The sequence below is a fragment of the Eublepharis macularius genome, chromosome 2 (genome assembly GCF_028583425.1).
Source record: "Eublepharis macularius isolate TG4126 chromosome 2, MPM_Emac_v1.0, whole genome shotgun sequence".
NCBI lineage: Eukaryota > Metazoa > Chordata > Lepidosauria > Squamata > Eublepharidae > Eublepharis > Eublepharis macularius.
This window is the reverse complement of record NC_072791.1, coordinates 121,371,851-122,353,974: the sequence shown is the minus strand read 5'-3', so window position 1 is coordinate 122,353,974 and position 982,124 is coordinate 121,371,851. Positions and strand designations below refer to the sequence as shown.

Sequence of the window (982,124 nt, the reverse complement as noted above, 5' to 3'; positions counted from 1 at the left end):
GCTGGGGAGTGGGGGAGGTGTTACTGAAGGAACTGGTCTTATCTCCTGTTCTGGATGGGGTTGTGCTCCCCGTAAAGAAGCAGATTCATAGCTTGGGGGTGCTCCTGGAACCAGACCTTTTTGATAAACAGGTGGCAACTGTGGAGGGGTGCCTTTCATCAGCTTTGGCTGGTGAGCTACCTGTGGCCCTTCTTGAGATCTAGCCACTGATGCATGGCCTGGTAACATCTAGAATAGATTATTACAATGTGCTATAAGTGGGGCTGCCCCTGGAGACTTTCGTCGTTGCAGAATGCTGTGGCCAGAATATTGACTGGAGTGGGTTATAGGGACTCTCACTCCAGTCTCGTTCCATCTACACTAGCTCCCAGTTTGCTTCTGCACTCAATGCAAGGTGCTGGTATTGACTTTTAAAGCCCTATATAGCTTGGGTCCAACATTTAAGGACCACCTTTCCCCATATGAATCTACCCATCCATTTGGGTCATCTTCAAAGGCCCTGTCTTGGGTGCCCCTGCCATCTGAGACTAAACAGGTGGTCAGCTAAGAAAGAGCTTTCTTGGTTGTAGTGCCAAATCTTTGGAATGCCATCCCCAGGAAGATGAATCTGCCCTCTTGCTGCCTTCTGCCAGTGGGTGTACGTATTTTTGGGTTGTTTGGCATATCCATATTGGCCTCATCGTTTTGGTGTTTTGTGTATATATGTTTTAATTAAATTTTTATATATTTAAATATTTTAATTGTCAAATGTGTGTCCCCTTGGAGACCTTATTTGAGTGGAAAGGTGGCATAAAAATGTTTAAAATAAATTCACTCAACAACTTAGCATATGGAGTATCTGTATGCTGTGCCATCAAAAGAAGGCCCTGTGCCCCTGCCTAGTGCAGCTACAGTTGATGGAAGAATGTTGAATCCATAGGTTGCCTGGAGGGAGAGGTCTGGGCACAAATATGGGCACTTAGGCTTGTAACACCTGGTTTGATGTCTGCATGTACTACAGTTGGGGGTATAGGGTGGTACAATTCCTCTATGTCCAGTCATTGTGACCAGGATGGAGGCCTTATATTTTAATTGCACTCTTTTCAATGTATTTTATTTATTTATTTGACTTGATTTGATTTATACTCCACCCTCCCCACAGATGGGCTCAGGGCGGATAACAACATTCATGTATGTTTTGAAAGTTTTTAAAACTAAATGGTGTTAGATAAATGTTAGAAATAAACTCATTGGTTTCATTCCCCAAGAATTATTAAAGTGCTTAAGTCACCAAGTGAGAGTTTGTGACTGAGCTGAATTTATATGTACTTACTATGTTTAACACAAGAATGGCTTTTATAAGCAATCTGTCACTTCTCTATGAAAGCAACATATTCATGAATGAGTTAAAAACTTCTAGTTTCATTGAAAGTGCAGCAGCAACCTCTGCTGGTGAAAACAGAAAAATAGCTTTTTCATAAGAGGCATAATGAAAACATTAGTGGATCATGCAAGACGGATATGTGAGCCGCACTTTCTCAATGAGGAAATTAATCATCTAAACCACGCACTTCAGGCAAATGGCTACTCCAGAAATGAAATCCGAAGAGCAATCAAACCCAGGATGAATCAAACAACCAAGGAAAAACAGTCTCCTACAGGAAAAGTGTTTTTGCCATATATCAAAGGAATTACTGATCAGATGGGAAAGCTTATGAAAAAGCATAACCTTCAAGCAGTATTCAGACCCACCCGAAAAATACAACAGATGCTACGATCAGCAAAAGACAGTAGAGACCCCCTCACCTCTGCAGGAGTATACCGTATACCCTGCAGCTGTGGACAAGTTTACATCAGGACCACAAAGCGTAGCATCCAGACAAGAATAAATGAACATGAAAGACACTGCAGACTTGGACAACCTGAAAAATCAGCAGTGGCTGAACATAGCCTAACTCAAACAGGGCACAGTATCTTATTCCAGGACACCAAAATACTGGACAACACTTCCAACTACTTTGTCAGACTGCACAGGGAAGCCATTGAAATATTGTCTACATGCTGCTAAAACTGTACTGTTTGCATTGCAGTGAACTCAACAACAGTAACAATTCATGATGAGTAAGATAATTATTTTCTCCCCTTTTTCCACATGATTAAAACACCTTTCATATGGTTGCCTCTGTGTTTGTTAAGGACTGTCCTCGTGCATAATCCAGCTGCTAGTCAGGATTCTGTACATCAAGGGGAACCCCCAAGTTTACAAAAAATTCTGCCGAGGGGAGGGGATGGGAAGAATCACCCTCCAAACTAAATACAGTATTTGCTCATGTGCATATGTCACAAACTATCGAATTTTGACACCATTTTAGGTTGCTGTAGCAATGCAAAATGCTTTGGAGAAGTTGGAGGCAGAGAGAAAAAAGTGGGGAGGAAAGGCAGAATAGGGGGTAGGGGTATGTCATGACTTATAGTTGTGTGGCTAGATATGGTGTGTCTTTAACATTCTTGTTATTTCTCTCACTGGGTTCCAGTCTGATTAATTGACCTTTCCCATAGTGTTGTGCCCAAAAGGCTCCTTCATTAGACTATGTAGTCCCAAGGATGAGACTGTTGTATGGGAATAGCATATGACTAGGTTTAACCATGAACAAAATTAAACTATTTGTACAAGCGTATTGGTTTCAGGATGTTTAGCAACTTTTCTTCTGTAAATAAAACTGTATGTTAATAACTTCGGACTGAGGTGCCACAATCTTTCATTTCACATCCCCTCTCAAATCTTTTCAGAATGTACTTTGTTCAATCTTTATTTCATTTTGCTCAATTAATCTTTCTTTTTAACTGAAGTTTCTGTCAACCTCTTCCCCTCACTGTTACAATATTCTGACAATATTAGGATTTTACTGTCTCTACTCCCTAACATGTCCTCTATAAGTATTCCACTTTCCTCCTAGAATCTTAATGCTTTTCAAAGCACTCCATGGGATTCTAATCAGAAGACTGCTTTTCCAGACTCTGCAGACTTCTTCAACTGTTAACTTGTGGATTCTCTTTCCATACACACCTCTTAGCTCTGCCCATACACACAGTCACCAACCAATTGCCTCACTCATCCCCATCTCCCCCCTCCTTGTTCTTCTGCAACTTACCAAGCATTTAAAGAAACACACACTTCATTACAGGGTAGAAGAAGGAAAACCAGAGCCAGACACAGTGAGATACATACAGATTTCCTATTTGTTATAACAGTCAAGTAAAGAGTTTATAATGGTGATTTAGGGAAGGAGAAAATGGGATTTCCCCTTTTCCAAGATTACTCTCACATTCTCTTCTTGTAATTATCAATTTAAAGTGGTTTATCCCATGCTCTCAACTTTTACAGGCTCACAAGGCAGCTCACAATAATTAAAACCTATAAATACAACACAATAAAAACTGGAAAACTGATAATTTAATTTTAAAATTGAGAAGCCATACAACAATTAAAATTTCCAGTTAAAAATCTCATCTTACAAACACACATCAAGGTTTTCAACTGGAGAAAAATTCTCTGCCCCTTTAACAGGCTTAATAGGCTGTTATTTACTAAGTGATGTCATTTACCTACCATAAAAAGCATCATCTGCCCATTTTCATACATTTAGCTTCTATTAAAGGGACAGGAGGACATTTTTCTTCAGACCTGTTGACAACCCTGCCACACATCTTCACAAACATGAGCAAAAAGGAATGTCTTAGCTTAGTACCTAAAACTAGCAAATCTTCACCAGGAGAGTTCTGTAAATGGGATAGCATAATGGAAAAGGCTCTCTGCTTACCAGAACATCTTATTGTTAAGCACAAACGGGAAAAGGTGGTCTTTTAAGTATTCCTGGTCACTGGCTGAGACTCTCAAAGCAATAACATATCAAACTTGGCCTGGAAACAAATGGATAACTGGCACAATATGACCTCTCTGGGCAACCCCGGGTTATCTGGCTGCAGCATTCCTAACAACTGAAGCTTTAAAATTGTTTTCAAATAGTAACTAAAGCAGTATTTTATTTGCAGAGGAAAGAATAAGGATGAGGGGGGGGTGGGGGATACTGGAGCCAGTAGGTGTAGTGACTAGAGTAATGCAGCTCTACCACTTTCTTAAAAGCTTAAAATATTACCAATATTCTTATCACAATATTTTTACTGGTGCAGTTGATGAGAAAAAAATGTTACATAAAGACAATAGAGGCAATTTAGAGATGTTGCCTCTATCATGGAAAAAACCAGGATGCTGTTTATGCTCTTTATAGCCAAACTAGCAACTACTGGCATTTTTAAGAGTATATCTGTTCATAGAACAGGGAAAACCATTCATATAAGATCTGTTGTTTTAAATATCCTTACTAGTGGGAACTGTCAGTGAAATTGAAAATGGTAGTTTTACACACTACATTCCATGTTACATAAACTAATTGTCCTGCCAATCAGATGAGCCTACAGACATCATTTTAGGTGTGTTCTAAGGCTGCTGTTGTTGTTGCACAAGGACTGGATAACCCACATTTATTTGTAAAGTCCAAGATGACTGTAAGAACCTAAGAGCTCTTCTGGATCAGACCTGTAGCCCACCTAGACCAGCATCCCATTCCACTCAGTGGCCAACCAGTTGATCTGGAGGGCTAAAAAACAAGGCAGAAAAGCTCAGCTTTCCCCCTGTGTTTTCTGCTAGCAATGATATCCAGAGCTTTACTGCCTCTATATGAAGGTTCCCATTAGTCACTATGACTAGTAGCCATTGGTGGACCTATCCTCCATGAAATCTGACTAACCCCCTACAAAAGCTATCTATGTTAGTGGCCATCATTATTTTCACTGGAAGTGAATTGGACAATTTAATTTCTCTTAACTAAGGAAGTGCTTCCTTTTGTCCCTCCTGAGTCTATTCCCATCAACTTCATTGGGTGAACTGGTATTATAGAAGAGGGATAAAGTTCTCTCTGCTTTCTCCACTCCATGATAATTGATAAATCTCTCTAATGACTACCCCCAAATTGTTTTATTTCTCATCTGAAAAGCCAAACCTTTTATGTATATTTATTTAAAGCATCTATATGCTGCCTTTCCACTTAAATTGGGTACCCAAGGGAGTGAAAAACATACATTTAAAACATTAAAATAACACTTTAAATGTATCCATAAATACAATGAAGACATATAGATATATAAACACACACACACATGGAGGAGAGCCTATAAAAGTTTACTAGGGGAGGGGGAACTGGAATGATGACCCTTAAAACCATACCTTAGTCTTTCTTCATAGGAAAGGCACTCAGAGGTGCTCCAAGCCCTTAATTACTGTGTTTGCCCCGTTGTATAATTTTTCTAGCTATAAAATATCAGAGATACAGTGATCAGGAGTGTACACAGTACTCCAAATAAGGCTACACCACAGATCTATATAGGGACACAATATAAAGTTGGCTGTTTTATTTTTAATCCCTTTCCTAATAATACCTAGCATGCAGTTTGCCTTTTCCATGGCTGCAGCACAGAGTTGGCATTTTCATGGAGTTATCCACTACAACCCCAAAACTGCTTTCTCTGCCAGTCTCAGCCAGTTCAGACCCCATCAACATATATTTAAAACTAGCAACAGAGCCCGCTGTGGAAGCGGTGGGAAGACTGCATGGTGGGGATGTGGGGCCCCCATGCTACGCCTCCCCGCCAGTTCCCCAGGCCCGCGGCTGCTGCAGAGGTGGTGGGAAGACCGCCCAGGGGGGTTCCCTTGCACTGTGCCTTCCCACCAGCTCCACAGGCAGGCCTCTGAGGGGCTGTGGAGCTGGCAGGGAGGCGCAGCACAGCTCCACAGTTGCCGCCTTGGTGGCAGGAAAGCCACATGATGGGAGCTCCCCCGTGCTGCGCCTCCCCACTGGCTCTGCAGCCTCTCAGAAGCCTGCCCCTGCCAATTCACTCTTTATCCTGGCACAGGTGCACAGCAGGGCCCGCAGTTTAACTGCGCCAGGATAAAAAGTGAGTCGTTGGCAAGACGGCTCGGCTTTTATGTTTAAGGATTAGATTTTTTGTTACAATGTCCATCCCTTTACCTTTTCCTTTAGTGAAGTTTCATTTACCCAGTCACACTCTTGTTCACTAACCCCATTTAAAAAGATCCTTCTGTATCTCTTAACAATTCACCTTAGTTCATCTTCGTTCTTCTGTGCCTCCACACATGGGGACTGCGCAGGCGCAGGCCAGCCGCCGGAGAATTTTCTAGAGCTTCCATGGCTCCGAAGGGGCCGTTTGTCGCGCGCCTCAGCGACCGTTTTCCCGCCCAAACGGTCACGTGATCCTCCAGCGACCAACGGCCCCTTCCCTCAGTTCTCTTCTTGCCGCCGCTTGGAGAGAACGTGAGCTTCGTTGCTCTGTGCTTTTGTGCTTCGTGCTTTATTCTGACTGATTGCTTGGCTTTTGACTTCGGACTTCGTGACCTCGACTATTCTTCGGATCTCGTTTGGACCTTGTTGTGGACTCGGTAATTTGACTCGGACTGTTTGTTGACCTTCCTTTTGCGTGCCCCTGAAGATGGCCTCGAAGGCTCTCTTCAAGCATTGCCTCCAATGCCACACGAAAATGGCCAAAACCGATGGCCATGAACTGTGCCTGTTCTGTTTGGGAGAGACCCATAATGTGACGGCCTGTAAAATTTGCCAGGGCTTCACCAGCAAGGCCCGGCAGGAGCGCAAGGCCCGATTGAATTCCTCCCTGTGGCAGAAGGTCATGTCCGGAGGCGCTCCGTTGCCCTCCTCCAAGGCCGGCCCAAGCCCCTCTGCCGAACGGCATTCCAGAGCGGGCTCAGTGGCCTCCGCGAGGTCGGGGTCGAAACCGCGTCCCCCGAGTACCTCGGCGTCGAGAGCGGCCTCTCCAGCGCAGGGACCGGTGCGGCCGCCCCGTAGCGCTTCATCTACCAGGTCGGATCCGAGACCAGCTTCGGAACCGAGGATCCTGGTACCGAGTCCCCGGTCGGAACCGACGGCCGGATCGGTTCCGACGAAGCCTAAGAGGTCGAAGCCGAGGTCCCCTTCGAAGGCGAGGAGCGCGTCGGTTCCGAGTTCTTCTTCGGAACCACCGAAGAAGAAGAAAAAGACCAGGCACCATCGGTCGCCGCGTCCCGCTCCTCAGGAGGAGGTCATCGTGCTTCCTCACACGCCTTCCCCTCATCTGGGCTCCCCGGAGCCAGAGGACATCTCCGTGCAGGTGCCGGACCCGATGGCCTTCGAGACGGTGCCCGCGGAATTCTCGTCGGGGCCGGAGCCGAGCCCGCGCCGTCGGATCCGAGCATCGCCTGCTCTTCGGTCGCCGAGGCTGGAACCGAGCCCGTCTCCTCGTCGGAGCCGTCCGTCGCCTGCCCGTCCGTCTCCACCAGCTGCCGGTCGTGAGCGACGTCGGTCTGGGGACAGTGTCCGATCGGTCCGGTCCACTGCGTCCCGACATCGACAGGCCTCCTACCTCCCCTCGCCATACCATTGCCAGTGGGAAGGGGCACCTGCAGGTTTCTCCGTGTCGGAACCGAGGCCTTCGACATCGAGGTCGACGTGGGCTCCCCCTCCGCACCAGGTTCCGGAATCCCAGCTCGGTTCCGATGAGGAGGATGTGGAGAGCTTTGGCGGCTACCAGTCGGAGTCCTGGTCCGAACCATCGCCAGCTGAAGAGCTTGTACCGTCTGCGGACTCGCCATTTGAGGACCTCCGCATCTACGCCGACCAGATGGCAAGGATGGCCAAGGCTCTCGAGATGGACATCTCCTCGGCGGTTCCCCAGACCAAGGACAAGCTCCTCAAGCGCATTTATGGAGACAACCCGGCATATGTTGGCTTCCCCATGCTCGAGGGTCTTGAGGAAATCGTGGAGAAGGTGTGGCAGGTGCCCTGCGATCAACCTCCAACATCCAAGAGGATTGAGCAGCTCTACAAGATCAAGCAGGGTACCTGGCCGGCGCTGGTGAAACACCCTCCACCTTCCTCCTTGGTCACAGAGGAGTTCAACCCCAGGCGATCGGGTCACTCCTCGGTACCTGCTGGTAAGGAGGGCAAGAAACTGGATGCCATGGGCAGGCGCCAATACATTGTTTCTTCCCTAGGTCTGAGGATTGCCAACTATCAGACCATCATGGCAGGGTACCAGCTGTACCTCTGGGAGAAGTTGGCATCCTATACGCGAGACCTCCCTCCTGAGCAGAAGGCTGTGGTGTCCCTGCTGCAGACAGAGGCTGTGAGGCTGTCTAAGCAGCAGATGAACGCTGGAAGCCACGCTGCTGACACTGCTGCTAGAGGAATGGCTTCGGCGGTGGTCCTCAGGCGCCACTCCTGGTTGCGGTCTACGGCCCTGTCCCAAGAGGTGCGTTCCAGAGTGGAGAGCATGCCATTTGAGGGGGACTCGCTCTTTTCCAAAGCGACCGACGAGACCCTGAAGAAAAAGAAAGAGGACCGGCAGACGGCGCGGTCCTTGGGTCTGGCTCCAGCGGACAAGCCCTCCTCCAGGTCACGGTACGCTCCCCGATCTGGTCCTTACCATTACCAGGGCAGATACCATCAACAGCGACCGGGCTACCAGCAGTATTCTGCCTACCAGCAGAGGCCTTACCCTCCCGCACAACAGCAAAGGAGGCGTCGGCCCTTCAAGCCTCGTCCGGCACAACAACCGGCCCAGCAGAAGGATCAGCAGGGCACCGGGAGGCAGTACTGACGGGTCACGCCAGCCGTATCCCCGAACTTTTCGGACAGACTTAGTCCACTCCTCTCTGAGTGGGAGTCAATAACATCTGACTCATGGGTCTTAACTATTGTTGAACTGGGATACGGGCTGGAGTTCGTTGAGCTGCCTAGATGCAGTTCACCCCTGACAGCTGTCAATAACACTATGGCCGAGCTGGATGCGGAGATCGTGTCGCTCTTGGCCAAAGGTGCTGTGGAAGAATTGCCCTATGAGGACTCTGTAAAGGGATTCTTCTCTAGGTTCTTCCTGGTCCCTAAGAAGGATGGGGGCTTACGTCCCATCTTGGATCTGAGGGGCCTTAATGCCTTCCTCAAGGTGACCAAATTCAAAATGGTAACGTTGGCGGCTGTGATCGCCTTGCTGAAACGGGGGGATTGGTTTGCGGTTCTTGACTTAAAAGACGCATACTTTCACGTGGGCATACGGAAGGAGCACAGGAAGTACCTGAGCTTTGTTTACCGGCAAAGGGTTTTCCGGTATAAGGTGCTCCCCTTTGGCCTGTCCACTGCCCCACGAGTGTTCACTAAATGTGTAGCCCCTGTGGTTTCCTTCCTACGGGAAGAAGGCTGTACCATCTTTCCGTACCTCGATGACTGGCTCATCGTGGCTGAATCAGAGTCTAGGCTGGTGCAGGACATTGGCTTGGTACTTAGCACTTGCCAACGCCTGGGGCTCCTGGTGAACTTGGAGAAATCCAAACTGGTGCCCAACTGCAAGGTGTCCTACATTGGTGCACTGTTAGACTCTGTGGGGGGTAAGGCCCTGCTCCCCTTGGAGAGGGCTCGGTCCCTAAGGGGTCTAGTGTCCATGTTTAAAAGGAACCGGTTCCAGTCTGTGCGCACTATCCAGTGCTTACTAGGGCATATGGCAGCGGCCACCTCTGTGGTGCCTTTCGCTAGGCTGCGTATGCGCCCTCTACAGAACTGGTTTGTGCGGAGGTATGATGCTCTACTGCACCCTCCGTCCCTCAAATTCTCTATCCCGAGGGTCATCCTCTCCTCCTTGGACTGGTGGCTGTCTGACGACAACTTGTTTAGAGGGACCCCTTTCGGGTATCAACACCATGACATCACGGTTACCACGGATGCCTCTCTGTTGGGATGGGGGGCTTACTGTGGTGATGTGTCGGTGCAAGATGTCTGGTCTGACAGGGAAAAGACCCTCCATATCAATGTGCTTGAACTAAGGGCCATTCGTTTCGCACTTGTGTCTCTTACAGCACTGCTGAGAAATCGTCATGTCTTGGTGCAGACGGACAACACGACTGCCATGTACTACGTGAATCAGCAGGGGGGCACAGTGTCCATGGCCCTGTGCCGGGAAGCCACACTCACTTGGCAGTGGGCTATCAAGAACGGCGTGTCGCTCCGTGCTATACACGTGGCTGGGTCGGACAATGCCCGGGCAGATGCCCTCAGCAGGGTCCCTTTACTGGAACACGAGTGGGAACTGAACGTAGAGTGCATTGGGCCGATCTTCCAGATGTGGGGTCATCCAGTGGTAGATGTGTTCGCCACTGCGGCGACCACCAAGGCCCACACGTTCTGTTCCAGGGCAGGGAGCGACCCCCTCTCTATTGGGGATGCCTTCCAGTTTACGTGGACGCAGGGCTTGCACTACATGTTTCCTCCGTTCCCCTTGATTCCCAGGGTCCTGTGCAAGATAGAGGAGGACGGGACGGACTGCATCCTAGTGGCCCCCTTCTGGCCACGGCAGGTTTGGTTCCCGAAGCTCCTGCGGATGTCCCAACGGACGTATGTGAGTCTGCCCCCTCGGCAAGACCTTCTTCTGAACGGGAGCCTAGTCCACCACGATCCCAGGAAGCTGCATCTAACGGCTTGGCGGATCGTTCCTCCCCGATAGGCTTTACTGACGAGGTGCAGAGGGTCCTCCTGAATGCTCGTCGGCCATCCACTAGGCGCGCTTATGCGGCCAAGTGGCGCAGGTTTGAGCTCTGGGCACTTGCCAGAGGGGTGGTGCCTGACAACAGTCCCTTGGGGGTTGTGTTCGAGTATTTGTGCCACTTGCGTGGCCTGGGCTTGAAGGCTTCCTCCCTCAAGGTCCACCTGGCAGCGATATCAGCTGCTCACGCCCGAGTTGAGGGTGCTACGGTGTTTTCTCACCCACAATCCCGCCAGTTCCTTAAGGGCATGTACAATCTTTACCCACCTGTGTCAGCGCCAGTGCCTCAGTGGTCGCTGTCCTTGGTGCTCTCACGTCTCATGTTGCCTCCATTTGAACCGATGGCTACATGCCCCTTGGATATGCTATCCTACAAGGTAGCATTCTTGGTGGCCGTCACATCGGCCAGAAGGGTCAGTGAACTGTCTGCACTGCGGTCTGACCCTCCCTTTCTTGTGTTTCATCCCAACAAGGTGGTCCTGCGTCCCTGCCTTGAGTTCCTGCCCAAGGTGGTGTCCGCCTTCCACCTCTCGCAGGATATCTCACTGCCTGCTTTTTTTCCTCAACCCTCCTCTAAGGGGGAAAAGGCCCTCCATACCCTAGACTTGAAGAGGGCCCTAGCCTATTACCTGGATAGGACGAAGGGATTCCGCTCCAGTCCTCACCTGTTTGTATGTTTTGGGGCCAAGGACAAGGGTAGCAGGGCTTCCTCGCAGACCCTGTCTAGGTGGATTGTGTCGGCCATTAGCAAGGCCTATTCCCTGGCAGGGGTGGCTTGCCCGCTTCATGTCAGAGCCCACTCCACGCGGTCCCAAGCATCCTCTTCGGCACTCCTCAGGGGGGTGCCCCTGGTTAACATTTGTAAAGCAGCCACATGGTCCTCTGCAGACACCTTTGTCAGGCATTACGCCGTTGATGTCAATGCGGAGCAGGATGTATCTGTGGCCAAGGCTGTCTTACACTCCCTTTTTTCCTGAGGGAGTTTTGGAATGACTTTCTTGGCGTACCTGTTGGGTACCCTTGAGTGGAAGTGTGTATATATGTACCTGGGGGTGTGTATATATGTAAATATTGAATATTTATGTGTCCTTACACAGTATTTTTACATAGATGTATATATGCATATCTATTTATTGTTGATCTTGTTTGCTTAATAAAATTGTGTTGGACTTCACCCCCGCCTTCCTTATTGTGTGAAGCTTGGTACACTCCCATGTGTGGAGGCACAGAAGAACGAAGATGAAAACAGGGTTAACATACCTGTAACTTATGTTCATCGAGTTCTTCTGTGCTGACACACAACCCTCCCTCCTACCCCGCTGTGAACTCCAATGCACAATACTGTGATAGCTGTAACGGATATTGGTGTTTTTAAGGTGTTACGGCTGAAGTGTGTTGGTCAAGCGGCGGCAAGGGAGAACTGAGGGAAGGGGCCGTTGGTCGCTGGAGGATCACGTGACCGTTTGGGCGGGAAAACGGTCGCTGAGGCGCGCGACAAACGGCCCCTTCGGAGCCATGGAAGCTCTAGAAAATTCTCCGGCGGCTGGCCTGCGCCTGCGCAGTCCCCATGTGTGTCAGCACAGAAGAACTCGATGAACATAAGTTACAGGTATGTTAACCCTGTTTTTTCATCATCCTAAATAATCTGATAACATTTGTAAGCTTGGCCACTATACTACCTGTCCCAGTTATAGATTATTTAGGAACAAATTAAATAGTACCAGTTTCAGTACTTATCCTTGTGGGAACCCACTGCTCTCTTCACTGTGTTGTGAGAATTGTCTAATTTTTACTCTGCTGTCTATCACAATTTTTTAAAGTGTTGATAACGAAAAAACATTGATAAAGAAAAAACATTATCTACCAGACTGTTTCTAAAAATATCTTTACTCATTGCAATCTGCATTTTCAATTCTGTAGTATATGTCTTCATTTAAAAAAATATTATGTGGCTAAACCAGGAGTCATTAAGCTTTTAGGGGAAATGTGATTGTGATCTCCTATAGCTCACTCAGCAGGGTTGAGTTAATACTTCCTCCTGAAGGTATGAGTCACCTTTGGAGACTGTGAGACAATTTCCCTGTAATTGTGTTTATTGTAAGCACTATAAGCATATTTGGTTATAATGTTTTAGCATGGATGGCTATGCTCATGCAACACAAAATCCTCTGAGACACTGAAATACTCCACCTTGTCTAAGAAAGTAACTGCTCCTCACCAAAAGTATACTTGATTAGGTCCAAAATCACTTGTGGAAACAGTTACTGTAACTCAATTACATAAGCTCTTCTTTTGATGTCACATAAGCTTTTCTTATTTCTAGTTTTGTAATTACTGATAAAGCATTTTTGTGATGTGTATGTATAAAAAGGTTTTATCCTGCTCTTCTTTTTGAACAAAAACTCAAACAGATTATATAAAATCCAATTAAATTAAATACACAATAAAGCTTTTATCATGGCAGAATCATTTGGTAAACAAACATCAGCAGCAAATAAAACAAATATCTACCTGATCAGTTGAAACAAAAACACATGTCATGTGAAAACCTTTAAGTGAAAGATGCTGTGAATTGAAATTAAAATTTATATATGAAACTATGTACCCATTATTAAGAACATGGTGGACTGATGCCAAAAACAACAGCCCTGTGCTGGGATCTCCCATCCATTGTATCACCTTTCTCAATGTCAGATTATTCCTTTCCCCACATCCTTGGCTCAGATAAAATTGGTTCCTGGCCCTCAGTTCCTTATTCAACACAGTGCATCCTGGATAAGGAACAGAAGCTTGCATGCATCTCAGTTAAAATAAGTTTCAATCCTAAATCTCTTGCCCCGAGCTGGAAAACCCAGACATGCCTGATCTCGTCAGATCTCAGAAGCTAAGCAGGATTTGCCTTGGTTAGTAATTGAATGGAGACCTCCAATGAAGACCAGGGTTGCAGAGGCTGACAATGGCAAACCACCTCTGTTAGTCTTGCTTTGAAAACCCCACCAGAGGTTGCCATAAGTCAGCTATGACTCAACAGCACTCTCCATCACCACCTAAATCTCTGCTAAGAGAATGCTGGCAGTCTCCTACAAGATGCCTCAGCATTGTCTTCAGCCCACAGCTTTGTTTAATTGCAACAAAGTTTAGTGTGCAATGTGCATGTGGATATTGAATTCAGGAATCCCCCCCCATCTTTGCAGATACATTAGGAATAAAGAAACTAAGGACTTTACTCCAAAATAAGGTTTGTGCTATATTTGTCACTGCCTTAGCACTGGGGCCAGCCCAAAGCTTTGTTGCTCTCTATCAGCATAGGAGTTCAATAATTGAAAACTGAAGGAAAACTGTGGCAGTTTGAGAACTACTGAAGTATAATAAAAGTATAAAAGAGAGGGGTGACTTTACCGGGGGAGGAAGAGAAATGTGAATTTATAAGCAGTTAGATTAATTAATTGATTGAGATATATATAGATATGTAAAGGTTAATTGATAGAATATTGATAGAGAATAATTAACGGTTTAAACATGAGGATTGAGTAATTAACAATATTTTTTTTACTTGATAAGACTTATATGCACCAAACTGAAGGTATAGAAGAGTTAAAACGACTGACTATGTGATGAGTTATATAGAAATACTATAAAAAGAAGAAATGATTAATATATAGAGAACAAATCAAATTGTTTGATTTAAATGTGGGAAATTTTTATGGTTTATGATATATAGAAATATTCAAAACTGGAAAATGGGACAAATTGTTTATCTAAAGAAGTATAGTTTGGATGTATAATAAGTAAAAGAGTTAAAGATGTACTGCTTAATATAATGGAGAATATATATTTGTTTTAGACAGAGGAAGTTAATAGAAGTAAGGGAAAAGGGACAGAGAGAAAGCTGTTGGAAGTCAACAAAAGGGGGGGAAAGGGAGGGGGTTAGAAACGAAAAATTAGGGGAAAATTGAATGTAATGTAATGTAAAACATTAAAAATATTAATGTTCTAACCCAATAAAATTTTTTTAAAAAAAAAAATAATTGAAATACATGATTTCTGATCAAACATGGCATCTAACTAGGAACTCATTCAGTGAGCTCCTGTGCCGGCTCTGTTTCCTGGGCTTCTAGCCTGGGAAGGTTGGAAAAAAACAACCTGGAACCTGCCCCTTATTGATAAGGAACACCCAAGCTACGTGTACTGGTTTTATCTGGGGGGGCGTTATTTGGCTCTTTCCAATGAGAGGGTTGAATTTCTCTCCCAAGCTCCAGACACGAACAACAGCTTTTGCAGGGGCTGAGCTGAGCTGCAGTGAAAGTAACTCTGCCTAGATCACTTCTATGCTTTTCTATTAGACACTTTTAGATTGTACTATGATTCTTTTCTCCTCTTGGAGCTCTTCATTTTTTATTCAAGTGTCTTAAATAAGGAACAAACAGAAAGTTACAAGCATGGCTTTATCTGGCCATTTGAAGACGCAACTTACAAAATCTCTCCATGGATGTAAGTTACTTATCTATACAGTTTTGAATTTTTTCCTGGGTGATGGTGGCAGAATTATAATTTGCTTTAATTGGATTGAAGATACAACGGCCTAATTGGAAAAACTTTATCGGGACCAAAAGAACCCCACTTAGTGAACTATCTGAAGAATGCCTGGTAATATAGCCAACAAGTGGCGTCTCACATCTTGCTAACTGATTTTTTGTCAAGAGAAGTTTTCCTCCCCCCCCCCCCACCTCCTGGATCTCCTTTTGGCACTGTCTGTGAATTACAAACAGATTTATTTTTACCCTCTGATGGATTATAAATAATTTTTTATCTATCCCCTGTCAGAAATATAAACATTAGTGGATTACAAACATTGTTTAATTATCTGGGATATTGGATTACAAAAACTGACATCAACTGTCACTAAGAATGGATTTAAGATAATTAATAAAAGCTGCCCCCCGTCAATCTAGAATTGCTTTCCCTCAAATTTTAAATGTACATTTCTATGAGGCATAGAAGCAAAGCAGAGAACATGGCTGATGTCTGAGTTAAACAATGAGACACTTTAGTAAACAACTCCGTATTGCTATTTGCTGGTTAGGTGCTGTCATTTGCTGGCTATATCAAGAACTCTTACGTTGATTTCTGAATTAAGCCTTTTGCTTTCAGAAAGAACTTCCACTGCCATCTAACAACTGTTCAGTTGTGTTTACTTAATATTTGGTTTGTTTGTATAGGATTTCCTGCTCTCATTACTGTTTATTCTGGTCTTTTATATGTATTTGGTATCTATAGTGTATAAGAAGAATTCAATCAATGATTTATTCAAAGACTGGGAGGCTTAGCAGCTCTTTACTTAATTGATGGATTGGTGGTTTGTGGGATTGTAGAGATACATTGTTATTACTGTATGGAAAGATTGTTAGCAGCTGTAAGAAGGGCTGTAAGAAGACGAAGGAGGTGGGCAAAACTTAAGAGAATGGTAAAAGGTATGAGGAAAGGCAAAGTTGAACTTTGTTCTGAAGATGAAATAGAACTAATAATGGGAAAGGTTTTATCCTTTGTTTCACAGCAACTTCAGATCCTAATTACAGAGTTGGTACAGAAGACCAAAGACATAGTGGGAGAAGTCCAGCAAGAGATCCAAAGTATGTCAACACAGCTACAGAAAACAGACAAGAAAACACAAGAAACATTTTCAGAAATCAGGAAGGACATACAAAATTTAAGAACTGAGATCTCAACTGGATTGCAAGAAAACTAAAGAAACTGAGGAAAACAAAGTATTCAAGAAATTAAAAACAACAGAAAGAATGGAAGGAGACACAAGAGTGAATTGAAGCATCACATCTGCAGCAGTCAACTTCCCTGACAGATGCTGATCAAAGAATAGAGGCCTTAGAAATCAAATTTAGGAGCAAAAATCTGAGATTTCATGGAATTTCAGAAACAATTGGGGACTAGGATTTAGAGAATGAATTCCAAAAACTGGTCCAGAACTATTTGAAAGATCAAGGTGACTTTCCAGAAATTGAACGAATCTTCAGGATTAATTCCAAATAAGCAACTTGTTTTAAGATCCCAAGAGACATATTGGATACCTTTTCAAATAAGAAAACAAAGGACATTATTCTCCAAAAACATGGGGAAGAACCACTGAAAGTAGAAGGAAAAGAAATACAAATATTCCAAGACTTACCACCAAGTACAATAAGGAATGAAAAGTATTTGGGAGCCTGATGAGAGTTTTGCGACTGAAACAAATAAGATAATGCTGGAAAGTCCTGTGTGGATTAGAAATATTCTTGAGTCAAGGTAAGAAAACAGTAACGTCAGCTACAAAAGCAGAGGCTCTTCTACAAGACTTAGAATTGGACAGCAATGACCAAACATCAAACTCAGAAGACGTCAATCCTCTAACTAGAGAGCAAGAAGGAGTGATAGGCAAATGAAAGCAGAAAAGGAAGAAAAATGAATGGATTTAGGATAATCTCAGTAAATGTGAATGGACTAAATTTCCCCTCTAAATGATGAAGAAGCTTTAATCAATCGAGGAAACTAAAAGCAGGGACATTATATGTACACAGGAAACACATATTAAAAAAGACCAAGAACATTTACTAAACTAAAAAAATGGGCAAGGTGTATGCATTGCCACTGTAATTCAAAAAAAATCGTCACAATATATGTCAACAATCAAAGCCTTGAAATCCTCCAAGAACTAAAAGATGAGGAGAGAAGATCTTAAAAATAAGACTTTCTGATGGACAAGTGTGGACATTGGCATCATTATATGCACCAAACAATGGCCAAAAGAAGTTTTATGAGAGATATTTCCAGAAGTGATTATATTTTCAAGAAAGAGAGACCCTAATTTTTGGAGATATGAATGGTATCCTAGATCTGAAAATAGACAGATCTACAAGGTTGGGAGGGAATCTTCCTAAGTGTGTATTCAACTATATGTCAACTCTGGAACTGGAGGATGTTTGGAGATGGTTACACAAAAAAGAAAGAGATTATATATTTTTCTCAGACAGACATCAAACGTACTCCAGAATAGATATGTGTTGGATATCCAAAAGTCTTCTGACAAAGGCAGACAAAGCAGAGATTCAGCCAAGGACTTTAGCAGATTATAACCTGATAGAGGTAATCTGTCAAAGTGAAGGCAAGAAAGAAAGAGGGGGGGACTGCGCATGCGTCGATCCGGCTAAGACGCTCCCAAAACTGCCTCCCGGAGAAATTTGTTATTAAGCTGCCAAGAAGAGAGATAAACTTTGGAAAACAGTCTGAAACATCTGTGGAAAAGTGCCAGAGAACCAGAGAGGTTGTATTCTCTGTGAGCCTTTGGAGGTGAGAGATATCTTTTGCTTCTATACTCCCTAGACGTGGGCTGGGGGAGAAGGAAAGAAGTGTAAAATGGCGACTAAAAAAGAGCTGAAAGATTTAACGCAGCTTATCACCACCTCAGAACAGAATGTTAGGGGTGATATTAAGGCACTCAAGAAAGACTTGAAACAGATGGCCTTAGAAATTAAGAGCATAAAAAATACTGCTGACAAGGCAGCCAAGAAAGCTGAAGCTAATGAGGCCAAAATTAAGGAATTGACCAGCAGATTAGCTTCTGTAAATGACCGTCAAAGGAGGAGAAACATTCGTTTGTCTGGCATTCCTGAAGATATCTTAAAGACTGATTTGGAAGCAAAGCTAACTGAATGGTTTGAACAACATGGAATAAAAATTGGCCCGGAGGAAATAGAAAGAGCACACAGATCTCTCCGTCCCAAACCTGGTCTGGGAGCAAAGCCAAGAGACATTGTTATGGCATTTGCAAGAGAGAAAACAAGAGACATTGTTTATAAAATGCTAAAAAGCCAGAAGGACCTACAGTTTAATGGCTCTAAAGTGATAATAAGACAGGACCTTTCTCCAGAGACACTGCAGCAAAGAGCATTGCTAAAACCTTATACTCAAAGACTCTTTGATAGTGGAATATTGTTTACATGGGGATACCCAGCGGTAATTTTGGTATTTAGAGAAGGTAAACTCTTACGTGCAAAAAACCCAGAAGAGGCAAGGAGAATGATGGAGAGACTGGGAATTAGTACGGCGTCATTAGAACCAGAAAACACAGAGGATCAAGAAGCTGAGCAACAGGAAGCTTTTGATATTACTACAACTAGCACCGAAGAAGAAGAAGGGGGGTCAAGCCAGTCATTACAAAGCAAGCCAAAGCGCTTGAGAAAAGACACTGCAGCTTACCACTCTGCACCACAGGGCTCTTAAATCCGAGTAGCAGATGCATTAAACTGAAATCTATTCAAAAACAGGACAGGACCCATATACTAAGAGATGGACTACTCCATCAGAGAAATCCTGAGCCCACTGATCTCCCATTGATATTGCCAATAAACATCCATTATGATGCTGCCATTAGAAACAAAATTGATCAGCTCAGCTATAAATCAATGACTGATAAGAAAGGAAATGTAAAAACTTGGCAAGAAATTCAAGCTCAAGGCAAAAATATTCCATGGCTGATGTATCACCAAACAGTATCAAGGTTCAAAGAACAAACTCTTAAAAGAAGTTTGTAGGCTAAGAGAAAAAGCAGAATTTGAATGATTAATATCTGGAAATTTGAAGCATCTATTAGGGAAAATTAACAAAATTTTATTGCAACACTACACAGAAACAGAACAAGTTAAAACCTGTATGATAAACTGGTTGAAACGCTTTGGAGAAACTATTCCGATGAACCTATGGGAAGATCTATGGACTAAGGATATTAAATTCACAAACTGTCAGTTACTAAGAGAGAACTGGTACAAAATATTTTCAGATGGTATACTACTCCCAAAGACATTGCGAGAATCAGTAAGGATTATAGTAGACAGTGTTGGAAATGTTAATGAACAGTTGCAACATTTTATCATATGTGGTGGACATGCAAGAAAGCGCGAAAATATTGGCTAAAGATACATGAAGAGATGCAGGAGATTTTAAAGCGCAGGTGAATCTAAAAATCCAACTATTAAACATTTTACCAAATAATGTTACAAAAGAACAGGGAAACTTCTTTTGTTACATGGTGACAGCAGCAAGAGTGCTATATGCAGCGAAATGGAAAATAGATATGTGCCCTGATGTGTTAGAGTGGATAGATAAGATCTATGAATATGCATCAATGGCCAAATTAACTACTTATGTACATAATAGCAAAACGAACTATGTAACCGCACCCTACTAACTATGCTATACCAATAAAGAACTATTCAAACTTTAATCAAGAGATTTCATAAAGCAATTTATGCCCAATTGAATAAAAGTGTATACAAGATACATTTTCACAGCGTCTGAGTATAGTCATCCATCACAAAAAATCTTCATAACATGTATAGGTATAAACAAATGTTCATCTTCGTTCTTCTGTGCCTCCACACATGGGGACTGCACAGGCGCAGGCCAGCCGCCGGAGAATTTTCTAGAGCTTCCATGGCTCCGAAGGGGCCGTTTGTCGCGCGCCTCAGCGACCGTTTTCCCGCCCAAACGGTCACATGATCCTCCAGCGACCAACGGCCCCTTCCCTCAGTTCTCTTCTTGCCGCCGCTTGGAGAGAACGTGAGCTTCGTTGCTCTGTGCTTTTTTGTGCTTCGTGCTTTATTCTGACTGATTGCTTGGCTTTTGACTTCGGTCTTCGTGACCTCGACTATTCTTCGGATCTCGTTTTGGACTTTGTTGTGGACTCGGTAATTTGACTCGGACTGTTTTTGACCTTCCTTTCGCGTGCCCCTGAAGATGGCCTCAAAGGCTCTCTTTAAGCATTGCCTCCAATGCCACACGAAAGTGGCCAAGACCGATGGCCATGAACTGTGCCTGTTTTGTTTGGGGGAGACCCATAACGTGTCGGCCTGTAAGATTTGCCAGGGCTTCACCAGCAAGGCCCGGCAGGAGCGCAAGGCCCGACTGAACTCCTCCCTGTGGCAGAAGGTCATGTCCGGAGGCGCCCCGTTGCCCTCCCCCAAGGCCGGCCCTAGCCCCTCTGCCGAACGGCATTCAAGAGCTGGCTCAGTGGCCTCCGCGAGGTCGGGGTCGAAACCGCGTCCCCCGAGTACCTCGGCGTCGAGAGCGGCCTCTCCAGCGCAGGGACCGGTGCGGCCGCCCCGTAGCGCGTCATCTACCAGGTCGGATCCGAGACCTACGTCGGAACCGAGGATCCTGGTACCGAGTCCCCGGTCGGAACCGACATCCGGATCGGTTCCGATGAAGCCTAAGAGGTCGAAACCGAGGTCCCCTTCGAAGGCGAGGAGCGCGTCGGTTCCGAGGTCTTCTTCGGAACCGGCGAAGAAGAAGAAGAAGACCAAGCATCATCGGTCGCCGCGTCCCGCTCCTCAGGAGGAGGTCATCGTGCTTCCTCACACGCCTTCCCCTCATCTGGGTTCCCCTGAGCCAGAAGGCATCTCCGTGCCGGTGCCGGATCCGATGGCCTTCGAGACGGTGCCCGCAGAATTCTCGTCGGGGCCGGAGCCGAGCCCGCACCGTCGGAGCCGACCATCGCCTGCCCTTCGGTCGCCGAGGCTGGAACCGAGCCCGTCTCCTCGTCGGAGCCGTCCGTCGCCTGTCCGTCCGTCTCCACCTCCGGTCGGTCGTGAGCGGCTTGGTTCCGGGGACAGTGTCCGATCAGTCCGGTCCACTGCGTCCCGGCATCGACAGGCTTCCTACCTCCCCTCGCCATACCGTTGCCAATGGGAGGGGGCACCTGCGGGCTTCTCCGTGTCGGAACCGAGGCCTTCGACATCGAGGTCGGCGTGGGCTCCCCCTCCACTCCGGGCTCAGGAATCCGAGCTCGGTTCCGATGAGGAGGAAGTGGAGAGTTTTGGCTACCAGTCAGAGTCCTGGTCCGAACCATCGCCAGCTGAGGAGCTAGTGCCATCTGAGGACTCGCCGTTCGAGGACCTCCGCATCTACGCCGACCAGATGGCAAGGATGGCCAAGGCTCTCGAGATGGATATCTCTTCAGCAGCCCCCCAGACCAAGGACAAGCTCCTCAAGCGTATCTATGGGGATAATCCGGCGTCCGTTGGCTTCCCCATGCTCGAGGGTATTGAGGAGATTGTGGAGAAGGTGTGGCAGGTGCCCTGTGATCAACCTCCAACATCCAAGCGCATCGAGCAGCTTTACAAGATCAAGCAGGGCACCTGGCCGGCGTTGGTGAAGCACCCTCCACCTTCCTCCTTGGTCACAGAGGAGTTCAACCCCCGACGATCGGGTCACTCCTCGGTGCCTGCCGATAAAGAGGGCAAGAAGCTTGATGCCATGGGCAGGCGCCAGTACATTGTGGCTTCGCTGGGTCTGAGGATTGCCAACTACCAGACCATCATGGCAGGGTACCAACTGTACCTCTGGGAGAAGTTGGCATCCTACACTCGAGACCTCCCACCTGAGCAGAGGGCTGTCGTCTCCCTGTTGCAGACAGAGGCTGTCCGGCTGTCTAAACAGCAAATGAATGCTGGGAGCCACGCTGCCGACACTGCTGCTCGGGGAATGGCTTCGGCGGTGGTCCTCAGGCGCCACTCCTGGTTGCGGTCTACGGCCCTGTCCCAGGAGGTGCGTTCCAGGGTGGAGAGCATGCCCTTTGAAGGGGACTCGCTGTTTTCCAAGTCCACCGACGAGACCCTGAAAAAGAAAAAAGAGGACAGGCAGACGGCGCGGTCCTTGGGTCTGGCTCCGGCGGACAAGCCCTCCTCCAGGTCACGGTACGCTCCCCGGTCCGGCCCTTACCACTACCAGGGCAGATACCAACAGCAGCGGCCGGGCTACCAGCAGTATCCTGCCTACCAGCAGCGGCCATACCCTCCCGCACAACAGCAGAGGAGGCGTCGGCCCTTCAAGCCTCGTCCGGCACAACAACCGGTCCAGCAGAAAGATCAGCAGGGCGCCGGGAGGCAGTACTGACGGGTCACGCCAGCCGTATCCCCGAACTTTTCGGACAGACTGAGTCCACTCCTCTCTGAGTGGGAGTCAATAACATCTGACTCATGGGTCTTAACGATTGTTGAACTGGGATACGGGCTGGAGTTTGTTGAGCTGCCTAGATGCAGTTCACCCCTGACAGCTGTCAATAACACTATGGCCGAGCTGGATGCGGAGATCGTGTCGCTCTTGGACAAGGGTGCTGTGGAAGAATTGCCCTATGAGGACTCTGTACAGGGTTTCTTCTCTAGGTTCTTCCTGGTCCCCAAGAAGGATGGGGGCTTACGTCCCATTTTAGATCTGAGGGGCCTTAATGCCTTCCTCAAGGTGACCAAATTCAAAATGGTTACGTTGGCGGCTGTGATCGCCTTGCTGAAACAGGGAGATTGGTTTGCGGTTCTTGACTTAAAAGACGCATACTTTCACGTGGGCATACGGAAGGAGCACAGGAAATACCTGAGCTTTGTTTACCGGCAAAGGGTTTTCCGGTATAAGGTGCTCCCCTTTGGCCTGTCCACTGCCCCACGAGTGTTCACGAAATGGGTGGCCCCTGTGGTTTCCTTCCTGCGGGAAGAGGGCTGTACCATCTTTCCGTACCTCGATGACTGGCTCATCGTGGCTGAATCAGAGTCTAGGCTAGTGCAGGACATTGGCTTGGTACTTAGCACTTGCCAACGCCTGGGGCTCCTGGTGAACTTGGAGAAATCCAAGCTGGTGCCCAACTGCAAAGTGTCCTACATTGGTGCACTGTTAGACTCTGTGGAGGGTAAGGCTCTGCTTCCCTTGGAGAGGGCTCAGTCCCTAAAGGGTCTGGTGTCCATGTTTAAAAGGAACCGATTCCAGTCTGTGCGCACTATCCAGTGCTTACTAGGGCATATGGCAGCGGCCACCTCTGTGGTGCCTTTCGCTAGGCTGCGTATGCGCCCTCTCCAGAACTGGTTTGTGCGGAGGTACGATGCTCTGCTGCACCCTCCGTCCCTCAAATTCTCTATCCCGAGGGTCATCCTCTCCTCCTTGGACTGGTGGCTGTCTGATGACAACTTGTTTAGAGGGACCCCTTTTGGGTATCAGCACCATGACATCACGGTTACCACTGATGCCTCTCTGTTGGGATGGGGGGCTTACTGTGGTGATGTGTCTGTGCAGGATGTCTGGTCTGAGAGGGAAAAGACCCTCCATATCAATGTGCTTGAACTAAGGGCCATTCGTTTCGCACTTGTGTCTCTTACAGCACTGCTGAGAAATCGTCAGGTGTTGGTGCAGACGGACAACACGACTGCCATGTACTACGTGAATCAGCAGGGGGGCACAGTGCCCATGGCCCTGTGCTGGGAAGCCACACTCACTTGGCAGTGGGCTATCAAGAACGGCGTGTCGCTCCGTGCTATACACGTGGCTGGGTCAGACAATGCCCGGGCAGATGCCCTCAGCAGGGTCCCTTTACTGGACCACGAGTGGGAACTGAACGTAGAGTGCGTTGGGCCGATCTTCCAGATGTGGGGTCATCCAGTGATAGACGTGTTCGCCACTGCGGCGACCACCAAGGCCCTCACGTTCTGTTCCAGGGCAGGGAGCGACCCCCTCTCTATTGGGGATGCCTTCCAGTTTACGTGGACGCAGGGCTTGCACTACATGTTTCCTCCGTTCCCCTTGATTCCCAGGGTCCTGTGCAAGATAGAGGGGGACGGGACGGACTGCATCCTGGTGGCCCCCTTCTGGCCACGGCAGGTTTGGTTCCCGAAGCTCCTGCGGATGTCCCAACGGACGTATGTGAGTCTGCCCCCTCGGCAAGACCTTCTCCTAAACGGGAGCCTAGTCCACCACGATCCCAGGAAGCTGCACCTAACGGCTTGGCGGATCGTTCCTCCCCGATAGGCTTTACTGACGAGGTACAGAGGGTCCTCCTGAATGCTCGTCAGCCATCCACTAGGCGCGCTTATGCGGCCAAGTGGCGCAGGTTTGAGCTCTGGGCACTTGCCAGAGGAGTGGTGCCTGACAGCAGTCCCTTGGGGGTTGTGTTCGAGTATTTGTGCCACTTGCGTGGCCTGGGCTTGAAGGTTTCCTCCCTCAAGGTCCACCTGGCAGCGATATCAGCTGCTCACACCCGAGTTGAGGGTGCTACGGTGCTTTCTCACCCACAATCCCGCCAGTTCCTTAAGGGCATGTACAATCTTTGCCCACCTGTGTCGGCGCCAGTACCTCAGTGGTCACTGTCCTTGGTGCTCTCACGTCTCATGTTGCCTCCATTTGAACCAATGGCTACCTGCCCCTTGGATATGCTATCCTATAAGGTGGTGTTCTTGGTGGCCGTCACATCGGCCAGAAGGGTCAGTGAGCTGTCTGCGCTGCGGTCTGACCCTCCCTTTCTTGTGTTTCATCCCAACAAGGTGGTCCTGCGTCCCTGCCTCGGGTTCCTGCCCAAGGTGGTGTCCGCCTTCCACCTCTCGCAGGATATCTCACTGCCTGCATTCTTTCCTCAACCTTCCTCTAAGGGGGAAGAGGCCCTTCATTCCCTAGACTTGAAGAGGGCCCTAGCCTATTACCTGGATAGGACAAAGGAATTCCGCACCTGTCCTCACCTGTTTGTATGTTTTGGGGCCAAGGACAAGGGTAACAGGGCTTCCTCACAGACCCTGTCTAGGTGGATTGTGGCGGCCATTGCAAGGCCTATTCCCTGGCAGGGGTGGCTTGCCCGCTTCATGTCAGAGCCCATTCCACGCGGTCCCAAGCATCCTCTTCGGCACTCCTCAGGGGGGTGCCCCTGGTTAACATTTGTAAAGCCGCCACATGGTCCTCTGCAGACACCTTTGTCAGGCATTACGCCATTGATGTCAATGCGGAGCAGGATGTATCTGTGGCCAAGGCTGTCTTACACTCCCTTTTTTCCTGAAGGAGTTTTGGGATGACTTTCTTGGTGTACCTGCTGGGTACCCTTGAGTGAAAAAGTGTATATATGTACCTTGGGGTGTATATATGTAAATATTGAGTATTTAGGTGTCCTTACACAGTTTTTTACATAGATGTATATATGCATATCTATTTATTGTTGTTCTTGTTTGTTCAATAAAATTGTGTTGGACTTCACCCCCGCCTTCCTTATTGTGTGAAGCTTGGTACACTCCCATGTGTGGAGGCACAGAAGAACGAAGATGAAAACAGGGTTAACATACCTGTAACTTATGTTCATCGAGTTCTTCTGTGCTGACACACAACCCTCCCTCCTACCCCGCTGTGAACTCCAATGCACAATACTGTGATGGCTGTAACGGAAATTGGTGTTTTTAAGGTGTTATGGCTGAAGTGTGTTGGTCAAGCGGCGGCAAGGGAGAACTGAGGGAAGGGGCCGTTGGTCGCTGGAGGATCACGTGACCGTTTGGGCGGGAAAACGGTCGCTGAGGCGCGCGACAAACGGCCCCTTCGGAGCCATGGAAGCTCTAGAAAATTCTCCGGCGGCTGGCCTGCGCCTGCGCAGTCCCCATGTGTGTCAGCACAGAAGAACTCGATGAACATAAGTTACAGGTATGTTAACCCTGTTTTACCACACTACAGAAAATTTTAAATACAATGAAAGCAACTGTTGACGGGTCGCCAGCAGGAAGTTCCCGTTCCGGAATCCCCTTTCTCAAAGCAGTTACTTCTGTAAAATATATACAAAATTGTTTTATAAAAACTCATACAAAATGCACAGTATATTCCACACAACTACATTACTATATACTCACAAACAGTTTTGATGGATGGAATTTCAATAAATACTGTAAGAAAAAAGCCACATAAATATGCTATAAAAGCTTTTAAATTCCTATCAACATACATAATTGCGAATAATCTTATAAATACTTACAAACAGCAGCTTAACACATTTCTCAGTTTTCAAAGTGCATAGTGGCGATACGCTCCGTGGCATCAGCAATCTACTCGCTCACACTCAGCCGTTATGTATTACATTCAATTAACAAGTAACTCTAGATCAGATACTACATTTAAAGTGCTAGTGTTCCTAGGGCATGTCCTCATAAGAAAGCAGCCAGATCAAATGCGTTGTTTAGTCCTCTAGGTTCCATTGATTGCAATTTAAAAGTCCACCAAGCTTCTTGGCGCAGAAGATCCCGTTGGGAAATCATGAGTTCCTTGCTATGACTTACATACAATACAGTGTATACAAAATCATTATCACCATGTCCCATATTCCTAAAATGTGCCACTAAAGGTGCTTCCTCAACGTTCCTCCGTATCCTCGACCGATGTTCTTGAATTCTTGTTTTAATAGATCGTCCAGTACATCCTACATACATTTTGCCGCATACACACACTATCAGATACACCACATTCTGGCTATTGCAATTAGAGAACTCTGTCCAAAACAAACCTAAACCTCTAAATTGCTGTGGTGACATCACCAGGTCACATGTATTGCACCTTCCATGCTTAAAATGTCCCTTTGGTAATTCCCTAATTGGAGCCTTTTTTACAATATCTGTATGTATCAATTGATCCCTAAAGTTCTTGGTACGATGAAGGGCAATTAACGGCTTTCCCTGGCAGCCTGGTAAACTCTCCACTAGAGGCCAGTATTTGTAAATGATATTCCTGATACTTTTCGTTAAGGGAGTGAAGTCTAATGCGAAGCAAAGCCTACTCTCCCGTCTCTTTTCCTTGTTCCTTAGAAATGCCTGCCTGTCTCTCTTAATTGCTCTGTCCTTACACTGGGCAATCACCTGAGGCGGATACCTTTTTTCAATCAACTGTTTCTCCAATTGTAACGCATGTACCTGGAAATCCTGTATTGTTGTTGAATTTTGACGTAACCTTAAAAACTGACTATATGGTAAATTATTGCGAAGATGATGAGGATGGAAAGAATGAAAGTGCAAAAGTGCATTTTTATCAGTAGGTTTCCTATATGGGCATACCTGTACTATATTACCTCTTGAACGGACCACTGACACGTCCAGGTAATTAATTGCATTCTCATTGGTTGTCCAGGTAAAGTTAATGTTATTATGCAGAGAGTTCATCCAGAGACATAGATCCTCCACCAAATTATATTCATCCAAAATCAAAAAAAGGTTGTCAATGACCGACTTCCGGTTTGGGATTCATGGAGGTCTAACGCAGCTCCATTTGTGGAGCTGACCGGATTGCCGTTTTAACCGGCCGGAGGGGTGAAAATAACCCGCGGCCGACTGCTCTCAGGTGGGGAGCAGGCAAAGAACGCTCAAGACCCTAGGGTGAGTTAGATCTCGGACGAGGGGGGGCTCTACACAAGGAGTCTCCCCCCCGATCCTTGAGGTCCCACCTTGCGACGGGTCGGCTATAATCTCTGCGGCAATTTTGGGGCCAATTCGGCTGGCATAAGACCTACATACCCAAGCTTCGATCGGGGAGGGAAGTCGAGAGGAGAATTTAAGATCAAAACAGCGATTACAACCCGAGAAAGCTGGAGAGAAGGTAAAGATCGCTATCTCTTGAAACGGGACAGATTGACAAAAACAGAGAGGAAAGAAAGTAGACTTTTAAACTGCAACAGACTAGCGAAAAGGAGGTGAAGACTCGGCAGGAGTTGTATCTTAAAGGAGACTAAGTTTAAAGAAGTTATTACAAAAATCGGACTATTGTTTTGAATACCTGTGGTTTTGGAGCTGTGGGAAAAAGACACCATCGCGAGACCTGCTGTGGGAAGACGGGAGACAGGAAGTGCGTAACAACAATAGAGTGGCTGGAGGGAAGCGGCCCTTGCCAAAGGACAGGAAGTGGGGAATCGCCATCTTTGAAAGTGGAAGGGTCGTGGCTTCAGCGGAAGAGGAAGTAGGCCATCTTGGATTATAATAACATAGAGAAACCATAGAGAAAAGACGCCCGACATTTTGGATATAAAAAATTAATTTTGGCAAAGATTGGGACATTTAAAAAAAAGGAAAACGTTTAATTATACGCCACGGAGCTGAGGAAGAGAGCAGATTCGTGGGAGCGAGCTAAAGCAAGCCCCACGATGTCGAAAAAAGAGTGGCAATCGGCAATAGAAAACTTGGACAAAAAACTTATAGACATGATGAAAGAACTTAAGGACACGAAATTGGAGCTTATTAAAGAGGTCAAGGAAGTTACACAGACAGTAAAGTCGGAGCTGTCAGAAGTGAAAAAAGGTGTGGAAACGATTAGCAGTGAATTACAAGGAACGCAGCAGAGAGTTAAAACAGTAGAAGACGCGATGGAGAATTTAATAGACACGCAACAAACAGAGATGAGGCTGGTGAAGGGGAGGATGTCAGTTGCAGAAACTAAACACATGGAGAAGCAGCTTCGTTTTCGTGGTCTGCCAGAAGTGGAAGGGAAGTCAGCGCAAGAACAGATGACTGAGGTGTTGGCTGATTACCTGGGGAAGGAGGAGGAGGAAATTGTGGCTATCCTAGATGTGGCGTATCGTGTGAACTCGAGAATTGCAACCCAGAGGAAACTACCAAGGGATGTGATTGTGCAGTTTACAACTAGAAATATGAAAGAGAGGATTGTGACCAAACAATTTCAAGATCCATTGGAGATTGATGGCAAGACGATTATTATAATGAAGGAACTGCCCAGATCAGTGTTATTGGACAGGAAAAAATATAGAGTGCTAATTCAGACTTTGAAGGACATGAATATCAGATACAGATGGGAGTTACCGGAAGGAGTGTCCTTTGAGTTTGGAGGGGCAAAAAAACGCATCAGATCTGAGCGGGAGATGGAGAGATTTATCAAGGACAATGAAAAAGACTTACTAACAAAACCATGAATATGGAGTGTAAAGTATTATCTTGGAATGTAAATGGACTAAACTCACCGAATAAGAGAAAAAATATTTTTCATTGGCTACTAAAACAAAAATGTGATATTGTTTGTTTGCAGGAGACCCACATTAGAAAACAGGATGTAAAATATTTAAAATCTGGAAAATTGGGCAAAGAATTTGTAGCGGCTTCCAACAAGAAAAAAAGAGGAGTGGTGTTGTATATAAAAGAGGAGCTGCAGCCAAAATTTGTTATGAGAGATGTGGAAGCTAGATTTGTAGCAGTGGAATGTAATTGGAACTTAAAGAGAGTGTTGGTAGTCGGACTTTATGCACCTAACGGTGCAAAGGAAAGCTTCTTTGAGGACTTAAGGAAGCACCTAGACGATCTTGTATATGACCAGATAATTCTTGCTGGAGATTTCAATGGAGTGACAGATTTGGAATTAGACAAAAAGACTACAAAAGCACAAAAGAAAAGAGGACTATTGCCAAAGCTTTTTTTTGAGTTGATTCAACAAGAGACTCTCGAAGACGTATGGAGGAGAGAATATCCTAAAACCAAACAGTTTACTTTTTATTCTGCAAGGCATCTTACATTATCAAGAATTGATATGATCTGGGCCTCAAAGGACTTAGCGCTATGGACTAAGGAGGTAGAAATAATGCCGATGGTAGGCTCAGATCACAACCCAATTATGTGGAAATTTGGAAAAAGGAGAAAAAGGAAAGCCTGGAGAATAAATGAGGACCTGTTACAGGAAAGTGAGAATATGGAAACACTGAGAAGAGAGACTAAGTTTTTTATACAATACAACGTGAATAAAGAAGTACCAACCAGTAAAGTTTGGGACACGTACAAGGCGGTCGTAAGGGGCATACTAATGGACTTAAATGGTAGAGCAAGGAAAAAGAAAGAGGAGAAAAGACAAGAGATTGAGGAGAAAATAAAGGCCAAAGAAGTACAGTTAAAAAAGAGACCAGGGAAAAAGAAAATACATCAGGAAATCAAAATTCTTCAAGAACAGTTAACAGCAATGAGTAACAAAGAATTGGAGTGGAACCTTAAAAGACTGAATCAAAAAGCTTTTGAGGGTGCTAATAAACCTGGGAAATATTTGGCATGGCAATTAAAGAAGAAAAGGGAAAAGAAAATAATAAATAAAATTTGTGAAGAAAACAAAACGTATTTGGAGCAGACTACCATTAGCAGAGCCTTTTATAAATTTTACGCTAAGCTGTATAATAAAAAAGAAGTAAACAAAGAATCAATAGCATCATATTTGGAGAAAACCAAACTTCCAGAGATCTCGGAAGCTTGGAGAAATAAGCTGAACAGTGAAGTAACTGATGAGGAAATAAATATGGCAATACAATCCGCAAATCTAGGAAAGGCGCCAGGGCCAGATGGACTTACGGCTAAATTTTATAAGACAATGGCTAATGAACTGGCACCATTCCTAAAAGAGGTGATGAACGGAGTTTTTAGGGATCAAAGAATTCCAGACACTTGGAGCGAAGCGAATATATCATTGATCCCAAAAGAGGGCCAAGATCTGACTAGCGTGAAAAATTATAGGCCTATATCACTACTCAATAATGACTATAAAATTTTTGCGAAGATATTGGCGGAGAGATTGAAGGGGTGGCTCTCGGAAGTCATAGAGGAGGAACAAGCAGGCTTTTTGCCAGACAGACAAATAAGAGACAACTTAAGGACAGTGATCAATGCTATTGAATACTACGACAAGCGTTGTGACAAAGAGGTTGGTTTCTTCTTTGTAGACGCTGAAAAAGCGTTTGACAATTTAAACTGGGACTTTATGTTTGCCACTATGGAAAAGCTACAACTGGGAGAAAGATTCGTCAGAGCAATCAAGGAAATCTATAGAGACCAGACTGCAGCAATTGTAGTGAATGATGAATTGACCAAAAAATTGACGATTAGTAAAGGAACAAGACAAGGTTGCCCGTTATCTCCATTGTTGTTCATTTTAGTATTGGAGATTCTGATGATACAAATTCGACAAGATGAGGAAATATGAGGAATAAAAATAAAGGACTATTCATATAAGGTCAGAGCATTTGCAGACGACATAATGTTAATTGTAGAAGACCCACTGGAGAACATGCCAAAAGTGATAGACAAGATCAAGGAGTTTGGAGATTTGGCAGGTTTCTTCATTAACAAAAAGAAGTCAAAGATATTATGCAAAAACATGACTAAGCAGAAACAACAATTGTTAATGGAAACAATGGATTGTGAAGTAACTAGTAAGGTGAAATACTTGGGAGTTGAGCTGACTGCAAAAAATATAGATTTGTTCAAGAATAATTATGAAAAATTACGGACTCAGATAGAGAGAGACTTGATCAAATGGAACAGATTGAACCTGTCATGGTTGGGCAGGATTGCAGCAGTTAAGATGAATGTGTTACCAAGAGTAATGTTTTTGTTACAGACAATACCAATCATCAGAGACTCTAAACAATTTGAAAAATGGCAGAGGAAAATATCAGATTTTGTTTGGGCAGGCAAGAAGCCTCGAGTGAAAGTAAAAGTATTACAAGATGCAAAGGAGAGAGGCGGAATGCAACTGCCCAATCTGAGACTTTACCATGATGCAATCTGCCTAGTTTGGCTAAAAGAGTGGATGACATTAAAGAATAAGAAACTATTAGCCCTAGAGGGATATAAAAAAATTTTTGGATGGCACGCATACCTATGGCATGACAAAGTAAAGGTCAACTCGATGTTCCTGCATCATTTTGTAAGGAGAAGTCTATTTACAATCTGGAAGAAGTATAGAACTTACCTACAAGAAGGAACCCCCTTGTGGGTGGTTCCATATGAGGTGATAGATCCGAGAGCTGTGGACAATGAACAACAATGTTTAACGTACAAAGAAATAACTAAGATTGAAGTATCTAAACTTAGAATAAAGACGCAAGAGGAACTATCACCTAACTATGATTGGTTTCAGTATAGACAGATTAGAGACTTATACAACTCAGACTTTGCAAAAGGGGGCATACGAACAGAGAACTCGGAACTAGAGCAGACCCTTCTTAAAGAAGACAAGAAAAGAATATCCAAGGTATACCAAGTATTGCTGAAATGGTATACTGAGGATGAGATAGTTAAAACACAGATGGTGAAATGGGCTATAAATTTCAATAAAGAAATAACAATGGAGGCATGGGAATACTTGTGGAAAACTACAATGAAGACAACGACATGTATCAATATTAAAGAGAACATTTTTAAAATGATCTATCGTTGGTACATGACACCAAAGAAGATTGCGCTAGGGAATTTGAATACTTCTAATAAATGCTGGAAATGTAAGAAACATGAGGGCTCCCTCTATCATATGTGGTGGTCGTGTGAGGTAGCTAGGCAGTTCTGGGGGGAAATAATAAGAGAAATGAGTGAAATTTTACAGTTTCAAATAAATAAGAACCCAGAACTCCTGCTGCTAAACTTGGGAATGGAGGGAATTCCAGCCCATCATAGGACGTTGATTTTTTATATGACTGCAGCAGCTAGACTTTTGTATGCGCAGAAATGGAAAGTACAAGAAGTACCAACTATTGAAGATTGGACCTACAAATTGCTGTATATGGCTGAAATGGACAAGATGACAAGAAAACTGAGAGATCTGGACTCAGGGCAGTTCAACACAGACTGGGAGAAGCTGAAACAATACCTGGAGAAGAAATGGGAGGTGGGAGGAAAACTGTGGCAGTTTGAGAACTACTGAAATATAATAAAAGTATAAAAGAGAGGGGTGACTTTACCGGGGGAGGAAGAGAAATGTGAATTTATAAGCAGTTAGATTAATTGATTGAGATATATATAGATATGTATAGGTCAACTGATAGAGAATAATTAATGATAAGGTTTAAACATGAGGATTGACTAACTAACAATATTTTCTTTCTTTGACAAGATTTATATGCACCAAACTGAATGTATAGAAGAGTTAAATTGATTGAGTATCTGAGGAGTTATATAGAATTACCATAAAAAGTTGAAATGAGTAATATATAGAGAACAAATCAAATTGTTTGATTTAAATGTGGGAAATTTTTATGGTTTATGATATATAGGTTTATATAGAATTATTCAAAACTGGAAAATGGGATAAATTGTTTATCTAAAGACGTATAGTTTGGGTGTATAATAATTAAAGGAGTTAATGATGCACTGCTTAATATAACGGAGAATGTATATCTGTTTTAGACAGAGGAATTTAATAGAAGTAAGGGAAAAGGGACAGAGGGTGGGAAAGCTGTTGGAAGTCAACAAAAGGGGGGGAAAGGGAGGGGGTTAGAAACGAAAAATTAGGGGAAAATTGATTGTAATGTAAAAATAAAAATGTTCTAACCCAATAAAAAATTTTTCAAAAAAAAAAAAAAAAAGGTTGTCAATAAAACGGCAGTAAAAGATGATATTTTCAAAAAAAGGGTTCTGTGCTGGATTTTGTAAGAAAGTAGCCTCCAAACGTCCCATAAATAAATTAGCCACACTTGGTGCTGCGGAGCAGCCCATTGCCACTCCGCGGACCTGCAGAAAATATCTTTCTTGGAAACGAAAATAATTCTGTGTCAATACTAATAGACCAATGGCTGAATTTTGGGGAAAATGGAAGGATTTCTTTGACTATTTAGGCTACAATTAAGATGAAGGTAACTCGATACAAGATAAGAAGATAAAATACTGGGAAATAATTAACTAAAATAGTTGATATTAAAGTTTGGGTATAAGTAACCAAAGAGAGGGAAGGAAAGCTATTACATGATCAAGTTGTGTTGTAATATATTCTGACTGTATCTTTTTATTAGTTTAATTTAATTTCAAATGTTGTGTTTGTATAAGTTTTTATGCACTTTCTACTGTTATAACTTTCTTTTAAAATAAAATTTTAATATATAAAAAATAATTAGAATACATATGGGAATAAGGAACTGGGGGCTCTGAAGCTGAAATAAAGCTTGGCCAACTCCAAATAATATATGCTGCCACTAGAGAGAATGTCCATAATGCTGTCTCACAATGGACGGTCTCCCAGTACATTATTTGTAATAGCCCAAAGACCCCAGTTCCATATTGCCATAGCATTCTGGACAGCAAAGGCTTTTGCAATGCAGGCAACCCCTATGATTTCTCTATAGCACATACTTATTTCCTTCATTTTTTACCCTGCCTTTCTACCCAATGGGACTCCAAAGCAGCTTACACTGTTCTCAACCACCCTATGAAGTAGGTTAGGCTGAGAGTGTGTGACTGGCCTAAGATTACCAGCAACCTTCCATGGAGAGAAATGACGGCCTCTGCACGTGACAAAAGGGCTCTGAAACTGGAATGACAGGCCCCTCAGTGGAATGACAGCCCCTGGGTGTGACAAAAGGGCTCTGGGACTGGGATGACAGGCCCCTCAGTGGAATGACAGACACTAGGTGTGACAGAAGGGCTATGTAACTGGAATGACAGGCCCTGGAGTGGAATGACGCCCCCTGGGTATATCAGAAGGGGTCTGGGACTGGAATGACAGGACCTGGAGAGGAACGACGGCCCTGGGCGTATCAGAAGGGGTCTGGGACTGGAATGACAGGCCCCTGAGGGCAATGACGGCCCCTGGATGTGACAGAAGGGCTCTGCGACTTGGATGACAGGCCGCTAACTGGAATGACAGACCCTGGGTGTGACAGAAGGCCTCTGGGAGTAGAATGAAAGCCCCCTAACTGGAATGACGGCCCCTGGGTGTATGACATGCTCCTCAGTGGAATGACAGGCCCTGGGTGTGATAGAAGGCCTCTGGGACTGGAATGATAGGCCCCTGAGGGCAATGATGGCCCCTGGATGTGACAGAAGGGCTCTGGGACTGGAATGACACGCCCCTGAGTAGAATGATAGCAGCTGGGTGTATCAGAAGGGTTCTAAGACTGGAATGACAGCCCCCTAAGTGGAATGATAGCCCCTGGGTGTATCAGAAGCGTGCCGGGACTGGAATGACAGGCCCCTCAGTGGAATGACGGCCCCTGGGTGTGATAGAAGGGCTCTGGAACTGGAATGACAGGCCGCTAACTGGATTGACAGACTCTGGCTGTATCAGAAGGACTCTGGGACTGGAATGCCAGGCCCCTAACTGGAATGACGGCCCCTGGATGTGACAGAAGGGCTCTGGGACTGGAATGAAAGCCTCCTAACTGGAATGACAGCCCTTGGGTGTGACAGAAGGGCTCTGGGACTGGAATGACAGGCCTTGAGTGGAATGACAGCCCCTGGGTGTGACAGAAGGGCTCTAGACTGGACTGACAGGCTCCTGAATGGAATGACAGCCCCTGGGTATATAAGAAGGGCTCTGGGACTGGAATGACAGGCCCGAGTAGCTTTACTTTACTTTTATGATACTGCTCATGCAGCCTATTCAGCTCTGAGCAGTGCCACACTAGAATTAGAATTAAAAGGCAAAGTTTTCAATATGTAATCTGTTTAGTATTAAAATTTAAAAATTTAGTAAGTTTTTTCCTTAACCGATTGGGAGAGATACTTAGCTACTGCTAAAGTAGTACTAAAATCCACACCTGCTAAAAGCCTTAAATTATCCTCTATACTTCCTGGGTCCTGGATATAGGGCTTGATCTAGCTGTCTCTTGCCACGTTTAGAATATTGCATTCAAATAGACAATGTTGAAGACCCCTGAGTAGCATGATAGCCACTGGGTGTATCAGAACAGTTTTAGGACTGGATTGACAGGCCTCTGAGTGGAATGACTTCCCCTGGGTTTATCAGACAGGCTCTTGGACTGGAATGACAGGCCTCTAACTGGAATGACAGCTCCTGTGCATATCAGAAGTGCTCTGGGACTGGAATGACAAGCTTCGGAGTGGAATAACACCCATGGGTCTAGTAGAAGCATTCTGTGACTAAAATGGCAGTCCCTGGAGTGGAATGACAGCCTCTGGGTGTAACAGAAGCCTTCTGGGATGGGAGTGAAACCCCCTGGGTGTAGAAGAAGGGCTCTGTTACCTGAATGACAGCCCCCTGAGTGGAACAACAACCTCAGGTGTACAAATATTCTCATAATGCTTGTAGGATACCAAGATTTATTAATCAATAGCTATGCCTATGGTAGTTATTTTCTTTTCAGCATAGGCTAGCTAATTAGACATGTTGGACTCTGAGAGCATATGTTGTATAAAAGCTCCCTGCCTCTGTGGTATAATGCAAGAGTAGCAAGTATTTTACTGTCCTAAGCCACGCTCTTGTTTCCACAAGATTTAGACCAGTTTCTAGACACAGGGCTGCATAAGGTGTACAGCGTGGCATGCCCATAATTTTCCGCAGGAAACTGGCCTGCACCCGTTCCATAGCACCATCAAATGCACTTATCCATGCTGGGATGCCATATAATAGTTGGGGAATCACTTTGGTCTTAAAAACTTTCAGCGCAGCTGGTACAAATTGGTTTCCTTGGTTATAAAAAAACCAGGATATAGCAGATGCGCTGATGTTGGCCATATTTATTGCTGATTTGTGATGGTTAAACCATGATGCATTATATTGGAAATGCAGCCCCAAATACCGGAAGTGGTTAACCTGTTCTATTTCTTTCCCTCCAATTACCCATTTGAACAATTTCCAAGGATTTAGAGAAAATGATTATTTTTGATTTCTCATGATTCAAAATCAGTTTGTTAGTTGAAAAAAATGTAAGGCATCTATTCAGTGATCATTTTAAGTCTACTCTGGAGCAGGAAAGTAATACAGTATCATCAACGTAAAGTAACAAGGGCATATGTAAGGCATCCAATTTAGGATAATGGCAATCAACTTTTGCTAGATAGGGGGCGAGATCATTGAGAAACAAGTTAAAGAGAAAATGAGCTAATATACAGCCCTGTTTGATGACTTTATTGGATGGAATTTTGGGCGTTAGTTCCCCTGCCAATGGGCATTTAATTTGGCAAGTGGTGGCTGTATACAGCTTTTTGGTAAGGTTAAGTAACTGCCTATCTATGTTTAAATGGTGTAATTCAGCCCATAAGAGTTCCCTATCAATTGAATTGAATGCTCCCTTGAGATCTAGGAAAGCAGCATATAGTTTTGAGTTACTCCTTTTAACGTATTTGTTAATCAGATGAGCTAGCGTAGTACAGTGATCCAGCATTGACTTCTCTTTACAAAAACCCAGCTGTTCCGGACCTAAAATTCTCTGCTGCGACATTCAGGAGATGAGCTTAGATAATAAGTGCTTAGAATATAACTTGCCCATTATGAAGAGAAGACTAATTGGCCTATAGTTAGAGGGTGTTGTTTGGTCACCTTTTTTATAGATTGGAACCACAATTACATCCAGCCAAGCATCAGGAATGATGCTAGTCCTATCTATCATTGTAAACAGAGATGCAATTGCTCACCAATCTGCATCTAACTTTAAGATTTCGGGGAGAATTATATCAGGACTGGATGCCTTCCCTGATTTCAGATGACAATTCCTTTATTTCATCAGTGGTCACAGGGGGCCATTCTGGAATGTTTTCTGAGGGAAAATTAAGGGGGTCAGCTGGGGAAACCTAATCCTGATGGAACAGGGATAGAAAATATTGAAACCATTCAAGAGAAGAGATGACAGGCGTGGAGGGATCCTTGGCTCGAAATGCACCCAAAGCTATGGCCCAAAACCTTTTCAAGTGATTCAGGGTCGTAGCTTGATATAGTCGCTCCCATTAATTAATAATATAAACATTCCTCTTTCTTCTAATACAGTCCCGTATCTGGGCCTTAAGTTTGAAATATTCTAGGGGAAGAGGTAAGTCTTTAGAATCATGATGTGAGCTATATACCTTGTGTAGCTGAGCTTACACTATTGGGTTTTACGCACAGTGACTTGGACAAATAAGATATTAAGTTATTATAGGCTACCATCATTGATGCAGGATCAGTTGCACCAATTATAGAATATCTAAGCTCAAGAATGAAACTTGCCTTGAGTAGTTGTTGAGTTTTTTGTATAGAATTGTCATTCCATAAGATTCTAGGCAACAATTCAGACTGAAGGGGCTGGCAAGGGGAGCAGGAGATAATGCTGACAGATGGTACTGCTCTAAGAGTTAAAATGAGCGGAAAATGGTCACTAATCTCCCACAGTAAAATTTGAGACATATGATTTCAGCAAAGGGGAGACTAAAAGATAGTCAATTACGCAGCAGCCTTGTACTGAGGTAAATATAAATTCTCCTGAGCTAGGGAAATTAGTAAGCCCATTCATCCAAATTCTATTGAATTGGATACAGAATTTAGCCAGGTAAAGGCCTGCCAAATTCATATGCCTGTCTTTGGACTGCTTTGGAAAGGAAAGAAAAGGAGGAAGCATATCATCCTGGTTGACTTCCAGGGCCTTAAAAAAATGCTAAGGTTTAATGCTACTCTTGCATTAAAATCACCTGCCAAAATTATTTCAGCACAAGGAAATTTCTTTTCCAAATCTTCCATAAGGGTAGTTAGAGGTTCCCAGTGTTGGGAAAGAGTCGCTATAACTAGGGAGGAGAGAATGTAAATGTTCACAATAATTAAAGAGAAATTGTCAAGATCAATTTTGACAGCTTGCTCTAGCTGTAATATAATAAGTTCTGAGTTCAGATGTAGAGAGACAGAAAGGGACAGACCAGCTTGCAAACAACCCCTTGATTGTTCTAAAAGCTGGAAGGGAAAAGGATTTATAGCCTTCAAGCTGGATTTGGGCCTGGGACCAGGTCTCCTGAAGAAGTATGTCCGGAGCGGGACCTTCCCGCCCCAGACTGGGCCCACCCAGACCCCCCCTGGACTGAGGCCAGGCCCCGCCAACGCCCCCCCCCCCGCTCGCCAGACCCCCAGTGCTCACCTCAAGACCCAGGGGAAGCCGGCTCAAAGGAGCACCGACGGGCGCGGCGGTGGAGCAGCACCTGGGCGTGGCGCAGGCTGGAGGAAGCGGCCGGGCCGGGGAATGCCGGGCCGCTGCCGCCACCGCCGCCACCCCTGCAGATAGGCACCAGACCGGCGCCCCCGACAACGTGGGCGGCGGCGGGCGGGGAAAACCTGGAGAGGCCTCCGCCGAGGAGGTGGCTGGGTGGAGACATGGCGGCCGGGCGGGCCTGGCCCGGGCCAGGAAGGGGGAGGGCGCGGGTGCGAGCAGCGGAAGGGAGGCGGGCACCCGGGGCAGTGCGGAGCCAGATTGGGGAGCAGAAGGTTGGGAGGGCTCCCCAGTATGAAGAGACTGGCACGAGAAGGGGGAAGGAGAGGGGGTCGGCGGAGCGCAGGGAAGGGAGGAAGATGGAGGAGGCAGGCGAGCTGAGAGGAAAGGGGTGGGAACAGACAAGGGAAGGCACCAGTGACAGGACAGACAGCAGAGCATGGGGCGGGGAAAGGAGGGAGCACGGTGGCGGATTGGGGGAGAGGGGAGAAGCGGGTTGAGGCGGTGGCACAAAAGGGAAGAGCCCGAGGACGCGGAGAGAGGAGAAGTTGGCGGGGAGAGCGCATATGGCCAGAGCGAGGAAGCGAGAGAGAGAGAGAGAGAGAGAGAGAGAGAGAGAGAGAGAGAGAGAGAGAGGGGAAACGGCCATAGGCTCTCCAGGCAGCTGGTAGGAGGCAGAAGCCAGTGGCTCAACTGCTGCCCCTGCCCAGTCTGAGGCCGAGGGAACTCCTTTGCCACCACCCCAACCAGGGTCCAAGGGTACGGCAGAGCAGGGGGGGCCGGTGGCGGGTAGGGCGGGGCCTCACAAAGTACAATATCAAAATCTCTGATATAGCCCATAAAGTCCTCGTCCCTAGCCTTACTCCTCCAGCCAGCAACATTCCAGGAAATAATTTTTATGTCAGTGGGTGTAGGAGAATTTGTATGTCAATCTGTCATAGATAAATGTTCCAGTGAATTGTTGGCATCATTATATATGTGGCCATTGTCCAAGGCACCATGGGGATCTTCATCATGTCTGCTCGGTGGAGGGTTCTCAGTTGATAGAGGAGAAGGCATACAGATTTCATCTTGTGTTGACCTCTCCAGGGTTCTCCTAGGGTTAGAATCAGGATTCACGGACGTGGTTGGCCCAGTCAGTACTAAGGGTGTTTCAGATTCAGTCGTTGCTGGAATATGGTCTCATAGGCTTGCTCTTAATGCATCTGGTATATCCACAATTGCTGCTTGTTCAGGGACAGGTAGAGTGTTGAAGGAGTCTAAGATCTCTTTGTCCAGTGCATCCAGATCCATAGGGTCAGTGAGAAGTGGTGTAGGCTTCTGTGATGAGGTCTCATTCAGTCTTAGAGTTTCCTTCTCCATGCCTCTGCGCATGAGTGGTTCAAGTGTTGAGTTGATAAATACATGGGCAGGGAAAATCCCTTTTGTTCTCAGAAAGGTTTTCTTTTGTAATAACAGTTTTGAGATTTGGGGGCTATTGAATGTCAACAGAACTTTTTGGGTTTGTGAGGGATTGTTCAGAAGTTCCACGGCTTTTATATCCACAAGACCAATTTGAAAGCCAGATAGTTTTTGGAGATGTCTTTTAACAAGAGAGATGTCCTTCCAGGAGAGGGTGCCCCCATTAAATTTGCAAATGGTCAGACAGACCTGGTGTGCTTGTCAAATTAACTGCCAAGGTACAGTTGCCTTGCTGCTGGGAGACTTTTTTGGTAGTTTATTTGAACCTGGTGTTGCTATGGTTTGTTGAGTATCTAAAGCATAACACCTTGAATTAATTGGTTGTGCCGCTGGGGACTTGTCAATTAAAGCTGACTTGGATGGTTTTACTTCTCTGGAGTTGACTTTACCACTGCCTGGGTTTAACAGCACCTCTATGACACCCTCTACTTTTGAGTGTATAGATTCAAGTCTTCTGCAAATAAATTTCATTGAGTCAGCCACTAAAAGAAATAACTCCACAGAAGACACAGAAACCGCATTCTGCTGGATTATTTAGATTACTAGTTGCTGCTTCACAGGAGGAATCCAAAGATAAGCCTCCCAGGGAATTATCAGTAACTTCTGACAGTGATGAGAACCGATTTGGAAAGCCTGTGAGGTCTCAGGGACAATTGTCTGAAAGAAGTCTCCAATTTTTCCATCTCTCTCCTTCATTTGTGGGGTCTCATTTTGCCCCTGCTCCTGATAGACCAAGTTGCAAAAGGGCCAAAGGGTGATAAAGTTCCTTAGAGTATTCCTTAATGGAAAAGCTCTCACTTCACAGCAGTCTGAACTAGAGATCTTTCTCTCAACAAGCTTCAGATGCCGACTAATTACTCAATTAGGAAGGCAGATTTATGTTTCTCTGCACACACGCAACACACGCAATAAAAGAAGACCGTCCTTGAAAAGCAGATCCAGCGGAGGCAACAAAGGTAAGAAGTCTTTAAAAATGTCAGGCAAAGATAAAAGCTAAGAAGGTTAAAAAATATTTTGTTTCTTGGAGAGGAAGCTGCAGCTGCACACAAAGCTAATTTGCCAATAAAATATTCACAGTCCACACACAGCTGTCCAGCCAGCTTTCCAGGTTACCCTCAATAGTAAAATCAACCAAAGAAGGAAGGGTTTCAAACACAATAATTGCAACTGAAAGGGAACCACCCTGAGAAACCCAAATACACTACCAGGTGTATGCTAACAACCTTTGTAATTAAAGTGCCAGTGCTCCAACATACATAACACAATATACACTATTAATTAACAAATACATATATCGTCCAAGACAAATATGCAACCAATTGATCAAACAAGTCAATCTCCAAGCAGTAATTTTAAGTGTCCAATAAAGTCCACAGTAATAAGAACCTCAAATATAATCTTCCTATAGATGAAATATCTGAGAGAACAGCAGATGTCTTCTTGTTCGAAGCTCCACAAAGCCGAAGAAGCCAGTCCCAGCTAGAGTTCCAAGGAGCCCGAAGACTTTGGTCAGTTGGCAATGAGTCTGCCAGCTAATAAATCCGCTCGTTTCATGGTATCTTGATCTCGGCCAATATTCATGCTTCAAAAATTACATTTATCCACAAATTACATTAAATAACACCAAGTTCCAATTTACAAGCAATTAAGGTTATGTAAAACGGACTTACTGGTTTTCCTCGTAAATATCTCTCGCCATACATTATGATCCCATTGTATTTCAAGGCGTGTGGCGCCCCACTACAGTGAATGATATATATACTTATAGGTTCTAATTACCCAGTATTATTTAAAGGTGAACCCACTGATAAATTCATTCCGAGGAAGTTGGGGAATGTAAGTAATACAGAATCACCAACGCGAGTTATTACAAGAACACCGAGAAGTCAATTTCATTGTTAAGTCCCTTAGGGACAAGACTTTCCATTCTAAAAATCCACTGTGCTTCTGCCTGCAATAAAGTATTAATATTTTCACTTGGCTTAATGACTTCCAGTACAGAGTATTTCAATTCTTGTTCACTTCTATGATGCGTCTGAAAATGTTCCACTAAAAGTGCTTCCAGATTCCTTGTACGTATTTTTGAAAGATGCTCCTGAATTCGGGTACGTATGGGGCGTTTAGTGCTCCCAATATATAATAAAGTGCAGGTGCATTGAGTAATGTACGCCACATGTGAGGTAGTACATGTTGAATAACTTTTGGAATATAAGGACTTGCCAGTACGTGGATGTTTGATCAAACCCAAAGGTATACTTAATGGGCAAATATTACAATGGCCACAGGCGAAATGTCCATGTGGCAAACTCTCTTGTGGTTTAAATTGCTTAAAGTCTGAATGTACCAGAAAATCCCTAAGACTTTTAGTTCTTCTGTACCCATTTTTTGGAGGGACGCTGCATCCTGCTATATTGTGCACTATATGCCAATTTGCCCTGACAATATGGGCAATGTCTCCAGATAGATGGGAGAAATCAAGTGCCCACATAATCCCAGAATTAGTCTCATTATTGCTCACTCTAGGTTGTAGTAGTGACTGTCTTGAGGCTGATTCTGCCCTATCTAAAGCTCACTGGATGACACATGTGGGATATCCCCAGGCTGCAAACGCTCCACTCAGCTTGTGGGCTTCTCTCGTGTAATCCAACCTCAGAGAGGAGTTGCGCTTTAAACGAAGAAATTGACCATAAGGAATATTCCTTTTAAGGTCATTCCTATGAAAAGAGGAGTAATTAAGATAGGCACAGCGATTTGTTGTTTTACGGAAAGGTCTCACTCCCAATTTAGTCCATGTTCTCTTGAACACTACTACATCCAAAAAAGGTATGCATTGTTGGTTACCCTGAGAAGTGAACTTGATATTCGGATCAATCTCATTTAGCCAATTTACAAACTCAGTTGCACAGTCCGTCCCTTTAAGGACCAAAAACACGTCATCAATAAATCTTTTTACGCAAACCATTTGATCAAAGAAAGGATTAACAGCACCACCGAGAAGGTACCTGCTTTCCAAATCAGCCATAAACAAAATAGCAATACTGGGGGCTGCCGGGCAACCCACAGCAACCCCCTTCACTTGATAGTAGAACTGCTGTTCAAATCTAAAATAATTGTGTTCCAATATGATGTCTAAAAGGTTTAGTAGGAATGGGGTTGGTGGATAATCAGAGCGCCTAGAATGCAAGACAGTTTCAATGACCCTTCTGGCTTCCAAATGTGGGATTGAAGTGTACAAAGATTGTACATCTAGGATCATGAGGTAAGCATTTTCTGGAATCATGTTCCTCTACAAAATTAATAAAGGCTGTGGTATCTTTAATATATGTGTCCGTCTTCCTCACAAAAGGTTGTATCACCTGATCAATGAACACTGCTAGGGGTTCCAAAATTGAATTCGTCCCCAAGACTATAGGTCTACCTGGTGGGGGTATGATGCCTTTATGGATTTGGGGGAGGCAGTAGAATACGGGTGTCCATGGGCTGGTGTTCAGTAAACTATGATGAAGCTGTTGGGAAATGTCATTACACCCCAAGGCTTCATCAAGAACTATTTTGATCACCCTAGTAATATCTTTTAAAGGGTCATGATCAATAGGTTTGTAATAAGCCCTATCTGCTAACTGCCGTGTCACCTCCTGTACATGGTCACAAGTATTAAGTATCACGATACTGCCCCTTGTCTGCGGGTTTCACCACTATGGTCTTATCGTCACACAGCTGTCTTAAAGCTGATGTACTGTTTTGAAGCGTATTACCCTCTTGTTTTGGTGACTGTCTGTTAAACCTGTGTCAAATTGTACCACATCCTATGTTGCTGCCTTTCAAGCTTATTCACATCCTTCATAACCAGTTTTTCAAATGTATCAATGAGACCATCTGTAATCTTTGGCGTGAAGGTGGAACGATGTTTAATCCCCCAACAGTCTGATTGATTGGTGGTGTTGCCAAAATGTTTTCTAAGTTTTAACAGACGAATTAATTTAAACAGGTCCACTCTCGTCCAAAATGCATTATATTTTGGAGATGGAACAAATCCCAGGCCTTTATTCAAAACAGAAGTCTCTACCGGGGTTATAGATCATGCCGACAAATTAAAGATTAAGTTTTGTATCTCCCCTGTTTGACATGATGACGACTGCCCAAAAAATTCCTGGGGGGGTATCTAGGGATGGTCCGATTTCTCAATATACGTCCCCCCTGTTCATCTTCGGATTGTTCAGTATCGGAGGGATGTTGCCTCAAATTCAGACCCAGAGGCCGATGTTTTTGCCCATGAAACTCTCTTTCTGGGTTAGTTGTCCCTCCAATAATATACATTTCCCGTGCTGTGATCTTTTTTGTCTTGATTAATTTTCTTTAATTTGAGATCTTTTAATTTTTTCTCACATTCCTTGATCAAATGGTCCACATCATTGTTTCTACTCATAAACTCCTCATCAGTGTATGAGCTCTTTAATTGCTCCTTCAACTGTACAATCTCCAACTCTACCTCATCCTTCTCTTTAGCAATACGTTCTATTAGTAGTAACATAAGATCGAATGAACACTTTAGTATGGATGCCCACCGCTTTTTAAATGCTTCATCATCCTTATACATCCCTGGTGGCTTATTCATTCTGAGCCCTCTGGGAATATGTTCCTTGCAATATTCAGTCAATGAAGCAGCGTGTAGGCATAATTTAGTTTCCTTTGTCATTTGTACCACTAATGAATCCCAATCCTAAGTGGGAGCCGAAATAGTGGGCACTATGGCTAGAATTTTTTCCCTTTCCTCAGAGGAAAAGGCAAATGTATCAGTATAAATCAGCATCTCTCTCAACCATGCAAAAACCAACTAAAGAAGGAGGGGTTTCAAACACAACAATTGCAACCGAAAGGGAACCACCCTGAGAAACCCAAAATACACTACCAGGTGTATGCTAACAACCTTTGTAATTAAAGTGCCAGTGCTCCAACATACATAACACAATATACACTATTAATTAACAAATACATATATCGTCTGAGACTAATATGCAACCAATTGATCAAACAAGTCAATGTCCAAGCTGTAATTTTAAGTGTCCAATAAAGTCCACAGTAATAAGAACCTCAAATATAATCTTCCTATAGATGAAATATCTGAGAGAACAGCAGATGTCTTCTTGTTCGAAGCTCCACAAAGCCGAAGAAGCCAGTCCCAGCTAGAGTTCCAAGGAGCCCGAAGACTTTGGTCAGTTGGCAATGAGCCTGCCAGCTAATAAATCTGCTCGTTTCGTGGTATCTTCATCCCGGCCAATATTCATGCTGTAAAAATTACATTTATCCACAAATTACATTAAATAACACCAAGTTCCAATTTACAAGCAATTAAGGTTATGTAAAATGGACTTACTGGTTTTCCTCGTAAATATCTCTCGTCATACATTATGATCCCGTTGTATTTCAAGGCGTGTGGCGCCCCACTACAGTGAATGATATATATACTTATAGGTTCTAATTACCCAGTATTATTTAAAGGTGAACCCACTGATAAATTCATTCCGAGGAAGTTGGGGAATGTAAGTAATACAGAATCACCAACGCAAGTTATTACAAGAACACTGAGAAGTAAATTTCATTGTTAAGTCCCTTAGGGACAAGACTTTCCATTCTAAAAATCCACTGTGCTTCTGCCTGCAATAAAGTATTAATATTTTCACTTGGCTTAATGACTTCCAATACAGAGTATTTCAATTCTCGTTCACTTCTATGATGTACCCCCAATAGTATGCAACCAGAGTTATGTGCCAGGGAAACTCAGTTAAAACAAGGGAGTCATAAAATAGAGATAAAGATAAGATCACAGAGCATCTGCTCTGGCCGCCATCTTCCCTCAGTACCCCCTGTCATTCAAGTCCTAGATCCCATCTGATACACCCAGGAGCAGTCATTCCAGTTAGTGGCCTGTCATTTCAGTCCTAGAGACCTTCTGATACACCTAGGGGGCATCATTCCACTCCGGGGCCTGTCATTCCAGTCCAAGAGTTCTTTTGATATAGCCAGAGTCTGTCATTCCAGTTAGCGGCCTGTCATTCCAGTTGCAGAACCCTTCTGTCATACCCAGGGGCCGTCATTCCAGTTAGGAGCCTTTCATTCCAGTCCCAGAGCCCTTCTGTCACACCCAGGGGCCATCATTCCACTGAGTGACCCTCAATCTAGTCCCAGAGCGTTTCTGATACACCCAGCGGCTATCATTCAACTGAGGGTCCTGTTATTCCAGTCCCAGGCCCCTTCCGATACACCAAAGGGCTATCATTCCATTCTGGGGCCTGTCATTCAAGTCCTAGAGACCTTCTGTAATACTCAGGGACTGTCATTCCACTCAGGGGTCTGTCATATCAGTCCTAGAGATCTTCTGTCATACCCAGGGGCCATCACTTCACTGAGGGGCTTGTCATTCAAATACTAGATCCCATCTGATACACCCCGGGGCAGTCATTCCAGTTAGTGGCCTGTCATTCCAGTCCCAGGCCCCTTCCAATACACCAAAGGGACGTCACTCCACTCCGGGGCCTTTCATTCCAATCCCAGACCCCTTCTAATACACTCAGGGACCGTCATTCCAGTGAGGGGCCTGTCATTCCAGTCCCTGAATAGTGTATCTGGGCGCAGAGACCTTTTTTCAAAATCCATTCTACATTTTCTTTGCAACTTTTTTTTGTTTTTTGCTATAATATGTTTCAATGGAGCCCATGCAAGTAAATGGGCATTCCTGGTTCCCATGATTTCCAATAGGCTTTCAAGCCTCTCCCATAATTTTAAATGGGCAATCTTGTCATTCCGTTTAGTACATCCCAGCTAGCGGCGAGCAGCAGAGCCTGGAGCACACGGCGCTCGCTTCCTCTGGGAGGCCGGCCCAGAAGAGCCGTGGTTGGCTGCTGGGCGTGGCCGGGAGGGAAGGCTGAGGCCTCGGTCACAGCTGCAGTCACCGCCGCCGCCACCACCTCAGGGGAGGCAGAACTTGAGGCGCCAGGCTGGAGGGCAGCGCAGCTGCAGCCGCAGGGTCATGGGGAGCCTGAAGGAAGAGTTGCTCAAGCCCATCTGGCACGCCTTCACCGCCCTCGACTTGGACAAGAGCGGCAAAGTGTCCAAGTCCCAGCTCAAGGCAAGTGCGGCAGGGAAGGCCGGGCGCTGCCTCAGGAAGGAGCCCTGTCCCGGCGGCTTCTCCCGCCTTCCCTTCTCCCTCAGTCGGCTGCCATTTGTCTTCCCCGGCAGCGCCTCCCAGTCCGGATACTTCCCCTTTCTCAAGCTGAGACGCGCTCTCGGAAACTCTTTCCAGCCAGGGCGGGCAGCCGGGCAGGCGAGCGAGCGAGCAGTGGAAGGATTGGGAGGCTGGCGGGGTGCAGAGCTTCTCGAGCAAGTGCTTGATTCGGATTGGGGGCGTGCAGGGGGCTCTTGAGCCTTCGAGAAAATACCCCCTTAGCTGGCCACCCCCAGTTCACGAAGTCGTTCTTAACATGAAAGGGGCAGGGGAAGGGTCGCAGTTCTCTTTCCACCAGGTGAGGCGATTCTAGCCTTGTGCTTGCCAAACGCTCCCCTGGTGACATTCTGTGCATCCCTTACCTGTACGGGATCTATACTGTTTCCTGCTTCTCAGACCCAGAAGCAGAGAACCAGCTTTTTATTATTTCATGGAGCCTTCTTGGGAATGGACCGTAGCAATCCCTTGGTTAGAGGAATTTCCCCCCTGACAGTGCAATCCTAAACATACCCTCATAAGACTACTGACTTCAGTAGACTCAGAAGTAACTCTGCTTAGAATTGCACTCAGAACTATTACGAGTTTAAGAAGGTACCATCGAACAAAATTCTCAGATCAGTCAAGTGCCACCTCTTTCAGGATCAACCAGTGCTCACAGTAACAGTGTGTGAGCGGTTGAGTTATACAAAGAAGTTACTCAGGTTACAGGGAAACAATTCTGGGAGGGAAAATTGTGTCTCTTACTATTTTTTTGTAGTTGGTGCTGATAAAGTTGTCCTGTCTCAGTATCCTTCTCTTTGGATGGGCTGTTATGGGCTGTTATCCCTTAGAGAATTGTAAGGAATTGTAAAGAATGTATGTATCTTTTGATACTTTTTTGGGGTGAGGCATGACCCTAGGTGCTATTTCACACAACTCAGCTGGTTTGTGGACTGTAGGGTGGTGAATTCTATGGAACTGTTCAATTATGTGATTGTTTCGCCATGTGCTCACTTCTTTCAGTTCAGGGCATATTTTCCATGTCAGCTTCAAGAGTAGTGTCAAAACTAGTCTAGAGTTGGACATAGGACTCTACTGTCATGTCTCTTCAAACCTTCATGAACCATAGTTGTCTGTTTTGAGGGTCGAACTTTTTCTGCTCTGTAGATGTAGAGCATGCACTCTAGGCTATCCCAGGCCCTGATTGTAATGGAGCTAATGCTGCAACGATTCTTTCATTTTTGTATTTTATATCTAAGAAACCAGATTTCAACTTTTGCACTGTAAAATAAATGCATCAGTCCTGCAACTTCAATATTTGGGCATCACCTTGATAAATATAAATTGTATGTTATTTTAAAATAATTATGTCAAGACTTGGAACGAAATTTTAAAAATTTGTTAAGATGAGATAAAGGTCAGTGGCCGCTTTTAGGGAGAATAGCTGTGGTTAAGATGAATGACTTGCCTAGAATGTTATTTTTATTCCAGACAATTCCTATTTTGACAATGGAGGTGCCATTTAAACAATGGCAGAAAGCTATATCTAGATTTGTATGGCAAGGGAAAAAACACAAATTAAATATAAGATATTACAGGATGCAAAGGAAAGAGGAGGATTGAGTTTACCTGATTTTAAATTATATTTTGCCGCTTGTTGTTTAATATGGATGATGGAATGGATTTTGTTAAAAAAATAGAAGATTATTGGAATTAGAAGGACAATTGAAATCAGGGTCCTTTATTTGGGATTAATGGCCATTCAGCTGTAAAGAAGCCTTGAAACTTTGTTTTTATATGACAATGGCAGCAAGATTATTATATGTGCAAAAGCGAAAGAGTCCAATATTGCTTACAATAGAGGAATGCTTGGTGAAGGTGTTGGAGCTCGCAGTGATGGCTAAACTTACTTCACTGATTAGAGAAAAGACAATAGGCTCATTTATTGTTGATTGGAAACCCCTTTTAGACTTTTTGCATAAAACAGATAATAACGATTTAATGATTTGTGACTTTTATGAATAAGGAATTTGGACAATAGAAAAAAGAGAGCTTTTCTTTGTAAACATAGAGCAAGAGAAAATTGTGTAATTGTACTTATATTTGTTGCAGAGAAAATCAGAAGTCTTCTCCTAGTTTATATAGTTATCTCATTTCTTTGTTTTGTTAACTTTCTGTTATTTGTTATTCTTTTCCAAAAATGTTAATAATACAAAAAGTCTTGCCACCTTCCACTCATTTGTCATGGCCCACACTTTCATTCCCCTCTAGTGGTCTACAGAAGGGGTGGGCAATTGTTTTGGCTTGGGGGCCACTTTGTGGGAGCAGAGGTTAGCGGAGGGCCGCACCTTTTAAAATGATTGCATTCATTAGTTAACTTTGCATTTCAGAAAAGGTATAAATTGTATCATAAAAATCAATAAATATAAATTAAATAAAATAGTGGTAGTTTTATTCAATTTATTGTGCTAATTTCATATCATCTATAGCTGCAAGCACATTTAATTTTAGAAGGAAATCTCGGTTCAAGGCGGATTTTTCTGACTGTCTTGGCAGGCCACAAAAAACTCTGTAGCGGGCCGCATGTGGCCCGCGGGCTGCAATTTGCCCACCCCTGGTCTACAGAATTCAAGCAGTCATATAAAAGATCTGGCTCTATTCCAGCTCAGTGTAAATCTTGCCAAAGGGAGACAAGGGTTCTGTACTGCTTTTGTATCGGAGTATAAACAGAAGTAGTTGAGAGACTCTTTTCTTTTTCTTGCATATACTCTTGCATATACTCTTCATATAACTCTCACACGGTTTGTAGCACTTCAATCTGTGAATCTGGGCACAGTTCATCAGACTCTTTTGACCTTAAATGTTCTGGTTAGGCCAATTAAAAAAAACGCTTTTGAATAAGACTGTACTACACCTGTGGTATTCTTCAGACAGTAGGTCATTGTGTTGCTCACTTGGTTAACTGTAGTCTGAGCTGTTGCTGGAAGAACTGTGAGCTCCATTAATAGTTCAAAGCAATATTTATGAATTATCCCTTTTCATGAGGGCAAGGGAACTGGGTCTGCTGGGGAGAGGCAAGAAGGAACGTGATTGTTTAGGAACTTTTCACTGAGGAAACCTTATGTTGCTCCATCTTTGTTGCTCCATCTTGCCCAGGTGTTTCTGTGATATACTTTGATTTACTTGATGGCATTTTTTGCTAGAAAATGTTACATAATTTGTGGTAGTAATCTTTAATCCTAACTCAAAAACTCAGCCCTGGATTACAGATGCTGAGGTTGTTACAATAGAGTCAAAGAGTGATTATCGAGCAGAGTAAGTAGGTAGAAAGTACAACTATTTTGATCTTCCTGTCCCCTGTACTTCTCTGAAATGTCCAAAATAGATTTCTGCTATCTCTCTTTTTCCTCCTGTCCCTTCAGTGTAGTGTACAATTTGGCCTTTCACCAGAAGTATGCACCTCTTTTTGTAGAGAGAGATAAATAGGTGTTATGGTGAAGTTTCCTCTTTTCTCTGCATGCTGTAATATTCAAGGCTACTTTGAATAGCATCATGAGCAGCAGGCAGTTCGCACAGTGTCGATCTTCTCCATGCTTTTCATATTGATAGTCCTCAATGGAAAAAAAACCCTTACAATTACAATTTATTTACTCCATGCTACTTACAGAGGATTAAGGGGTTTCTTGGTCAAGGCTGTGCTGTGCCAGCTCTGGGCTTTACTTTTGCTCTTTATTTACATTTTTAAAATAAATATTCTGTTAGGTATAGGGTTTTTTCTAGCACTTGTTTTTTTTAAAAAAAATTCAGCAGAATCACGGTGTGGCTTTTTCTGGATGTGGTTATAGATTGCTTCATACCTACCCTATACAAAAACATTTTTTTTCATTCAAACATTTCTGTTGCATGTAATGGTTTCAAACTTAGACTTCTTCATGTATGGGGCATAATAAGTATTGGTAGGAATAGGCATGTTGAGATATTAGAGGCTGTTATATATACTCTAACAGCACATTATATTTCATTATCTCTCTAATGAAGTGGGGAAAAAATCTCACATTGGAGTAAAGCAGTGACAGATCAGGGAATATGGTATAGAGTGTGCCCCCTTCTGGTGACTTGTCACTAGAAGATAGCATGAAAAACCTTCAGATGTGCTATAATCTTTAGCTTCTTTCCCACCTTTTCATGTTGACTGGTGATAGTTTAAAAAATAGTCTTGCTTCTCCCCTTACATTCCAGTGTCCTGCCTTAGCAAAGGATGTAACATGATGAACATTTTAACATACTGAAAAAGCTAGGGGGAGAATTCACAGAAACATCATACCTTAAAATTGTGCAGATGGTGAGGTCAAAATCTGAGCAGCAGAGATTAATCACATAGTTCATACAAAAAAGAAAAATAATTAGAGCCAATGAGGTGAGACATTTCAGACAAAGAGGAGGAAGTTGGACAGTGATGAACTATTGGGAAGTTGATTAATCTGACATGAGAGTAGAGTTATTTTAAGACAATACATCTTTTAGTGTTTTAGGTTCATAGGGAATTTGTTATTATGACAGTAATTCATGTGGCACTGGAATGAATGAAATGCTTAGAAATGAAACTGTATTGTTAGAATCTTTGACCAATGATTATAGACTATATTTTCTAAAACATCCTTCATATCCATGAACTTCTTCCAGGAGTTTGGCTGTCCATTTAACCTGCTAAGCAAAGTATTGGTTTCAATGCTGGATAATTCATGTATTTAATGTTTCATTTGCTCTACACAGTAGGAATTCTGTGGTTATGCCTTGCCCATGTGCCCCTGTTGCAATACCTGGTGCCCCTGTTGAAAAGTTCCTGGACAGTAAGCACAAATGCAAGGCTGTCTACATCAAAACCAGACATCTGGCAACCCTAATGCCATGGGATGTAATCGGTGAGCAAAGAGACATTAAGCTCATGTCCCTTGCCATCCAGGCTATAAATATCTGCAGCAGGAGAGAGAAAAAACAGTCTAGTTGTTTAAAGCTGGCAACCACCTTCTGCACCTACAAAGTACCCACTTTCATCTAGTGACCCCCCCACCCCATGCTTGTCTTCCCTCCACTGCTGATGTTTGTAGCAGGAGAAAAGGGAATGGCAGCATCTTACCCAGAAGTGATGCAGCTTTGGGGTTACACTCTGGGAATCCCTCCCCCCAACTCTCTGTGGGTTTTGCTGTAGAGATTTGGGGGAATTGCTGGAACATTGTCTGGAAGTGAAATCACTTCTGGGTCAGACACTAGTACCTTCCCCAAGCCTCAAGAGTTGCAGGCAGAGGCCTCGCAACTTTATCTTCCCACAATTCCCTATCCTGCTGAAAGAACCCGTTGATCACACCCAATCCATAAATAGCTGCAACAGGAGAGAGAAAAAACATAGCCTAGTCTTTTCAAGTTGCCAACCATCTTCCCACAATTTCCCCTTCTGCTCAACAGTACACTGAATATTGTTGAGTAGCAGTTTGGATCATTGCATTCTATTTAATTTGTTTATAGATTGTCTGACTTTTGACGAGCTTTTCCCTATAACAAGGCTTTCAGAGTTTTAGGTTGTTTATTATAGTAGTTGAGGTTTAGCAGAACTTACCTTAATTTGCAAACTAGTTAAAGTCTGCAAGCTTATACTAATTGGATATTAATTCTGGATATGACTAGTATAATTTTGATGACAACTGACTTGCTGTTCTGCCTAAGGCAATGGTTTGTTAAGAGATCTGGAAAATCAAGGAAGCTCACAGAGGCAAGACACTTTTTGTAACTCAAAGCAGTTTTAATTAACCTTTTAGCACAAAACAGTTTAAACAAAATGGTAAAACAACTCACAATAAATGAAACAAGACAATGTATAATAATCAGGTAACAGTTGCTTGCGTCCCTTTCTTGAGAGCTTGACCTCATACTCCAGACCCCTAATAAAGCCCTGCCTTCTAGCTTCTTCCTTTTTTATACTTCCTCCAGCCTTTTAGGTGTGGCCTCCTAGGATGGGAAACACCTGGCCCCCTGCTGAATCATGCTGGCTGAGGGATAATGCATTCATCTAGAGCTCTTAACCCTTTACTAGGAAGACTGAATCACTGGGAAGAAGTAATCCTGTACTTACTTGTAATTATATAACCTAAGTGCCAATATACCTGAAGCCATAATAAGATATCTGACCATTTCTTATGCCTCCTCGGGTTCTTCCGCGATGTGTCTACTGTTACCTGTCTGTGTTTTCCTAAAGCCCTCATAGTTCAAAGCAATCTTGAAATAATTTGTATTTTTCTTACATCCTGAGGTTTATGAAAGAGCAGTCAATTTTCTTATGTAATCAAATGTTTTCTTATGGTCATTTAACAACTGAATGGAAGTTCTGCCATTAAATGCACAAAACAAAAAGGCAGGAATTGATGTTTCATATGACATAATATTGGATGTGTTTCTGCACCTTTAATCGTAGTGAGCAACATTCACTGAACATCAAATCCCCCAATGTTAGATTGTATATCCAGTAATATCTGTCTGGTAATCTAGGGATAAACCTGTGGGTTTATACAATTTATATTTGGTTCTCTACTTCAGATGTTTCTTTAAGTGCAAGTTGCTCACCAAATAACTTTTGGTGAGAGAAAGAAAATGGATCTGGTATATTACCTCATAGGTGCTGTACTAATAAATTGAGGAAAGTCCCATGTGTTGGAAATGATGACTTCACAGTGGCAGAATTGGCTCCTTTCAGGATATACCATCCTGAGTGTTATATGGGAAGTGACCCTAAGCAGCGCCAGATTTAGGGTTGCCCGTGCCCGGGGCAACCCTCGGCTGGCCACCTGTGCGCGCATGCGCGCTCCCCGCGCTGCGTGATGACGTCACTTCAGTGACATCATCATGCAGGGCAGAACGGAGGCAGTGTGCAGGGCTGGGAAGCCACCCGCGCCATTCGCCTTCCCTGCAGGCGAATGGCGTGGGCGGCCTCGCAGCCCCCTGCGCTGCCTTTCGCCTGCCCCGCAGGACAGGAGGCGGCTGGCTTGCCACGCACCCCTTGCCCTGTAGGGCAGGCAAAAGCAGTGCGGGGGCCTGCGAGGCCGCCCGCGCCATTCACCTGCCCCGCAGGACAGGAGGCGGCCAGCTTGCCAAGCACCCCCTGCCCTGCAGGGCAGGCAAAAGGCAGCATGGCCACCTGCGCCATTCGCCTGCCCCGCAGGACAGGGGGTGGCCGGCCGCCCCCTGTCCTGCAGGGTAGGTGAATGGCGTGGGTGGCCCCACATCCCCCCACTTCGGTGACGTCATCATGCAGGGCAGAACGGAGGCAGCGTGCAGGGCTGGGAAGCCACCCGCGCCATTCGCCTCCCCGCAGGCGAATGGCGTGGGCGGCCTCACAGCCCCCTGCGCTGCCTTTCGCCTGCCCCGCAGGACAGGGGGTGGCCGGCTTGCCGCGCACCCCCTGCCCTGCAGGGCAGGCAAAAGGCAGCGTGGCCACCCGCGCCATTCCCCTGCCCCGCAGGACAGGGGGTGGCCGGCCGCCCCCTGTCCTGCAGGGTAGGTGAATGGCGTGGGCGGCCCCACATCCCCCCACGCTGCCTTTTGCCTGCTGTGCAGGACAGGGGGTGCGCGGAAAGCCAGCCGCCCCCTGTCCTGTGGGGCAAGTGAAAGGCAGCGCAGGGGGCTGCGAGGCTGCCCGTGCTGCTGCCCGCGTCCTCTGGCAGCTGGCAGCTGCTCCCGGCGCCCCCTCCCTGAAGGCACCAGGGGCAGACTACCCCCCTGACCCCCCCTTGATCCGGCCCCGACCCTAAGGCCTTTGTTCAATGATTAGTAGTAAAGTAGTTGTTTTGCTGATGTAGCATAGACTTGGTTTTATCCCTGTACTGCTTTTGATTATTTTATAATGTTTGGCTGTGGGTAGTTTTTTTGATGAATATTAGTCTAATGATAGATTATTTTATAGTTTCAGTTTGTTTTGATATTGTTGCAAGCGGCCTCAAGCAGATTGTTCTGGACTGACAGTGAAAAAAATTCACTGAGAGTGCATTTATCCATTGATTTCAATGGGCTTGGACTGTAGAAACTTCATAGGATTGCTCTGTAAATAAACTTGATTTTTCTAGCACCTTTATTGCTGTTTTGCTGTTACAAATTTTCAGTTTTTAAAAAACCATGCAAACATGGTGCTGATCAGAGATAATTTCTCTAGCATGGAATGGCTTTGCTCTAGGAAAAAAATCACTACTTTAAATGCAATTTAACGTATGTAATTTTGTCTTGGAAAGCCGCCCTCAGCTGAGTCTGAGTGAATTGATACAGTTGAGGCAAAGGTTTTACCACTTTAGGTGCTGTTTGTGAGAACCACGCTAATGAGAGAGAATCGAATATAGAATCATCCATAAAACACATTTCTTGATCTGTGATAAATATTTTGGCCTCTTCAGGTTTATAGGAGGAAATGTGTTCACAACTAATATGAGCAAAAGTATGTTGACAGTTTGTCATCTGGAATGAAGGTTATATAATGCCATCTGAGAAGACACCTATATGAACTTGAATGCCGCAGATTTATTCAGGCTTCCCCTTAAATAAACATCATCTGCATTTTCTTTCATTGGCCCTTATGGAGATTAATAAATACTTAAATTTGTATGTGACCTTGTAAAGAAAAGACAAACGGAGAAACAAATTTAAGATGTAAGCCTCCCTTTTTGAAAAAATAGAGAAGACTAAGAAGCAGAGGGTAAGGAGAGAGTAATTCACCTGGGATGAAGTAAACAAGGGTACAAATGAGGATCTGTTTGTGCAGCAGTGCTTCTGTCTTCATCTCTTTCAAACATATTGAGTAAACTTGTTTGCATTCAGACCAGTACTGCGTGCAGAGCTGCATCTGTGCGTGCATAGATACTAATATTTTTATAGTGCAGGTTAGATACTTCAAGTATCATTAGATTCAGAGCGTAAGGACAAATATTCTTATCCTTCCAGTATCTGTCACAACTTATGACTGTTGCTGATCTTCCAGAGAGAGAAGATGGGGAAGCAAACCTCCCCTTCTTATATAATATTTTCTATAGAAAATTGACACCTGCTTAGTTTTAATTTTATCTGTGCTACTTTTGAAAACACGTTTTCTTTCTTTGCTTACATATAGTAAACAATGATTTTACTAAATGTTGCTGCATTCTTGTTGACTCGTCTCTCTGGTTTTTTAGGTCCTTTCTCATAACTTGTGTACCTTGCTGAATGTTCCTCATGACCCAGTAGCCCTGGAAGAGCATTTTAGGGATGATGATGAAGGGCCTGTTTCCAATCAGGGTTATATGCCTTATTTAAACAGATTCATCTTGGAAAAGGTATATCTTTTCGTTTTCATATATATGCTGTGATTAAAATTATATGTCAATTGTAAGCCAAGAAGAAATTATATGTGTCTGGGAAGAGGGAGCAGAATGGAGTATGTGGCCAGAGTTTGTTTGAACTCTCTTGAACTGAACTCTAGAACATAAATATGTACTTCTTGATGATTAATAAAGAGCACTGCTGGTATACAAAAATGCTCACTGATTTGTTCAGTCTGTGAAGCAGCCCTTAAAATGGAGTCCAGCTACTGCACACATGAATGGAAGGATTTCCACTTGCAGAAGGGTGCCTTCTTTGCTTCCTCCTCCCACTGCATCCTCAGGCATCCCTAGAAATACAGCAATGTGGAGAGGGGAACCCCCAGAAATAGCTTGGGCGGCAGTGGAGGTCTGCTGTAGGAGAGGGGAGTTTCTGAAAATTGCCCTCTCCCTTATGTATGTGGAAAATTTAGGTGGACTCCAACCCATAAATTTGTTATAGACCTAGAGAGAAGAATCATAAATAAACTGCAAGTGCCTTGTAGTATGGGGTTGAAACTTGCAATTACTAATTTGATACTTAAAATGAAAACAAATACCTTTCTACATAGCCTGCACCTCCCCCCAGTATGCACAGCACAGTTTTTGGAGTAAAGTATAAATGGATTAGTTATTACCATTTAATGACATTGAAAGTTATTTTTCTCAGAAAAGCTAAAGGGGAAAAGCTCAGCAGAAGCAAGCTTCCTTATTTTGTAATATGAATTACAGTTGATTGCAGCAAAAGTTTTAGAAGATCAGGTTTGTGTGGTTCATTTAATCTTCTCTGTGTTGCTTGGCTGATTGCTGGCTGTGAAGCAGAGTGGTGTCTTTTTTATTAAATTATTTTTATTGTTAAACGATATATGTTATGACCTTTACTTTCTTTGAGTAGATATTTCTTTTAATCTTTCCCTTAACACCCTCTGGGTAGTTTGCTGCCACCAGGAATATTATATTCCAATATATTTTATTTAAGTTTTCCCTTTGGTAACGTTCCTAAGCGTCAGGCTCCTTCGTGGTTCTATGTGGCCCTGAGGATAGGAATGGGATATAGCAATGACAGCTACTCTGGGATATAACAAAACAAAATAAACTTTTATTTAGTCAAGAAGCATATTGGTTTCATAAATGTAGTTCTTGGTTCTTAAAGTTACTTCCTATAAACTCATTCACACAGATCTCTTCTAAGGCTTCACACACAGTTAGCCTCTTTCTCTAACTCAATATTTCTCTCACAGAAATGCTTAAACTCCTCAGGCAGCACAACAGCTAGCCTCTTTTTCTCTGACTCTCATTCACAGAAATATTAAACCTGCACAGGCAGCACACAGCTGGCCTCTCTTTCCCTGACTGAGAGTCCTTTCACAAACATGCTCAGTTCAGGTTCCACACAGGTTATATTTCTCTCATAAACACTTCAACATATTCAGGCAGCACACAGCTAACCTGCTTTCTTCTGACTCAAACCTTTCTCCCTGCACTGTCAGTCTAAAACAGCATTCACTCGGCCCACACTCTCAGTCATCAACCAATCATATCACTCACTCTTCCCTCTCTCACCCCCACTCTTCACCTAGCTCAAACCAAGCATTTAAAGACACATGCACACATTTCTTGAAATCATTACAAAATAAAATATAACAAAAAGGAAACATAAATTGCAAAATACATAAAAAGAATATAAATAGATAGGAAAAAAAGAAATAAACAACTAAAAAAAGGAGAGAGAGAAAAATAATAAAAACTAAGATATCGCTAATTCTGTAGTTCTCATAATTCAAACAATACTTCAGATCTTCTAAACAAAAATTTCAATTAATTTTTGATTCATTTACATTAAATTATACAACTTCTGCGGTATTCCTCTGGACTTCTTCCATCGTGTATCTTAATTAATATAATATGCATAATACTTTTAAGCACAGTGGTATTTTGATGAGTACAGCCATCGTGGAGCCCTTAATTACCATTGATTTCTTATGTTAGATGTCAAGAGAAGTAAAGAAGTACTGTCACTTCACGCCTCCTCTCCTCCTCCCACACGCACAGTGTCAGCTCATAATGCTGATGTTTCCGTCTGACCATCTCTCAGGCTGTGAACATCATGGAAAATAAATAGGTTCCCCTCCCCCTCCCCCGCTGAAAGGTGACTGAACATATAAAGTTGTCATCTTATTAGCCGAGTCACTGGTCCATTTAGCTCAGTATTTTCTATCCTGTTGCCTGAGATACTGTAGTTAAAAATAGCTTTTACTGCCAGGAACGAATCCTGGGACGTTCTATATACAAGGAATATACTCAATTGTCAAGCTATGATCTCTTCCCGTCAGTTTTTCTTCTCAAGTTTGAGGTGGAAGTCTTTCTCAACCTTGCTAACAATGTTCTCTTTTTAACCAGAGATGAGACCTTCTACATGCAAGGCACGTGCTCTTCCACTGAGCTATGCCCCCTCCTCATGATTTGTATGCACAAACCTCCTTTTGCACACGTTACTTAGAGCATTGGGCACTTGTATGAAAACCATTTTGTTAGTGGCACTGCTTGCATGCCAATATTTTAGGATTCCTCTCTTTGTGGCTTATATCTTAATTATTATTCATTGTATTGAATGGACAGGAGCCAGCATTTCTCAGATATTGAAAGGTTGCAATTTGTATAACAAATTCAGGTAACATTTTACCAGATCTTACAAATATCTTTCTCACTGCTTGTTTGGGTTGAAAACTAGAATTTTTTTCCTGGCTGTGATCAGGGCATTGTTTCATTTTCAAACCAGGGGTAATTTGTGAAAAGAGCACCAATCATTTTCCTTTGAGTAATAGTGACAATCTGTGCAAGAAAAACAATAAACTCTTGGCTCAACAGGAAATCTTTTATCCTGCTTCATTTCTCCTATGTAAATCTTATTAACCAAACTGGTCAGGCTTTCGAAATAGTTTCTCTTGTGCTGCTGATTGCAAATGAATTATTTATCTAGCATAGAAGGAGAGTGCCCTACAACAAAGTCTACATTGTTGAACCAAGAAGGCATGGAAACATGCCCAGGCTGGCAATTTGGCTGAGGAAGTGAATTGCTGCAAATTTCTCCTTTATTGAAGTATGGATTTTGTGTTGCTGATATCCTTAATTAAAAGTAAGTAGTCATAAATCAAAAACATTCTAACAGTTTAATTACCGATTGAAGGAACATGCACAAGACTGAGTTAGAGACTTTTCCAGAAATGAGTGCAGTCTGGTGCTGGAAACACAGGGGATGCAGCAGTGGAAACTGCCATGCCACTACCCTGTCAGCAACATTGCGCAGCTTGATTTTTATACTTCCTTAAAGGATCAGTTTTCTGCAGGCGTAAGGCAGATAGGGAGGGCTATGCATGACACCTGAAACAGAGTCAGCCATTGCAGGTACACTGTCTCCTCAGCTGTTTGTCCAGCTCCGTATTAAAGACAGAGCAGTGCTGAACTGGCCACACATGTGGTTTGTTTTCTCTTTCTTATAGTCTTATAGTAGTATTTTAAGTGTAGAAAAGAGAAATTGCTGTGAGGTTTGTCACACAGGTTCTCACAGAGTGGCAGTTGTTACTCATGATGATGACAGGGCTGGAAGATGAGTGGCAAAGATGTAGGGCCTTTTTTATGCTGGCACTACAACTCGGAACATGCTCTCTAGGGAGGCCTATTAAGTAAACTTACTGTTTAGCTTTAGGTTTCTTGTGAAAACTGTTTTATTTCTGCAGGTGTATTCTTGCTGTGTTACCAGTATATTATATTGTATACTTTTAGCCACTCAAATTGTTTTTCTTTATTTAGGTTCAAGCAAACTTTGACAAAATTGAATTTAATAAAATGTGTTGGACTCTGTGTGCCAAAAAGAACCTTCCCAAGAACACTTTGCTTCTTACTGATGAGGATGCTTTTAAAGTATGGGTCATCTTCAATTTCCTGTCTGAGGACAAATATCCACTAACTATTGCACCTGAAGAGGTAAGCAGTTTGGGTTTTGAGCATCCAAAGGTACTTCTTCCAGCTCTGTCTATAATGGCTGTATTTTTCCTACTTTTTACTTATTTTTTAAAACTCGGAAGCAATCCTCACTAAGCCATACTGTTGTTGCACTTGTGCTTGCAGCTTTTTGACATGAATGATCCAGTGAATTATGTAGGCCCAGTAGGGGTTTTGGCTCTCCCCTCCTTTGAATATCTGACCTTGTTTCCCATTACAAATTGAAATGAGTTTCAAAATCAGCTTGTCAGGCCATGTGGAGCTGCTTTCCTAGCAAGATCAACTTCCTTAGGTGCATGATTTGTGGCTCTTTAGCTCCTGGTCCTTGTATACATCTGAATGAGGTGAAAGTGTTAGTTTGCTGCAGTGAGACCAAAGGAGTTTTGTGGTACATTAAAGACTAACATTGGTAAGCTTAAGCTTTTGAAGGGTAGAGCCTATAATGGAAGAAAAAGTAATATGCCTTGCGGTAACACACTATGTTGTTAATGAGATGAGATCTTTTAAGAGACCTTGTCACCTTTTAAGTGACAGAGTGAAAAGATTTTAATTTCTACTTCAATTATCATAAAAATTCCTTATAAAAACTGGGGAATCATTGTTGGTCAGTGTAAGGTCTTGGTAGGAAGAGTTTTGCCACATCCACAGGGTTCTAGTTGAGTCCATAAAGACATTCCTAGGCTAAGAGTTAAAACTGTCTGCCTGCTTTGACTTTATGTGCTAGGGAGGCAGAACCAAGAGGACAAAGCCTGAAGCCTTTGTTAACTCTCTACTTTCCTTATGTCCATTTCCAGGAGGGAAATACTAAGGTAGAACACTGGTCAGTTTAGGATTAACAACTTATTCTTTTTTGGGTTTCTTTCTAGTCATCTGCAACATCTCTATATGTGTTCTCATTAATTCCCATTGATCTGTGACTTTTACTTTATGCAGGATTTATGCTTAGTTATTAAACATCTTTATTTTAAAAGATTCTTGGTGTGTTTTAATTGCTCCTAACTCTTACCTATTTGCCTGATCTCTTAGCCCTGTAAGAATACTAAAACATAGCCAGGGTAAAGGGATAGCTCTGTCTAAGTGAGTTATAGATGGTTCATTCTCATCTCCCCCCAACTTCTAGTTAATCAGGGCAGGGAGGGGCAGCTGTGCAGAGGGGAAAGGAGAGGGATCCTGATAGTGGCACCTACTAAAGAAGAGTTCACTAAGCCTCAGGAAGGAGGTAGAAAAAGAAAGGATTTCATTAATGTGGTTTGGATGTCCACATAAAAGCACAGATAAGTCTCTTACAGCGCAGTCTTGAGGCCTGCCAGGCTGCCAGCACCCGCACACCAGCTTAACAGCAGCACCGCCAGTCCGATCCCTAAGGACTTTGGTAGAACCCGGCAGAACCCGGCGAGTTGCAGCCAGGAGAGAATACCCCCTAGTTGTCTTGGCAACAATGGCAGACTTCACCAATCGCAGGGCAGCTGCAGTTGACAACGCTGAGAGTGGCAGGGAAAGGCATAGCCAGTCTGTAGGCTGGGCCGTGTTTACTGTCAGCAGCTGCCAATGCTACTCCCTCACACTGCAGATAGCGGGTGCACAGGGCAGAAAGACCCCTGTGATCAGGCTTGCCACATCCCAACAGAGGCAATTGCCTCAAGAGGAGCCCTGGCCTGTGTGAGGGAGTTACACTGAAGGTGCAGATAGAATGCCCACCCACCCACTTGTCCAACCCTCATTCTTGACATGGGACAACCCTGCAGCTGAAGCACTGCTCACTTGCACAGAGACACCCTGCTGCCACCACGTCAATAAACCCCTTCCTTGGGAAGTAAGACCAGAAAAGCAGTGGGGAGCCCCAGAGATCCCAGGACATTGCTCCACATCCCCCCCGCCCTTGACATCGACCCTGCCTCCCTCATACTGGGGTCTTCTGCCTGGCTTATCAGATGCCAGCAGCGCTGTTGGAGAGTGGGAGTCCTACATGGCATTCCCTTCCCCCTGGCTGCACTCCCAAGTCCCACCCCACTAAACTGCAGTGAATTAAAGGGATTGGAGGGAAGCTGAGTGGGGCTGGAGCCTCTAAGGTGCTATTGGACAGCTGCTCCTTTGGCAGCAGATCACACAAAGGTGCAGAAGCACCTGCAGCCTTCTTGGGGTCACCCCATCTGTGCCAGCCCAGAGCCAGAGACCTTTCACTGGAATGTGTTAAAGGGCAGCCCTACAGGGAAGTGGAGGGGGGGCTGCTGTCATGCACAAACAAGAAAACAGATGGGGAGGGAGTTGTTGCCCTGACTCCTTTTTTATTCTTGGTCATTGTATGATGACGTATTGTACAGTGTCTGGCAATTTTATCAATATTTAAAATAAAAAGATGCTGATATGTTCTAAGACTTACACAAGGTTAATTCTATTTCATTTCTCCTCAGTTTGTGAACAACTACTTGAGAAAGAGAGAGCACATGCACACATGTATAGCCTTGATATTTGGAAATGCCTGGATATAGCTTAAGCTGTTGGCAGTTCTCATAGCTGCTAATACTACTGTGGTATATATTTGCGCCCACAATGCAGGTTCACATTCATACAGAGAGCATTATTACACAAGACAGAAAAGTGGCAAAGGTCATTTTGTAAGGCTAAGTTCTCAATGGTAAAAAATACAGCATGATCTGTGTTTTCTTGATCACTGGACCACATCCATTTTCTTTACTTCCTTGTAAAGAATGACTCCATAAAAATGACTCCATAAAGTTTGTGGGTTCCCCCCCGCATTGAAGTTTGTAGAGATTTTCTGATAATTATCCTTGAAATAAACTATAAATGTGCATATATTCATGTACAGTGCTACAGAAGCCTAATTCAGAAGCTGTCTGAAATAGAATAGTACTTTAACCAATCTCTAGCTAAACTTTGTGTGGTTTACAGTGCAATCCTATGCAGAGTTACACCGGTCTAAGCCCATTGAAGTCAATGGCCTTAGACTGGAGTAACTCTCCATAGGATTGCACTGTTAATGTTTTAGCAGTAGGGTGTCTTCCCTAATAGGTATTTATTTACATTATATTTTTATATTCTGTCTTTCTACCAATAAATTCAAGGTGGCTTGAAGTTTAAAACAATCATTTAATACCCATGATACAAAAGGAAAAGGTTCATTTGAAGGAGTTTTTCAGATAAAGAGAACAATTCTAAGCAGGAATACTTACAGTGCTATCCTAAGAAGAGTGGATAAACAGATTAGGATTTTACTCTGGTTTGTTCAGTAAGGTTTACTCCCAGTTAAGTGCTTTTAGGATTGCACAATAAATGTCATAAATACTACAAATTTCTCCTTCCTTTTGTTCTTCTGATGGTGTACTTCTCATATATGCCAACATAAATAATTCTGAAAGAGAAAGTAGGCAGACTTATTCCCAAATATGGGAATAAGAGATGAAATTTTTTTTTGGAAATGCTGAAACCATAGAAAGCAAAAAAAACCTTTTTCCAGAAAAAATATTCAAAAATTTGGGGAAATTTCGTAATTTATGCAACACTTTCTTATCAAGCCTGAAATTATATTACTACTTTAACAATATAAAATGCATCATTTATAACTTGCTTAGCATATATAATATTGTTCTGTTTGTCAGATTTATGGAATTTAAAAGTATGCCCTAGTTTTTCATAAGCAAATTGTAAATACAACCAATATGAGAGGCAAACTGCTGCATTGTATGATTTCTTAGCAAATGTTTTTATTGTCTGAGAAGTAAGTAAAATACAATTTGAGAATAGAAAATACAAATTTTGTAGTAAATTAAAAAGGTTTCTTGTTTTCTTACAATCACAGTAGAGTAGCTGCATATTTGGATATAAACTTCATCTTTCATTATTGAAAAAATGAAGTATTCAGTATGCTCATGATAGAATATTAATTGTGGACAAAACTAGCCACATTTAACCAATAAACATATCTTTCAGATATGTTGTATGTGTCGGCAGTATTATTATTTAAAGCTGTATATTGTGTCTTACATAAAGATACGGACACTGCCAGTAATATAGGTGAGGCAGAAGAAATGCTTAATACACTGGTCCATTTATGGAACATATTCACCCAGCTACAGTGAAGGATATTAATAGGATCCTGGCTTCTGTGAAGGCCACTACTTGTGCCCTGGATCCATGCACATCTTGACTGCTAAAATCATATAAAGACCACATAAATGAGCCCTTGATGTTTATCATAAAATAGTTGCTAACTCAAGGAGCCTTCTTTTGGCCACTAAAGAGGCTGTTATCCATCCACTACTTAAAAAAACTGTCACTAGACAAAAATGATGTGGTCCAGTCTCATATCTGCCCTTTCTAGGCTAAGTGATTGAGAGAGAAGTAACAGACTAATTCTTCTTGAGTAACTGTGGTGCTCTGGACACTTTTAAGTCTGGTTTCAGGCCAGGTTATTGGCTCTGATGACTTTAGTAGATGACCTCCATCTGAATGTAGACAAAGGCCATGCTTCTTCGTTGCTCCTCCAGGATCTATTTACAGCCTTTGATACAGTAAATCATGCCATCCTGTTGAGGTGTTTTGAGGCAGAAGCAGATACCTGGGGATGGGCCTTGGACTGGTTTAAATCATTCCTCATGGAATAGAACTCAAAGGATTGTTGTGGGAGACCAACTGTCTTCAGTGTGGGCACTATCTTGTGGGATTCCACAGGGTGCAATCTTATCCCCTATATTATTCATTCTCTAGGAGAAGTCATTTGTAGCTTTGGAATTGGATGTCATCAGTATGCAAGTGACACCCAGCTCTATGTCTCATTATCTAAATCCCCTGATGATGCATTAGAGGCCTTAAACCACTGCCTGACAGTGGTGGTTAAATGGCTGTAAATAAACAGATTGAAACTGAACACAGACAGACAAGACAGAAGTGATGCTTGTTTGGAAGGCAGATGGATTGAAGGATATTGTGCTCCCCACTTTCAGTTGGGTTCAGTTGACCCTTACAGACTCTGGTAAGAGCCTAGGAGTTAAGCTGGATACAGTACTGCTGCTAGAGTTGCAGCAGCTACAAAAATGCCTTCTCCAAACTTTGTTTAGTCTGGAAAATGGCCCCCTACCTTGACATGGATAATCTGGCTAACTGGATCCACGTTAGGGTTGCCAGCTCCAGGCTGGGAGATTCTTGGACATTTTCCCTGTTGAAGGCAGGGTTTGGAGAGGAGAGGGACCTCATTAGGGTATAATGCCATAGAGTCCACACTCCAAAATAGCCTTTTTTTCCAAGGAATTGATCTCTATGGCCTGGAGATCAGTTGTAATTCTGGGAGATCTCCAGCCACCCCTTGGAGGTTGGCAACCCTAGTCCATACCATAATACCATTGAGACTAGACTACTGTAATACACTCTACATAGGTCTTCCCTCAGAGTCAACTTGGAGACTCCAATTGGTGCAGAACACCACAGCTTGATTATTAACAGGAGCTAGGCAGAACATGCATATTACTCCCATTTATGTATATTACTCTCATGCATATACTCCCAGTCCCTCCTTTGTCTTCCTGTAAATTACCAGGCTCAGTTCAGTGTTTTGGCTGTCACATACTAAGCTCTTCATCGCTTGGTCCTTCATATCTACAGGGCTGCCTCTCTCTCCTTATGCCCTGCATGGCAGCTTCACTCATATGAATAGGGTCTTCTGCAGGTGCCACCTTGCACAGGGCAAAATCAACAGGTGCTAGTACACACACATTCTCTGTAGTGATCTGCCTGAAGAGGTCAGGAAAGTGACTACTGTCTTGGTTTTTCATAAATTGTGTAAAACAATTATTCTAGGGGGCTTTTTTTACATAGGTAATAGGTATATACTGTAAGGATATGATTCAGAGAGATGCCTTGGAAAGGAATAGGGATTATAGACTATTTTACTGTGTACTATCTGTGGCTGTAAGTACTCTCATACTGGATAGTTTTGTGTCATGTAATATGTCATATCAGTTTGCTTATGTTTTGTTTGACATTGTTTTCAGCTCTGTATCAGATTTCTGCTTGTTTCAAATTTCTGGAATCCTTACCCTATTGAATTGTTTATTGAATGTCCCAGCTTGACATACACAGTGTAATTCACCTTGAGTCTCATCAAGAAAGATAGATTATAAATAATGTAAATAAATAAATATGATACTACACAAGATACTACTATATGTTCTGAGTGAGTAAAACCTTGTCCTTGAAAGTATTTCATTCTTTCCAAAAGAGAAAATATCTAATACTATTGTTCAGTGCTTTCCAAAACTTCCAAATTTTAAAAATATAAACTTATTAATGTATATTCATTTTACAATAAACATGATAGATCAAGATAGGTAGCTGTGTTAGTCTGTCTGTAGCACTATAAAAGAGCAAGAGTCCAGTAGTACCTATAAGACTAACAAAATTTGTGGTAGGATATGAGCTTTCGTGAGTCACAGCTCACTTCTTCAGTATCTGTATTCTTCTCTTGCTCTTTTCTACAGTAAATATGATATCAATCTCTTTACAAACTTAAGGAGGCAGCACTGAAAAAATCCATCCTCTGCCCCACAGATTTTTTTCTGGGCCTTGACATATTGAGCCCTTTTTTTAAAGAAACTAAAGCAAGAGCCCACTGTTAGGATTTGGAAGTCAGTTATGCAAAACAACTTGCAGATTGTGGCTAGTGCCTAATACCTAATTATAAATAATGTGGTTATGACATATACCATCTAGCACGTATCTTACTTGTTTCCCTCACAGTAATGTGTGGGTAATTCTTACTGATGTTCTTCAGTATCTCTTTTTTTAAAGAAAGAGGAAGGAAAATGTTTTGCTTATGTGCAAGATGGTGATGTAGTAAAGGATTGTCTTGTTTAGCGTAGTTTCTTTAAGTCAGCAAAATAGTGCTTTATTCATTTAAAATACTTAAATCCTGCCTCTTTGTCCATCAAGGCTAAGTGATTACAATGTAAATAAAATAATGAAAAACACGTAAAGCTATAATAACGAGTAAAGAATAAAGTGATAAATAAGGGGAAACCATCAGTAGTCAATAAAATCAAAAGCAGGTTTAGTTGTTGCTAAGTCCAAACACCCTGTGCCAAATCTGTGAGTTGGATCCTATGCTTCCATTCCACTAAGTGGAATCCTATGACACTCTTCTTGTAATTCTTCCTTCAACAGAGAAAGATTTCCTCCAATGGAAAACCATTTCTTACTGAAAGAAGAAAAACTTCCCCTGATGGAGATAAGTTTTTTCTTTGTTAAAGGAAGCCTTTCTCAGTTGACGGATGGGAAACAGAAGGTAGCAATGTGGGCTCCTTTTGGCGGCAGCAGGGGAACCGTTTGGCACCCCCATGAAGAAGTGGCTCAGTGGTACAGCTGGCATATCATCAAAAACTGAAAGAAAGCACCACTGTTACTATCTGGGTATCAAGAAGCAGTGAAGGATCTGGGACCAACCCCAAATTAAAACCTGATTTTAAGGGGAAGAGTAATCTGAGCCATAACAGGTTCTTCACTTAGCCCTAGATCAATTGATGTGCTGACCAACACTATCTCACGTAGATTAATCTTCAGTTTGTTTGCCTACATCCAGCCCTTTCACTGATTTTAGGCAATGGTTCAGGATCAATGGCACCATACCTTGGATCTGTAGATAAGCTTCCTTGTTGTTATTAAGTCATGGCCTCTTTCTTTGGCAGAGGAAAACAGTTTCTTCAATGCATGTTTTAAAGAATACAATGGCTTGTTAGTTTGGATAAATAGCTTTACCTTAAGAACAAATCTAGGTATAGTGAATTTTAATGTTTAGTAACAGTCTACCCCACCCCTCTTTGGGTTATTACTGTGAAATGGACATGTAATTTTGGTCCAGTTGGCAAACCCCACAGCAACATTGGCCAAGGCATTAGTTGCCCCAGGTCCAGAGGTACACAAGCAACAAGTCCGGAAATATGCAATTAATGCTGACTTTTATATAAATGTTTCAATAGTGCAAACGTGCAAAGTGCAAATAAATAACATGCAATGAATACAATACATATAGTTAATACAATTCAGTTGTCCAAGTCATAATATAAATGTCCGAAACAGACCCACAATGGGGATATACTAAAGAGGAAGTCACAAGGCAGTCTTATGGTGGTGGCTCAAGTCCAATGAGATGTAAAATCCACAGGTGCCGACGGGATTATGCAGGCATCTTATACAATTCCCGTTTCGTATGAAACATACTTCTTCTTGGGCACAAGTACAACTGGCCTGAAAAAATTAATATATAAGTCAAACCTTAATTAATCCATTGAAGTGCCAACGAACATGCGTAGGCATCGTGTACTCACAGGTTGCCAATCCATTCCAACGTGACTGCTCAAGACCTATTACATTTCCAAATGAATGACGGACATGGGTGAATGGACAAGACTCATACAGCAGATAAGGGACTCTAAATACATCATTACAACTAGGTTAATGGGCCTAATTTGGCATAGTCCACGTAATTACATCCAGCTGATCTTAAAGGGCTCAGACCCTATATATACAGTGCAAACATTGCAAATTACAATAAACATTTATTCTATTACAGTGTCACATCCAGCTATTCACCTCATACATAGCAGCGTACCTATACAGAAATTAGGGGGGGGGGAAATCCCACATGGTTTAACACAATAAACATTATAACATTAGGCTGATCTTAAAGGGCTACAGACCATATGCACATTACAAACAGATTATGCATCACCTTCAACTGGTCGCATCCTGCAGAGCACAATAACCTTGTGAAGAAAAATGACAACTAGGCCCATTAACCTAGTTGTAATGATGTATTTAGAGTCCCTTATCTGCTGTATGAGTCTTGTCCATTCACCCATGTCCGTCATTCATTTGGAAATGTAATAGGTCTTGAGCAGTCACGTTGGAGTGGATTGGCAACCTGTGAGTACACGATGCCTACGCATGTTCGTTGGCACTTCAATGGATTAATTAAGGTTTGACTTATATATTAATTTTTTCAGTCCAGTTGTACTTGTGCCCAAGAAGAAGTATGTTTCATACGAAACGGGAATTGTATAAGATGCCTGCATAATCCCGTCGGCACCTGTGGATTTTACATCTCATTGGACTTGAGCCACCACCATAAGACTGCCTTGTGACTTCCTCTTTAGTATATCCCCATTGTGGGTCTGTTTCGGACATTTATATTATGACTTGGACAACTGAATTGTATTAACTATATGTATTGTATTCATTGCATGTTATTTATTTGCACTTTGCACTTTGCACGTTTGCACTATTGAAACATTTATATAAAAGTCAGCATTAATTGCATATTTCCGGACTTGTTGCTTGTACTCCTCACTATCCGGTTTTCTCCCCTTGTTTGGCTTAGTTTTACCAGGTCCAGAGGTGACAGCCGCTGTATTAGAAGTCTTCCTTTTCCACTTTTTTCATTTTTTAGGTTGTGTTGTTTTCTGAGTGTATAAACAAATCAGAATTTACCTCATAATGTAGACAAAAAATTTATAATCTGAGTTGTATTCTTATCTCTCATAAGTTCTGTCACATTGATCAGTAGAGTGGTCTTAAAACTGGATTGTGTTTTAAAAATTATTTTAATTTTCAGTTTTAGAATATCCTAGTTTGAACTGAAATCCTAATATAATGCTAATACATTAAAGCTCTGATTCAGCTAAACATTTCCATGGGTGGAAATCCCACTGGCAGAGTGTGACTTCCTTGCTTCCCCCATTCCAGATGTGCACAAAATGCCCCCTGGGAGGAAAGTAGGGAGAAAGTTACGATTCATGGGTTGAAATCCTTCAACCCACAGAAACGTTTGTCTTGATCCAAACCTAAATTTATAACATTTTAAAACTAAATGCTGATCTCTCTGTCAAATACCTTGTTGGAAACTACTTTTCTCTGTTAAGGAAAACAAAAATCCAGGGAGTAATGTCTTGTTTCTGAGACTGGATGTTATAAATTAGTTTGTGGACAGTATTTGTTATAGATCTGATGCTGGTGTAGGGTTTCCAGTCCCCTGCCAGGGGCATGGATAACCCTGTCTCCCCTCCACCCCCCACCCCTGCTTTCCTAGTCGGTGGGGGGACACACTTCCCTGGACGTACTTCTGTGCGGTGCAGTGTGCTCCCGTGCTTTGCAGTGACCCGATTTGGGTCTGTTTCAGCCCAAATCAGTCCACTGTGGAGCACGGGAGTGCTCTCGTGCTCCGCAGCAGCTGGATTCAAGTCAATTTGAACCCAAATCAGGCTAGATTTGGGTCAAATTGGCCTAATTCAGCCCCCTGTGGAGTGTAGGAGCACTCCCAGGGTGGCACATGACCTGCGTGATGACATCACTTCCTGGAAGTTACATCATTGTGCAGGCCAGGAGCGCGTGCATGCTGTGCACTCGCGCACACAAAGAGGATCTCACCAGATAAGTGCCAGGCCTCCAACCTCGCGCTGGGAGGTTGAGGGGACCTGGAAACCCTATGCTGGTGGCCAGGTGTTTCCAGTGTCTGGTGGCAAGTGATACCACCCTGTATTTCTCTAGGGCATGTTTTCAATCTATCTCAATGATCAAGAATATTTCACATCTTTCACTATGTAAATGCGACAACGTGCTCAAATTATGAGTATTTATATCATGATAAATTATAACAACCTGATGAATGTTGACACTTACCAATATTTCTTATGATTTTTGGAGGATCATTGGAAAATATCAGAAGTTGATGTATCCTAAGACTTGTTTTTGACATTTACATTTATATAATGGAAAATGCCATATAATGGCAAAAGTAGCAGTAAGGGCAGTAAGTTGGCCCTAGCACTACCTTTCTGATAGTTACCTGGCCAGCTGAACATTAAGCATGTTTGGGTCATTTGTGTGTGGTTTGCTGTCATGCACAATTCTTTATTGCTTATTTACAACTTGGTACTCAAGTAGGCTGTGGAGCTGGAAGCCCTGGTGCCCTAAGGATGAAACTAGACTTCTAATGCTTTTGTAAACAGGCCATTGATGTTGTATAACCATCGCTGATGGAGGATTTTTGCATATTTGATTAGAATCCTAACACAGGAAAGAACCTGATGCTTGTTTGCTTATTTGCTTATTTATGTGTATCTGTCTCCCTACAGATTGAGTACTTGCTTAAGAAGCTTGCAGAAGCTATGGGATCAGGCTGGCATCAAGAACAGTTTGAACATTACAAGATTGGCCTGGATGCCAGTCGGGAAGGCCTTTCTGCTTGGGAATTGATTGAGCTCATTGGAAGTGGTCGGTTTAGTAAAGGGATGGATAGACAAACAGTATCTATGGCGATTAATGAAGTCTTCAAAGAACTTATATTAGATGTATTGAAACAGGTATGAGCATCCTACATGGCTGCTAAAAATACTAACATAAATACAATTATTTATACCTAAGACTGAATATTATCTATTATGCTTAAAAATACACTCAGAATTCTGAACAAAGGCAAGTAAACTTTGTACCAAAATAAGATGAATTCTAGAACCTATAGTTATGTAGATTTTCTGGAAAAATTTGAATATCATAATAGATTTGTATTGTATCCTAATAGATTTGTTTTATATTTAGTAAACAAAACAGAAACATGTCATGTTAATTTTACATGCTGTATAAATGTCTCAAAAGTGTATATCAATAGCCAAAAGTAGTTGACTTGAAGTACTTGATTAGGAAAAACGTCAGTAAAGGGCAGTTACTATGGTTTAAAGTGAAAAGTGTGCCTATTATGCTTATATAACATCACAGCACACACATTTAATAAGCATGCTTTGGGATTGTTTCCCCCTGCACTACTTCAATTCAACTTTGAAATTGCTTTGTTGGACTGGTATAGTAGATACCAGAAGCCAAAATCTTCCCATCTAATCTCCTAGTCCAAATCACAGTGAAACTGCTTTTTAGTTGCACATCAGTTCCTTCTAATATCTGCATCACAGTTTGCTGTGAGGTTGAAATTCAGAATCTGGTTAGTACTAACGTAGGATGGGAAGTTTGAGGGCTGACTTCAAATGATGTATCTTCCAGCTAACATGGATTTTACATCTGATTTGCAGGCGTGTGTGTGTGTGTACACACACTCATACTGACGGAGGAGGTCATTTGTGGAAATGGCCTCTCTTTCACTGCTTGATATTTAGTGTCTTACTGCTGAATATGCAAATGTTTATGATGAAAAAGGGTTTAGTTTGCTTGAAATGATGTTGAATGGTACAAAAATTCTTTTTTTTTTTGAAAATTTTTTTTATTGGGTTAGAATCCGTTATTTTTACATTACATTCAATTTTCCCCAAATTTTTCATTTCTAACCCCCTCCCTTTCCCCCCCCTTTTGCTGACTTCCAACAGCTTTCCCACCCTTTGTCCCTTTTCCCTTACTTCTATTAAATTCCTCTATCTAAAACAAATATACATTCTCCATTATACTAAGCAGTACATCCTTAACTACTTTTCTTGTTATATACCCAAACTGTAAGTCCTTGTTTCCATCTTGGATAAACAATTTATCCCATTTTCCAGTTTTAAATATTTCTATATATCATAAACCTATATATCATAAACCATAAAAAACTTACATTTAAATCAAACAATTTGACTTATTCTCTATAAATTACTCATTGTATCTTTTTATGGTAATTCTATATAGCTCATCAAATAATCAATCAATTTGACTCTTCTGTACATTCAGTTTGGTGCATTATACAAATCTTATCAAAGAAAGAAAATATTGTTGGTTACTCAATCCTTATATTTAAACCTTATCATTAATTATTTTCTATCAATATTCTATCTATTAACCTATATATATCTATATATATATCAATCTGTTAATCTAACTGCTTATAAATTCACATTTATCTCTTCCCCCCCCGGTAAAGTCACCCCCCTCTACATTTTATTATACTTCAGTAGTTCTCAAACTGCCACAGTTTTCCTCCCACCTCCCATTTCTTCTCCAGATATGCGTTTCAGCTTCTCCCAATCTGTGTTAAACTGCCCTGAGTCCAGATTTCTCAGTTTTCTTGTCATCTTGTCCATTTCTGCCATGTACAGCAATTTGTAGATCCAATCTTCAATAGTTGGCACTTCTTGTACTTTCCATTTTTGCGCATACAAAAGTCTGGCTGCTGCTGTCATATAAAATATCAACGTCCTATGATGGGCTGGAATTCCCTCCATTCCCAAGTTTAGTAGCAGGAGTTCTGGGTTCTTATTTATTTGAAATTGTAAAATTTCACTCATTTCTCTTATTATTTCCCCCCAGTACTGCCTAGCTACATCACACGACCACCACATGTGATAGAGGGAGCCCTCATGCTTCCTACATTTCCAGCATTTATTAGAAGTGTTCAAGTTCCCTAGCGCAATCTTCTTTGGTGTCATGTACCAACGATAGATCATTTTGTAAATATTCTCTTTAATATTTGTACATGTCGTTGTCTTCATTGTAGTCTTCCACAAGTATTCCCATGCCTCCATTGTTATCTCTTTATTAAAATTTATAGCCCATTTCACCATTTGTGTTTTAACTGTCTCATCCTCAGTATACCATTTCAACAGTACTTGGTATACCTTGGATATTCTTTTCTTGTCCTCTTTAAAAAGGGTCTGCTCTAGTTCCGAATTCTCTGTTCGTATACCTCCCTTTACAGAGTCCGAGTTATACAAATCTCTGATCTGTCTATACTGGAACCAATCGTAGTTCGGTGATAGTTCCTCTTGCGTCTTTATTCTAAGTTTAGATGCTTCTATTTTAGTTATTTCTTTGTATGTCAAACATTGTCGTTCGTTGTCAACAGCTCTCAGGTCTATCACCTCATATGGAACCACCCACCAAGGAGTTCCTTCTTGTAGGTAAATTCTGTACTTCTTCCAGATTGTGTATAGACTTCTCCGTACAAAATGGTGCAGGAACATCGAGTTGACCTTTACTTTGTCATGCCATAGGTATGCATGCCATCCAAATATTTTTTTATATCCCTCTAGGGCTAATAATTTCTTGTTCTTTAATGTCATCCACTCTTTCAGCCAAACTAGGCAGATTGCATCATGATAAAGTCTCAGGTTGGGCAGTTGCATTCCGCCTCTTTCCTTTGCATCTTGTAAAACTTTCATTTTCACTCGAGGCTTCTTGCCTGCCCATACAAAATCTGATATTTTCCTCTGCCATTTTTCAAATTGTTTAGAGTCTCTGATGATTGGTATTGTCTGTAGCAAAAACATCACTCTTGGTAACACATTCATCTTAACCGCTGCAATCCTACCCAACCATGACAGATTGAGCCTATTCCATTTGATCAAGTCTCTCTCAATCTGAATCCACAATTTTTCATAATTATTCTTGAACAAATCTATATTCTTTGCAGTCAGTTCAATTCCCAAATATTTCACCTTACTTGTTACTTCACAATCCGTTGTTTCCATTAACAATTGTTGTTTCTGCTTAGTCATGTTTTTGCATAGTATCTTTGACTTCTTTTTGTTAATGAAGAAACCTGCCAAGTCTCCAAACTCCTTGATCTTATCTATCACTTTTGGCATGTTCTCCAGTGGGTCCTCTACAATTAACATTATGTCATCCGCAAATGCTCTGACCTTGTATGAATAGTCCTTTATTTTTATTCCTCGAATTTCCTCGTCTTGTCGTATTTGTATCATCAGAATCTCCAATACTAAAATGAACAACAGTGGAGACAACGGGCAACCTTGTCTTGTTCCTTTGCTTATAGTCAATTTCTTGGTCAATTCATCATTTACCACAATTGCTGCAGTCTGGTCTCTATAAATTTCCTTAATTGCTCTGATGAATCTTTCTCCTAATTGTAGCTTTTCCATAGTGGCAAACATAAAGTCCCAGTTTAAGTTGTCAAATGCCTTTTCAGCGTCAACAAAGAAGAAACCAACCTCTTTATCACAACGCTTATCATAGTATTCAATAGCATCAATCACTATCCTTAAATTGTCTCTTATTTGTCTGTCTGGCAGAAAGCCTGCTTGCTCCTCCTCTATAACTTCCGAAAGCCACCCCTTCAGTCTCTCCGCCAGTATCTTCGCAAAGATTTTATAGTCATTGTTAAGTAACGATATAGGTCTGTAATTTTTCACACTAGTCAAGTCTTGGCCCTCTTTTGGGATCAATGATATGTTCGCTTCAGACCAAGTGTCTGGAATCCTTTGGTCCCTTAAAACTCCATTGATCACCTCCTTTAGGAATGGTGCCAGCTCATTGGCCATAGTCTTATAAAATTTAGCTGTAAGTCCGTCTGGCCCTGGCGCCTTTCCTAGATTTGCAGATTGTATTGCCTTACTTATTTCCTCATCCGTTACTTCACTGTTCAATTTATTTCTCCAAGCGTCCGAGATTTCTGGAAGTATCATTTTCTCCAAATATGACGCTATTGAGTCTTTATTTACTTCTTTCTTATTATACAATTTAGCGTAGAATTTATAAAAGGCTCTACTAATGGTATTCTGTTCCAAATACGTTTTGTCATCTTCACAAATTTTATTTATTGTTTTCTTTTCCCTTCTTTTCTTCAGTTGCCATGCCAGGTACTTCCCAGGTTTATTTGCACCCTCAAACACTTTCTGATTCAGCCTTTTGAGATTCCACTCCAATTCTTTATTACTCATTGCTGTTAGCTGTTCTTGCAATATTTTAATTTCCTGGTATAATTTCTTTTTCCCTGGTCTCTTTTTTAACTGTATTTCCTTAGTTTTTATTTTCTCCTCAATCTCTTGTCTCTTCTCCTCTTTCTTCTTTCTTGCTCTACCATTTAAGTCCATTAGTATGCCCCTTATAACCGCCTTGTAAGCATCCCAAACTTTATCAGTTGGTACTTCTTTATTCACGTTATATTGAATGAAAAACTTTGTCTCTCTTCTCAATATTTCCATATTCTCTTTTTCCTGTAACAAATCCTCATTTATTCTCCATGCTTTCCTTTTCCTCCTTTTCCCCAGCTTCCACATAATTGGGTTATGATCTGAGCCTACCATCGGCATTATTTCTACAACTTTAGTCCATAACGCCAAATCTTTTGAGGCCCAGATCATGTCAATTCTTGATAACGTGGAATGCCTTGCAGAATAAAAAGTAAACTGCCTACTTTTAGGATATTCTCTCCTCCATACATCTTCAAGAGTCTCTTGTTGAATCAACTCAAAAAAGAGCTTTGGTAATAGTCCTCTTTTCTTTTGTGTCATTGTAGTCTTTTTATCCAGTTCCCAGTCTGTCACTCCATTGAAGTCTCCAGCAAGTATTATTTGGTCATATGAAAGATCATCTAAATGCTTCCTCAAATCCTCAAAGAAGCTCTCTTTTGCGCCGTTGGGTGCATAGATTCCGACTACCAACACTCTCTTTAAATTCCAAGTACATTCCACTGCTACAAATCTGGCTTCCACATCTTTCATTATAAATTTTGGTTGTAGCTCCTCTTTTACATACAACACCACTCCTCTTTTTTTTTTTACTTGAGGCCGCTACAAAGTCTTTGCCCAATTTTCCCAGTTTTAGATATTTTACATCCTGTTTTCGAATATGAGTCTCTTGCAAACAAACAATGTCACATTTTTGTTTTAATAGCCAGTGAAAAATATTTTTTCTCTTATTCGGTGAATTTAGTCCATTTACATTCCAAGATAATACTTTACACTCCATATTCATAATCTTGTTGGTAAGTCTTTTTCATTGTCCCTTATAAATCGCTCCATCTCCCGCTCAGACCTGATATGCTTTTTAGCTCCTCCAAATTCGAAGGACAAACCCTCTGGGAGCTCCCATCTGTACCTGATTTTCATGTCCTTCAGCATCTGGATTAGCCCTTTATATTTTTTCCGATCTAGTAACACTGATCTGGGTAGTTCCTTCATTATGATAATTGTCTTGCCATTGATCTCCAATGGATCTTGAAACTGTTTAGTCACAATCTTCTCTTTCATGTTTCTTGTTGTAAATTGTACAATCACGTCTCTTGGTAGTTTCCTCTGGGTTGCAATTCTCGAATTCGCACAATATGCCACATCTAGGATAGCCACAACATCCTCCTCCTCCTTCCCCAGGTATTCAGCAAACACCTCCGTCATCTGTTCTTGCGCTGTCTTTCCTTCCACTTCTGGCATGCCGCGAAATCTGAGCTGCTTCTCCATATGTCTGCTTTCCGCAACCGTCATCCTTCCCCTCATCTGCCTCATCTCTGTTTGTTGCGTATCTGCTAGGTTCTCCATCGCTCCTTCTACTGTTTTGACTCTCTGCTGCGTCCCTTGTAATTCACTTTGTATTGTTTCCATACCTTTCTTCACTTCTGACAGCTCCGATTTTACTTCTGACAGCTCCGATTTTACTGTCTGTTTAACCTCTTTAATCAGCTCCAATTTCATGTCTTTAAATTCTTTAATCACCTCCAAAAGTTTTTTATCCAGGTTTTCTATTGCCGATTGCCACTCTTTCTTCGACATCGTGGGGCTTGCTTTAGCTCGCTCCCACGAGTCCGCTCTCTTCCTTAACTCCGTGGCATTAAATTTAGTACCTTTTTTATTTCAAATGTCCCGGTCTTCTTGCATTAATTAATTTTAAAGGGTCCAAAATGTCGGGCGTCTTTTCTCTATGGTCTCTCTATGATTTTATAATCCAATATGGCCTACTTCCTTTTCCGCTGAGGCCGCGGCCCTTCCCCTCTCAAAGATGGCGATTCCCTTCTTCCTGCCCTCCAGCCAGGGCCGCTTCTCTCCAGCCGCTCTATTGCCGTTACGCACTTCCTGTCTCCCGTCTTCCCACAGCAGATCTCGTGATGGTGTCTTTTTCTCACAGCTCCAAAGCCACAGGTATTCAAAACAATAGTCCGATTTCTTTAATAACTTCTTTAAACTTAGTCTCTTTTCTAATACAACTCCTGCCGAAGCTTCCCCTCCTTTTCGCTAGTCTGTTGCAGTTTAAAAGTCTACTTTTTTTCCTCTCTGTTTTTATCAATCTGTCCCGTATCGGAAGATAGTGATCTTTACCTTCCCTTCACTTTTCTCGGGTTGTAATCGCTGTTTCGATTTCAAATTCTCCTTTCCACTTCTTCCCCCAATCAAAGCTTGGGTATGTAGGTCTTATGCCAGCCGAGTTGGCCCCAAAACTGCCGCAGAGATTGTAGCCGACCCGTCTCAGGGTGGGACCTCAAGGATCGGGAGGGGACCCGTTGTGTAGAGCCCCCCCTCGTCCGAGATCAACGCGCCCTAGGGTCTCGAGCGTTCTTTGCCTGCTCTCCGCCTGAGAGCAGTCGGCCGCGGGCTATTTTCACCCCGCCGGCCGCTTAAAACGGCAGTCCGGTCAGCTCCACAAATGGAGCTGCGTTAGACCTCCATAAATCCCAAACCGGAAGTCGGTACAAAAATTCTCTCTATGAACAATATTTGGTTTCTCTGGCTTTCACACAAGTAGCATCACTTGGTATTGCAGACCTGTGTGAACTCTCCCTATGCTTACAAGAAAAAAAAAGTTCTTGTTTGGGCAAGACATGGAAATTTTGTTCTCTCTCCCTTGCTGAATAATAAAATAATATATGAATTGAAAGACGTCATGTTCTTTTCTGCCATTACACATCTGTCTCTGCTCTGTGGGCATCTCTAGATCATATATGTACAGGAACAAAAAGCTTAATTTTGCAGATGTTTATTTTATAAAACACTTTTACATGGTGTATAATACAGTGAGAGTCTTTAATATTTAGAATGATGAAAAATTGAGAAACTGGCAAGTTTTGCAGAATTTCCTGTAAATTTCATTGGATGACACATTCTGCAAAAAATGTACAGTGCTTGTTAAAGTCCACAGCTGCTCAGTAACTGAAGGGTGCCTCAGGTTTTAATATAACTAGGAACATATACCCCTGTGGCAGATAAAGAGGAAGCAAAAGTCTTCTTACTGGCCCAGGTGCACAAGTGAGAGAGCTTGTTTAAGAAGTGGTTAACTTTAGCATGATCAAGAATGTTAAGCCTTGCTGCACAGTTAAACATGAATGATCAGATGACACATGGGCATTTCTAGAGGGAACTTCAGTTTGTGTATCATCAAGATGAAATGCTCTTTAGTTAGCTCACACGAGACAGGCTTATCTAGCCATAAGATAGAATTGTAGCATTGGATAGAATGCAGTGAATTACCAAATTCTGCTCTTACGTAAAGATATACATCAGCCTTTTCCTAAAGCATAATTCCTAAATTACTCTCCTACCTTTCATTAGCAGTTTCCTTTAGTGGAAGTTTTCAGTCTACCCAGCAAACTTATTTTGTATTAAATCTGCCTTTTTAGTTGGAAGATTCCTGCAAGAGAAAGCCACTGCTTTATAAAGGCACTGTTAGTGTTTGATTTTAAGGGTAATAGATTCCTGCTTCCCTCTCACAATGAAGTGATAGATGGTAGACCATAACGTCTTAGGTCTATGTGCCTTTAAACACATCTGAAAAGACAGAATGGAATAGATTGGATGAGTGTGGTTTTGCCTCCAGTGACCCATTGGGCACCAAAATAAGTGAATTGGTCCAGACTTACGATTTGTCTGCTCAACAGCAGCATTGAAATTCAGACTTACAAAAGCAATGGCGTTTTCTGCATGGTCACTTTACAGCATTTCAGAATCTATTTTGCTCCCCATGTTCTCCAGAGTTCCGCATGTGCAAGGGAGTCATGGGAAGCAGAAATGGTTTTTGTCTCTTTCCCCCATTTTTTTCTCCTGCGCACATTCCACATTTTTTTTAAGCCACTGCCTAGTTGCTGCTGGCATGTGTTATGTCCATGCAGAATCAAAAACTCCTCTTCTGCTTCTCGTGCTGCCCCCCTTTTCCTTTCCCCCAGGGGCTGATTGGTCTGTCTGCAGGTAACCACTCCCACCTCAGCTTTCTGAATTCCACCATTTTTATCAGCAAAGCGAGGTAAGGGTCATAAGGCTGCTTTTCCGTTCGCTTCCTTCCTCCTGGGTATGCAAACATTCTCTTATATTTTTTTTTCCAAAGCCAGGAACAAGTCCTAACATTGCTGCTTATTCCCTGCTGAGCCAGGAAAGGATTAAATGGCTGCTTTCCCTTCCTCCCTCGGGAGTATGTGTGCACTTTATTTTTTTTCAAAGTCAGGAATGAGTAGTGAAGTTACTGCTCATTCCTCTTGGCTTTAAAAGCCAGGCAAGGGTTAAATGGTTGCTTTTCCCTTCCTCTCTCTGGGTGTGTTTGAGGCTTTTCCTAATGCCAAAGAGGGAAAAAACCCCAAGCATTTTGCATAGCCCTTTTGTGAAACAAAGCTGCAGGGAAGCTGCCTGGAGGGAATGAAACAGCAGCATTTTAACCCTTTCCTGGCTTGGCTTAAAAAAATGAGAGCAGAACAAGCATGAAAAGTACATGTTTCCCCTGAATGCTGCCACCGATTGCCTCTCCAGTGGGCATGGGACAGCCCAGTCAACATATACAGGGGAAGGGGAATGAATTCCTACACTGCAATGTTACTTACTATGCATACAATTTTTTTTAAAAAAAATGACATCAGTTCCAGACCCTACAAAATGTGGCTCGAAACAGACACATCTCAGTTCATCAGCAGACACCAAATTTCCTTGAGGTTGTGCAGTGCAGAATGATGGGACTCCAAGCCATTTCAGCACCAATCAGCATGAATGCTCAGCATCACTGGCTTAAAGTGTGCCTTGCGAAATGGGCCATAGAAAAGGATGTATTGTCCGAGATGCGTATCCGTGTTCTTTCACAGTCCCTGCGTTCCAGATGTATAAAATTTCCTATGTACATAGTTATGTTTGAAAGCTCAATCTATGTTTTCATAAAAGTATATTCAAGTTTGCCATTAGTTGCCCAAGACGAGTAATATGAGCTTTAGCAGAGCAGGTGAATAGTAGAGCAAAGGTGATCATGGTTGGCTCTGTCTATAGTAAAGCTTTTGGATTTCAGGAGCAAAGTGTTGTGATGCTGTTGTGCTATCCCTGTACCTCTGCTGCTTCACAACCAAAAAAAAATAAGAACACAAAGAATTAACTCTTAGGCAGAAAAGTTGATGTCCTTCCACTTTATTTATTTCTTCTTTTATACTCCACCTTTTTCAGAAAAGTAGTTTCAGGTGGATAGTCATATTGGTCTGTAGTAGAAGAGCAAGATTGGAGTCCAGTAGCATCTTAACCAACAACATTTCCAGGGTATAATCTTTCAAGAGTCAAAGCTCCCAGATGGACTCTAATCTTGCTGTTTCTCACAAAGACTCAAGTATGACATTCTGCCACATCTGAGAAAGGGCAGCCTTCTTATCTGTATGTATAGAGAGGCAGGCACTAAATTTTATGGCTGGTAGTAATTTTTTTAAAACCGGAATTAGTTTAAGAAAACAGTTTTAGTCCAGCATTTCAAATTTCTAAAATTAAGAAAAGCAAATGTATGCCTGATTTCTTCTGTTGGTTCTTCATCTGGATATTAACTGTAAAGGTTTAGCTTCTTAAGGGCAAAACATTCCCCTCTCTCACCAACTTGATTAGCCAGTCTTTGAGCATCTGGTGGACCTACTGCAAAAGCAGTCTTCTCTGATTCTGCTTGCAAACAACAATTTGAGGGCAGCATCTTAAGAAACAAAAATAATCTTGTGGCATAGTGAAGGAGCAGGAGGTTAAGGGCAAGCAAGTATAGTATTACTGAAACTTTGAATATCGATGCTGAATAAGGTGTCTTCTTAATATCATTTTTAGAGCCATCATTCATGAGTTTGTATAAATAATAGAGTGGTCTGAATTTAAACTTTCATTTTTCTTTTTCTGTGCAATATTATTTTGAATAGCTTTACTCAAATTGGATATACCAAGTAGGTAGGTACCCTTGTCTTTTAAAAATGTACAGCAGAATAATTTTGACATTTGAATTTGCATTCATTAGTTACATCCAAATGAGATATAGGCAAGGTAATTCATGCCTCTAGAGGGTTAAATTCTTACATGTTTAAACAGTAAAACTATTAAATGAATATTCTGTAGAGAAAATGAGAAGAAAATACACTCTCCTGGGCCTATTTCCCTTCCTATGCATGTGGTTAAGTCTATGCAATTGTACATATATCTAGGTATTGCCTTGGAGTCTGGGTAACATCTACACAGATTTTTATTTGCTTGTTGAGTGCCTTTGGGCCCTGGGGACCAGACAGTCTGAACTGAACCCATTCTAGTTCTGTGTCCACTTTTATGGCAATCGGGGGACCATAACATAGTATGAATGGGCTGTGGTGTCTGTGACACAATGAAAGAGATTGGTGCAGTTTTTGCACGTGTTTTTGGATCTCCCCCCCCCCCCCCGCTCCACCTTTCAGTCTTCTACTGAACTTTCAGTTTGATTCCAGAATGTAAAACCAGAAGTATGCATGTTGGATGTTCCTGTGCAGATGTGCCCAAGTGTTGGTCTTTTGTCTCTTCAATATGTTGGTTGGCTCTGTAAAATTGAGTGATTATAATAGCTTAAGGAAAGCTTAACTGCATGGGTCTGTATTTTTATTTTGAAGTTGAAGTCAGCTGGAGAAATAATGCCATAAAGTGGAAAGCTGAGTGAAAAGCCATATAGTTCTCAACTTTTGTTACATATTTGGTTTCTGCAAGTGTAGCACAAAACCACTTATCTTCATTTGCGCAAGGTTATTGTTTTGCCATTTTATCATTTCTAAACTATATGGATTAAAGGTGTCCTCTCAGACCCAGATAATTCTAAAGCATCTCTCCCACATAAGTAGGGAAAATGGAATGACCTGATGATTTATCATCTTCTGTGACTTTTCATCTGCTTCTTTCTGAACACTTATAAAGAAGTTAAAGAACCTGATCCCTGTTCATTGAAATGAATGGAAGTACTTCCATTAATTGTGTTTGGATTTGTGCTTAAACTCATTCCATTTTCCCTGCTTATGTGGGAAAGATGCTTTAGAATTACCTGGGTCTGAGAGAAATCCATATATGTGGATTAGTCAGAAAAGCTAACGTTAATATCAATGTAAGTAGAAAGGCCTTTTGTGGGGACGGTGGGATATAAATCTAATAAAATAAAATAAATATTTTATATTTCACAGGGTTATATGTGGAAAAAAGGCCATAGAAGGAAAAACTGGACAGAACGTTGGTTTGTGTTAAAACCCAATATTATTTCATACTATGTGAGTGAAGATTTAAAAGACAAAAGAGGAGACATTGTACTGGATGACAACTGTAGCGTGGAGGTAAAAACAACAGTGGTACTTGGATGTTTTCTGAGAAGACAGCTAACAGGAGAACTCATTAAAATTGTTTCAACCTATAAGACTACTCTTGGGCTTTTAATCTTCATCAAGAATATAATATAAAATACATATGCCTTAATATAGAGAAACATAAGTATGCCTTAATATACGTTTCCAGGAATCACATGAGGAAGACCATTCCTGGAAACATACGTATGCCTTAATATAGAGAAACATATGCATTCAAGTAGGATATAGACCTCTTGCTTGCACAGGCTGCTGCAGTAATTCCAGTGGAAAGTGAGTAAATTCTTAAGCACAAAGCGATGAGAAAGCTTTCTGCATGAGATCTGTGTGCACACTCTTATTCTAATGCTTGGAAAAAATGTCTTTTGTGAGTTTTATGTGAAAAGCTGGGATTTTTTTGCATTTTATCAGATTTCTATTAAAAGCAATTTCACATAAGATATAAGTTCAAAGTAATATGAACATAAAACACTAGACTGGTACCTTGCTCACTGCTGAGGTCCCATTTCCAGAGATACTCAGATTATCTCATGTTCAAATTAATTCATTCCTTCTAAGTCACAATGAAGAGACTCAGAAGGAAGGAATTAATCTGAACATGAGATAATCCATTTTCATGACTACTCTGAGGATCTCTGGAAACGGGACTACAGCTGGATTCCCATCGTAGTCACAGATGGACTTGGTCTTCCTCGTGTGATTCCTGTAGTCTTTGAATTATTTCTTATATAGCAGGATTTTGCTAGTGTTTTTTGAAACGTATTTATGCTTTCACAGTGTCCTGTTAACTATAGTTCTTGTTCTGTGATACTCTCCGTTGTTATATAGGTTATAGCTGGTGCCCTTGTTACTCAATTCTAGTTTTGCTGTTGTTCTTAGTAGATGTGCAATCCCTTTCATTTTTATGACTCAAAGCTGAATGAACAAGTAGTACTGGTAAGGTTGCTAACCTTCAGCTGGGACCTGCCATTCTCCCGGAACTATAACTGCCTCCAGACTATAGGGTTTGGTTCCTCTGGAGAAAATGACAGCTTTGGAGGGTTAACTTTATGACATTGCATCCCTACTGAGCTCCCTCTCCAGGCTCCACCCCCATATCTCCAGGAATTTCTCAACCCAGAGTTGGCAACCTTAAGTATGTGTTCCTGCAAATATTCTTTGTGTAATTGATGTGTTATACTCTGTCCTCACAGTCCCATACCCTTGCTCTTCAGCCTGCATTTGTTCCCTGATCTTAATATTGCTCATGACAGTGATAGTAGGTATAGTGTAGCTTCTACAGAAGGTCAAGGTCTTGGCACAGAAAAATCCAATGTGGAAAAAGTGCTTCCTTAAAAAAAACCCTGTTACTAAAGGACCAGACAGAGAGCATGCTAGCAGCTGAGGTGTGGATATGGCCAACAGCCTATTATTCGCAAATAGAATCTGTCAATATATAATACTGAGATTCTATGGTCTGTACAAGGAAATGGAAATAAATTTTGAATTTTTTAAAACTAACTTAATTTGGAGATTACTTTATCAGTTAGTGGCTTTAGAGGAGGATGGTGTCTTTGTGTGTTTGTGGTTTTCTTCATGCCCTATTCACATTCGTTGGTTTTGAAATAGCAGAAATAAATATCTTTACAATGTCAGTGTCCATCAGTGCTGTGAATTAGTGTTTTAACAGGAAACATTTTCTGCTTTTAGGCCTTGCCTGACAAAGATGGAAAGAAATGTCTCTTCCTTATAAAGAGTTTAGAGAAATGTTTTGAGATTAGTGCTTCTGATAAGAAGAAGAAGCAGGAATGGATTCAAGGTAAGGTTTTAAGTTTCACTTGGTGAGGCTTCTTCCACAGAGGGATTTTCCCCCCGCATGGACAGAAGGACGCCTCCACATTTAAAGGGAACATCCACATGAAGTTGCTCTCTTCTGTATCATGACTTGTGGGCTTCCCAAACTTGTTTCTTTTAAACCAGATGTTTGGCCAGATTCAAAGCGGGGAACTGAAGGATGGATGTGGGTGGAGCATCCTTCTGGAGAAGGATGCTTGGAGCTAAGCTCTGATTTCGAAATGTTGTGGGGCAGCTTTAGCTGCACTGTGCCATTATAGCATGGCTGTGTTCAGAGGGGGAAACGGGAGGGGGAGCTTCTGTGTGTGTGTGTGTGGGGGGGGGTTATCGTGATTACTGTTACATGCACTTTTGCACATGATGCAGTGGAACAAAGACAAAAGGAACAGGGGCAGTAGTGAGCAGAGCAAGGATGGTTATATAGGGACCCTGTTCTCACCCATTCCCACCCTGCCAACTACTGGTGCTGGTGGGGACACATTTTTATTTTTATTTTTTAATTTGTCATTTATAGTCCGCCTTTGTCACTGAGACTCAAGGCGGATTACACAGTATGAGATTAGTACAATCAGTATTACGTACATTTCAATACAGTATCAAGGACATTTCATAAACAATACCATAGGGTAAATAGATACAAGTTTAAAAGACATAGTATTAGCAAAAATCCAATACAGAGTAGAACAAATACTGAAACAGAACATAATCAGTTCTAGGACTGCCATTAGACAGCATGGAGCACAGGTGGTACGTAGGAGTACATATTTAAAGCAGCAGATAATATGTAAGGCAATATAGTGATCAAGTCTATGGTTCCTAACACATTAGCAAAGCATCTGAGACCCCATCCCTACAATACAGCCCTCCCATTTGAGTAAAAATCCTTTTTGAATAGTTTGGTTTTGTATCGTTTACGAAAATCCAGGAGAGGGGGGGCTCTCCTGACTTCTTCAGGCAGGTCATTCCACAGGATAGGGGCCACCACAGAGACAAGCTGTGTATGGGCTGCTGCTGACTTCACCTGTGTGCAGCCTGGCACGTGCAGGAGACCCTGTTCAGATGAGCGAAGCTGCCATGGAGGAACATAGGGAGGGAGGCAGTCTCATAGGTATGCTGGACCAAAGCCATGAAGAACTTTGCATGTAATAACTAATACCTTAAACTGAGCATGGTAACTGATGGGTAGCCAATGGATCAACTGTATGATGGGAGTGACGTTCATGCTCCTGCTTGCTCCTGCTAACAGTCGAGCTGCAGCATTTTGCACTAATTGGAACCTCATGGTTAACTTAAGATGGAAGACCTATGTATAGAGCATTACAATAGTCAAACCTTGATGTTATCATAGCATGCATTTTCTACTCCTGTATAGGTACAACCTTCCTGGCAATGGGTGGTAAGAGAATTTGTGATATGCCTGAAAATGTGTAATACTTTGGGATTATAGCATGTATTCAAATCACATGCACAGCTGGATAGTGAAAAAGCAATAACATTTAGTGGTTCTGTGACTGCTTCACTAATCTGAACAGTGTCTTCTGCAGGTACCACGCTGCAAATGGGCAAAATTGACTACTGCCCATAAATGCACATTCTCTTTGGTTGCCCCCACCTTGTGGAATGGCCTGCTTGAAGAGGTCAGGAGATCCCATCATAATGAGTTTTTTGTTTGCCATATTTGTTGGCATATTTTTGTTAAAAAGATTATGGACTTGTTTTTGTAGCTTGAAATGTCTCTATTGATATTCCATCTACTCCTGATGATTTGCTTTGCTTTGAGTGCAGCTTTCACTTTACTTTCTAAATTTTATTTATTTACTGTCCATCTTTCTCTCTGAGACCCAAGGAAGATTGCACAGGGCAAGTTAGTATGAACAACAGCTAGGACATTCAGTGAACCAATACAATAGGGTATGGCTTTCTAATTTTTTTTCCTAAAATTGCATGTTCTTTTAAACTAAAAGCCAGTTCACTAAACAAAAGTCTTGTTTTAAAAAGTTTATCAGATACCCTTCCTTAGAAGAGATATATCTGTGCCTCCCAAGGAAGGGTATCAGTGTTGCCATAGATTCACTTGCTGCTTTCATTTCACATGCTATCTGATCCCTTTAGCTGAAAAGGTGGATATTGAACTTAGGACCTTCTGCATGCAAAGCAGATGCTGTATCACTGAGCCACAGCCTTTTTCTCCCATGCACAAAAACTGAATAAAACGGCCATTTTTCTAATACAGTCTGCAAGGCATTTTTAATAGGATTTTTAGTCTGGTCTTTGTACAACATACTGTCATAGAGAGTTCAGTGAGCTTCACAGTTGTAAAATGGTGTTATGAATTGTACTGGCCATATACATTAATGGCATACTAACAAAAGTCCAGTGGTGTCCTGACACATATGAGACATTGATAAGGAATATTGCCACTACTTTTACAATTAATTGGTAACTTATGTCATTTAGCAAGAGGTGAAGTTTTGAATCTAACAGAAACTCAAAAGTACCAAACATTAATAATTACAATGACTGATATGCTCTAAAAAATATTTTGGTATTATTCGGATCCAAAAATACCAGCATAGTATTTAGATTCGGGTTTTTATTTGGAATTCTGAATGTCTTTCGCTCCATTGTTACATACGGGGAAACTTTCTGGGGCGGTGGGGCTGGAGGGTCCGGTTTTCAAGGAAACAACACCAAAATTGTCAGGAACCTAGTCCGTCCTGCCCACTAAAGACATCCCAAGTTTTAAGTGAATCGAACCGAAGGATCTATTTCTACAGGCTCCTGAGCAAACTGTCCCCAGCTACTTCCATTATTTCCTGTGGGAGAATAATCCAAGGCTTTCTCCAGGACACAGGAAGCTTTAGCCAAATACACAACAATGTCTAAAAGCCTCCCAATGCAAACGAAACCAACAAAGCTCACCAAAACCAATGTCAAACCATAGAATCCCACCAGAACTAAACTGAAGTCGTTACAAACCCAACTGTTACAAACCCAACAGAACCAGTATCACTGAAAGATGCCAGTTAGAATCTAGGGCCAATGCAAGCCCAAGAGAACCAACATCAAACCAGAGAATCCTAACAAACCAGTAATACCAAGGCAGCAGCTAGACCTGGTTAATGGCATATAACTACAACCAGAGGGAAAACCCCATTGAGGAACCTATCTGGAGAAATGTCAATAAATTACAAAAACATATATGACTGTATTGTTAAACATAAAGTGCTCATGTGCTCCAAAATCTTCAACATTTCTTCACCACCATCTAAATCTGAACCATGCTAGTGTGTATACAGTCTGACAGTAAATACAATATGCTAAATATACAATAAATGCACAAGGAATATAGTGCAGTAATAAATACAATAATAAATATAGAATAAATACAGAATAAATACATCCACTAGTAAACCAGGAAGTAGACTGAAACTTCTCTGTCTTACAGATACAGAAAGTATATTCAGACATACAGTCCCAGCACCCATTCAAGGTAAGTCATAATCTCAGTCCAATCTCCTGTAAACAGAGTTCTCTTTTTTCTGTTTCAGGGTGCTAGGAATCCTGTTCCATCTTGTGAGGTCTTGTGCAAACTGGCTAAGGTGCCAAACTGCCAAAGGAGGGGTGTGAAATCCCCTCCCCCAAGCTTGCTAACTATTGTCTTAGCCCGTTTTGAGCTCCTTCCTCAGGGGTAAATGGAATGCACTAATCTTTAACTGCAAGAAAACATATGAAATGACAAAGCAGTCTCATCATGCTGTGTCAGTCTTAAATAAACCTTTCTCAGTAATATGTTACTCACAGTTTCATTCTTAACTTCCTACTACAAACTGAACCAGTCTCCTGGTGACAGCCACTTACTGTGTGCAAAACTCAACAGAACTCACCATTTAAAAGCGCTGGCCTCCTCCCCAACTCTTAAAGGGAAACATGCCAAGATGCCAATGCTTTTATAAACAACATGTTAGATCTAACTCATGGTTAAGGCCCTTTGGTGCCAGACTATCTAAACTGAATATTCACCTGGCCTCCTGCTGTAATAACACTCTTTGTAAACTGCATTTAGTACTCAGGCTTGTAACAAACAATACAGAAAACCTCAGCTCTCTTTCGTTGGCGTGGTGATCAAGAAAATGTTATACAAGAGGAGCCTCTATACTCTTTTTCCTAATTCATGACAGGTGCTCCTGTGTCCTCACACGAAGTGGCTGAGTTGTGCTGCCCACATAAACCAGTGGGTAGAAACATTCTATAATGTATACTACCCCTGAAGTATTTCAAATTGAAAAGGTGGCTGTTCTAATAGATTCCTCTATGTCTGATCTGATAAATGTGTTGCCAGCTGCTGTGAGGGCAATTACATTACAGAGACTACAGTGGGGCACTGTTGTGCAATCTGTTGGTTCCTGAAATCTGATTGTATCAGAAAATCACGTAAACTTGTACACCTATACCCAGTCATGGGTAAGCATTGGTATCCCTCTATACTTTCTATAACATGCCAGTTTTTATGAATGATTTTAGCTATATTAGGTGCCAAATTGGTGTACTCTACCGCCCATCTGATCCCTGGGTCCTCTACACGCATTTTGGGAGCTAGAAGTGTTTGCCGGGACACCTTCTTAGCCCTGGACCTAACCTCTGCCCCCACTTGCTTAGGATATCCTCTCCTCTGGAACTCCCTGGTCAATGTATTGCACTCATGTTCATAATCTCCCTTTGCTGAGTCTGAGGAACTGCCCATATGGAATGTTACACTAAAGATGAATTAAATATTTTTTTAAAAAAATTTGTGCAAAGTGCTAATGTACACCATCCAATAAATACTGTATATAAATATCCGATAATCACATACAAATATATATATATATATATACACGCACACGCACACACACAAAAATTCAATCAAAAGTGCAACTGGTGTAGCTTCACCACAGGATGATTACTTGAGACTTCCAGAGATGTGGTTCACAATGAATTAATGCTTTTTTCCTGTTCCCTTGTAAATTGCGTTGGTTCCTGTGTAGAGTCTGATTCCTGTAGACCACCAGATCCAAAAAGCTGATACAACTACAATGCCCTAGCCAAGTATACTTAATATGTGGATTAACCCCATTCATCCAGGTTACCAAGTTCTCCATTGTGTCTAGGCCTTTAAGTACAAGAAATACATTGCCAATATAGTGTTTTAGGAACAATATCTATTAAAAAAAAGGGTTGCACTTCTGATTTAGAACAAATTATTGTATTAATTGAGCTATGAACAATTTGCTACACTGGGGACAGCAGAACATCCCATACCTACCCCCTTGACTTGTTAATAGTACTGCTGTTTAAAGCAGAAGTAATTTTTTTTAGTATAATACCTAAAAAACTTAGTAGAAATGGTGTGGAGGGTGTTTGGGCTGGCTATCAGATCAGACACAGGGGCATCTATTAGAACAGCCACCTTTTCAACTTGCAATCTTTCGAGGTAGTATACATTATAGAAAGTTCCTGCCCATTGATTTATGTGGGCAGTACGACTTGGCCACTTTGTGTGAGGATTAGACATGGGCACGAATTGAAATATGAATCAAATTTCATGACGAATTGGGACAATTTGTGTTCCACGAAACAGGGCTGCGGTTTTCATGAAATTCACAACTTTTTGGGCCAATTCATTCAATTCATGAATGATTTGTGATGCCAGACAGGTTGGCGCCGATCAATTGATTCTCTAGGCAACATAGGCCCGGAATGTCTGCAGATGTTTTGTTGCCATTGGAAACCCCAATCTTAGCCCACATAACCTTGATAGGCAGTTCTCCCTGCCAACTGGAGAGCTTCCATTCTGCCCTATACAGGAAGGAGCAGGGGGGGTTAATCCCCTAGGCAACTGAGGAGATGGGTCTTCTGTAGCCATGGGAACACCAATTTCATCCCTCCAAGCCCTGTTCGGCAGGTTTGTCTGCCAACCAGAGACCTCCTGTTCTGCTCTGTGTGAGCATTTCTTATATAAGGCACAGCTCTCTGCCTTGTGCTTTTCAGTTCCAGTAGACAGAGGGAGAGGGAGGACCTGTTGCTGGGATTTGGAGTGAGAGAGTGGAATTGGGAGCTTTTGGCTGGATTTGCTGCTGCTATAAAAGAGACTGAAAAGCCTCTTTCTTATTTTCAGCCCTTGGCCTTGCTGGGAAGGTCATTGGGTGAGGGTGCCTTCTTTCCTCCACCCCACCCAATCCCAGTTTCAGGGCATTGCCTGGCTCTGGGGCATAGCTTTACTGAGGCCTACCTTTTCCCCTTTAAGTTTCTTTGCTTATATTTTATTTAGAGCATTTGTTCTTGCTGGCTTGTTGGGTGAGGGTGGGTGGAGGAGAGCCTGCTGAAGTCTCCCTGTGAGTTTGGCATCTCTGGGTATGAAGGGGGCCATTAAAGTGCCCTGGGTTCTGATGAATCATGAAACTAATGAATTGTTTTACGAAATGGGACAATTTCATGAAAGTTCATGATTCGTGGAATGTGACGAAACACGAAATGCTTGTTTCATTTTTTCCCCATTTCGTGCCCATCTCTAATGAGGATACAGAAACATCAGTCATGAATTAGGAAGAAGAGTATAGAAGATCCTCTTGTACAACATTTTCTTGATCACTATGCCCATGAAAGAGGTGAGGTTTTCTGTATTTTTGTTGCAAGCCTGAGTGTGTGTTATGTGCCATCAGGTCATCTCCGACCTATGGCGACTCTATGAATGAAAGACCTCCAAAACGTCCTATCTTTAACAGACTTGCTCAGATCCTGCAAACTGGAGGACGGGGCTTCTTTTATTGAGTCAGGCCATCTCGTTTTAGATCTTCCTCTTTTTCTACTGTCTTCCACTTTTCCTAGCATTATTGACTTTTCCAGAGAATCTTGTCTTCTCATGATGTGACCAAAGTTCAATAGCCTTAGTCTTGTCATTTTAGCTTCTAATGAGAATGCAGGCTTGATCTGATCTAGTGCCCACTTATTTGTCTTTTTGGCTGTCCATGGTATCCACAAAACTCTCCTCCAGCACCACATTTCAAATGAATCAATTTTCTTTCTGTCAGCTTTCTTTACTGTCCAGCTTTCACATCCATACATGGCAGTGGGGAATACCATAGTTTGGATTATCTTGATCTTGGTACCCAGAGAGACATCTTTATTTTTAAGTATCTTACCTAGCTCCTTCACAGCTGCTCTTCCAAGTCTCAGTCATCTTCTGATTTCTTCATTGCAGTCTCCCTGTTGGTTGATGATTGGGCCAAAGAACAGAAAATCTTGAACAACTTCAATTTCCTCATTGTCAACTTAAAAATGATGTCATTACTTTTGACTTCTTGATGTTCAGTTGTAATCCTGCTTTGGTGCCTTCTCCTTTAATCTTCATCAGTAGTTGTTTCAAGTCTTGGCTATTTTCTGCTAGTAATGTGGTGTCATCTGCATATCTCACATTGTTAATGTTCCTCCCACCAATTTTCACTCCACCTTCTTCTAGATCTAATCCAGCTTTCCTTATGATCTACTCTGCATAGAGGTTGAACAGGTAGGGAGATAATATACTTCCTTGGCTGACACCCTTGCCAATTGGAAACCATTCTGTTTCCCCATATTCTGTCCTGACAGTAGCTTCTTGTCCAGAGTACAGGTTGTACATCAAAACAATCAGATGTTGTGGCACCCCTGTTTCTTTTAAGATTCTCCATAGCTTTTATTGATCCACACAGTCAAAAGCTTTGCTGTAAATCTATAAACCACAGGCTGATTTTCTTCTGGAATTCCCTGGTATGTTCCATTAGCCATCATAAATTTGCAATGTGATCTCTGGTGCCTCTTCTTTTTCTGAATCCAGCTTGAACATCTGGCATTTCTCGTTCCATATATGGTAAGAGTCTTTGCTGTATGATTTTGAGCATCACTTTGCTTGCATGGGAAATAATGCAATTGTCTGATAGTTGCTGTACTCCTTGGCATCTCCTTTTTTGGGGATTGGAATGTAGATTGAGCGTTTCCAGTCTGTGGGCCGTTGTTTTGTTTTCCATATTTGTTGACATATTCTTGTTAATATTCTGATGGACTCAATTTCTGTGGCTTGAAATAGCTCTATTGGTATTCCATCTACTCCAGGTGCTTTGTTTCTCCCAATTGCTTTGAGTGCAGCTTTTACTTCACTTTCTAGGATTTCTGGTTTTTCATCAAAAGATTCTTCAATCAAAGTATCTGTCATTGTTCCATCTCTTTTGTATAGTTCTTCAGTGTATTGTTTCCATTTTTCCTTTATTTTGTCCTGATCAGATACTGTATTTCCATGTTGATCTTTCAGCATCCCAAGACGTGGCTTGAATTTCCCTTTGATTTCTTGGATCTTTTGGAACAAGTCTCTTGTTCTTCCTTTTTTGTTGTTCTCTTCTATTTCTTTGCACTGGTTATTATAATAGATTTCTTTGTCTCTGTGCAAACCGCTGAAAAGCTGTATTTAGAATTTTGACCCTATTTCTGTTGCCTTTTGCTTTTGCTTCTCGTCTGTCTTTAGCAATTTTAAGAGTTTCCTCAGTCATCCATTTAGGCTTCTCCTTTCTTTTGGCTACAGGAATAGTCTTTGCACATTCTTCCTTGATAATATCTCTGGTTTCAGCCCATAGCTCTTCTGGTTCATGATCAATTAAACTTAGTATTGCAAATCTGTTCCTTACCTGATCTTTAAATTCTTCAGGGATATTATTTAGATTGTATTTTGGCGCTATGATTCTTTTATTCTAATTTTTGATATTAGCAACTCATGATCTGTATCGCAGTCAGCTCCTAGTCTTGTTTTAGCTGACAGAATAGAGCTTCTCCATCTTCTGCTTCCCATTATGTAATCTGTTTGCGTCCTGTATTGGTCACCCGGTGATTTCCACATATACAGTCGTTGTCTGAAGCATGTATTAGCAATGAACAGGTTGTTAGCATTACAAAATTCTATGAGCCACTTTCCTGCTTCATTTCATGATCCTAGTCCAAATTTTCCAACTATGTTTGATTCTGATTTATTGCCTACTTTTGCATTCCAGTCGCCTATGATTATCAGCATATCTTGTTTAGGCGTACGATCAATTTCTTCTTAGACACTTGCATAAAATTTTTCTGTTTCTTTCTCCTCAACAGCTGTAGTTGGAACATAAACTTGAATGATGGTTATGTTAACAGGCTTTCCCTGAAGTCTGATAGATATTACTCGGTCAGACTTTGCATTGGAGCTCTTAACTGCTTGTGCTATGTCTCGCCTCACTATTAGAGCAACACCGTTTCTTTTGAGTTCATTTCTGCATTAAAACACTGTGTGATTTTCTGACAGAAAATGTCCTGAGTTGGTCCACATTAGTTCATTCACACTGTCCGGTGCCGCCGGACTTGGCGTCGGGGCCGAGGGTGCCACCCTCCAGCCGGGAGGCCCGGCCCCCCAGTGGCCCCCCGACCAGTGCCCCCTCACCTGGTTGGCGGCGTGGGGGGAGACAGCTCCAGGCCCCTTGGAGGGCCTCCCTGCGCAGCCGAGGACTGGTGGGAAGGCCCCGAAGATGGCTGCGGTGGCGAAGACGGCCGCAGCAGCGCGGCCGGCGTCAGAGGCCTGGGCCGCCACAGCGCGGCTGAGCTGCGAGCCGGGAGGGCTGGGACCGCCGTGGGGGAAGCGGCCCGCTGCGCCTGAGCCACCAGCAGCGCTGCCAGCGGCCCCCCCGGCCGGAACGGCCCTTTCCCTGACCACCTGGGCGGAGGCCAGGCCCACGCCGGCAGAGGCGCTGCTGCGCCCCGGAGAGGAAGATCCAGGGGCGTGGTAGCCAGCAGCTGGGGGAGGGTCTGGGCGGGGGAAGGAACCCGGAAGCGGGGAAACACAGCAGGATTGGCCACGGGGGGGGGAGGACCGGGTGGAGGGCGAATCAGGGCTGACAACTTGGGCACAGAAGGGTGGGGGAGGGCAGGACTGGTGGAGGTGGTGGGGAGGGAGCTATAAGAGGGCATCTCCCAAGGACGCCGGGGAGGAAGTGGCTGGAGCAATGGAGGAAAAGCAAGAGAGAGGGAAGGACAGAGGGAAGCCAGAGCCCAGCAGGGAGGGAAGGTGGACGCTGGGTGCCTTAAACCCCCACCTCCCACCCACATCTGAGGCAGAGGGAGCTACCCTCCACTGGACCCATCACGGTGGAGGGTGGGAATGGCGCAGGGGTGGAGCCGACGCTCACACACACCCAGGACGGCAATGTTTAAACGTTCCATTTCTTGTTTTATGATTTCTAGCTTACCTGTTTTCATACTTCTCACGTTTCGTGTTCCTATTATGTGTGTTGCAAAGCTTTGAACGTTCCTTTTGCATCTATTCACGTCTGCAACTGGACGTCCTTTTGGTTTCAATCCAGTCCCACCATTAAGAATAATGCTATTCGTACTTGTCCTTGGCTCTTCCCCAGTTGAGTGCTATCCGACCTGGGGGTCCTGTCTTCCAGCACTATATCTTTTTTCATTTGGGATTGTCTCATCATAGGGTTTTCAAGGTAAGAGATTAGCAGAAGTGGTTTACCATTGCCTTCTTCTGCTTTGCAGTACTAACCAGGGTTAGTTGAACTGACACTGCTGTTGTCTGTGAAAGATCGTCCGCCAGTGTCACTTCCACTACTGCTGCTGCCCAGCAGCTAACCTTCAAGAATTCCTCTGCTCCCACCGCCATTGAAACATTCAGTTTACTTCTGATGATGTGACCGTTGATTCCTGAAGGGGGTGGATGCATCTTAGTCTGGTGTCTCAACTTTGACCATTCCACCTTGAGTGACTCTTCCAGAAGTTTAGACACTTGACCAAGGCTGTGCTCCTGAAGGTGCTGCTCTCAGGTTCACTGAGACACTTGAACCCCCTCACTGCATTAAGGTGTGTATCCAAGCTTGAGTACTAAATGCAGTTTACAAAAGAGTGTTATTACAGCAGGAGGCTAGGTAAATATTCAGTTTAGATTGTCTGGCACCAAAGGGCCTTAACCATGAGTTGGCTCTAAAGCCAGCATGATTATACAGCATGATGAGACTGCTTTGTCATTTCATATGTTTTCTTGCAGTTAAAGATTAGTGCATTCTGTTTACCCCTGAGGAAGGAGCTCGAAACAGGCTAAGACAATAGTTAGCAAGCTCGTGGGGTGGGGATGGGGACATTTCACACCCCTCCTTTGGCAGTTTGGCACCTTAGCCAGTTTGCACAAGACCTTACAAGATGGAACAGGATTCCTAGCACTCTGAAAGAGAAAAAAGAAAAAGAAAAAAGAGAACTCTGTTTACAGGAGATTGGACTGAGATTATGACTTACCTTGAATGGGTGCTGGGACTGTATGTCTGAATATACTTTCTGTATCTGTAAGAAAAAGGAGAAGTTTCAGTCTACTTCCTGGTTTACTAGTGGATGTTGTATTTATTCTGTACTTATTCTATATTTATTATTGTATTTATTACTGCACTATATTCCTTGTGCATTTATTGGATACTTAGCATATTGTATTTACTGTCAGACTGTATACAAACTAGCATGGTTCAGGTTTAGATAGTGGTGAAGAAATGTTGAAGATTTTGGAGCACATGAGCACTTTACGTTTAACAATAATTTATTGACATTTCTCCAGATAGGTTCCTCAATGGGCTTTTCCCTCTGGTTGTAGTTGGGTTCTGTACTGAGGTTGCCTCTTTTTTGTTTAGCGCTGGTAATGGCATATGGCAGGCAAGCAACACTGATAGACAGTGTCAGGTTCTGGCAGATATCCATAGTACTCCACTGCACACACTCCAGGGTATGAGTTAAAGTCTTGAGGTTGTCCAACTCTGCATCTCACTTTGCCTGGTCTGTAGGCCCTCAACTACATTGGGGTTCTCTGTGTTGCTCCCGCTTGACTCATCCTCATCCTCTGTTGTATCATCTGACTTCTTAGGAGGAATGACGGGTTCAGTGGGTTCGAGATTATCATTTCACTTGTTCAGGTCCTCCTCTTCATCAGAGCCGACGGGAGTTCCCAGGGGTTTATTCAGCTCCAGATGGTCATCCGGTTCGGCCTTATCATCCCTCTTGTTGTTGGGAACTGTCTTGACGTGGTCTGGGATTACTGGGGTTTCTTTGGGTTCCCCTGAACCCCCCTTCAGAAGTTCCTCTAGGTCAGTCATGCTCTGGCTAAACAGCTTGCCTTGTCACCTCAGCTTCGCCTCTTGGCCTTGCCGATTCCCAGATCTACAGGGTGCCCACTCACGTGGAGTGGTTAGCAGTCAATCCTTGTGATTCACCCCAGTCTTGGGAATCGCTCCGTCCTCTCCCCACAGAGGCCAGCATCTGTAGGATGTTGGTGGTAGACTCCTTTGGCATCTTGTCAGTTCTCTGGTCTGCTGCATCCACCATGGTGCAGGTAGCGAGCTCAGTAGATGAGGTCCAAGGATCTAAAAGACTTCCGCCAAAATGTCAGGTGACTAGATCCACTCCCTTGAAATAGCTAATCAACACAGCTTTCCTCACCAAACACTTGAAAAAAGAGTTTGGAACAGATTGACTTTGAAAAGAGAAAGGATTGAAAGTTCATTTTGCAAGTATATGGAAAAGTTGTGGCTTTGGAAGGAGCATAACTCTTGCGAAACAGGAAAATTGCAAGCCAGCAAGCCCGTTGCCATCTCCAGCCGGGAGGTTTGGTGTTAATTTTTGACTCAATAATTATATATATCAAGCTTCAGTGCATTGTATATTTCAGTTCTACAATTTGGAACATAAAGGCTGGATTGGTTTCTCGTGGTCCCTGTGTTTTCTTTGTTTCTGCATTGGCTTTGGGACATCCCCCCATTTTTTCTTTTCTTTTCAAAATGTCAGGTTCTGGCAGTTATATCCCCATAGAACTCCACTGCACACGCTCTAGGGTATGAGTTAAAGTTACTTTATTAGAGATCCATCAACATATACAGACAAGTGTATTGGCAGAAGTGACGTGTAGAAGTTTGGAGAGGTTAGTTATAGGGAAAGTTCCTGCCTTTAGGATATGGATGGTTAGAATTCTGGTGCGAAGGAGCCAAGAAGGTGAGGGAGGAAGGTTGAGACAGGAGGAGAGAAGCAAAAAATGAAGTCATTTTTAGTTCCCAGGTTCAAGCTGGTACTCAAGGACACATTCTCGAGCGGCTGCGAAAACGAAAGTAGACACCACGGTAGGCACCTGTAAGATAAGCAACTCCCAGCCAAATAGGCCACCGATATGCAACTTCACATACTCTCAGAGGATTGGTACAGAGCACAGAATACAGAAAATACCCATAGCAGATTGTAGACAGACATATATGACACACAGAGTAATGGTGCCTCCCTCTGCCCTGATGCCTGAGAAGCCTGCAGTAGGGAGTGGACAAGCTGTTGCAACTTTAAAAAAAGGATTTCTGTATATTTCCATATGTATATGGATTATTCAAGTATGTAAATACTGGTTTATCTGAATATGCCTGAATAAGCTGGATATATCCAGATATACTGAATAGGTATTATTCGAGTATATATTCGGCTTGAGAATGCTGAATTGAACTCTCCATATTACATCCTGACCAGTGCCCATTTTTTAAATTTTGGAATTCTCTGTTTCATTCACTCACAGCAGAAACTATAAAGTACAGAAATAAACTGGCATCTGGCTTCTGTGGTACTAAAGTTACTTCAGCTATAATTGTATCAGTTTACAGCTGAACCTTTTGCTTATCAGAAGAGTGATTTTCAGTAGTAACAAGGGTAGACATTTACAATGCAAATTTGAACAATTATGGACTTTGGACCTAAAATGTGTAAATTTGTCAAATACCAATGGAAGACTACCAAAAGTGCTTGGGCTTACTATTTTCAATTTTCAATTGTATAATGTAGTTAAAAAATAAGCCTGAGAGAAACAGGCTGTAATTACGCAGGCATACTTTTTCAAATGTGTCAGTATGACAAGGAGAGAGCTGGAATGGGTCAGTGGTTAGGACATTTAGACCTGAGAGACCTGTGGACAAAACCTGAGCTCAGTCACAGACAGACTTGTGTTCAACAGCCCATTGCAAGCTGATTTGGTGCACAGAGTTTGCTGGCATTAATCGTTGACCTGGCATAAGGTTTCTGAATTAATCCTTTTTGTGATACAAATAACTCCATATGGTAGATGCCAAGCCCTCTTATTGTACCTATCTCTTTTACTGCAATTTACTTGCCCTTGTGTCCTGTTCTCATGAATAATGTAATATAGAAACTGTGAGCTAATCTGCATATAAAGCTGATCTATTGCTCCCTTCGGCCCACATGATTGTGACAAGCAGGGATTTTTTGTACGTCTTTCCCACTTCTGCTGTCTGAGATTCTTCAACTGGAAATGCCAGTGATTCAATTTGCTTACAAAGCATGAACATCATCATTTAGCTACCTCTCCCCTCCTCTCCAATCCTAAAAATATTAACTTGAAAGTAAGTCCCATTGCATTCAGTGGAACTCACTTGGAATTAAGGGCACTTTGAATGCCATCCTCTGCAAAGGTATACCCCTCTAAGTCTGTTAACTAATGAACTTCAATGGTTTTAAAAGGGTATAACACTATATAGGGTGGTACTTTAAAGCTCCTGTGATCTGCATTTCTAGTCCTTAGCTTCCCTACCAGATTTTAATCCACATATGAGTTTTGCTCACAGTTTTGTTTTCAAAGAGAAAATGTCTTCACATGGAGAGTATGAGAGAGAGTTTGGGGTAGTGGCAGGCAGACAGGCATCTTTTCTGTATGTTATGTCTAGCCATGCCAAAGTCTATGAGTTCTGTAATCATAAATCCTTCATTGCTAGGTCTTTTTGGCTTTAGTGTAGTATGACCATGAGTAAAGGGTCTGGGTTTTAAAATAACATAATGTAATTCTGATACCACTGGCCAGAGAATAGACATGGAATAACTACAAAAACTATTCCTTACCAGCGGACCATGGCTTGTTGTAAGGAGTTAGTGTTATGTTCCAGGCATGTTATTCAGTTGAATAGATGCAGTAAAGGAATTTTGAACTGGAATGATTATTGTGGACTTGTTCTTTATATAACACATTTGTTCTTACTACTGGTGTTTTCTTATTTCTAACAAACAGCCATCCAGACAAGTGTAAATTTGCTGAAGCTAGGTAACCCTCCACCTCACAAGGAGGCTCGCCGGAAACGGAAAGAATTGCGCCAGAAACTGCAGGCTGAGCAAGAGGAACTAGAAAGGCAAATGATAGAACTTCAAGTGGCAAATGAAAACAAGCAGAAAGAACTGGAGACTGTCAGAAAGGTGGGTGCCAGAAGGGGTCCAGATTCTTTCTCTGCTATATCATTCCTGAAAGAACCATTAAACATTTGGCATAAATTCTACTTGGAGGTATAATAATTTTTTCACAGCTCTTATAAAATGCATCCTTGTCCTGATGTAACTATCAGAACTTTGGAACTTCCTCCCAAGAGAGATTCGTCTGTCTCCCTCTATCACTGTCTTCTACTTGAGTGGGGAGGTTGGTTTTCCCTCACTATTATTAGCCCTCCTCCCTGTTTTTGTGTTTTTATTATCTTTTATGTAGTTGTGTTTTATCCTAGTTTGAAATGTCTAAGTGTGTAACATGTTTTAATGTTTGCCACCTTGGGGTCCCCAAGTTGCTTTAAATAAAATTTAAGATGTTATGGTCATTAGCATTATGCTATAACTAGTCTGTCTAATTTACTAATAATGTGAACTGTTTTGCCCCTCTCCAATCATATTTGATGATGATGATGACGATGATGACGACAACAACAACAACAACATTCAATTTATATACTGCCCTTCAGGACAACTTAATGCCCACTCAGAGTGGTTTACAAAGTGTGGGTAGTGGAGATGTAGTGTGGGTAGATAATGAAGATCTATGTTGAAGTTTTCTGTTGTTGTATTGCCACAGAACATCAGTGGTGTTGCACAATTCTCCTTTCACAAGAGAAATTTCTGATAGATAGTGCTTTTATCACAAAATTGGAGAGAGGGAATAATCATAGTCTCTGCAGTAAATATATATTTTTAAAATAAGAGCTGTAGGTCAGAACTGTTCTGTATTGGGGAGGTCTACCAGGCAAAAGTGTTGAGCAGCTGTTTCAGTAATCGCTTACCTTGATTATTTTACAATAAAAGGGAGGAAGTTAGGATGTTTCCACGATAGTGTCATGTACACGGTTCAGTTTGAGTGGAATTTGCAGACCTGGGAGAAAATCTCAGGTTCTTAGCATCTTGTGACCATTCCAGCCATATGCATTTACTAATTTATTTATTTTACCAAATTTATTTACTATGTATGGATGTGAAAGTTGGACAGTGAAGAAAGCTGACTGGAAGAAAATTGATTGATTCGAAATGTAGTGCTGGAGGAGAGTTTTGTGATTACTGTGGACAGACAAAAAGACAAATAAGTGGGTTCTAGATCACATCAAGCCTGAATTCTACCTAGAAGTTAAAATGACAAAACTGAGGCTATCATATTTTGGTCACAACATGAGAAACCAAGACTCTCTGGAAAAGCATATAATGCTAAGAAAAGTTGAAGGCAGTAGGAACAGAAAAAACACAAAGAGAGATGGCTGGACTCAATAAAAGAAGACACGTCCTCCAGTTTGCAAGATCTGAGCAAGTCTGTTAATGATAGGATGTTTTGGAGGTCTTTCATTCATAGGGTCACCATAGGCAACTTGATGGCACGTAACATACACACATGTATGTGCATTCACTAAATGTATACCCTGCCTTTCTGCCCTCATAAGGGCCACCAGGGCAGCTAACACATTAAAATATATGTAATAAAATAACATCTTAAAAACCATTTACATGAACAAAAACACATCATTTAAATAATAAAAACCAGAGCTAAAATACATACAAAACTATAAAAACAATTAATACATTGGGCAACACAGATGGATCACTGAGGGAGCACCAAATGAAACAAAAAAATCTTCACCTGCTGGTGGAAGATGGCAACAGAAGTGACAGACGAATGTTCCTGGAGACAGAGTTCCAGAGTTTTGGTACTGCAACCAAGAAGGCCCTCTCCCAGATTACCATCCTCCTAATCTCAGAAAGCAGGGGCACTCAAAGGAGGGCCTTGGAAGATGACTTGTGTTCATACAGTAGACAAAATCCAATAGAATATTTTTAAACAGATGCATGGGTCTTATTAATTGACTTGATCCACAGAGTTGTTTGCATTGTTAAACTACCACCATTGATAAAAATTGATATGAATGCATGAACAAAGACACTTTTATTATCAGAATGGCTTTGTAACTGCATATGGACAGAATGAAGAGGTGTGAAAAGTCCCTTTTCTCTCCACCCACCATCCCATATCTGAACTGGATTCTGATTAAAGGAGAGCCACTGGGGTGTAGTCATTAGGGTGATAGACAGAGAGCAGGGGAGACCCAGATTTAAGTCCCTCTTTAGGTGTGAACATCACCAACCAGTCATTGTTTATCAACTTGACCTACCTCACAAGATTGTTGTGAGGATAAAATTAAGTATAGGATAACAATATATACTACCTTGAGCTCTTTGGAGACAAGGTAGAAAAAAATTAAATAAATAAGACAGAAGATTTCTAATGGCAGGCAGGAGAGTATGAAGCTTCCTGGAAGGAACATTTAACAGTTTGCAAAATACAGGTTGTAAACTGTTAGTAGATAATATGCATTGTGCTAACATTTCAGAAGTACCAAAAACATTCCACCTGTAGTAGCATAGTTAGGAATGTACTGAGACAAGGTACATACTTCTTGTTCCTCATCCCCACAAGTCTTCAGCTTTAGGAAACCTGAATAAATGAGTTATTAAAAGGATTTATTTACATATTTTTGTGCAAGACCTAAGAGGTGCTGATTCAGCACATCCAGTACATGCAAGTCCTACAGTTATTCTGAGTCCTGCTGTTTCATGTTTTTGTGAGCTGAACATGGTGCTAGAGCTTTTATTTGCACTATATAGCCTACTTTACAGCTATGAATAGTGGTCTGGGCACTGTAATCTGGTTGCTATAGATAAAATGTAATGTTTGAATATAGAGGAATTTGCAGAATGTTAGTCTCCATGACCTTCCAATATTTCGAAACCTTTACAACGTCCTGGTTCTAGAACATAAGAATTATTGCAGTCCATCTGGAAAATAGTTTTTTATCTGTGTATATAAATGAATTCATGGGAGATACTGATTTCACTCTTCCTTTGTGCAGCAACTTGAAGAAGCGGCAGCTCGAGCTTCAGAAGAGGAGAAGAAGCGCCTGAAGACTCAAATGGAATTGCAGGATCGATTCTGTCTTGAGCTGGAGAGAGAAAAAATGGTATATGTTTCTGAGAGATGAACAGCAGCTAAACTGACTCTCACACTGCAGATTCTGAACTGGTAGTAAATTGTGTTAGGTTTCTGAGGGACATAAAATGTCATTCCAGTGATAAGGAGCAGCAAGGCAGATGGGGTAAAGAAAGAGGAGACAGGAACGAACAGTAGCAAATTAACTTGTGTGGAATGGAGAGACCAAGAACGGCAGTAAGAAGAGATGAACAAAGGCATACTGTTGGAATATAGAAGTGGAAAGCTTTGAAAATAAAGACTCAGCGCTTGAAGAGGGCAGGCAAGTGGAGAAAATACATGAGGAGAGAGGCGATGACCCATTAGTAGAAGAGAGGAGTTTAACAGAAGGAGCTTTGAATCTACTGAAGAGAGGCATTGTAATGGAGACATAAGATGTTACTTAAGTACAGCGTACCAATTTTTTTTATAAATGATTTTATTTAAATAGTAATAGAGAGTGGACAGTATTATAATAATAATAAAAATAGTAAACCTTGCACAATTTAACATTGTTATGAATAGTAAAAAACAAAAGAGTGATAAGCAGTGCATAGAGTAATGCAAACAAAGTAAAGATCAGTTATATGAAAATAAAGAGCAAAAGATTTACCACATGACTACAGACTATTTCTTCATTCCATTACTTGCATATGCTCAGCATTTTCTAGTCAACATTCTAAAATTTTAACTTTACAACTGATCCACTTTGACAGTAGCCATTCTTCGTTTTCTTACATTTCTGCTACATATTCAAAAAAGCAAGTCTTTCTATTTTTTCTAAAATTCTAAGACTGGTCTGTTATACAAAAAAGAAGTTAGTTATGCCATAAACACATATTCATACTGTAATAGTATTAGGTAAAATATTTAATAACATATTTTTAAGATTCAACACTAGGCGAAACTTTAAACATTTTATGTTCCACCTTGTGTTCAGCCTCATACTATTTGGTATATTAACCTATTAGTTTAACTATTTAATTCAACAATTAATCTGTTTTAATATTTATTATACATTCTAAATTTAATAAATGGACCTGTTGTGTATATAAAAAATTCATGTAAGTATGAAAAAATATAACAATAGAAAAGATTTTAAAGAGGAGAGAAAAAAGAAAGATTCTATAACATAGTTATAGTTATATATATATATATATATATATATATATATATATATATATATATATATATATATAATATAGTTATAGTTATAGTTATAGTTATAGTTATAGTTATAGTTATAGTTATAGTTATAGTTATAGTTATAGTTATAGTTATAGTTATATATAGTTATATATAGTTATATATAGTATACACCATATACCATATATATTATATATAGTATATAATACACACACACACACACAGTTATATAGTTATAAATCAACAATAATTATAGACAGAATGTTTAAGCTTCAAAATAGATCTCCTCTCTATCTCCATTTATATTTTTTTCCTTCATGCCGTCTTCCAATTTGCAAGGCTTGAATTGATTCTACTAATTTGCTTAGTGTCCAAAAAGCCGTAGAATACTTAGATAGTCTCGTGGGGGGCCCTCTGGGTCAAAGTCACCTTACGCCCTCAGACAATCTCGTACTGGCTCTCGGAATACACTCTTTAAAACCAAATCGACCAAAGCTTCTTGGATTCTGTAAAAGCTCAGATTATTACATCTGAATTCCATTTCCCAGATTTTCATTCTCTGGCCTACTCTTATCGGTGAGCTTGGTTGTAATGTTTCATCACTGCAGACAGCCTGGCACCATCAACCAATTTCCTAGGCAACCAGAGATGGGCTTTCTGCAGTAGAGGTGTTGACCTGGTCACTTTTCAGCTGATAGGAGGCGTTTGAAAGCAGCAACACTTTTCTTGCCTGCTGCTTCATCCCCTCCCAGCTTCCCTGCTACTTTGTTTCCAAAGGGCTGTGAAAAACACTTGTTTTTTTCTCTCTTTTTCAAAGCCTGAAACATGCCTGGGAGGGAGGGAAGAGGAGCCATTTAATCCTTTCCTGGCTTTTAAAGCCAGGGGGAATGTGCAGTAACATTACAATGTTTCAATGCTACAACCCTTTCTTGCTTTTGAAAAAAAATGAGAGTGTGCATACCCCAAATGAGGAAGGGGAAAACTAGCCACTTAACCCTTTCCTGGCTATTAAAGCCGGCAGGGAATAAGCAAACTCCTGCAAACATGGGAAGCAGAATTGACATTGAAACACTTTAAAGTCTCTGTGTGAAAAGGACCTCAGTTGATAGGAGGATGCTCCTCCCCTCAGCTGAAAAAAGCAGCAGGAGTTTGAAAGCAGCAACGCTTTTCTTGCCACGCAAGAAAAGTGTTGCTGCTTTCAAGCCGGCACCCTTTTTCAGCTGATGGGGGAATCCCCCTCCCATCAGCTGAAAAGCAGCAGTCATTTAAAAGGGGGAAATCAGAAGTGCAAACCCCTATTTTGCAGACATTCTGCTGCCCTGAACCAAACAAACCAGTTCGCGAACCAGGGCAAGTTTGTGAAAGTTCGTGGTTCATGGTTCATGAAATGTGACGAACCACGAACCACATGGTTTCGATTTTTCCCAGTTTGTGCCCATCTCTAGTCTGGTCCATTTGTTGTAGTTGGGTTTTATTTAGTATTTTGATTTATTTCAATTGATAATTGATAATTCTTTGTTTTCCAGCACTGATTCTTGAACTCAGTTTGCTGCTTCTGAGTTAAAGCATTCTTATACTCTTGATTTGATTTTGTGAATAAAGATTTAAATTGTCTTGAAAGAGCGGAGATTATTTTTTGAGATATTGAATCTATGAAACCTTCTGAACTTAGTTTGACTTGGGCCTTTCTCATAGCTGCAGCCGTTTTCTTCAAATTGACTTATTTCCTTCTTCACCTGAATACCTCAGAAGGTCTGTCCTTAAAATCCTTAAAATTAGTAAGATTAATGAGAAAAAGGAAAGTTAATTTGTTCTTCAAGCCAATTTGTGGCAATTATGGTTATGTAGCTGCAGTAATTCAATAGTTCAATTTACTTGTGGCCAATGAGTGGCAGTATAGTTCAGTCTGTCTTACTCCTGAGAAACCTTAAATTTGAGCTTTCAGCCATTTTCTTTTTTTAATGAACAAAAGTGGAGACAATAAAAAAACATTTTCCCAACAGTGATCTGGCCCTTATATATTCCCCATTTATTATAGTTCAAGTAATAGAAAAGGATTTAATATAATGTAATAAAAAACCCAACAAGTTAGTTCAGAAAGTAAGGTCTGTTATGTGTTTATAGTCTCTCCTTAGACAATCTAGTCCAAATTATGTTTTGGAATTCAGAGTCCAAATAAGCTGTAAATAATTGTTTGACTTTTTCTTTGAAGAGCTATAGATTTTACTGGCTGTCTTCATTCAGAAAAATAGAATAAAACGTAGCTGATTTTTAGTTTCTTGTAGGAGAAAAGAAGAGGTAAAAGCAGTTCTTGGTTGAATCCACAAAAGAAAAAATATTATAGATAGATATTTACACGGCAAACTTACTCAGTTTTTCAGCCAGGTTCGATCTGTTCCTGCTTTGATATAGCTGTGTCAGAGGACACAGAAGATCGTTAAGCCCCTAATTAAAAGAGCTCAAAAATCCTCTGATACTCCACTTGGAACACATACCTATCATTAGGAGATGGGCTTCGAGTTTATTTTCACAACCCTGCCTGGCAATTAAGCCTAGAAACAAAACCAGCATGGGAGCACACAAAGCTCTGTGTTCTATTCAGCTGTCATCTTGGAGTCCCCAGTACACCTCACCAACTGAAGATATTTAGTTGATTGATCCTCTGACTTTTACTTAAATTTGCCTAGTGCAAGTTTAACAAACACTGTCAGAACATGACAGCTGCTAGCAGAAAGTAGTCTTTTAACATTGTCTTTTTTCCTTCCTATAATAATATGCTAGAGCCAAAACAGCTTAAAATAGGCATGTGCTTTTCAGTTAGCTAAAGCTTTATTAATCGCTAGAACTGAAAATAATGTATGTATTTAACTCCTTCCTGCACAGAGTACAGTTGAAGATTCCATGATTTCTGAAGTCTTCAGTCTATCTGGATGTTGTTGTGATGTCTGAATGCAGATATCTGGACAAGATTGGAATTAATTTCATTCCCTATGAACCAGAATGCTAAGCCACACATGCAAGCATGTCACCAAGTCAGGCTCTGACATTTATTGATAGTCTGGATAGAGCATGTAGACTTGATGCCTGATGGACAGAAGGAGAGCTAGTTTGGTATAGTGGTTAAAAACGTGGGACTCTAATCTGGAGAGCCATGTTTGATTCCCCTCTCCTCCGCTTGAAGCCAGCCGGGTGACCTTGGGTCAGTCACAGCTTCTAGGAGCTCTCTCAGCCCCACTCACCTCACAGGGTGTTTTGTTGTGGAGATAATAATAACATACTTTGTAAACTGCTCTAAGTAGGTGTTAAGTCATTCTGAAGGGTGGTATATAAATTGAATGTTGTTATTATTATTACTATTATTTTTCATGGAAAGATGAATGCCATCATTGGTACTGAAGGTTGATAAAGCATGCTTTCACTTCATATTGCTAGGTAAGGCAGAAAATGGAGGAGCAAGTTGCTCAGAAGTCATCTGAGCTGGAACAGCATCTACAGAGAGTCCAGGAACTTGAAGAAATGTATAAGCAACTACAAGAGGCTTTGGAGGAAGAGAAACAGGCGCGTCAAGATGAGGAGACTGTCAGGAGACTTCAGGCCAGGTCAGTATGAAGCTCTGTAGCCATAGGACTAAATCTCAGGTTAAGAAGTACTGAGAGGTTTTCTTTATCTAGTGGAATGGAAAGCTTGATGAAGTATGGAACTGCAAGACCACAAACAACCTGAATATCATCCCTACATATCCTTGTACATTTGTAATAGTATATTCCCCATTGTTTGCTTCTGATAGTCTACAGTTGTAAGTAACTAGGCAGCAAAAGCCATCAGGCCAGAGTTGTTAGTTAAAAAATAGGTTTTGTGAAAGAGATGGGTTAGGCAAGCAAATCCTAGGGGAAAGTGAGAAAGCACCCAAAGTAACTGCTAATCAGGCCTGTGTGAGTCAAACCAGATGACATTCTGGAAGTTCTGTGATCAGAGCTCTCGGGCATTTTGTACAATGCAATTATTATATGCAAGGGGGGCTGATTCTGATTGAGATTGCAAAGTGGGGTTTTTTTTAGCCTCCTCTCTGTTGTTTTCCTGACTTGAAATAACTATAGGGAGCCATTGTTTGCCCCTTTTGGAAAACGTAAAGGCACACCTATCTGTACCTGTACATTTCCCTAATGGGGCAAATAGTGGCTTTCTGTCAGGAAAACTACATAGGGGTGGGTTTAAAACATGCCATTCTGTGTACTGTGGTCCCCAAACCAAGTCCCTGTGTGTGTGATAACTACATTTTAAAAAACCCTAGGAGTTCCAGTCATGGAACTCCCAAAATCATGTTTGGTTTGTCCCCAGTACAAGTTTAACACTGTGGTAACCATGTATTCTTTGAGAATGGAAGCAGAAAACCCTCCGTTTGAACTTGCTCATGACTACTTTGCCTAAGTGGACATGTAATGTAAATTACATGAATCCTTCATATGAATAGTGCAATTTGTAAAGTGTACACTTCAAAAATGATAACTTCTTTCTAGGCTATTGGAGGAGGAATCAGCGAAGAGGTCCGAGTTAGAGAAATTGCACTTAGAACAGCAGCAGACTATTCAGATGACAGAAGCAGAGAAGCAGGAACTGGAAAACCAGAGAAAGATCAAGGAACATGCTCTTCACGTTGCTATGCAACAGTTAGAACAACTGGAACTCGAAAGGAAACAAGCTCTTGAACAATATGAGGTGAGCCAGTGTATGCTTACTGTATGTCTGCTCACCTTCAGCATTTACCACACAGTATTGGTTTAAATTAAATGTATGTAAGAATTGATAATGGGGCAGTTTGAACTCTGTAGTTATCAATATTTTGCAGAGGCCTTTGCAATGCATACACATGTGTCTGTTCTTACTGACAGTTCATGTTTGCAGTTTGTCAAAGTTATCCTGGATGCAGAGAATAGTTATGATTAAAGCCAGTATTGTCCAGTGCTAGTTAGTTTGAACCTAAATTTGGGTTGAAGTTCCTCTGCAAACATAGATCTGTAGCTTGTTTGAATAATTCTGATGTACCCAGTTTTTATCACAGTTGGCCAGCCTGCAGTTGAACTATTGCATAGATCTGGAAGCATACAGAGGATTTGTCTCATCAAATGTAAATAGCGTTTTCAAAAGCATGCCAAATGCTGGTCTGGATGCTACACATGAAACTACATTATCACAAGCTGAAGTTTCCAGAATTCAACACAGTCAAGCTTTTGCCTCTTCTATGGCTCCATGTAAAGAATCCTTGAAATCTGATTTGAAAAGTAGAATTTTTGTCTCTAGAATTCTTTGTTATTTATTGCCATCTTCTAAAGTTTTTTAATCTTGTTTTAGGGAGTGAGAAAGAAGTTGGAGTTGGCCGCAAACAATACCAAGAGCTGGAAAGATAAAGTAGCTCACCATGAGGGATTAATTCGATTAATTGAACCAGGTAGGAAGCAACATCAGCTTATGAATTGGCACAGCTGCTACGGACTATTTTTATCTGCAGTGTTGGTTTGAGGTTTCCAAGAAGTCTGAACTCTTACTGAGTCAGCCTGGGTTACATTTCCTGTTAATGAATTGGGAAATACTACAATTTGGAAAACATGATTAAAATAAGCTCTGAATAGATAGGGGATTGTGCTGCAAACAGCATCAGTTGAGATTTTAGTTGCTGTATGGCAGATTCCTCATAAGTTATCATGATATAGTAGTATGAAAGCTGAAAATAACTCTGAGAACATAGTTTATCACAGTGTCACGCTATCACTATTGTTCTGCATATTGAACACACAAATAAATGTATGAGGGGAGACGGCACCAGTATGTAATATGTGCACATGCGTTTGGTTCTATTTACATTTTCCTTTATTTGAACCAGACATGGATGGCCATTGGCAAAATCATGGATCCTTAAAGATCCAGTTCTCTTCTGATTTCTTTTGGAGAAATGGATAATAACAACAATAACATTGCTTTTCAAGTACCTACAAGTCCTAAGTCAAAATAAAACACAGTCTTTGGATCGTAACACAGTCCCATGGGTTTATTGTTGATCAACTCTCTTTAGAACAAATTGAGGGACTGCAGAGAGCTATAAAGTCTTTAGGGTTGCTATTCATAAATTAAAGGGTCTAATGGGGAAAAACTGATAAACAAAATCTTGAGATACATGGTTGTGGGGGAGGAGGAACTATTGCCCTTATCCAGAGGAGATAATGGTGTTAAGATAATAATGGTGTTAATTTGGGGGCAGATTCTCTCTCTTTTCTCCCCTTGAGCAATCATTGGAGTGAGGGAAGTGGTGGTGGGGTTGACCCCCTAACCTGAGCAGCACATGGATGTGTGTGTGTGTGAGAGAGAGAGAGAGAGAAAGAGAAACCAGTATGTAGTAGCAAATGGTAAGCAGAACTTTGCTTAACAACCAGTCCTCAATTTGAGCAAAAGAGTACAGGGAAGGAGGTTTACAGTACAATCCTATGGATAGTTACTCCAATCTTGCCATAGGATTGCACTGGTAATTATTTTTGGAGAATAGCTTCATTTCTTGTGGGATCACTGCCTGTGGCAGAAGAAATTAACACTCTTTTCAGATAAATATTGTCCCTGTTCATAGTATGTCAGGGCATTTCTTAAACAAAACAGATCATAGGGGAGGCTGCCTATCCCCAACTTTACTAGCAACCCAGAGAGCAATTACGGGTAAAGAATAGCTATCAAAAGATAAACCCCATAATGTCACTTCACTTATGTTGTATTAGTCAATATTATATCAATTGCAAATGCAACCATCCATTCATATATATATATATATATATATATATATATATATATATATATATATATATATATATATAATCAGAAAGTGCCCCTAATAATGGGCAGAAAAGTAGAATACAATTTGTACAATGCTCATCGGAGCTACAAGATATAGAACAATTTAAACATAATGCAACATAGCATGTAAGAGGTTATACATAAGCCACAAATTTCTTGTTACAATTCAATTTCTTTAGAGTATACAGTTTCCTCCTTTGTGGTAAAACCACTGCAAACAAGTCCAGCTAGGCTTATCTTCAGCCCGATGTAGGATTCCAAAGGAATAACTTGCAGCGTGGGGAACCCCGTAGGCACTAATTTGGGTGAATCCCCTTCCAAACTTCCCAGCAGGATTCCGGATGCTCTCCTGTTTTGGCACCTCTTTTTCATGGGAAGATAATGTTCTTCTGTGAAGTAAACATGAACATATACAATACCACAACAATAATTCAAGTGCTAATAACAACCTCCCCAAAATTATATTTTTACTCACTGATACACAGCACGTTAATTTCACGACCACGTCTTTCACTTGGTCTTTGGCTGGTGTGGAACATGCCCGGGGCGTGTATTTAAAGGAACAATCGTTTCCCTCCTTAGTCAACAACTGATTCAAATCAAAGGTACAGGCTCCCTTTTTGCCTCTACAGTACTAATATCCTCATCACTTACATTCACAAAAAACATGAATAGTTTGTAGAAGTATTTAGCCCACAGTGACCAATACTGTTTAGTTCAAAGATCCAGAATGCTTCCTGAATAGGGATTTTATATAAAACTCAGTATGACAACTGAGTTTTTAACTGTTCATGGGAAGGGGTGGTATAGTGGGCATGACCTTTCTAGGGGCCATTCTGATGCAAACCTCTCACATGAACCTGCCAAAGTGCCCACTACACCACCCCTCCCTCAGTCCAACTCTGCCTCATACCTCTCGCAGCCATCACCTCTTACTGTCCCCAAGAAGCTTCCTAGCGGACATCAGTGCAATTACACTGATGCTAAAAGGAGGAAGCAACTTAGAGATGTGGCAAAGAAATATGCACATCATACTCCTGCGGTGCACCGAGCAGCAGTGGCTAAGTACCAGCAAGATCACCCCGAGGTGCACAGAGCAGCAGAGTCTCTCTATGAGCAAAGCAGTTCTGGAAGACAAGTAGAGAGGCACTCACTTCCATGCAAGGTCAAGGCTCACTCATGCATTGCATGTGATCCTGATGTGGCTTATGAGGCAGACAGCACTGTATTTCTGGGTACCATGACCCACAAATGCAACTACTACAATGCCCTCAAGTGGAAGGAGGAGGCCCTTGATATGTGTTGCAGCAATGGCAAGGTGCAGCTCCTACCCTTCAAACCTCTGCTCCAGCCTCTCTACAGCCTGGTAACGGGCAGCCACCCTGACCACAGCCATTTCATGGACTGTGTATGGAAGTACAATGGCTGCTTCGGCGTGACAAAAAATGTTACATACCCATAAGTATTACAACTGGATTTAAAGTAGTTAAATACCATAGCGAAGCATGGGGATCAAGCTAGTTTAAATATAAATTAAAGAGTAGAGGTGCTAGGAGGCAACTTTGCTTCACTCCTCTATCTAGCTGAAAACTCTCTGTGAGTTCTTCCATTTCTCCACAGCGAACTTGAGCCACACAGGAAGAGTAGAGATTTTTTTTTTTATTAGCCAGAGCAGTCTGAGGTAATATTGAGGTACATTCCAGTTTTCCCCACAGTCTACTCTTGGATATAGTGTCAGAAGCTCTCTTAGATCTATAAATGCGACATACAGTTTACCTGGTATGGGAGGTATATTTTTCAGTGGTGTATGGGCTAAGATCAAACAATGATCTTGAGGTGCAAAGCCCTTCCTGAAGCCAATTTGTTCCTACCCAAGGATATTATTTGCGGTTATCCATTCCTCTAATTTGAGGTATAAATATGAGGTATACAGCTTTGCTACTGCTGAAAGAAGACTAATAGGGCAGTAGTTTGCTGGATTTGACTTGGAGCCTTTCTTAAAGATTGAGATGATCATAGAGTGTGTCTATATTGGGGGAATCTTCTCTGAAAGGTTAATTTCTGAGAAAGTTGGAGCTAGAATCAAATTGTTAGGCACTGAGTCCAGACCTAGAGCTTTCCCTGAGTGTAAGCGTAAGTATCATGGAGATAACTTACAGTTTGGTGAATGGTGATAAATAAATCGTATGTTGGCCCTGGAAACCTAATGTAAGGATTCCATGTTTGGGCCTTTAGCAGGGTCTATCGTTCAGCATAGGAAGTGTGATTATAGGTGGTTTTGAGCTGGTTCTGCTGGCTGCTGTTTCCCTGAAAAATAACACCCATTCAGGGGCAGAGATATAGAATGGAGGAGATGGTCTTCCAGCCAAACTTCTAGAGGTCAATGACCAAAAAAGGTTGGAATGTTTGTTATTTATTGCAGCGATCAAGAGGCCCCATGTCCTATATATATTTCCTCTCTTTTTTCCTGTTTAGTTTTTTTCCTATATTGGCCTTTAAGGTACAGCAGTTCCCTTAGAACTCCCAGCGTATTGTCCCTTTTAAATTCCCTTTTAAAGTATTTGCAATGAATCTCCTTTAAGAATTTGCATTCACCATCAAACCAGCTTATTGAGCCTTTTGACTTCTTGAATCTCCAAGTGTGGTTTAATGTATAGAGGTTCAAAGATGTTGAAAAAAGAGTATAAAGGAGTAATAAAATCGTTCTTTACTTGAGAGGAGTTTTCCCTCCCTTTCTTGAAATTCTTGAGAGTCAAGTAGCTTGATTGCTGCCTCCTCAATACTAGAAGAACTTCAAATGTGGCATGTAAATGCCTGTTTATCAGCTGGGCGGAACAAATGTTTATAATGCAGATGACTATCCTCAAGGGTACAGAGGCTGAGCAAGAGTGGGAGATGAACCACCCCCCCCATATATTCTTCTATGTTGACTTTTTCAAGTAGATTGAAATGCTCTGCTGCGATAAGTAACCTATCAAACTAGTCCCCTTGTGACCAAAAGAAGTAAAATAACCTTTTCCATCAATTTCTCTTCGCCCACTTAAGGTGACCACCCTCTTTGCATGGAAAAATTGAACAGTTTGAGACCTGCATCATTGACTGTCGTATCTTTAGAAAATCTGTTATACAAATAGGGGGAGATAATTTCTTCTGGCTCACACTAACTATGCTTGTCTAACTTTGGGACAAAGTTATTTAAAGTCTGGTGTCTTTTAGGTTCCAAGAATCCTCACTTGATCACAAACTGGGGCCCAGCAGCCTTCACTGAAGCAGAACTTGAGCAGAGAGAGAAGAGCTGGAAGGGGAAAAGAAGCTCTCCTGACCAATGAACAAGGCTGAAATACTTTGTGAAAAAGATAAATAAAATACTCTCAACCAGTTTATTTCTTAAAATGCAAATTGGTTCAAGGGTCCAGTCAACAAGATGGGATCCAACTACAAAATATAAGTTGAATGTAATACGTTCAGCCTAAATTATGGCTGGGGGTGGGGAGGGCAAGCTAGTAACAGCCTACAGAAACTCTCTCTTGTATCTATAATGAAAATCAAGGAATGTTTGAGTTCTGATTTCTGTTTTTATTTGTAGAATTTGGAACTGGGTTTTTGTGGGAAGGATTGGAACTCATGAACCTTTACAGAAAATGAATTAACCTAGATTAACAAACTATAAATTCAACAGTATGGAGGGGTGATAAAAGAAGGGGGAAAGAAGCTGTAGTAATGTTCTCTCTGATCAGGAATTCATTGTCTCACAGAGAATGGTGTGGTTGAAATATCCTGTAATTCCTTGCTCATGTAGATGGAGGACATGCCACGAGGAGAAGAACCCCAAGATAACAGTTTCTGAGTCTAGACAGTGTAAGAGACCTTGAAGAGTGTAAGAGAAAAAGTGAGAGTTTGTTTCTTGACTAAATTAAATGGTACCCAGCCTTTGACGCTTTCTGATCATTTAGTGATAGGTGTGTGCAGTGCTGGGGAATACAAACTTTTCTCTTTGAGAGAAGTAAATTTCTGATACTGTTAGAAATCTGGCAAAGGTATTGTGTTCTAGTGTTTTGGAAGATTTAGTTTATAATCTATACACTCAAATAATTGAAATGGCAAATAATTGAAGCATTGGCAGTGGCAGCTATGGGCAGAGTGGGGCACCATTTGGATTTTCTGCCTTGGGTGCTAAATGTCTAATATGAACACATGGATCTGCCTTACAGTGAATCTGACCACTGACCCATCAAGATCAGTATTGTCTACTCGGATTGGTACTGGCTCTCCAGGTTCTCTGGTCAAAGTTTCTCAAGTCACGTATCACCTAATCCTTGTAACTGGACATGCAAGGATGTACTACGGTAATCAAACAATGTGCTTTAAAGCTCTCTCTGTTAAGAAACTGGAAGTATCTTTAACAAGTATACATTGATACTTGGAGCAAGGGTTTTTTTCCCCCTGGAATAAAATTACACATTTTATCCATCAGCTTCCAAAACAATGGGAAATCACTCTGATCCTGTTCAGGTGTCGTGAACAAACCTGATGCAAATTCAAGTTGTGCTCAGTCAAGAAGCTCCCATAAGCCAGTCAAATATTCTCTCTAAGCTGCATACAGGTTTGTTGCAAGGACAAAATGAGTGAGGAGACAGGAGTGTATGCTGCCCTGAGTTCCTAAGAGGGTTATATTGTCTGCTTTCGGGGCAATGGTGATGATGCTTCTGGAATTCCCTCTTCTCCACCTGTCAGTCATAGTACTATTGGCATCAATGAATCTTAGAAAGTCCTTACCCTTGGGATAATGCTACTGCCCATATACTGGTGTAGAGAGGAGATGAAATCAATGTTGCTTGAAGCCTCCCTGTTCTGAGGAACAGAGAATTAGATGGCTCTAACATTGTAGTTCAGTATTCTAAGACATTCTTCATCCCTTTGCATGGGATAATTTTTGGGAATGGTTCTTCCTGACTGGTGACCTTTATTAAACAAAATGCTTAAGCCAACCAGCTTCCTTATAAAATATAGGTACTTGCTGATGTTGCTTGCTGATCAACTGCTCCTTACTTACCAAGCATACAGTTCTCTCTGATAGTATAAATAGTAATACAGCTAATACTTACCGTATTTTGCAGATAAATGCCAAATACTTTTTGATGACATTTTGATACAGAGTAGCGTTTCTGAATTCTAAGCCTTAATATCACTGGACTAAACTGTTACAACCTTGAAGAATGTCATTAAGTTCTGGAAATCAAAGGTGGAATCAAGCCAGTGCTGCCAATCACTTCTTACTTGCATTTCACTAGGGTTTGTACAAGGGACCCATGCAAGCTGCCTTGAAATTAATAGGGAGCTGTGCTGGCTGAATTATAAGCCATGATTTTAGGTTTTTCAAATAAACAAATACAGAAGAGCACCAACTACAGTCATCTTCTACATTCCATTTTTATACTAATTAAAAAGTTTTTGTTAAAATATTTTGATTAATGGTTAGATAAATGAGCATCTCATATTCACAGTTAGTGTACAGTAAACAGTTCTTTTAAAATTATGGATATACTCATATCTCTAACTTGACTTGAGCTACCAATAATACACTGTTTTACTTGATTGGAAAATAACAAGGGAAAAGGTTAGCTAATATTTATAATGTCCAAACGCACCAGTTCAATGTGTAGTGTTAAGATGTAGGGTAGGCTAGTTTAATTTTTTTGCTAACTACCATAGTATGTTGGACCAATGTAAACAAATACCAGTGATGCATGTTTTCGTATGTTCTATTTTTGTTTTACTGAAATGTTCATTAAACAATAAAACATTGCATATGATCTTGTCTCATCTCATACTGGAGGTAGGATGTGGGTAACGAGCATTATTAAATACAAATGTGACCTTTTGATAAAGAACATCCACTGTAGTCATGTTTCAAAGGGATAGCCATGCTGGTCTGTAGTAGAGATGGGCATGAACCTAAATATGAACCAAAAAAACACATGAACCAGGCTGGTTCGTGTTTCGTGAACCAGTCTACTGGTGAACCAGTCTACTGGTGAACTAGTCTACTAGTTTCTTTGGTTCGTATTAAAGGGGCAGTTTAAATGGCCATCTCCCTGGACTTTGACCGTCCAGACCACTGTCTACTGCACTGGAGAAAGGTGCTTACAAAGCTGATCTTCCAGGTGACTCGTGTGAGTGAGCCAAGATGCATGCTGCAAGCGGTAGGGCCCTGTAAACTGTCAGCTGGTAGGCGGCAGGGGGGGAATCCCCCGGGAATCCTCCCTCGCTGCCTGACAGCTGATAGTTTAAAGGGACCTGCTGCTTGCAAGTGGCAGGGCCCTTTAAACGGCCCAAACTGCAGCCCCCCAGCCCAGCCCACACACATCCAGCCCCAGCTCCACACTTACCTTGCTGCTGGGGTGATGGAGCTGCCCTGCAGGCCTGCGGCCTCTTCCTGCGAGGGGCGGGAAGGCCAATTTTGGCCTCTTCCGCTGTTGCACGGGTCTGCAGAACGGTGGAGGAGGCCAAAAATGGCCTCCCCACCCCTCAAATGGCTGCCATGGTCCCGCAGAGTGGTGAAGGAGGCCGAAAATGGCCTTCACGCCCCTTAAATGGCCACGGCAGCAGCCATTTGAGGGGTGGGAAGGCTGTTTTTGGCCTCCTTCACCGCCCTGCGGGCCCATGTGGCAGCAGAGGAGACCAAAATGACCTCTGTACCCCTCAAATGGCAGCTATGGCCTGACAGGGCGGTGAAGGAAGCTGAAAACAGCATTTGCACCCCTCAAATGGCTGCCACAGCCACTTAAGGGGTGGGAAGGTCGTTTTTGGCCTCCTCCGCTACCCTGTAGGCCCGCGTGGCAGCGGAGGAGGCTGTTTTCGGTCTTCTCCACTGTCCTGCGGGCCCGCAGGGCAACAGAGAAGGCCAAAAATGGCCTTTCCGTCCCCTGCAGGTGGAGGCCGTGGGCCCACAGGGTGGCTGGTCTGTGGCCTCCACCACCCCAGCAGCAAGGTAAGTGTGGGGCTGGGGCTGGGGGCTGGGGTTTGGGCCGTTTAAAGGGACCTGCCCCTTGCAAGTGGCAGGAAAGGGCCCTTTAATCGTTTAAAGAGGCCCTTTCCCTGCTGCTAAGAGGCCCTTTCCCTGTTGGAAGAGCAAAATTTGGGGCCAGTAGCACCTTAAACACTAACTTGTTATTGATCTGTGTGTTATGGGAAAATATCTCATATTGTGTTAATAATAAAGCCAGTTTGTACAAATAACTATATGCAATACATACTGCAATTGAAGTCTATTAATGAAGATTTTCTCATAGCTCCTAGTTCAGCAACATCAGGACATATTTCATTGGGCACATCCCTTTGGAATGCGTAACACTTGAAAGCTGCAGTTCAGCAGACTGCTTTCCATTTCCAGAGAAAGTGTGTCTTGCATTGCTTATCCATTCTTCCCCTTAATTCCGGATGAGTAGCCATGTTATCCTATAGCAGCAAAATATCCAGTGTCACCTTAAATACCAACAACATTTATTCCAGCATAAGCTTTTGTGAGTCAGAATTTGCTTTGGCAGATGCAACCTTTGTGTGTGTGTATCAATGCCTTCGAGAGGTGCAATGCTTATCCCTTTGTTTTTCTAGTCAGAACAATGGCAGCTGTGCATGATCATCATAGGTCAGAGGTAGAACACATCACTTTGCATTGAAAAGATTCCAAATTCAGTCTCTGGTATATACAGTTAAAACATTCTATGAAGCCATGCAGGGAAAGACCTTGAGGAAACTCTGGATGGATCAAAGGTTTGATTTAACAAGTATGGTTCTGAGTCCTCTCATACCAATGATGAACATCTTTGTTGTGGGGATACACTCTTGCCCAGATCTAGCTGTATGCTCCTGTTTGATCTACATGAGATATGTGTGTGTGTGTGTGTGTGTGTGTGTGTGTGTGCACATGCACAAGTGCCTTGTTAGAGTAGCTCAATACCTACTGAGATCTTTGTTGTGTCCTACTAAAAATGCACCATAAGCCATTTAGTGAGGGATGGGATCAGCTTTTCGGCACATCATTTTTTGCTAACACTGCCTGCTCTGCTATTAAGCAAAATCATGCTACAGAAAGGAGTTGCAGACTAAATGTCTCTCAGCAATTATATTGGTGTGGAGGCCTCAAGAAAAATCTCTGAGATAGGCTAGGTTTGAGTTAGTGCAACTTGCCCACTTGCAAAGAGGATTTTGGACCATCTTTTCTAGAACTCTAGGCTGGAGAGAAGTCTGGTTCTGGTCTTAAACTGTCCCCTAGCAGTAGTCGACTAAATGGGTAAATTAATAGCAAAATTCATCATACAATTGGAAATGTATATAGGAGTAATATATTAGTCTAAATTCAATTAGTTTGAAAATTACTTCCTTAGCAAGAACGATGATGAACACAAACTGGGTAGAATGGGTAGAATGTCACTCCACCGCTACAGGACTTAGCTTGCAAAAACTATCAATGAAAGTTAATGAAGCAAAGCGAAACAAAATTTAAAATGAAACAGAAGAACAAAAGGTGCCATCTCAGTGACAAACATGGTCTTCACATGATTTGTGCTTGGAAAGGAAGATTAAACATACCTCTCTTGTCCCATTTTGAAATTCTATTGGGAGACAAGTCTGTTAGGATTTATAGCCTTAGCTTAACTAGCCACTTTCCAGATGTTCTGTTCAATTCACAAACAATAAAAGTAAATAGACACATTCTCTTTTTCTCACACCATATTTAAATGTTAGTACCGGCTGTTCTGGGTATTGGAAAATGTGAGAAAACAGGATTTAAAACACTCTTAAAAAGAAAGCCTTTTCAATTTTTATTCTTGAGAAGGATTTTTGTGTCTTTTTAGAAGAAATGTTCAGTTGAACATAAATGAAAATGCCATCAAAAGTGGATCATTTCTGGCAGTGAGACTCATCTACATGTTATATTTTCTCCAGGTCAGGTGAAGAGGCATACTCTGAAGGAAGGTTTCCATGTTACCTAAGTGTGTGCGGACCTGATTAAAATCAGAACTATGGTGTGTGAAGAGGGGGAGCTTAGATCTCCCCCCCCCCCACAGCATTTTCCTGATATGCAGCATCCTAGGAGGGACACTGTTTGCCCCATCATTGAAACTAAAACTCTGCAGTTACCAACAGGGCAAATTGCCCTCTGAAGCTACCATTTTCTGCAGGGGAACTGATCTTTGTAGTCCTGAGATCAAAATTTCTGTGGATGTTATGAAAAGACTCCCAGTTTCATTAGGCTCCTGCTCTTTCTCAGTGCTGTGATGGGGGAAAGTAGAAAAGATATAGTGATAGCATAACTGCCAGCAACAATATGCTTAGAATTATAGTCTCCAGGTAATGGCAGGAGAGGGTAGGGGATCTACAGTAGGAGTCTGGTAAGCAGGTCTAATTGGCAACTTCCTCCCAGAGCAGCCTCTTCAGTATGAGCAGCATGTGTAATAAAGGAGTTTCCTACAAAACATGAAGAACTTTTACGCTCTCTCCTTGTTGTTCTAGTCATTTACATCTGAATGTGTAGTATGGTTTCTCTGGAATACTCATGACAACTGTCAGTAATTGGGCTAAACCCCAAAGGATTTCATTATAAAAGCTAAACAAACTTCCTCTACTGGTAAACAGAGGTCTCAATAATGGGACAGCTCCTTAGGCTTCATTAAAAGTTTTGCCCTAAATTCCCAACTCCCTGTTTTTGCTATTGGCTGACAGCCTAGATGGACAGTTGTGACCACCCATCCTGCAGTTGAAAGGGTCTTCCTGATGAGGTGCACCTCAGTCTGAACTCACTGGAAGAGGCAGCCATTACAGAAGGGGAGAAAATTAGGTTTGCCAGGTCTCTTCATCCTCTGAGTGGGAGGCGGGAGACAGGAGACAGGGCACTCACCTTATCAGTGTGTTTGTGTGCATGCAAAGCATGTGCGCGCGCCTGGGCTGTGCATGATGTCACTTCCAGGAAGTGATGTCAAAGCACTCCCGCAGGAGTGCTGCTAGGTTGGTGCGACAGGCCCTGGAGTGCTCCCAGGCTTCACAGTGGGCTGATTTCGACCCCAAATGGACCTAATTCGGCCTGCTGCAGAGCGCAGGAGTGCTGTGGGGAGGGCCCTGGAGAGCCCAAAATCAGCCTGCTGCAGAGCGCAGGAGCACACCTCACCATCCGAGAACACACCTCAAGTGGTGCATCCCCCTGCCTTTTCCCTTGCCAGCCAGGTAAAGTGGGGGCAGGGGGTGGAGGGTGAGACTGGGGGATCTCGTGCCCCCCAGTGGAGGACTAGCAACCTTAGAGAAAAGGGTTTCAGACCTGCAGGACTCTTTATATCCATGTTCAGGTAATATGTTAGAATATTTCTTTCTTCTTCCTTAATTGAGAATTTCCCTAATCATCAGTGTATTTTAAGTATGATGCAATTTAAAATTAACATTTTAACAGGAAAGCTACCAATGGGGTGTGTGTGAGAAAGTGTATAAATATAGAATTTTATATAAAAAACGTTAATTCATATTTAAGTGATTGTTTTCAAAGTTATATTCTGATAATGGGATCAGTTTGTTTCTGATATGTTTCTGATAATGAAATCAGTTACTTCTGATAATGAGATAACCATTCATAGCCTCTATTCAATCCAAGCCTGACTGAGTCAAATTTACATATGAATTCCAGTTCAGCAGATTCCCGTTGGATTCTGTTTTTTAAAGGTTTCTGTTAAACTACAGCGACCTTTATGTCCTTTATGGAATGTCTTGATAGATTGAAGTGTTCTCCCACTGGTTTCTGGATGTTGCCATTTTTAATGTCAGGTTTGTGTCCATTTATTCTTTTGCGCAGAGGTTGACTGGTTTGTCCAATGTCCTTTCTATAATTCTTAGAAAGGAAATGCCTCACTTGGGTTCAATGGTGCCTCGGGGGGCAAGGGCATCTATCATATAGGGTTCCCCCCTTTGCCCACCCATATTATCAGTTGCTGCTTTTTATTTATTACCTTTTCCACACAACTAAGGGGTGCTGCTGTCCCTTCAATTTGAGCCTGCAATCCCTTCCTGAGGTTTGGAGCCTGCTTGCTGTCCCTGCCTCACCTAGGGAGCAGCTCTGCCTGGAGTTGCTCTCTGCTGCCTGTCCTCTCCATCTCCATTCCCAGAGCCTTTCCCTTCCTTGACAACTGTCTCTGCTCTTCCCTTTTATTGCAATCTGTCCTCCTTCTTCCTAACTGGGCCTGCCTTTTTATTAAATTCGAGCCTGGGTGATTGAAATGACTCAAGTCTTGTCAAGTTACTCTCAACCATGCTTTTCTTGGTTTCATTATCAAAAATTCCTTCTACTTGCTCTTTTTCAGCTCTGACCAAAGACCCTCCTTATTAGCCATGATGGCTAAATGAAGCCTCCATGTTCAGAGGCAGGGCGGTCTTCTCCTCTGTTTCCCTGCCCAAGTTGAATCTATCATGGTTGGGAAGAATTGTGGCAATAAAAATGAATGTTTTACCTCGTCTGATGTTTTTGCTACAAACGATTCCAATCATGCGAGACTCTAAACAATTTGAAAAATGGCAAAGAAAAATTTCGAACTTTGTGTGGGCAGGCAAGAAACCACATGTCAAAATGAAAGTTTTACAGGATGCGAAAGAGGTGGTTTGCAACTGCCCAATATAAGACTATACTATGAAGCAATATGTCTGACATGGATAAGGGATTGGATAACGTTGAAAAATCGCAAACTTCTGGCATTGGAAGGTTATAAGAAAATATTTGGATGGCATGCGTACCTTTGGTATGATAAAATAAAAGCGGACTCTTTATTTCTGCATCATTATATTAGAAGAAGCCTCTTCACAATCTGGAAGAAATATAAGGTTTATCTGGAAGATGGAATCCCTTCTTGGGTGGTCCCGTATGAAGTGATAGATCCGAGAACTGTCGATAATGAACAGCAATGTCTAACTTACAAGGAGATAACACAAATACAACATTCAATATTGAAAATAAAATCAGAAGAAGAATTGTCTCCTTGTTATAGTTGGTTTCAGTATAGACAGATTAGAGATCTTTATAAATCGGACTGCTCAAAGGGAGGAATAAGAACTGAAAATTCAGAATTGGAAGAAGTAATGCTACAGGAAGGCAAGAAACAAATTTCAAAGATTTATAAAATACTTCTAAAATGGTATACGGAAGATGAAACAGTGAAAGTACAGATGGTGAAGTGGGCAATAAATTTTCATAAAGAAATAGCAATGGAGTCTTGGGAGCACTTGTGGAAGAATACAATTAAGATTACAACGTGCATGAACATTAAAGAAAATATATACAAGATGATATACAGATGGTACCTAACACCGAAGAAAATTGCACTGGGAAATGCTAATATGTCAGATAAGTGCTGGAAATGTAAAAAACATGAAGGATCATTATATCATATGTGGTGGACATGTGAAGTAGCTAAGCAATACTGGGGAGAAATAATAGAAGCAATTAATGAGGTCTTACAAACCCAAATAAATAAGAACCCAGAATTGCTGCTACTGAACTTGGGAATGGAGAAGATTCCAGCACAGAATAGAACACTGTTATTTTACATGACAGTCGCAGCAAGATTATTGTATGCGCAAAAATGGAAAGTGCAAGAAGTACCAACTGTAGAGGATTGGATTTACAAATTGCTGTACATGGCAGAAATGGATAAAATGACAAGAAAACTTAAAGACCTGGATCCAGAACAATATATGGCAGACTGGGCGAAACTGAAACAATTTTTGGGAAAAAAAGGGATGTGAAAGGAGAACTGTGGCAGTTTGAGAATTTTTAAATTAAGACATTACAAACAGAAGAGAGAAGTGATTTTACCACTAAGAAATGTGTATCTATTTTAATCTAAGCAAGGACTATAGTACAGTATAAGAGGAGTTGAATTTATAACTGACTTTTGAAAAGTAAGATAGTGATATTAAAAGTAATACAGCATATATATAGTTTATATAAGGGAATATAGAATTGTTTGGAGTAAACTGTGATTAAGTTAGGTTTATAGTTGAGCTTGAAGAATATGTTGCCAATAATTGAAAATATCATTAGTATTACCAATATAGTACGTATAGAGTAAATATAAGGCTTAGAGTAACTAACTTTACATAGGGATGATTAAGAAATGTTTAACATAAAATTGATTAAGAAATAAAGGGGGGTAAAGGGTTGGAAAGCTGTTGGAATTCAAGAAGGAGGGGGGGAAAGGGTGGGGACTAGATTAGGTTAAATAAGATAGGATTAAAATGTTATTATGTATATGATGACTCACCAATAAATTTCTTTAAAAAAAAAGAGATGCAAAAGATATTAAAGTTTTGCTTTGAGCTGAATCCCCAAAATATGTTATTAAACATTTAACCTAGTAATATTATAAAAACACATAATGAACGTTTTAAATATATGGTGACAGCAGCAAGACTAGTAAAATGGAGTACAGAATCATGCCCAGATATGTCTGAGTGGATGGTCAAAGTATATGAATATGCATCAATGGCTAAATTAACTTCTTATGTGCACAACCAACCAATATCAGAATTCCAGAAAAAATTGAAAGATTTCTTTGATTTCATAGCTCGAAGTTCAGAAAAATTAACAGCAATTAATATGGAAATAGATTAATTATAATATCGAGACCTTAAAATGTTAAGTATAAAATATGAAATAGATGACTGATTAAAGATTATTGATATGAAATTTTAGATACAATTAATTAAGAATTTAAGAAACATTCCATAAGAATTTAAGAATTTAAGAAACATTCCATAAATTAGTTGTGTTGCCACCTATTCTGAATATACTTTTCTGTTGTAGTTCAAATTTAGTATTTTGTATGTTTCTAAGCACTTTCTATTGCTATTTGTATTTTAAAAAAATAAAATTCTAGTTAAAAAAATGCATGTTGATTTTTATTGTGGTTGTTTCCTTCCAATGGTGTTTAATTGTGCTGTGCAAACAGAATGACAGGTTGTGATGTGAAGAGTTGTAGTGAGTGGCTTACTGCATACAACCAATTAAAATCACACCTCCTAACATTGTTTCCTCTTTGCACATCCTCCTGAAGCATTACCTGGTGCGCATGTATTGCTGCATTCAAATTGTCCTCATTTTTTCAGCTGCCTTCTAAACAAATTTCCTTGGAATTGCCACCTTGGTATGCTCAGGATCACTGCCATTATGAGAGGCTGCAGTTTTTGACACTAGATGGCAGACACAGTCTATAGAATAAGAACCACCCAGCTTCAAAAGTTTTAAAGAAGGGATAATGTAATATGGATTCTTTCCCTTTTATGAACTAGCTATTATCTTTCTCAGTAGTTCATATTTTATTTTGAACTGTAATAAGTTATGCTTAGTCATTAAGAATAATAAGTAGAAGTTTTTGACTGTGCAGGATAATAGAAAAAGAATAGAAAATCCAAGTGGGGGTGATTGCAAGGAGCTTCAGCAGGCTCCCCCCGCCCCCAGCCAGAGGCTTTTTCGCCCTGCTCCACCCACCTGTCCATTCAGGCCTGTAGCTATGCTGTGGTGGCGGCTGCTCTCCGTACCCCCCCCTCTCTGTGCAGTAGCTCCCATTCTGCCTGGTTCCCAGGAAGCAATGGGGCCAGCTCCAGGCAAGCGCCTTGGTCTGGCTGAGGATGCCACAATGACCCAGAGGGCTTCAAAGCAAGGTGTCCTCCAGGCCCAGTGACCTCAGGAAGTTCCCTAGGAGGAAGGCCAGGGGAACCAGGGTCACTCCCCACCACTCATGGCCTTTGGGCTGGCTGAGAGTTATGCTGGAGTTGCTTCCCTTTCCCCATTCCATCCCTGGCACTGCACTCAGCTGCCTCCCCCCTTAATTTTATCTGGTGGTAAGGCAGGGAATGATAGCAGGAAGTCCTCTCCTGGGCAATCTGTGGCCCAGCAACTTCCCCAACCCTGGCTGCAGCTTTGTCACTACCTGTTGGCTCACCTGGCCTGCTGGGCACCTCACAGCTCCACTTCCTCAATGGTATGTTTGAAGGAAGAGAAGGGGGGTAAGTACGTTGTGTTGTGTGCATAAGCACAGACAGTGCTCTTGTTTTGGAAGTTTTTTAACCCAATGTATTTTTTCAGGTTGTCAGCTTTTTCTGCAAACCTGGGAATCCCCCCAGTTTCAGAACCATCTAGTTTGTAATGAAGTGGTTCTTCTGATTCTCAGATATAAGTATCTGCATGTTGTGGCCAGTTGGCTTTTAGATATAAGGTAGGGGGAAAGAACAGAGTATCACATAACTGCTGGTCGTCAAAGTAATTTATGCTGGCTAGTGACTTCTTAAAATCTGGACTTTTTCCAAAATACGACTAAAGTTACTATCAGTTATTAGGGAGAGGGAAGCATTGAATGAGGTAACTGGCACCCACATTAGTTAGAGTGGCTTTGCACACCAAGTTTTGGAATATTTATTTTTCTTTCCTTTTCTGTTAAAATTGCTTTTTTAAACAAGAAAGGTGTGTAGCAAAAATTGTAACTGGAGGAACAAAATAACCCCTCAACAGATAACTGAAATGAAATACCAGCAGTTACACTGTCCAGGACAATCCTTCATGTATCCATGGCTTGAGTCCATGGCTTCATTGTTAGAAGCATTCACAACACTGTATTTTCATATGTTATGGTAGTCAAAAGATAGAACTGAGATTCAATTTGAGAAATTTTGCATCCCTCAATTTAAGTTACCAAATATGGCAAGCTTTTTAACAAGAATGGTTTCATGTGTATAATTCATTCAGTACTAGTAATGTCACTTTTTATCCGTTGTTCCTCCATCAAAAGTGTTGCTGAGAGTTTAGCCAGCTATTCTAGCACTATTTGAAAACACTTCCTCATATTACAGCTGTAGAATGCATTATAAGAGAGTAATTTGCTTTTACTACAGTTTTCAGTTCTTCTACTGGCAGAAATGGCTTGTTGGCAGCCTCCAAAATATGGAAAATCCATTTCCCCTTGATTTCTCCCTTGATTTTTCAAACTGAGACAAAGCATGCATTACTTTGCCCTTGGAGGCATCTGTTCATTGGCTGGGAGATCCTTATTGGCCCTCACACTCATGGGAATTCAGCAATATGTGTAAATTAAATTCCATTCTACATCATTACAACCTTGTTTAACAAAAATTTTCCTAACAGACCTTTGAATCATTTAGACATCAAGTTAATCTTCCTTCCTACCAGCATGTTCTGTCCTTACAAATGAGCCATTACTAGAAAATCCCAATTATTACCTCAGTCTTATTCTCAGTGAAACTCAAGAGTTTGCTTTAATTTGATCTGAACATTTACAAAAATATTTTTTGTTACACTGCTTCCAGAGGTTTCTTGTTCACCTCATTTCTGAAACATTATTCCACATGTCCTTTGGGTTCAAGATACTATCAAAGAAAATCCAATAAACTGTTCTTCCAGCAGCAATGACCTGACAACATACAGTAGGCACTACTGGCAGATTATAAGGTATTATACAAAGCATTTATTTGTGATTTCCTGCATATTTCTTGTTTTTAAATTTGTAAGGTTTTATGTGCCATGAAGGGTGAAAAGAGAAATAAAAAAGAAGCTTGCAAATGCAATACTGATTATTCTCTTTTTAATATGTAAGTGGCTCTAGCATATCTACAAATCAAAATGCTGATCTTTTACAGCCACATTTCCCACTGACTGGCTACACTATCAGTGCCCACCACCTCTTACTGTTCGGGTCCAAAGCTCCTCACAGTCACTCATCTGAAAGGAGAGAGATTGTACAATGGGATCCTTGTGCCGTTGCTCCCCCACAATGGAGGGGAAGAGAAAGTGGTAGCAATAGTGGAGGGGTCGGTGAGCAAGCAAGATAAGTGCCTTACAAGGGAAACAGACAATAGGCTCTCTTTCTTAGCAGGCTTGCCTGCCTCCTCAGCACAGCCTCCTCCAGTCTTAGGCAAGAAGCTGTCTGTATACTCCACTGCAGTTCTGCCAAAATAAAAAAGTATAATCTGCTTTGCACTGGGCCCTTTCATAACGGCTTCTTATCTTTAGGTACGTATAAGATCATTACCTGACATTAGTAAACTCACCTTTTGTTTAATAAAGTGAGAATGCATTTCCTTTCTGTTTTATAAGCAGGCACAAAAATGAAAGCATTGAATGAGACAGATCCAGTAAATTAATAAATTACATGATGGAGGAGAAGGTTGCCCACTTGCCACTCTATGGCAGAGACCACTGAGAAGTAGGGTTGAGGGGAAGAGAAATAAGGCCAAGAGAGAAAGCTTGTGGGGAGAGGGTATTTTCTCAAGGTCACCCCCATGGTGATGGGAAATTTTAGATAGCTATTACAAGTAAAAATGTTGGCTGCATATGTCTGTTAGATTTTTTAAACAAATGTATGGAAATGAGAGAACCCCTATCATTACCCTAGTGACTGCTGGTTTAAAATGCTGAACATAATTTATCACAGAATGTTGTGATGATTGTCTAAATGTTTGCTTATGAGAATTCATATCACATAGCGTAGATGTTTGTACACCTGGGACAAAACGTAGACTTTTTAACACAAATTTACTTGCAGTCCCATTGAGAAAAGAAAAGGGCAGATTCTGCTTGACCTGGGACCACTATTTTCTTCTTCTTTTATTGTGCTTTGCTCAGACCTGCTCAGAATTAGTTCTGATAACGCACTCATGGATGAGTCCAAACCAAAAGTTCTGGCTGCAAACTATCTGCAAGGAGAGGGATGATTTTGGTTATTGCTTCCTCCTTTTGAATCAGATTTCTTATTCCCCCACTAGCGACACACTGGCTGTAAGAGAATGCTTATTCATGCTCTAGAAATGTAATATTCACTCAAAACAATTTTTATTTGCCTTGGCTTCCTCTTGGTGCCATGAAACAATAGTCAATACAAAGGGCTTACATAGCTAACATGTGCATCTGAGTCATATTTATTATTCTTGTATAAAGGGGAGGAAAGCACATGTTTTTGTTGTTTGGTGCGATCAAGTGGAACTCAAGATTGGAACACGTCTTAAGCACAGCCTGTCTCTGGAATCTGTTGAGATTTGCCATGCTCCATATTTAGACTTTGTGGGTGGAAGGTTAGGTGGGAGCCAACTTTTTATGCCATTGCATCATTACATATCAAGTGCTTTAGAATGAAGGGTCCAAGACAATTAACGAAGAGCAGCTGCTTAAATCTAAATCATGACAATGAAGTAATTATTAATAAGAGGCTTTATTTACAGCAGGATACTCTCATGTTTTAAATTAAACATATCCCTCTTTCAAAGATATTTGAAAAAGGATTAATGCTTCTGAAGGGAAGGCCCCACAAAGCTCTAGTTAACTGATTGTACTCAACTGACATTAAAAAAACAAAAACAAAAACATGCCCATCTGTGTATATCACCAAATGGCAGATGCAGAGCCCCTGTGTTGCCAGAGAGGGGGGAGGGAGGGAGAAGAGCAACCATCTGCCTGCCTCTACAAGAGAAGCCAGCCTCTCAGCCCCATCCTTCTCTGTGCCTGAGGTACTTTAAGAACATTGCCTCCAGGAGCCTGTGTTGCCAGAGAGGGAGGGAGGAAGAAAAGCAACCACCTGCCTTGCCTGTGAGAGCGAAGCCAGACTCTCAGTCCCGTCCTTCTCTGTGCCTGAGGTACTTTAAGAACATCTTGAAGTGCCTCAATTGCTTGAATTAATGTTGTATTCACCTGTTGTTGTTGTGGGGAATGGAGAGTAAGTTGGATGATGGTGGACATAGCGAGGAGGGCCAGCATGGGGTCAGGGATCCCAGTCCTCTGGGGACATGGGAGGTATGACGGTGGGAGCGGGTCTCAGTTGAGAAGGGCACGGAAATATGGAATGGCTCGGTGCCCTTCTAACCTGCGTCCCATCCTGAGAAATGCTGGTGATATAGCTAGGAAAAAGAACCTTCCTTTGACACTGATGTTGTGCAATGCCAGGTCCATAAACAATAAGACCGCAACGCTGCAAGATCTCTTTGCGGTGAGTGATGTGGACCTGGTATGCATGACTGAAACCTGGGTGAGGGAGGGTGAAACAGTTGTTCTGGGAGAACTGACCCCCCCCCGGATATTTGGTCCTCCACCAGTCCCGAATAGGAGGTTGGGGGGGGGGGAGGTGGCAATCCTTGCCCGAGAGTCTTTCTCCTTCAGGCCGCTTCCCGCCCCTGAGAACTCTGGCATTGAATGTGTAGGCCTGGTATGGGGTGCCGAGGAGAGTTTGGCTATCTGTCTGGTGTGCCGACTGCCTAGCGCGCCAGCAGATACCCTGTCGCGCCTGCTAGAGGTGATAGTAGGGTGGGCCTTGGAATACTCCAGACTGATGGTGCTGGGGGACTTCAACATCCATGGCAGCACTGGGACTCTCCCAATTTGTATCGACCCCTACACATCAAGCAGGCCACATGCTAGATTTGATCTTTGGGATGGGGTTAATTGTGGATCTGGAAGTGGTAGAACCGGTGCCATGGTCAGACCACGCGGTCCTGAAGGCTTGGCTGGAGATACCACCACCCCCTTGCAAGGGCGGTGAGCTGATTTATGCTCACCCTTTGGAGACTTATGGACCCGATTGGGTTCCAGAATGCTTTGCTTTGTGGGATCCAATGCTCCATGGTGGTTCGTTAGATGAGCTGGTGGAGTGCCGGCTCTCCGAAGCCATTGATGAACTCACCCCCCGTCATCCCCTTTGCCCCATGCAAGACAGGCTCCCTGGTATACAGAGGAGCTCCGACAGAATAAGTGGGAGCTAAGACAGCTTGAGCAAGTGTGGTGACAATCTCGGGATGTTTATGAAAACCTATGAGGTGTCAGTGAAGGCTGTGAAGAAAGAGTTTTATGCAGCCTCCATCGCATCAGCTAGCTCATGCCCGGCAAAATTGTTTAATGTGGTTCGGTCATTGGTCTCCTTGCCAGAGGGAGGCCATCAAATTTTGAATTTGGTTATTAGCTGTGAGGCTTTGGGGAGCTTTTTTGCTAATAAAATCTTGTCTCTCTGCCGCAACTTGCCAGCCACAGTTGATTCAGTGAATGAGCTAGAGATCCATTTGCTGCCTTTGGGGCCAATATTTGATCATTTCAGCCCACAGTTTGGGGAGGAGATTGACAGGACTCTGCAATCAGTTAGGCCCACCACATGTCCCTTGGACCCATGCCCATCGTGGCTGGTAAAGGCCAGTGCCGAGGGGCTGCGGTCCTCATTGGAGGCCATTGTTAACCTATCCTTAGGCTTCGCGGGTTTTCCTGGGCCATTAAAGGAAGCTGTGGTGAGGCTCTTTTCAAGAAACCATCACTGGACCCCACTGACCTGGTCAATTACCGGCCGGTTTCGAACCTCCCATTTCTGGGAAAGGTGATTGAGCAGGCAGTGGTGGAACAGATGTAGGGCTTCCTGCAGGATGTCTCAGCCCTAGACCCCTTCCAGTCCGGGTTCCGTCCGGGACATGGGATGGATCACCCTCACAGACGATCTTCGTAGACATCTGGATTGAGGTGGCTCGGCGCTGCTGATATTATTGGATCTGTCAGCAGCGTTTGATACAGTCGATTACAATCTTCTGACTTACTGCCTTGCTGATGTGGGGATACGAGGGACTGCCTTACAATAGCTTGTCTCTTTTCTCCATGGTCAGGGACAGATGGTGGGTCTTGGGGAAAAATTATCATCCCGCCATCCTTTGGTGTGCAGGGTTCCACAGGGAGCAATACTCTCCCCATTGTTGTTTAATATCTATATGCGCCCCCTTGCCCAGTTGGTGCAAAGTTTAAGACTTGGGTGTCATCAATATGCAGATGACACCCAGTTGTATCTGATGATGGACGGCTGGCCTGATTCAGCCCCGGATGTCCTGGAACATGCTTTTGCAGCCGTGACTGGTTGGTTGAAGCAGAGTTTGCTGAAACTGAACCTGACAGGGCGGAGGTCCTGTACTTGAGCCGCAGGGGATTAGGTTTGGGACTCTGGCTCCCGGCCCTTGATGGGGCATCGTTAGTGCCAGTTCCGAGGGTTAAGAGCATGGGGGTGATCTTGGATGCCTCCCTGAAAATGGAGGCACAGGTCACAGTGGTTGTCAGGTCCTCTTTTTTCCATCTGCGGCAGACCAGGCAACTTGTCCCTTACCTGTCAACTCGTGACTTAACTACAGTGATCCAAGCAACGGTCATCTCTAGGCTAGATTACTGTAACTCACTCTATGCGGGGTTGCCCTTGAGCCTGACCCAGAGATTACAGCTGGTACAAAATGCAGTGGTGCATGTTATTATGAGAGTGCCAAATAAGGCACATATAACACTGTTCTTACATGAGCTGCATTGGTTGCCAGTGGAGTACCAGATCAGATTCAAGGTTCTGGTATTGACCTGTAAGGCCCTGTGCGGACTGGGACCAGCGTATCTACGGGACCGTCTCTCCCCATATATTCCCCGGAGGACACTCCGATCAGGGGACAAACAGCTGTTGGTGGTCCCTGGCCCCAAGGAGGCCCACCTAGCCTCGACTAGAGCCAGGGCATTTTCAGTCCTGGCTCCCACCTGGTGGAATGCTCTGTCTGCTGAAATCAGAGCCCAGCAGGACCTACTATCTTTTAGCTGGGCCTGCAAGACAGAGTTGTTCCGCCAGGCATATGGCTGAGGCTGTGCCTCCACTGGCCTGAAAAAAGGAGTGTATAAAATCTTAACCCTCCCTGTGAAGGCTGTCCACCATCCTGTTTTAAATGTGTATTAATACACCGTTGTTTTAATGTTTTAATGTAGATGAATTTTTTATTGTATTTTAATATTTTGTTATCCACCCTGAGCCTGCTCGTGGGGAGGGCAGAACAGAAATTTGAAAATAAATAAATAAATAAAATTTGAAAATAAAAAAATGGCAACATTGCTGGGTTTTTGGCATGATTTAAAGCTGACTTGTAGATATGAGACCGAACAGGTTTAGACTTTGATCCAGGCTGAACCTGATGGTCTACAATAGAAATTATATTTAACTACCTACATGGCTATGGAATCCAATCTAATTTGAATGTTACACCTTATCAGACTGAGAAACATCTATTCATATTAGTCATATTTTAGAAAAAAGACTGCATAGTATGTTCTAGTTTTCTCTCCTAATTTATACATTCTGAAGGTCTTCACAATATGTGCAAAACAGGTGAAATATTTTTTTAAAAAAAATTAAACATAGGTATTGAGTGCACCTCTTCCTGGCACATTATACTGAAAATTCCTATATCCAGAGTGTACAAGGAGAATTGGAGAGAGGATAGGAGGAGTATGGGGCTATACTCCTAATTCTTGGGATACCTTAATAAACGTCTTCTCATATTATGCTCCATGTTTGTAAGTCTATCTTTGAATCTTCCTGGTTGTCTTCTGTTGCTGAACTGCTTGCCCTGTCTGAGCAGATGTTGTTCTGTTGTGAGGCTGAAAGGGAGTGGAATATAACAACTTGTGTTTATGGAATCTGAAAATTTTCACTTGGGATGAAGCACTACTGGGAACTTCAGTGGGAGTGGCCGTTGACAGAGAATCCGATCATGAGCATGTGAAAAGATTGATTGTTTGATTAAGTTGGAACTATTAGACGCCTTTGACAAAGGGTTACAAAACAAGACTTTCAGCTAGCATCTCATTGGGCATTGTGAGTGGGCGGTTTGAGCCAGACAACCAGAGAGTGCATGTATCTGCAAAAGAAAGGGGAAAGTGATTACTTTCAACAAAGATATTCAAAATGTTACACGTACCATTTGAAGTGGAATAATTGTGACTAGGGGTGTGCAATTAGGGTTTCTGATTTGGGATAAATACCCGAATTGGACCTGATTTGTAAAGATTCGGGATTTCCAAATCAGTCCCAGCATGCTGGCCCTGATTTGGAAATGCTGAATCAAAGCTTCCTGAAGCAATTCGAGTTGCTTTGGGAAGCTTCAGGGTGCTTTCAAACCCTCCCGGCCAGCTGAAGTTTAAAGGGCTCTTTCTGTGCTGCTTGCAAGTGGCAGGGAAAGCGCCCTTTCCATGCTTCAGCTGGCCCACGGGGGGATCCCCCCGATGGACCAGCTGAAGTTTAAAGGGCCCTTCCCGCACTTTCTGTGCTTCAAACTTCAACTGGCCCATGGGGGGATCTCCCCTGCCAGCTAGCCAGCTGAAGCACAGGAAGTCCCGCCGCTGCTTATTTCACCTGATAGGAGGGGAAGGAGTGAACCTGAAATTCTGAAGTGGAAATTCTGAAGTGGGAAAACCAAATCTTTCTGTCCCTGCACACCCCTAATCATGACAGCCCAGCTGGCACAGTTCTGTCTTCCTGGGAAAGAAGACAAAATACATTACTTATGCATTTTATGGCCACCAATCCCATTTGTATGAATGTATTTATTGTAATTTGATCTATAGGAATGTATTTATGTACCTATTGTGAGTTACTAGAGAGGAAAATGTTACTGGAATATCTGCTTTAAATCACATGATTATTTATTGCAAATGAGCATTTTGATTCTGTGGATATATTCCTTGTCACTAAAGAATCAATTGTATCTATGAAAATGAGTTTTGATTACTGACCACGTGAAGGTTGATTACCTTTTGAGTTTAACCCACAGCGTGGCAGGTTGAGGTACTCTTGTTTTTCCCCTGCACCTTATCAAGTGTGGAAATGGTTGTAGCCCTCACTGCTTTTTCAGCACTTGGAAAACTCAGATGGGGACAAGAGTGCTGTCCTACGGTCGCAATCGAGTCCTTCCCACATTTTTAATTCACTTTCGAATGGTGATGGCCACAAGGACACTGTCATGAAGAGTCTGGCCCTGAGAATGCAGACTTAATACTAATTGACTGTGCAAATTAGTGCCTTTGACATCAGCAGCTGGTTCATCAACCTGCTTTTTATAACCACACCTGTTTGTATGATCATTCCTACAGAGGTGGGCATTTAATATATAACTGTAGGCATGAGCTGAGTAGAACTCAAAAGAAGTAGTGAGAAGGGTTTTTTTCCCATGCGTTGTCATTTTTTAAAACTTGTAATCTTATTTTCTAAAATATCATGAAAACTACTTTCCTTCTGCTTTCCCACCCTGATCCTAGATAATCTATTTTATAAGTTCTTCATTCTTTGTCTTATTTATTTCCTTAGTCTGGCTGAGCAAGCAGCAATATTTTCCTTCCTTCCTCCCACTCATCTTTCCCTTTTGTCTTGTATTTCGTTTAGGCAGTGCACTGTTGACTGTTTTAACTCCTAGCACATTTTAGATGCTTTAAAAGTATTTATTGTTACACGGGACAGAAATATTTTAAAATTTCATTAAGATGCCCATCTACGTCATCAGTTTCCTTTGGGAGGGGGCCATCCCCAAGCCACTCTCTTTAGCTGTCTAACTACTATTGTAAGTCTCCTGTCTGATTACTGTGACTAGGTCTATCACTATGGTGTGCCTAAAGGAAACTGAGCCAGACATTTGAGAAAATATTGTTAACATTCTTTAGAGTCTGTGGATGTCTCCTCAATGGGAGCTAATTGTTAAATAGATCTTGAATGAGATAACTATCAGGACTTAGAGAAGGTATTGCTTCTGAGGGGAAGGCATGTGTGAAGAAACTGCACTTGTAATTCTGCAACTTGCCTGACAATGAAGCAGGAAGTAGGATCTGTTTCTCCCACTCTCATGGAATCGGATGTCATGTATCAGATCTGCTCCCCTGTCTCTTTGCTTCCACTTGTTCCCTACTTATGTATTTGTAAATAAAGCAAAAACACCAAAGGTTTCCAGAAGTCTCTTATCCAAAGGAAACCTGTCTTGGGTAATGCTACCCCAAGGACTTCTCACTGCTCAGAGAAGTGGGGAGTGTCTAACATTGAGATTTGTAGGGTTTGTAGTTGGACTTCCAAATCAGTTTGACTCCTCACTGTTGCTGAACTACTAACACGTCAGTATTATTGGAGTACTCCAGATTATGCTTCAGCAATATGTGCAAGGTTTCTCAAGCGCGCGGCATTTTTTTCCATCTTTTGCTAAGGTGCCTCAATTTTCCACAGGAGCTGATAGTGGGATATTTCTAGGCCTTTCCCCCTCTAACTCCCTGCTCTGCTGGGACAGTCTAGTTTTTCCTACGAGTAGTGCTGTTTCTTTTGTTCTAGTTTAACTACTCTAGCTTGCAGCTTTTCTCTTAAGATGTTAAATTCCACTTCTCCCATTCTTACTTTGTGCTTATTCCCCATATGATGGGAAGCTCGAGGTAGCTTTTCTAAGGTCAATTTACTCTTGAGGAAAAAGCACCAGACTTACAGTGACTTTGCAATAAACAAATTACTTCCACGTATATTGTTGGATATTACAGGGGTTAAAAACAAGGACTTGTGCCAGGAACAGGGTTATAGCTCATAACTATAATGCCTGCCCAGTATCTAGGAAGGGTTTGTCTCAGTGGAGCACCGTAAGGTCTGGAGAGGAGGGAAAGTGTTTGTGTGTGTGTGTTTTTGTTTAATAATAAATTTATTCCACATTAACTTAAAACATAACCACTTAAAACATAAGTGTTTGTGTTTGAGTATATAAAGTGTAATATCTGTGAAGCAGTGTCAGCCTCTGAAAGAAGCCAGCAACCTAGTGTTATACCAAGTGTTTTGTGCCTCACACCAGTGAAGTTCCTGTATAAAAACCTTTCTGTTACTTCAGTTCAAACATCTGCCTACCTGCCTTCTGACTTTATCTTTTGTAAATAAACCTTCAGTTGCATTTTGAATCTCAAAAAACACACAAAAAAACAAAATCCAAGGTCTTGCAGTGTTAGATTAACCATAATATTGGTCCTAATACAACAGCAATAGCATCCAAACCCATAAACTGCTTCTGCCAATTGGAAGCCTGTTGGCCACTCGGCAAGCCAGCTCCCAAATAAAAAAAACTGTTTCCTTGTTAGGTTTCCTGGAACACAATCTTTCCCCTTAAACCAAAATAACGAGAATGTAAGAAGAGCTTTGAACCAAAGGTCAGGCTAGTCCAGCATTCCATTTCCAATAATGCAGAAGCTTATGGATAAGGCATGACAAGCAGGCATGATACGCATTCTACATACCTGAAAAATTTCTCAGAGTTTAGTGTGAATATGAGTACTAAGCCACAGCAAATCTTTGCATAAAAAGAAAGTCTTTAAAAACATAATCATATATATCATGTCATTTGTACATCAAAGCATGGTAAAAATGAGCATTGTGATTTCTTGTGAATCCTTGCTGTTTTTACTATATTTAATTTGGTTTATGTGGCTTCCTGGAATTTGAAATCCATAGATTTCCTCATTGCCTTATTCTTCTAGCAAATGGAACTGCAGTGTAAAAAAAATCCTTCAAAATGTGATGCTCTATAAATTAATTGTAGGTTTTCCAGGGCAAGAAGGTAGGCTCAGTTTCTTGAATACCTGAGGATAGAAATGCTGGCAGATGTTACTGGCTTATACCCAACCATGCCGTTCTGAAGACTGTGTACGGTGGATTCCAGTTTCATCAATCTGGTATCCCAGAAAGGTGACCCTGGAAACTCCAAGCTGGCATTTCTCTTTCTTAACTCTGATGTTTGAAAGATCAAAACTTCTGCAGAACTTTTTGGAGTCAATCCATGAGTTGCTCCTTAGAGGCCACTTTTCCCCTGTTGTCTTTGTTTCCTGGAATTAGCCTTTGACTGACAAACTCTGTATGACCCTTTTTCTTGCAGGCGTGACACTCAGCAATCCTAAATCTGCATTCATTTAGTTTATGGTGTCCTCCACAGCTTAAAGAGGTAGATGCATTACTTGACTTGTGTAATCCAGTTAATGCAGATGTGAGCCTCTGTGTTTGCTCATTATCTGATTCTTGGTTTTGTTGGAGTAAGTGGATGTCAGTGGGGTGCCCACTGTGAATTTCTCGGACATTACATGAAGTAGTTTCAGCTGCTAATTCTTGTTGCTGTGCTGCAGCAAGTCAGATGAGGCGCTGCTGGATTGCCTCATCCTTAACTCCACAGAAGAATCGCTCTCATAGCAAGTTTCCTGGAGATCTCCAAATTCACAATATTCAGCAAGGTGACAAAGCTCTGCAATTTATTCTGCTATAGTTTCACTGGCTCATTGATCATGCTGAAAAAAAATCTCTAGAGTAACAGATGGTTTTGGGCAAAAATGTGTCTTCAAGAGAGCTATCAGTTCATCCTAAGTTTTAGTCGATGCCGCAGGTACCATTAGAGAATGGAAAATAGTGAAAGCTTTGCTTCACAGACAGTCTGTAGAATTTCACACTTTTGTTCTGCCCCTTCAATCTTATTCACTTGTAGATAGTAAGATAGTCTTTCTGGATAAGAGTCCAAATAGGCTAGTTGACTTACATCAAGTCCTTCTATATTGCCCAGGGCAGCCATTTCGGTAGTGAGTTAGAAATATTATGGAAAGGAGAGGAACAAGCTAGCCTGATAAATTATTTTCACAGTTTCTGGGTGTTTTAGTAGTAGGGGGATCCCATCCTTGTTGCCATGTATTGTGTAGTGCAGCAAACAACAAAACACCCAGTTTCCTTAAACTTGAAGTTTTCTTTATTAACAGTAACTGTAGAGCAGGTAACTTGGCTTGGGAAAAAAAGTTAGAGACTGGGTAAAAACCAGAATAGGCCGGAACAGCTGGGACGGGCAGTAAACAAATAGTGGTACCACAACAAACAGTGAGATGTGTTAAAGACACTGGAGAACAATATTTTAGAAATGAAAACATGGCAATATCATGCTTTTATTAACCCTTTCCCTGCCAAAATGCTCCTGGAACACCACGGAGCAGGCTGGAACAGGCACTAAAGAAATGCTAGTACTACCAAAAACAGTGGGAAGCACTAAAGACACTGGGAAACATTATTTTAGAAATGAAAACACTGAACTGGCATGTTTTTATTAACCCTTTTCCTGACAAAATGCCCCCTGAACACTAAGGAACAGGCCGGAATGGGCACTAAATAAATGCTAGTAACAAAAAACAGTGGGAAGCATTAAAGGCCCTGCAGGACAAGATTTTAGACAAGAAAACATGGAAATAGCATGCTGGTTCAGGCTCAGAAGCCTACCTGAGAAAGTTACAGAGCTTACAGAAGCTCTTGGTACACACTGACCTTGTAGATAAGATAACGTGCTAGCTCATTAAGCTCATTAGCGCCTTAGACTTCCATGATACAGTTTGGAGCCAAATAACATTCTTGAATCATCAGTGCATTTTGCACCTGTGAGAAAGAGGTGGAACCAAGCTGCAGATTGATCTTATGCCTGCCCTCTCACGTACGCACCTTAGCAACGGTGACATCAGCTTTTGGGGTTCTGATTGGCTAATGGGCCTGAGACACTTAGGTTCCCAAACCCCATAAAAATAGCTTACTAACATGGAGCTGTAGGCTTTAGTCAAGTTCTGGCAATTTACACTTCAACTTTGCTGTGATGTCTAGGGCTGCTGCTGCCCCTATGCACGTGCACAGAGTGCGAGTGTCCCTGACTGCATGATGATGTCACTGCGTGTGACATCATCACGCAACAAGCCGGCCCCATTGGTGTGGCGGGCGGATGGGACAGCACACGGAGGCTGCCCGTGCTCCCAGTCGGGTGCGGTGGGTGGCTGGGGAGATGCACGTGCGTCCTCCCAGCCCTCCCGCTCCGTTGTTCTGCATGCCGCCCCGGACTCCTGCCGCGCCTGGCCCATGGCTGCTGCGCCCAGCCGGGGGCATGTGTTGGTGGCAGCGGCAGCGGCAGCATGGGTTGGGAGGGCTGGCAGGCTGCAGCAGCTGCGGGCCAGGCTCGGCAGGTGGCCGGGGTGGCACACGGGCAACTTCCCATCCCTCCCACTTAGCTGCCAGTGCTGCCACTGCCAGCTCTGCAGCGCATGCCCCGTCTGGCACCCCCTTCGGCGCCTCAGCGCTCGAGGAGGGGCCGGACCTGCCTCAATGGGCGCGCCAGCCCTGCAGATGGTCATAACACTGATTCCAAGTTCCAATTCTGAAAAGCCTCCTCTTCAAGGTTTCCAGTGAGAGTAGCAATTCAGAGCACCAAAAGATGGTTTCTCTTTATATGGGTACTGAAGTTCAGAAAAATGTGAAGATTCTGAAAAGCACAGACTCTGAAAAAACTGTTCTGATATTTCTCTAGAGGTAAATTTACCTGGGCAATCAGCATAGCAGCTCTGAATGCTATGGCTCATTGGAGGAAGTCTTCTGTTTTTTACATTCTAGGCAGCTTTGCAGTAGAGTGTGCTTAGAAAGAACACAATAGATAAGATAAAATCTTTAGAATCTATAAAATGTTTTGGTGAAAAAGAAGCACATACTTGGCATAGTTCTCTCTCCTTCTGATTTTCTACAGTTTTAAAGTGCCCTAGCAGTTTTATCCCTTTTATGCTTATTTAAATGTTGTGCAATTGTATAAAAATCCCAAAGGACTCTTAGTGAAATACAGCATTTTAGAAGTTGTACGGTTAAACAAGAGAGAAGAATTGTTTTTAAAAAATGCCTTCTAATTTGTGTCCACTGGTTGATTTTGTATGGCAGACATTCTTTTCCAAAGAGGATTATAAATCCAGCTATCTCCAGCTTTGTGAATGTGCTTGGTATGTCATGGCATGCCTGTCTCAGCTCGGTGCCTCTCTTCATTCTGTTGCTCCAATGCCATCTTATGCTTTGTTTCCTTTATCGATATCCCCTTCCCTCAGGGATTCTCTCACATGTTGCCACAGTTTTCGGGACTCAAATGGTCATTGTTTTTCAAGGGGCTGTACTCATTTTCTTGTCACAGACAGCTTTGTTAAATCCATACATTTTGTCTCACCATTGGTAAATTCAAGCACACTGTTCTGCTCTCCTTGGACTCTACTGACCACAGTGCTGTATCAGCAGCTTCAGAAGAAAAAAACAAGATCCCAGGAATGAGAAACAAGTCACTTCAAAGCACCAGTACTAGGTATAGAACCAAAACAAGATATAGTTTTATCTAGTCAGTAGTCTTCATATTTACATTCAAAATGACAATGCAACGAATGTGACAACATGAAATGCAATCAGTATTTCTAACAATCAATATCACAAATGGTCTATTAACTTTGAAAGGAAAAATGAATCCTCCAATGAAAGTAAAGAAACTGTCCTTTCTTGTACAAAGATGCTTTCTTTTTTTCTTTTTCTCTTACAGGTGGAATGAAAAATTGAAGCTCCCAAGGGGCTCCCCCGAGTTGCCCTCCTTTCACGAGTATCAGGAGAGAGAAGCAGATAAGTTCAAGGTTAATTATTCCAAATAAATTGCTTTACTATAAAGTTGCTTTCTCTTTTCTTCTCTTTCAGATGGGTTGTGAAGAATATGGGAAGCTCCCGAGGGGCTCAGCAGCTTCAACTGTACAAGCCTGTCCCCATGTGGAAGGCCCAAAAGTTTAACTCAGTACCCAAATACATATTATTAGTTCTATTGTTACTATTCTGTCCAAATTATACACTTCCTTCTCTTTAGAACAAAATTTGTTTTTATTTTCTGTATTTCCCCTACCTCTTGGCACAGACATCTAAGTTTTGCTAAGGTAACATGATATGGTAGTTTGTAGTTCTCTCTTGTATTTGTTATAGTTGCAATTTAAACATTTACACTATTAAATTTCATGAACATGCCAAATTGTAGAATTTTATATGACTAGGTATAAATGATGTTGTTAAGAAATGCCCATTGCCCTAGAATTCAGCCTAATAATTTCTCCACTGTCATTGCATCCTGACAGTGTAGCTCTGCAAAACTCTTCTGGATGGTCAGGGGCATACTGGGTTCTGGCCTACAGGAGGAGGTGGAATTCTCTGCAGCCTGCTGCAATTATTTTGCCAAACACTTCATGGATAAAATCTCTCACATCTTTTGCAACTTGGACTCTACATTGACAGGATCAGATGGTCCCAGACTACCAATTTGTCCAGTTGTCTAGGTTATCTTTCAGCTTGTCCAATCTGAGGATATGGGCAGGATTCTCAGAAGTTTGAGATCTACCATCTGCTTGTACGGCACTTGCTCCTCCTGGCTGTTTAAATCTGCTGGAAGGTGGGTGGCAGATTGAGTCCAGGAGACAATAAATGCCTCCCTGAGAGAGGGGTGGTTGTTCCTGCCGTGAAGCAGGCAATGGTGCTATTTCAGTAGGGTTCTGAAATAAGATGCTTTCATGCTGCCAGATTAGCACCAGCCCTCTGGTGTGTACTTCAGCTGAAGCTTGTTGCTGTCTTCATGTGGAGCCAGGTTTAAGTTTTAGAAAAGAAATATGAGACTTTTTTATTTAAGGATCTCCATTGTAGATAGGAAAGGGCAGAGAAAATATTCTAGCTATCTATCTAGGATAGGATGCTGAGGGATGCAAGATTGCATCCCGCTCCAGTGCTGGCAAAGAGAAGCAACAAAGAGAGGTAGGAGTGGTGCAAGAAGGAAGAAAGTCTCTGAGAATACAATACACATTTCAAAGGAATAGCTCCAGGATAGTAGAAAGGAAAGATGAACAAACCCTTAACCTATCAACCTTGCTGACTCTATCGTCCCCTTCTGAAACCTGAGACTAGAGACAGTGTGACAGCATACTAGAGTTGCCAGGCCCCTGTGCCCTCCAGGTGAGAAGTGGGGGACCTGGTGCCTACCTAGTCTGTTGTCTTTCATGCACACACACAACACCCATGCGCTCCTGGGCCTGTGCAATGATGTCACTTCCAGGAAGTTATGTCATTGTACGGGCTGCAGATGCCCTGAGAGCACTCTCATGCTCCGGGGAGGGGGCTGAATTGGTCTGAATCAGGTCCAATTCGGGCCCGAATCAGCCCAGATTGGGCCTGAATCAGGCTAGATCAGGCCGCTGCAGAGCGGGGCAGCACTCCCATGTTCTGCAGCAGCCCGATCTGGGCCAATTCAGGCCCAAATCGGGCCCGTGGGAGTGTGCTATGCTGCCCAGGAGCACGCCTCCCCAACCAGCCAGGTAAGTGGAGGTGGAAGTGGAGGGTATGAGTGGGGGATCCCCTGCCACAAGTGGGGAACTGGCAACCCTACAGCATACACTCCTTCACATCTTGCATACTCATAGTCCAGAGATGACCATTGGTCCTTATATGTGATGGGTCTGGGATGGCAGTGTCCTCCTCTAAGGAGCCCACTGTCTCACCCCATTTTTCGCATGGGATAATTGTGACAGAAATCCTAACAGAAATCAGCACTCCGCTTCAGGATCTACACTATGTGAGAAGATTGCAGGCCTGCATGAAGTACTGGTAAATGCATTGTCATAGTTATCTCTAGATAATTCCTTCTGCTTAGTACAGTGTTAGAGTTGCCACAACATAAGGTATCCATAGTTTTAAACATACTTAGAAGACTTTCTAGCTGTGAGGTGGTGCATGTGAGGTGGTGCATGTGAGGTGGTACATGTGAGGAATTAGCCGTGTTAGTCTGTAGTAGCAAAATCAAAAAGAGTCCAGGAGCACCTTTAAGACTAACCAATTTTATTGTAGCATAAGCTTTCGAGAACCACAGTTCTCTTCGTCAGATGCATGGAGGGCAGAAACTGGTCAAATATAGAGGAGGAGAGGGGAGGGGAGGGGGGAGGAGGAGAGGAGGGATGTAAACAACTCCTTTGATATGGAGATGCAAACAGCTCCTTTTGATGTGGGGATCAGTTTGCTTGTGTAAAGGTTCAAAGGAGTTTGCCGTGTTAGTCTGTAGTAGCAAAATCAAAAAGAGTCCAGCAGCACCACCAAGACACTACAGACTAACACGGCAAACTCCTTTGAACCTTTACACAAGGAAACTGATTTTGAGGATCGCAGTTCTCTTTGTCAGATGCATCTGGCGGGGGGAGCTGTGATTCTCGAAGGCTCGTGCTGCAGTGGAATTGGATGGTCTTGGTGGTGCTGCTGGACTCTTTTTGATTTTGCTACTACAGACTAACACGGCAAACTCCTTTGAACCTTTACACAAGCAAACTGATCCCCACATCAAAAGGAGCTGTTTGCATCTCCATATCAAAGGAGTTGTTTACATCCCTCCTCTCCTCCTCCCCTCCCCTCTCCTCCCCTATATTTGACCAGTTTCTGCCCTCCATTCATCCGACGAAGAGAACTGTGGTAACAACATGAACTTCAACCCATGAAACCTGGCAAGGGTCCTAAAGCGGTACAGGTCAAGCCCTGGGGTCACTACCCTGGACCCCGCCTTGACCTGTCTGGGCGAGACCCGCTGCCCCGGGTGCGAGCCATCCAACTGCATGGCTTGGATCCGGCCGGCCTGGCAGATGGTTTCCCCCTTAAAGCTCCACGCACCCCCGCCGCAGAGCATGAAGGCAGGACTTTTCCAGGGGCTCCCACCAGGCAACCTGCCCTCTCAACTGGCCGCCGCAAAGCATGCCAGCCGATCCTGACAGGCCCCCAATATCCCCACCAATGGGGATATGCCAAGGGTGCTCACCATCCCGCTAGCATCCCCCCAGCTAAATCCTGCCAGTGAAACCTATACAGCACCACCGTAGCCAATAGCCACAGCCCCAGTGAGCAGTGCAAGGTAGGCGAAAAACTAAGCTCCCAAAGCCAATCAGGGAACAAAGAAAAAATTCCTACCTGGCCCCCCAAAAGGCAACCGGTTAGCAACCTGCACTAATACTGGGCGGGCGGGTGGGCCGAGCACGAGGAGGCGAGTGCTAAGCAGAGGGCGAGGCTGCGCGAAGCTATGCGCCAAGCCCCGCCCCCTCCCAAGAGGCCCTACGAGGCCGGGGAAACTGCCGCTTATTCTGCCGCGGCGGCAAATGCGGCCCCCGGCCTCAAGCCTTTGGCTGCCGGCCGGGAGGGGCCGAATTGCCCCCCCAGTTGAAATAAAGAGGCAGACACAAGGCTTGGGTAAAAAGGGCCACTTTTATTAATGGCAACAACATGAACTTCAACCCATGAAACCTGGCAAGGGTCCTAAAGCGGTACAGGTCAAGCCCTGGGGTCACTACCCTGGACCCCGCCTTGACCTGTCTGGGCGAGACCCGCTGCCCCGGGTGCGAGCCATCCAACTGCATGGCTTGGATCCGGCCGGCCTGGCAGATGGTTTCCCCCTTAAAGCTCCACGCACCCCCGCCGCAGAGCATGAAGGCAGGACTTTTCCAGGGGCTCCCACCAGGCAACCTGCCCTCTCAACTGGCCGCCGCAAAGCATGCCAGCCGATCCTGACAGGCCCCCAATATCCCCACCAATGGGGATATGCCAAGGGTGCTCACCATCCCGCTAGCATCCCCCCAGCTAAATCCTGCCAACGCTAAGGCCGAGCCTCTGCTCAGGCCTTCGCGCCCCACAGGTGACTGACAGAGAGTCGCAGCCCTTGCCTCAGGTCGTCTAAAAAGATGTTGTTGCCAGCCACCGATAGGTGGACCCCATCACCTCTGTAGAGGTCGGCCAAACGGGCCTTAATCCTGGGGTGGGGAAGATAAATACCCAGTCCCTTCCCCAGCCCTACCTGAAGGGCCCTATTAGCCCTACGCCGAGCCCCCTCTATCCCTTTGGGGTTCATAGCTTCCCGCCACACCCGGCGCTGCAGTATCTCAGACCAAATAATCAAGACACCAGGCCATTGCTTGCTAATCCATTGCAAGTCGGCCTGTGCCTGCAAAATAAGGGCTTGTCCCTTGACAAGCCCAAGGTCATTACCACCCAGGTGAATGACCAATATATCAGGCGGAGGACCGCTCCTCCCCTCGAACAGCAAAGGTAGCAGCCCTGGCCACCGCAGGCCACGTCGGCCCTGCCACTCAATGGTGGCCCACTCACTTAACCCAAGCTGGGACCCGATGGCTGTCCTCTTGGCTTGGTGGGCTGCCCAAAAAACCATGCTGTGTCCACACACAAGGATCTGCAGCCTTCCGCGGTGAAACACAGCACCTAAAGAGAGAACAATTCAGTTGAGTTTCCCAGTGGGCAGAGGACGAATGTAAGACCGGTAAGCCTTGGACTTCCACCTGCCCACCTGCTGTATAATCTGACTGGGATAACCCATGGCTGCAGCTGTCGAAGCCGCCCCAATGCGAAAGGAATGGGTGCCAAATTTAACATCCTGCAGCCCCAACTGTGTTAGAGCCCGTCCAGTAACAGTCCAGAACTGATACTTAGTCAAGGGGGCTCCATCCTCATGACGGAATAATAACCCCCCGTCATCTCCCCGAAGCACAATGTATTGCTTCAGAGCAGAGACCGGGCACAAACCAGTGTCTGCACAAGGCCCTAGCTGAATCACAGACCCCCGCTGTAACTGATCAGTCTTGGAGTGCCTAATTCTTAAGGTGACCTTGTCTCCAACAAACTTTACATCAGAAGCCACTAAGGCCTTCCCAGAGCCATCCCTAATGGAGGTGGCTACCAATTCGCTTATCCTCAGGGCCCCAAAAAAGGCTGTGAGTGCAGCTGCATGAAAGAGAGCCGCCTCATACCCTGAGCAGCACACTGAACTCCATACTACACTAAGACCACTTAAGATGTCTGGGGACATGGGCTCCCTAACGTCCCGTGATCTGACTGCCTCCCTAGACCAACCCTCTAACATTTTCTTGAGGCGGAAATCCCCCGTGGCCTCTGAAAATCCGTGGGCTTTGCTAGCAAATGCTAACGCAGCTAGCTGTCCCCTGATGGACTTTACAGCCAAGCCCCTCACCTTACGATGCACACAAAACTGCATAAGGTGCGTCACAGGGATCGGCCATACCTGTCGCAGTCCCTGCTCGGTCCTAAACCCCACAAACTGCCTCACCGCACGATCATAGGACCTCTGTGTGCTGGGGGCAATGGCTAGCTGGATGGCCCTGGAGGCTTCAACCTTCCAAGCTGCCAGAGCTCCTGTGGCATCGGGGCAGGCATCAGGTCGGCCTCCGGGGCAAGCCGATGAAATCGCTCCATCTGCAGGCGAGACAGAGCATCGGCCACCCCATTATCCAACCCAGGGACATGTTTGGCCAGGAACAGAATATTCAACTTCAAGCATTGAAGGGTAAAAGCTCGGACGAGCCTCATAACCCTCCGAGACTTGGAAGTGAGTGAGTTCACCACATGAACCACTGCCAAATTGTCACACCAAAAGTGCACGGTGTGATTGGCAAGGGCCCGTCCCCATAGGACTACCGCAACTAATATAGGGAAAAATTCGAGGAAGGTAAGGTCCCGACTGAGACCCTGTTCCACCCAATCAGCAGGCCACTGCTCAGCACACCAGTGCCCACGGAAAAACACCCCAAATCCCAGGGACCCCGAGGCATCAGAGTGTACCTGCAACTCCGCCTCCAGGATGAGGTTATCTCTCCAGAAAGAGACTCCATTAAATGCATGTAAAAATTCCTCCCAAACGAGAAGGTCCTCCCTAATCCCGGCATCCATCCTGAGCCTATGATGGGGAAGCCTTAACTTGCCCATGGCGTCACAAAGCCGCCGCAAAAAAGCCCGGCCAGGTGCCACCACTCTACAAGCAAAGTTTAAGTGGCCTACAAGCTGCTGTAACTCATGCAGCGATACCCTATGCTGCACCTTAAATGAGGCTAGCCGCAACCTGAGGTCGGCTAGCTTTTCCAGCGGCAGTCTGGAGGTTTGATGGACGGTGTCCATTTCAATGCCCAGAAAGGTGAGGGCCGTGGCAGGGCCCTCAGTTTTCTCATGAGCCAAGGGGACCCCCAGACGTGCCGCCAGATTGATAAAGCCCTCCAAGAGCCTGGCACATTGGCCGGTTCCGGGGGGCCCACAAAAAAGATAATCATCTAAATAGTGGACGGTGTCCCAACAGCGAAGCCGTTGACACAGCGCCCACTCCAGGAAAGAGCTGAAACGTTCAAAGACCGCACAAGAAATCGAGCACCCCATGGGTAATGCTCTGTCCATGTAGAATCGGCCTTCAAAGGAAAAACCTAACAGCTCAAAATCCTTAGGATGGACCGGGAGAAGGCGAAAGGCGGACTTAATGTCGCACTTGGCCAACTCAGCTCCCGGCCCACAACGCCTGACCAACTTGACTGCCTGATCAAAGGACGTGTACCTCACAGAACAAAGGTGGTCAGGAATAGCATCGTTGACGGATCCTCCCCTAGGGTACGAAAGGTGGTGAATCAGGCGGAACTCGCCTGCCGCTTTTTTAGGCACCACACCCAAGGGGGAGACCCGCAAACATGGGACTGGGGGGGCCACAAATGGGCCCAGTACACGGCCCTCAGCGCATTCTTTGGCAATTTTGTCCCTTACGATCCCTTCCATGCCAGCCACTGACCTAAGATTGGCTGCCATGAAAGAGGTCCTGGGACCCCGAAACGGAATCCTGAAACCAAACTTAAACCCCTCTAACAAGAACGCTGCATCCTCCCGCTTGGGATAAATATCCAAGAGGAACTTAATTTCATTCAGTCTTATTGGGCTGGGGCCCTTTTCCAGCCTGATGCTGGGCATTACCTCCGGCCCCGCCGCCACGCTTATTCCAACCTCCCTTATATCGCCTAGGGCAGTAATTAAAGGAGTGGGACCCACCACAGGTTGGGCATTCATGCCGGTATTTGCACGGTTTCCGCGTGCATGTTCCCTGATTCGCAAACTCCCAGCACAACAGCCGTGCTTGAACCGGCTGACCCGCGGGCCCGCGGGAACTGGGAGCATTGGATAACCGCTGCACTAAATGGCCGCTATCCGAGCGATCAGTGACATTGGCTTTAGCCGGGGCCATCACCTGAAGCCACAGCTGCTGCAGGATCTTGTCCCAAGGCAAGTCAGGGCTCATGGCTGCACGCATCCTAAACTCTTCGTCGTACTGCATCCAAGCAGCACCGACGAAGCCAGTGTACCCCTTGTATATAATATCAAGGTACTGGAAAAGAGCGGCCGCCCTCCATGGCTGAGCCCGCACAATGACACCTGCGTAGATAAGGAACCCGGGTAGCCAATTGGTCCAGGTCCGATCTACCCTGCGCCTTTTCATCCGCTCTTTATCCCTATCATCCAAATCCTCCTTGTCTTTCTTTTCTAACTCCCTGTAGAGAAGGGAGAAGACATCCACAAACTCCCCCCGCAAAATCTTGTCCCTAGTACCCTGAGTAAGATGGTCACCCAAGGGGAGGGCAGTGTCTCCAAACGGAAGCGCCCGATAGGGCACCAGGCCATAGGGGGTCATGGTGAAAGTAGAGCCCACTGGGGGGGCATAGTTGGGCCAAGCAGTGGATGTACCAGGCAGGGACTGGCCCTCAAGACCCTGCCACCCTGGCATGAACTGCCTTTCAAAACCCTGCCTGCCCGCAGGCTGCCCATATTGACTTCCAAAAACCTGATTACCCCACGTCGGTACAGACCCAAACTCAACCTGACCAAGTGCTGGGCCGTGCCGCATGCCCTGATATGCCATTGGACTTGAGGACATGTGGGCAGGGTCCAGAATCCGGGGACCCCAGGGCCACCCCTCACCATGTTGTGTAGGTGCAAACTTACCATCCCACACTGGGTCAACCGCAACAGCTACGGGTTCAGAGTCAGCCATCCAGCCGGGCTCCACACTCGAGGGTTCAATGCCTAATGCTCCCTCCTTGTGTTGGGTCTCAACAGCCTCTGCAGAAACAGAAGGCCCCTCAAGGGCAGAAAGTCGTCTGAGTACCTCAGATTGAAAGGCAGCCGCTGACAACCGCCTGACTGGCCTAGTAGGCTTTGCTGAGCCTCCTGCCCCCGGACCCCCAGATTGCTCCAGTGCTGCATTCATTGCATGAGCCCCTGCAGCCCGTGATTGCTCTAGGGCAGCAATCCGGCTAAGAATGGCCTGGCGATTAGCACTCTCCTCCTCGTCAGAAGACGACACAGCAGGGGGAGGCCTTTTGGGTGGGGGCTTTTTAGCTGGCTGCTTCCCTTTTGAAGGTCCAGACCCCTTTTTTGGCGGCATAGTTATATATGTAATCTGCAAAATTAAAAATATCAAGTGTTAAAGTCAGTATACAGCTGGGGCTAAGAGGCCACCCACTGAGCTTATGGCAGCAGTGAGATTTGAACCAGAGAAGTGCTGATTTGCAGCCCAACCACTTAACCACTAGGCTACAGCAGCTACAAGAGCTTGAGCTGCAGTACTGTCAAGCGTTGCCGAGAGCTTGGGCTGCAGTACTGTCAATGTTGCCAATCTCTGCCCAGCAACCGAGCCACTGAAAGTAAAATGGCTGACAATCTCTGCTTGGCAACAGAGCCACAGAAATTAAAATGACTGGCAATCTCTGCCCAGTGACAGAGCCAATGAACTGAACCACCCGCCCCCTATGGGCAAACCAAAACCAGTGCAAGAAGCCACTGACAAACCTGATTGGCTCCTATAGGGCAAAACTTCCCCTACAACAGGGGGGAAATGGCACCACAGCCAAATAGATGAAAGAAAAAAGGGGGGGGCGGTGAAGGGTGTGTGTGTGTGTGGTAATAAAACCCCACTAGGCAAAGAGAGGCACCCACCAACCTGACACCAGGTTAGACAAGCACCCACCAGTGCTATGAAAGCCCCACCGCCCTTGAGATGGCCGTTCAACCGCCTAAACGGCGCACCACCCCCACTCCGAAATTGTGGCCGTTAACACACAGCAAGGAGCCTGGCGCTCCCTGCTCCGTTTCCCCGCTGCTACCGCCACCCGCAACCCAACCGCAGGCAGCCCGTTGGGCCGAAGGTTGCCTGACTCGGCGCTGCTTGATGCAGCCCAGTGCGGCCGTGCGCTGCTCAGCGCGACTTGGCCGCCCTTCGCAGCCTGGTGCGGCCGTGCGCTGCTCAGCGCAACTCCGTCCTCTGAGCCGCGGCTGCACGGAGGCAGGAGCAGCACCGCTCGACTACCGGCCCTTTTGGAGAGCCGCGGCTGGCCTCAGCGCCGCTATGCTCCGCTCCGCTCCGCTCGTCCCTTCTGCTCCGCTCGTCCACGGCCCGTCGGAGGAGGGAAAAAACCCTCCACTGCAGCCGAGCACGAGGAGGCGAGTGCTAAGCAGAGGGCGAGGCTGCGCGAAGCTATGCGCCAAGCCCCGCCCCCTCCCAAGAGGCCCTACGAGGCCGGGGAAACTGCCGCTTATTCTGCCGCGGCGGCAAATGCGGCCCCCGGCCTCAAGCCTTTGGCTGCCGGCCGGGAGGGGCCGAATTGTTCTAAAGGTTCTATCCTTTGTTATGACAGGTTCACTTTATACATGACAACATTCCAGTGTAAACTAAGCTTATCTTGCTTTTTATCCACTGAGACTTGTGGGTTTGGTTTTCATGAGAAGTTTGCCTGAACACTGTCCAGTAAGACTTCAGCTTAATTGATTAGGGTTTGGAACAGACTTTCTTGTACAAATTATATTCTGATGAATAGTGCAATTTCCCTCACAGCTGTACTGCCAGAAAGCCAAGATAGTTTTTCTGTCTAGCAATCATCCCAAAGTGGCCCTTAGATGAAGTTCAGAATCCAGTTTTATTTTTAATTCATTTAATTTCATTCCATACATTTCAACACCGAGCGTTTGAAACATGACTGCCCAAAAGTTTTACCTTGAAAAGATTTCCTATGACATCTTCATTCTTCACCTACAAAATGTCTGTCTCAGAAACTATTCACCATAATTACAAATTATAACATAATAGCTGAGGAATGTTTCTTTACATTATGTAGAGAGCAATGCAATCTGTTACCCAAATTGCCATACATGTGGAGGCCCTGTAACAAGCAGAGGCGTCCCCTTGTCGGTCCAGATCAAACATGTATATTGCAGGGTATTTAAAATAAGATTTTGGGATCTTTAACCTGTGTACACCAAGATCCAGATCCACCCCAGAATTTAGAATTACAAGGGGGAATAAGCACTCTTAAAATGAAAAGTGTTTTTATTGAGATCACAGAAATCAAATTAAACAACTATTACAAGAAATATATGAGAGAGAGAGAGAAGAAGAAGCAGAAGAAGAAGACTCTGTGATAAGCCTGCTCTACATTACATTACAGAAAACCTAATTCTGGAGACTCACCCAAGTTTAAAGTGGGGGAGAAATCTGATATTGAAAAATGAAATTTTCTTGGATTGCATAGAAGTTAAAAATGCTTTGTTGTGTTCGGTGGCTCGGACACCCATTCTGGGCTGGGTTATGGGTGCCTGGGAGGCAAGCTAGCTCACCAGCTGGTCAGACTGTCCAGAGTAAGTCCAACAATCCAGGTCAATTCACAGGCAAATTAGACCAGAAGCAAGAAAGGTAGGTGCCAGTCCAGGAGTCGAGCTGAGGTCGGCTCCGGGATTGACTTTTCCATTATTCGGTAGGAACCAATGAAGTGATGGTACAGTTTCTGGAAGGGTTGTTGGGACTGGATGTTCCTTGTGGAGAGCCAGAATGAGTCTCCCACCTACCCACTGTCGTCAGTTCACAGCCACCTTATATGCCTGTTTTGCCTGCTCAAGCTGCTTCCATAAACTTGGTGCAGTTATCGTACGAAGGAGTTGGCTGACAGTACTGGCGAGCTTGGAGTGATCTGGAGGAAATAGTATGGGTGGTGTCCATAGGTTGCTAGGAATGGTGTTTGTCAGGTTGAGGTATGGACTGAGTTGTTGTAAGCAAATTCTGCCATAGGCAGTAGGTCTACCCAGTCATCCTGTTGGTAATTGATGTAGCAGCTCAGGTACTGCTTTAAAGTGGCATTGGTTTGCTCCATCTGACCATTTGATTGTGGATGGTGGGCTGAGGATAAGTCGACCTGTGTCCTAAGAATGGTTTGGAGTGCTCACCAGAAGTGGGATGTGAATTGCACCTCTGATCCGAAACCAGGTACTTAGGAATCCCATGGAGCCAGAAGTCGTGGTGTAGGTACAGGTGCGCCATTTCCTTAGCTGTGGGCAGCGCTGGGCAGGAAACAAAGTGGGTCAGCTTCGTGAAGAGGTCTACCATCACTGCGATACAGGTGTGGCCCTTGGATGGTGGTAGGTCCATAATGAAGTCCAAGGATGCCATTTCCAATGGGCCCTCTGTTGGTGCAGCGTGGTTAGAACTGTGGCTGAGCTAAGAATGAGGCTTCCACACACAAGTAGCACTCAGGTGTATGTACAGTTTATTTTACAGTGACTTATTTACAGGTTCTTGTTCCCAGCGTCAAAGTGCTTCGCCAAGCACCTGATGGAACAAGGTCCACCCCAGCACCCCAGCTGGCTTATATCCCCCAGTAGCACCCCCCAGTGTCCAATCACAGCACATCAGGTGAGGTGACGTAGGTAGTATCTCTGCTCCTTAGTCAGGTGATGTTCTTGCATCATCCAGGACCTGTCAAATAGATCTTTTACGTCTACAGTAACATGACATGACAGATGCAAACAGCAAGACACAAGACATGCTTCTTGACTCACTAGCTCAACACCCTCTGGTGTGGAGAGCAGTTGCAGAAGGCCTGCCGGTTTGCCTGGGAGGTCTTTGGCCCATCGGCCGGTATCTCAGGACTGCACATAGTGGAATACATCTCCTTGCATTCGTGGCCACCAGAAGTCTCAAGACAATAGATGCAGGGTCTTGTATCTCCTAACATGGCAAGCAGGCAAGGTGTCGTAGGCCAGGCATACTGCCTCCCCCCACAGGGCTCCTGGAGGAATGTACACCTGCCCTTCATAGGTTAGCAGCCCCTGCTGGAGGAGGTAGCCTGGGGGATCATGCTGGTTAGGGTCTTGCAGGACTAGGGCAATGTGTTGGGCTCAGGGATCACCTTGCTGGGCCTGCTGGATCTGGGCCTTCACCCATTGCTGCAAATGTTTCAGGAGCCAGGATAGTCATGGCCATGAGTACGTCTCCCTCCTGCCAGATGAACTCTGGTTTCCTAGACAGAGAGTGTGCCTGCTTGTTCTGCAAGCCTGGGATGTACCAAATAGTGAACTAGAACTGGGAGTAGAATAAGGCCCACTGGATTTGGTGTTGGTTCAGGTTCCTAGTGGTCTGCAGATGTTCCAGATTTTGGTGATCCATGTGTACTACCACAGGATGCTGGGCTCCCTCTAAATGGTGCTGCTGGGTCTCAAAGGCGACCTTGATGGCTAACAGTTCTCTCTCCCAGATTGTGTAGTTTTGGTCTGCAGGCATAAGCTGCTGGAAGTAAAAGGCGCAGGGATGTAACCACCTCCACAAGTGTTAGCTTCCACAATAAAAGGGAGATCCAATTACACCAGGACCAGGCTGGTTGCAAAGCAGGATTTTAGAGCTTGGAATGCTTAGTGACCCCCCAGGGTCCATGTGAATGGCAGGCAGGGTCATAGTAGCCGGGTCAGTGGAATGGCTAGCACTGCGAAATCAGGGACGAACTGCCAGTAGTAGTTTGCAAACCCAAGGAACTGCTGGTTCTGTGGTGCTTGCCAGGATAGCACAGCTTCAACCTTGGCTAGATGCATTTGGAGGCCCTGGGCGGAAACGTGGTGCCCCTAAAACTGCCTGAGCCACTGCAGCACCATCCAAACATGCTCTGTGTGTCTGGTGGGGTTCCAGGAATAAACCAGGATGTCATCCAAGTAGACTATGACATAGGAATCCAGTAGGTCCTGGAACATGTCATTAATGAACCTCTGAAAGACCACCGGTTCATTACAAAGACAAAATGGCATAATGAGGTACTTGAACTGGCTGTATCAGGTTCTGAACGCCGTCTTCCACTCATCCCTCAACTGGATTCAATTTGGACCAGATTGTCAGCCCCCCATAGGTCCAGCCTAGTAAACCAGGTTGCTCCCCATAGTTGCTCCAAGAGTTCAGGGATCAAGGGCAACAGGTACCGGTCTCTGATGGGAATTTGGTTGAACGCCTGGTAGTCACTGCAGAGGCATAATTCTCCCCTTCTTTTTAAATAGTAATTTATTTGAGTTTTTTAATTTTACAGAAAACAACAATAGTTTCAACTTCAGTGAACAACAACAATGAACTAACAACTAGAAAATATTCAACTCAAAATATATATATATATAAAGGTGAGAGTTATCATCACATCTCATATTCACATTAGCTAGATAACGTAAAATTGCCATGTAAGATTAATTTCCCCCCTTCTTCCCCCCTTGTGCTTAAACAAGGTGGTAATAACTCGTTAACTGTAAAATTCTAATTACAGGATATAGTTATGTATAATTATTAGGGAGATTAAGGAAAAGGAACTTAGAAGACATGAAGAAATTTAAGAAAAGAGAATTAACTAGAAGGTGGGAGGGATAGAGGAAAAAGAAAGAAAAAGAAAACAGAAAAGAAAGTATAAAGAAACTACAACCTCTTTAAGTAACTCTAAAGGGGAAACCACCAGAATTCTTTCCTCACAGAAGTGGAATATAAATTCATTTGTTACAGTGGTACTGGGTTTTAATCTAAAAGAAATAAAGCCCAGTGTCTGGGGTGTAAGTCAAACTAGAGAGCTAGCTAAACCCCACATCCATTCCCCCCCCCCCACCGCACCCGGCACTGATTTGAACAGAACTACGTCCTATACAGGAAAAAAGAAAATAGTTGACTTCAGTTATCTTATAAGCTAAATGGTTCAATAGACTGTAGAACAATATCTTGCAACAATTGTCTTTGCTCATAAATGCTGTCAGTGAAAGAAAGAAGAGAAACCTTTCTTTCTCTTTATATAGATAAAGCTTGTTCGTGATGTTTCTTGTTAAAGACTCCTGGCATCTTTTTTCACCGGTATCTTGCTCCAGTTATTTAATGATGATCTGGCGTTGTATGAGGGTATGTTGCTTGAAGTGATGGATTTCCAGTCTAGCTGAAGTTCTTTGAGAAATGCAATACTAGTCTCCATATCTTGAGCTTGAAATGTTTTTCCTTGCCAGTACACCAGGAGCTTTGTTGATGAGACCCAGCGATATCTTATGTCAGCTTCATTCTGCCTGTTGATGATCGGTTTTAGTTCTCTTTGTTTTGTCAGAGTGTCGTTTGAGAGGTCTTGGAATATGTAGATTTGTTTAATTTTGATAAGAAAAATGGCTTCTGACTCTGGCTTCCTTCAAGATTTTTTCTTTAGATCTATGATCAGGAAGGCTTATTATTATACCCCTCTGTTGCTGTTTGAATCTTGAATTATTGAGAGGTCCCACTCTATAGGCATGGGTGATTATGGGAGTAATGCCTTCAAATCTCATTTCTTGCCTAAGCCATTCTGCAATAAATGCAGCAAGATCAGTGTTTCGTTCTTCATGTTAATCAAATCCTCTAATTTTAATATTGTTAGATCTTATTTTGTTATCAAGATCCAGTATTTTCTCTTGAAGCTGCTCATTTTTTATTTGCAAGTCTTGAATCTCTTTCCGGTTGTCTGAGGCTAGTTGCTTAGCGTTTTCATCTGTCTGTGCAACTTGGTGAATAGACTCTTTAAGTTCACAGGTCTGATTTTTAATAATATCTTCAAGCCTTGTGACTATTTTATCCTCTAGCTTTTCTAAGGCTTTTTGTGTTTCATTTTCTATTGTCTGCGCTTCGTCAGGCTTTGTGGGCTTAACGGGTGCCATTTTGGCAGCTGGTTGATGACTTTCAGACGGGGTTTGTTTAGCTTCTGCTTGCTCTAAAAAGGCTTTTAAGGTAGAATTATTTGGTTCCACGGGTTTAGCTTTCCCTCCTCCGGTCTTACCCATCATTTTTTGAGGCTTACTGCTGCTGGGGCACTTGCAAAAGGCCGCGGCAGGTAGTTGGGGTGTGGAGCGAGGCTTCTAGGCTTCCGCCATCTTAGTGCAATGCTGTGCTCCCCTCCCCCTTCTTTTTGATGAACAGGACAGAGGCTGAGGTCAGAGAGGTGGAGGGTTGGATAAACCCCTGTGCCAAGTTCTTTGACAGGAATTCCTGGAGGGCCAATAGTTCGGGCTCAGATAAGGAGTATAGCCAGCCAGTGGGTAATGTTTTGTCAGGCATCAGGTTTGTTGCGTGGTCGTACGGTTGGCGTGGAGGAAGCTGCTCAGCCCCCTTCTCCTCAAATACATCTTGGTACTCTGCATATTGTGGCGCCAGGATGGTCGCTCCAAAGCTGGGTCCGGTCCCAGACAATAGCTTCTTGGGTGGGTCTGATGCATCTGGCAGGAACTGCACCTTCTGATGGCCCCAGTTACTTACAGGATTGTTCCATCATAGCCATGTCACACCCAGGACATCCAGAAATCGGGGCATGCACACTAGGTGGCCCTGATAGTATCCTGTACTCAGTACTAGCAGTCCTACCTCATGAGTGACTGGCCCTGACTTTAGGAGGCGGCTGTTGATGGCCTCCACCAAGGTAGTGCTTTCTTTGGCCTGGGTAGAGATTTGGTTCTGGCACATGAAATCCAGGTCCATGAAGCACTGGGAAGCACCAAAGTCAATCATGATGTGCATTTCCAAGCATGGCCTGTCAGGTAGCAAGAGGTCTATGAGCAGGAGCAGGTGTCCTTCACTGGTATCAAGGGCCCCATTAGTGCAGTTAGCTCACCCAGGTCTGTGTGGACTGCCATGAGCCAGGTACTGTCTATTGCCAGTGCCTCAGGGTGGTGTTTCTCGGAGCATGAACTAGCATAGTGCCTGGAGCCCCCACAATACAAACAGAGTCCTTGGATACACCTCTGGGTTTTTTTGCAGCCCTTCTCAGCTGCACTGGTTCGCCCTCACCTATGGCTCCTGGAGCGGGTGGCTTGGGGCTGGCCAGGATGAGGAGCTGGTGGGGTGGGTCTGCTCTCCTAGCTGACTCACCATGGGACTGCTTATGGGTCTTGAGGCACTGGTAAATCCACTGGCATAGTACCACTAAGGCTTGGAGCACGTGGAGGGGGAGGCGTCTGGTTCAGGCTAGTTCATCCAGGACCTCATCAGTAAGCCCTTCCATGAATTGGTCCATTAATGCGGCCTTGTTTCAGGACAGGTCCTTGGCCAGGAGCTGAAATTCAGCAGCATAGGTTGCCACTGTGCCCCACCCTTGGTGGAGGTGATGGATTCACCTGTTGGTATTTTCTGTGCAGATCAGGTTGGCAAAGGCCATCCGGAGCTGCTCAACAAACCCATCATAGTCCTGCAGGAGCGGAGATGGTTCAAGGAGGAGTGGGGTGGACCATTTGGCCACCTGCCCTTTGAGCAAGCTCAAGATATGCCCCACTTTGGTCCGGTCATCTGGGAAGTCCTGGGGGCATAGGCTGATGTAAAGCTGACATTGCGCCAAGAATACATTGCGCCAAGAATACATTGCGCCACGTTCTCAGAAAATTTATCCAGTGGACACACAGGACACTTAGGTGGGGCTGGAGCAGGAGCCGGAGGAGGAGGTGGCAGGACAGCTGAGCTTGCTGCTGCAGCTGTTGCTGGAGTAAGGCCACCATGTTGATTAATTGGTTAAGCCTCTGCTGCAGCGCTTGGTTTTGTGCCACGAGGGCAGCAGCCGCCCCAGCCTCCATCCTGTTTGAAGTTGCTTTGAGGCTGGAAGCTTGGGGGCTAGGGAATCCATTCTGGGCCTGTCAGGTAGCCTGGGAGGCAAGGTAGCTCACCAGCTGATCAGACAGTCCAAGAGTAAGTCTAACAGTCCAGGTCAATTCACAGGCAAATTAGTCCAAAAGCAAGGTAGGCAGGTGCAAGCCCAGTAGTCGAGCTGAGGTTGTAGCCGAGGCCAAGAGTTCCGTCTGTGGGGAGCAGGATGCGAGAGAGTGTCAAGAGCTTCCAGGCACAGGAATGCAAGTCACAGGGAGTGGCGAGGAAGATTGCCCCTTTTAGCCCCTTGATCAGTTAACAAACTGGGGCACAGGTGTTGCCTCTTCCCCTGATTCCAGTGTCTTGGCCTCGGAGTCCAGTACCGCCAGGCACTGTGTGTGTAGGCAGGTGCTCCTTCAGCACTCCCAGTCTGTTGTCCGCTCCCAGTGTCTCCTTCTCGTGGTTGGTTTGGCTCAGGCCTCTCTGATGCCAGTTTCTCTTCCACACTGCACAAGCCCTCACCCCTGGTGGCTTCCCCAGAGGTCCCGGGCTGTGTTTTTTGCTGCTCCACTGAGGGCTGTGTTTTTTGCTGCTCCACTGAGGGCTCTTCTGGTACTGCGGCTGGCTCCATTGCAGGCTCCTTTGGCTTAGAGGCCGGCTTCACCTGCTCCTCCAGTTCCTCCTACATGTCCTCCTAAAGAGGACATGACAGTCGGTGGTAAGTTGACGGGTTGAGGTTGGCCTCTGACATGCTTCCTGAAGGAGGTCTAGAGAAACACGTAAGGCTAGGTGAATAACAAGATTAGGGAGAGGGCAGAAATCTTCATGTATAGGCGAGGGACTAGTTTGGGTGAGAAGATTGCTCATTGTCTTGGAGATCTGGGTAAGATTATTCAGGGAGGAGGCTCCAAAGTCCTTGGGGAGAATGGCCCTCCAGTTTAATCAACCTGAGGTGGGCTTTAGGGAGGAGTAAGTCTGCATTCCATTGCTATTTAACAACTTACCACCTTGTCTTTGCCATGGCTTGCTGCTGCTTGACAAATCACTGCTCTTAGCTTAACTTTAGCAGGACACAGACTCCATTTTTTAGCCCTAAGCCCATGTTGGAAACAAAGAGGGGAATCAAAATAGAGTACTCATGAGGCAAGGGTTCTGGGGGCTTCAACTCTTCATGGCAAAATTATGGAACATATAATGGTTCAAGTGAATTTTACAAGAATATATCGAGATCTGAAGATAGGCACTCCCTAATGCCTCACCAAGCTAGTCATAAAATGCTGCTCTTCCATATTCTCTTCTCCTCTGTATATCTATGTTTCCCAGAACATACCGCAGCATTCCTTTCTTAATCTAAAGTGAGGAGTGCAATTCAGATACACTCTATCTAACTTTAGTTAGAAAAGTTAGTCTTGACTGAGGTGGTAACCTTCTTCTGAGATAGTATAATTTACTGTCTGGCATGCCATTTTTCTGTGACAAGATTATTTTTGTGTGGAAGATTCAGGTGAGCCCCTACCTGCTGTCTGTGCAACAACAAAGTCACAGGTGTACCATTTCTGTGAGAAACAGGCTTAAGGTGTAAGTTTAATGGTGCTGCCCTGGCAAGGCCAGTTTTACTTGCCTAAGATTGATTGCCAGGAGAAGCTTTTAAAATTGGAAGCTGTTCTAGCCTTCTTTCCCCTCCCCAATTTTGTCCTTCATTTTTTCCTCCTTATGTCACCATCACATTCCGCTGAGTCCTTTAAAAATAGTTACAAGAGGGCTGAAATAAATGGTCACGTCCAGCTTCAACTTTTTATGAGGCCTGGGGAGAATGAGGCCAAAAAAGTAAGGAGCTTGATTGTGTTTGTTCCTTTACGCAGTTCCATTACTCCTAGTCCCCCCCCACTTCTTTCTCTCCCCCCCCCCACTGCCCATGGAATGGTTGGCAGCCTGCCCTGCCACCAAACCTCCTTCCTACTGTGCCAAAAAAGGGCCAAGGCCTGCTACTAGAATGCAGGAGGCAGTTTTCTACATGAAGCAGCCAGTAGTGAGTCAGAGGGTCATGGGAAGGTTGAGAGACTGTGTATGTGCATATTTTGAGTTTTCACGTGCCTTGTGGTTTGGCCCATTTTCTTGAATGAACTGCTGTTCTGTGTGGGTTTTGAGTTCTCTGTTGTGGATTAACTTTCTGAACTAGGTAGCCTCAAGGCCAAAGAACATTTTGCAAAGACATGTTTTGAAGTTCCATGGCAGTCAGGCATGTATGGCCCCAGTTTGGATTGGGATAACAACGTGCAGGAAGAAGGGCGCTTAAGACCCCCCCCACACACACACTGTTTTTCCTGCCTGAAGCAGTCCTTTGGAGGTGCTGTTGGCTCCATCAGGAAACTTACATAATCTGATTATTTCATATAAATTTCTCTAATACCAGTGGATCCTGCAATTTTGACCCAGTCCAAACTGGGCTTACATGTGCTTAGGAGGCACATAAATTGGCCTTCAGTATTTCCCTTTGGTAAAATGGATGAATACTTTTCAAGAATATTCTCAATGTTATTCCTTAATACTATACTATATACTATGTGTGTGACTAAATGTATAATCTAAGGGATTTCCTGCTTGAATTTTGTGCCTTTTTAGTTTCTTGCTTTGTGGTTATTTCACAGTAGGAATTTGGACTGTGATAGGTTTATCTGTGCTTGCTTGTTATGAATGGGTATATTGCTTGAAGCACTTGTATGAAATAGTTCTACACCACACATGCATTTTCTGTCAGCTCTTTCCTTTTATGTGCCAGTCTTACTCCTTCCCCTCACCCTTTGATCCTTTGTGTCTGCTTGTCAGTAGGTGGTACGTGGGCTGCTCCCTCCCGATCCTTTGCCAGATTTATGCTTTCTTTCTTTCTTTCTTTCTTTCTTTCTTTCTTTCTTTCTTTCTTTCTTTCTTTCTTTCTTTCTTTCTTTCTTTCTTTCTTTCTTTCTTTTTTAAAGATTTTTTATTTTTTTTATTAGCTACATTGACTAACAATACAGAGGGAAAGAAAGGGGGCAGGGGAAGGAAAGAAAAAAAAAACAGCAACATATAACAACACTACACTACACATAATACTTTCCCTTTAATTAAAGAATTAAAACTTTGTATGATATTGATGGAGTGGTTGACCTTGCAAAATACAAATTACAATTCAAATTAAGTCTTTCTCCCCCCCCCCCGGGCCTCGGACGCAATTCTCTCTGAGCAACTGCAGCCGCAGTGCTCGTTCCCTCCCCCCCTTCAGACTTCACCTTTTCTTCTTGCTTGGTGCCTTGCTGAAATTCTTGATTTTTATCCTCAAAATCCCTTAGTTGATCTTCTGATGTTATCTTGTAAGCTTGATCTTTGTAACTGAACCAGATACCTTCCGGAAATAGCCATTTGTACTTTATTCCACGTTCCCTCAGAAGAGCTGCGAGCTTTTTATACTTAATTCTTCTTTTCCAAACTAAAAATGGGACGTCCTTCAGTATCTTGACTTTATTACCCAGAAAGTCCAGATCCGCATTGTATGAGTTGTATAGGATAGTGTCTCGGATCCTTTTAGATGAAAAATCGATGATGATCTCGCGAGGCAGCTGACGCTTCGTTGCATATTTTGAAGAAGCCCGACGGACTTCCAAAATGGTGCTTTTTACCTCTTCTTTAGTTGCCTTCATGGGTGTCGCCAATAGTTCCGAGGCCAGACCCCATAAATCCTCATTTTCCTCCTCTTTCACGTTCTGGAGGCGCAAAATTGTCTGTGTTCGTTCCACTTGTAGCCCGATCAGCTGGTTCTCCACCAGCTTTAACTCTTTATTCGTTGCCCTCACGAGTGACGCATTTCCCCGGGCAGACTTCTCTGCCCCCCCCGCTGCTTCCTTAATGGTTTTCACTTCGCTCTCAATTAAGCCCACCCTTTGATCTGTTTCATTCAGCTTGTCAACAAAGGGCTTTATGGCTTCGATAACCGACCTCTTCACCAAGTCCTCTCCTTTCCCCTGCAGGGCAGCCGAAATTGACTTGCCCAAAGCGGGACTCTGCTTTTTCGCTGCCATTTTAGGGGGGGGGACCGCCAACCAAATTCTGAAACTCAGCGAGGGGGAAGAACGAGCCTTCTTAGCTTCAGATCCCACCACTCCTTCGCGTGTGCTTGTAATAACAGAAGGGATTCGCTTACTTACAGGCTTCTGCCTAGTTCTGCTCTTTGCCATTTTCCATGGCCCGGCAGCACTCAAGGTGCCGCACACGTCTGCCGGCCTCCATAGGGACAAACGGGCAATTTACCCCCCGCATCGATTTCAGGGGGCTCTTCCCGCTGCGTCCCGGACCCTGCCTCCCTCACTGGGAGTCCTGGGGGCTAATCTTCACAGATCAGCTGCCCGGTCAGGCTGCTCGGGCGCTTCCTCCCGGACCTGCGGAGAGGAGCGTCCGACATGGCTGAGAAAACGAAACCAAATCGCCAGATTTATGCTTTCAAAGAGCTGGGAACAGTACTCAAATTTGAGACATTTCACACAATTTAGTGGTTACTTTCAGCGTGTTTCCCCTTTACCCAGGGAGGCTTCAAAAAGCTGCGAATGAGGCCCAAGCAAGACTTGACGGCTTCCTTGGGTTTATATCAATGTCTACGGATGCCATTTATGATTGATTTGTAATTTTTAAACACAGAGCCACGGTTCTGTCTAGAACAGGCACACAGCAAGGCAGCCCTAAGTGTTCAGGCTTGCTGGCAGCCAGCTCACCTGGGGGCATGGCCTCACCACTTCACCCTGATGTGTTGGGAGGGAGGACATGGACTGCACCTCAGCCCTCCATGTGCCATTACTGCTTTTCTCTTGTTCTTGGCCCCTTTCACAGGAGGAAGACGATGTTGGTGACCCACCCTTGCCACTGTTGCCTTCCTGCTCTTCTCTGGTTTCACCGAGCAGGTCACCCTCTTCTTCTTGCAAAAGGAGACGAGAGCAGGAGGAAAGTGCTGGTGGTAGCACGCAACTGCCTGCATCCCTAGACATGTGGCTGCCACTACACTACTGATGGAAGCATGGGGGCGGGGAGTGGGGAGCCAGATGAACAGCCAGCAATGAAAGCAGCAGCCAGGTGGAGGGCTGAGGGGCAATCCTTCTCCTCTTTCCCTGGTATGTTGCGGTGAGGAGGCAAGGCCATGCCTCTAGGTGAGCTGGCTGACTGGCCACCCAGCCTACTGGCTTAGGGCTTCCTTGCTGCATGCCAGTTCTGGATGGATCCTTGCTACTCTATATTAAAAAATTATATTGTTAAACCTCCCTGCTTTATGGAGGCTGAGGTTTATGGAGTTGTTCTCCCAGGATAACAGAGCACTTAGGTGCCCTCTGGATGGTCTCCCAGCCACATTGGAGTTGCTTATTAGTGATTGTCTTTTCTATGAAATTGGCGTTTCCCACTTTACCCAGTGCATTGTTGATTTTTGTGAGGGAAAACCTCATGAGGTAGGCAATTGGTTACATCTTTTAAATGTTCCCTCAGCCATGCTGGAGCTGCTTATGTGTCCATGGCTTTTCCACAGCTTTGTAATTTGCAAACCACATTCCTTCCATTTTTGCCTTGGAACTTTGAAAAGATACACTCAGAAATATGAAAAAAAAATATGATGGATGCTGTTTTTCACTTAATTTTATGATAAGTTAAAAAGGCACACACTGAGATATTAGGAACGAGAAGGAAAACAAATATAGCCTTTTCTGTGAGAGAAGTTTAATTGTTGTTAACAAGACTACAAGGTGATTCATGTAAGGATCTGCCAAGTAACCTTCAAAAGACTCCAGTATTTGTTAGTAAGTTTTATTGAAAAGTTGCTAGTTCATGATCTTACTGGGTTCATTGTCAGGAATGGGGCATGCCTACATATCAAGCACTTATATCATTTACAGACTAACATTGTACCCCCCCCCCTTTCTAGAGGCTGACTAAATCTCCTGGGAACTAACTGTACAAGAGAGGACATAAGGTTCAAGGTTAAGTGGGCTTCTTTCCTAGTGGCTAGGAGCAAGCATAGTCTAAGAGAGATAAGTCAAGCATTCACATCCTGGGAAACACAGCTGCAACAGACAGTCATAACATCATAACTAGAGATGGGCATGAACAGCAATACGAACAAAAAAAAGCCATGAACAGCCCAATCTGCTGTTCGCGAACAAGCTGTTTGAGAGGCCCCATTCTAAACAAACAGGTGGTTGTTGAAAGCCTCCTTCCTTGCTGTTCATTGCTGTTTGTCAAGCCAGACAGTCTGGCACCTGCAATCAATTCCCATGGCAACTCAGGAAGGGATTGTCTGAACTCTGAACTCCTGCTGTTGCCCTGGAAACCCCAATCTAAGCCCAATTTAGCTTGATAGGCAGGTCTTCCTTCCAAGTGTGGACTGGAGTTCCAAATTTGTTACAAGAAGAAAAGACCAGGGGGGAGGGGGGCTCCCAGCTCTGGCTTTCAGGGAGAGACAGCTGCTGTTAGAGAGACAGGGTGAGTGCATTGGAACGTGAATTTTCTTTGTGTGTGGTGGGATAGGGATCTACCCCTTCAGGTTCCAGGGCTGCTGCCAGGCTCTGGGGCCAAGCTATTATTTATTATTGGTACTTTTCCTGCTGCCTGCTCAGGTAGGGTTTCTGGGAGTGATGCAGTAGGGATCTTGATGGCTGGAGGAGAGCCTGCTGGCCCCCATGAACAACGAACAACGAACATGTTCGTGACAGGATCATGTTCATCAGTGTTCGTTGTTCATTGTTCATGGATGGCAATGAACAACAAACACCATGTTCATTTTTTTTCTGTTCGTCCCTATGTCTAATCATAACCTCCAGCCCCAATCCCGCCCTCCCGGGTATGAGTATGGCAGATACTGCCAGCATCTTGACATTCTGCCCTCCAAAACTTAAGTCTCCTCCCAGTTTTTCCAGATATTTCTTCTGAAAGTTCTGGGAGCTTGGATGTCTGTTGATCTAACCCATTCGGCTTGGCTTTGGGGAAAGTACTTCCATTGGATGAGGTAGTACAAGACTCCTCGCTTCAGTTTAGAGTCCAAAATCAGTTCAGACTCGTGGGGGGGCTGTCTTTCCACCATGATAGGAGATGGAGCCACTGGTTCAGGGTGCCATTTATCCGGACCTAGATCTTTTTTTAGAAGGCTGAAATGGAATACCGGGTATACCTGTCTCAGGTTCTTAGGTAGTTCCAACTCCACAGTTACCTTGTTAATTAGAAGGACCCTGGATATTTCCACCCCAACTTTTTACTTGGTTGGGCCCACTTGAGATTCTTTGTAGACACATACACACTATCTTCTCACCTTCCCACCTTCAGCTCCCAAGGGGGAGATCTCTTTTTTGTCTGCCTGTTGTTTATAATCAGGTTCCAACAGTGGCATAAGTTTCCCTTCAAATACCTGTGTTACTTTAAATGGGGTGGCTCCAATAGAACTGTGTACACTATTGTTATAGGAGTATTCTGCATAGGGAAGAAAGTCCATCCAATTATCTTTTTGATAGTTGATGTAGCATCTCAGAAATTGTTCCAATATCTGATTTTTGCATTTGCTTTGTCCACCTGACATGGGATGATGGGAGGAGCTTAGTCCTTGTTCTATCCCAGTTACCTTTAGGAGCTCCCGCCAGAAGTTGGCAATGAACTGGCTCCCCCTGTCTGATATTATCTTGGTTGGGAAGGAATGTAAACATACAATATGCTGCATGAACAGGCTGGCTAGTTTCTTTGCTGTGTGTATTTTACAGCAGGGAATGAAATGAACCTGGTTGTTGTGGGTTTTCCGGGCTGTATTGCCATGGTCTTGGCATTGTAGTTCCTGACGTTTCGCCAGCAGCTGTGGCTGGCATCTTCAGAGGTGTAGCACCAAAAGATAGAGATCTCTCAGTGTCACAGTGTGGAAAAGATGTTGGCAAGTCATTTATATCTACTCAGGAGGGGTGGGGTTGAGCTGAGTCATCCTGTAAGAGTTTCCCAGGGTGTGGAATGCTAATGGCGGGAGGCTTCACTGTATCCTGAGGAGGTTCTTTTGCATATGGATTGGTGCTTGATGTGCTAATCTTCTCTGCAGGGCTATTGATGGGTATAGAGTGTTTTGTTAGCCTGGTGTTTTTCAGAACTGGAAACCATGCTCTGTTCATCCTTAAGGTTTCTTCTTTCCTGTTGAAGTTTTGCTTATGCTTGTGAATTTCAATGGCTTCCCTGTGCAGTCTGACAAAGTAGTTGGAGGTGTTGTCCAGTATTTTGGTGTCCTGGAATAAGATACTGTGCCCTGTTTGAGTTAGGCTATGTTCAGCCACTGCTGATTTTTCAGGTTGTCCAAGTCTGCAGTGTCTTTCATGTTCTTTTATTCTTGTCTGGATGCTACGCTTTGTGGTCCCAATGTAAACTTGTCCACAGCTGCAGGGTATACAGTATACTCCTGCAGAGGTGAGGTGGTCTCTACTGTCTTTTGCTGATCGTAGTATCTGTTGTATTTTTCGGGTGGGTCTGAATACTGCTTGAAGGTTATGCTTTTTCTACAGGTCTACAAGGTCTACAGGAAACCAACTCACACTGATCGGTACTTACACAAAAACTCCAATCACCACCCCCGACAGAAAAGAGGCATAATGTAAACATTAGTGGATCGTGCAAGACGGATATGTGAGCCGCACTTTCTCAATGAGGAAATTAATCATCTAAACCATGCACTTCAGGCAAATGGCTACTCCAGAAATGAAATCTGAAGAGCAATCAAACCCAGAATGAATCAAACAACCAAGGAAAAATAGTCTCCTACAGGAAAAGTTTTTTTGCCATATATCAAAGGAATTACTGATCAGATGGGAAAGCTTATGAAAAAGCATAACCTTTGCTCGGAGGAAGATCTGTGATGAAATCCATGGAAATGTTAGCCTAGGGTCTGGAGGCAGTCTCTAAAGGATGCAGCAATCCTAGAGGTTCCCCTGCTCCTGTTTTTTCCCCATCACACACACTTGACAGGTGGAGACATACTGAGAAATATCTTAATGGCACCAAAATAGCCATTAAGCTAGGTGTAAGGGTTTTTTTTTTTAATTGTTCAGATTTTATTGGATGGGTCAATATATATTCAATTTCAAATACAAATACATTCCATTTCAATTCCCCTGTGTATATTTCCCCTCCCCTCCCCTCCCCGCTTTCAATAATGACTTCCAACAGCACTCCAACCCCCCATTATTAATAATACCTTATTTCTATACTAAAGTTGGTCTTTTCTTATTATTAGTAAAGATCTTAATTATATCTTAGCTTACTTAATTTCTTTAAAACCCCTCGAAAGACCATATTGTCCCTTAACATCCCATTTCTTTTCCATAGATTTTTTCAACTTTTTCCAGTCTTCCAAAAATGCTTCTGGATCTTGCTCCTTCAAATTTCTTGTTAGTTTGTCTATTTCAGCCATGTACAACAATTTCCTTGTCCATTCTTCAATTTCAGGTATTTCTTCTCTCTTCCAGTACTGAGCATATATTATTCTAGCTGCTGATATCATATAATATAACAATATCTTATCATTTCTATTAACATCTTCCAAATGCAATGATAATAACAACATTTCTGGATTTTTGCAACATTATAACGAAGTATCAAAGACATATCAGTACATATTTTGGTCCAAAAGTCTCTAGCCTTATGACAAGTCCACCACATATGAAATAGAGAACGTTCATGCTCCTTACATTTCCAACACTTATTAGATAGCTGTTTGTTGGCTATGGCTAATTTTTTCGGTGTTAAGTACCATCTATATAACATTTTATAGCCATTCTCTCTAATACTGGTACATGTTGATATTTTTAAAGTATTTTTCCATAATTGTTCCCATGCTTCCATCGTTATTTCATTATTACAATTTATAACCCACTTTACCATTTGCACCTTGACTGTTTCATCTTCTGTAAACCACTTCAATAACAATTTGTACATTTTAGAAATTATTTTACTATTATCTCCCAACAGTAATTCTTCTAGCTCTGAATTCTTGATTCTAAGGCCTGTTATTCTTTGGTCTGAATCAAATAAGTCTTAAATTTGTCTATATTGCAACCAACCATATTTGAATGGCAACTCCTCATTTGGTTTAAGGTTCAACTCATTATCTGTTACTTCTATTAAGTCTTTAAGAGTTAGCCATTCTTTTCCTTTATATTCTAAGTTTGGGTTGATCACCTCAGCTGGTATAATCCAAAGTGGTTTCTTCTGGTCTATAAATTTTTTGTACTTTAGCCAAGTCAACAATAAATTCCTTCTCAAATAGTGGTGCTGAAACATTGCGTCTATTTTATACTTATCGTACCACATATATGCATGCCATCCAAATAGTTTATTATAACCTTCCAAAGTTAGTAGTTTATGGTTGTTGTGGGTTTTCCGGGCTGTATTGCCGTGGACCACGGCAATACAGCCGGAAAACCCACAACAACCATCGTTCTCCGGCCGTGAAAGCCTTCGATAATACATTAGTAGTTTATGATTGGTTAAAGACACCCATTCTTTTAGCCAGACTAAACATATCGCTTCATGGTAAAGTCGAAGATCAGGTAACTGCATTCCAGCTAGGTGTAAGGTTTTGATGAACCCACAGTGCCCAGCTAATTTGTTATCATGCCATTTTTTAAACACTTCTCCCTGAAGCATTTTTGGAATATACAAACGTCCTTGACGATGCCAGCACCTGTTCTCTCCTTTCACTAAGAGTTCTTGCAAAGTCTGCACCCCCTCCTTTTCAGTTTCTGCTTTTACTCTGTCCAACCATGAGTTAGGAGGGGTTGGGGTAAGTTTGCGAGTCTGAGATAGTTTTACAACCACTCCTCCTAGTTGGCTGGGTGTAAACATTATGTCAACAATCTCCTCCCTCTGGCTATCATGTTGAGGGAGGCAGGACAGTGCGTCTGCTAGAAGGTTGGATTTCCCTGGAAGATGCTTAAGGGTGAAATGAAACTTGGAGAAAAACTCTGCCCACCTGAGCTATTTTGCACCTAGTTTTCTGGGTGTACGAAGGGTTTCCAAGTTCTTATGATCTGTCCATACTTCAAATGGTACTCTTGCACCTTCCAACCAATGTCTCCAAGTAGAGAGTGCTAGTTTTACGGCAGCTGCCTCTTTATCCCACACTGACCAATTTTTTTCAGTATCAGAGAATTTCCTTGAAACATAAGCACAGGGGTGCAGCTCACCGTCTGAGCCCTCTTGCAGAATTACCCCACTCATGGCCAAGTCACTAGCATCAACTTGAACGATGAATTTTTTTATTTTCATCAGGATGACACAGTACGGGTTCAGAGGTAAATAGTTCCTTTAGTTTCTCAAATGTTTGATGGCACTCCATAGTCCAGCAAACCAAAGGTGGGAACAGTCACAATTGAAAACCAAGCTGAAGTGAAAAAGGACCGTGAAAGGACGCAAATTCGTTTCTAAAGTTCTTTTACTGGTTCATCTCAGGCAACGTGTTGTACATCCAATTTAGTAATAATCATACAGGGAGCAAACCCCCGCGAGCAGTTGGGGGCTTCTCCCAGCGGGAGAGTGGCAAACGGGTGTGCCTGGCTAAGTATCCCGTTTCGCTATATACACGCTTCTTCAAAAGCCTCCATACATTTGCCAATGAAACCTATTTTTTTATATGACGCAGGAGTCGTATAACATGTGAATTTCCTTATTTTAATCCTGGGCAAAACCTCTATCCTTTCTCGATCTCCTCTCCATAGTCCAGGCCAGTTTAGCTCCTGGCTTTGTTTCTCCTTGCCCCTTTCCTTTAGAGTTCAACAACTCAGTCAAGGATAGGGCAGTCTCAGCAAAATTTCTAATAAATGGTCTATAGAAGGTTGCAAAGCCCAGGAATGATTATAATTGCTGCCTGGTTCTTGGATCCTCTCACTCCTTAACCACCTGCACTTTGGCTGGATCCATCCCCAGCCCCTTGCCTGATACTTGATACCCCAGGAAATCCAATTCCTGCTTGTGAAATCCACGCTTGAAGAGTTTTGTATACAACTGGTTTGCATAGAGAGTAGACAGCACCTTGCTGACTAATTTGACATGGGAGTCATAATCACTGCTATAAATTAACACATCATCCAAAAACACGACCACCCCTTTGTATAAGTGCTTGTGCAAAACTTCATTAATCAAATTCATGAAGACTCCAGGTGCTCCTTGAAGTCCAAAAGCATGACCAGGTATCCGAACTAGCCCAGAGGGGTATTGAACACTGTTTTCCACTCATCCCCCAATCTTATTCTTACTCAAAAGTAAGCATTCCTTAAATCAAATTTGGTAAAGATTTTCCCTTTGGCAACTACTCCAAGCAGGTCTTTAATGAGGGGTAGGGAATATACATTTGACATGGACACTGCATTTATTCCGCGGTAGTCCATGCAGAGTCTTAACCTCCCATTCTTCTTTTTGCAGAACAGCACTAGGGCTGCATGGAGAGAAGCTCACCGGGCGGATAAATCCTCTTTGCAAGTTTTTGTCAATAAACTTCCTGAGCCCACCACATTCTGCGGGGCTCATAGAATACAACTTTCCCTTGGGAAGACTCTGCCCCAGGATTAACTCAATAACAGTTTATTTATTTATTTTATTTATTATTTCGATTTATAAACCACCCATTCTCAGGGGCTCTGGGCAGTGAACAACAGTTAAAATCAATAAAAACAAGAAAACAATAATTCTAAAATCAACATACAATAAGCAATAATAAAATAAATTATTGGGTCCATCCTCATGGGGTGCCCACCATCCAGGCTCTGTAATCCATCCTCCATGGGAGGAAGCTGGTGCAGGGTCTTGCTCCAGTCCCCACTGTAGTTCCAACCAATGCAACCACATTGGGCCCATGCTTGTCTGCGGGGTCTTGACTCTTGAGGTCCAAGTTCATCCTCTGGCAGCCCCCCCATCCCTGGTATCCTCTCCTCTTCCAACCATAGCTCAAGTAGCAGGAATCTACAGGTACTGGAGTTCAGGTACTCAGATGTTGAAAAAGATTCCTGACAAACTGTAAGGATCTGCTGAGTAACCTTCAAAAGACTCCACTATTTGTTAGTAAGTTTTATTGAAAAGTTGCTAGTTCATGATCTTACTGGGTTCATTGTCAGCAATGGGGCATGCCTACATATCAAGCACCTATACCATTTACAGACTAACGTTGCCCTCCCCCCCCCCCTTTCTAGAGGCTGACTAAATCTGCTGGGAACTAACTGTACAAGAGAGGACATAAAGTTCAAGGTTAAGTGGGCTTCTTCCCCAGCAGCTAGGAGCAAGCATAGTCTAAGAGAGATAAGTCAAGAATTCTTATCCTGGAAAACACAGCTGCAACAGTAATAACATCATAACCTCCAGCCCGCCCCCGCCCCCTCCAAGGTATGGGTATGATAGATGCTGCCTGCATCTTGACAGATGACAAAGATTTTATTTTGTTGTTGTTTTTGTTTTAACAGATTCTATCAATGCAATCCTAGGTAGAGTAGCACCCTTCTAAGTCAATGGCCTTAGATGGCCTTAGATGAGCATAACTCTGCTCAAGATTCCACTGTAAGAAATGAAATACACAGCCATTTGGGTCATGGCAAGAGTGTTCTATAATCATAATTGGAATCAGCTATCTTTCAGCATAATTATATGCTTTGTGAAATGCTGAGATCATTGTGAAGTGCTTAAGTGGAATTAAGGACCTAGGGAAAAATGATTAACTTCCAGAAAATATCCACCCTGCTGAACTTTTATATTTTATATAACTAAATGTAATTTTAAATTAAGTGGCAAATAACGTCTCACCAATACAACAGAAATGAGTGCAGAGAGGAAATGCCAAGTTGATGGAAAGAAGGTCTTTGCACTCCTCCTGGCTTACATGCAAAAGAAAGGAAAAGAGAAAAGTCATTTCAGGATAAATGTCCGGAATGAACAATAATCCTGACTCTTGGAATTCTCTGGTAGTCACAAACAAGCTCTTTATTTACACTGTACATCATGCAGAATAATGCAAAACAAGTGGCTTGAGATGATTCCAAGAAACAGAAAATGGGGGAAATGGCATTCTCGCTGAAATGACTTCAAACAATGGTATAGCCGTTCTTTCAGCGTGTGAATTGTGTGTTGACAACCATGAGTTCTCTAGATGTCTAGGCCTCTGGAACCAAAGCCCAGCAGTTAGAGTAATCATAGAATAACCTCACAAGGTTATATTTAATGAAGAAATTCTACTCAACCTATTCAGCATCTGGTGATTTGTTTCTACATTTCCCAGCTTCTGACCACAACCATTTTAGAAACAATCTAAACCATAAAATTATGAGCCATTATAGTAGTGTGCACTGACAATGCTGAGTACAAAAAAGATGAAAGATCAAGTACTTGTAGACAACTGTCGAAGAGAAATCAAGCTGATGTAACAACAGCATTCAATGTCCTTTCTGCAATAATTCAATGAGAAAATAAATCTCAGAAATCAAGGGATGGATTGGCTCTAGCAGTCTGTATGAGGTCTTCCTGCTGATTCCATCTTCCATGTTCCTCTACCTACACTCTCTCCCTCAAATGCCATCTGTGATGTTTGCCAGTCTCCATCCTCCCCCCCCCCATACCATATGATTCTTTCACATGGCTAAAACAACTTGGGGGATTTTTTTTCCTGCAGAAGTACAAAGTGATGTCCATATTATATAGTGGTTGTGGTTTGTGAAGCCTCCTGTGGTTCCTGAATGGTACCTGAAGGGCCACCTTCTCCTATAACAGCTTGCCTGTCAAATAAGATCACATGTTAGACTCTGCTCTGTGAGCTCCCACCTTCTGAAGTAAGCTGGTGGCTATCACAGGAGGGTTTTCTCAGTGGTGGTGGGTCAATTGTAGAACACCCTCCCCGTGTATGTTCACATACCATATAATCCAGTATCTTCTAGGTACCACATGAAAATTATTTATTTGCCCAAGCTATTGTTAGTGTTCATGTCAATCTGCTAGGATTGCCCTTGCCGATAATTATTTTTTAGGTCAGATATTGTGTGTGTGTGTCTTTGTTTTGCGATATAATCTTTAATCTTTAATAATGCACAAAGAACAGTTTGTGTACATTATAGTGTAATAGAAAAAATGTTTTTTCTATTGTTTTCTATCATTGTACATAGCATTTTGTAGAATGTACTGCTGAACTTTATGACATTATATGCTATTTTATAGCCTATACCATTTCTTTATATTATGCTGCTTTGCCTCATCATTACCTGCTGTTTTTATAGCTGAAACCTTTTAATTTTTATTATGTTTATTGATTGTATTATTCAACTGTGTATGGAGAAACAGACATCAAATAAATAATGAGCTTTGCCACAAACAGAAAATGCACAACAGCAGCTGATGGTCAAGCGAGATGTGACAGCTGGCATGGGTTTATCCCAATGTCCACTGACACCATTCTTCATTGAACTTTAGTTTTTTTAACACAGAGCCACAAGGCTGCATCCAGAACAGGTCACAGCAAGGCAGCCCTAGGCACACAACAACAGCAACAGCAGCAGCAGCAACAACAACAACATTCGATTTATATACCGCCCTTCGGGACAATTTAATACCCACTCAGAGCGGTTTACAATGTGTGTTTTTATTACTGGCCAGTCAGTTCACCCAGAGGTGTGGTGAAGCCAGGTGAGAACAGGTAGAAGATAGCAGCAGTGGGGCCATATGAACTCACTGGCTGGGCCTTTCTCTTGCAAAAGGTAGTGAGAGCAAGAGGATGCCAGGTGAGAGCAAGAAGAAGATAGCGGCAGTGGAGCCATGCAAACTCACTGGCTGGGTCACCATCTTCCTCCTGCAAAAGCTGGTGAGAGCAGGAAGAATACAGCAGTGATGAGGCTATGCAACCAGCTCTTCCAAGCATACTGGGATGGGGAAAGGAGAGGGTTTGGCTTCAGCCCTTTGCCTGGCAGCTGCTGCCTTTGTTGGCTGTTCTCCTGGCCCCTCCTCCCCCACGCTCCAGATGACTGTGCAGCAGCATCTGTGCATCTGGGGGTGTCACCACCATCTTCCTTCTGCTTTTACCTTTTGCTGGAGGAAGATGGTAACCTAGCTGGTGAGTCTGTGCACCCCACCGCTGTCCTCTTCTTGCTTTCTCCTGGCTTCACCACGCCTCTGGATGAGCTGGCTGGCCAGCAAGCCTTCACATCTAGGACTGCTTTGCTGCACACCTGTTCTGGATGGGGCTTTGTGATTCTGTGTAAAAATACTACAAATCAATTAAGAATGGAGTCAGTGGACACCAAGATAAACCCATGCCAGCCATTATGTCTAGCTTCACCCTGAAGTACAACTGTTTAGGACATGTTGGTGCTGTGTATGAGCAGAGTACTATGGAAATTCCTGTTACATGCTTGAAACATGGCAAGTGACACCACATATATGCAACCCTTCCTCAGCTTTGGTGTTGACATGATTATGCATCTTCTTGTGGGGCCTTGTACTGGTAAGGGACACACCTCTGAATTCACTCGGATTAGTGCAGCCCCGGGATTGAAAATGACAACCATGAAACTTCAGTGGATTTAGCATGTACAGGTGACATTTACTGGTGACCTCTCAAAAGGTTATGGGATGCATATATACAATTCAATATATGAGTCGGCTCCAGTTGAGAGGTATGCTGGATGCTGCTGGGTGGATGGCACAAACAGCAAGGACAAGGCAAGGAAACAGCCACTGCCTCATTGTCCTCTCCCTCTGGGCTCAATGCCCCACCATGGAAGGGCAGTGGGTGGTTGAAACTGATGCTTCTCATTGCTTCTCAACTCAGCTAATCCTTAATGTGGGATGGTAGCAGGGTGTAGTAATGGGTGAGGAGCAGATACTGCTTACAGATTCCAGGAAAGGCTGGATTCCCTAAGTGGGTGTGTTATAGGAGAAAGGGATATGGGCATTGGTTTGGTTTTCTTACCAGCCCTCACGTTTTAATGACATCTATTGAGGGACCCTTGCATGAGTGCCCTCCTAAGTCACCTTTACTCTCAAGAGAAGATGTCTTCAGACAGATTCAAATGTTATTGCCCTCATGTGAAGAATGCCAAAATGCATTTCCCCGTGGTAGAGCTCCATGTATGTGGCATGATGTATTTTATTTAATAAAGCCTATTTCTCACCTTCCTACTGTAATTCTCAAGACAGCCTCCCGAGTGAGAGAGGAAGATAAGAAAAAGGATATGCCTACCTTGATCAGTTCCTAGGTAGGGGGAAGTAACTAGTTTATTAAAGATGGAAAAATAAATTGCTAAATATTGATTAGGGAAGTAATCACCATTCATGACATGCAGACTTACAGGGTCTTCTGGTAATAATTAATAAGGTTGCTTAAAAGTGGTCCAGATATGCATTCAGATGAGTGTCAAAAACACATACGGAATGAACTGGATGAGCTCATGAGTAATAAAACTGGAATGAAGTTTTGTATTGCAAACAAATGCTGTAAACATTAATTTATTAACCAGATTAGGGGAAGTAAAAGATGGATATGCTTTTGGCATATCCATACGTCTGCATAGTGTTGATTATGGATTTCTTCCAGCACTCTTGCTCTTCCTAAAACTTACTGTATGGTTAACTGAAATATAAATATTCTTGCAGCTATGCAGGAGCTTGGCGCCAACTGCTTCTTAATACTGAAGCAAAACTGCCAAAGCCTCTCTCCAAAACTGGGCCTGTTGACATGCCCCTGAACACAGTATGAGCTGGAATATATAGATGTGTTCAATTTGGCTTTGTAAAACAGTTGTCATGGGATTATTTATGATAAACGGAGTAAGACTCATTAAAAATCCCAGGGCCCTGGACATATCACCTGGCAGTTGGGTTGTATATTGGAATGTGCTGTTGGACGAGCGGTTCCTATGGTGACGCAATAGGCTGCCACGCAGAGGCTTTCCATTTCAACCTGAGAACAACTTTGCTGACCCTGAGAGCACTCTGGACATTTTGCACGCTTTGTCTGACAGGAGGGAATGCTTCACAATTGCTCTCTTGAGCATCCACTTCTGAAGAAATCAGGAACAAATTCCAGCCCTTTTTGGCTTTCAAAATGGGCTGTTCCAATACAGACATTTTAAAGAGGAAAAAGTAAAACCAATGTAACCAATAAGAATTGTTTTATTGCATCTAAAACTGTTGAGCAAGTAAGTAAATCCCTTTTTCCTAAGCTGGTTAGATGCTTTCATGTGATGAGAATTGGATGAGGCCATCTATACTGGGCTCCTTGTGCTTTGGGCTCCTGGGCTCCGCTGTACTTGTCTCCTGATAGCTTCAGGTCTGGCAGCGATATGCTGCTGCTTGTGGTATCAATCCTTCCAATTGTGCTATATCTGTTTGCAGCAACTGTGACGATCCCAGATAGTAAGCAGAAATGATTTCAAAAGTTTAGCTGTGTTCGTTTGTCCTAACAAAATAAAAAGTCCAGCGGCAACTTAAAGATTAACAACATTTATGTCGCTATGAACTTGTGAGTCACCACTTACCCTCTCAGATGTGTGAACGGAAAATCATACTGGAAATTGTTCTTAAGGGAAGATTGCATGGTGAGGGCAGGAGTTGAGGTAGAGAGGTTTGGTGTGAATTCTGCCATTAATCTTTCAAGTGTAAATTGTCTATGTAAAGGAAAAGGGGAGGAGTGAGGTAAAAAAGTGAGGTACAGGTACCAAGCCTGTCATAAATCAACAGAATTAGCAATTATACATAACAGATGATGAAAGAAGTCAGAGTTTCTAACAGATAACAATAATAAAAATATAATAACAGTTCATTTGTATACTGCTCTTCTGAACAGATTAGCACCCACTCATAGAGGTGAACAAAATCAGTTATTATCTCCACAATACAGCTGGGGAGCTGGGAGTGAGAAAAGTAGCTTACCCAAAGCCAAATGGAGAATTCATGGCAGTAGTGAGATTTGAACCAGCAAAGTGCTACATTGCAGCCAAAATCCTTAACCACTACACTACACGACACCAAGAATTGAGAGAGTAGGATAGTGTAAGTGAAAATAAACTTATATCAATACAAAGTTATAGTGTGATAAAACATATTAGGAACAGCCAATTAAAATTTCTAAACAGTGGATCCTGTAGTACTATTAAGAGATTGTAGGGAGAAAGGACATCCAAGCCTATATTTAAGCCAGGATGAAATATAGTGTATAATTTCTTGATGAGTTTTAATTAATGTTTGTTGCTGTTTGATTATTTTCTCTGGCTGACGGAGAGCAGAACTGGGCAAATCGGGTCTAGGGAGCAGAATTTTGTCCATGAATCTTGGTTAGCAAATGTAAAGAGCAAGGACTTCTTTAGCATCTATCCAGTCACCAGGTATAATTTCAGTTCGGTTTCTAAAGGAAATGAATTCTAATCTTGACTGGCTTATGTTCTAGTTCAGGGGTCTCCAACTCCTGGGCCGCAGACCGGTCCCAGTCCGTGGCCTGTTTAGCAACCAGGCCACACAGAAGGTGAGTGGAGGGCGAGCGTAGAGCCGGCTCTAGGGAGCAGGCAAGGTAGGCGGTCGCCAATCCAGGAGACTCCAGGCGGCCCCTCTCTCTCCCTCCACGTACAGCAGGCTTGCCCACCACCCTCTGCAGATGCCCCCTTGCAGTGCGCTGACTCCACCACTGCACTTTAGGGGGGCCAAAGTTTCCTGCCTCTTTGCACTGGGAGAAGGCAGTGGTGAGGCACCTCCGGGAAGTGATGCCAGCCCGGATCCAGTGCCCTGGCTCTGTCCAAGGCCAGGTGAGCTGCAATTCGGGTGCTGCTTGCACTGCAAAGCTGCAGCCTGCAAGCTCGGGGGTGGTGGGGCAGGACAAGACAGGACAGGTGCTTGCCCGCGTAGCACTTCCCTTTCCAGGCGATGCTGAGCCCAGCCCTAGCAGGGACAGAGGAGGTGCCGCACGTGGCGGGTGTGCATGCCAGGCGAGCTGGGAGGTGGAGGCGGAGGCCGAGCAGGAAGTGCAGAAGCTTGCCAGGCAACTTTCTTGCCTGGGTCCCGGCAGGCTGCCACACATGCATGCCACTCTCCTCCCAGCCAAGGTCGGACGCACCAGGCTCCCAGCGCACCTCCACTGCATTATCCAGGTGAATAAACTTTTATTGCAGGAACATAAAATATACTGCCCTTCAGTTGTCCTGAAGGGCAGTATATAAATCAAATGTTATTATTATTATTATTATTAAAATCCAGCACTGTAGTTTATATGCTGGCTTGTCCCATTCTTATTGCTAGGGTCATGAACTTTAGAGTCCTACCATATTTAGAAGGGGATCATTTCCCTATATCTCTCCAGGTGGCGATGCCTCATTTCAAGGGACACCACCTGACAAGCCCTCTAGTTAAATTTTCATCTCTTGTTCATCTCTTGATGAACAACACGGCCATCCTCTCAAATGGTCTATCCAACTTAACCCTAGGTTGAAAGATCAGCTAACGTCTGATGTTCTTTAACAATCCTGAGCTATCTTTTCAAATATCTCTCCCTCCCAAGGTCCTTTACTAAGCTATGACAATTTCATTCAGAAGCTAGGCTCTATTCAGGGAAGGGGGATTCCAATTGTATCATCCTGAAACCATCCCCCCCCCCGGCGGGAAAAAATTGTCTTCCATGAAACTGGTCCCTGGTGCCCAAAAGGCTGGGGACAGCTGTCCTAGAAAGCAAACTTATTTAAACCATCTAAGCCTTGGTTTAATAAAGCCTGTGTCGATGCAAAATCTGCCCTTTCTTTGGCTGTTGTCGTTACATCCAATCGGGGGTTGATGAAGGGAAGGATATCTACTTATTGCTCCATACACAAAAGAAGCTGTATAAACTGTGACACAGAGAGATCTCTGTCTTTTGGTGCTACACCTCTGAAGATGCCAGCCACAGCTGCTGGCGAAACGTCAGGAACTACAATGCCAAGACCACGGCTATACAGCCCAGAAAATCCACAACAACCAAGCTGTATAAAATTCAGATTTCTTGAGCTAAAAAAGAATACTCAAGAAACCAATGGAAGATTCTTTTCCAAACAGCCAAAGATAAAAACTCATCAGCCTTTTGGCGAATTATTTCTAGTAAGCTATCAAATGATACATCATCTTTGCACTTCTCCATTTCTCCTGATTCATGGGTCGCTCACTTTCAGAGTCTTTGTGATGATTACCATCAGACCTCCACCATACTGGATCTAGATACTCTTCCGAGTTGGCTCCCAATTTCTGTACAAAAAGTTAAATCTCATATCAATCACCTTAAAAGTAATAAAATCCACAGCTTAGATGGTATTTCTCTGGAGCTTCTGAAAGAGAATGTGGATTGGTGGACCCCTTTTCTTGCATCACTTTTTACATATATTGATGTGTCTGGTCGCATCCCCAAAAGCTGGGAAGTAGCAATGGTGGTTCCATTTTTTAAGGAAAGCAGGAAAGACGATCCTTCAATTTACAGGCCCATCTGTAAAGTGTAACTACTAAGTGTTATTAGCAAGTCTTACACTAGGCATCTTCTTGACAAATTCTTCTCTTGGCTTGATCAAGAGGACAATATTGCAGTACAGCAAGCAGGCTTTAGGGAGGGTAGGTCCACCTCAGGTCATTGGTTCTTCAGCATCTTGTTGAAAAGTATTGCTCTAAAACGACATCTACCTTGTATACAGCCTTTGTGGATCTAAAAGCTACGTTCGACTCCATTTCTAGAGCCAAACTGTGGGATAAAAGGGGGGCTCTCTTTTTAAATTTGTTCTCTCCATATCCATTATTTCCCTCAGAGTTAAATGTAGTAAAATAAGCCATCTCACAGAACGCATTAATACTTTGAAGGGAGTCAGACAGGGTTGCCTTCTTGCACCTTTGCTGTTTATATTTTATATAAATGATATGGTAAGCCTTTTAACATCATTGACCATCATCCTACAAAACTAGCACACCGACATATCTCAGTCCTACTTTATGCAGATGAAGCCATTGTTCTCTCCAGGTCCCCAGTTGGGCTAAGAAGAACTCTTCTTAGGGCCAAGCTACACATGACGAATGACACTTGAACGGCAAGTGTATTTCTCCCTGTTCACTTGCCCTCCACTCAATCCACTTGCTGTTCAAGTGTCATTCGTCATGTGTAGCTTGGCCCTGAGTCTTGCTCTCTTCTGCAATTCTCAACAGCTTGCTTAAACTAAGGTTATGTTCTTTGGTAAGTGCCCCAAACATAGAATTTGGTTGATAAATGGCCAAAGGATAGAACAAGTTAATTCCTTTAGATATAGGATGGTGGTGCAAGACTCTGGTGCTAGAACATCACACTGTAACTATGTTGCGGATAAGGGAGAAAGGTCAGCTCTTAACATCACTAAGTCTCTCCGCACTGTGGGTGGCCACTTTGCACCAGTTGTCCTTAAGCTCTTTCAAGCAGTCACTCTCTCAATTACTATATGAGGACCTACCTAGGTCCACCTGCTTCCTGTTTTACCCCTCTCAAACGAGTTCAATCAAAGTTTTTAAGAGCAGTCTTGCAAGTTCCTAGATGCATCTCTAATTCAATGATCTGCCTGGAGACCGGGGCGTTAAAGGTTGCTGCCAGAATATCGCTCTCCTGAATATCACTCTGGCTCAAAAAATAAATTTAAACCCTTGCAGCCTTCTTCCACTTACCCTACTAGATTATTTTCAATCTAGTTGGCTTAAGGCTGTCCAAGTGAGTATTGTGCAGCTCGGATTCTCCTCTTCAGCTCTCCTCCAGATGGGAGGAGTCCTAGCTAGGCAAGCTCTGAGGCAGAGAGTTGGAGACATTGAATGTCAATCTGATATTTCTAGATCTCCCTACTTTATTGTAACACCTTACAGACAGTATCTTGCTACTCTGGATACCTTTTTTATATACTCTGGAAAATAATAATCAAAGAAGAACTTTTACTCTTGCTAGATTTTCCACCCTGCCATCTACAATCATTGAGGACAGATATCGGAAGATCCCATGGGCAAAGAGACTCTGCCCATGTAATAGTGGTGAGATAGAAATGATGGTGCATGTGTTTATTCATTGTCCCTTTTATATTGAGATTCATGTTGTATATATCCTTCCACTACTTGAAAAATCTATAAACATCTCTCATTCAGCCAGTATAAATATGCTTCTGTCTGACGAAAGTTCTTAGATTACTCAGCAAGTTGCCAAGTTTTGCTCCCAAGTGATTAAACTCCATTCTCATCAGATCTCACTAGGCAATGCTGATGAAGAATTGATTGCAATATCGGACTTCCGGTTGGGGGTAATGGCGAGACCGTCGTGATCCGGAGCTCCGGACCATCCAAAGTGCTGTTTTTGGATGGAAGATGTTCCAGTGTAATATAGAACATTATTATTTTACATGATTACAGCAGCAAGACTCTTATATGCGCAGAAATGGCAAGTGCAAGAAATACCAACTACAGAAGATTGGATTTACAAATTGCTGTACATGGCAGAAATGGACAAAATGACAAGAAAACTGAAAGATCTTGATCCAGGAGAATACATTGCAGATTGGGGGAAATTGAAACAATATTTAGAAAAAAATGGGATGTGAAGGGAGGATTGTGGCAGTTTGAGAACTATTAATTTGTGATTTTATAAATAGAAGAGAGAAGTAACTTTACCATTAATGGGAAAATTTAGCTATTAATTAACCTAAGCTAGTATTAGTATTAAGGAGACTTTATTAAAAATATACAGTTTAAATAGTGACGTAGAGAATGGATATATACGTGGATTTGATATAGTATATATAAAAGAATTTGAATACGCTTAGAGTAAGAGTTATAATATATATATGATTTAGAAGAATATAGTTGAAAATAAGTTAAGTAATAAGATAGGTTAAGGGTTGGAAAGCTGTTGGAAGTCTACAAGGAGGGGGAGGGAAAGGGTGGGGGTTGATATAAATTAGGTAAGAGGGGGAATGTTTGTATTAATTATGTACTCACCAATACATTTTTTTAAAAAAAACAACGAAGTGCTGTTTTTGGCTGGTGGGGTGCATCGATCGCCCACAGCCCCCTGATTTCAGTCAGAAATCAGTCTGGAACACTTGAAGCCCCGAGAGTGAAGGGTCTCAGTGGGTGGGAGGCTCTGAATTAAGGGCTTTCCTCCCAAGCCTTGAGATCCTCCTCGGAGAAGGGCGGCTAAAATCTCTGCAGCAGCTTCTGGAGTCATTAAATTGGCATAGGCTCGTCGTACCCCAAGCGTCAGGAACAGAATTTGACAGAATTGGACATTTGAAGCAGTGAGTACAACCCAAGCAGTTTGTGTTAAGTAAAGATTACTATCTCTCCCAATGGACTGTTTTACTGAACAAAGACCGATTTTATAAAAAAATGAAGAACTGAGATACTAAGCGGAAAAAGCATATTAAAGAACTGAGTTGTTTAATTTGAAGTTTGAGAGCGAGAAAGAGCTAAAAAGAGCAAAGAAAGAATATTGTTTTGCATACTTGCGGTTGGGGAGATAGCGACACGGAGGGAGGATCGTGGGAATCGGAAGAAGCGACGCGAGGCAGGAAGTGGTTACAGCAGAGTATAATAGACGGAGAGGAGACAGAGCGGCGAGGGAGAGGTCAGGAAGAGCCGGAAGAGACGGAAGGAAAACAACGTTGGAAGAGGGAGTGAAGCGCCCACCATTGAAAGTAAGGGAAGATCATTGTGTTGTCATCATTACCATAGAGAAAGATCGCCCGACATTTTATACCATAGAAAAACATCGCCCGACATCTTAAGGGTAAGGGAAGCCTTAATCGCCATTTCAACTGAGGGCAGACGCCTGAAATTTTGACATAAAAGAATTGAGACTTGATTTAAAAGGAAGACAGAGTTAAGAAAGAGAGCAGATTCATGGGGGCCCAAAGCAAGCCCGATGGCTTCAAAAAAAGAGAAGGACTGGCAAGCTGCTATGGAGAATTTGGACAAAAAAATAATGGAGGGAAATAAAGAGATTCGGGAGATGGTACAGCAACTGCAGCAAAATTTAATGATGGAAATTAAAGAAGTGATTAAGACAGAAATAACGGAGGTTAAAAAAGAGAGGGAGGCAATAAAAACAGATTTACAGAATACCCAACAAAAAGTGCAAGAAACACAACAGATGGTGCAGGATGGAGAAAAAAAAACAGAGGCTATAAAGACAGAGACTATGGGCATGGGTGAAAGAATTGTGATGATGGAATGTAAAGCAATGGATAGGCAAATTCGTATGAGGGGTGTTCTGGAGAAAATGGGCGGATCTGCTCTGAAACAAGTAGCTGAAATATTGGCAAAATTTTTAGAACAAACAGAGGAGGAAATGATGATGTACTTGGATATTGTGTAGAGAGTCAACTCAAAGTATGCAGAACAAAAGAATTTACCAAGAGATATTATTGTCCAATTGACCACAAGGAAAATGAAGGAGGAAATTATTAGAAGGCATTTTGAGACTCCACTGGAAATAGCTGGGACAAGGGTTCGAATTATGAAAGAAGTACCAAGAAAAGTGCTCCAAGATCGGAAAAAATATAGAGATTTGATACAAAAGCTGAAGGCAGCTGAAATTAGATATAGATGGGAGTTGCCAGAAGGAGTGACTTTTGAATTCCAATCAGGGAGACAAGTGATTAAGTCAAAATATGCAATGGACATCTTTCTGATGGAGAATGGAAAAGACTTTCCTAGTTCAAGTAGATTATAATTATGGAGTACAAATTGATTTCATGGAATGTTAATGGACTCAATTCACCCTCTAAATGAAAAGCTGTGTTACATTGGCTATCTAAACAAAGAAGTAATATGATTTGCTTACAAGAGACTCATATTAGAGATCAAGATGTTAAATATCTATTTAATAAGAAGTTAGGAAAACAATTTGTTTCGGCAACAAAACAAAAGAAGAGGGGAATTGTTATATATATTAAGGAAGAATTGCAGCCCAAATTAATAGTTTCTGATAAAAATGGAAGATACCTGGCTGTGGAATTTTTATGTAATGCCAAAAAAACGTTGATACTTGGAGTATATGCACCGAATGGTTCTAAGGATTTATTTTTTAAAGACTTAAGAGAGCAAATGGAACAATGGACTTATGATCATATAATTGTAGCTGGAGATATGAATTGAGTTGTGGATTTACAGTTGGATAAAAGCTCATCATCAAGTAAAGTAAGGACAGGGAAATTACCAAAGTCATTTTTTGAAATTCAGGAACAAGAAAATTTAGAGGATATTTGGAGAAAATACAACCCTAAATCGAAGCAATATACTTTCTTCTCAACTAGCCATCAATCCTTTTCTAGAATAGATATGATCTGGGCGTCTAAAGAATTGGCAGTATTTACTAAAGAGACTGATATTTTACTGAAAATTAGCTCAGATCATAATCCTGTGATGTGGAGATTTGGAACGAGAAATAAGAAACGGAGATGGAGAATTAATGAGGATCTTTTGGGAGACCCAGAATGAGTGGAGGTGCTTAAAAAAGAAACAAAGTTTTTTATTCAATGTAATGTTGATAAAGGAGTGTCAACACATAAGGTCTGGGATACATATAAAGCAGTAATTAGAGGTGTGTTGATGGATTTAAATGGTAGAGACAAAAAGAAAAAAGAAATGAAGTTAAAAGAGATTCAGGAAAAAATTATTCAAGTAGAACAGCAATTAAAAAAGAGGCCAGGTAAAAAGAAATTGTTGTATGAAATAAAGTTATTGCAAGAACAAATTAGGGTTATGGAAAATAAGGAAGTGGAGTGGGAATTGAAGAAAATGAAGCAAAAATCATTTGAAGGAGCCAATAAACCAGGGAGATATTTGGCGTGGCAATTGAAGAAAAAGAGAGAGAAAAGAACAATAAGTAAAATTATGGAAGAGGGGAAGGAATTATATGATCAAGGACTGATTGAGAGAGCATTCTATAAATATTATGCAAGACTATATCAGAAGAAAATAGTGGACTATGAAAAGATAAGAGACTATTTTGACATGATTGATTTACCTAAGGTGCTGGAGAAGCTGAAAGGGAAGCTTGGTGCTGAAATAACAACAATGGAAGTGGTGCAAGCAATACAAGCTACTACAGTTGGTAAAGCTCCGGGACCGGATGAAATTACAGCAAAATTTTATAAAGTGATGGTAGAGGATTTAAAACAATTGATGCAAAAAGTGATGAATGAGATATTGGAGGGGGCAGAGATGCCAGATACATGGAATGAGGCTAATATTACATTGATACCGAAGGAGACATTAGATTTAAGTAATGTTAAGAATTATAGACCAATATCTCTAACTAATAATGACTACAAAATATTTGCTAAGATATTAGCGGAAAGACTTAAGGAATTTATAGAAGAAGATCAAGCTGGTTCTTACTGGAAAGACAAATAAAAAATAACCTACGAGTATTGCTGAATGCCATTGAGTATTATGATAAAAACCCAGGGAAGCAGGTTGGGTTTTTTTTGTGGATGCGGAGAAAGCTTTTGACAATTTGAACTGGGAGTTTATGTTTGCAACAATGGAGAAGATGCAGTTGGGAGAGAAATTTATACAAGCAATAAAAGCAATATATAAAAATCAATCTGCAAATATAATTGTTAATTCGGATGTAACAAAAAAGTTGGAAATAAGAAAAGGAACAAGACAAGGGTGTCTGCTTTCCCCACTTCTGTTTGTAATGGTATTGGAGATTTTACTTAGGCAAATAAGAGAAGACAATTCAATAAGAGGACTGAGGACAAAAGGATTTGCATATAAAGTCAGAGCTTTTGCCGACGATATAATGGTGATAGTGGAGGATCCAGTAGAGTGCATGCCTAAATTGATGAAGAAAATGAAAGACTTTGGAGATATAGCGGGATTTGTTATAAATAAGGTGAAGTCCAAAATATTGTGTAAAAATATGACTAAACAACAGCAAAAGGAGTTGATGGACAAGGTAGAATGTGAAGTAGTGAACAAAGTTAAATATTTAGGAGTGGAAGTGACAGCGAAAAATATCGATTTATATAAGAATAATTATGACAAGTTATGGCAACAAATAGATAAAGACATGATTAAATGGAACAAAATGAATTTGTCATGGTTAGGCCGTATTGCAGTAATTAAGATGAATGTTCTTCCAAGAATGATGTTTCTACTACAGACAATACCTATTGTTAAAGATAGTAAACAATTTGAAAAGTGGCAAAGAACGATATTAAACTTTGTTTGGGCTGGAAAGAAACCCAGAGTTAAAATGAAGGTACTGTATGATGCAAAAGAAAGAGGAGGTTTACAATTACCAAACTTTAAATTATATCATGAAGCGGTATGTTTGGACTGGATAAAGGAATGGTTGACATTGAAGCATTTGAAGCTGTTAGCACTGGAAGGATATAATAAACTATTTGGATGGCATGCATATCTATGGTATGACAAAGTTAAAGCAGACTCTATGTTTTTACATCATTATGTAAGAAGAAGCTTGTTTGCTGTATGGACCAAATACAAGAAATATATGGAAGAGACTATACCAATGTGGATTATTCCTGCTGAAGTAGTAAATCCAAGTGGCTGACATACAAAGAAATTCTTGAGATAAAACAGAACAATTATTTGCTTAAAGACAATGACGAATTGCCATTCCAATATGGATGGTTTCAATATATGCAGATAAAAGATTTGTATGAGAAGGACAAAAGGAAAAATGGTTTTAGGCTACAAAACTCTGAGATTGAGAACTGCTTGCTTCAGGGGGGGAAGAAAATGATTTCTAAAATATGCAAGATATTATTGAAATGGTTCACAGAGGAGGAGGTTGTTAAAGTTCAGATGGTTAAATGGGCAATAAACTGTAATAGGGAAATTTCAATGGAAGCTTGGGAAAAGGTATGGAAAAATACAGTTAAAATTTCAGCATGTACCACGGTGCAAGAAAATGTTTATAAAATGATGTACAGTTGGTATTTAACACCGAAGAAGTTGGCCAATGGTAATAGTCAGATGTCTGATAAATGTTGGAAATGTAAACAACATGAAGGTTCATTTTATCATATGTGGTGGTCTTGTGACAAGGCAAAACAGTTCTGGGGGGATATAGCAAAGGTTATGTCGGATATTTTACAAAGGAATGTAATTAAAACCCCGGAATTGTTGTTATTATGTATGAACCTAGAAGACTTCGATAAAATGGACAGAGTTATGGTATTTTATATGATTATGGCGGCCAGAATGTGTTATGCACAGTTGTGGAAGACTCAGGAGATACCATCAATGGAAGACTGGATCTTGAAAGTTCTGAACATGGCAGAAATGGACAAACTAACGAGGAAATTGAAAGAGCAAGAAGTATTGGAATATACATTAAGTTGGGGAAAATTCAAGAAATATGTGGAGAAAAAGTGGGACATGAAGGGGAAATTGTGGTCTTTGGATAGTTGTTAAGGGGGAGATAGAAACTTACTTAAGGTTAAAAGGGGGTATATTTTATTATATTTTATTGGATTAGTATAGAGTTATAGTATTATAGTAAGAGTAAGACAGTGTATTCATATGAGAAGTAATAAGGTTGAACAATAAGGTTGTATAGGTAATAGGGAGTATATATAATATTTTAGTGATGTAATAGAAACAATAGATTTATAATATAGATAATAGGTATTTAAGGATTAGTATGTGTGTGTATATATATGTATATATATATAAGTTAGTATATGTACCTATTATATACTTATATATTTTTAATACTCTTAATTTGGATAAGTATTACATTAATATAGTTAATACAACTAAATAGACTAGATTAGTATGTATTATATATATATATATTATATATACTATTATAGATTTTAAGAATTTATAGTATATATTCTTTAGGTTAAGTTGGGTATGGAAAACTGTTGGGAGTCATTAGATAAAGGAGGGGGGAAAGGATGGGGAAAATGCAGTGGGGTGGAAAATGATAATGATTATCATGTTTATGTTTGTTAACCCATCCAATAAATATTTAAAAAAAAGAAAAAAAGAATTGATTGCAATATCTAACACTATAACTTAGTTATACTTAGTCATACTTTGTCTGGGTCTGTGCAAATTTTTATCTACACCTGCTGTTAGCTCTGATTTAAATGCTAGACCGCATTCACTGGCCTTCTGGTTAAGCATCGCACTATTATATCTTTAGTTGACTGGTCCTGGTGGATTTTTCCTAATATGGTAATTAGTGTTTGTTTTTGATGTTATGAATTAGTGTCCAGATCGGTTTATCTCATAAATTGTATTTTGCCTGCTTTTTGTGCTTTCTATTTCCTTTTTCTCTGGTCATCATGGACTATAATAAAATTTGATTTGATTTGATTTGACTGCCCTATAAGAACCAGGCCTTTGTCTCATTCAAATTGTACACACTCACACAAGTATAGTGCCCTCAGAGTCTTTCTGTCTCTGAGCCCTCCTCCCTGGCCAAAGACCCAGGATGTTTGAAACCTTCTTCCTCCGTGGACTACTCTACTCTACACCACTTCATGGATAGGTAATATACCCCGAATTCCTCACTCTATTCCAACCTCTGGCTAATTTCCTAGGATTCTTGTGTGTTTGTGCAAATCGTTTTTATTGCTTCTTGTGTGTATGCATTTTCCCTCTTTAAATAAAAATACTCTTTAATTCAAGATCACAGGTCTCGTCTGGTGCCTTGGGGGGCATAAAAACTGGTGGAGTATCCAATTGTTACCCTTCTTGCATAGCCTCCCTCCTTGCCGCTAATTCTCCCCTACTTGCAAGGAATCCCATCCAGGTAACAGGGAGGACTTTCCCTGGTGAAGAACCCCATAGTGGCCAGCCCCCTTTGAGCGTCCCCCGGGGATGGGGGGCTTCCCTCCAACATGTGTGTGTGTGTGCACAGCACAAGGAACAGCCAACCACCTCTGTGGATCATCCTCCCCACTTGGATGCAACAGCCATCTGCCTGGTGTCTCAGACCTCATCACTACAGAGAATTGACAGCCCTTCCCCTCACTCACACGGGCAAGATTCCCATCCCACCCTGTTTGCCAGGCCACCATTTGAGGGGGGCCAGGCGGGGTGGAGGTGGCATGTGACAGCAGCCTCCATGGGACTGGTGGATCCCCTCTCTGCTTGGGAATTGAAGTACTCTAGGGGCAGAGGCGCTTGGTGGATTTTGGGGGCTGCTGTGTCCATGGCAGCCCAGTGCTGGGGACCATCCCTGAGATTGTGTTGCAGGGCTACCCCACAGAGGAGTGAGGGGGGAGCTACTGTAAGCGAGCAAGTAGTTATGGAGGGAGTTTTTTCTGCACAGACTTTATTGAGATGCCAAGAGTGGGATGGCTATCTTGTGAGCTTCCTTGGGAAGGGGATTGTGGCTCCTTGTGCAGTAGAAGAGCTGGGAGAGCCTTGCCTTGTACACATGTTTGGGCTCTGCAATGTAGTGCAAGGCTGGCTGGGGGTCTGCTCCTGGAACCAGGATGAAGGGGTGGTTGTGATGGGATGCTGGGAGTTACATGCAGCTGGGTGCCCCAGCCAGGTAACAACCTACATGGAAGGGAAGAAGGGACATGTGTGCAGAGGGCTGTAGCCTCAGCCCTGCTCGAACTATGGTGAGTGCTTTTGCATGAACAGGGGGTGTCCATGTCCTGGGGACAGGTGGAGGCGGTTCTATTCCTGCAGGTGCTGCCGGCAGGGGGATACTGGATGGTCCTTCCATAGGTAACTGCTCCTCATCCTTATGTGGATGTTCTGGTGCTGCCATTGATGCTTGGGGTGTTGATCCTGTGAAGGAGGGAGTCGAGGGGTGGTGTGGCTGCCCTTGTGGGAGGAGTTCAGGAGTAAAGTCAGAGCCACCCTGACTTGCGGCTGTGTTATCGCTTCTGCCGGAGCCTGTTCCTTGGCTGCAGGTGGGCCACGTGGGTCCTTAAGTTAGGCTGTAGGGCACCCCCCAATTGTGACATTTGGTGCAGCTCCATGGGCACTGCCTTTTTGGTGGACATGGCCATGCCAGCTCCCATCTGTTTGGAGGCCTTCCCAGGCCTTGACCATGAGCCATGGTGCGAGCATTTTGGGGGGTGTCACAAGTGAGGGATAGGCAGACCAGGGCATCTGGCTCCTTGGCCCCTTCTTACCTGTCAGGATGTCCTCAACCCTCCCCAGGTTACAGCTCAGGGCAGCAAACCTTATGGAAACATCAGAGGGGGTTTGTAGTCTGCAGGACTTAGCTCTCCTCCTGTGTGGGTGCAAGGGACAGCCCAGTTTTCACAAAGATCTCCTCTTGCATGGCCTCCACATGAGCCTTGGACATAGAGGCTGCTGTTTTGGTGGTGTCACCGGTGATGAGGGAGGAGTTGGTGCCAGAGATCAAGCCAGGGCAGCCAGCTCCTCGGCTTCCTCTTACCTATCATGGCACCCTCAGCCATCTCCAGGCCGTGACTCTGGAGGGGTCACCTGAAAAATAACTTGGTTTTGGGGGGGTTGTTAGTCTGCCAAACAGAAGTCAGCTCTCCTCCCTTGAGTGAATGTGAGGGACACTTAGAATTTTGCAAAGTTCCCTCTGTGCATTCTTCTCCTGCCACTATGAGCACCCTCTCCAATCTCATGCTCTAAGTCCCCATGGCAGGGGGCTCTTGGACAGAGCATCCGGCCACATCCTTACTTACCTGGGGTCATGGGTGCCCAAGCCAGAGGTTATGTAGGGTACCTGAGGGGCTGATTGGGCGCAGGGAAGGGGGCTCAGCTGCCACGGGTGTTCATCATGAGTGGATTGATCTCCATGGTAGTTGACATCCTATGCTCTGCCAGGTATCTTGGTTGGGGCCGGGCGTGGGGGGGGTTTTGACTTTTCCCTCACAATGGGAGCCTGTTGCCTACACCACCTTTTCTTGAGGCATATGTTTGCACCGCTCATGGTGGCATTTTCATGCCCAAAATGGCTTAGGGAGCAGACTAATCTGCGCCCCCCCAGCTCATCCCCAGGCCCACCAATGCAGGGACTTATTCCCCAGTTATGCCCATGCCCAGCTGCCATGGCTGAGCACCAGTGGGAGACCTGGGCAGAGTGGTGCTGGGCCACTGTGCTGTTGTAGGAGAGGTTACGACGGCTTAAGTCTGGGACACACTGTCATAACTCCTAGTCAGCTTCCAAGGCACTCCCCTCCAGAATTGCACTGTAAATCTGTCATTATGGGGTAAAGTAAATACACTGAAAATGAATATTGTGCCTCAAATTATATGTGTTTTGCATGCAATCTGTTTCCATATACCTTGTAGATATATTCATAAATAAATACTATGTTTCGGAAATTTATTTGGAGTTCATCACGGCCTTGGATTTCTTTAAAGAAGATGCAACTTTCAATTAATGAAGAGGATTTGGTTTTCCAGAACTTAGCACCTATCATCAGGCATATTTGTTAACTTGTACAAATTATTGGGATTGCCCCTTTCAGTTTGATTATCCCTCTTGGGCTCTGTTGGAGGCTTCATGTTTGGAGTCACTCTTTAAATGGAAAGCATTATGATCTACTTATGTTAAAATGGATTCTGTTCCTCCTGCAGTTAGAGAAGTATGTCTAATAGTATCAAGACAGTATCAATTTGACCCATTCTCACATGCTTAACTAACATTATTGTTAAATTCAGATTTAAAAATTGGGAGGAAATCTTTTTTATGGAAGGCTAGGATAGATGGGGATTTTTTTTACTTTAGATCAATTGATAGGCTATGATGATGAATTCTTGTCATTTTTTCAGCTGAGGTCTAGATATGATTTGCCTACTTTTGCTGAATGGCAATATTTACAATTACAACATCTGTCGGTGTTCAGATATGACCTGAAGCTTTGAGTACTTCTGAATCGCCTCCACTTTTTGAAACTGTTATTGAATCAACATAGAAAATGAAACCTACAATATTTGTTTATAAATATTTGATGCTGGTTAATAAATATGATATGCAGAGTCTTAGAGATGAATGGAATCATCCAGTTCTGCCAAAACAATGGGACGTAGCTTTAAACCTTCTACCTGTTGCTTCTATGTATTTTAGGCTGCAACTTATTAAGCAAAGTTATCTTCAGGGTGTATTTAGTAAAAGATTAAGTACAGTGTTCAATTGTTGGCGTTGTAACTGCAAGATATGTCTCTCAGGCATATGCATTGGACATGTCGAATTATTTGGTCCTTTGGGGAGGAAGTCATAGCATATTAATTTTGTATTAGAATACTCATTTATTTTTGATGATTTCTATATACTTTTAAATTATTTGCCTATCTCACGGAACTTTACTGATGGACAGAGGAAATGGAACCTCCATGCCCTTACACTTGCTAAAAGATTTATATTACAGCATTGGAAAAACAAAGTCTACTCCCCATAACTCATTGGACTGAGGACCTGATAAATACATCAGCATTTGAATGTATCACAAATAGACATGGGTATGAACTTATTTAGAGACCTTTTATAAAAGCTTATGTGCAGATTCACCAACATTGTTTCATTTTTTGTTGTTTTTCCCTTCTTTTTTGCATTGCACAAATAATTAAAAATTAAAAAGCAAACAATATTATGTCTGCAGAATGCTAGCCAATGGGGCTTTTTTGGATAATGAAAATGTTTACTTATCCTCCAACACTTGGCTTGTGTGAATTGTTTGTGAAGTTTTTTGCAGATAAAATTGCTAATATTCATTCTCACTTGGAAATTGGATTGATGATTAATTCTGTACCAAAAATGGCCTTGGACTCTGCAAGTTACAGTTACTTGGATGAGTTTCAGCTGATTTCATCTAAAAATACTGATCAAGGTCTGGATTACCACTTCATTTTTTTATTTTTAACCATCTTGGCTGGTGATTGCTGGCCATAATGTTTTAGGTAATTTGATCAACTAGATGATAAATATGTCATTGACAGAAGAGCGTGTTCTTCCAGTTCTAGAAGAGGTGTTTGTTAGGCCTCTATTTAAAAAGCTATTGTTAGATGAAATTGAGTTGGGCAGCTTATAGGCCAGTGTCAGATCACTTTTTTTTTAGCAAGTTTCTAGAGTGGCTCGTAGTGGACCAATTCCAGCTGATTTGGGGTGATGCTGATTATTTTAACTCATATCAATCAGGTAGCAGCCCTGTTTTTAAAATTGCTTTGGTTATTCTGTTTTATTACTTTCACTGGAAGAGGGACAGAAGAGGGTATTGATTCTCCTGAACCTCTCAGTTGCTTTTGATACCATCTGAAATTGTACTATTTTGAGGCATTCTGCATGTTTAAGTGGGTATACTCTAGTGATCCTAGTCTTTTCTACAAGACAGATCCCAGAGTGTCATGATGGGAATAGGGCTGTGCACTGCAAAAAAATTAGGCTGATTCGGTTCGGTAATACCGAACTGGAAAAAAATTTCAGTATTCCTTGAATACCAAATTGATTCTCCCATTCAGTTTGGCAATAGAAATTTTTTTTGGTAAAATTCAGCCATTGTTTCCAATGGGAAAAATGATTTGTGGCTATCCAGGGGCCTGGAGGGGAATTTTTGCACCAAATTTTACCAAATTTACTAGGGACCTACCCCAACTGTCCTCTAATTACTCCCCAAGTTTCATGAAGATTGGATCCCAGGAGGGTATTTTATGGTCCCCCCAAAGTAGATGCCCCCAGCCATCTCCAATCTCCATTATTCCCTATGTGGAAAACTAGGGGATCTATCCAGGAGGCTGGGGGTGGCATTTTGCAAGAAAAATGCACCGAATTTGGAAGGGATCTACTCCTCACTGTCCTCTCAAGACTCCCCAAGTTTCTGGGAGATTGCACCCAGGGGAGATACCTTATGCCCCCCAGAGGTGTCCCAGCTACTCGCTTTGTTTCTGTTGTGAAACTCCAAAGTGAGTCGAGTCTCACTGCAGAAACACATGGACCAAGGCTGACATAGCCAGACACACACTCCCAAATACAGCCGCCACACAAGACATCCAGACAGAACCTGAAGCCCCCACTAAAATCAAGCACCCCCTTAGCAGGCTGACCAGTCAGTCTCCATTGTTCCCAATCCCAATGATGACAGAAGAACTTTAAAAGGTGCTTCCTCAGAGACACGTGTGCACAGGGTAAGGATGCCACAACCAAGGCATACTCCCAAATGCAAGCTCATCCCTGGGGAAGTCCAACAGAACCTAACTGAAGCACACCCCCTCCCGACAAGGCTGAGCAACCCCTCCTCATTGTTGTTTATGAGTGTAAGCAGTTGGCCCAGCCTCCACCATCTTTAATAGCCATTTCAACATTGCTGCGTGAGATATTAAATGGCAGCAGGCCTCTGGATTTAAAATGACAGCTTGTACTGCAGCCAGAGGACTGCCAACTAACAGTTGCTGAGTCCCACCTGGGAGACCCAGGCATGAATAGAATGCCACATAGGAATGCGGAGTGATCAGTGGTGATTGGATTTGCAGTCTCTCCAGCTCCAGGAGGAGTCCAGTGCAACAAAGGTCTTGCAGAGTCATCCCCACTTAACACATTACTTTCCTACCTTGATGAGATCTCCTGTCCTTGACTGAGGAGCTAATCAAATGGCATTCATAAGTATTTACAGCCCATTCCTGGGAAGGTGCATTCCCCAGCTAAATTCATCAACTCAGCTCCTGTGGATTTCATTAGCAAACTGCCCTTTTGTGCAGAGCCCAGGCAAGATTTGCATTCTCTTTCACATGACCTGGCAGCTACCAATCAAGGTAATTAAACTTTTTGTTACTCCCAGGAACTGACTGTTGGAGTCTTTGTTCTAGCAGCTAGGTGGGCTGCTGGCTTCAGGCTGAAACTGTGAGATGCTCTTGGGAAGGTATTTCTTTAAAAAAAAGTATTTCTTTAAAAGTATTTCTTTAAAAAATATTTTTAAAGAAAAGATATAACAATAGAAAGTGCATAATAACTTATAAAGGCACTACATTTAAAGTTAGATTATATTAATAGAAAAATACTTTCAAAATATGTAACAGCAGACCTAAATTATATAATTAATTCCCTCTCCTTAGTTGCTTATACCCAGACTTTAGTACCAACAAGTGTTAATTAATCATTTATCCTGTGTTTTGTCTTTTTATCTTTGTATCAAGTTACCTTAATTTATTTTAGTTTTAACCTAAATAATCAAAGAAATCTTTCCATTTTTTCCAAAATTCAGCTATTGGTCTATTATGCACATAAGAAGTTAATTTGGCCATAGATGCATATTCATAGATCTTGTCTATCCACTCTGACATGTCAGGGCACAGATCTGTTTTCCATTTCGCTGCATATAGAACTCTTGCTGCTGTCACCATGTCCCAGAAAAGGTCTCCCTGTTCTTTTGTAACATTATTAGGTAAAATATTTAATAGCACATTTTTTTGGATTTAGGTCAAACCTGAGCTTGAAAATTTTCTGCATCTCTTCATGTATCTTTATCCAATATTTCTGTGCTTTCTTACATGTCCACCACATACGATAAAATGTTGCATCCGTGCACTGACATTTCCAACACTGTGCATTATAGTCCTTACTGATTCTTGCAATGTCTTTGGGAGTAGTGTACACCTAAATAACATTTTATACTAGTTCTCTCTTAACAATTGACAGTTTGTACATTTAATGTCTTTAGTCCATAGATCTTTCCAGTGTTTCATTGGAATGGTTTCTTCAAGGTTTTTCATCCATTTTGGCATATAGATTTTAACTTGTTCCATTTCTGTGGTGTTGCAGTAAAATTTTATAAATTTCCCCTAATAGAGGCTTTAAATCTCCACTTATTAGTGATTGAAATCCCCCCCCCCCTTAGCCTGGTGCCTTCTTTAAGAATTTGTTCTTTGAACCTTGATACTATTTGGTAATACAATTATGGAATATTTTTTCCTTGAGCTTGAATTTCTTGCGAAGTTTTCACATTTCCTTATTTATCAATCATAGATTCATAGCTGAGCTCATCAGATCTATTTCTGATGGCAGCATCACAATGGGCATTTATTGGCGACATCAGTGGCACCATTGGTGGGCTCAGCCTATTTCTGCATTGAAACCATGTTTTAAGTAGTCCATCTCTTAGTGTATGAATCTTGTCCTGCTTTTGAATGGATTTCAGTGATTTCTTAAGCCATAAATAATTATGAATGCCTTCTTTAGCATCCACTGTCTCTAATTTAATGTGTCTTTTACTCGGATTTATAGTTCAATCTGTTATCCAAACTAGTGCTGCCGCTTGGCGATAAAATTTGATAATTGTCCTTATAAAGAGCCTCATTTCATGCTGATACATTTATTCCTAGGTATTTTGCAGGCTTTGTAGTGATGGCACAGTCTGTTATTTTTTCAATCTTTTCTCATTCCTCTGTCATTGTTGAAAGTAACATCATCTTTGTTTTCTTTTTGTTTAACTTATATCTAGAGTACTGTCCAAAGTATGATATTTGTTTTATTACATAAGTTAGAGAGTTGTTTGAGTTTGTCACTGATATAACCACATCATCCACTTAGTTTTTCATTTTATATATCCCTTTCCCCTCCTTTATTCCATCAATTCTGCTGTCTTGCCTGATTCTCACTGCCAAGATTTCCAAGGCAATAATGAAGAATAATGGTGATATAGGGCACCCCTGTTGTGTTTCGTTTGTTATTTCAATGTTCTCCATAAACGAACCATTTACTAGGATTGCAGCTTGCTGATTGGTGTAAATACATTGCATCCAGTTCAAGAACTCAGTCCCACAATTCATTCTTTGCAGTGCTTTCATAAGAATTTTCCAAGACACATTATCAAACGCTTTTTTGGCATCTAAAAACATAAATACCGTTTTTTCACCCTTTCTTTCTTGAATATTCAGTTGCATTGAGGAGATAGCTGATGTTCTCTTTCATGTATCTCTTTGGGACAAAGCCTGTTTGATCTTCATGAATTACTTCTGTGATGCATCTTCTTAGTCTTTCCACCATTATTGTTGTAAATAAAGGTGGGCACGATCCCCCCCCAAAATACCGATCAAGCTGATTGTGGATCCGCGCCGGCGATGACCCCAGATCACCGATCCACACCAATCAAGTCCCGTTTCTGATCCGGGATCGGGGAGGCCAAAGCAGAGGGGCGCCCCCCCACACACTTAGAGCAGATGGGGGGGAAAGTTTTTAACCCGGTGACGATCCGCCTCAGGGAGGGGACATTTTCACACAGACACACACACACACACACACAGACACGCACTTAGAGCAGAGGGGAAAACAAGTTTTTAACCTGTCCCTGCCTCTTCAAATAGAGAGAGAGAGACACCCCGTCAACATGTTTCAGCCAGCTTTTTTAAAAAAAGCAGGGATAGAATCCTCCATTCCTCCTCACCCGATTTTAAAAGCAAGCAGCCAGTCTTCCAAAAGCATATTTTAAACAGGAAGAAAGTAAAACCAGGATCCACACGGATCCTCGCGGATCCTATGGTTTTTTAAATAGGAAAAACACAAATGAAACATCAAATCACATATCACAGCCAGGTCCACAGACTGAAATATAAAAAACACAGATCCAAAAATATTTGGCACTACCACGGTGAAAAAACATGGATCTGAGACACGGATCCTCATTTATTCATATGATTTTTACATTGAAACAAAACAAAAAGGCTGTCATATTTTAGATCTTTTGGTCCTGTTTGTGGCATTGGACATGATCTGGGACAGTATACTGGATTTTGGCTGGCCCCATGTAAAAATCAAGAGGATCCATGAGGATCCGTGCTTTTGAACCGTATTTTTGCACCGTGGTGGTTCCATGAAGTAGTGGATGGCTGAATTTTTTGGTCCCTTTCGTGGCAACAGACATGGTCTGTGATTGTGTGGTGGATTTTGGGTGGCCCCACTTAAAAATCAAGAGGATCCATGTGGATCAGTGCTTTTTTAGCATGTTTTTGTGTTGTGGCAGCACCACGGATTAGTGGATGCATGATTGTTTTGTTGCTGTCTGTAGACTAGGACATGAACTATAATATGACAGCCTTTTTGTTTTGTTTCAATATAAAAATCATATGAATTCATGAGGATCCATTTAAAATCATCTGGACCCAGCTTTTACCCACTCCCTTTTAAACACACACACAGAGCCGTGAATGAGGTTTTCCCACAAAATACAGTGTTTTAAAAGCAGTTTAAAAACAGAGATTGACAGACAGAAAAACAGCCATTCCTCCTACAAAGTCCCGTTTTTTTAAAAAGCAAAAAACGTTTGGAGTGCTCATGGCTACAGAACACCCCCTCCCCCCGTCCCTCCCCTGGGTCTCTTGAGTGCATTGCTGCTCCATGGTTGGAAGGAAGCCCTGCTAATCAAGGAAAGCTGGGCTTCCATTCGGGTTTCCAGGGCGACAGAAGGAGGGCAAACACAGCTCAGGCATTCCCCTGGCTCTGTTGCCCTGGGAATAGATTACTGGCGCCTGATTGTCTGCATCCCCGATCAGATCCCGATGGCCCATATCAAGCCCCGATGAAGCCCCCCCCGAACGCTGGATCGGTCGCCGTGGACAGCACCGATCCACTGGGTCCCGATCGCGCGAACGCCATTATCGTGGGTATTTTTCTATCATAATGCTGATTGTGCCCATCTCTAGTTGTAAATATCTTATAATCCACATTCAATAAGGAGATGGGTCTATATGATTGTGGTATTAATGGGTCATTTCCCTCTCTATGTATTAAGGTTATGTTTGCTTCTTGCCACATCCATGGTAAGGTCTTTTTGACTTGTATCTCCATCACTTTTTTCAGGGGTATAACTAATATGTCCTGAAAGCACTTATAATAGGCAGCCTGAGCCCATCCAGACCTGGAGCCTTTGCAGCCTTTCTGATTGCAAAGTTAATCTCTTGTATTGTTATTGCTTAATTTAAGATATTTCTATGCTCTGTCATAGATTGGTATCTCTTGCAAATATTTCTCCATCTCTTCTTCTTTTGTGGCTTCTTCTTTGTAAAGGTTGGAAAAGAAAGTTCTGATTTGATCTTCCATTCTTGCTCTTTATAGATTATTTGATTGCCATCCCTGATTCCCAGTATCCTTCTTTTCTTTCTCTCTTTTCTCAGACAGTACGCCAAATATCTTCCAGGTTTGTTTGTAGTTTCAAAATGTCTATGTTTTAAATATTTCAATTTTTTCTGAGTTTCTTCTACCTCCAATAGATATAATTGGTTCTTTAGCTGCTTGATTTCTTTCCATTTATTTTTGTCTCTTGTTTTTTTGTGTTCTTGTTCTAATTTTGCCAGTTTTTGAGTTAGATTATTCATTGCTTCCAGCTTGGTTTTTTTCTTTTTGGATGCTCTTGCTAACAAGGGTCCTCTTACATAGGCTTTACTAGCTTCCCAGATTGTTATTGGATTAACATCCATTGTAGTATTTATCCTGAAATAATCAGTTAATTCTTTCCTACATTTATGCAATACATCCTCTTGTAGCAATAGAGTGTCATTCAATCGCCATTTTCTTTCTTTCTTGCCTGTGCCCCAACTCCCGGTAGGGATGTCTTTTCACATATCCTCACAAATGTTTCCTGGGTCAGGGCTGGGATGGATGGGGTGGGTTCTGTTGCCTGAAGAAGCAGGTGTCAGGTGGCACCCATCCAGCTTCCCTGCCCCCTTCCTTCCCTCAATGTAACTTCAGGCAGTGGTGTGGGGATTGAAGTGTGGTCCATGAATGTCTGACAGGGCGGGGGGCACCACTGAGGACTTTCATTCTCTGGCGGACAGAGCTACTGGCATCTGATAAGCCAGGCAGATGACCACTGCATGTGGGCGAAGGAGAAGGTTGCTGCTGGGAGGTGGGGGAGGTGGAGTGACATCTTGGCATCTCTGGGGCTGCTCTCGGGAGGATGAACCACTCTCCTTTTCAATGTTTGCAGAGGCAGGGATGGACTTGGGAAGTTTGGCATGAGGAGGGGGCTGGACGACAGCCCCAGAGCAGTTTCTCTGCTCCTGCAAGCCATCAGTCCACTCTGGGAGGTGTCACCCTAGTACTCGAGCATGGCTGTCAAGGTCCAACCCACATTCTCACATCTATGTGATGCAGTGATGTGTTCAAATGGTGCTGCCGCAAGTCTGTGGGCACTTTTCACTCCCATCACCTCCAATGGTCCTTCTGGCCTCTCACATGGTTTTCAATGGGCATTCCTTTCACTCATTGAAGACTCTGCCCCCCTGCCTGCCTCTCCAGAACCTGGGGGCTGATCCCAAGTGCTGCAGGCTGCGAGTGAGACCCTTGTCAGGTACTTCTGCCTTTCTGGTCCCACTTTTCAGAAAGGGGGAACCTGTTTCTTGCAGTGGCGGTGGTGGTGGGTGGGTGGAGCTGCAGGCTTGTGGAGCTGCAGCCACAGGCCTGGCCCTCAACAAAAATGTTGGTTGGATGGGCAAGGTGGTAGGTGCCCTATTCGCACTTTTGGTGTTACCTCTGCCTCCCCAGTAGGGATGCCTGCTCTCTGATGGGGGGGGGGTGTTGGTGGGTAGTGGGGATCACGGCCTCCCCATTGGTTATGCTGCTGCTCAGCTCTCACCTGCCAATCAGGGGAGCAGTGTGGCCATTGGCTAGTATGGGCAAGGTTGTCAGGGGAATGGCAGTGGGTGCTCTTGGCAGCAGCTGCTCCTTGCCTTGCCAAGCTCTGGTGCTGGCGTGGCTCTCCTGCAAAAGTCCATAGGGAGTGGTGGAGCAGCAACGGTTTTACATTGATGCATGGGTGGGGGTGCTGGGTCTGACCTTAGGAATGGGCTACCAATCTTGTAGAAGAGCCTCTGCTTCTGTGACTGATGTTACTGTTTTATTACCTTGATTGAAAAATATTTAAGAACATAAGAACATAAGCAAAGCCATGTTGGATCAGGCCAGTGGCCCATCCAGTCCAACATTCTGTCACACACAGTGGCTAGAAATCCAGTGCCATCTAAAGGACTGTCAGTGAGGCCAGGACACCAGAAGCCCTCCCACTGCCTTCCTTCCAGCACCAAGACAACAGAGCACCACCTCCCCACAAAGAGAATACCATCTATCTCCTGTGGCTAATAGCCACTGATGGACCTCTGCTCCATATATTTGTCCAGTCCCCTCTTGAAGCTGGCAATGCTTGTAGCTGCCACCACCTCCTGTGGCAACGAATTCCATGTGTTTATCACCCTTTGTGTAAAGTAGTATTTTCTTCTATCTGTTCTAACCCGACTGCTCAATAATTTCATAGAGTGCCCACGAGTTCTTGTATTGTGAGAAAGGGAGAAAAACACATCTTTCTCGACCTTCTCTAACCCGTGCATTATCTTGTAAACCTCTATCATGTCTCCCCTCAGTCGTCTTTTCTCCAGGCTAAAGAGCCCCAAGCGCCTCAATCTTTCCTCATAGGGAAAGTGTTCCAACCCTTTAATCATTTTAGTTGCCCTTCTCTGTACTTTTTCCAGTGCTATGATATCTTTTTTAAGGTGTGGCGACCAGAACTGTACACAGTACTCCAAATGAGGCCTCACCATCGATTTATACAGAGGCATTATGATACCGGCTGATTTGTTTTCAATCCCTTTCCTAATAACCCCTAGCATAGCATTAGCTTTTTTTATGGCAGTCGCACACTGTGCTGACGTTTTTAGTGAGTTATCTATCATGACTCCAAGATCTCTCTCTTGGTCAGTCTCCGCCAGTTCAGACCCCATCAACTTGTATTTATATTTTGGATTTTTGGTTCCAATGTGCATTACTTTGCACTTGGCTACATTGAACCTCATTTGCCACATGGATGCCCACTCTTCTAGCCTCGACAGATCCCTTTGGAGTGCCTCACAATCCTCTCTGGCTTTCACCACCCTGAACAATTTCGTGTCATCTGCAAATTTAGCCACTTCACTGCTTAATCCCAATTCCAAATCATTAATAAACAAGTTAAAAAGCATTGGACCCAATACCGACCCCTGTGGCACCCCACTGCTCACCACCCTCCACTGTGAGAAGTGCCCGTTTATGCTCACTCTCTGTTTCCTATTAATTAGCCAGTTTTCGATCCACAAGAGGACTTGGCCCTTTATCCCATAGCTACTGAGCTTACTTAGGAGCCTTTGATGAGGAACTTTGTCAAAAGCTTTCTGGAAGTAAAGATAAACAATATCTATCGGGTCTCCCTTGTTCACTCCCTCAAAGAACTCTAACAGATTGGTGAGACAAGATCTTCCCTTACAGAACCCATGCTGAGTTTTCCTCATCAGCTTTTGGTCATCAATGTGCCCACTAATTTTATTTTTGATAATAGTTTCCACCAACTTACCCGGTATTGACGTCAGGCTGACTGGCCTGTAATTTCCCGGATCTCCCCTGGAACCTTTTTTAAAGATGGGGACAACATTAGCTACCTTCCAGTCCTCAGGAACAGATGCAGAGTTTAATGACAGATTACATATTTTTGTGAGGAGATCTACAAGTTCACACTTGAGTTCTTTCAGAACTCTTGGATGTATGCCATCTGGGCCCGGTGATTTATCAGTTTTTAAATTATCTAGCAGTCGCATAACCTCCTCTCTCGTCACCTCAATGTGACTCAGGTCTTTCCAAACCCCTCCCAAAGTCAGTGCTTCCGGAGTGGGCATGCACTTCTTATCTTCCACAGTGAAGACAGAAGCAAAGAACGCATTCAGCTTCTCGGCCATTTCCCTATCACCCTTTAGTAATCCTTTTACGCCTTGGTCATCCAAGGGCCCCACGGCCTCCCTAGCTGGTTTCCTACTTCTAATATATTTAAAGAATTGTTTATTGTTTTTCTTTATGTTCTTTGCAATATGCTCCTCATATTCCCTTTTTGCCTGTCTGATCACAGACTTGCACTTTTTTTGCCACAGCTTATGCTCCTTTTTATCAACCTCACTCCGACTAGTTTTCCACTGCCTAAAAGAATCCTTTTTACCTTTTACAGCTTCTATTACATTGCTTGTTAACCATGCTGGCCTTTTCCTAAACCTATTTGTGCCTTTCCTAACCAGCGGTATATATTTAATTTGAGCTTCCAGGATTGTAGTTTTAAATAGTCTCCAAGATTCCCCAAGTGTTTTGACCTTTTTTACTTTCCCTTTCAGTTTCTTCTTCACGTACCCCCTCATCTCAGAAAAGTTACCCCTTTTGAAGTTAAACATGGCTGTGTTGGTCTTATTTGGCAATTTCCTATTTATACATATGTTGTACTCAATAACATTATGGTCACTGTTCCCAAGTGGTGCAATCACATTTACATCTCTCACCAGGTCTTCAGCATTACTGAGGACCAAATCCAGGATCACCTCTCCCCTAGTAGGTTCTGTAACCATCTGTTCCATAGCACAGTCATTGAGACAGTCTAGAAACTCACTTTCTCTCCCCCGATTCGAACACCCATTGGCCCAGTCAATGTGTGGGTAGTTAAAATCACCCATTACAACACAGTTTTTTTGTTTAGCAGCCATCTTTAATCCTGTCATCATTTTATAATCCTCCTCTATTTTCTGATCTGGAGGGCGATAACAAACTCCCACAGTTAAGTTTCCATTTGGGCCCGTAATTTCAACCCATAGCATTTCCAGAAGCGAATCTAATTCAGTTACCTTCTCAATCTTACTGGAATGTATACCTTCTCTGACATGTAGAGCCACCCCACCACCAACCCTTCCCTCCCTATCCTTCCGATATAATTTATATCCAGGAATCACCGTGTCCCACTGATTTTCCTCATCCCACCAAGTTTCTGATATGCCCACAATGTCTATGGATTCGCCCAACACTAAACATTCCAGCTCCCCAATTTTACCTCGGACACTTCTAGCATTTGTATATAAACACCTGTAACTTCCCCGGCACACTTTGCCTCGAGACGTAGTTAGGTCATCTGCACTGTTTGTCTCCATCTCAGTTGACAACTCTAATCTATCTCCCTGTAGAAGTGTTATACCTAGCCCTTCATCTCTCTGAGATGAACCATCCTGAACCAGAGACACTTTATCTCTTGTCGGCTTTCCCCTAGCATTTAGTTTAAAAACTGCTCTGCCACCTTTTTGATTTTAAGTGCCAGCAGCCGGGTTCCTTCTCGGGACAAGTGGAGACCGTCTCTCTTGTACAGCTCCCGCTTGTCCCAGAAAGAATCCCAGTGCCTAACAAACTTGAACCCTTCCTCCCTACACCATCGTCTCATCCACGCATTGAGACTCCTGATCTGCGTTTGTCTCTCTGGCCCTGCGCGTGGAACAGGTAGCACTTCTGAGAAGGCTACCTTGGAGGTCCTGGCCTTGAGTCTCCTGCCTAACAGCCTAAATTTTTGTTCCAAGACCTCACGACTGCATTTCCCAACATCGTTGGTTCCAACATGGACCACGACCGCTGACTCTTCCCCAGCACTATCTACCAGCCTATCTATAACACGCGTAATGTCCGCTACCTTCGCACCAGGCAGGCAAGTCACCATACGGTCAGAACGCGGTTGTGCCACCCAGCTATCTACTTGTCTAAGGATCGAATCACCAACTACCAAGAGCCTCCCTCCCGCCCCACCCAGGGATGGTTCCTTGATGCGAAAGGAAACCTGCTCACCAACTGAAGAAGAGGTCCCTTCTGAGGGCATGTTCCCCTTATCCTCAATACGGTGCCCTGATTCCACAAGATCCTCATTCTCCTTGACAACAAGAACGCTGCCATTTTTAGAGTGGGACACATCTGTCCTGTCCCTGAGAATCTTGTCCTCGTGCCTATCTAACTGTCTCCGCTTCTCCAGGTCAGCCACCTTGGCCTCAAGGGTACGTACTCGTTCCCTGAGAACCAGGAGCTCCTTGCAGCGAGCACACATCCAGGACTTCTGACCAGAAGGCAGATAGTCATACATGTGACACTCAGTGCAATACACTGGAAAGCCCCCAACCCCCTGCTGGCATTCTGACTTCATTATTCTGTTTTAGGATAACACACTAAGAGGAAAGAAAACGGCTATGATCCCCCGGCCAAGAGCCCTTTAGCTCTCGCCCTTCGGCTCGCGCCAAAGGCTCGCGCCCCTGCCCAGCAGTTGCCTTTTCAATGCAAAAGGTCACTTCCTGCTAAGCACAGGAGGTGAGCACAAAGGGGGGGTGTGGCTTGTACTCCAGCAACCCCCAGCAGCCTTACAAACACACTCACCCTCAAACACAATCAAGCCCAAACACACTCAGCCTCAAAACTACACTCAAATCAACACAAAACTACACACAAAAAGCCCCAAAGCTAGAGAGGACCACCCTTAGCTTCTCAGCTTAACCCACCACAGCCAAGAAAGGCAAAAAGCCCTTACCTCCTCTAGCAGCTGCAGACCATGTGCTCCTGAGCCCAGGTGACTCTGCTCTAAATCTCACGGCATTTTCCTGAAATATTTTATTTCTTTCTGTTGCAAAATTAGATATTAGATGGCAATGAAAATTTTCTCTCTGGAAGCAAGAGGGTTAATTCAAAAGTCAACTTAACAATTCTTCATATAACCAGCAGATGGCAGGGAAGGACTATTTAGTAAAATATTCTATTGTTTAAATGGGACTTCGGCCATTTTATTCCACTTCGTCTTCTGCTACACACACATAAATAAATGTTTAAAAGAAAAGGCAATTGTGAATTGGCAAAATGGGCAGCTTTTTATTTATTACCTTAAGTCCATTCTTGAGTCAGTTGGTGTCAGTTTTTGTAATTCAAATATTCTAGATAATCAATCGACATTTGTAATCCACAAATGTTTATATTTCTGATAGGAGGTAAATTTTGTTTTTTAAAAAAGTTATTTGTAATCTGTAGAAGGTGTGAGAAAGGAGATCAAGGGGAAAGAAAAAAGGAAATCCTTCTTTTAGCAGAGGAAATAAGTTAGCAAGATGTGAAACACCACTTGTTGACTAGATTCTCAGACATTTTTCAGATTGTTCATTAGGTGGCTTTTTGCTCCTGATAAACTTCTTCCAATTTAAAGCTGTTGTATCTCTACTCCAAATTAAAGCAAGTTAAACAAGGTAATTCTAACACCAACACACAGGTGAAAACTCAAAGCTGTAAATCCAAACATAAGTATTGTTTCCATGGAGAGAGCTGATTATTATAATTTCTGTCTTCAAACAACCGAATAAAGCAGTGCTTTTAACTTCTAGCTATTCTTTATTTAGATTTCTTATATAAAGCAAAGAGTTCCAAGAGAAAAGAAAGAAAGATACTAAAAATCCAATAAGAATATAGAAAGGATCTAGGCAGTCTTACTGGTTTTTCACTGCCACTTGGCTCTGTTCCTGCCAAAGCTGTTTGTCGTGTCTTCAGAGCTCCGGGGAGAAGTTTAGCTTTCTCATTAGAAAGAGCAAAATAACTCCCAAGATAAAACCGGCACATGTAGCTTGAACATCCCTTATCAGTAAGGGGCAGGTTCCAACTTGTTTTTTCGCAACCTTACCTGGTTGGATAGCCCAGGACACAGAGCCAGCTCAGGAGCCCTCTGGATGAGTGCCTAGTCAGAAGCCATGTTGGATCATAAAAAAAGTAATTCTTCATGTGCAGCAATAGCCTTCATCATCAGCCAGTGTTCCTTCCATCCCACTCCATGCACTGCGGAAAGTTAAGTTAGCAAACAGTAGAACAAGTTTTGAATTCCATACATGCCGAAGAATAGAGTTTTCCATGCTAACTTATAAATTGCATCAGTTTAGTTGGGGGTGTATGTGTGAATCCCTTGCTTGAGTTTGTTTCCAGTTGCAAGACTTTACAGTTTCCTGTACCGAGGAAAGTTAACAGCAGAACAACCAAATAATTAACACAACTACCCACCCCTGCACTGAGGAAAGTTAAGTACACATTACAACAACATAACAACAGAGTACATGGTTTTCAATCCCTCCCACTCTTGCAGTGAATAAAGTTCAGTTTCATTAACAACATTAACTTTGTTTTGGTGTTTCTCTGGGTTTCCTTTGTGACAGATGGTGTGTCTCCTTCTCTGCTTTCCCTAACATCTCTCTTTGACTCTTCCCACCCTAATGGCAATACAACAACATTTCTGGGGCCTCTGTTCTCAAATATTTGCAGAAATTTGTGCAAACATGGGCTGCTGGTCTTGCAATGTATGTGTGTTGGAGGGGGCAAATTGCAGTGTGTATTTGTTGTGAATCAGCTGTCCTTTTCTTGCTGATTTTCTACCAAAGTTTTAAGTTTTGGGAAGAGCATTTTTCCTCAGCTCATAGACTCCCAGGTGATGCAGGTCACCTAGGCTCACCTCATTCACTCGGGAAGTTCAGAGTTGAGAAATCAAAGAACTGCATGTTGGCCTTTGGGAAGACCAATTGCTCAACTCTCCAAGGGAGCAGGCAAGTGTGATACGACCTTACAATGTCACCCACATAGGAAAAGATACTCTCACTCTCCATGTTTGTCAGAGGACATGAGAGGAGCTTCTGCGCCTTGAGAGAAAGGTCTGGCCAGACTGCCTCCTTTTTGGCCCAGTAGCTCAGTTGATTGGTGGAAAGCAACATGCAGGGCTCTGCAAGATAGTCTCTGACCACTGCCTCTGCTGAATCCTGGCTCATGTGCCTCACATTCCCAGAGGGGCCAAAGGCATACCACAACATCTTCATCTCCATGGATGTCCTGGTGCTGACTGTAGGGAGGTTTGCTGAGAAGGGATGAGAGGGGGCCATCCAGAGCTGGGCCCCTCCCCATCCCCTCTGCTTGCCTACACTGCAGCTACACACAGAGGGCATCTCTAGTACTGGTGAGGTTCCCAGCCCACTTGGCGAAGGTGCCCTTGATGTGCAGGTAACACATGGCCGTCAATATGTATGACTCCTTCCCAGCAAGGGGCTGAAGCTGGGACACGATGACCTTCTGCAGCCTTCTCACGAGTGTGCACACTCCCGGAACTATGTCTACACATATTGTGTCTGGGTCCAGGAACAAGGCCATAGTACTCTGGAGCATATGCACCAGAGGAATGACCAGACCCAGGGTTGCTGTGTCAGATGAGACTGTCACAGTGAAGTCCTTGAAGGGCCTCAGGACCTCCACTGTCTGGGAGATGGTGAGCCGATCCTCTTGGCACAGATATTGGATGTGAAGTGCACAGTTCTCCTGGCAGTGCCTTCATGTGGTCCTTAGCAGCCCTGTAAAATGAGGGCATCATTATCCTGCTCAGTGTGTTGTGAGCAGGGGGCCTATACCAAGGAGCAAGATTTTTTTTTTATTTTAGATCATGGAGAAGCCCTTGGAAGCTGGAGTAATCAGCTATGGACAATGGCAGTCCGTGTACAGTGATCATTTCCAAGGTCCACCTAGTCATTTCCAAGATGCCCTCTGGATCCCCCCTCTTGGCACACTAGTAGCCTGGATGATTTTGGAGGCTCAATGAGAATTTGTGTTTAAAAGTGTTTTGGAAATGTGTTATGTGTTCAAGCTGCTTGAACGTGGAAGCTCAATGAAAATGATATTTTTGATGGTGTGCTGTTTATATGCAATCACATGAGATTTGTTTGGGAATATGGCTACACACCTGATGAAGATCTTGGCAGAAATGGGATTTACTTTTAGCCAGCTACCCACCCATTGTGTAACAGCCATCTGGAATTGACAAACAACTGCCCTTGGACTGTTTATGTGGGAGTTATTTTGTTCAGAAGACAGCCGTTCATTGAAATGCATTATATGTTGTGCAAGCCTTTGTTTGGATTTATACAATTTTTGTGAATCTCAGTTGGTTATGTTAATGTTAGCAGTTTTTGAGTAGGTATATGATGAGAAGGCAATTTTGTATATTTACACAAAGAAGTATAATAACATTTTAACATTTGATTTATATACCACCTTTCAGGGCAATTTAACACCCACTCAGAGCAGTTTACAAAGTATGTTATTTTTATCCCCACAACAAACACCCTGTGAGATGGGTAGGGCTGAGAGAGCTCCAGAGAGCTGTGACTGACCCAAGGTCACCCAGCTGGCTTCAAGTGGAGGAGTGGGGAATCAAACCTGGCTCTCCAGATTAGAGTCCTGCTGCTCTTAACCATTACACTAAACACAGTTGAATTTCACAAGAGAACTTTGATCAAATTGTAGTAGTAGTTAGATTATCACTGTGGTTATCCCTTATTCTTGTCACCAGAAGCTTCTTTTGCTGTTTAATAATTGCTGGTTAGTAGTTTGTTGTTTAATAGTTTGGGGGGTGGGAGGCAGAGCTTGGGGTTGCTCATGGACACAGTTTTGCTGTTTGAAAAACAGGTTGATATGAGAGTCAAGAGAGCCTACCTTAAGCTGCCTTTGGTTCACAGGAAGCGCTATCCTAAGAGGTGCTGTGGCAGAGGTGTACAGATGCCCGCATAACTTCTGTGGCACTAGTCTGCTCTCTAAGGACTTTCCTCAGGGAGAAACACCAAGCAGTGAGCCCAGCCAGCAAGTTGTACAGTCTCCATAGAAACACCAGCAGCATCCACCAATCACACAACACTGCCGTTGACAGCTTCCTGAGTGGCAGCTGCAGGTGGATCCAATCTCTGGCTGCAAATGCAGTTGCTGCCTCTTAATGCTGCCACTCCCTCCCTCTGAGAACCAGATAGCAGGATGGAAAGACCTTGCAACTGTGGCTCTTCAACAGAGGTCCTTGGCTTGAGAAGCCCTCTCTTCAGCCTGGAGGGGACACCCATTCCATTGCTTGTGAAAGCCAGACTGTCAGCAAAAGTGCCACCCTCTTGCAAACATCCCCGCTCTGAGCCACACACCCACTTCTGCCAGAAAACTAAAAACAGAAAGGCAAAGGGACCAAAAAGACTTAGATCAGGCTGGAATCCTCACATTCTGACACTTAGGACCAGCCATCAAATCCAGAGGTTCCCAAGAGATGTGCCAGCAGGCACTAGACACCCTGCTGCTACTCTGATGCCAGCACCTGCAATATGAGGACAGCCGCAGAATATCACATAGATTGGCATGGCTTAGTGAGATAGCATGGCTGGGGCTCCTGGTTCAAACCCCATATGGGCAGAGGGGAAAGGCAAACTAAAGCCCCAAATGGTAAAAGGTGAAGTAGCATGGCTTAGCCAATGGAGCACCCCAGAAATCCATCATTTTGGGTGGAATGTGACTCCACAACTCATCCTCCACTGCAACCATGGCAATAGTGCCTTGTATCTACCTTGTTCCCCCCATGCGCTAACAATCTGTGTGGTTTATCAGATGCCAGCAGTGCTGTTGGAGTGTGGGACCCCCTCAGAGACTCCCCCGCCGCCAAGCAGCCACACTGTCATGACCCCCTCTGACCAGGCCAGTGATTCAGACCTAGAGGGTTCAGAGGAAGAGCCTAAGCCCTAGCAGGGCCAGGACAGGCCTGGTGCTATAGAGGCAATGGCTGGCCATGCACCAGAGACCACACTTCCAGAGCCTGCAAGTGACCATGCCCTAGCAGCATCCAAGACCTCCCCATAAGAGTCTATTCCAGAGACCACCACTGGAGCCCTGCCAGGCAGGACACAAGCCAGGGCCGTCAGTCCCTCTAGATCCCCTCCCACACCAAGGGAGCAATGGCAGCACAGGAGCCAGCACAGAGAAGGTAAAATAAAAGGCTGGCAGCACACCATCTCCATGCAGATTTAGGCCGGGGCTCTGATGGTGATGCTTCCTTGCAGGACCAGGGGCAGAGCTGAGCAGAGCCTCCTGAGCCCCAACACCTGCTGGCAGGTGCAGCTAAGCCATATCACCCCTGAGCTCATTTTGGCTGAGGCTTGGCAGAGCTTCAGGGCTGGATCAACCAGTTCACTTTGCCCAAGCCTTGTGGTCCATCTTCAAGCTCCCTCACAGGTCAGCTGGTGAAGTAACCAACTGCTGAGGGGACTATAAGATCTGGTGCAGGATACTACACATTGTCTTGGACAACCCTTCAAGTTGTACCCAGGTTCCTGCAGTATATGTAGGGGGGTGGAGGGAGGAGAGGATGTGGATCTAAGTGTGGACTTAGCCTCAAGGGCGTTGGTGGACCCCTGCTGTGTTGTGCAGCAGAACAAAACAGAGATACACTGACACTTGAAAAACCTACAAGAGCCACCTCAGCATTACCACCCCTGAGCCAGAACCCACCCTGTGGGCTGAGTGAAGGGGCAGCCCTATGGGGGAGTGACAGGTGGTGGCAGAATGGGGGCAGGGAGGGGCATGGAGTTAGTGTCATCTGCACACAAGCAAACCAACAGGGAGAGAGGGGTGGAACAACCCAGACTTTATTAAACTGCAAATCATGAAGGAGGTCCCAGGACCCAGGTTGCCACGAGAGAGGCAGCCTCCCAGTCTGGCTGCAGGAGCCAGGCTAGAAATGTGCTCTGAGCAGTAAGGCAAACTGCAATGACCATGCACCTAGGTCTCCCAGTTGGATTGTCACCCACATGAAGTGTTGGGGGTCATTCCTGGCTCACACGTTAAATGGGATCTATGAAATATAAAAATCATAAGCTCTCCCCCCACCCCATGCGCCTGTATGCTCAGAGAGATTGTTCCACAAGGCAGAAGAGGCTGCTAGACTTCCCCGAAAGCCTCTTCCTCTTCTCAGGGCCAAGCTACACATGACGAATGACACTTGAACGGCAAGTGGATTGAGTGGAGGGCAAGTGACAGGGAGAAATACACTTGCCGTTCAAGTGTCATTCGTCATGTGTAGCTTGGCCCTCAGTTAATCAGGGTGCTGATCAACTCTCCCATTCAACCCCCACAAGCCATCAGTTATCTCTGATAACTCCCAAGTCGATCCCAGGAAGAGTCAGTCATGACCTTCCCACTGAATTGTTCCAAACTGGAACATTAAAGCCATTAAAGCATTAAAGCATTATCTGCTGGGCAGAAAATGCAATCATGCCCCGGGGCACATTTTAGAGTATAATTGGGTTGCCCCTCCACATGTCCTTTTCGGGATCCATAGGGCACACCTCTGAGATCTTGCTCAGGTCTCCTTTCCCTGCAAGTGCTGGCTGCTTTCCATAGACATCTACCTATTCTTCTTCTGGACTGGTAAATATGGCCCCAAACCCCTAATATCTAGTTCATGGTCCTCACTGCTTTTCTTAGGAACCTGGTATGTGTGTATGCTGTGTGTGCTTATTGTATCATACGTATTGTATGCTTATTTTAAGGATCTCCCTTAATAAATACCTTTTGACTTTATACCTGTTTGGTCATTGAGAGTGCTCTGAGGGAAGGGACCTTGTAAACGTTGGTTAAAAGATCCCCTGTTACTGCCTCTCACAAAGCCTTGCAACCTAAATTCCCCATCCAAATTGACAAGGAAGACCAATTCCGGTGACAGACAGAAAAAAGAGACGTGCTGCATTGTCAAAGGTCTCAGCCTCAATGTCAGTCACAGCCTAGTATACAGTTGATAATGCACCTTCAATGCTCTTTAGTGATCATTTGGAACTGGTTTTTGTGTGTGAAACAAAAAAAAATCCACTTCCAAAGGATTTCTAAAGTGTATTGAAAGTGCATTATTCAATGTGTGTGAAAATAGCCCATTTCTTAAGCTTGGTGGTTTCAAAATTAATTAAATTTCCTTAAAGGTACATCCACAGATTCAGTAACACAGACTAACTTTCCACACGGATGTTCACTAACAGAATAAACTCTCATCTCATTCACACAGGCATAGATTCACACAGCTTGCCTGACCTGGATAGAATAATCTCTCTCCCCTATATACACAAACTGTCCCAGTTTGCCTCATTCCCTGTGCCTCCCCCCCGCCCCGCCCTGCCACTGGCCAGGTAAGAGGTGAAGGCTGGCAACCTGGCAACCCTCTTGTGAGGTAAAAAAAGTCTCTCAGGCTTCCACACAGCCTGATTTTGCCAGAAACCTTTCTCTAGACAACCAAATACTGACTGTAAACCTCTTCCCTTAACACTCTGACTAAAAACTGCAATTTACTCCATTCCCTAGGGTACAACTACCATCCAATTAGAGCAGACTCCATGTACCCATCCAGCCCTCGCCTTCTTTCCTCCGATGCCTGCATTTAAACTCACAGTAAAAATTATTTTTAAAACTCCCACACTAGCAAGCAGAAATAAAGTCCACATTAAATATATTACATGTAAAACATTACACTGCTGTTAGATTACTGTAATTCACTGTACATTGGACTGCTCTTTAAGATAACCGAGAAACTGCAGCTGGTTTACAATGTGGCAGACTGATTATTGTCAGCAGACTGGAATATATCATACTTATTTTAAAAGTTATGTTGGTTGGCAGGCAGTTTGTTTCTAAGTTCAATTTAAAGTGCTGGTTATGACCTTTAAAGCCCTGCACAGCACAGGACGCACTTATCTAAAGGACAGTCTCTTCTCATATGTATGCCAACTACAGTCCTTAGGTGGTCATCTACTGACTGTTTCCTGCTTAAGGTAGACCACCTGGTATTGTCCAGAGCCTGTTCCCTTTTGATCATACTGTTCACCTTATGGAAGGGGCTCCTTGAAGATGTGGAGGCATCCTCTGTAAAGCTTTTAGGAAGCACTGCAAGGCCATTTTATTTGTTAATGAGGTGTTGGCATTTTTTAAGGGAAAGGGGTTATTTAGAATGTTACTGATCTCTTTTATGTTTTAAATTTGGATTTGTATGCTGCTTTGAGACATAGGAAAGGCATGATATAAATATTTTAATAAGCAAATATTTTTTAAAATCTGCACTATAAAGGAATATAGGGCAGAAAGGACTGCAGTATGTGCTATTTATGTATGTTTGAATTATCCCTAAGTTATTTATTCAATTTGAAATGTTTGGTTGGCTTGCTTCTTTTTAATGTTTGTTGAGCATGTCAAATCCTAAAGCTGGTTATTGACACACTGTGTTCTGCCTTTATTGTAGTATCAAAATGTGTAGTGGCGGATATAGTAAATACTGTCTTGTTCTCTTAGCAACTTCATGGAATACAAGGAGTTAAATAGAATACAAGAAGTTGAAAGTGGTGAGGAAGAAGGAATTGGAAAAATGTCATCTTCCTCTAATTTTAGTCTTTTGAATAATTTAAACATGCAATAAATGCATGGTTGTAGTGCAGGATCCAGATGTTTTTATGAAGTTTAAGCTTCTATGATGTGGCTGTTACATTTTCCCAACATTCAAAAAATAGTATTTTGTCACTCAGAAAATCTGTCAGTGGGGAAGTCACGCAGAAGGATGAGACTATACTATAATCCTAGAACACAATCTATATACTACCTTTTATTAGAACCACCCTAAACCTCTCTTTTGAAAAAGAAGCATAGTGGCAGAGAGAAAGATGGGGTTCAACAAGGGCACCCAGCAAATCAGTGACTGAGGGCCAAGCTAGAAGTGACGAATTACACTTGAATGGCAAGTATTCACATGTATTCCTCCCTCAATCACATAGTGATCGATCACACAGTGATCGAGTGGAGTGCAAGTGAACAGGGAGGAATACATGTGAATCTGTTCACTTGCCATTCAAGTGTAATTCATCACATCTAGTGTGGTTCTGTGTGAGAGGACTAGATTCTATGGGGAACACTAGTGGAAACACGCTTATGTTTAAGACATCAGGTTGAAGGAACTTATTCTTTATTTATGTCATTTAAAAAAAAATTAAAAAAATTATTTACTTAGCAGTGGCAGGGAAAGGAGCATTTAAACCCCCAGATCAGCTGCTTGTCCAGGAGATCCCCGACAAGCAGCTGATCATTTAAACAGGGGCTGTTTAAATGGCCACTCCCAGCAGCAGGGAAATGGCCATTTAAACTGTGGGTGGGGCTTGGCCGGCTGGCCGGGAACTCCTGCTGTTTAAATGATCAGCTACTTGTCAGGGATCTCCCCGACAAGCAGCTGATCTGCGGGTTTAAATGCCCCTTTCCCTGCCGCTTTGCAGCAGCAGGGAAAGGGGCATTGCTGTTTTAAAAAGAACCAAACAAACCAGTAGACCAGCTTCCACAAACGAGCTTCCATGAACCACTGGTTCACAAACCACAAACCGGGCTGGTTCGTGGTTTTTTTGGTTCGTATTCAGGTTCATGCCCATCTCTAGTCTTGAAAAGGGGAGGGATGGCAAACCCCGTAACAATCTGGTATGAAAGAAAGGGCAAGCCCACGGGGAATACAATGAAACAATGCTTCACAAAGTGTTCAATTTTTAAAGTGCCAGTGCTATATAATTGAAACATTCATACATATTTGTGCAGTTCTTTCAGGAACAAGAATGAATCCAACATACAAAAAGTGCATTCAAGAATATTGCAACATGCCCGGGTGTAATAAAGTTTGTATAAATTTAAATCCTTGCATTAGTCTCTTTCCTTCTTTCTGGTGACCTTTCCATGCACAGAGCAAACGCAGAGGTGGGATAGATGTAGAAATCCTCCTCAGGGCCTACATCTATCCCACCTCTGCATTTGCTCTGTGCATGGAAAGGTCACCAGAAAGAAGGAAAGAGACTAATGCAAGGATTTAAATTTATACAAACTTTATTACACCCGGACATGTTGCAATATTCTTGAATGCACTTTTTGTATGTTGGATTCATTCTTGTTCCTGAAAGAACAGCACAAATATGTATGAATGTTTCAATTATATAGCACTGGCACTTTAAAAATTGAACACTTTGTGAAGCATTGTTTCATTGTATTCCCCGTGGGCTTGCCCTTTCTTTCATACCACATCTCTAGTCCTGAGCAGCATCAGATGAGTGGCACTTGCCTTCCCATTATTGTTTGATAGTTCTGGAAGATGGATCGATGGTCCTCTTGTTTGAAGGACACGTCGAATAATGGGTTGTCCTTGTAGAGAAGCTAATGAAGAAAGGGCAGGGTCCTGTATGTTGTTATAGCAGACAATGTCAAAAGGTTAGAAAGATTAAACAAAGTTTGCATACACTCACACATACATGCTGGACCTTGCTAATTCATATGGGTATTTTAAAAATAGGGTTGTTTTCCTCCCTTATAATGATCTGAGAGACAGCAATAGAAATAATCCAGGCTGAAAACCAGCCCTTGCCAAAATTAACACCAGCATGTACATTACCCCAGACAATAAACAGCTTGATAAATGAACTGCTGAGAGGTGACTATAAACTCCAGCTACTAAAACATTGGCCAGATCATAAATATCATCACTGTAATTACCTTCCATAACAGCTGTTTTATCATAGGGTATTTTTTTCTCTTTAACAAATTATAATTAATTTATTTTTATTTACTACTGTCATTTCCTAGCATCCTTTGGTAGCAACAAAACTCCTATCTCAACACATGGAAGAGGCAAGAAGTCAGGCTGCTAAGCTTCACTAGTACAGCTAAGAATTTATTTAATCAGAAGTGGGACTTTGATGAAAGTGTATTCACTTTAGGGCCAATCCATACAACTACCTAGTGCTATTTTCAAAAAAATCTGTGCAGAACCCAAAGAATATTAAGGATATTATTTTGTTGAATTTTAATAAACTCTAATCTTGATATATCCTTGGATTTGGATAGATGAGCAACCTAAACCTGTCATGATGAGGTAAAGTAAATACACTCAAAATAAATATAATTTTATATGTGCAATCCCTTTTTATATACCTGTAGATATATTCATAAAATTAATACTTTGTTTTGGAAATGTATATGGGGTTCAACACAACCCACGTTTTCTTTAAAGAAGATGCAACTTTCAATTAATGAATGAGGATTTGGTCTGCCCAACCTTAGTAATCATCACGCTTATTTGTTAGTGTGTACAAATTATTGAGATCCTTCCTCGCAATTGGCGTATCCATTTTGGGCTCTTTTGAAGGCCTCATGATTGGAACCACTTTTTATGTGGAATGCATTAGGATCTGCAGCTAGAGAAGTATGGCATATAATATTATGACAATATCAATTTGACCCATTCTCACATGCTAAATTAACACAATGGTCAAAGTGAGACTTAAAAACTGGGAAGAAATATTTCTTATAGAAGGCTTGGACAGATAAGGGAATTTTCAGTTTAGATCAATTAATAAGTAACGATGAATACTTGTCATTTTTTCAGCTGTCTAAATATGATTTGCCAACTTCTGCTGAATAGGGTAAAAATAGGAAAGTATCACGGTAAATAAACAAAACAAACAAACAAACCATTGCTGTGATATGCTTACTATATAGAATATTTTATGCCACAATAAAAGTAATTTTATACAATTTACAAAACATCTCTTTATATGTAATGTTTAAAAGCATATATATGGTTACATGTGTGAAAGGCAACACATCAAAAACACTTTTGCAACAGGCAAACAAAGTGCCAAGTGCTAAGTATATAACAATTTTCTTATATAAATATAAAGTGCTTGTGCCTATAGATGACAAAAAAATGACTAAACAAGTGACCAATTTTATAATTTGAATACTATCTTTCTAAATGGTGCAATATATACCAAAGTTCAAAATTCTTCATAGGATGATCCAACAAGTAAAATTCTATGTAAAGAGTAATAACTGCGACAGGAAGCCAGCAAATTCACCCATTTCAAATCTTCATCATAGCAGTTATTAATGTAGTAATAATCAAGTACAAAGATAATCAAGAGCTTCAAAAAAATTTTCAGTATGTTCCAACACCATCAGCAACCATTCCATTTAAGGCATGTCACACATGTAACAATAACGGAATATATGCTTTTAAACATTACATATAAAGAGACTTTTTGTAAATTGTATAAAATTACTTTTATTGTGGCATAAAATATTCTATATAGTAAACTTCTGCTGAATGGCAATATTTACAATTGCAACATTTGTTTGTGTCCAAATATGCTCTGACAGCTTTGAGTGCTTCAGTATCTCCCTCACTTTTGGAGATTCTTATTGAATCAATACAGAATATATAAGTATATAAATATGAGAGGTCAGTTAATAAATAAGATTCACAGAGCCTTAGAGATGAATGGAATAATGATCTGGAACGTCCAATTTTGCTAAAGCAATTCAATAAGGCTTTAAGCCATATATCTGTTGCTATGGATCTTAAGCTGCATCTTATTCAACAAAAATTATGTTTATGGTATATTGAACACCGCAGCATCTTTCTACTAAATGTTTAAACATAGTGTCTAACTGTTGGTGTTATAATTTACAAAATGCATCTCTTAAGCATATGCTCTAGACATGTTTAGTCATTCAGCCCTTTGGGAGGACATTATTAGTCATATAAATTTTGTGCTAAGAAACTCATTTATTTTTTAGGATGTTAATGCACAGTTAAACAACTTGCCTGTCTCTTGGAGTCTAACTGATGGTCAACAGAAATGAATCCTCTGTGCCCTTACAGTTGCTAAAAGACTTAAATTTCAACATTGGAAAGACAAAAAGCTCACTTCCTGTAAATCACTGGATTGAAGACCTTATAAACTTATCAACATCTGAACATACCGCACATAGAAGGTAACTGTTTATTTTTAGATATTTGGAAATATTTTATAGATATCTATGTATGGATTCACCAATAGTGTTTTTGTAGCCAGCACTGTTGCTTTTTTCTTTTCTTCTGCTTGCTTTTTAATATTTTTTCTGTTTCACACTAATAAAACAATTAGAAAAATTAAAAATCTGTGGAGAATATTTTCCCCCTTCTTTTGGCAAAATTCTTGTGTGTATTGGCTCACCATGGGTATCAATGTCCTTCAAGAGATTTGGCATGGCATTGTGCTTTTCAGCTTTAGAAGACACTTTGCTCAAAGTCTGTTTCTCTGCCTATTCCCTATGTATAAGAACAAGTGTTAACAACCAGCTGTATCTTTGCTGCTGCTTCTCAGCAGCTTCCCCAAACCCTCTCTCCTCTCTCTCTAATTCCTTTAACCAGCTGTCACCAGCCCTAGCATTCCATTATTTAGCTCTGATTGGCGGGTCCCCAGGAGATGCAGAGCTGGAACTAGCCCTGTCTGTCACACTGACAGCTGATCACTAGAACAGTGAAGAGCTGTGAATATTAATGGTGTTGCTCTTTTTTAAATTAATGTCCATTATAACAACATGCGAATCAATTAAATGAATCTTCCTTGCTAAATTGATTTTAATACATTTAATACTTAAATTCACATCGCTAAACCTCTAGCTAATGCATTTGCACTGGTCTGCTGCCTGGTTTCCTGCTTCGGAGTGTTAGGCTAGGACTGGGGAAGTCCAACTTCAAATTCCCCATGCCATGAAAAAAAACTGGGTGATCTTGGATCAGTCATTTTCTCACATTGTAACCTACTTCAAGGGCCGTTTTCACACTGTCTATAAATCGCGCGAGACTCACAGAAGGCTGCCAGCTTTCTTGTCCGATTTTTGACGCCATCTGTTTACAAAACGCCACAAACAGTGATTTATGGCGGTTTGTAATCGGATGGTGTTAAAAATCACGTGAGGAAGCCGGCAGCCTTCCGTGAGTCTCATGCGATTTATAGACAGTGTGAAAACGGCCAAGGGTTGTTGTGAGGTTAAAATGGAGAGGAAAACTATGCACACTTCCCTGAACTCTCTGAAGGAAGGGTGGGATTTTTTTAAAAAAAGTATGAAATAAATAATGAATTTTATTTAGCCCACGACGAAACTTGGCTCAGAGGTAACAGTGTATCAGCATGAAGTGTCATGTAAAAAGGCAACTGTGCATATATTCTTAACTGTCTCAGGAGAATTGATTATCTTTCAAGCCGCTATTACTGCCGAGTTTAGGAATTAGGACTCTCTGTTACAGATTTTCTTTTTTACTTCATAGGCCTCAAGCTATGTCATATATATTTCAGAAATAATGTTTTTGTTACCTAGTGGAGGATTCTTGAAGAGGGTGTGAGATCTCAAAGGGCAGCTGAAGAGAGTGTATAAAAGAGAGATAAGTTGAAAGCAGAAGAATTCTGAGTTAGGAGAAATTGTATACTCTCTGTTACCTGGACAAGAGGACTCCTTGTGAGTAAGAGGGGGGGAGTAGGCTATGTGGGAGAGGTAACGAGCGGGTCCTCCACCAATTTTTACTGGGTCCCCTCCCCAAGGAAACTGACAAGACTGGTGTTCTTCAAAGTAAAAGAGTAACTATTTAAAGGAGAAAATATACACACACAAGATTTAGCAAATGGTGAATACAAGCACATAGAGTCCTAGGAAATTAGCCAGAGTTTGGAACAGTGAAAGATTTGGGGTATATTTACCTATCCATGAAGAGGAGTACAGCAGTCCACAGAGGAAAGAGGGTGTCACGGGCTGGGCCAGCCCAAGCAGGGTGGTTCAAGTCCAAGCACCAACACAAAGCCCAAGGGGAGTTTAAGGGTTGAAAGCCAAGTCCAAACTGTCGTCTGAGCATGAACTAAACACCAGGAGTGAGTCCAGAGTCCAAGAGCCAGGTCAGGTACAGTCCAAGGTCAGTTGCCAATAGTGTCAGCTCCAAAGGCAGGCATGAGCAAGGTGCACAGCATGGTTGCAGGTAGTTTGACACTTTGCTGCCACTCCTGGCAGTTCCCTCAGCTCAGCTTTTATAGCCAGGCATGGGTTACAGCCAGCTGCTGGGGCTCCATCCTACTGCTACTCATCATTGCTCTCCAGCAGCTGGTGCCGGTTCAGGAGACGAGCACTGTGCCGTCTCTCCTGCAGCTCCAGCGTCAACCTTTGTCTGCAGCATTCTTTAGCTGTAGGCGAACCTAGGGGGGGGGGGTGGAAGACCCTGGCTGGGCTTCCCCTGTGATATTGGCAGTCACTGACTGAGCTTCCCCTGTGGAAGTCCCTGGCTGAGCTTCCCCTGTGGTGCTGGGGCTGGAGAGTACTGGTGGCTCTGCCTCAGCTGCTGGCTGTAAGCTCCGATTAGTCAGCAGCTGCGGCTCCTGACTACCAGCTTCCAGTGAGTCAGGGCTGGCTACATGGAGCTCCTTGTCTCCTGAGGAGTCCTGGCTGGCTACACAAAGCCCCTCTCCTCCTGAGGAGTCCTCACACTCATTGAGCCCAGACTGGGCCATGACAGAGGGTTTCAAATGGCCCATGTTCTCAACCAGGAGAGTCTTAGGGAAAGTGACCATAAGGGCACAGCGCTTGGAACCAGGAAAGTGTGCACAATTTGAATGGGGCAAGACCCTAGGTTTTTATAGGGCAAAATGTGTCCTGGGGCTGGGGAACCCCCTCAGCTGTTGGAACAAAGACTGTAAAGGTCAATGGTTGTTGTGGGTTTTCCGGGCTGTATTGCCGTGGTCTTGGCATTGTAGTTCCTGACGTTTCGCCAGCAGCTGTGGCTGGCATCTTCAGAGGTGTAGCACCTTTGGTGCTACACCTCTGAAGATGCCAGCCACAGCTGCTGGCGAAACATCAGGAACTACAATGCCAAGACCATGGCAATACAGCCCGGAAAACCCACAACAACCATCGTTCTCCGGCCGTGAAAGCCTTCGACAATACACTGTAAAGGTCAGTTCTTGGGAATGACAAAGGTTTGATTCCCTTTAATTGGTGCTACTGGGGTGTGACAAAAGAGTATGCTTGAGTTCTCCTAGTGTATGACAAAGAAACAATAGCTCATTAATGACCCTGGAGCTAGGCTAAATTAATTTGGATATCCCCAGGAAGAAATTACAAACTTATCAATGCTGATTGATGGCCCATTGACCAGAGGATGCGATACAAATCATGGAAACAAGGGGTGATTGGAATGTGTGGGTGGTGACTCAGCAAGAATCTTTCTTGTCAACAACTGCACATCTGCAGCTTGGAGGGGTAGGAACTAATCACGCCCGATCCTCAGTATTTGCACTTGCATACCATTCATGCTTCATTTCCTGGGCAGGACTCGGTAATGCTTTGCTGAGTCAGCTGGAATTTCCCTAATGCAGATCAAGCTGCATTAATTTAAGAGCCCTGTGATTTCTATATCACAGGCTGTATGAAACATGGTGGAGGCCAGGGTCGACTGCTCACATAACATTTAACAGTGTGGGAAAACCCTGTCTCTTACTGGATTTTGGATGCCCAACTTTTAAATGCCTTTATAGGAAAAAGTATCTCTTTCTAGGAAGAAGTATTTCTCAGATCTGTCTCACACAATATTTTTTAAAAACTCATACTTCTAAAATTCTTTTTAGTATCTTGAATAAGTTTTGTGAATGCTCCAAACCATATTTAAATTGTAATATATGTGCATTCTTCTTAATCTAATTTTGCAAAGGTTTTTCAGGTGGTGGTGAGTTGCAAGAACCAGTCAATAAAAGTTATTTACCTACCTACCAACCAACCAACCAGCCAACTAACCAACCAACCAACCAACCAATCAAAAGTTAATCAATTTGTGTTTCTTCATTGCAAAAAGTATTCTTTCATCCAAACCCTCCTTCAATAAGCTGCAGACTAAAAATCTATTAAGCAAAAAGTGTATAAAATGCAGATTGTTTTTGTAGAGTTATTGGCACACAGGAGCAGAAAGAGAATAACATAAGTACAACATAGATTGTATCTGTTTATTAGGATACTTCTCCATTATCACTATCAAATTTAAATAATTCCCTGATGAAATAACTGTACAATACAGATCACATCAGGAGAAATTCATCTTATATAAAAAAAAGTTTCTGTCTATTAACTATATAATAGATGCCCCACTATTGCGCTTGAATCTAGATATAAACCAAAAGGCAACACTGCCACCTTATGGTAATTTGTGGAAGGTTTGGAGACTGACTTATAGTTTCTGAAGTAATACATAGTTGCCTTTTCTTTATGATTTCGTACAGACTTTTAATAAATCTACCTATTTATAGAGTATATATTTACTGTGTAAATTATCAGCATGATACCCAACAGTTGCAACACTTTCAGAAGTTTTTTTTAGTGTGCCTGTCAGTGCTGATGGATTTACAAAAAGTATGAAGTTTTAACTGTCAATACATAAATTCCATTATCATGTTATGTGAAAAAAATATCAAAATGGAAAACAGGAGAATGGATGTACTAGTTTTGGTCCACGGAAAGCTTCATAGAATAAGTAAGGCAAAATTGGCTTTGGTACCCAAGCCAAGAATGACCAAGAACAAAAGGCTGACCGTTTCTTGATTTTGAGCTTATTATTTAATTTATGTAATATACTTACACATTTAATATGAATGTGTTCTGATTACTCTAGCTTGTGCTGGGAGAAAAGAAACAGAACACAATCTTTGCTTGTATCCTTTTATTTTTCTGTTGTTACCATATACTTTTACACACTTCAGTTTAATTTGTGCTCTTTTTCCAAAGCTGCTAAGTTCCATAAGACTTGGGGCCAAACTAGATGTCACAGCATCCATGGGTCTGACTGCCATTTTAGAGGTGAACTTGGACCACTTAAAAAATTCTGCAAAGTCAGGTCCACAGTGTAGCAGGACAAGGTGATCTTGCCCCCCACCTGTGCCTTTTCAAACACTGAAGCAGTCCTCTATAGCTGTTTCAGCACTTGAAAAGCTGTGGCAGGGTGGGGAGAACAAGACTGCATGGTCTCACTGTGCTGTGGGCCCAATCAGCGCTGGGCCCTTGCAGCATTTTTAAATGGCCAACAGCAGCAACATCCACAGGTTAGACCCATTGATACCATAATGTCTAATTTGGCCTTTAGATGAGAGCTCTGTCCCAGTATACCAAAAGTGAAACTCTCCATATTAGCTTTGCTTGTATTGCTTTAAATGGCTTGATCTTTTTAAAATTAAGAGCCAGTGCTTAGGAGCCATTAACTATGCTTCTATTAAACAAATTCTTAGATGAATTTGCATTTTTAGAAGAAAAACAATTAATTTAATTAACATGATTAAAAACATGATGGAGAGCTGATGTAGTGTAGTGGTTAAGTAGTTGTGCCATGATGCTGTGGTTCGAATCTCTCTATTGTCATGAACTCACCCGGTGGTCTTGGGTAAGCCACTCCTCTCAACCCAAAGTCTGCAACTGTAGTGTGGTGATAAGGTGAGCCCCCCCGACTTACCGGGGGCCCGTTTTGCCACCGACGGGGCCGGGTGGGAGACTCGCGACTGGGCTTCTGGGTCGCGGGCTGCTCCAGGCTCCGGAGAGGCCGCAACCAATCGTTTCAAACCCAGGCGCCCAATCACGGGCGCCCGGGTTCGGTGCAAGGGGGCGGGGTGAGCGTGGACTGCTGGCTTCCCTCTGGTCCGGCGGGCTGGTATTTATCCAGCCGCCTCCCTGCCCGGCCCTCAGTCAGCGCCGGCCCCGCAGACGATCGGAGCTTCCCCCTCCCGCCTCTCCCTATATATTTTGTCTTTTACCTTCTGTCACATCTTTGGCGGTGGGGCATTGGATCAGATCCCATTTGTTGGGGAGACTGGGGCCTGCACGCACAGGCTCCCCATTAAGGGGACTCCCTTATGGAGTCTTGAGGGTGAGCGGTGAGGGACACGCCCAGCTCGGGGGCTGCCAGGGCACGCCACCCCCAGGTGGCATGGGAGTCACCAAAGGGTGTACACCGGGTCATCTCCCCCTTCATGCCACTCCTGGTTCCCTCCCTCAGCCTGGGGCCTGAGGGGGATGTGGTTCATCGGCTGACAGACGGGTCACCCGATGCTGCGGATCTGATCCTCATGCTACGCCAATACTCCTCATTTGCTGTTCAATAAAGTTGTGGCCTTGTTTTACTCCAGTCCCGTGTAAGTCTGCTTTGTTTCTCACCGCGCACTCCCCCCACGGCCTTCAACCATAGGTGGCAATAATACTGACTCTGTTCACCACTCTGTCCAGAAGAGCGATATACAAATGAACTGTTGTTGTTATTCTCTAACCATATGGAAATTTTTTATAATGCATCTCAAAAACGTTTTAGTTCTTATCTGTGGAAACTATAACATTAGGGCTATTAAGTATAAGCTTTGGGAACAAGCCATGATTACTAATTCTCACATGCTCACATGGCATATCCACTGGAGACTCTCTCTCTTACATTAGTAATATTCTAAATAAGTAACACAAAACATAGGGGTCTATTATTATTTATCTGGTATGTCTTCGAGTGATTCTGCACATGTTGGATAATGCACTTCCAATCCTCTTTATAGATCATTTGGAACAGATTTTTTTGTGTGTGGAACAAAAAATCCACCTCAAACGATTGATAAAGTGCATTGAAAGTGCATTATCCAACGTGTGCAGAATCAGCCTTCATGTTGAATTAAAGGTTCTTTGCTTATCAGATACACCAGGCTTCAAACAATAGTATCTGAGTGTGATTCCTCATATGCTGTTTGGTTTCTCCTCTCTGCCCACCCCCACGGGCTCTGCTGATGTCGCATTCCTGCATAGGCCTCTAAGTGAGTTGCTCTGGATGGTTTTAAGGTTGGTCCAAACTACGAGTGATTCCACACAAGTTGGATAATGCACTTCCAATCCTCTTTATAGATCATTTGGAACGGATTTTTTCATGTGTGGAACAAAAAATCCACCTCAAACGATTGATAATGTCAGACTGTGGCTAAATAAGGCACTCACTACAGGGTTCCCTTTAGAAGCAAACACAAGTCCATTGTTTGGAAAAGGAAACTTTACTGCAGAAAAGGTCCATTATAGTCCACTGTCCTGAATAGGAGAATCAGGATGGTACATGATCATTGTTACCAATGAAGAGCAAGCATAAGATACAGAGTAACCATACCCATCTGGATCAGCCTCCCCCCACAGTTCTCAAAACAACATCTCTCAGTCCTGGGAAGCTGCTCTCCTTCAAGGCCAATGCTTGGTGGAACGGTGTTAGACAAAACAGTCTCCTCCGGTGGGAATGCTGCCTGGGAACTGGTGCACCTGGGAAGAAAACACTCAAACACTAGAAGCATTAGAAAATGGAGTCAGTACAGTTTAGATATACACTGGACCTGACATTCTGCCCCCCTTAAAACAGATCCCCCCCTGGCTTATATGGGTAGCGAGTATGAAAAGCTTTGGTTAATCTAGGAGCATGAACATGTGCAGAGTTCACCCATTCATCGTAACCAGAATCAAAGTCCTTCCATCTAATGAGGTAAAAAAGCTGATTTCGTTTGAGTTTAGAGTCCAAGATTTGTTGTACCTCATAGTGTATTTGGTCGTCAATCAAAGTTGGAATGGGTGGAGCTTTGACGTGCCATTTGTTGTCGGTGGGAGCTCTCTTTAGAAGACTGACATGGAACGTATCATGCACATGGCGCAGGTTCTTGGGCAAAGTTACAGCAACAGTCACTTTATTTATTATCTTGCGCACAGGAAACGGTCCTAGGAATTTCAGAGCGAGTTTGCGGCTGGTTTGAGCAAGTTTTAGATTTTTTGTGGAAATATACACATGATCTCCGGGTTGTAATTCCCATTCGGCCGCACGATGGCGGTCTGCGTATTTTTTGTAATCCAGTTTGGCTTTGTCAAGGTGCTTCTTAATAAGAGTCCATTGCTGCGCCGCCTCCCCCCACCACGAAGATACATCTGGCAATTTAGAGGAATGGAGGGGGGGGGCATCCAACGGGAAGGGATTGAAGTGAGTCCCGTAGACAATTTTGAAGGGGGCCTCCCCCGTTGAAGCGTGTACACTGTTGTTATATGAGAACTCGGCCAGAGGGAGAAGGTCCACCCAATTATCTTGTTGAAAATTAATGTAGCAACGAAGAAACTGTTCTAATATTTGGTTTGTTTTTTCGGATTGCCCGTCGGTTTGTGGGTGGTGGCTTGAACTGATGCCTTGTTCAATATTCAACATTTTCAAAAGCTCCCGCCAGAAGTTGGCAACGAACTGTCCGCCGCGATCCGAAATCACCTTGGACGGAAAAGAATGTAATTTTACGATGTGTTTTAGAAACAAATCTGCTAGTTTTCGAGCGGAGGGTATGGCAGTACAGGGGATGAAATGAGCTTGTTTGGAGAACAGATCTACCACCACTAAAATGCAATTATGTCCTTTTGAGATAGGTAGATCAGTGATAAAGTCCATAGATATTATTTCCCAGGGTCTGTTTGGCGTTTCCAATGGTTGCAGGAGACCCGGAGGTTTCCCTTTTCTGGTTTTGGCGCTGAGGCAAATAGGACAGGAACTAACATATTGGGAAATGTCTTTGCGCATGCCCGGCCACCAGAATTGTCTTTGGATTAGGTGCAAAGTTTTCAGATACCCATAATGTCCAGCAGTGGGAGCATCATGACAGCGCTGCAAAACTTCCAGTCTGAGGCTGTCTGGCACATAAAACTTGCTCCCGGCTAACCAATCCCCTTGTGGGGTTTGGGTCAGTTTGCTTCGCGGAGCCCTATCCCCCTCCTTCTCCACCTCGGTTTGGAGTTTCGATTTCCACTCATGGTTGGCCGGGAGGGGCTGCTTGGCATGGCTGCGAGTAGTCACCACGCCCCCAAGTTGCGTAGGCGAGAAGACAGTGTCGACAGTCTCCTCCCGTTTGCTCTTATGTTGGGGCATGCGCGATAGGGCGTCTGCCAAAAAGTTAGTTTTGCCCGGGAGATAATTTAGAGTGAAGTTGAATTTGGAAAAGAATTCCGCCCATCGCAATTGCTTGGCATTCAGTCTGCGTGGGCTTCGGAGGGCCTCCAGATTTTTATGATCCGTCCAGACCTCGAAAGGGTATCGCGCCCCCTCCAGCCAATGTCTCCAGTTAGTAAGGGCCGCTTTTACTGCAAAGGCCTCCTTCTCCCACACATTCCAATTCCTTTCCGCCTCCGAAAATTTTCTAGACAAGAAAGCACATGGCCGCAGCCTACCATCCTCCCCCTTCTGCAGTAAAACCCCCCCTATCGCCGTATCGCTGGCGTCGACCTGTACTATGAAAGGGGATTGTTCGTTGGGGTGGGAGAGGATGGGTTCTGTCACAAATTGCTGTTTTAGACAATCGAAGGCCGTTTGACAATCGGGGGTCCATTGCAGTTTGGCAGAGGGTTTTTTAGCTTGGTCCCCTTTATCTTTGGTTTTCAGCAAGTCCGTTAAAGGGAGCGTGATGTGGGCGAAATTTGCTATGAAGTCTCTATAGAAGTTGGCAAAACCCAGGAAGGATTGTAGTTCTTTACGGGTGGTGGGTTTCTGCCAGTCCTGGATCGCCTGTTTTTTGGCTGGATCCATTTTCAGACCTTCTTGGGAGATACAATACCCGAGGTAAGTGAGTTCGGTTTTATGGAATTCACATTTGGACAGTTTGATGGGCAGCTTATTCTTCATCAGGGTGGCTAAAACTTTTCGTACCGTTTGAATATGTTCTTCCTCGGTGTCCGAGTAAATTAACACATCATCAAGGTACACTACCACCCCTTTGTACAGAAATTCGTGTAGAACTTCGTTTATCATGGACATGAATACGGACGGGGCTCCCGTCAAACCAAAGGGCATAACTAAGTATTCATATTGTCCGAGGGGCGTATTGAAAGCGGTTTTCCATTCATCCCCTGCCTTGATACGAACGTGGAAGTAAGCATCTTTTAGATCTAATTTCGTAAAGATCTTACCTTGGGCCACGACGTTGAGAAGGTCTCGGATGAGCGGTATAGGATAGGCGTTGTTGGTGGACACTGCATTCAAGCCTCGGAAATCTGTGCACAGTCGAAGTCCCCCATCCTTCTTTTTCACGAAGAGGACTGGAGCGGCGTGGGGGCTAGCGGCTGGGCGGATGAACCCTCGTTGGAGGTTGGTGTCGATGAATTTCCGGAGCTCTTCGCGTTCATGGAGACTCATGGGATAAAGTCGTCCTTTGGGCAGTGAGGCTCCGGGTAAAATTTCTACCGCACAGTCCGTTCGTCGGTGCGGGGGTAGAGTATCTGCTTCCTCTTCAGAGAAAGCATTTAGAAAAGGCCAGTACGGTTCGGGTATTTGGTTGACTTCTTCTTGGGTGAGAAGGGCCTTTTCTTTATGAGTTGGATCTTCGCCCCAGTTTTGATTCCAACGGTGATTTTTGCAGTTGGTATGACTGAAGGTAATACATCCTTGTGCCCAGTCTATGTAGGGATTGTGATCACATAGCCATTTGCTGCCTAGAATTAACGGGTACTTGGCAGTAGAGCTGATGACAAAGGACCTCTTTTCCCAATGTTGTCCCATGCCTGTGATCACTGGGATGGTTTCAGTTGTTACAGGATTCATGTTGGTACCATCCATTTGCTCAAAGATCACTGGATTTTGTAGATCCCGAGTTGGTAGGACTAGTCCATTGACTAGAGCAGGGGCAATGATGTCTCTTGAGCAGCCCGAGTCAATAAGAGCTTGCACCCGAATATGCATCTTTCTCTCTGGGTTGATTAAAGTCACTGGCATGAATAAGATGGACCCAGGCGGCCGGTTCCGTGCAGGGACGGGCTTAGGGCGGATCTGTCGTTTGGGTCCTTTCACGACAGATCCATTTCGTTTCCCGACTGGGGACTTTCTGGATTAGCTTCTGCGGATGGGGAAGCGGGATCGTATTCCATGACTTCTTCCGCTTCCAGCCCTCTCTCCGAGGCTGGCCTTTGGGAAGCGCCGCGGCCTCTGTTTGTTCGTGGTGCTGGAGTCGGGCGTTGGAGCGTAGGAAACGGAGCAAGGGGTGGACGCCGTAATTGGAGCGGAGGTCTTTGCACAGGCCGGTAAGGGCATTGTGCTGCAAAGTGACCAGCCTGTCCGCATTGCAAACACAGCCCTTGTTGCCATCTAGCATCTCTCGCTCCACGGGTGGCGTAGCTAGCTCCCCGTGTTCCCCTCTGTAAGGTCAATGATCTTCTTTGTCCCGTTTGTTGTTGTTGTTCAACCAAACGGACTTCCAGAATGCGATTTTCTACTTCGCAAACAAGTTGGATCCACCCTAACAACGTGGGGGGATTGTCTTGCATGAGAGCTCTGTCCAAAAGTCTCGGGTTAAGGCCTTGTTTGAACAGAATAATCTTGGTGGACTCCTCACACCTAGGGCACTTGGCTGCTAATTGCCGGAATTTTGTGACATAGTCTCTTGCTGACATGCTGCCTTGTTTGATGGCTTGCAATTCTGTTCGGGCCCGAGTTTCTTCTAAGGGGTCTTCATATTGCGCTCGGATAGCATCCACTAACCCCTGAAGAGTATCGAGTTCTGGGGCCCCGACATTGTATAGTCCTACATACCAGTCTGCTGCTTTGCCCTGTAAACGAGATCCAAGATGTTCGATTTGACTGGCCTCACTGCCGAAGAGGTGCCCCCACCGGTTGAAAAACTGTACCACTTGGACTAAGAAAAATCCCAATTTGGATGGATCCCCATCGAAGGTGGCTTCCAGCTTCACCCAGCCCATCGGGAGTTCCTGTCTCGGAGCAGGCGCTGGGTAAAAGTCCATCGGCAGTCTTAGTTGCGCCTGAGGCACAGGAGGAGGTAACTGGAGTCTCGGTCGGGGCAACGGTGCCGGCTGTACGGGTGGCGGTTGAACCGGCAGTGCCGGCTGGGGTTGGGCTGGTTGTGCGGGCGGAGGTTGCCGTGGCAGGCGAGCAGGAGGCGGCAGTCTCGGTCTGGCCGGTAACACGGGAGGCGTTAGTGGCAGCTGTCGAGGTGGAGGAGGTTGGTGTGGTTGAGTGGAAATCGGCCGCTGAGGAGGGGGTTGAAGGTGTCGTAATGGTGCAGGCCGTCCCGGTTGGTTCGGGGGTGGTAAAACGGGCTGGTCCTGGGGCTGCTGCAACAGTATGAGCTGCGGTCGAGGTGAGAGGGGCCGCAGCGGCGAGGGTTGAACAGGTGGAAGGCCGCGCGGGCTTGCCCCTCCGGGCGTTGTTAATCTGGGAAGCAGCGGCTGGCCTCTTGGCGCTGTTAGACCGTCCCCCGTAGGTTGCCCGACGGGGACAATGTCTCGCGGTTGACGAGGGGCTCCCTCCTCGGATGGAGCCGCGTATGCTCCCGCTTGGTCCGGCCGGACCGTTATAGGAGAAGTAAGAGGGGGTCTCCCCGGTGTATCACTGGGCTTTCCCTCCCCTTCCGTAGGCCTCTCAACGGGAGTCTCGTCTGGCGGCGCATCCCCTGCCTGGTTAGGAAGTTCAGTGGGGGTCTCTCCGGGTGGCTCAACCGGGTCTTCCTTGCTCGGTGGAATTTCCTGCTGTGCTGGAAGTTCCTTGGGTTGCTCTCCCGCTTCGCCCGGATGGGTGTCCCCTTCGCCGGTCGGTGACGGCCGCTGCTGGACATCCTCCATCGGATAGGAGATAACACTTTGAAGGGTAGCTATCTGTATCGCCATCTCTTCAGGGGACAGTCTTTCCCCTGCTCCCATTGCCGAAATTAAATGGATGGCATGAGCCAAACTTTCTTCCATATCCATCAGTTTAGCTTCTAACTGTTGCATTCGACTTGCCCCCGGTTGGCTTCGGTCTCGTTCCGAGTACTGAGTTCGATGAGAGGCGGGGTGGAAGTGGAGGCTCCGGTTCCGTTCCCGGCTGCTCCCAGCTCCTGGGAGTCTTGGGCTTGCACGGGTTGCACAGGTTGATTGTCGGGAGACGCATACGGATCAAACAAAGGATCCCTGTCCGGGACAACCTTGGATTCCGCTGGGCCCGACTCAGACATGATTGGTAACAAAATGTCAGACTGTGGCTAAATAAGGCACTCACTACAGGGTTCCCTTTAGAAGCAAACACAAGTCCATTGTTTGGAAAAGGAAACTTTACTGCAGAAAAGGTCCATTATAGTCCACTGTCCTGAATAGGAGAATCAGGATGGTACATGATCATTGTTACCAATGAAGAGCAAGCATAAGATACAGAGTAACCATACCCATCTGGATCAGCCTCCCCCCACAGTTCTCAAAACAACATCTCTCAGTCCTGGGAAGCTGCTCTCCTTCAAGGCCAATGCTTGGTGGAACGGTGTTAGACAAAACAGTCTCCTCCGGTGGGAATGCTGCCTGGGAACTGGTGCACCTGGGAAGAAAACACTCAAACACTAGAAGCATTAGAAAATGGAGTCAGTACAGTTTAGATATACACTGGACCTGACAGATAAAGTGCATTGAAAGTGAATTATCCAATGTGTGCAGAATCAGCCTACATTTACATGCCATCGTAAGCAAAGTTACATCCTTCTAAGTCCATTGAAGTCAGTGGCCTTAATGATTAAGATAAGGGTGATTTTGGCTAATGGATTGAAAGTGGCTGGTCCTTGGCAGCTGAAATATAGCTTGTAAGTTAATACACAATGCGTTGTCTTTAGGAGACTTGGGTCTGTCTTGTAAACTACTGAGAGATGTTGGGGAGGGAGTAATTTGTAGAGGAAAGGTGGTTAGCCTTTTCCTTGCCCCTGCATCTCCCCTGCACAGTTCGCTCCCTACCATGTTTCCCCAGCTTGGGTTCCCAGACATGTGTTTGGCCCAGCTAAGAGAAAAGGGGTGAGGAAAAGCAGCAAAGAGAAGAGTTCAGCCCCTCTTTTCTCATCACTTGTCCCCACCAGATCACACCCTGGTTTTAACATATTTAATGGAGAAGTAAGTTCCCAGACTAGGTTGCTGAAAGTCCACCTGGACCTTTAATATTTCATGGTTATAGTCAACAGAACAATTTGATGGTCAGATTGAAGCTAGTTGAGCTATTAGATGCATTTCCACCAAAGAGTCAGGAGAGGACTCCCAGTCCCAGAAATCTGTCTGGATTATTATGATTCATCTTTCATTGTTTTGTCATGCTCTAATCTTTATTAGAGTTTTTGATCTTTCATCTGTTGTGAAATGCCTCGAAAGCTACCACAAGACAGACAGAAATGCAGGCAAACAATAAGAGCAGCTGCAAAAAGGGCAAAAAATAAGAATCCTAAACATCCTGTGGCTAAACAAATAGTGCAAGAAAAAAATTATGATGATTAACTGCTTAAAATAAAGCACAGGCTGGAGAATATCAAACTGCTCTGTGTGACGTGAATGCAGATGGCGTCTCCTAGTTTTGAAGCTGAAATGGAACAATGGACTGGATTCTTGTGGCCTGAGGGTGAGCATGTATCATTTGACTGCTTAATACTTACTTAGCAACCTAATCACCTCTGGTACAGTACAGAAAAGAAGTGGCTCATTTCATTCCCCAGCTTTATAATTTACTGCCCCAAATTTCTACATAAACATATTAAGGATTGTGCTTTATGTGAGGACCGGTTCATTCAGAAGGGTGATCTTCTGAGGCCAGTTGTTGTAACTGTTTTTTGCTTAATACACTGTCCAGAAACCAGTGGGAGAACACTTCAATCTACCAGGACATTCCATAAAAGACTTAAAGGTCACTGTAGTTCAACAGAAACCTTTCAAAAACAAAATCCAACGGGAGGCTGCTGAACTGGAATTCATATGCAAATTTGACTCTGTCAAGCTGGGACTGAATAGGGACTATGAATGGTTATCACATTACCACAGGTAACAGATTTCCTTTACAGAGGTGGGGTCTGGGGGAGCTCAGTGGCGCCTGGCGTGGGCTTTCGGGAACCACAGATCTCTTTGTCAGATGCATCTGGCAGGGAGAGCTGTGGTTATCGAAGGCCCATACTGCATTGGAATTGGATGGTCTAGCTGTTTGGCTTCTACAAACTAACAGGGCAAACTCCTTTGAAGCCAACTGATACACACACCAAAAGGAGATGTTTACATATACTAGCAAAGGAATGTTTTGATTGCTCCCTCACCCTCCTCCCCTAATTGCCTCTTCTCTCTCCTCCTTTTCTGTGTTTGACCAGTCTCTGTATCAGGCATCTGACGAAGAGAACTTGATTCTCGAAAGCTTATGCTACAATAAAATTGGTTAGTCTTAAAGGTGCTACTGGACTCTTTTTGATTTTGCTACCACAGACTAACACGGCTAACTCCTCAGAAACTCTGCTTGTGAGCTATTAATCATAACACAGTAAGATGCATTCATTGGTGAAAATTTCTCCTCCTCCTCCAAAGAACAGTTAAAATGCTTATTTACTACATATGTATAGGCATGACATAAACTGGAAACATCGTCTCCTTATGCATGTTCAGGTTTCTAACTCCCGCATGACAGCAGAGATCAGAAATCTCTCCACAGAGTGTTGGCCATGCTATGCACAGTGGTCCACACTTAAAACTGTTGGAGGGAGTGCTGATGACCCATGGTTATGTTTTCAAAGGAGGGGTTGGGGTCTATCAGTGCAATGAGTGCAGACGTCCGTAACATTTCTGACTCTCCAGCAGTCCCTTGTAATTCTAGGAAAATTGATTCTTGGGATTGCAGAACATGCATGGAGTGATGATAGCCTTGCGGATCAGGAAGCTGCATTGAAAGGGCAGGATGGGACAGAATTTTGCCCCTTTCCCCCCTTCTTAGTGTATTTTTTGCCCTTTCCCCCCTTCTTAGTGTAGCCCCTTGATGTACATGTCTATTAGTCTGCACAGGTTCCATAACCACAACAATCAATATTCTTGACTGCTGATGGGAGGAGCAGAATGTTGCAAAGATGTATGCAAATGTTATTATGTTGACTGATTCCATGAATTCTATGAGAAATGCATTGGTAACCAAATCTTTAGAGCTAAAACCAATTTATTGATAAAGAAAGGAAGAAATCTTTGCAAGGTCTGGAATTTGGTGGACAAATATTCCAATAAAATATCTTGGAATCTGCCTACTGATTAATTTATTAGGTCTGTATAAAAACAGTTACTCAGAATTGTGACTGGAAATCACTAAAGATGTACAGAATGGGCCCTGATTTGGGAAGAAGGTGAACCTAAAAATATTGGTCTTACCTAAATTCTGCTTTTTAAAATGGTCCATTATTAATATGTAAACAAATACGGTATAAGTGGCAGAAAATATTTACTGAATTTACATTGAGACTAGACTACTGTAATGCACTCTTCATTGGTCTTCCTCACAGATAACTTAGAGTCTTCAGTTGGTGTAGAACACTGCAGCTCGTTTACTCTCAGGAATTAGATGGAGCATGCGTATCACTCCCATTCTGCAGTCACTCCATTGGCTTCCCATCAGTTAAGGGACACAATTCAAGGTCATTCAGGAGGACCATTGAGGACATTTGTTTCTTAAGGCTGCTTCTCTTATTTGGGGTTTTTTAACCCCCCAAGTTTTTTTTTTTTAAATTTCACATTTTCCTGAAAATCTGGGGTTTTCCCTCAGGTTTATAAAAAGATCTGACATGTCTGTTATGGCTCCAGTCTCTGGATTTAAGTATTCACATATTTGGCCACACTGAGAATTAGATATATTATGATGATATAGATTATTCTTCCCTTACAATGTTTTGGTGTTAGTATGTTTTGTATTAATATTTCAACACAGGTATAGTGTAATTTGTAGATCCCTTTATACTTACGTATTTTTGTATTATTTGTATACAAGCAAGATTTTATTTTATGGTCAAAGGCCAACAAAATAAAACATACATAAACAGAATAATTATAAAAATATATATACAATCATCACATAACGAATATAAGAAGTAGGACAATATATCACAAAATCAACGCTGTACCTTGGTGGAGTCTGGTAGCTGCAGAGAACATAACTGCTGGACCTGAGGTTCCAGGCTCAAGATTAGCTAACAGGAAAGAGGTATACTATTCCTCTGATCTTCCTAGGATTTTTTGGAGGAGAGACGAGATAAATTTATGTGTGAGATCATCATAAGTATACAAGAATTTTAATGTCCTGCTTCAATGAAAAGATAGTGATGATGTTGCAGTTATTATGATTCCACACAATTCCTTTAATTCCAGTAGGAGAGTTATTATGGACTCAGATCTCAGAACTGTCCCCCGCGCCCCCCCCCAAATAACTGGCAGAAGGGATGGCCTTTCAAAAGGTATTAGTAGTGAGTAGACTCTCTAGAGATGGAGTCTTGATGCCAACAAATATTCTTATGCTTACTTTCAGTTAGCTTATGTTGCCAGACTCCCTTCCATCTGGCTATTAATGCTGTTCCAATTAGCCTCATATACTCATCCCACTGCACTGTTTTAAATGTCAGTGACTTGGACACTTAAATGCACTGTCATGTATCTGTGACCTGTGCCAGGTTTGCGGGGGGGGGGGCAGCCAATGGGTGTGCAAAATTGTCACACTGTAGAGTATATTCTGCATCCTGTGCTAGGTATTATACTAAAAAGAAAAAGTAGTGAGTGAAGGCAGAAGAGTACTTTCTTTTCTGTGAAATATGGCCAGCCTATATCCTCCAAAGCTGTGGCTTTCTTTACAGCAATGGTGTTATCCTCTGACATGAGAGAAGTAGAATAATGCAAGCTGCAAACCATTACTTCATGCCCCCAAAGGAATCCCTTCATTATCAGATGACATTCCCACTTGAAAATGTGATTTGTCCAAGAGTGTATCTAGTAACACTAAACCAATTTCAAGCATCTTTAGTGCAGTGGAGGCTACTGGAAACCTGAAACAATACAAAACAATGGACATGGAAAGCAACAGAACAAACTAAAGATGGACTTCAGAAGCTTCACTTTATAGGGAAGTGTCTGTCAGTTGTGAGGTTTGGGAGGATGAAGAAATGGATACTGAACAGACTCCTGCCACTTCCAGTGAGAAGCTGCTGAGTTAGGATTCATATATGAATTTAATAGTATCTGTAAGGATGTTAAATTTACTACTGAAATTAATTGTCCCACCCTACAGGTTTATGTACACTGTTTGTAGTCTCCTTCCTTTGCCAGTTTGTCAGCACATGAGAGTGGTCCACTCCCACTCTCAGATGATTGTTTACTCTTTGGCTGGATCTCATCTGAATTCTATAGTGGACTGTCCTGCACCTTGTACTGGATACAGCCTTCTGGCCGCTTTTTGTAAGAACTCATCCCTCCTGCCCCCATCTACCATTCTTATGTTTATAGAACAGTGTAAACCTATTGTTAAATTAATGAAACACTTCGGACAAACTGTGTTCTGGCACCTGAAAGCTTGTGCTACAATAAGTTTGTTAGCTTTTATTGTTTTGGCTGCAGTAGACAAGATAATCCTACCCCTCTGGAATTTGCTTTGAGGTGAAGTTGTTGCTTCTTACCGTCCTCAAGATAAGTCATTAGGAAACTGTCTTATTTGTTGCATAGGGTATAAATCCCACAATTATTCTGTCTTGCATAAAGACATGAGCAATTGCATTTATTTATTTATTTACATTAATTTACAGTCTGCCTTTCTCAGTGAGTCTCAAGGTGGATTATGTAGTCCTGTATTTGGAGAAATGGAAGTTTGACTTTGGAATGGCTCAGGGTTCCCATCATTTCACTTGCTACACTTCTTTAGAAGGTGGGCCATCAAGGTGGCTTCCTCCAGTCTAATTTTGTTCTGTTTATATTATTTCAAGACAACATGATAACAAGATCTTGTTGGAAATTTTGTTAGAGCATTTGCCTTGGCCATTTTTTTGTTCTGGACAATTTCACTAGGCATTGGGAGTAATTAATATGTTGTAGACAGGATTTTATTTCCAGGAATGATCTCTAAATGATAGTCAAAACCTGTTTTCCATTCTTCTTGTTGTCCCTGCTTGGCATTTGACCTTTCCAAAGTTTTTCCTGACTTTTCTCCTTGTTTTCAGAGAAAACTGAACCATCTCCAAGAAGTTCGTTGCTTACTCATCCTTCTTGTGGATTTCTACACGTTGCCTACCTTGCAGGATGTTAGGGATGACAGGCACAGTAAGTATCAAAGGCTGGAAGTTCTCCTGAGCATAGGGGTGTTAATGCTTATGATGAAATCATTTTACCCTTGATATCAGCAATGATTAATGTTCCTAAGCCTTGGTGGAATCCAGCTTGTGATGCAGGAGGGAAGAAGTGGTGTACTTGATGTGGGTTCTGTTGATATTCCATGTAGGTTAACTTGATGGCTTTTAAGAATGAGTGATAACCTGTCTGATTTATTGGCCAAAGCCTCCTGGATCTGTTTGTATTTGGAAGTGCTACTGACACAAAAGCTTTTTGGAATAAAATCTGTAATATTTCTGTGTACAGTGTATCTCATCCAACACCTGTCTTGTATCATAAGTAAACTACATACTTGACAATCATGGTAAATGTCATCAGGAGTTCTTCTCATGTGTTTTGAGTTCTGATAACTTTCCAGCTGACTTTTGCCCCAATCAGCTTAAGGCAAAGTCTTTCCATTGTGCTTTAATAGTTACTAACAGGGTGGATGCAATCTATCTTTCCATTGTTAGAGTTGTGTGGTGCAACATTCATTTGACAGTGGGGCAATAAAATATGATAATGCCCAGCTTTAAATGCTGCAGCAGCTACCTGACAATGTGTTTGATTTGCTGCTGACCATCTATAATTGAATCTACCAGAAGAATGTTTTTCCAGATTTGTGATGGACTGCCATTGCTACTCTGAAATTTGGACCAGATCTCAGGAATCCAGTGAGGCAGACCTAGTGTTTACAAGTTTTTGAAATGCCCATAATGCCTGCTTGATCTGATTTCTTCAATGTGAACCTACTGGCAAATACTGCAAACAATATACATTGGAGCTTCAGCTGGAACCTCTGATTTGCAAAGGCTTCTTGAAACAAGAACATCTGGTATCATGAGCTCTTAACTATGAAAAGGCATATCCCACCTCCTGAAAGTATTGAATATTTAGAGACCTTTGTAATTTTGGGGAAGGTGGAAACCTGACCTAATACTTCCTTGCAGGTGAATAGATTGTGAAATGATAAATCTTAATTTTTCTTATACTGCAAATATGCCCAATAACAAGAAGAGAGTTGGAAATTGCTGCACCCTACGTTACTGTAGCTCAATTATCTTGAGAGGAAGGAAAAAATAAAATTTGAAGGTAGAAAAATTCTGTAGGAAACAAAAGAAAGTGTATTTTCGACAGCAGCAGTATGAAATCTAGTACCATACATCTATGGACTTTAGGAATATATTCTAATAAAAATCCCAACAAAAACATCTTGGATCTTTTTTGGGATTTTACATCTTGTTAGTTGAGCAATTTCATCAAGTATCTTTTCTGAAAACTGTTTAACTAGTGGGCATTGCCAAAACATATATTTAAAGTCACTTTTCTTGACCCATGTTTCCAACATATACGCCTATTGGTATGGTAATACCTATTTTATCTGTGAGGTTTCAAATATCACTGGTATGTTATCTCATAAAAATTCTCTTTCACTCTAATGTGTATGGCTTAAGCAGCAGCTGATGAAAAGACCATCAACTATTCCTTCTCAGAGATAGTATTATCAACTATATTTTACCATTTCGTAAAAGTGTTACAATTTGCTGTTAAGGACAGACTGATAACAAACATGAATAGTGGTTATCAAATCTTAGCCACCTGAGGACCTCCATTTGCACCCCCCCAGTTGGAATGAAGAGGCAGACACAGGATTTGGAACTAAAGGGCCACTTTATTAAAATAATATCAACCATTAAATACGGCAAGGGCAAACTAGTGGTACAGGTCAAGCCATGGGGTCACCCCTGGACCACCACCTTGACCTGTCTGGGTGAGCCCCACAGCCCTGGGTAGGAGCCATCCATGTAATAGCTTTTCCCTGGCCAGCCAGGCAAAATGGTTCCCCCCTTCAAGCATGAGGGAAGGACTTGCACATGGGGTTCACTGCAGGAAGTCTCCAGGTGATGGTAGCCGTCACAAGCATACCATCCGCTCCTGGTAGACCCCATTTCACAACCAATGGGGAATTCCCAAGGGGTGCTCACCGGCCTGCTCCCTATCCCCACTCTCCTGCCACTGCTGGGGCCATGCCTCTGCTTAGGCCCAAGCACCCCACAGGTGGCCTAGTGCCCACTGGAACCTTTGCTGCTGGTTTATGATTATATCGTTGCCGGTTATTGACAGGTGAACCCGGTCACCTCTGTAGAGGTTGGCAAATTTGGCCTTATGTGGAGGCGTGGCAAATAAATGCACAGACCCTCCCCCCGCTGCCTCCTCCCAGGCTCGGTTGGCCATGTACCTCACAGAAGCTAATGAGTCCCAAACTTCCTGCTGTGCCGACATGGGAGCATTGTGGACCAAGCATCAACCCACCAGGCCCCCACTTGCCCACGCAAGCCTGTGCAAGCCTGTAACAAAAAGGGAGCATACCCTGCCCAGTCAGATCATTACCATGCGATAAATGACCAAAATGAGGCAGAGGCCGACCTCCCCTCAAACCATCAGGCCACTACTTGCCTGTGTGCTGCAAGTCTGTGTGAGCCTGAAAGGAAAGGGCCGTGCCCTGTGAGCCGAGGTCATTACCCAGAATGAATAACCAGTACGTGAGGTGGAGGTCGACCTTCCCTCAAGCCATCAGGCCACTACTTGCCTGTGCGCTGCAAGCCTATGTGCGTCTGTATGGAAAGGGCTGTGTCCGGTGAGCCAAGGTCAACATTCTCCAGATGAATGACCACGATGTGAGGCAGAGGACCGTACCTCCCCTCGAGCCATCAGGCCACTCCTTGCCTGGGCGCTGCAAGTCTGTGAGCCTGTAAGGAAAACAGTATGCCCTGTGAGCCACAGTCATCACTCATGAGCAGTGCCGGCGCCAGGGTCTCTGGCTCCTGCGGCAACCCCCCCCATGCGTGCACAGCGCGTACGCGCCATGGACTGCACGATGATGTCATCGCGCAATGACATCATTGTGCAGCGCAAGCTGGGGCATTCGCCGGAGGATGGCTGGGGTGGCAGCCGGAGGCTGCTCTGTACTACGCACGCCGCCCCAGCAGCGGCTCGCGGCTGCTGTGCCCGGCTGGGGGCGTGTGGTGGTGGAGCGGCACAGGGCTGGCTGGCTGGCTGCAGCAGCTGCGGGCCAGCCACGCCAGCTCCGTGGCATGTGCCTCCGCCCTCGACACCCCCTCCAGCACCTCTCCAGGGCCCTCGCGCCTGAGGCCACCGCCTACCTGGCCTCTATGGGCGTGCCGGCCCTGCTCATGAGGTGACTGACCCAAACGTGAGGTAGAGGACCGCACCTCCCCTTGAGCCATCAGGACACTCCTTGCCTGGGCGCTGCAAGTCTATGAGCCTGTAAGGAAAACAGTATGCCCTGTGAGCCATGGTCATCACTCATGAGGTGACTGACCCAAACATGAGGCAGAGGACTGCACCTCCTCTCGAGCCATCAGGCCACTCCTTGTCTGGGCACTGCAAGGCTGTGAGCCTGTAAGGAAAATGGTATGCCCTGTGAGCCAAGATCATCACCCACCAGGTGAATGAACAGGACATGAGGCAGAGGACTGCACCTCCCCTCGAGCCAATGGGCCACTCCTTGACTGGGCATTGCAAGTCTGTAGGATCCTGTAAAGAAAGAGGGGCCAGGCCACAATCTGCCACAGCCATCACCTCCTAAGGTGCATGACCAGATATGCAGAGGAGAGCAGCTACCTTACCACAGTGGTAGCAGCCTGGCCAATGCAGTTCTAGTTAGCCCTGAGGCTTGATAACTGCCATTAACAAAGCCAAGCTAATTCCCAACTGGCACCCTTTAGGCTCGAATGACTGCTGAAACAACCCCATGCTGGGACAGAGAATGAGGGATTTCAGCCTCCTGTGGCAATATTCTGCATCCACCAAAAAAGACATGATGAGTAAGACATTTTACAACGCATGCCTCAGCCTAAATCTGAAAAATCACTGTTGGCTGACACCAGACACATGGCCTGAGGTCTGTGCTGTTGCTGTAAGTACTCTCTCCAAATAAAGTGAAACAATGGGGTGAGGGAGGCCTAGATAGGCTGGAGGCCTGCAGGGGCTGGGCCTAACCCTGCTTCAGCCCTCCTTACTGATAGACACTGATGGCCCATTATTTCCTTCATCCCTTTGGTCTCCTTATCATCCTCAAAGGATGAGTCTGCAGGTAGATGCACATGCCCCACCAAAATGACTGCTACTACTAGTAAGCAGGAGGCAAATCAGGCCACAAAAATGCCACACTCAAAATGGCCGCTTTTGGAGCTGTGCATATTGTAGATGCCTTCACAACATGGCTGCACTGCCAGGAGGCAAAGGTCACTGAGTGCCACTCTCAAAATGGCTGCACCCAACTGAATAAACTGCCAAGCCCTCACATGAAATGGCCCCTGCTGCCTGAAGGCCTTAGGCTGAGCTATTGCTGATGGAAATACTCCCTCTCAAGTAAGTGTAAACGGTGAGGGAGGGAAAAGCCTAGATGGGGGGGAGGGGGGCTACCAGCATCCACCCTGATAGGCCAGTAGCAATAAAATATGAATTAATCCACCCCTCAGATGGCTGCAACTCACCCTTGTGGCCTACAGCAAAGCTTATTGCTGCTGCTGCTACTGCTGCTGGAAGTACTCTCCCAACAAAGTAAAATGGGGAGGGGGAGGGGAGAGGAGCCTAGGTAGGCCAGAGGCCTGCAAGGGCTGGGTATAACCCTGCTTTAGCCCTCTTGACTGATAAACAACAGGTCCCAAATGTAAATATGAAAAAGTCTCTGCCAAACCAGTGAGCCTGGGCCCTGGCTCTCCTCTTGAAGTTTGAAGGTTGCAAGCAGGGGTATATCACAGCTTCTCCAAGGCAGCTACTGCTGCCTCAACCTGAGGCCCTTCAGTAAAACCAGCCTCAGAGGAGCTTGGCTGAGAGAGCTTGAGATATGTTCTGCTCAGGCCAAGCACGCAGAGCAACTGACAGCCGGGAGGGCAGAGCTGCTTTCTGAATGTTCTGTCTCCGCCCCACAGCCAAATCCCTGTATGCCTGGGAGATGCCTCTGCTTCCTCCTCCTTCCGAGGGGGCAAAGTACAGTCCCTGGCTCAAGCCACTGTGCGGCAGCCAGAAGTACCACATTGTAGTAGAGTTATGCCTTGCCACTTTCTCCCAATGAAAGGGGCAATAAACTTTCTTTAAAGAAATGAAAGCTGGGAATTGAAAACCTGATAGACAGATTATAATAATGTTATAATAACTAATTCTATGATAATAAAAGAGTCCAGTAGCACCTTTAAGGCTAACCAACTTTATTGTAGCATAAGCTTTCGAAAGCTTATTTGTCTTCAGATGTCTTCAGATGCATCTGACGAAGAGAGCTGTGGCTCTCGAAAGCTTATGCTACAATAAATTTGGCTTGTCTTAAAGGTGCTACTTGACACTACTATTTTGCTACTACAGATTAACATGGGTAACTCCTCTGGATCTAATGCTATGATGATACTTTTCAGTAATTTTTTAAAAAGCTCTCTGGTGGCGGGGGTAAATTACTACCAAGGGGGACCTAGGCTGGGAAAATGGTGCTGCGGGTGCGACCTAGAAGATTCAGGCTTTCCTGTCCGCATGGATGCCATCCCAGTGTTGAGGGGGAAGACTATACAGTCCCTTTCCACCTTTGAGGGGGAAACCTATACAGTCTCTTTCTCCGGTTCCTATTTCTAGACAACAAGAGGGCTTTGTTTGTAAGTTAGCCAGATAAGTGCAAATAGGCTCACCTTCTGCCTTACAAAAGGTAAATGGAGTCTCAGGTACCCTGGAGCCCAGCTGAGAAATACTACCATAGGACACTCAATGACTTTGTTAATAGCAAGCATGCCTACATTCCAGTTCTTTCTTCCTCCCCTTCCTCCCTCTCTAGGCATAAGTCAAATACTTAGCTGGGGAACACAGAAACATGTTCTTTCACCCAGTCTAACATGATATACCATCGATTTAGAGTAGTTTACCATAGGCTTGCAAAGCTTCCTTTTTTGCTGCTTTCCTAGGGTTGCAAAAATAGGGAGGTTGTCAAACACTTGGCAGGCAACAATTTATGGCTGGTGGGGGCTATGTTTAGCTTGGTGAGTCACCAGATATACAGGTTCCAAGTAAACATAACAAGTATCCTCTCTTGGAGGATATTGAATTACGTTGAGAGAATTCCAAATTGTTCTTTCCTTTGGTCATCTACTCCTCCATCTTGTAAGCCCTCTGGGGAAGTTAATGTCTTTATTTTTTTTGCAGTGTTTGTACAATTCCATCTGTATACTAACATTCTTTTAAAAATAACTGACTAGAAATGACTTGCTGAGCAAATGATACAATGACCAGACCCCTGTAGGGGCACATCTATTTCTGAGCCTCAGCTTTAGAGAAGTGTCCTTGTTAGACTTTACATTTGTCTTCAGAAGCATTCCTCTCTAGTCTCTGACCTCATGCTCAGTGGTCATCTGTGTACTCCAAATGTCTGAGTAGGCTATCTACAGACAGAGGACAACTTATTTGGGTCTGTTGCAGACAAGCTGAGGAACACAGCATCCCCCAGGGAGCCAGGCGGGATCAATTAAAATAGTTTGCATTTTTGGTTTGCTCCTTTGTTGCTTTTACAGAGAGAAACCTAGCCAAAATTATTCCCATTCCTTTTGAGATTAGGGCAGCTTGTCCTCTTAAGACAAACCCTTGCCTAATGTACAGGTAATTTATTATGCAATTATTGTACTGTTTCCTGGTCTGTTAGATTTTTTTCACTTGCCATGCAGTTGTTACGGCTTTAAAGGTCAGAACATAAATTTACAACCTGTCTTTAAATACTGATCTGTATCAAGAAAAAGAACACTCAATTATTTACTCCAGCTCCTGTTTCTCTGCTGCATTTGTTCTTCAAATAAAATGAGGGGAGAAACTTTTAAATTGGTTGCTTCCTTGGAAAACTGGATCCATTATGGGATTCCAGCTGTTGGATTTCTCATATTAAAGCTGTACAAACTGCCCCCTCTTCTGTATTCTCATTTTTCCTGTCCCATTAGATCTGGAATGTTGCTTATGATCCCATGATCTTAAGAGATTAGTTCATTCTTAGAGTGCATATTTTTACAGGGCAAACTAGTCTTCAAAACTAGGGGAAGCCTATAATGGCTTTTAGCTGAGTGAGGAAGCAGATGCTCTTTTAATAAACTATTTGATTCTAAATAGTGAGAAGTTGCAGGGATTAGTGCTTATCCATGTTGGTTCTCTTCTGGAGGAGAAAGCACTGGAGACTTACAGTGTTTTGGTATTATTTGATTCATTCGCAAATGTACAAACACTGGACATGTGGAGGTGAAAAAGCTCTCTTACAGAGCAGCTGATCTGATACCTATGTGTGTGAGAGTCTCTCTCCATGAAACCTCTTACACAAGGATGCTCAAGTGAAGGGAGACACACTGTTAGCTGGGAAGCCTAGCTTTAAAAGACAGAGGCAAAGCTCTGTCAATTTTCTCTCTCTCTACAGAGCCAGCAAAAATCGCTAATCAGAAGGTTTGTTAATTTCCTCTTTGCTTCCCCAAAGGTTCTGTCAATTTCACCTCCCCTTACAGGCGGAGAAGAGGAAATTAACAAACCCTCTGAGGAGCAATCTTTGCCACCTCTGTAGAGCTGTCTTTTTAAACTTTGCCTCTGTCTGTTTAAACTAGGCTTCCCAGCTAAGAGGTCTCATGTAGAGAGACTTTGAGAGAGAGAGATCCTGCAAAGCTGCTTCAGGCAACACCAGCACGGTCTGTCTGCCTCTCTATGAGCAGAACCACAAGTGACAAAAGGCACAGATTGGACACTTGTCAGCTTCCCTCAAGTTTTGATGGGAAATATAGGCAGCTACAAGTGACAGTTGAAAAGTCCATTGGAAAGCAGTCAGAGAGCCAAGCTGCAAGTCTAGGATGCCTACATTTCCCATCAAAACTTGAGGGAAGCTGACAAGTGTCCAACCTGTGCCTTTTGTCACTTGTAGTTCTGCTCCTTATCACTCTTTCTTCCCCAGCATCTAAAACTGTGCTTCCTTTTCGCGCAGACATCCTTCTGCTTTTTCTCTCTGCTGTCAACTTTGATAGTCACAAACAAGACCATTCCCTCAGTGCCCATCGCCAATAATGAAGACACATTACTCTTCCATTTGTCATTTAGATAATGCTGGCTGGGAAGGCGGAAATCTTGAAGGACATTGTGCTTCTCATCTTTGGTTGGGTTCAGCTAGAACTCGCAAATTTGGTTAAGGGTTAAGGGATTATACAGGTTCTAGTATTACTGCTGGAGAAGCCAGTTAAAACATCCATAACAAATGTTTCACTTCTCTGAGCAGGGCTTTTTGCAGGTGCCACCATACAAATGGGCAAAATCAACAATGGCCCATATATGTGCAATCTCTGTGGTGGCCTCCACGTTATGGAATGGCCTGCCAAAAAAGGGCAGGAATGCTCCCACTCACCCGGCATTCTTCAAACTATGCAAAGCTGAATTATTCAGGAGAGCATTCTTAGTAAGAATACCTTCCTAAATGATTTAGTTTTGCACAATTCTTTGTAAGAATTCTTTACATAAGTGTAATAAGGCTATACTATATTATAATGGAATGGCTCAGAAAGATGCTTTAATGAAGAGAAAGGGACTGTGGACTGTAATAACTGTGTATAGCACATACTATCTGTTGCTGTATTATCCTGCTATGTAATTTTAGCATCATTTAACATGCCATGTTACTACTTATACTTTGTTTCAGCTTTGTTTCAGATTTCTGCACTCCTAATTGTATTACATTTGCTTATTGAACGTCTAATGTTATTGATTATATTGACTTACAGTGTGTAATCTGCCTTCAGTCTTAGTGAGAAATGTGGACTAGAACTTAAATAAGTAATAAATAAAAATAAATAAAATAGACTAGAATGATCCTCAGTGATCAGAGGCCAGGCATAGAGGACAGAACCATTTCCAACTCACAAAATTACTACAGTATTTTCCCAGGGAGATTAGCCTTTGTTTCTCTTTCCCATTGGTTTATACTGCAATTTGTAATTCCTTTTGCCTTTAGAATTACCTAATCCAATTAAGCCTATATAATTCCTCCTACATGACATTTGGGATAGTGAATACACAATGTCAATCACACATACTGATTAAGGATCAGAGTACTCCGTTTATGGACTAAGATACTGGATAGAGAGAGAGAGAGAGAGAGAGAGAGAGAAAGGGCGCTAGAGGGAGGGTAGTCTCAAGAAGACAGTTCCAGGACGCCACCTTATAATGGAATAGGACTGTAGTCCAATGCAATGATTCTTGTGGGTAGCTTTCTTTTACTCCATTGTCTTTACCTTGTAATCCACTTTCTGTATTGTTTATAGCAGACCTTGCCTTAGATAATTTGTTGTTTCCATTCCTCTCTCATTTTGTATTTCTAGTCCTATTGCATTATTCAGTGATTGTCTTATGCTGTCTAATTGCATTATTTATATTGTGTAATCTGCCTTGAATCTCAGTGCAAAAAGTAGACTGTAAATAAAGAAATGAAGAAGATTGAAATAGCCTAAGAATTTCATTCCAGGGAACAGTTGAGAAAATGACACTTTACAGAGGTAAGAAGGTAGAGACCCACATTCCTGTCTGAATAGCTTATGTATGCTGCTCTCTACAGAAGTTTCTTCTCTTCTTGTACACCAGACTCTACATATTCTACCAATAAAATCCAACATGAAGAAGAGTTTGAGAGAACCTGAAAACCCGCTTGTGGCTTTTGACATTTTACTGAGTTCTAAATACTCTGTTTGGAGTTTGATTATTGTGCTTGCAAATGGAAATTAGCTCAAGTGCTGAAAAGCCTGAAATGTACTCTGTTTCCAAACCATTACATATCATACAACATATAGACACAGTACCTGGTGTATTCTGTACCGAAGGCCAGCCATCTGCCATTCGCATACAGACTGGGGTTCTTGGGAGGCATGAGCTGTACTGAGCATGGAATCTGGAGGAACTAAACCTCAGTGGGAAAGAATTTGGGCTTCTCTCCTTCATTCTACCAAAACCCTTCCACAAGGGATTTTGAAACTCCACAAAACAGATGGGTTCATATACAGATGTATGATAGGCCCATTTACATTTATCATTCCTTCCTTCTAAAATTAATTACAGTAGAAATAACATAGTTAACCAACTGGAGTAGTTGAAATGTACATTTAATCTAGCAGTCTAAATTCATATATGTACCTTTAAGGGGATGGCTCTATATCTACCTTTATGCAACCCAGCATTGCTGAGTCATTGTGCTGCCGGACCCTTCCCATTGTGGCTGTGATTTGACATGTTGGTTTGGTACTGGAGTGTGACTAGTTTTTCTTTTGTGCGTGGAACCTGGTAAGACCATGTCTGTGAAGGTTTAATTTTTGTTATTTTGAGCGTAGTTATCTGCAATGCATGTTAATTTCCTGCAGATTAACGCCCTGAGGAAGCAATGAATTGTGAAACGGGGGAAATGGAATAATATGCAGGCATAATCCCGTTGGCGTTTGCATCAGAACCTTCAGCCTTCCAGTGTACCACCCACATATGGACATTTATTTTGATCATCATGGTTCTTCTGTATACATTGTGTTCTAAACCAACTTACTTTTGAGTTCATTGGTTATTGGTCCTGGTACCTTGCACATTACTAATTGACATTCATTGTATTTATTGTATCCTTATTATTAATTGACATTTATTGTATTTATTGCATTCTTTTGGTTTCTGACCTTGTATTTATCTTGCAACACATGTTCATTTGACTAATAATTGGAGGAATTAATTTTTGTACAAGCAATTTATTTTGTATTTACATTACATTATTACCAGCATATATAAAAAGTTTTCCATAATTGTTTAGTATGGTTTTCACTGCCTTCCCTCCCCCTTTTCTTACCTTGGTCTAGTGGGAAGAGCATACCCCCGTCTTTTTTCGTTTACCCAATGTGAATGGGACAAAGGGAGCAACAGGAGTTTGCTCAACTAGCAAAATATGGTTTCATAGATTCATCTTTGATGGCAGCAATTTGCTTATGGAAAATCCTTTTTTCATAAGACATTAAAGACAAAGATAGTATTAAAACAATTTTGTGACTCTCCTACCTGGCCAAACTCTTTCAGGCAGAAGGATTTAGTATCAGAAAATGTGAGTAAATGTAGGATTGCCTAATTGAAGATACGACTCAGGTTATAGGATAGAAGGATAGGAGGCTGTAATGTACTCTGCATTAGTAACTGTTTATCTGACACATGTAGAGCTCTTTCCTCAATAACGGTTGTGGCAATACCATGAGCAAGATACATGGTCATTATCTCTGACTGGTTTCTGTGTGTGGATCGGCTTCAATGATTTAGAAGAATGCATCCATGAAGTGTTAGATTTGGCAGACATAACTCCAAAGAAGGATTTCAAGAATTGGCTGGCTTGAACTGATGCTTTATAATCCCTAAGCTGTGCCTGTGGAGACGAGAGATCAGGATCTGAAGAACATCTGTGAGGAAATTCCAGTGATTCTCCCAAATCTAAGTTTCTCAAACCTGTTGCCTTATTAGGGCCTGGCTAATTTTAAAGCTCACTAAAGCCCCATTTATGTCATACCAAGTCAGTGACCCTCTTCACTTTTTGCCCTCTTCGGCTGAATTCAGACCATGTACTGTAGAGTGCAGAAAGGCAGGAACATGGTGTTTAATACGAAGCTGAAGTTGGTTCAAAGTTCCTTATTTGCAGTTCCTAGTTCCTTACTTGCAAATCCAAACACAAATATAGGAGAGAATTGAAAATCTCTGCACCCAAAGTTTGTAGGAACATATATCATACACTGCCAGGTTCAGGGGATGCTGCCCTCCAAGTGGGCCTATGCTAGGTCCTCCCCTAAAGCCTAGTCCTTGTGTTAACTGCTTCAAAGTAGGGTTTCCCCAGGACAAATGGACAAGCAGAAAGGGAGAAAGCTGCACCCCAAAGCAATCTTTGGATTATCCCAGATCACACAGCCCTGCACTCCAGAGATTGTCCCCTACAAGAAGACATATGTTGGTGCTGATCCAAAGACTGATTCTAGAGCTAAGAGCCCCTATTTGGACTGCCTCCCAGAAGCCTGTATTGGGAAGAGAGATGAATAAGGAATAGAAACAGCTACATGCCCTTTGCCCCCCCAAATGAGGCTTACTCCACCACATATCATACATCCCCACAGTCAGGGGACTCTGTCCTCCACGTGGACCGATGCTCCTTCCTGCTCCAATGCCCAGTTCTTGTGTTAATTGCTCTAAAGTGGCTGCCCCCAGGAGAAATGCACAGGCAGGAAAGGGGGAAGCAGCGCCCCAAAACAATCTTTGGATTACACAAATCACGCAGCACGGCACTCCAGAGACTTTCCCCTACAAGAAGATATGTGCTGGTGCCGATCCAAAGAACTCCTAATTGGGCTGCCTCCCAGAAGCTTGTATTAGGAAGAGATGTGAAAAAGGAATTGGAACAGTTACATGTCCCCAGTGCCCCCAAATTAGGTTTATACCACCAGAAGTCCCTGGGTAAATTTCAAGGAAGACCTATGTATAGTGTATTAGAGTAGTCACGTTTCAGTGTTATGATGGCATGGATCCAGATTCGCTGTGTCAGGGTATACCTTGCTTTTCTCCTCAGTGGGGACCCGAAACAGGTTACATAGTTTACCTGTTCTCCATTTAATCCTCACAACAACCCCGTGAAGCAGATTAGTCTGAGTGTGTGTGGCTTGCCTGAGGTCACCCAGCAAGAACTGGGCTTTGGAGTGGGAAGCAGCATAGGTCCAAACACTAGTTCTGGAAACCCAAAATAACCTATGCAGCACCCAGATTCTCAGATTTGATTGTCCTACCTATAAACTTTGGACCAGCACCTTCCTCAGCTTAATATTAACCTTATTAATTGCTTTTTGCAAAACTCTATGTTATCAAAGCTATAGGTCCTTTTCATTAAAAAAATTAACATTTTAATCACTAATATGATGTTTTTTCTGGTTCTGATTAATTCCCAGAGAGATATCAGGAGCTGTAAAACTTTGCACAAATGCTACAGAGCCCCTTACCAACAGGGCCGGATCGACGGGGGGGCAGGGGGGTAGTCTGCCCCCAGCGCCACCAAAGAGGGGGCGCCGGGTGCAGTTGCCAGCCCCAGGAACGCGCTGCCAGCCCCGGGAGTGCGCCTGGGGAAAGGCGAACGGCGTAGGTGGCCTCCCAGCCACCCATGCTGCCTTTTGCTTTTCCCGCAGGATAAGGGGCGGCCGGCTTGCGGGAAAGGCAAAAGGCAGCACGGGTGGTTGGGAGGCCTCCCGCGCCATTCGCCTTTCCCCAGGACAAGGGGCGCGCGGCAAGCCGGCTGCCCCTTGTCCTGCGGGGCAGGTGAACAGCGCGGGCAGCCTCCGAGCCACTCGTGCTGCCGCCAGCTCCGCGGCATGCTGGGACAGCTAGCTTGCTGCGGGGGCGGGGGGCACCCCAGCATGATGACATCACAGGAGTGATGTCATCACACAGCGCCAGGAGCGCACGCGCGCTATGCGCATGCATAGAGCCTGACTCCTTACATTTCCATGGTAAATGTACTGGCTAAGTGCTGCAATAAAGAATCTACTATAGAGCCTGACTACGGTTGCCCTGGGCGCTGGCAACCGTAGATCCGGCCCTGCTTACCAATACCTACTTGGATCCATAGTGTAGTAATTTGCACGTCAGTGGCAATATGGATGTTTGGGCTTTTAATTACCTGTACAGCACTCCTAACATCAAGAGGCTTGACAGCAGATGTGGATGAGTTGCATTCTTAATTTTCTTCTATGAAGAAGAAAAAAAGAACATCAGGATTTCTTTTACGTACACAGCAGATTAAAATGCCATAGAATCCACCCTCCAAAACAGCAGAGGAACTGCCCTCTGTTTCCTGGAGATCAGTTGTAATTCCAGGAGATCCCCAGGCACCACTTGGAGGTTGGCTAGCCCATAAGAGAGTATGACTGGCCCAAGGCCACCCAGCCAGGTTCTACAGCAAAGTGGGGATTTGAACCTGGGTCTCCCAGATCCTGTTCCCACACTCTGACCACTACACCGCCCTGGCTCTTAATAATAGAGTAAAAATAGATGTTGTGTTAGCAACATGTTTAATGCTATGCATTGTGATCTCAGCTGGGAAGTTCCGTGGTTCAAATTGGTCAGTGTTTGGCTGCAGCTGTTATAATCAGCATACATGGCATTCCATTGATAAATAAACAAGAACCCAGTTGGCATGTGCCTCTGCATTTTTAAAGTGATTCTGAAACAGATATTGCAAGTGTTTTATATACATCAGAAGAGGTACATGCAACTGTACATATGACTTTAGATTCATGGAGGATGGGTCTATCAGTAGCTACTAGCTACTGTGGTGACTAAAGAGAACTTCCACACTGAGAGGCAGTCAGCCTCTGAATACCAGGGCCAGGAGGCAACATCAGGGGAAAGCCCTGGCCTCTATGTTCTGTTGTTGGCCAGAATAACTGGGTGGCCACTGTATGAGACAGGATGCTGGACTACATAGACCACTGGTCTGATCCAGCAGGGCTCATCTTGCCTTCTTATGTGTCATAACTGGTACCTGCCTAGATTCTTCCAAGGTGAGCTGTGTGCCTGCCTTTCTCCCCAATGGGGACCCAAAGCAGCTTACATAGTTTACCTGTTCTCCATTTTATTCTCACGGTAACCCTGTGATGCGGGTAAGGCTGAGAATGTGCAATTTGCCTGAGGTCATCCAGCAAGAACTAGGCTTTGGAGCAGGAAGGAGCATAGGCCCACATGGAGGGCAGAGACACATGGGGGCGGGGGGACTCTGCCCTCTATGTGTGTGTGGGGGGGGGTGTATGATATGTGCTGGAGTAAGCCTCATTTTGGGAGGCAAAGGGTATGTACTTTCCCTGTTCCATATTCACATATCTTCCCAATACAAGCTTCTGAGAGGCAGCCCAAATAGAATCTCATTGCGTCGGAACCACTCTTTGAATTGGGTCTAGTCCATGTCTTCTTGTAGGGGACAATCTTGGAAGTGCAGAGCTATGAGAGTTGGGGTAATATAAAGATCGTTTTGAGGTGCAGCTTCACCCCCTTCCTGCCTATGCATTTCTCCTGGGGGCAACCACTTTGGAGAAGCTAGCTCAGGAACTGATATTTGGTGCGGGAAGTATCATAGGTCCATTGGAGGACTGAGTCTCCTGACTGTGGAGGTGTATGGTATGTGATGGAGTATGCCTTATTTTGGGGTGCAGAGGATATGTATCTGTTCCAGTTCCTTATTCATATCTCTTGCCAAAACAAGCTTCTGGGTGGCAGCCCACACAGGAACTCTTAGCTTCAGAATCAGTCTTTAGAGCAGCACCAACACATATCTTCTTGTAGGGGCCAGTCTCTGGAGTGCAGGGCTGTGTGATTTGGGGTAATCCAAAAATTGTTTTGGAGTGCTGCTTCCCCACTTCCTGCCTGTACATTTCTCCTGGGGGCAGCCACTTTGGAGCTATTAACTCAAGAACTGGGTTTTGTAGTAGGACCTGGCATAGGTCCAATTAGAGGTCAGAGTCCCCTGATCATGGAGGTGTATGATATATGCTCTTACAAACTTTATTTCTGGGTGCAGAGCTTTTCAATTTTTCCCAATATTTGTGTTTGGATTTGCAAGTAAGGAACTAGGAACTGCAAATAAGGAACTGGGAACCAACTTCAGCTTTATGTTTTTAATCATTCTTCCTGCGTGGCCAGCAGTCACTTTGGAAACCTGAAAAGTGCTTTAAGTGGAATATATTAATTTGGTCTTAGTTTGGGCCTGTGAACTATCCAGTGGTTGAGGTACTTTCATTAGGTGGGACAAGGACAGCACAGAACACAGGAGTTATTAAGCGTGATTAGCAAGTATATTCCTACCTTCCTAACTTGTTTTCTCCTGCATGTGCTGTCTTTGGGGGTGGGGGGTGGATTGCATTAGATGATGAGTGTCAGGGTCATGGCCCCCGCCATAAGCCAAGCTTCATCATCAGCCCCTGCCATGCTTTAGACTTAATGTTAACTGTTATGTTGGGGTTTGATATTCATTGACATGCTGTGTAAAATCCTGTGTGTAAAAGATTCTGTTAGCTGACACTGTTTCTTATCTGCAAGCAGGCAGAGAGACTATGTTGAACTTTCACCAAGAAAAGAACTGTTGCCATAGATACATAACCTTGCATTCCTTAGATATCTATTGTAGCTAGATTCCTTCCCATATTCGCTGTAGATAGAAGAGGGGTTGGGAGGGAGGAACGGGGCTGTGCTTAAATGTCTATATATGTTGGGTATTGGGAAACAGATTTTATTCCTAACAAAGAACGTTTTGGGATGCTGAACTGAGAATCATCAATAAATCTTTAACTCATGCAGTCTTGGACTCTTGCAGAAAAGTTATTGAGATTCAACTGGCAGATCCTTACAATGACATACAGACTGGCAGTAGTTTCTCTGCTTTTCTTCCTGTATTTCTCTCTTTCAATACCTAGTGAATAATCACTTCCATCTCTTTACATTTATTTATTTATGTAATTTATAGTCAGCCTTTTTCACTGAGACTCAAGGTGGATTACACAATGTGAGTCAATGTAAGTCAGTTTCAAAGATATTTCAACAAACTATGTAACAAGGTATATGAATGAAAATTTGCAAAGATTTAAAACCAGCAGAAATCCAATACAGAGTTAAAGAAATGCTGAAACAGAGCATAAGAAATTCTAAGCCTGACATATTAAACAACATAGAAACTACCTTGTAAGATCATACTTACAGCAACAGTTAGTACATTGTAGTAAAGTTTATAGTCCCTATTCCTTTCCTCTGATACTGCTTCCTTACCATACAGCCCTCCTATCTGAATAAAAATCCCTCTTGAATAATTCAGTATTGCCTAGTTTGCAGAAAGCCAGGAGAGGGGAACATTCCTGACCTCTTCAGGAATGTTCCTGAAATGTTCCATAAAGTGGAGGCCTCCACAGTGAATGCACATGTACAGGTAGCTGTTGAATTTGCTTAAGTGTAGGTGGCACCTACAGAAGGTCCTGTTCAGATGAACAAAGCTGCTGTGGTGGAACATAGGGAGAGAGGTGGTACTGTAGATATGATGGACTGAGGCAATGAAGAGCTTTGTATGTGCTGCTAGCCAATACCTTGAATTGAGCTCAGTAACTGATAGGTAGCCAATGGACTTACTGCAGAATAGGAGTAATATTCGTGCTCCTGCTAGCTTCCAATAATAACCAAGTTGCATCATTCTGCATCAAATCTCTGTTAATTTTGAGGGAAGACCTATGTAGAGTGCATTACAGTAGTTGTCTTAATGTTACCATTGCAGGGATCCAGGTGGCCAGATTGGCCATGTTGTAGTAGGGTGCCATCTTCCAGGCTAGACTGAATTTGTAGAAAGCATTTCTTGCAGCTGCCTTAACTTGCTTTTCAAGCAGTAGCACTGTATCCAGTATACCCTCAGGCTCTTATGGATCCATAAGCCTTTGTGGATGAACCATTTTTGCGAGGTTTTGGGGCCATAGTCACTTTTGCCTTCAGTGGATAATGGTCAGATTACAGTTCAAGCCGAATCTCCAGACCTGAAACAAGACCTTCCTTCAAAATTTCAGTGCAAAATATTAAGTCCAAGGTGTGGCCTCTTTAATGTGTGGGGCCTGTCACTATTTGAGAGATGCCCAGGACTGCCAAGGAAGCTATGAAATCCTGGGCCAGCCCTGATGAAGAACATTCTGCATTGATGATGAAGTCACCTAGAACTATCAGTCAAGGTGTCTCCAACACCATATCTGGGAGCATCTCTGCCAACTCAGAAAGAGTGCTTACTGGGGCACTGCGTGGTTGGTAAACAAGCAGAATACCTCATCTATCTTTAGCCCACAGTGAGAGGAGCATACAATCAATGCCAGCTATGGTTTGTACCGGAAGTCTGCAGATGTTGAAGGACTCATGAAGGATAATAGGAACACCTCCTTGTTGGGACAGACAAACCACATAATTTTCCTCTGATTATGTCTCACTTATGCAAGCTGTGTCTATTTCTTCTTCCTACAACATCCCAGTAAGGCATGCAGCTTTGTTCCTTACAGATCTAGTATTGCATAATATTAGTGCTGCACTGGGAGAGGTAGTGGCCCTTGCATTTTCGACTCTTAGGATGCACCTTCAAAAGACCACATATTCACATATTCAACATGCTAGTGGCCACAAAGAACTCAAACAATATTCCAGAGCTATAGTCATGGTGTATTGATAAAAGAGTGGTTCAACAGGTGATGTTTCCCGTCCAGCTACTTCTGGTCATCAGGTATGTAATTGCTAGAGCTCTTCCTCTCTTCTAGTTTCCTCCACTTGGTGCAGTCGATGTCTGCACTCCAACTCCATGCCTCAGGCTAAGAACCACAGGCCAATAGCCCTCGTGCTCTCACCCTTCAGCTCATGCCAAGAGGCTCATGACTCCAGAGCATATCTTTTTGTTAAATGCACTCAGCCCCCCAAACATAACCACGAAAAGGCAGACAAGAGCAGACCAGTGTGGGGAGGGGACTTGCTATCCAGATGCAACTTAATTCTCTTGATCCATTTGATATATTTAATGTGGAATTACATATCAGCTACATTCTGTAGAGAAAACGAGGAAAGGGTCAGAGAGGCTCTTTCTAGGAGTTACTCTGTTGATTTGAAATCCCATTAGTTGTAGTCTATCTGAATTCTATCAAAGTGCAAACATGTTAAAGAAACTTTCTTTACTTCTTATGAGTTGTGAAGGAATGGACTCAAAAGCCCCTGTTCCTTCAGGTTCCTGGGAGACTGAAAAACTCTGCAACTACCCTTAGTCTCCACTTGATGATGACGCTCCTATCCTTCACTCCTGGTGGGAGTTCCAAAAAAGAAACTGGATAGTAACCACCTTCATTAGCAAATCAAAGAATATCTCCCACTGGATGGATTTACATGTCCAGCATTCTACATCTGTGTTGCCATTTAGAGGCTGCTGCAACTCCCATTCCACTCTTACAAGATAGTTCAGAGATAACTGATTATGCTTTTGCAATTTAGTGCAATTACACTTAAGCCACAGAGAGTACATGCTGCCCCTTCCCCATTACCACACTTCAGATAGCAAGACCAAATAGGCATGGTGTGTTTACAGAGATCAGGCTCCAAGCATTCAAAATTTAAGTAATGAACAAAAATAAGAGTGCAAATTGTCTGCTCAAGCATCAGGCTGAGCAAGGATACAAAAAAAAAGATGAAACATGAAGCACTTTCATTCTAAATTTGGTAATTATCATAAACAATGTTTAATTGGGACAGCACAGCACTGAAGTTTCAGTAGTTCAGCATTACCTTATTAATGTTGGGATGGCTCCCCATTGTCCCTCACCATGCAGGCAAGATGGAGTCCCTAGATAAAGACTTAAGTTTTTCATGGCTTGTGCCCATCCATGGACAAGAGCGAGAGAGAGGAGAACTTCTTTCCCATGTCCAGAGAATTTATCATCTCCCCTTGGAGACTCCTCTCCCCCCACCCCCATGTTGTTCTGATCTTCCTGCCTCTAGAAGAGAAAACATTATACCTTTTTGGTTGAAACAGTCCAGCAAGGTGTGAGCTTATAAGGCTTATTGCTGTTTCATCTAGCACCATTATCATATGTTAACCTAAAAAACCCGCTCTCTTCTTGGAGCTTGAAGGCTAATCCCTCACCCCCTTCCTTTCTTCCACTTAAGAGTTTGCAGCTGGATTCCAAATCATAAACAATTATCTCAATGGTTGAAATATCAGGGTGAATTGTAGGGTGGGCATTTCTTCATGAATGTTACACAGTATTCAGCTGAGTATTACCTAAAGAGGAGCGGATCCACAGAAATGTGGTTACCATCTTAAATTGCCCCTTCTGCTGCACGTCTGGAAGTGGCCTGACTCACAGAATTTAAGCAAAACTTCCACTGTGATGTGCATCCATGCAAAGAAAATGTTCAGTTTCTCTGTGCTAGGCTACTTTAAAGTATAGGAGCAGGTCTAGTAGGAAAAAAGTAAATGGCAACATACAATCCAGGGAATAAATATGCATGTAAAAGACATTGAATACTACCTCAAAAAAAGATAAAGTGCAAAACAAGAAACAATGGAAATAGTGAGCACAGGAAAATCAACCTAATAAAAAAAGAAATATAACATATAATGTTTAAATCCCCTGACCTGGAAAGCCTAACCTGATCTTGTCAGATCTTGGAAGCTAGCCAGATTTGGCCTTGGTTAGTAATTGAATGGAAGGCTACCAAGGAAGACTAGGGTTGCTGTGCAAAAGCAGGTAATGGCAAACCACCTCTGTTAGTCTCTTGCCTTGAAAACCCCAGTGGGGGGGGGGGTCACCATAAGTCAGCTATGACTTGACTGCACTTTCCACCACCACCAGTGTTTAAATATATTATTGAAACTAAATCCATAGCACGCTTTTGAATAGGCAGCAAATACAGACTTCATGGCTATGACCAGCTGCTAGTGGGCAAAGCATGGGCAGGGACTGTTGCCCTTACATGTTTCTTATGGGCCTCCTAGGAAGTGGCATCTGGTTAGCCACCAGTAGAAACAGGATGCTGGACTAATTGGAGCCTTGGTCCAATCTAGCCGAGTTTGTATGCTCTTTCTTGCTGACTTGTGCCTCTGCAACCAAACAAAATGTTTTATATTTACTAAATATAAATATATTTATAATTAGATCAATAGTTTAATATTTGCTAGGGCTTTCTTGGGACACAGTTTTTACCATCTGCACAAGATGAGAAAGGAGCCCAGCTTAAGACTAAATTGCTCTGTTTGATTCTTCCCTATGAAAGACTAAGGCGATGAATTACCTTTTCTGTTTCAAGTTATACCCCAACAACCTTGCCTGTTTAGAGTGCAGCCAAAGTTTGGACACTTTAAATCTTGAACAGCCCAAATTGCTACCCACCCTTCTATTTTAGCAACTCTGTGCTAAGATACTAGTTTCTGCTCATTACATCTTGCTGAATTACGATATCAGAGTCCAGGAATTTCCAGTTCTCTTTTGAGATTCACAGGGGAAGTAGGGAGAAGAACAACAGGCACAACAAATGCTGTAAACAAGGAATGTTCCTCGCAAACACATCCAGCCCCACGTTACAACACAGCATTTTTCACATTGTTGTACTCTTACCTCATATAGCAAATGTCAATTGAAAAGCATGTGGAGGGGGAAAGATGTGCAATAGGCTAGCTGTGTGTCTGGTGGAACATAGCTTTAGACGTGACTTCCCGGGAGAAGAAAAGGCTTTAATAATAAGCAAGTCTATCAGGTTTCTCAAAACACACTGCTGGGGTCATCAGAGCAGCTGGCAGTGATGCGAGTTCTGTGACCTGCTTCTGAACCCTTCAAACTCATTTCCTGTCAGGCATCAGACCCAAGAGGACAAGCAAAGAGCTGTTAAGTTCTCCTCTAGACTCATCTCCAATTAGAATTCCAGTAATGGCTTGAATTCCTCCACTTGTCCTCAACTGGCCACTGGCAATTCCTGTGGATTTTGAATTGTGTCACAGAGCTATCATGGGGTGTGTGTGTGTGTTGGGGGATGGGTAGAAATAGACAAGAGGGAGGCCAATAGATTCTATCTTTTCATCTGTAAAAACAAGCATCAGGCACAAGATAAACTGAAGATGATTACAGAGACTCTGTGGACAGAGAAAGATGACTCAGATTGTCTGGAAGTGAGTGGGGAAGTTTAAACAAATGAAATAGTTTAACTCTTAATTAGACTGTCTATGCCAAATACAAAGATCTCATATCTGAAATCATCCTCCCTACATATTCTAGTTTGGTAGTAGGTGATCATCATGAAGTCATGGGGGAAGATACACCTTATTTCCTCCTGCAAGGGGGGAAAGTAGATGTTTCATTTATAGTCCCATTCACAGTTCTGGTCCCCACTCTTTACTATCTACACTCATCCAGAAACTGTAAGTCCTGCCAGCCAGCTGGGTGTGCAGCTTGGATGTCTCTAAGATGTGTGTCTTGTGTGCGTCTGGAGACATGCATGCATGCAGGAGTAGGCCTATGAAATCACATTGAGAAGTCCTCAAGAAAGCTTCCTCTTGGCAGGAAAAAGGATGACCATGTGCTTAGTTAACAGCTATCAGTACCCAGAATATTTTGGAATAGGCAGTCCAGTGCAAAGACCTGCCAGACAGCTGGAGAGATTTGTGGAATTATGTCCCTGGTCAAATGGAAACTAGATATGGCTTTAGGGAAGTATTATAGGTGGGGCAAAGAATGAATATGGAGGGTCAAATTATAGGGCACTTAACTAACTTCATGTGGGTAAGTAACAGCTGTAATAATCCACCACCACTCCTCCCTGTTCTCTGGGTCCTTGAATATCTGAGAGGTAATGGGAGAATCCTTTTGCCTTTTGTGCTTTCTTGACTGTTTGTTTGGTTGCTGGCATTCTCTAAGATTTAGTGGTACTTATCCTGGTCTGAAATATACATTTTTCCTGAGTTCCAGTTGTTGTGAAATTAAATAATTTACTAGGAATTGAAGGCTGGAAAGTCAGTCCTGTTGTACCTCAGTGAGCTTCTGCTAAGCCATGGTGCATGGACACATCCCACATGGAAAATGTCATTGGCCCATGGCATTATACCATGCCTGTGCCTAAACATTATGCAGCTTAGTAAGTTACTATAGCTGCAGATGTCTCCACAGAGAAAGAAAAACATTTTCTGCTCTTATTGGGTATGGCTTGCATTGCTGGAGGCATGAATAGATAGATGTGTTTGTGGTTACTGCATCAAGATTAGACTTTGCCTCTCTGTCCTGTTTGTTGGCCACCCAGAGCAACTGGTTGGCTGCTGTGTGAAACAGGAGGCTGGACTAGATGGGCTGTTGGTTTAATCCAGCAGGGCTCTTCTTGTGTTCTTATCATTGTTCATAAAAAGAAAGATTTCAAAAAAGAGTTTGTTCTTCTAATCAGGTCTCCTCCACATGGGAATCTTTTTGTATTTAGCAGACTGGGTTTTGACTCACAAAAGCTTATACTTTGAAAAATGTTGTTGATATTTAAGGTGATAATGGACTTGAATTTTTTTTACTGATACAACTTTAACACTAGCTACCTGACACTAATATCACATTGATCAAAGGACTGTTACTTGTAGAAGGACAGTTTAAAAGGAAATAATATCCATGTTTAATGAACAAATGCTTACATTTCTGAATAGTTTCTAGAATGAGATTTTGATGCAATGAACTTTTGAATACTTAATACTTAATTAATACTTTTGTTAAAGTATTCTCTCCTGATTGCTAATATTAACTTCTTGAGCTTATTTGTTTTCAATGCTTCTTTTTGTGGAAATTGTTACAGAATTATTGTGGCATAAACTTCCATGGACTAGAGTCAAATCTGTAGTTGCATAGTGCTATTTTTAGTAGAGATGTGCATTATGAGATTTCTGAGCCAAAGAGATACATAGAAATTGCTGTTTTGGATCAATACCTTGATTTTACAAAATGACAACACAAATCCAAAATGTTTGGGAATTATTAAGCCCTTGGACCTGAAGAAAATCTGTCCCTCACCCTTGCATTTGGGTGCTTACCAGTCATGCAGCATCTTATATACTAATAGCCAAGTGGCCCTGATCTATGGATACTTAAATCTGGAGATTGGAGCCTTGAACGGACAAGACAGATCTTCCTACACATGTGAAGAATGCCCCAAGTTTGCAGAAAAATCTGAAATCTAAACAAACAAACAAACATTAGGATTTTTAAAAAACCAAAAATGATAAGAGTGCCTGTAGCTTTAACCAGATGCCCTGGATGGATGTTGCTAGGCAGCCATAACAGTTTCACCAGTATTCTAGGCGTGGTTTCTGTCAGTAAAAGGCAGAGAGATGGGGAAAGGTGCATTCCAGGGCTGTTTTGGCCTTTGAGTGATGACTCATTGCCCACTATATATTGTGTTTGTTAGACTCCACCTAGAGCCAGTTTCATGTAATGGTCAAGAGCGGCAGGACTCTAATCTGGAGAACCGGGTTTGATTCCCCACTCCTCCACTTGAAGCCAGCTGGGTGACCTTGGGTCAGTCACAGCTCTCTTGGAGCTCTTTCATCCTCCATCTACCTCACAGGGTGTCTGTTGTGGGAATAATAACAACACTGACTTGTTAACCACTCTAAGTGTGGCATTAAGTTGTCCTGAAGAGTGGTATATAAGTACAAGGTTGTTGTTCTTGTTGTGTGCAAGGAGCGGCCGGATGAATACTTGGTGATGCTTTAGACTGTTCCTGCATTAGGCAGGGGTTTGGTCTAGACGGCCTGTAAAGCTCCTTCCAGCACTATGATTTTATGATTCTATGAAACAGTGTGAGGAAGGGGATATAGGTATTTAGATTAGTTTTATATTTTTCTGAATTCTGCCCTCCCCTTTTAATGTGACTACGTTCTGATTCCTTTGTAAATCTTTTGAGTCAGTTGTTAGATTCCAAAACTGAAGAATTAGTTTTCTCTGAGTTGGATTTGTCAGAGTTAGTATTGCTGATCTATATGGTAGATTTTCCAGTGTTCCATATGGTCAAAGGATCTGGCTATATGTGCTTGAGGTGCCTGAAACCTTGACACATTTGTTCTTTTTGTGTAAATTCTACGATAGTTTAAGAGCCTATTTGACAACCCCTTTTCTTGTAGCATTCCCTAACCATTCCAATGACTATAATTTACTTAATCATTTGTCTGGAAATGGAAAGTATACATCTTTAACTGTTGCCAAAGATATTCTTTGAAATAAATGGATTTGGAACCTTCAATTTGCTTGAAACTTGGTGATTCTTTACTGGACAGGCAGCACTTACTCTGCTGCAATTTTAGTGTTACTTTGTTGAAAAATAGCCTCAACAGCACCCCCCCCCCAAATGTCCCCCATAAGGAATAATGACAGATGGGATGGAAAGCAATGGAAGCCGTCCTCATTTTCTGACAGGAAATGGACAACGGAGTACAACAAGAAAGGATGGCAAATGCAGTTTCAGTGCAAAGATAAAAAAAAATGTTGTCAGTCAGTCACTGTAAGAGTAGGGAAATGAAAGTAGTTAAGAGTTTCTTTTTTAATGATGGTGGATTGCTGGAACTCTCCTGTTAGGCTGCTGCTTGACTGCCATTTTAGGAATCAATGAAAAGAAGTGTGGCTACGCAGGGGCTGCTACTTGGGGGGGGGATGTAAAATTGAACCCCTTTGTCCATTCTGTTTGAAACTTAGGGATTTTTTAGATTTGAGGTAAAACTGTGTTCTATGCAAATTTGGTGCTGTTATCTTTATAAACAGCTGCCCCAGACCCTTGAATAGATTCCTCATTGAAAATAATGGTCTCAGAATTCTGGAACATGAAAAACCACACCGTTTTGACTCCTGAGCCAGCAATGTCCTACTCAGCTCACCACTAATATTTAGTTGAGAAGCACTAACACATACACAAACACCCTACAGAAAAAGGCCATAAAATGCATGAAACGGTGAAATTTCTAGGCAAGATTTAAATCTGACACATTTGAACTTTCTATAGAAATGTTACTGACTGTGCTTCTTGCATTTCATGGCCTTTTGGCCCCACTGTTTACAGTTCTTTTTTCATGTCAGTCTGCTTTGGTATCTATCTGTCAATTGAGGATAACACTGCATGCATGTGATGAGTTAGGTTCCAGTCCACCAAAATGTATGCCACAGTAAAACAAGGTTGCACTTACCTGTAACTATTGGTCCTTGAGTAGTCTTCTGTGTAGGTACACATGGGATCTGCACATGCACTGGCCAGCTGCAGACATTCCAAAGCTCTTAAAGGGCATAAGATCTTCACTTGACTTTTTCACACACACACCCCAGTGTGCTTTTAAAAGCCCGGGCAAGCGGCTGCCTCCCTCAGTTCAGATGACCCCCCCCCTGGAGCAGAAAAGAAGAGCTCACGATGGGATCCACTATGTTTGGTGGGGATCAGTTCCAGTAAGAGTGTATAGGATTATATCTTTAACGTGCCACAAAATTCTTGGTTCCTTTTTCTGAAACAGACTAATACAATATTTATTTTGTGCGTATGAATTTATATCCTGTCTTTTAAAAACAGATTTTACCCCTAAACCAGGATTTGCTTAATTTTCTTAGAAAGTAGTTATTTCGCCATTTCTATGCTGTTTTCCCCCAAGGAATCAAAAATATTTTACAGAAATTTCAAGATCAAATTAAATAATAATCAGACCGAGATAAATGCAGCCAGGGTGGGTCTTACTTTACTAGTCTGGCTATTGTAGGCCTCCACACAGCAAGCCACAGGCTAAGAGCCCTTTGCACATGATCAGTCCTTATACCTGCAGGCAGAACTCAGAGGCAAAAATATAATGTGTTGAGCAGCTGGTATGATGTTTCCCCTTCCCTTGTTCCAGAAGCCTCTGGCTGTGCCTAGCCTTCAAACATTAACAGTTTTACCCATCATATAAACTTCTTGCATCTTGGTTAGACATTATTCTTAATCCTTTTCATTTGATTCAGGGGGTGGTTTGCATGGTAGAGATGCAAAGCCATTAATGAGTAAACAAAGTAAGTATACAAAGACCTTTGACTATTCTTCATGGAAATTCTATTTGTGTCATAAATAAGGGGATTTATTGATTTTCCTCTTCTTATTTTACCCCACTAGATCATTGCAGTGTACACTGAGGTGACAGTCTGAACGCAGGTTTGCTTACTCAGCTTTCAGCAGCTCTGCAAGCAGTAAAAGTAGGAGTTATCCACATCAATCCCTGGTTCCTTGACAACCACATTCCCATAAATAAACAATTTAAGATGTTTTTCACTTCAGTAAAGCAGTGAGAGTAGTTTTGATGTGCAGGGAGGCTGAGGCACAAAAATGAGATTATTATTTTTCTATTATTCCTTATGCAGCTAGGGTTCCCAGGAGCTGCTAAAAAGGATATGGATAATTGAGTTGACTTGATCCTTACAATAAGTATAGTAATCTTTCTCAGAGTGGGTGGTTACTAAAATTGCCCTTCATTTCAGTAGAAGGTAACACATTGCATCTAGGTAACATGAAAGAGCACTTATATTCTGGAACTTTTAAATAAAATAAATATTTTGCCAGTTCAAACATTTTCTGATAAGATAAATGAAAATAAATAAGGGAGCATTTCTGGTCAACTTTGAATTTTAGTCTAGTCCAATCTTTTAAAAATAATTAAATAGTTAACAAAGATTTTTTTCAGTTAATTGCTAGGATTTAATATAGCAAGCTTTGAATCAATTGGGCTAAGCCAAGTTTCCAACCAGGAGATTATAAAGAGGGTCCAGTGGTCCATTGACCCAGTAATTTTCATTTCATTTCATTTATTAGATTTATGTCCTCCCTACCTGCAAGCAGGCTCAGGCAGGTCAAAACAATATTTTTAAGAAACCAAATATAATTTACATTAAAATAATAAAACCACATAAATACCTACAAATTACGCATACAAAGAGGCATCTACTGTCAATTCCAGTTAAAAGTATGGGGTACCAAATCAAAAGCTGCTTGAATATCAACAAGGCAGCAAATATAGATTTTCCATTAGTTTTAATATATTTATTAACAACGAAAAGAAAAGGAAGGGGTTTCACTTCCAGAAATTGGTACACCACGAGAAAAAGAAGTGAAAATCGACTTCCTGTTTGGGATCCATGGAGGTCTAACGCAGCTCCACTTGCGGAGCTGACCGGACTGCCGTTTTAACCGGCCGGCGGGGTGAAAATAGCCCGCGGCCGACTGCTCTCAGGCGGGGAGCAGGCAAAGAACGCTCAAGACCCTAGGGTGAGCTAGATCTCGGACGAGGGGGGGCTCTATACAACGAGTCTCCCCCCGATCCTTGAGGTCCCACCTTGCGACGGGTCGGCTATAATCTCTGCGGCAGTTTTGGGGCCAATTCGGCTGGCATAAGACCTACATACCCAAGCATCGATTGGGGGAAGAAGCTGAGAGGAGAACTTAAAATCGAAACAGCGATTACAACCCGAGAAAAGTGAAGAGAAGGTAAAGATCATTATCTTCTGAGACGGGACAGATTGATAAAAACAGAGAGGAAAAAAAGTAGATTTTTAAACTGCAACAGACTAGTGAAAAGGAGGGGAAGACTCGGCAGGAATCGAATTTAAAAAGAGACTAAGTTTAAAGAAGTTATTAAAGAAATGGGACTATTGTTTTGAATACCTGTGGCTTTGGAGCTGTGAGAAAAAGACACCATCGCGAGATCTGCTGTGGGAAGACGGGAGACAGGAAGTGCGTAATAACAATAGAGTGGCTGGAGAGAAGCGGCCCTTGCTGGAGGGCAGGAAGTAGGGAATCGCCATTTTTGAAAGGGGAAGGGTCGCGGCTTCAGCGGAAGAGGAAGTAGGCCATCTTGGATTACAAAATCATAGAGAAACCATAGAGAAAAGACGCCCGACATTTTGGACTCTTTAAAATTTAATTTCTATAAGAAGACCGGGACATTTAAAATAGAAAAACGTTAAATTTTACGCCACGGAGTTAAGGAAGAGAGCGGATTCGTGGGAGCGAGCTAAAGCAAGCCCCACGATGTCAAAAAAAGAGTGGCAATCGGCAATAGAAAACCTGGATAAAAACCTGGACAAAAAACTTTTAGATATGATTAAAGAACTTAAGGACACGAAATTGGAGCTGATAAAAGAGGTTAAAGAGGTTACACAGACAGTAAAATCGGAGCTGTCAGAAGTGAAAAAAGGTATGGAAACAATACGAAGTGAATTACAAGGAACGCAGCAGAGAGTTAAAACAGTAGAAGACGCGATGGAGAATTTAGCAGACACGCAACAAACAGAGATGAGATTGGTGAAGGGGAGAATGTCAGTTGCAGAAACTAAACATATGGAGAAGCAGCTACGTTTTCGTGGCTTGCCAGAAGTGGAAGGAAAGTCAGCGCAAGAACAGATGACTGAGGTGTTGGCTGAGTACCTGGGGAAGGAGGAGGAGGAAGTTGTGGCTATCCTAGATGTGGCATACCGTGTGAATTCGAGAATAGCAACCCAGAGGAAACTACCAAGAGATGTGATTGTGCAGTTTACAACACGAAATATGAAAGAGAGGATTGTGACAAAACAGTTTCAAGATCCATTGGAGATTGATGGCAAGACGATTATTATAATGAAGGAACTGCCCAGATCAGTGTTACTGGACCGGAAAAAATATAAAGTGCTAATTCAGATTTTGAAGGACATGAAAATCAGGTACAGATGGGAGTTACCGGAAGGAGTGTCCTTTGAGTTTGGAGGGGCCAAAAAACGCATCAGATCTGAGCGAGAGATGGAGCGATTTATTAAGGACAATGAAAAAGACTTACCAACAAGATCATGAGTATGGAGTGTAAAGTATTATCTTGGAATGTAAATGGACTAAACTCACCGAATAAGAGGAAAAATACTTTTCACTGGCTACTAAAACAAAAATGTGACATTGTTTGTTTGCAAGAGACCCATATCAGAAAGCAGGATGTAAAATATTTAAAATCTGGAAAATTGGGCAAAGAATATGTAGCGGCCTCCAACAAGAAAAAAAGAGGAGTGGTGTTGTACATAAAAGAGGAGCTACAGCCAAAATTTGTTATGAGAGATGTGGAAGCTAGATTTGTAGCAGTGGAATGTATTTGGAATTTAAAGAGAGTGTTGGTAGTCGGACTTTATGCACCTAACGGTGCAAAAGAAAGCTTCTTTGAGGATTTAAGGAAGCATTTAGACGATCTTGCATACGACCAGATAATTCTTGCTGGAGACTTCAATGGAGTGACAGACTTGGAACTAGACAAAAAGACTACAACGGCACAAAAGAAAAGAGGACTATTACCAAAGCTTTTTTTTGAGTTGATTCAACAAGAGACTCTTGAAGATGTATGGAGGAGAGAATATCCTAAAAGCAGACAGTTTACTTTTTATTCTGCAAGGCATTCTACATTATCAAGAATTGATATGATCTGGGCCTCAAAAGACTTAGCATTATGGACTAAGGAGGTAGAAATAATGCCTATGGTAGGCTCAGATCACAACCCAATTATGTGGAAATTTGGAAAAAAGAGAAAAAGGAAAGCATGGAGAATAAATGAGGACTTGTTACAGGAAAGAGAGAATATGGAAATACTGAGAAGAGAGACAAAGTTTTTTATACAATACAACGTGAATAAAGAAGTACCAACCAATAAAGTTTGGGATGCTTACAAGGCGGTTGTAAGGGGCATACTAATGGACTTAAATGGTAGAGCAAGAAAGAAGAAAGAGGAGAAAAGACAAGAGATTGAGGAGAAAATAAAAGCCAAAGAAATACAGCTAAAAAAGAGACCAGGGAAAAAGAAGGTATACCAGGAAATTAAAATACTTCAAGAACAGCTAACAGCAATGAGCAATAAAGAATTGGAGTGGAATCTCAAAAGACTGAATCAAAAAGCGTTTGAGGGTGCTAATAAACCTGGGAAGTACCTGGCATGGCAATTGAAGAAGAAAAGGGAAAAGAAGATAATAAATAAAATTTGCGAAGATAACAAAACGTATTTGGAGCAGGCTACCATTAGTAGAGCCTTTTATAAATTTTACGCTAAGCTGTATAATAAAAAAGAAGTAAACAAAGAATCAATAGCGTCATATTTGGAGAAAACTAAACTTCCAGAAATCTCGGAAGCTTGGAGAAATAAGTTGAATAGTGAAGTAACTGACGAGGAAATAAGTAAGGCAATACAATCTGCAAATCTAGGAAAGGCGCCAGGGCCAGATGGACTTACGGCTAAATTCTATAAGACAATGGCTAATGAACTGGCACCATTCCTAAAAGAGGTGATGAATGGGGTTTTAAGGGATCAAAGGATTCCAGAAACTTGGAGTGAAGCGAATATATCATTGATCCCAAAAGAGGGCCAAGACCTGACTAATGTGAAAAATTATAGACCTATATCGCTACTCAACAATGACTATAAAATTTTTGCGAAGATATTGGCGGAGAGATTGAAGGGGTGGCTCTCGGAAGTCATAGAGGAGGAACAAGCAGGCTTTTTGCCAGACAGACAAATAAGAGACAACTTAAGGACAGTGATCAATGCTATTGAATATTATGACAAGCGTTGTGACAAAGAGGTTGGTTTCTTCTTTGTTGACGCTGAAAAAGCGTTTGACAATTTAAACTGGGACTTTATGTTTGCCACTATGGAAAAGCTACAATTGGGAGAAAGATTCATCAGAGCAATTAAGGAAATTTATAGAGACCAGACTGCAGCAATTGTGGTGAATGATGAATTGACCAAGAAATTGACGATAAGTAAAGGAACAAGACAAGGTTGCCCGTTATCTCCATTGTTGTTCATTTTAGTATTGGAGATTCTGATGATACAAATACGTCAAGATGATGAAATTCGTGGAATAAAAATAAAGGACTATTCATACAAGGTCAGAGCATTTGCGGATGACATAATGTTAATTGTAGAGGACCCATTGGAGAACATGCCAAGAGTGATAGATAAGATCAAGGAGTTTGGAGACTTGGCAGGTTTCTTCATTAACAAAAAGAAGTCAAAGATATTATGCAAAAATATGACTAAGCAGAAACAACAATTGTTAATGGAAACAACGGATTGTGAAGTAACAAGTAAAGTGAAATATTTGGGAGTCGAATTAACTGCAAAGAACATAGATCTATTCAAAAACAATTATGAAAAACTATGGACTCAGATAGAGAGAGACTTGATTAAATGGAATAGATTGAATTTGTCATGGTTGGGCAGGATTGCAGCAGTTAAGATGAATGTGTTACCAAGAGTAATGTTTTTGCTACAGACAATACCAATCATCAGAGACTCCAAACAATTTGAAAAATGGCAGAGGAAAATATCAGATTTTGTTTGGGCAGGCAAGAAGCCTCGAGTGAAAGTGAAAGTTTTACAAGATGCAAAGGAAAGAGGCGGAATGCAACTGCCCAATCTGAGACTTTATCATGATGCAATCTGCCTAGTTTGGTTGAAAGAATGGATGACATTAAAGAACAAGAAACTATTAGCCCTAGAGGGATATAAAAAAATATTTGGATGGCACGCATATTTATGGCATGACAAAGTAAAGGTCAACTCGATGTTCCTGCATCACTTTGTTCGGAGAAGTCTATACATAATCTGGAAGAAGTACAGAATCTATCTACAAGAAGGAACCCCTTTGTGGGTGGTTCCATATGAGGTGATAGACCCGAGAGCTGTTGATAATGAACAACAATGTTTAACGTATAAAGAAATAACTAAAACTGAAGCATCCAAACTTAGAATAAAGACACAAGAGGAACTATCACCTAACTACGATTGGTTCCAGTATAGACAGATCAGAGACTTATATAATTCGGACTCTGTAAAGGGAGGTATACGAATAGAGAATTCGGAACTAGAGCAGACCCTTCTTAAAGAAGATAAGAAAAGAATATCCAAGGTATACCAAGTACTGTTGAAGTGGTATACCGAGGATGAGATAGTTAAAACACAAATGGTGAAATGGGCTATAAACTTTAATAAAGAAATAACAATGGAGGCATGGGAATACTTGTGGAAAACTACAATGAAGACAACGACATGTATTAATATCAAAGAGAACATTTATAAAATGATCTATCGTTGGTACATGACACCAAAGAAGATTGCGCTAGGGAATTTGAATACTTCTAATAAATGCTGGAAATGTAAGAAGCATGAGGGCTCCCTCTATCATATGTGGTGGTCGTGTGAGGTAGCCAGGCAGTACTGGGGGGAAATAATAAGAGAAATGAGTGAAATTTTACAATTTCAAATTAATAGGAACCCAGAACTCCTGCTACTGAACTTGGGAATGGAGGGAATTCCAGCCCAACACAGGACGTTGATATTTTATATGACAGCAGCAGCTAGACTTTTGTATGCGCAAAAATGGAAAGTACAAGAAGTGCCAACTATTGAAGATTGGACTTACAAATTGCTGTATATGGCTGAAATGGACAAGATGACAAGAAAATTGAGAGATCTGGACTCAGGGCAGTTCAACACAGACTGGGAGAAGCTGAAACAATACCTGGAGAAGAAAGGGGAGGTGGGAGGAAAACTGTGGCAGTTTGAGAACTACTGAAGTATTGAAGTAGAGGGGGGAGACTTTACCGGGGGGAGAAGAGATAAATGTGAATTAATAAGCAGTCAGATTAATAGATTGACATATATATAGATATATATAGGTTAACAAACAGAACATAGAGAAAATAATTAATTATAAGGACTAAATATAAGGAGCGATTAACTAACAATATTTTCTTTTTTTTCTGACAAGTTTTGTACCAAACTGAATGTCTGAAGATATAGATGGGTCAAATTGATTGACTACGTGAGGAGAGATATACAGAACTATTATAAAAAGATAGAATGAGTAATATATATAGAGAATAAGTCAAATTGTTTGATATAAACGAATGTATGATCTATATGGTTTATGATATATAGAAATACCTGAAATTGAAAAATTGGGATAAATTGTTTATCTAAGATGGAAACAAAGGCTTACAGTTTGGGCATATAATGTTAAAAATAGTTAAGGATGTACTGCTTAGAATAATGGAGAATATATATTTGTTTTAGATAGAGGAAGCTAATAAAAGTAAGGGAAAGGGGACAAAGGGTTGGAAAGCTGCTGGAAGTCAACAAAAAGGGGGGGGGGGAAAGGGAGGGGGTTAGAGATGAAAAAATTGGGGAAAATTGAATGTAAATGTGGAAATAATGGATTCTAACCCAATAAAAATTTTTCAAAAAAAAAAAAAAGAAGTGAAAATCACGTTCATAGAAATATTTACACTTATTGCAAGTTACAATTACAAAATCCACAATTCATACAAAATTAGACATTCAAAGTCCCAAGAGGAAACAATCTTTCGCCACAATGGGCGCGCATACAATTCCCAAAAGTTCAAACAGTGACGTGACGCGTTGTCCGAGAGACAGCGCTCCAATTAAGCAAGTAGCAAGGTAAGTAGATGGCAACGAGTACGAGCCGGCAATATCTCTTCGCTCGTTTCAGACCGAACCGTCTTTCCTCAGGCCACAATGTCTGAAATTAACAATATACAGTAATGCTACAAACATCACATCAGTAACATAACAAAATTACATAGTCATACACCACTCTTTTACTTACATCAAAGGGAAATTATGTGCAGTTGAATCACCGTTTCGCGTCAATAGCTCCATGAATTTTCTGTGTACAGCCCCAGTCCCTCCCCAACCATTTAACTAATCTGAGGGAACACGCCCTAGTTACTTTAAAGTCCCATAGCACTTTTGCCCCTACAAAATTTATCAATTATTACATACATTTATCTTAAACTTAACAGGAGAGAATAGCACTGGGGACACAGGGTAAGATGGAAAGGGGAGGGAAAGAAGAAGGGAAAGAACGCAATGAGGGAACAGGGAAGTGTAAGTCACAATTCATAGAAAAGACGAGAAATCAATATCATGATTCAGACCATGGGGAATCATAGTATTTAGCCTGAAGATCCATCTAATTTCTGCTTAGAGGAGAAACCTGAGGTGATATCCTGGTTTTAATATGGTCTCTAGAACCGAAAATTTAAAGGTTCTGTCAGATGAATGTGCCGAATAAAAATGTTGGTAGAGGGGTGTGTCCAGATTGTGGTTTTTAATTCTTGAAATATGCTCCTGTATACGGAGGTGTACTGGGCGAGTGGTACATCCTACATACAGGAGCCCACAACTACATTGAAGGAGATACATGACGTTGATGGTGCTACATGTGGAGAACGACCTGGAGTAAAGGGGCTTGCCTGTGAGCGGATGGTAAATATGTTTCAAATCTATGCTGAGATTGCATACGCTGCAGTGACCACAAGGGAAATGTCCCGTAGGGAGGTCACTCTTCTCCGCAATTTCTCTGAAATCAGAGTGCACCAACAGGTCCCGCAGGCTCTTAGTTCTCCGATAGCCGATTTGGGGTGGGTTGTCGCATCCAGGTAAGTTGTTAAGTATATTCCAGTTTCTTCTAATGACCTTGGTGATGGCTCCTGATATGGGAGTAAAGTCAATCGCCCAGGTGATCCTGTTGTGACTCTGATTGCGGGGTCTATAAGCGAGTAAATGGGATCGTGGCGCGAGTTCAGCTTTTTTAATAGCCCAATTTACAACCCAGCTCGGGTATTTTCATGCCCTAAATGCTACTGTCCCGATACAGACTCACACTGGCAGCATGCGAGGGAAAACTCCCAAGTTGTCCGAGCAGGGCAGCACCCAGTTCCAAGGTTCAGGCACCAACTGGGCACACTCACGGCTTCAAGTCCAAAGGGGATTCCAAAAACACATCCACAGGAACAGGCCAAGGTCAGGGACAAGAGAATCAATTCCAAACACGGCAGCAAGGTCAGTAGTGAGCGGACTTGTTGCTTCCACGCAGCCACTCCCTCTTCGGCTGCTTTTAAGCCTCACAGTGCTCAGCACCTGCCAGCTATCTCAGTCCTGCTCCTGCGAGCACTCATCATCACTAATGATGCTGGGCCGGTGCTGTGCTGCTAGCCTGGCACTGCGCCTTCTGGCTTGGAGGGCTCTTCTAGCCCTCCTCTGGCAGCGCTCCCGAGGCTCTGGTGATGAAGGGGGAGAGCTGGCCTGCACCTGGCTTTCTGTTGCCAGCCCAGGGCTGGGAAGCTGAGGAACCGATGTGCTGGGACCTGGCTGTGGATCAGTATCTGAGCCTTCAGAGCCTGCCTCCTCCTGCAGTGCCTCTGCCACTGGCTGTGGATCTGGGTCAGGTTCACCAGCTGCCTCTTCCTCAGAGGAGTCCTCTGAGTCTCTCTGCTCCACTGGGCCAGGTTGGTCCATGACAGCTGCGCCCATGCACGCTGTTTCCTGCCAAAAATCTTGTTTGGCTGTCGCGTTCCTTTTAATGCGGAGGAATTGCCCTACCGGTACGTTTTTCTTTAAGACTGATCTGTGGTGGGACGTATACTCCAAGTATGCCGCTCTGTCTGTGGGTTTTCTATAGGGTTTAACTCCAAGTGAGCGGGCTGAGTATTTAAATACAACCACATCTAGAAAGGAAAGATGGTCCGAGCTGCTGTGATGTGTAAATCTGATATTAGGGTCAATCCCATTAATCCAATTCATAAACCCTTCTACCTGATCACTATGACAAAGAATGCAAAAAATGTCATCAATATATCTCCTAAAGCAGACAATCTCCTGATAAAAAGGGTTAGATGTATAGTTATAAATGAACTGCTCCTCTAGGTACGCCATATATAGAACCGCAATGCTAGGAGCTGCTGGACACCCCATAGCGACTCCCTTTATCTGATAGAAAAATTGGGAGTCGAACCTGAAATAGTTCCTCTCCATGATCAAATCTAATAAATCCAAAAGGAAACTGGTGGGGGGGAATTTTTCAGGACATTGGTCAAGCACTTTTTCGATTACCATACGAGCATCTTGATGGGGGATAGACGTATATAGTGACTGTACGTCCATAGTAAGTAGCTGAGCCCCCTTTGGGACGTCCATGTTTTCGACTAGTTGGATGAAGTTGGTGGTGTCTTGAATATAGGATTGTACACCTTTAACGGCTGGTTGTAGTAGGCGGTCGATGTAAATGGCCAATGGTTCCAGTACTGAGTTGCAGGCTGATATTATCGGTCTCCCGGGGGGGGGGAGTGTAAGGATTTATGGATTTTAGGTAAACAGTAGAAGACTGGAACCCGTGGATCCAAGTTTAGCAATGCCCGGTGCAGGGATTGATCAATAAAGTTGTTACTCAGGGCATTGTCAAGTACGATTTTAATCACCCTTGCAATTTCCTGTGTTGGATCGTGGTCTATAGGGCAATAGAACTCCCGGTCCTCTAATTGTCTTAGAATCTCCTTCCTATAATCCGATTTGTTCAAGACCACAATCCCCCCCCTTTGTCGGCCGGTTTAATAATTATGTTAGTATCACTCTGCAAATCTCGTATCGCCGTCATTTTCTGGTGAGTCATGTTACGCCAGGTGTGTAAGTCCTTCTTCTCCAGCATTTCAACCTCCCTTAAGTCTCTATTTGTATGTCAGACACTCTAGGTGCAGCAGCACCACCACCTGGTTTCCCTGCTAGGAACCCGGGGTGTGGGGGGGCGCCCAGGGGGGGCGGCTGCATGGCCCGTTCTCCAGGCCTGCAAGCAGTGAGGGCTCTCCAAAGGAAGGTGAGCTGCTTTGAATTCATTCTGCTGCTTTATTTTCATTTGTGACTAGTGAGTGAGTGAGTGAGTGAGTGAGTGAGTGAGTGAGTGAGTGAGTGAGTGAGTGAGTGAGTGTGAGTGAGTGAGTGAGTGAGTGAGTGAGTGAGTGAGTGAGTGAGTGAGTGCAGGCCGGGCTACTGGGGCTGGCTCTCCAAAGGAGGGTAAGCTGCTTTGAATTCATTCTTTTTTTAAAAAAATTTTTTAATAAACTTTTTATTAACTTTAAAAAACAACATACAATGCGTAAACAGGAAAACAAATTACACAATATTAAAGTCAACTATAATACAAGAAAAAACAGATAGCTTATAATATACTACCAGTTTTCAAATATAATATTAACAAAGGAAAAAGAATTTTTGCTTAGAGAATTGCAATATACCTAAGCAGAGAAGGAGGTTCTTTACAGTTTGTATGAAACCTAACATATTGCTCAGAAACACCATGAGACAAACAATAAATGCTTTGGAGGGTGTATATCATTGGTTAATAAGTAGTCAAAGAAAGGGAGCCATTTTGTCATAAAATCAGTTTCTTTTGGAAAATGCTGAGATATATAAATAGAATCATAAACTTTCTCCTGGATATAATAATCCCAGACTCTGGAAAACCAACTGTCGATAGATGGGATCTTGGGGGACTTCCAGTTAGCTGCCAAAAGGGATTTTCCGGCCATTAGGAGGTCATTAATTAATTCTTTCCTAATGCTTGGGATATCCATGTTGTCCCATTGATTTAGAAAAATTAGCTTAATATCAAAGGGTATTTCATAACCTGTTATTTCTTTTATATTCTTTAAAATCTCTATCCAATAGTTTTTAACTAGGGGACAATTCCACCAACAATGATCGAAAGAACCTATCAAATTACATCTTTTCCAACAATAAGGTGACTGAGTTTGTGAAAATAATGAGAGTCTCTTTGGTGTTAAATAACATCTGTGGATAATTTTATAAGCTTGAATTCTGTTGTTTAGTATGCGAGAATCTCTTATATTAGAAGACCAAATTTTTTCCCATTGGTCTGGGGGAATTACAGATCCACAATCGGTTTGCCAGTCTAGCTGATATTTCTGAGGTTTTAATTCAAAGGTATTAAGAAGCAAATTATAAAGTTTGGATATCAAACCTTTTTGCGTCCAATCCGTTTGATTTAAGAGCTGTTCAAATTCTGTCATAGGGTTACTAAGGATTTCTTTAATTCCAATTTGATACATCATGTGAGAAAGTTGAAGATAAGTAAACCATTGCATTTTTTGTTGTAATTTATGTTCTAAGTCTTGTTTACTTAAAAAAACCTGTACTTGTGGATATATCAATTAAACGAGTTAAATTCTGTTGTTGCCAGAAAGACATAAAAGAATTAGATTGGCCTGGGGGAAACCATGTTTGTCCTAAAAAGGATGAAAACCGGGATAATTTTGGCAAAATCTTTTTTTTGTATTGAGACCATATGCTCAGTATATCCACTAAAAAAGGATTATTTATCAATTTGCATAAATGATCATTTTTAACATTCCATATTGCTTTGAATTCATTCTGCTGCTTTATTTTCATTCGTGACTCGTGAGTGAGTGAGTGAGTGCAAGCCGGGCTACTGGGGCTGGCACTCCAAAAGAGGGTAAGCTGCTTTGAATTCATTCTGCTGCTTTATTTTCGTGTGTGCATGTGTGCGTGCAAGCAGGGCTGCTGGAGCTGGCTCTCCAGAGGATAGTAAGCTGCTTTGAGTTCATTCTGCTTTATTTTAAGGAAATACCTGGAGATTTTGGGGGAAAGGGGCCTGAGGGGTGGGTGTTGCCTTCTGACACACTTCCGGCAATGTCAGGGGGTGTGGCATATGCTAATGAGATATGCTAATTAGTTGTGCTAATGAGTTCCTGCAGTTCTTTTTCTACGAAATGACCCCTGTCTTCTACCATCATCTTATGGTTCTAAGCCATGGTTCTAAGCAAGTATAGAGATAACAGCCGTGAAAACTAACTAAATAAAAAAATGAAAATACACTTAAACCATAGTGATGAAGCTAATTATTTAGCCTACAAATCTTGTTAGAGCAATAGTATAGTCTGTACGTCTTTTTTGAGCAACAAGGAATTATCTTTCATAGCCTGAGGCAAAACTGGCCACTAATAATAGCAAGGAAATAAACAGTATATCTGATATACAATGAAAGAATCTCCAGTTCTTAAAGTGCAAGTGCTTGTTAATTCAAGCATATCAGAATAAATATGTCTCATGTCTCATATATGTCTCATATAATTAGTAAACATATTATAGAAAGTGCCAGTGTCTCTTACAATTTCTATAAAGTCTGCAGTAAGTAATTTCACATAATTTATAACCAATACGCTACATTCAAAACACATTCAGGTTTCAATGTTCTGCCAAAATTTGTGGATATTTATAAAGTCAACAGAGAAGGTCCAAAGCTGTTATATAAGTTCCTTTGGTCTCTCTTGTAACTACGTGACAGGCAAGCCAAAGTTATTCTTCCTGTTTCAGAATCACTTTCTTCAAGGTAATCACAACCAGTACAAATCACATATTAACAGTCACTCACAAGGACCCTTCATAAGAAAAAATTATTCTGAACTCTAATTGCATACTCACCAACAAATTTGAATTGAAATTACTGCAGCTTCTTAATCCCGCGCCAGGTAGGGGCATACCTGCCCGTAAGTCTTTTCACTGTGGATAAAAAGTCAGGATGCTCTTGCCCCCTCGTAGACTTTCATTCCCTGAACCCATTTATGATTTTCAAAAAGTTTTGAATGTCATTGTTAAAGGAAGTTTTACCCCTGTTACAAAGTCACGTTTGGTTCTTTAGTGATGATTTTTAAAAAATGCATTTTTTCATATTCTAGGCCAATTAACTTACTTCCTGTAGTGAATAAAATATATGCTGCCTTTTAAATGAATAAACTAAAAGAATGGATGGAAAAAATACAACATAATTGGCAAGGGCAGTTTGGTTTTTGAAAAGGCTGTAAACAACAACAACAACAACAACAACAACAACAACAACAACAACAACAACAACAACATTCGATTTATATACCGCCTTTCAGGACAACTTAATGCCCACTCAGAGCGGTTTACAAAGTATGTTATCATTATCCCCACAACAAAACACCTTGTGAGGTAGGTGGGGCTGAGAGAGCTCCAGGGAACCATGACTAGCCCAAGGTCACCCAGCTGGCTTCAAGCGGAGGAGTGGGGAATCAAACCCGGGCCGTCGTCACACGGGCCCTTATTTCGTCAGTTTTGCACTAGAAATCGTTTCCTCTGTTATCGTTATTAGAACGGATTCTCCCATCTTTTGACAACTGCTTGCGCTTCCAGTCAGTCACAATAGAAGGGGAAAGCGCAATTCGACGGTCAGTCAAAGTGCCTCCGGAAACGGGGCCCTAAAAATCCCGCCCCTTTAAAAAAATTTTTTTTTGCATATTTGCACTATATCACTCTTCTATTATACCAATGTTGTGCTCGGCCAACTCAAAAGCCAACGGTGAGAGGTAGCAGAGGTTTCCCGCCCATGGCAGAATAGTGCTATAGCGCTATAGCGCCATAAGGCTGACTTAAAAAAAAAAATTACTTTGAGGCTTAATTGCGGGTCGCGCTGGGGCTTGTGGGAGTGTAGGGCAGGAGAATCAGTGTTAGGTGAGACAGATGGTCGGGGAGAGTGAGCGTTTTGGTGTTGCAAAGCGTTCATAGTCGATCCAGGGCATTCACATGGAAGTGGATAAAGACGACATAAAGAGTCACAAAGTGTGAATTGGGGAAAATGGTGAAATCGCAAGAGAGCTGGAATAAGGTGAGCGTTCAGCAGGAGATGGTTCTAGTTCGGCACTAAATTTATGGCCGTGTGACAACGGCCCCGGTTCTCCAGATGAGAGTCTCGTGCTCTTAACCACTACACCAAACTGGCATAGAACTGCATAGAACACTGTTTGATTCTATCAACCTTTGTCAATAAATATATTAAAACCAATGGAGAATCGATATTTGCTGCCTTTGTTGATCTTCAAGCAGCTTTTGATTTGGTACCCCACACTTGTTTATGGGAAAAGTTGAATTCCACTTCTATTCCTAAACGGCTACTGGCCCTTAGGAATACCCAAGGTCATTAGGTATTACACCTCTCCACCCAAATCTTAAGAGCTTTCTGAGTTCCAATTCATGCTTTACCAGGAAATTATGTTTTTTGCTTGTGCTGTAGGTGGAGATGAATGTTTGTAACTCATTGGGTCAGGGAACATAGTCAACAGGAGTTCTATCTAGCTCCTTGATGTGTATTGACTGCATATTTACAAACACTTAGCTCTTTGAGAAACATTACAGCCTCTACCGCCATCAGTACAATAATTTACAGCAAACATACTTAACATATAAAGTATGCACCAACCCCAAGTTTCTTATCCTTTGTTTAACAACTATATTTTTATAACATAAGAGAATAGTTAGCTATTATGCACTAGAAGACTTATGTAGTGAATTCTTTCCAGTGCATAATAGCACTGCTCCATAGGGAGCCCTCTTTTAATATAATCAAAGCTTCCAACTAATCAAGAAGATGGAACAGGCAAGAAAGGGTTAGTCACACTACATGAATTATGAGAGCTTTGAAGAGAGAGGAAAAGCCAACCCAAGTTGAAAATCAATGCCAAAATCAAGAAGTAAGCATTTTTGCAGTGTCCATCCTTATGGCTTGATGAACAGTATGTTCAAGGGTGACATTTTTACAGCTATAAGATGACCAATGTAAACAGAATAACCTGATAGAGGAACCATTGCAGGAAATCAGAATGGATGAACCAGAATGAACCCAAAAGAACAAACAGAAAATTAGATACGCTGGCTAATGTGACTTGGGAAGAATGACTTGCTATGTTAGTTATTTCAACACTTTATGTGCCAGCTTGGTCTCTGTTTGACATTAGACAATATGCCAAAAGCCTAATGTTAAGGATACATCATCTTCATTTTATTTCCATTTAGCTCTTTTTGTTCCAATACTAGTCTTTCTTGTTTTTCACACATACAATCCTTCCAGGACTTCCAAAACAATGTAGAATGTGCAGAATTGGTCCAAGGGCATGCTTCATCTGGTAACTTTAATACAGCATGCAAATAAAAGGGGAGTGGTATGCTTGAGCAGTCAGATTGGGCAAAAGCGCTCTCTCACACACTCACTCCTTCCAAAATCAATCCTACTATATAAAAGGCTAAGCATGTTCCAGACAACTCACTTCCTACCCTGGTGTGCCATGAGAGGGCGCTGCCATGGAAGGAAGACTTGGTAAGGCAGCCCATCCCTCCAGACAGTGTGCCGTGATGGGAAGACCAGGCTGAGATCAGGCACAGAGCAGGTGCCAATGACTGCCCCCACATTAATGTAGCTGGGATCAGGAGCGGAGCAGGTGGCAATGCCCACCCCATGCCTTCACACAACTGGGATTAGGAGTGTAACAGGTGGCAATGCCCGCCCCCCCACCTTCGCACAGCTGGGATCAGGAGTGGAACAGGTGGTAATGTCCACCCCCCATTTTCAGCCTGCTGGAATCAGGCATGGAGCAGGATGCAACACTCGCCCCCCTTCACCTGCTGGGATTAGGAGCAGAGCATGAGATAATGCCCAGCCCCCCTTCACCCAGCTGGGATCAGTCACGGAGGGGGAGGCAATGCCCGCTTGCCTGCTCTTCACCTTCCTAGAGCCCACTGCATTTTTTCCCACAACAGGCTTTGTTACTGGTCAATAAATAGCTGGAGAAGTTAATGAAATGAGTAGGTAAATTTATATAAAGTTAATTTTTTTTTAAAAAAAGTATCTTCTTCCTCTTCTTCTCTATCTTTATTGACAGAGGAGGGGTTGAACAGTTACCAGGAGGACAGACCTCATAAAATATGGGTTCAATTAGTGGTGAAAAGGTCTGAATGTTAACATTACAACAAAACTAAAGAAAGCAGGGAAACTACTTTGGAAGTATGCTAGGTGGTTGCCAGACACAGGGCATTTTTTTGTTGTAGTGTGTCTGCTCCGGCACTCTCTGCCTGTAGCTGTTCCTCTGGTACCCATCTTGAGCTTTAGGTATCAGATGAAAACATTTCTATTTTATCAGGTATTTGTGGATTGTTAATGGTTGACATTCAGTTGCATCAGATTTTTCTTTGTTGATCTTTTATCTGTTACTGTTGACCTTTTTATGTAGCTGTATTTTTATTGTTCTTTGTATGGTTTTATTGCTTTGATTTGTAAGGGACCTGAGGGACCATCTCTCCCTGTATATTCCCCAAGGACCCTCCGATTGGGAGAAAAGCAATTGCTATCAGTCCCTGGCTCCAAGGAGGCCCACCTAGCCTCGAGTAGAGCCAGAGCTTTCTCAGTCCTGGCTCCTACCTGGTGGAATGCTCTGTCAACCAAGACCAGGGCCCGGCAGGATCTACTATCTTTCCGCCGGGCCTGTAAGACAGAGTTGTTCCGCCAGGCTTATGGTTGAGGCTGGGCCTCCGCTGGCTGGAGGATACAACATCTATCCCCCTCCCTATGAGAGCTGCCCACCACTGTTCTTAAGCTGCTGCTATATTCAATTGTACTGTTGTATTATTTGTTATTGATTGTATTGCCACGATCAGGAAAAAGAGTGCTGCTATTTTTTATGATATTTTTGTATGATGCTTTTAAATATTTTAATATGGAATGTTTTAAATGTTCTTAATGTTGTTATCCACCCTGAGCCTGCTCACAGGGAGGGCGGAATACAAATACTAAATAAATAAATAAATAAATAAATAAATAACGCATGATTTTATACAATAGCTGCTTGATAGCTGCTCAATTTCTATATGTTCAATAACTTAATACTTGTATCAGGATTATGCATGCTGAACATTTTGACTCAAGCATAAACATCAGGCGAATGTATCTTGGACAGACACTCTTAATTACATGGAAAGTGAGCTTTGGAGCAGATTACTTTGATGTTCCCTGGTGAGATTCATCTGAAGTGCATAAGTGAGCCAAGTAGCTTTGCATCTACACAGTAGCATTTGCTGTACATGGCCAAGTCATTGAAGCTTGTGGCTGCTTTTGCTCAGTTTGGAAACTAAATTTGTAGGCTAATGATGAGGAAGGGTGAGAGGCACAGTAACAAAACACACCCGACACAAATGCTGGAGTTAAAGGAGGCCACACCTTTATTGATTTTACAGCTCATGGAGCATTGGCACTACATGGGGTATGGATCCCAGTATCAGCTGTCCTGCCTGATAGCTAATGATCCCCTTGCCCTCTTGGACCCTTGTCGAGTGGGATGACAGTTAGAGGGAAACCATGGGGGCGGATGCCTTTGTGTGGATCCCCTGCCATCTAGGAGTGAGGCGGACCCGACAGCCCCTGAGCTGGGCATGAACCTGCCGAACCTCACTCTCCAAATCCCTTAAGGGGATTCCATAACAGGGAAACAGAGCACCAAGGTCCTGTTTCCCCCTAAAAGTGATTGGTGGCTCATGCCCAACCGCCCCCACATGAAAGTTGTGGCGAGGAAAAAAAATTACATAACATCCCCACATGCACTGTGACAATTCACAACGAGCCCCAGCACTAGAACTGAAGGGAAAGCAGGGTGGGGAGCTGGCTCCTAGCAGAATGCCGAGGGCCGAAGTCTGCCTCCCTTAAGGCCCTGGCTGCAGACCTGAGGGGAGACACTTCCTTTCAGGTCCGCACGGCTCTCCCCACCCCAGACTGCCCAAGTCAGCCAGTGCTAATTGGCTAGCTGGCAGTTTGAACTGCGGCCATGCGGGCTCCTTTTCAACGGTTGCTGGGAGACCCATGGCCCAAACAAACCTGGCGGCCACTATGCGTCTCGCTCTCCACCCCCCCCTGCAACTGGCTTTCCCAGGTAAGTCTGGTTTTCCAGTTTACTGAAGAAGAATGCGGTGCCCCTTGGGTTCTTGGTTGATTTAGTAAATCAGCTTGTATTGTAAAGCCTTAAATTGCTTGCAGTTCGTTTCTTGGTGTCTATACAGTTGGATACATTCTTTAAATGGCTATCTTTGCATTGCTTGCTTTGTGTCCCGGTGTAATCAGCGGTATCTATTATAGAGATGATAGTAAGATTAATTGGATTCATGGCACACCAAAGGCACACAGAAACACTTAAGTAAAAGTCTCTCAAACTGTATTTTTTCCTTCCTAGAATATACACTGACACTACTTCATTCTTAAGAACATACGGCTGTCTTCAGCTGTATTTCCATTTCAGTTGCTTCTGTAATGGCCTCTTATGCACCATATCTGTAATGTCTATTCCAGTTTGTCCTCTCTCTACCTCTTTCTTTGGTGCAGAACAGGTTTTGGTTTTGATTTATTTCCATCTAGTTTGTCAAGTGTTTCTGTGAAGGCTTGTGTGCATTTTCATGTCGCTAAGACATCAAATGCCCTTTGGTAATATTTCAGTTTCATTCCTTCTGGGAAGCAGAAAAGAACTGCTATTGTCATGCAAGAATCTCATGAAGTAGGTTGTTTAGTTGTACTACTTCCTACTCATATCCTTTACTACCGCCTCTCCCGAGTTACATAATAAATTCTGTTCTTTGCTTGTTGTGAAGAATTTTGTGTCCCCAGAGATATACATGGAGGACCAGAATGTGCAACAGAGTGGTAAACAACAGCTGCAAGAGCTCTGAGGGTTCACTTTGCTGTCTATAGCATTCGTTTAACTTACATTGTTGTTTTGCTAGATGACTACCACTAGGAGGGGGAAAGGAGGAGGAAAAAGTACCCATCACCAGGCCCTGGACAAGGAGTCTTTTATGATTATATCTCTTGATCCTTATGGTGCAGCTATTTAGCCTTTCATTTTAAGAGATGCTGCCTACACAAAGGTACATTGCAGCTGTCTAGATACAGTGGGCAGAATCCAACATACGGTGGGCTTTCCCACCTTTCCATTCCTGTTGTAGCATCCTTGACTCCCAAATAGCTGCTTCTGAGGATAAGGAACAGCTTGAGACATGGGATGTGGAGGGGTGCAGCTGGAGGTAAAATCAAAGGAAACTGTGGGGACCTCCTTCTCTGTGGTCAGCAAGCAAGGGTTTAGATCCAATCCTTTAAAAAAAAACTCAGAAAATATATTAAAACTTTTTGAATCTGTCTTAAACTATTGAGTATGCCTATTTCGTAAACAGACCAGAATCCATGAATTATTTATCCAAAAACGTTAAATTGTACAACAAACGCATTCTAAGAACTTGTATGCCATTCTGACAAGAAAGTTCTTTGTTGATTAATTTCTTGGTAGAGATGAAATACTATTGGCAATATGAAGCAATTGTTACAACTCAGGCACGTCAGCAGCAAACAGGATAGAATCTAAAATATATGTGGGTGCATGTGTTGGAAGAGAGTCCAATTTTATCATCTCTCTCTCTATCTCTCTATCGGCCTGGCCTGGCCTGGACCCCCTGCAAGATGATGAGCCCTGAATCTTAGTATAATCCAGACAACCACCACTGGGTAGGAATTCTTACCACTCTCTGAGTCAATAATAGTTGCCAAATTTTGCAAAAACACCTACAGTCAAAAAATAGTTCTTTTGGAGCAAGAGAGTGCAATGCACTTTCCTTCCTTTATCACCATCTTTTGGTAATGGTTTTTATTATAGATATGAACTCTTACCCTAACTTGACAAGATGCTGTGGATAGAGTATTATTATAAAAGATTGCCAAGGCAAAAACTTGAGAATAAAAAAGCCAAAAGCTTCTGACTGCCCAGAGGGTAGAAAGGTGTAATCACTGCTATACACTGCATCCCTTTTATATGGTACCTTGGGATGTACAGCATGGCCTTTGAATCAAATCTACCATGAACTACCATGATGTCATATGGTAGCTCATTCTTAATGGTTGATTCCCAAGGAGTACCAAAGTCAAATAGTGAAACATGAAACATGTCATAAAAGAGGACTGCCCCCCTCTCTCTACCATCCCACTGAGGTGATTGAAAAAACAGGCATTTGTTTTGAGTGGTCAATGTGTTTTCATATTGCTAATACACTTGGCAAAATCTAACATCATTGCATGTGAGCCCCTGACTATGAGTGTTTTTATTCAAGTCCTGTTGGAAGGCTGTGACCACACAACCTGGCACAGAGCTGAGCGCATATTTCTGTTGGTTTCAGAGTGACTTAAGTGTACCTAACATGAATAAAGCAACAACTTGCTTTATAAAAAATTATATAAACAAGAACTTCTGAGTTTTTCACACTAAATTTTCCCATGAAGCCAACTGTACGAAGTGCATGAACTATGTTTTTAAAAAGAAAATTGTAAGTAGCCATGTAAGTCTAAAGGAAAATCTCAGAACAGATCCTTTTCATAGGACTACCCAAAATAGCTGAAACCTGCACTACGTGCAAATTTTTGAGTTTTCTGTAATTTTTAATCAGATTGGATGTTAAAAAGCAGAAAAGGGGGGTAAGAGGGAAAACGATGTTTCAGGTCATAACATCAGGCCTCTTGCCTGAGGCTTGTTCAGGATATGCAGCAGAAACAATTAGATTAGGTGGCATTAAATAGACCTGGTTATCAAGGTGCCAGTTGGCCTTCTAGAATAAATCAGGGGAAAGAGCCACTGTAATGATTCCAAGTAAATGTGCGCATGTGTCTTTAAATGCTTGGTTTGAGCTAGGTGAAGAGTGGGGGTGAGAGAGGGAAGAGTGAGTGATGTGATTGGTTGATGACTGAGAGTGTGGGCGGAGTGAATGCAGTTTAGACTGACAGTGCAGGGAGAAAGGTTTGAGTCAGAAGAAAGCAGGCTAGCTGTGTGCTGCCTGAATATGTTGAAGTGTTTTATGAGAGAAATATAACTTGTGTGGAACCTGAACTGAGCATGTTTGTGAAAGGACACTCAGTCAGGGAAAGAGAGGCCAGCTGTGTGCTGCCTGAGCAGGTTTCATATTTCTGTAAATAAGAGAAAGAGAGGCTAGCTGTATGCTGCCTGAGGAGTTTTCTGTGAGAGAAATATAGAGCCTAGAGAAAGAGGCTAACTGTGTGTGAAGCCTTACAAGAGATCTGTGTGAATGAGTTTACAGGAAGTAACTTTAAGAACTAAGAACTACTTTTATGAAACCAATACGCTTCTTGAAAAATAAACATTTATTTTGTTTTGTTATATCCCAGTGTAGCTGTCATTGCTATATCCCATTCATATCCTCAGGGCCACATAGAACCACGAAGGAGCCTGATGCTTAAACACGTTACCAAAGGGGAAATTTGAATAAAATATTTTGGAATAATATATTCCTGGTGGCAGCAAACTACCCAGAGGGTGTAAGGGGAAGATTAAAAGAAAAATCTACCCCAAAGAAAGTACAGGTCATAACAGCCACCCTTATTTAAAAATATAGAAGCCAGCAGCTATGTTCAAGTTCAGATGGCTGGAATTGCAAGGCAGGTTAACATACAATTGTAAAGTAACCATTTAAGCTAAGGATTGTTGCTGTTTGGAGATCTTTTTGTGACCCTTGGGCCATGTTGATATTGTTAATATACTACATGCAGTGGTCAAGGATGTGCCTTTTATATATTATCACAGAACTAACTGCAATTTGTCATATGATATATTAATGGAACAATAGGAAAATATGTGGTTAAAAGGTTAACTTTTACATTAAGCTCCAGTCTTAAGGAAAATTTTTATAGTCATATTGGTATATGACTCCTGAGAAACTGGCTAGAATGTACAAGGGTTTTTTGAACTTGTGCTGGAAATGTGCTCAACATGAAGGATCATTTTATCATATGTGGCGGACCTGCAAGAAAGCAAAGACTCTTTAGACACAAATACAATTACTAATGCAGAAGATTTTAAAGGCTAATTGAAACCTGAGACGTTGTTGGGAATGCAGTTGAAAAGAAGCTATAGAACATTGTTTTTGTATATGGCCACGGCAGCAAGAATAATATATGCACAAAACTGAAAGTATCCAACACTGCCTGTGATGGACAAACGGTTGATAAAGGTGTTTGAACTAGACATGGGCACGAACGGAAACTCCCCCCGCCTGAACAAGCTGTTCATTGTTCGTTGCCATCCACGAACAATGAACAATGAACAGTAACAAACATGACCCTGTTCACAAACATGTTCGTTGTTCGTGGCCCTTTAAAGATCCCTTTAAACTATCAGCTGGCAGGTGGCGGGGGGATTCCCCCCCTGCTGCCGGCCAGCGGATAATTTAAAGGGCCCTTTCCTGCCATGTGCAAGGGGAAGGGCCCTTTAAACACCCCACAAACTGACCTTCCCAATGTCCAATACCTACCCAATTTACAGGGGACATAGACCTCACTGTCCTCCAAAGACCCCCCCAAGTTTCAGAGAGATTGCACCCCGTGAAAGGCATGATGCATGGGTCTCCCCCTTTGTTGTCATTTTATCTTCACAGTGGCAAAAATGGGACTCTCTGCTGGAAGCTACTTTGAGGGGTTACAAACTGACCTTCCCAATGTCCAATACCCACCCTATTTTCAAGGGCATAGTCCTCACTGTCCTCTGAAGTCCCCCCAAGTTTCAGAGAGATTGCACCCTGGGAAAGGCATGATCCATGGGTCCCCCCCCTTTGTTGTAATTTTCTCTTCACAGTGGCAAAAACAGGACTTTCTGCTGGAAGTACTTTGAAGGGTTAAAGCCAGAAGGAAAGCCAGAAGGAGTTCAGATAGAGTTCAGTCCCTGCCTCCAGTTGCCAAGGGAATTGATTGCAGGTGCCAGACTGTCTGGCTTGACGAACAGCTGACGAAGGCAATGAACGAGGCTTGCAATGACCACTTGTTCATTTAGAATGGGGCCTCACGAATGGCTTGTTCGCAAACAGATGCACGGGCTGTTCGTGGGTTTTTTCCGTTCGTAATGCTGTTCGTGCCCATGTCTAGTTAAAACTAGTAACGATGGCAAAACATACTTCACTGATCAGAGAGAAGACAGTAAGTTTGTTTGTTATCAAATGGAAATCCCTTATTCACTTTTTACATGAAATAGATAATCATGATTTGATGGCTTATGGATTTATGAATTAAGGAATTGGGACATTAGGAAAAAGAGAGCATTTTTAACTTAGAGTAAGAGAAAAATTGAAAATACTAATACAATTATATTTTTGGTTTTGGTTTTTATTTTATATATATATACTCTTAATAGAATTACAACTGCTTTCCAGGCCACAGAGTTCAGTTCGCCTAGAGAAAATGGAGGGTGGATTCTATGGCATTATACCCTGTTGAGGTCTCTCCCCTCCCCGAACCCTGCTGTCTCCTAGTCTCTCCCCCTCCCAGATCTACAGGAATTTCCCAACTTAGAGCTGGCAAACCTACCAAAGATTGCCAAACAAGGACCAAACGGTCTACAGAAACCTGATAGATAATAACAATAATACAATTTTAATGAAAGTGCCAATGCAATGAGTGCAAAAAGAGTTCTAACCGTGACCAACTAACTAAAGTAATTTAAAGATACAGAAGATTATCCACCACAAACCTTAATTACAGGAACACCGCTCCGGATTGCGCTGGAGAGTGGAGGATGCCCCTCTGGTGTCTCATTTTCTGGAGAAGGGACACAGGGATGATGACTTTCTCTATTCAGTTCTACATGTGAGCAAATTTAAGTATGATTCTTTTGCACGGAGAGATTTGGTGAGATGAGAGGCGTGATGGATTCACAGATTACATACAGTAGAACCTGATGGACTTAACATCAATTGTGATTTAACAGCTTATTTATGAGGACATTTTGTGGGAGTACTGGCCCTTTAAACTTATTTCTGAGTTTCTGAGATGCCTTGAGTTATGCTGTGCAGACGCCATTGAGCGAGCGGTCATTGTGCATGGAAATTTTGTGTGACTTACCTTGATTGATCTTTGTGAGTATACTTTGAGAAACAGTGGTTCTTATAACTTATTTTCTGTTGAAATATTCATAAAATGTATATTATTTTCCACAGTTGTAACTGTCAGGAAGAAGGGGATACCAGAAACTGGATTTCTCACTAGCAAACCCGTTGCGGTTATTACTCATTGGATTATGTTATGCAAGCTTGAAGCTGCTATATTTATACATTTTTGGTCTGTCACCTCCAAATTATACATTTGATGTTTAAATTTTTTTTTGTAAGCTTGTAGCTACTACTGACTTTGTACTTTCCTTTTTGTACTCTGTGGTATATGTAGGTACTATTGTTTTGTTGCGAGCACTTGCACTTTCAAAATTGATTACTTATCATTTTGCACCTTGTACGCTGTAAGCTTGCCTTTGCACTGTACCTTTTCTGAATTGCCTGTTGCCAGCTCTATAACCACTTAGAGTTTTTCTTGAATTACCATTTAACTTTTTGATAAAAAGTGTCTTTGAATTTGTTTATGATACTGTATCTTTAAATTACTTTAGTTAGTCGGTCACGGTTAGAACTCTATTTGTTGGTTACACTTGTCTGTGACTCTCTCTAGTTTGGGTGCATGAGTTCAAAAAGTGCAAGGTAAGTATTCCAATATATATACTCCAAAAATACTAGGGATTATCCATCTGCACACATGTAGCCCCAATGCATGGAATACAGTCCATACAACACATGTATAATAACATGCATATAAATACAAAGTTGTTGTTTCTTCTTTCTTGCAGGCAAACCTGCCAATGAAGAGTGAAGAGGGTCCAACGGGAGCCAGAAGGTCGATAAGGAAGCTCCCAGGCTGTTGGCAATGGGTGCGCTAGCAATTTAAACAGACCGTTTCGCGGTGTATTGCTTTGTCAAGCCATTCCTCTATTGCCTATAACATAAATGTTAACACTAATACAATGTATACCATAAACAATGAACCGTACAAATGAAAAGGTCTGTGTCCATTTACTTACATCATTTTCTCCAAACAGCATTTTAACCAGCATTGGTAAGTTTCTTCCTGACTCATGATGAGATAATAGGAGGTCAACCTGTTATATTGACTCACTCAATATATCTCACAATGAGTCAGCAATTTGGTACTGCTAGCTAAATTTAAAGATATATCATATATGAGTCAGCAAATTGGTACTGCTAGCTAAGTAGTGTTATAAGTCATTATAAAAAAGCTGTAAAATCTATTTCATGGTTTAATCCTGCAGGAGCCAAACTTCCCAATCTAAAAATCCATTCTGCTTCCATATGCAACAGAAATTTATGAATGGCTGCACTCAGCAGGGATACTGCAACATGTAGTACTGAAAACTTCAGTTCTCATTCATGATGATGAAACTGACTAAAATGTGAAGTCAATGGAGCTTTCTGTGTGTGCTCTTTCTGTGAATACCAATTCCATCCTTAATCGGAAAACAGGAAGAAAATTATTTACCAATTCTTTTCCCACTTGTTTAACCTCCAGCATGGTATATGTTATAGAATGCTTTTGTGGTCTACAATATGTAGGGAGTACAACACGTCCCATTAAGGTACAGATTCAAGAGCATCTTTCAAAAATTAGAAATAAGTCTCTTGAAGCTCCATTGCTGACTCATAAGTGATATTTCTTTAATCAGGTTGACCTAATTAAAGAAATAAGGAGATGGCTTAATTGTGCTGCTCAGGTATTCTAGAATCAAGGTGTTTTTCTGTGCTATTTTATCTGTTTTTTCTCCTAAGGACCTGATGCCCTAGCAAGAGAGTTTATTTTTCTTGTATCTCTGCTATATCTGCTGTGGATTCTTTTGGGTGTCAGCAACTTGCATTGGCTAACCAATAAATATTATTTTTCTAGAATAAAGAATTTGAATCTGTTTTCTTTATTTGGGTAGTAGGCTTCCTTTGTTGGAGTTTAAGTTTCCCCCATCATAGTGAGTTCCCTACCACATTTGTCTTACCAGAATATTGACGAGCTTGCAATAACTTAGCACCCTTCACCCACCCTTCACTTGTTTCTCTCTCTTCCAGGATTTTTTGCCATGGAATGACTTTCATCATGCCTCTGAGTTCTTTAACATCTGTCTTCCTAATATCTAACATGCATGTCTGCCTATGAACTCCATTAGCTCCCTACAACAAAAGGAATTCTAGGAAGAATGCTTAGCTAATGATGGATAAGATAATGTAAAAGTGTTATTATTAACAAGTAATATAATTCAATGCAATGTATTCTGTTGTCTAAAAAAGTTGTTTATTATATATCTATATTAAAAATATTGATCATATACGTATATATAAAGAAAAAATATAAGGGGGAGCCATTTTTTACTTTTGCCCCCCCCCCCAAAATATGTAGATCCGGCCCTGCAAAGAGAATAGGGTCCTCTTGAAGATTCACTGCCGATTTTTGTGAATTATTTTCAATAAATCTCTTAGTTAAGTAGGATGTGATAATATCTCTGTCAGTTGGTTTCCATTCTTCTTCTTAGTGTTATCCAGTAATAGGTCTGCATACCATGCATCTATTTATCTAGTTCATTTGATTTCACTCTTCTTTCAAAGTGACTTAAGAGGATCTCCATTTCCTATTTTATCCTCATTTCACACTAACCCTGTGAGGTATGTGAGGTTGAGAGAGAGCAACTAGACCAAGGCCATCAAGTAAACATTCTAGCAGGGTGGGGAGCTGAAACAAGGTCTATAGTATTCTAGTCTGACATTCAGACTGAAATATACCACACTTGGCTGGGTTGCCCATTATATTTTGCCACCAAACTCAGAGTTCTTTCAGATATCCTGGGAAGACTTGTTATTGTCATTGAACTTAAGAATATTTGTGATCTTTATTATGTAATGCAGAGAATCTAAAAACAGAATACCTCTGTATTAAGCAACAATTCAGAGTAAAATTAGAAACTTGTATGTCCAGAACTAAGTAACTCAGCCAGAGTCAGGGCTTTTCCTGCCCTAGCACCTATCTGGTGGAACACTCTTCCAGTTGAGATCTGGGCACTGTGGGACTTACTGCAGTTATACAGGGCCTGTAAAATGGAGAGTTTCTGCCAGATTTATGGTTGAGGTGACGGCGGCACCTTTTTCTTGGTCCCCCTGCCCCTGCCTGTTTTTCTCTGCTTACTTTTCTGGCAGATTTTATCTACCTACTGCACTGTCAGTTACAACTGCAACATTTTAGATATGTTTGTAGATGCTGTCAATTGTTTGTATTGTTTAATTGGTATTTTAGATTTATAGACTAGTTTTATTGTAAGATTTTTTTTTGTATTTATGTATATTTGATGTTGTAACTCGCCCTGAGCCTGCTTCTGGGGAGAGTGGACTTTAAATTGAACATAAACAAACAACAAACAACAAACAACAAACAAACAAACAAAGCCAGCCAGCTTCAATTTGTTCTTGGCTCCATTCTGTCTTCCTTAATGACAGATTTTCTAGCCTTGATATACATCAGGGATTGGCAGAGATCTTTCCCCACCTTCCCCTTCCCCAAGCACTCTGCTGTTTGTCCCCAAACTCTTTTTGAAGGCCAGGAGAGTCATGCCAAGAAATTGTACCACACCATGGGTTGATGCAGTGATGAGGAGTAATAGATTAGATTTGCCTCCTCTTCCCCCCCCCCTCTCATTGGTGGCATCCAAATGCCTCAATAAATTGCTTTACTCTACACAAGCTAGGATTTTAAAGTGGGATTAAACCAAAGTTTTGAATTCCAGCCTCAGTGGAGAAAATGAGCTCCAGTTCAACAAGGTACCTGAATTTGGAGATCAAGCCAAGTAGCATTCAACTAACTCTGCAAGCTGGAGGAAAGGAGAGAGGAATAAGGAATGAACTTGAATACAGCAGCAAATTGTGTTTATGTCCAATCAGAGTTCAATTGCAACTTGTCATGATGTCTGGGTTCATCCTATTTCTTTTCCTGGGATGGCCCAGGCTAGTCCAACCTTGTCAGATCTCAGAAGGTAAGCAGAATCAGCCCTGGTTAGTGCTTAGATGGGAGACCACAAATAAGGTCCAGGGTAACTATGCAGAGGTAGGCAATGGCAAACCACCTCTGTTTGTTCCTGCCTTGAAAATCCTACAGAGACATCATAAATTGACTTTGACTTGACAACACTTTACAAAAACACATATACATGATATTTGATTATCCAAAATTCTTTGACAGCCCCACTTGCTAGCCACATTAGTAAAGCTCTCTTGGATTTGACAGTGCTATTTAAACTTGGGAAAAGAATGCAAAACATTGATGGATGATTCAACTAGGACAAAGGTAAAAATGGCTCAAGTTCAAGTGAGAGCAGTCCAGGTAGATATTATATTGTACTGCACTGTCAGGCATTGCCAGTTTTTAAAAAGGAATCTAATAATCTGCAATGTTCTCATTTGGATGCTATATTAAGAATCAAGTCCACCAATGGTGGAAAACACCCATTATTATCTCGCTGCTTAAGAATGCAGTGACAGAACTAGACTTTGGCTCATGTGATTGCCAAATGTTTAGAAGAAATAAGTTTCATGTAGGCAGTAGGCCAGGTAGAAGGTGTGATAGTTATTCTCGGCATGAATGAGGATTCCTAAAAATCCAGCTCAGCACTTCAGCTCTCTAAAGAAATCACTTGGTGCTCATAAACAGCCAAAATATTTGCCTGATTATACACACAAACTAAGAACTGCTGGCTGCTGCAGTGACTTGTGCAAATCCTAAAAGACACTGGAAGAAAAAGAATGAAAAGGCAACTTGCCTGAATATTATGTATTATGTACACATACACTCACAAACAGTTGATAGTGTTCTTACATGTGTGAATCTGTCCATAGGGTACACTCAAGAACACACTTTTCCCCATTCATTTTTATTTTTGTGGTAAGTAAAACAGGGTTGCACTTACAGGTAAGTGGTCTTCTGTGCAGGCACACATGGGAACTGTGCATGCGCATACTAATCATGGATATTCCAAGGATCCTAGAGGCGTGAGACACTTGCCACCCTTTTTGTGCACTTTCCCCCCACGGGCAGCTATAAAAGTTCTCTAAGCTGCCAGTGTAGAAGGAAAGTAAGAAAAAGAGAAGATGGCGGGTAAGGAGGAAGGGATGTGTGCCTGCACAGATGACCACTCAATGAACCACAGTTACAGGTAAGTGCCACCCTGTTTTTATTATCATTTTTTCTGTGCAGTCCCACATGGGAGATTAGTGAGCTGACTTACCCAGGAGGTGGGTGTGAAGCTGTTTAATGGAAGATACTCTTCAGGACAGCCTTTTCCACAGCTGCGTCCCTTCTGGAATCTACGTCATTGGCATAATGCTTGATGAATGTGGACTATGTAGACCAGGTGGCTGCTTTACACAATTCCACTAGAGGGATGTCAATGCTGAAGGCTGATGAAGTGGATCGAGCTCTTGTAGAATGCACTCTTATATGCAATGGGCATGGTTGTTTAGATTGATTATAACAATCCTTAATGAGCCAAACTATCCAATTTGAGATGATCTGTGCAGTGAACTTCAGACCTTCTTTGGGCCACTTAAACATGATTAAGAGATTAGGGTCCTTTCAGAAAGGAACTGTCCTGTCCAAGTAGAAGCACAAAGCATGTTTAACATTGAGGGTATGCAAGTCTCTCTGTGTCAGTTATAGGAGTAGGGAAAAATACTGGTAGTGATTTAGGTGAAAAGCAGAGATGACCATCAGCAGAAAAGGGAGGCTTGCATGGAGGACTACCTTATCTGTGAACATCTTAATGAAAGGAGGTTCATGTTTCGGGACTTGCAATTCACTCACCCTCCTAGCCAAGGTTATGGCTATCAGGAAGACTGTTTTAGCAGCCAAAGTCTTAAGGAAGCAGATAGCTAGAGGCTCAAAAGGAGTGAAGCAAGAACCAAGGAGAGATTCCACTGGGGAATCGGGCTAGATGTTGGAGGATATAGGTTTGCTAAGCCTTTGAGGAAGGACTTGTACTGTGACTGGGCAAAGAGAGATTTTCTGTTTATATTGTCATGATAGACTGAAATGGCTGCTAAATGGACTTTAATAGAGGAATTAACCAAACCTTGATCCTTTAGCTGGATCAGATAGTGCAAAACAGATGGTAATGAGTAGACATGGGCACAAACGGGGAAAAAAACCCAAACAGGCTATTCGGTGTTCGTTCCTGATGACGAACAGCCAACTGGAACTGAACATGTCCTATTAATGAATGTGTTCTGTGTTCGTCGGTGCCAGAGTGGCTCCCTTAGCACTTAGAGAGCCCATATTCACAGGGAATGTGCAGCAGGCTCTTCTCCAGGCATCACCCAAGTTTGGTCAAGATTGCAGTATGGATCTCAGAGTTATACATCCCCAAATTCAATGCCCACAGGAAACTCCCATTCAATACAAATGGATCCACCCTCCCTCTCCAGTTCACTTTGGCCTCGTGCAGTGGACCTGAAGGTGGGCTGCCTCCCCTCTTGTGGGTGGGGGGTCTGGCCGCTAGCTGGTGGCACCCCCTATGTGCCCACCCACCTGGCCTCCCCGAGGCTACTTTCTGCCAAGGCAGTATGCCTGCATCCACCGCATAACCAAATGAACCAGCAACAGTCTGTGAAGAAAACCCTCTAGCAGTTGTGCACAGAGGCCTTGCACACACAAACACACATCCTGGTTGGTCCGAGACATCAACACACGTCCACCAGATGGGGATATTGTGGCATTGGAGCGAATGCTCTTGTCCACGCCGCGTGTGGTGCAGAGGCTGTCACCGCACAAACGCACCGGCTGGACATGGAGCACTGGATGTTTAGGTGCATGGGATAGACAGGTTTCTCAATAGACAGGTGCATAGCTATATGGGATAGGCGTATAGGATAGAGGGATGCATGGATACATGGAATATCTGTATTGGATTGACAGGAGAGACCGATACCGTGTTCAGGGATATTGGGGAGACAGGTGGATCGCATTACTGTCTGTGTTATCCCATCATTGGAAAGTTGGAAGGAAAGAACCAAGGGTGGGAGGTGGGGCCCTCCCCTAATGTGTAGAAGTGGAGGCTCATGTGCTGGCCATTGAGTTGGTGGAGGATGCCCTCCCCCCTCATGGGGGAGGCATCGTTTCCCCTAGGAAAGGGGATTGTGGGCAGACAGGTAGGTGCCCACGTGGGCATTTGTAGGCTGCCCCCCGCGCATCATCCATCTTCCTGCCTTCACGGAAAGGATTGGAGTTGCGGCGCGGGACCCATTCCCCCCTGCTCAAAACATACAGCAACTGCTTCAGAGCTGTCCCTCGTGGCCAAAACCAGCAGCACCAGGCAGTACCCACCTTCCTGCCTTGATGGAAAGGGCTGGATGTGCAGGACAGGAGAGGTTGGGTAGGGTCAGAGTGGTTCCGGACAGGGAGAGGTTGAAAGAGGGACCAGCAGCCCCATGAGCTGGTGGTAGAGCAATCCACACCAGTCTGAGACACCTTTCCTGCGCTGGCAGGAGGACAGGCACTTCAAATGAGTGGCGTAGGCTCCCATCAGCATCACCCACCTTCCTGCCTACGCGGAAAGGATGGGATGGACAGGACAGCAGAAGTGGTTGGGAGGGGTCGGAGCAGTTCCAGAGAGGGGGGGGGGGTGAAAGAGGGAACATGGGAGTTGACATGGAGAAAAGGACAAAGGCTTCCTGGCCACATTGCGCAGCATGACCGGGATGGACGACCCCAACATCCACCTTGAAGGATTGCGCAGACTTCTGCTGAAGAGGCTTGTCCGCCCCTCCTGTGTCAAACTGGAGGCTGCCGATAACACTCACCTTCCTGCCTTCATAGAAAGGAAGTGAGTTGCGGGACCCATTCCCCCCATGCACAGGGGCAACAGCAGGGTCACCTTAAGTTTCTGCAAAACCGTATCTGCAAAAGCTTTTGAGCTGCCCCTCATGCCAAGAAGCAGCGGCAGCAGTACGGCACCCACCTTCCCACCTTAACAGAAAGGATGGGAGGGACCCATCCCCCCCACACCCAGAGGGGTCAGCAGGAGCCCATAGATAGGGGCCCACATGCTGTGTTGTCCTACCACAATCATCATAATCAGCAGAGCCGGGTAGTGGCGGCAGCTGGCATAACCCACCTTCCTGCCTCCTCGGAAAGGATGGGGTGGGCAGGAGAGGAGAGGTCGTTGGGAGGGGTTGGAGCGGTTCCAGAGAGGGAGAGGTTGAAAGAGGGAACATCCAGGACCTTGCTGGGGAGAGGACAATGGGTTGCCGCCAGCTACATCATGGTGCAGGAGTGGGAATACCCCTTCGTTGGAGAGCCATGAGCTGAGTAAACCACTGAGTTGTGGGCTGGTGGCGGCAGCGGACATGTCCCACATCCTGCCTTCGTGGAAAGGATGGGAGTCACGGCGAGGGACCCATTCCCCCCTGCTCAGAAGGGACAGCAACTGCTTCTGAATTGCCCCTTGTGGCCAAAACCAGCAGCACCAGGCAGCACCCACCTTCCTGCCTTGACGGAAAGGGTTGGATGTGCAGGACAGGAGAGGTTGAGAAGGGTCAGAGTGGTTCCGGACAGGGAGAGGTTGAAAGAGGGACCAGCAGCCCCAAGAACTGAGTAGTGATAGAGCAGTCCACACCACTTAGAGACACCTTTCCTGTGCAAGCAGGAGAGAAACTTCAAATAAGTGGTGTAGGCTCCCACTGGCATCACCCACCATCCTGCCTATGCGAAAAGGATGGGATGGTCACAGGACTAGAGGAGAGGTTGATGGGAAGGGTCTGGGTGGTTCCAGAGAGGGCGAGGTTCAAAGAGGGACCTTGAGCTCGACAAGGAAAGGATGACCTTAACAGCCGCACTGCGCAGCAGGACCGGGAGGATCACAACATCCACCGTGTTGTATTGCGCAGACTTCTGCTGGAACAAAAAGAGTCCAGTAGCACCTTTAAGACTAACCAACTTTATTGTAGCATAAGCTTTCCAGAATCACAGTTCTCTTCATCAGATGCAGATGCATCTGATGAAGAGAACTGTGATTCTCGAAAGCTTATGCTCCAATAAAGTTGGTTAGTCTTAACGGTGCTACTGGACTCTTTTTGTTTTTGCTACTACAGACTAACACGGCTAACTCCTCTGCATCTATGACTTCTGCTGGAGAGACTTGTCCGCCCCTCCTGTGTCACAGTGGAGGCTATCGCCAGCATCACCCACCTTCCTGCCTTCATGGAAAGGATGTGACTGGTCGTGGCAGTACCCATTCCCCCCTGCCCAGAGGGGACAGCCGCTGCCGTTGACAGGGGCCACTGCAATGTACAATTTTATGTGCAACAGTATGTGAGCTGTGCCTCGTGACCAAAAGCGGGTGCAGTGAACCTCACCCACCTTCCTGCCTTTGTGGAAAGGATGGGATGGGGATGGGCAGGACAGGAGAGGTCATTGGGGAGGGTTGGAGTGGTTCCAGAGAGGCTTGTTTTCATCGAGGGAGGGGGAGCTTGATGGGGAGAGGAGGACGAGGAGGACCCCAACATCCTGTGTTGGATTGCACAGACTGCTGCGGCATAGGCTTGTCCGCCCTTCCTGTGTCGCAGTGGAGGCTGTCGCCGCAGCACCCACCTTCCTGCCTTCACAGAAAGGGTGGGAGGGATCCATCCCCCCCCACTCCCAGAGGGATCAGCAGGACCCCATAGATAGGGCAACACAGGGCAGCAGCAGCAGCAGAGCTGTCCCTTGTGGCCAAAAGCGGTGGAAGCTGACATCACCCACCATCCTGCCTGTGGAAAGGATGGGAGGGACAGCACAGGAGAGGTCATTGGGAAGGGTTGGACTGGTTCCTGAGAGAGAGAGGTCGAAAGAGTGACTAGGAACTTGGAGATCCCGACAGTTGCGAGGCCTCCTCCGAGCAACCCACTGATGCACTCAGTGGCGGCAGCTCACATCACCCACCTTCCTGCTTTCGCAGAGAGGATGGGAGGGAGAGGAGATGTCCTTTGAGGGGTTGGAGTGGTTCAAGAGCGGGCAAGGTTCAAAGATGGATGGTGAACTTTTCAGGGAGACAGGGACAGAGAGTTACCACTTCCTGGCCACCTTGCGAAGCAGGACTGGGAAACACGCAAAGATTTGGGATCCTTCATCTTTGAAACCCACTGATCTTGTCAGCGGCGGAAGCAGCCATCACCCGCCCTCCGGCCTTCATGGAAAGGATGGTATGGACAGGTCAGGAGAGGTTGTTGTGGAGGGTTGGAGTGGTTCCAGAGAGAGTTGTTTTAATTGAGGGAGGGGGAGCTTGACGGGGAGAGGAGGATGAGGAGGACCCAACATCCAACGTGTCAGATTGCACAGACTGCTCCGGCATAGGCTTGTCCACCCCTCCTGTGTTGCAGTGGAGGCTGTCGCCGGCAGCACCCACCTTCCTGCCTTTGCGGAAAGAACAGGGTGGGCAGGAAAGGAGAGGTTGGGAGGGGCTGGAGTGTTCCAGAGAGGGAGAGGTTGAAAGAGGGAATGTCCAGGACCTTGCCAGGGAGAGGAGCACAACGGGTTGCTGTCACACCCGCATCGCAGAGTGGAACCGGGAAGATCCAAAGATGGGAGCTACAGCGTGGTATTTCCCTGTGCCCAAAGGTGGAGATGCCTGACATCACCCACCTTCCTGCCTTCGTGGAAAGTACGGGGTGGGCAGGAAAGGAGAGGTTGGGAGGGGCTGGAAGGTTCAAGAGAGGGAGAGGTCGAAAGAGGGAACGTCCAGGACCTTGCTGGGCAGAGGAGCACAATGGGTTGCTTGTCACAGCTGCATTGCAGAGTGGGACTGGGAAGGCCCAAAGGCAGCGGCAGTGCCATGGTAGTCCCCTGTGTCCAAAGGCGGCGGCAGCTGACATCACCCACACTCCTGCTGTCGCGGACAGGATGGGATGGGCTGGGCAACTTGTGGGGTGGGGTGGTATTGGTGCCATACAGGGAGGGAGAGGTTGAGAGAGGGAAGGGGAATGGTTTCCCCAACAGAGGACTGCAGTTCCACAGAATCTGCTCCAGCTTACCTGTCAAGGCAGTTCAGGCAGGCTGCTGCCAGCATAACCAACCTTCCTGCCTTTGCGGAAAGGAAGGGTGTTGTGGCTGGGACCCACCCCCCTGCTCAGAGGGGAGGGGACAGCAGGTGCCCATGGATGGGGGGCCCCTGTGCTCCACAACTACATGTGCAACAGTTCCTGATCTGCCCCTCATGGCCAAGAGCAGCAGCAGCGGACAGCACCTACCCTCCTGCCTTCGCAGAAAGGGTAGGTGGGAAGGCCCCTTCCCCCCCAAGCCCAGAGGGGTCAGCGGGAGCCCATAGATAGGGGCCCTCAGGCTGTGTTGCCCTACCACCACCACCAGCAGCAGCAGCAGAGCTGTCTCCAGTGGTCAAAAGCAGCAGCAGCTGACATCACCCACCGCCTGGCCTTCGTGGAAAGGATGGGGTGGACAGGAGAGGTCGTTGGGAGGGGTTGGAGCGGTTGCAATCGCAGCTGGCAAAGATGAAAGAGGGACTGTCCGGGGAATTGTCAGCTAGAGGACAGGATGGGCAGGACAGGTTGTGGGGAGGGGTCGTAGAGTTGCCATCAAGAGAGGGAGAGGTAGACAGAGGGACCATTGGGGAACATATCTGGGAGAGGAGAACCAGAGGTTGCCAGCCATGGAGGCAGCCCTGAGAACCGAGGAGCGCTGGAGCCCGCTGCACAGAACTCCCAGAGACCTGACCAGATCAGGCACTAATAATCAGGATGAGCCCTCAGCCGAGGTGCCTACTGAGCTTGGCCCCAGGGCCTGGCAGCAGCCCTGGAACCAGAGGGAGGGGGTAGAGCCCTAGCCCAGCACTCCCAGAGACCTGACCAGATCAGGCACTAATAATTAGGGTGAGCCCTCAGCCGAGGTGCCCACTGAGCTTGGCCCCAGGGCCTGGCAGCAGCCCCGGAACCAGAGGGATGGGGTAGAGCCCTAGCCCAGCACTCCCAGAGACCTGACCAGATCAGGCACTAATAATCAAAGTGAGCCCTCAGCTGAGGTGCCCACTGAGCTTGGCCCCAGGGCCTGGCAGCAGCCCTGGAACTAGAGGCTGGGGCTAGAGCCCTAGCCCAGCAGCCCTCCCAGAAGCCTGATCAGATCAGGCACTGATAATAATGTGAACCCTCAGCTGAGGTGCCCACTGAGCTTGGCCCCAGAGCCTGGCAGCAGCCCTGAACCAGTGGAGAGATAGATCCCTATCTAACCACACATAAAAAATCCCAGCTCTAATGCACTCTCCCTGTCTCTCTCCCCAAATGCTATCAACAGCTCTCTCCCACTGCACTGCTTGCTGAAAGTGAAAGCCAGAACTGGGACCGCAGTGCCCTTTTATAAGCAGAGGTCTCATGGAAAAATGCAGGTCTGTGGTTGGCAGTCAGAACTGCCTAACAGGGTTTGCAGGGATGAGATTGGAGTTCCCATGGCCACAGAATACCCCCTCCTCCCTCCCCCCGGGGTCTGCTCCCACGTTACCAATTGTTACCAATTTGCAGCTCCACGCTTGGAAGGAAGACCTGCCCATCAAGCTAAGTTGGGCTTTGATTGGGGTGTCCGGGGAGACAAAGGGAGTGCAGACAGAGTTCAGGCACTCCCTCCCTCTGTTGCCGAGGCAATTGATTGAAGGCGCCTGAGTGTCTGGCTTCCCAAACAGTGGCCAAGAGCAACGAACGAGGCTTGTGCCGACCACCTGTTCAGCTGGAATGGTGCCTCCCGAACAGCCCGCTCGTGAGCAGCTGAGCGGCCTGTTCATTTGTTTTTTCCGTTCGTAATGCTGTTCATGCCCATCTCTAGTAATGAGGCTGAGACTGGATAAAAGTTGTTGCCTGTGGCCTGAAGAGAAAATCTTTTCCATTTGACTAGTTATGATTTCCTGGTGGATGGCTTCCTAGCTTCCAATAGGACCTTCTGGACGGGAAAAGAGAAATTCAGTCCAGGGGGAATATGAAGCAGGCTGTCAGTTTTAGAGTGCCTGGGTCATAATGGAGAACCACATTGTTCTGTAGCAGGTGTGGTGTTAAGGGAAAAAGGTAGATTCTGCCCTATGCCATTTGAAATAAAGTTAATCCAGGCTTGCCTTGGCCAGTAAGGGACTATTATGATCACCAAGGAACCTTCCCTTATCATCTTGCTGAGAGTCAATGTCATAAGAGGAAGAAGGGGAAATGCATACAGAAGGTGCCCAACCACGTGATCTGAAAAGCATCCCTTAGAGAGGCCTTCCCCTTTCCTGCCCATGAACAATATTGAGCACATTTCCTGTTGATGTCTGTGGAAAACAGATCTATGGTTGGATACCCCCACATTTCAAAAACAGGATGGATGAAGTCCATGTGGATGGACCATTCGTAGTTCTGAGATTTGGACCTATTTAGTGCATCTGTCAGAACGTTGTCTTTGCCTACTATATGTATGGCAAAGAGAGTGACTTGATGCAGGATTGTCCATTCCCATAGTGATGAGGATTCCCAGGAGAGAACCAGGGAAGCTGTGCCCTCCTGTCTGTTCAAGTAATGCATGGTAGCTGTATTGTCCATGCATAGCTGAACATTCTTGCCTTCCAGTGTACAAACCAGAGCCTTCAGAGCATACCTTATTACCTTGAGTTCGAGGCGGTTGATATACATAGACGATGATTGAGGGGACCATACTCTTTTTACCTGAGTGGTCCCATCCTGACAGATGGACATCTGTGAAGATTGAGATGTGAACTGAAGCGGAGCCGAAGGGGTCCCCATGAAGAGGTTCTGTGCAACCACTTCAAGGACCTGTGAATGAACCACTTGTATGGGTCCTGGAGCTGTGGGTGGAACACTCTGATGAACCAGTTCTGCAGGGATGAAATCTCAGCCTGGTGAATGGAACTATCAGAATCAGCGAGGTCATAAAACCTAACAGTCTTTGAATTTGTTTTGCACTTTAGTGCTTGTACAAAAGAACCTTATTCAGAGCGAGGAGAAATTTCCCTATCCTTTTATTACACTAATTGGGGGTCTCCTTATGAGTTGGAGGAATTAGCATTCAAGGAGATGCAATGAGAGGGGGGTAACTGGGATGTCCACCAATGTGTACCAGGATTGTTCCCTTAGAGAACTCTCAAACAAACAGGTAGATGTTCTATAGGAAAGGTTTCTTTTATTAACAGAGAAATAAAAGGCAAACGTACAGAGAATCACACACAACATACACACAGAGCTAGCTAAGAAAACAGTGAGGAACAGGGGAGAGCAATTCAGGGGGAGGTGATATTTACCAGTCCTGGAGAGGGAGAAGATTTGTGGGAAAAGCAGCAAAATGACCAGTGCTTCACAGAAGAGTAGGGAGGGCTCAGATATAATCTGAGGGTGAATGGATGAGTTCAAGAACACACACATGGCTGAGGGCAGCCCAATTATAGAGCAAAACATGCCTTGGGGCAGACTGACATCACTCCCTCCCAACAATGGCTTGATGGCTGTCTCCAGAGGCAGACAACGGAGTTGGAAGAGGCTTCCTAAAGTGGACTACAGATGTGAAAAGTGCTTGATGATCCTGCTATTACCAGATGGGAAGAGCTATCAGGTTCCTGATTAGCTCTGATTAGGAAGGTAGGTGAGGGAAGTATGGAAGAACATGGATAAGATAAACTCAGAAGCTTCTTGGAAGACCTCATTGTTTCACTTAAGTGCTTCTCTGCGGCGTGTAGGAGCAGCTAATCAATCTGACACACCTTCTGGTAATTTTTCAATTCCAGACAGGGTTGGCATCTGTTCTGCCTTTCTGGGCAGAGTATTGTGCTTGAGACACATGAAAAAAAGGAGTTTATGATATTCCATATTAATAAACTGCCCTTTTCTGTAAGAGAAGGGGTCTGACTGCTAACACTTTCTGGGACAGGGAAATCAGTGGCTAGGGAGGAGTGTAAAATTGCCTCCACAAATATCAATTGTTGCTGGGGAACCTAGGATTACTTCTTCACATTGATCCTGAGGCTGAGCTGGTGGAAGATGGAAAGGACCAGAGATGTGTTCTGGGATAGTGCTTCTCTGGAGTGGCCCACAGAAGCCAATTATTGAGATAGGGAAAGATGGTACACCCTTTCTCCCTGAGGTGGCTTACTATTACTGCCATGGTTTTCTTAAAAATATGAGGGGCAGAGGAAAGACTGAAAGGAAGAACCCTGTATGGTAGTTCTTGGAGCCACACTGAAAGCAAAGGAATTTTCTGTAGTGAACATTTATTGGAACAGGAAAATATGTGTCCTTTAAATTGACAGTAATGAACTAAACTTGAATTTTTAACAGGGGTAAAACATCTTTTAACAGGTGTAAAACATTCTGAACTTTTTGATAACTATTAATTTGTTTAAGGAATGGATGTCTAAAATTGGGCAGGAACCTCTTTACTTTTTGTCAACAATAAAATATTGGGAAAACACGCCGTTGGTGCAACAAGAAGGAACCAGTTTTATGGCCTGTTTTTGCAGCAAAGACTGTACTTCCTCCAAGAGTAAGGCAGGAGGAGGTGAAGGGTTGTACAGAGGGGGAATGTTGGGTGGAGTTGTCTTGAACTGCCTTGGCTGACTATGGACAACATCCAAGCCTTCTGAGTGATCATCTCTCAAGCCTGTAGAAGTGAAGGATTGACTGACATACCCCCAGAAGGTGTAGCAACAAAAGTTCTGTTTATTGCATCCAGACTGATCCCTTGGGGAATGGGAACTGTCCTTTGAATTGTTTCGGAAGTGTTTCCTCTGGGGTTGAACAGAGGCAGAGGAAGAAGGCTGTTAAGAGCCTCTGAGCAATGTGTGCATCAGTTGGAAATAGAACCGATTGTATTTACTATTGTAAGGTGCATAGGACCTTGGGGAAAATCTCTGCCTAAAAGGATTTGGGTAAAGGGGTGTGATACCCAAGAACTTCGTTGTCTCCATATCATCCTTAATCTTTTTGAGTGCTTCACCTGTTGTGGACGAAAATAAGTCTGTTTCTTCAAAGGGAAGGTCTTCTACCTTCATCTGATAGTGAGGGGCTAAGGTTGTGGTTCTGAGTCATGCATGCCTAAGTATCAGGCCATAGCTCTTGAAGAGCAATCTCAAAAATGTCTGTTGGCATTAATTTGTTGTTTGGAGAGCCTTAACACTTCTTGCAAAATTTTAGCAAGCGATTGCTTCTCATCTGAGATTAGACTTAGATATGGATCTATCTTTTCCCATTAGAAAAGCTGGCAGTGGGCCATAATGGCATAATTACCAATTCTAAAGATTAAAGCTGCAGAAGCATAAACCTTTCTACCCAGTATGTCTAGTTTTCTGACTTCTTTATTGATCAGAGCTGAATAGCCCATTCTTTTTTGGAGGCCCTTGCCTTGGAGGGTCTTGGTGACAATCGAATTGGCAGGAGGGTGAGTAAACAAGAAACTTGATCCTCCTTTGGTTTTATACATACTGTCCAGCTTTTTTGATATTGCTGGAGTTGAGGCTGGTCTGGACTACACATCTTTGGTCACATCAAACATGCCTTGCATTATCAGAAATGTCGTCAGTCCAGCCACTTTTAAATGTAGGATTTTGAAGACTGGATCCACCGAGGTCTGAGCAAAACAGGTCACCTCAATATCCAGAGATCTCACCATCTGGACTAACAATGGAGATCCTCACTCAGTGACACAGCAGAATCCTCAGTAAGGAATTCTGGTGGAGATGGTTCCAATGCAAAATCCAACGTGATATTCATGGTTCAACCATGGTTCAATGATGGTTCCAGAACAGTGCTGTCCTCTGGAACCATGGCCAGAACTGACGAGGGTTTAGTCTCATTACTTTGATCTGAGCAAATGGAAACATAAGGGCTCTTGTCATGGAAGAAGTAATGAGGGGGTGGGTACATACCTGGTGAACCTTCAAACCCATAAGCGTAGTAATGGTATGGGTCACCATATGAAGAATAATGGAACCCGTGGTGTCTATGGTGAGGACCCAGTTTCAAGCAATTGTTATTTTCAGATGGAACTAAGAAACCCTTCTGTCTTTCTCCAGGTTGTTTTGGTGACAGCAGCAATGGAGAAATACCTGTAGACAGTTCTATGATTTCTGGAATCTCACCCTCTGAAAGCGATGGAACTGAAATGGAATGTCTCCTGGGGGTTGGAGACAGAGCTCGTGGAACTCTGGGCAGACTTGATGCAATGGAGCATTAGGAGCTGAAGAAGAGAGTTTCCCCCTCTTTTGCAATTTAGAAGTCGCTTTATCAGGACGTTTTGACTTGAGTTTATCCTTTTCCATAGGCAGCTCTGACTGGCACTGAGGTGGAACCAACAAAGGCTCTACTGGAACTGACTGGTCCTTCTGGGAAGTGCTAGGCCCTGAGCGTGCTGGAGAAACTGGAGAAAATGGAGGAAGCCTGTTGTGGGCACTGTGGTCCTTTATCTCTGGCATTGGTATTGGAGTTGGTAGCGCCTGATTCTCAAAGAGCCGCTTTAAGTCATGATGCTTTTTCATGACGCACTTTGGGCATAAACTGTTTACAGACTGTATACCGCAAGATGTCATGGCCCTCGCCCAGACAAAGAAGGCATTTGTTGTGCCGATTGGATCATCTTTGTCCTACAATGTGAGCACTTCTTGATAGGGCCTTTGAAGCCACGGAATCGAAGGCCCGAACTTACATCTGCCATGGTTGGAACTGAGAAGCAGAGAAAATACACATTCTTCTTAAGCAGTGGCAGAAGAAGTACTGAGGGAGTGAGCTTCTCGCCCCACCTTTTATAGCCGCACCTGGGGTAAAAGGGTGCAAAAAGGCTAGGCAAGCATCTTGCACCTCTAGGAGCGTTGGAACATTCATGGTTGGCCTGAGCATGCACAGTTCCCATGTGGGACTGCACAGAAGACACAGTGATGAACTTGCTTGTTCCTAATTTCCACCATCTCTATATTTACATTTTATCCTGAATTATCCTGGAAACAGTCTTCTTCTGTTTTCATCCCTTCTAATTTTAATCCTTTCCTTAAAAAAAGGGACAGATTTCATGTCCTTTCAATCTGCTGACTCTTACCTTGGGGAGTAATACTCCACGCAGATCTTTCAGAAGGCTATCCTCAAGAATAGGTTTTTACCATAGAAATGTGGGGGAATCCTAGAATGTTGCCGGTCACTTCCAGGTTTAGATGCAATCCCCTGACCTTTTCCTACCACATCAACATCAGCAGACAAGTGAGCCCTGAAACACTGGAGTACCATGGTGCTGCCTCTTTTGGTGCCCATGGCACCCTCCCCGCTGAACTCTGGCATCCTATGCAGTTGCCTAGAATGATCTAGTGGTTGGACTGCCCCTGGGCATCAGAAGACTCATTTTGTGGATATGGTAAAGGTTTGCTAGTTTTGCTACAAAAACTAAAATGCTTGTTGGCATGTGCATTTTTTTGCTCGTTTGTGTGAATGTACCAAAATCTAACCAACGATCTTTCTCTAGGATACTGCTAGAAATATGTAAACTTAAATATGTAAACTATGTCCCAGTTATGATAGACTTGAACTAACCTGTTAAATGTATTACTTGTTGATTGAAGCCATGTTTATGATTCATACCTTTTCATTCATTCATTCATTCATTCATTCATTCATTCAACATAGAATTAAACAAATTTGATTTTACCAATTAGATTTGTGTACCTGTATATATTCAGTCTGTAATGTTCGTAGAACATCTGGAGTTTAACAGTGAAGCAATGGCCTGAAGATAAATTTTTCACATGTAAGATGGCACCTGACTATACAAAAATATACATTTTATTACAGTGTGCATTGGATAACTGGATGATGTAAAATATTTATTATCATTCCACCAAAGAAGGGATGTTTTCTTAGAAAGCATTTTTATTGCAAGTTGGTTAGCAATGCATACACAAGTTAAGTAACATATAAAATAATTAAAATTCTCTCATTACATCCATTTAAGTAATGGTGTGTACATTTTCAGACAAACATGGAACAAACAATATGTTTATTTTACAAAGTACATATAAAAGTACTTCATATACACAGCAAATACATGAATGTGCAAACACCATTTTTCACAGGTGGTAATTTATCAGCTGAAAATGCTAGAAAAAGTCCTTCACTCCTTTTGCAAAATCTTCAGTTATTAAAAACAGATACATTTCCTATTTTGTGTACAGTGTAGAATTTGTATTCACTGTTTACTTGAAAAGAAAAGAAATAGTGGTTTTAAAAATGGTAAACTATTTCAGTAACTGAAAGCCTTATAAACGGTCAGTTTGATTAGTTCAATAGTTACAATCAACATGACTAAACACTAGAAAATATTTACTTGTATATACAAACTCTGACATAGTTGTATAATATTTCACACATTAATATTTGAAATAAAAACACTGAAGCATTAGCTATGTAGAAAGAGACAGTCATTGCAGGTTGTAGCAAGTCGAACTTGTATTAATTTGGACTGTAAAAAAACATTCCTCAAAGATTTTTAAGATGAAGAAACACAATGTTAGCAAATGTAAAAAAATCTAAAAACATTCTTCCAATTCATGTGCAAAAATGTTTTTAAAGTATCAAGTTACACATATTAAATCCAATTATGTACATATTAATCATCTGCAATTGCTGTTTATCTAGCAAGCATTTTGCTATAAATAGATCAGTCCTTCGAAATGTCGGCTTTCAAGGGTTTCAGTGCAAGTGGGTTTTTTTGTTTAGTGCATTTATCATTTTGTTATTTTATTTTACAGTGAGCAGAAGAGCATATAAGTTAATATACAACTTTTATACTTCTTAGGCTTTTTCTCCTACCTAAGTCTGTGTTTGTAAAAGTTGCTTTTTTTCCAGGCCAATATATTTTCATTGTTGTTTTGCAAAGGGAATTCTAAGCAAAGAAGATGCACTTGACAATTAACTAATAGGAACAGTGAAAGATACCTCGGGAGATAAAAAGGCCAAAAAGCAACTGGAAGAGAAAGAATAATCCTTTAAATGTTTTTGATGTAAAAAATTAAGCACCTTAAAACTTCTGTCCCTACTTTAATACCTGTTATTTCAATCTTATAGCACTTATAGGTTGAAATAATGTCCTCTAGGAAACAAGTAGTAGCCTTTAAATGTAATCATTTTTTCCTCGATGATTTCCTTTATACAGAAAAACTAAGTAGGAAATAGAATATTTGGAAAAGGTATTCACAAACATTCAGAATTATTCTGATGGAACTAAGAACCCTGTGATTAAAGAAAAAAATAACCCAGTTCAATGCTGCCAGTTCATCCAGCTTGATAGAGAGAAAGGTTTTCAGGCAAAGTGTTTATTTATTTTGAGTGTCCTCCAATTGGAGAAAGAATCACTGTATACATTAAATATTTCAGTAAAGATGATGTTCTGAACTTTTATGGCAGAAATAAAAGGCTGCTTGATGAGCAAAAGGATTTTTTCTTCCCACAATCGAATATTATTTTCTCATGTATATGGAGAAGAGCCTTTCCTTCCAGCACCTGGCAGTGGCATGAGATTCCTTATTATGCATCTGAAATGCAGCTCTGTATTCTGTCCATCCATTGCTGGGCACTTTGTGCATCTTGGGCACAGAAATTATACACACGCTTACTCGTCTTCAGCTATAACAAAAAATTTAAAGACGTAAAAATGATGTAGCATAAACATTTCCATACTTCTTTAGAGAATGCTAGGGCCAGTTCATGCTTAATGTAGCGTGGGGATTTACTGTCCATCTCTCACATGCCTTTTAGTGAGTCTGTAATGCTTGAAAGTGAAATCCATGTCTGTATGCATGCCATGGGCACATATGAAGGAGCTGTAGCCAAACATGGGTTCATCTACTACAGGCTTTCATGTGTTTCTAGACAACTCCTCTTCAAACATTATGCAATTTATCAAGAGATATGTTGGTCAAACAGCAAACTCAACTGCATTATAAAGTGTGAATTGTCTCCTTAGATAGTCTGGAAACACATGAATCCTTTAACTTAGGAAAAAAATAAACAGTGTATCAATTCAGCAGCTTTTAACAATTAACAGGTTGGATATTTATGTGATACTTGGAGTTGCTAATACATAAAAAATGTTGAGTGAGGCAGTGCTTCTTAACATTTTTGAGTGTGCCATGGCTGACAATTTGAAAGGAGTATGCATTATGAATTGGAAATGTTATGTTTCATCAGTAGATCAATTTTTGAGAAATAAAAAGCAAAGATCTTAAAGCTTGCTTTTAAATTGTCAATCTAATATGTAAAATTTGGGGAGGGTAATAGAGGACCCATGGGTGTGTGCATGCATGCACACATACACACTTTGCACTGAGACTCTATGTGGGTTCAATTCTGAGGAGAGAGGTACCACAAGGGTACCATGGATATAACTATATTATGTTGCATGCAAGTTGGGGGGCTGTCTCAGTAAGCCCATTTTCCTTCTATGTATAAATTTTGTTTTGGGTGACAGGGAAACTCTTTTGGGAATTTCTTTCTTGCACTTTAACCCATTTTATAAATTAATATGATGAAAGACCTGCCTAATTTTGAATCTGATACCAGCATATTCTTTTGTCAGCATTCAAGGATAAAATCAATATGCATTAACTATATCAGATCTATATCTCATCAGCAGAGTCTAGTGCTTTCAGTTTTTGAAAAATGCATGCTTGTTAAGTTGAAGAGGAAGGCCAGAACAGTGAGGTAGTTAATATTGTCAGATTTTTAAAAAAATCAAAAATAATTAGGGTGTGGGGGAATGGAGGGTCTTTAGTGCTGGTGTGATGCAATCTAAAGTCTGTATTTAAGAATAAATATAAATAAATCAATAAATATATTTACATCAAAGAACCCTTTGTCACTGGCATGCTTTGGAGCACCAATTGTTGGTGATGCTGGAGTTACAGTTTCTACTTCTGCAAGATCAATATGTCCTTTACAGCATGCATCTTCCACAGAATCATAATATCTTAGCTATAAAAAAGAAAATAGTTAGTCTGTTATGAAGAACAACAACAAATATAATAATTTAGAATTTCCCACTTAGCTATCATAGCTTTCATAGAATTTGAACCATTGGGACATATCCCTGAACAGAGATAAACAGCACAACTTATGTTTTCCTGTTTTCACTTGGACACAGGAGGGCGCTCTGATGATTGGGCACTCTCCTATCCACAATCTCTGGAGAGAGGAAAACAGGGTTGCACTTATCTGTAACTACTGTTCATCAAGTGATCTTCTGTGCAGGCACACATTGGGACTGTACAGGAAAGACACGGAGAAGATTTCCAGAGCTTTCTAAAAGACTAGGAGTGTCTCTCCTCACTTTGGTGCTTTCCTGCCAAAAACATCACAGGACCAGGAGGTAGGGTGCTATTCTCTCCATGCCACTGCTGGAGACTCTTCAGAAACTAAGATTCCAGTGAGTTCACAGCGGGGCAGGAGGAAGGGATGTGTGCCTGCACAGAAGACCATTCAATAAACAACAGTTATAGATAAGTGCAATGCTGTTTTCATCTTTGTGGCTTCTGTGAAGTCCCACACTGAGAGAGTGGCAAGCTCACTCACTGAAGGAGGTGGGTGTGAAGCTCTCAGAGTAAGAGACTATGGAGGATCACCTTCCCAACAGATGCTTAGCATCTCACTGACATTAACACAGATATGCTTCTAAAGAGGCAGAATGCTCTCTAAAAGTGTTCCTGACAAAGTAGAAGCAGGAATGTAGTATGGAAAAACAGCGCTCCGGCGGGGAGAGCCATAATAGGTAAAGGGCACTGAACACTCATGCGCTCAAGGGAGAGTGTGGTAGCCTCTACCGACCCACAAAGGAAGGGTTGTGTGAGAATACTTCCTGGTCTTTTTTGGAGCCTGACTGACTAATGCAACCAATAGTGTTATGAGACATGAGGGCTGAAAACCAACCCCTGGTAGGGAATCCTGGCCAGGACACTGGACACATTAACACTGAGGAACTCTATGAATAGGAGGACATAGGTTAGAAAAACAGAGTTGCACTTACTGTAACTGTTGTTCATTGACGTCTTCTGTGCAGGCACACATGGGACTGCGCATGTGGCGGCAGTGCTGACCGGCAAGGTTCTTAAGCTAAAAATCCACTAGGGGGCGCCCACCTCAACAGTGCGCATACGCGGTGTTTCCCGCTGAATGTGGCACCGGACACGGTGCCCCCTCACCTACAATTCTCCTGAGCTGCCGGCCCCCCAAAAACAACTAAAGAGGCACAGCGGGGTAGGAGGGAGGGTATGTGTGCCTGCACAGAAGATGTCAATGAACAACAGTTATGGTAAGTACAACTCTGTTTTTATTGTCCATCTTCTGTTGCAATCCCACATGGCAGATTACCAAGCTCTTACCTTGGAAGTGGGATTGCCATCATTGGAACAAGGAATGCAGAACAGCTTGACCAACAGCTGACTCTTTTCTCTCTCTCGCATCCAAGGCGTAATGTTTAACAAATGTATCCGCAGAAGACCACGTGGCTGCCTTGCAGATATCGTGAAAAGGTACTCCTCTCATTCAGGCTGCTCAAGACACCTGAGACCTCATTGAATGCACCTTCACCTCTAACAGACATGGTAAGTTGGCTGCGGAATAACAGGACTTAATAGCCGTAGTTACCCACCTGGCTGTGGATTTTGTTGTAGCAGCTTTCCCTTTCCTAGGGCCAGCATAGCATACAAATAATTGTCTGTCCCTTCTAAATGGTGCCGTGCAGTTCAAATAAAAAAGAATTGCCCTCCTCAGATATAAGGTGTATAGAGCCCTTTCTGGTTCTGAGGAAGGAGCTGGGAAAAAAACCTGGAAGGACAATGTCCTGGGCCAAATGAAAAGTACTCATGACTTTAGGTCTGAACTTAGTGCAGGGCATCAAAATGACTTTGCCCTGATGAATTTTCAGGAAGGGGGAAATCCGTTTGGAGAGCTGCTATGTCTAGTGGAAGTGATAGCCACCAGAAAGGACATCTTTAAGGACAAGTATTTCAAGGAGGAGGTTGCTATGGGTTCAAATGGAGGTAGCATCAACCTAGCTAATACCAATTGTAGAGACCATTAGAGTACAATTTCTCTGATGGGCGGAAATAAATTTTGTAAGCCTCTAAGGAAAGATTTAGACACTGGGTGAGAAAATACTGTTTTCCGATCAGTCTTAGGATGAAAGGCAGAAATAGCCACTAAATAAACCTTGGTGGATGAATTAGAGACCTTCATCTTTAAAAGTTAGTAAAAACTCCAGTATTTGTGATAGGGGACAGTCAAAGGGTTGTAACCCTTTCTCCATCACCCATAAGCTGAATCTGTTCCATTTACAGTCATAAGACCTCCTAGCGTTTTCCCTTCTAGAATTAAGTATCACTTCAGTCACTGTCAGAGAAACCCTCTGTCCCAGTATTTGCCAGGCTGTCAACTTGAGTCTGGGTAGGTCGTGATACCATACCCCTTTGTCCGATAACAGGTCTGGTTCCAAACTGAAGTGAAGCTGTGAGCCCTGAGAGAGGTGAAGCACATGCTGAAACCACAGCTGTCTGGGCCAATAAGGTGTTACCAAGATGACATCCAGTTTGTCCCTTTGAATTTTGCTGACCGTCCTCGCAATCAGGGGAATGGGAGGGAAGGCATAAAACAGATGTTCCTTCCAGGGCAGTTGGAAAGCATCCCCTAGGGAGTCCTGACCCACACCTCCTCTCGAACAATAGTTCAGTGCTTTCTGATTCCCCTCTGCAGCAAACAGGTCTATGGCCAGGTATCCCCAAGCATGGAAGACCTCTGTCAGATATGTGTCCTTTATAGACCGTTTGTGATTCTCTGTCCTTAACCTGCTTAACCTGTCTGCTGCTATATTTGTTATGCCTGGAATGTGTACCGCTTGGATAGATGTCCCGTGTTGGCTCACCCAATTCCAAATACTCAGCACCTCCTCGCAGAGTTTCATGGATGCAGTGCCCCCCTGTTTATTTAGGTAGCACATGGCGGTACAATTGTCCATCAAGATTGAACTCTGCTGTTTTTCACTGTATCTGAGAAGGCGATAAGAGCATATCGAACCACTCTTAATTCAAGGACATTAATATTTAACTCCCTCTCATGTTTATAATATAATATAATATAATATAATATAATATAATATAATATAATATAATATAATATAATATAATATAATATAATATAATATAATATAATATAATATATATATTAAATAACATTTGATTTATATGCCACCCTTCAGGATGTCTTAACACCCACTCAGAGCAGTTTACAAAGTATGTTATTATTATCCCCACAACAAAACACTCTGTGAGGTGGGTGGGGCTGAGAGAGCTAGAAGCTGTGACTGACCCAAGGTCACCCAGCCAGCTTCAAGCGGAGGAGTGAGGAATCAAACCTGTTTCTCCAGATTAGAGTCCTGTGCTCTTAACCACTACACCAAACTGGCTCTCCCATGAGTATTCAGTGTACCACACTTAGCCCTCCACCTGGATGTGAAGGTGTCCGTGGCAATAGTCACATCTATTTCCAGCCCCAAATTCTATGTCCACTAATAAATGGTCCTCCTTGAGCCACCACTTGAGCGAATTTAGTACTGTCCTAGGGATAGAATATCTCCTACTCTGACGATGAGATTCAAAATTGTAGACTGACAAAAACCATAGTTGTAAGGTGTGCATATGTAGTCTTGCTAATGGAGTGACCACAGCAGTGGCCACCATAAGACTTAATAAGGTCTGGATGACTAGGGCTGATTGAAAACAACAGCGTAAAAGCCATCTTACCATGAGTCGGAGTCTACATGCTCTCTCCAAAGGCAAGAAGGCCTTGTTAGCTACACTGTCGAGCACAGCACCAATAAATTGTACCCTTCTATAAGGGTTAAGGTTCGATTAATTGCAGTTGATAATTAGGCCTAAAGTAATACAGGTGCGTACAATTAGTTCAACCTGTTGTTGAAGGGCGGTATCTGATGAGGCTGTGATAAGCCAGTCATCTAGATAGGTATGTATAGCGCATCCTTGCTTCCTCAGATGGGCAACCACAACTGCCCTACATTTCGTGAAGACTCTAGGGGTGGTAGAAAGGCCAAACGGCAATACCTGGTATTGGACAATCTCCCTGTTACACATGAATCTAAGGAATTTTCTAAAGTCAGGATGAACAGAAATGTAGAAATACGCATCCTTTAAATCCTGCACTGCAAACCAAGTGTCAGAGGGGAGCAGTTGCATGACCATAGGAAGTGTAACCATTTTGAATTTTTGGGTACGTATAAACTTATTAAGGCCTCTAAAGCCTAAAACGGGTCTAATGCCCCCATCTTTCTTGTCCACCAGGAACATCTTGGAATAGAACCCCCACAGAGTTTCCTTCCCTGACACTAATTGAGTAGCCTCTTTACTCTGCAATTTGGCTAATTCACCCTGTAATTTGTCCAATGACATATTCAGAGAAAAATCAGGGAGACTCTGAACAGGGTAATGATCAAATTCAATTTTATATCCAACTTTGGTAATTTGTAAAACCCAAACATCACTGGTCATCTCTGACCAGGTCTCATAAAAGATAGACAGCCTGTCTCCAAACAGACTTGTAAGTTCCGACCCTAGTCAGAATTGTTTCTGCTGAATAGGGGGCTCCTTAGCCACTGGGGCATTCATTGATTGATGCAACTTATGGTTTGACCTCCTACGATGATATTGCCCCTGTTGAGATTGAGCCTGCTGGTACTAGGGGTAGCCATTAGTCAGTATCTGTTGGGCTTATACTGCTGAAGGCAATAGTATTGTTGAGGAGGCTGCTTCAGAGGGAGCACAGCATAAGACTGGGCAGTTTGCCTGTCCTTTCTTTTTTGTCTGTCTTTGATGAGAAGAGAGTCTGCACCTCAAAGGGTAGATCTTCTACCCTTGCCCTTGTTTCTAATGGGAGTGCAGTTGTTCGCAACCAGGTGTGTCTGCAAAGAACTACTGAAGAGGCCAGAGACCGGGCTGATGTATCTATAGCACTCCTGCCAGCGCTGATATGCTGTTTGGAAAGTTTAAGAGATTCCTCTAGGATTACTTTAGCTAGGACCTTGTGCTCTGCACGAAGCTCTTCTATGAAGGTGGCCATCCTATTCCATAGGAAGGCTTGAAAGTCTCCCATTATTGCCATATAATTGGTGATCTTGATGTTCAGAGCTGAGGATGCATAGAGTTTCCTGCCCAAAATGTCCAACTTTCTACTCTCCTTATCTAACGGGGTCAAGTAAGAATCTTGTCTCTGTCTTGTCTGCATTTCCTCCATCACGAGGGATGACGGAGGAGGATGGTTGAATAGGAAAGAAAACAGGGTTAACATACCTGTAACTTATGTTCATCGAGTTCTTCTGTGCTGACACACATGGGGACTGTGCAGGCGCAGGCCAGCCGCCGGAGAATTTTCTATAGCTTCTATAGCTCCGAAGGGGCCGTTTGTCGCGCGCCTCAGCGACCGTTTTCCCGCCCAAACGGTCACATGCTCCTCCAGCGACCAACGGTCCCTTCCCTCAGTTCTCCTTTGCCGCCGCTTGACCAATACACTTAGCCATAACAGCTTAAAAGCACCAACTCTCGTTACAGCCATCACATTGTCGTGCATTGGAATTCACAGCGGGGTAGGAGGGAGGGTTGTGTGTCAGCACAGAAGAACTCGATTAACATAAGTTACAGGTATGTTAACCCTGTTTTCATCTTCGTTCTTCTGTGCCTCCACACATGGGAGTGTACCAAGCTTCACACAATAAGGAAGGTGGGGTGAAATCCAACACAATTTTATTAAAGAACAAGACAACAACACTATAGATATAAATATATACATCTATACAAACTGTGTAGTGATATATAAGTACTCAATATTTACATATATATACACATAAATATACATATATACACCCTTTCACTCAAGGGTACCTAGCAGGTACGCAAAGAAACCTTTTCCAAGACTCCCTTAGGAAAAAAGGGAGTGTAGGACAGCCTTGGCCACCGAAACATCCTGCTCCGCATTGACATCTATGGCATCTATTGACATCTATGACAAAGGTGTCTGCAGAGGACCATGTGGCCGCTTTGCAAATGTTAGCCAGGGGCACACCCCTGAGGAGTGCTGAGGATGATGCCTGGGACTGCGTAGAATGGGCCCTGACATGAAGTGGGCAAGCCACCCCAGCTAGGGAATAGGCCTTGCTAATGGCCGTCACAATCCACCTAGACAGGGTCTGTGAAGAAGCCCTGTTACCCTTGTCCTTGGCCCCAAAGCACACAAACAGGTGAGGACTTGATCGGAAGCCCTTTGTCCTATCCAAATAGTAGGCTATGGCCCTCTTTAAATGCAGTGAATGGAGGGCCTTCTCCCCTTTCGAGGAAGGGTGAGGGAAAAACGCAGGCAAAGCAATATCCTGCGAGAGATGGAAAGCGGACACCACCTTAGGCAGGAAACCTAGGCAGGGACGCAGGACCACCTTGTTTGGATGAAATACCAGGAAGGGGGGGTCAGATCACAATGCAGACAGCTCACTGACCCTCCTAGCAGAAGTCATGGCCACCAAGAATGCCACCTTGTACGATAACATGTCCAAGGGGCAGGTTGCCAGCGGCTCGAATGGAGGCAACATAAGACGTGAAAGCACCAGGGACAGCGACCATTGAGGCACCGGTGCAGACACAGGTGGGTAAAGGTTGAACATGCCCTTAAGGAATTGACGGGATTTTGGGTGAGAAAAAACTGTACCACCATCAACTCGAGTGTGAGCAGCAGAGATAGCCGCAAGGTGGACCTTGAGAGAGGAAACCTTCAAGCCCAGGTCCCGCAGGTGGCACAAGTAATCGAATATAACCCCTAGGGGGCTGCTGGCAGGCACCACCCCTTTGGCAAGTACCCATACTTCGAACCTGCGCCACTTGGCCGCATAAGAGCGCCTAGTGGATGGTCTGCGAGCATTCAGGAGGACCTTCTGTACCTGATCTGAAAAACCTACAGGGGAGGAACGATCCGCCAAGCCGTCAGGTGCAGCTTCCTGGGGTCGTGATGGACTAAGCTCCCGTTCAGGAGAAGGTCTTGCCGAGGGGGCAGACTCACATATGTCCGTTGGGACATCCGCAGGAGCTTTGGAAACCAAACCTGCCTTGGCCAAAAGGGGGCCACCAGGATGCAGTCCGTCCTGTCCTCCTCTATCTTGCACAGGACCCTGGGAATCAAAGGGAACGGAGGAAACATATAATGCAAGCCCTGAGTCCATGTACACTGGAAGGCATCCCCAATAGAGAGGGGGTCGCTCCCTGCCCTGGAACAGAACATTTGGGCCTTGGTATTCGCCGCTGTTGCGAATACATCTATATCTGGATGACCCCACATCCGAAAGATCGGCCCAATGCACTCTACGTTCAGTTCCCACTCGTGGTCCAGCAGAAAGACCCTGCTCAGGGCATCTGCTCGGGCATTGTCCGACCCTGCCACGTGTAATGCACGAATTGTCATGCCATTCCTGATTGCCCATTGCCAAGTGAGCGTGGCTTCCCTGCAGAGCGCCATGGACACTGTGCCCCCTTGTTGATTTATGTAGTACATGGCCGTCGTGTTGACCGTCTGTACCAACACCTGGCGATTTTTCAACAGTGCTGTAAGGGACACAAGTGCGAAACGTATGGCTCTTAGTTCAAGCACATTGATATGGAGGGTCTGTTCCCTCTCAGACCAGACACCTTGCACACATACATCACCACAATAAGCCCCCCAGCCCAGCAGAGAGGCGTCAGTGGTAACAGTGACGTCAGGGTGCTGATAGCCAAAAGGCGCCCCTTTAAATAAATTTTCATCAGACAACCACCAGTCCAGGGAGGACAGGATGACCCTTGGGATGGAGAGCTTGAGGGACGGAGGGTGCTGCATAGCATCGTACCTCCGCACAAACCAGTTTTGGAGAGGGCGCATATGCAGCCTAGCGAAGGGGACCACCGAGGTAGCCGCTGCCATATGACCTAATAAGCACTGGATAGTGCGCACGGATTGGAAACGGTTCCTCTTAAACATGGACACAAGACCCCTTAGGGATCTAGCTCTCTCCAAGGGGAGCAAAGCCTTACCCTCCACGGAGTCCAACAGTGCACCAATGTAGGAAACCTTGCAGGTGGGCACCAGCTTGGATTTTTCAAAGTTTACCAAGAGCCCCAAGCGGTCACAAGTGCTAAGCATCAACTCAATGTCCCGCACCAGCCTAGCCTCTGACTCAGCCATGATGAGCCAGTCATCGAGGTATGGGAAGATGGTACAGCCCTCCTCACGGAGGAACGAGACTACAGGGGCCACACATTTCGTGAACACTTGTGGGGCAGTGGATAGACCAAAGGGAAGCACCCTATACCGGAAAACTCTACGCTGATAAACAAAGCTCAGGTATTTTCTGTGCTCTTCCCGTATCCCCACGTGAAAATATGCGTCCTTCAAATCAAGGACAGCAAACCAATCCCTATGTTTCAGTAAGGTGATCACCGTAGCCAACGTAACCATCTTGAATTTAGTAACCTTGAGGAAGGCATTAAGACCCCTCAGATCTAAGATGGGGCGTAAACCCCCGTCCTTTTTGGGTAACAGGAAAAACCTAGAGAAGAACCCTGTCACGGATTCCTCATAGGGCAACTCCTCCACAGCACCCTTGGCCATGAGCGACACGATTTCCGCATCCAGCTCGTCTATAGTGTTATTTACAGCCGTCAGAGGCGAACTGCACCTAGGCAGCTCAATGAATTCCAGCCCGTATCCCTTATCAACAATCGTTAAGACCCATGAGTCAGATGTTATTGACTCCCACTCGGAAAGGAGTGGACGCAGTCTGTCCGAAAAATTTGGGGACACGGCTGGCGTGCCCCGTCAGTACTGCCTCCCAAGACCCTGCTGATCCTTCTGCTGGGCCGGAGGCTGCGACGGGCGAGGCTTGAAGGGTCTACGCCTCCTGGGTTGTTGTGAGGGGCGTAGTGCCGTTGTGGGTAGGCAGGATACTGTTGGTAGCCCGGTCGCTGCTGCTGGAACCTGCCCTGGTAATGGTACGGGGCGTATCGTGGAGCGTACCGTGGCCTGGAGGTGGGCTTGTCCGTCGGAGCTAAACCCAAGGATCGCGCCGTCTGCCTGTCCTCTTTTTTCTTTTTGAGGGCCTCATCAGTTGAGGTAGAGAACAGGGAGTCTCCCTCAAAAGGCAGGCTCTCGACCCGAGACCTCACCTCCTGCGAGAGAGCCGTTGACCGTAGCCAGGAGTGACGCCTGAGGACTATGGCCGAAGCCATCCCACGCGCAGCAGTGTCGGCAGCATGGCTCCCTGCGTTCATCTGCTGCTTCGACAGCCGCACAGCCTCAGTCTGAAGCAGGGAGACCACAGCTTTCTTTTCAGGAGGCAAATCTCCCACGTAGGACGCCAGCTTCTCCCACAAATACAGTTGGTACCCTGCCATAATCGTCTGATAATTGGCGATCCTGAGGCCCAGGGAGGAGATGGAGTACTGGCGCCTACCCATCACGTCTATCTTCCTGCCCTCCTTGGCAGGTGGCGCTGAAGGTGGGCCCGACCGACGAGGCTGGAATTCCTACGTCACCAAGGAGGAGGGTGGAGGGTGTTTCGCCAGAGACTGCCAGGTGCCCTGCTTCACCTTGTACATTTGTTCTATCCTCTTGGACGTAGCAGGCTGATCACAGGGCACCTTCCACACCCTTTCCATGATCTCCTCAATCCCCTCTAACATGGGGAAGCCAATGGTAGCCGGGTTGTCTCCATAGATTCTCTTCAGGAGCTTGTCTTTGGTTTGGGGGGTCGCCGAAGAGATATCCATCTCAAGCGCCTGTGCCATACGGGCCATCTGATCGGAGTAAATCTTCAGGTCCTCGTATGGGGAGCTGGTGCTCGGCGCCACATTGTCATCCGGGGATGGTTCCGACCAGGTCTCGGATCGGTAATCCCCAATGCTCTCAGCCTCTCCTTCCTCAGAACCGTGCAGCGACTCTTCTCCCTGGAACGGCGGAAGGAACCAACCTTGCGCCGACGTCGATGGCTTCGGATCCGAGTACCCGAAGCCGACAGGTGCCCCTTCCCACTGACAGTGGTAGGCTGGAGGGATGTAGGAGGAGGCCTGACGATGGCGGGATCCCACCGAGTGCCCGGAACCGACGCTCCCAGTCTCGGAACGGCGTCTCTCACGGCTGGAAGCTGTTGGGGGTCGATGATCTGGCGACGGTCGGATCCGACGACTGGTCGATGGACTCGGATCCGCGACCACCGGGGGCCCAAGCGGTACCTCCTCGAAGGCCACTGGATCGGGTACCCCTTCAGGAACCGGCGAGTCCAAGTGGGGAGAAGGCGTGCGGGGGACCTCAATCACCTCTTCCGTCGGAACCGAGCGCGGCGAACAATGGCAGTGCGCCTTCTTAGGCTTCTTGACCGGCGGTTCCGACGAGGCCCTCGGAACCGACGTTCCTTCAGAAGATGGGCTTGTTGTGGAACTCCGCCATTTAGACACCTTGCCCGATGCCGACTTCCTCGGAACCGATGCGGCCCTCTTCGGATCCGACAGTGGACTCGGCACCACTAGTCTCGTCTCAGAGTCGGACGCCCTCGGATCCGATCGAGACTCGGAGGCGCTTCGGGGCGGTTTCACCGAACCCTGCGCCGGAGAGGCGGCTCTTGACGCTGCAGTGCTTGTCGGCCTGGATCTTACCGCCGACTTCGCAGAAGCCACCGAGCCCGCTCTTGAACGCTTTTCAGCAGAGGGGCTAGGGCCGGCCTTGGGGGAAGGCAACGGAGTACCCTCGGACATGACCTTCTGCCACAGGGAGGAGTTCAACCGGGCCTTGCGCTCCTGCCGGGCCTTGTTGGTAAAGCCCTGCCATATCTTACAGGCTGGGACATTGTGGGTCTCCCCCAGACAAAACAGGCACAGTTCATGGCCATCGGTCTGGGCCATTTTAGTGTGGCACTGGAGGCAATGCTTGAAGAGCGCCTTTGAGGCCATCTTCAGGGGCACGCTAAAGAGGGGTCAAACAGTCCGGGTCGTAATTACCGAGTCCAAGTCAAAGTCCAAATCAGCAAGCAGAAGAGTAGTCCGAAGTCAAAAGTCCGAAGTCAAAAGCCAAAAGATCAATCCAGAAGTCAAAAGCACACAAAAGCACAGAGCAACGAAGCTCACGTTCTCTCCAAGCGGCGGCAAGAAGAGAACTGAGGGAAGGGACCGTTGGTCGCTGGAGGAGCATGTGACCGTTTGGGCGGGAAAATGGTCGCTGAGGCGCGTGACAAACGGCCCCTTCGGAGCTATAGAAGCTATAGAAAATTCTCCGGCGGCTGGCCTGCGCCTGCGCAGTCCCCATGTGTGGAGGCACAGAAGAACGAAGATGAACAGATGTCTTCTTGGTCTTGTACCACCGTTCAGATTTCTTGGCTGTAGCATGTGAGGAGGCTGGTTTCTCGCAGATGGACATAATCAAATCAACAAAGACTTCAATGATAGGAAAGGCGACATTAGATGCATTACCGGAATACAGGTATTGTAGCACCTTGTCCTTTGGTTTTGGGTCCACTGCTGAGATTTTGAGCTCTAATGATTGAGCCATCCTCATCTTCTGTTCAGAATAGAGATGATAGTCATCTGTAGGGGAGACCTGTCCATTTCCCATGATAGCCTCGTCAGGGGAAGGGTCCAACGCTGGGCTAAAACTCTGTTCCCGTTCAGGTTCAAGTTGAGAATAAGAGAGGGAGGAATGAGGAAATTCATCTTGTAGCCCTGATCCAGATCTATTGTAGCTTCTTAAGGAGGGTGTTGCAGAATGGCTCCTTTGGTGTTTCTCAAAATCGAATCCATAACTCGCCTGATGGGAGTGATGCAAGTCATGGTCCTCGGGCGAGTAATATAAATATCTGTCCTCATGGGTGTTGGGCCACAATGGCTCCGAGGGGACCTGCTCCTCAATTTCACCTTCTTCAGCAGAAGAGTGATAGGATGGAGATCTGGAACGAAGAGACGGCTTTGCGAGGTCTCTCTGGCAGCGTTTCTTCCGTCTGAGTGACCAAATGTTTAGTTTTTCTTTTGACCTTCTTGCACAGAGGCTCCCTGCATTCAGTCGTCTTATTGGCTTCAGCACCCTTCAGATCTGAAGAGGCTGGAGGAAGCCGTCTTGACTCCAAGGCAACAATCGGTTCCGAGCGTCTCTTCTTAGCTTTGGTCTTTGCTGATGTCGGATCTGATCTAGATGGTGAGGCCACTGTATGTCGGATCCGAGGAATCTCAGTGAGGCTCTCTGGGACAATGGGACAATGCCGTTGTTGGTCCTGAGATGGTTCCGAAGGCATTGGACCCAATCTAGTCGAGTGGGAAGACAAATGTTGGATCCAAGGTGGGTCAGTCTTCGGGTTCGGCAGTGTTGTCGAAGTTGCTCTGTTCCCACGTAGTGAAGGGAAGGCGCCTTTTGGGGCATCTGAGGCAGTCATGGCCCTATTCCAAAGGAGTGCTTCAAGCCTCACAGCTCTTTCATTGCGAGCCTTGGGAGTAAACATTTGGCAATGTTCACACTTCTGAACGATATGCTCCTCTCTCAAACATTTCAAACAGACAGAGTGTCCATCAGTCTTACTCATTTTCATTGCACAGTTGACGCAACGTTTAAAGAGTGCTTTATCAGCCATTTTACTTAACTTTCCTCTTCTCTCATCTTCTCTTTCATAGACACCGTGGAGTAAAGAAGCAACAGCCTTGCAAGCTGGCAGCGAAGAAAGAACTGAGGGTGTGGGGGCACTGCCTCCAGTGCTGCATTTGGCGAGAAACGCCACATATGCACACTATTGAGGCAGGCGCCCCCTAATGAATTTTTAGCTTAAGAACTTTGCCGGTTGGCAGGCCTGTACATGCACAGTTCCATGTGGGACTGCAACAGAAGACGGACAATGAACCCACAATGTCCACATTCCACAGGTAGAAGTGTTGTACACTAAAAATGAAGCACCAAGGAAGTGCAAAAAGTGAACAAGCGGTTACACCCCTACTTTAAATGTCTTTGGAGATCCCATAAGGAATAGTAAAGTTTAGAGTATTTGCATCCCAAACATAATCAATAGCACAAGAAGCAGGGTTCAAGTCCTGCTAGAGCTTCAGTAGAGATTCTTACCCACTTAAAAGTGCAAGATATGGTAATTAAGGAGCAGAAATTGCCACTCAGAACAAACAAAACCAAACCAAACCTGAGACTACTGCTATAGCCAGGGGTCATTTCGTAGAAAAAGAACTGGAGGAACTCATTAGCATAACTCATTAGCATATGCCACACCCTCTGACATCACCAGAAGTGTGTCCTTAGCATAGCTGATTTGCTTATGCCACACCCCCTGACATCACCTATCCTGGCTGTTTTGGACCCAATCCTAGCCATTCAGGGCCGAAATTGGGCCCAAAATGGCAAAAAGGGGCTGAAAATGGCCGAAAAGGGGGCCAAAATGGTCAGGATCAGGCCGCTGCTGAGCGAGAGAGTGATCCACCACCCGTCAAAGGCCTGATCCGGGCCGTTTCGGCCCCAATCCAGGCCAAAATGGGCCCAAATGGCTGAGAGTCAGGTGGATGAGGCCACCTGACATATGACCTCTTTGAGGAACTGCCGGAACTGCGTTCCTGTGCATTCCCCCTCAAAATGAGCCCTGGCTATAGCACAGGAAAAGGTGCTGACCAAAATTGCCAAAGCCATCAGCAGGAGTGCAAACACAGCAGATCCACACCAAAATAATGAAAACAGTGAAGCAGGCATGATGGGGCCAAAGTACAGACACTATGCATCATCAGTGAGCCTTGTACTGCTACCAGACCAATCTGCACAGCAAAAAACAGCCAGGAGATAAACCATAAAACAGATTACCTTGCCAGTGGATTAGCAAGGGCATTCCCCAATGACAGGGGTCACTGGCAGCAAAGGAGTAAACAAAAGGGCAGGCCATGGCCCATCACAGTGTTTCACGAGGCCAAATAGCCCATAACTCCAATCACAGTACCTAAGAGTTGGTGCTAGTTAGTTGAGGAAAACATAATTGTAATGTATTGCAAAGACATGGAGTATTTGCAGTAAAGCAAAAGACAAAGAAAGATAAAGTATGTCTAGTACTCTTGGTGAAAGTAGCAGAGTGTGATAAATTTATTTTGCAGAAGGCCAGGAGCCACCGGGAGGCCCACCTTCATATTAGGGCTCCCACACCACAGGAGCAGCCCCTGAGATGGCACTAAATCTCACAGCATCATGAGAGTGTCCTGGGAAGAACACAATATTGAAAGCATGAGCATCATGCACATATACTGTGTCCAGGAAAGAAGAAAATAAATTTTGGTATCCCATGAAGTGTGAAACTTAAACTGAAGACCAAATTCTGTCAAGGTGAGATATACAGATATATAAGAACACAGAGCTGCAATTGTGAATGTGCAAACACTGAATAATATTAGTAAAATATGGATTGACTAAGACTGAAAAGGCAAAGGAAACTCCTTTTCAACTAGGGGTTGCCCTGGAAAGGACCTGTAACCAACTATAAACAGACTGGTTGAAGGACTACTAGGGAAGGGTTAGGGCCTTGTGTTCGTTTCTGCTGAATAAAGTTACTCTGTGCTGATGTAACCCCTATGAGATAATTGGTTTAGCCCAGTAGGGCGGAGTCAGTATCTAGAGGCAGGCAGCTGAGAAAGAAGCTGTTGCTGGGGAGCTTAATAATAATTAATATGCTCTTATCACTTTGAATAAGGGCTGTAATTCCCCATGAAGAGGACAGAAGCCCGGGTGCCAGTTGCTTCAGATTGGAAAGATTGTGAAAAAGGATTCTGTCACTTGGTGGGATCCGACAAGTTGAACTGTTTACCATTTCAAAGACACTGTTGGCTGAAAGTTTCTGTATGGTTGTACATTTCAGTTTAGTTAAAGCAAAAAATAGTTATATTTATATTTATTGTTAAATAGTTTTTTAAAATTCTGTGGAAGTTTGCTTTCTAAGCCCCTTAGAACCCATACCAAGAGAAGTTACACTGACTAAAGAGACCCTCTGGAAATTCCTAAATGACTGCTGAAACTAACAGCAATGAGTTTGAGAACCCTGGGAAACTTAGCACCGTTTCCTGGTAGGGAAAAGGGAATTTGGACACACATAGAACAAACAGGGGAAAAATGCCTTCAAAAAGCATTGGCTCAGAGGTGCAGGTTTATAATTTCTGTTAAAACAGAGGTAGCTAAGGAGTCTCAATCATTACACTGATAGTTCCAGGCTGCTATATCACTGTGTTCGCTGTATTAACTCCTGCCTCCAGGAACTGTACCTCAGAACCAAGGACAGCCTGGGAGGAGGAGGGATTCCTTCAGTCAGGCAGGCACATTTCCAAAGACCTTGGGGAAAAGCCTCTCAGCTTCGGATCCCAGGTATCTGTTAAGCTACACATCCAGGGAGGGGCCTTTATTCAGGCAAAGCCTCTGGGAAAGAGCCTTGGAACTGATGGCTCTGTCAAGCCACATTTCCAGTCTTCCTCCATCAGAACTGAACGGTCAGGTACCTTTAATCAGGCTGGTGCGCCGATGCAGCTTGAAGGAAAAGCTATTGTGAGAAGGCCCTCTGGACTTAGTATTTGGTAATCAAGGGTGCCAGAGAGGCAATCAGGCTGGCATGAAGCCACAGCCTGAGAGAAAGAGCTATTGTGGAGAGGCTCTGACAGGCCACATCATTGAACTTAGCCCTTGGTAATCAAGGGTGCTGGTCAGGGAGCAGGTGCCTTTAATCAGGGTGGAGTATTCCAGCATCTTGAAGAAGCCTTTCTTGAGCCATAATGATGAAGGGAAAGACAGAAACTTTTCTTCTTTAAATGTAGCTGTATTCTTCACCAGAATGTGTATTGAGTGTTAAAAACTTTTTAAAAAATTCCTCTTAGCCTCAAGGATGAGGTGAGGGAAAAGTAGGAAACAGCAGTGGAGATTCTCTCTTTGCAGAGGCAAAAAGAGAACTGAGGGAATAGCGCCCCTCTTCCTGATCATTTGATTTTTTTGGCGGGAAAGCATCAAAGGAGGAGGAGCACTCCTGGTCTCTAGAAAGCTCTAGAAATCTTCTCTGTGGCTGGCCTGCACATGCACAGTCCTAATATGGGACTGTATATAAGACATGAAGATGAATTAGGTTGTTCCTTCTGTGAGTAGGAAGTGCCCACCATCTACTGTTTCCTGTTTTCTCTTGAGAACAGGCAAGGAAAGAGCTCAGTGTTTCCTCATCAAGCTCTCAGGTTTTTCCTTCCTTTGCAGGGCTGGATCGAGGGGGGCAGGGGGGGTAGCCTGCCCCCGGCACCGCCAAAGAGGGGGCGCCGGGAGTGGCTGCCAGCCCCCGGGAGCGCACCACGGCTTCTCGCGTGGGAAGCTGAGCACAGGGTTGGGAGGCCCTCGCCAGCCCCACCGATGGGGCAGCTGGCTTGCTGCGCGTGCAGGATCTTCCAGCCCTGCGCTCAGCCACCCGCGCGGGAAGCCAGCTGCCCCATCAGCAGCGCATGCTCTTGCCACCGCCGCCACCACCAGCTCCACGGCACTTCGTGCGCTGGGGCGGCCAGCTTGCCGCGTTGGCGGCACAGGGCAGCAGGGCAGGCGAACCGCGTGGAGGGCCTCCTAGCCCTGCGTTCAGCCACCCATGCGGGAAGCCAGCTGCCCCAGCACACAGAGCGCCGTGGAGCTGGCGGCTAGGAGGCCCTCCGTGTGCGGCAAGCCAGCTGGCCGCCCCAGCACACCTCCGTGCCACCGCCGCCAGCTCTGCAGCACACCAGGTGCTGGAGCAGCCAGCTTGCTGCGCGGGCGGCATGCCTCCTGCCCTGCGTGATGATGTCACGAAAGTGACATCATCACGCAGCGCTGGGAGCGCACGCGCACAAACCCAGTCAGGGTTGCACCGGGTGCCTGCGCCCGTAGATCTGGCCCTGTTCCTTTGTGTCCTTTTCATTTGAATGTGTCTACTCTTCTTTGCTTTACAAAAACAAAAGAAACGAAACCTACTTGTTTTCTATTACATTCCACTTTCCATTTCTCTGAGCTGTGTAACTTAGCCACACTGATGGCCTCAGCTTCTTTTCCAACTTCTCCACCAGATGTTGCAGCATCGTCAGTGAAAGAAACAGAAATAGTTATCCAATGGCAGTGAGACAAAAGGGCTGCACAAGCCTGCACCTCTTCCTGCCCTTCAGCACCAACTACGCAAGGGTGACCAACACAGACTGCAGGTTTTAAAACAGGTGGTGGCAGCCATTGGCATTTTGGCATACCAAGGAGGCCTGCAAATGGCATGGGGACTCTACTGGGGCTAATACCACTGGGAAAGGGGCATGCTCCAAGCTGGTGAGTAAGCAGCAGGTAGGATCCCCCTGCAATGTTTCTGAATCGAGGGGGAGGGCTCTCAATCCTTATAGAGCTGGATAAAAGGCCCTACAGCCTCACCATGAGCACCTTCATCCTTTTCATTGTTCAGATTCTATCAGGAGTATTCTGTAACTTACTCAGCAGACTCTAAGCATGACTCAGCCACGGAGGAAGGGAAATTGTCTGATGATGTCCCCTCTTGCCCAGAACACCAATGACTTTTTTCCCCAGAGGAACTCCCCTTACTCCTCTATAAAGCTCTAAAGATCTTAAAGCACAGCTTCCACAGCAGAGCAACCATAGGATATGAAGGAGGAAGAATCAGATGAAGGGGACCTGGAGGTTCTGTCAGGCTCCAAGTAGGTAGGATCCGTTTTTCCATTTCTCAGGTTCTTTACCACAGAGATCAAGGAAGGGTGGACCACCCTGCTTTCGCAGAGATTTCTTATTGGGCATTCTAAAAGGCTATTAAAATCCTACTGTAGACACTTCTGTAGCTAGCCTGGCCTCAGGAGTACATCTCCCCAAGGAGGGAGGATACAGTACTGACTGCAAGAGCAATGCAGCACTATGCTAAACTCATGAAGCCATGGCTTTGGCAATTAAAGCTTCTTCAGTCACAACCCTTATAGCTAGGTTGTTAATTCTTGGTTGCACAGAGAGTCTCCAGATTGTAATGCTCTCCTCTCAGCTTACCTGATTGGAAAGAGCGGTGTTTTTCATCTCAGATGCTAGCCTGGACTCCATGAAGTTATTGGCCAGGGCCAGGGCCAGGGCCCTACCTGTGTCAGCATGGAAGAACTTATGGTTGAAACACTGGAACATGGACACCCTAACTAAGACCAATTTGGCTATCTGGCCTTTTGTAGGAAGTAAACAAATCTGGACTAGATATTTGTAGACACAAAGGAATGCAAGAAGGCCACAACCTTCTCAAGCAAAAAGGCAGATACAGATCTCTCTCCAGATACAGGAACAATTTTCAAAGATCATCCTGGATGAATATTAACAGAACTACAGACCTCAAAATAATAAAAAACCACTTCTCCAGTCAGTCTTCAGGACTAGGAAAATCCAACAAGTATCAATAGAACATTCTAGAATCAGTTTCTAAAGGGGGCTGCTGTATCTCATCCACCCACCATCCAGCATTTTCCATCACAAAGACTCCATGTTGTCTTACAAGACCTGACTCAAGTGCCCTTTGAGCCTGTAACAGGGGTTTCAACAAAATTCCTCATTCTCAAGGTGCTTTTCCTAGTGGCAGTAACTTCAGTCAGAAGAGTATCAGAAGTGGGAGCACTGTCTACCGCAAAAGGAGTCTGTATTTTCCACAAGGACTAAGTGGTTCTGCTGCTTACTAAGCCCACCTTTATGCCCAAAGTCCATTTTTATGGTCTTCCATAATTCACAAGAGATCAATCTACCATCTTTTTGTCTTAAACCCTGTCACCCATGAGAAAAGAACTGTCACTCCTTAGACAAACAGTATCTACATCAGTAGACCACTCCTTTGAAGAAATTAGATAGTCACTTTGTGGTTTATTATCTGGTAAGTGTGTCAGACAACCCAAAGAGTGTATAGCTCTAGAGTACTCTAGGTCTTCAGGTGTCAGTGGGCAAGACAGTTCACTCAGTCAGAAGTACAACCACTTTCAGCTTTCAATGACAATGTTCCAATCTATTGTATGTTTAAAGCTGCTATGCGAGCTTCAACTTCCATTTTCACCAGACATTATAAAACAGATATCAGCTTCCATGTTCACCAGACATTATAATATAGATACCAAGAGCTATGAATCCTTCAGCAAGTGGTCTGATTCCTCTGCTTTTAACTGGCTGGAATTCTTCCCTCACTAATCTTGGGTGTACTGCTAGGTAATACTCCCATTGTCAGAGTGTCCTCTTAACTTCAAGTGAAAACAGAACATGGAACTTACCATGAAGGGTGAAAGTTCTTTTTATTTGAAGAAGAGAAGGACACTCTGGACCCACAAAACCAATCATTTGCAAAATTAAAAGGTTAACACAAGTATTTTAAAACAATTAAAATATAACGTTTAAAAATTATACATACAAAATACACAACAAGTAAAGTATCTGCATTGTGTTCAGTCTACACATGGAATTAAAAGTACTATGGTTCCTCTCTTCTTTATACTTCATCCACCTGATTTCAAGCATTTCAACCTAAGGATGTTATAAAACCTGTTTTTAAATAAAAATATTTCTGCAGTGTTCATCTTTTATTCTTCACATAATCACTGCTCATCCTTTCTGTTAAACTAGTTCTATGTGATTAACAAGATTATATACATAACAAAAAGGTATTTACAGTACATATTTTTACCTGGTGTTTGGTAACATCCAGTACAAACCAGCGAGGTTTCCAGCCTTTTAACAAAGCCCCTCTTTTGTAAAGTGTACCTTCAAATGACCTTGAAGGAAAAGGAATATATTATATGCATCTAGTGTGATCTTAACCCCAGAAAATCATACATAGATAGGTGACTAAGTCATATTTTAGTGATACCCAGTGTGTTTAGCCATAAATGATTAGTATTACAAACACAATGAAATTTACCTGCACATATCCCTATGTCATTAAAAATGGAATGGTTCATTTTGCCTCTATATAACACAGTAGCAGTTCCCTTGTGATCATTGTACATGTCTCATTGTACAAGCAGTGATAATTGTACGTCTCAATAAATTAGGCACACAGTCAATAAGTTAGAGGTAATGTGATTATGGATAGAAAATGGCACGTTTCAAGTATTTTATTTATTGTCAAGATTGCTGTTTGGATTGGGTTAGATCCAGTAGTAAATTTCTGTAAGCAGACTGCGACTTGTCCTGCTGCAGTCCAAAATGTTCCTTGAAATGCTCTTCCTATAATAAAAAGAGACACCCAGGAGCAGCATGAGGGGCAAGTTGAATGTCTGCAGTGGAAAAGGTAATCCTTTAAAATCTCCCCTTCCATCAGTAATATACCACTAGATCCAGCTCCATTATGTGTGTGCATGAGAGAGAGAATCTCTATTTATTCAACCTCAATTTAGCTGAAGTAGTGTTTTAATTCACTAGCATCTCACCAATGAACAAGATTACAGATTAAATTGGAAAGGAAAATGAAAACCTGATTTAAAACTTTCTTTTTATTCAAAAGCATAAGAAGTCAGCAAAACTCTTGAGTCCAGCATTTATCCCTGAGACACTGAAAGGTGAATAAAGAAAACATACTAGCCATGCACCTGATTATTCTGTTTTTGTTTTATTTCTCTTCAGGTGGCTATACTTTTATAAGTCTCATCATTTGTTGTATTTGATGAGCTACAGTTTGAAATTTTAGTTTATGGAAGTGATGTAAGTTCACTTTCTGCTTGAAAATGAGAAAGCTATGTATACTCAAATTACCTATTTTCATCATTTTTTGATGTGAATTGATTGTATAGTGTAGTTCCTCTCCTTTCCACACCATTAGAGGGTGAAGTATTGGTGCTTTGTTCCTCACCCAATCCGCTGTCGGGTAGATGCAACAAAGATCTCTTCTGATAGGAATGAAGATTGGCGGACATTATTGCTGAAGAGCCAGAAGGATGTCTCCGATGCTTTATGAGGTAAGAAAAAAAATTCAAGAAGTTTAACTAGGAGGGTTAGCCAAAGTTCCAAACAGCAGCTTTCTAAAATGGGACTACTTTATGTTTAAATTGGAACAGCAGTGGCCATTAAAAACTAATTTTGGCAAAAACACGGTGTGAACTCCATAGACTGAATTCATAGTAATGATGCAGAATGCTGTAGTTGGTCCCATTAGATAAGATGTAAAATAAATTTAGTACTTTAAACTACCGTGAATATACATTTTACTCTTTTTAGAAGCTTGCCCCTCAGATTGTTAGATGTTGTTTTTCTAATTCTGCGGCTAATGAACATAATTAAGCAATTTGTTCCTAGCAGTTAACTTTTATTAGTTAATTATTCAATAAGCACAATGATGACTTAAATGCAGCCTGGGAAACACATTTGGGGAGTCAACTATAATAGCATGTAACTAACAGTAGTTACCTTTTAAAAATGTCTGATTAATTGAAGAATACCTTTGCAGGGCATTACCATGTTAAAATATCTTCCTATAGTATCATAGAATCATAGAGCTGGAAGGGACCATACAGACCATCTAGTCCAACCCCCTGTCCAATGTAGGAACAGCTAAAGCTTCCCTAACAAGTATTTGTCCAGCCACTCCTTGAAGATTGCCAATGAGGAGGAATGCATCTATCCCTAGGCAGCCAATTCCATCACTGGTTTACTCTTAACATGAAGAAGTTTTTCCCACTTTCCAGCCAGTACCTTCCCTCCTGTAGTTTAAACCCATTGTTTCAGTCATATCCTCTGTTGGCAATAGGAACCGCTCCCTTCTCTTCTCTAAGTGATAGCCTTCTAAATACTTAAAGAGGGCAATCATGACTCCCTTCAACCTCCTCTACTCTAAACTGAACATTCCCAAGTTCTTCGGTCTTTCCTAATAGGGCTTGGTCTCCAGGCCCCTGATTATCTGGATTGCTCTCCTCTGCACTCGTTCCAATTTGTCCACATCTTTTTTCAAGTGAGGGTTCCAGAACTGCACACAATACTCAAGTGGGGCCTGACCAATGTAGTATATAGTAGGGGTGTGTGCTTCAGGAATCCGATTTGGGTAAAATACCCGAATCGGACCCGATCCGGAAAGCTTAGGGATTTCCAAAACAGGGCCAGCAATTCAGAAACCCCGAAGCAAAGCTTCCCGAAGCATTTGTAATGCTTTGGGAAGCTTTGGGTTTAAATGCCCATTTCCCTGCCGCTGAGAGCAGCAGAGAAAGGGGCATTTAAAACCCTGAATCAGCTGCTCATCAGGGGCTTCCCCCAATGAGCAGCTGAGTGCTGGTGCTGTCGGGGCCAGGAAACTCCTTGGCCCCAACTCTGGCGGATGGAGGTGGCGGGGATTGCAGATTTAAGCCTGCAAACCCCCCTTTCTCTCCCGGGCTCTCCTTTTACCTGGCAAGGCTCGGGGAAGAGGAGCGCCTCCTCCCCGAGCCTTGCCGGGTGAATGGAGGCAGCGGGGATTGCAGGCTTAAGCCTGCAACCCCCCTTTCTCTCCCGGGTGCTCCTTTCACCCAGTGAGGCTCGGGGAGGAGGAGCGCCTCCTCCCTGAGCCTTGCCAGGTGAACAGAGGCAGTGGAGCTTTCAGGCTTAAGCCTGCAACCCCCCCCTTTCTCTCCTGGGTGCTCCTTTCACTCAGTGAGTCTCGGGGAGGAGGAGCGCCTCCTCCCCGAGCATTGCCGGGTGAACAGAGGCAGCGGGGATCGCAGGCTTCAGCCTGCAACCTCCCCCCTCGCTCTCCCCCGCTGCCTCCGTTCGCCCGCAGGTGTCAGGGACGTCCCTGACACCTGTGGGCTAGTGAAGGTGGCGGGGATTGCAGGCTTAAGCCTGCAAACCCCCCCCCCCCGCTCTCCCCGTCGCCTCCATTCACCTGCAGATGTCAGGGACGTCTCTGACACCTGTGGGTGAACGGAGGTGGCGGGGATCGCAGGCTTAAGCCTGCAACCCCCCCGTCTCCAGGCGCTGTCCCTGCCACCTCCGTTCGCCCGCTGGTAACAGGGATGAGGAACTACTTGTCCCTGTTACCGGCGGGAGAATGGAGGCAGCGCCGCAGCAGGGATCACAGGCTTCAGCCTGCACCTCAGGAGGAGTGTGGCGGCAGAGGGCTCCAGGCTGCTGCTGTTGCCACTGCAGCGGCGGCAAGCCCGCCGCCCAGCTGATGTCTCTCCTGCTCTCCCTCCAACCAGGTAAGTGGGTGGGGGGAGGGGTTGCCCCGGGGTGGGGTGGGGTGGGGTTCCCCAGCGGGGGTGGGAGGTGAGGGGGAGGGAATTTCCCCCCTCACTTCTGTATGCTCCGAATATTTATGGAGCATACCAAAGTGAGTAAAATAGCATAATTCCGAAGCGGCTTGCTGAAGCGGAATTATGCTATTTCCGAAACCCGAAGCAGTAAATCCGATGCGGGAAACCCAAATATTTTTGGGCTGCACACCCCTAGTATATAGTAGGATAATGACAACATGTGATTTGGATGTTATACCTTTGTTGATACACCCCAAGACTGCATTTGCCTTTTTTGCTGCTGCATCACACTGACTGTTCGTATTTAGCTTCCCATCCACCCATATCCCAAGATCTTGTTCACACACACTGCTACCCAGAAGTATATCCCTCATCCAGTATGCATGCTTTGCATTTTTGTTATCCAGATGGAGAAACTGGCGCTTAGGCTTGTTAAATTGCATCTTATTCAAATCTGCCCACTTTCCCAGTGTGTTTAGATCTTGTTGACTTCTATTTTAAAAGGTGTTTGCTATTCCTCCCCGTTTAGTGTCATCTGCAAATTTACTGACTAATCCCTTCACATCCTCATCCAGATCATTTGTAAAAATATAGAAAAGCACTGGGCCCAGAACCGAGCCCTGTGGCACTCCACTGGATACCTTCCTTCAATCAGACATGATGCCATTGACAACTACTCTTTGTACATGGTTATCCAGCCTGTTTCCTATCCATCTAACTATCCTAGAGTCTAGCCCACCAGTTTACCCATCAGAACTGTGTACATATGGCCCTACACAGAGGTGAAAAGGAATGCTGACTGCTGGGTAATATGTTTGTGGACAGGACAAAAAATGAAGACAAGGACTGGAGATGAGGTAGAGGGTAAAGTGGTTGCATAAAGAAAAGAGTTGTGAACCTCTGGTGGATCAGGCAAGTCTTGTGGGTTTGGAATGAAGTTTTAGAGGATGGGAGAGAGGAACTATTGTGACACAGAAGACAACAAGAGGTTTGAACAGATGCCAAGTGTAAGGAATAGCGAGGGTGGGCGGAGAGGGAGGATGGCTTTAAATCTTAACAATGGGAATGTGAGGTAGATGACAGACACAATGCTTCATTGTCATTATCAAAGGGATAGTGAAGATGATTTTAGCAAAGTATTTGAAAAGGAGAGTGATAAAAACTTTTTAAAAAGCAGGTACAGAGGGATGAAGATAACTGGTGCACAAATAAGGGCTTTTGTGCCATGGGGGAAAGGAGAGGATAGACACTGAAGATGCTGAAAAATAAACATTAGTAAGGGGATGGTTGCTTGAGGGAAAAAGAGGTCTCAAAGGTTGCGTATCTACAGGCCCAAGAGTAAGGGAAAATGTGAGCATGGATCGAGTTTTAGGAAGGACTTGCAGGGGGTATTTCATTTTCCATCCCCCACGTTTTCCTCTTTCCCTTTTCTAAAAGCCTCCATAGTCTGTCCCTTTTCTTGCTTCCTTCCTTCTTTCCTTCGCACCCACCAGCTATCCTACCTTTTCCTTCCCTCCCCATCAGCAGCCTCTCCCTGGAAAAACTCTGCGCAGGTTGCATGGTGCTGGCCAGGACAGGCCCAGTTGCACGGTGGGGAACCTGCAAGGAATGGGGCAGGGGAGAGCTCATTTTCCTCTGAATCCCCTGATACTGTTACTTGAAGAGCACCTTCTATGACTTACATTGTCCTGTCTAGTATCTTCTTTAACATTTACTTTGACTCTTTCCCACAATGGCTGCCACTTTTCTGGGCTTTGGTTTAACTTGTTCTCCAGTCTTTCAATTTCCTGAAAAATGCAAAGGAGTTTTCCTGAGGTTAAACATTTCTGACTGTTTATATTTGTATAATGCAAAAGCTACAATCACTTGCCAAGGCAAAAAAAAGGATAAGGATGAGATGTGTTTTTATTTATCTTTTTTAAAAGTTCAGGTCCAATGCTTATCAAGGCTTACCATTTGCCCACTTACGGTAGGCAAATTCCCTGGGATTCTAATAGCTTTTCTGGGGACATTAAGGGTTTCAACAAAGATCTTTCCCACAAACTCAGATCTGTTTGTGCTTCTCAATATTCAAGACTCAGTTTGGTAAATGTGCTGTGCTAATATTGTATGCTTTAAAGTGAAGTGTGAGAAGTTCTAGAAATGTACATGTTGCCATAGACAACTAACTGGAGCCAGTCAGTATTATGTTTCAAAACCACAGGTTTTATTTACTACAAAATTACAGTTCTAACTACAGAAGGATTGTATGCAAGAGAAAAGGAATGTCAGAATTTAAGCATATGAAGCCAAAAGTTTGGACTATTATTATAGGCTAATTTAGAATCTATTTTCCATAGTTGTTTAGCATAGCTAAAAATAATTGTAAGCAGAAAATTTTTAGGTGCAGAACATCTCAACAACTTTAAAGAATATATTTGTATGCTTTTCTGTTTGTTTTAAAAGAGCAAATAGTTCATGAAAATAGCTTCCTACTTCTTAATAGAAACTGTTTTCAAATATTTCAACAAATCTTCTCAAACATTTGTCTCTATTCAAGAGTACTACTTGCTTAAGATTTTTCAGTATAACTTATTATTCCTTGGAACATAGCAGGCATGATAACTGCCAGCTATGCTACATAGCAGCTCAAATAAAGTTTCTTACAAGGTACCTAAAGAAATCAGAGGTAGAATGTAGAAAAATTGACTAAAACAAGTATGGGTGGTATATATCAAATATTTACACTCACATTTAATAGGCTGGTGATGGCATCAGGTTGCACTTTGTTTATGTTGTCATAGCATGGCCAGACAATTTTTCTTTTACTGTGGGAAGCTGATACATCCACCTGGTCAGAGTAATTCAAACTGCTACATTTTAACATTATCATGTCCCAGTCATAAGAAGGACCAGTGGCTAAGGTTTCCTCTGTGTAGTAATCCCACTTTTTTAGACTAGACATATTCACATTTGGTTTTAATGCCTGTGAAAAAGAAAAACTGCAAATTGAAATGCATTGTGGCTATCCATTGTCACTGTTCCCTCATGGCTTAGGATGTTTCCTTGAATTTAAGATATCATCCAAAACAACTGGAAATATGCCTGAACTGACCTGGAATATTTGCATTGCTGTGCAAGCCACCGGATGGAAAATGCTTACCAGAGAAACCCTAGGCAGAGTTACTCCAGTCTAAGCCCACTGAAATAAATGGGCTTAGACTGTAGTAACTCTGCTTAGGATTCTACTGTACATCACTTATTGAGAAGAAAAATGTGAGTGTGTAATGCTGCAAAAGCAAAGCTGCTTTCTATTTCTAATTGGGAGCAAAGATGGCACAGGAACTTACTGTTTAAAGAAGGTAAAAAGCCCACTGGGTGTGCCCAAGGCAATGAATGTATCTAAAGTAGCATTTTAGATCCTGGCTTCAGTTTTCAAAAATAAAAGAATTTTCAAATCAAAAATAATTACTGTCTTGACCTCTAAACATTTTGTTCAATAGGGCAGTTATAATGACCATCTCTAATGGATTAAGGCCAGTTCCACTAATGTCAAGCTGCTCTTAAGGGCCAGAATAACAAAGATGGTAAAATGTCTGTTTTGTACCTCTGTTTCAATTGGTGCATAGAGATAATTGAAGAAAACAGGATTCCTTTTATGTATTTTATCAATACAGTCCCATATGCAAATTCCTTTCTTGCCATGCTTTTCTCCTTTATCGTCAAACAGGGTCCCTACAGAAAAAAGGAAAATGAAAACATGATTGAAGGACTTACTCCCAGCAAGAAGCGAAGCTACCTTAATGGCAAAAAGTGAAGAGAATTTGAATTTATAGTATATATTCAAAGAAAAATATTTTTACATATCCTTTCAAGATATACAAAAGTTTTCAGTGAGCAAATAAATATAACCAGAAAAAAAATTGCAAGAATCAATATATGACAATGATACTGCAAAGAAGTCGAAGGCACCTTATACCACATGTGGTAGATGTGCAAAAAACCTAAATTTTTTAAAAAAGAGATACATGCGGAGATTCAGGGGATCTTAAAAACAGATTTTGCCATACATATCCTTTCAAGATATACAAAAGTTTTCAGTGAACAAATAAATATAACCAGAAAAAAATCGCAAGAATTAATATATGACAGTGATACAGTTGGTCACATAACGTATGCAGAAGCAGTGTTTCTGTCCCATAAAGATATTTGAGAGCTGGCCTTCTGCAAAGTGTTGATTATCAAACGATAGAACAAATAAAAGCCTTTAAATATTTAGGGCTCATTCCATTTATAGGAATAACTGGGCTTTCAAATATTTAAATTTAAATATAAATGCCTCTTAGGCTATGCTATACTTTTTTAAAATATAATTTTTATAGGTTATTTCAATTTCAAATAGGTTTCCATATAAAGCTATTAACCAGGTAACCTATGAGATGAAGATCATGTTTCACAAAGATACTTAGAACTCTAGAATTACTTTTTTAAAAGCTCATTTTAGATTGCTCCTATCTTTATCTCATCATACCCCTTGCAATAATTAGAGATGGAGCTTGGTATATTAGCAATTGTTGGAAAGATACAGTACATAGCTATAGCATAGTGTTCTACCATAAGCTAAACAGGTGGCCTTGGGTAAGCCACTCCTCTCAGCCCCAGTTCCCCAGATGTATTGCAGGTAATTATTCTGGGAAAGTTTCCAAGCTGACTCCCACAACAGAAACACATAGGGGCAAGATTGCCACTGGCCAGAGACACACTCCCAAATGCAAGCTCAACCCAGAGAAAGCCCAACAGAACCAAAGTTAAGCAAGAACAACATCAAAACAGAAAATCATGTCAAAACGGAGAATTCCACCCAAACCAAACTGAAGCATGGGACACTGTTGCAATTTAGCCCAACTGAATGAATGACACTCACAGAAGCCAAGCAGACAAGGAGAGAGCCTACAGAAAAGACTACTTACTCCCCCCACTCCTTGCCTCAATCACTCTTCCCCCTTGGAAAAAAATGTGGGAGAAGACAGGGAAACAAGTAACCAGGAGGCTAAAGCTGCATTTCCCAGATTAACCTGGATTAATCCAGGGATCTTGATCTGGGTTGGATCAGATCCAGGATTCTCTAATTTGACCTGGGAAAGTGGGATTAACCAAAATCTGCCTTTTTTACCTGGTTCCCAGATCACACACACCTACATCTTGATACTGAGAAGATGAAGGTAATTTCTCTCAACTATCTTGATGATAGAAATGGAGCCGAGAGAAGCCATTGGAATGGAAATGGCAGCAGACCTGCAGATATGGATGGGGTTATCAGTACTACTGGAGAGCTATAAGATGAAATGAGAAGGCAAACTCACAGCATTTCTAGTATTAGTTTAGTTTCAAATACTGTATCAGCTCCCAGTATCATGGAGACTAAGGCATAAAAAGAAGGGACAGATAGTTTAGGGTTTTACTCAGCAGTACCTTTAGGGCATTAAAAATGCTTTTTCTTCAGAGCTGGAGCTAGAAACCATGATTGCATTTTGACTGCTTCTGTGCCAATTGTTGCTGATCCAACTGTTGTATCCCTTCTCTAGGATGAAAATTTGAGACTGGCATATAAGATCCTAACCTTTCATGAGGTCAGTTCCAGATCTGTCTGAGAAGCAACTATCTTAAAAAATGCTCTTCACAGTGTCTGAGGTTATCTTATCAGTGGCTTCTCCTATAGAACTACCTGAAAATGGGAAGCCAGATTTTTTTTGCTTGTCTAGTAGAGCTGAGACAGCAGACTGAGCATTAATGTTGTTTGCCCAGGCAGACTAGACAGTGATTGTGGTTGTCTGTTGAAGGCACAGTCTCTCATGACTTCAGACACTTTTGAAAAGTGGTATTTTGCAGAATAGCTGCCAGACATCCAACGTCTTAGAAAAACCTTAGAAATAATCCTTGTAGACAAATCTGAGATGTGGCCCATTTGCTTTTGTTTGCACCAGAATAGAAATAAGCATGTACTATACAAATAAAACACCAATGCACTTCTGACATCTAGTGTGTGTAGTGCTTGTTTAGCTTTAGTCTAAGGTTTTGGGAAGAAAACAGGGTCATACTTACATGTAACTTGTTCATCAAGTGGTCTTCTGTGTAGGCACACAGAACAGGTCTGCTCAGAACAGCCATGGAGAAGATTTCCAGAGCTTTCTAGAAAACTAGGAGGGCCCTTCCTCCCTCTGGCACTTTACTGCCAAAACTATCACATGACCATGAAGAGAGGGCACTTTTCCCTCAGTTCTCTCCATGCCACTCCTGGAGGCTCCCTAGAAACTAAGATTCCAGAGAGCTTACAGCGGGGCAGGAGGAAGGGATATGTGCCTGCACAGAAGACCATTCAATAAACAACAGTTACAGGTAAGTGCAACTCTGTTTTCATCTTCATGGCTTCTGTGAAGTCTCACACTGAGAGAGTGGCAAGCTCACTCATTGAAGGAGGTGGGTGTGAAGCTCTCAAAGTAAGATACTATGGAAAGCCACCTTCTCAACAGATGTTTAGTGTCTCATTGACATTAACCCAGAGGTGCAGGCTAAGGTCAGTAACCAAACAGCAACACAGCAGAGATAATTTCAGCCTAAAGGGGCAAGCATGCATGGGTTCAAGGAGTGGAAACATTAATTGAGAGAACCAGAGGGAGACTCAATTGAAAAACAGGTGGGATTCTCAGAGGGAAGGTATTAAAGATATCCTTGAGAAACTGTTTAGAAATGTGGAGGGATAAAAAAAAACCTGTCTAGTCATCAACTCCCACCTGAAAAGCTGATATAGCAACTAAGTGTACTTATGGCAAGGACACAGACAAGCCTTGTTTTTGAAGTGAGAACAAATATACAGAAATAACTGTCAATGGGCAAGAGAAGGGTAAGAAGCCTTTGGGTTCTAACTGTGCTATGGAACTATTCCAGTTGTTGAAGACAGGTATTAGGTAAGAGTCCCTGAGAGCCCATTCATGATGAGACTCTACCATTCTGCTCAGGACATCTGCTCTGATGTTGTCTGAGCCAGTTACATGAATAGCCTGAAGAGAGACCTCATTGATAATTGCCCAATTCCAAATGGCAATAGCCTCTACACAAAGAGTCAGAGAAGCTGTGCTACCCTGTTTAATGATGTAGTACACTGCTGTGGTGTTGTATGTTTGCACTAGCACAACTCTGCCCTTGAGCACAGCTGCAAAAGACACAAGAGCATAGCATATAGCCCTAAGTCCTAAAACACTGATAGGCAATAAAGTCTCAGTTTGTGACCATTTTTAAATAGCTATATTGCAGCAGTGAGCACCCCACCCTGCTAGAGATACATCTGTGTTTAGGGTGACATCATGATGTTGTATCATGAAAGGGATTCCCCACAAATAAACTGGCCTCTTGACTCGACTCTACCAGGTTAGAGATTTAAGTACTGTGTGTGGAACAGAGAACTCGTTCTGAGAGTGCAGAGACGGCTCGTATACTTTAATGAACCAATTCTGAAGTGGATGCATATAGAGACTAACATAGGGAACTGCTACCATAGTGGGGGCCACTAAACTAAAGAGATGATGAATGTGCCACACTGATTAAAACTTGTTCCTTGAGAAGAGGAAAACCATGATTTTGATAGAATGGGCTCTATCCATGGATAGAGTTGCTCTACCAAAGGAAGAATAAAATACTGCACCTATGTACATAACCAAAACCAATTGGCTAGGAATCAATTTTGACTTCTTGATATTAATTACTAGGCTGAAGACATACATGTACGAAGAACCAAGTTAACATGTTCTAATAACATTTATCTAGATGTGGCCATAATGAGCTAGTCATTCAGGTATGGAAAAATTGTGCATCCCAGAGATCTTAGGTGAGCAACTATTAGTGCAATATATTTAGTTAATACCTGAGGGGCAGTGGAGAGACCAAAACTGTATATTGTATATTGAAACATAAAAACATTGAACTTAAAATGAAGATACTTTCTGTAATCATGAATGGACACATGAAAGTATGTATCCTGTAAGTCGAGGACTGCAAACCAACTATTCACTTCTAACAGGGATAAAACAGCAAATAATATAACCATATGGAATGTGGATACTCTTAGATACTCATTAAGACTTCTAAGGTCTAAGATAAACTGGAGACCACCATCATTTTTAGGTACTAAAAAGAGTAGAAGCCATAATATTAGTTGTTAGCATCTATAGCCTCAATAGCCCCTTTAGTGAGTAAAGACTGTATCTCTTCTGACAACTCAGGGAGGATGTTGTAGGCAGCATGAGAAACCAACTGGCAAGTAGGCCTCTCTTTAAATTCCAACCTATAACAATAACAACATTTTATTTATATACTGCCCTTCAGGACAACTTAACACCTACTCAGACTGTTTTACAAAGTATGTCATTGTCAGGCTATGGATGACAGGCTATGACAGATAGACCCCTGTACCATCACAGCAAGAATCCAGGCTCTTGGTTAAAAGGTTTTATTCAGGAATCAGATCAGTTCCACAGATATGTCCATAGAATTACTCAGAAGCAAGGTAAGCAACTAAGCAGTAAGAACAGGTTGACAGGAATGGCAACATGTGGGGAAACCATTCCTCTTAACAAACACATTTACTCCCCCCCCCCTCAGTAAAACAGGACTTTTGGCGCGAACCCGTCCTGGGAACGTCTCACATATTTTTACTATCAAGTCTAGACATTGAGAAAGCAGGAGACCAAAGTTGAAACATAGTAATTCATGGGAGTGAACAGTGTACAAGGTCAGAAGCACTGACAGCTTCCAAAGCCGTTAGATTAGACACCTGCAGCTTCAATAAACCTGTGAAAGCAAAGCAGTTATGGCACTGGTAATATGACATCAAGCTATAGCATGAAACATTGGTTCAGAACAACACGTCAGCATCAAATAATGGCATGGATGGGGCACAGACATGACATTTCTGCCTCCCCAAAAATGGCCCCTTCCTCAAGGGCCAGGTTTATCAGGATAACACTTGTGGAATTTTGAGGAGCATTCATATGGGATTGTTCCACCCATTCTTTGTAAGACTGATCAAAGTCTTTCCACCTGATTAGATAGAAAAGTTTGTTGTGTTTCACTTTAGAATCCAAGATTTCCTCTACTTCATAATGAATTTCTCCATCTACCAGCATTGGGTGTGGGGGCCCCCTTTCTGGATGTCACTGGTCAGGTGGGGGAGCCTTTTTCAGAAGGCTGAAGTTAAATACTGGGTGGATTTGTCTTAAATTCTTGGGGAGCTCTACTTCTACAGTTACTTTGTTGATTAATTTCTTTATAGGAAAAGGTCTTAAATATCTCCACCCCAATTTTTTGCTAGGTTGCTTTCCTTTAATGTTTTTGGTGGAAATATATACAAAGTCTCCTGGTTGCAATTTCCTTTTTTTTTAAAAAAAATTTTTTTTATTGGATTAGATGTCATTAAATTGTACATTACAATCAGTTTCCTTTTATTTTTCCAATTCTAACCCCCTCCCTTTCCCCCCCTTTTGTTGACTTCCAACAGTTTTCCAACCCCTTGTCCCTTTTCCCTTACTCATTTCAAATTTATTCTATCTATCAAACGTAAACTTTCACTTTCTTCTAAGCTTATCTATATAACACAGTGCTCCTTCTGTCTTCCTACTTACTTTAACAACTAAATAATGCATAACTAAATAATACATTCTTGGCATATTTTCTTTTAATAATAATCATTTAGCTAATTTTGGTACTCTATACTCTATCTTATAATCTCATCTTCAATATGGGACAAACAATTTATCCCTCATTTAGCATAATTTTAGATACTTCTATAAGCAGTACATTCAATATAAGCCAACCAATTTAACTTATACTCTATATATTACTTTTTCTACATCTCTTATCTTCGTACTGTTTTAATTATGTAATTATATAATTCTTCCATTATGCAACTATCCACCAAAAATAGTCAACCAATTTGACCCATATATACCTCCAAACTAAGTCAATTTAATACATAATCTATACATTAATATATATTTTCCCACCTTGCTTAATTTTCTTCATTGCAATTATAAAATTATCTCCATTATACGATTATTGCCAGAAATGAAATTAATTAGTTTCTATCCTTATAATTAGTTAATTTCTCTCATTATAATTCTTATAATAACACCTATAATACTTAATGCTATATATAATAGTCTAATAAAATAATTGCTTAGAAATTCTCATTTAACTCTCCGCCTCCCGGTAAAGTCACCTCCCTCTACTTTTATTGTATTTCAGTAATTTTCAAACTGCCACAGTTCTCCTCCCACCTCCCATTTCCTCACTAAATATTGTTTCAGCTTCTCCCAATCCGTGTTAAACTGTCCTGGATCAAGGTCTCTCAGTTTCCTTGTCATTTTGTCCATTTCCGCCATGTACAGCAATTTATAAATCCAGTCCTCAATAGTTGGCACTTCTTGCACTTTCCACTTTTGCGCGTACAAAAGTCTAGCCGCTGCTGTCATGTAAAATAGCAATGTCCTATATTGTGCTGGAATGTCCTCCATTCCCAAGTTCAGTAGCAGGAGTTCTGGGTTCTTATTAATTTGAAATTGTAAAATCTCGCTTATTACTTTTATTATTTCCCCCCAGTACTGCCTAGCTACCTCACAAGTCCACCACATATGATACAAAGATCCCTCATGCTTTTTACATTTCCAGCATTTATTAGACGTGTTCAGATTCCCTAGCGCAATTTTCTTTGGTGTCATATACCAACGATAAATCATTTTGTAGACATTCTCTTTGATATTGGTGCATGTCGTGATCTTCAATGTATTCTTCCACAAGTATTCCCACGCCTCCATTGTTATTTCCTTATTAAAGTTTATAGCCCACTTCACCATTTGCACTTTAACTGTTTCATCTTCAGTATACCATTTCAGCAGCACTTTATATACTTTAGAGATTTCCTTTTTATCCTCTTGTAAAAGTGCCTGTTCTAATTCCGAATTCTCCATTCTTATCCCTCCCTTCACACAGTCCAAATTATAAAGATCTCTGATCTGTCTATACTGAAACCAATTGTAACTTGGAGACAACTCGTCCTGCGTCTTTATTTTGGGTTTAGAAAATTCCATTCGGGTTATCTCCTTGTATGTTAAACACTGTTGTTCATTATCGACAGTTCTCGGATCTATTACTTCATATGGAACCACCCATGAGGGGATTCCATCTTGTAGGTAATTTCTGTACTTCTTCCAAGTTGTGAATAGGCTTCTCCGAATATAATGATGTAAGAACATAGAGTCCGCTTTTACTTTATCATACCATAAGTATGCATGCCATCCGAATATTTTTTTATATCCTTCTAAGGCCAGTAATTTCCGGTTTTTCAGCGTCATCCAATCTTTCAACCACACTAAACAAATTGCGTCATAATAAAGTCTTAGGTTGGGCAGTTGCATTCCGCCTCTTTCTTTTGCATCTTGTAACACTTTCATTTTCACTCGAGGCTTTTTGCCTGCCCAAACAAAATCTGCTATTTTCCTCTGCCATTTTTCAAACTGCTTAGAGTCTCGGATAATTGGTATTGTCTGTAACAGAAACATCACTCTTGGCAGCACATTCATCTTAATTACTGCAATTCTTCCCAACCATGACAAGTTCAGTCTGTTCCATTTAATCAAGTCTTGCTCTATCTGAGTCCACAGTTTCTCATAGTTGTTTTTAAATAAATCTATATTCTTTGCAGTCAGTTCAATTCCCAGATATTTCACCTTACTTGTTACTTTGCAGTCTGTTATTTCCATTAATAGTTGTTGTTTTTGTTTAGTCATATTTTTACATAGTATCTTTGACTTCTTTTTGTTTACATAAAATCCTGCCAAATCTCCAAACTCCTTAATCTTCTCTATTACTTTTGGCATATTCTCCATTGGATCTTCCACAATTAGCATTATATCATCCGCAAATGCCTTATAGGAAGAGTCCTTTATTTTTATTCCACGGATTGCATTGTCTTCTCGTATCTGTATCATCAGTATTTCCAAAACCAAAATAAACAACAGTGGAGAGAGCGGGCAACCTTGTCTTGTTCCTTTACCTATAGTCAATTTCTTGGTCACCTCGTCATTCACCACAATTGCTGCACTCTGGTCTCTGTAAATTTCCTTTACTGCTCTTATGAATCTTTCTCCCATTTGTAGCTTTTCCATGGTGGCAAACATAAAGTCCCAGTTCAAATTGTCAAACGCTTTTTCAGCATCCACAAAGAAGAAACCAACCTCCTTGTCACAACGTTTGTCATAGTATTCAATAGCATTTATAACTGTCTTTAAATTGTCTTTGATTTGTCTGTTTGGCAAAAAACCAGCTTGCTCCTCCTCAATAACTTCAGAAAGCCATCCCTTCACTCTTTCCGCCAGTATCTTCGCAAAAATTTTGTAATCATTATTAAGTAACGATATAGGTCTATAATTTTTCACGTTAGTCAAATCTTGCCCCTCTTTGGGGATCAGTGATATATTGGCTTCACTCCAAGTGTCTGGGATCTGCTGATCCTTTAAAACACCATTAATCACATCTTTTAGGAATGGTGCCAGTTCATTAGCCATTACCTTGTAAAATTTGGCTGTAAGTCCATCCGGTCCTGGCGCCTTTCCCAAGTTTGTTGACTGTATTGCCTTTCTTATTTCTTCCTCCGTTACTTCATTGTTCAATTTGTCTCTCCAAGCTTCCGAAATTACTGGGAGCTTCATTTTCTCCAAATATGTCGCTATTGAGTCTTTATTCACCTCTTTTTTATTATACAATTTGGCATAAAATTTATAAAAGGCTCTGCTAATAGCTGTCTGTTCCAGGTACACTTTATTGTCCTCACAGATTTTATTTATTATTTTCTTCTCCTTTCTCTTCTTCAATTGCCATGCCAAATATTTCCCAGGTTTATTTGCGCCTTTGAACGCCTTTTGATTCATTCTCTTAAGATTCCATTCAAATTCTTTATTATTCATTGCTGTCAGCTGTTCTTGAAGAATTTTAATGTCCTGGTAGATTTTCTTTTTCCCTGGTCTTTTCTTTAACTGTATTTCTTTGGCTTTTATTTTCTCCGTGATCTCCTGTCTCTTCTCCTCTTTTTTTTCCCTGGCTCTTCCATTTAAGTCCATTAATATGCTCCTAATTACTGCCTTGTAGGTGTCCCATACCTTGTTGGTTGGTACTTCTCTATTCATGTTATATTGTATGAAAAACTTTGTTTCTCCTCTCAACATCTCCATATTTTCTCCCTCTTGCAGCAAATCCTCATTTATTCTCCATCCTCTCCTTTTACTCCTTTCCCCCAACTTCCACATAATTGGATTATGATCTGAGCCTACCATAGGCATTATTTCCACGTCCTTAGTCCAAAGCGCTAAGTCTTTTGAGGCCCAGATCATATCAATTCTTGATGGTTGCAATTTCCATTGTTCAGAGTAGGGGTGTGCAATTCGGGTTTCTGAAACCCAAAAGAAACCCGAAACAAACTTGTTTCGGGTTGTTTCGGGTTATCCGAAACGTTTTGGGAAACCCGAAACGTTTCGGGTTATCCGAAACAAAATAACCCGAAACGTTTCGGGTTGTTTCGGGTTGTTTTGGGTTTTTCAATGGGAAAATGCCTCCGTCTTCCCAGACACCTGGGGGAGGCATTTTCCCACCGAATCAAGCCAAAATTGGTGGGGACCTTCCTCTAACTCCTCTCTAACAACCCCCCAAGTTTTGGACCAATTGGACTTTGGGGGGCCATGTTATGGCCCCCCAAACCAGGTCCCCCTATCCTCGCATAAGAAAGGGAAGGGTGAGCATATTGTTAGCTTGCTGCTGCTCATCTTCTTCTTCATTATTTCCTATGGGGGAAAAATGAAGAGGCAGGCTTCCTTTGCCAGGGGTGGCATTTTGCATGCAAAATGCCCCCCAACCCTCTGGGGCCCTTCTCCCACCCTTCCTCCCACCCCCCACCAAGGCTCAGCCTGCTCCCACTTGGGGGGGCATTTCATGGCCTCCCCAAGTAGGTGCTCTTTTCTACACCAATTCCACCTGGGGGAGGCTTGTCTTGCCAGGGGTGGCATTTTGCATGCAAAATGCCCCCCAGCCCTCAGGGGCCCTTATCCCACCCTTCCTCCCACCCCCACCAAGGCTCAGCCTGCTCCCACTTGGGGGGGGCATTTCATGGCCTCCCCAAGTAGGTGCTTTTTTCTCTACTACTTACAGCTGGGGGAGGCTTGTCTTGCCAGGGGTGGCATTTTGCATGCAAAATGCCCCCCAGCCCTCAGGGGCCCTTCTCCCACCTTTCCTCCCACCCCCCACCAAGGCACAGCCTGCTCCCATTTGGGGGGGCATTTCATGGCCTCCCCAAGTAGGAGCTCTCAGCCCCCAAAGTCCACCCCTTACAGCCCCACACAAACCCAATTCCCCCCCAGCTTTATTTCCCCAAGAAATAAAGTGTTTTTGACAGGAATTGTGCTTTTGTGATTCTCTGATGTGAAGTGAGTTGTGTTATTTTTCTGTGTGGGGGACTGCTGGTGTAATGTATCATAATGCTTTGCCTACTTGTACTTTGAAAGGGAGAAAATTTTTTAAAAACTTTATTTTATGTTGTTCGTGTTTTATTCTTTGATGTGCAGTTGGTTCCCATCATAGGGAACAATGGGGCTGGCCGGCCAGCCATCTCTGTAGGTGGTGGGGGAATTTGAGGGAGGGTGTCTGTGGTTCAGGTGCTCTTTCACAGGGACCAGCTGGCACTCAGAAGTGTGCCCACCATTGTGGCACCCCTGGGCTGTGCAGAATTGCCCAGGGAAAGAGAGTTTAGAAGTTCCCAGCATAGGGAACAAAGGGAGAGGGCTGGCCTTTGCCAGCCTGTTCCTGGGGTTATGGGTGTGGGGCTGCTGGGGGTGGATTTGGGTCTTCTGTGAGGGGCTAATGTGGGGATTTGGGTCTGTGTGTGGCAGCTGGGGGGGAATTGGGTTTGTGTGGGGCTGTAAGGGGTGGACTTTGGGGGCTGAGAGCACCTACTTGGGGAGGCCATGAAATGCCCCCCCCAAGTGGGAGCAGGCTGAGCCTTGGTGAGGGGTGGGAGGAAGGGTGGGAGAAGGGCCCCAGAGGGTTGGGGGGCATTTTGCATGCAAAATGCCACCCCTGGCAAAGGAAGCCTGCCTCTTCATTTTTCCCCCATAGGAAATAATGAAGAAGAAGATGAGCAGCAGCAAGCTAACAATATGCTCACCCTTCCCTTTCTTATGCGAGGATAGGGGGACCTGGTTTGGGGGGCCATAACATGGCCCCCCAAAGTCCAATCGGTCCGAAACTTGGGGGGTTGTTAGAGAGGAGTTAGAGGAAGGTCCCCACCAATTTTGGCTTGATTCGGTGGGAAAATGCCTCCCCCAGGCATCTGGGAAGACGGAGGCATTTTCCTATTGAAAAAACCCGAAAGAAACCCGAAGCAACCCGAAACAAACCCGAAACGCTAAACCCGAAACGGCTAGCCGTTTCGGGTTTTGCTGTTTCTGAAACAGATTCTTGTTTCGGGTAAACCCGAAACAAGAAACACGAAACAGAGTGCCTTTGCACACTCCTAGTTCAGAGTGTTTTCTGTCAGCAGATTTCTTATAGTCCTCTTATGCTTTGTCCAAAGTCTTTTGTATGATTCCCCATTGGGAAGTTAAATTAGTCCACCATTCTCCTGGCTGTTGGGATCTCCTGGCTGTTGGGATCCAGCGGTTGTAACAAAAGGCAAGGCATTTCCTTCATATCCATGTACTATTTTAAAAGGAATAGCTCCTGTAGTGCTGTGTATTGAGTTGTTATACGCATATTCAGCAAAATCAAGAAAATCAATCCAATCATCCTGCTGATAGTTAATGTAGCATCTTGAAAACTGTTCCAGCAGTTAATTTGTGCATTCTAATTGCCCGTCGCTCTCAGGATGATAGCGGAGCTAAGTCCTTGTTCAATTCCAGCAATTTTAAGAAGCTCCCGCCAGAAGTTGGCAACGAATTGTAGACCTCTGTCAGATACTACCTTATTAGGAAAGGAGTGCAGTTTAAGCACGTTTTATGAACAGGCTGGCAAGTTTCTTTGCTGTAGGGATTGTAGTACATGGAATAAAATGAGCCTGTTTTGAAAACAAATCCACCACTACTAAAATGACTGTATATCCTTTCGAGGGGGGAAGATCTGTGATAAAGTCCATTGAAATCACAGCCCACAGTCTAGGAGGGGTTTCTAAGGGTTGCAACAGTCCAGGGGGTTTCTCCCTCCTAGATTTTCCCACTATACACACTGGGTATGACGCTACATAGCTGGATGTAGAGAAAAGTGAGCACATGGAGGCTGCCAGGAGTAGGGAAAGCCTACTCCTTTCAAAAACAGATTATACATAAAAGTAGATGATCTTGAATTTAAAACAGTCCCTCCAAAAAAGCCAGCAGTATAAATGATTTTTTATTATATAATAATAAGCAATATAGACTAAAGAAGAAAATAATTACTTACATGTTTTACTCCTCTTTGCATTGTAACTGTTCATAAGTAATATTTGTGCAAATCCAGTGTTAATAATAGTTAATACTTTAAAATAACAAACAAATAAATAAAAATAAATAAATCAGCATTAACCAACCACATACCATGTTCTAGTCTTTCATAGTCTGAGTCCAAAAGGAATGTTTTAAATCGATTTGAAACATAGTGAAATGCTAAGAACTTCAGGTAATACTGATTGAACTCGAACTCTGTTGGATACTGATTGTGAATCTGAAAGAAATAAAGAGGATAGGAAGAACAGTTAAAATGTAAGTTTTACAAGGCAAATAGAACCACATATTGCTATATATTTACTTTAAATATTTATATTCTGGATTTTCAAGGAGACTCGCAACATAATAAACAACTATAAAACATTAAACAGAATAAATACTAATACAACGTTCACAGGATTAAAAAGGTAACAGCAAGAAGATTAACAGCGTAATCCTGGGAGGGGGAGCAAAAGCGCTCAGGGAGCCGACTACGGGTTACACTGGCATATCCTGGAATAACCCTCCCTCTGCCAGCACAGTGGTGCGGTGCCGCTCCACTGTGGCCCTCTGCTGCCACCCGGCAGCAGTAGCTGAGCACTGGCATAACCACACCATAAGTCCCTGCACCAGCAGCCAGAAGAGTGGGCCCAGTTAAGGGGCATGAGTTAGTCGGCTTCCTAAGATGCCCATGACAGACGCATGAGTGGCAAAAAATGGTGCAGTTAATGTGTTGGCTGCCAAAGTCTCTTGCCAAAGTCCTTAGGGTGTGAATGAGCAGCGCTGCAGTTATGCCCGTGTGCGGCTGCTGCTGCAGTACTCAGGACTGCGCTGTAAAAGTACGGTAATATTGTTAAAACACCCTAAAAGCAGCACAACAAACTTTTGCCCTTAAAAAACAAGGGAGGCATAAAAATTGGGCAGTTAAAACCTCCAAGAAACGAGAGTTCTAAAAGATTTGGGTGAAAAAGACGGGTGAGCACTGTGGTGTGAGAATTCCAGAGATTAGGAGCCACTACTGAAAAGGCCACCTCTCCATGTTTGACTCTTATCCCTCTACAAAGTCTTTTCTGAGAATTTTTTTTTCTGCTAGATTATTTTAAGTGTTATAGTGCTGTTAGGTAATGACTCCAGTGCAGTATTTTTTAGAGCTGAAGGTTTTTCACCCAAGGTACATGACTTTCTCACCTCTCCCTCCTTGCTGTATGCTAAATGCTCCCCTGAAATGCTGATCCTGATGGGTCTACTGTCCTTATAGCAGCATGGGGGGGGGGCTGCAGCAGCAAGGGGGAGGCAGAGAAGTTATTGGGCAGAAATCCTTCAGCCCACAGAAATGCTGTGTTAGATCCAAACCACTGTTAAAGTGACTCCCCGATAGCTAGTTTTAATACTGTTTTTACAATAATACTGTATTCAGAAAAGCTGTTGCTACAGCATACTGATTACGTTTATTGAAGACATACATATTATATAATTATGAAGCAATTAACTGCCTGGGATGTCCTGAAGAATTAAATAGTGGGATAGAAAAGCTAAAAAAAAGAATATAGGCCTTTTTATAAAAAATATCTGCAGTCTTTATAAGCTTTCCAAAGTTCCAGTTTTGGTTTTATCAGAGTGCTGAAAATTTTGCACCACACTTTGCCAGCTAGACTTTGTACAACATCAATTAGGACAATGCAGTATAATTATTTTATATGACCAAAAAGTACATGAATAGTCAACAGTTAAAAAATAAAGCGTTAAAATATTTGTCATGATTCAGAATAGAAATATTATTCTTTTTCATGTACACACTTTATTATTCACAGAAAAAATGAATTTAGTTGGTTGCATATCATTTCTTATTTTATTACATTGTATTATGTAAATTTGGACATCTAGATTAAATTGTCATTAGTTTATATAGAATTAAGAAGATAACTGTAAAATGGATCAGAAAATAATGAAAATCTAAGTTTTATGTGTTACTAAAACTAAACTATTTCCCCTGAACTTTTTATAGATACTTCTTGTGGCATTGCTGAATCTATACATATCTCCCTATTTTGCCTCTGATTCAAAAAAGAGCCCCATAGAAATCTCTGTAGTACACAGATTAAGTAAGTGAGATTTACATTTTATAAAAGAGTTGTGCTGGCCAGCAACACACAATGTACTGCCTATTTGCTTGGTAGTATTTAGAGCAAACCAACAACAGGCCAAGTAGCAGGGAAGCCTAGAGTTCTTCTCTTCGAAAGCTTAAGAAGTGAGGAAGAGGAGGGGAGAGAAACTGTGTCTTCAAGGATCAGGTTATTTCCATTTGCAGGCTGCTACTATAGTTTTGATCAAAATATTTGAGCATATGGTGACAGCCCAGCTCTAGACACTTCTGAATATTAATTATCTGGACTAATGTCATTCAGCTTTTGCCCCGGGTTTGGGACCATAACCTACCTGGTTGTCTGGCAGGCTACCTGGGACAGGAGAGGAACACTGGGAGGGCAACTCCACTGGTTCTCTTTCATCTTCTGGAGTGCTTGTTTGGGATGGTAGAGCAGATAGAAGAACTGAACTCTAGTAGTTCTACTACTTACTGGATTGATTTCAGAAGATGTTGCTGAAGACTTTGGTTAAGCTCCTGATATTAGTCCTATGGGGTCCCACAAAGTTCCATTCTGTTTGACATCTACCTTGACACTGCAGTATGAGATCATTTGAGCTGAGGTGCCATCGAGCTGCTGATGATACCCAACTCTAATTGTCTTTTACAAATGACCTCGATGGTGCTAGGGTGGTTTCAAAAGTCCTGGACGGGTGGCTAGAATCTGTTATAGGTTTATGAATGATGAATAAACTGAAGTTCATCCAGACAAAGAGGAAGTGCAATTGGAGGATGGTTCAACTGTTCAGAGAGGTGATCAATCTAACTGTGGGGCTGTACTCCTCCTTATGGCTCAAGTTCATAGCTTAGGGATACTCCTAGATCTAGCCGTTACTTTGCAGATCCAGGTAACCTTTGTATTGGTTTGAATCTTTAAATTGCTTGGGTCTAGGAATCTGTGCTCCCATATGAAGCTATCAACCATTCAAGATTATCCTTGGAGGCCCTGATCTGGGTACTGCCTGCAGCAATTAAGCAGGTGACAACTGAGACAGAGGCCCCAAAATTAAAAATGTGCTGAAAACAATACAATGTTCCACATTTCCCCTTTAAGAACTTATTCTTGTAGTCTTGAACAACATATATAATAGAAGTAGGTCCAGTAAGTTCCTATTAAAATCAGTGAGTTGTGCTTTTATGTCACTGATTTCAACTGTGTTTAAACATGCTTAATATTCTCTGGATTGTACCCAATCTCTGTACCGAATCTACACAGCAGAAGTCGTTGATACATTGATAAGCATTTTATGCAAACTACAGTATTCTTCCCATAAAATTAACCAACATACTGAACAGACATAAACTGATGCACCAAGGGAGGGGAACTTTCTTGTATGATATCATCACATCCCCCCAACTCTGCCTTCCTAGAAATAATTAGAAGATTTACCAGATGCTGCTGTTGTGAAAGAATGATCACTTTAATAATTCAACTGACACCTGGATATATTGGCACAAACAATGGCTTTTTAAAAGATGATGCAGTTCTAATTTAAGAATTGCTGCTTCATATGTTATTTCTAGTTGAAACAAAGACACATATTTTCCCCAGCAGCTTTCTTGTTCTACCCATCTCAGCAATGGTATTTTGAAACTTCAATTTATTTCTCTTGATTAGATTATATTCATTCATTTGTTTACTTCATTTATAGCCCAAATTTCTTGCCAAGATTGAAGGCAGATTAGAAAATATTAAAAACAATTCAATCAAACAGTATAATACATTCAATAAACAATGCAACAGAACTAGGATTACAGAATTAGAAAACTATGCAAACAAGCAAACAAAAAAACAAATAAGCACTGTCTGAGGCAATGAGTACCACAATGCAAAAATCAGATTACAAAAGTAGATGACAATATAATAAAACCAAGGTGATACATACAATAAAAGCTGCAATATACTACAATCCTGTTCCTTTATAAAAGCATCCTCCCGAACTGTTTCATTATACTGCGGTTCTAACCCCTTTATAAAAATGCACTCCTGAACATCACTGTTTTGCACATTCTGCAAAATGAAAGAAGTAACTTGGCCTTCTTGATCTCCACAAGGTGAGAGCTACAACAGAGAATGTGTGTGTACAGGCTGTTGCTGATCTTACCCATTTGTAGGGTGACATTCTCAGAAGGCTTGGCTCAGATGAGCAAAGCTCACATAGTGGAGTTGTTACCCAGTGAGGAGGCATCCTTCCCTTGGGGGAATTAGTATGCAAGGAGAAGCTGTTCCAGCTAGCAAACTCTTTCAATGACCAGGCACGTTTCCATCAAAAAGTGTTTTTTAAATTGAAAATAACAAAGATTGGCAACATGCAAAAACACATGCAACACACAGCACACACTCAGAGCTAACTAGAAAGCAGTGGTGAAAACTGAATAGAATTTGAGGGACTGGTTGATAGTTACCATCCAGAAGAAGAAGTCTGAGAGAGTGTTGAGCAACCAGCACGTCAATGCAGAAGAGCTCAAATGGAGATTCAAGGGTGAATGCTGAATCTGAGAGCATGCACGCTGCTATGGTGGAGGGGTAGTCCAATTATACTGCAGAATATATTCAGGGGAAAGTTTGAATCTTCTGCCCCAAAACAAAGACTTAATGATTGTTCCCAGGGTGGTACGAAGGACTGGGCAGCTGTCTCTGGGGCGAGACAAACTTTTGAACTGTCTCCAGGGTGAGACAATGAACTGGGAAGGTTTGATAAGGTCTTCCCAAGCAGAACTAAAGTTATCAACAACCATTGATGACCCACAAAGTATGGGTGGGTAAGGCTATCAGAGCCCTGAGTCACCTGAGAATAGGAGAGTGGATCAGGGAAAATCAGTAGTGATTAATTCAGGAACTTGGAGAGGACCATATTTCTTAGGATCTATGCACAACTCCGTGGTGTGGGGGCTGAGAACTGGCCTCACCTGACATCTTACATGTTAGCACGTTCTATCTTCTGGCTGGGATCTGGCTTCCATATTTCTGCCTGCTTGGGCAGTACTTTGTTTTTAAAACACATTCAGAGAAGGGGCTTATGGCATAGCCTTCTTAATATTGTGAGGGCAAATCTGACTGCTAACAGAGCATAATAAAATAGGTTGTCCTGCAGGTATATAGGTCCAAGGCCATTATGGGTTTTGTGGGTGATGACCAGAACCTTGAATTGAACCAAGTAACTGATCAGTAACCAGTGACTGCAGAATGGATATGGTAGACATGCTTCATCTAGCTCCTGACAGCAACTGAGCTGCAGTGTTCTGTACCAACTGAACATAAGAACAGAAGAAGAGCCCTGCTGGATCAGACCAGTGATCCATCTAGTCCAGCATCCTGTCTCAATGGCCAATCAGTTATTATGGAGGGCCAACAACAGGGCATAGAAGTTGAGTCCTTCTCCTGAAGTTACTTCCTTGCACAGGTATTCAGAAGTTTACTGCCTCTGAATGTGGAGGTTCGCTTTAGTCACCATGGTTAGAAGCCACTGGTAGATCTATCCTACACGAATCTGTCTAATCCCTTTTTAAAGATGTCTATGGGCCAAACTACAAGTGACAGCAGCCACAGGTCCATCTCGAGTCTACCAACACCTTTTTAAAAATCACTGTTTTAAAAAAATTGCTGTACAGCTCTGATCTGGAGCTTATGTATGTTGCAGCAGCCCCTGGAGCTCTTGTTTCCCCACCCCCTGCACCTTTTCAGGTGCCAAAATGGCAAGGGGGGCTGTTTTGGCACTTGAAAAAGTGTGTGTGTGTGTGGGGGGAGAGCTCTTGGGACTGCTGTACCATGCTATGGGACTGCTATGGATCAAGGCCTTTTGACAATTTTAAAGGAACAACGCAAAAGCTCTCTCTCTTACAAAAGTTAATACAATGTATTCAAAAAGTTCCAAATAGTTCCAAATAGTTAAATTATCAAATACACTTATTACAGAGCATCTGCATGTGAACATCTAAAATATAACGTTTTTTACAAACTTCTTACACACACTTTCCCATGAAAATAATCAATCAGTCCGGTGATACATAAATAGAACTCTTTTAGTCCATGTAAGTTTTCAAACGCTTCAAAAGTATTCTGATGAGCTTCAAATAACCATAACGGTGATGATCAATCAAAATCTGAGGTCCATATCAATTTCCATCTGCTCCAAGCAAAATGGAATATTTTGTAGTGAGTGATTCCGCACACATTGGATAATGCACTTCCAATCCTCTTTATAGATAATTTGGAACGGATTTTTTCATGTGCAGAACAAAAAATCCACCTCAAACGATTGATAAAGTGCATTATCCAACGTGTGTGGAATCAGCCGGTGTCATCTTTCAGCTCTCTTTCAGCCCAACAAACTGCTAGCTTAAAAATTTGTTTCGCACATACACATACGCGCTAGCTTTCTCAAGGGCAAAGAGCTACAAAAACAATAATGCAACACATGTAATTCCACATATGATTATACATAATATTCAATGAAGTTACTTGTTTTTATTGTACTCACAAAAATCCATCAGCTCATTTCAACTGGACATGTTACATCCACTTCTCGATGGTAGTGTTTGTTGCAAAATGGAGGTGTCAGTTGGCAGTTTACCTTCCCATTTAAAGGGACCATACTCATTTACACAATCCTGTCCATTTTTCTGAAGCTCCACACTTTGCCTGACCAGTTATAAGGACCTGTAAAGCTTAAATGAAACATGCCAAGTCCCACTCCTGATTGAGACCCCCCGGTTCCAATGACTTCAGTATAAAAATCCACCACATCTCCTGTCTCAACAATTGTCTGCATGGTATTCTCCCCTCCCTATCTCGCACCACTTCCAGGACCGTAAATTTTAAATCCTTCTCAGTATGTTTATGAAGTACAAAATAAGAAGTAAGAGGTGCCTCCTTTACCTGTCTACAGATCTTTGACAGATGCTCATGGATTCTTATCCTCACTGCTCTATTTGTACTTCCTATATATGTTAAATTACATGGGCATGTGATCAAATATACCACTCCCTGCGTGCTGCATGTTGAAAAGTTTTTTAGTGAAATCACTTGGTTGTCCTGCTTGAGTGTGATAGTTTGTCCCGTGATGGTAATGTTGCATACACTGCAATGACCACAATTATGATGTCCCCTAGGGAGTTCGCTGGGAGTGTCTTGTAGTCTCATGTCTGAGTGCACTAATTTATCTCTTAGACTCCCAGTTTTTCTCAGACCTATTCTAGGGGGATCACTACACCCTGGCAAATGTGCTATAAGATGCCAATGTTCTTTCACAATGCCCATAATTTTAGAGGACAGACATGTAAAGTTCACTGACCAATGAATCTGAGATTTACTCTGTTGTTTCACAGTAAGTAATTCCTGTCTATTTACCCTTGTTGCCCTCTGTTTGGCATTTTGAACTATGCTTGTGGGGTATCCTCTTGCTATGCATTTTTTAACTAGATTGCTGTTTTCCTCCTTGTAATCCATCTCAGAAGTGGCGTTCCTACGAATACGGAGGAACTGTCCATATGGTATATTTGTTTTAAGCTGTCTCGGATGGTGGGAGGTATAGTGTAATAATGAGTTGCAGTCAGTTTCCTTTCTGTAGGGATGCACTACCAAACGATGTTCACTGTATTTGTACACTGTCACATCCAAAAAACTGATTTGTTCAGTATGATATTCACTTGTGAATTTGATGTTAGGGTTAATGGTGTTGACCCAATTAACCAGGGAGTAGCTATGGGATGCCCAGCGGTACCCACTGTAGCCAACTTGTACATGCAAAGAATGGAGACACTACACATCCTCAGTGATCAAGTGAACCCCTACTGCCGTCTGGTGGTCTAGTATGGCCGCTTTATTGATGACATTTTTTTGGTATTATCCAATCAGGAAGCAGCAGATCCAGTGGTTAATTGGGTCAACACCATCAATTTTTGTGAGTACAATAAAAACAAGTAACTTCATTGAATATTATGTATAATCATATGTGGAATTACATGTGTTGCATCATTGTTTTTGTAGCTCTTTGCCCTTGAGAAAACTAGTGCTTATATGAGTGTGCAAAACAAATTTTTAAGCTAGCAGTTTGTCGGGCTGAAAGAGAGCTGAAAGATGACACCGTGAAATATTCCATTTTGCTTGGAGCAGATGGAAACTGATATGGAGCTCAGATTTTGATTTATCATCACCGTTATGGTTATTTGAAGCTCATCAGAATACTTTTGAAGCATTTGAAAACTTACATGGACTAAAAGAGAGTTCTATTTATGTATCACTGGACTGATTATTTTCATGGAAAAGTATGTGTAAGAAGTTTAAAAAACGTTACATTCTAGATGTTCACATGCAGATGCATTGTAATAAGTGTATTTGAAAATTTAACTATTTGGAACTATTTGAATACATTGTATTAACTTTTGTAAGAAAGAGAGCTTTTGCGTTGTTACTCTTATTTGAATACATTGTATTAACTTTTGTAAGAGAGAGCTTTTGCGTTGGTACTCTTATTTGGACGCTTCCCTTTAAGAAGCCTCTTAGCTTGGTTAAATTTTAAAGGAACTACAAATGCTTCTAAAATGGCATCAGTGGACACAGGATGGACCCGTGGCTGCCGTCAATTGCAGTTTGGTTCTATGCCTGTGGCCATCGTTACATTCTCTGGTAGTGAACTCCAAATCTTAATCACCTGTTTAAACCACCCTTTTATAAACTGAAAAGCTGAAGACTCTTCAGCCTTTCCTCATAGGACAGGTACTGCAAACATGTAATTATTGGGGTTGCTCACTTTTTTTGTACTTTTTCCAAGTCTACAATGTCCTTTTTGAGATATGGTGACCAGAACTGCACACAGTATTCCAGATGAGGCTGCACCATAAATACAAATGCATTATAATATTAGCTGTTTTATTTTCAATCCTTTTTCTAATAATCCCTTTGCTGTTTTCACTGCGTTAGTCCCCAAGGTCTTTTTCCTGTTCAGCCTCAGCAGATGCAGACCCTATTAGCATATACTTGAAGAGGGATTTTTTTTTGTTCCAATGTGTATCTTCTTACACTTGCCTATGCAGAACTTCATTTGCCATATTGTTGCCCACTCACCCAATTTGTGGAAATCCTCCTAGAGCACTTCACAGTTGGTTTCGGTTTTCACCATCCTGAAGAGTTTTGTATCATCTGCAAACCTGGCCACTACACTGCTCACCCCCAGTTCCAGATCATTTATGAACAAATTAAATAGCACTGGCCCCATTACTGATCCTTGTGGGACCACACTGCTTACTTCCCTCCACAGAAAGAACTGTCTATTCCTTCTCCCTGTTGCCTATTGTTTAATTAGTTGTTAATCCATAAACAGGCCTGTCCTCTTACTACATGTATATAATAGTATATAATGTCTACCTATTAACAACATGCTTGTTCACTTTCTCAAAGAGTTCCAATTGGTGAAGCAGGATTTCCCTTTGCAGAAACCATGCTGATTTTCTCTCAACATGCTTTGTACTTCCTTGTGCCCCATAGTTCCATTTGATTACAGTTTCTACTAATTTGCCTGGGAGAGATGTTAGGTTAACTGGCCTGTAATTTCCTGGTTCTCCTCTTTGATCTTTGCCATTCAAAGATCAGTTATAATAGTGCAATCCTGAAGTTGACCATAAGACTTAAAGTTTGAGGGAGAGCAACATTTGTGTGGAAACAGCACGGCTCTGAGTATCCACTGTGGGGTGCAATCAAAAAGGAACTGATATCTTTATCACACCTTATTTTCAAAATGCTCTGTGGGATTTGCCTCCCTGCTACTGGAACCATACTAAAGGGCTGGATAAGCCAGCATTTTCATTTTTTGTTTATCTTGACTTAGAAGACAGCCTAACTTCAAAGAAGTCTGAATGCTTACAAAGTTCTTACATGCTTAGCTGTTCTAACATCTCTTTCTTACATCTTACATATACAGGCTACTTTAGGGAAGAGAAAAAGATGCCTCTGATTTTCACTAGAGTATAGAGAAATTAAAAAAACAAAAACAGTTTCTTCTAATTTTTACCCTATTAAGAGTTCATATATTCTAGGAACATAAAATATATTTCAGTTTCTTCAACTTCTGCCCACTGCAAAGGGAAAACTGACAATTTTGCATCAATATAACATTACAGATACCTTTTTCTCATACTTACTTGGTGCACAGAGTCTAAGAACTGCAAAAAAACCGGTGCAAATCCACTCCCCTGACAATTCAGGGTCAAATTACTACGCTGGCTGAACTTGTGACCAAAGGATAGCCATTCTTTTTCCACTAGCATTCTGAAACCTTCAAGTGTTCGATAGAATGGATCGCTGAGTAACTGCACGAGAGACACCACCTAGGCCATAAAATGAAGCTCATATGTTAAGATTAGATACAATGTATTTCAGACAGTTCAGTACGCCTCATATATCAGCAGGTCACCATGGATTTACTAGTTGGAGAGCAAGCACAAATTCAACATGTTTGATCCTACTAGCTTTTCTGCTAGTAGAGAAAGAGGGAGGAGTTATCCATTTCCCTTCTTCATTGCAGCTCCATCCTACTTGGCATTTGTACACACTGGTTCCCTGATCCCCGGCATAGCTTTTTCAGGGGTCAAAGGGGGCCCTTCTCCCTCTTTCACCACTTGGTTACCACTTAGTTTGAACAGTGCAGGGTCATCAGAAGGTTACTATAGGTCATTTAAAAACAAGAACAGGTCGGGCAGCTGCATTATTCTGCTACAGAAAGACTGCTTTTGGAGTTCCAAAATGTGCTTGAAGTATAACCAATTAATCAAAAGACAATGTTTCTCTTTGGTGGCCATTACTACACTCAAGTCCATAATAATAACCCACCTGTGCGGTGATATCCCAGCCATCTTCCAGACAAACCAAAACTGAAGAACCATTCTCAAGCAGCTCTGATATAACCACACCCAACTGCATTATCCTATGAAGCTGTAAAAAACAGAAAAGGCCACTTGTTACCAAAATGAAAGATAACCCTGATAAAATGATTAAGAGAATCAAACTATTCCAATGCACAAAGAACCACATCGCACTAGATATCAACAAAAAGTTTGTTTTAATGTAAAGAGATTGGGCATTCTCTCCATATTTAAAGCTGTCTGGCCAGAGTTTGGAGGCCAGGTCTTCCCATAGAAATAACAGCCCTTTAAAATGTAAAGGGCATGTGGACCACCAAACAGGAGTTTGCAAGGGCACATCCTCTGTCCCTGCCTTTGCCCTTCTGGAAACCCAAAACACTCCAGATATTCTGAGAGATACATTTTTGCTACCCCCAGGAATTTTGGAAGTGTTTTGGGTCACTTCAGATATTCCCGAATTCTCCCCAAACAGCTAGTTACAAATTTAATTTTGACTTGAGAGTATCCGAAGGCACACCCATATTAAGTGGTGTTTTCCTCGCTATTTGTATAATGCATCCTTAACCTGTTCAAGTCCAATAGATATGATACTATGAATACAGTGATAAGGATGGACACACTGTGATTCTCTCTATAACAGCCTATTAAAGTACACTTTGATAGTATATGATGGTATAATCTAGTGATACTGCCACTGCAGGCAACTGATTAAAATATTTACATACAGGAGACAGAACACTGAAACAATCTTCAAAGAACACCACCAGACAAGCTATATTTCATTTTAACGGGACTGGTGCCAAAGTACTGAACTACATATATTATGGTGGTTAGAGATTTAACAAAAATACCCAGTTACAATAATATACGCAGCCACAGGTCATCTTTAATTATAAAATATTGTAAATTTAAACTGGTTTTAATAAAGGAGCAGTTGCTGTAAACTGTCAGAGGTACAAATCATTATAGCCAAATACTGCACTTTCATGATTGATTTTATATTAGAGGGGGCAGCACATGCCTGATGGTCAAGACTGCACTGAAAGGGTTCTGTTTGTATAAGAACACAGAACATTTAAAACAACTATGGAACAAATGGAAAAATTTTGCTGGGCAAAAACAGCCCTTTGTTTTGTCATCAGTTGTCACACTAACAGATATTTATAATTCCCCCATTTTACCTGTGGGAACCATTCTGATTCTCCAAGCGCTTTAAGGAATGTTATTTCAGAATCTGCAGGAATATTGCTAGGAACACAAGCACTCATAAGTTTTTTAAAACTAGTTTTCACTTGTCGGATGTCACTGAATTCAACAGGAACAAATTCGCAATTTAAAGCAAAATCAAGTTTGAAGCCCTGTGGACAAAATACATTTATTTGTGTTATCCACTCTGAACAAAATCTGTATTTTAAAGTACCATTTTATTGCTGAATAGGTGCCCTCTCTCCCTTGAGAACTTCCAAGTTTTTCTGAGTCTTCCCACAGACATACAAGTAGAAGGTGCATACAGAAGGTGCATATGAACAGACGACAGAGTGCATGTACAAGGTGTGTACAGAGAAGAAGTATGCCTTGCATACTTTTTCCCTGTAACGTTTCTTTTAATGGCACCATCCAAAGGTCCTTCTTTCCTACAGTTTTCCTTACTGCCCCTTGTACAATTCTCCTCTTGTCACAACACTGCATGTTGTGATAGTAAAAAGCCGGTATAGCTGCCAGAAAATACTACAATACTACAATAAACACATTTGTAATGGACAGAATGGCATAACCCAGTCTCTGAAATTCCTAGCCATAGCCTAGAATGAAAAAAGATAGCATAGAGACCACTCCCTGGCTACCTTCGGAGATGCCTCATTCATATCAGGTCGTGAGACAGCACTTATCCATCCAGTCATATGGCAGAATGAAGCATAAAGGAAGGGTGAGTTTGTTAAGTCTAGGCAAGTGGCAATATTAATAGAAAAATGCCTGTAGCCTCTTTTCGTTTTCTTGGCAGATTGCTGACACAGAGAATGATTTCTGAGGCTGAGCATTATTACACATTAGTTTCAAATCTTACCAACATTCAAGATTGCTGCCTTTTTGGAAACAGAATCTATGCATGGTTTCTTTTAGGATCTTCCGTGTTCTTCAAGTTATGAGAATATATTATATGGACATGGTAAAAGTATATTATTCTCTCTTTCATTAGTTTCAGGTAGGTAGCTATGTTGGTCTACAGTAGAACAGTAGTGTTTGAGTCCAGTGGCACCTTAGGGGCCAACAAGATTTTCAGGGTATAAGCTTTTGAGAGTCAAAGCTTCCTTCTTCAGATACAGCACTAGGGGTGTGTGATCTGGGTCCAGCATCTGCCTCCAAAGCCAGACATACATTTGTTAGTGGTCAGATCTGCCCCCACAATATTAGAAGGCTTATACACCATAAACCCCTTCTCTGAATGTTCTTCAAGCACTAAAACTACTGCCCAAACAGGCAGAAAACATGGAAGCTGCTGCCCAAGCAGGTAGAACCATGGAAGCCAGATCCTGCCCAGAAGATGGAATGTGCAAACATGGGAAATGACAGGCGAGGCTAGCTCACCTCCTCCCACACTCCGGAGGCATGCTAAGAATCCCGATACAATAGGGCCTTCCCAGAGTCCCAGAATTAATCAATGCAACACCTCCTATTGATCTCACCTTAACCACTTTCCTATTCTTTTTTTTTACTTTTTAGATTTTTTGTTTTTTATAACAGTAATAATCATAACATTTTATAACACTAATAAACATAAAACTTTCCTATTCTTAAGTGATTCTGAGAACTGATAGCCTCACTTGCCCACTTCACGGGTCTTCAATCATAATTGATAACTTTAGTGCCACCCAGGGAAAATCCAATCATACCCTCTTAGTTCTTTGTCACACCCCAGAGATGGTTTACCAGCTTATTGTCCCACTTTGGAGACAGTTCTCCAGCTCTTTGTCTCATGCTGGAGACAGCCCGGGAACAACCACTCAAGTCATTGTTTTTGGGTCAGAAGACGTAATCTTGCCCCTGGGTAGGATCCATGGTATAAATTAGGCCACCTCTCTGTGTGCATGCTTTGGATCCAGCATCCAGACCTAGAACCTCCATTTGAGTCCTTTTGCCTTGAAGTGCAGGCCGCTCAACGCTCCTCCTCTCTCCCAGATGTCTGATTGGTAGATATCATCCAACCTTTACTCTCTTTCCTAGTTAGCCTTGAATGTGTATTGTATGTGCCTTGTGTGCTGTTGATTCTTGTTATCCTCAATAAAAAAATCACTTTTAGTTTGAAATATCAGCCTGTTTATTGAAAAGAGGTCTCCAGCTGGGACAATCCTTGTATACATTGTTACCCCATCTCACTGCCTCCACCTTGCTGCTAATTCCCCCCAACTTGCAAGGAGATCTTCCTTTTGGGTAACATGCTGATCTGGCATAATCCAACTTTGATGGTTCCCAGGGCTCATTTGGAGGCGGAACACACCGGAACGGCATTCCGGTAGATCTGAAAAGAGGTCATGTGGGTTTTGGCCCCACCCACGTGATTCCTTTTCCTCCTGGCTGTCCTTGTCTTTAGCAGCAGGCAGCGGCAGCTGCAGCAGCACCACTACCACCTCCTGGTTTCCCAGTTGGAACCGGGAGGGGGGGAATGGGCCGTCCTTGAGGCCTGTAAGCAGTGAGGGCTCTCCAAAGGAGGGTAAGCTGCTTTGAATTCATTCTGATCTGCTGTTTTAATTTCATTTGTGACTCATGAGAGAGAGGGGGGGAGAGAGAGAGAATGAGTGAATGAGTGCAAGCTGAGTGGGGATGGGCTCCAAAGGAACGTAAGCTGCTTTGAATTCATTCTGCTCTGCTGCTTTATTTTCATTTCTGACTCATGAGAGAGAGGGAGAGAGAGAAAATGAGTGAGTGAGTGAGTGAGTGAGTGCAAGCCAGGTGGGGCTGGACTCCAAAGGAGGGTAAGCTGCTTTGAATTCATTCTGCTGCTTTATTTTCATTTGTGACTTGTGAGAGAGAGAGAGTGTGTGTGAGTACGTGCGTGCATGGGTGGGTGCAAGCAGGGCTAGCTCTCCAGAGGAGGGTAAGCTGCTTTGAGTTCATTCTGCTTTAAGGAAATACCTGGAGATTTTTGGGGAAAGGGGCCTGAGGGGTGGATGTTGCCTTCTGACACACTTCTGGTGATGTCAGGGGGTGTAGCATATGCTAATGAGATATGCTAATAAGTTATGCTAATGAGTTCCCGCAGTTCTTTTTCTAGGAAATGACCCCTGATGGTTCCTCAGGATGAACCCTGGCTCTTATCAGTGAGAGGGAAGGCAGCAGGAGCAAGAGGGCAGGCAGCAGTGCAAATGGGATTCTCAGGTTTGACATTGGTACCCTTGCTGCTGTTTGGTTCTGTAGTGCTTTGATGGTTTAGCTTGCAAGGGAGTTAATGTTGAACCAGAGAATCCAAAGCAAGGGAAGGGGAAGCTGTGGACTTTAAAAGTCTTGGAAATGTTTCCACCATAGAAAACAATGGAGAATGTCTGGGGCAGCTTGTTCAGGGAACCATGGAATTGGACTCCTGGGTCCAATCCTCCAAAAACTTCAGGAGTTCTTTAGGGGATAGTCAGGAGTAGGTACCCTGAAAATGTGGTGAAGTTAGCTTTAAAAATGCCCCCCAGATATTTTTCTCCATAGGGAATAATGGCTGGATAAACCTGGTTTTCTCTAACCCAGATCAGAGAATCTCACCTGGACTTCAGGGATACCACATTTGTTTGGCATCCCTGAAACCTGGATCCAAATTATCCAGAATTTTTTGGGGGGTGTACACCCTTATACAGCACTGTATCTGATACTTTATCCGAAGAAGGGAGCTTTGATTCTTGAAAGTTTATACTCTGGAAATCTTGTTGATCTCTAAGGTGTCACTGTACTCAAATCCTGCTGCTTCATTAGCGGATAAATGCCCAATCCAGACCAACGCATAACAGGAAAATTTGTGTAGCTCATGTAACTTTAAAAAGTGCACTAACTTGACTCTAGCTACATATGTTTATAGCATACTACTATCCAGATGAAGAAGCATATCCCATTGGAGATGATAAAAGATGCAGAAAGGCAGCATTCACATTTGGAAGCGCATCAGATTTATGCCACATTTCCAAATCTAGCAAGCAATAAATGCATAATCTCCTTCATTGGATCTTATTCTGCAATCCAGGACACAAATGTACTTAAATCCCATTGAACTTGAGGCAGTTCTACCTTGCCTAATACTGTGCTGTGTAGTAGCCATAGTTCTTCATATTACAGGTAAGCAAGCAACTTCTCAGTTTTGTTTTGGGAAAGGAGACATACCCTTAGTTGAGATTTTTCACCAAATATATAGAGGGCAGCTTGGCGTTTCAGAAGTTGGTTTTGAAAATATGCATTACTGTTGGTATACGAAGGTGAACCATCTTTCCCAGCTAGTCTTGCACCCACATCAAGGAATGGCATCTGAGTGCTGATAAACCGACTGCTAGAACGAAGACTTGCCCACATACCTTCATAAAGATTAAGCACAAAATCAAATAGTTCATCTTTTCATCAAATTAGATTATTTTGTAAGTTTCCCATAAAACATGCTCATATAAATATTGTTCAGTAATAAAATATTTGCACATCATTTGCAATATTTATGAATATGCATCAAAATTTATGTACCTGGGAGAAAAATGATTCTGCATTGAAGTGATCCATAACTAAGTATGACTACGCTGTGGAACTGAGAAAAAGTCTAAAGCAAACCACTTCATATTTAACACTATTTTATTTATTTTTATTTTAGTTCATTTATTGACTGCCTTTCCATTAAGCACCCTGTCGTCGTCGTTATCATCATCATTATCATCAACAACAACATATCTAATTCTCAACTGGGCCAAATCTGAGGATACTTAAATCTGGAGTTTGGAGCCATTAATGGATAAGACAGATCTTTCTGCAAATCTGAAAAAGGTTTGCAGAAAAATCTGAAATCTAAAACAAAAATTAATAATACTGATAATAAATCGGGGGGGCCTAAATGATAAAAGCCCACTAGTTTTAAGAAACAGATATCTTCAGTGGTCATTGCTTGGCTACCCCAACAGTTTGCCAGTAATAGGCAGGGGAGGATGCAGAGCCCTTTCCAGTGCTGTTTTGGCCTTTGAGAGATGGCCAGTAGAAACCACTGAGTGACTTGCTATCATCCAACTAGCATGACTAGAGGTGGGCACGATCCCAAAAAAAATACCGATCAAGCCTTTCGTGGATCCGGGCTGCTGCCGAACCCAGGTCACCGATTCTAACTGATCAAGTCCCGTTTCCGATCCAGAATCGGGAATCGGGGAGGCCAAAGTGGGAGGTGCCCCGCTGTTTCCAGCGATATAGGAATGGTGGTTGTTGGCAGCGGCCGCCAGGCCCGGCGGGCACGGGGAGGCAGCAATGAGCTGCCTCCCCCCAGGGAGGGAGGGGACATTCACACACATACACACTTAGAGCAGAAGGGGGGGAGTTTTTAACCCGGCAACGAGCCGCCTCCCCTCAGGGCGGGGACATTCACACCAGGGCCAGATCTACGGTTGCCAGCGCCCAGGGCAACTGTAGTCAGGCTCTTGCATGTGCGCGCTCCTGGGTCGCCCCCCCCCCCCGCCCATGCAGCAAGCCGGCTGTCCTGGTGTGCTACGGAGCTGGTGGCAGCGTGAGTGGCTCGGAGGCTGCCCGCGCCATTCACCTGCCCTGCAAGACAAGGGGCGGCTGGCTTGCCCACGTGCCCCTTGTCCTGGGGAAAGGCAAGCGGCACAGGTGGCCTCCCAGCCTCCTGCGCTGCCTTTTGCCTTTCCCCAGGACAAGGGGCGGCCAGCTTGCTCACATGCCCCTTGTCCTGGGGAAAGGCAAATGGCGTGGGCGGCCTCCCAGCCACCCACGCTGCCTTTTGCCTTTCCGGCAAGCCGGCCGCCCCTTGTCCTGCAGGAAAGGCAAAAGGCAGCATGGGTGGCTGGGAGGCTGCCCGCGCCATTCAACTTTCCCCAGGCGCGCTCCTGGGCCTGGCATCTGCGCCTGGTGCCCCCTCTTTGGCGGCGCTGGGGGCAGACTACTCCCCTGCCCCCCCATCGATCCGGCCCTGATTCACACACACACACACACACTTAGAGCAGAGGGGGGTATCTATCCCTGCCTCTCCAAATAGAGAGAGAGACACCCCGTCAACATGTTTCAGCCAGCTTTTAAAAAAAAGCAGGGACAGAATCTTCCGTTCCTCCCCACCCGATTTTAAAAGCAAGCAGCCAGTCTTCAAAAGCATATTTTAAACACACACAGAACCGTGAATGAGGTTTTCCCACAAAATACAGTGTTTTAAAAGCAGGTTAAAAACAGAGAGTGACAGACAGAAAAACATCCATTCCTCCAACAAAGCCCCGTTTTTTTAAAAAGCAAAAAAACCTTTGTGCCCATGGCTTCAGAACACCCCCTTCCCCCTCCCTCCCCTGGGTTGCTGCTCCCTGGTTGGAAGGAAGCCTGCTAATCAAGGAAAGCTGGGCTTCCATTTGGTTTTCCAGGGTGACAGGAGGGCAAACACAGCTCAGGCATTCCCCTGGCTCCGTTGCTAGGGGAATAGATTATTGGCACCTGAGTGTCTGGCTCTCCGATTAGATCATGATGCCCCCCCCGATCAAGGCCCCCCCCTGAACGCTGGATCGGTCACCGTGGATGGAACCGATTAGCTGAGTCCTGATGGCGCAAACGCCATTATCGGGGTTTTTTTCACATCGTGATTCCGATCGTGCCCATCTCTAAGCATGACTCACCTACGCCTGCCTATTTGCTTCTGTTGAACAGCAGCCACACCATGAAAGCCAGTTTTGTATAGTGGTTACAGTTTCAGAGTAGGACCTTGAATCCCCATTCTACCATGGTGATGACCTTGAGCCAGTTACTCATTCTCACCTAATTTATCTCACAGGCAGGGGTTACTGGCCATTAAGAGCACTGTGATGCCTCCCAGTGGGCTGATGGCCTCCCTCAACTTGGACCAGGGTGAAAAAAAGTGCTGAGTCTGGCCAACCTGAGCCCTGTGCAAGGCGGGGTAGGTGGCACACCAGTCCACCTTAGTCAAGGCATGGGAGGCAGCATTTGGCCCAACTGAGCCTCTCTTGCAGAAAAATGGCACTGGCCTGCCTGAACCCTGTGCAAGATCATGAATGGCTTGGCCTGAGTGAGACAGTACCCATCTTGGCCCATGCAACAATGGCACCTAGCTCATCCTGTGTGAGGCAAGGCAGGGAGATGACAGTGCTACCAGGCTTGGCCTGTGCAATAAGAGGTAGAGTGGCAATAATGCCTGGATATACCTCTAGAAGGAAAGGGCAGGCGATGACGCCTGTCTTAGGCCTCGTGTCAGGCAACATCATCCAGCTCAGCTCCTATGAGGTGAGGGAGGCAGCAGTGCCCAGCTCAGCCCATACGAGCCCTGCATGAGGTAGGGTAAGTGGCTCCCAGCCTTCCCAATCCCCATGAGAAACCAGGGAAGTGGCACCTAGGCCATTCAAGCAAGAGAAGTGGCAACCAGTGCACCCAAGCCTCATGTGAGCCGAGGAAAGCAGTATCTGGCCAATTAATTAGGCAGGCTGCTTCTTCCTCCCTCCTTCCTTTGGGAGAGCAGAGCAGGGGCAGGCAGGCTGCCTTTTCATCTCTCTCTCCATCCTTTTATGGGTGGGGCCAGGCTGAGCTTGGGGAGGGGTGCTATACCAGGATTTTTCACTAAGATAAAATGGAGGAGAGGAGAAGTTGGAAGCTAAGCAGGGTCAGCCACTTGGATGGGAGACTGCCAAGGAAGACTAGGGTTGCTACCACCAAGAAAGAAGGCAATGGCAAACCTCCTCTGATCCTCTCTTGCCTGGAATGTCCTGTGGATGGGGTTGCAGTGAGTTGATTGCAACTTATATTCTGGGAAGACAAGTGGGGCATAAATGAAGTAAATAAATATATCTGAAGATAGAAGGCAGATAAAAATAAGTTGGTAAGTAGGGAGGAAGGAGACATGGAAGCAAAAAAGATGAAGATATGGGAGGAGGAAAAGAGGAAATAGTTCGAGGAAGGTGATACAGGAGAAAATGAGGTAGTCCTCATGTGTTCCCCATTGTGCAACTAGGCCTGGCCTGGTGACCAGCACTGTACAATGGGCCATAGTTTTCCCAGGTAATGGTTGCCAGTGGTAGGGAAGTTGGGGAAACTACAGGCAGATAAAGGTATATTGACTGGTGGATGAAAAGGAGAGAAGGAGGAAGGAAAAGGGGAAAGACTATGGGAGCTTTCGCGGAAGGAGGAAATAGAGGGGAGAGGGGGTGAGATCCCCCCATGAGTCCTTGTGAGTTCCTGCTTGTTTCATATAAAATTTAAAATACCACAACTTGTACACCTGCTTTCATATCAGTATAGCAGACAGGTAGGTATAGTTATAGTGTCCCTCTACCTGTCCCCCATTGCAAATAGCATTTCAAAGTGAATAGCTTTAATCTGCAATTGGATGGAGGAGAGAGACTTTATGAAAGGAATTTCCTAATGCAAGGCTAGCACATATATTACTGTGGTGTGGCTATCATCACAAAACCACTCCTACATGTTGCAACTGTACATCTATATTCCACATCTCATGGGTCATTGGATCATCTGGTTACTTTTCATACTGGGTAGAATTGCATTGTTGGCATCAGAAGTGACTACGAGGATCTAGATCCAGAGGAGTTAGCCGTGTTTGTCTGTAGTGGCAAAATAGAAAAGAGTCCAGTAACACCTTTAAGACTAACCAACTTTACTGTAGCATAAGCTTTCGAGAATTACAGTTCTCTTCTTCAGATGCATGGAGGGTAAGAAGAAACTGGTCAGATATATAAGTCGAGAGGAGAGGGGGGAGTAGATGTAATCAGTAGCTTCTGATAATGGGATCCGTTTGCTTCTCATAATGAAATCAGTTACTTCTGATAATGAGATAACCATTCATTGTCCCTATTCAGTCTAAGCTTGACTAAGTCAAATGTACATATGAATTTGATTGTCTACAGCCAAGCTTTACGTTACAATCGTATCTGCTCCAATGCTCTTGATCGGGACTCCCACTTAAGAGATTTACAACAAGCATTTTTGGGGTTACAGCACCCACGTAATGAAGTGAGGAAACAAATAGACAGGGCCAGACTAGTACCCAGAAACAAACCTAAAGGAACTAACAACGGAACACCACTGGTTGTCACCTACAGTTCCCAGCTCAAACCCATCCAACGTATCATCAGTGACCTACAACCCATCCTGGAAAATGATGCCTCACTCTCACAAGCCCTGGGTAGAAGACCTCCCCTTGCCTATAGACAGCCCCCCAACCTTAAACGACTTCTCATCTACAACTATGAATTGGCTAGCAGAGTCATCAACACAGGTACCAGACCCTGCAACAGACCCAGATGCCAGCTCTGCCCTCATATCTACCCAGGAAATACAATTACAGGACCCAATGGCAATAACGACACTATCTCTGGCTCTTACATCTGCTCATCCTCCAACGTGATATATGCCCTCATGTGCCAACAATGTCTATCTGCTCTGTACATTGGACAAACCAGCCAACCTCTGCGCAAAAGAATAAATGGACACAAATCTGATATTAAAAATGGCAACATCTAGAAACCAGTGGGAGAACACTTCAATCTATCAGGACATTCCATCAAGGACTTAAAGGTCACTGTAGTTCAACAGAAACCTTTCAAAACCAGAATCCATCGGGAAGCTGCTGAATTGGAATTCATATGTAAATTTGACTCAGTCGGGCTTGGATTGAATAGGGACTATGAGTGATTACCTCATTATCAGAAGTAACTGATTTCATTATCAGAAGCAAACTGGTCCCATTATCAGAAGCTACTGATTGCATCTACTCCCCCTCCCCTCTCCACCTATATATCTGACCAGTTTCTTCTTACCCTCCATGTATCTGACAAAGAGAACTGTGATTCTCAAAAGCTTATGCTACAGTAAAGTTGGTTAGTTTTAAAGGTGTTACTGGACTCTTTTCTATTTTACAAGGATCCAGGCAACCTACAATACTATATGTGACATAGGGTCAGGGTGGAGTTTGTCCTTGATTGCAGCTATCCTACAGATGTAAGACCTGGATCACAATCTGGTGGTTCCTTTCACCAGCTCTCTGTTTGCATGAGAGTTGATCAAGGTCACAAAAGGCTTCTGCTCTCCACCTCCAATCACACTGAGATGTTCCAGTACAGCTCTAGATGAAGGCCATTGGCTATGAGACGCTCATTACCAAATATAATAATTCACACAGGCTTTCTTGGCTGTATGATAAAAACTATGGATAGTTGATTCCCTATAGAGATAATATATTCAGATAATGGATATGTTTAAAAGATAGCAAAGAATTTTTACTCAAATATTAATGCTGTAATAGCATCATGTCTGCCTGAAAACTTTATCCCGTTCACTTGTTTTAGATATGAGCACACAGGTCAGAACAAAAATGGTTTATTAGGAAGTTGGTAAGGCACCATTTAAAGTAGTCTCCCTCTGAAATAAAGCAAGGTATATGTAACAGCTCACCTATGGATATCTTTATAATGAAATTTTGTTTGGTTTCCTATAGTATCAATACAAGACTTTTTCATTTGCCACTCAAAACTCACCAAACTTCTTCACAAAAATAATATAAATAACTTATTGTGTTCATAATAAACTGCAGGAAGTCCAGCAAAGCAGTACCCCCTTCCTAGCCTTTTTGCTATTGACAAAGGGCTTGATTACAGCTTGCATCACATAAAAAGCAACAGATACTGCAAATTTACAAGCACATGCAGACTACAACACTTACCAGTGATGGGCTACAGTGATTAAAGGCCAAATAGATACCTACACTCACCACTCCATCCATTCACCACCCACTGTAGTGTTTGCACTATATTAAAACTTTAGTAGTCTATACTGTGTTTTCTGTGCTACTTTCTCTTTTACCAGTCCTGCACCAGCAGTGATGTCTGCAGGAATGCTAACTTATTATGTTATTTTTTGGCAATTGAATAATGAAACCTAGAGAGTATGATAGTCTTTGTATTTGCAATGATTAATGAATGCTTCTGATTTGGAATAATTCCACATTATACTGTGGCAGTTATTACATGGAAACAAAATAGTGTGCCAAGTAAGCCAAAATAATTTCTTTAGTGAAAACTGATACTCATAATTATGGAAATGGTAGAATGTACTATTAGTGCAAAGAATACAGTACCTTGATAGACTCTTCCTGATTTGGGATTTGAATGAGTGAAACATTTATCTCTGTACCCAAGCACTGGCAGATAGCAGTAAGGACAGGAGGAAAGGGAGGAGCAATGGAATGCGCATTGCAATAAGACAGTCACAGCAAATTGAACAGGAGAGAAGAAAAACATTACAGGTAAATTTCCATTCATATAGGATTAAAATGATAATCTTTTAATAATATGTGATTTAATAGGTAGTTCTAAGGAATCGCATCAATATGTAAATCAAGCCATAAGAATTTCAAAAATAAAGAAAGCTGCATTATTTACCAAACATGATAACATCCACTGCAGTAACTGCAGACATGCAAATGACATGCCACTTTATTATACCAAATGGAAATTTGGCCATTGTTAAAAACACTTTTAAAAACGTAACAAATTTGTCATTTGAAAAAAGGTTTAGCACAATATATGTCTATTATTGATTTTGGTCAGCTGAAGCATAAAATTAGTTTGGAAGCTCATGTAGCTTTACTTACACATCTGAAACACCATGCAAAGCACGTCATTCACTGTTAAATTATTAGCATGCGTGATTTTTTTCTGGACTCTCCTGCCTGGCAGCACTCATGCATTGTGTGTGGGTTGATATAGTCCAATATGCACACCATTTGGTATAATGCAAATGTAGTTTTAATAGAAAATCACAGTAATAAGTTCTGCTTTAAAAAATTGGCTTAGAGTCCATATTTTTCTCAAGAGTCTTCAAGTAAATTGAGAGAAGCAGGACATCATTATTCCTGTGGAAGCATTCTATTGCACTAACATTGCCACTTAATAAATATTTACGTAGTTGGAGGATAGCTGAATGCCAAATACTGCTGCATGTACCTGATTTAAAGTATACTTTCAGACAAATAAAAAGGGGAATTTGAAGCAGAAGCTTCTGCTTTGAGTAATATGCTGGCATGCCTGCAAAATGAAACTGTTTGGTCACATTACTGATAGGCACCATAAACTATGGAATCTGGCATAGTAAAATTCACTTTTTTGGGAAATCTAATTTTTTTAAAATGGGGTTTTAGATTAAATAAATAACATTTAAATGGTAAATGCATTGTTTGATAAAGAAACTGAACTCACATGGGGGTTCTATGTAGAACAATTTAAAGCAAAGTTTAGGGTAAACCAAAAGCAGATCTCCAAATACTCTATGAGTTCTCTCCAAACCCCCGTCTATTACTGTACTATTTATGATATTCATGATAGAGTAAATGTAAGAGTGGGAAATGCTACAAAGTCATAATTAGCAATTATCACTTTTGTTCCAGAGGAGTTAGCCATGTTAGTCTGTAGTCTCAAAATAGTAAAGAGTCCAGTAGCACCTTTAAGACTAACCAACTTTATTGTAGCACAAGAAACAAAGCCCGTTGTGCAAATAAATACAATGGGCTCTAGAAAGCTGGGGCTGGGGAGGGCTGCGGGTGTGTGTGTGTGTGTGTGTCTCGGAAGGGCTGGCTGGCAGGCAGGAGAGTCTGGGAAGGGCTAGCTGGCAGGCAGGGGGGTCTCGGAAGGGCTAACTGGCAGGAGGGATCTGGGAAGGGCTGAGAGGCAGGAGCAGTCTGGGGAGGGCTGGCAGGTAGGGAGAACAGGGGGGTTTAGGGAGGGCTGAGAGGAAGGAGGGGACTGAGGAGGGCTGGCAGGTAGGGAGAGCAGGGGGTTTGGGGAGGGCTGAGAGGCAGGAGGGGACTGAGGAGAGCTGGCAGGTAGGGGGCAAGGGGGTCTGGGGAGAGCTGAGAGGCAGGAGGGGTCTGGGGAGGGCTGTCAGGTAGGGGGGCAAGGGGATATGGAAAGGGCTGAGAGGCAGGAGGGGTCTGGGGAGAGCTGGCAGGTAGGGAGGGCAAAGGGGGTCTGGGGAGGGCTGAGAGGCAGGAGGGGACTGGGGAGGGCTGAGAGGCAGGAGGGGTCTGGGGAGGGCTGAGAGGCAGGAGGAGTCTAGGGCGGGCTGGCAGGTAGGGGGCAAGGGGGTCTGGGGAGGGATGAGAGGCAGGTGGGGTCTGGGGAGGACTGAGAGGCAGAAGGAGTCTAGGGCGGGCTGGCAGGTAGGCGGCAAGGGGGGTCTGGGGAGGACTGAGAGGCAGGAGGGGTCTGGGGAGGGCTGGCAGGTAGGGAAGCAAGGGGATCTGGGGAGAGCTGAGAGGCAGGAGGGGTCGGGGAGAGCTAGCAGGGAGAGGGGCAAGGGGGTCTGAGGAGGGCTGGCAGGTAGGGTGCAAGGGGATCTGGGGGGAGGCTGGGCTAAAAGGGTGGCAGGCACCACTCTTGGAGGAGCCAGGGTGACGGGGCCAGAGCAAGGGGCTTGCCGTCACACTCGCTGTCGCCCTCGGAGCCCTGCCGGAGCGCACCACTCTCAGCCAGCAGGGCTCGAGGGCGGCAGGCGCGTCGCTCTGGTCCCATCGCACCGGCTCGGAGAGCGACAGCAGGCGCATTCTGGCCTGTCGCCCTGGCTCCTCCGAGAACAGCGTGCCCCTGCTCCAGCAGAGGGACGGGCAGGCTCGCTGGGCCATCTGCTGCCAGCAGCGCCCCCTGGAGGCCATTTTCGACAGCCCACTTTTTCTCCTGGTGTGCCCATGCAGGCGCACTAGGATATATGTGAGTCGTCAGAAATCCGCTAACACAATTATGTTATAGGATAAGCTTTCAAGAACCACAGTTCTCTTCATCAGATGCATCTGACGAAGAGAACTGTGGTTCTTGAAAGCTTATGATACAAGAAAGTTGTTTAGTCTTAAAGGTGCCACTGGACTCTTTACTATTTTATCATTTTAGTCGACATTGAGTGGCGTTAGTATTTACAACCAACTGTGACTGATAAAGACAATTATATTATTGACTGATATCAGCCATATTAGACTATATGGATATTTTATAGATCTGCGTGATCTGAATGATTTAGTCTGTGAACATTCAAAATTTAGCCTTCCTGATGACAATTTGATTTTAAGCTTCCAATAACCTAAGTTTCCTTGATAGAAAATACAATCAATATCATAGTATAGAGATTGTGTGTATACTTATATTCAATTATCCACAGTCAACATGAATACTGTGAAACATCAGATAACTCCTGGAATATAGGAAATCAGAAACAGTGATATTTTAACAGGGTTCCAAGGTAGATTCAACATAGGGGAAGAGGAAAGGAGCAGACTGTGTGTTGAAAATGCTGCTATTGATCATCTTTTGAAAGTAGGTGCCCATTAACCTAACATTGGGGCACTTCCCACAATAAATGCTATGGCATATGCAACTGTATACACCCCAAGTCTCTGCTATGTCATATCCCCTTTATATTCTACAATAATTTGAAGCAATGCAATACCTAGCCTGGCTAATTACTGCAAACTCATACATGAAATTATACTTCTTCCCAAAATATCCTACCATCTCTTCTCAAATGGTCTCAATTAATACAGTACTCTTACAACCTGACCCACACCAATAGCCACACTGTAATCAGGGACTTATCTGTTTTAAATGCAAGATCTTTGATTAACTCGGGTGTGAAATGAGCAATTAAATATGCAACTATTCTCCCAATTCAACTGGAACACCTTCCCCATTTTTCTACAGTACATCACTAATTTGCAAATATCGTGACCTAGTGATTTATTATATCTTCAAAACATAATTTCCCTTCATTTGTAAATACTTTAGTTTCTAGAAATTTAGTACACCAATTTAAGCCATGTAAAGAGAAGTAACTTCATATTAAAATTGCTCTTTCACTCATTACTTAGTAACCCAATCTTGGCTTTCCTACACTGCCATGACTGAACAAATTCCTGTAGCCGCCATATGTATCATCATTACATGCAGAAGGGTTCAGTTTTACTTAAATACTGTGTTTATCATTAACATTAAAAAATATGCAGCCTTCATCCAAGTCACAATCTGGATAGTAATTTTAGTTTTGGAGGTGTTACCAAGAGGTGCAATTCAAAGTTAAGTACAGTACTGTGCTGAATCAAAGATAATTACATTACATATGTTACTGATGTTTAACAATTCTATGGGAAAGCCATTTTAATTTCAATTTTAAAGGCTTGTTTGCACATTATCTTTTTGATACAATATAATATATTCCCGTTAATGGTCTCATGATTCATATTTGTGGTAGGTCATAGTAGAATTAGCTGGGACAGCTGACTGAAGCATTTGCATTTACATTGATTTTACAAAGTGAGAACTCTGGCCCAGAGATGTCCACGTGCAACAGCAGGCTGCTTCTTCATATGGCTATGGTCAACTAGCTTGTTAGGTGGCTGCTGCTGCCAGCTTTGAAAAGCTTTGTGTATTGGATGTGTTAAAGAGTATGGATTCAGTCAGATTTCCAACAGGTAACTGACAAGTACTCAGCAACTGTTGAGCATGGTCCCACTCCAGTGAATAGTTACACAGCCCTTGGTGTTGGTTAAAGTAATCCAATGACAAGAACCATGTATGCCCCCCTATTGCAGCCAAACTATGCAATAAATTTTTGAGACATGTCCACACAGCAGCTACAGAGAACTGCTTTTTAAAGGACCTCAGGGCCTGATTTCGCTCACGATGTCAGGGGAGGAGGGGCTGCTTTCCTGTGCTAAAACATCCCTGGGAGGAGTTATGTGCCTCTTTCCACCTTCAACTCAAAAACAGGGCAAATAACTCCCCCTGGGTTTGGGCTCTGGAAAACAGCATGGGGGAGGGAAGGAGACTCCCCCCCCCCCACACACAATGCTATGGTCTCAAGCCTAATCGGGCCCTTGTGGGCCTTTAAAAAGCAGTTATTTGCAGTTGCTGTGTGGTTGTGGGGAAAGTGAGTTGGATCTGGGGAACCTGACTCATTAAAATGTAACATGTAGTTCAGCCCTTAGAGTCTGCAGTGCCATTCCAAATAAGGACTGCTGCTCTTAACTATGGCTTACCCTTTACAAATTAGGCTAACATTTCCTTGTGTAGTTATCTGAGGAAAGTGATTGGACACCATTCAGCCAAAAGTATTAGACAGGTTGGTATCCATGTGCTGTATAGTTACAAATTGCAGCATAACGCAAGAATAAAGCCTCAGCCATCTTTTTCATATTACATCAGTGTGTAGGCTTTGAACTAGTCTTACTAACCTCCTCGAGCAAAGCTATTGGATAGATTTACATCCAAATGTGCTGGCACTACCTGCTTAAACACAGTGGACATTCTTGAAGCCCTCTTTTCAGTGCCTAAAGTCAGTCAAAAAGAATGGAGAGATTAAAAATACTATATAATCCAGGCTAACAATACCGAGATTTTAGCTTGTTCTAAGCTCACGTAATATTAAAAACAAAAGTGTTTTTTTATCTTTTAGACAGATTGCTGCCAGTTTCCTATATTTAAAAAGTCATTCCACAGTATTAGAAATAACACATATACATTTGCAGCAACATCGAAGGTTAGGTACGGCTAATGCAATCAAAATATTTAACAACAAAAGAAGCAAGGCATGCACAATTTGGTGACGGTGTTACGTTATGAGAAAAGCCAGAATTTAGATACTCTTGATTTCACCAACTGATTAAGCCAAATGGACATACTTGGCAAGTAGCATGCTCCTGTGTCTAAGACAGCAGCGTTACCTTTGTATGAACCCTATCAGGTTGCATCACAAGACAACTGAAACAGAATATTAATGCATTTCTTAATGGCATCATCCAAATCTACTCAAAAGAGTATATTACATTTTTAACCTCAGGGTTGTTTAAAATACTGAACATATCCCCATGTTTGTAAGAGTGTATTAAGCAATCAATTCCTTCAGCACATGCCTCTAATAGATATAAGCACTGCACATTTGCTCACCTTTCATTAAGTAGCATTTCTGCCTATTTAAGTTTTGAAATGTGCAGGCTGGCATCATTTTTTTAAAAAAAGCAATCTGGATAGTGAGCCATTTGGGCATTGACATTGACAGAATATAGACATCTGACAGGAAAACTAACATTACCACAATGAGAATGATGTTACATTTTACTGTAGCTTTACAAATGCATAAGTTTACCTGGAGATAAAGCAATCATGGGCCTGACAGTGAGAGTGTTATTGCCATTCATTTTGCAATGAACTGAAATTGCATTCAATAAGGCTTGCAGGTATTTTTCTTGTTCTATGCTGCTTGATGATTCTAGTGATGTAGGAGCTATGGAAATGAATACAAAGAACGTAACACATTTATTTTTTATATGGCACATTTCACTCTGGAAAAGGCAGAGTGAAAGCACTCAGTACTGAACATTTATTTAGATAGCTGTCCGAACTTATTCCTAGAATTCAGAGCAGATTAAGAATGTTGAAGGAAAAAACACAATCTCTTATATTAAAAAAAACCAACAAATCAAAATTGTGTAAAATATTAATCCCTATCATACCTTTATGCACCAGAAGAAAGTTTAATTTGTTAGTCTTTCCATGTCCACTAATAATTATGATCTCAGGTCATTAGAATACCAATACTACTCCAAATTACTTGTATCATATTCATACACTAACTATTTGTGTTACTCCCAGGCCATTACTTGATGAGAGCTGCCTCTGAAAGTCATGAAGGACTTGTGCTTATCACACCACCAGACATGGTTTTCTCTAGGAATGAAAGAGCAACTTCTACTCCTGACATACAGAGGCACAAAGCCTGCTCTCTTTGCTGTGATAGAATGCCAGTTTGAAACTTCTTTTGACACAACAAATTTTATAAAGAAGGGATTATAATTCATTATGAGGAACACAAAAATCCAGGCATTACTGCTGACTTACAAGTTGGACCTCATGATTTTCAGCTGGGCTGCTGAAGAGGGCCTTTTCAAGTACAGAAACCGCCATGTTGGTGGTACGGGGGTAGGAGGAGAGTATCTTAGCCAGCCACACAGTGGGCCCTTGTGGCATTTTTAAATTACTTTACAATGGCCATGAGGACACCATCGCATCTAGTTGGGACCTTACATTCTCCTTTTTCACACAGTTCTCATCTTGTCATCCTCTGTCCTCATTTTACTTATTTTCTTCATAACTTCTTAACACCAAATCCCTCTTCCTCCTATACCTCTTCTTCTTCTCAATCTTTTCTTCCCCAGTCCTTCTCATCTTTTAAACTCTGTTTTTGTCTGCTTCTGTTTTCTTTTTTCCTTGCCTTTCTTCTTTTTATGCAGTTAATTTGTCTATCTGAAACAGCCTTATATATGAGCAGTACCCAATTTAAGCCACAGCTTTGCAGGGTGTAGTTGTAAATTGTATTTGGATGTCACAGCAACTTTGAGTTTGGCTCAAGGCTTTCCACACTCAGAAGGCTTCAATTGCTCTTCACGTGCATGGCCCACAAGAACAACTGCATGCTGTGTTTATGCCTGTCATAAGCATAACAGAGGTCTGAATGCAAGGCTTAGGAGTGGCACTTCTGAATTAAGCACTTCTTGAAAGCAAAGGGGAGATGGAGGAGATACGAGGAAGAGTGACTGGAACACACCACTGCAAAAAAGATCCTCTCTCTGGTGTGATTGGTCATCTTTTCCCTCTCCAAATTGGCTGACTCCAAGTTCTGTTTTATAGAAAGTTTCAGTATTCATTAAGATGATGTTGCAGGGACACAACCATGTATCACAGAATGGCATGTGAGGCAGAAATTCTGGAAACACTGATCAATGTTTATATCATGAGTAGAAGATTTAATGTAGGAGTCATGATGTACACATAGAATGGAGATACATGTCTGGAATTTTTTCCAGCAGTGATGAGAATGAAGTAGTCCCTATCTGCATATGTTTACGTATATACAACTATTGACCTCTGGACTAAATACAATGTGTTTTTAGTACTGGAAGTATGCTCTTGGATTGAGGCCAAGTAATACCATTACTGCTACTTCTTATTTTGCAAATTGCTCAACTCTTTTTTGTTAAACAGAAAGAATAATACAACTTAGTTTTAAAATGCTGAAAGTAAACTCCCATAGAAACCTGCATTTTGTATTTTGTAGAATATGTGCAGAGCAACTGTGGAACATTCATTTACTGCATATATATAATTCACTTACACAAAGTAGAATGTCATTTGTATATGATTATGTCAAAGTATTTATGCCATGAAAATCTAGTTTGGTAATAAACTCCTGAATGACTCACTACTTATGTAACTTGTATATGAACTATGCATTATTTTATCCACTGCCTTTCTCAAGAAATCTATAGGGCATGTATAATGATAATGACAAATATCTAGCAGGCATTTTAGATATCAAGCTGACTGTGAATTCACCTTTCTAATCAAGCCCTGGGAAAGTAGATCTCCTTTCAGGAAGGAGAGGGCAATAAAAGCTGTCAGGGCAGTGTACCATTTGCTCAAACTGACACCTCTCCTTGAGATGTTTTATAGCTGATATCCTGGGATGGGAAAATGTTGGTGTTCTAGCCCTTTGGGTGCCATCATAAAATAAGCTCCATAGCATCCATGAGAGACATGACTAGGTTAGACCCTGGCCATGGAGGTCTGGTTTTAACTCCCTGGAGGGAGGAAGAAGGTTAAAAAGGATGTACAGTTCATCAGAGATGGAGGAAGGAGGGTGCTAGAGGAGGCTTGCCTCTATCCCCTCTCTCCCCAAGCAACTAAAACACATCAAGCAGGTACTATTTGGTAACTCTCAATAGATAGTTAGATATTAGACTTTTCTCTTTTCTTTTTTTTAATTAGCTGTTAAGCCTAGTGCACTTCTCTTCCAATATATCGTGCCTTCTGTATTTTCTATTCTACTGTAGTACAATAAAGACCTTTCTTTGGTTACATTAAGCTGTGTCAACAGTGTTTTCACCCACATGCCTCCTGCTCAGACACTTACTAGAACTCTGCAAATGCATAAGGGTTCACCAGCTTCCAAACAGCTGGTGAGGGGTTAAACCTTTTCAGTTTAGTGGTGGCAGCCTACCAAAGGAACCAGCGACTAGGAGGGAGAAAGAAGCCCCCCCACCCCCGGTCATAATAGCATGTTATCCAGGCAGGCCAACACTGCTATTTTTTTTCCACTGTAGTACAGAATAAATCCTGTTCCTGTCCCTCTCCTATAACATGAAGTCTGTGGTTCATCTTCATCTTGGCTCAGTGCCTCACAATGACTGGACAGAAACTTTGCATTTCAGGGAAAACTGGATGAAGTTGTAGAGCTCCTAGAAGGATCTAGTAAATAAGAAGCATAGCATGTGCTTATCATTAGAGGAGTGCAACAGAATTAACTGTGCAGCAAAACTATGCTCATGAATAATTACTCCAAGAAGACATGTGACAGGGTTAGAACAAGCCCCTATAAATGAGATTGATGCATGTGTAAACTTCATTTGTTTGGTCTGATTATGAGAACATAGTATCTGTCATATTAGATCAGGCCAGTGATATATCCAGGATACTATTTTTGATGCTGATTTGTAGAGAAGACTTAGAAGGAAGCAACTTGGCAAATAAGTGATCCATCCAGCCTATAATTCACACCATGAATGTACTATTTTACTCCAAGAATTTGCTCTTTATACCAGAAATTATTTGTAACTTGAAGCATTTTGCAGCAAAGTAAAATAAATGACTTTAGAAGATATCCCAAGGTTTATTAGATTTTAAAACCAATGACTTTACATACACTGCTAAATATTAAGGCCTGACTGATGATTCTGAGAAGACCAAGGACACTGTGACAAAACCAGAAAAACTTAAAATACAGCACTCTCTTTCTCTAAAATAGCCTGCAGAAGAAACATTCCCTCACCTGATGTTTGTGAATTCTGAGATTTGAACAGGCCAACTACTCCTTTGCCATGAAAGCCACCAGCCCGAAGCAGGAGTGTGCTGGTTTTGGGGTTTTTCCAACAGACAACTGGTAAGCGATTGTGTCGATAACACCGTGCTACTCTCTGCAAGCTGCTGTCTTGCACAGATTGAGGTACCACTAGTAGCCCTGGATAGCTGTATCAGTGAGAAAGGAGGGTGGGGGAGGGAAAGGTTATTATATGGCTCATCTGTGCTATGAGACTAACGAAAAGATCAGTATCAGTTAGGGACATACCACTTACATATTCCTGTAGAGGTAGTGAATTAGTCTGAATATGAATCCCAAACTCACCAATTTGTCAAGCTTTACATTCTTAGTCAGGCACCAGTTGAACCCACATGTTGTTTCTACCCAGCTGTGACCATCTCTAATGACAGTCTAATGACTAAGCGTAGGGAAAGTACCAGATCTCTGCAAAGGATCCAACTATCCTGTATAATATTATGCAGCTCATTGTTAAAACGAGTAAGGTATTTTAATAGCTGCATGGACATAACTGCAGCACTTCATTTTTGCCATGCTTAAAATGCATTCTTCTGAAGCCCAGCCAACAGGGAGTGCTGTGCCTTGTTCTGTCACTGAGAAAGGTGAGGTTGTCATCCACAAGCAATGATGGTCCCACTTTGAGGAATTCCCTTCAGAAAGACACTTGCATAGCTCAGTACCATTTGCCTTTTTAGAAGCACAGTCAAACCTTTTTTGTTTTCTCAGGGCTTTCCACTGTTTTAATCCCTGGCTTTTGTTTTGTCTCCTACTGGATTTTATACATTAATTGTTTGACTTTATTGTTGATTTAAAACTATTTTACTTTGGAATCAATTGATTTGGGAACAGGACAGTCCAAACAACAACCATCACCATGGGCAATTCACACACACACACACACACACACACACACACACACACACACACACACACACACACACACACACACACACACACACACACACACACACACACACACACACCACTGTTAACTTGCTTTTGTCTGTTGCTCACCTTTACAGTATGAGAACTTTGTTTAAATGTTTTTAGATATTGTCTCCATTTTCTCCTAGCACATTAAATGATTGCTCCCCCCTGCCCCCCTTTACCACTTTTATAGCTGGGTGATGATGTTGCCATCCCTCTCCATTTGTACCTACACACACACACACCACTCCTATCCTGAAATTAGGTGGAGCCCTGTGAACAAGCTTCAGTCCCTGAGAGGCAGGAACAAGAACATGGGAAGCAAACACCATGTTTTGTGTCTCAAGATGGATCTTGCAGCTATAATGTTACCGCAGTGACAATTTTTGAAGGAAAAGCCTTTTGGAGGAAGGGCCAGGTGCAAAGCAGGAATAAGGAGAACAAGCCCCACCAGTCTGGAAGACAAAGGCACCTCTCCCTGTATTAGCTGGCACATGGTATGCAATCACTGACCATTAATGCAATCTGGTTGTTAAGTGCTCTGTGACAGCTTGGGTTCCCTGACTTAAACCTTTCCACTGTTCCCAAATATTACTGCCACAGTTTTACTTACTTGTTTAGTTAACTAGAGTTTTTGCTAAAAAAATTTCTCTGTGTAATTCTCTAGTGTGTGTTTTTTGATCAGAATCACACATTTATGATTGGTTGGCAGACACACCTGATGATTCTTTGATTAGTTTAATAAGAGTTTAATCATAAGTTTGATAGAGTTAGCAGTATAAATGTTTTAGTATGATTTCTGTGGAGGCCTAACCAGCTTTAGTTAGGTATCTCCTGCTCTTACTACTGCCTATCTCTCTCTCTCCCTTTCTTCTCTCTCTCTCTCTCTCTCTCTCTGGTTTCTAACAAGAGTAAAGGCCACCTCTCCCTCACCCCAGTAAGCAACCAATACCTCTGATTATTTTCCTGCAAACCAGGTTATCCCAAATTGTGCTCCGAACCAGTTTGGTGTAGTGGTTAAGAGCGTGGCACTCTAATCTAGAGAACCAGGTTTGATCCCCCACTTGAAGCCAGCTGGGTGACCTTGGGACAGTCACAGCTCTCTGGAGCACTCTCAGCCCTACCCATCTCACAGATAATAATGCTTTGTAAACCACTCTGAGTGGGCATTAAGCTGTCCTGAAGGGTGGTATATAAATCAAATGTTGTTGTTGTTGTTGTTGTTGTCATCATTGTCGTCATCATCATCATCACCACCATCATCAGAAATTAGCCCTTTTGGCTGACTATGATTCTCCAAGGCCATGGAGCTAAGATACTGATTAGTCTGAATGCAGCAGCTCCTGCCCCAAAAAGTGATTGTATGTTCAGCTATAAACCAGAAAGCAACCCTGGGCAGAAGCCATGTTTTCTGGACATCTCCATGACTTCTCAGGCCATATGACGCCTGAGATTGCAGGAGAGAGAGAGAGAGAGAGAGAGAGAGAGAGAGAGAGACCATGTTTGATATAAAACTGAGACATTAAAGTAAGGCTGCAGAAACAGAAAAGTTGCCTCACTGACAGGAAGGTAGCTAGGTTCCCCTGGGGGCTTGAACACTCCTTGACAATAGTTCTTTTCTTTGTCTTCCCGAAGGTCATCAACATTCAGACCATGTTTAAAGATCAGAGTTTGCTAAGCAATAATTGACCTTCTGAAACCATCAAGGAATCTGTCTTACAATGCAGAGTTCCCAGAGCTAACTAATCATAAGGAAAGCTAGGATATCAGCTATCTCCTGGCTTTTGTTAGGTCAATCAAGCCACTACCCAGTCTTTGTCCAACAGGCCTGAGCTGGCCACCTGTCAAGTAAACTACTTTTCCTTTCCCTATACTTTTAAACCATGTCCATATTTAGAGTTCTCTTTACCATTCACTCCCCTAAAATTCAAACCTTCCACAATCAGATTCACAGTTTCTAGCGTAGACCCAATCCTGTTACAGCAGACAAACTGTCTGCCTCTCAGTGCCACTAGCGGTTCAAAAAAACCACCTCTTAGCCCCCACATTTTTGTTCCTGGTTTCTGGATCCTATCAGCTACCCCAGCCCTATGGTTGGTTTACCCTTGCTGAAGTCACTTAGTCTCCTCTGGGCTTCCCACAGACAATAATAGGCTTCCAGCGCACTAGATCCCTCCTTCTTCCTCCTGATCTCTACGCAATCATAAAAAGGTATATATTTGCTCCCCTTCTTTAATCTATTTCCCCTTATTTTCCAGTTAACACTGCACCACACAGAGAGCTGGCATTCTGCTTCTCTCTGCTAGTTAGAAAAACTAGACTCTCACTTCCCTTCTGTCCTGTTCCCTGTTTCCCCCCCCCCCCCATTTACATTGGAATTGGAAGAGTTTTGGTTGATATTTTCTGGGTGTTTTTGGGAACTGTGCTATTTGCTTGTGCTTTTTTAAATGTCTGCTAGTATTTACTTAGGAAAAGCCCCGCCCTAGTCCTAATAGTTTACTCAGTCTCTCAATAAACTCCATATTTCTCTTTAACATTTCAAACCTGTTTCTGTTATCCTTTTCTTGATGAATCACGTTCCTCTCCTCACAGCTACTCACAGTCAACTTATTAGGTAAAGATCCCTGTTACCACTGCCTGTACAAACAAGCAAGCTAATGCTCCATTCCAGTCTGAATATGCAAGTTCACGTGTTTGCAGGGCTGTGGTAACAATACTTTTTAGCTATCCTCAATCCAATCTTTTATGATGTTATTAGTTTGAATGGCATATGTGGGTTCATGAGAATACAGCGAGAGGATCACTACAGCAACAGTGAGAAACAGCATGTACATTTCATACTTGCCCTTGACTGATTGTTTATAGACACTTACTTTTTACAAGCAAGAATGTTTAGATGCCCTGAATTAACATACTAAACCACTGCCAGTATTTTGGCGCTGACAAGCAACCGTCTCTGGCTTGCATCAAAATCCATTTATACAGCTCTAAAACTATAATATGCAAACTGGTGGTTATATAAGTTTTTTAAAAAACAGCAAGTTCAGAAAGTAAGGCAGCTACATCTGGAATATTTTTGTTTTGAAAAGATTCCATGGAAAGTTAAAAAAAATAGAAAAAGAGAATTCTGGAACCTACAATCATTTATAGAAAAATTATGACTTTATTTCAAATCTTTCTAATGAATTCCTGGGTTTGGAAATATGCAGCACAATTTTGCACATGAAATATAGGAGAAATTAAAGGTAAATGAAGCTCCTAGGAAAACTTCTAAGGAAAAGCAATTATCAGAGGTGTCTACAAATCTATTTTACATTTTATTCATGGTATTGGGCCCTGGGGCAGCTGAGCTGGAATGAGAGTTATCAACAACTTGGAGGGGGGAAAAGGTTCTCTCTCTTTAATAGAGGCATAATGTTTGGAAATGGGCAGGTGAAACTTTTAATGACATGAAGATAAATGCTTGGTAAATAATATTCCATTGAACATGTATTAAGGGGAGAAGACTTTTTTTGGCAACTCTAGCTAGAGCTTACCGTCTGCTCAACTGTTTAAATACAATGCCTTGGAAAACACACATACACTAGAACAGTGAAATATAGCACATATTTATAGGAATTCTTATTTGGTCTGAATGAGGCCATGGACAAAGTGGCAAAAGAAAGTAGGTTGCTAAGAAAATTGAGATGGGAAATGATGAGACAGAAGTTGATGAAAATCGGCATGGAGGTCTACCATCCCTGAGATGTGGGCTGAGTCTGCTATGATGTCTGGAAAGTTCTGGAGAAAAAAATTCACAGAAGGCCTAGGAACAGAAGGAACCGTGTATGTTGTTTGGAATGAGTGTGAAAAGCAAGTAGAACTGAATTTTCAATGTCACCTCTGCTCTGGTTGTGTGGGTCACATCAGGACAGCTGGCACTGTTACGAGAAAACTTGCCAGGATTCCATTCAGAAGAGAACTTCAACACATGGACATTTGCTGTTGTTGGTGGGAAACATTTATGTGGAAAAATTCAATATATTAACTAATGATAGGCACTAGGCACTCCCATTGGATCACTTAGATTTTTATTATTTTTTTCTGATTTTTCCTTCTGAACACTCAAATAGTGCATTCCCAACAACAAACTGAGGGCCAAGCTACACATGACGAATGACACTTGAACGGCAAGTGGATTGAGTGGAGGGCAAGTGAACAGGGAGAAATACACTTGCCATTCAAGTGTCATTCGTCATGTGTAGCTTGGCCCTCAGTCTTTTTTCCCACTTGCATGAAGTGCTGGGAGTGGGGATGGAGGAGGCCATGAGCAGGGCAGCAGAAGAAAACCTGGTGCTAAAAAAATTAGAAAAAAAGGTGACTGGGTGCCCCCTCAATTTCTAGAACAGAACAGCTGTCTGTAATATTTAATGATATACATTAACAATGAGAACACTATACATTAATAAAATAATTCTGTAATATAGCTATACGAGATTTGCACAATTTTGGTTTCCTGTAAATTTTATCTTCATTTTATCAGTTTGCGGTAACGTACTTTTTATCTACTTCTCCCAAGAATGCTTAAAGTAGCAAACAACATAACATCAAAACTGTTGTAATTATAGAGTCAACAAAACAAAACAAAACAAGCAGTATAAAACCCATATTAAAACAATCCAGTCAACTGTCGATCAAAAACAAGCTCAGTAAAATTCCTGAGTAAATAATTTTTTTAAAAAACCATCTTTCATTTGTAATGTATCATATATAATGTTGGATGATGGACAGAATATCAAGCAACTTAAAAGTTTTTTTAAAAAATATGCTAAATAAAGATGTGCTTACCTTCTACAAAGAGAATACATCCTATTTAATGCAGTTATTCGGAAGTACTCTGTTTTTGAGCGAGAAGAGCTGTTGCTGATGGTCCCCAGTCCCAAACGCTGATAATCTCTGAAACAAGCTCTCTCCACTAGCTGCTCCATTGTTGATTTCTCTGATGCCTTCAAAGTACCACTCATGTGCATTTCACTGTCATCTGAAACTATAATTTAGTATTAGTCTATCAGCTAAGCAAACTTGCTGAAAAATATAGTATGTTAGTGACATTCAAATAATGCTTTCGTACCTGAGATATCATCCTCCTCATTCCACCCTGGATGATTCACCCTTTCTTCTACAATTGTCCCTGCCTTCTTCTTTAGTAAGTACTGTCGACCAATCGTCATTTTCCCTGCACGTTTAGCTCCTTTTACAATTGTTTTTGAAAGAGTGCTACAATTCAAAACAAAGCCAACATAATTCTAATTTTCACATAGATTACAGGAAACAGGCACTTTGCTGGCCAATATCAAGAATGTTATTGTGGGAGGGTCAACACAAATCAAAAACTAATAAGCTTAAATTACATTAATAAATTTTACTATGCCAATGTACTAATCTAAGTACTAGATTCTACAGTGACTATAGATACTCCATTAAAAACAAAGGAAGTCTATCTGTCCAATCAAGTATCATTTAAGTCAATCTTTTTCACATGCTACTAACAGAAAACCACAACTTGACAGCTGCCTGTAATAATGTTTCATCCAACTCTGTGGTAGGTAACAGAGAAGCATCTAAGTCATTTAGAGGAATTACAATAATGTAGAAGTGAATTTAGGTCATCCTTAATTTTTCCTCATAAAGCACAGACAATATTAGAGGGAATTGCTTAGGTTTTCCATTAAGAGGGAGAAGAGGGAGAAGGAAGATGTGCGTGCTGAAGATCAATGTGGTACTAGAGCAGTGGTTCCCAACATTTTTGGTATGATGACCCACAAATCCAAATTTACTTTGTATGGTGACCCATCCACGGTTGGCCCAAGAGATTGAGCAGGAATAGGGGGGAGGGGGCACTGGGTTGAAAAAATGCAGACAGTGGCAGACGTTGGCAAAGAGGTGAGTGGCAAGTGGCTCAGTGCAGTACATCTCTGCAGGCAGAGAACAGTGAAACACTTCAGGGGGCTGGGCAAGAGGGTGGGCTGCTGAAGGAGCAACACCAAGGCAGAGCTTGCACTTGCACACACACCTTTCTCTCCTCCTCTCACTTTTCCATGTGCTGAACAGCTACCACTTAAACTCTAGCCTTTCTCCCTCCTTCTTCCATCTACTATTGTAAAGTTACTAGTTGCCAGACAGCTTTCCCCCTTAATTATTGTTACAAAGGGCAGGAATATAAGAAGTTAGAAAGGAAGGAGAGGACGGAAAAAGAAGGATCACAGAGCAGAAGCCGCTATTAGGGATGGCTGGCCTGCCACCCAATTTCAGAGGCTTTGTGATCCACTTTCGGGTCCTGACCTACAGGTTGCAAAACACTGTGCTAGAGTATAGCATCATAATCTAGTCAGCCAATAAAATGTTGTATGCTTTCCTTATGAACTTTCATGTTTTATTTGTGATTTCTTAACTTTTAAAATCATTTAAAAGGTTATAGTTTCACTTTTGTACTAATGCTATGAAGCTACAAAGAGGCACATGGTCTTTGAGTATGCATGTTGTTAGTATGCGACATGGCACGCTAACAACTATTTCAGGAAGAGTAATTTGCCTATTTTTTATTTTGGAAAGATGCAAGATACAAAATTGGTTATTATCAACTACATTAATAGAAAAGCTACTGATTAGTTCATTCAATCATCTTATTCTCAATATAACATCACATCAGATTCCAGCAGGATTCCTGGTGTCTAACTTATTTAATGCAGGGAAGGTCATAGTGATTCTGAGGCCCTGGGCAAAATTTGAGGATGGAGCTCTAGAATCACTGGGTGGGGGGCAGGGATTGGTGCAGTGCCTCCCTAGTTCATTGCAGCTGCTTATAAGCTGGGCAATGGGTGTGTGTCTGAGGCAGTGGGATCCTTCCTACCACCCTATTGCTGATTGCTTGTTGCTGTGAGCCCCTTGTTGTTCTCTCCTACTGCAAGAGGCTGCCAACAATGGGGGCTCCCAAACAGGGCAGGTAAGTAAGTCCCCCCAATGTAGGGCCAAGGACAATTTCCCAGTTTCCCCGGGGCTAAAACTGCTTCCTTCTTTAGAGTATGTCAATGCTGTCAGATTCACCATTTTAATTGCATCCCATACTTACACTAACCATTCTCTTTTTTTCTGGGATGTTTGTACAAGACCGGTGGTGTGCAAAAAGTGTTTTAATTACTAAACTGTGAGGCTACAGATTACATCTGCCTGCAGGCTGCAAATCATTCCTTCTAACCTAGACACTCACCCCATATTTTCAGTTGGTAAGTATGTATGGTTATTATTTAGAGAGGGGAAGACAATTTACATATGCTACAAATATATTCTTTACACACTTGCAATCAGCAGACATGAGGGAATATTCTAGGCTCAGATTTATTCAGATCTCACTTTGTTTTCTGTAGTCAAAGGTGATGGGATTTGCCTAAGCATTAATGCCTTTTTATAACCAAATCCCAGATTTTAGGAGCAGTGAGGGAAGGAACTAGACAATGGTTATTCATTGGCGAGAAGGCGAGGCCCCCTCCCCCGACTTACCGGGGGGCCCGTTTTGCCGCCGACGGGGCCGGGTGGGCGCGATGCGCGGCGAGCTCCCGGGGTCGCGGGCGGCGCCAGGCTCATGGCGGGCCCGCGACCAATCAGTTTAAACCCGGGCGCCCAATCACGGCGCCCGGGTCCGTCCAAAGGGGGCGGGGCAAGCGCGGCCGGCCGGTTTCCCTCTGGTCCGGCGGCCTGGTATTTATTCGGCCGCCGCCCGGCCCGGCCCTCATTTCTGCGCCGGCCCCGCTGGACGTCGGAGCTTCCCCGGAGCGGCGAGCGAGGAGCGGCGAGAAGACCGGAGCAGGGAGGCACGCGGCTGCAGCAGGGGACTCGAGGCTTGGCTTCTCCCCTGCGAGCCTGATCGGGCCAGATCCCTTCGGCTCCGGCGAAGGCGACGAAGCCCGGAGCGAGGTGGCACGCGGCTGCTGCAGGGGAAGCTTGGGCTGAGCTTCGTCCCTGTGCAGCCGGAGCGGGCCGACCCTTGAGCTCCGGTGAAGAGCGTCGGAAGACGGGCTGCGGCAGGCCGGCAGGAAGGAGAGAGCTGCTTCGTGGGGGGGGGGGCGCTTCGGCTCCGTTCATCCAGGGAGGGCCCCCAGCCGGGGGAAGGGGGGCAAGGGAGGCCAGTGCGCAGTGGGCGGCCCGCCAAGCCTTGCCTACCAGGACGGAATGGCCCCAAAGAAGGGGAGCGGGGCAGGGCCCAGCACATCCCGGGGGGGGAGGGCCACGGGCCGAGAACGGCCACAGTCCAGCCACCCCTCGGCGGGCAGCCTCCCCCGCGGAGAGGCCTCTAGGGGCCCGGGCGGGTCTAAGCCGGCCCCAAAACCGGCCAGCAGGCCCCTCAAGGCCCGCACGACCACCTCACGGGCAGGCCCATCTAAGGGGTCCAAACAATCATCTGGCGGCAGGGCCAGTCAAAAGCCAGCACCCACTGGGGGGAGGGCCCCCACTAAGCGAGGGGGGTCAAAACCCAGAGCAAGGGGGAGTGAGGGGGCGCCTGGGTCCGAATCCACTAGCTCCATGCAGAGCATTGCCCGGGCGCTGGAGCTCCTCACAGCACGGGTAGACAGCTTGGGGGCCCCTGGCCAGGGGGCTGCCTCTGCTCAACCTGCCCCGGCTCCACACAAAACCTCCCAGCCCAGGGGGGGCCGGGCAGCAAAGAGAAAGGCCGTGCCTCAGCAGCGCACGGCAGCATCTTCACCCAGTTCGGAGGGGGCCAGCAGCAGCGAGCGGCACCGTCCGGCCAAGAAGAGGAAGTCATCCCGCAAAAAACGTAGCCACCGCGTGAGGATTGAGGAATCAGACAGCGACTGGAGTTCAGGTGAGTCTTCCTCGTCAGAGGATGATTCTCTTGGGGATGATTACTGGGAGGTGGCGGCCAAGGTCCCAGGTCTCCCCGACTGGGCTCGCCGGCGGAGGGCCCGGGGGGAGAGGGGCGAGGGGTCTCCCATCGAGGTTTGGGGATCTGAGGGGGACCCCCCGTGCCCTTCTTTCCTGGATGACGAGGACCCCCCAGGTATCCACCTTGCCCGCAAGGCCCGCGAACGCATCTTAAACGGGTACTATGTCGATGTGTTCTCCCTGCTCAGGCCGGAGGCAGAGGATGGGAGGTCGAGCCCCGCTGCCAAGCGCGGCAAGCGGCGGGCGCACAGGGAATCGGCTGAGCGCTCGTTCCCTAACTGGCTTGAGGGCTTCACTGTGTATATGGGAGTTGTCCAGGCAGCTTATCCAGACAGGGGTTGGCATTTATCAAATCATTTGGGAAATGTGCTCCGATCTCGGGCCCTAGCTGGGGAGGGTGCGGCCTTGGACTATGACGAGGCCTTCCGCAAGAGGGCTTCCCACAACCCCAGGGCCAGATGGGACTTGATCAGCCAAAAGCTGTGGCTATGGCTAGTAGGCCCCCACATCAAGGGTAAGGGGGAACCACCCCGTCCCGGGCGGTGGGCTGCACGCCGGGACCGATCCCGCGGCCTGTGCTGGGAATACAACCAGGGCAGGTGTCACCGCTCGAAGTGCCGCTTCGAGCACAACTGCGATGCATGTGGGGGGCCCCACTCGCGCCCTTCCTGCCCCCGCGGCCATGCGGGGTCCCAGCCCTTTCGGGGGGGCCGATCCTCCACCAGCACCTCCCGCAAGGATGGAGGATCGGCCCCTAGCACCTCCCAGGGCGCGGGGGCGGGCAACTGAGAGTCCCCCTGGGCATCACGGCCTGGCCCCCACCCCGGTGCGGCTGCAGGCCCTTGCTCCTCCTGGAGTGCTATCCTGACCGCTCCGCGGCCGGGTACCTGTGGGAGGGATTTTCCTCCGGTTTCCACATCCCCTTCACGGGGCCACGCGTTGCCACCATGTCAGGCAACCTCAAGTCCGCCTCTGAGATGCCGGGCGTGGTGGCGGCAAAAATTGCTAAGGAGGTGGCCGCTGGCCGCGTTGCAGGCCCATTCCCTCGCCCACCTTTCCCTAACTTGAGGGTTTCCCCGCTGGGAGTGGTGCCCAAGAAGGCGCCAGGGGAGTTCCGCCTGATCCACCACCTATCGTACCCCAAGGGGTCGTCGGTCAATGACCTCATCCCGCCTGAGCTGTGCTCAGTAAAGTACTCCTCATTCGATCATGCGGTCCGCTTAGTACAGGGCTGCGGGGCGGGGGCCCTTATGGCTAAGTGCGACGTGCAGTCAGCCTTTCGCCTGCTGCCGGTACACCCCCTCGATCACTCGCTACTGGGGTTCAAGTTCCAGGGGATGTGGTATTACGACAAGGCCATGCCCATGGGGTGCTCTATCGCTTGTGCCGCATTCGAGACCTTTAGTACGTTCCTGGAGTGGGCTGCCAAGGGTCGCATGGGCTCCCCCCTTGTCTGTCATTACCTCGATGACTTTTTGTTAATGGCTCCCCCCGGGTCCCCTGCCTGTGCTAGCCACCTCAGGGTCTTCCAGGATTTGGCGGAGGAGCTGGGGGTCCCCCTTGCACAGGACAAGACCGAGGGCCCCACGACGCGCCTTACATATTTGGGCATCGAGCTGGACTCGGTGGCCGGGGTGTCTCGTCTCCCGGGGGATAAGCTGGCTCGCCTAACGGAGCTTATTACGGGCTTGCTACGCCAAAAGAAGTGCACGCTCAGGGAGGTGCAGTCTGTACTCGGGCATTTGAACTTTGCCTGCAGGGTCGTCTCACCCGGCAGGGCATTTTGCGCCCGCCTTGCCAGAGCATGTAGGGGGGTCAGTGCCCCTCATCATTTCATCAGGCTCACCAAGGGCATGAAAGCTGACCTCTGCGTGTGGCTCAGTTTTCTGCGGGGCTTCAACGGGGTCTCCATATGGCAGGCCCCCCTAGACTTGGGTTCTGACTTGCAGGTGCACTCCGATGCATCTGGCAGCCTTGGCTTCGGGGTTTATTTCAGGGGTCGCTGGTGCGCCCAGCAGTGGCCCTCCGGATGGGCAGGGTCGGGAATCCTCAGGGACCTGACCTTTTTGGAGCTTTTCCCCATCCTGGTAGCGGTCTCCATCTGGGGCGGCTTCCTGCGGAACTGCCGGGTCACTTTCTGGTGTGATAACCAGGCCTCCGTCAGGGTCATCAACAGCCAATCTTCTCGCTCTGAGCGGGTCATGCGGCTCATCCGCCGGTTCGTCTTGTGTTGCCTTAACACTAACATCACGTTTTCAGCACGTCACATAGCAGGTGTCGATAACGGCCTGGCAGACGCCTTATCTCGCTTCCAGATGGAGAGATTCTTCAGGTTGGCCCCGGAGGCGAGGCGCACCCCCGACCCATTCCCGGAGGAGCTCTGGACGATTGGCACAGCACCATAATGCAGGGAGTATTGAGTTCCGTGGCCCCGTCCACGCTCCGGGCTTATTCTGCTGCGGCCACCAGGTTCTTGGCCTTCTCAAAGGGGGTGGGGCTGGGGGGTCCTGGCCCCCGTCCCAGGCCGCGGTCCTCCGTTATTTGGCCCACCTGCGCAGCTTGGGGCGCGCCCCCCGAACCATGCGCAGGGATCTCGCGGCCATCTCCTTCTTTAGCAAAGCGGCCGGGTTCTCTGACCCATGCGCTTGCTTCCTCGCCCGGCGGGCAGTACAGGGCTGGGCCCACATGGCCCCACCACGGCGGGATCGCAGGCGGCCCATTACACTGGCCATTTTGGGGCGGCTACTCCAGGCGGTCCCCCCCCTCTGCAGGTCCTCCTACGAGGCCCTGCTCTTCCATACAGCCTACATCCTGGCCTTTTACGGGGCGTTCAGGGCCAGCGAGCTGGTTGCCGGTTCTAAGGGCGACCAATCCGGCCGCGCGGTGGCCTTCAAAGACGTGTCCTGGTCCCCCCGGTGGGTGTCCATCAGGCTTCGCCGCTCAAAGACGGCGCAACGGGGCAAGGGTCACGTTATCCGCCTTCAGGCAGCACGTCGGCGGTCCCTGTGCCCTGTGCGGGCGGTTGAAAGGTTCCTCTCGCGCCGGCCCTCCCTCTCTGGCCCACTCCTGATTCACAGGGATGGTTCCCCCCTCACCCGGTTCCAGTTTTCGGCCATCCTACGGGCCGGCCTTCAAGCATGCGGGTTGGAGTCCCGGGACTTCGGGACCCACTCTTTCCGCATCGGGGCTGCCACTGAGGCTGCCGATCTCGGCCTCCCCGCAGCGGCCATCCAGGCCATCGGTCGCTGGCGGTCTGGGGCGTTCAGGACCTACATTCGTCCCGCGGCGGGGCTATCTCACTGAAAGGGTTGTCTGTGTGTTCCAGTTCCAGGTACCAGGAAGTCGGTGTGGCTATGCGGCCACAGTATCGTCCACTGGGCAGGGAAATACGCTGAATCATCTGGATGGGGCGCCCATCTGGGCCTGGAGGACCGGCTTCAACTGCGCTGGATGGGAGTCCGCGGCATGCGGTGGGCATCGCTGGTTCCAACCCTTCTACGTCAAGCGCGCCAGCAGGGTCATCCGGACGCTATCCTTATACAGCTGGGCGAGAATGACCTGGGCGAGTGGGAGGGCCCAGAGTTGCGGCGGGCCATGTGCGCTGATTTGGACTACCTTCGGAGGGTCTTTCCGGACACCATCTTCCTGTGGTCAGACCAGCTTCAGAGGCTGGTTTGGCGGGGGGCCCGGTGCCCCAGGAAGATGGATGGGGTGCGGCAGAGGCTGGCCCACGCCATGGGCAACTTCATCGAGGCGGCCGGGGGTTATCTGATCTCTCACTGGGACATTTCGCATAAGGTGACCCCCCTTTTCCGGCCGGATGGCGTGCACTTGTCAACCTGGGGGATGGACATATGGCTGCAGGACGTGCGGGACGCCCTCCTGGAATGGGTACAGCAATAGGAGTGTTGGCGGGAGCCCGGTGGGCTCTTGTGGCGGTGGAGCATCGGATCAGATCCCATTTGTTGGGGAGACTGGGCCTGCGCGCACAGGCTCCCCATTAAGGGGACTCCCTTATGGAGTCTTGGGGGTGAGCGGCGAGGGGCACGCCCAGCTCGGGGGTTGCCAGGGCGCGCCACCCCCAGGTGGCATGGGAATCACCAAAGGGTGTACACTGGGTGATCTCCCCCTTGATGCCATTCCTGGTTCCCTCCCTCAGCCTGGGCCTGAGGGGGATGTGGTTCATCGGCTGACAGGCGGGTCACCCGATGCAGGGGATCTGATCCTCATGCTGCGCCAATACTCCTCATATGCTGTTTTGGTTATGCTGTTTTAATAAAGTTGTGGCCTTGTTTTCTCCAGCCCGGTGTTTGTCTGTTCTGTCTCTCGCCGCGCACTCCCCCCCCCCCCGGTTTCAACCATAGGCGGCAAGGCGAGGCCCCCTCCCCCGACTTACCGGGGGGCCCGTTTTGCCGCCGACGGGGCCGGGTGGGCGCGATGCGCGGCGAGCTCCCGGGGTCGCGGGCGGCGCCAGGCTCATGGCGGGCCCGCGACCAATCAGTTTAAACCCGGGCGCCCAATCACGGCGCCCGGGTCCGTCCAAAGGGGGCGGGGCAAGCGCGGCCGGCCGGTTTCCCTCTGGTCCGGCGGCCTGGTATTTATTCGGCCGCCGCCCGGCCCCGCCCTCATTTCTGCGCCGGCCCCGCTGGACGTCGGAGCTTCCCCCACCCACCTCTCCCTGTGTATTTTGTTTTTTTTTTCATCTTTTGTCACAACTTTGGCGGTGGAGCATCGGATCAGATCCCATTTGTTGGGGAGACTGGGCCTGCGCGCACAGGCTCCCCATTAAGGGGACTCCCTTATGGAGTCTTGGGGGTGAGCGGCGAGGGGCACGCCCAGCTCGGGGGCTGCCAGGGCGCGCCACCCCCAGGTGGCATGGGAATCACCAAAGGGTGTACACCGGGTGATCTCCCCCTTCATGCCATTCCTGGTTCCCTCCCTCAGCCTGGGCCTGAGGGGGATGTGGTTCATCGGCTGACAGGCGGGTCACCCGATGCAGGGGATCTGATCCTCATGCTGCGCCAATACTCCTCATATGCTGTTTTGGTTATGCTGTTTTAATAAAGTTGTGGCCTTGTTTTCTCCAGCCCGGTGTTTGTCTGTTCTGTCTCTCGCCGTGCACTCCCCCCCCCCCCGGTTTCAACCATAGGCGGCAAAGCAAAAGGCATTCTGCACCTGCTCAGAATCACATATCCTGTCACTCAAATTGTGTTATGATGGCTTACAAATAACGGGGGGAAACTATACCAAGTTGAACAAGAATGGTGTTTTTTTTCTCCACTTGTCTCCCCTTTACATTGCCAAACCTACTTCCAAGCAAAGTTTTCCAATGCAAACAGAGGGAGGCAAGTCTAAAACAGTACATATTTCACTCTAATTTTCTGCCCAGTGCTATCAAGACAAGACAAGACAGAACCTTTATTGGCATAACCGTAACAGTGTTGAAAACAGGCAGAGCCTCTTAATTGTTAAACATTCTAAAGCCCAGTGCTATCATTCACCTCTTGTAACATCAAAGGGAAAAGAAACCAAACAAGAAAAAAGTTAAGATTAAAGAACAAGCCAGATGAGAATGAGCTCAGGAGTCAGTCAAGCCAGATGAGAATGAGCTCAGGAGTCAGTCCCCGAGTCTCCTTATAGCTTCCTTTGTGCCAGCTCTGGAAAGACAATTAGGTGGAATAAACTGCTTGCATATTTTCCTGTATATCCCCATAAAAAAATGTTAGTGATTTTTTTAAAAGGAAACAGGAATGTGGTGAGGTGTATTTCTGAGGAGGTATTGTCCCTACATGCCTACTGATAGCTTTGGGTCTCCTTCCTTGGTTAATCCTGACATATGCAGGATATGCAAATCTCTTAAATATCCCTCTGCTGAAGAGGCCTTAAAGTTCTTAAAATCATGCAATTCTATGAAACTATATATATGGCGCAATATTTATAAAAAATGAGAAACATAAGAAATTAAAGACTATTTCTTACCGAAAGGAAGTGTTCTTTTCCTTTTGCTTTGGTAAGATTATCTGAGGTGCAGTCTGACCAGCTGCAAAAGCAAAAGTGCTAAAGATAGACTGGGGGTAGCGAAACTTCATTAGCTGTTTCTTAAACATCTCTACAACTTCAGGGCCCACTTCTTCATCAAAAGCTACTTTAATCAGCTATGTATAAAAAGATGCAATGCATTAAGAAAAAAACAAGATAAAGAATGAATTATTGAATTGGAAATACACCTTCAAAATTTGGTTCATGGAATATTATACATATTAAAATAGAGGTTTATATAACTGATTTACAAACAGTTTGTTTAAACTCTGTTATAAATATAGAATTCTCAATGAAATTTCTAAAGGGGAGAATATACAAACACTAAAAGAAAAAAAACATAAGATAACACAAGGCGTACTTCTGGCAATTACTTGATTATTTCCAAAACACTAATTATTTTTTCTAACTACACAGGTTGGTATGTGTTTGAAGGGTTTGTTATTAGTTTCAGAAGTTACAAAAGAAAGGGTGATGGCAATAAAATCCGTCAAGTAATACAGTTAATATCTTACAACCTAATCAATTTAATTTTTGATATGATAGGCAAACAGTTGTCCAAGGGATGAGGGGAAACATATTTTGCTGTTTAAGGCTTTCTTGATGAGAAATTAAAAACATGGCTTTTACAAAGTATCAAGGGAAAGGGTAACATAATAAGAACAGCAAAAAATAAGCTGCCTTGAGCCAAGGGGAACAGTAGGGTATAAATATTTTAATGAACAAACAAAAAGCTGCTCTTAAAATGGATCTAGTGAAATCCAGCATTTCCCCTTCCCCTCCTATGCAAAGGGAAGACCTCAAAGTTTTATCCAAGAGAGCTGTTCTTGTAAATTCTAGATATTTGGAGAGGGTGGAGCCTGGGGAAGGCAGAGTTGGCCGGGGGGAGGGGGAGCTCAGCAGAGATGTGATGCCATATAGATCATCCTCCAAAGGTGCCATTTTCTCCAGGAGGAACTGATCTCCGTAATAAGAAGATCAGCTGTAATTCCAGAAGATCTCCAGGCCCCACCTGGCAACCTTTCTCACTGTGAAATCATAGCCTCCGTGCCCCCATCTTTGGGCTGTAGATTGTGGCAATAGTCATTTTAATTCCAGCTCCTTTAAACTAGAGGATCTGCAGTGCTATGTGCTGTGTGATCCACCCACTGTTATGATCTTCCTCCCTCTCATGTGCATAGCATTATGGACAGCTTCCTTTAAAATGACAACATTTTTGCCCTGTTCATGTGCCTATTTGCCTACCCAAATGGGCTCTCTTTTGGAAGGAGGTGAAATGCTTTGCAAAACTGCGGACCCTATTTTGCCTATCTTTCTTCTTTTAACAATAATTCTTCATAAATGTAGTGATTCTGTTTTTCTAGGATGACCCAAACAAAGATCTTGAATCACTCCAGGTTCTCCCATTAAAATAACTATAGCCAATATTAGTATAGTCATAATTCAAGCAATGAGCAGGAATGCAGAATTTCATATATGCTGTCCTTAGAAAAAATAAGGGAAACACTGGGCCATTGTTCTTATTTTTATAGCTCATTGAAATATGTACATTGACAGCAGAGATATCTGACTAGTGCCCTAGAATATAGCTCTCGGTGTGAATCTTTGTGTGTATACTTCATAGTCATTGCACATTAAAAATAATAAACACTCTCTGGTTCGCTTTTAAATGGAGCACTAAATTTTAAAAAGATGTCCATGCTAGTTTGCTTGAAATATATATCACCTTGGTGTTGTAACTGACAAAAAATTAATTACATAAGGGACAAAATTGTCACACATATTTGCAAGTCTGTCCATCAATCTGTCCTCTTCGGGAAATGCTTGGGTGAGAGAGAGACCATCAAAAAGCACTGTGCGTGTGGGTGTGCAAAACAAACTGTATTTAGGAAGACTGCAAATTTTTGCCTGTGAGAGAGTTCTTGAAAATGTCCTTTGTCCATAGCAAATGGGATTAGCACTGTTTGCCATTCATTTGGGAGCCATCAGTACTGTAGACAGCACCAGTTATCATTCTGTCTTTACCTTCTCCTCAGACCTATTTTTGTATCTAAGAACTAACATACTTCATACTAAGGAAAGTGGCATAGACTGTCATGCTTATAGACTTGCAAATTCATGGCCAAAAATAAAACTGGGGATACAGTGGTAGGCAATAGAGATGGGCACGAACCTGAAGAGAAACCAAAAAAACCCATGAACCACTCCGGTTCGTGGAAGCTTTTTTCTACGAACTTCTACAAACTGGTTTACTGGTTCATTTGGTTCATTTTAAAACAGCAATGCTGGCATTTAAACTTGCGAATCAGCTGTTTGTCAGGGAGATCTCTGACAAGCAGCTCATAATTTAAACAGCAGGGCTTGGCTGCCTTGCCAGGAGCTCCTGGCCAGCTAGCCAAGCTCCACCTGCAGTTCAAATGGCCATTTAAACTGCGGGTGGGGGTTGGCTGGCCAGCCAGCCAAGCCCCACAGTTTAAATGGCCATTTTCCCGCCGATTGGAGTGGCAGGGAAATGGCCATTTAAAGAGCATGTGAGGCTTAGCTGGCCAGCCGGGAACTCCCAGCCAGCCAGCCAAGCCCTGCTGTTTAAATGGCCATTTCCCAGTCGCTTGGAGTGGAGGGAAATAGCCGTTTAAACTGTGGGTGGGGCTTGGCTGGCCAGCCGGGAACTCCCGGCTGGCCAGCCAAGCCTCAGCCACTCTTTCAATGGGGCCCATTTAAAGAGCGGGTGAGGCTTGGCCGGCCAGCCAGCCAAGCCCTACCCACAGTTTAAATGGCCATTTCCACGCTGCTGGGAGCACCCATTTAAACAGCTCCTGTTTAAATGATCAGCTGCTTGTTGGGGATCTCCTTGAGAAGCAGCTGATCGGGGGTTTAAATGCCCCTTTCCCTGCCACTGCTAAGCAGCCAGAAAGGGGCAGTTAAACCCAATGAACTACGGACCACGAACTGGTTCGTTAACTTGTCACAGTTCGTGGGAGTTTGTGGCTCCTGGTTCGTGAAAATGCCACGAACCAAAAACCGCACGGTTTGGGGTTTTTTGTGTTTCGTGCCCATGTCTAGTAGGCAACAGACAGTATTCACACATCAGTTCAGCTATAGACCCCTTTCACACCCACATTTCCATACACACTCCCATCATTTGGTGGTTGACTCATTAAGTGTTTTTTATTATGAATAAAACAAAATACTTTGGGCCTATTTTTAAATGAACAATCTGTTAATTAATTAAATTATGTCTTACTTCTAGAACACGTTTCCATCCTCCTAGAAAGTACACAAGCAATTTTACTTCTTTCTACCAAAGATGGTCTTAAGAATTCTAGGGAGGAGTGCTTCTAGGAAAAATAAATGTCTTATTTTCCAGTTGTATTAGTTTTTATTTAACTCTCTGACTTTGGCTATTATCCAGTGCACAACTAAGTACAGTTAAGAACACTTAAGCCCTATTAAAATCTGTGGAATTTAAATGAGTCTAACTCTGTGTTTAACTGCAGCATTTATCTACAAGCTTTCTGCTTGCTCAGTCTCTACTGATCCTCCCCAATTGGAAAGTTGGAACTGGAAGTGATTTATTCAGGAATCAGAGATATTTGTGAACGTCATGTTCTTAGAGACCTTGCATAAGGAAATAACCAGGAGTCCTCCAAAAAACTGCCCTACAAAACCTGGAGTCCTCTAAAAATTGCCCTACAAAGTTTAAAGTATAACTCTATTTTACCTGAAAGGAAGCTGAGGTAACCTGCAGCCCTTCCTGCATACTCTGTTGAAGTTGATTCTGTATGGTAATTTTCTTCTCCTTAGATATTGAGGCAATAGGGAAGCTCCGAATAACTGTTTGTTCTCCCACTACAAATATCAGATGATGCATCATGGGTCAAGAATTGAAAATTGTTCATTCTTTATATGCTCTATAGTACATGTGCGATCAGTCTTACATCAATACAAGGTAATGAAACAAAATCAAAATAATTATGGAAGTTATTAAATAGTTAAATGCAGTCGAGTTGCAACTGACTAATGGCAACCTCATGGGGTTTTCTTGATAAAAGATGAGGAATGCAGTTTGACATTGCCTTTCTCCACAGCCTAAATAAATAATTCAAATGCATCCTTTATTGTACTGAAATCCATAAAGCTACAGCTACAGTTATAATTTTCGATACACAAGTGAAAGCAATATTAGATCAAGTAGTGATGGTTAATTTTACACATGGCCGAGGTAAATAATTTTGCAAGTCTTAATATGAATAGTTTCTGTGACATTTTGAATGATTCTACTTTTATTAATCTCTGCTCTTTTTCAGGAATGATGGACTGCCTAGGTTTAAATTCTTTACCCTTCTGTCAAAAACAATCATTGCTCCACTAGTTCACTGATTACTCTTTAATTTGCTATGTATCCCAAGTTCCCAGCAAAACTCATTAAACCTTGCCATGCATATGTCACAGGAATAGTTCAGCATATGAAAGTAATTTGGAACCTATAAGTGCTACAAATTCTACCAAAGAATATCGATGGATGGCAATTCATTCTTAAGTTTTAAATATCAATTTCTTTATCATGAAATTAGAAATCCTTAATTAATGCATGCACAGGGTGCACAAGATTTTCTTTAGGGCTACGTTATAAAATTGTTTTAATAATACAGATGATTTTGATTATCTCTGAATGGATGATCATATTAGCAAGTAGAATATATGAGACTGAGTGAAGGTTAATCATATTACATATTATTTGTTTACATATTATCATATTTACATACTATCTGTTGCTTTGAATATGTACTCGTATATACTGCTTGTGCTTCATGCTGTCTAATGTTAATCTTAGAACTGATTATGTTCTGTTTCAGCAATCCTTCAACCCTGTATTGGATCCTTGCTAATGCTATATTTCTGTAAGCTTGTATTCATCTACCCTATGACACTGTTTATGGAAATGTCCTTGACGCTGTATGGAAATGCCTACCCTTGTCCTTGCTACTGATTGTACTGATCTCACACTATGTAATCTGCCTTGAATCTCAGTGAGAAAGGCGGACTGTAAATGACATAAATAAACAAATAATAAATAAACAAATAAATAATCAGCATGATAGCATTCATTACCTTACTTGCACATTTCACCATCTTTGAAATCATGGATGTTGTTGCTGACCAATAACTATGATCTCATGAATTACATATTACTGTTGTTTAAAGTTTTTTTACACAATATCATATAGAGACTGAACAGCTGGAAGGGGCAGGAGAAAGTGGCACCCATGGTAGCAAGCAGCAATGTCCCATATGTATACAACTGCAAGGCCTCTTCCTCCATGATCAGAAACCCTGCTTTTTCTGAGGTTCCCAATTATACAGACAGGCTACATACATATGTGCATAGAAACTTAACCCATTCCAAATGAGCACATGTATATGGAGGTAGCTAGTCTCCATAGAATGTTGTATGAAAAAGGCTTTATGGCACATGCTCCAGGATAAGTGGTACTTCTTGAGAAAATAAAACTTATAAATACATGCATGAGTTACAAAGACTTGAACATAACCTCCTATCAATCTTATCATGTTATGAAAATAATGTAAACCATGTAGGTTTTAATTAACTATGGGTTTGTAAAAAGTTATATTGTTCAAAAAGCTGAGAAATGCTGTAGCAAGATTTTTATTCCTGTATGGAAAGTATTTTTGAAGCACCCTAAATAAACTACTGATCTTAGCACTGAATGCATTTTTGACATTAATAACAAAAACCGTACCTAGTTGATCATGAGGTGTGCCTTTAAATATAACTCTGTATGTAGTAAGGAATAAAGCTCCTTCTGCAGGGAGAATGTGAGGGCCTCCAAGCAATCCCCCAGTTGCTTCCTCTCTGCCATCAGGATCCAGGAGCGCACGGAGACCTTCACACACAAACTCTTCTCCAGGTAGCAAAGCTGGCCGTAGAATCTTGGGCTGAGCCCAAAGACAAGATTTTTTAAAAAATGTTGCATGCTACAGATGTCAAACTACAATATTTTGACTGGAATTATGGCAATGTACATTTGTAGAATACAGATTGTAGTACAAATCGACTTATTTTGTTATCAGTTTGTTTTAGAAAAAGGACTCAGCAGTAAGTTGATGCTTTCCTCTCTTTCTGTAGGCACAGTATCCCAACAGTAAGCTTAGTCATTCCACTGCAATTTTACATGGAAGTGATTCTTGCTTAAGTCTCACACTTAAAAAAAAATACTAATACCTGTATGTTTTTCCTAGCAGGGACAACAGCAAAACAGGAGTGGTGATATTTAGCAAGAAAATAGCAGGGAAATAAGGAGTTACAGAATCTTCCCCCTCATCACACAATTCTCCCCCTGAAAAAAGTATGCCCACTAGCTGAATTTGAAAACAAAGAAAAGTCTTAGAAAATGATCACAGAACTACTCACAACATGCTAGCATGATTAATGACCAGGGATGTCCCCTTAAGCAGTTCTTGCCCAGTGTTTTATGAGAAGAATGGGACACAGACAGGATTAAAAATAGTAATTGTGTAAGAAAGGCTCCAGCTTCGTGTAAAACAGGCAAGGCTTTAACTATTAGAGATTCTGCCTCTGAAATATATGAGGGAAAAGATGATCTGCTTAGCTAGTCTTTGCCTTTGAAAAGGTGGTAGGTTATCAGTGGACATGTAGTACTACCTAGATTTTGTTCAAGAACTTGGCAGTAGGCATGTGCGCTTCGGGTTCCCTGTTCGGAAAAAAAAAACTGAACTGGGCCCAATGTGTAAAGATTCGGTATTTCTGAATCAGGGCCAGTATGATGGCCCTGATTCAGAAATACCGAATCAAAGCTTCCCGAAGAAATTTGGATTGCTTCAGGAAGCTTCAGGGCCTTAAAGGTTCCCCGTCCTCCCACCCTCCTGCCCTCCCCCCCACTTACCTGGGGCAGTCTTCTGGCGGTTGCGCAGGTGGCGCAGGCGGCGGCATTTGCTGCCGCCCTGCCGCCCGCCTCTTCGGCCTCTGCGGTGGCCCGAGCAGTGGCGGCATTCGCTGCCACCCTGCCAGCCACCACTTCAGCCTCGGCGCTGGTGTGGGTAGCAGCGGTGCCAGCCGTGGCATTCGTGGTGCCCTGTCAGCTTCCGCTTCAGCCTTTGTGGTGGCAAGGGCAGCAGTGTTTGCTGCCGCCCTGCCGGCTGCCGCAGAGACCAAAGTGGCAGTGCAGGCAGTGGCAGAGCTGCATTCGCTGCCACCGAGACCGAAGCAGCAGCGCAGATGGCACACGCGCCAGCTGCAGCCTTCTCTACTGCCCTGCCCACTTACCTTTAAGGTAAGTGGGGTTAGGGGAAGGGAGAAGGGGGCTCAGGTGGGAGGTGGGAATCTCTCTTTGGTGTGCTCTGAATCATTTCGAAGCATACCAAAGCGATTTCCAAATACCGCTTCGGGTTTTTGGTTATTCCGGATCGTTTTCCCGCTTTGGGTAAATCCAAAGTGGGAAAATCGAATCTTTTCCCCACTGCACACCCCTACTTAGAAGCGCTATTTTCTCTAGTTCATATTTCATAAAACTATAGCCAAGCTGCTTATTTATTAAACATTTCAAACTTCTTTGGCTTTTTAAATTTTCCAAATGTCATTTCAATTATATTACAAAAAGGAAAACTGAAGTTATCAAATTTGTAATACACATCACTACTTATAAAGCAGTATAAACATAGTTTAAAATATTTGCCTTCTGTATTGGTGGCAATCTTCTACTTTCCCGATGGACTGCTTCCAGGGTCTCAATATGCATTGCTACAATTCCTGGGAAGAAGCAACACCACAAATAAGTATAACACAGGAAGAGTAAAACCAACTGAAATAATTCTGCAATTCTAAAAATCTACCACTGATCTGCTTCCAGAAAGCCCAAAATAGAGCTATAATGTGACTTGTGTTGACACGGATGGAATAAAAATAGAACTGTAAACCCTTATTGCCAACTGAAAATAACTAAAATGAAAAACAAACACTGCCAAAATTTCTTCTCTTAGACAGAAGCATAAAGAAAAAAAATAGCTCAAAGAGTTCAAGAGGGTGGTTCTTTGTACCTGGTATCATACAATGGAGACTTCTGATGTGATCCTGCGTCACGCCACTTTCTGTACAAACCTTGTCTATAAATCTGGTAATGAAGCGCACAACGGCATTGGCAATATCATTGTTCTCAGAATCCTCAAATCCACTTTCAGTGTCATAGCTCTCTGCAACACTTCCAGCAATACTATGAAAGCAATTTCACTTTGTTAAATCCATGCTGAATAAGATTTATTTTAAAAGGTAATGCATTAATTCATTAGTTTTAATTTCCAATATGTCATGACCAAGCAGGCTGTGTGTTTACATACCGCTATGCTCACTGCTGGGTCATTGCTATAGTTAATATTCTAATAGTTGTCATGCAAATGCTGATTACGCACCTGTTTGTGACAATGCTGTTGCTTCCACTTTCCCAGTCTCCTGTAGCAGTGGTTCTCAAAAGTTTGTTTTTACTTGTGTCTAGTGGCACTAGTAGATAAACCATGAGATTCGCAAAATGAATTGCCTGGCTGAAAACCATGCTTTCTTCATTTTGTACTAGCTGTTGCTGAGTCTCTTTACTAAGTGTTGGCCAGAGATGCAATTGCTCAGCAGCCAAGTCCATGGCTGTTTTTTCTTGGGCTTGGCCCTCAGATTTTTTTTCCTAAGAAAAAAATGATGAAAAAATATTATATTTGTCATTTTTTAAAACAAAAAGTGCTTCTAGTGAAGGAAGGAATAGAGGACAAACAATACACACAAGCTACCCGGCTAACTGATGCTGGAATCACAGTTTCTTGCTTTATAAGGACGTTATCTTTGTCCTCCTCACCCCTCACCATCTTGGTCATGTCATTGGCTACTAGGAGACAGCAAAAAAAGGGAGGAAGTTTCCTTTTTTGGTTCATGCTTCAGGCATCATTCTCACCCTACCCGTGTTCACGTTTACTACAAAAACAGGAGCAGTGTTCACATATGAAACATTTATGTGCTGCTTTTTGGCCACATCCTTCAAGGCCGATCATCATACCATGAAAATATTTAAACCCAGCAAAACCCAATGAAAGACCTAAAGTTGACAAGCATGAGAAATGGCAAGAAACTCTTACCAAAAATCACTGAATGGGAACTAAATAAAACTGCTTTAACCTATTGCCTAAAAAAAAAAGTGAGTGCCAGGCCTATAGATCCTATAGATAAGCAGAGGGAGTTCTACAGATAGGTCACAGAAAAAGTCTTCTCCCCATAGCCACCCACCTCAGAAGGATGGGACATCCACAGCGGGGTCTTTGATGATTTACCTGTTAAACTTTTAAAATGTAAACTTTTAAATTTTAAACTTTTATTTTTTAAAAAAATAATTATTTGAGACATTTATTCACAGAACTCAGTGTTAGAATAATAACGAATAAAACAATTAGAATTCTGTCATGAACGTTCGTTTTTATAGACTTTTCTATGCAGCACCAGTTCTGATTCAGGAATTTTGTTCTGTGTGGTTCTGTAATATACTTTGCTATTACTTTTAACATTTAAACACTTGGCTCATAATGAGAGAGCATGAATTGGCTGGAGAAACAACATAATACTAGCTGCCTGGTATGAATGATGTCCAATTTTCCACTGTGTTCAGTAGGTGAGCCATATAAATAAGCTATAAATAAGTTTACAATGCAGACAAATTTTCATGTTTTCACATGCTAGATTTCCAGTCTAACATTTGTTCTCTGTAAACTAGGTGGAAGGCACGTAAGCAAAATATATTTCAGCCTGAGGAAATCAGAGCAAAGGTGTTTGGCAACAATTCTCAGATAAACCTCATTTTGTTAGCATAACCCTGCAGGTATTAACAATGGGTTTCATCCAATGTTTTGTAATTGCACTGTGGTAATGCAATGAATCACTATATTCACGGAGATGCTGACTTTAACTCTTTGCCTTATTTCAACTAACAACAAATTGAACTCAGAAAACGAAAGTAAGTAGGAGGTCTGGGGTGGGGGTGGAGTTTCCCTCTATCCCATAGTAAGGTTCCAGTTAACTCTTTACTATACATTTTACTACATCCCTTCCCCTTTGTTTTTTTCTTTATTTGCCTTCTTTAATAATCACCCAAATATAGTCTTTTAAATACCCAGGAGATCTTTCTGCTCTCACTGGATAGCAGTGTGTTTCCACTGCATCATTATCCCTTAGTCTGGAAAGATCAGTTTCTTCTGAAGCTTTCCTAATTGGTGACCTGGAAGGGAGCATCAAATTACAGTGGGTATCTGTTTCTGAAATGCCAAAGGGACTCCAGTTTCTGGCATTCCTGTTTCTCCTTTTTACTGACTCTTGTATATAAGTTCTCCTGTGGATGTGGTCTTGATGCCACCTGATGACTTGGCCATCAGTAAACCAATCTTAAAAGATAGAGGCCTCATCTGTGCTTGAATCCTACCTGGGATCCAGACAGGTTGGGAAGTACTAAAACTCCCACGTCTATACCAAGTCATGGTATAGACATGGTCCTGTACCAAATCTCTATCTTTAGCATGGTAATCATGGGTAACTTTTTGAAGAATCTGTTTCCTCTGTACTTCTACATCTATTTTGGGACACATAAAATCCAGGTGGGTCCACACCCGTCTTCCTATCAACAACTGAGCTGGACTCACCCCCATGGTGGTCTGGGAGGGAGTGTGATTCTATATTTTAAGAGAAATTGAGCCATCCTTGTCTTTAAAGTCCCAGAAGTAATCTTTTTCATTCCTTCTTTGAAAGTTCTGATGGCTTTCTCTGCTAAGCCATTTGAAGCTGGATGATGGGGGGGGGGGATGTTTGGATGTGTTTATTTATTTTTTGTTTTATTCAACCAGCCAGTCACACAGCCTCCAAAGCACTGGCCAGATTTTCTGGAGCAGAGTCCGGCCAGCTGTCCATCAGCAGATAGAGTTGGGTGTCATCAGCATACTGATGAAAGCCCCATCCAAAGGTCCACACCAACTGGGTGAGGGGACACATGTAGATGTTAAACAACATCAGGGAGAGTATCACCCCACTAAGGGGTGGCAAGGCGATAACTGCTGCCCCAGCGCAACCCTCTGTCCCTGACCATGGAGAAAAGAGATGAGTCCCTGCAAGGCTGTCCTATAAATCCCCACGTTGGTGAGGTCGTGAGTCAACAGATCGTAGTTGACTGTATCAAACACTGTTGTGAGATCTAACAACACTAGCAGCGCTGACCCGCCTTGATCCAGATGTCTGTGGATGTCATCTGTGAGGGCAACCAGTGGTGTCTCCATGCCATGGCCAGGATGGAAGCCGGACTGGAATGAGTCCAGGACAGAGGAATCCTTCAGGAACACCTGCAGCTGTTCAGTCATTGCCTGCTCAATCACCTTACCTAAAAAAGGGAGGTTTGAGTTTGGGCAGAAACTGGATGGGTTGGCAGGATCCAAAGATGGCTTTTACAGAAGTTGCCACATCACTGCTTCCTTCAATGCTCCTGGAAACACCCTGGAGCATAAGGAAAGATTAACAATGGCCTCCAGAGGAACTCAAAGCCCATCAGCACTGGCTTTCACCAGCCATGGTGTGCAGGGGTCCAAGGGGTAGGTGGTGGGCCTCACTGCCCACAAGGTCCTGTCAACCTCATTCTGGAAGAGCAGGATGATTTAACATTGGTCCAGAAGACGGCCAAGGGGCCTCCAGTTCCCTTACTGTATCAACCACGGCTGGCAGGTCGTGGCAGAGAGACAGGATTTTGCCTGTGAAATAGCTCCCAAAAGGCTCACAGCTAAGTTCTGAATTAGCAATTTGACAGCCTTGCTGTGAGAGGGAGACCAAAGACCAAACAATTTTAAATAATTGTGCTAGGTGTGAGCTCGCGGACCCAATGGAAGTGGCGTAAAATTCCCTTTTCGTTGCCTTCACTGCCACCTCATATGCTTTCATAAATGTCTTGTAATATGTTCTTGCTCAAGCCATCTCAGCTACTGCTTCTTCTGTCGCAGCTCCTTGGTATACCAAGGAACCAACTTGGTGCGGGGTCGGACACAGTAACAAGGGAGCGATTGCATTGATGGGTTTGGAAAGACTGACATGCCAATCCTCCAACAGCACATCTAGAAAACTACCAGGGGTCAATGGATCCTGCATAACAGTCTGGAAACCAACTGGATCCAATAGACTTTGCAGGCGAGCATAAATCAGTTTGCCACCTACACAGGGGTGGAGGGGCTGGTGCTCCCAGACAAGCCTTCAGGATGAAGTGATCTGACCACAGCACTGCTTCATTCACATCCAGATCCACATGTATCCCCATCCCAAAGATCAGATCCAGCGTGTGGTCTGATTAATGTGTGGAAGCTGATACAAACTGTGAACCAGTGTTGCCATGGTAGACACCAAGTCTGTAGCCTGTGCGGAGGCAGCATCATCGGCATGGAAGTTGGAATCCCTCAAAATCAGAAGTTTGGGGTACTCCAAGGACCAGCTGGCCACTACCTCCAGCAGACTTAAGTCAACAGGGTAGTTGCTGGTGCACTAGGTGATTGGTATACTAGACAGATAGCCAAACTCTCCTCAGTATCCCACACCAGACCCACACACTCAATGCCAGCAATCTTTGGGGTGGATAGCGGCCTGAAGGAGAAATACATTTGAATGAGCATTGCCACCCCTCCCTCAGTCATTTGTCCAGGACTGATGAAGGATCGAGAAATCTGGGGGGACTCTGTTCTTTCAAGGCGACCATCTTGCCTTCCTCCACCCCAGTTTCGGTCATGCATACCAGGTCCATATCACGCACAGTAAAATATTCATGCAGTGTTTTGGTCTTATTATTGATGGATCTGGCATTACATAACATCAGTGCCGGAGAACGACTTACATTTCTAGCTCCACAGCCAGCATACCTTGTGATGGAGCGCAGGTTGGAAGGACACTAAGCAATGTCATATCTCCATGTCCTTCCCCTCCAAGACCTTACTCCACCACCATACCTCCCATGTCCCTGGATTACTGGGATCCCCAGCTTCATGCCGGCCTTATCACCAATGCTAAATGCTAATGCCCCCCTGAACTCCATGGTACAGACTCACAACAATTCCCATCTTCCACAAGAACTCCTTATATTCCTGGCTGGCAAAATTTGGTCTATCATCTATGGACCAGTACCGCTGGAAGTCCATGACAAGCAAAGGTCTGTTGAAGTTTGTCACGTTAGAGCTGAGATTGTGGAGTTCAGTGGGTGAACTTCCATTCACATAGAATGGGCATCTACTATAATCAAGAACATTTTTCTGAGAAAAGGTCCTGCAAAATCTATATGTATCTGAAACTAAGGTTTTCTGGGCCCTCCCATGGGTATAAAGGTGCCAGTGTTGGTGCCTGCAGTGTTGTTAACATTAGACACATTGCTTGCACTCCTGTTCTAAATCTTCATCTAAATATGGCCACCAAATATAGCTGCAAGCTAAAGCCTTCATGTGAGAGATCCCAGGATGGGTTTCATGCAATTCTTGTAGAACTTGCTGTCTTCCTGGGGGGGGTGGGGAGTGGATCACAACCATAAGGCTCCATAATACACACCCATTTTCCACACTTAATTCAGCCTTCCTGCTCCAATAAGGATGAATTGCTTCTCCTGGAGTTTGTGAGGGCAGCAGTGCAGAAGAACTGTACCCTGCCAGGTCCAGACTGATTTGAGAAGCTTTTAATGGTGTTTGATTAAGATGCTCCATTAACAGTACCACTTTCTCAGGGGTATCTTCAGTCCCTGGTGCTTCTGGTATTGGTAATCTGCTCAGGGCATCTGCATTTCCATGCTGATTACCAACTTTATAAATTATCTTATATTGGTACGCTACTAGTGTCAGGGCCCAACACTGTAACTGGGTGGCTGCCATAGTCGGCACCCCTTTACTTTCATTAAAGATTCTAATTAATGGTTTATGGTCTGTTACAATGGTGAACTGTTTCCCAAACAGATATTGATAGAATTATTGATGAAGGCTTTCACGGTCGGAGAACGTTGGTTGTTGTAGTTTTCCGGGCTGCATGGCCGTGGTCTTGGCATTGTAGTTCCTGATGTTTCGCCAGCAGCTGTGACTGGCATCTTCAGAGGTGTAGCACTGAAAGACAGAGATCTCTTAGTGTCAATGTGTGGAGAAAATGTTAGCAGGTAATTTCTATCTACTTAGGAAGATGGGTTTGGGCTGAGTCATCCTGTAAGAGTTTCCCAGGGTATGGAATGCTAATCGGGGGAAACGTCACTGTATCAAACGCGCTGATCAGGAATTCCTCACTTCATCCCAACACGCACAGAAAACTATGCAAGACAGAAGCACAGCCACGACGACTATATGGACTCCCTAAAATTCATAAGGATGCAGTCCCACTCTGACTCATCATGAGTGCCATTGGTTCACTGATATATGAATTAGCTAAACATCAGGCCAGTCTTCTACTGGACCACATCGGAAAAACATCTTACATCGAAGATTCAGCACATTTCATCAACAAAATCTGTCCTCTGAAACTCAATCCACAGGACATACTTGTCTGTTTTGATGTTGTATCCCTTTTTACTAAGGTTCCAGTAAAAGACACAACCGCATCTATCAATCAGATTTTTTCAGAGGATGTAACAGCCTTATTCCATCATTGTCTGACAACCAGTTACTTTCAATGGGATAACGAATTCTATGAACAGATGGATGGGGTGGCCGTGGGAAGCCCTCTCAGCTCGGTTATAGCAAACTTCTACATGGAAAACAGCTTTAGAATCAGCACCCCACAAACCTACAGTCTGGTTCCGGTTTGTGGATGATACTTTTATCATTTGGAGCCATGGTGAGGAAGAATTGATGGAGTTTTTAAACCACCTCAACAATATCCACCTGAACATACAATTCACCATTGAAAAAGAAATCAAGGGTAAACTCCCATTTCTAGATAACTTTGTCATCCACAAAGCAAGCTTTCAATTAGGTCACAAGGTCTACAGGAAACCAACTCACATGGATCGATACTTACACAAAACCTCCAATCACCACCCTCGACAGAAAAGATTAGTAGACCGTGCAAGATGGATATGTGAACCACACTTTCTCAATGAGGAAATTAATCATCTAAACCATGCACTTCAAGCAAATGGCTTCTCCAGAAATGAAATCAGAAAAGCAATTAAACCAAGGATAAATCAAACAACTAAGGAAAAACAGTCTCCCACAGGAAAAGTGTTTTTGCCATATATCAAAGGAATCACTGATCAGATGGGAAAACTTATGAGAAAGCACAACCTACAAACAGTATTCAGACCCACCAGAAAAATACAACAGATGCTACGATCAGCAAAAGACAGTAGAGACCCCCTCACCTCTGCAGGAGTATACCGCATACCCTGCAGCTGTGGACAAGTTTACATCGGGACCACATAGCATAGCATCCAGACAAGAATAAAAGAACAGGAAAGACACTGCAGACTTGGCCAACCTGAAAAATCAGCAGTGGCTGAACATAGCCTAACTCAAACAGGACACAGTATCTTATTCCAGGACACTAAAATACTGGACAACACATCCAACTACTTTGTTAGATTGCACAGGGAAGCCATTGAAATTCATAAGTACAATTTCAACAGGAAAGAAGAGTGTTTAAGAATGAATAGGGCATGGTTTCCAGTCCTGAAAAACACCAGACTAACAAAATACTCTACATCTTACAATAGCCCTGTAGGTAAGATTAGCATATCAACCACCAATCCATATGCAAAAGAACCTCCTCAGGGTACAGTGAAGCTTCCCCCCATTAGCATTCCACACCCTGGGAAACTCTTATGGGATGACAGCCCAAACCCACCTTCCTGAGCAGATATAAATTACCTGCTAACTTCTCCACACATTGACACCGAGAGATCTCTGTCTTTTGGTGCTACACCTCGGAAGATGCCAGTCACAGCTGCTGGTGAAATGTCAGGAACTACAATGCCAAGACCATGGCCATGCAGCCCAGAAAATCTACAACAACCAACTGATAGAATTGTTTTACGCCAAAGATAATGGATAGACCCTCTTTCTCTACTTGTGAATAACCCCATTCTGCTTTATTGAGTGACCTTGAAGCATATGCTAGAGGCCGTTCTTCTTGACTTCCCAAATTGTGTGACAAAACAGCCCCCACGCCATTAGATGAAGCATCACAAGACAGGTTCAACTCCTTTGTAGGGTCAAAATGGACCAGTATATCTGAAGATTTCAGCAGCCTCTTAGATTTTTGAAAGGCTTCTTCTTGCCTCTGTCCCCAGCATCAGTTTCTTTCCTCAAGAGAAAACGTAAGGGTTCCAAAAAGGCTGAGAGGTTCAGAAGGAATCAATGATAATACTTTAACATTCCCAAATAGGCTCTGAGTTCTGTTGTATTTTGTGGTTCATGAAAAAGCATGTGTTCTGTCTTAAGCATTGGCCGGATTCCTCTGATCTTTGAAGTACTCGCTCAAGTGCTGAAAGATGTTGCTTATCGTCTGGGCCAGTGATAAGGATATCATCGATCCTAACCACTACCGCAGGAATCTCCTTCAACAAATATTCCATAGCTCTCTGAAACATGCTCTTTGAAATATGCCTGGGGCTGAGGAAATGCCATAGGGGAGTCAATTGTATTGGTACAAGCCTTATTCAGTATTTATTGTGGGGCATTTCTTGCAATCCTCTTCCATCTGTTTGCAGGCTTGGGGCATATCCAACTTAGGTAAAATGTTGACCTCCACCCAACAGGTTCTCCAGCCAGTAGGTTCTCTGTACATGGAAGCGAGTAGTTCTCTAATTTTGAGGCTTGATTTACCATAACTTTATCCTCCCCACAAATACAAATGGTTTTATCAGGTTTGACTACAGGGAATATAGGAGGTGCCCCATCTGAAAACTGCACAGGAGACATTATGCCTTCCTTCTCCAGCCTGTCCAGTTCCGCCTCCTAGATAGCATATGGAACAGGCCTAGGTTTGGCTGTTTGTCCTCCTTTATATTTATCCTTGCTTTAACACCTTTTAAGGTCCCCAGTCCTTCTTTGAACACTGCAGGATGAGCGCTTTTTGTATTGCTGGTATTCCTTCAAATTCAGTTGATATATTTCTTCCCAGTCTAATCTCAATTCTGTTAACCAGTTCCTGCTCAGTAAATTTGGTCCATCACCTTTTATTACTACTGCCTATAAATCTCACTGTTGCCCTTTATAATTCATGGGGCTCCACACTGAGTTGACTATTGGAATATTTTCTCAGGGTATGTTTGCAATTTTATTTTCACATTTTCCAGGGCCTTGGTGCCTACTTTGCTCTGTTGATAAGTCTTTTAATTAATCATGGTTACTGAAGCTCCTGTATCTATCTCCATGAGTACAGGTTTGTTATTCAGTTCCATTGTGACTGTATAGGGTTCTACTTTTTTTTCTTTATAGAATACATTATGTGGACAAGACCTTACCCCCTCTCTGCCTCTTCTAAATAGCAAGCTTCCTCTTTCTTTCCTTTGTCTTTAGGAGGAAGCATGTCTCTCCCTGAGCCTTGTTGCACTGTCTGATAATTGCCTCTACATTTCCTGACTAAATACACCACTTTTAAGCATTTATCACACTGGGATCCTTTATGTTGACAAACCAAGGCCAAGTGACTTCTTCCATACTTAAACCATCCCTCTAAGGCTGAAGTCGCTTCTGGCTTTGTATTTTATTTAAGGGGTTCACCTGAATGCCCTTGCTGTCTAGGTGCTGCCTCCATGGCTGTCACCAGTGGTACAGTTTTGACCCAAGTCAGGTTCCCTTCTAACAATAACTGCCTTTGAATTTTTCATCTTGTACTCTACACACAAATCTCTTAACATATCCTCCAAAACATTTCCAAATGAGCAGTGTTCTGTAAGTTTTTTGAGTTCCACTATATAATTTAAGATAAATACTCCTATCTTCATTCAATTATTGAATTTAAAATGTTCCACAATGACATTAGGTTTAGGAGTGTAATGTTCAGTCAAAACCTGTTAAACGTTTGCAAATCTGTTAAACTTTTGTCTCCAGGCTTCTCAGGATGTAACAGGCCTCGCAAGAGTGCATACGTTTTGCTACCACAGAGACTGAGAAATAGCGCTTTCTGTTTAGCAGCATCTGTGCTCTCATTTGCATGAAAATGGCCCAGTCTTTCAATATATTGTTGCCAATCCTCCCCTTCTAGAGTAAATTCCCCAATTTTTCCATATGAGGCCATGCTTAGAATCCCACTTGCGCTGCCAATTTTGTGGTTGCATTGTGGTAATGCAATAAATCGCTGTACTCATGAAGCTGCTGAATTTAACGCTCTGCTTTATTTCAACCAACAACAAACTGAAGTCAGAAAAAGGAAGTAAGTAAGAGAACAGTCTAGGGAGTTTCCCTTCATCCCATAATAAGGTTCCAGTTGATAGTAAAGAGTTAAATTTTACTATACAATGCTTCCATGAACAGGTCAGATTTATTAAATATTTTTATTAAATACATTTATCCTTCCTCCAGCAGTCTCCTGCACCCTTGAAAAACTGCTGTTGTGGGTCATGGGACCATCCTGAGCCCATATAATGAGAAACTGCAATAAGAAGATAGAGCTAGGCAAGAATATAGCATGTATTCCCACATGCATGAGTGCAGTGAGCTTTACAAACTTGAGCTTTGCCTGCTTAAGAAGGAGGAGGTGAGCACTGGAAAGTTCTTCTAGCATAGCCCCTTGCAGCCTGATCCTCGTGAACAGTGTTTAGAGGAAACAAGGAGCTGTTGGAAGAGAGTGAAGCAGATAAAATCTCTTCCAGGACCTTACTCCATTCACAGAAATATTGAATTCAACTCTCAGTATTATATAATTAGCTCCTCCAGATTTCTGAAGGGAATGGGGAAGGCTTCAAGAGAGTGTGTACTTATTATAGCTTCCTTCCAAGTCACGGCATTGTTGCTGTTGTTCTTTAATACATTGCACTGGTAGAGACTTTGCTTTTTGTATATGAGTGACATTTTATATAATTGAGTGTGTGTGTGTGCATGTGTCTGTGTAAAATACATTCTTGGCAACATATTTTATCCAGAAGTGTAAGGCTGTAGAGAGCCCAAATATTCTAATCTTCTTTACATTTTATAGAGAAGGTGTAATCTATTTCCTTTCATTACAGCATAATTGGCTATGTCTACACTATAGGCAATGATGGAATTGAATCCTGAATCTGATGTACACTCGACTCATAGGGCCTAAGCTGCAACACACACATCTTCCTTGCATTATCTCTGCAATTTTTGTAGAAACTGGGTAGCCACTTTATTAGTATAGAGAATCAAGCAGCTATAAAAACAGAAAGCATTGATCCAGATTCATGCAGCTGGTTAGTTGGATTTGCGCAAATGACATCTGTTTTTTGAAAGACCTAAAAGAAGAAAAATTAAGAAGGAGAAGGGCGAAAGAATCAAATAAAGGACCAATGCACAAACACAAAATCACACTAAATGGGAGCTGAATTAGATTTCAGCACTGACATGACTTACAGTTCTGCGTTAAAAATAAGACTTCAAAGCAATTCAAAAAAGGAGAAAAACATATTTTACCTGTACATGAAAATTCAGAAGCCTCAGGCAAAGGACTGATTTTCATTTTTTAAAATGTGTATTGTTAAGAGGCATATTGGTAAGTGGCTGGAATGTGTGCTTTTTTGATAACAACAACCAGATGCATATCTTGAATGTTTGTTCAGCTGATCAGGTTCTGGGATTTTTTTTCAGACTTGTACCTGAGACATCATTCACATTCACACAAGCTTATCACTATTATTTCTCACAAATATCAAGTTCTCATAGCACTTCCACAGACTCTGCTCTCCTCTACTTTCCTCAGGCAAGGCTATTTCTTTATCCCTTCCCTCCCAAGCATAACATTGAATCCCACTTATCAGGTTACCAATGCTGCTTCCTTCCAAATTCTCAACATATGGCTAGAAAAGAGGACATTAAAAATCCCAGCCCTGCTGCTGCTGTTCTCCTTTGATTTGAAGGGCTTAGCTAAAGAATTTTTATTTCTCATTTGCCCTTTGTTCTTTGCAAGTTAGTTTTTGGCTACCATGATACAAGCATATAATTGTATGTATTACTCCAAATATTATATTAAATGAGGGACAAACTGCTACAGTTTGGTGTAGTGGTTAAGAGCGCGGGACTCTAATCTGGACCATGTAGCCATGGACAACATAATTTGTGGGCACCCACTCCCTCAGTCCAACCTTTATTGCAGCAGCAATGTTCCTTCCTGTGGGGTCCTCAGCCATCCCCCACGCCTGGAGCAGAACCATTCTATAGCTGTCTTCTCCTGCCGGGGCCCTAATTTTACCTTGATGGTCTGGAAGTCCTCTGGTTGCCACAAGTGGGCAGTGAGGGTGAGGTAGCTGTGCTGATGGCTGCTCCATAGGTCCACTGTGAAGTGCATAGTCCACCCTTGTGCTCTGGACAACTCATTATGGACCAGCTCTGCCACAGAGTTGTAGATGGAGGGGAAGACTTGCCGGCCAACAGTCCGCCGTGAAGGCATGGTATACCAGGGGGCAAAATGACATAGAGCCTGCCAAAAGCCCACACCCTCCACAACGGATAAGGGTAGTCCATCCAGGGCAATCATCTCCACCACCACATGAGTGCCTGCCACCTGGGCCCTCCCCGTTTCTTTTACTTGACAGTGCCACCAACCCCAAGGGAACAAACTCCTGAAGGGTAGTCTGCCTGGAAGTTTCACTCTCACCCCTGGTGTGAGTCTTCTTCCTCATGGTGGACTCCCGTTCCTCTCCCCCTTCTCAGAAACTCTCTTCGTCCCCACCGCTGGATGGTTCTCATTGCTCTGGAGGCAACAGAATTGGGTGGTGCCTCTGCAGATTCCTGTGGAGGGTGGTGGATGATAGGTGCTTGGGGTTCGAGCCCTTAAGTACCAGAGCATCGCAAGCCAGGCAACATGCCACACAAAGGTCATTGGAGAGGGTTAGGAAGTGCAGTCAAAGTGTGGGCCTGAAAAGGGGCTCGGGAGTTGGTGGGTCAGGAGGACGGAGGCTTAACCTCCAATGTGTGTGGCTGGGCCAGGAGGATGGAGTAAGGGGTGGACTCCAGGCAGGGGAAACCCCAAGAGGTTGGGATGTGGGAAATGGAGGAGCTGGATGTTTTCTGAAGCCCCCCTGATGCACCCTGAGATCCCCCCTCCTCCTCCAAAAATTTTAGCGGCTGCTCTTCCTCTGGCAACACTGACAACTCTTCTGCCTCCTCCTCTATCCCCACAAGTGGATCTTGAAAAAGAGGGTCTGCCTCTGAAACCTCCCCACTAGTGATAATAAGAAGAGTCCTCAGCCGAGGAACCCACTAGGCTTGGCCCTGAGTCTGGCAGTGGCACAGAGACTGTGGTGGGGTCAGAGCCCTGAGCTACCACCCAGGCACTTTCCCAGCAGGGACAGGTGCTAATAAGAAGAACCCTCAGCCGAGGAACCCACTAGACTTGGCCCCTGAGCCTGGCAGCGGCCTAGAGACTAGGGTGGGGTCAGAGCCCTGACCCACCACCCAGGCACCTTCCCAGCCAGGAGAGGTGCTCAAAATAACAATAATATAAAAGAATACTTTTGAGTCCTCAGGCAAGGAAGCCTCTAGGCTTGGCTCCTGAGCCTGGCAGTGGAAAAGAAGCAGGTGCTTCGGAGCCCTGAAGCAATAGTATCTCAGCCACAATGTTCAAATACTTCCCTCTGTTACTGAGAAGCCAACAGCAGTTCCTCTCTCTCCAACTGCCTGCTGGAAAGTGAAACCACTCACCTGACAGCTGTGGGTTATATAATCCTTGCTCTCATAGAGAATAATGGGAGCTCTCTGGTTCATTGTGGTTCATCAGAAATGCCCTCCAATGAAAAACAGTGTTGCACTTACCTGTAACTGTTGTTCATCTAGGTTTTCCATGCAGGCACACACGGGACTGCGCTTGTGCATGCCTGCCAAATTCAGAGATTTTTTAGCTCAAAAACACTAGGGGGCGCCCTTGCCTCCCTGCATGCATGTGCGGTCATCTTCCCGCCAAAACGGCCCCTATAGAAGGTGGGGCACCCCTTCTCACCCTCAGTCCTCTTTTGCCGCCATACTCGAAGAAAAACAATAAGCCATAGCGGGGAAGGAGGGAAGGTCTGTGTGCCTGCATGGAAGACCTAGATGAACAACAGTTACAGGTAAGTGCAACGCTGTTTTTCATTGTAGGTCTTCCAGTGCAGTCTCACATGGGAGATTAACGAGCTTAATTACCTGGGTGGAGGCAAGTAGAGATGTATCATGAGAAGATGGATTGCAGGACTGCTGTCCCCACAGAAGTCTCCTTTCTATCCAGGACGTCCAAGGAGTAGTGCTTTACGAAGGTCTCTGGTAAAGCCCAGGAAGCGGCTCTGTAGATGTCTTGCACTGGAACACCCTTCAGTAGGGCTGCCAAGGAAGCCTGGGACCTGGTGAAATGAGCATGGACTCCCAAACGACATGGTAGGGTAGCTGCTTTATACACTAAAGGAATAGCCTGAACCACTCACCTAGCCACAGTCTGGGGGCTAGCTCTTTGTCCCTTCTTGGGGCCCAAGAAACAGACAAACAGTCGAGAGTCGGACCGAAAAGACTTAGTGCGATCCAGATAGAAAAGCAGTGCCCTCCTAACATCTAAAGTGTGAAGGGCCTTTTCCACTTCAGTGGAAGGGTTCCTAAAGAAAACTGGAAGCACTATTTCCTGGGACAGGTGGAATTTGGACACCACTTTTGGTAAAAATTCCACCTTGGTCCTCAAGACCACCTTTTCAGAGTGGAACTTTACATAGGGGAGGTCACTGCCCAGGGCTGCTAACTCCCCAACCCTCCTAGCAGAAGTGACCGCCACCAGGAAAGCTACCTTCATGGCAAGAAACTTACAATGACATGTGGCCATGGGTTCAAACAGCTGAGACATTAATTTAGTCAGAACTAGTGGCAAAGACCACTGGGAACAATAGTAACAGTAGGCGGGAAAAACAGGTTTCGCTTACCGTAACTGTTGTTCATCTAGGTCTTCCGTGCAGGCACACATGGGACTGCGCACGCGCAGGCCTGCCGATACCGGAGATTTTTATAGCTCAAAGCCACCAGGGGGCGCTCTCGCCTTCCACCGCGCATGCGCGGCCATTTTCCCGCCTAAATGGACTATAGAAGGCGGAGCGCCCCACACATACCCTCAGTTCCCCTTTCGCCGCCGTACAACTCTCAATTTTACTATACAGCGGGGAAGGAGGGAGGGCATGTGTGCCTGCACGGAAGACCTAGATGAACAACAGTTACGGTAAGCGAAACCTGTTTTTCATCCACGGTCTTCCTGTGCAGTCCCACATGGGAGATTATAAAGCTTAATACCTGGGCGGAGGTGCCACAGAAAAGTCACTCAAAAATAGAATGCAACACTGCGGTGCCCACTGCAGTCTCCTTCCGGTCCAGAACGTCCAGCGCATAATGCTTGATAAATGTATCCGCTGAAGCCCACGTCGCCGCTCTACAGATGTCATGCAGAGGAACACCTCTCAGCAGAGCCGCAGATGACGCCAAGGACCTAGTGGAATGGGCATGCACCTCCAAAGGACAAGGTAAATGAACAGAATCATAACATGTTAAAACTGTTTGAACAACCCATCTCGCAATAGACTGAGATGTCGCTTTCTTTCCCCTCTTTTGTCCTGCAAAACAGACAAACAAATTAGAATCCAAACGAAAAGGCTTGGTACGATCCAAGTAAAAGAGAAGAGCCCTGCGCACGTCCAACGAATGGAGGGCCCTCTCCGCATCAGAAGACTGCATCGGGAAAAAAACAGGTAAGGCAATGTCCTGAGACAAATGAAACTGAGACACCACTTTAGGTAAAAAGTCAACTTTAGTCCGTAAGACCACCTTGTCCGCATGAAACTTCAAATAGGGGGGTTCAGACGAAAGCGCAGCCAATTCCCCCACCCTTCTGGCTGAAGTGATCGCCACCAAGAAAGCCACCTTCAAAGTAAGGTAGCGTAAAGGACAGGTAGCTAGAGGTTCAAAAGGTTTAGACATTAATCTAGTCAATACTAGCGGTAAAGACCACTGAGGGACAATAGCCCGAACAGGGGGGTACAAATTATTCAGTCCTCTGAGAAACAATTTCGAAGTGTAGTGTGAGAAGACTGATTTCCTATCTATAGGAGGATGGAATGCCGAAATTGCTGCCAAATATACTTTAACAGAACTATTGGCTAAACCCCCTAATTTAATCTCCCAAAGGAATTCCAAAACCTCAGGCAAAGAGGAAGAGAAAGGGTCCAAATTCCGGCTGCGGCACCACCCAGAAAAGCGTTCCCATTTGAACGCATAGGACTGTCTCGTGGAAAGGCGCCTAGCATTCAACAAAACATGAGCTACAGCTTCAGAAAACCCCGATTGTGAATTATCAGCCACGCCGTCAGTTTGAGTCGTTGAATGTCGTGATGCAAAACCCCGCGCCAGGACAGAAGGTCTGGAACGAGTGGCAATCTGATCGACTGCGACTGCAATCGAAGGAGAGTGTGAAACCAAGGTTGTCTCGGCCAAAAAGGGGCTATCAGTATGACCGTCGCCCCCTCCCCTTGGATTTTGCTCAGAACCCTGGCCAACAGGGGGAATGGGGGAAATGCATAACACAGAGGACCCGACCACTCGACTTGAAATGCATCCCCATCGGACCCGGGGCCTAGACCCCCCCTGGAGCAATAGCGATGGGCCTTGCGATTGTCCAGTGTGGCAAAGAGGTCCAGTTCCGGGAAACCCCACATCGAGAAGATCGGAACGAGGTACTTGTCTCGAAGAGACCATTCGTGAACATCCCGGTGTAGTCTGCTCAGCTGATCTGCTTGGAGATTCTCCACCCCTGGGATGTGTACCGCTCTCAGCCAAACCGAGTTCTGTATGGCCCAAGTCCACAGCTTCATCGCCTCGGCACAAAGGGTCGCCGATGCCGTGCCACCCTGTTTGTTGACATAAAACATTGCAGTCGTGTTGTCCGTCAACACTTGCACTGACTTGTTGCGCACGGTATCTGAAAAGGAGATCAGTGCATTTGAAATAGCCCTAAGCTCAAGGAGATTAATATGTTCCGAGCGTTCGGCCTGAGACCATGTGCCGTGAGCAAAAGCACCCTCACAGTGAGCTCCCCAACCCAACAGGGAAGCATCAGTGGTTATGGACAAGTGAGTTTGACGATAGCCAAACTCTACACCCTTAAATAGATTCGCATCTGCCAACCACCATTCTAACGAGGCCACCACCCGTCGAGGGACTGATAAACGTTTGTTCTGGGAATCAGAGTTGGGAGAAAAACTGGCATTAAACCACATTTGTAATGGCCGCATGAACAGCCTGGCGAACGGAACCACAGCCGTAGTAGAGGCCAAACAACCCAAGAGAGTCTGGATAAAATGAGCTGATTGAAAACGGCAGCGCTTCAGCCGAAGGACCATGCCCTTAATCCTGGCCGCCCTGTCTGAGGGCAGGAAGCCAGCATTCTTGATCCCATCCAAGACTACTCCTATAAATTGTACAGACCGTACTGGGGTCAATTTTGATTTTTTCTGATTAACGAAAAGACCTAACCTAAGACATAAATCTAAAGTCAGGGATACTTGGGTAAACACGTCATCAGCAGAACTTCCAACCAGGAGCCAATCATCCAGGTACGGGAAGATCCGACAGCCCTGTAACCTCAGATGGGCCACCACCACAGCTATACACTTCGTAAAGACCCTAGGAGCAGTGGCCAAACCAAAGGGTAAAACCCGGTACTGGTAAATTTTACCATCATAAGTAAAACGTAAATACTTCTTGTGTTCGGGAAAAATGGAGATATGGAAATAAGCGTCCTTCAAATCAAGGACAGCAAACCAGGAGTGTCTAGGTAAAAGGGTCAGAACCATTTGCAAAGTGACCATTTTAAACTTTCGAATTTGTATAAGTTTATTAAGGGCCCGTAGGTCTAAAATGGGTCGAAGACCACCATCCTTCTTTTCCACCAGAAACAGTTTAGAGTAAAAACCGAAGGGGGCAGGATCACAGGGCACCTCTTCAATTGCACCCTTCTGAATCAGGGTGGCCAATTCAGTTAGGATCTCCGTATGAGGAGGTCCGGAAGAAAAGACAGGGAGACTCAGGTAAGGTAAACTCACAAACTCAACTTTATAACCATACTGAACAATATCAGAAACCCAAACATCGGAACCGATGGACAGCCACTCCCTCCAGTAAGCATGTAGCCTGAACCCAAACATAGGCTCAGGTCCCTGTAATTGTCAGAATTGCTTCTGGGCGTGGGGGGCGTCCTTAGCCTGTTGATGCTGAGAACCAGGCTTGGGACGGTGACCTTGTCTGCGCCTGGAAAAAGATTGTTGAGGGCTCTGGTAACTCCTCTGAGACTGATACGAATACCCCTGATAAGGCTGGTACCGATAAGATCTGCCCCGCTGAGAAGATCTGAAGTAAGGTCTGGCGGGATGCTGAGGAGCCTGGTGCAGAACACCATAGGACCGTGCTGTGAGACGATCCGTTCTCTTTTTCGACAGATATTCATCTGTCTTCTCAGAAAAAAGGAGCGTCCCTTCAAAAGGTAAGTCCTCTACTTTGTTCCTCGTCTCAGGCGGGAGAGCAGTCGTGCGGAGCCACGCAAATCGCCGCAAAACCACTGCAGAGAGCAAGGAACGTGCAGACGTATCGGACAAACTCCTGCTCGTATTAATCTGGTGCCTCGAGAGGCGGGTGGCCTCCTCCTGGATGACACGCAGGAGGGTCCGCTGGTCTTCAGGGAGTTTGGGAAGGAAAGCAGCCACTTTCTTCCACAGGAAGAGCTGGTAAGCCGACATCATAGCCGCATAGTTAGCCACTTTGATGGCAAAAGCAGCAGAGGTGTACAATTTCCTCCCTAGAGTATCAATCTTTCTACTGTCCTTGTCAGTAGGAGCCGACATGGAACCTTGTTTGCCCCTTGCCTGCATCTCCTCAGTGACTAAGGAGGAAGGAGGTGGATGGACAGCCAAGAACGGATGGTTTTCGTCCTTTGTACGATAAAGGCCTTCCACTTTTCGGTTAGTGGCGGGGATAGAAGCAGGCTTAACATTGAGCTTCTTCCACAACTCAACAAAACCATCGATCAGCGGGAAGGCTACGGAAGGAGTGGAACCCGAGTAGATATGCTGGTAGATCTTATCAGTAAATTTCGACTCCGTAGAGGTCGTTTCCAAATCCAGTGCTTTAGCCATTCGTTGAAGCAATTCATTATAGGCTCTGAAGTCGTCCGTCGGCGAAGGTTCTTCCGCTGGGCCAAGTTCAGCATCAGGCGAATCCGAAGGAGGGGACTCATAACCCCTTGGTCGGTTCCGATGGTAATCAACCTCAGAAAGGTGCGGTGTTCCATGCGAGTCGCCATAGGATCGGATCCGAAAGGAAGGAGACATCGAGTCCCCTCGAAAAGAGCGGTCCGATCGGAGCGGACTATCCCCCCTGTAGTATGAGGCCGCCCGTCCCTCACTGCTGTATCGCTCCCTCGATCGGCTCCGAGTCGGGTACGGGCTGTATCTACGGCCCGATCCACTCCGATAACTCCGACCCGATCTGATGGACCCGGATTCATGGGAGGTCGATCGCGGTCGTCCCGTAGGGGTCGGGGGTTTCTCTACCGGAACCGGGTCCTCCTGGGAAGAGGTCAAGACAGGAACCGGGTCTGGATCCTTGCGCCTCTTTTCCGGTGGGTCGGAACCGAGCGCACCCGAAGGGGTCGGTAGTGGAGAGGAAAGTAACTGCTCCAGCACCGCCTTGTCCCTTTTTGAAGAATGTTTTCTCTTCTTCTTCTTCTGCTTGTCAGAGTCGGACGGAGCGGATGGTTCTCCCGTTGTCTCCGAAGCGGCTGCACCCTGCGACGGTGGAGGCGTCGGTCTTGACACCGAAGGTGTCCGGCTCCGAGACGCAGCTCGGTCCAAGGCTGGTGCAGCAGACGAAGTCGATGGCGGTCGGCTCCGAGGGAGCTTCGGAACCGATGGTGCTGGTTCCGACGCGCTCCGAACCGAGGAGGACGAGCGATCTCTCGGTCTCGACTCCGAATGACTCGGGGAAGGTAAGGCACGAGGGGTCCTCGAGCTCACGGTTTCGGCCAGCCGAGGAGTGGATCCGGGCGCAGCAGATGGAGGTGCCTTCGCCGGAGGGTCCACAACAGACATGGCACGTTGCCACAGCGAGGCGTGCAAACGGTCCGCCCTCTCCGCCCTGGCCTTCGAAGTAAAGGCACGGCAATGTTTACAGGCCTGGGTGTTATGGGTTTCCCCGAGGCAATAAAGGCAATTAGAATGGCCGTCTGACCTGGTCATCTTTCGATTACAGGAGACGCATCGTTTGAACAAAGCAGTATCCGACATCGCGAACGAGTAGAAGAGCTAAAAACCTCATCTATCGGCGGCGAAAAGGAAACTGAGGGTATGTGTGGGGCGCTCCGCCTTCTATAGTCCATTTAGGCGGGAAAATGGCCGCGCATGCGCGGTGGAAGGCGAGAGCGCCCCCTGGTGGCTTTGAGCTATAAAAATCTCCGGTATCGGCAGGCCTGCGCGTGCGCAGTCCCATGTGGGACTGCACAGGAAGACCGTGGATGAACAGGTTGTTCAAGCCTTTCAAAAACATCTTGGATGTATAGTGAGAAAAAAACGCCTTTTTATCTATAGGCAGATGGAAAGTGGAAATTGCTGCCAAGTAAACTTTAATGGACAAGTTCGACAAACCCTTCTGTTTAAGGTCCCAAAGGAATTCTAATATCCCTTAAAGGGGGCAGTCTGTTGGTTCTAGAGCATGTTCCCCACACCAAGTACAAAACTTTTCCCATTTACAACTATAGGACTGGCAGGTAGATAAACACCTAGTGTTCTGTAGAACATGAGCCACCCCCTCAGAGAAAGACCTCACTGCTGGATCAGCCATGCAGTCAGGTTGAGTCTGTTCAGACTGTGGTGTAGAACCCCTTTCCAAACTAACAGATCAGGGCGAGGCGGAAAGTGGTACTTCTGTGTTTGTAGCCTCATCAGCCCATGGAACCATGGCTGCCTCGGCCAAAAGGGTGTTATCAAGATCATCGAGGTCTTGTCTGTTTGGATCTTCCCGATCACCCTGGTCAGGAGAGGGAAAGGCGGGAACATGTAGTAAAGAAGGATGGACCACTGGAGTTGGAATACGTCTCCAAGAGATCCGAGGCCTATCCCTCCTCTTGAGCAATAATAGTCTACTTTGTGATTGTCCTCTGACACAAACAAATCTATGTTGGGGGTACCCCATTCTCTAAAAATGGGGCCCAAGTAAAAGTCTTGCAAAGACCACTTGTGATTTTCTCCCTCTAGCCTGCTGAGGTGATCTGCCAGAGTGTTTTCTGTACCCTGAATGTGGACTGCCTGAAGCCAAACAGAGTTCTCCTTGGCCCAAGTCCAGATCTGTATGGCTTCTCTACACAGGGATTTTGAGGCCGTGCCCCCTTGCTTGTTCAGATAGAACATGGCAGTCGTGTTGTCTGTAAGGATGAGGACAGTCTTGTTCCTGACTGCATCTGCAAATGAATGCAACACATAAAAGACTGCTCTCATCTCCAACAGATTAATATGAAAATCCCTCTCAGAAGCATCCCAGAGACCATGTGGAAAGGCCCCTTCACAGTGTGCTCCCCATCCAATAGTACAGGCATCAGTAGTAATAGAAATGTTGAGTCTCCTGTGGCCAAAAGGAATCCCTTCTAGAAGATTCTCCCTATCTAACCACCAATCTAGAGACTTAAGTACTCTACGTGGGATGCTGAGCTTTCTCTCCTGAGAATCTGTGTCTGCCTTGAAGTGGGTGATAAACCGTAACTGTAAAAATCTCATCTGGAGTCTAGCAAGGGGTATAACTGCCGTAGTGGAGGCCATAAACCCTAATAAGAGGGTTTGGATGAGCCTGGCAGTTTGATAGTGACAACGTTTAAAACGTCTGATGGAGATGAATTTAATGGACTAGAATATTTTATGCACCTTTTCTATTTCTAAGTGTATTTCTGTATTTTTAGGTGCCTTTCAAAGTATTTTTATTGTGCAAAGCAGAGAGTGAACACTGGAGCAAAACACTAATTCAAAAGACATATGAATGTATGCCAGTGACTGTGAAATGCTTGCTATTGTAGTTTGAAGAATGGCAACCCACCTATGTATATTGGGGTGGCTTATAGATAATCAGACACACCTGTAGTATTATGCACTATGCCAGATTCATAGACTGATAAGAGAAATATCCTTTTGCATTAACCATGCTAGAAGTAGCTGTAGAGTAGAGCAGAGAGAAAGAAGCCAGCTGTGTGGGAGAACCAGAGAACATGGCTTTAACCACATTCCAAAGGAGGGGAGATTGCTCCCCTCCTACAGTACCCAAAGGAACAATTTCTGCCTGTAAAGTACAAGGTTGCTGAAGCGACATTTAGACGCCAAAAGGACAAGAAATAATACGACCTTTATGAAAGGAAAAGTGTGAGAAAGAAGGAAGATGTTCCCTGAACATCCTTGAAGTGTTGAGCAATGTTAATTAAGAAAGTATGCATATTGTAATGAGGTTCAGAATTGTTCTGCCAATGTGAGATCATCAAACCACTGAGGTGGTCATTTACTTACCAATGTGGTCTCAAGGTAATCTATGTAACTTATGCTAATTTACCTAAAGGTATAAATTCTTATGCAGTGGCATCATAGCTCTGAAGAACTGATCAGTTCAAGGAGCCCTTTTATCCTGGTAGCTGTATTATTCTTCCTTGCTTATAAGCAATAAAGGCCTTTGTTTATCTCTCTCCTCGGACTCCAGCGTGTTCTCCTATACTAAAGAGCTAAAACAAGATAAGGTACTGAATTTTGTGCAACATATCCAATTAGCATCCTGATCTTATTCACCCTCTCTAAGGGGAGGAAACCTCTGTCTCTGACACCATCCAGGACTACCCCAATAAATTGTACCAAGTGAGAAGGGACCAGTTTCAATTTCTTTTTAATTAACAAAAAGTCCAAGATCTAGACAGGTGGACAAAATGAGAGATTCCTGCGTCTCAACATCTGAAGCAGACTGGCCAGTGATAAGCCAGTCATCCAAATAGGGCTACACACAGCAACCCTTGGTTCTCAGGTATGCTATGACTACTGCTACACACTTAGTAAACACCCTCGGGGCTGTGGAGAGGCCAAATGGGAGAACCCTATATTGGAAGACGCGTGTACCCCATGTAAATCGTAAGAATGTCCTATGTTCGGGAAAAATAAGTGTCAGGACTATCGGGAGAGTAGTCATCCGAAATTTTCGTACCCTAACCGACTTATTCAGGTCATGAATAACAAGGATAGGGTGAAGGCCCCCATCCTTTTTCTCTACAACAAATAGTCTGGAGTAAAACCCTCACAGATTATGCCCATCGGTTATCTCCTCAATAGCACTTTTCTCAAGGAGATCTTCTAATTCTGACTGAACCCCTTGGGTAGTCACCATTTCAGAAAAAACAGGGAGACTCAAGTTGGGTAAAGTAATAAACTCAATTTTATAACCAGCACGGATAATCTCAAGAACCCAAGAATCGGTGGTAACTCTACACCATGCATCGTAGAACAAACTCAGCCAGTTCCCAAACTTGGGATCCTGGCCCTGTAATTGTCAGAACTGCTTTGTGGCATGAACTTGCTCCTTTGAGGAGGACTGGTGAGGTCCCTGTTTGCTCCTCTGATTTGTGAATCAGGTTGCTCAGACGCGCTGGATGAGGCAGATGGTAGTGCCTTAGTTGGTGGGTCAGTGGCTGCCATGGCCCTTTGCCACAAAGAGGCTTGCAGCCTTCCCGCTCTCTCCAATCTAGCTTTGGGCATGAAATCACGGCAATGCTTGCACGCATGAGTATTGTGGGTCTCCCCGAGGCAAAAAAGGCAGTTGGAATGGCCATCAGAGTGGGTCATCTTGCAATCGCAAGAAACGCAGCATTTGAAAAGTGCTTTCTCAGACATTTTCACAAACTCACTCTACTTCTTTTCTCTCTTTTACAGGATGTCGTTGAGCTGGAGACTCCTCACACAACCACAGCAAAAGAGGAACTGAGGGTGAGAAGGGGCGCCCGCCTCCTATGGGGCCCTTTCGGCAGGAAGACAACCGTGCATGTGTGCAGGGAGGCGAGCCCCCCCCCTAGTGTTTTTGAGCTAAAAAATCTCTGAATTCGGCAGGCCTGCACAAGTGCAGTCCCATATGGGATTGCACTGGAAGACCAATGATGAACCTCCTGTTCGCGAACCAAAAAATGGCCCAGTTCGTGATGAACTTTGGTTTGTATTTTGGTTTGTGCCCATGTACCCTGCCCCATCTCCCTACTTTTACTGACAGGAACCAAGCCTAGAATACTGGCTAAACTGTTATGGTTGTCTAGAAATTGCCACTGAAGACATCTGGTTAAAGCTACAGGTGCTCCTTTAATCATTTTGGTTTTGACTCCCAATGTATTTCTTCTTTAAAGATTGTTCTGCAAATTTTTCGGGTGTGTCTTGTTCATTAATGGCTCCAGTCTTTCGATTTAAGTATCCTCAGATCATGGCCACTTGGCAATTAGTAATGGTAAAGGTAGTCCCCTGTGGCAAGCACTGAGTCATTACTGACCCATGGGGGAACGTCACAACATGAGGTGTTCTTGGCAGACTTGTTACGGGGTGGTTTGCCATTGCCTTCCCCAGTCATCTACACTTTATCCCCAGGAAACTGGGTACTTATTTTACCAACCTCAGAAGGATGGAAGGCTGAGTCAACCTTGAGCCAGCAACCTGAACCCAGTTTCCGCCAGGATCGAACTCAGGTTGTGAGCAGAGCTTAAGCTGCAGTACTGCAGCTTACCACTCTGTGCCACAGGGCTCATTGGCAATTAGTATGTAAGTTTATTTACTACTTGCACAATTACCAGGATAAGAATTCCAGAGGTTTATGAGCACACTCCGACATTTTTTAAAAAAGTATTCTGGAGACAACAAACTAGGGCTAATCTTGAATATGAATAACGTTCACACAGAATTGTATTCTTATTATGTTTTTCTCTATGTTGGCAATGAACCAGGAACATAAAACATCAATATAGATTAGGACTAATTTATGTCAGTTTGACTCAAAACCAGGATTGAGAATTGTTTCTCTCACATTGTGGGTTTCATTTCACTTACATATACATATATGCATAAGGGCAACAAATTGTATCATGAAGTGCCTTTAACTAGCTTCAGTTGGTTCATCAACTGCAGCCCCTTCCTGGAAAAGCAGCATCTGCCCACAGTTATCCATGATTTGGTAATGTTCAGATTAGAATACTGCAATGTACTATATGGGAAGTAGACATGGGCACGAATCTAAATAGGAAGCAATTTTTGCCATGAAATTGGCCGTTTTGTGTTATCGCGATACAGCGTTTTGTGGGGCCAGTTTTCAAGGTTTTCAGAAAAATCATGACTTTTTTTGCCTGTTTCATTTGCTTTGTGAACGTTTTATAATTGCAGACAGGCTGGCGCTGATCCATTGATTCCCTAGGCAACAATGGGCCCAGATCTTTTGTTGCAACTGGAAACCCCAATCACAGCCCACTTACCCTTGATCTCCTAGCCATCTGGAGAGCTTCCATTCTGCCCTATACAGCCACCAACAAAACCCACATGCCAGATGTCATGGGCACCCCTTAGGGCACATCTCAGTCAGGATGAATGGCAAGGTTTTGGAGAAAAATCCTGCTCCTCCAGTCCACATCTCAAACTCTTGGGACTGTCCTTGCCTGCAATTGAGTCCACCCCTCACTCCGTCTTCCCAGCTCAGTTCCACACTGCAGCCGGTAATCCTTCATCCTCCTCCTGAGTCTGATCCAGCAACTCCTGGTCCCTGTTTCAGTCAAACACTCTGGCAGCACTTGCTTCCCTGCGTTCAACATATTGCAATCTTGGCCAAACTAGAGGGTGGGTGGAGGAAAACCTGCTGATGTCTTCCTGCGAGTGGGTGAAGGGGACCGTTGAAATGCCCCTGGTTTTGACGAATCACGAAACTAATGAAATCGTTTCATGAACGGGTCAATTTCATGAAAATTTGTGGTTCGTGATTCGTGAAAATTGACGAAACATGAACCACTCATTTCGTTTTTTTCCCATTTTGTGCCCATGTCTAATGAGGAGCTACGCTATAAAAACCTTATGGGAATTTCAAGTGGTTCAGAATACAGCCGTCAGGTTTGTTGACAGGTACAGATAAAAGTGAATATATCTTGTCAATACTCAAAGAGCTTCACCAGTTCCCAGTTTGTTTCCAAGCAGAATTCAAAAGGCTGATTTGACAGATAAACCCCTAAATTATCTGAATTTGGCTGTATGAAATAACATCTGCTTATGTTCAGATGTGCCCAGCAGCTCAGATCTTCATTGGAATTTTGCCCCTGAGTGTACTGCTGTCTGAAAAAAAGTGAATGGCTGCCAGAGACAGGGTTTTCTCTGTGATAGCTTGTGGAATTCTTGTTTGTGGAATTTTCTTTATATCTGTCTGCCTGAAGCCCCATGATGATATTTAGACACCAAGGGGGTGTTGCTTCTCTAAGTATTCTATGAAATTTAATTGGAAACTGCCTATATCTTATCCAGTAATTGGTGCTGCTTTAGCTTGATATTGGTATTGTTTACCTTCTTACTTTTTTTTTGCATTTCTCCAAGTCATTTTGAGAATATTTAATGAGTTAGGGTAAAAATACTTTACCTTCTGCTTTAAGTATTGTGGATGATTGTCTTCCTTAGCTGACAGATAGAGGGAACGAATTTGATTTTGCACATCACTATAAAATGTTGTTTCCCAGAACTGCTGGTTAGCCCATATCGGATGATCTTGTACACAGGAATAAGCAAACTGATTGACTCCAGGTGATAATTTCTGAAAGCACAATGAATAATGATGATAATAATATATTTTGTAAACTGCTTTGAGTGATATTAAGTTGTCCTGAAGGGCGGTATATAAATTGAATATAGTAATTATTATAATAAGTCTCTTAAATCCAACAACGGATTTAATTGTTTCAGTACTAAAAAACATTAATAGAATAGATGGTTGCAGTATTTTTTTTAAATGAGTAATCTCAAGTATGCATGTACATATAATATATTCAGAGATAAATTTTCTCCTATAAATTTTGATGAGTAATGACAAAAACTAAATAGTGGCTTATCCATATTTGGAGACAATCTTTCACAGAAGTCTCACTCTTGAGACTTGGATCTTCCAGCATGAGGCATAGCCCATGGGAGTCAAGGCCCAAAGTGAGAATGACAGTAACTGAAAGAACTAGGTTACAAAATATAAAAAGCAGCTTAATTGCCACATACACGCTAACTTTTCATGATATTGGAAAATTCACATCTAAGACTGTGTATTAACAATTGCTTTCCAGGGACATCAAGGCATTATTGTAGAGATGTCACTGCCAATGGCACATATGTTCCTTTTTTGTGTAACTTTCCACAGTCTCTGAGGGCCAAACTAAATGTGACTGGAAACTCGTGGCCACCACAGATTCACCATCACCATTTAAAAGTGATTTTAAAATGTCACAGTGTAAAGCTCTTCCTCCCTGCACCTTTTCAAGTGCCAAAACAGTGGGGGAGTGCACACAACCCATGACTGTTTTGGCACTTAAAAAAGCATGTGAGTGGGGCGGGGAGTGTGGGCCATGTGGTATTTTAAAATCACTTTAAAATGGTGACAGCAAACCCATGGTGCCCACGAGTTTGCTTTCATATTTAGTTTGATACTGCGTAAACTGGTTTTACAGGTTTTCATAGCTCTTCAAACTATACTCTGAGAAAGCTGAAGTAACATCCAAAGAGCATGACCAACAGTGACTATCACAAGCATCTACTCGATAGAGTCCATGGTAAGTAACAAATTTATACAAGAAAAATTTATTTTGTAATGACATGGTTAAAAGCCAAACCTAGATTCACATTGAAGAAATAAATTAATAAGTTGCTTTAACTGAATCAACAAGGGCAACAAAAACTTTATCTAGGGGCAAATCCACACGCCCTCGGCGTGTCCCGGCGTTGCGCTAAATGTTCGCTAAACACCCGGAAGTATAGCGTCTTTCTAGCGCGATTTCTGAAATCACGCTAGAAAGACGCTATACTTCCGGGTGTTTAGCAAACATTTAGCGCAATGCTGGGACGCTTCGAGGGCGTGTGGATTTGCCCTAGTACTTTTTAATCTCATCTTTCTTGTTATGGGACAAAATTGTTGGTTATGGTTGCAGGTTAAAATACCTACTCAACTATTAGGCTCATTGGGCAGCCTCTCAGGGCTGGTATGACTATCACTTCTGCAAGAACGGTAGGACACAAAAATGTAACATATAAATATGAGAACAGCAATAAACCTTCTACTGCAACAAAGGTCTTCAAAAGGTTTCATGAAGTACTTTCAGAAACATTTATTCTTTCTTTCAGATTAATTTGCTTCTTGGGGTTCTAGATGCCTACCTATATTATAGTGGTTGTTGTGGGTTTTCCGGGCTGTATTGCCGTGGTCTTGGCATTGTAGTTCCTGACGTTTCGCCAGCAGCTGTGGCTGGCATCTTCAGAGGTGTAGCACCAAAAGACAGAGAGAGATCTCTGTCTTTTGGTGCTACACCTCTGAAGATGCCAGCCACAGCTGCTGGCGAAACGTCAGGAACTACAATGCCAAGACCACGGCAATACAGCCCGGAAAACCCACAACAACCATCGTTCTCCGGCCGTGAAAGCCTTCGACAATATATTATAGTGCTTTACTTTCTCCTATAGCTATAGAAAAGTTTAAAGAACAAAGTTCTGAGAGTACTTATCTTAGACATTTAAATTTAAAATTTGTCTGGCTATTATGACCTTTCCTTCTAAAACAATTATCAGTTTTAAATTAAGAGCTTTCCCCATTTTATATTTATATCCAGCATTTCTGAAGTCAACCACCAGGCGCTTCATAATGAGAATGAGTTACTCAGTTTAACCAAATGGCAGCCTTTAGAGGGCAATAGATTTCTGTGGAAATAATATGGCATTTCCCTTTTGTTAGGACTATCAATATTTATTTATTTATTTATTTATTTATTTATTTATTTATTTATTTATTTATTTATTTATTTATTTATATTCCGCCTTTCTCACTGAGATTCAAGGTGGATTACAAAGTGTGAGATTAGTATAGTCAATATCAATAACATTTCTATAAACAAAGCCACAGGGTAAATAGATACATGTTCACAAAGACATAGCATTATCAGGAATCCAATACAACATAGTGAAGTCTATGGTTCTTAACTCATTAGCTGAGCATCTGAGACCCCCCTCTCTACAATACAGCCCTCCTATCTGAGTAAAAAGACTTTTTAAATAATTTGGTTTTGCATCGTTTGCAGAAAGCCAGGAAAGTGAGGGGCTCTCCTGACCTCCTCAGGCAGACTGTTCCACAGGATAGGAGCCACCACAGAGAAAGCCTGTGTATGGGCTGCTGTTGATTTTGTCCATGTGCAGGGTGGCACTTGCAGGAGACCCTGTTCAGATGAGCGAAGCTGCTATGGAAGAGCATAAAACTACAATGTCTTCTTTAGGTGCCATTTGAGTTATTTGGAATCATTTGCCACCTCAGAGTCATAGAGTACCTATCTTTGCTTCCAGACTTGCTTATAAAAAGACATCTTACATATAAATATACACAAATATCAAAACTATTCTTTATTATTATGTATTCTTCCTTCTTATTTGTTTCCAAGCTTTTCCATTGCCACTGCACTAGGGCACCTCCTGTCCAATAACTCACTTACAATTAGCCCTAAACACATACTCTTTCTCGCTCTCTGTTCTGAGCTCAAGTTGATTCCAAATGGGAGTCAAAATTTCCATGCAACACACAGTGGTGAAGGTGGGGAGCTACATCTTTTTCAAATGTCTACTCATGCAGTAGATAGAGATAGATCCAGACGGTAGCTGTGTTAGTCTATCTGTAGCAGTGGAAAAGAGCAAGAGTCCAGTAGCACCTGTAAGACTATCAACATTTGTGGTAGGGTATGAGTTTTCGTGAGTCTCTGCATGCTTCAGCAAATTCCAGAACCTGTGGTTGGTATCCTAAGATCTCAGTTCCTCTTTTAGAAAAAGCTCACTGCTATTATAATTTGAGAATCTAGGTGTTCTGTGAATGGGTAAGTCACAGATGAAGGAGCAGTACTCAAGTTTAACAAGATGAACCCAGCAAGCTTCTTCAGACTCCTCTTCACTGACAGTGATTCTCTTAATCATTTCCCCCCAATCCTAGAAATCTCTATGGTCTATTCTATGGTCTACTCTCTCCCTCAAAGGAGCCTGTGCAATTTCTCCCTATTCTCTACCACATCTACTGCACATGGATGAGATAAAATATTCTTGCTGGACTGAAGTTTTTGGGAGTATCCCATAACAGATTAAGTGTTGCTAACTTAGATTTATTCATGTGAAAAGCCCACAGAAATGTGGAAACAGAAGTATGATCTGAAGTCTGTATGACTGGTTTTAGAGGTCATTCCAAGTCTGTGTATTTATATCCCAATTCTTGTATATGTATGCAAACATGCACTTGTACAGCTCTCTGCTTTAAAATTAAATGAAACAAGTGGAAGAGTCCGTGGCACAGAGTGGTAAGCTGCAGTACTGCAGCTCAAGCTCTGCTCACAACCTGAGTTCGATCCTGGCAGAAGCTGGGTTCAGGTTGCTGGCTCAAGGTTGACTCAGCCTTCCATCCTTCTGAGGTTGGTAAAATAAGTACCCAGTTTCCTGGGGGTAAAGTGTAGATGACTGGGGAAGGCAATGGCAAACCACCCCGTAACAAGTCTGCCAAGAACACATCATGACGTGACGTCCCCCATGGGTCAGTAATGACTCGGTGCTTGCACAGGGGACTATCTTTACCTAAGTGGGGACCTGCAAGAATGTTTTGGGGGGGGGGCGATCCTCCCCATCCTGCTTTTCCTACAACCCCCCAGTTTCACTGCAATGACAGCTGCCTCCCGCCTCCCAGCTTCACTGCCATGGCTGTTCTCCCATGCCTGCACCCTCTAGCTTCGCCACCTGACTCCCAGCTTTGCTGCTACGGTGGACCCACCTCAGCCCTGGGCACTCTGCCTGCCCACCTCCCCCCTATCCCAGGGGAGGGTAGGCTAGTTTCCTTATCTATCTCTGGCAGTGAGGTAGAGAGCTGCACTCAGCCCCGCAGTGACTTCCACACCCTACAGCAGCGAAACTCTCCAGCAGCCCACTGACCCCAACTTCATAACTCCCCTGCTTGCATGCAGGAGGAGGGGGCAAGTATGTTTTCTACACATGCATAGATAATACTCTTGTTTTGAAAGAGATTTAAACCACCTAATGTATTTCACATTTTTCTGCAAACCAGGGGTGTTTAGTGTCAGTGTAGCCCCAATCCATGGATTTAAGTATCCATAGATGAGGCCATACTTGACTACTATTAGAACACGGGGGGGGGGGGGGGCACAACCAAATGTTGGGGAGTGTTTTTTGTTTTATTTTTAGTAGTACTTAAAAAAACTGCAATGCATATCTCCTACCTCCCCACAGCTGTATTCTCTACTTGTTCCTCCAGGGAGGTGGGGGGAGGTCCAGCACCCTGAGAAGCAGATAGGCTCTTATTTTGGTAGGTTACTGTTTTGATGGTGGCAGTTCTCCTGCCAACCTGGCTGCCGCTAGCACACCTCTCCTCCCAATTTTCTTTGCTCACCTGCGACCCCAGTTCCTCTGCAATGTTACTGCCAGCTCTTCCTCCTAGAGCGCCCCCACCACCAGGGCCGTTTCCAGACGGCTTACCTTCTGCTGCTCCATGCCACAACGTCGCGGCTCGTGCCGGAGAAAACGCGAAATAGAGCGTTTTCTCGCGCAAGTTTTGCACAACATTGCGCAAAACTCACGCGAGAAAACGCGATTATTTCGCGTTCGCCCCAGCACAAGCCACGACGTTGCGGCATGGAGTGGCAGAAGGTAAGCCGTCGGGAAACGGCCCAGGCTGCCTGGAGCCTGGATCAGCAAGATCCAAGCTTTTCAGTCCTCCCTCTCCAGCACCCCACCCACCTGCACTCTTGTGTGTGCAACAAAAGAGGAGCATTGGAGGTTCCCATGCCTTCACTCGTTCAGCAGTCTTCCTCCCTTCCCAGACCTGCCAGAAACTGAGCTCATTCACCTGCCTGCCTGCCCACTTACAGCACTCTGCCTACTTATTGGCCCCCTGCTCTGCCTGGCTGTCCTTCCCTCCAGTGCGTGGCAGAAAGTAGTGACAGTTGTTACTTTCTCCCTCTCAGCAGATAACTTGCATTGGACAGAAACTCACTGAAGAAGGAAGAAGCAAGTGCATTTTCTGCATGAGCACAGAAAATGCTTTTGTTTGTGAGGTGTAAAAGCCCCCAATGAACTTTTTTTTTAACTTTGCAATTTTTTTTGCAAGCTAGGGATTGGCAAAAGGATGCAGAATCATCTGCTTTGTTTCCAAGTGTCCCTGACCTGTGGATTTAAGAATCTGTGGTGGGGCACTTGGCTATTAGTAAATATAACAGAAGGATAAACGTTTAATTGTGGGTGTATAATATTATGTGATGCAAACAAATCCTGGACATGGATAATAAGGTTAATACAGTCATTTGTATACATACACATTCATACACTTAGTGGGACTATACTTTTTGTAGCCTAGATCATGCCTACTTTTCCCACTCATATATTTGACTGCTCAGTTCTGACTCAATCTTAATATCTATTCAAACATCTCAATGGGGGCGTGGCGTCGGCACCGAGAGGAATGGACGCCTAAAGCCAGAGCTCCGGTTCAATTCCACCCCTAAACCCCGATAAGCGCATCAAAAACGTTCTACACAACTTAGTATGAAGGGTAAGCACGATCTTACTTCAAAGAAGCCCAATATTAAGGCGGTAAAAAATTTGCAGAGCTATTTCCCAGCTTCGCAAGCAGACGGCACGGAGGGGGAGATAGAGGGAACGAGTGCAAACATGGCGGCCGCTGTGGTAAATGCTGAGGCGCGAAAAACTCAGACGGTTTCCTATGACCCAGCACTGAAAGCCCTACTGCTAGACCTTGAATCGAGCTTTTCTAACAAAATCTCCCACTTGATGGAACCACTATCACAACAATTAACTGATCTTAAGATAGTGATGGACTCTGTGGTCGCTAAGTCGGATCAGGCTCTTACCCAGACTGCGGCTTTAAGGGAGGATGTCCACTCCCTACAATCAGAACAAGATCGTGTCCACTATAAGATCTTGGACATGGAGATTCAACTGCGGGGTGCTAATCTGAAATTTAGGGGGATAGAGGAAAATGCGGCCATGGATGCAGACCTTGCTGTTTTTTTGGCGGGCTGGCTGACGACGGAGCTAAAGCTGGAGGAAACCCATGCATTGATTATATTCAAGGCTTATCGAGTGGGCCCCAGAAATCCAGATAAGAGACGGGGACCTAGAGATGTGGTGGCCGTCTTTGCCGACTGGAGGCTGAGGAAAAAAACGCTTGAGGTGGCGAGGGCGCGAAAATTCCTCTCCTACAATGGAGCGCGAATCAGCGTCTATACAGACCTACTGGCAGAGATTTTGGAGCGACGACGACAACTCCGGCAGATAACTGAGGAACTCAGAAATGCCCAAATAGAATACAGCTGGACCCGGTATTCTGCACTGAGAGTCACGATGAAGGGTATACAACACTTGATCTCTGCTCCCGAGGAAGGCCTCCGGTTTCTACGTGAGCTAGGCATAGAGGTCGCCATGGAGACGGAGGCCAGCTCTCAGAAAAGAAAACGACCGCTGCCCATGTCTCCTCAGAAAAATAATAAAATACCGGTCCGGGACACTTGAAGCTCTGACTGGTAGGACTTATGACCAGAATATGTTGTGTTGGAACGTCCCAATCTTACTTAATTTACTCACGGGTAGGGGTGGTTGGGGTGGGATTGAAGGGATTGCTTCTTTATTAGCCCCTTCCACAGACAGTCCTCCTTACTGTTTATTTACAGCAACCTCGTTGCAGAGATCTCTCACGAGGCTGCTGAGGACTGTTTAGCACCTTAGTTTCTGTTTCTCTATTGGAGACAGTTGATTTAGAGAAATATAAGATCTTGTGATATTTATATAGATATACTCTTCAAGTTCTCCCTGGAAAATAAGTAAAAAAACACTGAGTGCTCGTTGTATATAGTTTAGTTTAGGTAGTTAAGGCAAGTTAGTGATTTAATATTAAGAGGTGCGCCCCTTGATTTGATCCACTCCTACATAAAGTAATAAAAAGAAATCTTAATTAATTAATACCTACTTGATTGGCATATCATATATTCGGAATTCATTGCAGCTTGATCCGACGTTAGTAAGGGGGGGGGGAGGTAACGAAGCAGTCTATACGTCCATTACAACTTGCAGTTTTACCCACTGACTATCTGCTTGCTCCTTACTGCACTTTACAGAAGTAAGGGCAAGAATCAATTAATCATTTATTACAAATCTGGGGACAGTTGGTTTAAAGGAGTATAAGACGTGTGTTAATTGAATATATTTACACTTTCAAGCTTTTACCAAAAACAATAATAAAGTGCGGCGTGCTCATTATATATAGCTTTGTTAAGGTAGTTAGGCAAGTTAGTGTTTTAGTGCTAAGAGGTACATCCATCAATTCAATCTACTCCTACATAAGGTAACAAACAGAAATCTTAATTAATTGGTTCTTATTTGATTAGCAAATTGAACAATTGGAATTAATTGCAGTTTGATCCATCCATAATCAGAGAGAGAAGGTAACGTAGCAGACTACACGCAAGTTAGTGATTTAGTGTTAAGAGGTACATCTATTAATTTGGTCTACTCCTACATAGGGTAATAAAAAGGAATCTTAATTAATTAGTACTTACTTGATTGGCTCATTATATACTTGGAATTAATTGCTGTTTGATCCATCCATAATCGGAGAGGGGAGGTAACATAGCAGACTACAAGCTCATCACAACTACCAGTTTTACCCACTGACAGTCTGCTTGCTTATCACCATACTTTAAAAGGGTAAGGGCGAGAGTCGATTAATTATTTATTGTAAATTACCAACACAGTAGATTAACTTACACTTGCTATACATTTTGTTGCATTTGTGTTTTGTGATAAGATTTCTCTTTCCTTTCTAATGAATTTGTTGCATGATTGACTTCAAAGTGATGAAATTTGATTGCTTAATTAACTAACATCAGACAGTGATTTATTTACCTGAATCTTATTGCACTTGCGTATTGATCCTTCATTTGGTGCTTAGATCATTTCAGCCATCTCATTCATATCTATTATAAACTACTGAAGCAGGAGCCTTTACACGCCTGCTAGCGGTATATATACTTGCACTTTTGGTTCTGCAATACTATTTCATACCACTTCAAAGGCCAATTCTGATACTCTAATTTTGCCCATTTCATAATGGCCTCACAACCGCATGTCCATATTATCTCGCAAAATGTGAGGGGTTTAAACAACCTGGTGAAGAGAAGGAGAGTTCTGACCAGCCTGGCGAAACTGAATGTAGATGTAGCCCTGATCCAAGAAACACCTCCATGCATCCTATGAGGCGGAGCTTAAGGCCCCATGGATAAAATTGCAATTCCACGCAAAAGGCTCCTCCAAATCCCGCGGGGTGGCAATCTTACTAGCAAACAGGGTCCAATTTGAACACAAGGCCACCCTAAGGGACCCTAGAGGCAGGTTCTTATTTCTAAAGGGGCACTTCAATGGGCAGTTGCTTACATTGGCATCTGTCTATGCGCCCAACACACAGCAACTGGAGTTCACGGAAGAAGTTCTCCAAAAATTGGAAGCATTCCAGGAGGGATCAGTAATTGTGGGAGGGGACTTCAATTATGTAGCACACTATGGCCTAGATAAATCCTCTTTTCCCCTCAACAATGCACCTCGAGCGCCAAGAAGATCTAAGAACCCTAATCGTGACACGCAGATGCTCACACTATTTACTCGGTTCCACTTAGTGGATATATGGAGGGAGATGAACAAGCTGGCCAAAGATTACACATACTACTCCCCACGCCATGACGTATACACCAGGATCGACTATATCCTGGTGTCCCCAGATCTGAGAGACAGAGTGCTACTCTCCAGCATAGGAGACATAAACTATTCGGATCATGCCTGGGTAACGTGCAAATTGTCCCTAGACAGGCCCTACGAAAGAGAGAGGCATTGGACGTTTCAGAAAAACCTCATACTTAATGAGAACAATGTCCTACAAATTGAACGAGATATCGCCCAATATCTCAAAGATAACCAAACAGGCACGACATCTTCCCAAACAGTGTGGGACGCTCTTAAGGCGGTACTAAGGGGACAACTGATCGCTCTCTCTGCCTCTCTAAATAAGAAGAAAAAACTCCAAAAGCAACTCATAATGGATAAAATCCACCAATTGGAACGCTTGCACAAGGAAAGAGGCAGCAAAAAAACCTATAAACAACTGCTCCATGAGCGCAAAGCTCTGGAGTCACTTGAAACGTCCTAAATACAAAAGAACATCTTATATTTAAAACAAAAGTATTGGAACCACTCTCCTAGGACCCTACGTTATCTGTCCTGGAAGGTCAAGGAGAAAAGAATAAATAGGCATGTCAGACTCATTAAAGACGACAAGGGACAAATGTTCACTAAATCTCCAGAAATATTGAATGTATTTACAAAATTTTACACAAATTTATATACTTCATCCAGGCCAGATAAAGTGTCAATTAGGAACTATCTATCAACCCATAAGAACATTAAAAAACTGGCAGCGGAACACAGCCAATTAATGGATACCCCAATCACTGCCACAGAACTGCTGGAATCCATTAAGAAATTAAAGAGCAATAAGGCCTCTGGGCCGGATGGCTATCCGGCCGAATTCTACAAAACATTCGCTCTGGTGTTAACCCCACCCCTGTTATTGGCCTGTAACGAGGTACACAAATTGGGGACCTTACCTGGAACCTGGGCTGAGGCAGTCATCACCATGATCCCCAAGGAAGGCAAAGACCCCTCTAACCCCGGTTCGTATAGACCGATTTCTTTGCTGAATGTCGATTATAAAATCTTTACCTCAATATATGCACGATGCTTCAATTCTTTCATTGGAAATTATATTTGTACAGATCAGATTGGCTTTATTCCCAACAGGGACATCTCCGACAACATTTATAAGGCATTGAACATTTTGGCATTCAGTAGACACAACAAATTACAAACCACATTCCTCTCCTTGGATGTTGAAAAAGCTTTCGACACCCTGGAGGTCCCGTACCTGCAGATGCTCTTTTCCCACATGAAATTCGGCCCCAACTTCCTACAAACAATTAAGGCGATATACGCAGGCCCCAAGGCAAGAATCAAACTTAACGACTTAGCGTCCGATCCCTTCACACTACACCGAGGCACGCGCCAAGGATGTCCCCTTTCCCCTATCCTTTTCGCCCTCGCGATAGAGCCCTTAGCAGAGGAGATAAGAACCAATGAAAGGATTCAAGGCATTGAAATAGACAAGCGTACTTACAAAATATGCTTATTCGCTGATGACATCTTGCTGTTTCTTACGTGCCCACTTGTTTCCCTCACGGCTCTGGCAGTTGTTCTTGCTCACTTTGGGTGTATATCGGGGTTGAGGATAAATCAAGCCAAATCTACCATCCTATCAGTAAACCTCCCGGAGGAGACATGTAGCGACATAAAACGGCAATTTGAATACCAGTGGGCTATATCACACCTCCGATATCTGGGCATAAATATCCCTCCCAACCCAGCCCAGCTACTCCAGGTAAACCACGTCCAAAAGATGAAAGAAATTAAACACCTTCTGCTCAAATGGAACAAGCAAAACCTGGCATGGTATGAAAGATACCATTTGATAAAATCCTTCGTCCTCCCAAAATTGATATTTTTGTATAGAACAACTCCGATTGAAATCCCTAGCAAAATTCTGAGCCAATGGCAGATGACATTAAACCGATTCTTGTGGCAGAATAAGCGCCCCAGGATTGCCTTCAAAGTTTTGTGCGCCCCTAAAACAACAGGGGGCTTTAACTACCCAAATATAGGGTGCTATTATGATGCAGCCAGACTATCGGACATCCTCCAGATCTTACTCCCCTCTGGACACTCTGATTGGATAAACATAGTGGGCACCTTTTCCCAGCCAAAAACATTGCGAGAAACATTCTGGTCTACCCCAAGTTTGCGTCCTCCTTCCATACATCAAAATATGTTCCTTACTGCACTGTTAAAGCTCTGGGACAGACTTAAGCAGTCCCTTCTTCCGGCTATATCCCGCTTTTCGGTGCTCACATCGCATAAAGGTATGCCCCGACAGCATAACATAACCGCACTGCGCTCCTGGGATGAACTACGAGACTTGAGGTTGTTGGATATAGCCACCAAGGATGGTATTATAAGCAGAGTAGACTTGAACAACAACCTGGGTAGGGAAGTCCCCTGGTTTTTCTACCTCCAACTGCGATATCTTCTGAACGAATTAAATGTAAAAAGCGTAATGACTAAACCAACAACTAAATTTGAAGCACTTCTGGACTCCCACTCATTTAACCGTAAGGGTCTCCTGTCAAAACTATACCTCGTCTTGCTTGATACCAAACCACTAAACACTGAGGCGCTGCTCAATAGATGGCAGCAAGACTGTGGGATGGAGCTCACACGAGAAGATAGAGAGCATGTTTGGACATCTGCATTGCTTAATTCCTCTGTCACCAGTGTGCGTCTCCAAACCTATAAGCTTATCCACAGGTGGTACCTCACTCCCCAAAAGCTGGCGAAAATATATCCCAGCAGATCTCCACTCTGCTGGAAAAAATGCGGGGAGCAGGGTACGTTCCTGCACTGCTGGTGGGAGTGTAAAAGTGTTGCTGCCTTCTGGAAGGCGGTTCTCCAGGAAATTTCCCGTATCACGACTTATGTGATACCCCCAAGCCCGGGACTTGTTTTCTTGGACCTTTGGGGAGATCTAGATATTCCTCATCTGCGGAAGGCATTGGTCAGAACTTTCCTTGTAGCTGCAAAAACCACAATTGCACTCAGGTGGAAGTCGCAATACCCACCCACTCTTGACATATGGTATAGAATAGTGTGGGACCACCTTATAATGGAAAAGATAACAGACAGAATTCGATCATTGCAAAACCCCTCCAAACCTACACAATTTTACGCACAATGGTACCCCTTTCTGGAATTTTTATCTCAAAATGAATGGCTGATCTCTAAGCTACCTCACTATGCGATTATAAACCCCGAAATTTGAATTATGGATTTACTCTGCGACATACTGGATGTGCCTGTACATGATTCTCCCGATGCTGTTGTGATTAGCTTGCTTACCACTGTATTAGAATCCTGTTGATTATGTATAATATTTGCACACTTGATTATTGCCGACTGTTAGTGTTTTGATGTTTATGTATTGTTGTATCTGAACATTGTTACGTATGATATCACCCTTTTTCTACGCATTTATTGTTGATCTTGTTACTTGTTACACTTTCAATAAAATTTTTGAAAATTAAAAAAAAAAATCTCAATGATAATGTAAGGTGTGAATATTTAACTTTCATTTTCAGTATCTAGCCTCAGGATCTCATTGTCCTTTCATTGCATTCTTACAAAAATAATGTAAAGTTCATTTCTGCCAAGTGTGTCCTTGATGCCAAGTTATAAAACCTCAACAGGGGACATACTAGAAATTCTGACAAAACTTAATAACTATCATAGTGTGAATGGCGCCACAATAATGTGTGTATTTTAAAATACTTATCTGCCAATTTCAACATGCTTAAAATGGATAAAATATTGAAACTGAAAACTACCTGTAGCCTTACACATTTATGTAAAGTATTATAAAGAAATAGCTCTCATCTGAAATTAATGTTAGAACTGACCTCATCATTAATAAAAAAAAATATTATTTCCTTTGTAAAACTTTCAGGATCTGTGAAATCAGCTGCCATTCCTTTAACAGGATGTACAGTATGCTAAACACATAATCTTGAGGTCAAACAACAAAACCTACAGTAAAAATTAATGCGCACAGAGGTTTTGTTTGGGGGGTGGGGGTGGTTATACTCAATTTGTCAGTTGGAATCTAAGGCTCTGGTGCTGCCATTCATGCACACAGGTTGCAAATTCGAATCTCTCTATTCCTGTAAAGCCGCAGTAAGTGCTGTGGCAAGATTGAGGAGCAACAGTGGTGGAGGCCAAGAGGATCTGCAGGATTAATCAGAGAGGGGGAGCTAAATCATTTAGAAAACATTCTAGGCCTCTTGATGACTAATTGGATGTATATACATGTCAGGATACATTAAAAACAGTAAAGTTAGGATTTGGAGGGCAAGTGCCCTCTACTCCTCATGGACACTCATGGTGGAGACAAGCTGGCTACTGATTAAAAAATAGATGACTTTTGAACCTTCTTTGCTCTTTTCTATTTTGACTGAAGACAAAGGGGAGAGAGGATTTGCATTGGCTAGGCAGGATACAAGGAGTTTTTTTGGAACAGAGAAAATGAATGTGTTGAGAATTGAAGGAGAATTGCTTTGAAGAAAAAATAATTTGGGCTCATGGGTGGGATATACTATGATACATTGATTAAAATAATTGGTGTAGAGTTGATGTTTGTGGCTTGTATTCCCACTCTGCCATTAGTCAACTTGTGGTCTTGGCCAAGTTTCCATCTATGCTAACGTTCTAGCCTGTGACCAGTCAAATGGTATGGAGACATGAGGGCAACAGTCTTCCTTTCTTGCTGGTTCCCATCATTTATTTTTATAATGTGTTAAATATTTTACTGCATTTTTGCTGTCTTATTTTGTTGTGATTTTACTGTATAATTTTTAGTGGAAGTTGCCCTGGATTTTTGTTTTGATAGGTAAAATAAATTATTTAGATAACTAAAGGTGACTATAGCATTGCAGTTATATATACGAAAATGCAATGCAATAATCTTTTTCGTTATGCTCTGCCATGACAGCTTTGCTCATCTGATCAAAGTCTTCTGAAAATGCCCCCCGGCAAATGCTTAACATCAAGGGCTGCCTGTACATATGTATTCTCTGTTATGGCTTCCAGGTTGTTGAATGGCCTGTTTGAGGAGGTCATGAAGCCTCACATACTTCTATCATTCTTCAGAGCATATGAAACAGAAATGTTCAGAAGATCATTTTTATAAAGGAATATGGGTGTAGAATAATGAAAAGGAGGTTGCTTTTATAAATGGAATAGGACTGTGGTCTACACCACTGCTTGTTGTATGTAATCTTGCTTTTACTTCCCAATTTTCTTGCAATCTAGTTTCTGCATTGTTTATAGTTAGGGATGCCATTTTCCCACAGGGGGTGGAGGATCCCCTGCTCCCATCCTCCATCCCCTGCCTCTACTCACCTGGCCGGTGGGGAAGGAACAGTAGTATGATGATGTCACTTCTGGGAGTGATGTCATTGTGCCACTCCTGCGCTTCTCATTGGGCCAATTTTGGGCCCAAATCAACCCACTGAGAAGTGCATGCATGCTTCCGCGCCTGCACAATGATGTCACTTTCTGGAAGTGCAATGATGTCACTTTCTTGCATGTGCAAGGGGCACCCGTGAATGCCAAAAAGGTAAGTGCTAGGTCTCCTCCCCCCCACCAGGAGGACAGGGGGACCTGTCATCCCTGTTTATAGTGTGCCATGTGTTAAAGGTTTTTTTATTTGCACTGTGTTCAAATTTTGCAATCTAGTCATATTGCAGTTTTTATTGAATGTCTTAGGATATTTCAGTGCATTTTTTTCATATTTTGTAATCCACCTCAAATCTCAGTGAGATTTTAGTCCTTAGAGACCAACAAGATTCTTCTTCTGAAGAAGAGAGCACTGACTCTTGAAAGCTTTCACTCTGAAAATCTTGTTGGTCTCTAAGGTGCCACTGGACTAAAATCCTGCTGTTCTACTACAGACCAACAGGGCTACTCACCTAACAAGTCTCAGTGAGAAATGCAGACTACAGAAAAGTGAAGTGAAGTAAATACATTTTTAAAAAAGAGTTTTGAGTTCAGACATGAAAAATCCAATATGGTACACACCTGTGGTTTGAGTGCATCTACTGGCAACCTTATTGTGCTCAGGCTTTCCGATTCTAACAGGCAAGAGAACAAACCTAACAGATCTAGGTGAAGGTATGTGGACTTGTTCAAATATAATGCCCTCGCTACTTTAACTATGGTTAAGTGATTGCTTGCTCCTGCTTCATTAGGTAGTCTCATATCTTAACGTTAAGGACTACCACAGCATTGAGAGTAACTATTGTTATTACTAAGATTTTCTTTAAACCACAATTATAAATCTGTTTTAGATGCTTGTTCCAAAATTGCTTAAATCAGGGTAAAGTCACACATGCTTAGCACTGGTAGTAAGGCAACCATAGAGAAAAAGTAATGTACATATAGACAAAAAGTAGAGAAAATTCATATTTTAAAAGACAAGGGGAGCAAACAATTCCTTAAGTATGATTGATAGTCCCCTAGATACATTCCTCTGCAATTTCAGCCTTGTATGCTTATGAATGCCAAGCAACCTTGAAAAAGTATAGGCAGATAGTATCTCTTGAATGCAGCTTGTTGCACATAAGCTATCAGTCTATAGATGTTAATTTATTGTTGAAAGCATATGAAAGTGTCCTCGTAAGAGACAAAATACAGCACAAACATGTATTTCTTGGTGGGTGGAGACAATGGTTGGTTTAATTCCCAATTAATTTAAAAACTAATGGTCTGTAACCCATGTGAATTGAACGGCACCATTGCGCTACCCTGCCGCAAAAATAGAGCAGTGTGGAAACGGCCATTATGCTGAGTATATTTACAAGTTCAAAAGAACAGGTTCATTAGTGAGAGCAGCATACTGTTTGTCACTTCTAAAAATGACTGAATATATCTTAATCTTTATTCCATTATGGAAAAGGATTTTTAAAGTAGCCAAAAGTAGGGCTTTGCACATGCAGTTTATTGACCAAAATAATTTCTACAAGAAATTCCATACAGAAGATTTTTTTAAAAAAAAAGCCTTATTCAGGGAATACATAGGAAATCATAGGCAGAGGAGGGGGTGGAAGTGTAAACAGTATTTCACACTATGAATTATATTGCTAATCTCAGGGACTGGATTTGCAAAATACTCTTCCAGTACTTTAATTTCTATTCTCAAACTGAACACTGTTTCTTAGAGATGAAATCACATACCCGTGAAAAATAAAATGAATGTCATCCAAGAAACACATTTGGATAAATCCATTTACATAAATTTTAAGCAGTGCTACTGGACTCTTGCTCTTTTCTAATGGTGATAAAGAGTATCGTCATACATTCTACACAAACAGGAGAAGAGACAGGAAAGAGAGATGTATTTGCTTTTCTCAGACTTGTTTAAAACAACCAAAATTATGCTATCTCCACACTGAAACCGTATTTTGTTTGTATTAATTAATTTATTAAAGCATTTATACCGCCTTTCCACATTGTTGAAAGTGGCTTACACAATGATTTTAAAATGTTCAAATTAAAGCCAAGATAAAATCTTTCCCTTCCCTCCCTTAAAAGATGCCTACCCTTCGCACACCCTGGTAAACAAGCAAACCTTGCAGCATATCCTGAATATCTCTAAGGAGGGGGCTCCTCTCACATCCACAGAGCAGAGGGCAATGCTGGAAAAGGCTCATTCTCTGGTTGATGTCAGATGGGCCACCCTAAGTAGTGGGACACCCAACAAATGGCTGCCTGAGGATCATAATTGGTGCACTGGCACATATGGAAGAAGTCAACCCTTCAAACATGTGCTTTAAAGGTCATGTTCAGCATGCACAGACCAAGATTCACTATACCAAATAAGGATGCAAAGAGGAAGCTTCATTGCCCACATGATTTGAAATGTTGAAAACATTACTGGCCAATATAAGTTCTACATCCACTTTTTGTAACAGACCATATAGCGCTGAGCAGTTTTAGAAAGACACACTTAAAATGCTGAGCAGCGTTAGAAAGTCTTAGAAAAAAAGGAAGAGATGCTCTAGCTGCAGAAGAGGTTTTCTTAGGAAAACTTACACAAACTAATTTACACATTACATAAAACTTATTTAGTATCCTCCAGGATTCTGCTTTATTTATTTATTTATTTATTTATTTATTTATTTATTTATTTATTTATTTATTTATTTGCCTTTTAGCAACCAACATAGAATGAATTAGCATAAGACATTTTCAGCAAAAAGGGAAACATTTTATGTCAACAATAACTATAGTGTTATTTATGTTTTAAGCAAATTCCAACTGCATTAGTAATGGTAAATAGAAAAACTGTTTTCTGCCCCCAGAGGCTGTAGTTTGTTTGCTTTCATAGGCTATTACTATGCACAGTGAAAAGTGCTCATTCTGACTTAGATGAATCACATTACTTTAATTACTTAGCTCTAGTCATTTAAAAGTCAACTTGAAAGAAAAAGATGTTTGTTGCTAAAGAACTAGAAGATATTTTTCCAGGCCACAAGTATGCATCCAGTATACTGATTTGTTGTACATGCACTTAATGCTGACAGCTATGAGATTGTGGATTTCTTCAGTCACATCCTGCCTACTCAGGTTTGGTAAGAGCCTAGTCACTGCTGGAATTTTGCTGGATTGCCAAAGAGCCAGAAGATCTTGTAAACAGAAATTGTTTTTCACTATTTTAATTACAATGTACAGTACCTCTAAACTTCTTGTCACAGACATTATAGGTAAAAGAGACAGCTGGATTGTGCTATTAACCTTTTAACAAAGCACATTAACTTGCTACTTTATAGTATTTTATAACGTTAATATTTTAAATAAATTGACTCCACTCTATAGTTAGGTTGATTAGAGTCCAGCTTAGCCTTTTTGAAGAGACAGCACATAATCTGACCATTGAGGAGATAAATGTGCAACCTCTTATTATATGCTTGAGCAAGACTCCATCTGAAGAGTGTTACAATAATAAGCAGCCTGTTTTATTATCCTGTAAATAAGTCAGTAGTAAATAAGTCATATCTAAAAATGTATTCTTCTGCAATATGTTGCTGCTACACAAAGTTTAATCAGAAGACTATTTATTTATTCATTCATACAATTTGCATCCCACATTTCTGTCCTATCAGGTCCACCAAAGGGGCTAAAAGTTAAAACAAGTGTTATAAAATTATATCATAAAAACAAGTAAGGTCTTTCCTCTCTATTGGAAGACAGTGACAAAACAGGACAAATATCCCTCCAAATATTGGAGAGAGTTCCAAAGTTTTGGTGCCACAACTGAGAGACCTTGCCACCCACCTAATCTCAAAAGGTAAGGGGACCCAAAACAGAGCTTTGGAAGATGACCACACCCATCAGGCATCCTATGGAAGCTACTTCTCTAACAGAGCAGTCCTATACACAGTAACTCTGCATGGGATTGCACTGTGTTTTAGGTTACAATCCTAAAACACTGTCCTGGGAGTAAGTCTCAATGAATAAAATGGAATTACTTCTGATTGCCCCCCTTAGATACCTGCATATCAACTACATCTAATCTTCAAATCCAATTAGTGGCAAAAAATACAGTATCTATAGATAGAAAAATAATATTTCCACAGAGTCTTCCTTTACTAATTTGCAAATTAATTCCAGATGGGATGAAACCTGGATGATATTTTGTGCCTGGAGGGAAAGCCACTTCCTCCAAGATGAAAGCCACACAGTTACTAGAAATTGATTGGGGGAAGGGAGAGAGGAAGGTACAGAATGCTCATGCAACTTCCTGCCTCACAGACCTCCCCATTATAAGAGTCCTGCTTGCAGCCATAAAGAAAACATATTAAGAGTGCCCTGCCTTCTACCCTCTCCTAACATCTTCCTTTTAAAGTGCTTTGACCAGAGAACTGGTCTGTTGCCTCTTTCTCTGAAGGAAGATATAACCAGTATAGGCATAAAAATGGAGGTATCCAATTATTGTCATGGATCAATGTCCAGTGTATGAACAGAGAATATCATTTATGTTTTTGATTGATAGCTAGACTGTGTATCAGAGAATATGAAAGGATGTTTATTCCATCTCAAAGAAAAAAAATTAGCGAGTTAACATTTCTCCCGGCCATATACTTCCTGGTCCTTTTTTCCCCTTTTGTTATCAGGTGACACTTCAACACTGAATAAAAGGCTTCCAGAAAAGCAATGAAAAATTGACTGCTCATACTAAAGAAACTTGTAAGTAGCAAAAGTACTCTTTAGATTGTGACCACAGGTCCTTCCTCTATTGAATGAATTCTGAATATGGCAATTTATCCAACGGAAATGTCCATCATTTAAATAATTGCATCCGATGCAGAGGAATGCAAATACATATGATCAATGTCCCAGTAAAAAACTGAACTTACCCTATAGAAAGCAGTTGTTAATGGCAGTAGTGCTGCAGCAATGTTATATTCTTCTGAAGTTGAACAATCCTTCAAGGACACACCAAAAGAGAAAGAGAGATAGAATTAATTAAATCATATAAATTAGTTCAATTTTTAACCGTAATTATTAGTTTTCCACCACACACTTTTTGACAGTTTGTGGCTTGGAACCCTACTCAGCCACAGTGCAAATGAATGCACACCTCCCTGAATGAATGAGAGAAATTTCCAGAGCCAACCTGGAAATAGAAAAATGCTTCCTACTGAGCACTCTCTGTTCTCAACAACTAGCTGATGAATCATTATTTAGTGCCTACGACAACTATATGCTGTACAAAGAAAAATTCAGTCGACACAGTTCTTGCCAGTATTTTTACATTTGGAAGCATAGGGAAAATAAGGGACAGATGTTAAACAGAAATTATGGACTTAAGTGTAGAACCATGAAAAACCGTCATATTCTGTGTATTTTGCACCTACTTCTTTATATACACATACTCATTTTTACATGGGAGAAGAGAGGCAAAACAAAGTTCCTTGGTATGCCCCCTCTTCAATTCTCCCATTTTGCCTTCCATCACATTTGCATGCAGTATACACTATTTGAAAATATACATAGTACTATCAACTTGCTTTATTATGGTGTCAGACTCAGTTATTCCTTGGCCCAACCAGTGCAGTCCTTATTCTGACAGCCAGGAACTTCCTAAGGCCTTGGAATGAAGTCTTTGCCAGCCTGCTACCAGATAAACTTTTAAACAGGAAATGCTAAGGATTTAATCTGGGACCTCATGCATAGATCTACCACTGAGCTATGAATACTTCACACAGTTCATCCCATTTGATACTGGAGATTAAGCACCAAACCATGGAAAGAGAAAGGAGGAGGGGAGGGGAAATCAGACCATGTGAGAGAAGAAAAGGGACGGAGTCAAAGTAAAGAACGGGAGAAAGAAGAATCACTGTGAACAAGGAAGAAAGTATTTGGACCAAACAGTTGTAGTGTTTAAAGACACTACAAAAATAGGCACTATATAAAAACAGAATTAGTGAGGCCTTGCTTGCCAGACTTAGGGCTCTTTTTGAGGGGGAATGCTCAGGTATGGCATTCCGGCAGCTCTAGAATCTGCCCACATGATTCCTTTCTCCTTCGGCCCCGCAGGCTCTACAGTGGAGGTTAAGCTGCTTTGAGTTCATTCTACTTGAGAGAGAGAGAGAGAGAGAGCAAGCAGATGCTGCTCAGGCCTGGTGCGGGCTTTGCAGAGGAGGCTAAGCAGCTTTGAGTTCATTCTGCTTTCTTTTCATTCCTCTGTGTGTGTGTGTGTGAGAGAGAGAGAGGGGGAGAGAGAGAGAGAGAGAGAGAGAGAGAGAGAGAGAGAGAGAGAGAGAGAGAGAGAACGCAAGCTGGGGCCCGGTGTGGGCTCTGCAGAGGAGGGCTAAGCTGCTTCTGCTTTCATTCAGTGGTTTCTGTGTATGGCCGATTCCACATTACCTTATCTCCCGTTTTTCTTGTGCAATGATTGCACAGTCCCTTATGGCGCGTTTCTCACTTGGTCGTCCACATCAGCCTTCTAAAAGCGGCTCTCTTATGCAAAACCATGTTCACATCCCCCTAATCAGCACCTCTACCGCGCAAAACAATGATCACATCCCCATTTCAAAAGACGGGATAAGGGGCGGGGAAAACCCAACCAGTTCCGGGTTTTTCTTTTCTTTTTTTTAAAAAAGGGGAAAAGGACGATATATCGACGTGCAATTATCTTGATTTAATGAAGACACATTCCCTCCCTCAATGGTCATTGGTCAGATTGTCCCTATTACCAAAGGATAATTAACGGCCAGCGTGAAGCGTGAAATATCCAGGGGAAAGGGGGTTCGGTAAGGATGCCCTGCAGCAGGATGCCAGAGCTGAGCTTCATAATTTCTTTGCAAACTTGGGAGCAACGAAAAGATCGGCAGCACATTCCGTGTTGTCCATCACCAGAGAATTGATTTCGCTGACCCGTGAATGAATAAATATTCATGGTTTAACGATCAAAGTTACTACTGTGCTATTAGAGTTCTAGGCAGTACCTGAAAATGAAAGCAATATAATGAGATGTCGACCTATCGACACCGTACATTTTTTTTTTAAAAAAAAGGGTTGGACAAGGGCAGGGTGGAAAGTTGATCCTTAATTTGGAGGCGGGTCAGGAGAAGATTTGAAATCTACGGGGGGGGGGGGGGAGGTTCTTACTCGAAAGAAAAAAACCGGTGACAAAAGCGCAATAGGCTGGGGCGATGCAATGACAATTTAATGGCGACTTCAAAGACGACGTGTGTGAACTGATCAGGGAATGGCGTGGCAGAGGCGAAAAACTGACGCGAGATCTAAGGTGGTGTGGAATCGGTCTATGTGTGTGGTGCTTTGAGTTCATTCTGTTTTATTTTCATTGGGGGAGTGGGTGGGTGGGGCTGTGTGTGTTTGTGTGCTGCTTTGAGTTCAATCTGCTTTCATTTCATTCGGGTTTCTGTGTATGTGTGTGCTGCTTTGAGTTCATTCTGTTTTATTTTCATTCGGGGGTGGGTGGGTGGGGCTGTGTGTGTATGTGTGCTGCTTTGAGTTCATTCTGCTTTCTTTTCATGGGGGTGGGTGGGGCTGTGCATCTGTGTGTGTGTGTGTTGCTTTCATTCTTTTGTTGACTGAAGTTGATACTGTTATGGTCCCCACAGCTTTTGGATGCAGATTGGTTCTGTATTAGTTAAATATATCAGTTATGGTTATTCCAGTTTTCTGCTAGGAATGGATAGCTGTGTCCAAGTCACAGAAGGCTTTCATCAATATATTCATCAGCATATAGGTGTTCTTATGTCTTAATAGCTGTAACTCAAATGGTTCTCCCCACCTTCAGCTGATTATCACTGAAATTGCAGTGGACATATGGGTGTTAAGGAAGTTTTTATGAATATTGTTTGTCTGGGACATTGGAATATTTATGAGCATTTCACAATGTCACAACAGCCTAGCCATTGGTAAGGTAGAGTTGGCAGGCAACAACAAAAAAAAAGCCATTTTTAACTAAGTATAGATATAATGCAGCTAAAGTTGAGTATCTAATTTTGAATTGCTCCAGTAAAGCAAAACCCTCCCTGAAAATTTGAAAATTCAATATTCATTAGATTAGGAATTTCAGACTGTGGAATTTTGAGAAAGAATTTTGGAATTTTTTTTCTATGCTGGTCGAGAGAATCTGTTAGAATTTAGATTTGTGAGATGGGTTTTTGATTTTTAGAGGCCCTCTCCTTCTTGCATATTTTAAAATATGATTCCAAAGAAATGAAATGTTTGGGAAAGGGAATGGAAGATTTCACTTTTTGTAGAGGATACAGAAAAGAAAAAACCCTTTCTCATAATAGTGTGATTTTTCAAGCTTACTAACATTTATCTCGTCATAATGCATTGTGCTGTGTTCCAGGAAGTGGTGTAATTTCTGGGAAGCAGTGTCACTTCTGGGAGTGATGTCACTTCCAGAAGTGACATCATCACGCATTTCTGGGAGTGCGCGTATGCACACTTCACACACACACATGTGATAATAGACAGTTCCACTACCTCTTTTCCCAGAAAAAAAGCCCTGGTCAGACTTATAATCTCATAGAAAAATGCCTTAGAAGCAAAACAGTTTAGGAAATCATGACCACAGAAAGGGATGATGTGGCAGAAATGAAATTATATTCATCAGAAAGGAAGAGGACAGTAGACAGTCTGAGATTTTGAGAAGAAAAAGCATATGAATTGCTCCTTTGTGACCACTGGTCCATGTATTATCCTAGCTCATAGTTATGTACGGGATTCATCAGACTAAGCTGCTTTTGCTGTTGTAGGTCATATCTGTACGTAAACAGAACTGGAGATTGTGCCATTACTTTTCTTATACATCAGCAATTGTAACATTTTTTTTGTTGCTAACTGATCTTAGCAAATTCGATTCTGAAGTCTTGTAAGCATTTCAAAAGATTAATTGAACAGTCAAGAATGCAACTCAGGTTTTCCAAAAACTAGTATAAAACAAAAGGATGCAAACCAAATTAAAATCAACTTCCAGTTAAAACAAAAACAAACAGATAATCTTGTTTGCATTTTAGGATTTAGAAATGCATATTATGTAATGAATGACAAACTTTTTACTTGGAAACTGAATGGTGGAGACCAAGGGGGAGCACAAGGCAAATAGAACTATAGAACCTTCTTCTAATAGCAGAAGAAAAGTAGAGAAAAGATAGAGTTTAGGTAGGGAAATGCTATAACTTCAACATTTCAAATTTGAGATATGAGTAATAAGAGTGAACGTGTACAATGGCAGAAAAGAGGACAAAGGGTGAAAGATCAAATCAAAGATGGTATACTGGGGCACTTGTTTTATTTTTTAAAAAGGCATGAAAAGGTACTGGAAAAAATAGTGGAAATTAGAGGGAGAACAGGGTAACGTCGTAAATTTAATGTTTTGCATGCAGGAACATCTATTTTGAATGGGGGGGGGCTGAAATACACTGTGGAAGTATCTTTGGCCTATATGCAAATAGTCATACCAAAGAGTTACAGATATATAAAACAAGATTGTACTTACCTGTACCTGTTGTTCATTAAGTGGTCTTCTGTGCAGGCACACATGGGAACTGAGTGTGCACAGGCCAGCTGTTAAGTTAGTAAAAGCGTGAGACACTCACCTGACCTTTTTGTGCACTTTATCCCTGGCACTCCTATAAAAGAAAGGGCAGGAGGCTCCCTCTCTACATTCTCAAAAACATCACTGCAGAAAGAGAAGAGCTCACGGCGGGGTCAGAGGAGGGATGTGTGCCTGCACAGACCACTCAATGAACAACAGTTACAGGTAAGTATAATTTTGTTTTCATCATTGTGGCTTCTGTGGAGTCCCTCATGGGAGAGTAGTGAGATTACTTACTTTGGAGGAGGCCGTGAAGTTATTCAGTTGAAAAGACTCTTTAGGACTGCTCTACCTACTGCTGCATCTCGCCTGGAATCAACATCAATGGCATAGTGCTTGACGAAAGTAGGAGTTGACCAAGAGACTGCTTTGCATAAATTGGCTAGTGGAATGCCTTGTCTGAAGGTGGAAGATGTAGACTGGGCTCATGTAGAATGTGCCCGAATGTGGAATGGGCAAAGCTGGCTTCATTGGGTGTAGCAAGCCTTGATGAACCAAACTACCCATTTAAAGATAGTCTGAGGAGAGTGTTTCTGGTCCATTTTACTTCCCTTAAGGGAGACAAAAAAGTTAGGGGGAAATGAATTTGTATTGAAGGCTGCAGTTCACATCCTGAAAAGAGATAGGATCTGAGGAGCAGAAAGAGAGTGTGCCCATCTTCAGAGGCAGCAAAGAACTGAGGAAGGGAGTCTCTCACCTGTTCTTTTATAGGTGAGCTGGATTGAAAATGTGTGAAAAGGTTAGATGAGTGTCTTGCACTTTTAGCAGCTTCAGAATGTCTGCAGCTGGCTTCTGCATGCAGTTCCCATGTGTGCCTGCACAGAAGCCACAATGATGAACTATGTGTATGTAATGTGACCCCCAATATAATCTGTCTTGACTGAAAGATAAAGGGTATATTGTGCTGGTCTGTAAAATGTTCATGAAGTTAATGTAATGTTTTTCAGTCATTATCTTCCTTTTAATGTTATGCTCACAGACAATTTAGTACATGGGTGTACAAGGGTGAGGGTCTCTTGTGCCAGGTCTGCCACTCACCCATCTGCCACGATGCTGCCGTGCTCCCTGACCCCTTTTCACAGCTCCTAGCCCCAGTCACCTTGTTGGCTGCTGCTGTGAGGTGCACCCTTTCCTGCTGAGGACACCCCCAACAGGCTTCAAAATTGGTGGGAAAGGAGCCGGAGCTGGGAACCCCTCAGAACTCCTCCCCATCTGAGAGGCTGCCCCTTTCAAGGAGGGACAGTCCTCCGCTCTCCTCCCCAGCTGGGGTTTCAAGCTCTCCTTAAATCCTCCTCCTCCTAATATAATCTCTGCCTTGCTCCCCAGATGCTCACCCCAAGGTAAGGCCCAACATCTGGGCTAGGGGTGGCCACATGGTCTTGCCCCACCTGACCTTGCAGCCTACGGGGAGTTCACCTGGCCCTGCCCCTCTGCCCTACCTGGCCTAGGCCCTCACTAGCGATGGCCTGTCGAAGTTTGAGAGCGAGTGGGGCCTCTGGCCCCAAACACAGCTGTTGGTCTAGCTTCTGGGCGGAGCCCTGGAACTCCAGCTGGTGGGGCTACAGCTTTAGCTGGGTGTTGCTGGCCCTGTGGTGACCCAGCTGAAGGCCAGTTGTCAGGCGGAGTGGTGCCTGCTTGACGCAGGCAGCCACTGGCATTGCTGGGCTCCTTGGCAGGCAGCTGTGTCAACTGATTTTGTAAATGTTTTCAGTAGTCAGAAATTTTGATGTTTGAATTTGCAACTGATGTAATTACCCATGGAAAAGTTAACTACTGACAATGAGAAAAACAAGGTAATGAAAAGTATGAAATAATTATATAGAATAATCAAACGGTCAAAAGCTAATGAACTCATAAAGCTTTCTTTGTTCTGATGGATTGTGACACACAATATATTTTATTTTTATATTCACAGGTATAAGTATAAAGATACATACACTCTTCCATTCAAAATATTGGAGTCCTATAATTACTATTGTGGGCCATCTATGGACAAAGAAGGAGATGTAAGGCCAGGGTCTCTTTTTTACTTTGCCAACTTCCCTCAGTCATAGCTGTGCCTGCATTTCTCAGAGAGTAAGCTATTGCCTCAGACTAGAAGTAAAGCAGGTAAAAAGCCTGCTGGTTTCTCATGCTCCACGGAGAGTACAGAGTAATTTTGGATCAATTTGGTCTCAGTTTTGGTTGCTTCAGTTCAAGAAGTATGAAGTTCTTTCCTCACTGCCCCTGAGTCACCTTGCACCTATACTGTGTAGGCCATGAGCGAAAAAAGAATTTCATTAGATTTCCTAATATAGTGCCATCAGGGCTTTTTTTCAGCAGGAACGCAGTGGAACGGAGTTCCGGCACCTCTTGAAAATACTCTGCAATAGTGTGTGAAAATAATATTATGTTAAAGAATCCTGTGTGTTTCTTCCTCATTTCCCTCTTGAGAGTTCTGCCACCTCTTTTCCCAGAAAAAAAACCCTGAGGGCCTTCAAAAAGGAAGAGGTTTTAATGTGCAGCCTTGCCTGTCCTCTTTCATTCAGCCTCTCTTGCTTTCAGCCTGTTTAGCAATTACATCTTCTCTTTATGATATTGCTAGCTGCTCTGAGGACACATTTTACCACATGACAGGTTATGCATTCCACCAAACAAGCAAGCAGGCACAAAAAAAGAATGCAATACAAACACTCACCTGTCCCAATCCTTTTACCTACCTCCTTTGCTCAGGCACCTACACCTCAATCAATTTCTGACTCTTCCCCCTTCATTTGGCCCATATTGATGGATCCCAATATACCCAAGAGACTATTATCCCCTTAGATGCCATTGCAATTTCTTACATTTTCTATCCCTGTGGCACGTTGGGACTGCAAGAACACAGAGAAGCATTCCCAGCAAATTGCCTCTATATTACATTATTCCCTATTCTAGATCATATTGCAGTCTGTGTACAAGATGTGGTATAAGATTATTTTAGCTGGTTTGTGGTAGCTAGAATAAAGTGCTGGTAGACTTGACTTTACAGTCTAATTTGTGTACAGCCATCCTCCACCCAATATCAATACTTGTTCTAAATCTTCAAAATGGAGTGAACTAAAACTTAAGAAATAAAAGTATGCTTGTAATGATTTTAAGTGTGTGTGTCACAGATGAAGAGTGGGGGTGAAAGAGAGGGATGAGTGAGTGAGATGATTGGTTGATGACTAAGAGTCTAGGCAAAGCAGGCAAGCTATATGCAGCCTGAGAGTGTCTATGTATTTCTGAGAGAAATGTTAATTCTAGTTCAGTTAGGCAACCTGTGTGGAAGCCTGAACTTTGTGTGTCTGTGAGAGAACATTAATTCTGTTCAAAGCAGGCAAAATGTGTGTGCGCCTGAGAAAAAAAGTCTATATATATTTGAGGGAAAGACTGATCTGTCTGAAGTAGGCGCTGTGTGTGTGCTGGAGAAAGTCTATGTATATCTGCATGACTAAGCCTATATAAAGAAAATTTAAGAACTGAGAACTAGCTTTGAAACCATCAAGCTTAAGTAATAGCGTGAAACTGATATGCATGCTTACTTATAGTAATAGTGTGAAACTCATAGTGTGAAACTTACTTTGGTGTTTTTTTCCGTCCCAGAGTATATGTTATTCCTATATCCCATTCCTTTTCTCAGGGCCACATAGTCCCACGAAGGAGCCTGATGCTTGGGCACATTATTAAAGGGGAAATTTAAATGAACTAATTTGGAATATAATTCCTGGTGGCAGCAATCTACCCAGAGGGTGTAAGAAGAGGGTTAAAGGAAAAATCTAACTGAAAAAGAAAGGGGCCATTTTCAAACGCATCCTGGGAGATCGCACAAACTCACAGCATGAAGCATCTTCCTAGCACAATATCCCGACACGATCCCCTTTAATGGCCCGATGATGTCAGGAAAAGCGCCATTAAACAGGATCATGCCGGGAAATCACATTAGGAAGATGCTTTTATGCTGTGAGTTTTGTACGATCTTCTGGGTGCGTGGCCGTATGAAAACGGCCAGGGAGTCGTAACACTGCTGTTGAAGAACTGCTTATTCATAGCTGAGCATGGTACACATTATTTCTGAAATTCTGATCTACATTTCAATACACTTTGAATTCAGCTACTACTGAAAAGTAAAATGTACAAAAGATAGGCTTTTTTTAAAAAAAGAAACTTCCTTCTTGACTGAAGCTACCTTTTATAACACACCCTTTCATCCTGTTATGGGTTTATGGAAATGGCTGAAATCTCTTTTCCTATAAAAACATTCATTGATGCCTTTTCCACTTATTTGTGAACTAGACACTTATTTCCTGCAATCAGCTAAATGGAACTGGATAATAATGAAGACATATATGAAGGAGCCACTATAGCTTAACATTTAATTAACTTCAGAACTACTATATTTTCATCAGAACACCTATGCAGGTAGTTGTTCCTTCAGCTAAGGGCAACCTGTTAACTGACTGGTGGAGTCAAGATTAGAGATGGGTATGAACAGGAAAAAAACCCGAACACAATGTTCATTGTTTGTTGCCATCCACAAACAGGGATTCATGTACATCCACAACCATGACCTGTTCACGAACATATTCGTAGTTGGAGGTTCGTGGGAGCCAGAACGGCCCCCTTGGGACTTGGTTGAGCTTGAGCCTGGAAAGGCATGATCCATGGGTCTCCCCCTTTCCTGTCATTTTTCTCTTCACAGTGGCAAAAAGTGGACTGTCTGCCGGAAGCTACTTTGAGGGGTTACAAACTGACCTTCCCAATGTCCAATACCCACTAAATTTGCAGGGGACATAGTACTCACTGTCCTCTGACAATCCCCCAAGTTTCAGAGAGATTGGGAAAGCCATGATCCATGAGTGCCTCCCTTTCCTGTCATTTTCTCTTCTGTCTGCTGGAAGCTACTTTGAGGGGTTACAAGCCAGAAGGAAAGCCAGAAGGAGTTCAGACAGAGTTCAGACAGTCCATGCCTACGTTGCCAAGGGAATTGATTGAAAGGTGCTAGACTGTCTGGCTTGACGAATGGCTGACGAACACCATGAACAGGGCTTGGAACGAACACATGCTCACAGGGAACAGGACCTCACAAACAGCTTGCTCACGAACAGCGGATTGGGCTGTTCGTGGCTTTTTTTGTTCGTATTGCTGTTCGTGCCCATCTCTAGTCAAGATACCAAAAGCCAGCTTTCTTATTCATCTGTATTAGAGTCATTAAGTTATATCAAGTAGGGAATGTAGAATGATACTATAAAAAGTTTACTGTGATTAACTATAAATTATCCTATTTCTGCTCATATTCCCCTCTCCTTCAGAAACCACTAATTAAGCTAGCATCAGCAAAAGTCAAATAGTCATGGGGTTTAGTTCATTTAGAATGGGAGTGAAGATAATGAGTTTTGAATGCAATTTTTCACCAGTCAGACTTGGAAACAAATTATATCCACTGCAACCTAAAACAAATTTAACCTAGATTTACCCAAAATAACGTTCTAAGTTTCAGCAATGGAAAACATCTGGGCAGCTCTGCAGTACTTTGGATCAAGCAGCAGTCAAACCCAGCAATGACACTTTGAAACACATTTATTTCCCACAAGCATGGGATATGATTTTTGTTTTTTCCTTTCTAAACATAGCAAAAATCTTAAGTATAAAAAGGAGACTAATTTCCTACATTTCACATTATTTCCTGTTGTTATCATACTCCATTGCGAATGCAAAACTAACTGGCCTAAAGGGTCTTGTTTTTAATTTTTTTTCTTAAGACACTGATAAACACAAGAATGACATCCCATGTGTCTAAGCACATCTGAGTTTCTTTAGCAAAAATGCCATACATGTTTCTGAATACTGTCATGAGGCCCATAGCAATAAAGTTCAGCATACTCAGGCTGTAATCTTCTCCTAAGGAAATGGTTGGGATGCCAAGATGCCTTTTGACTTTTATTTCACAGCAGGACTTCATTCTCTGCAACTCTGTCCAAACCTTAAACTACACCATCTGTGATATGCTGGCCCACACCAGAATTGTTATTAGTACTGTACAAATATTTTTTAAATAAAACAATGGGGTACTTTACAATACCAGCACATGACAAACTGGGAAGACAAAAGTAATCAATAACCACTCAACATCAAGACTACAAGGGGTTATTATTTTACAAGATTTGCACTCTACATCTAAGACCTGTGCTTAAGCAACCACTTCTGAAATGTTTGCAAAATGAATACAAAATCCTTTACAAAATTTGAGTTAATTAAGTTAGGCAACATTGGGAAAAATTAACAGTGAAATAGCTATAAAATAGTTGCAACATTCCAATATACTTAAGTTATCAAAGAAATAGATCACAATCAGGCACTCATTCCTTACATCCAATTTTGCATGTACAAACAGATCTACTGCATGAGTCCAAGAAAAATGAACAACAGTTATGATACAGAAATTCCTTGATACTCTCATGTTGTGTTGTCTATGTGGGCTTCTACTAAAGTAAAAATCAGAATTATGCAATCACCTCCTCCTTCATTTCCTGTAACTAGTTTTCTTCAGCTCAGTACAGAAGTGCTGTTTTCTGTAAAAACTGGTATAATATCTCCTTTTCTCCCACTATTTGCTCAAGGACTGTTTTTTTAAAAAACCCATTCATCTAGAACATTTCTATCCCATCTTTCAAATAGAATTTCTAAGGTGGGAAATTTTAAGTGAAAAAAGATGTTCAAGGAACTTTCACTTTTTCAACTCAAATGAAAAGCAAAGAAGGTTGCGGGGTGGGAGGGGATTGATAGGAAGGCAAAACCAGATCAGGTTTGAGAAAGGCATAATCACAGCTTACTTTGCTTTTAGACAGGATGGAAACAGGGTTCTTGAAAATGGTTCCTATGGATTAAACAAGTTATCATACTTCATATGCCTGTTTAACATTCAGGAACAAAGGGCACAGCATATTATTTACACAACACAAGCATGTTAATTGTAGACTAACAGTACACTTTCCTCCACTTGCGCTCAAGCAGTTCACCCACTTCATTATCCCAAGGTCCTTTACAAACCAGTGAATAAAATGGATTCTACCATTCGGATCATATCTAAACTCCAGAGATCAACCACTTCAATAGGAGCACCAACCTTATCAGCAGGAAGCTATCTGAATTCATTAGTTTTTGGGGATGGACCTTTCTAAACCAGCCCCATATCCCTGCATAGGGTTTGAATCCCCCAACCCCTCACCAAGTTATCAGGTTGTAAGAAAGAAGTGTAGAAATTTCCCCATTTACCAGATGAATTGGAATTTTATTGTTAAAAATGTGACATATAATTTTAGATATTCTTCAGTTGAGAACTTATTGACAAGCATTTTAAAACATTTACTATGTAGATGCTTCCATCTAGAAGTCAAAGCTTCCAAACAGCATTAAAATGACAATAGGCAGGGCTTTTTTTCAGGGGAAACGGGGGGGGGGGGGGATGGAGTTCTGGCACCTCTTGAAAATACTCAGCAATAGTGCTTGAAAATAATTTGATTTCAAAGAATCCCGTATGTTTCTTCCTCATTTCCCTCTTGAGAGTTCCGCCACCTCTTTTCCCCAAAAAAACCCCTGACAATAGATAGTGACAAACAGCATTGTATACAATATCTGGATGATTTGTAAAAAACATTAATAGGCAAATAGTACAAAAACAAAGCTTAGACCAATCAGAAAAATCAGGATTTCCAGTTATCTGAACAACTTGCTTGTCACTGCTCTGAATCATTTCAGCCATAAGTCACATATTGTTGCATGTAACAATTATTATATTATTTAAATGACTCTTTTTAAAATAGCAAGCTAAATACAGGGAAATTATAAAATTATTCTATTTTTTAATTTATTTCTAATTGGAAGCTATCTTCAATTTTCTTAGATACCTTGCCTACAGTTCTCAGCATTCTGCTTTACATGTCTGCGTTCTTCATTGTCTAACCAACTTTGATATAAACAGCTACAATTACAAGCCACAGGCACTATTTCAGTATAATGAAGTCAGAGCAGCTGCAGCTATCTGCTACAGTGAGTGAGAAACTACGCCCCGACACATCAAGGGGGCCAGTTTGTGGGGCTGTGGGGTGTGGATGAACAACAGAGAATTCTGCTGTGGTGGCTTGGCCCAGGTGGCTCCTTCTGGCCCTGTGTGACCATGCAGGAGCCAATAGCTTTGAAAGTCCCAGTCAGCCAATCGCAAAGCAGCTGGCCTAGTGAGGGGACATGCTTGGACTGACAGAACTGGGTGGCCTAATTCCCCCTCAGGTCCACCCGGCAGGCTTAAGAGGTGGAGCTGCCTGGGCAATGTGTGCATTTGCTGCAGCTGGCAAGAAGGGAGCAGCAGCTTCCAGGCAGCAGTAATGGCAGCAGTGAGGTGGTGGCACACAGCTGAAGCATAGCATGGGACCCTGCCTGGATGGCTGGCAATGGTGGCTGCTGCTGCAGCAGTGAGTCCTTGCTGGGTGAAGCAGCTGTGCAGGGGATAATGCTCATGGGGAGAGGCTCCTCAGCAGCTGCTTCCTCTTCATTCTGGGGGCTTGCAGTAGGGCCCAAGGGCAGAGGACAGTCCCCTATTATGGTGGGGGAGCAGCGGGGAGTATCAGATGCTCCGCCCTTGCAATCGTCCCTCCTCAGGAGCAGGGGCAGTTTACTGGCTGTACCATCCAGGCAAACTGAGGTTGGCCATGCCACCCAAGAGGCCAGCTGGGGCTAGCTCTCAGCATGGGGCTGGAGACCAACTCCAGCATCCCTGGTTGGAGGCAGCTCCTCCACAGGGGGGAAAAGGCAGCCAGGCCAAGCCAGCTCACACAGGCACAGCCTCAGCTAAGGTAGGAAGAAGCTTACAGCCTGTCAGGCCAGCACAGAGACCCTCTCCCAAGCCAAAGGGAAGCTGCACCTTCAAGGGTTGTCCAGGGCTACTGAGCTCCTCTCTGAGAGGGTAGAGTAGATGGGCGTCTCTGGGTCTAGGACAGCAGTGGAGGCTGCTGTCCCAGGGCTTGTTGGCCCCACCCCCAGGCAACAGGTAAAGCTGCCAGGGGGGCATGTTAGCCAAGGGGATCATGGAGAGGCTGATCATCCTCCAACAACAGCTCCAGCAGTTCAGAGGTGAGGAAAAGCTAAGAAGTGGAGCCAGAGATCCTGCACATTTTGGATGTCGTCATGCAGGGATGATGAGTCAGATAATGCAGGCCCAGCTGTGCTGATTACTTGGCTTTCTTCCAGGCTCTACGTATGGAACTGTGTGTTCCACTTGCCCAGGAAAAGATGGAGGACTCGACTACCCATCTCACCTACCTGGAAATAGAACTCGACTCCATGGCAGGTTGTCCTTGCTTTCTGGCAGACAAGCTTCTGGCTCTTAGGGAGCTCCTGCATTGCACCTTATTCTGCCCAAGGCCACACTCAGGGAAATCCAGGTTTTAATCCGGCACTTCAACTTTGCCTGCCAGGTAGTAGCCCCAGGGTGGGCCTTTTGTGCCCACCTTGCCAGGTCCATGGCTGGAGTTTCTTCCCCCCATCACCACATTCAGGTTTCTAAGGGAATCAGGGCCAATCTCCAGATCTGTCTTACATTCCTGGACAGCTACAATGGGGTTTCACTCTGGCAGGAGGTCTGGCAGCCAAGGGCCAAGTTACACATACACTCTGACACATCTGGCAACATGGGCTTTTGTGTCTATTTCCAGGGGCAGCAGTATACTCAGAGGTGGCTGGAGGCATGGGCCCGGTCAGACCTGCATCGGGACCTCACCTTCCTTGAGCTATTCCACATCCTGGTTGCAGTCATAATCTGGCAAGAGCAGCTCAGAGACAAAGGGATCCACTTCTACTGTGTCAACCAGGCAGTGGTCTGTGTTCTGAACAGGCAGTCCTCATGCTCTGAGCAGGTCGTGCGCCTAGTGCTCAGGCTAGTGCTGGTTTGCTTGTCCACTAACATATTGTTTTGTTCATTATGTAGCTGGGACTGATAACAGCATTGTGGATACATTGTCTCGCTTCCAGATGGAGAGGTTCTTCACCCTTGCCTGAGAGGCCAACCAGAACCCGGACCCCTTTCTAGAGGACCTATAGGAGATTGGCAGTGATATTGCAGGGAGTAGTCACTTTGGCCACCCCTTCCACCCTGCAGGCCTACCAATGGCAAGTCTAGAAAGTCAAGAAAGGCTTCTGCCACTGCCTTCTTCAGCAAGGCCAGGGGTTTCCCCAATGCCTGTGGTTTCTTTACCACATGCCAGGCCATCAAGAGCTGGCAGAGGTGACACTCTCCCCCAGCAGACAACTGCAGGCATGTCATGTGGCCTGTCCTTAAATGCATCATCAGCCAGCTTGCAGTGGTTTGCCATTCCCCATTTGAGACCAGCCTTTTTGAAACCATGTGCATACTGGCCTTTCTCTGGGCTTTCTGGGTTGGGAAGTTGGTGGCAGATTCTCAGCATGACACCTCTGGGCACACTTTAGCATGTGGGGACATGGCTGTCTGGGATCAGTAGGCCTATATTTTCCATAGCCAGTCCAAGACAGACCAGATGGGGTGCGGTATGCATATCGCATTGGAGCCCACCAAGTCATCACTTTGCCCAGTCTGGATGCTGTTGGCCTACCTCCAGGTCCACCTGGCAGACGACTGGCCCCTACTAGTCCACGCCAATGGTTCTTCCCTTGTCTGCTTCTAGTTTCTCAGTGGCCCCAGGTCCTCCTTAACAGCAGCAGGCTTGCCTGCCAGCAAGTTCAGAGACCACTCCTTCAGGATTGGAGTGGCCACAGTTGCCTTGGACCTGGGCCTTCCCCTTCACGGATTCAGGTAGTTGGATGTGTACAAGACATATATGTTCTGATCTTGCTCTCACCTCTCTTTGTTTGTAGTTCTTACAGGGCAGCAGACATTTTGGATCTGTGGGCGAATATTGATATGCAGCAGTCTGGATGGGGCTGGCATCTTGGACTCTAGGGGCAGTCACGGTGAGCTGGATTGGTGTGTGAGGGATGCTATGGGACACCTTCCTCCCCACAGGGCTTCAACACATGCAGGACTCGGGGCTGCTGGACGCCTTAGTGATCCAGCTGGGGGAGAATGATTTGGGCTTGCATCCAGGTTTGACATATCAAATACTATTGTAATATAGTTTCTATACATGTTATGAGTCTTCTTTCTAGGCTGCTCTATGCAGGCATACTCAGAATCCTAATTTTTACATAAAATATTTCAGGTCACTGAGAACATCTATAGTCATTCACAAAAACAAAACACATAAATCAAGAAAAATCCAGTTCAATCATAAAACTAAAATACAGCCATAACTACTGAAGTCTAAATTAAGTGAAAAAGTAAGATTTGCAACCCATTCATAAAGCAGAGGGAGAGAGAAAGAATGAAAGTTTTACCTCAGCCAAGCATTATTGTACAACAATGCAGTGAAGACCCTACTTGTAACTGTAGGTGCTCTAATCCTATGTAGCGCAGAGGAAAGCAGCAGGGGGTTGATAGATGGAGAAGCAAATCTCTAAAATATGTTAAAATCCTAGAACAACAAGGACTGTAAGGATTAAAGCCAGCTCTTCATTTGAGACTTGAGGGAAAAAATAGTGAGTGCAACTGTTGAAGAAGTGGCTGGATAGGCTCACACCTTTCTATGACAATAACAGCAGCAACAGCAACAACATTCAATTTACAGACCGCCATTCAGGACAACTTAACGCCCACTCAGAGCAGTTTACAAAGTATGTTATTGTTATCCTCTCAACAATCAGCTTGTGAGGTGGGTGGGGCTAAGAGAGCTTCGGAGAGCTGTGACTGACCCAAGGTCACCCAGCTGGCTACAAGTGGAGGAATGGGGAATCAAACCCAGTTCTCCAGATTTGAGTCCCACCACTCTTAACCACTACACCAAAAGGATGTGCTCTTCGGGTTCCTGAAACCTGAATCGGGCCCGAATCAGGCCCAATTCAGGCTGATCTGTGATTTCCTGAATGGGCTCCAGCATAGGTGGGCTGAGTCTGGAAACCCGAAGCAAAACTTCCTGAAGTGCTTCAAAACACTTCGGGAAGCTTTGTAAAGTGCAAGAGCAGTCTTTTTCCTTGCCCTTCCTATTGCCTGCAATAGGAAACAGTACTTCCTGCTGCTTTCGTGCCTCTTTCAGGTGATGGGAGGGGGCATGAGGGGAGTGAGAGGCAGGAGGGGGAGGGGGAGGAGATTGGGGAAGAGAGATTGGCTGACAGAGAGTGCCCAATCCCTGCAGCAGCAGCTCTCTCCTTTCCTTGCCAATTGGGGGATTCTCTGGGAGGACAGTATTTTCTTTTGAATTTCAATGCTGCTGCAGGGAATGGATTTAAATTGTCCTGCTTAAGACATTTCCTGTGTGGCCTCATGGCTTGCCTTTTTCTCTGGGTTGGCTGTGCAGCTGACCTGCTGCTGGACCTCACTGGGCAACCTTTCTGGACTTAGACCTAACTGACTGCAACTGGTTTGAGAGTCACTGGACTCACTGGGTTCTCAAGGTGCAGAGTCTCCTCTCATGCCCTCTGACGAGCGTGGACAGCAAGTGGTTCTTTTCCTATGCAGGCAACATTGTCAGCTCACATTGCACTCACCAGCTCCCCTGGAGAGTTGAGCAATTGATCGTACTGAAGGTCAACATGTGGCTCTTCGAATTCTCAGCAATGGACTTCCAGAGTGAATAAGGTGAACTCTCCTTGTGGCCAGCATTCTCTGTGAGTCTATGATCCACAGAATAACACTCTTCCCAAAAGTAAACTTAAGTAGAACACCAGCAGCAGGACAGGGAATTAAAGCCACGTGCTGTGTACTGTTGATGATGGTTGTTTTTGTTTACTTACTACACTTTCCTCATTGCAGTGTTCGGTTTGGTTTCCTCTGTCCTGGGGTGGGAGTAATGCTGGCTGATGATGAAGGCTACGGCTGTACATAGAGATTTCCTTTGGTTCCCCAAGAGTGTCTCACAGTTTCAGCCTGAAGCCAGCATTGGGGGGGAGGTCCCTCTTTTAATAATTTAATATTGATGTAAAGTTAATGTAACATTAATGGCTGCTGTTACAATAAATCTAATAAATTAAATTTATTTAAATTGAATTTGTTAGTGTGATTCTCTGATGTGAAGGTTGGTCCTCATAGGGAACAATGGAGAGTGGCACTGGCTGGCCAGCCTTCTCTGGGGGTTTCTGGAGCATGTGTGTTTGGTTCTTTTTGGATTTCCCAGAGATGATCTTGCATTCAGGAGCATGCCTAGCTGTGGCATCCTGACCCTGTGTGTAAGTGCCCCTGGGAAAAGAAATTTTAAAAGTTCTCATCATAGAGAACAATGGGGAGTGGCTGGCCAGCCAGTTCTGGGGGTGCTGGGCTTTTGGGGGGCTTCAGTTTGGTTCTGTTGGGCTGTCTGGGTGGTAAGTGGAAGTCCATTGCTTTCAAAATCCATGTGTTTCTACTGTGGAAGTCTGGATCTTCCCACAATAGAAACAAGTGGGGTGCCGGGGGGGGGTCAACATTTTTGGAGGGCATAATATGGCCCTTCAAAGTCCAATCTCCCTGGCACTTTTGTGGTCTAGAGAGGACAGGTGGAAATAGGTCCCCTGCAGGTTTGGTGCATTTTGCTTGCAAAATTCCACCCCCAGCCTCCTAGAACGGCCCACTAGTTTTTGCCATAGGGAATCATGGTTTAGTTTGTCTTGGGTTGAATTCAATGGATGATTCTCTGGAGTGAAGTTGTTCTCCTTTCATCAGTTTGGTTTATTGGAGGAGGGGTGTTCAATTAGTTTACTCCTAGTTGCATTCACCTGCTTCATATGGTTTTCTGGATTTTTAATTAAATTTTTCTTATTGTGATTCTCTGGTGTGAAGGTTGGTCCTCATAGGGAACAATGTGGATAGGGGCACCTTCTCTGGGGGGTCCTCTGGTCAGTACTGCTACATATTTATCCAGGACGACCCCTAGGCTCTAGACCTGTTCAGACAGGGATACTTCTTTTTCACATGCATGAGAATTCTCATGATCTCCATTACTGTCCATGTCAATGAGCTGCAATGGCGGATGAACTAGTTAGATTCATGTTTAGATGACCATTCTGTCATGAAGCTCACTAGGTGACCTTGTGCCAGCCACTCTTTCTCAGCCTAACTCACCTTATAGGGTCATTGCGAGGATAACATGAGGTAAGGAGTTCCTTAGAAGAAGGGAAGGGTAAAAATATATTAGATAAACCTCCAGATGTAGGTATTAATGTAGAATTGACACTGTAATCTAGATGTAGATACAAATGCTATCCCATAATCAGGCATGTAAATTAAAAAAAATCAAAGAAGGATGTTTCATGAGCTTGGAGGTGATCTAACACTAGATGCTCAAACAATAGCCCTCAAAAAATTGTACAGTGAACTAAAAATCAGCCATGTCATTTATACATGTGTTGGATTCAGTAATTCCAGTGGAAGTCACTGACCACTGTGGATCTTTCTCACATTAGATGTAGAATATTATCCACATGGGTTGGGGAAGCTGCAGTGTGGAAGGGAATTGAGATACAATCATCCTTCATGCCTCCTTCTTAAGCAGAGCTGAACTGACAGAAGATGGAAGAGAGAATAATTTTGCCCTCTTTCTCCTCCTCTGTGCAGCTCCTCCTATGACCAAGTAAAGTGAGATGAAAATTCTGGGAGGAAGTGAGAAAGATATGTAATACTTGTACCCATGGATAGCTGCATCCAACCCAGTGGTTTCTTCAGTTACTACTGGATCACTGCCTGTGTATATGGGCTTCTCTAATGTGTGCATTTCTCTAAGGAGTAATAACATATCCCGTTCACCAAACAGATGTAAAATGGCAAGACAGCTTTGGATCTAAGTAGCGTGTAGTAGTAGCTCTCTCAACCTGCTATAACCTGTTGCAATATGATGTTTCCTTTTGAAAGAATATATATAGATCTATAGGATTTTCAGGACAAGAGCCAAGAAAAATGAGTCCTAAAGAACTTCAGATTCTTTTAAAATTTCCAATACATACTATACATACAGCAATACATACAGCAGATTACTAAACCTAGCTACCATAAAAAGAAAGAGTAAATCCCTATTTGTTGCAAAAGAATAACATAGAAATGTCATCATTACATCTCCTTCCAACAGGATAGATGTCCTTTAATATCATTTAGAAAGAATATCACTAGGCTTAAAGAGAGTCAGTGTTGTATAGTGGTAGATTGGATCAGTCGATCCTGTTCTATATCTGCTGGGCTAGAACCCAGAGATCTACACAAGAGGAAGAAACAGTCTAGAGAGCAGGAGCCTGGCAGCTGCTCCAGGCTGATGCATGAACTGGTTTGGAAGGACATGCTAAACCAACAAAGGCTAAAGGGTCAACTGAAGGATTGTATACAAAATTGAGAGTCTACCCTTTCCTGTAGTATTAGGTTCTAGATCTTGCCAAGATCTAAAAAGTATTTTTTCCTTCTAAGTCAGGTTGGAGTGTTGGAGGCTCTTAACTGCCAGGTATACTGTCCTCTACCCAGTTCAGGTTTTGTTTATGTTTAGCCTGGAGAGGAGACAACTGAGAGGTGATATAATAACCATCTTCAAATACCTGAAGGGCTGTCATATAGAGGATGGTGCAGAGTTGCTTTCTGTTGCCCCAGAAGCAACAGGTTGAAATTAAATCAAAAGAATTTTCGGCTAAACATTAGGAAGAATTTCCTGACAGTTAAGTGGTCCCTCAGTTGAACAGGTTTCCTTGGAAGGTGGTGGGCTCTCCTTCTTTGGAGGTTTTTAAGCAGAGGCTAGATGGACATCTGACAGCAATGCTTATTCTGTGAACCTAGACAGATCATGGGGGGGAGGGAGGGGGGGGTTACATTAGTGCTTAGTTCTTGTGGCCCCTTCTTACATGCTCAGGGTAAAGCCAATCACCACTTTGGGGTCAGGAAGCAATTTTCCAAAGGACTATTTGGCTAGAGATCCTGACAGTGTTTGCCATCTTCTGGGCATAGAGCAGGGATCACCTGGGGTATGGGAGGGGGTAATTGTGAATTTCCTGCATTGTGCAGAGGGTTGAACTAGACGACCCCGGAGGTTCCTTTTCAATCCTATGATTCGATGATTCTATGAAAAAGTCTTCTTCTACTTCTGAGGAGTCTTCCTCCCATGTATTGGCTGGGTGAAGGCAGATCATTTGACATACAGCGTACATAATAACTGATATGGCTTTAGAAACCTAAAATATCATAGTGACTTTAAAGTCAAAGCATTATCATCACATTCTGAACAATAACGAAACTCTGTCTATACAGCAGGTCCATGTTTTACAGGAAGCTGAAGCAAGCTTTCTTACAGACATAAAATGTGTCTTGTACTTCACTCATTGATGTTACTTTGCTGTTATGAATTTAACTATCATTAGTGTATCCTCAATGTTCCCCATTTATTCTTATATTGTTTCCTATCTGCCTGCTATCTCTGGAACAATTACTCTGTCTTTATTGAGCATCTTATAGTGTAAATCTTCACCCTCTCTTACTTGTTTCATTTGCTTTTAATAGCTCTGCATGAAGACATCTGGCTTCAGTTAGATAAGGGCAGTTGTGCACTGCTGATTTTATTAGATCTGTCGGCAGCATTTGACACAGCTGACCATTTTGTCTTGCTCGACTACCTAGCCTCATTGGGGGTAAGATACCATCTTACAATGGCTTACCTCTTTCCTCCAGGGACGCTCAATGAGCAGCCATTAGGGATGAGAGTTCATCCTGACAGGAACTAGGGTCTCGCAGGGATTGTTCTTGTCCCCGATGCTTTTATATATATATATATAGAGAGAGAGAGGGTGCATATGTTGTTAGGAGGTTTGAGATTGGATGCCACCAGTATGCTGATGACACCCAACTCTACCTTCCTCTAAATAAGCAACCAGAAGGAGACATCACTTCCTTGGCCCAATGCCTGGATGCCATAGTGGAGTGGCTGAAGGGTAGCTGGTTGAAGTTAAATACTTTGAAAACTGAGGTCCTGTGGCTGGGAAGGACTTAGCGAATTTGTCACAATCATTACTCAATGGAGCCCAGCTTTCTGCTGTGGACTTCTGTGAAGAGTTTAGGAGATTTGGTTTGATTCTAAGCTTTCCATGAACAAACAGGTGTCCATGGTGGCTAGAACAGCATTATTCCATCTTTGCAAGGCCTGGCAACCTTCCCAGCTATTTCAATCTGACCTTGCCACATTGATCCATGCATCAATTGTCTCTCATTTAGACTACTGCAACTCGCTCTCCATTGGGCTACTCTTGAAGATGCTCCAGAGACTTCAGGTGGTGCAGAATGCAGCTGCTAGGCTGCTGACCCAAGTCACCATGGTCAGCTCATATAACACCGATTTTGAAGCAGCTTCACTGGTTACCAACTAGCTTCTGGATCCAATTCAAGATGTTGGTCCTCACCTTCAAAGCCCTTCATGGTCTGGGACTCTGATAACTTCGAGTCCATCTCTACCATTATGAACCCCCCTGCTTTGTTCATGTTTGCAGGGCTTGCTGGTGGTTCCTGGTTCCGGCGTGGCACAAATTTCTTCCAGCAGAAAGAGGGCCTTTCCAATTGTGGCACCCTCCTTTTGCAATGCACTGTTGGAAAGGACTTGCGCTCAGCATGACCTGTTGATGTTTTGGAAACTCTGTAAGGCAGAACTCTTCTGCTGTGCCTTTGTTGTTATCGGTCAGACTTGCCTCCATAATATTAGAAGGCTTATGATTATGGATATGCCATAAGTCCTTTATCTGAATTTGCTTCGAGCACTAAAACTACTGCCCAGATAGGCAGAAAAATGAGGGCTGCTGCCCAAGCAGGCAGAAAATATGGAAGCTGCTGCCCAAGCAGACAGAAATATGGAAGACAGATCCTGGCTGGGAGATGGAATGTGCAAACATAGGGAATGATAGGCGAAGACACCTCACCCCCTCCCATGCCCTGGAGGTGCACTAAGGGTTTTGGGACCTTCCCAGAATTCCTGAATTAATCAACACAACACACCCTATCGATCTCCTCTTAACCACGTTTCTATTCTCAGGTGATTCAGGGAGCTGATAGCCTTACCCATCCACCTCGTGGATCATCAACCATAATTGATAACTTTAGTTCTGCCCAGGAAGACCTAATCAAACATTCCTGGTTCATTGCCACTCCCTGGAGACAGTTTACCGGCTTAATGTCCCACTTTGGAGACAGTTCACCAGCTCTTTGTCTCACCCCAGAGACAACTTCTCAATCCTTTGTCTCACCTCGGGTACAACCACTCAAGTCTTTGTTTTTGGGGTAGAAGATGCAATCTTGCCCCTGGGTAGGGTCCATGGTATAAAATAGACTGCCCCTCTGCTATAAGCTGTGTGCATGCTTTGGATTCAGCATCCACCCTTGAACCTCTGTTCGAGTCCTTCTCCCTTGAAGCACAGGCTGCTCAACGCTCTTCCTCTCTCTCGGATGTCTGGATGGTAAATATAGCCTAATCTCTCCAACTTTCACCCCTGCTTTCTAATTAGCTCTGAATGCGTGTTGTGCTTGTGTTTTGTGCGCTGCTGATCTTTGTTATTTTCAATAAAAATCCCTTTTTGGTTGAAATATCTGTCTGATCATTGAAAAGAGTTCTCTAGCTGGGACAATCTTCGTATATATTGGTGCAGATCCCTCAGTTACTCCCTTTCGCTGCCTTCTCTTTGCTGCTAATTCCCCCCAACTCTCAAGGAGATCTTCCCTTTAGGTAACATTGTTATCTAATATTCTTTTGTGAGGCAGAGCAAATTGCTGTGCATTTTTATTTACCTGCAATGTTTATGTTATTTGCAGGGTTTTATAGAGTGGGGTTGGGACTAGAGTGGTTTTAAATTATTTGTATTAGGTTGTTTTATTGTGATTTTATTGAATATTGTATTTTTATTGTTTTTAACTATTTTAATTGTTGTGAACCTCTTCAAGATTTTAACTGAAGAGAAGCGGTATAAAAATTGAATAAATGATCATATAGTGGAATCCCTCTAATTCTGCCTTGCTGTTGGCATACTTCCTTCCACATTTCCATCATAACATGGTAATAATGAGGACTTCCTGCTTTTCCCGGTATGCCATCCATTTGCTTCCAGCCTCCATAATCTACTACTCTGAAGTACAATTCATAGTTCCCCTGAACTGTTCTGTAGAGCTGCGATATATTCTCTCCTCCCACCTCATACACTTTATCTTCCATCTTTCCTCTGACTCTTTTTCATTCTTGCATGCATGACTGGCAGTGGTTGTCAAACTTTCTCTCTAGCACTATACTATACATGTTTTTCTTTTGCTTTAGTAAGAAGTGCAACATATTTGGTAACTAAAATAAATTTAAAGCTAGGAATAATCTTATGATGATCTGCTCTGACCCTTTAGTCTATGGCTGAAGAAATATAAAAAGACAGAACATGTTATCTTGACTTTGTTCACAATCAAGAACACTGTGTGACTAACATGACATTCCCTGTGAGGCTTTGGAGTTATTTTAGCATGGCAAGACACCACTGGAATTCAGAGGAGTTTCAAAAGCAGATGTGATGTGGCATGAGGAGCTGATATTCTGAATGGAGCATACAGAAGCCCTTGGCTATTTTTAACTGCACTATAAGAATTCAAGCTAGAGGTACAATCCCAAGCAACTTTTCTAAGACAAGTCACTCTTGGTAGAAATGTTATGATAGGAGGCTAATTAGAGACACTGATTTCAAGTTAAAGTTTTGAACAACATACAGGTACTTTAATCTTGAAATTCTGGGTATGGAGAGACATATAACACTTTGCTGTGTCTATAGGATAATACAAGGTTCATGGTTATTTTCCATTTTAAACAGCATCATAGTTGATTGACATGTTTTAAAGCATTCTTTATTGACATTTAAATTTTAAAAAATCTTATCTGGATAGAGAAGACAAGTTTGGCAGTTAAATAACAACAACAACAACTGCACTTATACACTGCTCTTCTAGACAGATCAGTGCCTCACCGAGAGCATTGAACAAGTTAGTGTTATTATTATCCCCACAAGGCAGCTGGGGAGCTGGGGCTGAGAGGAGTGGCTTACACAAGGCCACGCACTGAGCTCATGGCAGTAGTGGGATTTGAATCAGTAGAGTCCTGATTTGCAGTCGAACCACTTAACCACTGTGCTACAGCAGCTCAAAAGAAATTTCATTCTTTATTAGCATTCCACTTCATTACTTAGATTTTAATGGTTCTTCAGATGTAAAAGAAAGAAGTAAAACATACACTTCTACCACAGGTATTTATTGCTATTTAATTGTATAATTCATTTTCATGTGTTCTGTCCAGAAGATTTATAGTTTACCATTGAATCTGAAAGCACCAAGTGAAAGATTCTGAGGCCTGCTGTTTCCCCTTTCTTGCCTCACTACAATACACCTTTCGTCTGTCCTTCCTGTTTCTTTAACTGTGATTGCTCAAATCTGAATGAAGCCACTTTGGGAAGGAGAGGACTTGGTAAGTGCATGGGTACAGACTTAGCAATAGGCCATGCACATTTGTCCCACTATCCTCTATCATCTCCTTGACCTGTCTTCATATCATCTTAGGACTCAATGGGGGAGGGAGAACCTGAGGCTTATCTTGGCTCCTGTGTCAACTGTGTTTAGTAGGTTTTGTACTACCTACTAAATTGTGGTATTTGTACTATTTACTGTATTGTACTAGCTATTGTAGATCTCCAATGGCTATCACCATGCCTGAATCTCTATTTGCATCCACCGCCTCCTCGTACATGTATTGGTTTAATTATGATTTGCAAGCTGCGTTGAACCACAAGGAAAGGAAGGATATAAATATTTTAATAAATAAATAATAACAATTATAATGGTAGGACATACTGGGCATTTAACTTACAAAAAAAGTTCCTGGTAAGCCACTGCGTTGAAAGACCACTGGCAACCAGGAGCAAGCAAAATCAAGCCCTATTATTTCTGCCGACACTGCAGGGACTACTTAGCTCAGACCTGGTCACAGCAGCATCAGCAATGTGTGTTGGCTCAACTGTTGCCTCATCAGTGCAGGAGGAAATAACAGGTGAGCTGACCCCAATTGTCGAGCACTGTCTAGACCTGAGCTGAATGGCACCTGCAACACTGACTTGTAGTGCCACAGAGGCTTATTCAGCCCAACCTCATAAAGTACACAGCTAAATTATTTGTCTTTAATCTCTTCCTCAACGACCAAGCAGAGGTGCTAAACACAAGCATAGCTAAAAATACTGATTTTAGTTCAAACTGCAATACATAACAAAAAAGAAGCATTTCAATGAGACACTGAGAGATCTCTGTCTTTTGGTGCTACACCTCTGAAGATGCCAGCCACAGCTGCTGGCGAAACGTCAGGAACTACAATGCCAAGACCACGGCAATACAGCCCGGAAAACCCACAACAACCATCGTTCTCCGGCCGTGAAAGCCTTCGACAATACATTTCAATTTACTTTTGTAAAAGCATATTGATTAAATAAATACAGCTGTCATTAATTAAAAAGAAAATCTTACTGCTTACAATGCAACTGCATACTAAATGAATTATTTTAAGGAGGAAATGCTGAATTTATGAGTCAGAAAATGAAATGTTAAAGAAGAACTACACTTACTCTTTTTTCGTAAGGAATGGGATGAGGATTTTATAGGAAAGTCAAAGAATTAGAACAAAAAATTAAAATTGTCTACAACCTCGGACATCAGACAGAATGCCTGCCAATGGCACAGAAGCAAGAATCACAGCTGGAAAACAGTCATTGGAATAGTTTCTAAATGATTCTTTTAGTGGACTACAACATTGCCCAAATGAAGATATAGTTTATAGTAGTACGCAAGTTTCATAAACACTGTACAATAATGTAAACTGAGATGAATCTAATTAACATAAGTTAAACTAGATGTAATACACTTTTGTCTGTCCAATTATAAAGCATTTACTACTTATCTGCATGCCACAGTTTTTAAAAGCAAGGAAATGTTTTTTTAAGGAACTATACAATAAAGCATGACTAGAAGCAGTACTGTGAAGATTTAGTCAGAAATGTAACTGCTGTATAGATAAAAGTGGGAAGTTCTTTAGCTATCCCTAAGAACATAGACATGCAAAGTGACGCATTTTGCTGCTTAATCCTTTAAGCAGCAGACCTAACTGCATTACTGCAAAGTGCATCTAGAAGACCTTGCAGTTCAAAAGGAATTTGCTATGCTGGCCCACCCCCCACTCCTTTCCAAGAAGCACAAGACCAATTTTTCATTGGGACTACAAACTCAGTTGCAGGTTTTTAAAATCCTAAGAATATCATACTGGCTCTCTAAATTTGGTAGCCAACACTGAAGTCCTTTTTGTTTGGAAATTAAAGTCCTTGCAGGTAAACTACCAAGCAATGATCACACATACACATCTTTCACTAATCACTCGCATTCAGTCATAGTCATATTTCCTTATACATATGGCAATCTAAGAGTGCCTTCAGATGAGACTATGAAATCACAAACAGGAAGTTATTATTCTTTGTCCCCACACTGAATTCCAATGTCTGTGTCTCATTAGGTATCTGATACTCAAGCTGTCTTGAAGGAGCTGCTCTTATTTACCTGAGAAGCTGCACTGAAGTAATTTGGAATCTGAATGACCTGGGGTCTGAACTGTATGTGAAAATATCACCAAATCTCAATCAGTGTAGGGTGCATGTGGGGTGTCTTAAAGGTTCTTCGGGCAATCTTTACCTGAAGCAGTCTGATGGCAGATATGGGGATGAAATTTTTCAAAGATGGCCAGTATCTGACAAGGATGCTTGCTGCCTATCTAATCTTTGTAGCATTCTGAGAGTAGATGATGCAAAGGGCCCTATTTCCCACCTCTTCTCTAATACTATGTGATACTGCACTCCTTGCTGGGATATTAAAGAAAGAGGAAATTCACCTGGCTTTTATAACAGAGATGTGGTTGAAAGAACATGACACAGTGTGTCTGTCCCAACTAACTCTACCTGATTATGTGGTCTTCCACCAGTCTTACACAAGTGGCTGGGGATGAGGCACTATTATCCTCTGCAGACTCCCAGTACAAACTATAATTGGCATTCACTGTATGCTCTTACATTGGGGAATAATGATAGTTTAGGTGGTCTGTTTGTTTACTGGTCACCTAGTTCTCCAGTGGGCGCCCTCTCTGAACTGGCAGAGGTGCTCTCAGATATGTTGTTTGAGTCACCTAGAATGATTGTTCTGGGTGACTTCAACATTCATGCTAAATGCTTCTCACGAGGGCTGCACCAGAATTTTATAGTCTCTTTGGCTACCTTGGTTCTCTCTCATATTGCAATGGGCCCAACACATGAAAGAAGCCACTTGCACTGAATTGAACACAGCATGCTATAGAGCCCATTGGAAGACTTACCTTTTAATCTTTTGCATCAAGGCTTTGAGGGGAGGGGTCTTGTTTCAGAGTTGGAGATTTGGCCTAATCCATGGTCTGACCATTATCTACTGAGGGCAAAGGCGAATATGGCACTGACAACCTTCATAAGCCCCCGCCCCAGTTAAAATGGTCTGCCCATGAAGATCATGGATCCTTCTGGATTCCAAAATGCTCTGAGGGATTTTAGGATTCCAAGTACATGCTCTTATTGAGGCCACTCAAAGAGGCAATTATCTGTCTATTACTTAAAAAACCATCTCTAAACAAAAATGATGTGGCCACTTATCACCCAGTCTCTAATCTGTCCTTTCTAGGCTAAGTGATTGAGAAGACAGTAGCAGACCAACTCCAGGTTTTCTTGGACAACTCATGTGTTCTGTGCCCTTTTCAGTCTGGTTTCAGGCTGGTTTATGGGGCAATGACAGCATTGGTGGCTTTAGTTGATGACCTCCATCTGAATGTAAACAAAAGCCATGCTTCTTTATTCTTTCTCCTGGATCTATCTGCAGCCTTTGATACAGTAGATCATGCCATCCTATTAAGGTATTTGGAGGCAGAAGTAGTTATCTCCGGATGTGCCTTGGACTGGTTTAAATCATTCCCAATGGATTGGACTTAAAATGTTGCTATTGGAGACTAGCTATCTTTAATGTGGAGTTGTCTTGTGGGATTCCATGGAGCTCTTCAAAGAGAATGTCTGCTTTACTTCTCTCTTTAAGGACAGAAATGCATGCATTCACCACTTCTGCAGCTTTCCCTAAGTGCATGTCTTTGTCTTGCAGTGCTGCATTACCTGCTCAAAAATAGACAACACCTCTTCATTAAGAGTGCTAAGAAAGCAAACCTCACATTTGCACATGTGACATATAGACCTATTACCTCCAATTGCAATTCTGTGCAAGCTGCAGCTTCCCTTTCAGGATCTGCAAGGTTAGGGAGCACTATCAGCATCTCTCTAAAGTTATTACTCATGGCTCTCACTATTGCTAAATGTCCCCCCGCCCCCATCTATATTCTCTTAAGCTGAGAACCACAATACAATTGGTTCACCTGATGCTTTCTGGTGAAGTTGTATAAACTGTTACACATGTCAAAAAACTGCTTCACAAGTTATATTTTTGAGCAGGCATTAACAATCATGAGATGCAATTGGAGACTGTAGTAGTCTATGTATGGTACAGTTTTACCAATTTTCTCTTATATTTTTTTAAAACTCCATCAGACCTGCCAGACATAACACTAGCCCCATCATAGCACTGTGCTATTAGCACTGCTTTGAATTAAACCCAGTCAGGAAGAACTTTAAGCAAGAGATCAGATACGTAATCTGCTGTTAACTGTGAAAGTTCATACAAACCCAGATGTTCAGCTGATCTGCCATCTTTTAAAAACCTGACGACAACTGATGAATTTTCAACACTACTTGCATCATGAGTCTCATCAGCTTTTACACAGAAGAATTCCACTTTACCGTTCTGTAAAGGGAAGCAATTTGTTCTACCACCATGGATGCAAGGATAGAGATTACTTCATTTTGAATCTCTAGAGATGTATACGAAGCATATGTGGGTATAATCAGAACTACTGCTTTGAATTTTTCATCTTTAGTTATGGTATAAAGAAATAGTAAAGAGTCCAGTAGCACCTTTAAGACTAACCAACTTTATTGTAGCATAAGCTTTCGAGATGCATCTGATGAAGACAGCTGTGGTTCTTGAAAGCCTATGCTACAATAAAGTTGGTTAGTCTCAAAGGTGCTACTGGACTCTTTACTATTTTGCTACGACAGACTAACATGGCTAACTCCCCTGGGTATAAAGAAAGAGGATCATGCACAGTCCATCTGGGTTGGTTTCCTCCTGTTCGGCTTTCTCACTAATTGACCCATGGCCCTCACTACCACAGAAAGACAGTTCATTTATGGCAAGGAACTTGATGGTTTCTGCAATGCTCTTAACATAATACCTATTTTTCATTATCTGCTCTGGTCCCAAGAGAGTATGAATTTCTTTTCTTCATTCTGACTGAACCTTTCGTTCTTCCCATTGTTGACATTATTAGTATGTCAGCCTTAGATGCACAATGTCTATTTTTATTTATTTATTTACTTAAATTTATAGTCCGCCCTCCCCAACCAAGTGGGCTCAGGGCGGATCACAACAATTTAAAACACACTACACAATTCATCAGCAGTAGCCATTAAAAATATGAATAATACATAACACCGTATAAATACAGCTATCAACAATAAAAACATAGCAGCACGTTATACATTCACCTATCACCGTCTATAGAGCAGATTACAGCGATTGTATAAAGATGTGAGATGACTTTGGGCGGGAGGGCACAGAATCTCATCCCCCCCCCCGCTAGGGGCATGCTCCTGGGGCGTGCTCCTGGGCAGTGCAGTGGCCCAATTTGAGCTGAATTCGTCCTTAATTGGGCTGGATTCATCCAGAATCACACTGGATTCAGCTGGATTTGGCCTGAATCAGACCACTACTGAATCCCTTCTTGGACTCTAAAGCAGTCTTCCAGTTATTGAAACCAGAAAGTATAAATGCAGCATCCCCTTCACTTTTCTTCAGTAGGGAAAGCAGAAAGCTTTGTCAGTTGAGACAGAGTATTCCAGCCAAGGATGGCCATCGTACCATCTGCTGCTAAAATACTACTCTTTGCTCCCATGTTTTGTTTTAGGAAAATTTGGTAGCCAAAGCAGTGAAAAATTTTCTGCACCTAGATCTAGAGGACAGGTTGGCTCACTTCTCTGTGAGGATGGCTGGGGTCCAGAGTCAGAGAACTGGAGTCCCAGAACATGGCTGGGGTCCAGAACACTTGTGTCCACTTTTAATCATGAACCTGTCCATTTCCTGACAAGAACCAGGCCAGGCAACATACTAGGCCAGGAGAAGGCCCAGAGAAGGCCTAGCCTACAGCAGGCAGCAGCCACCAGGCCTCAACAGCAGATCACCAGCCCACTCCATAGACACCCACCCCAATGGTCAAATCAGAATACAGTAAAAATTAAATCAACTTGGTGCCAGGCCCAGAAACAAGCATCAGACGAGACAGCAGCCCCACCCCCTGCAAGCCCAAAGAACTTTAGCAACTACCACCACAACAAAAACAACTTAAAATGTGCACCATTAATACCACCCCCTGCCCCCCTGCCCCCTGCCCCCTCCCCCCCCCCCGCACAAGCCACTCTCTACAGGGTCAGATCTACGGTTGCCAGCGCCCAGGGCAACCATAGTCAGGCTCTATGCGCGCGCATAGCGTGCGCGCGCTTCTGGCGCTGCATGATGACGTCACTCCTGTCATCACGCTGGGGCACCCCCCAGCCCCTGCGGCAAGCCCAGTGGAGCTGGCGGCAGTGCGAGTGGCTCGGAGGTTGCCTGCGCCGTTCACCTGCCCCGCAGGACAAGGGATGGCCTCCCAGCCACCCGCGCTGCCTTTTGCCTTTCCCCAGGACAAGGGGTGGCTGGCTTGCCGCGCGCCCCTTGTCCTGGGGAAAGGCAAACGGTGCGGGCGGCCTCCCAGCCACCCGTGCTGCCTTTTGCCTTTCCCGCAAGCCGGCTGCCCCTTGTCCTGCGGGAAAGGCAAAAGGCAGCGTGGGTGGCTGGGAGGCCACCTGCGCCGTTCGCCTTTCCCCAGGCGTGCTCCCGGGGCTGGCAGCGCGCTCCTGGGGCTGGCAACTGCACCCGGCGCCTACTCTTTGGTGGTGCCGGGGGCAGACTACCCCCCCTGCCTCCCCATCGATCCGGCCCTGACTCTCTAACTTACTGCTGGACCTGGTCTGGTCCCAGCTCCTGCTGCACACAGAGAGGGGAGCCCACCCCAAGCTGGAAATGCAGCACCAATGAGGAGGATGAATGGATGGAGCAAGGTCATAAGGCAGGCAGGCGGGGAGGACATTGGAGGAAGACCCGAGCACTGAGCACTCATTTCTGCAGGAAAGAGGATCTGGATGCTCAGAGGCTGCAGCATGCTGAGCTGTGTTATCTGCTACTGCTTGGAGGTGGGAAATCCCATGGCAGCAGAGTGGCAGGCACAGCTTAGCTTTTTGGACTTGCGTGGGCTCTATGTCAATATTGCAGAGCTTTGGGATGCCAGTCCCCTGCCAGGCAACCAAAAGCCGTCACTTACTAACTAATATAGCACTGAAGAATACTCGACACGTCTATATGCAAAATTACAAAATTTACTCATACATCAAATGAATTTTAAATGCTCAGTGAAACAGATTCTGTTTGGACAAACATGTTGGAACATATATCACCCCTCACCTCAATTGGAAACAGGGGGGGGAAACATACAAGTCAATCCCCTAGTGTTTGCAGAAACAAAAATACTTCTAATAGGGCTAAAAAAGCCTCTACATAGTTTCATACAAATATCAATATACACAATGCACAAATATGTTGCTCAAGTCAACGGTCAACAGAAAAATCAACTGCTAAATTCGAATCGATATTTTCAAATTGTAACTGAACGGGTCAGCTAGCAAGAGGTCCCGTTTCCGGTTTCCCCTTCTTCAGAGCAGTTACAACTGTAAGGAATATACAATAAATACAAATTAATATAAATTAATTAAACGTCCAATAAGCTTTCATACAATATTATTCTGCAAACGCATACTTACATCCAGCAATTCAAATAGTATGTCTCACAAAGTTACGGCTCGCTCACTGGCGTACGCAAAGTAACTGGTCATGTCCGCTCCTTAAAATATCCTTACCCTATTATCCTCATATGCAGTTTTGAAATATTTAAAGGAACAGAGTCCCCAGATAGTCCTCAAAGATAAGACGTCAAGTCGCAGTTAACATTTAGTCCTTGTGGTTCCTCTGTGCGTAATTTGTAGATCCACCACGCCTCTTTCCTCAATAGATCTCGTTGTGCCAAAGCATCCTCCTTGAATTTGCTCACATGCAGGACTGTGTACACAAAGTCATTCTCACGATGCTTCATGGCCGAAAAATGGGAAACCAACGGCGCATCCTCCACTCCCCAACGAATTCTTGACCGATGTTCCTGTATGCGTGTTTTAATTGTTCTGGTAGTGCAACCTACATACATCTTTTTACAAATACATACAATAAGATATACCACATTCTTGGTGTTACAATTCGAGAAGTCCTTCCAATACAGTCCCATCGATTTAAAGCTATACCCTGGCATAACTAAGTCACAGCTGTTACAACTTCCACATCTATAATGCCCCTCGGGAAGCGTCCTAAGTTGTTTATTGTGTGTCAAGTCTGTGTGAATAAGTTGATCTCTAAAATTCCTAGTTCTCCGGTGGGCTACCAGAGGTTTGTCTTTACAGCCTGGAAGATCTTCAATTAGATGCCAATATTTGTATACTATCTGTTTAATATGCTTCGCTAGCGGTGTATAGTCAAGAGCAAAGCAAATTCTCGTCTCCCTCTCAACCCTTCGTTCCTTTAGAATTTCCTGTCTATTTCGTCGGAGCGCTCGTTCCCTGCCACTCATAATGACATGCTCTGGGTATCCCTTAGTTGTAAACTGTTCCCCCATCCGTTTCGCATTTGTTAAAAAATCTTCCACCGTGGTGGAGTTTTGGCGGAGGCGCAGGAACTGACTGAAAGCTAAGTTACATCGTAGGTGAGGGGGATGGAAGGACTGATAGTGTAAGAAGGCATTCCTATCTGTTGGCTTCCTATAGGGGCGCACATGAGCCACATTCCCCTCTGCTCTAAACACTGACACATCCAGGTAATTAATTAAGTTACTGTCGGCTGTCCACGTGAACTTGATGTTGCTGTGTACCGTGTTCATCCAATTACAAAGCTCTGCCATGTACGATTTATTGGACAAAATTAAAAATAAATCATCAATAAAACGACAGTAAAACAAAATGTGTGTAAAGAAAGGGTTTTGATCCGCATTCTGAAAATTTTTTTCCTCCAGACGTGACATGAATAAATTTGCTATACTCGGTGCTGCGGAGCAGCCCATGGCCACCCCGCATGTCTGTAAATAAAAAGTGTCCTGAAACCGAAAATAATTCTTTGTGAGGACTATGTCTAATAGATCTAATAAAAAATATGTAGGAGGGTCCCGAGTATCCCGTTTATCCAGAACCGATTGAATGGTCTGTAGGGCTTCTTCATGTGGTATGCTCGTATATAAGGAGGTTACATCTAAGGTGACAAAAACAGCTTCTTGGGGTATAACTAATCCCTCAACAGCATTAATGAAGTCACGAGTGTCCTGGATATATGATTTTATTTTCTTAACAAATGGCTGGAAAATATTTAGCCAGTGGCTCCAAGACCGAGTCGGACCCTGAGATAATTGGCCGTCCTGGGGGAGGAAAACCAGGTTTATGGATCTTCGGTAGTATGTAAAAAATCGGGACCCTGGGATAAGTGTTCAGTAAAGCTCTAAACATCTGTTCCGATATCCAACCCATTGCTACTGCTTCGTTTAGGGAGTTTTTAATTACACTGGTGATACTTTTAGTGGGATCCCTTGGAATTGCCTTATAGCTGTTTGTATCATTTAACTGGCATTCCACTTCCCCAATATAATCCTCCCTATTCAATATCACTATAGCTCCTCCCTTGTCGGCCTCTTTAATAATTATGGACTCGTCCTTCATAAGCTCGCTCAAAGCTTCCTGATCTATTTTACGAAGGTTGGGTCTCATATGGCGATGTTGCTGCTCGATTTTCTCTACATCCTTAATGACCATAGTCTCAAAGGTCTGGATCCGGTGGTCCGTTGTTGCTGGGACGAAAGTGGAACGGGGACGTAAATTAGAGGGAATTTGCTGAAGTACAGAAGAATTCCCCCCAAAATTTCTAAGTTTAAGTAATCTGGTCAACTCGAGTTGGTCACCTATGATGTAACTTACCTTTCAGTCAGTTATATATATCCAGGACACTCGTGACTTCATTAATGCTGTTGAGGGATTAGTTATACCCCAAGAAGCTGTTTTTGTCACCTTAGATGTAACCTCCTTATATACGAGCATACCACATGAAGAAGCCCTACAGACCATTCAATCGGTTCTGGATAAACGGGATACTCGGGACCCTCCTACATATTTTTTATTAGATCTATTAGACATAGTCCTCACAAAGAATTATTTTCGGTTTCAGGACACTTTTTATTTACAGACATGCGGGGTGGCCATGGGCTGCTCCGCAGCACCGAGTATAGCAAATTTATTCATGTCACGTCTGGAGGAAAAAAATTTTCAGAATGCGGATCAAAACCCTTTCTTTACACACATTTTGTTTTACTGTCGTTTTATTGATGATTTATTTTTAATTTTGTCCAATAAATCGTACATGGCAGAGCTTTGTAATTGGATGAACACGGTACACAGCAACATCAAGTTCACGTGGACAGCCGACAGTAACTTAATTAATTACCTGGATGTGTCAGTGTTTAGAGCAGAGGGGAATGTGGCTCATGTGCGCCCCTATAGGAAGCCAACAGATAGGAATGCCTTCTTACACTATCAGTCCTTCCATCCCCCTCACCTACGATGTAACTTAGCTTTCAGTCAGTTCCTGCGCCTCCGCCAAAACTCCACCACGGTGGAAGATTTTTTAACAAATGCGAAACGGATGGGGGAACAGTTTACAACTAAGGGATACCCAGAGCATGTCATTATGAGTGGCAGGGAACGAGCGCTCCGACGAAATAGACAGGAAATTCTAAAGGAACGAAGGGTTGAGAGGGAGACGAGAATTTGCTTTGCTCTTGACTATACACCGCTAGCGAAGCATATTAAACAGATAGTATACAAATATTGGCATCTAATTGAAGATCTTCCAGGCTGTAAAGACAAACCTCTGGTAGCCCACCGGAGAACTAGGAATTTTAGAGATCAACTTATTCACACAGACTTGACACACAATAAACAACTTAGGACGCTTCCCGAGGGGCATTATAGATGTGGAAGTTGTAACAGCTGTGACTTAGTTATGCCAGGGTATAGCTTTAAATCGATGGGACTGTATTGGAAGGACTTCTCGAATTGTAACACCAAGAATGTGGTATATCTTATTGTATGTATTTGTAAAAAGATGTATGTAGGTTGCACTACCAGAACAATTAAAACACGCATACAGGAACATCGGTCAAGAATTCGTTGGGGAGTGGAGGATGCGCCGTTGGTTTCCCATTTTTCGGCCATGAAGCATCGTGAGAATGACTTTGTGTACACAGTCCTGCATGTGAGCAAATTCAAGGAGGATGCTTTGGCACAACGAGATCTATTGAGGAAAGAGGCGTGGTGGATCTACAAATTACGCACAGAGGAACCACAAGGACTAAATGTTAACTGCGACTTGACGTCTTATCTTTGAGGACTATCTGGGGACTCTGTTCCTTTAAATATTTCAAAACTGCATATGAGGATAATAGGGTAAGGATATTTTAAGGAGCGGACATGACCAGTTACTTTGCGTACGCCAGTGAGCGAGCCGTAACTTTGTGAGACATACTATTTGAATTGCTGGATGTAAGTATGCGTTTGCAGAATAATATTGTATGAAAGCTTATTGGACGTTTAATTAATTTATATTAATTTGTATTTATTGTATATTCCTTACAGTTGTAACTGCTCTGAAGAAGGGGAAACCGGAAACGGGACCTCTTGCTAGCTGACCCGTTCAGTTACAATTTGAAAATATCGATTCGAATTTAGCAGTTGATTTTTCTGTTGACCGTTGACTTGAGCAACATATTTGTGCATTGTGTATATTGATATTTGTATGAAACTATGTAGAGGCTTTTTTAGCCCTATTAGAAGTATTTTTGTTTCTGCAAACACTAGGGGATTGACTTGTATGTTTCCCCCCCCTGTTTCCAATTGAGGTGAGGGGTGATATATGTTCCAACATGTTTGTCCAAACAGAATCTGTTTCACTGAGCATTTAAAATTCATTTGATGTATGAGTAAATTTTGTAATTTTGCATATAGACGTGTCGAGTATTCTTCAGTGCTATATTAGTTAGTAAGTGACGGCTTTTGGTTGTTTTGCAGTTTGACGCCGTTACTCTCTCTAATTTGTTTTTAGTCCCCTGCCAGGGGCAGGGGATCCCCCACTTCCATCCTCCACCCCTGCCCCCGCTTACCTAGCTGGTGAGGGGCAAACATGCCTCCTGGGGCGTGCTCCTGGGCGGTGCAGTGGCCCAATTTGAGCTGAATTCATCCTTAATCGGGCTGCATTCATCCAGAATCACACTGGATTCAGCTGGATTTGGCCTGAATCTGACCACTGCGGATCATGGGAGTGCTCCTGCACTCTGCAGCAGTCCAATTCGAGTGGAGGGATGACAGCAGAAAAAAGTCATGAAAGAACTTACAAAGCATGCAGAATCTCCTTATCTTGGTAAGGAAATTGGGTAGTACTCCATATGTACGAGGCCAAGAGAACAAGAAACCAGCATTGCACTTACCTGTAACTATTGTTCATTGAGTGTCTTCTGTGCAGGCACACATGGGACTGAGCAGGCGCAGGCCAGTCACAGAGGTTCTGTCTGACAATATTTTCTAGAGCTTTCCTAAGTGTGTGGAGCATTTCCTCCTCCCCTTGGTGTGAGCCAGTCTTTTCCACCCAAACCAACACACGACCGAGGGGATGCACTCCTCCCTCAGTCTCCCCTTTGCCGCAGTGGAGAAGACAGGCTAATGCAACAACCCACAGCAGAGAAAGGGGAGGGATGTGTGCCTGTACAGAAGATGATTGATGAAAAAGTTACAGGTAAGTGCATCTTTGCATCCTCTGTGCAGTCCCACATGGGAGAATAACAAGCTAACTTACCTGGAAGAGGTGGGTGTGGGCTTTTAGCAGAACAATGATTGAAGCACCGCTTTTCAACAGATGCCTCAGTCCTGGAATCTACATCAATGGAGTAATGCTTCTTGAAGGTGGTAGGTAAAACCAATTTTGTTGCTCCAAAATCAGGACCCTTCCTTGTAGTGCTGTGAAAGGACCCTGAAATCTTGTGAGGTGAACTTTAATTGGAAAAAGACATTGAATTTTCAGCTTCTCATAGACAAGTCTAATTGGAAATTGTCTGAGAGAAGACAGCATGACCCTTGTTTTTATTTATGCAAAACTCTTCAACTCTGTCCAAATAAAACACAAGAGATCTCCTAACATCCAGTGTGAACAGGATGTGTTCTTGAGAAGATGTGGGGTTGGGAAAGAAAAATGGCAGTATCAGTATTATATCTTGAGAAAGGTAAAACAGTGAAACCATTTTGGGAAGAAAGGTTACGCTGGGTCTGAGAGCCCCCTTGTCCTGATGCAACTTCAGGAAAAGTAGATCACAAAGCAAGTCCCATAACTCAGCCATCCATCTGGCAAATGTGATAGCAACCAAGAAGGAAGTTTTGAAAGAAAGAAAAGAAAGGTCACAGGTTTGCATAGGCTCAAATTGTTTATAAATCAAAGACATCAGTACCAAAGACAAACTCTATTGTGGAGGAGCAGTAGGTAGAAATAAATTAAACAACCCCTTGAGAAACTTTTTTGATAAAGGCATGAAAAATACAGAAAAACCTTCAACAGTGTCATTGTATGTGTACATAGTCACTTAGTGCACCTTGAGAGAGGTAACTGGTAACGCTGATCCTTGAGAAGAAGCAAATAGTCAAAAATAGTATGCAAGTCACAAGAGAATGCATCAGAACTGCAAATGTTAGCCCATTTCATAAATCCAGCCCATTTTGCAGCATATGATCTTCCAGTGGATGTTTTATGGGCAAAAAGTAGAATCTCTTGTACCCTTGAAGTCATATTCTCTAAGGAGTTATTAGCCAAGTAGTCAGGTATAGAGAGGCTATGCTGTGGTGTAGAAGAGAGCCTACGTGAATGAGATCCTCTGCTTCTTGGAGAAGTATGTAATCCCCCTTGAATATTTGCCACAGGGTGGGGAATCATATTCTCCTTGGCCAAAAAAGGACAATTAGAATACAGGAAGAGGGGTTTGCTTTTAGCTGGGCAATTACCTTGATCAACAAGGGAATAGAGGGAAAAGCATAAAATAGGGTCCCCTGCCAGGTTATCTGCAAGCTGTCCCCCAGGGAATATGGGCCCATTGCTGCCAGGGAAAAGAAAAACTGGCATTTGAAATTGTGGTGAGAAGCAAACAACTCCAATACTGGATGCCCTCATAACTGGAAAATAGGAAGTAAATAATAGTTCCCTAGTATCCATTCGTGGTTGGAGATATGTGTTCTGCTGATAGCATCCGCAGCTGTGTTGGATTTGCCTTCAATGTGAACGGCGATCAAGGAGATGTGATCTATCGCCCATTGCCATATTCAAACTGCTTCATTGTTGAGAGGTAAGGATCAAGCGCTCCCTTGTTTGTTGATATAAAATTTTGTTGTGGTATTGTCTGTAGCCACCAGCACTGTCTTTCCTTCCATGAGAACTGCAAAAGAAATCAATGCAAACCTGACTGCCCTTAGTTCTAAGAGAACTAAGCTTTCTTTCTGCATAAGACCACAAACCACTGGCATGTAGCCCCTGACAATGGACTCCCCATCCATACAAGGAAGCATCTGTTAAAAAGCTGAATGTCATGGGATATGGACCCCAGAGGGGTTCCTGTAAATAGATTTGAGTCTTGCAACCACCAGGATAATGAGGTAAGTATAGGTCTGGGAACAGAGAGTTGTTTCCAGGGAGAATTTATGCATGAGCCAATTTTGAAGGGACCTAAAATATAGACTTGAAAAGGGCACTACTGCTGTAGAACAGACCATTAGATCAAGGCGTTTTTGGATGCTATGGGATGTTTGTGATCTGCGCAGAATATATTGTGATATTAAAGATTGTATAGCTTGAATTCTTTGGACAGGCAATAAAGCTATGCCCTGTCTGGAATCTAGAAAAGCACCAATAAACTGAATTGATTGAACTGGTACCAGCTGAGACTTTTTCCAGTTAACCAACAGACCCAAGTTGGAAAGGGTAGCCAACACTATATCTAATTGCAAACACAATAACTCTTTGGAAGAGGTGTGAGCAGCCAGTCATCTAAATAAGTGAATATGTTACAGCCATCCAGGGAGAGATGCTCCACCACTACTGAAATGCACTTAGAAAATACCCTGGATGCTGTGGCAAGCCCAAAGGGTAAGACTGTATATTGGAAATTAGTGTCTGCAAACTGGAACCATTCTACAATCAGCATGAATGGAGATGAGGAAGTAAGCATCTCTCAAATCTAGAACAGCAAACCATGTATTTATTTGTAACAAGGAAATAACATCAACAATAACAACATACAAAACTTAGAAACTTTAAAAAACTTGTTCAGGTGCCTAACGTCTATGATAGACCCCACCATCTTTCTTATCTACAAGAAAATATCTTGAATGAAACCCTTGGCTTATTTCTTGTAAAGGAACAGGCTGAATCGGTCCCTTCTGAAGGAGCTAAGAAACTTCCTCCTCAAGAACAGGAGTGTAAGAAAATGAATGAAAACAATTCCCAAAGGGAAACTCTAAATAATATCCTTTTTCTATAACAGAAAGGACCCAAGAGTCTCATGTAATTTTATACCATGCTGGAAGATAAAGGGCCAGTCTGTTACAAAAATAAGGTATCATCTAATAATTGCAGACTCTTCCTCTTCTGTGGTGGGTCATTTGGTTGCTGTACAGAGTGCTTGTGAGCAAAGAAAGGAGGCCTGGAATTTGGAGGGTGTGAAATACCTCTGGTATTATGGTTGGTAGGAGTGCCTCGGAAAATACCTGGGCTTGAAAGGAGCAGATGGAGGGGCAGTGAGACCGACCGACTTTGCTGTTATCTTATCTTGTTTCATCTTATCCAAGGACTCATCGGTTTTGGATCGAAATAATTCCCTTCTTTCAAAGGGTCTTCCAGCTTGGCCCTCCACTCGTGTGGGAAGGCTGCGGAGTGTAACCAAGAGTGCCTTCTGAGCACGACAGTGGTTGCCACAGATCGACTGACACAGTCCACAGAATGTCTTCCTGCACTGTTGCTGCTTCATTAATTTGACCTCTTCAGAATGAATAACCTTTGTCAAAACTTTTTTTATCCTCTGGCAATGAATGAGTCCATATGTTGCTGCATATGTTCCCAGAGGCACATCTGGTAACGGCTCATTATAGCCATATAATTAGCTATTTTAAAGGTAATCGAACCTGAGGAATATATTTTTCTTCCCAAGCCATCTCATTTTTGATTGACTTATCAAGTGGTACAGTATGTTTAACAGCTCTGAATCTGAACTCTTTGCTACTAGAGAGTTCGCGGGAGGCTGGGTAAAAAGAAAATAACATCCATCTTCCCTGACATAGTACATGTTTTCTATTTTACAAGATGATGGTGCTGCAGATGCTGGTTTCAGCCAGATGTCAGATGCTATATCCAACAATCTCTGTAGAACAAGGAAGGTTACAGGTCCTGCATCACTATTATACAAAACCTTCAAAATATGATCCATCAGTTTAGGATCAGAACAGATAACCTCCCATTCCAAAGATTTTGCCATTCTGATGAATTGTTCAGAATATAATTTAAGGTCAGCTGATGGAGAGAGAGGATGATGATCCCCTATGGTTTCATCAGGGGAATGGATCTGATGCTACATCAGAACCATATTCAGATCTGCTAGGAGCTTGATCATCGTCTGTGTCAAAGTCATGCCCATGCTGAGATTGAGGCACTGGAACAGATATTGACAAAGGAACCAGTAAGGAGTTAGAGGTTGGAACCACAGGAGCCAATACTTGCTTCGGATCCATGAACTGTGCATGGTTCCATGGTAGCCATTGTGGGTAGTACATCAGTGAAAGTGCCTGTGAATCACAGAATCATAGGGTTGGAAGGGAACTCTAGGGTCACCTAGTCCAACCCCCTGCACAATGCAGGAAATTCACAACTTCCTCCCCCCCACACCCAGTGAATATGGGAATCATTGTTGATGTCCCCATGGGAAAGGCAAGTTCCAAAGATGCAAGTGAAATCAAAGCTGATCTTGGCTCTGAAGTGAGTGCTGGATCGGATGGAGGAATGGGTGGTGCTGAAGAGGAGGAAGTGGGCATGTAGTCCTCTTCTCTGTGTTCCCGTGCTTTGGAGGCTGTTCAGGAGCCCCCAAAGTCTTCTTGTAAAGGGCTGCCTTAAGTCTAGCCTCCTGTTCACTGCGAGCCTTTGCAGAACCTGCAAGTTGAGACATTGTACCCTTCCCCCAGGCAAATAAGGCACGAATTGATGCTCATCTGAGGTAGTCATTTTTGTGCCACATTCACTGCATTTCTTAAAGAGTGCCATTGAAGGAAATAATTTTCTTACTTATTCAACATTTCTTCATAGAGACAAGACACACCCAGAAAAACCAAACCTGAGGTGATTTTTCCGGAACATGCCTAATCTCCACAGCAGCGAAGGAGAGACTGAGGTAGGAGCTCACCCTACTCCCTTGGTTCTGTGTTGGTTTGCGTGGGGAAAACGCCTTGCACCAAAGGGAGGGGGGAGAGCTCCACATGCTTAGGAAAGTTCTAGAAAATCCTGTTAGACTGAACCTACATGGCTGGCCTGCACATGCACAGTCCGAAATGGGACTGCACAGAAGACACAAAAATGGAAATCTGTTCCTCTTTCCACACGCTAACACAGTAAGGTGGCCTGAAGAATGGGAGGGTTTTGCCTGTGTCCCATTCAGCTTCTCTTCCCCTTCCCTGATGAAGATACTTGAGCTCTAAAGTAACTTAAACCAAGGGGGAAAGCTAGATGGACACATATAGGAGGCACATAGAAGCCTCCTATTCCTTGTAATGGGCAGTTGTGTTGTTAGAATTCAGGTGAAGGGAGCAAACAGGGTTCCTTCAAGCCAGAAATTACCATACATGGAGGCTTGTGTTCAGCCTTTGTGGCAGATTTTTTTAAATCTAATGTATCAGATGTACTTTGATCCGAAACATAGTGTTTTTTCCTTTGCCACTAACATGGGCCATATTTTCAACAAGCCATTTCAGCTACTTAAATGACAGAGGAATGGTTAATGAAAACCACTGCTTATACTTGGGCTGATCCTGTAGCCTTTTTTTCAAAACAGAAAAATCTGTTAAGAAAAGGCACTTGCCCTATTAGACTTGAAAATTTAATTTTAGCTGAGCTCCCCCTCTTCAGCCCAAGTAGAGGGAGAAACAACAAGGGCTCCATTCTCAACATGCTTGCATATTTTGTTTGCTACTTGTTCTATAACTTGTTTCATTTTGTACAACAGGAAAATTATTTGATGAAACCTTTAAAGACAGATTTAATTTAATAGGCAATTTTAGCACTGCATTAACTTTAATCCCTAGTTAGTTCATAAACAATGAAAATATGCTTACACAGGACAATGCGTAGTAGGATGATATATATAAACACCTCAAGTGAAATGAGGCATGTGGTATGTCAAATTTTCCATTCAATAAGTACTTCTGTGATAGATATCCACAAAACAATTTTACTACTTGAAATAGTTTGTTGAATGCATGACCATTTAAACAGCTTGATTTATAAGAAGCATAAAATGCAATTTCATTTATTGTCCTAAGAAATCAAAATGGAGGTCAGCACTCAGAGACTAACCGCAAAATCCTAAACAGAGTGACTCTAATCTAACCCCAATGAAACAAATTGGCTTAAACTGGAGTAGCTCTTCTTAGGATTTCACTTTACATCCCTAGAGCTTAACAGGGATAAAAGGCTTGGTATTTAATAAAATTGCACTCAGAACTACTAAAACTAAAAATAATATCAAATCTAGTCCATTTTTACAAAAAGGAAACATGATTCCACTAACCTATAACTGATTTTCATTGAAGGATTATTATAGCCGTGGTCTTGGCATTGTAGTTCCTGATGTTTCGCCAGCAGCTGTGACTGGCATCTTCAGAGGTGTAGCACCAAAAGATAGAGATCTCTCAGTGTCACAGTGAGAGATCTCTGTCTTTTGGTGCTACACCTCTGAAGATGCCAGTCACAGCTGTTGGCAAAACGTCAGGAACTACAATGCCAAGACCACGGCTATACAGCCTGGAAAATCCACAACCATCATACTTAAGCAGTTTAAATACCCGAATCCCATTGCCACTTGCTGCTTTGGGATTTGGGTTTTTCCTAATCTTTTCCCCACTAAACCTAATCTTTTCCCCTCTAAACCTGAAGTGGGAAACCTGAATCTTTCTGGGGTGCACACCCCTAGAAGGCACTATCCCTTCCTCCCTTTTAAGTCATGAATGGAGGAGAAGAGGGCACAGCTACTCCCTCCGTTTTCTTCCAGATGAAAGAGGAGTCTGTCGGTAATAGTATATAGAGCTTACAGAAGTCTGGAGTTAGGGATGTATGACTAGGCCTCCAATTTTGCATTGAATTAGGGTAGCCAGCTCCAGGCTGGGAAACTCCTGGATATTTGGGAGATGGATCCTGGAGAGGGTGGGGATTGGAAAGCGGAGGGACCTTAGAAGTATATACTACCATAAAGTCCACCCTCCAAACCAGCTGTTTTCTCCAGGGTAATTGATTTCTATGGCCTGGAGATCAGTTGTAATGCCAGGACATCTCCAGCCACCATCTGGAGATTGAAACTCTACATTGAACGTGTTTGACAGTCTTCAAATGCAATGAGTTGTGAACCAATGCTGTCTAGGCAATTGAGCATCTTGTTGTATACTTAGGGTTAGTGTTATCTGACAGTAACATTTTGTAATCTGCAGTGTCAGTTGCCTGAAAGTCAATGTTATGTATTACAGATAATTGGAGCTGGTCTTCAGGGGATTGTGGATGGGTATTGAAACACCAGAATCTTTGCTCAGTCTTTCATCATTAAGGTCACCCTGATATAGACCTATCAGAATCATGGTGAAGAAGAAGGACCCCCTCGCCCTGAGGGACACATTCCAGGTACTCTATAGGCACTATTGTGTGTATTCCTATTAATAATTAAACTGCTGTGTACAATCTGGCAGAAGAAGACCTGCTCCAATTATCTGACAGTAACATTCTGGAATCTGCGGTGTTAGTTGCCTGAAAGCTGGTATTATGTGCTATACACATAATATTCTCCAAATATTCTCCAAATTTCTAGAATTTCTCTACAAAATGCAAAGAGAACTCCTTTGTTTGTTCAGACAAATCACAGTATTGTCTGTAGTGACCTGCATAGTTGTATCTTTGAACTAAGTACACTAAACTTTTAGAGCAAATTTTACCAAGCTGAATTTTAAGATATTTGTATGTAGTCTCTTTTCTAAGAAGACAAAGTATCTTTGACATTGTGACTCAATTATCTAGACAACCCTATAGTCTTAATGGACTAGAAGGTGGGAATAATCTTTGTAAATGCCCTTAGGCACTGCAAAAAAACCTAAATGCTAAAACTGCGTATTGCAGATTGGATGTTTCCACACCGAAGATATGGAATTTCCTGAACAAAGGAATTCTTGTAATGTGGTAATAAGAATTAGACTATGCATATGTTTGTGCAGGGATACCATTCTGAGTTTTATTTTGTGAATGAACTTGTTCAATCAAAGCCAGAATGGGCTGTTTACTCCTGGTCTGTGAAGAATTAAAGTAAGATAACTTGTTTGGGATATCTGGATCAGGGACACTGTTTTTCCACTGGCCAATGATGTAAGGAGCTCTTGTTGTAAAGGGGCAGATGGATGAATATGGGGGTTTGCAATCTGAAGTTCTACCGTTGAAACTCTTGAGGAACTTCCAAGGGGACAAGATGCTGAATGACTTGTAATATGAAGGACAAGGTTTACTAGTAGGATTAGGTCTGCAAGATGTCTGGAAGTTACAACTAAGGACCTAATGGTGTATTGATTTTTATCTTTTCTAATGCCTGTAGGGATCAGAACCTTCAAAGGAAAGGTCTTTTAACTCTCTTTTGATTTCATTGTAGGCAAGGCAGTTGACTTAAGCCAGGTGTGTCACCTAAGGCAAATGTTGGAAGCCAAGTTATATAAACAGCGCAGTTTGCTACCTGTTGGGTTGTGTTAATTTGTTTGGATAATTCTATGGCTTCTGCTTATAAGATCTCAGCCAACAATTTGTTACACTTTGGGGCAGTGTCTAAGTACAGTATCATGCACTCCTATAGGAACAATCAAAAGCCCTGGCTATCACTAGCTGTTTTAAATAATTAGAGGTGATAGTATACCTCTCGCCAAGCACATATAATTTCCAGACCTCCTTATTTATCAGGGCAGAGTGAATAGAATTTTTATTTTTTTTCCCTCAAGGGCTTCAACAGTGGAATTGCTTATGGGTGGGGAAAAAAAGAAAAAAGGAAAGAGAACTTTTCTTGTCTAGTTTTGTACATATTATGGACTCTTTATACTAGTGGCTAGAACAATGTTGGTTTTAGGTAGGAGCCTACTGATACATCCATGAACCCTTCATAATAGGGAAATTAAAAAAGAGTTAAACACTTACTTACATTTCTAAAAGCATATATTTGAGAGGAAGCTTAAATGAAATTAAAAGGAATTACTTTCAAATAAAAATATTTACAAGTCCATAACATATGTAATTGCTCACTCCATGTGACCGCTTATGGAGAGTTACATTTGCTTTTTTTTTTTTGAAAATTTTTTATTGGATTAGAAATCGATCAGTATTATACTCATTACAATCCATTTCCTTTAAATATTCCAATTCTAACCCCCTCCCTTCCCCCCCCTTTTGTTGACTTCCAAGTTATCCAACCCCTTATCCATTTTCCCCCTACTCATTTCATACTTATTTTATTCTAATAAACATATACTTTCACTCTCTTCTAAGCTTATCTATTGTAACACCGTGCTATCTCTGTTCCCTTTCCCACTTAACTTATCAACTAGACATTACATTCCTGGCATATAACCTTTAATAATAATAATCATTTATCTATTTTTTGTATTCTATACTCTATCTTACACATTCTAGTCTCATCAATATGGGACAAACAATTTGTCTCTCATTCTACATGACTTTAAGTACTTCTATAAACATAATATACATTCAACATAAGTCAATCAATTTAACCTAAACTCTATATGTTACTCTTTACTTCCTTCTGCCTATCTTATGTTCATTATATTTTAATTATATAATTTCTCCATTATACAATTATCTGCCGGCAATGATCAAACAATTTGACCCATACACTGCATATTTCTAAGTACTTCTATGAACACAATATACATTCGGCACAGGTTAAACAATTTAACTCATATTCTGTATATTACTATATATTTCTTTCCACCTTTCTTATATTCATTCTATTTTAATTATATAATTTCTCCGTTAAACAGTTATCTGCCAGAAATAAAACTAATTAATTTCTATCCTTATAATTCTTTATAATTATTATAATAACACCTCTATTACTTAATACTATATTTAATAGTCAGATAATATAATTGCTTAGAAATTCTCTTTTAACTTTCCTCCCCCCGGTAAAGTCACTTCCCTTTTCTTTTGTTGTATTTCAGTAATTTTCAAACTGCCACAGTTCTCCTCCCACCTCCCATTTTTTCACCAAATATTGTTTCAACTTCTCCCAATCCATATTGAACTGTCCTGGATCAAGATCCCTCAGTTTCCTTGTCATTTTGTCCATTTCCGCCATATACAGCAATTTGTAAATCCAGTCCTCGATAGTTGGCACTTCTTGTACTTTCCACTTTTGCGCATACAAAAGTCTAGCAGCTGCTGTCATGTAAAATAACAATGTCCTGTGTTGTGCTGGAATGTCCTCCATTCCCAAGTTCAGTAGCAGGAGTTCTGGGTTCTTATTAACTTGAAATTGTAAAATCTCACTTATCACTCTTATTATTTCCCCCCAGTACTGCCTAGCTACCTCACAAGTCCACCACATGTGGTACAACGATCCTTCATGCTTTTTACATTTCCAGCATTTATTAGACATGTTCAAATTCCCTAACGCAATTTTCTTTGGTGTCAAGTACCAACGATAAATCATTTTGTAGACATTCTCTTTAATATTAGTACATGTCGTGATCTTCAATGTGTTTTTCCACAAGTATTCCCAGGCCTCCATTGTTATTTCTTTATTAAAATTTATAGCCCACTTCACCATTTGCACTTTGACTATCTCATCTTCTGTGTACCATTTTAACAACACTTTATAAGTCTTAGAAATTTCCTTTTTATCCTCTTGTAGAATTACCTCCTCTAATTCCGAATTCTCCATTCTTACCCCTCCCTTCGCACAGTCCGAATTGTAGAGATCTCTAATCTGTCTATATTGAAACCAATCCTAACTTGGAGACAACTCATCTTGCGTCTTTATTCTTAGTTTAGAAAGTTCTATTCGTATTATCTCCTTGTACGTTAAGCGCTGTTGTTCATTATCAACAGTTCTTGGATCTATTACTTCGTAAGGAACCACCCAGGAGGGAATTCCTTCCTGTAGGTAATCTCTATACTTCTTCCAAATTGTGAAGAGGCTTCTCCGAATATAATGGTGTAAAAACATAGAGTCTGCTTTTACTTTGTCATACCACAGATATGCATGCCATCCAAATATTTTTTTATATCCCTCTAAGGCCAGTAATTTGCGGTTTTTCAGCGTCATCCAGTCTTTCAGCCACACCAAACAAATTGCATCATAGTAGAGTCTTAGATTGGGCAGTTGCATTCCACCTCTCTCTTTTGCGTCCTGTAGTACTTTCATTTTTACTCGAGGCTTCTTGCCTGCCCAAACAAAGTCCGATATTTTCCTCTGCCATTTTTCAAACTGCTTAGAGTCCCGGATGATTGGTATTGTTTGTAACAGAAACATCACTCTTGGCAACACATTCATCTTGACTACTGCAATTCTTCCCAACCATGACAAATCCAATCTATTCCATTTAATCAAATCTTGCTCTATCTGAGTCCACAATTTTTCATAGTTATTCTTGAATAGATCTATATTCTTTGCAGTCAGTTCAATTCCCAGATATTTCACCTTACTTGTTACTTCACAGTCTGTTATTTCCATTAATAACTGTTGTTTTTGTTTGGTCATATTCTTACATAATATCTTTGACTTCTTTTTGTTTACATAGAATCCTGCCAGGTCTCCAAATTCCTTAATTTTCTCTATTACCTTTGGCATATTCTCAATTGGATCTTCCACAATTAACATTATGTCATCCGCAAATGCTCTGACCTTATAGGAAAAGTCTTTTATTTTTATTCCACGGATTGCATTATCTTCTCAAATCTGTATCATCAATATTCCCAAAACCAAAATAAACAACAGTGGAGACAACGGGCAACCTTGTCTTGTACCTTTACCTATAGTCAATTTCTTAGTCACCTCGTCATTCACCACAATTGCTGCACTCTGATCTCTATAAATTTCTTTCACTGCTCTTATGAATCTTTCCCCCATTTGTAGCTGTTCCATGGTGGCAAACATAAAGTCCCAGTTCAAATTGTCAAATGCCTTTTCAGCGTCCACAAAGAAGAAACCAACCTCCTTGTCACAACGCTTGTCATAATATTCAATAGCATTTATAACTGTCCTTAAGTTATCTTTGATTTGTCTGTTTGGTAAAAAACCTGCTTGTTCCTCCTCAATAACTTCGGAAAGCCATCCCTTTACTCTTTCCGCCAATATCTTTGCAAAGATTTTATAATCATTATTAAGTAACGAAATAGGTCTGTAGTTTTTAACATTAATCAAATCCTGTCCTTCTTTAGGGATCAATGATATATTGGCTTCACTCCAAGTATCTGGAATCCTTTGATCCTTCAAAACACCATTGATCACTTCTTTTAGGAATGGCACCAGTTCATTGGCCAGTACCTTGTAAAATTTGGCTGTAATTCCATCAGGTCCTGGCGCCTTTCCCAAATTTGTTGACTGTATTGCTTTCTTTATCTCTTCCTCCGTTACTTCGCTATTCAATTTGTCTCTCCATCCTTCCGAAATTACTGGGAGCTTCATTTTCCCCAGATATGTCGCTATTGAGTCTTTGTTCACTTCTTTTTTGTTATACAATTTAGCATAAAATTTGTAAAAGGCTCTACTAATAGCCGTCTGTTCCAGATGTACTTTATTGTCTTCACATATTTTATTTATTGTCTTCTTCTCCTTTCTCTTCTTCAGTTGCCACGCCAGGTATTTCCCAGGTTTATTTGCACCTTCAAACGACTTTTGGTTCATTCTCTTAAGATTCCATTCCAGTTCTTTATTATTCATTGCCGTCAGCTGTTCTTGAAGGATTTTAATATCCTGGTATATTTTCTTTTTCCCTGGTCTTTTCTTTAGTTGTATTTCTTTGGCTTTTATTTTCTCCATAATCTCCTGTCTCTTCTCCTCTCTTTTTTTCCTGGCTCTTCCATTTAAGTCCATTAGTATGCCTCTAATTACTGCTTTGTAGGTATCCCAAACCTTATTGGTTGGTACTTCTCTGTTCATGTTATGTTGTATGAAGAACGTAGTTTCCTTTCTCAACATCTCCATATTTTCTCCCTCTTGTAACAAGTCCTCATTTATTCTCCATCCTTTCCTTTTAGTTCTTTTTCCAAACTTCCACATAATTGGATTATGATCTGAGCCTACCATAGGCATTATTTCCACATCCTTAGTCCAAAGCGCTAAGTCTTTTGAGGCCCAGATCATATCAATTCGTGATAACGTAGAATGTCTCGCGGAGAAAAACGTATATTGTCTACCTTTTGGATTCTGTCTTCTCCATACATCATCCAAGGTTTCTTGTTGCGTTAGTGCAAAAAAAGTCTTTGGTAATAGTCCTCTTTTCTTTTGTACAGTTGTTGATTTTTTATCCAATTCCAAATTTGTAACTCCATTGAAGTCTCCTGCAAGAATTATTTGGTCATAAGAAACTTCATCTAATTGCTTCCTCAAGTCCTCAAAAAAGCTTTCTTTTGCTCCATTAGGTGCATAAATTCCAATCACCAACACTCTCTTTAAATTCCATGTACATTCCACTGCTAAAAATCTGGCTTCCACATCTCTCATCACTAGTTTTGGCTGTAGCTCCTCTTTTATATACAGTACCACTCCCCTTTTTTTCTTCTTTGAGGCCGCTACATAGTCATTGCCCAATTTATTCAATTTAAGATATTTTACATCCTGGTTTCTAATATGAGTCTCTTGCAAACACACAATATCACATTTCTGTTTTAATAGCCAGTGGAAAATACTTTTTCTCTTATTCGATGAATTAAGTCCATTTACATTCCAAGATAAAACTTTACACTCCATATTCATAACCTTGTTGCTGGTAAGTCCTTTTCATTGTCCCTCAAAAACTTTTCCATTTCTAATTCAGATCTGATGTGCTTTTTCGCTCCTCCAAATTCAAAGGATATCCCTTCCGGTAGTTCCCATCTATACCTTATTTTCATGTCCTTCAGAATCTGGATTAAAGATTTGTATTTTTTCCGATCTAGCAACACCGATCTGGGTACCTCCTTCATATTAATAACCGTCTTGCCATCAACCTCCAATGGTTCTTGAAATTGTTTGCTCACAATCATTTCTCTTGTATTTCTAGTCGTAAATTGCACAATCACGTCTCTTGGTAATTTCCTCTGGGTCGCAAATCTTGAATTTATTCGATACACCACATCTAGGATAGCCACAGTTTCCTCCTCCTCCTTTCCCAGGTATTCAGCTAACACCTCGGTAATCTGTTCTTGGGCCGTCTTTCCTTCTATCTCCGGCAAGCCGCGAAACCTCAGCTGCTTCTCCATATGCTTGCTCTCCGCAACTGCCATTCTTCCCCTCATCACCCTCATCTCTGTTCGTTGCGTGTCTGCAAGTTTCTCCACCGCATTTTCCACTACATTGACTCTTTGCTGTGTCGCCTGCAGGTCATTTTGTATTGTTTCCATTCCCTTCTTCACTTCTGCCGGATCATTCTTTACTGTCTCTTTAACCTCTTTAACCTCTTTCACCAGCTCAGGTTTCATATCTCTGAGTTCTTTAATCACTTCTAAGAGTTTTTTATCTAAGTTCTCTATGGCCAATTGCCACTCTTTTTTCAACATCGTGGGGCTCGCTTTACCTCGCTCCCACGAATCCGCTCGCTTCCTTAACTCCATGGCGCTTGGCTTAGTGTCCTTTTATTTTAAATGTCCCAGTCTTTTTGCAAAAAAAAGCGTTTAAAGAGTCCAAAATGTCGGGCGTCTTTTCTCTATGGTTCCTCTATGGTTTTTGTAATCCAATATGGCTTACTTCCTCTTCCGCTGAAGCAGCAGCTCTTCCCCTTTCAAAGATGGCGATTCCCTTCTTCCTGTCTTCCGGCAAGGGCCGCTCCTCTCCAGCAACTCTATCACTGTTACGCACTTCCTGTTTCCCGACTTCCCACAAACAGTTCTCGCGATGTTAAAGCTTTCTCACAGCCTGATATCTCCTTGCAACCACAGGTATGCAAAACAATAGTCCAATTTCTTCTATAACTCCTTTTAATTTAATCCTTTTTCTAATATAGTTCTTGCCGGATCCTCCCCTCCTTATAATCAATCTGTTGCAGTTTAAAAGTCTACTTTAATGCTTCCTTGTTTTAAGTAATTTGTCCCGTTTCAAGAGATAGTGATCTTTACCTTCTCCGGCACTTTTCGCGGGTTGTAATCGCTGTTTCAATCTCAAAATCCCATCAGCTCTTCTTGCCCCTGTTGAAGCTTGGGCATGGGGGTCTTATGCCAACCGCATTGGCTCCAGGACTGCCGCAGAGATTTTAGCCGACCTGTCTTCGGGTGGGACCCCAAGGGACGGGAGAGAGTCCATTGCGCAGGACCCCCCCTCGCCCGAGATCAACGCGCCCTGAGGTTCTTGAGCGTTCTATGCCTGTTCTCCGCCTGAGAACAGTTGGCCGCGAGCTTGATTTGCCCCGCCGGCCGCTAAAACGGCTGCCCGGTCAGCTCAGCACTTTGAGCTGCGTTAGACCTCCATGGATCCCAAACCGGAAGTCTGAGAGTTACATTTGCAATTACTAGCAACCAAAAGAGCCACATGAGTACTGTATGCCTTGTGTGTCACCCCGCCAACACACATACATAAAATAAGATATACCTATAAATATTCTGTGTAATGACCACTTTTTAAATTACCTCTGCACACGTATGCTTGCCCCTCCCCACCACTGTTGAACCTTAGCCAGACTTTCTGTATCTGGTGTGAGGGTAAGGGCTTCCTTCTCTGCTGAGGCACAGCAGGTTGGGCAAGAGTAAGGTTACTAATGGACATGGAGGATGAGCATCTAGTTGTGGAGAAAAGGGAGAAAACCAATCCTCATCCCAGGGTGGCCAGCTTGCTCTTTTCTTGGGAAGCTGTTGTGGTGTTTTTAGTATCTCTTTACTTCAGTCAGCTTGCTCCTACCAGGTGCTCCAGGACTGAGATGAGAGCACAAAGGCTGCAGAGAAGAGGGGTGGGACAGGCCCCATCTTGCCCATCCTCCAGTCCCCCAGCAGTGACTGTTTTAAAACTGGAACCAACTGCCAACCACAAACCCTATAAATGACCTTGCTTACTTTCCTGGAACATGAGAAGGGTGCCATATTAGGAAGAACCACAGATAGCATGGTAAAGAGCCACATGTGGCAACTGAGCCTTGGAGTGAGTAATACTAAAATTAATTTTGTTATTTGTTATGTTTGAATTTACTGAAACTGAAGTCAGCACTTTGAGGAATGGATGCACTAACAATAAAAATAAACAAATGTTAATAGATAGCAATATAGAGTTATATTGTGTGAAATTGTATTTCAGTTAATTCTTTCTTTATAATACCTCAAAGTTGGCTTTTGCCTACATATTTTTAGTCAGTACACAATTTATGTATTGTTACATCCTTTCCAGTGTACAACATTTTATTATATAGCTATGGTGCATAAATTTTTACAGCCTAAACACACTTTTCACATTCAAAGACTGATTTTGAAGGGCTGTGAATCATTCTTTATTAGACCGAGAGCTGTTGAACTTTCATGCTTATTGTCTTTTCAATGATCTAATTTTAGTGATATAAATAAAACCAAATGAGCCTTGCTAAAATCAGACTATCCAGCATTTTATCTTGTAACTCTCTTCATTTATATTTTAATTTTGTAAGACTCTCTTATCTTTGATCTAATACTATCACTGTTGCCACTGAGGAAATGCCATTGTTATGGCTTTTTAGTGCATCAGATTGAACACTGAGTGATGCTCATTCAGTTCTTTCCTATGTCCCCAGTATAGCTCACAGCTGGGATTTGAAGAAATTACATACATTAAACAGCAGTTTATATGTTCAGCTGTGAGAATCGCTGTACCAAAAACAAATTTTCAGTGGCTTAGGTTTTTTATAGTAGCTTATACCTTTCGTAATATGCATTTTGGTAAAATAATTTATAGGGGGTACCTTAAAAATTGGAAGAATGCTATTTACAAACTCAATACTCAGGAATAATTTCTAAATTAACTAGACACATACCGCTTATCATATAAAATTTTATTACTATTTTAAAGAAGACTAGGAAATAGCACTCTTACACTTCCATCTTGGCTCAAAAGATCTTAGGGTGGCAACTAAGTCCTATATCTGCATATCTTGAAGATAGCTTTATCAGCCCCACACCCTATGATGGGGACAATCAGAAATGTGTTGTGTATAAAGTGGGGCTTACTCAGCTTCCTAAGGTCCTCCTCCAGTCCCAGGTCTACTCCAAATGCTGGCATATCTCAAAAACATCTCTTGGAGCCCCATGCAAGGGAGAAGACCAAGTGTTGTTGCATGTGTAACAGCTCTGTTACAGGCAATGTTCCCTCTAAGCTGTGTAGTGTTGTGAGCCAAAAATCCACTTCATGAGCCGAAACAACAACTTGCATTAAAGTTTTGCGCATGCCTCCTTTTTTAAAAAAAAAATTCAGTCTACTAACATATAAAACATACGAACATAAACTACAAACTACTTTAATTTGTATTGTTTCTCGGTTCGAAACAACAATGCAAGCAGTCATTCATACATGGTTTCTAAATACCAAGCTAACTGTGCAATTCTAAGGGGCGGATTGAAAGTGCTCAGGGAGAGGACTAAGGTTTACATCATCATAAGTCAGACTTACACAGGCATAACCTCCCCCCCCCTCCGCTGGCGGCCAAGCAAGGTACATCCCCGCTGTGGCCCAGTGGTGGTGGCCAGGACAGGTGGCTGGACAGAGGTGCAAGTGTGGTGTAAATTCCTGTGCCAGTGCTGAAGGGGGGGGGCTGGGGGGGCAGTCCAGAAGTTAGTCAGCTCCCTAAGCCACTCCGGGCCCAGGCACGCCCCCTGCAGCATCAAAAGTTATGCTGTGAAAAAAGGTGGGCTTTTGTCAGGCAGCCATCAAACAGGAGGAGAGACGGTAAAGGAACCATCTCCATTACAGTGCCAACCAGCTATGGAAGCTATAGCACAACCAACAGATATACATCTAGCTTCTGGGCTGTAGGCTTTGTCAATTTTCTTGTTCTAGACTAGTTTCTGCAACATTGCAAACTACTTAAAGAGAGATGTTTGACCAGCACAGTTCCCCCTCTTGGGGGTTGGTCCACTGACGGTTATAAATACTATGTTAACAAAAATAAAATGTTTTTAGAATTATAGTGAAATACATAATGCAATCTAATATTTATCACCCCAACTAACATATTTGATAGTTTTAAGAAAGAAAGCCTAAGTTAAAAGTAATTTTAAGTACCTGCAAAGTGCAGTTCATCATTCGTATTACATAATCAAACTGCTGATGATCCAGTATTGCTCGGTTTTGCTGAACATGAAGGCTTAGTTCCTGTGTCAAACACAGTCGAGCTGCTTTTCCTTTAAGGGCTCTGAGAGCAGCAGGTAGAGTCTATAGAGATGAAAATCTGATATTAGGAAGATATGATATGAAATACATAAACAATACTGAAATATGAGTTTTTATTTGTTGTTCTTTACAAGACATTTAGTATTGCATTTTTTTCTAAATAAAATATGCCTGAGTACCAAACTTGCTTTAAATGATCTATCCCTGTATTAATTCACTTTCTTTTCATGTACTCATATGCAAACATCTTTTTTTGCTGAATCCTGAAGTATAAGTGTTGGGATACAAAGATTTTGGTCCACCAGTGTAATGAAACTTGTGTCAGTGGAATTGCATTTCTGATGGGGTGCTACTGGTGTTGTCTATTCTCCCTGCCACAGTAGTGGCAGTTAAAATGGCATAAAATATTACCAGCAGTTAAAACAATTTGTGCCTTCTTCTCCTGAGGGAGTCTTCCTGCAGAAGCATGGACAGAGAACTTGGTAAATGAAGGAAATGTGTATTGATTCTTCTATTTGTTCACATTAAAAACTGAAATGTACATACATGTGTGTATGTGTACACACAAAACTGCCTTCACCTCAGTACTGGTACCTTAATCTCTTTCAACTAGCACTTGCTAAAAACACCAATGAATGTATAAAAAACCAGGATTAGAATCTAGTGAGTTAACCAAGACGCAGTTCAATCACTTAATACATACAAGTTTAACTTGGAAGAACAATTCAAATAGTTGTTTAACAAAATCTTTATTACCTTTTCAGTCTCCAAAATTTTATTTTCAAATATAGAAGAGATGCAGTTTCTAACAACTTCCAGCCTTTGAGCACTGTTGAAAATTGTGCTTGATTTTTCTATTATGGAAACTAACAAAGAAATAAGTAGAAACATATGTGAAACAATTGAGTATTAAAACGATTACCACTAAAGAAGCACTACTTGAGAAGCATTCCTAGGTCTTCAGGATAAACAGAGGGCCAAGCTACAAGTGACGAATGACACTTGAACGGCAAGTGTATTTCTCCCTGTTCACTTGCCCTCCACTCAATCCACTTGCCGTTCAAGTGTCATTTGTCACTTGTAGCTTGGCCCAGAGTTGCACTTACCTGTAACTGTTGTTTCCAGAGCCTTCTAGAGGAGCGCCCCTCCACCTTTTGGCTCTTTACTGCCAAAAACATCACATGACTAGGAAGAGGGGTGCTATTCTTTCAGTTCTCTTTTTGCCACCACAGAGAGAGGATCTCCATTGCTGTTCTCTGCTTTTCCTTCACCTCATCCTTGAGACTGAGGAGAATTGTTTCTTTTAAAAGTTTTTAACCCTCAACAGACATTCTAGTGAAGAATACAACTACATTTAAAGAAGAAAAGTTTCTATCTTTTCCTTTGTCATTATGGCTCAAGAGAGGCTTCTTCAAGTTGCTGGAAAATGCCAGCCTGATTAAAGGCACCTGCTCCCTCCCTGGCATCTTTGAGTACCAAGGGCTAAGTCAAGAGGTGTGGCTAATCAGAGTCTCCCCACAATGGCTATTCTCCAAGGCTGTGGCTTTATGAAAGCTTGATTAAAGATAAGTCCAGATTAAAGCTAAATCCAGAGATATGGCCCATCAGAGCCTTCTCATAATGGCTTTTCCTTCAAGGCTACAGCGATGCACCAGCCTGACTAAAGGCACCTGACCTTCAGTTCCGAGGGGAGATGCCTGGAAATGTGAGCTGACAGACCCCTTGGTACCAAGGCTCTTTCCCAAAGGCTTTGCCTGGATAAAGGCCCCTCCCCTCTTTAGCTGTGTCAGCTCTGAGTGGAGACATCTGGAGGTGTAGCTTAACAGATCTTTTGGTTGGGAGGCCGAGGGAGACTAAGAGGCTTTTTTTCTAAAAGCTTTGGCTGCCTGCCAGCCTGAATAGGCCCCTCCACTTCCTTGGCTGTGTCAACTCTGAGGGGAGACATCTGGAGGCAAGGCCTGATTGGATACCACCTGATTTAATTAAGGATTTTGCCACTTGGTGGCCTCCAATTTTGACATACTTGTTTCAGACCATTGATTATTCTGCAAAAAAGTAAAAAGTCCAGTAGTACCTTCAAGACTAACCAACTTCATTGAGGCATAAGCTTTCAAGAACCACAGCTCTCTTTGTCCGATGCATGTGGTTCTCGAAAGCTTATGCCTCAATAAAGTTGGTTAGTCTTAAAGGTGCTGCTACTGGACTTTTTACTTTTTTGCAACTACAGACTAACACAGCTAACTCCTCTGGATCTTTGATTATTCTGGACAATTTCCTGTGACCTGGCAGGAGGCTATAGTTGTTCCAATTTATAAAAAAGAGTATAAACTTAACCCGAAGAACTACAGACCTATAAGCCTGTCATCATCTTTTGGCAAACTTTATGCAAGCCATTTACTCACTAAGTTGAAAACCTGGATGGACTTGGACTATCTGTTGGGAATAGAACAAGCTGGATTTCGGAGGGGTATGTCAACAACTGGTCACTGTGTGGATCTTGCACATATGGCTAAAACCAAACAGAGTAGATCATATGTCGCTTTCTTTGACCTAAAATCTACATTCAATATAGGTCTTTGTGGCAGACTTTGGGAGAAGCTATGCATGACAAACAAACCAGTTAGGTTACTTTTTTTGATTAGTCGTCTTTAATACTCAGATTAGAGTCCACTATGGCTGTTTATCTGCTCCCATAGAAGTCAATAGGGGTGTAAGACAAGGCTGTGTCCTTGCTTCTACCTTGTTCAATCTTTACATAAATGGTTTCAGTCCAGAAGGGTGTTGTTGGACCTCTTCTGTGGCCAGAGAGGAAGGTGCAGGATGTTTGAAGAGAGAAGGCCAAGTGTCCTGTTTGACTTTGTACATAGCCTCTACTCTCTTAGGGGTCGCAGGCAACTCTGCTGGCTTCTCCCAGGCCTTTAGGATGACCTCATTAAGGCCTTCAACAATGGGGAACCCTACTGATGATGGTGCTACACTGTACAGTCTGCTTAACAGCTTGTCAGTGGTTCATGGAGCAGAGGAAGATACATTGAGCTCCAGTGCCTGAGTCATTCTGGACATCTGCTTGGTGTATATATGAAGGTCCTCATAAGGGGATTCTGATGATGGAGCCACGTTTTCATCAGGGGACGGATCCGACGTCTTGGATCTAACCTCAGAAGCTACCAATAGGGGTTCACTTCCTCCAGAGTCATACTGCTGTTGCAACTGCGAAGGCGACAGATGGGGAAGTCAAGCTCTCCTTGAAGATGTTGACTGCCTCAAATCCAGAGCTTTGAAGCCTCCAGACCAGTGGCAGTGGTATGGAGGGGGAACACAGCATGTAAGATGATGTTGGTGTTGGTAGAAATGCCTCGGTTCTGATGGATAATATGTCTTGGATCCATGTTCACTTCTACAAGGAGATGGAGAACGAACCCTAGATGCTGTAGCTTGGTTCCGAGCTGGAGGTTCATTGGTGGCAGAGGTTTTTGCTGCCATAGACTCTGCGCCAGAAAAGACTCTCTCCCACAAGAAGGCCTAAAGTCTTTGGACTCTCTCATTTCGGGCTTTCAGGGTGAATTGTTGGTGGATAGAACAGGCAAGAGCCTTATGCCTCTTGCCCAAACACAAAAACACAAGAGACACAGTTTGTGCTGGTCAGTGTGTGTCATTTTTGTCCCGCACTGGGCATATTTCTTGAAGAGAGCTTTGTGAAACATAGTGAGGTAACTCACGTCATGAGAAAACTCAACTGACACAGCTCGAGTAAGAAGGCCAAAATCACCAAAGTTGAAGGCAGTAAGCAAAGCAAAGTCAAGAAGTAGTCTAAAGTCAGAGATATCAGTAAAATCTGTCAAAAAACAAATCCACAAACTACAAATGAATGAGCTCAGAAGCAAAGTTCCTCTCCTCATGGTGGCTAAGAGCGAACTGAGGGAAGGGGTGTGTGTGTGTGTGTGTGTGTTGGGGGGGATCACTCCTTCGGTAGGTCACATGCCTGTTTAGGTGGGAAAGTGGGTTTCCATGTAACTTTATTTTTATTTATTTACCTTAGACTTTTATTCCGCCCTCCCCACAAGTGGGCTCAAGACAGATTACATCAGGTTAAGACACATCATAATTTATACATCATAAAAACAATAAAACATTTTAAGAACTTCCAAAATTTCAAAAACAGCATATATCATACAAGAGAGTATACTAGCTAGATGGCAGCAGTCAACATGCGCTAATTAAAAGAGCCAGATGGTGGACGATTCTAATAGGGAGGGGTCAGATCTTCTCCTCTGTCCAGGCCAGTGGAGGCCTAGCCTAGCCTCAACCATATGTCTGGTGGAACATCTCTGTCTTACAGGTGAAGCGGCCTCCAATGGAGCTCTAAAGAAGCTAAAGAAGTTTTTCTCTGTTGGCAGGCTGGCGCATGTGCAGTCCCAATGTGTGCCTGCAGAGAAGAATAATGATGAAAAAGAAAAAAGAAAGAACAAGAGATCTGTTCCACGAGATCTAGGAAATCAAGGGAAATTCAAACCATGGCTAGAGATACTAAAGGAAAGATGGAAACAATACACTGAAGAAATATACAGAAGAGATGGAAGGATGACAGATTCCATCAAAGAAGAATGTTTTAACAAAGAACCTGAAATCTTAGAAAGTGAAGTGAAAGCTGCACTCAAAGGAATTGGGAGAAAAAAATCCCTGGAAATAGATGGAATACCAATAGAAATATTTCAAGCTGTGAAAACGGAATCCATCAAAATCTTAACAAGAATCTGTCAACAAATAAATCACCCCCACACTGGAAACACTCAGTCTACATACCAATTCCAAAAGAAGGAGGATGCCAAAGAGTGCAGCAACTATCGGAACATCACATTAATTTCCTACACAAGCAAGGAAGGTCTTGGATCCAAAGGAGGTTTTGAAGCATGGTATTTTTCACCCATCAGATCCAACCTCACTAATCCAGCCAAAGATGGGAGCTGCCGGGGTATTGGAGCTTGGTGGATGCCCTTTAGTGGCGGATAACTGCCTGGGGATCATAGTTCATTGAATGCCTCCTTGCGACAGATGACTTTGCTGTCTGAAGTCAGAGCTTCCCGAATGCCCATCACTGGCAGATGACTTAACTGCCTGGGGGTTAGAGCTTGCTGGACGCCAGTTGGTGGCAAATGACTTAACTGACTGGGGCAGGGGGGGGGGGGTTGGAGCTTCTTGGACACCCATTAACAGCAGATGACTTTGCTACCTCAGGGTTGTAGCATATTGGACTCCCCTTAGTGGCAGATGGCTTAGCTGCTGGGAGATCAGAGCTCAGCAGACGCTCTTAGCTGCCAGAGGAACAGAGCCTGTTGGAATGATTACTCACTGTACTCCATCTTAGTAACACATTCAGTGTACCTCATGAAAAAACTGCCCTCTGAGGTAATCTGAGGGGTGGCAGTTATGACAAACAAAGTCAAACTAGCCGGATCAAAACTTCCTCAAAACACACAAGATGTAAGGAAGGGTGAAGATATTCCAAAATTTATTAATTTTCTCTTCAAATAAAACATTAAATGTTAAGGAATTAATGGCACTCATGAGTGAGGTTCTTTTCATTGCAGTGGCTAAGAGAGAACTGAGGGAAGGGGGTTCTCCTCCCACATAGTCACGTGACTGTTTAGGCAGGAAAATGGACTGAGACATGACTGGGAGAAGCAGCCTCCTAGTGGAGCTCTAAGGAAGTGATAGAAACTTCTCCAGTCAGCAGGCCTGTGTGCGCGCAGTCCCAGTGTGGGACTGCACAGAAGAATGAAGATGAACATCATGTTAATTTCCTATACAAGCAAAGTGATGCTGAAAATTCTACAGCGAAGAGTCTTCCCATACATGGAACGAGTAATGCCAGGTATGCAAGCAGGATTCAGAACAAAACATTGGACTTACCTGAAGACTTCTTCTCTTCAGAGGGGAAAAGGCATCCAAACTGGTTCGGTCACGCTTCCTTTTGCTCCAGGAAGGGCTATGCAAATTTTTGTGTATGCCTTCTTGGGATCGTGCATGTACGTCCCTCCAGACATAATAGCTTAGCTTAAAGAGATTTTTCTCAGAACACTTATTATATTTTAACCACCAACAAAGAACTCTATAACAGAACAGTGGTAATAGTGGTGGGAGAAGTGGATGCCTTCACTCCACTGAAGAGAAGAAACCTTCAGGTAAGTCCAATGTTTCGTTCTCCTTCAGTAGGGGCATCTAAATTGGTTATGTACACAAGCAGATTTAGGGAGGGAGACATGTTTTTATTTGCTGTTCTACTACCTGTTGTAAAACTCCCAAAGAAAGCCTCTATAGAATTTTACTGATCTATTCCATAGTGTTTTACTAATGTTGAAAAGGAGAACCATGTTGCAGTTCTGCAAATCTCCTCCATGGGGGCCCTAGTGGAAAAAGCGCCCAAAGTGGCAGCTGCTCTAGTGGAATGTGCTGTGACCCCAAAGGATGCACTTAGACCTTGAACCTCATAGGCCTTGCAGATGCACTTTTTGATCCAGAAGGCTAACATAGATTTTGAGACTTTTTTGCCTAGGTTCTATGTCCCATGAGAAACACTGAGTCTGAGGATCCAAATGTGGCTGTTCGTATGATGTAAATAGGAAGTGCCCTTCTGACATCTAATTTATGCCACAAAACTTCCTTTGTATGTTTTGGTTTGGGGCAGAAGGAAGGTAGTATTAACTGTTCATTAATGTGAAAGGCAGAATTTACCTTAGGAGTGAAGGATGGATCTGTCCTTAGTATTACTGATTCTTTTTGAAAAATGCAGAGCTCTTTCCTAATGGATAATGCTCCTAACTCTGAGACTCTTATAGCTGATATTATAGCGATTAAGAAAGCTAAGAAAGTTTTAAGTCAATGGAAGATAAGAGTTCAAAAGGGGATTTTGAAAAGGCTTGGAGTACCTCAGATGGGCTCCAAGTTGGAAATCTTGTTGAACAGGTGGGACTAGTTGAGATGTTCCTTTCAGATATCTTTTTATGTACTTATCCTTGGCTAAATTGTTGTCTAGCACAACTGTAATGGTCGCTACTTGTCTTTTTAAGGTGTTCGGCCTTAGTCCCCTTTTCCATCCTGTATGTAAAAAGGCAGTGACGTCTTGTCTTGAAGGATTTTAGGGTCTATAGCCCGGCTAGCTGTCCATTTTTGGAAGGATGCCCATGTGTAATGATATATCCTTCTGGTAGCTGGCCTTCTATCTTGAAACATAATGTCTGTGATTTCTTTGGACAGTCCTGTTAATTCTAAGTTATTCCTTTCAGCCTCCATACCATCAGCTTCATCCAGGATGGGTCAGAGTAGAGAACTGGGCCTTGGCTCAGAAGATTGTGTCTCATAGGAAGTTTCCAAGGTGTTCCTCCTTGGCTAGCATGGGGCAAGTAGGATAACGTTTGCCTCCTCCTGACATATCCTGGCCAGCACTCTGCTGAGAATTGGTAGTGGAGGAAAGGCATATAACAGGACTTTGGACCAGGTGTGCCTCTGGATCGTTGAACCTTTTTGTTCTTGGTGGATGTGAAGAGGTTCGTCATGGGCTTCCCGAAGGGCTTGACAATGTCCTGGAAGACTTGATTGTTCAACAACCACTCCGCTGAGTCCATGTCTTGTTGACTTAACCAGTCTGCTTGGGTGTTCAGGATTCCCTGGATGTGTTGGGCTCTGAGACCTAACAGGTGCTTTTCTGCCCACTGAAAGATCTGAATAGATTATTGGTACAGAGGAAGAGCTCGTGTTCCCCTTGGTAGTTTATATATGTGCCTTGGATCCTGAAAGGCTAGGAGGGCAAGCTTTATTGCTTTGAGCTCCAGGCTAATCTCCAGGCCTGGATCATCCAATCAGGAAGGCTGTCCATAAAAGGTGGGGGGAAATGCCGCACCTGCCATATTATTTGCTCCCATAACCACTTGTATCCCTGAAGCTGCTGTTGGAACTTGCCAGCAAGGAGGACCGCCCGCTAAAAAAAAGCCAAAACTGGAATCTGAGCCCACTAGAAAGGGGGTGGAGGTCATAAGAAAGGCAGTTGACTCACCCACTACTTGGCTCAGTCTGCCTGTAGACGTTGGGTTTATGCACAGTACTGAGACCTCGTTATTGCTGCCAGACCATTCCCGTTCACCCTTATTGCAGACACCTCCATGTCTGATCGCCTTGGAGATCATATAGTGGGTGATGGTGGTCTAGTCAGGGAGGTATCTGACACTTCAGATGCTCCTGACCTTTCTCCTGCATACGTAGCAGGGAATGCAGCCTCCATCTGTCTTTTCCCTTTGATTGGACCTTCAGATGGAGAGGACTTATCCCTCATGTGATCTTTTTTTCACATAGATCCAGGCTCTTGGATCTTTTTTTAAGGAATGGTGTTCATCGGTGCTGGGAATTGAAGACCCAACAAGGATTCTATTTTTTTCTGATCTAGATGGTTGAGGAAGGCTCGAACGTCCTGCTGGAGTGGCGGGACTATTCAAACTGGAGGGAAGCACATGCACAATCCTAGGAACGCATTCACAAAAATTTGCATAGCCCTGCCTGGAGTGAGAGGAAGCATGACCTAACCAGTTTGGATGCCTTTTCCCACTGAAGGAGAAAAGGAAGAGGCACTAGAGATCACACTGCAAATTTATGATGGTTAATGGAGCATACAAGGTAATTTCAGAAGAAAATCAGTCTGTGTTTTATAGATTACAGCAAAGCTTTGACTGTGTGGATCATGAAAAGCTATGGATGGTGTTAAAAGAAATGTGGAGTGCCAGAACATCTGATTGTTTTGATGTGCAACCTGTACTTCGGAAAAGAGGCTACTGTTAGGACAGAATATGGGGAAACATAATAGTTTCCAATTGGCAAAGGTATCAGACAGGGATGTATATTATCTCCTTATCTGTTCAACCTATACGCAGAACATACCATAAGGAAAGCTGGATTAGATTTAGGTGGAATGAAAATTAGTGGAAGGAACATTAACAATTTGAGGCATGCAGGTAATACCACATTACTGGCAGAAAAAAGTAAATACTTGAAATGACTACTAATGAAGGTTAAAAAGGAAGTGCCAAAGGAGGATTACATCTGAACATCAAGATGACAAAAGTAATGACTCCTGAGGAATTACATAATGAAGAAATTGAAACTATTAAAGATTTTCTATTCCTGGGCTCAATCATCAACCAACAGGGGGACTGCAATGAAGAAATCAAAAGAAGATTGAGACTTGGAAGAGCAGCTGTGAGAAAGCTAGATAAGATCCTTAAAGATAAAGATGTCTCTCTGGGAACCAAGATCAAGATAATCCAAACTATGGTATTCCCCATTGCCATGTATGGGTGTGAAAGTTGGACGGTAAAGAAAGCTGACAGGAAGAAAATTGATTCATTTGAAATGTGGTGCTGGAGGACAGTTTTGCAGATACCATGGACAGCCAAAAAGACAAATAAGTAGGTTCTAGATCAAGCCTGAATTCTCCCTAGAAGCTAAAATGACATGAGGCTATCATACTTTGGTCACATCATAAGAAGACAAGACTCACTGGAAAAGATTTGAAGACCCAAAATGAGATGGTTTGACTTAATCAAGGAAGCCATGCCTTCCAGTTTGCAAGACCTGAGCAAGTCTATTACTGATAGGACATTTTGAAGGCCTTTCATTTATAGGGTTGCCATAAGTCAGAAACAACTTGCTGGCACATAACACACACACACACACCTTTACCTAATAGTTGTTGTTTATTTGGGCTGGGGAATTTTCCTGTTTTAAGCCCTCCAGACTTGGTGACTGCACGTATTTTATGCAGAAAGGAGTCTAGAGCTTTCCTGAGCTTGGCCACAATTCCACAGAGCCTTAAAATCACTCTTTGGCAGCTTTTGTCCTGCTCTGTCTGAGCTGTGAATGGTGTCTATGACTTGGACAAAAGCAGAAATAGAAAAAATACATGCAGTGGGTTGGATCCAGATTAAATTGGCAGTTCCTCCTGATTCCTGCTTCAGATCAATCTCATGTAATTCTTCACGCTCTCCTGTCCTCCAAGAGCAGTATATTGTGAAGATCAGTGGGCTGCAGCAAGAGGCAAAAAATGTACATTCCGCTACTGGAAAATATAATCTGGATCCAACCCAGAGGATTGTATTTTACCACTCTGGTCAGCAAAGACTGAAACCTTCCTCTGATGGAAGCAGCAGAAGAACAATACTTTGTCAGAGGATCAATACTTTGGTTGGACAAAAGCTTCAGTGTTTGTTGAGCACAGTGGTAGGATACATATCCTAGATTTTGTTTGTGTTCCTATATAGTATCATCTTGCTTTACCGTCCAAGATGTAGAAGATCTTCTTAAGTAAATTCTCAATGGTATGATAAGTTGATATTCAGTTTATAATACAGCTCAGCATTATAACCTTGGGAAATGCATATCCTAAACCATATATAATGGCAAAATTTGGCAAGACTATTACATGATAGATAAGATGGCTCTCATACCAACAGGTGGGCCAGCAGGAACAACACATTTTCTTTCTACCCGATTAGCAGGTGGTGCACTTTGGTTCTTAGCCAAGCCTTCCTGGATTAACTCCTGAACTTGAGCCTCATTAATCTTGGGGAAAGGAAGTACATGAACTCGTAGGTGTGATCCTTCTGTAGGTCGTGGAACTTTCTGGAATGCCATGTGAGGATTTGGATTCTCCTGTAATAAACCCGCCCCCCAGTTATTGCATTAAGATGTAATATTTCACCAACACTTAAGAGAACTACAGCATAACGGATGCAGCAGGACTTTCTTTCTACAATTCATCTACTATTGACTGAACTGTTATCACACATGTTGGATAATGAGAAAATAGTCAGAGTTCTGCATATAACTTGTAGCTGGTATTAGGGGTGAGCACCAGGAATTTTTTTGTTATAATTTCTAATTTGGACTGGGGCAGGGAGAGATTTTTACCGTGATCATTAATTTCCAGGTAGGATATTACCAGTTTGCGAGTCAAATTTATGTGTTTTTCTTTGGGACTATTGTTCTCAATGGGGATCTATTGAGGGGTTTATAAAGATAATGACATCAAATTTGCACAGAACACAGTCCTTCCTCTAATCTAAAGATCTACTAAATTTCAAGCAGATAGAATAAAGTGGGTCAGCTTTACAGGCATGCAAAACAGTCCCCTCTCTATGCAGCTGCACTTCTTTCTTTACTGATTCCTAAAATGGTGGCAGCCTAGTAGGAGAGCTCCTAATGGTCCCTGGCATTAAAAAAAGGTCTGCATTAATTAATTTTCCTACTCTTACAGTGACTGACTGACAATAATTTTTTTACCTCTCTGCTGAAAACTCTCCACTTGTTATGCTTCCTTGTTGTGGTATGTTTGTTTAACAAAGTAATGAAGGACAATGGAAGCTTTTTCATGATTCCCAATGGGAGACTTTGAGGGAGGGGGACTGGGGAGGTTGTTTTTCAACCAAATGACACCAACATTGTAGGGGAGCAACTAATGTCTGTCCCCTAAATACAACCCAAGTTTCAAGGAAATTGGACCAAGTTTACCAATTTTGCAGCCACAGGTTCCCCCAAGCTTTCTACTTTCAGAGGTGGGAAAGCCTCCACTCCCACAAGGGGGGTGGGGGTGGGACAATGATTTAGCTGAAATTTTGCTTTTATTCCCTATGGGGGACTTTCATGGGCAGGGCTGGGAGGCTCTTTTCAACCAAATGACACCAAAATTGCAGGGAGTGACTACTGCCTATCCACTGAGTTTAAAACCAATTACAGCAACCATTCCAATTATATGGCCACTGGTTCCTCCAAGATTTCTACTTTCAGAGAAAAATTCCCACAAGGTGGTGGGGAGGCAGCTCTCTGCATCTTGTGATTGGCTCGGAGTGCTCTGTGATCCTCCCTTGCAAGTATCTAATTGGAAGTGAGAAATGCCATTGTCCAGAAAATCAGTAGAATTAATTAAAAACACGTGCTCATGCTGCATGACTGGTAAGCACTGGAACCTGGAAAAAATGAATTTACAGAGGTTTCATAATACCCAAATATTTTGGATTTGTGTTACCAGTCCAGAAAATCAAGATAATGATCTGAAACAGTGACCTCCGTATATATTATTAGCTTGGAAATTTCCTTATACACACTGGTAACTGATATGGCTGGTTCTGTACTTCTACAAACTTACTTGAAGCAATTTAGAACCCCTAAACAGAGATGCATATTGATATACTTTCTACTTTTTATGAATGGTGATATACTTTAACGAACACAAAATGATCTAAACATGGTTACTGAAATGCTCTTTCAATTAAATATATAAAATATTTTCACTGTAAGAACAATGTGGATGATTAGTATCACTTTGAAATACATTTACATGTCAGTTCAAGTAAATGTATATTGTCTAGTGTTCACAAGTTTTCCACATAGGTATCTGACCACCAGCTTTATACCTGGGAGCAGCACTGAAAATGAACTACAGAACACTCCTTGGACAGCTATAACATTAATATATCTAGAAGTTTGACTCAGGACTGCTTTATGGTTTCTCTGTGGGACGTAGAGTGCCAAATATAGGGTCTCTTAGTGGTTCTGATGGTAATTTGTACCTGGGGCATGATTGTTGATAGATGTGCTAATTCAATGGTGATAGGAGCCGTAGATATGGGGGTGGGGATTTTCAAAGATGGTCACCACTAGGCAAGACTGCTCACTGGGTTAGATAACTCTGTAGTATCCCAAGAAAGGCTGATGCAAGAGCCCATATTCCTTGTACCTCCTCTTTAAGAATGTGAAATACCAGATTGTTGAGAGGCAAAACTGAACTGTTAGACTGTTGGAGGAGGATGCTATTGATGTCACTGATGTTAAAATAACCACCATTGATTAGTTTCATCAAACTTCAACACATTTGGCAGTTGATAGTGTTATGCTGTATGCAGAAATATTACAAGGCTAATCACTATTTTAATTTGTACATCTTCAATATGGTACTTACATTTTTGAACAGCTGCTCTGCAAGCTCTCTAACATGTTTTAACATTTTTGATGAATGACTTTCCTCAGATTTAATTCTCTCAACTTCAAATGCTACCAACTTTAAAAGAAATAACATTCTTTAAAATATCAAAATAATAATGTTCTAGTTATTAAAATAATGTTAACCTGAATTTCATTTTGAAAAAACAGATATCACATTTTTTATTCTTCATAAAGACACAATCACAGAAAAGTAACTCAAGAAGAAGGACTATTTCCCAAATAATATGTGACTTAAAATGGCTATGTTAATTGCATCATATGTACAACCCTATTAACATGCAAGATCCTTCACAATTGCTGTACTGAACGTATGCTGAGTTATATGTGATAGCTCTACTGTATGGAAGTGGTCTCAGAGGGATGCATCAGTAGAGGGATCAGGAGGACTAGACTACTATGTGCTACTGTGTGCTATCTGTTGCTTTGATCCTACTGGGTAGTTTTATATTGTTTAACTTTGTCTAATATATCAGTCTTAGAATTGCTTATGCTCTGTTTCAGCATTTCTTCAGCTGTGTATTGGATTTCTGCTAGGTTTTAAATCTTTTGCAAATTTACATTTATATAATCTATTACATTGTTTACTGAAACTTCCTTGAAATTGACTGTACTAACTCCCACTGTGTAATCCAACTTGAGTATCAGTGAGAAAGGTGGTCTATAAATAACATAAAAAATAAAAATAAAATATTAATGCTATAAAGAGATTATATAAAAATCTATTAGTTTCTATCTACATTGTATTATTCAAAAGTATAAAGAGCAAAACAAAGAACAATAAAAATGCTTTACCAATATTTCTCCATTTTTATACAAGAAAATACATAAAATGCCAGTTATGAAGGTGAGTTCATGTTTGTCATACTTCCTATGGCTACTCTTTATTAATAATTTCCATAATAAAATCTCTCAAGAAAATTTCTCTTTATTTTTTTTAATAAACTTTCAAATAAGCCTTGAAGTCATTTTTTATATAGCTTATACAGTTTTTATAGCTTAAATCATGCAGAGGGTTCATTATGCAAGTGAATATTCCCTACTGACTTTAATGAAGCAAGCTACCTGAACACAAAGATTGTCTAACAGTTTCATCCTAAGCAGAGTTACATCTTTCTAAATCCACTGAAGTCAATGGACTTAGAATGACAGTGTTTGGTCATTCATAGCAATATATTTCACAATGTCAGCATAATTTCACATAAATCTTTTGATAATTTCCAGTAATTATTTTCCGAAGTGTGCATAAGCCTATCACTCGAACCTCCAGTTGTGCTTTTAAAAAGGGTTATACCTCATCAAAGAGATCACAGACTCTGTAGGGAGGGCCTCTATCTGACACAAAACCAGCAAATGCCATTCCGTTCAGAACTTTGGTAAGGAAATCATTCTCTATCAAGCCTCGTTGGCCCAAGAAGGCTGCCTGTAGATATAAATAAATATTAGCTGCAGAAATCCATTTTATATCATTATACACAAATGTTAGGAGCACAAAGTATAGTTAAATGTAGAAAAGAAACAATGTGTACTTAGTGCTTTTAATAAAACCAAGTAGTGAACTAACATAGCATCAAGGTTATTATAAACAGAAAGTTTTCCATCAACGCACACATGCTTGTTCCAAATATGTTTGGAATGCATTCAGAAGTCTGTTTTCTTTCAGCAAGCAGAAATTATGCAAGGTAAGATACAAATAGTTACATGCTAAATTCATTTCACAGCTATGGGGCAAAAAATCTAACTGGTTCCAAAACAAAGTAGGATATAATTTTTTATTATTATTTTGGTGCTTCAGTTGGCACCTATTGAGATACACTGCATTTTTTTTAAAAAAGCTCTACCTAATACAATGCCTCTTCCCCCCCTCCTTGCCCCTCCTCTCAGATATCAGAGTATGAAATGAGACAAATGAAAGTGGAATGCTGGGTGGGGTGGATGTCTGCTAGAAGGCCAAGAAATTTTTATGTTGGAAAAACAACTTGGTGGATGAATTTTGCTTCAATCTCAGAGTTCAGTTGGGATCAGAAAGATTCCCCCCCGCCCAGGCCGATAAACTATGTCCTGAGGGTATTTTTCTTTGTTTTATCCTTCCCTTATAAAGCAAATCTTGGCTCACTTGCTGGAGCCATCTGGATTGTTTTACAATACTATTCATTGAATCCTGCAACAACATCTAACAGAAAGTACATTATTCATTCCTACACTCTGCTAGCATCACATTAATTCTGATGGAGGATATACATTAATCTGTCATCATTTTCAATTTTTATCTGTACATTAAAGTATTCACAATCTGAATGAAAATGGTACAAATGATATGTAATCATTAACAGCATGAACTGCCATTTTAAGTCTGGTCAAGTTGATCAAAATTCCTTTTTGAATTCAGACCACTATCTCACTCCCTTCCACTTTTTCCTAATTAGAAATGACCTGTTTAATGAGATATCAATGTTCAATTTCATTAGTTTCTGACATTCACGGCTGCATCCTAGAATTATTTTTAGTGTAAATATTTTGCTAATAGTTAAAGTCTTTCCTTTTCCTCTCCTGAAGAGGGTATGATCAACAGCCTATTTCCATCAAAACAGTGATTCGGATCCTATGGAATGTGTACATAAGGACACGCTCCACAAAGCTTTCAAAATACTAATACTGGAAGTTGTGGGACTTGCAGAAACAAAAAGCCATTTATCCTGAAGGGTGAGCAGGAGGAACCAGAAGAAACTTTCCTCTCCTTTCATCAATGGAAATTCAACTGGCACAGCAGTAGTGCAAATCTTTGGTCCCCATCCCAAGAGCAGCCTCCAGGCCATGTGGCATTTGTCCATGTGAGTCCCATAACCTCTTGTATTAATGTTTTTGATAGAGGACTACTGAGGAAAAGGGGAAGGCAGGAAAGAACCATGTATATCATCTCTTACATGTGGTGCTTCATAGAATCCAAACAATGAACAGTTCTCAGGTACTTTATTTCAAAATCCCCTTCCTGTATATCAGATGTCAACACCTTGTTTATATAGCACTACCTATTTGGCTAGTTTAGCTTCCCTATTGAATAAAGTGCCTTTTACTTCACTTGAAAAGGAGGAGACTGCATTTTTAGAAGTAGTTTTTCAGAGCTTCTAATCTTTTCCACACTGACTTTTTCATAGGTTCTGCCCCCTTACTGCCTTGACTTCTCTCCAGAGTTTGGCATGTATGGTTAAAATACCCCAATACAGTCTCTAAACTGCTTCCCAGAATTTTTTGTGTTTGATATGATGAAAAGCTGAATCAGCTGTAGAGTTGATTTCCCCCCAAGTTTTGTGCGTTTTTTCTCTCTGCACACATACCCCAATGTTTGCCCCCCCCAGCAAAATCAAACCAGGCCTTCTTAGAAATGCGGAATGCTTTTGTTGGTGTGCAGCCTGGCCCTGGCCCTGCCTTTCACCCTCTCCCACTATCTCCCTGCATCCTGTTTTTTTAACAACAAAAATTTGAAACATCATCATAATGATGGAGCATTTAAAAAAAAAACCTTGCAAGTTTCCTAAGCTTATGCAATGTGGCTAAGAGAAATTTAAAAATGGATTAAAAAGTGTGTTGAGTGTGCACACTAACCTTGGCTGTAAAAAGTAAATCTTTTTTTTAAAAAATGGTGCATTGTTGCGACACTGGTGCATTAAAAAAACACCAAACCTTGCAAGTTTCTTCAGCCTATCAACCAAGGAAAGCAATCAACTGACAAAATTGACACATCCTTAGCTGATCAACTGACACAACAGAAAGCGTGGAGAAATGAGGCATTTTTTCTAGGGTTGAAAAAATAAACAGACATCACTTCAGTCCAATTCCCTCATGTGAGGAATTACAGAGGCTCAAAGCAGATCCAGTCCTTGTGGATCAAATACCCAGAAAACCCAGTGTGTGTATGTGGAAAATACCTCTCAGTAGTCCTTGGAGCTGCTCCCTGAGCTCTCTGGAATCCAGAGGGTCTACCAAACATTCTGCTACTTCATTCTGAAGCAACCACATGGAGAATGGATATAACTGAGAATGACCAAAGTCTTTATCTGTAAGTATCTTTTTGAGCAGGCCTAGATTCATATCTGGCATCAGGTAATAAACATTACGGGTTTATTTTGTAACTGCTGATGATTTTAGAAGTATTCTGATTTTTTTATCCGTACATTCCAGGTGCATTTTTCTTTCTTCTATATTAAATTCTTTTCATGAGAATAAAAACCTATATCTTTGCTTCGAGTTACTTATATCAAGTTGGTTACCTGTTTCTAGCAGGGTTTATTTTGCTCCCAATATAAAAGTTGAATGTTCTAGTTGTCTGAAGAACTAGATAAAGGTGTTGTAGATACCTGAACACCAAATATTGGCAGGTCATATTTTTTACTAGGTTTACTAGTAAAAAATGCACGCTAAAAGCAAAGGCTATTCTACAGGATGCAGCAAAGTCTTGAGTCATCAAATATTTTACAAGGCATCTACTGTGTTAGTAAATCCACAATGTGATATATTTTAAAACACGAAAACAGCAAACATTTCTACTACCTTGTGAAAATTTATGACAGGTTCTGAATGAATCCTGATAAGCTGAAGACAAGATCTGTATCCTTGAAAAAGTTGTGCAAATAACCTAAGAAAGACTGCTCGCACCTCCTTATCCTGATGAAGACAAGAAAATTAAGTGTACCTTTAGTGAGAAACCAACACAGAAATATTCATAAATACTGTATATGACACCTAAGGGGGTGAAAATCAAGAAGTAAATATAAAGCTAGAAGTATTATGACAGATAGGACCCGTTCCAGCTCTCCAGTTCCAGCTCCAATGAGAGCTGGCAGAATGCTAGAGCTGGTGAAGTTGAAATCTGTTAGGGCACCGTGAGATTCTCCAAGGGCACAGTCCACCACCAGGCCTTCCACTGTAGTGCCACCACTGCTGCCTGGGACCCAGGGATGTCCTGTCTCCTGGCTGCCTCTTGACCACACAACTCGAGGCTGCCACCCAGTTGAGGGCTCCCCTCCTTTGCTGGCCTCAAAAATGGCAAGAAAGAAGCTGGGGTTGCGCCACCCCTGAGAAATTTCTTTCTGCCAAGGAGATTGCCCTTAGCAGGGCAGTCCTCCATTTTCCTCCCCAGCTGGAGGGTTCTGAACCCTCTTTATGCTCCCTCCCCCTAATGGAGGCCCTGCCCCACTCCCCAGGGTCCTGCACACCCCAGTGAGGCCCAACACTTGGGCTGGGGGCTACCATATGGCCTTGCCCCAGTCCTGCTCTCAACTCCTACTGAGGGCTCCCACTTGGGCCGGTCCTTTTACCTCTCCCGGGTGCTCATCCTAGCCAAGTGGGGCCTGCCCCATGGTGGGGGTGCTGTGGCCAGTTTGCTGCTGCTGGGCCTTGGTCCCACCCCTGGAAGTGGTCTCTTGATGGTCGTGCTGGCTGCCAAGGGTGCGGCTTGCTGGCAGCACACTGCAGGTATGCCTAGCTGACATGGGAAGTTGCTTGTGTCACTAGGGATTCCAGCGGCATTGCTGCCCCAGCAGCAGGCTTCTGGTGCAGAGGCAACACCTGGAGCAGCAGCTGGGACTCCACAGCTGCGCCACCTCCCTTTGCTGTTCCTACCACATCCTGAGTGGCAGCCGCCTGAAGCCTTCCCCGGTGATGACCTGGCGGTCCCTGGTGTCATCCTGCCCCGCACCAGGTAGGTGTCAAGCAGGGCCTGGGAAGAGGCTAGAGGCTAGTCATTGCTCATGGCGTCCAGGGTGGGTTGAGGGGCCGACTCTGGACAGACAGTTAGTGAGAAGGAGAAAAGGATTTTAGACTTCTGAATGGAGGTAGCAGAAATTGCAGGCTTTTTACAACGATTATATTATATTGTAACCATCCACTGTTATAACAGTACGGGAGTTCTAAGTTCAACTGTTAACAACAATGTATTTGAATATGTGTTTGAATAATTCACTCTTATGTTTTACATCTTGTAAATAAAAGTTATTTTTACTGTTTAACCTTGGCTGACTGGAAATTGTTGGCTGAGGGGAAATAACATACACACACAAACATCGAACATTCTGGTCATCATGACCAATGGGCTGAATTAACTAAATGGTGGCAGAGTATATGGAAGTAAACACTGAGTTCTCTGATTCCAATAACCTTGAACAATTTGTTGGGTGAGAGGTAATGTATACTAGGAACTGGCTGCCTGTCTGGTTAAGTCCCTGGGAAGAGGGGACGCTGTTTGGATTTGGTTCACGGATCTCTGCCTGATTATTAACCACTAGGCAGGTAGTAAATTGTGACTGCTATGAACTGCCTGTGAAGCCCCAAACCTGTGATGGGAGGTTTATGTCAGGTGGTAGTGTATAAGGGGGTCATAAACATAGCATATGACTCCTAAGGGGCTGAAAATAAAGGAGTTAAATACAAAGCAAAAAGTATAAAAATCTTTCACATAAAGTTTAATGATACAATAAAAGTAGTGGTCACTGTATAACAGTATATTTGTATGGAAAGTGGTCACAGTATATCTTTAACAGTACATCTTTAAGAGTAGTGGTCACAGTATATCTTTAAGGAACAGAAGTGTAAAACCTAAACACATATTTACACAGATCTCTCAAGAAAGGAATCCTTTTGCTTGTCATTAAGACAAGGGGAGGACTGAGAACTGAAATCACTAGGAAATTTCCTGATGGGCTGCACTAGGAGCCATAAGCAAGCTGAGCCAAGTGGCTTCTGTGAAGCTCAGCTTTCTCCATTTCAATTTGTCCTGCTGCCTAGCACCTGACATGAGAGGCTGCTGTCCTTCTGCTGTGGGGTTGGGCACTGGAAGGAAGCGTTTCGTGGTGTTGCAGAGGATGTCAGGTGCAGACACTGTTGGCCATGATGCTCAACATGCTAGTGCTGCTTTTCAAAGTCATGGCCTTCAGCACAGGACACTACAGCCATAGCTGATGTGTGTGTGTGTATATATGTGTAATTGTCCTGGCATGGATTGTGCTAAGGACTGGCCACTCCTGCTGTCCTTCCATGCAGTTTTCACCTATTCCTCCTTTGCTGCAGCTACAAACTCTTCCCTCCTGGCTCAGCCTGCCTCAGCTGCATGGTAAACTCAGCAAATGTGAGAAAGAGTCATTGCTGATGGTGACAGCATGTGGGAGGGGAAGGTAAAGAGGATGCTGAAGGGAGAAGAGGAGCCAAGAGTACCCTTCAGTGGGCTTCTTGCATGGTTGCTGCCAATTTCAAAGAAACATACAGCTCAGGGGTTATGTAGTCCAACCCCTTGCACAATGCAGGAAATTCACAGCTACCTCCTCCCACTGCCCCAGTGCCCCTGCTTTGTGTCCAGAGGAAGGTAAAAAAAACTCCAGGATCCCTGGCCAGTTTGGCCTGGAGGAAAATTCTTTCCTGGCCCTAAAGTGGTGATCAGCATTACCCAGAGCATATAAGAAAGGGCCACGAGAGCACCAGCTCATCTCTTCCTGCCTTCCCTCTCGTAATCTGCCTAAATTCATACTGAGTCATAGAATTAATACTGCTGTCAACCCTCTGCTTAAAAACCTCCAAGTGAGGACAGCCCACCACCTCCTATTGGTTCTGATCTGATCCTCAAGGGCAAGGGTATCAAATATATGGCCCATGGGCTGGATATGGCCCACAGAGCTGCTCTAGGGCTCTTTTCCAGCTTGCAAACAACTGGGGGAAAGGGCACGAGGCTGGAGGTTTTTCATGTACCTCCATTCCATATTCTTCAAACTTTACATGAGTGGGGGAGCAAGGACAAGGAAAGTCTCTCTCTCTCTCTCTCTCTCTCTCTCTTGTGAGTGTCTGAGGAGCTGTGTTGGGAATGGAGCATGGCGGCTTAGGTAAGGGGCAGCATGGTGGCAGCTTAGAGGACAGGGAGCTGGCAAGTTGGTGTGGCTCCACTCTAGGCTGCAGAGGACCCCCTCCACCTCTGGTCACTGCCTTATTCTCTAGTGTCACCAAGTCCTTCTGCTTTATCGGGTGTCATGAGAGAATGGCGCTGCTCATAGAAGCATGAGAAAATGCTGTATTAGGTGCCCTTGGTGATTGTGGAGGGACAGGGAGGTGAGAGTATGCGGGGAAAGGAGTTATTAGGATAGTGGGGTTGAGCAATGAGGTGGCAGCTCAGTTGGGGGGTGTCCCAGCTGAGACTCCCTCTGTGGCTCCCTGCCTGTCCTGCCCTGTGCTTGGCTTGTATGGTTGGGTCATTGGAGTTTTCCTAGGGAGTAGTCAGAATACAGCAGGTGGAGAAGCAAAGGGCGATCTTAGTGGTTCTGTGCCCAGAATAGCCTTTGATTTGTATACTTCTGACCTGCTTGAAGGAGATACATGAGCAAAGGAAAAACTTTAATGTGGATGTATTGCCTATATTGTATTTTAAGCTGTTTTGTGTAAAGATTAGAATGAAGTTACTCTATGCTGTTTTATATAGCATTTTTTAGTCTATTTTGTGCTGGGTCAGGTATTTCATATTTATTAGCTATATTGATGGAGTGCTTTGTATGATATATATACCATCGAGGAAGGCCCAGGACAGATTCCTGAGGCACTACACTTGTCATTCCTCTCCAAGAGGATGAGGAACCATTTACAAGCACTCTTTGAGTGCTATCTGTCAACCACTTACAAATCCACCCAACAGTAGTAGGATCCAAACCACATTTTACCAACTTGTCAACATGAATATTATGTGGAATCTTATCTATTTCTCTACTTTCATTTCCTTCAGTTAGGAAAAACTGTGAAAACTCATCACTCACCTGGGACTTTGGTAGATGGAGGGGGGATCTTTTGGGATGGTGGAAGAAAGGATTGGTTTCTTTCTGTGGGGGAGGGCAAGAGAGATGAACTCTTTGGAATAGCAAGGATTTACTCAAGTTGTCCTTTCCTCTCTCTCTTAAGAGGCAACAGGGCCATTTAACAAATGTAATATATGCATGAGAGATAAAGAATGAGAAGGGTTCTTTGTTAATCATGCTTTTGAAGATGAGGAGGACATATTAATGATGGTGGAAAATGTTGATCTTTCCCCCTCCCCAGACATTTCTTGGTCAAAGAAGATCTCAGGCATATCTCTTGGAAGGAGGACATTGCTCTGAAAATTTTTTGCCCCTGCTAGAGAGAGAGGCAGAGGCAGTGAATGCTTGTAAGTCCTTTTGAAAGCTAAATTCTAATTCCAGGCATATTGCTGATCATAAATTAATATTTATTAGATTTATACTTTGCCACAACCAAGATACTGAAAATGTTGTCTTAGTTTTATAACAATGTTGTTGGTTACATGAGGCTGAGAGATCCTCCGACCCCATATTGTTGAGCTGGAATTTGAATGAGGTTGTCTCACATCTTATAAGAATCTACTCATTATATCCTTTTGGCCCTCACTACTATTTTTGTAGAATTTTTTCCAAAATAGAAATGAGGCAGGGAATAATAAAGATCTATACAATTATACATTGATGGTTAAAGTGAACAGAAGGAATTTTTTTCTCTCTCTTCTAAAATATTAGAACTTGTGGGTATCCACTGATCTTTGTGGAGAACAGATGAAAGATGAACAAAAGAAAATTCTTCTTCATACAACATGTAATCAAGTTGTGGAATCCTGTGCCACAGGATGTAGTGAGAGCCACTATTACAAGTGGTTTTAAACCAGCATTATATAAATTAGAGAACAGATCCATCGATGAATACTAGCAATGATGGCTAAATGGAACTTCACTATTCAGAAGCAGTGTACCTCTAAATATAAGCTTCTAGAGCAACAACTCAGGGGAGGCTTTGTTCTCTGTGCTCCTGCTTGTAGACTTCCAGTGCATTCAGATACTTTGAGAAACAAGATGCTGGCCTGGATCAACTACTGGTGTGATTAAGCAGGACTCTTATACTTTTAAAAAGATATTTGGAGGTATGTTGGAATAGCCTCAAGCCTGCAGTTTAGCATTCTTAAAATGGAGCGCAGGAGATGACTGTTTACTTAGTGGTGGAGAGGGAAATGTATGCTGCTTATATTCAGAGGTACTCCTTATAATTATAATACTACAAAGCCCTAGCACTGGGAGCAGAACTGGGAGCTGAGCTACTTTGGCTTTTGGAACTATTTAATAAACTAGTTAATAAAGAAAGTCATCTCTGGAAGAGGGGTGATGCCCAAGATGTTGACTCTGAAGGGAAGAGGGGAAAAATGCAGGCTTTAATTAATGCTATGTGATGGTATGATTAACATTAAACACATTGTAGCATATTAATTGTTGCCAACATTATTTACATTTAAACAAAAATATTTAAATGTTCTACAAGAGAAAATTTTTATCAGATCTTGTAGATTGTCTTACATAAAATTTTTCATACTACATTTTTTTAACTATTTATTTTACATTTTACAATTTACAATATTCATAAATACAAATAACAATAATACAAGAAACAAACCTTGAAACGGTCAATAACAATAACAAAGCCGATGTAATAGACTACAAAGTCAGTGCAAGGGGGAGCAATTAGGTGATATTCTCATAATATAGCTAGGAAGCTAAAAGTATTGATGTCAGCATTAGGTAGTTGATTAGTATTATGTAAATAATTCAGAAAGGGCATCCATTGCGTAAAGAATGACGACTGATACTGTGATTTATCAATAGAATGAAGGTGATCCGCTATTTTTTCCATGGTAAAAATATCCCATACTTTCCGAAACCACTGTTTGGTATGGCAGGGTCTTCCCAAAGACCAAGCAAAATTATTTCCGGAGTACTAGGCAGTTCATAGTCTGTGATCTCCTTAATTTTCCTTGAAATTAAGTCCCAGAATGATTGGATCTTGGGACAAGACCACCACAGATGGATATAGACACCATTTTGGCTGCCACTTTTTCCAACAGAGCGGTGCTATATTGGGAGTAATTTGGACTTCCGGCTTGGAGTTCATGGAGGGCTGAAGCAGCTCAGGGAGCTGGGCTGTCTTTGCTGCTGTTTGTGAGGGCTAGTGGGGTGCCAACTGCCCGTAGCCCCCTGTTCTCAGGCAGAGAACAGGCAAGTACGCTCAAGACCCCGAGAGTGTGAGGGTCTTGGCTGTGGGGGGGATCTACGCAACGATAACCCACCCAGCCTTGAGACCCCACTCATAGACGGGTGGCAAAGATCTCTGCAGTAGCTCTGGAGTCAAGTTTTTGGCTTAACACCTCCGTACCCAAGCTTCAGCACTAAACTGGGAATACTGGACTATCGTAACTACCGAAACAGCGATTACAACCCATAAAGAAGATTTAATAAGGTAAAGATTGCTATCTCTTTATGTGAGAAGAAAAATGGTAAAAGAAACTGAATCAAATTAGAAGACAAAAATTGCAAAAGACTTAATAACTTACTGTGAATATTCCAGCAAAGTAACTGAGAAAAAAGAATTTTTTAGAGAGGAGCTAATGCGGAAAATAGATTATGGTTTACATACCTGCGGCTTGTAAGAGATAGCAAAGTGTGAGAAAGTTGAAACATCGCGAGAAACGCTGTGTCGAGAAGAGAAACCGGAAGTGCGTCAGTGCAATAGAAAGACTGGCTGGAAGCGGCTTCTGAGGAACCAGAAGAGGACGTGCACCATTTTGAAGAAGGGAAAGAGCTTGACCTCAAATTGGGCGGAAATAGGACATTTTGGATAAGGGAAAGGGCATAAACTTCAAGTAAAAACCATAGAGAAAAGATGCCCGACATTTTGGATGCTAAGATCACAAATTTTTAAAAGACTTTGTTAAAATTTGACGCTTAAGGTGAGGAAAGTAAATCAGCCATGCCACGGAGTTAAGGAAAAGAGCGGACTCGTGGGAGCGAGGTAAGTCAAGCCCCAAGATGTCGAAGAAAGAATGGCAAATGGCGCTGGACAGTCTTGATAAAAAAGTCGCAGAGGGGACTAAGGAGATCAAAGATATGATGCAAGAGATTGTGAAAGACAACAAGGAGCTCAAAGAGACTTTTAAATCAGAGATGGTGGAGCTGGTTAAAAATATTGATGAGGTCAAGAAAGAATTACAATCGACACAGCAGAAAGTTGAAACAGTGGAAGATGAAACTGACAAGTTGGCTGTATCACACAGGATAGAAACCAAGGGTTTGAAAGAGAGAATGGCCGTGGTGGAATGTAAGCATATGGAAAAACAACTTAGAATTCACGGAGTCCCGGAAGTGGAAGGGAAATCAACCCAAGAGCAGATTTCAGAAGTACTAGCAGAATTTTTGAATAAGGAACCGGAGGAAGTGGCAGCCTTTCTGGATGTGACAAACAGAATCAACTCAAAATATGCAGCACAAAAAAACCTACCAAGGGATATGATAGTCCAATTTACAATGAAAAGAACAAGAGAAGAGATTGTGAGTAAGCAATTTCAAAACCCTCTGGAAATTGGTGGAAAAAGAGTGAGAATAATGAAGAACTTCCTAGGGGAGTTTTGTTGGAGAGGAAGAAATACAGAGAACTAGTACAAATGTTTAAAGAATTGAACATCAGATATAGATGGGAAATACCAGAAGGATTGAGTTTTGAGTTTCGTGAGACCAGAAGAACACTCAGATCTGGACAGGAGATGGAAATGTTCATAAAGGACTATGAAAAAGACTTACCCAAAAGATCTAAAATTTGATAATGGAGTGCAAAATTATATCTTGGAACGTAAACAGACTAAATTCACCTTCAAAACGTAAAGCTACTTTCCACTGGCTATCTAAACAACATTGTAATATAATTTGTTTGCAGGAGACACATATTAGGAAACAGGATGTGAAATATTTAAAATTTGCTAAATTGGGGAAAGAATTTGCAGTGGCGTCAAAGCAGAAAAAAAGAGGAGTTGTTTTATATGTTAAAGATATGCTGCAATCGAAAGCGATTTTAAATGATCCAGAAGCTAGATATATAGCAGTGGAAATAATTTGGAATACAAAGAAAATACTTTTGATTGGGATTTATGCACCAAATGGCGCTAAAGAGAACTTTTTTAAAGACTTACAGAACCAATTGGATGGACTGACATATGCTCAAATAATTCTGGCAGGTGATTTTAATGGAGTAACACATTTGGATGATGATAAAAAAACAAAAGGCGCTCATAAAAAAAGAGGACTTTTGCCAAAATCCTTTTTTGGAATTAAAGATCAGGAAAATTTGGAGGATGTTTGGAGAAGAAGTAACCCTAAAATAAAACAATATACGTTTTACTCGGCGAGGCACTCAACACTATCAAGAATTGATATGATCTGGGCCTCTAAAGATCTGATGGTATGGACTAAGGAGGCGGAAGTAATGCCTAAGGTAGGCTCAGATCACAATCCAGTAATGTGGAAATTTGGCAAAGGCAACAAAAGACGAGGATGGAGGATAAATGAAGACCTGCTGCAATCAGAAGACAATATAATGCTACTACAAAGAGAGACCAAATTCTTTATACAATATAATCTAAATAAAGGCGTTTCGACTGACAAAGTATGGGATACCTACAAAGCAGTAATCAGAGGAACTTTAATGGATTTAAACACAAGAGACAAAAGGAGAAAAGAAGAAAAAAGGCAAGAAATTATGGGAAAGATAAAGGCCAAGGAGTTACAATTAAAGAAAAGACCTGGGAAGAAAAAGTTGTATCAAGAAATAAAAATTCTGCAAGAACAGTTGAGAGTAATGAACAATAAAGAATTAGAGTGGGAATTGAAAAAATTGGACCAAAAATCATTTGAAGGTGCGAATAAACATGGGAAATATTTAGCGTGGCAATTGAAAAAGAAAAGGGGGAAAAAAGTAATAACTAAGATTCAAGAAGATGGTAAGACGTTAATAGACCAACTGGCCATAAGTAGTGCCTTCTTTAAGTATTATGCAAAGTTGTATCAAAGGAAAGAAGTGGATTTGGATACTATTGACCAATATCTGAATAAGATTAACTTACCAATACTATCAGAAAAATGGAAGGAAAAATTAAATGCAGAAATAACAGAAATGGAAATAAAAGAGGATATCCGGGCGACTAAGTTAGGGAAGGCACCTGGTCTGGATGGAATTATGGCTAGATTCTACAAATTATTGGAAAACGAACTGGTACCTTTTCTGAAAGAGGTAATGAATGGAATTTTAAAAGGACAAAAGATATCAGAGTCTTGGAATGAGGCCAACATATCATTGATTCCAAAAGAAAATCAAGATTTGAGTAACGTCAAGAATTATCGACCTATTTCGTTGTTAAATAATGATAACAAAATTTTTGCAAAAATTTTGGCGGACAGATTAAAGGACTGGTTAGTTGAGATTATTGCAGAAGAGCAAGCAGGGTTCCTTCCAAACAGGCAAATCAGAGACAATTTGAGAACTGTAGTAAATGCTATAGAATACTATGACAAACATTGTGAAAGGGAAGTTGGTTTCTTCTTTGTGGATGCAGAAAAAGCGTTTGACAATTTGAACTGGAATTTTATGTTTGCCACAATGGAAAGGTTGCAAATGGGAAAAGATTTTATTCAAGCGGTAAAAGCAATATATAGAGACCAATGTGCGGCAATTGTAGTAAATGATGAGCTAACAAAAAAATTGGAAATAAGAAAAGGTACAAGACAGGGGTGCCCATTATCTCCATTGTTGTTCATCTTGATTTTGGAATTGTTATTGATTCAAATAAGAGAAGATGAGGCTATAAGAGGCATAAGGATTAAAGAATTTACCTACAAGGTTAGAGCTTTTGCAGATGATGTGATGGTCATAGTGGAAGACCCAATACAAAATATGCCAAAGTTGCTTGATAAGATAAAAGAGTTCGGAGATCTGGCTGGATTTTATGTTAATAAGAAGAAATCAAAGATACTATGTAAGAATATGACTAAACAAAAGCACCAAGAATTAATGGAAATTACTGATTGTGAAGTAACACATAAAGTTAAATATCTTGGAATTGAGTTAACTGTGAAGAATATTGATTTATTTAAGAATGATTATGAAAAGCTATGGCAACAGATTGATAGAGATATGATTAAATGGAATAAACTAAATCTATCATGGCTGGGAAGAATAGCGGCAGTTAAAATGAATGTGTTACCACGGATCATGTTTCTATTACAAACAATTCCAATTATTAGAGACACTAAACAATTTGAAAAATGGCAGAGGAAGATCTCTGACTTTGTGTGGGCAGGCAAGAAACCACAAGTAAAAATGAAAGTTTTGTGTGACGCTAAAGAAAGAGGTGGACTGCTGTTGCCAAATATTAGACTATACCACGAAGCAATATGTTTAGTTTGGTTAAAAGAGTGGATGTCACTGAAAGATTGTAAGCTCTTAACATTGGAAGGTTATAAGAAGCTGTTTGGATGGCATGCCTACTTGTGGCAGGATAAAATAAAAGCTGATTCTATGTTTTTGCATCATTATATCAGAAGGAGCCTCTTCACAATCTGGAAAAAATATAAAAAATATCTGGGTAAAGGTATCCCCTCTTGGGTGGTACCGTTTGAAGTGATTGATCCGAGAGCTATCTACAATGAAGAACAATGTTTACCATATAAAGAGATATTGATTATGGAACAGAAAATGATAAGAATTAAATCAGAGGAAGAGTTATCTTCTTGTTACGGATGGTTCCAATATAGACAGATCAGAGACCTTTATAATTCGGATTGTTCAAAAGAAGGAATTAAATGAGAAAACTCAGAGTTGGAAGAGACTATACTACAAGAAAGCAAAAAGAAGATATCTAAGATTTATAAAATACTTTTGAAGTGGTATACAGAGGATGAGACGGTCAAAGTACAGATGGTGAAGTGGGCAATTAATTGTCATAAAGAAGTAACAATGGAATCATGGGAATATTTATGGAAAACTACACTGAAGATTTCAACTTGTACCAGTATTAAAGAGAATGTTTATAAAGTGATCTATAGATGGTATTTAATGCCAAAGAAGATTGCGCTTGGAAATGCTAACATGTCAGATAAATGCTGGAAATGTAAAAAGCATGAAGGATCATTGTATCATATGTGGTGGACATGTGAAATAGCCAGACAGTTCTGGGGAGATATTATAGAAGTAATAAATGAGATATTGCAGATTCAAATAAAGAAGAACCCAGAACTATTGCTATTGAACTTAAGCATGGAAGATGTTCCTACTCAATACCGAACATTACTATTTTATATGATGATGGCAGCAAGACTTTTATATGCGCAAAAATGGAAGGTGCAAGAAATACCAACTATTGAAGATTGGATGCATAAATTGCTGTGCATGGCGGAAATGGATAAAATGACAAGGAAGCTGAGAGATCAGAATCCAGCGGAATTTTTTACGGACAGGGGAAGATTGAAAACATATTTAGAAAAGAAGTGGGACGTAAAGGGGGAATTATGGCAATTTGAAAATTATTAGAATGGATTTGTTATTAGAAGAGAGAGAGTCTTTACCATATGAAGTGAAGTATTAGCTAATTGTTAGCCCAAATGTAAGTGGACTTAGAGTTAATAGATATTGTTAGAATTACTAAAGTAGATATTTTATCCGACAGTTAGTTTAAATTTAAATATATGTGGAGCTAATATAAAGTAATAGATAATAGATTTTAAGTTTATAACAATATTTTTGAAGTTAATAGATAGGGCTTAGTTGAATAAAAGAGTAAGTAAACATGAGATAAGGAGTTACAGAAAAAGGGGACAGATTGGGAATAGATTAGGCTATAGGGTTGGAAAGCTGTTGGAAGTCTTGAAAAAGGGGGGGAGGGAAAGGGTGGGGGAAAGGATAATGAGATGCTATTTGAAAGTTGTATATTAATATTCTCACCTAATAAAAATTTTCTAAGGGGAGTAATTTGGTGTAGCAATCGAGGAGTCATGTACCATCTTGACAATAATTTAAAAGAAGACATTTTGATGTTGATTGCGTTCGAATTTAGGGGCTTGCCAGGCCATATTGTGGACCATTGTTCACCTGTTAAGGGGGTACTGCAGTCTCTATTCCATTTCAATTGGTACCTTAATGGGGATTGATCATTCTGTGAGTTTAAAGTAGCATAGATGCTAGCTATGAGGCCTTTACGATGAGGTTGCATTTTTTTTAATAAACATTCAAAATCCGCTAACTCCCGTTTTAAGGAGTCAACAAATATTTGGCTGCCTATAAGGTGAGATAATTGTAAGTATTGGTACCAAGGGACCACAGCATCTGTATCCCTTTCTATTTGCTCCTTAGTTAGGATGGCCCCATGTTTGGTGAAGTCAATGATCCTAGCTTTCTTTATTACCATCCATTGCTGGAATGAAATTAAATCCTGACCTGGTAGAAACCACGTTTGGTCAAGGAAGGTTGATAGAGGAGAGGGTGTAGGAGCTAGATAGTTTCTTACCCTGTGCCAAACAGATAAAGTAGATTTCAAAAATGGATTGGCAAGAGTTTGGGTAAGCCTGTGTTTAGGGTCTGTCCAAATTATATCCTTTATATCATAGGGAAAAATGTGTGCAGTTTCAGCATATGTCCAGTCTGAACTATCTGAGGAATGTAAAAGAAGCACTATGTTTGCTAGCTGCGCTGCCATATAGTAACGTTTTAGGTCTGGAATAGCCAGACCACCATTTTTGGCTGAACGTTTCATGGTTGAAAAATTATTTCTAGGGCGTTTATTAGCCCAAATAAATTTATTTATAAGAGTTTGCCAATGTTGGATATCTTGATCAGTAAGATTAATAGGCAGCATACGAAAATTAAATAAGAAAAGTGGTAAAATCATGGCTTTGACCAGTTGTATCCTTTCAGCCCAGGATAAAGTCAATTTGCACCGGTCTTTGAATTTATCTATAACTTTGAGCTATAGGGTTTTAAAATTAGATTCTTTTAAATTGGCTAAGTTTACAGGAATCGTGATTCCTAAATAGACCCAGTTTTTGCTGATCCATTGGTATTCATAATTGGAGACTACCTGAGCTTGTGTGTCTGGAGCTAAGTTAATAGAGTAAATTTCAGATTTAGATTTATTTATTTTAAGGCCTGATAGTTGACCAAAGGTATGTAACATGTCTTTCAAGGGAGGTAATGAAGCAGAAGGGTGGGAAATAAACAGAACCGTATCATCAGCAAAGAGGGAAATTTTATATTTGTGATTTTTTATTCTAATACCTTTGATCTCAGCTGATTGTCTTATGGATTCTGCCAAAGGTTCTATGGCAAGGGCGAACAGTAGCGGTGACAAGGGGAAACCCTGCCTGGTGCCTCTGGTAAGTTTAATAGCTTTTGAATTTATACCATTTATTTTAATCGGGCCGTAAAGTAAGCTGATTGATCGTGTAAAAGTTTGGCCAAAACCCATTTTTGACAGGAGTCTCAAAAGATAATTAGTTTCCAAGCTGTCAAATGCCTTTTCTGCATCGAGTGACAACAAGAGAGCCTCCATTTGATTGGTAGTGCAATGATTAATTATGTTAAGAGATTTACGCACATTGTCTGCCGTGTTTCTGTTTGGAATGAAGCCGATTTGGTCAGGGTGAATGTAATGGTTAATTATTTTGTTTAACCTGTTAGCTAATATTGTAAAGATTTTGGCATCCTGATTTAACAAGGGAATCGGCGATAAGATGATGGAAGGGTGACATCTTTGCCTTTTTTGGGGATCACAATGACTGAGCCTTCATTCCATGACTGAGGGAAAATGCCCTGGGTAAGTATAGCATTGCAAGTCAGCCTGAGGGGTTCTGCTAAGCTATGGGTGAAGCTTTTATAAAATTTGGCAGGAAAGCCATCCCTGCCGGGAGTTTTGTTAAGTTTAAGCTTCTTAATGATCCCTGTGATTTCTTGGAGAGAAATTGGAGACTCCAAGAATTCCCTATGCGCTGGCCTAAGACATTTTAAGGAGGTGCAGGATGCTAAGAAGTTGTCAATATCAGATATAAGAGGGTTTGTGGTTTTGTAGAGCTTAGAGTAGAAGTCATAAAACACTCCCAAAATTTCCCTGTTATTGGAAGTATAATCCTTATTGCCTTTTTAAATCAAATTAATTTGGTGGGATGAGGCCTTTTTTAAACTTTCCAAGCAAGTAAGCGAAGTGTTCCAGGACCTCTGTGCCAAAATTTCTGTTTTAAGAAAAGTAAATTCTTCTTGATTTTAGAGGACTCTAGAGATTCCAATTTCTTCCTTTCGAGCAGAAGTTGTTTGTAAACTTTTTTATTGTTAATTTTTTTATGCTTATTTTCTAGTGCTTGGATTTTGCTTAAAATGTCCAACCTGAATTTCTCTCTCTCTTTCTTGTAGAAGGAGGCTACTGAGGTGATTTTCCCTCTGACCACTGCCTTCATAGCATCCCAAATTGTTGCCTGGGAGAACTCACCCACGACATTCTCTTTAAAATAATTTTCAAGCTATTTCTCTATTTCTTTATGCATAGATGGGTTTAATAAAAGGGATTTATTTAATAGCCAATGAGTTTCTTGTTTTGTTTTATCGTCTAAATATTAGAAGAAACTAAATTTTGGTAAAGTTTACTGGAGGCCAGAATAAAATCGATTCTGGTATGGATTTGATGCCGGGCTGAAAAATAAGTAAAATCTTTCACTACTCCATGGTGAGCTTGCCAGACATCTTTAGAAGCAAATTTATCAAACAACAGTTGTAATTTCAGTTGATGTGGTTTTTTCTTGCAATGACTCCTATCATTCTGGGACCCATCAAGATTTAAATCAGCTATACAGTTAAAGCCCCCCCCCCCCAATCAGGATTTCACCTTCTGCAAACATACATAGGCTGGAAAAGGTTTTATGCAGAAAATCAAGTTGCTTATCATTAGGTGCATAAACCGAAGCTAGAGTCACCCTTGTCCCCTCCAGGTTCCCTTTGATAAATATGAACCTTCCTCTAGGGTCCACTTCAGAGTCTACCCATTGAAATTTGATATTTTTTGAAAATACAATTGCAACCCCCCTTGCATTTGAGGAGCCAGGAGCTTGGAACTGCAAGTTAAATCTATTAGATTTCAGTATCTGAGGCATTTCCTTTTTATAATGGGTCTCCTGTAACAATAATATGTCTGCATTCTGCTTTGCCAATGCTGTGGAAACACGTTTGAGGTTAATAGGGTTATTTAAGCCTCTGCAATTGAAAGTAACAATTTTAATTTTTCCTGTCATGACTTAACATTGTGAAGAGACTAAGCTGATGCAGAATACAAGTAATAAATTCAAACAAGAGAAATACAGCTCTAGATTGAAGAATTGCTTCTTCCTTTACATAGCACGGCTTACCAGAGGAAGCTAAGAGTGACCAGACCTTCCAAGGGAAAACATTAACAGAACCAACTAACCCCCAACACCCCCCAACAAGTAACAACTTACATAACTGACCTAAGCTATAGCTCCTTGGAACCAAGGAGCTAACCCTCCAGAGGTACAGAAAGAAACTTCCTATACAGATGGTAGGGAGGAAAGAAAGAAAAAATCTCTTTACCTCCCTATATCTGGAGGACCCTAAGAAATTTGGGAACTAGAATGAAAAACAGGTAATTCCCCCTCTCCCCCCCCCGACCGCAGATTAGCAAGAGAAAAGATAAGACAACAGCTAGAAATAAAAGGATGAGGAACAGCGAAAGAATTAGAGAAAAAAGATAAGGGCAGTGACAGAAGAGAACAGCCAGATCTCAGACAAAAAAAGAGTTTTTTTTCTTTTCCCTCACCCCCCTCCCATTCTTTACAAGCTCTTTGCAGCAAAAGCCGAGTCAAACAGAAGGCGTTGGTGAACAATCTCTAGCTCAAGATGATGATTTCATAGGGATTGTGATCCATCTCTCTTGAGTGGGAAGGTTTTGAGCCGAGATGTTTTCTGGTGGGTTGACGATCAGGTCTTGGGTTGGCAAGTTCAAATCGGTGAGAAGTTTCAGGCCAGAGACTATATCAACTGCATGGAGAACTCTGCCTTGATGTGCAACCTGAAACTTAGTCGATGACACCCACTTGTACCTGATATTCGCTTTGTTTAGCGTGGAAGTGATGGGCTTAAGCTCTTTCCTATGCAGCAGCGTTTCACTCGACAGGTCCTGGAAAACTTGTATTTTTTTCCCTTGGAAAGAGAACGCACCTCTTTTCCTTGCTTCTTGAACGATTTTTTCTTTGGTATGGGAATCCAAAAAGCGGACAACAATGTCATTGTTAGCATTTGCTCTCAGATTTCGAGGGGAACCCAGCCTGTAAGCAGTCATTATAGTTGGTGCCACCCCCTTCTCCAACTGCAGCTCATGAGCAAGCCAGCCAGATAAGAACGCAGTTAAATCTGCTGTACCTTCTTCAGATTCTGTGAATCCACGGAATTTCAAATTATTGTATTTTGTTTTATTCTCTAGATCCATGATTTTATTTTTCAGCCAGCATTCATTTGCTTGCATTATGCGCACGTCTTTTTGCAAAGACAGGCTGAGGTCTAACGCTGAGTCAGCTGTTTTAGTAACTTGCTGAAGGGTTTTGTTAATAAGGGTTAGCTGCACATTCATAGGCTTAAGCACCTTTTCCATCCGATTAGCAAACTTCTCAAGTTGATCTAATTTGAGATTAATATGGGCTTCAAGTACCTGGATTTCTTCTTCGTCTGCCTTGCGACCAGCAGGTGCGGTGGCCATCTTGGTTGCAAAACGCGGCTCCGTCTCGGCCCCGCTCTTCGGCTCAGATGGTGAGAAAAAGGTTTTAACCATTTGTACGGTCAATTCTGAAGCCTTATTTTTATTTCCTCCTGTTTTGCCCATGATCCGCTACGAAAAGCTTAGATTAGAAGCTGAGTAAATCGGTCAGGAGGGAGTTTGAGTCGGGAGCCTGAACTTCACGTGTCCTGCATGAACGCTCGCAACGCCCCCCCCCCCATACTACAAATTTTGACTAAATACTTGTCCTTCATTACTCTCATTCTAAATGATGTAGAAAAGAGTTTTTGGGGGGTGTTCCCCCAAATTTCCTAATTTTTCCATTGGAAAACTGGTGGGAAAGTCTTCAGAATATACGTTTTGAGTGTAAAAATCCTTTGCCTTAAAAAGCATTTACTTATTTTAAAAAAGAAAATATTTCACAGAAGTCTTTTCATTACTGCCCCAAATTTTCATTTTTTCCATTCCTTGGTTGGAGAATCCAAGGCTTCTCTAGGAAGGAACAAAATTTACCTGCTAACATTTTAATCTATCATTGTTTCTTGATATCTGCTTTCCAGAATGAATTAAATCACAATCTCAAGGACCTGTCAAACTCCTGACCTCAAGAAATTTTGCTGCCACACATCTCCAGGAGCTAGGGAAGGCAACTCTCTTCTTACATCTTAAACTACCGAGGCGCAGGTCCTCTCAACCAAAGATCGCTCTGGCCCTCCTGCAGTTTGCATTTTTATCCATGATAATGTAGCATAACAGAAAGCTGTCCAGAACTCGTACTGGTGCTAAATCACAAAACAGGAATTTTCATAGATCAAGATGGGTAGCTGTATTAGTGTCTGTAGCAGTAGAAAAGAGCAAGAGTCCAGTAGCACCTATAAGACTAACAAAATTTGTGGTAGGATATGAGCTTTCATGAGTCACAGCTCACTTCTTTGGTATCTGAAGAAATGAGTTGTGACTCATGAAAGCTCATACCCTACCAGGAATGTTCATGTTCAGGGACTATGTATGTATCATTAAGCAGCTTCATAACTGTATATGATTATTGCAAGGTAATGCTGAAATAACTCACTCATAAGACACTGGGACCATTTCTGCACCACCCATTGTTCCCACCTTTTTCCCACAAGAAAACCTCCGAACAGTCCCCCCCCCCAAGCAGTTTTGGAGGAGAGGTTGAGCACTTTCATCATCATGCCTAAAAGCACTCGTCACCTTATAATTTTTCTTTTTTACTTTGCACATGTGTGATTGCATAGGGTGTAAGCAGGCTTCTGTGGCTAAATAGAAATGTGAAGAAGGAAGGGCAAGAACTTTGGGGGAAGAACTGGGTGGAGATTGAGAGGAGTAGGAGGTTTCTTCAGAAACACTTAAAATTCATATGACAGAAAATGCAATAAACAATTCCACTGGAAACCCGCAACAAAAGAAAACATTGGAGCAAGTGCAGTCCTGGTAAATATGCAGAAACCTTGGTAAAAAAACAACATGCACTTAGCAGGCAAATGATAAACTGCCACAGTTCTGAGGGTGAACTGCTCCTCTAAAGACATGGAAACGGCCTGAGTTAAAACAAATAATCAAAGCTAATTTCATTATTTAAGTATAAGAAGAGACCTTGATTTTTTCCAATTTATTACCAAGTTAGAAATACTGTATCTTACCAGCATTTTGGAATGTGATAGAGCTGATCGTGGCGGAGGAAATGCATAATCTGCCGTTTCCAAATCTGGATGTAAAACCTACAATTAAAGGAACAATTTTTCAAAAGTAACCACTCCCCAGGCAACATTTTGGCTTTTTCTTAAAACAAATTGTAGCAAAACATATCTCATATTAAATGGCCCTGAAAGCTTGTGATACATTTAGCCTAATAACTGTCTGTGTCAAGAAGGAAGAGCCAACAATTCTGACTCTAGTGGGAAAAGCCTGATGAAATGAAAGAATACTTGACTAACAAAGAATGATAAACCAACCATAAAACAAACCACCCTTCCCCCCCAAGAATTGAAAAGAGAAATTAGGTAGACTTGGCTGGAGATCTATAACAAGAGATACAACAAAAGTTATAAAGGAAATACCTATTTACCAGAAAGCAGTTGCGGTTTTTTAATTATTCACTATTGCTCTAGCATACTAATGCAAAGTATTTGTCATTTTTATATTATTTGGTGATAGATAACATTTTTCATCTCTAACCACCCTCTGCTGAAGTAAAACCACAAGCATCACTTTATTAACATTTCCATCAAAAATTGAGTATTTTCAATCAGAAAACTCAATTATGGAAATATATCTAGTAACTGCAATTAAATCTCTAAACTGGAGATGAAGAGAGAATTAAGCCTGAGTGTTTCTCTAAATAGTTTTAAGCCACCTGTGATCAGGGAATTAGACTTACTAGAGAGAGAGCAGTCTGAATCTGATAGAGCAGAGGTTCTGGGAGCTGGGAGAGATGAATGCATTCAGGAATTTTAATTGTACCGCCATCCAGGTCTGCTATGATTACATCTAACTGAAAGACACAGAAAAATGCATAACATTTTACAAACTGTATAACTTTTGCCACGGTGAATGTGAACACTGTTAGAATATTACAGTTGCAACACTGAGTTGATTCGCTGAACCCCATGATTTAGCTATTGATTAGATTGTGGAAACCACAATTTGGCTTGTGGACAGTTACTCAAATCCTGGTTTGCCTCAACAAATGCTGGTTTCACTGCTTTTGCTCTGCATCTCTGTAGCCAGAAAGTGTGCATGGGCAATGGCAGAAACTAGTCATGATTAATCCAGCATGCTGCATTCTTACATCACATGAAGCCACAGTTAAAATCAAACAGTGGTTAACAAACCAACCTCAAACTGTGCTTTCAGATCCTGGTTTAAGATACCCTCATTAATCATAGATATTAGAGAAACCCGCATTCAGGCCATCACTCTAATCATCATTATTTTAATTAGGTCATGGTTTCATATCATGTCTTATCTAAGCCACCGACTCATTAAGTAGCTTGGGAAAAATCAAATTTCTGAGCTTCAGTTCTCCATCTATAAGATGGAAATACATAGCAAATTCCCTCATAAGACTGTAGTGAAGTTTTAAAATACCATTAAGTTCATTTAACATGGAAAAAGATCTATTGATGACTGAATTTTTCACATGTGATCAGCAACCATAATTCTGAAAAAATTTTCCCCAGACCATCAAGTGGTATCTCTGATCAATTCTATACATTTATTGAAGTTTCACCAAAGTCTTATTTCCATTTCTTACAAATTCATCAGTTGTGGTTGAAAGAGTACCATAATTCAAACATTTTCCTTTAATTCCAAAGATACAAGTTTTCAGTAATGCTCATTTTATGGGCTTATTCCATACCTTTTGTATTAATATCATTTCATCATTAATTGTATTTACTTGCTTACTACAGGTTGTTTTATTATCAGGTTATCAGGCTGGTATTAATATTTTGGACTCAAATATTTATACAACCTAGGAACTAATAAAAAAAGTTGGACATACTTACAAGTTCATGAATGTCATTACGGAAGACAGAATGCACACCAATAATAAATGGTGTGGGTGAACTGAGAACTTCCAGCAGCTGCACAGGGAGAATTGGAATGTATGGGTAACTGAGAAAAAGGAGAATCAATCAATCAATCACTCAATCACTATATTTTATTACAGACTGAAGTTTTTATGCAGTAGCTTTGTTTTAATTGATTCTCCACCACCACTCCTTTAGCCTCACAACAACTCAAGAGATAGCCAGTGTAGTGCAGTAAATAAATTTTGGCCTCAGACTGTGGAGACATGGTTTAAAACCTGCATTCACTGATGAAGCTCACTGGGCGAATTGGAGCCAGTCACTCATTCTCAGCCTAACCTAGATCATGGGATTCTTGTGAGGATAAAACCAAAGAAGGAAAAAAACATAGAGTATCATAAGCATCTTGAAACAAGATTGGCTTAAAATGTATGTCAGAAAAAGAGTTTAGGTTGAAAGGAAGTGCATGGCTCATGGTCGCCCAGGAATTTCAACCCAGGTCTCATTGGCTCACTAACCACCGAACCATAGTGGCTCTCAGCTTTTAAAGATTAATGAAAATGATGAAAAAACAGTTTATTGCATCCAATATACACACATTTCTAGTTTCATTTTTGTTTTGCCATGCAAGATGTATCTAGGCGAGTTAGAGGTCACCTAAATTTAGATAAGCAACACTTACTTTAATTAGTTAAAATAATTACAATCAAAACTGCTAGTTTATTGACTCTGCATTTGGTTGATTGGCAGGATAGTGGAATGGTATAGAAACTAATCTTGTCAGATCTCAGAAGCTAAGTAGGGTCAGTACTTGGATGGGATACCACCAAGGAAGACTCTGCAGAGGAAGGTAATGGCAAACCACCTCTGCTTCTTACTTGCTTTGAAAGCCCCAGCAGAGGTTGCCATAAATCAGTTGTGACTTGACAGTAATTTGCACACATTGTTGATTACTGTATATAGTATGTTTGAAATAAAATTACATTTATTTAAAAATTTAAAACATATAGTAGTTATTTCAGTAATTCAACCTGTTAAATGGAAATCTAACAACAACATTAACTGATGCAATTGTGCATTAGAGTAAGAACTTTTAAAATACGTTAATGGTTATAAGCAGCATGTGAACAACCTAAGAGGATGACATGAAGTTCATAGCTTTCCTAAGAACTTAATTTGTATCATGGGTGATGCACAGAGTCAAATACGAAATGTCAAAGCAGTGCCTGGATATTGTGGTTGATGGATGTGGATGCCATATGTTTAGTATGATATAAAAAACAGGGTCACACTTACCTGTAACTGTTGTTTATTGAGTGGTCTTTTGTGCAGACACACATTGGGACTGCACATGTGCAGGCCAGCCATGGAGAAGATTTCCACAGCTTTGTAGAAGAGTAGAAGAGCCCCTTGTCTCTTTGGCATTTTCCTCCCAAAAACATCATATGATCAGGAGGAGGGAGCACTATTCCCTTAGTCCTCTCCATGCTGCCACCAGAGATCCCCCAGAGACCAAGGTTCCAGAGAGTTCACAGTGGGGGCAAGACGGAGGGATGTGTGCCTGCACAAAAGATCACTTGATGAACAACAGTTACAGGTAACTGCAACCCTGTTATCATCTCTGTGGCTTCAGTGCAGTCCCACACTGGGAGAGTAGCAAGCTCACTTACTGAAGGAGGTGGGTGTGAAAGTTTCAAAGAGACTATGGAGGACCACCTTCCCAACAGATGCTTAACATCTCATTGATATTCACCTAGAGTTGCTTCTAAAGAAACAGGGAGTTCTCTAAAAGTGTCCCTGCCAAAATACAAGCAGGAATGCATCAAGGAAAAAACAGCACTCTAGTGGAGAGAGCCATGCAAGGTAAAGAACATTGAACAGTGTTGCACTCGAGAGAGTGTGATAGCCTCTACCAACCCACAAAGGAAAGATTGTGTGAGGATACTGCCAGGTCTATCTCAGAGCCTGAATGACTAATGCATCCAATAGTGTTGTGAGACATGGGGGCTGAAAACCAACCCCTGGTATGGAATCCTGGCCAGGGCATTGGACACATTAACATTGGGAAGACATAGGTTAGAACCCACAATGTCCACATCCTACCGGTGGAAGTGTTGCACACTAAAAATGAAGCACCACTATAGTGCAGGAAAATGAGCTGACCAAAACTGCCAAAGACATCAGTAGGAGTGAAAACATTGCTGGTCCATGTAACAATAATGAAAACAGTGAAGCAGGTATGATGAGGCCAAAAGAAGGACAGACAGTATGTGCCATCAGTGAAAATGTGCTGCTAGCAAAACAAACTATGCAGGAAAAACAGCCAGGGGATAAGACATAAAAAAGATTACCTTGCCAATTGATTAGCAAGGGCATTCCCCAATGGTGGGGGTCCCTGACAGCAAAGGAGCAAACAAAAGAGCAGGCCATGGACCATCATAGTATTTCACAAGGGCAGATAGCCATGCCTCCAATCACAGTATCTAGGAGTTGGTGCCAGTTAGCTGAGGAAAACATAACTGCAATGCATTGCAATGACATGGAGCAAAGACAAAGAAAGGTAAGGTATGTCTAGTACTCTAGGTGAAAGTAGTGATAATATGATAATGCCATTTTGCAGAAGACCAGGAGCTACCTGGGGACACACTCTAATAAGTAGGGCCCCCACACCACAGGGGCGGTCCCTGAGATGGCACTAACTCTCAATGGTCACAGCATCACAAGAGTGCTCTGGGAAGAACAGTGTACTGGAAGCATGAGAAAGATGCACATATGCTCAGTCTAGAAAAGAAGAAAACAAATTTGGGTATCCCATGAAGTATGAAACTTAAACTGAAGACTGAATTCTGCCAAGGTGACACATAAAGGTATATAAGAACACAGAACTGCAATTGTGGAAGTGTATACACTGAACAATCTTAATAAAATGTTGATCAACTAAGACAGAAAAGGCAAACTCCTTTTAACTAGTAGGACAAAAAAGGGGTTTGCCCTGGAAATTCTCAGTAACCAATCATCAACAGAGCAGAGAAAAAAACCCGGTATTGCAGTTTCAAGTAAGATACCCTAGTTGTCATGCATTTTATAAACATCCAAGGTGTTGGAATACTGCCACTAGTAGAGGTGTAGCACCAAAAGACAGAGATCTCTCAGTGTCACAGTGACACTGAGAGATCTCTGTCTTTTGGTGCTACACCTCTGAAGATGCCAGTCACAGCTGCTGGCGAAACGTCAGGAACTACAATGCCAAGACCACGGCTATACAGCCCGGAAAATCCACAACAACCATCGTTCTCCGGCCGTGAAAGCCTTCGACAATATATGGACCACTGAATGTTTACTTTCCCTTGTACTGTAAATGATCACTGTGATAGACAAATGAATGTAAAGGATTCAAAAACAAGACTGTTCCTCCCCAGAGAGTGTTGTCTATCTGGATTGTAGAATTCAGTCTCTGTGTGATGTCACAGTAACAGCAACTACTTTTTTTTTAAACACTAAGTCCTAGCAGTTCCATATTAAAGGAACAGACTGGTCACATACACTACAGTTATAGGCTGTGAAAGACATAGATATTTGAAAGAGTAAGCTGAACTCACAAAAGTTCATATCAAATAAATGTTAGTCCATAGAGAGTCACAGGGTTTTATCTTATTATATGAAGAGGCAATCTGCTATTGGAGATATTCAGTGGTCTCAATTTATAACACTTTGGCCAATATACTTTATGCCCTAGTGTGGGGTTAAAATGTGTCTCATGCTCCCTTCAAAGCAGATGGCAAAAGGATCATAATGACCCGTTGATTTAGCAGCCTAAAGGAAAAACTGTAGCAGGAGAATTCTGCTTCCCACATAAGTCAACATTAACAATCTACAGTCACTAAAAGAGTTGAAGTGCTATTTAATCTGCAGGCCATCAACAACAATGACCACTGGAATGAAGTATAAATTTGCTAAAGGATTGCACTAGAGACCCTGACACTAGCCAATTTAATGAAAATGTGTGTATCAAGGATTTCTTGTCCTGGGGCACCCTTTCTGAGTAGAAACATAAGATGTCCTTTAAAAAGACGGGTGTGGAGTTTATCTAAATCCCACCCTTACACCCCCATGGGGGGCACAAAGTGGCTATAATGTTTTCTACTTTTCCATTCCATTCACATAACAATCCTGCAAAGCAGGCCAGGCTGAGGGAATGCAAAGGGCTCCAGGTCACAGGTAAGCCTTTCAGACAGAATGTCGTTTGAATCTGGATTTTCTAGATCCCAGCCCAATGCTCTAACCACTATACCAATCTGGCTCTTGTTAGAGATGGTGTCATAAAGGAATGACCCCAGAGACAAAATGAAAACAATTACAAGAACTCTCTCCTAGCAGTGGCAATTGTAATGTTGTGGGGTAGGGGGAATTAGCATTAAGGAGACAAACGAGAGAGGGTAACTAGGAATCTCTACCAATGTTTATGGGGCTATTCCTCAAATAAGTCAGGTAGATGTTCAACCAGAAAGGTCTTTTTCTCAAAGAGAAATAAAAGGCAAATGTACAGAAAATCACACACAGCACACATTCAAGGCTTTCTAGGAAAGTCAGGGTGGAAAGTGGGAGAAAGCAGTTTCAGGGAGGGCGATAATTACCAGTCTCAAGGACAGGAGGGGTCCACAGAACCAGCAGCAAAAACTATCACTGTTTCACAGCAAGAAGGAGGAAGTTCAAGCGAATTTGAGGGTGGGTATACAGATGCAGAAAACAAGCATAGAGAACATGGCGGGGGAGCCCAATTATATGACAAAACATTCCCTGGGGCAAGCTTGATGTCTTGCTCCCCAAAACAATGTCTTAATGGTTTGTCGAGAAGTAGAACAATACGTTGGGAGAGGCTTGGAGTGACTATCTAGGATAGACTATAGGTGAAAATATTACTTGATGACCTGGTAAGTACAGGATGGGAAAGCTCTCAGATTTGCTGAATAGCTTTGATTAGGTACGTGGGGGATTAGACAAGGGTTTTCTCAGGAAACCTCATTATCTCTGTGTCTCTCTGGGAGATGGAAGAGCCATCAGTCAGTCAACCACCTTTGACTCATGTTATGGTAGTTTCCCAGACTCCCGTCCAGTTGGCATCCACCTTGAGCCTTGGACTTATGAGATTGAGAACCATGGGAAGAGCCAGCACCATTGCCTGCAAGGAAAAAGGGAGTGTGGACATACATGGCAGCCGCCTCGAGCACTGAACTCTGAAGGAGGCACCATGCCGGCCCCCGACTACCAGCATTCTCTGTGCGCTCATGGAGGAATTCTCCTCTTTTGGCGCAGGGCATTTCTTCTGGAGCACAGAAGGGCAGCCCTGCCTTCCTGCTCAGCCAGCACCTGAGGAGAGGAGGAAGACGATAGAAGGTGGCGCCTGCCTGCCTCTCCAGCCCTCCCACCAGACATGAGGGCAGTGAACTGCCCAAAGTGGAGCTTCGAGTTCAGCCCCATCAGCAGGGACATTTCTCTCTCTGCCCTTTCCCCCCTCCCCCTCCCCTCTCTCATGTTAAGCCTTGGGTGAAGCTTCCATGCTGGAGCAAGCAAGAGACACTCTAGCTGGCTGGGGAACAGCGAGCTCCCATCTGACCTTTACTCCCCCTTGCTCCCTCCTTTCTTTCTTGCTCCCCCCTGCAATGTACTAAAAGTAATAATAACAATAATAATAATAACATTCGATTTATATACCACCCTTCAGGACAACTTAATGCCCACTCAGAGCAGTTTACAAAGTATGCCATTATTATCCCCACAACAAAACACCCTGTGAAATAGGTGGGGCTGAGATAGCTCCAGAGAACTGTAAGTAGCCCAAGGTCACCCAGCTGGCTTCAAGTGGAGAAGTGCGGAATCAAACCCGGCTCTCCAGATTAGAGTCCCACGCTCTTAACCACTACACCAAACTGGTGACAGGAAGATTGCCCATTGGAAATAATAGGAGAGGCTTGAAGGCCCATTGGAGATAATGGGAGCCAGGGATGCCAATTTACTTGCCTGGGCTCCATCGAAATGCATCGCAAAAAAAGTTGCAAAGAAAATGTGGAATGAATTTCAGATAGAATACTCTGGGAGTGGAATGACAGCCCCCAGAGTGCAATGATGGTTCCTAGCTATAGAGTTCGTGCTCCAGGACCAGAAGGACAGGTTTTAGAGTGGAATGACAGTCCTTGGAATAGGCTCAGTGCTCTGGGACTGGAAGGACAGCTCCCAGAGTGCAGTGCAATGACAGCCCCTGGGAGTAAAAGAAGCATTCTGGGACTGGAATGACAGGCACCAGACTGGAATGACAGACCCTGGGAGGAGCAGAAGTGTTCTGAGACTGGAATGACAACTCCCAGAGTGCAATGACAGCCCCTCAGAGCAGAATCTGTGTTCAGGGAAGGAATGACAGGTTGCACAGTGGAATGACAGCCCCTGGTAGTAGTAGAAGCATTCTTGGAGTGGAATTACAGGCACCACAATGGAATGACAGCCCCTGGGAGTAGCAGAAGTGTTCTTGGACTGGAATGACAGCCTGTCATGCCTCAGGTAGGGTGAGCCACCTTACGCTGCCACCACTCTGGGATTTAGGGTCCCTTGGGAAGGCCCAGAGTACCCTCCCAACCCTTCTGATCTCTGTAGCTTGGCCAATAAACAGGTGTGAGGACCCAGCAGAGTAACAACAAACAAAAGGGTTTATTTACAAGGAGGTCAGTTAATATCAAACAAGCAAGGTGCATTAGCAACAATAGATGAGTAAAAGCAAAATAAACAAAAGGCCCTAGCGTGACTGAACACACTGTCCCGCTGTCTGCCAGGTCTGTCTTCTCACCCTACCTGGATGAGGGCCTCTCCCCCTAGTAGAAACCTCTTCTGGTCTGCTCCCTGGGAGAAAGAACTCAGTCTTTTTTCTTCCCAGACTTATATAGCACCAGCCCCCTGTGTTCTGATTGGCCAAAAAGGGCACAAAAATGGCCCATGGGCTCCTGGGAATTGTAGGCAGGCCTACTCCCACTGCTAACAGGCTTCCAAGGCCTTCCTAGGCCTTCCTGGCACAGCCAGATCATGACACCCCCCCCACCAGACCAAATCACGGGGTCCAGACATCCGGATCACCATTGATGCGGTCGGCAACCAGGGATCTGGGCTGTGCTCTGCCAGCTCTGGGATAAGATGGCAAGCAATAACTTCCCGAGAATGATAGGGCTTCAAGGAGTTAGCATGATAAACCCGGGGAGGAAGGTCTGTGTCTGGTGACTGGACTACATATTTCACCTCCCCCATGCGGTCCTTGATCTGGCAAGGCCCCTCCCAGGAAGCGTCCATCTTATTGCTCTTTATAGGGTTCATCACCATAACTAAGTCACCAGCTTTGTAAACCTGCTCCCTGGCCTTTTTATCTGTTTACATTGGGTTTCTTGCAGCTGATTATGGGCTAGTGTTAAAGCTTCCTTTAGGTAGTTCTGAAGCTTGTCCACAAAGTCCAAAACATTAGTCTCTGGGGTAGGTAGCACCAGGAAGATGCTGTTATCGCGCAATTTCACGCAAGAACATGTTGTGTTCTGGCAAAAGGTAAGCCGTGTGGAAACGGCCCTGGAAAGAGACTGATTAGAGACAGGTAGCTCCTTACGAGGGCCCACATAGCACACAAATAGAGATTTTGACCTTCTGAAAGGGTGTGTTCTGTTTAAATAATATAATAAAGCTTGTTTAACATCTAATGTGTGTAGTGTGCATTCAGAGTCTGATGTAGGGTCTGGGCAAAAAACTGGCAATGTCAACCTTTGATGGAGGTGAAATCTTGAAACTTTCTTCGGGGTGAACTGGAGAATGGAGTGTAAGGTGACCATTTGTGGGAAGAACTACAGGAATGGTGAGTTTATTCATAGTGTACCCTATTCTCCCACCCTATTCAGGGAGGTAATAGCTATGAGGAAGGCCACCTTCCATGACAGCAGAGCTAAGGTACATTCAGCCAATGGTTCAAATAGTGATAGCATTAGTTGGGCCAGAACCAAGGAAAGGCTCCATTGTGGAACAGGGGCAGTTCTTGGTGGAAGTGTTTAGTACCCCTTTCAGAAACTGCTTAGATGCAAGATGAGAGATAAGAGTCCTACTGTCTATGGGTTTGTGGAAGGCTGAAATGGCAGGCAGGTGGACCTTAATAATGAGGCCATTAAGCCTTTGTATAGGAGTGAGAGTAGGTAGTTAAACACCACTGGTATGGGACAGGAAAACGGGGATTGTCCCCTTTGAGTCACCCAATTTGTGAAATTGTTCCATTTGTGTTCATAGGAAATCCTGGTAGATGGTTTCCTGGCACTGAGTAGGACTTGAGTCACCTCCTTGGAGAATTGGTATGGGCAGGAAACAATAGCCATGCTGTGAAGTTGAGTGTGGTCACATCATGGTGCAGTATCTGACCCCTCTTCAGGAGGTCCAGAACCCATAGGAGGTGTTGAAAACATCCCTTGGCCATTTCCCAAAGAAGGGGAAACCAATCTCAACGGGGCCAGAATGGGGCTATCAGAATGCAGTGCGTGTGATAATATTTGATTCTGCACAGGACCTGGAGCAGTAGTGGTATAGGGGGAAAAGCATAGAATGTCCCCCTGTTCCAAGGTATTTGAAATGCATCTCCAAGGTAGTTGCAGTCTAAGTCAGCCCAGGAGCAAAACTTCTTGGCTTTGGCATTGTCAGAGGTGGCAAAAAGGTCAACCTCCCGGAATCCACACAGTGAAAAAAATGGGTGCAAGTATCTGCCGTTGATTGACAGATACTTTTGTGATGCAGCTTGAAGAGTCTGCTTAGGGAGTCTGTCCTGATATTTGTGGTACTGGTGATGTGTATCACGTGGTAAAGAGTGTTGTTCTGAATGGCCCAAAGTCAAAGTAGTGTAGTGTCTCTGCATAGTGTCAACGACGCAGTTCCTTCATGTTTGTTGACGTAATAAAGCGCCGTGGTGTTGTCTGTTTGCACTTGGACTCCCTTGTTACATAAGAGACCTGCAAAAGAGGTAAGTGAATAGCGTATTGCTCTCAACTCCAAGACATTTATGTGAAGTGTGGTTTCAGCAGGTGACCAGATGTCCTGTATTGACAAGTCCTCATAATGGGCTCCCCACTCTAAGAGTGAAGCATCAGTAGTGACAATTGTGGATTTCCAGTGAGGAGGGCAAGGAAGGCAGATGCCCAGCTAGTGAGCTGAGGACAACACTGCTAATTTGCCGTGTGGGAGTTTTTGCCACTTGACTATCTGCTTGGATCAAAAGACAAATCGTGAGTGGTATCTGCATTCCTAAGACTGCTTGCCGGGGTGGGGGTGGGGCTTTTTTGCTGAGACGGAGGTTTTGGCATTGGTTCCTGCCGCAACATTTGGAATCTGGGAAAGTTATCTTCACTCATAGCAGTGTTGGAGCCGATAATCGACATCAAGCCTTCTGCTCCTCATTTCTTGATGTTAGAAGAGACTAATTTAAGTTAATGAAGAGAGATTTTCTCCAAGACAATAAGATAACATTCTTTGGGGAGAGAGCCTTTTTTTAAGGAGATATAAAGGACGTTTGAATAAATCTTTTTTATTCCAGCTTTTTGGAAGACTTATAGACCTGGGAAGTGAAAAGTCTAAAGACTGAATGTTTATTCAAGATTTATTAATGTAGATTTGGACGTTTTTAGGGGGGAAGTACTTTTGTGATTAAAAGCATTGCTTAGTAAAGGAACAGTTAAGCTGGGAAAGTGAAACTGGTAAAACAACTATTTGTTTTGGCTATCCAAGATAAGAGCACCTGGACTCTGTTATTGTTTTCTTTCTCTTGCTATGGCAATGGGACTTGGAAGAGATACTGTTGCTATAGTGCAGAAGAGGCACTACAAAGAGAATTTTAGATGTCTACTGCCACTCTGTGGCGCCTTCTGGCAACTACAGAAATATTTACAAAGTTATGACAACTACAAAAGAACTACTGGGGATCTCGAGATCTTCCAGAAATGGAACAATTTCAGAAATATTTTCAACAAATGACTGATAAGATGGATGAGTTGGGGAAGAATTTGGGGGCCAAAATAGACTCCCTTGAGAAACAAATAGACAAAAGAATTGTTGCTTTGAGAGATCAAATGACAAAGCAAGTTCAAAAATTGGACCAATCTATGAAACAAGTCTCTGTAGAAGTGAATCAAATTAAGGAGAAAGTGGAGACATTACAAAACAAAGTAGATTCTCATGATAGTCTGATTGGAAAACAATTAGACAGCCTGGCACTGTTAGAAATGCAAGAAAAAGAATTTGCCCTGAGGTTTAGATCCATCCCAAAAGAAGATGGTGAGGACATTCTAGACAAAATGACTGTGGCTTTAGCAGAGTTGTTGGACTGGGATCAGGATGCAATGCAAATGGAAATTGATTGCATATATAGAATTAACTCTAAATTTGCTAAAATGAGAAAACTCCCAAGAGATGTGCTGGTCTACTTTGTAAGAAGAGTGAAGGAGCAAATTCTACAACAGCACTATACCACAAAATTAATAATTGGTGATGCCCAGATTATAGTTTTGAAAGAAATTCCCATCCGATTTCTGCGTGAGCGCAAGGATTATAGCTTTCTGGTGGAAAAGCTAAAACAGAAAAATATTGCTTTTCGATGATAGGTCTTTATGCTCCAAATGAGGATAAAACTGGATTTTATAAAAAAATTGGGGATTGTTTAACAGATGTAACATATGAAAACTATTGTTTGATGGGTGATTGGAATGGAGTGATCGATCCAAAGATAGATAGATGCTCTGAGAAACATATTAAGATGAACCAGGGTAAACTACCTAAAGCCTTTTTTGATCTAATGGACAATTTGGATCTGATTGATTTGTGGAGACAGAAAAATGGTAACGCAAGAGAATATACTTTTGTTTCAGAAAGACACAGAACTTTCTCAAAAATAGGTATGATTTGGACATCAAGGGACATTGCCACCAAGGTGGTTAAAATAGAGGTCCTACCGAAGACATTTTCAGACCATAACTCCGTATCCATGACTTATAGGGGGAAAAGGGGTACCTTTAGGTGGAGATTAAATGAAGCTCTATTACAAAATGAAGGGACTATCAAAGGCGTTAAAAATAAACTAAAAGAATATTTTGAATTAAACTTAAACAAAGGTACAGATACGAGAATGGTCTGGGATGCAAGTAAAGCATATATTAGAGGTTACCTAATTCAATATAATGCCCAACTGAGAACAAAGAACCAAGAGAAAAAGCAACATATTTTGGAGGAGATAAAGAGCAAAGAAGAAGAACTCAAGAGAGCACCTGGAAATACTAATATATTGCAACATATTAAGATCTTACAACAACAACTATCAATGTTAATGTCAAAAGAAATGGAAATTAAATTGAATTATGCTAAACAAAGAACATTTGAATATGCAAATAAGCCAGGAAAATGGTTGGCTTATAAATTGAGAAAGGAGAGAGCAAAGGGAATGATAATGAAAATACAAGAGGCGGATAAGGCACTAACAGACACAGCAGATATGCAAAAGGCATTTTATCTGTAGTTGTGATGCGTCAGTGGAAAAAATAGATGAATATATTAATAAACAGAAGTTACCTAAAATCACGGAACAACAAAGACAAATTATGAATGGACCTGTAACAGTAAGAGAAGTGGGAAAAGCCATAAAAAGGAGTAAGTTGGGAAAAGCTCCTGGACCAGATGGCCTCCCAAGTAGCTACTACAAGTGTTTTGAGGATGAACTGCTTCAGCCTTTACAAAAGATGACGAACTCTATTTTAGAGGGAGGGAAAATGCCAGACTCATGGAAGGAGGCCAACATAACTTATTCCAAAAGAGGGACAAGATCACACATTGAGAAGAAACTACAGGCCAATATCACTATTAAACAATGACTATAAGCTGTTTGCATTGATCTTGGCAGAAAGACTTAAAAGTATCCTACGGGACATTATTCATGAAGACCAAAGTGGATTCCTACCTAAGAGGCATCTAAAGGACAATGTAAGAACAGTATTGGATATTCTGGAATATTTAGAAAAACATAATGAAAGACAAGTTGCTTTGATTTCCCTAGACGCCGAGAAGGTTTTTGACAACTTAAACTGAAATTTTTTGTTTAAGATATTGGAAGATATGGACTTTGGGGACAATTTTATTAAATGGACTAAGTAAATTTATACAACCCAGACTGCACGGATAGTTGTGGAGAGTTAACTAAACCATGTGGAATACAAAGAGGCACAAGACAAGGCTGCCCATTGTCACCTTTGTTATTTATACTGATGCTTGAAGTTTTGAATAGGGACATAAGACAAGAGAATCCGAGGTGTTAAGGTGAAACAGGAGAATTACAAACTGAGAGCCTTTGCAGATGATTTGGTGTTGATTTTGAACGGAATTGAAACTCTAATGACAAAATTGAAAGAATTTGGTGTAGTGGCCGGTTTTAAGGTTAATAAGCAGAAAACCAAAGTCTTAACTAAAAATATGAAAATACAAAATCAAATGAAACTTGAGAGCATAACAGGGTTTAAAGTTGAGAAAAAGGTAAAATACTTGGGTATTACTTTGTCAAATATAAACTGTATGTTATTCCAAAATAATTATATTAAGACTGGAAAGAAATTAAAAGGGATATGCTAAGATAAAATTCAATTATCGCTGTTGGGAAGAATCGCTACAATTAAAATGAATGTCTTATCTAGAATGTTATTCCTATTTCAGACAATTTCTGTATTGACAACAGAGACACCATTTAAGCAATGGCAGAAGGATATATCGAGATTTATATGGCAAGGCAAAAAGCCAAGGGTTAAATTTAAGGTTCTACAGGATGCAAAAGAAAGAGGAGGTCTGGGCCTCCCAGATTTGAGATTATATGTTGCGCCTAACTGTTTGGTTTGGATGAAGGAATGGATACTGCTAAAAAATAGAAGATTACTGGACCTGGAAGGGCATGATCTAAAATTTGGGTGGCATGAGTATCTATGGTATGACAAAGTTAAAGCCAACACAGAGATTAATAATCATTATGTAAGGCGTGCAATCCTGAGAGTATGGAATAAGTTTTGTTATTTTGAACTTAAGTTTTGTTCGAAAATACCTCTCTGGCTGTCATCGCAAGAAGCTCATATTAGAAGGGAAATGGTTAGTTCACCTTAATGGTTAACTTATCAGGATTTACTGTAATTCTCTCAAGACCAAGTTAAAATTAAATCAAGAGAGGACTTAGCAGCAGAAGGACATGCCTGTCAGTGGTTTTCATACATGCAAATTTTGGAGAGATTCAAACTAGATAAGAGTCATTATGACTTTGAGAAATCTAAAACTGAATTTGAAATAGCCCTTTGTACAAATGATGAACATGTTATTTCTAAAATGTAAAAACTTTTGTTGAGGTTTGAGACGGAGGAAGAGCAAGTAAAAGAATGTATGATTAAATGGGCAAAAAAATATGGACATGATATATTAATGGAGCAATGGGAAAATATGTAGACAAGAGGGCTGAAATTTACATTAAGCTCCAGTATTAAAGAAAATTTTTACAAAATGATGTATCGTTGGTATATGACTCTTGAAAAATTGGCTAGAATGTATAAGGGGGCGTCAAATGTATGTTGGAAATGTGCTAAACAAGAAGGGACATTTCTTCATAGGTGGTGGACACGTAAGAAAGCAAAGAGTTTTTGGTTGCAGATACAATCATCGATTCAGAAGATTTTGAAGATTAAACTTCAGCTGAAACCAGAGACTTTTCTGTTGGGAATAATGGACAGCCAGTTGGAAAAAAAGTTTTAGAACACTGTTCTTATACTTTATTACAGCAGCAAAAGTACTTTATGCACAAAAGTGGAAAAGTACAACATTGCCTACAGTGGAGGAATGGTTGACAAAAGTTTTGGAGTTTGTGTTAATGGCAAAACCTACTGCATTAATTAGAGAAAGGACATTAGTTAACTTCTTGACTGAATGGAAACCGTTAATAGACTTTTTGCATGAAATGGAGAACAAGGATTTGTTATCCCTCCTCTTCTCCCAGATGTAAGGTGGGGATAGGTGGAGGTGATGGTGTCGACAGGTGTCGAAGAATCTCCTACTCAATGATGAGAGATGGGGTGGAGGAAGACAAACGATGCTTGCCACTGTGAGAGAGTGTAAATGCAGGTCTTTTCAGATGTTTAGTCTTGGCTTTGGCTTTCTTAGCGATCCGTTCTGATAAGGCATGTTCAGACCTGGTCGATTCAGAGTGCCTTCAGTCTGCTCACTCATGCCTACAACATTCGTTTCGATTAGCTCAACTTGCACTTGGGCTGAGTGTCGGTTCCCACTGCTGTTGGTTCCGATGTTGTCAACAGAGCCGATTGGGGTTGTGGATGGTCAGATCGCTTTGCCTTCAGAACCAAGGTTTCAGAATGGGCAGTCGGGTCTGGCTCAGCGGATGACTTAGCTGCTGGTCTGGAGGATCCCGACAACACCATCTCCCATAGGGCTCCCTTCAAACAGGATGCTCGATTGCTGCTTGCCTTAGGGGTAAACCTTTGGCATTGGCAGCAAGCCACTACGTTATGAGACTCACTCAGGCATAACAGGCATAGGCTGTGCTTGTCAGTGTGCAGCATCTTAGTGTCGCACTTGGAACATTTTTTGAACAACGCTTTGAGTGACATGACTAGGTGATTGAAGTGACGAGAAGCGAAGTGTGAAGAACCTCTCTCACCAGTGGCAAAAGAAGAACTGAGGGACAAGGAGGGGTGCTCCAGTCTTTGGCACAGCGTTTGGGTGGGAAGACGCCGTGCATGTGTGTTGAGACTGGGAGTGTCCACTCTAGATTTGTAGAACTAGAAACCTCTCTTTGAAGCAGGCCTGCGTGTGGGGCTACACAGAAGAACAAAGAACCATGGTTCTGAGTTAACTGGCACAAATGGGACTTTTTGACCACAAAAGGAGGGGTTCCAAAAGTAAATTATAACTACAACCAGGGAATCACCCTAAGAACCCACATACACTACCAGGTGTATCTATTCACATTTAGTAATTAAAGTGCAGGTGCTCATACATATTACAATATACACAATAATTACAAAGCTCATTAATTCCTCTGCAGTCAATCAATAGATATAAAGTGCTCAGTCCCGTATAATACTTCCAGTTATCAATGTATAGATGTGTCCTGTATTCAGTCCACGAAAATCACAATAATTCCATAGAAATCATACAAAAGCAGCAGACATCTCACAGCCTGAAGATTCCAGGGAGCAATTGAGGCTCCAAGAAGCCGAAAACCCCCAGGTAGTTGGCAACGAGCCTGCCAGCGATTAAATTCACTCGTTTCAATATTTCTTCGTCTCGGCCAATTTTCTTGAATCACGGACTATTGGTCCTCCTAATTAAGTGCTATCTTCGTCAGTTTGTTGGGTTCTACATTTCCAAAGAAGAACTGAGGGACAAGGAGGGGTGCTCCAGTCTTTGGCACAGCATTTGGGTGGGAAGATGCCGTGCACGTGTGTTGCGACTGGGAGTGTCCACTCTAGATTTGTAGAACTAGAAACCTCTCTTTGAAGCAGGCCTGCGTGTGGGGCTGCACAGAAGAACAAAAACGAATACCATGGTTCTGAGTTAACTGGCACAAATGGGACTTTGTCATGTAAGAAATAATGAGGAAGTAGGTACATACCCAGTGAGCCTTCATATCCGCATGCATAATGATAAGAGGAACCATATGGAGAGTAACGGAACTGATGGCATCTTAGATGATGAGCCAGTTCCAGTTGTTTGTTATTGTCAGATGGAATCAAGGAATCTCTATACCTTTCAGCAGGCCGTACTGGAGAAGGCTGCAGTGGGGAAATAGTTGAAAATGTTTAATGACTCCAGGAATTTCACCCTCTGAGATAGATAGAACTGAAGCAGAGCAAGATCTTGGAGTTGGTAATGGAGTTCTTGGAACCATGGATGGACTTGATGTAACCAAAGCGTTTGGACCAGAAGAGGATTTCTTCCTCTTATGAGCCTTCCATATTGAGGATTTATCAATATGGTTTAACTTGAGTTTAGCCTTTTTATCAGGTGGCTCAGACTGGCACTGAGGTAAAACTAACAAGGATGCTGCTGGAACCCACTGGTAATTGTGAGCCATGTCAGGTGCCGAACAGGCTGATAGATCCCAGGAGGCCCATTCTGGGCTCTGTGGTCCTTTATCTGCAGCAGTTTGATTGGAGTCAGTGGAGCCCTTCAGGGCTGACTCCCAAAGAGCAGCTTTAAACTATTATGCCCATTCATGGCACACTTCAGGTGTGAATTGCTTGCTGACTGCACACCGCAAGATGTCATGGCCTTCACCAAGAAAGAAGAGGCATTTTTCATGACCATCTGATTGGACCATCTTTGTTCCACAACGAGATAACTTCTCAAAGAGGGCCTTCAACATCATAGAACCGAAGGCCCTGACTTGCATACAGCTTGATGGATCCAAGGAGAAGAAAAAGGAGATGTCTTTCTTTAGTGGTGGCAAAAGAACGAGGAAGGGAGCCACTCACCCCACCTTTTACAGCTGTGCCTGGAGGAAAAGTGCACAAAAGACTAGGCAGGCACCTCCCGCCTCTAGGAGTTTTGAAATATCTATGGCTGACCTAATCATGCGCAGATACCATGTGGGACTGCACAGAAGACTCAATGATGACCATGTCCCATTCAATGAGATTCTGTTCCCAGACTCCCCATTGAGAAAACATTTCAAGACAAAGAATCTGCCTGGAATCCAGAGAAAACTATGGGTGGAGGTTGAAATGAGATAAATATTTCCAGCATATGCACTTAATTTGTGAATGTGCCAGGTCTACATTTACTTTAAACCACTATGAAATAATTAGAAGCTAATCAAAATCTACAATATTTCTTAATAATCCTTTGTAGAGTGAATGCTCTAAAAGTTCACCCCTTACAACACAGATTCTTTGGTTTGGATCCTGCAGGTGGAAATAGTTCTACCCACAGAAATGCTGCGCTGGATTCAAAACCATGTTCTTTTTATTCTGTCCTCAGTTCTGACTTTTGGTAAAGAATTTAATACTATTTGGTGCTCTTTTTGCTTCTTACAAAATTATCAAGCATTTTGACACAATTATCATCTTAAAAATATAATGTATTAAAATATGTTTCTAGTCAGGATGAAAATTCAAGATCTCTGAATTTCAGCCACAATGGCTAAACGACAGGCTACCAAAACTAGGCTTCCTTTGGGTCTTCCCTCATGTCACCCAAGCTTCATATGAAAACAAATAACATGATTTGTCCCGCTGTATGGGTACCCAGAGTAACTTGGGACCTCTGGAATTTTGCTTCCCTTGTCTTGGCAGTCTGTTTGGAAACAGGAAATACTGAACAAAATATAAAGGTTTTTTTATTAGATAAAACTTTGTATAAACCTTGAGACTACAAATATAAAGAAGAATGACACGCTAAAATATGAATTTCAATTTCAGAATTGCATAATAAAACTTACCTGTATTTTAGGGGAAATATCAGAGACTCTAGTGCTCTACAGGCATCGCTCAGTCTTTGGAAACTTGCAGAATGAAAAAGGACCTTGTTTTCTGTAAGGACTGCACAGAACAGGCTCAGGACATTTTGAATTCCTTTGTTTAAAAAAGGTAAAAAATTTAAAATATAAATGCATTGCTAAAACATAAAAATAGATGAAGTAATTAAAATTCTTGGACTTGCAGTAGGAAAATCTATGGTAAGAATATGTGTTACACCTTTGGGATTTTCTCTTTTCATTGACTATCAATTTGGGGATTTTTTAAAGTTGGCACATCACATTATGATTATTTCCCTATGGTTGGTCTTTTAGACCTCCTTCAAGATATTTGGTCCTATTTTCTTAAATGGCACTCAAGAGTGACCTCAGATTATTTACAACTACTTGTTTGTCAGGAGCTAGGCAAGTGGTTAACTGATCAAACTTTAAATAATGTCTCTTGCCTTATGCTGCCTTTGGTTCAGACTTATACTAGTTCAGACTCATGTGAGAAACTGCAGAAGATTAGCTAACTGAAAAATGTAACTGTGACAGACAGGACTTGTTCCAGCTCCGCCTGTCTGAGTAACAGCCAATGAGAGCTGGTGGAATGCTGGGTCAGTGACAGCAGGAGTCCATTGGAAGAGAGTTATTGAGGGGAGAAGATTTGAGGCTGCTAAGAGGAGCAGCAGAAACATAGCTGGCTATTAATCTGTTCCCCAATACCCCTGGGCAGTAGCTGGGTGAGGGGAAGTAAATAGAATGGGAATGGGCTGGGTGCCTATCTGGTGGAGCCTCTGGAATAGGAGTGAGGGGACCTGGTATGGATGTGGGTCAGGGTTCTCTGCCTGAAAATTAGAGGTAAATCAGTGGTGTGTTGTGACTGCTCTTAACTGCCTGTGAAGCCCCCAAACCTGGATAGGGAGGTTTCTGGTCGGTGGTGGTATGTAAGGGGGTCACAACAATCAATTCCTTCAAGAACCTAAAATAATGAATAAGATGGAAATAAATATGGCAAAAGGTATCCTACTATTGCTATAAGTCAGCTGCTTAAGGTATGTGATCAAGTGCATTATTTATTACTGCTGGCCTGGATCCTATGGTGCAGATCCATCAGCACAACAGAATTTCTGTTTGCAGAGGGCAATTTTTGCAGATTCTCCCTTGCTATTTTGCCCCTACACTGTTCTTGAGTGTCCAATAACCCACAGGACCATAATTTTTGGGAATACAGAAAGCTGCAATCTGTGTGGGGGGGAGGGAGTTGCTTGTGCTGATTATGATCCAAGCCATTATTTGCAGTATTTGTACACTGTCTTTCAGTAGTTATTTTAAGGCACTTTATAACATAACAACAACAAAACAACACAATAAAGACCAAAGCCAAAAATATTAAAAACTAACAACATCCAGAAAAATAAATCACTATTAGGATCAATCCTTTGTATCAAAATAAAATTGGTACTAATAAATGGCTCACACAGGCTTGCTGAGAATGTATGCCTTATAGTGTAATCTTGTGGGGGGGGGGGTGCGCCAGCCATGAGGTGTGTGTGTGTGTGTGTATATATATATATATATATATATATATATATATATATATATAAAAGCAGAGTATGGTAGCAGAGTATATTAGCGCAGTGGAAATAAGTAGACAGACTTCTGTGGTTCTAGCTCTATAAGAATACTTTACTACATAGTCGGATAAAAATGGTAAATTGGTAGGAAAAATAATAAACACGTTCTGACCACATCTTGATGGCTAGACTAGGACACTTAGAGAGAAATTTAGAGACTGAACATACAGATGAAGAGACTCTCACATTGAACAAAGAGCAATAAAACCTTAGTACATGTTGCTAGCTAATTGCCCCCCCCAATATACCAGCTCATCCAATAGACAATCCTGGATTCCTTCTGTGAGTGCCCCCCTCGACAGGCACTCCCTCCTGCCACCGCGCTGTGGCGCCCTTGCTGTGCGGGCGGGTCTGTTGCCCCCGAGCCACCTTGCTGCAGTGGGCGGGGCCATTGGCTGACCAGGAAAGGGGGGTGGGTGCCTCTCTCTTGGCCTCAGAGGGGACTGGCGGGCAGGGGGCGGGCCCCTGACATTTCCGGTCCCTTGGGAGCACCAGCCCTTACTGCAGGGCAGGTCTCCCTTGCTCTCCTCCTTGGCCAGAGGTCTTCCACCCCCTTTTATACTGGCAGCTTCCTTTCTGCTGTCCTTACCCTCTCTACGTCCCTCCCCCCCAAGCCAATCCCACCAGCCGGGCCACCACAGGCCACACCAGCTTCCCCCTTCCCCTGGCCCTGGTAGGGCCGCGTGCGCCCCGCCCCTCTCCCCCGTTGGCTCTGGTCGGGGTGAGGCCAGACGCCAGCTCCTCAGGCTCGGGACAGTGGCAGGTGCGTGGGGGCGGTGTCTCTCGCCGCGCTCTCCCACCTGCAGGTGGGTGCAGGGCCTGCGCTCAGCTTCAGCCGGGCTGCCTCCTAGCTGCTCCCAGCGGCTCGCCGCCTTCCCGGGCCGTGGCAGCCTCTGGCAGCGGTGCGGGCTCCGCGCCGCCAGCGGGGCAAGCCTCCAGGCCCCCAGCCCCATCAGAGCCTCCCTGGGCGTTTCGGGGTGACGGGCCGCTGCTCCTCTCGCTGCCTGTCTTCTGGCCACTGCGCGCCCCGGCTCTGGTTCCCGTGCCGCCACGCTCGGTCTCGGTGGCGGCCGTTCTGGGCTGGGCCGCAGCGTCCCTAGCCTCGCCAGGCCCAACTGCCGGGCTGAAGGTAAGTTGGGCCCGGGGGCGGGTAGGCTGGGGCGGGTGGCTGAGCCATCCCCGGACACCTTCATTAAGACTAAAGACTCCCACTTTCTCTGGAAAGAACTTCTCTCGATGCCTAAGTGGTCCTATGCTAACTAGCTATCTGACTAAATAAACAGAATAACAATTTAACTCTTTCATGACTGAAGATAGGACACTTGCAAAAAGTCTAACAAATCGGAAGTAGAGTTACACTGAATCCATTCATTTCAATGGATTCAGAACTTAATAACTCTCCTGTTAGTCTGCCTCTAAAATGAGGCGAAGCATATCGCCTAAGGGTAAGGCATTCTACAGAGCTGGAATGAGTACCAAGAAGAACTTTCTCTCAGTGAACGCCAAAAGATATAAATAGGATCTTGCCACAGGGAGAGGAAGATTACATAAGGCAGATGTGTTCCCTTGGACATTACTAGGGTGAGTTTGTGTAAGGCACAATTTTCTTGCATAAATCAGGGGCTCACTCTCTCTCCCCTCTCCCCACTCCATATGTATGAAAAGATTGCTAGCATAACCCAAATCCCCCAGCTTTTTCTCAGCAAGATAGAAATCATGGGTGGGTGATTATGGTGAAAAAAAAAGTAGAAAAATGTTTTATTTTCACTGTTACATGAAAAAACTACTTTGCAATGTATGAATAAGTCTTTTAAAAAACTTAATTCTAATGCCTTAGATGCTTAAAAGATTATTAACTCAGATCAACATTTTCCTTTGAAATTATTATGCACAGAGGTACAGAAATTGTACTATGAAAGATATACAACCAAAGCATATTATTTTGGCAATATTTGTGTATCTATATAAACACACACACACACACACCTTTTATATATTCTCCATGTGTTAGTGTGACTGTGGTAATCTGCTTATTACTTAAGCTAAATATTACTTACATTCTAGCAATTTTCTGTATAAATTGAAAAGCTTGATGGTTACTAGTTCTACAACAAGAATAAATGTAAAAAATTCTGCTACTGTTGCATATTTAATTTTGAAGGACTAAAATACACACCTATTTCAGAACATTGACATTTTAATACTGTACAAAAAGTATCACCACATTAAAGCATTTTTACAGATATTTGCCAAAAATGCATGGGGTGTGTTTGTGATGATTTTGCAAAGTTTCTACACACATACAAGTATACAGATCAGCGTGTATATAATAACTGTGACCTTTCCTGGCTGCTAATAATATATTAATGTTGAACTGGGCAACAGCAGACCTTACCTTAGGCTTAAAAACTATGCTTTCAAATGTTTGTCTTCCCCTGCAAACTATCTGAAATGACTTGGGGATTTCTTCAACAGATAGCAAAGTCTGCGATCAATAACAGGACTTATTATATCTGATGCCCTTAAAACACATTTCAGCATCAGCAGAGAAGAGTAAAGGAAAACAGAAGCGCACCAGAGAGTAGTATGCTGCCTCCTCTTGCTTCCTTGCTTGCAACACTATGATCCTTTTCTCTGTTTCTCTAAATCCCATCTCACTTCCCAAACTGTCTCAAAAGGCATAAAAAATCCCTTTTGATCTCTTCTACCTGAAGGATGTCAATCTCTCATATGAACATTGTTAGGAATACCAGGTCCCTTGGTGGGGGTGGGGGATCCCCCACTTCTAATCTCTGCCCCCCGCCACCACTCACCTGGCCAGCAGGGGAAATGGCAGGGAAACAGGCCTCCCAGGAGCACTCCCGGAGCAGTGCGCCTGTACTTAGCAGTGGGCCAAATAGGCCCACTGCGAAGTGCAGTAGCGCTCCTGGGCCCAGCATGATGATGTCACTTCCCGGAAGTGACATCATGCTGCCCCAGGAATATGCATGTGCAAAGCGCACATGTGAAGACATTGCAAAAGGTGAGTGTCAGGTTTCCCCGTCCCATCAGGAGGGTAAGAGAACCTGGCAACCGTAAATACTGCTGAAGTAGTAACTGAGGCCTAGTTTGAGAGCCCTTGTCTTTGATAGTTAGTAATTAGATGGTTTCTGTGGTAGCACTCGAATCACTAAGTACTGTTTCCAGAGATATCTACATGACTTCTTCAGTTATCTTCTGGAACCAAGTGAAATCTGTTTTATTTTCTTGAGACTTTAATGGGACATATGGCATTGTTTCTTTGCCATTCACAGTTGTATTTTGCTGAGGTTCTTTCAGTCAATTCATTACCTGGTGCTTTTAGTCATCAGCACACAATGACATCACATCTGGGAGTGACATCATCATGCAGGCCCCAGGAGTGCTCACATACTTTATGTTGATTCTAAAAGAATCAGCTTTTTGGGGGCCCAAATCAGCCTGGCACACAGTGTGGAAGCACTCCTGGGGCCCTGTACAATGACATAATTCCTTGGAGTGACATTGTTTTGCCACTCAAGGAACATGCCCCAGGAAGCCCTTTCCTGTGCCTCCCCCCCACTGGCCAGGTGAGTGGTGGTGGAGGTTAGAGGCTGGGAGCAAGAGATTCCCCGCCCCCACCAGGGGACCAACAACCATAATTTCTTCTTTCCATTCCCTGGCTCCCATTAGCCTCTCCCCTCTTCTTGCTTCCTTTTATCTTTTCCATTAAACTGCCAACCTATATTTATCTACTCCCTCTCTCTTCAGCTTTCCTACTGCCTTTCCTCTCCTGAAAGCTACTCCCTGAAAAAATCTTTAATACAGGAAGTCAAAGATATTGATATACTTCCAAGAACATTTGCTGATCATAATTTGATATTGCTTAAAATAAATGATGACCCTAAGAAACTTAGATGGAGATTAAATGTTCAATGGTTGAAAAACAATTTGTGCAAGAGGCAAAGGAAGAAATGAAATATTATTTTCAACAAAATATAAATTCAGAAACACATATGAGAATTGTTTGGGATGCAAGTAAAGCCTTTTTCAGAGGATTAGCGATAACATATGTGACCAAGCAGAAACGGGAAATTAAGTATTATTCACCTATATCTTTATTAAACTGTGATTATAAAATATTTTACTCAATATTAGCTACGAGGTTGAAAAAAATACTACAGGAAATAATACATCAAGATCAAGCCAGATTCCTCCCTAAAAGACAAATGAGAAATAATATCAGAACTACTTTAAATTTACAGGAATATTATGAAGCACACCCGGAAAACGCGATGGCTATGATATTTTTGGATGCTGAAAAAGCTTTTGATAATGTCAGTTGGCAATTTTTTATAGAGCAAATGAAAGAAATGGACTTTGGAGTAAACTTCATAAGAGCAATAGAGCTATATACAAAAACCAAAACATTAATAATGATTTGACTGATACAATCTGGATAGAAAAATGGACAAGACAAGGGTGTCCATTCTCATCTTTGATTTTTGTACTGACTTTGGAAGTACTGATAAGAGCTATTAGAAAGGATCCTACAATTAAAAGAGCAACGGTTAAAGGACATAAATATAAATTGTAGGCATTTGCTGATGATATAAATGTTCATATTAGAAGATTCAATGGACTCTATAGAGCAATTAATGTATCATATTAAAGAGTATAGTGAAATGGTAAGAATGAAGGTGAAATATCAAAAGACAAAAGTTATTACAAAAAAACATGACCTCAATACAAGAAGTGGAATTAATTAAGTCGTCAGGATTTCAATCAGAAAAGAAAAGAAAATACTTGGGAGTATATATGTCATGGCCCAGTATGGGCTCAGTGAGAGCGAGGACTCCTCCTCAGGAGGACAGGGGCTTCGTGTAGCCAGCCAGGACTCCTCAGGAGAAGAGGAGCTCCATGTAGCCAGCCCTGACTCAGCAGAGGCTGGTAATCAGGAACCACAGCTGCTGGCTAATCGGAGCCTACACCCAGCAGCTGAAGCAGAGCCATCAGTACTCTCCAGCCCCAGCACCACAGGGGAAGCTCAGCCAGGGACTTCCACAGGGGAAGCTCAGTCAGGGACTGCCAGCACCACAGGTGAAGCCCAGCCAGGGCCTTCCACCCCCCCAGGTTCACCCACGCCCAGAGAGCGCCGCAGACAGCGCCAGAGACTGGAACTGCAGGAGAGACGGCGCAGTGCTCGTCTCCTGAGCCGACGCCAGCTGCTGGAGAGCGATGATGAGTAGCTTCAGGATGGAGCCCCAGCAGCTGGCTGAAAACCACGCCGGGCTAAAAAGCCAGTCAGGAGCAACAGCCAGGCGTGCAGGCAACTGCCTGCAACCACTCCGTGTTCTGTGGACCTTGCCCGTGCCTGCTTTTGGACCTGACGCTATCGGTAACTGACCTTGGACTGTGCTTGACCTTGCTCTTGGACTCTGGACTCACTCCTGGCGGTTTCTCATGTTCTGACCACCAGTCTGACCTGGCTTTCGCTCTTGGAACTCCCCTCAGACTCTGGCATTAAGGTTTGGACTCGAACCACCCTGCTTGGGCTGGCTCAGCCCATGACAGATTGCTTCCACCCCACTTCCCGGTACGGACGCAGCAATGCCCACCCCAGGAAGCCTGGCAATGCTACAGGACCAGGTGCTGCAATTAACCCAAGCACTGGTGACTTTGCAGCAGCAGATTGCTACTTGTCGCCCTTGCTGCACCTCTGCCTGCAAAATGCCCAATGAAGCCTCCTGACAGTTTTGAGGGCAATGTGGAAGAATTCCCAGCGTTTCTTGCCCAGTGCCAGCTATACATTGAGCTCCGGGCCAGAGACTTTCCTACGGATAAAATCAAAGTTTGCTTCATCCTCAGCCTGTTAAAGGGGCAGGCAGCAAGATGGGCCACGCCCTTGTTACTGGCCAAATCCCCTCTGCTGGGGGACTTTCCAAACTTCATGGCTCACATTACCGCTGCCTTTGCAAACCCTCTGAAAGCCGTCAAAGCAAACCAGAAATTCCGCGCCCTCACCCAGGGGAACAGGACTGTGGCTCAATATACCACAGAATTCCAGCTACTGGCTCAGGACCTAGACTGGAACGAGGCAGCCCTCGTGGACCAGTACCTGGAAGGGCTGTCCGATGAAGTTCTCGATGAAGTGGCCCGATCGGAACAGCCGGGGGAACTGCAGGCGGTCATTCTCCTATGCCTATGAAACGAGGGGCGACTGGAGAGCAGGAAAACAGCCCGTGCATTGAGCCATCGGCCTCCGCCCAGAGCCTCACCCGAAGACAGGGATAAGCCTGCGCAGTTAGGTGGGCCTCGTACCCACTTGCCTCCAGAGGAAAAGGAGCAACGCCAGGCCCACCACCTCTGTTGGTACTGTGGTGAGGCGGGCCACTATGCCGACAGCTGCCCTGCAAAGAAGAAAATCTCACCTACAGGGCGGAAGCAGCCTCCTGTAAAACAACTGGTTGGGGTGGCCAGTGCCTCTGACGACCATCCTGAACCTTTCCTGGTGACAGTGAAGCTTTGCTTACCTGACGGCCGGTGGCTGTTTGTGTATGCCATGATAGATTCGGGAGCCTCCCGCTGTTTCATGGATGCTCACTTCGCAGCCCAGCACAAAATTCCTCTTCGGTCCAAGGAGGCACCCACCATAGTTGAAGCCATTGACGGGCGCCTGCTGTGCTCTGGCCCAGTGGTCAAAGAGAGACCCAGCCACTCGTGCTACGAATCCAGCAGCATCAGGAGAAGCTCTGCTTTGAAGTTGCGAGTACACCTCGGTTCCCCCCCCATCTTGGGACTTTCCTGGCTCAGCCTTCACGACCCCATCGTCAGGTGGGCCCAACTGGACCTCCAATTTCGGGACCCATGTCCGCACCTGACCCAGCCTACAGTCCTGGCCACTGTCACAGCTGCACCAACCTCTTCCACTCTCCCCAACCTGTATATGGACTTCCAGGATGTGTTTGAGAAGAAGGGAGCGGACCAACTTCCCCCTCACCGGCCATATGACTGTGCCATTGATCTGCTTCCAGGCTCACCCCTGCCGATGGGACGCCTGTATTCACTGTCAGAGCCCAAGCTGGCTGCACTCAGGGATTTTCTTGCCAAAAACCTGCAGCGGGGGTTCATCCGCCCGTCTACGTCGCCCACCTCTGCTCCCGTATTATTTGTCAAAAAGAAAAGTGGGGAACTCCGGTTATGCAATGATTACCGGGCCCTGAATAAAATCACTGTCCGAGACAGGTACCCACTTCCCCTGATCGCTGACCTACTAGAGCAATTGAAGGGAGCCCAGATCTATACCAAACTTGACCTTCGGGGGCATATAACCTGGTGCGCATCCGGAAAGGTGATGAGAGGAAGACAGCTTTCAGTACTCGATATGGACAGTATGAGTACGTTGTGATGCCATTCAGGCTCACCAATGCACCAGCTGTGTTCCAGAGGTTCATGAACGACATCTTTCGCGACCTCCTGGATCAGTTTGTCATCATTTATTTGGATGACATCTTGATTTATTCCCGGGATCCTGCAGACCATCCACGGCATGTACGAACCGTGCTCCAGCGACTACGGCAACATGGTCTGTTTGCCAAGTTGGAAAAGTGTGCCTTCCACCTCCAGGCGGTGGAATTCCTTGGCCATGTAATCTCACCCTGAGGGATTCAGATGGACCCCAGGAAGGTTGAGGCCATACAGACTTGGCAAGCCCCCTGTTCCCGAAAGGATGTGCAGCGTTTTCTGGGCTTCGCCAATTATTATCGCCAGTTTATCCCAGGCTTTGCCGAGACTACTGTACCACTGACGCAGCTACTGCGGCTCCAGGTGCCATTCCAATGGACTCCTGGAGCAGATCAAGCATTCCAAGCCCTGAAGGGCTGCTTCACTGCTGGACCAGTCTTGCGACACCCAGACCCCCAGCTGCCATTCACTGTGGAGGCGGATGCTTCTAGCACCGCGATTGGGGCCGTACTTTCCCAGTGAGAGACATCCTCAAGCCCTCTGCAACCCTGCGCCTATTACTCCCGCCAGCTCACCCCAGCAGAGAAAAACTATACCACCTGGGAGTGGGAATTACTCGCCATCAAGGCGGCCTTTGAGGTTTGGCGGCACCACCTCGAGGGGGCACCTCGAGGGGGCATGACACTCGGTCCAGGTACACACTGACCACCGAAATCTGGAACACCTCCAGCTTGTCGCCTGAACCAGAGACAGATCCGGTGGTCCTTATTCTTTTCCCGGTTCAACTTTAAAATCACCTATGTGCCCAGCTCCCAGAATAAACGAGCCGATGCCCTCTCGAGAAAGCCAGAGTATGCTTCACCGGCTGGAGAGGAACATCCCCTGACCACCATATTACCTCCAGAAACTCTTGCAGCCGTCCAAACTACCCAGGGACTCTCTGCCAGAATTGCAGGAGTCGTTTGCCCAGAAGCAGCTCCAGGAGCTCCACATGTCCTTACACTCAAATGCAGCCGGATTTGGGGAAGAACATGGCCTGCTCACCCACCGGGGCCAGGTGTATATTCCCCCAGGCCCGTTGCACACCGAGGTACTACAACTGGCACATGATGCCAGGCCTGCTGGACATTTTGGCCGTCACAAAACCACCCACCTACTGACCCGGGAGTTTTGGTGGCCCTGGGTTCAATCTGACATGGCCCGGTATGTGAGCACCTGTGATACCTGCAGACGGGCCAAGGACCACCTTGAGAAACCCTCCGGACTGTTATTACCCCTGCCTACACCCCCGGAGCCCTGGAAGTTTATCTCCATGGACTTTATCACTGACCTGCCCTGCTCCAAAGGTCACACATGTATCCTGGTGGTGGTGGACCTGTTCACTAAGATGGCTCATTTTGTTCCCTGTCCAGGACTTCCCACAGCCCTGGCTACCGCACAGCTCTACTTACAACACATCCTCAGGCTCCATGGGATACCAGACCGTTTGATCACAGACCAGGGAGTCCAATTCACCTCCCAGTTCTGGCGTGCCCTGCATACCCTCCTCGGCACCCAGGTCCACTTGTCCTCTGCACACCACCCCCAATCCAATGGGCAAACTGAATGCACTAATGCAACCCTGGGACAGTACCTGAGATGCTATATGAACTACCAGCAAGATAACTGGGTGGCCCTACTCCCCCTAGCCGAATTCTCCTACAACAATGCAGTGCACACGTCCACCCAACAAACACCCTTCATGGCAAACTATGGATATCACCCTCGGTTCTTCCCCAGCACTACCTCCTCCACTGGTGTTCCTGCTGCCAATGACTACCTCCATGAACTCCAGTCTCTACACCAACTCTTGAATGAGCAGTTGCAACAGGCCAAGGAGGCATACAAGAAGGCTGCAGACCGGAAACGCCAACCCGGTAAACCCTTGAAGGTGGGAGATCAGGTCTGGTGCTCAATCCGCCACATACGGACCCAGAGACCATCCCGAAAACTGGACCCCCGATTTATCGGCCCGTTCACCATCACGGACCAGGTCAACCCTGTGGCTTTTCGACTGCCCTTGCCTCCTACACTCCCGATCCACCCGGTCTTCCATTGATCTCTCCTCATTCCCGCCTCGTCCCCGGACCCACAGAGACCCAAGCCACTTTCTCCCCCGCCGTTGCTTGTTGATGGGCAGGAAGAATATGAAGTCGCCCAGGTCCTGGACTCCCGCTGCCGCCGGGGACAGCTGCAATATCTGGTCGACTGGAAGGGTTATGGCCCAGAAGACCGATCCTGGGAGCCTGCCAGTAACCTCCAAGCTCCAGACATCATCCGCCAGTTCCACAGGGCCTACCCCCAGAAACCCGGTCCATGGAATGGAGGGGGGGCTGAGGGGGGGATGGTGTCATGGCCCAGTCTAGGCTCAGTGAGAGCGAGAACTCCTCCTCAAGAGGAGAGGGGCTTCGTGTAGCCAGCCAGGACTCCTCAGGACTGGCTATAAAAGCCAGTCAGGAGCAACAGCCAGGCGTGGAAGCAATGTGTCTACTGCCTGCAACCACTCTGGACTCACTTCTGGCGGTTTCTCATGTTCTGACCACCTGTTTGACCTGGCTTTCGCTCTTGGAACTCCCCTCAGACTCTGGCATTAAGGTTTGGACTCGAACCACCCTGCTTGGGCTGGCCCAGCCCATGACAATATATATCTGCAAAATGTAGTTCTTTGATGAAAGATAACTATGTGAAACTGCAACAAGAGATCAAGAGAGATTTAGAGAGATGTGGACATCTTCAACTATCATTTATGGGAAGAATTGCAGCCATCAAAATGAATATTCTGCTACGTCTCTTGTTTTTATTTCAAACTATTCCCATCTATATCAATCAATCTTTTTTTAAGGATCTGAATAAGCTAATCTCAAAATTCATCTGGCAAGGAAAAAAACCAAGAATTAAATTGAAAGCATTTCAAGACTTAAAGAAAATGCAGGCTTTTCACTTCCAGATTGGCAAATGTGTTAGAGCATGTTGTTTAGTATGGATGAGAGAGTGGATTATGTTAGATAACCTGAGACTGTTGGCAATTGAAGGCCATGATTTAAAGCTAGGTTGGCATGCATTTGTCTGGTACGGTAAAGCTACTGCCCATAAATAATTTTACAATCAAATGATAAGAAAATCTATTCTTTCAGTATGGGAAAAAGTTGTGTGCTAAAACGCCACAATGGGTCTTCCCCTTGGAAGCTTTCACACACCCGAATGTATTCTCTACAGATAAAATTTTTATTTATAAAGAATTATTGGATGATAAAGGGTCCTTAAAAACAAAAGAAGAATTGATAAAGCAAGATATTAATTTAGACTGCTGGTCAAGAGTACAGATCGAGTCTAGATATTATAAAGATAAAAAATTTGGGTGGGGGGTATATGGAAAAAACTGAGTTTGAAAAATTGTTATGTGCTTCTGATGAAAAGCTGATTTAAAAAATGTATGTATTTTAAATGCGAATGAAGAAGGAAAATAAGGTGGCAAAGGTTGTAATATTAAATGGGCACAAAACTTGGGATATGAGATTGATTCAGAACAATGGAATAAAGAATGGAAGTTTAATATGAAAATAACTAAATCGGTTAAGAGAATTTATATAAAATGTTCTATAGATGGTATTTAACTCCAGACAGATGGGCTAAAATGTATAAGAATATACCAAGTAGCTGTTGGAAATGTGGAAAATGTACAGGAACTTTTTATCATATGTGCCGGACTTGCAAAGCTACACGTAGATTTTGGATAACGACACATACACTGCTCCATACAATTTTACAGATACCAATACCTTTTAAACCGAAACTGTTTCTATTGAACTGCATTTCAGATGAATTCAACAAAGACCAAAAACATTTTATAATACATGCAGTGATAGCAGCTAGAATTTTATTAGCATTTCATTGGAAACAGTAAATAACACCAACTCAAGAAGAACAAGAGGAAAAGATTATGGAAACAGCAGAAATGGATCAATTGACAATGATATTAAGAGGGAAAATGGAAGAGGAGTTTGCCGGATCTTGGATACCATTTTACAATTGGATTTTAAAAAAGCATAAAGATTTGAACATGCCAAAAAATGTAAAAGGACTTAAATGTCTTCTTATTAATAGTATAATTTATTTACTAAGAATGTTTAATGATATACTGAGTATTCTTGTAAGCAGACCATTATGAATACATTTATCTTTTCTTTTTTCCTTAATTTTTTCTTTTTCTCTTCTTCCTTCTTTATACTTTTTCTTTCTTTTCTATCTACTGCTTATTTGAAAAATTAATATATATTTTTTTAAAAAGACCCTCTGGTTGCGTTGCACAGTGACAGCTGGTTTGTACCCAGTTTTGCGATAGAGAACCTGCAATGTTTTGCATGTGGTGACTTACTTTCCCCTGTATCCCCTCCCCATATTATTTCCTATTTTCCTCCTCTTGGCAATTCCCATATCCTTATCTTTTCAGGCTTCCTTTTTTCCTTTCTACCCACCAACCAAGCTACCTTTTGTCTGTCCCTCACCTTCAGCTGTATTTATTATTTATTTACCCCATTTATACTCTGCTGTTCTCTAGAATGAAGACTCCAGGTAAATTATATCATTCACCTCTCCTCTATGTTATTTTCACAACAACCTTGTGAGGTAGGTTAGGCTGAGTGTGTGTGACTGGTTCAAGGTCATACTGAGCTTCCACAGCAGAATGTGGATTCAAACTTGAATCTCCCAGATCCTAGTTTTATACTTAACCCCTCATCACATTGACTTTTGTGTTATGGCTGCTATTACATAGCAGAGAGCAGTCAGACTGGAGTGAGTCTTGCAAGACATGTGTTAGCAAATCACCTGGTGGTGACAGTTTAGTTCTTCCTCAAAGGCTAAAACAGCCTCAGTAAGAGACTTACCTACTCTCCCTTTTACTGACAGAAACCAAGGCTTGAAAGGTGACAATACCGTTATTCTTGCCTTACACCCATTGAGGGCATTCATTTTGCAAAGCTAAATTAGCTCCTTGTAGCATTTGGGTGGTGGTGCTTAATCATCCAAATGTATTCTTTTTTAAGATTTCAGATTTTTCTGTAAACCTCCGGCTTTTCTCATGTTTGTAGAAAACTGTTGCCTGTCCATTACCTCATTCTCTGGATTTGAATATCTTCAGATGGATCCATATTGAGAATCAGATATATTGATCACTTTCAAGTAAAAATGCTTCATCAAGATTTTATGTGTTACTGACTTCAATGGGACCTTTAGTTCAGTAGGTTTCCCTAGAATATGAATGAAAGTCAAGAAGGTAATGTCTTAGTTGTTACCTCCTCATCCCAGTTATTTTTATGTCTCCTTCCAGTCATTTTAAAGATTTGCTTTTATGAAAGTGAGACAGCAATATTCCATTTCATTCAGCATGACATAGCATGCAAAGTTGTCTGTCATTTCATAGCTTTGATTTTTATGTGTAACCTATTACATACAAAGTGATGACACTTCCCTTGATAGGTAGATATACTCAGAATCAATCTCAGTCTTTCCAATGGACAGAGAACCCACATTTAAACTGCATTCACTACTCAGATCGTCTACAGATAGAAACATAGTATAGGGCTCAAGGGAATTACGTAAACAAAAAACTCTCCCCCTTTACTGCCTCGATCAAATTTCATAGAACTGAGTGATGAAAAGTCTATTTTAGGTTGATTGTGTTCCTTTGTTTGAGAATAAGCACAACTTGATTAGCTGAATGTGAGTGTTGAAAAGACTGAAGTTCCTGGAAGAGAACCATTAAGAACAGAGTTCCAGAAATCCAGTCACCTGCCTGCCAGCAGTGAACTTCAACCTCATGTCTAGTAACAAGCCTGCCTATAGGTTTGCCAATGTCCAGGTAGTGCCTGGAGTTCTCTTGGCTTTACAACTGATCTCCAGACTACAGAGATCATTCATCTAGAGGAAATGGCAGTTTTGGAGGACAGACTATGCAGCATCGCATCCCTGCTAATCTCTGTCCCTTCTTTAAACTCTGCCCTCTCAAGGCACCACCCCTAAATCTTCAGAAATTTCCCCAGCCACAGTTGGCAACCCGACCTGGCTAACATACCCATAATAAGATCCCCTAGAGTTTTGCAGGAGATGGCAGTAGCACTGATGGAGCTTCCAGCAAAACCTGGCATGCAAAGAAAAATTAGTATATTTCCGCTTAAGAAAAATGGCATTGCCTGCTGGCTGAGAATACCTTTGATAAATAGACAAATATTTCTACAATGCTCCATTTTTTTTGCAATAACTACCATAATGGCACTCTGTTGGAACTTATATGGAAACGCAATAATTACTATAGTGAGATATGAAATTTCTAAACATTCCTTTATTTTTCTTTTAGAGGTTTTATAGCGCTGAAGACAGTCTCATGATATATAGCATTCTACAAGTAGCCTCCACCATAACTCAGTGTTACCCTTTGTGTGAGTAAGCAGTTTTCTACCTGCAGGAATTTGTTCTTGGAAACAAGCAAATGTGGCCCATGTGGTTTTCATTTAAACAAATAAAAAACTTGAGTATATGATTACAGCTGTACAAGATCTGGAGTTCATCAGTTCTACCTTCATCACTAGGTGATATTGCAGGAAAACAAATTACTGTTTAAAAGCCAACACTTTATACAGTTCAAATCCATAGAGCATGTGCGACTCAAATAGACTTCATAGCGATAGACATTGTACAAAGCAAGGTATTTTTTTCAGAACAGTAAATCACTGTATTGATAACTACTGTAGAACGTTTATGCTAGAAAACACAACATTCATCATTAACTAGCAACAGATCCCGTTTTTAAAAAAACAGGCCCTAGAAAACCCGGGGACTCTGGACTTCCCATGGTGGCGGTGCCCTCTGGAAGGGAAGGTGGACTTGCCCGTCCATCCTGTGGAGGCACCATGCAGAGAGGCGGGCGGGCTCACCCAGCAGTTCCACCATGGCAGCTCCCTTCAGAGAGGGAGGCAGGCTTGCCTGGCTGTCCTGCCACCGCAGCTCTTTCTGGAAGGGCGGGTGGGTTCACCTGTCCATGCTGTGGCAGCGGCAGCACCCTCTGGAGAGGCAGGTGGACTCACCCTCTAGTCATGCTGCAGTGGCTCCCTCCAGAGAGGCAGGCAGGCTCACCCAGCAGTTGTGCCGCAGCGGCTCCCTCCGGAGAGGCAGGTGGGCTTACACAGCTGTTACCCTGTGGTGGCTCCTTCTGGAAGGGCAGGTGGGCTTTCCTGTTTGGCTGCGAGAGCAGCTCCTTCTGGAGAGCTGGGCAGGCTTGCCCAGCCATCCGCTGCTGTGGCTCGCTCTGGAGAGGCAGGTGGGCTCATCTGTTTGTCCTGCAGCAGCGGCGCTCTCGGGAGAGGTGGGAGGGTTTGCCCGGCTGTCCTGCCACAGTGGCGCCCTCTGGAGAGGCAGGTAGGCTTGCCCTGCAGCCATGTCACAGTGGCGCCCTCTGGACGGGCAGGTGGGCTCACCTGTCTAGCCTGTGGTGGCAGCTCCCTCCGGAGAGGTGGGCAGGCTCATCGGCTGTCCTGTCGCTGCGGCTCTGTCTGGAGGGGCAGGTGGGCTCACCTGTTTGTCATGTAGCAGTGGCGCTCTCGGGAGAGGTGGGTGAGCTTGCCCGGCTGTCCTGCCATGGTGGCTCCCTCTGGAGAGGTGGGTGGGTTCACCTGGCTGTCCCACTGGCATGGTTCCCTCCAGTGAAGTGCGGCCCTGCTGCCAGTAGAGGTGGTGGGAAGGCCGCATGGGGTGGGAGCCCCTTCGTTGAGCCTCCCCGCCGGCTCCAAAGGCAGGCCTCTGAGGGCTGTGGACCGGTGTGGAGGCGAAGTGTGGCCCCGGAGCTGGCAGAGGTGGCAGAAAGGCCACATGGAGAGGGAGCCCACCTTCTCCCTGCCCAGCTGAGCAGTGAGCAGGCAGGTGGGCTCTGCTGCTGCCCCTCTTAGCTTTAGATCAGCTAGGCAGGGAGAAAGAGGGTTCGCCCATCGTCTCCTTGCCCAGCTGAATGGCGGGTGGATAGGCTCCGCCTCCTTCTCCTCCTTGCCCACATATCACCTTCCTGCTGTGCTGGGCCTTTCTGGGCCTCTGCAGGCCCTGAGGAGGTGGTGGGGAGGCAAACTGTTTTGCCCCTGCTCACTTCTTATCCTGGTATAAGATGGTATAAGAAGTGAGTCGTCAGCAACACGGTTTGCCTTTTATACTGTAAGGATGGGTAGGGTTATTCATCATTAATTAGTAGAGTTACTAGGTCTCCCCTGGCAAATGTCACTACCTGCCACTGCTCTGTCTGCTATACAAAAAACAAAGAGGGGCAATTGCTGTGGGGGGGGGGGTTCTCTACTGCTCTGTCTGCTGGCAGGAGAAAAATTAATTAAAAATTAATTAAAAAATTATTGTTAACATGATGGCATTACATTGCTTCTTGGGGGAAAAGAAGTGATGTCACAGCTCTCCAGAAATTAATAGAAGCTCTTCAGTTACTGTGGTGGAACGGCCCCATTGACTTGTGGGCATTGCTCTTTCTTGCCCTCTGAGGAATCTGGACACTGGTGGCTGCCCATGATTCTCACTGGCAATGTGCCACCCTCCTACGTTTCTGAACCCCTGGAGGACTTTTCTCCCCCTTTTTTAGTATACCACTGCCGCCACCAGGCCTTTGTGTGAATTATCCACTGAGAGGACAAGGCCTCCAATCTCTCCTACTGGGCATAGCTGGTCTAAGGTACCATTTCATGCCTGAGTCTCCTACGTAGCATCTTGTTTGTTAAGTAGGGATTGCTTACGGAACATGCACACACTGAGAGATTAGAAATTTGCCAATATACCAACCCCCTTCTCCTGGCATCTATTAAAATAGCACATTTGAACAGCAGAGATCTAGGTATTACAGAGAACAGCTGCTAGCATTTAAAAATTATAAGGCATTTATTAAAAAGAAAATGTCCATACACATACTCTCATCACAGCAACAGACTGAGCAAGGAATCCAAAATAAAGATGTAAATGCACAATTCCTCTGCCCCTCATATTAGGGACGCCAATTCTGGGTTGGGAAGTTCTTGGAGATTTGGAGGGTAGAGACTGAGGGGGACCTTAGTGGGATCTAATGCCATGGAGACCTCCTTCGAAAACAGCCATTTTCTCCAGAGAAACTGATGTATGTTGTCTGAAGATCAGCTGTGATTCCAGGAGATCGCAAGTCACCACCTGAAGGTTAACAATCCTTTCTCACATAGTACATACAGTGTATCTGAAGATTTGCCAGGGTGACCATAAAGTTTGTGAAAACAAAGAAGTTAAGAAATGACTAAATGGAGGGCAGGGCCCTGTATGGATAGAATTATGGGCTATAAGGACTGTAAACTGATCTGCTTTTTCCTAGCAAGCAGTAATCACCCCTAAGAGTTCTTCCATTCTTCCTCTTTTTCTGCTGCCTATAGAAGTGCTCAACCATAAGGATGATGCTGTTTCAATCCCTGAACCTCCATAGCCCATGCCATTTTAAGAAAAAAAAATCCTCTTATTTGCATAAAACTAGCTGCAGAGTAAACAGGAGGATTAATTTTCACAAGGATACTTTCCCTGGTACTGATTAGAGGAAATCTTTATAGTAAGTCCAGTGTTTTCATTTCATTCTACCAATTAGTGGTACCATTAGGCTTGCCATTCCCATGTTCGACCCAGGGTAACCCCCACCCCCCTGCTGCCCCCTCCCTGTTCACCTGGAAGGTGGGGGGAAGGCACAGGGGGAGAAGTGCATGTGTGTGCTCCTGTGTTCCCCCATCATTCCAGAAAAAGATGGAGGTGTGCAGGAGCATGTGAGAGGTAAGTACCCCACTGCCTTCTGCACCCCAGGGTTGTTCCCTTGGGGCTCAGGCAACCCTAGGTATCATTTGTTTCTTGAACGGGAAATTCAGTCATGCTTCTACCAGGCTTTCAAAAGCAAATATTGTTTTGGTAACATACAAATATATTAACTTTTAATTACTACAACCTATATCTTATTGTATTGTTTATGGAATGTTCCAGTTGTTGACCTGTTTTTACACTGTGTAATCTGTCTTGACTCCCAGTGACAAAGGTGGACTATAAATAATATAAATACATAAAAACAGAAGCTCTTATTCTTAGAAGTTAGTTTTCTAAAAGTTTGCTAGGTCCCGTTTATCTCCCCCCCCCCCAGGAAGGGGGAACCTGGCACTTATCTTTCTTGCTTGTATGCAGCCCTGTGCTGGTGTGATGATGTCACTTCTGGGAAGAGATGTCATCATGCAAGGCAGGGGAGGGGTTGTGTGCTTCAGAGCGTGCCGATGTGGGCCCCAAATAGACCCCATTCCCAAACTGGCCCACAGCAAACTGTGGAAATGCTCTCGGGGTGGTGCAAGGATGTTAGTGACATTGCACCAGCACCAGGAGAGTGCCTAGGGGGCCTGTTCCCCGCCTTTCTCCCCTGCTGGCCAGGTAAGTGGTGAGGGGGGTGAAGGATGGGAGCGGCGGATCCCCTGTCCCCACTGGGGGAATAGAATCCCTAGTTCAGGCTTGCAGCCTTCCACATGGCGATGGCTGCCTTCAATAGGACTTTCTCCTGTGTGAGAGCACCTTCTCCTCAGATGAAATCAGCAAAAGAGGACTTCCCCTCAGTACCAAAAGTTTGAATTACGTCTGTTTGTCCCCCACCCCAGGGTCAAAGAAGCCTTTCCTGAAGTCTTCAGGAACTGACTTTCTAGTATCTTAAATCTTCCGAATCTCTCTTCCCTGCTTGGTATCTGCTACTAGCAGGAAGTGTGAACCGACCATTCCATTGTCTCCAGTCAGGCATGCTATTAGCATTTCCAAACCCTGGCTGGATATGGCTGGAGAGCTATTTATTTATTACTGCTGGTTCTCTGCTAAGACACAGAGAGAGACTGACTTTTTAAAACCAAAGATGAAGGTTTTGGTAGAGTCCAAACCTCAGGTCAGACACACATCAAATCATGTTTTATTTTAACTATGGTTAGTTTGTGAAACCAGGCATCAGCTCACAACCATTCAAATCCTGGTGTGTCTAATCACATACTGGATTAATTTTCTTTCTCTGTTGTCTGGGAAGGTGTTGCTAGAGAACAAACCATGATTAAGGCAAGATGGCTGCATTCACAACTCACACAAAACAGTATAGGAAGCTGCCTTCTACTGAGACAGACCACTGATCTACCAAGGTTAGTAATGCCTTCTCTGGCTTCCAGCAACTCTCCACAGTCTCAGGTAGAGAGAGGTCTTTTACTCAACCTGCTACTTCATCATGTTAACTTGCTATTTGTGTATCATATCACCCAAAGTCCTAAACTGAGCTACAGAATATACTTAGTTTGTATTTTTAAAGTAATCCACACTTAATATTTCATATTCCAATAGCAGGATATAATCTGTTTGGTTTTCTTTCTTTCTTAGAGCATTTGACTAAACAAACAAGCAAGATACCCTCTTCAACTTCTGAATTATGATTTAGAGTAACAACAATCTCTGAGGACGGATCACTGTCATTTCCTCATGCTGGAATACAAAACTATATTTGTTGGTAACCTTGAACTGTTTTGCTGAACCTCAAGGTACATCTGACCCTGACTGGCCAGGGCACAAACAGACCAGCCAACATAAAAACAAATAATTTTTCTAATGTTGATTATTACAGATTATACTTTCATAGCTCACATACATCCTGTTGAACATTATCCTATATGCTGGAAAATTTTGAACAGAAGTTTCCTGACTGGCCTTCACTGCTCTCAAGGATTTGAAAAGATATGCAATTTGCACTAAAATATCTTACTTCCTATTTTTTAAAAAATGTAATCAATCAGTCTTCTTCCTGTTGTTCTTTTAAAAATGATTTAAGAGCTACACAAAAAAGACAAATGGATAGACCTAATTATTCAAACTGTTATAGTATTATTCCATGGTGAAATGTTTTCAGATACTAAAAATTGCTCATTTTACTTAAGCATTTTATAATCAGTTTTAGAAATAAGATTAGAGAATTTACAAATATCAATGAACTATCTTACAATATAATGCAAAAGGTTTCTGACTCTTAGAACTAGCAAAATAATTAAAAGCTTAACAGGAGAAGTAATCTATGAACTGAGACTAACCCACAAAATATGTCAACACTTCCAGAAAGCTTTTCTGAAACATTGTGAAGTACAGATGTTGAACAATGCAACATCTTAGTGAGAAGGAGAAACAGGTTCAGTTAAGAGAAAATAACCTGTATTTAAAATATTAAGAAAACACAGTAGCACTTTATAAACTTAACATGATGGCTTTGCCCAATCCCTTGACCATATTAGACATACCGCCTCATGGTACAGTCTCAAATTTGGTAATTGCAAACCACCCCTCTCTTTTGCGTCACACACCACCTTCATCTTGATTCTTGGTTTTTTCCCTGCCCACACAAATTCTGATATTTTCCTTTGCCATCTATCAAAATGTTTCTTGTCTTTTACAATTCGAATCATTTGTAACAAAAACATTATTCTGGGTAGCACATTCATTTTAACAACTGAAATACGTCCCAACAGTGACAAGTTCATTTTGTTCCATTTCAACATGTCCCTTTCTATCTGCAACCACAATTTTTCATAATTATTCTTAAATAGATCTATATTTTTAACTGTTAATTCTATTCCCAGGTATTTTGTTTTCTGAACCACTTTGTAACACTCATTAACTCCTCTTGTTTCTTTTTTGTCATATTTTTACAGAGCAGTTTCGATTTTGTTTTGTTAATACTAAACCCTGCCAGATCTCCAAATTCTTTAATTTTATCTAACAATAATGGTAATGTCTGGACTGGTTCTTCCACTATAAACATCACATCATCTGCAAACACTCTGAACTTCTTTGAAAAGCCTTTGAGTCTTATACCTTTAATGCTGTTATCTTCTCTTATCTGCCTTAAAAGTATTTCCAACACCATAACAAACAGCAAAGGTGAAAGTGGACATCCTTGTCTTGTGCCTTTTCTTACCTCGAATTTTTCTGTCAAATCACTGTTTATACATAATGACGCTTTTTGTTCTTTATATATAGCTTTCACGGCTTCTATAAATTCTTGCCCCAATTCCATCTTTTCCACTGTCAGAAACATAAAATCCCAATTTAAATTATCAAAGGCCTTCTCCGCATCCGCAAAGAAAAAACCTACCTCCTTTTCAGGGTGCTTATCATAGTATTTAATGGCATCTAATACAACTCTCAAATTATCCTTAATTTGCCTTCTCATCATTTTGTGAGAAGGAATGTCTTCATGATTTGGCAAAAGTACAAGAAGTTTATTGGGGAAAAAAGACCTATGTGGATTGTTCCAGCAGAAGTTGTAAACCCAAATATGGAATACAAGGGAGAAGATTGGATAACCTATAAAGAATTATTATGGGTGGACAGAGACTCTTTTAAAATAAAGAACAAAGAGGATTTACCATTTGAATATGGTTGGCTGCAATATAGACAGATTAAAGACTTATTTGAATTTGATAAAAGAAAAGTGGGTTTTAGAACTAAAAATACAGAATTAGAGGAGCTATTATTTGGAGGGGGGAAAATTGATTTCTAAGGTGTATAAACTTTTATTGAAATGGTATACGGAAGATGAGATGGTTAAAACTCAAATGGTGAAGTGGGCAATAAATTTTAATAAAGAAATTACAATGGAGACATGGGAATTTCTATGGAAGAACACATTGAAGATTTCTGCATATAATAATCTGAAAGAGAATGGATACAAGATGATGTATAGGTGGTATCTAACACCGAAAAAATTAGCAAATGTAAATAGTAATATGTCAAACAAATGCTGGAAATGTAAAAAACATGAGGGTTCTTTTTATCATATGTGGTGGACGTGTGACAAGGCCAAGCTTTTTTGGTCAACGATATATACGGAAATGTTATTAATTATGAAATGTAATTTGTTGAAGAGCCCTGAAATGTTGTTGTTAGGAATGAATATGCAAAAAGTTAATGTGAAGGATAGGACATTGATATTTTATATGACGGTGGCAGCAAGATTACTATATGCACAGTACTGGAAGCAAGAAGAAATACCAGAAGTTGAAGACTGGATCCAAAAACTGTTGTACATGGCGGAGATGGATAAAATGACAAGAAAACTGAAAGAACAAAATCCAAGTGAATTTTTAAATGACTGGGGGAAATTTAAGGAGTATCTTGAAAGTAAGTGGGATGTGAAAGGATAGCTGTGGTCTCTGGACAATTATTAAGATGTATAGAGAATATGTAAAAGCTTTACCTTTTATAATAGGGACAAGTATTTGAATAGAGATAATAATGAGAAATAAAGGGGTTATAGTGCTGTTGGGAGTCAAAAAGGGAAAAGGGGGAGGGGGAAGGGATGGGGGCATATATACTGATTTAAAGGGTAAATGCAGTTGTATTATGTATTATGGGAATGTATGTTAACCCATTCAATAAAAATTGATTTAAAAAAAATAAAAAAAATAAACTTAACATGATGGCATATATCAACTCCCAGTCACTATATATCGTCATATAGAAAAAAATTACTAGTAACAGAGATGGGCTATTTTAGATTTTTAAGAGAGTCCATACAAATTACCTTAAAAAGCACAGCCTTGAACCAGTACTAGGAAACTATAATATTTGTATAGCACCTGATTTTTTAAATGCTGAAAAAAAGGAAGGGAATGTATGTTCATCTGCACCTAAGATTCATGAGAAGGGAGAGAAAGTATGCTCATCTGCACCTAAGAGATGTTTCCTGATTCTAGTTCTTTGGCCTGTTCTCATAGGAAAATAGGGAAGATGCTCCAATACCTTAATCATTTTGTTTGCCCCTTTTCATATCTTTTCCAGATCTGCAATATGCTTTTTTGAGATGTGGCGACCAGAAGAGTACACATTAGGGATGTGCATTTCAGGTTCCAGATTTCGGTTAAATACCCAAATTGGCCTGATTTGGAGAGATTTGGCATTCCCAAATTGGCTCCAGTGTTGCTGAGCTGAATCAGACCCAGCATTGCTGAGCCGATTCAGGAATATTGAAGCAAAGCTTATCAAAGCGCTTCAGTAAGCTTTGGGTAGTCCAGCAGCACTCTTTTCCCTTGGCGGCATTCACACACATTAGTAAATGTAGCATTAATGCTGTTATAAGAAATCCAATACAGAAAATTTATTTAAATTGAATTTTTTTTTAGTGTGATTCTCTGATGTGAAGGCTGGTCCTATAAGGAACAATGGAGAGTGGCTGGCCAGCCTGCTCTGAGGGTGCTGGGCTTTTGGGGGAGCTTCAGTTTAGTTCTATTGGGGTGTCTGGGGTGTAGATGGTAAGGAGGAGTGTGCCTGTGGCTATGCCACACTCCATGTGTTTCTGCTGTGGAAGTGTAGTTTTTCCCACAATAGAAAAAAATGGGGTGGCTGGGGTCACATTTGGGTGGGGGCATAAAATGGCCCCCAGGGTCCAATCTCCCTGATACTTGGATAGGTCCCCTGCCAATTTAGTGCATTTTGCTTGCAAAATGCCACCCCCAGCCTCCTTAAAAGCCCCACTAGTTTTCCCCATAGGAAATAATGGAGATTGGAGGTGGATAGGGGCACCTTCTTTGGGGGGCCATAACATGATTGAACATGGCCCCCCCCCAAAGTTCAATCTTTCTGAAACTTGATTGGTTGTGAGAGGAGAGTTAGGAGAAGTTCCCCAGCAACATTTGGTATTATTAGGAAAGAAAATGCCCCCCCAGGACCCCGGATAGCCAGGAGCAGCCTTTCCCATTGGAAACAATGGCTGCATCTTTTCTAATAATCTTGAAGCGGTTTAAATACCCGAAGCCAAAGTGGCTTGCTGCTTTGGGTTTGGGGTTTTCCTGAATTTTTTTCCTGCTTCAGTGGGAAACCCAAATATGTGCCGAGGTGCACTCCCCTAATACACATTATTCAAAATGTGATTGCATTATAGATCAATATAAGTTTATCTCAATACTAGCTATTTTGTTATCTATTCCATTTCATAGTTCATAGCATACAATTTGTCCTTTTTCAATGCTGCAACACACTGATTCAATAGTTTCATCAAGTTATCCATCATAAACTCAAGATCTCTTCTGGTCAGGCCCCTCCAACTCAGATCCCTTCAGGATTTGGTATCCTGGTGTGCATCGCTTTACAGTTACTTACACTGAGCCTGGGCTGCCACATTATTACCCAACATTGTTGGTGCCAGTTTACTCTATGACAAATGGCTTTTCCCATACACTATGTACCAGCCTATCTAATCAGCATATGATCCTTGCAAACTTCACATCTGATGGATGTCACCATATGGTCAAAACACTCATCACAGAAACACCTCTCTGCATTCCCACTTCCTTAAGCCCTTGTTCCTTCAACCCCTGAGTGGCATTCTCTGTATGACAGGATCATCAGAGGAACAGATTCTTCCTAAGGAAAAATGTTTATGCTCTGCATCCTCATGCCTTCGTACCCTAAGATCCCCATTCCCCATGAGAGCACAGGAGCAGCCAGCATAGGAATGGGATGCACCTAAGGGCCAAGCAGGACATGACAGTGTCCTCGTATCTGCCACAAAGACATTTGCACCATTTTAAAGCCTAAAATGGGTGATTAAAAATAGCAAATCATTCTGCTAAGCTGCAGGCTCAATCAGGATCGGGACCTCACAGTATTTTTAAATTATCCATTTTAGACTTTAAAATGGTGGATGCGTTGCTGTGGTAGACACAAGAATGCCATCACATCTAGTTTGGCCCTCACCCCATTCCTGCAAGTCTTTGTTTACACACCTTCCTGTCTCCCACCTTCTTCAGGTTAGCAATTTTAGTCTTAAGAACACAAACTTGCTCCCTAAACTTACTCATTACAGTTAGCACATGCCCACAATTTCTCCTTAGCAGGTAAAATCAAAAAGAGTCCAGTAGCACCTTTAAGACTAACCAATTTTATTGTAGCATAAGCTTTCGAGAATCAAGTTCTCTTCATCAGATGCATGATCCGAACTGGTCAAATACAGAAGAGGAGGGATGAGAGGGGAGAAAGAAGGGGACATATATCACAAGGAGACAGAATGCAATTAGCGTGGAGGCAGTCAAAACATTCCTTTGCTTGGAAATGTAAACATCTCCTTTTGGTGTGCAGTCAGTTTGCCGTATTCATATGTAGCAGTGAAAGTATCCAATTCCTATGTAGTATAAGCCTTCGATGACCACAGCTCTCCCTGCCAGCTGCATCTGACAAAGAGAACTGTGATCCCCGAAAGCCCACACCAGGCGTCACTGGGCTCCCCCAGACCACGCCTCTGTAAAGGGAATCTGTTACCTGTGATAATGTGATAACCATTCATAGTCTCTATTCAGTCCCAGCTTGACAGAGTCAAATTTGCATATGAATTCCAATTCAGCAGCCTCCCGTTGGATTTTGTTTTTGAAAGGTTTCTGTTGAACCACAGCGACCTTTAAGTCTTTGGTGGAATGTCCTGGTAGATTGAAGTGTTCTCCCACTGGTTTTTGGACGTTTCCATTTCTAATGTCAGATTTGTGTCCATTTATTCTTTTGCGTAGAGGTTGGCTGGTTTGTCCAATGTACAGAGCAGAAGGACATTGTTGGCACATGAGGGCATATATCAGATTGGAGGATGAGCAGCTGTAAGAGCCAGAGACAGTGTAGTTGATGCCATTGGGTCCTGTAATTGTATTCCCTGGGTAGATATAGGGGCAGAGCTGGCATCTGGGTCTGTTGCAGGGCCTGGTACCTGTGCTGGTGACTCTGCTGGCCGATTCATGATTGTAAGTGAGAAGTCGTTTAAGACTGGGGGGCTGTCTGTAGGCAAGGAAAGGTCTTCCACCCAGGACTTCTGAGAGAGAGGTATCATTTTCCAGGATGGGTTGTAGCTCACTGATGATACGTTGGATGGGTTTCAGCTGGGAGCTATAGGTGACAACCAGTGGTGTTCTGTTGTTAGGTCCTTTAGGTTTGTCCTGGAGCAGACTGTTTCTGGGTACTAGTCTGGCCCTGTTGATTTGTTTCTTCACTTCATTTGGTGGGTACTGCAGTCTCAAAAATGCTTGTTGTAAATCTCTTAAGTGTGAGTCTCGGTCGAGAGCATTGGAGCGATGCCAGAATTATTTGATTACGATGCCAGAATTATTTTGGAGGCTGTTTATGGCCTCTCTTACTACATAGGCTGAGGTTCTGCTTTAGGTGTTGTTGTTTGTCAATTATCTCAGCCTGAGCACGTCTACGGAAGCATTCAATGTAAAAGTCCAATGAGGAGTTACGGCCCTCAGGGGATGTCCATGTGGAATTCTTTTTCCTGGAGTTTTGTAACGAAGGTTGTGTATTGCTGGGTTGGGGGGGTGAGGGCTGCTGTGATGGTGTCTGTTCAGTGCTTTGTTCATCATTTTGTTCAGCAGAGTAGTTGAAGAATTCTTTCAGTCTTAGGCGTCTAAAATAGGCCTCCAGGTCTCCACAAAGTTGTATGGTTTGTGTGGGTCTGGCTGGGCAAAAAGATAGTCCACGTGAGAGGACTGATTCCTCTGCTGCCTCCAAAATAATTCTGGCATCGTAATCAAGGAAGCTGACGAAGGCGGAGCAGTTGTCATCATGGACAAACAAAATTATATACAAGAAGCAGAAAGACAACTCTCCAACACAACATTCTATAAAATACTACCTTCTGACCCCACGGAGCAATACAAAAGGGAACTCAATAAAATATTAAAAACACTCCCCATGGACATACAAGAATGCATCCATACAGACACACCCCAGGAACCACGACCAGGAAGATTCTACCTGCTACCCAAAATCCACAAAACAGGTAACCCAGGACGCCCAATTGTTTCAGGAAAACGCACCATCACAGTAGGAGTCTCGGGATACATGGACTCTATCCTCAGGCCCTATGCCACCAGAACACGCAGCTACTTACGGGACACCACTGACTTCCTCAGGAAAATACAGTCCATTGACAACCTACCAGATGACACCATCCTAGCAACCATGGATGTGGAGGCCTTGTACACCAATATCCCACATGCAGATGGACTGCAAGCCATACGGAATATTATCCCAGACAAAACCACAGCAAACCTCGCCACTGAACTTTGTCACTTCGTACTCACTCACAATTACTTCGAATTTGGTGACAACTTATATCTACAGGTGAATGGCACAGCCATGGGCACACGCATGGCACCACAATATGCTAACATATTCATGGCGGACTTAGAGCAACGCTTCCTCAGCTCCCATCCACTGGAACCACTACTATACTTAAGATTCCTGGATGACATCTTCATCATTTGGACCCATGGGAAGGAAGCCCTTGAGAGATTTCATCAGGACTTCAATAACTTTCACCCTACTATCAACCTAAGCCTGGACCACTCTACACAACAGGTACACTTCCTGGACACCACTGTACAACTACATAATGGACAAATAAATACCACCTTATACCGGAAACCAACAGACCGATACTCATATCTACATGCCTCCAGCTTCCACCCTAAACATACCACTCGGTCTATTGTCTACAGCCAAGCCTTACGTTACAACCGTATCTGCTCCAATGCTCTCGACCGAGACTCACACTTAAGAGATTTACAACAAGCATTTTTGAGACTACAGTACCCACCAAATGAAGTGAAGAAACAAATCAACAGGGCCAGACTAGTACCCAGAAACAGTCTGCTCCAGGACAAACCTAAAGGACCTAACAACAGAACACCACTGGTTGTCACCTATAGCTCCCAGCTGAAACCCATCCAACGTATCATCAGTGAGCTACAACCCATCCTGGAAAATGATACCTCTCTCTCAGAAGTCCTGGGTGGAAGACCTTTCCTTGCCTACAGACAGCCCCCCAGTCTTAAACGACTTCTCACTTACAATCATGAATCGGCCAGCAGAGTCACCAGCACAGGTACCAGGCCCTGCAACAGACCCAGATGCCAGCTCTGCCCCTATATCTACCCAGGGAATACAATTACAGGACCCAATGGCATCAACTACACTGTCTCTGGCTCTTACAGCTGCTCATCCTCCAATCTGATATATGCCCTCATGTGCCAACAATGTCCTTCTGCTCTGTACATTGGACAAACCAGCCAACCTCTACGCAAAAGAATAAATGGACACAAATCTGACATTAGAAATGGAAACGTCCAAAAACCAGTGGGAGAACACTTCAATCTACCAGGACATTCCACCAAAGACTTAAAGGTCGCTGTGGTTCAACAGAAACCTTTCAAAAACAAAATCCAACGGGAGGCTGCTGAATTGGAATTCATATGCAAATTTGACTCTGTCAAGCTGGGACTGAATAGAGACTATGAATGGTTATCACATTATCACAGGTAACAGATTCCCTTTACAGAGGCGTGGTCTGGGGGAGCCCAGTGACGCCTGGTGTGGGCTTTCGGGGATCACAGTTCTCTTTGTCAGATGCAGCTGGCAGGGAGAGCTGTGGTCATCGAAGGCTTATACTACATAGGAATTGGATACTTTCACTGCTACATATGAATACGGCAAACTGACTGCACACCAAAAGGAGATGTTTACATTTCCAAGCAAAGGAATGTTTTGACTGCCTCCACGCTAATTGCATTCTGTCTCCTTGTGATATATGTCCCCTTCTTTCTCCCCTCTCATCCCTCCTCTTCTGTATTTGACCAGTTCGGATCATGCATCTGATGAAGAGAACTTGATTCTCGAAAGCTTATGCTACAATAAAATTGGTTAGTCTTAAAGGTGCTGCTGGACTCTTTTTGATTTTACCTGCTAAGGAGAAATTGTGGGCATGTGCTAACTGTAATGAGTAAGTTTAGGGAGCAAGTTTGTGTTCTTAAGACTAAAATTGCTAACCTGAAGAAGGTGGGAGACAGGAAGGTGTGTAAACAAAGACTTGCAGGAATGGGGTGAGGGCCAAACTAGATGTGATGGCATTCTTGTGTCTACCACAGCAACGCATCCACCATTTTAAAGTCTAAAATGGATAATTTAAAAATACTGTGAGGTCCCGATCCTGATTGAGCCTGCAGCTTAGCAGAATGATTTGCTATTTTTAATCACCCATTTAGGCTTTAAAATGGTGCATATGTCTTTGTGGCAGATACGAGGACACTGTCGTGTCCTGCTTGGCCCTTAGGTGCATCCCATTCCTATGCTGGCTGCTCCTGTGCTCTCATGGGGAATGGGGATCTTAGGGTACGAAGGCATGAGGATGCAGAGCATAAACATTTTTCCTTAGGAAGAATCTGTTCCTCTGATGATCCATCCTGTCATACAGAGAATGCCACTCAGGGGTTGAAGGAACAAGGGCTTAAGGAAGTGGGAATGCAGAGAGGTGTTTCTGTGATGAGTGTTTTGACCATATGGTGACATCCATCAGATGTGAAGTTTGCAAGGATCATATGCTGATTAGATAGGCTGGTACATAGTGTATGGGAAAAGCCATTTGTCATAGAGTAAACTGGCACCAACAATGTTGGGTAATAATGTGGCAGCCCAGGCTCAGTGTAAGTAACTGTAAAGCGATGCACACCAGGATACCAAATCCTGAAGGGATTTGTAGTCTGCTACTACAGACTAACACGGCTAACTCCTCTGGATCCTTAGCAGGTATACATGCAATACAGTATACTACATTGTGATACTTAATGTTTTACATGCGTCCTTATAGTTTTTAAATATCTCAGTTCTCTAGTCCCTTGTCTGATTTGTTTTTATGCCTGAAGAAAATCTAGCATTAAAACCTGAGAGGATATTTCTTTCTCTTCACTCCTTTTTCCTCTGCACGTTATACTTTGATTTGGACCCTTCTCATTTGATGCAGTGGTAATTTGCCCTTATTTACTGTTTTCTTTTCTCTTTGTTATAATGTATAAATGGAAGACACAAAGACAGTTCCCCGCCTCCCCAGCTGATCCTGAAGCTCATGATGAAATTATTTTTTTAAAAAATATGGGGGCTTAGCTGGAAAAACAATCTGAGCAACTAAAACAACTTTCCGTAACTGAGAATTTGATTCAATGACTTTGGGAGCCAATTGAATCTATTGGTACACGAGTTCAACAGATGAAGACTAAAATTGCTGCCTTGGAAGACTGAATAATCACTCATGAGATGGCTGTCTCAGTTTCACATAATGTACTGTCCAGCCAAATAGCCTAGCTGGAGAGTTTCACTCATCAATTTAATCTCCGTGTCCTTGGTCTTTTAGAGCAATCTGAAAAGATAGGGAAGAAAAAGATGGTTGAATTTATGGATATGCTACTTCGCGAGGTTCTGAAACTTCCATATGATTATCAGTTGCAGACTGAATGAGTTTATAGGATTCCTTCTGCATCAAGCAGTGTAAACAAGCCAGCTCCAGTAATTGTCCAGTTTCTAAGAGTGAATATGAGAGATCATCTTCTATACTTGGCAAGAGAGAAGCAGGACTCGTATTGGGGTCCTCATAAAGAGTGGGTCATATTTTACCCAGATTATACTAAAGAAGTGTTAATATGCCATCATTTCATGAAAGTGAGAAGCCTTGCAAGAGATATGAATTTGCAATATTATATTAAATATCCTGCCACCATCTGAGTCTGATACCAATGTCAAATTAAGAAGTTTCACAGCCCAGAAATTTCCTTTTCTCTACTTCCTTTGTTCTGTTTTGACTTGGAGATCTGAGCATGCCAGCCTGGCAATAACAGCCTGGCTTATTGTTATGTTCTCTCTGTGTGTAAGAATGTTAATTTTTTTCTCTATGTATATCTAAGCTTTAGAGAAATATATGGTCTATAAATATTCACAACTATATATATAACTATAAAGAGGAGATTGGCTGGTACTGTGGAGATCTCTAGCATCTTACCTGGGAGCAAAGATTTTTTTCTTTTTTAAACACTTCATTATTTATTTACTTAACTTTGGTATGGGATGGGAATTGTTTTAATAGGTAGCTGCTGGCTGATTTACAGAGTTATTGTTCTACTTATTCTGTTTAAATTAGTAATTTTTTAGTCATGTGTACTGCTTTACTATTTTTTGACAAGTATAATAAGGTTCTCTATGTGATATCTTGCATCTATTCCATGATAAGGGAAATGGAATTTGTTGATTGGATATATTATCATCTGAGTTTCTGTTTAATGAGCTATCATGGAACATTAAAGGCATGGAGGACACTACTAATGTAAAAGGATATCTCTAAATTGCAAAATCTTAATGTTGATGTGGCTTGATACATATTGATTTCAGATATATCCTTGAATTTGGACAGATGGGCAACTTTAAATTTGTCATTATGGAGTAAGGTAAATAAACTCAAAATGAACATTGTATGTTACATTATATAATTGTGTATAATCTCTTTTCATATACCTTGTAGATATATTCATAAAATTAATACTTTGTTTCAGAAATTTGTGTGGGGGCTCATCACCACCTAAAATTTCTTTAAAGAAGATGCAACTTTCAATTAATAGAGGAGGATTTGGTTTCCTGAACCTTACTGCCTATCATCAGGCATACTTGTTAATGTATACATATTATTGGGACTGCTCCACTCAGTTGGATTGTCCATCTTGGGCTCTCTTGGAGGCTTCTCTTTGGAGCCACTTTTTAAGTAGAATGCATTAGGGTCTACTTATGTTAAAATTGATTTTGTTTCTCCTGCAATTTTTGCAGCTAGAGAAGTATGGTGTATTATTGTTGTTGTTGTTGTTATATTAGATTTTTAGTCCGCCCTCCCTGCCAGGTGGGCTCAGGGCGGAGTACATTTCAAATTACATAAATACAGTTAAAAACAGATAAAACAGTATACAAATAACATTAAAACAACTTTATACAATACAGCTTCTCTTCAGATGGCAATGATAAAATACTGCTTTTCAAGCCCTGGTTCATATGTGGGGTGGTGGACAGATCTTTAGTGTGGCCAGTGGGGGCCCAACCTAACCTCCACCATATGCCTGGCAGAACATCTCTGTCTGGGCCCGGCGGAAAGATAATCAATCCTGCTGGGCCCTGGTTTCCTCAGACAGAGAGTTCCTCCAGGTTGGTGCCAAGACTGAAAAGGCCCTGGCTCTGGTCGAGGCCAGGCAGGACTCCCTTGGGCCAGGGACCACCAACAGTTGTTTATTTGTTGAACGAAGCATTCTCTGGGGTACATATGGGGAGAGGCGGTCCTGCAGATATGCTGGGCCAGTCCGCATAGGGCTTTATAGGTCAACACCAAAACCTTGAACTGGACCCGGTACTCAACTGGTAACCAGTGCAGCTGGCATAGTATAGGTGTTATATGTTCCCTAATTGGGACCCTTGCAATTACTCGCACAGCTGCATTTTGGACAAGCTGTAGCCTCCGGATCAGGCCCAGGGGAAGCCCTGCATAAAGCAAGTTGCAGTAATCTAATCTAGAGGTGACCGTTGCTTGGATCACTGCAGTTAAGTCATGGGTTGATAGGTAGGGGACAAGCTGCCGGGCCTGTCTTAGATAGAAAAATGAAGACCGGGCAACTGCTGCAACCTGTGCCTCCATAGTCAGGGAGGCATCCAGGATCACCCCCAGGCTCCTAACTCTTGAAACCAGCGCAAGTAGTGCTCCATCAAGAGCGGGGAGCTGGAGTCCTGTGCCCATGGCCCCCAGACCCACATGCAGGACCTCTGTCTTTGTGGGATTTAATTTCAAACGACTCTGCTTCAACCATCCAGTCACAGCTTCGAAGGCACGCTCCAAGACATCTGGGGCAGAGTTGGGCTGTCCGTCCATCATCAGATATAGTTGGGTGTCATCAGCATATTGATGACACCCAAGTCCAAAACTCTGCACCATCTGGACGAGGGGGTGCATATAAACATTAAACAGTAATGGGGAGAGTATTGCCCCCTGAGGGACACCACACACCAATGGGTGGCGGCATGACAATTTCTCCCCAAGTGCCACCCTCTGTCCCCGACCATGGAGAAAAGAGACAAGCCGCTGTAAGGCAGTCCCTCGTATCCCCACATCGGCAAGGCGGTGGGTCAGTAGATCATAATTGACCATATTGAATGCTGCTGACAGATCCAGTAGTATCAGCAGCACTGATCCGCTGTGATCCAGCTGCCTGCGGAGATCATCCGTGAGGGCAACCAGCAACGTCTCCACCCCATGTCCCGGGCGGAAGCCAGACTGGAAGGGATCGAGGGATGAGGAATCATTCAGGAAACCCTGTAGCTGCTCCACCACCGCCCGCTCAATCACCTTACCCAGAAACGGGTAATAATATCATGACAATATCAATTCGACCCATTCTCACTAAACTAACATTATTGTTCAGTCCAGATGTCAAAATTGAAAGGAAATCCTTATTGGCTTGAGAACCGTATAAATTTATCGACATTTGAACATATTGCATATATTTTTTTTTTGAAAAAATTTTTATTGGGTTAGAATCCGTTATATTTACATTACAATCAATTTTCCCCAAATTTTTCATTTCTAACCCCCTCCCTTTCCCCCCCTTTTGCTGACTTCCAACAGCTTTCCAACCCTTTGTCTCTTTTCCCTTACTTCTATTAAATTCCTCTATCTAAAACAAATATACATTCTCCATTATACTAAGCAGTACATCCTTAACTACTTTTCTTGTTATATACCCAAACTGTAAGTCCTTATTTCCATCTTGGATAAACAATTTATCCCATTTTCCAGTTTTAAATATTTCTATATATCATAAACCTATATATCATAAACCATAAAAATCTTACATTTAATTCAAACAATTTGACTTATTCTCTATAAATTACTCATTGTATCTTTTTATGGTAATTCTATATAGCTCATCACATAATCAATCAATTTGACTCTTCTGTACATTCAGTTTGGTGCATTATATAAATCTTATCAAAGAAAGAAAATATTGTTGGTTACTCAATCCTTATATTTAAACCTTATCATTAATTATTTTCTATCAATATTCTATCTATTAACCTATATATATCTATATATATATCAATCTGTTAATCTAACTGCTTATAAATTCACATTTATCTCTTCCCCCCCCCCGGTAAAGTCACCCCCCTCTACATTTTATTATACTTCAGTAGTTCTCAAACTGCCACAGTTTTCCTCCCACCTCCCATTTCTTCTCCAGATATTGTTTCAGCTTCTCCCAATCTGTGTTAAACTGCCCTGAGTCCAGATTTCTCAGTTTTCTTGTCATCTTGTCCATTTCTGCCATGAACATATTGCATATAAATGGTAATTGGACCTGTACTTATATTTAGATATCTGGAAACCTTTTATAAAAGCGAATGTGTAGATTTGTCTACAGTATTTTTATTTCCGTTTCCAGAATTTTTCTATTTCTTTTTTCTATTTGTTTATTTTGCACTAACAAATAAAAAAAATTAAAAAATGGCTGTAGCAGTTTCAGTTATGTTATCTACTCTGACTTGAGCCATAAGCTCACTCCATCAAATATATCTGATAAATCAACAATATGCTTGCAAAATCTGTTAGTAGTTAATCTCTAAAATGGTATAGCATTTTTATTTTTTTGGTTTTAAAGTGATAATCTCTACCACAACCACACACTACAGCCCCTTGAAAAATGCACTTGAGGTATGATATATTTGAGGTTGGAAAGAAATCTCCCTTAGGTAGCACTGGCAAGAAATATTGGTTCGACAAAAGGGTATGGAGAAGAGGGTTGCCTGCTGATAGCATGCAATTTGACATTAGAAACAATGCAGTTGATTTGGCATTATTGACTAAGGCTCAGTTTGTTCATTCATACACTCTCAGTGCAGTCCTATGGACTTCAATGAGCTTAGACTGGACTTCAATGAGCTTAGGCTGGAGTAACACACCATAGGATTACACTGTTTGTGAACTGAATTCATCCGAAAAAGAGCTAACGTTTATATGATGTGAGAAGAATGTAGGTTGGTTGTGTACTACCTTGAGCATGAGGTTGGATCCAACCAGTGTTTCCACTAGTGAAAAAGGAAGGATAGCGTCTTTTTTGACTCCCCAAAAGTCGATGCTGGGCATCATGGGACCTGCATGGACAAAAGCCATGTCAGACAAGGGTCATACTAAAGAGGGAAAATGGGTGAAATTGAGCAAAAAAGCTGGCTGGACCAAACCATGGATATGGGACCATTGTAGATTTATGATTAATAACCTCCTAAGAAATCCAAAAATTACTTAAATGCATACCTAATGTAAAAGGCTGTCTATTTGTAGCAGTTGCCACTAAACTTAGGAAGGGGTTATGTATTCTGAACTAGTTGACTGTCATGAAGACATTAGGCTGTATCAGCTGATACATCTGCCCATCATACCTATAACTGTGAGGAGAGAAGTAAGGTTGCCTCTGCTCTATTTCCAGATATCCATCTACATACAATCTAATGTGTAATGCCCAGATGAAGCAGTTAATTTCCCAGATAAAAGATAGGAAACTGACAATGCAGACAGGCTTAAGTATATTGAATTGTGTGCGCAATTCAACATTAATTCCTACATGGACTTTTGAAAGTGGGACAGGTAGAGAAGTCAGGTATGCTGTAGCCCCTCTTCCCATATATAGAGAAGCAGTGAGCAAATTAACCTTGACTAGGAAGGATTGTTTTTCATTATAATTATTACACACACACATGGCTATCAATGTGCATGGCATTTTACAAAACAAATTAAATAAAATCATGGGCGTAAAGAAAAAACATTATGTTTAAATGTATATGGGAAGCCCTTTTGAGAGCTGGAGAAATTCCCTCCCCCATTGAAGAGGCTTTTTGCTTTTGCTAGCAATAAGTTACTTGTGCTTCTGTCCTTGAGTCAAGATAAGCTGTTCTTGCTGGCTAATTGGTAATTAACTTCGCACTTGTAGATTTGGGTCGGGTGCCAAGAGCTGCAGACTTGCCACACGTCCCTTTTCGCATTTGTCAGGTGATGTAGTCAAGCTAGGAATGGGTGGGGTTTCAGGCCTGCCTCACTTTGGTTCCTGCTTGAACCAATATAAACTAGCTGTTAGACACCATAAAAAGCTTGTGGTGAGTGTCTACCTCAGACCTCTGCCTATGCTCTTGTGCTTTGCTTCTGGCTCTATTTGATGAGAACCACTGAAGCTTCATCTTTTGCCTTGCTGTTTTGTGCACCCTTTACCAGGGACTTTTGCTTGCTATGCTTGAGAAACCAACTTGCTTTGCCTCCTAAGAATTCAGTGTGGTATGTAGAGCTTACTGCTGTACGGAGTTTTTTTGTTTGTACTCACCTTGTGTCTTGTGTGTTATAACCTTGCACCTTGAATTAATAAACCTTTCTATTTTTACCTTGTGTGGGTTATTAAGACTCTGAAACCTCACTGCTATAAAACCTTTGTTGAACTCACCCTATGTGTGCTTGAGATCCACCTGCCAAACAACTATTATTTGGCTGTGAACTCTGCCTGCAAGCTTACCCTTGCGAGGTAGACTTTGCTTGACTAATTCCCTAATAGGCTCTGGATCTTTCCTCCCTAACTCCTTAGCCTAGGGATAGACTGGGGAGCTGGTGGCAGCTTATCTGGTTTGCTATTTGCAACAGGACCTTCCAGGCAGCCTGTGCCCCTTCCCCTTGGCTAGGCTGGGTCCCAGGGGTCTAGAACTCCTTGACAATGGGAAGATGTACATTCCATTGCTCCATATACACACAGTTATTTCATTAATAATTATACTGAAGTGCCATATGTTTGCTAGGCCTTTCACTTGCTCAAGCAAAAGTGCAATTGCACTAAGAGCCAAACTACGTTATGGCGTCCATGGGTCCAACACATAGCCTCTGCCATTATAGATAAAAACCCATGTAGCAATTTTTAAATGACTCAGTTCTCTCCTAAAATGGTGCTGGTGGCCATGGGTTGGACCTGTGGCTGCTGTAATTTCAAGTTTGGCCCTACGTACACCTTTATTCCGCTTACACATCACTGGATCCAACCCCATATGCTCACAGTTCAGATATGTATACTCAGAATAGGGGAAGAGGATTGAGGAGCTGCACCCAAGGATTAACAGAAAAAGTACATTTTGAGCAGGGATGTGGGAGAGAAAGAGCAGCACCACACAGATGTTGAAAGCAGAATTGCCAGCCTCCAGATAGTAGCTGGAGATCTCCCGGAATTACAACTGCTCTCCAGGCAACAGAGACCAGTTCCCCTGGAAAAATGGTTGCTCTGAAGGGTGGACTCTATGGCATTATACCCCACTGAGACCCCTCCCCTCCTCAAACCCCACCCTCTCAAGGCTCCACCCCCAAAATCTCCAGGAATTTCCCAACCTGGACCTGGCAACCCTATGAAGAAGTGAGTTTCAGGCATAAGCAGCAGCAAGACAGAAAGGATGGTTGTCAGAAGAAAAAGAGACTCATCCAGCTAAAAGTGGAGTTAGGGAAGGAGTGAAGTTCATAGGCAGGAATATATCCAGATATAAGAAAACAGGTATAAGAACAGGCAAAAACGATGAGGAGGTTGTAGTAAGGAGGCACTGCCTATTGGAGGGTACAGATTATTTATGCATAAATTAACACAATTTGAATAATATGAAGCAAAGTGCTCAAAGTGAAAATCTCTGTGAACAATTCAATCAATGCGTTCAATAATGATCATAAACGATATTTAGAAGAGATCAAATTGATCATACACCTCTGGTCAAACTCATGTATATGTAGTCCTTGAAAAGTTTGTAATCCAATATTTCTTCCTCTTTCTTTTCAGATGTAAGGGAATGTTTCCATTGTCAGATATCCACAACAAGTCAGCATGTTCCCCTTCTTGGCAAAATGTACAAACAGCAGTTCAATAAAGCTTATAACTGAACCTCAATTCAAGCTGAGTGTGGGATATGCAAACTGGGCAGAGCCTAACAGGTTTGAGCCAGCATTATAATCCCGTTTGGTGGTAATACTTTTTCAAAGGCTTAATATTTCCACGACAATCACTAGAAAAAATAACATTCATATAAGACAATGTACTCTTAGAGAAACCCACAATGAACAATGTATTATAAGAGAATCTCACCCAACCTACTTACAACCAAAACCATATCAGTCAGTTCCCAGTGGGTGTGGTTTTTGACGGACATTACTGTGCATCACGTCTTGCATCATCACATTTTATACAATAACATTCAATTATCTTAAAGCAACAGAACTTACATCATGCAACTATACAACAATCCATAGAAAACACTTACAACCATTCATAAAAAACAAGAGAAATCAATGCTGCTGTTCAAATCATTTGGTATTAATGTGTTCATCGTATATATCCATTCTGATTCCCTCTGAAGCAACTTTCGTTGGGGATTCATACCTTCATTTGGTTTGATAACTCTCAGAACTGAAAATTTAAAGGTGCTGCTTCCTGAGTGGTCTTCCAAAAAGTGGGACACCAGGGGGGCGTCCAGGTGGAGAAAGGAGCATCCTGGAAAGGAATATTGGTAATAGGATTTAACATATCAGAAGCCTTAACAGAGAACCTACAAACGTTGCAATTGCCACACAGAAAATGTCCTTTCCGTTCTGGAGTTGTTAAATTTGTCTCCTGAAACCTGGAATGCACTAAAATATCTTTCAAATTTTGGGTCCGATGATACCCTATCCAAAGCATAGATTCACAACCTGGAAGGTCACTAATAATATGTCTTTTTTTTTTTTAGAATTTTTTTATTTTTTAATATCTAACATAGAAACCTACAAAAAACTACAAAAATACAAGGGAAAGAAAAAGGGGGGAAAAGGGGAGGGGGGCTGGGAAAGGGGGAAGAGCAACATACAAACAATATACACTACACTACATGTCTTGTATTCCCTTCATGCTGCAATTTTTCTTAAAAGTTAACTTTCTAACATGCGATCAGATTAGTAGATCTTATACAGTACAAGCCATATTCAGGATCAGATCTTCTTCCCCCCCCCTTGCGTCTCGGTCTCAATTCTCTCTGTGCAGCTGGAGCAGCTGTGCCCGCTCTCTCCTCCCCCCCCCACCTTCCCCTTCAGACTTTGGACGTTCATCTTGATGGAACTCCTGATGATTGAACAAAAAGTCTGTCAGCTGGGCTTCCGATGTAATCTTATAAGTTTGATCCTTATAACTAAACAAAACGCCTTCTGGAAACAACCATTTATATTTCACATCACATTTCCTCAAGAAAGCCGCAAGTCCTTTATACTTGAATCTTCTTTTACGAGCCAAAAATGGAACATGCTTCAAAATTTTAACCTTGTTGCCCAAATAATCCAAGTCCACATTGTACGAATTATATAAGATGGTGTCCCGAGTCTTCCTAGATGAAAAGTCAATAATAATCTCGCGAGGCAACTGCCGCTTCATTACATACTTTGAAGACGTCCGCCGGACCTCCAAGATGTCGCTTTTTAACTCTTCTTTAGTTGCCTCTGCGAATGTCGCCAAAAGTCGAGACACCACATCTTTTAAATTTTCATTTTCCTCCTCTTTTACATTCTGAAGACGCAGTACCGTTTGGGCACGGTCCACTTGCAATCCTATTAATTGATTCTCCAAAAGCTTCACTTCCTTACTTGTTGCTTTCATGAGTACTGCGTTCTCGTGCGCAGACTGCTCTGCTCCGGTCGCTGTTTCTTTAATGGCTTTCACCTCGCTCTCCACTGAATCAACCTTTTGCCCCATTTCATTCAGTTTCACTACAAAGGGCTGCACAGCATCGAAAACTGCTCGTCTCACCAACTCTTCCAAAGTTTCCCCCTTCCCCTGTAGCGTCGCCATCACCGATTTACTCATTGCTGGGATCTGCTTTTTCATCGCCATCTTGGGGGGGGGACGCCGACTGAGTTCCGAAACTCAGTAAAGGGGGAAGAAATCCGCGCCTTCTTAGCTTCAGCTCCCACCAATCCTTCGCATACGCTTAAGAATCAGAAGGGATTCACTTACTTACAGGCTTTCACCTTAAATCTGCTTATTGCTGTTCTCCATGGCCCGGCAGCACACGCGGTGCTGCGCAAGTCTGCCGGCCTCCGTTGGAGCAAGCAGGCAATTTACTCCCTGCATTACTTCCAGAGGGTTCTTCCCGCGGCGCCCCGGATCCAGGCTCCATCACTGGGAGTCCTGGAGGTTAACCCTCGCGGGTCAACCGCCCAGTCAGGCTGATCAGACAGTTCCCCCCGGACCTGTGGAGAGGAACGTCTGACATGGCCGGGAAAACGAAACCGAATCGTCACTAATAATATATCAATGCCTCTTAATGATTCTGCTAATTTTAAAGGAGAGGGAGGTGTAATCAATCACCCATCTGATATTGTTATATTCCTTCCTTTCCGGGATGCTCCTTTCTCCACAAGACCTTTGAAGACCCACACACAGAAACATAGATCCAGAATAAAAAATAAAATACTGGACGCCCCCTCGTCTCCCACTTTTTGGAAGAACACTCAGGAAGCAGCACCTTTAAATTTTCAGTTCTGACAGTTATCAAACCAAACGAAAGTTGCTTCAGAGGGAATCAGAATGGATATATACGATCAATACTTTAATACCAAATGGTTTGAACAGCAGCATTGACTTCTCTTGTTTTTTATGAATGGTTGCAAGTGTTTTCTATGGATTGTTGTATAGTTGCATGATGTAAGTTCTGTTGCTTTAAGATAATTGTATGTTATTGTATAAAATGTGATGATGCAAGACGTGATGCATGGTAATGTCCATCAGAAACCACAGCCACTGGGAACTGACCGATATGGTTTTGGTTCTAAGTAGGGTGGGTGAGAGTCTCTTATGATATATTGTTCATTGTGGGTTTCTCTAAGAGTACATTATCTTATATGAATATTATTTTTTCTAGTGATGCTGACTTGCTGACTTGTTGTGGATACCTGACAATGGAAACATTCCCTTACATCTGAAAGGAAAGAGGAAGAAATATTGGATTAAAAACTTTTCAAGGACTACATACTTACTTGAGTTTGACCAGTGGTATATGATCAATTTGATCTCTTTTAAATATCTTTTATGATCATTATTGAACACATTGATTGAACTGTTCACAGAGATCTGCACTTTGAGCACTTTGCTTCATATTATTAAAATTGTGTTAATTTGTGCATAAATAATCTGTTCCCTCCGATAGGCAGTGCCTTTGGCTTTTGGGTTATTTTCAGAGGAGTCCCCTGGTTGGTTGCTGAAGGTAAGGTAGAAAAACAGGGTTTCTCACCCGTAACTGTTGATCGTCGAGTCTCTTCTGTGCAGACACACATTGGGGACTGCGCAGGCGCAGGCCAGCCGCGGAAAAGATCTTTCTAGTTTATAGACATGTGAAGGGGACATTCGGATCCACCGCGCATGCGCGCCGGTGTTCCCGCCAAATTTGAATGTATATATATCCGAACGTCCCCGGCATTCCCTCAGTTCACCTGAGCCGCCGGAGAACCAAGTCAGTTAACCAAGCACTCACAGCAGGGTAGGTGGGAGGGAATGTGTGTCTGCACAGAAGAGACTCGACGATCAACAGTTACAGGTGAGAAACCCTGTTTATCGTCGTCGTCCTTCTGTGCAGCCCCACATTGGGAGAATAACTAGCATCTCACCAATGGGGGCGGGTGTGAGTGTCTACGTGAAGAAAGAATGCAGGACAGCCGTGCCAACAGCTGATTCACGCCGTGCATTCACGTCCACAGAATAATGTTTGATGAAAGTGTCTGCAGTGGACCACGTTGCAGCTTGACAGACGTCCCGGAGCGGCACTCCTTGCAGGAAGGCAGCAGAAGCAGCTTGCGCTCGAGTGGAATGAGCGGTAAGCAACAAGGGGCACTGGACTCCAGCTTGCTGATAACAAAGTTTAATTGTAGACACAATCCAGCGAGAGATGGATTGGGCAGAAGCAGGTGAGCCCTTGCGAGGGCCAGAGTAACACAAAAACAGAGCAGGAGATTTCCTGAAACATTTGGTGTGATGTAAATAAAACAATAAAGCACGTTTCACATCCAATGTGTGTAGCGCCCGTTCCCCTGGGGACGAGGGTGTCCGAAAAAAGGAAGGGAGGACCACCTTTTGCTGCAGGTGAAATTTGGAGACCACCTTGGGCAGAAATTCCATGCTAGTGTAGAGCATGACCGTACCAGGGAAAAACTGCAGGAAGGGAGGGTCACACCTCAGAGCAGACAGCTCCCCAACACGCCTAGAGGACGTGACTGCCACCAGAAAGGCTACCTTCTGTGTTAGCAAAGGCAAGGGACAGGTGGACAGGGGCTCAAAGGGCCGGAGCATCAGTTGGGAGAGTACCAGGGACAGACTCCACTGAGGAATCGGCGGGGCCCTAGGAGGGAAGGTCTTGAACAGGCCCTTTAGGAACTGCTTGGAAAGCCAGTGCGTAAAAACGGACTTCCCATCAATCTGCTCATGGAAAGCAGAGATCGCAGCCATGTGTACCTTAATGCTCGAGAAGGCAAGACCCTGCGAGCACAAGCCCAGGAGGTAGTCCAGAATGATAGGCAAGGGACAATCAAAGGGAGAAACCCCTTTGGGGGTCAACTACCTGGAAAAACGGGACCACTTCCTCTGGTAGGACAGCCTGGTTGATAGCTTCCGGGCATTTAGAATGACCTTAAGAACCTCTGAGGAGAGGCCTACTCCGGAGCGCACAGGAGCCAGGCAGCCAGGCTCAGAACTACCACATTGTGGTGCCTGACCCCGTCCCTGATCAACAGGTCCGGGGCAGGTGGCAGCGGTAGGCATCGCCCCTTTGAAAGGGAGAGTAAGAGAGGGAACCAATCTTGGCGAGGCCACTGAGGGGCAATCAGGATACAGTGGGTGTTGAAGGCCCTGACCCTGGAGAGGACCTTGTGCATGAGCGGGAAGGGCGGGAAGGTATAAAAGAGCCCTGGGGACCAGGGTATCTGAAAGGCATCCCCTAGCGAGTGATGGCCAATTCCGGCCCGGGAGCAGAACAGCGGGGCCTGCTTGTTGTGGGCCGTGGCGAAGAGGTCGATGAGTGGTGCACCCCAGGTGCAGAAGACTAAGTGGAGGTAAGCCCTATTGAGGGACCACTCGTGTTGGGGCAGAAACACCCTGCTCAGCGTGTCCGCTGCGGTGTTCAGCTCCCCGGCAATGTGAACGGCCCTGGGAAGGAAGTTGTTGACAATGGCCCATTTCCAGAGAGTCGTTGCTTCTCTGCAGAGCTTGAGTGAGACCATTCCTCCCTGCTTGTTGAGGTAATAGCAGGCCGTGGTATTGTCTGACAGGACCTGAACACTCCTGTTCCGAATGACATCTGCAAAAGAAGCAAGGGAGTAACGGATCGCTCTAAGCTCTAAGAGGTTAATGTGCATGTTTGCCTCAGTCGGGGACCAGATGCCTTGGGCTGAGAGCTGCCCGCAGCGCCCTCCCCATCCCAAGTTGGAGGCGTCAGTAAAGACGGTGACCTCTGCCAGGAAAGGGCCAAAAGGACAACCTTCAGAGAGATTCTCAGGGACAGCCCACCAGGCCAAGGAACGCTGTATCACCCTGGGGATGGAAAACTTCTGATGCTGGCCCATAGTGAGGGGGTTGTACCTCCGGACGAACCAGTTTTGCAGAGGCCTCATGTGCAGGCGTGCGAAAAAAACCACCCCTGTGGAGGAGGCCATAAGGCCTAGTAACGTTTGAATCAAGAGGGCAGTTTGGAAACGGTTGTGCAGGAAATGATGGGCTAGGGAGGAAAGCCTGGTCAACCGATCCGGGGGTACGAATGCCCTGCCCCGTGGCGAGTCGAAATGGACCCCTATAAATCTAATGGCTGTGCCCGGAGATAAGACAGACTTGTCCCAATTCACTACCAAGCCCAACTTAGCTAGTACAGACAAAGTGAGGGCAATATGTCCCCGGAGAGAGTCAGCCGAGGACCCCACCAGGAGCAAGTCATCCAGGTAGGGGTAAATAAAGCATCCTTGGGACCTTAGATACGCCACCACGGTGGCCATACACTTTGTGAAAATCCTGGGTGCCGAGGCCAGCCCAAAGGGCAATACTGTATATTCATATACAGAACCCCCACAGACAAACAGCAGATACTTTCTGTGGCCCTCAAAGACGGAGATGTGGAAGTAAGCGTCTTTCAAGTCTAGAATAGCTAGTCAGACACCTGCTTCCAAGAGCTCTATGACCTTTGTGAGGGTCAGCATCCGAAATTTCTCAACCTTTAAAAAGCTGTTCAGGCCCCTAAGGTCTAAGATGGGCCGAGACCCACCATCTTTCTTATGTACGAGAAAGTATCTTGAATAGAATCCCCAAGGGGAAGTAGTGACATTGACCACCCAGACAGCACCTTTGTTCACCAACTCCATAACATTATTGTGTAAAACAACATTCCAACATGGAGAACAACAGGGAGGGAGAGAAAGGGGAGGTGCATCAGAAAATAACAATTTGTAACCATGGGCCACAATAGACAGGACCCAAGTGTCAGAGGTAACAAGTTGCCAACAGGGCAAAAAAGGCCGAAGCCTGTCCAAGAAACGGGCAGCAACGACAGTGTCCTTGGAGGACGACTGGGGAGCGTCCAGGCTTAGTCAGAAGACAGAGGGCTTCTGCACGGAGGTCGAGGGTTTAGGTGAGGGGGGCTGCTGCCTCCCCTTGGACCGGCCGGAGCGCCTGGTAGAATGGCGCTGCTGGGTCGAGTAGGACCGGTGGCCATAGGACTGGCCCGAGAAGAATCGCCCTTGATGCTGCTGGTAAGGCTGATAAGGGGTCTGGTAGGATCGGAACCGACCGTAACGATACCTCGGACCCGACGGCTGAGCTGAAGGAGTGACTCCCAGGGACTTGGCCGTTTGCTGGTTCTTTTTCATCAGCGAGAGGGATTCATCTGTTTTCTCCGAAAAGAGCTGGGGGCCCTCAAATGGGAAATCCTCCACTTTCGCCTTCTTCTCTGGTGGCAGGGCCGTGGACCGGAGCCAGGCGTGCCGACGCAGGACCACCGAAGTCGCCATTGCCCGTGCTGCAGAGTCGGCGGCGTCCTTGCCAGCAGTCATCTGCTGTTTCGACAGCTTCATGGCCTCGGCCTGAAGGGCCTTGACCAGGTGGCAACGATCCTCCGGGAGGTCGGAGAGGTAAGAGGACAGCCTTTTCCATAAGAATAAGTTGTAGGACCCCATTATAGCTTGGAAATTTGCTATACGGAATCCCAAGGAAGCGAACGAGTATAGCTTCCTGCCCATGCCATCCAGTTTCCTGCCTTCCCAGTCTGCCGGAGCCAAAGAGGAACCGTATCGGAACCGAGCCTGACCTTTCTCCGCCACGATGGAAGAGGGCTTAGGGTGGGTGAAAAGGTACGGACAGTCGTCCTGTTTCAGGTGATAGTACCTTTCGACCTTCTTTGCCATTGGCAGCAGTGATGCCGGTGTCTGCCAAAGTGCAAGAGCATTGTCGACAAAGTCCTCTACAGGAGGGAACGCCACTGAGGCAGGGGATCCTGAATACAACGCCTCTAGCAGCTTGCTCTTAGGCTTGGAGGTCGTGGAGGCAACATCTATCTCCAGCGCAGCGGCCATCCTGACCATCTGTTCAGCGAACATTCTGTAGTCGTCATTTGGGGACGACGAACGGAGCTCACCCACGGTGTCATCCGGTGATGGGTCAGAAGCCACATCCGAGGAGTAATCGGACGGAGATGCCAGGCCCTCTTCATCCTCAGAATCCGAAAACACCGCTGGGGTCTGCGTCGGAACCGAAGCCTGACGTCCTGCCGGAGCCGATGGACAAGGCCCGGGAGCAGAGGGATGCAGTTGCACCGGAGCCGCCGGAGGAGCAGGCGCAGGTTGCATGACTGGTTGAACTGGAACGGAAGACAGCGGAACCGAAGGATGTTGCAGGAAGGGCACGGACTGTTGGAACCAAGCCACAAAATCCTGCCAGGAGGTCATGTTCCCTATTCCCGGGACAGGCTGCCAAGGAGGTAGAGGAGTGGGCATCTGAGCAGACCAGTGGTACGGCGCCGGAACCGATGGGGTAGGCTGCATTGGAACGGAGGCCTCCGAAGGCGCCGGGGCGGATGGCAGGGAATGCTCAAATGACTGATACGGTTCCGAGAGAGGCGGGAATGGTACGTAATCCTCCGATGTTGTTGGAGGAGGCGTACAAGGAGGTGACGGGGTATGAAGACTCACCACATCGTCGTCAATCAGAACCGGTCCAGATGGTGTACCGGGCCGCACAGTTGGAGCCGGGGATGGTACACAGCCCTTAACTTTTGACTTGGCCTTGGCCTTTTTAGGCGGGGGCTCTGAAGAAGCCTCTGCTGCCGAAGCTTTAGACGAGGGCTTCGATGAGGAACGCTTCTTAGCCTTCCGGCTAGAAGGGCGATCCACGGAACCGGAGTCAGATCGGCCCTCCGGAACGGGTTGCCCCGTCGGTTCCGAGGGGAGCGGCTCCGGCGATTTTCAAGATGGTGCCGGCGAAGGAGTGGCAGAGCGGGGCCTATCTCCCGATGAACCCGATGGCTTGGGGGGGAGAAGGTTGGCATCCCACAAGAAGGCACGAAGTCTGGCCTTTCGATCGCTCCTTGCTTTCGGGGTGAAGGACATACACACCGCACAACGCTCCACAATGTGCCCCTCGCCCAGGCAGATGAGACAGAGCTCATGGCCATCCGAGTGGGTCATCTTCGTGCTGCACTTCAGACACTTCTTGAATAAAGCTGTCTGAGACATCTCGGGATGATGTTTTCCTCAAGATGGACACAGGAAAATATCAGCACAAGAAATGATGAATAAACTCCGAAGAGACGCTGAGAGACAAGTAACGCTAGAACAAGAAGAACCTTTTCGACGGCGGCGAAAAAGGAACTGAGGGAATGCAGGGGACATTTGGATATATATACATTCAAATTTGGCGGGAACACCGGCGCGCATGCGTGGTGGATCCGAACGTCCCCTACACATGTCTATAAGCTAGAAAGATCTTTTCCGCGGCTGGCCTGCGCCTGCACAGTCCCCAATGTGGGGCTGCACAGAAGGACGACGACGATTAGTTTGTTCTGAAACCAAAAGAAGACAGGAAAGTAATGTAGGGGTTTAAGAAGATGATGCTATATGGCCAAAGTGAGGTGTGAATGATTCTCGAGGCAGAACTCTGAATTAAGGAAAGGGAAGCCAAGAAAACAGAAGGCTGCAATTAGTCAAAGTGAAGATGAATGGAGAAAGAACTAATTTTTGCTGAGGGGATGGAGAAGAAGGGGCATATTTTCACAATTATTATAAAAGGAAAAAAGATGGAAAATGGGGAGTGATGCAGTCAATTGATACAGGAGTATAAGAGAGCATGGGAGGAAAGATGAAAGGTTTGATCTTTAATAGATTGAAAATTCTAAGCAGAAATATACTGAATGGATGCAGCAGTATTGCCCACTGTCCATATTTTTCTTACATTATTTCATACATATGAGTAGTTTATCATGACTTTTAGACTAATAATAAAAAGCAAGATAACAAAGATACTTAATGGAAGAAGATTTCTTGAGCCAGGAATAGTTGCTATTGGTGAAGCAGTATGGTACAAACCAATGTTTTTCCAAAACATTCTGTCAGTTGTAAGTTTCTTTAAAATTGTTCCATTATTTTTAAACAAGATTCAGGATTACAAACTTCAAATTTCTTCTTGAAAAGTGATAAATACTATATAAGTGATAAGTACTATATAAGTGATAAATACTATATAAGTCACCAGGCTTCAGCTCTCAGTAGAAAAGGGTGGTGGGAGGGACAGTGGAGAATCACCTGGAACAACCAAGTGACATGCAGAACTAAGCTTTGTCATAACAGAAAATAAGTGCACTGGTAGGACAATGTAAGAAGTTTAAACAGCTGCTTTTGTTTGTATACTTTATAATGGCTAAAGGGAGTCTAAGATGCCTACACTGTATAAGATTGGAAGTACATTAACATGCAGGTAACATATACATTAGCTCAATCAATTATTTCAGTCTAACAATCACAACAGCAACATCATTGCCATACTAACTAGAGTTACAGTCTTCAAAATCTGTGGATTTATAAGAGCATAATTATACTCAGGAATGTCCTGTCTATTACAGAAACAAATATAATTTCCTACTATTTTCTAGCTTAACATAATGTTTAACTGATCTAAGGTTGTGCCCACATCTCTAGCAGCAACTTTAAAAAAAAAGATGAAGCAGGACCATCAGCTTCTGCTATAATAAAAGACAATTGTATGCTCTCAGAGGACTCTGTATCCTACACATTTTAGTTTTCACAGGTATCCCCAGATCCCCAAATACTCTCTACATAGACTATTGTGGAATATCCAATCCTAGTTCATAATGATATTGGATCTTGGATTGGAGGAAAGCTCTCCATGTTCCTCCTGCCCACATCCATCTGGCATTTATGCCAGAAGCCTTTCTCTACCACCTATCCTGCAGAGGTGTCCCTTACTTCAGAGGCCAACCCTACCTATCACTTAAAGCCCTGCACCCCCCAGGTGCTTCGCCCAGGAGCCATCCCTGCAGCCCACCTGCTGCCCCATCCTCATTCCTGAACATTTGAGTACAGGCTGGTGCCATCCCACTGGAGCATAACTAGTGATACAAGAGGGCTGTTCTGGCTTTCTGTTGACATCATGGAAGAGAAAGGAGGGGCTTGCATTGGTGCAGCTGGTAAGGTGGGGTAGGGTCCTGCTGCTCCACAGGAAGTTATGAGTCTGTGTAAGCCCCTGGACTGAATTTGGACAGCAAAATATGTTTTAGTGAAGTATATTATCATTATATTACTCTGATAAATTTATGTTTCCTTTTGTAGAACAGTGAGGGATAGAAAATTTCAGTTTGTCTCCATGACTTTGTCTAATGTAACTATCTACTTCTCTGTCTACTCCTTCCAAAGAAAGGGTCAAGCATTTAATTTTACATCTGGCTTATATTATGACATGAGTTTGGCATTTGTAAATGGATCAGACCTGAATTTTTGGCCTAATGCCTTCCAAGTTTCTTTGGCTGCAACAATGGTGGGAAGTTTTTCCCTCTTCTTTTCTAAGGAAAACAGGTCAGCCAACTTTTTAAAGGTGATAGTAGTAGGTTCTAATTTGGCCCAGGATGCTTGATGCTGGTTCATTTCTTATCATTCTTGTATATTGGCCAAGATATAACTCTTATGGTACATAACTAAATCTGGAAAGTTGAAATCATTCTCATTGAAGGAAACTGTAGCTTCTTCAAACAGAATCTCAGGAATTTGTGGATTTGACTATAGTATTTCATTGGAATTTATAGCAGAATGCTCTTTGGAATATACATTCTTGGTAAAATATTAATTGTAAGGGAGTTATTCCTTCCCCAGGTACTCATTATTACCTTTTTCTACCAGTCTCTAAATGCAGATGAGCTCTGATACGTTATAAATTGGCATCAAACATAGTATTGACATATTTTGGTATAATTGGTCTAGATATACCATTTGGAAAGGGGCACCACCTAAAGTTACAACTACAAAACATAGATGGTTACAATTCTTCCCCATAGGCCTCAGCTTCAGTTTAGAGCAGTTTATTGAATAACCACGCAAGTATCCTAATTTAGGTACTACAGATATGAGTTTGGAATACAATGCAGCGATCAATACAGAACACAACACTATTGGCTCATAATGAGATTTTATATTCTCCATCTCCAGTCCTGAGACATTTTATGAAACCATTCAGCCCTGAAAGTGTATGCTAATGGCTCAGCTGCTAAATTAAAAATAGAGAAATCTTAGGGGTGGAGGGGAAACTAGAAAAAAAAGTGGGAGGGGAGGGAAAGGGTTCTGGCTAGAATCAGGAGCAAATGCTTCGGGAAACGTACTTCTGCATACCTTCGTTATGCTTAGCTTTTGCAATCGGCTGCCTCCTGTGGCCTGAGCAATTACAAAAAAGCAAAACACCTCTAAAACAGGTTAACCCGTTAATTCTCTTCCTGAGAACTAAGTGGCTTGAGAGGCATAGACTGGATGCTCAAAGAAACATAGAAACAATTGATTTTAGATAAAAGAAAAGAAATTTACAGACAAAAGGAGAAAACATGGGTGTAGTTTGAATGTATAGTACTAACTAGACAACCAGTTGACTCACACAAAAAACAAAGAGAAATAAAAGTATTAAAAAATCAAACCAACTAAGAAAATTTTCTAATATAAAAAATGCTGTCAAGTCACAGCTGACTTGTGGCAACTCCATAGGGTTTTCAAAGCAAAAGACTTTCAGAGGTGGTTTTGCCATTGCCTACCTCTCCATAACAACCTAAGACTTCCTCAGTGGTCTCCTATTCAAGTACTAACCAAGATTGACCCTGCTTAATATTACAAGATGTGATGAGATCATATTCAGATCAAGGCATAATCAAAAATACTGTGAGTAAATAGAGGGGTCTCTCCAGACTTTCCCCTTACTCCATCAGCATGGACTAAGATAGTCAGTCAACAGCTGGTTGCTATTTTAATAGACTAAATTCTAGAGTCCCGTTTTTTCATTGGCTTATTTTCTGAGGGAAACGTACTATTATACCTAGGGTTATGTGAAAGTCCATGGTTTAGTGTAGAGGTGCTGTAGACTATTTGCAGGTTGCTTTTGGAAGCTGGCCAAGACTATTTGGCCACCTGGACTTGCCAGACTTTAGGTAATTTGTGCTACACCTTCCTAGGTGGCCCATCCACTTATCCATTAAGCTTTCCCATCAGCTGCAGTATTGTGTCTGATGTCACAAGACATGGGCACGAACCGCATTACGAACTTCAAAAAACCACAAAATTGGCGATCACGATCCAGGAGATCGTGATTGTCCACGGCAAACAAACCAGCGTTCGGAAGAAGACTGGTTCGGTGTGTTTGGCCATGGTTCGGGAAGCCAGACAGTCAGGCACCATCAATCAATTCCCCTGGAAACAGAGCCAGGGGAATGCCTGAACTCTGTCTGCGCTCCTTCTGTCACCCTGGAAACCCTAATGGAAGCCCAGCTTACCTTGATCAGCAGGTCTTCCTTCAAACCACAGAGCTGCAAAGTGGTTACAAGTTGGGAGAAGACACCCAGGGGAGGGAGGGGGAAGGGGGTGTCCTGTAGCCACGGGCACTCCAATCTCATCCCTGCAAACCCTGATAGGCAGCTCTGATGGCCAAACACAGACCTCCTGCGTTGCTCTATGGGACCTCAGCTTATAAAAAGCACTGCGCTCCCAGTTCTGGTTTCACTTTCAACAAGCAGTGGAGTGGGACAGAGCTCTTGTTTGCCACTGTATCGAGTGGGGGTTTCCTGGGGGCCTCGGATTGGAGAGAGTATAACTCCAAGATCCCTATTGCAATCTTGACCAAACTTAGCTGCTTAGTCTGCTACACACTCCCTGTGAATATGGGCTCTCAAAGTGCAACAGGGGCCGTTCTGGTGCCCACAAACAGCAAACCGTGAACCATTTCGATAACGGAAAATGTTCGTTGCGGTTTGCGACTTCGGGATCGTCATCGGCACCGAACCACGAACTGCTGATTCCTTAATTTTTTTTGGTTCATGCCCATGTCTAGTCACAAGCACACAAATTCTATTTCAGACACAGAGGAAAACAATGGGTGCAACTGCACTGTCATCACAGAGGGCAACCTTACCTTGAGTCTCTCTGTAATATACATTATTATTTTGGTCATATTTATTTGAGATTAATATATAGTGATCAGATCCATTTGATAAAAAAACTGGAAAACCATGTTGCTGAAAAGCAATGAGAAGAAACTTCCAAGAGACTTTTAAATGCATTTAAAAGCCAGTTTGGTGTAGCGTTTAAGAGCGTGGGACTCTAATTTGGAGAGCCGGGTTTGATTCCCCACTCCTCCACTTGAAGCCAGCTCGGTGACCTTGGACTAGTCACAGTTCTCTGGAGCTCTCTCAGCCCCACCCACCCCACAGGGTGTTTTGTTGTGGGGATAATAATAACATACTTTATAAACCGCTCTGAGTGGGCATTAAGTTGTCCTGAAGGGCGGTATATAAATTGAATGTTATTGTTATTATTTACAAAATTGGATAAAATTATTACTGCCATATCAGACTTCTGTGCTTAAAGTTAGCAGATAATATAAACTAAGATTGTCAGTACCTTGCAATTTGTTGCTGATTCCATTTTGCCTTGAGTTTATTAAACCCAAGCATTTGTTGCAATCTATTAGGTAAACTGCAATAAATTTCTCATTATCATCAGTCATAACTACGGAAATGGCTCTGTAATTAGTACATAAGGATTTTTGTTTTATTTTGTTTGTATATTAAACAAATGTACACACCATTCGTCAGTGCTCCTACACACAGAATCACAGAGTTGGAAGGGGCCATACAGACTTTCTAGTCCAACCCTCCGCCCAATGCAGGATGAGCCTAAAGCATTCCTGACAAATATTACTCATTCCTTTATCATGTCTTATACGTAATTTAGATGTTAAAAAATCTGAGCATGCCTTAAACCTGGATAGCTGTAAGGGATTTCCTATGAGGCATATACCTTTTACCTTACCAAGGAACTGGCTAGGAATATTCTTTGCCTTTTACAGTGTTTTGGCAGTTTAATATTTTGGGGGAAAATGACAAGTTTTCTCTTCTTTGGGGTTATGTTCTGCTCTGAATAATTTAGAACACAGAAGGCCTCGGTTGTCTGTCTAGGCCCCTCTCTCTGTTTTTGTTTCTTTGCAGTTACTCTTCATTTCAACAGTATGACTCGGGTGGGGGGACTAAAGTGATGAGTAAATCCACAGCTGCCACCACCTTTCAGGAGATTCAAAGTTGCTGACAAAATCAAACACAGAATGTATCAGGGGACTGTATTCAGAAATTGAGATTGAGGTCCCTTGCCATTCTTCTTGATCCACAAGAAGATGTGGTAGGGAAATATCACTACCATATTCAAAGCATAACCAGGAAAGAGGAAGACTCATATTTGAGAGGGTCCCCACTGAAATCTGCCCTTCTCTCTAGTTGTTTATAGAAGGTCATCTTTAACAGTAAAGCAAGGTAAACTTCTTACCGCCTATGGGACACCGTGGCTTGGTGGGCCCATTCTATGTCAAGTTGACTAGCAATTCCAGAATTTTTCTCAGAAGGTTGTTATAAATTTCACCATATTCTCCTATTCAGATGTTTTTGCAACACCCAGAACTTTAATATTATTCTGTCTATAATATGACTCTCAGTTGGCCAGTTTACCATCAATGTTTCTAGATCAGTTAAGGGTTCAAGCTGAAAGTTTCCTTCTTGCCAAAAACATATATCCAACATACAAGCCCAAATACAATTTTGGTATAGACCTAGTCTGGACCTATCAGTTCTTCAGGCATTGTTAATGTTGTTATAAACAATACATTGAAGAACTATACAGAAGAGATGAAAGGATGGCAGATTCCTTCAAAGAAGCATCTTTTCATGAAGAGTCTGTAATTTTAGGAAGTGAAGTGAAAACTGCACTCAAAGCAACTGGGAGAAACAAATCACCCGGAGTAGATGGGAAATCAATAGAGCTATTTCAACTGAGTCTATCAAAATCATAACAAGAATATGGAACCAATATGAAAAACAAATATAGAAAACAAAACAATGGCCCATAGTAAAAACATTCCATTTGCATTCCTGTTCCAAAAATGGAGATGCTAAAGATTGCAGCAAGCATTAGATTATCACATTAATTTCCCATGCAAGCCAAGTGATGCTCAAAAGCATCACTTGGATATGCATCAAAAGCATCACTTGCATATGTGATAAGAGCAAAGGCTCTTATCACATATGCAATGAGAAGTGCCAGATGTTCAAGTTTGATTCAGAAAAGGAAGATGTACTAGAGATCATATTGCAAATTTATGATGGCTAACTAGAAACTAAAATGACAAGATCGAGGCTATTGTATTTTGGACACATCATGAGCAGACAAGATTCACTGGAAAAGACAATGATGCTCGTAAAGGTGGAAGGCGGTAGGAAAAGAGGAAGACCTAAAATTAGATGGCTTGACCTAATAAAGGAAGCCACAGTCTCCAGTTTGCATAATCTGAGTAACGTTGTTATTGATAGGATGTTTTGAAGGTTGTTAATGCATAGGACCGTGGTGATCCAATCACCACATGTTGGAAATGACTTGATGGCACATAATACACGTCTAATCTCTAATTTTTTTCTTGATGCATTCAGCACTTCTGAGTAAATGCACAGTTCATACACATCACAGATTAGGGGAAACTTTTCCAGGTTAGAGAGTGGTGTTTCCAAACTGAAGAGAGCCAACACATAACCTTTTCTAGAAACTTACTGTTGACTTAATCAGCTCTTCACCCCTTTCATGTGTTCTAATGTACACTATCTAAAGTTATTTTTATTACATAAAGTGCTATAGTTACAATTATGTAGGAATTTTATCACTTGAAAGCATGTATGTGTCTGCAAAAAAAGAAGCGTTAAGCAACAATAATTAATAACTTTGCTTGCATCATAAGGAATTCTATGAATAAATTTAGCCTATGCAGACTTCAGCAACCAGTATGACTAAGCATATTTTAAGAAAATACTTAAAGAAAAGAGTTTCTTTCATGGAAACCAAAACTATTTCTGGATTCATATGTATAAAAAGGCTGGAAAAACTTATAAACCAAAATACTGTTTGGTAATAAAAGGTATTTTAAAAACTATTTTGCACTCTAAAGATAAAAATAATTTATCTTCCAAAAATATGAAGTATTTCACCTAATTTTGTTTGGGAAAACCATTACATTTAATAAATAACTTTATACAATTGTAATGATTCCTCTCACCATATGTAAACTCAGCTATCTCTAATAAAAGGAGGAACCCTAGCAGACACCGTACTTTATCACGTAGCATTTTCTTTGGATTGGCTTATTCCGGAAGTGGTTTCTCTGTATGTATTGTAATTGGTTTCCAGAACAGATAGGCCTTCAACTTCCAGGAGAATAAAATCATCTCTTGGCAATGCATACTCAAAATAGATTGGTAGCAGGCTGACATCCTGTGAAACGTGTGTTCTAATGTTGCCTTGAAACATAAAAGGCCACTTTCTAGTAGTCTTGGTCATAACATCCTGAACATCTGACTGGTAAAATGCGGATATATGATGTGAGACTACTTCTCTGTCATAGACTGTAAGATCTCATATTCTCTGAAGCCTACGTGCCTCAGAAACATAGGAATATGCAATAAAGAACAATGGAAATTGCAGTTAATTGGGAACTTGTCAAAAGAGTACAATTACTTCCAGACCAATGAAGTTCAATTCTCAAAGAACTTTATGTGGTTGATAAGTGCTGCTATTCTTCGAGTTTCAAATATGTATGATAAAGACAAACAGAAGTCACATAGAAATTAACACTTCTCCAAAAACTTCATGCTTGCTTTTGTCTAGAGCTGAAGCTGCAGTTTATAATGTTAAAATGTGGGTCTCAGAGATTTGGATTTTCTTACATGGAACCAAGATATAAATTACTTCAGACTAGCCAAGTGCCTACTTAACTGGATGTAAGACCAGTAATTATTTAGTTTTATTTACAGAATTGATACCTCACATTTCTGTACTCATCAGGGCCAAGGTATCCAATGAATTAAAAACATACATAATAAAAACACATCTTAAAAACCATTAATACCAAACAAAAATACATCATTCAATCAATTAAAACCAAGTAAAATGTGCATACAATACAATAAAATACACATATATTAAAATGGCAATAATAAACAAGGCAGGGAGGAGGGATCACTGATGGAATGAGAGACAAAACAAAAAAGTCTAATTGCTGACAGAAGACAGAACACAAGGGGACAGGAGAGTCTGTCTAGGGAGATAGTTCCAGAATTTTGGTGCCATGACTGAGAAGAGCCTTTCTCAGGTTGCCTCCCACCTCATACAAGAAGGTGGGGACACTGGAAGCAGGGCCTCAGAAGATGACCACAGCAGTTGGATAGGTTTATAAGAGAGTAGGCAGTCCTTCAGATATGCTGGTCCCAAGCCATGTGGGGCTTTAAAGGTCAACACCGGTACCTTGAAATGTGCCTGGAAACAGACTGGTAGCCGGTATAGATGGACCAAGACTGGAGTGATATGGCCGCTACGATGCACTCCAGTCAACTTCCTGGCTGTAACATTCTGCATCAGATGAATTTTCCAAGCACTTCAAGTAGAATGAATCGCAGTAATCTAATCTAGATGTAAGCAGGGCATGCCCCACAGCGGCCAGATCTTTTCTTCCCAGGAAACACCACTGCTGGCTAACCAATTGAAGCTGGTAAAAGACACTCCTAGTCACAGCTGTCCACCTGCTTATCCAGCAATTGGCCTGGGTCTAAGAGAACCCCCAAACTGCGGATCTATTCCTTTGAAGGGAGTGCAACCTATCCAGAATGGGTGACACCTTAAATCCCAGGTTAGACTCTCCATTTCCCAGTAAAACTCACGTCAGGATTAAGCTTCAGTTTATTCCCCCCAATCCACTTCAAAACTGCCTCCATTCATGGGTTCAGAGTTTCTACCAATTCCATGGATCATCCAGAAGCACAAGAGTGTAATCCACATATTGTTGACAACCCAGCCCAAATCTCTGGTTTCATATAGATGTTTAAAGCATAGGTGACAAGATGGAGCCTTGCAGGACCAGACAAGCACCACCTTCTGAAAACTATTCATACATGTAGGTGTGTGTGTATAGAACTCCAACTCCTCCTCCTCCTCAAGCCCAAATGTCCAGATAATCTAAATTCAGACCTCTGTTCAAAAGTCAAACATGGGAGGGATAAGAAGAGGTCATACTACTGGCACTCCCCTTAAAGAAAAAGTGGATGGTGACAGCATTTGTGTTCATCATGGTACATATTTTATAGAAAACATGTAATGCGCTAAGGACAAGAACAGGTATCCTAATGTACTTAAGATCTGGGTTTCCTAATTTGTCTATGGTTCACCCACACATAGGCATTTTCAGGGTGTCTGATTGTCACTTACGTTTTTTGAGCTTGCAGTGGTGTAGTTGCAGAAGACAGAAATGATATGTAACCCAAGAAGCAGCCCTTAGATAAACTACTGACAATGGATGGGATATTTTATTTTTATTTATTTATGTATAAATTTATTATTTTTGACTATGCTTTTCAGATAGATTCACATGCCTATTAAATTATATAGAAATAACTTAGGACAATGAGGGATTCCTTGAAGGACTGTAAATTAAAATCAAATTTAAAAATAGGTTACTTGGCTTTCATTATTCAAGCATAGTCTTTAAAACTGATCTCACTGTAAAGATACAGGCTATAAAAAGCCTGCCTGTTGTCACTGTATCATAAACAAAGATATTATGATCTTACAATAAACCTTTAAAAAGTGGGTTTATATGATAATATTGCATGAGTTATTACTAAAGGTTTAAACTATTTTGGAGTATTGCACCGGAGTGTAGGTTGGTGCCTCAAGAACTACATGTCCTGTATACTTTCGGGAGGCCATCCCTTATGCGCTTGCCAAAATTGGCGTGTAGGGGGCATTATATTTCATTGTTGCACAATCTCTAAATGAAAAAGTGATACATTCATATTCTTGTTATTGTACTCTATATTTGGCCTACATATGAGAACAATTTGTTAAAATTAGAGATGGGTGAACTCCTCTCAGCTCAATTCAGAACTGGGTCAAACATTAAGAAAATCAGTGGAGAACACTTTTTTAAAAAGAAAATCCTTCTCTTTCAAGGTCTGTGGTTCAATGGTAAGAGCAACTGCTTCTCATGCAAAAGATCCCAGGTTCAAACCCCAGGATATCAAATCAAAAGAATCAGATAGTAGGTTATGTGAAAGACCTCAACCTGAGACCCACTTTGGGTTCCAGACCAGGGATAAAAGCAGGCTAGAAATAAACAACAACAAAAGAAGATCCTAGTGAGCCACTGTTCAGGGCAGACAGAATATCAGACCTTGACAGATCATCAGTTTGACTTAATAGAAGGCAGCTTCATGTGGGTGGTTTAATTTTTATACAGTTAGTTGCACCATATCAGACTTCCTTAAATCTATTTTTTGTCCAAGTCCTGGACATTAAATGCACCACAGACGGTGCTAGGTCAAGCTAAGAGGATTTTAAGGCTTGAGAGAGCTATGGGTAAACATAGGGAAGTTCCAGACTCTTATGCGGAAAAAAGCTTCTTTAGGTTACAGCTGTAATTAATACTGAGGTTTTTGAAGGAAAGTTTTTTATTTCAATGTAAGCTAAAAAGATATTTTAGAAGAGGCGGGGGGGGGGGGGACACACATAAATTATAGGCAGGTTTGGGGAGCTTCCCAGAGCTTGGTCAGACAAACTAAGTGATTGCAAAGCTCCCCCACACTCTGCCTCCTGACCAAGGCTCCAGAGTTACTCTGCATTGCCCGGTTTCATGAGAGCAATTAAAAATCACCTTTGGGGAATGTTTGCTTAGTGCTGTCTGAACTGCAATTTGGTGTCTGGGACCTGGGCAAAGAACAGAGTTAAACTAAAAGCACAGTCTGCAAATGTGACAAGACATTCTAAACTGTAGAAGAATTCAACTTAACATCCTCTTCTTGAATCAATCTCATTTAAATTATGAATTAAACAAAATCTCTCAAAACTCAGTTCCACTTAAAAATTTCTAGTGATCTGATGACTGCAGGCGGGATAAGGAACACCCTCCTTTCTTAAAACCCACTGTAGCAAGTGTAGTCTGTTATGTACCTCATCACTACTTCCTATACCTTTCCCAAAAAGTAGTGAAGAGAAATGTAAAGGTAAAGGTACCTTCACATCTCTCCTCACTACTTTTTAGGAAAGATATAGGAAGTAGTGATGAAAAGTAGGGAAGAGAAATGTATACCCCTAAAATATTTTTCTTCATCTATAGGTATCCATATTTGAAGTTACAGCACTCAGTTTTGCTGCATTTTTCTTGTACAAGAAATAATAGAGCACTACATAATGATAATATGCATATTCTAGTCTCAAGTTGCCATGAACCAACACTCTTTGCATCTTTAATAGTAATACTATCTGTATTGTACTCCAGCAGATGTAATATGAACATTGTACTTTCAAGAAGGAGTCTCAACTGAACTAGCTTGGCACTGAGGACCCCATGCCAAAACTTCCCTGGCAGGAGCAGCTCAGAACTTCATGGCCACAAAGATTTCCCAGAACATTCTAGTCCCGATGCATATAGTGAAACATGAACTTGATTTGGTTTTCTTTGGGAACAAAATGCATAATTTGGTAATGGTAGGATTCTGCCTTTGTCATGAACTCACCAATACCTGGTCAGGTTAGAATCATACACTTCTGGCCACTGCAAGGGTTAGGGAGAAGGGTAGTTAGCAGGGCTTTTTTGGGGGGGGAGAGGTGGGGGAACTCTCAGCCGAGGTAACTCCTGGGAGGAGGTGGTGCACCTCTCACTACATGTGTGCATGTGCACGCTCCTGAGACTGCATGATGATGTCACTTCCAGGAAGTGACATCATCACCCAGGCCATGGCCCCCCTGGGAGCACTCCTGTGCTCCATGGGGGGGTCCGATTTGGCCAGGATAAGACTAAAATAGGCCTTGACTGAGCCTGAACTGGCCCGGAACGGGCCACTCCACTGCAGGGGAGCACTTTCCCGTACAGCAATGGCCGAATCTGGGCCATTTCGGGCCCAAATTGGGCCCAAATGGGCCCAAAATGGCCTGGATCAGCCTGGAACAGGCTGTTGATGCACAGGATAGCACTCCCCCGCGAGCAGCAGACCAGACCTTAGGGACAAATTGGGGCCATTTGGGGCTCAAATTGGGCCAAAACAAGCCCGAATTGGCCTGGAACGGGCTGCTGCCACACGGGAGAGCTCTCCCCTGCTAGACAGCAGGCTAAGCCTGGCCATTTTGGGCCCAATCCTGGCCATTTTGGGCCTGATCCTGGGCGTTTGGGGCCTAAATTGGGCCCAAAATGGCCGAAAGTCTCCTTAGCAGGTGCTTGGAGACAGTAAGGGAATGGAAGAGGGCCAACAAACTGAAGATTAGTCCAGACAAGACTGAGGTGATGCTGGTTAATGACAAAAGCTGATCAGCTTCAGAAGTCAGCTTGCCCTGTTCATTGCTTGGGCTGCTAGATCCTCTTCTACAGCTGGAAGCCCAGTTTTCCTCTGTTATCAACTTTGGCTGATATGCCAGCTACAGCAATTCCTAAAAAAGCATGACCAGGTCACAGCGATCTATGCTCTGATTACATCCAAGTGAGATCACTGTAATATGCTCTACAATGGACCGCCTTTGAAAATGGTCCAGAAACTTCAGCTGGTTCAAAATGTGGCAGCCAGGCCACTGCCAGTGGCCAGATACAGAGATCATGTTACTCCAGTGTTGAAAGATCTGCACTGCCTGCTCATTTGTTCCCGGACACAATTCAAAACTCTTTAAAGCTCTGAATGGCTTGGGGCCACGATACAGAGGTCTGCCTCTGTAAGTGGTAAGCTATAGCCCCTGTTGCAAAAACTGCTTATGATATGAAAGGTATGAACCTCTCAATCTGATGTACTTCATATCAGAGCACAACATGTCCAGCAGGACCAGAACAAATGGTATGAAAGGCAATTAAGCTTATTGCACTCTGCCTTCCCAAGCCTCACAATTGCAGCAAGAAAGGTACTGAGAAGATTATCTCCTGACATCCCCTGCCATTTTATCCCCATCTAGTGAGAAACCCCAGTGCAACCCTATCCAAATGAATTAGGTACTTACACAAAAACTACAATCACCACCCCCGACAGAAAAGAGGCATAATGAAAACATTAGTGGATCATGCAAGACGGATATGTGAGCCGCACTTTCTCAATGAGGAAATTAATCATCTAAACCACGCACCTCAGGCAAATGGCTACTCCAGAAATGAAATCCGAAGAGCAATCAAACCCAGGATGAATCAAACAACCAAGGAAAAACAGTCTCCTACAGGAAAAGTGTTTTTGCCATATATCAAAGGAATTACTGATCAGATGGGAAAGCTTATGAAAAAGCATAACCTTCAAGCAGTATTCAGACCCACCCAAAAAATACAACAGATGCTACGATCAACAAAAGACAGTAGAGACCACCTCACCTCTGCAGGAGTATACCGTATACCCTGCAGCTGTGGACAAGTTTACATCGGGACCACAAAGCGTAGCATCCAGACAAGAATAAAAGAACATGAAAGACACTGCAGACTTGGACAACCTGAAAAATCAGCAGTGGCTGAACATAGCCTCACTCAAACAGGGCACAGTATCTTATTCCAGGACACCAAAATACTGGACAACACTTCCAACTACTTTGTCAGACTGCACAGGGAAGCCATTGAAATTCACAAGCATAAGCAAAACTTCAACAGGAAAGAAGAAACCTTAAGAATGAACAGAGCATGGTTTCCAGTTCTGAAAAACACCAGGCTAACAAAACACTCTATACTCGACAATAACCCTGCAGAGAAGATTAGCACATCAAGCACCAATCCATATGCAAAAGAACCTCCTCAGGATACAGTGAAGCCTCCCTCCATTAGCATTCCACACCCTGGGAAACTCTTACAGGATGACTCAGCTCAACCCCACCCCTCCTGAGTAGATACAAATGACCTGCCAACATCTTTTCCACACTGTGACACTGAGAGATCTCTGTTTTTTGGTGCTACACCTCTGAAGATGCCAGCCACAACTGCTGGCAAAACGTCAGGAACTACAATGCCAAGACCACGGCAATACAGCCCGGAAAACCCACAACAACCATCGTTCTCCGGCCGTGAAAGCCTTCGACAATACATCGAATTAGGAAACATTTGTCATTTCCGATAGTTTCACTTCTTCCTGGAAGAGGAAGGCTTAATTAAAACTCTGTAACACTTCGCCAGTCTTTAGAGATATTGGGTGAATCATAGTTTTATTGGGCACCTGAATAAGCAACTGCACCTCTGGTCCCAGGAATTATTGTTTTATTGGCAGGAACTAAAACACGCAATTGCATCCCTTCTCTCTAGCCAGAATGTTGATCAAAATATATCAAAGTCCCTTTCACTCACCGCATCAAAGTCTTTAGTACCTGGGAACTCTCAGCTCTAAGGTTCACCCTATAAATATTCCAGTTCTGGCCCAGTCTGGGTGTACACACTCATCTGGATCCAAGTGTGTCACCCTCAGCCTCTGGTCTGAGCCCTTCCCTAAGGAAGTCGACTGTTGACGACTTCTGCGGACCTCTGATGGTAACTATGCTATTTGTCCTGTTCAATCTGTATTCCTAGGCTCTTGTATGCAATTGTTTTGTCTGTCTGTGTTTGAGATATTTTTTCTTCTTAATAAAAGCTAAAATAAGCATCTCCTTGTTTGCATCCGCATGAGAACAACCCTGTAAAGCTGGCAAAAGATCCCTAATTACCTCTCATTGTTCCTTGCTTTGCTAATTTCCCCACTTTTGTAAGGAGCCCTCCTCCACGTAACACCTCCTCCTATATTATCCATCCACCAGTTAAGTTCTACCTCACACCTTCAGAGGTGAGGTGGGTGGCAAACAGAAACAGGGCTTTTTCAATAGTGACCCCTCATACTTCCCCTTGAGGCTTACTTCACACCTATGTTATGTTCTTTTAAGCAAAATGTTTCTGTTTACCCAAGATTTTAATTAAGGGGTTGATTTTTTACCACCATTTTAATGTTTTTATCTGAAAGCTGGTATTAATTTTATGTTATTCAATTATCTGTGTTTTATGCTCTGGTTGGTTTTCAATGCTTGGTTTTAATATAGTACTTTTTATTTGTTTATTTTTTTATTATATTTTATTTAATTTGTAAGCTTCCATGGGTAGGATCCCTGAACAGGTGGCATAAAAACCTTGTAAATAAGTCTCTGTCTGAAGAGACTAAGGCCCAGCAAGATTTGTTATCGCCGGGCCTGCAAGACAGAGCTGTTCCGCCAGGCATATGGGCAGTGCTAGATGGAGCCCCCCCTGGCCAGCTGAGGATGGATTGGGCCCTCCTCACCACCAATACCCCCATTTTAAAAACTCTTTTACTGCAGAGATGCTCTGAAGTTGTTTTAAATCTGATCAGTGGAATTTTGTGCTGCTATGTTGATGTTTATATTTATACTTGTATTTTAACTGTGTAAATTGGATGCTTTTAGGATTGTTAATTTATAATAACTGTTTTATATATTTTAACCTCTATGTATTTGTAATCCACCCTGAGCCTGCTGGAAATGTGGGGAGGGCGGAATAAAAGTCGAAAATAAACAAAATAAAATAAAAATAAATAAATAAATAAATCTGACCCTTGCCCATCTACCTGAAGAGAGCTGCCAGTGTGGGTCCAAAAAGCCAAGATCTTCCGTGGCTTCCTTGGAAGGAACTAATTATCTGGATCCATTTCAATCCAGCTTTCAAACTAAGTCTGGGACAGAAACTGCTTTGATTGTACCAAAGGATGAGCTTCATAGGGAGAGGCATAAGGGATTGCAACCTTGCTGATAGTCCTTGATCTCTTAGAGGCTTTTGATGCATCTGACTATGATATCCTTTTGACCCAGTTGACTGATGCGTACATCTTAGCTCTTCTTGCTTGTCTATCCAATATAAATATATTTAGGTTGTTACTTAACCCCTCGATTTTGGGTTGAGTTTGTGAGGATTCCCCCCCCCCTTTTTTCGTCTATAATGTTAATGCCAAGGTCCAAGCAGCCAGCCCTAGAACTACTTCTGATATTGGATAGACAAGCAAGAAGAGCTAAGATGTACGCATCAGTCAACTGGGTCAAAAGGATATCATAGTCAGATACATCAAAAGCCTCTAAGAGATCAAGGACTATCAGCAAGGTTGCAATCCCTTATGCCTCTCCCTATGAAGCTCATCCTTTGGTACAATGCCTTTTTAATTTTGGACTATGAGACTAAGACCTTTCTGTTTACCCAGACTTTGTCTAGCTTGGGAACGTGGTCCTTTGTGCTCTAGTTTTGACTAGCTTTTTATTTTTAATCTGTTTTATAGTACTGAAGTTTTGCTTTGTTGTTTATAAAGCCATCTTAAGAGTTCATTGTATTGTGCTTTTTACCAGAAACTACCTCAAAAGCCCATGGTTGAGATGTGGGAAAGACATGCTTCAGATTACCTACCTGTCTGAGCAGAGCATTACTGCAGTAGTTGTGAGCAAAGTTTCCCTATTTAAATCACAAGGAGATAGTTGGCATTTCTTATTTCAAATAATAAGGCCTTACCAGTTGGTTTCCCGTAAAAACTCTTTAAAGTTAAATACATTTCATATGCTTCTGAGCAGCTGTTCACGTTTTTTTTTTACTGTATCTTCATCATGAGATATTTTTTATTAACTACAAAAAGGTGTTTTGAATTTTTGAATTATTTAAAGAGAAAAAGATAAACAGATCAACACTGCACTATAAAGCAGCAAAGCAGTTCAAAACAAAGTTCCTTTTCTTAAAACAGAATCAAAATAAAGGCCACACAGTAAATGGGTCTTGGTTAGTGTTAGATATAAAATATTACTGTAATAATCTAGTCTTGAGCTGGTCCCTACTCAAGCATTGGAATATTATCCGTGGTGCAGTTGCTGAATTCATTATGAATATTAACATCTGATTTTTTTTAGTCTCAGTTCTGGAAGAGAAGTTCAATAATCAAACAGTAAACACATTAGAGGCAACTGTAATAAACAAAGACTATGTTGAGATCACTGCTAGGACATAGGTGAATATGGCTATCATATTTTTATCCCACCCTTTCTCCAATGAGTTCAGGGTACATATATTGTTCTTTCTTTCTCCAGGCGACTTTAGAACAATACTGTGAGGTAAGTTAGGCTGAGAGAGAGAGAGAGAGAGAGAGAGAGAGAGAGAGAGAGAGAGAGAGAGAGAGAGAGAATCTGCAACTGAAATTTCAACATAATGGACTGCAGTTTACTTGTAAATGCTGGTTAGTCTGCCGACTACTTCCCTTTCCACCACCAAGCAGAATTTCCAGATTCATCCCAAGCTTCCTTGTTTTTCCAGGCTGCTGGCAAAGTCTCACTAAGTATACAGCTTGCTTGTCACTAGTCAGCTGTAACAAGTAAGAGTGGAATGGGAGTAGGGTTGCCAGGTCCCTATACCCTTGGGACAGAAGGGGGGGGAGACCTGGCACTTACCAGAAGTTGTTTTCCTGTGAGCGTGCAAAGCACACATTCCCAGTGCTGATGCGATGATGTCAGTTCTGGGAAGTGACATCATCATGCCAGCAGTAGGCATGGCCAAGCTGTCTCTTCCTTGCTCTTGACTAAAAATAGTTTTCCTCCACATCCCTGCCTCAGTTTAGCTGCTTCACTAAATTTCCGGACTTTTTAACACTAAAACAGAATCAGTCTTCTACAGCCCTCCACCCCAACCCACACCTGCCAGTTGACAGTTGCCCTATTCCTTTTTATCCAGTCACACAAGGCATTCCCTGCAAAGTACTCAGAAACAAAAGAGTTCTTTTACATCTCTCACTTTTATCTTACAACTCTCACTTTTATCTCTTGCCTTTTCACTATAACCTGTAATTGTGTTTTCTCTATGAAAGAAAATAAAAGTTGATGAAATAATATGTGATCATAGCCAGGTGACTTACTCATTTGATCACTTTTGGGATACCAGGGGGAAGACTCTATTGAGTGGAAGGCTGGAAGGAACCATCTAGTCCAGCCCCCTGGACAATGCAGGAAATTCACAGTTATCGCTTTTCCTCACCTGACCACTGCTGTATTCCCAAAGGAAAGCAAAAAACCCCAGGATCCCCAGCCAATCTGGCCTGGAGGAAAATTCCTTCCTGACATGTAAGAAAGGGCCACAAGGGCCTGGCACTGGCTCTTCCTTTCATGCCTTCCCGAGGAAGGGCACTAGATAGGTTGCAAACTGCTTTGGACTGTAATGCTGTTTTGTGTGATCCAGTCTCTACCATGGATTTTGGCAAACTGATAAAAATGTGGATTAAGCTGGATTTTTGTCCTGATATCTTCTAGAAATTCTCATCACTAGAGCTGCAGCCCTCTCTAGTGAATCATCATTCTCAAAAATAGGTTGTGTTGATGGAAAACAGAAGGAGGAGAAAGCACCATCCATAGCTGGATGCAGCTAGAACAGCAATATTTTCTGCTGCTTTGTGCTATCTTCTCTGTATGAGGAAGCCTTAGGGGCAATAATAGTGAACAAACTAGGCTTTCTGCAGAAGAGAACATTTCAGTATTTTTTAAATTAACAACTTCTATATTTGTACAGGCATATCATAAATTTAGACAAATATATAACAACAATCCAAAAATGTACATACCCTGTAGTGGTTCCCGTCAAGCCTACCTGGATCCCCAGGGGGCTGTCAGTCACTTTTAATGGTGTCAGAAGGCAAAGTTCCAAAAGGACTGGGAAGTGAAGCCTCACTACTAGGGTAAAAAGCTGCCAACAGCCTCTCTTAACTAAACCTTCAGCTGTGGAACTGAGAGGCAAGTTCTAAAGTTCTAAGCCCTACCAGGTTTTAAACAAGAAGTCAGCCCTGTGAGGTAGGTACTCAGCAGGTTGAGTCCAGAAACTAACAGGGTAGCATGTGGCAAATTGGCCAAAGAACTGGATTTGGATTGAAGCCCCTACTCTTAATAACTCCATACCAATATAAGAAAAGGTTATTCAACCTCTACATAAAGCCTTTAGAACTCATTCGCAGCTATGGAGTTGGATGTCATCAATATGCAGATGATACCCAACTCTACATCTCACTATCCAGGTCCCCACAGAACGCAGTGGAAATCTTAGATTGCTGCCTGACAGCCATAGTGAAATGGTTGAAAAACAACAAATTGTGGATGTGAGGGCGATCTGGCTGCGACATCTGTCACCCCATTGATCGCCAGGGTTGATTCGGCTGATCTGGCTGGCTAGGCGGGTGTCCCCTTCCTCCCTCACCGCTCCATGTGCGTCCCTCCCGAAGCTGCGCGCTCGGTGGAAGAGGACGACCATCCCAGATAGGAGGAGTACAACAAATTGAAATTGAACCCAGATAAGACTGAAGTGATGCTTGTTGGGAAGGAAGAGATCCTGAAGGACATTGTATTCCCCACTTGCGATGGAGTTCATCTGACCCTTGCAGACTCAATTAAGAGCCTAGGGGTTATACTGGATCCAGCGTTATTACTAGAAAAACAAGTTAAGGCAGCAGCAAAAAATGCTTTCTACAACCTCTCTAGCCTGGAAGATGGCTTATCATCTTGACACTGCAGACCTAGCCACTTGGATCCATGCTACGGTAACATCAAGGCTTGACTATTGTAATGCTACATGGCTGAAATGGACAAGTTAACAAGAAATTTGAAAGATCAAGATCCGAAAAGGTTTTTGGAAGATTGGGAAAAGTTGAAAAAATACATGGAAAAGAAATGGGATGTTAAGGGACAATTATGGTCTTTTGAAGGGTTTTAAAGATATTAAGTAAGATAAGATATAGTTAAGATCTTTACTAATAACAAGTTAAGAACAATTATAGTATAGTAATAATGTGCTAACAATAATGCGGGGTTGGAGTGCTGTTGGAAGTCAACATCGAAAAGGGGGAGGGGAGGGGGAAATATGCATATGGGAAATGAAATGAATTGTATATGTGCTTTAATTTGAATATATTGACCCATCCAATAAAATTTTTCAAAAGACTATTGTAATGCTCTATACATTGGCCTCCCATTTAAGTTAACTAGGAGGCTCCAATTAGTGCAAAATTCTGCACCTCGATAGTTATCAGGAGTGAGCAGGAGCATGAACATCACTCACATCCTACAGTCGCTCCACTAGCTACCCATCATTTACCGTGCTCAGTTCAAGGTATTAGTTATTACATACAAAGTTTTTCACGGCTTTGGTTCAGCATACCTATGGGACCGCCTCCCTCCCTATGTTCCTCCACGGCAGCTTTGCTCATCTGAACAGCGTCTCTTGCAGGTGCCAGGCTACACACAGGTGAAGTCAGCAGCAGCCCATACAAGGGCTTTCTCTGTGGTGGTCCTTATCCTGTGGAATGACCTGCCTGAGGAAGTCAGAAGAGCCCCCACTCTCCTGGCTTTCCATAAACGATTCAAAACCGAACTATTAAAAAAGGCTTTTCACTCAAATGGGAGGGCTGTATTGTAGGGATGGGGTCTCAGATGCTTCACTAATGAGTTGGGGATCATAAACTTCATCACTATTTTTGCCTTATATATTATCTGTTGCTTTAAATATGTACTCCTCTGTACAACCAGCGCTCCATGTTGTCTAATATTAGTCCTAGAATTGATTGTTTTGCTCCAGTATTTTTTCTACTCTGTCTTGGATCCTTGCTAATGCCATGTATTTTAAACTTGTATCTGTTTACCTTATGGTATTGTATTGAAATGTACTTGACACTGATTGTATTAACCTCATACTGTGTAATCTGCCTTAAGTCTCAGTGAGAAAGGCGGACTATAAATGATGTAAATAAATAAATAATTTATTAAAGAAAACTGGAAAAGCAAACAAAAATAAACATAAAAGTATGTGGAAAGACACAAAGCAACAACAGGCTGTATAAGCCAAGGCTACAATCACTAGAAATCCCTGAACTTGTTCCAGCAAGTTTCAGAGTCAAAATGGGAGCTTTAGCTCTTCAGTTCAGAGGTCCAAAAGAGAAAAACACAATGGGTTGCTAGCACAGAAATCCATCAGTTGCATAGCATTCAGGAGCAGGAAGGAAGGAAGAAAGGAAGGAGTTGTATATTGAAAAACAACTCTTTTCAAGACCAGCCACCTGCAGCAGGCCTAACCCAATCAAAATGGCCAAACTTCTGATGATTAGCCCAGCTGTAGCCTTATCCTCACAAGTAAGAAGGTGGGAAGAACTCATCCACCCTACCCCATAATGCTATGTGCTGACAAGCCAGAAGGCCAGTGCCAGCCTCTATCAGGCTTTGTCCTTGAAAGTTGTTTCAGGTTGGCATCTGTGGCTCAAGGCTTCTTATCTAGCCTGTGCCAACCGGTCCGAGTCTCCCAAAAGCAAAAAAAGGGCTCAAAAGCCTAAACCAAGAGGTTTTAACTAAAAAAGAAATGAATTGAATAAATAAGTTTTTTTACATACCCAGTTGCTGAAACAGCAGAGCCACACTAGTCCCTGTAACAGGAAGACTGTCATGTAAAGGTGTTTGTATCAGCTGCCTGTCTCCCGCTCCCAGAGAAAATAGTTTCTGTAGAGAAATATTTTAATACATGATTCACTGTTTATACAATACAGTCTTGCATGTATTGTCAGATAAATATTAAATCAAACTATTTACTTTTTTGAATAACATGTTTTGTTTATTGTTCACAAATATGGTGGTCAGGATGGCAATGGCAACCATAAATTAAATTCTTGCAACTGGAATCACCTACTGAACAAGTACTTGCCCATGTCTCAGATGCCCAGCAGTATGTAAAAGCCCCTGCCCCCCCCCCCCGCCTCATGCATTGGCTAGGAAACCCTGAGAGGGACAGAGTCTTTCACTTCCCACTTGAATTTTGATAAAGTCAACAGCAGTCTTGATATCAACTGTCTCCAAGTTCTCCATTCTTCTTTCAGGAATTCATTACATTCCAGAGTAACTTTAGAACTTCTCTTAAACGCCTATTCTTTACTAATTGGCTTCTAGTACAAACCCATTTAAAGTCATAGACATTTCAGTTATTAATTTCTCACTTCCTGCTGGATGCTCCACATGTCTCCTTTCCAAGAGAGAAGGAAGGAACATGGTGGGATGATGATTACCAAGTCAGATAAAATTTGGGACTCATATGTGAAATTTATTGTAAATACTAACAAAATAACTGTCATCACAATGTGTGTGCAAACAAAGAGTGGCACACGAGCAATAATTTTAACTGGGTAGCAGTGAGACCATAAACATCTCCAAAATACCTGCACCTGCAGCTTAACCTCACAAGATTCAGTAAAAACTAAGTGCATAATGCCAGTACTTTAAGAGGACTTGATGGCTTGAAACACAGAAGGAAAGAGAATAAAAATGAGCCCGCCCATCCCAGACGAAAAAGCAGGTAGTGCTGAGAGCAGGGGGACAACTAGAGGGACAGAGAGGAATTTGAAGTCCAGTTTGAACAGTAAGGCTAGTAAATCAGAAGGGAAAGTAAAGCAGAATAAGGGAAGGGGGGATGAGCTGAAGTACACAATGAAGCTGACTGAGAATCGGACAGGATACAGAATAGGAACTAAGGAGTGCTTGCCCCATGACACTTTTCCATCTTGGGAATGTGCTTCAGTCTAACGTTGACAGAATATGTTTAGAGCAATGGGGGAGGGGTGAGTAAAAGCATTTATTTTTTTCTATCATGCCGTTTTTAAATGCATTATATTTTCTGGCTGCCATTTGGATGACACCTTCTGTCACAGTAAGAACAGTATGGTCCAGACTTAATACTGTGAGTTCTGCACAGTATTTAATTATGATCACCAAATTGCCAATGTGCAGCATAGCATTAGAGCAATTTCCCTAAACCTCCAAGTTTCATCATCTTTGGGCTACAGACAAACAAGAATTTGCAAATACCACAGAAACCCAGGGAAACCAGAAATACAAAATACTGAACTACATCCATCAGAATTCAAGAACTCAATGAAAGCACATTAAAATGGAAAAAAGGCTCTTTCCCCCCACACCATATGCAAACCAAGAAAAAAGACGAAAAATATTTTGAAGTACTAGTCATAAAAAGGCTGAACTCTGCCAAGTTCCTGAATTGATACTGTGCCTCATAAAGGCAACTGCAGTGACAAATTAACCCTTTGACCTTACTGTGGAAAGGAATTCTATCTGTCTTTAGAAGAAGGGCCATTGGGACAGAATCAACTGAACTATGGTCTTTTATTAAATCAAAATATTTGAAGAATTTATGTTTTGCTTTCTTCATAAATTAAGTTAACTGGATAAATATCCTTCCACCACCACCACCCCTCCCAATTTACCTGTGATCCTCCAGCAGCAGGGACAAAGCACGAACAGAGATTTGCAATGAGACTCTCTAATGAAACATACAGGTTGTCCACATACACGGTGTAGACCAAGCCAAGGCAAGCCTATTAAATAAAATAAAAACATATATAATTGCTGCCATGGGAAACAAAGTATTTATTTGTAGCATAAGAATCGCAATTTAAAGATATTGACAAATGCCACAGAAAAATTATTTTACTTGATGAAAAATAATAACCAAATCTCAAGCTCTTCACGTTGTATAGTTTTAGCAGTGTTTTGTGTGTATAACCCCTCCTTGCTGAACACCTGAGAAGGTCCCCCCCACCTTGCTGATTGTGCCCAGATGTCACCCTGCTCACTTTTCAGTTTGGTGCAGTGTTTAAAAGTGGTGGGACTCTAATCTGGAAAACCGGGTTTGATTCCCCACTCCTCCAGCCAGCTGGGTGACCTTGGGTCAGTCACAGCTCTCTGGAGCTCTCTCAGCCTCCACCCACCTCACAGGGTGATTGTTGTGGGGATAATAACAACACACTTTGTAAACTGCTCTGAGTGGGCATTAAGTTGTCTTAAACAGTGGTATATAAATCGAATGTTATTACATTATTATTATTATTCCTCACAGTAGTCAACAGGTGTCACTGTGAACAAAGTCTTTCCCTCTCTACATAACCTGCCTCTTTAGTGCCTTGAATTCCATGAAACAAAACCTGGTTAAATATGTTTTGAAAGGGGGACAAGAAAGTATTGATCAGTCTGTTGTTTTATATACCGTGTGTGTCTCAGAAACTACAATGCCAGGTCCTGCTGAGACAATATACAGGAAGTTACAATAAGGAGTCCCAGTGTTGCTGTTAAGCATGAAGTATCCAACTCAAAAATTAAAATATAATGTATGAACAAACTCAATGACATCTGGTAGTAATAGCAGAATTCTAGCCATCATCAGAAATAGATAACTGCACTGGAAACTTAAAGTTTACCTATTTTGTTTTTCAAGGTAAAGCACTGGGGGGAATAGCTTACCTGTTTCCCAGCTCCCCACTTTCCACTCCTCTTCATTCCTGAACCAGCTACTGCTTTGGTACCATTTTTTTAGTTCAGTTCTTGGTTGCAATTGAAGCTTCTTAACATACTTAAGAATGTTATGAAGCAAATTCAGACTAAGGGCGATACTTCCTGCCCTCATTATGAAAGTGAACATTTTCATCCTCTTTTGTGGAGTTTACTGAAAATCCAACAAAAGCAGGAGTAGTTTTCATGACTACTGAAACTCCTGCCCCCTCCCCCCGGGTTGCCAGGTCCCCTTACCTTACCAGCAGGGGGGGGGGGGGAGGGAGACCTGGGACTTCCCTTTTTGCTGCTCCCATCATGCTCTTCGCATGTGCACCTGTGGGAAGTGATATCATTGCACAGGCATGGGGATCGCGTGAGCACCTTGCAGCAGCACAATTTGGGCCCCAAAAGGGCCCGATTCGGCCTGTTTGGGGCCCAAATCAGCCCCCTGCAAAGCACTTGAGCGCTCTTGGGGCAGAGCGATGATGTCACTCTTGGGAAGAGATGTTATCACGCTGCCCTGGGAGTGTGCCCAGGAGGCCTGCTCCCGCACCTTTACCCCACCGGTAGCCAAGTTAAGTGGTGGCGGGGGGTGAGGCTGGAAGTAGGGCATCCCCTGCCCCCTCTGAGGGAATGGGATCCCTACCCCCCCTCAAAAACCTCCTTTGTCCTTTCAACCCTATGTTTTATTGGAATCAATAAACAGAATAATAGCTGACAGAGAAAGAATTACTGAAGTAAGTTTTTCATGCTTTTGATAGTAAAATTAATGCTTTTGAAACCTGATGATTTATCATTTCTATTACTTCAGGTCAGCAATATTGTTTGGTAGATCAAATCTGCAACCCCCCCCCCTTTTATGTAAAAAGGACTCTTAGCACTGCAGTTCACTCACATACATCAGAAGCAGGAGCATAAACTAAACATTATACTAATAAGATTCAGTATACTATATAAGCAAGTAAAATTAATTTACTGTTACTAAAATACTTGAGAGATTGCTCTGAAACGTAAACATTTACTTGTGAATTGAGTTGAGAATACTGAACAATTCTTTTGTGGCTGAAGTGGTTTTGAAAACATGTGACCAAAAGGGGAAAAAGTTGATGCACATAAATTCTATTTGTACTAATCTAAATTCTCATAGTGTAGAAAAGTTTTAAACTAAAATGCTTGCAGTATTACTCAGTGCAAATAAACAATGTGAACATTGTCATGCATTATAAACCACAACTAGGTGCTTTTTACCCTGAAGATTTCTGGATAATCTAATCTGGATACCAACACCAGGCTTTTGGGAGCAAATACTTCTGCAGGGTGAATCAAACCAGAATCTTCCTCTCCTTCAGCTTCTCTTGTCCCCTTGAAAACAGACACTTCAGTCAATGAGAGAAAACAATTACTTCTGTGAAATAATAGTATTTAATATCCAGAGGTATGCAAGAATCAGAAAAAACCACAATAATGTTTAATCAAAACTTTACATTTTAGAACAACCAAATTGCAATTTATAGCTCATTGTTCTCAAGATGATTATATTAACCAAATAAAACAATTAAACACAGCACCTACATAAAAGTAGGGAACAACTGCTATGGGTAATACTAATAATTTAGTTAATGATAGCTGTTTTGAAGCATTTTGTCCCAAATTCCAACATACCCCACTATCAATTATCAATAAAAACAATGAAAGGATATTGCGTGTTTTATGGGTTTTTTGAAAATACCTCATTTGAAGCTCCTGCAGAATTCCATCTGAAATCATACCTTTCGTGCATTCAGTGGACATGGTATTAAACAAAAAGAAGCACCATGCCACAATTGCCACTCTGATTGGTTGAACACCACCATCCCCATCCAGCTATTGCTTCACAGCAATGATTGTTGGACAGGTGCCAGTTACTGTGGATGTATGATCAAGAGGATGAGTTCTGGATGGAATAGTAGACTTGGATTCTAGACTCACTTATCTCCGGCATTAAACAATTTCCTCTTCTAATCACTGCTCTTTTCCATTCAAAATTATCTCTAACAGAAGATTTAAAAAAACCAACTACGGCTTCTTAGAAGCTGAAAAGTGATAGTATTTCATAGGTTCAATATTCAAACACCTATATCCTGCTTCTGAAAAGGAATTACCTACCAGGAAGTAGTATCAAACTAGCATATTCTGATTCTCCACTACAGTATGGGGGAATGGGGGAGGAGGTTCTTCCCTACATTTTCTGGGAAAGCTGGCTACGTTCATGGTGCTGGCAGGAACAATTTGGATTCTGGGACTGCGGACTAGGTTTTCTTGAATATAGTCTGCTTGCACACGATGGATTTCAGCTGTCAAGGACAGGGAAGAATGTGTTTTGGGAGGGACTTGGGGAGACTCATTGGGAGGGCTTTAAACTGCCATTGCAAAGGAATGGAGACAACTGGCGTGGGAATTTCAGAGGCCTACCTGGGAAGGGCAGGTCAAAGCGGGGGAATGCTGCAAGACTTCCGGTGCCTATGTATCAATGCCCGAAGCTTGGGCAATAAGAAGAAGGGACTTGAAGGCAATAAACTTTCATAAAGAAATAACAATGGAATCATGGGAACACTTGTGGAAAAACACTTTGAAGATTTCAACTTGTACCAATATTAAAGAGAATGTATACAAAACGATGTATAGGTGGTATTTAACACCTAAGAAGATTGCACTTGGAAATACAAATATGTCAGCCAAATGCTGGAAATGTAAAAAGCATGAAGGATCATTGTATCATATGTGGTGGACTTGTGAGGTAGCTAAGCAATACTGGGGAGATATAATAGAAATAATTAATGAGGTTTTGCAAACCAAAATAAATAAGAACCCAGAATTGCTGCTACTGAACTTGTGAATGGAAGATGTTCCAATGCAGTATAGAACATTGCTATTTTACATGACTACAGCAGCAAGACTTTTGTATGCGCAGAAATGGAAAGTGCAAGAAATACCAACTATAGAAGATTGGATTTACAAATTGTTGTACATGGCAGAAATGGACAAAATGACAAGAAAACTGAAAGATCTGGATCCAGGAGAATATTTTGCAGACTGGGGGAAACTGAAACAATATTTAGAAAAGAATGGGATGTGAAAGGAGGACTGTGGCAGTTTGAGAATTATTAATTTGTGATTTTATAAAGGGGAGAGAGAAGTAACTTTACCATTAATGGGGAAATTTAGTCATTAATTAATCTAAGCTAACACTATTATTAAGAAGACTGTATTAAAAATAGATAGGTTAAACAGTTAGGAATAGAATGGATATATTAGAGAATCTGAGATACAGAATAATTTGAACATGCTTAGAATAAGGGATACAATATATATAAGATTTAGAAGAATATAGTTAAAAATAATTTAAACGATAAGATGGGTTAAGGGTTGGAAAGCTGTTGGAAGTCAATAAGGAGGGGGGGAAAGGGGGGGTTGTTATAATTTAGGTAATATGGGGAATTTATGTAAAATTTATGTACTCACCAATAAAAAAATTTTTTTTAAAAAAAAGAAGAAGAAGGGACTTGATATACTAATGCAACTAATGCAGATGGAAAGATATGACCCCATCTGGTCCAGGGGATTTCTACACATCCAGTGCAGCTGAGTGCTTCTCCACAATTTATCTGCCAATGTCAACCATTCCCTTGACTGGAATGCAGTAGTGGATGGGTATGAGTTATTCAAAAAGAACAAGAAGTGTTGTAGAGGAGGTGAAATAGTGCTGTATGTGAGGAAAAGTCTTGATTGTCAGGAAATACTGGAAGAGGAGAATGACAGCCCAGTGGAAAGTGTCTGGGTGAAGATAAGGGAGGGAAGGACAAGCAGCATTGTGGTTGGAGTCTGCTACAGGCCACCTGACCAAGGAGATGAGGTGGATTCTGCCCTCCCTGAGCAGCTTAATGGGGTATCCTAGAAATATGACCTTGTACTTACAGGAGACTTCAACTTCCCTGATGTATGCTGGGAGACCAATTCTGCTACATGTCCAGAGTCACATAACTTCCAACCTGTCTGGCCAAAAAATTTCCTTTCTGAAATGGTGGAGAAAGTGATGAGGGGCTCAGCCATACTGAACTTGATATTAACCAACAAGAAGGATTAGGTTGATGGGGTAAAGGTGGTGGTAACCTTAGAATTCCTTTTGTTGTGGGCTACCAAGGGGGGGGGGGTTGTTGCCAAACGCACATGCCAGATTTTAGTAGGGCGAGTTTAATAAACTTAAAGATATGATAAGAATTATTTCAACATGAAGTTCTTCTATCGAGAGATGGTTTGCACCTCACAAGGGTAGGAAAAAATGTGTTTGGTAAGAGCCTTGCAAACCTGATAAGGAGGGCTTTAAACTAAATCCTATGGGGAAGAGAGACAAAAATTCAAAGCCTATAACTGGAGAAGGGAACAATGAAGACCTGTAGGGAGTAGAACATATGCTAGGAAACATTAACTTGCAGGTAAGCACAGGGGGAAAAAACCTCAGGGCATATAACTCGTGGCTTCTGATGTCTCTGCACTAATGCACAGAGTATGAGAAACAAGCAGGAGGAACTTGAAGTCCTAATAAACGAAGGAGACTATGACATAATAGGCATTACTGAAACTTACTAGAATGACACTCACAACAGGTATACTAGGATTGAGGGATACAACTTGTTCCAAAGAGATAGACAATTAAGGAAGGGGGGAGGAGTAGCATTATATGTAAAGGATGCATCTGAGCATGGAAATTCAGTTGGGAGCCTCTGGGTAAAAATAAAAGGACTAAGAAATAATAGTGAAACTATGGTGGGGGTCTGCTATAAACCACCAAGCAAATTAGAAGACTTGGATGAGAAACGCCTAGAACAAGTTACAAAGTTCTCAAAGAGATGGGACACAGTGGTCATGCAGGGCTTTTTTCTGGGAAAACAGGTAGTGGAACTCACTGGGATCATATGCGCATGCGCTCCCAGGGGCCACATGATGATGTCACTTCTGGGAAGTGATGTCGTTGTGCAGGGTGGAGCCACCCCTGAGAGTGCTCCCATAATTTGGGCCTGCTCGCCTCCCCACCCCTTGCCTTCAATGTTCCCCGTAAGCGGTGCAGTGTTGTGAGCCAGAAACCTACTTTGTGAGCAGCAACTTGCAAGTTTTGAGCGCGCCTTTTCCAAAACCAGAATCCATTTGATTAAAAGACTTTTGAATTAGATTGTCTGAGACACTGGTATTGGTGCCATCAATATTTTGATGATACCCACTTATGTATGTGATTCTCAAAAGCTTATGCCTCAATAAAGTTGGTTAATCTTAAAGGTGCTACTAGACTTTTTACTATTTTTCAACTACAGACTAACACGGCTAATTCCTCTGGATATTAAAGAGTGCATCTGTAATATATGGAATTCACTGCCGCATAAAGTGGCAACTGCTAGAGGGTTCTTGTAACTTCTTGTAACTGGGCTTCTTGTATTGTTTTAAGTGTTTTAAAGGGAAAATGAAGCATCTTTTTTCTTTTAAAATGCTATCACAGCATTAGCAAAAGCAAACTGGGTTCAAAGGGCCAGAACTCTTTCCTGTCCCTGCACAACCCCGATCTAAATCAGGGGTGAGACCAAGCATAGGCTTGAAACCATAAGAGTTAACTGGGGCAGTATACCACATGAGGCCAGGACAACCCAAGCAAGCCTGATCTTAGATCTCGGAAGCTAAGTAGGTGATCCCTTCAGGATTGTTTCGCAGAGGCAGGCAATGTCAAACCACATCTCTTGCCTTAAAAACATTTATGTTGACATTTTCATGGTGCAAACACATGGTGCAAAAACAAGACTTGGAGTATGCAAAATGATTGACCACGGAAATGAAATAAACACCATGCACAGATTGTTTTTTTAAAATGGAAAACGTAATGCATTTGGTCATGGGAGATTTCAATTACCCAGATATTTGTTGGAAGTCTAACTCTCTAAAAATGAAAGGTCAAATAAATTCCTGACTTGTCTTGCTGACAACTTCATTTTTCAGAAAGTAGAGAGGGAAACAAGAGGTTCTGCTATTTTGGACTTGATACTCACCAACAGGGAAGAACTGGTGGCACCCAGGGTAGCAGTGACCATGTAATTTTGGAATGTACAGTCTTGGGGAAGGGAAAAGCTGTATGATAAAATTGGTAAAATGTGTTTTGGATCCTATTACTACTAGGTGGATCTATAACTGGTTGACAGATCACACCCAAAGAGTGCTAGTTAATGGTTCCTTATCCTCTTGGACAAGAGTGACAAGTGGAATTCCTCAGGGATCAGTCCTGGGACCTGTTCTGTTCAACATTTTTATAAATGATTTGGATGAAGGAATAGAGGGAATACTTATTAAATTTGCAGATGATACTAAATTGGGAGGGGTAGCAAATACAGTCGAAGACAGAGTCAGGATGCAGGATGATCTTGACAGGCTGGAAAACTGGACTAAAATAAAATGGATTTCAACAGAGATAAATGCAAAGTTCTGCATTTAGGAAGGAAAAATTAAAAGCATAATTATAGAATGGGGGAGACTTTTCTTGGCAGTAGTATGTGCGAAAAGGATCTAGGGGTCTTAGTAGACCATACACTGAACATGAGTCAGCAGTATGATATGGTAGCTAAAAAGGCAAATGTGGTTTTTGGCTGCATAAACAGAAGCATAGTGTCCAGATCACGAGAAGTGATGGGATTGCTCTATTCTGCTCAGGTTAGACCTCACCTAGAGTATTGTGTTCAGTTTTGAGCACCACAATTTAAGAAGGATATAGACAAGCTGGAATGTGTCCAGAGGAGGGCAATGAAGATGGTGAGGGGTCTGGAGACCAAGTCCTATGAGGAAAAGTTGAAGGAGCTTGGGATGTTTAGCCTGGAGAGGAGACAACTGAAAGCGATATGATAACCATCTTCAAGTAATTTAAGGGCTGTCATATTGAGGATGGAACAGAGTTGTTTTCTGCTGCCCCAGAAGGTTGGACCAGAACCAATGGAAGGTAAAGGGGGTGATACCCCCATTGCTGGGTGAAAATGGAGAGACTCTGACAGAAGACAGAGAGAAGGCAGAAAGGCTCAATGCCTATTTTGATTTGGTTTTCTTCCTGAGGGAGAGAACAGTCCCACCTAGAGATGACAGTAGGCAAGGCATGGCATTGGGTCTGCTGGTTGACAGGGTAGAGAAGTTGTTGAGAAGCACCTAGCTGCACTGGATGTGTACAAATCCCATGGGCCAGATGGGGTGCACCTCAGTGTTTAAAGAACTTTCAAAAGAGCCTGCAGACTTTGTTGATCATCTTCCAGGACTCTTGCAGGACAGGTGATGTGCCAGAAGACTGGAGGAGGGAAAATGTTATCCAACCTTCAAGAACGGGATAAAGGACAGTCCTGAACTACAGGCCAGTCAGCTTGACTTCTGTCCTAAGGAAGATACTGGAGCAGATATCAAAGATGTCAATCTCCGAGTACCTGATGGACAACATCGTGATACGGGGTAGTCAGTGTGGATTTGTCCCCAACAGGTCCTGCTAAACCAACCTCATCTTCTTTTATGACTGAGTGACAGGCTTACTGGATCACAGCAATGCTGTCAATGTAGTTTATCTGGATTTCAGTAAAGCTTTTGACAAGGTTCCTCATGCTGTTCTTATGGTTAAACTGGAGGACTGTGGATATCTAGGTTGGTTAGATGGATAGGGAACCGGTTGGATAATCACACCCAAAGAGTAGTTGTCAATGGCATCATGTGTGATTGGAGGAGGTATCCATTGGAGTGCCACAGAGCTCAGTTCTGGGCTTTCCAATATTTTTATAAATGACCTAGATGAAGGTGAAGGGATTACTTATTAAATTTGCAGATGACACCAAACTGAGAGGAGTATCAAACACGTTGAAGACAGAGATAGAAATCAACAAGATCTGAACAGGCTGGAAAAGTGGGCAGTTTTAATGAGATGCAATTTAACAAGGATAAGTGCCAGGTTCTCCACCTGGGTAACAAAAATGCAAAGCATGCATACTGATAAGGGATACACTTCTGGGCAGCAGTATGTATGAACAAGATTTTGTGATATGGGTGGATGAGAAGCTAAATATGAGCAGTGTGATGAAGCAGCAAAAAAGCTGAATGGAATCTTGGGGTGTATCAACAAAGGCATAACATCTAAATCACAGGATGTCATTATCCCACTATATACTGCATTGGTCAGGCCCCATCTGGAGAACTGTATGCAGTTCTTGAGGCCTCACTTTAAAAAGGGTGTGGACAAATTGGAATGGGTGTAGAGGAGAGCAACCAGGATGATCAGGGGCCTGGAGACCAAGCCCTAAGAAGAAAGACTGGGTGATTTGGGAATGTTCCGTTTGAAAAGGAGGTTGAGGGGAGTCATGAGTGCTCTCTTTAAATATTTAAAAGACTGTCACTTAAGAGAAGGAAGCTGTGCTTGTTGGCAACAGAGGATAGGATTCACAATAATCGGTTTAAACTACAGGAGGGAAGGTATCAGCTGGATATTAGGAAAAACCTCTTCATGTTAAGAATAATTCAGCAGTGGAATCAGCTGCCCAGGGATCTGGTGGGTTCCTCCTCTCTGGCATTCTTCAAGGAGCGGCTGAACAAATAATAATAATAATAATAATAATAATAATAATAATAATAATAATAATAATAATTGATTTATATACCGCCCTTCAGGACAACTTCACACCCATTCAGAGCAGTTTACAAAGTATGTTCCTATTAACAAGTACCTTATGAGGGTGGGGCTGAGAAAGCTCCTAGAAGCTGTGACTCACCCAAGGTCACCCAGCTGGCTTCAAGTGGAGGAGTGGGGAATCAAACCCAGTTCTCCAGATTAGAGTCCCGCGCTCTTAACCACTACACCAAATTGGCTCATCAAACTGGCTTTTGTTAGGGATGCTTTAGGTTGTTCCTGCATTGGGCAGGGGGTTGGATTAGATGGTCTCTAAGATCATGACCATCTCTATGACTCTAAGCAGAGAAGGAGAGATACTACTGACAGTTGATTAAGAGCTTGCTGTGGGAAAATCAGTGACTGGAAGCTATGCTACTGACATACTCTATGAGAATATCACTGTTTCTGTGGCGGCTTTTCACTGAAGAGTTAGCTGTACTTAATGAAGGTTATTTTCTAAGGCAAGGTAAGTTGATTGCTGTAGACACATGAATGTGATTTAAAATGTCTTATGAACATACTGTAGAAATAGTATTTAGAATCATAACCAGTACTACTAAACTGTCCAAGGTGAACACTGCTTATTTCAAAAACATCATCAATTTCACTTAAGCAGGCAAAATGATATAATTATTAAAGATAAATTACTGAAATCAGTATGACCTTTTATTTATATAATTTTATAACACTTTTTAGGTTTTACTGAAGAGAAAGAGGAGAGCTAGAAAGAGCAGTCAGAACCAAAACAATAAGTACATATACTGCTTAAATAAAAATCAGACTTCATTTTCAGTGAGTCATTCACCATACCTATCAATTGACACATCACTTCTTCAAATAGAAAACATCTTCATATTTAAAGCTAACCCTTGGGGAAACAGTTTGCCAACATGGATTTATTTTAAAAGACTAAAGGCATTCTTTTCTATTACTAAATAAAGTATTGAAAGGAAAGCACGTATTTCTTTGCCAGTGGTTTAGCCATAATCTCCACAAAGATGCATGTGGATACTCTTGCAGTGCTAAGAGTGAGGCAGAGTTCTTCATGTGTCCTTTGACTAAAATTCCAGCAGATGGCACTGGATGCTCTTTTTTACAGTTCTGTTAGGTTTCTTCCACACATAGATACCCCAAGATACCTAGAACTAACCTGGAATTCTTTTCACATTTGTAAAACAAGAATTTCCCTCAACTGAAGATGACTTTGGAATTTTATTGGGCCATCTTTCACAACTGAATCACAGCCTTTTCTCCATGGACTGCTCATCAGCTCAGGTACTGATCCATTTATTTATATATTTAAAATCTTTATATATCTGCCTCTCCCATGCATATCAAGACCCAAGGTAGGAAACAGCAACATAAAAACAAAATAAATTTAGTAAAATCAACATTAAAAACTAAAATAATTTATGCCCCAACAAGTAGGATATGCCCTCAGGCTTTGTCCATGCTCAGGCTGTTCCAAAAGGTCCTTACAATAGCTGTTTTGCAGCCCTGCTGGAAAATAGCTGTTTTACAGCCAGGAAAATAAGAGCCCTGCTGACCTCTTCTGGGAGGCTGTTCCAGAGGCATGGGGCAGCCACTGAAAAAGCCAGAACGAAGACTGCAGCAGAACATGCCTTAGACAACTGTGTATGTGTGCTTTTTATTAACCTATTTTTCCTATTTGTCCATGAAGATTGCAAACATTGGCATTTAAAAAAAAAAACGGGAATAGTTATATGCACAGTAAAAGTCTGCCCATGATTCTACTGATGTTCTTCAGTATGCACCACGTGCAAGTACAGAAGGGAAAATATTCCTGGTCCCTTGGATACATATTTCTGCAATTCAGGCATCTCTGGAAAAGTACATTCAAGGAGTCAGTGAGATTTTCATATGAAAATTAGAAGATTATGTGATGCGATCAAGCCATAATATCATATTAGAGAATTTCAACTATAAAATTTGCTATTAAAACAATATCACCTCAAAGAAAAATCGTAATTCAGAGTCTCAATGGTGCGTATTTCTAGAGATGGATGAACTGCAAAAATGCACAATCAGAAGCCTCAGGAAAAAATATTACCCAGCATTTGTGCAGTGACCAGAGTAGCTTAGAAGCACCAAAGGGACTTTTTGCTGAGTATTTGGCCCCAAAGTGACTAGTGCTTGTGTGATGAAAAAAGAGGGAACCAATGTAACCCTATAAACCTCAAAGATATGAATTAGAAACTTGTGTTCTAAATATGGAAAGGAGGGTGGGAATTAGACATGGGCACGATCTGAATTACGATTTCAAACCCCCCCCCCCGATTTTGGCGTTTGCGCCATCGTGACTCACCTAATCGGTTCCGTCCATGGCAACCGATCCAGGAGTCGGGGGGTTTGCTTGTTCGAGACTTGATCGGATATATCGGTTTCTGTTCGGAATTGGAGACATTCTGGCGTCAGTAATTTATTCCCGGGGCAACGGAGCCAGGGGAATGAGCTGTGTTTTCCCTCCTTCTGTCACCCACGAAACACAAATGGAAGCCCAGCTTTCCTTGATTAGCAGGCTTCCTTCCAACCACGGAGCAGCAACCCAGGGGAGGGAGGGGGAAGGGGGTGTTCTGAAGCCATGGGCACAAAGGAAAGGCAAAAGGCAGCGTGGGAGGCTGGGAGGCCGCCAGCGCCGTTCGTCTTTCCCCAGGACAAGGGGCGTGTGGGCAAGCCAGCCGCCCCTTGTCCTGGGGAAAGGCAAAAGGCAGCGCGAGAGGCTGGGAGGCCGCCCGCGCCATTCGTCTTTCCCCAGGACAAGGGCGTGCGGGCAAGCCAGCCGCCCCTTGTCTTGCAGGGCAGGTGAACGGCATGGGCAGCCACTGAGCCACTTGCGCTGCTGCCAGCTCCGCAGCGCACCGGGACAGCTGGCTTGCTGCGTGGGCGGGGGGGCAACCCAGGAGCGCGCACACGCGCGCAAGAGCCTGACTATGGTTGCCCTGGGCGCTGGCAACCATAGATCCGGCTCTGGGAATGTCCCCTCCCTGAGGGGAGGAGGCTCGTTGCCGGGTTAAAAACTCCCCCCCTCTACTCTAAGTGTGTGTGTGTGAATGTCCCCTCCCTCCCTGAAGGGAGGCGGCTCATCGCTGCCTCCCCCTGCCCGCCGGGCCTGGCGGCCGCTGCCACCAACCACCGTTCCTATATCGCTGGAAACAGTGGGGCACCCTCCTGCTTTGGCCTTCCTGATTCCGGATCAGAAATAGGGCTTGATCGGTTAGAATCGGTGGCCTGGGTTCAGCAGCAGTCCGGATCCATGAACGGCTTAATCGGTATTTTTTTTTTGGATCGTGCCCATCTCTAGTGGGAATCCTAACATTTTCATCATATGATGTTGGTAAAAACAAACAAAAAATTAAGTTTTCACTATTCTTGTCTTATTATGTGATTTTCCAACAAGACCATGTAGTTCCTTGCAAAAATCAAATATGTACTTTGTAGAGGTCACCTGAGCAGCTAACTTTTGTTGTGTGCTGTAATAGATGGTGCAAACATTATACTACTGGATTTACATACATTCTTGTTTATTTTGAAAATTGCTCCTGAGGTCCATGTGCCTGTTATCTGTATATATTTGCTCCGGGCAACTTGTCTGCTGTTCTGTTTCTACTGTTATTTTAAAAACATGTGCATCTAGAGATCAGGAGTTGGCATTTTTTGGAAATCTGAATAACATAACAAGCCACTCAAGAAACAGCTGTTGTAAGCAATATGTTAAATATTATCTATTGTTTAAGGTTTAGTTACTGAACATTTGGTGTTATAGTTTTTTTTAAAGATGTTATTACGAAGCATATTTTGTAATAAAAGAACAACAATAATTGAAAATTTCCTGTGTGCACAAACTGCTAAGCAAATAAGAGGTATTTTCTCTCTCTCCCTCTCTCCTATCATGAGAGTCATGAAGCCATAACTATCAAGAAATCTAAGTACAGGAAACCTAAAGCATTACAATTCATATAGGAAATGCTGGCAGTCTTTTTCAAATTCCAGCCATGTTATCTGATGCAACATTAAAGTTTTTTTATATACACTGCGTATCATAGAATTGTCTTGCTCAGAGTATGAAATTTACATTGAAACTTGCTAAGTTTGTTGTTGTCTCACAAAGTACCGAACTATAGTACAAAACTAGCCATATGGATTCACTTCATGATACTATTACTCAGCAAACTGCAGAACCAATTACAAAAGCCCATATATGGTAATTAAAGCAAGCATTATTCATTCACAAAGTGAATAGCCACAATCAAAGCCAAAGGATGATACACGTTCCTTCATCTACATTCCTAACATTCCAGAACAAGTTCATTAAGTGACACAATAAACTGGAGACAATGTTCTGAGTTTCTAGTTGATTGTGAACTCCCTTGCCTCTGCCAACTGATTTCTTCATATCACTTCATAACTCCATCAATCCTGTCAATGATTTCTTCACAGCATTATTTTAAATTGTGAGCCGCTGCACTAACAACTCTATATAGCTATCACTGATAAGTTTCAAATAACTCTGCCCTAAGAAAAAAATCAGTTCTTTTCAAGGAAAAATCCCTTGCATGCTAAAACATATATTAGGAGCTTTATATCCAAGCATTCCCAGGAGGGAACTGCCAGTATTACCCCCACCCCCCAATTTATGAATGCTGATTTACCAAAGAACATCAAGCACATACTTTATTTTACTAAGATACTTGTGAATAGCTTTTGGAATTCCTATGCATCCTTTCTACATACAGGAACAGTAAGATTCAGCATCGCTGATGAACAATATTCTGAATTTAACCAAACCTATTCACTAAGGCCTGATATTATGGAATAACAATAATTCTACACTTTGTTATGCATTTCCCTCAGTGCTTGCTTACTGCTTTCTAGAACCCACAGTTACTCGACACTTCCAAGTAATATTCTACAGAATTGGATGTTCGAAAAAGAAATGTGGAGATTACTTAAATTGTTAGAACCATTTCATGTGAAAATGTCATCACACAAACAAGGATCAAAATACAGGTTTTTTTCTGATGCCGATGCTAAAAATGCTTTCTTCATCATCTATAAAACTTTTACTGAAACTAAATCCAGTTTTGTGAGCCATGTGAATTGAGCCATGAGGAAAGGTAGGATGAAATACTTTAATTAATAAAACAAAAAGACAGTAAACATTTCAGCATCTGAAAAATTGTATTTTCTTGCCTGTTTGAGTACTAATTTCACACAACACTTCACATTGGTTTATGCTAGATATGACCTGGCTGCATCTAATAAAGAGCTCGAAACTTTCCTTTCCTGACCTTTCAAAGAGCTTATGATATTTCTGAAGGGGTAATTACTTATCAGTAACAGTAAACAATGAATGCTAACATCTCATTAATTGTATGATACTATATAGCAAGCTACCACCAGTATCATTCACTCATGTATCTGGAAATTTTTACCACAGCTCTACACTGGATCAGAAATCAGAAATCTAGGAAAGGTCAATATGTGCATTGGCTAACCACAACCAAGATAATGCCGCTGACTTTCAAGGCTATGGCTCCATATTCTCAATCATGATCCAAAATATTTTGGAAGAGATTTTAGTATCCTTCAGTGCTCTCATTGTCACTGCGAGGCTTTCCCAAGAGAAACTAAAGCAAATTCTCCAAGGAAGGTCCAAACAAACTGAAACAGTGAGGTTTGTTTGTTGTAATTTTAAGGTTTCCTCATGTCTGCCACCTAGAGCGTTGGGAACTGAAATTGTTGCCAGATTGTCAATTCAGAACCTTTGTCTTAGAGCCTCTACTTTCTCCATTTTTATCTAGACGTTTGGTGGAGTGGATGAGAAGGTGTTTGTGAAAGAGAGACATCCTAACTTCTTGTACTCTTTTATACCTCTCACAGCTAGACTATGTCACTTTATTTCAATAAAAGTGGAGTGATTTTCCCTTCTCACCTTAGGCAACGCCAGCACCAACTATATCTTATTGCCCCCCCCTGCAATTAACTATGTTTACAATTATATAAGTAGCAAATCTGCAAGGACTTGCGGAGGCATCTCATTTTCCCTTTCCCCATTATTTCCTCTTTCCATTCTCTGAAAGTTCTCATAGTGTCTTACCTTGCACTGCTTCCTTCTCTCCTTCCCAACCATCAGCCAACCTACATTCATCTACCCTGTCTCCAGCTTTCTCTCCTTCCCTCCCCCTGGCAGCCTCTACTTGGGAAAACTATGGGCCAGTCTCATGGTGCTGGCAGCTGGGCAGGGCCCAGTTGCATAGAGGGGGACCTGCAAGGATGTGCATGTGGGCACCTCATTTTCCGCAGTATCCCCTTCCCCAGACTATTTCTTTTTTCTTTCTCTTGGCAACTACCATATCTTCACCTTTCCCTGCTCCTTTCTTTCCTTACCACCCCACAAAATAAGCTGCCTTTAAAACGATATTGGTTTCATTTGTACCTTATCTTTCTTTCCAGTGGGTACTCAAAGCAGTTATATTGTTCTGTCCTCTATTTTATCCTCACAACAACCCTGTGAGGTAGGTCTTGCTTAGAATGTATGACTGGCTCAAGTAGGGCTGCCATTCCCCCACCTGGGGTGGGGGATCCCCTGCTCCCACCTCCTCCCCCAACTCCACTTAACTGGCCAGCAGGGGGGCATGCCCCCAGGATGCCACCTGGTGGCATGGCATGCCCCTGCACCCTGCTGCGGCATGCTCCTGCGCCCCACCACAGCACGCTCCTGCACCCCGCAATGGGCCTGTATCAGGTCGAATCGGACTCGCGAGGGGGTGATTCAGCCCTTTGGCAAGTGCAGGAGCGCATGCCGGGCCACCCTTTGACCCGCATGATGACATCGCTTCCTGGAAGTGATGTCATCACGTGCGCTGGGAGCACATGCGTGCACTGTGCGTGTGCGCAAGTAGAGAAAAGAACTACTGCGGAGGGTGAGTACGAGGTTCCCAGTCCTCTGCCGGGGGACTCAAGGGACCTGGCAACCCTAGGCTCAAATCACCCAACAAGCTTCCATGACGGAGTAGGGATTTGAGGGTGAGTGTGTTATTGGTTCAAAGTCACCCAATGTGCTTCCATGGCAAAGTGTGGATTTAAAATTGGCTCTCCCAAATCCTAGTCTGAAACTATAGCCACTACACCACACTGGGAGCAGGTATTTTCTCTCAAAATTGAGACAAAAATCTTTTTGAATATATGTTTATACAAGACAGACAAAAAGACAATGATACCTTAAAAAAGAAAATATATGACCATTTTCCAAAATATATTAAAACCACTGTGTAAATTTCTTGCAATCCTTTCAATTAAAAGTACTTTACTTTTAAAATAAAAAAAATCTTTGAAGTATTACTTTTTAAGAATATACCTAACATATCCCACATGATAAAGTAATCAAATTCCTAGAAAATCAAAGCTAGACGTGCATGACTACAGTTATTATCCAATGTACAATTACCTGCAGCCTTAGGGGATAATCAGTTCAAACACATGACTTTTAAACTGCTTCATATGATATGTACTAATAGTATATGCATTTTCTAAAAACACAAAATAAGCTGAAAACTCAGAACCAGGTAATCTTTTAATTCCACTTTAGGAACATATGCTTTTCCATGAAAGTCTAGTATAATACTCCATATGCAAGTACATTAATAATGAGCAGCTTATTTGTATATTACAAATCACTTGAGATATTTACAGTATGCTACAACATCTCTTTTGAAATATTAATTGGCTAGAGTACCTCTATTACTGTGGTTACCAGTCAGGTTTTCATATGCTGCCAAACTGAAAACCATACTTAATTAAGTCCAGTGATATTACTTCCCTCAGATACGAAGACAAATTATAGGGGGGCCTATTCACAGTGACTGTTCAGGGGGGCGTGGGCATGTAGATGGGGAGAACATCAGTAGTTTATTCCTCTAGGTAAGTGAAAGTACCATCTCCTCATGCTGTATGTGAATATCCAGGAGCTGGCCCACCCCCATCGCCAGGGATACCTATGGACTTAACCCAGAGTCACAAGACATTTACTTGGGAACGGGCCATTGGACACTTACCTTGAAGGGACCTTCTTCTCAGAGGACAGGAGGACATCTTGATGGGTGATTCCCACCATCCATTTAGGGAGGCAGAAACAAATTTAGACCAGTGGAGATTCCATTTTGTAGAAAGTCCAATGTATACAATCTGAGGATTCAAGGGATCCAATCCCTTTCTCCTACACCATCTAAGGAAAACTTTCCAAGTAGTGTTGTAGATCCTGATGGCTGAAAGTTTCCTGGTAGCTAGGAGTGTTTCAGTGACTTCAGTGGTGTATCCTAATTTGAGAAATTTACTCCTTTCAGTTTCCAATCAGTCAGTTGTAACCACTCGGGATGCAGATGCCAAATCATACCTCATTGAAGCACGTCTGGAGACACAGGGAGCTTCAGAGGCGGACATTTCTTGGGGGGCTGAAAACCATGGGTGATGGGGCCAGAATGGAGCCACCAATATAATTTCCACTGTCTATTGCTTGATTTTTCCTATTAATTTGGGTACTACTGGGATGGCAGGAAAGGCAAACAGAAGGCCTTTGGTCAAGGTGATGTCAGGACATCTGTGGCTTAGGTTTTGTGATGAAAGAGCCTGGTGAAGAACCAAACTAGTTGATGGTTTGTTGGTGACATCATTGGTAGACCGAAATAAGTGATGATTAAATGGAATGTCTTTCTTGAGAGACCATTCTCCCTCTTGGATGGTCTGTTTGCTCAGCCAATCCGCTGGATACTTACAGATCCTTTTATGTGTTCTACTTTTATCTATGCCAGATAATTTTCTGCTTATTGTAAGATCTTGAATGCCTCCTTGTGTAGTGTCAATGATTTGGAACTCCCTTACTTGTTAAGATATGTTTTGGCTGTCATGTTGTCTGTTCACATAAGAACACGTTGGTTGAGTATCTGTGGACTGAAGTGGATGAGGCCATGATGTATGGTTCAGAGTTTCAAGAGGTTGATTGGTAGTTTGGTTTCCATCCTAGACCATTGGCCCGGTACTGGTTTCTCTTGTAACATTGTTCCACATCGCAACAGACTTGGTTCTGTGAAAATTTGCCTCATCTCTGATATCCAATATTCTCTCCCTTCTAGAAGGATGGTCATCTTTGGCCACCATAATAACCTTTTCTTTACCTTGAGGGGACACAACAAAACAGAAAAGGAAATTCCTCTATACAAAAATGAAGAAATCTCCTGTGCCTCCAGAATGTTGGGATGTGGAGGTAAGCCTCCTTGAGATTGATGGACGAAAGATATTCTTGTGGTTGCAGAGATTTGGTGATTGAATAAAAGGTCTCCATCCTGAAGCATGTCAGCTTTACAAATTTGGTTAGGAACTTCAGACACAGGATAGGTCTCCAATTCCAGTTTTTCTTTGGAACCATCGAGAAAATGGAGTATGTCCCAAGTCCCTGTTCCGTCTTTGGTACAGGTTCAATGGCTTGAATATGTAGTTAGTGATGGATTGCTTCAGTTGCACTTATGTGTTTTTGTGGGGTTTTGTGTAGGGAGGAGGAGTCAAAACATTCCAGTGGGATTCTGGAAAACTCTAGCATGTATCCATTGGTAACAATTTCTTTTGTCCATTTTTCTGCTTGTGAGTTGTTCCAAACCTCTTGAAAATAAAATAGGTGCCCCTCCCCACCAGAACTGACCGCAAGTCATGCCTTTGAGGTTTAGGCTTCTCTTTCCCCTGTGTCTAGTCTGTTGCCAGCTTGTCTGTCAAATCTGGGGTTGAAGTTGTCCTGTCTGAATGACTGTCTTGTATTGGTCCAAGATGGTCTACTGTTATCTTGTCAAAATTTGGGTAAAGTGTGTTGGAGTCCAAAGGAAGAATCTTCAAACTATCTCTCGTTATTGTGTTTCAATGTTTTAGTTAGCATTTTTTTCTTATATTTGGTTTCTACTAGAATCTTGTCCAGAGAATCCTCAAATACTCTGTCCCTCATCCTTGACAGAAGTTATAAATTTCCTTTCTCATCATCTGTCTGATGAGAGAGAAGAAGACTGGAGGAAGTGGGAAGGTCTTGGAGCTGCTTACATTACCACTTTGTTGAAAGGCTCTGATGTCTTCTATTGTGGAATAGAAGACAGTTGTTTGCCACTACTATGCTCTGTGCCCTCCAGGAGTCCCATAGAGGGGTGGGGGGGATCTTGCTGCTGTCCCTTGCAGGGCACGTAGTCTGGCTGCCATTGGCCACTTGAGGCATTGTGGAAGCTGCAGCTTCAGGAGTCAGTTGCAACAAGTGGAACTTTCTGGCACACTTTTTCTCCTTGCCATGCTGAAGAGGTTTCATTGGGGATGCCATAGCAAGCCTGCTACACCAAAAAATCCCAGGGAATACTATTGAAACCTACAATGAAGGAACATGAATCTCAGTTCATATATTACAAAGTAATTCAGTACACACGTATTTACATCTATGATGCACTTATAAATATGAACATTAACTAATAGCCACTCAAATACAATGACAATGAATTGAACATCTGATTGTGATGCTGCTCAGCATGACATAGTCCCAGTCCCTAGCAAAGACCAATGAACCTTGAAATGAAGTATTAGAAGTTGGAACAATGCCGAATCCACAAAAGTTCTCTTCTGAGGATAATTTCTAGGAATGACAAAGAAGAGAGCTGTGTCCTCTGGAGCACATCGTCCTCCTCCCCGCAGGTAAGTGAGAACACGTATTCCGAACCAGAGTCTCCTTGTGAATTCTAATTCTCTGTTATTCTTTGTCTCTCAATAACAGGTGGAGCCACGAAGATGTTGTAAGGACCCCAAGGGATCCCCCCCGCCCTACAAGCGGCCGGCAAAGATGGCTTGTTTCGTATAAAATCCACTTCCTCAGGGGCCGGTTAGAAATCCACCAATAGACAATTATCTCTAAATAAAGAAATATTTAACAGCAGCATTAGTCTCCTCACATGTACAGCTTCTCAAATGAACAAATACAGACCATGCCATGAGTATGTACTCACCAACAATCCAATGCAATCTCTCACGTGCTAAACACTCAGTGCACTTTCTATGGTTGAGGTAACAACCCCTCCCTCCTAAATCCTTAAATATAACGCCACCATTAAGAATTTAAAGTGACAGTTCCACACCAAGGTGCACGTGGCCCACAGTAGAGCAAAAGTATACAAAACCAGGTTATACAAAACAAGATAAATTCAGTTCTAAATTCAAACCCTTCGGCTGTAAAGCCCCTAATTTGTGAATCCACTCCGCTTCTCGTCTCAGTAATTCCTTCTGTCCTGAGAGGGAATCCCTAGATGACACATACAGAACCATAAATTTAAGTTCCGTTTCTTTTGAATGGTAATTTTGAAAATGTTCTGTTAATGGTGCCTCTAGGACTCAGTTTGTTGCTCATTAGAATTCACGCCCTTAGCACATGAGATCAGACAGGTTATTCATCAACACTGGCATTTGGTTGCAGATATTGCGGGTTGTGACAACCCCCCACAGATTGGGTTTAGGCGTACTAGAAATATAAAGGACATTCTAATACACACTAAACACACCACACCAGAGGACATCACATCATTACCAAGAGGGCACTTTGCATGTGGCCACTGCCAAGTTTGCCCCCTGGTATGGACAGGTGCAGATATAGAAGCAGGGAATGAATTGTTCCACATTAGCCTGTCCCATTTTTCTACCTGTCAAATCAAATCTGTAGTATACCTTATCAGCTGCTCCTGCAATAAACTATATGTGGGTAGTACTACCTGTTCTATACGTACTTGCATTTTGGAACACCTATCCAGAATAAGGAACCGAGTCCTAGAGGCACCATTAACAGAACATTTTCAAAATATTTCTTTATTTAGAGATAATTGTCTATTGGTGGATTTCCTGCCCCTGAGGAAGTGGATTTGATATGAAACAAGCCATCTTTGCCGGCCGCTTGTAGGGCGGGGGGACCCCTTGGAGTCCTTACAACATCTTCATGGCTCCACCTGTTATTGAGAGACTAAGAATAACAGAGAATTAAAATTCACAAGGAGATTCTGGTCCGGAATACGTGTTCTCACTTACCTGCAGGGAGGAGGATGACATGCTCCAGAGAACACAGCTCTCTTCTTTGTCAATCCTAGAAATTATCCTCAGAAGAGAACTTTTATGGATTCGGCATTGTTCCAACTTCTAATACTTCATTTCGAGGTTCGTTGGTCTTTACTAGGGACTGGGACTATGTCATGCTGAGCAGCATCACGGTCGGATGTTCAATTAATTGTCATTGTATTTGAGTGGCTATTAGTTAATGTTCATATTTATAAGTGCATCATAGATGTAAATACGTTTGTACTGAATTACTTTGTAATATATGAATTGAGATTCATGTTTCTTCATTGTACGTTTCAATAGTATTCCCTGGGATTTTTTGGTGAATCTGGTCTTCTCTCCCTTGGGAATGCCTCTCTTTTTGTTTTGCATAGCAAGCCTGCTAAGCATCTTGCCAGCTCCTCTGTTGTTGTGCCATTCACCAGCAATGAGGACAGCTTCTAGCTTCTTAGTAGAGAGAAAGCTGTTGTTATCTCTGTTCCTTGTTGTCATTTTATTGAGCAGTCGAGCAAACTTGCTTGATGCACAAATAGAGCCACAAAATGGTGGTTGCTGTCACCTCCAATTTGTCCAGTATAATTCTTCCCTAATAGTATAGCCAAGTGGAGAAGAACAGTTTAGATAAATAAATGTAGGGATATGAGTAGAGTTAGGAATGTACAGAAGAAAAAAAATGAGGATCAGAGATTAGATAACGGCAAAACCTGATCTAAGCTACTCTCCCTACTGAGGCAGGAAAAGAACGGAAGAGGAAGGTGACTTCCACATCAGAGGAAGTGAAAGAATTTGTTCCTGCCTCCCTAAATGGATGGTGGAAATCACCCATCAAGATGTCCTTGACTCAGAGTGAGAATCTACAGTGCAAGCAACAGGGAAGCCCACCAGACAAGTGGCAACAAGGAGAAATGCTGTAACAGCAGTATCATAGTATGGGTCCTTTAAGGCCCCACCTCTAACACAACCAACAGCAGCAATAAGAAGAAATACTGCTGCAGCAGTAACAACATTATGGGCCTTTTAAGGCTCCACTTCAATCACTGCTAACAGCTGCTGGCAGTTTAGTAGGCCAGGGCAATTGGAGGGGTAAATGTAGCCCTAGATTCCCTTGAGGTCTCATGAGACAGCTAGTTCTTGTGAGATTTTAAGGGAATTGACTGAGCATATGCAGTTTGCTTCACTAGCCTCGTAAGGGGCTTCGAAGCAGGCTAGAGAGGAGAAGAGGCTTAGAAGCAGGCTGGATTCTCTCCAGGTTGTGCAAAAGACACCCAGTGAAGAGTAGGAGGAACCAGTGCTGCAAACTCCCTCCCTTCCCCAGTTCTGAGGCTGTGCAAACCCGAGCAGGACAGAAAAGGATGTGCTGGATAAGGAAGCATGGATGCCCCTGAACCCCACATGAGGTATTTTGTTACTTAGATATTTATTCATTGATTTTATTTAAAACACTTGTATTATGCCTTTATATCCAAATAGGGTCCCCAAGGCAGAAAACATTAAAAAATTTAAAACAATATGTTTTTTAAAAAAATTAAAGCAATGTTTAAAATAGTATACAAATAATTCAATTTAAACACAATTTAAACAACACAAAGAACATGGAGAAAGGTGAATAATAGTTACTGAGGGTATGCAAAATGAAACAAAAAAGTCTTCACTTGCTGCCAGAAGAAAATGACCAAGCAGAAAGTGACTAGCAGTGCAATCCTAAGAACGCTATCCTGGGAGTAACCTCCACTTAGACCTGAATAGAATTCTGAATAGACCTGCTTAGGACTGCATTCTACAGCTTGTATGTTCTGTGTTTTAGTAGTGTTTCTTGTTGCACCTGGATACAGTTCTCAGCTTCTACAGCTCATCCTCAGAATAAGCATCTCTACAATTTCCCCAGATCCTGGCTTTATTTTATAATCAGGTGGGACTTTAAAAACAACCAGTATTTCTGCATACTTTGAAGGTCCCCTGTCAGCAGAGACCCATGCATGCCCTCCATCCAGGCTCTTTTTTGTACCCTTTATTCTACTAATAGATGTTGCCTTGGTGTTGAATATATATAGAATTTAACAACTAACCAGTTCAGTTTTCCTGTGGTGTATCAAAAGATGTTACTTTTAGAGATGATGCAGTATTTCTGGACACGGATATATATATCACAGCATAACAACCTGTGATTGGTCTCGTACTACATGCCTGCAGTTTTTACTTACTTTATAAAACAAGAACATTAAAAAATGCATATACTCTTAAAACAATGTATCAAGTCCAAGTATATGGCTGTTGCTGCCACAGTAAATATGAAAAATTAATATCCTGGTAGAGTCATAGACTCCATCTCTTGCATGCTTATTAATTAGCCAATAGCTGAAAATGACATTTGAACCTCTAGAATGTGAAATACTCCTGAGAGATGAAGTCTGCAAGACTGAATTCATTACATCCTGCCTACAAGACAGGGCATAGTGAACTTAACCTATGAAAGGTGATACTTTAAAAATAAACATTTGGCCACCATTAGTCTATATGAACACTACTGCCAAAAAGAAATGACACAGCTCTTAGGCCATTTGATAAGAATACTGTAAAGAAAAGCAATCAAAATTAAACCCTCTTATTTCCGCTTTGTCATCAAGTACTCATCCCACTGCAACCTCATTTATGCAGCGAGCACTAACTGTAGTATTAGTCATTATCTCCAGATAAGCATATATGGTTCTAATACCCATCATATCACACTATCATTCAATATCTCGTGACTTGAAGCTGAACTCAGGAATCAGAGCTGACATCAGAAGCTGGTGATGCACCAGCAAGAGGTTTCACTGTCAAAACACCTGGTTTTGCAGGGAACAGCTGCTCCTCCTCCACTGTAGCTCTCAACAGTGTGTGAGCAATCAAGTGGGAACAGTGAGAAGGAGCAGCAGTCACCACCAGTGCCACTCATTTGTCCTCTTATTCTTGGCAGAAGTGAAGATGAGGAGGGCTCAGTGAGAGTCTTGCTCAAAGGCTTCCTAAAACCCAGAAGTGAAATTTATAACCATTTCATTGGAAAACTAGATAACATGAAAATATGTCAGTGGTTGCTCACCTACAGAGACAGTTTCCCATATGTAGGTTGTCAATTGAACTTTCAGTCATTAGGGTTTGAAAATGCATGTGTGAATATAGCCCAGGTTTGAAGATTGCCATGAGATGCAATCATGGCTACTGAGATAATTTTGGGGAGGATTAGGGAAAGTAAAGTAAAGTAATGGTCTACCAATGGCAGTGAAACATTTAGAGTCAGCATCTCAGTAGCAGATACTGAAGACAAACAATGTAGGATGGTCCTTGACATCAAATTCCAGAAGCATTTTGTTTGCCATTGTTAGAGCTTGGCCCGATTCATCAAGGCAAGTTGTATTTTAACAATGTTCTATCTTCTGTTGTTGCTTATGGTAATCCACTGCTTCAAGTAATTTAAATGCCTTTCTCCTCCACAGATGTTTCAAGTACCATAAAGCTCTTTCTCACAAGGATCCTTCCTCAGTGTAGTACGCTCTTCTGTTGGTGGCAGGCTGCTTGTACTGGAGAAATTTGCTGTTATAAGCAGAATGCATGATCCAACCCAATCTCTAAACAGTAACAAGTTATACATTCATCTATGTTATGTACAGAACCAATGTAACCTGCAATTTTTTCAGGGATTTCCCCCACTGCAACATTCTACAGAGGAAGAGAGTTGGTGCAAATGAAGTGTTCTACACAACAACCAGGGATTCCCCTAAGAACCCACATACACTACCAAGTGTGTCTAATCACATTTAGTAATTAAAGTGCAAGTGCTCATGCATATTACAATATTACACATTAATTATACAATTCATTAATTCCTCTGGAGTCAGTCAATTAATTTCAAATACTCAGTCCAATAAGGTATTTTCCATTTGACAAAACATCAGAGTGCCCCATATGAGTCCACAAGAATCAAAATAAACTCCGTAGAAATACTATAGGAGCAGCAGACACCTCACAGCCTGAAGATTCCGGGGAGCAGCAAGGCTCCAAAAAGCCAAGAGACTCCAGGCAGTTGGCAACGAGCTTGCCAGCTATTTGTTTCACTCGTTTCAATGTTTCTTCGTCCTGGCCAATTTTCCTGAATCACGGACTACTGGTCCTCCTAATTGATATTATTTTCATCAATTTCCTGAGTTCTGTATTTTCAAAGCGTGTCACGCTGGTTTGTCATTGCCCTTCTCTGCAGAGTTTTCCATGGTGATCTCCCATCCATGTACCATCCCTGCTTAGCTTCTAAGATCTGATGGGATCAGGCTATACCATGCTGCCTTCCCTCCCACCCCTGTTTCTATGCATGCCAAAATATAATCTATCAAAAATAATGACTCGTATACAATCACAAGCACACAATGAGCCTCACTCTCCCTGCCCCCCACCTGCAACCTCTTGTGTTTGCTGAAAAGTCATTTCTAAAGGTGATGGCCTTTACTGGCATGAAACTGGCTAAACCTGGAGGAAAGTTGGTAGAATTCAGAGGGTAATCCTATGCCTTGTACTCATGCTATAACCATGTTGAATATAAGCTAACAAAGAAGAAAACAGGCATGATTTTTTTTCAAGCATCTCTCTCAAAAATTAGGTCTTAGAACAGTTTAAATATGCTTTAGAATTTATTTATTACCAATAAAAGAGATCATGGTCACTACTGCTTACCTAAAGCAAAAAACAAATAAACACAAGGTTAACTGCCCCCCTCCAACTTCTAGACTTAGCTTGACCAACTCCTGCAAGAAATGGAAAAGCGAAGGAGGGGATCTGACCCCACCCTTCTGATGTTCAGCCACTGCAGACTGCTAGGCACCTCTGATGTCAGAAGTGAGAGTGCAGGAGGGTTAGGTTCACACCTTGATCCTCCTTGTATCTCTTTGGCTTATTCCTTCCTTGTCAGAACAGCATAGCCAGTGTATCCTCAGGTAGGCCAGACAAGAGAACTCACACTCCCAGACTTCCAGCTCTGGCTGCTACTCAATGGAGCAGCAGGAGCAAAATGAGGGAAAACTTGAAGTTGAACACATATGAAACTGCCTTATAGTCAGGGGCGGAGCAAGGGTTTACCTCGCTCGCGGCCGGCCGGCCGGGCGCCCCCACGCGCGCATGAGCGCGCGTGCGCGCGCACTGGCCTGCATGATGACGTCATGCGTGACGTTATCACGGGAGCGCACGCACCGCCGCCGGCCCGATTGCTGCGGCGGGCGGCCTCCAAGCTCTCCCGCTCGGTTGCGTGCGCCGCCGCAGATGCCTGCCCGCGGTGGCTGCGCGTGGCCAGGGGCTTGTGCTGGCGGCAGCAGCGGCGCGGGGTGGGAGGGATAGGAGGCTGGTGCTTTGTGGCGTGCGCTCCCGCCCGCCGAGCCTCCTCCAGCGCTCCCTCCGGCACCCCGCGCCTGCGGCCACCGCCTACCTGGCCTCTATAGGCCCGCCGCTCCTGCTTATAGTGAATCAGACCATTGATTCATCAAGGTCAGTATTGCCTACTCAGACTGACAGAGGGTCTCAGGATGAGGTCTTTCATATCACTTACCACCTGTATGCAAAGCAGAGGCTCTTCCACTGAGCAACACCTCCTCCCAGTTTCATACTTGGGTTACATTTTTACTATAGAAATTTGGGAAATTCCTAGAGCTTCCTACCATTTATCTGCCTCCATCTTCTTCAGCTATATTTTTAATTAGATTTATACCCCACCTTTCACCTCAATAGGGACCCAAAGTAGCTCATATCATTCTCCTCTCCTCTACTTTATCTTCATAACAACCCTGTGAGACAGGTTAGGCTGAGAGTTTGTTATTCGTTCTAAGTCACCCAATGAACTTCCGTGGCAGAGTGTGGATTTAAAACTGGGTCTCCCAGATCCAGGTCTGAAATTCTAAACACTATACCACACTGGATTTTCTACAGTGGCTGCTGTTGAACAGTGGCAAGCAGCTAGGCCTAGCTGAGCCATGGAACTCATGTAGCATCAAGCTTCATGATTGCTACTGGCTCTGCCCTATTGAGTCTTCTCTCAAAGGCCCCAAAAGCCCTAGTATGGGTGCTGCCCCCTCCCACTGCCTTTTACTGATAGAAACTAAAGCTGCAACAGGCAATGCTTATGTGGTTGTATACCAATGGTCACAAAGGCTTCTTAAAGCTACAGGCACTGCTTCTAATATTTGGAGCTTTTTACCACCCCTAACACCCATGAATTTTTTTCATTTCATATTTTTCTGCAAATCTGGGGCTTTTCTCAGGTTTGTAGAAAGATCTGTCTTGTTCGTTCATGGCTCCTGTCTCTGGAATTAAGTATCCACAGATTTGGCCTTGCTGAGAATTAGATATATTGATGATGATTGTGTAAGGCATGGTAAGAGAATCTGCGTATTTTGCTCTTTTCTTCCATGTTGTCTTTATCAGTTTAGGAGCCATTATAAAAGGTCTTGAGTGCACTGGCAGAACAGTAGTATATAAAAATGTGGTGAAAGTAGGGTAACCAGGCAGAGGAAAACATGGGGAGGCTGTTGGTGACAATGTGACACCACTTACAGTGGAAACATGGAAGTGATATCATATATCTCTAGAATTGCCAAGTTTCCAACAGAATTGCCAGATTTCCACAAAAGCCATGAAGATGAAAATAGGCTTTCAGCTACCAGTAACTGTTGCTCATTGAGTGGTCTTCTGTGCAGGCACACATCTCTCCCTCCTGTCCCACTGTGAACTCTCTAGAGCTGTAGCTTCGGGGGTGGGGGGAGTCTCTGGTGGCAGCATGGACAGAACTGAGGTAATAGCACCCCTCCTCCTGGTCATACGATGTTTTTGCAGGACAGTGCCAAAGGGAGGAGGGGTGTTCCTAGTGTTCTAGAAAGCTCTGGAAATCTTCTCCATGGCTGGTCTGCATGTATGCAGTCCCAATGTGGGGTTGCACAGAAGCCACAAACATGAATAAACAGTTAGTGAGAAACCAATCTAAAGCAGCATAACAGGAAAAGAAGGGTAAGTATCATCTTCACAGGGAGCAGCAGAGTTCCACAAACTGGTAGTCAATTATGTTTCCATAATATATGCAGAACAATCTCATGGTCAGTTGAAGCATCTTGGATGTAATCCCATAGTTGATGAATATACAAATAAATCAAAGTGTAGAGTAATTTATTCTTTGGGCCGATTCCAGACGGCCCTCTGCATTCCGAAACGTCGCGCGTCGTCACGTGAGAAAACACGATATTTCGCATTTTACGCGCGACGACGCGTGACGTTTCGGAATGCAGAGGGCTGTCTGGAATCGGCCTTGGTAAGGTATCACTCCAGAAATGGTCCTCAGTTCAAGAAAAATTACTTTTGGAAATAACTGTAGCATGTGACTCACTTGAAGAAGATTACATTTCACAAATAAGGAAGGAATAAATATATGGAGATATAGTTAAAAGTAAATAAAGCTATGTGTAAATATGTCAGGTTAGGTGGTAATGATCTGACATATCTTTTTTTGTATCATTTACATCTTATCCACATCAGTGATAAGAGCTGAAAATGGGAACATACTGGAATTAATCATACACTTAAGATATATGCACTTAACACGGGCTGGGTTTCCTTAGATGGCCATCTGACGCAATGCTTATTCTGTGAACATAAGCAGATCATGAAAGGGAGAGCAGGAAGGGTTACATCAGCTCTTAGTTCTTGTTGCCTCTTCTTACCTGCCCAGGATAAGGCCGATCGCAACCTTGGGGTCAGGTAGCAATTTTCCCCAGGACACTTTGGTTAGGGATCCTGATGGAGTTTTGCCATCTTCTGGGCATGGAGTAAGCGTCATTGAGTGTGTGTGTGGGGGGGGGTTGGGAATTTCCTGCATTTTACAGGGGGTTGGACTAGATGGCCAAAGAGGTCCCTTCCAACCCTGTGATTCTATGATTCTATGATACACTTTACAATATAATAGTATATATTATTACAAGCCACAGTCCTCACATAAAACAAGGGGGAAAGAATTTAATCAATGAGCGCATACTCAAGCTTGGAATGAGATTCTAGCATACCTCATAAACTACTGTAATTCTATTTACACATTAAATAAAACATATTGTATTTAAAATAAATGTGTTTGAATGAAAAGGAATAAGAGCACATTCATGTACATGACTTATTAACAAATTTTTCATCCTAATGCTGTAAAAAAGTGTTCTAGAACAGTCTGCCCTTGTTTACATTGCAAAAAAGTCAAAACGAACACGCCTGGTATCTACAAGTATTCAGGAAAAAAAGACTTAAATGAAGATTATTTTAATTAACTGAACATATTTTTGTGTCGGCAAATGAACAAAACATATTCACTGTTTTTATAACACCAATGAGCTTGCACAGCTTGAGCAATTTTTGTTTGCATCACAATTCTAGAATACAAAGCATTTTATTTATCTTTAATTAATTGAATACCAAGGCATATGTAAACAATGCAGTCTACATATTTGAATTTGTCTTATAAATAAATTGTTAAGAATAAATTTCTACATTCTAGTCATTGCAATGACTACTTCACTTAGAAAGTATGTATGAAGCTGTCCAGACCTAGGTTGGACGGCCACTGGCCCTGACAGCAGCAGGTCAACCACAGCACACTGAGGGGAGCCCTCCTCCTGGCTGGGGGAAGGGAAGAAAAGGCCACCGCAGCGATCACTGTCACCCAAAGATATCAGGGACCTTCAGGGGTTGGTGATCGCCATGACAGCCTCTTCTCTTTTTCTTCTGGCCAGGGGGAAGATTCCCCTTGCTGTGCTACGGTCGCCCTGCTGCTGTTGACACCAGTGAGCATCCTTCCTAAGTCCAGATGTTCTAGACAGAAGCCATATTATTTTTTCATACAAACAAATAAAATGTGAAGTTATTTCAAAGTGAGCAGAATAAAAAGTAGGGTTTTTTCTTCTTTTTATGGGTATGTTTTCAAAAGGGAAAATGAATCAATTAAAAAAAAATTCTGTGCGCACTTTGCAGAATTGCCTGCTGGAGGACATCAGGAAGTAGGGTTGCCACTTCTGCTTTGGGAAATTGCTTGAGCTTGGGAGGTGGTCCTTGGAGAGAATGAGGTTTAGAGAGGAGAAGTTTAGAGAGGCAAAGTTCAGGAGTGTGATGCCATAGAGTCCATCCTCTGAAGCCACCATTTTCTCTAGAGGAAAATATCTCCACGGTCCAGAGATAAAGTACGATTCTAGGAGAAATCCAGGCACCATTGGTTGATTGGTAACCATATCAAAAAGATTACCATGCTTTTATCGTTCCACAGAAAGTGTACAATGGAATTGTTCAGGAGGGTTCTTTTATAAAAGGACTAGAGCTGTAGTTTATGGCGCTGTTTAATGTACACGTTATCTTGCATTGTTTTCTAATTTCTGTAATCCAAGTTTTGCATCACTTATGATATGCCATGTCTTAAACTGTTTGTATAACATTATTTTCTAACACTCTTGGTTAATCTTTTTAGCAAAGTGATGAGGCTTCAATGCTAAATTCAAATGAAGAAAAGACAAGGATTTAGCAGAAGAATAATCAAAGAAAGTTTACTGAGAGAAAGCAAAGTATCCGCATGCAGGTCAAAGCAATATTCAAATATATTGGACTACACAAACACAAAGGAGTTCATGGATGCAGCCACCTTGCTGTGATCCACCTCCCTTGCGTTGGAGCCCCATCCAACTCAGAGTACTGTGGCTCTTCCAGAACCTGGAGTCAACATTTCCAGCCTCAGAATACAATATGGAAGTGACATTATCACTCAGGCTGTAGCAGCCCCGGGAGTGCTCCTGCGCCCCAAAGAGGGCCTGACTTGGGCCCAAATCGGCCTGCAACACACCGCTGCCACATGGGAGAGAATTCCTCTGCCTGGCAGCAGCTGATCCTGACGGTTTCGGGCCCAAATTGGGCCGACATTACTGGCGAGGCCAGTGGGCTAATTCTCATTCTTAAAAAATTCCAGATTTTAAGCAAGCTATCTCCAATTACGACTGCTATGTTGTGTTCGAGCTCTTTTCTTTACCCACAGATGATTATTCAAGCCTTCGTTCAAATCCACCACTTCTAATTTCATTAATCTATCATTTAGATTTTTAATCCAATCTATAATCCAAACTAGGCCAGCTGCTTGATAATATAATTTAACATTGATACTACTAGACCTCCTCTTCTTCTTTCATCTTGTAACTCTTTGAATCTGATCCTTGGTTTTTTACCATTCCAGATAAACGTATTTATCTGTTTTTGCCAATCTTTCAAAGTGTTCTCTTGTATGTTATTTGGTATAATCTAAAATAAGAAATTGATTTTTGGTAAAATATTCATTTTAATTGCGGAAATCCTTCCCAGCCATGACAGTTTTAATTTAGTCCATCTCTCAAGATCCTTTTGTATTCCTTTCCAGGGTGCTTCATAATTGTCCTTAAATAATGTATCATTTTGCCCAGTCAAATTTATGCCCAGGTATTTCACTGGACATTTTGTTATTTCACATCCTGTGGTTTTCTTAATGCTTAATTCTTAGAAATTTAGATATTATTTTTGTTTTTTCCCTGTTGACTTTAAATCCTGAAAAGGGTTCAAATCTTATAAGTTGTTCCATGGCATACTGTAGCGTCTTGTGTGGGCTCAAAATTGTAAAAATATCATCAGCATAGCTTTTCAATTTAAATTCCTCTCTGTGTACTTTTGAGCCTTCATTTTTGGGATCCTGTCTTATTTTGGAAGTAAAAATTTCCACAGCAAGAATAAATAATTGTGGTGATAGTGGACATCCTTGCCTGGTCCCTTTTTCAATTTGAAATCCTTTTTTTAAAAAAAATTTTTTTAATATCTATCATAGAAAACTACAAAAGACTACAAAGATATAGGGGAAAAAAGGGGGACTGGGGAAAAGGGAAGAGCAACATATAAACAAAAAACACTACTCTACATGTCTTGTATTCCCTTCATGCTGTAATTTTTCTTTAAAGTTAACTTTCTGATATGCTATCAGATTGGTAGATCTTATACAATACAGACTATATTCAGGATCAGGTCTTCTCCCCCCCCCCCCCCGCGTCTCGATCTGAGTTCTCTCTGCGCAGCTGCAACAACTGCGCTCGTTCTCTCCTCCCCCCCACTTTCCCCTTCAGACATTGAACTTTCTTCTTGCTGGAACTCCTGATGGTTGAACAAAAAGTCTGTCAGCTGTACTTCTGATGTAATCTTGTAGGTTTGCTCCTTATATCTGAACCAAATGCCTTCCGGAAACAACTATTTGTATTTTACATCACATTTCCTCAGGAAAGCCGCAAGTCCTTCGTACTTAAATCTTCTTTTACGAGCCAGAAATGGAACATCCTTCAATATTTTAACCTTGTTGCCCAAATAGTCCAAGTCCACATTATACGAATTATATAAGATGGTGTCCCGAGTCTTCTTAGATGAAAAGTCAATAATAATCTCGCGAGGCAGCTGCTGCTTCATTACATACTTTGAAGATGTCTGACGGACTTCCAAAATATCGCTTTTTAACTCTTCTTTAGTTGCCTTTGCGAATACCGCCAAAAGTCCCGACACCAAATCTTTTAAATTTTCACTTTGCTCCTCTTTTACATTTTGAAGACGCAGTACCGTTTGGGCACGGTCCACTTGCAATCCTATTATTTGATTTTCCAAGAGCTTTACTTCTTTACTTGTTGCTTTCATGAGTACTACGTTTTCGCGTGCAGACTGCTCTGCTTGAGACGCTGTTTCTTTAATGGTTTTCACTTCGCTTTCCACTGAATCAACCTTTTGCCCCATTTCGTTTATCCTCGCTACAAAGGGCTGCACAGCTTCAAAGACTGCTCGTCTGACCGTCTCTTCCAAAGTTTCCCCCTTCCCCTGTAACATCGCCATCACTGATTTACTCATTGCAGGGCTCTGCTTTCTCGTCGCCATCTTGGGGGGGGGGCCGCCAGCTAAGTTCCAAAACTCCATGGAGGGGAAGAAATCTGCACCTTCTTAGCTTCAACTCCCACCAATCCTTCGCATACGCTTAGAAATTAGAAGGGATTCACTTACTTACAGGTTTTCACCTTAAATCTGCTTATTGCCGTTCTCCATGGCCCGGCTGCACGCGATGTGCTGCGCAAGTCTGCTGGCCTCCGTTGGAGCAAACGGGCAATTTACCCCCTGCATTGCTTTCAGGGGGTTCTTCCCGCTGCGCTCCAGACCCTGGCTCCCTCACTGGGAGTCCTGGGGGTTAACCCTCGCGAGTCAACCGCCCGGTCAGGCTGCTCGGACGTTTCCTCCCGGACCTGCGGAGAGGAGCGTCTGACATGGCCGGGAAAACGAAACCGAATCGTTCAATTTGAAATCCTTCTGTCAATACTCAATTATAATTTTTGCATTCTGGTTTGCATAAATTCCTTGTATCCAGTTCTCAAGTCTAGATCTGCAATTTAAATATTGTAATGCTTTTTGTTAAAAAAAAGTTCAAGCAAGATTATTAAGTGCCTTTTCATTATCTAAAAACATAAACACCACTTTTTGTCCTCTTTTCTCCACAAATTCCATTGCATCAATTACAAACCAAACGTTTTCTTTCATAAATCTCTTTGGCACAAAACACGTCTGATCAAGAGGGTTTTTTTATACGTTTTCTTAATCTTTCCACCATTATCAAAGTAAAAATTATACAATCCACATTCAATAAAGAAATTGGTCAATAGGACTGAGGTAACATTGAGTCATTGCCTTCTTTGTAAATCAACATATGAGCCTCTTGCCATGTTTGAAGCAATGTCTTATCTTTATCTATTTTATTCATTACTTTTTAAAGTGGCAGTATTTACCCCTCTTCCGAGAACTTATAATACACTGCTGATAACCCATCTTTTTTCATTCTTTTTATTGTTTGTGAGATCTCCTGTATTGTACCACTGTGATTTAACACATCTCTATCTTCTGATGTGAAGTTTAGAACAAATGTACCTTTAATATAGTCTTCCAATCCTTCTTCAATCCTTCTTATAAAGATGTGGTGGTCTGGGAGTGGGTCAGTCAAGACTGCTGGGAAGTAGCTCTTCCTCCTTCTTGCAGGGTCTGCTGAATTAGACGATCTCTTAGGGGAGGGGCTCTTCCCTGGCCTGAAAGTTCTTTCTAAGCCCGTAGTCCCCTGAATTTGTAACGCCGGATCTCCAAAATTCTTTTCTATGTTACTCTATAGAAACTTAATATAATACTAACAAAAACACATACTTAAACTTGAAAACTTTTACAAATTGCCCACAAAACTCTCCCTCTCATATTTTTTAAATATAAGGGTGGGTTTGGACTGATCCACTCCTAGACCACCAAGAAAGGAAGCTTCACAGTAAGTGAATATAAATTTTCCATTCTCCTGTGGTCTTGGGAGTGGGTCACTCAAGACTGCTGGGATATACTTATAGCAGTATCTCTCTGGGTGGTTTTCTATTCTCTATTCACAGAGGTGCTTCAGCACCCTCCTACCAAATGCTGCCTCCATTGCAGCTACCTTGTCTACTTTGTAGTATTTAGTAAATGTATGTGTAGACTTCTATGTCACTGCTTTGCAGATTTTCTCTAAGGATGGAAAAGCCCTATAGGCTACTGACGTGGCTGCCCCTCTGAGAGAGTGTGCTGTGATTCCCTGAGGTGGTGTTAGATGTCTAGCTCTGTATGCTAGTGTTATACACTCCCTGAGCCACCTGCTTAGTATGGATGTGGACACCTTCTCCCCCAGAGAACTCTTCCTAAAGGAGACAAACCTTATCCTTGTGTATGTGCTTGGTCCTAGATATAGGGTAGCTTAGAGCTCTCCTCACATCTAACTTGTGCCATTTCTTCTCTTTCTTATGTTTCAGTTTATCACAGAAGGAAGGAAGCATGACATCCTCACCCCTATGGAAGGTGGAGTTGACCTTAGGGATGAAGGTCCGGTGTGGTCTAAGGACAACCTTATCAGAATGAAAGACACATAGTTCAGTGTTTACAGATAAAGCTCTCAACTCAGAAACCCTTTTAGCCAAGGTGATTCCCACCAAGAAGATGGTTTTAAGCATTAACAATTTGAGGGAACATGTTGCCATTGATTCGAAGGGTTCCCTGGTGAGGGCCTTTAGTACTACATTGAGATTCCACATCGGGAACTTGTGGACCTATGGAGGGTTCAATAAAATGGCTCTCCTTTAAAAACATCTAATGTGAGGGTAACTGGTAAAAGATGTCCCTTTCTTCGACCCCCTAATGGCGGAAATGGCTGCAGTCTGTCTTTTAAGGGTACTTGTGCTGAGTCCTTTGTTCAGGCCTTCTTGAAGAAAGGCTAAGATCAGTTTAATTGGTGCTGTTAATGGGTTACTTGCCCTTTCACTGCACCAGCTGCTAAAGGTCTGCCATGTCTTATCATAACTCTTATTTGATGAGACTTTCCTGGAGGCGAGCATTGTCTTAATCACTTCTTCAGAATATCCCAAGTCCATCTGCTGTTTGCATTCAACTTCCAGGCCGCTAGGTTTAGGGATGCTGGGTCTGAATGCAGGTTCCTCCCTTGCAGTAATAGATCTTTTCTCCAAGGCAGTCTCCATGGTTCCCCCTTCGAAAGCCATATCAAATCCTGGAACCATGGCCTCCTTGGCCAGAATGGGGCAATCACTATTACCTCCGCTCTCTGCTGGATCGTTTTCTGTAATACCCTGACCAGGATTTTTACTGGGGGAAAGGCATATAGCAATGTTCGAGGCCACTCCTCGCATAGGGCATCCGTCCCCATTGCTCCTGCCTCCTTTCTCCTGGAGAAGTATTTTGGTACTTGGTTGTTCTGACCAGTTGCGAATAGGTCCGCTTCCGGTTTCCCAAACCTCTGACATATCTGGCTGAACACCTCTTCGTTTAGCTTCCTGTACTGAATTGGTACTGGCTCTATTGCCCTTATGCCCAGAAGATGTTAAATAGCTTCCTTCATTCTTTTTTTAAAATTTTTATTAGGTGAGAATATTAATACATACAACTTTCAAATAACATCTCAAAATCATTTTCCCCCACTCTTTCCCTCCCCCCCTTTTTCAGGACTCCCAACAGCTTTCCAACCCTATATCTTAATCTATTCCTAATCTATCCCCTTTTTCTGTAACTCATTATATCATGTTTACATTCTGTTTTGTTAAACTAAGCCCTATCTGTTAGCTTCAAATCTGTTATTATTAACTTAAAATCTATTATCTATTACTACCTGTTAACTTCAAATATATTTAAATTTAAGCTAACAATTAAATAAAATATCTACTTTATTAATTTTACCAATATCTATTAACTCCAAATCCACTTAACTTTAGGCTAACAATTAGCTAATACTTCACTTCATATGGTAAAGATTCTGTCTCTTCCAATAAAAAAAGACATTCTAATAATTTTCAAATTGCCATAATTCCCCTTTCACGTCCCACTTCTTTTCTAAATATGTTTTCAATCTTCCCCAATCAGTAAAAAATTCTGTTAAGTTCTGATCTCTCAGCTTTCTTGTCATTTTATCCATTTCCGCCATGTACAGCAATTTATACATCCAGTCTTCAATAGTTGGTATTTCTTGCACCTTCCATTTCTGCACATATAAAAGTCTTGCTGACTATAAAAGTCATGTAAAATAGTAATGTTCTGTATTGCATAGGAACATCTTCCATACTTAAATTCAGTAGCAATAGCTCTGGGTTCTTCTTTATTTGGGTCTGCAAAATCTCATTTATTACTTCTAAAATATCTCCCCAGTACTGTCTAGCTACTTAACACGTCCTCCACATATGATACAATGATCCTTCATGCTTTTTACATTTCCAGCATTTATCTGACATATTTTCATTTCCAAGCGCTATTTTCTTAGGCGTTAAATACCATCTATAAATCATCTTATAGACATTCTCTTTGATACTGGTACAAGTTGAAATCTTCAATGTAGTTTTCCATAAATATTCCCATGACTCCATTATTATTTCTTTGTGACAATTGATTGCCCACTTCACCATCTGTCCTTTGACTGTCTCATCCTCTGTATACCACTTCAAAAGTATTTTATAAATTTTTGATATCTTCTTTTTACTTTCTTGTAGTATAGTCTCTTCCAATTCTGAGTTTTTCCATTTGATTCCTCCTTTTGAACAATCCGAGTTGTAAAGGTCTCTAATCTGTCTATATTGGAACCATCCATAACAGGGAGATAACTCTTCCTCCATTTTGATTCTTATCATTTTTTGTTCCATAATCAATATCTCTTTATACGGTAGACATTGTTCTTCATTATAGATAGCTCTCGGATCGATCACTTCGAATGGTACCACCCAAGAGGGGATACCTTCACCCAGATATTTTTTGTATTTTTTCCAGATCGTGAAGAGGTTCCTTCTAATATAATGGTGCAAAAACATAGAATCAGCTTTTATTTTATCCTGCCACAAATAGGCATGCCATCCAAACAGCTTCTTATAACCTTCCAATGTTAAGAGTTTGCGGTCTTTCAGTGACATCCACTCTTTTAGCCAAACTAAACATATTGCTTCATGATATAGTCTAATATTTGGCAACTGCAGTCCACCGCCTTCTTTAGCATCACACAGGACTTTCATTTTTACTCAAGGTTTCTTGCCTGCCCACACAAAGTCAGAGATCTTCCTCTGCCATTTTTCAAATTGTTTAGTGTCTCTAATAATTGGAATTGTTTGTAATAGGAACATAATCCGTAGTAACACATTCATCTTAATAGCTTCCTTCATTCTGATGTGCTTCTGTATCAGTGGGTTCCTTACGATATGTACAAGACATGTCAGTGGCTTTGCTTGGAACTCCAGAGAGTAGCCCCTGGATACCGTCTCCAGAACCCATTTGTCGGAGACTGTACATTGCCACTGAGTTGCAAATTCCTGTAGTCTCCCCCCAATTTGTTTTACTGGTGAACCGTGATAGTCATGCCTGGTTTGTTTTCTTTTGTCCCTTAGCTTGATGTCCAGACTTGCAGAAGGTGAATGTCTTACTGTCATTTCTAGGTCTTGACTGCCAATGACTCTTAGCACCGCTTTGTCTGTTAGGGTGTTTGTAGTCGTGAAAGGAGTGCCTGTCTCTTGTCCTTGCTTCTCTTTTCTTTGAAGGAAGAACTTTCTTTTTCTTGGTGTCCTCCACCAGGTACTCATCTAGAGCCTCCCCAAAGAGTTTCGTTCCCACAAAGGGTATTGCTGCCACCTTGTTTCTGGCCGGAGGGTCTACGTCCCAATTTCTCAGCCATGCATTTCGCCTTGCTGTGATGTTGAATCCCATTGCTCTTGCTGATGTTTGGAAAGTGTCCAGTATTGCATCTGCAGCGAACGCTGCTACCAGGGCTATTTTCTTCACCTCATTTTTAATCTCCTTAGGCACATCTCTGCCCCCTTTTGCTAGGTCAGAAGTCCAGGTAAACGCGTGGTGGCTGAGGCTTTTAGGGCTGCTACTGAGGCCTCAAAGTTTCTCCTTAGTGCCTGCTCCATATTTTTGCGAAACAACCAATAGCCGTCACTTACTAACTAATATAGTACTGAAGAACACTTGACACGTCTATATGCAAAATTACAAAATTTACTCATACATCAATTGAATTCTAAATGTTCACTGAAACAAATCCTGGTTAGACAGACCTGTTGGAACAAATAAAATTTATTGAAAACTGAATGGTGCACCTTAGGTCTAGCAGGGTTATCCTGTTCAGCCTGTAGGATACTATGGAAGATAGCCGGCAGTGGTACTCCTGTTTGTGTGCTGCCCAGCTTTGGCAGCACCCTCTCTCAGCCCTAAGGGAATGCTGGGTTAGGTTCTTCCTTACCGGTCGCCGCCTGTGCAATCTCTAGGGCTCTCAGCACTTTAGGGAGCAATCTAGGATATACCTCCTCTGGAAAAATCCTGGTTTGAGAAGGACCTACAGGTTCTTCCTGTTCCTCAGAAAGTTCCCCTTCCTCGCTGTCAGAGAACTGTTCTTATTGCTCTGACTCCGACAGACCCCTCTGAGAGACTAGAATCCTCTTGTAGCCAGTTTTCTGACCTTTTCTTTCTTTTTGGTTTTGGGGAGGCCGAGGAATGACTTGGCCTTGGCCTCTTGGTAATCCCTGCTTTAGTTTTCCCCTTCTTGGAAGGATTCTGTTCTTTCGCTTTCCTCATAACCTCCTTAACCACCCTGGAGTCCCTGTGAAGGCCGGGCCTCGGGAAACAGGGGGTTGCATCAGCTCTGCTGCATGCCTCTGCTGCTCTGAAGAAAATGGCGTGGAGGTAAAGTGGGGGAGGAGGGACAAGCCCTTCCTTATCCCTGTGGCTGGAGCGTGGCAAATTGACACCTTGCTGGAGCAGGGTCTGAAAAAACTGGCGGGCCAGGGAAGAGCCCCTCCCCTAAGGAATCATTTAAATCAACAGAACCTGCAAGAAAGAGGAAGAGCTACTTCCCAGCAGTCTTGCTGACCCACTCCCAAGACCACAGGAGAATGTGTTATTATCTCTTACTTAAATATCCACTGTCTGAAAGGAAGAAATCATTTTATTTTCTGTACCACTAGTTGTATAACCATAGACGTTAAAGCAGAATCTATAACAAGCACACACAAAATTCATATACAAGTCATGTGAATGTTAACAAAGAACATGTTTTGTTACATGCTAGTTAAAATGAATAAGGTTGCTTCTGTTATATGAAGTCTGAAATCATGATTCCCAAAGATTCAACAGTACTACTAAACTGATGTATTTAAGGGTATGTTATACTCACTTAATAGCCAATTAAAAGAAATGAATGCACACACACAGAATGAAGTCTAATAAAAGAGATAGTATATTGTTTGTACAAGCAATAGAAGAATTCAGGCAAGGGCAAAAAAAAGGTACCCAGAGACCTGGGCCCTTTTCATGCCGGAACGTCGCAAAATATTGCACAAAAAACGCGGAAGATAGCGTCTTCTCGCAAGAGTTTTGTGCGACATCGCACAAAACTCTCGTGAGAAGATGCTATCTTCCGAGTTTTTTGCGCAATATTTTGCGACGTTCCGGCAGCAGGTAAGCAGTGTGAAAAGGGCCCTGTTCTTCTTGCCTTCTGAAGCAAATACATGAAATTTTATACCTTCGGGTTCATTCGCAGTTTTCTCAATGAAAGATACATAATTGGTTGAAAAGTTTAAACATATCGATAGACTAGCAGAATTCCATTGGCCAAGTAAGCCCTTGGGCTGTCCGTTCACACAGTAGTAATTATTTACTGTTTCAGAGAACGTTCCCATCCTTACAGGCACCTCTGATATCTGTTCTCTGGAAAACTGTCAATTTCTCAAGGGCAGGGGATATGTTTCTCAAAACAATTAACTTGCTTACCCACCATAAACCTGTTTGCATAAAAGGGGGCTTCTATCCATGAACAAAACTTGATTTCGAATTGCTGAGGACGTTTTGGTTTCACAAGTGCTTTCCTAATCTATTGCTGGCTTTGCTAATATGAAGTTACAACTTGCTCCTTCTAGCTTCCCATTATCAGTTTATAGCCAGAATCCAAACAGCAAAAGTGCTTTGACTTTCTAATGTCAGATCAACAGTCCTAAAGGAATACCAGGGAGAATCTCTGACAACGACCCCTTTGTATGAGTGAGGGGTAGAGAAACTTATCCATAAAAATGGGCATGCTTAAAGCTAAAATCAGATGCTTATACACTTTGGCTCTACTTGATATAGGTGTCTACATGCTTACTGTAACAGTCAGAACACATTTAATTAATATGCAAGTTTGAATCATATGCAAATATGCTAAATGAAGTTAGCTAAGGTTATTGAAATGCCTGTTGGAATATTCTACGTCAGCAATGTATCCCATAAGTCCCCAATATTATTAGGTGGCCATAATGGAGACAGATGTATGTAAGAAAACACTCATTCCACAGGTAGAGGCAGAGAAGCAAAGACTTCTTACAAGGTCCTCCTTCAGCCTTTTTAAACATTGCCATGTGACTTACGACATTAAAAAAATGCAACATAAACAAAACAAATAACTTAATTAAACAAAATTAATGAACAACAAATGCACCATGAGCAGCTCAAATCTCAAAGATTTATTGAGCCTGTATTATCCTGACTGGACCATGAGGTGAAGGGTTCTGATGTGTTTTCTACTTTAATGTACTGGTTAATACAAAATGGACACTGCTGCTGCCAAACTTGGCAAAATAGCTTGATTTGTGAGTGACCATTACCCAAATCTCCAATGCTCCTATTAAACTTGCTCTGCATACACCAAAAGTTACAGCAGTATTCCTATGGTATTTTCTTAAACATTTTTCGCACAAAGCCATCTCCTATAATACTATGAATACCAAATTTTCTACTAAAACCTGGTTAGGAAGGGTTACCAGATTTGTTTGACTACAAATCCCATACTGCAGTGTAAGGGTACAGCACATCCACAGCTCAGATAAAACCTTTCAATTTCCCAGAGATTTAATCATGGATCTGAATCTTCATGACAGAAATCTATTTCTTAGCTAATAGACAACAGAATTGACAATTCTTCCTAGAGCTTTTGAACTAACATTTAAATTATTCCAATTCATTTGTGTCCTCTCTCTTCTTTTTGTTTAACCATCTCTGAAGCCAATAAGCATTAACAGCTGAAGCTGTCCTAGCATTGTTAGCCATAAGTTTGTCATGAATTTTTTTCTTGAATCTTTTAACTAGTTTCTGCAATTATATATCTAAAGCCAACTGAAACAATTTTATAAACCAGTTGCTAACTAAACTCATGCCATTGTTTTACTTGTGAATACTTATCATCATGCATAATGTTGGAAGGAAACTGCACTTGATCTTAGCCAAGAAAGCAATGTTGGAATGAAGCTGCTCTGAACATTATTTGAGCATTTCACAATTTTATTTTGCATTATCTTTGTCCCTAGATTGCTCTTATGAAGGTTTCCAAATAATAAGTCATAAAGAAGTTATTGGAAGTTTCTAATTCTAGTGGATTACTTAAGCATCTATTTTTGAACTAATTAAAGTGGTCCAAAATATTAATCAGACACATACTTTTAAGGGAAATTGCCAAGATTACATCCAAACTTTTAACCTAACATTTCCAGTTTAAGGATCATATTCATAAACCTATGGAGCTATTAAAATAATTTATTACTCATTACTTTTAATTCCACCCTTCCTCTAGGGAACTCAGAGTGGCATAAATGGTCCATCTTTTGCCACCACAATAGCCTGGTGAAGTAGGCTATGCAAAGAGAAAATATCTAGTTCAAGATCAACCAATACACTGTGGCAGAGTAGAGATTAAAATAAGGCAAGTCTCTTCAGAGACTTCCTACTATACCATTAAGATTCAAAATAATAAGTAAGCAGAAAAGCATGGTAAGAATGTATTTACAGAGTACATTTTCCACATATACAAATATATGGATTATATTACTATCCATTTTATAATCTTATCATAGAGAGAGAGAGATTATTTGTGGTGTTCTGTTTTATTTCAATATACTAGTATCCAGCAGAGGGAGTAACATGTTTTTAAAAAATCCTAACCCAAGAACTGGACCAAAACTGTATTAAATTACAAATAAGGAATCAAAGTATTATGTTGAAGTGCTTTGTATAAAAATATAACACATGAAAAGAAAGATCTCAGTAGTTACCCTGAAAAAGCAATAAAAACTATTTTTGAATAAACATCCCTTTTATTGATGTATTGTCGAAGGCTTTCACGGCCGGAGAACGATGGTTGTTGTGGGTTTTCCGGGCTGTATTGCCGTGGTCTTGGCATTGTAGTTCCTGACGTTTCGCCAGCAGCTGTGGCTGGCATCTTCAGAGGTGTAGCACCAAAAGACAGAGATCTCTCAGTGTCGGGAGACACTGAGAGATCTCTGTCTTTTGGTGCTACACCTTTGAAGATGCCAGCCACAGCTGCTGGCAAAACGTCAGGAACTACAATGCCAAGACCACGGCAATACAGCCCGGAAAACCCACAACAACCATCCCTTTTATTCCTCACCACTTAGAAAAAGAGAGACAATTTTATGAATTAGAAATAGAGAACTTCCTAATTGCACTTAAATCCTTTCAGTTTATGTAAAAACAGATATTAATTCAAGTTTCTCTATGCAGGACATCAACAAAAGATTCACAAATAATTGTGTCTTACTGATAATTGACCACAGTTATACTGTAATGTGGTTATGGCTTGACCTGACAGGGCATCTGAAAATGGGCATTACAAACCCTTAATTAGATCTGTGAGGCTAAAGATTATGAGACTTGGCTTGGAGGGATAGGAAGACACATAAACTGAGTGTTCAGGGTAATAAAGTTAGATCAAAATGGGTAACCATGTTAGTCTGTCTGTAGCAGTAGAAAACAGCAAGAGTCCAGTAGCACCTATAAGACTAACAACATTTGTAGTAGGGTATGAGCTTTCATGAGTCACAGTTCACTTCTTCTTCAGGGTAATAAAGTGCCAGTCATGTAGGAAAAGAAATTGTGGGCACCAATCTCATATACTACCAATGAGATTTAAAGTTATGTTTGCACATGGAAAGAAAATGTGGCAAATTTAAAGACAGCAATACTGTGTAAATTCTTCCCCATTCACTGCTGCTGCAAGATATTTACCTGCAGATTGATCTCAGCTTCATAGAAAGTTAGGCAAGAGCAGTAGTGCCGCTCAGAGTTTATATCCGTCAAAACCACAACAAAGAATGTAGGCTGCTTCCTCTCTCTGGACAGATGCCATCCTCCAGGCTGACAAAACTATGAAGGAAGCAGAAGCATAGTTTAATGAACAGCATTGGCTAGAGAAGAAAAATAGCTAGGCTACTTCAGTAAAACAGTTATGAATACAAAAGGCTATAACGGAGAATATATGATTTACTGAGCAGAATAAGAGCAGTCTACTTAGAACCCCTAAACTGTGGCATTCTTTGCAGCACCCCAAAATTTTAGTGCTTCTCCCCAATGAATAGGATTGCCAGGTGCCCGCTTAAGGTAGGAGGCCTCCCAGCAATTCGCTTCAGTGGGAAGGGGGGAAAGGTTTAGGGGAAAGGTTTAAACTGGAAGTGACAAGGGATGCTCTGGCATTTTTCGGAGTTTTAAAAGAAATACCAGTGTCTCCAGCAACACAAGCACATTGATGTAATGATATCACTGGCAAGGGCCCTCCCAACAAAGGTAAGTTTCCTGCTGGTTGCCCTACCAATGATGGAGGCTATTGGGCTACTGTCCCCCCATTTGTCCTAGAAGAGTGATACCCAGTGGCTTGGGAACCATACATTGCTCTTTGACATGTCACATATGGTTCATCTAATGTGACAACTTCTCCATGTTTCAGGAAAGGGGCAAGATCTTTGGCTGGTGGGCCTGTGATTACCAGGTGGCTGCTGCCCGAGGAATGGGTAAACTGTGAACCTCCCTGAGATACCGGCTTCATGCTAGGGATCTTTTAGTTGATGGTACTTCTGAATGGGGCTCTGTGTGAGCCACAGAGTGAGTACTACTGTCCTGGAATGATACATAGCCAGAGCTTTTCTTAAAATCTGTTTTTAAGGCAGCAAGAGCAGCCTTACTGGACTACTTGAGTCCAGCATTCTCTCTGCTGCAATGAAGGCTTATCAGTTGGGGTAGGGGATCCCCCACCACTGTAGATTTGGCTGGCAGGGAAAAAATAACAGGAAATAGTGGGGAGGTCACCAGTGTGTTGACACATTCCTCATGTGCCTGACAGTGTCAGAGCTTTGCTGGTGATGTTATGATGTCACCGAGCCCCCTGTAACCTGGTAAGTCTCCCTACCCTCTGCTCTTTGCCAAGTTGTCATGTCCAACAAGATGTCTGAATTCAAACCTGCATCAAATACTGCATCATAGAGAACACAAGCTATAACATATTCTTTAGATATGTTAATTCCTTACAAAAATCCAAATACAGTTTTCAACAATACTAGGTTGAAAAATAGCATAAATAACAGGTTGAAAAATAGAAATACTACTTGATATCAATGGAAATTTGAAACAATTACTAATCTGATTCCAGTCAATTGGAAACAATTACTAATCTGATGCCAATCAATATCTTTACAAACACTGCCAGCCAAATGTACAATTTATTTTGTATGTGAACCTATTAATATATCCAAATAGTTGCATGTTACTATTGTCTTATTCTTATACAGATGATCACCTAAATTGTTCACCACAAAGACCTGGGCCGACTAATCTAGATAACATGATATTTGCATAACAAGATCTAATTTGGTTTCTTGCAACAGGTCCCATGAAGTACTGGTACTGTGCATTTGCAACATTGAATTTGTTAAGCCAGTAGGTATTTTAATGAGCTTTAAAGAGATTTCTCTCTTTAAAAATAGCTTAAGCTTATTTCCTCTATTAACCCATAGAAAAGGCCATTGTTCAGCATACATGAACCATCTCCTTGGATTTTTTCCTAAACTATAGTTCAGATATTTTTTAAAAAACTAGTTTTAGACAAACTGTTCTAATAAACAAACATCTAAGCAAAAGTATTAATTGATGACTAGCAAAAAAATTGCATTTCTCAGTTAATGTACAAAGCCACATAAGCGCCAATACAGTTTTTAATCTCAAGGAAAGAGACAAACTACTGATTAAGAAGACTTTCAGTGAAATCTTAAGCAGAGTTACTCCAGTCTAAGTCCATTGAAATCAACGAGCTTAGATTGGAGTAACCCTGTTTAAGATTTCACTGTTTATGTAGAATACGTAAGGTTTGAACAGAATTATGTGAAATATCATCATTTTTAATATCCAGGATTAATTCACACACTGTATTTATTTCCCCGGCAACCACTACCATCTGCTTTCAGGAACATATTTTTGTAGAGAAAAGTGCATCACTGGACAACATAGGGTTGTCTGCATTTTCTAACATTTACACACAATTTCTAATTTGATGATATTTGGGTTTGTCCTAATAAAAAGATTAATATAATATTATTGTTTTTGGATTATAATCATGAGTATTACTTTCTGTAGTACCCATGGCCACTCAGTTCACAATTACAATTTTCATGAGACTGCATACCGTGGGATGACAGGAAATTACTTGCATGACTTAGGAATGCGGCATAAAATGTTGCAAGAGCTTCATTTCAGGTTAACACGTGGTCAGGGTAGGCCACTAGGATTGTATCATTCAGGATGTTAAGACTTGTGTAATAATAACAATAATTAACATTTCATGTTAAAAAGAAAGTGTAATACAGCTCTACAATAGCAGAAAAATCAACACACACAGTTCTTCACAAAATTAAACCAAGGTTTAGAAATTTTATTTGACAGATTTCTGTATTGCTTTTAGATTAAATACATACTGGATTATAAACAATATAAAATAATCATTAAATACATCAATATAAACAATCGCAAAGATGGGAGAAATGCAAGGAGTCCCATCAAATCAGAAGCAAGATCAAAAGGTTAAGTATGACATATTGAAAACATACATACAGAAGCCTAAAAGTGATATAAGACAGGAGAAAAAGCAGTGATATGACGTGGAAAATATGAATTTAGTGGGAGGAAATGACCCCACAGGAAGGGGAGGAGTTGGAGGAGCTGACCTTTGACCTGGACATGACACTACAAGGTGATATCACTTCCCTGCTCATCTTCCTCTCCAAACATCCCCGCCCCCCAAATTCTCTAGGAACTTCCTCAACTGCAGTTGGCAATCCTAGTTCAGGTGCAGCAGTAAACTATGGTTTTGCACAAAAGAGGAAATATCCAGTTGAATGGCAGGCAGCACATTAAGGAAGAAGAGGAACAGGAATGCTCATTCATGTAGCAATAGACCTACAGTTTAGCATTATATCTGAATTAATCCATTGTATAAAGCTATGAACAAGTGCTTAGAAACTAGAGAATACTACAGAAAAACTAAAGAATGATACAGAAAAACAGTGATCCATCTTCTAACATGCAGGACAATCTCACTTTTTCAGGATTTCTAGTAAAAGCAGCCAGATGCAAAGCCCCTAAAAAAGTGTAACTTGAGTTACACAAAATGCACTGTCCTACCTCTATATCCAGCATATTAGTAGCTATACTCCTTCTGGTTGATGGGTTCCATGGGAAGTAGGAGATGTGTACTTTCCATGCAGGGAAAACTATTACTTTCTTTAAAAAAATAAAAGTATTCTGTTTCCAGATTTGGTCTGAAAACATACAAAGAAAGAAAATGAAGGCCCACTGCATGCATATCCAACTGATCCAGAAAGTTACCTCATCTATGATATCCAAATAATTTGTTCTTGAAACTGCCAAAAAAACCATTATTGAAGCTGCAGTCAACTATCAGCGCACATATGCACATGCACATACACACACAGATATAAATGCAGTATAGTATTATATATTGCTACAAATAACAGAGAATATTGCCTAAATCTATCAGCAAGTCAGAAGCCATTCATAGAACTGAGTTCCAAAAAGGCTGTATTTGTATTTGTTGAGAATGGAGCCAGTATATCACGTTGGATCCTAACAAAGAACATGTTTTGCTAAGTGACAGGACAAACTGTTTTTAATAGAAATTTTATTGAATGGGTTAACATATTACATAATACACACTACATACTCTTTTACCCTTATAATTACAGTATATGCCCCCCATCCCTTCCCCCTCCCCCTTTTCCCTTTTTGACTTCCAACAGCACTAAAACCCTTTAATTTCTTATCGTTATCTCTAATTACTATGTAGTCCCTATTATCTAAGGTAAAGTTCATGTTCATTCTCATAGCTCATATTACTTAATAACTATCTAAAGTCCACAGTTGTCCTCTCACATCCCATTTATTTTCCACATAGTCCTTAAGCTTCTTCCGTTCAGTTAAAAATTCATTCGGATTCTGCTCTCTCAATTTCCTTGTCAATTTGTCCATTTCTACCATATGCAACAGCTTTTGGATCCATTCCTCAACTTCTGGTATGTCTTCTTGTTTCCAGTATTGTGCATACAAAATTCTTGCTGCAACAGTCATATAATATAACACAGTTCGTGACAGGACAAACTGTCGATAATGAAGAATCTCCACTCTTTCTGGGTCCAGAATACATTTCTAAATTAACTTACTGAGCAATCCTAAGGAGAGTTACTCCAGTCTAAGCCCATTGATTTCAATTGGCTTAGACTGGAGCAACTCTTCTTAGGATTGCACTGTTACTTTGGCTACCTCTTTCCTTTCAGGCACAATTCAAAGTGCTAGCCATCACCTGAACGCCTTATATTGACTATGACTAGGATACTTTAAAAAACACCTACCCTCGGATAGTGATATGCATCATCAAACCAAACATTTACCTTAACGGTATTTTGGAGTTTAGTTGGCATATATGGTATTCTAAATACTCGAATGCAAAAAACATAGATTTTCTTGTGCACATCCCTAACTGAATATATTCAAGTTTTAGAATTTATAACACCTACAACAGCCCTCTTGCCTGCAGAGAGAGCATTTTCTGCATGGGTTCCTTCTTTATTCTCCTTCCAGCTAGGATTGATCACCTTGCCTACAGGTCCCAGACTGGTGTTTGTATCCCATGCATTTAAGTAATTGTGTCTTTTCTCTCTCTGGTACATACTTTTACTCTGTCTTAATGGTCTTTTAATGTCACTTGTTATTAGATTATTTTAATACAGCTAATCTGATGCTATATTTTTATGTTCTCTTATTTTAATAAGAGAATTTTATATTTTAATAAAAAATTGTATTTTAATACAAAATTAATTTTGTATTTTAATACATATGTTTGTGCTGACAGCAGTGATAGAGCTGAAAAGGTGGCTAGTGGATCAACCCAGAGAAACTCTTCTTGGCAAACATTTCTGGCCCTGGACAACTCTTCAACGCTAACTCATCACTGACTCAGTAGTACTTTAGGGACGCATGCAAATAGGACATATATGGTTTTATGGCTGACTGTATGCTTGCATTGCAGTTGCTCGTTTTATGAGAGTTATCTTGGGCTTTTTTTCATGGAAAGACAGCTTACAATTGACCTAAATAAATATGCACAAGTGGGAGACCCACAAGGATTTGCGGGGGGCATTTCATGTTCTCCTCCCGCTCTATGTCCTCTTTCCCTTTCCTGCCCCCCATAGTCTTTCCCCTTTTCATGCTTCCCTTTCTCCTTCCCACCTTTGTCTGTCCCCCTGTTTTTGCTTTTCCCCCTTCCACCCAAGGCAGCCTCTCTTCTATGGCCCAGTTGCATGGTGCTGGCTGAGCTGAATCCAGTTGCATGGTGGGGAACCTGCAAGGTCTTGTGAGGGGTACTTCACTTTTCCCTGTATCTCCTTTCCCACACTATTTCATCTTTCCCTCCTCCTGGCAGCCCCATATGTTCACCTTTCCATATGTTTTCCTTTCCTTCAAACCTATTAAACAACTTACCCTTTATGTGTCCTCCATCTTCATCTATATTTACAAGTTTATTTCATTTATATACTGCCTTTCTCCACAATGGGAATTCAAAGCAGCTTACTTCATACTTCTTGCCTCCATATTAACCTCACAATAACCCTGAGAGGTAGGTTAGCTTGAGAGTATGTGACTGGATCACAATCACCCAGTGAGCTTCCACACCAGTGGTCATTCGAACCTGGATCTCCCACATCCTACTCTGAAACTCTATGCACTACACTACACTGGCTTTAGGGGGAGGGGGAAATGCTGTTGAACAGTAGCAAGCAGCTAGCCCTGGGTTAGTCGTGCAAGTTATGTGCTGTCAAGTCACCTGGAAGTTGCTACCAGGCCTGACCTTGGAAAATTGTCCCTTAAAGGCCAAAACAGCCTTGTAAAGAGCTCTGGCCCCTCTCCCTTACCATTGCCTTACAGAGTCCAAACCTGGAATACTGACCTGTTGCTTGATTGTCTGGCAAAAGTCACTGAGGGTATCTGGTAGCTACAGGAGCGTCTTTAATAATATTTTGAGTTTTTAAAGAACTCCAATGTATTTTTTAAAACCCCCAATGTATTTTTTTTTTAGATTTCAATTTTTTCTGTGAACATAAAGCATTGTGTAGGAAGATCTGTCTTGTCTGTTCATGGCTCCAGTCTCCAGATTTAAGTATCCAAAGATCAGGGCCACTTTGCTATTAGTATATAAGATAATTAGTCTGATTTGAATAATGTGCAGGGGACTAACAGCCCCAGGGAGGAGCCGTGGCTCAGTGGAAGAGCCTCTGTTTCATGTGGAAGGTTCCATCCCTGGCATCTCCAGTTAAAAGAGCAGGCAGACTGTGATGTCGACCTGAGACCCTGGAAAACTGATACCAGTATGAGTAGACAATACTGACCTTGAGGGACTGATGGTCTGATTCAGTAAAAGGCAGCTTCATGTGTGTGTGTAGTAATATGGTTTACTTTTTGATGCAATGATTTGACTTAGAGGTAGCAAACCTTTCTAGCAAGTATTCCACAACTCAAGCTGAAAGCATGAGATACTGCCATTCTATAACCACAGCCCCACTAAGCTTTCCCTTGGTCTCTTGAAATGGTGAGAAAGAAGCATCAGACAGAATGAAAGCCTATGACATGACCAGGTCTGTGGGCCATTTGTTCCTACCCAGATGAGATACAGTTTTTCACCTTGGGGGCTGTATTGGGGTGGAATGTTTTAAATTAATTAATTAAATAATTAATATATATATAACAAACTCAAGTCTGATTCGGCATGAGTTTTCCACCAACAGTTCTAACAGTCCCCCTCCAAACCACTTTATACATTCCAGCTCTCTGATAAATGAAGAGGTCAGAGCCTGCTGCAAACTGGACGCTTTCTATACCAGAAGCCTATGGAAGGAGAAACTCTCTCAAAGACACATACAAATGAAGGCTTCAGTCAGGTGCCTTCTAGCCTTCATGTTTGTTCACCTGCTGCTAACTAAATGAGCCTGCTGGTTAAAATGTCCTGTATAATCACAGTCATCTAAAAAAACAATCAAAATCTAACACTATCAAACCTAATTGCATTATTTCTCCACACTTCAAATTGAATATCCTTGTCAAGAAGTTTCAGAGATGGGATGTGAAGGTGTTCCTTTCCCACTAGAAAATCGTACTCGTTATTGGAATGAAGTGAACCTAAAGAGGTGGAGTGAAATCATTTCTTCCAAATGCCTTGTCAGGCAACAGTAAGCAACTGAAAAATACAGAAGCATTAGCACATAAGGATATGCAAGGAGGTTCATAACTGGGAACAAACATGTCTGCCAATGTGTTAAATACATATAAACAACCATCCTTAGATTTGCCTTTATTTTGTCATTGTTCATACAGATTTAACTCATGAAATACCTGAAATAAGAGCAGTTGATATGATCTTGTCCAATGTTTCCTCTGCCTTATATGGTAAGCTTCTACTATATTTCTTTTTCCTGCAATAACAAGTTCTTCAGCAACTTGAGCTTTTGGTGACTTGGTAATCCAGTCCTGATGCTTTAATACAAAAGAAAGCCCAAGGCATAGTCTCCCTTTGACACAATGTGCACTGCACACATATTTGGAAGGTGAAGTTCTTCTAATAACCTGACTTACAGGAACAGAGAAAATATGTACTTTCACTCTCCTTTCTCTGAGCATTTACATATGCTTTCGGCCACAAGTAGCATATCTGCTTAATTTCTTAGCACTCCTCTCCTAAATGGTCAGCAAACAGAATTCACATTTACCACCACCATTCCCCCCCCACCCCTAATTGTGCAAATGTTCATAGCTAGGCCTACAATTGATGTAATGTAAAACTAGGACGGGGGAGGGGAAAAGGTGCAATTCCCATCACATGGCATTGCATTTTATAACAGATTGGCAAATATGCATTCCACAACAGTTCATTACCAGCTTCCAAGACAAGTCAAAACTGATGCCTGAAATACTACAGCCTTGAGTCACAAGACTGCTATTAGATTTTTTTTCATTTAAATTGCTACAGCCCATTGCTACAGCCTGGCTTGGTTACTTGGGTATTGTAGGGTACTGGAAATGTACTGTGATTTGAAAAAGAAGACCATCTATCTATATAATTGAGAAAGTGTATTCGAGATGACGCACTTTCATTCTGGTGCGCCTGTATGGGAGAGCCGGAATAAAAAGTGCGTCAGGGCCAATGAGGCCTCCGGAAACTGCTGCCTCTGCAAAATGGCCAGGCAGTCCGCCCACCCCTCTGGAGGGTGCTGCGGTGGCAGGATGGCCAGGCGAGTCTGCCTGCCCCTCTGGAGGGAGCCATGGCAGCAGGACAGCCACCGCCGCTTCCTCCGGAGGGGCCGGCGAGTTTACTTGAATGGGGCTGCACCAGTTGCATTGCAAGGAGCAACAGCACCTGGCAGCTGCCTCCCCTCCCCCTGCCACACAACACACGCTTCCAGCCCACCTGGTGCAGCCACGAATGGAGCCACACCGGGCAAGTTGGCAGGCACAGCACCTGCCTGCTCGAGACAATGCACTTTCTCAATTATATTTTATTCTGGTGCGCCTGCATGGAAGCAACAGCATAAAAAGTGTGTCAGGGCCAATGAAGCCTCCAGAAGCTGCTGCCTCCGCAAAATGACCAGGCAAGTTCGCCCACCCCTCCAGAGGGAGCTGCGGCAGCAGGACGGCCAGGCGAGTCGCCCATCCCTCCAGAGGGAGCCGTGGTGGCAGGATGGCCAGACGAGTCTGCCCCTCCCTCTGGAGGGAGCCACAGTGGCAGGACGGCCAGGAGAGGGCCACTGCCGCTTCCTCCAGAGGGGCCGGCAAGTTTACTTGAACGGGGCTGCAGCAGTTGCATTGCCAGGAGAAACAGCACCCGGCCACTGCCTCCACTCTCCCTGCCACACAACACACACTTCCAGCCCACCTGGTGCGGCCCCGAGAGATCTCTGACTTTTGGTGCTACACCTCTGAAGATGCCAGCCACAGCTGCTGGCGAAAGGTCAAGAACTACAATGCCAAGACCACGGCAATACAGCCCGGAAAACCCACAACAACCATCGTTCTCCAGCCGTGAAAGCCTTCGACAATACATCACACTGGGCAAGTTGGCAGGCACAGCACCTGCCTGGATTGCGCCACGCTGCTTGATCTCCTCCCCCACCCCCACCTCTGCAAACAAGGTCCAGGTCTCCAATCCCTTTGACGCCCAGTAAACTTGGCCTCTGATCCCTTTGAGCCTCTGGACTCTCAGAGACCAGGTCTACCCACCATAGCTCTGCTGGCAGGATAGACCCAGCTTCCATACTCTTGGAGGCCAGGTCTACTGCCCATAGCCTTGTCAGACCAGAAGACCTGGCCTCCAGACCCATGGAAGCCAGGTCAACCTCCTATTCCTTTGCAGGGCTGTTACACCTGGCCTCCATTCTCCCAGAGGCCAGATTTACCTCCCATTCTTTTGTTTGCCAGGTAGACCTGACCTCTGTTTCCTTGGAGAGGAGGCAGAACAGGCCACTGCTGGGCACAGGAGTTCAGCAGGGTGCCTGGTGCCGCCGCCCCCAGCAGTGCTCCCCACCTGCAGCAGCCCATTTCAACTCCAACGGGGCTGGAACGGGCCTCTACTGGAAGCAGGAGCCCACAGCCAGATCTGGCACCAACAGGACCAAAATGGGCTGCTGCTGGGCACAGGAGCCCACCAGGGCACCTGGCGCCACCCTCCAGCAGTGCTTCCTGCCTGCAGCAGCCTGATCCAGTGCCAATGGGGTTGGAAGAGGCTGCTACCAGTTGCAGGAGTTGCATGACGCCTGCCCCCCATCACAGCCCTAGGGAGGGGGCAATGCCAGGCCCAGTCACCTTGCCCTCACTCTGACCAAATTGGGATGTGGCAGAAGCAGCAATGCCTAGCCCGCCTGCCCTGCCCCTTCTAGAGCCTGTTGTACTGCAGCAATAATTTCTCTAAAATCATAACTGTTGATAATTAATCCCTTTCTGTGTTCCTTTCCCCTACCTTCTCAAACTATTTGCTTCCCATGATGGAAAAACTTTGATCTAGTTTTCCTTTCTATCTGTCAACAAAATGGGTTGCCATTGGTACTGCACAGGCACAGGCCAACCACAGAGAGGATTTTGTAGCTTCTAAAGGCACCAGTGGGGTGACCCTCCCCCACAGCAGAGAAAGATGGAGTTTCTTACCCAAATGGCTATGTCCTGTGAGGGAGAGGCAACCCTTTCTTCAGTTCTCTTAAGCTGCCACAAATATTTTAATAAATGTGCGGAGCTCATTGTGGGGCAGGAGGGGGGAAACATGTGCCAGCACAGAAGAACTCAATGAAGAACAGTTATAGGTAAGTACAACATGTTTTCATCATCTGCTTTCTGTGGAAGAATACTGTCTTAAAATCCACCGGCCAGTGGAATGCTGATATGGCCGCAAGGTGGACCTTAATAGAGATGGACAAAAGACCAGTTGCCTAACGGCCAGCAAATAGTTAAACATGAGGGTTAAGGGACATGAAAAGGGGGGGGACCCATTGTAAAACTCATGAGGAAAAACTTTCCTACTTTTGAGAGTAAGAAGCAGGTTTGCAAACATTCAAAATGAGTTGGATGACCTCAGAAAAAATCATTGTGGAAGACTGATGAGTCATACTGTCAGCTTGAACCTGCTGAGGTCATGGTGTAGAACTGGGCCCCTATACAGAAGGTCTGGTGCACATTGGAGATGAACATACCTGCCCTTTGCCTTGGACACCAGAGGGGAGAATCCCACCTGATGTGGCCAGTAAGGGGTCACTAGAATATAGTGGGTACCCTGCGCTGTGATCTTCCCCGGAATTTATGTGATGGGAGGAGTAGGGGGGAAGGCATAAAAACATGTGCCTGATCAAGAGATTTGAAACATGTCCCTTTGGTAAAGGGGCTTACCACTCACAAAGGGAACAGAAGGTCAGGGCCTTGTTGTTTGCAAATGTGGCAAGGACATCCTTGGTTGGTGGTCCCTAATGCTGCAATATCGGTTAAATGTACTTGTCCATTATGAACCACTTGTGATGGAACAGGACCCTGCTGCTGAGGATGCTCTAGCATTGTCATCTTCAGCAATATGAATAGAGCATAGTGACACCCTGTTGGAGATGGCCCATTTCCAGATCCCCGTTGCCTCTGTGCGGAGCTGTAGAGTTCGACCCTGCTTGTTCTGGTAATTAATTGCTGTGGTGATGTCTGTGTGCATCTGTACAGTCTTGTCTCATAAGAATTCTGAAAAAGAAACAAGGATGTAACAGCTCTAAGCTCAAGTACATTTATGTGTAACAAGGCCTCAGAATATGATCAATAGCCTTGCCCAGAAACAGCCCCTCCCAACCTTTAGAGGAGGTGTTCATAGTCATAGCTATACTGTAGTCAAAGCCAGATCAGGGTGCAGACACCCAAATGGAAGGCCCAACATTAAATCCAGGGAATATTTCCACCACATTAGTGATCTGATGATGTATCTTGGAATGGAGAACTAAGGTTTTGAAACTGGATACGTGACTTAAATCTCCTGACAAGCCAATTCTGGAAAAGGTGCATTTGGAATATAGCATGGGAAATGACAAAGTCATGGGTGTCATAAGACCAAGAAGTTTCTGGATTAAAAGGACAGATTGAAATCTGTTGGACCAGAAAAAGGTGGCCAAAGAGCCTATAGTTCTAGCCCTGTCCTCAGGTAAAAATGCCCTTGACACCTTTAGAGTGTTAATAGAGACAAACTTATATTTTTTTTCCAGTTGACCATTAGGCCCAAGTCAGAAATGGTTTGTATGTCAGATCAGATGGGATAGAATCTGCAACTAGAAATCAATCATCTAGGTAAGGGTAAATGGTGCAACTATGGGCTCTGAAGTAAGCCACAACCACTGCCATACTTTTGGTAAAAACCCTTGGGGAAGAACCATGTACTGGTAACATGTTCAGCCATACTTGAAGAGGTGGTATTTGAGGTGAGCAGGGTGAATAAAAATCTAGAAACTGGTGTCCTTTAAATACAACACTAAAAACCAAGAATTTAATTCTAGTAACTGAATAACATAAGCCAGTGTTAACATTCTGAACTTTTCATTGCAAGGGAAGATATGTAGTTCATGGAAGTCAAGGATAAGCCAGACACCTCCATCCTTTTTCTGAACAAGAAAATACTTGGAGTAACCCTCCCCCCAATACACACTAAACTTCAAGAAGCAGATATGGTCTCAATGGCTCCTTTAGCCAAGAAATCATTGAGATCATCCTGAAGTCCCGCCAGACAGGAAACAGGCACTGAAGGAAGATGGACCAACTGTGGAAGTTCGGTGAAATGAAGGCAGTAGCCCCCTCAATGATGGAGGGCATCCAGGAATCAGTAATAACAGCTCTCCAATAGGTTGTAAATGAGTCCAGTCTGCTTAGGAAAACAAGTGCAGAACTGAACTGTGCTTCAGATAGTCAAAATAATGATTTTGCAGCAACATGCAATGCTCAAGGGGAATGTCTCCAAGGTTGTTTAGATCTCGCTTAGTAGAGCTTTTACTGGGTAGAGATTGGGAAGTAGATTAATGTCTCCATTGTTGATAAGGCTGTTGATAGAATCTGAAAGGGTGGTACTGTGAATGTGGTTGCTAAGAGTATGCAGTAGGTGCACACTGTCTATATTGTTGATGCTGCTGAGCAAAGATGCCTATGTATTTAGTGGTTTGGTGATTCTTCTTAATTTGAGAAAGAGAATCATCAGTTTGGAGGCAAATAATTGGGTACCCTTAAAAGGGAAGTCTTTGACTTTATTCTTAGTGTCCTGGGGTAGAGCTGTTAACCTAAGCTAGGAATGTCGATGTAATGAAATATGAGAGGCCATTGCCTGAGTGGCGGTGTCAGCAGTCTGTTCAGCAGCTGTCATCATTTGTTTGGATAACTTCATTGCCTCCGTTTGCAGTACCTTGACCAAGGAACTATGTTCCTCAGAAAGGATTACATATAGGCAGTCATCTTTTCCCACAAAAAGAGGTTATAAGAACCCATAATGGTGATACTGAAAACTAAGGCAGCAAAGGAGCAGAACTTGTGTGCTATGGAGTCCAGTTTTCTACTCTTTCAATCCAGTAGTGCAGAATAAGACCCTTCTGTGATGGGCCTGAACTTCCTCGGTGATCATGGAAGAAGGTGGAGAATGAATGATAAGGAATGGACACTCTTCTTACTTGACCTTGTAAAGGTTCTCTACCTTCCACGAATTAGCTGGAATTGAGGGAGGTTTCTCCTACACAGCATTCTCTAGGTCAACAAAGTTCTCCAGGATCAGAAAGCAGCCGGTGCAGGAAAAAAATAAGAGTAAGAGCTCACAGCAGAAAAGAAGGGAAGGATGTGTGTGGCTGCACAGAAGGCCACTCGAACAGTTACAGGTAAGAGCAACCCTGTTTTCATTGTTGTGTCTTCTGTGTAGTTCCACACGGGAGATTAGAGAGCTGACTTACTCAGGAAGAAGCTCTTTAGTGGAAAAGTTTCTTCAGGACTGCTTTGCCTACAGCTGTGTCCCATCTGGATTCTACATCAATGGCAGTGTTTGATGAATGCATATGGTGTTGACCAGGTGGCCATCTTACACACAAGTTGACTAGTGGGATGCCCAGTTTGAAGGCTGATGAGATGGACTGTGCCTTTATGTGTAGTGGACATGGTTGGTTACACTCTTCATAACAAGTCTTAAAGAACCATACTATCCATTTGGAAATAGTCCGGGCAAAGACTTTCCGTTCCATTTTGTTCTCCTTAAATGATACAAAAAGGTTAGGATTCTTCCAAAACAACTGTTCTCCTATCTAAACAGAAGCACAAGGCATATTTAACATTCAGAGCATACAAAAGTCTTTCCATGTCATCCTGATGTGTCAGAAAAAAGGTGTAACAATGTCCTGGTTCAGACAGTGTGCAGAGATGGCCTTTGGCTAAAAAGGGAGGCTACAATGGAGAATGACCTTATCTGAGAACATCTTAATAAAAGGAGGGTCAGATCTAAGGACTTGCAGTTCACTCACCCTCCTAGCTGAAGCTATGGCTATGAGAAAGGCTCTTTTAGCTGACAGCATTTTGAGTGAGCAGGTTGCTAGGGGCCCAAAGGCCTTATGTATAATAGAGGTGAAAACTAAGGAGAGATTGCACTGAGGGATGTAGGATATAGGTTAGGTAGGCCTCTGGAGAAAAATTTTGCATTCCAACTAGGTGAAGAGAGATTTCCCATTTATATTGTCATGATAGGCAGGAATGGCCACCATATTGATCTACTCAGGAGCAGGGTAGCCTTGAGTAGCCAGTCCCGAGTCAGCTAGGTCTGAGACAGTGGAAGCCAACAATAAGGAAGAGCAGCTGCAGCTGCCAACTGGTTAGACTCCACAGCCAGCTGCTAACAACAACAACAACAACAACAACATTCATTTTATATACCACCCTTCAGGACAACTTAATGCCCACTCAGAGTGGTTTACAAAGTGTGTCATTATTATCCCCACAACAAAACACCCCATGAGGTGGGTGGGGCTGAGAGAACTCCAGAGAGTCATGACTAAGCCAAGGTCACCCAGCTGGCTTCAAGTGGAGGAGTGGGGAATCAAACCCGGCTCTCCAGATTAGAGTCCTGCGCTCTTAACCACTACACCAAACTGACAGAGCCATCGGCAACCTCCAGCCCTAACACCACAGGTGAAGCTCAGCTAGGGACATCCACCCCACAGGCTCACCCATACAAAGAGAGCATTGCAGACAATGGCAGAGAGTCGAAATGCAGGAGAGACGGTGCAGTGCTTGCCTCCTGGGCCGACGCCAGCTATGAGTAGATAGCAATGACGAGTAGTATCAAGCTAGAGCTCCCACAGCTGGCTGCAAACCTCACCTGGCTATATAAGTCAGTTTAGAGGAACTGCCAGGCATGAAAGCAACACGTCAGTATCCTGCTACTGCTGCAACCACTTTCTCCGACCTTGCCTTGCCTTGCCTTGCCAACCTTGTTCCTGTGACCTTCGGACTGTGCCCTGACTCTGCCTGTACCTGGCCTCTCACTGGTAACTGAACTTGGACCTCTGACTCAGCTTTTGGACTCACTCCTGGCTTTGGACTCATGCTCTGACCTTGGACCAGACCCTGACCACACTACCTGACCAACCCACAACAAATGCATGGCAGTGGTATGGTCCATGCATATCTATACATTCTTGCCTTGTACTGGGCAAATGCAAGCCTTCAGGGCATATTTTATCACTCTGAGCTCGAGAAGATTGATATTAAGAGATGATTCCTGAGGGCAGGGCACCATGTACCTTTTACTTAGTTGGTCCCACAGCAAGCTTCCTAACCCAACAGGGAAGCATCTGTATTGATGGAAAATCGGATTTGGGAAGAACAAAAGGGGTATCCACTAAGAGGTTCTGCTTATTGTTCCACCATTTCAGTGACCTGTGGATGAGCAGTGGGATAGAGAACTGCTTGTACAGGTTCTATCTGTGTGGGTTGAACACTCTGAAGAACCAGTTTTGGAGGTGACAAAACCTCAATCTGGCAAATGAAACAGAGTCAGGGAGGCCACAAAACCTAACAGTCTTTGTATTTGCTTTGAACTGTAGTATCTGCAGGAGAGGACCTTGTTCAGAGAGAGAAGAAATTTGGTTAGCCTGTCCACAGTGGGGACGGCAAGGCCTTGAGCAGGGTCTAGGAGAGTGCTTAAAACAACCATGCTTTGTTGGGGAACCAAGAGATTACTTTTCAGATTGACCCCGAGTACCAGTTGGTCCGGAATGTTCAGAACCAGAGATGTGCTGGGTCAGTGATTCCCTGGTTTGGCCCACTGGAAACCAATCATCAAGAAAGGGGAAAATGGTACAATTCTTTTCTCTGAGATGACTTACCACAACAGCCATGACTTTTGTAAAGATACAAGCAGCAGAGAAAAGACTGAAAGGAAGAACCTTGTATTGGTATTTTTGGAGCCACATTGAAAGCGAAAGAACTTTCTGAATTGATTATTGGAACGTGAAAGATTCTTCCAGCTGTCTTCTACAACTAGCAAAACTGCAGAGATAATTACTATTCCTCACATGAACGCAGATGGTACACAAATGGTTATTTTAAAAGATGACACCAGGAAACACCATGTTGTGGATGACTGATCTATAGTATTTTCCACCACTAATAACAAATGATTTAATTGTGGGTGAGCATGCCAACCTATAATTACTACAGGAATATGATGAAGTTTGGGGAAAGATTGGCTTTCACAACTATGGGCACCAGGTTTCTCTGTTCAATAGCAGGCTAAACCTGGAGATCAGGATGGCAGCATCACCACAATCTTCTGTAGTACTGCCCAGTTTTACAGTCATCTATGACAGTTTGTATCTGGAACTGGGAGCTGCTGATACCCCTTCACATAGCCCAAGTCATCTTGCTTGAGCTGACTGGGCTGGTCTTGGAGTGACTGCTGGAAATTCCCAGGCTTTTAGTCTTGTCAGACTTCAACATTCAAGCTGAGCCCTCGCTTTCTACTGTTTTATGGCTGCCACAATATTTAATCTTAGTTGGAAGGAGGGGGATGGAGAGAGAGAGAATAGGGAGAGGAAGGAAAGGGAGATAGATAAGATAGATTTAACAGATAAGAGTAGTGAAGGAATGAAGGAGTGCTCTGAAGAAGTGAGCTGTGGCTCACGAAAGCTCATACCCTACCAGAAATTTTGTTAGTCTTAGGGGTGTGCACCCCCAAAAGATTCAGGTTTCCTGCTTCTGATTTACCCAGAGCAGGAAATAAATTCGGGCAAACCTGAAACCCGAAGCAGCAAGCCACTTCGGGTTTGGGTATTTAAGCTGATTCAGGATTATTAGAGAAGATTCCAAAGGGAAACACTGCTCCCGGCATGTTCTTCCCTAATTACACCAAATTAGCAGAGGATCCTCTCCCAACCCTTCTCTCATGGCCACCCAAGTTTCATGGAGGTTGCACTTCAGGGGGCCATGTTATGCCCCCCCCAAGAAAGGTCCCCCCCAACCGCTGCCTATCTCCATCGTTTCCTATAGGAAAAATTGGGGGGAAGGTTCCCAGGAGGCTGGGGGTGGCATTTTGCTAGCAAAAATGCACCAAACCTGCAGGGGACCCTCTCCCAACCCTCCTCCCATGGCCACTCACGTTTCAGGGAGATTGGACTTCAGGGGCCATGTTATGGCCCCACAAAGGAGGTCCCCCCAGCTGCATTATTCCCTATGAGGACTAACTTCACTCCAGAGAATCACAATAAGAAAAATTTGATTTAAAATATACAAGACCATATGAAGCAAGTGAGTGATCAACTAGAAGTGAACTAGAGAGGGTGGGGCATTGCACCGGCATGGTGGATGTTTGAAGGACTGTCTCCAAACCCCAACTCCCTGCCACGGCTAATTTTAAGCGCCCAAGCTCCAGCAGCCTTAAAAAAACTATGGGCAAAGTCGGTGGAGGCAAGACTAAGCCCTCTGGTCCAACAAACCCAACTCTAAAAGCTTACCTGGAGCCTGTAAAAGCTACTCAAGCTGCAGCTGAAAAAAGAGGAATGCAGGCTAAAATGGCCACCGGGGGAAACCCTGAAGAAATAGAGAAGATTCAAGCACTTGAAAGTGAGTTAAAAAATGCCATGGATAGATTGGAGGAGAAAATTGTCACTAGAATTAAAGGCATCCTTAAAAATCAGCTCAGTGAAATAAGAGACTTTGCAACAGGTTTCTCAGATTGCAAAAAATGCTATGAAGCTGGGTCTTTCTGTACAAGAAAAAGTCCAGGTCCTGGAAGCTAAAAATGCTACATTAGAAAATAAAATAATTGACCTGGACAATAAACTGAGAAATAATAATGTGAAACTTAAAGGTTTTGAAGAGAATGATGAAGGAAATAAAGACTTAATTTCATTTATAGCTAAATGGCTAGGCAATGAGCTGAAAGTGGAGAAGGGAATTACCCCCACCATTATCAATCCTTACAGATTGGGCCCAGTGAGAAACTTAAGAGCCAGGCAGCAAAGAGACATTGTTGTAAGCTTTCTAGACAGTAGGACGAAAGGCAAAGTAATGTGGGAAGCAAGAGCAAGAGGGTTTTTTTCTTTTCAAAATAAAAAATATTTGTATATCAAGACCTCTCAAATGAAACATTAATTAAAAGAAGAGAATTAAAACTTGTCATCAACTAACTCAATGAAGCAGGTATAATGAAGCATGGATATCGTCAACTAAACTGCTAGTGCATCAGCAAGGGAGAATCTTCCAGGCAGATAATGAAGAGAGTGGGCTCAAAATTCTAAAGGCTCTACAACATGTCATTGTACTAGACCCTCCAAGCAAGAACAAAGCAGATAACACTAGATCATCACTTACAAGCTCAGGCAAGATTCCAGTGAAGAAAGACTCTTAAAAAGAACACCTGGAACTCCTTAAACACATCTGACAGTGCTGCCATGATTCTTCTATACTGCAGCTGACTCCTTTTTTCCCCTTTTCCAGCAGCAAGGGCATACTCAGCTTAGAAAATAATTGCCGGGACAGGGAGGGGGTGGAAGGTTAAGGTTCTGAGCCCTTCTTTGCCCCCAGTTTAATTAAAACCCCAGAGCTGGCCATTTAGCCCATGTTTAACTGAAACCATTTGGTTTTATTTTATTGTATTTGTTCAATTTGCTTGTTAAACTCCAACCAGAGATTTGGATCTGGTTTCATTATAAGAGTTATATTGTTTTTTATTTCCCTTTTTAAGGAAAAGGTTCTGGTGGTTGTCCTCCTTAGAGAGTTGTTGTTGTATATAACGTCTACTCACTTTTTCAAGTCTATAAACCTCTTTCTTTTCTTTCTATACTCCTTTTCTTCTCTCTTCTTGTTTCCACCACCTCCTATCTTTCTCTTTCAAGTTCAGCTACTTTGATAATATAGATCTACTATCCGGGTTATCTCCCTTTTGTGTTTGTTGTACTTTGATAATATATACAAGGGAATAACTGGGGTGTGAGCGAAAATTTAAAACCACACTCCAAGTTTGTATAATTTTATTAAAACAAGTCAAAATACCAGAGTAAGGGAATAAGATATAGCTTGGCTTTATAAAGTCTATCATCAATACAAAATATTGTAACTTTTTAAAATTCTTTTTTATCCTCAGGAAATGGTTCTTAAAGTGATCTTATTAAATTGCAGAGGTCTTAACAATGTAATTAAAAGCAAAAGAGTTTTGACAATGCTATTAAGACATCGTCCGGACATATTACTATTACAAGAAACACATCTAACTGCAAAAGCAAATCAAGTATTTAAGTCAAAATGGTGGGGATACAAATATCAAGCATTTGGTACATCAAAGTCCAGGGGTGTGGCCATACTAATCTCAAAAAATGTTAGATTTGACTGTAAAAAAATAGAAGTAGACCAACAGGGCAGATTTATATTCATTAAAGGAACACTAGAATCCACAAATGTTACATTAGCTTCAATCTACGCACCCAATAATAGCCAACATGTATTCTTGAAGGATGTGTTTACAAAACTAATAGCACTCCAGGAAGGAGGTTTGTTGCTGGGAGGAGACTTGAATTTAATTGCCAACCCAAAGCTAGACCACTCAAATAAAAAGAGAAAAATCAAGGTCAAAAAACCTAATAACCCCCAAACAGAGCAGCTATCATATATTTTAGAACACTTTAATTTAGTTGATGTTTGGAGAAACCATCATCCAAACGAAAGGGATTACACTTTTTTTTTCACCCAGACATGAGGTACACACGAGGATAGACTACATACTAGCTTCTCCAAATCTAATGCTACAGATCCCCTCTTCAAAAATTGGCTTGAAAATGTGGACAGACCATGCATGGGTAGAACGTTCATTTATGCCTCTGGAACAAAATAACAGACAACCAAATTGGAGCTTGAATAAATCTCTTTTATTTGATACTGAAGCCTATGAAAGTATAGGTAAAGAGATCCAAAATTATTTTGACCACAACTTGCAGTGTGGGATCTCTCTGGAGATAATTTGGGATGCAATGAAGGCTGTAATAAGAGGCAAATATATAGCAATAGCCACTGCCTATATAAAAAAAGAAAGAGTTAAAGTAGAAATTTCTAATAATTTACTTAGCTTAGAACAAGCTCATAAAAAACATGTAGCAAGAAAATATACAAACAAATCTTGACTGAGAGGAAAAAATTGGAGTCATTAGAGACAACGACTATCCAAAAAAATATTTTATTTTTAAAACAAAAATATTGGCAGAAAAATACCAAGACATTAAAACTACTTTCCTGGAAAGTAGGCAAAAAGATGGCAAACAAAATGATTAATCTTATAAGGGACAAAAAGGGCCAACTCCAAACTAGTTCTAAAATAATTATTGAAACCTTTTCTAAATTCTACTCTAAATTATACTCAACAGGTAACCCTCAACCAAATAAAATAAATAAGTTTTTGAGTGGATTTGGCATAAAAAATAAACTATCCCAGGAACATAAAATCTTTATGGATCAACATATATCTCTTCAAGAGATGCTCGAAGTAATAAAAAATCTAAAGAACGAACCCCAGGGAAGGATGGACTCCCAGCAGAATTTTATAAAAAATATTCAACTCTGCTAGCCCCAACATTAACCAAAGTTTGTAACCTAATCCTAGATCAAGGAGTCCTACCCCCTACGTGGATGGACTCAAACATGGTAGTTATTCCTAAACCTAACAAAGATACAACAAATCCAGCTTCATACCGCCCCATAACTCTCCTAAACCAAGATAACAAAATATTTACTGTAATTCTAACGGCTAGGTAAAACAAAATAATCTCAAATTACATCAATTTAGATCAGTCAGGATTCATTTCAAAGAGACAATTAACGGATAATATAAGGAAAACACTGGACATAATACAACACAGTAGAAAAGCTGAACTATCATCAATTATTTTGGCTCTTGATACAGAAAAAGCATTTGATCGGGTAGAATTAAATTATATTAAAAAACTATTAGAAAATATGAATTTTGGCAGTAGCTTTCTAAGAGCAATACACACTATTTATGCAGCTCCCACCACGCAGATCAAAATAAACAGACAAAAATCAGAAAAAATCAAACTATCGAGAGGTACAAGACAGGGTTGCCCTCTCTCCCCATTCCTGTTTGCCTTAGCAATTGAACCTTTTGCTAATCATATAAGAGAATGTCCTTCCATAAAAGGAACACAAAATCTCATTATTTGCTGATGATATGGTTCTGTATCTGTCAGACCCTAATAGCTCAATGAAAGCATTAGAAGAGCTAGCTCTCAAATTTGAAGAAGCGTCAGTCTATCTATTAATTATAATAAGAGTGAAATCTACCCAATTTACCTAACTACAGACCAAACTGAAAACATTAAGCAAACCTATCAATATAGATGGATAAAACAATTTTGGCAGTATTTGGGAGTGAGGATCCCTATCAATCTAGGAGATCTCTTTACCACTAATTACAGAGAAATTACTCAATCCCTTTCCTCACTATTTTCTGATTGGAATAAAGTTCAACTTTCATTAATAGAAAGAATAAATTTAATTAGGTCATTTCTTTCCCCCAAATTACTATTTTTATTTAGAGCGTTGCCACTAACAATCCCTGAGCAAACATTTAAAGAGTGGCAAGCTAAAATAAGCAAATTCATTTGGGACAACAAAAAACCAAGACTATCTTATGAAACCATGACAAGAACCTCAAAGAGAGGAGGGCTTGATGTACCAGACTTTAGAGCATATTATGAGGCCACTCACCTTAGAAACATATTACTGCTATTGAATAAATCAGTAGTCATGGACTGGAAAGATATTGAACTAAACAACAAGGAGGGAATATCTGTACCAGAAAGCATTTGGGATAAAGACACTAGGAATACTACAAACATACCACAAAATCATTTTTTAAATAGCGATATCAAAATATGGGACAAATTTAGAGGCAAACTCTTACTAGATATATATATTATTTCTCCCTTCACTGGGCAAAATTGGTTTTGCCCGGCATTAAGTTCTAACTCTTTTAAGTGATGGAGGCAAAATGACAAATCCAGACTTATTGATGTGACATCAAAAGGCCTAATGCAGGAAAAAGTGAAACTGGAGCTGGGCACCCAAACACATATTCCATGGTTTGAATATTTACGAATCAAACATCTCACAGAAGATAATGAAATTAAAAAAGCTCTAAAAAAAACCCTCACAGAATTTGAAAAATTGTTAAGAAATTATACAGATGGGGCGTGGCGCCACGCGAGACTATGGCAGATGCCTAATCTGGAGCTCCGGTGGCCTCTGACCCTCCCCGGGCGAAAATCATTGCTTCAAAACTAGCTACTGGTAAATAAACAATGGGAAAAGCTGGTGGGGGAAGAGGGAAAACAACAGCAACAAAAAACGGCACGGCAAACCCCCCAGCCAAACAGATAGAACATAGCGAGGCCCAAAACGCGGGGAAAATCGCAATCCCTAAAATGGCGACCGCGGCAAACACAATTCAAAACGAAGAGCTGAGAGCTTTAGATAAAGAAATCGAACTAAAAATAAACTGCCTGGAGGACAGAATTACCTCTAGGATAGAAGCTATTCTTAAAAGCCAAATGGCTGAGTTCAAGGAAACAATCCATCAAGCAGCTCAGACTGCAGACAAGGCTTTGGAACTGGGAGTCTCCTTGCAAAGCTCAGTTCAATCATTACAAACGGAAGGTGCCTGGGTTAGGGCAAAGCTAATGGAAATAGACGACAGATCACGAGAAAATAATTTAAAGATACGTGGTTTTATGGAAAATGAGGAAGGAACCACTGAGTTATCAACGTTTGTTGCCAGATGGATTGCTGGGGTGATTAAACTTGAAGATGGAGTTCTCCCTACGATTGAAAAGGCTTACAGGGTTGGAAGACTCAATAACCCTTGGAGAACGGCAGGAAGGGACATAATTGTGAACTTTCTCAGCTATAGGACGAAAACGAAGATAATACAAGAAGCCAGGAAAAAAAGGACACTTTCCTTATCAGGACAGACAGATACTAATCTTTCAAGATCTATCAAGGGAGACCCTTGAAGCAAGGAAAGAACTCAAACCTATTGCTAGACAACTACAGGATGCAAATATAAGGTATCAATGGACCCCAGCAAATAAACTGCTTGTACGACTGCAGGGGAAAATATTTCAAGCAACAGATCTGGCCAGCGGTCAACAGCTTCTGTGTGATTTAAACCTTGATCCACAATTTAAACAACAGACATCTCTACACAAGGAGAGAAATATGAAACAGACAACGCTGGGAAGCTGGAGCAGAATCCCTGTGAAGCAGCCAGTCTGAGCTGACAAGCAAGACATATAAATCTCATCACAAAAAGCTGAAGCGTCACATCTTTCAAGTATCAACAGGGGAGGGGGGGCTGAGGGACTTCTGGTTCATTGCAGCCCCTGAGTTTATGTTTCCCCAGAGATGGAGTCTTACCAACTCTATGTTACTGACCTCTGGTCAGTGACTCAGGTGGAAACAGTTGTATTTTTGTTATTACTCTGTACTTTTTCTTGGCTATCTCTCTCACCTTTTCCCAATACTACTTCTTTTACTGGGTTACGGGGAGGGGGAGGGAAAGAGAGGGAATGTTGGGGAGGGTTTGGGGGAATTTTGGGGGGAGGGAGGGAATTTAGGGAGGGGTTTTTGGGAATCCTGGGGGGGGGGAGTTGGGCTAGTTCATGTTCAAAGTTGGTTATGTTTGTTCATATAAAATATAGCACATTTGGTAACAGGAGCAGACAAACTAAAGTAATCGTAGAAACCAGGTGTAACAATTTACTAGATTATGATAAAAGTTACTTGGCAGGTACCGATCGATCAGAGGCTGACAACTCATCCCATTGGTTATTAATCTATACTGTTAAAGCGATAATGCATACATGGAATGGCAGCTAAGGTTTTGATGTATAATTGCAGAGGGTTAAATAATAGAATAAAAAACAAGAGGGTTATGACGTCACTTTTAAAATACCATCCCGATATTTTATTCCTTCAAGAAACTCATCTAAAATCGCAAGACTCACCTGTTTTTAAATCTAAATGGTGGCCACACCAATTCCAAGCCCCTGGATCTTCTAAATCTAGGGGGGTGGCTGTTCTAATCTCTAATAACACTAGATTTATGTGCACAGATATGGAACAAGACCCGCTGGGGAGGTATATATTTCTAAAAGGTAAACTAGATTCAGAGACTGTGACACTAGCATCCTTGTATGCTCCAAATTACAATCAGGTCCAATATATTCAGGAAGTTCTGAGTAAATTACAAACCTTTCAAGAAGGCAAATTAATTGTGGGAGCAGATCTCAACATGATAATAAATTATGATTTGGATCACACACCTTCTAAACTGAGAGCTAAAAAGCACAAGAGAACCAAATTAAACACTGAATTGGTGGGCATCCTGGAACAATTCAACCTTGTTGATACTTGGCGTCATTTTCACCCAGGAGAGAGGGACTACTTCTTCTCCCCAAGACATAACTCCTTTACAAGGATTGATTATTTATTAATTTCTAGAGATCTGATAGAGAATACATCTTCCACTCTCATAGGCCCCCGAATTTGGTCAGATCACTCCTGGGTAGAAGGTAACATTGCCTTTACAAACTCAGAAAAATCATACACAGGCTGGAATTTAAACAAAAATCTTTTATTAGATAGAAACATACAAAAGACTATAGAGAAAGATCTTCAACATTATCTCCAGGCCAATGAATGTTGTGGGGTCACTCCAGATTTTATATGGGATGCCTTGAAAGCAGTCATCAGAGGTTCCTTCATTTCTCTAGGCTCTGCTTATACAAAGAGGAAAGAAAAAGTGAGAACTGAACTACTACAAAATATAGCAGAATTAGAGAGACAACATAAGCAATAAGGCAGCAAAAAAATACTACACCAACTCACAATAGAAAGTAAGAAATTAGAATCACTAGAAATCACCAAAATACAAAAAACCATTCTATACCTTAAACAGAAATATTGGACTTTCTCCCCAAAGTCTATTAAATTACTAACCTGGAAGGTTAATCAGAAAAAAGCAGCAAAATTTGTGCATTCAATTCATCCAGCGGTGATGTCCTCACTACCTCACAGGGAATCCTTAAAGTATTTGAAAATTTTTATAGGAAGCTCTACACAACAAACAACCCCCAAGTGCAAGAAATTAATAAGTATTTGGCACAAGCGGATGTCACTAAAATTGCAGACTCTCATAGGGAGCTAATGGAAAAACTGATAAGTGAATTAGAAATTCAAAAAGTGATCAAAGATCTAAAACCTAGTAAGACTCCAGGGAGGGACGGTCTACCAGCTGAATTCTACAAGAAATACTCAGAGCTTTTAGCTCCTCAACTAGCAAAAACGTGCAACTTTATATTAACAGAAGGTAGACTCCCCCCATCCTGGACCTCTTCTGATATCATTGTTCTTCCTAAACAGGACAGAGATCCTATAAAACCGGCCTCATATAGGCCGATTGCACTACTGAAACAGGATGCCAAAATTTTTACTGAGGTATTAACTAATAGATTAAAAACCTTTGTAACTTCCTATATACACACAGATCAGACAGGCTTTATGCCTAAAAGGCAAATGCTCGATAATATCTACAAAACCCTTAACATCATAAACTTCGGGAAAAATACAGACAAGGATGCAATTATTTTGGCCCTTGATATTGGAAAAGCTTTTGATAGCTTAGAACCAGATTACCTATATGAATTACTTGCCAAAATGGGATTTGGCGAGAGATTTCTTAGAGCGGTGCATACAATATATACCAATCCGCAGGCGCAGCTGAAAATTAATGGGCACAGATCCAATGACATCCAAATGACACGTGGGACGAGACAGGGATGCCCCCTCTCACCCCTACTATTTGCACTAGCGATAGAGCCTTTGGCTCGAACCATTAGACAAGATCAAAGCATAAGTGGGGTAAAAATAGGAGACTCCATATACAAAACCAGCATATTTGCTGACGATATGGTCATATATTTAACTAATCCAGTATCTTCTTTAGACAATTTGACACTGACTCTCACACAATTTGGTCATATATCCGGTGTATCGGTCAACCAAGCAAAAAGTGAAATATACCCAATTAGAGTTTCAGAGAATACAACCAAATTAATCAAAGCCCACTTCCCCTGTAAGTGGATCCAAAAGTTGTGGAAATACCTAGGAGTACGTATTCCCCTGGACTTAAATGAAATCATGAAATATAACCATCTGAGTTTGGAACATTCCTTGTCACAACTTTTTAGACAATGGAATGACAAAAACTTCACTCTATTGGAAAGGGTTAATATAATTAAAACATTTATACTTCCTAAATTTTTGTTCTATTTCAGGGCCCTGCCAATCCACATACCTATGAAGCGTTTAATGGGCTGGCAACGAAAACTGACAAACTTTGTTTGGGCCAATAAAAAGGCAAGGTTTAACAAAATAGCATTAACAAGACTATCTGAACAAGGCGGGTTGGCCATGCCAGACCTGAGAAGATGCTACGAAGCGACCCACTTAAATAACACTCTAATACTGTTAGACCTACAAAACTCAAAGGACTGGAAAGATATAATGCAACAATATACTTACCCCAAAACATGCTCAGAAATCCTTTGGAACTCGCCCTCAGTCAGGGGAGAGAACTCCAACAACAATCCATTCCTGAAAGCCATGTTACAGAACTGGGACAAAACAAGATCAGGGCTGACACATACAGATTCTTTGGTAGCAACATTCATTGGCCAAAACAGGTTTCCACCTGCAGAACATCACAACACCTTTAAAATTTGGAGAAAGGGAGGTTTGATTAGGCTTATTGATGTAATTCTCAACAACTTTTGAGGGGGAAATCAGAGCTAGAAGCCAAGATAAAAGATAAATTGCCCTGGTATGAGTATATTCAAATACAACACTTACTTAAAAGTGAGGCACTTTGTAGGGCTTTGATGGAACCTCTGACTGATTTTGAACTATTAATTTAAAAAGGGACTTCTGATGTAAAGGGTCTTATCTCATCTCTTTATAGAATGATATCAAAGATACCTGGGTATAAAATATTGCCATATCAAAAGGCTTGGAATAAAGATTGCAACATCGAGGTAAGAGGAAAAACGGCAAAAGTTGTGGGGTAATTTTATATTCACCACTAATATAGTGAGTATCAAATTGCAAACTATAAAGTTGATGATGAGATGGTATTTGACACCATCTAGGCTGCAACATATGACTCATTCAATCTCCCCCTTATGCTGGAAGGGATGTGGGAATAGAGGGACATATATGCACTGCTGGTGGATTGTGTCTACATCAAGCAGTTTTGGTGTGATGTGTGTAAACACATTCAAGAGATGACCACCTATCAGGTACCTCTTCAACCTGAAGTGATCTTGCTAAATGATTGGTCTGATGTTCCGATCCCGAAAGAAAGAAAGGCTCTAATAGCTTTACTATTGGCAGCAGGTAAATCTGTTATTGCGACAGTCTGGAAAAATGAGAAGGGCCCAATCATCTCTAACTGGTTATTGAAAATATGGGATTTATTTATTTTAGCCAAATTAACTGATTATACTAAGCAACGAGAAAACCCAGACTACAAATCTCACTTTATTGAATTTTGGTTCCCGGTTTTAGACTTTCTGTCAAAGGATGATTATACTAAACAACTTGTTAAATCTAGAGATTGTTTTGATGTTTTACTTAGTTTGTAATTACTTGAATTTTAATGTTCAACTTTGTATACTGTTGACTGTTCCTGTACATTCTTATAGTTTAAAATAAAAAATATATTTTTTAAAAAAAAGAAATTATACAGATAAACAAAATGGGCTAATTTCTAAAATTTACCATATCATTAATGTAAAGCAGGGAAACAAATTGCTGTACTATCAAAGAATATGGCAAAAATAATGTAACATAGATCCTTCCAACGACACCTGGAAGGAAATCTGGAAATCTCACATCTATACTAGAATTATAAATATCAAAATGCAGACTGTAAAAATATACTCTCACTGGTATCTGACGCCAGTCAAACTCAATAATGTAAACCATGCTATTTCTCCTAAATGTTGGAAGAATGGTGGTGAGCTGGGGACCTTTCTCCACTGCTGGTGGGAGTGCAAATATGTAAAAGCATTCTGGGATAAAGTAATTAAGGAAATAGAGTTTATTTTTGGATATGTAATACCTAGAACATATGAAGTAATTTTACTGAGCCACTGGAAAGATCCAAGGATTCCAAAAATCAGAATAAATCTAATGCTCACATTATTAGTGATTGCAAAACTAATTATAGCTTCTACTTGGAAAAAAAAATCCACACCGACAATCTCTAATTGGCAAGCCCAAATTTGGGACCATTTTATAATGGAAAATCTTTCTGATCAACTTGCCCAAAGGGAAAACCAAAACTATAAATCCCACCTTCTGGAGCAATGTCTCCAATTCTAGATTACTTAACAAAAGATGAAAATATGACAAATGCAAGCAGGAAACATGACCTCTACTATTCCCTAGCATATTTATGATACCGGTTGGCACATTAATAGGATACTAAGCAGTAACCAAACCTGGAAAAATTTTGTTTAACTGAGCTTTTCCTATATATTTTTGTTACACAACAGCCACTCAAATAACTGAATAATGAGTATTGAAGCATGTAACAGGAGGTGTACTTTTCTGATTGTTGTGTGTAATATACTATGTTGTTAATTGGTTCTTGTTGTTTAAAAAAAATTATTGAAAATGTTGAATAAAATATAATTTTTTAAAAAAAAACCTAGAAGTGAACTAATGAACAACCTCTCTCAGTACAGCCAAACTGATGAAAGAGGATCAACTTCACTCCAGAGAATCATCTATTGAATTCAACCCAAACTAAACTGAACCATGTGTTGAAAACTAGTGGGCTGTTCTAAGAAGTTTGGGGTGGCATTTTGCAAGAAAAATGCACGAAACTTGCAGGGGACCTACTCCTACCCACCCTCTGGAGATCACTCAAGCATCAGGGAGATTGGACTTCGAGGGGCCATGTAATGGTTCCCCAAAGAAGGTTGACCACCACCCCAGCCACTCCGTTTTCTATTGCGGGAAAATCCAGACTCCCACAATAGAAACACATGGAACGTGGCATCCATGGCCACAGGCAGAAACCCCTCAATAACCCCCCCCCCAACAGCCCAACAAAACCAAACACAAACTCCTCAAAATTCCCCAGCACCCCGGGGGAAGCAGCGCAAGACAGGACGAGACGGAAGGAAGAGACAACTCGGTGCCCAGAGTAGGCAGGAAAGGACAGGAAGCAGGAAGAACAGCAAGAAGAAAGAAGACCCGGAAGTAAAACAAAGGAAATATCGCGAGAGTGCAGAGACTGGAGGAACAGGAAGCACGCCATCTTATGTGAGGGAAGAAGTGATTCCAGCAACCATAGAGAAATAGCGCCTGACATCTTGGAACTAAGGTAAAAAATAATTTTAATTGTGAAATCAGAGACAGTGAAATATATTAAGAGAAGAAAATAAAAGAAGGCAAAACGGATTTAAGAAGGAGAGCAGATCCATGGGGAGGCACCAAACCAAGTCCTACGATGGTGGGGGGAAAAGTTGATAAGGAATGGCAAGCCTCAGTAGACGCAGCGACTGAAGGATTGGGGGGGGGAGTTACAGAAAGCTACAAAGAACTGAGCCAATCGTTACAAAAAATTAATCAAAATTTGGCAAAAGATTTAAAGGATATGAGGGATACGGTTAGGGCGGAAGTAGCGGAATTGGCCAAGAATGTGGAAGGAATTAAAAATGAATTACAAGTAACAAATAATAAAGTGCAAGATGTGGAGCAGAAGACTAATGACTTAGCTACAAATGTAAAGCTGGAAAACCAAGTGTTGCAGGAAAGAATGGCTATGATGGAATGTAAGGCAACGGAAAGACAATTAAGATTTAGGGGTGTGCAAGAATTGGATACGCAAAGTGCGCAAGAACAAATGACGGATATTTTAGTAGAATTTCTGAATAAAGAGCCAGAAGAAATAACAGCAGATTTGGATCAAGTATACAGAGTCAATTCAGCCTACGCACAACAAAAGAAATTACCAAGAGATATTATTGTGCAACTAATAACAAAAAGAATGAAAGAGGAAATTATTAGAAGGCATTTTGAGAATCCCCTATCACTGGAGGGAACCAGGATCAAGATAATGAAAGAGCTGCCTAGAAGGATTCTCCAAGAAAGGAAAAAATACAGAGAGCTGGCCCAAAGATTAAGAGAGAAAGATATCAGATACAAATGGGAATTACCAGAAGGGCTCAGCTTCTACTTCAACGGTTTAAGAGTCATAATTACAACAAGAAATGAAATGGAAAAGTTTTTTTGAAGAAAATGCAAATGACTTTCCTAGACTATTAAGAAAGTAACATTATGGAGTACAAATTAATATCATGGAATGTAAATGAACTCACCTCAAAAAAGTAGGGCAATTTTTCATTGGCTAAAGAAACAAAATTGTAACATAATTTGTCTACAAGAAACACATATTAAGGACCAAGATGTTAAATATTTTAAAAACAAACAATTAGGAAGAGAATATATAACGTCAACAAAACAAAAGAAAAAAGGAGTAGTAATTTATATTAAGGAGGATTTGGACTCTAAATTAATTTTTCAGGATCAAAATGGAAGATATTTTGCTGTGGAAATTAATGTAAATGGTAAGAAAATATTGATAATAGGCCTGTATGCACCCAGTGGTGCAAAGGAACAGTTTTATAGGGAAATAATAGACAAATTGGATCAAGATTTATATGATCAGATGATAATGGTAGGAGATTTCAATGGAGTTGTAGACTTACAAATGGACAGGAAGACAAAAGGAGGTAAACAGAAATCTGAGAAATTACCAAAATCTTTTTTCGAACTAATTGATCAAGAAAAGCTGGAAGATGTATGGAGGAAAGAAATCCTAAATGTAAAGATTATACATACTACTCTGCGAGACATCTATCATTTTCAAGAACTGACATGATTTGGACAACAAAAGAGTTAGCTCTATGGACAAAAAAAGTGAAAATAATGCCAAGAGTGAGTTCAGACCATAATCCAATACTATGGAAAGCTACAACGGGGCAGAAAAAATTGTGATGGAGAATAAATGAAGATTTATTGCAAGACCAGGAAAATATGGAATATATAAAGGAAGAAACAAAGCAATTCTTCCAAATCAATAATAACAATGAAGTTTCAACCCAGATGGTATGGGATGCATATAAGGCAGTAGTAAGAGGAATGTTAATTACATTAAATAACAAGGATAAGAAGAAAAAACAAGAGAAATGGCAAGAGACACAGGAGAAACTACATAAAAAAACAAGAATTAAAGAAAAAAACGGGGGGGAAAACAATAATACAAGAAATCAAAATACTGCAGGAGCAAATAAGAGCTATTGCAAATAAGGAATTAGAATGGAAATTGAAGACATTACAGCAAAAGTCATTTGAAGGAGCAAATAAGCCAGGAAAGTACCTGGCCTGGCAACTGAAAAAAAAAGAGAGAATAAAATAATTAACAGAATAACTGAAGATGGAAAAGAATTAAAAGATTATCCAACAATTAAGCGAGCCTTTTATAAATATTATGCGAAATTATTTCAAAGGAAGGCAGTAACACAGAAGAGTATCGATCAATATTTACAGAGAATAGACTTACCAATGATACCAACGAAAATGAAGGAGAGGTTAAATGCTCCAATAACAGAAGAAGAAATTATACAAGCAATAGATGCAGTAAAGATTGGTAAAGCACCAGGACCGGATGGGATAACAGCTAAATTTTACAAAGTAATGAAGGAAGACCTTGTATTAGTATTAAAAACTATAATGAATGATATATTGCAAGGAAAAGGACTTCCAGATACATGGAATGAAGCGAGTATTGCTTTGATACCAAAGGAATTACAGGACTTGACTGATGTCAAAAATTATAGACCAATTTCGTTGATAAACAATGATTACAAAATATTTGCAAGAATACTGGCAGACAGACTTAAAATATGGCTAATGGACTTTGTAGGAGAGGATCAGGCTGGATTTCTACCAAATAGACAATTAAAAGACAATCTAAGGGTGGTTATAAATGCCATTGAGTATTTTGATAAACGTCCAGATAAGGGAGTTGGGCTCTTCTTTGCGGATGCAGAGAAGGCCTTTGACAATTTGAACTGGGACTTTATGTTTGCATCAATGGAGAAGATGGATTTAGGTAAAGAATTTATAAAAGCAGTAAAATCAATTTATAAAGAACAGAAAGCGACAATTTGTGTTAACGACTTGACAGAGAAGTCTGAAATAAGAAAAGGAACAAGACAAGGTTGTCCACTATCACCACTATTGTTTGTTATGGTCTTAGAAATATTATTAAGGCACATCAGAGAGGATAAGAATATAAAAGGAATTAAAATAAAGGGATCTTCATATAAGTTAAGAGCTTTTGCAGATGACGTGATGTTTATAGCAGAAGATGCATTACAAACTCTGCCAAGATTGCTGGACAAAATTAAAGAATTTGGAGACTTGGCAGGCTTTTATATAAATAAAAAGAAGTCTAAAATAACAACTGAAAACATAACAAAGAAGAAGCAACAAGAATTGAGGGAAGTAACAGAATGTGAAGTGGTACATAAAACCAAATATTTGGGAATAGAATTGACAGCTAAAAATATTGATTTATTCAAAAATAACTATGAAAAGCTCTGGACACAAATTGAAAGGGATATGTTAAAATGGAACAAATTAAACTTATCGTGGTTAGGTCGGATTGCCACAGTTAGAATGTGTTGCCTAGAATTATGTTCCTAATGCAAACGATACCAATTGTTAAAGACAAAAAACAATTTGAAAAATGGCAGAGGAAAACATCGGAATTTGTGTGGGCAGGAAAGAAACCTAGAGTAAAAATGAAAGTACTTTGTGATGCTAAGGAAAGAGGTGGAATGCAGTTACCTGATCTTCGACTATATCACGAGGCAATATGTCTAGTATGGCTAAAAGAATGGGTGTCTTTATCCAATCATAAACCGTTAATATTGGAAGGCTATAACAAACTTTTTGGATAGCATGCATATTTGTGGTACGATAAACACAAAATGAACACAATGTTCCAGCACCACTATTTGAGAAGAAATTTGTTTTTAACCTGGCTAAAATATAAAAAGTTCATTGATCAGGAGAAGCCATTGTGGATTGTACCAGCTGAAATGATTAACCCTAACTTGGAATACAAAGGGAAAAAATGGCTTACCCTTAAAGAATTAACAAAAACAGAAGACAAGGAGCTAAAACTCAAACCAAATGAGGAATTGCCATTCAAATACGGTTGGCTACAATATCGACATATCAAGGATTTATTTGACTCAGATCAAAGGAAGACAGGTTTTAGAATTAAAAACTCAGAATTAGAAGAACTTTTGTTAGAGGATAATAATAAAGCAATCTCTAAAATGTATAAATTGTTATTAAAGTGGTTTACAGAAGAAGAGACAGTCAAGGTTCAAATGATAAAGTGGGCATTAAATTGTAATAATGAAATAATGATGGAGGCATGGGAGCAATTGTGGAAAAATACCTTAAAAATCTCAACATGTAGCAGTATTAAAGAGAATGGCTATAAAATGTTATATAGATGGTATTTAATACCGAAAAAATTAGCCATAGCTAATAAACAGCTTTCTAATAAGTGTTGGAAATGTAAGGAGCATGAAGGTTCTCTATTTCATATGTGGTGGACTTGTGGCAAGGCTAGAGACTTTTGGGCTAGAATATGTGCCAAGATGTCTTTAATACTCCAGTATAATGTTGTTAAAAATCCAGAAATGTTGCTATTATCTTTACACTTGGAAGATGTTAATAGAAATGATAGGATATTAATGTACTATATGATAACAACGGCAAGAATATTATATGTACAATACTGGAAGAGAGAAGAAACACCTGTAATTGAAGAATGGATACGAAAACTGTTGTACATGGCTGAAAAGGACAAATTAACGAGAAAACTGAGAGATCAAGATCCAAAGGGATTTTTCGAAGATTGGAAGAAATTGAGAAAGTACCTAGAAAGAAAATGGGATGTTAAAGGACAATTGTGGTTTTTTGAAGTATATTAAATAAGACAAGATATAGTTTAGATCCTTACCAGTAGTAATAGACTAGTTATTATAGTGTAGAAATATGATCAGAAAACGGGGGGTTGGAGTGCTGTTGGAAGTCAACATTGAAAAGGGGGAGGGGAGGGGTGGGGAATATATACCTATGGGAACTGAAAAGAAATGTAGTGCTTTTAATTTGATTGTATGTTAACCAATGCAATAAAAAAATTTATATAAAAAAAAAATTCCCCAGCACCCCCAGAGCTGGCTGGCCAGCCACTTTCCATGCTTCCCTATGGGGCCAGCCATCGCATCAGAGATTCACACACACACACAAATCAATTTAAAAAATTTATTCCTTGGTAACAGCAATAAAAATATCACATCACTGTTAAATCACTTCAAATGGTTGTAAAATGTGCACTTAAATTTTATGGTTAATGTACTGGCTAAGTGCTGTAATAATAAACAGAGACTGTTAAATCACAATGTGCAGTCCTAGATTAAATCAACCCCCACCATCACACCAGAGAATCAAAAACACTCCAAAACTGGTGCTAAAAACACACCAAAAATAATTTTTTAAAATTTTATTTCTTGGATTTCTGGGAACAGCATTAAGCACATTCAAATCTCAGTCCCATCTTGAAACAGAACTGCCAAAGCCATCAGTGGGAGAGAAAACATAGCTGATCCACATCACAATAATGAAAACAGTGAAGCAGATATGATGGGGCCAAAGAAAGGACAAACAGTATTCACCATCAATGAACCTTGTGCTGCTACAAGAATGATCTGCACAGCAAAAAACAGCCAGGAGATAAAACATAAAAACAAGTTACCTTGCCAGTGGATTACCACAGGCATTCTCCAATGATGGGGATCCGTATCAGCAAAGGAGCAAACAAAAGAGCAGGCCATGGACCATCACATTGTGTTGCAAGGCCAAATAGCCCATGACTCCAATCAGAGTATCTATGAGTTGGCACCACTTAGTTGAGGAAACATTATCGAAATGCATTGCAATTATATGGAGCATTTGTAGTAAAACAAAAAATAATGGTAACATATGTCTAATACTATTGGTGAAAGTAGTAGTAGTATGACAAAGGCATTTTGCAGAAGGTCAGGAGCCACCTGCAGGCAGACCCTCATAGTAGAGCTCCTGCACCACAGGGCGATTCCTGAGATAGCACTAAAAGAGTCACAGCATCACAAGAGTGCCCTGGGGAAGAACAGGGTACTGAAAGCATGAGAATAGTACACATATACTCTGTCCAGGGAAGAAAACAAATTTTGGTATCCCATGAAGTGTGAACCTTAAACTAAAGACCACATTCTCCCAAGGTGACACATATAGATGTATAACAACACAGAACTGCAATTGTGAAAATGCAAACACTGAACAATCGTAGTAAAATGTGTGAATCAAGTAAGACTGAAAAGGCAAAGGAAACAACTCTCGGAGTTAGTTGGAGCCGAGGAAGCAGCCTCCTTCTGTGTAGGTTGCACTGGTGAAGGCGGGAACAGAGATAACGGCACTCCGAGGTCTGAAAGATCTGGAATCTCGCCTTCAAGGATGGCAGGAACCAAAGCCAACCGACATCTTGGGGTCGGTGAGGGGGTTCTCAGAACTGCAGATGGGCTGGACACCACAGAGGCATATAGAGCCAAAGCTGAAGACCGCTTCTTCTTCTGCAGCTTTGGAGTCGGGTGCTTTTCAGTCTTCTTCTTGTTTTCTTTCTTCTTACTCGGATTCAAGGAGGAGCTCGAAGCACTTACTCGGATTCAAGGAGGAGCTCGAAGCACAACCTTCTTCAGCAGCGGCTAAAGAACTGAGGGAGGGATCCACTCACCCCACCTTTTTTAGCCACGCTCACTCAAAAAGCACACAGAAAGGCCAGGTGAGCATCTTGTGCCTTTTGGAACTTTGATATGTCCACAGCTGACCTGCGCATGCACAGTTCTCATGTGGGAATGCACAGAAGATGAACTGAAGGAGCACCGCTGCAGCTTGAAAGAGCCATTGAGAGAAGGCTCTGACAGGACACACGTCTGAACTTAGCCTTTGGTAATCAAGGGTGCCAGGGAGGCAATCAGGCTGGCACAAAACCACACGCTTGGAGAAGAGCCGTTGTGGGGAGGCTCTGACAGGCCATACCTCTGAACTTAGTCTTTGGTATTCAAGGGTGCCAACGAGGGAACAGATTCCTTTAATCAGTCTGGTGTTTTCCAAAATCTTGAAGAAGCCTTTCTTGAGCCGTAATGATGAAAGGAAAGAGAGGAATTTTTCTTCTTTAAATGTAGTTGCATTCTTTACTTGAATGTTTAATGAAGGTTAAAAACTTTTAAACAAAATAATTCTCCTCAGTCTCAAGGATGAGGTGAGGGAAAAGAAGAGACTAGCAATGGAGATCCTCTCTTTGCGGCAGCAAAAAGAGAACTGAGGGAATAGCACTCCTCCTTCCTGGTTATGTGATGTTTCTTGCAGGAAAGCACCAAAGAGAGGAGGGGCGCTCCTAGACTTCTAGAAAGCTCTGGAAATCTTCTCCATGGCTGGCCTGCATGTGCGCAGTCCCCCAATACGGGAATATCATAGGAGCACCAAAGTAGATTTCTACACTAACTTATCATTTCCATCCAGCAAATGCTAGTAAAACAAAGCAGCTGAATCCAATTCATAGTTTGACCATCCAAAAATAAATTCCTATAATGAACCACACCTAACAACAGAGTGTAGCAGGGATGCCATACCCTGGAGCAAAGATATCAATCCTGAAATAATTAAGCCTTTTCAGTTATTCATGTCAGCTGCAGACATTTTACTTGAACTTAGCTTTCAGATTCCTGGCACACAGATGTTTTACAACAAGAAGTGTCAACAACTCATGTGAACTTAGAAAAAATGTAGCTGACATTTGGGGAAAACTTTCTAGTTACTTATCTGGGTTGAATAATCCAGGCAAATAAAAACAAGAACATTTTAAGTCATTTTAACTCATTTTTGAAAAAAAATCTTCTTAGTTGAACCAACTTTTCAAACACTTCCTTTAATTCTATAGCTTTCACATAAAAATGCTGCCACAGAACTCTTTCCCCAAAAGCTACACCATCCCAGGTATAGCCTTCTATGATGCAGTATCAGTCTATTTATTGCCAAAAGTGGGTGGAGTTAATAACAACAACAACATTCAATTCATATATTGCCCTTCAGGATGACTTAACACCCACTCAGAGAGGTTTACAAAGTATGCCGTTATTATGCCCACAACAAAACACCCTCTGAGGTGGGTGGGGCTGAGAGAGCTAGAAGTTGTGACTGACCCAAGGTCACCCAGCTGGCTTCAAGTGGAGGAGTGAGGAATCAAAACTGGTTCTCCAGATTAGAGTCCTGTGCTCTTAACCACTACACCAAACTGGCTCTCTATTACTAATGTATGTATTCTTCCTAATTCTAGAAATATGTCTCATCATTACAGTATCCTATGCATCAGCAATACTACAAACAGTGTTGTTTATTTAATGTATTGGTGTTCCTGACTTGCCGTTGCAATCCTATGCAGAGTTACTGCAGTCTAAGCCCACTGAAGTTAATGGTCTTAGACTGGAGTAACTGAATATGATTGCACTATTAGAAAAGTTAGAATTCAGCCTGTTTGCAAGAGCCATTTAACTTCCCACTTGCAGTTCAGTTTGCATCTTTCTAACAGTCAGTTCAGTTCTAGATTTCATTCTAATATATCTTTCTGGGTATAATAAAGTAATTGGTTGTTTATGTAGCCTCTTCTTCATGATTCTTACTTATGCCACTCCTCTCAGCCCCAGCTCTCCAGCTGCACTGTCAGATAATAACAACACTAACTTTATTCACCGTTCTGAGTGGGGCACTAATCTGTTTAGAAAAGCGATATATAAGCACTTTGGGCATTGCTCTGAACTGGACCTGTTCACTGTTGTGAATCTAAGCGTCATGGGGATCAGTGATGGTGAGGACTCCTTGGGAGGAGGGGAGCCTCATGTAGCCAGCCCTGACTCAGCAGAAGCCAGTGATCAGAAAGAACAGCTGCTGGCTGATCAGTGTCCACAGCCAGCAGCTGAGGTAGAGGTGTGACACTCTCCAACTCCAACACCACAGGTGAAGCACAGCCAAGGACTCTCAAACCTCCAGCTTCACCCAGAGAGCGCCGCAGACAAAGGCAGTAATGTATGGGGCTGCCGGAGAGGCAGTGAAGCACACGCTTCCTGGGTCAATGCCAGCTGCTTGTGGATAGTGATGAGGAGTAACCACAAGATAGCTCCCAAGCAGCTGGCTGCAAGCCCAGCCTCACTATAAAACCCAGCCACAGAAGACCAGATGGCGTAGAAGCAATGTGTTGGATTCTTGCTCCTGCTGCAAGTGCTCCTGTGAACCTTGCCTTGCTCCTGTAGCTCTTGGACTGTGCTCTGTCTCTGCCTACATCTAAACTTGACCTTACCAGTAACTTACCTATGGACCTCCTGACTTGGCTTTTGGACTCATGTTCTGACTTTGGACAGGACTTTGACCACTCTGCTTGGGCTGGCCCAGCCTATGACACAAAGGAAGTGTAGATGAGCTGATAGTACTGACGTATGTTGGAAAGCCTTGGTGAGTTCTAAGGTGGCAGGAAAGTTGTTTGAATGCAGAGCCTCTGCTACAGTTTTCAGATCTGAAGCAGTGAACTGTGACTCATGAAAGCTCATACCCTACCACAAATTTTGTTAGTCTTATAAGTGCTACTGGACTCTTGCTCTTTTCTACTGCTAAAGACTAACATGGCTATCCATCTTGATCTAAGTGCACATAATGCTTTGCATGATCAGGGCTCAATCAAACCCTGGCCAGGTGAAGCCCAGGAACTCCAGTATACTTAAGCTCTGGGCTAAGCAGAGAGCCTTGCTTAATCAACCAGTTCACAAGGCTACAATCTTGAGTGTTAAATCTGGCTCCAGACCCTGTTCAGTGAACAACTGTAGAGTGAATCCTGGGTTGCAAGGAGACCTAGTTTCAGAAGCTAGAACATACGCAGGCAATGGTGCTCATGAAAGCAGTTTTATTTACTTCACTTATAGTCTGCCTTTCTTGTTGAGATTCAAAGCAGATTACAAAATATAATACTTGCTTACTTTATTAAAAATGATGAGGTTGTTATAGTTTTGATTACCAATATTGTAGCCTCATGGTATTACTACAGTGCTAGTTTGTGATGGTCTTCAGGATACCTTTCCCCCCTCTAGCAATGGCTATGGGTACATCTGTTAGAGGGGTGTGCACCAAGTTACTGGTCTTCTTTGGGAAGGAGTACAAAGCTTTCATTTGACCAGTATAGAGGTGGAGTTTCTAACCCCTCTCTAATTACTTCTTCAAAGAAGGCAGGGCAGGCAATTATTCTGATCATGGATTTGAACCTGTGGAACATATCCTGGATTCTGCACCTTCTTTAGATACCTTCCCATTAGACATACTTAATGCCAATACATTCATAGTTTTTAGGAACTAGGAAGACAGACTGTATAATATCTAACCAACTTTTCTATTGCTGAAAAATGAAGGGAAGGTCTCCTTTAATGATGACTCAAAAGAGTTAAGGAGGATCATAAGATCTGTCTGGGCAATAGTCATGTGGAATGGAAACTGTAGTAAAGAGAAGAATTGGGTGAGATTGAGTGAAAAAGTTGGCTGGATCCAACCCATTATTGGGAGGGGTAAGCCTCCACTTTGGGGTTCCTGAGCTAATAGCTCTTCATCATAGAGCTCACCCTCAGGTTCATTTTTAGAGCCTCCAGATTCTGTGCTAGATGTACTAGATCTACATAAAGCATCACACCATATGGTAGTGGGGCTGTCTTCATTCACCAACTTGTTGAGATACCTATTACATTCTATTCACGAACAATTAATGCCAACAGAACAAAACTATGCCAAAATCAGAAAGGCATGATTGTGGCCAGTGTGAAAAATTTCATATCTATGTCTTCACTGATTAGCCTGACAGGAATAGAATAATCATTTCAGCCAACTGGGCTAATTCCCTATGGAGCTTAATTAATACATTTCAGGATTTAAAGTGATAGGATGCTGTTTCCAGCTTCTTCAAACCCTGAAGCTGTAAGAAAGAGGAAGAGTAAGCTTGAAACAGTTCACACATTTTGTTTGGGTTCCTACATTCTTTCTAATACCAAATTTCATGGCTGAGTGCCTACAATGAGGACTTCATAACAGGACCACCCAAAAATAAGGTAGAGGGCTCCAATATTGGTGGGGCTCCGGGGACATGCATAAAACTTACAAATCAAAGAAGAATCACTCTTCTCAAATAAAAAGTTCTATAAATATTTCATAGAAAACTATTTTTAGGCTTCAAATGCATTTTATTAAACTTGCAAAGCTTTTGCCTTCTCTCCTGCCCCAGAGGACCTATTTCATACATAAAAAGATTAACTTGATAGTGGGATGGGAAGGAGAAACACATTCTAGGAATATGCATTACAAAAAAAACCCTATTACAGATATTACATGTTCCTATTCAATAATGATCTAATTCTGAATAAGTTTACAAGGGCAAGTGCTTGCAGTTTATCAAAATTAAGAAATTCTCATCTAATTTTGAAGAGCCTTTCAAAAAAGAACTTTCTGTAAAGAAGTAATCAAAATAATTATGTGTTATGCGCTTCAGTATTTTGTGGATGTAATTTGAAATCCCAGAACGCAGCCCGAAAAGTAAAACATAGTTAGAGATCAACATAATCAAAATCCCCTCCAAATTTAGGACATGAACAAAATACCTCTGAGACATTGATTTGTCCAGTACAAAACATAATATTTCAAATTCCAGTCAAAATGCTGAAAACACTTAAATGCTTACATGAATTTGGAATATCTCCATGAAGGAAATCTGCCAAACAGATGTGAATTCATTCTAGTAGATTTATTTTGTGTGTTTTAGAATAACGTAAAAGCTTTTTTTCCTGTTAATATTTTAATAACTGTCTGAAGGAAATATCTCATCTTTCAACTTATTTTGAAAATTGTACTGGCGAATCAATAAAAGATTATAGTAAATACTGAACATTATTTTGTCCCAGAGCAAAAACACAAAGTGCAATATCATCTGAAATGAGCCAAAATTGCTTTACAATAGGAGGGAAAAATTCTTAGTCACATATAATCCTTCCCCTACCCCAGAGATATAATTCAAATTAAAAATAATAGTACAGTGAGTTATGTTGCCAATTACAATCTTGAAAGTATCCTGTTAACCATGCCCATGAACACACAAAGCTACCTTACAGTGAGTCAGATGACTGGTCTATCAAGGTCAGTGTTATCTACCAACAGTTACTATGCAGGGTCTTGGATATAGGTCTTTCACATCACCTGATCCATTTAACTGGAGATGACAGAGATTGAAGCAAGGACCTTGGTGCATGGAAAGCAGATGGTTTAGCACTGATTCTGCCCTCTGTATGTGGAACCTAAAGCTCCATAAGTTGAAGTTGTGAAACTGTCCATTTCGAGCAAGTGAAAGTAGATGAACCTGCATAGTGCCCATGTAGTCACTCAGCCTCTTTCTTTGACATGGATATAAATATCTTACACATAAGGACCTTAGTGGCCTGCATGATATGCATGTGGATTAAATGGGAAGAGTCACTGTATGCCACAATGAAAGAGGCAGAGTAATTTGCTGTTATGAAGTTAAAACCCTGCTTTTATATTTGAAAAGTTGAACAATGGCCTGTTTTAATATGTGAGATTAAAAAAACTGCAAGTGCTTGTGTGGAATTTCCAAAAGTAACAATGACAAATAAATGCTTGACTTTTTATTGAAGGGTAGTTAGATTTAGTATAGTGGTAATCAGGATGAGTTTAGAAATTAGAATTGCTTCCATAGAGATGGCAATGACAACATTCACAATTTCTCCAGGAGTTTCAGCTATGTGAACAAGCCGTATGGCAAAATTAGCTACAAAGCAGCTCCTAGAGTAGCCTTGATGAAATGCTTACAGAAGTTGCAAATGTGCACTGGCTGCCAGTGGAGTACCAGATCAGGCTCAAGGTTCTGGTAGTGACCTTTAAAGCCCTATGCGGATTGGACCCAGTGTATCTGAGAAACCACCTCTCCCCATATGTGCCCTGGAGGACACTCCAGTCAGGAGAGAAACAACTATTGGTGGTCCCTGGCCCCAAGGAGGCCCACCTGGCCTCAACCAGAGCCCAGGGCCTTCTCGGTCCTGGCTCCGGCCTGGTGGAACTCTGTCTATTGAGACCAGGATCCAGCAGGATTTGTTATTGTTCCACCGGGCATATGGTTGAGGCTGGGCTTGGCCTCCTCTGGCTGATAAGAGAGGGGGGGGGGAATGGAAGATCTGAACCTTCCCTATTAAGATTGTCTACCATCCTGCTTCTAATTAGTGTTTATCAACAGCTGCCATCTAGTTATTATATATTGTTGTGTTATATTATGTAAATGTTTTAAAATGGTTTTTTACTGTTTTATATTATATATAAATTATATGATGGATTTTAACTCGTAATCCACCCTGAAAAAAGGGGGGGGGGGAGCTTCCTTCAAAAAGTAACACAAACAGAAGACAAAGGAAGTTTGCCAGACAACTTATAAAAGGCACTAAGTTTTGGAGCATATACAATAAATTTACAATAAATTTAATCAATAACTAAGCAATTAGTGAATTAATTACTGTGTAATAACACATCTCAATCAATTACAGTGTATGCAAAACATCAAAATGGGGTGGGAGAGAAAAGTCCCAAGTCATATAATGCCAAAAGTATGTAGATACTTTCGGCATTATATGACTTGGGACTTTTCTCTCCCACCCCATTTTGATGTTTTGCATACACTGTAATTGATTGGGATGTGTTATTACACAGTAATTAATTCACTAATTGCTTAGTTATTGATTAAATTTATTGTAAATTTATTGTATATGCTCCAAAACTTAGTGCCTTTTATAAGTTGTCTGGCAAACTTCCTTTGTCTTCTGTTTGTAATCCACCCTGAGCCAGCTCACAGGGAGGGTGGAATAAAAATCTAAAGTAAATAAATAAACAAAAGATTGAAAACAAATATGAAGGAACCATAGAAAAATAGGGGGACATGGTTCCCACTACTTACACTTTGATAAGAATATATGGGTTATCCATATTCTGGCTGCTAGTTAGGTAAAGAAATTGATTAAAAAGCAGAATTTTTAAACATTACTTTTCACTTTTTGGTATACTTGCAGTGCAACAGAGTTTTTAAAGTTATTTTTCACTTTCTGGTATATTTACAGTGCAATCCTAAACAGAGTTTCTACAGTCTAAGCCCGCTGAAATCAATGGGCTTAGACTGGAACAACTCTGTTTAGGATTGCACTGTGAGTTGAGTAGCATTGATCTTTGCAAAATTGTTTTTGTGATTATACCAAAGCTACTGTACTACATCTTCAAACTGCAGTTTAAATGTTCACTACTACCAGAATGCCTCCCTCATAACAATATGATTCTGGTAGAACATTCTTTCCAGCATAAAATGAAAGGAATATTAAAAGCAAAGTTATCTTGCTAGCAACGTGCAATTTTACTTGCAGCTTATTCACTGAAACAACAGATTTCATTACAAAACAACTAAGACAAACAAACAACGTCTCCTGTAGTTCCTGCTTTACTTCAGTAGTTAACATCCAGTTTTCCTTTCCACCATTTCTTCATCACTGACTGCCAAGAATGGGCCTCTTCTCAAGGCAGAAATACAATAGAATGCTAAGCTAAATGTAGTTATCCTTAGTCACTGAATGATGACTCTATTCCTATTTAAGTAGGGTTTTTTTTAAAGTAACAATCTGAGTCCTTCCCGGAAGGTCACACTGCATTCCACATTACATCTGGGACTGCAATATAACAAAGAGAAGAGTTTAAAAAGTCAAGAGTATGGGGGGGGGGACTAACTCCTCCAAGAATCTCTATTTTACATTGGTTTAAAAGTTACAAACAGCAGCAGTGGTATTCAGCCCCAGGTATTCAGATTCTATAGGATTAAAGAGTAATTTCAAAAAGCCCCACCTCACACACACTCACTTGTATTTGTCTGCATGTGTGTTACTGAAACTATACTGGACTGAAACAGTCTGATTTTTTTAAAGTCATAATTAATGTAACCATATATTGTGTGTAGATTCATCATGTATAATAAAGAGCATTAATTGCTCTAAATTTGGGGTAGCTGTGCTCAGCTGCTGTCACTGGATGGCCAGGAGATTGAGCAAAGCCAAAAAATTTAATTACTCAAACACTCATTCAATTTGCTGCTAAGGAAAAAGCACTGAAGTCTTTCCAAACAGTATTGTGCTGTGCCAGTGGCATTTTCTGCATGCACATTTACAACAGGTTTTGAGGATATTCAATCCACAAGGATCAGATCTGCTTTGGGGGTATGCAATTCCACTCTTGAAGGAGTTGAATTGAAGTGTTGTCTGTATATTTCTTCTACACTTGAAAAATGCCCCATTTCTGCTGTGGATTTTCTGTTTCCTCAGTTGATCAGCTATGGACACATCTGTTTCGTCAGCTGCTTGTCTGAGGACATATCAGTTTCCTCAGTTGACTGGCTGTGGACAGGTCAGTTTCCTCTGTTGATGGGCAGAGGAAACTTGCAAGGGTTTTTTTGGGTTTTTTTTTGGTTTTTTAAAATGCACCAAGGTTGCAACACAACACACTTTTAAGTCCAGCTTTGATATTTCTATTAGCTACATTACAGCTGATAGGATAAGGAAACTTGCAATGTTTTTTACGCATCAATGTTTCAACATTGCAAAGTTGTTGCTGTTCAACCAATCAGCACACGGGGATAGAGAGGAATATGAAAGGAAGGGCCAGGCCTCACACCGAAGAAAGCATTCTCACTTCAAAAAAGCCATGGTTCGACACAGCTGGGGGAAAAAATCATGGTATGTGTCCATGGAGAAAAAACACAGAAAACCCGGAAAAAATTAACTCTGCAGCTGATACAGCCTTTCACCATGCAGAATGCAAAAAAGTTTGGGAAGCAGTTTGGAAATTGGAGTGTTTTGACTATGCATGCAGAACTCTGGAAAGAAATTGATATAGTATGTGGTCAGAACCAACGAAAAAGACCAGTGCAGAAAATACTAATGTTGGATACATAGATCAGAGACTGGTCAGAGGAGGGTAGTATAGTCCACAGTCAGGCTAGAGGTTAAACAGCCTGAGGGTTCGAAAGAGCAATAAGTCAGCAAGGCACAGTAGAAAACAATGGCAAAGACAGACTGAGGAGGGTTGGCAAAGGCAATCAGGGTCAGGCAAGAAGTCAGAATCTGTGGATCATTCCAAAGCTTGGTAGAAGCACTAAATCAGACATAGGCAAGGGCGTCATGTACCAGGGTCCAGCAGAAATTACAGAACCTTCACACTATCAGTGAGTTCCTCTGACTGAAGGGAACAGTATAGAGAAACAGCTTTATAGCTCCAGGGCTGATCTCATTAGTTGCTTCATTTAGCATTTCTCACTGAACTCTTCAGTCAGAGTGTAGTTCCTCTGCTGGCCATCTTGAGGGTAATATGGTGGATAGAACTGATTGGGACAGCAGTCCTCACTGCATACAGACAGTTTTAGTAGGCTCTGAAACTTTCAATCCAGAGTTCTAGGTTATGCCTGCTAGAGTTCTAAGTTTATGCCTGAGTCAGATCTAGAGCAAAAAAAAAAAGAGTATGGGACTCTAATCTGGAGAGCCGGGTTTGATTCCCTGCTCCTCCACTTGAAGCCAGCTGGGTGACCTTGGGCTAGTCACAGCTCTCTGGAGCTCTCTCAGCCCCACCCACCTCACAGGGTGTTTTGTTGTGGGGATAATAATGGCATACTTTGTAAACCGCTCTGAGTGGGCATTAAGTTGTCCTGAAGGGCAGTATATAAATTGAATGTTGTTGTTGTTGTCGTTGTCATTGTCGTTGTTAAGTGGGCTTCAGGGCCAGGCTTAGGAATTTGGTAAAAATAAGCTGAAGGAGAAATGTGCATTCCAGGATATGGAGAGCATTCAGATCTCAGATATAAAGCTGTCTTATCGTGAGTCAGACTATTAATCCATCTAGCTCAGCATCACCTATTCTGACTGGCAGTGGCTCAGTCAGAGAAGCTGCCCAACACCTGCTACTTTACAGCCTTTAACTACAAGTATCAGGGATTCAACTGTACCTGACACCTTCTTCGTGTGAACATTCTCTCTACCACTAAGCCACAGACCTTCCCACATTACCAAGCCTCTGAAGTAGCCACACATCCATTCAGCATCTTGCCATTCCTTATCCATTCAGACAGGAGGTGAAACTGAGGCAGAAAAAAAACTGAATCAGAGCCCAAGGGGAGGGGAGGCTATTAAAAGTGTATTAATAAATGCATGAAGATTCAAATTGTTTGTAATTCTAAACATTGCTTCTACAATTTCCTTTAATTGGTTTCTCAAAGGGTAATTATAAACTATTTTGTTTGCATATCCAGCTATATACAATCTTGTGAAATACTATGTGCATGCATATATAAATGTTTTTGTGGTTTTAAAACAATGGTGCAGATCAATATCAATTTAAATCAAACACCATGTTTGCAGTTGTGTCAGAAATTCAAACATTTAAGTTACACAGACAGCTTATATATCATCCGAAATTCACAGGGAACAGATCGCTACAAATATGTTATCACTGACTACATCAACCACATGCAGCTGCAAATGAAAACTAAATCACAAAAAAATCAAAATAAATTCTGTGACAACGGGAGAGGCTTGTTCAGTAGTTGTTATAAAAACAAGCAAAATATGTAATAGTAATAGTGCTAGAATTTTATTATTTTTTAGGTTGATGTTAAAGGTATATTAGATAAAATATTGAATTATAGCCACATACATTAGAAATAAAATAATAGCAAAAAAATCCCCAAAGCACTGTGGTTCTCACCTGAAATATCCATCACTGAAAATTCTTCCCATTGCCAATTAGTGTTTAGAATTTGGTCAGTGCTATGTAGTTCTACTAGGATTTAATGCAGAAATTAACATGTTTACTTCTGTGTATTAGATTATATCCATATATAGATGGGAGTAGTTACCCTGGCACAAGCCTAGACTAGCAGTAGTTGTTTGATTTATTTTGAAATTTTACTTCATTTAGACCCCACTTTTCTCTGCACTAGGACCCAAGTGGCTGAAGTTGTTCCCCTCTCCTCCATTTTATTCTCACTACCCTATGAAGTAAGTTAGTTAGGTTAACTGCCAAAATGTCACAGGGAGCAGAGCTTAGCTCCTCTTCCTTAATTGCAGCAGACTCTTGTGGTCCCACACCAGTTAATGGAATTGGGAAAGTGATTTTAATCCATTTTCTAATAATCCCCAGCATGGAATTTGCATTTTTTTTTTGCTGCTGTTGCACCCCAAGTCAACATTTTCATGGAGCTATCCACCATGATCCCAAGATCCCTCTTCCTCTCAGTTCCAGTAAGTTCAGACACCTTCAGCGGGTATTTAAAGCTGATATTTTTTGTTCCATTGTGCATCACCTTATGCTTACCAACACTGAACTATTTGCCACATTGTTGCTCACTCGCTCAAACTGAAGAGATCCAACCTACAGCTCTTGAGTTGGCCTTAGTTTTTCACCATCCTAAATATTTTTTTTGTCTTCTGCAAACTTGGCCTTCACACTACTCACGCCCAGTTCCAGGTGATGAATGAACAAATTAAACTGCACTGCACCCAATACCAACCATATAATTTCCAGCACTCTATTTGTTTCAAATAGCTCTGCCATTTATTTATATGTCATTTCTTTCTTTCTTTCCTTCTTTCCCTTCCTTCCTTCTCTTTCCTCCTTTCCACGTTTTTCCTTCTTTCTTTCCCTTCCTTCCTTCCTACCTTCCTTTCTTTCTCTTTCCTTCTTTCCATGTCTTTTTTTCTTTCTTTCCCTTCCTCCCTCCCTCCTTCTGTCTTTCCATTTCTTTCTTTCTTTCTCCCAGGGGGCATGCCATGTGCGATGTCACTTCCTGGAAGTGACATCATCGCACAGTCCTGGGAGCACGTGCACTTTGTGCACGCACATATAGTGACAAGGGCACCACCTCCTGCCAGGAGATGCCTTGGGTGAGAGTTCTCCCACCTCTTTTCCCAGAAAAAAAGCCCTACATTACAGTAACACTTGTGAATAGTTATCAAGGTGGGATTTATGCTGTGGGGTTCCACAAGGTGCAGTCTTATCCCTCATGCTATTCAATCTCTATGTAATGCCCTTAGGAGAAATCATTTGTAGTCTGAAATTGGATGCTATCAGTATGTTGATGGCACTCAGCTATGTCTCTCTGTCCAAATCTCCTGGTGATGTAGTAGAGGTCTTGAGCCACTCCTGTGTGCAGTGGTTAAATGGCTAAGAGTGAACAAAATGAAACTGAATTCTGACAAGATGGAGATAATGCTGGTTGGGAAGACTAATATTATGAAGTAAAAAGTCCAGTAGCACCTTTAAGACTAACCAGCTTTATTGAGGCATAAGCTTTCGAGAACCACAGCTCTCTTCGTCAGACTAACACAGCTAACTCCTCTGGATCTAATATCATGAGGGACATTCTCACTTTAATGGAGTACAGCTGACCCTTATTGACTATGTGAAGTGCCTACAAGTTATGTAAGACTCAGCATTACTCCTAGAGAAGTTAATGCAGCTGCAAATCATGCTTTTTCCCAACTCTGTTTAACTCAGAAGATGGTCTCTTACCTATACTTGGCTGATCTGGCCACCTGCATCAATGACACAGCAACAAAGAGACTAGACTACTGTACTGGCTTTTACATAAATGTCACAGCTTGGCTACTATCAAGAGTTCAATCAGCAGGATTTGAGTGCAGTGGTACTTTAGAGACAAAAATTTTTGTGTATAAATTTTTGAGAGTCAAAGGTTCCTTGTTCAGTATCTCTAAGGTGCCACTGGACTTAAATCCTGCTGTTCTAGTGCATACCAACAGCTACCTACCTGAAACTATCAGGAGTTTGGTGGAACATGTATATTACACAAACTCTGCAGTCACTCCATTGAATGTCCATCAGTTACTAGGCTCAATTTACGGTGCTGACTATCACAGATAAAGCCCTGCATGGCCTTGAACCCTCATATCTACAGGATCACCTCTCCCCCTATTCCCTACCATGATAGCTTTACTCATCTGAACAGGACCTTCTGCAGACAGTGCTCTGCAAATGGATGAGTTCAATAACTGCCTGTATATATGCACTCTCTCCTGTGGCCCCCACCTTGTGGAATGGCCTGCCAGAGAAGGTCAGGAAGACCGCACACTTCTGGAATGTTGTAAACTATGTAAAACAGACTTATTCAGGAAGGCGTTTTTATAAAGGCAATATGTCTATGTTATGATGCAATGGTTTGAGAAGGTGATTTAATAAAGGACTACAAGCTAAACTACTGTGTATAGCATATATTATGTTTGTGGTATGTATCATCTTTGTCTCATTACAGTGTTATCTACCTATGTAATTCCACTTTTTGGCATTATTAACATACCATGTTTAATACTTACATTTCCCCCCCCCTCCCCCAGATTTCTGTAATCCTAGTCCTACTACTTTGGTTGTTAGGAATCTTATTCTATTGATTGCACTGAATCTCATTATGTCATCTGCCTTAGTGACAAAGGCAGACTATAAATAACATAAATAAATAGATTATATATCATACAAAAATTTGCTTAGAATCGTTTGAATTCAAGGAAGTGGATTCTTATGGCACCATTTATCTGAATGCTAAAATTAATTAGTAATTCACATCAATCCAAGTGTTGATGTTTTCAAGTCTAATTTTGCTAAAAATCAACCTATTAAAAAAGGGGACATTTCATACATTAAATTTTAATGTACAACAGTTAGTGTTGTTTCCTCAGCTATCTTAGTGATGATTCCATTATTTAAATATTTCATAAAACCATTATTTTGCAAATGGTCACAAAAAACATGTGCAAGTATTATTGCAAAACACTGTTTTATCAGGGACAAAAGATTTAAAACAACAAATGTCTCGCCAATAGGTTTAAATAAAACACATACACAACAAAGTGAGGATCTCTGCTCACTTTGATGTCTGTGTTTAACTTCCTATCGACAGAACCTGAGTCACCTACAGGCATACCAAAACAAAAACAGACCAGGCCAATTGCATTTAAATTATAACCAAACAAAGTAGGATATGTTGTCTTAATCCAATGGATAATACTATATCAAAAAAATTGGGAATTTTATCACTCATTCCTTCTAACAGCACTATTTTTTTTTACACAAAACGTTTCTAAAGTGTAATACTTATGATATTCACATACCCATTGTGTTGGTGCTAGTTGATCAAAAGTGGCAATGGAGATGAACTTTTACTTGTTTACAGATAAAAATTAAAAATCAATAACCAACTCTTTATTTATAAAGTAGAATAACTCAGAGTGCCTCTGCTTATGTAAGAACAACTCAACAGAACAGGAGCCAAAGCAGATTCCCCCTTTCTTTCACTGATCACTACAGAAATTGTGAAGTTAAACATAAAAGCCCCTGCCTCCTGTGCATTAGGAGAGAAAGAGGTCATATTGCACTTAGGACTATATATGATAAAGAGTGACTTTTTAGGCTTCTTTTGCTGCTCCTATACTTTTTAAAGTGTTTATATGCATGCCCAGTTACTGATTAACAGTTAATTTCTATTCCCTTTCTAGATTACACTTAGGTCATAGAATTAAGCTCGACAGGCAGTCACTAAGGAGAAGCCTCACTCTGAAGAAATGTCCCACCCAGTGACAGGTAAGTTAGAACAGGGGTTCATGGAGTCTGTCAAGCCATCCCCCTTGCTCAAACCCCAAACGCCCCTTGCTTCTCTTATACCTGTTCCTCTCATTCTCTGCTCCTTCTGCTTTTGCTTTCTTTGTTCCTCTCTTTCTCCTTCTGCCTCCCTCTCCTCTATTGCTTCTTCCTCCTCCATGCCTGCCTCTGCTCTACTATCTCTCCTCCCTTCCAGTTGCACCCTTCCTTCTCCTCTAATGAGTTTGCCTCCAGCGCTTGACCCTGCTCCTGCCAGTGTTGGCTTCTTTCATCCTCCTGCTTACCTGTTTTCACTTACAGGTGTTCATAGCAAGGCAGGGGGCTGACAACGAGCCCTTGTGAGCTGCAGCCAATAGGTGAAGTCTGGATGTGTCCTCAGCATCTTCATTGTGTGACTGCTATGGAGCTCTGTCTACTTCCTTTGGGGCCAAATATCAATAACCCAAAAGGGCTATCCGGAGCAACAATATATTACATCAAATCAGCAAAAATATATATCACATTTAATAATTCATATACAAAAGCGCTCACAGTGAATAAATACTATATATCCAATATATCAATTCCTTAAGCCAAATACTTGTTCAATAGTCATCAAAATACATACAATAACTCAATTACTCAGGGTAAACACAGGTCATTAGTAACACAAGTCATTGGTGGGACATAGCAAAAACTTTTACAAAAAGCACATGAACAGTCAAATATTCAATCTCTGTGGTCTACGTCTACAAGGTATCCAAAACATGAGTAAAGACAAGTCGCATCATATAATTTCCAGGACAAACAGTCTCTGTAATCTGCTGTAATCAGCCTTAGATATATAAAAGTACTGCGCCAGTAAGTGTTGTGAAGATTAGCCACGCCCTACGGGTTTTGCCAGCATAGAGACTCCTCCCCGTTTCGTCCTGAGCTACCCATTATGTTGGTGTGATCCTGACTGTGAAAATATGAATAATATGAATTAATGCCGCCCATGAAGAAGTGATCGGACGAAACGGGGAGGAGTCTCTATGCTGGCAAAACCCGTAGGGCGTGGCTGATCTTCACAACGTGTCATGAGTCAGCCCCAGCCTCGACTGGCCACCTTACCTATTGCTTCAGAGTCCTCCTCAGAAGATGAGCAGAAAAGGCCAGAAGGGTCTTCTCTAGAGCCAGAAGCCCCTGCAGAAGCTATTGGAGAGGAAGAGTAGTCAGAAACCACCGCTGCTGCTCCAGGGGGAATTCAGCAAGGACAGCCTGGAGCTTCTGCAGAGACTGTCAGGGATGAGGAACAGCCAGAAACCTCCACAGAGGCTGTAAGAGACAAAGACTCCCCCAGGGCAAAAGCGAAACCTGAGCACCTGGGGCCAGCTGAAAGGAGGAAACATAGAGATAAGTCAGCTCTGTTGGATAGGCGAAGGAGTGCCCGTTTACAGGCGCAACACCGAACTGAATTGTTAGAGAGAGAGGCAACAGCTGTTCCTCATTAGGACAGCATAAAAGGAAGATGCCGAGGAAACCAAGCGTGGAAGCAACTCAGCTCGCCACTCCCTGCTACCAGAGCTCTACGCCTGGATGCTCTTGCCTTGCCTTGTGCCCTGCCCTGCTGCTGGATTGGATTTTGACCCCGGCCTGCTTTCTGACTACTCTTCTGCCTGCTCCCCTCTCTGACTGACGTATTGGCTCTGACAGCTGACCTGACTTCTGGACTACTGACCTCCTGCCTGTTGTGTTCCGCCCTGCAGTACCAGTGAGCCTCCTGCCTCCTGTGCCCAGCCCTGTGCGTGACACAATGCTTACTGGCGCAGTACTTTTATATATCTAAGGCTGATTACAGCAGATTACAGAGACTGTTTGTCCTGGAAATTATATGATGCAACTTCTCTTTACTCATGTTTTGGATACCTTGTACCAGTGAAACTAAAGAGAACCCTCACGGGAAGAAACAACAATTACAAACCAATAAATAACTCTATTATAAGTGCCCAAAGGGCCATATGTATTTCTTATATAAATAAACCAATCAATAGGATGACCAATTGCTAATTATACAATGATTCTTCCATAAACTGGAAATTACTATTGTCAGGGCTTGCCACCGCTGCCACTGGGCGTGGCACTGGGCGGTCTGCTCCTGACGTCATAGGGGGGCCAGGGATTCTGCAGGACCCTGCTCTGTGGAAGGAGGGGCGGTATACCTCACCCAGACTCCCTCTCAGTCCACTCGCTGGCCTGCTCAACCTGGCCTGCTTACCCTCTGCGTCCTCTTTCACTTCCTCCTCCCAGAGCTCTCCTCCAAACCTCCACGCTTGCATCGCACCGCTCTTGCTCCACATCATCACTCCCTACTCACACCCACCACCACAGGGCTCTTCCCAGCCAGCTTTTATAGGGCTTCCTTCTACTGTCCCACCCCTCTTCCAGCCTGGTCTTGGGCTGCACCAAGCAGTTGCAGCTGGGGTAGCTGATCTGGCCCCACTGACCAGCACCAGCTGTGCCTTGTTCCCTGGCTGCCCAGCCTCCCTGCCTTGGCTGATTGCTGCAGGCCTGTCCAGCTGCAGTCCCCTGGCTAGCAGCCCGGCCTGCCTGGCTGAGCTGATGGCTGAAGGTGGGTCCAGCTGCGGCTCCTTGGCTGGTTGCCCAGGGCTTCCTGCAGAGTGCCTCCAATAGCCCCACCTGGAGTGGCTTGGCTTTTGGCAACTCCTGGGCCAGGCTACTATTTTCTAGCTGGGGCGTGGCTTTGGGTTGTTGGGGCTGCTGCTGCTTCTCCTCCTCAGGTAAGGTTTTTGGGTGGGTGACTGCTGGGCCCCCAATCCCTCTGCCCTTGCCCCCTTCTGCCTTGCTTAGTCCCCTTTCCTTCCCCAGGGGAGTGGGACTCGCTGGCCTCCTTCTGTCTCCCCCTGCCTCCTGAGGCCCTGGGCCTTTGCCCCTTGCCCCTGGCACAGGCAGGTTCTGGCTCCATTTGCCCATGGGAGGGGTTGACCTGCTGTCCCCCGGCTGCCCCCTCTGCTTGCCAGTCAGACCGGTTGACCTACTGTCTGCTGGCTGACCAGTTGACCTGCTGGCTGCTGGCTGCCCCCTCTGTTTGCCCGTCGGCCCGGCTGACCTGCTATTCCCTCTTGTCAAGTCTGGGGGCTGGGGCTCAGACCCCGGACACACACCCCCACTTGGCTTTGAGTTGTGGGGGTCCGGTTCAGCCTCGAACATGTGGGACATGAAGTCCGCGTCCACATGCCGTGCCCCCTGGCGGTATTTGATGGTGAATTGGAAGGGTAGGAGGGAGAGGTACCACCGCAGCACCCTGGGGTTGTGCGCCTTCATGCGATGGAGCCACTGCAGGGGTGCATGGTCTGTCAGCAGTACAAAGGGGTTGTTGGCCAGGTAGTACTGCAGGGCCCCCACCGCCCACTTGACCGCTAGGGCCTCCCGCTCCACCGTGGCATAGCGCTTCTCGGCGGGCTGGAGCTTCCGGCTTAGGAACAGAATTGGAACATCCACGCCATCCCGCTCCTGGGTCAGCACAGCCCCGAGGCCGGTGTCCGAGGCGTCTGTGGCCAGTGTGAAGGGCTGGTCAAAGTCCGGGTTCCATAGGGCCGTGGCATTGGAGAGGGCTAACCGCAGGTCCTTAAAAGCTGCCTCTAGTTCTGGGGTCCACCGGACTTGGTTGGGCAGCCCCTTCCTTAAGCTGTCCGTCAGGGGCGCCGCTCGGGAGGCAAAGTGGGGGATGAACCGCCCGTAATACCCCAGCAGTCCTAGGAATCGCCGAACCTGCTTCTTGGTCTTGGGCTGTGGGGCGTCGGCTATTGAGGCCACCTTGTCCGGTGGTGGCCTGACTCGTCCTCCCCCGACCACAAAGCCCAGGTATTGGAGTTCCTGGAACCCCAGGTGGCTCTTTTTTGGGTTCGCCCTTAGTCCAGCTCGTTGGAGGGCCCTTAAGACGGCTTCCAGGTGTTGGAGGTGGGTGGGCCAGTCGGGGCTGAAGATAATAATATCATCAATGTACGCCATGGCGTACGCCCGGCACTCTCCCAGCACCTGGTCCACCAGCCGCTGAAAGGTGGCTGCTGCCCCATGCAGGCCAAACGGCATCTTCTTGAATTGGAAGAGGCCTTAGGGGGTGGCAAAGGCCGTCTTCTCCCGGTCCTCCGGCCGTACGGGCACCTGCCAGTAGCCCTTTGTTAAGTCCAGGGCCGACAGGTAGCGGGCGGACCCCAGGTGGTCCACCAGCACGTCTGCTCGGGGCATGGGGTAGGCGTCGAACTGGGCCACCTTATTCAGTTCATGATAGTCAATGCAAAACCGGGTGGTCCCATCTGGCTTGGGCACCAGGACTATCGGGCTCCTCCAGGCACTTCGTGAGGGTTCGATTACACCCAGCCGGAGCATCTCGTTTGTCTCCTTCTCCACTGCCTCCCACCGCTTCCTGGGGATGGGGCGCCAGGTAGCCCGGGCTGTCTGCCCCGGGCTGGTCGGGATGGCATGTTGAATCAGGCTGGTGCTGCCCGGCCTGCGGGAGAAGACCCCGGTAACCCGTGCACAGAGGTCTCGTAGCTGGGCCCGTTGAGCTGGATCGAGCTGGGGGTCTACCTTGGGCTCCTCGAACTCCGGGGCTTCGGAGGTCCATGGCAGCTCACTGTCAGGAAGCTCCAACGGGTCCTCGGCCACGCCACACTCCTCTTCTGGGCGCTCATGCCACCGCTTCAGGAGATTCATGTGCAGGGTCCTCCGCCGACGCCGGCCAACCCCATACTGGACTTCGTAAGTAGTGGGGCCCAGCACCCTCCGAATCGGGTAGGGGCCCCTCCATGGGTCCCCTTCCTCTCTGGGGAATACCGAGTGGTGCACCAGGACCTTCTCTCCCGCCTGGAAGGCCCTCATCCGTGTACCCCGGTCGTAGGTGGCTTTCTGCTTTGCCTGGGTGCGAGTCAGTCTGCGGTTCGCCTCGGCTTGGGACTGTTGCACCCGGTTACGGAGTTGGCTTATGTACTCCCGTGCGGTGGGCACAGGGCTGCTGGCCTGGGGCGCCCAGCGTTCTGTCAGCCGGGAGAGCATCCCTCTTGGCTTGCGCCCATACAGCAGCTCGAACGGGCTGAAGCCAGTGGAGGCCTGCGGGGTCTCCCTGAGGGCAAACATGAGTGGGTCGATGTACAGGTCCCACTGATGAGGCTTCTCCCGTGTCATCTTCTTCAGGGCCTCTTTGATGGTCTGGTTCAGCCGCTCTGCCAAACCGTCTGTCTGAGGGTGGTAAGCCGAGGTGAACACCTGCCGGATCCCCAAACTCTGGCAGAGTTGGCGCATGGCGGTGGCACGGAACGGGCCTCCTCGATCTGTCAAGATTTCATCCGGCAGCCCCACCATCGCGAAGAACTTGGACAGTGCCCGGACCACCCCCGGGGTCTGCATGGTCCTCAGTGGGATGACCTCAGGGAACCGTGTGGCGTAGTCCACAATCACCAGGGCAAAGCGGTGGCCCCGGGGTGTGCGTGGCAGCGGTCCGATGAAGTCCACCGCGATGCGTTGGAAGGGCGTCCCCATGACGGGTAGTGGGGAGAGGGGGGCCTTCGGTGGGCGGCGGGCTGCCACCCGCTGGCAGGTGGGACACGAGCGGCAGTGGGCCTTCACGTCGGCATTCACGGAGGGCCAGTAGAACTGCTCAAGGATCTTCTTCAGGGTCTTGTGGTGCCCCAGATGCCCGGCCCACGCATGCTCATGGGCCGTGCGGAGGACTTCGGCCCGGTAGGCAGTCGGCACCAATAGCTGGCGGACCTCCCCCTGGCCACTTGGGGCGCGAGCTATGCGAACCCAAACCCCTCCTTGCTTCTCGATGCGCGGGAGCCGTTGGGACCTCCGCTCATCCCGCACTAGCTCCTCCTCACGAGCTGCCGTCTCTCGTAAGCGCTGCAAGGACTCATCTGCCCCTTGGGCGTCACAGAATGGGCGATCGGCCGGGGGCCCAGCTGGGTCTCCAGTCCGTGGTTCTGCCCCTGGTCTGGTAGAGGGACCCTCTCCCGGGTCGTCGGCCTCCTCCACTTGCAGAGCGGTGGCAACTTGGGGGTCTGTCAATTCCCCTGCTGCCTTCAGCCGAGACCCGGCGATCCCTGGGGTGTCTCCTCCCAATTTCTTCGCTGCCTGCTGGAGGAGCCTGAAGAACCCCGGGGCATCTCTTCCCAGCAGCATTGGCACGGGTAGGTGAGCTAACTGGGCAACTTCCATTTGGTGGCGGACCCCTAGGTACTCTATCGTGATTAGAGCCGTAGGGTACGGCTGGGTGCGGCCCATCACATCCGTCACCGGGATCCAGCGGTGCACTGGGGTAGCAGCTGGGAGGAGCTGGGGCCGAATTGCTGAGACTGCACTCCCAGTGTCTAACAGGGCTTGTAGGATCAGCCGGCCTATCTTCACGGTGGCGCATACACTCTGCACCTGCTTGCCAGGCGGTGGGTTATTTTCCCAAACGAGGGCACAAACCCTTGGCAAGGCCTCCGTGAGCGCGCCGGCTTGCAACCGCAGCTCCGCTGTCTGTGCTAGTTCCACTGGAGCGGCTGGGTAGGCTGCCTCCAGCTTTCCCCACATCCTATCCTGGCGTTCCTCCAGCCACAGTCCAAGCTCCGCTGGGGTGGCGGCCTTGGGAGGCCGCCCCTTGACTGGCGCCTGCGTTGGAACGTCTCTCCCCGTACGGGCCACCAACTTGTCAGGGCTTGCCACCGCTGCCACTGGGCGTGGCACTGGGCGGTCTGCTCCTGACGTCATAGGGGGGCCAGGGATTCTGCAGGACCCTGCTCTGTGGAAGGAGGGGCGGTATACCTCACCCAGACTCCCTCTCAGTCCACTCGCTGGCCTGCTCAACCTGGCCTGCTTACCCTCTGCGTCCTCTTTCACTTCCTCCTCCCAGAGCTCTCCTCCAAACCTCCACGCTTGCATCGCACCGCTCTTGCTCCACATCATCACTCCCTACTCACACCCACCACCACAGGGCTCTTCCCAGCCAGCTTTTATAGGGCTTCCTTCTACTGTCCCACCCCTCTTCCAGCCTGGTCTTGGGCTGCACCAAGCAGTTGCAGCTGGGGTAGCTGATCTGGCCCCACTGACCAGCACCAGCTGTGCCTTGTTCCCTGGCTGCCCAGCCTCCCTGCCTTGGCTGATTGCTGCAGGCCTGTCCAGCTGCAGTCCCCTGGCTAGCAGCCCGGCCTGCCTGGCTGAGCTGATGGCTGAAGGTGGGTCCAGCTGCGGCTCCTTGGCTGGTTGCCCAGGGCTTCCTGCAGAGTGCCTCCAATAGCCCCACCTGGAGTGGCTTGGCTTTTGGCAACTCCTGGGCCAGGCTACTATTTTCTAGCTGGGGCGTGGCTTTGGGTTGTTGGGGCTGCTGCTGCTTCTCCTCCTCAGGTAAGGTTTTTGGGTGGGTGACTGCTGGGCCCCCAATCCCTCTGCCCTTGCCCCCTTCTGCCTTGCTTAGTCCCCTTTCCTTCCCCAGGGGAGTGGGACTCGCTGGCCTCCTTCTGTCTCCCCCTGCCTCCTGAGGCCCTGGGCCTTTGCCCCTTGCCCCTGGCACAGGCAGGTTCTGGCTCCATTTGCCCATGGGAGGGGTTGACCTGCTGTCCCCCGGCTGCCCCCTCTGCTTGCCAGTCAGACCGGTTGACCTACTGTCTGCTGGCTGACCAGTTGACCTGCTGGCTGCTGGCTGCCCCCTCTGTTTGCCCGTCGGCCCGGCTGACCTGCTATTCCCTCTTGTCAAGTCTGGGGGCTGGGGCTCAGACCCCGGACAACTATTATGATCTCCAATACAGTACGGGAAGTGCCATTGTTTTGTTGCTCTCTTGGATACCTTGTATGCATAGACCACAGAGATTGAATATTTGACTGTTCATGTGCTTTTTGTAAAAGTTTTTGCTATGTCCCACCAATGACTTGTGTTACTAATGACCTGTGTTTACCCTGACTAATTGAGTTATTGTATGTATTTTGATGACTATTGAACAAATATTTGGCTTAAGGAATTGATTATATTGGATATATAGTATTTATTCACTGTGAGCGCTTTTGTATATGAATTATTAAATGTGATACATATTTTTGCTGATCTGATGTAATATATTGTTGCTCCGGATAGCCCTTTTGGGTTATTGATATTTGGCTAGTTTCCTGTCCAGGGCAGCTCCTGTGGCTGAGGATGCTTCCTTTGGGGGCCAATGCCAGATCCCTGGAGTCAGCTCCCCTCCTGTCTCCTTCATACAATGTTATTTATTACATTTGTTTTTTGTTTTCATTTATACACCCCCCTGAGTACTGCCATAAAAGGGCAATATAAACATTATCTGTTAATTACATGAATAAGTAAGAAATGCATTTTTAAGTTTTCTTGCCTGCAACATAGCTGATCATCGCACTGCACCTATATAGCACATACCACAAGGCCAAGGTAGTATAGAATAATAAAGTTAGTTGGCATCCTATACACAACCTCAGATTATCCACATAAATCCTAGCCACAACACTATATTCAGTGCACTGTCAACACCACAACCTATTACACCCACCAAATGGTAGTCCAACCACAGTACAAGTCCCGTAATAGATGTATAAGGGGTCAATCAGTCAATCAACCAAAAACCAACCAACCAATCTTTATTAAAATGGTCCTAGAACAGCATAAAACATAATCAGTCATAAAATTCAGGAGCTCAAAAATAAACATTATTATAATATATGAGACTAAAAAATACCATGTCGGCATTTCATCAGTTATTTTTATACTTTCCTTAACTGGCAAATTTTACAGGCTGCTGTGAAAAACCTCTCGCTGCATATTGTAACCAATGAATTTTCATCTATTAACAACATTCTAGTATATACTAATTCTGAATGACTAGGGTACCTTGTAATTATACAAAAGATAAACTTGCTACAGATTTCTTGGTAAAAGGGGCAATGTAGTAAAACATGTTGTATAGATTCAATCTCCCCTGTACCACAAGGACATAGCCTTCCATCCAAATCTTTTTGTAACACTCCTCTAAAACTGCTGAGGGGAGGGCTTAATTTCTTGCCAATGAAAATGTCCTCTTATGCCTGGGTATTTCCAGTCAAAATAAATAGGCTGATGGGGAAGCTACATATCCAGAGCTATCTGCAGATAAGAAGGTCGGTGACTAGAGATGGGCACGAAACGAACCACGGAACAAAATTCCATACAGAATGGCTAGTTCGTTTGCACTGAAACACGCATTCCATGGGAACGTGTGTTTACAGAACAAATGGATTTTTCCAGCTGTTCCGTGACCAGTTCGGAGTTTCACAGACCCTGCACCAGTTTCAGCCCATCAGCTGAACCCAGCAGCGCAGGGTCTATGAAACTGACAGCCCCTGCGCAGGAGAAAGGAGCTGTCAGTTTCACAGACCCTGCGATGGGTTCAGCCAATTGGCTGAAACCGGCGTGGGGTCTGTGAAACTGACAGCCTCTTTTCCTGCTGCCCGGGCTGTTAGTTTCACAGACCCCATGCTGTTCCAGCTTTGGCAGCAGGAGAAAGAGGCTGTCATTTCACAGATCCCACGCTGGAACCGGCACAGGGTCAGTAAAACTGACAGCCCAGGCAGCAGGAAAAGAGGCTGTCAGTTTTACAGACCCCATGCCAGTTCCAACGCGGGGTCTGTGAAACTGACAGCCTCTTTCTCCTCCTGCTCTGGCAGCAGGAGAAAGAGGCTGTCAGTTTCACAGACCTAGCGCCGGTTCCAACGCGGGGTCTGTGAAAGGACAGCCTCATGAACCACGAACTGTGAAAAGGTCAGAAGTTCGTGGTTCATGGAATGCTACAAGCCACGAATCATGTGGTTCGGTTTTTTGGGTTCGTGTCCATGTCTATTGGTGACCTTTCTAAGTCTATCTGCCACTCAATATCCAGCATCCTTTGTTTTAGGGTTTGTTTTGCCTGTTAATAATCCGACACCAACAAAGAATGAGGAGAAACCCCCGATTCTGTAACTTATTTTTGACTGCCTTTAGTCAAATGGACTCATAGCTGTCTTTAAAGATCAAAGGAGTTAAACACCAAGGATTTAAGCTTAGCCAAAGACTGAATGAGGCTAGGCACATCCAAGTCTCTACTTTTACCATGCCAGTTTCTAGATGTAGGTTGACATTTGGAACACAACAGGGCAATTGAAGAGTAGTTCTTAAAAATTTAGTTAGCACCCACACCAAAGGTACAAAGTATGAAGAGGGTCACCCTAACACAGTCCCATATAATAGCTGTACCAGAGTTTTAGTCTGAAGCAGTTTGAGGTCTGCTGGTATATATTGGCCTCCCCTGATATGCAAAATTTAAGATTCAATACAATAAGTAGTATATTATTATTCAAATTCTTTCCACAACCCTCAGCAGCCAGAATGTCCTATATAAGGTCTGCTGTGCTACAGGGGATACAATATGACCTACACAATAACAGTGAAATTAACCAAGAGGCTGTGAAAGGATATGAATAGCTACCTGTTCTGAGTGAAATCATTAGCCAATCTAGTCCAAGAGTTACAAGTTACTCCTATATATATACTATGAGGCAACGAACAAATCAATAAATGACAGTGTCACTGCAGCCTTGCAGACTACAGTGCTCATGAGATTCTCCAGTTCTGCTTCTAAAAATGCAGTTTTAGTCCAGTGGTACAATAACACATCAGCATGCAATCAGTGCAAAGCCATTTATCACTAATGCAGACACATCCCAGTTCACGATCAGGTACAAAGTCTGCAGTTTATATGGCAATAAACTGCACTGAATGCTATGTAGAAGAAGAGCGTGCAGTTGAGTCTCAATCAATTCATGATGACCCCATCAGTGGGGCATTTCAGGCAAGAGATTAAAAGAGGTGGTAGCAACCCCTATCTTGGTGGTCTCCCATCCAAACAGTGACCATGAAAACAATAGTTTTCAAAACTATTGGATATAGCAATACTAACTGGATAGATTTAAGGATGCTCTTGCACAAGTAGCTTCAAAGGTCTGATACACTCAAGCTAAGTTTGACTATTCAGGCTGTCAAATGTAATGTAACATGTTGCTTAGTAAACATGCCTGGAATTGGACTTTAATTCTTATCTGAAAGAGAGGCTGGTTTTTAAGTCTGCTGTCCTGAAAGGGCTCTATCTGGAATGGAACTCTAACCTGGTGGAACTCTCTGTCTGAGGACACGAGGGCCCGCCAGGATCTTGTATCATTTAGGTGGGCCTGTAAGACAGAGATGTCCCGCCAGGCATATGGTGGAGGCTAGTTTTACCCCATCATCGCCGAGCCTTTCACCGGTGTCCCTCTACAAGAGGTATGGAGAGTCCACTCCCGCTGGTTGCCCTGAAAGGAGTACAGTATTTTATCTGTTTTTATAATTGATTTTAAGCTGTATTTTAATCAATGTTTGTAAGTGGATAACTTGAATTGCTGCTATATGCCAATAAAGGCTAACTTGACTTGACTTGACTCAATGTTGTACCTCACCCTGAGCCCGCTTGCGGGGAGGACAGGTTAAAAATAAAATAAATAAATAAATAATGTCCTGACTAGCTCTCATGATCTCTGCAGTTAAGTATCAAGAAGGTTTTCAAAACTATTGGATATAGCAATACTAACTGGATAGATTTAAGGATGCTCTTGCACAAGTAGATGGACTGAGATGGGACTAGAACAGAATTCACTCAATTAATCAATAGACCCCGCTGGCAGATGAGCTCCAAGTGGGTGAAGAAGAAATTCCAAGATGGAGGAACAAGCAGCCACTGAGGTAGGGGAAAATACTATACCCCTGTATTCTTTGGACAGTCACCACCACTGGCATACATTTAGTAAACACATGTGAGGCTAATGTCAAACCAAATCGGAGAATTGTATACTGCAAGTCAGGATCTTTTCTTTAGATACACAGAAACAGAGGATGGATAGAAATATGAAAATAGGCATCTTTAGGCAATGCCCACGGGAAATGGTATGGGTGTACTTATAGAGATCGGAAAAGTGAACTGCAGACTGGATAGAGGACCCTAAACTGATAAGGACCATTCACTACTGCTCCAAGCATCAAAGACACAGGAGGCAAATGGGATATGTGCCTACATTTCCTGGAGGCAAACAGCATCAGAAGAGAGAGAAAAATCCAATTTTATCTTCTCTTCAGAAATTATGCGAAACAGTTCCAAGTTGTGGAGATAGGATGAGGTGGCATCTCATACATCTATTAAAGAACAGTGTCATAGGAACTGACTGCATGCAACAGAACTTGCAGAGATAACAAAAACAGACACGGAGATCAATTTGTCTCTATGACTGGGAGTTGTTGCAGCCATCTTGGATGACTGTGGTAAGCCAAGTGGGACAGAGATGTCAGCTACCTGGACAGAAAACAGGGTGGCACTTATCTGTAACTGTTGATCATTGAAGTCTTCTGTGCAGTCACCCTTGGGATTGTGCATGTGCACGCCTACTGATCAGTAGGTTTCTTTAGCTTTAAGACTCGGAAAGAGGAGCCTTCCCAGAGCACCTGCACAGCTGTTTCCCTCCTGAACAGCCCACACTCTGGGAAGAGTGTGGACAGACTGGGACCAGCATACCTAAGGGACCGCCTCTCCCCGTATGTGCCCCAGAGAACGTTCTGAGCAGCTGGAAAACATCTGCTGGTGGTCCCTGGCCCCAGGGAGGCTCGGTTGGCCTCAATCAGGGCCAGGGCCTTTTCGGTCCTGGCCCCAACCTGGTGGAATTCTCTCTCTGAGGACACCCAGGCCCGTCAGGATCTTCTATCATTTCAGCGGGCCTGTAAGGCGGAGATGTTCCACCAGGTATATGGTTGAGGCCAGCATGAGATCCTCACTGAGCCTCCCACCAGCCTCCCACTAAGTGTGGGGTTATACAGTGTCCACCGGCTGGCTGCCCAACATATGGGTACAGCATGGGGCTATGTAGTGCCCATTTCTTTGCTGACCCATGTATGGGTTGCAGTACATTATCTGTCTGTCCACTTCCCTCCCCCTGTATGTTGATGGGCAGGAATCTGGAATTGACCACAGCTTGGGACAGTTATCTGTTTGTTGATTTTATGATGAATTGTTGTTTTATGAATTGTTTTAATATTTGTATTATATTTTTATAACTGCTGTACCTTGCCCTGAACCCGTTTGTGTGAAGGGCAGGTTAGAAATGTAAATAACAACAACAACAACAATAATAATAGCAGCACCCCATCCTTCAGTTTCTCTGAGTTGCTAGACTCTCCAAGCTAAGTCACGAAGAGCACACGGTGCGGCAGGAGGGAAGGGTAAGTGTGCCCACACAGACAACTTACATGAACGACAGTCACAAGTAAGTGCAACCCTGTTTTTATTGTCAGTATTCTGTGAAGTTCCACATGGGAGTTTAACAAGCCACTTACCCTAGAAGGAGGGGTGAGGCTCTTCAAGAAAACAGAGATTAAAGGACCACTTGATCCACTCCTGCATCGCTCCTGTTATTGACATCAAGATATATCATCTTATGAAAGTGGCAGCAGATGACCACATTGCAGTTTTACAGATGTCTTATATGGGACACCCCTGATGAAGGCTGCTGAAGACACTTGAGACCTGGTGGAATGATTGTGAATCTCTAGCTGTCAAGGTAGGTTGGCCTGTTCATAGCATAGTTTAATGGTCTGAACTTCCCACCTAGAAATGGTTTGTCATGAGGCTCTTGTTCCCTTTTTTGGTCCTGTGTAACAAATAACTGTACTTCAGATCTAAAGGGAGCAGTATGATCTATATAGAAGAGCATCACCCTGCGGACATCGAGCATATGGAGGGCTCTCTCTGCTATAGAGGTGGGTGTCAGAAAGAATGCTGGGATTACTATTTCCTGAGAAGTATGGAACTTAGACAATACTTTAGGAAGGAATTGGTGGCTTAGCTTAAGAACCACATTTTCTGGATATACCTTAGTGAATGGAGGGTTCATTCTCAATGCAGCTAAATCACACATCTGGCCGACATGATAGCCACCAAAAATGCCACTTTTCAGGATAGTAATTTCAACTGGCAAGTGGCCAAAGGCTCATAAGGCCTGGTCATCAATTTAGATAGTACTAAAGACAGTAATCACTGTGGTACTATTTGGTTTACCAGTAGGAACATAATGCAGAGGACCCTGAGAAATACTTTAGAAATGTAACACAAGAAAGGTGTTTTCTTATCTACCTAGGTATGAAATGCAGATATAGCTGCTAAATCAACCCTAACAGAGGAAATGGGCAAACGTTCCTGCTTGAGACTTAGAAGATGTTCTAATGCTGTAGCAATAGGACAGGTGTGGGGATTAAGTTCATTATCCTTTGCCCAGTTCACAAACCTATCCCACTTCCAGGCATATGATGACCTGGTGTTAGGTTTTCTACCATTTAAAATGACTTCTGCTACTCCTTCTGGGGAACCAGTTTCTACGGGGAGACTACCAATACTATGAGTCTCAGCCTAAGCCTATCATGGTATTTCAGACACCCACACTGCAAGAGGTCCAGAGCCATTGGTAAATGGAGATAACAATTCTTGGCCAGAAGCAGGAGCCATTGAAACCATGGTTGATGTTGCCAAAATGGTACTACCACTATGTGGATGGTTTCAACTATCTGTATTTTGCTGACCATGCAAAACTTGGGATACCTATATTTACAAAAGAATAAACTATATTTCAATGGTTGTACTTTTAATCTTTTTTCTCTCTACGCTTGAAGTCACAGACGTTTTAAAAAGAACAGTCACCTTGAAAATCTTATTTTACTAACTCACTTTAAACTTTTTTGAGACTTGACAATTTGTTTATATTAGCAAAAGGTTAACCCAAAAATCTGTTACTGTTCTCTTAATTCTTCAGGCTCTATAACCTGAAAGGTATGGGCAGAAAGGCATAAAATAAGGATATTGACCATTTTATTTGAAAGGTATCTCCTATAGATCTTAGAGCCATTCCACCTCTGGAACAGAACATGGGAGCTTTGCTGTTTTCTCTGGTAGCAAAGAGATCTATCTCCAGTGAGCCCCACTGATTGAAAGCCAGCTGTATGCTCAGTCAATGTTTGACATGCCAGCAATACGCATGGCATGCCGGGAGACCCCATGTTGTATAGCCCTGTCCCATATTGGAAAGGATTCTTTGCACAGAGTCCTTGATGCTGTGCCCTGTTTAAGTAAAATGTAGCCATGCAGTTGTCTGTGTGGATTTGGACCCTTTTGTTGTTCATAATATCTGCAAGGGAGGTAAATGCATAATGTATGCACTGTAGTTCAAGTCTGTTAACATATAAACTTTTTTCTCCTACTAATCAGGTACCATGAGTTGAGATGTGTTGGCAATGCGCTCCCCAACCCTCCATTGAAGCATCAGTTGTAAGCTTCACATCAGTTTTGGGAGAGCCAAATTCAACTTCTCTCATCAAGTGAGTATCGCAAAGCCACCACCTGAAAGAACTGATTACTACACTCAGGATGGAGTATTTTTTAGGTTGTGAGTGTACTGCAGAGTTACGAACTGAAGGGAATCAAATTTGGAGCTGCTTCATGTGTAACTTTACTAGAGGCATCACAGCTGTGGTTGCTGCCATCAACCCTAGCAGCATCTGAATCTTCAGTGCCAACTGGAATCTACAGCCTGACAGAATTCACAAATGCTTTTCTTTTGTGCCTTCTCTGGGGGAAGGAAGACTTTGTTTTGTGAGGCATCTAGGATAGCCCCTATGAACTGTACCCTTCTGGAAGGAATCAAATTGCACGTTTTGAAATTGATCACTAGACCTAACTGTTCACACACCCCTACTATTAAAACTATGTGACTCTGCAGGGCATCTGTAGACTGTGCTGAAATCAGCCAATAATCCATGTATGGATAAACTGAGCATCCTGGAAGCAAGTGACCACCACCGCCATACATTTATTCAGATCTCTAAGGTCTAGAATGGGCCTAAACACTTCATCCTTCTTATCAACCAAAAAGAACCTAGGGGAGAATCCAAACCTAAACTCAGATTTATGGACCTGCTGTAGGGTCCTTTTGTTGATGAACACTAGAAGGTTGTTGGCTAGCTCAGGTGATGTGTAGCTTACAGATATACAAGGGAGACTGACACAAGAAATGATCAAACTCAGTTTTATAATCATGCTGATCTATCTCCAGCACCCAAGCATGTGTGGTGTTAGATCCTCACCTTGATAAAAAGTGAGAGTCTGTTGCCAACACCACTGGGCTGTTATCCCCTAATCAGAACAGTTGCTTCTGACTTTGAAGTGGTTCCTTGGGGGCAGAGATCTGGCCACTCTGTCTCAACTTGCATGAGGTTTTTCTCCTCTGACGTTGCATTTGGAACACTAGCAAGGAGTGATGGTGAGGATACTACTGGTACTAGTGGTATGTCTGGTACTTAAACTGATCCCCTCTATATGTTGGAGCCTGACTGTTGTGAGGAAGCTAAAATCCATTAAGATCTAGCTGCCTGAAGGTCCTTCCTCTTTTGGACAAGTATTCTCTTTTGAGAAAAATGGCATGAGAGAAATGGCATGTCTTCCACCTTGTTCCTTCTTTCTATTGGCAGTGCAGTGGGGTGTAGCCAGGCATGCCTTTTGATGACTACAGAAGATGCCAAAGCTCTTGTTGAGGAATTGACCACATTCTGCCCTGTGTTAATCTGCTGTTTGGAGAGGCAAATCACCTCCTCTTGATGACTATGGCCAAAGGTTTTTTTGATCTTCATGTTGTGTTTATTATACTCAGCTATTTTATTCCATAAAAAATATTTAGTAGGCTTCCATTATGGCAGCATTGTTTCCTACCTTAATGTTAAGCACTGAGAAAGAGTAGATTTTCCTCCCAAGCATTTTAAGCTTTTTTCCTTTCTTGTTGACTGGCATAGACTGATACCCCTGCCCAGGGCTTTTTTTCTGGGAAAAGAGGGGGCGGAACTCAGTGGGTTGCCCTCAGAGAAAATGGTCACATGGTCAGTGGCCCCGCCCCCTGATCTCCAGACAGAGGGGAGTTTAGAGTGCCCTCCATGCTGCTTGGTGGCATGGAGGGCAATCTAAACTCCCCTCTGTCTGGAGATCAGGGGGCGGGGCCACCAGCCATGTGACCATTTTCAAGAGGTTCCGGAACTCCGTTCCCCCGCATTCACCATGAAAAAAAGCCCTGCCCCTGCCTGTGTCTAGATTAATTTCCTCAGTAACTAGTAATGCGGAGGTGGGGGGAGATGAGTGAACCAAAAGACACAATTATCCTCCTTCATCTTACAAAACCCCTTTGCTTTTTTAGAAGTGGCTGGTATGGATGTTGGTCTCACATATATTGGACATCAATTCCACAAAGCCCTCAATCATAGGAAAGGCAACATTAACCAGATTCCCAAAATACAGATGTTGTAGGTTTTTATCTTTCAGCTTTGGCTAAATGGAAGATATGTCTATATCAAGGGACTTTACCATCTTTAACATTTGTTCTGCATATAAGCGGAAATCATCTATTGGAGAAACTGGCTCTCTGCCCCCTACAGTCGCATCAGGAGAAGGATTAGAACACTCAGACTCTGCACTGGAGTGCATGGCTCCATCTCTGATTCCAACAACTGAAAGACCATGGAAGACTGTGGAATATAATGAGATGGGCATCGACAGGCCCTAGGTTGCAACAGATCCAAGACAGATCCAACCAACTCTGCTTGGGCAGACTTCCCCTCAGTTGATCCCACTTGGTGGAGGCATGCTGTGCGGGTACCACGTAGGGCGTTTATGTGCACAACAGTCTTGATGCAGGACTGCCTATGGGTCCAATGCATCCGTTCCGGGAGAAGTTGTTCGCCTTCCTGGAAGGTGAGGAATAGATCAACAGACTTTCAGTGGGCCAACAAAGTACAAGGAATCTCGACAACTTTTAGTTCATTCATACCCAGATTGAATGCCACAGCCCAGCAATGAGACTTGGCTTTCTGTTTGGTACAGTGCTTTGACTTCATTTTTGCCTTTTTCATAGGTGGTTCAGAAGACTCACAAGTGAACTTGCTCACCTCCAGAGACCTCAGTCTTTTAGGATTCAGATCCAAGTGTGAACCCGTTGATGATGGAGCCCTCATCAAGAAAAGGAGCTCACTACAGGCTGCGGTACTGCCCTTCCTGGAGCAAACTGGAGGATGTGGCCTCCTTTAATGAGTCAAGCCATTTCATTTTGGGTTGCCCTCTTTTCTTACTGCCTTCCACTTTTCCTAGTGTTATTATCTTGTCTTCTCATGCAGTGATCAAAGTATGATAGCCTCGGTCTCATCATTTTAGTTTCTAGAGAGAATTCAGGCTTGATTTGATCTAGAATCCACTTATTTGTCTTTTTGGCCATCCATAATATCTGTAAAGCTCTCCTTTAGCACCACATTTCAAATGAACCCACTCTCTGACTGTCAGCTAGAGATGGGCACGAACCAAAATACAAACCAGGCCGGTTCATGGTTCGTGAACCAGCGGTTCATCAGATCCCATTTCTGACGAACCACCATGAACTTTAGGCTGATTCACTTGGTTCATTTTTCAGTTCATCACCGCAGACAGCCTGGTGCCGATCAATCAGTTTCCTAGGCAACAGGGTATGGACTTCCTGCAGACCTTCTGCTGACCCACAAGTGACCTTCTGCTGACCTGGAAGTGGTGATTTGCTGGCCCAGGAGTGACATTTTCACAAACAAAAATGAACCAATTCGTGAACCGGGGCAGGTTCGTGAAAGTTCATGGTTCGTGAAACATGTCGAACCACAAACTGCATGGCTCGTTTTTTTTCTGGTTCATGCCCATCTCTACCGTCAGCTTACTTCAATGTCCAACTCTCACATCCATACATAATAATGGGGAATACCACACTGTGGATTATCTTAATTTTGGTCTCCAGTGACCAAAGTCCTGGGGCACCTGTCACAGAGGTCCTCTCTCCCTAGTAGCAGAGAGAGAAGCAAGGAAATGAGCACTCCCCCTCTTGCTCACGTATCATCAGTTTCAGGGGAAATCATCGAAAGGAGAGGGAGCACTCTTCCTCTTCCTGAAAGTTCCCAAATCTTCATGGATGGTTAAGCACAGTACTCAGTGTGGGATTGCACATTGGCCACAATGATGAACAAAGTCATTTACACATGCACACTATTTATGTTTGGTTTGGGGGTTTTGAGGGTAACAGAATGCGGCGAGTGTGTTGAGTTTTCAGGAGGGAAAAAAACACAGCTATGGAATATGAGAAACGCTGGAAAGAAGGAGAGTTGATTAGCCAAGCAGTAGCTGCTTCAAGAGTCTGTTCTGGTAAGAAGCAGAAACAGCATGTTTGGGTGGGTGTACTTGTGTAGAATAAGGTTGCCAACATGGGATGAAATTTGGCATGTGTGTGTCTGTCTGATGTCTGTCTTATGTTTGTATAAGTGTGTGCACAGATGGTGCAGTTAAATCGGTAGCAGGAAGTTCAGATTCTTCAATCTTGGTGTAAGGAAAGGATTAACTTGAAAAGCAAGACAGCTTTCTTAGTGAGTGCCTAAGGAAGAGAGTCATGGATCTGTCTTTCTCTCAGTCACATCGGCCAATGACATGAGAATTGGTAGCAGATTGAGACTGTGTCTTTAGTCAAGCACCATAATACAGGATGGGATGCCTGCCAGGTCTCAACAGGGGAGGCAAGAGGACAAAGGTGTATTTAGTGATTGTCAGAAAGTTGAATCCTGATATCTAAAGCAAACTACAATTAAACTAAACCATGGTTTGTGTTAAGTCTGAACTGAGTGTATCTGCATTTTCTTTTAATGTTAATTGTTGTTACCTACCTCAAATTTCTGAGAAGCAATGGGATAGAAATCAAATAGATTAAACAACTTACATGCAATGTTGATAGAAACATGATTTTACAGACCAGTTTATATGACAGGCAGACAGACAATCTGCCTCTCATCATTTAGCCACTTCATGTGCCTCAGTGACTTGTATATAAAGAGCAACAGATTTTTATTATTTTGTATTCTTAAGGGTGGATTCTGGAGAAACAGCCAGATAATCCACTCGTACTGATTGTGCAGGTTGAATAAAATATCTCAATTTACTTCTCCAAAGGTTTTACATAATATACATACTGTAATTTGCAAGGATATTAATTCTACGACTGAGAGGTCAATACAAATCATTTTATAATCTTTCCTGTTATAGCACTACTTTTGTCATTAATGAAATATGAGCATATTTTAAATAATGAGACATAACAGGGTATTATCTAATAATTATACGCCTCAATGCTTAATCTTAGTAGGACATGCCCATCATGCTGGGGATTTAATCCACAAAAATATTATGTGTCAACTGCACTAAACTCTTAAAAAGAATTTTTAGTAGAGTAGCTTACTAGGAAATAAGGTATGTAAAAGAAAAGTGACTAAAATATTTCTAGAATGTTCCCAAGACATATCCATAGAACTGGTAACCTCCATAGCATTTCCTTATCATCCTATATAATCATGCCCAAGATGACTCACTATTACAAAATATATTAAAAGAAAGTAGGTGCAATGCAAATAAAGAAGAAACTCATAAGAAACTATTCATTGTTCAATATATTTTACTTTACAAATACCTCTCCTTGCAGCCACCACCAAAAGATGATTCCCATATAATTTTCACTTGTTAGCAGTGCAAATCAGTTAATCAATATTCCTTTTCTTTTAATTATCTGACTACGTAACAGGAGATCTGCCCCTCCAAAAGCATACTGTTTCAAAAGTAACTCCCCTTACTGACCCCACATACTCTCATAATATGCTTGTTTTTCTTTGGGGGGGACTGCAGCTGCACAGCTATGTGCATTATAGCCATCATATTCCATATCACTTTTTAAACTTTTGTACTTTCCCCTTAAAAATTCCAGTACAGATCAACTGAGCACCAATATTCCTGTTCTAGTATGGGACTTTTATTAGTGTTTAATATACTACTGTATAAAGAGAGGCTGTACTTTTTAACTGAAGTTTAAATCAAATATCAATCTAGACCAGGAATTAAGGAAACACACACATAAAATTATTTAAGCTTGGTTGGAATCTATGCTAGAATTTAGAGATAAATTGATCTAAATGTTAGGGTGAACAATGGAAAGATGGCATACAAATTTTACAGGCACTAAGAACCAAAGAACAAAAATAAGGAACATCAGTACTATACTACTCTGATGTAGTAAATAAATCTAACTTGAACTGGGTAGACTTGAGTTCAAATCTGAACGTCATAAAGCTCTTTGAGTGACCTTAAGACAATCATTGTCTCGCAACCTAACTTATCTTACATGACAATTGCAAGAATAAAATGGGAGTGGAAAGGCCATGTATGTTACCCTGAGCTCTTGAGGGGAGGGCTAGATAAAAATGTAATCGGATAAATCATCTTACTCTGAGGATTATTAACTCAAAGAAATGCTTCAGATGTGTAACAGTAAGTCCAGAAGGACTCTGGATTTCCCCTCCCCACAAAAGAGCAAACAATTTGGTGCTGATTTGAACACAGCTGAAATATCTCCACATTTTAACATATAAACTGCAACTGACTGAAAAAGTTCCAGTAAGGGTGTTAAGTATAACAGAAAGAGAACACTAGTACAATGGTAGATGTTATGTACATAAGGGAAACAATGCCTACTGCTCCTTCCAAAAACAGTCCACCAATTTCACAATTATTTGGGGAAAGGAGGTCGTATTTAATACAGAGGTGTTCTAACAAAAATGAAAAACACCCAGCATTATATCTTTGAAACTTAAAAATGTCAGCAAGTCTCTGCAAGTACATCACTGCAGCCAAAACGAAGAACATCCATTGTGAAACATGCTTTTCTGGTATGCTGTTTTAAGAAGTGCTCAAGACACTATGGAGAACTAGATCAATCTGGCATCTACTGAAAGAAGAAGCCACAAATATGCCTGTTAGGTGCAGTAGCCAACTGCTGACACACTACTTTGAAGCAAGAGGACTCTATTATTTCTCTCTTAGTTTTGTAGCTTCTACAGCTGCTGTAGCTGAAAACTGCTTCGCCTGTTTATTATTTTATTTATTTATGTCATTTATAGTCCATCTTTCTCACTGAGACTCAAGGTGGATTGCACAGTACGAAATTAGTATAATCAGTATCAAGTACATTTTCATACAGTATCAAGGACATTTCCATAAACAATGCCATTGGGTAAATATATACAAGTTTAAAAAGACATAGCATTAGCAAGAATCCAATATAGAGTAGAAGAAATGCTGAAACAGAACAAAATCAATTCTAGGACTGACATTAGACAACATAAAGCACAGGTGGTAAATAGGAGTACATATTTAAAGCAACAGATAATATGTAAGGCAACATAATGGTGAAGTCTACGGTCCCTAAGTCATTAGCAAAGCATCTGAGACCCCATCCCTACAATACAGCCCTCCCATTTGAGTAAAAAGCCTTTTTGAATAATTCAGTTTTGCATCATTTGCGGAAAGCCAGGAGTGTGGGGGCTCTCCTGACCTGTTTGTTTGTTTGTTTGTTTGTTTGTTTGTTTGTTTGTTTGTTTGTTTGTTTGTTTGTGGCTGGCTGGCTGGCTGGCTGGCTGGCTGGCTGGCTGGCTGGCTGGCTGGCTGGCGTCATTATGAACTTAGTAAAAGCAAGATGACTTTTAACTGGATGGTGATGGAACAGATGAAAAGATAACAGAGACAGACAAGCATAAATACTCCTCGGGGCCACTGTAGGAGTAAAACTCATGCAGCTATAAGTAGAATGAGCACATTGCTGAAACATGTATTGAATATCATATGGTTTACTTAATTTTAACAAAGAAAAAATTCATAAGAACCTTGTCTACTAGCATTAATAGTTACAATCAATCAGATTTTCTAGAGGATTTTTTCATCGCAAATATAGAATAATTCAGTGGAAAGCTTGTGGAAAGCCAGGAGAGTCTCCAGTTTAAGGGAAATCCCTTTAAGATGATCCATTGGTAGCATCTTGCACCAAACAAATTAGCTAAAATCTCTTGATATCTGAAGAAGGAATGCCATGTTTCGTGCCATACCCAAAGCACGATAAAGTCCATTGACAGAGAAATGTTGATGGGTGCTGCCGTGACCACCAACATGGTGGTCAGATTGGGAGTGGGGGGGGCTTTGTTTATGGGAAGTTGAAGGAATGAGGGATGACTCTCTTTTTTCTATTGTTAACTATTAGGTGGGAGACAGGGCAGGTTGCACAGACCCCCTTTCTGACTAAAACCATTAACCCAGAGTTAAATGAAGAAAGGAGCTATTCTAAAGGCAAAATGAATGCCTGAAGGAAGACAATGAAATGAATCTAACCAGATCAGTTATCTGTGTGGAATACTGATCTGGAAAGACTGGGGTGTGTGCATACAATTGTACACAGTTCTGCTATCACTCATTGTTGAAAACTGGACCAACAATTTTAATCAAAAGAAAACAGAAAATATGGAAGTCTTTAGAAGCAGGATGAACTTTCTTCTGATGCTCCTCAACTCATTATTTCAGGACGACTTCTTTAGTCACAATTGGCTGGTAGTGGCATCTAAGCAAAGGACAGCAAGCAGAAGGCCATTGAAAGGGGAACCCGGTCCACATGCATGAGTCCTTCTCAATGTGGATGACCTTTAATAACTATTTATTATTTCCAATTTTCACTCTAATCTGGATAGCATGAGCTTTTGCAGCAGGCTGGGACTTGGAACCCCTCCCTCCTCAAACCAGTGTGATGGCTTGCACAGGCACTGGCTACTTGCCTTTCCTTGCATTAAAAGTGCAAGGAATGGTTGATTGATGGCATGGGGTCTGCTGCATTCCCTCCTTGATGCAAAGCAAAACTTTTGAGATCTAACTATGTTCCCATTTCTTATTCTCCAAGTCAGTGAGTTGCTCTTGGGCACTGAGAGGCTTCAACACAGCAAAACACTTAGTCCTGAAGCACCCATGGATGGGAGAAAGATTGTTCCTTCTCTCATTTTGAAACATGATACATTAAGAAGATAATCAGTCATTCCATTTCCCCCCTTTTTCTATCATTGCACTGACAGGTGGGAGTGCACCTTCTCCCTTTGGAGTGATGAAGTGTACCCAATGTTGAACTTGAGATATACCCGTTTGATCTTTACAGCATAAGTTCCACTGAGAACATGACCAACCAGCCAGCCAGCCAGCCTGCCTGCCTACCATTACACCACAGAGTGGGCAATCTCAGAACACAGAAGAAAGAAACCCTCAGCATAAAATGGAAAACAGCCCCCTAAATTTTTAGCACCCCCCCCCAGTTCATTAAATATACATAGGCTGACTGTATAAATCCTCTTTCATATCATCTGCAAGCAAAGTAACATGAGTTTTTGTGGCAGCCCCTGACATCGTCCTCAAATCCCCGGCACCACATGCATATGAGACCAGGTCATGACACAACTCCAACAAACATGTTGGCACTTAATTGGCAACTGTGTGCATGAGTCTTGTCAAGTCCTGTCAGGCCATGGTCAGCTGCTTGGGAAGGAAACATGGCCAACTGAAGCCAGGAGTGGGCAGAGAAGGTGGTAGAATCTGTGGCTGGAGAAGGAACAGTAGCAGCATGGGATGACTAAAGGTCCGATTCTGAGGCTGGAGCTGCTGCGAAATCCTTCCTCCCAGAGGAGCTGTATAGCAGAAGGGAGGAGGACTTCTGTATCATCAGATAATTTTGACACCCTCCTGGAGCCAGCAGAGTTTGACCTCGTTGAGGAAGAAGCTTTTGGGGACCATAAAGTTTAAAAGTGCTTTGTGCTTTCTCCTCTTATGTGGACCTAATTAACAAGAAGACAATGCCATTGCCAAGGTACTACAAAAAAAGAAAATGATGCACTCACATGTATTGCACACATTCCACCTTCCTGCCAATAGAATTAATTAGGTGGTATAACATAATGTAAAGGCTGTCTCCCCTTGGGATCCAATTGGTACAATGCCAGTAAGGAAAACAAGATGCAGCCAGCCCATTGCCTCTTTAACAAATCGAAACAGCAATTTCCATCTGCATTTCTGGCTTGTTTGTTTTGTTTTGCACACCTCTAGTAGTTATTACTTTTATCTTCATGATAGTCAGCTGTAATCTTGCTTTGGCACTTTCTTTTAACCTTCACCAGTAGTCATTTCAAGTCTTCATACTTTTCTGCCAGCTAATGTTCCTACCACCAATGTTCACTGTACATTAATCTAAATCTAATCCATCTTTCCATAAAATATTCCATGTATCTATTGAATAGATAGTGAGATAATATACATCCTTGTCTGACACTTCTGCCAACTAGAAACCATTCAGTTTCCTCATGTTCTGTCCTAACGGTAGCCTCTTTCCAGAGCATCAAAAAAATCAGATGTTGTGGCAGACCCACTTCTTTTAAAACCATCAGTAGCTTTTCCTTATCCACATAGTCAAAGGCTTTGATGTAATTTATAAAACATAAACTGATTTTCTTCTGAAATTCTCTGGTAAGCTCCATTAACCAACATAAATTTCCAGTATGATCTACTGCCTCTTTCTTTGCTGAACCTAGATCGAATATCTGGCATTTCTTGTTCAATATATGGTGAGGGTCTTTGCTGCAAAAATTTGAGCATTACTTTGCTTGCTTGAGAAATTAATGTGGTGGTTCAACAGTTACTGAAACCTTTGACTTCTCCTTTTGTAGAATGTAGATAACAGGGTTAACATACCTGTAACTTATGTTCATCGAGTTCTTCTGTGCTGACACACATGGGGACTGCGCAGGCGCAGGCCAGCCGCCGGAGAATTTTCTAGAGCTTCTATGGCTCCGAAGGGGCCGTCTGTCGCGCGCCTCAGCGACCGTTTTCCCGCCCAAACGGTCACGTGATCCTCCAGCGACCAACGGCCCCTTCCCTCAGTTCTCCTTTGCCGCCGCTTGACCAATACACTTCAGCCATAACACCTTAAAGACACCTATTTCCGTTACAGCCATCACCTTGTCGTGCATTGGAATTCACAGCGGGGTAGGAGGGAGGGTTGTGTGTCAGCACAGAAGAACTCGATGAACATAAGTTACAGGTATGTTAACCCTGTTTTCATCTTCGTTCTTCTGTGCCTCCACACATGGGAGTGTACCAAGCTTCACGCAATAAGGAAGGCGGGGTGAAGTCCAACACAATTTTATTGAACAAACAAGAACAACAACAAACAGATATGCATATATACATCCCTGTAAATTGTGTAGTGGTACATAAGTACTCAATATTTACACATATATACACCCCAATATACATATATACACTCTATCACTCAAGGGTACCTAGCAGGTACGCCAAGAAAAATTTTTTCCCAAGACTCCCTCAGGAAAAAAGGGAGTGCAGGACAGCCTTGGCCACCGACACATCCTGTTCGGCATTTACATCTATAGCATAATGCCTGACAAAGGTATCTGCAGAGGACCACGTGGCCGCTTTGCAAATGTTAGCCAGGGGCACACCCCTGAGCAGCGCCGAGGAGGATGCCTGGGACCGCGTAGAATGGGCCCTGACATGAAGCGGGCAAGCTAACCCTGCCAGGGAATAGGCCTTGGCAATGGCCGCTACAATCCACCTAGACAGGGTCTGTGAAGAAGCCCTGTTACCCTTGTCCTTGGCCCCAAAGCACACAAACAGGTGAGGGCTCGACCGGAATCCTTTCGTCCTATCCAGATAATAGGCTATGGCCCTCTTCAAGTCTAGGGAATGGAGGGCCTTTTCCCCCTTAGAGGAAGGGTGAGGAAAAAAATGCAGGTAAGGAAATATCCTGTGAGAGGTGGAAAGCGGACACCACCTTGGGCAGAAAACCCAGGCAGGGACGCAGGAACACCTTGTTGGGATGAAACACAAGAAAGGGAGGGTCAGACCGCAATGCAGACAGCTCACTGACCCTTCTGGCCGATGTGACGGCCACCAGGAATGCCACCTTGTACGATAACATGTCCAAGGGGCAGGTAGCCAGAGGTTCGAATGGAGGCAACATAAGACGTGAAAGAACCAGGGACAGTGACCATTGAGGCACCGGTGCTGACACAGGTGGGTATAGGTTGAACATGCCCTTAAGGAACTGGCGGGATAGTGGGTGAGAAAACACTGTAACACCCTCAACTGGGGTGTGCGCAGCCGATATAGCTGCCAAGTGGACCTTGAGGGAAGAAACCTTCAAGCCCAGGTCCCGCAGGTGGCACAAGTACCCAAATACAACCCCTAGGGGGCTGCTGGCAGGCACCACTCCTTTAGCAAGTGCCCAAAGTTCAAACCTGCGCCACTTGGCCGCATAAGCGCGCCTAGTGGATGGCCGACGAGCATTCAGGAGGACCCTCTGTACTTCGTCGGTAAAGCCTACAGGGGAGGAACGATCCGCCAAGCCGTCAGGTGCAGCGTCCTGGGATCGTGGTGGACTAGGCTCCCGTTCAGGAGAAGGTCGTGCCGAGGGGGCAGACTGACATATGTCCGTTGGGACATCTGCAGGAGCCTCGGGAACCAAACCTGCCGTGGCCAAAAGGGGGCCACCAGGATGCAGTCCGTCCCGTCCTCCTCTATCTTGCACAGGACCCTGGGAATCAAGGGGAATGGAGGAAACATGTAGTGCAAGCCCTGCGTCCACGTAAACTGGAAGGCATCCCCAATAGAGAGGGGGTCGCTCCCTGTCCTGGAACAGAACGTGTGGGCCTTGGTGGTTGCCGCAGTGGCGAACACGTCTATCACTGGATGACCCCACATCTGAAAGATCGGCCCAATGCACTCTACGTTCAGTTCCCACTCGTGGTCCAGCAAAGGGACCCTGCTGAGGGCATCCGCTCGGGCATTGTCTGACCCAGCCACGTGTATAGCACGGAGCAACACGCCGTTCCTGATAGCCCACTGCCAAGTGAGCGTGGCTTCCCGGCACAGGGCCATGGACACCGTGCCCCCCTGCTGATTCACGTAGTACATGGCAGTCGTGTTGTCCGTCTGCACCAACACCTGACGATTTCTCAGCAGTGCTGTAAGGGACACAAGTGCGAAACGAATGGCTCTTAGTTCAAGCACATTGATATGGAGGGTCTTTTCCCTCTCAGACCAGACATCTTGCACAGACACATCACCACAGTAAGCCCCCCATCCCAACAGAGAGGCATCAGTGGTAACCGTGACGTCATGGTGCTGATACCCAAAGGGAGTCCCTTTAAACAAGTTGTCATCAGACAGCCACCAGTCCAAGGAGGAGAGGATGACCCTCGGGATAGAGAATTTGAGGGACGGAGGGTGCAGCAGAGCATCGTACCTCCGCACAAACCAGTTCTGGAGAGGGCGCATACGCAGCCTAGCAAAGGGCACCACAGAGGTGGCCGCTGCCATATGCCCTAGTAAGCACTGGATAGTGCGCACAGACTGGAAACGGTTCCTTTTAAACATGGACACCAGACCCCTTAGGGACCGAGCCCTCTCCAAGGGGAGCAGAGCCTTACCCTCCACAGAGTCTAATAGTGCACCAATGTAGGACACTTTGCAGTTGGGCACCAGTTTGGATTTCTCAAAGTTCACCAGGAGCCCCAGGCGTTGGCAAGTGCTAAGTACCAAGCCAATGTCCTGCACCAGCCTAGACTCCGACTCAGCCACGATGAGCCAGTCATCGAGGTACGGAAAGATGGTACAGCCTTCTTCCCGCAGGAAGGAAACCACAGGGGCCACACATTTCGTGAACACTCGTGGGGCAGTGGACAGGCCAAAGGGGAGCACCCTATACCGGAAAACCCTTTGCCGGTGAACGAAGCTCAGGTATTTCCTGTGCTCCTCCCGTATTCCCACGTGAAAATATGCGTCCTTCAAGTCAAGGACCGCAAACCAATCCCCGTGTTTCAGCAAGGCGATCACAGCCGCCAATGTAACCATCTTGAACTTGGTCACCTTGAGGAAGGCATTAAGGCCCCTCAGATCTAAAATGGGACGTAAGCCCCCATCCTTCTTGGGGACCAGGAAGAACCTAGAGAAGAACCCCTTTACAGAGTCCTCATAGGGCAATTCTTCCACAGCACCCTTGGCCAAGAGCGACACAATCTCCGCATCCAGCTCGGCCATAGTATTATTGACAGCTGTCAGGGGTGAACTGCACCTAGGCAGCTCAACGAACTCCAGCCCATATCCCATTTCAACAATTGTTAAGACCCATGAGTCAGATGTTATTGACTCCCACTCAGAGAGGAGTGCACTCAGTCTGTCCGAGAAGTTCGGGGATACGGCTGGCGCGACCCGTCAGTACTGCCTCCCGGCGCCCTGCTGATCTCTCTGCTGGGCCGGTGGCTGCGACGGACGAGGTTTAAAAGGCCTTCGCCTCCTCTGTTGCTGTGCAGGAGGGTATGACCGCTGTTGGTAAGCAGGATACTGGTGGTAGCCCGGCCGCTGTTGCTGGTATCTGCCCTGGAAGTGGTAAGGGCCGGACCGGGGAGCATACCGTGGCCTGGAGGTGGGCTTGTCCGCAGGAGCCAGCCCCAAGGACCGCGCCGTCTGCCGGTCCTCCTTCTTTTTCTTCAGGGTCTCGTCGGTCGATTTGGAGAACAGCGAGTCCCCTTCAAATGGCATGCTCTCCACCCTGGAACGCACCTCTTGGGACAGGGCCGTAGACCGCAACCAGGAGTGGCGCCTGAGGACCACCGCCGAAGCCATTCCCCGAGCAGCAGTGTCAGCAGCGTGGCTCCCAGCATTCATCTGCTGCTTAGACAGCCTGACAGCCTCTGTCTGCAACAGGGAGACGACAGCCTTCTGCTCAGGTGGGAGGTCTCGAGTGTAGGATGGTAACCAGCCATGATGGTCTGGTAGTTGGCGATCCTCAGGCCCAACGAAGCCACCGTGTACTGGCGCCTGCCAAGCACATCAAGCTTCCTGCTTTCTTTATCGGCCGGCACAGATGTGTGGCCCGACCGCTTGGGGTTGAATTCCTCGGTAACAAGAGAGGAAGGTGGAGGGTGCTTCACCAACGCCTGCCAGGTGCCCTGTTTGATTTTATACAGCTGCTCTATTCACTTGGGCGTCGGAGGCTGGTCACAGGGCACCTTCCACACCCTATCCACGATTTCCTCAATACCCTCAAGCATGGGGAAAACGAGGTACGCTGGGTTGTCCCCGTAAATCCTCTTGAGGAGCTTGTCCTTGGTTTGGGGGGCCGCCGAGGAGATGTCCATCTCTAAGGCCTGAGCCATTCGTGCCATCTGGTCAGAGTAAATCCGTAGGTCTTCATACGGTGAACCAGTAGCAGGCACCATATCATCAGCGGGCGATGGCTCAGACCAGGACTCCGACTGGTAGTCCCCCAGGCTTTCGACGTCCCCCTCGTCGGAACCGAGCTGGGATCCCTCACCGTGGACCGGAGGTGGAAACCATGCCCGTGATGTTGAAGGCCTCGGCTCCGATGCGGAGAAACCCGTAGGCACCCCTTCCCACTGACAGTGGTACGACGGGGGAAGGTAGGAGGCCTGGCGATGTCGGGACGCAGTGGACCGGACGGATCGGACACTGTCCCCGGACCGACGCCTCTCGCGACCGACAGCAGGGGTAGATAGACTCCGATGCGGAGACGGGCTCGGTTCCGACCTCGGCGAACGATGGGCGGGAGATGGCCGACTCAGATGTGGCCGTGGGCTCGGCTCCGGTCCCGAGGAAAACTCTGCCCGAACAGTCTCGAACGCCATCAGATCCGGCACCGGTTCGGAGATCTCCTCTGGTTCAGGGGAACCCAGATGAGGGGAAGGCGTGTGCGGGAGCACGATGACCTCCTCCTGTGGAGCGGGACGTGGGGACCGGCGATGCTTGGTCTTCTTCTTCTTTTTAGCTGGTTCCGAAGAAGACGACCTCGGAACCAACGCGCTCCTCGACTTCGAAGGGGACCTCTGCTTCGACCTCTTCGCCTTGATCGGGATCAAACCGGTCGTCGGTTCCGACCGGGGACTCGGTACCAGGATCCTCGGTTCCGAAGCTGGTCTCAGATCCGACCTGGTAGACGACGCGCTCCGGGGCGGCCGCGCTGGAGAGGCCGCTCTCGACGCCGAGGCACTCGGGGGACGCGGTTTCGGTCTCGACCCCGTGGAGGCCCCTGAGCCAGCTCTTGATTGCCATTCGGCAGAGGGGCTAGGGCCGGCCTTGGGCGGAGGTAACGGGGCGCCTTCAGACATAACCTTCTGCTACAGCGAGGAATTTAGTCGGGCCTTGCGATCCTGCCGGGCTTTGTTGGTAAAACCCTGGCAGACCTTACAGGCCGACACATTGTGGGTCTCCCCCAAGCAAAAAAGGCACAGATCATGGCCATCGGATTTGGCCATCTTAGTGTGGCATTGCAGGCAATGCTTGAAGAGAGCCGTAGAGGCCATCTTCAGGGGCACGCGAGAGAAGGGTCAAAACAGTCCGAGTCGTATTACCGAGTCCACGTCAAAGTCCAAAGCGAGATCCGAAGAATAGTCGAGGTCAGAAGTCCGAAGTCAAAAAAGCCAAGATCAATCAGTCAGAAGAAAGGCACGAAGCACAAAGCACAGAGCACAAGCTCACGTTCTCTCCAAGCGGCGGCAAGAAGAGAACTGAGGGAAGGGGCCGTTGGTCGCTGGAGGATCACGTGACCGTTTGGGCGGGAAAACGGTCGCTGAGGCGCGCGACAGGCGGCCCCTTCGGAGCCATAGAAGCTCTAGAAAATTCTCCGGCGGCTGGCCTGCGCCTGCGCAGTCCCCATGTGTGGAGGCACAGAAGAACGAAGATGAACAAACGTTTCCAGTCTTGGGCCACTGTTTTGTTTTCCATATCTGTTGGCATATTTTACTTGTTACAGGAACTTACACTGGCATATTAATTTAACAGATGTAAAGTCACATACTACAAAAGCAACAAAAACAGAGACCATAGGGCACAGTGTATTGCTCCATCCTATCCTTTCTCTCCCAGACAAGCTCTGCTATTGACTCAAAACAGTGCCTGAGTAAACACTGGCATGTACAGGGAACTAAGTGTTTTCTATGATCCTTCATCATCTTTTTGTGGTAGTTAACAAGAAGGGATTCCAAACAGATAGGTAACGCAACCATTGATTTTATTTACTATTTATTTACTTCATTTATAGTCCACTTTCACCCCAATCGGGACCCAAAGTAGCTTACATTGACAAAATAAAACAATAAAGGAACATTTTCTCCTTTGATTTGCATTATTATCAAACTATTTACATAACATTCAAATCTGGTTACCAAGATTTGGAGAACTTGAATATGGCAACCCTATTCTCAACAGAAGGGTATAACATCAGCACAACTGTCTTCCCAGATATACTCACTTCCATCCTTGGTGATCTCTACAAAAAAATCACATCCTAAGAACACCTTCATGTTCAAAACAAAAGCCATAGTTTTGTAGTATATCATTGTTTCTACAAAGGGCAAACTTCTGCCAGCTTTGAGGATCTGCAATGAGCTAAGCAGTATGACCAAGGAGCCATACCTACAGAAAAGTCTCTAGGAACATGATAAAAGTTGCTTTAGGAACATACCATCTGAGAAGAACTCTGTTTTCTGTTAACAATGTTCTGACCAGCAGGTCATCAAGATAAATGCAGACATAAATATTCTTCTCCCTAAGGCATGCAACAGTAGCATTCACCAACTTAGTACAGGCTTTGCATCTTTATATACTGTACACATTTGTATGGCATAGAAATGAGTATTCAGTAAGAGACATTACAGAACACAAAAGAAAGTGGAAAATAACTAATCTTTAAAAACTTGACATATTAACTATTTTAGACTACTGGTATTTATCAAGATGGATAGTTGTGTTAGTCTGTCTACAACAGTGGAAAAGAGAAAGAGTCCAGTAGCACCTATAAGACTAACAAAATTAGTGGTAGGGTATAAGCTTTCGTGAGCCACAGCTCACTTCTTCAGAATTAGTGGTAGGATATGAGCTTTTGTGAGCTGTGGCTCACAAAAGCTCATACCCTACCACTAATTTTGGTATTTACTAAGTTGCCAATAATATTAATGTGTATTAAATACTAGTAGCAACAACACATTCATATATTTTGAACACCTACCTTTAAGGGATTTTGCAGTTCTGATTTAATTAGCATTTGACTTGTTAAATGTCAGATCCATTACAAAAGAAGGCTAACCATAAACCTATGTATTGGTGAAAAATATCAGTTTAATGTTAGTTGGAATACTACATTGTTAACTTCCTTGACATCCTACAACAAAGCAAGATAAACATAAAATTTTAAAATTGTTCTCCATAACATCAAAAAGAGCTGGAAAATCTCATATTTGGTCATAAGAAGATGAAATTTAATTCTGACCATAGTATTAAAATTTCTTCCAGCTTTCCAGTATAGTGAAATGGTAGCTTTTACAACATCGTTAAGAGAGACAATTGTAGAGAACACAGAGCTCTAAAATAGACATAATATATTATAATACTCAATTAGGTTGACTAAGATTCATATATATTCAGGTAAAAAGAATATTTAGAACTCCTAGGAATTACCAAAAAGATGTGAAACATCCATTAAACCTCTAGAACTGCCTATTCCCGAAGTACAGAAAAGAATAATCTGGGCAATATAGAAGAACAATTAGTACAACTTTCAGGTATTTGGTGCTTGACATGAGGCACATATGGTAATGCAGTAGTCCAGCAGCACTGACTTCATCAGTGTTTGGATACACTATATGTCAAGGTTACTCTAGGAAGGTCAGGGGGGAAACAAGGGCAGAGGACCTTGCTTCTCCAGCCTACCTGGAGCAGTCTGGTTACTGTTTGCTCCTAAAGCCCACACATTCGCATTGAGTACCTTAAAACTTCAAAAGGTGTGGGTATGGTATGCAGGGCCGGTGCGTCCATTGAGGCAGAACTGGCAACCGCCTCGAGTGCAGCTCTCTAAAGGAGGCGCTGTGACCCATGATGACCCCCCCCCCCGGCCCAACTCGATATCAGCGCCGCGGGCCACGCAGCACGGAAACAACCAGGCTGTGCTTCGTGCGCTTGCACCCCTGGCCCAACCCGGCTGCAGAGCTGCGGGATGTGGGACACACGGCACAGGAGCAATCAGGCTGTTGCTTTGTGTGCTTGTGCCCCCAGCCCAACCCAGTGGCAGCGCCGCAGGATGCGCAGCGCAGAAGCAATCAGGCTGTGCCTATTGCTTCATGCGCTTGGTGGGTATTGGACATTGGAAAGGACAGTTTGTAGCCCCTCAAAGTAGCTGCCAGCAGACACTCCCGTTTTTGCCACTGTGAAGAGAAAATGACAGGAAAGGGAGGAACCCATGGATTATGGCTTTCCCAGGGTTCAATCTCTCTGAAACTTGGGGGGTCTTTAGAGGACAGTGAGAACTAGGTCCCCTGCAAATTTGGTGGGTATTGGACATTGGGAAGGTCAGTTTGTGATTTAAGTTTTGTGATTTTTACTTTTCCTATATTTCTTCTGTTTTTTAAAACTGGTTAGCGGGGGGAGGGACGTAAGTAGGTATCTCACCTCAGGCACCAGAAACCTTGGCACCGGCCTTGGTGGTATGTCATAGTTAGTATTCATTTCTTAGCTAAATTACATTAAATATTATCTCTCTGACTAACATTTATGACATAAAAGATACTTGAAGGAAACAGCCATGAAAATATGTATGCTAATTTTAAACTTTGCTACTGTGTGTTTGCATTTATGGACTGTTTAATAATGATGAGTCAGTGAGTTCCCTAATCATGTTTTGTAGCTTTTAATTCAAGTGTGTGCAAGTACAAAAATGTCAGGTGTTTCATACTGCTAAATAACTTTCAGGCAAGTGTTTTTACAAAGTATTTTATTTTCCTTTTTTAAAAAAGTAAACTGTTTTATATTTACTTTTGATTTTATATTGACCCTTTCAACTCTGGCTATTGTAAACAGAGTGCTTTATGATATTATTTTAAAGGGAATGTAGGTGTTTGCTCCAAATACTGATCAGTACTTTAGATATTTTTGAAACTGAATTAGTCTAAGCTTTGGAGTTTGCTTCAGGTTTTATATATATGTTTCCACTGTTGCCTATTAACTTTCAACATCATTTTAACTCTGCTTGTATTCTGCTGTATGTGTGAAGTCCTTCTAGCTTGTCAGCCCCACCTCATCTGCTACCCTGGACCCATTCACCTAGCTGGCGGGGAGCAAGGCACCTGGGGAGAAGCATATTTTCAAGTGTGACGGTGGCTCAGAGAGAATGGAAGGAGGGGTCTCTTCTCCTAGATCACGTGCCCATTTTGGCGGGAAGATGGGTCCCTATGCGATTCTGGAGAAGCTGTCCCTAATGGAGCATTTTGAAAAAAACTTTAAAGATTTATTCCGAGCAGCTGGCCTGCATGCATGCGCAGTTCCATGTGGGACTCCACAGAAAACAACGATGAATAACTCTGCTTTCAGTGAAAGTAGAACCCCAGAGTGGTGTACTGATTAAAGTACTGGATTAGGATCTGGAAGACCCAGGTTTGAATGGCCACTCTTCCATGGAAACTTGCTCAGTGAACTGGATGACATATTCTCATCCTACCCTACCTCACAAGATTATTATGATGATAAAATGAAGGTGAGGAGACTGAGGTAAGCTACTTCCAGGGAGCCTTAATGGATCCATGCACCACAGTTGGTTTTCCCTCCCAACTGTGAACCTAAACAAGGACCTAGGCCCAGGGACGGGGAGGGTTTATCCAGTAATTTTCCATCTTAGCCAGGCTGCCTGCTTGGGCTTAAAGCACGAGGAGAGGGACTTATGATATTCCATATTCATAAGCCTTCTTAACAATGTGAGGACAGGTCTGACCACTAACAATGTCTTCCTTGTTCTAAAGGAAGTTCAGGTTTAGGATGTAACACCTTACTAAGGAGAAAGACAAAATACTTCTACAGTAACTTTAAAACGAAGGAGAAAATCCAAGGTAGGTGCAGAAAGAAAACAGTGGTAAGAATTCAGCAGAAGAAATGGAGAAATTTAGCTAAAGTAACATTTATCATCTCCCTTACAATACTTGATCACAGACCCAACATCCACCCTAATCCTATGTGCAAAGTAAGTTTTCTAGAATGGAAGGCTAGAGACAGGAGAAAGAAAGTAGAATGATAAATTATCTGTTCTTGGGGGGACATGTGGATGTCATCTGGGGTGGCTTATGATTATCCAGTTATCTGAGGCACCAAGTAGACTTTGTACCTACACAAAGTGATTTGGAGTTCTAGGGCAGATTGCTCAGCAAGGGAGCCAAATAGGAAACTAAGAGGCGATTCAGGCAATAATCCAGTGATCCAGAAGGAAAAGCATGTTGACCAGGACAGCAAGTGATAGGGCATCAGCCAAGCTAGAACCTCAGGGCTTACAATTAAGGTAGGGATGCTGCAGATTTTTCCATGAACATGTTTCACAGTAAAACTTGCCATGTTCAAAGGTGTTAATCGCCCATGTATTTTCGAAGGCTTTCACGGCCGGAGAACGATGGTTGTTGTGGGTTTTCCGGGCTGTATTGCCGTGGTCTTGGCATTGTAGTTCCAGACACTGAGAGATCTCGGTCTTTTGGTGCTACACCTCTGAAGATGCCAGCCACAGCTGCTGGCGAAACGTCAGGAACTACAATGCCAAGACCACGGCAATACAGCCCGGAAAACTCACAACAACCATGTTAATCGCCCAGTTTATTTGTTTCACAGCAAACAACCTGCCTAACAGCTTTGCACCAGGTTTTTGTAAAACTGTACATGCCCAAAGACAAACCACAAGCCACTTTCTGCAAACACTCTGGAGTGGCCACACTGCACCCACACTGCACTCTGGAGTGGCCACACTGCACCCAGATAAATGGGCTTGCTTGCCAAGATGCCAGCCCCTGCTGAGATCCCTACAGGAACCAGGACTAGCAGTGAGAGAGAGAGAGAAAGAAGCCATGTTCTAGAAGCAGTTTTAAAAAGTCAACTATTTTTCCTATGGATGCCATAGCCAGCCAGTGCTGCTGTCATGAACTGTTTACACGTTGCACCTTTGATGTGCAGATATTCGAAGCGAAGACCGGGAAGCGGGGCACCTCAAATTCTGGGAATCTCACATCAAGACAATCGCCTCCAACTATCAAAACAACAGACTGCAATAAAATATAGATGGCTCCCCATTTATCCTTCCTTTATATCTTTTCTTCTCCGTGGAAGTGTCACCAAGTACCATCAATAAACTCAATTGCTTCCTTCCCGCTCTTTCCCCCTCCCTCCTGTTCTCTCAAGGTGTCACAAAGAAAAACATTAGATTCCAAATTATCCATCCTGGATATCTTGTGTCCTGTTAAAGTGACTCATTAATTGCTGTCAATCCTTGGCAGGTAGAATCCCCAAGTTCTCCACAGCAAACACACAGGTGTATTGGTTGAAGTAACTTTATTAGAGATCCAGCAAGTTCAAGGTGCTCAGACAAGAGCAATTGGCAGAAGTGACGTAACTGGGGTTGGTGATGTTAGTTATAGGGAACGTTCCCGCCATCAGGATAAGGGCCATTAAAGTTTTGGGTGAGAAAGAGCTGAGGGGTGTGTGTGTCAGGGAGAAGCTAGGTTTAGGCTAGACAGAACAAAGAATGAAATCATCTCAGTTCCCAAGAAAGATACATTTCGAGTTGGCCGCAGCTAGCCTTCAAGGACTCTTCTGGAGAAAGAGAAAGTAAATACTTGTGAGATAACCTATTGCCTTAACATCAATAAGAAACTTCTCATGCCCTCAGAGGGCCAGTACGTAACACATAATACATTCATGGCAGATATAAATACAGAATACATTCATGGCAGTTATGTAGACAGGCATATATGACAATTGCTTTTGTTAAATTTTCTGAGGACCATCAATGGGGTATAGATCCTTTCACTGGTCTTGTCCCAGGATAGGAATTGGCTATATAAGGGAGATGCTCAGACCCCTCGGGGGCCCTCTCCTACCCATCTCTCCCACCATCTCACTCCTACTCTGCTCTACCTAGTGTAGTGCTGGCCATTACACTAAGCACCCTTGCTGCTGAATCTTGCTTCTCACCGGACAGGTGAGTATCGCTCATCAACGATACTCCTGCTAATGCAACCGGCTCTATATTTTCCCACCTTTTATTTCCTAGTCTTGTAATGAATGTGTGTGTGTTTCTTGGACTCTGTATACTCAAAATTATTATGTAAAAACTTTGATTCATTGAAGTACTAGCCTCCTCTTTATTAGGCAGACTCCAGGATTTCTGACCCTGGTATACACAGGTCATGATCCCTTAATAATAGCTAGCTGCTTATTAATTCCTCATTCTTGAGGCAGTTTGGCTAACAAAGACCCTTAGATCCTCTTCACATGTACTACTGTCAAGACAAGTCTCACCCATCCTATAACTATGCATTTGATTATTTTCTACCTAAATGCAGAACTTTACATGTATCTCTGTTAAAATTCATTTTGTTAGATCTAGCCTTGTTTACCAGCCTGTCAAATTCATCCTGAATCTTTATCTTATCTTCTACTGTATTAACTACCCTCCCAACTTAGTATTGCTTGCAAATGTAATAAGCATCCTCACTATTCATCCAAATCATTTATAAATTTGTTGAACAACATAGGGTCAATGAGAGACATGTGAGGCACTCCACCTGTACTTCCTCTCCAAGATGATGAAGAACTATTTACAAGCACTCTGGCTACAATCTGTCAACCAATACAAATCCACCTAACAGTAACAGAATCCAAACCACATATTAACAGCTTGTCAACAAGTATATAATGCGAGAACTTCTCAAAAGCCTTACTGATATCTAGATAAACTATGTCCAAAGCATTCTCCTGATCCATCCAAGTAGTAACTCTATCAAAAAGATTGATACAGTTAGTCTGACTTGACTTGTTATTGAGAAGCCACAGCCTTCTTTTCTAAATGCTCAAGGACTGCTTAATTACTTGTTCTAAAACCTCTCCAGGTATGGCTAAGTGAGTAATTACCTGGATTCTCTATTTAACCCTTCTTGAAGACAGGGACATCATTTCCCAGCTTTCCAACTACTCATACCTCACCTGTTTTCCAAGAATTTTCTAAGATTATAGGCAGAGGCTTGGAAATTATATCAGCAAGTTCCTTTTGTACCCTGGGATGCAATTCATCTGGCCCTGAGGACTTGATTTCATTTAAAGAAGCTAGGTATTTATTTACGTACCATACCTATGCTTTTCCTGGCCTGCAACAAAATACTGGGTGGCAACAAAAAACTGTTTTTATGAGATTGTGCACAGTTTCCTTTGTGTTAGGGAATTTTGGGGTACTGTGCTCTTTATGTCTCCAATCTTTACTATGTTGTGGAGTAACTAAAGAGTATCAAATCAACATGCACTCTCACACACTTTATGTTTATTATTTCATTTTACTCTATTCTTCCTGTGCTTAGTCAGTACAAGAAAAAGGCCAAATTGAACTTAGCAAGCATATTAATCCTTGAGTGAATAAGGGTTCAGGTGTTTTTCCTTATTGCCCTTCTCTCTCAGCCTTGGGTATATCCTCTCTCAGACATGTCTAGATATCACTAGATTCTTAGGATCTTGTTTATAATATTTGACCCAAAGCATTTGGGTCAAATATTCCATTTCCTAAATGTATCCCTTTTAATTCTCAGCTCATTGGAGCTACCCTGAATTCTTTAGGTGGCGCTCATTTTTCCTTCTCATTGGAATAGTTTGTGATTATGCCTTCAAGAACTTGTTTTTAAGAAACTCCCAGCTATCTTGAACTCCCTGAGTATTTCTAACCATTGGATTCTACCTAGCATTTATTTAAGCTTGTTGAAATTAGCTTTTCCAAAGTGACTTCACTTCCAGATAAAACCCAGAAGCAATGTACAGTAGCTCTAGAGTTTCTTGTGATTCCTAAATCCTCCCAAACGAGGCTATCAGTAGAGGCCTCCCCGCATAGCAGAAAGCCTGGCAACCATAGTAATAGAATTCTATCAGGCTGTGTGAAATTAACATCATGAAAAGTCAAATGTTCTGTACTGAATGGTAAGGAATACAATAAAGCAATGTGCCAAACAGCCATGAATGGGTTAACAAACTGTCACATCAAACATAGAAGAAATCAGCTTCCTGTTCACAACTGGAGAACAGGATATGAGTACATGCTCAAGTATCCCTAGATGAGAAGAAGTTGTAATTAAGAGGGCAGCAAGGTTTTCTAAAAGTGTAGGATACAGTTGTGAGGCAGGGGCTTTGAACTTTATGGGGGATGGGGACTTCCAAGAACTGCATATACAGATGTGTTGTGTAGGTAAATACTCATTCTTTCAGATACTTAAACAAATGCAAAAATCACATCAACTACAGAACTGTTTACACCAAAAGATATACAATTCTACTGCACACAATAACTTAAAACTGCTTGTAACAAAGAACATGATTGATAAATGTATATAAAATAAATCCATTGCAACAACACTAGATGAATGCCCATACACCAGTTTGGGCTTCTCTTGGTTACTCCATGAACTGCTAAGGAAGTTTGCCACATCTGTATGGCTAGAGACCATCATGGGATCAAAACAAAACAAAAATACATCAGTCTCTGCAAACAAAGAAAAACACTGTTTGGCACATAAAGACTTATGTGCCAAACAGACACAAATGGGCTGATGAACTTTCAAACTAAATATCGAAAAATCAGCTCCTGTTCACACCTGGCAAACATAAAACAGAAAGAAATGTAGAAATTGACTCTGAATTATGTGCAATCAGTGTAATGATATGACATTTGATATCAATATTCCCAGCCTATGAATTAGAGACGCAAAATAGGAGATGAGATAAAGCATATTAATTTTTTATATTAGCCACTTAATCTTATGCTGTACTCTTCGCATCCATATCACATTTTATCCACCTTTTCCCTGCTATCTGATTTGGTATTAATGACACCCTCCCAGAAGAAAAGCCTTTATGAAGATCTGTTACCATTAACATCTAAGAGAGAAAATGAAAGGGAGACAGACCTGACCAGATCAGGCACTAATAATACTGTGAGCCCTCAGCCCAGGTGCCCACTGAGCTTGGCCCCAGGGCCTGGCAGCAGCCCTGGAACCAGAGGGAGGGGGTAGAGCACTGGCCCAGCACTCCCAGAAGATACAAGAGTTATGTAATTCTAAAAGAAAGTGGCAGAAAATTGGCAGAAAAGCAACCTCACAAATAAGGGGATAGCCGACAACTGGAATTTCCCTGTCAATGGTCTCTGTTCCTAGAAAACAAGCAGAAGCAATGTCATCATCAACATCACTTCCAAGTATCAAAACCAATTAATGTAGAAGAAGAAAACAAATAAGTGGATTTTAGAGATGGAATAGCACAGAACGGGTGGTACAGTGGGTTGCCAACCCCCAAGGGGTGGCTGGAGATCTCCCTGAATTAAAACTGATCTCCACCCATAGAGATCAGTTCCCCTAAAGAAAATGGCTATTTTGGATGGTGGAGTCTATAGAATTATACCCTGCTGAGGTCCCTCCCCTCCCCAAACTTCACTCCAGTCTCTAGCCACAAACCTCCAGAAACTTTCCAACCTGGAGATGGCATCCCCACTGACACAAGAAACAGATTATAAAGAAAGAAAAATCCAGGAATCAAAAAAATATTCAGAAGGATGATGAATTATTTCTTAGTCTACTTTGGGGAGCTGAGGTTCAAAGGAATAATTTTGTAGTTCAAAAGCTATAATTTCCTTGACTGTTTTTGAAGATGCTAAGAAAAAAGGAGGCATATTGTACTGAAAGAACCCATTTGTTCTTATCTACTTGAAAGGAGAGATTGGATTCCCACATTAAGAGAAATTCAACTAGCTGTGGCCAGAGATTTTTTGTGAGAAAGACATTTATTGAATTGTGGATATGAAAGTCCTTATTCAAAAGTCTTTAAATAAAGTCAAGAGTGGTAAATCAGTCAGCTAAGTATTACTTTATATTTAATACACACACTACCATCCCCATTATCAGCACCATCAATCAATTTGCTGATCTCATTATTTATTTTTAAGAGGCCAGAAACATTTACAATTCGTCTTGGAAACTTTTCAGATGTTGACAACTATGCAAATCTAATTTACAGTGTATATGCTCTAATTTCAGAATTGATTGTTTTCACTGTATTCTTTTCTCATGAATTCAGTTAAACTTAGCCAAGAATTCATTAGACTAGATTCTTGGATCACTTCTATAAAAATATTTTTGTGACAATGTGACTTTTACAAGATACAAAAAATATGTTCTCAGAGTGTGTGCTACTAGTACTACTACATTAGAAGTAAAATATACAGACCAATGAGTTATAACTTATAGATGTCCATTTGAACACTACAGAAAAAGAATATTTGAAGGGCCTACACTTATTCTACATTCAGACACAGAATATTAGACTGCTATCTACTGCAAATAAAGCTTCAACCTTGAAAATATTTTAGTGTAACTCATCTTTTTAAAAAAATATTTATTTAGTTTTTCAAATATAACAGTAACAAACAAAACATTAACAATGAAATTTGGTTTTCAACATTCGTTCGTACCTTTTTATACATCAACATCAGTTATGCCGTTATAACAATAAGGTAAGTAGCTGAGTTTGTTGCTTTATTCTAGATGGTGAGGAGTACATGAAAATAGTCTTTAGGTCTAACTACCTGTTTTGCACATTCATCTTGTTTAATATAATCAGTAAGCTTAGCCAAAATAAACTGGTCCCAAATTCTCAATAACCAACTTGAAATGGTAGGACTCTTTTTGTTTTTCCATGCTGCAGCGATTGCTGATTTAGCTGCAGCTAGCAAATGGGGTGTAACACATCTTTTTGATGAAAACAGCAGCAAAGTACAACTCTGAGACTCCACAAGCTGGTCACAGATCAGGCAGCATGCAAGATGGACCAGCAATTGCATCAACAAGTGTTTTAAAAACTGCACATCGGCCATAGCATTTCCCAGCTCCATGTAAATAACCCACAATTGTTTCTCCAAAGCAATTTTATTTCACATTTTGTCCTGTTACTGTCATAAGTGGTAATTTCAGAAAGACAAGGTGGCCATTGCCTAATCTTGCAAAGCAACAACAGCCAACATCCTCCACAATACATCTTCACCCAAAAGTCAATTTAGACATTATACCTTCTGTGTGTAGTAGCACTGCCAAAAAGCCTGTACACCTAAGTATACCTGTTTAAGATATTTGTTATTCTGGGCACCAACTCATTATCCTACAGCTCCACCTGGGGTTAGGATACACAAATGCTGCACATATTAGGAAAGGATACAAACTAAAGATCTCTTAAATGTTATGGCAGGGCCTTTTTGGTAATACACTGCACACAAGATATGTCTAATCTAAAAGTCACATCTCAGAGGATAGCTTGTAGCTGTTGATAGATCTATGAGAAGTATAACTCAGACTTGGGGGTATCAGCTGTATAGGTTGTTACTTTCATATCCTGCTTTATGGAGTTACTAGAGGCATCTGAATGCCAGGGCAGGAAACTTGGTGCTGAACTAGATGAACTCTTTGTTTTACCAGCAGGGCTCTTCTACTACTATGAGACACCCACAATTACTATTCTGAAAAAGTTAAGATTAGTCGTTGTTCTTCTGTGCAGTCCCACAATGGGACTGTGCACGTGCAGGCCAGCTGTGGAAAGATTTCTCTAGCTTTTAAAATCTGTAGGGGGGCGCTCTGCCTTCACTCCAGACGTGCAGGAATTGCTCCCAAAATGTGGCTAGTGAGGCAGAGCGCCCCTATTTCCCTCAGTTCTTTCGCTGCCGTTGAGAGAGGGTCTATTCCTAGCTCTTTTCCTCGCTTATTGCAATTTCTTCACTCATGTATCTCTCTTGATCTTATCATGTTTCAAGAATCACTTAGAAAGAAAGAAAGAAAGAAAGAAAGAAAGAAAGAAAGAAAGAAAGAAAGAAAGAAAGAAAGAAAGAAAGAAAGAAAGACGTTCACAAAGTGAAATAAAATGCTTCATATTGATGAGCGCATTCTTTATCTGTTGTGTCTGGGTGGAACCCATATCAGTTGTCAGAGGTTCATGCCAAAATGCCAGAAGTGACAGAGCTTCTCAACCCAAAATGGCTTTATGGGGAAAAGTTACCTCAGGTTCGTATACCTGGCAGTAAAGTCATCTGCGGTGATGGAGCCACTAGCCCCACCTGAACCACAACCATCTATTCCAGGGAGTCAAATCTTCAGATTTGAACAAATATCAGCTGTCAGTTCCAGCTGTTTCCCATCGCATTTCCATTAGGCGACAAGCAATACTCTTCCTGATTGCTCTCCCAAAAGCAAGAAATATCACTCAACAGATCTGACCATCCGAAACCGGCCACCTCTGAACCCCCTGTTCAAAAGGTGAAAAGAAAACATAAGCAACAAAAGCAGTCAGCATCTGCTACACGGAGTAAGCGTAGCCACTCACTAACCCGAGCTCTGCCCATTATTATAGAGGAGGAAGTCACTAATCCGCTTCAAACTCCTTTACCACCTCATGCTTCATCTTTCCAAGGAGATGAGGGAGATTATACTTCATTAGATGACTTTACTGCTCCTAGCTACCAACAGAATCGGCAGTAGTTCTACAATTGCCCAGGGGCCTCCCCAATACATGGGCCACCAACAACTGCCCTCCATCTTCTGGCCCCACAGGCAGCAGCCTCTTCACTGGCCCCACTTTTGTATGCACCTTGGTCTGCAATTCCAATGCTGGCAACCGTAAATAGCTGGCAGGACCTTGTAAACTGGCTACAATCTGCTCCCACATTCCCAGAGTTACAGGGGTCTCAGTCGGTCCTGATTTCATCAGCTGAGGATTGTTTGTCAGCATCCATCCACCAGTTTCAGCATTACATCTGGTTCTGACCTCTTCAGTTCCAATGACTGCCATTCTGGGAGCTTCATGTGTTCCAGCTCGTCAGTTCTGACCCCAATCGTTTGCCTTCTCAAGTTCGGATGGTGAAGAGGGTTTGATCTCACATTCCAATATTACATATGAGCTATCCTCCACCAGAGGAGGCTATTGGTCAGGGGTGGCCAAACTGTGGTTTGCAAGCCACATGTGGCTCTTCTAGACATATCTTGCAGCTCCCAAAGGTCTCTGAGCATCACCATGGCCATGTTTATTTTAGTAGGGAAGGAGGGGGAAATAGGCAAGCTTGCAAGCTCCTCCCATCCACCAGAGGTTGCCAGGAGAAAAGAGAGAGCTAGAAAGGAGAGTGCACAGTCACATAACTCAGCAAGTGATCTCATGTCTGGTGGCTCCACGTACCCAACTGCAGTGGTAGCAACAGCAAGAGGTGAGCCAGAGGCATCAATATCAAAGAGCCTACAGGCAAATGGACACACACTCCCTTCTCCTGCCTGTCCTGTTGAGTGCTGGAGAAGCCAGGCGGACCAGAGGAACATGCAAAGGAGGCTGTCCAGTCAGTCATGGAGGTGGTGACACCCCACCTTCTCATGTCCTTTGTCAGCCCAGCACCACCCTCAAAGCCACCAACAGCCCCCTCGGGAGGCCACTGACTGCCAAAGTTGCCATGTTCACCTCAATAAGCAGCCCATGCTGGAGCATGTACCTTTCAGGAAGGCGGTCTCTCTGTCACCACTTGTGCCTTCGGAGGAGGGGAGGAATGTCTTTGCCCACAGCCAGGAGATCTTTTGCGCACACTCAAAGAAAAACACAGTTGTGCCTGGGAGGGAATCTCTCCAAAATTCATTTCACATACCTTAAAAGCGACTCAGCAGGAGCCTTCAGTCACTCAGGCAATACTGGGGAGGGGGGCAGCATCAAGATATTTGGCTTCTCACCACCATCAACCCCCCCCCCCAAATTGTGCTCCTTTATCTAAGCGCCCCTCAAAAGCCTGCAGACGTTTTTGCCTAAGCAACATCCTTAAAAATCAGGTTCTAATTATGCATTTATTTAAGACCTCTAAGCTCACTTTCTAAAGGCAGCACTTTGGGTGTGGGAATGTTATATTTCTCCCCTATTTAAACTGTACTGTTTTATCCTTGGGGAAATGCAATCACTCCATTCGGATGGTGTCACAGTTGCAAGGAGGGATACAATTCAGCAAATGGGAAAGGGACTGTTCCAGTAGAAAATTCGTTGAAATGTGTGGTGTTTCTGCAAGAAGCACTTAACGGCTGATGGCAATCCTAAACAGAGTTATGCTCTTCTAAGCCCATTAAAGTCAATTGACTTAGAGTGGTGTAAATCTATTTAGGAGTGCACTGCAAGAGAAGCCCTTGTGCCCATAAGCACTAATTAAGCCAGGGGTTAAACAGGAACACCAGCAATGTGATCTTAGGCCCTCTTGGAAAAAAATGCTTATTATTTAGGAAATCGTTTTAATATTTGTTTGAATTTTATTTAGTTCTTAACAGACTGTGTACTCTGTCCAGTGGTAACGTACACACCACCTCTTATATAGAAAAAGTGTCAAACACAATTCCTCTAGAGCAAGGCTATCATTACTTCCGTCCATTATTACATAAAGCACAATTAGTAACTGAAATAAATGTATGCAATTATCGCCCTAAGCATTTAACACATTAGGTGCTCACAGCAGAAGCATGGATAAGTGCAGCTTCCTGCATTTGGGCTGTGCAGTTTAGGGGTGGGGGAGATGCTCACTCAGACAAAAATAATTATATGTTGCCAAAATGAGATCAGCAGATATCGCTGTTCATTACTCATGAGGCAGGCACAATCCAGTAGTTGACCCTGCAGGTCAAGGGCGACAACAATAGTATTTGCAGGGGCTGCATGCGGGAAGAGAAGATAGCATCCCTCCCTCAGCAAATACTGTGTGTGATTTCTGGGAGAATGTTATAGCTTCACAACAGATGAGTTATCAGGAAGGAAGCTACACTTATGGAGAATGAATTTCTCAATGGCTTATGATCCATGCGTCAGATATGTCTGTCAGGCACTTAAACACCTTTAATGGAATCTAAACCCACTGCCTGATAGATCCACTTTATGAAAGGGTTCTCTTTGCCCAAGACAAGGTTCACACATTTGTTGTGATTTAACTGAACAGGCTGAACTGTGGAACTGCAAGTTACATACACACCACTCATTTTAAAGAGCAATCTTAGGCAGATCTACTCAGCAGTAAGTCTCATTTTATTCAATAGGGCTTACTATAAAAGTGTTCTTAGGACCCCGCTGTCCATGTTTTTACCAAGTACTAAAACAGATATCATTAGTAATATCTGTTTTTATACTTTTGTTTTCATTTTTGGAAGTCTCATTTAATGGTGGTGGTGGAGAGTGACCTTGAGTAAGAGTTGACATATGGTGACCCCTGGTGGGGTTTTCATGGCAAGAGACTAACAGAGTTGGGTTTGCCATTGGCTGCCTCTGCAACCCTGGTCTTCATTGGAGGTCTCCCATCCAACTACTAACCAAGCCCGACCCTGCTTAGCTTCTGAGATTTGACGAGACCAGGTTCACCTGAGCTATCCAGGTCAGGGCCATTTAATGGTGATAAAATGCAAATTTGCATATTTTCAATAAAAACATTAGGGTTGCCAGGTCCAACTCAGAAAATACCTGGGGACTTTGGAGGTAGAGCCTAGCAAGGACATGACATCACTTCTGTGATGTCATGACCTGTGATGACACTTCCAGGTTAAAGGTCAGGTGATGGCACTTCCCAAGCTCCACCCCCTTCTGATGATGTTACTTTCAGCATTCTGCACCAAACCTTCCACCACTTCCTGTGATGTCACTTTCAGGGCACTCCTCCAAACCCTCTTCTTCCTTTGAAGTCACTTCAGTGGATCATGTCTTGCGGCTCTCAAACATCTGATGTTTACTCTATGTAGCTCTTACATTAAGCAAGCTTAGCCACCCCTGCTATAGATGATACCACATCATCTTCCCCAAATGAGGACTATCCCTTGCTCTTGGCACAGATGATATGTGTGGGCATGGCACTGGAGCTAGACATTTCAACTTCTATTCCAAAGATCGAGAATAAGGTTTTTTTGCAGACTTGTATTTTGAATCCTGCTTTCATAGCCTCCACACTGGCACAGGACATGTTAGACATCACTCACAGTGTGTGTGTGTGTGGGGGGGGATCCATCCTCCACTCCCACTATTTCTCCAAAGGTTGAGAAATATTACAGGTTCAAGCAGCAGATTTTGCCCTTCCCTCTTTAACCACCCTCACCCATCTTCTTTGGTAGCTGAGGGTGTGCAAAGCCAATACTATCATGGTTTCTTATTTGCCCCAGCTGACAGAAAGGACAGAAAACTGGATGCACTGGCCACAAAATATACTCGACTGCTGCTCTCAACTTTAAAATCACAACCTTTCAAGCCATCATCAGCTCCTACAATTTACTTTCTCTGGGAAAGGCTCTGTATTTATATGCAAGCTCTCCCTGATGATAGCAGGCCCTTGTGTGGATCCTTCAAAGGGAGGCTACTAAATAAGCCAAACAACAGATGACAGCAACTAAAAACAAAGCGGATTGCTCAGCCAGATCCGTGGCTTCTGCCTTTTTTATCAGACATCCCTTCTGGTTACATTCAACAACACTACTTCAGGATAAAAAGAGTGGGACTGAGGATTTTCCCTTTGAGTGCATGTTGCTGTTTTTGGAGAAAACTGACAACTCCTTGAGCCAAATAAAGAAAAATCACCAAATCACAAAAGTCTCTTGATGCCATTGCCTCTTCCCAATCACAATGTAGCAACCCTGAAACTGACCACATGGCTACTGAACCCACCAGACTCTTTTTTCCAAAAAGATGACTCAAATTATTCCCAATGTTCATACACCTCTTATGATCACAAGTGGAACAGTATCATGGCATGGCTGGAATCCTAAAGGTTCTGAGTATCCCTCTTGGATACACACCTTAACACCAGAGGGGGTTTGAGTGTGTCAGTGAAGCTGAGAGCAGCACCATCAGAAGCACAGTCTAAACTCCTGGAAGAGTCACTCAAGGTGGAATGGTCAAAGCTGAGACACCAGACTAAGATGCATCCACCCCCTTCAGGAATCAACGGTTACACCAGCAGAAGAGAATTTAATGTTCCAATGGTGACGGGAGTGGAGGAATTCTTGAAGGTTAGCTACTGAGCAGCAGCAGTAGTGGAAGGTGACACTGGTGGAGGATCTTTCACAGACAACGGCAGTATCGCTTCAACTAACCCAGGTTAGTACTGCACAGCTGAAGAAGATAATAGTAAACCACTTCTGCTAATCTCTTACCTTGAAAACCCTATGAGACAATGGAAAGTGAAAAAGATATAGTGTTGGAAGACAAGATTCCCAGGTCGGATGGCACTCAGTTGGCTACTGGGAAACAGCTGAGGACAAGTATGAATAACGCTGTTCTTAATGATGGTACTGTATTAAAGCTGAAAGGACATCCAGTTGCAGATGTGAATAGATGCAAAAGGAACGTCTAAAGCTGTGCAACACACATAATAAGAACATGGAACTTGAGAGGTATGAAGCCAGGTAAGCTAGAAATCGTAAAACAAGAAAGGGAACATTTAAACATTGCAGCCCTGGATTTGAGTGAACTAATGTGGACCAACTCAGGACATTTTCAGGCAGAAAATCACACAGTGTTTTACTGTGGAAACCAACTCAAAAGAAACGGTGTTGCTCTAATAGAGAAGTGAGACACAGCACAAGCAGTCAAGAGTTACAATGCAAACTCTGACCGAGTAATGTTAATCACAATTTAGGGAAAGCCTGTTAACATAACCATCATTCAAGTTTATGCTCCAACTACAAATTATGAGGAGGAAGAAATTGAAAACTTTTATGCAAGTATCCAAGAAGAAATTGATCCTACACCTAAACAAGATATGCTGATAATCATAAGTGACTGGAATGCAAAAGTAGGAGATAAAGCAGAATCAAACATAGTTGGAAAATTTGGAGTGATTCATAGAATTTTGTGATGCCAACAACCTGATCATTGCTAATACATGCTTCAGGTAACCACAGAGACAATCGTATACATGGAAATCACCGGGTGACCAATATAGAAACCAAATAGATTACATAATTGGAAGCAGAAGATGGAGAAGCTCTATTCTCTCTCCTAAAACAAGAACAGAAGCTGACTGCAATACAGATAATGAGTTACTAATATCAAAAATTAGAATAAAGCTGAAGAGAAACACTAAAAGAATCATAGTGCCAAAATACAATCTAAACAATATTCCTGAAGAATTTAAAGGTCAGGTAAGGAACAAATTTGCAATACTAAGTTTAATTGATCATGAGCCAGAAGAACTATGGGCTGCAACCAAAGATATTATTAAGGAAGAATGTGTAAAGACTATTTCTGTAGCCGAGAGGAGACTTCCGGCTTGGGATCCATGGAGGTCTAACGCAGCTCTAAGTACAGAGCTGACCGGGCGACCGTTTCAGCGGCCGACGGGGCGAATAAGCTCGCGGCCAACTGTTCTCAGGCGGAGAACAGGCATAGAACGCTCAAGCACCTCAGGGCGCGTTGATTTCAGGCGAGGGGGGGTCCTGCGCAACGGACTCTCTCCCGACCCTTGAGGTCCCACCCTAAGACAGGTCGGCTTCAATCTCTGCGGCAGTCCTGGAGCCAGTGCGGCTGGCATAAGACCTACATGCCCAAGCTTCAACAGGGGGAAAGAAGGTGAAGGAGATTCTGAGATTGAAACAATGATTACAACCCAGAAAGACGTTTGAAAAGGTAAAGATCACTATCTCTTGAAACGGGACGAATTACTTAAAGCAATGAAGTATTAAAGTGGACTTTTAAACTGCAACAAATTGTTTATAAGTAGGGGAAGACTCGACAAGAAATAGATTAGAAAAAGGACTAAGCTAAACGAAGTTATCAAAGAAATTGGACTATTGTTTTCCATACCTGTGGCTGCAAGGAGATAACAGGCTGTGAGAAAGTTTCTACCATCGCGAGAGCTGCTGTGGGGAGTCGGGAAACAGGAAGTGCTTAACAGGGATAGAGCTGCTGGAGAGAGACGGCCCTTACCCGAAGACAGGAAGAAGGGAATCGCCATTTTTGAAAAAGGAAGGGTCCCGACTTCAGCAGAAGAGGAAGTAAGCCATATTGGATTACAAAAACTACAGAAAAACCATAGAGAAAAGACGCCCGACATTTTGGACTCTTTAAACGTTTTTTTTTTCTTTATGAAACCGGGACATTCAAATTAAACTAAAAGGACACTAAGCCAAGCGCCACGGAGTTAAGGAAACGAGCGGACTCGTGGGAGCGAGGTAAGTCAAGCCCCACGATGTCGAAGAAAGAGTGGCAAACGGCTATAGAGAATTTGGACAAAAAATTTATGGAAATGTTAAAGGAACTGAAAGAGACAAAACAGGAGTTGGTGAAAGAGGTTAAAGAGGTTAAGGAGACAGTAAAAAATGAACTGGCAGAAGTGAAGAAGGGAATGGAAACAATACAAAATGATTTGCAAGCAGCACAACAAAAAGTTAATGTAGTGGAGAAGGCGGTGGAGAATCTCTCAGATACGCAACGAACGGAGATGAGGGTGATGAGGGAAAGAATGGCTGTTGCGGAGAGCAAGTATATGGAGAAGCAGCTGAGGTTTCGTGGCTTGCTGGAGGTAGAGGGAAAGACAGCCCAAGAACAAATTGTTGAGGTGTTAGCTGAATACCTGGGGAAGGAGGAGGAGGAAATGGTGGCTATCCTAGATGTGGTGTATCGCATAAATTCAAGATTTGCGACCCAGAGGAAACTACCAAGAGATGTGATTGTGCAATTTACACTAGAAATATAAGAGAAATGATTGTAAGTAAGCAATTTCAAGACCCATTGGAGGTTAATGGCAAGACGGTTATTATTATGAAGGAGTTACCCAGATCGGTGTTGCTTGACCGGAAAAAATACAAAGTCCAAATTTTGAAGGACATGAAAATAAGGTACAGATGGGAATTGCCGGAAGGATTGTCATTTGAGTTTGGAGGAGTGAAAAAGCGCATCAGATCTGAATTTGAAATGGAAAAGTTTTTGAGGGACAATGAAAAGGACTTACCAACAACAAGGCCATGAATATGGAATGTAAAGTTTTATCGTGGAATGTAAATGGACTTAATTCACCCAATAAGAGAAAAAGTATTTTCCACTGGCTATTAAAACAGAAATGTGATATTGTTTGTTTACAAGAGACTCATATTAGAAAACAGGATGTAAAATATCTTAAATCGAGCAAACTGGGCAATGATTTTGTAGCGGCCTCAACAAAGAAAAAAAGGGGAGTGGTATTATATTTGAAAGAGGAGCTACAGCCAAAGTTAGTGATTAGAGATGTGGAAGCCAGATTTTTAGCAGTGGAATGTACATGGAATTTAAAGAAAGTGTTGGTGATTGGAATTTATGTACCTAATGGTGCAAAAGAGAGCTTCTTTGAGGACTTGAAGAAGCAATTAGACGAACTTTCTTATGACCAGATAATTCTTGCAGGAGACTTCAATGGAGTCACAAATTTGGAGCAGGATAAAAAATCAACATCTGCACAAAAGCAAAGAGGACTATTACCAAAGACTTTTTTTGCGTTAATGCAACAGGAAACTTTGGAAGATGTATGGAGAATACAGAATCCCAAAGGCAGACAATATACATTTTTCTCCGCAAGACACTCCACTTTATCACGAATTGACATGATCTGGGCCTCAAAGGACTTAGTGCTTTGGACTAAGGATGTGGAAATAATGCCTATGGTAGGCTCAGATCATAATCCAATTGTGTGGAAGTTCGGGAAAAGAACTAAGAGGAAAGGATGGAGAATAAATGAGGACTTGTTACAAGAAGGAGAAAATCTGGAGATGTTGAGAAGGGAAACTAAGTTCTTCATACAGTACAACATGAATCGAGAAGTACCAACCAATAAGGTATGGGACACCTACAAAGCAGTAATTAGAGGTATATTAATGGACTTAAATGGAAGAGCCAGGAAAAAAAGAGAGAAGAAGAGACAGGAGATTATGGAAAAAATAAAAGCCAAAGAAATACATTTAAAGAAAAGACCAGGGAAAAAGAAAATTTATCAGGATATTAAAATCCTTCAAGAGCAGCTGACGGCAATGAATAACAAAGAACTGGAATGGAACCTTAAGAGAATGAATCAAAAGTCGTTTGAAGGTGCAAACAAACCTGGGAAATACCTGGCATGGCAATTGAAGAAGAGAAAGAAGAAGACAATAAATAAAATATGTGAGGACAATAAAGTATATTTGGAACAGACTGCTATTAGCAGAGCTTTTTATAAATTTTACGCTAAACTGTACAATAAAAAAGAAGTGAATAAAGACTCAATAGCGTCATATTTGGGGAAAATGAAGCTTCCAGCAATTTCGGAAGATTGGAGAGACAAATTGAATAGTGAAGTAACAGAGGAGGAGATAAGAAAGGCAATTCAGTCAACAAACCTGAGAAAGGCGCCAGGACCTGATGGACTTACAGCTAAATTTTATAAGGTAATAGTCAATGAACTGGTACCATTCCTAAAAGAAGTGATCAATGGTGTTTTGAGAGATCAAAGAATTCCAGATACTTGGAGTGAAGCTAATATATCATTGATCCCCAAAGAAGGACAAGACTTGACTAATGTTAAAAATTATAGACCAATTTCCTTACTTAATAATGACTATAAGATCTTTGCGAAGATCTTGGCAGAAAGAGTAAAGGGATGGTTATTCGAAGTTATTGGAGAAGAACAAGCTGGTTTTTTACCGAATAGACAAATCAGAGACAATTTAAGGACAGTTATAAATGCTATTGAATATTATGACAAGCGGTGTGACAAGGAGGTTGGTTTCTTCTTTGTGGATGCTGAAAAAGCATTTGACAATTTGAACTGGGACTTTATGTTTGCCACTATGGAACAGCTGCAAATGGGAGAAAGATTCATAAGAGCAGTGAAAGAAATCTACAGAGGCCAGAGTGCAGCAATTGTAGTGAATGAAGAGTTGACCAAAAAACTGACTATTGGCAAAGGTACAAGACAAGGTTGCCCGTTGTCTCCATTTTTGTTCATTTTAGTTTTGGAAATTTTGATGATACAGATTCGAGAAGATAATGTGATCCGTGGAATAAAAATAAAAGACTTTTCCTATAAGGTCAGAGCATTTGCAGATGATATAATGTTAATTGTGGAAGATCCGATTGAGAATATGCCAAAGGTAATAGAAAAAATCAAAGAATTTGGAGATTTGGCAGGTTTTTATGTAAATAAAAAGAAGTCTAAGATACTATGTAAAAATATGACTAAACAAAAACAACAGTTATTAATGGAAATAACAGATTGTGAAGTAACAAGTAAGGTGAAATACTTGGGAATTGAACTGACTGCAAAAAATATAGACCTATTCAAGAATAACTATGAGAAATTGTGGACTCAAATAGAGAAAGATTTGATTAAATGGAATAGATTGAATTTGTCATGGTTGGGAAGAATTGCAGTAGACAAGATGAATGTGTTGCCAAGAGTGATGTTTTTGTTACAGACAATACCAATCATCCGGGATTCTAAGCAGTTTGAAAAATGGCAGAGGAAAATATCGGATTTTGTTTGGGCAGACAGGAAGCCTCGGGTGAAAATGAAAGTATTACAGGACGCAAGAGAGAGAGGTGGAATGCAACTGCCCATTCTAAGACTTTACCGTGATGCAATCTGCTTGGTGTGGTTGAAAGATTGGATGACTTTGAAAGATCGCAAATTACTGGCCTTAGAGGGATATAAAAAATATTTGGATGGCATGCATATCTGTGGTATGAAAAAGTAAAAGCAGACTCTATGTTTTTGCACCATTACATCCGTAGAAGCCTCTTCACAATTTGGAAGAAGTATAGAAATTACCTACAGGAAGGAACTCCCTTTTGGGTGGTTCCTTATGAAGTAATAGACCCGAGAACTGTTGACAATGAACAACAATGTTTAACATACAAGGAAATAACACGAACAGACCTTTCTAAATTAAGAATAAAGACGCAAGAAGAGTTGTCTTCAAATTATGACTGGTTCCAATATAGACAGATTAGAGATCTTTACAACTCGGACTGTGCAAAGGGAGGGATAAGAATGGAGAACTCGGAATTAGAGGAAGTAATTTTACAAGAAAACAAAAAGGAAATCTCTAAGGTCTACAAGGTGTTGCTAAAATGGTATACTGTAGATGAGACAGTTAAAGTGCAAATGGTGAAGTGGGCTATAAACTTTAATAAAGAAATAACAATGGAGGCGTGGGAATACTTGTGGAAAAATACGTTGAAGATCACGACATGTACCAATATTAAAGAGAATGTCTATAAAATGATTTATCGTTGGTATTTGACACCAAAGAAAATTGCGCTAGGGAATTTGAATACGTCTAACAAATGCTGGAAATGTAAAAAGCATGAGGGATCTTTGTATCACATGTGGTGGACTTGTGAGGTAGCTAGGCAGTACTGGGGGGAAATAATAAGAGTAATAAGTGAGATTTTACAATTTCAAGTTAATAAGAACCCAGAACTCCTGCTACTGAACTTGGGAATGGAGGATATTCCAGCACAATACAGGACATTGTTATTTTACATGACAGCAGCGGCCAGACTTTTGTACGCGCAAAAGTGGAAAGTACAAGAAGTGCCAACTATTGAGGACTGGATTTACAAATTGCTGTACATGGCGGAGATGGATAAACTGACAAGAAAATTGAGAGACCTTGATCCAGGACAGTTTAACACGGATTGGGAGAAGTTGAAACAGTACTTGGTGAAAAAAATGGGAGGTGGGAGGAGAACTGTGGCAGTTTGAAAATTACTGAAATACAAGAAAAGAAGAGAGAAGTGACTATACCGGGGGGGGGGGGGGAGAGTTAATTGAAAATTTCTAAGCAATTATTCTATTTGACTACTATATATAGTATTAAGTAATAGTGGTGTTATTATAAGATCTATAAGGACAGAAACTAATTAATTTCATCGCTGGCAGATAATGGTATAATGGAGAATTTATATAATTAAAATGAATGAATATAAGAAAGGAGGGGAAAATATACAGTAGCATACAGAATATGGGTCAAATTGATTGACTTATGCTGAATGTATATATGGGTTAAAGTGACTGACTATTTCTGATAGAGTTGCATAATGGAGAAATTAGATAATTAAAACAGTATGAAGTTAAACTGATTGACTTATATTGAAGGTATGCAATGTTTATAATGTACTTAAAGCTATGTATAACGAGGGACAAATTGTTTGTCCCATATAGACGAGACCAGAATGAGTAAGATAGAGTACAGGCTACTAAAATGATTATTGAAGAATATATGCCAGAAATGTATTATTTAGTTGTTAAGTCAAATGGGAAGGGAAATAGAGATAGCACTGTGATATAATAGATAAGCTTAGAAGAGAGTGAAAGTACATGTTTAATAGGTGAAATAAGTTTGAAATGAGTAGGGGAAAATAGATAAGGGGTTGGAAAACTGTTGGAAGTCATCAAAAGGGGGGGAAAGGGAGGGGGTTAGAATTGGAATATTTAAAGGAAATCGATTGTAATGGATATTAAAATATTTCTAATCCAATAAAAAAAAATTTTAAAAAAAAGACTATTTCTGTAGCCAAAATAAAGGAGAAGCCCAAATGGATGACTGAGGAAACTCTTAAAATTGCTAAAGATAGATGAGAAGCAAAAGCAAAAGGTGACAGAAATAGGGTCAAAATTCTACATGTAGCTTTTCAGCGATTTGCACGCAGAGACAAAGAAATTCATTATAATAACCAGTGCAAAGAAACAGAAGACAACACCAAAAAAGGAAGAACAAGAGATCTGTTTCAAAAGATCCAAGAAATCAAAAGGAAATTCAAGCCATGGCTTGGGATGCTGAAAGATCAACATGGAAATACAGTATCTGATCAGGACAAAATAAAGGAAAGATGGAAACAATACATGGAAGAACTATACAAAAGAGATGGAACGATGACAGATACTTTGACTGAAGAACCAGAAATCCTAGAAAGTGAAGTAAAAGTTGCACTCAAAGCAATTGGGAGAAACAAAGCACCTGGAGTAGATGGAATACCAATAGAGCTATTTCAAGCTACAGAAATGGAGTCCACTAAAATCTTAACAAGAATCTGTCAACAAATATGGAAAACAAAACAATGGCCCATGGACGGGAAATGCTCAGTCTACATTCCAATTCCAAAAAAAGAGGATGCCAAGGAGTGCAGCAACTATTGGACTGTTATGTTAATTTCTCATGCAAGCAAAGTGATGCTCAAAATTCTACAGCAAAGAATCTTACCATATATGGAACAAGAAATGGCAGCTGTTCAAGATGGATTAGGGTTGCCAGCTCCAAGATGGGAAATTCCTGGAGATCTGGGGGGTGAAACCTGGAGAAACCTGGAGAAAGTGGGGTTTGGGGAGGGTGGAGGGGCATGGGAGGTTGAGTTTGGAGAGGCTGCAGCACTTAATGTGTTATCCCTGAGCACATGTGCCTCCACACCCCACTGTGATGACATCACTTCTGGAGAGCGCACACGCTTCTGCGCCCCGCTGCAATAACATCACTTCTGGAAGTGACATTCAATGGATGAGGGACAGGAGCATGTGCATACTTCACGCCAGGAGCAATTCCTTAAGAATTGGCCCCAAATATTATACTGTGAGAGCATCACTTCTGGAAGCAACATCATCACGGAGGGGTGTGGAGGCATGCACTTCCATTTGCCTGGGATACCTGGTGGTGGTAGGTGATGACAGGGCAGCTTGCCACCCAATCAGCGGGCAGAGGGGCAAGCCACTAGGTGACTGCCTGCCACTGGCAGGCCCTGAGCAACCCTACCAAATCTCCACATCATGAGCTGAAGCAAGTCACATAAATAGCAAGGATGACATCAAGATAGTTATCAAAGTAGCTTGGTAAGGAGTTCTCCAGAGGAGGACAATGGAAAACTGATCTACATTAGATGACCCACTTTAGTATCATTTCCCTCTATCTGACACTCCTGGTGCATGTTTCTCAGTAGCAGTTTGCAGCCCACCTGTTGCTTTTGCATCCCATGCCTACTGCCTAATTCTGCACAGAACTCCAAAAGTGCTAAATGCAAAACCACATGATCACTGGAAAGTGGTCCATTGATCTGGACCATTTTGGAGGGGAAATTTGCATAAGCCCCTCACTTTCTGATTGGCCAAAAATGAGCTACCACCCCCTTCCCAGGAAACCTTGGGGGGGGGGGTTGGAATGGTAGTGTCTTTTGTCATCTTTCAGTTGCAAAGCTTGGAATGCCTTATAAGGGAAGTATCAATACTATTGAATCCTTGTAAGTTTTGAGTGAGCTAGAAATTTTGTTTTGTAAATCTCTGTGTTTTTCTTCCCCAATTTTCTGACTTGTCTATCTGTGTGTGCTTAGAATAAACCATCTCAAACTGAATCTTGAGACTTGTTCTCCCAAAGCCAGCTGCTCAGGTCATGTTATTCTACCTACACAGGAAACACTGAAGAGGTTCAGGGTTGGTCTAAGGCAGTCCATCCATTAGAGAGCTAACCAACCTCTAAACGGTCCCAGTTTTGCTATAATGACTGTACAGGAGCTGCTGTGGGATGTGCGTGTTTAAAGGCTTTCTGTATGCTCAGCAATACCTTTGGATCCTGTAAAACTGGGACCATTTAGGTACCTTTTACCTAAATGGTCCCAGTTTTACAGGATCCAAAGGTATTGCTGAGCATACAGAAAGCCTTTAAACGCGCACATCCCACAGCAGCTCCTGTACAGTCATTATAGCATTCTAACTTTTCTTTTTAAAAGCTAACACAGAGGAATGCAAGAATATACCAATACTTGGAAGCAACCATCCCTTATATTTCATGAAACAACTTCAGAAGTTGAGTTGTGATTAAAAAAAAGTTAAAAAGTGAACCAATATCCTGAAATGCTGTTCCCTAAGGCCCTTTACTGATTTTCTTGGCATCTACATTGTAATATCACTGTACCATCATTTCTCAGCAATTATAAAGACACTTTACAGACATCACATTTGACAAACTCAACATTTAGTTTCTGAACAGGATGTTCCAAGTTCTAAAACAGCTCTCTAGTCTATTCAAATAAATAAGGCAGGCTTGCATTTTTAGTAAAAGGTGAAAGAAACAGAGAGGGAGAGCCCATTTTCTCTCTACTGCATGTTTAGCAAATATTTGGTTTATTGCATTCTTTCCCAAATCTTTTTTGCCAGCCTTCAAGACATTAATTGGGAGAGAATAAAACAGACAGGCAAAAATATTACAACCAGTTACTAGTGGCATTTTAGTATAGTCAATACTTTTTCTAAAACCATTATAGCACAACTCCTCTTTTTTATTTTATTTTTTTATAATTGTGGTGAAATTGACACATGTAGGCAACCTACAATATCTGGGTGGTTGTATGAAATCTGGAATATACATATAAGTACATGGGATGTATTATTATTATTAATGTATAGTCTGTCTTTCTCACTGAGATCCAAGGCAACTTACACAGTGCAAGTTAAAATACAATATAATCAACAGCTAGGACATTCACTGAGCAAAGTACAATAATGAACAACAGTTAGGACATTCAGGGAAACAAATACAATAGGAAATGGTAGCAGAAAAAATTTAAACAAGCATAAAGCCAAGCAGAGAGATAAAACATATCTGAAAACAAAGCATAATTAATTTACATGGAATGTTTAGCAGCATAGTAGGAGCATATCTACATCAGCAGACAGTATCCAATAGCATGGTGTTTAGTCCCCGTCCCTACCAAGCCATCTCTCTGAACCATTTCTTATGACACAGTCCTGCAATTTGGGTAGAAAGCCCTCCTGAATAATTCAGTTTTGCATAGTTTGCAGAAAGCCAGGAGAGTGGGAACTTTCCTAACCATCTCAAGCAGGCCATTCCATAAGGTGAGGACTACCACAGAGAAAGCATGTGTGTGGGCAGCTGTTGATTTTACTCAACTACAAGGCAGTATCTGCAGAAGGTCCCGTCCAGACAAGCAAAGCTTCCATGGTGGAACACAGGGGGAGAGGCAGTCACACAGATATGAGGGGCCAAGGCCATGAAGAGCTTTGAATGTGATAGTCATGACTTTGAATTGATCCCAGTAACTGATGGGAAGTCAATGGAGTTATTGCAGAATGGGAGTGATATGTACGCTCTATCTAGCTCCTCAGAGTATAGTGCATTACAGTCATCTAGTCTCAATGTCACTGTACCATGAATCCAGGTAGCCAGATTGGCCATGTCATCATAGGGGGCCATGTTCCAGACTAGTCTGAATTGTGAGAAGGTATTTTTTGCAGCTGCATTTACTTGTTTCTCTAGTAGCACTGCTAGGCTCTTAACCCAGGTTAGAAGCACAATGACCTTCAACATCTCTGCTTTTCCAGCCAGTATCACTTCTGTCTTGTCTGGTTTCAGTTTCAATTTGCTTGCTTTCAGCCAATTGACAACAACTGTCAAGCAGCAACTCAGCAATTCACTAGGGGATGTGAATAATGAGAAACAGAGCTAAGTATTGTCTGCATATGTATGTGGGCTCCTGCCCCTCTGTATCTCAGTCATCACCACCCAGATATTTGCTATTTCCCCCCCTGGGATTCCCGCCCCCTCACCATAGATGCTCTGGAGGAAACAGCCACACTGAGTTTAAAGTCAGTAGTGAAATGAACAGCTAAGACATGTTGTAGCAGGAATCAAAGCACAGCTTCACCAGCTTCTTTTTACTGGTTTCATAGCTTCTGACTGCTGCTTAGCCAGATGGGTGTGCATGTAAGCTCTTCGAGTATAACACCAACACAAGACACATAATGACACACACATACACAAAGTGACAGCGTCTTTTGAAAGTCCAACCCACAAGTGTCCCAAGGAAGATAACCCAATCTGGACTTGGAGTTCTGAACCTCCAAAGCTTGCCATTCGACCGGTCCAATAGAAAGTTAACAAATCGAAGAGCTAATGAAGTTTTCTCACTGGGCTGTAAAGAGTAGCCATTCAGAACTGCAGGTTGGTTCCTTGCAGGTTGGTTCCTTTGTCACCATAAACTGACTGCTTTTTCCCTCCTCCCTGCCATTTGTCCCAACTTTCCTGGCTCATATATAACAATAGCATCTTTTTTTGAAAGCATCTTATATAACAATAGCAATATATAACAATCGCATCTTTTTTTGAAAGATGACTTTTCTTATTATGTACTGGGATAAAATATGTAAAGAAGGAGTCTAACCAGTTTGGTGTAGTGGTTAAGAGCAATGGGACTCTAATCTAGAGAACTGGGTTTGATTCCACACTCTGCTTGAAGCCAGCTGGGTGACCATGGGCTGGTCATGGCTTTCTGGAGCTCTCTCAGCCCCACCCACCTCACAGGGTGATTGTTGTGGGGATAATAATAACATACTTTGTAAATGGCTCTGAGTGGGCGTTGTTGTCCTGAAGGGTAGCATATAAATCGAATGTTATTATTATTATGTTTTTCAGCATGTTGAAAAGGCTGATATTTGATACTTGAAAATAAAAATTTAAAAAGAAACTCCAGCATGAAACATCCAAATTAGAATTCAGCAGGAAGTGTGACACAATCTCACAACAAGGATCTGAGATTACTGTCATTACAAATGTTAGCCAGTTTATTAAAAAAATCTAAGCATTATCACCAGTCCTTTTATATGTACTTCACTATATCTGAATGATACATAATTATACTTCAGCTTCGTATGTGTAGCAAGTAACAAGGACCCACTACATGCATTTGACGGTCTTTAACCCACAAAAATTTATGCTAGAATAAAAATGCTGGTCTTTAAAATGCCACAAGACTCCTGTTTATTTTTTCTTCAAGAGACTATCATAACTATTCTTGAGGAATCTAGTCATGTGATTGAAATGATCCTGAAAAGGAATACTTAATGTGTCCAAATCATTCCATATAAGATCTACCATCTACTAGATTCCACAGATAAATGTGAATCTATGTACAAAGTAAAGAGAGAAAGTTTACAAATGCATAGAAGATATCACAACTCACCAACTCTATTCCCTGTGGAAAAGGAGTGTCATCCAAATCCTTCAAGGGAAATCTTTGGATTATTTTGCCCAAGCCTTCTCCTGGCCCTACATAGTGGGAGAAAAATATATAGAATGAACACCTTGCAGTCTAATTAGCCTTAGCTTTTATAGTCAAAGGTTAAATGAATAAACACAAAGGCCATAAATCTAACACAGAGTTAAGTGTGCTTACATCTGTGCTGAATTTGACAGAATGTGTTTTTAAAATTCTAATCACGTGGTAAGTTATTGCTGACGCTTGTAGAACTTTAGATGCTAGTTCAGATGAAACCATTACTATAACAAAAACAAAACCTATATTTAATCTCACCTTGATTTCAGAACAGCTCTACCATTGCATTAACTTTCATTGTGCAAACATAATCACACACAAGTGGATCCCCCCCCCCCCCCGCCCATACACACATCTCAACATCACAGGTCTATAGTCTTTTAAGAGCAGCAGGAAGTAATTGTGTATGTGTGTCTGCATGCACCACTGCACCAATATAATCCTGTTCTCCCGAGTGAAACGTCCAACATAGGCCCATACCACCTTGACAACATATTAGAAATGGTAGCAAATAGTAGTTAACAATGAATAGAAGGGTGCAACTTAGTTAAGCAGTGTGAGTGCATATCCTATGAGCAAGATTTCGTTAATGCTGCTACAAAAGAATGATGCTGACTACACAATAATAAAACCTACAAAACAAGTCACATATCAGACCTGCCACCAAAACCTCAGTACATGCCAATTCTTTAAAAATGAACTTCAGGACAATCTACACACCAAATTCTTGTAATACTTTGGCATAATTTCTTATGACCTTTGTTTATTCTTTGTTTCTTAAACCCATACATTCTAATGACATTAAACCGCAATACAATTTGTAGCTCCCATAAATTTATAGGGTCATTGACTTTAACAGTGTTCCAACTGACTTATTTGCAGTTCTCCAACTGTCCACACATTACTTGCTTTGGGAAGTCTCCAATTACAGCTATTGTGCTGTAAATATGAACACACACCTAAATGATTTTAAATTCTTAAACATGGCAATACAGAAGGTGTTAGCAGAAAGTTTTATTAGAAACATATGAAAAAATTTGTAAAAGCAAGAACGGTTTCAAGTTCAACCAAGGCTGATGGCAGCTAATGACAACATTCCATAAATATTGGGAGGCCGCATTCCAAAGAGCAACTCACTGTCAAATCAGTTTTTACTCAGAGTTATTTGCTCTCAGATTATAATACTGTATTAAATCCAGCTTTTAAAATCCAGAACTTATTTTCTTGGAACATATTTTATACTCAAACATCCAAAACCAACTTGAATCAAAAACAATCTTGCAGATTCTAACATGTAATTAGATTTAAAGCCTTGTTTAAAAATGGGTTTACATAGTAAAAATATAGCAGACATGACTATTCTGGAACTGACAAAGTAGTGGGGAAGTCTCTAAAATATTTTGTATAACAAAACTTTCATAAAACTGATCTACCTTCTCATAGACACAAAGTGTCTGTGGTTAAAAATGAATGGGGTAATTTTAAAATAGTATTTTTGTTCCCAGCTTGATTGAAATATAGTTTGTAACATGTCTGCATGAAGCACAAAGGAACTGACTTTTAGAATTTTTTTTTTAAAGGTAGCTCAAATTTGTCTTGCCATTTGCAGATGTGACATTTGTGGCATGGGAAAATCATAGCGGCTCATCACTCCCATTCAGCTTCATTCACTTTTAAAACTGAACTAACATTTTAAAACATATTTGTGATTTTGTTTGAAGAATTTTAAGAGGCAATGCTATGTCTATAACACAACAGTACCTTAAATCCATTCAGCTTAAAAGACTGTGGTATGCTTACTACTGGAATGAAGAGATAAGTACCAAGGTTGAAATGGGTCCACTCCTATTGACCCATGATGCCACACTATACTAAAAGTGGATACTGACCATATCAACACGGATAGAGCACTAATCAGTAAAGTGATGGAAATCCCACACAGTTTAAGTAAAGGAAGCTTCTTTGAGCTGCTGGACCTGTACCCTAGAAAGAAAAGGCATAGGAAGATGAGACAAGTTAGGCCTCAGTTGTTACTGGACCTTTGGACAAATACCAAGAAGGATCCTTCTCACTGCCAGTGCCAGGGTTTCTGGCGCCTGCGGCAACCCCTCACATGTGCATGCGCAGCATTCCCGCGCCACAGACTGCGTGATGACGTCATCACGCAGCGCAAGCCGGGGGCATTCGCCGGAGGATGGCTGGGGTGGCGGGCGGAGGCTGCTCTGCACTCCACACACCGCCCCGGCAGTGGCTCATGGCTGCTGCGCCAGGCTGGGGGCATGTGGCGGTGGCGGCAGCCGCCGCACAGGGCTGGCTGGCTGCAGCAGCTGCGGGCCAGCCACGCCAGCTCCGCGGCACACGCCTCCACCCCCGACACCCCCTCCAGCACCTCTCCAGTGCCCTTGCGCCCTGAGGCCACCGCCTACCTGGCCTCAATGGGTGCGCTGGCCCTGATCCTTCTCCTCTGAGGAACGGAGGACATCTTGGGTGATTCCCTTTACCCAATCAGCAAGGCAGGAAGTTAAGTTTCTTCCTCTTTCCTGTTGGTGCTTGGAACACCCCCTTTCTCAGTTCGGTTGACTCCAAACAGCAGTGGAATTTTCTGGTACTGGTACTGCTCAAGTGTGACTCTCACCTGGTACTTAGACCTGTGGAATGGAATAGAAAAAGGATTCGAAGTGGAAGGAGAGTGAATGTTAGAGGAGACAACACGGAGTGATAGACACAGAAGGACAATGATGAGGAACCTGGGAGGGGCAAGATGTTTTCCATTCCTCAGAGGAGAAAGACCCTTTTCGATAAGTGTCCAAAGGTCCATTCTCCCTCTGAGGTGGAGGACATCTTGGGTGCTCCCAAAGCAGTTACTCTTTACAGGGTGGGTCGAGTTCCTCGTCCTGTATCATGTGGTAAAGCACTCTCCTAAAGGCGGCATCAGCCGAGTCGTACAGGTTTAGCTTGTAATGTCTCACGAAGGTAGATACTGAGGACCAAGTGGCAGCCTCGCAGACTTCCTCCACCAACACGTTGTTGTGCAGAGCTGCGTTAGTGGTCATCCTGGTTGAATGAGCAGTGATTCCCCTGGGGATCCCTCTGTTGCTTGATCTGTAGGCTTCTATGATGCAAGTCCTGATAATCCTCCCCAGTTGTCACCGCTGACATTTTCTTCCCAGCGTCAGGAGCGGAAGTGTTACTGAAGACGGAATACAATTTTCTGATAGAATCTGTTCTGATCAAATAACCTTTGAGAGTTCTCCACACATCAAGAAGGGTGTGATGGACTGAGACAGAAGGAGGAGAAATTAATCTCCTGCACTCTATGAAACATAGAGCTTGCCTTGAGTAGGAAGGTTGGATCCGTACGAAGGACTATCTTATCTTTATGGAAGATGCATAAGTTAGGTTTGATAGACAAGACTTCGAGCTCTGAGATCCTCCTGGCCGAAGTGATAGCCACGAAAAAAAATGGTCTTCACCTTCAGCCATCTTAAAGATCTGTCCTTTATTGGTTCAGGGTAGACAAGACGACATGTAGACTCCAAGTAGGAAAAAACTGGTGGACAATTGGTGGGCTTAAAAAGGTGGCACCTCTCAAGAAATGTTGTACGTGCAGGTGCTTGAACAGAGAGAAAAAACCTCCAAAGAACTAATGACAGATGCCAGAGCTGCTACTTGTTTTCAAAGTGTGGCCAGCTTGAGGCCAGAGTCTAGCCCTGAAGGAAACCTAGGACTGCGGTCAAGGAAGGGTGTAGGTGGATCACCTTCTTTCTATGTATTGTTGAAGGCTTTCACGGCCGGAGAATGATGGTTGTTGTGGGTTTTCCGGGCTATATTGCCATGGTCTTGGCATTGTAGTTCCTGACGTTTCTGACGTTTCGCCAGCAGCTGTCGCTGGCATCTTCAGAGGTGTAGCACCAAAAGACAGAGATCTCTCAGTGTCACAGTCTTTCTCTTTGATCATCTGATGAAGGCTTTCCATAAGCAAATCTTGATGGTTGGTTTCTTCCTAGAGGCCAAGAGAGTGTGGACCACTTGAGGGAGGTAGCCATTTGATCAGGGCGTTCCTTTCAACTTCCACGCGGCCAGATGCATCCATTCAGGGTGCGAGTGCCAATCGGTCCCTGATGGAGTAGATCCGGGATGGACGGAAGATGAAAGGAAGGGGATGAGGACATCGATTGGAGCATGGAGTACCATGGTCTCCTTGGCCACTATGGTGCCTTCAGGATCACCTCCACGTTCTGATCAGCAATTTTCCTCAGCAGCTTGGTTAAGATAGGGATCAGAGGAAAGGCATTCAGTAGGCCCTTGGGCCAGAGGGAGATGAGAGCGTCAGTGCCCTCCGCCTGAGGGTGGAGGTATCTGGAGAACAATCTGGGGACCTGATGATTTACAGGGGATGCAAACAGTTCCAAAAGACAACGCTGTCCCAGAATCAACACTGAATCACACTATACACTCTGATGATGATTTTGATGTAGTCTCAGATCTTGCATCAGAACCTTCTCAACCAGAATTTCTTACTGAGGATTCTGCTGTATCCCTGAGTGAGGATCTCTACTTGTACACCAAGCAGTTAGTCCAGATGGTGAGATCCTTGGACACTGAGGTGATCTGCTCTGCTCTGACCTCTTCAGAACCAAACTTCAAGGCTCTGCATTCAGAAGTAGCCAGACCAGTGGTACTTCTGATCATGCAAGGCCAAAGTTGTGTGGTCCAGTCACAAGTTTATGTGACCAAAGTTGTGTGGTCCAGTCCAGCTTCGACTCCAGCAATGTCAAAAAAACCTTGGTAATATGTATAAAACCAAAAAAGAAAGTTGTGTGGTCCAGTCCGGCTTCGACTCCAGCAATGTCAAAAAAGCTTAGTAATATGTATAAAACCAAAAAAGAAAGATTGGGTTTTCTGTTTACTCACCCTCCTGCCAATTCAATTGTTATAGAGACCCTCCAAGGCAAGGGCCTACAAAAAACAATGGGCCATTTGGCTCCGATCAGTAAAGAGGACAGGAAACTAGACATATTGAGAAGAAAGGTTTATGCTTCCACAGTCTTAACATTTTGAATCAGTAATTATGAAGCCATCACGGTTCACTATCAGCTTTTCTTATGGGAAAACATAGGCCCATACTTAAGCCTAATTCCTGATGACAAGCAAAAGTTTCCATATATTTTGCAAGGAGAAGCTCTAAGACTCTCCAAACAGCAAATTAATAGGGCCAGACATATTGGATAATGCTCTTCAAGAGCTATGGCCTCCACAATTGTAATATGTAGGCATCCATGGATCAGAACCACAGCACTAGCCCCTCACCATAAGATGAGGGCAGAAGATGTTCCCTTTCAGGGTGCAGATCTATTTTCGTCCCCTATAAACAAGGCACTCAAAAAGATTAAGGATGATAAGCTGACAGTAAGGTCATTGCGTATCACATCTCTCTATCCAAATCTTTGGAGGCAGAGATTTCCTGCAGGGTCATATGCACCTTACAAAAGTAAATGCAATAAGTTCAATCCCCAACCGATGCATACATTGCCCAGAGGCTCTCAACGGCCTTCTGTTGCAGCCTCCATTCAACCTTGGAGGAGATACTTCCAAACCAAATCAAAGGATGGTTCCCAATGCCCAAGGGATCAGTCTGGGTCGAATAAGCAATGTTTTGACACCATACCCTTTTGAACGGTGGCTGATTCCGCACATGTTGGATAATGCACTTTATCAATCGTTTGAGGTGGATTTTTTGTTCCGCACACACAAAAACGGTTCCAAATGATCTATAAAGAGTATTGGAAGTGCATTATCCAACGTGTGCGGAATCACTCTATGTTAGTAAATCACTTATTTTCTATACAGGCTTCAGAGTTGCTCACGCAGGAGGCCTGGGTGTTGTCCAAGATTACTGCCTGGAGTTTTGTTTGTTTGTTTAATTCGATTTATACCCCGCCCTCCCCACAGATGGGCTCAGGGCGGCTAACAATATTAAAAATACATTAAAATCACAAAAACATAAAATCAATAATAATATTTTTAACATCATTAAAATACTCCAGGAGCAGGCTATTTAAACAAATATTGGGAGTCCATATACAGGCATAGCAGATGGCTGAGGCCAGCCCCAGAAGAAGTGGTGGTCTTAGATGGAAGAAGGAGGACACCTGCTGGCACTCAGCTGAAGGCGCAGTGGAACATCTCTGTTTTACAGGACCTGCAAAATTGTAACAGGTTCTGCAGGGCCTGGATCTCCAGCAGGAGAGTGTTCCACCAGGCCGGGGCCAGGGCAGAAAAAGCCCTGGCCCTGGTTGAGGCCAGACGGATGTCCTTTGGGCTGGGGACCACCAGGAGTTGCTTGTCTGCAGAGTGCAACACCCTGCAGGGGACGTAATAGAAGAGGCATGACAACTCTGCCCAACATGCCCCCTCAGTCCAATCCTTCACCTTCTTCTGCCTTACTCTTAGAGGAAGTGCAGTCATGGCTGAAGAATCAGATTACAGAACCAGTTTCATCTGTTTGTACCAACAGAGTGTTTTCCCGGTACCTTATTGTGGACAAAAAGTCAAGGAGCTCCCGCCCCATTTTAGACCTCCATTTCCTAAACGAGTTTATAGTTTTCAAAAGGTTTCAAATGTTGTTAAAAGATGTTTTACCTCTGTTAAAAAGTCAAGTGTGGTTTGTTACTGTTGATTTAAAATATGCATATTTTCATGTTCCAATAAATGTTCACTACAGAAAGTTCCTTCACTTTCAATGTGACTCCGAAAACTACCAATACAAGGTCCTTTTGGCTTCTTCTCTCCCTTTGTATCTTTCCAAAAAATCATGGTAGTAGTAGTAAGCCACCTCAAAGAAAAAGGGTATACCATTCTTCACTATCTCGATGATTGGCTTCTAGTGGGCTAGACCAGAGAATCCCAGTCCCAGCACACGTTTCTGGTTCTTACAGTCCTTCACCAGCTGGGCCTGAAGGTCAGTGTGGAGAAGTCATACCTGGTTCCCCAACAAAAAGTGGTATTTGTGGGGGCAGTCTTAGACAACTCATTAGCCCTTGCCATCCCTACACCATAAAGGAAAGAGAAATTTCTTCTCACTCTGAACCAGGTCCTTTCATACAGGCACCAAAGTACAAAACAAATTCAAAGACTGTTAGGTTTTATGGCCTCTCTGACTTTGATAGTTCCGTTCACCAGGCTGAGGCTTCATCCCCTGCAGAACTGGTTCATCTATTAGCTGCAATGTTCCAGGGAGCTATTTTGTGGGTAAGATCTTGGGTCTTTGCTGCGACCTGCCAGCTACAGTTGACACAGGAAACCCCTTAGCCTTATTCTGGGCCTGTTTTGGAACACTTCAGCTGACTCACCTAGGATAAGACTGACAGGATCCTGAGAGCGGTGAGGCCCAACACTAGCCTCCATGATCCTTGTCCATCATGGCTAGTGAAAGCTAGTGCTGACAGACTTCGAGATCCATTGGAGGGTATTGTCAGCGTGACTCTGAGTTCTGGGGTTTTTCCTGGAGCCTTTAAGGAGGCAGTGTTGAGGCTCCAGGAAACCTTTCTTTAGACCTCACTGATCCATCCAATTACCACCCAGTATTGAACCTCCCGTTCCTGGTAAGGTGATTGAGTGGGCAATGGCGGAACAACTGCAGGTATTCCTGGAAGACACTTCTGTCCTGGATCCATTTCAGTCCAGCTACCAACCGGGCCATGGGACTGAGATGGCACTGGTCGTCCTGACAGACAATCTTCGTAGATATCTGGATTGAGGAGGTTCAGCGCTGATGGTGTTGTTAGATCTCACAGCAGCATTTGATATGATTGACTATCAGCTGTTGACCCACCAACTCGCTGATGTGAGGATACGTGGGACAGCCTTGCAATGGCTTATCTCTTTTCTCCACAATCGGGGACAGAGAGTGGCACTCGGGAAACAGTTGTCACCACACTACCCACTGGTATGTGGCATCCCTCAGATGCTGCTGTTTAACATTTATATGTGCTCCCTCACCCAGCAGACTCAGAGTTTCAGTCTGGGGTGTCATCAATATGCAGATGACACCCAGTTATATCTGTTGTTAGATGGGCAGCCGGATGCTGCACCATATACTCTAACCAGGCTATTGGAAGCTATGACCTGATGGATAAAGCAGAGTCAAAGACAGAGGTCCTGTACTGGATCGAGGGTTGACAGGTTGGGGAATATGGCTCCCAGCCCTAGATGGGGCACTGCTGGCACCTATGTTGACAGTGAGGGACTGGGAATGGTCCTGGATGCCTCTGTTTCAATTGAGTCCCTGGTCACAGCAGCTGCCAGATCTGCATTCTTCTATCTACGTCAGATCAGGCAGTTTGTTCCCTATCTCTCCACTAGCGACACGACCTCTCCACAGTGATCCAAGCAATGGTCATCTCTAGATTATATTACTTTAACTAGCTTTATGTAGGGCTACCCTTGAAACTGATCCTGAAGTTACAGCTGGTCCAGAACACAGTGGCACATATCCTTACTGGGACTCCGGTTAGAATGCCTTTTAGACCTGTTTTGTGTCAGCTGCACTAGCTCCCAGTCAAGTTCCAGGTCAAGTTTAAAGTACTGACTATGACATTTAAAGCCCTTAACAAACTGGGACCAACATACCTGCGGGACAGGGTTTCACCATATGTTTCCCAGAGGGCACTTTGTTCTGCCGACGAACACCTTCTGGTGATCCCTGGCCCCAAGGACGTTCACCTAGCTTCGACCAGGGCCAGGGCATTTTCAGTCCTGGCTCCAGCCTGGTGTAATAGTCTCTCCGTCAAGACTATGGCCCTACGGGACTTGTTACAGTTCCGCTGGGCCTGTAAGATGGAGGTTGTCTGCCAGGCTTACTGGTGGTTGAAGCAGGGGTGAACTGTCTGGTTGGCCTCTCTGCTACAGCCTTTTGGTCTACTTGTTTTACATTCTGCAGGCCTGCCTGCCCAGCCTCCATGATACTGCCGTGTGGGATGTATTATGGTGAATCATCACATGCTGCAGTTTAGATTATGGTTTTTACTTTGTAATGAATTATAAAATTGCGTGTATTTTATCTTTCATTGTGTATTGTTGTTTTAATGTATTGTATTATTATATAATGTTGTAACTCGCCCTGAGCCCACTCGCGGGAAGGGTGAGCGAGAAATCTAAATTAAATTACATTAAATTGCCATCTGTTTTGCAATATTTGGTCCAGCTAAAGGATCAAAATTTGGGTAATTCCTCCATTAAAGTCCACGTAGTGGCCATTTCAGCCTACCATAATAATATGAACGGGAAATCTCTGCCTAGTCACAATGCAAGTCCTTCCTCAGAGGCTTAGCAAACCTATATCCTCCAGCATCCAGGCCAATTCCCCAGTGGAATCTCTCCTTAGTTTTTGTTTCAATCATGCCTAAACCTTTCAAACCCCTAGCTACCTGCTCCTTTAAGATTCTGACAGCTAAAACAGCCTTTATGGTGGCTATAACCTCAGCTAGGAAGGTGAGTGAATTGTGGCCTCTGAGATATGACCCAGCTCTCATTAAAATATTCACAGGTAAGTTGTCGTCCATCCAAGTCTTCTGTTTAAGCCAAAAGTTGTCTCCACTTTTCACTTAATAACAACAACAACAACAACAACATTCGATTTATATACTGCCCTTCAGGACAACTTAATACTCACTCAGAGTGGTTTACAAATTATATCATTATTATCCTCACAACAATCACCCTGTGAGGTAGGTGGGGCTGAGAGAGGACATTGTCTTACTGGTAGTTTTCGCTACCCCTGTGACTGACAGAGACTTTTGCAAGCCCTTGTTGTTAAATGTGCTTTGTGTTTCAACTTGGACAAGACAGCTCCTTTCTGAAAGGACCCTTATCTCTTAGTTTTGTTTAAAAAGCCCAAAAAGGGTCTGAAGGTCACTGCATAGACCATTTCAAATTGGATAGTTTGGCTCATTAAGGATTGTTATAAACAATCTAAACAACCGTGTCCATTGCACGTAACACCGTACTCTACAAGGGCTCAATCCACCTCATCAGCCTTCAACTTGGGCATCCTTCTAGTGGACTTGTGTAAGGTGGTCACTTGGTCTACCATGTGCACTTTCATCAAGCATTATGCCATTGAAGTAGACTCCAGAAGGGACATGGCTCTTGGCAAAGCCTCCTCAAGAATATCTTCCATTAAAGAACTTCACGCCCACTTCCTGGGTAAGTCAGCTTGCTAATTGCCCATGTGATTGCACAGAAGACATGAGGATGAAAACAGGGTTGTTCACCAAGTGGTCTTCCGTGCAGGCACACATCCCTCCCTCCTTCTCTACTGTGCACTCTTTTCTTATTTTCCTTCTGTACTTAAGAGAACTGAGGAAGGGCGCCGCTCACAAATGTATATTTCATTACTAATTTAAAAGTTAAAAGTTATCATAATTCTTTAAAAGTGTGTTCTTCAGTCCAAGCAATATTGATCACTACTTTTCCTCACTAATTTAATCATGCAAAACATCTGTTGATTAATTTGACTATTATAATTATTCAAATTCATAGCCATACTTTCAAATAGATGCAGCTGCCCCCCACCCGACCTTTTAAAGTACTGTTTAAGGTAGGGTTGCCAGGTCCCCTTGAGCCCAACCCAGGGGACAAGGGGGTTGTGGGGGGGTCATATTGGGGGGGAATTACCTTATGGACACACAAAGCACACACATGTGGTCCTTAGCTTTTCCTTGTCATTCCCGGTCCAACAAGCAATGGAAGGCCCACATGGGGCTGATTTGATGAATTGGTAACCTAATTTGGATTGTTTTCAGCTCCTGAAACATCTCCCTTATTTGGAGTTTATAGTTTAAATATATGTAGGTCTGACATTTGCATGTGCCAGGAAAATAGCTACAATATAATACCTTGCAAGTTCCTGCTCCCGTACATATAAACAAAATACAATTAATTCCTTTTCACCCTCTTTTGTAATGCCTATATATGTTCATCTGAAGTTTTTTTAAATATAACAAGTTTAGCAGAGTTTGATTAACATCAAACAGAAAAAATACAATGAATACAACGTTGTGTGTTTTTAAAAACATAAAATGTATTTGACAACTTAATTTTTTGAAGTATTTGATGAATATTAAAAATTAGTTGCCGATATTTACTATATATAAATAGCTGAGCTGCAGTATCTACACACTGTGCAATAAATGTTGTAGTACATCTACATTCAGATGAAGAATCTCTCTCTACTCATTTAACTCTCAATACAATCTCCTCCAATATATTTCACTCTAAATAATACACATAAGGCATTAAATCCCTGGCAATGTTTTCTTGTTCCTGAACCTCAGGCCCCCTCAACTCCCTTCTTGTATAAATCTCCTCTATCAAAGGTCACATGCCATCTCCTGCTTGCCCTTTAAATTCCAGGAGCAAGTTGTTAGTGTAACTTACATTCCAAATTAATGAGAAGTGTGATAAACTGTGCCTCTTTTTCTGTTAGCCGTGAATAGCAATATACTTAAGCTGCATCTATTTTTAACTCTGTGTATAATGTTTGGGTACAAATGGTTTAATTTGTTTTAAATAATGAGCTACAGGCACCATGTGCTGTAGTGTACACACGTACAAACACGTACACACATAGTACTACCATACTAACATAGAAAATAAAGTTGCAAGCAACTCTATAGCACTGCAGTAGAGTTATAAAAGTAATATTTCAAGTTCTCGCCATACATTTTATTTAAAGTTTAAACCAGTTTGAAAAATCTGATCCCTTAATGAAAATCTAATTGAAACACAGCTATGAGAAAATTAAAAGGAACCAATTTCCTGTTATGAAAACTCGAGTTTAAATCAATCATGCAGCTAAAACTTGTGCTGAAAATAATGTCAATGATCTGGCTACTACAATTCCTAAGGTATATATTTTTTAAAAAAAAATTAATTACAAAGACTGCATATTTACCATTCATAAACTAGAATATTTGAAATCCACTCATTTCACATTCACTCATCTTAATAATGAACGCATAACCAATCCTGTGAATTTAACTGAAAACTACTGGAAACTGTCATATAATCAAGCACAAAATGGTGAACTGATGTGGCAAACTTTCTAAAAAATGCGTTCCAATTTTTATTTGTTTACAAGTATGAGGTTCCTACCTCACCGGTGCAACCAGTGCCATCCTGCCAGCTCCTTACGGGCAGGGAAGGGAGCTGCACCACCTTGTTCTTTCCCCTGCCTTGGGAGTGACAGCACGCTCCAACTGCCTCTCCCTGTAATTCCTCCTTGTCCCTCAGAGGAACCTGACTTTAAAGGACTCTCCTTTTCCCAATCCTCACTCAGCCTCCCTGAGTGGCTCTTCTCTCAGCCCATCCGATGGGAGAGCTGGGTAGACTTTGCAGTCTCCTAGCCACACTCACTCCATCCCAGCCAAGACCGGGGCATTTGCTCTGTTCTCTGCCTAGTTCATCCCTGCTGCTTCTGAAGCCTCTCCAATGGCTCTCTTGGCAGCTTGGGGCCTGTGCTTGCCTGGATCACGCTGCTGGCAATCTCCTGTGGGCCTCTCTGAAGTTGAGCTGCCTGGGCAACTGCAGGAGAAGGGTGATTCAGCTGGGTGGCTGGAGGCTGTTCCTCAGGGTTGTGCCTGGGCATCAGCTGCTGCCGTCCTGACCTGAGGCTCTGTAGAGGCACCTGCAGCTGAGGTACCAGCAAAGGTGGCATTGCAGGGCCTAAGGATGGTGCCTGCTGCTGCAGGGCTGAGTTGGGTGGGTGAACAGGAGGATGGCGTTGCTGGACACAAGTGTATACGTCAGTGAGCAAACTCAAGTTTGCCTCTATAAAATATATGGGATAGATCTCAATTCACCACCTACGCAGACCATCACTTCTAACAAAACTGCATGAGAACTGCACTGTGAGGGAAACCATTCACAGCATCCACAGTAGCCACGACCACATCATCACAATTCTTAAAGAACTGCAATACTGCATTAAAATTGCCACAACCACCTTTTCACCTGAACCTCTCATTCTGCTTTGTATCTACTTGGTTACCGATTGTGATTTCAACAGTGGATTAGGCCTAAGGGCTGCTTCATATTATGTAATGGGAAACGTGTTTGCTATTGTGTGCAGATGTGAAAGGAGAGTTACAGCCAGTCTTAATGGTCTGGTACATGACGGTTTAAAAAAATGCATTTATTGCACACACTCATTTCTTTTTAGACATAGCTTTAGATTAGAACAATATATAATTACACCTTACAAACATATCTTGTGAAGTACCACTCACTTTGTACAGCAAGTATAAATCTGCAGCTAAACAACTGCCTGGGCTTATTTCAAATGTATGAAATTCAGCCCTTACACAATACCTTCCTTCTCAATCGTCCCAAGCTGTTTCTTGGCTGCCTATTCCATTAGGATGGCCATGTCACAATGTTGCAGGGCCCGCCTGGCAGAGAGGGCGGACTAAAAATCTAATATATAAATAAAATAAATAAATTTTTATTTATTTATTTATTTATTGCGAGGGGGGCATGGAGATTCTCGCTGTTCCACTTGTACCCGGCAGGGCCGGCACCCCGGGGCTGCTTCTGCCCTATGCAAATGGGGCACGGAGATTCGCCCTGTCCCTCTTGCACTGGGTAGAAGAAGCCACGCGGCACCGGCTCTCCCAGTGCTAAAAGGAGTGGGGAGATTCTCCCCATCCCTCTCACACCAGGAGAGGGGCAGCTGGCACTCAGCCGCTCATAGGGGAAGCCCCGGATGAGCAGCTGATTCAGGGGGTTAAATGCCCCTTTCCATGCCGCTGAGTAGCGGCATGGAAAGGGGCATTTAAACTCCTCTTTGATTCCGGGTTTCCAGGGCAACAGCAGGAGTTCAGACAATCCCTGGCTGAGTTGCCATGGGAATTGATTGCAGGTGCCAGACTTTCTGGCCTGACAAACAGCAACAAACAGCAACGAACGAGGCTTCTAACGACTACCTGTTCATTTGGAATGGGGCCTCACGAACAGCCTGTTCATGAACAGCCGAAAAGGCTGTTCATGGGCTTTTTTGTGTTCGTAATGCTGTTCGTGACCCATGTCTAATCGTGAGCAGAGCTTGGGCTGCAGTACTACAGTTTACCACTCTGCGGCACATTAATAATAACAATAAACTGTTCACATGTACGTGGCATTTTCAAAGGCTCAAAACACTTTACATCCAGTATACACAATATATCTAATACTCAATGTGGCCCCATCTATGGATACTTAAATTCAGATATCATAGTCCTGGGCAGACAAGACAGTTCTTTTTTCAAATTTGTGAAAAGCTCCAGGCTTGCAGAAACATTTGTTTCAGCTATATCCTGTTTCCCTCCCCAATGGGGACCCAAAGTTGTTTACATCATTTCAACTCCTCCATTTATCCTCACAATAACCTTGTTAGGTAGATTAGGCTAACATAGTATGCCTGGACCAAGGTCACCCAATGAGCTTCCATGGTAGAGCAGGGATTTGAACCTGAGTCTCCCAGTTCATAGTGTGACACAATAACAACTACACAATACTCTATCACTCACTCACTCACACACACACACGCATGCACGCACGCACGCATGCACGCATACACACAAACACACATGGGGGTTTAACCCCAACCCAAATAATAGAACTAGCACCAGTAAAACAGGGTTGTGGTTACCTGCAACTGTTGTTCATCAAGTGGTCTTCCGTGCAAGCACACATGAGAACAGGACATGACCTGGCCAGCTGCAGACATTCCAAAGCTCCTAGAGGCACAAGATGCTCCCCGAGCCTTTTCATGTGCTTTTCCTCCAGGAGCAGCTATAAAAGGTAGGGTGAGTAGCTCCCTCCCTCCATTCTACTTTTGCCACTACTGCAGAAGGCAGGTAAGAAAGAAGAGCTCAGAGTGGGGAAGGAGAGTGATATGTGTCCCTCCACAGAAGACCACTTGATGAACAACTGCTATAGGTAAATGCAACCCAGGTTTCATTGTTGTGTCTTCTGCGAAGTCTCACATGGGAGATTAGCGAGATTAGCCTGAACATTGTTCTTGCCTGCTATATTTATAGCAAGGAGACAGTGGATGCTGGATAGCTCATTCCCATATTAGTGATGATTACCAGGAGACAGCTAGGTAGGCAGTGCCCCCCCATCTGTTTAAGTAATGTATGGCAGTTGTGATGTCCATGCCTATCTGTACATTTTTGCCTATCAGGCAAACCAGAGCCTTCAGAGCATACCTTATTGCCCTGAGTTTGAGGAAGTTGATATGCATAGATGATTCCTGAGAGTATCATGCTTCTTTTACCTGGGTGATATCAGAACAAGCCCCCCAATGCGATAGAAAGGCAACATTCCTTGAAGAGGGCCTTCGATGCCACGGAAGAGGGCCTTCGATGCCACGGAAAACAGGGTTGCACCTACCTTTAACTATTGTTCATTGAGTGTTCTTCTGTGCAAGCACAGATGGGAACTGTGTGAGCACAGGCCATCCATGGATGTACCAAAGTTCCTAAACGTGCAAGATGCTTGCTGGTGCAGCTATAAAAGGCAGGGTGAGCAGCTCCCTCCCTCAGTTCTCTAAGCCACCGATGAAGAAAGAAAAACATGTACATATATAGCAGTAAAGAGCACACGGCAGAGAAGGAGGGATGTGAGCCTGCACAGAAGAACTTTTGATGAACAACAGTTACAGGTAGGTGCAACCCTATTTTCATCATTGAGTCTTCTGTTGTGAGGAAAAATGGGAGATTAGCGAACTAACTTATCCAGGAGGTGGGCCTGTAGCTCTTCAGTGAAAAAGACTCTTTAGGATCACTTTGCCAACAGCTGTATTCCTTCTTGATTCCACATCAATAGCATACAGTTTGATCAAAGTAGACAGCATAGACCAGGAGGCCACCTTACACAAGTCCACTAAAGGAACGCCCAAGTTGAATGCGGAGGACGTGGATTGTACTCTTGTGGAGTGTGCTCTAATGCTCAGTGGACATGACTGTTTAGACTGTTTATAACACTCCCTAATGAGTCAAATATTCAATTGGAAATGACCTGAGCAGTGACTTCCACATCTTTCTTACCCCTTTTAAATGAGACAAATAGATTAGGGTCCTTGCAAAAAGAAGCTGTTCTGTCCAAGTAGAAACACAAGGCCCGCTTGACATTAAAAGTGTGACAGAGACTCTCAGTGTCCTTAGTAGGTGAAGGACAGAAGACAGGCAAGACAAGGTCCTGATTCAGGTGGAATGCTGAGACAACGTTCGGTAGAAAGGGAAGGCTTGGACGGAGAACGACCTTATCATCTGCAAACATCTTGATGAAAGGAGGGTCAGATCTCAGGGCTTGCAGTTCACCCTACTAGTCAAGGTTATTGCTACCAGAAAAGCTGTTTTGGTTGTCAGAACCTTGAGAGGACAAGTAGCTAGAGGCTCAAAAGGTTTGTGCATGAGCAAAACAAGAATCAGATAAAGGCTCCATTGTGGGATCTGACTAGAGGCGGGTGGATATAAATTTGCAAAGCCTCTCAGGAAGGATTTTCCACTGTGGTTGTGCAAATACGGATTTTCCATTTATAATGCCATGATAAGCCGAAATGGCCACGATGTGCACCTTAATAGAGGAATTAGCCTAACCTTGGTCTTTGAGTTGGACCAAGTAGTGTAATACAGATGGTAAGGACCGAGTTTAAGTTATTGGCTGCAGCCCAAAATGAGAATCTCTTCCATTTGGAAACATATGATTTCCTGGTAGAAGGTTTTCTAGCTTCCAACAGGACCTTCTGGACTGGAAAGGAGAAATTCAGTTGAGGGGAGATGAACCAGGCTGTCAATTTCAGAGTGTCCAGGCTGTGATAGAGAATCAAGTCATCTTGCGGCAGGTGTGACACCAGGGGGAAATGTAAGTTCTGCCCTGAGCCATTTGGCGTAGGGTGGCAAACCAGACTTGCCTCAGATAGTACGGGGCTACTTCGCTATCCAAGGAACCTTCCCTCATCAGTTTGATGAGTGTCAGAGTCATCAGGGAAAGAGGGAGAAACGCATATAGAAGGGCATCTGACCATGAAATCTGAAAAGCAACTCCCAGAGACAATTCCCTTTTCTCCCCATGAGCAATACTGAGGGCATCTTTATTGAGATCTGTGACAAATAAATCTGTGGTGGGATATCGCCACATGAGTGTTCTCTCATGTGCTAGTAGCTACCCCCTAAATCCCAAATGTAGAGAAACACAAGAGAAATACTTTCAGCTATTTTAATAATTAAAAAATTGGTCCCTTCAGATATATTTAAAGTCCTAAACAGGTCAGGATTAGGGACAGAATCAGCATCTTGAACTGTGCCCAGAAATTAACTTGAAGTCAATGTGGTACTTTCAATATAATTATGTTCTTGATAGATTTGCTAGCCTACAATCTTGCTGCTGCATTCTGAACCATTTGACATTATAGTCAGTCACCACTGTATGCAGGTGTACTATGTAAAGTACAGCAATCTGACCAAGATATGATAAAAATGTGGCTAGGTCTTACTTTTTAAAATTATTTGCATATTACAAATTGGAAAGGGGGGTGATGCTAAAGGTATTTGGCTTACCTAAGGACCCTTACTGAGGTTATGGCAAAAGTAACATTCAAACCTGGAAGTTCCTGATTGGTAGCTCAGTCTTCGAGCCACTACACAACAGCATCTCCACAGGAACATTAAAAAAGACTGTCTGATACCATAAAGCAATGGCCTGCAGCACTAGGAACACTGCCTTACCTACTTTTATTTTAACTGCATGGCCTCTATCAGGAATAAAAGACTAAACCAAAAATGTTTTCTATTCAATCTAGTTATTACTACTACTTAAAAGCACTAAGAAAAGCTGCTGCACTTGGAAAAAGTAGAAAACAGGTTTTTCTTACCCTACCTTTCTGCCTTGCCATTCTGCTTGTTTTTGTAACTGCTGGATCAAAGCTCAGATTTTTTTTTTAACTAACGAGATATCATAGGCCATTTTAGCATTTCAGGTAAATCTGAACAATCACATTTTTCACTTTCTTGACATCATGATGGATACTGGAAGATGGTATTGATGTTTGAAGCTTTCATTATAGACAATTCATTCTTGTGATGGAAGAGGGTTAAACACCCGTTCACTAAAAACTAATCAGGAGAACATCCATAAACACTTCTGTGAAAATAAAGCTATTTTTGGTGTATTAAAACTGATATAAACTAATTCAGAAGAATATGGAATGCTAGGGAAGGCTGCAATTAATTTTTTAAAAACATATAAGACCAAATGTATTTTTTAAAAATCTTTGATAAATGCAACAGACACCAGAAAGTTGGATATGTCTAATTAGGAGCGAATGCACCATTGCACAAGAATAAGCAAAAAATCTTCTCAATCAGTAGATAAGTTCAGCACACAACACTAAAACATAAACAAAAGTCTTTCCTATAATATATACGTAAGTAACAAACTTTGCCTTCTAAAAAGAGAAGAGGGATAAGAAATCAGTACGGGCCAAGGAAGAATTACATAGAATCTGGAAATAATGAAAATGGATATCCTTGACAGTAGAGACAATAGTGGCTAAGGGCTCAAAAAAGTAGCATGGAAAGACACTGGCCAACACTATTCACACCAGAAACTATCTAGACCAGGATTGCTATTTGTACTGTCATATAATTATGTCATTTTAATGCTATATCCCAAAATAAAGCCTTACAATTCAATCCTTGGTGAGTGTTTGGAAACTTCAATTGGTGCAGAATGCTGCCACCAGGATGTTGACTGAAGTGGGTCATGGCTGTCAATTTGGGAGCAATTCAAGGTGCAGGTGGTGACTGTTGCAGTTTTGTTTATTGTTTAATCTGCCTTTGGCCTTTATTACATCTCCTCCATATGTTACCACAAACTTTTTCCTCAGGAGGGCCCTGGTCACCACGAACACTCCTCTTTTTCTTCACACACACAGAGCTTCAGGTGTTCTCTACTTTACCCAGGCTTTTACTTCAAGAACACCTTCCCTTTGGGGTTTGAATCCCACTGCTAACATGATCTGTGGCACTTTACCCTGTTTATGTGACCTGTATATTGCTGTTTCCCAAAATATTTTCACTGCCACCAAAGGCTTTCACTTTAGATCTCTTCCATTTAACTCACATTATAGGCTTTTTTATAGAGAGTAGTTATGACAGAATGGTCAGCGCAAGGGGAGTGATTGTGAGGTAAAAAAAAGGATCCTATATTCCAGATGAATCAGGTGTTTTGCATAACCATATACATGATGGTTTCAGAGAACTGATAAGCATACTGGTTTCAGAATAGATTCATAAGTTTAGTGGTTTCAAAAATAGTTATATATTCTTAAAGGTATATTCACAGAACCAGTCACTAACTCTGTCGGAAGACACTTGGGCCCGCCAAGATCTTCCATCCTTTCGGCAGGCCTGCAAGACGGAGATGTTCCACCAGGCATTTTGTTGAGGCCAACATTAAATCCATCAAATGAGTCTCCCTGCTAGTCTCCCACCTGTGGGGGGGCCATATGGTCACTTGTCCCCCACGTATGAGCAGCTGCAGGATACCAATCCACATCTTCACCCTTTTTATACATGATGAGCAGGTGAATTGTCGAAGTACTGTATTGTAAGATTTGTGATTTTAGTGTTATGCCTGTATTTCTTATTTTTGTTGTAACCCGCCCTGAGCCTGCTTGTGGGGAGGGAGGGCTAAGAAGAAGAAGAGGAGGAGGAGGAGGAAGAGGAAGAAGAAGAGGAGGAGGAGGAGAGGAAGAGGAAGAAGAGGAGGAGGAGGAGGAGAAAAAGAACAAGAAGAACAAGAAAAGGAGGAGGAAGAGAAGGAGGAGGAGGAGGAGGAGAAGCTTCTATGCAGCAGAAAAGAGCAAGAATCCAGTAGTGCCTATAAGACTAACAAAATTTGTGGTAGGATATGAGCTCTGAGTGATATTTGTAGTAGGAAGTGAGCTATGAGTCACAGCTAACTTCTTTAGATACAGCTAGAATGTGAGTCCATCTGTCTTTATATCTTGGAGAGTGGAGTGATTTCAGATGCTGAATGACAATTGCAGATAAATGACAATAGCTGGTGAATGACAATAACAGGCATGATTGGATTAGGTAGGATATTGAGTAGTAGTTGTGGAGAAATCAATACTAGTAATGAGACAAGAAGCCTAGGTTTTGATTCAATCCAGGTGGATGCATTTTCTTGAGCATTATCAGTTGCAATTCAGCAATCTGAACTGATAACATGCAAATAGGTATTATTGTATCAGAAGCCATTCCACAAACATATTTCTATATTACATATAACTTTTTGCTACTTCCAGCCATATAACTATAATAATTGGTTACCATATACATGATTTAAGTTTTTGCTTCCAAGTAGACCAGTAAGCTTCCCAAGAGGGACCCAGACCTGGACACAAATTTCCATCACATAATGTCTACAAAGAAATCTACTTAGACCTGCCAGAGGTCAGGAAATAATGCAATCATCCTACAAACTGGCAGGATAAAAATGAGGTAACTAAGACTGTATTGAGACACCAAAATAAGCCACGGTTTGACCAAATCACAGTTAGCTATACTTGAACAGAGATACTCCAACAAAGAAGGTCCAAGTTTCTGCTACTTCAGAATCTCACAATCAATTGTAAATTAATGAATAAGTCACTATTAGAGGACAAATTAGGTACATCATTTCCATGGTTTCAATATCTTCAGGTAACGCATATGTGCTCTCAAATAGATTTGCAAAATATTCTTAGGCAACCTCTAACAGACTTTGAGGTAGTAATAAAAAAAAGCACAGGAGTCGAAAAATCACCTTATTTCAGCCATTTATAATGTATTATCTGATTTGAATAAAACTCGTATGCTCACATATCAAGCATGCTGGCAAAAAATCTGTGACACACAACAGAAGCTGATTGGATATCGATTTGGAACCTTCCCCCATTTAAATCTCCCATTGTAACTGAAAGTTTACAAGCATTCAAAATCATCTCACACTGGTACATGATACCTAAAAAATTAACCCACATCATACCAGCCGCCAGTCTGACCTGCTAGGAGGAAACGTGGTGAGATAGGAGATTACCTTCACTGCTGCCTATACTGTACCAAAGTAGCAACATTCTGGGAAAGAGTTCTAAACGAAATCAAAACAATCACAGGCATGAATATTCCCATTTTGCCAGAGACCTTACTCCTAAACACATGGACATTAACAGGAGGTACACAGATTAAGACACAAAACATGTTGATCCTGTTATCAGCTGCCAAAGCAGCCACTGCCACCCACTGGAAAAATGTAACTGTTCCAGATCTTTCTCTACGGCATAAAAAAATATGGGACAATTATACTATGGCTGCCATTACAGATAATCTCTCATGTATAGACCTCCAGGTGACATCAAGAGACTTTATACCTAGCTGGTACCTATCTTAGAATACCTAATGAAACAACAAGAAATCCCCAAAAGACTTAAAGATCTAGATCTGCGGTAAATTGGAAGTATATAATTCCTCTATATCTCTACTACTAGTTATACACATCCACTTTCATGTGCTCAAATACAATAGCTCATAACAGGATGGATATTCAATACAGTAAGACAATCATTGCTATATGATTGTATATGAATTGCAAACATATGTTATTTATGATTATATGAATATGTAATAATTTAGAAAACATATACTAATGTAGTAATTGTTTATAGATACTTATTCTTGTAAAAGTTATTTGTATTGTTGGTGATTTTGAAAACAATAAACAGAATTTGGGGGGGGGGGGGGAGAGATACTCCAACAAACTTTGGCTTGTTCATTGGTTCCAAACCACAATTTCAAACTAGGATTTGTAGCTGTTTTTGTCAACCACAATTTTCTAAGAAAAGTAGCCCACTTTCAAGAACAACATTCTGAATTCAGAATGTAAAGGCAGAATCTAAACCCACATTTATAAGCATCGAATAAGCACTTTACTTAAAACAATAAAAGCAACTTGTGACTCTCTGCAGTTACTCTTATTAGTTAATTTTATCAGTAAAATAAAGATCTGATGATAATTTCTGACAAGATTTTTTGGAAGACTGTATTATTTCACTTTGTATTTTAGCTTTGCCATAGGTAGATACCATAAAGCTATTAGCCAACAAAGATTTATTATTATGGCAAGTGTACATTCTAGTAATCACAGAAAATACAATCACAAGAAGTATTCACAATCATTTCAGCCAGCAGAGCTGTTCATTTGCCAGTGACATATTGTAGTCAAATTCTTTAAAAATAGTTTTAAACAGTACAATAAAAAGAAAACTTGCCAATTCTCCACTCTTCAATCCCTGAAGAGTTCAAGATTTGAACTGCCGAAGATTTCTTAATTTATAGACTATGACATAAGGTCCCAAATGAAGTCAAGGGACAGAACTACAAGTTTTCACACTGAAATACTTCAAGGAATGAAAACCACCTGTGCAAATATAATGTTCACTCGATACAGGATAGGACTTCTTGGGCAAAAAATGAGCACTGCTTGTAAGTGTTATAGCAAAGATATATTAACATTTAGTACAAATGAAAAATTACTAATTCCAGTGACCCATCAACATAAGTAAAGTATCAGTATAGGAAACCACTTGAATTAGTGTCTTAAACCTACTAAGTAGTATTTTAAGGGTTTGCTTTTGCATTCTCTGAGTAAAAAATTAAATTAAACTTGAACAAACACAATGTACTACCAAGAAAATAGCATATTATGCTATGTTTAAGTTTCCACATATCCAAGCATGAATTACCTTTTTAAAAAAGCCACCGTCCCTCTTTAAATCATCTCCCCCCCCCCCACACACACACGTTTTGTATGGATTGCACAGAACTGGGAAAGATCACCTTTGTTCACAATGCCAAGAGAAAGAGCCCTAGACATGGTAAACAAGAACCTAGCACTCCCATAAAAAGTCCCTTAGCATGCAAAGACGACTTGGGGTAGGCACTTTTCTTTTATGTTCGCACTTGACTTTGTCAAAGTAAATAAGATGCATGAGTTCTTCTCATGATTTCCCCCTTCCTCAACACCTCTGCACAATGCTTTTTCAAGGTTCTATGTGAAATGAGGCAAACTCTGTCCCTCCTCTGAATCCTCTGGTAGTGTCAAATGATGCCTGGCTACTTTTTTACCTGGTCTGGAAAAACATATTGGAAATATTGGCCCCATATGATTATTTTATCTGTTTCTTTTGTTCAGCAGGATATTTTTTGTGGACTAGCTAATTTCCATACTGTAGATGACATAACAGCACGTGTCAGGAATAAGCTGCCAAGTCTATCTTCTGTTCATCTCATTAGGGTGCAAGAGGCAGGCTCTGGAGGTGCAAGGTGCTGGCACAACCCAAAGGATTACAGCAGAAGAGCTCCCATGGCTCTTAGCCTGGGGTGCAAAGCTGGGCCCAGTCACTCTACTCAATATCTACAAGGCCTCCCATCTTCCAAAATATGAAAACCTTCACCTGAAACCATACCTAGAGATCAGGAGCAGCAGACATAGAGCAACACCTATTGGACAATGTCAGCTTCAGCACATTGTAACCCTAGACTGTTACATGGTTCTCTGTGGACACTAGCACGTTGATTGTGAAGTTTCTGAGGCTGCATACGCAAATAACCTGTGTGTTCCAATTGTCTCAGCGGGGGGGGGGGGGGATGAGGTGTGGAATGTTGTGAGCCCCAATCAGCTCGCATATGCAAATGACCTTGAAAGGCTGGCCCAATCAGGGAAGAGCAGCCAAGCTGGCAGTGGGCATGGTCGCAAGCAGGCAGCAATCTGCCAGCCTGGTCTATCCAGTTGCTTGCTGTTTATTTAGTTGTTGCTTCTTGTGTTAAGGAATTGCTTAAGCAGTTGCTTGTTTACTTGCTGTTTATTTACCTGTTTAGTTTATTTACCTGTTCATTGCTTCAGTTTGGGTTTGGTGGGATTCTCTGGTTTTATGTTGGTTCCCTTGCATCAGTTCTGGTGAGATTCTCTAGTTTAACATTGATCCAGAGGCGTTAGCCATGTTTGTAATCGTAAAATAGAGTCAAGTAGCACCTTTAAGACTAATCAACTTTATTGTAGCATAAGCTTTCGAGAACTACAGTTCTCTTTTGCAGATGCATCTGATGAAGAGAACTGTGGTTCTCGAAAGTTTATGTTACAATAAAGTTGGTTAGTTTTAAAGGTACTACTGGACTCTTTACTGTTTTGGTTTAACATTCGTTCAGATGGGATTCTCTGGTTTGCAGTTAGTTTCCTTCAGTTTCAAAGCTGCAGTAGCATAGTGGTTAAATGGTTAGGTTGCAAATCCTCACCTAGCTGGTTCGAATCCCACTAGTGCCATGAGCTCAGTAGGTGGCCATAGGTAAACCACTCCTCTCAGCCCCAGCTCCCCAAATAGATTGTGGGGACAATAATAACACTAACTTTGTTCACCACTCTGAGTGGGGTACTAATCTATGTAGAAGAGCAGTGTATAAGCACAATTATCAGTTATCATTTAGTTTGGTTCTGTACTATATATCCTAAGATTTAATCTAAATAGAAGAAATGAATACCATAGACCCATTGGTTCTGTTCTGCATTGTCTCTAGTTTGATGTTGATTCCCTTGCTTTAGTTTGGTTCTGTTATCCTTTGTTGGTTCAGCTTGCTTTGGGAGTAGGACTTGCATTGGAACTGGCTTTTGGCCATCAGTTGCTTTTGCTTAAGGTTTCTTTACCCTGGAAAACTTTGGAAAGTTTTCCTCTATAGGAAACAATGGAGAGTGGCTAGGAGCAGTTTGTTCAGGGGCCATTGAACTGGACCCCTGAGTCCAATCTTCCTGACTTGGGAGTTCTTTAGCGGACAGGAAGGACTAGGTTTCCTATAAATTTTGTGGAATTTGCTTGAAAAATGCCCTCCCAAGGCCCCCAGATAGTTTCCCTCACAGGGAATGACAGCTGAATATATTCAGGATTCTCTAGTAAAATTGAATCAGACCTGGATATTAGGAATATCAAATATTTATGGTATTCCTGATATCCGGATTCTAATTACACCTTCTTCTTTTTTGCTGCACACCCCTCCTGCTTACCAACAGCAAGCAGAATGCTCAGCTAGATACTCCATATCATGCGTTGGCTATAATCAAGTGTTAGCAGTGTTTGTACTGTGGGTGGGTGCGAAAAAATGGGTTTTTTAAAATCTGGTTTGGTAATTGTTATGATCTTCACTTTCTTTAGGGTGGATTTTGCTTTAATTTTTCCCTTCACACCCTCTGGGTAGTTAGCTGCCACCAGGAATATATAATTCCAAAATGTTTTATTTAAATTTTCCCTTTTGTAACGTGTTTGAGTGTCAGGCTCCTTCGTGGTTCTATGTGGCCCTGAGGATAGGAATGGGAGATAACTCTGGGATATAACAAAACAAAATAAAAGTTTATTTTTTAAGAAGCGTATTGGTTACATAAAAGTCATTCTTAGTTCTTCTAGTTGCTTCATCCAAACTCATTCACACAGATCTCTTGTAAGGCTTCACACACAGTTAGCCTCTTTCTCTAGGCTCTATATTTCCCTCACAGAGAACTCCTCAGACAGCACACAGCTAGCCTGTTTTCTTTTCACTCTCAATTCTTTCTCTCTCAGGCGCACACACAGTTTGCCTGCTTCACATAGAATGAATATGTAGTCTCACAGACACACTCAGTTCAGGCTTCCACTCAGGTTGCCTTTCCCTCACAAATACATGAACACCCTCAGGCTGCACACAGCTCGCCTCTCTTGCCCTGACTGAATCTTTTTCTCTCCCTCAATAACTGAAAACTGCCTTCACTCCGCCCACTCTCTGTCATCAACCAATCATATCACTCACTCATTTCTCTCTTTCACCCCCCACTCTTCACCTATCTCACCAAACATTTAAAGACACATGCACCCATTTCTTGAAATCATTACAGTAATGCTCCATGCCAACTCATAATTAATATTTCATTAGCCTAACTTTGTTCCTCTTAGGGACGGAACATGGCTTACATTCTCCTCTCCTCTAATTTATCTTCACAACAACCCTGTGACATGTGTGCATGTTATGTGCCATCAAGTCGCCTCTGACCTAAGGTGACTCTATGAAGGAAAGGCCTCCAAATGGGGAATACCATAGTTTGGATCATCTTGATCTTGGTTCCCAGAGAGACATCTTTATCTTTAAGGATACTCTAACCACAACCTGACAAAATAATAAGAGAATGAGATTTAAAGTACAAGGACGGTAGACGCACTGGAGACATGAAGAAAAGACTGTGCCTGCTATTGCCCACTGATATGGCCCAAATCAAGGATAATTCTAGCCCATGTAACTCTTGGAGTTGCACATCTGATATAAACAAACAATGGCTCCTATCAAAGAAGGTTGTCTTTAGATACTTAGTCAATTTAGAACTTTAAAAGGTTAAAAAACAACACTCTGAATTAATCTGAAAAACAAACTGGGAAGACAGTGAAACTTTTTTTAAACACTAGGCAACTAAGAGACAGTGCCAGTTAATCTAGCCACCGCATTCTGCACCAGCTGTCATTTCAAAGACAGCCTTATAGAAATCTAACCTGAGTGTTACTGGAACATGATTATGGGTGCAGTGACACAGATCAAAACAGTATTCAAAACTGGCAGTTGCTACTCACAAGCCTTTTTAGTCACAAATCAGAGTTGCAAGTATATTCTGCCCTATCTGTGGTTTGGGGAGTTCTTTATCTATCCAAAGCACTATGCTACACTATTCAAAATTGTTAATGTCCTGCCTTGCCCACAACTTTCACAGTGACAGCATGTCACTAAAAGAACTGCTGTGACAAAGCAGTCATTTTTTAATCTAATTAGATTCACATCACATTACATTACATATAGCTGTGGCTTGGCACTAAAATAAAGTAGTTGAACAGCATCCATGGTTCAGCCAGAGGTAAACAACATCCAAAGCCATAATTGAGTGGATGGTGAGGAGTTGTTTAATGAAAATGCAAGAAGTCCAAACAAATATTTTTAGATTCAAATTAGCAGTATTGCCCGTTTTATAATGAGTTAATTAGGTAATTGCAATAGGTGCTTTGGTTTTTCAGTATGACTGCTATAGAAACAATCTTTCCAGTTCATGCTGCTATAAATCATGTGCAATGATCTATCAGTACAACTGTATAGATATGCTTATAGGTACCACCTATTAACACCTTCTTTCTCCCTTCCATAAGCAAGACAAATCAATAACTTGACTGATATCTTGGCTGGAGGGCAGAAAGAGGGAAACATCATTCTACTCAGTATCACAGAACATCCAAATTTAAGAACCTGGGGACTTCCGGTTTGGGATCCATGGAGGTCTAACGCAGCTCTAAGTGTAGAGCTGACCGGGCTGCCGTTTCAGCGGCCGGAGGGGCACAAATAGCCCCCGGCCACCTGCTCTCAGGCGGAGAACAGGCAAAGAACGCTCAAAGACCTCAGGGCGCGTCGATCTCGGGCGAGGGGGGGTTCTGCGCTAAGGACTCTCTCTCGACCCTTGAGGTCCCACCCTTTGACAGGTCGGCATAGATCTCTGCGGCAGACCCGGGGCCAGTGCGGCTGGCATAAGACCTTTGTGCCCAAGCTTCAACAGGGGGAAAACAAATGGAAAGAGAACTTAAGATTGAAGCAGTGATTACAACCCAGAAAGACGTTTGAAAAGGTAAAGATCACTATCTCCTGAATTGGGATGGATTGTTAAGAGTAACGAAGTTTTAAAAGGACTTTTTAAACTGCAACAGACTTACTATAAGGAGGGGGAAACCCGGCAAGAAATAGATTGGAAAAAGGACTAAGTAAAAAGAAGTAATTTAAGAAAAGGGACATTTGTTTATCATACCTGTGGTTGAGAATCGATAGCAGGCTGTGGGAAAATTTCTACCATCGCGAGAGCTGCAGCGGAGAGTCGGGAAACAGGAAGTACGTAATAGTGATAGAGTCGTCAGAAGGAGACGGCCCCTACTGGAAGACAGGAAGAAGGGCATCGCCATTTTTGAACAGGGAAGGGCTTTGGCTTCAGCAAGGGTGGAAGTAGGACATCTTGGATTGCAAAAGGGTACAGAGAAACCATAGAGAAAAGACGCCCGACATTTTGGATTTTCGGAGCGATTTTTGTTTATTTAAAGGACCGGGACTTTTAAATTAGTTAAAAGGATTATCAATTTGGACGCCACGGAGCTAAGAAAATGTGCAGACTCGTGGGAGCGAGGTAAATCAAGCCCCACGATGTCGAAGAAAGAGTGGCAAGCAGCCATAGAGAACTTGGACAAAAAATTTTGTGAAATGCTAAAGGAGCTTAAAGAAACAAAATTGGAGTTGGTGAAAGAAGTCAAAGATGTCAAAGAGACAGTTAAAAATGAGCTGGCAGAAGTAAAAAAGGGAATGGAGACGATACAAACCGACTTGCAGGCAGCGCAGCAAAAAGTTAACGATGTGGAGAAGGCGATGGACAATCTTACAGAGACGCAGCGAACGGATATGAGAGTAATGAGGGGAAGAATGGCAGTTGCGGAGAGTAAATACATGGAGAAGCAGCTGAGGTTTCGAGGTTTGCCGGAAGTAGAAGGAAAGACAGCACAAGAACAGGTGACTGAAGTGTTAGCTGAATACCTGGAAAAGGAGGAGGAGGAGGTTGTGGCTTTCCTGGATGTGGTGTACCGAATAAATTCCAGATTTGCGACCCAGAGAAAGGTACCAAGGGATGTGATAGTGCAATTTACGACAAGGAATGTAAGGGAAATGATAGTGACTAAGCAATTTCAAGATCCACTGATAGTTGATGGCAAGACAATTATCATTATGAAGGAGTTACCCAGATCGGTGCTCTTGGACCGGAAAAAATACAAAGTGTTAGTCCAGACTTTGAAAGACATGAAAGTAAGATATAGATGGGAATTACCGGAAGGGATATCTTTTGAATTTGGAGGAGTAAGAAAGCACATCAGATCTGAATTGGAAATGGAAAGGTTCATGACGGACAATGAAAAAGACTTACCAACAACAAGGCTTTGAATATGGAGTGCAAAGTTTTATCGTGGAATGTAAATGGACTCAACTCACCTAATAAGCGAAAAAGTATTTTCCACTGGCTATTAAAACAGAAATGTGATATAGTTTGCTTACAAGAGACTCATATTAGAAATCAGGACGTAAAATACCTTAAAGTAAGTAAATTGGGCATTGAATTTGTAGCGGCCTCAAAAAAGAAAAAAAGGGGAGTGGTATTATATATAAAAGAAGAGCTGCAGCCAAAGGTGATAATTAGAGATGGGGAAGCCAGATTTATAGCAGTGGAATGTATTTGGAATTTAAAGAAAGTGTTGGTGATTGGAATATATGCACCTAATGGAGCTAAAGAGTGCTTTTTTGAGGATTTAAAGAAGCAACTAGATGAACTTTCATATGATCAGATAATACTTGCAGGAGACTTCAATGGAGTTACGAATTTGGAACAGGATAAGAAATCAGCCACTACACAAAAGAAAAGAGGACTATTACCAAAGACTTTTTTTGGATTAATGCAACAGGAAGCGTTGGAAGATGTGTGGAGAACGCAGAATCCCATAAGCAGACAATATACCTTTTTCTCTGCAAGACATTCTACCTTATCGCGTATTGATATGATCTGGGCCTCAAAGGACTTAGTACTTTGGACTAAGGAAGCAGAAATAATGCCCATGGTAGGCTCAGATCATAACCCAATTATGTGGAAGTTTGGAAAAAGAATTAAGAGAAAAGGATGGAGAATAAATGAGGATTTGTTGCAAGAGGGAGAAAATATGGAAATGTTGAGAAGGGAGACTAAATTCTTCATACAGTACAACATGAATCAAGAAGTACCAACCAATAAGGTATGGGACACGTATAAAGCAGTAATCAGAGGTGTATTAATGGACTTAAATGGAAGACTTCGAAGGAAAAAAGAGGAGAAGAGACAGGAGATTATGGAAAAAATAAAAGCCAAAGAAATACAGCTGAAGAAAAGACCAGGGAAAAAGAAAATATATCAGGATATTAAAATCCTTCAGGAGCAGTTGACGGCTATGAACAATAAAGAACTGGAATGGAATCTTAAAAGACTGAATCAAAAGTCGTTTGAAGGGGCGAATAAACCTGGGAAATTTTTGGCATGGCAATTGAAGAAAAGAAAGGAGAAAAAGATAATAAATAAAATATGTGATGACAATAAAGTACACTTGGAACAGGTCGCTATTAGCAGAGCCTTTTATAAATTCTACGCTAAATTGTATGATAAGAAAGAAGTGAATAAAGATGCGATAGCCGCATATTTGGAGAAAATGAAGCTTCCAGTAATTTCTGAGAAGTGGAGAGTTAAACTAAACAGCGAAGTAACAGAAGAAGAGATAAGGAAGGCAATACAGTCAACAAACTTAGGAAAAGCGCCAGGGCCTGATGGACTTACAGCTAAGTTTTACAAGGCAATGGCCAATGAACTGGTACCGTTTTTAAAAGAGGTGATCAATGGTGTTTTGAGGGACCAAAGGATCCCAGATACCTGGAGTGAAGCAAATATATCATTGATCCCCAAAGAAGGACAGGACTTGACCAATGTCAAAAACTACAGACCTATCTCTTTACTCAATAATGACTACAAGATTTTTGCAAAGATCTTGGCGGAGAGAATAAAGGGATGGCTAGCCGAAGTTATTGGAGAAGAACAAGCAGGCTTTTTACCAAATAGACAAATTAGAGACAACCTAAGGACAGTTATAAACGCTATAGAATATTATGACAGGCGATGTGATAAGGAGGTTGGTTTCTTCTTTGTAGATCCAGAGGAGTTAGCCGTGTTAGTCTGTAGTAGCAAAATCAAAAAGAGTCCAGTAGCACCTTTAAGACTAACCAATTTTATTTTATTGTAGCATAAGCTTTCGAGAATCAAGTTCTCTTCATCAGATGCCTGATCCGAACTTCTGTATTTGACCAGTTCGGATCAGGCATCTGATGAAGAGAACTTGATTCTCGAAAGCTTATGCTACAATAAAATAAAATTGGTTAGTCTTAAAGGTGCTACTGGACTCTTTCTTCTTTGTAGACGCTGAAAAAGCATTTGACAATTTGAACTGGGACTTTATGTTTGCCACCATGGAACAGCTACAAATGGGGGAAAGGTTCATAAGAGCAGTGAGAGAAATTTATAGAGACCAGAGTGCAGCAATTGTGGTGAATGACGAGCTGACTAAAAAACTGATTATTGGAAAGGGTACAAGACAAGGTTGCCCGCTATCCCCATTGTTGTTTATTTTGGTTCTTGAAATTTTGATGATGCAGATTCGAGAAGACAATGCAATCCGTGGTATAAAGATAAAAGACTTTTCCTATAAGGTCAGAGCGTTTGCAGATGATATAATGTTAATTGTGGAAGATCCAATTGAAAACATGCCTAAGGTAATAGAAAAAATTAAAGAGTTTGGAGACTTGGCAGGTTTCTATGTAAACAAAAAGAAATCAAAGATTTTATGTAAGAATATGACCAAACAAAAACAACAGTTATTAACGGAAATAACAGATTGTGAGGTAACAAGTAAGGTGAAGTACTTGGGAATTGAATTGACTGCAAAAAATATAGATCTATTCAAGAATAATTATGAGAAATTATGGACTCAAATAGAGCATGATTTGATTAAATGGAATAGACTGAACTTGTCATGGCTGGGAAGAATTGCAGTAATCAAGATGAACGTGTTACCAAGAGTTATGTTTCTGTTACAGACGATACCAATCATTAGGGACTCCAAGCAATTTGATAAATGGCAGAGGAAAATATCAGAGTTTGTGTGGGCAGGCAGGAAGCCTCGAGTGAAAATGAAAGTGTTACAGGATGCAAAAGAAAGAGGGGGAATGCAACTGCCCAACTTGAGACTTTATTATGATGCAATCTGTCTGGTATGGTTGAAGGATTGGATCATGTTGAAAAATCGCAAACTGCTGGCCTTAGAGGGATACAAAAAATTATTTGGATGGCATGCATACCTATGGTATGACAAAGTAAAAGCAGATTCTATGTTTCTGCATCACTACATTCGGAGAAGCCTCTTTACAATTTGGAAGAAGTATAAAGAATACCTACAAGAAGGAATTCCCTCCTGGGTGGTTCCATATGAAGTAATAGATCCAAGAACGGTCGACAATGAACAACAGTGTTTAATGTACAAGGAGATAACTCAAATAGAATCTTCTAAAATAAGAATAAGAACGCAACAAGAGTTGTCTCCAAATTACGACTGGTTTCAATATAGACAAGTTAGAGATCTTTATTACTCAGACTGTGCGAAGGGAGGGATAAGGATGGAGGACTCAGAATTAGAGAAAGTAATTTTACAAGAAGACCAAAAGGAAATTTCCAAGGTTTACAAAGTGTTGTTAAAATGGTATACTGAAGATGAGATAGTCAAAGTGCAAATGGTGAAGTGGGCTATAAACTTTAACAAAGAAATAACAATGGAGGCGTGGGAATACTTGTGGAAACATACATTGAAAATCACGACATGTACCAATATTAAAGAGAATATTTACAAAATGATCTACCGTTGGTATCTGACGCCAAAGAAGATTGCGCTAGGGAACTCGAATATGTCTAATAAATGCTGGAAATGTAAAAAACATGAGGGATCAATGTACCACATGTGGTGGACTTGCGAGGTAGCTAGGCAGTACTGGGGGGAAATAATAAGAGTAATGAGTGAGATTTTACAATTTCAAGTTAATAAGAACCCAGAACTCCTGCTACTGAACTTGGGAATGGAAGACATTCCAGCACAACATAGGACACTGATATTTTATATGACGGCAGCAGCCAGACTTTTGTATGCGCAGAAGTGGAAAGTACAAGAAGTGCCAACTATTGAGGACTGGATTTACAAATTGCTGTACATGGCGGACATGGACAAAATGACAAGAAAATTGAGAGACCTTGATCCAGGGCAGTTTAACACGGACTGGGGAAAGCTGAAACAATATCTGGTGAAAAAATGGGAGGTGGGAGGAGAACTGTGGCAGTTTGAAAACTATTGAGGTACACAGGAGGAGAGAAGTGACTATACCGAGGGGGTGGAGAGTTAATGGAAAAATTCTAAGCAACTTTATATGATTTTTAAGTATTATATTAAGTAGTGTTGATACTATGAGAATTATTGGGATAGAAATTAACTAATCTATATTTTTTGGAAAGATAACCGTATAACATAGAGTGAATATATACATACATATGTAAATTTAAAGATAGGTCTAATTGTTAGACTTATGGTATATGTATAGATAAAGAACAATATATAGAATAGAAGCCTAAGCAAATGACAATAAGTGTGTATAATAAGTATGTGTATAGCAGTATTGGAATTGATGTATAAAGGGGGGCAAATTGTTTGTCCCATATCGAAGAGAATAGAAGGAGTAAGATAAAACACAGGTTATCAAAATGAATATTATTAGTAGTTTTAATGAAGAAGATAGATTAAGAGGTTTTTATTTATATGACAACTTATATGACAATCTATATGTGAAAGGAAGTGGAAATAGTGCTTAGAAGAATCTGAAAGTATATTATAATAAATAAATAAAATAAGTATGAAGGGAGTAGAGGGAAAGTGGATAGGGGGTTGGAAAACTGTTGGAAGTCAACAAAAAGGGGGGGGAAGGGAGGGGGTTAGAATTAGAAGAAATTAAAGAATGTGATTATAATTGTTATTATATGTTTCTAATCCAATAAAAATTCTTTAAATCAAATTTAAGAACCTGGGCTAATTGGAGTTTGTTTGCTCCCCACGAACTAAGATTCAAAACTATGCTTTAAATACTATTTAGAAACCTGGCTTGTAGGAATGGTGATTCGAATTGGCCTGCTTTAAATGCAATTTAGAAACCTGACTTGTAGGAATGGCGATTCGAATTGGCCTGGTACTTGCATTCAGATATCATGGTTAACAGAAGTTTACTGAAGCAAAACAGTTCAGTTTTCCATTCCCAGGTGGGGGGAGGGCGAGATGGTGCAAGCCCAGCAATAAGCTAGGTTCATGCCAGTCACAAGCAAACTATCATCTGTGACATCAGCACAGAGTCAGTACCATTACTCTGTTTGAAGGGCAAAGAGTTCATATGGTTTGCCTGAGTGTAGATGAGACAGTATTTCTTTGTTAACTCTCCCTAAAACACATGGGGCACAAATTGTTTTCCTACAGAGCTCTCCAGACATTTAGAAGCCTCCTGATGACTGCAAAGCTACCATCTGTATACCATCATAACAGGTCAAGTCCAGAAATGAGGATACAATCTCATTCCACAACATTATGCCTTGGAAACTTGTGAGAGGAAAAGCCAGGAGTGTGTTGTGGTATGCCACTCAGAAAAATTTCCTTCTTTGTAGGCCTTGTAAAATAACTGGGAGAAAGAGAAAGGGAGCCAAGAGGCAAGAATTCTTTATTGAACAGTTTGAGTTGGGCAGCCATAATGGATATCTTAGCTTGTAAAGAAGAGGGAAGGTTCACATACCCACCAGCAGATAAAATGTGTGGGGTTCTTGAGGAAACTCCAGCTCTCCTATGAGGATTAAGGATCCTGCTTTTTGGGAAAATAGCAGTGGCTGGTCATTTCCTGCTAAGCTGTATACTTATTATAAGCATACTAAAAAGTTTCCAAATGGATACTCAATACAGAGAGAGGTTTTCACAATACAGCTGCATGCCAAAAAAGCATTTGACAAGATGATGGATGAGAACGTTTTCTGTTGATGAGTAAACAGCATTTGGTGCATGAAGATCTCAACTCTGAGTACTTCTTGTCCCTTAGATCATCTAATTCCTCACTTTTTTCTTTGAAAACTCTGAAAGTATTTCCAAATATCTGTTATAAATTTGGTTTACTTTTTCTCCATAGCAGGAGCTCTGAATGATAGTGATATAGCAAAATAGAAGGCAACAGAAAAAAAACTACGTACTTGACTCAAAGCAGATCTCTATGAACTTTTTAGATTTCATCAATTATTACTAAACCTGAAGAATAAAAATAACTACAATGAAGTATACTTTTACTTAAACTGCCATCTTGATACTCTTCAAATGCCTATCCTCTTGATTTAATTATAAATGTCAGCAGTCTGGTAAGCTTAACATGGCTCTTGCATAGCTTACAAATATTTCTTGATAAGATTTTATTACAGAGTATCTTGCTCTGCTTTTCTCTTCTTCCAATTTAAGTGAAATTTATTCAGTAATTTTCCATTAGCTGATACCTTCTAGGACTGCAATCCTGAAGCTATCTCTCAAAAGATTTAGCAAAAGCCTATTTTCAAATACAGCATGTACTTGAAATACCTTGCTCAAATTAATGCCCATTACTATACTGAAAGCAAAGCCATACACATCCCCCTAGCAATCCCTGAGCAGCACAGTATGACATCATACTGCAATAGGAGTTTGCTCAACAAGGGTACAAGAAGCATCAGTCACCATGCACTGTTTAGAACATAGCACAAAATATAAGCAGAACCCTCATGCTTGAAGGTGAAAAAAGACATATCACTTAGCTAGGAAGTGGCCTCCCTTCAATAAGAAAATATAGTTGCACTTAATCTGTAACCGATATACAAGTGCTCTTCCATGCAGGCCCACATGGGAAATGCACATGTGCAAGCCAGCCACGAATGTTCTAAAAGGTCTGGACAGCATGAAGTGCTCTCTCATCCCTCAAAACAATTTCCTGCTCATCCCTCAAAACAATTTCCTGCTCAAAACTAAAAGGGGAAAGAGTGCCTCCCTCCATCAGTTCATTAAGGCCACTGTTGAAAAAGGTACAACCAAAGAGCTCACAACAGGGTCGAAGGCAGGACTGTGTCCATGCACAGAAGAACACTTGATTAATGTTAGTTACAGATAAGTACAACCATATTTTCATCATTGTGGCCTCTATGACAGTCCCACATGAGAGAGTAGCAAGCTCACTTACCCAAGAGATAGGAGTGATGCTCTTTTTTAAAAAAAAGGCTATGCAGGACTGCTTTGCCCATTATAACATCATCTCTGGAGTCCACGTTGATAGTGCAATATTTAACCAGAGCTGAAGAAATTGACCAAGTGGCTGGTCTGTAAATATTGTGGAAAAGGACTCTGGATATGAAGGCAGAAGAAGAGGCCTGAGATGAAATAGAATGGACTGTTATTTGGAGAGGGCAAGATTATATTCCTTATTGGGGACTGTTACTTTCTTGTGTAAGGAATATAATCCATTGTGAAATGGTCTGTGAGGGAATTTTACAACCTCATTTGGGTTCCTTTTTTTAAAAAAATTTATTAGGTGAGAATATTAATACATACAACTTTCAAATAACATCTCAATATCATTTTTCCCCCACACTTTCCCTCCCCCCCTTTTTTCAGGACTTCCAACAGCTTTCCAACCCTATATCTTAATCTATTCCTAATCTATCCCCTTTTTCTGTAACTCATTATATAATGTTTACATTCTGTTTTGTTAAACTAAACCCTATCTGTTAGCTTCAAATCTATTATTATTAACTTAAAATCTATTATCTATTACTATCTGTTAACTTCAAATATATTTAAATTTAAGATAACAATTAAATAAAGTATCTACTTTATTAGTTTTACCAATATCTATTAACTCCAAATCCAATTAAATTTAGTCTAACAATTGTCAGGGCTTGCCGCGGCTGCCGCTGGGCATGGCACTGGGCAGTCAGCTCCTGACATCACAGGGGGGCCAGGGATTCTGCAGGACCCTGCTCTGTGGAAGGAGGGGCGGTATACCTCACCCTGACTCCCTCTCAATCCACTCGCTGGCCTGCTCAACCTGGCCTGCTTACCCCCTACATCTTCCACCATCTCTTCCTCCCAGGGCTCTCCTTCAAGCCTCCACTCTCCTTCTTGCCTTTTCCTTGGCTTCTCTCCACTCCAACTCCGCTCCATCACTCCCACTCAAACCCACCACCCCAGAGCTCTTCCCAGCCACCCTTCATAGGGTTTCCTCTCTCCGCCCCGCCCTCCTTCCAGGCTTGTTCCTTCTCCTGACCGGGCCCAGCTGTGCGTTCCTCCAGGTGTTTCCCTCCAACCACTAATCCCTCCTGGGCTCCTTTGCCTTGCTGGTAGGGTGGGGTTAAGTGCGAGCCATCCCCAGCTGAGGGCTCCTTGGCCTTGCTCATGAGGAGCTGCCCCAGCCAGCCTCTGTGCTATTGAGCTTGCCTGGCCTTGCTCACGAGGTGCTGCCTTAGCCAGCTTCTGTGCTGCCTGCTCAGCAATGCTGGGCGGGGCTACCCATCTCCTCCCCCAGAATGCCTGTGGCAAACCCCCCTTGAGAGGCTTGGCTTCTAGCAACTCCTGAGCCAGGCTGCTGCCTTCTAGCCATGGTGTGGCTCTGGGCTGCAGCGGTGGCGTCCTCTCCCTGCCAGGTAAGGGCTCTGCTTGGGCTGCTGCTGCTGCTGCTCCCACATTCCCCCTGCTGTGGCCCTTTCCCTCTGGCCTGCTTAGCCCCCTTTCTTCCCCCTGGAAGGTGGGACTGGCTGGTCTCTCCTTGCCCCCTCCACCCCTCTGAGGTTCTGGCCTTTTACCCCTTCCCCCTGGAGTAGGTAGGTTCTGGCCCTGGTTGCTGGCTTGGGGGGTGGGGTTGCTGCCACCCTTTTGTCCCCTGCTGTTCCCTCTTGTCAAGTCTGGGGGCTGAGGCTCAGACCCCGGACAACAATTAGCTAATACTTCACTTCATATGGTAAAGATTCTGTCTCTTCCAATAAAACAGCCATTCTAATAATTTTCAAATTGCCGTAATTCCCACGTCTTTTCTAAATATGTTTTCAATCTTCTCCAATCAGTAAAAAATTCTGTTAAGTTCTGATCTCTCAGCTTTCTTGTCATTTTATCCATTTCCGCCATGTACAGCAATTTATACATCCAGTCTTCAATAGTTGGTATTTCTTGCACCTTCCATTTCTGTGCATATAAAAGTCTTGCTGCCGTCGTCATGTAAAATAGTAATGTTCTGTATTGCATAGGAACATCTTCCATACTTAAATTCAGTAGCAATAGCTCTGGGTTCTTCTTTATTTGGGTCTGCAAAATCTCATTTATTACTTCTAAAATATCTCCCCAGTACTGTCTAGTTACTTCACACGTCCACCACATATGATACAATGATCCTTCATGCTTTTTACATTTCCAGCATTTATCTGACATATTTGCATTTCCTAGCACTATTTTCTTAGGCGTTAAATACCATCTATAAATCATCTTATAGACATTTTCTTTAATACTGGTACAAGTTGAAATCTTCAATGTAGTTTACCATAACAACCTCATTTGGGTTCCTGAAAGCCAGGAAGAGATTTCTGTATTTTGAATAATCAAAAAGAGTCCAGTAGCACCTTTAAGACTAACCAATTTTATTGTAGCATAAGCTTTCGAGAATCAAGTTCTCTTCGTCAGATGCCTGATCAAAACTGGGCCGATACAGAAGAGGATCTGAGGCGTGATCTGGGGGAGCCCAGTGACGCCTGGTGTGGGCTTTCGGGGACCACAGTTCTCTTTGTCAGATGCAGCTGGCAGGGAGAGCTGTGGTTATCGAAGGCTTATACTACATAGGAATTGGATACTTTCGACTTCCTGTTTGGGATCCATGGAGGTCTAACACAGCTCTGGGAGCAGAGCTGACCGGGCTGCCGTTTTTAGTTACCGGCGGGGGCAAACAAGCCCGCGGTCCCCTGTTCTCAGGCGGAGAACAGGCTTTGAACGCTCAAGTACCTCAGGGCGCGTTGATCTCGGGCGAGGGGGGGTTCTGCGCAACGGACTCTCCCCCGTCCCTTGAGGTCCCACCCTAAGACAGGTCGGCCTATATCTCTGCGGCAGTTCTGGGGCCAGTGACGGCTGGCATAAGATCTACATGCCCAAGCATCAACAGGAGGAAAGAAGGTGAAAGAGAACCTGAGTTTGAAGCAGTGATTACAACCCAGAAAGACGTTTGAAAAGGTAAAGATCACTATCTCTTGAAACGGGACGAATTACTTAAAGTAAAGAAGCATTAAAGGGGACTTTTGAACTGCAACAGTTTGATTAAAAGTAGAGGAAGACTCGGCAAGAAACAGATTAGTAAAAGGACTAAGCTAAAAGAAGTAATTAGAGAAATTGGAGGATTGTTGTTCATACCTGTGGTTGTGAGGAGATAATAGACTGTGAGAAAGCTTCTACCATCGCGAGAGCTGCTGTGAGGAGACGGGAAACAGGAAGTACGTAATTGTGATAGAGCTGCTGGAGAGAGACGGCCCTAAGGCAGACAGGAAGAGGGCAATCGCCATCTTTGAAGAGGGAAGGGCACGGGCTTCAGCAGAAGAGGAAGTATGCCATATTGGATTACAAAAATATAGAAAAACCATAGAGAAAAGACGCCCGGCATTTTGGATTTTGTAAGTGCTTTTTTTTTCCTTTTGAAACCGGGACATTTGAATTAAATTAAATTAAAGGGACACTTAGTTAAGGAAACGAGCAGATTCGTGGGAGCGAGGCAAGTCAAGCCCCACGATGTCAAAAAAAGAGTGGCAGACGGCTATGGAAAATTTAGACAAAAGATTTTTGGAAATGTTAAAGGTCCAGCAGGAGCTGGTGAAAGAGATCAAAGAAGTTAAAGAGACAGTTAAAAGTGAATTGGCAGAAATGAAAAAGGGAATGGAAGCAACACAGCAAAAAGTTAACGTGGTGGAGAAGGCGATGGAGAATCTCTCAGACACACAACAGACAGATATGAGGACGATGAGGGGCAGAATGGCTATTGCGGAGAGCAAGTATATGGAAAAGCAGCTAAGGTTTCGCGGTTTGCCGGAGATGGAGGGAAAGACAGCTCAAGAGCAAGTTGCTGAAGTGTTAGCTGGATACCTGGGGAAGGAAGAAGAAGAAATCGTGGCTATCCTAGATGTGGTGTATCGTATAAACTCAAGACTTGCGACCCAGAGGAAGTTACCAAGAGACGTGATTGTGCAATTTACAACCAGAAATATGAAAGAAATGATTGTGAGCAAGCAATTCCAAGACCCATTGGAGGTTGATGGCAAGACGGTGATTATTATGAAGGAGTTACCTAGATCGGTGTTGCTTGATCGGAAAAAATATAAAGCCTTAGTCCAAATTTTGAAGGACATGAAAATAAGGTATAGATGGGAATTACCGGAAGGACTGGCATTTGAGTTTGGAGGAGTGAAAAAGCGCATCAGATCTGAATTTGAAATGGAAAAGTTTATGAGGGACAATGAAAAAGGACTTACCAGCAACAAGGCTATGAACATGGAATGTAAGGTTATATCTTGGAATGTAAATGGACTTAATTCACCCAATAAGAGAAAAAGTACTTTTCACTGGGTATTAAAACAGAAATGTGACATTGTTTGTTTACAAGAGACTCATATTAGAAAACAGGATGTAAAATATCTAAAACTGAGCAAATTGGGCACTCATTTTGCAGCGGCCACAAAAAAGAAAAAAAGGGGAGTGGTCTTGTATATTAGAGAGGAGCTGCAGCCAAAGTTAGTGTTTAAGGACCCAGAAGCCAGATTTTTAGCGGTGGAATGTACATGGAATTTAAAGAAAGTGCTGGTGATTGGAATCTATGCACCTAATGGAGCAAAAGAAAGCTTCTTTGAGGATTTGAGGAAGCAATTAGATGAACTTTCTTATGACCAGATAATTCTTGCAGGAGACTTCAATGGAGTTACAAATTTGGAGCAGGACAAGAAATCAGCAACTGCACAAAAGAAAAGAGGACTACTACCAAAAACTTTTTTTGCATTAATGCAGCAGGAAACTTTGGAAGATGTATGGAGAATACAGAATCCCAAGGGCAGACAATTCACATTTTTCTCCGCAAGACACTCTACTTTATCACGAATCGACATGATCTGGGCCTCAAAGGACTTAGTGTTATGGACTAAAGAGGTGGAAATAATGCCTATGGTAGGCTCAGATCACAATCCAATTATGTGGAAGTTTGGGAAAAGAACTAAGAGGAAAGGATGGAGAATAAATGAGGACTTGTTGCAAGAGGGAGAAAACTTGGAGATGTTGAGAAGGGAAACTAAGTTCTTCATACAATACAACATGAATCGAGAAGTACCAACCAACAAGGTATGGGATACCTATAAGGCAGTAATTAGAGGCATACTAATGGACTTAAACGGAAGAGCCAGGAAAAAACAAGAGGAGAAGAGACAGGAGATTACAGAGAAAATAAAAGCCAAAGAAATACTACTAAAGAAAAGACCAGGGAAGAAGAAAGTTTACCAAGACATTAAAATTTTACAAGAACAGTTGACAGCAATGAATAATAAAGAACTGGAATGGAATCTGAAGAGAATGAATCAAAAGTCGTTTGAAGGAGCAAATAAACCTGGGAAATATTTGGCATGGCAATTGAAGAAGAGAAAGGAGAAGACAATAAATAAAATATGTGAGGATAATAAAGTATATCTGGAACAGAGTGCTATTAGTAGAGCCTTCTACAAATTTTACGCTAAATTGTATAATAAAAAAGAGGTGAATAAAGATTCAATAGCGACATATCTGGGGAAAATGAGGCTCCCAGTGATCTCGGAAGATTGGAGAAATAAATTGAATAGTGAAGTGACAGAGGAAGAGATAAGGAAGGCAATACAGTCAACAAACCTGAGAAAGGCGCCAGGACCTGATGGACTCACAGCTAAATTTTATAAGGTAACGATCAATGAACTGGTGTCATTCCTAAAAGAAGTGATCAATGGTGTTATGAGAGATCAAAGAATTCCAGATACTTGGAGTGAAGCTAATATATCATTGATCCCTAAAGAAGGACAGGACTTGACTAACGTCAAAAATTACAGACCTATTTCCTTACTTAACAATGACTATAAGATCTTTGCGAAGATCTTAGCGGAAAGAGTAAAGGGATGGCTATCCGAAGTTATTGGGGAAGAACAAGCTGGTTTTTTACCGAATAGACAAATCAGAGACAATTTAAGGACAGTTATAAATGCTATTGAATATTATGATAGGCGCTGTGATAAGGAGGTTGGGTTCTTCTTTGTGGACGCTGAAAAAGCATTTGACAATTTGAACTGGGATTTTATGTTCGCCACTATGGAACAGCTACAGTTGGGAGAAAGATTTATCAGAGCAGTAAAAGAAATCTACAGAGACCAGAGTGCAGCAATTGTGGTGAATGACGAGGTGACTAAGAAATTGACTATAGGCAAAGGTACAAGACAAGGTTGCCCGTTGTCTCCACTGTTGTTTATAATGGTTTTGGAAATTTTGATGATACAGATCCGAGAAGATAATGCAATCCATGGAATAAAGATAAAAGACTTTTCCTATAAGGTCAGAGTATTTGCAGACAATATAATGTTAATTGTGGAAGATCCAATTGAAAACATGCCAAGGGTAATAGAAAAAATCACAGAATTTGGAGATTTGGCAGGTTTTTTTGTAAACAAAAAGAAGTCAAAGATACTGTGTAAAAATATGATTAAACAAAAACAACAGCAACTTATGGAAATAACAGACTGTGAAGTAACAAATAAGGTGAAATATTTGGGAATTGAACTGACTGCAAAGAATATAGATCTATTCAAGAACAATTATGAGAAATTGTGGACTCAAATAGAGCGAGACTTGATTAAATGGAATAGATTGAATTTGTCATGGTTGGGAAGAATTGCAGCAGTCAAGATGAATGTGCTGCCAAGAGTGATGTTTTTGTTACAGACAATACCAGTTATTCGGGATTCCAAGCAGTTTGAGAAATGGCAGAGAAAGATATCGGACTTTGTTTGGGCAGGCAAAAAGCCTCGAGTGAAAATGAAAGTGTTACAGGACGCAAAAGAGAGAGGCGGAATGCAACTGCCCAACCTAAGACTTTACTATGAGGCAATCTGCTTGGTTTGGCTGAAGGACTGGATGATGCTTAAAAATCGCAAATTGCTGGCCTTAGAGGGATACAAAAAAATATTTGGATGGCATGCATACTTATGGTATGATAAAGTAAAAGCGGACTCTATGTTTTTACACCATTACATTCGGAGAAGCCTCTTCACAATATGGAAAAAGTACAGAGATTACCTACAAGAAGGAATTCCCTCCTGGGTGGTTCCTTATGAAGCGATAGATCCGAGAACTGTTGATAATGAACAACAGTGTTTAACGTATAAGGAGATAACACGAATAGAATTTTCTAAATTAAGAATAAAGACGCAAGAAGAGTTGTCTCCAAATTATGACTGGTTTCAATATAGACAGCTCAGAGACCTTTATAAATCGGATTGTGCCAAGGGAGGGATAAGAATGGAGAACTCGGACTTGGAGGAAGTAATTTTACAAGAAGACAAAAAGGAAATTTCAAAGGTCTATAAAGTGTTGTTAAAATGGTATACTGAAGAAGAGGTAGTTAAGGTGCAAATGGTGAAGTGGGCTATAAATTTTAATAAAGAAATAACAATGGAGGCGTGGGAATATTTGTGGAAAAATACTTTGAAGATTACGACATGCACTAACATTAAAGAGAATGTCTATAAAATGATCTATCGTTGGTACCTGACACCAAAGAAAATTGCGCTAGGGAATGTGAACACGTCTAATAAATGCTGGAAATGTAAAAAGCATGAAGGATCTTTGTACCATATGTGGTGGACTTGTGAGGTAGTCAGGCAGTACTGGGGGGAAATAATAAGAGTAATAAGTGAGATTTTACAGTTTCAAGTTAATAAGAACCCAGAACTCCTGCTACTGAACTTGGGAATGGAAGATATTCCAGCACAACATAGGACATTGCTTTTTTACATGACAGCAGCGGCTAGACTTTTGTATGCGCAAAAGTGGAAAGTACAAGAAGTGCCAACTATCGAGGACTGGATTCACAAATTGCTGTACATGGCGGAGATGGATAAACTGACAAGAAAACTAAGAGACCTTGATCCAGGACAGTTTAACACAGATTGGGAGAAGCTGAAACAATATTTGGTGAAAAAATGGGAGGTGGGAGGAGAACTGTGGCAGTTTGAAAATTATTGAAGAAAAACAAAAGAAGAGAGAAGTGACTATACCGGGGGGAGGAGAGTTAAAGAAGAATTACTAAGCAATTATTCTATTTGATTATTCTATACAGTATTAAGTAATAGTTATTATGTGATATATAAGAATAGAAATTAATTAATTAATTATGTTGCTGGCAGATAGGGGTGTAATTGAGAATTAACAGAATTAAAATTCATGAATACAAGAAGGGGGGGAATGAGAAGTAGCATATAGAATATAGGTTACATTGATTGTTATGCTGAAGGTATTTTTGGTTATAGCGATATTTAGAAATGTGCAGAACATGGGTCAAATTGATTGACTTATGTCGAATGTATATTGTGTTTATAGGTATATTTAGAAATGTGTAGAATACGAGTCAAATTGATTGACTTTATGTTACAAAGATAAGAGATATAAGAGGAAGTGAAGAGTAACATATAGAGTATAAGTTAAATTGGTTGACTTATAAATGTATTCATCACTTATGAGTACTCAAGTATAGGGAGGGATAAATTGTTTGTCCCATATTGATGACATTAGAATGAATAAGTTAGAGTACAGGATATTGAGAATATTACCAGTATTATTACTATTGAATAACATGCCAGGAATGTATTAGTTAGTTGATAAGTGAAGGGAAATTGACTTAGCACTGTGTTATAATAGACTAGCTTAGAAGAGTGTGAAAGTATATGTTTAATTGACAAAATAAGTTGAAATGAGTAGGGGAAGAATAGACAAAGTCTATTGGAAGTCAACAAACGGGGGGGAAAGGGAGGGGGTTAGAACTGGAATATTAAAGTAATTTGATTGTTATAAATGACAAAATATTTCTAATTCCAATAAAAAATTTTTAAAAAAAAAGGAATTGGATACTTTCACTGCTACAAACTAATACGGCAAACTGACTGCACACCAAAAGGAGATGTTTACATTTCCAAGCAAAGGAATGTTTTGATTGCCTCCATGCTAATTGCATTCTGTCCCCTTGTGATTTATGTCCCCTTCTTTCCTCTCTCTCTCTCTTCCCCCCTCCTCTTCTGTATCGGCCCAGTTTTGATCAGGCATCTGACGAAGAGAACTTGATTCTCGAGAGCTTATGCTACAATAAAATTGGTTAGTCTTAAAGGTGCTACTGGACTCTTTTTGATTATGCTACTACAGACTAACACGGCTAACTCCTCTGTATTTTGAAGAGATTGTTGTGTTTATAAAATTGCTATGTACTGTGCAAATAAAAAAAGGGATGTCTGATGTCCAAAAAATGTAATGCCTTTTCTTTGTCATCCTTAGGCATGGGGAAAATGACAGGGAGTACTAGATTCAGATGGAAGGAGGATACCTCCTTTGGTAGAAAGGTATGACTGGAACAAAGCACCCACTTTCTCTTTGTGGAACCTGAAGAAAGGAGGGCCGTATCTGAGAGCATAAAAATTGCTTATTCTCCTGGCTGAGGTGACAGCTACCAAAAAGGCAGTTCTGGCTAAAAAAGAGTTGCAGAGAAGAGATGGCCAAAGGGTTGAAAGGGTTTGCACATGAGTTTTCATAGACCTAAAGAAAGATTCCACTCTAGAGTGGGGAGGGGGGGCAATGGCAGGAGGATAAAAATAAGGCAACATCTTGATGAAGAATTTAGATTCAGACTACGCAGAGACATACTTTCCTTGCATAGAAAATGTGGAAAGCAGATACAGCAGTAAGGTGGACTTTAATGGTGGAATTAGCTAGGCCCTTTTCGTTCAGATTAGCTAGGTAATCTTAACTGGTAATCTTAACTCCCTCTTAACTGGTAAGAGGGAGCAAACCACGAAGTCTATACTTACTACACCAGACCAGGCAAGAAACCTTTTCTATTTAAATTGACAGGTTTTTTCTGGTGGGTGGCTTCTTAGCCTATAATATAATCCTCTGCATTGGCTGTGAGGTCAAGGAAGAGGCTGAATGTACCAGGCAGTGAGCTTCAGAGCACAGAGACCATAGCGTAAGACTTCCCCTGTACATAAAAGATCTGGGACTGGAGGGAATTGATCAGTTCTGTTCCCAGCCATACGAGTCAGAGTGGAGAACCAGCTCTGCCTTATCCAACAAGGGGCAATGAGGATGGCAGCTGTTCCTTCTCTTAGCATTCTGCTAAGAATGTGAGTAACCAGAGGAAGGGGAGCGAAAGCACAAAATATGTTGACCTGCCGGGGTATTTGAAATGCATTCCTGAGGCGCAATGGGTCCCTCCCTGTCCTTGAACAGAATTTCTTTCATTTGGCATTGAGGGAGGTGGTGAATAGCTCTACTGAGGGAGCGCCCTACAGTAAGAAAACAGGGTTGCACTCACCTGTAACTTCTGTTCTGTGCAGACACACATGGGACTGTGTGTACGCAGGCCAGCCGACGGAGAATTCTTCAATGCTTTCTAGAGCTCCAAAGGGGCCGTTGCTCACGTGACACAGCAACCATTCCCGCTTGAACGATCACGTGACTCAACGGCAAGTAACGGCCCCTTCCCTCAGTTCCTCCGCAGCCACCGCCACTCCCAATTGGAGCACCCAGGGAGTTCACAGCGGGGTAGGAGGGAGGGCATGTGTGTCTGCACAGAAGAACTCAATGAACAGAAGTTACAGGTGAGTGCAACCCGGTTTTCATCTTCACTCTTCTGTGCAGCCCCACATGGGAGAGTACCAAGCTATACATCACAAGGAGGCGGGTGTGAAATCTAACTCAATTTTATTAAACAATGTGAGTATAAAAACAGGAAAATACACGACAATTAGTGCAAAGTTAACACACCTTTGGAACCAATGAACCCAAATTTCTTAGTAACAACTCATTAATCTCCCTCTTTATTTTATTTTAATTTTTTATTTTTTTTAGGCAAAGAGAGAGTGCAAAATGGATCTTGCAACTGCCACATCCTGGTTTGCATTTACATCAACTGCATAATGTTTAACAAATGTATCAGCAGATACCCACGTCGCTGCCTTACAAATCTGCGTCAAAGGGACACCCTTAATAAGAGCAGAAGACGCAGCTTGTGACCTTGTCGAATGAGCTTTTACCCTCAAGGGACATTGCAATCCAGCCATGCCTTAAGCCTTTTCAATAGCAAGGACAATCCACCGCGAGATGGCCTGAGAAGACGCCTGTTTACCTTTATTCATTCTACCAAAGCACACAAACAACCTCATGGTATCCCGGAAGGACTTTGTTCTATCCAAATAAAAAGCTAATGCCCTTTTTAAGTCTAATGTGTGTAAGGCTCTCTCTCCTTTTGACACTGGTTTAGGGAAAAACACCGGTAGAGAAATTTCTTGTGCTAAATGGAAAGCAGTTACGACCTTAGGAAGGAACTGTAAGCAAGGTTTTAGCACCACCTTATTAGGGTGAAACTTCAGAAATGGAGGGTCCACCCTGAGTGCTGCTAACTTGCTCACCCTTCTAGCAGAGGTAACTGCAACTAAAAACGCCACCTTGTACAATAAGATATCCAAGGTAAAGGTTGCTAGAGGTTCAAAGTGTGGCAACATCAAGCGTGCCTACACCATAGAATCATAGAATCATAGAGTTGGAAGGGGCCATACAGACCATCTAGTCCAACCCCCTGCCCAGTGCAGGATCAGCCTAAAGCATCTCTGAAAAGTATTCATCCAGCCTCTTCTTGAAAACTGCCAGTGAAGGGGAGCTCACCACCTCCCTAGGCAGCTGATTCCACTTTTGAACTACTCTGACCGTGAAAAAGTTTTTCCTAATATCCAGTCGGTACCTTTGTGCATGTAGTTTTAGCCCATTGCTTCGCGTCCTACCTCTGCTGCCAACTGGAACAGCACTTTTCCCTCTTCCAAATGACAGCCTTTCAAATATTTAAAGAGAGCAATCATGTCCCCCCTCAACCTCCTCTTCTCCAAACTAAACATTCCCAAGGCCCTCAGCCTTTCCTCGTAGGGCTCAGTCTCCAGACCCCTGATCATTCTCATCGCTCTCCCCTGCACCCTCTCGATTTTGTCCACATCCTTTTTGAAGTGAGGCCTCCAGAACTGCACACAATACTCCAGGTGTGGCCTGACCAAGGCAGTATAGAGAGGGGCTATGACCTCCTGCGATTTTGATGCTATGGCCCCTTTGATACAACCCAGGATTGAATTAGCCTTTTTTGCCACCGCATCACATTGACTGCTCATATTCAGTTTACAGTCCACTCTTACCCCAAGATCCCTTTCGCATATACTACTGCCCAGAAGTGTATCCCCCATCCAGTATTTGTGCTTCTCATTTTTGTGGCCCAGATGTAATACTGTGCACTTGTCTTTGTTGAATTGCATCCTATTCACAGCTGCCTACTTCTCCAGAGTATTCAGGTCTTGTTGAATTTTAATTCTATCTTCTTGGGTGTTTGCTACCACTCCCAATTTGGTACCATCAGCAAATTTAATGAGCAGCCCTTCCACTCCTTCATCCAGATCATTGATAAAAATATTGAAAAGTACCGGGCCCAAAACCGAGCCCTGCGGCACCCCACTGGACACCTCCCTCCAATCTGATGAAACACTGTTGACCACCACTCTTTGAGTGCGGTCCTCCAACCAGTTCCCTATCCACCGAACTGTCCTATAGTCTACTCCACAGTCTTCCAGTTTGCCCATCAGAATGTCATGGGGGACATTATCAAAAGCTTTACTGAAATCCAGATAAATCACGTCAACAGAGTTCCCCCGATCCAGTAAGCTGGTCACTCTATCAAAGAAGGAAACCAGGTTGGTCTGGCAAGATCTGTTAGGAACAAAACCATGCTGACTTCCCCGGATCACTGAGTGGTCCTTCAGATGCTTACAGATTGATCCCTTTAAAATCTGTTCTAATATCTTCCCAGCAACAGAAGTCAGACTGACCGGCCTGTAGTTTCCCGGGTCATCCTTCCTCCCTTTCTTAAAGATTGGGATAACATTCGCTCTTCTCCAATCTTGTGGCACATCCCCAGTCCTCCAGGAGTCCTCGAAGATGCAAGTTCTCTGGAAAGTTCTTTCAGCACTCTTGGGTGCACCCCATCTGGCCCAGGGGATTTGTATTCATCCAGTGCAGCCAGATGCCTCTCCACTACCTCTCTGTCAATGTCAATTAGCCACTCAGGTGTCCTGTCATATTTCCTACTATCTCTAGATGTGCCTGAGTTCTTCACCAGGGACAAAGACCATTGGGGAATTGGTAATGAAACAGGTGGATACAGGTTAGACATTCCCCTCATAAACTGGCGGGATCGTAAACGGGAAAACACTGTTCATCCTTCCACCGGTAGGTGAAGTGAGGAAATAGCAGCCAAATGCACTTTCAATGAGGACATACCTAACCCATCTGCCTTCAGCTGACACAGATACTCAAATACGAGATTTAGTGGACATGATGTAGCTGATATGCCTCCAGCCTCTGCCCAGGCCAGAAATCTATTCCACTTGGCTGCATAAGACCTTCTAGTTGCAGGCCTTCTTGTGTTCAGAAGGACCTCCTGTACTTGAGATGAGCATTCTGACTGTGTGGCTGAATTCGCCACGCCATCAAGTGCAAACTGCCCAGGTCGTGATGAAATAACACCCCACTGTGCAGCAAATCTGGCTGCACAGGTAATTTGACATACGTCTGTCTGGACAGCTGTAGAAGTTTTGGCAACCACACTTGCCTAGGCCAAAATGGTGCTATAAGTACACAAACGGTGCTGTCCCTCTCTATTTTGCACAGTACCTTTGCTAGAAGAGGGATTGGGGGAAACGTAATGGAATCTCCCTGTCCAGGTGACCTGGAATGCATCCCCAATGGACAATGGATCGCTCCCTGCCCTGGAGCAAAATACCCTGGCCTTTGCATTGCTTTTTGTTGCAAAGACATCTATATCTGGTATTCCCCACTGGTCGAATACAGGGGTAAGATATTTGTCATTCAAGACCCATTCGTGATTTGATACAATGACTCTGCTGAGTACATCGACTTTTGCATTGTCTGTACCCGCAATGTGGATTGCCTGAATAGATACACTGTTTGCTATTGCCCAATGCCACAGAGTCACAGCTTCCTTGCAGAGCCTTAGGGATGCAGTACCACCTTGATGGTTTACATAGTACATTGCCGTGGTGTTGTTTGTTTGCACCAATACATTCCAATTTCGTAGGAAGCCTGCAAACGAAACAAGTGCAAATCGTATTGCTCTTAACTCCAACAGATTGATGTGTAACCATAACTCACTATTTGACCAACCCCCCCTGGGCAAACATCCCATTACAGTGTGCACCCCAGCCTGCCAGTGAGGCATCCATTGTCACTACCAGGTTATGATGGGCATACCCAAAGGCCATTCCTTTAAAAAGGTTATTATCATCAACCCACCAGGCTAGAGAACGAACTCTCCCTATTGGTATTGAAAACCTCACTGAAGGTGCCTGTAAAAAGGGGTTGTACTTCCTTACAAACCAGTTCTGCAAGGATCGCATATGCAACCTCGCAAAGGGCACGACTGATGTAGTAGATGCCATGTACCCTAGTAGGCACTGTATGGTTCGCACTGGTTGAAAGTGATTCTTAGTGAAAAGGGAAACCAGAGACTTGATTGCTCGAACTCTCTCATGCAGCAAGAACGCCTTTGAAACAGAGGAGTCCAACACCCCTCCAATATACGACACCCTCTGGCTAGGTTTTAATTTGCACTTGTCAACATTTATTAAAAGGCCCAATCTCTTTCACGTGTGCACCACTTTACTGACATCGTGCACCACCCTATCCCTTGTAGGGGCCACCACCAACCAATCATCTAAATAGGGAAACACAGTACAACCCTGTTCCCTCAAAAAGGCCACTACTGGCGCCATACATTTAGAAAAAACCCTAGGTGCTGTAGAAAGACCAAACGGGAGCACCCTGTACTGAAAAATCCTGTTATAGTACAGGAATCGAAGGTATTTTCTATGCTCTTTTCTTATGGCAATGTGAAAATATGCGTCCTTAAGGTCAAGGACTGTGAACCAGTCCCCATATTTTAGTAATGACAGCACAACTGGCAGGGTAACCATGTTGAACTTTGACACCCTGAGGAAAACATTAAGGCCCCTTAAATCTAAGATAGGGCGCAAACCCCCATCCTTCTTTGGTATCGGAAAAAAGCGTGAAAAGAAACCAGATTGTGCATCATCAACTTTTACTTCTTCAATTGCACCTTGGACAAGAGGTTATGAATTTCACCTTCCAATTCTGATAATGTATTATTAACTGCCATTGCTGGCCAAACACACTTTGGTAACTCAGTAAACTCTAGCCCATAACCCATTCTTACAATGGTCAAGACCCACAAATCAGTCGTTATCAACTCCTACTCAGCCAAAAAGGGTGCTAAGCGGTCTCCAAAAGTAGGGCTAGAGTTTGCTTGTTCCAGTCAAAACTGCTTGGAAGTGCCTTGAGGATCTTTCTGATGCGCTGGCCCCTGAGATGGACGGGGCTTGTAAGGTCTACGTCTCCTCGACTGATGAAACGTAACGTTCTATCTGTGCAGTTGGTACTGGGTATATGGATGCTGGTAAGACTTCCCATAATACTGATATGGGGTATGCCTGGGGAAATACCTTTGCTTGTAGGATGTCTTCTCCGTTGAAGTCAACCCCAAAGATTTGGCTGTCTGCTGATTCTCCTTCTTTTTAAGAGATTCGTCAGTCACAGAAGAAAAAAGTTAATCTCCTTCAAATGGTAGACTTTCAATTGTCGCCCTCATCTCCACTGGGAAAGCTGTGGAACGGAACCAGGCATGTCTCCGTAGAAGAGTTGGGCTTGCCATACCTCTCGCCAAGGTATCCACAGCATGACTGCCTGCGTACATCTGCTGTTTCGAAAGTCGTACTGCCTCTGTCTGAATCAGCAATACCAGTGCCTTCTTGTTTTCTGGGAGGTCAGCGATATATAACAGTAGCTTCTCCCGTAGATAAAGCTGGTACCCATCCATTATTGTCTGATAACTGGCAATTCGCATATTCAAGGCTGATATTGTGTAATGCCTTCTCCCCAGGGTGTCTAATTTCTTTCCCTCCTTATCAGGTGGAACTGAGTGAGAACCTGCTTTACGGTGTGGAATCTCCTCTGCAACCAAGGAGGATGGTGGTGGATGCTTTATCAGTGCTTGCCATGTATCCTGCTTAATCTTATACATCTGCTCTACTCTCTTTGATGTTGCAGGTAACTCAGCAGGAGTCTTCCACACCTTGTCCACAATTTCCTCCAGTCCTTCCAACATAGGGAAGCCAACAACAGCAGGAGCATCGCCATATATATGACACAGTAACTTATCCTTCGTTCTCAGCTAGCTGATGACATATCGATGTCTAAGGCCTTTGCCATTCGAGAAATCTGCTCCGCATACAACTGAAGGTCTTCGAAAGGAGAACCAGTTCCAGGCCTCACATTCTTGTTGGGAGAAGCCTCCGGCAGAGGCACGGAACCGAGATCGGCATGATCCACCTCCATCTCTCCCTCCTCCGACACTGAAGATGCCTCTGGAAATGGAGGGGGAAGCCACCTATGATCCCCTGCACCCGAGGGTCTCGGCTCCGTATAGTCATCTTGCCATTGGTAGTGCGAAGGAGTCGAACCACAGCAGGCATGATGATGCTGAGTTGATACAGCTCGCCTTGGCTCTGACGGGACTCTCTTGTGAGGCATGTCAGTGCGACCTCGTCAATGAACTCAATTGATGACGGGCCCGACAGGGAGACGAATCTGTCCAAGTCTCATGCCCTCGACAGGGTGAATGGTCCAGGTCAGAATCCACGATCGCAGCCCAGTGTCTCGGTTCCAATGGAACTCTTGGTTCCGGAATCTCCCCCTCAGACATAGAATGAGCCGGAGAGTTTAAATGTGATGATGGAGTACATGGGGTAACCAGTATCACATCCTCCGATGGTGTGTGCTCATTACAAGAGAGCAAACTCAACAGTTACCACATGCATGATGTTCCTCTGGTAAAGGTCTATTATTGAGTGTATTACTATCCAAGAATTCTGATCTAATTAGCATATCCTTGATGTTTTTAGTCCTCCGATAAGCAACTATGGGGGGGGGGTCACTGCAGCCTGGGATATCCTCAACCATATGCCAAAATTTAAGAATGGTCTTTTTAATAGCCGGGATGAGTGAAATCCAAAGCACATACCAATCTGGTTCGATGTTTATTCCATCCCGAATCCAACAGCTGTTCCCTAGAATGTTGCTCTGCCCGTCGCAAGGCACTGTAAACAATATGCCTGGGATAGCCCCTGTCCAGAAACTCATTGCTCATATTTCTACACTGGCTCACAAAGTCAGTGAGGCGTAAGGCGTAAAAATGGGCCGAAAGGAATGTTGTTCCTTATGTGTGGTGGGTGAAAGGAATGATAGTGTAAATAGGAGTTTCAGTCCATTTCTTTCTTAAAGGGCAAGAAGGCCAAACGATTATCCTGATCACAAAAGATGGTCACGTCCAAAAATTCACTTTCTGTCCACTTATGAGCCAGCTAAATCTGATATTAGAGTGGACATTATCCTTACATTGTGTCATCCATTGACACAATTTGTCCGCATCATTGATATCATCATAAATAATTAATAAATCATCTATGTAGCGGATATACTCTTCATTAAGAAGAAAAGAGCTAGAGTTCTCTTACATGGCACCTCTTTAACTGATTACTGTAAGGCCAATAAGATACCTCGATGTCTTTGCATGAACAAACCGCCTGGTCTTTTTCGCAATAATGAAGAGTTTAGAAACAGATGGGCCCCCCATCTGTCCACCCTAACATCAGATTTAGCCGGCTCATTAGCAGACAGGAGATGAATTTTTTGGATGTGGAAAGGGGGGCAATGGGGAGATAGGAATGGAGGGCTCCCATCTTTCTAGAATTTCACCTTCAAAAAGAGAGAGCAGAGGATGATACTTTGGTCACGGTATGGGTAAAGGGGTTCTCAAAACTGTCACTGGATCTGAAGCATCTGCTGAAAGTGAGGTGTTGGATAACCCAATATTTTTCTTAAGAGACATCTTTGACTTAGTAGAATAGACAAATGATTTCTCTGGAAAGCCATAGTCAATTTCAAATACAGACTGCAAAACTCCGAAGATCTTCCAGTCTTCACTAAATCAGCAGCCCAAGAGCACTGTTGGTTAGGGTGAAACAAAACTGTGGACACAGAATTGAACAAATTAAGTTCATGGGGCCCAAGAGCTTTAACTGGGAAAAGACAAAAACTACTCATAGAGAAGCTGCTTAAACAGGACTGGGACTCCCTTCAAAAGGACGTGGCTCGAAAATGGTCCCCGCTCAACATGGGAATTAAATATTCTACCCAGTTCAACCTGCCTCATTACCTCAGTATGCTGATAGTCCCAAAATTGAGGTGGTCATACATGGTTGCATGTTGCAACACATTGTCAACAGTCCAGATGAAGGGCCACTTCCTTAGGTTATCATCGAATCAATGCATCTGTAACTGCCATTTGGCTGAAGCTGACTCACTGTTCCATACCTTCTTTCACTGTCCAAAGCACAAACTAGCCAGAGAGAGATTCTTTTAAAAATGGCTACTGAAGCATTCAAACATTCCTGACTCCTCAAAATTAAGACTAAGTAGCCTTTGTAAAAGCTGCATTGCAGACATGGCAACCTTTTCTTTAACTGTTATTTTTAATTCTTAAACTTTGTTAGGGTGTATGGCCAATGGGCTGTTAAGCTGAATAAACTGGAACTGGAACTGAACTGATTTCTCCAAGTGCTTGGTCTTCATCTTGTCTTTGGGGGTGGTGTCTCAGATCGGCTCCATGGCAAACAGCATGGCTGACACCAGAATCAATGGAACCAACATCAGAGCTGAGGATGGAATTGAGGTTCTGGTTGGGACTGTTGGCACCAGGAGGTGTATGTGAAGGGCTCTCAGGACTTTTCTACCCTGCTGGAGGTGGAGTCAATTCTGTCCCTATCAGGGCGCCCTCCCAAAAGGCAATTTTAAGCCAGAAAGCCCTGCCATTGTGAGCCTCTGGAGTGAACTGTTTAAAAACCAAATACCTTGTGGTTTCATGAAGTTCTCTGAAGCAAAGGAGGGAACTGTTGTGTAAGTCCAGCTGAGGAATCTTGGTTCCACAATAGGAACACTTCTTAAACACGGCTTTCAAAGCCATGTGGGCAAAGAGAACAAACCTCCAAGAAACGTCAACAAAAGCTTACATAGACAAACGGATCCACAATGCTTATAATCTTCTGTCCATTGAAATTAAAGAGAAAAAGACAGAAGCATCTTTCTTCAACAGTGGTGACAGATAAAGTGAGGGAGAGAGGTGCTCTTCCGTCTTTTATAAGCACTTTGGGCAAGAATCTGTGCCAAAGGATGAGACAGAGCCTCACATTGTCAGAAGCTCTTAGAACAATCGTAGCTGGCCTGCACGTGCACAGTTCCCCTGTGGGAATGCACAAAAGATGAATAAAACATGGCTGTATTTATTAGTGTTGCCAAGAGCAAAGCATTATTGACAAATTGTTAGCTCTTAAAAATCTACATTTGATTTCAACGTAGTGATACCACCTCTGGATCCTCAGGAAAAATTATTTTCATTTTTAAAAAGTAATTTCTATGTTATAGAATTATACATCTTATTTTCCCCTACCATTAACCTTGACTACTAACTATACTGGTCATCAAATACTTCCCAGCCCACAAGCTTCTCCTTAAAGTAGGGGCTCCAAAGTGGAGGGAAATCACGAATGAGGTCTACAAAAAGGTCCTTCAGTAGAAAAATAAGGTTGTACATATTCTTCATTTTATTTACTGCACTACGATCTTTTCCTTTTAAAAATCTCTTCAATAAATGTTACATTTCGAAATTCACTTCATCAGTTTTAGGCATCAACATGCTTTGCTTTATTCAAACACTTTTGTGAAGCTCGGGTCCTATGCTATTATACTACAAAACCAACTCAACCTGCCCCCCCAAACCAAAAACGTTACTTACCCATAAATATTATAACTGGATTTAAAGTAGTTAAATACCATAGCGAAGCACGGGCATCAAGCTAGTCTATATATATATAAAGACAAGTGTCCTGACTGACTCATCAATGCCCACCCCAAACCCCTGGACCCAGAAACGTTAAATTTGGGGAGAACATTCCTTTTGTGATGTAGAAGCTCTCTAAGAAGGGATTTTAAGAAATTTGCCCCCTAAGGGGGTCAAAAGGGGGTAAATGTATTTTCCCATAGGGATACAGCTTTCCTGTGTGGCTAGCAGGCTGTTCCTCACCGCCCCCCGCCAACTCAGCCACTCTTCCCTGAGGTCATTTGCATAAGCGGCCTGATTGGTCATCGCCCCAAAATTCTAAACAGTATGCAGTTGCTGTTGGGAGTCATTGAATGTGTCCTGAAGTAAAAATACACCTCCCAGTCTTCCCCCCTAGGGTTGCCAATCTCCCTGTGGGGCCTGGCTTTCCTGTGTGACTGGCAGGCTCCTACCTGCTCGCACCCTTCCCCTCCCTGATGAGTCAGCTGTGGAACTCTGTGTTCTGAGGTAAAAATCAGGTAAAGGAAACTGCAGACAGTTGAAGAAAGACAGTACAAGACTCCTGAATAGGGATTTTATATAAAAATTAGTATGACAACTGAGTTTTTAAACATTCATGGGGAGATGGTGCATGACCTTTCTAAGGGCCATTTCAATGAGAACCTCTCACATGAACCTGCCAAAGTGCCCACCACACCACCCCTCCCCACACCTCTCGCAGCCATCACTTCTTAAGCCTTCTGGCATACGTCATGCAAAATACACCGACGCTAAAAGGAGGAAGGTCTGCTTTGCTATGATTATCAACAAGTCCCAGGGGCAGATACTGAAGGTGGCAGGAATTGACTTGAGGGAGGATTGCTTCTCACATGGGCAGTTCTATGTGGCCTGCTGCAGAATGAGCTCACCCAGCAACTTCGTAATCCTAGCACCTGAGAGGAAAACCACCAATGTGGTCTACAAAGAGGACTTTCAGTAGAAAAAAACTGGTTGTATGTATTTTTCACTTTATTTCTTGCACTACAGTCTTTTTCTTTTAAAAATCTCTTCAATATGTGTTACATTTTGAACTTCACTTCATCAGTTTTCGGCATCAAAACGCTTCACTTTATTCAAACACTTTTGTGAAGCTCAGGTACTATGCTATTATACTACAAAGCCAACTCAACCCCCCCCAACCAAAAAATGTTACATACCCATAAGTATTATAACTGGATTTGAAGTAGTTGAATACTGTAGTGAAGCACAGATATCAAGTTAGTTTTAAGATAAAATGAAACCTGAACATTACTCAGCAGTTTGAGGAGTGTATTTCTGTTGTTTTTTAAAATACTTCTTGAAGACCTTTTGCCCTTTTCTAGATAGATAGTTCTGACCCGCTAACAGCAGCCACTTACTTTGTCCTGAGCCAGAGTCCAGGTAAGGAGCATCAGCAGGAGAGGGCAGCAGAGGCCATCTTAAATACAGTTTACTCTGATCCAGTAATGATTCCACATTTCAGAACCAGACTAATACTCTGAAAGCCAGGGGAAAATATTGTGTAGATAACAGAAACACAGAGGTCAAAGTGCTCTGAAAACAACTGATTTATCATTTTCTTAAAGTTAATTCTGCTAACTAAAGGTATTTACATACAAATGCTGAATCCTAATAATTTCAGGAAACAGTGTTTGCTCTCAGTCTGTGCTATGGGCTGAACAACATGAATGTACTTGAATACCTTTCCATGCAAAAGCAGATTTAAGAGGTGTGATTTAGGGAAAAGTAGCAATAGCCGAAAAGAATCCCTGTTTTAGTGAAATACTCCAGTATTTGAATAATTAACAGAATATTTCTTTATTGATTTTATTATATGAAGGCACATGTTACTAAAGCAATAGGAAATACATTCTATAAACTCCTATGAACTGAAAGAAAAAAATGAATGGGATCTTAACATCTTATTGAATCCCAAAACTACTAAGCTCCCCCAAAAAAGACAAAACAGAAACCCCTGTTAACATGATGTAGAATTAAAATATTCAGAAACTATTAAATATACAATGAAAATTAACTTCATAATCATAACAATAACCATCAATTGAATTTTTAAAAGAATTAAAGAAATAGTTACTTTAATATTTTCAAAGCATTTAAAAATGGTTACAATAGCAAAGACTCATTTACTTTTTGGAGAAAACCCTCAAATACTACGTTTCCACGTAGGATATGAGGCAGAGACTTCGTAATAACATTGTCAAGCAAACTAGTATACCTCAGAATTCTTATGTTCCAAAATTAGCAGTTAGATCAAACTACACAGTTAAATCATGTGATCAATCTAGAGAGCAGACAAAGCAGAAGTAAATCTGTTAATTACTGTGCACTGTTCAAATGTTGGGCTATAAAACATGAGTTCAACTTAACAATGGTATGCTATGCTTTAAAACTTACATTAAAATTATAATTAGAATGCTCTAATAAATACTACCACAAAGTCATACAAATTTTGCTTAATGAAGTTGGAAAGTACATGTTTGTTTGTTTGAAAGGGCAGACAGGTATTGTCATAGGCACTTATATAACATGTTTCCAACACAAAATGCTTTGCATTTCACAACAAATGATGCAATCGCTAATCTTAAATCCTGTAAGTCATTAGACTCCTGCAAAATTTGTATGCTGACAAAGGACTGTAGCCAACCTAAGCACCTTATGTCTTAGAAAAACATCAATTACTGTGTCAGCACTAGAATACAAATGGCCAAATATTCTAAACCATAGACATAACTGGCCATTTGTTTTCTGACACTGTATCCCACCCAAGACGGGGAAGAACATAAGGGTAAAAACAAAGGTATAAGCTTCTTATCTGTGCAGCTCGTGCAAAAGGTCCAATTCCCAAAGCAAGACTCTCATAGTCCAAAGTAGAGATGGGCATGAACCAAAATACGAACCAAAGTTCATGACAAACCAGGCCGGTTCATGGTTCTCTAACTGGCGGTTCGTCAGAGCCCATTTCTAATGTACCACCACAAACTTTAGGCTGGTTTGTTTGGGGTTTTTTTTGGTTCATCACTGCAGACAGCCTGGCACCAATCAATCAGTTTCCTAGGCAACATGGACTTCCTGCAGACCTTCTGCTGACCCGGAAGTGGCCTTCTGCTGGCCTGGAAGCGACCTTCTGCTGACCTGGAAGTGACGATTTGCTGAATGGATGTGACATTTTCATGAACCAAATGATTTGGTTCGCAAACCAGGGCAGGTTCGTGAAAGTTCGTGGTTCGTGAAATGCGACAAACCACGAACCGCACAGACCTCCACAGACATCTGGATCGAGGTGGGTCAGCACTGCTAGTGTTTCTAGATCTCATGGCAGCATTCAATACAGTCGACTACAATTTGTTGACTCATTGCCTCACCAACATGAGGATTCGTGGGACTGCCCAGCACTGGCTCGTCTCTTTTCTCCATAGTTGGGCACAGAGGGTTGTGCTGGGGGAGCAGTTACCACTCTGCCACCCCTTAGTGTGTGGCATCCCTCAAGGGGTGATACTCTCCCCGATGTTATTTAACATCTACATGTGTCCCCTCGCCCAGTTGGTGTGGAGCTTTGGACTGAGCTGCCATAAGTATGCTGGCCGGACTCTGTTCCAGAAAATCTGGCCAGGGCTTTGGAGGCTCTGACTGGCTGGTTGAAGCAGAGCAGACCGAAACTGAATCCCATTAAGATGGAGATCCTTTACCTGGACCATGGGCTGACAGGTTCTGAGATCCAGCTCCCATCCTTTGATGGGATGCTGCTGATGCTTATGCCAGTGGGAAAGAGTTTGGACGTTGTCCTGGATGTCTCCTTGTCAATGGAGGCCCAGGTCACAGCAGTTGCCAAATTTGCATTCTTCTGTCTTCGTCAGATTAGGCAACTTGCTCCTTACCTCTCAGCCCACGACCTAGATATGGTGATCCATGCAACAGTCACCTCCAGGCGGGACTATTGCAAATTGCTCTACACTGGGCTTCCCTTGGGTCTGATCTGGAAGTTACAACTGGTCCAGAATGCAGCAGTGCATATTTTGACCGGGACTCCATTCTAGTCACATATTTATTTATTTATTTATTTATTTATTTATTTATTTATTTATTTATTTATATACCGCCCATCCCCAGAGGCTCTGGGCGGTGAACAGTTAAGATCGATAAAAACAAAAACTAAAATCAATATACAAATAATAAAACAAATTAACAATGTGCAGTGGTGGGGAGAACCTTCCCCACCCCAAAGGTTTTGTGCCAGCTGCACTGGTTCCCAGTAGAATTCCAGATAACAACAACAACATTCGATTTATATACCACCCTTCAGGACAACTTAATGCCCACTCAGAGCAGTTTACAAAGTATGTCATCATTATCCCCACAACAAAACACCCTGTGAGGTGGGTGGGGCTGAGAGAGCTCCAGAGAGCCGTGACTAGCCCAAGGTCACCCAGCTGGCTTCAAGTGCAGGAGTGGAGAATCAAACCCGGCTCTCCAGATTAGTCCCGCACTCTTAACCACTACACCAAACTGTCTCTCAGGTTCAAGGTTTGGTTTTAACTTTTAAAGCCCTTAACGGACTGGGACCAGCATACCTGCGGGATCTCCTCTCATCATATGTTTCCCAGAGACTGCTCTGGGATGGTCCCTAGCCCTAGGGAGGTTCGCCTTGCCTCAACAAGGGCTTTCTCGGTCCTGGCCCCAACCTGGTGGAACTCTTTTTCTGTGGCAATCCTGGCTCAGCCAGATTTATTATCTTTCCACTGGGCCAGCAACACAGAGATGTTCCGCCAGGCATATGGGGGTTGAGGCAGGCAGGTGGGCCACCTAGGGTATCGGCCTCCTACTATGGAGGGGAGTATATGCCCCCCTCAGGTTATTAAGCCGAGGCAGTAGGGCAAAATGTGCATTTTATGTATTATTAATTTTTATACTGTTACAAAATTTTATTGTATTTATTGGACATTTTAAAATGTTGTGATCTGCTCTGAGCCCGCTTGAGGGGAGAGCAGAATAGAAATCAAATAAATAAATATAGCTTAAAACAGACCTAAGCAGGCATGAAAATGAACTGCAATCCACACATGAGCTAACACTGAACAACGGCAATTAAAATCAAAAGTACAGCTTCCCATTTACTGAGGCAGTTATAATCATCTTTGCCAGTCTCTATGGCTTTACACAAGGCTTGCTTCACCTCTATGAAATACTTCTTGTGTTGAAATCCAAAGCTGTGTCTTCTGTGATAATCTCAGTTTGTATTTATTTGAAATTCTCAAGATAGCTCTCCGAATATAGTGATTTTTTGAAATTTACATTAACCTTTATTATACCACAAATAAGGATAGCATCCAAATCTCAGGTCATGACCTTCCAATGTCATGAGCCTCTCATTTCTCAGAAGCATCCATTCCTTCATCCACATTAGACATGTAGCAGCGTAATACACCTTCAAGTCCAGTAAACCTAGGCTGCCTCTTTCCTTCACATCTTGTAAAATTTTGTATTTAACTCTTTTTTCCCCCTTGCCATATAAATGTTGAAATATCGTTTTGCCACTGTTTAAATGGTACATCTGAAGTTAACACAGGTATTGTCTAGAAGAGGAATAACATCCTAGGTAAAACATTCATCTTGATAACTGATACTCTCCCAAACAAAGACAACTGTACTCCATCACATTTTAACATGTCTTTTTTTAATTTCTTTCCATGTCTTAACATAATTATTTTGAAATAGCATACAGTTCATCCAACTAATGTATGACATGGAAGATATTATTTCCAGGATTAGATCTTAGTTTCCAAAAACATTTCAAAACCTTGCCTCAAATTAAGCATCTATGTTGGTTCTTACAGGAGCGACTTCACACATGATGATTTTCCTACAGAAATATTATTCTACATAAGAAAATGTGTATAGTAGTAAACGTACTAGTTGCTAGATGGCTTCCCCACCACCCATTATAATTGCAAAGGGTGAGGGAAGCAAGAATGTGAAGAGGAGAGAAATCAGTGCAAAGGGCATGATTGTAGAAATATTCAAACAATAAGATGAGAGGGGGAAGAATATTGAGTGCATTGCAGTTATGCTGTAGAGACTTGCGCTACTGCTTTGCTGTTACGGAATCTTGCACTGCAGCATTTGCACAGCAAATGGGGGTGGGGTTTGTGGCTGGAGCATCTTCCTCACTTCTCTCTGTAATAGCACCTGTGGCTGATTTCATCTGAAGATCTCCACAGTCCTGTGTGTGTGGGGGGGGGGGGGCGGTTCCCTGCAAACATAACCTAACTTCTTTGATTCAGATAGACTTCCTCATCCCCTCGAGGTTCCATCTCTGGAAACATTTGGTATAGACATTGTTCAAGCATGACATCACATGACAGCAAAAGAAAATGGAAGCTATGACATCACACTGACTACCTGGATCCACACCACGGTAACACTGAGACTAGACTTGTGTAATACTGTCTATTTAGGTCTCCCCTCAAAGTCAACTGGAACATCCAGCTGATGCAGAACATCACAGCTTGATTATTATCAGGAGCTAGATTAAGCATGCATATTACCCCATTCTTTAGTTCCTCCATTGGCTGCCCATCAGTTACCAGGCTGAGTTCAAGGTCTTGGCTATTACATACAAACCCTTCATGGCCTTACCCCTTCATATCTGCAGGACCGCCCCCCCCCCCAACTCTGCCACAGCAGCTTTGCTCATCTGAACAGCACCTTCTGCAGATAGCACCCTGCAGATGAGCAAAATCAACAGCTGCCTATACATGCACATTCTCTGTAATGGTCCTAGGGGTGCCAACTCCAGTTTGGAAAATTTCTGGAGACTGGTGGGGTGGAACTTGGCGAAAGCAGGGTTTGTGGAGGGGTGGAACCTCAGCAGGGTATAATGCTACACAATCCACCCTCCAATGTAGCCATTTTCTCCTGAGGATCTGATCTCTGTCACCTAGAGATCAGCTGTAATTTTGGGAGATCTCCACACCCTACCTGGAGATTTGTAACTCTAGGTGGCCCCATCTTATGGAATGGCCTGCCTGAATTGCTCAGGAAAGGTACCACATTCTTGGTTTTCCACAAATTTTGTAACACTGAGTTATGCACAAGGGCTTTTTACTCAAGTAATTGGGCTATGCTGTAAGAAATGGCTCAGAGAGATGCTCTGAAAAGGGGTATGGACTGCAGATTATACTATTGGGTACTGTCTGTCAACACAGATACGCTCCCACTGGAGTTTCTGCAACATACAACATGTCATGTCAAATTACTTATATATTCTTTCACCAATGTTTTATCTCTATTTGAATTTACTCTTGCTTTCAAATTTCTGCAATCCATATCATATTGTATTGTTCACTGAATATCCTAGCTGTTGATCATATTGACTTACACTGTGTATTCTGCCTTGAGTCTCAGTAAGAAAAGTGGATTATAAATAAATAAATAAATAAATAAATAAATAAATAAATAAATAAATAAATAAATAAATAAATAAATAAATAAATAAATGAGATGCGATCCTACTGCTAATGCTAAACTCTTTCTTGGCCTCACATGACTGACAAAAACTACCATGTTCCCAGGATGGAGGAGGAGAGAAAAAAATAGGCCAATATGGAGGCCTGATGGTAGAAACTTCTCAAGATACTACTGGAGCAGTATATTATTTATGATATGCAAGTTATTATTTATGTATAATACATTTATTTCAAACATTGGCTTGCATGTTACAAAGATAATAAGACCTTTGCTCAGCATTCAGTTTGTACCAGCCATTCACCATATTTTTATAAAACTACTTGCAATTCGTACAGAGAAGCACTAGCACAGAAAGTATTTTCAAATGATTAAGGAACAAAATACCCCCAAAGTTATGTCAAACTATGTCAGAGTAGGGTTAGATTTATGTCATCACACCAGGGAGAAGACTACCTTATTGAGGTATCAAAATCCAAGTAAAAGTTACTTTATCACCATGAAGAAACTTGCCTTGTGGGAGTAGGGAAATCTGTGCCGTAAAGTGTCAAGGGTAAAGATGAGAATGCTGGGGGGAGGGGGGGTGTTGAAAACAGAAAAATTCAGGGAAACTTTTTTTCCTGAGATTTTATTTTCCCCTCCAATTTTTTCCAAAGGAAAAATCAGAAATTTGGGGAAATACTGGAAAAAACTCATATGAAATATTTTCTCTTTTGGAATGAGTGATATGCTATTAAAAACAAAGTGGACATACTGTAGATATACCCAGCTCTTAAATCCAAGATTAATTTCTGCACTGAGAAGGTATGAAAACTTGTTTCAACTCATGCAAAACCTGACTTGAATGCTTATAATATACCACTGAATAGTTCGATGCTTTGATATTATAAAGTTTAACTAAATATCAAAATATGCTATTAGTTTTATTGTGAATGTGACTCTTTTCTATTATATTTCTGTCTGCTGTTTACCTCCTATTTTTTCTACTTTTCAGATAGTATTTATTAAGATACATGTGCTAAAGCAGCATAAGGAGCATTAGCTTGTAGTTCTTTCTCAAGTATTAGGTATGTTTGTAATTTTGATTGTACAAAACTACAGCATTTATAACTTTTAAATTCTGTAAGTATGGCAAATACTGCATTTCATGTGTTAAGTAAGTTTTTATTTATTTATTTTATTTTATTTATATTTCAATTTATATATCGCCCATCCTCAGGGGCTCTGGGCGTTGAACAAGTTAAAATCAATAAAAACAAGAAAACAATAATATTAAAATCAATATACAAAACAATAATGAAATAAATTAACCAAGTGCAATGGTGGGGAGAAACCCCCCCCCCAAAGGTGGGAGGCCGACATGGCACTGCCCCCTTCAACCACCGAACGCCTGGCGGAACAGCTGTGTCTTACAGGCCCGGCGGAACGATAATATGTCCCGCTGGGCCCGGGTCTCCATTGACAGAGCGTTCCACCAGGCTGGGGCCAGGACTGAAAAGGCCCTGGCCCTGGCTGAAGTGAGGCAGGCTTCCTTAGGGCTTAGTTATAAAGGATGTTATGTTATTAAAGCAATAATAATGTATTTATGTTATTAAAGCAATATATTGCATATATTTCAATTATCCCCAAATCTCTGTTTTTCCTGGGAGGGGACAGGACCCCAACTCCCACCTTGAAAAGTTCTGGAAATTTTACATCTCTAGTCAAGGGTTTACTAGCTCTCTCAAACAACACATCACCACTTTCTGGTGTCTCAGAAGGGCTAGATTCCTTTCAAGAATCTCTAATCTTGGCAACAAGAAAAGTTTTAAATGAAGAGACTGTAAGAAGCTGTGAAACACTGGTTTGAAGGAAAGAATGAACCAAAACAACAAAAATGAACAGTGTTCAAAGAATTAGCTTCCCTCAGTACTATATTCTCACGTGCTGACACTGAATGTCAAACTGTAAAACAAGTCTTCTTGAAATCTGAGTGGTCATCTGGCCAGAGGTGGCTTGGAGAAGGAAGTGCACTTGGCACAATTCCTGCTCCAAGCCCAGTCTTTGAGATTTTACTAATGTATTGTATGCTGTCTTAAGCCATATGGAAAGGCAGCATATAAATGTTTTAATAAAATAAAAAATAACATTAAAAACCCAGATGTAACATTGTGCCTTTCAAGGGATCCCTACAGAGGTCTAATGTCAATTCCAGATTTTCCCAGAAGTGATGTTACGCCATTGCTGACAGCTATTTTTAAAAAAATGTCCCTCCCCTACCAGCCAGTGGAGTACCTGCAGGCACATGGCAACTCTAGTGTGTGTATGTGTGATTGTGTGCCTCCACACCATAATGATATGTGTGACACACTACAGTAGGTTAAATACCTGTCAACAAATATGACTCTGTTTAACATTTTTCTGAAATTTAGAAACAAGAATTAACCATTGTTGTACCATAATGGACTAATATCACAATGTAAACATATTTACTTGTAAGTAAGTCCCCTGGATTTGGACAGAACTGATTTCCACATAAGGATACTGAGGACCATGGCCCAAACGTTACAAAACTCCTTGACAATTTATTGCTGTGAGTCACAAAGCAATAAATAAATATGGCACTATGTTTGAGTCCTGCTCTTTGAAAGGAATTATGAGTATGCTTGCTCTTTAAATTGCTGCCCTTGCCTACGAAAAAAAGGTTGACAGAAGAAAGAGTTGTAATAAACTAGCATGTACTAACTAGCTAGACTTCTCTTACTTTGTTTTCTGCTTGCATTACATAATTACCATGCACTAAGCAAATGTTCCAAGACTGAAAAGCAAGGTATATATACAATTAGATAAATATGAAGGTACATGTGCAATTAAATATCAATCCATACAACATACTCTGTACAGGTTTTGCACATTTCATGCCAGAAAAGAAAATGCAAAGCAGTCAGAATAGAGGCAAATATTATGAGTTGCAGCAGAAATTATTCAAAAAAGTTCAAACTGTGTATTCCTTTTGTATGTATGACTAGCGAACAGTATGGACATTTACTTTTAAGGGAGAAATTTTTCTATCCAGTAACTATTAATGCTTAGTTCAGGAAAATCCTGTGTTTTCAATCTTCAAGCAGGTGCTGTTGCTTAATGCACATATAAAAGGAAATCCATTATGAGGTTCACAGTTTGGGAATACTATTGGACCTATCACTTCAGATGAACATAGAACACACCTGCACCATGTAGCCACCTTAACTGACTTTGGTTGGTGAAATAACTATGTGCATTTTTGGGAAAAGTAAGTTAGCTGCAGCTAGTCATCCTCTGAATTCAGATAAAATTAAATACAGTATGTTCTATGAGCAGTTCCTTCTGCCGATTGTATAGCAACTTCAGTTAGTGTAGAATATAGCACAATTGCTATATGCACGGGGAAAAACAGGGCTGCACTTACCTATAACTATTGTTCATTGAGTGGTCTTCTGTGCAGGAACACATGGGAACTGCACATGCACAGACCAGTCGCAAACGCTGTAAAGCTCCTAAATGCTCACCTAGCTGCTTTGTATGCTTTTCTTCCAGGCACCGCTATAAAAGGTGGAGCAGGCAGCTCTCTTTCTCAGTTTTCTATGCAGCTGGTGTAGATATTAACTGGGGACCTGGGGGCCTGGCGACCTTACCCCAAATAGTACTTTAAAGGGAGGGGGCAGCTGCATCTACTTGAAAGTAGGGCTATGAACTTGAATAAATATAATAGTCAAATTAATCAACAGATGTTTACATGATTAAATTAGTGGGGGAAAGTTGTGATCAGTGTTGCTTGGACTAAAGAACACACGTTTAGGTGTGAATTATGATAACTTTTAACTTTTAAATTAATAATAAAATATAAATGCTTAAAGACGACATTTACTTCTCATAGTGAATGGTAAAACAGGGTTGCACTTACCTGTAACTGGTGTTCATTGAGTGGTCTTCTGTGCAGTCCCATATAGGAACTGCACATGCAAGGCCAGCCAAGGATGTTCCAAAGCTCCTAGATGTGCGAGACGCTTGCCTAGCCTTTTGGGGGGCTTTTCCCCCAGGCGCAGCTGTGAAACATGGGGTGAGCAGCTCCCTCCCTCAGTTCTCTAAGCCACCAATGTAGAAGAAAAATAAGAAAAGAATGCAAGGCAAGAAAGGAGGGAGGGATGTGTGCCTGCACAGAAGACCACTCAATGAACAACATTACATGTAAGTGCAACCCTGTTTTCATTGTCATGTCTTCTGTGCAGTACCACATGGGCGATTAGCAAGCTGACTTACCCAGGAAGTGGGCATGAAGCTCTTTAATGAAAGAGGATAGCTTTGCCCACAGCCAGGTCCCTTCTAGAGTCTACCTCTATGGCATAATGCCTGATGAAAGTGCACAGGGTAGACCAGGTGGCCACCTTACACAAGTCCACTAGAGGAATGCCCAAATTGAAGGCTGACAAGATGGATTGAGCCTTTGTAGAGTATGCTGTTACGTGTAATGGACATGGTTGTTTAGATTGTTTATCCTTATTTAACAAAATTGTTTATCCTTATTTAACCTTATTATTCAATTTGAAAGGCCTTGATCCAATTGTTCCTTTGCAAATCTTTGTACACAGAACCAACCCCTTACCTCATAAGCGCTAAGTTTAAAAAAATTCAATGAATAGAAGATTGTTGGGAGTAGCATAGATCTGCACAAGAAGCTAAGTGTGAGGAGTCTTCAGGTAGAAAAGAATCGGTTTTTATGTAGAAAACCATGATTTAAATCTAGCCTTACTGATTAGTGATTTAAATCATTACTTAAATCAAATCCACCCTGATACAGGAACCAAACAGATTACATAATTGGAAGCAGAAGATGGAGAAGCTCTATTCTCTCTGCTAAAACAAGACCAGGAGCTGATTGTAATACAGATCATGAGTTGCTAATATCAAAAATTAGAATAAAGCTGAAGAGAAACTCTAAAAGAATTATAATGCCAAAATACAATCTAAACAATATTCCTGAAGAATTTAAAGACCAGGTAAAGAACAGATTTCCAATACTAAGTTTATTTGATCGTGAGCCAGAAGAACTATGGGCTGAAACAAGAGATTATAAAGGAAGAATGTGCAAAGACTATTTCTGTAGCCAAAAGAAAGGAAAAGCCTAAATGGATGAATGAGGAAATTCTTAAAATTGTTAAAAGATAGACGAAAAGCAAATGCAAAAGGTAACAGAAATAGGGTCAAAATTCTAAATGCAGCTTTTTAGTGACTTGCACACAGAGACAAAGAAAACTACCATAATAACCACTGCAAAGAAATAGAAGACAATAACAAAAAAGGAAGAACAAGAGAACTGTTCCAAAACATCTGAGAAATGAAAGGGACATTCAAGATAAGGCATGGGATGCTGAAAGATCAACATGGAAATACAGTATTTGATTAGGACAAAATAAAGGAAAGATGGAAACAATACACTGAAGAGCTATACAAAAAGGGAAGGATGACAGATACCTTTGATGAAGAATCTTTTGATGAAGAACCAAAAACCCTAGAAACTGAAGTAAAAGCTGTATTCAAAGCAATTAAGAGAAACAAGACACCTGGAGTAGATGGAATACCAATACAGCTATTTCAAGCTACAGAAATGGAATCCACTAAAATCTTAACAAGAATCTGTCAACATATTGTCGAAGGCTTTCACGGCCGGAGAACGATGGTTGTTGTGGGTTTTCCGGGCTGTATTGCCGTGGTCTTGGCATTGTAGTTCCTGACGTTTCGCCAGCAGCTGTGGCTGGCATCTTCAGAGGTGTAGCACCAAAAGACAGAGATCTCTGTCTTTTGGTGCTACACCTCTGAAGATGCCAGCCACAGCTGCTGGCGAAACGTCAGGAACTACAATGCCAAGACCACGGCAATACAGCCCGGAAAACCCACAACAACAATCTGTCAACAAATATGGAAAACAAAACAATGGCCCATGGACTGGTAATGCTCCGTCTACATTCCAGTTCCAAAAAATGGGATGTCAAAGAGTGCAGCAACTATCAGACTATTGTACTAATTTCCCATGCAAGTTAAGTGATGCTCAAAATTATACAGCAAAGACTCTTATCATATATGGAATAAGAAATGTCAGATGTTCAAGCTGGATTCAGAAAAGAAAGAGGCAATAGAGATCACAAAGCACATTTACGATGGCTAATGGAACATACCAAGGAATATCAGAAGAAAATAAGCCTGTGTTTATTGATTGCAGCAAAGCTTTTGACTGTATTTATTTATTTATTTATTGCATTTCTAGACCGCCCTCCCTGTCAGACGGGCTCAGGGCGGTGTAACAGTATACAATTTGTAACATACAGTTTAAAAACAATAAAAACATTATAAATAAACATTAAAACACTATTCCATATACAATAAAATTTCTCAATTGGCAGATATAAATATTAAAATACAGCATTTTAGACGCAGGGCTTGGCTCTTACATCATGCCCTGCGCTACACTTATGAGCTCCTGCATGGGTGGTGGATGGTCTTCAGTGGTATGGCCGGCGAGAGGACAGCCTAGCCACCACCGAATGCCTGGTGGAACATCTCTGTCTTGCAGGCCTGGCGGAAAGATAACAAATCCTGCCGGGTTGGAGCCAGGACCGAAATCCCACCAGGTCGGAGCCAGGACCAAAAAGGCCCTGGCTCTGGTAGAGGCCAGGCAGGCCTCCCTGGGGCCAGGGACCATCAGCAACTGCTTATTAGCTGACCGAAGTGACCTCCAGGGAACATATGGGGATGTATGGATCATGAAAAGCTATGGAGAGTCTTAAAAGAAATGAGGGTGCCACAACATCTGATTGTTTTGATGCTCAACCTGTAGTCTCGGCAAAAGGCTACTGTCAGGATAGAATATGGAGAAGCAGAATGGTTTCCAATTGGCAAAGGTGTCAGACAAGGATGCATATTATCTCCCTACCTGTTCAACCTCTATGCAGAGTAAATCATAAGGAAAGCTGGATTAGATCTAGAAGTAGGTGGAGTGAAAATTGGTGGATGGAGCATTAACAATTTGAGATATGCAGATGACACCACGTTACTGGTAGAAAATAGTGAAGACTTGAAACTACTACTGATGAAGGTTAAAGGAGAAAGCGTCAAAGCAGGATTACAGCTGAACATCAAGAAGACAAAAGTAATGACCACTGAGGAATTACACAATTTTAAAGTTGACAATGAGGAAATTGAAATTGTTCATGATTTTCTATTCCTTGGCTCAATCATCAACCTAAAGGAAGACTGCAATGAAGAAATCAGAAGAAGACTGTCAGAAGAGCAGCTGTGAGGGAGCTAGATAAGATCCTTAAAGATAAAGCTGTCTCTCTGGGAACCAAGATCAAGAGAATCCAAACTATGGTATTCCCCAGTACTATGTATGGATGTGAAAGTTGGATGGTGAAGAAAGCTGACAGGAATAAAATTGATTCATTTGAAATATGGTGCTGGAGGAGTTTTGCAGATACCATGGACAGCCAAAAAGACAAATAAGTAGGTACTAGATCAATCAATTCTGAATTCTCCCTAGAAGCTAAAATGACAAAACTGAGGCTATCATACTTTGTCACATCATGAGAAGCCAAGATTCTCAGGAAGTCAGTAATGCTTGGAAAAGTGGAAGGAAGTAGGAAAAGAAGAAGACTCAAAATGAGATGGCTTGACTCAATAAAAGAAGCCGAGTCCTCCAGTTTGCAGTATCTGAGCAAGTCTGTTAATGATAGGACATTTTGGAGGTCTCTCATCCATAGGATTACCATAGGTCAGAGGAAACTTGACAGCACATAACACACACACAAATGATACAAAGAGATTGGGGCCTTTTTGAAAAAAGAGCTCTCCTATCCAATAAAAGCAAAGGGAGGGAGCAGCAGACGTTGCCTTGCTTTCGACGCTTGACTGCAACTGGCAAAATCTAAGGATTTCTTCCCTTATAGTCTGTCTTAAGAGAGATAAAAAATCATTCTGAGAGGGAACTCCAAAATCAAGTACATTACCAGTCATGGGAGGATCTAATTCAGGAGTCTGCAAGGTCCAATTCGCACTGGAAGGGCCTGCCACATTTTCTCCCGCCAGGGGGATGGCAAGCACAGCATTTCTTGCCACACACATTTTTGCGTGGGCGCTACTGCCATTTCCCGCCTTTTGGGACGCCTCTGCCTCTGCGCATTTCTCTGCCTCTAGGCAAGAGTGCGCTGCTGATTCTTGTCCTTGCTGCTTCTTTCAGTTCTGTTTGGTACTGATACGCAGCTTTGAGGCCAGAAAGTTGCTGGGATTTCGTTCCTGCTGTAAGGGCAGGATGGTACTGGAGGAATCTGCATCGCCCGCAGCAAATGCGGCTGTAACGAGGTTCCCCTCTTTGACCTCCATAAAACTCCCGTTGGAGTCTGTGGGCTCCATGATCTCATGAGCTTGCCGAAAGGGAAGTGAGGAGAGAGAATAGGAGAAGGAGAAGACAGCAAAGATAAGAAGAGATAGTGAAAGGAAGAATAGGTAAGAAAAGGAAAGAGGGAATGAAGGAAACAGAATAGAAGAGCAAAGATGGCAGAGCCATCTGCCATTGCGACTGCTCTCCCTGGAGGTAGGAAAGAACTGAGGGAGAGGGTGTTCCAGGCGCCAACAGGAAAGAGGAAGAAATTTAACTTCCTGCCTCCCTGATTTGGCAAAGGGAATCACCCTAAGATGTCCTCTGCCTCAGAGGTAGAAACTTTTTCCCATTTGGCTAGGTATGATTTCATGATGGATGGTTTCCTAGCATTCAATAGGACCTTTTGGACTGGGGTGGGAAAATTCAGTCCATGGGGAATATGAATGAGACTTTCAGTTTCAGGGTGCCCAGGTCGTGGTCAACAATCATATCTTCTTGTAGCTGATGAGGTGTTAGGAGAAATATAGATTCTGCCCTGCACCATTTAGAATAGAATGGCAAATCAGGCTTGTCTCAGCTAGCAAGAAGCTATTACAATAGCCAAGAAACCTTCCCTCATCATCTTGCTGAATGTCAGCATCGTAAGAGGAAGAGAGGGGAATGCATATAGCAGGGAGCCCAACCAAGGGATCTGAATGGCATCTCCAAGAGAGGCCTTCCCCTTCCCTGCCTATGAACAATATCAATCACATCTCCTGTTGAGGTCTGTGGCAAACAGATCTCTGGTGGGATATCCCCACATTCCAAAAGCAGCATGAAGAAAGTCCATGCAGATGGAGCATTCATCGGATTTTGGAGCATTCATGGAGCACTGGGATTTTGACCAATTTACTGCATCTGGGCAGAGGAGAATTCCTGGGAGAAAGTCAGGGAAGTTGTGTCCCCCTTTCTGTTCAAGTAATGCATGGCAGTCGTATTGTTCATGCATATTCTTGCCTTCCACTAGAAGCCTTCAGAGCATATCATATTGTCTGAGGTTGAGGAGGTTGATATGTATAAACAATTCTTGAGCAACCATGCTCTCTTGACTTGGGTGGTCCCAAAACAAGCCCCCAATCCTGACAGACAGGCATCTGTGTAGATTGAGATGTGAACTGGGGAGGAGGCAAAGGGGGTTCCCATTATAGGTCCTTTGTTTTGTTCCACCATTTCAGGGACCAGTAGATGAGACTTGGAACTAAGAACCACTTGTATGGGTTCTGTAGTTGGGGATGGAATATCTGACAAACCAGTTCTGTAGGGGATGAAGCCTCAGCCTGGCGAATGGAACTATTAGAGTCAGAGAGGCCATAAAATCTAACAGTCTTTGGGCTTGTTTTGCACTTTGGTGCTGGTAAAAAAGGATCTTGTTTAGAGTGATGAGAAATTTCCCAATACTTTCTGGGGTAGGAGGAAACGGCTAGGGAGGAGTCTAAGGCTGCCCTCATAAATATCACTTTTTGTTGGCGAACTAGGGATGACTTCTTGACATTGACTCTCTGGCCCAGCTGGTGGAGGATGGTAAGGACCCAGAGACATGTCCTGGAGAGGGATTCTTTGGAGTGGCCCACCAGAAGCCAGTCATCGAGATAGAGAAAATGGTACATCCCGTCTCCCTGAGGAGATTTACTGCTACTGCCATGACTTTCATAGAAATATGAGGAGCAGAGGAGAAGCCAAAAGGAAGAATCTTGTATTGGTAGTTCTTGGAGCCACATTGAAAATGGAGGAATTTTCTGTAGTGGACATTTATTGGATCACAAAAATATGCTTCCTTTAAATTGATAGCATGAACCAAACGTATTTTTATCAGGGGTAAAACATCTTCAGCGACAATATTCTGAACTTTTTTTGACAACTATAAATGTTTTTAAGGAAAATTTGGCAGGAACTTCCTGACTTTTTTTTACAATAAAATATTGAGAAAACACCCAACCAGTGCAACCAGACAGAACCAGTTCCGTGGCCTGTTTTTGCAGCAATAACTGCACTTCCTCTAATAGTAAGGTGGGAGGAGGCAGAGGTCTGTATGGAGGGGGAATGTTGAGCAGAGTTGCCTTGAAGTCCAAGCGGTAGCCTTGGCTGACTATGGACAACAACCAAGATTCTTGAGTGACTGACCCCCAAGCAGGTACAGGAAGTAATAATAATAACAACAACATTTGTCTTATATACTGCCCTTCAGGATGACTTAACACCCACTCAGAGCAGTTTATCCCCACAACAAAGTCCCTGTGAGGTAGGTGAGGCTGAGAGAGCTCCTAGAAGCTGTGACTGACCAAAGGTCACCCAGCTGGCTTCAAGTAGAGGAGTGAGGAATCAAACTAGGTTCCCCAGATTAGAGTCCCGTGCTCTTAACCACTACACCAAACTGGCTCTCTTCTTCAGCTGACTGGCATGGCCCAAGAGGGCGTGGAGTCAAAAACCTTATTTATTAGATCCAGACTGGTCCCTTGGGCATCAGGAATGGTCCTTTGATTTGGTTTGGAAATATTTCCTCCAAGGTTGAACAGAGGTAGAGAAAAAGGGTGTTGAGAGCCTCTGGGCAATGTATGCATCAATTGGGGACAGAACCAATTGCATTTACTATTGTAAGGTGCATATTACCCTGGAGAAAAATCTCTGCTTCAAAGGATTTGGGGAGAGAGGTGTGCTACCCAATGACCTGCTGTAAGCTTATCCTTAATCTTTTTGAGTGTCTTCTTCATGGTGGACAAAAATAGATCTGCACCTTGAAAGGGAAGGTCTTCTACTCTCATCCTAGGTGAGGGGCTAGGGCTGTAGTTCTGAGCCACGCATACCTAAGTATCACAATTGCAGATGCCATAGCTCTAGAACAGTAATCTTCAATATGTCTGGCAGTATCAAGTTGTTGTATGGAGAGCTTTAAAGTTTCTCCTTGCAAAAATTTAGCAAGCCTTTGCTTCTCATCCAAGAGTAGGCTTAGGTGTGGACCTACTTTTTACCATTAAAAACAACACAATGGCCTCTCAATTACTGATTCTAAAGATTTAGGCTAAAGAAGCATACACTTTTCTACTCAGAATGTCTGGTTTCCTGACCTGAATGGCCCATGCTTTTTGGAGGCCCTTGCCTTGGAGGGTTTTAGTAACAACAGAATTGGCAGGAGGGTGAGTAAACAAGAAACTTGATACTTCTTATTTGATTTTATGCATATTGTCTAGCTTTTTTGATGTTGCTCGGGTCAAGGCCGGTCTGGACCACACATCTTTGATCACGTCAAGCATGTTTTGCATTATCAGAAATGGCATCAGTCTGGCCGCTTCTGAATGTAGGACCTTGAATCCAATGAGGTTGGAACAGAACAGGTCACCTCAATGTTCAGAGTAATGAATTCTGGTGGAGATGGCTTTGATGCAAAATCTGATCCAACATCAGAGTCATCATCAGACTGAGTACAATGGTTCAACATTGGTTCCAGAATAGGGTTGACCGGGGCCAAAACTGATGAAGGTTTAGTTTTGCCTCTTGGTTCTGGGCAAACAGAAACAAGGGTACTCATGGAAGAAGTAATGACGGGGCAGGTACATACCCGGTGAACCTTCAAACCCATAAGCACAGTAATGGTACAAGGAGCCATATGAAGAATAATGGAACCAATGGCGTCTATGATGAGGAGCCAGTTCCAAGTAATCGTCATTCCCAGATGGAACCAAGGAACTATTCTCTTTTTCTCTAGGCCCTATCAGTGACAGCGGCAATGGAGAAATAGTTGTAGATGGCTCTATAATTTCCGGAATCTCGGCCTCTGAGAGGGATGGAACAGAAGCGGACCACTTCCTAGGGATTGGAAATTGAGTTCTTGAAAACCTGGGTAGACTCAATGCAATGGAAGCATTCAGAGCTGAACAAGAGGGTTTTTTCCTCCTTTGCAACTTAGAAGTCAATGTTTTATCAACATGCTTCAACTTGAGCTTAGCCTTTTTTGTAAGTGGCTCTGACTGAAACCGAGGAGGAACCAATGAAAGCTCAACTGGTACCGACTGGTTCTTCTTGATGCTGATAGGCTCTGAGCATGCTGGAGTAACCAAGGAGGCCGATTCTGGGTGCTGCCATCCTATATCTACAGCATTAGTACCGGAGTCAGTAGCACCCTTCAGCGCTGACTCCCAAAGAGCTGCTTTAAGTCACAATGCTCTTTCATGCCGTGCTTTGGATGGAAATTGTTCACAGACTGCACAGTGCAAGGTGTCAAGGCCCTCGCATAGGCAAAGAAAGTATTTGTTGTGCTGAGCCGATTGGGCTATCTTTGTCCCACAATGTGAACACTTCTTGAATAAGGCCTTCGACAGCATGGAATCAAAGACCTGAATTCCCATCTGCCATGATTGGAACCAAGGAACGAAGAGAAGACACATCCTTCTTAAGCAGTAGCAAAAGAAGACCTGAGGGTGGAAGCCGCCTTTTATACCCCACCTTTTATAGCCATGCCTGGGGGGAAAGAGCACAAAAAGGCTAGGCAAGTGTCTTGCGCCTTTAGGAGCTTTAGAATGTCTGCGACTGGCCAGTGCAAGCGCAGTTCCCATTTATGCCTGCACAGAAGACACAACAATGAATAAATCTTGCTAGTTATAAGATTCATTGTCTGATATAATTCTGAGTGCAATTCAAATTTCTGGGGCTTATCTTAAAACCATAAACAAATTAGGATGAAGGGATTTTAAGCATCACTTCCTGTAACATGAGCATACATGAGAGTTGAGATCTAAATAAGAAACCTATTGCATGTTCTAACATTTTCTGAGGTCTGACTGAGAGACAAGGCCTTCCCTGTGGCAGCACCTTAATTGTGGATCACCTTCCCCATTGCTAACAAACTGGCACTTCTTTAGGGTTTTAGGCACCAGGTAAAGAACTTATTCTACAAAGTTTTTTTTAAAAGATTGGACCAGAACCAACAGGTTGAAATTAAATCAAAAGAGTTTTCAGTTAAACATTATGAAGAACTTCCTGACAGAGTGGTCCCTTAGGGGAACAGGCTTCCTCGGGAAGTGGTGGGCTCTCCTTCTTTGGAGGTTTTTAAGCAGAGGCAAGATGGCCATATGACTGCAATGCTTATTCTGTGCCTAGTTCTCGTGGCCCCTTCTTACATGCCCAGGGCATGGGGTGAGGTAACAATTTCCCCAGGCCAGTTTGGCTAGGGATCCTGATGGTGTTTGCCATCTAGTTATGAATTTCCTGTTTTGTACAGAGGGTTGGACTAGATGACCATAGAGGAGATATCTTCCAACCCTATGATTCTAAAAACTTGGACTAAAATTTTGCAGTCTTCTTGGCATTTTATTTAAATTTGTAGTCTATATTATTATTTATTTTTATTTTTATTTATATTTTATATTATTTCATTATATCATTAATGATGAATCTGTACAATGCGTTGCATCTCTTTGGTGCACCACCCTCTTTTTTGCAATAAGGGAATATATAAATACATTGTATACCTGCCCCTTTGTTTTTAACAAATATATTTCTGTAATTTTGTGTTGTGTTTTAACAGTTGTTTTAAATTGGTTTTATAATAGGCATTATTAATATTTTAATGATTTTGATTGTTTGCCACCTTGAGGACCCTAGATTGGGTGGAAATGTGGCACTAATATGTTCTAAAAGAATAATGCAGTACAGTAATATAAAGTGCTTGCTCATTATACCGATGTATACTCCTAGGTGGTGGTAGAGAGTGCCATCAAATCATAGCTGACTTATGGCAACTCTTGTTGGGGTTTTCATGGCAACAAGAGGTGGTTTGCCATTGTCTGCCTCTACAACCTCTACAACCCTGGTCTTCATTGGAAGTCTCCCATCCAATTACTAACCAAAGCTGACCCTGCTTAGCTTCTGAGATCTGATGAGATCAGGCTCACCTGGACTACACTCCTAGGAGGATGAACTAAAGTATCTATTTAGTGCAAAACAGAGCTAGTTTGGTGTAGTAGTTAAAAGCAGCAGGACTCTTATCTGGAGAACCGGGTTTGATTCCTCACTTTTCCACTTGTAGCAAGCTGGGTGACCTTGAGTCAGTCACAGATCTCCGGAGCTCTCTCAGCCCCACCTATCTCACAGGGTGATTGTTGTGGGGATAATAATAACGTACTTTATAAACAGCTCTGAGTGGGCATTAAGTTGTCCTGAAGGACGGTATATAAATCAAATGTTGTTGTTAAAACAATATGTTTTAATTGTTAAAACAATTTCTAAGCATTCATATTTGTTAAGAAAATATGTGAACTACAAAATTAGAAATTTAAATCAATTATTTAAATCTGTCTTTTTAAATTATTTCATTATTAATACTGTGAGAATTTTTAAATTGAAATCTAACCAAGCTTTTAGTCCCACCAGACTTTTAATTTAGATGGTTTTTTAAAATGGAAAAGAAAGGGAAAAAATAGATCTTATTTGTACAGTATGTTAAATCAGTCAGTATACTCATCTATAATTAGCTATATTCAACATTTGTTTCAGGTTGTTTCCTCTATCCTCTATCTGAAAATCTATAGACAGGCCGGATAATAAGCTACTGATTTACCCAAGGTAAGCATTATTCTGAAGTTGCTAAAATTTTACTACTGTGCTTATTGAAGTAAATCCTACAGATAGATTTTGTGCACAGCAAACTGAAATTTTCTATTCCTCCCTTCTTTCTTTGGAAAAAAACTTTGGCAAGAGTACTGCTGATTTTCTCAGGTCCTACACTTTCCTTCCAAAAAGTCTGATTACTGGTAAGAATACAAACATGAATGAAAGAGAGAAAGAACTCTGTTTGCAGCGTTTCCCAGATTATTCATTTTAGTCTAATGCTGTATGAAAAACTACTTATTTTATTGATTTAACTCTTAGTCTATCCTTCCTCCAAGGAGGTCAACACAGTATAATACAGGTACTCCTTTCCTCAGTTTAACCTCACAACAACCCTATAAGTTTCATGGCACTTTAATATCCTGTTTAAAAATCCCAGGGCTTATATAACCTGCAGGGCAAGAGGCTTCACCTGTTCCTGGGCTTGACTGTGTCCTGATCACGCAAAGCACTATGTACATTAGGCAGTGATCTGGCTCAATAGTTGGAACATCACCTGCCAGCTTGGTACTTCTCTGTCACTGTATTCATTCTCATGGGCTCAACCTTTGTTGCTCTTGCTGCAGGGAGAACATGGGGGACCTCTAGTCTGGGATCTGGCCCTACAAGGAAGGAGACTGGCTGCCCTGGAGTCCGGCATATTGTTAGCATTGCCTGGAGCCTTCAAGGGCAAATCCTTCAACTAAAGCCTCAGGATCTAGGGCCTCTGAGTCTGAAGGGAGTCCAGTGGTACTGGCTGTCCCCTGAGCTTCCTGGTCTTTCCCCAGAGTCATCTCTGGATTCTCCTGGTCATCATTTGAGGAATCTGTTCCTGAGTCTGGCCCAGGCGGGTTCATGACATAAATGGATCTACTGCCATCATCTCTAGTTTGGCCCAGAGAAGCCAAATTGACTTAACTGTACACAAGATACAGGGTTTTAAACAAAATACGGCTAAGCACTGCCAATAGTCTAACAGAGAAAAAAATGCAAAGGTTACATGTCTGCGTATGTGGATGTGTACCTGTCTTTCATAGAGATTGTGTTATTAATCATGTTTCTATCCAAAAAGCATGACCCCAAAACACATCGCTTACAGTAATACTGGTCATGCTTGTGAGGATCACAGTTTCAGTTTTTCCAGGGTGTGAAGTACTACCAAAAAAAAAAAAAAACCCTTGCAAACCTGATTTTTGGCAGGACACAAAATATAAAGGTACATACAGCAGCTCTACAATACTACAGGGCCAGTTCTAGGTTTTGGGGGCCCTGGGCAGACAGTGCTTGCCCCCCCCATGCCCACTACTAGGCTTCCCTTTTTGCCCTCCCATCCATGTGCCCCCAACATGCCTGTGCATCCTTCTTTTGCCCACACATAAAACTCTCCCACCACCTGCAGTTATAGCTGCCCACACTATCTATGCATTGCTTCCCTAATGATGCTGGGTGATGGGTGCAACTAGGAGTGCCTCTGCCATGGCCACCACAAATGCTGATGCTTTGTGCACCACCCACATGCCCTTCTTCAGCAGTGCTAGCTGGCAATAGAGGTGACAACGCACTCAGAAGCAGGCAGTGGAAGGGTGTGAGTGCACGCATCAGAGGAGATGCGTGAGTACGGAGTCAGCAGCAGTGGACCCCACCAGAAGTCATGGGCTCTGGCAGCTGCCCCACCTCAACATGTACTGATGTTAGCCCTGCAATACTGTCTTCAGTCTCAGTAAAATTAATGCCAAAAGGAAGGGACGAAGTCCAAACAGACCCAAATCAAATCCTCTTGTATCACGGGCAAGGATTATCCAAAATAATGTACACTCAAAGAATCCACATCTTCATTCTGTTTATTTCATCTTCATGCTTCTTATTTCCAGGGTAAATGTTCAACCCACAATATTTTTAACCAGTGAAATCGTCCCGCCGTGCCACCCCAAAGGGAGCTCAGAATAAGTAAATAGTTGTCATGTCTGAATTTGCAATCCTGTTGTTTGTTTCAATAGCATCATGTATATAAATACTGTGAATGTTTACGAGAAATGTATTATTTGTGTAAATTAACCGTTATTATTATGAGCTTATATTACAATAGCAAAAATAAGCACAGACAAGTGGTTATGGAATCTAAAAGTTTATTTGTTGTACAATTGTATTCCGTAGGCAGTTGGAAAGGCCGTGAAGAAGCAGGTGCGGCGAAACGGGAAAAACTGAGCCCAGCGAACCCGTTGCCAATCTCCCACCGGGAGCTCCCTTTGGGGTGGCACGGCAGGACGATTTCACTGGTTAAAAATATTGTGGGTTGAACATTTACCCTGGAAATAAGAAGTATAAAGATGAAATAAACAGAATGAAGATGTGGATTCTTTGAGTGTACATTATTTTGGATAATCCTTGCCCGTGATACAAGAGGATTTGATTTGGGTCTGTTTGGACTTCATCCCTTCCTTTTGGCGTGTATACACAGACCTCCCCACTATACATTGCATCTCAGTAAAATTAATGTCTGTGCATAGCCAGAACCTGAACTCCAATTTGCTTGGCAATAATGATACCTCCTACTAAAAAAAAAAAATCTGCTTCCCCCTCCCCCCATCAAAATTCCAATGATTACCAGCCATGGTGTATAAGCATGCGGGGTTTTTTTCTTACTGATTACCTGGACAACGGCATTTCTCCCTTCCGATCCGCCCTGAGCCATCTCGTGGGGAGGGCGGAATAGAAATTTGGAATAAATAAATAAAATAAAATATCCTTGAAAAGGGAGGCGCAGAGAGCACTCCCAGTCAATCCTAGCCAATCCCAAGCTTCAGAGAGGTGCCATTATCCTTCCCCTTCTTTTGTGGGGATGGGAGTTTTTTTCTCCTGAAAGTAGAAGGTTTGGGCTTTTTAGAGTGTGTAGAATTCAAACCCTGTATCCAATTTGCTTGACACTTGAGGGTTCTTTGGTGGACAGGCAGAAAAATCTCTGCTGCAATTTTGGCGATATTCTGTTGAACAACAAAGATTCCAGCCACCTCCAAAGTCTCCATAGGGAATAATGGAGGTTGACAATCTCATTCCTTACTTTTTAAACAGACCACAACAAGGAATCATGGCTAATGGACAGTTTTCAATAGAAAGGTAAAAGCTTTATATCATCAGTCAGTATAAGAGTACAAAAATGAAATAATGCAGAGAGTGGTTTTTTATGCTGATGCTTGTCTGGAGCTCTCCAGCTACACTTGATTTTAGAAATCAGTAGACAGCGAAGTGCAGAGAGGGACTCACCTCGCGGGTTTGTAAAATCAACACCCCCTCCCCTTTGTTCAATCTGCTTGAAACTTAGTGGTTTTTTAGAGCTGAGGAAGTACTGTGTTCTGTGCAACTTTGGTGCATAAACAGCTGCCCCAGACCTTTGAACACTTTCCACACTGAAAATAATAATCTTGAAGAAAAACTACACAGATTTTCCTCCTAAACTGGTAATATCCTACCTGACAATAAGCAATAACAATAAAAATACCACCGCCCCCCAGACTGGATCAGAAGTTAAAACAAAAATGTTCTTGGTGCACACCCCTAGCCTCTGTCACATAACTTTTTTAGATGACAGATCAAGTGTAAATCTAATTTTTAATGAAATAAACCATTGTACTATTTGGTTGTTTGGGAAGCTGTACCACAGATTAGAAATTGGAAAGAAGCAACTCTCAGCTGGGTGCACTACAGTATGGAAATCCAGGATCCAACAAAGTCAGGTTTTCTTCAAAGAGAAATTTTGTTATCAGAGAAACTACTCACCCATGCCATCTGTAACATAAGAGCACTGTCTTATTACTAAAGCTTCCAGAGCTTTTACAAAGGCTATTTTCAGAAACTATCAGCTCCCATCATAGCAGCACTCATAAGCACTCAGAGATAATTGTGGACAAATGGCTAGCACCTTCTGTCTCTCAATATAAAGGACAAAAAACAAAGATAAGAGTGTGTACATGTTTTTTGCATCTTGAAGTATGGCCAAATGACTGAATGGTGTTACGTTTCTGAACTTCTGGCAGTTAATTTTCATTGGCCTTTCACTCTGAGACTGAATTCTATTCCTGGACTTGCAGAGGACTCATATTGCAAGGACACAAATTATTTCCTCAAATGTCAGAATTTTGTAATGAATTTCATTGCAAAAACTATAGCAATATCCCCCCTACAAGAGATCTCAGACCATGTATCATATGTTCTTGCACAGAGATCTCCAGAGAGAGAGCTGGCATGCCCTTCCTGTCTCCCAGTTAACAACCTAACAGAGTCCTTATATAGGTACCCCTGTCACTCCCTTTAATTGAATGGTTTTTGTTACATTGTAAATATTTTTCCAAAGTTCATAAAGTACTAGAAAACAGCAAGCGCTATAATGGTCAGGCTCTGAAGATGACTAGATAATAGTAACTGGAGACTGGCCAGGCAAAAACTAGGAGCAGCTTAAGCCTTACCAGGAAAGGAAGTTTGAGGAAGCTTAAGGAAAAGGTTAAGCAGTGAAGCATGGCCTCAAATGCCTTACTGCATGCTCTGATTTAGTTCAGAAAACAACCTCTATAGAAAGGGAACTTTCTGTCTTATTTACCTCAGCATTTTGGAGAGTAAGCATAAAACAACAGGTTATAATCCAGCTGCACTGAACCAACAACAGGAAAGATTTTTATGACCACATAGCTGGACAGAAGCAGAAGACAAAAAAAACACATGAAGTAGAATTACACAAGTGAATCTGCGGGAAGGTATTTTTTGCCACTGAAATGTCATTTTAGGTCAATTATATATATACACAGATATATATAAATATTACACATTAAATTGCTAAACAACCTAAGTATTTTTAATTCTTCATGTCCTGTGAAGAGACATTTAAAAGACAAAAGGAGCAAAGTTAACTCAGCACAGCTGAGTCCTGAATAAGAGAGAGTAGAAAGAACAGTTTCACTGTTCCATTGAAAGTTCTTTTTGAATTCAGAAGCTAACATAAAGAATAGGACACTGCACTACTGATTTCAATGTACTTTGCTACTAGCATATATTTACTTACTTAGCTTTCAGTATTTTGGCAACACAATAACATGTAAGACATATATGCTGAATGTTACAATGCTACATATAAACTGAATGCTACAAATGATTCAGTTTCCAAATAGACCAAATGTCCATGTTTTTACATTTTTCATAAAATCATCTCATGTTTTATAATTGAATTGTTCCAAATTTATAAATATTCTAATATTGAACCAGACAGATATCATCTATATTTTTGAAGATCATACATTCTTATTAAAGGGCTCTCTCAATAACGATCTAATTTTATTTGACCAATTAAGGTTTTAAAAGATTACTTATATATTCATTCATCTCCTTCTATTGTTGGCATCTGCTGACCAGTAAAGGGGGGGATTGGTGTACCCCTAACAACTGTTATTGGCCCTCATCCCTAGTTTTGGTGTTACGTGTGTTTATGTTTTTATTGAATTATTTGATATACTTTATTTTAAATGTTGCTGCAATGTTTACCACCTTGAGGACCTTATTTGGATGGGAAAGCATCATAGAAATGTTTTAAATAAAATTAGTATTGAAGTGCATGAAGAGACACATTACTGGAAGAATCTTTCCTTAGGGACCCAGATCAAACATAGCACTAAAAGTGACCAGAAGCTGGTGTGGTTCTTTGGACCCAAAAATGGGCTTCCTGCAGCCAACTTACTATCATATTCAAGAATGGAAGCTTCCAAACACTCTTCAAAAGCAACTTCTAATAAAGAAGTTGCCAGGGCATGCATCACAGTGGCCAGACTTCTGACTTCCTCTTGTGGGCTGAGTGACAGCAGTGAAGACTTTTTTTTTAACACAATTCATACTATTTAACCAGAAGATTGCCACTCTCCAGGGGGTGGCTGGAGATCTTCTAGAATGACTTATCTCTAGGCCGGAGAGATAAATTTCCCTGAAGAAAATTACTGCTTTGGAGTACGTGCACTAAGGAATTATATCCTGCTGAGGTCCCTCTACTCCTCAAACCCTAGCCTCTCCAGGCTTCATCCCCAAAATCTCTAGGAATTTCCCAACTTGGAGATGACAACTCTATTGAGCAATGACAAGTTATAAGATGATGAAGCTGCAACAATATGGGTTGGGAGCCATGAAATTGTGAGGGGGAAATAGGTTTTAAAAAACCCAAACAAACCCAAAACAGCAATCTTTGCAGTGTGAACGTTCTCTCAAGCTTCCTTGGATTTCCCGATCTTCAAGAGACACAGAGGCACTTCTTTTTTTACACAATCATGAGGGCTAGAGGCATACTTTTTAAAAACCACTCTGGAAATTATGGGATTCTCAAGAGAACCAAAGGCTGTGTTTAGTTGCAAGCTTCTTAAGTGGACTACCATGGAAGCACTTGTTATAAACCTGTATCACACACATGAAAAGTAAGATATTAGACTCAACACAGCATACAGGTACATAAAGAACGCAAACTGCTTTAAATAAAAACACAGGGCTGGGGATGAGTGTTTCAAATCTTGCATATATGAAAGGATGCCGTATGCATTTATACTCAGCTGAACCTGCCCTGAGCCTGTTTGCGGGGAGGGAGGGCTAGAAATCAAATAAATAATAATAATAATAATAAAATAATAATGTCTGTGACTGATTTAATTTCTAACAATATCATGCTTCTTTTAATTTCAATACCTATTTAATAGGCAATTTTCTCCTGTTGCTTATCACAATTTGTTCTGTTATAATGTTACTTTCATGGTAGTACACAGACCAGCAATAATAAATTGTATTTTCTTGCATGAAAAAAGGGTGCCACAAATCAGTCTGTGTCTATCTTGAAAAACTGTGAAATATCAGGTGCTACTGAAGAAGTACCCAGAGATAACTTCACAATTCACCTACACTTTCATTAATACTGTCCCAGTATTACTACTGAGTATATGATATCATATGCAGTATGGAATGCAACAGACATTTTTACAGTGATTAAGAATTCTATTCATTTTCTCAAATGCCAAGTCCAAGCATCACACACAAACCACATTCTTACCCGTATCTTATGTAGAAGAGATTTAAAAGCACCAAGCATCTTAAATCAAAGCTGCTAAAACACTCATAGTAAAGACCTTAGTCTCAGCTACTTCATCACATTGATTAAATTCCTCTTGAGCAACGAAAACAACTTGTAGAGCAAAATGCCAGCTTTTCCAGCTTCAGAGGACTTGTTAACTACCAACAACCGATTTCACAGACTGTTACAATATTGAAAAAAGCAAGGAAAAAACCCTCCTTAAAAGGCAGTTTAAGAGATGATGAACCAGCTAGAATTCTAGTAAAAATAAATATACAAATAGGTTGACAGACAGTATGGTGCAAACAATAAAATGAAGAATATCCACGGGGGGAAAGTTTTCTAAATAATAGTAAATATTGAAAGGGGAGCTAAGTATCACCACAGCTGCACAAGTTCAAGCAACTTTCATACGAATATCTATAAATTATCCCCATGAGTGGTTTCCATTTATATGAGTATCATTCAACACAATGGGCTTCAACCCATAGATCAGGGGTCTCAGGAGGGTTGTGGAATCCTAGCTGTTGGGCTACAAGTCCCTTTAAGGCCACTATTTTTTGCTACTTTTTAGAAAGACCTGATGCTAATGAGAATGCATAAAGAGCAAGAGCATCATAACTCCCATCTCTCTTTCCACCTACACTAAGGGAGAGTGAGGTGAAATCACTCAGTGAGGGATTGGCCTACCAGTTGATCTTTTAATTCTCCACACATGCTTCCAATGCAGAGCCCTCCTCCACTATACACACACATCAACAAAATAATAATTCTGGTTGTCCTCTCATATGACTTTGATATTTCATGACTTCAGGTGATGTGGTTACAGTTCAGTTAAGCTTTTTTTTCAATAGAGGGGTTGGGAGAAAACATTTTTGAAGCTTTTTACTTCACTCTAGGTATATATATATATATATATATATATATATATATATATATATATATATATATATATATATATATATAATGTCCAATATATATATTGGACATTATTGTGTGCATCTGCCATACACACTACCATTCAAATGTTACTATTTATGCACAACTTTCAAAAGGTCCTAAACTGGACCACTAATATAGCAGACCTGCCATCAAAATGGATTCAAAATCGCCAAGAAAGATACAAATGCCTGAAATAAGTAAAGTAAGTCAGCATTTTCCATTTGTACTTCAACTATTCACTAAACAAGATGCATACTAATGGTTTGATATAAGCACTAAAATGATTTTTAATTTTAAAAAGTGCATATACTATCTGGGAGATATTTCAACAAAATATTTAAAATACCATACATAAGCCACCTAGGACCTGAATCAGATCAGATGATGGGCAGTTTTAATCATTTTCTACCCTCCCAAGTCATTGGGTTTGTGTTTTTTAAAAAATATACTTTTAAAAATGACACATGAAGAGACACACGATACTTAACAGATAAATTGCTCATTATTTGTGTCACACTATCAGGAGATACTTACAGTAGTTACTTACATATTATTTATACACTATATTTTTCATAGGCTAAGTGCATGCATTATATTGGCTGTAATGTTAACTACATTTAAATGAGAATCTTAGCTATCCCTAAACAAACTTGGACACAGTTAAGAAAACAGCCATATATTGGACCTTTAAAAGCTGAAACTATAATAAATAGGCCTATCAAAAGTCACAGCCAGTACTGGAATATGAAGTATGACCTCATTCCATCACTGTACATAGAATTTAGAGAGTTGAATTCACTAGAAGAGTTGGCAGAACTGATCTTTCCCTCCCCAAGGAGCCTGCCATTTGTCCTGAAAGTACTTTTTGAGAATCAGCAGAGCCTTACAAGCAACATGTACCATGAAATATAGGACTGCAGCAACTAGGAGGAATCAATCTGTTTCTTTCTTCCACAAATGCAAGCCACAAGCAGAAGGAAGGAAAATGCCTTTTTACTTGCTTTCTCTGCTGCAGCTCCTACCCCTCCCCCAGATCTTGCAGCTCAAGAAAGATCCCCTCCATCAACTCCTTTTATGAACGTTTTGGAGGATCCAACCCACAGCTTAGAGTACATAAAAACTGACCTTCGTTTTATCTCATTTCTACTCTACGTAAGCCACAGCTTTATGAGCAATCAGGGTTGCCAACCTCCAAGTGGTGGCTGGAGAGGTGGTAGCTGGAGACCTCCCAGAATTACAACTGCTCTCCGGGCAACAGAGACCAGTTCCCCTGGAGAAAACAGCTGCTCTGAAGGGTGAACTCTATGGCATTATACCCCACTGAGGCCCCTACCCAAATCCCACCCTCTCCAGGCTCCACCCCACAAATTTCCAGGACTTTCCCAACCTGGACCTGGGAACCCTATCTCACAGAATTACAGCCGATCTCCAGGCAGCAGAGATCAGTTCCCATAGAGAAATGGCTGGTTTTGTCCCTCTCCAAATCCTGCCCTCCCAGACTCCACCCTCAAAATCTCCAAAGTCAGTGCTGACAACCCTATAAGCAGGATACTAGAAGACTGCTGCATGATCTGAAAAACAGAATGCAGATCTCCGCATAGTATCCTTGATATTCTGAAAATAATCTACTTTTACATGCAAATAAATGTATTTTATAATCCTTTAACATCTTTTGCCTAGAAAAATACTATAGCAGTTATTCCACTAAGAAAAATAATCACATAACAGAGATTTTTTTCAAAGTAGCAGGCAATCCCTTTATGTAGCTATGAAATTATTTTTATTTTATGTAAAATATCTATACCTACCACTATGTAAAACATAACAATATAGAGCAGTAGGTATACATAGAGTGATAAGCTTACATAATTCAAATTCAAACAACATCATACGAATTTAGTTTGTTTCTCTTTCACACCACACTTCCTACAACACTACATTTTCATAGACAATATTAAAATACAGAATAACTATTTAAAATATAATAAAACACCATACAATCCAAAGACTATATAATAAAATATAATATAACACCATATATATAATATAATAAAACACCATATAATAAAATATAATATAATAAAACACCATACAATCCAAAGACTAACGATCCAGAGTACAGCTGTTAGCGTAAGGGTCAACCATGCTTGAGTCAGCAAGTCTAATCATATTTTTTACTGTTATGATGGCAGCAACAAACCTTGCCATTTAGAGAGTAATGGATTTGGCCCTATCTGCCAATAATAAAACTAAATAATAAAACTAATTTCTCCTAGTCTGACATTGCCAGGAAACAAGATAAAATGGCCTCCTCAAAAATCTACCGCACTCAGCTTCAAATCTTGGACACTAGAATATGACTTGGGACACATCCTCTATGGACCTATAATCACAGGAGCAGACTTTTTTGTTATATGGAATCCAAGACTGTGAGCAGTAGAGTATCAAAGTATGCCTACTAAACTATTATACATATTAAGCTAGTTAAAAGAACAAAAAAACTGGAAAAAATGTACATGTACTGTGCATCATTACTATCAAACTAGAAGTTTTAACTATTTGATAAAAGAATTATCCTATAATGAGAGGATATACAGAAACAAAAAGAAAGGATAAAGAACAAAGTTGTCTGATCTTTCCAGAACTAAATAGATAACAAAAATATTACTAGCATTCCATCAATAGTTCATCACCACCCATGGCCAATTGACCACCTGGCATTTCAAACCCTATGTGCTTCCTGAAAAATCAAGATAAAAATTTCAATAATATTTTGATCAAACATGGTGATTTCATTCTCAACATTACAGCTGCATAAATGACCTTAACAATAAGCTACCTTTGATACTCTAACATCTCACTGCACCTCTACAAAAAAAAAGACAATATGCTCACAAAAGAGATAAAACTAATTATTTATATAAATATATTATTCATATGCCTTCCTGGGACAAATATTTCATTTGGAGCAGTTACACAGATTTAGAGAACAAAGCATTTCCAGTAATTATGTAGGTTTTAGATTACCTGTGTTCACTCAGTAGCAACTGTTGCTATTTGGAGATGTCAGTAACCAGTAATCTCATGGTTTTGTTACTGGTGAGTGCCACTAAATATCAGCAAGAAAATGATTACAGAAACTAATTTAAATCACTGGTTCACAAGTCAAGGCATCTACTGTCACAAATAACATACCAGTTATCTTGCAATCACAAGGAAACAGAGATATTTAAGGCTGTAACCTAACATAAGTTCACTTACCTGGAAGCAAATCCCATTTAAACCAGTGGGACTTACTTTCAAATGAATTGTTTTCAAGTCTGTTTATGGGACTAAAACAGCCTTTGAGAGATGGATTGGGAAGTGTGACCTTGTTCATTCCCCTGGCCGTACAGGTGGCTTTTGATACCCTCAATCATGCTATCCTTGTGGACCACCTTTCAGGAGTGGGGCAGAGAAGCACTGTTTTGTGGTGGTTTCAGTCCTACCTCGAAGGTAGGTTTCAGAGCGTGGTGTTGGGGGACCGCTGCTCCACTCCTTGGTCTTTAGCCTACAGGGTTCTGCAAGGCTCTTATCTTGTCCCCTATGCTCTTTAACATCTATATGAAACCGCTGGGAGAGGTCACCTGGAAATTTGGGCTGAATTGCCACCAATATGCAGATGACACTCAGCTCTCTCACACTTCCAACAATAAACAAACCCTTTATTAGGCATTAATTACAATCAAAATATATACATAATTAAATAACACAGCATCTAGAATTACACAGATCATTATTCATAAACTTTAGGAGAAAAGGAAAAACAAACCCAACAAATCCCAGGAAGGGAGTTGAAATCACAAACAGGTGATTAGATGCAAGATTGGGATAGATGAAGGCTAACAAACTGAAATTTAGGGTCATGCTAGATGATAAGTTTCTGCATGGGCATGCACTAGGGTTGCCAGGTTCTCTTACCCTCCTGGCAGGGAAGGGTGGGGGACACAGCACTTACCTTTTCTTTCTTCTCCCAGGAGTGACGTCATCACGCAGGCCCCGTCAGTGCTCCCAGGCTTCACACTGGGCCGATTTGGATCCCCAAACGGGCCGAATCAGGCCAGTGCAAAGCCTGGGAGCACTCCCAGGACCTGCAAAATGACATCACTCCTGGGAGTAACATCATTGAGCCACACCGGATGAACACACCGGGGCGGGGGGGGATCAGCAACCCTATCATGCACTGGGATTCTGTTTAAAGGTTTGGAGCACCAGGATATTTTGCGGGTGATTCATATTGACAAAGCTAAAAATATCTGGGAAGATGTTCAAAGACTTTATGTAGATACTTTGCTTAAGAGTACAATGTTTTTACAAAGGAAGTTGTTCAGTATTAGAATGGGAGAGCTTCAGAGCTTGCATGAGCAACTGGATGATTTTCTCCAGCTTAACTCAGCTAGAAAAGATCTCCTTGATGAAGATCTGATAGTACTGTTGCTGATCAGCCTGCGACCAGAGTATGAACATTTCATAAATCAAGTAGAAGCAAAGAAAGATTTGAGTCAAGCCATAAGCATGCTGGAGGAGTATAACAGACATAAGGAATTCCAGAATTCAGATAGTGAAAGTGCTATGGATGCTGTAAAGTTAAGCAAGAAAGCTGAAGCATTTTGTCATGAATGTGGGAACGGACCTTTGGACACTTACCGTGAAGGGTCCTTCTCCTCTGATGGCAGGAGGACATCTTGGGTTGTTTCCTTTTACCCAATCAGGGAGGAAGGAAGTTAAAAAACAACTCTCTTCCTCTTCCTCTTGGAGACTAGGAACGCCCCCTTGTGCCAGTTCTGGTGACTCCTCTAAGCAGTTGAAAAAATTATCAAACAAACACATGGGGGAAAAAAAGGCATTCCGAAATAACCAACTATCAAAAAACTGGCGCTCGACTAGAAAAACCTAGCCGTGCACACCTAACTATGTACAGTATTGAGTGTGAAAAAAACAGCGGTAGGCGGAAGGTAGAAGGAGAATTAGACAGACTCCAGACATTCAGGTGTAGTTCATGAGGGCAAAAGATGAAAAGAAGGAAGGACGAGGGAGCCCGGGAGGGGCAAGATGTCCTCCTGCCATCAGAGGAGAAGGACCCTTCACGGTAAGTGTCCAAAGGTCCGTTCTCCCTCTGAGGCGGAGGACATCTTGGGTACTCCCAAAGCAGTCATCTATCTCCGGGCGGGAGAGGCTCCTCGTCTTGGACTAGATGCTGGAGAACTCTCCTTCCGAAGGCTGCATCCGCCGAGTCGAAGATGTTCATTTTGTAGTGCCTCACAAACGTGGAAACGGACGACCAGGTGGCTGCCTTGCAAACCTCTTCCACAGAGGCATTATTGAGGAAGGCTGCGTTGGTCGCAGCGCTTCTCGCCGAATGAGCTGTAATTCCCTGTGGCACGTCTCTTTTGCACGCTTTGTATGCTTCCACAATGCAGGAAAGGATATTCCTTCCAACAGTTGCCGACGACATCTTCTTCCCTTGGTTGGGGGGAGAAATATTGATGAAGAGGGAGTCAGAACGTCTGATCGATTCAGTCCTAGATAGGTATGATTTGAGAGCTCAACGCACGTCGAGGGTGTGCCAGTCCCTTTCCTTAGGATGAGATGGGTTAGGGCAGAAGGATGGCAGGCTGATCTCCAGCGCCCTATGGAATCTGGAACAGGCTTTGGGAACAAAGGTAGGATCAATCCTGAGAACCACCTTCTCCCGGTGCAAAACGCACAGGTTAGGCTTAATTGACAATGCTCCCAGTTCCGAGATCCGTCTCGCTGACGTAACAGCCACTAAGAAAATAGTCTTGAGGGTCAGCCACTCAAGGAGATTGTGCGGAGAGGTTCAAAGGGAGGCTTGGTTACGGCCGAGAGGACAACGTGAAGTCTCCATGTAGGGAAGCGATGCACGACTGGGGGACTCAGTAAGGTAGCACCCCTGAGGAAGCGGTGGATGTGAGGATGTTTTGCGAGCCGAAAACCCTCTAGGACAGGAAGGACCGAGGACAATGCCGCCACCTGCTTACGAAGTGTGGCCGGCTTAAGTCCAGCGTCCAGGCCCTGCTGGAGAAAACTCAGGATCATAGCAATAGATGGACGCAGAGCGCTGACTTTCTTCCTCCTGGCCCAGCGAGTGAAGGCCTTCCAGGTGGTATTGTAGATCCTAATCGTTGACTTCTTTCTGGATGCCAGAAGGGTAAGAATAACTTGTGGAGGGTACTTCAAGCTGGTAAGGTACCGCCTGTCATGAGTCAGCCCCAGCCTCGACTGGCCACCTTACCTATTGCCTCAGAGTCCTCCTCAGAAGATGAGCAGGAAGGGCCAGCAGGAGCTTCTCTAGAGCCAGAAGCCCCTGCAGAAGCGATTGGAGAGGAAGAGCAGTCAGAAACCACTGCTGCCGCTCCAGAGGGAATTCAGCAAGAACAGCCTGGAGCTTCTGCTGAGACTGTCAGGGATGAGGAACAGCCAGAAACCTCCACAGAGGCTTTAAGAGATAAATACTCCACCAGGGCAAAAGCGAAACCCAAGCACCTGGGGCCAGCTGAAAGGAGGAAACATAGAGATCAGACAGCCCTGTTGGAAAGGCGGAGAAGTGCCCGTTTACAGGCACAGCACCGAGCGGAGCTGTTAGAGAGAGAGGCAACAGCTGTTCCTCATTAGGACAGCATAAAAGGAAGACGCCGAGGAAACTAAACGTGGAAGCAACTCAGCTCGCCACTCCCTGCTACCAGAGCTGTACGCCTGGACGCTCTTGCCTTGCCTTGCGCCCTGCTCTGCTGCTTGATTGGACTTGGACCCCGGCCTGCCTTCTGACTACCCTTCTGCCTGCTCCTCTCTCTGACTGGCATATTGGACCTGACACTTGGCCTGACTTCTGGACCCTGGTTTGCTGCCTTCTGGACTACTGACCTCCTGCCTGTTGTGTTCAGCCCTGCAGTACCAGTGAGCCTCCTGCCTGCTGTGCCCAGCCCTGTGCGCGACACCGCCTCTCAATCTCCATGCGGTCAGACACATCCATTCTGGGTGAGGATGCCACACCGGGCCCTGTTGTAGGAGATCCGGGACCGTTGGGAGCTACATCGGAGGTGATCTTGCCAGCATCTGTATCATGGAGAACCAAGGCCCCCGCGGCCACCACGGAGCCACAAGGATCACTTCCGCCCGGCGCTCTGCTATCCGCCTCAGGAGCTTGGGAAGAACCGGGATCGGTGGAAAGGCATAAAGCAGCCCCCTGGGCCATTGGTAGGAGAGGGCGTCTGTCCCTTCTGACTGATGGTGCAAGAACCTGGAGAGGAACCTTGGGACTTGACAGTTCATAGGAGTGCTGAACAGGTCCATGATCGGGGTCCCAAACTGCTCCACGATCAGGTTGAAGACCTCCTTCTTGAGTGCCCACTCTCCCGGATGGATGGACTGCCTGCTTAGCCAATCCGCCTGTATGTTGGCTACACCCCTGATGTGCTCGGCCTGCAGTGAATGAAGATTGGCTTCCGCCCAATGTAGGATTTTCATGACCTCTCTCTGTAGCTTGGGAGACCTGGTGCCCCCCTGGTGATTGATGTACGCCTTGGCAGAAATATTGTCGGTCCGCACCAGGACATCCTTGCCAACGAGGTCTGGGCCGAAGAAAGACAGGGCGAGACGAATGGCTCTTATTTCTAGAATGTTGATTGGCAGGGCAGCCTCCTCCTGCGACCACGTGCCCTGTGCGGATTGGTTCTCCAGGACCGCCCCCCAGCCTGAGAGACTGGCTGAACAGCTGCAGCCTGGGAGGATTGAGGAACGATTTCCCCTGACACAAGTTGGATGCAGACGTCCACCACCTGAGACTGGATTTGACCTGAGGTACTGTCAGCTGCTGGTCGCATCTCAGCGCAATCAGAGACTGGAACGGTCTGAGAAAGGAGACATGTTCCCGCGTGTGTAGGCGGCCCCAGTCCAAAGCCTCGCAGTCCGATACCAGGATCCCCATCAGCTTGGATAGCTTCATCAGAGAGACGGAGCTGCAGCTCATTACCAGGGTGGCCATCCTGGTTTTCTGGATCTTCTCTGGGGGAAGGTAGAAACGACCTTTCTTGGTGTCGATTAGCATGTCAAGGTGAAGCAGTTTTTGGGAAGGCTGAAGGGAGCATTTTGACAAGTTGATCAAAAAACCATGTGCTTGCAGGAAGAGAATTGTGGTCTGTGTATCTGCCGCAGCTTCTTCCCTGGAGCCTGCTCTGAGAAGCAGGTCGTCTAAGTAGGGATGGATATGAATCCCTCTCTCTCGCAGCTGGACGACGGGGTTGATGATGACGGGGTCTTTTGGAAAAGACCCTGGGGGCTGTTGCAAGCCTGAAGGGAAGTGCTTTGAACTGGAAATAGAGGCCGTTGACGTGGAACCTCAGGAACCTGCGATGGGCCTGATGAATTGGAACATGCAGGTACGCCTCGGTAAGGTCTATGGAGGTGAGGAATTCTTCCGGACGTAGGGATTCCGCGATAGACCTGAGAGTCTCCATGCGGAAATGCCTCAGCTTTATGAATCGGTTTACAAACTTCAGAATAGCCCTCCAATCTCCGTTTCTTTTTGGTACGGTAAAGAACAGGGAGTAAACTCCGAGACCTTGTTCTCGTCGAGGCACAGGTTCGATTGCTCTGATATTCACGAGGTGCTGTACTGCTTTCAAGGTGATAGATCTCCTTTGAGGGTTTCGGCGTAGGGGGGATGATAGAAAACGATCCGGTGGGAGCGATTTGAACTCTATGGAGTAACCCTTTGAGATTATTTCCAGTGTCCATGAATCTGCCTTCGAGTCCTCCCAGGATTGGAGAAAGAACTGTAGTCTTCTCCCCACCGGATATGGCCGTGAGTCAGAACTTCTAATCTTTGGATTCGAAGTCCTGCCTTTCCCCTCGCTGTGGGTGCTGCCTGTTGGATCTAAAAACGGCATTGGCCCTCCTGAACGGCTGTTGGTTGGCACCCCAGGAGGATCGCTTGGCGTCTTGACGTGGTCTTGCCAGGGAATGGTGCATACGAAAGGACTGGTTGCTAAAAGGCCGCTTGTCGTATCGCCTTACCGACTTGGGCAAGGCTTTTTTCTTGTCCTTCGTCTCTATGAGAATCTTCTCCAAGGCATCCCCGAACAGCTTGTCCCCCTGGAAGGGGTAGGCCATCAGGATGAATTTGGATCTGACGTCAGCCGGCCATGCTCGCAACCAAAGAAGCCTCCTACCACCACCCCCGATGCCATGGCTCTGGAGGAAAAGGTAAGCGCGTCCAGGGTGGCGTCTGCCGTAAAGGTGGCCGCTTTTAAGAGTCTATTTGCACCTTCTAACAGACGCTTTTGGCTTTCAGGTAGCAGCTGGATCAGCTTGCGAAGCCAGACTACCGGCGCCCTGGACACGATGGATGCTGTGGAAGATGCCCGAATCGCCATGGCAGTCGCCTCATGCACTTTCCTGAGCGCCGCTTCCGCCTTTTTGTCCAAATTGTCTCTGACAGAGCCTTGACCATCTTCCGACAGAAGCCCGGATGACTGAAGAGCTGCCACCGGGGCATCGATCCGAGGAACCTGCAGGAACTCAGACATATAAGAGGGTAAGGCATATAATTTTTAATAGTGCTTGAGCATTGTTTAGTAGAGGCAGGGTAAGCCCATTCTGCTTTTAACTGCCTTTCGAAGTACTCCGGAAAGGGGAAGACCTTCTCCTGGCTATCAGCCCTGGGAAAGAACTCTTTGCACCCTCTGGGTCTTGAGGAGCCCTTACTTGCCCCCTTAGGCGCTTCTTCCCCGTCTTGCTTCTCCTGAAGCTCTAGAGCTGCCAGAGCCTTACTCAGAAGGTATGGGTAGTCCTCTGCTTTAAAGAGTCTATCTGACTGGTCAGGCATGAAAACTTCCTCTTCCTCCTCCTCCTCTGAAAGAAAATCCCTTTCTTCACCTTCCTTGCTGTCAGAGGATGCTCCCCCGCCCGCAAGAATAGCCCCGTCTCTGGGTGGTACAGGGGCGGATTTTTGGGCTGCTTTGGTAGGCCACTGGCAGTGGGTGCGACACACCTTACTGGGGGGGGGAGGGAGGCATGAAGGAAGACTCACTTGCTGCCTCAGTAGAGGGCTGGCACAGATTAAAAATTTCTTCCCTCATGGTCTGGCGTAGGAGGGTCATGAATTCACCTCTTAGGAGGGAACCGAGGTCGCTAGGTACGTTACCCGTCCCTTGAGCTTCGGTGCCGATTGATTGCAGGGGCCACCCTGGTATAGAAGGGCCTGCTGAGCACTCTCCCGGCTGGAGGTTGGTAACCACGGCACCGGGAGCCGCACGGGATTTGGCGCGGGCGCCATTTTTGTTTCCCGCCAAAACCGCGGCTGCATCAACTGGGCTGCTGACGGCGTTCTCCCCAGGTGGTTCGGACGCCGGAGGATCCTGCTGCTTGAGGCAAGATTTTTTAGATGAAGTATGTGGCTTTGCAGCCGGAAAGGTGCCGGGATTCCGTTCAAGCCTGGGCGGCAAGACGGTACCAGTTACAGCAGCCAATTCTTCCGCCAATGCGGCCGTTGGTGAGATTTCCTCCTCACCCTCCATGAAGCTGTCTTCGGAGTCCCTGGACTCCATGGACTCCGATGGCTTGATGTTTTAGGACAGAAAGGTAGAAGGAATAAGAAAAAAGGCAAGATACAGTGAGAGAGGAAGAGGGAGGCTAGAAGAAAGGAAGAACAGTAAGGTCAGAGAAAAGAACTGTGGGCTGACAGAGAAAACTGTAGGCCCAACTGCTCTCCCTGGAGGCAGGAAAAGAACTGGCACAAGGGGGCATTCCTAGTCTCCAAGAGGAAGAGGAAAAGAGTTGTTTTTTAACTTCCTGCCTCCCTGATTGGGTAAAAGGAAACAACCCAAGATGTCCTCCGCCTCAGAGGGAGAAAGGCAGTCACTTTAAAAAGAACTGTGCTCTCTCCAAACAAAGGGATTCCTCCTGGAAAGGAAAGGAAGGAGCAGGGTGGAATTTCCAACGTGACAAACCAAAACCTGCAAGGAAATGTTTTATACTAGCAGAAAGAGAACCTAGAGAACCCTTGCAGACTTGGTCAAGAGACTGGAATTTATACAAGACACAGAACTAAACTACACAAGACGCCCAACACATGCTGGGTTTAACAGGGTTAACATACCTGTAACTTATGTTCATCGAGTTCTTCTGTGCTGACACACATGGGGACTGCGCAGGCGCAGGCCAGCCGCCGGAGAATTTTCTATAGCTTCTATGGCTCCGAAGGGGCCGTTTGTCGCGCACCTCAGCGACCGTTTTCCCGCCCAAACGGTCACATGCTCCTCCAGCGACCAACGGCCCCTTCCCTCAGTTCTCCTTTGCCGCCGCTTGACCAATACACTTAGCCATAACACCTTAAAAACACCAATTCCCGTTACAGCCATCACATTGTCGTGCATTGGAATTCACAGCGGGGTAGGAGGGAGGGTTGTGTGTCAGCACAGAAGAACTCGATTAACATAAGTTACAGGTATGTTAACCCTGTTTTCATCTTCGTTCTTCTGTGCCTCCACACATGGGAGTGTACCAAGCTTCACACAATAAGGAAGGTGGGGTGAAATCCAACACCATTTTATTAAAGAACAAGAACAACAACACTATAGATATACATGCATACATCTATACAAACTGTGTAGTGATATATAAGTACTCAATATTTACATATATATACACATAAATATACATATATACACTCTTTCACTCAAGGGTACCTAGCAGGTACGCCAAGAAACCTTTTCCAAGACTCCCTTAGGAAAAAAGGGAGTGTAGGACAGCCTTGGCCACCGAAACATCCTGCTCCGCATTGACATCTATGGCATAATGCCTTACAAAGGTGTCTGCAGAGGACCATGTGGCCGCTTTGCAAATGTTAGCCAGGGGCACACCCCTGAGGAGCGCTGAGGAGGATGCTTGGGACCGCGTGGAGTGGGCCCTGACATGAAGCGGGCAAGCTACCCCCGCCAGGGAATAGGCCTTGCTAATGGCCGTTACAATCCACCTAGACAGGGTCTGTGAAGAAGCCCTGTTACCCTTGTCCTTGGCCCCAAAGCACACAAACAGGTGAGGACTCGACCGGAATCCTTTCGTCCTATCCAGATAATAGGCTATGGCCCTCTTCAAGTCTAGGGAATGGAGGGCCTTCTCCCCTTTCGAGGAAGGGTGAGGAAAAAACGCAGGTAATGCAATATCCTGCGAGAGATGGAAAGCGGACACCACCTTAGGCAGGAAACCTAGGCAGGGATGCAGGACCACCTTGTTTGGATGAAACACAAGGAAGGGAGGGTCAGACCGCAACGCAGACAGCTCACTGACCCTTCTGGCCGATGTTACGGCCACCAGGAATGCCACCTTGTACGATAACATGTCCAAGGGGCAGGTTGCCAGAGGTTCGAACGGAGGCAACATAAGCTGTGAGAGCACCAGGGAAAGCGACCACTGAGGTACCGGTGCCGACACAGGTGGGTATAGGTTGAACATGCCCTTAAGGAATTGACGGGATTGAGGGTGAGAAAAAACTGTACCACCATCAACTCGGGTGTGAGCAGCAGAGATAGCTGCCAGGTGGACCTTGAGAGAGGAAACCTTCAAGCCCAGGTTCCGCAGGTGGCACAAGTAATCGAATACAACCCCTAGGGGGCTGCTGGCAGGCACCACCCCTTTAGCAAGTGCCCAAATTTCAAACCTGCGCCACTTGGCCGCATAAGAGCGCCTAGTGGATGGTCTGCGAGCATTCAGGAGGACCCTCTGTACCTCATCTGAAAAACCTACAGGGGAGGAAGGATCCGCCAAGCCGTCAGGTGCAGCTTCCCGGGGTCGTGATGGACTAAGTCCCCGTTCAGAAGGAGGTCCTGACGAGGGGGCAGACTGACATATGTCCGTTGGGACATCCGTAGGAGCTTTGGGAACCAAACCTGCCGGGGCCAAAACGGGGCCACCAGGATGCAGTCTGTCCCGTCCTCCTCCAGTTTGCACAGGACCCTGGGAATCAAAGGGAACGGGGGAAACATATAGTGCAATCCCTGAGTCCACATACACTGGAAGGCATCCCCAATAGAGAGGGGGTCGCTCCCTGCCCTCGAACAGAATGTCTGGGCCTTGGTATTCGCCACAGTTGCGAACACGTCTATATCCGGATGACCCCACCTCTGAAAGATCGGCCCAATGCACTCTACGTTCAGTTCCCACTCGTGGTCCAGCATAAGGACCCTGCTCAGGGCATCCGCCCGGGCATTGTCTGACCCTGCCATGTGTATAGCACGAATAGTCACGCCATTCCTGATTGCCCACTGCCAAGTGAGCGTGGCTTCCCTGCAGAGCGCCATGGACACTGTGCCCCCCTGTTGATTTATGTAGTACATGGCAGTCGTGTTGTCCGTCTGTACCAACACCTGGCGATTTTTCAAGAGTGCTGTAAGGGACACAAGTGCGAAACGAATGGCTCTTAGTTCAAGCACATTAATATGGAGGGTCTTTTCCCTCTCAGACCAGACATCTTGCACACACACATCACCACAATAAGCCCCCCATCCCAGCAGAGAGGCATCAGTGGTAACCGTGACGTCAGGATGCTGATAGCCAAAAGGGGTCCCTTTAAATAAATGGTCATCAGACAGCCACCAGTCCAAGGAGGATAGGATGACCCTTGGGACAGAGAGTTTGAGGGATGGAGGGTGCTGCTGAGCATCGTACCTCCGCACGAACCAGTTCTGGAGAGGGCGCATATGCAGCCTAGCGAAGGGTACCACAGAGGTGGCTGCTGCCATATGACCTAATAAGCACTGGATAGTGCGCACGGACTGGAAACGGTTCCTTTTAAACATGGACACAAGACCCCTTAGGGATCTAGCTCTCTCCGAGGGGAGCACAGCCTTACCCTCCACGGAGGCTAACAGTGCACCAATGTAGGACACCTTGCAGTGCTAAGTACTAAGCCAATGTCCTGCACCAGCCTAGACTCCGACTCAGCCACGATAAGCCAGTCATCGAGGTATGAAAAGATGGTACACCCCTCTTCCCGAAGGAATGAGACCACAGGGGCCACACATTTCGTGAACACTCGTGGGGCAGTGGATAGGCCAAAGGGAAGCACCTTATACCGGAAAACCCTTCGCTGGTAAACGAAGCTCAGGTATTTCCTGTGCTCTTCCCGTATTCCCACGTGAAAATATGTGTCCTTCAAATCAAGGACCGCAAACCAATCCCCCTGTTTCAGCAAGGCGATCACAGCCGCCAATGTAACCATTTTGAATTTGGTCACCTTGAGGAAGGCATTAAGGCCCCTCAGATCTAAAATGGGACGTAAGCCCCCATCCTTCTTGGGAACCAGGAAGAACCTAGAGAAGAACCCCGTTACAGAGTCCTCATAGGCCAATTCTTCCACAGCCCCCTTGGCCAAGAGCGACACGATCTCCGCATCCAGCTCGGCCATAGTATTATTGACAGCTATCGGGGTGAACTGCATCTAGGCAGCACAACGAACTCCAGCCCGTATCCCTTCTCAACAATCGTTAAGACCTATGAGTCAGATGTTATTGACTCCCACTCAGCGAGGAGTGGACTCAGTCTGTGCGAAAAATTTGGGGATACGGCTGGCGCGACCCGTCAGTACTGCCTCCCGGCACCCTGCTGATCTCTCTGCTGGGCCGGTGGCTGTGACGGGCGAGGCTTGAAGGGTCTACGCCTCCTCTGTTGCTGTGCAGGAGGATAGGTCCGCTGCGGGTAGGCAGGATATTGCTGGTAGCCCGGCCGCTGCTGCTGGTACCTGCCCTGGTAGTGATAAGGGCCGTACCGGGGAGCGTACCGTGGCTTGGAGGTGGGCTTGTCCACAGGAGCCAGCCCCAAGGACCGCGCCGTCTGCCTGTCCTCTTTTTTCTTCTTTAAGGTCTCGTCGGTGGACTTGGAGAACAGCGAGTCCCCTTCAAAGGGCATGCTCTCCACCCTGGAACGCACCTCCTGTGACAGGGCGGTTGACCTCAACCAGGAGTGGCGCCTGAGGACCACCGCCGAAGCCATTCCCCGTGCAGCAGTGTCGGCAGTGTGGCTCCCCGCGTTCATCTGCTGCTTGGACAGCCGCACAGCCTCAGTCTGCAGAAGGGATACTACCGCCTTCTTATCAGGTGGGAGGTCTCCAACATAGGACGCCAACTTCTCCCAGAGATAAAGCTGGTAACCAGCCATGATGGTCTGGTAGTTGGCGATCCTAAGCAACCGAGTATTGCCGTCTGCCAAGCACATCAAGCTTCCTGCTCTCCTTGTCAGCCGGTACAGAAGTGTGGCCTGAACGCCGGGGGTGGAATTCCTCCGTGACTAGTGAGGAGGGTGGAGGGTGTTTCACCAACGCTTGCCAGGTGCCCTGTTTGATTTTATAAAGCTGCTCGATCCTCTTGGAGGTCGCAGGCTGGTCACAGGGCACCTTCCAGACCCTCTCCACAATCTCCTCAATACCTTCCAACATGGGGAAGCCGATGGACGCCGGGTTGTCCCCGTAGATCCTCTTCAGGAGCTTGTCCTTGGTCTGGGGGGTCGCCGATGAGATGTCCATCTCCAGTGCCTGTGCCATCCGGGCCATCTGGTCCAAGTAGATCCTCAGATTCTCGTATGGTGATCCGGTGCTCGGCGCCACGTCGTCATCCGGCGAAGGCTCGGACCAGGACTTGGAACGGTAGTCCCCCATGCTCTCTCCTTCTTCCCCTTCGGAACCGTGCTGTGATTCCTCACCCTGGATCGGTGGGGGGAGCCACGCTTGCCTCGACGTCGAAGGCCTCGGTTCCGAGCCGGAGAACCCGGCGGGTGCCCCTTCCCACTGGCAGTGGTACGTCGGGGGGAGATAGGAAGCCTGGCGGTGACGGGACGCGATGGAACGGTCGGAACTGGCACTCCCTCCGGACCGACGCCGCTCACGGCTGGCAGCAGAGGGGGAACGACGGGCAGGCGATGGTCGACTCCGACTCGGCAGTGGGCTCGGTTCCGGCCCTGGAGAAAACTCGCCCGGCACCACCTCGAACGCCATCGGTTCCGGCACCGGTTCCGAGACCCCCTCCGGTTCCGGGGAACCCAGGTGGGGAGAAGACGTGCGAGGGAGCACAATGACGTCTTCTTGTGGAGCGGGATGCGGCGACCGGTGGCGATGCTTGGTCTTCTTCTTCTTGGCTGGTGGTTCCGACGAAGACCTCGGAACCGATGGGCTCTTCGATGTCGAAGTGGACCTCGGCTTCAACCCCTTCGCTCTGATCGGAATCGAGCCGGCCGTCGGTTCCGAACGGGGACTCGGCACCACGATCCTCTGTTCCGAAGCCGGTCTCAGATCCGAGCGGGTAGAAGACGCGCTTCGGGGCGGCCTTGCCGATCCCTGCGCCGGTGAGGCCGCTCTCGACGCCGAGGCACTTGAGGGACGCGATTTCGACCCCGACTTCGCGGAAGCCACTGAGCCCGCTCTAGATTGCCGTCCGGCAGAGGGGCTAGGGCCGGCCTTGGGGGAAGGCAATGGGGTACCCCCGGACATGACCTTCTGCCACAGGGATGAATTCAATCGGGCCTTGCGCTCCTGCCGGGCCTTGTTGGTAAAACCCTGGCAGATTTTACTGGCCGAAACATTGTGGGTCTCCCCCAAACAAAACAGGCACAGTTCATGGCCATCGGTCTTGGCCATTTTAGTGTGGCACTGGAGGCAATGCTTGAAGGCACTGGAGGCAATGCTTTGAGGCCATCTTCAGGGGCACGCTAAAGAGGGGTCAAACAGTCCGGGTCGTAATTACCGAGTCCAATCCAAAGTCCAAATCAGCAAGCAGAAGAGTAGCCGAAGTCCAAAGTCCGAAGTCAAAAGCCAAAGATCAATCCAGAAGTCAAAGCAGAAAAGCACAAAAGCACAGAGCAACGAAGCTCACGTTCTCTCCAAGCGGCGGCAAGAAGAGAACTGAGGGAAGGGGCCGTTGGTCGCTGGAGGAGCATGTGACCGTTTGGGCGGGAAAACGGTCGCTGAGGCGCGGGACAAACGGCCCCTTCGGAGCCATAGAAGCTATAGAAAATTCTCCGGCGGCTGGCCTGCGCCTGCGCAGTCCCCATGTGTGGAGGCACAGAAGAACGAAGATGAACCACAAGTTTACCTGGGAAGTGTAGGCAGGCCAGCAGCAGCAGGGCCAAAAGGACAGGAGGGAAAGAGTCAGCGAGTGGAGTCCGAAGCTGAGAGGCAGCTAGCAGCAGCAGAAGGAGCTGCTCAGGTTGCTGCCATTGCCGCGAGACTTAACCATCCCTTCTCCTTCCCCTCTCTGTGAGAAGGGATGGCTGAGTAGTAGCGGCAGCAACCACAGCAGCTCTTAGCCGCTTGTCAGCTTCAGGCTCCCCCTCGATGACTTTTTCCTTCCCATCCTTCTGGCCTTCCCATCCTTCAAGTCTCAGTGAGAAAGGCTGATTATAAACAACATAAATAAATAATATAATAAAATAATAAAGCAACCTCCCCTCCCAAATGAGAGGTTAGTATCTCACAATTAATGCACATATGGAGAGCCAGTGTGGAATAGTGGTTAGAAAATGGGAAGATCTGTGTTCCAAACCCCCACCTCCCACCATCAGACTGGAGACAGAGATTGCGAGAGGGTCATCTTGTATTCAGCTTGCATGGTTAGCACAGCGATTACTATTGTCTATAATGAGATGGAGGGCAGACAAAGTAGAAGGTTGGATTCTACTCTGGATAGGATGACTTATCCACATATCAGGGGAACTAACAGATGTGCATGGAGTCTTTCCAAGTGTACCCTAGAAAATGGTGCTAGCAAACTTTTGTTCCTCTTATTATGAAGCAGCACAGTGCAAATGTATTTGTATTTACAGCACATACGTGTAGGTACACTTCAAATGTAGGCACCTCACCCATGTAAATTAGTGGCTAGCTAGAATCCCTAGACCTGTGCCTCTGTGATAACTGTCAGCTTGAATCCTATTTTCCTTTTCGGAAAGGCCTGTAACTAGCCATGTGGTTTAATAGGGAGAGGAGAGAACAGAAACTGGTGACACTTCTAACACTTATGAGGGTAGATGGGAAAGCATATGAAGAGACCAACACTGACTCCTGCTGCGCTGAGGAACATGGGTCCCTGATAGGGTTGCCAGCCTCCAGGTGATGGTTGGAGATCTCCCAGAATTACAACTGATCTTCAGGCAACAGAGATCAGTTCCCCTGGAGAAAACGGCTGCTTTGGAGGGTGGACTCTATGCTGAGGTCCTTTCCCTCCCGAAACCCTGCCCTCTCCAGGCTTCACACCCAAAATCTCCAAGAATTTTCCAGCCTGGAGCTGGCAACCCTAAGCCCTGACATTGCTCCACAAAAATGTTATGATGCCTTATGATGATCTTCGTTTCCTGTTCCTACTTTCCCTCCCCTTTTCTTCTTCTTCTCTTGTCCCTTTTTGGATTGTTCCTTTGTTTCTTTTAGTATTTATTTAAATAATGTGAATGCTTCAACATGTTCAACTGTAAAGTATATTTGTTTGGATTTTGATGTACAAGGAAAATAAAATATATTGACTAAAAGGCTGAATGTCCTTTATGCAACAGCATTCTTAACTTAAACATTTGACCATATTTTACCATGATAAAATAAAAGATGACTAGTGGATCAGCTCTAGGCTTACTGCTAATTCATCCATACTGCTACAGCTTTGTTTATGTGGCCTTATGGATGTACACTTCATACTTAAGTTGGAACAAATTTTATTAGTCTCTAAAGTGCCGCTGATCTTGTTTTATTTCGCTTACAATTTCTAACATCTATTAACAGCAACTGAAGCTTTGTCAGCTGCCAAAAAGTACCTCATTAAGAGAAGAGCAAAAGAGATTTAACTACTAACCAAAGTTCATAGTGTTCTGTGTACAAATATGAACTTAATCAGCTAAGCAACTACCCCTTTAGCAGGGAAGTCATCCAATTAATGTACGCTTTTTAATGAACTACATAATGCACTATTTTGTTCACAGCTTACCAGCTGTCGATGTTGACTTGCAGAGTTTACTATGACTTAATATAGAATATTTTAAAGAGGCAAACAATAGTAATATTTTTATCAAATGAAATAATGCCTATAAGCTTCAGAACTATCTAGTTTTTCTCCTACAAAATGTTTTGGAATAAATTTTAAAGAGATAGGTAACAATATGCAACTGTGTGCAGAGTGTTTCCACCTCAACCAGTAAGGTTGCCAGCCTCCAGGTGGGGGCTGGAGATCTCCTGAAATTACAACTGATTTCCAGATGACAGAGATTGGAGACCCTGGAAAAAATGGCTGCTTTGGAATGTGGACTCTATGGCATTATTCCATGCTGAGGTTCCTCCCCTGCCCTAATCCTGCCCTCTCCAGGCTCTACCCCCCCACCACCACCACACATACACCCAATCTCTAGGAATTTCACAACCCAGAGTTGGTAACCTTATCAAGCAGTCTAACCACACACAAAAATGCATTTTGCATGTCCTCGACAGATCAGACTTGAATTCAATAACATAATCTTTCTGCAAACTGTTTTTCCCCCCAAATCCACATCTGTTAGCTTGGAAAGTAGTGGCAAGGAATTAAGGGTTTTGAAAGTCTGTAAAGCCAACCCCTATGATGCAGCAAATACAGCAGGGTGAAAGTGGGGGTAAGAAATGAGGAGAAAAAGACTTGCTTGCCCCAGGCAACACTCATCCAGGCCTCTATTCCAGGCAGCCCTGTGCAGGCTTTCACTGCTTTGACATGCATTGGGTAATGCACTTCCAGTGCTCTTCAGCACACTTTCAATGCACTTTAGCAATCATTTGCAACTGGAGCTTTCTGTGTGAAACAGGAAATCCACTTGAAATAATCACTAAAGTGCACTGAAACAGCATTATCCAATGTGTGTGAAAGCAGCCTCTAGCTATGAACTTGGTGGAATCCCATCCTGTTCTGATATATTTATTGCCAGTTTGTGAGTAACTCCAACAGGCGTCCACAGCCACAAGGGTGTTATGAGATACTTGCTGGGGGCAGGGCTTTAGCTCTTTGTATGTTGTTGAGAGTATAACTGCCTTGATCACTATGAATAGGAAATAACTGTTTAAATGGAATTTAAACAACAGACCTCCCATTGGCTGGTTTTCTTGATCATCTTGAATCTTTCTCCAGCCTTTGAAGGAAACACCATCCAACTAAATGAGGAGCAGATAACAGTTTGGAGCTCGATTTGCAGTTTTAATAGAAAAGAATAGAGTTTTAATTGAAGTTAGCTAAAACTGGGGGGCAGGTTTAAGAAGTGGAAACAGGTGCTTGGATCCACAAGAGATTTCCATCAGCAAAAGGCTTTAAAAAAATTAAACTCTACTTATATTTGGTGTGTCATTTATGTCTGTTCCAGTGGGGTTTTTCTTTTTCTGTCTCTCTCCTTCGTAATATTTATGTTAATACTATGTGACTAGACACAAGCATTAGTGGTGTGTGTATATATTCTGGATGCTTTTATTATTTCTATAATCAGGAGGAAGAGATGTGGATGGGAATCTGTATCTGAGACGTAGCCTCATTTTGAGTTCCTCTCTCAAAGGCATTATGGTTTCCATGCTAGCTTGCTATGAATTTAAGAGTGCAGACTCTGAAAGTGTGGGAGGGGGACAGTCCATGGAAAAACTGTCAACACCAACGATTCACCCTGCATGAGGATGCCATCCTGGCATGTATCACAGAGAAATTACTGAACACAGCAAGTGTGGTTAGCCAATCTTTGTTAAAACATCTCAGATTCTTAGGGTTACCAGCTCAATGTTAGGAAATACCTGGAGATTTGGGGGGTGGATCCTGGGAAGCGTGGGGTTTGGGGAAGGGGGAAACCTCAGTAGTGTATAATGTCAGAGTACATCCTCCAGAGCATCCATTTTTCCAAGGGGACTGATCTCTGTAGCCTGTAATTCCTGGAGGCTGGCAACCCTAGTTCTTATGGAAGCATTGGGTCTAGAATTTATCAGAAGACACCATAACTGTAGTTTATTGGAAATGTGGCTCTATCCAGAACTTCAGTCCAATTTTGAGTGTTTTTATATGGTGTTGATCATGCATGACAGACTGAAGATTCTATTGGAAAACCACTTAACAGATTGTCTTCCTGCAAGACATGTTCCTGGAGCTGGATTCCCTCCTTGTAGGCCAAAATACCCCCCAAAATTCCATTCCTAAATGAGAAGGAACCTCCAGGACAGAATTTCAGGGGACATTAAGGAATGGGCTTGTACCCTGCAAGCAGAAATTGTTGACATCACAAAAATGCTCATCTGGATCCAAGCCACGCTCAACATTTCATATACCTTGTGGATCAAAATGTTGGCAGAATTATCAACTATCTGGTGAATGGGGCTTTCTACCGACAAGGGATTAGTTTCACTGGCTCATCCCCAAGGTCATGATGATGACCCTCCTGTCGAAACCTGGGCAACCTCTGGAATACAAAAATTACCTAAATGGTTGTCAGAATCACTCCTAGATGCCCTCCCCTAAGTCTGGTTGTCACAATCACTCCTAGATGCCCTCCCCTAAGTCGACCCAGATTCCTGGTTTATCAGGGAGCTAGGGGTGATTCAACAACTGGGATGACAGCTAGAATGCTGTCACGTGGGATGGGGGGGAAGTTGCAGTAAAAACAAGCTGAAGCACATTTTAAGACCTACTCAGTGGTGACAGGAAACAGAGCCATTACCACAGCATCCACACAGTGCTGTCCAGCAGTCATTCTAGATTTTTACAGACATTATCTATCCCTGAAACAGTTTTCCAGGCTCCTGGAAGCTGTGCCATGATGTATTTGCAAAGAATTTTTTTCACATCTTGGGAGGATGCCAGATTCCTCCACTGGGTGCCATTGAAGGAGGATAGCTACCTTTACCAGAGAGCATTAGGAGACAGTGATAGAGATTATGCATGTGCAAGTGCAGTACTATGCAGGCATGCTGCTACTGAATAGATAGCTGAACCCAGCATCAACAAGTGATGTCATCACCCATGCACACAACAGGTTCTGCTATTCACTATGTGGTTCATCTATGTGGGTCTACAGCTGTGGCCCTGTCACCTCTAAGACCATCTTCCAACAACCTCCAGTAAAGTCATCAATCCCTCTCCCCCTTCAACAACGCTCAGTGATGGGAGCTAGAATCTTTCATAAACTCCATCCTGTGAGCCATTGCTGCAACTCACTTTGAACCTGCATTGCCTGCAGTACAAGAACAGAACATCCCTATAGACCCATTGCCTGGATCAATGTCAGTTATTGCAGCTCAACAGTGTTGAGAGGATACTTGGATAGATGCAGTAAATCACATTTGAAATTGGCCCTTAACCATTATGGTCTATTGAGTGACCTCTTTGGTCAGAACATAGCAAATGTATCAAATAGAGCATGTTCTATCCACAGCCATCTTCAAGGAAGCAGCTTCAAGCATGCCCCTTTTTAAAAAGCCTTCCTGCACCCTAATAGTTGTTCAGGTGCTAAACTTCTTTTTGGGGGTCAAATTTCTGCCAAGAGTCTGCTTCAGGTTCCCCCACTTTAAGGAAGTATACTGGTACTGGAGATAGAAACTCTCCTGTAGAGGCACACAGCCATTAGAATAGTAGACACCTACTTTATTCTTGTTAGGCACCAATGACGGGGCGGGGGGGGGGGGGAGAGACATGTTGGCATGATCAAGCCTAGGTGTGACCTGATTGATATTGCTTGATTATAGAAACTACATTTGCTATTGTTCATTGGCTGCTTGCTTTGTTTTGTTTTATTGTTTGTTTCTTACTCTAATGGAATTTTTTGCTGTAAGCTACCTTGGAATTTTCTTGTTGGTGGGTGGCCAGTCACAGTGTTAAAAAGGACCATGAACAGCCAAGAACTTTGGAAAGTGGAATGAAAAAGTCACTACTCATCACCAATGCCGTTTCCTCTACCCTCAGTAGAGGAATGGGGGATATGTATTAAAAAATTCAGAATTTTTCACATTTGGATATCAGGAAGGCCATAAATATCAGTATCCCCATATCTAGGTACAAAAATACCCGTTTAGTATTAGGATGGGGGGAGTTGGGAATCCGAATATATTCGGCTCCATTGTTCCCGAAGGGGGGTATTTCCAGAGGGCTGTGGTGGACATTTTTTAAGCAAACTACACCAAAACTGCAGTGGGATGAGGGCTTGCTGACTTCTGAAACCCCCTGAATTTCAAGAAGATTAGGTCAAAGATAAGGTTGCCAGGGACCTGGAGTCCTTTGACAGGGGATCCCCAGGCCCCTGTAATCTCCCAGTGGGGGATTGGGAGCCGGCACTTACCCCAGCTTTCTTTCTCCACGTGTGCACAGCGAGCACGCACGCTCCTAGCTCATGTGATGACATCACTTTTGTGAGAAATGTCATCATGAAGGGTCAAAGGGGGGCCCTGGGTCAAGGGGGGCCCTTGTTGCCGCCGCCACTCGCTCTTGTTGTGACCGTGGCCACTTGCTTTTGCTGCAGCCGCCGCCACCAATCCCTCTTGCTGAGACTGTAGTCTGCTCTTATTTGGCGCACAGGGGCCGCGGCGGTGAGAGGTGGCAGCAGCAAGAGGCAGCGGCAGCAAGAGCAACCTGCTCTTGCCGCTGCCATCCGCTCTCACAGCACAGATCAAACCCCCTACCAGGGTGCGTGCCTCGCCGCCTGGGAAGGGGGCGCCCCAGGGAGCGCACACACACACACACCAGCCAGGTAAGTGGGCACAGGGGGGAAAGGGTGGAATCTGGGGATCCCCCGCCCGGTCGGGGGAACGGCAACCCTAGTAAGAGAGTACAATTCTATGGACACCTGAACAAGTCCAGCCACTTGCCATTGTTTCCTGGCTGGAGATGGGGGGGGAGACAAATGCTTTCTCCAGGGCAAAGAAGCCAATACTAAACACACAAAGACTCTCAAAAACCCTCTCAAAAAGAACAAATAAAGCTCAACAGAACCAGAAAATTCCAGCACAACCAACCTAGCAGCAGAAGACATGCACTCCTGAAGCGGCAGCCATTTGCAGGAGCTTTTTCCCCTTAGCTTTTCCTTTCCCCAGGGAAAAAGGAGAGAGTGGGGAGGTGACTCTCAGGCAGTAAGTTAGGGAGAACTCACCTGTCTGTAGAATTGGCACAAACTAGCACATTTCATTCCTTGCTCCAAACTTCCCACAGCAAAGAAACTAGCCACCCTGTTCATGCAGAACGTGGTACATTTACACTCTTGGGAGTGCAATGCCATAGTTTATAACTACCAATGAGCTTACAGCTTTACAGCTCTGCAGTAACATTAGTTAGCTCATAATTTAAAGGAACACTCTTTCTTATGGACATTTCCATGTTATGAAGAAATATCACTACAGCATCAAAGCAAGAAGCAACAGGCTTAAAATGAATTAAGAAGAAAAAATTTGCTTCAAATTCATCACTGCTTCTGTGATGTTACTAATACAGTACTTTCAAGCAGGGATTAAAGACTTGCCTCACTTATACATCTTCCATCTTTTCTACTGGTTTCTGAATTCAATGAGAGTTAATTTCAATGCATGATCAGGTTTTGAGATCCTACTAGTAAGGTTGAAGTAGAGAGCTAAAGAATTGTCCCATAGTGTTCCATTTGCATCAGTGACTGAAGAGACAGGTTATCGTGTGTTAAAATATTATTCTGTACAGCATGAGTCATCCATTATAAAATCTCATCATTTCTTACTGAAATATGCTTCTGACTAGAGCCAGCTCTTTACATGCAATATTCATAACAATGTCTTGGCCAAAATAGCAATAGGTCACCATTACTACACTATTAAATATAAATTGCAAGGTTTCATTAAAGATTGGCTCAGCATCAGAAAGCACCATTATTTTTTCCAGTATCGTTTTGGCTCAAAAAGAGCCCCAATTATATAAAGTTCCTTTCGTGTTACACTGCCTTACTGTCCTCAAATCTCAGGATAAGTTAACTAAGTTTCCAGAGTACATATCAACAACACTATGAGTCCCTTCTGGGCATTACTTTTGAAACTGAAATGGCTGCGAAATGTATCTTTTGGGAAATGATATATTTTGCCTGCCACCATTGCCACTGAAATACTTTTAAAGGCAGCATTATAAATGTTAAGAAGCATATACTCAATGTTATTATTTATGATGAGCAGGCATTAGTAGTTCTACATGAAATTTCCATTCTTTTACATATTATGCAGAGAGAGAGAGAGAGATGGGCTAAGTTGTGTGGCACCAACTGGACTGGGCCCAGTAGCATGGTGGGAAACTTGCAAGGACTTGCAGGGGGCATCTAACTTTCCTCTGTATTCCTCTCCCCACACTATTATTCTCTACTAACAGCTTCCATATTCTCAATATTCCTTGTTTCCTTCTCACCTTCCCACCCACCCACATTTATCTGCCTCCAATTTTCAGCTATATTTATTTTCTTCATGTATATACCATCCTTCTCCCCCATGGGGATGAAAAGTGGCTTACCTGGTTCTCCTCTGTTTCATTTTATCTTCACAACAGCCCTGTGAGGTAGGTTAGGCTGAGAATGTGTGACTTGTCCAAGATCACCCAGTAGGGATGTAAAAACCTGGGTATCCCAGAACCTAGTCTGCAACTCAAACCACTATACCACAGTGGCTTTTGTGGAATCACTGCTGTTCAACAGTTGCAAGCAACCAGGCTTGTGTAAGTCATGAAAGTTGGGTGGTGACAAGTTACCAGGTGGTTGCTGGTGGGCCTAGTCCTGAAGAGTCCTCCCTCAAAAGCCAAAACAGCCCTGTAAATGGCCCTGCCCCCTCTACTTGCCTTTTATTGTCAGAAAACCAGGCTGGCAACTGTTGTGGGTACCTAGCAAATGTCACTGAGGGCATTCATTTCTTAAAAGTATAGGAACTGCTTGTATCATTAGGGGGAGGCTATAACCCCTCAGTTAGGAACACTAGGGCTCCCGCTTTACCAAGAGAGCTTCTGACCTCCCTTTTCATTGCCCATTGGCTCACTGAAGGGTGGAGTGTGTGGGGGAAGGGAATGCTAGCAAATACCTGGAAATCACATCACTGACAATGCTGACATGTCTAGGATTCAGAATATTCGTGTCACATGAATGCCAGGTCAGAGATCAATGTCACTTCCAGGTATTTGCTTGAATGTTTTTTAGACATTCCCTCTCCCTTCCCCATCCCTGCCCACTTCCTCTCTGGTCAATTCCAGTCAATGGCTGCCAACGCTATCCTCATTTCTTTTTTTTTTTTAGATTTAAGGTTTTTCTGCAAACCTGGAGCTTTTCTCAGGTTTATAGAAAGATCCATCTTGTCTGTTTATGACCTCAGTCTCTGGATTTAAATATCCACAGATGGGGCCATGTTAAAAATTGTATTAGATCAATAAGAGGCGACTCACAAAGTCTTGTGGGGGTTCATTTCATTTTCCCCTGTATTCCTTCCCCACTATTTCCTCTTTCATTCCTTCTGGCAGTCCCTATATCCTCTCCCCTTTCCCTACTTTCTGTCCTTCCCACCCATCAGCTACCCTAACATTTATCCCTATATTCAACTAAATTTATTATTCATTTACTTCATTTATGCCCTTCCCTTCTCTCCTTTAGAGACCAAAAGAGCCAGTTTGGTGTAGTGGTTAAGAACAGCAGGACTCTAATCTAGAGAACCGGGTTTGATTCCCCACTCCTCCATTTGAAGACAGCTGGGTGACCTTGGGCCACTCACAGTTCTCTGGAGCTCTCTTAGCCCCACCCACTTCACAGAGTGATTGTTGTGGGAATAATAACAACATACTTTGTAAACTGCTCTGAGTGGGCGTTAAGTTGTCCTGAAGGGCGGTATATAAATCTAATGTTATTACATTGTTATTTTTCCTCCTTTTAACTCACAACAATCCTGTGAGCTAAGTTTGGCTGAGTATGTGACTGGCCCAAAGTCACCCAGTGCAATTCCCTGGCAGAATGGGGCTTTGACCCTGGGTCTCCCAAGTCCTAGTCTGAAACTCTAACCACTATACCACATTGGCTTTTGTGAGGTGGTGGCTGTTGAATAATAATGAGCAGCTGAGTCTGCCAGTGGTTTCTGTCAGGCCTAGGCCCAACAAGTCCTCCTTGAAAAGTATGAAGGACCCCCCCCCACACACACACACACACTCTCCACTGTGAGGCAGATATTCCCGCCAAAATTCAGTTTTTCTGATTTAACTGAGCAGCCCCAAGTAGTGTGTTAATATTTGCGGTTTTGAAAGTCTGTTTGTCCCACCCTGACACACAGATATAATTTTGGCTTTTTAGCCCAGCCCAGAAACTTGATGGGGAAAAGCAGGAGCCTTCTTCCTTTTTGCTGGAAATGGCACCAGGGACTATATAATATTCAAAAAGAAATAAGTTTATTTAACAGGCAGGGATTAAGTAAGTGTAGTCAGGGGATGGAAATGCAGAGGTAAAATTTTGCTGGTATTACTTTGCATAACAGGCAAAATAGTATCCTTGAAGCTTATTTTCATATATTCTTGGTTAACAGTGAGAAGTGCTTTACGTAGTAATTTAGTTACAGAAACGATATTTCTTCAGGAAGTTTTCTAAGTGCAGGTTTTATGGAGTTAGTCACTTTCTTTGTGCACCGAATTCACTCTTTTCTTGAAACTAGATGGCATTTCTATCTCCTGAGTAGTCTAAAACTGTTTTCCCTTCACAACAGACCTGGGGTCCTCCTCAGAGCCAAACCCCCTTTGAAACTGGGCAGGAATTTTGTTCTCCTCAGAAGATATAACCCCTCTTCTTTGTGGCTTGGAAGGGAGTCTCAATGCACTACCCAATCACTCTCATGAAAACACTCTCAGTTCTCTGGTGTCTGGGTAAAGCATATTTCAGACTATGCTGACACAGACTTAGACAGAAGTCATTCTCAGGACAGTAATACCACAGTTAAGGCAAAGGAGTCTTCTCCTTCACTCTAATGGCTAATCTGTCTGACTTTTCTTGTCAGACTCCTCATCCTGTCAGAAGCCAACTGACTGCCTTTAGACTAGTTCTAACTGACAGAAACTCCAGTATGGAATAAAAGTTTTTTAAAACTCCACTTCTCAGCAGTCAGTTGATCATACAGGGTTTTTTTCAGTTGGTGCTGACCAATCAGAGAAGAGGGAGCAGCCTGTCACTCAAGCTTGCCATTGTAAGGAATAATTAACCCTTCTCCTCCCAGCTCTCTGATTTTGTTGCACTGCAGAAACCTGCTCTTAAGTGCAGTCCATCACAAAATGCTTAAACAGTGCTCCCCTTTTTACTGACAGAAACCAAGGCTTGAAGGCCTGATGTGGTTGTTCAGCAACCCCCCACAATAGCCACTGCAGAAGGTATTCATTTCTTAAAGGAACATTTCCTGCTTTTATTATTTAATTAAAGGGATTTTAATACCCTCTTTTTTTCAATTTTTTCTGCAAACCTGGTTTTTTCACATTTGTAGAAAGATCTATCTCAATTGGCCCCCGGCATAATCCATTACTTCCATGTTGTGCCAGGAATGACCTCATTCCTGACATGTATAGAGGCACTGTGGAGCACATGGGAGCACACTTTGCCCCCCCCCCACCACATTCCCACACCTTTTTTCCCCTCGCCAGCCAGGTAAGAAGTGGCAGAGGGTGGAGGCTGGGGGCAAGGAATGTCATGTTCCCATCAGGGGACTCGGAAGCCTACCCTGGAGGCTGGGACAAGTCCCACCCCCTGCCATTGATGGTGCACTACTTCAAGGCTGGCCATATTCCTTCATGACAGGCCTTCAGAAGCACCCTGCTGCCATTTGGCTCTTGGCCACAACCTGCTTACTCAAATGTCTTAATCATAATTTCCCTCAGTTCTAATACAAATGTAGGGATATAAGCAGGGAAGATGAAAGCCATATTTAGGGACTGAGAGGCTGTACAGTCTTGAAAATGTAATGGTATCAGCACACCACAATGAATAACACTGCTACTCAATCAGTGACTTGGGAGCTACCTGTGGCTCTTCCCTATGTTCCATATTCCAGAAAAGTGGGCAAGATTATTGTCTGGTATGGTTTGAGGTTGGCTCCTACCTTAAAACAGCTGCTGCTGGACTGAAGGATTGGTAGAGCTGTGAGCCTCTCTGAGCTGTGGGCCACAATCCAGGAGTGCAAATAAAGAGTTAGTCCTTTCTAACATCTCCCTCCCCACACACTAGTGTTCCTAGGTCCCTATGCCCTCCCAGCAGAAGGGGGGACCAGGAACTTACCTACTGTAGCTTCTTCACGCATGTGCAAACTGTGCATGCTTCTGGTGGGATGCAATGACATCACTTCTGGGAATTGATGTTATCGCACCTGCCACAGGTGCGCTCCCACGCTTTGAGTGGAGCTAATTCTGGCCCGTTTGCGGCCAAACTTTGCCCCAGTAAAGCGTGAGAGCTCACCTGCAGACAACACACAATGACGTCACTTCAGGAAATGATGTGGTTGTGCACCTCATGTGCACTTTCTTGGGTTGCCTGCCAGTGGTGAGCGATCTCCAGGGGGCTTGCTATCTCCCACCAATTGCTGCGGGGGAAACCCCTGGCAGATTGCCTGCCACCCACGGGAACCTGGGAAGCCTACCCCTCACAAAAACTCTGTGCTCTCAACCCTGTGCTGGGGCAACCGCTTGGAGGAAAACAAGCTTACTACAGAGAAGAGAAAGTGAAACCACTACAGCAGCTACCCAAGAAAAGAAAAAAACTGGCCATAAGGTGTTGGAGGGTTGGCTTTTCTCCCTTTGTTCCACAACCAGATGGTAGTCCTCTGGGCACCTTGACAATATCACTTTTGCCCAACCTGCTGTGCCTCATACTGAGAAGAGAGCAGGAAATCATAGAGGGAAGTCCTTCCCTCACTCCAGATATAGGAGGACTGGCTAGGGTTCAACTGTGGAGAGGAGAGACAACCCTACACGCACAGATGTACTCTAGTCATTTAAGATGTTACAGTTATAATTACATACTTAATAGTTATATTGCATGTGTTTTTGGTGGGATAATGCATAGGATATACAATAGTTGGGTGGCTCTTGGTTGCTGGTAACTACTAATGTGGCTCTCCATGAGCTGTAGAGTGACTACCACTGCTAAGTAAAGTCACAGAGAAAATTCTAAATATATTGTGATTATAACAAAAATTGTAAGTTGGAGTGGGTACTTTACTCATATCCTTGCTTGATCTCTGTAAACATCTCGCACTTCCCTCAAATTTCACTTGCATTCCAGTAGGCAAATGACTTTACATGGGAATTTGAGTTGACAAGCACTTTAAAAACCATGGGAGAAAAAAAAGTCACAGCATATGAGTTAGAAAATATTCCCATTTTCTAACTACCTTATCTAACATATTAAAATACAGCTTGTGTCCTTAGGAAAAAGTCTATATTATTGTAGCTATGACTAGCTGAAGGCTGAATTAATAATGCTTTGCAATTATATGCAAATTGAGAACATCTATTGACCAAAAAATGGCAGAACTGTAGATCTATACCAGATGTTCTCAAACTCCATGAAAAACTCATCATCTATGTCCAATTAATAGTTCCATTAAACTCATACACACTCTGAGATGGTCCAATAAAAGATATTTTAGCTATGTTCAGGATGAATAAGAGATTATTTATCTCCCCAATATTGTATTTAAATAGATCATTTTTATTTTAAAATGTTTCAGCTGTAGTCTCTAAAATAACCTTTTTAAAAATGAAAACTGAACTTAATGCCGTGTGTGTATGTGCGTGCACGTGCGCGCATACACATGCATGCACGCCATCAAGTCGCAGGTGACTTATGGCAAACCTATAGGCTTCTCAAGGCAAGAGATGTTCAGAGGTGGTTTGGCATTTCCTGCCACTGCATAGCAACCCTGGCCTTCCATCAAAATACTGCCCAGGGCTGACCCTACCTAGCTGCTAACATCTGACAAGACTGGGCTACCTGGACCATTCAGGTCAGGGCAATGCAATTATATGATATCTTAATTTATACCCCTCTTATGAACATTGGTTTTCTTCGTAATTAAATAACTGTGGAGAAACATCTTCCTAAGTCACAAAGTAGAATGTTTACAGCTTGATATTGGTAACCACGACCTGCCAAGACACTGAAGGTTTCATTGTCATCCACTGAGCTCAATCTAGACCATATCCTTTTGGTATGCTGACCCATAAATCCAAAATTACTTGGTATAGTGACCCAATTAAAAACAGCATGTACAAATCAATAAAACTGCAGTAGCCTAGGACCCACTTTCACAGGATTTGTGAACCACATCTGGGTTGGAGCACAAGTTTGGAAAATGCTGATCTAGATGACATTTTACTCCTGTTTTATGTCTAGTAGTTATTTATTTATTTAGAAAATATGCATGCTGCCTCTCCATATCTAAAGTGACATAGTATCTATCTGATCTCTGTACCTACTGTCAATATAAATATTTACTACTGTCACTACTGTCAATATAAATATTTAGGAACCTATCTATCAAAGAACATGGAACTTCCTTCTCATGGATAACACTGATCTGACCAATAACTACTACCAACTCTTGCTTTTGATTTACATCATTTTTGTGGCCTGAGGCAAGCAGTTGCATGACAAAAGAGAAAGGAAAAATTAAAGCAGAAACAAACACTGGAAAGATGAACATTCTAATATTGATTCCAAACAGCACCTGTCAACAAAAGCCTGTAAAAATGTAGTTTATACATGAGAAATTTACAGTGTACTCCGAGATTTTATGAAGGCCTACATAGTTTTATATTATAGTTCTAGCAACAACAGCTATGCATTTTTATTTAGAAAGTATGTAAATAATACTAATTAAAATGTTTAAAATGTTAATTTAACTCAGTGACTTAAACTGGACTCTTTTCTTGATTATTTTAGTTGCCTTGAGGTAAATCAATCCACTCTGCCAACCTGGAATCTCCTCTTCATCATGGTTTACAAAGTAAAGAACTGAGAAAGAGTTCAGGCAAGCACAACAACAGACTATTCATTTATTAGAAAATTGGTAAAGAAAAACACAAGCCCTTGCATGTTTTTAGAAGAAATCCTAGAAAATAAAAAAAGAAGATCCCTTCAGATCATTTGCTTGTTTGGTCTTAAGGGGCCACAAACCAACAAGGTGGAGAGAGCATAGCAACCACTGTAAAATTTAGCAAGGTGATGAGTGTAGTTTCATCTTATAATACAGAGTGAAGAAATATTGGTCAGAGTAAGGCCCAGGAAATAATCTTAGTCTCTTATAACAGCTACTTTCCTCCTGTGACCGGTAGGATAGTTATTAAATTAGATTTTTATATATGTAGGATTGCAGCTCTACTACGCTAAAGTTAATGCACACCTACTTTAAAAAATGCATAGGATTAGGCTGTGATCTGACTGGCACACCTTGTACCACCTACATGACATATATTTATAACTGAAAATAACATTATTCTAGTGCAGGGGGCACATCATATAGCCTAGGAGGCAAAGAGGTTCACCAATTCGTGCAGTGCTGCTGATTGTGACTCTGGTGACTCAGCAAGCTTTGCTGAACTCCATGCTCTCTGTTGGCTCCAGCTCGGAGAAGGGTTCTGTTCAGCAGCAGCAGCAGCAGGAGAATTGAGAGTCAATGAAGCAGCATCACAACCAATGGGTGGCAATTCTTCAGCACGCTGCCAAGATGAACAACCATCTAGGACATTTCTCTCCTCCCTTCACCTTTAAAATGCTAACAACAATGCAAAGAATAAGATCTGGAATATTCTAGCATAAGTTTTTTTGAGTCAGAGCTCTCTTCATCAGATGCACGAAGTGCTCTTCCACTAAGTGGCAAAAAGCAGAAAGGTGGGGGTGGGTGTTACAAAGAAAGCCAGTTTAAAGTAGATTCAAACAAAAGCCTAATCAGTCCATTCAGAGGGGGTCTGAACCACTCCCAGCTGATGACAGACAGCAAAGTAGATTAACACATAAAAATTAACCTAGACAAGTACTCCCTAATTTAAATCAACTTGTTGGTCCTTAAGATGCCACTGGACTCCTGTTATATGTTGCTGCTACAAGCACAGCTACCCATCAGGAATTATTTGCATGAATAGTCTTATTTAAGATTTCATTTTCAAGCATGAGGGTGGAGCAAATATAAGTGTTAGCCTACAGCAGTACAACGTGTAAACATGTACTTAATCAGATTAGAGTATTGTGACGCTTGTTAAGAAATAAAGGTCAGTTCTCTGTGCATTATGGGACTGTACGTGGGATAAAGGAATTCATACTAGACAGTGCGTATCTATTCTTCCACAAAAAGTTCTCTCTCAAATAGTTTGAATTACTGGGGGCCTAAATGAAAACAAGTCAATTGATGGAAAATTTTATTTTTAAGTATGAAATTGCTATCTGAAGGTACATTTGCTTCAGCTTGTGTTTGCTATCTAGTAAATTTACCAGGCATCTATTAGTCTATTTCAGATAGTGCAGATGCCAACATTATTAAGATTTCAGAACTGATAACAGACACACCTCCAAAGAAGAAACCAACCAAAATAATTAAGATGTTACAGGGAATCTCTGATTCCAAAATTGCCAAGAGCAGCATTTACATGATGGGTTAACAATATGCATGGCAAATATCCCTCTATTATTCAAGAATGTGAACTTCAACAAGTGCTTAAGTCGCAGGTCATAGTAATGAATATGCACATTTTGTGTTCTAACCACTCAAAGATCAAAGATCCACTGAGTTCAAAAGAAACTTCTGCAAACACGTACAGGATTGCAGGATTACTTCTATGCACAAGATTCTACTTCTACTTTAAATGGATGAAATGTTTTATTTACATAATTATGTGAATAAAGAGACACTGCATTATTAATATGAAGATAAACAAGACAAAAAAGATTTTGTTAGGCACAACCACAATAAAGTAATTACGAGCCTTCAGCCCTTCAAAGTTCTATTTAAAGACAACTGGTAAGGATTCACATGCCCCAAATTTCCCTTAAAAATACCCTTGTAGGTATAAGTCAATATTTAAAGTGCAGAAATCTTTTTAAAAACCACTTTATTCTGCATATGGCAGAATCTCTCTTCATTCTCTATCCCACAATGTAACATATCTTACATGTCTTCTAATGAAAGAATTTTGTATATTTCTTTGTATTTTATTTTCCATGTTTCTTAAACTGTAAGCTTATGGGCAGGGCCTAGCTCCTCCTCCTTTAAAAATGTTTATATGATAACCAGATTTGAGCACCTGACAAATATCATTACAATATGATATATAACACCATTACAACCAAATATTATACTGCTTTAAATTGCTTGTAAAAAGGGGGAAGAGAGCCATTGGTGTTAGATGATTTTGCTACACCTAGAAAGATTATCTAGGAAAATGAAACTTACGTACAATGTAGGAAACCTGTCAAAAAACTTTACACAGAACACCACCATACTCCAACATTATGCTCAGTATTTTAAACCTGAACAAAAACTCAATCAGGACACCAAAATAATCTATTCATATTAATGATATTCCCCCCAAAATGTCCAAAATATCCCTCAGTACCCAGAAAATCTCAGTGATTTTTTTAGATTAGAGTGCGAGATGAGAACTAGTTTTAAACCAGTTGTTTATAGTCCTCATTGAAGAATAATGCCTATGGTGTAGGTCTTCAAATTCTTAAATGTTCTATAGTTACCCTTATGCAAGTGACTATAACATTTTGTCAAGAGAATAGAAAAATATAAATGACATTAACAAATGAGAGCAAGTGTACCTTTGTGTTTATAGACACATACACAAAAGGTGTATTTATCCTTCCACAGCTTCAGCATTCCCCCCCTTCCCCCTCCTGCATAATCGAATACAGTCTCCAGATGTGACAGAAGTGTATTATCCTAATGGGAAAGGGAAAGCCTTTTCATGTTCTCTGCCAGGTGGTACATAAGGCCACAAAGCCATGCTGGAAGCAGTTCTGAAGCCAAGTTGTTCATCGTCACCACAGGCAAACAGAGTACAGATGCCACAGACTTTTAGGACAGGAAACAATCTTGTCACGTCCACTACCCCTAGGGAGAATTAACTACCCCCCCTCCCCCGATTGCGAGTTGCTCACTCAAACCGTTTCCTCCACCAGTTGCTATGAGGAAAATTCCACATACACACTTCCCTGCCGACTTATTGAATCTCGTGAGAGGAAATTAACGCTCCCCGCAGTTGTACCTCCACCCACCGTTCAGCTACCTCTTCCGTCCATGAGCTAATTCCCCACCTTCTCCCCCCACCCCCGGCAATGTGGAGAGGGGAGCCATATCCCCCTCCCCGCACATAGCAGCCACATTACAAACATAGCCACACCTACCGGTCTTCTCATGGTCATAGCCTACCACAATGAAATAATCTGCCAGCCTGGCCATGGCCGAGGACTGCTGGTTTTGGTCTCCACTCGGCCTGCCGCTGTTGGCACTCCTGGAGAGCTCAGCATCCTCCCCGCAGCTGCTGCTGCTGCTGAAGAAGCAGCAGCACCTCAGCCATGTTGGACACACAGATACGTTCTGCGCTTGCGCCCAATCCCTCCACCCCACCCTGAATGCCACTACAGTGTGACTTCGCTGGAGCTGGGCGGGGGCTGCCGGGTTTACAAACACCACGCGCTGCAACCACTCTGGGAGGTGAGGCGGGCAGGTTTTGTCAGTGGAGGGCTTTCAGCCAGGGCTCACCAGCGTATGCAAATAGACCTAAGATCGCTTTCTTTCGTTGTAATCGCGTTTGAGACAGGACTCTGTTTTATCTGCGTTGCGTACGCAGTGCAGAGACGCTTTGTGCATTGTCTTTATACAGCAAAGCAGAAGGCACTCTCAAAATACAAAGCTCAGCCTTTTCAGTCTGGCATTTCTTTCCTGTTTAGAAATTCAGGTAAAGGAGCGGGCCCTTCGCTGGAACCGCAAGCTGCTTTCCCACAGCTTCAGGTTACTAGGTGCAAAACAAAGCTGGCCACGTTTCTTTCTGGGGAACTTGCTTTCTAGTAAACTTATTTAGAATTGTGCTGTGAACCGTACTATTAAAGATGTGTGCGTGCAAGATATTTTACACGCTCGGTTTAAAGCGTTATGGAATGCATTTTTAAAAGGGGGAGACGCAATTATAAGTAGCCCTCGTACAGTTTAGCATCGCCTCTCTGTATGAAGTCGTTGGGGAAAGTGGCATATATGCCAACTTCCCCTCGCCTTCCTTCCACCCCCTCCTTTCCTCCACTCCACTGAATAGTGAAACTGACAAGACTGCGGAAGAGGACGACTTCCGTTTCACAGAGGCTATAATGTCTCAGAATGTCTATGCAGAGTTGCTTTGTCTTATGCACAATGATTTCAGGGGGCTTAGACTGGAATAACGCTATGCACTTCCAGTCTCTACTCTGCTGTCAAAGACAGGGGTGGGGGAAACATCCCTTTCAGACCGGCAACGTTTTTCTAACAGGTAGCCTTATTGACCTGTTGCAGCAAAAATGAACAGAAGCTGTACTGGTACCCTAAATGCAGAGGAGTTAGCCGTGTTAGTCTGTAGTAGAAAAATCAAAAAGAGTCCAGTAGCACCTTTAAGACTAACCAACTTTATTGTAGCATAAGCTTTCTAGAATCACAGTTCTCTTCGTCAGATGGGTCTGACGAAGAGAACTGTGATTCTAGAAAGCTTATGCTACAATAAAGTTGGTTAGTCTTAAAGGTGCTACTGGACTCTTTTTGATTTTGGTATCCTAAAGACTAGCAAGATTTTATCCCAGAATAAAGTTTAATGGACTTCTCATGGAGTGGATCCTAGTTTAGTAAAGTTGATGCTGGAATAAAATCTTGTTAGTGTTGGAAGAGGAGGATTCAGCGCTGTCCCTTTCCTCAGGTTTCAGAGGGGGACAAACCAAAGAGTTAGAAAAATAAGAGGTCAGGGCACTCCGTTTACTGTTTACTGCGCTGATTGTCCTTTGATATGTAGATTGCTATTCTCAGGATTTCCTCCTCCTGACTTCCTCTCACTTCTTCTGTTCCTGGCTTTGTTCCAGGCAACGTCTGTCACCTCTCCTTCCTCCATCTTGGTAGCATGGATGCAGGACTTGTCCTAGCATCCATGTCCATCCTTAGACTAGATAGGTAGTTAGGATTTATCTTCTCCTTTCCTATCAGAGGAGTTCCTACAATAAAGAACTCTTATTCCTTTTCTAAATATAAAGCAAGTGTATGATTTGTTATTTTCTGTCCTGCACACATGCCAGCCAGCAGAACCAGCTCACAACCACCTATGATCACACTTCCTATGCCAAATGATAGACTCTGCTAACGGCCCAAACATGGAATCCTTGGTTTCTGAAGCCTACATACAATTTATTTATCAGTTAGTAACATGCAGCTAGAATCCTTTCCCCTGTTGCTACTGCTGCTATGAGAAGGGAAGGGGGACTTCTGGGAAGCAGTGCTTCTTTGGAAACAGCATGTATGCACACCAATGCTAATGCATACAGTCATACTTTAAAAATGCATAAGGTGTTGGCAAAACATGGCATTTCTCTTAACTTGTGCATTTAACTGGCCAGCAGAACTGGGGACAGTGAGGGTGCATTAGAAGAATACCTGTGAAATTGCATCCAAGTATGCAAGGCAGTGCAGACCAGTATCCAGCGCAGACAGGAATATTTTAATTCACTAATTGGAGAAAATATAGTTATGCTTAAAGCTGGAGCAGTATAGTTTGTAAATAGTGATAACATGCCCTAAACTATATGGGAGAAAGATTCCCAAGTGAAACTTAAAATGCTTTAAAATGTGTGATTGAGAACTAAATCCCAACTCCTCATTAAAATTAGTTCACTTTTGAATAAGTTTTCTAGACACCCCACTTCAAGCACTCAGAACGATTCAAACATCTACAATTGTTTTAGAGTAACACTAAAACACAATGTCCAACTAGCATTCACTTTTCTGCTTAATGAGTGGTCTGAAGACTGAATTTATGATTGTTTAGAAATGTTCTACTGAGTTTACTGGGTCATACTCATTGGTAAGTGTGCCTATGACAGCAGTTTAATGGATCTATCAATTGCTTCAATTCTAGGAATACTTAACTTGAAAATAAATATGATAATGCAATTGTAATAGCACAATCATAAACACATTTACTCTGAACTTGCTCTCTAGAAGGGAGACTTTAGGATTGCAGTCTTACTGACTTTTAAAGAAAGTTGCTTTCAAATGCTTATGCTTGCCTGGCAGGAGGAGGGCAACCTTGCACAAGTATCATAGGCCTATATCAGCATGATAATTTGATTGCTACAGAAATCCAGTTCCATCTGGCAAACATTCCATAAGGCTGATACAATGTTTGTAAGAGGATCACCATGAAAATCTATTCTAGCATATGCAAAAACTCCATCTCAGGCACTGCACTTCCTGGGAGCTGTTGGTACAGTTGTGGAGACTTGCCACCCAATTCATGTTGTTAGTCATTTATATGCATAGTGACTAGGGTTGCCAGCTCCAAGCTGGGAAATTCCTGGAGATCTGGGGGGTGAAACCTGGAGAAACCTGGAGAAAGTGGGGTTTGGGGAGGGAAAGGACCTTGGTATGGCATAATTCTATAGAATCCACCCCCAAAAGTAGCCATTTTCCCCAGGTGAACTGATCTCTGTGGCCTGGAGACCAGTTGTAATTCCAGGGGATCTCCAGCCACTACCTGGAGGCTGGCAACCCTAATAGTGATAGCTGCATGGAGCCCATTCAAGTATTTTTTCAGAGTGTCAAAAATAATAAAATGGGCCATAGAGAACTCACTGAGAGCCAGTTTGGTGTAGTGGCTAAGAGCAGCAGGACTCTAGAGAACCAGGTTTGATTCCCCATTCTTCCACTTGAAGCCAGCTGGATGACCTTGGGTGAGTCACAGCTCTTCCAGAGCTCTCTCAGCCCTACCTACCTCACAGGGTGATTGTTGTTGTGGGGATAATAATAACATACTCTGTAAACCACTCTGAGCGGGTGTTAAGTTGTTCTGGTGGTACATAAATATTATTATTACTGTGAGGTGTCTCTAATGTGGCATTTTTACATTTCTGAATATCATTATCTTAAGGTCCAAAATGGAAAATAGCTTTCTTTTTGTTGACAGGAACTATTTAAATTCCTGCCAATTCAAGTCAGATAATTCCATAATCATAGACTTCAAACTTAACATCTATTTGTGTGATTTGTTGCTGACCACAAAGTAGATATTAGTTAAAATACTCTGGCCAAATTGATTTCTGGAATAGTTCCAGAAATGGAACACTCCCAGGAGCCCTCCAACCCTACAAACACACTCCTTTCCCTCCTGCCCCCCTTGGAGAAGGCAAGGTTCTTATACTGGCAGCTAACATCACTCTGTTTTGGGAGTTCAACTAGGGAAAGCCCAGAGTCCCCTCCTCCACCCTTCCAAGCTCCTCCACTCCTCCACCCTTCCAAGCAATGCTTTTCTATTGGGAAGGGCATTGCCAGATGACGGTTGAGCAAGAGATGTGAGAACCCCAGCAGAGTAGGACACACTGGTTTATTTACAAGATCATCAAACAGGTGGGGGAGGGGACACTTATGAGCAACAGATTTAACAGGATACTTGTCAGCAAGCAGAACAAAATAAACACATAAAGGAGCTGGCAAGAAAACGATAAAGCATCCTAACCTGGCTAACTGACTAGCTCCCTACAATACCAGGCCCTTCCTGAGTTGGGTACAGCCCACCCTCCCTGTGTAAGGGATCATCTCCTTCTAGTAGTAACCTCTCCACTACACAGCTCCAGGGAGGAGGGCTTTATATTAGTTTTCACGTGTGATGATTAACTTTCCTTGGTGATGATTAACTTTCCCTTCCCCTCCAATTTCCTTTAATCCTATACCCTAAAGCTGGGAAAGATCTTGGGAAATGTAGGCCTACAGCAGAATTGGCAGTTGGGGAATAGGCCTACTGGAAATTGGTAGATAATAGGCTTACTGGAAATTTACTCTATTTTTTTTAATATATAATTTTTTATTTTTAATATCTAACATAAAAAAACTACAAAAGACTACAAAGATATAAGGGAAAAAAGGGGGGACTGGGGAAAAGGGAAGAGCAACATATAGACAAAAAACACACACTACTCTACATGTCTTGTATTCCCTTCATGCTGCAATTTTTCTTTAAAGTTAACTTTCTAATATGCTGTCAGATTGGTAGATCTTATACAATACAGACTATATTCAGAATCAGGTCTTCTTCTCCCCCCCGCCCCTGCGTCTCAGTCTCTGTTTTCTCTGCGCAGCTGCAACAGCTGCGCTCGTTCTCTCCTCCCCCCCACTTTCCCCTTCAGACTTTGAACTTTCTTCTTGCTGAAACTCCTGATGGTTGAACAAAAAGTCTGTCAGCTGTACTTCCGATGTAATCTTGTAGGTTTGATCCTTATATCTGAACCAGGCGCCTTCCGGAAACAACCATTTGTATTTTACATCACATTTCCTCAGGAAAGCTGCAAGTCTTTTATACTTAAATCTTCTTTTACAAGCCAAAAATGGAACATCCTTCAATATTTTAACCTTGTTGCCCAAATAGTCCAAGTCCACATTGTTCGAATTATATAAGATGGTGTCCCGTGTCTTTTTAGATGAAAAATCAATAATAATCTCGCGAGGCAGCTGACGCTTCATTGCATACTTTGAAGATGTCCGACGGACTTCCAAAATATCGCTTTTTAACTCTTCTTTAGTTGCTTTTGCGAATAACGCCAAGAGTCCCGACACCAAATCTTTTAAATTTTCACTTTGCTCCTCTTTTACATTCTGAAGACGCAGTACCGTTTGGGCACGGTCCACTTGCAATCCTATTATTTGATTCTCCAAGAGCTTCACTTCTTTACTTGTTGCTTTCATGAGTACTATGTTTTCGCATGCAGACTGCTCTGCTCCAGACGCTGTTTCTTTAATGGTTTTCACTTCGCTTTCCACTGAATCAACCTTTTGCCCCATTTCATTTAACTTCGCTACAAAGGGCTGCACAGCTTCAAAGACCGCTTGTCTGACCAACTCTTCCAAAGTTTCCCCCTTCCCCTGTAACATCACCATCACCGATTTACTCATTGCAGGGCTCTGTTTTTTCGTCGCCATCTTAGGGGGTGGGGGCGCCAGCTACGTTACGAAACTTCGTGAAGGGGAAGAAATCCGCACCTTCTTAGCTTCAACTCCCACCAATCCTTCGCATATGCTTAGAAATCAGAAGGGATTCGCTTACTTACAGGTTTTCACCTTAAATCTGCTTATTGCCGTTCTCCATGGCCCGGCAGCACGCGAAGTGCTGCGCAAGTCTGCCGGCCTCTGTTGGAGCAAACGGGCAATTTACCCCCTGCATTGCTTTCAGGGGGTTCTTCCCGCCGCGCTCCGGACCCTGCCTCCCTCACTGGGAGTCCTGGGGGTTAACCCTCGCAGGTCAACCGCCCAGTCAGGCTGCTCGGACGTTTCCTCCCGGACCTGCGGAGAGGAGCATCCGACATGGCCGGGAAAACGAAACCGAATCTGGAAATTTACTCTAGACCTCAGACTTCCTTGAGGCCTACAGGCCCAGGTACAAATGCCAATTATTCTAGGACTAGCAACCCAGCCTGTTGTGTAAACAATGAGCTTGGGAGGGGTGCAGCACTGTGTCGGACTTAGGGTTGCCAGCCTCCCGGTGGTGGCTGGAAATCCCCCAGAATTACAACTGATCTCCAGGTGACAGGGATCAGTTCCTCTGGAGAAAATGGCTGCCTTGGAAGGAGGACTCTATGGCAGTATAGCCAGCTGAAGTCCCTCCCCTCCCCAAACCCCACCCTCTCCAGGCTCCACCCTCTAAATCTCCAAGAATTTCCCAACCAGGAGCTAGCAACGCTAGGCAGATTCCTCCATAAAGGCCTCCACAGCGACAAGGTCAGCGCACTGGGTCTCCCCGCTGCCTCCGTAGCCACTGCAGCAAACAGAGCTAACCCCACAAGGCAGATCGCAGTAGCTGGTGCCAATGGGACTTTTGCAAGTGATAGAGGATGCAGTATATAGAAAACTTTTATAAGACTTTATAATTAATTATATTCCATAGCACTGTTTATCTTAGAATAAAAAATATCAATTGTCAGTTGCATTTTTTCAAGGAACTTATCTATATAAAACTGTGCCCCTCAGGTCAGTTATGCGCCCTTCTGAGGTCTGCACCCTTGGCCTAATGGTAGCACCAGCCCTGCCAATAGCATGCGAAGTGTGTTTTTATCTTGTGTATAACTGTTCTGGCTGAGATATCTGGTAAGTAGTCTACTTCCCTAAAGTTGGAGAAGTAATCTACAATACTCAGGAATTCCTTGTCTGCCCAGCTGAACAAATCCACTCCTACATTTGCCCAAGGTCTCTCTGGAATGTCATGCTGTACGAACGTTTCCTTAGATTGTCTTCCCAACACCTACACACATCACATTTCTCTATGGAAGTCTTTAATTGTTCATTCATTCCTTGCCAATAAAAGGCTTCTCTAGCCCATCGCAGACATCCTTCAGTTCTCACATGGGGTGAGTTTACTTTACGCGTAATTTCTGTCCTAAATGCTTCTGGTATTACTACCCTTTATCCTCTGAAGATGATGGCATTCTGTACACACAAAGCTCATCTCAGATCTGGAAGAATGGTGTTACAGCTTTTGGAACATGGTATTTTGTTTCTGGCCAGTGGTGCAGTATCATAAGTTTTAGTCTCCATAGTATGTTATCATCTTCCATTTGTTATCATCTTCTCAACAATTCCTCCAAAATGGGCAGGTACTTAGGCTTAGGTAGCTTAGTTTCTGATACGGCTCTGCTTGCAAATGTGACAGGCTGCCCTCCTTGTAACATTGAAGTGCCTAGACCTGTCTCTGATGCATCACACTGCAGCATCAGTGGTTCTTCTGGGTTGTAATATTTCAAAATAGGGGCAGTAGTCATCTCCTTTACCTTTTGGAAAGCCTCTTTGTGTTGGTCAGAGCACTCCAATAATGCATCACAATGTGCCAGATGTCTCAGAGGTTCACATTTCTCTTAAAGGTAGTTATAGAATTTAGCTATGTCAGGGCATATCTCAGATAACTCTCACTTTTTCTGGGTCTGGCTTCAGGCCTTTTGAGATTAATAATTGTCCAAAATATGGAACTTGCATGACTCTTAGTTTGAGTTCATCCCAATTCAATTTTACATTATTTTCTCTGCACCTTTTAAAAAATGCTATTGATTTACAGTCATGTTCCTACCTTGCCTGTTGTAAGTTGTCACCTTCTCCCACTATCAGAACATCATCAGAAATTGTTCTGTCAGTCCCTCCAAAGGCCTTGGTTAATCTGTTCTGAAATACTTCAAGAGCCAGACTGATGCCCTTTGGCATCCTCAGCCAATGGTATCTTCCAAAAGATGTGTCAGATAACTAGATTCTTCTTCCAGCTGAATATGCCAGAACCCATTTTTTACATCACAAACTGAAAAAAGGCATGCCTTTGACAAATCAGGTAGGATGTCATTAATTGTGGGTAGAGGAAAGTGGCTTCTTTTAAGTGATTTTGTTCAACAGCTTTGGATCTAGGCATATCTTTTAATTTACCAGATGGCTTCCTCCTCATCCTCATACTGCTTATCCATTCCATGCTTTTCTCTACAGTTTGTATGATTCCCCACCTCTGTAAACTAAGTAGTTCCTCCTTCAGAGGCTGTGCCAGAGCTTTTGGTACTTTTCTCCTTGTTAACTTACAAAGCTTCACAGTGTTATCAATTTCTGTTCAGTAAACACCCTCAAGCTGTCCATCTCCCTTGAACACTTCACTAAATACCTTTCATATCCTTTCTAGACTCCATGTTCCTTGTTCTCCTGAATCTTCTATCACTCCACTATCCACTTTCAATACATTGTGATATTGTACCTTTATAAGATTCATAGCTTGCACTGCTGTTGTGCCTAACTGTGGGATCATGTACAACCCAAAACTCCAGCCTGTATTTCTTGTCTGTTCTTGGGTTAGTAATTTTAAGTTTACATTTTCCCACTGGCTTCAATGTAGCATGATTATATATCATTAACATCTGGTTGGTTTTTTCTAGGGGAATGCTGTGATCCAATAGGTGTTTGGGGATAATGTTGCAACTTGCAACTGGTACCAAAATCTAATTGGAATTTTCACCCAGCACCATGGCTGCATATAAGTGGTTCTGGTGCCTTGCAGGTTTTTCCTGTACTGCATTTATCACTTGATCTGCGATCCAAAACCTTCATTATCTCTCTCCATATTCACCACATGCAGTCTAGATTTCGGCTTGTTCGGTTTGGAGAGACATTTGGATGCAAAGTAGTTCAATTTATCACATTTATGGCATTCCCCCCTCCCCCATAAACTGAGTCTCTCTCTTTTTGTCGAGTGTCTAGCTCCACTGTATTTACAGTGCTCAGCAGCATTGACGAGTGTTCTTGTGTTTGGTTTCTCTCTCTCTCCCTACTGGACTTTATGTACTGGCTCCAGTATCTGTCCCTCCAGGGTTCTGGTACTGCCCTTAGCAGCCCTACATATCTCCAAACTTTTCTCTAAGGTCAACTCAGCTTCCCTCGGTAATCTCTCTCATACTCATGTGTCCTGAATGCCACACTATTCTGTCTCATCATATCTCCAAAGTCTTTAATATCTCCAAAGTTGCAACTGGCTGCATGTATTTTCACATTTGTGCAGCTCTGGTCAATGCCTTTCCCCATTGCTTGATTCCAGGTTTTAAAAAATGTACTTTTCTACCATTTTAACCTTTCTGAGGTTGCAGTGGGCATCAAAACGGGCCAATATTATAGTCAGATTACCCTATGTTTGGGAAATATTTGCACACAATTTCTCTCTTACTTCTGTCTTTCTCCAACTAGGTATGAATATAGTTTTACTTTCACGTCCTCTTTTATTTGCCATTGCAATGTCCACGTACAAATTAAATTCCTCTTTCCAGGTCTTTTACGCCTGGGCTAAGTTCAAGGCTTAGGGGTTCAGTGTCCTTGGAGGTTTCAGTCCCTTCATCTTCCCTCTCTTTCTTTTCTTCCTTTTTACAGGCCTACTCCCAGATTGTCACCAGTCATCTGTCTCGGATTCAGTCATCACTGCCACCATGTTTCAAAGTGTGTTATCTCTCTTTATATTAAACATATTCTGTATTTGAAGAAATTGTAAACTTAATAGTAATATTTAAAGAGCCCTCTCAGTATCAGCCTTCGTTCCTTCTACATAGGCCCCAACTGAGGAGATATAGAAAATGGGTGTTATACTTGCCTACTTCCTGGCTCCTCCCAAGAGCTACAACTTAATCAGGTTTTTTTCTGTACTGCTACATGGGGAACAAGGGACCCCCAGGAATAGCTTGGGGATATCAGAGGTCTCCCACAGGTGGGGGAAATCATTGAAAATTGTCCCATCCTTGTGCCCATAGAAATTATAGGCAGGATCTCAGCCTCTCTCTCCCAAACCCAGCAGACTGCTGATTCACAAGTCAACCGCTTAACCACTATGCTATAGCAGCGCTTAACCTTAGGCCAATCAAACACTCTCCAGCCTAACCTACCACATAGGGTTGTTGTTAGAATAACATGAAGTAAAGCAGAATGATGTAAACCTCTTTTGGGCCCCATTGGTGAGAAAGGCAGGGTATAAATGAAGTTAAATAAATAAATAATTCACATTAAGACGTGCATGTTAAGTGCAGCCCATTTCAAAGCCGTTTGTGCTGAAATCAGTGGAAGGGGAGAGTAGCAACTGTAAGAGGAGACTTCTTGCTTGCTTTCACAGGTTCCTGCACCTAAGAAAGCAATCCTAAGCAGGTCTACTCAGAATCCTACTCAAGTCTATTCAGTGGGGTTTACTTCCAAGATACAGCCCTGGGTCTCTCAGATCCTAGTGCTACACTCTAACCACTACATATTACACGACACTGTCAATAGGAGAGCATATTATTTTTCTTAAATAAGAAATAAAATGTTTATGCAACAGTACAATATAATTTCTTTTCTGACACTCTTACCATAGAACATTTCAGATAAAAACTTGGAGGAAATTTGGAATATTTCTGCAATGAAATAATTTTTTTGCAAGCACCCTGGCTTCCATGTGATCCATGCTCCCCTTGTGAGAGGCCCAAGGCTTGTCCATATTTTTCTTAAAAACCCTCTCCCACTATAGAAATTTGGTATAGGATCATTCTCTATTGCAAAGTTTGCAGCAATGTGCTTTTAATATTTTGCTGATGTATTGCTTATTCAGTTCAACAGTATGGACAACAAAGGTCTCTTTAATGTAACCCCCCCCCCCACGAGCTCATTCTCAAGAATGGAATTTTTTCATGGCCAGGAATTTCCAGGATGTTTCCTGTTTACGTTTTCCTCTGGACTGAGGCTAGCAACATAACCCACTGGGAAGAAAGGAGGGGGAAGCATGTTTGTACAAAATGACTGCTGTAATCACACATATGCTGGGCTTACATGTAATGTGAATTATTACTGCACTGGTGTGTGATGGAGCCACTTAAGTATAATGTAAAAGAAAGCACCAATAAAACAGCAGTGGGGCTCATTAATCACCCAGTCTATGCTTTTGCAATAACTTTATGCAAAGCACATACTGAAATGTCTTTTGTCATTAAATTAGCGGGAAGATCTGGTGTGTGGGAGGAACAATGCAGGGAAACCTGCATTCCATACTGCTAGTAACCAGATAGCTCTTTAAATGCAGGGAGAAAGGGGAGAGGGGGGAAGTAGCACAGAAGAACAGTGGATAAACAAAATATTTAGGAAACAGGTTTGGCAATCACATGCACTGACATCCTAAGCCACCCCAAACCACATCAAATAAAATAGTGCAGTATCAGTCCTGCTCACAGAAAGTAGTGTTGCCACCCATAATATCTTGTGTCCCAACAGGACTGCACTGGTAGCTCTATTATAATGCAATCACTGCCGGTAATGTTTCATATTGGTTAAGTGATATTACTGTGCTAGGCACTGTACAATACAAAAGAAGTTATGGTTCCCAAGGGCTTACAGTGCAGGCAGAGTGTCAGATTACGATCCCGGGAGAAGTGGGATCCCCACTTAGCCCTAGAAGCTCACTGGGGGACCTTGGCAGGGCCGGCGTGCCCATGGAGGCCAGGTAGGCGGTGGCCTCGGGCGCGCGGGCATTGGAGGGGTGCCGGAGGGGTGTCGGGGCCAGAGGCATGCACAGCGAAGCTGGCATGACTGGGCTGCAGCTACTGCTGCAGCCAGCCAGACAGCTCCATGCTGCCACCGCCGCCACACACCCCAGATGGGCGCAGCCTCCGGGTGCCGCTCCAGCAGCGGCTTGTGGCTTGTGCGCCCAGCTGGGGTGCGTGGTGGCGGCAGCGGCGGCACGGAGCTGGCTGGCTGGCTGCAGTAGCAGCTGCAGCCAGCCACGCCAGCTCCGCTGCACACTCCTCTGCCCCAGCCAGGCGCAGAAGCCGTGAGCTGTTGCTGGGGCGGCGCACGGAGCAGACTCCGCGCGCCGCCCAGCAGCAGCTTGCAGCTTCTGTGCTCGGCGCTCCACAAGCTGCCCAGCCCCCCTGTGGCACGTGATGATGTCTGTGATGATGTCATCATGCAGTCCATGGCGTGCGCGCGCACAGAGCGCGCGCACACACCGCCGCAGACACCAGAACCTCTGGCCCTGGACCTTGGGCTTGTCAAAAACTCTCAGCTTTGCCTAGCTCCCAGTTGTTGTGAAAGAATGGAGAACAATGTTAGCCATGTTGAGTCCCAACTGGGGAGAAAAGTGGAATATAAATAAATAATTGTAAACACATACAGTGGTTGCACCAAGTCAAACAATCATTCTGCCTGTGACCAAATATTTTTTTCAGCTCACATTATGTCACACTCTGAATGCATAATCTAAATGGTTTATTGTGAGCTACCAGCCCTCCTGATATGGATTTGTATTGCACAACAACCCCATAAGATAGGTCAATATTGTTCCAGTGTTGTAGGTAAATGAGCTGACACTACCTACACCTAGCAAGTTTATAGAAGAGGTGAAATTTAAACAGTGTCTTCCAAGATAAGACTCACCCCTCATTTAGTCATCAAAGGGCACAAAATGCTTCTTCTTGAAGTTTTCTGACTTGACACTAGCCTCCTCTCCAACCTCGAGACTGTAGTTATTAATGATGAGTGGATTCGTTCCCTCATCACCAAAGTCTCCTCCATTCACAAATGAGTTGCCCTCCAGCTGGGCACAGCCCTGCAATGTGCACACAAAAGGCCAGGATGGATCAGGAACCCCTGTCAATAGGAAGGTCAACTAGTTATGTACAGGAAATTTTCTGAAATTGAACATGCCCTTACAGCCAAATGGCAAAGTCCAGTCCGCATCACCAGGAAAATTAGTCCCATAGTCTATTAAGTTTGTTGCACCAAGGCAAGAAGGGAGCATTTGGCATAAGTTTTTTCATTGTTCCCAGCTTAAAGAATGGAAGGGGCAACCTCCAGATCATGTAGCTCCCACTCCTCCTGTCACCTTGGCACTGGGTCAGCCACCCCAGGTGTCTTCAATTATAATTCAATAACAGCACAGGTACTATAGACATACTATGGTAACATTAAAACTTGACTATTGTAATGCATTATACATTGGTCTCCCATCTAAGTTAACTAGGAGTCTCCAATTGGTGCAAAATGTTGCGGCTCAACTATTATCAGGTGGAGCAGGAACTTGAACAACACTCCCATCCTACAGCACTCCATTGGCTACCTATCAGTTATCATGCTCAGTTCAAGGTAATGGTTATTACATACATGGCCTTGGTCCAGCATACCTACGGGACCGCCTCCCTCCCTATGTCCCTCCATGGCAGCTTTGCTCATCTGAACAGGGTCTCTTGCAGGTGCCAGCCTGTACATGGGTGAAATCAACAGCAGCTCGTGCACAAGCTTTCTCTGTGGTGGTCCCTATCCTATGGAACAGCCTGCCTGAGGAGGTCACAAGAGCCCCCACGCTCCTGGCTTTCTGCAAAGGATGCAAAACCAAATTATTCAAAAACGCTTTTTTCTCAGCTAGGAGGGTTGTATTGTAAGAAAGGTGCCCCAGATGTTTCACTAATGAGTTAGGAACCATAGACTTCACCATTATGTTGCCTTACATATTATCTGTTGCTTTAAATATGTATTCCTATATACTACCTGTGCTTCATGTTGTTTAATGTAAGTCCTAGAATTGATTATGTTCTGTTTCAGCAATTCTTCAACTCCATATTGGATCCTTGCAATTCTTTCAGCAATTCTTCAACCCCATATTGGATCCTTGCTAATGCTATGTCTTTGTACAATTGTATTCTTTTACCCTATGACATTGTTTATGGAAATGTTTTTGACACTGTATGGAAATGCCAGTCCTTGTCCTTGCTACTGATTGTATTAATCTCACGCTATGTAATCCACTTTGAGTCTCAGTGAGAAAGGTGGAATATAAATTACATACATACATACATACATACATACATACATACATACATACATACATACATAAAATATCAACCCCTTAATTAAAAAATTGGGTGAAAATAAAAGTTTTTGCCTGGTGCCAAAATAAAGCCCCATATGTGCCGGGCAAGTTTCAACCCCATATTGGATCCTTGCTAATGCTATGTCTTTGTAAACTTGTATTCATTTAATGTATTGTCAAAGGCTTTCGTAAGGAACTACAACGCCAAGACCACGGCAATACAGCCCAGAAAACCCACAACAACCATTGTATTCATTTACCTTATGACATTGTTTATGGAAATGTTCTTGACACTGTATGGAAATGCCTGCCATTGTCCTTTCCACTGATTGTATTAATCTCACACTATGTAATCCACCTTGAGTCTCAGTGAGAAATATAAATAAATAAATATGAGGAATATAAATAAATAAATAAATAAATAAATAAATAAATAAATGAATAAATAAATAAATAAATAAATAAATAAATAAATAAATAAATAAATATAGTGTCACTGTGTATAGTTTCAATACATAGTACCCTGAAATGTTAAGGCGGAGATTGCTGCTTAGTAATGAATATAAATGGCAGTGGTTCACTCCCAATGTTAAGAGAGCTGGTGCCAACACTTGGATGAATCGGAAGAATGCGGTCCATTATATTGTTGCTGAACCAGGGGCTCCTTTCAATTAATATATTTATAGAACTTCTGGTACATTTCCATTTCAATGTGCATGTTTGTAAGGAACTTTTATGTCTTGTTATTGGTTTATTACTGTGTTCCTATAGTTCAGTATTGTTCAATTTATAGTTCAGCAGGTCCCTCTAAACCATGTGCCTGCCAAAACACCTGTCAATTTAGCTGACACATTTATGGCCTATTAGGCCATACCAGGGTTTGTTCCTTCTTGTGAATCCCTCATGCCTTCTGAAGCAAGGCAGTGGGGGGGTGGGTAGAAGGAAATGGCACAGCCCTCCTGAAATAGGTTATTTCAGAAAACATAGTGGAGTTGCTTGTTTTGGTGTACATTTTGTTTGTTCGTTTTTTCCATATCGTAGCTAGAATACGCCTAATGATCTCCCTTTGAGACTCTCGTTTCTCCAAGGCCATCTCTGCAAGGATGGGTGAGTATGCCTCTCCACCCCCTTTGGGTCATGGGCATCTTCCTCTTCACAGCCATATCTGCTCAGCTAACTACCTCAAAGCTTGCAATCCTGAACCCTTATTGAAACTGTAAAAAGGGCCCCAGTAGAAAACATGCTTTGCAAAATGACAAGTTATAATGCAAATGCACAAAACCTGGCAGCATACAATAACCTATATAAATTCCACAGTTGGGACCCATCACTAAAATGTTCTTCCACGTATGAAGCTAAGTGCATGCACAGGGCTGCCGGAGAAGGAGAAACCCTCCGTTACAGCCCAGGGAAGACCTCCACCCCAGCCATTCCCGTTTTCTGTAAGCTGTTGCCCAGATGAGCAACAGACATCCCTAACAGGGACTTGCCAGCAGAGGAAGTCCACCAGCATTATGAGCTTGCTTTAATTTCAGCAGCTGTCTGGAATGTAGGAGACACCCTCCAAATTGTTATAGCAGTTGGTGCCTATGCCCTCCGGGATGAAGAAGATCAACTAGCTATCACCTTTACAAATCCCTCAGGCTCAAACTACAGTCTGAGTATTATCAATTGGCAGAAAATTTCTTGTATGTTAACCGGGCAGAAACTTTTGTGACAATATCCTCTGGACTGGGTGGTTGGCCTGATGAGGTCCCCTTGTGATCTCGTCCCGGGCATTGCTGTGCCAGATGCCGGGGTGCCTGACTCTGACTCTGGGGTGTTGTCAGGGATACTGTGGGGTCCCACTTTGTGGAAGGAGGGGAGGTATACCTCACCCTTACTCCCTCTCAGTCTACTCACAGGCCCACTCAACCTGACCCCACTCCTACTCCCACCTCCCACACCTTCCACTCCTTCACCGACCTTCCTTGCCATCCAACCTCCAACAACTCCTACTCTACTCCACCACTCCTACACAACCCACCCCGATCTCTCTCCTAAGCCAGCCTTTATAGGGTTTCCTCCAACTTCCCCCGTCCTTCATCCCAGGCTCCTTCTCACTCCTGACACTGACCAGCTGTGTATGCCCTCAGGTGTTTCTCCCCTTGTCCTAGTTTCTCCTTGCATTCCTCTCTTCTCTTGCCGGGCAGGGCTGGATGTATCCCAGCTGGGGCTTTTCTCAGGTGTGTCTCCTTTCTCTCTTCCCTTCTCTCTTATTCTTTCCTGCAAGACAGGGCTGGCAGGGCCCTTCCAGGTGATGCGGTGCGGCCTCCTCTGTCTCTGCTCACGAGGTACTGCACCGGTCTCCTGGGGTCCAGCTGGGTCTCCCAGGTGGCTGTTGCTGCTGGTTCCTCCTAGGGCTTGTGCAGGGGCCTCCAGTACTTGCGTCCCAGTGTTGGAGTCTCTGGCAGGCTTGTGTGCCTCTTGCCCTTTGGGGCAGGGTTGGGCAGTGTGCACCTGGCTGGTTTCTCCCTCTGGCTCCTTTTTCCTTTCCCTTGCTGCTGTCTGGAGCTGAACCCCCTCCCTGGGGCTTCCTGTGCCTGCAGTCAGGGTTCTGTTGGACTTCAGATAAGGGGTCTGTGGCAAGTCCGGGATGCTTGGGGAGCTCAACCTCGGACAATCTCCACTCCTCCCAAATCCTGTTCAGGTCACTAGGTATCTTAACCCTTAATACCCACCAAGAAGGGAATTAAACTCTATAGTTTTAAAGAACTCAGCTACCTGTCTTCAACCTACTAATTGTTAATGCAGACGCCCTCCATAGAGCCGCCTACCCCATAGTCAGGTCTCATGTCCTTATATCCGATGTTCAGGAAAAGGTGCTTATACATCCACAAATGTCTATGAAAGAGGTTTGTGTCAGTCTGATAGGACTCAACACCTCTCTCATGCTCCCCAAATGTGCCCCCGGCCTGCGCCCCAGCATGCAAGGTTGGGAGGAATGGGTTAAATTGTGGCAAGGCACTGACCACTCTGCAAAAGTGAACTTAAAAGACTGGATAGCCCCAGTCAGAATGGGAGTTCTGCCAACACAGAGATCCTTACCAACAAATTATCCTATGTCAATGTTGGAACGTCTAAATTCCTCACTTCCGTATCAGATGTGCAACACTCAGTCAGTTCCATTTTAATCACTTCAAAATAACTCATAGAGAAGGATTCCTCTGTGCTTACCCAAGGAACCCCATAGTTGCAGAACAATGTCTCAGTGACATGGGCATGCATGCAAGCCCACACACTCAGTCTGGCCATAGCCATGGAACTCATCCATCACTCCACTGACATACATTTCCATGGAAATCAAACAGCTCATGAAATCCAATCTAACAAAGGGTGAATTGGAATTAGAAGATTGGTGGAGACTGGTTAATGCCTCATACTATCCCCACCATCACCAACTGCATCTCTTTATTGTTACCATCACAGCTCAGAAATCCTTTCCCATTTATGCCATCATTCCCCTCTTCTTGCAAACGAGCACCAGGGATGTTCTCTATTCCAGATACTGCAACCATTGGGCTAGAACATCTTTATCCCACTGGCAGACCATTAATGTAGAAGGCTGCCATCACAGAGAAAACTTAGGCTTCATCTATGACAGTGATGCCTCAGAAGAACACCACCCCTGCCTAACCCTCAGGGAGAACCAACAATGTCAATGCTCCTACAATGTAGTTCAGGAGGAAAAATCAGTCTATTTACATAGGTAAAGGCCATGCCTACATTAGAACCCTTTGCAGCATGGTCTTTCTCAATTTCAACAGAATACAGCCCAAGGTTCCCATGATAAACAGATGAAGGGGCAATTTAACTACTGTCAGTAGAACAGGGTTGCACTCACCTGTAACTTCTGTTCATCGAGTTCTTCTGTGCAGACACACATGGGACTGCGCATACGCAGGCCAGCCGATGGAGAATTCTACAATGCTTTATAGAGCTCCAAAGGGGCCATTGCTCACGAGCATCACAGCAACCATTCCCACCTAAACAGTCACGTGATCTAATGGTGAGCAACAGCCCCTTCCCTCAGTTCTCCCACATGCCGCTGTGACTCACAACTGGACCGACCAGAGAGTTCACAGTGGGGTAGGAGGGAGGGCATGTGTGTCTGCACAGAAGAACTCAATGAACAGAAGTTACAGGTGAGTGCAACCCTGTTTTCATCTTGGTTCTTCTGTGCAGCCCCACATGGGAGAGTACCAAGCTATACACCACAAGGAGGTGGGGTAAATCTCCAACTCAATTTTATTAAGCAGTATGAAACAGCAACCATAAATGCATGAGTAAAAACTGTAACACTATATAAAGTCCAACTTGGACAATATGCGGACTTCAGGCAATAATGACAACCCTTGAACAAAGTAAGTACCTGAGAGTTTCAACCTATAACATCTCCTCTAACAACCTTTTTTTTTCTTTTTTAGGTAAAGAGAGAGTGCAAGACGGATCTCACAACTGTCACGACCTGGTTTGCATTCACATCCACTACGTAATGTCTTACAAATGTGTCAGCGGAAGCCCACATTGCTGCTTTACAAATCTGTACAAAGGGGACACCCCTAATCAGGGCCAAAGATGCTGCCTGTGACCTTGCGGAATGAGCTTTCACTTTCAAAGGACATGGTATACCAGCCATGCTGTATGCTTTCTCAATGGCAAGCACCACCCATCGTGACACCGTCTGTGCAGATGCTTTCTTTCCCTTATTCACACCACCAAAGCAAACTAACAGATGTGTGGTATCCCTAAAACATTTTGTTCTATCTAAATAAAAAGATAAAGTTCTTTTCAAATTTAGTGTGCGCAAAACTCTTTCTCCTTTTGTCACAGGGTTCGGAAAAAACACAGGCAGGGAAATTTCCTGTGATAAGTGAAAAGCAGTTACTATCTTTGGCAAAAACTGCAAACTAGGCCTGAGCACCACTTTATTAGGGTGGAATTTCAGGAATGGAGGGTCAACCCTGAGTGCTGCCAACTCACTCACTCTCCTAGCAGAGGTGACAGCCACTAAAAACGCCACCTTGTAAGATAAAACATCCAAGGGACAGGTAGCTAACTGCTCAAAAGGTGATAACATCAGCCCTGCCAACACCAGCGACAACGACCATTGAGGGACAATGTTACTGAAGGATAGAGATTGCACATTCCCCTCATAAACTGGGGTGAACTCGCATGAGAAAATACAGAGCGCCCTTCCACTGATTGATGCACTGAAGAGATAGCTGCCAAATGTACTTTTAGTGATATCACACTCAGCCCATTCGACTTTAAGTCGCATAAATAATCAAATATGAGATTTAACGGGCATGACACAGCTGACATACCTTTAACCTCTGTCCAAGCTAAAAACAGAACCCATTTTGATGTAGAAGACTTTCTTGTTGAAGGCCTTCTAGCATTTAGAAGGCCCTCCTTAACCTGAGCCGAACAGTCTAACAGTGAGGGTGAATCCACCACACCGTCAGATGTAGACTGTCCAGGTCGTGGTGAAACAGCCCACCATTGTACAATAAATCTGGCTGTCTTGGCAACCTGACATATATCTATTTGGACAGCTGTAGAAGTTTGGGCAACCATACCTGCCTGGGCCAGAATGATGCTATTAGTATACAATTGGTGTTTTCCCTCTCTATTTTGCATAGGACTCCTGTTAAGAGAGGAATTGGGGGAAACATATAATGAAGGCTGTTTTTCCATGTGACCTGGAATGTGTCCCCCAATGGACAGAGGGTCGCTTCCTGCCCTGGAGCAAAACACCCCAGTTTTTGCATTGCCTGATCTCGCAAACACGTCTATCTCTGGTGTACCCCACCAGTCGAAAATAGGAATCAGGTATTTGTTGCTTAACTCCCACTTGTGGTTTGATACAATGACTCTGCTCAGAACATCCGCTTTTACATTGTTTATACCCGCAATGTAGATTGCCTGAACAAACATAGTGTTTGCAATTGCCCAGTGCCATAGAGTCACAGCTTCTTTGCAGAGCGTTAGGGATGCCGTACCACCTTGACGATTTACATAGTACATCGCAGTGGTGTTGTCCATTTGCACCAATACGGTCTTGTTTCATAGGAAGCCTGCAAGTGAAACAAGTGTAAATCGTATAGCTCTCAATTCCAATAGGTTAATGTGTAACCCTAATTCCTTTTCAGACCAACTACCCTGAATGAGCATACCATTACAGTGCACGCCCCAACCCACAAGGGAGGCATCTGTTCTTACAACCACATCATGATGAGTACAGCCAAAAGCCATTCTGTTAAACAGATTGTGATCATCAACCCACCATGCCAGAGAATGGACAACCCCCTTGGGATTGAAAACCTCACTGAAGGTGCATGTTCTGAGGGCTTATATTTTCTAACAAACCAGTTCTGTAATGGTCTCATCCGTAGTCTGGCAAAGGGTACCACTGATGTAGTAGATGCCATGTATCCCAACAGGTGCTGTATGGTACGCACTGGCTGAAAACGGTTCCTGTTCATCAGTGAAACCAAAGATTTAATTGACCTCACTCTCTCCTGTGTCTCCTTCCTTATTGCAATGTGAAAATATGCGTCCTTAAGATCAAGGACCACGAACCAATCCCCATGGTTTAGTAATGATAAGACAATAGACAGTGTGACCATCTTGAATTTTGAAACCCCCCAAAAACGTGAGAAGAAACCTGGTCTTAAATCATCAACTTTTACTTCTTCAATAGCCCCTTTGGCCAAGAGAGCCTGAATTTCCCCTTCCAACTCGGGTAACATATTATTAACTGCCATTGCTGGCCAAACACATTTAGGTAGTTCAGCGAACTCTAGTCCATAACCACTGTTCACAACAGTCAAAATCCACAAGTCGGTCATTATTGACCTCCAGTCAGGGAGGAAAGATGCTAATCGGACTCCAAACAAGGGAATAGAGTTCGCCTGCTCCCTTTAGAACTGTTTTGCAGTGCTTTGAGGATCTTTCTGATGAGCAGGCACATGAGATGAATGAGGCTTGAACTGCCTATGTCTCCTCGATTGCTGAGAGGCAGAATACTGTCTTGGGCTGATGCTGGAAGTATTGACATTGCTGATTCTTCCCATAATAGTGATATGGGGTGTGCCTGGGGAAATACCTTGACTTGTAGGATGACCTATCAGATGCTGTCATCCCCAAAGATTTTGCCATCTGCCTGTTCTCCTTTTTCTTTTTTAGAGCCTCATCAGTCACAGAAGAAAACAGTTGATCACCCTCAAAAGGTAAGCTCTCAATTTTCACTTTTGTCTCCATCGGAAGGGCTGTGGAATGGAGCCAGGCATGCCTTCTTAGAAGTACCGCACTCGCCATACCCCTGGCTGAAGTATCCATCGCATGGCCAACTGCATTCATTTGCTGCTTGGATAACCGTACAGCCTCTGTCTGGAGCAACAATACCACTGCCTGCTTGTCTTCTGGGAGGTCAGAAATATACAAAGGTAGTTTCTCCCACAGATATAGCTGATACCCGCCCATTATCGTCTGATAGTTGGCAATTCACATATATAAGGCTGAGACTGTGTACTGCCTTCTGCCCAGGGTATCCAACTTCTTGCCCTCCTTGTCAGGTGGGACAGAGTGAGAACTTTCAACACTGAATTGTAAATTCTTGTCCTTCTCAAATTTTGGTTCATTGCAGCATGAAAGTTTGAAAAGTTTCTTTCACTGATTTGCTTCACAAAAATGTTTATTTTTGCTTCAAAAGCTTTCAATTCAGAATATATGTCACACACAAGCTTTCCTTTCCCCTGCAACCTTAGATTCAACGTATTCAGATGCTCTGTGATATCAGTTAAGAAAGCCAAATAAAAAATCCATCCAGGGTCAGAAAGTACTTATTGACCTTTTCCTTTCTTTTTGAGAAAGACTTCAAGACGAAGACTAAAAAAACATTTGAGGACTTTGCCTCTGCTAAGCCCCTTGACTTCTGCATGGTACAATATGTCTCCATATTCTGCATCTATCTCTGAGAGAAAAAATTGAAACTGATAATAAATAAGGCCATGATGCCTGATGTAATTAATGCTGGATACAACAATAGGCATCACACGTTCCCACTGAAGAATCTTACTACACAAGGCTTGCTGATGGATGATGCAGTGAAATTGCATGGGAAGTGTACCATTCAATTTCAATATCTCTTCATTGATTCTTGCAACTACACCAGTTTTACTTCCCAATATATTTTTTGCACCATCAGTTGTAATGCTTTTCAATTTATCTCAACTCAGACCAAGACTTTTTACTGATTCACACACCTTCAAGAATATGTTTTCTGCAGTTGTAATGCCTTTCAAACTCTGCAGTGCACACAACTCTTCTGTAATTCTGAAGCTGGAATCTATTCCCCTGATAAATATTAGTAGTTGAGCAGTGTCTATAATGTCATTGCTCTCATCTAATGTCAAAGAGGGGAAAAAATCAAAACTTTTTGCCTTGGCAATCAGTGACATATGCAGCTCTTCTCCTAGTTCTTCAACATGCCTGGTGATTATAGATGCAGATAAACTAACATAACAAACACAAAATATCAGGACACATTTCCTCCATTACTTTAACCATGTACTTTTTAGCAAGTTTACCATCAGTGAATCTCAGCAATACATTTAGCAACATGATAGCTGGTCCTCACAGTAGATAGGTTCTCCTCAACATGCTTTCTAAAACTAATTTCTGCAAAAACTTTGATTTTTTAAGAGAATTTATCTTTTTCACCTGCACCTATCCTTGATATATTGAGTAGTTCTTGTGATAGGATTCAAAATGCCTTCTAACATTGTACTCCTTTAATACTGAGACAGTTTCAAGACATAACAGGCAAACTGTTTTATCTTTGTTTAAAACAAAGTACTCAGTAGTCCATTTGTCATTAAAGACACAGTGCTCATCTGCAATTTTTCGTTTCTTTGAAACAGCAGTTCATTTTGCAGACATCTTACAAATTTATAGCAGGGCAGCAGTTGCAGAGTTTCAATATCATCCTTGAATAAATAAAAATATGAAAAGTATAGTTTTAGGGGTTTAACTCTTCCCTTTCCCATCAAACTCACCCCACTCTAGCTGCTATTAGCTGGGGGATTTCATTTCGACTGCGGTAAAGAGAAGAGACTTCTGCCTCTACAGTTCTCAGGAGCTCTGGGCCATATGCACAGGCTAGGAAAAAAATTTTAAAAATGGATTATGAATCTGACCTTCTAGATGGCAGAGTTGCAGTCCTAAGTACATTGAATACTATGAGAGTTAATTCTTAATAAACACACTGCTTTGTTTAAATCTACACATGCTAATACTTTGGGGATCCTCCAAAAAAGGGCAGATAGAGAGAAAGAGTGAATGAAAGGGCAGCCTCCCACCTGGAGCAGAAGATATTCCATTAAGTTGCCTTCAAATGGTATACACATCACTGCCTGCCAGCCAAGACTCAATCATGAGAAGTAAAATGGCAACTGGGCAGAGGGGCACTTGGCTGGAGGAAGATGTGGGAAGGGGGATCCCATAAGCTTCCCTGCTAAGGGAATACTACTTACCACTCAGGCAAAGGGGCTACTCACCAGCTCCTGCAATCACTGATGTATGAGAAAACTCCTAGCTGGAGTGGGTAGGGGAGGAGATGCAGAAAGCAAGCAAGGCAAAAAGTCAGAGCAACCAGCTCTTGTTGAGGAAGGAAGAATGCTTTTGCCTGCAGCGGCAACCTCACCAGTAACCTTGGAAGCCATTTGGAAGAGCCTTGATGAGTGGGGCCTCTAGAAAAGTTCAGTATGCAAAACACTTTGTAGCCTTTGTTTTGCAAAAATACCAGCCCTTTTACTGTCCTTTTCCTATCTTTTTTGCAAAAGACATCTGTATCCTTTCACACAGCTGCTTTATACACATATATAGCCTTCAACATGGAGAGGGGGAGTGCAAAAGCTGAGCAGGACAAGTAGCCAGCAAAGCATGCAAAATGGCCAAAATGCTAGCATGGAGGATAAGACCAAGAGGGGGGCAGCAGAAGGAACCATGGAGACTAGAAGAAACAAGTGCAATTGAAACCTGAGATATTTTTTATTGGGAATGATGGACTCGCTGTTGGAAAAAAGTGCCAGCACTCTTGCTGCTGTAATCATGTATAGAAAGAGAGTGCTGGCACTTTTTGCCAACTGAAAGTCCATCATTCCCAATAAAAATACTATATGCTCAAAATTGGAAGAATTCAACACTGCCCACAATGGAGTAATGGCTGATAAAGATGCTGGATCAGGCAAAGATGGAAAAGTTTATTTTGGAGCAAAGAAGACTCCAATTATGCTTGCCTTTGGGTTTTTTTTTTTTTTTTGCTTTCTTCAAAACCTTTTTGTCTCCATTTGAAATGCCAGTCTTGCTGCTGGGAGACCCAAAATCCAAATATGCTTAGCAGAAAGTGGCAATTAGAACAGGTGGGAAAGCTCTCATGCATATGTCACTTTAAATCCTGCTGCAGGACTATTTAATTTGTGGGTTTTCACTATTTCTTGTGCTTAGTTTTTGCAGCTTTCTACTTAAGCATTTGGGTAACACCCTGGGAAAGTGCTACTCTTCAATAACTAAACATATATTGGAGCCTGGAAGGACTAAAAACAGTGATTTCCATGTTGTTATTTATAGGCTGCAAAATGTAGAACTCTTTGGTCTTCCCCAAATTGACCTATCAAGATTTGCAAACATAGTGCTGATGGACTGTGTTTCTGAAAGGATGTTGTTCAACAGAATGTCTTGTGTATGCTAACAATGAACATGGAAGGTGCCACTTACATCTTATGGCTGTTTCACGTGATACATTAAAATGAAAGGAGCTCTTTTCTCATTACCGTAACTGTGAATTTTCCAAAATGATTCAAAGGTACAAAGCCTCAATTTTTTTCTACCACAAATGTTATTAAATTGTTTGGAAGCCCTGATGCCACTTTTCTATATAAACACATAGAACAAATGCTTTATTCTGTGTAAACAGTTCCAAACTATTTAGAAAAACATTTCTGCCTCCTAGAAAAAGGCAGATCAGTTAAATAAAATAAACACCTAGATCTTTCACAACTAATCCATCATGCTTTCCCACCCTCATACTTGACTCTAAACAAAACAGATTCTAATGATCCCTCTTGGCCAACTGTTCTTCAGAATTATTTCCACTTTAATTATCGCTTATGAAATCACCATCACTCCAGTATTTTCTTTTCTCTGAAGCCAGAAAAGGCATTTCCTGATGCTCACCTGTCCTCCAGCTACTTTAGCAACTTTACGTAGGGACCTTTTAACGCCAAAATCTTGTGTATCGGATGGTAGAATTAAATGGTCACTAGATTTCATGGAACTTGCCCCCTCCATTGGCAAAATAGTGCGTAGACACTGGCATTTGATAGGGGATATCCCAGGGTGTATGAATCCACCAGCAATAGGCTACCAGAGAATGAGGAACCTCAAGGACATGTTGGTTAGATCTGAGTTTAGGAGTAATATTGCTTTAAAAGAGTTCCCACGGGGACATTTCCCCTGTGGAAATTGTAATCTGTGTGAACTAATGGTCAAGGCTAATAAGACAATTGATCCTTTTAGGAGGCAAAAGAAATATTCCAGCACGTTCTCTACCTGTAAGACACCTAATGTAGTGTATGTAATTCAGTGTAAATGTCCTCTGATTTACATAGGTAGCACAACACAACCCCTAAAGCTTCGGATACAAGAGCATATCTTGCGTATTAGAAATGGAATAGTAGAGGCACCATTGGTGGCTCATTTTTCACAACACTATAAGGCTAGGGAATTGAAAGTGTTGGTCCTATATGTATTGGAAACAAGTTCCCTGCTGGATTCTTCTCGTAAATTATTACAATTGGAGACAGAGTGTATTCATGAGTTTAATAGCTTAGTACCCTGTGGGTTGAACAATGAAATGTTTTTGTAAATTGTGTAAATTTGGTGAACAGCTGTTGCTGTATCAGGATAATTTTATCCTGTTTGTATCAGTTGAGGGCTGCTATTGTGTAATTGGTCACTGTACCTTTAAATGGCTGTGTATATAGTGTTGCACTGATTGGGGAGTCCTTCGGCTTTGCTCCGTTGGATTCCACCAACTGGTTGATGTGTCTGCATATTGTGAGAGACCAGTGAGTATTTTCCAATAATATTCTGTGATGTTTTTATAGTCTGTAAGAATCAGTTGTAGACCATTTGTATAATATTAATATTTTTTATATAGTTTATGAAATTATGCCCATGAGGAAGTCCAGTGTATGAAACGAGAATTGAGAATCAGCTGGCAAAAGACCTGTAGGCTGTTCTTGAAGACTCTTTACAGCTCCATTTCCATCTGGAGGATGGTCTACTCTCTGCAAAATGAAAATATGAACTGTGAATATTTATTGCTTTTGTTCTTTCACCAGTTGGCCTATGTATATAGTCATTTATTTCCCTGAATGATATGGTTCTTGATTGATTGTTGTTACGATTGTATTTCATTACTTGTGTATAGAGATTTGCATGGCTTATACTTTGCACTTCGCACTTTAAAAACTGAAAAAGACTTTGGATAAATACCTAAATTGAGTATACATTTTTGGTTCTACCTCCTTGATTTTGTAGTTGGTTCGGCATTGCAGCATCAGCTGCCATATCTTCAGCTGTCTGTATCCTCATTCCATCACTACCAGCTGCACCAGAGTTCCCCTCCAAAGCAGAAAGACAAGTTAGCACTTCCTGCTGAAAAGCTTCAGTAGAGCTCTACCTGACCCAAACGCAGTGCCCTCCCGGATTGCTCTGGCGCAGAGATATGATCTCCTGTTTACCTAAATCCTCATCATCATCCGAGGAGGATAGAACAGGCACCATTCTTTGGGGGGCAGGCCTCTTTTGAAGGCTGTTTGCTGCTAGACTTTCCAATTCCTTTTTTGGGTGGCATAACTAACAATACAAACTGGAAGACAAGCCAGAAAATGACCGCCCACCAATAAAACTACAAAAATGGCCATCAATCAACAAAATGGCCACCCACCTAAAAACTACAAATAAGGCCACTGCCAAAACAAAATGGCCACCCATTTAAAACTAAACATTTGGCCAAAGAACTATAAATATGGCCACCGACCCCCCCCCCCCAAATATCTGACAGCCTACCAAATTACCAATAGCCTGCCTCCCAAACTTACTATAACTACTACATTAAGGGAGGGGTGAGCGATAGGCCCAAGTGGCCAGGCTGGAAGAGCCTCTAAGCACCCTTGCAAAAGCCCAAGGACAACCTGCCACACCAGATACATAATGATGGTAGAGTCCAAGGAAGCAGGCTGTAGACCTGGAAGAAGCAGCCTACACTACTAGGCTGGAGACCATGGTCCTTCCCCACACTACCCCCAATTTGGCCCCCATGAGGGCTCAGGCACAATAGTGAAGTGGGGGGAATAATAACCCACCCCGACTACAGATGCCAAAACAGGGGCCTGGGAATGAGACCGCAAGGGCAAAATAAAGTGGTGTATGAGCGCCAAAGATGCCAACGCTGCCCCAGGACGGGCTCTAAGACTGCACCCACGGCCGCCAATACTGGCTGCCAAGGTGGAGGAGGGATATTAGTTGCTCGGGGGGGGGGTGTTGCTGTAAAGCCACCCCAACCTTTATGAACGACAAAACCCTCTAGGGCAGTTAGGAGGGCTGCAGCTAGAACTGGCTGCCTCTGCTGCCCTCGATGTCATTGCTGCTGCCTCCATGGGCCTCAAACATGCTCAGGGAGAGAGCTCCTGTGTGCTCCTCTCACCCAAGTATGATGCAAACTGCAGGGATGAGAGGGTGGAGCTGCCTTATAAGGCACATGGCTCTGCCCACACACTCAAGCCCCAGATGGAGACGCAGCATCCTTCCACTTTTTCTGCTGGTGCAGCAAATACAGCCCCTGGCCTAAGCGGCCGCGCTGCAAGCCAGGAGGAGCCAGATTCCCATAAAATCACCAAGTTTTAGAATCTCAAAGAGGGAGAGGCAATCAAGCGGGCCAGCATATAATCTATTACACTGCAGCCTCTGGGACTCATGTAAGTGAAGTCACCAGTTCCATTGACCTCTGGGTAGCCATTCAATGGGGTAAAGTTTCTCTGAATCACAAATTTAGCCAGCTCTAAACCACCTCTTTTATTACAGCATCCTTGGATTTTCTATAATGCCAAACAGGGCAAAAAAATTCATCATTATCTGGACCTAATAATTTGGAGAAGAGAGTATAATCATCACTGTCTATCCCTGCATTAAAAGGGGTCTCCAGAAGATGGGCCTGCAAGTCATCAGCCATTTTCCCCAGACAATCCTAGCTCTGAATGTAGACAGAAAAAAAAATATAACTGTCACATCATCCGACTTTAATAAAAAGGCAATAATCAAATTTTCTGCCACCAAGAGATCACAATATTGAAACTGGTTGAAATTAAACAAGCTAAACCACCCCCCTTGGGCCTATGGCTGCAAAGTAACCAGGTAAGGTAGGTTCATCCATTAACCAGGTGGTGATGGGGTGCTGCTGCTGCCGCCGCTGCCGCCGCTGCCTTAGGCCATACACACCATGGGCCATTCACACATACTTAGCCCTAAACTACCTCACTAGGTTGTTGTGAGAATAAAATGAAGGAGAAGATAACTGCTTTAGGTCTCTGTTGGGAAGAAAAGTGGAATATAAATGAAGTTAAATAAATAAAATAATAAATAAATCAAACATAAAATGGACACTACAAGAAGTAGAGCCAAATGACATATTATCAAGTAGTGACCAAACTCAAAGAACAACTAACCAAAGAAGGCGGTTGACTAAGAGAGAAAACAGCATTTGAACAATTAATCAGTGGAGATCCAAAACATCTGTTAGGAAAAGTATATAAATTTTTATTGCAATATGAAACAGAATCAGAACAGGTTAAAAATTGTATGATTAAATGGACGCAAAACTTTGGAGAAAATATTTCAATGAATCAATGGGAAAATTTATGGACTAAAGAAATTAAATTTACAGACTGTCAAATGTTAAGACAAAATTGGTATAAAATGTTTTTAGATGGTATATTAATCCTAAGGATATTGCGAAAACTAGTAAGGATTACAGTGGAAAGTGCTGGAAATGTCAATGTACAGATACAGCATTCTATCATATATGGTGAACATGTAAGAAGACAATAAAATATTGGATAGAAATACGTGATGAGATGCAAAAGATTGAAATTTGTGTTGAACCCTAAAAATGTATTATTAAATATTCTACCAAGAGATATTTAAAAAAAGCACAGCACTCTTTAAGTATATGGTGACAGTGGCAAGATTAGTATATGCAACAAAATGGAAGGCAGAAACCTGCCCAGAAACGACTGGTTGGATGAGTAAACTGTGTGAATATGTGTTAATGGCTAAATTAACTTCTTATATTCACAATAGACCAGTCCAAGAAATTCGGAAAAAATGGAAAGGTTTTTTTTATTATGTAAAAGGCTCTCCAGGAAACTAAGAATAATTATTAAATAGACCAATCGTTAAGTTAAAAACTTAAATTAGTAATATAAAACACCAAGCATAATAATGGTGAATATAATATTGAATATAAAATGTTGAATATAAAATGTTGAATATAAAGTATTTTAAGTTAAGTACGGGGATGGAGAGGAAAATATTATGTAGTTTAAGTAGTTTAAGTATTCTGATTTACATGCTGTTTCTGTTTCTTTATGTATAAATGTCTACTGTTTATCCTTTTTTTAAAAAATATATATATATTTTTTTTTAAAAAGTGGAGCCAAATGTGATACCTCCATCCTTGCTTTGCAAAAGAATTACAGAAGAGAAACAGAAGGGAGAATAAAAAGAACAAAAGCCTGAAGGAGGAATGAACCCATACGTACTAAGGAAATCCTGATGATCAGTCCTGCTGATCCTCCAGTAACTGGAGCTGCTATTGCAGCCATAGGAAAAACCCTTTCATTCGAATGAGGGCATCTAATAACAAATCCCACTTTACAATGACCCTACCCACTTTCTGAAAAGGTTTGTGGGAGATATCATTGCTCAATAGTAGAGCATCTGCTTGGTATGCAGAAGGTCCCAGGTTCAAACCCTGGCATTGCCAGCTAAAAGGATCAGGTCTTAGGTGATGTGAAAGACATCTACCTGAGATTACCTGAGATGCTGGTCAGCTGTTGCCAGTCTGTGTAGATAATACTGACCTTGGGGGAGTAATTATCTGATTCAGTGTAAGGCAGCTTCATGTTTGTTCATGTGTGGGTGCTAGGGAACGTACTGGCAGTGGCATGGCATGCACAGGCACTACATTGGTGAACGCTGATCTAGGGCCTCATTGTTGAGATACTTGTCTCACCAATCTGTTAGAGTTCTTTGAGGGAGTGAACAAACAAGTGGACAAGGGAGACCCGATAGATATTGTTTATCTTGACTTCCAGAAAGCTTTTGACAAAGTTCCTCATCAAAGGCTCCTAAGTAAGCTCAGTAGCTATGGGATAAAGGGCCAAGTCCTCTTGTGGATCGAAAACTGGCTAATTAATAGGAAACAGAGAGTGAGTATAAACGGGCACTTCTCACAGTGGAGGGTGGTGAGCAGTGGGGTGCCACAGGGGTCGGTATTGGGTCCAATGCTTTTTAACTTGTTTATTAATGATTTGGAATTGGGATTAAGCAGTGAAGTGGCTAAATTTGCAGATGACACGAAATTGTTCAGGGTGGTGAAAGCCAGAGAGGATTGTGAGGCACTCCAAAGGGATCTGTCGAGGCTAGAAGAGTGGGCATCCATGTGGCAAATGAGGTTCAATGTAGCCAAGTGCAAAGTAATGCACATTGGAACCAAAAATCCAAAATATAAATACAAGTTGATGGGGTCTGAACTGGCGGAGACTGACCAAGAGAGAGATCTTGGAGTCATGATAGATAACTCACTAAAAACGTCAGCACAGTGTGCGACTGCCATAAAAAAAGCTAATGCTATGCTAGGGGTTATTAGGAAAGGGATTGAAAACAAATCAGCCGGTATCATAATGCCTCTGTATAAATCGATGGTGAGGCCTCATTTGGAGTACTGTGTACAGTTCTGGTCGCCACACCTTAAAAAAGATATCATAGCACTGGAAAAAGTACAGAGAAGGGCAACTAAAATGATTAAAGGGTTGGAACACTTTCCCTATGAGGAAAGATTGAGGCGCTTGGGGCTCTTTAGCCTGGAGAAAAGACGACTGAGGGGAGACATGATAGAGGTTTACAAGATAATGCACGGGTTAGAGAAGGTAGAGAAAGATGTGTTTTTCTCCCTTTCTCACAATACAAGAACTCGTGGGCACTCTATGAAATTATTGAGCAGTCGGGTTAGAACAGATAGAAGAAAATACTACTTTACACAAAGGGTGATAAACACATGGAATTCGTTGCCACAGGAGGTGGTGGCAGCTACAAGCATTGCCAGCTTCAAGAGGGGACTGGACAAATATATGGAGCAGAGGTCCATCAGTGGCTATTAGCCACAGGAGATAGATGGTATTCTCTTTGTGGGGAGGTGGTGCTCTGTTGTCTTGGTGCTGGAAGGAAGGCAGTGGGAGGGCTTCTGGTGTCCTGGCCTCACTGACAGTCCTTTAGATGGCACTGGATTTCTAGCCACTGTGTGTGACAGAATGTTGGACTGGATGGGCCACTGGCCTGATCCAACATGGCTTTGCTTATGCTTATACTAAATTAATATAAATCTATTCTATTTAGACTTGTTATTATATAGTATAAATTTTATAAATTTCAGTAAAATATTATCTATCAGGTTAGTTAATAAACCTTTGAAGATATCCTGGACAATGGGTTGAATTCACTGGAAATTCACTGCAACTTTCTCTGTCTCCTACCACAGCCTCCCCACCCCCACTCCTGTCATATAGGGGATTCACCAGGGATAGCATCAGAGTAGATTCAGATGTTTGCATTCCCTTACATCTATGGAAATCCTTCACTGGATCCAAACCAATTTTGTTCCGGATATCGCTGACTTCTTACATTAGTACCTTGCATTGTATTTATTATATCTAATCTGAAGTTTCTGAAAAGCCATTTTACCCTTCCATTAGTGATGTCTTCAAATGATCATATTAAATTTAGTTTTCAGTGCTTTCTTGCCAATGTTATTTTTTTCTGTGTTTATTCCAAGATTCTGCAGGTTTTTTCACATTATCACAAAATTTACTAATAAAGAAAATCCTTGATTTTAGACATTTTTTCCCATAATCTAAAATATTCAGCATTATTGCTTACAAGCAACAGCGTTATGGAACCCAGATAGCATACACCAGGTGATAGTAGAATTGTTAGATGTTCCCCTTTTTAGGGAGAAAAGGGGGGAAACAAGCTTGTATCGGATGTATGGATAGTTAAATTTATTCTATATGTATATGTACCTGAAGTATAGATTGTATGTGGAGGTAATATTAATGCATACATCAGTACAATAAAAAAAATAAAAAAAATATGTTTCCCTTTTTAATAACAACAACAACAACATTTGATTTATATACCACCCTTCAGGACAACGTAACACCCACTTAGAATGGTTTGCAAAGTATGTTATTATTATTCTCATGACAATCACCCTGTGAGGTGGGTGGGGCTGAGAGAGCCTCAAGGAGCTGTGACTGACACAAGGGTCGAATCCACATTACTCATTCTAAGTCGCATGTTCCCCGCATTCCCCACGCAATCCCGAGTGCCGGTCACATTACCTCATTAAACAGACACATTTCATTCGCATTTCTCCTGAATATGTGGTCACAGGTTTTCAACGGGAGTTTCACGGTGGCCGTGAATGGGCCAATGTGCAATTTACGCCGTTTTTAAAAAAAACCACCCCCCTTCCTGTCTCTCTGGCCATTCCGAGAGTTCCTATTGGCTGATTCAACTTGCAAGTGCTCCGTAGTCTGCAAAAGACTGTTTTTGACTTCATAGCATTGGATTTATTGATTATGCTGTTTCTGAATCAAATCTGGTAGTTTGAAAAATCATTTTGGGGTGAATCCATCCTCAGAACGGACTCGCGAAACTTCCTTTTTAACTGTTTTTTATTTTTTTTATTTTATATTACTACAATATCGAAATTACGAAATATCGAAATAATGACACTCCAAGGAAGTGAAACTTCAGTAAAATTCAGGCACTGAACTGTCCTGCATAGGAAATGCCCACGAAAGCTTCCCACATGCTTCCAAATTTCCAAAAAAGAAACGGGAGAGAGCCATCAGTGCTATCAGTGGGGGAAAGAGAGGCATCATTATCTTCAATGATGTTTCTTTATAAGGCAAGATCAAAATAACGGAAAAGTGCGCTCAAAACAATTTTAAAAAATGGGCGGGAAAAAAAGGTCCCGCCCAAAAAAGCGGTTTTCGAGCGGCTGTGTGACCGGAGGGACGTGCGAGAAAGACGGATTGGAAGCAGGAATGTGAACGAAGAGGAAAAAATCGCGGATTGGAGGCAAACGGAAGATATCCGATAAACATGCGGGTAATGGGTGAATGTGGATTCGACCCAGGTCTCCCAGCTGGCTTCAAGCAGAGGAGTGGAGAATCAAACCCAGTTCTCCTGCCATTCTTAACCACTACACCATCGTTTATTTGTTTATTTTGCACTTTTATGTAGCTCTGTGAGGTACCTCACTTAACATACTATTTAACTCAATATTGTAAGTACTTCAAGATTGTTTTTGAACTTTTTATCTGCAAAGATCAGTCTGAAATACAATGAAATACACCAATAGTAGAAGTTTATGTCAGATCTTCCTAAATATTAACTGTAGCAGGAATATGTGTATATGTAAACACACATGTATATGAGATTTATAAACATTTGTATCTCCCACAGTCCATAAATTAATGGGATAATATTTCTCAGGTCATGTGAAAAAATTCAGCTAACATTTAATGACTGAAGTCCTCAGTGGGAAATGTAAGAGTTCTAAACTCTATAATTACAAAACTATAATTTGAACTCTGTCATCTTTTGAGTATAATAAAAAAAAGATTGAGCAACAGTAATTGTGACTTGTACAACATATTCTCCTGGTGCAGAAGGCAAAGAACAAAAAACATTTCTTCCTCCTCTGATATTCAGAGACCACTTCCTAGAGAATGCTCTGACCTTAATCATGCACATTAAGAGGATGTAACTATACAATTTGAGAAACATGAGCAAAATTTAAATAGGAGATATATATTTATTACATGCAAAATATGACTGATGGCTGTTGTGGGTTTTCCGGGCCGTATTGCCGTGGTCTTGGCATTGTAGTTCCTGACGTTTCGCCAGCAGCTGTGGCTGGCATCTTCAGAGGTGTAGCACCAAAAGACAGAGATCTCTCAGTGTCACAGTGTGGAAAAGATGTAGGTCATTTGTATCTACTCAGGAGGGGTGGGGTTGAGCTGAGTCATCCTGTAAGAGTTTCCCAGGGTGTGGAATGCTAATGGCGGGAGGCTTCACTGTATCCTGAGGAGGTTCTTCCTCCTCAGGATACAGTGAAGCCTCCCGCCATTAGCATTCCACACCCTGGAAACTCTTACAGGATGACTCAGCTCAACCCCACCCCTCCTGAGTAGATACAAATGACCTACATCTTTTCCACACTGTGACACTGAGAGATCTCTGTCTTTTGGTGCTACACCTCTGAAGATGCCAGCCACAGCTGCTGGCGAAACGTCAGGAACTACAATGCCAAGACCACGGCAATACGGCCCGGAAAACCCACAACAGCCATCGTTCTCCGGCCGTGAAAGCCTTCGACAATACAAAATATGACTGCATTGCAAAATTTAGCAAACTGTCCGGGCCCATAAAGTATTCCTACAATGAGTTCAAATAATCTGCAAAGGTTTCTTAAAACCTATTCACTTCCTAGACATCTTTCAAGGACGTTTGCAATATTCTCGTAAAAAGCTCTCCAGAAATAACTTCTTGACTTATCTTCTGTACCTGTAGACAAAGAAATTAAAACTGAAATGGAAACAAAATAGATGTTAAAGAACCCCAAATCTCAAGATGTTGGCAGCCATTTTATAATTTCTGAAATAAGCCAATCATTCATTAATCAAGTAGTAAGAAGTTAGTGCAGCTCTTAAATATAGTAATCTTAGTATATCTCTTCTTTTTAACATAAAATACTAGTAAATTAAGCTGGTTGAGTTTTTAAATAAAAGTTTTATGTTTAAAAATTCTTAGTGTGAACTATAAGAGTGTTTTTGTTGTTTTTTTGCAGGTAGCCCTAGAGTAAGGGACAGCAAGAATAAGCAAGAAACAGAACAAGTGTAATATATTTTTTTAATGTTTCAAATGCACATGCACTTTAATGCTCTGAGATACTCTCTTTGCATACATAAGATTTAGTTATTTTGATAATAACACCCTTAGAGGCTTGTGTGGTATTTTGAGTGGATTGGAAATTAACATAACCTACCTGTTACTTTATTGGAATGCTTTGTTTAATGAATAGAGAACTTTAAAAAAAATATTCATTTCAACTGTAACAGTACAACAATATTGAAGATAATTATAAAACAGAGATTATAAATTACACTAAGGACTATAAAATTTGTTTAAACATTTACAACATTATGAGGTGTATGTTAAATAATTACATAACAAGATTTACAAAAAGCTAAGTAAACAGAGGGAATTACGTTATCATTATATCTTATGAAATTAAATTGAGAAATTGCAGATGTTTAGGAGGGAGTAGTTCAGTAACAATGAGATATTCAAAAAACGGAAACCATTTAGTTAAAAAGTCACTTTCTTTCATATGATTTTGTGCTTGGTACAAATCATCATGGATTTTCTCTTGGATATAGTGGTCCCATATTTTGCTAATCCAACCTTCCACCGTTGGAATTTTGGTAGATTTCCAGTTATATGCAATTAGAGATTTAACTGCTATCAACAGGCTTTGTATTAATTCTTTTCTAATGTGAGGAATTAAAACAGTATCCCATTGATCTAAAAAAATCAGTTTAGGGTCTAATGGAACAAAGTAGCCTGTAATCTTGCCTGTAAAAGGGGTGAAGCAACCATACAAGTCCAGGAATACATATAATTTAGAAGCAATAAATAAGTATCAACATTTTTATATATTTGTGCAAAATACAAAGTGCAAAGTGCAAGTGAATATTCAATAAATATGAAGGTTATAAATACAAGCAATTAAATAAATCTATTCATCTAAAGTCTGTTCGAGTCCTGTATTCATTTCTCATCCGTTCATGTCTCAATGAGTTCTACAGGCATGAGAATGGAGAACATTAAGGTGGCTTCCAGTCCTAATGTGAGGAATTAAAACACTATCCCATTGATCTAAAAAAAATCAGTTTAGGGTCTAATGGAACAAAGTAGCCTGTAATCTTGCCTGTAAAAGGGGTGAAAGCAGACAACCCTGTCTGGTACCTCTCTGAATAGGAATTTTATTAGACGTATGCCCATTAATCTTGACCTGTGCTGAGGGTTGTGCATAGATAGTGTTTATGATTCTAAGAAAATTACTGCCAAACTCCATCCATTGTAATATTAATTTAAGGTATTGGATTTCAATAGAATCAAAAGCTTTCTCAATATCGAGAGATAAAAAAGCTGATTCTAAATGCTTTTTTTGACAATATGAAATTAAATTTAAAGTTTTATAGATGTTGTTAGTTAAATATGTGGAATAAATCCAGATTGGTCTTTGTGTATATATTGGGAAATAAAGGAATTTAGTCTTCTAGTAAGCACGGTAGTAAAAATCTTATAATCTTGGTTAAGAAGAGAAATGGGTCTGTAAGAGCTAGGTCTAATGACATATTTACCTTGTTTGGGAATAACTGTAATCAGTGCATTTGTCCAGGTAGGGGGCATTGAACCATGCTCTAAGATAGCATTACAAGCATAAGTTAGGGGTTTGCATATAAGCATTGTAAATTTTTTATAAAATTCTGATGGGTAACCATCTGGGCCTGGTGCTTTGTTGTTTTGCAGAGATTTAATTGCTTCTGTCACCTCCTGCTGAGTAATGCTTCTATCTAGTAAATTTCTATGGATCTCCTTTAATTTGCTTAAACTTTTAAGAGATTGTAAAAATTGTTTTGTTTTTTCATATGCTGGATTTTTAAATTTATAGAGCTGGGTGTAATAATTTTCAAAGATTCCTACAATTTCTTTCATCTTAGTGTGTGATTGCCCCTTATCATTAATAGCTTTTTAAATGAAGTTTAATGCTTTTTTTCTTTAATTTTATAGGAGAGAAGGCATAATGATTTAGGTGAGTGAAACCAATAGTTTTGTTTAACATATTGAAGATTTTTCTTTATAATGTTTGTTTCTAGTGATTCAAGAAGTTTATGTTGGGACAGTAGTTTTTTGTAGGTTTTCTTGTTCCCTGTTTTTTTATGGGCATTTTCCAGTAACCTAATATTCTCCTGCAGATCTTGTTTTGTTTTATTTCTCTGTTTGTTTACATGGGACGAAAGTGATATAATGTGGCCTCTTACAACTATTTTGATAGTGTCCCATAGTAAGCTTGGAGTAATTTCTTTTGCAGAGTTGTCTGCAATAGCCAGTTCTATATATTTATAGATTTCTTGAGGTGTTTCATTTTGAGTCAATAGATATTTGTTCAATGTCCAATTTTTTGGTTTGGGTGGATCCTGATTAATAATTACAGTGCATTCCACCCAAGCATGGTCAGATAGAGTAATACTGCCAATTTCTGAATTGTTTATTCTATTTATGTTTGTATCTGAAGTTAATAAATAATCGATTCTGGTATAAATTCCATATTTGGGTGAGTGATATGTGTAATCTTTTTCATTTTTGTGTTTATACCTCCATATATCAGTTAAGTGATTATTGTCTAATATTCTAGCTAGTCCAGTGTAAATATTCCTCCCTCTTGGTGTATTCTTTCTTGGATAAGATCTGTCTAATTTATTGTTTACTATGTAGTTAAAATCCCCTCCTATAATTTGTGTTCCTTCTTGAAATTGAGAAAGTTTGTACAGTACAGTATCTATAAATGAAAACTGGTCTTGGTTTGGTGCATAGACTGATCCAAAAGTGAAAGACTGATTTTCTACTGTACCTTTAATGAATATAAACCTTCCTTTTGGATCTTTTATTATGTCAACAAGATGAAATGGGACTGTTTTTGAAATTAAAATTGAGAGCCCTCTTGCCTTAAAAGTACCAGTTGCGTGGTACTGTAGTTGGAAGTAATTAGACTTCAGAATATGTGTACTCCTAGGATGAAAATGGGTTTCTTGAAGTAATATCATTATGTTACTGCTCTTGCTTTTGTCAGGTTGATAATGATGTGTTTTCTTTTGATCAGGTTTCCTAACCCTCTAACATTATATGAAATAATTTTAAGATCAGTCGGCATGTCTTCAAATAGTAAATTGAGTTAGGTATTTATATATTTTGTCTTAAGGCAATAACTATTCAATCACTATAGTTTTTAACAAACGAGTAACTAAAAATAGGCTTAAATTCAGCATATCTATTAAAAGAAAAAATTGTTATTGTAAATGAACTTCTCTCTTAATAAGATAAAGGCACAATGTATCTTTATATATCATGTCACTACTAAATTATTAACACCAACTTTGTTTACTAATACCTAGACAAAATGTCTTATAACAAATGAACTTTGAACATGAATTAAATTATTACGTACCCTCTTTCCCCCCTTTCCCCCCTCTTTCCCCACCTCTTCTCCAAATAAATTCTATTCAAAGTAACTCTTATTACTATTACAATAATGTGTCTTAGTAATTAAATCAAAGGAAGTCTCTATAATGTACTATATTTTTTCTCTTTCTTTCCCTCCCCCTCTCCTTTTTCCTCTTTCCCCCCTTTTCTTTTTTCCCCTCTCTATGAATAGAGAACTTTGTTGGATATAAAAAAAGCTTTGTAAATGATTGTATACATGTGAGTATCATCAAGATCTGTATTGAACTTGACCCAAGGAACCAATATGGCAACTAACAAGGAGCTCATTTAAGTGAGCTCCTGAGCTGGCTCTGTGTCCTGGGCTGTCTAGCCAGGTAAGATTGCAAAAAAACATCCAGAAACCAGCCCCTTACTGATAAGGGACACAGCAAGCTGCGTGTGCTGGTTTTATCTGGGGGGATTATTTAGTTCTTTCTAACAAGAGGGCTGAAGAATCCCTGACACTCCAAAGAAACAAAGACAACCAGTGGGAGCAGAGCCAGTGGCAGAAGCCAGGTAAGTCAGCCTGGATGATTTCTACACTTTTCTATTAGGTAGTTTTTAGACTGTACTAAGATCTTTTCTTTTTTCTTCTAATTTTTCACTTCATATAAGAAATTTATATAAGGAACAAATAGAAAGATATAAGCACTGCTTTACTTGATTGTTTGAGAGACAGTACTTGCAAAAATCAAACTCTCTCCATGGAAGCAAATTACTCATGTTTGCATTTACAGTTCTGAATTTCTTCTGGATGCTGGTGTTATAATTATCTCATTTTAATTCTGAATGGAAATATGAGGGCTTTAATTGAAATAAGTTTTTACTGGGAGTAGGCAACCACCTAAGGGACTATTTGAAAAATGTCTGGGAACCTAGCCAACAAGTGGCATCTTTCTCCTTGCTGATTTCTTTTTCTGCTAACAGAAGGGTTTCCCCCCCTCTTGATCTTCTTTTCTTTCTCATTTGTGGATTACAAATTACTTTTAAAAATTTTACCTCCTGTTTGAAATATAAACATTATGTGGATTACAAACATTGATTGACTATTTGGATTACAAAAACTGACATCAAGAATGGATTTAAGGTTATAATTAAAAAGCTGACCTTTCAACCAAGTTTTACTTATAAAGTCACTATCAGAAGATAAACTATTGCTTTTTCAGACACTCTAAAAAAAACTATTCCTTTGGATTTTTATTTGAAGACAAAGCAAAGCAAAAATGGCCAACCAATGATTTAACTAACTTAACCATTTAATAATTTCTCTTGCTGTCTGCTGGTTATTTGAAGAAGTGACAACTGAAGCTGACTATTTGGATTTACAGTTCTGAATTTCTTCCATGGAAGCTGACTTTTGAATTAACACAGTGATTCTCAGAGAGAAAATTGTCATCTAACACCTGTTTTCTGTTGATTTTATTTGTCTGGCATGGCTGGACTCAGCACAGGTGCCACTCTCCTGACTTGGAAACCCACCCCAAGGAGCCCCAGCCTAGCTTCCTCATTCAGCTGGGAGAGAGCCTGATCATGGCCAAGTGGAGAGGTGTAGCAATGGCCCAAAGAGGGGAGAGCCTAGGAAGCCGCCCAGGAAGAAGCCTCTTGACACTGCTGCTCAGCTGATGTTTGGAACAGCACAGCAGCAGTCCCCATGGCAGGTGCACAGCTGGCAGCTGGAGGCCTTGAAGATGACACTCCCCACCCAGCCCAGTGGAGCGGCCCTCAACCCAATGGGGGAGGGCCAGCAGAGCCAAGCTCTGACTCCTGGGATGGATGCCTGGATTAGCCAGAAGAGGCCATGCCCCACTGGAGAGGGGCAGTCTCAACCTGGTTGCAGGGAGTTGTGGGGAAGGGATTCAAAAGGAGGGCTAAAGGGGGAAGGACTGGCTCAGGAATGGCCAGGAGCAAGAAAGAGCCAGGGAATCAGGGCAGTTCAGGATTGGTTAGGGTGGTGAAGGAAAGTGGATATAAGGGGCGCTCCTAGTGACACTGAGGAGGAGATGGCTGAGGTGACTGGGAAAGGCACAGAGAGGGAAGGAGAGCCAGAGCCCAACAGGGTAGGAGGAGGAGATGGGTGGCTTCAACACCCTCCCCTGTCCCTATCTGAGGCAGAAGGAGCACCCTCATGAAGGGGGACCACACCGGAAGGCAGGACTGGAGAGATGGGCTGTGTGGAGGCCCACATTATTCAATACAAGTCTGTTTTTTGTTTTTGTTATTATTATCTATCTATGCCTTTTATATTTATTTGGTACCTATAGTGTATAAAAAGAACACAGTTAATGATTTACTTAAATAGTGGGATGTCTAGCAGCTTTATTATTTGATCACTGGATTGGTGGTTGGTGGGATTGCAGAGATATATTGTTTGGAGTTTATTGCTGTATGGAAAGATAGTGGCTGTCAGAAGATGAAGGAGGCTGGCAAAACTTAAGAGAATGGCAAAAGGTATGAGAAAAGGTAAACTTGGAACTCTGCACTGAAGATGAAATAGAACGAATAGAGGAAAAAGTCTTATCAATCTCACAGCAATTTCAGACCCTATCCATGGAACTAGTACAGAAGACCAAGGATGCTGTCAGAGAGGTGCAGCTTGAGACCAGGAGTATCTTAACACAGTTACAGAAAACAGAAGACATAAGAAACATTCTCAGAAATCAAGAAGGACATACAAAATTTAAGGACTGAAGTTTCAACTGAATTGCAAGAAATAACTTAAAAAATTGAGGAAAATGAGCCAAGTATTCAAGAAATTAAAGATCAACAGAAAGAATTGAAAGAGGCACAAGAACAAATTGAAGCATTGCAATAGCACCAAAATTCCCTGACAGATGCAGATCAAAGAACAGAGACTTTAGAAATTAAACTCAGGAACAAAAATTTAAGATTTCATGGAATTTCGGAAATGTTGAAGGACCAGGACTTAGAGAACAAATTCCAATTGTTAATTCAGAACTATTTGAAAGTTCAAGGTGACTTCCCAGAAACTGAACAAATTTTTAGGATTAATTCTGAATACGCAACTCGGCAAAAGGTGCCAAGAGATATATTGGCCACCTTTTTACACAAGAAAACAAAGGACACCATTCTTCTACAACACAGGAACTGCTGAAAGCAGAAGGAAAAGAAATGCAAATAGTCCAAGTCTCACCACCAAACACAATAAAGAAATGAAATTATTTTGGGAGCCTGATGAGAGTTCTGCAGCAGAAAGAAATAAGATATCACTGGAAAATCTCTTGTGGATCAGAAATATTCTTGAGTCAAGGTAAGAAAATAGTAACATCAGTTACAGAAGTGGAGGCATGTCTACAAGATTTAGAATCAGACAGCAGTGATCAAGCATCAAGCTCAGAAGACATCAATCCATCAACTAGAGAGAAAGAAGGACCAATTAGTAAGCGAAAGCAGAAAAATGTGAATGTACTAAACTCTCCCTCTAAAAGATCAAGAAGTTTCAATCAACTTGAGGAAATTAAAAGCAGACATAGTATATATTCAGGAAACCCATATTAAAAAAAGACCAAGAACATTTACTAAACTGTAAAAAATTGGGCAAGGATTATGCATCATTATTGCAAGTGAAGAAAAAAGGTGTGGCAATATAAATCAATAAACAGAACCTGGAGATCCTTTAAGAATTAAAAGATGAGGAGGGAAGATACCTGATTTTAAAAATAAGACTCTTTGATGGACAAGTATGGACATTGACATCAATATATTAACCAAACAAAGCAAAAAGAAGTTTTATGAGAGAGATTTCCAAGTGTTTTCAAGAGGGAAAGATTTTGATTTTTGGAGATATGAATGGTATCCTGGATCTGAAAAGAGATCTACAAGGTTGGGAGAAAATCTCCCAAAGTGTGTACCCAATTATATGTCTACTTTGGAATTGGAGGATGTTTGGAGATGGTTGCTTTCCATGGCCATATAGATCCAGAGGAGTTAGCCGTGTTAGTCTGTAGCAACAATAGCAAAGAGTCCAATAGCACCTTTAAGACTAACCAACTTTACTGTAGCATAAGCTTTCGAGAATCACAGTTAAAGGTGTCTTAAAGGTACTACTGGACTCTTTTCTATTTTTGGAGATGGTTGCACACAGAAGAAAGAGACTGCATATTTTTCTCAGACAGGCATCAAACGTATTCCAGAATAGATGTGTGTTGGATATCCAAAAGCTTATTGACAAAAGTGGACAAAGCAGAAATTCTCCCAAGGACTCTAGCAGACCATAACCCAATAGAGGTAATTCGTCAAAGTGGATGCAAGAAAGAAAGAAGATGGAGATTAAATGGCACTCTATTGCTACAGGAGGCTGTATTACAAAAATGTAGGAAAGAATTGGTTGACTATTTCAGGATAAATACTATAATAGATGTTAATCCAATAACAATCTGGGAAGCCAGTAAAGCCTACATAAGAGGGACTTTGTTAGCAATAGTGTCCAAAAAGAAAAATTGGGAGTTATGGATAATCTAATCCAAAAATAAAAGAACCTGGAACAAGAACACAAAATAACAAGGGATAAAGATATATGGAAAGAAATCAAGCATGTAAAGAACCAATTGGATTTATTAGAGGTAGAAGAAATTCATACAAAATTGAAATATGTAAAACAAAGGCATCTCAAACAAACCTGGAAGATATTTGGCATACTGTTTGAGGAAAGAGCGAGAGAAAAGAAGGATACCGGGAATGGAGTGATAATCAAGTACCATATAAAGAGAGAGAAATGAAAGACCAAATTAGAACTTTCTTTTCCAACCTCTACAAACAAGGAGTCACAAAAGAAGAACAGATGGAGAAATATCTGCTAGAGACACCAATAAAAGAGTTTATGACCGAGCATAGAAATATTCTAAATTAAGCAATATCAGTACAAGAGATTAACTTTGCCATCAAAAAACTAAAGGCAACGAAGGCTCCAAGTTCGCATGGGTTGACAGCTGCCTATTAAAAATGTTTTGAAGATATATTAGTTATACCCCTGATGAAGGACATACAAGCCAGGAAGATCCTACCATGGGCGTGGCAAGAGGCAAATATAATTTTAATACATAAAGAGGGGAATGATCCATTAATACCACAATCATACAGACCCAGCTCTTTACTGAATGTGGATTATAAAATATTTACAACAATAATGATTAAGATGAAGCATCTCAGAAGTAATTCATGAAGATCAAATAGGCTTTGTCCCAAAAAGATACATGAAAGACAACATCAGATATCTGCTCAATTGAATTGAATATTCAAGAAGGAAGGGCGAAAAACTGCACTTATGTTTCTAGATGCTGAAAAAGCATTTGTCAATGTGTCTTTGAAATTTCTTATGAAAGCACTGCAAAGAATGAATTGTGGCCCATGAGTTCTTGAATTGGATCCAAAGTATCTACACCAACCAACAAACTGCAATCCTAGTTAATGGTTTATTTATGGAGAAAATTGAAATAACAAAAGGAATACAATAGGGGTGCCCAACATCTACATTACTGTTCATTATTGCCTTGGAAATTTTGGTGGTGAGAATCAGGCAAGACAGTAGAATCAATGGAATAAAGGAGGATATAGAGATATATAAAATGAAAAGCTATGCGGACAATGTGGTTATATCAGTAACAAATCCAAATAACTCTTTGACTTATGTAATGAAACAAATATCAAACTTTGGACAGTACTCCGGATATAAGTTGAACAAAAATAAAACTAAGACAATGCTACTTTCGAAAAACGACAGAGGAACGAGAAGAGATTGAAAAATAACGGACAGTGCTATCACTACGAAGCCTATAAAATACCTAAGAATCAGCACAAAATGAGAACCTATATAAGGATAATTATCAAAAAGTGTGGACAAACATTACTGAAGATCTGTGAAGATGGGGAAAATTGAATATTTCATGGATAGGAAGAATTTCTGCTGTTAAAATGAATATACTACCAAAATTGAATTTCCTGTTTCAAATGGTCCCAGTTCATATAGAACAAAAGATTTTAAACAAGTGGCAGAAAGTAATAAATTGCTTCATTTGGAAAGGGAAGAAAACAAGAATAAGATTTAAAGTATTACAGGATGACAAAAATGAGTAAGATTGGCAGTAATGAATACTAAACTGGCACTGATTTGGATAACCAATTGGATTATAAATCCAAGTAGAAGACATATCAAATTGGAGACAACTGATGCTAAAGAGTGCATTCATAATTATTTATGGCTTATCACTAAAATCCATTCAAAATCAGGACGGGGTCCATATATTAAGAGAGGGTCTATTTAAAATATGTTTTCAATGCAGAAATAGATTGAGCCTACCAATCCCGCCACTGATGTTGCCAATAAACGCTCACTGTGACACCACCAGCAGAAATAGATCAGTTATGAATCTATGCTAGACAAGCAAGGAAATGTGAAAACTTGGCAAGAAATTCAAGCTCAAGGGGAAAATATTCCATGGTTGGTGTATCACCAAACAGTATTCTAGGTTCAAAGAACAAATTCTCAAAGAAGGCAGCAGTTTAAGTTCAAGTTTAAGAGAAAAAACAGAATTTGAATAATTAATAAGTGGTGACCTGAAGCATTTATTAGGGAAAATTTATAAAATTTTACTGCAATACCACACAGAAATGGAACTAGTTAAAAACTGTATGGTGAAATGGATGAAAAAATTCAGAGAAGCCATCCCCATGAATCAATGGGAAGATCTATGAACTAAAGATATTAAATTTACAGATTGTCAGTTGTTAAGAAAGAACTGGTACAAAATGTTCTTTAGATGGTATACTACCACCAAAGACATTGCGAGAATTAGTGAGAACTATAGTGGACAGTGTTGGAAAAGTCAATGCTTGAATGCAAAACTTTATCATATGTGGTGGACATGTAAGAAAGCACAAAGATATTGGATAAAGATACATGAAGAGATGCAGAAGATTCTCAAGCTCAGGTTTGAGCTAAACCCCAAAAATATGCTAGTAAACATTTTACTGAATAATGTTACAAAAGAACAGGTAGACCTTTTCCAATACATGGTGACAGCTGCAAGAGTACTATATGCAAGGAAATGGAAAACAGATTTGTGTCCTGACATGCCGGAGTGGATAGACAAGATGTACGAATATGCATCAATGGCTAAATGGGGGAAATGGAAAGATTTCTTTGATTACTTAGGTTAAAACTAAGATAAATTAAGGTAATTATATTACAAAGATAAATCACAGGAGAAATGACTGATTAAAAATGATTAGCATTAAAGTTTAGGTATAAGCAACTAAGGAGAGAGGATGAGAGCTATTACATAATTTCGTTGTGCTGTTAAATATTTCTGAATATATCTATTAGCTTAAATTAAATTCAAATGTAGTGCTTGTATAAGTTTCTATGCACTTTCTACTGTTATATCTTTTCTTTTTAAATAAAATGTTTACTTAAAAAAAAGATCTGTATTGAATAATTCATTTGGTACAACATTTTGACATGTGGTTTAATTAGTTTTCACAGCTTGGTTTCCCGCCCCCCCCCACCTTAATTCCGTGATACTCTCTTCTGTGTATACCACCTGGAGGCTGGCAACCCTAGTTTAAAGGCAGGCCTCTGAAGAAAAAAAGGAGGGGGGCTGGATGGGTGAATGGAGTTTGTTGTAATTGACTAGCAGGTGTACCCTAGTGGGAGGAGTGAACTGCAGTTTTTAGTCAGTGCTGAGGGAGCACTTTTCAGTCAGCCTTTGTGTATCTCAGAAACAGGTTATTCTGACTAAATCAAACTGTGTTTTTGAGGTAAAAGACTACTGTGTTTTTGAGGTAAAAGTAGAGAACACCTGTGTCAGTGGAAATAAAAAGTATTGGTTGTGACCTGAGCTCTCCTGAGGTATAAGTTTAAGGTAATGTATGGAGGAGCTGAGTTGAAGGTCCAGAGGCAAAGGTTATTTTAAAAACACCAAAACCATTACTGCAGGTATATAGAAGAAGAACAGAGTCAGGTTCTGCAGGACCTGGGAGAGCTATTAGAGAGAGCAGACACTACTCCATTTACAGTTAGTAGGGAAGGGAGGGTATCCTTTAAAGCCATCCTGTTTACCTAAGCACCATCCCCAATTATGAGCAGTTAGGCTAGAGATGGGCATGAACCACATTTCGAACTTCAAAAACCCACGAAAATGGCGATTGCGCGATCGCGATCCGGAGGTTCGTTATCGGCCACGGCCGGTAAAAGCCTGGTTCGGTGCATTCGGCCGCGGTTCAGGAAGCCAGATACTCAGGCGCCAGCAATCAATTCCCCTGGCAACGTTGCTGGGGGAATGCCTGAACTCTGTCTGCGCTCCTTCTGTCGCCCTGGAAACCCGAATGGAAGCCCAGCTTACCTTGATCAGCAGGTCTTCCTTCCAACCACGGAGCTGCAAAGTGGTTGCACATTGGAAGAAGACACCCAGGGGAGGGAGGGGGAAGGGGGTGTCCTGTAGCCACGGGCACTCCAATCTCATCCCTGCAAGCCCTGATAGGCAGCTCTGACGGCCAAACACAGACCTCCTGCATTGGTCAATGGGACCTGTGCTTATAAATAGCTGTGGGCTCCCAGGCTGGGTTTCACTTTCAGCAAGCAGTGGAGTGGGACTGAGCTCTTGCTTGCCACTTGCTAGCCTTTGGGGAGAGAAACTAATTCAGCTTGGATTTGGGGGATAGGGATCTATCTCCTCTGGTTCCAGGGCTGCTGCCTGGATCTCGGGCCAAGCTCAGTGGGCACCTCAGCTGAGGGCTCACATTGATTATTGATCAGTGCCTGATCGGGTCCCTCTGGTGCCAGGGCTGCTGCCAGGCCCTGGGACCAAGCTCAGTGGGCACCTCAGCTGAGGGCTAACATAAGTGCCTGATCTGTTCAGGTCTGTGGGAGTGGTGGGCTAGGGCTCTAGTCCCTCCCTCCCTCTGGTGCCAGGGCTGCTGCCAGGCCCTGGGGCCAAGCTCAGTGGGTACCTCGGCTGAGGGCTCACATTGATTATTATTAATCACTGCCTGATCTGTTCAGGTCTGTGGGAGTGGTGGGCTAGGGCTCTAGTCCCTCCCTCCCTCTGATGCCAGGGCTGCTGCCAGGCCCTGGGGCCAAGCTCGGTGGGCACCTGGGCTGAGGGCTCACCAAATGATTCATATTATTATCACAATCCTAATCATTTTAATTATGATTATTACTATTATTATTCTTAGTCTCTGTGCCTGTTCTGCCCAGGCATCCTGGTGTGCTGGGCTATGGTTGTAGCCCCAGCCTCAGGTTCCAGTGCTGCTGCCAGGCCCTGGGGCCAAGCTCAGTGGGCACCTCAGCTGAGGGCTCACACAGTGTTATTAGTGCCTGATCTGTTCAGATCTGTGGGAGTGGTGGGCTAGGGCTCTAGTCCTTCCCTCCCTCTGGTGACAGGGCTGCTACCAGGCCCTGGGGCCAAGCTCAGTGGGCACCTCAGCTGAGGGCTCACCCAGTGTTATTAGTGCCTGATCTGTTCAGATCTGTGGGAGTGGTGGGCTGGGGCTCTAGTTACTCCCTCCCTCTGGTGCCAGGGCTGCTGCCAGGCCCTGGGGCCAAGCTCAGTGGGCACCTCAGCTGAGGGCACACAGATTCATCTCCTTTCCTGTCCTCAATTCTAGTTTGGTGGCACAATGAGTCTTCCTCTTGTGTTGGCTGCCAAGGGTTGTTGTGGGGTGAAGTGCAATGGCAGTTCTCCTGGTCCAGTTGTGGAAAGCAGTTTTGGGTGTGGCTCGGGACTGCAGGGAGTCCTCCCGCTCCCCCAATTCACCTATGTGGGCAGTGGAGGCCCAAGAGGTCTTTGTGCAGGGGGGAGAGAATCTCAACATTTTGAGGAGGGGTGGGTGGGCGATGGATCCCTGGAGGAATGGTATGTGTGTTATGAACGATCCCTCCCATCCCCATCCCAAACTCTCGGTGGTGTCCCCTCCTGCAGTCTACCCCTCACCCCGTCGTCTGTGTCTAGCCCCTCAGCGCAGCCTGTAACCGTTCATCCTCCTTCCCCTGGGGCAGTTAGCGGTCGAAGTTACAATGCCTCTGTATGGGGGCACTTTTGGGCCCTTCCTGATGACCCCCGTGTGGTGCAGTGCTGTGCCTGTGATGTCCTGGTGCGCAGGGGCAAAAACCCGAAGCACCTGTCTTTGACGGCCCTGACTCGGCACCTGAATAGGCACCACCTGAGCCTGTCTCCCTCCTCACCCAGTGAAACATCCATTGGGAGGAGAAAGGGGGCCACCAGCTCTTCTGAGCAGGGGTCAGTGGGAGGATCACTGTGCCCTGAGGGTGATGCTGGTGAGAGTAGAGTGCTCCGGCAGGCCATGCTGGCAGAGTTTGCCCCTTCAGGGTCTGGGACAGCGCCACTTACAACCTCGAGGCTGATGGCTCAGGAGGCAGCTGCCGCTGCACTGTTCCTCAGTGGGACCCTCGGGTGAGGACCCGCGGTGGCTGGGGGATCAGGCCCCTGGTCTGAATGACACGTCCTCTCCCTCCTACGCCGGGAATACCAGTGCGCTCCTCTTTGGACTGGCAGTTGTGGGGGGATCTTCCCACTTACCCCCCACATGACAGGTCCTCTCCCTCCCATCCTTTCCAGCAAGGCAGGAAGGTGGGTGATGCTGCTGATGGCAGCCTCCTTTGGGCACTTGTACAGCAGCTCAGGAACTGTTGCACATATAGTTCATCTGCATGGTGCCCCCATCCATCGCAAACGCAGAGCCCTCTGAGCAGGGGGGAATGGTTTGTTTGACTCATGTCCTTCCAACAAAGGCAGGAATGTGGCCGATGTCAGCTGCTGCTGCTGCTGTCACGTTTCCGTCTCCCCCTCTCAGGAACCACTTTGACCCGTCCAAACAATGTTTCCTGTCCTGCCCATCCTCTACTTTCTGCAAAGGCAGGATGGTGGATCAGGTCAGCCCCTGCTTCACGAGAGACTATCCTGTTACTGCTCCCTCCTTGGTTACACAGCTCGGTTGTAATAGGGATACAGTCAGTTGACAACGTGGCTGCTCCCCTGTCAACGGGACTAATGGGACCCCTTTCAGCTGGGTGGGAATGTGTCCCGCAACTCCCATCCTTTCCATTAAGGCAGGAAGGTGGGTACTGTTGGCTGCCACCGTATTACTCCTCAGTGGGACCCTCGCGTGAGGATGCACCACGGCTGCTGGGGGATCTTCCCCCTCCCCCTTCTCATGTCAGACAGAACAAGACAGAGAGACAGAAAGATGTATTGAAAAACAAAAACAAAACCATTGGAAAAAGATGGACACACAAGCTTACAGATGGATGATGATAGAGAAAGGAAGATAGAAAACAACATAGTTATTGAAAGAAAAAAGGCAGCTAGAGATGGAAAGAAATAATAAAGGACAGATATATACGTAGAAAGAGATAGATTCAGAAAAATAGTGGTGGAATCACATAGGAAGAGACAGAGAGAGATAGAAAGCTGCAAATAGACAGTGAGAGGGAGAAACAGAGAAACAGATAGAAAGGGGCACACAGATATCAACCGTTCTAGAAGTAGAAATAGAATGCGAATGCATCAAGGAGATATAGAATCGAACAGAACACGCCACATCCATGGAGAAAAGGATTGAAAATCAAAAACAGAGAAAGAGACAAACAGTCCAGAATGTATCAGTATAATGAAAAAGACACTAGAATGTATGCACAAACACTACAGAATGACTGTTAACAGTTAGAGAATGGTATATGGTTGGAGAACTGTATGTAGAGACAAATCGAGATTCCCAGCCCCTCCACGCCGGGAATACCAGCGCGCTCCTCTTTGGCCTGGAGGTTGGGGGGGGGGATCTTCCCACTTACCCCCCACATGACAGATCCTCTCCCTCTCATCCTTTCCAGCAAGGCAGAAAGGTGTGTACTATTGGCTGCCGCCACCACACTGTTCCTCAGAGAGACCCTCGGGTGAGGACCCACGGTGGCAGAGGGATCTTCCCCCTCCCCTCCTCATGATGACAGGTCCTCTACCACCCACTCCAGGAATACCAGTGCACTCCTTTTTGGCCTGGTGGGCAGGCACATGGGGGGTGCCGCCGGCAAGTGGCCAGATGCCCTGCCCCCTGAAGGGAGGTGGCTCATCGCCACCTCCCTGTGCCTGCCAGGCCCGGCGGCCGCCCCCAGTTCACACCTTCCGGCCTGTGCTGGGAATACAAGCGTGCTCCTTTTTGGCCTGGCGTGCGGGCACATGGGGTGCCACCGGCGAGTGGCCAGACCCCACACCCCCTGAAGGGAGGCGGCTTGTCGCCACCTCCCTGTGCCCACCAGGCCCAGCAGCCACCCCCAGTACACAACTTCCGACCTGCGCCGGGAATACCAGCGCACTCCTTTTTGGCTTGGCGGGTGGGCACATGGGGGGTGCTGCCAGCAAGTGGCCAGACCCCCCTCTCCCTGAGGGGAGGCGGGTCATCACCAGCTCCCCGTGCCCGCCTGGCCTGGCGTCTGCCATCATCACCTACATTCCTGCCGTCGCAGGGAATACAAGCACATGCTTCTTTGGCTTGGCGGGCAGGCAGATGGGGGGTGCTGCCAGTGAGCGGCCAGACCCCCCGTCCCCTGAGGGGAGGGGGCTCATCGCCGCCTCCCCGTGCCCGCCAGGCCCAGCGGCCGCTGTCGTCACCCACATTCCTGCTGTTGCCGCGAATATGAGCGTGCTCTTCTTTGCCCTGGGCGGGCAGATGGGGGGGCCGCCGGCAAGCAGCCAGAACCCCCACCCCCTGAGGGGAGGTGGCTCGCCACCTCCTCCCTGTGCCTGCCTGGCCCAGCGGCCGCCCCCAGTTCACACTTTCCGGCCTGCGCTGGGAATACCAGCACGCTCCTTTTTGGCCTGGCAGGTGGGCACATGGGGGGTGCTGCTGGCGAGCGGCCAGACCCCCGCCCCCTGAGGGGAGGTGGCTCTTCGCTGCCTCCCCATGCCCGCCAGACCCAGCGGCCGCCGTCACCACCCACCTTTTGTACACTGGGCCAACGTCAACCGGTGGCTCCAATTGTATCGAGTGGGAGTTTCCTGGGGGCCTTGGATTGGAGAGGGTATAACTCCAAGATCCCTTTTGCAGTCTTGTCTGAACTTGGGTGATGGCTTTAGGAGAGCCTGCAAAAGACTCCCCGGGAATATGGGCTCTGTAAGTGCCCCGTGGGCCATTCCGCGCCCAACAAACCGCGAATTGCGAACCAGTTCAGCAACAGGAAATATTCGTTGTGGTTCGCAATCTCGGAATTGTCATCAGCACCGAACCACGAACCGCTGGTTCGTTAAATATTTTCGGTTCGCGCCCATGTCTAAGTTAGGCTTTAAGAGACAGAACTGTGTGGCTTGAAGCTTGAACTTGGGCATAATTAGGTGGCTTCTGGTATGGTTTTTATCCTTTCATGCAGAAGCTAATAATTATGGGCAAAGGCTTGGGAGTTGTTGGTGTTGTATTGGAACTGTTAATTTCAACTCCTCATGCAGATGGTCTGGCCTTGATTAAATCTTCCCGAGGATAAATCATTGTTTCCCTTTAAATTAGGCCTCAATCAATTTGAAGAATCTGTGTGACTGACTCTTGTTTACCTGCAGCTGTGTATAATTTAATTAGTACATTTTTTTATTCCTTCCCTTCCTCCAAGGAGTTCAACATGCTTGTACATAGTTCTCTCCTCCTCCATTATATCCTCACAACAACCCTGTGAGGTAGGTTTGAGTTGACAGGAGAATGACTGTCATCCAGTGAGTTTAATGGCAGAGTGGGGATTTGAACCTGGACTACCACCCACATCCTAGAGTGACACTCCAACCACTACAGTTCATTGTTTCTCATATAATATTCTGTGTAAGCAGTGTGCTTCACCATCTCAGCAGCCCAATAATCAGCTCATGATAGATGTGATTAAGGATGAGCTACATGTTTTATTTATTTTTATTCTGCTTTTCAGACAAAAATTATCTCCCAAACAAGCTACCAATAATAAAAATTTAAAACTCATTAAAGGCAGTCACTGTACTTGTGAAAATAAGGCACAGTGCCGTCCTCAGGCTTCCAGTTAAAGGATAAGATACCCAAAGGAAGGGAACAAAGTAAAAGGTAGAGGAAGACTGTTATAATCACTGATCCAGCTCTTCCTCTTGTTATCTTATTTTATGCCATTTTGCCAATAACAAGTCCCTAAGGCTGGAGAACTGTGAACCGCCTCACAGCCCACGTTCTGCTTTTATTCTGTTATACCAGGTTCACTGTCTACCTCACACTTTAGGTGTGTGAGGTAAAGTAAGTCTCTCTTATTTAGTGTATCTTCTTTTATGCCCACAGGATTTCTTAATCCTGTAACAGAGAGCACATCACCTATAAATCAAGACCCCTTTTCTCTGGATCCTACAGAGTGTGCATTGGGTTATATAACAACAACAACAACATTCGATTTATATACCACCCTTAGGACAACTTAATGCCCACTCAGAGTGGTTTACAAAGTATGCTATTATTATCCCCACAACAAACACCCTGTGAGGTGGGTGCAGCTGAGAGAACTCCAGAAAGCTGTGACTAACCCAAGTCACCCAGCTGGCTTCAAGTGGAGGAGTGGGGAATCAAACCCGGCTCTCCAGATTAGAGTCCCGCGCTCTTAACCACTACACCAGTTAGTGAGTGGGTTGGTAACACAAGAGTCACATTTAACAAAACTCATTTAGTTTTGATCTGCTAATGCCTTTCTGCTCTAGTTTGATAGCTGACACAGTTGCCAGAGCTGGGCAGTGTGTGATGCTTGATGGCTACAATGTTTGTTTTATCAATGTTTCAAACCTAAAGACAATAACTAGACAGTTTTAATAATTCACTCTTTTTATCAAGGCTTATCAAGGTTTTTATCCAAACCATGCTTTTCAAAAATCATACCCTGTAGTCTCTACTGGACCCTCTGTTGGAGATACCTCTAATCCTTCCTCCAAATCCCAACTCCTCTTTTTGTCCATTGGTTATTGACTCTTTAACTCCTCAAGTTTTTTCCTTGCTTCAGTATTCTATTCAGTTTTCCAAATCTGATTGGTCCACTCTGAATGGAGAGGAAAGAGGGTGGAATCTTCTCCTGTCCATTACAAGAACTGTGAGCTGGACAAATATAGAACAAAGTGTTCGGTTAGCAGGTATTTACATTAAGTCAAGGCAAGGTTGATCTTTCCTCACTGGTTTTCTTGTTAAGTTGAAGGTGGCACAATTACTCAGCAGCTCTAGTCTTCTGGCCAGTGATAGAGACCAGAATGACTGCAGACACAGGACAAATGGCAGTTGGGAAAAAGTTTTATTGCTGGTAATGGGGAAAACAAACTGAGGTTTATTTGAGGTTGAAGTTGGTTCCTAATCCCCAGTTCTTTACTTGAACATATGCTGAAGTCCACAGCATAGCGAAGGGGTTTCTTAACCCTTTCCATTGAAGTGTTTTTTCTCTAAAAAGCTTTTTACTTTTTGAACAACAGGGAGACCAGTGGAGGCGGGAACAAAGGTGATAGGAGCAATGATCAGAACAGAGGTGAAAAATGGTCAGCAAAATCAGCAAAAGTCAGATTTTTCATCTTGGTCAGCAATTTGTTAGTTTTTTTTAAAAAAATGGTCTGCAAAGTCAACATTTCTTTGGTTTTTGTGAATGCAAATGGGGAGGACGTTTTCTTTACTGCATTTTGGGGGAAACATGATGACTTCTGAGTGAAAAAGATTTTTTTCAGTTCAACTCAAGGTAAGACATTCTATTTCTCATTTTTCCTAACCTAGTGTAATGAGCCTGGGCCTGGTGAGGCCTAGTGGCTCTAGGGAAGTCTGCACTAAAGTGACTACAGGACCTACATTTTCCAGGTTCCCTTTGGTTTGTGTGATTGGGTAGAGGGGGATTTGAAGGGAAAATTTACACCAATAGGAAAGTAGGAGAATTCTGCCTGAGAGAAGGGACAAAAAGCCTCACCACAGTGGGAGGGGATTCACTCCTAGGGAGCAGAGCTGAGGAGAAGCTGCTGCAGACAGAGTGTTCCTTCATCCAGAAGGGGTGAGACAGTTGGAAGTCAGTCGCCAGGAGACAGTTAAGAACAGTATAGTTAGACACGTTAGGTAGGGTTCCTATCCGATCGCCCCACCCCGCGCCCACTTACCTGGCCAGTGGGGGTGTGCTCCCTGGGGTGCCCCCTCCCCGGGTGGCGTGGCATGCCCCTGGGTGAGGGGCGTGCTCCCACACCGCGAGAGTGGGTGGCAGCAGCAGAGAGAAAACAGGCGGCAGTTGCAAGAGTGTGCTGCTCTCACCACTGCTGCTGTGGCCACTGCGGGCTGCTCTCTCACTGCAGCCACGGCCGCCCCTGTGCAGCCAGCTCCGGCAGGGACAAGGGAAGTGGCGGTGGCGGTGAGAGAGAGAACTGCAGTAGCCATGGCCCTCTCTCTCCCGCCGCCACCACTGCACCCCTTGTCCTTGCTGGCGCCGACTGCACAGGGACGGTGGTGGCTGCAGCGAGAGAGAGCAGGCCATGGCCACTGTAGCTCTCTCTATCACCGCGGCTGCCGCTGCCCCTGTGCTGCCTGCACCAGCAGGGACAAGGGCGCCACGGCGGCAGTGGGGGTAGCGAGAGAGAGCTGCCCGCTCTCTCCACCCTCCCTGACGCGTGCAACATTGTCACATGGGCACCTTTGACCCTGCGTGATGACATCACTCCCAGAAGTGACATCATCATGCACACCTGGAGCACGCGCGCTTTGCGCGCACACTTTCACAACAGGAAGAGGACCAAGGAGGTAGGATACAGAGTCCCAGTCTCCCATTGGGAGACTTGAGCGACCTGGCAACCCTAACATTAGGGTGTGTTAGTTTGTTTATTTACCAACCTTTACTATTCTCTTTAATCTACAAAGTTTGAACACCAGTTATTAATAAACCTTTTAAATAAATGTCTTTATTATTCTTCCTGGGTCCTCATGCCTCATTTGGTCACATAATAAATCAAACCTACTGGGGAAAAGTAGACAGAAGGGGTTGGTTGGGTGCTCTGGGCCCTTCCGAGGAAATCTGTACCAGAGTGGTGGCAGCCTATAGAAAGTTTCCCTGGCACCAGCAGTGGTGACACCTAGTCATTAGGGTTGCCAGGTCCAGGTTGGGAAATGCCATAGAGTTCACCCTTCAGAGCAGCCATTTTCTCCAGGGGAACTGGTCTTTGTTGCCTGGAGACCAGTTGTAATTCTGGGAGATCGCCAGCTACCACCTTGAGGCTGGCAGTCCTACTAGTCATTATTGTACTGACAAAGTGGTCCAATGATGAAAGTGTTTCCTGAGCATTGGCTTTCCTAATTGCTCAAAAATTCAAATATTAATATCTGAGGGCAATGTTTTCTTCTCTATTTCCTACTATGTTATTCACCATGTTATGTTATCACATCACCTTTGTTTTCAGTGCACTAATCTTGATTTTTCTTTTTTGTTTCGGGTTCACAATTTGAGTCTACAACTTGTCTATTATATTGAAGCACATGTGAACATGATTTTATTTTGCTTATTTGTGGGCGAGACTTAGAAACAATGGGAAAGTGCTCTTTTAAATCTGAGTGGTTGAGTAAAAAGACAAAAATCGATACATTATATCTGAATGGGGATGGGGAAAAAGCAAAGAAGAAATGTTTTGTATTGTATGTATTAAAAAGGATTTAGTGTCAAATGGGGGTTTGAAGCAGTTGAATGGCATGCCACATCTTGTAAATATAAGAATGAGTGCAGGAATCAACTGGCTTCATCTCAGCTACCTCTGTCCGTGGTTCGTCCTGGTACATTGGAGAAAATTAGTTCTGGTAGCCAAACTGTGGCTACAGATTGCAAAGGAACTATTCTACTTTACAGTATCAGAGCAGAACTTATCTGGGTAATGAAAATAATTTCAGCTGACTTTGCTTTTTAGCCGTCTTGTGATCATATCAGGGAAGATTTCTAGTTTATGTTTCCAAATGCAGCACCCCAAGATTTTCCCTCTCAAGGACAAAGGCATGGGATCTAACAACAGATGTGCTGGCCCCATGCTTCAGAAAACAGTTGCTGAAGGACTTTAATGGTGCATGTTACACCTTGTGCTATGATGAAATCACAAATGCAGCATCTTACAAAGAATTGCAGGTAGCTGTTAGATGCTGGTCACCAACAAAAACATGATTGTCACCAGGCACCTCCAGACTTTTTTTTATGGGTTCGGCAACAGCCAAAGATATTTACAGTAAACTGGATGAAGCTTTGGCTTTGGCACAATTTCCTTAGTCAAAACTGTTAATGCTAAGTAATGATGGGTCAAATGCCAACAAGGCTGTCACTAAACTCATGAATAATTATCTTAGTTTGACAAAGAGACAGCCTATGTTTGATATTGGCACTTGTAACATTCATATAGTCCATAATGTGTTCCATAGGGGCATGGCAGAACTTGGAGACAATGCATCACATTTAATTTTCCTTCTTCATGATTTTTTGATGGGTGGCCATCACAATGGGAGGATTTCACAAAAATTCAAAGAGATCTCGGTATCCCAAATCATGGTTTCTTGAAACATGTTTCTTCTAGATGGTTATTACTAGAGAGTGTTGCCGCAAGACTGATTGAACAGCGGCCAGCAGTTACAAAGTACTTTAAGGACTTTGTTCCCAAGAATAAAAGTGATCTTCCACAAAGTATAGAAACATAATTAACCTCTTAAAACATGAGACCATGAAAGCAGAGGTGATGTTCTGTTGCACGAGTGCCCACTTATTTACAAAGTTCACTGGAGTGTTCCAGAAAGAAGAGCCTTTGGTTCATGTGATGCACAATGAAGTAAAAAAAGCTCACAAGAACAATAATGAATCATGTTTGTAAGAGTTCAGCACCATTGTCTCTTGAAGCCTTCAGTGAGGAGCACTACATCCCTGTGAGAGAAGTAATCAGTGACAGTGGAATCCGTGATGAACTGAAAAAACTTTCTGAAAAGGAACAGCTACTCTTTTTAACAGGAGCAAAAAAACATTTCATAGCAGCCTGAAAACACTTTATACTTCAGTCATCTTTGGACAAGCCCATCCTCAGAAATCTGCAATGTTTAACTCCAGCACAGCGAGTCAAGGAAGGAACCCTTAAGGATATAATGAAAGTAGTAGCAGTGCTCCCAATGGATATTCCACTGGATTTGATTGTGGATGAATGGAAACTTCTTAAGCTTGAAGATGAAACTGCCAGTGAAACTTGATGCACAGTTACATACTGGAATCAGTTCTTTGAAAAGACAAAACCATCTGGAGATCCAAAATATCCACTGGTTACTAAGGTGGTGAAAGCAGCATTATCACATAGAAAGAGGGTTTTCAAAATCTGGACGCGTTTTGACTGATGAAAAAGCCAGCATGTCAAAAAGAACTTTGAATGCCCACCTGATGGTCAAAGAAACTTTATAGCATGTATATGAAAACAAGGTACACCATGTTAATATCACACGGGAGCTTTTACAGATGGCAAGAACAGTTCATGTTCATTACAAGCAATATTGTGATGAACAGCATGCCATTAAAGAGAAGGAGCAAAAAGAAAAAGAAAGGAAGTGAAAAGGCAGAGGAGTTAGAAAGGTTTCAGAAGATAGAAAGTGAAAAGGGTAGTATACAAGAGAAGGAAGCAGAACTGAAACAGCTGAGAAGATCAGAATGAGAAGAAGATGATTGCTCAAACGTTGCTAAGAGATGCAACCAATGTGTAAAGGAGGCTGCTGAGAAAAAGGATATGGTGGGATTCAACATGGCACAGCTCATGCTAGAAGGAGTGAAGAAAGCAATGGAAGAAGAGGACAAGAAAAAAAAGCTTGCAGATGCAATGCAGAAAACTGTTGAGAAACGAAAGAGTTCATTAATAACTTCTTTTTCCAGCACAAAAACAAAGATAAAGTAAAAGCAAAGACAAATCTTACCTTATGGTAATTACGTTTTGTTTTAATGTTTTGCTGTTTTATTATCTGCAGTATGCAATTATTTTTAAAAGTAATATTTTTTACAATAATAAACCATTGTCCTATCTTCATTAAAATATTTTTTTCAATAAAAAGGTGTGCAATGGCTGGCTATGGGAATGGTGGAGGCCAGATAATAATAATTTTTAATGAAGTCCCAGTTTTACTTTTAAACCACTAATTTATCGACAGGCTGAAATAAAATTGTTCAGTAATTTTTCACCAATTTGTCAGTTTTTTGTCAGCTTTTTTGGAATTTTGGTCAGCAAGATCAGCAATTTTGACCCTTTGACTAGTTTCCATACCTGTCAGAAGAAAAAATGTCAGAGGAAAAGATTAAACACATCTGCAACTTAGATGTGAACCTTTCACTTGGCATTCAGAGACCAGCAGTAATTTTTTCAAATGACACATTTATACAAATGTATGACGCATTCAAATTTCTAGCACAGCTTTATAAACTTTATGTTAATGCACCAGAGTTTCTAATTTATTTATTAATTTAATATATTTATATTAGCCATTATGAGATTAAAGTGACCCCCAACAGCTAAAATCCAGAAATAAAAATACAAATAGATATAACCAGTAAGTCAACAATCAAAGTCAATGCAGAGCATATACCCAAACAAGCAGTAAAAACATCAGGCACCATCAAAATCCAAGTCAATTTCCCCAGCAGTTGAGCCTGAAATTAACCCAAGTGCTTTGCAGAAAAAGAAAGTGTTTACTGTCTTTCTAAAGCCACAGTAAAAAGCCACATAAATATATGAGCATATCAGACCTTCTGTAGTGATGTTCAGGACTTCAGCTGCTGGGTGGAGTTCAGTATGATATAAAGAAAGGCTGCTATTGTCTAGGGAATTTTACCCATTATCAATTTTGCAGCTTCTAGGAAACGTCTAAAGAAAAGTAATTATGCACACTGCTGTTTTTAAGTTCAACATTTCATAAACATATTAACTATGTTAGTGTACTCCTAAACACAGTTACATCCTTCTTGGCTCATTGAATACCAAGCAAAGTAAAATAACCATTCAGGGCCACCATATCTGTGCTTGCTGAGGCCAGCTCTTTCTGCAAGGGAAACTCCACAAGTTATAGCATTGCTTGTGCCCAAACTAAAGCCCTATGGGACTGGAATGCAGAGTAACATGATCTGGGCTATGTATTAAAATAATATTTCATAAGTGAAATAATTTTCAAAAAGTACATATATGTGTTTAATCACATAAAACAAACAAGTTGTTGTTATTAATACTATTTTGCATCCCTTCTGAAATGAGCATGTTGAAACTGTTTTAACAATTTACTTTAGTCACAAACTCAAAGAATATTACTTGCGTATATTATTATGCACTAAATTCTAGTTCCATACCCAACTGAATGTATTCTAATCAGTACTGAAAAAATAGTGTAATCTGCAAACATTTAAGGATTGGCACTGTCAATGTATTGAAAATAGTATCTGTGAGTGATTTATTACATATCTTTAGTCCATCTAAAATACTCCCTCCCAGAACTGTTTCTTGGAACATCACAAATACTGTAATTTCCCTTTTGGCACCCAAGATTATAGGTACTTTCCTGAATTTACAGAAACATGTTTTTCTTACTGTAAGTTGAAACTTTCCATGGTATTAGAGTTTTGACTAAACATTACATGGTCACTCAAAAAGAATATTCAGCATTGCTTGTCACTTTTTGATAAAATTTTAATCAAATGCCCAGGATGCACTCATTTACTTCTGAGAGGTCTTATATTTCTATTTATAATAACGTGTCATGGCATTATCTACCTTTTTCATGGAAACACCTACACCTAATGTATAGGACATAAGGTGGGTAGAGGACAGAGATACGTATGTATAGTTTTCACTATACATTTGTTGGTCCCAAAACAGAGAAGGCACATTATGAATCATTAGGCCAAACTGAAAATTAGCTAACAGAAAGATTAATTACCTTACTTTGGTATATAAAAGATATCAGATTGCCAAAATGTATTCAACAAGAACAAATTACAAAGGCTGGAGAAGGTTCATATCTCCGTGGTACAGCAGCTTCTTTGTATAGTGTCAGGTCTCCATAACAGAATTTCCCTTGAAAGAGACACTGGGTTGGATAGTTGTGAAAGACCTTTGCCAGAAACCATGCAGAGAGACACCAGCCACAGTAGGCAATACCAGGCTAGATGAGCTAATAGGATGACAGAATAAGGAACCATAGACTTCACCATTATGTTGCCTGACATATTATCTGCTGCTTTAAATATGTATTC

General features: G+C 42.8%; 2 protein-coding genes across 4 annotated transcripts; one reads left to right on the top strand and one right to left on the bottom strand.

The window, feature by feature from the left end:
• The first annotated feature begins 47,718 nt into the window (after positions 1-47,718).
• SWAP70 (switching B cell complex subunit SWAP70) lies at positions 47,719-118,628 on the top strand. 3 transcript variants are annotated; one of them, XM_054971728.1, is made up of 13 exons: positions 47,719-47,909; positions 57,188-57,328; positions 61,163-61,336; positions 72,493-72,720; positions 84,462-84,608; positions 86,325-86,433; positions 89,917-89,961; positions 101,584-101,765; positions 104,720-104,827; positions 109,414-109,580; positions 110,499-110,697; positions 111,331-111,427; positions 116,032-118,628. In XM_054971728.1, exons 1-13 carry the CDS (start codon positions 47,811-47,813, stop codon positions 116,142-116,144), a joined length of 1,809 nt encoding a protein of 602 aa, XP_054827703.1. In that variant the 5' UTR covers positions 47,719-47,810; the 3' UTR covers positions 116,145-118,628. The 3 variants fall into 3 exon arrangements, with proteins under 3 accessions (XP_054827703.1, XP_054827704.1, XP_054827705.1); XM_054971729.1 differs by lacking the exon at positions 89,917-89,961; XM_054971730.1 differs by lacking the exons at positions 47,719-47,909; positions 57,188-57,328 and adding an exon at positions 60,371-60,488.
• A 191,291-nt stretch (positions 118,629-309,919) lies between these two features.
• SBF2 (SET binding factor 2) lies at positions 309,920-921,019 on the bottom strand. Its single transcript, XM_054970260.1, has 40 exons — positions 920,889-921,019; positions 798,665-798,750; positions 685,113-685,250; positions 642,866-642,979; positions 640,555-640,665; positions 638,677-638,782; positions 568,349-568,481; positions 550,804-550,912; positions 549,675-549,788; positions 548,938-549,015; positions 530,176-530,289; positions 526,922-527,050; positions 525,587-525,685; positions 523,077-523,281; positions 513,343-513,452; positions 512,479-512,628; positions 456,561-456,629; positions 436,781-436,951; positions 410,357-410,619; positions 409,988-410,160; positions 409,627-409,700; positions 407,674-407,869; positions 405,633-405,760; positions 401,852-402,027; positions 392,046-392,191; positions 391,763-391,955; positions 385,961-386,157; positions 382,223-382,360; positions 369,221-369,408; positions 365,047-365,223; positions 363,834-363,935; positions 363,146-363,331; positions 352,975-353,101; positions 339,921-340,048; positions 339,066-339,299; positions 338,017-338,121; positions 333,870-334,063; positions 332,803-332,890; positions 312,894-313,025; positions 309,920-311,678 (listed from the first exon to the last, which is right to left on the bottom strand). The coding sequence occupies exons 1-40, from the start codon at positions 920,941-920,943 to the stop codon at positions 311,580-311,582; spliced, it is 5,535 nt and encodes a 1,844-aa protein (XP_054826235.1). The 5' UTR covers positions 920,944-921,019; the 3' UTR covers positions 309,920-311,579.
• Positions 921,020-982,124: the final 61,105 nt, after the last annotated feature.

Bases quoted from the DNA above. Each gene is read 5' to 3' on its own strand.
- SWAP70 (XM_054971728.1), top strand. From the start codon at position 47,811: ATGGGGAGCCTGAAGGAAGAGTTGCTCAAGCCCATCTGGCACGCCTTC. The intron at 84,609-86,324 runs GTAAAAACAACA...TTCTGCTTTTAG, and splicing joins ATGACAACTGTAGCGTGGAG to GCCTTGCCTGACAAAGATGG. The intron at 89,962-101,583 runs GTAAGTCATAAT...TCTAACAAACAG, and splicing joins AGTCCCAGCACCCATTCAAG to CCATCCAGACAAGTGTAAAT.
- SBF2 (XM_054970260.1), bottom strand. From the start codon at position 920,943: ATGGCCAGGCTGGCAGATTATTTCATTGTGGTAGGCTATGACCATGAG. The intron at 513,453-523,076 runs GTATGAGAGCCA...TTTCTTTGTTAG, and splicing joins TCCTGCTGGCCCACCTGTTG to TTTCCATAATAGAAAAATCA. The intron at 332,891-333,869 runs GTAATTTGAGTA...TTTTCCTTCAAG, and splicing joins TCAAAAAATGATGAAAATAG to GTCATTTGAAGGTACACTTT.